The sequence below is a fragment of the Myotis yumanensis genome, unplaced genomic scaffold (genome assembly GCF_028538775.1).
Source record: "Myotis yumanensis isolate MYYU_CA2020_CCGP unplaced genomic scaffold, mMyoYum1.0.hap1 SCAF_4, whole genome shotgun sequence".
NCBI classification, from domain to species: domain Eukaryota; kingdom Metazoa; phylum Chordata; class Mammalia; order Chiroptera; family Vespertilionidae; genus Myotis; species Myotis yumanensis.
Window position 1 is genome coordinate 65,376,273 of NW_027223755.1, and position 1,153,433 is coordinate 66,529,705.

At 41.0% G+C, this 1,153,433-nt stretch overlaps 8 protein-coding genes, 1 long non-coding RNA gene, 1 other non-coding gene and 8 pseudogenes across 30 annotated transcripts in view; 9 read left to right on the plus strand and 9 right to left on the minus strand.

Annotated features, from left to right (window-relative positions):
* Nucleotides 1–65,540, minus strand: part of EPB41L4A (erythrocyte membrane protein band 4.1 like 4A) — a 215,998-nt gene extending 150,458 nt beyond the window's left edge. Inside the window, exons 1-2 of one of the 2 annotated variants that reach the window (XM_070412445.1) lie at nt 65,151–65,540; nt 64,362–64,766 (exon numbers count right to left, since the gene is read on the minus strand). In XM_070412445.1, the coding sequence (XP_070268546.1) occupies nt 64,362–64,460 (99 nt within the window). In that variant the 5' untranslated portion in view covers nt 64,461–64,766; nt 65,151–65,540. Of the gene's footprint in view, nt 1–64,361; nt 64,787–65,150 lie in introns of both variants that reach the window. The other variant, XM_070412444.1, reaches the window with a different exon arrangement.
* LOC139008135 (anaphase-promoting complex subunit 15 pseudogene) lies at nt 19,398–19,922 on the plus strand (annotated as a pseudogene).
* Nucleotides 34,468–35,285, plus strand: LOC139008136 (carbonyl reductase [NADPH] 1 pseudogene; annotated as a pseudogene).
* LOC139008807 (eukaryotic translation initiation factor 1) lies at nt 52,942–53,592 on the plus strand. The gene has a single exon (XM_070412446.1). The coding sequence runs from the start codon at nt 53,076–53,078 to the stop codon at nt 53,415–53,417; it is 342 nt and encodes a 113-aa protein (XP_070268547.1). The 5' UTR covers nt 52,942–53,075; the 3' UTR covers nt 53,418–53,592.
* A 79,390-nt stretch (nt 65,541–144,930) lies between the features above and the next one.
* LOC139008137 (ribose-phosphate pyrophosphokinase 2 pseudogene) lies at nt 144,931–146,043 on the plus strand (annotated as a pseudogene).
* A 5,227-nt stretch (nt 146,044–151,270) lies between these two features.
* Nucleotides 151,271–156,581, minus strand: LOC139008808 (uncharacterized). Its single transcript, XR_011471216.1, has 5 exons — nt 156,506–156,581; nt 154,755–154,900; nt 153,197–153,293; nt 151,782–151,875; nt 151,271–151,556 (listed from the first exon to the last, which is right to left on the minus strand). It is a non-coding gene; the product is annotated as an uncharacterized lncRNA (long non-coding RNA).
* Nucleotides 156,582–219,241: 62,660 nt separating this feature from the next.
* On the plus strand, nt 219,242–221,082 carry LOC139008806 (translationally-controlled tumor protein-like; annotated as a pseudogene).
* Nucleotides 221,083–231,421: 10,339 nt separating this feature from the next.
* Nucleotides 231,422–337,057, plus strand: APC (APC regulator of WNT signaling pathway). 15 transcript variants are annotated; one of them, XM_070412448.1, is made up of 17 exons: nt 231,681–231,769; nt 269,093–269,245; nt 276,607–276,691; nt 277,899–278,100; nt 284,347–284,455; nt 287,076–287,189; nt 300,946–301,029; nt 307,014–307,118; nt 311,562–311,660; nt 314,583–314,961; nt 316,433–316,528; nt 317,805–317,858; nt 321,933–322,072; nt 322,624–322,701; nt 322,983–323,099; nt 327,686–327,900; nt 329,475–337,057. In XM_070412448.1, exons 2-17 carry the CDS (start codon nt 269,111–269,113, stop codon nt 336,055–336,057), a joined length of 8,595 nt encoding a protein of 2,864 aa, XP_070268549.1. In that variant the 5' UTR covers nt 231,681–231,769; nt 269,093–269,110; the 3' UTR covers nt 336,058–337,057. The 15 variants fall into 15 exon arrangements, with proteins under 15 accessions (XP_070268548.1, XP_070268559.1, XP_070268553.1 ...); XM_070412459.1 differs by having other exon boundaries at nt 314,886–314,961; XM_070412450.1 differs by lacking the exon at nt 231,681–231,769 and adding an exon at nt 250,520–250,553.
* Nucleotides 337,058–345,820: 8,763 nt separating this feature from the next.
* Nucleotides 345,821–353,384, plus strand: SRP19 (signal recognition particle 19). Of its 2 annotated transcripts, XM_070412464.1 has the most exons (5): nt 345,821–345,929; nt 346,873–346,948; nt 349,002–349,073; nt 349,165–349,276; nt 352,090–353,384. In XM_070412464.1, exons 1-5 carry the CDS (start codon nt 345,889–345,891, stop codon nt 352,221–352,223), a joined length of 435 nt encoding a protein of 144 aa, XP_070268565.1. In that variant the 5' UTR covers nt 345,821–345,888; the 3' UTR covers nt 352,224–353,384. The 2 variants fall into 2 exon arrangements, with proteins under 2 accessions (XP_070268565.1, XP_070268566.1); XM_070412465.1 differs by lacking the exon at nt 349,002–349,073.
* Nucleotides 353,385–361,247: 7,863 nt separating this feature from the next.
* On the minus strand, nt 361,248–392,279 carry REEP5 (receptor accessory protein 5). Its single transcript, XM_070412472.1, has 5 exons — nt 392,091–392,279; nt 391,194–391,287; nt 375,683–375,821; nt 369,166–369,334; nt 361,248–363,496 (listed from the first exon to the last, which is right to left on the minus strand). The coding sequence occupies exons 1-5, from the start codon at nt 392,206–392,208 to the stop codon at nt 363,447–363,449; spliced, it is 570 nt and encodes a 189-aa protein (XP_070268573.1). The 5' UTR covers nt 392,209–392,279; the 3' UTR covers nt 361,248–363,446.
* A 240-nt stretch (nt 392,280–392,519) lies between these two features.
* On the plus strand, nt 392,520–487,839 carry DCP2 (decapping mRNA 2). 3 transcript variants are annotated; one of them, XM_070412471.1, is made up of 11 exons: nt 392,520–392,959; nt 431,346–431,497; nt 444,163–444,290; nt 444,682–444,780; nt 452,327–452,479; nt 452,576–452,688; nt 452,793–452,900; nt 454,985–455,120; nt 473,728–473,838; nt 474,266–474,317; nt 475,998–487,839. In XM_070412471.1, the coding sequence occupies exons 2-11, from the start codon at nt 431,443–431,445 to the stop codon at nt 476,159–476,161; spliced, it is 1,119 nt and encodes a 372-aa protein (XP_070268572.1). In that variant the 5' UTR covers nt 392,520–392,959; nt 431,346–431,442; the 3' UTR covers nt 476,162–487,839. The 3 variants fall into 3 exon arrangements, with proteins under 3 accessions (XP_070268572.1, XP_070268570.1, XP_070268571.1); XM_070412469.1 differs by lacking the exon at nt 392,520–392,959 and adding an exon at nt 427,262–427,491; XM_070412470.1 differs by lacking the exon at nt 392,520–392,959 and adding an exon at nt 427,262–427,491 and having other exon boundaries at nt 431,370–431,497.
* Nucleotides 481,124–483,698, minus strand: LOC139008812 (coiled-coil domain-containing protein 82 pseudogene; annotated as a pseudogene).
* On the minus strand, nt 482,725–482,825 carry LOC139009728 (U6 spliceosomal RNA; annotated as a pseudogene).
* LOC139008815 (histone H2B type 1-K-like) lies at nt 483,755–486,747 on the minus strand (annotated as a pseudogene).
* Nucleotides 487,840–488,651: 812 nt separating the features above from the next.
* MCC (MCC regulator of WNT signaling pathway) lies at nt 488,652–787,957 on the minus strand. Of its 2 annotated transcripts, XM_070412466.1 has the most exons (18): nt 787,758–787,957; nt 758,166–758,380; nt 587,097–587,210; nt 573,047–573,189; nt 563,295–563,437; nt 550,838–551,001; nt 548,652–548,858; nt 533,339–533,485; nt 531,884–531,973; nt 530,685–530,833; nt 524,566–524,706; nt 522,691–522,794; nt 518,708–518,891; nt 509,413–509,647; nt 505,991–506,197; nt 502,938–503,038; nt 495,090–495,212; nt 488,652–493,629 (listed from the first exon to the last, which is right to left on the minus strand). In XM_070412466.1, the coding sequence occupies exons 1-18, from the start codon at nt 787,945–787,947 to the stop codon at nt 493,449–493,451; spliced, it is 2,838 nt and encodes a 945-aa protein (XP_070268567.1). In that variant the 5' UTR covers nt 787,948–787,957; the 3' UTR covers nt 488,652–493,448. The 2 variants fall into 2 exon arrangements, with proteins under 2 accessions (XP_070268567.1, XP_070268568.1); XM_070412467.1 differs by lacking the exons at nt 758,166–758,380; nt 787,758–787,957 and adding an exon at nt 721,326–721,575 and having other exon boundaries at nt 488,653–493,629.
* Nucleotides 606,878–607,013, minus strand: LOC139009653 (small nucleolar RNA SNORA43). The gene has a single exon (XR_011471374.1). It is a non-coding gene; the product is annotated as a small nucleolar RNA SNORA43 (small nucleolar RNA).
* An 86,949-nt stretch (nt 787,958–874,906) lies between the features above and the next one.
* On the plus strand, nt 874,907–939,150 carry YTHDC2 (YTH N6-methyladenosine RNA binding protein C2). 2 transcript variants are annotated; one of them, XM_070412473.1, is made up of 29 exons: nt 874,907–875,123; nt 876,315–876,405; nt 880,447–880,643; nt 882,900–883,099; nt 886,498–886,664; nt 888,294–888,396; nt 889,249–889,405; nt 892,525–892,632; nt 896,044–896,192; nt 898,689–898,824; nt 903,653–903,779; nt 903,981–904,046; nt 907,158–907,336; nt 907,576–907,672; nt 907,753–907,840; nt 907,927–908,007; nt 910,342–910,424; nt 911,621–911,726; nt 913,213–913,332; nt 913,622–913,894; nt 917,303–917,429; nt 918,627–918,832; nt 919,183–919,378; nt 922,735–922,844; nt 924,201–924,493; nt 932,329–932,500; nt 934,904–935,107; nt 935,861–936,043; nt 937,259–939,150. In XM_070412473.1, the coding sequence occupies exons 1-29, from the start codon at nt 874,907–874,909 to the stop codon at nt 937,337–937,339; spliced, it is 4,317 nt and encodes a 1,438-aa protein (XP_070268574.1). In that variant the 3' UTR covers nt 937,340–939,150. The 2 variants fall into 2 exon arrangements, with proteins under 2 accessions (XP_070268574.1, XP_070268575.1); XM_070412474.1 differs by lacking the exon at nt 934,904–935,107 and having other exon boundaries at nt 875,043–875,123.
* Nucleotides 939,151–1,080,760: 141,610 nt separating this feature from the next.
* Nucleotides 1,080,761–1,081,237, minus strand: LOC139008138 (ragulator complex protein LAMTOR5-like; annotated as a pseudogene).
* Nucleotides 1,081,238–1,153,433: the final 72,196 nt, after the last annotated feature.

Genomic DNA, 1,153,433 nt, shown 5'->3' on the forward strand with positions numbered 1-1,153,433 from the left:
CCAGGTCTGCTGAATCCCATTCCAAATCCATTTCCTTATTTGCAAAATGCATTAATACCACCTGCCTAACCCACATCACAGGCTGGCTTCGAAGATCAAATAAAACATACCTAACAGCTCCCTTTAAATGCACAAGGCACCGCGAACATGGCTAGGGCTCATTCCTAACATAAAATGCTAGTCAGCGCACAATCACAGCATGTTTTGCACTAACCAGGCTCTGCAGCACTGAAAGATAACAAAAGGGCACATTTTGACAATTTGCTAAAATCATTTATTTTTTAGGGGAAAAAATAGGAGTATATGTAGACCTTACATATTTTAAGTTTATAAAAAAAATAGCAAGATGCAGAGTAATAAACTATTTACATTCATTCTGCATTTACTATGCACCAGGCACTGTTCCACATTCTTAACATTATCGGGTTCAATCAGAACCACCTCTGTTACAGATGAGGAAACTGAGGCAGAAAGTAACTAGCCCAAGGCCTTAAACATGAACCCAGCCTCACGGTTGCAACTGTGCTGTCCTGCCTCCAATGCACATAGTCTCTTGGTATAAATTAAAAAGAATATTTTTGGGTCTGTGCATCAATATATATTAACACATACAAATTTTATATAGATTTGGAAGAAATTAAGCAGTGACTAATTTCTTCAGAGAGAGCAGTTAGCAGGATGGGGTGTGGGCTCCCCAGCGTTTCAGTGGGCTGACATGTCCTGCTTCCCACTGGGATAAAAAAACCAAAGAAATACTGGGCATCTGGGGCCAGAGCAGGCGAGGGCCGACTGATGGGACAGGAGCCTCTGGGCCCTGCTGCTGCACCCCACGGAGTCTGATCAGAGCCACGTTGTCAGACTCCACTCTGGCGCTGGGCCAGCAGGTACAGACAGTGGAGTTGGGAGGCAAGGAGTCTCTGCCCCAGGAGCAAACACCCAGCAGGCCCAACTAACATGGGCAGTGGCAGCTGGGAAGCTGCTAACTCAGGCAGGATAGGCTGGGCACCCACTCCTGGCTGCACCATCAAAATACTGACCCCTCACCCCACCTGTGCTGCTCAGGAGATTGCCCAGGGCAGCCAGGCATCAGAATCACAGTAAGTATTTTTTATTAAGGAACAGGACTGCCTCCAAGAGCCCCCTCCCCCCAAAAACCAGGTGAGCCAGGAGTGGTAACTGAAGGAAGCTAAGGAATCTTGGTCAATGGGAGCAGGAAGGAAAGCAGAGGGCATCGTGACCTCCACCTCAGTTGTAGGTACAACATTAAGAAAGTCCTGCTCCCAAAGTTCCAATTCCAAAATCTTAAGAAGGAAGGGGAGAACAGTAAAACAGTCCTTTTTTTAGTCCTCCATTCCAAACTATCTCATCAACTTTTCTTTTCTATTCTTTCCCCACTCTTGCTGAAAGACAGCCTTAGGCGTGATACTTCTGGTTTTTTTTGAATAATTATCTGTCTTAGGGACCACTCAGGACCTTGACTACTCTTTCTCTTTGTCACTGTCCATTTCAGAGTGTGAAAAAGTCTCCCATGAAATAAGTGCTTATTGAGTTTTGTTTTTGTTTGTTTAAACATATTTTATTGATTTTTTTTAAGAGAGGGATAGAGAGTTAGAAACATCGATGAGAGAGAAACATCGATCAGCTGCCTCCTACACATCTCCTACTGGGGATGTGCCCACAACCAAGGTACATGCCCTTGACCGAAATCAAACCTGGGACCTTTCAGTCTGCAGGTCGACGCTCTATCCACTGAGCCAAACCGGTTAGGACATGCTTATTGGGTTTTATTTGTAATAAAATTCTGGCTAAATGAGACACATCGCACTGATGCTCCCGAGTGGTACCCGACCCTCCCCGGAGTCCCTCTTCCACTCCCCAGTGTAGGCACACCTGTCTTTTTCCATCCTGGTTTTTTTTTTTTCTTTTCCCTCTTCCTTTGTGCATTCTTTCCTTCCTAAGTCTTATATATGCTTGCTACCCTCAGGTTATACTTTATGCCCCACTGATGGTAACCTCTGTTATTCTGAGCACAGTAAAAACTTAGGAGTTGAAAAGATACACAGATAGGACGGAACTATGCCTTTTTAAAAAAACTCACCATACTTTCCTAAAAGCACACTGTTATTTTTGTAGTTTTGCTCAGTACTGTAGAGTCCCCATTGCCTGTAAATGCTAAGAACACTGAAATCACTAGTAGCCACTATGCTGACCAAAAGCTTCACAAAGGTAGGGCTGTTTTATTCTCCATCAGGTTAAAATGGAAGCACCCCCTCCATTTAATTGGAATGGAGCATCTCTGTTTGAGAACAAGCCTCTGGCTAAGAAACTGCATCCCTGAGCAGTTTTCATTTCTCAGGCAAGACCCCCTAATTCCTCCTGGCCCTGCTGGCCCTCCCCTCTGGAAAATGTATTGTGAAGGGGGGAGATGCCAAGAAGGGAAAATGGCAGGAATGTGCATGTCAATGCCGCTGACCCTACCAGCCAATTAAGGAGAGGCAAGGCTGGTCTCTGCAGGAAGCCACAACCAGCCTCCGATGGAGGGATAATGGTTGTGACACCAAGCCCCAGGAGATGGGGTGTTGATGAATATTAAACAAACACACACAGAGAGAGACAAAGCAGAGACAATCCGGGATGCCCTGTCTGCAGGTCCTATTCTTGGAAATGGGGAGCTTGGCCACGAAGGGAGAATGTGTCTCCCCCAAATGGCTCAACTTCCTCTGGTCCTCCTTTCTTTCCCCACACTGTCCTCCACATACACATTTGCATACTTGTATGAGTCAGACAGTGCCTGCCCCTCTCTCTCTCTCTCTCTCTCTCTCTCTCTCTCTCTCTTGCTAAATACTGACAGCAGATCTGATGCCACTTTTTCCAGGACACATGTCACCAGCTCTCCTTTTGCATAAATGCCTCTTTGGCAGCCTGGCTGTCTGCCAGGGCCTCTGATTAGCCAGGAGGGATATCACATTGAATTATTCTAGGTTCACACTTGATGTTGTGACTATGAGTTTCACCTGTAAATATAGAGAAACAGCTTGCTCAGCACCCACTTCAAGTCACCTCAGAAACTGCAATGCACAATTGAGTTTAAGAAAACGAAAAGTAAAAGATGAGGGCTATGGGTGTCTCACAGACACCCCACTGGGCAAAGTTAAACATCAGTCTTTGTTAGAGAAAAGGATAGCAAAAAAACATTTGTAACAAACAACTTTAGGAAACATATTAGCAAGAATGGGATCAATCTCACCCTGAAGATCATTTTTAACTCATTAAATTAATGTAGCACAAGAATGAGCACTCTGTCAGAGCACAGAAGCCAGGCGGCCTTGCATTGATTGGGCACAAGGAGCCCAGAGCACAGGAGGCCTCATTAGGACTTGGCCAAAGCTCTGCACAGCGTACATGAGGGCAGGGCAGAAAGCCTCATCAATGAAAGGCAAAAATCCAAAGGCACCCCCACTAGAGTCTGGACTACCTATGCTCCAAACTCAGTGTTAAGGACCCTCCTTTTTGAGCAGTCAGAAATCTTCTCAGCCTTAGATGAGGAAGAATTAATCTATTGTCTTTGAACAGGAAAATAGATTTATAGGCTGAAAATATCACATATTGTTTATATATATATATATATATATATATATGTATATATATATTTATATTTAAATCTTATATTATTTTTTGCTGGGTCAATACAATCAAAACAAGGTTTTAAAAATGAGGAATATGATAAAATCACTCAAATAGGAGTGGGTGCTTCTATGTTCAACTCCACGAGAACCCAGCCAGGCCCACAAATTGGCATTTTCCAGATGGTTTGTTTTACCCAACTGGCCAGACATTGTGACAATTGGGACAAGATTTCTGAACACAAATCTGTCCATGGCTCTCCATCTCCACCACCTCCACCCAGTCCGAGCCATCCTACTGCAACTGCCTCCTAATTGGACATAATAGTCAGGGTGAGTATTTTAAGATGTAAACTTGACCTTGACACCTTGTTGTTTAAAGTTCTTCAATGGAGTCCCCAGATCATACAGACAACAACCAAATTTCCTTCACTTTGATCTCCAAGCCCTCCTTCCATAATCTTGCCCTGATCAGTCACACCAGGTGTTTCTCTCCCCTCACCCTTAGAGTCGAACCACATTGGACTTCTTTCCATGAATCCTTTATCTAGAAACAACACTCTCCCCCACTCCTTTTTAATCTATCAAGAACCGCCCTTCTGTGCCCTCAAATTTGCATTTCCTGATTCCCTATATTCCAGGGATGGAGAGGCTCCCTGAAGGAAATGAATCTTATTGAATGAGGAGGATTTGGATGATGGAAAGAAAAGGGAAGGCCCTTCTGGGTAAGAGGAAAACATGAAGGAAGACACAGTAGGTGACTAGAGAGCAGACAAACACTGGTAGTTCAAAGAGCTATGGAAAACCCAGAGGCCACAAGTTTTAAGTCAATTTTAAGACTAAAAATGGATGGGAGTGGTGTAGTGGAAATCTTTGCATAATACTAGCATAATGAGACTTTTGATTAGAATTTTCTCAACAATAGTAATATAATAAGAAGATAAGTAACCAAACACAAACCAAAGGGCATTTGTCAATTATCTAGGGAACTGAGATCATATCACCTGTCATTTTACAAAATGCAAATCAAAAAGTGGTGTGACTCTCTTTACACTGTACATATTCCTGTGGTAGTCATTAGAGCTGCTCACCAAATATCCCCAGTGTAGGACAGACTCCCTGACCCCTGTGTAATTAAATGGGCGCTATGATTAGGGTTTACCACTAAGTTGGTCCAAAATTCAAGACCAGAACCTCTAGACAGGGTTGGGGAGGCAACAGTACATACTGTAAAGGAGATGACTGAAAGGTCTACAGGTTGTGTCACTGAAGCACCGAGTGTAACCTCTTATTAATGAAGGCCAGAAAGTTAGAAAGAAAAAGATTTCAGATGCAAGAATAAAGAGCAGGTGGTAGCTTTCAGAGTTGACAAATAACCTAGAGGTGGTTGGGGTCAATTACATCGCTTTCAACTTTGACCTGATTAGGTCTACACACAATTTCTGATTTCTCTGGAGTAAAAGCATCTTTTCATTAGAGGCTTCGTTTTTAGGCTGTTCACATACCTTGCTCCTCTCTTTCTGAGCAATGAAAGACAATAAATAGTACCTGTCTGTAGTTATTACATGGAGCCACTGAGAACTGAAACAACGAAGCTAGCTCTCTTAGCCTGGAAGTAATGTGCATTGTTATTATCCCTAAATGTTTGTCTTTCAAATCTGTCATGAACAGATTTTGTGATTCAAGAACATGTGATCATCAATACTGATAATGCATGTATACTGAGATTTTTCACTCATATATAAACGAAACTTTACCAAGTTTTCCTCTTTAATATTTCCTCTAAGATATTTAGGTATAATTTTCTCTTAAAAATCCCATAATCTGATCTTTACAGAGACCAAACCCATCTGTCAGCGTTACCACAATTTGGGCTTCGTCTGTGTTCCTCTATCGTAACCTCCATCTGTACCACATTTTCTCAGTCAACCAATGTTTTTTTGAGGGTTTTTCTATAAACCAGGCATTGTGTTAGGCACTGCTGTAATATTACAGTAATGCTACTCATAACTGCTAACATTTATTGAACGCTTAAAATGTGCAGGCTGTTTTAAGTGCTTCCATGCAGTATCTCAGTTATCACCAGAGCCCTGCCCGTGGGGCTGGTAATACTATCTCCTTTCATGGATGAGGAAACACAAGCTCAGAGAAACAAAGTCATTTACCTAAGGTCACAGCAGTAAGTGGTGGGTCAGCATAACTCCTGAGTTCATACTGCCCACTACACTATATACTAAGATCTCAGTATCAAGAAAGGATCCTTTGCCCTCAAGAATGTTAAAATATCTAAGAACGGATAAAGGCATGTAAACAAATAGCCCTATATGACCCTCAGGGTAGGAGAAGTACCAGGAAGAAGGTGCTGTGAGAATTGGGAGGAAAAAGTGGACTCTTCTAATTGCAGTGATGGGGGCGACCTTCCCACAAAAGGAAGCCTTGGGCCATTCCTGGCAGTGAAGGTCAGGAGCGGGCATTCCTGGAGGGCAGGATGGCAGGAGACAAGGCACAAGTGCAGGAAGGCACAGCACTTAAGAAACAAAAGAGGAGTCCACTTGGCTGAGTGTGTCCTGAATCCATCACCTCATCTCCATCCCCTCGGTCTCAGTACCTCATCCTTCCTCCCACCTACATCCCGCCTAGCACCCTCCACACAATCACCTGTCACCTTTTCTGAAACACAAGCAAACAGTGTTCCTCTCCCTAAAAGCCTGCCCATGAATGAAGTCAACACCCTTTGGCATGACGTTCAAAGCCGACTTTACCACATGGCTCATCTAACCTGTTCTACGGCCAGACCAAACCTCTTACTTTCCCCAATCAGATCGTCCTCTCTCACACCTCCAGACCCCACACAGACTACCTCCTCTCTCTGGAAAGTCCTTCCTCCCTTGTCTGCTGGTGAGCCCTTCCCTTGGCAGTGGTCCCAGAGTCCCTGCCTGCCATCTCCCTGGATCACCCCAGCCAGCCTGGCCTCTCTGAATGAACCCAACACATGGCCATGCCAGAAGCACTGCACCTGTGTTCCTTCCACCTGGAAGGCTCTTCCATCATGAGTCCCAAGGTTGTTTCCCTACTTTCTTCTCATTCACAGGCATCTTCTACAGTCTATGTATGAAAGAACACACACATACTCCAGCCTTTCTCATTCCCTTCACATGGCTTTATTTTCTTCATAGCATGCATCACAACTTGATACACACACACACACACACACTTTTTATTGTGTATGGTAATGGCCTGCCTCACTGTCATAACAGGTCTGGCAAACTACAGTGTATGTGCCAAATCTGCCTGCCACCTGAGCCTTGACTAAAACACCATTGTTTTACACAGTGTCTATGGCAGAATCAGATAGCAGTGACAGAGGCCTTATGACCCACAAAGCCTAAAATATTTCTTATATGACCCTTTACAGAAAAAGATTACCTGCCCCTGCTCTGTAATGTCAAGCAACATCCCCATCTTCCCTGCTGTGCTCACAGTTTGCCTCCAGACCTACCAGTGCATTACCCAAAATGCAGTGGGCCCTCAGACCATTGGCTACTTGAAAGAAAGTCAGAGGCAGGGGGAAGCGTGAATGGAAAAGAGGAAATGGATGCAGGAGATTCTAGAGAGAAAAATCAACAAGCCTTGGTGACTGGGGTTAGGTGCCAGTGAAGAGAGGAGGAATCATACAGAAGCATCACAAATGTGGCTTTGTTCCTTGGTCAAAGCCTGGGAGTCTCATCATCAAACCATAAATACAAGTTCTGCATCAGGGCTAGCTATCTCCCCACTGAGGGGTTTAAAAGAAATGTGTCAGGTGCCTTGACAAGGTCAGTCAATGCATCAATGCCTGACAGCACAGCCCACAGTCATAAACTGGCTCATTATTATGGGACTAAAATATGTTAGATATTCAAAGTTATGGCAAGCACAGAGAGCATGCTTAAATCTGCCATCAACACAGTAGCAAACATATTTAAACAAATTTATAAATTAAAAAATTTAAATGCATAGCATAATTGAGCAGCAAATAGAAAACCTTGTATCTGAAGGAGGAGGTCCTTTGACGAATAGCAAATCTCACTCTCTGGGAGAAAACTAGGGTCCAGAATGGTTAAGCGCTATGCTAAGTGGCCCAGCTGGTTAAGAGGAGGAAGCTGGAACAGAACTCAGAACTCTTGACGAGGGACCCAGGGCTCTCCCCACATATCTGTGCTCACAGCCACATGAGAGTGAGGAGAAAGGTCCTGCAGACTTCAAGCACTTACAGCGAAGTGTTGACAGAGCAGGATTGCACAGGACTGAGGGAGCAAAGCAATAAAACAAGGAACTACCCAATTAGGAACTCCAATCAGGATTTCTGGCCTTTATTTAACTTGACCTTTCTGTAGCATAGTGGTTCTCAAACTTTAGGATGCATCACAACTGGTGACCTTGTTAAGTCAGATGACTCCCCCCACCCCCCACCACCACCCTGAGTTATTGATTGTTGGCCTGGGGTAGGCCTAAGAATCTGCATTTTAACAAGTTCCCAGGTGATGTTGCTGCTGCAGGTCCGAGATCACACTTTGAGAACCACTGCTGTAGCATCTGACCATGACCCATCCTGTGGCTTTCCTGACACCTCTCTCACATGGCCCTTTACTTCCTTCTCTGGACACTAGTTTGAGAAGTTTGTCTATGAAGAGATGGGAAGTAAGGGTAACTGGTGCAAGTTCGAGGCAGGTGCAAGAGATCTGAGCCTGTTCACATTGAAGGAAAGAGCCAGCACCAGTGAGGGAGCAATAAGGGATGGGGACAGGAAAAGATGGCAGACAGAAGGGGACAGGACCTATCTGGACATCAGTGATGAGCTCAGTTCTCTGGGGGTCAAACAGTGGATAATGTTTGAGTGTGCAAGGATGAATATCTCAGAATGAAGGCTACCCACCTCGAAATTCCCATGATGATTATGCTGTTTTGCCAACAGGCCAGACACATGTCCAGATAGTTTAGTGCTTCCCCTAGAACTGCCTTCTGAGAATGTAGCACACTGAGGCTCTAAGTTGGGAAAACATCCAACTGGAACGGATAGAGACTATCACCTTCCTTTTATTAGTCCTCCCATAACACCAACCATAAAGGAGCACTAAATCCAGGTCATCGTGTTTCTGCCTCTGGGACAAGGTCCTGGGAAGGGGAGAAATCGGTATGATTCTCCCAAAGCTAAAAGCTGTGGCTGTGTACTCAGACAGACCCAGTTGGAAACCCAACTCTACCACTTCCGTGATGTGTAACTTTAGACAAGCCACCTCCCAAAGCTCAAAGTTTCCCATTTTATAAACACAACTGAGAATAAAAATTATCTCCCAGGAGTCTGCACTGCTGGGCCGGCACATGCTACTTCAGTGTCAGAATGTCTTCCAAGCTGACTGTCACTGTTCCGACAGCCTGCTAAGGTCAGGATGTGAAGCCTGCATGTGCCTCATGATTCATCACCCTCTTCCCTAGCACACAGACTAAAGCTGGCTCCAGAAACCTGGAAAAATCTAGGAGTGTTGTTACAAATTATTTTACTTACAAATAGGATTTAGAACAAACTAAGTCCTTCGTTCTTCAGCATCTAAGTCCCTGCTAGCTGAGAAGCCTCCAGAGGCTGCCTACAGGCCTCGATGGCAGTGCGCCCGAGCCATGGCCTCTCTTCTAGAGATGTTTCATCTGCCCTATCTTTCTAGCTTAAACGTTTCCTTCTAACTTCACTTTCTATTACTCCTGCTACTACTACTAAAAACCATAGATTTCTGAGCACTTCATATACCAGGCACTTCTAAAGTACTCTACAGGGATCATTTCATTTCATCCCCACAACAACTATTTGAGGTTGGAACTGTTACACCATTTTTCAGAGAAGGAAAAACTGAGATACAGAGAGTTTGAGTAACTTACTCAGGGTCACACAGCCAATAAGACATGAAGCCCAGATTCAAACACAAGCCATGGTATTCAGAGCCCATATTCCTGACTATATACCCCCTCATACAAACGCACAACCAGATTTAATGATCCCAAGTCTGTGCAGATGTCTCCTCAGCAGTGACACTGACCTCCATCCTCGGGCCCTTATTTCACAGTATGAAATAATAACCTTCATGTCCTGTTTGTAAGAATTCTTCCTCAGGTTACCACTTCCCCTCCCTCCAGAAAGCATGAGTTGACTAGGCTCTGCAGAAGCACAATCACATCCTTGTTGTAGTTTCTCGGTGAGAAGCAAACTTATTCAGTTCTTCTTTCTCCTGTGTTATCAAAACAGAGCAGCAGCCTTATCAGGCACTAACAAGCAGAAAATGGAAAGACCATGACAGGGAGACGGCATTCCTGGACACACATTACGCTGGGGTCCTTCAACTGTTACATGTTGTATGGGCTTTCCACGTTGCCAATAAGCACACGACCCATGTTAGACAAAGAAATCGACAACTGAATATGCAGTACTTGTCAAACCTGAGTAGATGCTGAGTGTGCAAAGGTTGTGATCTGGTTGGGATCTGTGAGCATCTGTCTTCGCCCTACACTATGCCTAACTGTCAAATTGCCAAGATGCAGGGTTGTCTTCTCTTTTCCTTTTTGACAGCTTTAGAAGAAAGCAAAGCATTCCTTAATGCCTGGGTTATTTTCTAGAGCTGCCATAAGCTGGGCGGCTTGAACAACAGAAACATACAGTATTGTCTCACAGTTCTGAAGGCCAGAAGTCTGAGACCAAGGGGTCAGCTGGTTGGCTCCCTCTGCAGCTGTGAGGGAGGGAGAATCGATTCCATGCCTTTCTCCATGCCTATGGCAGCCTCAGCCTCTGGCAGCCTCAGCCTCTCCTTGGTGAGTACTAGTGTACAGTGTTCTCCCCCTGTCTTCACATCATCTTCCCTCTGTTCATGTTTCCCTAGGCCTTGGGAGACACCTATAAATTGTTTTAAAACACTGTCCCTCCCCCTCTCTCTCTAAAATCAATAAACATAACCTTGGGCTAGGATTAAAAAATACTAAGAAGAAAACAAGGAACCCTTTTCATTAAACACTACTTCATTAAAGAAACTGAGCAACCAAGAGAAACACTGCTCGCGATGTACAGTAAGACAACCATGCTTACTAGATACAATACATGTTTCCCAACTGGCTTACCAATTTCCTTTCCTTCCCACTCTTTGTTCCTTCCCCCTATTCTTTCTCCTTTCTCTCTTTTTATTGAATTATAGAACTACAAAATACACTTATCTTATCACTGGTCTTTTCTGATAACCTTTAAAAGCATTTACTGCCATGTGTTTATAGCAAATGTGCCCCATGCAGTGGGGTGGGTTTCAGATGCCAGGTAGTCCTGAGTGGGTGGGCTGGCAGTGGATTTTATGGGGTTGCAATAGCACCAGGCACATTTTCCAGATCAGCCAGGCCAATTCCTCATGGAAAATTTAATCCAGTACAAGTGAAAGGAACTAGAGTTGGGCTGCCTACTGTTCCTTGGTGTGTGGAGCTACAGCACAGACAGCTAGTGGGAGCAGCAGGCCCCATGACCACCTGGGCTGAAGGAGTGAGGAGGTCACGTCCGAAGGGGTGGTCCTAAAGAGAGAGCATACAAAGTAGGGAAGTTGCAGTGCAGGCAGACACTCAGGGATTTGTAGTGAGCTGCTACAGTTCACACGTATTCACTCCCAAGAGCACACTTCAGCAGTCCATTTTGTCAACACAAACAAAACTCTCCTAACCCAGAAGAGGAAAATAATCTAGAAACTGCACAAGGCACTTTGGACAAAGCAGTTTCTACACAGGTTTCTTAGAGGATTTCTATAATGTCTAAGTGACTTTAAATAAAACTGTCATATTCAGCATGCGGCCTGTAGGAACAGCTTCTGTTTTAAAGCAACTGACATACGAAGCACAAATGTGAATCTAGGAACAGTAGGCAGTTGACTTTACAAACAAATAAACACTTTCCATAACAGTCTTTTACATTAAGGATTCTCAAGTGCTTTCAAGCACTGATTCCATTCTCCCAAGAGTCCTGGAAAATAACCTGGTAAAATTACATCCATAATTTCAAACATGTCCAGGCTGTTAAGAAGCAGCCAACAAGAATTTCTCATCTCTTGTAAGTATAGAGACCATGTAGCATGGAAAAAATAAAATAAATTTTTTAAAAAAAGAATTCAGACTCTGGATCCAGACTGCCTGCCTGGACTGAATCTTAATTCTAATACTTACTAGCTATTTGACATTGGAGAAGTCGCTTGGCCAGCCTAGAAGACGGGAATTAAGAACAGCACCCACACTTTGTGATGAAACGCTTAGCTATGTTGTCGCTGCCATCGCCACCATCATCATCATTTCAGGAAAGGTTAGGAGCTCAGGTTCTGGAGTCAGACCTGCTGTGAACCCAGAACTGCTTTGAATTGAACCCTCACCAAATCATCTATAAAATACGTAGGACATAATATCTAGCAAGAACAAATAACACAGCATCTTCAACAAATAAATAGCTAATCAGAGAGAGGGAACTTATAGTTTTGAAAACAGACATATTTACAAATAAGAGCTCTTATTTATAGTCTCATCTATTAAAAATACACAATTTTATCACACTTATGAAATAACTGGAAATGTGGATATGAAAGGTATTTGATAATATTAAAGAACAACTATTAAAATTTTGGCACAAAATATGATTATGATTTCTAATAATGAGCATTTATCTTCCAAAGCTGTGCCCTCCAATACCATAGCCACTAGCCACATATGACTATTTAACTTTAAATTGTTTAAAATTAAGTAAAAGTAAAATTTTAGTTCCTCGATCTCACTAGCCACATTCTAAATGGTGAACAGCTACATGTGGCTATGGTTACAGATATCGACTCTTTCTGTCAATGCAGAAAACTCTGTTGGACAGCACCAGGCTGGAGACACACACCTAATGAAACATTTGCAGATGAAACAATATGATGACTGGGATTTGCTTCCAAATAAAATAGGAAGGGGAGAAGTGAATGAAGGTATGAGTGAGGCAAAACTGGTTTATGGTTATTGCAGAAGGAATGGGACATGAGGGTTCAGTAAACTATTCTGTCAGATGGTCAGTTTTATGAGTCAACGAGGCTAGGCTATAGTCTTCAGTTATTCAAGCACTAATCTAGGTGTTGCGGTGTAGGTGTTTTGTGATTTGATTAAAGTCTATAATCAGTTTACTTTAAGGAAGATGACTTATCCTAGGCAATCCAAGGGGGTCTGATTCAATGAGCTGCACGGCCATAAGAGTGGAACTGATGTCTTCTATATGAAGAACTTCTGCCTGTGGACAGCAGTTTAGCTCACATCCAGGAGATCCAGCCAGCCCCTCCTGACAGCCCACCCTGTGGATTTCATATTGGCTTTGCCAGCTCCCACATAACTTAATTCCTTGCAATATATATATTTAATGACACTAATGTGTCTTGAGCATTTCCAAATGTCATTAAATATGCTTTAAATATAATATTATGCAAATGTACTACCATGTTCTCATGAAAAATTTTACCCCCAGAGACTTGTAAACAGAACCATGGCAGGGATCTCCCACACTACAGAAATGTACAATACCATCAACACTTTATCATCTTATGTTATTTTACAGTCATAACCTAAAATACCCCAACATAAATTTTAGTTAAAAAAAAAAAACTTGCAAATCATCATTTCACTGTTCCATCTGTCGGCATTATATTTGAAAGATTTTTTTTTATTGATTTTTAGAGAGAGAGGGGGAGGGAGAGGGAGAGAAACATTGATGTGAGAGTGAAACATCGATCAGCTGTCTCCTGCACGCCCAATACCAGGCATTGAGCCCGAAACCCTGGCACGTACCCTGACTGAGAATCTAACCGGCAACCTTTCAGTGCATGGGATGATGCCCAACTAACTGAGCCACACTAGCCAGGGTTCACCATTAAGTTTTAGCCACAGAAATCCTGAGATGTCTCAGGCCACAACTTTGAGTGAAAAGCTACCTGTATATGAATTTTTAAATCCCCAGTGCTCTTTACAGCTTTCTAAACATCAAGAAGGAGGATCTGAGGGTGAGTGCCCCGTATTTGTCATTTTGACAGTTAAAGTCTGAACAGCCAATTGTATATCTGACACTAACCCCAGACCACAAAGTTGGGCATAAAACCAGTCAACCAACAGTGTCCTGAGCCACAACATGGGTAGAACCACTAAGATCTATGCATAGTTCTGTGGGGAAACACTAAGTAAAAAACAAAGCAACTGACAGCTACAAGTACCTGGTATCATCTGGCCACAAAAGGGGGCTGGCATAACCAGAAGATGGTTGGATACACACACACACACACACACACACACACACACACACACACACACACAACACACACCAGCATTTTCAAAGTATAATCCATTAAGGGGATCCATTAAGTCAAAACTGTGTTTATAATCATACTAAGACATTATTTGCCTGTTTCGCTGTTGACATTTACACTGATGGTGGAAAAGCAATGGTGGACAAAGAGATGAGCAACATGCAAAAGAAATTGGTTGAATTTTTAAAAGCTGAGGGACACCCTGGCAATTCCCCAAATAATGTGCATAATTCACATCGGCTTTTAAGATGCAGAATTTAGGCAAGTAATAACATTTTAATAACAGATTTTTCAGTATCCTACCAATCCCTTTCCAACAGGCTTGACTTTCCAAGCATCTTGGAGCCATTACAAAGGGTTCAGCTAAGAACACATGGTTGCTGTGTTCATATCAAACATGCTCTTGGCCCTTCATGCAGCTTTTAATTATTCATTCTGTAAGTGTTTTCTCTTCTTCCTCCCTTTTGCTGCCTGACCTTTGGGCATCATTTAGAACAGGGGTCCTCAAACTACGGCCCACGGGCCACATGCAAATACAAATATTGTATTTGTTCCCATTTTTGTTTTTTTACTTCAAAATAAGATATGTGCACTGTGCATAGGAATTTGTTCATAGTTTTTTTTTAAACTATAGTCCGGCCCTCCAACGGTTTGAGGGACAGTGAACTGGCCCCCTGTTTAAAAAGTTTGAGGACCCCTGATTTAGAACATAACTGAATACTTGTGGAAAGAGTAGTGACAGAAAGCCTTAAACTAGCAGAAATTTAGAGAAAAGACTAAGTCTAAGAAGCTGAGTACCCAAAGCCCATCATTTCAGTCTCAAATCAGAGTGGAGCACAGTAAAGGAGTAACCTCTTCCTCCCATCACCCCAGCGCTCAGAAGAGAAAACCATCCAGCCACAGGTGCCCTAACTTGAACCCTCCAACTTCCGGCTTGCTGCCAGAGGATCTTCCCCATGCCCGATCTTCACACTTCTAACACAAGCCTGAAAGGCTCCCCACTACTTTCCATATCTGCACCAATTAGGCTAGCATTTGAGGTCCTCTATTTTATGGCTCAACTTATCCTTCCATGTTTATCTCCCAATGTGCCCGTATATCCATCAAACTGAATACTCAACATAAGCCAACACATGTCACTCCCTCCAACTGACTGACCTATCCTCACTCTAGTCTCTGCCCGTTAAAATCCTTATCCCTCCCTTCAAGGTCCTCTTCAAGTTATCTATCAGGTTTCATGAAACCTTTGTCCATTTATCACATTGTGCCTGTATTAGAATTAAATGGTATACATATATTATTTTCCTATTCGCTTATAATTGCTATAAAAGCCATGCCTTTCATATTTTATTTATTTCTGTTTGTATATCTCTAAGAACACAGTGCTCATAATTGCTAAATAAATTAATCATTTCAAGATATCAGTAATAATGTAACCAACTCCTAATTTATGGAAAACCATTCTGTTAGAAAATATGATTTAAAAACAGTAGTTTTGAATGTTTCTTGGCTCCAGACAGAACCTAAAACATCTGGGAAGTCCTGTGAGTCACTGCAGGGGAAGTGGGAAGTCAGCTAGAGGAGGCAGGCCTGGGGAGGGGGGCTGAGTTCAATCTGCAAAGTGAGACAGTTTGTGATGAGTGACGTGACAGTGATACTAATGAGGCACTCAGGTGTTTGTGGAGAGAGACAATGTACCTCAACAGTGAGGCCCAAACATCTATTAGGGATTCCATCTGTCCATTCAGCAGCATATGTGCAAATGGAAAACGTGTTTCAAGGGATCCCCAAACAAATTATTTATTCCCGGTACAGAATCACACTAGCACCTCACCCCATTCTATGATGCTTTGAAGCACAATATTCACATCAAACACCAGGATTGACGGTGAGGATTTTTAAATGCAGGAGTTGCAAGACAAGGTCCAAATAGGTACGCTTGAGTATAATGAGAACTGTGGTGAGACAGGAGGAGCGTGCAGAGGATTCTGTGAAGTAATGAGAGCAAAGAGAAGAACCAGAGAGAGTGGTGTCATGGACCCAACATAGTAGAAAGTTTCAGGAAAGCAGGAGTGGTAACAACTTCAAATGACACTGCAGAGCACCAATCTGGCACTTAGAGGTCACTAATGATGAGAAGAGATAGTTTCATGAGATTGGCAGGTGTGGGAGTAAGACTGAAGAGAGATGAAGAATGTTGAAGTTTGTCAAAACAGGAAAAGGGAATGAGGACATCATCCTATGGGGATGCACAATCAAGAAAACACGGTTTTTATTTACACACACATGCACACACACACACACACACACACACACTGATATTTGTCAATGTACCCCCCAAATAGAATTATCTATTTCTTACAGGTGATGAAGTAATAAATCCAAATGGAGACTATTCTTTCAAGACATTCCGAAAATAAGGGAATGATAAAGGGAAAAGGTAACCTAGAAGAGCAAGAGCATTGAGGGAGGTGGGAAATTTTTATTTGTTTTGAAAAGTCAAGTTTATTGTAGTCAGGTGATTCATGAAGTTTTGGCCTCTTCCATCTCACAGTGGGTCCAATAATCCATGGACCCACCTTATGGCTATTTTACAATTCTGAATGTATTATTAGTAAACATACTCGACCCCTGGTAGAATTACCACAATGGCTCTCTGATGGAGTATAGGCTATTATGATAGGAATGACCAAGTGAAAGATTCTGAACATCCCCTCTCTACAAGGATAGTAAGCCAGAAGAAATACCACATCCATGAAAAAACTGGAGAGATTCACACTTCTATCAAAAACTTGACATTTTCAAGGGTTGCAATTCCTATCACATTAATATTGTATTTACCTCTCTGGACTGTGCAGAAGCAGATAGATCGTGGAGAATGGCTATGGACTATCATAAACCAATTGAGGCAGTAGTTCCAATGTGACTAATTTACCAAATGAATTACCTTTTCTGGAGCAAATCTAGCTCCTGACACCTGATATGAAGCTGCTCATCTGGAAAATGCTTTATCAATACGCAAGAAAGGCAAGAAGCCATTTACTTCAAGTCAAAGCTAAGAGTACACTTTCACATTCCTGCCTATAGGGCTATAACAACACTTGTCTTTACCATAATTAGAGAGATTTGCTTGTCTTCACTTCCTATAGAATATCAAACTAGTCCACACATTGATTACACCATGCTGACTGGACCTGATGAACAGCGAGTAACAAATCCCTTAGATGTCCTAGTAAAAAGCATCCAAGCTTGATGATGAAAAAAGAAAATAACATGAAAATTCAAGGGCTACAATCCCAGTAAAGTTTCTGGGGATCCAGTCTGAAACATGTTGGAATGTCCACTCCAGAGTGAAATGCAAGTTGCTGGACTCTGAACCGCTTATTACTGAAAGAGGCACAGCACTTCATGGGCCTCTTTGATTTTTGTTTGTTTGTTTTTGTTGATCCTCACCCGAAGACATTTTCCCATTGATTTTCAGAGAGAATAGAAGGGAGGGGGAGAGAGAGAGAAACATCAGTGTGAAAGAGATGCACTGATTGGTTGTCTCCCACCCCAGCCTCGAGGTACATGCCCTTGACGGGAATCAAACCTGGGCCCCTTCAGTCCATAGGCTGATGCTCTATCCACTGAGCCAAACCGGCTAGGGTGGGCCTCTTTGCATTTTAAAGATAATACAGACCACATTTCAACATTCTGACGTTTTTTTACTAGGTAACCTATAATACCACCAGTGTTGAGAAAGGTCCTGAGCAAGATATGGTTATGGAGTATGTCTGATCTGCAGCACAAACTCCTATGCTACTTGCATCTTAGGACACAGTGGATCCAATTTGTAGAATCCACTAGAATCTAGAGAATCACAGCACAAACGTCTAGGGTTCTGAAACAAAGTCGTTTCCTCTTTTGCAGATAACTGTGCTTTTAAGAAATGACTCCTGACTTGTAACTAGGCTTTGGCAGAGCCAGATTAAAGGATATCCAGTGACTGTGTGAACTGATCTGCCCATAATGATGTGAATGTTATCTGACCCACCAAGCCATAAGGTTGGGCCTATGTAGAAGCAATCAATCATCAAAAGGTAAAGGTATACAAGAACGGGCTAAAGCAGGTCAACAAGGCACAGAAATTACACAAGCAGAGAGGCTCAAACACCTCGAACACCTGCTCCTACTTACCAGACCTATAGCTGCATGGAGAGTTCCTTGTGACCAGCTGAGTGAGAAGGAACTTGGGCCTGGCTTAGAGATGGTGTTCATGATATCAGGCACACAGCAAACAGCCTTACATCTCCAAAAAAGGGCATTCCTGAAATACTTTCTGAAGAGAAACTGTCCCAGCAGACACAGCTGTGACCAGTACATTTTCTTGTCCACTTTATCTACATTGAGAAATGGCTAAAATTAGGGATCTATACTGAGTCATGGGCAAAGACTAATGGTTAACCTGGATGGTCAAGAACTTGGGAAAAAAAACAATATTGGAAGAGAGAGGAAGGAGGTCTAGGGGAGAGGTATATGGGTGGACCTTTCAGAAGGAGCACAATGAGTGTAAAACACACTTTGTCCCATGTGAATGTACACCAAAGGGCCTCTCAGTAATCAAGTGAACAAATTAGATGTCATCCTCTTTCACCAGCCACCCCAGTGCTTCCTCAATAGACCAAGTAGAAGTGGCTATGGTGGCAGTAGAGAGGCTATGCATGGACTCAACAAGGACTTCTCACAAGGCTAACACAGCTCCTCCCAACGACGAGCACCTAACCTGCCGGCAGCAGAAACCAATCTTCAGTGCCCAAAACAGCCATTCCCCTGAAGGATCGGACGGCCACTTGGTGGGCAGATGAATTACACTGGATCCTTTCCATCAAGGAGAAGGTGTGTGTATGTATATATACCCATACACACATACATACATGTACACCCATGAAATTTATTTTTCTTTACTTCTCCTTTTTCTATCCTTTTCAGTAAGGATTGGTCATAGTGCTTAATTTTATCATTTAATTTCTAGTTTACAAATATTCCTATGGAATTGTGAATAAACTAGAAGAGATAAATCACCCAGAGACAGGTATTATAACTGTCACGCAGCAATGAAATTCTTAATCTTAGATACTGAAGTAAGTACATGGATAATTAGGAGAACTAAAATCTTCTTGTAATCATGTAAGAAAAAAATCACCCATTAGAATAGCAAGAATTTGAAAGACTGATAATACTAAGTGTTGGTAAGTATATGGAGCAACCAGAATTCTCATGTATTGCTAGATGGAATGTAAATTGGTATATCCACTTTGGAAAACCATTTGATAGTATCTTCTAGCTAATATAGATATATGAGAAATGAGTGCATATTTCCACCAAAAAAAATGTGGATTCCTGTTGGTCAGCCTCACGGTCATTATCATATCTAGGAGCCATGTCCACCTTGTTTCCCTCCCTCTTCCCCCGTGTGACTGAAACTCTGTGGTTTAATCTGGATCGGCCTTGTGTGGAAGAGACAGAGCTGCAGCAGCAAGAACAGCAGCCATCAAGCTATGTGAAGCCTGGCTCCACAGCATCGCAGAGAAAGACAACAACCTGGTACCTATTGGCAAGCTGGCCTCAGAGCACCATGATGATGAGGAAGAGGAGGATGAAGATGACAATGAGGATAGTGAAGAGGACTCAGAGGATGATGAGGACATGCAGGACATGGACGAGATGAATGACTACAATGAGTCACCTGATGATGGAGAGGTCAATAAGGTGGACAGGGAAGGCAACAACCAGGATCAGGACCAGTGGATGATCTAAGTAGACAAGGCAGGATGGCCTCAGGGAGATTCCAGGCCAACCCAACCTACCCTGTGACTCCTGCAGAACCAGCTGATCACCCCAGTGCCTGAAAGTTCACCCTCAGGCACCTCCTCAACTGCTGCCAGGACCTGGTCTCCTTGGCCCCTCCCAGTCCATCAACCTGCCCTTGAATCCCCAGGACCTGAGTCCACCCCACCTTTCTGGCCAGTATCTCATCCCTTGAGGTGTAGTCTCTTTCTAACTCTCTTTAATAAAAACACAGGACTGATTCCTCCCTCCCGCCAAAAAAAAAAAAAAAAAAAAAAAGTACATGTATGAGTGTTTAGAATAGCTTTATGTATAACAGCTAAATACTATCCATCAATAGCACAATAGATAAATCGTATTATAATCAGACAATGGAATACCACACAGAAACTGAAAAGAAAAAAGAAAAAAACTTCTGCCACAGGCAATAACATGAAAAATACCAAAGTAATGCTCAGTAAAAGAAGCCAGACACAAAAGAATACACATCTTATTATTCCATTTATACAATGTCATAAATAGGCCAAATTAATGTTCAGTGCTGGAAGAAGAGCGGTTTACCTCTGAGTGAGGGAGTGGAGGGAGGAGGGGGATACTGTTTGAAAAGGGACACAGGGAGCCTCTTTGGTACTGAAAATGTTGTGTGTCTTGATCTGGATGGTGTTTACACAATCGTATCTATATGTGAAAATTCATCCAGCTATGTAAGATCTGTGTACTGTCCTATATATTAGACCTCAAAATTGTTTTTAAAAGATGTATGTGCATGCATATATTACTTAAAGAATCCAGAGAGGGACATAAGACACTGGGGGGTAAGGGAGGCCGGGGGAATGTCAAGGAGGGGGGGGGGGGAGGGGCGGGGGAAGGAGACATATGTAATACTCTTTGTAAAACTTTAAGCAATAAAACAAAATTTTAAAAATAGAAATAAAAAAAATAAATGTATAAAGTAGAAGGAGGAAAAAAAAAAAAGAATCCAGAGAGTTTCCTTCCAGTTTTTCTAATGGGTCCAACAAAGACAGAGTGAACACCAGAGATAAGTAATTCATCATATTTTCCATTGAGTGTGTGCTTAGAGAAATTGCCATCTTTCTACACTGCCAGAGGCAGCCAATTATCTACGACAGCTGATTTCAAAAGCTTTCACTTCCTTATGCTCTCTAATCTTAATATGGTTGGAATAACAATTATTGATTGAATTTTGAATTTGAAACAACTTACTTTCTGCTTCAGTTTCAGGGGTAAGCAGGAAAAAATGTCTCTGAATGCCTTAATGAGTTTATTTTAAATGTACATCGTATATCATACACCACTTGAAAGTTATCCTTACTATGATATAGCTACAATATTTTTGTAGCTTTCAAGTCTTTTATTAATCTTATTACTCAATTATTATCTTTACAGATATGAAAAGTAAACTTTCAGAAGAGATTGGCCTTTTAATGAAAAATAATAACCACCCTAGTGAAGATGATATATCATAGCAAGGATAACACCATGTTTCAAATCTCAAAATATCTATTTGAACTCTATAACTACTTATTACATTTTAAAAACTTTTATCCAGACTATAGGTCCAATAGAAATCCAATACATTCGTAAAGGTAAGTATCAGAGAAAATAAGAAAATGATTCTAAAAATGTTTTAATATGTTGACATTTTTTTTCTTCTTTCTCGTTAAGCCAACCGATCAAGGAAAACTTTTAAATTCTTAGGCTTGTTGACAATACCAAGCCAAATGGGTTAGTCTACCATTAGACTAAGGATCCTGTTTCAGAATTATAAAACAAACTGACCATTAATTTTAAAAGTCAACCAAAACTTGACCTCAGTTTACCACTAATATCAATTCCACAAAGGTTAATGTTGACACATCTAAAAATGAAACCTTTAAGAACTGGTAAGTCTTCAGCACTCAACTAATGTTCTCTAAAGTAATCATTAACAACGGTCTTTGCCCCCCCTCTTCAATACATTACCATCCTTAAGATAACTCATCATTTTTGAAACAATAAATACAGTATAAATGATATCGAGTCTGAGGGCTCACTCCAAATCTCAGCTAATGGCTTATTATATTTTCTAATCGCAGATGGCTTTATCTATATCTTTGATTATTCTTATAGTCTTAAAATTTAAACATTAAGTTTCCTGGCCAAACGTAAACTGTTACAACTGTATGCACATTCAGCAATTTCTAGTAAAAGTGCATGTCAGTATTTTCCCCTATTTCACTCAGATAATTTCTTTACCTCTGACACCATTTATGCTGTATTTGCATGTAAATTTTGGGTAGTATATTTGTCCTTTTTTGTAAGTTGTCTATAATTGTTTTTAGAAAATGAAAAGTGTGATCAGTCAGGTCCCAGCAGAAAACAGAATGACTGAGGAGAATGTAATCAAGGAGATGTCTGCCAAGGCGTGGGCAGAGGAACCAACCCAACATAGTGCAGTTCCTTGGCACTGGCAACCATGAGGAGCTATTCCACACCAGGTTTGAAAGGCATTGCTGGAACCCAGAGGGAAACAGTGAACGGGGAAGGGCCACCTGACAGGAGGATGAAGGAACAGACATTCCTACCTCACTCTCTTCCTGCCCTCTGACCTCCTGCTACAGCCTTCCACGGGCCAAAACCAAAGAGACCAGAAGGCAAAGAAGTTGATGTCACCCACAAGGGTCAATGTCCCAGGGCACAGAGCAGAATGGATCAGGATGGAAAATGGGTTTGTACAGGCAAATGACAGATGAGCCGTTCAGGAAGAAAGGCAAGCCAAGCTCACGTACTTCATGTAGCTACTTGCATTTTGCTATTTGTTCTTGTGTCTTATTTTGTACTGTAAGCTCTTTGAAGGCAGGGATTTACAGAAACAATCTTAGATCCCACACAAACCTCCCAGTAGGCACTTAAGGTATATACCTGAACAAGGGACAAAACAGGCCATCTGTCTACAGGTCACAGCATGACTCTGATGCAGGGAAAGCTCACACAGGCACATCTTTGCACCTGACCCTGAAGAGCCCTCAGAAACAGACACCGATGAGGCTAATCTTTTCACATTAAAGAGAGGGCCAAAAGAGGCCAAGGTCCCAAGACTTCTATCAACAGCCAGACTGATCACTCAGCTCTGCCTGACACCCCCATGTCAACACAGGACAGAGTGCGCCTGCGTTCTAACAAGTAAGATCCTAACCCCTGGATCATCCTGCCCAACACTTCCTAAGCTCCAGTGCTGAACCTTGAATCTACTCTTGATAGATTGAGACCAAAATAAAACTTCATTTACATTTCACTCCATTTCTTAAAAAAAAAAAAAAATTCTGTTACTTAAGAGCCTATAAAACCTCTTGTCTCTGAGACTTTAATGAGGCACTAGTGCTTCTATGTTTATATAAACACCGGACTTATCTTCCCTTATCAACTACCACTTGCATAAATCTCCTTAGGAAAGGCCCTCAGCCCCACCCTGCCCTGCCCTCCCCTCCTGCCTCGGTGCTCCTGGCTTCTCTATGGAGCTACCACTCCACATTCCCCGGCTGGCAGGGTTCCATTAGCAGCTCCTTCCAGGACGTGGAGATGCCTCCCTATTTCCTCTGACCTTCTCCCAGACAAGCACTGTACTGGCAACACAGTAAGCACTGAACAAATCGTCAACTAAATGTACTGTGTGCAGATACCTTTGCATTTAGTAAAAACACCAATTTTTTTCAGAAATACAATTAGAATATAAAAGGTTGAAGGACCACAGGAATAACATTTACATTTCATTATGATTGTGCTGTCAATAAAGTCCCAAGTACCTATTTTAACAAACCATGAACTTCCTACTCCATCAAGTAAAAACCACCAAATACTATCCCCCAGAATCAAATCTTTGCAGCAGTGTGGCAATGAACTATGATGTTTACCTTACCAGGAATACAAAGCAAATGACTTAATACTGTTATTTCTAAAATTAGGAGATGATCAACAATTGTACTTAACTTATCAAAAGAGCTCTGTACAGAGACTACTTTGAGGGGAAAAAGAGCTCATAAAGCTTATGGCCTAGGCTGGCACCGTTTGGGGGCTCAGTCCATCTGGTTTTCCATATGACCTAACAAACTGATAATTCCTTTAAAAAAAAGTGTGGTATATAATAATTTGAAAGCAGCAAAGAAACAATATTTTTTTAGCTTTTAAGTCTTTTATTAATCTTAATACTCAATTGTTATCTTTACAGATATGAGAAGTATTTCAGAATAGATTGGCCTTTTAATGAAGAGTCTTCATATGTATCTCATCTCTGCCTCTCCTTGTAAGATTCTGATTCCTCCTCTTGCTTGAGGCCATTCCTAACAAAGTGTAGTTGATACCACTCCCTCCCACCTCCTCTGGTACCTGCCCCATCTGTTGTCCTCTCTCCTCCTCTATCACCTTCTTGCCCCACTGGCTTACTCTTTCTTTCTAGACAATATATACACATCTTAGTCACTCAACTCCTTAAAAAATAATAACCAACACAAATCTCCCTGGTCCCTACAGAAGTCCCTACAACTACCACTCCACTGCTTTCTTTCTCACTTGAAAGAGCCTGTGGTGAGCTAGCTTCCTGCAACTCTACTTCCTGTTCCCTCCCTTTCTTGAGCCGAGGCCCGATACCCCCATTCTACTGCACCTGCTCTCCCAAAGGACACCCATTTCTTGCACATGCCAAACTCACTCAGCCTATGTCTCACTGGCCTGCTCTACCATGTTTGATACCACTGACCTCTCCTTCCCATGGCTACTATGAGGCTAGATTTTCTTTTCTGGTTGTTCTGGTCTCTCTGACCATTCTGCTTACTCAGCATTTCTCTGCCTATGCCTCAACTGCTGCTGTCCCTAATGGTTCTATTTCATTACTACCTCTGTCTTCCTCTCAGCCTTCTCAGTCCTGTCTCCCAATTCTCTTGCATCCCCCTCTCCCTTTGCCCCCATTCTCACTCTCTCCATGTCCTCCTTGGAGCAGACAGTGGTAGCAGACTACCACAGTCCTAGCTCTCATCTTTCACTGAAGGCTCCTGAGTCTTTTCTCCAGCTGCAGATGTCTATTTTGAAGGCTGCTTGCCATCCAGTGTTTCAGACTCAACATGCCCCAATGGTACCCTGGTCACCATTAGTCTCTCGAGCCAGCAATCTCAAGTCCTCCTAATCTCTTCCTCCTTCATTTCCAACATCCAATCATCACCCAATCTTTCAAGTCTTATCTCCTAAATATTTAAAAAATCCATCCCTTCCTTTCCATACAGATTTCCAAGCACTAGTTCAAGATCTTATTGTCTCTCACCCGGACCATTGCCAAGTCTCCTAACAGAGCTTCCTGCTTCTAGTGCAAACCTCTCTAATTTCCCTTCCCTGCACAGCCCTGTAAAATCTACTGAAAACACGAATGTCTATCACCAGCCTAGTCAAAACCTTTAAAGAGACCTTCCATTAATTAAAAATAGAACAAAAAGGTTCTCCCCTTACAGGCCCCATCGACTTCTCCAGCCTTATGTTCCAACTCTTCTCTACTGCTCATCATTCTCTAATAATACAGAATTGATCACTGTCACCTTCATGCATTTCCCCCATGCCATTTCCTGTCTCTGTGTCTTTGTTCATGTTGTTTGATCTTCTTGGAATTCTCCTTGTACCTTTCTTTCCTTGAAAAAGTCACGTTCACTCTTCTGGTCTCAGTGACATCTCCTCCAGAAAGCTTTCTTGGATTCCTTAAGTAAAATCACCTGTTTGTGTGCTGCCTCCAACATACTGCAAACTGCCAGAGGGCAGGCACCACATCCCAGTCAGCACTGTACTCTCAGTGAACACAGACACAAGAAACATTTGCTGAGTCAAAGACCCTTAATGAAAGGAATTTGACTTATTAAAGCAAAAGTTAGTGTTATTAAAACATTTGAGGGGTATTTTGAATACTATCCAGATTTGGATCAAATGACTGGTAAACAAAGAGAACCTAAAGAAAAATTATTGGAGGTAAAAACTTTGATAAGCCCTGAAAATACTATCTTTTCCTTCATTATGACTACAAACAAAACAACAATACCAAAAGTCAAGTCAATGTACGTCATTGGCTCTGAATAGATTTTCAAAGGAAGGCTGTTTCTCTTGTAGAGATGTTCTTCTGTTCGGGGACTTGAAAACATAGCTACATAATCAGATCTAGACACAGCATTTCTTTCCTTTTCTTTTAAGAGAGGAAGGGAAAGGAGAGAGAGAGAGAGAGAGAGAGAGAGAGAGAGATATCAATCGGTTATCTCCCACACATGCCCAGACCGGAGACTGAACCCAAAACTTAGGTGTGTGCCCTGAGCAGGAATAGAACCCACCATCGTTTGACGTATGGGATGATGCTCCAACCAACCACGCCACATGGGCCAAGGCCAGACATGGTATTTCTTTAATGAATAAATAACATATGTGTGTATTTAGGAGTTTATTTGTAATAGCCATAAATCATGTGACTTTATTTTCACATGCTGTATTTTTATTAAATAATTTATGACAAAATGATCCTAGTTTAATGTTAAGAAATATGGCTCATGAAATGACAGCCACAAAAAGCTAAATTAATTCATTCATATGTGTTTCACTACTTGAGAGGCAATGCCTCATAGTACTCACTTATATCTACATGGCACTGAATACACACCATTAACAAAGTTGGGGCTCAATGAACACTTATTTATATAATGAGCACCGTGTGCTATGCTGAGTATTTTTTCCATTCACTTATTTAATATTTACAAAACCCGTATGAGAGCTGTTTTATCTCCATGTACATCTGAAGAAATATTGAGAAAGTACAAGCCTGCCACTGGAAGTTGCTAGGAGACGGCAAAATGCTGTCAGGGAGGTGGGGCAGCTTATCATCTGGGAGTCCCCACCTTTCTAGTGGAACACGGTGACACCTGGGCACAGACCCCTTGGCCCACTTTAGCCTGAAGCAAAAGCCACTGACTTCTGGGAAAGGCTCTCTGGCCTCCCAGCTCTGCATTAGTCTCTGATGAGCACCCAAGGGCGCCGACCTGCTTCTGCTGCTTCCCAGCTCTGGGCTCCAGGTCTGCAGAACTGTTCTCCCCTGCAGCAGTCCTCTGCTCCCTCTCTTACTCATTTCTACGTCTCTACAGAACTCGCAACTTTTCCCTCTTTCAGGAATCACTGCAGTTTTCATCTGTCATGGCTTTCTATATCTTTCTTGAATATTAAGGATTTTTTTCTTTAAAAAATATCTTTTGTCATTTTCACACCATTTTTCAGTATATGGGTAGCATTGGATGTGCTCAGTTTCCCATATTCATAAAATGTCCTCCTGATAAAACCAGACATTATGATTGATAACCAAATCAACTTAAGATGAAATACAAATATTCATGGATTTTTAGAAAAAGGTTGATTTTTTTCAAGCTACAAATCATCAACTTAAAAATCAGTTTTGCTAAAAAAAAAAATAAAAACTGGTTTTACTCTAAACGTTTGTAAGTTCATTGTTTAGAACACATTATTTTTCTGCCAGAAATAATTGTGTTCATTCATGAAACACCTATCATGAACTAAGTACTATTTTAAGTGATAGACATACTGTAGGACATAAAACAGACAAGGTCCCTATCTATTACATTTCTGTAATTTGGGAAAACTTGTGGTATAAACAATGCATATTGCATGTGTATTTTCATATTAAGACTTATGGACACCCTGGCATTTCAAGCACTGTTATTAGTTTCACACTCCTGCTTAGCACTTTAAATGTCATTATTTTAAAATACAGCAAACGCTTTGTTAATTAACAAAGGTAATTTTCATTTGCGGTATATATGAGTGGTGTTGAAGCTATGTGGCTGGTTAAGATTGCACAGATTCCACCATCTCTGCAAGAACAAGACATGAAAAACCTGGCCAGGCCGAGCACCTGACACCTGCAGGGCGGCACTCAGGCTCTGGAACCAGTCCCGCTTCTCTCAGGCCTTAGACTGTAGCTTGAACCCAGTCACAGCCAGATGGTTTCCTCATGAGAACGTCCTCACTGCACCTGCACTTCCCTGCTAGTGCTACTCAGGGTGCCCAAGGACAGAGACGGGGGACTCGTTCACAGAGAGGAGACTGCAGGTGGCTCTTGATTGTGCCTGCTTGCTAGTAAGTCAGTGTAGCCCTGCCTTAAGACCAGACATTGACCCGGCCGGCATGCCTCAGTGGTTGAGTGCTGACCTATGAACCAAGAGGTCATGGTTCTCTCTCATCATTGATGTTTCTATCTCTCTCTCCCTCTCCCTTCCTCTATGAAATCAATAAAAAAATATTTTTTTAAAATATATTTTATTGATTTTTTACAGAGAGGAAAGGAGAGAGAGAGAGAGTTAGAAACATCGATGAGAGAGAAACATCGATCAGCTGCCTCCTGCACACTCCCCACTGGGGATGTGCCCGCAACCCAGGTACATGCCCTTGACCGGAATCGAACCCGGGACCCTTCAGTCCGCAGGCCGACGCTCTATCCACTGAGCCAAACCGGTTTCGGCAATAAAAAAATATTTTTAAAAAAAGATCAGAAATTGTTTTTAGTGTAATTTACCAGCTGGGAGCAAGAGAGTGAAGGAAGGAATGTATAGCACCTACCTATTTTATTTCTCTATTCTACAGGCTACCAATACTGACCAAAAGAATCCAACAATGCTGGAAGACCAGACTGGTTTAAATCAGTTGGCAACACACCCCTCATGGAGTTTATCTTCTAGTAGAGGGAGGGGACAATAAGCCAGTAAAAAAATACATAACTATTGACCAGGATAGTTACTGAAAGGAAAGAAGCAGATAGTTAAGGAAAGCCCTTTCCGGAGGGGATGTCTGAGTTGAGCGTGCACTAGTCATGAGAGGAGGGAAACCTTCCAGGCGCAGGCAACACTAGGTGCAAAGGCCCTAAAGCAGGAAAGTGTAGGATGCACTGGAGAAAGGAAAGCCCTGTGTGGCTGAAGATGCCTCACGAAGAGGATCAATAACAGATGGTACTGGAAAGAATGGGAAAGAACCAGGTCATATCTCATGCATCTTATAGGGCTTAGTGGGCCATGGTAAAAAGTTTGGACTTATTCAAAGTGTAATGGAAGCTGCTAAAGAATTTCAAGAAGTTGCCTGGCTCCGAATCCACATGTAATACAATTCACTCTGGTTACTATGCAGACAAATGAACTGTGTAATTTATTTTCACATAGATGCAAAGTTTGCAGAAACTGGATGCATTTTATATCCATTAAAACAATACAAATAGCTAATTCATTCATTGTTATATTCCATGTACTGTTTGAGAGCTTTCAGTGTATTAACTCATGACATCTCCATAAAAATCTTATCCCCTTTTTAAAGAAGGGGGAACTGAGATACAGAAAAGTTAAGTCACTTGCCTGGCTAGCAAGGGGCAGAAGCAGGATCAGAACCCAGGCAGTCTGCCCACCGTCCCCACACTTCCTTACGCTCTTAACCTCATGAGCCATGTTGTTTCTGAAGTCCAGCTTCAAAGTCATGTGTTTCAGGGATAAAATGAAACCACTGCAGTCAACCACCACCAAAAGGTTCACGACTCAATTTAAAGATAGTATCCAACTTTTATATTTTAATGGAGGGATGCTGATGGGAAGGGTTTATATGGTTTCTATAGGTGCTGGAATTAGGTGAGTTTGCTTTCATCAAGCTTTGGATCGCTTCCATAAAACCAAACGTGAAGAGAAAACATTCATTTTTCAATGACTATACAGTAAAAGAGAGCCACTGGTGCACACACTTGTCAGTTCTGCAAGAGTGCACCCCTGCAGGGGAGAAAGCACCCATCTCCTGTGAGAACTTCCCACAAAGAGAGTCATTAGTGTGGAAGGAGTGCTCACTTTAGAGAGAAATGGCATTCTTCAAATGTCAGAAGCATCCCCATGGAATAAACAGGTCCCCAACAAGTCTATTAACTGGTGTTACAAACCGTGGCCGTAGAGAACGGAGCTCATCTATGCTGACAGTGATTGGGAGTGAAAACAAAAAGGCTGAGAAAGTTCTCATTATCCAGCAGTTCCCTGGTTTAACCTTCTAAGAATGAACAGAAGTGTTTCCTTCGTTGCAAATTCCAGAGCCATGGGACTCTCATCACCCAGAGCTCCAGACCAAAAATAAAAAGCGAAGAAATATCAGTATTCAGGGGGATGAGTATTTTGACAGTTGAGGATGATAAAAAAACGGTAAAGTCTTTTAGGTAAAACTGTTTCATACTATAAAATATCACATTATCCAGTCACCTAGGTTACATAACAATGAGAGTTATAAACATCACTCAGAGACAGCAATATTTTGCCTCCCAGGCCTTCATGGTGCATCTCAAAACAGTTCCACCAAAGTCACCCCAGTAGGAGAGCTTTGGGTTGTGGCTCACCATGAATAGGAGCTTTCTCTAGAATCCCACTTGTTTATCTTTTCCTTTAAGAATGCATGCAAGTTTTACATTTTATTCTACAAAAGATCTGTTTTGACTTTTAGGCCTTTTTTTCTTTTTTTGGCAAGGCAATTTGAAAAATGATTTTTGTATCAGGCAAATCTGGCACTCCAGGAAGATGGGCCAAGTTTATCCTGTGGCTAGTCACATCTCAACCCCACTGAGAACAGATACACATAAAACTATGAGTCTGAGACCAAGGCTTTTAAAAATGTAGGAATCCATAATGTGATGTCCAACATCCAGGTTCTCTTTGTCTGCAGAGCACTGTCTCTCAACTCTAGCTGCTCATTAACACTTATCTGGGAAGCTTTTAAAAAAATACCTGCCTAAGCTCCACTCCAGGCCAACTGAATCAAAATCCCAGGGTGGAGGAAGAGATTGCTGTGATATAGCTCCAATGGATGACTTGAATGGGCAGAGAGGGTTGGGAACCACTGCGGAGAGGATGCTAAGGAAATGTTAAGGCCTCAAAGGGATGGTGGAACACCGAAGCCACCCCCAGGTGACAACTCTCCCCTTCCCCTGCTGGAGTGGTGTCAAAAACAGAAGGTTTAAATGAGATCCAGATACTCATAACAGAGTACAAAAATGTCTAGGTTTTGATCGAAAACCACTCATCATACCAAGAACCAGGAAGATCTCAAGCTGAATGAAAAAACACAATCAACAGATTCCAACAGCAAGATGACAGATGTTTTAGAATTGACAAAGACTTTAACGCAGCCATGATAAAAATTCTTCAAGTTGCAATTAGAAATAAGCTAGATGAACTGGGGGAAATGCCGGCATGTTCCTCAGGCCCTTCAAGCAGGTTCATTGCTGGGCCAGACAGGAATGTGCAGGTCTGGGCTGGTGCAGGTTGGGAAATTTCTTTGGTAGAAGGATCCCAAGGGACACTAACCAGCTGTATACTGGCCTGTGGTGTCCTCGTGCCTGTTCACTGTAATTTGCCTTTGGTTTGGTGAATTTGATCTGACTTTCTGAAGGACTGTGAGCCACGAGGCAAAGCCTAGAATCCCTAGAAGGGGAGCTACATCGTGGGGGCTGATTGACAATGCCTGCGTCCCCACGGGGTTAGGTTAAGAAGAAGGGGCAAGATGACTGAGTCCAGGGATTGGCTTTGATTGAGATTAATCAACGCAAAAACTGATAGATTTCATCAAAATTAATCATTTCTGTCTGCAAAATGTTCTGTAAAAAGGATAGAAAGAAAACATAGCATACAGACTGAGAGAAAATATTTGCAAACTACATATCCAAACAAAGGACTAATATATAGGATATATAAAGAATTCTCATGGGAAAAATTAAACTGACAAAATCTAAATAGAGGCATGGATACTGGGAATTGGATGAAAGGGTTAGCCAAAGAGCATATACAGTATATATGCATAGCCCATGGACGGACACAGACAACAGTGTGGTGATGGGCAGAGATGGAAGGGGGGTGGGGGCTGGGTGGAGATGGGCAAAGGAGAGGGGAATGGGGACATCTATAGCAGTATCAAAAATAAAGTAAAAAATAAAAAACCTCTCAGAACTTAACAGTAGAAAAACAATCCATTTAGCACATCAGCAGAGACACTTCATCAACAAGGCTACACAGATAGCAAATAAGAACATGAAAATATTCCATATAATTAGCCATTGGGGAAATGCAAATTAAAAGTACAATGAGATATCACTACATGCCTATCCAAAAAGCTTTAAAAAAATAGTGACAAACCAAATACTGAGGAGCTGCAAAGAAAATGAGTCACCCATACATTGCTGGTGGGACTATAGCATGTTACAGCCACTGTGGAAAACAGTTATGCAGCTTCTTTAAAAACTAAACATGAAACTATCATATAACCCAGTAATTGCACTCTTCAGCATTTATCCCAGAGAAATAAAATTTTTCATACATAAAATGTATGTGTGAATATCTGTAGCAGCTTTATTCAGAAAGTCAAAAACTGTAGACAATCCAGACGTCCTTCAGCAGGTAAGCGAGTAACCATGCTGGATGTGGTATATCCATCGCACAGGATACTGCTCAGGAATAAATACTGACATATGCAAAAACCTGGCTGAGTCTCCAGAGAATTATGCTGAGTGAGAAAAGCCAATTCAAAAGATATGATTTCACAGACACAACATTCTTGAAATAAAACTACAGATTAGTGGTTGCCAGTTTAAGCAGAGGTGAAGAGGCAGAGAAGTGGGTGCAGCTGTAAAAGGGAGCTCTGAGGAATCCTTTGGGTGATGGAAATGCTCTGTATCTTGGCCCTCCAGGAAGTGCATCAAGGTCAATATCCTGTTGTGATACTGTATTAACATTTTGCAAGAAGTTACCTTTGAGGAAAAACAGTTACAGGGGCATGGGATCTCTCTCTATTATTGCTTAAAACTACATGTGAACTACCTCAAAATAAAAAGTTGAATTAAAACAAAAAAAGGCTACTGGCTCAATGAACATGAACCCTGACCGAAGCACTAAGGAAACAGCAAGTGTGTGGACATGACCTTTTCATGTGTCCCAGATCTTTATTTACTGGCCATTTTTAGCTCTAGCATTTCATCCATGATTCATGAGTCCCGGCAACCTAACTAATTTTATTCAATGAAGAAGAGGCACCCTGCAGCCTTGCCAAGACCAATTATTTCCCTGGTGACACTCAATATAATATGAGCTATCACGCCTATGACATGCCACAGCCTAGAGTGACCACTTTCTACGCTGTTATTTGCTTTGCTTTGTTCTCTTCCACCTCTTCAGAGAAAGATGCTAAGGTGTTTAAATGTCCCTCTGCCTAGTACCACAACCATTCCAGTGCTGTCTTTCAGACTAATATCCTCGTATGAACGGGGGGGGGGGGGGGGGGGGGGGGGCGGGGGGCGGGGGGGGATCACTACTGCTAACTCATTTTTCATATTACAACAAATCCAATTTTCAGGGTTTCGGGAGGACAAAATAGGACATTACTCTACAGTGTATTTAGGACAAGAAAACATTTGCTGTAACTCAATTCACTCTTGGAAAATTCTGAATGCACAATTACCAAGTCCAAAAACAAAAGGGAAAAAAATTGCAATCTTCACTTTCTATCGACAAGTACAGTCCTTAAAACGTCCCCAGACATAAGAATCCCTGTAACTCATTATGAAATTCATTTCAATATGGAAAGGTGAAAACCTATCCTGAATTGAAAGCTCTCCAGAGAGGGAAACCTCATTCTGATACTTTACAACATTCATTTGTCAAGCCACGTGACCTTCGGCATCACATCTTGGTAAAAATTATGTCAGTTTCCTCTCAGGATTGTAGAAATTAATTTGTACAAAACTGTGGTCACTCCTAAGCATGCCAAGTTGTGTGGGTCAAAGAGCATACAGCATTTAACTTATGCAAACTGAACTAGACGAATGAGAGAGAGAGAAATTCCACAGGACATTCCCATTCCCTCAGTCTCAGGTCCTGGGTGCTTCTCTTAGGTGGGCTTCAATACACTGAACCTGAGCCTCGTATTCAAGTGTGTTCTTTTTGTCCAACATAAAGCCTCTAAACACAAGCCTCCTTTGTTGTCCAATGCTTAATTGAATGTACAGTAACCGTTCCAAATCAAGAGGAAACATGGGCTATGTTTAATGGCTGGTAGAACAGCTTCCATGGTGGAGCCATCCTAAAGATTTGTGGAGTTTTTTTAAAGTCTAATTTTGACCAATACTATATTTTTGCATCAGTGAATCAATTTGGAAATCATTCTACCATGATGTGCTCCCTGCAAATCCGACTCATTCTTCTGTGGATTGGGTGTGTGCAGGAACGTACAGGTGCACAGGCGTGTACAGGTGTGTGTGCAAGAACCCCTGGGCTAGCACCGAATCGGTGCTTCCCCATCATCTCTGCTGACATTGTCTTGGAGGGACAGACAACTGGGGAGCCAAAGCAGCCCACCGGTTTTCAGTGGGCATTAAGTGAGGCAAAGCAACATACAATCTCCCCTCACACACTTGGAATTTTACTCTTAAAATTAATAATGAGAGTGCGCACCATGCGCCCTGAAGTCGCCCTCGCAGACGCTGGGAGCATCGCGGGAGCCCTGGTCGCAGTTCTTGGGCGTCCACAGCCCGCTCCGCTCTACACGCAAGTACTTCACGATCCCCTTACCCGGCCATGTCGTCCAGCAGCCGCGTGGCGCTCGTGACCGGGGCCAACAAGGGCATCGGCTTCGCCATCACGCGGGACCTGTGCCGCCAGTTCTCGGGGGATGTGGTGCTCACGGCGCGGAATGCCGGGCGGCGGTGCAGCAGCTGCAGGCCGAGGGCCTGAGCCCGCGCTTCCAGCAGCTGGACATCGACGACCTGCAGAGCATCCACGCCCTGCGCGACTTCCTGCGCAAGGAGTACGGGGGCCTGGACGTGCTGGTCAACAACGCGGGCATCAAAGGGAATGATTCCACACCGTTTCACATTCAAGCAGAAGTGACGATGAAAACAAACTTTTTTGGTACCCGAGACGTCAGCACGGAGCTGCTGCCTCTCATGAAACCCCAAGGCAGAGTGGTGAATGTGTCGAGCATGATGAGTCTCTGGGATCTGAAAAACTGCAGCCCGGAGCTGCAGCAGAAGTTCAGAAGCGACACCATCAGCGAGGAGGAGCTGGTGGGGCTCACGAACAAGTTCGTGGAAGATGCACGAAACGGGGTGCACCAGAGGGAGGGCTGGCCCAACACTGCGTACGGAGTCTCAAAAATCGGCGTCACGGTCCTGTCCAGGATCCACGCCAGGAACCTGAGTGCGCACAGGAGAGGGGACAAGATCCTCCCGAATGCCTGCTGCCCAGGGTGGGTGAGAACCGACATGGGTGGACCCCAAGCCCCCAAAAGCCTAGAAGAGGGTGCGGAGACCCCTGTGTTCCTGGCCCTTTTGCCCTCAGATGCTGAGGGGCCTCACGGACAGTTTGTTTCAGACAAAAAAGTTGTAAAATGGTGAGCTCCTCTCTATGGGCTCTATTGTGTTATCTGTTCTGAATGCACAAAAAGGACATGCACACTGTCGCATCATTTCTATCCAAATATATGTGTTGTTCACCTAAGAAACATTCAAAAAAAATTAATAATGAGAAGTTTGAGCACTTCCTTGCATGAAATAAAGCTATTAAACAGCAGTGCCAAAATATTTTCTCTACATATTCTGAACACCTACAATTCCTCCATTACAAAAAAAAATCCTTATATCCCACAAATGAAGTTTGAATAAAGAATGAAGGTCTAAAATCATCTTTTGTAAGGACAAGCTTTGATGAAATAAAAGTGAGGAAGACAAAGTCCAGACTGGAGGCTGAAGAAATGCCAGGAAGAGGAGTGAAGCAGGAGCTGGGGCAAGGACAACACACTCAACCATACTGGGAATCTGTCCATCACTGAGAATAAGAGAAACATGAAAATGTTCACATGCCTAATCACTCCTACTTTCTCACCTGTAACGGGAGAACAAGGTCTAAACAGCAGCAAACTGCACGGGAAGACCATCTCCTCTTAGATGAAACCCAGCCATTCTTTAAAAGCTATAGGCAGCATTTCCCATACTAACTTGAGAGAGGCAATGATCTCAGGCTCACCCAAAAGCACAATACATTCATTTAAGATGAGAGTCATCAAGACAACTGCTTAATGGAACCTGTCCAAATCTAGAACCAATCACTTTTGCCAAAGTATGATTAGTCACTGTACTTCTATTAGACCTAAGAAAGGCAATTGGAGCTGCCTTTTGCTCAAAGCACTGACCTAGTTGAATTTAAGAAGAGCCTATTAAGGAAAATAAAAGCCATACAATTTCTCTATTTAAAGAGCTTAGGTAGGAGCACAAAATTTAAAGTCAAAATTGAATCTGCTCTTCTGAGCAGAGTGATCATTGTGACCTAAAGGAGAATTACTATATAATCAAAAGTGTCCTCCCTAGTAGAGAACATAGCCCTAGTCTCAGAGTACAGTGCAGGAGCCATGGACCAGACAGAAGGAGCTAAGAGGGTCCCTACATGAATCTATGCTACCAAATCCTGAGAAGAAAAAAAACACAGTTACACTAAGAAGTGACTGAAAACAACTAAGGACCAGTAAAGAAATTGTACAAAAGTACCTATATTAAATCATATATAATGCCTCCTCTCTCCCTACTTATTCAATAAAATTATAATTCTATTAAAACAATGTTTCTCATTAACAAAATATTGCTTAGTTGTTATAACTTTATTGATGACATTCTATAAAATAATGTTAAAGTAAAGATAGATAGGAATCGACCATAGATGTTTAATTTTTCTCATCCACAAAGCTACCACTTGAAAATTCTTTGACTAAGGGATAAAAATGTGGGAACTTACAGAAAAACTTCCTTAATAATTGGCATGTTCAAGAAAATTACCACCAAATAATCTCAAAAATAGAAAAAACAAACAAAAAGACTCTAATTTTAAAATATATATTTTATTGATTTTTTACAGAGAGGAAGAGAGAGGGATAGTTAGAAACATCGATGAGAGAGAAACATCGATCAGCTGCCTCCTGCACACCCCCCACCGGGGATGTGCCAGCAACCAAGGTACATGCCCTTGACCGGAATCGAACCCGGGACCCTTGAGCCCGCAGGCTGACGCTCTACCCACTGAGCCAAACCAGTTAGGGCAAGACTCTAATTTTAGATAGTTTCACATATATCCTTTCCAACTTTCGAAGTACAGTAAGTCTGTGGTTACATAATCTATTATAAAGCACAGAAAAAGACTGAAGTGTCCCCAGATAAATTTTCTGATGCTGGCACAACCTCGGTATTAAAACTGGTCAGAGACACCTCCCCCCTACACACAGACACAGATTCCGGCACACACAACTCAACCAAAGAGAAAGGAGAGGGAAACACAGACCTCATTCACCCAGAGGACACTGATGTTTTGAAAACTTCCCCCAGATAATTTTGGATTCTCTTTCTTATAGAGAGCCAGTGTATGCCAACAAGCTTTCACAAACTCATGGGGCCAGGTGTGTTTCAAGATTCAAAAAATAAGACAAGGGGAAGATGGCTGCATAGGTAAACACCTCTACTCGCCGCCTCCCATAACCACATCAAATTTCAACTAAAATACAGAACAACCATTATCCAGAACCGTTGGAAAGCTGGCTGAGTGGAAGTTCTACAACTAGAGAGGTAAAGAAGAAAGCACACTGAGACTGGTAGGAGGTGCAAAGGTGGGGAACAGGCTGGTCCGCACCCACCTGTGCCACTTTTTTTTAATCAGGAGAGAGATCATCTCTGCAGAGGCCACTCTGCAGAGCAAGGGATCCCAGACCCACACCAGACCCCCAATCCAGAGTCCCAGAGCTGGGGAAAAAAAATCCCTACAGGCAGTAAGAACTACTGGCTGTAAAAACCAGTGCAGATTGGGGCTCAGTGACACAGAGGCTGCTGGAGACCCAGCTGTTCCTCTTAAAAGGCCTGTGCATGAACTGAACTTATAAGCTCCCACTTCCTCTGAGCTCCAGCACAGGGCAAGGCTCTGGGGATTACAGACACATACGAGAAAGAACTGGATTGTCTAGCATGGGGACAGGAACTCGGGGGCGGTTTTCTCCCAGACAGAGGTGCTCACAAACATCATTGTCCTATGCTAGGACCTCCCAGGCAACAGGGCTGACTAGCAGCCATTTCTGTTTGCTCTATCCTGGTGATTCCCTAAGACCCCGCCTCATCCAATTTACAACCCCACCCATGCATATGAATGGCCTGTCCTTGTTCAGACTAAAATCTCTCAAACAAGCTGCTGGGTCCCAAACCTATCAATAAAAGGCCCAAGATCTGGCACTAGCACCAGCCTGCCTTGTTTCATAGCTGGGCCTCATCCAGGCACTTCCAAACCCGATACAAAGAGGAGGAATTTACAGATCTCTCTGTAGCTCCTGCTGGGTGGCCCCAGGCAGTGGCTCACTTTGCACCTCCCTGGAGACCCAAGAGCCAGTGTACCCAGTGGTTAGTGTCAGACCATACCAGATTACAACTCTCACATCCATAAGCGACATACTCAAGGAGCAGACTCAGTGAGCACCAAAGCTCCACTGAAGCAAGTCCTGCTCCATAGGGGTGTCTACTCCCACTGTAGTCAAAGCTGATCTGCACAGCCAATTGGCCTGGAGGTCAATTCATCCCAGTGACACCAACAGCAATCAAGTCTCAACTACAACAAGACTGTGCTCACAACCCACACAGGGGTGAACCTAGAGCTCCCAGCTCAGGTGACTAGGGAGGCTGAGCCACTGGGCCCTATATGACACTTTCTACACAAGGCCACTCTACCAACTCAAGGAGACATAGCAGCTCTACCCAATACATAAAAAACAAACACAGGGGAGCAGGCAAAATGTGGAGACAAAGAGACATGTCACAAATGAAAGAAATGGAAAAAAGCAAACTATTGGATATAAAGTTCAAAATCACAGTTATAAGGTTACTCAAGAATCTTCTAGAAACCTGCAAACAATGGAAAAGGACCAGTCAGAATTTAAGCATATACTGACTAAAATAAAGACTAATATACAGGGATTCAACAGTAAAGAATTCTGAGAATCAAATCAACTATTTGAAATATGAGGAAGCAAAAAACACCCAACCAGAAGAGCAAAAAGAAAAAAGAATCCAAAAATGTGAAGACAGTGTAAGGAGCCTCTGGGACAACTTCAAGCATACCAACATTCACATTATGGAGGTGCCAGAAGAAGACAGAGAGCAAGATATTGAAAACCCATTTGAAGAAACAATGACAGAAAACTTCCCCCCAGGAAGCACAAAGAGTCCCAAACAAGAGAAACCCAAAGAGGACCACATCAAGACACATCATAATTAAAATGCCAAGGGCTAAAGACAAAGAAAGAATTTTAAAAGCAGCAAGAGAAAAGCAGTTAGTTACCTACAAGGGAATGCCCATACGACTGTTCAGCTGATTTCGCAACAGAAAGTACGCAGGCCAGAAGGGAGTGGCAAGAAATATTCAAAATGATGAATAGCAAGGACTTACAACCAAGATTAGCCAGCAAAGCTATCATTTAGAATTGAAGATCAAATAAAGAGTTTCACTAAAGAAAAAGCTAAAGGAGTTCATCACTACCATATCAGTATTATATGAGATGTTGAAAAGTATTCTTTAAGAAGAGAAAGAAGAAAAAGAACAAAAATATGAACAACAAAATGGCAACAATACATACCTATCAATTGAATCTAAAAATCAAAATAAATAAATAAGAAATCTAATGAACACAATAAACTGGTGAGTAAAATAGAATCAGAGGCATGAAAATGGAACAGACCAACGATTCTCAGAGGGAAAGGGGAGGGGGGTGGGAAGAGATTAAACAAAGATCTTATATGCATATATGCATTACCTATGGACACAGACAATAGGGTGGCAAAGGCCTGGGGCAGGGCAGGAATCGGGTGGAGGGGAGAATGGGGGGAAAAAAGAGGGACATCTGTAATAATCTCAACAGTAAAGATTTTTTTTAAATGAAATAAAAAAAGATTCAAAAAATGTCCACAAAGGCACTACTGGGCATAGCCAGCGGTCACCAACCTTTTAGACCTCATGGACCACCAGTGATCCCAGACCACCAGTTGGCGACCACTGAACTAGACCTACTATGGTGACCATTTCACAATGTGTACATATATTGAGTCATTATGCTGCATGCCTGAAACGAATATACTGTTATGTCAATTATGTTTCAATAAAAACATTTAAAGGCAAAAAGTAAATATATGTTTGCAATTAACATAGCAGGCCAAAGCCAACTTTACTATAAAAAAAATAAACTAAAAAGATGACTTTGTTCTGAAATTTTCATTGAGAGCTTGAGAACCTTCAGCCATGGCCTGATTTCTGCAAATACAGGTGGCAGGTGGGAGTAGAAGGTATGTTCTTTTTCCTGAAACACAGTTTTGCCATCTGCATATTCAAACTAAGGAAGAACGATTAACCTGTGGAAATTCTCATTGAAATGCCTTAATTTTTTTTTAAGGCAAAAGAAAAGTCATACTGGGGGTTTAGAGACATTTCAGCATGGGCAATAAGTAAACTTTTATTTAGCCCTCAATATATGCTGGGGGAAAATAATACAAAGAGCTGCCCCATCCATTTGCTAGGGCAATATTTATGAAATTTCCTCTATGGTCAGTCTTGATCATTGCATGACCCATCGAGGCTTCCCACCTTTAGGAAGGGGCTGAAATAGCACATATGATTCTTGAATATGGTTTCAGCTTTACCTTTTATAAAGAGCTGGTGAAGCCCTTATCAGCAGAGGCCACCTTTCTCTAAACCCTGACAGGTACTCCCTACACACCCTACAGCTTGAGCGTATGACCTGTCCTGACCAATGGGACCTTCAGGAAAGAAAGCCTGACGGGGATTTGGTGCTTCTGAGAAAAACACTCCTCTCTAATAAAAAGAGACATAACCAGCCCTAGCTGGTTTGGCTCACTGGATAGAGTGTCAGCCTGCGGACTGAAAAGTCCCGGGTTCGATTCCAGTCGGGGCACATGCCCAGGTTGCGTGCTCGATCCCCAGTTTTGGGAGGTGCACAAGGCAGCCAATCAATGATTCTCTCTCATCATTGATGTTTCAATCTCTCCCTTCCTCTCCAAAATCAATAAAAATACATATATTTTTTAAAAAAAGAGACATAACCAGTATCAGTCAGGACCTCAGGAAGAAACACATAGTGAACTCAACTTGGCTAATTTGGGAAACGTCTAATAAAGGGTATTATTAATTCTGGGAATACAGAAAACCATGAGAGAGAGAGAGAGAGAGTGCAGAATCCCAGAGTTGGTAACAAGCTTTTATCCACCCCCAGGCAACTATGACAAAAACAAACAAACAAGAAACTCACAGGAAAGCCAATCCAGAACCCTACGCTGCTGACCCCTGAAACAACCGTGATCTGCCAACCTCCAGACTTGTTGTTCTGGGAGAAAAATAAACCACATTACCTAAAGCCAAACACAGTCAATTAAAAATCCCACTGACCAGTCTCTGTCTTTTCATTCACTGAAATTATCTCCTCATTGATATTAAAGGACTTAAATTATAGTCTAAGTGAGAGAGGGGTGGCAGCCCCAAATCCAGAAGATCTTAAGAGAGACCCCAATATACTAAATGACACACAAAAAACAAATCTCAAAAGATGGAAACAGAAATGGGTAATATCCAACCTCACCAATAAAAATTGTAAGTGGTTTGCATTTCTCAAATCTTCAAGTATTATCACTCAGAGATGATGAGGTTCCAATCTCACAAGCTCCTGGTAGATGTTCAAATTGGTAGAATTTGTGAAAATAATATGGGCAAAATGTACTGATTTCTTTGTAACTAGGACCTTATTTCTTTCCCTCTAAGCTTTACTGTCTCTGAATAAGTTGTGAGCTCATTGTTAATTAAATAATTAATTGTTTAATATGGCTTAATTAGCTCTTTCAATTTCACATATTTCTAGGTACCTTAATAAAAAATTCAACCCTAGTGTATCATATTTTTAAAAAGCATAATGGGCCCAGCCAGTGTGTCTCAGTGGTTGAGCAATGACCTATGAACCAGAAGGTCACGGTTCAACTCCAAGTCAGGGCACATGCCCAGGTTGTGGGCTCCATCCCCAGTAGGGGGCATGCAGGGGGTCTCTGTCACCATTGATGTTTCTATCTCTCTCTCCCTCTTCCTTCCTCTCTGACAGCAATAAAAAAAGTTTTTAAGCATAATGAAATGAAGCAATGCCTTGCATTCTCTTAACCTGATGGTCATGTCTTTAATACCCACATCTGTTTGCACTAAGATCTGACAAAGGCACTTTCACCCACTAAGGGGCATCATATGTTAAATCCTAGAAATGTACAGTGAATGAACAGCCTCTGTAGTACTGGTCTCATAAACCCAGCCCATAAAATTGCTCAGATCTCACATAAAATGTCATTACAGCAAATTACTCCTTTCTGATCCTAAATTATTTCCAATGGGATATCAAACCCTCAGTAATAAATGTGATTAGCTTAAAAATTAATAATGTTGATTTTGATAGATTTTGAAAGGCTTCCACATCTACAGTAATTATTTTAAGGAAGACAGAGATTTCTGAGTTCATCTATATGTCCCAATATTGATTTAAAATTATGCTCAGGGAATGGGGTTTTCTGGGTAATTGAATTTTCCAGGTTTTATTAATCCAATAAATGATTGCTACTTTTAACAATCTGTCAGGCTCTGATCTGCAAAAGATGTAAGAGATTGGACTGAGCACTAACTTCAAAACATACTGTAGAAATAAAGTTTTAAAATGAATCTGGTATCAACTTTCTTTTCCATCCTATATTTAAGATCATACATATACACACATCTCAAAATTAAGGTTATAGTTTCCAGTTACTTGATTGGATAGTAAAGAAAGATACTATAGACATGAGAGTGGAAGACAGTAGCTGGAGAGGCTCGATGGGAACAGCAGGTGACTCTCCTGCAAGAAAGCAAAAGCAATTGAAGTTAAGGGAAAACCAAGATCGTAGTCAATCCGTTCCCTTCTGCTACCTCACTTGACACTGACCCCCCCATTGACAGAGCCTTCCAGTGGGTCCCTGCTTTCGCTAAAAATACTATGAAAAGCCCTGGCTGGTGTGGCTCCGGTGGCTGGATGTCATCCCATGCACCAAAGGGTTATGAATTTTATTTCCAGTCAGGACACATGCCCAGGTTTCAGGTTCGGTCCCTAGTGGGTGGCATGAAGGAGGCAGCGAACAATGTTTCACTCTCCAGTCGATGTTTCTCTCTCTCTCCCCCTCTCCCTTTATCACTCTCTAAAAGTCAATTTTAAAATGTTTTTTAAAGAACTATGAAAAGAAGAACATGTGGAAAAAGTGCAAACTGCCATCTGGATATCTTGAGTGTGCGTGTCCATCAGGCTAGCCCCAAAGATAATGGGCCACACATTTGATACAAAAGCCAAAAGCCCGGAGGGGAGAGCTCCCTTCCCACCAGGATAATGACAGCCTAAAAGCACCAAGATTCTGCAAAGATGCAGCCATCCAGACACCGGGAGGACAGAAGTCTTGGGAGGAAGACCTGAGGCTGCCCGCCCTTAGGCTCCGTCAGCATGTGCCCTTAAAGGTCCTGCACTGCTCAGGGTAAAGCTCTGAATCTGAGACCCTCAATGGCCTCGCCACTCAAACTGCCTGATAACTCTGCTCAGTCTCCCTAGGAGACTGTCACGGCTGCTAATTTGGCTGCTCCAGCTTCAATCGGGGATTAAAGCAGCTGCATGAACCCCTGGTGCCTGATGCTGACATATCCAGCACAGGTGCCCTCCCTGAAACCATGCAGATGACCATCCCAACAGGACACCCCAGCTTCCAGCAGGGCTCCAAAGCCTTCTCACCACATTAAATGTCTCCAAGGTAAAGAACCGCCACTATAAAACAAGTGTCAGACTGGCTGGAATAGACTCTTCATAGAGTTGCTTACCGAGTGGCAATATTTTTTTTAAACTATGTTAAATAATTTTCAAATTTTCCTTTGAGTTGCAAAATAATATTTATCACAAAGTCCTCCAAAGTGCAGATTTAGAAAGTTTCCACATTGTCCAATATGCACTATCTGTAAATGACACTGTATATGAAACAGCCAGAGTCAATATTCCACAGGGCATCTTGGTTGGACTCAGGAAAATAGAGCAGGATGGTGAAATCCTGCTGGTGAAGGGCCTGGAGAGCCATGGGGACCCTCTCCTTTTAGCTCCCTGCTACTGTTCTCAGATGTAAACATACACTTAAGAGTAAATTATTGGGTTGTGGGCCTCTGAAGCAGTTGGTTCTTAAATTAATTTAATGAGCTGTGAACGTATGCCAAAGTAACTTCTTATCCCTGGAGAGAACTAAGACACAACTGTCTGAGGCTTAGCAGGAGGATCAGAGCAGAGTGGAGGAAAAATAAAGTAATTTAAAAAGCAAAGCTCTAATAGTTTCTAATATAAGAAGTTGATTTTGGTCAAAATTTTTATTTCCCTGTATTAGGATAGATTTGTATTGGCATTTTTAAAGCACTTTTAAAAACAAATGGACTTTGTAAAATTGAAACTCTAGAATAGGCACTTATATATATTATCTGATTTGATGCTTTCAACAATGCTAGAATTAGTAGTAGGACTGTGTCAGTTGGCCTCACTACTGCATGCAGGGCCCAGGGCCTAACACCTGGAAGGCTCTCAAAATCTATTTGTTTAGTGAATGAATGACTGTCTCAAATGCCCTTCCTACCTGCTTTTCCCTTCAACTCCACAGTTGAAGCCCAGCTCTCCTCACCTGACCACTAATGGCAGATTCCAGGCTCCCCTCGCTCTAATCCAATCTACAGTGCTAACTGCCAGTTACCTTAATAAAATGCCACCGGACTCTCCTCTGCTTAGACTTACCACACACCAGGCCTTAACTCCTCTTCATGGTTGTCAAGTCCTTCCCTTATGGAAAACACCAACTGGATGCAATGTGATTTTCCCCTCGGTCTCCAGGTTCAACCAGTTTCTCACTGTCCCAGGATGTCCACTGGGCAACCTCCTCACTTTCTGGGTATCTCAAGTCCACTTATTCTTTTTTTAAAATATATTTTTATTGATTTGAGAGAGGAATGGAGAGGGAAAGAGAGATAGAAACATCAATGATGAGAGAGAATCATTGACTGGCTGCCTCCTGCACACCCCACACTGAGGATCGAGCCCACAACATGGGCAAGTGCCCTGACTGGGAATCAAACCGTGACCTCCTGGTTCATAGGTCAACACTCAACCACTCAACCACCATGGTCAGGCAAGTCCAATTAATCTTCAAAGTCAAATTCAAAACACTCTTCTCCATGAGACCCTCACTTCTCACACTTCAATATCACACTTCCAGTCCTACTCTAGACTTAACTGTTCTATAATTTCATTTATGTTCATTTTGTATTCCCCATAACAGGCTGACTACAGTGGAGAAGAAAAGGTATTAACATTTACTGAACACCACTGGGTGTCAGACATGACATGAGATATAAACCATCTGGGTGAATAGTAAGCACTGTTAAAACTTCCACTGAATTGACTGGCTTACATTTTCTTATGGCCAACCGTTTAATTACATATGGTCTTACTCCATGAAGTAGCTTTAAAGAAGAAAATAAAAATAAATAAAATAATTGGAGTAATTAAAAAATCAAAATGCTCCTGAATCTAAGAAAGATCAGCTTCCTTCCCTACCAAATCAATTGCTCAAGTAGTTGAAAAGAGAAAATGCAATTGCTTTTTCTGACGCTGTCTACTCTATGAGGGGGGACTGAAAAAGCCACAGTAACCTGTGAAGCCTGAGGAATGAAACGCTGATTGTGGCTCCAGACTAGATAAACCATAAACACAATCTTGAGGTTTGACAACTAGCACCTGTCACCACAGCCACTGTAGATACAACCCATGAGACTTCCAGAGCTAAAAGGCAGCTCAGCTATTCATCCTAATGTTCAAATGCTTGTATCAAACACTTAACATGTTCACTACCCAGATGTGCAGAATCCTTTCCTCGGTTAACAACTCCAAGTTCCTAGGTAGGAGGAAACTATTTCTCAGTCAAGGTTGTCTGGTTAATTTTGAAGAATTTGTTGATGTTACTCCTGCATACACTGACACCACCAGAACCAAGCAATAGCAAATATACATGAGGATTGCATGTGCTTTATTCTCACCCCAAAAGTTGTCATTTATGGGAAAGAATAAAATCTATGAGTATAAGAATTACAGGTGTTTCTACATATTTGGGTTCTTACTGACTCTACTCCTTTCTCAGCCTGCAACAGGAATCTAACAAAATCTAAAACAAGAACCAAGCAGTGTTAATGAATCTTCTTCCTTGGAGAAAAGATTAGCCAAATGAGAGCCAAACTCTTTGACAAATGTACCCAGTGAGACTCAAAATACCCCAGTCAATTTAAGCCATTTTTGCTCATCATTTTTGGTTGAACATGCTTAGAAAACTAACAGCTTGGCATGTCTAATAAGCCATGGATTCCACTCAGAGCAGCAGAATTTATTAAACGTGGGAAGAAATGGTGCATTTTTTTTTTTCACTTCGCCACCCTAACCTCCAGCAGAAAGCACAAGATTATCTAACCATTTGAGAACAAAGGTGAAAACACACTGGTAAAACCAAAACAGAGGCGTGCCTGTCTTCTGCTTTGTGCTGAAAACCACAGCGGTCTTTGTTGGGAATATGGCTTTGGTCAATGCAGCAGTGACAGCAGCAAGTGAAAAAGCACAGGGAAGACCCAGCAAACTCTAAGTGATTTAGCACAAAAAAATCATAACCCTTCCTCCCCTTGAGGGGAAAAAACATCCCGGTATTGTTTTCAACTTTTCAATGACACTAGATGGAAAGCACTGTAAAGCACAAATCAATTCACAATGAAACTTTTCAATAAAATAATGTCTTAAGTAAAGCAAGGTACCAGTACATCTTGTTAATTATACACACCTGTTCTCAGTTGCCCCTATTTTAACACGTAAAGAAAATGTTGTTTCAGGACAAAAATAGTCCTCATCTTTTTAAAACAGCTTTTAAAGGGGAGATAATGGTTTCCTAGAGAGCAGTCAGTCATGTAGTATTTACTCTGAAACACAACTGACCACACAACTGACCCGAATGTTAAAATGACATTTAAATGTTAGGTCACTTGGCGCACGCAGACGCCACACACACACACACACACACACACGTGTAGCATTTTCAGGTAGGAGGAAAACTCAAGGATTTTTAACCTGAAAACATACAAGAAGCCCAAGTTTCTTCACCTTCATTCACAAAGGAAATGTGTGACCTGCGGAACCTGATGTGCTGTCAGCTTGGGGTCTGGTTTCCTTTACAGCCTTACTCTTTGGGAGTCCCCATCATGCCTGTGTCAATACTGATGTTTCCATGACACCGTCACAGCCTGCTCTCCCGGGTGCAGGGAATGGCTTCAAGGCAGTCTAAGGGAAAGTTCTTCAGGGTTTGTGGGACAAAGAGGCTAGGAAATAATGATTTATTAAAGATCTCTTGAGACTCAAAAAAAGGCTCTTCTGATTCTTACAAAGACTACATCATAATAAACTCAGTGTCTTCATCACTAAAATTAACAGAAAAATTGCAAATCTTCATTTTTTTACTCATAATTTACTCTACAAGGAATTTTAATGACGAGTAAATTCTCCCAGTACCCCAAATCTAAGCTTCCTTTTTAAAAAATATATCTTCAAATGACCAAGATTATCTAAATTGAACTTAGCTTTTTATGCTTGAACAGGCAAGCTGACTACCATACCACCAGAAATGAAAAGGGATTTATTTTCAGCTATGACCTCCAAATTTTTGAAGAGCTGTAAATGAAGGTTGACATTAAAAAAAAAATTTTTTTTAAAGCAGATTCCAACAAGGTAATGTGGCATATATAGCATTCATTACACATTATCTCTGGCCAGGACTGGGGTGGTACTTTCTAAAACAAGCACATTAATATTCATGCAGCTCATCAACTGTATATCCACAGTAAGTGGGGATAAATAGAGACTCTAAGTAGCCTTATGCCAGTTTATAACAGCTTTTGTCCCAGTATTAGTTATCTATTGCTACGTGTCAGGTTATATCCAAACTTAGCAACTTAAAAGAACAAACTCACCTCAGATCCTGTGGGCCTGGGATCCAGGAGCGGCTTAACTGGAGGATTCTGGTTCAGGGTCTCTCAGGAGGTTGCACTTAAGCTATGCCCAGGTCATCTGGGGATGGTGAGGCTAGTTAAGAGTCTCTATTTATCCCCACCTATTGTGGATATATAGTTGATGAGCTGTATGAATATTAATGTGCTTGTTTTAGAAAGTACCACCCCAGTCCTGGCCAGAGATACTGTGTAATGAGTGGTATATATACCACATCACCTTGCTGGAATCTGAAAAATTTTGAATCTTAGAACACACCTGGCCCCAGGGGTTTCAGATAAGGCACTGAGAACCTGTATTCAGTTTTCCTAAAACACGTTTCCTGATTAACCCCACCTTGACATATAAGAAATAGGATTTCTTTTCAGAATTTTTGTAGCTCTTAGGATTTCCACAATATAACCCAATACTTAATATAAATTGTCTTGTATTGTACTCTGTTGTTTTATAACTAAACCTTTCCACTTAAAAATTAAACTTCTAAAAAAAAATAAATAAATGTTTGACAAAAAAAAAAAAATTTAAACTTCTTACAAACAAGAATCTTCCTTCTTTTTCATCATCCCCACCAAAAACCTGGAAGCTCCCAGGTACACAATAAGCTCTGAATAAATTATTGTAGAAATGAGTTCACAAATACATACCTATAATTACAGATACATAGCATTGGTCTAGAGCAGTGGTCAGCAAACTCATTAGTCAACAGAGCCAAATATCAACAGTACAACGATTGAAATTTCTTTTGAGAGCCAAATTTTTTAAACTTAAACTATATAGGTAGGTACATTGTTATTAACTTAATTAGGGTACTCGTAAGGCTTAGGAAGAGCCACACTCAAGGGGCCAAAGAGCTGCATGTGGCTGGCGAGCCGCAGTTTGCCGACCACGGGTCTAGAGACCCATTAAACCCTCACACTCAAAACCTATTTATTATCAAATAATTGCCCTAGAACATGATGTGAACACAGTGTGCGTCTGAAAGAAAAAGAAGCTGGCTCTCTGAGGAATTCTGAAAATTTTGCACATCCTCCCATGCCCATGTAAACAGTAGCAGAAGCACGAAATAATCAGTATCAGGGGAAAAGATCTATTGGCCTCCTGATGATTGGCCGGCCCGTCTGAAACCTTTCAAGGAAAGAGCAATTTTACCTTTCTGCTTTCTTTTTTCGCACCCTCCCCAGAGCAATAAGAAGAATCACTAATCAGTTTTTAATTTTCTTTCCTGGAGAGAGATTTAGGATGGAGCTGTAAGAATTCAGATATGGACTTTACAAAATAAAGACCATGGAAAAACTGAGTGATATGAGCTCTGAAGCTAAATAAATTCTAGATCTTTTAGATCAACATGCTTTTTCCAAAAAAAGCCAAAAAATTAAAATGTAATGCAATAAACATTGTTCTGAAAAGAAGTTCCACATAGGCAAACTCTTTTCTAAATTGGAGGGAAAATAAATAAATAAATAAATAAATAGAAAGAGTCCCTGAGACAAAAGGATTTCTCCCTTATATAATCTACCCAGAAAGAATTCTACAAATCCAAATGCCAAGGCTGCAGAATACAATCAGGTCAGGTCATAGGCCTATAAAGACTTGATTTAAGAGGAGCAGTGGGGGGGGGGAACAGGAAGAGGTTGGGAGCCTGGGAGGAGATGGGATTAGCAGTAAACCTAAATGATTTTCAACAAATTCTGACCTCTCCCTCTCTAATCAGCTTTCAGCCTTCCTCCCTGGCATGCTGCAAAGAAACTGAAGGTAGGTAAGCACTGAGAAAATGACCAGGTGGGAAACCAAGAGCCAGGGTTCTGGTCTCACGTGCTGGGCTCTGGCCAATCACTGCCGCTCACTGGGTCCCTGTTCCCTCCTCAGGAGAATGGGAGAATTAGATGATTCCAATGCCAGGCCGAATTTTCTGTTATAAGTGAAATCCAATTGGTTGTAATTTATGTCATCTCTTCCACATTCTCCCCCTGTGCCTGTTGCATTCTCAGGCAGCATCATGGGACTGAAATAACTAAGGGCATGTGACCACACACGGGTCTGGTGAAGAGAATCAGAATACTGAGCTATCAGGCAAAAGAATGAGTGGCCGGCAAGAAAAAGCAATGGCAAGTAGACACTAGTTTGTGGGAAAGATTTTGTCATGCTATGGCACTACTGGGATTTTCTTCACAGAGGGAAAATGTACTGCCGATAGCCTGAACATCTAGTGGGGTTTTCAAGTGTTTGAGTACCACAGGCATTTAGAATGTACAATCCAGACAAAGCTGTAAAACTTATATTATGCCAGCTTCGGTACCACTAAGAATTGCTACAAAAACAACAATGAGGTACCATCTCACACCTGTCAGAATGGCTATCATCAACAAATCAACAAACGACAAGTGCTGGAGAAGATGTGGAGAAAAAGGAACACTCGTGCACTGCTGGTGGGAATGCAGACTGGTACAGCCACTATGGAAGACAGTATGGAGTTTCCTCAAAAAACTAAAAAATGGAACTTCCATTTGACCCTGTGATCCCGATTCTAGGAATATATACCAAGAAACCAGAAACACCAATCAGAAAGGATATATGCAACCCTATGTTCATAGCAGCACAATTCACCATAGCTAAGATCTGGAAACAGCCTAAGTGCCCATCAGTAGATGAATGGATTAGAAAACTGTGGTACATCTACACGATGGAATACTATGCTGCTGTAAAAAAGAAGGAACTCTCACCATTTGCAACAGCATGGATGGAACTGGAGAGCATTATGCTAAGTGAAATAAGCCAGTCAATGAAGGAAAAATACCACATGATCTCACTCATTCATGGATAATAGAGACCATTATAAACTTTTGAACAATAATAGATACAGAGGCAGAGCTGCCTCAAACAGATTGTCATACTGCAGCGGGAAGGCCGGGGAGGGTTGGGAGGCAGGAGGGAGGCGGGTAAGAGATCAACCGAAGGACTTGTATGCATGCATATAAGCATAACCAATGGACATAAGACACTGGGGGTTAGGGGAGGCCAGGGGATTGTCAAGGGCGGGGGGGAAAAAAAAGGACACATATGTAATACCCTTTGTAATACTTTAAGCAATAAAAAAATTTTTAAAAAAAGAATTGCTACAATTTCCCTCAGTCCTAGGAATGTTAGTCCAATTCCATAAAGCCGTCATTGTTACGTTGGCTTTACCCTGCAATCCTTCTAGGAATCCTGGAAGTTCATGGTTGAAAGAAAGTCACGAAGGGTGGGGAGGGTGTACATGTTTAGAACTAAATTATTTTCCTAGGAGGAAAACACTGTACAGGACAAATCTCCAGCAATTTCTCAATGTTTCAAGGTAACAGGTTTCTAACATGCTACCAGGGGTGGGGAATCTTTTTTCTGCCAAAGACCATTTGAATATTTATAACATCCTTCTCAGGCCATACAAAATTATCACCCTAAAAATTAGCCTGCTAAAATATAAATAAATAAATCACACACCAAAAAAATTAGCCTGCTATGTTTGGTCAAACATTTAATTAACTCACCCCTAGTGCTTTGGCCGGGCCAGACCAAATGATTTTACGGGCCTCCTACAGCCCTTGAGCCAGATGTTCCCCACCCCTGTGCTTGATATGAACATCAAACTGTTATTCATAAAACATATACAAATATACTTTTTCTAACCCTCCACCAAGGAATTTACAGAAAGAGTCTGCAAGAACCGAAGGCAAATCCTTTCCACAATGTAATTAGCAACACTCAAAGCTTATGTAGAAAAGTGTTTGGAAATCAAAATATTCAAGGTTTCAAGTTACCAAAGCAATAGCAGCAGCATATCTAAAATTCACTGAGCACCACCATGTGCCTGGCACTGGTTCCTAAGGACTGAACTGTGGGTAAAACAGACAATGTTTGCTGGCAAGGACCACTCAAATATTTATAACATCATTCCCGGGCCATACAAAATTATCAACTTAAAAATTAGCCTGCTATATTTAAGTTTCTCAAAATATTAAATGTTAAATCTGTTTTAACTGGGAGTGCTTTCTCTGCTGAATTACACACCCATCCAGTACTAAGGAACTAGTAAACACAAACAAGATGTATAAAGATAAGCATGGAGTAGAACTGAGCGTCCAGAAATGAATCTTCACACTTACTGTCAACTGGTTTTTAATAAGGGTGTCAAGACAATCCAATGGGGAGAAAATGGTCCTTTCAACAAATGAACTGAGACAACCGGCTATCCACATGGAAACGAATGACAAATGGGTCATGGACCTAAATGTGAGAGCTAATGCCATAAAACACTTAGAAAAAAACACAGGAGTACATGTCACTAGTCTCTCACATCAAACCACCATGCTCCCTCACTTCTAACAGCCACCCTGCCCCTCAGAGAGCCAGCCTCTCTCTGGGCAGGGGTGGGAGATCAGATACCCCAAATTAGAATTTAGGAAGAATTTACTAGCAAATAATAGACCATATGTAATAATGGCTACTTTTTATTGGGCAATTTTTATCCTATGTGCCTAAATTCTTTTCTCAAATTCTTAAAATCATCCTTCAAGGCAGGTATCATGCCCTTCAATTTGTAAATGAAGAAAGGGAGGCTAGTTCCAAGAAGAGTCATTTGACTAATCACAAGACCAGTGATTTCATGGCAGACCAGGATCTAAACGCAGGGCCAGAGTGTGGGACAAGAGAGATTGAAAGTGATCACACAGCATCCCCCCGCAGTTCCCCCTCCCTGCCCTTAGGAGGTTGGTTTAGGTGTGAAGTGTGAGGGCCTGGGCTGAAGTGGGAGCAGTAAGGATGATAGAGAAAGCCAATTTTGACAAGTGACATTTAAGGCAGAGAGGCTCCCGCCCAGTGACTGAGCCGCCGCCGAGGACTCAGCAACCTCCCCCTTGAGCCCCCCTCGCTTCCCGACGCTCCGTCCCCCCTGCCCGCCTTCTCCCGCCGCAGCCTTCCGCAGGCCGTTTCCACCGAGGAAAAGGAATCGTATCGTATGTCCGCTATCCAGAACCTCCACTCTTTCGACCCCTTTGCTGATGCAAGTAAGGGTGATGACCTGCTTCCCGCTGGCACTGAGGATTATATCCATATAAGAATCCAACAGAGAAACGGCAGGAAGACCCTTACTACTGTCCAAGGGATCGCTGATGATTACGATAAAAAGAAACTAGTGAAGGCCTTCAAGAAGAAATTTGCCTGCAATGGTACTGTAATTGAGCATCCAGAATATGGAGAAGTAATTCAGCTGCAGGGTGACCAGCGCAAGAACATATGCCAGTTCCTTGTCGAGATTGGACTGGCTAAGGACGACCAGCTGAAGGTTCATGGGTTTTAAGTGCTTTTGGCTCACAGAAGCTTAAGTGAGGATTTCTTTGCAATGAGTAGAATTTCCCTCCTGTCCCTTGTCACAAGTTTAAAAACCTCACAGCTTGTATAATGTAACCATTTGGGGTCTGCTTTTAACTTGGACTAGTGTAACTCCTTCATGCAATAAACTGAAAAGAGCCATGCTGTCTAGTCTTGAAGTTCCTCATTTAAACAGAGGTCAAGCAGTAGGCGCCTGGCAGTGTCCAGCCTGAAACGGAGCAATACCGTGATGTTTCCGCCAAGCCCATGTCTGGCCAAAGCTCCTCACCAGAGTTCCCTGCCCTCAGAGAATGTCACCGCCTGAGCAGCCTTCCGTGAAGCTGAGAGGAGAGGGGTAAGGCAGCAGCGGCATGTGTACCACTAGAGGGAGCCTTCCGTAATCACAGATCTACACCTGAGCAAGTGATGGAGCTTAGAGCAAGCAGCCTGCCACCTTCCCTCCCGTGAGGTGTAAGGACTTGTGGCTTGCCACCAAGGTCTTTTTGACCAGACAGATCCTAGCTAATTGTTGTCCAAACACCATAATTTGAGGCCAACCTTCTTATCAGAGTTAAACTTTTGACAAGGGAACAAATTTCAAACTGAAGTGTCAGTCATGTAGCTAGCTATAGAACTTGCAACTTCCTAGCAACAGCTGCCCAATGCCATGTGAAGTAAAAAAACAAAAATGATTTTTGGGGTATTCTTTTTTCCCTCCTTCAGTTTTAATGTTATGTTATGTATTTAAACCCTTATTTAAATAAAACTTGTTTTCAGAAAAAAAAAAAAAAAAAAAAAAAAAAAAAAAAAAAGGCAGAGAGGCTCCCATCTGCTTCTCAAACACAGCTCTAAATGAAGGGCAAGGTGAGACCTGAATGATTTTAAACACTCAGATGGTCTCGGTGGGCTAGCTCAGGAACCTACCTGACCCTCTCTCGTGTCACACTATATGGAAAACTGTATTCTACATGAGGCCCTTTCTCACCAACTTCTGGGACACCATCCTCCCAAAGTGAGGAACTCTCGGCATTACAACTGTGCTTTCTCCTGTACATGCTGTTTCTCAACAATCTCCTGTTGCATTTGGTTTCCTCTTCGGTCTCGGTTCGCTGATTCCAGCCCTGCCATCTGACCTCTTGGTGATTGTCCGTGGGGGCTAGCACTCAGCACCTCTCGGTTTTCCTAGCCTGCCACCATCTCTCTTGTTCTACCTCCCCTTAGGCATGTCAATCTCCTTGAAAACAAACTGCTCACACGTTTGCAAGCCCTGCCAGGCCCTTTCATGTCTTCAGTGATTATTAGGAATTTCTTGGCAAGAGTGCTCAGTTACAGAGAAATTGATTATTAACAATAGGCAGCATTAAGGAAGAGTGGCTGTTCCACTTTAAAAACAAAACAAAACAGGAAATACACACATGGCTGAGAGGGCACAGGAATGCAACCCCCATTTTTGAGAATGATATAGACTCGCTGAAGTGTAGTTACAGGCTTTTTGAGTCACAAACTAAACTGGCGTCTCCTGATCTAAAAAACACCTAGTCTATACCTAAACAAGTAATAACAGATACCTGGTTAATCTTAATACAGGAGCATTAGAAGAAATCTGATGAGGCAGAGCAAATAGCAGGTATACTCATTACAACCCAAAGCAGGCTGATCAGGAGTCTTACTTATGGGCTTTGCTTGTAGCTAAAATACTGGAGACAAAGCAATCATTCTCAGAAATGCTAGAGGGGCCATGGCAAATCTTATATCTGACCTGCCACGTTTATAGCAGGCCTGCAGAAAAATACACTGTGCATCGGAATGAAAAACTTACCATTTGTCATAAAAAAACCAATATTTAATTTATTGACACTGTCTTTTCCATTAAGCCTTAGAGCAGTGTCAAATGAGGTTTGTGTAGCTTCAAGAATAAAATGGGTGACACAGCAAAATTAAAAATTACACCAAGGGTCCCTCGTTGTGTAAACCCACACTGCAAAACTAACAGACACTTTGTCAGACAGTTCATAGAGTAGGAGACAAGGGAGAAAAGCAACTAAAGTATGAGAATCTGTTCTCCATTCTTGAAATAGGCCCTTCGTCCAAAAGACTCTCAAGTTGTAAGGGGTAAGTTATATTTTCCAAAAAGAAAGAGAGAAAAAGAAAGACTCAGTAGCTACCTCTACAATACAAAAATGGTGTGGCTCGTGTTTTCTGAAACAGCTGCTCGTCAGCATTTCAATGTGCTACATGCACCATCCACAGCACCATCTCATTTTCTACCCATTATCAATATAAAAACTAGAGTATCTTGGCAACAGATTTTTCACAGTGAGACTCACTTAATTCTGGGATCTTTTCTAGTAAAAATGTAATGATCCTCATTATCCAGAAGATTTTCAATATGGTCTTTTCCAACTGCAACACTCCAATCATTCCTCTATTCAAATGATAGCTAAGAAGCTTCTATTACATGAGGCATGCAGCTCTGGCTGCTGCAGATCCCAGGTAGGGGCTTGCAGGCTGCTGGAGGAGACAGATGTGCCCCAAAATAATGCCTGCAGTGTGATATGTGCAGTAACAGGATGTGTGTGAAGCACTGACAAGTGCTTAACTCTGCCTGGTCAGGTTGTGTTGAAGGCTTTCAAGCAGATGGGACACATGATTGAAGTGTCAAAAGGATGAGTTCAGATGAGTGTGTGCTTAGGGAAAGGCAAAAGGGTACCCCACTCAGTGGGAACCCCATGCATAAAGGTACGTGAGAGTCTGATATGTTTGGGAGACCAGGCAGTGCCACATGTGCACAGAGAGGTCATTGGGGTAGGCAGGGCTACATCAGGTAGGGTGCTAACACAAACCATGAAGTTTGGACTTTATCTGTAGAAGAAATGAGTCACTATAAGAAGAAGAAGGAAGGGATGAAGAAAGCATCATTTTACAGTTGGAGAGACTGAGATTCAGAGAAGATAAATATCTTCCTAAAAGTCCCACAGCTAGTAAGTAATCAGTGGGGTGAAAATTTAAACCTAGCTGGTCTGATTCCAGAGCCCATACTTTTAAATCACTTATTATATTGCTCCTAGTATTAGAATATTAAGCAGGTTAAAGACACTGACATATACTGTTTTCACTGACATATATATATAAGGTACATGACTACCCCCCCAAAAAAGAAAAAAGGAAGACCACCAAAAGTTAGCCTGCATCCAGTGCAAAAGGCTGAGCACCAAACACACACGAATAAAGGAAGCTGTTAGTCTCTATGGCAATGGTTCTCAACCGAAGGTGATTTTGCCCATTGGGGACATTTGGCAACATCTGGGCAAGAAGAATTACTGGCAGCTCGTGGCTAGAGGCTGGGAGTACTATTCAGTATCTCACAATGGACCGAACAGCCTACCACAACAAAGAACTGTCTGGCCTTATTCTGAGATACAATCTGATGCAAACTATCGAAGAAAACATGAGCTTCCCATCTTGTTTATAAGTGTCTTATTAAAAATAGCAAACCACTGTCCACATGGCTAATGGAGAGTCTGGGCTTTTGTACCTGCAATTTAAATTTAACTCTGAATGTTCGTGTCCACCCCCTCCCCCAAATTCATATGTTGGAAACTTAATCTCCATTAGGAGGTGGGGTCTTTGGGATTCGTGCCCCTATGAAAAAGGGCCAGCCCAGCAAAGCTCCCTTGCCCTTCTGCCATGTGAGGCTACAAGAAGCTTTCAACCGGGAAGAGGGCCCTCACCTGGCCATGCTGGCATCCTCATCTCAGATTTCCAGCCTAGAACTATGAGAGATAAATTTATCTTGTTTACAAGTCACTCAGTCTGTGGCATTTTGTTATAGCAGCCCGAATGGGCTAAGACACCACCAATGTTCAAAAGCAACAAACGCTCTGCATTAGTTCAAGTCTAGGTCAAAGTTAGTTCAAGCTAAACATTATAGAATTCAAGAATAATCATATTAATGGGGCTGCAAAAAGTATGGTCCACCTTCAGTTAAGGAAATTATAAATACGTACCTGGAGAAGGGCAGCCATTAGCTAGCTGCTGGAGGTAACAATGCTCTCCCCATTAAATTATTTTTTTAAACACTTTCAAGAAAAAAAAAACCTCTCGTAAAATTGAAGGGGCACTTAAGGTCTGAGGAGCTAATGTACAACATGGTTACTATATTTGATAGTGCTATATTGTATAACTGAAATTTGCTACGAGAATACAACTTAGGTGTTCTCAATAACAACAAAAAAGATAATAGCCCAGCTGGTGTTGCTCAGTGGTTGAGCATTGACCCATGAACCAGAAGGTAACGATTCAATTCCCGGTCAGGGCACATGCCCAGGTTGCAGGCTCAATCCCAATAGGGGGCGTGCAGGAGGCAGCCAATCAATGATTCTCTCTCATCATTAATGTTTCTATCTATTTCCTTCTCCCTTCCTCTCTCTGAAATCATAAAAAAAAACCACACACATTAAAAAATAATAAATATGTGAGGTGATGGATGTGTTAACTTGGTGGGGTCCTTTTACAATGCACATACACTGAGTGGCCAGATTATTATGACCACCTGACGTTTGTAGGCAAATTAGCCATACACTGCATCATATGGGATATGGAAGCCGAAGGCCTGTTCGAACACCTTTGCTGTCTGCAGTTACCAAGATAAAACATCTCCAATTCGCACAGGAACACAAGGATTGGACAGTCAAGCATTGCAAAAAAGTCATGTGGTCCATTGAATCACGTTTCCAGTTGCATCATGCAGATGGCAGAGTGAGAATTTGGCGGAAACAGCATGAAAGCATGCACCCCACATGCATGAGTACAACCCTTCAAGCTGGTGGGGGCAGTGTTATGGTTTGGGGCATGTTTTCCTGACATGATTTGGGCCCTTGAATTCATGTGGAACAACGTCTGAATAGCACAACATACCTAAGTATCGTTGCTGATCAAGTTCATCCTATCATGTTGATGGTGTATCCCAATGGAGATGGCTTCTTCCAACAAGACAATGCGCCATGCCATGGTGCTCGTATTGTGCAGGAGTGGTTTCAAGAACATGAGGGAGACTTTACCTCGCTTAGGTGGCCCCACAATCACCAGATCTCAATCCAATTGAGCATTTGTGGGACGAAGTTAAAAGAGCCATCAGGCAGCTGGTCCCACAACCATCAAATCTCACAGAACTGGACAGTGCTATTCATCAGGCATGGTGTCAGATTCCTCGCATCACCTTTCAACATCTCGTGGAGTCAATGCCAAGAAGAAACACCGCAGTACTGAAGGCAAAAGGTGGCCCAACGTAGTACTGATGGGGTGGTCATAATAATCTGGCTGGTCATAATAATCTGGCCACTCAGTGTATATATCAAATCATCTGCTTGGACACTTTATATTACAATGTCATTTATTAATTAGACCTCAGTAAGATAAAAAATACTTTAAATCATTTTTTAAAAACAAAAAAATATTTGAGGAAGCATTTATATACTAGGTCATCTTAAACAGCCACAGTACGAATATCATACTTGAATTCTAGAAATCTAGATGCAGTGGAGCGGAGGGGTACCTCTATCCCAGTCACATGTAACTTACTAAGCAATCAAGAACCCCAGCCAATCTTACATTAACGAAATGCTGGTGTATGATTACCTGCTTCAACCTATGTTTATAAGGTCTCTGACTCTATACTTATGTGGTTGATATCAAATATATAGGTATTTACATAATGTGATTTGTGAACTGTTGCTTTTCACTTTTTCCCAGTCTTCTTAGATTTTTCTTTACCAGTCCAAATAGAATGAAAATCACACTTCTGAGTAAGGGAGAGGAATATAATTTAAGCTCCCACCTTCTAATTGTTTTTCTAGTTTATTAGAAAGCTTCTGATCAAAGCATCAAAACTCACAATATTCCCTCAGGAAACTCAGGATGATTAGAAAATAACTTCATTTAAAAGTTAACAAATGAACTGTATACACTTTAACTGTGCAAATTGTATGGTATCCTATATAATAAAAGCCTAATATGCAAATCGACCAAATGGCGGAATGACCGGTGGAAGGACCGGTCGCTATGACACGCACTGACCACCAAGGGGCAGACACTCAATGCAGGAGCTACTCCCAGCCCACAGGCCCCAGGCCAACCAAGGCAGATGCCAGGGGGGGGCTCCCTGATCATCCTTCCAGTTGCCCCGCAGAGGGAGGCAACCAGAGGCAGCAGTGGGGGGCGGGGCTGGCGAGCAGGCGGTGCCAGGCCGGTCGAGGCGGGTGCCAGCGGGGGCCCCCCAATTGCCCCACAGATTGACCCTAATCGCCGGCCAGGCCTAAGGACCCTACCCATGCACAAATTTCATGCACCGGCCTCTAGTATCTCAATAAAGCCTTAAAAAAGTTAACGGAATTTCCATCTTGCTATTATATTGGTTTCATTTAGTCAAATACTCTGAGGGAGGAAATGAGCACTTCAGTGGTTATTATAGTACTACTCAGAGGACTAAAATTTTGCTAAAATGAAAATACTAATTGCACCAGCAATTTTCAAAACTAAATTTATAACCAAACCTTGTGATTTTTCCCCCCTGAGAACCTTTGCTATTCAAATGACAACCTATAAAGGTAGTCTGAGCCACATAAAGTTTTGCTTCTAAAGAGAACAGAAAGAAAGATCTCTACCTCCACCAGGACAAAGAACTAGAAGGACATAACAAAAGTTTCCCTGAACAAACATTGCTCAAAAAACCAAGAGACCAACCACAGCAGAAATTCTTAACTTGAATAAAGAAGGCAGCAGAGAACAAACTTGAACAGAGATAGCAGCAGAGAACAAATGGCTAGAAGCTATTGTGGGCTCAACACACAACCAATAGCTTCCAGTTTATATAAACCCGGGTTTTTAAATCTTGGATAGGACTCAAACTACAAATTGCATGAAAAAGACTTACTGTTTTCAAGGTGAGATTACCTCTAAAGCAAGTTAAGAAGGCAAGTTTCTACATAACATTAGTATGAATATAAAGATATGTTTTATTTTTCTGATTTTTAAGTTTTTCAATTACAGGTGACACATCATATTATATTAACCTCATGTGTACAACATAGTGATTAGACATTTATATAACGTATGAAGTAATCACCCCAATAAGTCTTGTACCCATCTGACACCATATACAATTATTACAGTATTATTGACTATATTCCCTATGCTGTACTTTACATCTTCATAACTGTTTTTATAACTAGAAATTTGATTTGTTTTAAAATATATATTTTTATTGGAAGAGAGAAAGGGAGAGAGAGATAGAAACATCAATGATGAGAATCATTAATTGGCTGCCTCCGGCATGCCTCCTATTAGGGATTGAGCCCACAACCTGGGCATGTCCCTGACGGAAATCAAACCATGACTTCCTGGTTATTAGGTCAACACTCAACCACTGAGCCAAGAATGGGCTGATTATTTTTTGTTTTGTTTTGTTTTGTTTTTTGTTAATCTTCACCCGAGGATATTTTTCCATTGATTTTTAGGGAGAGTAGAAGAGAGCAGGAAAGACAGAGAGAAACATCAATTGGTTGCCTCCTGCATGAGCCCCAACCAGGGCCCAGGCCAGGGAGGAGCGTGCAACCAGGATACCTGCCCTTGACAGGAATTGAACCTGGGACCCTTTGGTCCACGGACCGACGCTCTATCCACTGAGCCAAACTGCCTAGGGCAAGGGCTGATTATTTTTTAATTAAAAAAAAAAAGAAAACACTTCCCATTTAAATTCTTAACATATAAGGTGTGTAACTATTGTCTTCAAACTGAATTGCTTTCCATGGGAACAAACATCGATTTTTTCCTAAAGTCGATGAGATCTTTGATCTAAATTGCAGAAAATCACTTCATAACCAACTTTGTAATTTGGCACTTAAATCCAAAGAGTGTTTTTCAAAATGGTACACAAGGAAAAAGAAGTTTTATAAAGCTTCTCTCATACTCCTACTTAAGTTAATCCTTTTTAACTCACAAGGAATTATTATAAGAGTAATACAAGCAAATTCTTAAGTAACTATCAGGAATCAGTAAAACTCCTTTCATTAAGGGATGAAATATGTGAATATAATTTTAATGCAAAATTAGCTGTCTTCATTTCATTTGAGATAGAATGTACAAAAGGGTCATCTCAAAATAATTATTAGGAAACTAGAGGCCAGGTGCACTGGCCTGTGGGGATGGGCTGAAACTGGCTCTCCAACATCCCCCAAGGGGTCCCGCATTGCAAGAGGGCGCAGGCCAGGCCAAGGGACCCTACCAGTGCACGATCGGGGCCAGGGAGGGACCATGGGAGGGCTCCAGGGCATGTCTGGCCGTCTCACCCAGTCCCGATTGGCTGGACCCCAGCAGCAAGCTAACCTACATGTCTGAGTGTCTGCCCCCTGGTGGTCAGTGTGTGTCATAGCGACCGGTTGAACGAACAGTCGGACACTTAGCATATTAGGCTTTATTATATAAGATACTTTTGAAAAATAAAAAGATTTTTCTATTAATTTTAGGGGGAAAATAGGTTAATTGACATATGCTTAACTTTGACTTTAATTAGGGATAATCAAAATTATCAATTGTACTATAGAAGGAGACCACTATAACAGCAACTATTATACTATTAACTTTGAAGTAATTGTTGACTATTTCATTTACGAACTAAAGTAAGAGTTTAAAAATGCCAGGTATGTACAGGATAATAATATACAAACTATACATATATTCATTCAATATTTGAAAACCTTCTACATTCAGGAAGCTGGTCATTTTTGACCCTTTTTCTTGTAAAAGAATGATACCTGGGAATTGAGAATTCTGTACACCAAGAATGGTCATTATTCATATATTAAACACAAACATGCATATGTGTTTAATTTAGTACCTACCACAAGTAGATAGGTGCTTAACACATGCATTTTATGGTAACATGGTAGTTACAGATAACGTGGTTAACTTCAGCAGACATCTGTGTTACACAATGGCCATCAAAATAATTGTGGCATGCTTTTGTGACACTAAAAGAGGCCAAGCCTGTTGCAAAATGATTACTTTCATCAAAAACCTGTTTAAATTATTATTTATTTAAATGGCATCTATCCAACATAACAGCATTATAAAGTTGCTATTACATTTGAATCACTCACCAATCTTCAACCTATTTGTAAAGCAAGGTAAACACCATCAGGTTATAAAAAGTAATTATGGACCAGGATTTTTGATTCATGTTTCTTTGACAAAATTATTCCATTTGATCCCAAGTCTTGACTGCTCTCTTGACAGAATAATGTACATGCTCCACAGCTGACAGGAGTATGCTTTCACGATTAAACAGGAAGCTCACACTCCAGATGACTTTAGACTTTGCACTTCAGAAAGATTTCTTTGTTGTTTCAGCATCAGATCATTAGTTATTTTTTTCTAATTGTTTCTATCCCCAAGCCAAAGAGAATCTATGTATTATCAAACATTTAAGATGTGTTTGTCATTTCTGCCTATTTTATTTGCGCAGTACACCAAAGAATGTCACATAATCTTACAAGGTAAGTTCTTTTACTGATTTCACTTGGGGAGAGGAGGTGTTTTGGAACATAAAGAAAAGCTGAAAATATAAAATGAACACCTTCTCCTCCCCCAAAGTATTTTATTGACCTTCAAGGGATATAGCGAATGAGAATATAACTGACTTTTGCTTATTATAATTACTGGGGACACAATATTCAAAACAATTTTCTAAAGGAAAGGGTTAACTTTATCTTGTGGCTTTAACTGGTCATTTTTGCCCCTCTTTCTTGTAAAAAAATGACACCTGGGAAGTGAGAATTCTGTACCCCAAGAATGGTCATATCAAAGCTGACGCTTCTGGCCAGGAGCAGTGACTGTAAAGCACATAAAGCTATGTAAAAGCCGAATCACATAAGGAAATGCCCAGGGCCAACGCTGTGCGGATTAACTGCTGAGATGACAAGACTAGGAAAAGACACTGGCCAGCCTGAATCTGATTTCTCAGATGCCCAGCTTTACTGAGGGGGAGGAGGGAGCCGCTTCCCTTCACCAGACTGGCTGCTGAGTTTTCTAAAATGCCTGCGACCTAAAAGTGAAGGAGAAAAGAAAACAAAACAAACTGCTCCCCCATTCTGACCACCTCTTGGTAGTCACATCGTTGCTAGGGCAAAACGAGGGCACGCAGACGCCTGGGTCAGGTAGTCATCTCTATGAGATAAGAACCCAGCAAAATTAAGGAAGTGGGTCTCTGCAGTCTCCCAGCCTTTTTGTTTGGGTTCTCTAGGTTAACAGTAGTAACTGCATGTCAACGACCTACACGCAGAAGCAGTTATTACCGAGTCGCTCTGAGAAACGTCTACTTCAATGTGGGGAGCCGGTTCGCTTGCGGAGAGGGAAATTATTTTCTGTCCAAACGTAGCAATACCGAACTACACGGCCAGGCCACACAATCACAACCGCCCAAGAAATGTGTTTCAACGCGTGAACTCTTTTACTTCCCCAAAGATACTATCAAGGAAAGGCCGAGGGAGAGCGTGCCTTCGACACTGTGTGCAGCCCATACATTCAATTCTGCGACTCCTTGGGAGCTGCAGGGGAGGCCCTAGAATCTAGATGCTCTGGGAGGAAACCTGTGTTGCGAAGATTTCTGGCCTCAGTTGCAGGACCATGGATTGCAGCCGAGAGTTGGTGCGTGGGCTATCCTCTGAGACATCAAACTTACTTTCCTTTACGAAGGGACTCAAACTTAACCCACACTGGCACGTCCGCCCTCCACCTGCGCGCAGGGGGCAGCTGAGGCTCCTTCCCACCGCGCGGAGAGGCAGTCGCCGCCACGACCCGGGACAACCCTCACAAAGCCGGGGGCCCCCGAGCCCGCCCGGCTGCCAAACCCCCGAACACGCCCCCTTCCTGTGCCTACCTTGATGCCCTGCTGCTGGGTGGTGAGGGTTAACTTGGATTCATCCAGGAGCAAAACTTCGCAGTAAAATTCTTCCGGAACAGCGCAGAAACAGCCCATGTCGGCGGCGGCGGTCTCCAGCCGGGCGAGAAAGCTGCGACCCGAGCGCTGAGCCGTCCCCTCCCCTCAAGCACGAGGCATTAGTTTATTGTCCGCGCCGTGGCGAGGGCAACAGGAGCAGCTCTCGGCGAGGTCCAGCGCCGCGCGGGCGGGCGGCTAGGAGGGCGGAGAAGCCCGGAGATCAGCGCCCGGGAGTAGCCGGGGAAGCGCCAGCGGAACTGGGTGCGGAGGGCGGCGGCGCGTCCCCGCGCATCCTGCGGCTCCGGCTCCTCCGAGGGCGGGGATGCCGCGGCCCCTCCCGCAGTCCTGGGGACGACAGAAGTCTCCTGGCAATGGGGGTAAGGGGCAAGATAAGGGAGGGACGAGAGCTCGAGGCCCTCCCCGGACTTGGAAGCTCCTACCTAGAAGCTCTAAAGACCCCTCCACCCGCGCACCACCCGAGCGCGGCCGCGACGCACCGACCTCCCCCGAGCCTGCGGGGTCCCCAGAGGGTGCGCACTTCCAGCTCCGATCCCACCCCGCAACTCCCAGTCCGGTCCGCGGACGGGGAGCGCTAGGCTGTTCCTTTGTGTCAGGGGGCACCCACGACGTCCCAGCAACATTGCAGGGGCAGTGGCCAGGATCATCCCTTCCCCAATCCGCCGGCACCGAGAAGCCCAAAGACGGTCGGAAAGGGCGGCGGGTTCCTACCGAGACCGGCGAGTAGAGGTCAGCTCGTCGCGCAGTGTGGCTTCAGTCTGGGGAGCCCCGAGCTCATCTCGGAGGACCGTGTAGGGCCAAGTTCAAGCTCTCCCTTCGAGAATGCCCTGCGCCGCGGCGGAGGGCTGCTTCCCCGGGAGGTTCAGAGAAGCGGGCAGTCGAAGGACTTGCCTCCAGGCCCCCGGGCTGGGAATGCGGTGGGCGGGCGGGCGGGTGCGGGTGCGCCCTAGGGCGCCAGGCCCCGGCGGCTCCGGGGAAAGTTCTCACCGACGCTGGAGGTGTGGCGCCCCGGGCGGGAGCAGCCCAGGTACTGCTGAGTCGGGCCCCGGCGTCGGCAAAAACCTCTGGAGCAAAGCGAGGGCCCAGCAGCCGGCCCCGGGGCGCCCCTTCTGGGCGGGGTCTCGGCTGGGGGCGGAGGGCGGAGCGGAGGTAGTCTAATGGCGAAGTGCCGACAGGTCCGCACGGGGAACCGCGCCGGGCGCCGGAGCCACGAGGCCGCCGGGAGCCCCGGCCCCGCTCGCAGCGTCCGTTTCCCAGGGAGACGGGGAGGCAGGCTCCGCGAGGGCTGGGCGCATTCCTGCTAGGACCCTGGCTTTCCGCGCTCCTGGTCCCACGCCCTCCTCGCGGACGGCCGTGTCCGGAACCGGCGGGCACAATAGCTCTGAGGCTGCAGTGACCCCTGGTGGGTCCTCAGGTGCGTGCACCGACAGCCCGAGCTGAGCCGCGAGAGGCTGGGCCTTCGCAGCAGGTGCAATCTGTGCTCTCCCGCTGGGAACCAGCCTCGAGTTAATTAATGCGCGTCGTCGTGGTTCCTGGAGACACGCGGCGGGACACGGAGCAGAGCTGAGGGTAGGCCTCCCAGAAAACTTCTCTACTCTGTATTTCGTATTAGAAAGTACAAGAGCTTTGGCATCAGACATAGTTTTGAATTGCTTAAAATGCCTTAAAAATAGTACCTTAAGAATAAAATAATAAAAATTTTAAAGCTGGCATCCGCAGCACAGTAGACCGGAAATGAACAATTTGTGACTTGGGAGGGAGTTTCCTTCCATAGTGATTTGCCACAAAGAACCTTCTGTGGGAAGCCTTTTTCCCTGCTATAGCAGCTCCATCTACACATGTAGAGCACAACCCCCAAAGTGCGATTCAAACCTGCCATGTTTGGTATGAACTTGACGTAAAGCTATGACTCAAAACTATTTTATCTTCCCGGCTTTCTGGGAAACAGAAGCAGTTTTTGAGTTTCTAATCAAATTCTATGTTCAACTTTGGGTTGTATTGTCCAAATTTTGCATTACATGAGCGGGCACCTTATTTATTCTGGGTTTAGCATCTTTGCTCCTGAAGGCTTTTCTTTTCTGTAATATAGTACTCCAGGCACAAATTGCCAAAAGGGATTGAAAATTTTCATAGCAGATTTTCATTCATTATCATCATATTCAGGAGAGTCTCCTTAGTTTGCAAAAAAACAAAAGATAGGGCCAAGTGTAATAATTTATTTTTCCAGTTTTGAGTCTTGTTGCCACCTGATTTATGTCCTTTGATTCTGGGGATTTTTGTTTCACCTTTAATGGTGATAAAAAGGCTGGGGCTTGGGGGTAAGGCAGCAATTCTTTTCATTTCAGGCTCCTCACAATGAAAAGTACAAAGCCATGAAGCCCTGTACATATGACAAACTTTTCTGAGTGAGGCATTTTCTTTTCCATTTCTTTATCAGGGATGGAACAAAGAAAAAAAATCCATTTAAACGCAAAATTGGAGTTTCCTAGAGATAATGGGAAGATTCCACCGGTTAAAATAAAAACAGTGTTAATGAGCCATTGATATACAATAAACTGCATATATTTAAAGTAAAATTTGATACATTTTGATCTAAGTATATACTCATTAAACCATCACCAAAATCAAGCTAGTAAACATATCCTTCACCCACAAAATTTTCTTCTGTAACTTTATGATTTCTTCCACCTGATCCTCGCCACATCTCACCTCCCAGATAACCTCCAATCTGCTTTTTGTCACTAGATTTTCCGTATTTTCTAGAGTGTTATACAAATGGAATCATGGTCTCAACTCTTTATTTTTTTGGGGGGGGAGGCCTGGTTTGTTTTGCTCAGCATAATTATTTGGAGATTTATCCATGTTGTGTATATTAATTGTTTATCCATTTGAATTGCTCAGTAGTATTCATTTATATGTACCTACAACAATTGTTTACCCATTTATTTGTGTAATTTCCAATTTTTTACTATTACAAATGATATAAATATTACAAATCCTGCTCTGAGGATTGTACTAGTAAGCTCAGGTTGCCATAACAAAACACCATAGACTAGATGGCTTTAACAACAGACACTTATTTTCTCACAATTTTGGATGCTGCAAGTCCAAGATCAGGTGCCAGCATGGTAGCTTTCTGGTGAAACCTCTCTCCCTGGCTTATAAGTGGCTGCCAGCCCACTGTGTCTGCTTCTTTGTTGGGAAGTGTGGGGGGAAACACAAGTTCTGTGATGTTTCTTCTTATGAGGACACTAAACTTTTGTATCAAGATCCCACCCTTATCACTTCATTTAATCTTAATTATTTCCTTATAGGCCCCATCTCCAAATACAGACACATTGGGGGTTAGAAATTCAAGCTATAAATTTGGCGGGGACACAATTCAGTCTATAACAAGAATCCATGTCTTTGTATGAACATTTTATTTCTTTTGAAATTCAAAAAAAAGTGGAATAATTGGATCAGAAGATATACAAATGGAAAACAAGCACATGAGAAGATGCTCAACATCATTAGTGATTAGGGAAATTCGTATTAAAATCACCATAAGAGACACCTGCAGATCTAGTAGAATGGCCACCATACCAAGCTCCTGTCCACCATACCAACTGTTGGTGAAAATAAGGGAAAGTTTGTGTTTGCTTACACTGCTGGTGGGAATGCAAAATGGTACGACCGCTTTGGATAACTCTTTGACACTTTCTTAAAAAGTTGAACATATAAACATATATCTTCCACAGAGTTTTGGAGAAAGACTTTTTCTGACTATGCAGAGAAACACATTGACAAGATATTACTCAAACACATCCCACTGCCCCTACCCCTAGGAAAAATCATATAGTTTTTCAACATGTGCATAACATAATACAGTCTCTTTAAAGCCTGTGTCAAAACCTTTGATCTCTTTTCAGAGATGTTTTAGAAAAATATTTTCTTTGGTTAAGATGACATTTTGTCATAATAAGCTTATGCAGATGAGTCAAATGACAAACAAACTGAGAGTAGATACAATTTTATGGAAATATGTAGACCATCTGTGAAGGACTGTAGGAATTCTCATCCTGGAAAAAGCGATTTTATTTCACATAAAACAGGCCCCCGTCCCCTGCTAAAACATGCACTTCACAACGCCAGATACAGAATTCTGTTTAAAGCACTATATTCTGTTTAGGAAGATGTCTTTAAACAATCCATGTATTCCGTCATTTTTTATCCTTTTTGTATTTTCCAAACTTCAGAAAGTTAACTAATTTGAAACAGGAAAGAATGCCTTGAAAACATTGACAGTAAAATAAGTAAATAACTTAATTACTTAAACACTGAGGGCAATGCAGAAGAATCACTTGGAAGACTTGTTAAGACACAGATTACTAGCCCCAACCCCAGAGTTTTGGCCTGGAGTGGGCCCTGGGAATTTGCATTCCTAACAAGTCCCCAGATGATGCTTATGCTGCTGATTGGGAACCACACTTTGAGAAGCATTGCTCGAGATTATCTTTCAAAAAAAATAATAAAGGTTGTCCCTAATTACCTATGAATAATTTTTAAAGGGAGAGGTGCATTTTTTACTAGTAGCCTCCCCATTACGCCACCTCATCCATCATGACGTCATTAATGCCTGTCAAGAAAGAGTATTGAAGACCCTGCCAAGTAGATTACATCAGAAAGAGTAGTTTTTAAAGGGAAATATTCCTGGTTTAGTTTCATCATACTCCTGCCTAGTCTCTTCAGACACCTTACTTGGTTTTCTTTCTAATATAGTATGTGCCCGGGCACATCCAGTTTTTAAGACCATCCTGCCTTCTGACTCACTTCATATATATGTCATTAACCAGCTTTCCTCTCTTCTAAGTATTGAGGCCTTAGATCCCATTTATTGAAATACCTCAAGGGTATTGCCCATATTTCAAAGGAATTCATCTCTCAGGCAGCAACTTAAGCTGCTTCTTCATTCTTGTGATTTCCATGCAAATGTTATTTGGAATTTACTGAGAATTCTTATTTTGCATACTTTGTTGGTAAATGAATTGGTATAGATTGTATTTCGTATATATGTCTTAGAACTTTGACTTTGAAATACCCTAGTATTCCCTTCTCTGGTCAAATGTAAGCTAGCAAAAATGAGTTCAGGGGAGCTAGTTGATAAGTCTAGTAGTCCCTTGGGAGATATTTTTAAAATTTTAAAACAAATTAGAATCTTCTGCCTATTGGATTGAGAGAGATTCCAAAGATTGGTAAGAGTGGGTGAAATGAGTATTTTGATACATTGTTGGTGGAACTGTAGATTGATTCAGGCTTTCTGGAGTGCAAACTGTCATGCATATAATAATTTAAGTATTGACCCAGGAATTCGAAATCTAGGAACTTACCCTTATCAAATAATAGCCACAGATGTATGTAAAAAGATACTTATTGCAATATGTTTAGAATATTAAAATTTTTGAAACCATCCAAGTGTCCAGTTAAAGGGAGTTGTTACATTAATTCTAGTCTGTGCATCTAGTGGAAGATTCAGCAGCTGTTAGAAAAGATGAGATGGATGTACTAGTATATGCACAGCATGGAAAGTTATCCAAGGTAAGCAGTGAGGTAAAAAAGAGCAGTTTACATAATCATCCAAATAAAAAGGTCCATTTTTATTTGTTTTTAAAAGGAAGTTTGAACTTTTTACAATGAGCAAGAATGAATTAAAAATGAAAACAGATTTTCATATTAAGCAAAAGAATGCTGTCAAATTTCTGGCTGATGAAATTGACCATTTAAAAATGAATTCCTTTTCTAGGATTTAACCTGGATTCTAACATATTTTACCTGGTTCCCCATCAAAGAATGGGGAAATTAGCCTCAGTTATCCTGCAGTTATTTAGATTTTAAGTCAAACTAGCCATGTGACCTTAAAGAAGTTCCGTCACCTCTCCGGGCCTCAGCACACTAATCTGTTCAATAAGGGACCTGGGACTTGTATTGTGATGTCTCTAGATCTTCATAGCCAGCATGTATGTGCTTTCTCATCCCTTTCTTCTGGAAACAATACATTGCTCTTCCTTTTGAAGTGACATTCCAGGGAAAGAGCAACCAAGTGTAACATTTGGCAAAGAAACATCTGGAGTAGATGACCTCTGAACTCATATCCAGCCTTCTGATTCTGACCTTGAGAAGTTGCCAGCAGAGACATGTCATGGGTGGTTGGTGGACAGGACTAGAATGGAGACATTTTATTGTATTCCTTTTTGTACAATTAGAATTTTATATACCTCCCACCTGCTGCCCTATTTTCATCTCAGTAGGTCCCACCGACTGCTCAGGTGTCCACTTTGCTCTGTCTCTTCCAGAGAGAAATATCAATAGGTGGCCTCCTATACACCCCCTACTGGGGATCAAGCCCACAATCCGGGCATGTGCCCTGACCGGGAATCGAATTGGTGACCTCTCAATGCATGGAACAATGCTCAGTCAACTGAGCCACACCGGCCAGGGCAACAGTGTATTTCTTTTTTCTTTTTCTTTTTTTTTTTTTACACACACACACACACACACACACACAAACACACAAACACATACATTTCAGCAGTGTATTTCTTAATATGCTTAGTCTGGGTTTTAGATAGGAGGAGTATATAGCCAACCATAATCAAATTACTGTATGACATTGAATCTAAGATGCTACCAATTACATTAATAACTTATTGTATTTACCACTAAGAAATAAGACTGCTAATTATTTGAAGACACCATCTATTATAGGAGGTGCCCCAATTTCAGAAATATTTTCTTGAAAATTGAAGAAGTATGGTGTCAATTAGGATCATGTTTATACTACTCTTTTCAGCTAAAATAATTGAGTTAACGTTACTAATGTCTCCATATTTATACCATGTTCATTGGCAAATGTAAGTGAAGTTCACAGGTACAGATGTCTTCATGTAACACGAATATAATAAAGAATCCATGTAGTCCTAGCTGGTTTGGCTCGGAGGATAGAGCGTCGGCCTGCAGACTGAAGAGTCCCAGCTTCGATTCTGATCAAGGGGGACGTACCTTGATTACAGGCTCCCGGGCCCTGGTGGGGTGGGGGTGATGCGAGAGGAGGCAACCAATCAATGTGTCTCTCACACATCAGTGTTTCTCTCTGTCTCTCCCTCTCCCTTCCACTCTCTAAAAATCAATGGGAAAAATATCCTCAGATGAGGATTAAAAAAAAAGAAAGAATCCATGTATATAATTTTTTGTAAATCAAATATCAGGATGCTTTCAAAAACCCAACTGAAACCAACCTTTAAAATAGAGTTGATTGCCTTCTACCAATTTCAAGCAGCATCCAGAACTGATGCTGACTCTCTGTGCCCCTTCACCCCTGCCACTTCCATGTATTGGTCTTGAACTTAGACTGGCTTCTCTTGAAACAATCAGATGCTGGAGTTGTTCCAGGACTCACATCTGCTGTCCAAACCACACAGAGCAAGGGGAGCCAACTGTTCTAACTTTCTTGGTTGGAGGCTCAGGATTCACTGTGAGGGACCAGCTTGAGTCCCAGCAGTTCAGTGGAGCCATTAGGAACACATCCAGAGCCAAGCTGTGTGAGTTCAGAATCCAACCCAGCTCACTGTTTCCCAGCTTTGCACCTCAGAGCAGCATAGATGGGGTACTATCATAGCACCTTTCTCATGCTACTGTTGTGAGGATTAAATGGACGAATGCAGTGCTTACAACAGTGCCTGGGGCTTCATAAATGCTATGAAAACATTGTTGTTAATGAGGATGATGTGATTCACCCCTGAAGTAATCACTGTGGCTAGAGGGAGACTATACTGAGTGGCTTAGGCTAGGTCAAAAGGCACCTCCATAAGGACAGGTAGAACTTGCTTCTCTGGAATCACATGGGATCCCCATATAGGGGCCCTGGGAAGAAATAACTAGGTAATTAAGGCATAGAAAGCAGGTAGGAGTAACCAACAAATGTCCACTACACAAGTCATGGTTTAAATGCACAGGGTTGTTTGACAAATTATGTTCTAAAATGAAGACCATGTGTCCAAGGTAAATAATCATCCTAAGCCTTATATCTTTGTCAGATACATATTTTCATATTATCAAGTTTCCATGTTACATAGATTATACATTTTAAAATATTCCTGAGACTCTTCTTTCCTCACATAATGTCTACTCAGCCAGTGCTTGGTGACTGTCCACTGCTTACAGGCTCAGAGGTGAACAAAGTGGACCTGGTCTCTGTCCCCATGGAGTTGCAGTCTTATGGAATGACTAGAGGCCCAGTGCATGTAATTCGTGCACTCGGAGAGGGGGAGGTCCCTCAGCCCAGACTGCACCCTCTTCCAGTCCGGGAGCCCTCAGGGGATGTCCAACTGATGAAGCCATCAGTCGGACATCCTTAGTGCTGCTGCGGAGGCGAGAGAGGCTCCCACCACCACTGCTGCACTAGCCAGCCATGAGCCTGGCTTCTGGCTGAGCGGTGCTCCCTCTGTGGCAGCACACTGACTACTAGGGGACAGCTCCTGCATTGAGCATCTGCCCCCTGGTGGTCAGTTTGTGTCATAGCAACCAGTTGTTCTGCTGTTCTGTCTATTTGCATATTAGCCTTTTTTTATATAGGATAATGTCTTATTATGGGCAAGGCCTCTAATTCAGTTTTTTTTAGGTGGTTAAAGGGAGGGGCAGAATTTTCACTTGAGCCTGAAGCTAAAATTGCCTTTAGCTCAAAAATCTGCATACCACTGAGACACATCTTGGTGAGGCTCATTCTGAACCTCCACACTGTTCTATTATGTGTATAAGTATTGGGAACCATCTTATTGCTTTAGTGAAAGGAACCTTTTGTTATGTTACAATGACTAACTTTATCTCATGAGTTGTGTTTTGGCTTCAAGCCTGTATCCAGTATTCATGCAGCAACTTCAGCTCTTCTGTTCAATATTTACCTGGCATATCTTTTATTTTTTCTCTAAATCTTTCTAGATTTTTATGTATTAGATAGGAATAGCCCATGGACACAAACAATAGTCTGGCGAATGCCTGGAAGGGGGGGCGGTGCAGGGTGGAGGAGATCAATGAGAAGAAAAAAAAACTAAAACAAAGGGACAGCTGTAATACCTTCAACAATAAAGATGCACTTTAAATAAAGGAAAATATCTTATTTGAAAAGAGTTTTATGTGAAATAATATAAGTAATTGCTCTACACCAGTGATGGCGAACCTATGACACGCATGTCAGAAGTGACACGCGAACTCATTTTTTTGGTTCTTTTTTCTTTGTTAAATGGCATTTAAATATATAAAATAAATATCAAAAATATAAGTCTTTGTTTTACTATGATTGCAAATATCAAAAAATTTCTATATGTGACACGGCACCAGAGTTAAGTTAGGGTTTTTCAAAATGCTGACACGCCGAGCTCAAAAGGTTCGCCATCACTGCTCTACACTGTACTTTATATTCTCAACTCCTCTCAAAGAGATATTAATTGACCCTATGTTCACTTAATATTAATTGACCCTATGTTCACTGACTGCAGGACTGACTTCTGCCACGCCGACCCAGCACTGACTGCTACAGGGGCTACAATCAGACCCTGCTTTTCTCTCCTGGCTTCTGTCCAGGCCTGATCGCAGCCCCCTCGGCAGTCAGTGCTGGGTTGCTGAGGCACCTGCAGCACTGACTGCAGGACTGACTTCTGGTGTTCAGTCAAGCCTTCAGTCATTTTAGATGTTACAGACCCTGGCTCTTTATATATGTAGACTAGAGGTCTGGTGCATGAAATTCGTGCATGAGGGGAGGGGTCCCCCTCAGCTCAGCCTGCACCCTCTTCAATCCGGGACCCCTCGGGGGATGTCTGACTGCCGGTTTAGGCCCGATCCCTGGGATGGGGCCTAAACCGGCAGTCAGACATCCCTCTCACAATCCAGGACCACTGGCTCCTAACCGCTCACCTGCCTGCCTGCCTGATCGCCCCTAACTGGCCCCCCTGCCAGTCTGATCACCCCTAACTGCCTCTGCCTGCCAACCTTATCACCCCAAACTGCCCCCCCCTGCCGGCCTGGTCGCCCCTAACTCCCCCACCCCCTGCCAGCATGGTCGTCTCTTACTGCCCCCCCTGCCGGCCTTGTCACCCCCAACAGCCCCCCTCTGCCGGCTTGGTCACCCCCAACTGCCCCCCTCTGCCAGCCTGGTTGCTGCTAACTGCCCCCCCCATGCCAGTCTGGTCACCCCCAAGAGCCCCTCTCTGCTGGACTAGTCTCCCTCAACTGCCCCCCCCCCCCCCCCGCTGGCCCGGTTGCCCCTCACTGCCCCCCATGCAGGCCTGGTCGCCCCATGCAGCCTGCTGTTCAGTCGTTTGGTCATCTCTCACTAAACCCCCTGCCAGCCTGGTCACCCCATGCAACCTGTTCGGTCGCCCGTTCAATTGTTTCGGATATGATGGCCCCTGACTCTATATACATATAGATAGTTCTTAGCAAGCATTCATCTCCCTTTAGCTAGATCACAGTATATAAAATAAAGGTGTAAATAGGACCCTAGAAGGTCACTGTGTGGTTTGGGGGTTGATTAGATTATTGTTTTGACTGCAGTGTTGTGATTAGGAATGTATTTTATGTGTCTGTCTACCCTGTTAGATTATGAGCTGCTTGAAGGTAGAGGCAGGACCCTGCTCAGTTTTTTCTCTGTAACACCTAAGACAATGCCTGGCACATCACAGCTTTTAACTAATTAATTTAGTCAAAACTCCAGAAAAGTAATGTGCATGGCTGGAATGGGTAAGAATTAGAAAGAGTCAGTTCCTGAGCATTATCCAAACAATGCAACTTATGATAACAAAGTTTATGTTCCCATTATCTATATATCAAAGCAAAATGTGGCATACAATCTACCTCTGAAACTAAACCCCAATTTTAGCTGAGCGTTTTCCCCATATTTCCTGGTCAGTGCGTATGGCTATATGGCCCAGACCTGGCCAATGAGATGTGTTAAGTATTAAATGGTACTTCCTGAGAGTCTTTTAAAAGTCTTCCTAAAAGTCTTTTAAAAGAAGGAAGGAGACATGCAACATCTCCATCCTCCCTCCTTATAACTGGGGTTTGAATGTCATGGCTGGAGCACAGACAGCCATCTAAACACAGTAGCAGGGGAACAAAAAAGGAGCCTAAATCCTGCAAGCTTGGAAGCACCACCCAGATTGGGAGCCTATCTCTGCGCTTCTTCATGTCCACCTGTTCAAACCCCTGTTGTTTGATTTTGGGGGTTGTTTGTTTTTTGTTATAGGAAACTAAATGTAATCCTGATTGAAACCCACATACATCTATATGTGTAAGACAGCAAGCAACCAAATAAACAACCTACTTTTTTTTTTTTTAATCTGATTTTATTGATTTTTTTAGAGAGAGTGTGGAAGGGAGAGGGAGAGAGAGGAACACTGATGTGACAACCTACATTTTTAAAGGACCACTTGCTTATGTTTTATATGCTACTCCTTAGAAATAAGTTTTGTCTATTATTGACTGAAAATATTTAACTTCTCTGATTCTGGGTATCTTTTAAAATGAGTAAATTTCTTTTATTTTAAGATTGAATAGCAGCAATTTTGTATGATTCAATCTATCTTCTAGATTTGTATTTTATTTTATTTGTTTAATATGTTTTTATTGACTTTTAGAGAGGAAGGGAGAAGGATAGAGAGATAGAAACATCGATGAGAGAGAAACATCATCAATTGGCTGCCTTCTGCACACCCCCTACTGGGGATCGAGGCTACAACCCAAGCATATGCCCTGACTGGGACTCGAACTGGTGACCTCTTGGTTCATGGGTGATCGCTCAACCACTGAGCCACACCAGCCCGGCTTGTTTTTTGTTGTTTGTTTGTTTGTCTGTTTTAAATGTGTAACTTACAGTTCTTAATTTGGAAAGAACTAGGAGGAAAGAAGGGATTTCTTGCCCCGCAGAAGTCACCATGGCCACCTCCAATAGCAACCTGTCCTGTCCTTGCCCCTCCTTTGGCCACTCTGGGCTTGGGAAACAGGAACAGGGACAGAAAGCAAAGGTGGCATGAGGGGATACCACAGAGTGACTTGTCTCTCATAAGTTGTCATAATTAAGTTTTTAAAGCCCACAGCCCCTTTCTCCAGGACCTGTTATATAAGTAACCCCACTGAGGCTTGTAAACCCTGTGCCAAAGGCAGGACCAGTGTTATCCTCCTGTGAGGCTGAGAAAACGGGGGCTCAGAGAGGTGACCGGGCTTTCCCAGAAAGTGGTGTTTGGGGGGAAGGGGTCTGTTCCGCTAGGGCATGCTAGGTACTGGCCTATATAGTTGTTCACATACTCATGGGTCTGACCCAGTAGAGTAATTTTTCCTTTCTTAAGTAAAGGTGAAGTAAAACAAAGATATGCTAATCCTCCTCAGTCTGGTTTAACAAGGACTCCTACGGGACCATCTGAGGTCAGATAATCAGTATTCATTCTATTTTTCCTTTCTTCTCTTTCTTTTCCTTTTGGATTTCAGATTTTGCAAGCTGTCTTTGGAGGGAGAATTGGGGGAGGGGGAGGATTAAGGCACAAGCAGGAGAGCCTCATTGATATTTCAGTCTTTCCTGACTGTACTCCTGAAAGACCAAGGCCCCTGCTTGCTGGGCCAGGAGACCCCTGACTGATTGAACCTGCCAGCACACTTCAGCTGGCTCCCTAGCTAACATATGGTGTCAGGGTCAATATTTACCTTCATTTAATGGGTGCAGTGCTTCATCTATTTATTTATTTATTCAGCAGGCAATTAGGCTTCACGGAGCGAAAATCCCTTTGTTCTCCTTATGGATTAGTGAATATCAGAGCTGTGGAAAGCAACTTTCAGACAAAACCATTCAACCCTTAGTTTACATACAGTTGTTGCTCCTATGAGAGGAAAAAAGAATAGGCACACAAATAAATATTGGAAATATAGTATTATGTGTAACACATAATATACATATTTGAGAATACATGATTAATAATATAGATATTATTTGAGAAACATGTAGTATTCTTTCTAATTTAGGCATACATCATGTCAATGTGTTGGTATTTTTGCTACTTTTGATAGGCTTTTATGAACAGAAAGGATTATTCAGGATTTTTTTTTAACTAAGTAATGTCTTGAAGTGAAAAATTAAAATTCTAGGTCTTTCTTGAGCCTTTAGTTCACTTACAAATCTTATTATTCTGTTCAGAAAACTAACAGATTTTAACAATCACTTTTAAGAAATTTTTGATTACTGTTTTAAATTAATACACTAACTTAGTTAATTAGAAAATACCCTTAAACATTTTAAACTGCATTTATACAATTTGTTGCCATCTTAAGTATTTCAATTATCTAAAGAACAAGCAAAACCTTTTGAGACCCTAACTTACTCTTTTTTTTTTTTAATATATTTTATTGAATTTTTACAGAGAGGAAGGGAGAGAGATAGAGAGTTAGAAACATCGATGAGAGAGAAACATCAATCAACTGCCTCCTGCACATCTCCCACTGGGGATGTGCCGGCAACCCAGGTACATGCCTTTGACCGGAATCGAACCTGGGACCCTTGAGTCTGCAGGCCGACGCTCCATCCACTGAGCCAAACCGGCTTCGGCCCCTAACTTACTCTTATAAATAGATGTTAAGCATATTTTGAATGTTTTAAGATTTCTAATCCTGTTTTTGAACTTAGTAAGATATTCTTATATTTTCCAACTTATAGTCACAACTTTAAATTAATATTCCATTATAAATTTATATTGGAAACAAGGCTACTTGGTTATTCAATAGGCTCTATTTTCTTAAGTATTATAAATATATGAAGTACCAAATATGCACAGGTCACTTAACAAAAAATTATTTATTCCACCCTGACCCGTGTGGCTCAGTTGGTTGGGACGTCGTCTGTACACCAAAAGGTCACAGGTTTGATTCCTGGTCAGGGTAGGTACCCAGGGTGTGGATTCAAATCCCAGTTGGGGTGCATTTGGGAGGCAACCAATTGATGTTTCTCTCTCTCTCTCTCATCAATTTTTTAAACAATTGAAAAAATTCTTTATGCCCTGGGTTTGCCTCTATACTTAATTCTAAGTCTTCCTGAGACTAAAAGGTGCTTAAAAAACTAAAGGAGATAATGTCATCCCAAATAATTTTGGGGTTACTGTCTCAACAGGCTAATACTCAATGAGACGTGAGGTTCAGGGTTAGAAATATGCAGCTCCACCTTCCTCCCAGTCCCTGTGGTCAGGCCCAGCCACTTCCTGCAGTCACTCTGTCAACTCCAAGTGACTGGATTGACCACACAGTGTGGTGAGCTCCAAACACTGGATGGGCTCCAACCTTTTCTCCCTCTTCTGCCGTCCCACCCTGGTACTTAGGAAAGTTCCTCTCCCTTCTTTAATTCATAAACTATCCAATTAATTACCAGGTTCTTCCTATTTCATCTACAACCTCTGAAATGTCTCAGGTCTGCCTCACCTCTCTTTCCCCACAGCTGTTCAGGCTTCCTCATTCCTCTTGCCTCAGGTTGGTCAGTAGCCCCCACCAGTCTCACCTATTCCAGGGGCTCTACCAGAAGCCTTCACCTTCAGTCATAACAACTTCACCACCATCCATCACCATTGCCATTTACTAACACCTGCATACCAGGCAGCAAAGCAAGATGCTTCCCTCTGTTACCCCCTTAGCTTTCACCAGATCCCCACATAAGATTTATTAGCCTTGTTTTGAGATGAATAAATTGAGATGCAAAGAGGTTAAATAACTTTTTCAAGGTCACACAGCTAATAGGGAGATAAATCAGGACTTAAACCCAATGCTTAGCAGTTCTCACAATAATGTTATTTCCCTTCTTCACCTATAACATTCCTACTATTTTTTAAAACTCTATTCATGGATTTCTTTCTCTGAGAAGACTGCCCCACTCCTGACCCTGGTCTGATTGAGGTATCTCTGCCTTGGTTTTCCATAGCATTTGCTGCATTCCTTTATCAGAATACTAAGCACACTTTATATAAATGATTCACTTACATTTCTTTACCTTTCCAGCATAGAGGAAAGTGTCTGAGACACTGATAAATAAATGGGTCTGGGATGGGGATGGAAGGAAGCAAGCAAATAGCTCCTCATTGAGACTCAAGCACAGATTCAGAGACGAAGACTCCAACACTTACTATCCCAGTGACCTTCGGCAAGTCATTTAACATCTCTGACTTATCTCAATAATTAAAGGAGAATAATAATTCCTCTTGCTGGGTTGTTGTAAGAATAGAATTAAAATATACAAAGACTATTAGGCATACTGCTTGATACATAAACAATAAGTAATAGCTGCATTATGATATTGTTATGATTATTGACCACAGAAGAAGGTGTTGTTTCTGAGTAGGTGATGTGAATGAAATATATAAAAGTAGAGTGTTTTACAGGGAACAGATTGATGGTTACCAGAGGGGAGGGGGGTTGGAGGTGGAAAAGGTGAAGGGATTAAGAAGTACAGATTGGTAGTTACAGAACAGTCATGGGGATGTAAAGTACAGCATAGGGAATGATATTGTAATAACTATGTATGGTTCCAAGTGGGTTCTAGAATTATTGGGGAGATCACTTTATATATTATATAATTGTCTAATCACTATGCTGTGCACCTGAAACTAATACAAATAATATTGAATATAAACTGAAAAAATTAAAAGGCAATGGTTGTGGGGAAAAAGAAGTAGAGCAGGGTGGGCAACCTTTTTGTGAGTGCATGCCAAAACCAGCAAAATCTCTGACTCAAAATTCTTCTGCGTGCCAACCCTAATTTTTTGAGAACATGTTATGCCTACTTGATATCTCTTAAGGTGTACGTATGTGAAGGACCTTGAAGAAATAATAAAATTCATTCGAGCGACAAAAACACAGTATATGATGAAAAATACATTTATTTTTTAATATGTACATGTACACTGATAGTCCAACAGAAAACTTTATGACTCTGTTTGATATTATCAGTGGGACTTTTGCTGCTGCATCACTGATGACAGAGATTTTACATCAGGTTTATATTTCGTGACCTTCAGAAATATGCACGAGCTACTACTTTCATCCGTCAGGCTACTCCTATTATGAAACTTAACAAAATTCATCACTGAGAACAAAGATTCACAAGTGTATGTGGATGAAAACATGGAGAGTAATGCTGTTGCAAAGTTTTTTAAACAGAAAAAATTTTCTGAAATGGCATTCCAAGTCCTCAATAGTTCGTTTTGAAATTGAAATTGCTCTTCCCCTCTCTCGTCAATCCATGTCTATAGTCTTTAAGATAACTTGTTATGTAAAACTAGAGGCCTGGTGCACGAAAATTTGTGCACTCGGAAGGGTCCCTTAGCCCAGCCTGTGTCCTCTCGCAGTCTCGGATCCCTTGGGGATGTCCACCTGCTGGCTTAGGCCCACTCCATGGGGGATTGGGCCTAAGCTGGCAGTCAGACATCCCTCAGGCAGCCTGGGAGCTCCCGCCACCACCACTGTACTGGCAGTCGTCAGCCTGGCTTGTGGCTGAGCAGAGCTCCCCCTGTGGGAGCGCACTGACCACCAGGGGGCAGCTCCTGCATTGAGCGTCTGCCCCCTGGTGGTCAGTGTGTGTCATAGTGACCAGTCATTCCCAGTCCTTCTGCTGTTAGGGTCAGTTTGCATATTACCCTTTTACTATATAGGATAGAGGCCTGGTGCACGGGTGGGGGCTGGCTGGTTTGCCCTGAAGGGTGTCCCGGATCAGGGTGGGGGTCCTGCTTGGGTGCCTGGCCAGCCTGGGTGAGGGGCTGATGGCTGTTTTCAGGCTGCCTGCACCCCCTTCAGGGTGGGGGTCCCCCTTGGGGTGCCTGGCCAGCCTACATGAGGGGCTGATGGCTGTTTTCAGGCTGCCCGCACTGCCTCAGGGTGGGGGTCCTCACTGGGGTGCCTGACCAGCCTACATGAGGGGCTGATGGCTGTTTTCAGGCTGCCCGCACTGCCTCAGGGTGGGGGTCCTCACTGGGGTGCCTGACCAGCCTACATGAGGGGCTGATGGCTGTTTTCAGGCTGCCCGCATCCCCTTCAGGGTGGGGGTCCCCACTGGGGTGCCTGGCCAGCCTGAATGAGGGTCTGAGGGCCATTTTCAGGCGGGCCAAGCCTGCAACTGAAGCTCCCAGTCTCTCCTATGTTTTTTTTTTCTGAGATTTATTTACCTTCTGTAATTGAAACTTTGTTGCGGCTCCAGCTGAGGCCGGCTGGCTGAAAGCAGGTAGCTGGGGTTTGTTTGGCTTCTATAATTGCAACATTGTTGCTTAGAGTGCAGCTCAGAGCCCAGCCGCAGCAGGCGGGGAACCTTGGCTTCCTCCATCTCCGGGAAAACCAAGCCTCCTGTTCGCTTCAGCTGCCTGGCTGCTGGCCACCATCTTGGTTGGCAGTTAATTTGCATATCACCCTGATTAGCCAATGGGAAGCATAGCGGAGGTATGGTTAATTACCATGATTGTCTATTATTAGATAGGATTATTTATTTATCTAAGATGCACCCACACTGAATTTATCTGAAAAATAAAAAAGTCGATATTAAGAAAAAAATTGTAAATGGAAGATTATAAGAGAGGGTTTCACGTGCCAGCAAAAGTTACTGGCATGCCATGTTTGGCACGCGTGCCAGGGGTTGCTCACCCCTGAAGTAGAGTGTCTTGCAGCCAAGAGCCTGGCCTCTTTTGGGGACCAACAATAAATCAGTGATTTCAAAATTTACTTCCTGTCTCTAGACAGCTTTCTTTCAATACAATCAGAGGATACTATAAGTCTCCTCTTTCCCATGGTTCATTCTGATTGAAATCCGTAGACATTTACTGAGTCCTCACTGTGTGTCAGAAACAGAGCCTTGTAGAAGATACATTATTGAGGACAGGCCTCTGCCCTTTTGCTCTCCCAGGGAAAAAACTGACACACACTCAGTGTGGACAGGAGTAAGGGCCATCGCTGGCCCAGGAGAGCAACCAAACGTGAAATCAGATGGGTAATGTATCAGCCCAGGGCAAGGTTGGGTTGTTGAAAGCCCAAAGCAGCTACAGTATGAAATACTGAGATTGTGGACCAAGCTAGAGAGCTCTTCACACATAAACTTTCCATGTACCTCAGATTGATGTAACTAAATCAAAGCCCTCCAATAAACCCAGATTCTGCTGCTCCGTACAGTGACTTCTGTGTACAGTATGAATCAGACTATGACAGAATTTGAATCTCTGTTCTACTTTACCCTTCATGAGATTCTCATAACTGAACATGGCACTCGGGACTTTCTTCTGCCGAGCCAGATTAATACATTTTATCTAGGTGATTGCCTGTATTGTATGATCTGACAGGCCTGGAAGACACAAATTCTGAAAGCTCTCCATCTCGCAGAAATTTCCCCAGCACTAATACACTCCTTTGGGTTAACAGCTGACTCCAGGAAAATCCATGTGAAGTTGGCAGTCTTGTATATATTGGCGTGATCTAGTTAATTATCTTCTTAATAACTAGATGAGAGTGCAGAATAAGCAAATACTTATTGAACACCAACTGTGTGACAGTCACAGGCTAGAGGCTGGGACACAAGAATGAATAAGATGCAGCCCCTGCCCTCCAGTGGCTCAGAGCTTAGTGCCTGGAGACTGGATGCCTGCAGCACTGCTGGAGGGAGGGGGCTGCCTAGGGCCTGGCATAGAGAATTCTAACCCACCAGGGTAGCATGAGGTCCCAGACCAAAAAGGTAAGAATAAGACAAATGTAATATAAACTAGGGGCCCAGTGCACAAATTCGTGCACCTTGAAAGGAACTGTGGGCCGCGAGGCTGCAGTGGGCTCAGCGGTGGGTCTCAGCCCATCTTCCATGCCCCCACCTGGCCCTTCCCACCACAGCCCCCCTGTCCCCTGTCTGCCAGCAGCCCCACTCCTGCCACCGCCACTCCCACGTACTAAGGGCACCAGCCCCGCTCGCACCCACTGAGTGCAGAGCGATTGGGGCTGGCGCCAGCAGTGGGTGCAAGCAGGGCCAGCACTGTCAGCAGGTGTGAGCCACAGCTGCTGCCCCGATCACCCGCAGGAGCAGAGGGAGGTGGAGAAGCCCTCAGGGGTGATTGGGGCTGGCAGCCACCACTTGCACCCGCTGACAGTGCCGAGCGATGGAACCAGTGTCGGGCACTGGCAGCGGGTGCAAGTGGGGCCTGTGCCAGCAGTGGGTGCGAGTGGCGGCTGCAGTGCCAGCAGCAGGTGTGAGCGCCCGGCGGGACCATGACACACAGCAGCAAAGAATTTTCAGTAACCACCAGAGGTTTGCCTGATGACAGTGACCGGCGCCCCGCCTTGGTCTGGCGCCCCCACTCACCTGCTCCACCATTCTTTTTTTTTTTTTTTTTTTTTTTATGTAATGATGTTTACTTTGAATTTATATTAGTTCACACAAACACTCCATCCATGCTTTTGTTCCGGCCCTCCGGTCCAGTTTAAGAACCCATTGTGGCCCTCGAGTCAAAAAGTTTGCCCACCCCTGTTCTAGTCTCTTCTCAAACGATACCATCCAGGTTTGTGGTCGAGGTTACTCGGAATAAAGCCTCTGTCCCTCAAAGGCCAGCTCGGCTAAGCCGCTCCTCTGACCATGCCCCGCCCAGTGGGGCGTCAGGAGCGTCACGGTAGCGCCTCGGTGTGCACGTCCTCCTGGCTGGAGCGCAGGTGCAACAGCTGGAGGTGGACCTGCTCCACCATTCTGCTGTGGCAAATGCCCGCCATGTTCTGTGCTCTGTCACCTGCTGCTGATGCCCGCCATATTCCGCGTGCGCCCTCTGGTGGTCAGCACACGTCATAGCAACCAGTTGTTCCACCGTTCAGCCTGTTTGCATATTAGAGTTTTATATAGAGAGATTTTAGCTGCTTTATAGTTGATCTAGGACAGCCTTGTTTCCTGGACTTCTCCAGTCCATTCTCACCTCTGCCTCTGCCTCCTACAGCATCTGCAGTTGGCCATCCCAGTCTCAAGTATTCACTTAGGTGGCCTGTCCACTTCACATGCTGAGTGACTTGATGGTACCCACTCCTCTCAGGCCTGCTGCCCCAATGTCAGGCCCTCATCTTCTTCACAGCCAGTTCCCTCACCTCCCTGCCTCCAGCCCATGATTATTCTGCTCTGCAGACAGAGCCTCCTTCTGAAGCACAAAATCTGATCTTCATCACCTTCTAGGGCTGATAATTCTAGTCCCTGAGTAAAACTCTGACAGGGGCTCCCCTGTATATGTAAGCTCCCCAGAACATACACAGCTCCGGCCCTGTGCACTTTCCCAGACAAACCCCCATGCACTCCTGAGTTTAAGCCATAGCAGGGCTTATGTGCCTTTATTTTTAATAGGATCCACCAGATTTCTTTTCCCAAAGTTGTAGCAACTAATTCTGCCCATCCTCACTTGCCCTTTTTTAACTTTGTAACCCTGCTGTGTGAAACATAGCATCACATTGTTTGTTTTGTTTTATTGAGTGGGCAGAGAGAGAAAGAGAAGGAGGGAGAAAGTGTGGAGGGAGAGAGGGGAGAGAGGAAGACAGTGGAGGAGAAAAAGAGAGAGAAGGGAGAGAGAGGAGAGAGAGATAGGGGTTTTGTTGTTTAGATGGGTGTTTTCCCCTGACTTCTAGCAAGGCTGAGCATATTTTTAGATATTTATTGATGATTAGGAGTTCCTCCTCTATAATTTGCCTGTTCATAATCCTTGCTCAATTTTCAATTAGAGTGTTTTTCCTTTTCTTATTAATTTGTAAAAGCTCTTTGTCATACTAACATTTCGATTTTCTAATAGACATAATAGCTAACAATTATTGAGTGCTTTTATCCACCAGACACTGTTTTCCCAGTCAATTGTAGGTCTTCTGATTTTGTTCACGCTCTATTTTCCTAAATATAAATTAGTAAGTGTATAATGAATAATGGATAAATGAATGGGTGAATGAATTGAATGAATGAAATGTGTACATTTTATCTGCTCCCAAAGACTGACTTTTGTACAGGGGCTATTTCATCACAGGAGTCCTCTGTATTCTCTAGTTCTCCTTCATCTCCTTTCCCTGCTCCTTCCACCCACCACTCTCTGCCTCTTGAGGGGCCTGGTATAAATACATCAGAGACACTTAAAGGCATTCAGAAGGAGGAGAGTGCCTTTCTCCTCCTTAAGTGCTGGGCTGTGGAAAAGAACTCAGGAAACACACACTTGAAGTGAGTGCAGGAAATGCTTCTTGTTTCATGAATTGTAAGGAGGGAGCAGTTATTAGTTACCTGGAATGATATGCCGAGTATGTAGGGACATAAAAGACTGTGGCAATAAGGCAACTAAATGTTTAGTGTTATTTCTTTAATATACTGTATCCTTCTGGGAAGAGTTTAAAATCCTCTCTGGCTTATTTATGAAACACCAACCAGGCTGCAGAACTCTAGAGAGAATTTTACTTTGTTCCAGTTGACACAAAAAGGAGCAGAAGCGACGGCGACTGGGCAAAGTAGATTGACAGAACCAGAGAGGTTTCATCCCTAGAGCAGGGATTGGGTGATTTTCTTTTAATTTTAGAAGTGTTTTGCATTTGAATTTATACCCAGTGTAATTCAAGATTAAAATATTCCTTCAAGATCCCCACTTCTGCTGAGACTACAAAACAACCCCAACTGCTCCTTTCTTACATGTTTCCCCACCCTGGTTTTCCTTTAATAGTCCATTCTTTTAAATGACTCATAAATTAAAGTCAGAGGATTTGGGACACTTTGTGTGTTACTTGCAGATAAAATACTTAAGTGTTTCATTTGGAATCAAACATCGTTTCCTGAGGAAATTACTGAAATCACACAATTGTTGAATAAGCTGATCAGGTCACCAGGCAAAAGTCATCTTTTTCTTTTTTCTTTTTTTAAACAGAGAATCCAAAGCAGCTTTATCATACACAAACAGAAAGGCCTCAGTCTAGAAGTCACTTAGGTCGGGCCCAAAATACCATTGCCTGCCAATGTAGGCAATCAGAAAATAATGATTTCAATAAAAATGAGCGGGACCAGGTTCTGCAACCTTAGCAGTAATAACTAACAAAGCCAATTCCCTGGAGATGAACTCATGACATTTGGCTTTCACCTATCTCCTGGCTGGAAGCAGGGGTCCAGGCAAAATGATCAAAACACTGGTCCATAACATATTCTAGCCCGAGGATGATCATTGACATCAGATGTGGGTGAACCCTGAGCAGGATCAATTCACTCATTCATTATTCAATGAATATTTACAGAGCACTTACTCTAGTGTGTTATCCTACCAGCCATACACTAGATCCTGGTGGTGCGGGGACAATCCCTGTTCAAAACCTAGCAGGGGGAGCCAAGTCAGATGCCCTCAGAAGCCAGACAGGTAACATGCAGGCAGCAGGCCAGGTGGGAATTGGGAATTGGGGTGGACGGAAGAGTCGAGGCTCTGTAAGAGGCTGCCTTTCTTCTGCTCCATTGGTTACTTTCCGAAGGGAACGCGAGTGAGCTCTGAATAGCCACATTTTCCAGTTTTCAAAAAAGAATTCTCAAATCCCAATTTTATTGTGAAATGTCTGTCTTTTATATATTGGCAACTAATTACAATTCTTTTGAAAAATCGCTGTGTCCATAAAGCAGGGCATGACTGCAAGGCCAAATTTGACCTGAGCAGCCAGTTTGCAACCTCTGACATACACCATCCGTTAGTATTTAAAAACATGGGCAATGAATTTCACAAAATGTTGCCATTTCCTCTCCCTCTCCCCTCAACTTTTTAAAAATATCAGATATATGGGACAGCTACGTTTAAAATAACTTTGACAGAAAATACGCTTTTTTAAATGGTTGGAATATGACACTGGAAATCTCTCCCCACCACTTGGAGTGTCTAAGATTTCCTATGCAATGACTGAAAATATAGGAAGCTTTCTAATCAGGTGTCCTTGCCACCTACATGTCATTGGCACTCTTGTGGGGTTCCTCCCCCACCCCCAACCCCGCCTCCCTGGTCATCTCAAGATCTACATGCTACCCCTTTGCATATTCTGAGTCTCCTGGCCCTGTGAATCCTCACTCATTTTTACAAAGGAGAAGGTAACCTTTCCATTTGTCTGGGGCTTGCCACCTTCTCTCACTCTACTCCCAGGAAGTCTCCTTGCTGGTTAGACCCCGCCAGAGTCCTGCACCCACCTAGCAGCAGTGCTAGCCCTGCATACTGCAGCTATGCTCACATTAGGAAAAGGAGCCTTGACTCGAGGCACTACACCAACACTTGGAAGATTGTCAGAAGATTGTATGGCTCCTTTATGAATGGGCTCCTTTAGAGTCCTGTCTCACACAATCTACACAAGAAGGGATGGCCCTGTTCCCCTCGCCTTAGGGCCACGTTCTCCTCAATCCATCTTCAGATTCCTTGTCTTTTGGCACTTCATCAATTCATGGCCCTTGGTTTTCAACTTCCTGCTTTTGAAATTAATCAACCAGCTAGTAATAAAGGACCTGAACTAGGTGCTCCCCTACTCACCCCCAGGCCTTGATCTGATAAAGGACTGACAGTCACTTGGGCTATGAGAGAGGGGTGCTTTGAACAATCTGGAACAGAGAGGGGTAAGCTATAGCATGTGGCAGCTTTCCAGGGATTCCAAAAAGAGACTGAAAATTAACTTCCATGACTGCAACTAGCGTAATCTACCCAAAGGTATCTTTTTTCATTTGTTTTGTTTTTGCATACACATTGTTTTCCAACATTTGGGTTTTAATGCTTTTAGGACTTTAACCACTCCTCTTAATTCTTATATACTGTGTGAATTAAGAAGTAGGTTATGCTCTTAAGACAAAGACTTACATGAAATGAATTTGTTTGTTTTTTTCATGTAATATAACTCTAGCATGAACAGTACAGAGCTAGGATGACAGATTCATGGTGTGAAGGACCTAGGCCCCTTCTATGTTGTTGTTCAACAATCCTAAAGCATCATTGTCCTCATCTGAGTGGTCCAAGATGACTGACTACCACCTTATACAGGTTCCTGCTGCTAAGAGGGATGTGAAGGAGGGGGTGTGCTCATTCTCCATAATGGCACAACCCAGAAGTTGCACTTATTATTTCTGCTCATAATTCATTGGCCAGGTCTGAATCACATGGTGTCTTAATCTGCCTAAGCTGCTATAACAAAACCTGGTGGTGCAAATGACAGAAATTTATTTCTCACATTTCCAGAGGTTGGGAAATCCAAGATCAAGATGCTGGTTGGTTTAGTTTTGATGAGAGCTCTCTTCTTGGCATGCAGATGCTGCCTTCTTCCTATGTCCTCATATGGCAAGGAGAGAGAGAGAGAATTCTTCTTAGAAGGCTACAGTCCTATGGGATTAGAGCCAATCCTTATGAACTCATTTAACCTTAATTACCCCCTAAAAACCTTATATCCAGAAGCGGTCACATGGCATGGAGGGGTTAGGCTTCAACATATGAATTTCGGGGCATACAATTCAGTCCATAACGCATGGTCTCACCTAGTTGCAAGGGAGCCTGGGAAGTGTTGTATATATTCTGAGCAGTATTCTATTACTAATATCGACGGTCCATTAGTAACTCAACTTTTACCCGCCCTGTATTTCCTTTGGCAACACTATTTTAGTGTCCTTGTTATTTTATTGGCAATTTTCTGAAGCTCAGTAACAGTCATATCTATATTCAGAAATAAATTCACTATGCCACAAATGAATGTTGATTTAGCATCTCAGAGAGCAGAAGTGACCAGTGAGCTAATGCTAATTATATAAACCATTTTAATTCAATAAAGCTATATAAAGCAAGGGAAGAGTGCCACCTTTTGTTTTTCTGCTAGTGACTGGCTCGGCTCTGCTCTGCAGCACTGTAAGCTGACAGGAGTAAGGCAGTGCTCAGAGACTCCTCACTTGCCTCTGATAGCCGACACATCCTGCAAAATCGGATTTTAAAAATATGCAACTAAGGTCAAACAGCCCCACATCTGAGACTTAATGGCTAATCTGTTCAGACAGCTGCTTCTTGGCCATTAAATTACAAGGTGACTGAGTTCATTAAGATTTTCACACACAACTAACTCCTCAAATTGTATGCCATACTTTTCTAAGACTTTCATGGGCAAAGCTAGTCAGATGAGCTGTGGTTAGAGCAGAAAGAGCCAATCTGTCGCCGTTTGTTTTCCAATAGACAAAGAGACATTATTTTCAGGTTGATTAAAACTGGTCACTGAAGCCAAATTCCAGAATGAGATCATGAAGATCAGTCACTGTGGGGTTTATTGTCAAAGGTAACTGGGGAAAGGGTCCAGTTTTGTGTTTGTTTGTTTCATTTTGTTTTTTGCTGAAAGACATATTGCCAACAATTCAAATTAGACATTAAAGTTGTCACGTTTATTCACGTTATCCTGCCCACAAAAATGATGACGTCAAATGCAGGACATAGTGAGCAGGCAGCATCTGTATGCCAAGAAGAGAGCTCTCACTAAAACCAAATCAACCAGCATCTTAATCTTGGACTTCCCAGCCTCTGGAAATGTGAGAAATAAATTTCTGTTATTTGCACCACCCAGTTTTGTTATAGCAGCTTGAGCAGACTAAGACACCATGAGATTCAGTTGTGGTCTTAAATACAGCCATATATATGGGCATTGTTTAATATATACACATCACTGGGTCAGATCAGGCATTGTTTATTATTATTGCTATTCTCTTTTCTCTTCTCTGACAATTGAAACTTATTTGTATGAAAAAACTACAATTCTAAGCAAGATAATATGGAACATGCTTCATTCTGCTTAGACAACTTATGTTATATTATTTTATTATTAAACTAGAGGCCTGGCTCATGAAATTAATGCACTTGGTGGGGGGAGGTCCCTCAGCCCAGCCTGCACCCTCTCACAGTCCAGAGCCCTTGGGGGATGTCCGCCTGCCAGCTTAGGCCCACAGACAGACATCCCCCTCACTCCTTACCGCCTGCCAGCTTAGGCCCACAGACAGACATCCCCCTCACTCCTTACCGCTGCTCCTTAGTGCTGCTGCAGAGGCGGGAGAGGCTCCTGCCACTACCACTGTGCTTGCCAGCCGTGAGCCCGGCTTCTGGATGAGTGGCGCTCCACCTGTGAGAGCACACTGACCACCAGGAGGCAGCTCCTGCTTTGAGCATCTGCCCCTGATGGTCAGTGCATGTCATAGCCACCAGTTGTTCCACTGTAGGGTCAATTTTCATATTAGGCTTTTATTATATAGGATATGAGAGAATTTAAATGTGTTAACTTTACCAGTTAAGCTTCCTCTTTTATAGTATATGCTACTTTATTTCAACAGAACTGTCTAGTCAATGAGTTAAAATTATTGCAAATTCTTAACACAACTCTGAGTCTTGAACTGTAAGCATGTTAGAATAAAATCTCACAAACTGGCAACAATAAGAAAATGGCTATGCTGATAAGTGAGGATTCCTTATTGCAAAATACTTGTAAAGGCAATTTGTCCTTAATATAGCACATATAATATGAAAATAAGGAACAAATAAGCTAGTATTGTTTGAACAGTAAACATAAGTCATTTAGCACAAAATAATTTATTGTTAAAACCAGAAGTTGAAGACTCATAGAATAAATTGTTAATTTATGAGCTCTTGATGAAAAACATGTCATCAGCTTTAGACTAAATTGCCTTTTCTAACCAGAAAGGCCCTGAAATTCACAGAGCAAACAATTACTTTCAATCATAATTAATAAGAACTAATTATACCTTAAATTATCACAAATTCAAAATAAAATAATTATGAGACTTAAAAGATCTTAACTGGTTCTTGGAATATAACCAAAGGAAGTAAGCTTTAAAAAGTTCCATCTACATGCTTTGTTAACTTAAAATGTTATCATATATTATATTCTCTCCTGTATTGCTTATTACTTGTTCCAAGTAAGATCACATTTGCTCCCTAATACTGTTATATTCCAAGAACCAGTGATTGTAACCTAAATATCTTTTTATAGGGTGTAGTTATAAAGTCATGTAAAATTGCACTCAAAAGAATATGAAATAACATGGAAAATAGTTGATAGTTAAGTATAAAAAGCAATTCCTTAGATTTCCCCCCCCTCCCCCCGCCCAAAGGAATGAATCACTGACATGGTAACTATTTTTTTATAGGGTATAGTTATAAAGTCATTTAAAGCTGCACTCAAAAGAATAAGAAATAACATGGAAAATAGCTGATAGTTAAGTATAAGAAGCAATTTCTTAGATTTTTTTTCCCCCAAAGGAATGAATTACTGAGGTGGTAAAATAATTTTGGTTGTCATTGACTGAAACTATGAGAAAGATCCACACATTTGATGCCTCCAGTCTATTGTTGTCTTTTTTTCCCCCATTGATTCCAGAGATAGGAAGGGGGAGGGAGAGAGAGAGAAACATCTATGTGAGACAGAAACATCTATTGGTTGCCTCCCTTACACACCTTGATAGGGAATCAAACCCTTAACCTGGTTCTATGCCCTGAACAGGAATCAAACCTGTGACCTTTCAGTGCACAGATGACACTGTAACCACTGAGAAACACTGGTCAGTGTTAATGCTGTCATTTTAATAGTGAAATACAACATTGAAAACATCAATTCCAACATTCCCTAGTGAGACACTTGAAGTGCATATGTGTTAATAGTTCTCCTCCAGTTTCTCCCCAGTACCCCAGGTGTCACAGGTTTGTTGAAGGTTCTGTACTCCAGGGAGGGTGCAAGCAGGACGCGTTTTCTCCCACATTGATCTTTCATTATGTCCTGTCAGAGTTCCCTTCTCGCTCTGGATGATAATTTAAGAAGCTCACACAGATTTACAGGTCCTTTCAGAGACTAAAATGTTTTATTTTTAGGCACAGTATTAACAAGCCCTGTATGATAAAAATGAAAATCTTCTTCTCTCCAGCTTTTCCCACCACCATCCACAGACCATTGTGGGGAAGGGACATTGTCTATACTTTCTGTTTACAATTCTCTGACAAGGGAGATCTTCAGAAAGCAGAACCAGTGATCATGGAAATCAATGAGTAAAGGAAATTCCCCCTCACCCTCCCAAGTTCAGAAGCTGGGGCAGCTGACAGGTAGACCAAGGACTCATGGAGTCTTTGCTCTTCCTGCTCTGCAGGAGAGAATATATGCTTTTGTCCAAGGACTACTGTATCCTCCCCTTCCCCAAATGGGAGTTGTTACTGAAGTTATTCTGTTCTCTCTCCACTATTTTATGTAACATTAGTGGCCCAGTGCACGGATTCTTGCACATTGAAAGGAAATTAATTAGAATTCCTGGGGCATTGCCAGGGCTCGAAGGGCATCTGCAGAATGAGCGGGGTCCCTCTGGCAGGTGGGGTCCCTCGGCCTGGCCTGCGGGGATTGGGCTGAAACCAGCTCTCCGACATCCCCCGAGGGGTCCCGGAGTGCAGGAGGGCACTCTGCAAAATTGCTGTCATACAGGGTGTGGAATGCAAATGCAAGTGTGCAGTAAACCAGATTCTGTCCAACAGTGCCCCAGGAACAACATAACCCAGGCCAAAGGTGGAATTGCACGGCCCGGTGACGAATCAGGCTCCCTCTTCTCTGTTCCGGGGAGTGTCACCCGAGAACCGCCACTGCCAAGTCACTGCAGCTCAGCAGCTCCTACGTTGAGTGTCTGCTCCCTGGTGGTCAGTGCACATCATAGGTACCAGGCAGTTAGACAGTCACTTAGCCATATATATAGAGAGAGAGAGAGAGAGATTGTTTGACGTGGTGAAATCTGAAGAGCTGCATTTTGAAGGGGATGGATATCACCCAGCTAACCTGAACTTGGAACTGGTTGAAGACACATGTTGTAACTTCCCTTGCAGAGTTTGCCAGGAACTGGATTGTTGGTGTCCACTGCCACTGTTGGTGAGGTCCACTCAGAAGCCCACTGAGGCTCCGCTGATGTCCTGGCCAAAGGTGCTGCCTCCTGACCCCCCACAGCTGCAAATCAACAGCCATGCTGACCTCTTCTGAGTCCTTGTGTTCTGAAAACCTGCTGTGGTTTGTTCCTAACTGGGGAGAAGGTGCCTCCTCCTCACCTGGGCAAAGAAACAGCACTGTCTACATCCTTACATCCCACAGTGTTACAGAGTCCCTTAACAGCTCCTTCATGGTCCGCCTGCAGTCACTCTCTCCACAGACATGATCCCAGGTCTATACAGCTGGCCAAGGAAACATCACTGAGACTCTACCATGTTTCCCCACGTCTCCTTCCTTCTGGGACCTGGGCACCCTGCCACCCTCCTTTTTCAACCAACAAAGCCAAGCAAAGCCTCTGGCAGGCCTGCCCTACCAGTTCAGCAAACAAGCCTGGTCCTGCCTGAATCCCAGTACAAGTCATTGCAGAAAGGAGACTGACCTGAGCATTTGAATAGTCTATTTAATAAAAGCATCTCAGATCTTGGAATGATTGAACGGAAAGCCAAAAATACTTGAAACTGGCTTTCCATTAGGGTTTTAGGGCAATCCATTAGAATTGAGCAGAGACAGTAGGGGGGAATTACTTATTAAAGAGTGAGGGGAATTGTGCATAACAGTAAAACAGAAAGGATAAAGATAGGGCAACCAGTAGTTCTGTTTCTCTCTGTCCTCCTTCCCTCAACAATAAGCTGAAGGTAGAGAAATGTTGATAAACATCTCACATAGCAATATGTTTACAGATACATCTCCTAGGGCAAAGAAACCCAAAGAGAAATTAAACAAATGGGACTACATCAAAATAAAAAGTTTCTGCACAGCAAAAGAAACCACCATCAAAATGAAAAGGGAACCCATTGTATGGGAGAACATATTTTCCAATGATACATCTAACCAGAAGTTAGTATCCAAAATATATAAAGTACTCATACAACTCAACAAAAGGAAGACAAACAATCCAATTAAAAAATGGGAAGAAAACCTCAATAGACATTTCTCCAAAGAGGACATACAAATGGCCAAGAGACATACGAAAAAAATGCTCAAAGTCACTAATCATCAGAGAAATGCAAATTAAAACCACATTGAGCTATCACCTCACACCTGTCAGAATGGTTATCAAAAAGTCAACAAGCAAGTGCTGGCAAGGATGTGGCGAAAAGGGAACACTAGTCCACTGCTGGTGGGAATGCAGATTGGTGCAGCCACTATAGAAAACAGTATGGAGTGTCCTCAAAATATTAAAAATGGAACTTCCGATTGACCAGCAATCCCACTTATGGGAATATCTCCTAAAAACCCCAAAACACCAACCAGAAAGAATATATGCACTCCTATGTTCATAGCAGCGTCATTTATAATAGCTAAGATTTGGAAATAGCCCAAGTAGGTGAATGAATAAAAAAGCTGTGGGACAAAAAAGCTGTAAAAAAAAAAAAAAAAAAAAGGCAATCTCTTATCCTTTGGGACAGCATGGATAGACCTGGAAAATATTATGCTAAGTGAAATTAAGCCAAACTGAGAAAGACAAATATCACATGATCTCACTTATTTGTGGAATCTAAAGAACAAAATGAATTGACCACCAAAATAAGACCCGAAGCATGGAGGCATGGAACAGACTGACATACCTCAATGTGGGTTCGGGGGGATGAGAAGAGATAAACCAAAGAACTTATATACTTACTAGAGGCCCGGTGCATGAAAGAAATTCGTGCACTAGGCGGGCCTGCGCCCTCTCACAGGCCCGCTCCCCGGGGCGGACATCCTTAGCGCTGCCACAGAGGCGGGAGAGGCTCCTGCCACTGTTGCTGCACTCTCCAGCCATGAGCCTGGCTTCTGGCTGAGCAGCGCTCCCCCTGTGGGAGTGCACTGACCACCAAGGGGCAGCTCCTGCATTGAGTGTCTGCCCTCTGGTGGTCAGTGCACATCATAGCGACTGGTCGTTCCGCCATTTGGTCTATTTGCATATTAGCCTTTTATTATATAGGATATGCATAGCTCATGAACATGGACAGTAGGATAGTGAAGACCTGGAGGGGTGGGTAAAGACTTGGAGGAGGTGGGGGGGTGGGGGGAAAGGGAAGGAGAAATGGGAGATATCTGTAATACTATCAACAATAAAAAATATATTTTTAAAAAAGAATGCAATGAATGAGGTGAATTATATACCATTTAAATTGATGGGTGGTTTCAGAAATGAGTGAGAGATAGGTATACTATGACTTCTACTTTACAACTGGGGAGAGTAAAGTCCAGGGAGGTTAAGTGACTTGGTCATGGTCAAACAACTAATAAGCAGCAGATCTGGGATTTGAACTCAGAGTCTGGCTCCAGAGTCTGGACTCAACTTCACCCACAGTTTCTCATAGAAGTATCTGGAAATACTTGGACTTTAAGCAGGTTCAGCCATAGCACATGTATTGGAAACCTCAGATCTTAAATTTTTAAACAACATAGTGTCCTATAATTTCTCACTATTAAGTAAAGATACCATTTTGAAGCTAGGAAACAAACTTAGGTCTCTTGAAAACTGCAGGATTCTATGACTCTTGGAAACTAGCCACTACATACAGGCTGAGTTAGTTTCTCCCTTCTCTGTGTTTCCATAACACTATGAACACACCTCTGTTAGAGCTTTTATTGCAGTGTTGTAATTGTTTTTATGTGTCTGTCTGCTGGTCTGTGAGCTCTTCAAAGAAAAAAAATGTCTTACTCATCTTCATTAATGCTATGTAATATGGAACATTTAATGAGGGGCCAATTAATATCTAATCTATATATACTCATCTAATATATCTTAATTTAGCCATCTATATAGCTAGCCACATGTAGGTGAACTTCTGTTGCCTTTATTGTCATTAGCCATTACATATTTAGGACCCATTAGTATTTTTACTCTTATCAGTATTGAGACAAATATTGAGATTTAATATAGACATGCACAGAAGTCTAAAAGCTAAGCAACAAGAAATCCTATATAATTAAGAGCTAATATGCCAATTAGACCAGATGGCAGAACAACCTTCCAGAACAACCAGTGGGCTGGGGGTGGGGCTGTAGGGCCGTGAGGCAGCCGGGGCTGCAAGGGCCAAGGCAGCCGGGACTGTGAGGGCCAAGCCCCTTGCACAAATTTTGTGCATCGGGCCCCTAGTAAAAAATAACAATAAACAACAACAAAAAACTGGTTTCCCTAAATAGAGCAGTTGGGGCCAGCACCAGCAGCAGGTGCGAGCAGCAACTGCTGCCCCAATCACCCCTCAGGAGCAAGGGGAGGTGGAGAAGACCTCAGGGGCGATCAGGGCCATCACTTGCACCTGCTGACAGCACCAAGCAATTGGGGCCGGTGCCAAGTGCTGGCAGCAGGTGCAAGCAACGGCTCCGGTGCCGGCTGTGGGTGCGAGCGGGGCCGGCCCCAGCAGTGGGTGTGAGCAGCAGCTCTGGCACCAGCAGCGGGTGCAAGCGGGGCCATCTCCAGCAGCGGGTGCAAGTGGTGGCTGCCAGCCCCGATCACCCCTCAGGAGCAGGGAGAGGTGGAGAAGCCCTGAGGGGCAATTGGGACCGACAGCTGCTGCTCACACCTGCTGACAGTGCTGAGCGGGGCCAGTGCCAGCAGCAGGTCCGAGCACTGGGCGGGACCGCGGAGCGCAGGAGCAAAGAATTTTCAGTAACCACCAGAGGCTCGCCCCAATGACAGTGACCGGTGCCCTGCCTTGGTCTGGTGCCCCCACTCACCTGCTCCACCATCCTGCTGTGGCCAGCACCTGACATGTTCAGTTGTTCAGTTGTTTGGTTGTTCTGCCGTTGGGTCTATGTGCATATTAGGGTTTTATACAGATAGATATATAATTATAGATTTGTGTGTATTTGTTAGAAATACCCTTTAACCAGTTTCCTCCCAATGGTAATATCATACAGAACTATATAAAGGACAGTATCACAACCAGGACATTGATATTGATACAGTCAAGATACAAAACATTTCCATCATTTCTGTAAACACAAGAATTCCTCAAGTTACCTTTTATAGATATACCTGTTTTCCTCCTGATACCACTGCCTCCTAAGTCTCTGGCAACCACTAATCTGTAGTCCACTTCTATCAGTATGTCATTTCAATGGAATCATATAATATGCAACAACTTGAGATTGACTTTTTTCACTGAGCGTAGTTCTCTGGAGATTCATCCAAGTTCTTGTGTGTACCAATGGTTTCTTTTTTTATTGCTGAGTGGTATTCCGTGGTATGGATTATCACAGTTTGTTTAGTCACCTGTTGAAGGGCATTTGGGTTGTATCCAGTTTGGGGTTATTATGTATAAAGTTGCTATAAACATTCATGCACAAGTATTTTTTGGTGAACTTTTTTTCATTTCTTTGGGATAAATATCCAGAAGTTTGATTAGTTGTATGATTGCTGCACATTTAGTTTTTGTAAGAAAGTGTCTAATTGTTTTTCAGAGTAGCTGTACTTACATTCCCATCAATAGTATATGAGTGATATTTTTCCTCATCCTCACCAGCATTTGGTGCTGTCACTATTTTTCATGTTAGCCATTCTAGTAGGTATGTAGTATTAGCTCATTGTAGTTTTAACTTGTATTTCTCTAATAGCTAATGATGTTGTAAATCTTTTCATATGCTTTCTTGCCACTTGTATGTCATTTGATGGAAATTCTTTTCATGTCTTTGCTGATGTTCTAAATGGTCCATTTGCTTTTTCACTTTTGTGTTTGAGAATTCGTTCTGTGTTCTAAATACTAGTGCTTTGTTCCTGACAGTGATTTGGGGTCACTATCTAGAATCCAGACTCCCTTTGGAGGATAGATAGGGTCACATGCAGGACATTTAATGTAACTCTTAGAGCTTGGAGATGAAGAGAGAAGGTCTGGTACCACTTGACTTCCAGTCAGAAAATGGTCACCACAATGGGAGGTCAATTAATGACAGTTCAATTCACCACAGGTTAGATGTTTTCATGACTGGTTTCTGACATCCTTGCTGTAGGTTGGCAGCAGACAGCAGTGTCAGGGTCTCACAGGGGACCATTGGAGACCAGCATCTGTAGTGGCAGCAAGAGGGCCCAGAGCCCAAGTCCACCAAAGGAGACAGCTCCCAGCTGGGGAAACCCTGTGCATTCAGGTGGGGCTTCCAGAGCCTAACACCAAAGCCTGGTGATTAAATAACTAAGAAAGAATAGACATGACCCTTTGAAATAGTGGTCACCTGGTTCAGGGTGTATCTTTGGTTTCCTAAGACTGTCCAATCGATTTCTCCACCTTTTTTTCTTTCTTTGTTTTTTTTACATCCAGTAGGACAGGATATTCTGCTCCAATACAATCCTGCAATGACTTGAGTGATCTGACATATCAGATGATATAAGAGATTCTGCTAACAAAAAACAAACAAACAAACAAACAAAAAAAAGGCAGCTCTAGATTGGAGGCTGTTATCTCAATCTTGTTTCAATCAAGGTGTCCTTGATTTTGCTTTGAATTTCAGTTTCTTTGATTGGAATTTTTGAAAAAGAAAGAGAAAAAATAAAGAATAGGTTTGTGGGAGGTGTGTTCAGGCTGCCGTCTGCCAGAGAAGACTGACAGTTCTCTGCATCCCTGTGACTCCAACAATGTAGGGCCTTGAGGCCTAGAGCAAGGAAGGTAAGGAAGGACAATGAGGCATTTTCTAAGATCACTCATTAATAGCTTGGTTAAAGGAGAGAAATCTTTAAATGTAACAAAGAACTGCCTCAGGAAGTATTGAAAATTCAATTAGGCACACATGCCCCAAAAATAAAAGCAATATTCTATTCAATTCTTCACCCCCCTTTTTCTTGGCAGTGTAAGATGTGCAAATTAGAAGGTAGCAGAGGGAATTATCAAGATCCCTCTTTCAACACCAACCCTGTGTCAATACATTGCTCTTGACTTATGCTTTTCTGGATATCTCAAGATTAAATTGAATTTAAATCCCATTTTTTACTTTGTGTTTGAGGATATCATTCAAGTATTACAACTTTAACTTACTGAAACATGTTAAGAGTGGAAAAATAAGAACAGTGATAATTTTTATTAAAAATTACCAGTACTGATTTTAATGGTTAAGTGGAAAAAATGGAAACAAGAAATCTGTCTGATTCAATAAATTTACTCTCTCTTCAGTAAAAGCAAAATGAAACACATTCAACTAGGAGAACATCTGACAGGAGCTGGCAATACCTGAGTACATTTACCGACCCAGAGGGCAGTTGCCACATTCATCACAGCCAGAATCCTTAATATAATAGAAGGCGATTTATGGTTACCAGTTAGAACTATTGGCCATTCAGGAGAAATTAAAATTGACCAGTAGATTTACAATAGCTACTATGCTTAACTTTCAAAATATACCTATAAGGAGATCACTGAAGTTTGCCATTTAAATGATAGACTAAATTATATTTAATGTGATTTATTTTCCAGTACCTTGCTTGATTTATTGTAGTCCATACAGTCACGGCATTTGTCATACATTTTAGCAAAAGTACTAATTTATTTTTTGTCAAGAAAAAATGTAAGTGCACAATAGCCTGGAGCTGAAGAGGCTAATCAGTTTTACAGATCAAAAGGATACCTTGTAAAGTTAAATAGCATGTGCCTCCACAGCCAAATTGTATCAGATCCCATAGTGCGAGAGAACATTGCTGGCCTGCATGGTTTCATCTGAGCTCTAGGCAAATCACTTCAACTAGGATCTATGGTTTGTAATAATGAAGAGAAGTCAAGCATATACGAAATGGAATGTGTGTCTCAAGAACATGCCTCTGGCATTTAATCCACGAAATTATCCCATAGACTCTTTCTTTGCTCCTTTAAGTAGATGCTTTTGGAACACATCAATATGATTTGTGGGTATTTGAATCCATTCAGGAAATGCCAGAAAGTGCCTTGATTACCTATAGATATTTTCCTTGCCTCTGAAGTAAGGAAGATTACACTCACCAAAATAAGGTTTGTCAGATAAATTAGACCCTTCTCTACTGCTGTGTTCTGTGGCCCCAGAGCCATCTGCTCGGGCCCTAGTTTTGTGCCACATCACTCTAGTTTTGGCATCTACTTACCTGCATTGTTTGCCTCTCTAGATCACTAGTCTGAAAATACCAGTGGGTGCCTGCAGCCTGCTTTCTAGGACCAGTGGTTATGTGGTGTAGGAGTATCCTAGGATGTCTAAAGCTATCAGACCAGGACTCAGAGCATGATTCTGTTTTCTAAGCCCTGGCTTCTGAGCCTGGTTCAAGTCACATTCCATTCCCAATAAGAGAGTGTCCAAACAACTGGGTTGAATAAAGCAGCAAATCTCAGACCTCTGGCCCATCACCTCCAGGGGGACGTCCACTGTTTGTGCAACCACAGATTCCTGTATATGACTTTCAGTTTGAACTTACTTTTGCCAGTTGCATTGATGCATAATTGACATACAATGAACCTCACATATTAGAACTATAAAATTTGATAAATTTAGTCTGACATATCTACCTGTGAAACTGTCACTATAATCAAGATCATAAACATATCACCCTATCACCTAGCCCCACCTTTCTCCATAGGCAACCACTGATCTGCTTTCTGTCACTGTAGATTAGTTTTCATTTTCTAGAATTCTATGCAAATGGAATTCTACAGTCTATACTTTTTAATCTGGCCTCTTCATTCAGCATAATTACTTTGAGGTTCATTCACATTGTAGTATATATCAATAATTCATCTCTTTTTATTCTGAGTATTATTCCATTGTATGGATGTACCACAATTTGTTTATGTAGTCACCTGTTGATTAACATTGGTGTTGTTTCCAGTTTGGAACTATATGGTGTGACTATTCATATACCACCTTTTTTTTATAGATTTTGCTTTCTTTTTTTTTTTTTTTGAGTAAATACCTAGGAGTGGGATGGCTGGATTATGTGATGGTATATATTTTAAGTTTTTAAGAAACTGCCACTATTTTCCAAGGTGATTATATCATTTTACATTCCTACCTTCAGAGTATATGAGCTTCAATTCCTTCACATTTGGTATGATCAATGTATCTGTTCCTATGGCTGCTGAAACAAATTACCATGAACTTGTGACTTAAACCAACAGAAATGTATTATTTCACAGTTCTAGAGGCCAGAAGTCCAAAATCGGTATCACTGGGCTGAACTCAAGGTGTTGGTGAGGCCACCCTCCTTCTGGAGGCACTAAGGAGAACCTGTTCCTTGCCTCTTCCAGCTTCTCGTAGTTGCTGGCATTCCTTGATTTGTGGCCTCATCATTCCAATCTCTGCTTCTGTGGTTACATGGCCTCCTCTTCTGTCTGCAAAATCTCCCTCTGCCTCTCTCATAAAAACACTTGTGATGGTAGCATGTAGGGTCCACCTGGATAATCTTATCTCAAGATCCTTAACTCATCACCTCTTCAAAGATAACTACCACCAGCCTCCCCCACTCCCACACACATTTTTTTTTTTTTGCCATATAAGGTAACAGCCTCAGGTTCTGTGGATTAGGATGTGGATATCTTCGGACAGTGGGCATTTCTAACAGGTTTGTAGTGGTATCACATTATGGTTTTAATTTGCATTTCCCTAATGGTTAATGATGTTGCGCATCTTTTCATGGTTTATTTATAACTATATATCTTCTTTGGTGGAATATATGTTCAAATCTTTGCCCATTTTTAAATTGGTTTGTTTGTGTGGTTGTGTGTGGTTGTTTTTTGGAGTTTGAGAGTTCTGTATATATTCTGCATACAAGTTCTTTATCAGATATATAATTTGTAGCATTTCTTCCAGGTTGTGCCTTGTCTTTCATTCTCTTAGCAGTGGCTTCATTAATAGTATTTCTTGATTTGTATCATGAGCCACCCTTTTTAGAAATCTCCCCCTGCCTCTCTCATAAAAACTTTCTACACTGAGCCAGCTTAAGGGCATGGACTATACGTTATTTCCTCTGTGTCTTCAGAACCCAGTACAATGCCTGATACATAGGAAATCTTCATTTAATATTTATTTTTCTTCTCCTCCCTTCACTACTCTTTCTTTTCATAAGGTCATATTTAAAAAGCAAAATTTATCATATTAACATAATTTCAGTGTAGAATACATAGTATATAACTTATTTTATTTTTTATTGAGATATAATTCACGAGCCATAAAACTTACCCTTTTAAAGTGTACAGTTTAGTGATTGTTAGTATAGTCATAATATTGGATCATTGTCACCACTTTCTAATTCCAGAACATTTCATCACCCCAAAAAGAAACTCCATATCCATTAGAAGTCACACTCTATTCCCTGTGGCTCCCTTTCCCCGTCCCTGACAACCACTGATCTACTTTCTTTCTCTATGTGTAGCCTATTTCAGACATTTAATATAAATGAAGTCCTGTGATCTGCCATCTGCAAGCTGAAGACCCAAGAACACCAGTGGTGTAGTTCAATCTAAGCACAAAGGCCTGAGATCCAGGGGAATCAATGGTGCAGTTCTCAGTCCAAGGGCAGGAGAAGATCGTTGTTTTCGCTCATGCAGTCAGGCAAGAAAGCAAATTGTCCCTTCCCTCACCTTCTTGTTCTTTGCAGGCCCTCCGTGGATTAGATGATGCCCACGCATATTGAGAAGGACACTGCTTTACTCAGTCTACCAATTCAAATGCCATTCTCACCTGGGAACACTTTCACAGATGCATCCAGAAATAAATAGTTAGCCAAAGATCTAGGAAGCCCATGATCCAGTCATGTTGACACATAAAATTAACCTTCATAAAGCTCATCGATGTTGTATCATGAATTGGTACATCATTCCTTGTTATGGTTAAATAATACTTCATTATATGAATATACTACACTTTGTTTATTCATTCCTCAGTTGATGGACATTTAGGATGTTTCAACTTTTTATCCACTATTTATAATAATGCTACAAACATTCCTGTCAGATTTTTTTTGCTTTAACATGATTTTAATTCTCTGGGTATATACCTAGAAATGAAATTTTGAGGTCATGTAGTAATACTATGTTATACATTTGAGGAACTTCTTACTGTTTTTGAAAGTATCTGTACTATTTTACATTAACACCAACAATGCTTAAGGGTTCCAATTTCTCCACATTCTCTCCAACATTTACTATTACCTGTCTTTTTTATTATGGCCATCCTAATGGGTAGGAAATGGTTTTGATTTCCATTTCCCTAGTGACTAATCAGTCAATAGCTGATTTGAAGTCTTTGTCTAGTGATTTCAACATCTGGGCCTCCCCAAGGACAGTTCCAATTAATTGCCCGTCCCCACTATGTTTATGCACCATACTTTCTCGTTTCTTTGCACATCTTGTAATTTTTTGTTGCAAACATTTAAATATCAAAATTTGACAACTATGGAAATCAGATTTTCCCCTTCCCAGGGTTTGTTGATGTTCCTGTTTGTTATTATTTGTTTATTTTAGCAACTTTTTTGAATGATAAATTGTGTGTTCTTTGTCATGTGTGTCTACTGAAGTCTCTGCTCCGTTGCTTAGTGGTCAGGTAACAATTGGGCAAAGATCTCCTTAAATACCTGGAACCTGTAAGTCTTCCAGTCTTTGCCAAGGGGCTCTGTGTGTGTGTTGAGTCATGCCTTCAACACTCCATCAGAAAGTTTAAAACTACCTTAGCCTTCACTTTCTACTTGCACAGATCCTCAAGGTCATCCAGGTATGAGAGCTTAGGGTATTTTCAGGTCTTTGCTTACCATATGTGCAAAAAATCGTGGGCATATATAACCCTATGTATGCATTTGATCACCTAGATTCCTAGGAATATGTCAGAGCTTTTCAAAGCCCTTTGGACATCTTATTCTCCATCTTTTTCTTTTCAGCCTTTGGCTAGCCCTGTGGTTGGCAAACCGCGGCTCGCAAGCCACATGCAGCTCTTTAGCCCCTTGAGTGTGGCTCTTCCACAAAATGCCACGTGCGGGCGCACACGTACAGTGCGATTGAAACTTCGTGGCCCATGCGCAGAAGTTGGTATTTTGTGGAAGAGCCAGTATTTTGTGGAAGAGCCACAAAAGAGCTCAAGGGGCCAAAGAGCTGCATGTGGCTCGCGAGTCGCAGTTTGCTGAGCCGCAGTTTGCTGACCACTGGCTAGCCTATTGTTTATCTCAACTTTCTTAATCAACCCTAGCAGCCGCAAAGTTAAACAATTGACACTAATTGTTTTGACAAACACCCTTGAGAAAAAGGCTTTCCCCACTAGATTACCTCCACTCTGAATCGTACTATATAATAAAAGCCCAATATGCTAAGTGTCTGACCATTCGTTTTACTGTTCTACCAGTTGCTATGACATGCACTGACCACTAGGGGGCAAACGCTCCAACCGGTAGGTTAGCTTGCTGCTGGGGTCTGGCTGATCAGGACTGGGTGAGATGGGCCAGACATGCCCTGAAGCCCTTCCCAACCCCAATCGTGCACTTATGGGGTTCCTCAGCCTGGCCTGCACCCTCTTGCAATCAGGGACCCATCGGGGGATGTTGGAGAGCCAGTTTCAGCCCAATCCCCGCAAGCCAGGCCGAGGGACCACACTGGTGCGTGAATCTGTGCACCGGGCCTCTAGTAGCAAATAAAGATAGCCTTGCAAGTATGGTCTTACAGGGAACCACCAGACAAGTCAAAGTGTGGCAATTCTCTGGGAATGAGGCTTTGAAGGGGGTCAGCTCCATTCTGCAACCGCCAGTGGCTGCCGTACTTCCCATTTTCAACATGATTACAAGCTGTGTCGGTTTTCAAGGTTACCATGGAGCTAGAGAGAGGAGATGAGAATAGGGCAAGTTAAAAATGCCACAAATCTCACTCCTTTTTACTGAGATTTAGCTGTTGTTATTGTGTTGTTGTTTTTTAATTAACACTCCCCAGATTGCTGCAAGCATTTGGCTAATATCGAGAGTTCTGAAATAGTTGACTCTAATGATGTTTGCCAGTTTTACTACTTATATGAGAATTTTTCTACTCTACCATTTTCTCTCACTCCTCTATACTTTATTTAAGGAGACACATTTTGCTTCTTAAATGGTGTGTCCATTACCATATTTTTGCATTGCTAACGTACTCACTCTTGAGACTCAGCTCAGGGTCACTTTCTTGAGCAATGGAACACTTTCTAAAAATTAAATCTGACACAGACCTAATTAAGTGAATCAAATGCTATCTCAGCTGCTCTTGTTCAGTGAATGAGTGAGAACTGGATCCATGCCAGATCAGCAATCACTTTTCCCAGTTCCCCACTACTTCTCACAGAGCCCTTGAAGCACTGCCTCTGAGAGCCTGAGGCTCTACAGATCATAGCATGTAACACTAAGCTAGAAGAATGCTTGGTGAAATTTTTAAAAAACAGATTCAAGTGGTAGGCAGTCAATTGGGGTAGATAGCATCTAGATAGATTCTAACCAGAAATTATATGTTTTCTTGAATGAAAAGGCTGAAAAATTACTCCGATGACTCACTAACAAGGCCATAAAACTTTCTAGAAAGTTATAGAAATGTATAAATTACAGATATATGCCCCCCCAAATAATAGCCACTACGTATTAGAAATGTGAATAAAATAAAAGTTTTCTTAATCTACACTAATAAAAGACAAACATGCAAATTGACCATACCTTCGCTATGCCTTAAGCCATGCCCACCAGCCAATCAGAGCGACTATATGCAAATTAACCCAACCAAGATGGCAGCCAACAGCCACGGAGCTGGAGCGAGCAGAAGGCTTGGTTGCCCCAGTGATGGAGGAAGCCAAGCTTCCCGCCTGCCGCAGCGGGTTCTGAGCTCCACTGAAGGCAACAAAGTTTCAATTATAGAAGGTAAATAAACCCCAGATACCTGCTTTCAGCCGGCCATGGCCACGGAGCTGGAGCGAGCAGGAGGCTTGGGTTTCCCCTGGCGATGGAGGAAGCCAAGCTTCCCTCCCACCCGCCCTGGCCGGCTCTCAGCTCCACTCAAGGCATAAAGGTTCAATTATAGAAAGTAAATAAACCCCAGATACCTGCTTTCAGCCGGCCGTGGCCACAGAGCTGGAGCGAGCAGGAGGCTTGGGTTTCCCTTGGCGATGGAGGAAGCCAAGCTTCCCACCCCGCCCTGGCCGGCTCTGAGCTCCAATCAAGGCTACAAAGTTTCAATTATAGAAGGTAAATAAATCCGAGAATAAAAAAAGAAAAAGAAAAAAAGGAAAGGTTGGGAGCTTCCATCACTGGGGGGCTTTGCCAGCCTGAAAACGACCCTCAGCCCCTCACCCAGACTGGCCAGGCACCTCAGTGGGGACCCCCCCGACCCTAAAGGGGGTGTAGCCAGCCTGAAAACAGCCATCAGCCCCTCACCCAGGCTGGCCAAACCTCCATGGGGTGAGGGTCCCCCCGGGGGGGTGGGGGGGCTTGACCAGCCTGTAAACAGCCATCAGCCCCTCACCCAGGCTGGCCAGGCACCCCAGCGGGACCCCCACCCTGATCCAGGACACCCTTCAGGGCAAACCAGCTGGCCCCCACCTGAGCACCAGGCCTCTATCCTATATAATAAAAGGGTAATATGCAAATTGACCCTAACAGCAGAACGACTGGGAATGACTGGTCACTATGACACACACTGACCTCCAGGGGGCAGATGCTCAATGCAGGAGCTGTCCCCTGGTGGTCAGTGCGCTCCCACAGGGGGAGCTCTGCTCAGTCACAAGCCAGGCTGATGGCTGCCAGCACAGCGGTGGTGGCGGGAGCCTCTCCCCCCTCCTCAGCAGCACTAAGGATGTCCGACTGCAGCTTAGGCCTGCTCCCTGCTGGTAAGTGGACATCCCCTGAGGGCTGCTGGGCTGCCAGAGGGATGTCTGACTGCCAGCTTGGGCCCGATCCCCCAGGGAGTGGGCCTAAGCCAGCAGGTGGACATCCTCCGAGGGGTCCCAGACTGCAAGAGGGCATAGGTCGGGCTGAGGGATCCTCCCGAGTGCACAAATTTTTGTGCTCCAGGCCTCTAGTTTATTATAAAGACTCTTGTGGAGAAATGTTGGCTAAATGAAATCTGAAGACCATTGGCAGAGGTATATTGATACTACCATTGCTTTGGGTCACATCTTAACTTTCCAAATTTGGATCATTAATATGAATGTACCTGAACATCTCCTGGGACATGTGAGCCCTATTTTGGAGACCATAGCACTATTTTTTTAAGTGGACTGTAATGTTATTTCTAAGAGAATTTATAGCATTTTTAAAATACAAATTTTTAAAAATTGGTCATTATTTGATTTTATATAATTTATTATAGAACATAATACATTCATAGACTGATATAATGTGTTGTGGAAAGAAAAAACCTATTGACAAAGTAATACCAATAAATAGTATTGGTTACGGTCCTACTAATATTTCAGTCAGGTCTATCCATATACTATGTAGATGAAAGAACCAAAAAAAAGTCCATTTATGGGATTATTATAAAAGACACTTATTCATATCTAAAGTTCTAAAGAGAGCAAGGAGAATCTGAGATTGACCAATTATCCTGTGAAGTTTGTCATTAGCCTCGGTAACTCAAGAGAGAATAAAAACTCTTCTCCTCATAAGGAATATTTTTGCTTAAATAATTTGAACAATTTCATCACTATTTCAATTAGTAGCATCCATAAAATCATTTAAGTGAGAAATTTTTTAATTAGAGCTTCTAACTGAGGCATTCACGAGAAAGATGAATTTCAAAGCAAAATGAAAATTGGCTTCATGACCATTTTTTAAATGACTTTATATTTTGAAGTAGTTTAAGACTCACAAGAAATTGCAAAAATAGTTCAGAGGTTTCCATGTACCATTCATGCAGCTATATAATGGCTTACGTAGCCATTATGCATGTCAAAACTAGATTTGCATAACTCAGCTACTCATCCATGTTGGGCATATAAAAGCATCAGGTTGCTGGAGAGCAAAATGAAGGATTTGTAAATGGTGACATATTTGAAACTCTGGGTGTGCTGTAGGTTCCCCTAATGTCTTATCTAGAAGTGACTGCACATCTATAACAGATGGGTATTTTCTATTATTTCCAAGAGGCCCAACTGTCTAAAAAAATTAGAGGGGGGAGAAAGCATTTAAGATAACCATACAGGGTTTTGGTTTGGTTTTGGTTGTTTATTTTTGTAAAGATTGTCAATTTTTACCATTCTCCAATTCAAGGAGAGTATTCAACAACAACAAATTTTTATTCCCAGGTAACTGAGATATAAGACAAAATTTCTTTCTCCTTAAATCTCTCACGAGTACATCTGGCCAGGCTCTTGATTGCATCTTTTTCTTTTTTCTTTTTATATTTTATTGATTTTTTACAGAGAGGAAGGGAGAGAGATAGAGAGTTAGAAACATCGATCAGCTGCCTCCTGCACATCTCCTACTGGGGATGTGCCCGCAACCCAGGTACATGCCCTTGACCGGAATCGAACCTGGGACCTTTCAGTCCGCAGGCCGACGCTCTATCCACTGAGCCAAACCGGTTTCGGCCTTGATTGCATCTTTTATGTCTACTTTTAAAGCTCTCTCTTCCCAGTTTCATTTTATCAAAATTGTCATTGAAATTTACTTTAGGAAAGAAAAGAAACTGCAGTCATATTTTTTTGAACATAGACCAAATGCCTGCAGGTCTGTACCAGGAGAAATGATGCTTTTTCAGTGAGCTCTCCTTCATCCTCACCTCACATGGCCAGTCCACCTCCTACCAACTATGCATCATCCACGCCCTCCCCACTCAGCTGAACCTCTTCCTTTGCTTCACCTTTTCAGGTTTGGATTATATCTAGGACTTTTAAGTGTCCTTCAAATCTTAGACTTGATCCACTGACAATGGGGCATGTTCAATTCAAAATTCAATGCCTTCACCTCATTCTTTTAGGAGAAAAATACTCACTTTTTTCTTATATTAATGTTGTTGATTTTGTTTTCAATTCATCTCTGTATTTTCCACTTTACCTCATAGAGCACCTTGAACATAAAAGGAATTCAATGAATGTCTACTGAATGGATGGATTCCTTCCATGAAGAAAGGAGCCAAGAGAATGACTAATGAAGGTAATTAGCCAGGTAATTAAAAAAACATTTTTTTTCTAATATTTGGAAATTGCACCAAGAGTTTTTGTTAATTATACAGATAATTACTTTAATATACCACATTGCTCTCGTTCATGTGTGGGACCCTTTTGTAAGGATGTATTTACATACACTCACAGCCTTACAAAAAGTAAATAGCCCCAGTTGGATTTTTTTTTTTTAAAAAAAAAACCCTATTCATGGAAAATATATAAATGAATATAAAAGATACTATCACCAGTATTATTTCTTGGACCAAGTAAAGGGAATTTTTAGATAAGTGGGGTCAGTGGACTTATACTTTTTACTATACACGTTTCTACCTTGTTTTAATTTTTTTTATGTGTGAGTATTGCTTTTTAATATTAATTTTTAAGATTATATAAACTAAACAGGAAATTAAGCATAGGCACTGTGGTCTTGAGCTTTTGAGCTTGCATCCTTCATTGATTCATAGTAGGGGATATAAAATCAAATGCTCCAGGGCACAGGCAGGTCATGTAAATAAGCAAATTGTACTGCAGATGGATTATGACAAAAAAAAAGTGCATGCCCAGCCGACATGGCTCAGTGGTTGAGCGTCGACCTATGAACCAAAGGTCATAGTTTAATTCCTGGTCAGGACATATGCCCGAGTTGCAGGCTTGATCCTCAGTGTGGGGCGTACAGGAGGCAGCCAACCTAATCAATGATTCTTTTTCATTATTGATGTTTCTATCTCTCTCTCCCTCTCCCTTCTCTGAAATTATATATATATATATATAATATATATATATATATATTATATATATATAATTTTTTAAAGTGCATGTCCTGTCTAAATGGCCAGGTACTATCTCATTCTGGCCAATTGTGCAGGAATATAGGTCCCGTGCTTTCAGATCACCCAATTGCAAAAGCAGTTAAAAGTCTGGAGATTATGTAGTGAAATTTCTAGATTTTAAAAATGAAAGCAATTGATTTAAAAGCCAAACATGTCTATGGCTCAAATCCAACCTGAGCATCACCAGTGTTTAAACTCTGACTTAAGTAGCAGTCTAGAGTACTTTGCTTGCTTGTTGTTTTTTTTAAAACAATTGAAAATGTTCCAAGAAATTGACTCACCCCTTGCCTGTTTTTCTCCTATCCAAAATATCAGTCAATATTTCAGAACCTACAAAGGGCTTCAGGTATACCCATGATGACTAAGCAGTAGGACCCAGAAACTGTCAAGCCTCTACAAACTTGTAAACTGATTCCCAATCAGCACAGCCTTCTGGGGCCAGGCACAGAGAAGAGTTGGGCATGGTAGCAGTGTTTCCTGAGAAGGCTGTGAAGGCCAAGAATTAATGCAGTTAACAGAAAAGAATCAATTGGTGTCAGAGAGCAGTCTTCAAATCCTAGAGTTGTAACCAATCTATATATATAAAAGGCTAAGCAACTGGCCGATTGGCCAGTAGCTATGACACACACTGACCACCAGGGGGCAGATGCTCAACACAGGAGCTGCCAAGCGATAGCAACTTTGCAGAGTGCCCTCTTGTACTCCGGGACCCCTTGGGGGATGTTGGAGAGCCAGTTTCGGCCCAATCTCCACAGGCCAGGCTGAGGGACCCCACCTACCGGAGGGACCCTGCTCACTCTGCAGACGCCCTTCGAGCCCCAGCGCTGCCCCAGGTGCAGCCGGTGGGGAGGGACCAGGGGAGGTTAGCTCCAGGGTATGTCCAGCCTGTCTCGCCCAGTCCCACCCCGCCGGCTACCTTCTAATTAATTTACTTTCAATGTGCACGAATCTGTGCACTGGGCCTCTAATTAGATTATAAAGTCTAAAATAGTCATGAAGGCCAAATTTAGGATATGCCTAATGTGATGTTTGGATATGAGCAGGGGTCAAGACAAGTAAAAAACAATTGTTCATTCCAACATAAGAAATATACATAACATAATATATAAAAATATATATATAATATATAAAACATATATTTTATGTTGAAATACACATATAAATGTATAAATATACATACATACAGATATATAGGTAAGGAGATATATGGAGTCCCTCCCAACTTTAGGCCTAGCATTCAAGATTGAGCCATAAAGGAGTCAGAATAGCCCAATAGAGTCTTACTTTCCAGTTAAATCATATGTAACACCATTCAATAAACACCACAAAGATAGTGCAGTTACCTGGCAAATGAATTCTGTCAAACCACTTGCTTGATTAAGGTATCATGCCAAGTAGTATTTTCCCTTTACATGTGATAATATCTGCCACGCCACTACTCAGCACTCACCATTGAAAACTTAGCTGAAAAATAAGAAATAAATGAACATTAACCAACAAAAGTCCTCAAAGCATCCAAAATCACCCTCACAAAGCCAGGCAGTAGGGATCACAAGGCTGTTTACAGGGCACCTCTCCCTCCACACAGCACACATTGATCTACCTGACACACAACACTAAGATGATGGGCTCTCTGGTTCTTCATTAAAGTGATTTGGAAGCAGCAAATAAAATGGTCCCTCATAGGCCCTTCATTCATTTATCAAGTGATAAATGTGAGTACAACCTGGAAACAAAACACAGCTAAAACTACCAGTCAGCTGCCTGACAAGGACAGAGAAGACATACACCCTGAAGAGTTGACACAGACTTAAAATAACATCTTGGTTTGAAGATGCAAGTGTAGGAATAAAGCTCCGGAGAGCATCACTCTGTATGCACAACAAAGCTCCCACTCATCCTGGTTGACAGGGGCCACTCAGAGCCAGGATGCTGGGTTCCGTTGCTCTCAAGTGGTTGGGTGAACTTAGACAAGTAGCTTAACTTAACTTGGGTTTCCTCATCTAAAAGAATAAATCTATATGCCTCATAGAGTTGTGAGGAGTCGAAGAATTAGCACTTATAAAGTAAATCTTAGTAGGGTTCCAGGCATATAAAAATACTCAGTAAGATTGTCTATGGATAAGGATACTGTTATCATCATGAAAAAGAGTAGATTATGCTCAGGCTAATCTAATAAGGCAGGAAGTGAATAACAAATGTAGGAAAGACCTTCTTCCAAAATTATTAAAACAAAGCATTTTGGTTTTGTGGAGTGCTAATTTGTTAGCTACCTAGAAAATTCATGTGAAATACTTCATTGATGAGCATGTCAGCACAGCTCAACACAGTGTTCTGTGGAGCCAGAAGCAGATTGCCTTCCTTGAGTCTCAGCTCTGTCAGCTACTAGTGTAAGTGTGTGTGGGTCCTCTCATCTGTAAAATTAACATAAAAGTACAGTTGGTATTAGAACTATATTATGATTTTTGTGGGCCCTATACACATTTGCCTTTATGGGCCCCTTCTTCCATAAATAATATTAAAAATTTGCCACACTGGTATAAAGACAAATACAGTCCAGGATGAGTTCCTTATTATATAGTCATTGTTATTATATTAATTTTTTTCTCTTGACTTTAAAGGAATTAAAACTTGTTTCCCACAGTCCTCGGCACCATGCCTCCTGGATAAGTCAACCCTGATTGTTATGAGCACTCAATTAATTAGTGTTCGTAAGGCACCTGGAACAGTGCCTGACACCACAGTAAGCACTATAGGGGCTTTTGTTAAGTAAACAAAAATGTCAGGTGTCAGACAAGCCAGATGTTCCTTCCTTCCAAGCTTGCTCCCTGCTTCCCCTGCCACCTGATAAGTAGCTTCTGTTTCAAAGTATAGTTAAAAATTTTCCTCTCTCTAAGCTGTAGTTAGCAGTAGTAACTCTGAGCCTATAAAGGCTCCAGAGGAATAAATTAAGAGCACCAATTGTGTTTAATTAAATTCCATCTTGTTAAAAAATAAGCAGAGGGCTGAGGATTGTTTGCGCCTCTTTCCAACTCAGCACAACTTCAGAGGCGCCGAGCAAGACGTGCTGGGAGGTTATGGCATCCCAAATGGGGAGAATTTGCTGCCTGGTTCCCGCCTTCCTGAGCAGGAGCAATAGCCCGTATCAGTATCCCCATATAGATATCTGAAGATGCCAAACTTAAGAGAGAAAGTAAAAGTTTTTCTTTCTCCCCTGTAGATTATAATACATTTTTTAAAAAAAGAATGTTATAAGAAATGGCAGTCATTCTTTTCAATAGTTATATTCACATTAAATGCATAACAGATAACTGAATTTTCATTATTGTAATTCTTTTCATCATATAGGAAGGCTAAAAGACAAACTCAGCGTTAGGTAAATGTGTAACTGCCTTTATTTCCCCCTCTCAGGGACTAACATGGGCTTAGAACATAGTCAACACTGCTCAGCCTCATTTTTGGCCATATGAGTCAGATGGACCCTACCCATGTATAAACAAGATTGAAGCACCAGCCACTATTTAAATTTGGATTTAGATTACCCTAGCCATGCATACATCTTGGCTTTACTTCCTTGTCTTCCTCTCCTCTCCCCTGCTTCAAACCTGTGTCTCATTGCCTAGCTCTGGCCTTTATATTTGCTCTTCACCCGTGGATTTGCTGTTCACCCTTACTCCCTGCTGTGTTCAAGCATCAGGCCAGCTCACCCCTTGCACAGTCATTAGCTATCTCTCTCACCAGTGTTGGCTACATGTGTGGGACCCAGCACCAAAGTGCAAATGTGGAAAAAGCAGAAGAAAATACTTTCTTTCTTCTTCTTTCCCCCACCCCCGCCAATTTATCTTTATTGTTGAAAGATTATGGATGTCCCCTTTGTTTGTGTTATGTGTGTCTCCCCCCTCTCCCCCCATTGACCTCTTCCAACATGTACTCACCCCTCCCAGGCCTTCACCACTCTATTGTCTGTGTCCATGGGTTATGCATATCTATATATATAAAAGCCTAAGCAACGGTCCGACCATTCGACTGTCCAACTGGTAGCTATGACGCACACTGGCCACCAGGGGACAAACGCTCAACACTGGAGCTGCCGAGCTGTGGTGATTTGGTAGCTGTGGTTCTCGGGTGACACACCTGGAACCAGAGAGGAGGGAGCCCAATTCCAGGGTGCATCACCTGAGAACTGCCCTCTCGCAATCCGGGATCCCTTGGGGGATGTTGGAGAGCAGGTTTTGGCCCAATCCCTGCAGGCTAGGCTGAGGGACCCCACCGGTGCACGAATTCATGCATCGGGCCTCTAGTATGCATATAAGTTCCCTGGTTAATCACTCCCTTCTCCCTCCCCACCCCTGCTTTTCCTCTGAAATTCATCAGTCTGTTCCATGCTTCTGTGTCTCTGGTTCTATTCTGTTCATCAGTTTATTTTGTTCATTAGATTCCACATATGAATGAGATCATGTGACACTTATCTTTTTCTGACTATCTCTCTTGACTTGTCATGGTGTTTCATATTTGCTGTTTGGTGTTGCTTGAGGATAATTGAGGGACCAGTGAGACTCAGTCTCACAACTCAACAGGAGACACATGTGCAGCATGAGCATACCTGGCTCCAGCCCTTCCTTCCATACCCAGGCCCACCAGGGGCCCAGGGCACCAGTGGTTGCTGGGGAGCACTGGGGAGCTGGGGGCTGAGAAGCAGGAAGCAGGAGCTGGTGAAAAGCGAGACTGCTTCTGAGTTGAGGCCTCAAGTCCCTGGTTTATGCTCCACTGTCCCATCTGACTTCACTTATTAAACACAAATTCAAAAATAAAATTATTAAACATTTCAAAATGTCAGTCACAGAGCATTCAACTCCAAGCATGGGATTTTTCTGAGCTGAGGGCCCTGTGCAACTGCACTGCATATATGCTCATGAAGCATGAGCCCTGCCTGCCACCGTGGAGTTCTTACTCCACGCCCAGGACCTCATCGTCTAATCCCCACAGGGCCTCTCAGCCAGTGCCCTGGTCTTCTGTGAGGGAATCGGTCCAGACACAAACGATGTCAACTCATGACCAGAATTCCAAAATTCAGTCAAGTCACTCCTGTGCCTCTTGCTTTTACTCTATGTATCTGGCTTCCCTGGATCCGCGTACTCAATGTGAATGAGCACCTCAACACAAGAAATGATGAGCTGCACTTTTCTCATGCTGGTCTCTGCTTCCCTTTCCAGAAGCATTTCCAAGCCTGAGCTCCTAAGAGGAGTGTTGGACCAGATCCCAATGCTGCATAAAACTAACAGGACACCCTTCATCCAAGACCCTTTTCTTTTTGTCCCTCCTTACCTTTCCCAAGCTCCATCCCCTTACTCATATTTCAAGTGAGACTGTGTTGAGTACAGGGAGTCACTGTTTATTATTAAAAGAGGCATTCTGACCCAGCCATGACAAGATAGAGAATCAAACAAATCCCACTGTAACGCTCTCAAAGTGATCGGAGAGCGTGTATGGATTTTATAGGCACCAGCCATGTGCTTCTGGCTGCCAGCACCCAGATTAAATTTCTCTGCTACCAGTAAATATCGGAGAGATCTTGTGCCAGTTCTCTGGAGAAATTAAAACAAGATGTACTCAGAGCAGATATACCATATTTATTTCAGATGAATTGATAGTTGCTTTATCTTGAGCATTTTAAAAAATCTATTAGTCTCATAAGAGTTGGAGTTTAAATATGAACAGTATGGTTGTCCATAGCTAATGCAGTCCCTGCCTTATCCTTTTATCAGTCATATCATATGATATTATACTACTTGTCACTTCATACTATAGTTTTAAAGTGAAAAAGACCTTAAAATCATCTTACCTACTCATTTCATTGTACAGATGAGGAAACAGACCCAGAGATGTTAAGCCCAGGGTCACACACAGTGGACTAGGTAGTGTTGAGAGCAGAGTTGGAACTGTCTTCTGACATCATGCCTGCCGTGCCCTGATTCTACAGCACAATGACACAAAGAAATCCGAAGAAATATTGGAAATGTCATTTGGATGTTTATATAAATTTTAAAAAACCCCTACAAACTGGAGAACTCATTTAAACGTGGCAACACAAAAACATCATTGCTCTTACTTTATTAAAAAGCACTTGCACATTTACATATATGCATACTTACAAATTAATAATTCTTAGTATTTGAGCTTATCCAGAATCTTGCTTGTTTGTTCCTTTCCAGGATCCCAGGTAATACTTTTTGGGGGCCAGTGAGTGCCCGGTGTAACTTTTGATAACCATGTACTCAAATTACTTTCAATAAGTATGACTTTGGCAGAAATGACCAAAATAAGGTTGGATTTAATTCACATCAACTATGTTGCATTAAATGTTAAAGAAGGGGTTGGGTAATGGCCATAGCGATGGGCGTTGCTGACTTAGACGTGGCCTGGGGTGCAGGCACAGTAGGCTGCCTCATCCTGACCCAGTTGCTATGCCCAAGAGAAAGAGGTGACTCCTGTTCCAGGCCCACAATACCTGCTCGGGCTGAACCACCAAGGAGAATGATGCCAATTGGGATGCAGCTGTGATGAAATCTGGAGAGGTCTGGAATGCCATCGCCCATGATGTTCAGCAGGAAGAAATTCCTCTGTGGCTTATAAGCCTCCCAGTTTCCAGCAGAGGAAGCTCTTCCTGGTCTGAGGAGCCTTTGACAGCAGAGAGGCCCTGGAGGAGGGTACCCATGAGAGGACTGTTTGCAGGAAAAGAAAAAGAAAAGCAAGAAGCACAAAGAACACCCAGATAGGCTAAAGATTCAGAATACCCTGTGGTGTTTGGCTAAGCTGGCCTCCTTCATTTGCCTCAGGACATAGTGAATGCCCTCCACCCCCACCCCCGTGTGAAGGCCTGCCTGCCTGACCTGTCATTGACATGGATGCCTTTTGGACCAGTTTGTATTGAAGATAGCACACACCTGATGCTGGTCTATCTTACTATGTTTCCCATCACGAAGAAGCAGCTGGCCCAATAGAATAATAGAATGGCCCGTTGAAAACTGGATGACAGTGCCCAAAAAGACAGTATCCTAAAAGCATGGAGTTCTGCCTTACAGCATATGCTGTATCCTGTACATCAGTAACCAATGTTTGGTGCTCTTTCATCCATAGCCAGCATGCAGAGTCCAGGCATCAATGGGTGGATAAGGAAATGGCTCCTCTCACAATTACATCTAATAACCCTCTTGCAAATTGTTGCCTCCCACCCCTGCAATAGTGATCTGTACTGGTTTTGAGGGAAGAATAATTCATTTTGGGTACATACCAATGTTTTTATTGAAACAGTCACCTGGTCATTTGGGGGTCTTCATGTCCCTCAACCAACAGGTAAAGAAGAAGATTGCTCTACAGGTTGGGATGATTTATTCTGATCACCAAGAACCAATTGTATTGCTATTAAAAATGAAGGTAGGATCACAGAACTCGGGGGATTCTCTGGGGCACTTCCATGGCCAATGACAAAAGTTAATGGAAAACTTCAGCAACCAAAAAGTGCAGAACCACTGAGGATTCAGACATTTCTGAATTCATTCTAACATTCATTCAGGAATGAATATTTGGGCTACCTCACCACGTAAAGAACTAGCTCAGGTTCTGACTGAGAGCATAGAAAACTTGGAATAGGACAGTTACAGAATGTGTGTCTGGGTATGTATGTTTAAAGCAGGGTAAAGTTTTCTGAAAAGACCAGATAATAAATATTTTAGGCTTTGAGGGCCATATGATCTCTGTGGCAAGTACTTACCTCTGCCATTGTAGCCTGAAAGCAGCCATAGATATTATGTAAATTAATGGGTGTGGCTGTGTTTTAATAAACTTGTATTTTAAAATTTGGATTTGACCCATGGGTTGGAGTTTGTTGACCCCTAATTTACACTAATTTTGTGTTTCTTCTTCTTGCCCTCACTATTTTACATAAGATAATGTAGTCTTTCAGTAATAGAATGTTGTGATGGGATTTTAAACCTGAGAGCAACTAAGATAACTGGAAGCTGAATCATATGACTGTCTTCCAGAGGTAGATACAGTGACCGCTGAGGGCTGCTGGGACATTGAGATACAGTGAGATGAAGAACATCTTCATTTGTGTAGAGGAAGTTGCACTTTGTCAGGCAGCAGCCTGAAGTTGTTTTCCGTGTGTGGAAGTCCATGGGGAAGCAAGGTGTCTGTGGATGCTGAGTAGCCAAATGAGTGGACAGTTAAGTAGTTGTTTCTCAGCATCAAACACACCGTTTCACACTGCTCTGTGATGGTGAAGCTGGGAAACTGCAAACCTCAGGTCTCCTTTATCAGCTGGATCCCTGTTAGGCTTTGCCAATAGCTGGCACTAGAGGGAGACTTCAAGGCTGGAGGAAGAAGGGAGTGCTCCTCCCATGTACCTTCTGTTCCCTTGTCTTACTGTTCTTGTCAGCACCATCCTCGCAATGGATTTCACCCCAGCAGCAGCAGCAGCAGCAGCAGCAGCAGGTTGTCCTGGTAGCACCATTTGATTCTGGTTTGCATTTTTCCAACACTCACAGAACCAGCACCATTACCTCTCCTGGGGACCCCAGCACCAGCAGTCAGTGCCCCCTCCTCAGAGGTCTGGGTCTCACCCCACAGGAGCCGCCTTCAAGCTCCTGAGACAACAGTCCAGCTGAGCAGCGACCTTTCTCAGAGGTCTGAGTTTCAGTTTGGCAGGACCCCTCCTCAAGCTCTAAACCTTAACAATCCCAAACTCTTCCATCCAATCCCCAGTTCTAGGATGGTAGCTGCTTCCTACAGTTGCTACTGTCTTAGTATTTCCCTTTTGAGAAGACTTTTCATTTCTTCAATAAAGTGGCATGAAATAGGTAAATAACTGAACCAAGGCACACAATGAGTATACGGTAAGACAGGGACAGGGCTTAAACCCAGGTCTTTCCAGTTGCAAAGCCCTTGCTCTTTTAGACACGACACAGTTGTTCAGGGTGAAGGCAGATCTAGTCAACTGCTCTCTGGCCTCCTCCAGCAAAAAGGCTGGTGTTCAAGCCAGGTGAGCTATGTGAGCACAGCTGGCAGCTGTAAGAGAATATGTGACGCTGGACCCAAGTTAGTTCTATTCCAAGCACTCAAGGAGCCTGCAGACATGGTCGGAGATACTGTAATAATCTCCAGAAAACCAGGGAGCGCTGCCAGAATACTGGAGGCTGTTAGAGATGTTTCCCTTATCTAAAGTAGATATACAGTTATTTAGTCTCCAGCAGAAATCTAGGATGTACTTGTAAAACTAACTGATTCCCAAGAGCAAGCATATGCAACAACTGAGCTCATTTACTGACATGAAGTCCACTGTGATATGCTCATGGGTGAAATGATGAACTGAGGCGTGGATTCGGATCACAAGTTTGGTGTGTAAATAAGCTTGTTTGGCGATAAGGGCGAGGTTCGGGGCAGTGTTGGTGCCTGGACTAGACCCAGCAGACAGATTTCAAAAGGAAGAGCTGAATCTTCATCATCACTGTGCCCGCAGCTGCAGGAAGGCAGCTGGGCTCCTCCTGGGCCTCCCAGGGAAAACCTAAGGTAAAATGAGGCCCAAAGGATGAGGCCATCAAAGTCATCCTGAGGATCAGATGAAGAAGGTGAGGCAGACCTGGGGGTTCTAACTGGAGACTGAGATCCATCTAGCAAGCCTCGCAGTCAAGTGCTACTTCCTAAGGGAGGACCTCCAGGTTTCCTTCTGCATCTGTTTCCAAGTGGCCTGTCTGCCCAAGAATGGAGATTGTGATGGCAACTGTTGTGGTCATTTATTGGTTTTGCCTCCAGCATTCATTCCTCCTCCTCTGGCAGCAGTTCCTTGATCTTTCTTTGCAGGAACACCCTTTGCTTCATTGGCTACATTCTATGTGGACATCAAGAAGTTCCACACCACCCAGTATGGGGTGGGCATGGGACCCAAGCTGGGCCATTCTTACAATTTGGATCTTGGTCAGAGGGGCCAAAGACTGAAAACAAAAGCAGCACCTTGAAAAAAAACCTATTCTTTAGTTCCTGCTATTTAGATCCCCAAAGCTGCCTCTTACTCTGCTTTCTCCAGACCTGATTCTTTTCCTCTTCCTTCAATTTTCTGAGCTGCCCAATTTCGCTCAAATAGATCCATTTTTGTCCAGGGATTTTGTTCATTCACTTACTTGCATCCAAGGAATCCTCCCTAATACCACAAGCTATGTTAGTAAAGGAAATCTAAGGGTTCTCAAACTTTACAGGACTCTCATATGGAAAAAAGTCGGTGTTCGTGTTCTACATTGTTTCTGATTGCACATACCCCCAGGAGAGGTAGAGGGAAGCAGACTGAAACTTCTGTGTGTTCAGGCACTGAGTTCATTTTCTTCATCACTACATTCAAAATTCCCAACACAGTGCCTGGCAAAGTAGGCACTAAATAAATATCAACTGCAGGAGTAAATGGAAATAGAGAAAGCTCGTTCTAACCATTAATTAAACTACGAAACTGCTACATCGTGAGGTAGTGAGCTCTTTGTCACTTAAGAGATTTAAATAGAGCCTACCTCATTCAGGATGACAAAAAAAAGATTCATGCATTGAGTAGGTGGTTTCCAAAAAGCATTCCAATTCTTGCTTTGTAATTTCATATTTATTTATATTTGCTCTTAGAAAATATTTTGTAAAGTGAGAGTAGAAGACTATATACATTAAGATAATATATAGAGCACAGACTAAACGGTTAGGACAAAAGGTATATAATAATTTTTTTAAGGTTAGGAGAGCATTTCTGCACATGCCCCCTAAAAAAGCCAGCAAAAGCTGTAGCAGGAGATGGAAACCATTGCTGGACTTGTTTGCAATGACCGACACTTGATCTATTTTTAGTCTCAAGGAACATAAAATAAGAAAAGGGATAGTTTGGTTGCCATGGTTATTTCCATCCACTGGCTCATCTCACCACCCATTTTCCATCATTACTAATAACCCAGTTTCCCGGAGCGATATCTTAGGAGACTATAACCCAGGCTCTTTATGAAGTGGTTTCCCCTGGTGCCACCCTCGTCTGACCACTTTCCACAGCTCCCCTCTGTCCTGCCCATTTTTAGCATATGGCTCGGGGGGTGAGAAATGCCCAGCCAAGGCCACCACGACCTTTCAGTGCAGGTGAGTCTTGTGCATGGTCGCAACCAATTAGGGGTCTGAATGGCTCGTGTGTTCCTGAACCTTGAGAAATACATCTTTGCCTGTGTTGCCAGGGCGAAAAGCAGCTGAGGTGGTAGTACTATTTTCTATAATGTTGATTTCCCTTATTTTATAAGTAGCACACATTGACAGGGGAGGCAGGTGGAATCTTAAAAAACACAGTCTGGAGAATATGCTACCTTGTGAAACTGAGCTAGCCCGCTCTGTCATTGCTGTGGGTTTCTTTAGTAGCTAACAAAGACGGCATCTCGACTTTTGGCAGAAGCCCAGGAGGTGGAAGGAATCCGTCTGGAGCCTCTGCAGAGACACTTCGTTTGTGGGGAATGATGCCTGCTTGGCAAATCCTGGTCTGTATTACAGCAGATTGTGGAAGTTGGACTTTCTATAGACCCACAGTTTTTTAAAAAGGTACTGCTGGTGTCACACTTCTCCACCTCTAAACACTAGGTGGCAACCTTGCCTTTTGTGTCACCAGTCAAAGCCATTTTATAAAATCATCATAATTAAGGAGATAAACCACCCAATCTAACTCTTTCTCTCGCACAGTTTTAATATTGGCATCTGGATATAACAAACAGCCAAAATCCATCCTGAAAGGCCTAAATCAGGGGAGTGTTAAATGTGTGTATAGACTTTTTTTTTTTCCAGTATTCATTTGTATGCCTGCAGGCTCACAATTGTTACACTTCCCACGCCTCCCTGGGTGTGGACATTTGCAGATTAAATGCATGTTCCAGGAACAGAGATATTCTGTGGTGAGGAAGAGACAAGGTCCTTGCTTTTGTGGAGCTTGTATTGAAATGGAAGAGGCAGACACTAGTAAATGAAAATAATTTTAGATTATAATTGCAATGAGAAAATGAGGACATAATGTACTAGAAACGGAGCATGAGGGGAAGGGGGAAGTGGTCAGGAAAAACCTCTGAGGAGCTGGTATGTGACCCGAAGCCCAAATGAGGAGAAGGAGCCAGCAGGGCCAAGAGTTGGGGGGAGGTGGTCCAGGTGGAGGGCAGAGCACTTTGCACAGCTGCCCCGGGTGGGGACAAGCTATGGGTGTTCAAAAATAGAAGCTAGAGAGGAAGCAAGATGGCGGCGATATAGGCAGACGCGTCCCAGGTCTTGTCCCGGAGCAAACGGAGTAAGCAGCTGAAACTAATAACACCCACCCCGAATTGGCAAATTTACTCAGCTGGTGAGACGGCTTGCAGCCTGGAAGGGCAGACCTCCCCTGGAAAGGTTAAAAACCAGGGATCTGGGCAGGAAAGTTTGCCAGACCTGAGCCCAGAGGGTCGGAGGGAGACCGCATGGCAGACAGCCACGTCTCTTGGGACAGACACAGACCCTGACCAGGGTAAGGAGTTCCGCGGGTTTGCTGGCGCCAGGAGATTTGAGATTTGGATTTTGTGATTGCGGAGAACTGAGACTAAAGGGGGCATCCTGAGGAACTGATCAGACCGTGCAGTGCCCATAAGAGAGGAGCGTTTCCCAGACCATGCAGTGCTGGTAAGAGGAGCGTTTCCCAGACCGCAGATCCAAGCAACAGCAGCCCCCTGATCACCGCAGCCTCCTGATCACCACAGCCTCCTGATCACCACACCCTCTGTCTGTGGAACAGCAACTGTACGTGAAGCCTCCCCCCACCAGCCAGAAGAGCCAACACAGCTGTGAACAACACCCACCAGAGGAGCTGCTGCCAACTGGAAAGCAGCTGCTACCGCAACCGTCTGAGCAGCAACCACAACCCAAGGAGCCCCTGCCACCCAGGGAGCAGCCACTGAACACCTCAACATCTACATATGTCAGCGAGATCAAACATGGGTAGGCAAAGAAACCCCCAAAGGAAAGAAAAGGAGGACTCGCCAGAAAAGCAGCTAAGTGAGACAGAGATATGCAACATGACGGAAAAAGAATTCAGAATAAGGTTCCTAGAGTACATGCACCACATGTTCAAGAAGCAAGAAGAAACAGATGAAAAACTCAACTACTTATGCAAGAAGCTAGAAGAAACAGATGAAAAAATCAACAACTTAAGTAAGTCCCAAGAAGAAATGAAGAGTGACATAGCTTCAATAAAAAACTCCATTGAAAGTATCAACAGTAGACTGGGAGAAGCGGAGGACCGAATTAGTGAATTAGAAGACAAGGAAGCAAAACACACTCAAACTGTACGGCAAATGGAGAAAAAAATTAAAAGACAGGAGGAGAGCCTAAGGGAGCTTTGGGACAACATGAAACGAAACAACATACGAATAATAGGGGTGCCAGAACAACAGAAAGATGAACATGGATTAGAAAACCTATTCGAAGAAATAATATCAGAAAACTTCCCTGAGGTGGGGAAGAAAAAAGTCACACAAGCCCAGAGAGTCCCAAACAAGGTGAACCCGAAAAGACCCACACCAAGACACATCATAATTACCATGGCAAATGTTCAGGATAAAGAGAGAATCTTACAGGCTGCAAGAGAGAGACGGAAAGTAACATACAAGGGATCTCCCATTAGATTATCAAATGATTTCTCAACAGAAACACATCAGGCCAGAAAAGAATGGACGGAAATCTACAAAGTGATGCAAAGCAAAGGACTGAATCCAAGAATACTCTATCCAGCAAGGCTATCATTCAAAATTGAAGGGGAAATAAGAAGCTTCACAGACAAAAAAGGGCTAAGGGAGTTTATCACCACCAAGCCAGCCATGCAAGAAATGCTACAGGGACTGGTGTAAAAAGAAGAAATATCAAGCTCAGAAAGAAAACAGCCACACACACACACACAAAAAGAAATGGCTACAAACAAATACCTTTCAATAATAACTTTAAATGTAAATGGACTAAATGCTCCAACCAAAAGACATCGAGTGGCTGAATGGATAAAAAAACATGACCCATACATCTGCTGTCTACAAGAGACCCACCTCATTAGAAGGGACTCACACAGACTGAAAGTGAAGGGATGGAAAAATATCTTTCACGCAAATGGAAAGGAAAAGAAAGCTGGGGTAGCAATACTTATATCTGACAAAGTACATCTCAAAGTGAAGGCCATAACCAGAGATAAGGAAGGCCACTTCATAATACTAAAGGGATCAATACAACAAGAAGATATAACCCTGGTAAACATATATGCACCCAATGCAGGAGCACCCACATACATAAGAAAACTTCTGGAAGATATCAGGGGAGAGATCGACAACAATACAATCATAGTAGGGGACTTTAATACACCACTGACATCACTGGATAAATCCGCTAGACAAAAACTCAGCAAAGAAACAGCAATCCTAAATGACTCACTAGATCAGATGGACTTAATTGACATCTTCAGAACACTTCACCCCACAGCTGCGGAATATACATTCCTCTCAGGTGCTCATGGGACATATTCAAAAATAGACCACATATTGGGTCACAAGCAAAGTCTCCACAAATTCAAGAAGATTGAAATCATAAAAAGCTTCTTCACAGACCACGATGGCATAATGTTAGAAATAAACTACAATAAAAACAACCCAAAATACTCAAACACTTGGAAGCTGAATAGCATGTTATTAAATATTGATTGGGTTACCGATGACATCAAAGAAGAAATTAAAAACATCCTGGACACTAATGACAATGAAAACACAACAATCCAAAACCTCTGGGACACAATGAAAGCAGTCCTGAGAGGGAAGTTTATAGCTCTACAGGCCTATCTCAAAAAACAAGAAAAAATGGTAGTCAATCATCTAACTCTACAACTCAAAGAATTAGAAAGAGAGCAACAAGAAAACCCCAGAGTGAGCAGAAGGAAGGAGATAATAAAGATTAGAGCAGAAATCAATGAAATAGAGACCAAAAAAACAATACAGAAAATCAATGAAACCAAGAGCTGGTTCTTTGAAAGGATAAACAAGATTGACAAACCCCTAGCCAGGCTCACCAAGAAGCAAAGAGAGAGGTCCCAAATAAACCAAATCAGAAATGATAGAGGCGAAATAACAACAGACCCCACAGAAATACAAATGATTGTTAAACAATACTACGAGCAACTCTACTCCAACAAACTGGACAACCTGGAGGAAATGGACAAATTCCTAGAAAAATACAACATTCCAAAACTCAATCAGGAAGAATCTAAAAACCTCAATAGGCCAATAACTATGGAAGAAATTGAAGCAGTCATCAGAAAGCTTCCAGCAAACAAAAGCCCAGGGCCAGACGGCTTCACAGGGGAGTTCTACCAAACATTCAAGGAAGAACTAAAACCTACCCTCCTCAGACTACTACAAAAAATTCAAGAGGAAGGAACGCTTCCAAGCTCATTCTATGAAGCCAGCATCACCCTAATACCAAAACCAGGTAAAGACATCACAATGAAAGAGAATTACAGGCCAATATCCCTCATGAACATAGATGCCAAAATCCTCAACAAAATCTTAGCAAATCGGATCCAGCAGTACATCAGAAGGATCATACACCATGACCAAGTAGGATTCATCCCAGAGATGCAAGGATGGTACAACATCCGTAAATCAATAAATGTGATACATCACATAAACAAATTGAAAGAAAAAAACCACATGGTCATATCAATTGATGCAGAAAAAGCATTCGACAAAATCCAACACCCATTTTTGATAAAAACTCTCAGAAAGGTGGGAATAGAAGGATCATACCTCAACATAATAAAAGCCATATATGACAGGCCCACTGCCAACATCATACTCAATGGACAAAAACTAACACCATTTCCCCTAAGAACAGGAACAAGACAGGGATGCCCACTCTCACCACTCCTGTTCAACATAGTACTGGAAGTATTAGCCATTGCAATTAGGCAAGAAGAAGGAATAAAAGGCATCCAAATTGGAAAAGAGGAAGTAAAACTGTCCTTATTTGCAGATGACATGATATTATACATACAAAACCCTAGAGACTCCATCAAAAAGCTACTAGACTTAATACATGAATTTGGCAATGTAGCAGGATACAAAATTAACCCCAAGAAATCTGAGGCATTTCTATACACCAACAGTGAACTTTCAGAAAGGGAGATCAGAAAAACAATCCCATTTACCATCGCACCAAAAAAATTAAGATACCTAGGAATAAACTTAACTAAAGAGGTTAAAGACCTCTACTCAGAAAACTACAGGACGTTGAAAAAAGAGATAGAGGAAGACATAAACAGATGGAAGAACATACCATGTTCTTGGATTGGTAGAATCAACATCATTAAAATGTCCATACTACCCAAAGCAATCTATACATTCAACGCACTTCCCATTAAAATACCAATGGCCTTCTTCAAAGATCTAGAACGAACTCTCCAAAAATTCATCTGGAATAAAAAAAGACCCCGAATAGCTGCAACGATCCTGAGAAAGAACAAAGTAGGTGGGATCTCAATGCCAGATATCAAGCTGTATTACAAAGCCACTGTTCTCAAAACTGCCTGGTACTGGCACAAGAACAGACATATAGATCAGTGGAATAGAATAGAGAGTCCAGAAATTAGCCCGAACCAATATGCTCAATTAATTTTTGACAAAGGAGGCATGAACATACAATGGAGCCAAGATAGTCTCTTCAATAAATGGTGTTGGGAAAATTGGACAGACATATGCAAGAAAATGAAACTAGACCACCAACTTACACCATACACAAGAATAAACTCAAAATGGATAAAGGACTTAAATGTACGACAGGAAACCATAAAAATTCTAGAAGAATACAAAGGCAACAAAATCTCAGACATATGCCAAAACAATTTCTTCACTGATACAGCTCCTAGGGCAGTTGAAACTAAAGAGAAACTGAACAAATGGGACTACATCAAAATAAAAAGCTTCTGCACAGCAAAAGAAACCATCAACAAAACAACAAGAAAACCCACCTCGTGGGAAAACATATTTGCCAACGTCATATCGGATAAGGGCTTAATCTCCAAAATTTATAGGGAACTCATACAACTTAACAAAAAGAAGATAAACAATCCAATCAAAAAATGGGCAAAGGATCTAAATAGACACCTTTCAAAAGAGGACATTCAGAAAGCCAAGAGACATATGAAAACATGCTCAAAGTCACTAATCATCCGAGAGATGCAAATCAAAACAACAATGAGGTACCATCTCACACCTGTCAGAATGGCCATCATCAACAAATCAACAAACGACAAGTGCTGGAGAGGATGTGGAGAAAAAGGAACACTTGTGCACTGCTGGTGGGAATGCAGACTGGTGCAGCCACTATGGAAGGCAGTATGGAGGTTCCTCAAAAAATTGGAAATGGAACTCCCATTTGACCCTGTGATCCCACTACTAGGAATATATCCCAAGAAACCAGAAACACCTATCAGAAAGGATATATGCACCCAGATGTTCATAGCAGCACAATTCACCATAGCTAAGATCTGGAAACAGCCTAAGTGCCCATCAGTAGATGAATGGATTAGAAAACTGTGGTACATCTACACGATGGAATACTATGCTGCTGTTAAAAAGAAGGAACTCCTACCATTTGCAACATCATGGATGGAACTGGAGAGCATTATGCTAAGTGAAACAAGCCAGTCAATGAAGGAAAAATACCACATGATCTCACTCATTCATGGATAATAAAGACCATTACAAACTTTTGAACAATAATAGATACAGAGGCAGAGCTGCCTCAAACTGACTGTCAAACTGCAGTGGGAAGGCCAGAGAGAGTTGGGGGGCAGGAGGGAGGGGAGTAAGAGATCAACCGAAGGACTTGTATGCATGCATATAAGCATAACTAATGGACATAAGACACTGGGGGGTAAGGGAGGGTAGTGGTTTGTCAAGGGCGGGGGGGGGAAAAAGGATACTTATGTAATACCCTTTGTAATACTTTAAGAGGAAAATAAAAAAAAAAAAAAAAAAAAAAAAAAAAAAAAAAATAGAAGCTAGTGTGGCTGGAGCATGGGAAGGGGAGGGACGAGCAGGACAACATGGGGCTAGAAAATCATCAGGGGTCAGACCACATAAGGACAGTTGGCCCAGGAAAGGGACAGACTGTTCTCCAAGCTCAGTAGAAAGCACCGGAGGAAGGGTAAGAAGGGCAAAGGGACCAAGGAGGATGTATTACGCCCCTGACAGCACTCACAGTGGACTGACTAGAAAAATAGCAGATTTAGTAGACATGGTTCCCACCCTAGGACCTCCCACCCCAGCACAGACCTCAGAGGCACAGCACGCCCCAGTGAAAGCACCCTTTCGAGTATGGATCTCTGCAGCACGCGTCTGTTTTCCTCTGAGAAGCCCACAAACCTTCTTTATGCCAGAAAGAAAAACAGAATTTCCCCATGATGATATGTACACATCAAGGTGAGGTTCTAGGACACCCAGGTTCTACATGGCTCTCTGCCTGGTACCTAACAACGAAGCTTTGTGATAAATCGTGGTGGCAACCAGTTGGTAGGAGATGGTCTATTTAGTGCACTGACAGGCACTAAATGGACCCATGCTCCAGCCACACTAGCTTCTTTCCATTTTTTTAAATTTTAGTCAGAAGGTAAGCATTCTAAAACACATACAGCCTGGCTCAGCGAGGCCCAAGACTTTTCTTTCGATATAACCACATCCAGTCCTGTGTATGAGCCACTTTGCCCGCTGAACTTCAAGACGTGGCACTTGAAGTCTTGGGAGGCTGTGAGCAGGGTGGGGTGGGAGGAGGCTCTGCCCCCAGCCATATAAAACCAAGACAAGGTGCAGGACTGCGTTTTCCTGCCAACTGCACATGTGCAGACACACACAGCATTAAGCTGCCCTTTTATCACGTTTCCCCACCTCTTAGATTCTATTTGCTTTGCCATATATCTATTCAGCTACTTATTTTAATCAAATTTTAACTGTATGGAAATTTAAAGGGGCAGGAAAGAGGAAAGGAAAAGGGAAGACCTGTAGAGGTGACTCTAGTCCAGCAATCTCAACCTTTTTCATCTCATGGCACACAAACTAAAATTCTGTAGCACACCAAAAAATGTTATATTTTTTGCCAATCTGAAAATAAAGTAATTTTGGTTATAGAAAAATAATAACAATAGTAATTACCTACCCTTTTTGCTCCAAAGTGACTTTTTAAAAAATCAGACACCCATACTTGTAGATAAGGATTTCTGGTACCAAGAATTATCAGACACAACCTTGTTATGTGACATGACCAATAAGACACAACTCTATTATATGACAGGGCATTCATATCTGACAGCTATCGTTGTCTTGGCTGTCAGGTATTGTGTGTTTTAAAAATTCTTGCAGCACCAGTTGAAAATCACTGCTCTAGTCTAGTAACTCCTTTCTTAAAACTCAACTTTAGAGGAGGGAAAATGGTAAATTGCTAATTAATGGGTATAAATTTTTAGCTGTGCAAAATAACAAGTCCTAGAGATTTGCTCTACAATGTTCTACCTATAGATAGCAATACTGTATCATACACTTAAAAATATGTTCGGAGGGTAGGTAGGTCTCATGAAAGTGTTCTTACCACAATAAAATGAGTAACAATAATAATACATGTTTTAAAATACTACCCTCTTTCATTTGCACAGTTGTCTATTTGGCCATGATTTTAAAATGGACCTTAGATTACCTTATACACCGTAAACTCACACAACGTTATATGTCAATTATATCTCAATTTTTAAGCCTTAGGCCCAGTTGGTGTGGCTCATGGGTTGAGCATCCATCTGTGAACCAGGAGGTCACGATTCAATTCCCAGTCAGGGCACATGGGGTTGTGGGCTCAATCTCCAGTAGGGGGCATGCAAGAAGCAGCCGATCAATAATTCTCTTTCATCATTGATGTTTCTCTCCTGCTCCCTTTGTCTCTAAAATCAACAAAAATATATTTATTTAAATGAACCTTAGAAGTTAGAGACTTCAAAGTGCTGGTGAGCCAGGTCAGCAATGGGCAGAGTCAACCAGCCTCTCACCTGACACCCCAGGGAGTGAGCCCCTGTTGCTGAGGGTTTTGTGGATGAGAGAACATCGTTCTTCTCCCATCTCCTTGGCCACAGTCAGAACTTCCGACAACTCAGAAGTGAGGCCTGGAAGTCTGGGCAGATCCATGGGCTGTGGATTACCTTTCTCTGCCCTTAATTTTGTTAGAAAGGACCAGATGCAGACCATGGGATCCCTGCCAGCAGGAGAGTGTGCAGTTAGAAATGTTACTTGCTCAGAGTACCCGTGAGCAGGGCCTCTTGGCGCATGGGATGCTCATTTTGTGCAGGAGGTTAGGGCCGAAAGCCTGGGCTGTGAAAACTGATTATTTTAATTAAGTCCCAGGAGACTTGATGCAGAACACTTTTCAGAGGTTGAAAATAGCTTTTCTTGGGGTTCCCACATGTGCACTGGGACCTGGGGAGGGTATTTAAATCCTGACAGCCGCTCTTGCATTGGTTTGTCTGGGGAGATTGATCAGCAGCTTGCTCTTGTCCTCTGTGGCGACTGAGGAGCACCTAGGGACTGAGGGGGGGAGAAAGCTTTTATACCGACTACTGTTCCCCACTGCTTTCCACTGAGCTTAAAGAAAATTACTTTCCCCATGCAGCAGCAGTGTATCATTAAAGGATGGTAATCACCATGGTAACCAAGGATAGTCTGCTACAAGCAAATGGAAAAAGAAAGAAAAGCATAGGGCCAGAGCTTGCTACACCCACATTAGCTCAAAATGCCAGGCTTTTCAGTAATATGGAAAGGAATAGTTTTCTAAACTGACAGCTGGACCGAATTTTAGAATCGTTAACTTGTACAAGTGTAAGAAGGCTTATGGAACAACCAAGGGCTATAACTGAATATATTCAGGGTCAGCTGATCAAGTAAATAATCAGGCCAGTGACACCGGGGAGTTGGGATGGTGGGGGTTCTGCAGAACTAGATCCAGGCTCTGAGAGAAGCAGCAACAACTTCTGCAGCTGCAGCTAATTGTAGCAATGGGAAAGGCCAGCGTGTTATGTTAGATGGTGCAATTTCCAAAGAAAGCTGAGGATGCAGATTTTTATGTGCAGTAACCCAGTTTTGACTACTAATTAAAACTAACCTGAAGCAGATCAGTAAGACATATCTGTGAACTCCCAGTTTACGTTGATGCACCAATGGAGAGAACTAAAGGATTGTACTCCTTTAAGAAATTTGGGGAATTATATTACTAGGTTTCCTAGTGTAGAACTACCTTTGTCTTCCCAGAAGGAAGTCTGTTCTTTTGAAGTTCTGCTGGTTTCTGGTTACCAGCATGTCGTCTAAGAGGCTTGTACTTACACATGTTCTATAATTCCCTTTCATTCTGATATCTTTGACAGGTTTTTGTCATCAAAATTATTCTACATCATAAAATAATTTAGAGGCTTTGCTTCTCTCCTCTACACTTCGGATGGTTTAAATAGCACAGGCATTGTTTACTCTTAAAGACTTGATTGACAAACTTTTAACATTTCTAAATCCCCATGGCCCTTACCAAGTGTGGCCCCCACTCTTTCCACTGACCAGTTCTCTATTCTGAAGAAGAGCCCCTATCCTTCACGTCCTCCACCCCAGTGTATGTTCTCTGCCTCCTTGTCAAGAAACACCTTTTATTTCCCTCCCCCTGCTCCCGCCCCCCCCCCCCGCCCCCACCAATCCAGTTTCTCAATCCTGATGCCTGAAAATCCCATGTCTCCCTCAGAGTGCCTCCCAAGTGGCCCAGGTGCCTTCAAGGGAACTAGAACCCTCTGTGAGAGCCCAGGGTGGCCGAGGTGTGAATGTGGATCAGATTCACTTAAGCTACCCCTTTCATCCTGCTTAGAAGGACTCAAGGTTCTTGTTGCACTTTTTAAAAATTTATTTTCATTAATTTCAGAGAGGAAGGGAGAAGGAGAGAGAGAGAGAGAGAGAGAGAGAGAGAGAGAAACATCAGTGATGTGAGAGACTCACTGACAGGCTACCTCATGCACTTCCCCTACTGGGCATTGAGCCTATAACCCACTTATGTTTTCTGACTGCATATCGGACCATAGCCTCCTGTTTCATAGGTCGATGCTCAACCACTGAACCACACCGGCCAGGCACTTGTTACGTTTAATCAGTAGTCTGTAGCGTTCACTAGAGCCTTGTGTATTAAGTGTGGCTCTACTAGGCCAGCATGGAGATATCTCTTCTTCCTCTCTTTGTCAATTCTTTTCCTCTTCACTTTTCCCTTCCTTTCTCTCTCTCTTTTTTAGTCCTTTCCTCCTGGTAATGGCAGAGGTGTGCATAGATTAGGTTGCAAGAACAGGAGACATCTTGGTCTATCTTTGTTTAGCTCACATCCTGGATCCTAGCTTTTCACCAACATTCTTATTATCATAAAACCAAGACCATTGCACAGTGTGTCCAAGCCAAATGGGCAATGAAACAGATCATTTAATCTTTTCCACATCCTTTACATAGATGAAACCACTATCAAAATGAACTCCAGCTGAGTGGAAGAGATCCTTGTACCAAATACTCCATTTCTTCACCAGGATGCTGTCAACCCAACCTTGGAGCCCAAAAGTTTTCCTGACCCAGTGGATATTTGTAGTGATGTGGTCCAGAGAAGGAAAGTTCTAGGGCTTGGCCACACGCATGTTTAGATGGGCAAATTGACAATCCATGCCTCAAAGGCAAGGACCAGAAGTAGCCCTTCCCTAGAGATCTTGCTGTCAAGAGGAAGAGTGTGCATGGCCTTGTGGAGGCTGATTCTTTCCAAGTCAGACAAAACTGTGCCATACATTTCCTGGGATCTTGGCACCCAACTCAATATACCCTCTTTCTGAAGCCCATCATCCTAGATAAGTTTGGGGCAGTATTATAACCAAGGAATGAAATTGCTGATAATTCTCACAGTAATAAACATGAACAGGTGGTTGAGCAGCAGGTTCTTAAATACTGTGCACAACAAGAGAGGAAAGAGAAAAGATACAACATTTGCACTTGCAAAAATAGCCTGCCTTTAATAACAACTTCACACTGTAAATGCAAATGATATGTTAAGCTCCGTGGGGCAATGGCATGATATTGCCATAGTTATTTGGTAGGACAATAAAACAATGTCAGCATGATCCCTGCTGGGCACTTGTATGCTAGTTAACACTTTCAAAGGCTCTGACAGGCCACAATTCATTTTAAGGCTTTTCAGGAGTTTCCTCTGGCCCCACTGTGCATTAAGCTATACACATATAGCTTAATGCAGCAGCTAGCTTGGTTTATATTCTCAACTGGTAGTTTTCAAAGGTGCTGTAACCATGGAGGAATTCAAATTATGGACTAGTTAGCAGCCAAGAGATGAGTGGTCCTTTGCTTGAGACTCTACCATCTAGTTATAGGAAATAAATATTAATTTCTCTTTCTGGTTTTTACTTTTCTGTGCCAACATACCCTATTAATGAAGCCCTGGAGAACATAACATCTTTAATCAGATTTTAGAGATGTCAGCACCAACTTTGTCAATAATAACAAAAAAAGTATGGGCCTCAAACATTTTTATCTATGCCCCCTTCCCCACAAAATTTACCATCCAGAATACTGGCTAAATATGTGAAAGCAGTCGGTCCCATAAATGACTTATTGTACCTTTTTATTGGCTCAAGGCATGTATTAGTATTTCCTTTGAGAATGATACTCCACACTCCCTTGCATTATTTTTCATGGTTTATTACAGTCTTCTTTCTCTAGCTTGTGACAAATATTCTTTGCTTGACCAAACTTTAGTCAGTCTCCTGAACCTCGCCCTCAGCCCATCCATGCGCTTCGTCGTGAAATCCAGTTTTATAAAGAACCCTGCTAGGTCAGGTTAGCAAGCATCCTTCCTCCTCCATATCTGATCAGGTTCCTCATCCTCCACTTCCTTCCAGGTGGTGTCTGCGGCAACGATCCTGTGAGAATCCCCCTCACTCCTGGTGTTTCCCGTTAGTAATTTGCCACCCTCTCGTCCCACCCTGCTCCTTGGCGATAAATTCCCACTTGTCCATGCTACATTCGGAATTGAGCCCAGTTCTACACAGAGGTATCATCCCCTTTGGCAGTAGTCCTGAATATGATATTTTTACAGCTTTACCTACTGTCCAGCTCTGGTTTTTCTTTGACAGCTAAACAATATAGTCATATATTTATTGCTCACTTCTAGAAAAATTGCTTTAATTAAAAACAAATACCTAGGGCCCTGGCCAGTGTGGCTTGGTTGGTTGGAGTGTTGTCCCATACACCAAAGGTTTTGGTTTGATTCCCAGTTAGGGCACATACCCAGGTTTCTGGTTCGAACCCTGTCAAGGTGTGTGCAGGAGGCAACTGATTGATGTTTCTCTCTCTCTTTCTCTCTCCCTCCCTCCCTCCCTCTCTCTAATCAATTTTTAAAATCTTTAAAAACAAAACAAAAATAAAGACCTATGGACAAGTTAGAAGAAATAAACTTTCAACCCTATGCTGAAAGCAGCATAAAAACATAAATATTTAAATTAATGTAGATCAATCCACACATAGCATTACTGAGGCTGTGCTACATACAAAGCATGTGCGAGGCATAGGACTACCATGATGAATACAACATGATTCCTGCCTTTAAAGACCTCACAGCCTATCTAGGTGAGGGAAATGTAGATGTGGAATAATGTATAACAGTACTTAGAAGAGAGAGGATGACTGGATAGGTGGATAGGGAGGGAAGGAAGGAACCCAGGGATTTGAACAAAGCTCTGTAAGCAGGGGTGAATGCACAAATGCATGCTTGAATGAGGGGATCTAGGGAAGGAGCATAGCCATTGATCTCAAAACTATGACAGTCCTGAGGAGCGGGCCCAGTTAAAGGGCGACATCTGACAGAAGGCAGTGGCTGGACTAGTGAGATGTGAAAGGTGAATGACAGGTCTTAGAACTCCAACCGCATTTCTCACTGGGAGGAAGCTTTTGTCCATGAGAAAATTTTCAGCAGAAAAAGACCAGAACTGGAATGGACATTAGAGAACATGTAATTCAGTCCTGAGAGGTTACAATGATGGACCCCAGCTCTAGATTCTATGTCCAGAGGTGTCCTCCCACCCCACGCCCAGTCAGTGCATCACAGCCAAGGCCTCAGGCCACCATGAATAAGGAAAAGAAGAAACAAACAGAAAAAGGAAGGGGGTGAATAGGAAGAAAAGCAAGCAGGGTGGCTGGCCTGTGAACCCCGGCTTCAGATTTGGCCGGCATTTGGTTTGTTCCTTAGCATCTTGCTGGAAGGGAAACTCTCTTGAGCCCAGTTCCCATCAGAGTAAAGGAGTGGCTTTTCACAGCCTGCTACACAGAAACAAGCCTGTCTTCAGTCCCTCGTGGGGAGGAAGGGCTTTTGTGGGATTTCAGCAGCGTTGTTGGTCCTTTCTTTTCCCACTTCACCAGGGCATTTGGTTGCAAGTTTCCAACCCAGCCCTTCAGACTCTTACGGGAAATTCCAAGAGACTAATTAGTCTAGCTACAGAGTCTTTGGCAGCTCAGTCCTGAAGCTGTCCTTTGAATTCTAAAGGAACCAGCGGGGCACCTGGGCCTCTCCTCCTAGGCTTTTCCCAGCAGTGACCCAGAGACCTGGGTGGGATGGGTTTCCCCACATGCAACAAAACTGACCCTTGATGTCTTTGCCCCAGCATCCTCCTACACCAGGTAGGCTGAATTAAATATTCTTCCTATGGAAGAGGAGGTTTTAACCCATTGGTTCTTAAACTCTAGGGTGTGTCACAACTAGTGTAGGGTTTGCTAAAATGCAGATTGCTGGGCTCACCCCCAGGTTCTGATTGGCAAGTTCAAGAGGAAGTCTGTATTTGCCTATCAAACCGGATCCCTGCTTGTGTGCACTGAAGCAGGAATCAGGTCTTGCTTTTGTTTTGTTTCTCCATGAAAACAAGTTCTTCTCTGCCCACCTATACCTCAAAATTGCTAAGAATTCCTAAATCAGGAACCAGACCTTGTGTTTTTTTGTGTGTTTTTTTCCTGTAAACAAGTTTTTCTCTGCCTTCTTACACCTCACAATTGCCCTTTGCCCTTCTCCTTGGGAACATACTCATTTCATTGATTAATTACCATTCAATCTACTTATCACTACAGCAGTTTTGTTTCTGGCTTCACGAGACATTCTTATTTTATTTCCTGCCCCTCTTATCTAGACCAGGATCTTATTTATAATCTCCAGGCCCACATATGCGTATAATAGAAACAATAGAACAATACAGCCCAGAGAACAAAGGCAGTGTTCTTTCCTAAGAAAAAGGAGCTTTAGTTGAAAGCTTATACAAGCTTCAGATATGAAATGGAGCTGCTTGTACATGGAGTGATGGTAAATTTCCTGCTAGCATTCTAATAGGCTCTGCTAGTGAGGAAATTTTCTCCCTGGAGAGGGTTAGGAATTGGTGCCAGAATTAATTAAGGAATAAAGGTGAGTGAATCGTTTTCTCCATTGAATAGATTCTATGCCAGAAGGCCTTGCTTGCTCTCTAGTAATACCAGACAAGATATAGTGTGAATTTCCCCCTGGTGCCCTGAGCCTTCCTGTATAAAATGCCAGGGCAAGGCCTTTATGCTAGTGGAAGGGTTGGGGAAATCCACAAACTCACACTCATAATGATTTTTCACACATTGGACTACTTCTGAAGAGGCAAAGCAGCTCCATGGGCAATATTTCCAAGCTCATGAGAGGACATAATTAGAAGCCGTTTTTGGAGGTGGCCATCTGGAGCCCCCAGATGGATGGCCTGGGGTGGAGACAGACAGGGATGTAGTCTACTCTGGATGTTACCAGATACCAAAAGGGACAGCTTATTTGCAGGTGGCGTGGAGCAACAGGGCAGATGCTAAAGAGTTGTGAAATGTGGGCTGAACATGGACGAGAATATCTCCAAGAGAGAAATGACAGAGGGTTGTGGAGAATTGTGATGAATAGACATGGATATTTGGAGGGACTATTCAACCACTGGAGCATGAGGGAAATGCTGTCAACTGACAGTGAAAGTAACTTGTGGAGTTGGTGGGACATATTGAATAGACTTGTCAGGTTACTACCTGAGCTCCACCGTTCTGGGTACAACCCATTGTAAGGGTTGGAATATTTCTTTCTTTTTTTTTTTTTTTAAGGGAGAGGGAGAGAGAGAGAGAAACATCAATGATGAGAATCATTGATTGGCTGCCTCCTGCATGCCCCTTACTGAGGATCAAGCCTGCAACTTTTTTATTTATTTATTTATTTATTGTGGGGTTTTTTTTTATTGCTTAAAGTATTACAAAGAGTATTACATATGTCTCCTTTTCTCCCCCCTCCCCCTCTTGACATCCCCCCAGCCTCTCCTACCCCCCAGTGGCTTGTGTCCATTGGTTATGCTTATATGCATGCATACAAGTCCTTCGGTTGATCTCTTACCCCGCCTCCTGCCCCTCAACCCTCCCTGGCCTTCCTGCTGTAGTTTGACAGTCTGTTCAATGCTGCTCTGCCTCAGTATCTATTTTTGTTCATCAGTTTATAATGGTCTTTATTATCCATAAATGAGTGAGATCATGTGGTATTTTTCTTTCATTGACTGGCTTATTTCACTTAGCATAATGCTCTCCAGTTCTATTCATACTGTTGCAAATGGTAAGAGTTCCTTCTTTTTTACAGCAGCATAGTATTCCATTGTGTAGATATACCACAGTTTCCTAATCCATTCATCTGCTGATGGGCACTTAGGCTGTTTCCAGATCTTCGCTATGGTAAATTGTGCTGCTATGAACATAGGGATGCATATATCCTTTCTGATTGGTGTTTCTGGTTTCTTGGGATATATTCCTAGAAGTGGGATCACTGGGTCAAATGGGAGTTCCATTTTTAACTTTTTGAGGAAACTCCATACTGTCTTCCATAGTGGCTGCACCAGTCTGCATTCCCACCAGCAGTGCACGAGTGTTCCCTTTTCTCCGCATCCTCTCCAGCACTTGTCGTTTGTTGATTTGTTGATGATAGCCATTCTGACAGGTGTGAGATGGTACCTCATTGTTGTTTTGATTTGCATCTCTTGGATGATTAGTGACTTTGAGCATGTTTTCATATGTCTCTTGGCTTTCTGAATGTTCTCTTTTGAAAAGTGTCTATTTAGGTCCTTTGCCCATTTTTTGATTGGATTGTTTATCTTCCTTTTGTTAAGTTGTATGAGTTCCCTATAAATGTTGGAGATTAGACCCTTATCGGTGATAACATTGGCAAATATGTTCTCCCATGCAGTCGACTTTCTTGTTGTTTTGTTGATGGTTTCTTTTGCTGTGCAGAAGCTTTTTATTTTGATGTAGTCCCATTTGTTTATTTTCTCTTTAGTTTCCAATGCCCTAGGAGCAGTATCAGTGAAGAAATTGCTTCGGCATATGTCTGAGATTTTGTTGCCTTTGGATTCCTCTAGTATTTTTATGGTTTCCTGTCTTACATTTAAGTCTTTTATCCATTTTGAGTTTATTTTTGTGTATGGTGTAAGTTGGTGGTCTAGTTTCATTTTTTTGCATGTATCTGTCCAATTTTCCCAACACCATTTATTAAAGAGACTGTCTTTACTCCATTGTATGTTCTTGCCTCCTTTGTCAAATATTAATTGAGCATATTGGTTCGGGTCGATTTCTGGATTCTCTATTCTATTCCATTGATCTATATGTCTGTTCTTGTGCCAGTACCAGGCAGTTTTGAGAACAGTGGCTTTGTAATACAGCTTGATATCAGGTGTTGAGATCCCACCTACTTTGTTCTTCTTTCTCAGGATCGCTGCAGCTATTCGGGGCCTATTTTTTATCCCAGATGAATTTTTGGAGAGTTTGTTCTAGATCTGTGAAATATGCCATTGGTATTTTAATTGGAAGTGCGTTGAATTTATAGATTGCTTTGGGTAGTATGGACATTTTAATGATATTGATTCTACCAATCCATGAACATGGTATGTTCTTCCATCTGTTTATGTCTTCCTCTATCTCTTTTTTCAACGTCCTGTAGTTTTTTGAGTAGAGGTCTTTTACCTCTTTAGTTCAGTTTATTCCTAAGTATCTTAATGTTTTTGGTGTGATGGAAAATGGGATTGTTTTGGGGTTGGAATATTTCACCTTAACCTTGAGCGTTCTCCAGGATTCCATGCTGTACTGGACTGGCTCACAGCCATGACATTTTGCGACAAACTGTACTACCCCTCCTTTCCACGGTAAGGTATTTGGTGCTGGACTTATACAAAAATGACCAAAATAAAATCACTGAAGAAAAGACCAAATGATCAAAATAAAATCACTAAGTAAAATCACTAGTGAAAAGTATAACACTTTCCAACTCTGAACTCAGTATTTGTTTAGACAGATTCCATCTTTCATTTGTGCCTTCATTTTCTTTGCCTAGGTGTATCACCTTATACCTAACTCTGTTGTTTCTTTCTTACCATGTTCTTGTAGAAATCTAGACTTTGGCCTAGAAGGCAAGCTCCAGGAGGGTGGGAACTCTGACTGCTTTGTTCACAACCACATACTCAATGCCTAGTGCCTGCCTGGCATAGTATGTGCTCAATAAACATTTGTTGAATGAATAAAGAGAGGGAGGAGGTGCTGACCAGAAAGCTGGAAAAGAGGAGAAGAAAAGTTTCTGAACTGTGTGCATCTGGCCTCCAGGCCCCTTAACTAGTGCCATCACTTTGGATGATGCACCTGAAATTCTATAGTAATTGCTGAAATAAGTCACTGAGAAAGTAGACATACCTTTCCACCTGTAAAACAGAGGTAATTGTGCCTGTCTTGTAGGGGTGTTGTAGGGATTAAAGAAACACATGTAAGGTATTCAGCTCTGCATTTGGTGCAAAGTAGGAGCTCAGTAAATTATAATCATTATTGTTATTATTGGTTTGTTTATCCCCTATATTCAATCATTCTGCTGTTCTTTTAACTTTAGCCAAGGACATCCCTAGAAAACTAGGCCTATGTTAATCCATGTAGTTTGCAATTTCCTGTTTTTAAATTCAGCAATATACTGTATTGTTCATATTTTTCTTTTCCCAATTGGAAAGATGCCCAAAAGCAAATAACCAGTCACATATAGATTAAACAGCAATTTCCAACCACTGTGCAGATACTCTGGTAATGAATTTAGCATGCCAGTCAGTTGAATGTGGGAATTTCCAAGCAGACTCTGGGCCTTCAGTATCAAGAGGATTATATTTGCCATCTACTCTCTCTGGCTGTAATGTAGTGAGGATTATTGAGTTGATATGTATTAAGTACTTTGACCTGCAGGGAGGAAAAGGTGTCATAGAAACACAAAGAGGTAGTAAATGCCAAACAAACTGCTTTAACTGAATGGCATGCTGGAGGCTTTACAAAGAAAATCATAAGGAAATAGTAAATTATAATTTCCATCAATAATTCAGCTCCCTTATGGTTTTTCATGCATGGATGAGCGAGTATACAAAATAGAGCATGGTTCTAAAATTTATGAATTTGCTCCTGTTTAAACTTTAAACATCTCAAAGCTAATTAGTGTTTAGTTTTCATTAAGTTCTAATGAAAGCACTTCATACATATGCTGGGTCCTCGCAGCACAAAGATTCATCAAATATTTTATGTGATTGAGTTTATGATCAAGGCAAAATGCCTTAATTAAATAAGTAATTAGCCTTGAGGAGAGAAATGAACACAGAAGTCCAACTAGTGAATTTAACTCTTCCTCCCAATAACAACCAATAGTCATTCCGTCTGCAGTTAGATAGTATAGTTATATAGATCATAGGAATTACACACGATCCTCTGGAATGCACAATGGCAAAATAAAAACTCAGGGTAAAGTACAAACTTAAATACGATGTAGCAGAATGATGATTAGCCTGGGTGCCAAGAAACCTGGTTTTGATTCAGGCTGCCATGCATAGATAGCTGTGTGACTTAGGAGAAAGCACCTTCACCTTTCTGGGCCTCTGTTTTCTCAATTACAAATGAGGAAAGCTGGACTACATGATTTCTAAAGTCCCTTCCAGCCCTTACATTTTTCAAGCCTTTGTGGAAGAATTCCTCCCTTTCAGTTCTTATTTTGGAAACCACTTGCTTCCTAGCACTGTGCCTGTCAAATAGCATTGCTGCCAGCAACTTACAAGGTAGGTCTGTCGGTGCATGAGAGAGGCATCTGCCTGATCTAGTTTTGTTTACTGTGGCAGCATTTCAGCACATCCTCTGTGCTTTCAGCAGGAAGCAGCCAGGCAGCAAAATTGCTCCAGCAGAAAACAAATCCAGCTGCAGGGCATCTTCGAAATGCTCCCTATGTGTTTTTCGATTTAGCCTATTAAAATTTTAAAACACAATTTAGAGCTACGTGTACCGTCTTCTGTTACAAAAATGAATCCACATTTCTCGTTTCTGGGTTTGGGGTGCAGGGGAGGGTAGGAGGGAAGGAGAATGCTCAGAGAGAGAAGATATTTTAGAATGTGGAGCGTGATTTGCCTTCGATCCCTCCTGTCCAAGCACTCATCACCTGTGCCTCATTCAAGGGCTTGAGTCCCAGTCTCCCCACAACCCAGCCGGTTCACAACTGCAGGTTATAAGAGGGGGTTGGAGCAGGGCCAGCCTAACCTGCAGGCAGAATGGGTGGTTTGGGTGAGAGGTGTGATCTGAGAAGCTGTGGGTTGGGATTGGCAGGAGGGGTGGCAGTGGTGGACAGAGAGGACATCTGAGCAGGAGGGGCGGGGTAACAAGCCACGGAGGAAGGAAGAGCCTGGTATGTTTGGCTCCTGCAAGTAGTTTTCAGTGGCTTTGTGTTTAATGGAAGGAAAGCAAGAGATAAGATGGAGAAATAGATATCAAACTTGATGCACAACGAATATTACTGCAGCCCAGCCAATATAACGGTATGTAAGAAACGTTTTAATAAAAATTTCATAACTTAATTTTTACAATATTCTGTTATACATCATTATTAATAACAAACTACAAAGTTCGCTAATGACTGATTACTATAATCATGTTGCATTCATTTTCCTTACGCGCCTTACACACAGGCACACCGTTTCTCTCCACTAATAGTAGCAGCGAATATTTTAGCAACTGATTGCCACATCATTAGTCCTGGACTGACTTGTCTGGTGTGCGCAACAGGAAATATTTCACTTTTGGAGAACAAGAAAAATAGGTTTATTTGCGTTACGCTTATTAATTTGTGCAGTTATTCAGTGTCTGGTAAGTTAATGTTCAAGAAAAAAATATTAATTTTTATTAAAATGTTCTATCATTTTATGTTAATGATTACTCATTTATTTCAGCCCTTTGTGTTCAGCATGTCTCTATCAAAATAAACCTACGTTTCTATGAAAATTGAAGCTTTTGATTTTTTTGCAGCCCACATAAACTTAAACCTTGTTTATTTGACAGTGTTAGCCTTTGAGTTTGACATGCTTGATGTAGAGTCTGGTCAGACTGTGTCATGCTGTCCAGACCCCTATTCCAGGACTGAAGGACTTACTCTATAGCTACTACTCACCCGAGGTCACTCCCCTCCCCAGGGGTTACCCACACCTATTGACTTGTCCATGGTGGAACATTGGGTAGAGATCAAGGCTCCCAAGAGCATTTCCTGCATGCTAATCTGCAACTCAGATTTTGCTTCTCAGATTTGCAACACTATGCTGGAAAGATGGATGGTACACCATTGGCAATTGTGAGACGCTGAGAGGTTGTCAACAGAGGTTAACCCTAGTTAGATTTGCAATTTTTAAAAAATATATTTTTATTGATTTCAGAGAGGAAGGGAGAGGGAAGGAGAGAGAGAAACATCAATGATGAGGGAGAATCATTGATCGGCTGCCTCTTGCACGCCCCCTACTAGGGATCTAGCCTTCAACCTGAGGGAGTAGTGGAAAACTATATTGGTTTTCTTTATATGATGAGCTTATGGATGTGATATGTACTTTTCATTGCATTTCCTGAATTTTCTTTAATGACTACATAAAACTTTAATAGTGGGCATATTACAAGAACTGAAGCAAATAATTACAAACTTAATGTATCCTAAATATAAAAAGGAATTACTTCAAACTGTACTTTTTAAAATTTCAATTTTTATCTCAATATGATATTTATCAGGTAAATTATTCCCTAATATCTAAATTATAAAAATGTATGATATGCTAATTTTTAGAGATGAGATCATTTCTAATTATATTTAGTATTTAAAATAATATAACTTTAAAAATAATTAGATCTCCAAAGATATATCATTTTCAGCTTACGTGCCTAATTAAGAGATGGGAGGGCAGCCGAAACTGGTTTGGCTCGTGGATAGAGCGTCAGCCTGTGGACTGAAAGGTCCCAGGTTCGATTCCGGTCAAGGGCGTGTACCTTGGTTGCAGGCACATTCCCAGTAGGAGATGTGCAGGAGGCAGCTGATCAATGTTTCTCTCTCATCATTGTTTCTAACTCTCTATCTCTCTCCCTTCCTCTCTGTAAAAAATCAATAAAATATATTTTTTTTAAAAAAGAGAGATGGGAGGGCAAACTTCCTCCTGCCTTTGATGGCTGTGTGAGAATCTGATACATGGAGCAGAAAGAGCACAAGAGGACAAGACTGAGCACAGAAGTCAGCACACTAAGGATACAGATGGAAAGGACCTGGATTCTTGATAACATTGTACAGTTCACTTGACTAACCATGAAATCCTCCAACCTTGGACTTTTTTAAAATGTGAGATACTGTTTAAGTCACTGTTAGTTGGGTATTATATAACCTGGGGCCAAACTAATACAAGATGTATTTAAGATCTGATGCCGGAAGCCAGTCCATCCTTGCTGCTTGACACAGTCGCTGCAGGAAAGAAACATCTGCACAGCATATGTTTCAAGGGACCTGGCATATATGGCATACTGTTCTTAATATGTTTGCTCACCTTCTTGGTGCTATGTGTTTTAACCAAGGTCACCTCTCTGAGAAAGGTTGTTTCCCCAGGTAGGGATTTTTCCCTGAAGTTAGGGAGGGAATAAAACCCCTTAACTAAATGCCAGGCGGGTAGTTAGTCACTTTAACTACAAACAATCACCCTTAAGCTACATAATCTTTACTCCTGGGATGGAGATAAGAAACGCCCTAACCTTTGGAATAGAAATTGACAGGATTAAAATCAACTGGTATAAATACAGATGTAACAAGATAATAAAACACAGAACCTGGCTGGAGATCCTGGCTAGAGAACCTGGCTAGGCTGCTGATCAACTGAACGCTGTCTCTGTCTCATTCCTTCTTTGCCCACTCTGACCACACCTTTGGGAACCCCTGGACCTGCTGGGGTTGGACCCCAACATCTGGCGCTCCTCCGCCAGCCAGCTGCGTGCTTTCCCGCTCCCGCCGAAGGCTCCGGTGCCCCCGCTGCGTCTGTCTCTGCCGCGCCCCCATCGAGCCCCAAGATGACCAACATTGTGCTGTTCAGCGGCAGCTCCCACCAGGACCTGTCCCAGCGGGTGGCCGACCGGCTGGGCCTGGAGCTGGGCAAGGTGGTCACCAAGAAGTTCAGCAACCAGGAGACCAGCGTGGAGATCCTTGAAAGCGTGAGAGGGAAGGATGTGTACATCATCCAGAGCGGCTGCGGGGTGATCAATGACAACCTGATGGAGCTCCTCCTCATGATCCAGGCCTGCAAGATCGCGTCGTCGTCCCGGGTGACCACAGTGATCCCGTGCTACCCCTACGCCCGCCAGGATAAGAAGGACCAGACTTGTGCTCCGATTACTGCGAAACTTGTGGCCAATATGCTCTCGCGTGCTGCTGGCGCAGACCACATCATCACCATGGACCTGCATGCTCCTCAGATCCAGGGCTTCTTTAACATTCCTGTGGATAACTTGTACGCGGAGCCCGCGGTCCTGCAGTGGATTCGGGAGAACATCGCCGATTGGAGGAACTGCATCATCGTGTCCCCGGACGCGGACGGAGCCAAAAGGGTCACGTTGATAGCAGACAGGTTGAATGTGGAATTTGCCTTGATCCACAAGGAGAGGAAGAAGGCGAACGAAGTGGACCAGATGGTGCTGGTGGGCAACGTGAAGAACCGTGTGGCCATCCTCGTGGATGACATGGCCGACACGTGTGGCACCATCTGCCACGCTGCTGACAAGCTGATCTCGGCCGGAGCCACCAAAGTTTATGCCATCCTTACCCATGGGATCTTCTCTGGGCCGGCTATTTCCAGAATAAATAGTGCCCCCTTTGAGGCCGTTGTTGTCACAAACACAATCCCACAAGAGGACAGAATGAGTCACTGCTCCAAGATCCAGGTTATTGACATTTCGATGATCTTGGCCGATGCGATTCGCAGGACCCACAACGGTGAATCCCTGTCCTACCTGTTCAGCCACGTGCCGCTGTGAATCCAGACAGGAGCGCGGAGTGAGCCTGCTGGCTTCTGACTAGTGTGTTTTTACCAGATTCTTAGCTTTAGGACTCAGCAGTTAGAACGCAAGACATCAGATTGTTGTGCCCTCCAACACCCACTGTTTCTTCCTTTGCACCTTGAGACCGATCAACTGAACGCTGCCTCTGTGTCCTTCATTCTTCAAGGACTCAGTCCACACCTTTGGGAACCCCTGGACCTGCTGAGGCTGGACCCCAACAAGAGTTACATCCATCCTATTTGTTTTGTCTTTTATAGCAGAATTGAATAGTCTCAAATACTACAGCAAAAGCACATAACAAATAGAAACCATTTTGGAGGTGTGTTTTTTTTTTTAAGTGGAGGCTATAGGGGATGCGGTTTTGAATTAGGGAGGTGGCTGTGGAGATTCAAGAATGATGCCATGAGGTGAAGTGAGCAGAAATAATGATTGATGTGATGTAGTAGGTGAATATGATGGGCAATGTTGGTCAGCGGATCCAACATCCATTTTAGCCCCCTTCTCCCTCCCAGTGTAGAGGTTAGAAAACTTAAATACTCATTAGCAGCCTCTCTTGTTCCAGGGGGGTGGGAGAGAGGATGGCCAAGGCCACAGTTCTAGCCATGAACCCAATGATTTAAATATGAAAGTATGCTCGGGGAATTTCTATGGCCAGTGTGGCTCAGTTGATTGTGCATTGTCCTGTGCACCAGTTTGATTCCTGGTCAGGGCACATACCCAGGTTGTGGGTTTGAACCCTGGAGGGTATGTGGGAGGCAACCAATTGATGTTTCTCTCTCTCCCCCTCTCCCTTCCTCTCTCTCTAAAATCAATAAAAAAAAAAATTTAAAATAATAATAATAAAAAGAACAGATAAAGCCAGAGCCATCCCTCCATCTTCTTCCTGCCTTAAACAAGAAAGTGATGCTTAGAGCAACCATTGTCACCTACCATCATGTGAGAAGCCACTATACTAAGAATGGCAGAGTGGAAACTTCAGAAGAGCCTCAGACTTGATGATGTATTTGAGCGGCTTCTTCAGTTCTGGATTGCCAACCTACAGACCTATTGTGGGAGAAAAATGAATCCCTATTGTTAAACCACCTTGAGCCGGATTTTCTGCTACTTATAGCCCAATTCATCCTAAATTCTCATTGAAAAGACAAGAGGAAGCTGGATAACATAATCCAACAGCCATCCCTTGAGGCAAAGGTCACTGTGAAATACAGCCTTTATTTTAGGTGACCATGTGCCCAACTGAAAATTGAAAAAGCTCTTTCTAATATAAGAGGACAGCTAGAGGTATTTTCCATAGGAGGATCCAAGCCGCTGGTGCTCAGCAGTACAAAGTCACGTTTCCTGTCCTCCCTCGCCCCCTAGCACCCCACAAGTACAAACTCAGACTGATTAAACTAGAATCTTGGAGATGGCAGATCCCAGGCTCCACATTTTTAAAAGCTTCGTGGTTGATTCGAACGAGCAGCCAGGGTTGAGAACTTTTGCTTTTAATGAATATATCTGTTTTAGGAAAACCTCTATTTTTATCCACTTCCTCCTTCTAAGATTTACATATTTTGAATTCAGTTATCTGGATCTCTGAACAGAGGTGGGAAATACCAGACGTGAGATACTTACAGATACCTGTTTCCCCCCTCTCCTGTAGATTAATTGTAATGCAATGAATCTTGGATGCAAACTACAGACGCATGCTTTCTAGAGCATCAAGAGAGAGCCTGTTGAGTGACATATTGCCATTCTGCTACATTTTTCTGTCAACTGCTTCAAGTGTCACCAAAACTCCCGCCTACATAGCAAGGAGACATAATCCCACTGCTCTCCTGTCCGCAACTTTTTCTGCAGCCTAGAATCCTCTTTTTAACCTGAGCCTTTTTTTTTTTTTCTTCCAGAGTAGAAAATGTTTCTACTCTTGCTTTTTATCAGAAGCCTTTTCTGCTGTCTCAGTTCAGCCTTATGTATGTAGTGGTTATAATATATCTGGCCACAGAACTTGGCTATCTAAAACCCTGTATTTCCCATAACTGACTCCAGTTTCTATCATGAGTCCCCATTCTACTTGATGGCAGAACTGGAAGCAAGTCAATTCCAGGTAAACTCAGTCCATGCAGGGTTTTTCTCCCTCCCCAGAGAGTTTGGAGGGGAACTGTTAGAACATCTGGACATGGAGAGGGCTCCTCTGGTCCTTGGTTGTCATCTGTCCATGCTGGCATCCTCTGCCATGCCTTGTTCCTAGAAGTCACCAATTGTCAGCATCTCTCCCCGCTGGCATCCACAGAGGCAACTGAGTTCCCATCTGGCCTTGGATATAAGGACAGTGCTGACATCTGCTCTTGGGCCCTCTTCCCAATACAAAGCATCTCCTAATCTGCCAGGCCTCCTTGAGATAGTCCTGAGCCTGTCTCACACAAGCGTGGATGCACGGCTGGCTATTCCAGGCTGGGAGACTCAGGACTAACCTGCAATGCTGAGATTTCTTACTCTACCCACTCTGTCCCCCCCCCCCCCCCCCCCCCCCCGCCGCCACACACACACACACATATACACTCCCTATCCCCTCACACACAAGAGCAAAGGGCTAGACTAGACAGTCTCAGACCTTGATCTTTCCTGGGATTCCCTGGGAGGACAAAGCAGACCCTCTCAGCCCTTGAGCCCCGCATTCATCATCAACCCAGAAAGGGGCCAACTCAGGGCCGCCCCTTAGAGAAACACAGCAGTCTTTTCCCTCTTCTCCCTTATTCCTCATTCACAGAATCTTCACCTATCAGAGCAAACAGGAAAAACTGCTGGCTCAATGTGTGGCTACAGAGTAGGGGCAAACAATAACCTTTAAACATTTAATCAATAATTTTAATTAAATTTTAATGCACAAAATATACTTAAAATACATTAACACTTCAAAAATATTCTATTTTTTTGCTTTTCAAATGGGAACTTTTTTATTTCAAGAAAAATGATTTTAAATATAATAATGTTACATGCAGTAAACACCAATTATTCAAGAAAAATGATCTTATATGATAATATTACATGCAATAAACATTAATATTTCAAGAAAAAAGAATTTTAAATATAATAATAGTTCCCAAACTGTACTAACATAGTATGATATCACAAAAGTTGTAGGAAATATTAAAAATATTATTCCACCACATCTCCTTGTCAGAACCTCAGAAGTCTGCCTTCAATTCCCTCATTCTCATCAAGAAAAATTACATTAAAAACTGGACACAATCCTATCTAATAAAAGACAAAAGGGTAATTGACTGTACCTTCGCTACGCTTCCCATTGGCTAATCAGGACAATATGCAAATTAACCGCCAACAAAGATGGCGGTTAATTTGCATACGTAGGCTCCAAGTGGTGGAGCGAAGCCAAACGTACCCAAAGCTGGCCGAGCAGCGAGGCCTCATGACCCTGGGATCAGCAGAGCTGGGAGCCCTCACGGCCCCGGGATCAGCGGAGCCTCGAGGCCTCACAGCCTTGGGATCAGCGGAGCCGGGAGGTCTCTCAGCCCTGGGATCAGCAGAGCCAGGAGGCCTCATGGCCCTGGCACCAAGTGGAGCTGCAAGGCCTCACCGCCCCTGGATCAGCAGAGCCGCGAAGCCTGACGGCTGCGGAGGGGCTCTGGCCGGAGCCCAGCCAGAGCAAAGGCCTGGGTCCCGGGTGCCAGAGGAAAACTGGTGCCAGCAGCCACGGAAGGGAAGGCCTATTGCACGAATCTCTTTATGCAACAGGCATCTAGTTTGTTACTATAATAGCCAATATTTATTGAGGCTTTTTATATGCCAAGCAGAGTTTCAAGTTCCTTACATTTATTACCTTATTTAACCCTCACAACAACCTGGTGAGGTAGACACCATTGATTACCCCATTTTATAAATGAGGAAATTGAGAGTTGTTGCTTGCAGTGACTGAGTCCATAAATGATGGCTCTGATCCAAAATCCCAGGTTCAGAATCTCTATACTATCTTTTATGGACCCTGTGAATTATAGACCTGACCAAGTTTTCTTCTTGGTCATGGCTACTAGAAAGCTTAGCAATAAAAAGTGTATACTTCTTGGAGTGTCCGTATTCCTGGCTGTTATATATGGTGTCCCAAAATTCACGCAAGATTTGAATTTTGCATGAGCATTAACAACAACAACAACAACAAAGCCTAATTTTACTTGGTTTATTGAATCAGATTCTAATATCTGTTGCCCTTTGATTTCAATCCCTTCAATTTGATAAGCATTACCAAGTACCAATTATGGCCCAGGAGCAGGGACAATGAAGACCAATGAAGACCACGGCTTTGCCTATGTGCCAGCAAAGCCGTGGAGGCCATTTACCCGATGTGCTATTCCATACATAACCCTATACTGTATACTTTGTGAATCAATAAAAAATTTACAATTTTTAATTATAAACCTGTGTTTTCTATCAAAATTGGGACACCTTATATATCCCTACATTGTATTCTTTATTCTTTTTTTAATTTCCTAATTAAATTCCCTTCCCATCTTTTATATATCCAGGTAAGTTGCCACATAGCCTTTCAGAAGAAGGCATTACATGCCCCTCCTTAGATTCTCATTACCTCGTCTGTCTCCCAAAGCTGCTTGCTCTGCCTTTATCACCACTCTGCCACGGGCCCTGTGCAGACTTCCCTGAGGCCCACCCCTCATGTCTCTACCTCCTCCCAACATTTCTGAACTCAAATGAAGTGCCAGAGAGACCAAGTGATACAAGCAGGAATAGCAGGGAGTTTACTCTTTGTATGGTGCCTTTAGCCAATGGGCCACAGGAGATGGGAGGAAGACAGCAGATAAATATGCTCTCTGTGCCTATGTTCAATGGATCATTTCAAGGCACAGATTTTCTGAACAGCCCCTCCAGAAATACTCCATGCGCTCAGGCAATCCCCTGTACATCTTCAAATCTTGTGAAGAAGTAGCCAGCTTGGTATTTGCTGAAATACTCATTGTCAGTCAGTGGGTGGTTGTGAGGGTAACTTCCAGGAAAAGGTGGGTCACTTCAGCTGAAGGCAATTCTCCAGAGAAGCAGGCAGCTGTGAGCCATTAGCAGCCAACACTCATAGCATCTGGGGAAATGATGCTCTGACCTTGTAATGGGGTGGACCAATCAAATATCATCCACCACAGGAGATAAAAACAAGTGTATTACTTGGAAATTGATAGAAATTTGAGATATCAAGGGTCAAGTAGGCAGTTGAAAAATATATAACTCAGAGAAGGGGGTCTGAACTGGATATATATATTTGGTAGTGGTCAGTATTTAGATGATATTTTTTTAAAATATTTTTTATTGATTTTTTTACAGAGAGGAAGGGAGAGGGACAGAGAGCCAGAAACATCGATCAGCTGCCTCCTGCACACTCCCTACTGGGTGTGTGCCCCCAACCAAGGTACATGCCCTTGACTGGAATCGAACCTGGGACCCTGCTGGGGTCCAACCCCAGCAGGTCCAGGGGTTCCCAAAGGTGTGGACGGAGTTGGCGAAGAGGGAGTGACACAGAGACAGCGTTCAGTTGATCAGCAGCCTAGCCAGGATCTCTAGCCAGGATCTCCAGCCAAGTTCTGGTCAGGATCTCCAGCGAAGTTCTGGTCAGGATCTCCAGCCAGGTTCTGGTAGATGATATTTTTTAAATCATGTGGCTAGCTCTACTGATATGCTAGAAAAAGCTCTAGCATACTGAAGTAAAAAGGAAGCTGCAGAATAGTGTTTATAATACAGCCTTTTGTATAAAAAAGAGGAAAACTAAGAATACACATACATATACAACAGGAAACATTTGCATTTACAAAAGGAAACCCTGGAAGGATACACAAGGATCTAATAAAAGTGCTTACCTGAAGGGTAACGGGGAAGAGGTAGATATGGAGAGGAATAGGCATAAGACTTCTTAACGTATTTTTATATCATTTCCGTTTTCTAAGTTATTGCCTATTATAAAAATAAATCCTGTTTTAAATTTTGTTTTAAAGAAAGAAATCCATGTAGAGAGTTGAAATCTTCCATGAAGAAAGAAAGGAGGAGAGAGGAGAGCCCAGATCCAAGGCCTAAAGAAGATGGACATTTAGAATTTTGGAGGAAGGACCAACAAAAAGAGCAAGAAGCAGAAGATAAGAGGTAAGAGGAGAAAACCAGGAATGAGTGGTGTTAGGATTCCTTTCATGTAAGCAGTGGTATGTGAGCTGTGGTGAAACCATTGGGAGCCTTATTTAGCCGTGATGGGAGTATTTACACTGTGGGTAAAGGAAACGGATACACGTCAGGGCTTCTCCAGCTAGGAGCCACTTTGCCAGCACACCACTGCATGGAGTCAGGAGAAGGAAAATTCTGAGAATGCCACCGAAAGACCGAATGAAACAAGGACAGAAAAATACCTGTCATTCATAGGGTATCAACACGGAGGTCACTGATGAATCAACTAGAGCAGTTCCAGTGGAGAGGGGGGCATGGGAGCCTGACCGGGAGAAAAGTGAGTGAGAGGTAAGGAGGTGAAGGCAGTAAGTAGAGACCACTCTTCCAATACGTTTTGCTGTGAAGCAGAGACATGAAATCAAGAAGTTGCTGATGTGGGATCAAGGGAGAGGAATGTATGCTTTAAGACCAGTAATGTTAAAGCCCATATGTCCACTGATAAGATTGTCCAAAGGAGAAAGACCAAGAGAAAAATGTTGAAAAGAGAGGGAAATGTCCAGAGCACACAGAGAGGGACTCTCATTTCTTCCATTAGAGGAAGAAGTTTATGAATCTCCAAGCAGCATTTGTGATGGGGCGGTGCCCAGATTCACAAGGCCCTGCCATCTTCCTGCCAATGGAAATTCATTAGTAACACCTTGACATTGATCTTAAGACAAAGTGCACATGTGTACCTTTTCTGGAGATGCATAACCAATTAATAAATAAATTTCTAGATATCTCCATATCTCAAAGGAAGCTGGAGCACATACCTAAAAACCCATGACTCCAGTCTAGGAAAGAAGGGAACCTGCTGAAGTGTGTCAATATTCTAGGCAAATGCCCCAAAAAGGTTAGGGGTATTAGGTATCAGAATTTCACTGTCTGCCACTTCTAGATTATACTTGAGTTAAAGTGCTAATGTTTGATTAATGCGTTCTTGCTTTTAGTAGCTCAGCTAAAAGCACAGCTTCTAGTGAGCAGACAGTACATTAAATCGAAACATAAAAGAGACTAAAAGTGCTCCAGAGACTGCTTTGAATGAGAAGGAGAAGGCTTAGACGATGGAGGTGATGATTACCTTAATTGTTTTGAAAAGGAAAGGACTGATCTTTCACTCAGAGGGAGGTGCTCCAGTCTTGGTAGCAGTTTTCCACCATCTTCTGGTTATTTGGCAGCTATGGAGACCAATGTCTTTTAGGTGAATCACACTTGAATGGGGTCCTTGCTATGCTAACTGGGTGTTCATAGAGTTACGTTAATGAAATGCAGAAGGCCTTTGGACAAAATGCCTACCACCCTACCTGTGATGAATAGTAATTATCCATTTTATTATTCTCTTTAAAAATATTTTTTATTGTTGATAGTATTTTCCCTATTTTCTTATTCTTGTTACTACTATTTAGTCATTCATTTCTGAAAATTCTGCTGTTCCTCTGTTATTACCTGAATGTTGTGATCACAAGTAAATTGTTCCATGAAGGAAAAATTCGTATTTGCAATTCTGCTGGATTTTAAGATTTCTATTCAAATGAAGACCTGTCTATGAACAGTGTATCCAGAACAATGTCTTTTGTAACTGTAACTGACCAATTGGCAGCTTCTTAAAGTTCAGGTGGTGTTTAAGTACATCTTCAGAGTTTCAAACTAGTGTTTGGGACTCAACGACCTTATTCTTATCTAGAGGCCTGGTGCACGAAATTCGTGCATGGGGAGTGTGGGGGTGGAGGTTGTCCCCAGCCGGCCTGCACCTTCTCGCAATCCAGGACCACTGGCTCCTAACCACTCCCCTGCCTGCCTGTCTGATTGCCCCTGACCACTCGCCTGCCTGCCTGATTGCCCCTAACCACTCTGCCTGTCTGCCTGATTGCCCCTAACCACTCGCCTGCCTGCCTGATTGCCCCTAACCACTCGTCTGCCTGCCTGATCGCCTCTAACTGCTCGCCTGCCTGCCTGATCGCCCCTAACCACCTCTGCCTCGACCCCTGCCACCACAGCTTCATGTGGAAGGATGTCTGGAAGGTTGTTCGGTTGTCCGGTCTAATTAGCATGTTACGCTTTTATTATTATAGATAGCAATATATTGTTAAAAAAAAGTTTCACTTCATCCTGTCTGGGTGGGTTTCTGAGGACAAGCTCCTTAGAAGCAAAATCTGAATGGGGATTCTTGTGTAAGCAATTTATTGACAGAATGAGAGAGTACTCTCAGGAAAAACCTATAAGAGAGTGAGGGAAGCAGAATAAGGAAGGGAAATAGGTAGAAAAAGACGTGATTTCCCAAGATGGCCTGCCTCAGCCTGATCTCAGGGCGAGTTCTAGAGCATGAGTTGTACCACAGTTTGTTCTGCCTTGAGACAAGGGGGCTGAACTTTTATACCACCCCTATCAGTCAGCCATTGGCTACAAGCCACTCTCCTGGAGAGGGGGTCATGACCTTCCTGTTTCCTGGGACTCCCATTGGCTCAGGGCAGGTGCCCAAAGAAAGGGGCAGCTGTGAGCTGCTATTAGCAGTCAACACCCGCAGTGAATATGGAGCACTGGAGGGGACTGGGAGCCCCAGCCTAGAAAAAGAGAGTGTGGGTGGGATAGTGATAGCACTGCCTCAGAGGGCAAATGGCCGTGGTGATTCCAATCCTGACCTTCATCCAGGAGCAGATTCAGCAGGGAGTGCGGGCTTCCTTCAGCTGTGCCATTTGGATCACTGCTGGCAGTTCTTGAATGTTCACTGGTTATATTTCTCAGGGATGGAAACAGAACTTCCAAGTGTTACCGACTTATCTGAGAACTAGAATTAGAGATGTTCAGCCCACAGTTTACTGCTTCTGTTCCCCTATTTAATGGTTGTTAAATACTTTTTAGGGCATTCCAAGTAGCAAACAACATATCAAAGGCACAAATCTTATTCTAGAAATACTTACATTTTACAACAATTGATACCATTAGGAATTGCCCATATAAAATGACAAGGATGACATCATTATTATGAGTCTAGCTGTCTCTTTTAGAAGGTCAGTCTCACAGGGCAAAGCTGTGGTTTGGATGAGTAATATGAAAAAAAAGGCACAAGGCAGTTTGCTTGGTACATTATGTTATATTGTCAGGAGAAAAATAAGTACATTGTGTGCTCTGTGTAGTCTGTGACCAAAGGTTAATTCAGAAAACCATTCTCTGAGGTGAGCAGATGAGCTTCAGATGAGCAAAGAAACAAATCAATATCTGCCTCTGCAGCATGTTAATCACAGTGCAACTCCTTGCAGATTTCAATGCTTTTGTTCTGTCTGCTACTGAAAATGCTTTTCCAAAGCATGGATTTCATGTCCGGAAAGTTGAGTATAGGAGTGCTCCGAGATCAAGTTTCTTGGTCAGGATCAATGCTCCCGGCCAGTAGGACTAGCACACTGAATGGAATGGCAGAACCTGAGTTCCGGAGCCGTGGCCACCTACAGGGTTGCTGGGTGGCGGGATTTCCTGGTAGGATGCAGTACACTGACAAAGGAACCTGGGGCAGAGTGCTGAGGTGAACTCAGTGTCCAGAAGAGAGAGATTGCTTTGTTCTATGACTACTAAAAACAATTCTCTTCGCCAGACAGGAATAAGGTGGGCCCCAGAGAGAACAAATGTGAGTGGGTGCCTAAAGAAAGGACAGAAGTCATCCCAGGAAAGCATTCCCAGTAACTCCCACCTCTGCAAAGGAGGGAATGTGGCTGACTAAGCTGGAAGGCATATTGGATTTCCCCATCACCTTCCGAATGCCTAATACTTAGTAAGAGCTTACTAAGTACATGTTTAATTAATGAATGTTCTACAGGCCAATTAGTTTTAACATTCAAATTTAAACAAAAGGTATTAACTAGACACCTGCTTGAAAGGATAGCTTTTTGAGAAATGCTAAGTTTATAAGTCAACTCAAGAAGCCTTTAGGTTTCTCAATTAGCAAACCCTTTAAAAGATTCCATGAGAAAATCATGTTTCCTGGCTTCTTTACAGCCCCAAATTTCTCAGAACAGTTTTTTGTAGGTCAGTGTAGCAGCTGTCTGAGCACCAGTACTGCCCTTTCCACATCACTGAAAATAGCAATGTGGTAAATGCTGTAGCCCAGGAGTAAGCATCACAACCTCCTGAGGATCTTATTAACATTAAAATACAGATTTCTAAAAACACTCTAGATTATTAGTTATGAGGTCTAAGGTGGAGCTTAAAAATCTCATTCATAATAAACACTCCGGTAGTTCTGATGTGGATGTGTATCAGTAGGGTATTGCCACAATAATAATGCATCACAAACCATGCAAATCTCCGTGTCAGACAGCAATAAGCACCTCCTTTCCACTCACTCACACATCAGCAGGTAAACTGAGTACAGCTTATCTAGGCTGGACTAGGCTCCAACCTGTTGGTCCAGATCTGCTCCGCATGCGTCTCATCCTCCGTGAACTAACATCTACCCGAGGCAGGTTCTTCTCATGGAGAAAAGCAGGAGTGTGAGATGGCAAACCCTACCACCCAAGCAGATGCCACGCCTCTGCTCACACCTTGTCTGCTAATATCCCATTGGCCAAAGGGAGAAACATGACCAAGACAAAAGTCAATGGAAGGGAAATATCCTGTGTTCATGGAATCCTGGTGAGGGGAGTAAATATTTGCTGATAATTCAATCCATCACAGGGTAGCACAAAGACTTTGTACTTTGAAAAGCACTAGAGTCTCTTGAACCAATCCAGGGAAGGTGAATGTAAGGTCAACTTTTTATTTAATTAGTTATTCAACAAATATTTATGAGTGACTACCAAATGCCAGACAGACAGGTAATGAGTCATTGTTTATCTGAAAAGAGTCCAGTCCAAAGGCAGATCAGCACATAGATAATCACAAGGCAATGTGCTGGTTACTATGTAACAGAAGCAACAGAGAGTTAGCTTAAAAGTCTAAAATTGACCTGAAAAGCAAAATGTAGTGTTCTCTGTGAGCCAGCAATGATTTTTTTTAAATCCTTAAAATATGGGAGACATACAGAATCAGATTGTAAGATAACATCAAATCCCAGATGGCTCTCTGGAGAAGACTGCTGCAAATGATGGAATGTTTCAGGCTCACAGGTTTAGACATGAGGGCAAGAGGAGACCCGGGAGACCATCAGCATAGCAACTAGCAGAATTCTCAGAGATGACTTTCATTGGCCCAGACAGAGGCATACATCCACCCCTGAACCACTCCTGTGACACTAATTGGCCTAAAATGGGTCATAGCCCTCCTCCTGAACGGAGAAGTTCAGGTGATCAGCCACATAAACAGAGTGGGAGGTGGTTTTTCCCAAGAGAAAATCAATGTACTGGGGGAAAAATAAAAATAAAATAATTTACTTTTATACTGACATAGAATTACCTTCAAGATATATTGTTGGATAAAATAAAGAAATTGAAGAATATTTTATATGTGTATTTATGTGAGTAAATTTTATATTTTTTTATATAGCTTTGTATATCTATAAGCATAGAAATATTATACACAACAAAGTCCTGAAGATAGTCGGGGAGATGACTGGGATCTGACGAGATGTAATAGAAAGGAACTTAGATTTTTTTTTTTTGTTAATATTTGAGGCTGGTTGATTCTGTCCTCTCACTAGAAATCCCAGGAGATCACGGATTTGGGCTGTCTTGCTCACTACTGTTTCTCTAGAGCTTTAAAGAGTGGCTGGCACATTTTTAGGAGGTGCTTAGTAAATATTTATATAAGGAACCAGTGAAAAGCAAACACAGAGGAATGAAGGTGTGAAAGGCTATGGGCCAATTAGGAATTTCAAATCTTTTGGCATGACCAGAGTGCTTGGTACAAAAGAAGGAGTGGCAGGAGCTGAAGCTGTAAAGTAGGCAGGAGTCCATTCATGAGCAATGCCAGGGAACAGCATTACTTACTGGGTAACAGATGTTAGGGCAGGTGAGAGTCAGGATAGGATTTGCCTTTTAGAAAGGTTGCTTATGCCTCCATTTGAAGGATGGAATGGAGCAAAACAGGATGGAGAACTAAATGCCAGACAAAACAATTGGTTGTCAGAGGCCACCTCAGAGAAATGAATCCTGAAATCAGGGCAGTAAGGATAAGGAAATAATAGATTTGAGAGCTATGCAGGCCTTGTTGACTGATAGAATGGGGGGAGAGAGCGGGCGGGGAGGTATCTAAGATGACTCCCAGGTGTCTGGATGGTACCAGACACCTACAAACAGGAACTGTGAAAAGGCAGGCCAGTGTGTCTCAGTGGTTAAGCAGCGACCTATGAACCAGGAATGGTTCAATTCCCAGTCAAGGCACATGCCCAGGTTGCAGACTCGATCCTTAATGGGGGGCATGCAGGAGGTAGCCGATCAATGATTCTCTCTCATCGTTGATATTTCTGTCTCTCTCTCTCCCTCTCCCTTCCTCTCTGAAATCAATAAAGACATTTCTTAAAAAATAAAATAAAATGTTAAAAAAAAAAGAAGTTTGTGCCTGAGGGTTCTGAGCTCCGCTTCAGACATGTTGATTTCCAGGTACTGAGGGGCATCGAGGTGAAGATGTCCAACAGAACACCTGGGGTTTGTACTGAGGCCTCACTTTTCTTCTGCTCAGAGAGTTTTCAGTGTTTCCTTAAACAGTAAAAGGAACCAATCCTCAGACAATGGTGTTTAAGCGCTTGCTCACTAACAAAGGAGGGGCAGCCCAGCAGAAGTGGTTTTGTCCTGAGGCCCAGGATTTTAACTCACCTTGCTCTCTCTCTAAAGCAGCGGTTCTCAACCTGTGGGTCGCGACCCCTTTGGGGGTCGAACAACCCTTTCACAGGGGTCGCCTAAGACCATCGGAAAACACATATATAATTACATATTGTTTTTGTGATTAATCACTATGCTTTAATTATGTTCAATTTGTAACAATGAAATTGGGGGTCACCACAACATGAGGAACTGTATTAAAGGGTCGCGGCATTAGGAAGGTTGAGAACCACTGCTCTAAAGAATGTTATCCTCTTTTTCATTAGCCAGAATAACATTAATTACATCATTTGTTATAAGAAAAGAGATTGAAAAATATGCCTTTGGAGAGTTAAAAACAGAAGGTACACAGAGGTGTTTGTGGACATAGGTTGGTTTCCGTTTACAGGGATTATCTGGCAAGGGTAACTGGGGGAAAGACCAGAGAACTCACAGTCCCCCCTCAACTGAAGTTCCCTTTTGGCCGGAACCTCAGCTCTTGGCTCTGATCTCCAGAGCACCCCTTTCTTTCACTCGCTTTTCCAACATTCTCTTTCATCTGTTTCAAGGCTCTGAGTTTGCAGTAGTGATAAATGGTAAGAATGGGGATGAATGGCCAGACACCTCGAGGGCAATGACATCCTGATTCCCCAGGGAACCCAGCTCTGCACCTGGCATGGCAGTGCAGAGAGCAGAGGAATACAAAAAGAGCCTTTTACCCGGGATTCGTTTTCCCCACTCTGAAAAGGGGAAGCCTGGGATGGGAAGAACTTTCCTCTCCCACAACAAAAGCTGAAAACTTCAACCCACCTTGTGCCTAACCTCCAGCCTCTCTGGAAAGCCTTCCGCTCTTTGTCTCTGTGTGTTTCACAGCTACTGGGACTGGATTGTTCAAAGGAATACCTGACCTTGTTTGTTAGATGAGACGCAGAAATGCTGACCGTGACCTCCTTTATTTGCTCCGGCTGCTAACCTGGCAGAACTGCAGAATATCAGACACTTCAGCAGCTTTAGTCAGGCTGGGGGTGTAGAACAATGAGTGCAGAAAGCTCCCTCTTACAGGCGCTGCACTTCCCTCTGGAGGGAGGGTGGGACGCCATTAGGAAGGACTCACTAAGCACAAACAGAAGCGAGATGTAGGCATGCTGAGGACCAAGGCCAGTTTCAGCTACTGCTGTTTGACCTGCTGGTGCTGTTTCTACTCAGAATGGGTTTTCTGCTTGGTTGCATTGCCTGGGTCCTGCCATTAATTTTGTAAGAGGGAGACAGTGAGCCCATAAGGCCAGAGGCAGTATCGCATTTATCTCCAGGTTGTAGCTAGACTGACAGAGGCAGAGATTATGAGGAGGGTATCTTTTGCAAACGTAGAAGGTCTATAGTTTTTACTTTCAATTTGCGGAAGAGAAACCTAGGTTTGGAGAGGTTAAGAGACTGGTTTAAAACACAAAGCTAGTCAGTAGCAGCGCCTCCCTGCATCATGTGAACGTGCGCCGCTCGTGCGGGGTATGGCAGCCTGGAGCAGAGCCCCGCCATCTCAGCACCAGTGGTGGAGATGGCTGGGAATCCCATGTCTGAGGATGTTCGACAGAGTCACATGTATCTCTCTCACTTGCCCCTCACCTGTGAGTTCAGCATCTGTGAACTGGCTCTCCTGTGGCCTCTCAGGAAACCCTGGAGATACTCTCAGATGACATTGAGAAGAGGAAGGCCAGTGCCAGAAGAAGGCTGGAGAGGCGCGCCCTGGAGAGCTCAGGATTGAGATGGAAGAAACAGGGCAAGCACCCAGAAGTCCACATTCCCCTGAGAATCTACAGCCGTTTCCTGCCTTTAATTCCTATACTTGCTCCTCTGGTTCTGCTTTGGGTCCCACCAGCACTGAGGGCCATGGGGCTATCTCCATTTCTCCTCTTATTTATTTATTTTTTAAGAAAAGCATCTTTTAAAAAATATATATATTTATTGATTTTTTACAGAGAGGAAGGGAGAGGGATAGAGAGTTAGAAACATCGATCAGCTGCCTCCTGCACACCCCCTACTGGGAATATGCCTGCAACCAAGGTACATGCCCTTGACCGGAATTGAACCTGGGACCCTCAGTCCGTAGGCCGACGCTCTATCCACTGAGCTAAACCGGTTAAGGCTCCATTTCTCCTCTTAGCAGAAGTCCTGGTTCCCAAGCAGACTTTCTGCTGACCCCAGGGTCACCCACTGCGAGCCAGGGCAGTCCTTCATTCTGCATTGGGAGCCTGGAGGAAGATTCTTCCTTCCCTTCGTTTGCCCAGATGCTGAGAGTTGGCAAAGCAAAAGCAGATGTGTGGCCCAAAACTGTTCCCAAGAAAGATGAAAACAGCGTAGTCCTTCCTGCCGTTGTGGACAGTGTTGGGGAGAGTGATAACTCGGACCGTGTTCCTGTGCCCAGTTTCCAAAATTCCTTCAGCCAAGCTATGGAAGCAGCCTTCATGAAACTGGACACGCCCGCTGCTTCAGATGCCCTCTCTGAAGAGAAAGGAGGAAAGGGAAGGGAAGGGAAGGGAAGGGAAGGGAAGGGAAGGGAAGGGAAGGGAAGGGAAGGGAAGGGACAGAAGCTCCTGTTCAGCACCTCAGTTGTCCACACCTAGTGACACTACTGGCCCAGGCTACCTTCTCCATCTGGTTTTCTTTTTTTTCGTGCTTTTGTTTTGTTGCTGTAATTTTTAAGTATCTGAGTTTGAACAGATTAGTTCTGGGGGGAGGGGGTTTCCAAGATTTTAAATACAGTGTATTTTCCAGCTTCCTGTCTTTACATCAAAATAAACTATTGACACTCATCAGAGAAAAAAAGAAAAGAAAAGCAATGTCTCAGGGACCTTTGCAGATAAGCAACTGAATACAATTTTGTCATATTTAATTAAAAAGGTCATTTGCTGGAAGGACGTTGGGATATGGAGATGTTGGGAATCTAGAACCCCAAATCAGAAAAGGGACTGGAGTTAGGACAGGCGCAAAGTACAGATTACATATAGGAAACTAGAAGGGGGAAAACTTAAAACATAGTTTCAAACCAAATTTTGTGCATTCTTGAATGGCAGATAAGTTGTCTAGGCCCGTGGTCGGCAAACTGCGGCTCGCAAGCCACATGCGGCTCTTTGGCCCCTTGAGTGTGGCTCTTCCTAAGACTTAGGAGTACCCTAGTTAAGTTAATAACAATGTACCTACCTATATAGTTTAAGTTTAAAAAATTTGGCTCTCAAAAGAAATTTCAATCTTTGTATTGTTGATATTTGGCTTTGTTGACTAATGAGTTTGCCGACCACTGGTCTAGGCTGTTTTGAACAGGATTGGGTGCTTCTTAACCCAAAATTATATCTTAATTGCCTGGGCCTGGCAGATCTCTCTATCCTTTTTTTGTTTTTTTTAATTTTTTTTTTATATAGATATTTTATTGATTTATTACAGAGAGGAAGGGAGAGAGATAGAGAGTCAGAAACATCGATGAGAGAGAAACATCGATCAGCTGTCTTCTGCACATCTCCTACTGGGGATGTGCCCGCAACCCAGGTACATGCCCTTGACCGGAATCAAACCCGGGACCTTTCAGTCTGCAGGCCGACGCTCTATCCACTGAGCCAAACCGGTTTCGGCCTCTCTATCTATTCTGAAGTTTATCTCTAGAAGACCTTTGGAACATATGATTGAATGTCAGCCCCCATAGGTGTCCCCCATCCTGGGAAAACTCTCAGGGTTGGTCCCAAGAGCTTTGCTTTTCAATGCTTCTCACGTCTCTCAGGTTTATGATAGTGGAAAAGTCATTGCTTCTTAAAGTGGATGCTTCTGCTAAAGAGGTTCATTCTTTTTTTTTTTTTTTCACCTCTGAAATCAGGATGTATTTTAAAAGCAACCGTTTGTCCTAGTTTAATTGGTAGCACTTTTTTCTTCATTGGATATATATATGTATATGTATATATATATATAGTACTTACATTCAATGGCACTTTAAGTTCAATGAAATATGATATATTTATTTTCCTCCCATTTTTCATTGGCTAAATTTTATTCACACTCATTTAAAAGAACTGGCTGTTGGCATTGTATGTAGGTATTAATGTTGAACTCTGGCAGAATACTAACAACCATACAGAATCATGATGGAACTGGCCCCTCTCTGTCATCATTATTTTATAATTAGAAATACAGCTCTTATGTTGAACAGAAGAGGTTTTGTAACCATGCAACCATCTCCCCAGTGGTAACATCCAGGGCCTGCCCCCAATGAAATGTTTCGTCTGTGTTTCAAAGCTTTTAAAGAGTATGTGAAAGAAACATTCATTCAGGATGAATTGCCTTGGCATATGCTTTGGGGCTGTTCTTATTTTATACACACTTCCTTGGTCCATCATTAGATAATTTTATTTGCACAAACGAAATGCAGTAAAATTTCCCTCTACATCCTTTCTCCATTTCTCATCCTTATCCTAACAGGACTTCCTTTCCTTGTTATCACCATTCATCAGAAAGATGAATATGAAATGAAATCTACCCTTCAGCAATGTTAGCAGCCTAAGAAACAAAAGCGTTAAGTAAGACTAAAGAACAGGAGATGAATAGTGGTGAAGGTTAAGCAACTGTGAATTTCCAGGAAATATTTATGAGCTGATTTAAATACTAATGAGCTGGTAGTCAGCAGCAAGAAGACTAAAATACAGGAGCACAAAGTCTCAGCTGGCCTGTGGGTTGTCTTCTGTCTACACAAGCTGTAGAGAAGAGCAGCCACATTTTAAGCCTCCTGCTAAACAGACATTTTAAAATGCTAAGTGAGAAACTGACATTTTCCCACTGATTTCAGTGTTTTATTTCTTCCACAGAAATGGATTTTGCCAATCCATTTGAATCCCATGTTGAAAGAGGTATCTAGGGCCCCTTCAACCAAACCTTTCATCTAAATGATTACCCTTTCAGGACTCTTTTAATTTCCTTTTCTGTCCCCTTTAAGAATCCAGCAAATTGCCTCTCCTTGCAAGTTCCTATGCAGCAGCATGAATGGCGTCTCTAGAGAGTAGTACCAGGTCATTTATCTAAAAATGTCTCCTGTCCCAGCCTGACTGCAGAAAATACTTCAGCAGCCCATGGGTTAGAAAAGATAAAAACACTTGGAATTATAATAAAACAAATTTAACTTCCAAAGAGCTTTTTACATATATTGCCTTGAGCCTGACAATCTGCTGACTTGATCCAAAATAAACAACTGGCTTTGGCATTTCTAAATCATATTTCTGAGTTTCACACAAAGAATTCTGTTAGGGCTTATTCAGCAGGGATTTTGGGGGGTAAGGGGGGGAGGAGGTATTGTTCCTAACTTGAAGATGCTAAGTAGACAAGGAGGAAAATAGGAGGAGCAACCCACAGAGTCTCTGGAAAACTGGGGAGCTGGATATCCCAAAAGTTAGACAGCAGAGAGTTGGAGCACATGACTAGAAGCCTTGCACACATTGCCTCTAAGACAAGAATAAGGAGAGTGAGACGCTCACCTCAGGTGCAAGGTATAAACCAGCACCAAAATACTCAATAATCAGGGTAAACACTATTTCATGCAATATTTTTAAAAATCAAAATTAATGCCAAAACCTATAATGAACAAAGTCACACAATTTTAAATAAAAATAGGATCCAACAATGCCTTGCCAAGCCACAGTGGAGCCTGAGGCAAAAGAAAGACGTGCACCCTATATACATATTTTTATGGTTTTTTAATGATTTTCCTCAGAAATAGATTTTTAATATATTGCTGATAAGTTTGTTTCCATTCATCCAGGAAGGTAAAATTATAAAAAATTCTATTTGGGGTATAAGTCAAATGTTTAAATTTAACATTATGTTGTAAATTTTCATACATCTACTTTTTCCTTTTAAAAAAAAATATTTTTTTTTATTGATTTCAGAGAGGAAGGGAGAGTGAGAGAGACAGAAACATCAATGATGACAGAGAATCATTGGTCAGCTGCCTCCTGCACGCCCCATCCTGGGGGTCGAACCTGCAACCTGGGCATGTGCCTGGACCAGGAATTGAACTGTGACCTCCTGGTTCCTAGGTCTACACTCAACCACTGAGCCACACAAGCCAGTCTACTTTTTCCTTTTTTAATATTTTCTCACTACATGATCATTCTGGTCAGAACTCTGCTGCAGTAGTATTGCACAGAGCTACCCCAGAAGACATACGTGTTAAAGACAGAATGAGAGGCTGAGAAACCAACTTGAAGGCAATGTTAAGACCTCTCATCAAGGTTGTTCTGTATTTCTGTGATCTGTATTTTACTTTATGTGCAACACTTATGGACCACTGTAATAGGAGGCTACAATCAACAGACAACCCATCATTCATTACTTAACAATGAAGAAAATTTACTTCATATAACAAGAAGTCTGAAGGAAGACTGGCTGCAAAGTGGTTAATTCAACATTTCAATGATACCAACCAGGATCCAGATTCTTTTCATGGTGCAAACCCAGCAGGTGGCTTCATCTTTGGCTGGCTCCTCTCAGGTAGAAAGTGGCTGCCTCAGTTCTTGGAGTCCCATGCAAACCTGACAATGCCTCACAGGTACATTTTTCCATTTACTTATGTATCTTGTAACTTTATTTATCAGTATTTATGTTTTTTTAATGGTTAGATAATATTTTAGCATATGGACACATTATACTTTATTTGTTATTTCACCCGTTGGACATTTAGATTGTTTCTACTATAGCTGTTGTTGGAACAAGCAATGCTCAATAAATAACTTGGCATACTTTCGTCATATATCAAAAAGAGTAATTGCTAGGCAATTTAAAAATTTGGTTGATAGAGTCAAATTGCCTTCAAAAGGGTTTTATCATGTTCTCCATTCAAAAAGTATGTGAAAATACTCCTTTCTTCAATCTCTCACCAATATGGATTTCAAAACTTTTAAAAGTTGCCTATAGGCAAAAAAAAAAGTATTCTTTTTTATGTTTAATTAGCATTTCCTTAATTATGAGGATGAGCATGTTTTTATATGCATATAGGAATTTGTACTTCTTTTTCTATGAACTATTTTGGTTTTGTGGAGTCAAATGAAGCCATCTTTTCTATTATGACTCCAGCGTTCACAGTTGTGTTTAGAAAGGCTTCTCCACTTGTACGTACACACACACCTTTAGTCTCTCATATATCTTTAAATGTTTAAATCTTTAATCCATCCAGATTTAAAAGATGAGAGAAGGGTGGTATATCCTGAGAGGTAACATTGTAACTTAATTTTTCCAACTGTTCCTGAACATCCTATAACTTTTTTTTAATTTGAATTACAAATATATTATAAATTTCCATAGACAATAGGTTTTGTCCATCCTGTTCTATTCATCTGAATATCTCTTCTCACCTAATACTACAACATTGAAGTTACTATATCTTCATAGAGGATTTTTCATCTGATAAGGCTGATCTACCCCCCACACACACACCCACTCCTCCCACCCCCTGCCTCATAGTCTATTTTTCTTTTTTCTTTTTCCACCAGTTATTTCAGCACATTTAATTTTCCAGATGATCATACAGGTTAATTTGAGGGAAATGACATTTTTATAATATCAAGTCTTTTTGACTAAATCCAGTGTCGCATGAAATCACATGAAGTCACTAGATAATTACTTAGTGAATCTAAGACTAGATCCTTGTGGACACTTCTGGCTGGATTAGTCGTGTGAGTCATCTGAATCTATGGCATAATTGTGCAATTCTTCCCTTTATCATGGACACATGAGAATTACATGGTTATCAGGAAAACCAGGCCCAGCGCAAAAACCAAATAGTCCTTCCATATTCTTTAGGAATGTTTTAATAGAAAAATTAATCATTCACATCCTGTCCACGGTGAGAGGGGAGCTCCAACCACAATCAATACCACTGCTCATGTGTGCTGGAAGCTACGTATGTCTTGGGTGTAGAATTCCTGGCCTGTGGCCATAACCAATACAGGAATAAATGCCATTTAATTCCACCCAGCTGTTCCTGGAGCCTTCCATGGGTGGGTCTGCCGGGGGTTGAAGGGGGAGCGGGAGAGAGGGTGGTTCATTCGATTCATAAGAAAAAAATGTGCCCCTCAGTTGCTTGGCACAGAGCCAGATTTGCTAGGACTTTCCAAACACACCGCTGTGGGGAAGAGCCCTGAGGGCTGTTCCCATCACAGACCAACCAGCCTGAAGTGTTCGGCTAGGGGCGCTGCCCATGTGCTGCACTGCTCTAAACTTGTACTTCATTTCACACCGAAAAACTAGTGCTTTTTGTTAGTGTAAGGTCTTCCTAACACATGAGGTCAAGAACACGTCTTTATTTAAATAAATGGGGTGGTGAAAATGACTGAATAGGAATTATACTTTACATGTATTGATGATGACATTAATCTATGTAAATTAGTGTAATGGAAGAGAATGTAATGTTCTTAATCCAGAAATATAAACCTTCTTTTGCTTGACAATAGGTTACCAAAATGATGTGTGGTAGTTGTGTGTGGAGGTGCCAAAAAAGCAATTTCAGGTCCTGCACAGAGTAGTTATTTCCCACTTCCCATCATATAATTCCAGGGTTACAGTTCAGAATTGTCCTTCTTACCTTGAATAATCAAATACATGCAAGGGCCTTGTGTGGTGTGCTCTTTTGTCGTCCTGTTTTGCTTTGATGCTTCTCAAGATTATCTGAGGGGGTTTAGAAATCATGCACCATATCCAAGGTTATACCAAGAACGTCGCTAGTGTGGCCAAAGCCAATGTGGCATAGTAGGGTTCAGAGATTCATTGAAAATAAAAGATGGCTAAACGAGCTTGGGGCCACTGCAAACCAAAGGCTTCCTGCATTTTTGCCTCAGGTGGGCAAACGCTCTATGGGAAGAGAAGGAAAGAGAAAGAATCCTTATTGAGAACCCACTTGATGCCAGGTGCATGTTTGGTCATAGTTTATTCCCACTACACCCTGCTTTGAGAATTGTCTCACTATTTAAATTAGCTGTATGCATTTTAACTCATTTGTCGAACTCTTAACATGTTCTAATGACTGTTTCTACTGACAAACAAGGTCTCAGGGTGTCGGGGCAGGTGGTGGCTTCCAATCTCTAGTCTCCGGCTTTAAGGGTGTGGAAAGGCAGTTGTGTTCACTGTGGCGGAGCTTCCTGGTCCCTAGATTCCCTACAATAGTGTGCTCTTCAACTCAGTATAGCAAGTGGCTGCAGCTGGTCCTTGCTCCTTTGTCCTTCCAATGGTTTTAGAATTATCTACTGGCCTGTATTAAATTCTGTCTACTTAAAATATCTACAGTTGTTCTCTTTCCTTCACTAAAACCTTGAAAGTTTAGTGAAGGACTTTTTAAAAGTCTCCTAAGGTCCTCTGAATATTTATATTTTATTTAAATGAAAAACTAAGCTAAATTTATAGTGGTATATAAAGTCCTGGCATAGGAAGTATATGCTGATAATGAACTACCCACAAGAGAGAAAGAAATTAATTTAGTATATTTAATTCATTTCCTTATAAGCAGTTTGGTTCTAGAATAATTAGAAGGCATACAAATAATAGCTTCCCTTTATTGTACATTTACCATCGGTACAGCACTTTATCCTTATACTAGTAGAAACTCCATTTTGCAGAGGAGAAATTCAAGTTCTAAAGAAGTTAAGAAACTCTTGTTTAACGGCATTGTAGTAGATAGAATAATGCCTCCCAAAGATGTCTGCATCTTAATCCCCAGAACCTGTGAATATGTTACCTTATATGCAAAAGGGGCTTTGCAGTGTGATTAAATTAAGGATATTGAAATGAGGAGATTACCCTGGGTCACCCAAGTGGGTCTACTGTAATCACAAGTCTTGATAAGAGGGAGGCAGGAGGGCCAGAGGAGGAGATGGAGGTATGAAGACCAAATCAGAGGTCAGAGAGAGACATAGAGGGATTTGAAGATGCCATGCTGCTGGCTTTAAGGATGGAGGATGGAGCCATGAACCAAGGAATGCAGGTGGCCTCTGATGCTGAAAAAACAAGAGAACAGATTCTCCCCCAGAGCCTCCAAAGGGAATACAGCCTTACTGAACCATTTTAGACTTTTGACCTCCAGAGGTATAAAAGAATAAATTGTGTTGTTTTAATCCACTAAAATTTGTGGTAATTTGTTACACAGCAGCAATAGGAAATGAATGCAAAGATTTATTTAGTATTTATTGAGATCCTACCATGCGGTGCTGGGATATACAGTCCTAACAAAACTAAGCACCTTACTGATATTCCAGCTTGCATTCTTGCCTGGAGTTAAGCAGAATCAGGACCCGACCCCAGGCCTGTTTGTCTTGCAAACCAAAGCTCTTTGCACTACACTCTGCTTGCTACCCCCCACCATGCTAAGCTCGAGGCAGATGCTCAGGCCTGTACGCCTTTTTATTCTAATAAAATGATCTAATACATCTTATTCCTAACTGGATGCTGATGAATTAACACAAAGCATCTTTCCTCATCTGTTTGGACCTAGAACATTCTCTTCCTTCTGAGGGCCATTGTGGTGTTTTCTGCAAAGAAGGTCCCCCACCCCAAGAACTTTTCTAGACCTTAGTTTTCTCAGGATTTTTCCTGCAAATGGGGTGCTTATTAAGTCATCCAGCTACCAGAGTTCTAATCCCATGAGTCTGGGTGGGGCCTAACATGGGCACTTTCACACCCCAGCTGATTCTGAGACAGGCTCACTAGAGAGCTCACTTGAGAAATACTTTTTTATATAATACCAGAGGTCCGGTACATGAAATTCATGCACGGGGGTGGGGTGGCCCAGCCCGACCTGCACCCTCTCCAATCCAGACCCCTTGGGGGATGTCTGACTGCCAGTTTAGGCCCGATCCTAAACTGGCAGTCGGACATGTCTCTCACAATCTGGGACCACTGGCTCCTAACCGCTTGCCTGCCTGCCTGCCTGATCGCCCCTAACCCCTCTGTCTGATTGCCTAATTGCCCCTAACTGCTCCCCTGCTGGCCTGATTGCCCCTAACCACCTCTGCCTCGACCCCGCACCCAGGACGCAGGCTTCCCTCCTCTGGCCAGCCACAGGCACCCGGGACCTGGGCCGGCTTTGCCCGGGCTAGCTGCAGTCGCAGGCGCCCAGCACCATGGGCGGGCAGCTTCCCCCAGGCAGCAGCCGCAGGTGCTGGCACCTGGGACTGCGGGAGGGCAGGCGGCTTCGGCTTCTCTTCTCCCAGGCCGCAGGCGCTGGCACCCAGGACCACAGGTGGGTGGCTTTGGCTTCTCCCGGGCCACAGCCACAGGCAAGCAGCTTCGCCCAGCCTGGCTTTGTCAGGAAGGATGTCTGGAAGATGCCTGGTCTAATTAGCATATTACCCTTTTATTAGTATAGATTATAGAAGAACCCTTGCTTTCTGAGTCCTCAGAGACAGTACTTCCAACATTCCAATTGCCTTAGTTCTTCTAGCAGGGTTTAGAGCAGACGTTCTTTTCCTGACTACACATGTTTTGCGATGGCATTAGAAAATAACTGAATGCCACAATGACTAATAATAGGGGTTGCGTTGTTCTCTATCTTTTTTGTGGTACAGTAATGCTACTAGAGTTATTTCTCTTTTTAATATTATTATAATATCAATAACATTTAATGTTACTACTGATCCCATTACTTTTTTCAAGTCATGTTGAAATAGTTAACTCAGTTCAATGTCTTCAGACATACTCCAGCAGGATTGGATTTTTTAAAATGTAATTTAAATTCAGTTACAGATTGTTTAACTGAAATAACATAGCCACTTACTGGTTTGTGGTTAAGAAATTCCTTCTAAGTAACAGCTCAGAGGCCAACTTCACTCCACTGAAAATAACAGATTCTACAGGCTTCCTTTAGATATTTACATTATTTCATTGAACCAGAGAATTGTATCGCTGCAAAGAGCACGCTAGAAATTATCCAACCCAGTCCCATCATTTTGCAAATGGGGAAAATGAGGTTTAAAAGAGGGAAATGGCTTGCAGAAAGTTATACAAGTAGTTAAGGGACTAACAACTGCTTTCCTGATTCCTTGTCTATTCAGAGGCCGAGTCACCATAATTTTATTTATAAATACTCTTATGGCACTTTTATTGCTTCTAGGATGAGTTACTTTTTTGTGGATAATCTAGAGAAGATAAATTTAAAATGCTCTTTTTGTTTTGCTATTTTTCTCTTTGAAGAAGAGACCTTATCCATGTTGACCCCAACTTTTTCCCTTAGTTCTTCATTATTCAAAACAGGACCACTAAGGACTTAGAAAAAATTTGTGGATTTCTACTTTGTGAGCCTCATCCTGATAATTCTCCCATTTAAACAACTTTTGGGGGAATCTGAGTGAAACCTGGGACACTGCTAACTCCACTGTGTTTTAATGCACAGTTGAGCACATCATATCCAGCTCTAACCCCACATCCTCTCTGCTTAGCCACTATAAAATAGTTTCATACAATTGACTCAAGTCAAGTTCTTTGAACAGTTGTTAGGGCAGGAAACTTGACACCCCAGAATAGGGACAACAGAGGTGGTGATAGAACAGCTGGGGACATTGTGCTATGGCCACGAGCAGACACGGTGTGGGTCCAACTCTCAAGTTACCACTGCTCTGATTTGGATCCAGGAGCAAAGGCCTAGAACAGTGAACAACAGATTCAGTGAGAAACCCAGAGACACCCATCCCCCAGTCTAATGGGTATAAACAAATGGCCCCTGAGTTCTTCCTCTTTGCTAAATTCTTGCCTGAATATCTTGCCCCCGTCATTGAAGAACCAGGAGTAGAGCAGTGCTGACAACCTGGACACCGGCTTTTACACATCAATTCAGTAACCAAAAGGGTGGAGGGAGTTCTCTTCCTATCAGAAGCGAAAGGAGAAGGGATGTGAGGAGGGGCACAGGGCACACAGCATGGCTAATACTGATCTGACTTCACCTTTGTCCTGATGAAAACACGTGTCTAAAACAGCCATACAGGACTTCTGGTTTCAGCTCTGACATGTAAAACAAACATACTCAGAGATTATCTTGACATGAAGCAGAGCAGGAAATTGCGGTGGGGGAGGGGGGGTGCTTATTGTGTCTCTTGGCAGCAGGGCTGACAACAGTCAGAGGTGGAGGTAATAATTTTGTGGGAGAGGCTTAAGATAAGTGTTGTGTGTTTTTACATGTCTTTTACAGACTCTCAGTTCAGGCACGTGAAAAATTGTGTTGGCCCTTACATTTATTGTTGCCTTGAATTCCAGCCCATCGGGGACAAAGTAGTCTTGTTTGGAAAATTAGTTCAATGTCTTTTTCTTCCTCCAGAACACAGATTTTCTTTGTAACAAGTCATTCATTCACTTATTTATTCTTTCAACAAATAATTATTTCTATATCCTGGCACTTGCTAGGTGCCCGGGATATGGTGGTGATTATAACTGCTTTCATAAACTTAAGATCCTGTGGGGGAAGCATACTAGCAGCTAAGTCATGACAATAAAGAGTGTTAAGTGCTACAATACGGGAAGTAAAGGGATGAATAGTGAAACACCCGTCTTGTCTGCTTATGTTCCTATAAAATAAGGAGGCTAGCCCTAACCAGTTTGGCTCAGTGGATAGAGCATCGGCCTGCGGACTCAAGGGTCTCGGGTTCGATTCCGGTGAGGGGCATGTACCTTGGTTGCGGGCACATCCAGAGGGGGGAGTGTGCAGGAGGCAGCTGGTAGATGTTTCTCTCTCATCGATGTTTCTGGCTCTCTGTCCCTCTCCCTTCCTCTCTGTAAAAAATCAATAAAATATATTTTAAATAAATAAATAAATAAATAAATAAATAAATAAAATAGGGGGGCTAAAAGATAGTCTACCTCTGAGCCTGGCATGAGGACCAGATAAGATGGTGTTGTTAAATGCTTTAAGTTTAATGCCTCGTTAGTTGTACTTCCTACTCAAATCCCCTACTGGAATAATTAAATGCTGCAAAGAAAGACTTAGGAGAACACCCCTCTTATTTTGAGAGACCAGGCTCTGGTTCCAAAGGATACAAGAGGCTGGCCAGACATCCTCCACCACATGCTAAGCGAAGAATCTGTACTGGCCTCGGTGAATGAGATACTCCCAGAGAAAGTCCTGCTCCACTAGATGTAGATGCTCCAGAACAGCCAGCCAAGGCAAGGCAGCAGAAGGGCAATGTCCTTCAGGTCTCAGCTCACAGGGAACCCCCTGCCCCACCTCCACAATCCTGGCTTCTTGCCTTTCACTCAGCACTTTTCATAGTTCTAATCTTAAATTTGTGTGATCGTTTGGTATCTCCATTCCCTCTGATAGACAGCGTGCTCCAGGAGGACAGAGCCCAGCACTGTCTTGCTCACCACTGTTTGTTGCAGTCCCAGCCCAGGACGGGTGAATGGTGCCGCACAACTGGCATTGCCTGAATGAATGTCGGAATGTGTTACTTACTTGGACTTATGTTCCCTTTGGAAAGTCTCACTTTCTAGCTGAACAATAGTTAACAACTTGAGATTTCTCCAGAATGAAATCCCTACAAGACTATTCCCGGGAGAGAGTGTAAGCAGGCAGGGGCAATCACCAGAAGTGAACGCTCTGGTGAAAAGGGTCAGGACAGTCACCCAGGGACCCTTTCAAGTGCTGAGAGCGGGAAATTCTAGAAAGAGTCTCACAGCCCACCTCTGGCTGGAAAACATTTTCAGAAATGAGGGAGACACATCCTTTTGAAAACAATACATGCGATGCCCTGTAGTCTCTGGAGAGGCAGCTGGGCTCAGCACCTTTAGGTGAGGAGGTCCCTTCTTGAGGGACCTTGCCAGAGTCTCCAGTGTGTCCTTCAGGGAAATAGTAAATACGGACCCTTAGATTCTGGTGTCTGTTTTTATGCCCTGGTGGTAAGCAGCAGTTTAATGGAAAGGGGGGAAATGAAAATTTGTTTTGAGTACGTGTGTTTTTCCCCTGGTGACTGCTGACTCTCACAGTGGCTGTAAATTCCAAAATTCAAACACAAGGAGCCCCTGTCAGGCAGCAGTGACCCAGCACTTTGGACTCCACTCAATGTCCACATGAAGAATATCCTGGGCAGAGAGCAGTTATAGCAGAGCAGTGGTAAAAAGAGCCACCATTCTCTCAATTTTCAACAAAATATAACTCCCAATGGTGAAAGCACAATAAGCTAATTAGACATTTTTGACCTCCAAAAAGAAATCTGAAAATCAGTACTAACTATGCTACACAAACTCAGTACCACCTATGACACAGATATTCTGGGCTGCTGTACCAACATCATTATCTCGGAATTTTGAGAGTTCCAATGTTTCCTATTATGGCATGAAGGGGGAATAGAGAAATAGAATTTACTGTATACTTTTGTCTGTAAGAAACTGTATATTCTGTATATTGTAAAAATATAGTGCCAAAATAGCCTACAGATAATCTAAAGAGAGTCTAATAAATAGTGAAGAACATTGGAGCCTTTGCTTCAGATCAATGTTCCAGAAAGAAAGAGACGGCTGAAGGGAATTTGAGGTGAGCCAACTGGCTCCCAGATGTTTCTGCCAAGCTGGCGGAGTGGCAGCGGGGTCACTGACAAATGAGTTCTTCAGTAGACAGTTGCCCAATGAGAAACTGCTACTGAAGGGGAAGTGACGGTGATTTAGAGGCACCAGTGATTTAGGGAAAGGGGCACTGAACCAGGAGAAATAAAGTTAAAATTAGAACAGGTTGGGGAAAGTTTAAAGGCAAACTTCCTTTTCAAACTTCTAGTGAGAAACTAAGGTGACTATTGTGTCAGCAAGATTCGCTCACTCAAGAATATCAGAATGAGCTTCACCTTAAACCTCTGCCCGGAACACTTTAAGCAGGAGATAGATGAGGCCAGGTCCCTGTTACACCATGTGAAGCCCCGTGGCATTTTCCTTCCCAGCACTAAATAGGAGTCATCATTTGAAATTTACACATGTGGTTGTTCGATGAAGGTCACTCTCCCGCATTAAGCTACTAGTTCCCCAGTGACAAAATGTTGTCTTTTCGTTTTTGCTAGCCATTGGTTCCTAGTGTCTAACACAAGGCCTGACACATTTATTAAGTAAATGAATGAATGTGTCTTAATTATCCTTCCCCTTTTTCTCTCCTTCTTCCTTTCCTACTCAGTCTTTTATTTTTTTTTTAAATTTAAATCTTTATTGTTGAGAGTATTACAGATGTCCCCCTTCTCCCCTTCCATTGTCCCCCTCCTCCCAGTTCCTCCCCTAGACCACCCCCCTCTCCCACCTTCACCACCCTATTGTCTGTGTCCATAGGTAATTCTTATATGCATATGAATTCTTAGATTAATCTCTTCCCCACTTCTCTTTGAGATTTGCCAGTCTGTTCAATGTTTCCATGCCTCTGGTTCTATTTTATTTACCTGCTTATTTTGTTCATTAGATTCCTTGTTCATTTATTTTGATTTTTAGATTCCAATCGGTATTTTCTTGTTTCCTTCTATTTTATTTCATTTTCAGATCAAAACCAAAATTCATCTCAACTCTTCCACACATTGTGTTCTTTGGGTTAACTGCTCTATGTAAAGCTAGGGGATAGCCTCCTTTGCCTCCAAACTACTCATGTGTACATCCCATAAAGGGATCCCTAAACCAGCAATCCCTGGGAACAGTAGTATGTACATTGGTTCAGAGTACAGACTGAAGCCAACCATTTGGATTGAATTGTACTTGGGTAACTTCCTAAATGTGTGGTCCTACGGGAATTGCTTAAACTTTCCAAGTTTTAGTTTCCTCAATTGTAAAATGAGGATAATAATGAAATCAACCACTTCTAAGGGTTATATTATAGTGATTAAATGACTACAAGTAAGACACTTGAGACTAGGTCCAGTACCTAGAGAACACTATGAAATATCAGTTATTGTCTCAATGACCACAAGCCTAAATGTGGACATTATTGCAATTGATCCACAATTTGTACCCCAAAACTAGACAAAGACACCCCTGGCCGCTGCTGCCTGTCACTTCCCCAGCTCTTCAGGCTGCAAGAATGTCTACTCTGGATTAGGGGACTGGCTCATGGTGGTTGGAGGGGGGGGGTGGGGGGGGGGAAGGGGGGTATAATAGAAGGTGGAAAGAACCCAGTGAGAATCAGAGCTCAATAGCCAATTGTTAATCCAGGGCAGAGATTTCTTTGTCTCCATTATTCGCTTTCAGGCCACATGGCCTGAGGCACTGCCCTGAGTCTCCAGGGAGGCAGTCTGTGCCTAGGAAACACAGCATCCTTCCAAGAGCTCGCCTCTCTTCCAGCTGCCTTTCCAAAACACCAGCAGGAGTCATGTGGTTGAATTCCTGTGTCACTGGAAAAAGGAATGCTTTATAACTTTACTCTAAGCATCCAAATCTTTCTCTCCAAATCTGGGGCGGAGTGAGGTTTCTGTGACAGGCAGCTCAGCCGGCAGAAATGGTTGGGGCCTTGGCAGGGAGAAGAGGTGAGAAGCTGCCCAGAGCAGCTGGGAGGCGGAGTCACTCATCAGCCACTGCTTAGAAGGGAGGCTTTTTGAGAGAAACAGTTAAGGGAGAATGCACTGTCAACATTTCTGCATTTTGCTCTTTAGATAACCAAAGAAATCAGGATGACAGACAGAGTCCCCTACTGGGAAAATGCAGCTCTTTGCAAACCAGATTAGAGGGTTGGGAGTGGGGAGAAATATGGAGGAGCCATGGTAGAGACACTTCTATTCCTGGGGATGTGGGAAGAAGTAGGAGAAAGGCAGAGCTCCAGCAGGTCTCCAAATGGACGGCCCCTGAGGCTTGAAACTGGACAGATGGATGGGACCAGCAGTGTACACAAATTCACTTCCCAGCTTTCTGGCCAAGGGTTGTGACTGCAGAGATGGAAACCGATTTGTCAGGGACCCCAGGGGGTGCTCAGCTCAGGAAGCAGGAAGCAGAAATGGGATCGAGTGAACGAGGCAGATCAGTGGCCTGTGGGCAGAATTATACCAGGAATAGAAAGCAGCAATGGCTTTGCATTCTAGGCCAAGTTTGGGGGCTGCTGGACCAGGGGGCTGTGCCAGAAAGCAGGGACAGAAGGGTAGGGGCTTCCCAAAGCTGTGTGTCCAGGCTCACGAACCCCAGAGCAGAGAGTCTTGAGGATTTTTCTTGTATTTGCTGAGTGCAATCAAGCTTATGAACGCAAGTCTGAACTGTTGGGTTCATTGTCTTGAGAAGTCTACGAATGAATTCACGGACGAGGGAGGGGTAAGCAAAGGGAAGTGGAGTTTATTACAGCAAAAGTAACGAAGCTCTCAGCATTCGAGAGGGGTCCTGAAAAGGTTGCCCCAGAAGCACACGAGTCTAGGGGTTTATATTTCCTGTTCTTGCCTTCTATTGGCTCTTTCAAAAAAACACACTAGTCAATCTCCTTTTGCCCTCATCTCCCTGTTTTAGTTCCTGCTCTTGGGTTCAGGGGCAAGGGTTGCTCTACGGGTGACTGGTACATTCCGCCTATCTTGCTCACATCCTGACCATCTGGCTCATCTCTTCTTTATCTACCATCTTCCCTCCTGGCGGCCCTTACCCTAACCTGCCTGATCCCATCTGTCTCCTCATGTCTTACACAATTACAGAACATGCTTTTTCACAGTTGAGCACGAGGCAGGAACTCGGTTTCCTTAAGGTTGACTCAAAATTTCGAGTTTGTGGGAGATGAGAAAAAGGGGTGCTCTTATCATCACTTTCCCACCAGGTTTCTATCGTTTGGGCCTGATTTTAAAAACACTTATATAATTCTCACCTTTGAAATTAGCCTGATTTAAAAGCCCTTGCTGATGTTATTTTTTTAAGTTTCCACTCAGATAAATCTTTTCACCAATGATTGTCTAATGAAAGAGGCAGGGGATCTAATTGGGAACCTTTTCTTAATAATCTTTCCTCTTCAGAGGAAAGAGAAAATACTTGAAACACTGGAAATTTTAACATTGGATTTATGTTTCCAAAGCTGAAAAATAATTAGGACTCCAGTGCAAAAATTCTTGGGGAGAGACTCTTACCCTTTATGTAAATGGAAAAATAAATTGATTTCCAGAAGAGAAGCTTTGATTTTCATGGTACCCCTAGGTGCTACCAATACTACTTTAATACTGCTGTTAATGCTCCAGTGCTACTCACCATCAGTAGTCAATACTACTGTTACTATCACTGTTAAAGTTATTTTTTTAATTGTTGTGCAAATACTCTAAAGCCCTGCTTACTTCAACAACCATGCACATGTAGGGCTTTTTTATTTTCTAGGCCCAAAACTCTCATTTTACTACTGCATTACATTGCCATAGCATATTCCAGTTCACAATGCTTTTATTTACTTTTTCAAATATATTTTTATTGATTTCAGAGAGGAAGGGAAAAGTGAGAAAGAGAGATAGAAACATCAATGATGAGATAGAATCATTGATTGGCTGCCTCCTGCATGCCCCCTACTGGGGATCAAGCCCACAACCCGGGCATGTGCCCTTGATTGGACTCAAACCCAGGACTCTTCAGTCTGCAGGCCAGTGCTTTATCCATTGAGCCAAACCAGCTAGGACCACAATGCTTTTAGATACAGTATCTCACATTCATTCCTCAGAATGATCTTCTGAGACTGGAAAAGCAAGTAATATGATTTTTGCTTTTGTTTTTAACTAATGTATTTCTTGAAAAACACATTCTTTGTCTCAATTCTCATACATCTGGTAACAAATTCAAATAGAAGGGCATAAATTGAAAATCAACCCTCTGTTAACCTATCCCCACCCCAATCTCCTTCCAAGAAATAACGACTATTGAGAGTTTCTCTATGTTCTTTTAGAAGTTGTTATGCCCAAACTAGTACAATTCTATGTGTGCCCTTAAAAAATAAACTCACGCATGGGAGCAGGCTCTTTCCTGTTTTGTGTCTTGCTTTTTTTCAATTAACCATGTATCTTGGAGATCTTTAATAAGAATATATAGAGCTCAACCTCATTCTTTAACAGTCTATATAACTGGTTCTCTAGTGATGGGTATTTAGGTTATGTCCAGATTTTTCTGTTACAATGCTACAATGAGCAATATTAGCAAAAAGTTATAGCATGCATACTTGGTGTTTTTCATGTATATGAAGTCAGTTAATCCTCACAACTATCCAATAACATAGAAAACATCATTACTCCATTATAGAGATGAGAAGATAGGCAGAGAGATGTTAAGTAATTTGTGGAAAGTCACACAGCTGGTAAGTGGTGGAGCACAGACTTGAATACAGACAGTCTGGCTCCAGGACCCAACCTCTTAACCAGACACACCACACTGTGTCTCTGTGTTTTCCATTTGTGATGAGATCTGAAAAGCCAGGACACACTTTATCATGGGGGAAACTGAGACCAGAAAGGTTCATGCCCACTGCTGCATAGCTGCGTAGCGATGGAACAGGACTAGAAACCAGAGCTCCGAATTCCTAGACCCTTGCTCATTCCCTTCCTCTTGGTGTTTTCAGAATGTTGTCTCTTCAAATTCCTGAGAACTTCTGGACACTCTAGATGTTACTGGAGTGTCTGCATTGAGAGTGGTTTAGGAAAAGTGATTCAGAGACATGGGGCCATCACGAATGAGTTCATTTCTCAGGGTCTAACACTCGGATCCTGCACTAGTACCTACTGTAGTTGAAGCAAGCGTTACCACAGAATATCTTTCATGTAAAAATGTACTTTCTGAGTTTCAAGTTTAAAGATATATTATGCCGCATTTTATTCAATGTTACCACTCATTTTGGGCCATTACCGCAAAGAAAAATGTATTAAAGCATGGATGCTTAGACTAAACAAAGTACGCCCAATTTAATCCTCCATGTCTGCTCACCTACCACAGAGAAAGTGGCGTGGAACCACGTTCTAGCCTGGCCGGGGGATTGCATAGCCGCATTCTGTATCTGAAACCATCTTCCCATGTGCTGGGCAGCACTTGAGAGTTGTGAGCAAAACTATTTTCAAGCGCCCCTTGAATTGAAATAGTTCAAGCATCTCCCTTAGAGCCGCATACCTCCCTGGTCCTGGCCCCACTTGATTATGAATGCCTTAGATTAAAGGCTGGAAGGCTCCAGAGAACCATCTAGTCCAGCCTCCATAAACGCCTCTAGTGCTTTATTATCTGCCAATCATCTCGCCACTTAGAAGTTCCCGAGACCCCCATGACCACCCTCTGAAAGCAGGTACTATGTCTTTACACTTTTTTACATCCCCTTCACCAAGACAGGGCTTGACCCATAGTGGAAGCTCTGCAAATATTTGTTGAATCCTTCCCTGTTTGTGTGTTGACCCCAAATTTTCCCCCTCTGTTGTACCAGCTGTTGCCTAGGGAACCTGAGCTCTTCCAAGCTTGACGGAGAACCAGGTCCCTGCCTTTGCTGCCAGAAGAAAGACTTGAGACTGGTTTCTGGGCTACATACTTAGGTTTATAACTTTTTCTTCATTTATTCATCAGTTGTGCACCTACTAGAGAGGCCAAGAGTTAGTTTCATGTGGATGACAGACACAGCATGGAACAGACATATACATATATAATCACAAAGCCAAAGAGAGACTATACTATGCACATATATGCTATGTATATTCTACTTTACTATGAGACTACCCAAGAGATGTAATTGAGACAAGGGAAGATGTCTCTGAAGAAATTACATTTAAGCTGAAAGCTGAAGGACAGACAGGATGCAATTACATGCAGAGTAGCGGGGAAGAGAAGGCCAGCAGAGGTACAAAGTCACCAATTCAAGAAAAAACTTGGAGTGGGAGATACATCTGATGGCCCACATTATATCCCCTCAGCCCTCCTCTGTTTCAGCCATAGCTGCGGTAGATGGTCCCTGTGAGCTGAAACTCACCTCTAGCTGACAGCCACCCACCTCAAGCATCTGAGCATCTTTCTGCTTTCTCTGATAATGCCTCAAGTACAGTGTGCAAGTGCAGGCAACCCTCAACCATGGAGGACAGGAGCTGGTTGATAAATGCCCCAGCCTCCCCTCCCTTAGGGTCACCTCTCTGGGAGGCAGTCTGTTTTCTTCTCAGGAGGTTGCAGCAAAATAGAGTCCTGTTGCCCAGAACAACAATCCCAAAAATGCACTCCTATTCTTTCTCCCCTTCTTTTCTTTCTCACTCTTCTCATGCCTTCACGCCTTCTCAATCACCCACCTCTTGCACCTATGTCATTTTAAGGGAACTCAAATCTAGGATACATACATATTAGAGAAACTGAAAAAAATTCTGAAAGGGAATGAGCAAGGAAAAAAATAAAGCAAAATGAGGTTGGGATTGTAGGTTGGGGACAGACTACACAGAGTTGTGAGCCAGAAAGAGAATGTCATACTACATGCCTGTGGGTAGAGACTGGGTTACAGTAGATGAGCAATGCAGGAGGCTCTAAGAGTAGTCCAGGCAACAAGATGGTGGCTTGCACTGTGATGTTAGCAGCAGTGATGAAAAGAGAGGGACAGGTTGAGATATTTTAAAAGTAGAATGGTCCACACTTGCTAATGAATTGAGTTAGAGGAAGGAAGGGATCAAGGATGATCTGGCTTGAGCAAATGGGTGGATGGTAGTAATATTTAACTGAGAATAGAAGTACAGAGGAAGGAACAAGATTGGGCAGGAAAATCAAGAGTATAATTTTGTTCTCCTAATATCTGAGGAGTCTGTGTGACATCCAAGTGGAAAACATCAAATATACATTTGGATGTGAGTCAGGAGCTTGAGGCAATGGCCAGACTGTAGATTTTTAGGGTCATATGTGATGTTTAAACCAGGGAACTGGGTGAGTTCACATAAAGAGATTGAAGAGTCAGAGAAGAAAAGAGGGCCTGTGGTGGATCCCTGGAGAACTCTAACATTTGGACAGTAGATAGGGAAAGAAGAGGTAGCAAATGAAATTACAAGGAGCCACCAGAAATACAGGAGGCTTGTGGTACCACACAATCCAAGAGGGGAGAGTGATTCGCTCTAGGAGCAGGGGCTGTTTCTTTTTTGCACTGGTATCCCAAGTGCCCAGAATTGCAACTGGTACATAATATAATAAAACATCCCACAAATATTTGTTAAGTGATTAAAAGAATTAATGAATTATTGGTTTCCTGCCTGTTGTCTCTCCTTCTTCTAATTTATGTTACATATCTGGTGCCATAGCAACCTTCCTAGTATAACAGATATCTTACATCTTCCCTACCCAAAGCCACTGATGGCGCATCATAAGCTCACAAAATCCAGCTCTTCAATTTAGAATTCCAGATGCTTGGCAATCTGGTCCCTACTCTGCATACACCCCAGTTCTACTTGCTGTTTTGTGTCTCCTATGCTTTGCCAACCCTGGTTATTGACTCAAACCTGAATAGTCAGCCTGGAGTGATGTCATTTTGTTTCCCTCTCCTGTATTCTCCTATCCACCTCCAACCCCTTCTCTAAGCAGAAGGTCAAATCCCATCTCCTCTATAAAAACATTCCCATATTTCCCCTCTGCCTGAGCATTATTAATCTCTCCCCTCCTCTACTTCTAATTACCTACCAGTATAATAATAAAAGCGTGACATGCTAATTAGACCAGACAGCCAGATGTCCTTCCAGACGTCCTTCCAGACGACCTTCCGGATGAAGCTGAGGGCTGCGAGGGCTGAGGCAAGCCACCGCAGCTGCAAGGGCCAAGCCCCTTGGACGAATTTCATGCATCAGGCGTCTAGTCTAATTATAATATGCACTGCTGTTTGCTTTATATTAAGGGTATGTGAGTGTGTGTGTATGTGTGTGTGTGTGTATTGCCCACTAGGTCATGAGCTCCTAGGTGATAAGGCCCCCACAACACCTAGAACATAGTACATGCTTGGTAAATGTACCAAATTGAGAACCTTTTCATGAGAAGCCCCAAGTTTCAGGTTGGCTTCTATTCCAGGCTTAGCTGCTTATAACCTTGGGCAGGTCGCTTAACCTCTATTGGCCTCCCATGCCTCATCTCTAAAATAAGATTAATCATATCAGGGTTGCTGTGAAAATTAATTATTTATTATTTTGAAAGTGCCTTGAGATCTTAGAGATTGGCATTTCTATTTTTGTGGCATCTTTCTCGCTAGAGATTGCAATTCTTTTTAAAGAAACACGCAGAGGAGAGGCATAGACTGTTCAAAGAACAGTTGTTTTCTTCAGAACCTGAAATAATTACATCCTGTATTTCAAACAAGGTCATTCTTTAACCTTGTAGTAAATGATGGAGTCTTTAAAAAACCTGCCTTTCCTACCAGTGACTTTAAAGTGATTACAGTATTTATGCTGAATTATAAAAAGATGAGTAAGGATTCTATCGTGCAGAGAATAGAGATTTCCCTGAGGGAAGAAATAAATGCATAAAACGTTTAAAACATACTAGATGTAAATGACCTTTATAGAAACAAGTCTCCTGGTCAAGACTACTAGTAGAAACACTTACTTGAGGAGTTTGTTCATTTCAAGACACTCAAAACATAGCCAAGTCAAGGGCAAAGAGAGCAAAGTCACTGATAGAATAACTCATGTTTCGTATACATTAACTCACTCAGTCTTCACTATGTTCCCATGAGATACTCAAGGCAGGTCTTACTCAACCTGTTTTGTGGTTGAAGAAATTGCAAGACAGTGTGATTGTGCAACTTGTCCAAGGCCACTCTGTACTTCGTGGAGCCAGGACTCAACCTCTTTTGACTCAAGTCCAGGGCTCCTCCCACTCACCTCACTAGTGTTCTGAGCACTGTGCAAAGGACACCAAGGCTGCATGAAGATAAGACAGGAGAGCAAGGAGGACGGGGACTTCAGAGAGCTTCCTAGGCTGCTTTGAGTCTCTCTTCTCAACAGGTCCCTTAGCTGCTCTGCACAAGGATCCCTTTTCCCAGACACTAGTGCTCCCTCAGTGTGTAGCTGAGCTTTATTCTGCTGCCCCCTTCCCCTCAGTCAGGGCTTCCCTCCCATCCCAGGCTTCTATCAACTGGCTGCTGCATGGCAGTAACTAGAAAGCACTGAGCAGGAGAGTGTTAATGGTACCAGAACCCAACGTTCCCAGCACACAAGGGGTAGCATCTACAGGGATCTCAAGTTTGCATCCAGAGCTGCTTCCCTGTGGTTCTCTGAAGAGAGGAGTGGTACCCAGGCATGGCAGCTCCTGCAGTCTGAAGGGACACCCTTGAAGAATGTCCATGACGCAAACAAGTCTCCTAACTTTGCATCTCCTCTGTCCAAATCCCTCTTCTGAGAGCAGAAGTGAGTGAACTAAGAAGGAGCTTAGACTCTGAGTCTGGAGAGGTGCTTCCATCTTAAAGATGGAAAGGCAGTCACTTCCTGTAGCTTGTTCTCTCTGCTGCACTCCCTCAGCATTTTTACAGCTCTTGCAACATTCCTCACCTTGGGCCTTGGGTTATAGTTATCTGTAGACCAGTCTTATCTCCCCTATTGAATCATAAGCTTATTGAAAACAGAGAAAATATTTACTATTGTGGTAGCAGTAGTGGGAAGCATTAATTATTGAATATTAAACTGGGTGGTAGCTAGGTCCTAAGCATTTCACATATTTGGTGTAATGAGTCTTTGCAACAGCCCTAGGAAGCAGGTATCATTATTTCATCCAAATTTTATAGCTGAGGAGATAGAGAAATGGATAAATTATTTGCCCTAGATGTCAATCTAGTAATCATTGAAGCCAGGACCAGGAGGGAGGTCTGTTGTTATCCTTCTCTGTAACCCCTGAATGACCTAGTAGGATAATTTGACATTCCTTTAAGTTGCAGTAGGACCTGGAAGCACACTTAATAGGCTGTCATAAATATTTACTTGATTGAAGTAAATTGATGTATAATTAATTTGGGAGGACATAATAATAGTTAACATTTTCATTGCCAGGACCTGTGCTAAATGTACTATGTATCCAATATCTCTCTCAATGTATTCTGCATTTACTCTCAATATCTATCTCTACCTATCCCTCTCCCTCTCTTCTCTCCCTTTTCCCCTTCTTTCTCTTCCCCCAAACAAAACATCTGTCTTTATTTTCCTTTCAATTTATATAATGAGGAAACTGGGTCACTCATAGAGTTTTCTCCACTCTGGATTTTGTAGATTGTATTATATAGTCCTCATAACAATTATATGATTAATCTTATGAGGTAGTTCCTATTATTATCCCCATTTTGTAGGTGAGAAAAACATGGCTTAGAGTGATGAAAAGTTGGTTAAGGTAACATAGAAATTTGTAAATGAGGACACAAACTGGGGTCTCACTGACTCCAAGACCACCAGGTCAGACAGCCTCACTTCTGACCTTGCCCAATGAGCATCTGCCATATGGATGCCAATCTCTCTGCTAGAATTCATCTTGCCACGTAGACTGAGATATTAAAGTACAATAGTGCTTATATGGTTTATGTGTACTTGCAAGTTTTATGGGGATTATAACAACATTTAATGTTTGACTAAAGCATAGTACACACAATTCTCTAAAATGACAAAGTAAGAAATTTGTCTTAAATAAATCAGAGACATCACATTTTTATCATGGGTAGCCAATTTTCAAAGTTTTTCAAAATCAAGTTCTTTAACTCATAAGTTAAAAGGTAAAATATATAAGTAGACTTGAAAAGGATTTAAATGAAGTATTAGATCCATCGTGGTTTACAAAAGGAAGCCAAGGATATCTGTAATAAATATCCCATCTTTAAAAATTGTAAATAAAAGTAATAAATATTTATTATTGAACATTTGGGGAAAAAATTTAAAATACAAAGGTAATAAAAGCCACCTCCCATGGTCTTACTCTCAGCCCCTCGGCTGTTGAGGCTGACACAGGAAGAACAGCAAGTCTCTTGCTCAGGATGTGGCTGCAGAGGTGAAGTCTGGCCTGCATGTAGCAAAGTTCTGATTTCTGGTATGAGATCCCTGGAGAATTTTTCATTAGGGCTAGAGCATATGCTCACAGACCCTAGAGAAAGGGACATATTTGAGATAATAAAGTATCTAATACTAATGGGGTAAGGGTTATAAAACCTGGAGTTAAAATCTGAGAAAGCCCTAACTGGTTTGGCTCAGTGGATAGAGCATCAGCCTGCGGACTCAAGGGTCCCAGGTTTGATTCCGGTCAAGGGCATGTACCTTGGTTGCAGGCACATCCCCAGTAGCGGGTGTGCAAGAGGCAGCTGATCGATGTTTCTCTCTCATCGATGTTTCTGGCTCTCTGTCCCTCTCCCTTCCTCTCTGTAAAAAATCAATAAAATATATATTTTTTTAAATCTGAGAGAGACACAAATAATAAAATGTGGTTATTGAGACTAGTAAGGACAACATGAAAATAAATGAAGAGTGGAAGATAAGAAGGCATGTGGGCTTATATTTTGGGTGAATTCCAGAAATTTTGACACTAAAATCACTTGCATTTTTAAAGACAGAGATTTGACCCATCTAGTGGGAGATCAGGTTGCAGGATGAAATGGGACATAAGAAACTGAGCCAGAGATCATTTCTTAAAAACATAGAAGACCTCACCTTTCCCGAAGATGCCAAGCCAGGGGTGAACAATGCCACGGCCGAAGCTGCAAACCCACCATTCCCTGAATTTGACATTGCAGACCCACCCGGGCCGTCACCTTGCCCAGGTCTTCACTCTCATTTCCCATTCATTGCAACATACCCAGGCTCCTCCGGGTAAGCTTCCACTGTAGCTCATAGCAAATATGAGTTTAGAACATTTGCTACTCAAAGTGTGGCCCCTGGGCCAGTAGCATCAGCATCATCTGGGGACTTCCTAAGAATACAGAATCTCAGCCCCTGCCCCAAATTTGCTGAACCAAAACCTGCATTTTGACAAGATCCTCAGCCGTGTCCTTGGCTCCTTTCAATGATGATTCCTAACTTGTGGCCCTGGTAATCTTTGGAAAACATCATCCAATTTCTTCAATTCAGATTTTGGGGTCCCCTCATACCCATTGTCATTTGACCCAGCCTGGATACACTGACAAACCATATTCTTGCCAACCTTTCGGACCTCATGGACACTTGTGTTGGGGATACAGCCATGAACAAAATAAACAACATTCCCTACACTCATGGAACTTACATTCTGGAGAAGGGAGATAGATTGATTTTTTTTTTTTAAGGTATAAAATGAAGAAACAAAACCTAAACCCTAGCCTGCAAGGTCACCTCTATTCAAGCACCAAGGTCAGGGCTGGGATCTTCTGTGTAAAGATCTACTGACTCTGGCCCTAGCCGGTTTGGCTCACTGGATAGAGTGTCAGCCTGGGGACTGAAGAGTCCAGGGTTTGATTCCGGTCAAGGGCATGTACCTTGGTTACAGGCACATCCCCAGAAGGGGATGTGCAGGAGGCAGCTGATCAATGCTTCTCTCTCATCAATGTTTTGCATCACTTTGTAGATTTCCGTCCATTCTTTTCTGGCCTGATGTGTTTCTGTTGAGAAATCATTTGATAATCTAATGGGAGATCCCTTGTATGTTACTTTCCGTCTCTCTCTTGCAGCCTGTAAAATTCTCTCTTTATCCTGAACATTTGCCATGGTAATTATGATGTGTCTTGGTGTGGGTCTTTTCGGGTTCACCTTGTTTGGGACTCTCTGGGCTTGTGTGACTTTTTTCTTCCCCACCTCAGGGAAGTTTTCTGATATTATTTCTTCGAATAGGTTTTCTAATCCATGTTCATCTTTCTGTTGTTCTGGCACCCCTATTATTCATATGTTGTTTCGTTTCATGTTGTCCCAAAGCTCCCTTAGGCTCTCCTCCTGTCTTTTAATTTTTTTCTCCATTTGCCGTACAGTTTGAGTGTGTTTTGCTTCCTTGTCTTCTAATTCACTAATTCGGTCCTCCGCTTCTCCCAGTCTACTGTTGATACTTTCAATGGAGTTTTTTATTGAAGCTATGTCGCTCTTCATTTCTTCTTGGGACTTACTTAAGTTGTTGATTTTTTCATCTGTTTCTTCTAGCTTCTTGCATAAGTAGTTGAGTTTTTCATCTGTTTCTTCTTGCTTCTTGAACATCTGGTGCATGTACTCTAGGAACCTTATTCTGAATTCTTTTTCCGTCATGTTGCATATCTTTGTCTCACTTAGCTGCTTTTCTGGCGAGTCCTCCTTTTCTTTCCTTTGGGGATTTCTTTGTCTACCCATGTTTGATCTCACTGACATGACTAGTTGTTGAATCGTTCAGTGGCTGGACCCTGGGTGGCAGTGGCTGCTCCCTGGGTGGCAGTGGCTCCTCGGGCTGTGGTTGCTCCTTGGGCGGTTGTGGTAGCAGCGGCTCCTCTGTTGATAGCAGAGCCTCTGGTGGGTGCTGTTCACAGCTGTGGTGGCTCTTCTGGCTGGTGGAGGGAGGCTTCACACACAGCAACTGTTCCCCAGGCAGAGCGTGTGGTGATCAGGAGGCCGCTGTTGCTTGAATCTGCTTTCCGTGGAGGGGTGCAGATCTCCTCTGGGCTCTTACAGTCGCGTTGCTTGCGAGTCGTTGCCTCCGGGTTAGTAGCCGCCGGGTTAGTAGCCGATCTCTGGATGCCGGTAACAGCTACCTAAGATGGCGCAGTCTCACCGCTGCGCTGGCGCCCAGGGGGAGGTTTCAGCCTCAATCTCTAACCATCCGCATTTTTTAGGAGTTCTCTGTCTTTCCTGGCTGCAGACTGTCTCTCAGCTGAACCTCCCCAGCTTGATCGGGCTGATTGTTACCCGTTTCAGCTGCTCGCCCCTATCTGCTCCGGGATAAAGCACCAACACGTCCGTCTAAGCCTCCGCCATTTTTTCCTCCCCTCTCTCATCAATGTTTCTAACTCTCTATCCCTCTCCCTTCCTCTCTGTAAAAAATCAATAAAATATATTTAAAAAAAGAGATCTACTGACTCTGGCCTGACGTCCATCCCCACCCTCTCTCTCCCCTTGCTGGGGGCGGGGGAAGGACTTTGCTGACCCTGGTGCTATAACCTGACATAAATGATCAGTGTTCAGCAGTTTCCAGGGCAGATGGAAACAGTTTGACATTGCCCTGCTACTGGCCCTTCTCCAAATGCAATTCCTTCCGGAGATAGACACATTTTTAAAGGTAACCACATGCACATCTGTAATGTAACCTGTGGTGCTTATTATGGTATTTAATGAATGGGGTGTAACAGATCAGGGTTTTATGGAGAGACCTAATAAGCAGGCCTACTTATGTTTTCATCATAAGACTACTTGCTCCACAGCCTGCTTTGCTGCCCTCTGTTCAGTCATTTCCACACTCAGAGAGCCACACAGGAGGTGGAGGCAGGCTGTGTCCTTTATTAGGAGCCAAAGGTGACAGCAGGCTCAGCTTCTGAGATGTCACCTGGTTGGTCTGATGTTTAAACTGGGACTTACCACCCTTCATTTTTTAGAAGTTTTATTACCGTGATTTTTATTAAGACCAAATAATCCACCATAAACTAATCTGGAGACTTTTCTATCAAGAGAGAAGAAAAGCAGGCTACAGCAAAATGGGCCTGAGCAGGACAGGGAAAGAAACAGAGGGCAAGTTTTTTTCACCAACACAAGCGAAGTCTTAGCCCAGAAGCCTCACTGCAGCCAGAATGAAAGAACGGTCTCTTTCTCCTTCATAACCCCAGCTCCATTTAGTTTTTAAAATTCTGCAGCTTGGTATGTTTACAGAAATTCACCCAGGCATTCCTAGTTATACTTCTTTCTTCTAGAAAGATTTTTATTTTACAGTTTCATGAAGTAGACCTATAATGTCTAGGCCTAAATGAAATAACTGCTTGAATTTCTTTATTCTAATCTTTGTCCACATATACACATACTTTTTACACAAATATTATCATTGGGTATGTATAATTTTGCACTTCACATTTCTAACTCTATTTTCACTGGAGGTGTTTTTACAAGTGATCAAATATGGCGTGGGGCCCTATTCTCTAGTTCTTACATTTCAAAATAATAGATTTTGATTTTAAAGTGATTTAAGGTATAAAAACTGAGTTGTAAGAGTTGCTTCAAATGGAACATCTGCGTTATTTAGTTTCTAGGTTAAGAGACTCTGGCCTCATGAAGTCATAATCTCCCTAGTCACCTTCTGCCCTTTGCTCCATGCAATCATTCTAAAAATCAAATGCCGATATAGACTTTATAGGGGAAAACTATTTCTGAACAGATTTCAAACAGAGAAAATTGAGACCGTGACTCAGTCATACAGAAGAACAATCAATTCCAATCCACTTGAACCATAGGGAGAGATAGAAGCAGTGTTGGTGGCTGGGGGATTTGACAATCAGAATTCAAGAGGATTTTTAGAAGCAGATGGGAAAATGAAGAGGTTCTTGGAGACAGCGTCAAAGCCTTCTCTTGCCTACAACTTGTCAAAGTACCTCTGTCGATTAAGGGCCCAACAGATAAAAATGTGCAGGGGAAGGACATACTGAACAAATTACTTCTTTACTGTTGCTTAGGAAATAAAAATGACAAATGATGCTCTAGGTCTCCTGTGACTCCTGTATAATGGAAAGGAGTAAAAAGCTAAGCTTAATACATGCTCATGACAAAAGAATGAATATGAAAGTTGTTGTTTAATATGGTGAATTTAAATTGCCTATTAAAAAAAAAGAACAAGCCCTAACCGGTTTGGCTCAGTGGATAGAGCATTGGCCTGCAGACTGAAGGGTCCCAGGTTCGATTCAGGTCAAGGGCGTGTACCTTGGTTGCAGGCACATCCCCAGTAGGGGATGTGCAGGAGGCAACTGATCAATGTTTCTCTCTCATCAATGTTTCTAACTCTCTATCCCTTCCCCTTCCTCTCTGTAAAAAATCAATAAAATATATTAAAAAGAAAAGAACAAAAGTAGTTTAAAAGCCAACCCTAAATATACCAAAAAGAACCAAACTAGAAAATGGAAAAACCTAATGCAATTGTATTGGCTACCGATTGCAGCTTAACAAATCACCCCAAACTTAGTAGCTTTAAACAAACATTTATTTTCTCAGTTTTGTGAGTCAAGAATCTAGGAGCAGCTTCGCTGAGTGGCTCTGGCTCAAGACTTTCCATTTCAAGACTTGACAGGGGCAGGAAGACCTTCTTTCAAATTCACTCATGTGGCTGTGGTCCGCAGGCTGTAGTTCCTTGCTAACTGTTTACAGAATCATTGTGTGGATCTCTCCCTTGGCTGGTGAGTGTCCTCACCATAGGGTAGCTCGCTTACCTCAGAGTGAATAGCGAGAGAGAGAGAGAGAGAGAGAGAGAGAGAGAGAGAATGCCTTTCATGACCTAGTGACATATCTTCACTTCTACCATATTCTACTGATTAGAAGACAGTCACCAAGTACAGCCCACACTCAAAGGGAGGGGAATTTGCCTGTGTTTTAGAGGAAGCAAGTCAACCAAATGTGTGGATACACTGAAACACAGTACAATAAGCTTTTAAAACAGTGGGGAGTGGGTTATATGGAGGGACGGGGAGAGGCACCAGGTTCTAGAAAGTGCAGAGAAGCTAGATACACAGCTCAGCTCCTAACCTCACTGCTACCCCCAGAAACTGCAGAAGACAGTCAACAAAATCCTAAGGATTCTCACCTTAGGATTCTCAGATTTGGAGAGAAATATATGGAGTGAGTATGCATATCTCTTTCATCTTCTGACTGAGGAACAGGGGGAATGGGTGGAGAGAAACGGAGCAAGGATGCTGACTCTTTGGGAAGCATGGGAGGCTCCAGAATTCCAGGCTGAATTAGGGAAACAATCCAAAACCCAAATGTACCTACCAGCACTGCTGGGACTCCACCCACACCCCCTAAGCATTCACAGTTACTATGTTTGCCTTACAGGCTTCCAAGAGCAAGCATCTAGAACTCTCTGAGGGTTTTGGGGTGTGTGTGTGTGTGTGTGTGTGTGTGTGTGTGTGTGTGTGTGTTTTACCAACACAGCCACTGGCTTCTTGTGAGGCAGGCAGAATACTGGGGAGTTAATGCCTCCTCCAAGCAAAGCTCAACCAATGACTGACAATAGGTGGGATGAATATCCAATTCCTCCATCTCTGTTATGTGTTCTATACTGTCTCCTGGAGTTCCCTGGTGGGACTGAGTTCTATTGTCCACACAAGTAACCTACTCCACAGCACACCCTTACCTGCTTCTTTCCCTTTCCTTCCCTTCCGTCCTCACTCTTTTACCTATGCTTTCTGAGGTTATTTTCCAAAAAAATTACTTTCCCTCAGTTCCTTGCCTCAGCTTCTGCTTCTGTGGAAACCCAACCAATTAAACACTGGAAAGAATGAAATACACACCCACATGAGGAGTATGAATCCTGGCACAAGACAAGTAACAAAGTCCCAGAAGGGAGAGTAGAGCCCAGGTGGTGTCAAAGATAACATACTCATCATAATAGTATGCTTCCATGTTTATAAAAGAACCCTCTCTTACTCTCTCCATCCAGCCATCCAGCCAATCAGTCATCTACCCATCTCTTGTTCACCTATCTATAAACACATATGGAAAGATGTCTAAAATTATTCTCTCCTACTGTGAAGTTTAATTATCTCTAGATGGTATGACTTGAAGTGTTTTTAACCTTTATGCTTGTCCTTTTCCACAGTGTATTCATTCTTTATAGTAAGCATGTGCCATTTTTACAAAAACAACAGTGATTTTTTTTTCTTTAAAAAGCAAAGATGCCAGAAAGGGTCCATGGGGAACAAAGGGTACATCGACATCTGTAATACTTTCAACAATAATGATAAATTTAAAAAGAAAGAGAGAAAAAAGCAGCGGTGAGAAACAAATATGCCAAGAGGTGAATAAGGGTAGTTCATTCTAGAACATGTGAATATAGATGACTATAATTTTCTTTTATGACTTTTTGTGTTTTTAGTGAAAGTCTATTTTCTCTGCCTCATCCCTATCAAATCAGTAATTAGTTTTTAAACTGAAAATACACTATGTTGATGAAAGACAGCAAAATAATTAGTTTTACATATTACAAAGCAGGTAGGAGGAGACTTTAAAGCAGTGAGTTGGTAAATTGACAAAGCCTTTCAGGAAGGTAAATTAACAATATAAATCAGAGACCTTAAAAATATCTATGCATTGATCCATTAATTCTGCTATATATTTAGCCTATGGCAGTTTCCCAAAGCTTGATCTGAGCATCAGAATCAACTAGGCCTCTCCAAAGATGTCTGAATCAATATCTCATTCAGACTGAGATCTTGGAATTTTGCTTTAACAAATTCTCCTGATAATTCTTATATACATTAAAGCTTAAGTCCTACTGGCCAGGGTAAATGAGAGATTCATTCAATAATGTTTATTGAGTCCCTACTAAGAATCAGGCTGTATTCTTAGCCATAATAACACAGAAAAAGTCCTTGTGCTCATGGAGCTTATTTTTTTACTCAAAAATTTTATATGAATATATTCATTGCAGTATTATTTATGATAAAGAAAAACAGGAAGTAAAGGAAATATCCAATGATATTTTAAAGAAGCTGCTCACCAGGTGTTGTCAAATAAATAGTTACACACTGACAGATCTCAGAGGGGAAAGGGGTGGGGGATGGAAAGAGATTAACCAAAGAACTTTTATGCATATATGCATAACCCATGGACACAGACAAGTGTGATGAAGGCCTGGGGTAGGGTGGGGGCTGGGTGGAGAGTGGCAGAGGGGAAAAAATGGTGAACATCTGTAATACTCTCAGCAATGAATAAATAAATGAATAAATAAATAAATAAATAATTAAATAATTACAATCTGCTTTTTAAAATATACATATACATTGATAAAAAGACTAAAGGGAAACATATACATAAAAATACTAATTTGGTTATCTCTGAAAAACATGATTATAGAATACTTTTTTATTTTTTTATACTTTTTGTTGTTTTTTAAATTCCTGGAATACACATGAATTCCTGTCAAAAGAAAATACAAAGTTTTTAAAAGTATATTTAAACACCAGATAAAATGAGAAATTTCCAATGCTAGGTCTCTCTTTTAAAATATGTTTTAAGTTAACAATATCAGTACACAGTTACTTTTATTTATGAACTAAACCTTAGAACTTTTTTTAAAATTGAATTTATTGGGGTTAATAAAATTATATAGGTTTCAGGTGTACAAGTCTATAATACATCATCTGTATATTGTATTTTGTGTTCACCACCCCAAGTCAAATCTCCTTCCATCTCCATTTATCCCCCCTTTACCCACTTCCACCTCTCCCCACCCCCCTTCCCTCTTGGAATCTCCATAATATTGTCTATGTCTGTGAGTTATTGTTTTTTCTTTGCTTAAGCCCTTCACCTTTAGGAAATAATCCTACCTTTTGAGACAGCATGGATAAACTTCAGAACTTTTGATTCCGTTTTGGGAGCTGTTCATTTTCTATTTCAGTCTTAAGGAGATGAGCTTTCAAGTTCTCTGTGAAAGGAAGGTGTTTGACTGGCAGGTGAACCGTAGTGCTTTCCAACTCCAACAAGTGGAGACCTCAGGATTCTTCATTTTCTCTTAAATTTTTAATCTTTATTACTTTTCCTTAATTTCGAATATAATACATAATTGTCATGTAAAAATATTAGAAAGCTATAGAATTAGAAAACTAGCCATAATACCAGCTCTCCCCCACCGCTAAGAAAACCACCAAAAAAGGATTTGGTTATATTCTTTAGATTGTTTTTTCCATGCATTTTACTATTTTCCCATGACATCTACCAGAGATCCACTTTATCTTTGCAATGGCTGTATATATTACATTGGATGGACATATGTTGATTTATTTAAAGAATTCCTCTCATGTAATCTTTTTACATTATATTTCATAACTAGCTATTGTTGACATGTAAGAAAGATATGGATTTGGCATGTTTATAGTTACACCTGGCTTCCTTACTTATATTTCTCATTAGGCCTTATTGTTTTTCCTTTGATTGTCTTAAATTTTCTATTTCTAGGGAGACAGTCATTTCATTTAGTGATCATTTTTTTCTCTTTCTTCTCAATACTTCTTATCCTGTTTCTTTCTGTTGTCTTATGCTCTGATTAAGACTTCCAGAAGAGTGATCAATATCACCAAGCATGGTCATCTGTGTAATTTAGGTAAAAGTTGATCTTTTGGGTTCTGGTGTTATTGAGAGAGTTAAGTTATCTAATTAACCTGTGCAAAATGTGCCTCTTTTCAAGGACCACATTGCTTTCTCTTAACCTGACGACACAGCTTGTAGAAAGAATGTTCAAGGTGGACATTTTTCACTGCAGACTGCAGAGACAGAATGAGGAGGTGATGGATGCAGTTTTGTAGATGGTCCTAATTTGCAGTTTCCAGCTTCAGACTGGGCCTGTTCAATTCCCAATTTCCTTTTTCTCCCACCTTCTATCACAGGAAATGAGAAAGAATTAGAAGCCCTCAGGTTCTGCTGTTTTCATACCTGTCCTCTCCACAGACAACTCCACTCGCAGCTGGAGAGTGGTAACTTAGGAAAGTAGAGCTGCTGCATAAGGTCTTACTTGGCTACCTCGTGTCTCTCCAGGTCTTGGTTGGAGGGAAACTTAACCTAAAGACTTTGGTAGAATTACTAATATTATTAAGCCGACCTATAAAGCTTTTTAAATTGAGTGAGGGAATGGTTAATTTAAAAAATTACTTCCACTGAATCAAAAAATCATGCTAGAAAACTGGAATTATTATGGCTTTGGGGGAGGGGAAGAGGAAGCAAAGATTGAGGTCAGCACAATTCTGTCAATAACCAAGTTGAAAAGTTGGAAAGTTATGCTGTTTTTACTTAGTCTCATCTTGTTCTCAGTAATTGCTTCCTTTCAACCATAAAGTTGTTTAGTGTAGGAGAGATATTCCAAGGCTTCTCTTTATATTCACTGCTGCAAGATCCCATTTTAGCATAATTACAGTCTTGGAGTTGCAGAGACGGGCTCACTCTATCTAGCTATGCAGCTGGCTTTCTCCAATGACAATAGGATGCTCACCAGCTTAGCAACATCCAAGGCTGTGAGCCAGGGGGAGGCCCTGATGCTGAAATTTTGCCCTTGCTTTGTCTGTATTTCCTTCATGAAAATGAGGAAATGGTTTAGAATTTTTAAAAGCACAGTTTTTTTTCTTCTCTTAGGACTTTTAAATGGACACACTGGGCTTCAAATGCAAATTTCAGAATCCCAAATCAGATGATTAATTTTTATGTCTCAAACTGACACTACTGAGCAAAAACAACAACAAAAAGAAAAATGAATTTTGCAGTTTGTCTCTTCTCTTTGTCCTTCTTATATATCTTTTTCCTAATGTACATCCAAATTTGCCTGCCTCCTTTACCTGCAAAGTGATTCCAGATTCAGCTTGACAACTTGCTACAGGTTTTTTTCATGATTTGAAATAATAACTGTTTTGGCTCAACCCTCAGTTACCTACTCAGAGACTTTTACTTACATCTGCACTACTTCCCCTGCTTCCCAGTAAGACGAAGGCCCCTCCTGTCTTCTATCCAGCTGACCGGATGTATTTCCTCCTACCTCCAAATCCTATATAATCTTCCTTCACACAAATTGTTGCATTAACCCCCCTTTCTATTTATCACAACCTTAGTGCAGATCTTTATATCCCTTTTCTGAGTTATTACAAAAGCTCCCTAAATGGTCCATCTACTTCTAGGATCTCCCTGCCCAAACTCCTTTAAAGGTTTCAGATCAACTTTCTTATAGCACCATTCAAAAAGGGATAGACAGAAAAGACTTCTGAACCATTCATCATGTGTCAGGTGCCAAAACTGACACTTGGAATACAGAAATGAAAGACACTTTCACGAATGGACTTTCTTCTCTGGACAAACTGATGTCTTTCCTGGCTCCAGGACAGGTTCCATATATCAGTGGTTCTCAGATGGGGTGGGAGTTATTTTGCCCTCCAGGGGATTTTTGAAATGTCTGGAGACATTTTTTATTGTCCCCAACTTTGAGTGGAGAAGGGAGTTATTGTCATCTAGTGTGTAGAGGCCAGGGGTGCTGCTAACCATTCTACAATCTACAGGACAGTTCCCCACAACAAAAATAGTACAATACAAAATGTCAATAGTGCCTACGTTGAGAAACACAGCACATACTAATAGTTGACTCAGGAATTGCCCCTTCAGTCCAGTGCTTCCCATTCTTCAAAGCTTGCTTCAACTCCACCTCTCCTAGTTCTCTCTCCAAATTTCTAACGCTCTTTTGGTCTGTCCACGCACAGTGAGTGTATAAGCATCATTTCCTTTGGAGACAGTGCTCTGTGTCCCATGTGCCCTAGCTTGTCAGGGAGTGGGCTCTATCTGGGATGGGGAAAGACAGCTAGTGGCCTGGGCTTTCTCTAACTCTAACTCTAAAATGCATCATTTAACATTTGGAATCCATCTTGAAAGTCAAGATTCCCAAAGCACCAAGAACATTTATTTGCTACACTTACCACAGTGGATGACTGAAATATTTATATCCATCTGTAACTTTCAGTTACTCAGTTTTCAATAGCTATGAAATGAAATAAAATGCAAATAGTTTTTTTATACTAAGAGCCATTTTAGCAATGTTTTATCACCTTTCTTGATATGAAAAACTAAGCTGACAGTGTTGAGTGTTGAATTGGGAGGTATGAACAGGTTTGGGAAGACTTGCCATGCCAAAGTTTATAACCAGACTAGGTTACATGCCTCTACAGTGAGAGCAGTCTGTCTCCTAAAATTATACCTCTCCTCAAGTCGTTAGAAGCAACCTGTACATACTTGACTGCATCAATGAAAGCCCACAGTTTCCCTTTCCTTTTATAAGATTTATGCCATTTCTTGGATGACTTTAAGGACTGATAAAATGTAAACATTGGTCTTTGATTCTTTCTTTCCCTAGCTACCACTACCTTTTTATTTTCTTTCTTAACTTAGGGATCAGGTATTTCTAATCAGACTTACTAAAGATATTATGGGCAAAAAATTCTACCAAGTACTTTTTCCCATCATCATCATCTTCTCCTTTCTCCTTTCTCCTTTTTTTCCCCATCATCATCATCACCATCATAGTTTTTTACTCCTATTTTAAAACTATTTATATAAATGTCTTAAGCACATTTTTCTACTGTCACCATTCTCTTGGGGTTCAGGAATTGAAACATGGGTAAAGCCACACTCACAATGTTCCTTTTAATTAATTTCTAATGTTTGTTTTCCTACCCAGTTTAAAATGGAATCTTTTTTTATACTTTTTTATATTTTGACAGTCTTGGATTAAAACTTTTTTTAAGGTGGGGGTGGATGGGGGGAAGGCAATGAGGGGGAAAGTAGACATATGTAATACTATATGTAATACTCTAAACAATAAAAATGAAAAAAATGAATAAAAATTAAACAAACTTTTTTTTTTTTTAACTCCCAGAGACCAGCCCTGAAAGGTCTGAGACCTTACTTAAGAGGTTAAAATAACAAATACCTCACTGAACTTCAACTGGAGAACTGGTTAGTTGAACTTTTTAGGCTGGTTGCCCATGGTGGGCTGCTTCTATCTGTGGGGCAGACTCACCTTCTGTAGAGTGCAGAATGCACACATTTTAGCCAGTCACTTTCAACAGACACCAGGGAAGTAGATAGCTCCATTAGGCAGTGTCAGAGAAGATAAATGTGTGTAAATTACTTGCCAAAAATGCTTAGTGAGCATCAGAGAGATGGGTTCTGCCTTCCAAATTATTAGGCAGACTATTCAGAAGTACTGAAACATTCATTTTTCATTGCAAATTATTAACCAAAAGCCAAAGACAATTGTCTTCTTGTGACGCCCCATGGTAACGCCCACAGGAACTTTTCCCTTTAGTGTTCAACCCACTAAAAAGATATAAAAGAATGTCCATCACTTAACATCCCTGCCATCTAGGATGTGACTGAGGATTTTATGCAGAGAAAAGTCATCTAAGATCCATCTCCATAGATGCTAAAAAAGGGGGGGGGGGCTCTTAAAATATACTCTTCATAAAAACTCTGAATCTTTAACATGATTGAAATCTGTCTTAACTCAAAAGCCATCATCATATTTAATGGGGAACCACCAGGAACATTTCCACCAAAAGCATAAACAAAGGATGCGTATTACTCTTACTTCTCTTAAGAAGCACTGTAGGAAAATGGTGAAATTTGAGGACTTTGGTATTCATCTACCAAGGTTCAAGTCCCAGCTTTGCCACCTAGAACCTATGTGATTGTAAACAATTTGCATAATATTTTTGTGCTGAGTTTCCCCTTCTGTAAATGAGAATAATGACAATAATTCCTAAGCCTGCTTGTTATAAGGTGTAAATAGCTTTATAGGTGTAAAGTACTTACACACTACAAGGTATATAAATATTCAATAAGTTTTAACTATCTTTGCTATTATTTAACATTAATTTTTAGGTACTAGACAAACCAAACAAGAAGGAAAAGGGAGTTAGAGATGTTAAAGGAGAGATAAAAATTATTAACATTTTCAGTCACTGTAATTGTAAAACTGGAATATGAAAGAAAATCTACTTCAAAACTACAACAACTAAGAAAATCTATAAATAGAGGGGTATAAAATTCACATTCAGAAATGATGAAGACCTGAGTAAAAAGAAAGGCATACCATGTTCCTAGATAGGAAGATTCAACATCATAAAGATGTTAAACCTTTCTAAGTTAATTTATAAGTTTGACACTAGAATTTTTACAAATTGGATAACCTGATTCTAAATTTTATATGCAAAAGTGATAATGCAGGAAGTTCCAGGGAAATTCTGGAAAAGAAGGGAATAAGTGGCAATTCATTCCACCAGATCTTTGACATTGTAAAGCCTCAACAATTTTTAAAATTTTCTCCCGAAGATGATATGTTTATTTTTTTTAATGTTTTCATTTACTTTAGAGAGAGAGGAAGAGAGAAGGAGAGGATAGTAACATTGATGAGAAAGAAACATCAGTAGGCTGCTTCCTGCACGAGCCTCAACTGGCGGTCGAACCTACAACCTAGGCATGTACCCTGACCAGGAATCAAACCTGCAACCTTTTAGTGTATGGGATGATGCTCCAACCAACTGAGCCACCCAGCCAGAGCCTCAATAATTTTTTAAAAGTATATTCTAGCACACACATAGACAGATTAACTGAGTAGAATATAAGCTCAGAAGTGAGCTTAAACACATACAAGAATTTAGTGTAAAACAAAGCTGTCATCTAGAATCAGTGGGGAAAGGAAGAACTATTTTTTTTTTAAACTGGTGATGGGGTAACAGCATAGCCATCTGGAAAAAATAGAAGTAGAACTGTGAGGAGTCTGGGATTTTACCCTCTTGCAAACTAACAAGTTAGCCTGCTAGGATTTCATAAATGCTCTCAGAAGACTTGAAGATTCCTGGACCAGAGACAAAAGATTGTATTACTCATGCACAGCAGGAAACATGAGCCCCATAATTACACTGGTTCCCTTGCTCCCTAAGTACCGCTGGGGTAATACAAAGATTGGTCCAGGTGGATGGTGCACACACAGCGGGCTGTGCACAGTTGAAGTATGATCTTAGGAAACCCTCCATCTTACAAGGAGACTGCTAGAAAACCTGGCACAGAAAGAAACATTATCTTTACTGTAGTGGACAGAAAACAAATCTGCCCTTTGTCCGGCTTGTCTCCCAAGGCTGATGCAAGTATCCTTGAAAAGATAGTTCAGAACAAATGTCATCATAAGATGCATAAAAACATGAGTACTCCATGAAGAATTAACTCCCAACATACCTTTACCTTTATAGCAGGATAAATTCCAAATGAACCAAATAATTAAATCTTTACCAAAGAAAAGTAAGCAATAACAGAACCATAAGGAGAGAGAAAAAAAATCCTCAGAATGGCAAAGACTTTCTTATGTCACAAAAATATCATGACATAATTTTTAAGTGCATGCTAAAATCACCAAAAACAAAGTCAAGAAACAAACTTGGAAAAATAATTTGCAACCCATATCAGTAACAAAGAGCTAATTAACCTCATTTAGCTGTTACAAATAAAATGCTAAGTGAAAAACCAAAGCCCAATTTTTTAAAAAACTGGGGAAAAGAGATAAACAGTTCACCAGAAAAAATATATAAGTAGTTCTTAAGCATATGAAAATATTTTCCTTTCTACTCATGATAGAAGGGGAACAAGTCAATTAAAATTACAGCGACAATATTTCTCACTTATTAGATTGGGAAAACCACAGAAATGTTATAATATACTATGTTGGTGGTATGGAGAAATAGGCACTTTCATATTTTGCTAGGGAGAGAATAAACTGAGACAATACCTATGAAGGGGAATTTGGCAATATTCTCAATATTATAAATGTACATAGTTCTTGTCCTAGCAATTCTGTTTCTAGGAACTTACAGATATAATTTTCTTATTATTTGTAGTAGTTTTCAGAAGACACACAAGAGTACATAAACAATATTCATTGCAGCATTGTTGGAAATAGAAAACTATTAGAAATAACAAATTTCTACCAACAAGGGATTTATTAAATAAACTAGAGTCCCGGTGCACAAAAATTTGTGCACTGGCAGGGGGGGTGTCCCTCAGCCCCACTTGTGCCCTCTCACAGCCTGGGACCCCTCGGGAGATAACGACCTGCTGGCTTAGGCCTGCTCCCGGGTGGCAGAGGGCAGGCCCAATCCCTAGGTGCAGCCCCTGGTCAGGCTCAGAGCAGGGCCAATTGGGGAGTTGGAGCGCCGCCCCCTGTCATGCACAGAGCAGGGCAGATCGGGAGGTTGCGATGCCACCCCCAGTCACGCACAGAGCAGGGCCAATCAGGGGGTTTGGGTGCTGCCCCCTGTCACGCTGCTCCAGGAGCCAGGAGGCCACACGGCTCTGCTTGACACCAGGGCAGTGAGGCCTCGCTGCTCAGCTGATCCCGGTGTTGGGAGGCTCTGCTGATCCCAGGCCGGGAGGCCTCTTGGCTCCGCTGATCCCTGGTTCGGGAGGCCTCGCAGCTCCACTGATCCTGGTGCTAGGAGGCATATTACCCTTTTACTATATAGGATAGAGGCCTGGTGCACGGGTGCGGGCCGGCTGGTTTGCCCTGAAGGGTGTCCCTGATCAGGGTGGGGGTCCCGCTTGGGTGCCTGGCCAGCCTGGATGAGGAGATGATGGCTGTTTGCAGCTGATCACACCCCCTTCAGGGTGGGGGTCCCCACTAGGGTGCCTGGCCAGTCTGGGTGAGGGGCTGAAGGCCGTTTTCAGGCTGGCGGGAGACTGAAGCTCCCAACCTCTCCTTTTTTCTTTTTTTTTTATTCTGGGGTTTATTTACCTTCTATGGCTGTCACTGGAACTGAGAGCCGGCTTTAGCTCTGAGGCTCGGCTCCAGCTCTGAGACCTTGGCTGCTGAAAGCAGGTATCTGGGTTTGTTTGGCTTCTATAATTGAAACACTGTTGCAGCTCCAGCTCTGAGGCCCAGCTGGCTGAAAGTAGGTTTCTGGGGTTTGTTAAGCTTCTATAATTGCAACATTGTTTCTTAGAGTGCAGCTCAGAGGCCAGCAGCGGCAGGCAGGGAACATTGGCTTCCTCTGTCACTGGAGCAAGCAAGCCTCCTGTTCGCTTCAGCTGCCTGGCTGCTGGCCACCATCTTGGTTGGCAATTAATTTGCATATCACCCTGATTAGCCAATGGGAAGCGTGTCAGAGGTACGGTTAATTACCATGTTTGTTTATTATTAGATAGGATTATGCTGCAATAATTAATTAAATAGATTATGATGCAATACTCAACAACCATAAAAAAGGATTAGGATGCTCTATGTGCAGATATGGAAAAAAATTCTAATAGATAAACTATTTTTAAAGTTGATGCAGAAGAGTATGTGTTATCTGTTGCTTTCTGTTTTTAAAAAGGGAGCATAAATTTATGTTTGACTATTTTTATATAAAATGCCTTTGGAAAGATGCATGAGAAACTAATAATAGTGAGTGCCTTTGGAAAGGGGGACTGGGTGTCTGGGAAAGAATGTCTTTCCACTGTACAACCCAATCAGTCCACAAATAATAGAAACTCTCTAGCTAGTTTAAACAGAAGGACCTATAAGACAAAACTCACTGAAAGGGCTGGAAGAGCAGACTCTAGAACAGGCCCCAAAACAACTCCCAGAAAAACACCAAATGTTCAAGGGAACTGCTGCCTCTTTCACTGTCGAGAAATTGGCGTGCAGGGAGTGGAGGAAAAGAAATTTGCTGACTTAACTTCGGGTTCACCCAACATAGTTTCATTTCAGCAATCAGAGGCATGTCAGAGCCACAGATGTTGGCTGGAGGAAAACTTTGCCTTAGCTCCAATCCAGCAATCAGCGGATACCATTCTCATTAGCACCATGGAGGACTTCCACGCCATTTATCTCTCCCCACATAACTTATTTCCAAACTCAAATTTTATGAAAACATATCTGATTGGTATACTTCATTCATATCTGGAACCCTAGTTTCGAGGATATACTTAAATATAGGTTTTGCTTTTCAGCCTCCACCATATAGGAAGTTGGAGCACATGCTAACAATCCCATCTATTGGATTTACTACATTATTACTTTAAATTTTTTTGAACCATGAGAATTATTAACTATTATTTTTTAAAAATTAAGTTAAAAAATTAAAAGCTTGTCAATTTTGGCTTATAAGGGCTTTCTTCATAATCACAAAAATAAAAACAATCCCAAAACATTTGTTTTAAAAAAGAATGAAAACAACCCAGATGTCCCTGTAGTAGTCTGCTCCGGCTGCCATAACAGAAATACCACAGACCAGGTGGCTTAAACAACAGACATTTATATTCTCACAGTTCTGATGGCTGGGAAGTCCAAGATCAAGGTGGCAACCAATTCCGTTTCTGGTGAGAACATTCTTCTTGGCTTGAAGATGGCCATCTTCTCTCTGTGCTCACATGGTCTGTCAATGCGTGTGCTCAGAGGGAGAGCTCTGGTGTCTCTTCCTCTTCTTAACAAGGGGCCAGCCCTCTCAGGTAGAGCCCATCCTTATGATCTCATTTAACTTTACCTCCTAAAGGCCCTATCTCCAAATACAGTGAGGGTTGGGTTAGGGTTTCAATATGTGAAATTTAGAGGGCACACAATGTAGTCCATTGCAGTCCCTTACCTACAGAATGAATAAACAAAATCTGGTACATCCATGCAATGAAATACTACTCAACAATAGAAAGGGACAAATTATTGAAACATAAAAAAGTGGGTGAATCTCAAATGCATTATTCTATGTGACTAAATCCAGATTGAAAAGTCATCATACAGTATGAACTCATTTATAGGATGTTCCAGAAAAGGCAAACCTATAGCTGCAGAAAACAGACCAGTATTGCTAAGGAATAGAGAAGGGTTTAGCACAAAGGGATGGGGAGTAATTTTTTGGTGTGATACAATTATTTCATATCTTCATTGTGGCAGTGCTTACATGACTGTATACATATATCAACACTTGCAACACTGTATACTAAAAGGTAAAATTTATGGTATCTAAATTAATTTAATTTTTTAAATTAAAAAAAAACACCTATTCTATTCTATACTTTATCAGCTAGTTACAAGGTAATAATGTCTATTAATGATACAATAATTCTTCCCTACCAAGGGTTTGTTATATTTACTTTTTTAATATAACAGAGCCTACCAGGAAAAGATAACTAAAGCAATGAATCTCAACAAAAGTTTAGGGGAAGGTTTTTTTTCTTAGGGTAAGGATGTCCTTTGTGTAAACCCACAAGCAGAAAGTCACTTACTGAGCCTTCAAACCACCAACTAATAATATCGCTAGCCAGGGTAAAGTAGGAATCTTTGGAAACAGCCCTGTTCTTTCTTCCTTGGAGCCAGCTTTCTAAAAGAATGGACGAAGCCATCAAAGGGAATTGGAGAACGCAACCCAACCTGCTGTGTCCTGTGGCAACACCTGCCCAGGGGAGGAAAGCTAGGGTTCCATTTCTCAATTGATGTCCTTCAATCATAACCCTCCCCTTCCCTCTCTCTACTTTCCTGCCATCTGTCCAGGGTCCACACAGCAACCAAATATCATTTCTACCATGTTTTACCACCAACAAAAGAAAAATAAACTGATGAGCCAAGCCCTTTGTTATAGCAACATCAGGAATTTTTTTAAGCCCCACCAAGCACGAAGTTAACAGATGAAAGCCACAGTCGCTGATGGAATTTCTCATAGAGAAAACAAGTAGCCTGGCATTGATAGGCTATCCATTTAATATGAAGTGGAATCTGTTTAAAAATGTTTTTAGGGAATCATCAGACTAGAAATCACCAGAGTGGAAAGATCTACCTGTCCGTGATGAAAACAAAAATTATTTTGCTTCAAAATAATATCTCCCACCCTATTCCTCACCACTTAGATTCCTCTCATCAGTCCCCCAATAGCCAGCTTTGCACACTGTGGAAAGGTGGGCGCCAAGTCTGTTATGCACACTTTTCCAACCTAGAGATTTAGTCTGAAGAGTAGACAGCAGTGGGGGTGGGGGTGGGGATGTACAGAATGCAGGAACTGTGGGCCTGCATTCTCCCCTCAGGAACTGAGCCTCCAGCTCTTCCTGTGAGTCTGAGTGTTGTGTAGTTGGGTATGGCTGCCCTGGAAGAAAGCATGACCACTGCAAAGAATATATCTGCAAGACTGCTGGGACTCAACTTAGCTGTACATGCTTGTTGCTTCATTTCTTCAGCCTCTGAGAGCGGCTCCGCGCTGCCTTTGTCAGGCCTGGACTGCCCAATGATACCCTCAGAAAACCGACTCCTTCCTGCCCCTCTCAGCCAGTCACTCATCCTATTTTTAGGATTCCCTAGCAACTGAGAAGTCTGTTATTCCATAACTAATATTTTACATTCCTGAGTTCATTACTACACTTACCATCCTTCACCCTTCCCCAAAATGTATGTCTTATCTTCACTGCAAATTCTCCCCCCAAATGCGTGTCATATTGTTACTGCAAGTTCTCCGGGGACAGGAAAAGCACGTTCATCACAATCTGCCCTGGGCCTCATAACTCCCAGATTCAGGAAATTCCTCCTATGTCCGCCCTAAACTCCTTCTAACGAAGTTGAATCCTATTTCTATCTCCCCATCTTCACCAGAGATGAGGAATAGCAGATCAGCATTCTCTTTATATGCTTTCATTTTACTTTATTAGAAACAAGAAATGCACTATTTTTAAAATTATTTGCTTTTGAAAAAGCCACAGGGCAAGAGAGCTGCACCTGCCCCACTATGGCCCCAGCGTGGGAGGAAGTGGAGGGAGATTTCCAGGCCTAAGAAATTCTGCCATTTTTATTGTAAATCATAGAAACATTTGTGCTCCTGTTGTAAGATGTTACAAGATAATGGAGTGGGGGGAAATCTCTGTCTTTTTCAACTCAGCATAATTTTGAATCATTCAGTCTTGGCAGGTCTAGTTCTCACCCATCCCTCCCTCTTATTAACAGCTTGCTCCTATTCTCGGCGTGGTAGGAATGTTTGACTGTGTGATATATTTTGGGAAAATCAGCTAAAGTCATTGAATGTACAAATGAAGAAGATAATTTTATAGTTATTTAAGATCATGCTAATCTTAAAAAGCTAATCTTCCACCATAAAAAAAATAATTTTAAATGGATCATATTTATTATGAACATTTTTTTTCTGATGAGACATTGATAATGTTTCTTTTATCATGAGAACTTGACAATAGCCAGTTCTACAGTGAGCTTTCGACAAATACCAGTGCACTTTCAAGTTGGACAGTGTGGGTTCTAGATTACTGATACAGAACCTCTACTTCTGCTTTTCTGTGATAACCTGGTTCGCTCCACTGAAGAATTCATTGAGGACATTCTTTGAGCCAGGTCCTTCATTTTCTTGCCAACTAGTTGAAGCTTTGCCCAGTGCAAAGCTCTTATCACTCTAGTACTTAATGGAATGACAAGATGGGAATGTGCATAATTGGCATTAGCATGGGCTCTGTGGGACCATGACTTCTAAACTTTTTAATATAGATTAGATTATACCTTGGTTTGACATTAGCTTCAGCCAAATAAGTCAAGATAGAAAATTAATGGAGGTAGAAGAGGGCATAGAGGGGATAAATGGCGATGGAAAAAATTAAATTAACAGCAACAAAGAAAATTAAAGATATTGTGGGATCTGGGTAAGTCAGGGGCACTGATGGGCTCAAAGAGCCCCCTTTACCCAGAATATTACATGCCACTTAACAATCCAATGGAGTGGTCACTATTATGACAATTACTACCAAGATTAAGGTATGTGCAGATTTAACGCTTCTACAACTTTACCATCAGAATCTGCCTTATAGATATTATCATCTGCTCTTAGTTAATGGTTAAGGTAAGGATGAAATGTCTTCTAACAGCTTCATCCATATTAATATACTTTTTTCCAAAGAATTATTTTAATTCTCATCCACACATACCAAATGATGTAAATAATTTTTATTGTTATCTAAAATAAGCCAAAAAGACCACTTTTGCATCAGCCGGCTGTATGTTTGAACAAAAGTATAATTTTGACAAAATTATTTAGACTGCCTCAATTTTCAGAATCACTCTGCTCCTCTGATGCTCTGGTAGTTTTAGCCAAATGCTGCTCTGGAAGATGCCACCCAGAGTCTCTGGGTCCTGAGAGGCCTTTGGTCCCCTAATTCCTTGGGAAAGCTTTCAGCCGAGCAGCTAGAGGCCAAGCTGGGAGCTGCCCTCCTCTCTGCAAGCTTTTTAGTCCATCGGAGAACTAGCAACTCTCCTTTGTTTCAGAAAGCACAGAGAAACCCCATGCTTTCCAGAGCTGCTTTTCCTAACTTCCTGGCGTCAGGATTTGCTGCTTCTAAGTAATGTAGCCCTCACCCCATTTCCCCTCCCCTGTTCCTTTCTGCCTCCCACCAGCAGGAGCAAATAGTGGGCGTCACATGTCTCCAGACCCAGCCGTGAACAAATTAAATTCTGGTACCCAAAGGGGCCATTTTGTTCCCTTACTAAGGGCAAGTCCAGCATTTTCTTTAACACCTGAAAGGCCAGATTGTAATAGGATTGTAACACAGCTAGAGACAGCACATCCGAGTAGTTCCTTATGGGGAGGTTGTGCCAAAAGGTTCTACTTCATTCTATGTAACGCCTATGAGCTCATTTGTGAAAGAAGATTTTGGCCCTAACCACATTTCTTCAACGTAAGTAGGAAAGTTAGGTAAATATTATGCAAGTTACTTTGAAGCTAGTCCTCTATATTCCCTTCACTATCTGTTTAATAACTGTTTTAAAATATCATGTTTTGAAGGGCGCTTTGTTTTTCTCAGCTCTTTCCCCCTATCTGCTACATTTTGTAACAAAGCCATAATCTGGTGTTTATGAGATTAGTTGCTGTGGAAGTTCATGCAATGCTCTGCTGCGGTGCTTTAGGGGGACAGCCTGGGTCAGTAACGGGTTTGAAGTGGAAGTATTAAACTATAGTAAGCACTTGAAAAAGTAGAACACTGAATAAATAGAATCCATTTTAGAATTAATATGCACTCACCTTTGTACTCACATATTGCCTAGTTGCCGGTGCGTTTTAAAAGCTTAGGCCAAAGCAAATTCTATTTAAAAAGACCTATTGCTGGGGAAATGAAATTGCATGCAAATGAAGAGATGAGGCTATTGTATTTTAAAGTGACTTTCATTGCATGTCCCAGCATAAAGTATTTTTAGAAAGATAATTGACCTCCACAAGATTAGGTGTGTGTGTGTGTGTGTGTGTGTGTGTTGGGGAGTGAGGAATTAGTGTGGGAGGAATGACAGAGCCGTGTAATATAAGACACTTCTACCTTAAATAATAATTTTCTTAAAGCCTTTTATTCCTGCCACTAGAGTGAAAGGAAAGACGGCCTTTCTTTCTCAGCAGCTCCCTGCCTTCCCCTTTACTCAACCACCCCCTCCCAGTTCCCACTTCTGTCCTGGTAGACTACACTGTCACTCAGCAGACCACTTGCACCCTGTTGGACTTTCCCACAGGTAAGATGAGAAGGGACTTGGACCCGAGGAGACTTCTCATTGGCAATAATGTGAGCGTTGACTAATGGTAAAGGAGAAAACTGGGTGGAGGAACTTCTCCGACGGCAAGCTTGCGAGGGTGAATGCTTGCACAGCTTTTCCCCATCATCCCGGTTATCTCCTTCCTGCTTTGGCGTCACCAACTTTACTCACTGCCTCATTCCTGTGCCTGGTTTTGCACGCTGCCTCTTAGCTGAGCTTTGTCACTTTGTCCTCTCAGTCATCAAAGGAAAGGGGAAAGCACTTCATTGTGTGAGAGATTTGGCCTGGATTATTTAGTAAATGCTTATGTTTTCAAGTCCCTCTTCTTATCTCCTTGTTTTCCTCAATGCACTTCCTGAAGTAAGCTCCTGTCTTCCAACATATTATTTACAGGCTGGCACTTAGCATACCATAGGTGCATAATAAGTGTTATTATATTTGGTCACATAAAGATAATTAATGGGGTGGATCATGTGCCCTGGCCTCTGAAGAAGCTGCGTCATCATTGGGCCACTGTCAGCTGGGAGAAGCTGAAAAGTTCTCTGATGCTCTGATGGGTGAAATGTGCCCTCAGGCTCCAAGCGTGGGTGACAGAACCCACAGACACTGCCCGTACTGTTTTCCTGAGCTCACAGCTGAGTCATACTGCTGTCCACCAGGCACATGATTTAAGGGAGAATATGATAGTGTAATGGATTTAAAACTCACCATGTAGCACTCCAGCAGGAAAAGAGACGTTTTAACTCATTTCTCTGTAATGGAATTGAACTTGACTCTAAGCACCCATTTAAAAAATGTTTTTATTATTGATGTAAGAGACAGAGGAAGGGAGAGGGAGAGAAACATCTATGTGAAAAGGTAACACACCCCCTAGTGGGGATCAAGCCCAAAACCTGAGCATATGCTCAAACCAGCGACCTCTCAGTTCATGGGACGATGCTCAACCCACTGAGCCATGCCGGCCGGGCTCAACCCCCATTTTTAATGATGGGGGAAACTCAGTCTTGTCATTTTCAAGGTAGCTGTATCATTGCATTTTCAAAGTTAGTCTCTTGGAGTAAATATTCAGTCAAACTAAAGATTTAAACTCGATTTATTTAAAGCTCAAATTCAATATCAGAGCTGTTCTCCACTCTCAAGGGCTCTCCTCTTCTCTTCCCCTCAGGATGTATGTGGGTGCAGGGGAAGAACAGCAAGGGAGGGTCTTCTTGAGTCCCACATGCCTCTGTCCCTGCTGTAGCTGCAGGTTTTGCAGTTGAATAATTTGTGTCTTAATATAATAAAGGTCCACCACTCCCACCCCCTTCAACCCCTCCTAGCTCAAGTGAAGCTTGGACACACAACCTTATCTTGATCCTTTGGGCGGCACACCTTAGAGCCTGTGCTATAGGGTTACCTTGCCCCAAGGCAAGACAACCCTGTTTTGCCCGCTGCTGAGGCCTATTGGAGAGCTCCCTGTTCAGGCATTGTCTCCAGCCTTCTCTCTGCTTAACTTACCACACTTGCCATTTCTGCTCTGGGCTCCAGAGAAAAGGGTCAAAGGGCACTCTGCTCCAGGGTTTCCAAGCTTATCTAGGGGTCTCTATGTACTACAGAGAAAAGAGAGAGGTGTCTGAAGCTGTCCTCAGGGTAAGGTAGGAGGAAGTGAACCAGGGAGCGGTATAAATATTCTCAGCTAAACTATTATGCTGTCTTCATCTTTCTGAGTTCCTTTCCTTGGCTCTTACCTCTTTTCTATGATTTGTAGATATTTTAGAAGATATATTATCCTACCACAATCCACTCTTTATTTCAAAACCAAGTAACTTTGTAAATACTCCATCAAGTAAAGGCAGCACATAGGTTTTAAGAGCGACCTTGCAAATAAAATGAAAAATGAAATTGTAATCAAGTACCATATTTTAAAATACGATTCTTATTCTTAGTAATAATAGCAGAAACTCAAATTCTAACATTATTCTTAGCGAAATCTAGCATTTTCTTAGTTGAGCTTACAGATTACTTTGCAGCTTCAAGTTCTATCATTTTCCACCAGCATCTGATGACTCATGCAACTTCATTCTTGCTGGTCTCAGCTTCTTTTCTGTGGGCAAGGGGACAGCAATAGATAATTTCAGCACCTCAAACCCATCAGTTCCCTAGCAACTTCTCCAAGAGGTGCTCCTAGAGTAGGAAGATATGTATGATCTGGGAACTAGGCCACGGTGCTTTTGGTATGTAGGGGTGGGGGCTTCCAGGGACACTGAGGCCTGGCAGACACCTTTGCCGCAACAGTGAATAAGCGAGCTACTCTGGAGGAATACAGGCTGTGGTCTGGAAGGCCCTCAAGTGTCCTTGTGAGTTGTGTTTCCTGGGAATGGTGTCCTGGGACAGCCACCTTTACTTGCCTTGGATTTCTCTGGGGACTTCTTTGGCCTCCCCGTAGCTGAAGGCACAGAACACCTAGTGCTTCCTCCACTGCCACCTCCACCCCCCTCAGTACTGGGGATGTTATACAGAGAAACAAGTTCAATGCCACACTTCCTACGAGGCACAAGGTAGATGGAATAGGGTAAGAACCCAGTCAGAAGAGACCGGGGGGACCCATGCCAGCTCAGCTTCACTGAAAAAGAGATGGTTTTCTAAAGGGAAATGAGAAAGACTTTAGAAGGCAGTGAATTTAGGCACAAAAAGATTTTCTTGTCCCTTTTCAGGAACATGGAGAGAGGTACTAAGTTGCCTTCCATGGAGACATAAGAAAAGAGGCGCACACTCACTGCTTTGCATCTCAAAGGGATATCTGAAGGTCTCCAAGTGAGAAAGCAGGAATAAAGCCCAGGACAAATGAGAAATCAAAACGTAGGCCTCTTGACCTGTTCTACTGGAGAGGGATATTGGTGAGACCCTTCATTCTGAATCCAACTCTGCCTCATCAGGCAAGGACTAAAGACCCCAGGGACCCTGGTATCCAGGATTCAGACTGTCCTTAATGCCCTGAAACCAATAATGCTTCCCTCTCCTTCCAGAGCTCACTCTCCTACCCCATGTAAGCATTCCTGGAGGGTGACTGGACCCATTTATCAATCCCTGTTGCTCACTTCCCCTTTTGTATAATCCCCTGGACTTTGAGTCATAGAGTTGTTAGTGCCTTACTGTTCTCCCTTTTCTACCCCCATCCTTCTTGATAGGGTCACCAAAAGAAGTACAATAAAATCCCCACATATATGTTCTTTAAAAAAAAGCCACTCTAAATAATTATGAGGTAGAAATCACAAATGTGTGGGTTCAGAATGAATAAAAATGTCAACTACTCCAATGTTATGCAAATAGATACTTGTGGCTTGTGATAAAATTGCTGAAGACAGCCTCATGCAGAGATTCAAAAAGTACAGTATGTCAAATAACAGAGCTGCTGATGTGCTCTGAAAAAGCTGAGTTAGATGACACAAGAAGTGGTCCTCAAGTTGGCAAAGTTTCTGACAAAGGTACATGTGAAGAACTTATGGTAGATGAAACTATGTCATGATATGTGACAGAAAAAAAGCAACACTCTTAAATGTTTATATCATTTTAAATAATATGGAATTTTTATAATTACTAATTATAGCAAAGTTTTTAAAAAGAGACATTGACTGCCTTGCTATATCCCTAGAAGTGTATATTATATTCAAGTTGGCTTAAAATAATTTAAAATGTTTTTATTATTTCATTTTTTTAATGAGGGGTCTCTTTATATCCAGGATTGCCTTATATTCAGACATATAAGGTATACAGTGAGTAGGGTAGCTAGTCATCAGCCAAACACTTACCACCTTGAGTTCAAGGTAGAGCAAGCCTCAGCCTGAGACTTCCTCTAAGCTTTCTGCTTCAGAAATTTATTAAACACTGGGTGTCTGTGGTCCTCTGAGTTACACCTTTCCTCCCCAGAAAAGAGTAGTTCATAGCCTTGACATAGAAGGCCTTATTTCAAAATCCTAACACAACCCATATATGTACACATGGTGAGTTGATTTTCAAAAAAGGTTAAAAGATAATTCAATAAAGAAAGAATCGTTTCTTCAGTAAATGGTGCTGGAACAATGGGGCATCCATATGCAGGAAGAAGAAGAAGAAGAAGAAGAAGAAAAAGAAGAAGAAGAAGAAGAAGAAGAAGAAGCAGCAGCAGCTGCTCAACCCTTATCTTATACCATATGCAAAAATTAATACAAAAATAGATCATAGACATAAATTTACAACCCATAATTATAAAACTTCTAGAAGAAATCATAGGAGAAAGTTTTTTGATCTTGTGTTAGGCAAGATTTTTTAGATACAGCAAAAAATGATTACTTAAAATTAAAACAACTGATAGTTGGGATTTCATCAAAATATTAAAAATTCTCTTCAAAAGACACTGTTAAAATAAAAATATAAGCTACAGACTGAGAGAAATATTTGTAAAGTATATATTCCTTAAAGATGCGTATCCATATATATAAAAAGCTCTCTAAACTCAATAACAATAAAATAAAAAACACAAGTGCCTCGACACACCTATTAGAAAGGCCAAAATCTGGAACAATGAGAACACCAAATGCTGACAAGATGTGGACTAACAGTAACTCTCATTCATTGCTGGTGGGAATGCAAAATGGTACCGCCACTTTGGAAGACAGTTTGGCACTTTCTTACAAGACTAAACAAACTCTTACCATACAATTCAGCAATCATATTCCTTGGTATTTACTCAAAGGAGTTGAAAACTTATGTCCACACAAAACCCTACACACAGATGTTTATAGCAGCTTTATTCATAATTGCCAAAACTTGGCAGCAAACAAGATGCACTTCAGGAAGTGAAGGATAAGTAAACTGTGATATGTCCAGACAATGAGATATTATTTTAAAAAGAAATGAGCTATCAAGCCATGAAAAGACATGGAAAGAAACTTAAATGCATATTACTAAGTGAAAGAAGTCAATCTAAAAGGGCTACAAACATAATGATTCTAACTATATGATATTCTGGAAAACTACAGGACAAAAGGAACATCAGTGGTTGCTGGTGTGGGGATTTAAATAGGCAGAAAACACAGAGGATTTTTAGGGCAGTGAAAATACTCTGTATGATACCATAATGATGGATACATGTCATTAGGTATTTGTGCAAACCCATGGAATGTGTAATACCAAGAATAAACCCTACAGTAAACTATATGTGATTTTGATGTTGTCAATATAGGGTTATACTTGGTAACAAATGTATATAATACCACTCTGGTGAGTGATATTGATAATGGGGAAGGGAAAAGGTATATGGGAAATCCCTGTACCTTCCTCTCAATTTTTTTGTTTTGTTGTTGTTAATTCTCACCTGAGGATAGTTTTCTGTTGATTTTTAGGGAGAGTGGAAGATAGAGGGAAAGACAGAGAGAAATACATTAATTGGTTGCCTCCTGTTCGAGTCCTGACCAGGGCCCGGGCCCGGGAGGAGCCTGCAACCAAGGTACATGCCCTTGACAAGAATCAAACCTGGGCCCCTTGGGCCGCAGGCTGACACTCTATCCACTGAGCCAAACTGGCTAGGGTCCTTCCTCTCTATTTTGTTGTGACCTAAATCTGAGAGAGAGAGAGAGAGAGAGAGAGAGAGAGAGACTTTAAATAAATAAACCAACCAATGATTTTTTCCCATAATTATTTTGAATTGATAACAATTCAAGTGTTCTTCAAACAATGAGTAGGTAGCAAACGGTGGTACTGTACGCTGCAATAAAAAGAAATGAACTACAGATACATGCAACAACATGGGGGATCTCTAATACACAATGCTAAGGGGAAGAACTTAGACTCACAAGTCTGCATACTGTATAAGTCCTCTGATATGACATTTTCGGGAAAAATCACAGAAGAATAGGACACCAATCAGTGGTTGCAGTGGCTCAAGACAGGGAGAGGGGCTGGTCACAAACAGGCTTGAGTGAATTTTGAGGGATGCTGAAAATGTTCTGAATGGTGGTAGTTATGTGACTATATGCATTTGTCAAATTCAAAGAACTGTACTCTAAAATTTTACCCCATAACTTATACCTCAGTTGTTTAGAATGTTAATGGCAGACACAAAAACTGAAAAAATACCCTGACCCAGAGTCAGCATGGTCATTGTTGATAAGTACTGCTGGCTCCTTAGCTACCTTTCCGTGGGGTCACCAGGGAACCCCAGGCATGTTTGTGATTCCAGAAATCCTGAAGGGTGTGCAGTGGTTTGTCTCCTTTGTTGTAAACAGCTGGTGGGTGATGAGGAAAAAGGCAGGATAAGGCACAGGCGAGACAGGGAGAATTTTCTCTACCTGTCCTTTCTTTCTCTTCTATTCTTCCTTGCTTTTCTGCTTTTTCCTTTGAGCTCTTGTTTTTCTTTTACTTTATTTCCCTATTTACTTATCAGTTTATACCTAGCTGAAAGGAATCTGCTGGAGGTTATGACAAGCAGGGCAAAAGGAAGTGTTTGCTCTGATCAGTGATGGTTTAGTAAATGATTAGCAACCATCTCTCTGCAACACACACACACATGCACACACACATACTGGTTTATTTTAAATTTTACTGACATAGGAGAATCGAAGATGGCGGCATAGGTAAACACCGGAGATTGCCGCCGTAAACAACCACTTCAAAAATACAACTAAAAGACGGAATGGACATCAACCAGAACCACAGGAAGGCTGGCTGAGGAGAGACTCTTCAACTAGAAGGAAAAACAACAGCATTACGAGGCTCAGAAGAGGCGCAGTGTGGAAAATTTAAAGGTATGGTGGTGCGCGAGCACGCAAAGCGGGCTGGTGGCTGAGGGCGCGGTTGTCGTTTTCAATCAGGAGGGAGTCTCAGACTCTGGGCTACAGATCTGGGCGAGTCTCTAGGGACCCAGACTCAAATGGGAGAAGCGGGTACTGTCTGGCTACGGTCCCTCCGAGGTTTGCAGCAGTTGCTGGGACAGAGAGGCGGAGCCCCTGGGGACGGACTGAGAGCAGCCATAGCTGCTCCCTCCACCCGCCCTGTTGAGCCCGCCCCGCCCAAGCCCTGCGCAGAGACATTTGCCGGATCACCTCAGGCAAAGGCTAGATTAGCACCTCCCCAGAGGACTGAAGTTTTCCCTCAGCTGATTCTCACAGCCAGTCGGCCTGGTGGTCAAATCCCTCTAGTATTAACTACAACAATTAAGGCTTAACTAGAACAAGACTGTGCACAAAGACCACAAGGGGGTGCACCAAGAAAGCATAAAAGATGCGGAGACAAAAAAACATGACAGAAATGGAGGATATGGAGCTAAGAATCGCAATTTTGAGGGCTTGCAATAAACTTGAGCAGAGCCTCACGAAAACTAATGAGACCCTCGATGCTACGATAAAGAAATTAGAAAGTAAGCATACACGGACTGAAATAAAGAATATTATACCCAATAGCAGACCAGAGGAGCACAAGAATCAAACCAAAGATTTGAAAGCAAAAAACACCCAACTGGAAGAGCAAAATGAAAAAAGAATCCGAAAGTGTGAAGATAGTGTAAGGAGCCTCTGGGACAGCTTCAAGCGGACTAATATCCGAATAATAGGAGTGCCAGAAGATGAGAGACAGCAAGATATTGAAAACCTATTTGAAGAAATAATGGCAGAAAACTTCCCCCACCTGGTGAAAGAAATGGACTTACAGGTCCAAGAAGCGCAGAGAACCCCAAACAAAAGGAATCCAAAGAGGACCACACCAAGACACATCATCATTAAAATGCCAAGAGCAAAAGACAAAGAGAGAATCTTAAAAGCAGCAAGAGAAAGAGACTCAATTACCTACAAGGGAATACCCATACGACTGTCAGCTGATTTCTCAACAGAAACTTTGCAGGCCAGACGGGAATGGCAAGAAATATTCAAAGTCATGAATGCCAAGAACCTACAACCAAGATTACTTTATCCAGCAAAGCTATCATTCAGAATTGAAGGTCAGATAAAGAGCTTCACAGATAAGGAAAAGCTAAAGGAGTTCATCACCACTAAACCAGTATTATACGAAATGCTGAACGGTATCCTTTAAGAAGAGGAAGAAGAAAAAGGTAAAGATACAAATTGTGAACAACAAACATGCATCTATCAACAAGTGAATCTAAAAATCAAGTGAATAAGTAATCTGATGTACAGAATGAACTGGTGATTATAATGAATCAGGGACATAGAAAGGGAATGGACAGACTATTCTTGGGGGGGAAAGGGGAATGGGAGATGCGGGAAGAGACTGGACAAAAATCGTGCACCTATGGATGAGGACAGTGGGTGGGGAGTGAGGGCGGAGGGTGGGGCGGGAACTGGAAGGAGGGGAGTTATGGGGGGGGGGGAGAGGAACAAATGTAATCTGAACAATAAAGATTTAATTTAAAAAAAATAAATAAAAATTAAAATTCTTTATAAAAATAAAAAAAAATTTTACTGACATAAAGAGTATGTCACATAGTTTATAAATAATGATAAAACATGCAATATTCTTTTAGGTGAATTCCATGTAGCCAGTTGATTCCCACAAAATGTTTCATTGATTTTTGCTGAACTTTTGTATCTGAGGCCAACTATTATTGTAAGTAATAAGCAAGTACAGTTTTGACGAGAATCTTGGCTGATATTTTCAGTGATGTTAATGATCAAGATAAAGTGAAACAAGAAATAAAGGTGGTGGTACTTCACTCATTCATCGATAACATGAGTGACTTGGATAAAAATTATAATAGTTTTTGAATACTGGAGAAATATTTCCTTGATCTTTGTATTATTTACAATGTCACAACTATAGATATGGCATTTTAAAATTTAATCTACAGTATTAACAGTTTCTCCATCACTGAACAATCAACAAAACTATCAATGAAGCCCAGATTTGGAGCATTTGTTCATTCCTGTGGTATAAATACTCCTCCTGTCCAATTTCAAACTACCAAAGTGAAGTCACTGAACACAGTTAGGAAGGGATGTCCCCAGGACACCATTATACGGTATATCCACCATACAGACACAATAGATAGGAACATCAGGAACAAATGTAATAGCAACATGTTGTAAAGTGATTAAAAAGTGATAGGTTTGAGTATTTATTACCTTTGTTTTGAAAATAATTTATTTAATTACTAGTGTATATCATTTAATTTTTAATAATGACCATGTTTAATAACCAGCTCACAAAACTCCTGAAATGTAACAATCTGTTCTCTAGTGCATCTTTGAGCTGGCTTGTAGCCCATTAAGGATCCTGGTACAAATCTGTGAACCCCTCCCCCACTGCAAATTCTGGGGCAGCAGTGGAACCATGGGAGGACAGTGGGTGCAAACATATGTTGTTTCCCTGAGTTCCATTATTCTTGACATGCTGTCAGGGCTGCTTTAGCCTTATGGGACATTTCCCTGAACCATTCAGCCTGGTTTTTAGGGCTGAATTATCAATGTCATCAGGCTAAACTCTACATATTAGGAAATGGATGTGGATTTCAGTGGAATAAATGGTTTGGTTTTCTTCATTAAGTTTCACTCATTAAAATATTCTGTTAGGTTTTTTAAATGAGGATGTATTGTTTTTTTTGTTTTGTTTTGTTTTTTTTTTAATATTTTTTATTGATTTTTCACAGAGAGGAAGGGAGAGAGATAGAGAGTTAGAAACATCAATGAGAGAGAAACATCGATCAGCTGCCTCCTGCACACCTCCCACTGGGGATGTGCCCGCAACCAAGGTACATGCCCTTGACCGGAATCGAACCTGGGACCCTTGAGTCTGCAGGCCGACGCTCTATCCACTGAGCCAAACCGGTCTCGGCAGAGGATGTATTGTTGATGAAAAAAATTGTTATTCTGAAACTCCTTTTTATTTTTTAAAGCCAAAGCTGGAAAGCGATTCATCAAAATGTTAATAATTCTCTTGGACAGTGAAATATTTTTCCCCTTCTTTTTCTTGTGATTTTCTGTAGCTTCCAAATCTTGCAATAAATATATAACTATGGTAATAGGAAAAAATCGAGGCAAACCTTTGGTTACTTGATATTTAAAATTGCACTGGTGCTGTCCTTTAAAGACTAGAGGAATAAATAGCATTTCGGTAAAAGAATGCCCAAGGAAACAGACATTAATTACTGTGTTCGGTTTCATTTAAAAGCCAGATGTCCAGGAATTGGATATGGCCAATTATCAATTTCTACCCAGATGGAGTGTTTCCTTTCTTTCTGTCATTAGATGGAAAAGCACAGCATCTCTGGCTGCTTGCTTTATTACATTCACCACTTTGGTTGGAAAGCTTTCAGGAATAGGTGGAGCTTAGAAGAAGGGCAGTTTATTCTACCATAAATGAAAGGTTGAAGCTGGTACAAGAGAGAGAAAAAGAAGAATTAAGATGTGTGATTGGTAGGAAAGCTTTTCAAGCTTGCTCTTTAACCAATTCCAGCAGTGTTAGACATGGAATTCATACCTTCTTATGTCAGTCTATTGCCATAGAACAGATTACTCTGAGATTTAGCAGCTTCAATCAAGCAATAGCTATTATTTCACAGTTTCTACACATCAAGGAGGTGAGCTCAGTTTAGCTGACTGCCTGTGGCTGCCTGTGGCTCAAGGTCTCACGTGCATACCTGGAATAAATCCTACTTGTTTGTGCGTATTTATAAATATGTTGTTGGATTTGATTTACTAATATTTTGCTGATGATATTTGCATCTAAGCTTATGAAAGGTATTGGTCTCTAGTTTTCTTTATTATATGATATTTGTCCAGTTTTGGTAGCAGAGTAATACTACCTTCTAAAGTGAATAGAGAAGTATTCCCTCTTCTGTTCTCTGGAAGAGATTGTATAAAATTGGTGCTAATTCTTTTCAAAATATTTGATAGAATTCTCCAGTGAAACCATCTGGAGATTTGTTTTTTCAGAGAATTTTAAGGACAAGTTCAATTTCTCTAATGGTTATAGAACTATTCTATTTCATCTTGTTTGAGCTACGGTAATGTAATTGGCCCATTTCTCCTAAGCTGTTGAATTTATGAGTGTAAAGGTACCTCTGGTAATCCCTCATTATTTTTTTAAAGGCTGTGGGAACTGTAATACTATACTGTTTCATTACTGGTATTGGTGATTTGTGTCTTTTCTCTATTTTGCCAGTCTTGCTAGAAGTCTATTAAACAGTTTTTCTTTCATTGTTTTTATTTATTTATCTTTATTGTTGAAAATATTATATATGTCCCCCTTTTTTCCCCCATTCACCCCCTCCACCCCTCACCCATCTTGCCCCAGGCCTTCACCATACTATTGTCTGTGTCCCTGTGTTATGCATATATGCTTATAAGTTCTCTGGTCTTTCATTGTTTTTTTTAAAATTGTTTTCTTTTCCCATTTCATTGATTTCTGCTTTTATTATTTCCTTCTCTTCGCTTGTTTTGGGTTTATTTTGCTCTTCTTTTTTCTAGTTTCTGGTGGTAAGAACTTAGATTACTGCTTTTCAGCCTGCTCCCCACCCCCACCCCCCAGCCCTAGCTCTGCTCCAGTTGCACCTGCATGGAGCTCACTCTGAGCTCTGAGCTCCTGCTAAGGCAGTGCCTCCTTCTCCTCCCAGCAGCCATCATGATCATCTACGGGGACCTCCTCAGCCATGATGAGATGTTCTCTGATATCTTCAAGATGCAGGAGATCGCAGACGGGCTGTGCCTGGAGGTAGAGGGGAAGATGGTCAGTAGGACAAAGGTAACATTGATGACTGGCTTATTGGTGAAAATGCCTCCGCTGAAGGCCTGCAGGGCGAAGGCACCAAAAGCACAGTAATCACTGGTGTTGACATTGTCATGAACCATCATTTGCAGGAAACCAGCTTGACAAAAGAAGCCTATAAAGAAGTGCATCAAAGATTACGTGCAATCAATCAAAGGGAAGCTTGAAGAACAGAGACCAGAGTTCCTTATGGATGAAAACATGAGTACAGATGGCATGGTTGCTCTGCTGGACTACCATGAGAATGGTGTAATTCTCTTTAAAGGTGGTTTAGAAATGGGAAAATGTTAACAAATTTGGCAATTTGGATCTATCACCTGTCATCATAACTGGCTGCTGCTTTTCATCCAAATGGGACTGATGTTATCTGGAGCTCTTCGTTCATTTTGACCTTGATTTATTTGTAGCAGAGTCATTGTTTTTAAGAAAAAACATGTCATGTAGGTTGTCTAAAAATAAAATGCATTTTTTTAAAAAAATTAGATTACTAATTTGAGAACTTTTGTAATGTAATCATTCCCTCTTTTCTTTTCTTTTTTTTATTATTTTTATTTTTATTTATTTTTTTTTTAAATCTTTATTGTTCAGATTATTACATTTGTTCCTCTTTTTTCCCCCCATAACTCCCCTCCTTCCAGCTCCCACCCCACCCTCCACCCTCACTCCCCACCCACTGTGTTCATCCATAGGTGCATGATTTTTGTCCAGTCACTTCCCGCATCTCCCACACCCCTTTTCCCCCCAAGAATAGTTAGTCCATTCCCTTTCTATGTCCCTGATTCTATTATAATCACCAGTTCATTCTGTACATCAGGTTATTTATTCACTTGATTCTTAGATTCATTTGTTGATAGATGCATATTTGTTGTTCATAATTTGTATCTTTAACTTTTTCTTCTTCTTCCTCTTCTTAAAGGATACCTTTCAGCATTTCATATAATACTGGTTTGGCGGTGGTGAACTCCTTTAGCTTTTCCTTATCTGTGAAGCTCTTTATCTGACCTTCAATTCTGAATGATAGCTTTGCTGGATAAAGTAATCTTGGTTGTAGGTTCTTGGTATTCAGCACTTTGAATATTTCTTGCCATTCCCTTCTGGCCTGCAAAGTTTCTGTTGAGAAATCAGCTGACAGTCGTATGGGTATTCCCTTGTAGGTAATTGAGCCTCTTTCTCTTGCTGCTTTTAAGATTTTCTCTTTGTCTTTTGCTCTTGGCATTTTAATGATGATGTGTCTTGGTGTGGTCCTCTTTGGATTCCTTTTGTTTGGGGTTCTCTGCGCTTCTTGAACCTGTAAGTCCATTTCTTTCTCCAGGTGGGGGAAGTTTTCTGCCATTATTTCTTGAAATAGGTTTTCAATATCTTGCTGTCTCTCATCTTCTGGCACTCCAATAATTCTGATATTAGACCGCTTAAAGCTGTCCCAGAGGCTCCTTACACTATCTTCACACTTTCAGATTCTTTTTTCATTTTGCTTTTCCAATTGGGTGTTTTTTGTCGAATCTTTGGTTTGATTCTTGAGCTCCTCTGGTCTGCTATTGGGTATAATATTCTTTATTTCAGTCCGTGTATGCTTACTTTCTAATTTCTTTATCGTAGCATCGAGGGTCTCATTAGTTTTCGTGAGGCTCTGCACAAATTTATGGCAAGCCCTCAAAATTGCGATTCTTAGCTCCATATCCTCCATTTCTGTCATGTTTTTTTGTCTCCGCATCTTTTATGCTTTCTTGGTGCACCCCCTTGTGGTCTCTGTGCGCAGTCTTGTTCTAGCCAAGCCTTAATTGTTGTAGTTAACACTAGAGGGATTTGACCACCAGGCCGACTGGCTGTAGGAATCAGCTGTGTGGAAAACGTCTGTCTTCTGGGGAGGCGCTAATCCAGCCTTTGCCTGAGGCGATCGGCAGATGGCTGTGCGCAGGGCTTGGGCGGGCGGGATCAACAGGGCAGGGGGAGGGAGCCGCTATGGCCGCTCTCAGTCCGTCCCCAGGGGTTCTGCCTCTCTGTCCCAGCAACCGCTGCAAACCTCAGAGGGGCCGTAGCCAGACAGTCCCGCTTCTCCCGTTTGAGTCTGGGTCCCTAGAGACTCGCCCGGATCTGTAGCCCAGAGTCTGAGACTCACTCCTGATTGAAAACGACAACCACGCCCTCAGCCGCCAGCCCGCTTTGCGCGAGCACCACCTCACCACCGCACCACCGTACCTTTAAATTTTCCACACTACGCCTCCTCTGAGCGTCGGAATGCTGTTGTTTTTCCTTCTAGTTGAAGAGTCTCTCCTCAGCCAGCCTTCCTGTGGTTCTGGTTGATGTCCGTTCCGACTTTTAGTTGTATTTTTGAAGTGGTTGTTTACGGCGGCAATCTCCGGTGTTTACCTATGCCGCCATCTTCGATCTCCCCCATTCCCTCTTTTCTAATGTAATTGGTTAATGCATAAATTTACCTCTTGGCACTACTTTAGCTGCAACCCACAAATTTTGATAGGTTTATTTGCATTTTCATTTGCTTCTGTGTATTTTTTTTTTAATTTTACTTGAAGCATCCTCTTGACCAGGTAGTTTTTAAAAGTGTGTTGATTGACAGGTATTTATAGAGATTTTCCTGTTGCCTTTCTCTCATTGATTTATAATGTAATTCTATAATGATCAGAGAACATATTCTGTATGATTTCAATTCTTTTAAATTAGTTAACACTTGTTTTCTGGCCCAGCTTGTGGTTATTTATAGGTGCTTTTGGGGAAAAAAAGTACATTCTGCTGCTATGGATGTAGTGTTCTATTAATGTCAATTAGATCCTCTTGTGTTGTTCAGGTCTTTATCTTTGCTCATCTCCTGGCTATTAGTTCTAGCAGTTACTGAGAAAGGGATGTTGAAGTTCTCAATTATAATTTTAGAGATCCTTATTTTATGAAAGATCAATTTTGGAGTCTCCGTTTAAGAGAAAAAAATATAAAATTTGAATACACAGTTAGTTTAAAAGTGAATATTCAAAATGAAAAAAATCACAACAAATTACACATTTTAAAATGCTGACACAAAATTCACAAACATTACAACATCCAAAACATAATATAATGTATTTATTATTTAAATGCCTGGCATACCTCTATAATAGTTTTCCCCTACTTATTTTGTCCAGATGTTATTTAATTATCTCTTCATATGACAGTAATTTTGTTTTATCATATTTGTATTGACTGAATAGAAAGATAACTTACTCTTTCTTCAGCGTGGTTGACCACAATTTTTTTATTGCTGATAGTTTTCTTTTAACCTTGACAACTTGTCATTAGTAATAACTTGTAATTTTTAAAGATTATGGTAATATTTGGGGAATCTTCTATTGGGTTTAATTTATTTATGAATTGTTAAGTTTGGAAGAATTTTCTACAGACTAGCTTCCAACTCTGTCCATATTTCTGATACAAGTAGCTTAGAATATGTCCATATGGCGATACAGTCTCTGGCCCTGCACCTTTGTATTACAGTGCTAGGATATAGGAGTGGGTATCCCTGAAAGCTATTCTAGATTAGCAATAGATAATGCCCACAGAAGTGTTTGTGTATCACATAAATATCCTCCCAGCAAATTCAAACTAATTGTACCCAGAACTCAACTTCCCTTTATTTGGATTCCCAAAATGACCACAGTTCCTGTAATACTACCTGACACCAGGAGAACTGTGACAGTGTGGAAGTCAGAATAGAAAGAAACAACACCCTTAACCATTTGTGGCTGAAATAGATTACACTTGCAGTTTTTACAAAAACACAAAAACATGTGAACATATTGCTAAGGAACTTTAAGGAGCTTGGAAAGAGCCCATGCAAGTGAGGGCCCTTGGAGCTTAACTTTCATTAGTTTCATGGAAACTCAAGCCCTTTTGCTGACATTTAATGGGATACAAAGAGAAGGGAGGTAAATGCTTGTCCCTAATTCACCATCTTGAAGCAGAAGTTTCTTACATGTCTTAAAAAACAAACATTTATTATGAAAATTTTCAAGCATATACAAAGGTAACAAGAACAGTGTAATGAATATTGATGGTACTCATCATCCAGCTTCTAAAATGATCAAACTTTGTTGATCTTGTTTGTTTGGATACCGCCAGTTCAAGACATTGTGAAGGACAGATACGCAGATGAATGAGATGTGGTCTCTGGCCTCTTGTCTGCACCTGGTGAAGAAGATGAAGCATGAGCCTAACAAACCATGTCATACTACCCACAAGAGAACTCTGGACCATGGAAGGAGAGATCACCTCTAGCTTGGAATGACTATTAAAAGCTTCAAGGAAGAAATGGGCTACTTAGAAAACAAGTACCTATTTTTTTTTTTAATATATTTTATTGATTTTTTACAGAGAGGAAGGGAGAGGGATAGAGAGTTAGAAACATCGATGAGAGAGAAACATCGACCAGCTGCCTCCTGCACATCTCCTACTGGGGATGTGCCCACAACCAATGTACGTGCCCTTGACCGGAATCGAACCCGGGACCTTTCAGTCCGCAGGCCGACGCTCTATCCACTGAGCCAAACCGGTTTCGGCAACAAGTACCTATTTTAACTTGTCCAAGCTGAGGCAGAATTGAGGTATATGAAATCTCTCTCTCTCTCTCTCTCTCTCTCTCTCTCTCTCTCTTTACTTTAAAATGTTCCTCTTGGCTTTTGGGAAATAGTTCAGCCTCCTAGCTGTTTATCTACATCTCTAACTAGATACTCAGATTCATTTAGATTTAATTAACATTTATTGAGTGCTTGCTAGGTGGTACTCATTTTCACATACACTATTTCACTTAATCGTCACAACAAGCCTGAGAGATAGATATCATCATCCCCATTTCTGAAGATGAGAAGAGAGATCCCGAGACACAACTTGCCTAAGCCTGCACAGATAGAAAGCATAACTAAAATCCAGGACTTCTAACTCAATTAAACATTTTTTAAATCCAGCACTTTTAACACATTCCAATATTTTTAAAGTTGTATCTACATCTTTGTGGTATTTCCCCAGTCCAGAAACCTCCAGTGGCTCACAGTCAATACATAACAAAATTAATAATAAAAGTCCTTACTTCACCATTTTTCTTTCTCTAAAATCCAGTCTTGGTCTTCTTTCAACTTTATCTTCCATTTGCAAGATTGCATCTGACCCCTCTTCCTGTGTTTGGGAAATTGCCCTTTTCGTGTCATGTAGCAGAACCTATATCACACCATGGAAATCAAAAGACCATATGCTCATTTTCATGACTTCTTTATCAGTTAGGCCTGTGCTGTCAAATTTGATACCACTGGCTCCATACTAGATGTGGTACATCTAGTGCCACATGTTGAAATTAAAATATTTTGGATATATTGATTTAAATAACATATATTATAAACATTAACTTCACTTTTTTTCTTTAATTTTCTTAATGTGGCTACAAGAAAATGTAGAATCATATATGTGGCTTGCATTATATTTCTATTGGACAGCATTGAGCTAGAGTGTTAACATATGACTGGATAGTGTCAATCATTTGCCCCCAGGCTTGGGACCAAATGTTAGGGTGGTGAAGTCATAGTGAACCTCCTTCTTCCTACTGAGAGTAGTGACAGTGACAGTAACTGTGCCTAGTTTCCAGGGGCATCAGTGGCATCATCCAGTGTCTAGATCAAGCGGTATTGGTGGTCCCAGTTTTGGTATCTGTATCCAGCAGTGGCTGTAGTGGTGGCTTCTTGGGACCAGGTCTGGGCATAATGTTGAGTGTTGCCACTGGAGATCCTGCAGGTATCCAATATCCTTCTAATAGATTCCTTTTTTGCTAAGGTTCTTCATGAAGTCTCCCTCGTGCACCCCAGTCCACAGTGATCCCTCCTGCTTTTGACATCAATAGTGAATCAAATCCAGACCACACATTTGGCACTTGGCCTATGCTTCACAGCCAGACTCTAAAAGTCTCCGTAGCAGGAACCCTATCCTTGGCAAAATTTTTTCTCAGTAGCTGTCAGGCTATCTTGGTCACAGCACCTCTGGAGGGATACTTGTAGTTTTTGCTGCAGATCTGCTGTAGGCAGAGCAGCTATCATTGTCCCTGTTCACACAGATGAGGGAACTTGGTCAGTGGGGTCAAGTGACTGGTCTGAGGTCTTGTAGCTGGTTTGCTGCCAAATTGGGCAGTAGCCTTGACATCATCACTGCCCGCTCCCATCTCTTTCCGTTGTTTCAGGCCCTGCCACATACATAAGATGGTGTGTTCATTTCTAGGACTGCTGTATATAACAAAGTGTCACACACTGGATGACTTAAAACAATGAACATTTATTGTTTCATAATTCTGGAGTCTATAAGTCTGAAATCAAGGTATTGGCAGGGCCATGATCCCTCTGAAAACTATGGGGAAATACTTGCTTGCCTCTTCTTAAATTGTGGTGGTTTGCTGGCAGTCTTTGGTGTTCCTTGGCTTGTAGCTTTGTAACTCCATCTCTGCCTTGTCATCACATAGCTTTCTCCCTGTGTGTTTCTTCCCTCATATGGCCATCTATATATATCAAAGGCTAATATGCTAAGTGTCCGACAGTCCAACTGGTCACTATGATGCACACTAACCACCAGGGGGCAGATGCTCAATGCAGGAGCTGCCGTGAAGTGCACTGGCCATTTACAGAGAAACAGCATCGCAGACCTGGTACCCACAAAGCAATACTCGGCTTCCCCCAAAAGGGACACAGGCCCTGCCAACACCCTGGAGCGACACCCCACCAAATCATAGCTGACACTGCCAAAACCCCATGGCGCAAAATGTGGCCCACAGCCCAGCCCAGCTCAGAAACGGTGGCTGGGGGCACTAGGTAATGACGTCACATAGCAATGCCTGGCTTCCTCTCCCTAGCAACTAGCCTCCTTGGAGTTTCTTCAGTCCAGGAACACAACTTGCTTTATAGCCAGGTGCAAATATTTTACACTTTAACCAAATGTCTGTGAAGTGTTTTCCCGTGCCTCCTCTCATTTGATCCTCACAGAAGTCCTGGAGTAGGTAGATAGGAGACTCGGTGGAATCCTATTTTCTTTTCATTAGCCAGAAAATGGAGATTTAGAAAGTTTAGAAACTTGACCCAACTGAAAAGAAGAAATAGTGGACCTTGAAAATGACTTCAGGTTTTCTCACTGCACAAAATATAGTCAAACACTGCTGCAGTTAAATATTTTACCTTTGTTCTCCCTGCATGATCTACAATTATAATCTGCTTCATGTTGATATTTACTGCTGTGTTGCTGACAATTACCTGAAAGAGAAGTTGGGGTGCTTCACTGAGCTGGAAAAAGTTTAGCTAAATCAGAAAGCAGGTCTAATTAAGCAAGTTTATTCTATATCTATAAAAGGCTAAGTGGACTCGTGCATGCGTGATACACATAAAGCTCTCACTGGTGCCAATCACAAGCGTGTGTTTCTGTCTGTCATTGTAGATGGTGAATTTGGTTGACACTTCTATTATAGAGAAAGGGCAAATAGCGATATTAAAATATTTCTTCTAATTAATTTTCTTTCAATGTACACAAATCCGTGCACCGGGCCACTAGTCTTCTTCCAAGGACACTAGCTACTGGATCAGGGGCCCACCCTACTCCAACCTGACCTCATTTACTACTAGTTATATGCAGGTTTTTGACTGCACAGGAGGTCGATGCCCCTCCCAGCACGTTCGTTGTTCAAGGGTCAATTGTACTTACTAGTACATCTGCAATAACCCTATTTCCAAATAAGTTTATATTCCTTAGTACTGGAGGTTAGGACTTCAACATAGTGGTTTTTTGGTGTGGGGTTTTTTGTTTGTTTGTTTGTTTTTTGGCCAGGGGGTGGAGTATATTCAACCTATAACAGATGGTAACCATAAGAGGAGAGAATACCATAGAAAAGGAAGAAATTGTTGTTTCCAGGATTTATTCCGAGGAAGAATTACACTACAGTGGGCAAGAAGGTGGAAAGTCTTTTCAGGTATGTATTCCCACCTACTACTTGGTTTGAATATACCAACTAGATTTTTTGTTTGTTTGTTAATCCTCACCTGAGGATAATTTTTCCATTGCTTTTCAAAGAGAAAGGGAGGGAGGAAGGGGAGAGATAGAGATAAGCATTGATGTGAAAGAGACATATGGACTGATTGTCTCCTTCACATACCCTGACGGGGGGAGGGGGGGCATGAACTGCAACCCAGGTACATGCCCTTGACCAGGAATTGAACCCATGACCCCTCCGTGTGCAGACGAACATGAGCACACTGGCCAGGGCTATGCTAACTAGATTTTGTTGACAAGTGTATGTTATCATGAGGTATAGTATATCACTTCCCTCACATAAGGACTGGATGGTCCCTGATATGTAAGGTAGAAAGAAGCCCCATCCTTTCTAGTAGTTCTCCCCAGCTATCCTGAGCAGCTATCCTGTTTAGAGGGAAATGATGGTGTATAATTCTGATGAGTAAGTGGGATGAGATTGTTGCGTTAAGCCTGCCATTCTTTGTCAGAGAACTGTCTTTGATGTCTAAAGTATTGCTTGGGACCTAGATGAGAGAGCTAGTAAGACAGTAACAAGCTTAACCTAGAGGATACAGCGAGTATTCAGTATATACATCCATTTTCCTGGTATTTCTTTTCCTTTGACGAAACATACAGAAGTTATAAGTAAAAAGAAATACACAATTTTTTTGACTTACTGATTTGAGAGAGAGAGAGAGAGAATGAGAGAGATTTGTTGTTCCACTTATTTATGCATCCATTGGTTGATTCTTGTATGTGCCCTGACCAGGAATAGAACCTAAAACCTTGGTGTATCCGGATGATGCTCTGACCAACTGAGCTACCCAGCCAGAGCTGAAACACACAATTCTTAAAAACATGAAAAGGAAATGGCTTCAGTCCAAAAGAAAAGCATGAAAGCAGTTTTCTTTTGGTGATATCCTACATAAGAATATCCATTTGACTGGGGTTCTTAAATGGCTGTGGCTGAAATCTCTAAATGAAAGTCAACTAATGACACAGAGCCAAATCACCAAATAAGCCCACCTCCAAATCCAATTTCTCTAGATGGGAAGAGCATGGGCTATAGGGTCAGCACTATCTTTTAATGTGTGACCTTGGGCAAGTGACTTAATCTCTCTGAATTACTTTGTGTATAAAAATGAGGATAACTACTGAGCAAAGGTCCGGTGAGGATTAAGTACCTAGCAGAGTGCACAGCACATATAATAGGTGCTCCATTAACTTGAAGCCTTGCTTCTTCCAGTCCTGCAAACATATGCAATACAATCTCTGCCCACTGCCTCACCATCACCTACTTTTCTCCATCTCATTTCTACACCCTTTTTCAGAGTCCTATTTATAATCTAGTTGAGGAAACGTATTAGTAGGAAATAAGTTGCATTTAATTTTAAAAACCAAGAAGTAAAAAACAAAGTAATGTACCCCTGACTACTTGGGTGCTGACAAACTTCCCCATTCGTTAATTCAAGAAACATTTATTGAGTGACCACCCATGTCAGGCATGATGCTGAACATGGGGTATCCACTGATAAACAAAACACCTTCCCTCCATCATGGAGTTCACAGTTTAGTGGAGAGACAATGAAGAAACAATAAATATATAATTGTAAAATATGCTGAGTGTTATGGAAGAAATGACCAGGTGCAGTGAAGGAGACTAATGGGAGAGCAGAAAGGAGACTTAGGTTAGGACAAATGCTGTCTCTGATGGGACATTTAAACAGAAACCTGAAAGATGATAAGCTAGACACCTAAAGAACAACAGTAAGGATCGTTGAAATAGTGGAATCAGCATGTGCAAAGCAGTGAGGCAGACAGGAGCTAGGGATGTTTACTAGTAAAGTCGTTGGGGCAGTGTCAGCAAGTTAGAGGGGCCACTTGGAATAAAATCCAACTCTTACCATGGCCTTACCTTATACGGCCATTGCCTCCCTCTGACCTCATCTCCTCCTACTTTTACTGTCCATGTCACCTATTCTCTCTGTCCCTCTTCCTACTGCTGGCCTCATTCCCACCTCAGGCCTCTGCTTTTGCGGTTTCCTCTGTCTAGAAGGCTCAGACCCAAATTTTCCCATGACTCCTGGCCCCTGTTCTCTTCCCATCCCTTATCACATTATTGTGTTGATTTATTTTAGCCTTTTATTGTCTAGTCTTTCCCACTAGAATGTTAAGTCTCATGGACTTCTATTTCTTATTGCTATAAATCTGGAGCCTAAATCAGTATCTAGTATGTAACGGATATTCAAACAATATTATTTGTTCCAGTTCTTTACCCTGCTAGAGGTAATGCAAGGTAAAGAACTGGTCCATCTGTCAGACAAACAGGGAGGACTTCCTTAAAAAGGTATGTTTTGAATTAAAACGGGGATAGGGGGAGGGCACAGCTACAAAACTGGAATTTAGGGAATTATTCGTTCATCTCCCTCTTCCTCACTAGAATGGGAGCTACTATAGGGCTGGAGCCAAGTTTTATTAACCCTTCTGCCATCAGCGCCTAGCAGGGGGTCTGGCACATAACAGTAGGCACCGGACAGATGTCTGCAGAAACACTGAGTGTGAGGTGCGCAGAAGGGGGTATTTGGCGGCAGCGCCGGGCAGGAAAGGAGTAGGTCGGGGCAATCGTGCAGAAGACGGGAGGGTGAAGCAGGACGGAAGGGCCGCAGCTTAGATGCTAACGCGGCTGCGCATTACAGTCCTCTCGCCTAAGGGCCGGGGACGCCGGCGAACTCCGAGTGCGCAGGCGCACTGCCCTCTTCCCGCCCTCCACAAGATGGCGGCGGCCCAGTAGCGAGGGGGCGGAGTGCTGCCGCCGGAAACCCGGCCGCTGCTGGGGGGAGCTGCGGGCGAAGGCCCGGGAACAGCGGGCCGAGGTTGGCACGATGCTGTTCCCGGGAAGCGCTGTTGGGTACCGGCGAGGAAGGTGAACAACGAATTGCCTTCCCGGGCCCCCGCTTCCCCCTATGTCCGCCTCCCGGGGCTCGGGTCCGGAGGCCGCTTTGCCCGCTTCGGGACCACTCTCCACTCTCGGGTTCTGGGGCTCCGGCGGCGGCCAAGGCTGTGTCCCGCCGGAGAGGACGCGCCCGGGCGGCGTCCGTGCTTCTGGCCGCGGGGCGCCCGGCTGGCAGGTGAGTGAGGCTGCAGGCGTCGGCGTCTCCTCCCCCGGCGAACCTTCGCTCTGCCCCGCCGCTGCTCCGACCCCCCCGTGGAGCGCGGCCCGCCTCTGCGGCTCCGCGGGCTCCGCGACCCTCCCCCTGCCCGCCCCGCGCCCCTCTCGGGCTTCCCGTTGGCCCCGGCTCGGCGGCTCCTCCATCCTCACCCCGCGGGAGGGGGTCCTGCTGCCCGACGCCGTCGCTCCGCGCCGGGCTCCAGGGGGACCTTCTCCCCGACGAGCGGTCGCGTCCGCGTTGGGTGGGTGGGTCGGCCGCCCTCCTCATTTAGTCGCCTCCCCCCATCTTCCTCATTTCGACCCAGTTTTTCCTTTAAAAGTTTTTAACCGCCTGGGAAGATGACCCGATAGCCTGGCATAGAGAGTTACAAAGAAAGGCCAGATCTAGAGGCCAGTGAATGTTCATCTTGATGAGGAAATGAAGTCCCCCGGAGACTGGAAGGATTTGAGAGAGTTTGACTCCTTGGCCCGTGGAACGCTTGCAAAATAGAGGACTGGTGCCTAGGATGGCAAATGACTATTCGTCTAAATCAGTCTCTTTCTGGCTATAGTAAATCTTTATTTAGCCTCCGAACTTTTGAGGCGGAGCGTAAATTTCCTAGATCTAGTGAAAGAATTGAGAAGTGCTCGTTTTTTAAAAAATAATGCCTTATGAATGTAAGATAACATGAAATGGCATGAGAGAGGCTAAGTGACTTATTCTTTTATTCATTGTTAGCTTAAGTTACTCACTGAAGAATCCGTATTGTACAAGCCCTTTGTTTTATTTAGAAAGGAATAAAATGGGAAAAAAGCTCTTTAAACTTCTCAGATTTCTTGGACTCTCCATTGTGGCTACTACTGAACAACCCTTATAATTCTTTTTTTAAAAAATATATATTTTATTGATTTTTTTTACAGAGAGGAAGGGAGAGAGAGAGAGCGTTAGAAACATCGATGAGAGAGAAACATCGATCAGCTGCCTCCTACTGGGGATGTGCCCACAACCAAGGTACATGCCCTTGACCGGAATCGAACCTGGGACCTTTCAGTCCGCAGGCCGACGCTCTATCCACTGAGCCAAACCCGTTACGGCCCCTTATAATTCTTGATATATTCTATAAAATTTAATCTGTGCCAGTCACAGTTCTCCCTCCTTTTTTCCTGGGGCAAGGGGGAGAAACTGTCCTAAAGACACATGGTGCCGGAGTTTGTAAGCGCAAACTGCAGAATCGTAGTGGTGGTAGTGGAGGTAGTGGAGCAAGTTGTCATGGCTGATTCTCCTGAATCTTTGCCTAGAGTTGGATAATTTGTTGAGCCTCAAAGTTGTAAACGCGGCACTCTGATAAAAATGGTAGCTTGTCCTTTCTGATTGCCAAGGGGACCCTTTTTATGAACATGAAATTGAGCAATGTCAGTTTGTGTCAGCTATGCTGGGTGCTTGCAAGTTACTAAAGTACAAACGGTCCTTGCCCTTTTGGAATTCTACACTAAAAATCTTTTAACATGTGAGTTATAATTGGCTTGACACATTTGTTTACACATCGTTCTGCCTCATGACACATCATATGTTTTCTCCTCTGCTGTAGATTTTATGACCTCTTAATGAATTTCTCAAATTTAGAGTAGAATTAAAAAGAAAGGAGATATTGAAAAATTCTTTTTAAAAAATTCTTTTTAAAAGAAAGGAGATATTTTTATGTTTGATTGTATGGGTTCATTCGTTTGTTGCTAGACTTCGCTTTTCCACAAGCAAGCATTGGATGTTAGAGATGGTTGCCTCTCAATTCTGAAGAGAGAATTGGACTGCTGAACCCCAATCAAGGTCTCCCCGCTGCCTTTGGCAAAATAATTTGAAGCATTGTGTGGAAAGACATTACTGACCCACAAACACTCGAAATCTCTCACTCTTCCACCCTCATGGAACCTATTTTCTTTCACCCTCCTTATGAACCCCGCTTTGTCTCTCTGTTCATCGAACGAACCCATTCGTCTACTGCTGGTTTCATTTGCTTCCATATATAACCAGGATTCCATGGTGATCAGCTTTTACTAAATCCTTACTGATGCCCTGGGGGTTACTTTCTGTAGGTTTACCTTTCCTCTCCCCAATCCTGAATAAGCCTCATCACTAGCTATGTTAGTTTGACCCCTGACATCCTGAAGAACGCAAGAGACAGTTATATAAGGACATTAGTTTTCAATTTGTGCTCTGCTCTCTGATGGATCGTTAGTGTTGATTATGTTCCTTTTTGTCTCATTTCAAAAAGGCTTCTAGAGCAAATAACTTGATCTCTTCCTTTACTGAGAGAATCTCAACCATCTGAGATATACTCCCTTCTACTTGCCTTTCTCCCATTTTAGTCTCATTTCCTTACTTACCCATATCTCTGAGGAAGAAATGCCCTTCCTTTTTTCAAGAGCAACCTCTTCCAGATATGTCCATGATCATCCCTCCCCTCTTTCTTTCTCTAGAACTGTCCATTATCATTCCAATCTCTTCCTCCCTCGCCTACATACATGCTGATATCTTTTCCAGGGCTGCCAAATGCAATGCTGTGCGCCACACAATTCAAGGAAGCTAGTCTGAATCTTGAGCCTCCTGTACCACTGATATTTCATTCTTTAAAGATTCATTCTTTCATCCACTAACCTGATATACTAGAAAGATCATTGACTTTTCAGCCATGTAGATCTGGGTTTTGAAGGCTGTTAAAACCACTTAGTGGCTACATGGCTGGGCAAGTTACTACTCAGACTCTATTCTTTATCTATAAAGTAGAATGTTATACTTACCTCACAGGGTTGTAATTAAAGGAGTTTAATGCATGTTACATGTCCACCCAAGTGTTTGGTACATGATGGAGTTCTTAGTAAATAAATATATCAGCCTTCCCTTTGCACTCTGACTTCCTTCACTATTTCAGCCCTGATACTACTATTGAAAAGTCATTTATGACCTCCTAATCTCCAAATCTAATGTTCTTTGCTCAGTCATCCTTGGTTTCCTAGACCATTTCTGAAATACACCTTATAGGAATAAAATGATCTGATATCTTGGGTTCTTCTGCATTGTAGTTCCTAATTCTCCTACTTTTGAAAGTTTCTTCACCTTTTCTGAACTGTTTTGACTTTGCTCTTCCCCTTAAATATACCTCTTCCCTACCCTACATCAGTTAGGATGTAAACTGGGTTTAAAAACAAAAGAAATGGATTGGCTCATATAATTGGGAAAAGTACAGATAAAATTGGCTTAAAGAAGTTTGTTCATAGGCTTATGTCATCAGGGCTGAGATTCCATTTTTTGCTATTCTCTCAGTTTGGTCCACCTATTTGGACTTCATGCTCAGACAGGCTACCCTCCTAGGAAAAAGATGGCTATCAGCAATGTTCATATTATTATAGCCTTCTTTATTTACTTCCAAAGGGAGAGAGAAGGCTTCTCTTCTACACTTTTCCCAGAAATGTTAAACTCTATTGAATAAACGAAGAGATCATGCTGCCATATCTGTCACAATATCTTTGTCAGGAGGGATGAAATGATTCTAATTGGCCTAGCCAGTGGTTGAATTCCATCTAAATGAGGGTGAGGTGGAATGGACAGTATTCTCAAGGGTCTCTGTGCTTTTCATTAGGTTCTCTTGGTGACCTTACCCTTTTTTTTTCTTTTTTAATTGATTTTTAGAGAAAGGAAGAGGTAGAAAGGAGAGGGGGGAGGGAGAGAGAGAGAGAGATGTGACAGAGAAGCATCGATTGGTCATTTCCCATAAGCACTCCAACGAGGGATCTAACCTGGGCCCTGACCAGGAATGGAATCTGCCTCCTTTTTGTGTAGGTAACAATGATGCTCCAACCATCTGAGTCACACTGGCTAGGGGCTGTATCATTTTTTTAATGCTATAAATTATTATTTTTGTGTGGATGATTTTCAGTTCTGTAACTCTGCTTCCCACTTTCACTGCTTCATGTAGATCTCTATCTTACATGTGCCATTGTAAGCTTAAGCCATAGTAAACTGAATCAACCTGATTTTCACTAACCTACCCTTACCTAGTGTGCTTACATGTGCATGTGTGTATATGTATTCCTCTTCCTCCTAATTTCTCTTTTCTAGCCATCTTTTCTCTCAGCCACCCAGTCTTGAAACTTGGTTCTTCTCCCACTTTCAATCAGTGTCAGATTATTGGGGTCCAACCCCAGCAGGTCCAGGGGTTCCCAAAGGCGTGGACTGAGTGGGCAAAGAAGGAATGACATGGAGACAGCGTTCAGTTGATCAGCAGCCTAGCCAGGTTCTCTAGCCAGGATCTCCAGCCAGGTTCTGTGTTTTATTGTCTTGTTACATCTGTATTTATACCAGTTGACTTTAATCCTGTCAATTTCTATTCCAAAGGTTAGGGCGTTTCTTATCTCCATTCCAGGGAGTAAAGATTATGTAGCTTAAGGGTGATTGTTGGTCGTTAAAGTGATTAACTACCCGCCTGGCATTTAGTTAAGGCGTTTTATTCCCTCCCTAACTTCAGGGAAAAATCCCTACCTGGGGAAACAACCTTTCTCAGAGAGGTGACCTTGGTTAAAACACGTAGCACCAAGAAGGTGAGCAAACATATTAAGAACAGTATGCCATATATGCCAGGTCCCTTGAAACATATGCTGTGCAGATGTTTCTTCCCTGCAGTGACTGTGTCAAGCAGCAAGGATGGACCAGCTTCCGGCATCAGATCTTAAACACATCTTGTATTAGTTTGGCCCCAGGTTATATAATACCCAACTAACAGTGATTTAAACAGTATCTCACATTTTAAAAAAGTCCAAGGTTGGAGGATTTCATGGTTAGTCAAGTGAACTGTACAATGTTATCAAGAATCCAGGTCCTTTCCATCTGTATCCTTAGTGTGCTGACTTCTGTGCTCAGTCTTGTCCTCTTGTGCTCTTTCTGCTCCATGTATCAGATTCTCACACAGCCATCAAAAGCAGGGGGAAGTTTGCCCTCCCATCTCTCTTTTTTTTTAAATTTAATATATTTTATTGATTTTTTACAGAGAGGAAGGGAGAGAGATAGAGAGTTAGAAACATCGGTGAGAGAGAAACATTGATCAGCTGCCTCCTGCACATCTCCTACTGGGAATGTGCCCGCAACCAAGGTACATGCCCTTGACCGGAATCGAACCTGGGACCTTTCAGTCCGCAGGCCTACGCTCTATCCGCTGAGCCAAACCAGTTTCGGCTGCCCTCCCATCTCTTGATTAGGCAGGTAAGCTGAAAATGATATATCTTTGGAGATCTAATTATTTTTAAAGTTATATTATTTTAAATACTAAATATAATTAGAAATGATCTCATCTCTAAAAATTAGCATATCATACATTTTTATAATTTAGATATTAGGGAATAATTTACCTGATAAATATCATATTGAGATAAAAATTGAAATTTTAAAAAGTACAGTTTGAAGTAATTCCTTTTTATATTTAGGATACATTAAGTTTGTAATTATTTGCTTCAGTTCTTGTAATATGCCCACTATTAAAGTTTTATGTAGTCATTAAAGAAAATTCAGGAAATGCAATGAAAAGTACATATCACATCCATAAGCTCATCATATAAAGAAAACCAATATAGTTTTCCACTACTCCCTCCCTTCTGCTCTCATTTTCTCTCTTTTTCTGTGCTTAGGCTTTTTTCTCCTCCCTTTTATGTGTCTACTTTTTTTTAACATTAGGTTATATACATTTCTTAGAATACTTTGTAAATCTTATTTTTTTTTAAAGTATATTTTATTGATTTTTTACAGAGAGGAAAGGAGAGGGATAGAGAGAGTTAGAAACATCGATGAGAGAGAAACATTGATCAGCTGCCTCCTGCACAATCCCCACTGGGTATGTGCCCGCAACCAAGGTACATGCCCTTGACCAGAATCGAACCTGGGACCCTTGAGTCCGCAGGCCGACACTCTATCCATTGAGCCAAACCGGCTAGGGCTGTAAATCTTATTTTTATTGACTGTATAGTATTCCCATTGAAGGAATTATTTTTCTTAACAAGTCCTTGTAGTTGGTTATTTAGTTGTTTCCCGTTTTTTAAATCATGTATGCAATGAACATCTTAGTGCATTTTTAATTTTTTCCCCTCTTTATTTTGACCTTTTCTTTAAGATAGGTTCACTGACAATGGAGTTACTGGATGATAGTATACAAACATTTTTAAAGTTCATAAAGTATGTTGTCAGATTGCACAATGTTTTATAGGCCCAATATATGTTAATTGGTTTGAAATTAATCCTAATGGGGCAAAAATTAGGACCTACACAATGGCCACGCTTGAGTGATATAGTCTAGGCCAGCCTTTTCATCATTTCTAAGTATTGCTTAAACATATATTCCAAATAATACATAGAACACATGAAGTCATTACCTGAATCAAGAAATGGAACACTGACATCCACCATCCCAGAGCTGTTCTCCCTGTCTTTTTTCCTGACCTCAAAGAGAAAGCTTTAACATTTTACTCCAAGTTTGTTTGCTGAGGTTTGTTAAAAATTTGTTTTGTTTTTGTTAAAACCTTTATATTAAAGAAGTTCCCTTCTATACCTAGTTTACTAAGAATTTTGTTTTTTGTTCTGTTTGTTTGAATTTAATGCTTTTCAGGGACAGCTTTCATGATCATATAAATTTTCTCCTTTAGTGTTAATGTATTGAATTATATTTCAGTTTAAATGTTAAACACAACCCGATTCTTGGGATAAACCTAATTTGGTTTTAATCTATTATCCTTTTATATATTGTTAGGTTCAGCTTGTAAATATTTTGTGATTTTTTACATAAGTGTTCATGAGTGAGATGGCCTATATATTGTCCTTATCAGGATTTGAAATCAACATTTTGCTCGCTTTATAAAATGAGCTGACCTTATTTTCTATTCTGGAAGAGTTTATGTATGATTGAAATTATTTCTTCCTTAACTGTTTGTTAGAATCTGGCAGAGAAACCATTTGTTAGAATGAAGTTGTTTATATTAAATACTCTGATATCCTTTTAAGGCCTGCAGGAAAATAAATTCCATTCTCATGTCTGATAGTACATTCTCTTTTCTTTTATCAGTCTCACCAGAAATTAGTAGTCTTTCAAAAGAACCAAATTTTGAATCTTGATGATTCTTTTTATTGTATGCTTGTTTTCTATTGCATTGATTTGTTCTCTTTATTTCTTTTACTTTTTGGGCTTACTGTTTTGTTCTTTTGCTAACTTCTTGTAGTTCACTACTGTTCAACATTTTCAACATTTAAATTATTTTTTTTTAATTGAATGTATTGGGGGACATTAGTTCATATTGCTAAGCATTTCCCTATTAAGCACTGTTTTAGTTAGTTATAATACTCAAAGAAAACCAATATAGTTTTCCACTACTCCCACTATGTGGTGTTTTTATAATTCATGTTATGAAATATTTTCTAATTTTAATTAGTTTCTACTTTGACTTTTGTATTAGTTTGGAAATTTATATTATATCTCTTAATTTCTAAACATGGAGATTTTCTAGTTATTTTTAAATTTGTTAATTGATTTTTAATATTACAGTGTAATCAGAGAACACATTCTATTTTTCAAAGGTCTGTGATTTCAGACCTTCATAATTTGAGATCCTCGCTATGTCCCAGTGTATTGCCTTTTTTTCTCTCTGCAGTTATTGAGTGCAATATTCTATATTCATTAGGTCATGTTTGTTAATCCTGTATTTAAAATATTAAGTATCATTAGTGATCTTTTCTTATATCAATCAATTATAGTAAAGGGTGTGTTAAATCTCCCATCATGATTGTGGATTTGATAATGGATTTTACTATTTCCCTTGTAGTTCTCTCAACTTTTGCTTTAGATATTTGAGAGTAAACTAGTTATTAGAAATGTGTAATAGTTACATCTTCTTATTGACTTACCAGTATGAAGTGTTCCTCTTTTATTCTGATAGTGCTTTTTCTATTAAGGCAGTGGTTCTCAACCTGTGGGTCGCGACCCCTTTGGGAGTCAAACGACCCTTTCACAGGGGTCGCCTAAATACATCCTGCATATCAGATATTTACATTACGATTCATAACAGTAGCAAAATTACAGTTATGAAGTAGCAACGAAAATAGTTTTATGGTTGGGGGTCTCCACAACATGAGGAACTGTATTAAAGGGTCGAGGCATTAGGAAGGTTGAGAACCACTGTAAGGGCTGCTTTGAGTGGGATTGATATGACAGTACCAGCTTTCTTTTTATTGTTTGCAATGTAGATTTTTTTCCATTCTTTTACATCCAACCTTTCTGTATTCTTGTGTTTTAGTTGTGTCTCCTGTGTGACATGGTTGGATTTAAATCTCCCATCTTATGTACTTTATATCTGCCCTAATAATTGTTCCCTTTTCTCTCCTTTCTTGCCAATAGATGAGTTGGCTATTTTATTGTTCAGATTTCTCCCCATTATTATTTGGAAATTATGACCTCCTTTTCTCTTTTACTAGTTACCCTAGAAATTGCAATATGAGTCGTATAAAGTCTAATGTTAATCAATACCTTTATCCTCTTCCCAGATGATTCACTTTAATTTTAATTCTGCTTACTTACAGTCCTACTTATATAATGTTGTTATGCATTTTTATTATTTTTTAAAAATATATTTTTATAGATTTCAGAGAGGAAGGGAATGGGAGAGAGATAGAAACATCAATGATGAAAGAATCATTAATCATCTGCCTCCTGCCACACCCCCAACTGGGGATCAAGCCTGCAAACCAGGCATATGCTCCTTCTTGACTGGAATCAAACCCAGGACCCTTCAGTCCCACTGAGTCAAACTGGCTAGGGCGCATTGTCCATTTAATAATTGTTTTATTTTTCACTCATTGTTGTTACTGTTTTATGCTGTCAATATTTAGTTTAGGTTAATGCATGTATTTATCATGTTCTTACGTTTCCTATGGTTTTCCACTTAGGATCATTTTATTTGATCTTGAAGAATCTGAAACATGCTCTTTAGAACTAAATCACTTTAGTCTGTTTACCTGAAAACATCTTTACCCCACTTTTGAAGGACATTTTTGCTAGGTACAGAATTCTAGGTTAGCAGTTACTTTACTTCAGTACATTTTGTGTTGGTGGTTACTTTATTTCAACACATTCCGTTGCTCTTGAGACCTCAGGTCTTTGTGTCTCTTTTTCCTTTTAAAATTATATATTATTTTTATTTGACTGCTTTTAAGATTTTTATCTTTGTCTTTGATTTTTCTGTTGTTTTACTATGCTGTGGTTAGGCATTGGATTCTTTGGGCTTCATGAATGTGTGGATGGGTGTCTTTTGTGAATCCTGGAAATTTCTTAGCCATTATTTTTTCAAATATTTCTTTTACTCCATATTCTTCTGATCTTTTGGGACTCCAGTTTAGTATGTTAGACTGTCTTATTCAATTTTTTACCCCATTTTTTTGTTCTTTTTCTTCTTTTTTGTCCCTCTAGTTTTCATTCTGGATAGTTTGGTCTAACCTATCTTCAAAGTGTTTTCACTAGGTCTACTAATCTGTTGTTAACCCATCTAGTACATTCTTAGGTTATTTTATCTTTTAGTACTATATTTTTATTTGTGTTTTTCCTTCATATCAACCATGCCACTTTTTATAGTTTTCAGTTCCAAGTACAAATAGTTAAGCTAAGCTGTCTTTTATCCCCTTGAATGTAGTGATAATTCAAATATTGTCAAGTCTCTTGGTATGATTCTGTTTTCTGTTGTAGAAGTAATTTGATATATAAGATGAAGTTACTTTTTTCTCTAGAGAAGATTTTCATTTGCTATTGCCTAGGAATATAAGATCATCTTAATCCAATTTCAAATTTTTTACTTTTTTGGGTCACCTTCTGGTCCTTCTTACTCTTCTTGGGGTGCCTCTCTTTAGAGTCCCAGCCCAATGCCAAGGGTGTTTTTACTATAATCCTTATCATTGGTAGGTCCTAAATTCTGACTTTTGTCTCCCACGCTTGCAAGAAAGGCAACAGATCACAAAAGTTCAGCTTCTTAAGTGCTGCTTCTTTGTTGGAAAACCCACAAAAGGCAAAATCTAAGCTCACCTTTCTGGGTTTCAAGTTTTGGTGGATTTGAGCTGGTAATTTATTCCTCACTATTTGGTAGTTATTTGATGTTTTTAAAAAGATTATTTTAATATTTTGTCTATCTTTTAAAATTGACTTCAGAATGATAGTTGGTCTGGATTGCCTAGTCTGCTATTTCTACAAGTGAAAGTCCAAATTTTTTTTTTGACTAACTTGTTCAAGGAGGACTTTAACATTTCTACATTAGTCATTCCTTTGTGTTAAAGCTCTTTTGTAGTACAAATGAGATTCCTGGAAAATGTAAACATTAATCTATGTTTCCTTTTAATACTTACACATGTGTTATCGTATAAATTCCTATTACTTTGCAAAGTCCCAAGGGGAGGGGACAGAGGATATTTTATTTGACTGGCATAGACATAAATACTTGTAGTATTTAGGTAATGCATTGGTGTAGGAATTGTCCTTCAAGTGAACAAAGAGGATATAATGTGAACATTTTTGAAGTGGAGATATGTGAAGAAGGAGGAGAATGCACTGAGCTAAGGAGGGACTGCAATCAAATTTGTTCTTTAGTATGTTTGAGTGGAAGTGGGTTGATTTCCAATAATTAATGTGACTGCTGTCTATATGCTATGTGAATGTTGTGTTTTTTTAATGTTGTTTGTATATCTCAGGGACAGAATATGATTTTTTAATCTTTTTACCCACATGTATTTAAAATGTGTATAATCCAGAGACAAAATCATCGATCAGACTGTCAAACCTCAGAGGGAAGGTAGGGGAGGGTGGGGGTAAGGGGAAGAGATCAACCAAAGGACTTGTATGCATGCATTTAAGCCTAACCAATGGACACAGACACCAGGAGGGTGAGGGCATGAGTGGGGGGAGGTAGAAGGGGGGACAATGGTGGGATAAGGACATATATGTAATACCTTAATTAATAAAGAAAAAATATGTGTATAATTTGCATTTGATTTCTGAGATTAACTAATCTAGGTACTTGATATTTTAATGTTAAAGTGGTAGTAATTTTTATTTTTAAAAAACTCATTCTGTGTGCTCCTCTTTCTTAAATTCACAGGGTGCCATAAACAGTTGGTGCTTTTTTGGTGACCTTATGTCACTGAAATCTTTAGTGCTAAAAATGTCATTGTTATGAATAGGTTTTATAAGTTTGTACTACAAATTGTACCTTTGGGAACAATCTTATCGCTGTTTTAGGTTTTCAGTAAAGATCAAAGTTTAAAATATTAAACAAGACATTTTTTTTTAAAAAAAAACATAGGCAAGCATAAAATCTTGTTTTGAACATTTAGTTTTAAAAAATTAATCAGAATTTTTTTCCCCCATGGGAAGTATTATTGAAAACACCGGATGCCCCCTAACTGGAACTTTACCAGATTAGGGCATGTTAAGAATTTTTACAAATGTTTCCTTTACTTATATACAAATATTTGAATATTTTATTAAGTGGGTAAAATGGTTGCCAAAGGTGATTTTGGTTTTATATTAACAACATAAAATTAATGAATAACTGTGTTGTCAAAAAAAACAAAATAACACCATATAAAACAAAATTAAATTCCTTATAGAGTATAAAATTTAGTGTTTTTTCCTGCCATCATATTTTCCAGGTGAAAAAGTCTTTGGCCATTAAATGTAACTATAAATTAGTAGTAGTATGTGTATGAATTCAGATTATTTCTCCTCTTAAGTAGGGACTAGAGACTAGTCCTGTTAATTTTTGTGGACCTTTCTCTAATCATGTATCCCTTCTAATTTGAAACAACTTTGTTTTTTGTTGTCTATAAGTGGAAGTCTAACTTTTTTAACTTGATGGATAAGATGGAAATACATCCCTGCCCTGAAAAACTCCTATACATCTTTTAAGGCTCATTCTGTTGCTCCTTTCTCTCTGAAATCTTTCTTGATTACCTAGCTGGTAATTATCTAGTCTCTCATCCTTGGACACAACTGTCCTTGTATTAAAATTTTTGTTGTAAATGTTCTTGGTTCTCTACTAGATTGTAAGTTGATGTCTTATTCATCTTTATAACATTCTGCTTTCATATGTTCAACAAAATGTATTGAATGCTTACTGTGCACTGTTCCAGGTGTAAAGGAAACAGCAGAGCACAAGAATCTAGATTTTTATTCCAATTTGGGAACAATGATGAGGGAGACAGAAAACTAAATAGATACAGAGTAGAGCCTTTCAGATCTTAAATGATTCCAGGACCAAACAAGCACAGTGTGACAGAAAGTTTAAGGATGTAAGGATGGTACCAGTGTTGATAAAGTGATTATGCAAGGTCTCTTTGAAGATGTGAAATGTCTGCCAAGATCTAAATGATACAATGGAGCAGTCATTTGCAGATTTAGGAGCAGAGTTCTTGAAGCTGAAGGAAAGGCAGTGAATAGACATAAGAAAGAGGAAAAGGAGGGAGAGGCAGGGGAGGAGAGTAGCAGTGAGAGCAGGAGCAAGATTACACAGTCTTAGAAACCAAGGTAAGGACATTTATTCTAGTTCATTGGGAAGCTAGTGAATTGTTTGAAGCTTTTAAGGGCTTGTTTGGGTCTACTCATGATAATCTCCCTATTTTAAAGTCAGCTAATTAATAGCCTTAATTACTCCTGCCAAATCCTTCTTACTTTGTAATGTAGCATAGTCACTAGAGCAGTGGTTCTCAACCTTCCTAATGCCGCGACCCTTTAATACAGTTCCTCATGTTGTGGAGACCCCCAACCATAAAATTATTTTCATTGCTACTTTATAACTGTAATGTTGCTACTGTTATGAATCGTAATGTAAATATCTGATATGCAGGATGTATTTAGGTGACCCCTGTGAAAGGGTCGTTCGACCCCCAAAGAGGTTGGGACCCACAGATTGAGAACCGCTGCACTAGAGTAACACCAGGGCATATTTAACTCAATATGTATTTAACATATTTAGCATACAGGGGCAGTAAAGCAGAATTATCTCAGAGTAGCCGTTATTGAGTTATTCATAATTTCTCTGATTTCTTTTGTATCTACTGATGTGCCCACTACCAGCCATTACCTTGTATTTGCCATGGCTCCAGACTCTCTCTTTCATTATTTAATTAAGTTAACATAAAAATGTCTCCTGCATTTAAAGAAATTTTGTTATAGATATGTTTAGAGAACTCTTTAGTTATTTCACTGATAAAAATTTCTGTTAAAGAATATTTATTGTGGACTCCACATAGACATTTTGAAGGCTGTTTTTGATTTCACTTTTTCTAATGATTAATAATGCATTCATTCAATAAATATTTATTGAACATCTACTGCAGAGCCAGGTGCAGCAGTAATCATCAGGATGATAGTAATGGAACAAAGTAACTTTTTTTAACTTTTAATTTTTTTAAATTTATCTTTATTGTTGAAACTATTACATATGTCCCCCCTTTTTTTTTTCCAATGACCTCTTCCATCCCGCATCTGCCCTTCCCAGGTCTTCAGCACACTATTGTTTGTGTCCATGGGCTATGCTTCTATGCATGTAAGTTCCCTGGTTAATCATTCCCCACCCACCCCCACCTTCCTTCTGAGATCCTTCCATGATTCCATGTCGCTATCCCGTTATGCATGTCAGGATGTCAGGTTCAGAAGTTTGTGTGTTTTTTTAAAGGTGGGTCGTATGTTCATATTTATACATTTACTTATGAACATTTACTAAAAATAGTCAAGATAATCATAATGAACCACAGATATTTGAAATCAGGGGCAGGTTTGTCAGTGCCATCTTACAATAGCCTTAAGATACAATTTATTTCTGTATTTATTTTTTATCAGAAAATATTTTTAATCTTACTGTATATGACAACATTTTTAAGTAGGGGTGGCAGGAGCTTTATTCTGAGATATGTAGAAACCTAGTGGCACAAATTAATGCTTGGGTGATCTTTGTTGTGTTCAAATTTGGCCCAGTATATTTTGATTGCATACATTTTTATATTTTTTTAAAAGCTGAACATATTTTAAAAATGAAATTCAAATCAAAGCTTTATGGAATCCCTGAGGAAAATGGTTTGAAAATCTTACTGAATAATTCAGTCGGCAAACATTGTAAAATGTAAAATTTTTATATTGGCTTGCTTTTTTAGATATGAATCATAGTGATTAATGAACATGCAGTGGTCATAGGTTTCTTTAAAATTTTGTCATTTGAATCACTAAGTTCTATATACATATAGTAAAAACCATAACAAATATTTTGGCTACAAACTGGTTTACTAAATAATAGTTTGAATCATAGTCTGAATCAAGAATAATTAAAGATGTTTCTTAGGGTACTAAGACATTATTTTTAGGAGCTTCTACAGTGTATTCTTTGTTTTGAAGGGTCTTTTTCTCTCCAGAAAGGAAAGGGAACATTTTTAGGCTTTATGAATTTGTCACAAAGAGTCAGTGACTATATAAATAAGTCCTGTCCAATGAATCATGCACTTTGAGTAAGAGGATTTTGAAAGCCTTTTGTAAAACTAAGTCATCCTGACAAATGGGATATTTAAGACAGGCAAAATTGATTCACATGTTTTCTTACTATAACAGAGTGGAAAGTTTGTCTAAATATATTTAAACTTTTAATATATAATTTTTCTAATTACTTAAATAATATGTGGTCAGTTCATTTGTTAATGCAACAAATATTTAGAGAGTATTTACTATTTATCAGGCATTATAATACAGAGACAAAGAAAAAATATTCAAAAGCATAAAGAAAAGTCAGAAATCACTCCATAATTTCAATTCTAAGGATAACTACTATGAACATCTTAATATATATCTATGAGCATTTTGCTGTTTGTCTATTACTTTTCTAATATATTTTTTTATTTAATTTCTTTATTGTTTAAAGTATTACATAAGTCTCCTTTTCCCCCCATTGACCTCTCCCCAGCTGCTCCCACCCCCTAGTACATGCCCTCACCCCCCTACTGTCAGTGTCCATTGGTTATGCTCATATGCATGCATACAAGTTCTTTGGTTGTTCTCTTACCCCTCCCCTGCCTTCCCTTTGGTTGGACTGTCTGTTCCATGCTTCTATGACTGTGGCTCTATTTTTGTTAATCAGTTTATGTTGTTCATTATATTACACAAATGAGTGAGATCATATGATATCATCTTTCTCCGACTGGCTGTTTCACTTAGCATAATGCTCTCCAGGTCCAGGTCCATCCATGCTGTTGCAAATGGTAAGAATTCCTTCTTTTTTACAGCAGCTTAGTATTCCATTATGTAGATGTACCACAGATTTTTAATCCACTCATCTGCTGATGGGCACTTAGGCTGTTTCCAAATCTTAGCTATTGTAAATTGTGCTGCTATGGACATAGGTGTGCATATATCCTTTCTGATTGGTGTTTCTGATTTCTTGGGATATATTCCTAGAAGTGGGATTACTGGGTCAAATGGAAGTTCCATTTTTAATTTTTTGAAGAATCTCCATACTGTTTTCCACAGTGGCTGCACCAGTCTGCATTCCCACCAGCAGTGCACAAGTGTTCCTTTTTCTCTGCATCCTCACCAGCATTTGTCGTTTGTTGATTTGTTGATGATAGACATTCTGACAGGTGTGAGATCGTACCTCATTGTTGTTTTGATTTGCATCTCTTGGATGATTAGTGACTTTGAGCATGTTTTCATGTCTTTCGGCCTTCTGTATGTCCTCTCTTGAAAAGTGTCTATTTAGGTCCTTTGCCCATTTTTTGATTGGGTTGTTTATCTTCCTTTTGTTAAGTTGTATGAGTTCCCTGTAAATTTTGGAGATTAAAACCTTACCGGAGATAACATTGACAAATATGTTCTCCCATGCAGTGGGCTTTCTTGTTGTTTTGTTGGTGGTTTCTTTTGCTGTGCAGAAGCTTTTTATTTTGATGTAGTCCCATTTGTTTATTTTCTCCTTAGTTTCCATTGTCCTAGGAGCAGTATCGGTAAAGATATTGCTACGACATATGTCTGATATTTTACTGCCTATGGATTCTAAGATTTTTATGGTTTCCTGTCTTATGTTTAAGTCCTTTATCCATTTTGAGCTTATTTTTGTGAATGGTGTAAGTTGGTGGTCTAGTTTCATTTTTTTGCATGTATCTGTCCAATTTTCCCAACACCATTTATTAAAGAGACTGTCTTGACTCCATTGTATGCTCTTGCCTCCTTTGTCAAATATTAATTGAGCATAATGGCTTTAGGTCGATTTCTGGGTTCTCTGTTCTGTTCCATTGGTCTATATGTCTGTTCTTGTGCCAGTACCAGGCAGTTTTGAGAACAGTGGCTTTGTAATATAGTTTGATAGCTGCTATCAACCTTGTTCTTCTTTCTCAGGATTTCTGCAGCTATTCGAGGTCTTTTTTTATTCCAGATGAATTTTTGAAGAGTTTGTTCTAGGTCTGTGAAATACGCCATTGGTATTTTAATGGGGATTGCATTGAATTTATAGATTGCTTTGGGTAGTATGGACATTTTAATGATATTGATTCTACCAATCCATGAACCTGGTATATTCTTCCATTTGTTTATGTCTTCCTCTATCTCTTGTAGTTTTCTAAGTACAGGTCTTTTACCTCCTTAGTTAAGTTTGTTTCTAGGTATCTTAATTTTTTTGTTGCAATGGTAAATGGTATTGTTTTTTTAGTTTCTCTTCCTGTTAGTTCATTATTGGTATATAAAAGAGCCATAGATTTCTGGGTGTTAATTTTGTATCCTGCTACATTGCCGAATTCATTTATTAAGTCTAGTTGTTTTTTAATGGAGTCTTTAGGGTTTTCTATGTACAATATGTTATCTGAATAATGACAGTTTTACTTCTTTTCCAATTTGGATGCCTTCTTTTCTAATTTAAACAATTTTTAATAAATTGTAATTGTTCCAAATATACTTTGTAGATGTAAGAAACATCCAAATCTGAAGAGAATTTTGTGAATTTATTTGAGCCAAACTGATGACAGTTGCTGGTAAGCAAAATCTCAATGGATTGAGAATGGCAGTTTGGCAGCTTATTTTATACACAAGAATAAAAGGAGATGTAAGGAGGGTTACATGAAATCCATTGGTGGTAGATTAAGGATGCGGGCAAAAGCAAAGTGAGTGCGGGTGGAGGGGGGTGTCTCTGGGATTGGATAAAAAGGCAAAATAGAGAAACACATACTTCTTTTGCATTGGTGGTTACAGGATACTTAATAATTAACATTTATAGCACACAGAGGTGATGTGCAGGGGAGGAAGATAACAATGAGGGGTTCTATGGTCTCATGCTCTGGTGGTTTTGACTTGAGAGGTCTGGAAAATAGTACTTTGACCTTTCAAAGTCTGTTATCTTAGATGCAAAGAAACAAAAAATAGGCTCACTTAAGGGAAAGCTTGACCTTTGTCAAGGAAGCCATAAGCCTAAGATAAGACAACCGACTATCACCTGCTTTTAGTTAGGAATTTTTATGTTCAGACCATCCTGTGTGGTTACTTTTGGTCGCTGAGTTTGTAAGGATTACCATGCAGGCCTCCCCTGAGCTTGTGAGCCCTTTTTCATCCACAGCTGTTTAATAGTTGCTTTTTTTCATGCTATTAGTTTAAAAAATTAAGAAAAGATTATAGTAAATATGTTTCATTTAAAGGCCTGAAGTTAAATATCCTTTTAAATTTGAAATAGATCATGGAAACTGGCTATGTTTCCATGATCTATTTCAAATTTAAATCAGAATTTGAATCACACTTTAAATTTTTTACTATTTGGATTTTTATATTTCTAACTCATAAAAATTAGTAATTGAAGCTTTACTTGGTTAGATTTAAATGAAATATGGAATTTGCATTAAATGTTCATTTAAATCTCAGATTTCTAGTAGCCAACAGTACTTACAGTGTTAGTGACTGCTCTAAATACTGCTTCATATATATTACTTTACCTAGTCCATACTTCTACTTTTATTTTTGGAGAAGAAATTGAAGCACTGAGCCTTTAAATGACTAAAATCACAGAGCTAGTAAGTGGCAGAAGCAAAGATTTAACTCAAACAGTGACTCCTTGATTTGGCCATGTTGTCATCATAGCTTTTCTGGTAACTGTATTTTTAATTCAAACATAGTTTGAGTGATTTACCTAACAAATCAGTGGTTTGTAATGTACAATTATTTATTATAATACATTCTTTTTTTATCTGTGCTGCAAATATGTAAATCTTCGCGAATGAGATGTAATTTATTACTCACCCACTTCCAGCATCTCATGCTAATCTTTCCACCATGTGGACCTCCCCCACCCCATCTATTATGCACGTCCGCTTCCGTAAGCTTCGGTGGGTTGCCTGGGGGCGGGGGGGGGGGGTGGGGGGTGGGAGGGAGGGGGGCGGGAGTGCGGGTAGGGGTGGTGAGCGCATACCCACAAGCTTTAGAGCAGGTTAGGGCTCAGCTGCTTGTGCAGCAGGGCGGGACCCTGTACCCTACTGCCCAATGTGGAGTGCGGGCTGCGGTTTGGGAAGCAGAGCGTGATGCAGCTGTGTATTCCGCTGGATGCGGACCAGGGCGCTCCCCATTCCCGTCGGCGACCTACCGATTGGCTGGGCACGGGCACACGTGACCGACATGTGGCTATATTGGCGCATCCAGCCTTGGTGTCACTGGAGACGGAATGGAGGTGCTGCTGGGCTCGGAAATGGGGTAGGTGCTGGAGCCACGATGCCCCAGCTTGCTGCAGAGGGAGGGGAGACTATTTTTTCTCGTACTATCTGAAACTGGTGGTGTTTTCCTTGGCACAGGGTCCACTGCCACATGCCAAGCGTGGATGCAGGGGCGTCTCCCTCCCTCCCCCCTTCCACTGCAGCACAGGAGATGGATTTCCTGTGCTTCTGATCGAGGGTTTTTGACAGAAGAGGAAGAAGGGGGGAGGGGTCAGAGTGTTAGGGGAGGCTCGTGAGAAAGAGCTATTTTTGAAGATAGAAGGAGCTTTTGTTTTTATAATGCCTGTTGACAGAGTAGAGTAGAATAACCTAAGGAAACGGGTAGAGGACAACAAAGAATGGAGCATATTCATGACGAAGAGCAAAAGCTCTAACCCATTGAAAGGCTTCTTTCCTCCCTGGCTACAGGACACATGCAGTGGTGGCCAAAAGAGGGGATACAAAGCTGCTGCTAATGGCTGAGGTGAACTAGAGGAAAGGCTTCTTTGGGAGTAGGGGAAGAGGAGGAGGCAGGTATCGCAGAGCTTGAGGGTGGTTTTGGTTGCTTGGTGAAATTTTGGTCATCAGAATTGCGTGCTTTTGTAAAACATCTAAGTGAACTCCCTGTGAATAGGGTGGCAGAAAGATAGCAGCGTCTTTGTTAGTTACACAGCGCATGGTAGTGGCTCTTGCAGATGACTGCAGCAGTGCTTTTCTCCCTCTTTTAGCGTGAAAGGACAACTGCAGAGGAATAAGAAACCGTGCAGCAGTGCTGGTGGTAGAAGTCCATTACAAGAAGCCATAGTTTCTAATTGTAACCTGAATAGGAGAAAAAGGTGGTTTTTTAAAGTAGGAAAAATATGAGGCTATGAATATTTTAACAGTGGAATGTATCAGACACTTGGATTCTACATCTCAAAAGAGATGCTCAAATTCTTTGCTCTATCATAAATCTTATATGTATGAAGCAGTGGATCTTTTTCTTTGATAGTATAGCTTTGTCATTCAGTATGTTATTCAAGAATAAATCGCTTTATTATGTCAATTTCTTTGTGAAAATTGTAGTGATACATTTTTCATAGGCTTAATATTTAAATCTGTATTAAGTAATTTTATATTACTCTTTGGTTGCTTTTAGATATCATTGAATAAAGTCTACAGGCAAATATTTTAAATTATAGTACCATGGCTTTTCTAATAGATAGTATTTCTGTTTAGTGAGTACTCATAAGATATGCTCTTGATAAAACATGTTTTCATTGTATTTAAAATTTCTTCCATTTACTTAAATGTCTAAAAACATGTTTTGGACTGATAGGGTTTTAACTGGATTATCTTTATGTAGTTTTATGATAGCCAGCCTGCCACACCTCCCTACTTCCTGAACAGGATGGCAGTGCAGTGGCTTTGTAAAGCCCTCCAGGATCAGTGACAATATCTCTTAAATAGTGCTGACCTAATAGAAAGTCTTAAGAGAACCTATCATTTTCTTTCAGTAATTTTTTTCAAGATAATAAGGACTTGGTCTTGAATAAATAAGACTAAACTTTACAATGATAAATTAAAACAATTTTATTCTTTTAAAAAATATATATTACAGCTTTAAGAATTATTTATTATGGATATCAGGGTTAATAGTCCTTAAGATCTCTTTTTAAAAATATGATGGAAACTATAGCTAGAATTAAAGATGTTACATTAAAATTCCAAATGAAATTTAATAGCTAGTACCAGTCAATTCTTTGAACCCTGATTAATATAGTCTTTGAGAGTTTATGATTCTTATTTTTATATAAATTATCTCATTTTACTATTTAAACAGATCAGTGTAGCATTTTTTTCATTTTAAATATTAGACTACTCCTAATTAGGTATGTTGTGACTTTATCCAAGGTCATTTATTATGTATGATGTAAGAAACTTAAATTAGCTACTTTAACTCTATGTAACTATTTTAAATATTGTCTCTTACTACATAACATACAAAATAGTATGTAACAAATTATTTGAAAAGCAATATAAATCATTGTCAAATCATCAAATGAAGAAGAAATATTAACTTGGTTATGGGTTTTTAACTATGATTTAAGAATGCTTTGTAAAATATCTGGTAGTTAAACAAATGGAGAGGCATTAGTTTCTGTAATGACATTCATAGCATCCTTTTTTTAGAGCATCTTATTAATCATGTGCATGCTTATAAACAAAACACTTATTTGAGATTTTTAAAGAATTAAACAAGAAAGAACTAAAATAAGAAAAGTTGATTTTCCCCCTCCCTTTATAGTATGAAGTTACTACTTTATATTTAAGACTGAACTGTTGGCTTTATAGGTCTGAAATTATTCACTGTTAATTGATATGGCTAGAATTGAGTGATTAAAAAATTCAAAAGTTAAAATAGTCATAAGCATGCCTATAAACTGAATCAAAACTATTTATTGATGCTTTCCATACATAAATTGTTTTGTGGGTTTTTAAAATGTTTTTATTGATTTCAGAGCAAGGAAAAGAGAGGGAGAGATAGAAACATCAATGATGAGAATCATCGATCTGCTGCCTCCTATATGTCCCTCTGCTGGGGATCTAGCCCGAAACCCAAGCATGTACTCTGACTTGGAATCAAACTAAGACCTCCTGGTTCATGGGGTTGGCACTCAATCACTGAACCACACTGGTGGGCTGTTTTGTGGATTTTAAAAATTAATTTACCCCTTAAAATTTCTTTTTCAGATTGGACAATATAATATTATTTGTTGGTTAGAGCATTGGCCAGAGGACCAAAGGGTCTTTTCAATTCCCGGTCAGGGGCACATACCTGGGTTGCAGGTTCAATCCCTAGCCCTGGTCAGGGTGAAGGTGGGAGACAACCAATCGAAGTGTCTTTCTCACATTGATGTTTCTCTCTCTCGCTCTCGCTCTCTCGCCACCTCCTCCCTCTCACTCCCTTCCTTCCACTCTCTCTAAAATAAAATAAAAAAATCAATTGAAAATATCCTCAGGCGAGTATTAACAAAAAAAATATAAAGTTTCTATTGATTTTTTTTTAGAGAGAGAGGGAGGGGGAGGAAGAGAGAGAGACAGAAACATCAATATGAGAGAAACATTAGTCAGCTGTTTCCCACAGGCACCCCGACAGAGGATTGAACCCACAACCTGAATATATGCCCTGACTGGGAATCAAATCGGTGACCTTTTGGTACACAGGACAGCCACACTGGCCAGGGCTGTGAAATTTTTTTTAAATATATTTTTATTGATTTTAGAGATGAAGGGAGAGGGAGAGAGAGACAGGAACATCAATGAAGAGAGAGAATCACTGATTGGCTGCCTCCTGCATGCCCCCCACCGGGATCAAACCCACAACTTGGGTATGTGCCCTTGACCAGAATCGAACCTGGGACCCCTATGTCCACAGGCCAACACTCTATCCACTGTGCCAAACCAGCTAGGGCTGTGAATTTCTATTTTATCATTTTTATCTATTTTTACTGTTACTGATTTCACATAATTTAACCAATCTTTTTGTTAAATGTTTTTAATTTTGACCTTCCTCCCCCCCTTCTTTTTTGTATTACAGTCTGAGTGAAACTTGACATAGTACAAAAGATGGCATGGCATAGGGCAATGATGGCGAACCTATGACACGCGTGTCAGTGGTGACACGTGAACTCATTTTTTTGGTTGATTTTTCTTTGTTAAATGGCATTTAAATATATAAAATAAATATCAAAAATATAAATCTTTGTTTTACTATGGTTGCAAATATAAAAAAATTTCTATATGTGACATGGCACCAGAGTTAAGTTAGGGTTTTTCAAAATGCTGACACGCCGAGCTCAAAAGGTTCGCCATCACTGGCATAGGGCATGATGAACTAGAAAAGATGAATGATTCTTGAGAAAAGACATTCACTACATATTTGAGTACCTACTAAATGCCAGAACCATGGAAGTTTCTGGAGAATCTTAGCTAATCTCTAAGAAACTTAAAATAAAACTACATGAAATGTTATTTACTAGCTAAACACTGATTGCTTTGACTATTCCTAGGTTATTTAAAGGTTTATATCATCTAAAATACCTTCTAATTTAAAGGAATGTGGTGGTTTGCTCTTTGGAAACACTGTGCCTCATAAACTCTTCTAGGAATCACAGATAATTCTGTAAAGTAAATTACTTTTGAAGTATATTAAGTGTCTTGAATGTAAAATGAGAACGTTAGTTGAAGTGATTTTTAGATCTTCTAGTTTTAATAGTCAATAATCTGTGGTCCTTGATTTCTCTAGGGTCAACTACTAGAAAGGTACACCAGCTCTTCTTTTGGTACAGGTGGAATGTCATCCATCTATCTATCTATCTATCTATCTATCTATCTATATAAAAGCCTAATATGCAAAGTGTCCCTTCGGGAGTTCGACCGACTGGGCGTTTGATCGCTTGCTATGATGTGTGCTGACCACTAAGGGGCGGTGTGGACCCAAGGAAGGCTCTGGCTGGCAGCCAGGGAAGGGAGGCCTCAGCCGGCTGGCCGGCAAAAGGCCCTGATCAGCCCCAATCACTGGCCAGGCCTAGGGACCCTACCCATGCATGAATTTTGTGCACCAGGACTCAAGTATTTATAATAATAAAAGGGTAATGTGCTAATTAGATCAGACGTCCTTCCAGACAAAGCCGCAGCAGGCAGGGGCCGCAGTAGCAGGCAGGGGTCGGGGCCAAGGCCCTTGCACGAATTTCATGCATCGAACCTCTGGTATTATATAACATAGTAGAGGCCTGGTGCACAATATTCATCCACAGGTAGGGTCCTTTGGCATGGCCTGTGGGGATTGGGCCCAAACCGGCAGTCTCAACACTGCCTGCTGTTCCTGCCTGTCGCTCTCGCTCATCCCGGCACTGCTGCGCCTGCCACGGGCTCGTGCCCAATCAGTCCTGATCAGGAGAGGCTCACGCCACTGCAGCGGAGCTCACCAGCCATGAGCCCTGCATCTGGCACCTGTCCCAAGAGGGGGGCTGGGATGTGATGGGCCCTCCAGGCGGGCAGTGGAATGCCCTTGCCAGCCCGGGATCCGGATCCATCCCGCTGACGTTCATGCTGGTTGCTGGGAACCACCTGGCAGCTGCTTTTATATCGTTTCTTCCTTGTGGAGCGTCTAGGGAGGGGAAGTGGCTGCAGGGCCCAAAACTGACTTCCGGGAGGCCAGCGGCACTGTCAGGATTGTGCCGGTGGTGCCGGTCCGTCAGTGCCTGGCCCATTCTCCAGAGATTGGACTGGCAGGACTACTGAGGGAGTGAGGTGGGCCGCTGGGATGGGCTCGTCAGCTGAGCAGCACTCCCGCTGTGGGAGCGCACTGACTATCAGGGGGCAGCTCCTGAGTTGAGCATCTGCCCCCTGGTGGTCAGTGCGCATCATAGTGACCAGTTGTTTGTCACTTTGGCTTTAATATATATATAGACTAGAGGCCCGGTGTACGAAATTTGTGCACGGAGGGGGGAGTGTCCCTCAGCCCAGCCTACACCCTCTCCAATCTAGGACCCCTTGAGGGATGTCCCTCTCACAATCCAGGACTGCTGGCTCCCAGCCACTCTCCTGCCTGATTGCCCCTAACCGCTTCTGCCTGCCAGCCTGATCACCCCCTAACCACTCCCCTGCTAGCATGATCGACGCCTAACTACTCCCCTGCCGGCCCAATTGCCCCTAACTGCCCTCCCTGCCAGCCTGGTCCCCCCCAACTGCCCTCCCTTGCTGGCCCAGTCACCCCTAACTGCCCTCCCCTGCTGGCCTTGTCGCCCCCAACTGCCCTCCCCTGCAGGCCTGTTTACTCCCAACTGCCCTCCCCTGCAGGCCTGGGTCCCGCCCCCAACTGTCCTCCACTGCAGGCCTGGTCGCCCCCAACTGCTCTCCTCTGCCGGCCCGATCACCCCTAACTGCTCTTCCCTACAGGCCCGATCGCCCCCAGCTGCCCTCCCTTGCAGGCCTAGTCCCTCCCAACTGCCCTCCCCTGAAGACCTGGTCCCCCCCCAATTGCCTTCCCCTGCAGGCCTAGTTGCTCCCAACTGCCCTCCCCTGCAGGCCTGGTTCCTCCCAACTGCCCTCCCCTGCAGGCCTGGTCCCCCCCAACTGCCCTCCCCTGCAGGCCTGGTCGCTCCCAAATGCCCTCCCTGCAGGCCATCTTGTGCCCACATGGGTGCAGCCATCTTGTGTGTTGGAGTGATGGTCAATTTGCATATTACCTCTTTATTATATGGGAATATGTTCTTTTAAAATTGGGGGGTTTTTTTAGCCCTAACTGATAGTAATTGTTTAGAGTGTTGTCTCAAAACATCAAGGTTTCAGGTTTAATCCCCAGTCAGGGCACATACAAGAATCAACCAATGGGGAGAAATCAAGGTGGCGGCATAGGTAAACACCTGAAATTGCTGCCTCGCACAACCACTTCAAAAGTACAACTAAAAGACAAAACGGACATCATCCAGAACCAAAGGAAGGCTGGCTGAGTGGAAATTCTACAACTAAAAGGAAAGAGAAAAGCACACTGAGACTCAGAGGAGGTCTGGAAGTAAAGTGCAAAGGTACAGAGGCGCATGCGGATAGGGCTGGCAACTGAGGACACGGTTGTCTTTTTCAATCGGGAGGGAGTCTCAAGCTCCCGACTGTTCTGAATTCCAGTTCCAGGTGAGTCTCTGGGGTCCCAGACTCATACGGGGAGAAACTGGACTGTCTGGCATCGGGCGGAACTCTAGGGCGGCTTTCTCTCAGAGGTGCTTGCAGCGATTACCGCGGGACACTGAGACCCGGGGCCTAATAGGGCAGGGCTGAGGATCAGCCATAGCTGTTTGCTCCACCCTGTTGATTCCCTTAGACCCCGCCCCACCCAAGCTGCACACAGAGGCTTTTGCATATGAATGGCCTGGCCCTTTGCAATCTGAAATTACCTAATAAACTGCAGCTGGGTCAGAGAGACCCAGAACATCCAAAAGAAGGCCCAAGGCCCCACAGCAGCTTGCATTGCTTCACAGCTGGGCCTCATCTGGGCATCTCCAAACCTCAAACAAAAAAGAGGAATCTGCAGATCTCTCCATAGCTCCTGCTGGGTAGCCTCAGGCAGAGGCTAAATTAGCACCTCCTTAGAGATCCAAGAGCCAGTGTACCCAGTGGTCAGAGTGGGACCACCCAGATTGGCAGACTCGGTGAGCACCAAAGCCCCACTGAAGCAAGTCTTGCCCCAGAAGGGTGTCTCCAGCACAGAAGTTCTCCCACCCTAGACACAGCTGATTCTCACAGCCAATTGGCCTGGAGGTCATTTCCTGCCAGTGATACCTACAACAATCAAGGCTTAACTACAACAAGACTGTGCACACAGCCCACAAAGGGGTGCACCAAGAGTGTCCACCTCAGGTAATTGGGGAGGCTGAGCCACTGGGCCCTATAGGACACCTAGCACAGAAAGCCACTCTATCAACACAGGGAAGCAGCCAAAATGCGGAGACAAAGAAACAGGTCACAAATGACAGAAATGGAGGAAAGCAAACTACTGGATATAGAGTTCAAAACCACGGTTATAAGGTTTTTCAAGAATTTTCTAGAAACCACCGATAAATTTAGTGAGACCCTCAATAAATCCAGTGAGACCCTCGAGGATATGAAAAAGGACCAACTAGAAATTAAGCATACACTGACTGAAATAAAGAATATTATACAGAGATCCAACAGCAGACTAGAGGATCGCCAGAATCAAGTCAAAGATTTGAAATACGAAGAAGCAAAAAACACCCAACCGGAAAAGAAAAAAGAATCCAAAAATATGAAGATAGTGTAAGGAGCCTCTGGGACAACTTCAAGCGTCCAACATCCGAATTATGGGAGTTCCAGAAGAAGAGAGAGAGCAAGATATTGAAATCCTATTTGAAGAAATAATGACAGAAAACTTACCCTACCTGGTGAAAGAAATAGACTTACAAGTCCAGGAAGCGCAGAGAACCCCAAACAAAAGGAATCCAAAGAGGACCACACCAAGACACATCATAATTAAAATGCCAAGAGCAAAAGACAAAGAGAGAATCTTAAAAGCAGCAAGAGAAAAACAGTCAGTTACCTACAAGGGAGTACCCATACTACTGTCAGCTGATTTCTCAACAGAAACTTTGCAGGCCAGAAGGGAGTGGCAAGAAATATTCAAAGTGATGAATACCAAGAACCTACAACCAAGATTACTTTATCCAGCAAAGCTATCATTCAGAATTGAAGGTCAGATAAAGAGCTTCACAGATAAGGAAAAGCTAAAGGAGTTCATCACCACCAAACCAGCATTATATGAAATGCTGAAAGGTATCCTTTAAGAAGAGGAAGAAGAAGAAAAAGGTAGAGATACAAATTATGAACAACAAATACACATCTATCAACAAGTGAATCTAAAAATCAAGTGAATAAATAATCTGATGAACAGAAAAAAAACTCAACCAATGATTGCATAAATAAGTGGAACAACAAATTGATATCTCTCTCAAATCAATAAATAATCAAAATTTTAATTGTTTTTTGTAAATCAAATAGTGACATAATCAGTCTTTATAAAGTAAGTATTCTCCCCTTTATTTCCATACCCTCTCCTATTTCCCTTACAAGCACTCATTCAAATGTCTTCTTAAATATGCATTCTTGTGAAATATTTGGTATCATTTTGTATGGTTGGTTTTTTTACGGTTAATGAGTTTTCTATTGTAAAATGTACATCATAAAATTTACCATCTTGACCATTAAAATACATATATATACATATATATTATGTCATTAATACATTCATAGTGTTGTGAATGTACCACCATTCATCCCTCGAACTTTTTCATCTTCCCCAACTGAAACTCTGTACCCGTTAAACAATAACTCCCTATATTTCCCTCCCTCTAGACCAGCGGTTCTCAACCTGTGGGTCGCGACCCCTTTGGGGGTCAAACGACCTTTTCACAGGGGTCGCCTAAGACCATCAGAAAACATATATAATTACATATTGTTTTTGTGATTAATCACTATGCTTTAATTATGTTAATTTGTAACAACGAAAACATATCCTGCCTATCAGATATTTACATTACAATTCATAACAGTAGCAAAATTACAGTTATGAAGTAGCAACAAAAATAATTTTATGGTTGGAGGTCACCACAACATGAGGAACTGTATTAAAGGGTCGCGGCATTAGGAAGGTTGAGAACCACTGCTCTAGACCCTGACAAAAACCCTTCTACTTTCTGTCTAGGAATTTGACTTCCCTAAGAACCTCATATAAGAGGAATAATACAATATTTCCCTTTTTATGTCTGGCTAATTTCATTTGGAATAATATCTTCAGTTCATCCATGTTAGAGTATGTATCAGAATTTCCTTCCTTTGTAAGGCTGAATAACATTCCATTGTATATGTATATACTGCATTTGTTTATCTGTTCATGTGTCGATAGACCTTGGGTTATTTCTGCCTTTTGACTATTGTGAATACCTTTGCTGTGAAAATACTGTTTGAGTCCCTGCTTTCACTTCTTAGGGATATGCACCCAAATTTATATCTTTAATTTACATAATTTTTGACCATTTTAAACTCAGTAGTTTTTAAGATCGCTTTTACTTTATGTGGTGCTGACTCTGCTGTATAGTGTTCTGTAGTATCTGTCACTATTCTGGCTCAGAATCTCTCATGAAGTTTCTGTCAGCCAGGGCCACAGTCATTTGAAGGCTCGACTAGACTGGAGGATCCATTTCCAAGATAGCTCACTTACCTAGTCTGTTTCTCCTGGTCATTGGTAAGAGGCTTCAGTTTCTTAACATGAGCCTCTCCACCTGGCTGCTTGAATGTCTTACTGACATGGCAGTTGGCTTCCTCCAATGATCATAGCAAGAAAGAGCAAGAAGGAAGCCACTTATGACATAGTCTCAGAGGTAACACATCATCACTTCTATCATATTCTCTTTATTAGAAGTAACTAAATCCAGCAACACAAGAGGAATAAATTAAGCTCCACCTTTTGAAAGTGTAGAGTCAAAGAAATTGTGAATATATTTTAAGATTACTCCATGGGCCAATGAGAAGATTGCACTGGAATTTATCCCTAGCAGAGAGATCACTGGATCATAGGGCATTTTTTCCTATAGCTGTTGTAAATAATTATCACAAACTTAGTGATTTAAAACAACACAAATCAGAAGTCTGAAATGGCTTTCACCGGACCAAAATCACAATAGCAGCAATGTTGTACTTCCTCCAGAGGATATAGGGGAGAAATCTGTTTTCTCACTGTTTTTCCAACTTCTAGTGGCCACCTGCACTCTGGCTCGTGGCCCCTTCCTCCATCTTCCATGCCAGCAGCATACTAAATCTCTCCCTGACTCTGACCCTCTGCTTCTTTTGTCACATATTCTCTGATTCTGGCCCTCCTGCCTTTGCTTATTACAATCCTTAATGAGCAAAAGCATGCCTACATCATTCTTTTTCACAATACCTTTGGTTGTTAAATGAAGGTGGAGCTTAATTTATCTCCTCTTGTGTTGCTGGATTTAGTTCTAATAAAGAGACTTGTGATTGCATTCGATCCACCCATATAATTAAGGAAAATCTCCCCATATCAGGATCCTTAATTTAATCACATCTGTAAAATTTCTTTAGCCATATAAGGTAACACATTCAGGGATTAGGAAGTGGACATTTTTGCAGGGCCATTATTCGTTCTCTCTACTAAAGGCATGCACATACAGTTTTTAATTTGTTTTAAGCTGAAGTTTTGGGTTTTCTTGTTACTTACACTTTGTGAATGAATGTTACTGTTGAGTAGATACAGACTTTCATATACCAGATTTGTTTAAACAGTAATCTATAATAATAAAAGCGTAATATGCTAATTAGACCAGACAGCCAAACGACCTTCCTGACAAAACCGCAGTGTTGGGGGCCGAGGCAGAGGTGGTTAGGGGCAATCAGGCAGGCAGGTGAGCAGTTAGGGGCGATTAGGCAAGCAGGGAGTGGTTAGAGGCGATCAGGCAGGCAGAGTGGTTAGGGGCAATCAGGCAGGCAGGCGAGCGGTTAGGAACCAGCAGTCCCAGATTGCGAGAGGGATATCCAACCTAAATGGTTAGTTGGACATCCCCGAGGGGTCCTGGATTGTGAGAGGGTACAGGCCGGGCTGAGGGAACACCCTCCCCCCCCCCCCCCCCCCAAGCACAATTTTTGTGCACTGGGCCTCTAGTATAATATATAATGGTCACTTTAGCTGATTCCCCTCTGTTAGTTTTGTAGGGCTGTTGTGACAAAAGTACCACAGACGAGTGGCTTAAAACTATCGAAATCTATTCTTTCATAGTTCTGGAGGCTAAATGTCTGAAATCAAAGTGTTAACAAAGTTGGTTCCTTCTGGGGATGCTAAGGAATCGAGATTCTTTTCCATGCCTCTCTCCCTAACTTCGGGTGGTTGCTGGCAATTTTTGACATTCCTTGGCTTGCAACTGCCTCACTCCAATTTCTGCCTCCATTGATACATGATGTTTTTCTGATGTCTCTGTGTCTTGTTTCTTTACATGGTCTTCTTAAAGAATACCGATCATTGCATTTCGGGCCTAATCCAGTAAGACCTCATCTTAATCTGATGATTATATCTACAAAGACCTTCTTTCCAAAAAAGGTCAAATTCACAGGTACCAGGGTTTACCTACCTGTGATTCAGCATATCTCTTTGGGGTACACAATTCAACCCAAAAAACCTCTTTATATTATTTGCATGGTGTCTTATGAATAATAAGTTTTCAAATATTTGTTGATTTGAATTATATAGACATAGAGAGAAATCCATCATCTTATTTTTTTAATGGGAAAGTCATCTTGGACATACTCTGAATTTGTGCACTCTCTTTCTGCTCTTTGCCCTCTCTGATTGATAAAGCACTCTTCCTGTTTATTCTTGCATGTATTTATCTTTTTGTGGCTGTCACTAAGTAAAACTTTAATGGGAATTACAGATGCTAAATTTTAGATATAAGCCTTGTTTTAAAGCTGGGAAAACAAAACACACCAAAGTAAAATGGAATAATTAGAGGGTGGTTAATTTTAAAAAACACACAATGGAAATAAAGGATATGATTAGTAAAGATAAATGCAGAAGTGAAAAAAGATGGAAAACAAAGTAGTGGAAAAGATATGTACACTATAAGTTTTTTGTTTTTTGTAAAGACCAATAAATAGATGAAACCCTATAAAACCTGATTAAGGAAACAAAAGACAAAACAAAAAATGCATGAATGGGAAAGGAGACAAATTTTAAAATAAGAGAACATATCTAACTCTGTTGTAATAAACTTGAAAAGCTAGAGGGAATGAATAATTTCTTGGTGAACTATTAATGTGCCATGTTGATACAAGAAGATTAAGAAAATACATCTAAACCACATAGAAATTTTAAAACACTTAAAAGCCTTTTTGCTAAAAGTATACCTTCTGATCTCAATTCTAGCTGATTTTCAAAGAATAGATAAGTTATTCAGACTATTCTAAACCATATAAGATTATGATGAGAAACCTACCAATTCATTTTATAAACTTAGTGTAAACTTAATTCAAAACCTTATTTTAAATCTAAATAAATATATATATTGGTTTCTCATAAAAATTCCACATGAAATATTGAAAAATGAACAAAAGTAAAATAAAACATGAACAACGTATGGTTTATTGCAGGAATGGAGACAAAGTCAAATTGAGAAAATCTTATAATTGACAGCATCAACAAATTAAAAGAAAAAACTGTATGATTATATGCTATATCAGAAGGTATCTTGGGGGGAAAAAAGGCATTTAAAAGCCACTCCCAATAAATTTAAAATAAAAGGAAAATACCTAAACATGTTAAAAAATAGTTACTGAAATCTATTACATAGTGAAATACTAAGCTATTCCTATTAAAGTCAGGAATAAGATCACTATTGTTCAAAATTATTTTGAAGTTTTAAGCTAACAATAAGACAAGAAAAATAAATGAAGTATAAATAATTGGGAAAGAAGAGACAAAATTATCTTACAGATTAATGTGAAAAATAGTGCTGATGTACTAGTAATTGTTTATCCATGTGGAAGACAATAAAATTAGCTATACTTGTACCATATACAAAAATTAAAAATCCATGTGAATTAAATATTTTAATGTATAAACAATTTCTGATGCATGCTAATTAGTCACTCACATTTACCACCTCTTTCTCCTAAGACCCCATCAAAGTGATTGTAAAAAAATTTTTTTTAAAGATAATGTATATACAATGTCATAGAGTGAGAAGAAGCCAAATCAAGATTGCAACAGATTTCTGGAAGATGGGGAAATAGTGGAAATTAAAAATTATTGTTGAAAAATAATCAAGGACCTTAAAACTTCCTATCATTTAAAAGTAAAATACTAGCCCTGGCTGAATAGCTTGATTCGTTGGAGTGTTGTCTCTGCCAGTGGTTCTCAACCTTCCTAATGCCGCGACCCTTTAATACAGTTCCTCATGTTGTGGTGACCCCCAGCCATAAAATTATTTTCGTTGCTACTTCATAACTGTAATTTTGCTACTGTTATGAATCGTAATGTAAATATCTGATATGCAGGATGTATTTTCATTGTTCGCGACCCACAGGTTGAGAACCGCAAAGGTTGCAGGCTTGATTCCCAGTCAGGGTACATACCCCCCCCCCCCCCCCCCCCCCCCACACACACACACACATTATTTTCTGTATTTTTATTCTTTGGAAAGTTTGAATAAAGTTGGTATGATTTGTTTATTAAATTTTGGTAGAAGGTGTCTAAAACCATTTTTATATAGTGGAGTTTTGTTTGTATGTTTATTGGTGTTGGGAGGAGGAGAGGAAAAATACTGCTACAATTTTTCAAAAGTTACAGAACTATTAAGGTTTTCTGTTTCTTCTTGAATCAATTTCCCCCCTCCACCTCCCACCTTAGAATTATGTTCACTTTATATGTTTGGGTTCTTCTCTCTAATCATAGGTAGTGTTTTCAAAGAGCCAACTTTTTGGTTGAATCTTCAACCTCTACAAAAGGGTATACAATAAAAAGGAAGGCTTCTTCTCAGCAGACCTCAGACCTGTTTTCTAGAGGCAATGACTATTGGTTTTTTATCCTTTCAATGACACTTTATTTTTCTTTTTAAATATATTTTATTGATTTTTTTACAGAGAGGAAGGGAGAGAGATAGAGAGTTAGAAACATCGATGAGAGAGAAACATCGATCACCTGCCTCCTGCACATCTCCTACTGGGGATATGCCCGCAACCCAGGTACATGCCCTTGACCGGAATCGAACCTGGGACCTTTCAGTCCGCAGGCCGACACTCTATCCACTGAGCCAAACCGGTTTCGGCTCAATGACACTAAATCTATACAATCCTTTTATTTTTACTAGAACAGGACAGACCATATGAAACATAGTGATCAGCATACTTCTTTTTTTATTTTACTTTTTTGTTGTTCTTTTACATTAACATCATTCTTTTGAGTGCCAGTACAGTATTCCACTGCATGGTTGCTTCCTACTTATTTAAAAGTAGTTATGTTTTTACACCAATAAAAACTTTCCCATTTGTTTGAAGTACCCATTCTATTACCCAGTCTAGTAACGGACATCACTTCAGAGAACTCCAGTTGGCCCTCAGTATGCCTTATACTCATTAACAAATCAATTAATGTTTCTTGCTCCATAGCATCCTCCTTGGAAGAGGGTGTAGTTAATTTAATTAATCTTTAATTTAAAGACAAAACTATTTCAATAATTTAGATGTCATATAATGTTTTTAAATCTCTGGGGGGGTTTTGCAATTTATCCTAGTCTGAGGAATAGATGTAGTTTTCTCTTCTTCCTCATGGCTTCCCTGTTTCCCAATGCCACTTATTTAAAGTCTGTCTTTTCACATGTTGTGATGCTACATTTTCATCCTTACCAAATTTACAGATATTTACTTCTGGATTTTTTAAATTGTATTTTAATGGTAGATCTACTCATATGCCAATATCAGAGCTTTTTAAAAACTTTTTCTTTTTAAGTAACTTTGGATTTACAAGAGTTGGAAAACAGTAGAGAGTTCCTAGATGCCCTTCACTCCGATTCCCCTAATGTTAACATCTTACATAATCGTAGTATAAGTATTAAAACTCCAAAGTTAACTTATTAGTAAAATATAGTTAACTATATACTGTTTTACTTATAAAGACTTTGTATGGTATTTTAAAATATGGTAGGTATATTCCTCCTACTCTCCTATTTTTGCTTGTTAGGTTTTTTTTAATATCTAGCTGCAGAAAACAAACAAATTTTATATCTTGTTTTTATTGGGACTGTAAAATTTATAAATTAACTTAGGGAGAAATGGCACCTTATATTAGTGAACCTTCATAAACAAGAACAAGGTATGTCTTTCTTTTTGTTGAAGTCTACCTTAGTATCATTCAGAAGTGTTTTACAGTTTTCCTCATACATTTTGGATACTGTTCAATTTATGCCTAAGTATTTTATTATTTTTTAAATTGTAAATGTGATCTTTCCTCCCATTTCATTGTCTGTCTGATTTCTCTTCGTATATATAAAGGAAACATTTTTTTATATTTTGTACTATAGCACATTACTAAATTATCTTATAGCAATATTTAGTTGGTTCTTTTGGATATTCCAAATATATAATTATATCATCTGCCAATAGTATTCCTTTCTAATTTTATTCTTTGTGTTGACTAGAAATAGTCTTTTGTGATTGATTCTTTTGGTTTCTTCTCTTTCTGTTAGTATTTTTCTCTAAAAATACTATCTAAAAATACTGACAATTACATTTTTTTCATTCCTTAAGACAAAACAGTAAAAGCTTTCTTCTTCCTTACCCTAGCATCTTTACTATAGAAAAAAAAAATTGGGATATTTGTATACTGTCACCAAAGCGAAAGATTCAGATGTTTTCCCATTTTATAAGTTTTGATTTTTTAAAATGTTGTTGAGTTACTTGCATTTAAAATGTATTTGGTATGAAATTCTTGTGATTGTATAAAAGGTATTCCAAAATGAAGTTATGCTTGATTTCTCAAATTTTGCATAAAGCAATTTTGACTTAGGGAGGGATGGCTGCAATATCCTAAAAAAATATAAGTTAGAATATTATTCCATGAAACATCTTGTTTTTCTGATAAAATTATATGAAACATTTTCTTTCTAGAACAGAAGTGACTTTAATGATTGCCATTCTGGAGAGAAAAACAAAGATGATAGATAGAATATTCTAATTGTCCATCTGAAGGGTTGAATGTTTTCCCCTCTATTAAAGAGTACTTTTAAGTTTCTGCTCCTCTGGCTCTTTTTGTGATTGTGTAAGGTAATATCCTCTATATTTTAGCATGCCTATCTGTACCCATCTCTGTGTTACTTACTTTTCTTCTTAATTTGTTTTATTATATTAGTGCAAAATCACCTGTTAAAATTTTACTTGAAATAAAGAATTTTAGGGCTTATATTATTAAATCTGTCAGATTTCCACATTTGTCACATGCTTTTAATGTGCTACATATTTCCAGACCTGCTTATTAATGGTAAAATTTTCTCCTTCATTTTTGTGACATCTCCTCTATCCTTTTCAATTACTTCTTTACCTCTTGTCCATTGCTTGGAGGGACAGGGTCTTATAATAGTAGATCAACATTGAGTCTTAATCAGGAAGTTATGTTACATGTCTGTTTTCGTAATATAACTTGTATTTACATAACACTTTTACTTTTCATTCTGCTTTTGTTACTTAATTCTAACGGTATCCCTGTAAATTATATTAGAGCAGGTAGTAAATGTCCATTTTACAGTTGGTAAAATGAATTAAAATGAAGGGGCAAAGGTTAAACCACAACTAAGCCTGAAATTAAGACCCAAGTCTCCAAATAAAAGTCTGATGCACATTCTTTTCAATCATAAAGACTTTTGTGAGTGATCCCTACCTCCTAGGACTTCCTTTCGTCCTCAGGTGTCAATAGGTTGTACCAAGTTTATCAGAGATTCTAGCCTTTGGAGAACTGATTAGACCTGTGTCCCTTGACTTCCCTTGATAGGAGCCTTCTGGTTGGTGAACTCCAATATTGTCATATATAGCCAGTGTTATAACCTGTCTGCCTTAGTTTGTATAGTGGATTTTATTGCAGAAACATTTTTTTATGTCAAGATCTTTAAGTATTGCTTAAGTACAAATTTTGCAATACTTTTGAACTCTTAAAGAATTATGATTGCCCTAGCCGGGTGCTTCAGTGGTTTGGAGCATCATCCCGTACACCAAAAGGTTATGGGTCCAATCCCTGGTCGGAAATCTCTTGCCTTCCTTTCCCTCCCTTCCCCTCCCCTTCTCTCCCTTGCCCTCCTTTTCTTCTCTCCTTCTCTCCTCTCCTTCTCTCTCTCCCCTCTCTCCTTCCCTCCCTCCCTGACCTCCCCATCCCACGCTTCCTTTCTCTAAAAAAAAAAAATCAAAATAACATAAAATCTTGGGTGAGGATTTTTTAAAAAAAACAACTGTGGTAGGCAGATTTTGTTTATTCCAAAGTGAGCTTGGAATTAAACTGAAAAGAGAACCTGGGTCTTCCTAACTCGGTTAGTCTTCATTTAACTCCTTGCTTTCTAATATTCTTCATGGTAAGAACCTCTTATTACCTGGCTGTCTTCTATATATTTTCTTTTCTCCCCTCTTCTTTTTACAGTCATATGATTAACTTCCAGACTCTGTTTAATTTCTCTTTAACAAGCTATACTCCTAAAATCATTCATTTTCTTTAAGTGTCTTTTGGCCTCAATCTGAGCATAGTAGGTTCCAATACCACATATACCATAGCTTGGCCTATTATATTCATCCTTTTGAGTAATTATAATAACTCAATACTAGTCATTCTTATTTGTCAATCTTTTATAAAAAAGATTTGAAGTCTCAGTCTAACGCTCTCCTTTGTGTTCACTTTGTTAAATGACTGCCTTTTAATGAGGCCTTCTTGAAACTTCAGACCTACTTCTCCATGCATGGTGTTTAAGACTAGCCTTAGTGATGGGATGCACTAGCTAATCTCATTAATCCATTCTGACTCTAAAAATCTGTGACTATCGGACAAAATTCAGAAATAAGTTAGTATTGCTAATATAAGTAAATTTCTTATCAGTAATTACATTTCCTAAGTGTTTTGCCTGTTACGCCAGGTATAATATCTGTAAAACCTTGAAAAAATTCTAACCTAATAAAAATTTCATCTACTCTGAAAAGTCAAATGTATTCAGACACTACACAAGTTCTCTTCTAATTTAATCCTGTTTGTCTTCAACTAAGACTCCATTGTTTCATCCTCTTAGATGCTACTACTTGAACAATATTATTTTGAGACCTAAACTAACATATTAACACAATTCTTCTTATTAAATGTCTCAAGAGTTTTGTTTCTTTATTCCTTTCTTTGTAAACAAGCAGCCACTATATTTTTAGTAGTGAATTTCAAAATCCTTTTTAACCTTATAGGTCCAAGGGTAGCCAAGGATGGCTGCAGCTTCATATGATCAGTTGTTAAAGCAAGTTGAGGCACTGAAGATGGAGAACTCAAATCTTCGGCAAGAGCTAGAAGATAATTCCAATCATCTTACAAAACTGGAAACTGAGGCATCTAATATGAAGGTATTAAGATTGTGACTTTTAATTGTAGTTTATCCATTTTTATTTAGTATTCCCTCTTGTAAACTTGGGTTAGATACTTCACTTACTTAAAAGTATATTTTAAGTTAAGTGGTAATATGTAAACTCTTTTTCTTACAAATGTTAACATTTATACTTGGAAATAAAATGTATTGAATTCATCCAGTGAGTCATAAAGAAATAAGTATAAAATCTCAGTAACTAGTTAGTTTTTAAGTTATTTTTAAGCTTAAGTATCACTCTACTGAGACTGGGTGTTCTATGTAATTCATAGGAACTAGCTTCACAACTTGAGAATATATCTCAATTATTAAATACTAGAGGCCCGGTGCACCAATTCATGCATCAGTGGGATCCCTCAGCCTGGACTGCAGGATCAGGCAGAAACAGGCTCTCTGACATCCCCCAAGGGGTCCTGGATTGCGAGAGGGTGCAAGCCAGGCCGAGGGACCCCACCAGTGCACGATCAGGGCCAGGGAGAGACGCGGGAGGTTGGCTAGCCAGGGAGGGACTGCAGGAGGGCTCCAGGGCGTGTCCAGCGCATCTCGCTCAGTCTCGATCGGCCGGACCCCAGCAGCAAGTTAACCTACCGGTCTGAGCATCTGCCCCTATGGTGGTCAGTGCACATCATAGTGAGCGGTTGAGCGACCTTAGCATATCATTAGCATATTACGCTTTGATTGGTTCAACGGTCGACCAGACACTTAGCATATTAGGCTTTTATTATATAGGACTAGAGACCCGGTACACAAACATTTGTGCACTCGGGGGGGGGGGGGGGGGAAGGGGTCCCTCAGCCCAGCCTGTGCCCTCTTGCAGTCTGGGACCCCTCGGGAGATAACGACCTGCTGGCTTAGGCCCGCTCCTGGGTGGCAGAGGGCAGGCCCAATCTCTAGGTGCAGCCCCTGGTCGGGCTTAGAGCAGGGCCGATTGGGGAGTTGGGACGCCGCCCCCTGTCATGCACAGAGCAGGGCAGATCGGGAGGTTGCGATGCCACCCCTAGTCACGCTCAGGGTAGGGCCCCCTGTCATACTCAAGGCAAGGTCGATAGGGAGTTGCGGCGCCACCCCCTGTCACGCACAGAGCAGGGCCCATCAGGGGGGTTGGGGCACCGCACCCTGTCACACACAGAGCAGGGCCGATCAGGGGGTTGGGGCGCCGCACCCTGTCACACACAGAGCCGCAGGGCGATCAGGGGGTTGGGGAGCTCCCCTCATCAGGCACAGAGCAGGGCTGATCAGGGGGTTGGGGCACCTTCCCTTGTCACGAACAGAGCAGGGCGGGTAGGGAGGTTGTGGCCCCGCCCCCTGTCACACATACAGCCGCAGGGCGATCAGGGGGTTTGGGCGCTGCCCCCTGTCACGCTGATCCCGGTGCTGGGAGGCCTCGTGGCTCCGCTGATCCCGGTGCTGGGAGGCATATTACTCTTTTACTATATAGGATAGAGGCCTGGTGCACGGGTGGGGGCCGGCTGGTTTGCCCTGAAGGGTGTCCTGGATCAGGGTGGGGGTCCCCACTGGGGTGCCTGGCCAGCCTGGATGAGGGGATGATGGCTGTTTGCATCTGGTCACACCCCCTTCAGGGTGGGGGTCCCTACTGGGGTGCCTGGCCAGTCTGGATGAGGGGCTGAGGGCCGTTTTCAGGCTGGCGGGTGACTGAAGCTTCCAACCGCTCCTTTTTTTCTTTTTTTTCTATTCTGGGCCAGCTTTAGCTCTGAGGCTTGGCTCCAGCTATGAGACCTCCGCTGCTGAAAGCAGGTTTCTAGCCTTTGTTTACCTTCTGTATTTGATACAATGTTGCGGTCCGGCTGGCTGAAGCGTGGCTGACTGAAAGGAGGTTTGTGGGGTTTGGTTTAGCTTCTATATTTGTTACAATGTTTCTTAGAGAGCAGCTGAGAGGCCGGCAAGGCAGGTGGGGAACCTGGCTTCCTCCGTCACTGGAGCAAGCAAGCCTCCCTGTTCGCTTCAAGCTGCCTGGCTGCTGGCCGCCATCTTGGCTGGCAGTTAATTTGCATATCTCAGTGATTAGCCAATGGGAAGGGTAGCGGCCGTATGGCTAATTACCATGTTTCTCTTTTATTAGATAGGATAGCTTTCCTCCCCAACTCTCTCAGATCTTGTTGCCACTTAAATGTGGCGTTGATAGATTATCAAGAAAATCATGGTGCCTTAATGGAAGAGTCCTGAATGAAAGTCAGTACCTGGTCCTATTCCTGGTGTTGTCACAAGCTAAATTGCATCACCTTTGGGTCCTCTTCTGGACTTAATTTTAAGTTGCCAAAGGAAAATACAGACATTGCACTAGCCTCCCTAGAGGATTTCCATGATACCTTCAAACCCTAGAATTGGTTGGCCAAATAACATTGATAAGCTTTGTAACTTCTAAGAAGAGATATAAAATACTCAGTCTGCAATGGGGAAAATATGTTCTAATTTCAAACTAATCTATGTTAAGACTTATCGCTGTTTTAATTTTTAATTACTAAGGTAGATTTACTTCTCACTGAATTTAATAACTATAGAATTGGAACTCATCTATAAAACTGTTACCTCCTTCAAAAATTTTTCCTGTTTTATGTTCTTTCTGCCTCTCGGCTATTTTAACATCTGGGTTCTTGACACTATTCTCCTGTGTGTTCACTACTCCTTTTTCTGATTCATTGTCTATTCTTTTCTGAGTCCTTTTTCTGTGCATTTTGAGGTCTTCCTTATTCTTCAAGCTTCTATATATCACTGAACTATTGTTGCTCCTCTTTTATCCTTTATATTCAATATTATAACAGTTCAGTCTTTTTACTCATATGTACTTTTCTACTTATCTGTCTGTGTATAAATCTTTTCTGCTTTAATTGCTTATTTCTGTTCTAAAAACTTTCCCTAGCAACGATACATCTCCAAGATATCTACCTCAAATCCTTTTGGAAATAAGGTAGACTATAAACAAACATATTTTCTTACCACAAACTATGGGTGTCCTTACAAACAGCCAAATTAGTTATCTAATAGGTTAAAAAAGAATAGTTTCTTATTTTAACACTGATCAATACAATGTATCTAAAATTTTTTTTACATGATATGACAAAAGTTTTAAAGATATAAAATTTAAAATTCCCAACAGGACTACTCTTTCATCTACTTTGGAGGTATATTTTGCAGAGAACTCCTGACTGGCCTTATTTGAATGTCTGTTTTCTAGTGGATAGCTCTGAGATGACTTTTAAGTTTTTGTTTAACTACTTGAACAAATTCAGAATTCATTTTTAGGAGACATTTTACACTACCCTTAGATCCATCTCCACGTGAAGTGGAATGTCAGAGTAAATGACAAATCAGACCCTTAAATTTCTACAATGGAATATCAGGTTGACAACTTACCCGGTGATATACATCATGAATATTGGCATTTAAGATATATCTGAATTCAACCATGAATTGATAATTACTCAACATGTGCATCTACAAGACATTCTTGCTAATCTATCCACATATGTCTTTAGGATTGGGCATATGGTATCATAGCAGTTACAACCTTATAAGGAAATTATTTACATTTCTTTTCCTTAAGAAACTTTCAGCTATTTTTTTTTTTAATATATTTTATTGATTTTTTACAGAGAGGAAGGGAGAGAGATAGAGAGTCAGAAACATCGATGAGAGAGAAACATTGATCAGCCGCCTCCTGCACATCTCCTACTGGGGATGTGCCCGCAACCCAGGTACATGCCCTTGACCGGAATCGAACCTGGGACCTTTCAGTCCGCAGGCCGACACTCTATCCACTGAGCCAAACCGGTTTCGGCGAGACTTTCAGCTATTAAAGAGCAGAAACTGTGACTTGTTTATTTATTTTTTTTAGAATATTGATTTGTAAAAAGACACTTGGAAACAGTGGCACTCTATGCTGGATTAAAGTTTATCCAAAACAATGGTTATCCCCCCCCCAAAAAATATCACTTATCAGATCATGTTTATTAATCATTAAGCTACTTATCCCAAAGAAAGGCAAGGTGTGTCCCTCCAATGAGATCATTTAAGGATGCCTGCAATTTGTGCAGTAGTACCATCTAGTGGCAAAAGAGAATACTGTTTGCTATTTATATGGCATTGATACAAACTATAAAAATATTTTTGTATACCACAGCAAAATAGGTATACAACACTGAACACTGTATATTTGAGAATATTTGAAATGTTTGTTTTTTTAGGTATAATGATAGCACTGTGGTTGTGTTTAGAAAGAATCCATGTTTAAATATACGTATTAAAATATTTACAGAAGAATTGATATGATGTCTGAGATTTGTTACAAATCTGGGTGGAGGTGGGGAAATGGAGAAAGTAGGTATGGGTGTAAATGAAACAAACCATGAGTTGATAATTATTGAAACAGGATGTAAAGATATATGGAAGTTTATTATAATATTCTTATGTATATATTTGACATTTTCTGTAATAAAAATATAATAAAGTATAATAGAGATTTCATTGGATTTAGTTGACCTGGAATCAGATAAATGCAGAAATTGTAATTAAACTTTAATGACATATATACTGTATTTTTTTACTCCATGGCTAACACTCAACTTGATTGATTTCAAATGCTGAGTATAACAACATGGTAATTATAGTCATGTAGAGATGTGAAGCATTAAACAAAAAGATGGTATGAGGTAGAAAAAAAATATCTATAAGCAAACTATTAATGAAACATTTGTATTTTTGTTGTATTTTGACAAAATGAAATATTTATAAATTGCTCTATAAGCTCTAAAACCATATGCATGTAAAGTTTCTTCCATTTTCAGAATGTAAGGAAAAAAGGAGAAACAAAAGTTTAAATTGACATATTTCATCATTTATTTTAGAAATTTAATTATCAAGTATATGTGTTTGGTAATGAAAAGAATCTATAACTGTAATGTATTAAGAAAAACAGAAGTGGGTCAAGTTGCAACCCCCATGAAATGACTGTTGCTCATTGATAAATATTTTCTATTCACTAATGTTACCATTAACACATTTTGTCTCTAAAAAAATTCTGTAATGTTTCTAAAATCTTAAAATGTTTTTTAAAATGATTTGATTATATAATATAATTAATTTTTAAAACTAAGCTTCTAGAATTTATAAATACAAATAAATAGTCTCCTTTAAAATTACATACTAGTTTTAAAATCTACCATTTCTCAAGGCACTTATTGAAATATTTTATTTGGAATTGCTTTGCCAGTTGTATTTTCTTTCAAGCACTCTGAAATTGAGGATGACTTCTTTTAGGTATATGCAGTATGCAGCCTCAGGCAATTAATTCTACTGCAGCAACTATAAAACATACACACACAAAAACCATACCATTAGCCCTGGCAGGTTGCTCAGTGGTTAGAGCGTTGGCCAGCGCACAGGAGGGTTCCATTTGATTCCCAGTCAAGAGCACAAACCTGGGTTGCAATTTCAATCCCCAGCCCCCATCAGGGTGTGTGAGGGAGGCAACTAATCGACGTGTCTCTCTCATCAAAGTTTCTCCCTCTCTCTCTTCCCCCCTCCCTTTTACTGTCTCTAAAAATCAATGGAAAAAATATACTTAGGTGAGGATTAACAAAAACAAACATACTTTTAAAAACATTATAGAGAACTGTGGGAGGATCAATGACTATATTAACTAAAATGCAAACAGGAAAGAGCCCTTTCTAGATGAGCTGAGATCTCTGGTGATTTTCTTCCCCAGGGATATCTGTTGATTCTAGGTACAGACTAGTATTTGTTATTGCAACAGGCAGAAGGATTCCAATGGAGGAAGGAAACTATTGGAGGTCTTGACAAACATGTAGGCAGATGTGAAATATTGATATTTAGAGGAGATCCAAATGCATGGGTAGTTTTCCCCATGGGATATTGGCTGAATTTTTTTGTAGTGAAGGATGCTGGGGGTGGACTACAAAGACAGAATGTTAGGCAAAGTCTTGCTATAGAAGAGAGACATAACTTTCACACAACAGATCTCCTCAAGATGTTTGTCAGACTTTGAAGTTTATGTAAGCAGGAGGTTAAACACTTAAGCTCATATCCTCCAAGGGACAAAACTTTAGAGCTAGGGAATCAGGTACCACCTGAGAATAAGGCTGAACTAGAAGACAAAATAAAACAGCCCATAATCTTTCAATGTTTGAGAGAGACAGACCTACAAAAGGGAAGGGGCCTGTATCAAACACGACTGGTTTTTCTTTAAAGATAAGTGTCAGATTTTGGAGTTGTGTAGGGTAGAAAGCCAAGGACTGAGGAGAAACCTATAATATTTACAGTCTAAATTTGAAAAAGAGATACATTCAAGGGTCTTGACAAATCAAATCAAGAGAAAGATTTAGATGGGGAAGAAATAATGGCATCAAAAGTCAGGAGGCAATAAGCATATAGTCATTTAAATATCTGCTAAATGTAAATTGGTATACTAGAAGAATATGCTTAAATGTGATATATAAAAGCTTGATTTTTTAGGGCATCAAATAAAACAGCCTATTATAATGTGTTAATTTGATGTTTTTTATGGTCATGTTGGTGCACGCCCAAGAGATACGGGTTCTTGCCTTGGCTGGTTTGGGTTGGCGGATGGAGCGTCGGCCTGCGGACTGAGGGGTCCCAGGTTTGATTCCGGTCGAGGGCATGTGCCTGGGTTGTGGGCGCATCCCCAGTGGGGGACGTGCAGGAGGCAGCTGATCGATGTTTCTCTCCCATCGATGTTTCTAACTCTCTATCCCTCTCTGTCTCCCTTCCTCTCTGTAAAAAATCAAAGGGATATATTTTTTAAAAAAAGAGAGAGATACAGGTTCTAAATACATAACTATTGAGCCAACCTTATTGAGGCTTGGCCATTTTCTGATTATCTAAAATAATTCTTCTACTTACTCTCTTAACCTTTTACCTAGAACCAGAAGTCAGTAAATTTCTCTGAACATCAGCATTTGTGATAAAGATGCCCTCTACTCCTGCATAAATTTGCTGCTCACTAGCTTGGTCAACTCTTTGAGTCTCAATTAACCGACCCAAAAATGAGAAGAATCCACCTTGTATTGTTTTAAAAGTTAGAGATAATTTATCTTAAGGGTTCCATATAGTATCTTGCAAGAGACTACTCATTATTACTATTATTACAAAATATCACTACCATTGTTGGGATATAATTTGTTGCTCTTAATTCATACTAGGTAATATATATGTGTAGTGCTTTCCAGGTTTATCTAAAATAACTTTTTAGCTACCATACCTAAGTACCAAGATATTTAAAATTATTCTTTAGGAAAATTTTGAGAATTTTGTCATGTTCAGATATTGTGTTGTTGTTTTTTACAGGAAGTACTTAAACAACTACAAGGAAGTATTGAAGATGAAGCTATGACATCTTCTGGACAGATTGATTTATTAGAGCGCCTCAAAGGTACATTTTAAAAAAGTGTTTTAAAATAATTTTTTATGCTTTAGTTGTCAACTTTAGATATGTATAGCCAAGTATAACTTCTTTTGATTTGGGTGTTGGTATCAGTTTCCTTAGTATAGCAGTTTTACCCATTAGGATATAATTATTAAAGTATGAAAATGTAAAAAGTCTATTTTCATGTTATTTCTTCAGTTAAACATTTTACTGGCTTTGAATAAACTATTTTAGATGCCTTCTTGATCATTTTAAGATCTTTTGAAGGCTCATTGCTACTCTGCTGGTCACTAAATAGGCCTTTAGAAAGCCGCATACCACAGACTGGGCCCATTGCCTCATGTGATGTAGTGTCCTTCTCTGTTCCATCTGGGATAGAAATGCTTTGTCCTCTGATATATAAGCTGGTTATAAGCCATTCTTAGCAGAATTTTAAAAGAATGTCTTATTTTGTTGCTTAAAATTCCAGTTTCAAAATAGGAAAAATGCTTAATTATAACTGAAGGTAGGCAAATAAATTACCTTTTGTTCCCTAAATGTATTATTGTCTAACTTGAATCTAAGGAAGGACATTTTGTCTAATTTTCCTTTAACAGACTTCTTTTCCCCTGACTCAAGCTGACTTTGGAGGGAAAGTTTAGCCATTCTGTTTCTAAACAATTGTTTATTTAGTCATGTATATTTGTGGTTTCCTGTTAGAAATTTATAAGCTTCTGAACCAAGAAGTGTGTCCTTTTATTAACTCGATGCTTTAGTACACTGTCCTTTTGCAGACTCTCAGAGAGTCTGCCTCATAGAGGCTTAGCAATTTTCTAATTTTTTGTTTTTCAGGATTTTTCTACGTATTCTCTCTCCTACTTTTACATTTCTCTAGAATCAGGAGTCAGTGAATTTCTCTGAGCATCAGTATTTATGATAAGGATTTCTTTTCCCTGCATGAATTGGCTGCTTAATAGTTACATTAATTTAGTACTCCTAAAGGCTTGATGTAATATATATATATATATATATATATATATATATATATATATAATTTTTCAATTATAAAGTGGTTAAAGTTGAGAGCTAAATATGAACCTGAGATTTCACTTTTAAAATAATAATATTGAACAATAAAGATTTAATTAAAAAAATAAAATAAAATAAAATAATAATATTGCATTAGACTACTTAAAGCAATTATTATATTAAAACTTGTCTCTATTTTATTTAGAGCTTAACTTAGATAGCAGTAATTTCCCTGGAGTAAAACTACGGTCCAAAATGTCCCTCCGTTCTTATGGAAGCCGGGAAGGATCTGTATCCAGTCGTTCAGGAGAGTGCAGTCCTGTTCCTATGGGTTCGTTTCCAAGAAGAGGGTTTGTAAACGGAAGCAGAGAAAATACTGGTTATTTAGAAGAACTTGAGAAAGAGAGGTAACTTTTTTTTTAATAAATAGCAAACATTGATTTGTATGCCTCAATTTTTGCTATTATTTTGTCATTTTGTAATACAAGATATGAATTATGAAGTATGTACACTAACATTTAGAGAGCATTTTGCATTTATTAACTCGAAGATAGTATGTGGCTGATTGTCCCTATATGAAATCTAAAAATTTAAAGGAGGCAATTTCTTGGGATTGTAAGATTTATATTTTGTCACTTAAATACTCTGAGTGCTCTGCACATTGGGTCCTACACAGGATCACAATTTCTATGTTAAAATATATAACTGATTTTTAATTGCATTTCTGTTTATCTTCTGAACTAAAATAACTACTAGATCAGTGTCAAAAACATTGCTTGACATATGGAATGAGTTCTGGTCTCACAGCCAGTGTATTCTTCCTGCAGTTAAAATCATCACATTACAAATATCAGAACATATATCATTATCAAGAATTTTGTCAAAAATATATGTCTCCTAGAAGGTTATAAATTCCTCAATGCATGAATGAAACTTTATTATCTTTATATTCCTAAAAATTCTAATAGACATTCAAGAAATGTTAACATGTATAAAAGTGTTACATATTAGCTCTGGAACCTTGGTCAAGTCATTAAATTTTGGTGTTGTTTTCATCTGTAAAATTGGGATATGGTATTACCTTATAGAGTTGTCAAAATCGAATATTAACATATGAAAAAGGTCCAGTATATCTCACTGAGAAACAAAAGACCATTGATTACTTTCTCTGGTTTTAGGTTTGTCCATCTACAAAAATAGGAATAATCATCTGGACCAGTAGTGTTCACATGAGTCACATCTCTTCAGTTCACATGAGTCTGTTTTGTACCTTGAACCTGGACTATTTCTGTCTGACAGTGTAGGAAATACTATGCTGGAAAAGAAGAAGCTAACTAGGATCCATGGTCTTTCATCTTTGTCCCCTTTGAGCTCTATTAAGAGGCAAAGGACATGTGAGCATACTGACTTTCTTAGGAACTTTGCTTCATGTAGGTAAAGTCCTTATTTTATTAACAGACAGAGAGAGAGGAGAGGGTGTTTGTGTGTGTAGTTCTGATATATCTTGCATCCTCTTAGTTCTCACTATGTTGGAGGGAAGAAAATTGAGACCTTGTTTATGTGACAGTATCTTTATTTTGCTCTCACACTTGATTGATAGTTTGGGTAGGACTAGGTTCAAATTCATTTTCCTCTCATTATCAATGTTCCTGATGAGAGATTTGATACCAGGCTGATTCTTATACCTTTGTAGGCAGCAATTTTTCTTCTTTGAAGCTTTTACAATGCCTTGGTGTGTGTGTGTGTTTTCTTCATTCATCGTGTGGGATACTAGTGTGCCCTTTTGATCTGAAAATTTGTTTTCTACAGCTTTTGAAAATTCTGTACGTTATTTATTTGATGATGTTCTCCCCTATGTTTCTGTTCTTTCTTTCTAGACCTCCCTTAAGTCAGAGATTAATTCTCTCTGCCTCTTTTTTTCTCTTTTTCTGTATTACACAAGATAAGTGCTAGTAAATAGTCAAACCAGGATTCAAAACCAGCTCAATAGCTCTATAAGCCTTTTGAACCTCAGTTTTCCCATTAATAGAAGGAGATTTAAAAATCTATAGATTTTTTTAAAAAGTCCTTAGCACTATATCTTATATATAGAGCACTTAATAAATGTTAGCTATTGTCATGTTAGCCGTTAATTTATTTAACAAATATTTATTGCCGAAACCGGTTTGGCTCAGTGGATAGAGCGTCGGCCTGCGGACTGAAAGGTCCCGGGTTCGATTCCGGTCAAGGGCATGTACCTGGGTTGCGGGCACATCCCCAGTAGGAGATGTGCAGGAGGCAGCTGGTCGATGTTTCTCTCTCATCGATGTTTCTGACTCTCTATCTCTCTCCCTTCCTCTCTGTAAAAAATCAATAAAATATATTAAAAAAAAAAAAAAAAAACACAAATATTTATTAAATACCTAATAACTTGTGTGCCATACTATTCTGGGTGATTCTGAGTTAGGTAGAGGACTAAGAAGACATGAGGCTTACATGAAGAAGCATTTTTAAGGAAGACTGTTGACAATCCTATAAAATAAAAGCCTAATATGCTAAGTGTCCAGTCAACCGGTTGGCCATTCAACCAATCAAAGCATAATATGCTAATGATATGCTAAGGCCACTCAGCCCCTCACTATGACGTGCACTGACCACCAGGGGGCAGACACTTGACTGGGCTACAGTCGCTATAGGTGCACTGACTACCAGGGGCAGATGCTCCAACTGGTAGGTTAGCTTGCTGCTGGGGTCCGGCCAATCTGGACGGAGCGAGATGGGCCAGACATGCCCTGGAGCCCTCCCACAGTCCCTCCCTGGCTGGCCGACCTCTCGCATCCCTCCCCGGCCCCAATCATGCACCGGTGGGGTCCCTCAGCCTGGCCTGCTCCCTCACAATCTGGGACCCCTCGGGGGATGTCGGAGAGCCAGTTTCAGCCCGATCCTGCAGGCCTCTAGTCACTATATAAGCCATTAGTACACTAAACCCTAAAGACCTACCTGCGTCTGGGTCTAGACCTAGTTTAATTTCTGAGTTTTAAGCACTGCTGTGTGAGTTACAAGGTCAACTACCATCATATCATTTTAGTTTAAGACACTATAGCCTTGGCTTTCCCAAAGCATTTTTTTTCACAGTTTGAGCTTAAACTTTATAGTAACAACTTGTCCCTATTCTCTCTAACCTCCCCCTTACTCTACCACCATCAGTAACATTTGGCCTCTCACTTTACATACCCAGCTCTTATTTCATAAGCCTGTTTATTAGAGAGTAATCAGAGTATCACCACCTATCTATCTCTTTTGCCTACTTTAGTCCTGCTGGGTCCTGCAGGTCCTCACCCAGGAAAGCTGAAAAATAGAATCATATTTTATCTTTATGCTAGTTTGGTGCTCAGCTTTTGAAAGGGGTTCAGGCTTTCTACAGTGCTTTTCCCTGCTTCTGTTGTTAGAAAGGGAAGGAAATGTGACTTCTCATTAGTCCACACTCTGCCAAGGTTGCTACATCATAAGCAGGGCTTATTTCCCTACCATGAATTATGGATTCCCTCACTATTGAGGTTCCCACATTAAAAGTGAAGGCTTGTTTCTTATTTTAAAAATGGCTTCTCAAGTAAAGGGAAGGGAATTTTATAAAGCATAGAACCTTCCACATATATGCATACATATTTTTTCAAGAAATTATAATCAAATAGGATTTTAAAGTAACAATATCTGAGTGGGGAGCATCTTTCTCCGTATATGAGCAAGCTCCAGAAGCCATAATAGAAAATGTCCACAAATCTGATTACAAGAATATCATGCCTTGGCCAGTTTGCTCATGATTACAGCATCGGCCCATGGACTAGAGGGTCATGGGTTCAATTCCTGGTCAAGAGCATGTACCTTGGTTGCAGGTTCATCCCCAGCCCTGGTCAGGGTGCATGCGGGAGGCAACTAATTAATGTGTCTCTCTCACGTAGATGTTTCTTTTTCTCTTTCCCCTCTCCTCCTCCCTCCCTTCCACTCTTTCAAAAACTCAATGGAAAAAAATATCCTCAGGTGAGGGTTTAAATCAATCAATCAATCCATCAATCTTACATGACACACATTGTAAACAAAGTTAAAAGATATGTGATAAACTGAGAAATTATATTTGCAACCCATATAACTGACAAAGTGTGGTTATTCTTAACATAGAAGAGGTTCTATAAGTAGGAAAAAGTCACAGACAAGAAAATACAAATGGTTACTGAAAAAATGCCTACCCTCACTCATACTAAAAGAAGTCAAACTAAAACCGTAGCGATAGACCATTTTTGGAGGAAAAGCAACCTACATTTACAACAATAAAAAAGTTTAATGAAACATTTACATTGGTGAAGGTAATCCTATATAATAAAAGGGTAATATGCAAATTGACCCTAACAGCAGAATGACTGCTGGACCAGTCACTGTGAGGCACACTGACCAACTCTTGGTCTCTTTCCCTGGCTGGCAGGCTCTGATCGCCTAATGGCCACCTGCAGCGGGAGTGGGGCCGGCGAGCAGGTGGGAACAGCTGACCTCTCAGTCCCTTCCTCTGGCCGCCAGGCACCGATCACCAGATGGTGAACAGGGAACTGGGGGTGGGTGTCGGTGAGTGGTGGGGATGGCTGTGGGCAACTGGGGAAGATGGCCCTGATCGTAGGCCAGGCCTAGGGACTGTAACCACACATGAATTTCATGCACCAGGCCTCTAGTAGGTACATAAATAACATCTAACAAGGGCAGTATACATGGTTGCACGTGTGAAATGATATTATGTGTAAGGATAATCAGTGCAGCATCCTATGTAATAAAAGTGTAGTATGCAAATTGTCCCCTAAACTGGAAGTTTGTCCAGGAGTTCGACCAGGGGGCAGGGCCAGCCAGGGGAAGGGAGGGAGGACCTGGCTAGCAGCAGGTGCAGGCAGCCGGGGGAAGGGAGGGAAACACTGGTGGCGGCAGGCAGCTAAGGGAAGGGAGGGAGGCCCAGGCCCAGGCCGGCAGCAGTTAGGGACCCTAGCAGTGCACGAATTTCATGCATTGGGCCTCTAGTTCTCTATAATAGCAAAAAGGTTAGAAAGATCCTGAATGTCCTCTAGCATAGAAGTGGTTATGGATTCAAAAATACTATGGAATACTATGTCCCTGCCCACAAATACATTGGACCTGATACAAAATTATCTCCAAGATTTTTTAGTGGAAAATAAGTTATAAGGTAACACATGTGGTACTGTTTATGTTTAAGAATGTACATAGATCCTTACATTGTTATAGAACAGTGGTTCTCAACCTTCCTAATGCCACAACCCTTTAATACAGTTCCTCATATTGTGGTGACCCCCAACCATAAAATTATTTTTGTTGCTACTTCATAACTGTAATTTTGCTAGTTATGAATTGTAATATAAATATCTGATATGCAGGATGTATTTTCATTGTTACAAATTGAACCTAATTAAAGCATAGTGATTAATCACAAAAACAATATGTAATTATATATCTGTTTTCTGATGGTCTTAGGTGACCCCTGTGAAAGGGTCGTTCAACCACCAAAGGGGTCGCGACCCACAGGTTGAGAACCGCTGTTATAGAATATCTCTGAAAATATAAACAAGAAAATGGTAATAGTAGCAGCTTTGGGAAAGAGCCACATGAAAAGAGATCACATACTTTTTTTTTTCTTTATTGATTAAGGTATTACATATGTGTCCTTATTCCCCCATTGGCCCCTCCACCCCACCCCCATTCATGCCCTCACCCCCCTGCTGTCTGTGTCCATTGGTTAGGTTTATATGCATGCATACAAGTCCTTTGGTTGATCTCTCCCTCTTACCCCCACCCTCCCCTACCATCTCTCTGAGGTTTGAGCATCTGATCGATGCTTCTCTGGATCTGTTTTTGTTCATCAGTTTATGTTGTTTATTATATTCCACAAATGAGTGAGATAATGTGATATTTATCTTTCTCTGGCTGGCTAATTTCGCTTAACATAATGCTTTGTACCAACTGAGTTTTATCTCAGTGACACTCTTAGTTTGCATTTATGTTTATAATGATCATTTAGAGTATCTGATATATAGATTGTTATTCAGGACAACATCTCTTGGGTAGTTCAGAAATTACATAAATTCATCTTCAAATTCCAAACTAAGAAAAGTGTTTGTTTCCCTCAGAATAACTTCCTCTTATTGTACAGTGACAATATATTTTTTACTATTTTGACTGCTGAGAAGCAAAAAAACTACATTTGTGTCCAATGCAGTAGCTTCTTATACTCTAAGTTCATTTTCTTCATACCTACTCCTTTTCTTTTCTTCTTTATTGTATCTTTCTTTCTTGTATTAGTTTGGAGGTTTGTTATATGTACTTTTTACTACAAGCCATCATCATATTCTTAGACTGCATGAATGTGAAGACAATGCCTTTGGTGAAATGTAAATATTATAATGTTGATTAGCACCTTGTTTAGCTGAAAAAAATCTTTTTAATATTCAACTTTAATGATTATAACATTGTAAGTCCCATCTTCAAAAATCAATGTTTTTCATTTATTCATTATTAATACTTTAACTTGAAGAGAGAACTTTACAGTAACAGGTAATAAGAACTGCTGTTATGTACTCTATATTAGCATTGTGTAACCTTAACCTTTTTTTAAAAAAACAAAACAGATCATTACTTCTTGCTGATCTTGACAAAGAAGAAAAGGAAAAAGACTGGTATTATGCTCAACTTCAGAATCTCACTAAAAGAATAGATAGTCTTCCTTTAACTGAAAATGTAAGTAGCTTGGCAATATGACTTATTATAGACTTTACTGACTTTATTTTTATTTTTATTTATTTTTTAAATATATTTTTATTGATTTCAGAGAGGGAGAGGAAGAGAGATTTAGAAACATCAATGATGAGAGGGAATTATTGTTGGCTGCCTCCTGCACGCCCCCTACTGGGGACTGAGCCCACAACCCGGGCATGTGCCCTTGACCAGAATTGAACCCAGGACGCTTGAGTCCACAGGCCAACGCTCTGTACACTGAGCCAAACCGGCTAGGGCACTAACTTGATTTTTTTAAAGTACCTAAATTATCTATTAAAAATGTGGGATAACTGTCTATAATTATTTGTAAACTAAAATATGTATTCTCTAACTTTAAACTTGAATATATAATAATGAATTTTTGTTTATAATGATGATAAAACTTCATTGTGCTCAAGCAAATATTTATGTTTAAGCCCTGAGTTCCCAAAATTTATTGTTTGAATTCTAAAGGACTCAGGATTTAACTAGGCAACTGTTGTTTTTTTTATTGTGTATTGAGTTGCCAAACATACACTGTAGAAGTGTTTATCACCATCTGTCTATTTTTTGAACCATGTTATAGGAATCATGCCAGATAGTTTTTGAACAAAAATATCTTTGAAGATAATTTGAGTGCTATTTTCAGTTATTACAAATGACAATAGCTTTTGACATGGATCTTAGAACTTTTTGCATGTACTAAAATTTGTTTTGCAAACAAATATAGCTGTGTAAAAGAATTTAATCTTGTCAGTCTCTCCCTCCCCACCCATCTTAATTCATGGAGGTGGCACATATAAGCACATTTCTGAAATACATTAGTAATTTCAACCAAGACTGTATTTCAACTGTTGCCTACAAATATTTTTCTAACTTTTAAAAATATTTTTAAAAATATATATTTAAAATACATCTTTCTCTCTTAGCTTAGATTTTTTCATTTTTTAATAGTACTTTTGAGGGAACATAATAAAAAGCAAAAATGGAAGAAAAACCTTTTTCCAAAACATGTAGTTTGCCAGGCTGCCTGAGTGGACACTCTTTCAGGGTTTTGAGAGGGAGAGAGAAGATCCTCCTCCCTGACAATGTCCTTAACACCTTTCTGGGAAATAAGGAGACACAAATGGTGAAAGAATAGTTATTGTAGAGTTGTTAGCAAACGAAGGTTTGGTGGTATTTTTACTCTTATAAACAAAAATACCAAAGTATAGTTTTATTCAGCATTCATTTTGGTAATTAGAATATACAAATTTAGAGACCACTGCCTGTGTGTAGTCAGGTTTAGGAAAAGGGTCAGATATATGTGACAATTCAAGAGCAACTGGTTAATATCTGAAACAAAGATCAGTTGTAAAATAATTATTCCTTGATGAACTTATTTAATAATCACATTTATTTAATAGATTATGTAAGACATTACCATGGATTATTTGGCAACGTTAGCCAATTTCAATTGCTTGCATTTCATAAATGTTTTTTAATTTTAGAAATTTTGTTTTTACTATTGGGAAGCCAAGTTAAGAACACTTTCATATGGAAATGTGTATCAAGATATAGACATTGATTTTAAAATATCAGATCTAAAGCATATTATTGGAACATACTGTGTCATGTTCATTTTTTTTTGTGGAGTAGTAGGAAGTGGAGGACGTATCAGTGGAGTTACAACTGGCTAATTGGGAATCCTATATAATAAAAGCCTAATAGGCAAATTGTCCCCTTAACTTGGAGTTTGACCAGGGGTGGGGCCGTCCAGCTGGCCAACCGCCCATGGCCCCTCCCCCAAGCCAGCCCTGCCCTGGCTGGTGGCAGCAGGCAGCCGGGGGAAGGGAGGCCCTGGCCAGCAGCCAGCAGCCACTAGGGACCCTACCCATGCACGAATTTCGTGCACTGGGCCTCTAGTTAGAAATAACATTCAGAGTTTCTTCCATATTGCAGCCCATAATTTGGGTATGCCTTTAGGAATACATTCTGCATAGGAACAGGAAAAGGGTCAGAGCTCCTCTAAGTTAACTGACAATACAATCTGGAATCCTTGGGCTTGTGTTGACTTTTTCCTCACGATTTATGATTATCTATATTACATAAAGCTTTTTCTTATCCCATTTTCTTCATTTTACACATGGAGTTTTCTCTGTTTAGTCTGCATGTATATGGTAATCCTTACCTTAAATTGAGGTACAAACTTAAGGATAATGAACCTGTTTTTTTATTTTTCTATGTTGTCCACATTAATATACTAGCTTTTAATAATTAAAAGTAGTACTTCTTCAATGAAGAAGAATCAGAAGGAAACTAAAGGTAGGCTTACTGGACCAATTATTTATATGTTAAATGTAATAGTACAATTTAATTAAAGACATTTGTGGCTATGGGGCAGTAAAAATATTTCAATTCTGCATTTCACATTAGGGACTCAGACTGAGTCTAGGACCTATAATTTACATTTTAGGACTCCTTGGAGTAAAATACAGCTTTCTCATGCACCATAACTTATACATATTTCCTTATTAATTTTCTGTTGGTATTTAGGTGTTTTTTTTTTTCTTAAACACACAAGCATGAGATATTAACACTTTAATTTTATTTATGGCTTCAGTTTTCCTTACAAACTGATATGACCAGGAGGCAATTGGAATATGAAGCAAGGCAAATCAGAGTTGCAATGGAAGAACAACTAGGAACATGCCAAGATATGGAAAAACGAGCACAGGTAACTGATTTAATAAATTAAACCTAGCACAAGCTAAACATTACTCTATCTTTGACACTATTTCAAAATAAGAATAATATACCATGGCCACTAGACAACATAACCAGTGTTCACATAATTCTGCCTCCACTATATTTCATTTTCCTGATACTTTTCTGCTTTGCCTTAGAATTGTAAGTGGGAAAAGAGTTAGATGCTGGTCATCTGGTAGCTGATAGCCACCTCCAGTTGTCCTTTGAAATTTTTACTTACTATAATCTGAGTGTGTGTAATGACATTCCAAATACTGCTCTTTAAGTTATACACTAAAAAAAGAAAAAGGATATCCTCATTCGAGGAAGTAGGAAGGAAACATATAAAGAGGACATTGGGAAATATGAAATGAGTTGGATAGAGAACACTTCCCTATTTCAACCTTCAACTTATATCAGGAAAGAATATTAACTGACTTTGTTATTTGTTAAGCATTTCCATATATTGAATTTGATATTACTAACGTTTTTAAGTCCTGAAGAGGCTTTGCTGGTTGCCTTATCTGTTTCAAAGCAAGCATGGAAAATTAAAAATGTGCGTGTGAACAAATTGGGAGGAAAGAATTATTTTAAAGATTTTCTTTAGCAAGTAAAAGGGAGAACTACATTCATATGTGTGATATAATTGCATTTTTATATTCTGAAAAGTTTATTTCATATTTTCAAAATCACTAACAGGACATTTTAATTCCCCAAAGCCTTAGCTTCATAAACATAATGTATATGCTATTTGTGCTGGAGTATGGTGGTAGACTAAGGTGATACTTAAACACCAAATCATATATCTTTCATAGTCCAAGCCTGTTAGTTTCACAATGAGACTAGATGCTCAATTAATACATATGTTATAATAGGTATATATAATAAATTCTCTTAAAATTTCCCCAAACCCTATCCCATTCAGATTAATGTCTTAAATGTCAAAAGTAAAACTTTTAAACCTTTCAGTAGGAAATAAAAGGATTTTTAAAATAAAATATAAAACACTAGTTATAAAAGATTGATGTTTTACTGTATTAAAATTAAGAATTTGCCTTCATGAGGAACCTTAAAGAAAGTTATAAATTGAGAGAAGATATTTATCACCATATAAGTGACAAAGAATTAAAATGAAGATATATAAAGAATTTCCAAAAACTATATTCTATTTTAAATTTAGTATTTGTGATATTTGGGATTTTCAAGGAATTACTTTAAAAATGTCAGACAGATTTGTTTACAGAAAAAAAATGAGAAATATTAGTTTGGTTTATATGAATTTATCTTCTTAGAATATGAATATATGAATACTATATATAGAAGTTGATTTTTTTGTATTTGTTAAGTGTTTTTAGAGATCCTTGTTTTTAGAGGAACAAAAAGACATGATAGATGTGAAAATTCTTGTGTAACATAAGTAGATGTATTCAGGCAGTTTAATCTATATCCTAGAAGAGAGATTAACTGGTTATTTTTTTGGCCAGATATGTGCTGATATGGTCATTTTAATTTTATTTTGGAATACAATGTTCTTTATTTTGGTAGCTAATATTCTAAGGAAGTTTCAGTCCACATTTTTAGAAGTACAAACATTCATTTATCCTGGAAATAGCAAAGTTAGGGTTAAAGAAATGTTGTACAGAGTGTAAAGGCAAATAATGGAAATGTTTGTAGAATATATGTGTAAGGAATTAGTATTCCTTATGTACAAGGAGCACCTACAAATCAATTAAAAATAAGCCAACCAAATAGTAAAATAATCAGAAGATATGAGTAGTCCTATCATGAATAAGTACAAGTGGTTAATAAACAGTTGTGATGCTTAAGCATCATTAGTCATCAGGGAAATATGATGTAAAATAGGTTGTTTTTATGTTGGTGGTTGTGGTGGAGATGATGGTGGTGGTTTTGTTTGTTTTATGGCCTATCAGAGTGGCAAAAACCTTACAGTTTGGTGGCATGCAGTACTGGTGAGAGTATGAAAGTAGAAACAATGTCTACCCCGTTTTTTGTAAGAATAAATTGATATATTTATGGAGGACAATGTAGCACTACCTGTAAAAATTTAAATGCATATGCCTTTTGACCTGGTAATTCTGTAGGACTTCTAGGAATATGTCCTACAGAAACATTTACTTAAGGCAATAAGAATATAGGTATAGATTTTATGATTGTCATTGCTGCACTATTTGTGAGACCATTAACAAAGAGAGATTTTAATATTCGTGCTGTATACCTAAAACCAATATACTGTTATATTTCAATTATAACTCAGTTTTTAAAAAATAGAGAAGTCTGGATAAGAAGATATTAATATCCTAAAAGTATTTATATTTTTTAAATTAGTATATAAATATAAAACAATTCTAATTATAATCTAAATGCAATTCTGATTATCTAAATACTTCCTTTGGAACTTGGAAAAATGATTCTAAGGTTTATAATTTAAGAGTTTCCAAAAATATTTAAGAAAGAAATCATAATAAATGGGGATTTCTATTCATTAAACATTACTGTAAAGTTGTCTTAATAATTACATTGTGATAGCACAAGAATATACATATGCAAGTGGATCAGAATGGGAAGTAGAAGGAGAGGCAAGATTACATGGACTCTAATCTAATAAAAAACAAATTGACCGCACCTCCACTACGCCCCAAGCCACGCCCACCAGCCAATCAGAGCGACTATATGCAAATTAACCCAACCAAGATGGCAGCCACGGAGCTGGAGCAAGCAAGAGGCTTGGTTGCCCCGGCGATGGAGGAAGCCAAGCTTCCCGCCTGCCCTGGCCAGCTGTGGCCTCTGCTCAAGGCAACAAAGTTTCAATTATCAATTATAGAAGATAAATAAATCCCAGATACCTGCTTCCAGCCAGCCTCCACTGGGAGCTTGATTGGCTGGGGGCGGTGGTCAGCCTGCAAACAGCCATCAGCTCCTCACCCAGGATGGCCACACCCTCATGGGATGAGGGTCCCCGCTGGGGGTCGTGGCCAGCCTGCAAACAGCCATCAGCTACTCACCCAGGCTGGCCAGGCACCCCAGTGGGGACCCCCACCCTGATCCGGGACACCCTTCAGGGCAAACCAGCCGGCCCCCACCCGTGCACCAGGCCTCTATCCTATAAAATAAAAGGGTAATATGCAAATTGACGCTAACAGCAGAACGACTGGGAATGACTGGTCACTATGACACACTGACCACCAGGGGGCAGATGCTCAATGCAGGAGCTGCCCCCTGGTGGTCAGTGTGCTCCCATAGGGGGAGCTCTGCTCAGCCAGAAGCCAGGCTGACGGCTGCCAGTACAGTGGTGCTGGTGGGAGCCTCTCCCGCCTCCTCAGCAGCGCTAAGGGTGTCTGACTACAGCTTAGGCCTGCTCCCCACTGACAAGTGGACATCCCCCGAGGGCTTCCGGGCTGCCAGAGGGATGGATGTCTGACTGCCAGCTTAGGCCCAACCCCCAGGGAGCGGCCTAAGCCAGCAGGTGGTCATCCCCCAAGGGGTCCCAGACTGCGAGAGGGCACAGGCTGGGCTGAGGGATCCCCCCCCCGAGTGCACAAATTTTTGTGCACCAGGCCTCTAGTCTACACTAATAAAAGAGAAACATGCAAATTGGTGTCACTCTGCTATGCCCACCAGCCAATCAGGATGAGTATGCAAATTAACCCAACAAAGATGGCGGTTAATTTGAATATGTAGGCGAGGAGCAAAGACTGAAGACAACTGAAGACTGAAGAGGCTTGGCTTCTCCCCTGCAGCTGCAGTGGAGAAGCCTAGCCTCGCTACTGCGGCCCAAGCAGAGAAGCCAAGCCTCGCTGCTGCAGCCCAAGCGGAGAAGCCAAGCCTCGCTGCTGCAGCCGGACCAAAAGCCTGGGTCCTGAGTGCTAGACGAAAACTGGTGCCAGTAACCAGGGGAAGGAAGGCCTATTGCTCGAATCTTCATGCAACGGGCCTCTAGTCCTATATAATAAAAGGCCAGAGACCACAATGGTGTCATGACCATAACAACCATTAGACCAGAACCACCAACAGCCCCTCACCACTGGCCCTGCCCCTGCCCCAAAGCAAGCAGTTAGGAGCAATCAGGCAGGTAGGCAGGCAGAATGGTTAGTGGTGACCAGGCAGGCAAACCAGCAGTTAGGGGTGATCAGGTAGGCAGATGGCCCCTCGCCAGGCTGGCCCCGCCCCCAAGCAAATGGCTAGGGGTTATCAGGCAGGCAGACCATGGTTAGGGGTGATCAGGTAGGCAGGCAAGTGGTTAGGAGCGATCAGGTAGGCAGACCAACGGTTAGGGTCGTCGGGTAGACAGACGGCCCCTTGCTGGGCTGGCCCCACCCCCAAGCAAGCGGTTAGGGCAGGGGTGGGCAAACTTTTTGACTCGAGGGCCACAATGGGTTCTTAAATTGGACCGGAGGTCCGGAACAAAAGCATGGATGGAGTGTTTGTGTAAGCTAATATAAATTCAAAGTAAACATCATTACATAAAAGGGTACGGTCTTTTTTTTTTTTTTTTAGTTTTATTCATTTCAAATGGGCCGGATCCGGCCCGCGGGCCGTAGTTTGCCCACGGCTGGGTTAGGGGCAGGCAGACAGAGTGGTTAGGGGTGATCAGGTAGGCAGACCAGCGGTTAGGGGTCATTAGGTAGGCAGGCAAGTGGTTAGGGGCGATCAGGTAGGCAGACGGCCCCTCACTGGGCTGGCCTCACCCCCAAGCAAGCGGTTAGGAGCAATCAGGCAGGCAGGCAGAGTGGTTAGGGGTGATCAGGTAGGCAGACAGAGTGGTTAGGGGTTATTAGGTAGGCCAGCCAGTGGTTAGGGGTGATCTGGCAGGCCTACCTAACTCTGAGGGATCGGGCCTAACCAGCAGTCCGGCATCCCCCAAGGGGTCCCAGATTGGAGAGGGTGCAGGCCAGGCTGAGGGACACCCCCCCCCCCCCACCTGTGCACGATTTCGTGCACCAGGCCTCTAGTTTGTATAATAAAAATTACATTATAAATTTGGGTTGAAATGGTAAGTAATAGTACAATTAGCAACCTATTTGGAAGAAGAAAAATTCAGTTAGATCCTTATTTCATATCCAAGAAAATTACAAGTGGATTCAATATCTAAATGTAAAAAATAAATCTAAAATTAATAGAAGAAAATATAAGGCAAAAGAGGCTTTCTTAAGAATGGAAACTCAAAAAAAAATTAATAAATAAAAAAAAAGAGAATGGAAACTCAAAAGCAATAAAAGAGAGTAATGAATTTATTTTATAAAATTTTAAAATATTTATCCCGCACAAGATACATTAAGGGAATATTTGTAGCACATAACAGAAAATAGTTAATATCCCTATAATTATAAGAATTCCTACAAATGAATTAAAAAACGACAACTCTTTTTTAATGAATAGAGGATATAATCTGTCAGTTTATTGAAAAGAAAATACAAATGACTAGTAAAACACATACAAATGACAGGTAAACATTTTTGGGAAACTCAAAACAAAATTTACTCTTGTTCATGCCTATGTGAGGTTGTTAGTTTCCATATATCTCTCTTAACCGTTTATTTATTTATTTACTACTTTATTTGTTCAATACATATTTAGACACCTATTACTGGGGTCCCTACTTTCTTATAGGCATGTAAGCAAAGGTTGGAAAAATGTACATCAAGTTAATAGTGCTTCTGCAAAATGAGGATTTGTAGGGTGAAGGTTACTTATACTTTTGTATTGTCATAATCTTTTATAATTATACTAGAGGCCCAGTGCACAAAAATTTGTGCACTCGGGGCGGGGGGGGGGTCCCTCAGCCCGGCCTGTGCCCTCTCACAGTCTGGGACCCCTCGGGAGATAATGACCTGCTGGCTTAGGCCTGCTCCCGGGTGGCAGAGGGCAGGTCCAATCCCTAGGTGCAGGCCCTGGTCAGGCTCAGAGCAGGACCGATTGGGGAGTTGGGGCGCTGCCCCAACATGCACAGAGCAGGGCGGATCGGGAGGTTGCAATGCCACCCTCAGTCACGCTCAGGGTAGAGCCGATTGGGGAGTTGGGGCACCGCCCCCTGTTACACTCAAGGCAGGGTCAATGGGGAGGTTGTGGCACCACCCCCTGTCACCCACAGAGCAGGGCTGATCAGGGGGTTGGGGCGCTGCCCCCTGTCACTCACAGAGCAGGGCCAATCAGGGGGTTGGGGCGCTGCTCCCTGTCACTCACAGAGCAGGGCCGATCAGGGGGTTGGGGCGCTGCCCCCTGTCACTAACAGAGCAGGGCCCTTCAGGGGTGTTGGGGCTCCGTACCCTGTCACACACAGAGCAGGGTCGATCAGGGGGGTTGGGGCGCTGCCCCCTGTCACTCACAGAGTAGGGCCGATAGGGGAGCTGGGGCACCGCCCCCTGTCACACTCAGGGCAGTGCCGATGGAGAGGTTATGGTTCTATCCTGTCACACACAGAGCAGGGCCGATCAGGGGGTTGGTGCACTGCACCCTGTCACACACAGAGCCGCAGGGCAATCGGGGGATTGGGGAGCTCCCCCCTATCAGGCACAGCTCAGGGCTGATCAGGGGGTTTGGACGCTGCCCCCTGTCACACTAATCCCGGTGCCGGGAGCCTCGCTGCTCTGCTGATACCGGTGCCGGGAGGCATATTACCCTTTTACTATATAGAATAGAGGCCTGGTGCATGGGTGGGGGCCCCCACTGGGGTGCCTGGCCAGGCTGGCTGAGGGGCTGAGGGCTGTTTTCCCGCTGGCAGTTGACTAAAAGCTCCCAACCGCTCCTTGTTTTCTTTTTTTTTTATTATTCTGGGCCAGCTTTAGCTCTGAGGCCTCGCTGCTGAAAACATGGATACAATGTTGTGGTCCGGGGCTGACTGAAAGCTGGTTTTGTTTAGCTTCTTATTTGCAACATAGTAATAGTTGCTTAGAGTTGCAGTTGAGAGTCCGGCAAGTGAGGCGGGGAACGTTGGAGTCTGCAGTCCCTGGAGGAAGCAAACCTCCCTGCTCACTTCAGTGCATGGCTGCCGGCCGCCATCTTGGCTGACAGTTAATTTGCATAAGGATACGCTGATTAGCCAATGGGAAGGGTAGCGGTCGTACGCCAATTACCATGTTTCTCTTTTATTAGTGTAGATGAATGATATAGTTTGATATATTTCTTGGTTGATGGAAATTTGTTTATAATTTTTCACTATTAAAACAACTAGGATAAACATACTTATTCATATGTTGTAAATATGTGCAAGTTTTTGTGGTCAAGAATCAGCAATCTTTTTCATAATGGGCCAGATAGTAAAGATTTTAGATATTGTGGCCCATATATCTCTATCACAAGTACTCAACTCTGCCTTTGTAGCAGGAAAGCATTCATAGATGATAGTATGGAAGCAAATGGACATGGCTATGTGACAATAAAACTTGATTCAAAAAAATGGATGGCTAGCAGGCCCTAATTTGCTGATTTCTGCTCTAGGGTATATACCTAAAAGTATAATTGCCATTAGGTATGAGTGTTTTGAACTTATGTTTAACAAATTGCACTCAAATGACTTTATCAATTAGTATGTAAGAGTTCATTTTTCTTTTGCATGCCTTCTTTATTACTTGAGTCTGACTTTATAATGAGCAACCATTGGGAAATGAAATTTTATCTTGTCATTTAGTTTATACTTTCTTAAATACTATTGAAGTTGAATATATTTTCATATATTTATTAGAATTTTGGATTTTCTTTTTCTTTGTTCATATCTTTACCATTTTCTATTATATTAAACTAGAGGCCTAGTGCACGAAATTCGTGCACTCAAGGGGGTGGTCCCTCAGCCCAGCCTGCACACTCTTGCAGTCTGGGAGCCCTTGGGGGATGTCCAACTAAGGGCTTAGGCCTGCTCCCTTGGAGATCGGGCCTAAGCCATCAGTGGGATATCCTTAGTGCTGCCGCGGAGGTGGGAGAGGCTCCTGCCACCGCCGTTGCGCTCGCCAGTTGTGAGCCTGGCTTCTGGCTGAGCAGTGCTCCCCCTGTGGGAGCGCATTAACCACCAGGGGCAGCTCCTGCTTTGAGTGTCTGCCCCCTGGAGGTCAGTGCAGGTCATAGCAACTGGTCATTCCACTGTTCGGTCAATTTGTATATTAGCCTTTTATTATATAGGATGTCTTATTCTTAAATATTTGATATAGATAATATACATCATAACCCTTCCCTGCCAAACCCGTTACCTATCTTAGCTTTATGATAAAAATTAAGTTTTACTATAAAGCTAAATTAATTATATTGCCATTTTGTGTTTTCTATGCCTATTTAAACATTTTTTCCTATCCTGAAGTCTTAAAGGTTTCCTCCTATTATTTCTAATAATTTTAATATTTTATTTTTACAATTGGGTCTTTAATTAATGTTGAATTTTGCTATTATGTATGATTTGGAGGTAGGAATCTAATTTTATACATATACATACATTTTCAAATGTATATATATGTAATTATTTAATTTAAAACATTTAATTAAGACAAACCAATATACCATTAATTTACTTTACATTAGTAATATTTACTATTTAATTTTAATATATATTAGACTTATTAATTATTATATACTAATATAACATATACTAATTATATATTCACATATACATGCACACTGATACATATAGATACATGCATATTTATGTTGTTGACTAAATTTCTCATCACTTATTGGGTATTCCACCATTTCCCCATTGATAAATAATGCCATCTCTGGCATATGCTAAGTTGATTTGTTTCTGGATATTTCTGGACTCTATTCCATTAGTCTGTTTTACTTTCTCTATAACTGCATTGATACCACATTTGTTTTACTTTGCTGTAGTTTATAAACCTTGGTACCTGGGAGGATGAGTTTTTCTTATTTTGGTTTGTAAAAATGTGGTTATGCTGTCTTATTAGTCTTCCATTTGAAATTTTGTATCACATCTAATTCAAAGAAAAGCCTTTTGGGCTTTTGATTAGAATTATATTGAATTTATAAATTAATTTGAGGGGAATTTATCTGTACAATATTGAGCCTTCTTCTTGGAAAGGATGGATTCCAGCCAGACCTCCTGTCTTCTAATCTTAGGCCTGTTTACTTACCAGCACTGTGATCTCTGCCTCAGTTTTCTCATTGGTAAAGTACAGATAATGATCAACTGTAAAATGTAAGAATTAAGTGATTTAATACATGTCAAAGCACTTAGGATCTTACACATAATAAACACTCAGTAAATACTAGGTATTGTTCTTAATTTTACATCTCTCTATTCATTTATGTCTTAAATTATGTCCTTCAATAGAGTTTTGTATGCCCTGACCGGTTTGGCTCAGTGGATAGAGCATCGGCCTGCGGACTGAGGGGTTGCGCGTTCAATTCTGGTCAAGGGCATGTCACATGCAACCTTCGTTGCAGTCACATCCCCAGTAGGGAGTGTGCAAGAGGCAGCTGTTCGATGTTTCTCTCTCATCGATGTTTCTAACTCTCTATCCCTCTCCCTTCCTCTCTGTAAAAATATCAATAAAATATATTTTTTTAAAAATAGAGTTTTGTAATGTTCTTCATAAAGTTATGCCGGGAGCCGGTCCATCCTTGCTGTTTCAAGGGACCTGGCGTATATGGCATACTGTTCTTAATATGTTTGCTCCCTTTAGCGCCATGTGTTTTAACCAAGGTCACCTCTCCGAGAAAGGTTGTTTCCCCAGGTGGGGATCTTTCCCTGAGGTTAGGGAGGGCATACAACCCCTTAATTAAGTGCCAGGCGGGTAGTTAAGCTACATAATCTTTACTCCCTGGAATGGAGATAAGAAACGCCCTAACCTTTGTAATAGAAATTGACAGGATTAAAATCGGCTGGTATAAATACGGATGTAACAAGACAATAAACATCAGATCCTAACCAGAACCTAGCCAGAGAACATGGCAAAAGATCCTGGACAGAACCTGGCTACAGAACTTGGCTAAAGAACCTACACAGAACCTGGCTACAGAACCTGGCGGGAGACCCTGACAAGAGAACCCGACTATGATGATCAACTGAACGCAGCCTCCGTGTTATTCCTTCTTCGCCGACTCCGTCCACACCTTTGGGGATCCCTGGACCTGCTGAGGCTGGACCCCAGCAAAGTTATATACATTTGTTAAAGATTTATTCCTAGATATTTTATGGTTTCTATTACTATTGTGAATGAGATTTTTTAAATTACATTACAAATTGCTTTTAAATAATAAGTATCCAGTAATTTTCCTGAACTTTTATTATTATATTATCTTATTAGCTTAAGATTTAAAAAAAAATTTTCTATACAAATTGTCATAGTATTTACAAATAATGACAATTTTGTTTCTCTTTTTTAGTACCTTTTTTTTTCCTTTTTTCTAGTACCTTTTTTTTTTTTTTCCTTTTTGTATGATATAAGAACTCTAATACATCTTTGAATAAGAAGCCGTGATACTGGTCTTCTTTGTCTAGTCTTGCATTAAAGGGGATTCTATAATTTTACTGTTAAATATTTTGTTTACTAGTACACAAGGTTTCTGATAGATACTCTTTTATCAGCTTAATTTAGTTTCCGTTCCTAATTTGTTGAGGTTATCCTGAATCTGTATTGAACTGTATTACTATTGTAATTTTTTAAAATCTATTTTTCAGAGGCATACCAACTTCACGCTCCTGAACAATTAAGCATTTTTTATTAAACAATTTCATAAATATTCAAGATTGTCATATAGAAAAAGAAAAATAATACTGGCTGTTTTTACGTTGAGGAACAGAAACACAAAGGTTATCATGTCAGAAATCATCTACCCCAGTGGACAATATTTGACTTAAGGACTTAGTGACATACTGGCAATACAGAAATGTAGCATTATGAAGAGAAATGTTAGATATAATTTCCATTTTCACCCTCAAAATATTAAATTTTTTAATTTAGGACTTTATTGATAGAGGGGAGCTAATTATATAGAGAAAGGGGAAACCAATAAAATATTACAAAGCCAGTAATTGTGTGTAGTTTGGTTGTTTCTGTAAAACCAGAAAATATTTAGAAGTGATAACTCATCTTTGCAATATTTTTAGAAAGCTACCAAAAGTACAGGCATTTCTCCTTCATCATGTTTTCATTATGTATATTAGACTTGGTAAGATTTGTTTATTAGAGAATATTATTTACCTTAAGTTCACTATTTTTAGAATCATGATAGAACCAGCATAATAGTTGTAGTGTTACAAAGGAAAGGAAAGAAGTAAAATTTTTGTTGTTGTTGAGCACTTTTTTGAGCTTTTCTGTGATTATCATAACATTGGATAATAGCAGCAATGAGCATTTCTACTATGGTAATAAGAAAAGGAGGACATGGCTATTTAAGCAAAACTAGATGTGATCAAGGGTAAGTTTTGTTGATAAGTTTTTTAACTATACTAGAGGCCTAGTGCACAAAATCTGTGCACTGCGGGGGGGGGGGGGCGCTCCCTCAGCCCAGTCTGCTCCCTCTCGCAGTCTGGGAGCCCTTCGGGAATGTTCGACTGACAGCTTAGTACTGCTGCAGAGGTGGGAGAGGCTCCCACCACTGCTGCTGCCACATCAGCCATGAGCCTGGCTTCTGGCTGAGTGGCACTCTCCCTGTGGGAGCGCACTGACCACCAGGGGGCAGCTCCTGCATTGAGCATCTGCCCCTGGTGGTCAGTGCACATCATAGCAAGCAGTTGAGCAGCCTTAGCATATCATTAGCATATTACACTTTGATTGGTTGATCAGACGACCAGACACTTAGCATATTAGGCTTTTATTATATAGGATATGCTTAAAGTTATTAGTTGAAGTACTTTTATTATTTATCTATTGGGTTATACATGCTCAGAAATCTTTTATTGATGGGGCTTATAATAAAAACTTTTTTGAAAATAACTCCATCTAGCCCTGATCGGTTTGGCTCAGTGGATAGAGCGTCGGCCTGTGGACTCAAGGGTCCCAGGTTCGATTCTGGTCAAGGGCATGTACCTTGGTTGCAGGCACATCCCCAGTTGGGGGTGTGCAGGAGGCAGCTGATCGATGTTTCTAACTCTCTTTCCCTCTCCCTTCATCTCTGTAAAAAATCAATGAAATATATTTAAAAAAAAAAAAAAAGAAAATAACCCCATCTAGCTTCTAACATTTTTTCTCCCATCAAAACAGTTACTCTTATTAATACAGTTTTTCATACCTCAATATTAGGATGTCAACTATAGAGTTATTTCAGAAAATGACAACATTGGCAGTACTTGTTTTTAAAACCTATATATTTGGTCTACCATAAAGCTAATTAAAAACATTTTCAGTTTGCAGGGTTTTTTTGTATGTAAATGATTTGGTTTTCCCCACTTCCACTAGTATTTATAAAAATTAAAGCAAAACCTAGCTTTTTCCAAAAGAATTTTTTTTTATTATTTCAATTCTGCATTATTTGATCTGTAGTTACTGCTTTGTGTTCACTTGATGATCTTAGGATAGTGGGTAAGCAAAAGCTTGACCATCATTGTGATCTCAGTGCTGGGAATAAAAATAATGTTTAGCCACAATAGATATTTGGGAAAGCTAAATCTGAAAGTACTACTGACTTGTAATAGGAATAACTATGGGGAAGGTTAATCATACTGTTTAAATACTGATGTTTATTAAAACAAATCAGATGCTCTTTCCCTTTACAGGCATACCATGTTTTATATAAATTTATTACATTATATTGACATCTGGATTAATATCCTATATAATAAAAGGCTAATATGCAAATCAACCAAACAGAATGACTGGTCACTATGACACACACTGACCACCAGGGGGCAGACGCTCAACACAGGAGCTGCCCCCTGGTGGTCAGTGTGCTCCCACAGGGGGAGCGCCGCTCAGCCAAAAGCCGGGTTCATGGCTGGCGAGTGCAGTAGCGGTGGCAAGAGCCTTTCCCACCTCCACGGCAGCGCTAAGGACCCCTCAGGGGCTCGGGCCTAAGCCAGCAGTCGGACATCCCCCAAGGGGTCCTAGACTGTGAGATGGCACAGGCCGGGCTGACAGACTCCCCCCCCCCCGCCCCCCCCCCCCCAAGTGCACGAATGTCATGCACCGGGCCTCTAGTAATAATATAAAAGATTAAATTCAGGTATAATTTCCTTTGTTGAAATATTTTTTTAAAATAGCTTTTAAACACCAAATTTTCACATTATATGCATTATACAGTTTGATGTATATTTGTACCATTTTGCTAAACAGAGCTATAAATCTGTTGTATAAAGTCAGATGTATTGCCCTAGTCAGGTTGGCTCAGTGGATAGAACAGTGGCCTGCAGGCAGAAGGGTCCTGGGTTCAATTCCGGTTAAGGGCATGTACCTAGGTTGCGGGCTCAATCTCTGGCCCTGGTCAGGGTGTGTGTGGGAGGCAGCCAATCAATGTGTATCTCTCTCACATCAATGTTTCTCTGCCTCTCACTCCCCGCCCCCATCTTCCACTCTCTCTTTAAAAAAAAAAATCAATGGAAAAATATCCTCAGGTGAGGATTAACAAAATAATAATAATAATAATAATAATAATAAATAAAGTTAGATGTATTAAAAAATTGAACTGAACCTAAATGTCATTACTGTGTGAAAATAAATATCCAACTTCTAACTTAAGAATTGTCTGGCATAATCCTGGGATATTAAGTGGTAGCCTTAGTATGATTATTTACACTCATGTCTTTAATAAAACTAGATCTAATTTGATCACTTATTTTATTTTAGCGAAGAGTAACCAGAATTCAACAAATAGAGAAGGACATACTTCGTATACGACAGCTTTTACAGTCCCAAGCAACAGAAGCAGAGGTTAGTAAATTGTCTGTATTGTTTGAAGATTTAAATATAGGTAGTTATTATAAGAAAAGAAACATATAATTACTGTGGCATAATTGAAATATAGTTGTTCTAGAGAATTGATATACTTTTTAAGTTTTTTCATTAAATTCAATGATCAAAATCTTGATTAATTTGATTTCCTTATAACTTTTAGACAATTAAAAATTTATAGAGCCCTATGGTTAGGGCAGAGTCATTCACAAGACTGCCCCCCATTTCAGATGTCAAGGCACCCAGCTGGTTATAAATTTGGGACTTCCTACAACCCCCTTAGGCTTGATAATTCATTAAAATGGCTCCGAACTCATTGAAAATATTATGCTTACAATTAGTTTTATTATAAAGGACACAATCAGGAACAGCCAAGTGAAGAACTGCATAGGGCAAGATCTGGAGAAGTGAGTGATGGCGGATGCAGAGCTTTCATGCTCTCTCCTCATACATCAGGACACATAACTCTCCCAGCACATTAGTGTATTCATCAACCAGGAAGCTCCACTGAGCTGTGGTGTCCAGAATTTTAATTAAGGTTTCATTATATAAACATGCTTGATTAAATAAGTGGCCACACGATTGAACTCAGTTTCCAGCCCCTTCCCCTCCCTGGAGGTCAGTCTGGCCCAGAGTTTCAATGCTCTAGTAATGTGGTTGTTCTTTCTGATGACCAGTACCCATCCTGAAGCTTTCTAGGTGCCCTCCTTGAGTCACTCTATTTGCATAAATCAAGAATTTCCAAGTGTTTTTTAAGTTCTGTGCCAGAAACAAAGAGACAAAGACAAAATATATTTTATATTTTACCACACCAGTCTATAAATTTACCTCTAGTCAAACTGCCTATTAAATTTAAAAGTAGAATATATTTTTTAGATAGGCAAAGTTTCAAAATACGTCTTTTTATGTACCATTTTCTGGAAGCTCCTAGAAGATATAGTTAAGTTAAATGAAAATGTAAAGCAAGAAAAATTAAGATTTGGTATCCAAGACATAGGGAATACAATATAAGAGAAAGAAATGAAAGACTCCTGAGAATGAAAATTAAAGGAAACAACTGATAGAGAAAGTAACTAGTCCGTATTAGAACAGTTGAGAAGATTTCAGGAGAGATTAATCTAAGAAGATGCAATCAGTAGACTACTTAATGTTTTTAAATTTATTGAAAGGAAAGGAAATTGACACAGTAGGAAAGAAACTGATGATGCCATAAATACATAACATCAAATACACAAAACAAAACTAACGTGGTGAACAGCAAAAAGTTGTAAAGGAAAACAATCATAGTACACTACTTGTCGACCATGATTAGAATTTAATAGTCAAAATAATGTAAATAGTGAAAAATTGATCTAACTATAAAGCAGTATTGGAAGGATGGAGGAACAGGATAAGTGTGGTGTTGAGGGTGGAATAGTGGGAAATCAATAAGTGGTACATTCAACTGAAAATTGCAGAACTAGCAAAACAAGCAGGTTACTTAGAGGTAAGTATGCCCCCACCCCCCCCAAAAAAAACCCTGAAAGAGATGAAACGTTTGCCTTTAGAAAATAGGAAATAGGACAGGGCAGGCAAATGTGAGAAACCTCTGTTTATTCTCATCTTTAGAAATAATGATTATTTAAACTATTTAAATTTGTAACAATGATAAAAAGAAAACATTTTTAAAAGAGCCAAAGCCATAATTTAAAAGATATTTATACTCATCTTCCTCTACTCCTTACAACTCATTAATAAGGAAACAGCCGATGGACAAAAGATTTGAATAGACATTGCACCAGAAACACACACACACACACACACACACACACGAAAATAAGTTCAGCATCATTAGTCATTAGGAAAATACAAATCAAAACCACAATGAGATGCCACTTCACATCCATTAGGATGCCTGTAATCATAAAAATAGTAATAAGCATTGTCAAGGATGTGAATAAATACTGTTTTGGTGAGACTGTAAAATGGTATAGCGACTTGGAAAACAGTTTAACTGTTCCTCAAAATATTAAACATAGAGGTACCATGTGACCCAGTAATTTCACTTCTAAGAGAGATGAAACATATATCTATACGGAGACTTTAATTTGAATATTTATGGCAGTATTATTCATACTAGCCCAAAAGTAGAAACAATGCAAATGTATATATGCTGCCAGATGAATGAATACAAATGATACACAAATGTGGTATATCCTTATAATGGAATACTGTTCGCAATAAAAAGAGGCAAATTGATGGTACATTCTATATAGCTAAGTATAAGAAGCCAGACACATAAATCCATTTATTCCATTTGTAAGAAATGTCCAGAAAAGGCAAATTTATACAGAAAATAGTTACCTGCAGTTGTGGGCAGTAATGAGGATTAACTGTAGATGAACACAAAGGATCTTAAAATGTGTGAATTTTGTGACATGTAAATACCTCAACAACAAAAATTTTTATAGTCCTAAACTAGAAACTTTTGGTAAGTTTTCCAGCAACAATAGGAATAAGGACATGAGTTAGGATTATTCTTTCATAGGAATCAGAAGTAGCCTCTTTGCCTTCAGAGTTAGCACTAGTTTGGGACAGTGATCAGAGAGTGCAGGCAGGCCTGTCGCCTAAGATCAATGAAAGAACAAAGGAAGTAAATAAGAAAGGAGGAAGAAAAATAAAGGTAGTAAGTGTTAAATATTAGTTTGGCCTCTGGAGTCAGACTGGGCTGTGATCCCAGCTCTGGTTCTATTATTTACTAGGTATGTGACCTAAGGCCAGATATTTATCTTCCCTGTGTATCAGTTTCTTCATTTGTAAAATGAGGGTAATAACTGTACCTACCTTATAAGTTGGTATGGGAATTAAATAAATTAATAGATAACAAGTGATAAATGCATAGTAAACATTAGATTTTTTTTAAAGTTTACCATATTCATCATCATCATCATCCTGCATGCCTGTGTTTCTTTGGATCCCCTACTCTCCCTCTATTGGAAATAACTATTTCAACCCTTATCTCCCTCCCTGTAATAATTCCACCTCCTTCACAGAGAAAACAGCAGCTTTCATAGGCACTATCTCTCTTTCTATCAGGAAGCATTCTGCCTTCCTTCTGTCTTCCTGCACTTTGGATTCTCAGCATCTGCCTTCTCGGGAACTTTTAACTCTTATCTCTTTTCTCACAAATATTTATCTTTTTCCTCTTCTATGGCACTTTTCCAATGGCATTTAAACAGGCTCAAATCTTATGTTTTTTAAAAAAAAATGAAACTTCCTCAATCCCACTGATTCCTGCAACTGTCTTTCTTCATCTGTCCCCTTTACTCCCTCCTGTCCTTTCCCAATCTCCATTCCAAAGGTATTTCTAGACTCCAAGTCTACATTTCCTCCCCACCATTCACTCTTAATGCAAGCCAATCTAATTTCTACTCCCATATTTCACTAACATGGACCGTCAGTGGCTTTTATATTGTGAATTAAATTGGCATTTTCAATCTTCATCTTGACACTTTTCACATTATTGAATACTTCCTGATGTTTGAAATATTCTTCTCTTGGCATCTATGACAATACTTTTTTTGTTTCCATCTCTTTGGCCTTTAAAGCTCATGTTCCTTTATGTGGCATTAATTGTAGGCATTCCTTAAGGCTTATTTCCCTTTTCTGTGTATTGTCTCTCCCTCAGACCATCTCTTTTGTGCTTAGGGCTTCAGTTACCATCTATAAAATATTGGCTCTCAAATTCATTTTTTTAGCCCTGAGCTCCAGACTCCTAAATATATGTGCCAACTTGGCATCTCCACTTAGGTGATGCAAATCTAAAACATAGTAAATTATCTCTTCCTAAGTTCTTCTTACCACCCCACCTCCTTCAGAAAACCCTTATCCTCCTTAAGTTATTACCTATCTCTGTGAGTGACATCATCATTATTCAGTTGTGTGAGCTAAGGAACATAGGAGTAATTCTTGACACCAGAGCTCTTCCTCCACTCACCATATCCAATCTACCACCAAGTCCTTCAGATTTACCTGTCTCCACTTCTTTTATCTCCATCACTGCTTCACTAGTGCAAAGTGCCATCATCTCACATTTACAGTAATATATTAGCCTCCAGACTGATCTCCTCTGTTGCCTATTTACTTAGACCATTTAAAAATTGACTTTAAAAATAAATTTAGCCCTGACCGGTTTGGCTCAGTGGATAGAGCGTTGGCCTGCAGACTGAAGGGTCCCGGGTTCGATTCCAGTCAAGGGCATGTACCTTGGTTGCGGGCACATCCCCAGTAGGAGATGTGCAGGAGGCAGCTGATTGATGTTTCTCTCTCATCGATGTTTCTAACTCTCTATCCCTCTCCCTCTCCCTTCCTCTCTGTAAAAAATCAATAAAATATATTTAAAAATTAAATAAATTTACATGCAACTTTTCTCATTAAAATGCTAATTATTTGGGGCAAGAGTGCTATCTGAGAATCACACTAAAATTTAACAAAATCAGTAAGATTCTTTTATTATCTTTATGTTCTATTCTCTACACCATGATTTCCTGACATACTAGAACAAGCCATGCTTCCTTCCACCTCAGCTTCTTTGCATATGATCTTCTATTTACCTAAAAACTTTATCCTCTACCCTATCATTTTTCTAAAAATTCCTATTTATTCTTCAGATCTCAGTTCAAACATTTCCTAAGAGAGCTCTTCCCCAAACTCCTAGACCATATGACTCTTTCTGTTATATATTCTTATAATACTTTGTACCCTTCTTTCAGAGCACATGTCAAAATCTTAACTTTATTGTTATTTCTCTCATTATTTGGTAGTATCCCTGACTGGACTATAAGTTCCAAGAGTGCATAGAACAATGACTGCTTTTACTAGCACTGTATTCCTTATCACATAATGCAGGTAACTAACATAGCAGATGCTCAGCAATTGCTTATACATCAACATCTGCAATGGTGTTACTGTCAAATCTTTGTGGTTTTTATAGGTTTTTGATTCCTTTTGTTTCTAGATTGACTTTGTATGTCTCTACTTTTGTTGAATTTTTTCAGCTGGTACTATTTTTTCTATTTCTGAATTATTGGGGCTATCTTACTTTTAGCCTACATGTAAATATACTAGTTTATTGATGGAATTAATTTTTGGTCACATTATAAATGGTATAGGAAAGCTTGATGTTTAAAGAACTTCCAGTGAAGCCATTTTGTGAAATAACTATCCACTATCTTGTCACATTTTTTAAAGTATAATTTTTATTTTAGAGTGTCATTTCCCTAGGGCAAACACATTTGTAATTGTTTCTATAAAAGATAATGGGAAAATTATTTTCTTTGATTCTTCAGTGTTATTTTTACAAAGTGACTGTTTTATACTGGATATAAACTATCTCTAAATGATTGCTTTTACTGGATATAATGTCATTTTCATTTCATATAACAGATGGTGGTTACATTAGAAAAGGTTTTTAGTTTTATTTATATCAGAATCTAAGATCTTATCTATTTGTTTAATATGATTTTTATTAGCATATACTGTATATCTATATATTCTATGTAGAGTATACTTACACAGAAGGTATTTATAAACTTAGATAATAGTTTAAGTGTTATATTTGCAGCTCTGTTAAATGCCAGAATTATGTGAACTTGTAGAAAAGATAGTTATTTGTTCTAGTTGGGTTATATTCCTGATAGTGATGTGAGCATAGCTGGTGGAGGATGGTGTTTCTGTGAGTCTCAGAAAATCCTTTGTCTCGTGCAGCTCTAATGCTCAAGGGACACAATTCACTTTCCTCTTACCGAAATAGTCGACTGCCAGCCATGCTGGAGGTTATGAAGTCTGAAGTGTAGTAGTTCCATGCCTTTGTAAACCTGTATAATTTATGCATTCAGAGCTTTAAAATAAGAAAGGGAAAAAGCTGTGAGCTAAAAAAACAGACACCATTTTTTTATGTAATGATGTTAACTCCCTATTAACAGAGGTCATCTCAGAGCAAGCATGAAGCTGGCTCACATGAAGCTGAGCAGCAGAATGAAGGTCAAGGAGTGGCAGAAATCAACATGGCAACTTCTGGTAGTGGTCAGGTAAATAAATTATTTTATTGTTTTTTAAATAAGCTATTTAAATATTTTTTAAATATGGTCCTCAGATTGATCTGTAAATCTTGTTTGTTTCCTGAGTCCTGAATACATATCTTCAGAAGATTTGGTACCAAAATGCTATCACTTTTCTTTATACATCTAACAATAATGTTTTCAAATTTTTAAAACTGTTTCATAATGTAAATTGTGTGTTTCTATTTTAGTCTAAAATGATTGGTGTGACTAGAGTTTTTTGAAAAATAAAATACTAAGCTGCATTTTGGTTATTTGTGTGACTTGACCTAGTTATTATTGCTTTCATTGAATAGATTTGCTCTTTCTCTAAGGCATTCTTTGCAAAGACATTTTTATGTTTTTAAAAATGATCTTAAGGACTTGCTATAGTTCTTGTTTTCTCTTGTACTTCAAGATTACATAAATCTAAAAATCCAAGTCTTATCTTTGAAAAGATTATTTTAATGCTCATAAAAAGTAAAGAGATGTAGCAAAGGTTGTGTTTAACTATTGTTACATCATTTTTAGCAACATTATGGAAGTCAACTTGATTTTTTTATTAATACAGAACTATTTTCTTACTGTGCTGCTGTTAGTTTTCTATTAATTTTATTGGATGCATCCTAATATGACAGAATTTTTCTTTGGGGTGTTCTGTATGCCCCATATTGTTTCAATGAATATTTTTATGCTGTAAATGAATGATTTTAAAAAAATAGAATTTCACCGAGTTGGTTTTAAGGTAATTTTTCTACTGTTGATATAGACTATTTCTTTAGTATCTATGTTACTTTTGATATTATTTACTTAAAAAGAGCATGCTTTTGTTCATTAAAATGTAAAGCTTAAAATCTCTCATACTTAAGTATTTAAATTTATTTTACTAAGTTAAAACAAAAAGATACTTCACTTTAGTATTATTAGTTAGCTTTGCAGTGGGGAAAACTCTAAGTGTGGATGGTAAATTAGTGCAAAAGAAATTATATTTAAATAGCACATTTGAGTTACTTCTTTGTAATTTAGGGAATTATATGGGAAGCTTATGTGTTTCTACACATAAGTAGAAAGGAGGAAAATTACTTCTTGACAGAAAAAAAATTCTCTGCTTAGGATTAAACTTACCATTACTGCTTTGGGTCATATTCCAATTATTATATACTTCAAAGCCTTACCTATCCAATAATCAGGTTATCCATTAAAAAAATAATAATTTAATCCTTATTACACTTCTCTCATTAATTCTTTCATCAGAATTAATCCTAAGTAGATTACATTTAATGTCAAAAATGAAAACTATTGCCCTGCCAGTGTGGCTCCGGTTGAGTGTCAACCCAAGAACCAAAAGGTCACCCACCAGTTCAATTCCCGGTCAGGGCACATGCCTGGTTGGGGGCATGCAGGAGGCAGCTGATCGATGATGTTTCTCTCTTATCAGTGTTTCTATCTCTCTCTCTCCCTCTCCCCGCCTCTCTCTCTAAAAATCAATGGAAAAATATCCTCACGTGAGGATCAAATAAATCTGTTAAAGCATGGGCAAATGACATGAACAGAAATTAAAAGGAACTAGAAATGGCTTGTAAACATGTGGAAAGATTATCAGTTTTATTAGTAATGATGTATAAATATAAGCTACAACCAAAGTAAAATATTTTTGGAGGCCATTGGATTGGCAAAGGTCAATAACACTCAACGTTGCTAATGGTTAACTGTCATCCTCATATACTGTCTCTATTTGTGCAGAATGAATAACCTTTCTGAAGAACAAATTTTTAATATGTATCTAAACTTAATGTGCCAACTCTGTAGTTCATAATTGCAGCTTCTAAGATTTTACACTAATGAGGTAATCAGTCAAGAGTGCTCACACATGTTTGAAGAGATTCATCATAACATTATAACAGCAAAAATAGAAATAATCTGAATGTACATTAATAAATAATTAGTTAAATTATCCATCAACTGTGGATAAGTGGTCAAGTAGCTCTGAAGTAAATCCCACTTTCCCACCAACTAAGAAGCAAAACTTTAGACAAGTAAATTCTGAGTTTTAGTGTTTCTTCTTAAAAAAAAAAAAATCTCTATATATAAAAGCCTAAGCGACCGAACAACCAGTCACTATGATGCACACTGACCACCAGGGGGCAGACGCTCAATGCAGGAGCTGTCCCCTGATGGTCAGTATGCTCCCACAGCGGGAGTGCCACTCAGCTGACTGACCCGTCCCAGTGGCCCACCAGCCCGGCAGCAGCCACTCACTCTCCCAGTAGTCCTGCAGGTACAATCTCCAGAGAATGGGCCAGGCACTGACCCACCACCAGGAAGTCAGCCTCAAGCACCGCGGCCACTTCCCCTCCCTAGATGCTCCACAAGGAAGAAACAATATAAAATAGGCCGCCAAGTGGCTCCCAACAACTGGTGCAAATGTCAGCGAGACGGATCCGGATCTCGGGTTGGCAAGGGCATCCCACCGCCCACCTGGAGGGTCAGTTGTGTCTCAGGTACTCCCCCAACCCCCCTGGGGACCCTCAATTAGTGCACCGGGCCTCTAGTAAGGTGATACAGTTGTGAGAATTAAATGCAGTATGCACTTAACATAGTCCCTGGCATATAGCAGATACTTATTAAAGGTAACATTATTGTTGTCACTAGTAACTAATAATAGTTGTGTATTTTTTTTACTTGATTTGAGAGAGAGAGGAAAGGAGAGGGGGAAAGAGAGAAACATTGATTGGTTGTCTCCCATACGTACCCTGAAAGGGGGCGGGGGGGGGGGGGTTGAACCTGCAACCTGGGTATGTGCCCTGGCCAGGAATTGAACCACAATCCTTCAGTGCACAGATGATGCTCCAACCAACTGAGCCACACCAGCCAGGGCAGTTATTTTTAAAGAAACGTAATTTGTGCTAGATACTGTATTAGACTCTGGAAATAGATAATTGAAAAAGACAGATAGTCCCTAGCCCAGTGATGGCGAACCTATGACACGCGTGTCAGCAGTGACAGGCGAACTCATTTTTTTTGGTTGATTTTCTTTGTTAAATTGCATTTAAATATGTAAAATAAATATCAAAAATATAAGTATTTGTTTTACTATGGTTGCAAAGATCAAAAAATTTCTATATGTGACACGGCACCAGAGTTAAGTTAGGGTTTTTCAAAATGCTGACATGCCAAGCTCAAAAGGTTCACCATCACTGCCCTAGCCTCATGAAACTTACATGGTACATCCATGCAAATGTTAAAAATGACAAATTGCATCTTTTAATATAGAGTTCTAACTTTTAGTCTTCAGCCTTGCCTTTTTTTCTAGCATATTCTTCACATTATAATCAGAGTGATCCTTCTAAAACACAAATCTGATCAAATCACTTACTTGTTTAGACAATTCAGTGGCTACCCACTCCCCATAGAATAGTATGTAGTTCTTTATGTTATCAACTCTTCCAGCAGTATTTCTGTTTGCCCTATTTCTCTCCAGTCTCTCAGCTGAACTTCTCCAGTCCTTAAGTATGTCCAAGCCTTCCAAATAATGTTCCCTGTGGCTGGAACTCTCTTCTACTTTGTTCACTTGTATGTGTTTTACTCATCTTTCCCCTCAGTTTTAAATGGCATTTCTTTCAGGACATTTTCCTTGTTCCCACCTCTGTGAAATATATAAAGTTGTTCTCACAGCATTTAATACAGTTTGTTGGTTTAATTGTCTACTTGTCTTTTTAAAGACCTCCTCTAATAGAAGTTTCAAGCAGTCTTCTTTATACTTTGAGCTCCCAAAGAACTTGGACTATACTGAATTCACAGTCAGGTTGTGGTAATTTGAAGCATTTCATCAGTGGAGCTTTCTGTCAATCAATTTATGTTTAACTGAATGTGTTTGCATGTCTTTGGATCTGTAAAAAAAGTATTACTCTTAGAATTTCTTTAATATTTGGTTTCTTCTGGAGTGTAATTTAACTGTCTTTTGCAACAAATCTTCTTTTCGTCAGTTTTTCTCTAAAATTTACTTAATAAATTTATAGGTAAAAACATTCCTTTTGAGCAATTATAATGTTCATGCCTGCTTTTTCTCTTTTTTTTTTTTTTTTTGGTTAATCCTCACCTGAGGATACTTTTCCATTGATTTTCAGAGAGGAAGAGAGACAGAGAGAAAAACATCGATGTGTGTATCAATTGGTTGCCTCCCATACATATCCTGACCCGGGTTGGGGATCGAGCCTATAACCAAAGTACAGGTACGTGCCCTTGACCGGAATCGAACCCGTGACTCTTCAGTTCGAGAGCCAATGCTCTATCCAAGGAGCCAAATTGCCTAGGGCAATGTTCATGCTTTTAATGCTATAGTTAGCTGTCTACTGTAAAGAGTACTTTAACATGAAGTTAGCTATATTTATATACAATCTAAATTACACTATCTATAATTTGCTTAATTTCTAGAGTTCGGCTACACGAATGGATCATGAAACAGCCAGTGTTTTGAGTTCTAGTAGCACACACTCTGCTCCTCGGAGGCTGACAAGTCATCTGGGAACCAAGGTAACAGAAGATTATAAACCTGGTCACTAATACTATGAATACTTCCCTAATATTCGTTAGATAAGTCACTAAAAACGTTCTTTCTCATCTTTTAAAAAGAGGAGAATTTTGATGCCATCATCACAGTTTCTTAAAGAAATGACATCTTTTTATACAAAGGAGCACAAAGGGAGAATAGGGATTATTAAAAGTGCCAAATTAGCTAGTTTTTTTCATATTTTTTTCCCCAGCCTTATCCACTTCTCTGCCAGTATCCTAAGCTCCAATCTCACTGGCTTACTTGCTTTCCTGAGCTCTCCCTTTATCCTCCACGTCTTGGCTGCAGTGGCACGCATCTCCACTGTCTACCTCGTCTCATAACAGCTCTCAAAGCTTTAGCCAGCCTTCAGAACTCTTCTCAGGCTTGCTTCTTTACAAAACATTTTCTGATTCCCATGGTCCTCTCACCTCCCCATGTAGTCTCTCTGCCTCCTTTGAATCACTACAGTGCATGAAACTGTCTTGGAGAACAGAGACTGTCTTTTATGTATCATGTGTTGCATCCAGCACAGAGCCTGTGAATAATGAGTGTTTAATAAATATTTATTTAAATAGATGGAACAGTTATTGAAATTGAATGTTATCCATTGCTGCTAAGTCAGCTCTCTTAGGGTCTCTCAGATGTTAACAAGTATCTTAGGACTTGGGAATAGCATAGTCTTGGACTATGATCATAGTCCGAGAAAACTGGCCAGTGTAGCTCAAAAGAAAGTAATTATTTTATTACTGTTTTAAAGCCAGAGACTTTAATATTATATTAACAAAGGATGAAATTCTAACATTACTAAACAATTTGTTTTTCATTAAATCTAAATAATTCCATTAATTGTTTTCATAGCATATTCTGTATACTCTTTATTTTAATAATATAATGGCTCTTAGGAAAAGCATTACTGAAATAACTAATATTGATTTAAGAAATGAATTTTGGAGTACTTATATTGTTAATGTAAGACCTAATTCTTTTAATAACTCAAAATAGCTACTACTTGGGACCTTTGGAATACTAGTAACTGTGCTAGGAGTTGTATGTATGTTATCTCTAATTTTCTCAAACCCTATGGGATATTCTTGTTTCTCTTTGTTAAATGAGAAAACAGATACAAAAGTGATTCAGGCAGCCATTGTATAATTAAATTGGACTTCAACCCCAGATCTATCCAACATAAATACATAGTTTTTACTATAAAGAAAATCTCTAATATTCAACACTACTGTTGCATGAACACTGACAGCTATAATATCTTTTTCTTTTGAAGTAATTTATGCATAATACAAGAGCTTCCTACATTTTTGAATGCCAGCTACTAACCTATATATGTATGAATTCATTTAATCTTCAAGAGAAAACCCTTTTAGGTGAATTCCTTCATTTTGCAACTGAAAAAATGGGCTCAGAGAAATCAGATAACTTGTTCGTATCACACAGCTCACTCATAAGTAGTGAAGCCAGAATTTGAAAACCCATTTATCCATAATTCTACAGTGCCTTCCTAAAACCTTCATATCTAAGAGTAGTCTGTGTTTACACGTTTAGAGTAGTTTCTTAACCTAAGCACTATTGACTGGATAATTCTTTGTTGCATTGTAGCCTGTTTAGCAGCATTTCTGGTCTGTACCCACTAGACACCCATAGTACTTCCTCCTGTAGTTGTGACAACCAAAAATGTCTCCAACATAAATACATAGTTTTTACTATAAAGAAAATCTCTAATATTCAACACAACTGTTGCATGAACACTGACAGCTATAATACCTTTTTCTTTTGAAGTAATTTATGCATAATACAAGAGCTTCCTACATTTTTGAATGCCAGCTACTAACCTATATATGTATGAATTCATTTAATCTTCAAGAGAAAACCCTATTAGGTGAATGTTGCCAAAAGTTAAGAACCACTGATTTATAGACATGATACATTCTTTATATAATACTCTCTACTTTTCTCGAGCTTTAAAATGAAGCTGATCATAGTCCAAGATAACTGGCCAGTGTCGCTCAATTGGTTGGAGTATTGCCTTTACACCAAAAGGTGGCAGGTTCAATTCCCAGTCAGTGCACATACCCAAGATGCAAATTCCATTCCCAGTCAGGGGGGAGGGAGGGAGGGGGAGGGTGTACAGTAGGCAACCAATCGATGTTTCTTTCTCTTTCCCTTCTCTCTAAAATCAATGAAAAACATATCCTTAAGTGAGGATTTTTTTAAAAAAGATAACAGTACTGTTTCCTTTTTCTAATTGCTTCTAAGTAAATCCTTAGACTTTATTGTCAGAGAGTCGATGCTTAGCAATTGCTTTTAGAAAAAATTGTATGAGAATCTTTGCTTTGAACTCTTTATGTAATCATAGCATTCTTTTTATGACAAAGTGTTTTTTATATGTGTAAGGGAGAAATCTTATAATTTTAACAATACTATTATAATCTTTTGAGGGTTAGTGATTGCTGAAAACTAGTACTTAGTAAAAATGATTGTTGAAAACTTTTATATTTATTAATTATAGTTGTAGATTAAAAGAAGTAAAACAAAATTTCTAATTCTCCCAAGAATTTAGATAGACCACCTTCCTCACTCTGTGAGTGAAATTAGTTGATTTTCATTCATTATAATCAATGAATTATCACGAGCTGATCCAGATAAACACAATTTAAGTATGTAAGAACCTACTTCCTCTTTCGGCACTGTATATTACCACTACTATTATTTACTCATACAAACAAATTGGTGATGATATAAATTTTGAAATAGCATTCATTACTTCATCATGGAAAGAGTTTTTTGTTTTTTGTAATGAGTTACAATAAATATCCCATTCATCACTTCATTGGTGTTGGCTTTTGGATATTAAAGTCATAATTTTGTTTCTAAACTCATTTGGCCCACAGGTGGAAATGGTGTATTCATTGTTGTCAATGCTTGGTACTCATGATAAGGATGATATGTCACGAACTTTGCTAGCTATGTCTAGCTCCCAAGACAGCTGTATATCCATGCGACAGTCTGGATGTCTTCCTCTCCTCATCCAGCTTTTACATGGCAATGACAAAGACTCTGTGTTGTTGGGAAATTCCCGGGGCAGTAAAGAGGCTCGGGCCAGGGCCAGTGCAGCACTCCACAACATCATTCACTCACAGCCTGATGACAAGAGAGGCAGGCGTGAAATCCGAGTCCTTCATCTTTTGGAACAGATACGAGCTTACTGTGAAACCTGTTGGGAGTGGCAGGAAGCCCACGAACAAGGCATGGACCAGGACAAAAATCCAAGTATGTTCCCTATAGTGTACATCACAGTGCATGTTATAAAACAAATGTAAACGTTTTTAAAAAGAAAACTTTTAGTTCGTATGTTGTCTTTATGAATAGGACAGGAAATGCATATTAGCCATCTACGCTACTAACATAGGTTAAAGCTTAAGTCTGTTTTAAGTCTAAAATTAAGAAAAATGTAGCAAAGGAAAATGTTATATGCACTATGATGCAGCAAAGAAAAAGAACAGGAAATCAAGAGAGACCTACAGAGTCATAGCATAGTACATCTAGAATCTGAGTAATTATGTTGCCCATCTCTTTTATTTTATAGATGAAGTTCAGAAAAGAAACTTTACATAAGTTTTTTCAGCAAGCCATTATCTTTTACATTTGCATATCACTCTACTCAGTAGATACAGAGCTGTTATATCTGTTGTTATACGATCCTCACAACAACCTGTGAAGTAGGAAGGGAAGGTATTATCTCCATTTTACAGATGAAGAAACTGAGACTCAGAAAAGCTAAAGATTTGCCTGTGGCATCACAGTTAGTAAGTGGAGCCAGGAACAAAGGCCAGATTTCCTGATTCTCAACTCAGTGCCCTTCCTACCACACCATCCTGCTCCAGGCAATGGGCCCCTATTGCTGGGGGTGATCAGCCACCCAGCTCTTTGCTCAGGAAAGACCCTTGGCCACCAGCCCCTGTCCCTCAGACACAGGGAACATGGGAGCAGGAACCCTTGGGCACATAACTTCATTCCTGTAGCAAGAACCAAAATTAGTAAGTATATAAGGTAAGATTTTCCTTTCGCCTGATAAAAAAATACACACACACACACACACACACACACACACACGGCACCTCAAAAAAAATTAAGTAGAATGAATTATTATTGCTTCTGAAAAATAGACTTGCGTTTTAAATTTTATTTCAGGTAACAAGTTTTGAAACCTTGTGCATAATACTAAATGTGGAGGTATATTTTCTTGGATACCTTTTCTTTAAGTTTTTACTATCTAGTATCTGTCAATATAGTAAGTAAACTTTCTCTACTAGGTTTATACTAGCTTTCTCTACTACATTTGTACACAGTGATGTGCTTCTAACCCACACTCATGACAATAGTTTAAGTAGAAATTATAAATAAAATTAATTTTATACCAAAATGTTTTTATTCTTTCATATAGTAAACATAGTTTTAAATTATTTTAGTTGTAGCAAAAACCTGCAAGGGTCTTATTCTAACAGACTTGGTCAAGGGCAATTGAATGGTAAACATTTTTATGGAACCAAGAAAAGCCTTTTACTCATATTTTCTTTTCCATGTTGGTAATATTTATTTATCTACTCAGCAAATGTTTATTGAACCATTAAACTGTGCATTAGGGATATGTTAGTGAGCCCTGTGTATTTTTCAAGTATAATAAACATCATTTCTTTTGAGAAAACAAAGCATTATGGTTTATGTCAATTTTATTTTTTAGTGCCAGCTCCTGTTGAACATCAGATCTGTCCTGCTGTGTGTGTTCTAATGAAACTTTCGTTTGATGAAGAACATAGACATGCAATGAATGAACTTGGTAAGACAGAAATGTTTCTTAATGCCATAGAAAAATACTAAAGATTTCATCATTGTTGAAATTGAATATAAGGCCACTAACTTATATTACCAGCTGCTTCCTCCTTGTAGCAAATGATGATAGTCTGATTTCCAGAGAAGAAAAGGTTCTAAATAAAGAAGCTGCTACCCCAAACTAACTTGGATTTTCAAAATCTCAGTTATAGATTGGAAAAATTACTAAATAGGCCACTCCTTGCCCCTATTGCCAAGGTAGACCCTGTGTGACAGCTGACAGGGAGGGTAATTTGAATTATTTTGAAATGTGGAGCTCCTTCATTTTTCCTGAACTGAGTCACTTCTGATGCACACCAGAAGATACGCATCTACCTTTGTGGTTATCAGTCTTTTACTCGATTTTCATGATAAGCAGCATGGTATCTTTGAAACTGGTTATTATGGAAAAGCATTATGTTTTAATTTAAATCAGAAACATTCTATTAATTTTGGAAGGATTACACTTCTTTAGGTATGTGTTATCACACACTCTAATCACACCTACATTTGTGCACCCCATTTTTCATGTAACGGTTTTTCTTTGATTTCTAGGTTCATTTTGCACAGGTGATATTTATAAATTGCATCTTGCTGAGCCATCTCATGTGAACTGGATCTCTCTAGTGGTGCCACAAGCAAGACCGTACACTGGGTTCCCATCTTAGTGTAGCTGTGCCCTGGCTTTTTGTGCTGTTTATGTTACATTGCATTCCAGCCCCCCCTTTGTTTTCCTGTCACCCTCATCATTATCATTCATCATTTATCTTAAAAGTGACAAAGTCATGAGACTTCACAGAGAATCTGGACAGCCAAAATGAGTGTTGTCTCCTTCAGAGTCATTACTTCGGGAGGCTATGTACTTCTGATTTCGGGCCTGTCCTCCAGCCATGCTTTTCTTCCCACAGGCCCTAGCAATTGGCCCACCTGAATCTCTCCTTCCCCCACCACCTCCCTCAGCCTCCTGTGGAACTGAGTATAATCTTAGGAGTTCTCCCCACCTCAGTACAGTCTTGACATTTGTGAAAGTTTTATGTTTGGATGGATTTTTTTTTAAATACTATTGATAATGGGAAGGGGTTAAGAATAATAAACAGAAAAATTAATCCAAGCTTAAGCTAATGCCAAGATTTTTCTATAAATGTTCCTGTGTTCCAATGGACTGTAGACTAGGACTGACACATTAATCATCTGAATTTCAAAGTAAATCGTAGACTCAGTATTTGTTCCTCTTCCTTCTTCAGGTAGGAAGGCTACCCGGGGCATTTCATCACAGGAGCTAGGGCAGGGGCTTTCAGGTGAGGAGCAGGATGGGGCACCTGGGGGTGTGACTGCTGGGACATAGCACAGAGGATTGCCTTCTTCTCATTCCTAGCCTCCGAATTTGCACTGGAACAAAAGAAGGATCAAGGTTTGTGGATTGTGGAGAAATAGAGTAAGAAAGCATCAAGTATCTGACTATGAGGGATAAGGAGGGGGAAAGTCCCTAATAGGTGAAGGGAAATTCCTAAACCCAGTCATCTGGGACTGTCATTTGTCCATACAAGAAGATTCTACAGCTATCAGGGTCATATAAGTTTGCACCTATTAGTACTGCAAGTTTTGGACTCTTAACAGTAGTGATATATTTACTAATTTATTAATTCTTAGCTCTGACCCAGAAACTTTGCTAGGCACTAAATATAAAAAAAAGGTTAGGACTTAGTCCTGACTTTCCAGGAACTCATGGTTTATTTGCATTAATATTTCCGAAACCAGATCATAATGAACACTAGAGTTACTTGTCAAACCATGTAGGTACTCTGGCCCGGTAGCAACCTGGCTTAGTAAAGCAATCTCCAAGGGGGAGCCTAGGAATCATATTTAATAAGTGACTTAGGTAATTCTCCTGGTCAAGATATTTTATGAAACACCAATCTATAAAACATTGATGCTGGGCCCCTGATACTTATTTTAGAATGAGGCTAATGGTGTGACTATCTAAACCAAGTTTACACACACACACTTTAAAAATTATATCATCTTTCTGTTATCTTTTTTTGGATTAAAGATTCTGTTGAATATCACCAGAAGCTGTTGGTCCTTTACTACCTATAATGTTACGGTATACCATATTGGGTACTATTTGGTTCATATGGGCCCTATTTTCTAACATAGGCACTAAGGAAAATATGGAAGGACATGCTCATTATCTTTGCATTTTTCTCAGAGCAACCTATTTTTTTTCTAACAATCATGAATTTTCATATTTTTACTTACCTGAAACATAAAGGGCTCTTTCTTTTATCTGATATCCTAAATTCTATTGAATGTTCTTTTCTCATTAGCCATGTTCTTCATGGTTTTTTTCACATTGGCCATATCCTTCTTTATTTTTATTTTTTTCAGAATCAAATCCTAAGATTTTGTAGTTTTTCCATACAAGAGTACTCAACTCTTTGCTCATTTAGTGCCTTCTTGGAATCTTTATCACAAATACCGCTATGCTGGGCAGGATTTAATGTAGGCACAAAGCACAGTATGTTTTGTTTTGGTTTTGAGAGTCTGCTTTATAATGCTCAACATTTTGGTGATTTCATCAGTACACAGGGCCACTGTCTTCAGGTCAACAGTGACACCCCCACCCCTTACCCCCGCCCAAGGTCAATTTCCTGGGTCAAAACTCTCAGTTCTTTTCCTGGCTCCTCTTCTTTATCCAAGCATCACATGTGTAATTCCTCAGAGCTCTCTCCAAGGTTCTCTTCTCTCCTCTCTCCATAGGCAGTGTCTTCCACTTCAATTACAATATTTTTAAATTTACATCTTAATCCAAGTTCTTTCTCCTGAGTTTTAAATACATTATCAAATTGGTCCTCTGACATCTTTACTTGGAAGGTTTTACAGACATTTCTTACTCAGCTGCCACAACTGAAATTTTTATCTCCTCCATCCCCAGATCTCTCTCTCTTCCAGGGTTTCTTTTCTCAGAAAATAGCATTCCAATCAACCCAGTTGCTCAAGCCAGAATCTTGAAAAATATCCATGACTCTGTCCTTCTCTTCTATAGCTAGTAACTGAGTCTTTAATTCTGCTGCTTAAATATATCTCAAATCACTGCTCTTCTTTTCATCCCCAATTCAAACCTCTATCATCTCTTATATTCTGCAGTACTTTGTCTTACTTGTCTCCCAACTTCCAGTCATAATCTGTTTTGCACCCTTCAACCACCACTCTATGTAGAGCACACATATAATTTTTCCTTCCCCTACCTGAAGTCCTTAGTATGGTACATAAAGTCTTGCATGTTCTGGCCTCTACCCATTTGTAGCCTCCTGTAACCTTGATGCTGTACAGTGGGGCCTTGACTTACGAGTTTAATTCGTTCCGTGATGGAGCTCGTAACTCAAATTACTCGTATGTCAAATCAAAAAGTGAACGAGTGAGACACGTGTTGCTGGGCTGATGTTGTGGTGTTCACTGTGATGTTCACTGCGCCAACTAGCAGTGGGGTATATGAAGCTGGCTCGTAACTCGAATTTTAGCTCGCAACTCAAAGCAAAAATACTCAAAGCAAAAATTCGGCCGAGAGACGGCTGGTATCTCGAAAAACTCGTTAGTCGGGACACTCGTAAGTCAAGGCCCCACTGTATATTTCAGGCCCAGAAGCCCTTGCACATGCTATTTCATCTGTCTAAAATGCTTTATTATTCCTACTCCACCTTTTTAGATACTCCTTCATCATTTAAGTCTCAACTTAAACATTATTTCCTCAGCCTTTTTCTTGATCTCCTCAGTCTAAGTTAAGTCCAGCTGTTATTTTGCCCTGTACTTACACAGTCCAGCACACTTTAATTAGTTGTTCAGTTTCTGTCTTTGCTGTAATCTATAAACTCCATATAGACAGTGACTGTATTTTGTTCACTGTTACATATATTTTCCATCATTATGGGGAGTTGGAGGAAAATCTTCCTAAATACGATTTAGATTTTCCTTAACCAAATTAATTTTCACTTACCTATATTAAACTTATCTGTCATTTCTGCTAATTATAAAAATTTGTGTGAATCTTCCTATACTTAAATCCCCTGGCCTGGAATTCTTGATCCAAGATAGAACTTTGTCTGTTTTGCAAACTTGCAGATTCCTCTATATACTGACCCTTCCAGGTTATTTGCAAAATATTAAATGTACAGGTTCTCTCAGATTAATGAACTGACTCTTTAGACTTACAGTATCCAAGAATTGTCTGTTTGTATTCATCCTTTCTTTTTGTGTAACCCACTTCTCTGTGACAAAACAATATTCTCATTTCCACAATGATTAATATTGTTGATGAATAATATTTGAGTAGCCTCCATACATTTTTATTTTTGTTCACCCCCTCACCATTTTGCGTTGCCTTTTGTTTGTTTTGTTTTTACTACCCCTGCCTTTATGTCTTTCCCTTTCCTTTCTCATCATTTTTCTCCTTGCCTTCCTAGTGTTGACCACTGTGGGCATTGTTGAGCATACCCAGTGGTGGGAATCAAGGGGAAAGAAAATACTAAATCCTAGTATAGTTGGTATTTGACACCTGTGAGTATTAAAGAAAAGTAAACTTTTTTAAAAATATGAATAAGTAGTTTTATAGAACTTAGTATCAAATTGAACAGATAATTATTTTTCATTTTAAAAAATAAGCTTTGCCCTAACCGGTTTGGCTCAGTGGATAGAGCGTCGGACTGCGGATTGAAGGGTCCCAGGTTCGATTCCGGTCAAGGGCATGTACCTTGGTTGCGGGCACATCCCCAGTGGGGAGTGTGCAGGAGGCAGCTGATCGATGTTTCTAACTCTCTATCCCTCTCCCTTCCTCTCTGTAAAAAATCAATAAAATATATTTAAAAAATAAATAAATAAAAATAAAAAATAAGCTTTGCTTCATGCACAGTTTAGTTGGTAACTTTCAGTATTCTTAAGGATAATTATTCAGCAGGTAAAAAATATTAAAGTAATTAGGCAAGTGTGTGCAACAATGAAGAGTGTAAAGTCCTAATAATAAAAACAAGTTACCTGTTTACATTCAGGAAGACCTAGTGTTAAAAAATAGCCTTCTCCATCATTGACAAGATAGAGTATATGTGTAGTAAATAGAGTGTAATGCTCATTTCACTTAGTAAGGCAAGGGCTGGAGGGTGGAGAAACTGGCGAAAAATGGGATAGTTGTCAGTTGTATTTTATAAATGTATTACACAAAAGTCCTATAACATTTTTTGTAGCTTGTAATTCTAAAGACAAATTTAAACCATGTATTCTCATTCTTGAGATTTTTTTTCCTAATATTTAAGTTATAAACTTGGTACCAGTTTGTTTTATTTTAGATTATTGTCTTTTTCCTCTTGCCCTTTTTAAATTAGGGGGACTACAGGCCATTGCAGAATTATTGCAAGTGGACTGTGAAATGTATGGGCTTACTAATGACCACTACAGTATTACATTAAGACGATATGCTGGAATGGCTTTGACAAACTTGACTTTTGGAGATGTAGCCAACAAGGTATGTTTTAGAAGATCCATTTCTTAAGACATCTCAGGTATGATGAGTTAGTTTACTTCATACAAACTACTTTTCACTGGTTTTCTTTTTATCACTCTCCTCATTAAACACTGACTAATAAAAACCTGTATTTCACATCCCACTGTACATCCTTATTCATTTGGTTGTGTTATGATTAAACAAGAGCAAAAGATAGAACTCAGTAGTGGATTTATTTAATTGCAAAACATCTGGAAATCCTCATGACCGGTGTGTTACACACATACTGGTTGTATCCAAATGAGAGAACTTTAAAAATCCTTTGCTTCTCATTTCTTATCATTTATTCACTTTGTTTTTCCAATTTGCCAAGAGAAGAACAGATAGCAAATGATTAGGAGAGTATTTTTCTCTCATTTATGTAATCTGATTCTAAATCTTTTATGGGTAAAATATTAGCTATAATTAAAGTGGGACTAGTACAACTGTATTTTAAGTTTAGTGGTCAAAAATGAAGCACACCTTTAGGTTGCCTTGTGACTGACCCTCTGTTCCATGTCTGATTTTTGCAGGCTACACTATGCTCTATGAAAGGCTGCATGAGAGCACTGGTGGCCCAACTAAAATCTGAAAGTGAGGACTTACAGCAGGTACTACTTAGAATTTGAATTGTTTTTCTCAGATATTAGCTGGTGAATATTCTGATTTAGATTAATTTAAGCTGTGGCTCAGTTTTTAGTATCTCATGTTTAAATTACAGTTATATTAACATCAGAATAAAGGAAAATAATTATAGGAATTCCTTTTGACATCATATTAGCATTTAAGAGGAATTTCTTAATAGATTTCTACTCTGCTAGCATTAAAATTAAAAAATGCAGACAGTATAAATCATTTTAATACAAGTATTCTAAACTCGATTCATTTGCAGGTTATTGCAAGTGTTTTGAGGAATTTGTCTTGGAGAGCAGATGTAAATAGTAAAAAGACATTGCGTGAAGTTGGAAGTGTGAAAGCATTGATGGAATGTGCTTTGGAAGTTAAAAAGGTACCTTTGAAAACATTTAGTATTGTAATATGGTTTCATCCTTAGATACTTTTTTGTCACCCTCTCCCACACAGATTTCCCAATTCTTGACCTGTTTACCTCACCAGTCCTTAGTCTAGACTACTCCAAGCTCCTGAAGTATTAAGATGGAAAAGATTATACTGTAGCCTACTGTAAGTTAAACTTTCTCAGACTCGCCACTGTTGACATCTTGGCCCAGATAATTATTTGGGGGGACTGAACTGTGCTTTGTAGGATGTTTAGCAGTATTCCTAGCCTTTACTCACTAGATGTCAGTACATCCTCCCCTCAGTCCTGACAGGCAAAAATGTCTCCAGATATTACCAAATGTTCCCCAGAAGGGAGGAAGGACAGAATCGCCCCCAGGTGAGAATCACTGGTATAAGTGTTGTCTCTGTTCTCTTAAAATCTCAATCCCCCACCCTAGCTGGTTTGGCTCAGTGGATAGAGTGTCAGCCCGCGGACTGAAGGGTTGAGTTCAGTTCTGGTCAAGGGCACCAATTCCCTGGTTCTGGCCAGGGTACGTGCAAGAGGCAACTAGTCGATGTGTCTCTCTCACCTCAATGTTTCTCTCTGGCTCTTCCTCTCCCTTCCATTCTCTCTCAAAATCAATGGAAAAATATCCTGGGGTAAGGATTAACAAAACAAAATAATAAATCTCAATCCCCCAAAGTTCTCAAATTTTCATGGTCAGCTTAGCAAAGAGGTGATCAGACTCACTCACTCAAGAGTGAGGAATCCCCAAATATTAATTTGTTTGTAAAAGGAAGTATGTCCAGGTGGGATATCTATTTCAGAAACTAAGATTTTTTAAAATTATTATTATTAAACTTGAAATTTGAGAGGGACTAAGCAAGTCTTCTTAGCTAATTCAGGTTTCTTTTCACCCAACCAGTCCTCCTGGAACCACAGCCTACATTTTCTTTAAAATTTTCTTTTCAGAAAAGGCAAAACATTTTGGTTTTTATTGTTTGTTTATTTATGTATTTTTGCTAAGTTATATTATTTTATACCTGGAAAACCCAGTAAAACCAACTGAAAAATGATTAGAAATAAGAAACATTTAACTAAATAACTGGCTATAAAAATAATATTCAAATATATTTAGGGTCTGCATGAAGATACCTTTAAAACACTGCTGAATTGGCAGAACACTGGTACTGATGCTGCAGAAAAGAAGATACTTGAATGGCCATTAAGCACTTGAAAAGATACTCAACAGCATTAGTCATCGGGGAGAATGTAAATTAAAACTACAGTGAAATACCATTACACATGGTATATTGGTTAAAATTTAAAGATTGACCAAGTGTTGTCAAGGATGTTGAACAGCTGAAATTCTCATGCAATGCTGATGGGAATGTAAAATGATATAACCACTCTTCGGAGAACATTTGTCAATGTTTTTAAAGGTTAAACATATACCTACCTTAAAACACATTTTTTACTCTTTAAATATTTACCCAAGAGGAACAAAAATTTACATTCACACAAAAATTTATACACAGATGTTCAGCAATATTATTTGTGGTAGCCAAAAACTAGAACTAAATCTAATGTCCATCAAAAGGGGAATGGGTAAACAAGCTGTGGAATATCCAAAATGGAATACTATTCGCTATAAAAAGAATGAACTGAAACATGCAGTAATCTATAATGACAAATAGACCAGTAGTTGCCTGGGGTTGGGGTGAATTTCAAGGAATTACTAGGAATTAAAGTAAATGTTTATTATCTTGATTGGAGTGATGGAAGCATCAAAGGTGATCAAATTGCACACTTGAAATGTGTGCAGTTTATTCTCCAGTTATACTTCAATAAAGTTCAACAAAAAAATGGTACTATACACATTTTAAGATTCTTAATTAACCAACCCTGCATGTTTTCAGAAAGAGTTTATGATTTATCTGTATTACGAGAACTTGTACTGCTGCTGAATACTTTATGACTTTATCATCTCTCAAGGACCTTAGAGATCTACGTACAAACTGATTGCAGCAAACCAAGCAAGCTAGATTTAAAAATACATCCTTCGGGGGAACATAAAAGAAGACTATCATAATAAGTGGAAAGACAAACTCTGTTCTTATAAAGGAAGAGTAGTACTTTAAAGAACATTTCTCCCTAAATTCATATATAAATTTTAAATGCAAGTCCAATCTTGGAAAAACTGGCCCATCAGAAGTTTACGATACCCAATTTTGATTTGGGCCTGCTTCTGGTTAGCAGCATTAAAATTTATTTGTTGCCTCTTTTTCTACATCCAGTCATTGTGAACATTTCTCTTTCTCGGGTCATCATCTTTTCCTCATTTTCATTTACTACTAATGACCTAGAAAATTAGAACTACCTTTCATATTTCCCTTATATTCCATCATTTTAACTTCCTTCAGCTGGCTTTTACTCTTCTACACAATAGAACCTTTCCTTCACCTGCAGCCTGTGCCCCAAGTGTTACTGTTCACTCAAAGATGTTAAGTCCCTTTCTCTTGTCTTTTATATCTTCTTGACTGGATAGAGAGAAGAAAGCCTTTTATGTTGCATCTATCTATAGAAAGCCCTATTTCTTGAAAATTAAAAAAAAAATATATTCTAATTCCTTCAGTTTCCCTTTTTCCTGTAACAGCCAAGATCCTGAAGTCACTTGCTCCATTTCTTAACTCGTATACCTCCTTCAGTCCTTCCTAATTCTTCTTCTAATTAGTAAAATCTAGATTTATACATTAACTTGGTTTTTTTTCTACCTACACCTATATTTGATACTTTATCACACACCTTATTTTGAAGCCCCCTCCCTTTGTTTTTGCCACCTGTAATTTTAGCCTCTAACCATTTGTTCTTGTTTCCTCTAATTCTAACTGTAAAGCTTCTTTGAAACAAAACCCTCATCCCTCTACAAGTAGTCTTATAGAGAGCAACTTCTATTTTCCTATCTTCAGTTCTCCTCCTGGGTCAGTTGAAGTTTAAAAGCTCACTCTAAACGCTTGCTGTTTTTTCTGTTCTCGGGATACTTTGAATGTCCCCCCTTTATGTCAGTTATAAAATTGAGTTCATATCCTTCTCACATCTTGATTGGTGAAAGCATTTCTTCCTGCCTTCTCATAAATAGTATCTAAAACTGTTCCTTGCCCGGCTGGTGTAGCGCAGTGGTTGAGCATCGACCTATGAACCAGGAGGTCACGGTTCGATTCCCAGTCAGGGCATATGTCCCGGTTGTGGGCTCGATCCCCATTGTCGGGCATGCAAGAGGCAGCTGATCAGTGATTCTCTCTCATCATTGATGTTTCTATCTTTCTCTTCCTCTTCCTTCCTCTCTGAAATAAATAAAAATATATTTAAAAAATAAAAATAAATAAAACTCTTCCTAGATTGTTTCATTCATTGAATGTCCTGATAAAGATAATACAGTGGCTATTTCTTTGAGTGGGCCCAAAATGTTTGCTGTGACATTCAAGACCTTTGACTTCTCTGACCTTAATTCCCACTATTCTCCAGAATGGACTTTTGATCTCCTCTCTGTCTTCTTTCTGTTCTTCAGTTCTTTCTTCCTGATTCCCATTTCTATGCCTTTCCTCATTCTATTTTCCCTGCCAGAAGAAACTGTCCCTGAGTGTACAGGTCTTCTACTAAGTTGCTCTCCTGCATGAAGTCTTTTATTTGATTAAATTTAGGTAGAAACTATCTTTCCTTTAGAGCACTTTGTTTCATGGAAATAGGTTTGCATCTTTTTTTCCCCAAAGTAAGTTGTTAGCACCTTCAGGCAGGTATCAATTTGAAATGTTTGTATCTTCTGAAATACCTCTAACTGTGATAGTGGAGTAGATTTCTAAGGCATATTTATTCCTTGATTTATTCGTAATAAGAGGAAAGACTAGCATCAGGGTCATGGCAGGTTTTGACCAAATATCCTTAATTATATATACAGAGTGTTTCTGTGGCAGTTATAATTTGAGAGTTTTCTATGATATTGAATACCAGGGAGTTCTGGTTTTGTAATTACTTTGTTTCTTTGGGAATTTTAAGGATTGGAGTTTTCCCAGTGTGCTTTCTTTTTAATAAGTTGTATTGTTATTTTTGAATCAACTACATATTAATATATGTGTGTGTATGTGTGTGTTTTATCCAACCAGAATGTTGTACATACTGCACTTCAACTTGCTTTTTTCATTTAATAATACTTCTTAGATATCTTTCTATATCAACATATAGAGGTTTTTTTGTAGTTTCTTTTATCCTGATAATGTTATCTTTTCAGCATGCACATCAATTTTGTTGCTATTATAAGCTCTTTTAAGGTATGTGTGTACTGTCTAAACACTAAGAATAAATTTCAGGAAGGTTATTAGTTTAATGCTGTGTTCTGCTTTTATTATGGGGATATCAGTGACTTCCTTCCATTCGTTATTTTATGAACGTTTTTCTAAATGGGAAATTCCTAATAATTTACTAGTGAAGGCTGAGCAGCAGAGGACGGAAAAAAAATTTACTCAAAAGAAGTAAACATAGAAGTTATGAGGGACAAATTCCAACTCTAATTAGATGACACATAATTTGTTTCTTAATAGGAATCAACCCTCAAAAGTGTATTGAGTGCCTTATGGAATTTGTCAGCACATTGCACTGAGAATAAAGCTGATATATGTGCTGTAGATGGTGCACTTGCATTTTTGGTTGGCACTCTCACTTACCGGAGCCAGACAAATACTTTAGCCATTATTGAAAGTGGAGGTGGGATATTACGGAATGTGTCCAGCTTGATAGCAACAAACGAGGATCACAGGTAAATACAGAGTTTTATATTACTTTTAATTAGTGTACAATTAAGTTGGTGTAGAATTCAGTCCCTCAAAAAGACCCATTTGTTTTGTGTAATTATGCAAGTTCTAAGCCAAATTATATTTATTGTGGTGAAAAAGTAACTATTTTAATTTCTAATTTACTCATTAGTAATAAAAGTTTATAGTATCATAAAGATGTCTAGAAATGAACAAATGATGGCTAAGAGGTATAATGCATATATAGAGGAAAAAGTTAAAATCACAAAAACAAAACCTATAGATATGATCCAGATAATACAGTTGTTTACATTTTTCTAATGGTGTCTTAACATCAATAATCATATTATTTAGCCAACAGCCACTCATCCAGTCTACTAGACCTGTGATACCTAAGAGAGCATCTCAGATGCAGAGCACACATTTTCAGAACTTGGGCTCTGTATAATGCCAACAAAAATATTAATATTTTTCACAGCATATTCATTTTATTCAACATTGTTCTTCTCTCGTATTCAAACAGATCATGTAGTACTTATAGTAAAAGAACCACACAAATATAAACATCTTTTCTTTAATTTTTGATGTGTAAATTACAAGCCTTATAGCCCTTTCTGCTATACAAAGAAGTCATTTTAAATTCAATAAGCACTCAGGTGTCTGCTGGACTGCTGAAAGAAGACCATGTTAAAACTTTGTTGTACATCCTTGCCAATCACTTTTAAAGTCCACTAAAGCTGAATATTTTGTCATTAACTTCAGCTTACACTGCATTAAGTACCCTGTAGCTCTTCAGGTCCCAAAGTTCATGATGTTGATTCTCAATCCTTATTTTTATAGTTACCTCTAAGTGTTTTGAAAACCTTTCTTTTAAATTTAGAAATAATGTTTCCAGAGAGCATTTGTAAGGGGGATGGCAGTGTCACAGAATCTAGCCAGAGACATAGCGATTGCTCTAAAAGTCAGTTTGCTAATCTGGGTGCTTACAGCATGCTCCTTGAATACATAAAGATCTATTGATTGGTTAATTTACCACAAAGTCCCTTTCAGCAGGATACACTTATAGTCCTTATTCAGAAACTCTGTCACCATGTAAATAAAGTAGATGTACCTGTTTAAGAAAAAGTTTAATAAGCTATCGGGTCAGATAGGATATGCAAAATAGATTAAAATGAATATTGGACTGCCCGGCCAGCGTGGCTCAGTTGTTGAGCATCAACCTATGAACCAGGAGGTCACAGGTTCGATTCCCGGTCAGGGCACATGCCTGGGTTTTGGGTTCAATCCCCAGTAAGGGGCGTGCAGGAGGCAACCAATCCATGGTTCTCTCTTATCATGGATGTTTCTATCTCTCTCCCTTTCCCTTCCTCTCTGAAATCAATAAAAATACATGTTTTTAAAAAATGAACTAAGATAGAACAAAAGGAGATGTGGAATGCTTGGAATTTATAGTATAAATTGGTACAATTTTATTTTGCCTGTTTTAATAATTATATTTAGATTTAAATTTGTTTTTTATTCTTTTATTCATTGTTACTACAAACAGGTTCTGACCTTAATTTTGTGGTCTTTATTTCAGGCAAATCCTAAGAGAGAACAACTGCCTGCAAACCTTATTACAACACTTAAAATCTCACAGTTTGACAATAGTCAGTAATGCATGTGGAACCTTGTGGAATCTCTCAGCAAGAAATCCTAAAGACCAGGAGGCATTATGGGACATGGGGGCAGTCAGCATGCTCAAGAACCTCATTCATTCAAAGCATAAAATGATTGCTATGGGAAGTGCTGCAGCTTTAAGGAATCTCATGGCAAATAGACCCGCAAAGTATAAGGATGCCAATATAATGTCTCCTGGTTCAAGCTTGCCATCTCTTCATGTGAGGAAACAAAAAGCTCTGGAAGCAGAATTAGATGCTCAGCACTTATCAGAAACTTTTGACAATATTGACAATTTAAGTCCCAAGACTTCTCATCGTAGTAAGCAAAGACACAAGCAAAGTCTTTATGGTGACTATGTTTTTGACACCAATAGACATGATGATAATAGGTCAGACAATTTTAATACTGGAAACATGACTGTCCTTTCACCATATTTAAATACGACAGTGTTGCCCAGCTCCTCTTCATCAAGGGGAAGTTTAGATAGTTCTCGTTCTGAAAAAGATAGAAGTTTGGAGAGAGAACGAGGAATTACCCTAAGCAACTACCACCCAGCAACAGAAAATCCAGGAACCTCCTCAAAACGAAGTTTGCAGATTTCCACCACTGCAGCCCAAATTGCTAAAGTCATGGAAGAGGTATCAGCCATTCACACTTCTCAGGAAGACAGAAGTACTGGGTCTACCACCGAATTGCACTGTGGGACAGATGAGAGGAATGCACTAAGAAGAAGCTCTACTGCTCACACACATTCAAACACTTACAACTTCACTAAGTCAGAAAATTCAAATAGGACATGTCCTATACCTTATGCCAAATTAGAATATAAGAGATCTTCAAATGATAGTTTAAATAGTGTCAGTAGTAGTGATGGTTATGGTAAAAGAGGTCAGATGAAACCTTCGATTGAATCCTATTCTGAAGATGATGAAAGTAAATGTTGCAGCTACGGTCAATATCCAGCTGACCTAGCCCATAAAATACATAGTGCAAATCATATGGATGATAATGATGGAGAACTAGATACACCAATAAATTATAGTCTTAAGTATTCGGATGAGCAGTTGAACTCTGGAAGGCAAAGTCCTTCACAAAATGAAAGATGGGCAAGACCCAAACATATAATAGAAGATGAAATGAAACACAGTGAACAGAGACAATCAAGGAGTCAAAGCACAACTTATCCCGTATATACTGAGAGCACTGATGATAAACACCTCAAGTTCCAACCACATTTTGGACAGCAAGAATGTGTTTCCCCATATAGGTCAAGAGGAGCTAGTGCTTCAGAAACAAATCGAGTAGGTTCTAATCATGGAATTAATCAAAATGTAAATCAGTCTTTGTGTCAGGAAGATGACTATGAAGATGATAAGCCAACCAACTATAGTGAACGTTACTCTGAGGAAGAGCAACATGAAGAAGAAGAGAGACCAACAAATTATAGCATAAAATATAATGAAGAAAAACATGTGGAGCAGCCTATTGATTATAGTTTAAAATATTCCACAGACATTCCTCCCTCACAGAAACCATCATTTTCATTCTCAAAGAGTTCATCTGGACAAAGCACTAAAACTGAACACATCTCTACAAGCAGTGAGAATACATCCACACCTTCATCTAATGCCAAGAGGCAGAATCAGCTCCATCCAAGTTCAGCACAGAGCAGAAGTGGTCAGACTCAAAAAGCCACCTCTTGTAAAGTTCCCTCTATCAACCAAGAGACAATACAGACTTACTGTGTAGAAGACACCCCAATATGTTTTTCAAGGTGCAGTTCATTGTCATCTTTGTCATCAGCTGAAGATGAAATGGGATGTGATCAGAGGACACAGGAAACGGATTCTGCTAATACACTACAGATAGCAGAAATAAAAGAAAGCAGTGGGACTAGAGCAACTGAAGTTTCTGTGAATGAAGTTCCAACAGTGTCACAGCACATTAGAACCAAAAACAGCAGACTCCCGGCTTCTGGTTTATCTTCAGAATCGGCCAGGCACAAAGCTGTTGAACTTTCTTCAGGAGCCAAATCGCCATCAAAAAGTGGTGCCCAGACACCTAAAAGTCCACCAGAGCACTATGTTCAGGAGACTCCACTCATGTTTAGCAGATGTACATCTGTCAGTTCACTAGATAGTTTTGAGAGTCGTTCAATTGCTAGCTCTGTTCAGAGTGAACCCTGTAGTGGAATGGTAAGTGGCATTATAAGCCCCAGTGACCTTCCAGATAGCCCTGGACAAACCATGCCACCAAGCAGAAGTAAAACCCCTCCTCCTCCTCCTCCTCTTCCTCAAACAGTGCAAGCTAAACAAGAGGTACCTAAAAATAAAGTACCTAATGCTGAAAAGAGAGAGAGTGGACCTAAGCAAGCAGCTGTTAATGCTGCAGTTCAGAGGGTCCAGGTTCTGCCAGATGCTGATACTTTACTACATTTTGCCACAGAAAGTACTCCAGATGGATTTTCTTGTTCATCTAGCCTGAGTGCTCTGAGCCTCGATGAGCCATTTATACAGAAAGATGTGGAATTAAGAATAATGCCTCCAGTTCAGGAAAATGACAATGTGAATGAAACAGAATCTGAGCAGCCTGAAGAATCCAATGAAAACCTGGAAAAAGAAGCTGAAAAACCTACTGATTCTGAAAAAGACATATTAGATGATTCAGATGATGATGATATTGAAATACTAGAAGAATGTATTATTTCTGCCATGCCAACAAAATCTTCACGCAAAGCCAAAAAGCCGGCCCAGAGTGCTTCAAAACTACCTCCACCTGTTGCAAGAAAACCAAGCCAACTGCCCGTGTACAAACTTCTGCCATCACAAAACAGGATACAAGCACAAAAGCATGTTAGTTTTACACCAGGAGATGATATGCCACGGGTATATTGTGTAGAAGGGACGCCTATAAACTTTTCCACAGCTACATCGCTAAGTGATCTAACAATAGAATCCCCTCCAAATGAGTTAACTGCTGTAGAAGGGGTTAGAGCAGGGGCACAAACAGGCGAATTTGAAAAACGAGATACCATTCCTACAGAAGGCAGAAGTACGGATGAGGCTCAAAGAGGAAAAACCTCATCTGTAACTATACCTGAACTGGATGACAGTAAAACAGAAGAAGGTGATATTCTTGCAGAATGCATTAATTCTGCCATGCCCAAAGGAAAAAGTCACAAGCCTTTCCGTGTGAAAAAGATAATGGACCAGGTCCAACAAGCATCTATGTCTTCATCTGGAAATAACAAGAATCAATTAGATGGTCAGAAGAAGAAACCTACTTCACCAGTAAAACCTATGCCACAGAATACTGAATATAGGGCACATGTAAAAAAAAATACAGATTCAAAAAATAATTTAAATGCTGAAAGAACTTTTTCAGACAACAAAGATTCAAAGAAACAGAACCTGAAAAATAATTCCAAGGACTTCCATGATAAGCTACCAAACAATGAAGATCGAGTCAGAGGAAGCTTTACTTTTGATTCACCTCATCATTACACACCTATTGAAGGAACTCCATACTGTTTTTCACGAAATGATTCTTTGAGTTCTCTAGATTTTGATGATGATGATGTTGACCTTTCCAGGGAAAAGGCTGAATTAAGAAAAGGAAAAGACAATAAGGAATCAGAAGCTAAAGTTAACAGTCAGACAGAACTAACCACGAGCCAACAATCAGGTAATAAGACACAAACTGTTACAAAGCATCCAATAAATCGAGGACAATCTAATAAACCCATGCTGCATAAGCAGTCCACTTTCCCCCAGTCATCCAAAGACTTACCAGACAGAGGAGCAGCAGCTGATGAAAAATTACAGAATTTTGCTATTGAAAATACTCCAGTTTGTTTTTCTCGAAATTCCTCTCTAAGTTCTCTTAGTGACATTGATCAAGAAAACAACAACAACAAAGAAAATGAACCTATCAAAGAAACAGTGCCCCCTGCCTCACAGGGAGAACCAAGTAAACCTCAGGCATCGGGTTATGCTCCTAAATCATTTCATGTAGAAGATACCCCTGTTTGTTTCTCAAGAAACAGTTCTCTCAGTTCTCTCAGTATTGACTCTGAAGATGACCTGTTGCAGGAATGTATAAGTTCTGCAATGCCAAAAAAGAAGAAGCCTTCAAGGCTCAAAGGTGATAATGAAAAGCATAGTCCCAGAAATATGGGTGGCATATTAGCAGAAGATTTGACACTTGATTTGAAAGATATACAGAGACCAGATTCAGAACATGGTTTATCCCCTGACTCAGAAAATTTTGATTGGAAAGCCATTCAGGAAGGTGCAAATTCCATAGTAAGTAGTTTACATCAAGCTGCTGCTGCCGCATGTTTATCTAGACAAGCTTCTTCTGATTCAGATTCAATCCTTTCACTGAAATCAGGAATCTCTCTGGGGTCACCATTTCATCTTACACCTGATCAAGAGGAAAAACCCTTTACGTGTAATAAAGGCCCACGAATTCTGAAACCTGGCGAGAAAAGTACATTGGAAGCTAAAAAGGTAGAATCTGAAAATAAAGGCATCAAAGGAGGGAAAAAAGTTTATAAGAGTTTGCTTACTGGAAAAGTTCGATCTAATTCAGAAATTTCAAGCCAGTTGAAACAGCCCCTTCAAGCAAATATGCCTTCAATCTCTCGAGGTCGGACAATGATTCACATTCCAGGAGTTCGAAATAGCTCATCAAGTACAAGTCCAGTTTCTAAAAAAGGCCCACCCTTTAAGACTCCAGCCTCCAAAAGCCCTAGTGAAGGTCAGACAGCCACCACTTCTCCTAGAGGAGCCAAACCATCAGTGAAGTCAGAATTAAGCCCTATTACCAGGCAGACATCCCAACTGGCTGGGTCAAATAAAGGGCCTTCTAGATCAGGATCTAGAGATTCCACTCCTTCAAGACCTGCCCAGCAACCGTTAAGTAGACCTATGCAGTCTCCAGGGCGAAACTCAATTTCTCCTGGTAGAAATGGAATAAGTCCTCCTAACAAATTATCTCAACTGCCAAGGACATCATCCCCTAGTACTGCTTCAACTAAGTCCTCGGGTTCTGGGAAAATGTCGTACACATCTCCAGGCAGACAGACGAGCCAACAGAACCTTACAAAACAAACGGGTTTATCCAAAAATGGCAGTAGTATCCCAAGAAGTGAGTCTGCCTCCAAAGGACTGAATCAGATGAATAATAGCAATGGATCTAATAAAAAGGTAGAACTTTCTAGAATGTCTTCAACTAAATCAAGTGGAAGTGAATCTGATAGGTCAGAGAGACCTGTATTAGTACGCCAGTCAACTTTCATCAAAGAAGCACCAAGCCCAACCCTAAGGAGAAAATTGGAGGAATCTGCTTCATTTGAATCTCTCTCTCCATCTTCTAGACCAGATTCTCCCACAAGGTCCCAGGCACAGACTCCAGTTTTAAGTCCTTCCCTTCCTGATATGTCTCTGTCTACACATTCGTCTGTTCAGTCTGGTGGATGGCGAAAACTTCCTCCTAATCTCAGTCCCACTGTAGAATATAATGATGGAAGACCTGCAAAGCGCCATGATATAGCACGCTCCCATTCTGAAAGTCCTTCCAGACTTCCAATTAATAGGTCAGGAACCTGGAAACGTGAGCACAGCAAACATTCATCATCCCTTCCTCGAGTAAGCACTTGGAGAAGAACTGGAAGTTCATCTTCAATTCTTTCTGCTTCATCGGAATCCAGTGAAAAAGCAAAAAGTGAGGATGAAAAACATGTGAACTGTATTTCAGGAACCAAACAAACTAAAGAAAACCAAGTATCTACAAAAGGAACATGGAGAAAAATAAAAGAAAGTGAAATTTCTCCCACAAATTGTACTTCTCATATTGCTTCCTCAGGTGCTGCAAATGGTGCTGAATCTAAGACACTAATTTATCAAATGGCACCTGCTGTTTCTAAAACAGAGGATGTTTGGGTGAGAATTGAGGACTGTCCCATTAACAACCCTCGATCCGGAAGATCTCCCACAGGAAATACTCCCCCAGTGATTAACAGTGTTTCAGAAAAGGGAAATCCAAATGCTAAAGATTCAAAAGATAATCAGGGAAAACCAAATGTGGGTAATGGCAGTGGTCCCATACGCACCATGGGTTTGGAAAACTGCCTGAATTCCTTTATTCAGGTAAATGCCCCAGACCAAAAAGGAACTGAGGGAAAGCCGGGACAAAGTAATCCTGTCCCTGCAGCAGAGACTAATGAAAGTTCTATAGCTGAGCGTACCCCATTTGGTTCTAGCAGCTCAAGCAAACACAGTTCACCTAGTGGGACTGTAGCTGCTAGAGTGACTCCTTTTAATTACAACCCAAGCCCTAGGAAAAGCAGTGCAGATAGCACTTCAGCCCGGCCATCTCAGATCCCAACGCCAGTGAATAACTCGAAGAAACGAGATTCAAAAACTGACAACACAGAATCCAGTGGAACTCAAAGTCCTAAGCGCCATTCTGGGTCTTACCTTGTGACGTCTGTTTAAAAGAGCTGAATTAATTAAGCTAAGAAAATTATGTGTTAATTACAATTGCTATGTAGAAATTTTGTTTCAAATGAAACTTTAAAAGACTGACAAATTTTGTAAATAGGTTTGATTCTTGTTAGAGGGTTTTTGTTCTGGAAGCCATATTTGATAGTATACTTTGTCTTCACTGGTCATATTTTGAGAGGCACTCTGGATAGTTAAGAAGAAAATGGTAAAGCCAAGTATATTTGTACAGTATGTTTTACATGTATTTAAGTAGCATCCCATCCCATTGTCCTTTAATTATTGCTTGTCTTAAAATAATGAACACTACAGATAGAAGATATGATATATTGCTGTTACCAATCATTTCTAGATTATAAACTGACTAAACTTACATCAGGGAGAAATTGGTATTTATGCAAAAAAACCCAACATTGTTTTAGTCCTTGTGAGTCCATCTAACATCATAATTAATCATGTGGCTGTGAAATTCACAGTAATATGGTTCCTGATTAGCAAGTTTACCCAGCCTGCTTTGCTTTACTGCATGAACGAAACTGATGGTTCAATTAACAGTTCTGTGGTCACATGACGTGCATTAGCTAGCTACAGTGTAACAATTTACACTTTTTGTGCTAAAAAAAAAAAAAATCTGTGTTAATTGTAAAACATTGGATGAAACTATTTTACCTGAACTAGATTTTATCTGAAAGTAGGTAGACTTTTTGCTATGCTGTAACTTGTTGTATATTCTGGTATTTGAGGTGAGATGGCTGCTCTTTTATTAATGAGACATGAATTGTGTCTCAACAGAAACTAAATGAACATTTCAGAATAAATTATTGCTGTATGTAAACTGTTACTGAAATTGGTATTTGTTTGAAGGGTCTTATTTCACATTTGTATTAATAATTGTCAAAAGGGCCTCTTTTTAAAGCTTATATAATTTTTTTCTTCAAATTCTATGCATTAAGAGTAAAATTCCTCCTACTGTAATAAAAACAATTGAAGCTGACTGTTGGCATTTAACCATTCCATGCATTGGCACTTAACCATTCCTGGAATTAATTTTTCTTTAATGTGATTAGCACTTCCTAATGTTTAATATTTATGGAGTTGATTTAAAACAAATTTATTTGATACCAATGTAAATTGCCTAGCACAGACCAGGCATTGAACATAACAGGCCCACATAAAATATTTCTTTTTTCTTAATAGAATTCTATATTTGAAAAATTGTTTATCCTTAGGTATAAGTAGTCTCTTCTAGTTATGTTCTGACTTGGAACATAACTGTCTTGTCCCTTCATCTTCTCCCTCTTGCTGCTGAGTCTGGAATGAACATTTTTTTAAAACATATTTTTATTGATTTCAGAGAGGAAGGGAGAGAGAGATAGAAACATCAATGATGAGAGAGAATCATTTATCGGCTGCCTCCTGCACTCCCCACATTGGGGATCAAGCCAACAACCCTGGGCATGTGCCCTTGACCAGAATTGAACCTAGGACCTTTCAGTCTGCAGGCTGATGCTCTATCCACTGAGCCAAACTGGCTAGGGCTGGAATGAACATCTTTTATCACCCTGTATGTTAAGGCAAAATCCCAGCAACCAAATATAATCAGTATTTTGCCATTCTCAGAAAATGTAACACATGAAACATCAAAGGTAGATGTGATACCATTAGAATATTCAAAAAACTATTTAAAACCACTGCCTGTTGAGGAAAACTTTGTTTTTGACAGGCAGAGTTGTGGGAAAGGTGTCCTAGTGCCTCTTCCTAACATGGCAGGGAGAATCCTCTTCATGAAGGAAGATAAACTGATAGATTTATTAATAAAGATTATTTATCTTCCCAGAGTTTGTCCTAAAAGATCAGAGGGTGAGGAGGATAAATACATTTGTTGAAATTTTATTTCTAAGGAGATTCATGCATTCTGCATTTGGAGAAGGAAAAAGATATTTAGGTACAGTGGGGCACTGGGAAAGAGGTGAGGAGGAATAAGCACATCTACCTTGTGCCCTTGGAATCAGATCATGTAGTTAATTATCTACCCCTTACCTGTGTTTATCGCCTACCAGTAATGAGGCTGGTTTTCTAAAATAAAATGCCAGTAAATACAGAGCTATAATTAAAGCATTTTACTCCAAAATCCATACACTTTTCTCTGCACCACTTTACAGAGATCTCATTTTACTGTTCTTTAGACTATATCTACATTTAATTTTTTGTCAAATGTTAACTAAATGAAATAGTTGTGAATAATAATACTAATTTATTCTATTTATATTTTTCTTAGTCTGCCTTACCCAATAGGGATATGTGCATATAGGTCATATTTCTTTCCTCTTTTAGTCCTGATTTTCTATTTTTTTCTGATTTATTGCATACCAGTTTTTATAAACCACTTTTGAGCATTCTTATGGAAAGAAATGGGATGTAAGCCAATTAAAGTTAAATTTCCCTTTTCAAGTAAGAAAAAAAACTTGTCCTTTTCAAGTAAGGCAAAATATTACCAATGCTGGAAATGAAAAGAAGGGTGCCTTCCACATGCCAGAAAACTCAGGAATTCCTATAGGAAACACCTACTGGGAGAAGGGCCAGTCCGTATTATCCATTGGGGGGGGGGGGGGGGGTTGTTCTATGAGACCCTCTAGTTAGAGAATTAGTAAAGGGGCAAGTCCCAATTCTACTTTTAGAAGTTCACAGGGTGCTGCCATAACACCAGATATTGTTTGTTACTTAAATGGCATACTGAGCTTAGTTTTGAGGATAGTTAATTGTTGTGATGCCTGTTGAGAGAAATATCTAGCCTTAGACTGCAGCAAACCACGACGGCAGTGGTTTTCAAGCCAGTGCATTTGAATCACCAGAAGTGCTTATTAAAACAGCTGGGCCCATACCCCCATCGTTTCTGATTCTGAGTGGGATCCAAGAATTTGCAATTGTCACAGTTCACAGGTGATGGTGCTGGTCTGGAACCACACTTGGAGAGCAACTGCCCTAAGTTACAACAAGGAAGCTCCTTGAGTGATTACCTTCGGTTCTAGTCATTCTTCACAACAACTGGACCTTTAATCTGACAATTATATCAACAAATAAACTTCCCTCACCTTTAGGCATGAAAGACTTGAATACTGAGCTATGCAATCTGATATAGCCCATCTCCACTCCCAATACTGGACAAATTTACCAGATGTGAACAAGAAATTTTATAGAAAATGACAGTCTGAAGGATCAGCTGCTGTTCCCTTTGAAGCAGTTATTGTAAAGGCAATTTCAGCAAGTATCTAATTTGTATTTGCAATAGAAGAGACTATGAAAAGGAACTTTGAAATTATTTCAGGTGAAAGGTAAATGTACCTAACTTGTTAATATACAGTGGGAGTGATTAACAACCCATTAACTATATGGCAAATTAGATTGGTATTTGAGAGTAAACTTTACAAGTTACCTGGGCACTAAAAGGAAAGTTAATGAGGGGAAATAATGAAATAAAATATAAGCCATAAGGATCAAATAGTACCATAAGTATAGTTTTTAAAAAATTGACAAATATTGATCATGTTACCAGAAGATTAAGTAAAGGGATGAATCTGTTGCTGAGGATGGGAGCCAGTTGCACTACATTTGAACTTATGTTATCACTGGGTTTCTTTGTATCTAAGGAAAAGAATATGAGTGCCAGAAATGCAAAACCTATTGCCAAGAGCTGAAGAAAGAACTGAGTAGTCAAATCATTAAAATTACCGAACAGAAATAATTTTTCACAGGTCATGGTGGCTGAAATAGAGTATATAAATTATTTTTTAATTTCTAATAAGCATATTTTCCTTCTATTATGCTGACTTGAAAATACTGCTTTATAGTGTTGAAACCTATGGACTTTGACTTCGGTAAACAGTAGGTCATTTTCTTGCCATCCCCCTAACTGTTCTGTGGTCTATAAAACTATATTCTGGTTTTTGTTAGGTCATCAATACTTCTTTCAACCTGTATGTTCTATGTGTATAATATTGTTCTTGGTGCTAAATATACTTTCTTTCCTCTGATATTCAGGATAATTCTTTCTATTTGTGACTATTCGTTCATTTTCTTGAAGTTATGTGATTGTTACTATTTTTAAATTAAAAATACTCGTCATGTATACTAATGAAGGTGACCATTGAATATAAAGCAACATTGGTGAAAAATAACTATGAGAACAATGTCAAACATTACCTGCTCCACCTACACCACCTTTGGAATCCAAACACTTAGCATCACTACTTGGTCACTGAACCACATACCCAGTCTTCTCCCTGACAGGGGAAACTCATCATCAAATGACCGGTGACCAAATACTTGTATGGCCTGGCTTAAAGAAAAGCCTGGGCCAATCAATTTGAAGTAAGAGTCATAGGAAATTTCTGGTTGGTGACTGAGGGCTGGAACTGAAAGATCTTACAGAGTTAAGGCCAAGGGTGATTATGTACGATTGGCATCATGAAGCTAAAACTAAGGGAAAACCAGCCAGTGAAGAAAGAGAAGGGTCAGATATGGGAGAGGCAGAGAGCAAGCTCCTGGTTTTCTCTCAGTCCCTGCCATTTATGAAACCTGGTTTTCCTTGTGCTTGTGTTGGGGCATTTATGAACTTTTAAACACACTTTGCTCCTGAAGTAAATTTGAACTAACAGAAAACCGTATTTAGACACATCTTAGTTAATTTCAAAGATAAAACTTTCTCCCCTTTCTGTGGGGGGAGAGGAATAGGTTGCCGACAAAAAAGGGGGTTGGCATCAAATTTCTTCTCTGCCATACTAAATACTAGAAATGAAAAACAACAGTAAAACCATATTTGCAGCATTTGGAAGGGAATAGAAATATTACCTAAGAATTCTGAAACCAGCCAAACTAGCATTTAATTTATCATTCAGAATTTTTATTACAGTTATCAACAAGACCTTCCCTAGAAGACCAAATATGTTCGTTCATTTAAAGAATATTAAGTAGTCCAGGATTTGTATATGGGCCAAAAATTCATTCATAGAAACTAGACAGTGGAAACAATACCCAAATCATGCTGTGAGGCTGCTTTGGTCAAGATTCAGGTGTTGCCCCTAACCACCAGAACCTTCTGACACATCCTTGCCATAAGTAAGATTACATGCGCACTTACTTTATCACACTGCTCACTTCTGGAGCTTTGCTTGGGTGGCCGTGATTGGCAGAGGCTATGTCACATGCTGCATTCATAAAACATGAATTCCCCAAATCTATGAGGAGCATTTCCAAAGTACTGGGCAATCAGAAGCCATGACCTGTTTCTGCCTCAGTACCCCTGCTGCCCAAGAATTAAACAGAAAGGCTTTAAATAAACAATCTGAGCAATAAATGCATAAATAATTGTGGTTAATCTGGTAATGAATCTCAATGTGAGTGCCCAAGTAACTCAAAATGAAAAGATGAAATTTGTAATAATTTTAATCTTAAATTCAGTTACTCCAAACCAATCTGGGAAACAATATTTAGAAGGAAGAGAAGATGTAAAAGCATGCTAAATTTCTAATCTTATGTAGGCAGTGTTCAGAGGTACTATTTTTAATTTGGAGAAATAGAAAATCGGTATTTTAATTTAATAGTAACTTCAATGTTAAAAAGAAATAAAACTTCCCATCCAAATCACTAACCCAAAAATAACAACTAGGAATACTTGAACAAGATATCAAAGGACAGGAGAAGTGGCAGAGGGCTGCATTTCACAAAGAAGCATGAAACGACAGTACTACCAAATAATGAGTGGATTAAACATGAAGAGTAAAATAACCACTCTCAGATTGAAGTCAAGTTTTTAGAAAATCCTCCAATTAAATGCCATTAACAAAAACACAGTTAAGATGATCCAGAATGGATGAAACTAAAGTACAACCACACTTACACAGGCAAATGCAAAAAGAAAAAAAAAATGTACAAAAAGTGCCCTAGCCAGTTTGGCTCAGTGAATAGAGCATCAGCCCATGGACTGAAAGGTCCTGGGTTCGATTCCAGTAAAGGGCACGTACCTCAGTTACAGGCTCAATTCCTGGCCCTGGTCAGGGGGCGTGCAGGAGGCAGCCAATCAATGTGTCTCTCTCTCACATCAATGTTTCTCTCTGTCTCTCCCCATCCCTTCCACTCTAAAAAATAAATGAAAAATTGTCCTCAGGTGAGTACAGAAAGCTGCTGTGGCAAATTTATGTCAGACAAAGTATTCTGGATAAAAAACATCAAACAGAATGAAGAGGAAATGAACATCAGTTATGATGCTCTCTTTAAATGTCAAATATAGCTCCAAATGTCTGAAGCAAAATTACAAATACAAAAATTGACAAAAATCATAGAAACAGTGGCTGTATTTGCAGATGGGGCCTCTAAAGAACTAATTAAGGTAAAATGAAATCATAAGAATGAAGGCCTAACACATAGCAGTGTATAGATCATGTATCATAGGTTATGTAATAAGATCATGACACCTGTATGATCTTATTAACCAATGTCACCCCAATAAATTAAAAATGAGGGCCTAATCTGACAGGATTTGTGTCCTTAAAAGACATCAGAGCATATTCTTTTTATTTCTCTCTCCCCCCCCCCCCCCAGCCCCACCCCCACCCCCACCCCAGCAAGAAAGTGCTGCCTGGAAGCCAAAAGAAGGAGCGTCAGAATGAACCCTACCTCACTGGATTCTTGATCTTGGATTTCCCTGCCTCCAGAACTGTGAAAGATAAATTTCTGTCGATTAAGCCCCCATTCCCCCCAAAAAGTTATTTAAAACCCTAATTTCATTCTAAAAAGGGTGGATCTTAAAGAGAAGTTCTCAGAAGGTCCTTTTCTTTAGAAGAACTTGATGGGTTTGGGATCTGAAAAGCTAAGCCTGAAGTTTAGGTGAAAGGAGGGTCAGAGAAAATCTCATGGGTTGGCTTAAGAGAGGCAAGAATTTCAGGTTCTTGGGGTATTCCAGGAATGGGGGCTGAGGAATAGAGATGGGGGTGCTGGGTGACGAAGGGAAAGAGGCAGCAGCAAAATGGTGAGAAGTCAAGGTCCTGTGTCAGGTGACATGGCCAGTAAAAAACCTTAGTGATAGATACAGTTGCTAAAATGATTTTAGAAACTGAGACATACACTTGTTCAGCTGGAAACCTCAGTTCTTTGCAAAATCTATTCCAATATCAATGTATTCACTTGTTTTTAATTTTCTTGACAATTGCAATTAACTTCACCATCATATCAATAATTTTTTTAAATCTAAGTGTAAATTAGGTTTGTACTCTCCACTGTTTCCTTTATATTGCATACATATTTAGTTTTCCATGTTATAATTTGACTTAGCTGGTGTATGTCCCAGAAAAGCTAAGTTGGGGGATATATTTTCTAAATCCTTGTTTCTTTAAAATTGTTTTTGTTTGCCCTCACACAATGGATAATTTGGATCATAACTTTGTTCACAATTCTTTTTTCCTCAAAACTTTTAACTGTAGTGTTTACTATGGCTAAGAAGTTAAAATATTAGCCTGACTTTTTTCCCATTAGAGGTAACTTGTATTTCCTACCTTGGAGTTTGTAGGATTTTGTTTTTATCCTTGAAGTAAAGAAATTCTACTGGCATGAGTCCTGCTGTCTTTTTCCCACAACTCTGTCTTTTAATACTGCATCTTTTCAATCCTGAGTCTTCAGCTTAGTAAATGTTCTCAAGTTATTGCTGCTCCTCCATCACTTCTTTTCCCTTGGCTCACAGGTCATTTTACTTACATCTCCAGCAGCCCTCTCCCACCAATACACGTATATATCACATCTCTTCTTTACCCTGAGTTCTTTAGAGGCCCCAGTTCTTCATTTCCTCCTCCTCCTGCTTTCAATTCTTACTCAACTATCTTAGGAAAATTTCTCTTGCACACCTCGATCTTCTCTTTCCACCTTTATGAACCCCACCCCTATCCAACAGCCTCAACCAAGGCTGACAGGTTGAATTTAGTGGCATGTGGAAAAAGAAGACAGTTTGCTAAAACTTAGATTTGAAAACAAGTGCCATCAATTTCTAAAGCCTTTTCAGCATCATCACAATTTTCCATCTCCAACTTCATCCTTCTTTAATTCAACCTGCTTTTCCACAAGCATAGGCGTTTAAAAACTTGATATTTGGTTACTATTTCTTTAATCATCAGTATGGTAACAATATTGCTGTCTCCCTACTCAGCTACCCCCCTTTTTCTTTGTATTTGTACACTATTTCAACAATAGTGTAGAGTTAAATAGGAGGTATGAATCTAGCATACACTCAAAAATATTAGTTCCAGCCCAACTGGTGTAGCTCAGTGGCTGAGTATCAATCCATGAACCAGGAGGCCATGGTTCAATTCAAGTCAGGGCACATGCCTAGGTTGCCTTGCTTGATCCCCCTTGGGGGCATGCAGAAAGCAGCCAATCGATGATTCTCTATCATCATTGGTTTTTCAATCTCTCTCTCCGTCTCCGTGAAATCAACAAAAACATTTTAAAAATATTATTTCCATCATTAACTCAGTATGTATAAACCAGAAAATGTAACCAATTTTTTTTTTTACTAGCAAGTCAAATCATACATCATGATCAAGCGGGGTCATATTGGTCTTGTAATCTCCAATTACTCACATGGGTCTAAGAAAACATGTATTAAACCTCAGACAACCTTGTTCATTCCCCACTTTTCCTACATGTATATATAAAATGTTGATGTTCTGGAAACTATTCTAATTCTCATGATGCAACTAAAGTATGAAAGCAGAGTCCTAAAACAGGTATACTATGTTTTTTAAAGTTTGGATTCATTTCATCCCTAAATGTTTTGTTTGGTTTGGTCATTGCATGAAGCTCTTTTTATAGGAATCATGTGTACTTGAGAAAGAATAATATTTATTTGTTTACATTCACTCCAAGCTAAACAGGTACTACTAATGCACTACAAGGAAGAATGAGAGACAGAATTTAGGGAATGGAGAAAAGTCAGAGGCTTCCCGTCAGACTAGCTGGGCATCTGTGCTCAGCTATCATTAGCATGAATGGGCAAATCGTCTAACCTTAGTGGGCTGGGGAAATTTAGGAATTTTTGTTTGTTTGTTTAGGTTTTTTCCCTGTCTCTGAAAGAGAATACCTATCTTACCTTGCCCAGGTTTTAATAAGCTACTTTGTGGGTGTGGGATAAACAGCAGCTACTAAAATAGAAATGAAGGTGTGTTAAGGGAAATGCCGAAATAATGCTTTGCAATTAACCTAAGGTATGCAAAAGTATAGTGACTTTTAGGGTAGATGATCTTCAGAATCTAAAAAGGTGTACAAATTTCTAACAATTATGCGGCACAACGAGAAACGTGCCAGTCATTCTGCTTGTCCCACCACTATAAAAACCCACTTTGCCAAGCTGAAAGCAAGCTGCTAGGCCCAGAAGCGAATAAAGATATAACATAAAGGGTATCTTCTTGCCCGCTCCAGCAACCAGCTTCGAACTACACAGGTTACCCGCAGTGCAGAGCCCCCAGCTACAGGTGAGTGTGGCCAGCACTCGGCGCGGAATTCCATTTTAGCGACGGCGCATGCGCCCAAAACGTCTCGCTTTGACCACACAGGGGAAAGAATTAGAGGCGTTGGCGGATGCTATCGCGAGAGGGTAGGGCCAAATGCCACGTCTGGAGCTGGGACTCTGGCGCCGAGCGACAGGTGCCAGAACAAACGGACAGGGAAAGGCCGGGGACGCGAAGGCGTTCCGGGGGGCAGGACTTCCGCCGGAAATGGGGTGGTCTGGGAAATCTCAGAGCGGAGTTCCGGCGGGTCTCACCCCGGTGGGCACGGGCGGAGATGGCTTGCGCCGCGGCGCGGTCCCCGGCCGACCAGGACAGGTGGGTCCTGAGGCAGGGAGGGGCTTGCTGCGAGCCCGCGGGGCTTGCGCCGCTTCCCAGCCCCGGGAAAGGCTCGCGGGGAGGCGCTCAGCTGCTCTGCGGCGCTCGTTTCTCCTGGAGGCCCAGCATCGGCTCTTCGCAGGGTCCCTGAAATGCCGACTTTAGGTAGCTCAGTGATCACCTGGTTTACCCGTTCGCGACGCAAAGCACCGTGGGCGCTCCGTGCACATGACGTTACGTAACAGGCACAAAGGGAGAAGTCTGTTTTTTTTCCTATTGTGGCGTTCAAGGAAGGCCCGTTTGAGTCCTTTAGGTTAATAATACCTCTGACGCCGTACATTCTAGACACGAGAGAGGGGCCCCCCCCACAGGACCTTTTGGCAGGTACCCGTATCTAACTGAACAGTTAAGACAACGTTTTTTTTATTTTGTTTTTTCCCCCACTGGGGGATTGAGCCTGAAACCTAGGCACGTGCCCTGATGACAGGGAATGATAATTTTTAAAAATATATTTATTTATTTATTTTTTACAGAGCCGAAGGGAGAGGGATAGTTAGAAACATCGATCAGCTGCCTCCTGCACACTCCCCACTGGGGATGTGCCCGCAACCAAGGTACATGCCCTTGACTGGAATCGAACCCGGGACCCTTCAGTCCGCAGGCCGGTGCTCAATCCACTGAGCCAAACCGGTTAGGGCAAGACAACATTTTTTAAAAAATATTCTCTAGCAAGTGGGTGGTTGTGTGTGTGTTTTTTTTTCCATTTAAAGCAGTGAGTTAAAGTTTACTTTTTAAGTAAGTTAAGTGAAAGGGAGACAATATAAAGAAAAAAACATGCGACTTACAGTGTAGGGGTACTGGCTGTCACGATAACGAGTGAGTGGATGGGTGAAGTTTTGGAAATACTGCTCTAGTGATACCAGCTGCGTTTTTCCTGTGGCAGGTTTATTTGTATATACCCTGCCTATTTAAATAACAAGAAGACCATCGCGGAGGGCAGGCGAATCCCCATAAGTAAGGTAAGCAGGCCGGCACCTTGGCCGGTGAGGGGTGGCTTTGCTCTTAGGGTCACAGAGGTTTCTTTGACTTGACTGCATTTGGGAAACAGCGGCCAAGGATTGGGTGCATTCCTTCAGAAAGGCATGAGGTCATAGCTGAAGGAGGTTTTTTTTTAATGATTGTTCATGAACCTGTGTTTGAAAGAGGAGGGGGCCCCGGCCGGTGCCGCTCAGTTGATGGCGCGTCATCCCGCGCACCGAGAAGTTGCTGGTGGATCCCCGGTAGGGGGCGCGCAGTAGGCAGCCAGCCAGTCGAGGTTTGCTCTCACATCGGTGTTTCTCCCTCTCAAAGAATCAATTTTTTTTTTTTTTTTTAAGGAGGCGGGGAGAGGTGTAGGATTTGCAGTTTTCATTTAAACCAGGTCCATGACAGTCTTCCCCTTAATAAAGGAAACCAAAATTATGTCACTGCACAATGAAATGCCCAGAATGCAGTTGAGTTTTTAAAGAAGACTTGCAGAAAATTCAGACGCGTTGAGTTTTATAGTTTTATGTCAGTTACCTTTTTTGAGATGGGTAAAGTTACTTTAAAAATAACTTGGCATTAGAAAGTGCCTAATGCCAAGTGAAGGGACTTTGTTGATGCCTTTCATTTTCAAAATGGATGTCATTTTATTTTTTAAGAATCCCATTTTGTAATCTAACAACAGAACAGAGTTAAGGTAACTTGGTCTGAAGCATTGACTTTATTATTTTTGAGTTATTTTGTATCTCTCATTTTCTGCTTAAATGTGTAAAAGAAAGTCTATTTTGCTGCCTCTGGATAAAAAAGAAGACATCAAAGCATTGGTTCAGAATAATGCCTGACTCCCTGTAACAGGCCTCTGGTAGTAAGCTGTCAGAGAATTTGGAGAACGATTAAATTGTTTTTAACTTTATCGATAGCAAGCATACATACAGAAACATACAGAAATCTTAAGTGTCTTAATTTAAAAAAAATGAGTGCACATGAGTAATCAGCACCCTAATTTTAAAAAAGAAAACATTACCAGCACCCAGGAAGTTTCCTTTATGTCCCCTCCCAGTCACTGTCCTCTTCGTATATACTCATATACAAGGATAACCACTGCCGGCTTCCATCACCATAGATTACTTTTGCTTGTTTTTGAATTTTATTTAAAATGCATTATACACTATGTACTTTTACATCTTTTTTTCACCGAACTTTAAGCTTATGAGATTTATCCACATTTTTGAGTGAAGTTTCTCATTGCTCTGTAATAGCATTTTTCAACAGCAGCACCATTGACATTTTGAGCCAGATAATTCTTTGTTGTGAGGCTAACTTGTGTATTTTAAGTTGTTTAGCAGCATCTTTGGCCTCTACCCACTAGATGCCAGTGCCCTATGCCATCATAGTTGTGACAATCAAAAATGTCTCTAAGCCTTGCCAAACGTTGGGTGGAGGGGAGGAGGGGCAAAATCCCCTTAATGAAAACCACTGCTATGTAATATTGGATTGTGTGAATATACCATAGTGTACTGTCAATGGATAACTGGGTTGTTTGTAGTTTGGGGCTATTGTAAATAGAGCTGCTGTGAACATTCTTGAGTTTGTCTTTGGTGAACATAGTTTTGCATTTTTAAAAATATATACTTAGAAGTGCAATTGCATGACCATAATGAATGCATACATTTGGCTTTAATAGATACAACCAAATAATTTTCTAAAGTGGTTGTATCTGTAATAATTGTTTAGTATTCACTGAGCACCTACTATGCTCCAGGTATCATGCCAGATGTTGGGGAATGTACTGACGAACAAAATGGTCCTTCCACTTGTGAAGTGTATGTTCTGTTGGAAGGGAGATGAACAATACAAGGATGAATCAGTATTATTCCAGGGATTTTTTTTTTTAATTTTTAAATTTATAGTGGAAACAGCTGGACCTAGTAGAAAAGGAAACCTTGGGTTTGATACATGTTTTGATCATAGTATTTGAAATGATTTACACAACAATATTGTAGTACCTACTTAAAGCTAAGCTGTTTAGTGTTTTTTTAAACTGTTCAGGCTGTTGAAAATCCTACAGCTACAGAGATTCAAGATGTGTGCTCAGCAGTTGGACTTAATGCATTTCTTGAGGTATGATGTGGTCCTTTCTTCACTATTTTCCATACTCATCTCATTGATACAACAATTTCCTTAAACAAAGCCTGTTTTCCTTTTATATTAGAAAAACAAAATGTACTCCAGAGAATGGAATCGTGATGCTCAGTACAGGGGTAGAGTCCGGGTTCAACTCAAACAGGAAGATGGCAGCCTCTGTCTTGTACAATTCCCATCACGTAAGCTTTTTTAAATGAATGAATAAAATTTGGGCATAGGTTACTCATTCCTCTACTCTGCAAAAAAGTTTCTGATCTTTTGAAAGGTAAAAATAATGTGTGTTCTCCAGATTAATTTAGAGAAAGGACTACCACTGATGGAGGGGTAAAACAGTGCTTCTAACTTTTTTGGGGGGCTGGGGTACATTTTTTTGTTTTGTTTTATTTTTTATCTTTATTGTTGAGAGTATTACAGATGTCTCTCCCCTTTTTACTCTCATTGCCACCCTCCACCCAGTTCCCGCCCTACCTCTGGTCTTCACCATCCTATTGTCTTTGTCCATGGGTTACGCATATAAGTATATAAAATCTCTTACCATCTGCACCCTCTCCTCCCCCCACTCTGAGATTCGTCAGTCTGTTGCATGCTTCCATGCCTCTGGACTTATTTTGTGGGTCAATTTATTTTGTTTATTACATTCCATATATGAGTGAGATCATGTGATACTTGTCTTTCTCTGAATGGCTTATTTCACTTGGCATAATACTCTCCAGGTTTATCCATGCTGTCTCAAAGAGTAAGAGATCATTTTTATTTATATATATAAATTATAAGTTATTGTTTTCAGAGAGGAAGCGGGGGAGAGAGAGAGAAACATCAATGATGAGCGAGAATCATTGATTGACGCCTCCTGGCAACCCAGGCATGTGCCCTGACTGTGATTTTTTGGTTCATAGATCAACGCTCAACCACTGAGCTACGCCAGCCATGCAAGAGATCCTTCTTTTCTACAGCTGCATAGTGTTCCATTGTGTAAATGTACCTACCACAGCTTTTTTATCCACTTATCTACTGGTGGGCACTTGGGCTGTTTACAAACCTTAGCTATTTTAAATAATGCTGCTATGAACATAGGGGTGCATATGTCCCTTCTGATTGGTGTTTTGGGGCTCTTGGGATATATTCCTAGAAGTGGGCCACTGCATCAAATGGCAGTTCACTTTTCATTTTTTAAGGAAACTCCATACTGTTTTCCATAGTGGCTGCACTGGTTCTAAACTTCTTCAAGGTTAAGAACCTATTTGATAATGTGATGAAACTTAATGGGTTTTCCTCCAAAAATACTGGTTAGTGAACATTTTATAAACCTCTGAAAATCCATCATTGCTCCTAGGTTAAGAGTGTAAAATTATTAAATTGTCAGATGTTAATTGCCATTTCAGATCCTAGAATCTTGAGGTCTGCTTATAATTTCTATCATTAATAAATCTAAAAAGCCATATTAGTGAAAAAAAGCAAGAGACAATATTACCACTTAGGTAAATTTAAAAACAAAGTAAGAAAATACTTGGTCTTAAGATAGTAGTTAACCTAATGGCAAAAGCAAGGCAAGGAGTAGGGAGTAGGCACAGGGGGTTGTGGTCAGAGAAGACTGTAGCATTATCCCTAGTGTTTTATTTCTTTTTATTTTTAATTTCTTAACTTATTGGGGTGAACACTGGTTAACAAAATTAACAGGTTTCAGGTGAACAATTCCACAGTATATCATCTGTACACTATATTGTGTGTGTTCACCACCCCAAGACAAGTCTTCTTCCATCAGCGTTTATCCCCTAGTGTTTTATTTCTTAAAAAACAATAACCAAATGCTGAAACCGGTTTGGCTCAGTGGATAGAGCGTCGGACTGCGGACTGAAAGGTCCCGGGTTTGATTCCGGTCAAGGGCATGTACCTGGGTTGCGGGCACATCCCCAGTGGGAGATGTGCAGGAGGCGGCTGATCGATGTTTCTCTCTCATCGATGTTTCTAACTCTCTATCTCCCTTCCTCTCTGTAAAAAAATCAATAAAATATATTTTAAAAAAACACACAAAAAAAACAATAACCAAACAAAACTGGACATCAGTATTCCAAAATATTAACTCTGGGTATTGGGGAGAGGAGTATCTATTTACATGTTACTCTTTTCTGAATTTTTTTATTTCTAAAAAATATATTTTAATTTTCGTAATTGAGTTTTATTTTGACACAATAACCCCAAACTGACAACTTGTTTTAGTTGAATTAAAATAGATCAGGTTTTTAGGTATTTCTAAAAACGTTAAGATTCTGACTGAGGAGTGACAGATTGAGTATATTTCAGTGGTTTTTTTCTTTTCTTGTTTCTTCTATTTGACATCTTTCTATACTATCTCTTAAAAGTCAAAAAGACCAAAAAATAAATAAATAACCACATACAAACTTTTTATTTAAAAATTATAGTTGAATAGATGTTGCTTCCTGTTTCTACTAAGAAAATAGTTATAAAGCAAAAAGAAAAAGCTAAAGTCTTGATGTGTTGGAGTAAGGACAGCAGCTATTGGAGCTGGAGGGGGTGGGTTGGTGCACAAAGCAGGGGTGCATGTATTCATAAATCATCTGAGCATATGAGTAACATGGCTTTGGATTTTTATTGTAAGACAAAGGCACGGTGTTTCCATGGCTTAAAAGTTATAATGATATGCTGCTTCCAATTTCTTATGTTTAGAAAAGTTCTCCTTGGATTTTCAAGTTAATTACCAGGACCAAGACCCAAATTTTTGTTTCACACTTAGTGTTTTAAATTTTGATTGTGTTATTTTGAATATTTCAGCATTGTTCTCAATACTTTCACCACCAAAGGCCCCCACTTGAACTAGTCATTGTCTTCATAGTCATTTATTTTTTTTCTTTTTAAATCCTTCTCATTTTCTTGATGTGGTGTGATGATTTCTTGAACTTTATGGTATTCAAGTTAATGACATTTTAAATCTTATCTCTCAGATTATACACTAACCCTAATTTCTGGTTCCTAGGTAAGTCAGTAATGTTGTATGCAGCGGAAATGATTCCTAAACTAAAAACAAGGACACAAAAAACAGGAGGTAGTGACCAAACTCTTCAGCAAGGAGAGGGAAGTAAAAAAGGGAAAGGAAAGAAGAAGAAGTGACCTGGCAAGACAATCAAGTCTGACATACTACTGTAAGAGACATGGATGGAGGTTTCTGATTTGTATCTGAGAAACTGAAGCTTTTTGTTTGTATCATTTAACTGAACTATGAATATTTGTGCCTCCCAGCTTTAGCATGAGAGTTGACAATGAAATTTACATCAAAAGTTTGAATCTAGCTCTTACGCAGTATTAAAGAAAATTTTTTTTGCCTTTCAATGCAGTTTTTGTGGAAGAAAGAAGCTTATTTTTAAATGGACAATGGCCTCTACCATAAGTTACTTGAAATCCTGTATCTGTGCTCTATGTAAACATATTCAGACAAATGAGTTTAATAAGATTTGAAACACATATTGTTCACCTTTTAAGCTAATGAAATAAAATTCAAAACTGACTGTGTAGCTTTTGCTTATGAACTAATCAATGCCAGTGGAAGAGATAATTTAAAAGGATAAAATGGGAAGCCTGACTGGTGTGGCTCAGTGCTTGAGTGTTGATCTATGAACCAGGAGGCCACAGTTTGATTCCTGGTCAGGACACATACCAGGATTGCAGGCTTGATCCCCAGTGTGGGTCATGCAAGAGGCGTGCAGTCAGTGATTCTTTCTCATCAGTGATATATCTATCTCCCTCTCCCTTCCTCTCTAAAAAGAATAAAATGGGTAGTGGATGTTTAGTATGACGCTGAAAGTAGAAGAAAGTAGTTAAAATCCTCTTGGAGATCTATGAACAGCCAGTCTAGATCATATTCTTTTTTTTCTTTTTTAATTGATTTTCTTTTTAGAGAGGAGGAAGGGAAAGAAATATTGATGTGACAAACATTGATCTGCTGCCTCCTGTATGCACCCCGATTATGGATCTAACCCACAACCTAGGTGTGTGCCCTGACCAGGAATCAATCACACAACCTTTTGGTGTATGGGATGATGCTCCGACCAACTGAGCCACCCAGCCAGGGCTAGATCATATTCTTTTAATTAGTTACTGTAATTGAGTAGTTCAGTTACTAGTTTTTGACATGGAAAGTCCTGGAGTTTAAGCTTTAGATTTGCTTATTTTGTAGGCTTAAGGACATTGTTTCATTGGAGTTCTAAAATTACCTCTGCTTTAGCACCTTGAGATACAACTTTTTCAATAAATTAAATTGGATTGCTGATTCTACCTTTATTGCAAAGCAGTTTCTGAAAGTGGGAATTTTTTGTAAAATTAAAGAGAATCCCTGTCTAGCCATATGTTTTTGTCCACTGAGAGTCTCTTGGGCAACTGCCTTCTCTGACTCCCTATGCTCCTAGAAGGGCTATTGGTCATGCGCTGCATAACAGTTTCAGTCAGTGATGGCCACATATACAGTTGTGATCCCATAAGATTATAATGGAGCTGAAAAATTCCTATCCCCTAGTAACATCGTAGCCGTTGTAAATTCGGAGCACAACATGCGTTACTTGTGTTTATGTTGATGCTGATGTAAACAAACTTGCACTGCCAGTCACATAAAAGTATTGCACATACAATTATTTACAGTACATAATACTTGATAATAATAAATGACTGTTACTGGTTTATGTATTTACTATACTAAACTTTATTACTATTTTAGAATGTACTCTTTCTACTTAGAAAAAAAGTTTGCTATAAAACCATTTGCCATGTTATACCATCAGCAGCCTCACATCTTGTGCTTACTGTTTCTCTTGATTACATCATTTGTCTTGTACTTAATTTTGTTCATCTCATGTTTTATACATTTAGTGTAGCCTAAGGGCATAGTGTTTTTAAAATCTACAGTAGTATATAGTCCTGTCCTAGACCTTCATATTCACTCACACTTATAGCTCACCAGAGCAACTTTCAATCCTACAAGCTCCATTCATGGTAAGTGCCCTATACAGGTGTACCCTTTTTAAGCTTTTATACCATATTTTTACTATGCCTTTTTGCTGGGGTCCTGCCCCAGCAGGTCCAGGGATCCCCAAAGGTGTGGATGGAGTTGGCGAAGAATGAATGACACGGAGGGAGCATTCAGTTGATCAGCAGCCTAGCCAGGATCTCTAGCCAGGAACTCCAGCCAAGTTCTGGTCAGGATCTCCAACCAAGTTCTGGTGCCATGTTCTCTTGCTAGGTTCTCCAGCCAGGTTCAGTCACCAGGTTCTTTAGCCAGGTTCTATCCAGGTTCTTTTGCCATGTTCTGTCTAGGTTCTCCAGTGAAGTTCTGTAGCCAGGTTCTGTCCAGGATCTTTTGCCATGTTCTCTGGCTAGGTTCTGGTTAGGATCTGATGTTTATTGTCTTGTTACATCTGTATTTATACCAGTCGATTTTAATCCTGTCAATTTCTATTACAAAGGTTAGGGCGTTTCTTATCTCCATTCCAGGGAGTAAAGATTATGTAGCTTAACTACCCGCCTGGCACTTAATTAAGGGGTTGTATCCCCTCCCTAACCTCAGGGAAAAATCCCCACCTGGGGAAACAACCTTTCTCGGGGAGAGGTGACCTTGGTTAAAACACATAGCGCCAAGAAGGGGAGCAAACATATTAAGAACAGTATCCCATATATGCCAGGTCCCTTGAAACATATGCTGTGCAGATGTTTCTTCTCTGCAGCAACTGTGTCAAGCAGCAAGGATGGACCGGCTCCCGGCACCTTTTTCTATGTTTAGGTGTGCTTAGATACACAAATATTTCACCATTGTGTTATGCTCACCTACAGTGTTCTGTACAATAATATACTGTACAGGTTTGTAGCCTAGGAACAATAGACTATACTATATAACCTAGGTGTGTATTCTCATGGTTGAGACCTGTGGCACATGTCCATCCAGCTGGAAGGCAGGCTGGGAAAGTGGATATATGGTTTTTTCAGTTCTGATAGAGGTAGCCAAGAAGAAAGTAGTTGAGAATGGATATCGGGGCAGTTAACAAAAGGTTTGCCACAGAAAGATGACTGGAGCCCTAGCCGGTTTTGCTCAGTGGTTAGAGTGTCAGCCTGTGGACTGAAGGGTCCCAGGTTTGATTCCAGTCAAGGGCACATGCCCAGGTTGTGGGCTCCATCCCCAGTAGGGAGTGTGCAGGAGGCAGCCAATCAAAAATTCTCATCATTGATGTTACTATTTCTCCCTCTCTGAAATCAATCAAAATATATTTTTTTTAAAAGATGAGTTTAAAATTGTTTGGCAAGAAGTATTGTCAGAAAGGTCTCAGAACTATTGCTGTAACATTGTACAGTGGGGCCTTGACTTACGAGTTTAATTCGTTCCATCATGGAGCTCGTAACTCAAATTACTCGTATGTCAAATCAAAAAGTGAACGAGTGAGACACGTGATGCTGGGCTGATGTTGTGTTCACTGTGACGTTCACTGTGCCAACTAGTGGTGGGGTATCTGAAGCTGGCTCGTAACCCGAATTTTAGCTCGCAACTCAAAGCAAAAAATCGGCTCAGATCTTGAAAAACTCGTTAGTCGGGACACTCGTAAGTCAAGGCCCCACTGTATTGCTCTTTCTTCATATTGCAATGAATGCATAATTGAACTTTTCTTTGCCAATCAAGAGAAAAATGGAATCTTCTCTAATGAGCAAGATTGTGCATTTATTCATATGTTGAAATACTACTTATATTTATTTCAATGAATTATGTTCACATTCTTTGCCTACTTTTAAAGACTTTGTTATCAATATTATACCTGTACATAATTTAAAGAGCTAGCTAGTTTTAATAGTTTCAATTTTAGATATTAACTTCCATCTTAGGATTTAGATTTTCTTCCTTTACCCCCATCACATGCATGTCTGCTTCCTATCCCACCTTCTATCAATTACCAATCCTATCTAATAATAGATAAACATGGTAATTGACCATACCTTCGCTATGCCTCCCATGGGCTAATCAGCAAGATATGCAAATTAGCCGCCAACAAAGATGGCGGTTAATTTGCATACATAGGCGTGAAGCGGCGGAGCTAAGGCCTGGGTCCCGGGTGCCGGAGGAAAACCGGTGCCAGCAGCCAGGGGAAGGGAAGGCCTATTGCACGAATCTTTTCGTGCGACAGGCCTCTAGTATATTTCATAATTTTAATCACTATTCACAGCTTACATTATTACCATATATTCCATTTGTAGCTGAGCCGTGTATCAGCAACACTGGCCTCCCCTGGGAGCTTGTGAAAATGTGGACTCTGGCTCCAGCCTGAAATTCAAATACATTTTAATAAGATCTCCAAGTAGTTCTTGTACACATTTAAGATTTTGGTTTTTTAAAAAATGACATTTTTAAATTTACTATATAGAAATATGAAAATTTAGATATAGAAAGCTAGTGCCTACCTTTTATCACTATCCCCACACACACATACACTAAGCTACTGTATGTTTATATTTAGATACCTAGCACACATTATGTTTAAGAAACACGGATGCTATGGGTATTTTTGTTTTCTGGGCTTATGTTTTTCTTGGAGCTATTCTTTTTATTGTTTATTTGCTTGATTTTCAGAATTATCACTAACAACCACAAATTATTAGTGTCAAAATGTCCTTTCAAAAAGTTTGTTCAAAACAGCTGGTTCCGTGATCGGCAAATGCAGCTCGCGAGCCACATGCGGCTCTTTGGCCCCTTGAGTGTGGCTCTTCCTAAGCCTTAGGAGTACTCTAATTAAGTTAATAACAATGTACCTATGTATATAGTTTAAGTTTAAAAAATTTGGCTCTCAAAAGAAATTTCAATCGTTGTACTGTTGATATTTGGCTCTGTTGACTAATGAGTTTGCCGACCACTGAGCTAATTTATTCATTTCAGAAAGTTTGTTCAAATCAGGTAGTTTATTATTTTCATTTTTTTTTATCATTTATTTTTTAAATACAGTGGGGCCTTGACTTACGAGTGTCCCGACTAACGAGTTTTTCAAGATACGAGCCGTCTCTCGACCGATTTTTTGCTTTGAGTTGCTAGCTAAAATTCGGGTTACGAGCCAGCTTCAGATACCCCACCACTAGTTGGCACAGTGAACGTCACAGTGAACACCACAACATCAGCCCAGCATCACGTGTCTCACTCGTTCACTTTTTGATTTGACATACGAGTAATTTGAGTTACGAGCTCCATGATGGAACGAATTAAACTCTTAAGTCAAGGCCCCACTGTATATTTTTATTGATTTGAGAGAGAGATTGAAACATCAATGATGAGAGACAATCATTGATTGCCTTCTGCACACCCCCTACTGGGGATTGAGCCCACAACCTGGGCATGTGCCCTTGACCAGAATTGAACCCGGGACCCTTCAGTCCACAGGCCGACACTCTGTCCACTGAGCCAAACTGGCTAGGGCTTGATTTCATCTTCGTAAAGAAATCTCTTCTGGACCCTTTTACCGGGCTCTACTCTGCTGGTCACCTGAGACCTAGTGCACAGCTTCACTCTGGGTTCCCTTCACCATCACCGGAGTGTGACTCCATTGCTTTGCAGTTTGGGATTTCCTGTATTAGTGCATCCTGTGTATTCCTCTTTCTTAGGTTACTTGTATTGTCTAACTCACCTTAGATCTTCCTGGGGAAAATGCATGTCTGAAAGTGTCATTCTACCCTCCCACTGTTGGGCTGGGTATAAAATTAGCCTTGGAAATCATCTTATTTCAGAAGTTCAAGGGCATTATTTCATGGTCTTCTGACTTCTGTTATAGTTGAAGAGAAATCCAAGCCGTTCTAGTTCATGGTCTCTTGTAACCACATTAGCCTGTTGAAACCTGCAACATCTCAGTGTTCGGAAATAGTGTGCTTCCTGTGGGGTGGGTCTTTTTGCCCATCAAGCCGGGTACTAAATGGGCTCTTTCAATCTGAAGACTTGTGTTCTCAAGTTCTGGGAAATTTTCTTGAAAATTTCATTGATGATTTTTCTTCCCTTTCTGATCTTCGTTGGACACCTCTGATTTGAATATTGGACATGATGGACTAGTCCTCATTTTCTTATCTTTTTCTCATTTTCATTTCTTTGCCTATATGTTCTATTTCCTAGAATTCTTCAGCTTTATCTTTCAACCTTTCTATTGAATTTTTTTTCACTTTTCTTGTGTTTTTAACTTGTCTGGGCCAGTGATGGCGAACCTTTTGAGCTCGGCGTGTCAGCATTTTGAAAAACCCTAACTTAACTCTGATGCCGTGTCACATATAGAAATTTTTTGATATTTGCAACCATAGTAAAACAGACTTATATTTTTGATATTTATTTTATATATTTAAATGCCATTTAACAAAGAAAAATCAACCAAAAAAATGAGTTCGCGTGTCACCTCTGACACGTGTCATAGGTTCGCCATCACTGGTCTAGGCTCTTGTCATCTGTTTCCCTTTTTTTTTTAGCATTCTGTTTTTCATGGATATAATCTCTTATTTCTCAGAGTATGATTTACATTCTTTTCTAACTTTTTTCTTCTGCTTTTATTTTGATCCCTGTCGTGTTAAGTGGCTTGCTTTAGACTGGTGGGATTTTTTTCAGAGTGAAAGATCAAGAAGCTGATTGGAAGTTGAGCACACAAGAGCTGGCGTACTGAGTTTCACTAAAGGTGTTTTTCTCTGACTCACGTGTTTTTCTCTTAAGCTGATCCGCTTTCCCAGAGAGGAGTCTACTGAGCTCCTTCCTGGGAGCCGAGTGGGAGGAGGTGGGTGGGGAAATGGTTCTCAGTTTTTAGTCACCGAATCCTGTTTTTTACTCAACTTCTGTCCCTCAGCTCTGCCTGTGTTTCAAAGATCCTCTTACTGTGTGGAGAAGATAAGGGTTAGTTTTTCACTAACCCTCCTTATTTTAGTTCCCTCCCAACATTAAGATTTCTCTTTACATTTATTTTTATATTGGGTGTGACTTCATAATGAAATTTCTGTATCCAGAGAGAGACTAGGTAGGGTAGGCAGCATAAAGCCCCTCCCCCCAAAAGCCTGTGATTATGTTACTTCACATAGCAAAGGAGACTTTGCAGATGTAATTAAGGAGCTGGAGAGAGTATAGGCATATTTCAGAGATACTGTGGGTTCAGTTCTGGACCTTCATAATAAAGCAAGTATCACAATAAAGCGAGTTGTAATCTTTTTGCTGGTGGAGGGTCTTGCCTTCATTTTGTAAAAAACAGACCTGTGAAGCGCAATAAAACAAGGTAAGCCTGTATCCTGGGCTGTCCAGGTGGGCCCAATGTTATCACAAGCACTCAGCCGAGAAACGCAGGCAGTCTTGAAGGTGAAAAAAGCAAGTAAAGGGATTGATTCTCCAGTGCCCAGAAGGAATGCAGTCCTGCCAAGCCATTTTGGATGTCTGACTTCCAGAACAGTAAGCTAATGCATTCGAGTTGTTTTAAGCCAATATATGTGTGGTAATGTCTCAGCAGTGTAGACAAAAGGGGCCACATGCTGGCTCAGGGAAGGCCTGCGTGGTCGCCTTGTAAACTCTAGAGACCTAGTTACCATAAGGATGGTCTGAAATTAAAACTTTTTAACCAAAAGCAGTTTATGGCAGGTAGTCATGTCCTAGGCTAGATTTTTCCCTGGCAAAAGTCAATCTTTACCTCAACTAAGCCTGTTTGTTGTCTATAATAATATAACATTGGAATGTCAGGGTAACTTGTAACTTCCCTTTTTCCAGATGCCTCAGGGCACAACCAATGCACCAGGGCACCTGGACAGAGACCACAAATTCCCTCATTGTTATCCTGTACCTTTCTATATAAAAGAGGCGTGTGTGTGTCTATCATTTTACTTTTTATCCAATCCCAGAGGTCCACTCCCCTCCACCCCTGCTTTGCTTTCTCTGGCTACATATTAGAATCACCTGAAGACTTTTGGAAGCATACTGGCACCTGAGACTGTCGGTTTCTGATAATGGAATCTCATACCAGTATTTTTAGAAAACTCCTTGATTGTAATGTGCAGCCAGGTCTGAAAACCTCTGTAAAGCTAAGTGTAAAAATAACATTTACCTAACAGTGTGGTTTTATCTTAAAATGTGGTTCCTGGACCATCACCACCTGGGAACTTGTTGAAAATTTAAACTGTTCAGCCCTGCCCCAGACCTACTGAGTTAGACACTTTGGGGGTGGGGCCAGCTACCTGTGTTTTAACAACCGGCCCCCCAATTCTGGTGCACACTGAAGTCTGAGAACCACTGTCTAACCAAAGAACCTCCTTATCACTCTTAATTTCTGAAGTGTGTGTTATATAGAGATGTTATAAGAATATTGTGGTAAGCAGCCAGGAAAACTTTTAGTTAAGGTCATTCTCAAATATATTTACTTTACTGCCATACTGTATAGAACTATAATATTTGATGGCTAAGGATCTGAATCGTATGTTATTCTAAACCAGGGGTGGGCAAACTTTTTGACTCGAGGGCCACAATGGGTTCTTCAACTGGACCGGAGGGCCGGAACAAAAGCATGGATGGAGTGTTTGTGTGAACTAATATAAATTCAAAGTAAACATCATTACATAAAAGGGTACGGTCTTTTTTTTTTTTTTTTTTTAGTTTTATTCATTTCAAACGGGCCGGATCCAGCCCGCGGGCCGTAGTTTGCCCACGGCTGTTCTAAACACATACAGATTGTCTGCAGACACACAGACATGTAAAGGCAGATGTAGGAGACAAAGCTAACACACCCTCCAGCAGGAGGTATTTTTTTAAAAATCCTCAAGTTCTAAGTAGCAAAGTACAGAATAATTTGGAGGCACATAGAAGTGTTTACTTCATCAAAGTATGTACAATACACCAACATGTCATGAGATGTGTGTAATGCAATAGGTGAGTAGAAAGCAGTGGTTTAGATTTCTTTTAAATCTAGTACGAATTATTGATAGAAACCTTTTTTGGTTGGTATGTTTTCTTTAGGGAAAGTCTAACTGACGAGTAGTAATCACCAGGGGAAAAGCACAGGCAGATAAGGAATAGGATTAATAAACAGCAGTGTTTAGGGTTCATTTATCAGTATTCAGGTTTTGCATAAATTAGTCTAGATTTTTTTTTAAGGCCCTACAAAATAAAATGAAATGTAACAGTTCAGTGAGACAATGGCATTTTATTTACATCCATATCCATTCAATAGATCACATCTTCAGGACAGGCAGTAACGTAGTGAAAGGCTATGCTCATTTTCTTCAGGCTGTGGGCAGACTCTCCAGAGTAGCAGTAATTGTTGATCTGAAACCTTTCAAGTAGAGAAAGAATTGCTGTAGGGATTCTATAACTTTATAATCCCCCAAAATACCACTCATGTACAAATAAATGCTTGTCTTCTAGCTAGACACAGGCTCAATTAGTTTTTCAAATACTCTAGCATGGCAGTACTTTACTTGGGAAATCAAAGCTGAAACAGAATTGTTCAACTCAAAACTCCTCCTGTCTTTCACTACGAAAAACAGTAACAAATTTCTTCCATAATACACTGTGGGAGAAAGTTATCAAGACAAAAATTTGCATTCAGAATGTTTTCTCTTATTATAGTTTTTAAACTGACATTAGCCTGTAAGTAGCTTTAAGCAATAGTAACTTTTATGCCTCCCATTTTGCCTGAAAATATATATACTAATAATCTGTATGTCTGTAAGCTAGAAGTTGCTAATTTTCATTCTTTTGCACCAAGAAAGACATACTTTTTTTTATAGGGAAAGAGATTTAAATATTAAATCTAAGGCTTGATTTTCTCCAAATAGTAGTTGTTTGCTTTCTAAGTTTTTTAAGGTAAATGTAACAAGATGCCTTATGATTTAATTTTCCCCAGAAAAAAATAAATGCCCTAATCCATAATGTTTGGGTGATACTGTCTCTTATTTTTGATATCTTTAATATTTTTTACATCATGAGAGATCATTATGACCTTATCTAATTGTTATTGAAATGAGAACTATCTTTATTTGCCTGAAAAAAACATTTTACAGGCTGGATATTTCACCCTGGTAGTTTGGTTATACTCTTCAGTCAGTTTAGTCTGACCCAGAAGATCCTTGCAGTATGGCTGGTGCAGAGCTCAGTTTCTCTAGCCCAGACAAGCTGCCATAGTCTCTGTAAGCTACTTGGCTGATCAAACTATGGAGACACTGATTTCAACTTTTTGTTCTATACTTAAACTATGTAGTTATATGCAATGTGTTAAAACAAAGCATAAAGATGAAGGCATTTAAACATATTACAAATGACTCTGACTTGCAGACTAGGGAGGCCTCATGTGTTTGACTTTAAAGGCCCGAGAAAGAAGGTGAAGGCAGTTAGACTTAACCACTGCCAACTAGACTACAGGTTATACCAAACTTCCTTTCTGTTTCCCAGAACTGCTCTTAGAGCCTGTGTCATCATTAGCATGTACTGCTAGCTAACGGTATAAAAAAGAACATATATGTAATCAGAGGCGGGCAAGTCTCTAGGGGCTCTTTCAGATGGTTAAAAAAAAAAGACTCGGAAAGAAGCAAGTCTATACCAACATGTCAGCACTGAAGGTGAAACCAGGGATGATTTCCATTTTAGCATCTCAAAAACAGACAAATCTAAAGCTTAGCAGCAGATTATCAACAGGCCACAAGACAGTATTACTGGTTCTATAGGGAAGTGGGAGCTGCAGATCACTGATGTGTGTACATTTATTTCCCCATTGAGCAGCACAGTGACTGCTTTACAAAGCTGTTCCAGTATTCTGCTGCTGCATTAGGAAAACAACAGGCCAACCTGCATTCAACCTCATTTATCGCTTAAATCCCTTCAGCAGATCACACCAGCACAACAGAACCTCCAGCTTTTGGCAGGTGCTCATGAGCATCACGCACGTTACAGTCAGCACATTTCCCTACATATACATATGCACAACTACATTCAAAACATTTAATACAAAATTGTACATTACATGAAGTAGAACCTTAAAGAGTACAGAGAAAATGCATGCAGAGAGAGCCCATTGAAGTACAAAGCCCGTGGGATATATAATTTTAAGTTTATGTTTCCTGCAGGATGGTAACACATTCCCTATCCAGAGGCAAAATATAGTTTCCAAAGTTTTAGATACTGCCCATTGCATTACATTTAAATTAAAATGCTCCCTATGTATTTAGACAGTAAAAGCAAAAAAATACTTACACACATTCCATTTTTTAACATATCAAAAATGTTTCCAAGGCAACATTAAAATGATTATACCACAGTCCCCAACACAACATCAAGCTCCAAACAGGAAGGTGCGGAGGGCAGGAGGGTTTCATCCTGTGGGTGGTTTAGGTGCTCTTCTTTTCATCACCCAGTAAATTCACGGCAGCTTTCTTGGCTGTCAGGAGGAAAGGACATTGTGTCAAAGCTCTTTGCAATGCAGGCTCTGTGTGTAACATAGCTACTGGGTAACAACTGGGATGACTCATGTTCAGATGAGAACACACTGAGGTTTGTGGCCAGGGCTAAAATAAGTTTCCAGGAAATGGACAAGAAACTACTTCACGGCACAAATTCTGAGCACTTGAGCAAAGTTCTTGAAGAGCATCTAGCCTGGCCCCCTGGTAGTGAAGTGTCACCTAAGCCCATTGTCCTGTAAGCATTACAAGCTGCAGAGATTCCCTGGGCGTATGGTGTTCTCTGTACAATCAAAAAATTCTCGTTTGTGTATGGGTGCTCACCTGTACAATGTCACTATGTCTCAATGAGATGACAAATAGGTCATCCACCTATTCTGTAGTGACAGAAATCAGAGAAAGTCATCATTCCCAGAACCCAGACATGATGGCCTATTTATACACATTTATATTCTCTCACAGTGCCAACATTTCTTCCTATGATGGGAAGAGCGTGCTACAGTCTTTTGAGTTGGAGGCAAGAAAATACATTCATTAAGAAAATAATTGTGCCCTGGCCAGAGTGGCTCAATTGGTTGGAGTATCATCCTGTACACCAAAAGGTCATAGGCTTGATCCCCTGATCAGGGTGCGTACAGGAGACAAGTGATCGATGTTTCTCTCTCACATTGATGATTCTCTCTCTCCTTCTCCCTCTCCCTAAAATCAATAAAAACATATCCTCTGGTGAGGATTAATATCTCCAAAAATAAAAGTATAACATACTAATGAGACCGAACAGCCAAATGACCTTCCAGATGACCTTCCGGACGAAGCCGGGCTGTGAGGGCTGAGCCCCTTGCATGAATTTCGTGCATCGGGCCTCTAGTATATATATAGTTGTCCATCTGTGGGAGACTAAGCCTTCCTAACTACCAGTAACTTGGAATGTGCTGTGAGAATTAGTGTGGTGTGTGAGATGGAGGAGGGGGACATTTCTGGAAGCCTCCAGGGCCTCCTGAGATTCCACAGCTGCAGCTGTTGTTGATGGGGCCCGAGTCCAGTGATCAGAGCCAAGTCCCTCCTTGTTCACCACCTGGCAGCTGCTCTCCCTTCATTCAGTTAAAATTGCTGAACAAAGTTAACAAATTGTAGCCTCTGTCTTAACTAGCCCTTTGCAAAAATTTACTTCTGGATTCTCCAGAAGCTTTGAGAAAAGTCTAATATGTAACAGCATGTAAGTTCCTCCTCATTTTCATTCTCACTCCCCTGTTTAGGAATGTATCATACCACAGTAAAATTGGACTAAAATTGGATTTTAGAGTACTGCTCTCTAAGAGAACCAAGAGGCTAAGAAATGTGGGCTAACTAGACAGAAATGACATCACCAGAGGCTGATGGCTAGACTGAGGATAAGGAGGAACAGGAAAGAAGGTTCCTAAAAAGCAACTGGTGATTCCAAAGTGGGAGCATGTGAAAGTTACACGTTACACTTAAGGTTGTAGGAAAACGAAACAAGTAGACTGGCGCTCTAGTACAGACACAGGGGTTCAGAGGAGAGCTCTCTGAGGGAGGAATGAGGACACAGTGCTGGGGCATCAGTGCCGCTGGAGAGCTGTCTGGGTGGGATCTTCCTCCTCAGTGGTCAGGTGGCCCTCCTCTCCCACTTTCTAATTATAGAGCTCGAACAACAACATTCCCTACTTCCATGTCCACTGCCCACTTTTCTCCAATTTCTTCAAACCCTTACTGTTCCCTCTGGAACTTAAGACCCATCAACAGCAAATCTCTGTTCTCATCCATTTCTCCAAATATTTCCCTGACCTCCTTGCTTTTACAGAAATATGTTGTCCTCTGAGGATGCCACTTTCTCATATGGTGGCTGTTTTTGTTTTTTTCTTCCATGACCCTAGTACCAAAGTGTGATCGTGGGTTCTTCATGGCCACATTCAGAAGCTCATGCCATGGGAGTTTATCTTCCACTAGCATTTCTTTTTCCAGTCACCTCTGACCCTTGGGCTATGCTGCCTTATTTAAGAATTTTGCTTCAGTTATCATTCTCTAATATCATTACTATTTGAATTAGTGATTTCAATATCCTTATAGATATACATGATCCTTCCACTATCCTTACCTCTTAGTTCCTCCCCTCCAATAACCTTTACCTCCTACCTACTTACCTACTCTGCCTACCGCAGGCACTCACTCAATATCTTTGTCACTACCAATAAATTCAGTTCTTCTATAATCTCAATGTCAAGCACACCATGGCACTATCTCCTCCTACCATTGTAGCTTACTCCTTCTACTCTGCTGAGTCAGTTCTTCCTCCACCACCTGGTTTTCTCATTCATTGGTGTTTGCCTCTGTTCCTCACTTAGCTGCTCACCCAACTTAAATTCCATCATCAAATACTAGCCAGTCCTTAGTCCCACTCTCACTTCATAGTTCTTAACAAAATTAACCAGGACACAACTCTCCACCTATTCTGAATGTGACTGGAGAAAAACACAGTCACACCAGTCTCACTTTAAATCCATAGACACAAATCTTAAGTGAACCTTTAAAACTGCCTGGCAATCATGTGATGCACTCCTCCCACTGTCTCAGAGCGGCCTGCAAATTAGAGCCACACTCACGGGTTAACGTGCCATCCCCAGCAGCTTTCACAGTACACAATGGGAGAGGTGAGTACCGGCAACACAAGCCTGATGGCCGGCAAAAATGAAAATATCTGGCCTTTCATAGGAAAAGTTTGCTGGCCCTGGCCCTAGACAACTATTTCATACTTCTCTTTCCATTCCTTCCTTCTCTATCCTCTTTCACTTGACCTTTCCTTCCTATTTTACTGAGAAATTTGAAGCCATCAAAAAATTACTTCCATAAGCTCCCACCTCACCTACCAGCATTTCACCCATAAACCCTGATTTCCCTCCTGTTATTATCAACTGTCCCTGCTCCTACGACCAAGCCCTCTGTTTGTACACTAAATCCTATGCCCTCTGGTCTAGTCAAGGACAGACCACCTCTCACTCTGTCATCCTCTTGCTCTTTACGGGATCATGCCCATTAATTTTCAAACATACTTTGTTTCTTTTACCTTTAAGGAAAAAGGGGGGGGGGGGGGGATTCTTAGGACAGTTCCTTTTTCCAGTTATATCCCAATTCTTCTGTTCCTTTGCAGGCAATTTCTCAAAACAGCTGTGTACATTCTCTCATGCTTTTCCTCCCATTTCTCTCAAATCCATTCCAATCTGGATATTGCTCCCACCACCACATAAATCTGTTTTGTCAAGATCACAGTGCCTTCCTCATTGCTAAGTCCCATGCTCGGTTTTCAGTCCTTATCTGACTTGACCTGTCCGCAGCATGTGACACTATGGATCACTTCCTCCGCTTTGAAACAGTTTCTTCACTTGGCTCCAATGATATGTCTCGTGGTTTTCTTGCTACCTCAACTGGCCACTCCTTATCAGTCTGCTTGGCTGGTTGCTTCTCATCTTCTCAATCTCTAAACATTGGGGGCCTCTTTTTCTAACCACATTCACCCCCTTAGTGATCTCATTCAGTCTCATGCTTACTACGTTGTCTATGTGCTGGTGACACCCAAATTCATATCCTGAGCCCAGACATGTCTCCTGAACTCTTGATGTCTATATCCAACTTGCTATTTGACTACTCCATGTAGGTACTTAACAGATGTCTCAAAGTCATGTCCAGAACTGAATTCCTTATTTCCCCCGTCAACTTATCACACCCAGTCTTCCCCAGCTCAATGGCAATTATATCTTTCCACCATGTGTTCGGGCTAAAAAGCTTGGCCTCATCCTTGACTCCTCTCTCATACTCTGTAAGCAAGTCCTATTGGTTCTACATTCAAAATCTATCAAGAGCCAGAACCGGTTTGGCTCAGTGGATAGAGCGTCGGCCTGCGGACTGAAAGGTCCCAGGTTCGATTCCGGTCAAGGGCATGTACCTGGGTTGTAGGCACATCCCCAGTAGGAGGTGTGCAGGAGGCAGCTGATCGATGTTTCTCTCTCATCGATGTTTCTAACTCTCTATCTCTCTCCCTTCCTCTCTGTAAAAAATCAATAAAACATATTTTAAAAAAAAAATCTATCAAGAATCCAAGGACTTACTTCCTACTGCTACCATTATGAACCAAGCCACCAGCATCATCTCCAGCCAGATTACCACAATGACCTTTTAACTGGTCTCCTGATCTCTTCCGTCTCCCTTCAGTCTAATCTTAACATAGTGGCCAAAATGACCCTGTTCAAGCACAGGATGGATCGTGTTGCTCTTCTGTTCAAAATCCTCCAACCGCACCCCATCTCACCCAGAGGAAAAGCCAAAGCCTGTACAATAGCCTACCAAGCATTACATGATCTGTCCTCTGCCATCCTCACTCTTTAACCTCTCTGAACTGTCTCCTACTCTCCTCCTAGGTAGAGATTACCTGTTCACACCTCCAGGCTTTTGCATGTGTTGTTCCTTCTGTCTAGAGCAGCCGTGGGCAAACTACGGCCCGCGGGCCGGATTCGGCCTGTTTGAAATGAATAAAACTAAAAAAAAAAAAAGACCGTACCCTTTTATGTAATGATGTTTACTTTGAATTTATATTAGTTCACACAAACACTCCATCCATGCTTTTGTTCCGGCCCTCCGGTCCAGTTGAAGAACCCATTGTGGCCCTCGAGTCAAAAAGTTTGCCCACCCCTGGTCTAGAGCATTCTTCTCCATGGTTCTTTCCTTTACCACTTCCATGTCTGATTCACTATAGCCTTATTGGTGAAGATTTCCTAAGTCACTCTCTTTAAAACTGCAACCTTTCCTTCAGCCCCTGGCACCCCCTGTCTTTTTATCTGCTACATTTTTCTTTTTATCACCTATTAACTATACCATATAATTTAGTTTTAAATTTAATTCTCTCTCTCAATAAGGTTATAAATCTTCATGAATTCAAGGAGTATGATATGGTTCACTAGTTCATCCCCAGGGCTATGAACATGCTTGGCACATATTAAACACCTCAATAAGTATCTATTGAACGAATGAATCAGAGAGCTGAGAGAGGGCATTCTCTGGGACCTGTAGCAAAAGCGATTTGAACAGCATATTAAGCAGTTCCACCTAAAATGAATTAAAGAGATGTACTTGAATATAAATACATATGATTCTCTGAAATCTGTGCCCACCACAAAAGTCATTTGTTCTGATATGCTGACTAAATGGTGTATTAAACGTGGCATGGAGGAAGAATCTTGGGAGAAGTAAAGGACAACAGGCAAAGTCTTGGTAGAGAAATCCCTCTAGATCAGTGGTTCTCAACCTTGGCTGCACATTAGAATCACCTGGGAATCTTTTAAAAATCCTGATTTCTGGGCTTCATCCTCCGGAAATTCTGTTTCTTTGTTACTAATGTTGTGGCCCCACTCCATAACAAAGAAACAGAATTTCCGGAGGATGAGGCCCAGAAATCAGGATTTTAAAAAGATTTCCAGAGGTGATTCTAATGTGCAGCCAAGATTGAGAATCACTGCTCTAGGTCATTCTCTTGGTATTTGGCTGGGGAAAGCTAACAGGACAAGAAGGCCATGAAGGTTATTGCTTGAGCCCAGTATACCACCTCCCCTCTCACATTCTGCATCACACTGTCCCCGAGTCTTACCTTCTTTAGCGATGGCATCTGCCGTCTCTTTGGCTTTGTCCTTCAAGTCGCTCACCACATTGTCTACTTGGGACTCGTGCTTTAGGAAGATAGGACGGATGATGCGCTTGTAGAGCAGTTCCGCCCCGTTGGAAGGGCTCGGGGCCATGCACCACAACAGGAAGCCGCACTGCACAGAATGAGAGTCAGCATGGTAACAGGAGGGGAGCGGGCACCTGACAACACACTGCCCTCTGCTACGCCGGGGATGGCACCGCCTCTGCTATTTTCTCCAATAGCATTTCCAGAGTTTTCTGCAAGCTACAAGTGGGCTTTTCTTAGATGGAAAAATGTGACAGATAATGGGCTAGTGAGGAAAAGCTGAGACTGAAAAAGAAAGGTCAAACACATCAAGTCCAACAGCTTCACTTCCTTCCTAACATGGACCATTTTTTAGTTACAAAAGCTTTTATTAATTATAATTCTTCAAAATCAATTTTAAAAACACATGTGGAAAGACCTGTAGGCTTATGTTGGTAAGTTTGTCACATTTATTAATCCTGTTATAGGAAAAATACCCTCGCCATTGTTTAAAACTTCCCAGAGTGGAATCTGTTTTTAGTAGATTTTAGCCTTCAAGCAATCTTTACAGTCAAGTGTTTCTCTTCTTTTATCCTGAATGTAGATATTATTCCTAACTCTTTATGGCTCACTTTGCCATTAAGATAAAAAAAGGAAATTGACAATATTTCTGCCCTAAAAACTTAAAAAACAAGAACTGTCCAACTAAATTTATATCCAAAATAATTTCACTGTGTATTCAAATGATAAATAACAACTCAGTACTTCAAGTTAACCAAGCAGTTTATTCCTTTGTAAGATAATAAGCAAAAACGGAACTATCCAGTGATATGCTCATTCCCTTAGAAAGTTTAATGAACTGCATACATACTGGGCTCTTTTCATTTAAGAGTCTAACCCCCAGCATAGGTGACTATAAAGAACAGAACTCATTTCCTGAGATTGCAGATTTGTATTTTTTACATCTTCTCCTTAATGTACTTACCCCTCAACTTCTCAGGCCACAAACTTAACTCTTTAGCCTTAGTCCTTGTTATTCCAAACCAAAGAATATCCTAATATATAAAAACCCAGGGTCTGTAACGACAGACCAAAGTCTCAACCAAACACCAGAAGTCAGTCCTGCGGTCAGTGCTGGGTTGCCGTGGCGACCCAGCACTGACTGCCAAGGGGGCTGCGGATCAGGACCGGAGAGAGAGGCAGGGTCTGATCTGCAGCCTCCATAGCAGCTGTTGATCAGCTGTTGCCTCTCTCTTTCTCTCCAGCCGTTAACCACGCCTGTTTCTCTGCTGATCAGCCCCACCTCCCTGATCAGGCCCGGAGATAGACCCGGAGATGCTGACTGGCATAGAAATCTACCAAACAGAACCAAATCTGGGTGAAGTGCGAGGAGCCAATGGCTATCTAGGAGGTGGAGCTTTTGACGCTGACTGGCATAGAAACCAACCAATCAGAACCAAATCTGGGTGAAGTGCAAGGAGCCGCCTAGGAGGTGGAGCTTTTGACGTTGACTGGCATAGAAACCAACCAATCAGAACCAAATTGGCAGGGGAGGGCAGTTGGGGGTGAGATCAGGCCAGCAGAGAAGGGCAGTTAGGGGTGATGAGGCCGCAGGGGAGAGCAGTTAGGGATGAGATCGGGCCGATGGGGAGGGCCGTTGGGGGTGAGATCAAGCCAGCAGGGGAGGGCAGTTAGGGGCGATCAAGCCAGCAGGGGGGTTAGTGAGGGACGACCAAACGACTGAACACCAGGCTGCATGGAGCAACCAGGCCAGCAGGGGGGGCAGCGAGGGGGGGGGACCAGGCTGGCAGAGAGGGGAAGTGAGAGGCAACCAGGCTAGCAGGGGGGACGGACAGTTAGGGGCGACCAGGCCGGCAGAGGGGGGTAGTGAGGGGCAACTAAGCCAGCATGGGGGGGCCGTGAGGGGCAACCAAGCCAGCATGGGGGGGAAGTTGGGGGTGACCAGGCCAGCAGGGGGGGGGGCAGTGAGAGGAGACCAGGCCAGCAGAGGGGGGAAGTGAGGGGCAACCAGGCTAAGGAGAGGGGACAGTTAGGGGCGACCAGGCTGGCAGAGGGGGGCAGTGAGGGGTGACCAGGCTGGCAGGGGCAGGTAGGTGGGGGCCACCAGGCCAGCACGGGGGGGTAGTTGGGGGCAATCAGGCCAGCAGGGGGGCAGTTGGGGGTGACCAGGCCAGCAGAGAGGGCAGTAAGGTGTGACCATGCTGGCAGTAAGGTGTGACCATGCTGGCGGGGCGGGGGGGAGGGCAGTTAGGAGCAACCAGGCTGGCGGGGGGGGGGGGGGCAGTTGGGGGTGACTAGGTTGGCAGGAAGGCAGTTGGGGCTGATCAGGTCAGCAGGCAGAGGTGGTTAGGGGAGATCAGGTCGGCAGGCAGAGGTGGTTAGGGGTGATCAGGCTGGACCATCTCTCTATTTAACATTTCTCGGTGGAAGACCCTTTGTTTTAAATATCCATTCGTACAGTGTTGTCCATTGGTTGCTTATATAGGTAATGCATACATATCCAAGACACAATGCAACAATTTAAACAAAATGAAGTGGAGGGTGGAGGGAAAGTTATATTCTCAACAGAACATCAGAATTCCATGTAGGCATTTTGAAGAGTATGCAGATATCCAATGGGATGTACCATGTACTACTGCACAAAAAGGAATAGTTTCTTACCAATTAGATTAACTACAGATGGTCTGTCCCTGATTTACTGATTTGACTTAATGATTTTTCTACTTTATGATGGTGCAAGAACACAACACTCATTCAGTAGAACATAGGCTCAGCTATGATGTTCAGTAGGTTAGGTGTATTAAATGCATTTCAACTTACAGTATTTCCCACTTGAAATGGGTTTATCGGGACGTGACCCCATCAAAAGTAGAGGAGCATCTGTATTTGGAGAGTGTTGTTTTTAGCATCTAACATCCTAGTATGATATTTGTTACTTGTATAGGGGTGCTTTGCTGTGTTTTGTTAATATTTAGAAAATTGGTATGGAGTTTACATTGACATTAATAAATTTTAATTCTTACCATTTAAAATTGTAAGAAATAGTCTCCTGGCTGGTCTTCCTACATAGACTATCTGATTTTCAGGAATGGGTTACTGATGTAGATACAGTGCCCATATTATAACCCTGGGGATCAATGTGAAGTGGAAATACCTCACTGGATTAAGAAGCAGGAGAGTTGATATCTACTTTATGACTTTAGGAAAATCAACCTCTCTGAGTTAATTTTCTCTGCAGGATTTTAGGAAAGTCCCAAATTAATGTACTTGAGGAAAGTATATAGGATAGTAGTAGCATCGCCAAGTCCTATAGTTCATACTGTTGTTGAAAATCTCTGAAATATTATTTACCTATGTAGATATCAACCCTTCAGCAGTCCAGAAAAGCTGCTTTATCCCTTTTCTGGATGAATTAAGGCCAGACTACCAGACAGGGCCGGAGCCAAGTGTCTATATGTCTGCACCTCTCCAACGTGATTACTTTATGGGCTATACTCCGGACTGTTAATTTAGTTCTTTTCAGCACGCTCTAGAGACAGAAAAATAATTACTACTCTCTACCTACATCCTTAGCATTTTCCAGCTCTCAAGTAAAATAACTTCCTTGTATTAAAAATAAAGTTAATTACTGTTCAATTCTCAAGGTGATATTCAGCCACCAGCTTTTGTAACTAACTCCCTTCTCTTAATCTGTGTAACTATGCCACAGCCCACGATATCCTGAGCTACACGGCTTTGCCATCCTTTTAGTCAAGCTGTCCTGAGTGCGGGCTCCTGATACTCCCAAGTGCAAACACCAGCCCACTCTTACCTGTGGTTCAAAGAGTCCGTGCTTTCTTAACAGGACTCTTGGCACTATTAGCACCGACACACAGGATCCCTTCATTACAAATTACAATAGGACAGATCATTCTGTCTGTGATTCTAATGTCACCATCCAATTTTTCCCTAGAAGAGTTTTAATTCCAAGGTAGGGATATGCTTAATATGCACAGTTTGGGACTAGCCTGGTCAAAACTGAGAGCTACTGTCAGAAAAATACATATTTCAACACTGGCCTCCTGATATACTGCAATCATTTCATCAGGTATCTATATCTCAGGAAGCCTTTGCAAGGTGGCCACAGGAATAGTGATGCGCTGGGTTATAACGGACTGCTCAGAGTGCACAAACAAAAGCTCGAAGACAACATGCAGAGGGGAAGATTTCTCCATCCTTTTTGCCTCCTACAAAGTTGACAAGACAAACATTATGCTCTCTGTCAATGGGCGAAACAGTTCAGGTGACAGTCTGGATCAGACTTAAACTTGACAGTTTATTCAACCTTGTTTTAAAAATTAATCTGGAAAATGATTTTAATGACAGTAAAGATGAGATGCAGGCATTCATTGCAGCATTAGTTATAATGGCAAAGCAAATCTAATGTCTTTCCATTGGGGATCAGGTAAATTATTGTCTATAATGGAGAGTCAGCTATGACAAAGAATATTGAATAACATGAGAAAATACTCAGAGTATTGTATTAACTGAAAAAAGTGAGATATAGAACTGTATATCATATATGCCTCAGCAATATATATATGGTTACGACAATAATATGCACAGTTCTCTGTGTATTTATGTCATAGACCAATATATTTGCACATTAAAATAAATAGGAAGACTACCCTAAGATGTTAACAGTGGTAGGGTTTCAAATGCTTTTTTGTGCCTCATCTAAAACATGCTCCCTCTACACACACATACGACTATAAGCAGTGTGACGGCAGATACTTTTGTTTTATTCACCAAAGTTTCCCCCAAACCTAGAACAGATTCTGGCACATAGAGGTTCTAAATAAATACCTGCTGAATAAAGAAATGAACATATGCTCTTTTCATAATCAGGGGAAAAAGGGAATTTTACATTTGTTTTTAAACCCTTCTATACTCTAGATGGCCCTAAATAGTATTTACAAAATCATAATAAAGTGAGGGTGAATGTTTACCTACCCAAAATTATGATTCAGATGCCTGAGGAAGATGGGGACAAGAGAGGCTGCATGTGTGGGGGACAAGGGAGGAAAGGGAGCCAGATCCTTATCTTCCAGTGTGACTCAAGAGCTAATGTGAAAAATAGAAAAGTTAAAAGGGGGCTACACAAGAGTATTATTTAGCCTGACTAGTGTAACTCAGTGGTTGAGCATCGACCCATGAACCAGAAAGTAATGGTTCAATTCCCAGTGAGGCATATGCCCGGGTTGCGGGCTCAATCTCCAGTGGGGGATGTGTAGAAGGCAGCCGACCAATGATTCTCTCTAATTATTGATGTTTCTATCTCTCTCTCCCTCTCCCTTCCTCTCTGAAATCAATAAAAATATACATTTTTTAAAAAGATTATTTAGAGACAGAGTTAAATGGCAAGATAATCTGCCATAAATGAAGGGACATGGTTGCTTTTGAAGAAGCAATACAGGGGGCAGAGGAGGCAGAACTGCTGTTCTTCAACTCTCTGACAGAACTATTTGAATCTTTAAACTGTGTGATGTGCAGCTTTTATTAAAACAAGTGCTTAGGGGTCTGAAGGGAAAGAGGAGAGCCCAGACTTCAAAGGGGCTGGCCCACGCCCTCTCATGTGGGAAGCCTGGCTGAGAACCAGTCTACTTACATCCTACCCAACTGACAGGAAGCAGGGCTTCCGCCATGGAAGACACTTGAGGATCAACTGAAGACAGCCTGTCCCAGTTAGGGAGAAAGAACCACTCTAGCTATTAAAACGCATGAGCTCTTTCTTTCCCATTCACCTCTGGTGCAAATCTGGAGTGGATACAGGTCCCATGGGAAGGAGTTTCAACTTCCACTTCTTTCCCCACATGCTGGGGATCCTCAGCCCAACACAGGCGCTGTCAGGGCTGACCCCAACTAGGGTACCCGCCAACGTTCTTTTTTTTTTCTCTCCAATGTTCTTAAAATGATTTCCGCAGAGAGCCCATTTTCCATCTTCTTTTTCCAAAGCTACATAAGAATAAAGTATTTCTTCTTCCACAAATAACGACTCCTCCCTGGAATATGCTCACCACTGGGACTAATCTATGGCCTATGAAAATTTGCAATGCTTTCACATTAAATGTAGACAACACTGCATGCAGATAGGATCTTGGCGAGCAGCAGTGTTTGTGATAGGTCATAGTATTTCCATGTTTTACTATCGCCTTCATCTTAAACACACAATTGCTATAGCTGTTTCCAAGACAGTATGCAAAAAAATATTAGACGTGTTGAATCTCGTCTTCCTGTTCATAGGATCTGAGGCAGAGCCACAGATGTCTAACATTCAAGCACTTATTTGTTCCTATTCTTGTTTATAGGTCCTGAGATGGAGTTTCTTTAGGGGTAGGGGGCAAATCAAGTCCATATATGGAAGGAGACAGAGCAGTGTTGGGAACTGTCCACATACCTTTAGCATGTAGTAGAAGGGGAACCAGGACAGGAAGAGGTCAGAGAAGAATTCGGCAATGCTGAACACACCGTACACTACCCAGTAGGTCAGCCACTGGGTATCATCTTCTTTGTTGGGACTCTCTATGGCTTTAATTCTGAAAGGCAATATAAAAGCAAGTATATCCTGTAGTAGGATCTCAATGAAACATTTTCAAACATACTTCCACAGCCTGCTCTCCACCACCAACTGAGAAATACAGGCAAATGTATCCACTGTGTCACTAGACACAAGAGCACAACTAAAGACAGGAAGCAATGTGGAGCTCAGGACAAGTCTATTTGTTCCAGTGTTTTGGTCGCCAGAGAAACCAGTACCAGCTGTCACCTGGTCTCCACCCTGCTCAGCCTCCACCCAGGCCCCAGGAGACACTGCCCACGACTGGGAACCCGAGTAATTCCCACTCCCAGGGGGTTCCTGCTGCCAGGGATATATCAAAAATTCTCTCATAGTAACACAGTTCTCGTGTACTTTTAATAACTGAGGCACATCATGGGTGAATATGAGTTTTCTCTTCTGTGCTTTATCTGAGTGTGGTTTATCTATTTATATCTAAGAGGGTTTTTAAAGTTATTAGTGTGATAAAATTTTATTTCTCGTACATTTATCCTGGGCAGAGGGGATGTACAGTTATATTTCACTTAAGGCCTTAATTTTGGGAACTAAAGCAGTCATGAGTAAGTAAACACACATATCCACACATAAACTGCTAAACATTTCATGAAACCAGCCAATAGTTTAAATTCTATTCTATCATTATTTTTAAGAAATTAGTCAAGATCCAGATTCAAAAACAGAAAAGCTACCCTAACAATTCAAGTACAGTGCTTCGAGGAGAAAAAATAAATAAAAAAGGTTAGCTCCTTTACTTACCAACAATATGAATTCAAAACTTTCTACGTTAATACACCTGGAACATTATGTGGTAACAGTGAAAATAGAAACAAACTCAAAATTGAACACACACGTTGATCACAACATTGTAGAAAACCAAGGCAATGAAAGATAGGAAAAGACCAGTCTTATTAAGGTGAAGAGATTTTTAAATAGAACTGCTTATATTACTGAAGCATTTAATTATTGCTTTAACTTAAAACACAATGTTTATTTTTAAAAATGTCTACATGTCATAACATCATAAACTAGTCAGAACAAGAAAGAACACTGAAGACAGTCTCACTCATTCAGTTTATAGTTGAGGAACCTGAGACTCAAAAAGTAGACAAGAGCTTAAAACTGGGGGTTCCTGAATGCTATTTACTTATATACTTTCTTGTCCAGGTGAGGTGACACAGATGATGCTTCAATAATACATCCTACTGCCTTGTACATATATTGAATCATATTTCAACTTTTGTGTCAGGAGGATGTATCAACTTAGACAACATAAAGAATTCAAGAAATTATAGGATGCACTCTATACCCTTAAATCATTTGCAGTCCAGCCAAAATGGGAAAGTTAAAGAAGGGAGGGGTAAGGAGCTTTATAATTATTTAATTTAACTCTCACAATAGCCCTATGAAATAGGTGTTAGAGGAAGAAACAGAGACACGGCCGGATATGCAGAAGATGGTTGACAACAGTATAGGAGCAGCTCTCAGCTCTAAAAATTCAGAGCAGAATTAGAACTCATAGGATGTGGAGTTGGAAGCTATCTTTGAGATAAACTAGTTTACATTCTACATTTTATAGACAACAAATGGATTTCAAAGAGGAAAGAGTGATATTAAAAAAAAATGAATTTCAACTCAAACTATAAGATTACAGAGGCATGTGTTCATTCATTTTTAAGGGCAACATGAACTGTTTAAATACATTTTTGGTATATCCATACACTGAAATGTTTGAAGCCTTTAAAAAGGATATTGACAGGGGAAAATGTCTAAGATATAGTGTTGAGTGTAAAAAGGAGATTACTAATTTTGTGTAAACAAAAAGTTTGTGTATGTTTACAGATTAAGAACGGTGTCCAAAAATTGCTAAAGCTATTTCTGAGTATTGGAATTACAGAATTTTAGTGTTGTTGTTTTTTTTTACTGTCTTTGCAATGAGCATGTACTATTTTTTATAACCAAAGGAAGGAAAAAGATTTCTATTTGAGGGAGGGGGGAAGAGCACCAGACTTACTATACCTACTTCCTCCTATGGGATTAGGTCACTCTTTAGGGCTTTGTTAAAAACAAACACTAAAGTGAACATCAGACACATTCCTTAATTTCTCTCTTGAGGAAACAGCTCATGGTTTTTATTTTACAAATAAACTTCTCTAACAATGATCAGACACAATCTGTTGTGTTTTAGAGCATTCAAAGGCCTTTAATACACACAAAGACACACAGAGAAGAGCCATACAGCCCATCCCATGAAACTAATTCATCCTAATTTTCTAGTTAAAGCAAACTATCCAAAAAAAAAAAATTAACTATACTGAACTATGAAATAGCCAAACTTTTTCCTCCATTTCTTCCCAATGCTCATCTGGCTTTATATCATTTCGCCATCCTTAGCTTGCAGTTTGTATTCTGGTTCTACCACTTAGTAGGTATACAATCTTGGGCAAGTTATTCTGGGCTTCAGTTTCCACATTTTTTAACTAGGAATGAGGAACCTTGTTGTGTTGCTATGAAGACTAAAGTGGTTAATACATGTAAAGCACTTAGAAAAAAATGGCTGGAACAGAGTAAGCATCACTTAATATTACCTTAGTAATAATTACAATTCTATATAATAATCCATAATATGCAAATCAACTGAACGCGGAATGACCAGTGGAACAACCAGTCACTGACACGCACTAACCACCAGGGGGCAGATGCTCAATGCAGGAGCTGTCCCCTGGTGATCAGTGCACTCCCACAGGGGAGGCGCTGCTCAGCCAGAAGCAGGGCTCATGGCTGGCAAGCACAGTGGCGGTGGTGGGAGCCTCTCCCACCTCCGCTGCAGGCAGGCGGTAAGGAGCGAGGGGTCCTGGACTGTGAGAGCCCCGGACTGTGAGAGGGATGTCCGGCCAGGCTGAGGGACCCCCCAACTACCACCAGTGCACAAATTTCGTGTACCGGGCCTCTAGTATGGTAATAATTTATTATCATCAGGAGGCCATAGATTAAAAAGAAATTGAAGTGGTAAGAACACTCCAGTCCAGTGATGGCGAACCTTTTGAGCTCAGCGTGTCAGCACTTTGAAAAACCCTAACTTAACTCTGGTGCCGTGTCACATATAGAAATTTTTTGATATTTGCAACCATAGTAAAACAAAGACTTATATTTTTGATATTTATTTTATATATTTAAATGCCATTTAACAAAGAAAAATCAACCAAAAAAATGAGTTCGAGTGTCACCTCTGACACGAGTGTCATAGGTTCGCCATCACTGCTCCAGTCTTTCCAGCTAAGCAGAGCTGATAAAGGATTAATACCATTGTTAATAGGCTAAAAGGAGATTAGAGAATTACCCGTGGATTTTAATTATGCCTCACTCTCCAAATCCCAAATGCTACAGAAAGTAAAGAGTTAGCTGAAATTTCAAAAATCGTATTGGCAGGTCAATGGGAACAAATTTGACACTGCTGAAGATGTTTTTCAGGCACATGCTGCAAAGGTGGCTGTCCAAAATTCTTTACATTGGTATTGAACTGGAACTGATATGTCCATTACCCACTGGCCAGCCCGCATCCAGAGCACTCAGCCCTGTGACTGGTGCAGCTGCCTCCACCCTCACTGGCCCTTCTATTGTTCACACCTTTGCTGCTGCTTTCTCTCTTTCTTTTTTATTTTTATTTTTATTTTACAGAGAGGAAGGGAGAGGGATAGAGAGTTAGAAACATCAATCAGCTGCCTCCTGCACACTCCCCACTGGGGATGTGCCTGCAACCAAGGTACATGCCCTTGACCAGACTCGAACCTGGGACCCTTGAGTCTGCAGGCTGACGCTCTATCTACTGAGCCAAACTAGTTAGGGCTTGCTGCTGCTTTCTAAAAGCAAGGGCAGGGACCAGGTGTGGCCAAAGGATAGCAGTAAACACAAAGTCTGTGTTTGTTAACATGTAATAGCATTCAGAAGTTTAAGCAATTAACAAATACAAAAAATTATATACTACTCAACTTTTAGCTAATATTTGTATTATAAATATTCTACTGTTATATCATTAAGAAACTAAAACTACAAATAGAAAAGCAGTTATGAGGGGAAAACCACATTTTCTATGTTTTTGAGATATTCCTGTTATAGTTTCAATTATTGATATTTTCTTCTTTCATCCATGACAACTTTAGTTAAGTTGTATCATTGGGATGGATGTTATATTTTCATATTTCAATGAAGTTATAAATTAAGCATTTTTGACACTGTTTTAACTCTTTCAGACCCAAAGGTTATCTCTAGTTATTGGGGTTTCCATACTTTCATTCATGCCATTAAATTGAAAAATGTCAATTTCCTACATTAGAATGGAGTATATACGGCATAACTATTAATATCTATGTATTATACACACATACATATGCAACGAAGGGTAAGTATAAGATGGATGGCAAATCTGAAAAGTTCACTGAGAGGTTTTACCAGTTTCATTCTATGTCCTATATTACAAATGCTATAACCCTATATAATAAAAGCGTAGTACGCAAACTGTCCCCTCAACCAGAAGTTGTCTGGGAGTTTGACCAGGGGTTGGGGCGGCCGGGGGAAGGGAAGGAGGCCCCAGCTGGCAGCTGGCATCCACTAGGGATCCTACCAGTGCATGCATGCACTGGGCCTCTAGTATATAATAAAATAAATAGTGCAGTTAGTAAAAACCTATACCAATAAAAAAAAAAAGCTTTGAGATGTGCTGTTCATAAAGAACAGAAAGGCCGAAACCGGTTTGGCTCAGTGGATAGAGCGTCAGCCTGCGGACTGAAAGGTCCCAGGTTCGATTCCGGCCAAGGGCATGTACCTGGGTTGCGGGCACATCCCCAGTAGGAGATGTGCAGGAGGCGGCTGATCGATGTTTCTAACTCTCTGTCTCTCTCCCTTCCTCTCTGTAGAAAATCAATAAAATATATTTTTAAAAAAAAGAACAGAAAGGAAATTGCTTGCGGTTTAATAACAAATAGTCCAGAATTCAAGGTAGATCCTTTTATTTTTTTTAAATATATTTTATTGATTTTTTTACAGAGAGGAAGGGAGAGGGATCGAGAGTTAGAAACATCGATCAGCTGCCTCCTGCACACCCCCCACTGGGGATGTGCCCACAACCAAGGTACATGCCCCCGACCGGAATCGAACCTGGGACCCTTGAGTTCGCAGGCTGATGTTTATCCACTGAGCCAAACCAGTCAGGATTCAAGGTAGATCCTTTGATGCTTGAATATGAACTATGTTTACAATCCTTTTTGATACAGCGGACATGTAATTTGACCATCCACAGTGCCCACTACATACAGGACTGCTTTGGGCCGTTTTTATCAAAAGAATTTGAAGTAGAAATGCCTCATAGCTCAAAATGGTTTTCCTACCTCCCGTTACCTCTGTTTGGGAATCTGCTATTACAAATCTGATTTGACCATACAGTGCATCAAACTGGAAGGAAAAGCATCACATTTTAAGACATAAACACTATGCCAATCAATTTTTTTTTCTTCATGGAAAACAAGGTCAGAAACCAGGGGAGCTCAGAGTTACCTTGCTTTTCACTGCTGAGTGTGTGTGTTGCAAAGCAAGAGAGAGGATCAATAAGCAAGAGACGAGTGAAAGAAAACAGAATATACAGTACAACCAAGTTGCTTGTGTACTGTTTATATCATGCCTAACCCTCCTCCCAACCCCCCCAAAAAGGTAGGAGATAGCTACTGGCAAATGTGCTTCTGAAATACATAGGAACTGTCTTCTATGTTGGCTATACAGGAACAATGAAAAAACATAGCAGGCTCCCCTACTCTTTAATATAGTGTTCTCCTATATTATAAAATAACCAACTTAATGAAATCCATGATATGCAATAAGCTAAATCCACAGGCAAATACATTCTAAGATGAGTCTATAAAACATCTCTAATGGAGAGTGAACCACTGGTCAAATATTTTGGTTGAATTACTACAACATTATTTATCATCTGTCCACCATTTTGTTTTTAATACAAAATGGAAGATTCACTCACAAATATAAACTGTGGGAATGTCGACAGTGAGCAGCCGGGGGGTCAGGCCTCTCTATTACCAACACTTGGTTTTGCCTCAACAGTCTTGTGACCGGAGTGAAGTAACTTCAGTTTGTGGTCCTGATTTCCAAATCTGTTAAAGTTGGCTACAACACCTGCAGCTCGATCTCTAAGCTAACATTTTATGACTCAAAACTGAATGCACTGAACAATTTCATAGTTGGTTAAAAAGGATTAATGCTTGAAGCAATATAATAGTAGATGCAAATCCTACTGGCACAACTCTTTGTCAATAAAATGGAAGATAATAGCCCTGGCCCATTTGGCTCAGTGGATAGAGCACTGGCCTGAGGACTGAAGGGTCCCAGGTTCAATTCTGGCCAAGGGCACATGCCTAGGTTGCAGACTTGATCCCCAGTGGGGGCGGGGGGAGGGGGGTGTGCGTAGGAGGCAGCCGATCAATGATTCTCTCTCATCATTGATGTTTCTATCTCTCTCTCCCTCTCCCTCACCCTTCCTCTCTGAAATCAATAAAAATATATTTTAAAAAATTGAAGAGAATATACTGCCCAGTTGGTGTGCCTCACTGGTTGAGCATCGACCTATGCACCAAAAGGTCAAAGTTCAATTTTGGGTCAGGCTGCGGGCTCAATCCCCTGAGAGGGGGGCATGCAGGAAGCAGCCAATGGATGATTGTCTCCCATCACTGATGTTTCTCTCCCTCTCCCTTCCTCTCTGAAATCAATAAAAAATATGTATTATAAAAAAAGATATTATCTTTGTCAAGTGTGGTATCATAAAGCTTACCTTCAACTCAAGCACCCTACCTATTCAAAACAACCTAAACTGACCTTCCCCAGACAAAAGAGGGCCATATCAAGATGCAGAGAGCAGTCTAGAGTTACCTCTGACATGTAAGTGATCCTCACTAGATCACCTGGCCTGTCTCAGAAGCTGCAGGATATATATAGTGGCCGTGTGACTGAGAAGGACAGATGATAAGCTCTACTCCCAGGAATCAGAAGAGTGAGCTACTGATAGAATGAAGTCAGGGTAGGTTTATGTAGCCCTACTTATATATCAGGTGCTCCAAAAAAGTAAATTTCACTATCAATTTTATACAAATGCTTATACTAATTCATTGTTCCTCAAAATTAATTGGTAATGTTACTGCTAGACAGTAAATGCCTCAAAATACCCCAGTATATATTGACATTGTTTTAAATACTATATGAGGGCATTAAGTTGAAAACTGAGTCCTCATGCAAAGTCAGTCCTGAAAAAGAGAAGAACTCAAAGACAGGAAGGTGGGGAGGGAGTTGAAGGCAACTCAGAAGGACAAACACACCAAATCTCCAGGGCTTTCATAAGAGAAAGAAAGAGAGTTCATTAAAGTGCAAATGGAACATGCCAGAGCAGGAATGGGGTCTCCCTCCCTACTGCTCAGAGCCCAGAAACTAGATCCTGAATAATTTTTTTTTATCTTTAAATTCTTTATTAGTTAAGGAATTACAAATGTGTCCTCATTCCCCCCCATTAACCCTCATCCTCCTCCCCCCCCGCCCCCCCCCACTCATGCTCTCATCCCCCTGTTGTCCATGTCCATTGGTTTGGCTTATATGCATGCATACAAGTCCTTTGGTTGATCTCTTCCCCTTACCCCCACCCTCCCCTACTTTCCCTCTGGGGATTAATAGTCTGATTGCTGTTTCTCTGTAGATCCTGAATAATTTAAATCATTCATCTATGTGCTCCTCAAAACTTTCTTTTCCCTATGATACAGGCAAAGGGACATTTTTTTTAGCCAAATGCTGGCTAGAATTATCTAAAAAACTGTCACAGGTTGTTTTAAGAATATTTTATTTTTCAATTTTCTCCACACTCTTCCATCTTAAAATAGTCAGCAATATTAGCAAATACTAAGTGAAAACACGACCGGTAAAAAGCTGACAAAAGTAAAATGTTGAAATATTTAAGATTTCAGTATTGATCCAAGTGCACAGTTGGCCAGAATATCTGCGTTTCCTTCAGACGAATCAAGAAAGCAGTGTGGGAAGGCACTGCTCTGCACTGACACAGTGCAGAGAGAAAAGCTGGTGTAATAGGAACACAAGCAGCTTAGTAGAAAATATATCTGCCCCCCCCACCCCCCAAAAAGACAATATATCTGCTCCCAAGTTCTCAAGGGTTAAAAGGGAAAAAACATAAGGTAATTATAAGTTCTCAAAAAACACAAGATAACAAACACACCCCTTGCTAGTGAGTCTATGAGAAGACTGCAAACACACATCCTCCAGCACCATTAGGGAAGCTCAGCTCTGCTTCAGATGACTTGCTTCTGTGAGACAGGTGGTGCAGAACTGTCAGTCATATAGTCACATGGCGACCTGCTCAAACTCTCCTCTGGGCAATGAACCTGTTCTGGAGTCTGCCATTGCAAATCTTAAATAAGTAGATTTCAACCATTTCTAACCGGGATTTCCTCACTTTTCTGCAGTGCATCATTAGCTAAGATGATGCTGTGGCTTTTACTTGTGGTTACTTGTTAGTACAACTCTTGCAGTTATTTTGACAGTGTTTTTTGTGTGTGTGTGTTGTTGTTGTTTTTTTTCCAGTCCCCCCTCCCCACCTTCCCTTTCTGATCTAACCTCACATGGGTCATCCCCAAACATCACCTCTTGAGATCTGCTGGCTCCTGACACAGAACTAAAGGCAAGACTGGACTCCCTCAGGAAATCCAATTCGGTGTACTGTCTTCAGGTGGGCTTGCACTGGTCAAACAGAGCAGGGCCTTGCATATAACTTTGCAAATTGCAACCGTCATAAATCAATGTGCATCAGAGACAAGAGAAAGAACTTGTTAGTAATATATTCTAACACATGTTCACATGACTGTGTGTGCAGATATCTGATCTGGGATGGCAGGAGCTTATTTGAGTAAAAATACACTGCATGAAAGTAATGTATTGGCAGTGTCAAACTGATCAACAGTTCAATTTTCATCTCTACATAAGGCTATGGCACAGCTCTGTAGGACATTCAAGAGCCACTTGTGCCTGGCCAGCTTGGCTCAGTCATTGAGTGTTGACCTCCAAACCAAGAGGTCACAGTTGGATTTCCGGTCAGGGTATATGCCCAGGGTGTGGGCTCCATTCTCAGTGAGGGGGTGTGCAGGAGGCAGCCGATCAATGATTCTCTCTCATCATTGATGTTTCTCTCTCTCTCCTTCTGAAATCAATCAATATACATATACATATACATATACATATACATATATATATATATATATATATATATATTTTTTTTTTTTTTTTTTTAAATAGAGCCACTTGGGAAATGGTATAACATAAAAGTTAAAAACATGGACTTTGGAGCCAGACTTCCTGGATTTAAATACCAGTTTCACCATCCACTAGTTGTTAGACCTTAACCAAATTACTTCTGTTTCCTCACCTGTAAAACGGGAATCATCACAGTACTTACATTGTAGGCCTATCATGAGAATTAAATGAGCCATATTTGTAAAGCACTTAAACAGGGATCCACAAGTGTCTATTTAATTAAGTGCTGCACAGGTGTTCAGGAGTCATGCAAAGAGCTAATTGCTGTTACACTCTCTGTATTAAAATGGGCTGGTGAGGACACACAGAAGAGAAAGTGACACATCACTGAAGTGGGCATGAGACAGTAAAAGCATGAGCAATCATTAGATTATACATACACACCAAAACACTGGATTCTACACATATTTAATCTGTCAGCCTTGGCACTAAAATGACCTCAATGAGCTTTCACATTCCTGTGTAGTCACTGATGGTTCCAGACCAAACTGGCCTCTGAGACCTTGGGAAACATACGCCACCTCTGTCCTGGATCATATGGAAACGGAAGGAGTCAAACTACATGTTTGATCTCTAAGGCCCAACTCTGATAGACCCAGGAAGGTGGCAGCCTGATCCTTAAGAAAAATATAAAATGAAAAGAAGAAAATTAATGGACTTTTATTAGAATTTTAAACAAAAAGGTTGTTGAGTTGGACAAAAAGAGCACTGCCCTCCTTTCCCTTCTCTGCAGAGCAAAAATAAAAATCCTATCCTATATAATAAAACCCTCATATGCAAATTGACCAAACGGCAGAATGAGCAGCGGAACAACCAGTCGCTCTGATGCACACTGACCACCAGGGGGGCAGATGCTCAACACAGCTCCTGTGTTGAGCGTCTGCCTCCAAGAGGGAGGTCACCAGCAGCAGAGATTGGTGAGTGCCCGCCTGCCCCCCACCTCACATCCCGCAAACCGGCAGTCAGACATCCCCTGAGGGTGCAGGTCGGGCTGAGGGACCCCTCCCCCGCACGCATTTCGTGCACCAGGCCTCTAGTAGAAAATAAAGTCATTAGACTTTCCCTCATCATTCCATTTGAACAGAAAAAGCAGGGAGAAGACCAGCACCCACATTCGAGAGCCCCTAAGGAGTTACCTCAGGTCTCAGGTAACAGACTTTGCGTACGAAGGGGGAGCCCAGCACACACTCCTGAGAGGCCCCTCAGGAAGATTCTTGTTTGTGCAATGCCATTAAAAGCAGGGCTGCACCAGAAACAAAAATCCACATGTTATGATTCCCTTTATATGAAACTAGAGGCCCGGTGCATGAAATTCGTGCCCTCTCGCAGTCGGGAAGCCCTCGGGGGATGTCTGACTGACACGGGCCTAAGCCACAGTAGGACATCCTTAGTGCTGCCGCGGAGGCGGGAGAGGCTCCTGTCACTGCCGCTGCGCTCGCCAACTGCGAGCCCAGCTCAGGGCTTGTGGCTGAGCAGCGCTCCCCCTGTGGGAGTGCAATGACCACCCAAGGGGCAGCTTCTGCATTGAGCGTCTGCCCCCTGGTGGTCAGTGCGCAACATAGCGACCAGTCGTTCCACCGTTCGGTCGATTTGCATATTAGCCTTTTATTATATAGGATGTCCGGAATTAGGCAAATCCATAGAGACAGTTAGTAAAATGGTGGTTTCTGGGGACTGGGATGTAGGAGAAAAGGGGAGTGACTGCTAATGGGTGTGGGGTTTCCTTTTGGGGAGATGAAAATGTTTTGGAATCAGATAGTGGTGATGCTTTCAAAATTCTATGAATATACTAACCACTGAATTGTTCACTTTAAAAACTTTTCATGTGAATTACAGCTCAGCAAAAGGAGGGGGTAAATCTACCTTAATAATGGAGGTTCCTATTATTATCCAGTAGTCAACCTTCTCTTATCAGGAATAGAGGAAAGTAAGGAGATTAAGGTAATTCTGTCAACAGTTCTTGATAACGAGGCGGCTGGAATTAGATTTCATGTTGCCTATTCATGAAACATCTGGTGGCCAAAGAGTCTGGAAAAATAAAAGATTACCAACTAAAATTATGTCCACAGAAAGCGAAGGTCACCTGGAGGAAGGGAGCACCTGGTAAGGGACTGGTTGTCCTCCAGGAGCACTGGCCAGCCTTTAGCTGTGTGCCTGCTCCAACATGCCACGCCCTGACCTGGAGCCAGGTGCACCTGAGCCCACCCACTGATTTCCCAGGGCAGTGAGTCATAAGAAAAGCTAGGAAGCCAAATGAGCTTTTCCAAATGTCATTTTCGCACCCTACAGCCACTAGGTCCGGTGCGGACCATTATGCACAACCTGTGGACACCTCTATGACGGTCCAATGAGAGGAAACAGCAGGAGCAAATGCTGAAAGGTGACAAAAGAAGGGCTAGACATAGTTTGGCAGGATCGTCAACTCCTTCTAGAGGTCACAGCAGTCATCTCACGCCCTATTTAAAACCCACTCAAGGCTGCCAAAAAACATGCAAACTCCCTACAACAACTTGGAATAAAACCCACAGTTCTTGTACCAGACGCGGGCCGGGCCGGTAGCACCTGCACCTCTCCAGTCCTCCCTCACTGCTCTTTCCTCTCACAGAGCTTACTGAGCGCCCGCTGCCCAGGGGCCTGGCACAGGCTGCTGCCTCTGCGCTTGGCTGGCCCCTTCTCATTCCTCAGGTCTTAACTCAAATAGGATCTCAGACAAATACTGGAGTCCTTCCTGTTATTCTCTGCCACGGCTCCCTGTTGATTTTCTTTGGGGAAAGAAAATCACTCTCTCACTACATTACTTTTTATCGTGGTTTATCCTGGTAGTCTGTTCGTTCACAGAGGGTGGAGAGCATATCCACCTTAGTGCCTGGCCTATCTAACGTGCTGCCAGTGCCTGGCTCGTGGCTGGCATTTGATTTTTGCTAAATAGATGAACTTGTATTTTTAACTATAAATCTGGCTAGGGAGCACAGGGGAAATGACAAGAGGCAAGGAGAACAGTTAAAGTGAAAGTGATCACAGACCACACATGAAGTTAACACTGATTTAGATGCTATTAATACCACCATGTTCAAGGGCTTTCTTTCTGGCAATGATACAATCACATGGGCTAAGTAATGAACAGACTTGAGTAGACGAACGGAACACAGGTTGCCTGAATGCTTACTGACTGGAGGGCGGCGGGGGGTGGGGGGGACACGGCTATATGTTTTATTCTGTGCACATAGTCCCAGGTCTCCTTGAACCTCCCTCACAAAGCAGAGGCCAGGTGGACTTCTGGGCTATTCCCAGGGTCAGCAGGCCATTCCCTCCACCCCAGCCCCATCTTCAAGAGTAACAAGCACAGGTTACCGCTGTCACTTTTCAACAGGGATTCTCAACACTGCACATTAGAATCCTAAAAATTATAAAGGATTGAGGATTTTTAAAAATCCCCAAGCTGAGGCCACACCACAGACCAATTACATCAGAATCTCTGCGGGTGGAAACCAGGCATCAGTATTTTTTAAGGCTCCTCAGGTAATTCCAATGGGCAGTCAGGGCTGAGAACCACTGTTTTAGGGAAAAGCCCAAGTACCCAGAGGCTAGCCTTTACTCAATTCCCACAGAGTCACAGAATCTTGTATTTATTTTGATGGTAAAAGAGTTGGATCTTCCAAAAGGAAGCATCCTACGAATAAACACTAATCCAGAAATATTCATTATTTCCTGAATTTTTGCTTACACCATTAAATTTCCTTTATTTGATTTTTAATACCTTTCCAACTCTTATTAAGATATACGGCAAATGTCATTTTGCCTCAGAATATTGAAGTAGAAAAGAAAACAAAATGTATATACTTGGTGAATGATTCTAAAATATATAAAACCCACTTACCTGATCTACTCAGAAATATGACTGTCTCTACCATTTCACAGAATTCTTAGCAAAACACAAAAACTACTTTAAAAAATGGCCCTGGTTAGAATTAATCCTGTCCAGGTCAAGGAGAAGCAGCATATTCACATTCTGTCCGTGCCTTCAGTCACACCCCTGTCCACACACCCACAGATCGACTTATCTGTCCCACCTACCGGAGACTTTCATCTTTCTAAAGCCCCAGCAATGATCTCATCAGACCAACAGAGAGGTTATGTTTCGAACAACATTATGTACCAAATGGCACTGATGTGGGGGGAAGGGCTGGATTTTTTCCCATGCTATTCAGTATTGATGAAAATCCAGATGCTTTGCTAACTCAATATAATTCAAACAGTGAGGCAGTACTAAGCGGCCACACCCGATTTGTTCTAAATGTGATGAAATCTAGAGCACAAACCTGAAAAATGCTTTAAAAGCTTTCTTTTTAAAAGAGCTCCTGCAAGCAGACTACACAAACGGAAAAAAAGTAAAGAGTGTTCAACTGGATGATTTTCACTGTTATCGTAGACACAGTGATATGCAAGCCATTCTGAATCAGGGTTGCCTACAAACTTGCTATATACACCATATGCCAGCAGATACTGTTAATGGAAAATTGCTATTCTTGTACCTCTTTCATTGATCTGAAAGCCAAACCAGTTTTTCTGCTTTGCCTTCAGAATATTTTGGTATTCCCATAAAACCCGGGTGGTGCTGTAGTGGGTAATGCTGGAGAGGGTAAAGCTCTTCTCAAGCCGAAGACTGACGATCTCCAAATGCATAAGCAAGCAGTGTCCTATATGTAGCTAGACTTTCTGGAGTGCCACTACATCTGCCAGATTAACATAGTAACTATTACTTACGTAATTTCAATTTAATTGTTCAAATCAAAACTTCTAAGACATGTTTCCTCCCTTCCAATGATAAGACACAAAGGTGTAATAATGTGTTATCTGTGCCTTAGCCTCCTAGCTTCCTTTATTTTTGTCCCTGTGGTTGAGGAAAGTTGTAAAAACCCATTCAATGAAAGTAAAACCCACCAGCTTTCTTGGGAAGAGCTGCAGAGTAAAACAAAATTCATTTTTGTGAGGAATAGTTACTAGTGGAATGCAGGGAAGAATGAAACTGTACAATATTTCAAAATAAACACTGTAAAGTAAAAACAACTTCAACAAATAATAACTTCAGTTCCTCATCTGATAAGATTCATTTGTGATTTAGTTTAATTGCATACATTATTTATATAACCAAGGAGCTATATTCAGGATACATTTCATAAGGTTTGTTTTTATACCAGTATTAGGGTGTTTCCCAGTTGCCCAAAATAAGTGGCAAGCCTTTTTATTTTTTTTAAATTAAATATATTGGGGTAACACTGTTTCATAACATTATACAAGTTTCAGGTGTACAATTCTAGGGTATATTATCTGTATACTACAGTGTGCTCACCACCCAAAGTCTAGTCTCCTTCCCTCACCATATATCTGACCCCCCCCCTTATCTTCTTCATCTTCCGCCTCGCCCCATCCCCTGTGGTAGCCACCATACTGTTGTCCATGTCTGTGAGTGTGTTTGTGCTTTCTATTTCATATCCCACATATGAGTAAAACCATGTGGTTCTTCTGGCAAGCCTTTTTAAAATCAAGAGAAAATTCTCCCAGTATCTGAATTAACATTAATTCAGACTTAAGGAAGTCCTAACTGATGGGGCTTTATTGTCTATGCACATGAATATAAGGTGAAGCACACATTAAAATGATTATCAGGGAGAAGGGATCAGCTCTCTGCACAGGTTGAGAGCTCCCACCAGCAAAGGCAAGAGGACTCTGTTGTAACACTTTCCGTGTGTGCACCCATCACAAGGTACACATCTCTCCAGTATAATCTGATGAAATAAACATTGCGGCTAGTCATCAAGAGATCAAGCATCAAGTTAAGGCTCTGAAATGTGTAACCCTGAGCAGTCAGCGACTACCCTGTGGTGCTATGGCTGCTCTCAGGGAAACTGGGGGCCCAGTAACTAGGGCAGCCCTGGAGGGGGGAAGGGGACCGAAGGGGAGGAAGGATGGTTGCAGGGGGGTCACTTACGAGACGTAGGCTGGGTAGCCGAATCCTATCAGGTTGCACAGAAGAGAGGCTCCATAGCCGAACATCAGGTACAAGGCCAACAGCCCGATGACACCTGGATTCGCGAGGAGAGAAGTGGGTTGAGTGGCAGAGAGGTACTCAAGCCCCACAGCCCCCGCCCCAACCTCTCCCCCCCTGCCGCCCCCCCCCCCCAACCCCCAACACACACACCCAACGAAACGCAAGTCTTGGCCGCGAGTAAGGCGCTAGAGAAAAACAAACCAGGCGGAGACCGATTGGGCCTGTGCCTTCGCGGGGCTTTGCCTCGGGTCTGGGGATAACGGGAGGCCCCCCCGCCCCCCACCTTCGTGCCCTCCCTCCCGCCCTCCCTCCTGCAGCCCCCCCGCCCCGCGGTCGCACACCAGCCCGGGAAGCCAAGCCCCGCAGAGGGTCCCGCGAGGCCCGGATTCCCGCGCCCACCCGCAGCCGCCTCCCCTCCCGACGGGACACGCCTTCGGGGTGCGGAGCTCCTGGGAGGGTCTGGCCGGCACTGATCACCGCCGCCCCGTGCCCGCTGCCCCCCCCCCCTCCCGCCCCCCCGGCCACTCCGCGCCGAAGCTGAGCACCGTCCGGGGACGGACACGTCAGCGCGGCCCTTCCCTTCGCCCGCGCCCCGGGCGCTAGGCCACCTGGCCGCGGGCACAGCCGGCGCCCCCCGAGCCCGGGCCGCCCCGGGAGGAGGGATCTGGGGCCCCTGGCCTGGCGGGCGGCCCCCGAGGATGCGGTTCGCCCCCATCCTCACCGACATCGCCCGCCCGCCCGAACCCCCTCCCCGGTCGCTGCCCCAGCAGCTGGTGCAGCAGCTGCTCCCGGCCCGGCGCCGGCGACGACACCCCGGCGGCGCGGCCCCGCACCCACCGAGCGCGATGAAGCTGCGGTTCACGCCGGTCTTGGCCTCGAGCTTGGCCAGGAGGTCGGTCATGCAGTTCTTCTCGTGCAGGAACCGGTCGAACCTCTGTCTCATGGCCGCGGACATGGCGGGGACCGTCGTGCGGCCGCCGGGCTGCTCCTGTGCTGTTAGCTGCGGCGCGGGCGGCGGGCGGAGCGGAGCGGAGGGCGCGGGGGGCGGGGCGGGCGCGTCGGCGCGGTCCCCGTGCGCTCCTGGCCCCGCCCGGCCGCGCACCCCCCCTCCCCCCCCGGCCCTCCCCCCTCCGCGCGCTCCCGCCTCCGCGCCCTCCCACTGCTGGCTCCGCGGCCTGCGCCACGCCCTGGGCGGCGGCGGCCTCCCGCCCTGCCAAGTGGCGTCCGGGACGCGTCGGTTAGCAGCCCGAGTCCTTGGGGGGTGGAGGGGCCGATGCCCTCGGGAGCTCCTTCCGCGACCCGCACCGGCGGGGACGGCAGGTGGCTCGGAGGCCGGCGCCCGCAGCTCCCGCCTGCGGGGCGGGGGGGCTGAGTGGATGGACCTGCCCTGCCGGGCTAACCCGGCTGAGACACGTTAACCTGAGCAGGGAAGCGTAGGGCCAACCTGCAGAACTCTGATTGCAGACCCGCTTTTTTTCTTCGTTGCCATAGTTTTTCTCACCTACGGATGATAGTGTTTTTGAAAAGACCCTAGAAGAAATGTAACACACCCTCCTCTGGGGACACGTTTCCCGAGAAAGTACTGCACTTCTTAACCTTTTCGTGGCGGACCTGCCTTGGCTTGACGTTTGAAATCGTGGAAAATTTCCCGGACCCCTCAGCGGAGACAATAGACTGCACTTGCCTGCGAGCAAAAGGGCAAGAAGGTAATGGGGCAGGACCTTGTTTTGCTTCCTTAGGAATGTCTTGCTCCAGAGCTCCACCTAAACCTCGGCTCTTGTTATCCGTCACCCATCTTATTTCAGGAGACTCCTTTGGAAAGTGTTCTTTCTGACTCCTAGGATCTGCCCGCTGCTGCGAGGTGTCCTCACTGCTCCCCAGGCATTACAGACTAGAGCGCCGATTCCTTCGCTTACACCCTCCGGCCCTGCACACAAACTGGTCCCAGCCTTCCCTGTTCTGCACAGCCCCGCTGCTCTTTCAAGTGGACTGAGTCACCCTACTGCCTTCCACTTCTGCAAAACATCTTGTCCACGCCTAACTCTTTTGCTAACTCTCCTTCCTCTTTTCTTCCCCAGAGCTGCTTAGCTCAAGTCTCTCAGCACTCCCACCACCTTCCAGCCACATGAGTGAACAAATTAAACCAAATGAAAAAAGTAATGGGATTATTGTGACAGCCTCCCTCCTGAGCTGTCCATTTCTGTCTCTTCACATGGTCAGTTCTCAATGTGGCAGCCAATTGGATCTTTTAAAAATGTGGGTCAAGTTGTGTTATCTTTTTGGTCTCAACCCTCCAGTGGCTTCCCATCTGCCGAAAGGTCATAGGTGATGTGATTCATTCCATCTCCTACTGCCTGCCTCCCTGCTGTGCCTCTGAGCCCCTCCCCCTGCCCCCTCCCCGCCTTTCACTTCATTTCTAGCCCAGTGCTTCTCAACCAAGAGTGATTTTGCACTCTGCCAGACATGTGGCAATGTCTGGAGACATCTTTGTATGTCAGACAGATGGTCACAACTGGGCTAGTAGATGGTACCCACTACTGGCATCTGGGTAGTGGCCAGGGATGCTAAACAATACACAGGACAGCCCCCCCCCCCCCCAAAGAATTATTCATCAAATGTCATAGTACTGAGTTGGGGAAACCTCATATCTGAAAAGCTCCAGATCACCATTTAACTGTCTCCTCCCATTCTTCAGGTCTCTGTTCAAATGACAGGTCTGTGATCCCAAGTTACAAACACTCTGTGACTTTAGGCAAGTGACTTAAGGTCTCTGAGGCTCTGTTCCTCTGCTGTAAAACAGGGATAACAGTACCTATTTCACAGGGTTGTCATGATGATTGAATTACCTATTTTGTTAAAGTTTTTTGAAGAATGCCTGCTAAAAAATGTGTTTGTTAAATAACAAGAAAAAAACACACGCACAGTTAGATGCTAACATTACATAATTCTTGCCTTTAGGAAATTGCAGTCAGGTTAGGGAGTGTGGGACTCTTTCTTCATCCAGCCATCAGTACAAAACTTAGACTCATCATAGCTGAGAAAAGATGTGCAGAAGATAAGAACTCTGACTTAAGTGTCAGACTACTCACTCACTCATATTTATGGAGTATAGCCCATGTGCCAGACACTGCTAGACCTGGGAACCAGAGGGACCAGGTCTCTGTCGCAGAGGCCATGAGGAAGGCTGCCCTGAAGCCGGTTGACTTTGGCAATTCCTGAGGAGGAAGTCAAATCAACTTGGGATGATGCAAATGCTATTACTGTAGTACCTTTCATGGGCCAGAGGAGAAATTTCTGCCAGAGACCTGTGATCAGCTCTCGTTAGTTCTCCACAAGCTGTTTCTTCAGGTTAAGACAATTTCTCAACTACTTGAAGTCATTAACACACGTTTGTTCTAACTCTCACATATGTTAGATAGAAGATCACTTCATTACCTTTCTCTCCCCACCACACCTCCCCCCACATTTGGCGGGAGACCCTGGTTATCATTGGAGCTTGGCACCAATGAGGAAGCCAACCTTCTCAATCAGGAGGCCCTCAGCCCCTGGGGGCACAGCCCAGTTGACACTTGCCCCTCCCTCTGCTAGAGGAGGCTGATAGCAACACATCATCAAAGTGAAAAAGAGAAAACACAGGTGACCAAAGGAAAAAGCAAAGGCTGAATATAATTTCAGAAAGAGTATTAAAAGAAAGAAAATGTGAAAATCACATTGAATCACATTGTGAATCACATTGCGTCATTGAATTACATTTTGTTTTATTTGGCTTATTCTTAACTGAAAATATGGACAAAGCATTTTATTATGTCTCCATTTATCAAACAGGAAGTTGAATTTTAGAAAATTACTGCTCACAATAGAAAATAAAATAACCTGGGGTTATCCTTTTGTTTAGCAAAGTATTTTTATTCTGAAATTCAATATCATATGCCATTGCTAATGCACATAAATCTAGAGATTTCCATCAGGTATGAACATGCCCTTCATTTCAACTTTTCATTTCTTTAACAGCATCTGTACAGGAGACAAATAGAGCATACGTCTCTTACAGGTTGTTTCTATATGTTCAAGACCAGTTAGTCCAGATTCGCCCCATAGCCTGCAGGATGACAAGCATTTTTGCTTATTTTCCATGTAAGAAAAGGACCAGAGTGAGACAATTTTGTGCACTTCCCTTTGTGACTAGACATCAGAGGAATTTAAAAAGCAACTTGAATAAAGGAACTGACTGGTTATATTTTGCTGCTGCAACAAATTACCACAAGCTTGGTGCTTAAAATAAGGCAAACTTTTCTTACAGTTAAGACACTCTCTGTCAGATGTTTGCCACAAGTCTCACTGGGCTAAAATCAAGGTGACTTCAGCAAGACTGAAGGCTCAGGTGAATATATATTTTTTTCTTATTGCTGTTCATTTTGGGTTGTTGGCAGAATTGAGGCCCTTGTGGCTGTGGAACTGAGGTCTCCATTTCCTTCCTCATCTTCAAAGCCAGCAGCAGCTGGTTGAATCTTTGTCCCACTTCACATTTCTCTTCCTTTTTCTTGTGTCTTATCTCTCAGACCCATCTGCCTTCCACTTCCATTTTTAAGGTCTCATGTGATTAGATTGGGCACACCAGGATTACCCAAGAAATGGATTAAACATGTCTGCAAAGTCACTTTTGCTATCTGAGGGAACATATTCATAAGTTCCAGATATTAGGGCACGGACATTTTTGGGGGGTCATTATTCTGCCTACCACACCAGTCTTATGTGGGGGATCCATAACCAGCCTCAAGGTCCCTGAGAGAATGAATATGTTGAGAGCGATCAGCTGGAGTAGTCCTTTCACTCACAATGAGGGCCCACCCAGGACATGGCACAGGCCTACGGCACAGCCTAGGAGCAGATGCTCTGGCTCCATTGCTTACTAGCTGTGTGATCTTAGGAGAGTTCTTAAACTCTAAAAGCCCCACTTTCCTTCGCCTGTCAAATGAAAATAATGTTGGTTGAAAATTCTACAGACTGAATGTGTCTTCTCCAAATTCATATGTTGAAATCTAAACCCTATATGATGTTATTTGAAGTTGGGTCTTTTGGGAGATAATTAGGTCATAAGAGTAGATCCCTCGTGAGTGGGATTAGAGCCCTTATAAAAGATGCCCCAGGGAGCTCTCTTTCTCTTTCCATCATGACAGCAGCCTGTGAGCCAGGGAGCGGCCCTCACCAGACACTGCATCTATCCGTACCTTGATCTTGGACTTCTCAGCCTCCAGAACTGTGAGAAACACATGTTTGTTGTTTAAGCCACCCAGTCTATGATGAGGCAGCCCAAATAGACTAATGCCTCATAGGGTTGTTGGGAAAATGATATACTCCATCTTTGTAGAGTGCCTAGCCTCATGGAGTGCTGATGAAGTTTTAACTCATTTGAAAGACATATGTAAGTGAAGTACACAATCAAAAAAGTTCCTCTTCCTTGTTTGGCTCATTTGATTCTAGAATTTGGTATATATGAAAATAAAAACACTAGAAGAAATAAGAGAACATTTTCATCAGTCATTTGACTATGGGAAAGAAAGGAAAATGAAAATGTATACTGAGCACTTATTTTGTGTTAGGCAATTTGTTTGCATAAAGGATCTGAGAGCATATTTTTTTTAAAATACATTTTATTGATTTTTTACAGAGAGGAAGGGAGAGGGATAGAGAATTAGAAACATCGATGAGAGAGAAACATCAATCAGCTGCCTCCTGCACACCTCCTACTGGGGATGTGCGCGCAACCAAGGTACATGCCCTTGACCGGAATCGAACCTGGGGCCTTTCAGTCCGCAGGCCGACGCTCTATCCACTGAGCCAAACCGGTTAGGGCTGAGAGCATATTTTAATGGGGTGAGGGCACCAGGTGCTTGAGGATTACCAGTACAACTAGCCAGTTTCTTTATTCCAGTTGAGAACACTTGATGTCTTTCCCCAGGCACAAAGTAGTGAAACAAACTTGCGAATTTCCTAATTTTGTCTAGGACCTTTTGCCTAATCTGTGGCCAAATAGATCCTCCAGGCCTGTACAAGTGGGAACCAGGAACTGACCTAGCAATGGGTGTCAGGCCAAGTCCAGCCATTCTCTGACAGTCAGCTGGTTGGTTTACGCAGCTCCTTATCGCTTAGCAGTCTCCGCGTGCTTTCCCTCTTTCCTTGGTCTCTGTCTTTCAGCCTTTTTCGGATGGGTTTTGGCCCAAGGTCATCCAGCCCCTGGACGTCGATCTTGCCATAACCACACTGATGACTCAAGGACAAGCCTCTTCCTTTGAATACATAAATAACTTGCTTTGTTGTGAGTCTGCCAAGCAGTTTGGAGAGTATGACTTGATAACGTAGCCTTTTGCTTATTACCTAAGATGGACTCTAAATCAATTCTGATTAGTATTGGGGGGTTTGGAATAAGGTTTGGGGGGGACAGGCTTGATTTTTTCACACCTTTGTTTCTAACAACTTTATTTCTTGGCCACCATAACAAGACACTGCTAAAAGTGAGAATTTATTAGTCTAAAAAAAAAACATGCTTTTTTTTTCTTCTCCAAAAAGCATAATTGTGTGTGTATATCAACTTAAGAAGCTTTTTAAAAAGTATGTATGTTTTTATTGATTTTTTTTTTTTTTTCAGAGAGAAAAGAAGGGAGAGGGAGAGAGAGAGAGAAACATCATCGACCACTGCCTCCCGCACATACCCCAATCAGGGAGAGCAGGGATCGAGCCCACAGTCTAGGTATGTGCCCCGACACGGAATCAAACTGGTGACTTTTAGGTGCCAGAGGTAACACTCAACCAACTGAGCCACAGCAGCCAGGGCTCAACTTAAGAAGCTTTACAAAATTAAGTGAAAAAAATCGCAAGTGTTGATACTTTTGCTCATTCTTATACAAACAGTATGTACTTAGAAACACCAGTCATTATTAACTGTAACTTCTAATTTTGTACAATAGAAACTGGATTTATGTTTATCACATACACCTAGTTAATACCACATTTATATTTGGTATATTTATAACTACATACAGTGGCACATAAAATGGATTAAAAGAGGAATCTTTATTTCTAGATTCTTTGAGAATGTGATTATTTATAACTTGTGTCTTTAACATGTAAGAGAGCCTTAGATTGCTTGATATCCAGTGCCATGACTTGGATTAGATGCAAATATCCTAAATAAGCCACAAAAGACTTGAGTGCAGAATTAAGTGAAGAATATGCCTATAATCTTGACAAATTAAAACAGAAAAACAGCACAGGTTTAATTTCAGAGTAATATTTTTGAAATAAATTATTTTCAATAGTTACCTCAAATCACTTTACCCATTATATTAATTCAAAGGAGAATAAAGGGGAAAAAATCATCTTGGACTGGTGACAGATTCATTAACCTTCTGAAAATGAGAATAAAAAACCTTTGACAAATTAAATGACTGGAAACTAAGATAAATGAGGTCCAAACTTTGTAGATGTCACAGTAGATAGTCATGGCAACATTTGATGTCTATAATTGAGAGTCCAAAAAAACTTTAGTATCTTGACCCAATATTTATATATTTTTATCACTGGAAAGAAAACTGCTATTAATTTTAAAAAACTACTCAATTTGACTATCAGATGATATCATATGATATAATTTATTGTCTCTTTACCAGACACCCTTTACTCTGCTAGCAGAAAATTCTTTTCAACTCTATTAGCTTTCTTTCACTTTTTCCCAGATCTAACAGGAGTCATCATTTTGCTGCATTATGCAATAAATTCATAAATACTAACAGTGGAAAAAACTAAACAGTGAGGAAAAATCCACTGTTTATCCCTCATCTCCAGTTTCCCAATACTTCCTCAGGGGATCAATTGTGAAATGATTAGACCCATGAGGAGTGAGAGGGAGAGCTAATGACTGACGCGGCCAAGCATCTGAAGATAATACTGTCTTCTTATTCTATAAGGAAAAATTTAAATTTGTATAAATAGACAACTTATTGTTTTACCTTAATGCAAAATATGTTAGCAGTTAGCAATTGTTTGTTATACTAGTCAACTGACATCTGTTAACGATGAGGTTCTGGCATCCCATCCTCCCTGAGTAATTCTGAGGAAAGGGAGCCAGAATAGTAGAGTAGAGGTCACCCCAGAATAGCCCTGAGACTGCAGCTCTGGGCAGAACAATCTACAGGCAAAGCTATGAGGCAAGCAGAGTTTACCTGTTTTACACACACCTATACAAGTGGCTGTGATATGCTAAACATTATGTTTAAAGATGAACAAGATGCACTTCCTGCCCAAAGAAATTTATAAATTTTAGCTTCCTTCTCCTGACTTTTTCCCCCTCTTACCTTTAAACACCCCATATATACAGTATCCTGGTACTCCTGGTTCTCTGCTCTTTTTATTCTCTTCCTGTTATTAAAAATCTTCCTAATTAGCTACCAGTACATGTTATCAAGAAAGTGATCATTAAATCATACTAACATGTAAAAGACTATAATGGCTCAATTTATAGTATTCTACTACCTTTCCTAGAGGTGTTTGCATTTTAAGAAAAAGGAATCCCTTAATCTAAAGCAGTGAAATTAATGGTAGAACTCTAGGCATTTGTGAAGCAATAGTGGAAGCTTTCCCCCGAGTATATGTAATGTCCCAGGGTTTGCTACACATGGATAAGGCTAAGCCTGACTTTGAATTCTGAATGCTTGGTTCAATTTCAGATAATGACCTCTAGCAAATCAAGTCGACTATGTTGGTGTGTGTGTGTGTGTCAATATAATTAAACCAAAATCTTTTAGGTAGTAGGACACATTTCTCCTTTAGTCTGTAATTAAATAAAAGTTTTCTTGGATTTTAAAAGTTTATTCTATTATTCACTTACTAATTAAACAAACTTGTAGAATTAATGCCATACTGTTAAGAAAAACTAAAAATTTCTATTGGCATTAATAACACAAAACATTGCCCTAACCGGTTTGGCTCAGTGGATAGAGCATTGGCCTGCGGACTGAAAGGTCCCAGGTTTGATTCCAGTCAATGGCATGTACCTTGGTTGCAGACACATCACCAGTAGGAGGTGTGTAGGAGGCAGCTGATCAATGTTTCTCTCTCATCGATATTTCTAACTCTCTATCCCTCTCCCTTCCTCTCTGTAAAAAATCAATAAAATATACTAAAAAAAATAACACAAAACATGGATATATTTGCAGAAAATTATATAACTCAACTGAGAAACATAACAGACTTGGCTCATATTTAATATTATAGACATGTTAGTTCTCCCAGATATATCCATAAATTTAACACAATCCTGACATTTGGGATTTGATGATTCTGAATTTCACCAATAAGGATAAATATGCAAAAATAAATAGAAACATTCCAAAAAAGAAAGTATGAGGAGAGCTTGCCTTACTAGGTATCTACACTAATAAAAGAGAAACATGGTAATTAGCGTACAATCACTACCCTTTTCATTGGTTAATCAGTGAGTATATGAAAATTAACTGTCAGCCAAGATGGCGGCTAATTTGCATATGTCGGCTCCAAGCCACAGACTGAGGCTTTAGGCCTGGGTAAGGGAGGAGCCAGCCAGCGATCCTTGAGCCAGCAATGGTTGATGGCGGCGATGGCAGGGGAACTGGGGTGGAGCCAGCCAGCGATCATAGATGGCGGCCGCGGAGGGGAGCTGGGGGTGCCCCGGCCCAGGCCTAATGCCTCGGCCAGAGGCTTTAGGCTTGGGCCGGGGAGGAGCCAGCCAGTGATCCTTGATGGTGGTGGCGGCCCGAACCGGGGCGCAGCCAGCCAGCGATCCTTGATGGCCACGGTGGCTTGGAGCTGAGGGTGCCCTGGCCCAGGGCTAATGACTCGCCAGAGGCGTTAGGCCTGGGCAGGGGCCAAACCAGCAATTGGTGTGAACTACAGAGGAAACACCTTTTCTTACTGCTGATTGGTTAAGTTCCCTGTATGCCACTGGTAATATTCTTAGTAACTTGGGTAATAAGAGTCCAAAAAGTGATCTAGGGTTTTTTTTTACCACACTCCTGGAGAAAAAAATGAAGGTCTGCTGCTGGAGGGTTAAGAAATGTCATATCCTGTCCTAGCCAGTTTGGCTCAGTGGATAATGCCTCGGCCTGCCCAACGCACATTCTGGGTTCAATTCTGACCAAGGGCATGTACCTAGGGTGCAGGTTCCTCCCTGGCTCCGGCCCAGGTCAGGGCTCATGCAGGAGGCAACCAATCAAAGTGTTCCTCTCACTTTGATGTTTCTCTCTGTCTTTCCCTTTCTCTTACACATTCTCTAAAAATCAATGGAAACATATCCCCAGGTGAGGATAAAGAAAGAAAGAAATGTCATATCCTATGAAAGACACTTCTTGAAAATGCCTAAAGAAAGTTGTCATTTTTTCATGGTAAAGGGACTGGAGTTCGTGTTGATGAAAACACCTTGGTGGCTGTGGTGACTGGCAGTGGCTGCAACAGTGCGGTGATGGGGCTGGTGCCTTCCCCTGATCAGCCCGGTCGACTCCCACAAAGGGAGGCCAGACTGTGGCTTTGGCCCACTCCCCAAGGGGAGCAGGGAGCAGGTAGTAGGACATCCCCTAGGGCTCCCAGTATGTGATAGGGGCAAGCTGGGCTGAGGGAACCCCCTCCCCAGTGCACAAATTTTTGTGCACCGGGCCCCTAGTATAATTATAGTAATTAAAACCAGGAATGGACAATTCAGAGAATTAAAACAATATATGGACAGACACCAATATGTATGTGAGTAATGTGAAAAAAATTGAAGAAAAACTGTAAAAACCAAAACAAAAAAGCAAAATAAACAGAAATCTAAAAGGCAAAAGTCAAATCTGAAAAAATATTTCATATCCTAATATATAAAGAGCTAGGGTCTGTCACGACCAAAATGACCAGACAATGACTGGGGCTGTGGCCCTGGGCTGCTGGGGCGTGGCAGCGGGAAGGGTCTGTGGATGACCAGGTCGGCTGGGGGAAGGGGGGCAGTGAGGGGTGACCAGGCCGGCAGGGGAGAGCAGTTGGGGAAATCAGGCCAGCAGGGAAGCAGTTTGGGGTGATTAGGCAGGCAGGCAGAGAAGTTAGGGGCAAATCAGGCAGGCAAGGCAGAATGGTTAGGGGCGATCAGGCAGGCAGGCAGGTGAGCGGTTAGGAGCCAGCGGTCCCAGATTGCGAGAGGGATGTCCGACTGCCAGTTTTAGGCCTGATCCCACCACAGGATCGGACATCCCCCAAGGGGTTCCCGATAGGAGAGGGTGCAGGCTGGGCTGAAGGAACCCTCCCCCCCGCCCATGCACGAATTTTGTGCACCAGGCCTATTATATATATCAGACAGGGTTAATAAGTTTATATAAACAGTTATTTTTATTCTTTCTATTATTTTACTTTTTTCCAATTGAACAGAAATAGAATACTGGAAACTAATTCTAATTCTAAGAAATATTAGTCATGCTCTGTTAACCATGATGGTTCTGTTCTGATTAGAGAAAGCACATTCTAACCTCTCTGGGAGTTGTACGCCTTGGGACATGGGAGCTAACATTGCAATGCAGCCCATCCTCTTTTCCCGAGAACTGCCTGTCATTATGGAAAAATTTACAACTTCGTGGGCAAAACAATCTAATCCAGGAGACACATGCTCTTTACAACCCCAGCCCCCATTTCCTGTAATCTGGTCCTGGGGCACCCAGAAGCACCCGCCTTCTGTGACCCCTCCTCCCAGCCCACATGACTTGTAACCTGTAATGATTATCCCATGCCCACTTTCCCATACCTCTAATTCCTACTTTCCCGCATAATCTTTGTCCTTTTACCCAATATAAGCATCTGGATTATGGTGGGGTTAGAGCAGATTTTTGTGGATGACCTGCTGCTCCCCATACTGCCAGCAGTATTGGAATATATGATTCAACCCTGTCTCTGTTTAATTGGCTAAAATAGTGACAGGCAACCTGGACCCCTTGGTTGTCTGGTACACAATTACAGTTGACATTTAATTTTATATTAGTTTCAGGTGTACAACATGGCGGGAAATTTATATAATTTACAAAGTGATCCCCTGATAAGTCTAATATCCTTTTGGTGCCATGCAGAGTTATTAGAATATTATTGTCTACATTCCCTATGGTATACTTTACATCCCTGTGACTATTCTGTAATTCCCAATTACTACTTCTAAATGCCTTTATCTTTTCTCCAGCCCCCTGACCTCCTTCCCATCTGGCAACCATCAGTTTGTTCTCTGTATCTATGATTCTGTTTCTGTTTTGTTTGTTTGTTTATTTTGTTTTTTTTTTTAGATTCCACATATAACTGAAATCATATGGTAGTTGTCTTTGTCTGAGTTCTTTCACTTAACGTAATATCCTCTAGGTCCATCCATGCTGTTGCAAATGGTAAGGTTTCATTATTATTTTTTTTTTTTTATATTTTATTGATTTTTTACAGAGAGGAAGGGAGAGAGATAGAGAGTTAGAAACATCGATGAGAGAGAAACATCGACCAGCTGCCTCCTGCACATCTCCCACTGGGGATGTGCCCGCAACCAAGGTACATGCCCTTGACCGGAATCGAACCTGGGACCCTTCAGTCCGCAGGCCGACGCTCTATCCACTGAGCCAAACCGGTTTCGGCAAGGTTTCATTATTTTTTATGATCAAGTAATATTCCATTGTATATACTTACCACCACTTCTTTATCCATTCCTCTATCAATGGACACTTAAGTTGCCTCCATATGTTAGCTATTGTAAATATCTTTTTGAATTAATATTTTGGATTTCCTTGGATAAAGACTCAGAAGTGGAATTGCTGAGTCATAAGTTAATTCTATTTTTTAATTTTTTGAGGAACTTCCATACTGTTTTCAATAGTGACCACAACAATTTGCAATCCCACCAGCAGTGTACAGGAGTTCCCTTTTCTCCACATCCTCACCAACACTTATTGTATGTTGATTTATTGGTGATAGCCATTCTGATGGGTGTGAGGTGATATCTGGTGGTTTTAATTTGCATTTCTCTGATGATTAGTGATCTTGAGCATCTTTTCATATTCTATAGCATCTGTTCTCTTTGGAGAAATGTATATTCAGGTCCTCTACACATTTTTTAAATTGGATTGGGGTTTTTTTTGGGGGGGGTGTTAAGTTGTATGAGTTCTTTATAAATTTTGGATATTAACCCCTTATCAGATGTATCATTGGTAAATATGTTCTTCCCATTCAGTAGATTGTCTTTTTGTTTTGTTGATGGTTTCCTTTATGATGCAAAAATTTTTAGTTTACTGTAGTCACATTTGTTTTGTTTTGTTTTTCTTTTGTTTCCCTTGCCTGAGGAGCTATATCAGAAAAAATAAACCTAAGAAAATGTCAGAAAGTTTACTGCCTATGTTTTCTCCTAGGAGTTTTATGGTTTTGGGTGTTCTTTTTGAGTATTTAATTTTGAGCTTATTCTTGTATATGGTGCAAGAAAGTGGTCTAGTTTCATTTTTTGCATGTATCTGTCCAGTTTTCCCAGCACCATTTATTGAATAGACTGTCTTTACACATTGTATAGCTTTTCCCTCTTTGTCATAGATTAATTGATCATATAGGCTTGGGTTTATTCCGGGGCTCTCTTATCTGTTTTATGCCAGTATCATGATAGTTTTGTTTGTTTGTTTGTTAATCCTCACTGGGGATATTGATTTCCAGATAGAATGAGAGTGAGGGAGGAGGCGGGGAGGAGGAGGAGGAAGAGAGAGAGAGATCAATGTGACCTCCATTGGTTGTCTCCTACATGAGCCCCGACAGGCTGGGATGGAATCTGCAACCCAGGTACATTCCCCTGACTGGATCTAACCCTTGACCCTTCAGTCCAAGGGCTAATGCTCTATCCACTGAGCAAAACTGGCTAGGGCACTTTTTTATATTATGTTTATAACCAGGATAAAATCTGGTTATAAAAAGAAAAATTATATCACTAAAAAACATGTGAGACAGCATTTGGCATAGGTCTTACTGTTAAATGGTGGATTATTGCTCCTATGATCTCTGTCCTTTCGCAGTCTGCAAATTAAAGTTAATATACTATATCTTTGTAACTCAAATTATGAGCTATAATATCAATATGATTATTACATAATCTATAACTATATAATCTATAACGATATATTTAAAGTGAATGGTGACTACATTTAGGATTCCTGTTTTCAGATGAGATGAAGCTTAACTTTTTGTGGTTTTATTGACTTAGATAATTATTTCTAATAAATGTAGCAACAGGACAAACTGAAGCCACTGCAAGAGGAAGAGATTAAAAACCACAATCATTTGTTGCCTTTTTTTTTATTACTGTAGGTGGTGAGATTGATTTTCTTTTTGCATGCAGAGAAGCGAGCTATAAATGAACCTTCCAAGGTGAACAGAGGGAGAATGTCTTTCCACGCCACCTTCTGCATTCTCTGGCTTCCACTTTGTTATGCTGCCTGGCTACAAGGAGAAGGTCCTGGTATGTCCAGTCAGTTTTGGCTGAATTGGGGCATTTGCTTGCATACCTTCACAGCCCTTCCATGCTCTTTCTCCTCTGGGAATGTATACTTGTCCACTCTTAGCCTCATTTTCCTTATAAGATCTGCTCTCAGAAATGTTGTCCTAAAGTGTCGCTTTGGCCCAAGGTGCCAACAGGGAACAAACCTTAAGGCAAAGTGAGGACTGGAATGACCAAGTCTGGGAGGTCTGTGGAACTTGACCTAATATCAGCTGAAGGGGAAAGCTCCCCTATCTCTACAGTCGTGAACATGTAGCAGTAGTAAAAAAATTTTACTGTATAAATTGTGACCCTGTGGGTGTGGGTGTTCTTTTATGCCTTTGTGGGTGTCTCCTCTATGTATCAGCCTTTGGCCTTGCTTTATGTGCCTCTATTTCTCTCTCTTCATTTTCTTCCTTTTTTCCTTATTTTTTCTCTTTATTGACCATAATATTTAAAAAAAAGTGTTACTTTATCAAATAATTACATTTTCTATATATTTTATGTTAAGAGTGAAACTCAGTTGTCACTTAACTAGAGGTTTGGGATCACCATACTTTACATTTCTTTATAGCACTTACCGCTAACTGTCATTGTCTTATGCATTTATTGGCTTATCTCTCCCAATAGAGTGCAAACTCCCTGAGAACTGGACACTTGGTCTTGTTCTCTGCTGTACCCCTATTGGGTCCACTCTGTTGCCACACCAGAATTTCTCCATTTACCCTGTCCCAATCCCAATCCTTTCCCTTTCACCTAAAAGTAACCACATCTTGACGTTTATGGTCATTTCCTTGCTTTCTCTAAAGTTATATCACCGAGGTTGCATCTCTAAACCCTATAGTTTAACTTACTTTAAAAAATATAGACATCTTTTAAGTCTCTTCCAATTTTTCAAGCACCCCTCCATTCTCCTCTTGCCCTATCTTTTTCTTTACAACTTAGTTCTGGAAGGAACTGAGTTGTTTGATTTGACTTGTAGAGTTTCTCACATCTAGATTTTTATTTTTATTTTTTGGTTAATCCTCACCCAAGGATATTTTTCCCATTGATTTTTAGAGAGTCAAATGGAGGGGGAGAGACAGACATGATATGAGAGAGACACATCGATTGGTTGCCTCCTGCATGTGCCCCAACTGGAGTCAGGGATTGAGCCTGCAACTGAGGTATGTGCCCTTGGCCGGAATCGAACTACGACCCTTCAGTCTGTGGGTCAACGCTCTATCCACTGAGCCAAACTGGGTAGGGCCCCATTATCTAGATTTTGCTGATGAATTCCCATGTGATTTATCCGGTTCTTATGTATTTTTTATAAATTAGTAATGGGATTATGGACTTGATCAGATTCAGGTGTAATTTTGAGACAGACTCCTTTGCAGGTGGCATGTAGGAGACATGTATAGCTAATTGTTCCTTTGTGTGTGCTGTTGGCAGACATTGATACATTAATTCATTAGGCATTGCAAAATGGTGATATTTGAGTTTAATTATTCTTAATTTATTGTTGGTGAAATACTTCCATAATGAAGCACTTCTCAACTTCTACTTGTTTATTTTGTATAGGAAAGGCAGCATAAATGTTTGATGACAACACAATTTTAGATATAGAATATGAACAATAACTGTATAAAAATAAAAGAACTTTCCTGGCCGGGTAGCTCAGTTAGTTAGAGCATTGTCCCAATAGGCTAAGGTTGTGGGTTTGATCCCCAAACAGGGTACATACAAAAATCAACCAAGAGTGCCTAAATAAGTGGAACAACAAAATAGATATTTCTCTCTCCTCTCTCTCGCTCTCTCAAATCAATTAAAATAAAACAAAAGAACTTACTAACCATAGATCTACAATGAGAGATCTATTAAAAGATGTATTTCAATAAGAACAATAAACCCAGAGAGAAGAAATTAGATGCAAGAATAAAAGTGAGCACAGAAATTGATAAATTAAGTGATAAATATAATTGACTATTACTTTAAAATATAATTTGAGGGTTAAAAAACAACCTGGGAGTACTTAAAAGGTTGTTAAAATATATTTAACTTTGTGTCTTGTTCAGGAGGAAGAAAAAACCTTGAATAACTTAAGACTTTGTAGGAAAAATGTAGAGATAATATGCAGGTTAAAAATTAGAAATACAATGCATAGGTTTGAAACCAACAAAGGAGGAGAAAAGAATATAGAAAACTTCATGAGTCCCAAAGAATTAAAAAGAAAAAAAGGAGTAAAAAGCAAAAAGGAAATAGGAAATAGTAAACAGAAGACCCAAATTAGATGGTAGAAATAAATCCAAAGATACCAGGATCACTATATGAGTTCATTGCATAGACCTCATTTACTAAAAGATAAAAAATATCCCATTCGCCAAAACCAGTTTGGCTCAGTGGATAGAGCGTCGGCCTGCGGACTGAATGGTCCCAGGTTCGATTCCGGTCAAGGGCATGTACCTGGGTTGTGGGCACATCCCCAGTAAGAGATGTGCAGGAGGCAACTGATCGATGTTTCTCTCTCATCGATGTTTCTAACTCTCTATCTCTCTCCCTTCCTCTCTGTAAAAAATCAATAAAATATATTTAAAAAAAAATATCCCATTCGATTATCAAGCAAATAAACAAAAACCATCCAGACATTTGAAAATAAAAGGAAAAATATGACAAGTACAAATGAAAAGAGAGAGTATGCAGAAGAATAATAGTATTTAATGTAATTAATAGCAAGCAAATGGAATTTAAGATTAAAAACATCATTTCGTATAAAAAATAAAACTCTTAGATAAAAAGAATAATTTACCAGAAGACAGAATAATCAAGAACCAAAGGATGATTAACCAAATTACAATCAATTGGGAAGATCTTAATACCATTTAACTAATAGATCAAGCTGACCAAAAGAAATGAAATTAGTGAGCTTAATTGGATGGATATATAACAAAGGGATCAGAACTTCCCACCTGGTGGGGCACCAGATATTGATCCCCTACGCCATACATCAATCAGAGCAGGCAGGGCTTGGGTCACTGAAGTCTGTGCAATATGATAGTCTACATTAACACTAGTCATGAGAGGATGTGAAAGAAATGGGCACCCTCATGTATTGCTGGTGGGTGTTGAAATTATTGTAACCATTTTGAAAAGCTATTTGTCTTTATCAAGGTTGAAAATATGCATATCCAGCAATTCCACTTGTAGGTATATACTGTAGAGAGACTATTATGTATATGTGCAAGAACATTTGAATAAGTATGAAGATTTGAATAAGAACACTTCTTGCAGCATTTTTTTTTTTGAACCTGGGAAAAACTGGAAGTAACTTAAATGTGCATCAACAGGAAAATGGGTTTACTGAAATGAAATTCTAGATAGTTAATAAATGACCTAGAGTTACTATTTAGACATGAGATAAATTAAAAACATGTATTGTAAAGAGAAGAAAAAGGAGGTCACAGAATGATAAGTAGAATATGATAGCATGTAAAACGTAAAACATGCATGCACAGCAATAGCACAGGTCATTTATAGATACATATTATTATGGTAAAAATAGGAAAAATGCGTGGGAATGATATACAACATTTATAGAAAGGGAGAAAGATGCTTCCAATACTTTAGAAATAAAAGTGATGACTTATAGGGTGAGTACCATATTCTATCAATCTACTTTAGAATATGGGTAGGCTTACTTATGTGAAGTTTATACCAGTCTGAGAAAATAGTCTGTAGTTACTAGAATGGCACATGAAGGTGTCTGCTGCCAGTTTTCAGAATAGCTGCAGTTTTATCATCAAGGCAATAATCTATATTCCATGGGAAACCTGGCAAATGGGAACCACATGTTGGTTTTCCCCGAGGTGTCCTTCACTTCATTTGTGGTTTATAAATAGTACACTCATGTTAAGTCAGGTTTGAATGGCTTAGGTCGAATTAATCAGTCAACAGTTGCACCTTTATTGAGTGTTATATCTGCAAGGCTCTGTAGAAAATTTAAAATAAATATGAAATATTTCCCCATACTCAGCCTTAAATCTAATTCTAGAGACAAGACAAACAGAGAATAATACAAAACCAAATGTGGACTAACTTGTATGTGTTATAAATGTAGAAAAGCTGGAGATCAGGATGAGCTCTGATAGCAGTTGATAAAGCTGCTGTGAAGTGAAGTCTGAGCTGGGCTTTACTCTGGTGCAGAGATGGAATTTCTAAGCAAGACTTTTCTTAGTTTGTGCTCCTGTTCCAGATGTGATGAAGCTTCGTTCCCATCAACCATTGGTGCTGGATTGAAAAGCAGCTCAACTCATAAACATTGGTGTAGTGTGGAACGCTGGGGTTCTATGAGTGCTCAGCTCTTTCCCTGCCCCAGCTCTCTACTAGGTTGAAAACTGAAATGAGAGTAAGGATCAGGCCATCCCTCTTTCTGTGCCCCTCAAAGTTTGATGTAACTTATGGCAAGTAGCAAAATGCCATTCAAACATGCAAAAGTAAAAATAAGAGCTTATTGAACACATATGAGGTTTAGTAGATATGAATAGCCAGGATTCAAAGGGCCTGTGCATTAGAAAGTCAAACTTGAAGTCTGTTCTCGAAATCTCTCCCATCCCTTTCTTCCCTTTGTGTCCTGTATTGTGTGGCTTCCTCTCTTCATGCCTCTTGAACTTATCTCAAAACAGCAGCCCTGCGCTATCAAAACTTTACATGCACATTCCTTTTGTTTGTGAAAATCCATTTCTTGGAATTTACACTCCAGATATACTCACATAAGTTTGCAAAAATAAATGTAGAAAGATCTTTGAAAAAAACCCAGAAGCTATCTAAATGTCCACCAATATGGATTACTTAAATAAATTATACTATATTTATGCAATGGTATATGTGGTAGATACTACTGTGTTCACCAATGTTTCTTGATCCCTTCTCCTTCTGAGTGCAGGGAGGAATACCCTTCTCTGCCCCTTTAAGTTGGGCATGCTGATGTGATCCTCTTTGATCCCTGAAATTTGAGAAGCTTTTTCAGAGCCCATGTGAGACCTCCACGCTCTCTTCTGGTGCAGCAATTGTAGAAACACACACTGGAGGGAGAGTCACGAGACAGAAGCAGCCAAGGCACTGAGCCTTCATAGTGAGGACAGCAGACTTCACATACACAATAAACAAACATTTGTTGTGTAGACCCACTGAGATTCTGGTCTCGTTTGTTATCATTAGCATAACCTAGATCATCCTGACTGGTACAGTATATTGTGCAGCCAATAAAGTGAATGACATAGATACATATGTACTTGAATGGAAAATGTCCAAGATGTTAAGTGAAAAAGACAAGGGACATAACTTTATATAGAATTATTTGATTTGTGATTTTATAAAAGTGTTATCTACAGAAAGACTGAGGAACTCTTCTACATTAAAAGAGTATAGGCTTGGAAATATTTTTAAACTGTAAAATATAGTTATCTCTGGGTAGGGGGATGAGTAGATGAAACTGGAATTCTGGGGTAGGAAAAAGACTTTTACTTACCTTTGGGTACCCTTTTATTCCATTTGAATTCTCCAGGGATAGTCAATGTTGTTTTCAGACACAAAGCTTTCAGGTAATGTGTCTGGCAGTAATAGATAAAATTAACAAAGATGAATATTAAAAACCTAGCAACAGCTTTTTACCAAGATGCAATAATTGGCTAATAACTGCTATGGTGGGTGGCAATAGAGGTGAGTGCAGGAGAGGGCATGCTGTACATTACATTTGGAACAGTCCATTGGGAAAACAATCTGGCAGTTAGTTTTAAAAGGAAAAATATGCATATCTTTGCCCCAGCAATCTCACCCCCAGGAGTCCTTAGAAATAAAGACACTAGTACATAAGAACAGGCATAGAAGACTTTTATTGCAGCATTTTCTGTAGTGACAAAAAATTGGAAGCAAAGTGTATGCCCATCAATAGGGAAATAATTGACTAATTGGGGGTATATCCTCATCATAGACTATTAAACAACATGGACTACTACATGTTTTTAAAAATGAGTGAGCTCTCTATCAATTGACTTGGAGAGATTGCCATAATGTATTTTTACAAAAAGAGGAAATGCAGAGAGTTTTATAACGATCCTTTTATTTTGTAAAACAGGGAAGAGTTAATACCCATGTATATATATGTTTACCTAATTAAGAGAGCAGGGAGAAGGTGTGCAAGGACACACAGAAGTTGTTAATTTGCTCTAAGTAAAGGAAAGGGGGTTACTGGGGAGAAGGAAAGAGAGAGGAGGTCAGCAAGATAGAGACAGAAGTAGGGCAATGGAAGTAAGCAATGATAAGCCTAGCACCAGAGCAGAGTGGGCTGATGTTTTGCAAGTAAAACTTTACATTTCTGAAAACTAACATATGTTTTTGTATAGCTTTTATGGAGCTCTGGTGGCATGGGTGTTTTACCTAAATTAGGGATGCATGCTGTATGTGCCAAGTTTAGCAATGCAGAGTCTCTTCTGTAGAAAATTAAATAAACAGATTTTAATGTAGGGACTGAAACAAGGCCAAAACAGCAGTTCTTTTGAAACCTGGCAGTCTGCCTGTTGGTCATTATTTGCCATTCTTTCCCAAATACATATTTCTAAAGAAATGGGACTCAAAAGCCAGAGGTAGATAATTTTTTAAAAAAATTTATTTTAGAGGAAGAGAGAGAAACATGGATGTGAGAGAGAAACATCGATTGGTTGCCTCCTGCACATGTCCCAGGGATTGAACCTGCAAGCTGGGTATGTGCCCTGACCAGGAATTCCTGACCAGGAACTCAGTGCATGGGATGCTCCAATCAACTGAGCCACACCAGGTTGAGGTAGATAAACTTTAAGACTTACATAATTTTGGAAACTGCAAATTTATGGTTCACTTACCTCACTGTTATGAAAATAATGCTACCTATGACCAAATGTAAAGAAATTAATAATCCATTTTTGCATATTAATAATAATATGGCTTGGGCTTTTTAAACATAAAAAATGCATACATTATGTGTTCCCAGAGTAAGTCCTTCATTGATTTGCATGAATTTTTTGTATTGAAAGTTAGGAAAATTCCCTTTTAGAAGTCTTTTAGTAATAAAAACAATGAAATTCATTTAAGTAAAATCGAGGGCATTTAATTTTTGCTTCAAAAAAAGAAATCTCTTAATAAGACTGTCTATATGTGCGATGAAATTTAATGTAGTAATGCTCTTCATGGACATTGCAATCTTTGAGGGGAAAAAGCTTTAGGGCAAAGGAATAATATTCTTAAATGATATTTCCAACATTAATGAAAATCTGGGTTTAGTCTGTAGTGGGAGCAGGCAAAAAACTAGAACCAAGAGAAGTGGGCCCTGTCCTTTACCCAGCACCACTTCTCAGAGCAACAAGTCCAGATGTGGATTAGAACAATTACCAAAATCTCTTCAAATGTAACCTGATCTTTTATTACTGTGTCTGTGACTCAGACAGTATAGCCCCTCACCCAACAACCCCCTTCCAATTCCACACCCCTCCTCCAAGTTCTGGTTCTGCTTAGAACCATCCAGACCTGGGGTTCGGACTTGGCCTCCTGGGTGCTGTTTGACTTGCCACTCACTCTCTCAAATGACTTTGATCTGGAAGACTCCCTTCTCCTTTGCAGGGCCTCACATCAGCCCTAACAATGCTGACGGAAAGCTCCATGGCATGTAAAACTGTAACTTTCAGGTTGCTTGGACAGTTGAATTGAAATGAAGCCTAAGTGAAGTGACTTTTGAAGGTTAAAGGTCCTCCTCGGAGACACTGCCAAGAAGATGGTCAGGCTGGCTGCTCAGTGTGTCTCCAGTCTATGGGAATTGGAGAGGCAGTGCCAAATGCTACATCTCAGTTCTCTTCCAGGCTTTCCTCTATGTCTTGTTGACTCATTGTTTTTCTAGAGACATGACTAATGTTAGCCAACTGTCTGATTCAGCTCTTCCCACTTGGACTTACGAGACAGTTTTCTGCAGATATCACATTTCATTCATGATATATTGATTTTGTTAGTGTAATTGGAGTGCTCTCAAGTTCTTCAGGTGTCAGAGGTCATTCTTGTTTAGGGCCAAAGTGGTGGGGCCTACGCTCCCATCTCCACCCCCAGGTCACTCTCTTGCTTTGGACTGCTGCTCCACTCCTGCCAACCATCTGTTACTCTCTTACAATTTTTTTCATGTCACTCTTCTTTCCCAATAACCATGCACTCAAGATGTAGGTATAGACCACTTCCTTGATTTACCAAAGTACAAGACCAGACTTAGTGTATTAGTCAGCATTCAGGATTGCAAAAGGCAGACAAGATGGTGTCAAAGAGTAACACCACCATCAGTAAAAGAGAAAGTCCTGGCTGAGATTATGAAAAATCCAGGGGCTATGCATGGTTCAATGCTCCATGGGATTCCAGGGCTCAAACAGTATGATCATAACTGTTGGTTTTTATTTTCATCTCTTACCCCGTTTCCTCTCTTTTGGCTCCCTTCTCAGGCAGGCTGTTGGAGTGAGAAGGCACAGGATCTCCCGGCTATGTTCTTAGCACTATCACGCTGAGAAGAAAAAGGCAATTCTGTCCCAATAAGTCCAGCAAATACCCTAGCATTGGCTCTTTTGAGCCTGGCTTGGGTTCCTAGCTTATCCCTTAAATAATCGTTGTGACAACTGCTCTAAGAGTTGGGGGCTAGGGTGAAGGGGTTGGAGGTAAGGAATTAAACCCACCCAAATGCATGAATGAGAGTGAGGAAGGAGTACTCCTGAAGGAAAATAGCTTCATGTTACCAGAGGGTAAATGGATGATGAGAAGAAGGAGAGGAAGGAGAGGAAGGAGAGGAAGAGGGAGAGGGAGCGTACCTTGGTTGCAGGCTCCTCCCCGGCCCTGGCCCTGGCCCTGGCCCTGGCCCTGGTTGGGGCGTGTGCAGGACTCAACCAATCAATGTTTCTCTCACATCAGTGTTTCTCTGTCTTTCCCTCTCTCTTCCACTCTCTCTAAAAAAAATCAATGGGATAATATCCTTGGGTGAGGGTTAACAAAAAAAAAAGAAGGAATGAAGTACTAATGCAACAACATGGAATACTCTATAAAAGCATTATGCTAGCCCTGGCCGGTATGACTCAGTGGTTAGAGCATGGGCCCAAGCACCAAAGGGTCATGGGTTCAATTCCCAGTCATGGGCACTAATCTGGGTTGCAGTTTTGATTCCCAGCCCCAGCTGGGGCACATGTGGGAGGCAACCAATTGATGTGTCTCTCTTGCATTGATGTTTCTTTCTCTCTATGTCTCTGTGTCTCTCTTGCATTGATGTTTCTCTCTCTCTATGTCTCTGTCTCTCTCTTGCATTGATGTTTCTCTCTCTCTCTTTCTCTCCTTCCCTCCCCATCCTTCTCCTTCCCTCCTTCTCTTCCACTCTTTCTCTAAAAAAAAAAAATACAGTGGAAAAATATCCTTGGGTGAGGATTAACAAAAAAACAAACAAGCCCTGACTGGTTTGGCTCAGTGGATAGAGCGTCAGCCTGCGGACTCAAGGGTCCCAGGTTTGATTCCAGTCAAGGGCATCTACCTTGGTTGCGGGCACATCCCCAGTGGGGAGTGTGCAGGAGGCAGCTGATGGATGTTACTCTCTCATCGATGTTTCTAACTCTCTATCCCTTTCCCTTCCTCTCTGTAAGAAATCAATAAAATATATATATAAAAAAAAGTTTACAAGGTCAGTTAAAGAGAGAAAAACAAACCAGTGTCCAGCATGCTTACTCAACAAAATGTATTCAAAGATTCAACATAGTAATTAGTATTTGTTAGTAATTTAGTTTCTGAAATTGTAGTCCAAAAAAAATCTCTTCATCCATGACAGGGAATTAATGAGAGTTTTCTTAAGAACTGTTATACAGATTATATTTCTGATTTTAAAAAATTAAGAAGTTCTTTTCCAAAACAAAAAATCCTGAAACAAGTTTCATTTTCCTGATTTGCCCCTCATAGAAACAAAGGTTGTTTATAATTAGATTAGAGCTTTCTTATTTCAGTCTGAGAGCTTCATTTGCTCCCTTTCAATTGCCTCCTCCCATTCTGGGCAAAACTCATCTGAGCATGGGAGTTAGACAAGACAGAAGAGCAGAAAGGGGAGGGCAAAAGCCCTAGCTTGTTTGGCTCAGTGGATAGAATGTTGGCCTGCAGACCAAAGCGTCCTGGGTTCGATTCCAGTCAAGGGCACATACCTCCATTGCCTGGTTGGGCTCCTGCAGGAGGCAACCAATCAATGTGTTTCCCTCACATCAGCATTTCTCTCTGTCTTTCCCTCTCTCTTCCACACTCTCTAAAAATCAATGGGGGAAAAAAGAAAAGGACAATATTCTAGTGTTCCATCATCCAGAATTATTTTATATATGCAATATATTTATATATAATACTAGAGGCCCAGTGCACAAATTTGTGCACCAGTGGAGTCTCTTGGGCTGGCCTGTGGGATCAGGTCAAAACTGGCTCTCTGACATCCCCCGAAGGGTCCCAGATTGCAAGAGGGTGCAGGCAAGGCCAAGGGACCCACCAGTGCACGATCAGGGCCGGGGAGGGACACAGAAGGTTGGCCAGCCGGGGAGGGACCACAGGAGGCTTCAGGGCATGTCTGGCTCATCTCACTCAGTCCCGATTGGCCAGACCCCAGCAGCAAGCTAACCTACCAGTTGGAGCGTCTGCCCTCTGGTAGTCAGTGCATGTCATAGCAAGCAGTTGAGTGGCCTTAGCATATCATTAGCATATTACGCTTTGATTGGTTGAATGGCTGACTGGATGACCGGACACTTAGCATATTAGGCTTTTATTATATAGGATGTTTATATTTAACATACATAGTTACATATTGTGTATATTTATAGTATTTAATAGAGGCCCAGTGAAAAGATTTGTACACATTGAAAGGAAATTAATTAGAAGGTGGCCAGCGGGGAGGGACTGGGTGAGACGGGCTGGACACACCCTGGAGGCCCCTGGCAGGTGGGGTCCTTCAGCCTGGCCTGCAGGGATCGGGCCAAAACCGGCTCTTCAACATCCCCCAAGGGTCCCAGATTGTGAGAGGGCGATTCTCAGGTGACGTACCCCAGAATCGAGCTCCCTCTTCCCTGGTTCTGGGTGCGTCACCCAAGAACTGCAGCTCCAACTCATCACAGCTTGGCAGTTCCTGTGTTGAGTGTCTGCCCCCTGGTAGTCATTGTGCATCATAGCTACCAGTCAGACGGTCGAATGGTCGGACGGTTGCTTAGGCTTTAATATATATAGATATTTATTATATTACATAATATATTGCATATATTTAGAAAATATATTACACACATTTATATAACATATCTAATACACATACAGAGCAAGTGAGCTCTGGATTAATTAGGATTCTTTGGTGAAAGTCACAAAAACTCATCTGAGCTAGAAGGAGTTCATCTTTTCCAACAGATTTCTAAGCAGAGATTCACTCTTTTAAAAGAGATTCATGCTTACTCATATTAAGACTTTGCATCTCATCACCTCCTCTTCAGTAACCTCAGCACATATTTGATGATAACTTACTCATTTGCCTATTTTTTAGTCAGCAAATGTTTGTAGAGTGCCTACCATATGTCAAAGACACTTTAAGCACTGGGGATTCAATGAATAACATAGAAAAGATTCCTGCTTTCTTGAAACTTATAGTATAGTGGGGGCAAGGGAAAAATGATAGAAAAAATTTCAAATTGAGAAAGCATAGTATGAAGGAAACAAAGGAATTGATAGCTAGTAACAGTAGAGTCTCTTTAGATAGAATGGTCAGGGGAGAATTTCTGATGAGGTGATGTTTAAGCTGCACACAAAGGATAATAAGGAGGGAATTATGGGAGTGGGTGGGCAGTATTCCAGGATGAGGGAATGGTATGCAGAAAGGGCTTGGAGTATTTGATGAATTGGAGGAAGACTAGTGTGGCTAGAGGGAGAGATGAAGATGGGACACAGAATGAAGCTAGAGAGATAGGCAGGTGCCCCATCATATAAAGTCTTAGGCCATGGCAGGCAAATTGGATGTTACTCGAAGGGTCATAAAGATTTTCAAGCAGGAGAGTATTGTGATCAAATTTATGTTTTAAGACAATCACTTTTGATGCCATGTGGAGGATGGATTAAAATGTGGTTAAGAGTGAAAGACAGGAGACCAGTTAGTAGCTTATTGAGTAGTCCAAGGGAAAGATGAGGTGGCTTGGACTAAGGTGGCTTGAGGCAAATTGAAGTAAAGAAAAGATATGTTTTAGATCAAGCGTGTCAAACTCAAAGACTAACAAGGGCCAAAGAAACAAGGTTTAAGTTTATGTGGGCCACAAAAAAACAAAAGCTTCGATTTTTATAGAAATGTAGGTCTATTTTGATAGAGACGTGCTGAATACAAAGGGCTGAAATAAATGAGTAATCTTTAACATAAAATAATAGAACGTTTTAATAAAAATTAATATTTTTTCTAGAACATTAACTTACCAGACACTGAATAACTGCACAAATAAGCGTAATGCAAATAAACCTATTTTTTTCTTGTTCTCTGAAAGTGAAATATTTCCTGTTGTGCACACTAAACAGGTCAGTCCAAGACTAATGACGTGGCAATTGGCTGCTAAAATATTCGCTGCTAGTATTAGTGGAGAGAAATGGTGTGCCTGCACTTAAGGCATGTAAGGGAAATGAATGCAACACGATAATAGTAATCAGTCATTAGCGAACCTTGTAGTACATTATTAATAACTAGAGGCCCAGTGCACAAAAATTTGTGCACTCGGCGGGGGGCGGGGGGAGGGAGGGGAGTCCCTCATCCGGGCCTGTGCCTTCTCACAGTCTGGGACCTCTCGGGAGATAATGACCTGCTGGCTTAGGCCTGCTCCCGGGTGGCAGAAGGCAGGCCAATCCCTAGGTGCAGCCCCTGGTCAGGCTCAGAGCAGGGCCGATTGGGGAGTTGGGGCGTTGCCCCTTGTCATGCACAGAGCAGGGGGGATTGGGAGGTTGTGATGCCACCCTCAGTCACACTCAGGGTGGGGCCGATTGGGGGGTTGGGGCACCGTTCCTGTCACACTCAAGGCAGGGCCGATGGGAAGGTTGCGGCGCCACCCCCTGTCATGCACAGAGCAGGGCCAATCAGGGGGTTGGGGAGCTCCCCCCTGTCACGCACAGAGTAGGGCCGATAGGGGAGTTAGGGCACCGCCCCCTGTCACACAGCAGGGCGGATCAGGGGGTTGGGGCGCCGCCCTCTATCACCCACAGAGCAGGGCCAATCAGGGGGTTGGGGCGCCGCCACTGTCACACTCAGGGCAGGGCCAATGGGGAGGTTATGGCTCTACCCTGTCACACACAGAGCAGGGCCTGTGGGGGGGGGGGGGGCGGGTTGGGGCGCCACACTCTGTCACACACAGAGCAGGGCCGATCAGGGGGTTGGGACGCCGCACCCTGTCACACACAGAGCCGCAGGGCGATCAGGGGGTTTGGGCGCTGCCCCCTGTCATGCTGATCTGGTGCTAGGAGGCCTCGTGGCTCCGCTGATTCCGGTGCTGGGAGGCATATTACCCTTTTACTATATAGAATAGAGGCCTAGGGGCTGGCTGGTTTGCCCTGAAGGATGTCATGGATCAGGGTGGGGGTCCCCACTGGGGTGCCTGGCCAGCCTGGATGAGGGATGATGGCTGTTTGCAGCTGGTCACACACCCTTCAGGGTGGGGGTCCCCACTGGGGTGCCTGGCCAGTCTGGGTGAGGGGCTGAGGGCTGCTTTCAGACTGGTGATTGTTATCTGAAGCTCCCAACTGCTCCTTTTTTTTCTCTTTCTTTTTTTTTATTCTGGGCCAGCTTTAACTCTGGCTCTACCTTTGAGGCTTTCGCTGGTTTGTTTGTGTTCTATAATCGAAACAATGTATAACTCCAGCTCTGAGATCTTCTGGGGTTTTGTTTAGCTTCTATATATTTGTTAGAATGTTTCAAACTGCCAGCTCAGAGGCCGGCAAGTCAGGCGGGGAACGTTGGAGTCTGCAGTCACTGGAGCAAGCAAGCCTCATGTTCGCTTCCAGCTGCCTGGCTGCCGGCCGCCATCTTGGCTGACAGTTAATTTGCATATACTCACTGATTAGCCAATGAAAAGGGTAGCGGTCGTACGCTAATTACCATGTTTCTCTTTTATTAGTGTAGATTATGTATAGCAGGATATTGTAAAAATTAAGTTACAAAATTTTTATTAAAACATTTCTTACATACTGTTACATTGGCTGGGCCGCAAAAATATTCATTGTGGGCCACATGCGGCCCGCAGGTCTCGAGTTTGACATGCTTGTTTTAGATCTTACATATGTTTTAGAGGTAGACTGGACAAGACTCACTGATGGATTGGACATGGTAATGTGCGAGAAAGACAGGAATGTTAGGTTTACTAAGGTTCGCTGGGTGGCTAGTGGACATACCAGTTGGAATGATTTGGGCCTGAGTAACAGAAATCTGTGGTTGAAACACAAAGAAATGAATGGGTTCCTGTAAGTTCAGAGGTAAGACAGGCTCCAGGGTTCACTTAACAGCAGTAGTTCTGGAGAAGTCTGGCTCATGGTTAAACACCTATGTGTGACTGTTCGGGCCTAACTGTAGGCAATTACAAACCGTTTTACCTGGCATGCCTCCTGGGGATTAACTGCTTTTCCTTAGCAGACTTGGTGCACAGCCAGTGCATTGCATTCTCTGAAGGGCTTTGCAGTCAAGGACTTGGGCCTTTCTGACTCATATGCTTTATATATTTGCATTCCTAGCTCCAGGGCCTTTAATCCTAGGTCTCTTTATCAGAGGCCTTTGGCTGAGGTCTTTTTTAGTCTCCTCTGCTGAGCCCTTATTGCAGGGGGAGGAGTACTTTTCTACTCCTAGCTTTCGTCCGTGGGCCCTCCCTCCCTGGATCCATAAAAATGCTGGAGCCTTTTGTTCCGTGAGATGACCTCCAGTGGCCGGTATATCTGTGCTCATTCACCTGAAACCTTGATTGGTGACCTGTTCCACGGGGGAAATGAAGGGAGTTTGCTTTGTCTGGTTTTAACCTTTTGTTCATACCACTTTAGTTAGTGATTAAAAGCTTAAGGCTTTCTCATCTTTGGCTTGCCAGTTTAACCAGCTACTCTGACACCTGACAGCTCTTTCTCTCTTTTTTTATTGAATGTTACTGGGTCAGTTTTAGGGGCAGAAATAGAATGTTGGAGACTAGCTAGTTATAAGAAATATTAATCATGTTCTGTTAACTGTGATTGCTTTGTTCTTATTAAAGAAAGCACATTCTAACCTGGCGGGGAGTTGCACGTGGGACCTGAGGGCTCACCTGGAAATTCAGCCCATCCACCCAATCTGGGAGCTGCCTATTATCATGGCTGCCTATTAACAACCTTATTGCAGAAAATAGAGGCGCCAGCCCTTTGCAAAACCCCAGCCTTTTGCACCTCCCCACTACAGCCCTTTGCAAACCCTCAGCCCACGTTGCCTGTAAACTGTAACCATTATACCCATTTTGCATATCCATTCTTTTGCCGACTTCCCCATGTAATATTGGTCCTTCTACCCAATATAAGCAACTGGCTTATGGGGGTGGGGGGTGTGAAGAGCAGATTTTTGTGGATGACTTCCTGCTCTCCCATACTGCTGGCATTATTGGAATAAATGCTCATATATGATTCAACCCTGTCTGTCTCTGCTGAATTGGCTGGAGTAGTGACAGGCAGCCCGTCACATTGGTTGTATAAGTGATTAAAGGCTTAAGGCTTTCTCATCTTTGGCTTGCCGGTTTAATCAGCTACACTGACACCTGACAGGTCTCTCTCTCTGTTTATTGAATGTCATCGGGTCAGGATATGATGTCTGAACTACTGGGGACAACTCCCCATCCTCCTGAGGATAAAGGTAATAGGTGGAGTAGGACAAAGATGAAAGACCTGTAGAGAAATAGAGCCAGAGCTGTCAGGAGTTCAGCAGGGCTGAGAGAGGCCATTTAGCATGTTAAAAAATTTTTTTAGAATTCCATGACAACTTGGTTTGTTGTGCTAGAAGAAACAAACAAAATTCAACTGAGGAAATGTGATAATCTAATTAGCTTTATTAAGTGATTCATAAATTGAGTAGCATGCCAACTAGCAACTACAATGGTGCTCTGAGGGGTTGTACAAAATGGAAGGATTTTATAGGAAGAAGGGTGGGGCAAGGGAGCTATTAACAACAGGAAGGATTATTCTCAGGGCCTGACATCTTTTCTTTGGGGAAAGAATGAAAGGGTTTTAACCACACAGATTGCCTCTTCTTTCTATAGGGGTTGGAGAGGGCCCATGTGACAGATTTCCTTACTGATGCTTGACCAGAAAATTCCATTGATTAAAATTACATTTCTGGGAAAAGTTGAAGCTGAAATTAGATCCGCTATTAAATCTAGATTTGGTATCATGGGCTTTTAGTGCCAGTGATGCTATTTTAGGCCTATGTTTTCTTCCTTTAATAATTGTGAGAATTCTGACATTTGAAAAGAATTTTATACTATAATATGCTATGTAGATATTAATAATTATTATTGTGTCATTAACCCTAAAGCAGAATATCTGCTGTGAGTTTAGAAGAACTGAATTCTAGTCCTGGCTTTATTACACACAGTGATTTAATCATTTAATCTTTATAAGTTACTTAATCTTTATAAGCCTCATTAATTGATCTGCCTATCCCATATAGTCATAGAAGACTAACCACATGAAACAGCATATTTTAGAACTCTAAAGGTGTTAAACAAAATAGTTTTAATTTCCACGGCTGAAAGTCTTTTTTAAAAGGAAGGATTTACTCTGGATGGGTGACTCAGTTGGTTAGCGTCATCCATGAACCAAAGTGTTGCAGGATTGATTCTGGTCAGGGCACTTGCCTGGGTTGCAGGCTCGATCCCAGGGGGTGTACAGGAGGCTGCTGACCCATGTCTGTCTGTCTGTCTGTCTGTCTCTCTCTCCCCCTCCTCCCCTCCCTCTCCCTCTCCTTCTCCCTCTCCCTCTCCCTTCCCCTCTCTCTAAAAGCAATAAATAAGTATATATATATATTTAAGTATATTTTTATTGATATTTTACAGAGAGGAAGGGAGAGGGACAGAGAGTTAGAAACATCGATGAGAGAAAAACATTGACCAGCTGCCTCCTGCACACCTCCCACTGGGGATGTGCCCGCAACCAAGGTACATGCCCTTGACCGGTATCGAACCTGGGACCCTTCAGTCCGCAGGCCGACGCTCGGTCTACCGAGCCAAACCGGTTCTGGCAATAAGTATATATATATATATTTTTAATATATTTTATTGGTTTTCTACAGAGAGGAAGGGAGAGGGATAGAGAGCCAGAAACATCAATGAGAGAGAAACATCTGTCAGCTGCCTCCTGCACACCCCCCACTGAGGATGTGCTCGCAACCAAGGTACATGCCCTTGACCGGAATTGAACCTGAGACCTTTCAGTCCACAGGCCGATGCTCTATCCACTGAGCCAAACCGGTTAGGGCTGGATAGGAAAGTTTATGTGTAAATGAGAAGCAGAGGTTCCTGGAGTTCTGTGGTGCCTGGCTGTTCTCTCTTTTGGATAATGGGGGAAATAGCCACCTGAAAAAGAACCCAAAATCCCAGCAGATATACAGGAATGTGAGCAGTTTTTGGTCAGAGCTGGTCCACAGCCAACAACAGGTTACCTGTTCTGTTTTTTCCTCACTCTCTGGCTTCTGTCATTTTAATTTAGAACATCTCTAATTTTTTTTTCTTGTCAAAGGTTTTGATCAGCCCAACTATTTAAAACTCGTGTCAGTATTATAATTTAAGAAGCCTAGCATCTCCTTTTCCCTCAACTCCAAACTCCAATTTCTCTGCCTTTCTCTTCTGGGGCCTGTGGACAGTTGGGTTTGAGTGAGGCCTTGGGTTTTATGGAATACTTTCTCAGAGGACTGCTATAAGGGCTGCTCTATGTGCACTGGCCCAGCTCCTAGAAATGTGTGTGTGAGGAAGCAGGGGTGGGGTGGGAAGAGGCAGAAAAGTAGCTTGGACGATGCTTGCCCCTAGACATCTCTGGGACCCTTCGTCGGGGAGATTGGTTTAGCAATATGTGACAGTTTGAGGACTTCGTGGCCCCTAAGAGCTCAAAAAGGAGTTGTATAGCTGTCCCTGAGCTGGGAGACTACAAAGAGATAGTAAACAGGAAGACTCCCTCCAGGGCCTTCAGCAGGAAGCCTGGTAATCTACTTGTTTGTTTACCATTAGCCCCTTGGAGGTAAACACCTCTTTGCTTTGCACTGTTGTTTCACTGCCATCATTTAGAGAACTAAAAACCAGACTCAGAGCTCCAAGTGGACAACTAAGAAAACCTCTAAGGTGCCTCCCAGACAGACGAAAGAACTTCAGTTAGGACAGATAGAATGTGCACCCAGCAAACTAGAACTACGGAAGAGTCTCACCTTCACCCTCACCAATGCATTACACCATGCTGTCTGAATGTCCAACTGCCAGTATCTGCATTTCTCTTCCTGAGGGCTTTTTCTGGACCCAGAGCCTGCCTTGCTGCACATCTGGTAGGCTGGGGTGCAGGCCCCAGGGGCAGCCCTCAGTCAGTCAGAATGGGGAAGTTAGATTGTATCCAAATGCCTGGTCTTGGTGGTGCCAGTGACCTCCCCAGTAGCTAAGCTGTTACATTCTTTGCTTATGCCCCCCTTGCAAATCCAGAGCAATCAGGAAAACAGGTCCCGCCAGACCAGATTATGGAGAAAGGGGCAGTGACTTAATTATAGGCTATCAAGAATGTACATTAAGTTACTGGCACAGGTTCAGATTGCTAGGCCCCCCCCCCCCCCAAAAAAAGTCTTATTTTCCCCATCACTACCACCAATGGATTTTATGCACCTTCTTTACATATTCTCCTTTGATTCTAATGTATACTAGTAAAATAAGCTGCAAAACTGCTTTTCTCAGGAACATTTAAGATTTTCCTCCCCAGCTATGTTCCCAGTTTGGCTCAAATAAAGTCATAGAAATTATCTACAGACTAGAGGCCCAGTGCATGAAATTTGTGCGGGGGGAGGGGGAGGTCCCCTCAGCTCAGCCTGCTCCCTCTCCAATCTGGGACCCCTCCGGGGATGTCCGACTGCTGGTTTAGGCCCGAGCCTGGGGCCCGATCATTTAGGCCCAATTGTTAAGCCCCCCTGCCAGCCTGGTCGCCCCCAACAGCCCCCCTCTGCCAGCCTGGTTGCCCCTAACTGCCCCCCCCGCCAGCCTGGTTGCCCCTTACTGCCCCCCCCTGCCAGCCTGGTCACCCCCAATTGCCCCCCCCCCCGCCACTTGGTCACCCCCAACTGCCCCCCCCCCCCCCCCCCCCCCCGCCAGCCTGGCTGCCCCACGCAGCCTGCTGTTCAGTAGTTTGGTTGTCCCTCACTAACCCCCCTGCCAGCCTGGTCACCCCAATCAGCCTGTTTGGTTGTCTGTTCGGTTGTTTCGGATGTGATAGCTCCTGGCTCTTTATATACACTGAGTGTCCAGATTATTATGACCACCTGATATTTGTAGGCAAATTAGCTATAATTTCATGCTGAAGTTGCTAGAGGGCCAGACCATTATAAATAGGGAAGCAGGTTGTTTACTACGACAGTAGAAGAGATTTTTTTCTGAAGATATGGGTAAACAATGCGATTTAACAGCCGTTGAACGTGGGATATATTTGAATGTGAGTGGCCAGATTATTATGACCACCTGACATGGTCATAATAATCTGGCCACTCAGTGTATATAGACTTGGACATTTCTTACGTTGACACCTGAAAGGACTTTCTGTTTAGGACATTTGACCAGCTGGAAATAATGACCTACAGATACTGATGCCATGTGTTCCCAGCCAACAGCCTAGTCAGATCATCCTATAGTGAAGCTCTCAGGAAACTAGTTCCACCTACATGCTGGGAGCTTCCAATCACCCTTTATAGTACGTACCTCCAGTTTTTAGTTTCCTACTTTTAAGTATGAATGAATACAAGAATACTTCAAAGCTATTGTGGGCTCGGTTCCAGACCACTGCAATAAAGCGAATATTGTAATAAAGTGAGGCATAATCTCTTTGCTGGTGGGGATAGTCTTGTCTTCAATTTGTAAAAAAAAAAAAAGCAACACCTGTGAAGCACAATAAAGCAAAATGCAATAAAAGAAAATAAAGCATAGCTTATTTTATAGTTGAGTACCACCAGAAAGTTTCTAATATGATAGATGGAGATCAAATAATTAGCAAAATTCCAGCTGAGAGGAATATGAGACTATTCAGGAAGAAGAAAACTTTTAAAATATATTATTAATATCCTCATAGGGATAAGAAATCAATGAAGCAAGGCTATGATGCTACAACAGGGATCTGAAAGATAAAAGAGAACTCTAGAAAAGTAAAAACACTATAGGAGGGTAGGAGATAAATTTAAGAAATTCTCCAATAATTAGGAGAAAGACAAATATGGAAAACAGGTGAGTAAAATAAATGGCAATGGGACTCTAGAATAGATGTTAACAGTTTGGGCTTGATCATAGATGGTCACCTTCTTATATTTGAACAAAAAAAACCCCCAAAACTTAGGCAGTTGTACAGGCCAAGAATGGAGGCAGAGGTGCTTGGTTAGGCAGCTCTTGCACTCGTGAGGAGAAATGCGAATCTGATGTACATGTGGGCATTTGGACAGAAATGAACAGAAAGGATGGGAGAGTAAATGGAGGAACTGACTCAACTAGTGACCTAGCAGGTGTATGTGGGCCTGTGGGTCTGATGTAAAAAGAGGGAGTGGGATCTCAAATGAATTTGAGTCAATGGAGCAAGATGAGGAATGAATAATTAAGCAAGATGAAGAATGAATGAGGAGACTAGCAGATTGGAGTGCTGTGTATAGAGGTAGAATGCAGATTCCTGGGCTCAGGTTCACTATGTGTCCCATACTGGGATAAAGCCCTTGTCTTCACCTTCGGAGCTTGGTGCCCGAAGAGGGACGGAGGTGAACCACCACAAAGCTGGTGGGGGCAGCGGTGAGTGTGTATGCAGGATATCTGATAGGAGGAATCGTGAATGCACACTCGCGCGGAGCTGAACGCGCCTGCGGGGGCCCGCCCTGCCCAGGTAGGATAGCCTGCGCAATGCAGAAGGCGTGCACACCACGCCCAAGTCCCGCAGTTAGTCTCTGGCCTGTGGGGAAGCCCTCGACTTCCTGGTAGCGCAAAAGCTGCTTGGCGCGCATGCGCGTATCTACCCCAGGCTCAGTCCCAGGCGGCGGGAAGTAGGTTTTCTGAGTAGCAATTGAGCAGCTTGAAGACCACTGGAGACGACGGACCAATAAGCAAACGTCTCATTGGCTTACGCGCTCAGGCTCCCGACTCTCCAGCTTCCCATTGGGCCGTTCAAGTAGGATCGGGGCGTGGCTCCAGGGGCTCCGCCCCCGCCTCGGCCCAGCCTCAGGGGTCCTGGGCTTAAGGCACCGGACGGAAGTGAGCGGCTTTCGCCCCTTCCCCCCTCTGGTCCCTGTGAGCGCCGCCGCTGCGCTGCCCGCTCTCCGGCGAGCCGGAGTCTCCGAGCCGTACCCTCGTCCCCGGCCGCGCGGAGCCGGGATGCACTGCTCCTGCGGTGGGTCCTCATCATGGAGACGAAACGGGTGGAGATTCCCGGCAGCGTCCTGGACGATCTCTGCAGGTACCGCGGCGCCCGCGCCGTCCCGGCCCGTTTCGTCTTCTCACTGGTTTTCTCGGATTCGAGGCCCGCAGAGGCCTCCGCCCGCCCGCCCGCCGCCGTGCCCCCGCTTTCCGGCCCCAGCGTCGAGCCCTTTCCCAGGGGACCCCCCTCGGACGACACCACCCCTCTCTTTCCTCCACAGCCTCAGCCTCCCTAGTTCTCACCCCTCTTGGCGGAGCCCCGGAAGGTCCTCATTTTCTTAGTTCCCCGGTTACTTTGCTTTCCCTCGAGCGAAGGCGCTCCTCAGAAGCTTGGGTCGTTAGCGGTTTTGGGGTGCCCTCCCCACTGGCTTTTCGGGCTCTGACTCTTACTGCCCGTCCCCCTCCTCCCTCCGCCTCAGCTCCCAGTGCTGTTGGAAGACCCTGAGGTTTTAAACCTTAGAGTCCGGGTCCCGGACCTCCGCAGGGAGCAGTTTTCAGACTTCCCCTTCCCCCTGTAACGTCGTTCTGCAAATTGTGTGCAGAATTACTCCTGTTCATCCCAAAACTTACAGTTGGGAGGGAAAACAATGCCTACAGTTGGTTTCCTTTTCATCCCTTGATTATCCTTAAAGGAAGTTCTCAGCTTCAGGGTTTTAACTCCCGGCATACTTTTACAAGAGAAATTTCTTGCATTCTTCCCCTTTGTCAGCTACGATTTCAGAGAGCCAAACGTGTAACATAAACTTAAAGAAATACGTATTTCCCCCCGAAGTGAAATTTTGGGTGCAGTACTACCCCGAGTTGTCGCCAGGTGTAAGGGGGCTGTGAAATATTTTAAATTACAAGTGAGTTAAAGCTCTGATAAAATACCTTTTCAGTGACAGTTACTTTTCAGTGTATTTATGTCTACAAGTCTGACTTTTAGTAGTTGTCTCGCATTCACGCTTTTTTTTTTTTTTTAAAGTAGGAAACAACTAATATTTACGAGGTTACTACTAGGCGCCAGGTACTGAGTCCTCCCTTTAACATTTTATTTATTCCCCCAAACAACCCTATTTGGTAGATGCAGTTATTTCCATTTCCACCTGACAGACTCAGAGAGGCGGTAATTTACCCAAGCTCACATTCATCTTATTTCAGAAAATCAAGGTTTGAAATAGGCCCTTTACAGAGCTTGTGCTGTTTCTTCTACGCCAGGTGGGTGTAATAGGAAATCAAATACAGCGTTTTAAGCCTCACAAAAGAAAGGCACATGTAAATAAGTAAATAGGATAATTTTGCAACTAATAAAGAAATAATGTCACTGTATTTCTTTGGGGATGGTATGATTATAGTAGATTTGGATGAACCACTTAAAAGGCACTTATTTTCTGTAAAAAAGAAAAAAGATTTGGTGTCTGTCTGGATAAATGACTGGAAGAACATGTTCCATCTTTCTTACCTATTCCTTCAGCTTCTATCTGGATGAACCTAAAATAAAAATTAAAAATGGTAATATTTACATTTCATTTTGTAACCTTAGATGTCTGTTATACTTTTTACTATTGGTTGATTGCAAAAGCTGAACAATAATAGATAGCGTTTGTTATACAGTGTAACTATGTGCATGTTTTTCACAGTAAAGGCAAGTCTACCGTGGCTAGGGTTTTGTTTCTTTTCTGTCTGGAAACCTTGTTTTGTTTCTTTTCTATCAGACATGTGACCTTCATAAAAGGCTCTTAAAAGCATTTTCCTTTCTTATATTTTACGGATTGATCAAAATGATGCTGCCTTTTAGTTTTTTTCTTTTTTCTTTCCTTTAGTTTTTTTTCCCTTAATTCCTTCTAGCTGTTCTTGTAATGCATTTTTTGCATTGTCTGTTTTTTGGTGTTTTGCTTCATAGTTGGACTACGATTCTTTTGTATATATTTTACCCCTCTCACCCAGTACATCCAAGTTTTTATTTATTTTATTTTTCAGTTACAGTTTTACATTCAGTATTATTCTGTATTAGTTTCAAATGTACAGCATAATGGTTAGACAGTTATGTACATATCCAAAGTTTTTTGCTGTCTTTCCACCTTCCCCCATCTGCTCCTTTATTATATCCTCAATCATGCAGAAGTTCTTTTTTCCTCCAGAGTTGACCTCTTGGAGACCTCGACTCTCCTAGTCCAATCTGGACGGGTTCACTTGCCCAACAGCTAGTGTCCTAGAATTCCCTTTCACCGCGCTCCCTGGTTGTCCCTATTCTCTCTGGAACCTCATGTTTTATGCTTTCTTGGTTTTCATTCTTGTTTTGCTGGTGCACATTGTAATTTCCTTTGAGGGAGGTCATTAGGATGTAACCTAATGACCTATGACTAAAATGTGTTTCCCTTCTCACACTTCATGCTCCCACCTGATCCAGGGTCCACACTTCGAGTAACAAGGTTCTAGGAAACCAGTTTTTAAATTTATTTAATTTTTTCTTTGGCACGGCCCAGGTTTTCCTTAGATGTTGAGTGATTGTTGGTTGCCTTTTTATATTTACGGTAAGATGAGATAGTAGAGGGGCTTGTGGGTAGGCTTCTCCTGTTACGTGAGTAGATAGAAAGGTGGCTCGTATACTGGAGGGCTCTTGAGAACCAGGGTGTGTGAGTTTTGCTTTGGGGTGCCAGTACCCAAACCTATCTGCTAAAGTTAGAAAACAGCCTCTGGTGGTGTTCCCTCTTTCCCCAATCGTTTGCAGGAGAAACTTATGACAAAGGAGTAAAAGTGATGTAGACACTACATAAATAGACCTTGCTGTGGGAATTTCTAGTTAAAGATAGTAGATTGAACACAACATCTCACTAAAACAGTAAAGTTTTTAAAAAAATATATTTTTGATTTCAGAGAGGAAGGGAGAGAGAGAGTGAGATAGAAACATCAATGATGAGAGAGAATGATTGATTGGCTGCCTCCTGCACATTCCCTACTGGGGACTGAGCCCACAACCTGGTCATGTGCCCTCATCAAGAATTGAGCCATGACCTCCTGGTTCATAGGTCAACGCTCAACTTCTGAGCCACACAGGCTGGGCTGTTTTGTTTTTGAAATGTGTAAATCCACAAGGAAAGGAAGAATGGATGAAGAGGTGAGCAACAACATTTGGAAACTATAAAGCAAAAGGGAAAGTGGTATATGACTTAGTAGACATGATAGACCAAAATGCGAGACTACTGTAGTAGTGCCAGTCTACTCCAGAATCAGAGAATACTGAAAAGTGGTGAATTTATATATCTTATATACATATTAACAACCCTCTGCCCCTTCCCCCAGCTCAGCTCCCAGAATATGACAGCTTGGCCTTTACCTTCTAGGTAGGCGATTGGAAGGTTCTTCTCCAGGCATCTGACTAGCCCCATAAGGAAAGACTTAAAGATATTGACTGACATTGGAGGTTCCTCAAAGAAAGTTTGAACTAGGTTCTGCAGATGAGGCTCTTTGGGATGTTTGTAGTCTATTAAAGAACAACAGAGTATTGATTTCTGTAATTTTTTTTGTAATACTTTAAATGTGAAGATTAAGCAGCTATCAGTTTTTTCTGTTCGTATGAATGCATTTGCATATATTCTTAGAATATGTTAACAGACATGGGAGAAAATCCTAGTGAAAGTTTTCTTGTTCACCTTTAATTCATTGTTACTGAGCTCTTTAGTTTATTCCTGTATTTGTGAATAGAAGGTAAATGGCCTCTTAAAAAAAAAATCAGCTGTTGTTTTTTCCAGACTCATCTTCTCTACAGTAATTTCCCCAAATTTTGCTTTCTTGATCAGCACTGCACTCTTGGTCCCTTTTCTCTGGTGATGGGTCAGGGATGAAGCATGACCCATATGTTAAAATAAATCGTTATGGTTTGTAAATAATTTGTATATGTTTTGTTTTTGACAGCCGATTTATTTTGCATATTCCCAGCGAGGAAAGAGACAATGCCATCCGAGTATGTTTTCAGATTGAACTTGCCCATTGGTTTTACTTGGATTTCTACATGCAGAACACACCAGGATTACCTCAGTGTGGGATAAGAGACTTTGCTAAAGCTGATATCCTTTTTATTACTATAATGATTGTCTTTCTTTTTAGTAAAATATTTAGCACAAATTTTATTTTGCTCGCCCTTCAGAATGATCTATTTGATAAAACATACTTGGTTTCTAAAAATTGTCAAATGTAAATAGTAGACACATTCAGTCATGTTCTTATTTTTATGTAGAGGACCCCTTGAAATGCACACTGATGATTACAATTAAATTTTATTAATTTTTTTCTAAAATGGTTATCTTAGTTCTAGAAATCTGTGTTAGTTTCTTCTCCTTTTTTTTTGTGTGTGTGTTATTTTCTTCTTGCTGTTCAATTTAACCAGATGATCTTTAATCAGATTACTGCCTGTATGGGATAGAAATTCTTAAATAAGTATTAAATACTATGTTCAAAGCAATGTTTTTGGTTCTGTGGCAACTAACAAAGAAGTTCTTGCCTTCGAAGAAGCATTTTTTTTTTTAAATAAGATAGCAGCTTATCATAATTAGTTATAAGAATTACATGACTAAGATTATAAAAGAAGCTGTGTCACAAGGCAAAAAATTAGTGATTGCTAATGACCCTGATATTAAATGTTTTTAGAATTTTGAAAAAGGGTTAGAAAGATTTTAGACAAATTTATGTTTTTAAGGGAGTTTAGGGTTTTTAAAATAGCTAGGAATGGGGAATATGTCCCAGGTAAAGAAAATGGATTGAGCAAAATTGGAGAGTTGGAATGGAATGAGGTATATCTTGGAAGTAAGTTAATTTTTATTGAGCAGAGGGTTCTTACAGGGATACTAGTGGCCTGGTGTACAGATTCATGCACATTGAAAGGAAATTAATTAGAACAGAGGTCTCCAACCTTTTGGACCTCACGGACCACCAGTGGTCCGCAGGCCACTGGTTGGCAACTGCTGCTCCAAAGGTTTCCTTAAACCAACTGTCGTCAACCTTTCAGACCTCACGGACCACCAGTGGACCACTGGTTGGTGACCCTGAATTAGAAGGTGGCTGGTGGGGTGGGACTGGGAGAGAGGGGCCATTCATGCCCTGGAGTCAACCTCCCACAATCCCTCCCCAGGCACGATGGCTCGAAGGGCGTCTGTGGAGTGAGCAGGGGTCCCTCCAGCACGTGGGGTCCCTCGGCCTGGCCTGTGGGGATCAGGCCAAAACCAGCCCTCTGACATCCCCCAAGGGGTCCCGGAGTGCGAGAGGGCACTCTGCAAAGTTGCTGTTGTACAGGGTATGGGACCAAACGCAAGTGTGCAGTAAACCAACAACATAACCCATGGCCGAAGGTGGAATCGTGTGGCCCTGTGAGGAATTGGGCTCCCTCCTCTCTGGTTTTGGGTTTGTCACCCGAGAATCGCTGCTGCCAAGTCACTGCAGCTCGGCAGCTCCTGCATTGAGAGTCTGCCCCCTGGTGGTTAGTGCGTGTCATACCTATTGGACGGTTGCTTAGTCTTTTATACATATAGATTTGCTATACAAACAGTCCTCGGGTTACGTCAGACTCGACATATGTTGTTTCGTTTTGTACGTCATTTCATTTTGTACTTCGTTTCGTTTTGTACGTTTTATTTTGTCCATCATTTCGTTTTGTACATCCTTTGGTGGTTACATCGCCATCTCCCATTTATAAAAAAAAAAAGTTGCGTCATTTCGACATGTACATATGTGCTTTATGTTTTTTATTATTTACCACAAGTAAAGGTCAGGAATTGTTATCTTTTAAATATTTTTTACTGTTTAACTTTATTACTGCTATGTATGCGCTCCATGTGAGTGAGGTAGGTGCTTATGTAGGTGGGTTCTGACTTGCGGTGAAAATTGCGTTACATTGTGCCGTAGGAACGGATCTCCGATGTAACCTGAGAACCTACTGTATATAGATAATAGAAGATATGAATGGACAGTATATTGGGGGGTTTATGCATTCTTAAATCTTGAGACAAAGTAGTTTGCATTTTATTCTGTAGGTCATTGTTTTTAACCATAAATCATGTGGTCAAATGGAATTGTACTCAACAAGTTCACTGTACCACATTAGAGTTGAAATAGGGATAGGTGACCTAAAATAACCCTCATACACACCTCCTTATAATTTTTCTTGAGCCCCATGAAATAAGGAACCCCAAAGGGCTCTGCAGAAAATGGATGAATACTGTTTGTTTTAGATAACTGTTTAGGATGTTATTGCAGGGCTAAAGAATATTACTCAGATCATTTGAAAATGATAATCAAGAAGACTTATTTGACAGGATAGATTGAACCATAGAGTGGACTGTTCAAATTACTTGAGCTATGGAGCAATAAGGTCCTGTACCATAGCAGAGAGACTACCAAGGAAAGGCTACAGAGACATTTCAGTGGGAGAAATGATTAAGCTATTTTACTGATTAAATATGGGGAAGTAAATGAGGAATCAAATAGAAATAGAAATACTATTGAGCGAAATAGAAATACTATTGAGCGCTGTCTTAGTTAAAGGCGTGGTGATAGGTTTTCTGGAGAAATTACAGAAAACTTTGCTTTTAAGAAGCTATAATCCAATTATAGAAACATCAAAATAGTCAACTCTTAGAGATTTTGGTCTACTCTGCATAGACTTGGGGTTCTACCAAAGTAACTCTATACTTTGGGATTCTGGATAAAATTTTGTGTGTGTATGCACATGAGTTTAAAGCTTTCCATGCTGTTTAAAAAAAATCGAAAACCTGCTTTAGTTATGTTTCTTTAAATTCATTTATATGTGGAGAAAAAACTGTCATTGCTAACATAGTAGATTTGATTAAATAACAGTGCTTACTCTGTGCCAGGCATTATGCCGTGAACAAGGTAGATTCAGTCCCTGTCTTCAAGAAGATGAGAGGGAGACAGGAAAGGAAATGATTACAGTGCAGTATGGTAAGTTATGATAGGGTAGTAAAGGGCTCCGTAGGAACAGAGGAGAGGAATACTCAGCCTAGACTTGGAGGTAAATAAAAGTTTTCTTTGGAGGAAGTGGTTTGTGTGAGAAAGCTCTATGTGAAAAGGTGAAAAGAGTTAATGTGACTGGGTTTTAGAGTACTAGTAAATGGTGTGGGACAAGAGATGATGCTGGAGAGTAAATCAGGGCTAAAGCTTGTAAGGGTCTTTTATTTAAACAAACGATCTTTTATTTTGGAAAAAGACTTCAACTTATAGAGAAATTGAAAGAGTATTACAGTGAACTACCATCATGCCCTTCTTATATACTGACCCATTGCTAGCATTTTGCCACATTGGCTTTTTTTCTCTCTATGGGTGTTTTGAAAGACAACTCTGTAATAGTGAGAATGATTTGGAGGAAGGTGAGATGCAGTTTCACTAATTTACAAATTAGAAATGGAAACCTGTGATAGAAGTGAGTAGAAGAGGTTAAATTTGAGTGATATTTAGGAGGTAAAATTATTGTTAACTTGGATATCTCAGGAGAGGTGGAAGAAAAATAACAAGGATGGTACTGAGGTTTCTGGTTTGAGCATTTGCTATTCCATTTGTAGAAAAATAAAGGAAAGGAAATTTTATGACGGAATGATGGGCTCAGTTATGGACAATTGGTTTGTGGTACCTATGGGATATTGAAGTAGAGAGACTGCATAGAATTAAAGTTTTATTATTTTTAATCCTCACTGGAGCATATTTTTTCCATTGATTTTTTAAAAAATATGTATTTTCATTAATTTCAGAGAGGAAGGGAAAGGGAGAGAAAGAAACATCAATGAGAGAGAATGGCCCTTGACTGGAATCAAACCCGGGACCCTTCATTCCACAGGCCAATGCTCTATCCACTGAGCCAAACTGGCTTTGGCTGCATTGATTTTTAGAGGGAGGGAAAGAAAGAAAGAAAAAGAAAGAAAAACATCAATGTGAAAGAGACATATCGATTGGTTGCCTCCCATAGTTGCTCCGACAGGGCCAGTGATTGAACCTGCAACCGAAGTATGTGCCCTTAACCGGGAATCGAACCTGAGTCTCTGGTCTCTGGGTTGATGCTCTAACCACTGAGCAACTGGCCAGGGCTGGCATGATTTCTGGATGCAGATTCCTTGGGTTAGCATTACTAGCCATGCAGCCTTGGGCAGATTTTGATGCTTTTCTGTGCCTCTGTTTTATGTAAATTGTGGATGGTTTTAGGATTTTTCTTCAGTAAGTACTGAGCAATGTGAGTATAGTATTAGGTATTCTGGATTTGTTCCTGGGTTGAGGTTTTGCCAAGGAGCTATCTTCAGAGAACAGTGGGGCAAAGGAATTTTGGATATTGCTAAGAGATTAAAGTGATGGGCCATGTTGTTTAGGGAAGAAAATAAAAGGTGGAGGGTGCTAATTCAGAGAAAGGAAAATAGCCAAAGGTTAATGTAGAATAACCATATAGTGTGAGTAATTAAAACATTTTATGTGGTAAAAAGTTATGGTAAAGATCTTTTATTTTAATCAAACTGCCAGAATAGTTCTAGTGATGGCAAGGTCCAGATGTTGCTGTGGGAAATGGGCCTGGAAATGGAATGGATCTGAAGGACAAGGAATATAAGAAACTGAGGCTAGACTTTGAGACAAGTTGTCCATTAGGAAATGGATATCATCTAAGATAATGATAAGGTATTATTTATACCTAAAGCAGATTTTTCATGTTTTTGCAAAAAAAAAGTTAAGAGTAGAAAAAGAATGTAAAAAAAAAAATCACTGAATTGTTAAAAAAGAGAAATGTATGTAGTAAAAGTGGACTTGCTTAAAATTCTTACATTCGTTATCTAATCCATGTAACCTTTTTTCCTCTTAGAATTACTGTGTAAAGCCCGTTACTCCAGATTTAAGACCCAAAATAATTTGATTTGGGAGTTAAGAAAATCAGACTGTAGTCAAGTAAGAATTTTAGTAAAAATTAGAAATGATAATTAACAGTTATTCAGTATATGTTATGGGGTTTTCAAATTAAATATCCCATTAAATAGCACTTAAAATTTTTTTTCACTCCATTGTATAAATTGAATTGCTTTTATTACTATTAAGTATGACGGAGCATTGAAGAGTTGTGAGTGGGAAAATGGTTGTTATTTTGGATTGGGTTCTGTTACTTGCTAATTGTATGGACTTGAGGCAAGTACTTAACGGGTTCCTTTTAGTGTTAATTTCAAGTGTCTATCTTGAATTTGGTCATTTCACTTATTTTGTGTGATTCTGGAGTAGGAAAAAATGGATAAATGAAGAGTGTAAATAGTTTACAAAATTAAGTCAGTTGATGCACTTTTTTTTGCTAACCCTTTTTTGTTATTTATTTTTCAAATACATTTTATTGATTTTTTAAAAAAAATATTTTTATTGATTTTAAAGAGGAAGGAAGAGGGAAAGAGAGATAGAAACATCAATGATGAGATCGGATCATTGATTGGCTGCCTCCTGCACGCCCCACACTGGGGATCAAGCCCACAACCCAGGCATGTGCCCTTGACTGGGAATCGAACCTGGGACCTTTCAGTCCGCAGGCTGATGCTCTATCCACTGAGCAAAGCCAGCTAGGGCCATTTTACTGATTTTTTACAGAGAGGAAGGGAGAGGGACAGAGAGTCAGAAACATCGATGAGAGAGAAACATCTATCAGCCACCTCCTGCACACCTCCTACTGGGGATGTGCCCGCAACCAAGGTACATGCCCTTGACTGGAATCGAACCTGGGACCTTTCAGTCCGCAGGCCGACGCTCTTGATAATACTGCTTTGTGGAGGCACTGATGCACCTTGAAATGATTAGGAATGTTGTAGGGAGAAGGAAGAGAAAGAAAAACTGTACAAGTACCTGGTCTCTGAACTATTGGGCATTATCTCTATTCCTGAGGTATTTCTCTATTTTTTTAAAAACATTTTTATTGATTTCAGAGAGAAAGGGAGAGGGAGAGAGAGATAGAAAAATAATGAGAGAGAATCATTGGTTGCCTCCAGCACTCCCCCCCAGCCCGCCCCACTGGGGATCAAGCCCACAACTCAGGCATGTGCCCTGACCAGGAATTTAACTGTGACCTCCTGGTTCATAGGTCGATGTTCAGCCACTGAGCCACGCTGGTTGGGCTATGTTTTTCTCAATGGTTACGTTTTTTTTTTTTTTTACTATTTAAATTCGTTATTGTTTAAAGTATTACATATGTCTCCTTTTCCTCCCATTGACCTCTCCCCAGCAGCTTCCACCCCTGAGTACATGCCCTCACCCTCCTACTGTCTGTGTCCATTGGTTGTGCTGATATGCATGCATACAAGTCCTTTGGTTGATCTCTCTCTTTTTTTTAAAGTAGCTTCTTTTTTTAAAAATTTTTTATTAATTTTTTTTTTTTTTTTTTTTTTTACAGAGAGGAAGGGAGAAGGATAGAGAGTTAGAAACATCGATGAGAGAGAAACATCGATCAGCTGCCTCCTGCACACCCCCTACTGGGGATGTACCCGCAACCAAGGTACATGCCCTTGGCCAGAATCGAACCTGGGACCCTTCAGTCTGCAGGCCGATGCTCTCTCTATCCACTGAGCCAAACCGGCTAGGGCAGTAGCTTCTTTTTAAAAATTCTTAAAGCATGTAATTTCTCACCTGTCGCTTTCTACCTGGTGCTGTGTGTATGTATACATCTGTAGCATTCCTATTCTTTTTTTTTCTCTCTTGAAATTATCGTGTTTTTTTTTTTTTTTCTTGATTTTTTTTTTACAGAGAGGAAGGGAGAGGGATAGAGAGTTAGAAACATCCATGAGAGAGAAACATCGATCAGCTGCCTCCTGCACACCCCCTACTGGGGATGTGCCTGCAACCAAGGTACATGCCCTTGACCGGAATCGAACCTGGGACCCTTGAGTCCCCAGGCTGACGCTCTATCCACTGAGCCAAACCGGCTAGGGTGTGTTTTTTTTTTTTAAATTAAATCTTTATTGTTAAGATTATTACAGTTGTTCCTCTTTTTTTCCCACCATAGCTCTCCTCCACCCAGTTCCCACCCCACCCTCTGCCCTTACCCCTCCCACTGTCCTCATCCATAGGTGTACGATTTTTGTCCAGTCTCTTCCTGCACCCCCATACCCCTTTCCACCCCAAAATTGTCAGTCCACTCCCTTTCCATGCCCCTGGTTCTATTATATTCAGCAGTTTACTCTGTTCATCAGATTTTTTATTCACTTGATTTTTAGATTCACTTGTTGATAGATATGTATTTGCTGTTCATAATTTTTATCTTTACCTTTTTCTTCTTAAAGAATACCTTTCAGCATTTCATGTAATGCTGATTTGGTGGTGATGAACTCCTTTAGCTTTTTCTTATCTGTGAAGCTCTTTATCTGACCTTCAATTCTGAATGATAGCTTTGCTGGGTAGACTAATCTTGGTTGTAGGTTCTTGGTATTCATCACTTTGAATATTTCTTGCCACTCCCTTCTGGCCTGCAAAGTTTCTGTTGAGAAATCAGCTGACAGTCGTATGGGTACTCCCTTGTAGGGAACTGACATTTTTCTCTTGCTGCTTTTAAGATTCTCTCTTTGTCCTTTGCTCTTGGCATTTTAATTATGATGTGTCTTGGTGTGGTCCTCTTTGGATTCCTTTTGTTTGGGGTTCTCTGCGTTTCCTGGACTTGTAAGTCCAGGTAGGGTAAGTTTTCTGTCATTATTTCTTCAAATAGGTTTTCAATATCTTGCCCTCTCTCTTCTTCTGGCACCCCTATAATTCAGATGTTGGTCTGCTTGATGTTGTCCCAGAGGCTCCTTACACTATCTTCATATTTTTGGATTCTTTTTGCTTTTCCGGTTGGGTATTTTTTGTTTCTTCGTATTTTAAATCTTTGACTTGATTCTTGGGATCTTCTTGTCTGCTGTTGGAACTCTGTATATTATTCTTTATTTCAGTCAGCGTATGCTTAATTTCTAGTTGGTCTTTTTTCATATCCTCCAGGGTCTCACTAAATTTATCGGCTTTCCAGAAAATTCTTGAAAAACCTTATAACCGTGGCTTTGAACTCTATATCCAGTCGTTTTCTTTCCTCCATTTCTGTCATTTGTGACCTGTTTCTTTGTCTTCGCATTTTTTATGCTTCCCTGTGTTGGTAGAGTGGCTTTGTGTGCTAGGTGTCCTATAGGGCCCAGTGGCTCAGCCTCCCCATTTACCTGAGGTGGACACTCTTGGTGCACCCCTTTGTGGGCTTTGTGCACAGTCTTGTTGTAGTCAAGCCTTGATTGTTGTAGTTATCACTGGGAGGAATTGACCTCCAGGCCAATTGGCTGTGAGAATCAGCTGTGTCTGCAGTGGGAGAACTTCTGTGCTGAAGACACCCTTCTGGGGCAAGACTTGCTTCAGTGGGGCTTTGGTGCTCACTGAGTCTGCCCCCTGAGTGTGTCCCTTATGGATCTGAGGAGTTGTAATCTGTATGGTCCCACTCTGACCACTGGGTACACTGGCTCTTGGATCTAAGGAGGTGCTAATTTAGCCTCTGCCTGAGGCTACCCAGCAGGAGCTACGAAGAGATCTGCAGATTCCCCTTCCTTTTTGGGGGTTTGGAGGTGCCCAGATGAGGCCCAGCTGTGAAGCAATGCAAGCTGCTGTGGGGCCTTGGGCCTTCTCTTGGAAGTTCTGGGTCTGTCTGGCCCACCTGCAATTTGTTAGGTAATTTTCAGATTGCAAAGGGCCAGGGCATTCATATGCAAAAGCCTCTGCCTCAGCCTGGGTGGGGCGGGGTCTCAGGGAATCAACAGGGCAAAGCAAGCAGCTATGGCTGATCCTCAGCCCTGCCCTAAGGGTTCCCGTGTCTCAGTGTCCCGGTAATTGCTGCAAGCACCTTTGAGAGAAAGCCGCCCTCGAGTTCCGAGTTCTGCCCGATGCCAGACAGTCCAGTTTCTCCCCATATGAGTCCTGGGTCCCCAGAGACTTCCTGGAACTGGAGTTCAGAGCAGTCGGGAGCTTGTGACTCCCTCCTGATTCAAAAAGACAGCTGTGTCCTCAGGTGCCAGCCCCTTCCCGCACTCTCGAGGCTCCGTACCTTTGCACTTTACTTCCGCAGCTCCTCTGAGTCTCAGTGTGCTTTTCTCTTTCCTTCTAGTTGTAGAATTTCCACTCAGCCAGCCTTCCTGTAGTTCTGGATGATGTCCGTTTTGTCTTTTCGTTGTATTTTTGAAGTTGTTGGTTCCTTTCTGGTTGATCTCTTAACCTACCCTTGTACCCACCCTCTCCTGTCTTCCCTCTGAGGTTTGGTGGTCTGTCCATGCTTCTATGTCTTTTCTTTTTTTTTTGTCTTTTCTATTTTCATCAGTTTATGTTATTCATTATATTCCACAAATGAGTGAGATCATGTGATATTTATCTTTCTCCGACTGACTGGTTACATTTTTAATGAAAAAAATCAATTTATTTAAAATTTGTGGTGACTTTAAAGCATAAAGAATTTTACTAAACATAGAAAGCCAGACTTTTATTGGAATATAACTTTCAGAACCTGTGCAGAAGCATAGGGCTTCATGAAATAGGTGATGTGTCCAAACTTTATCCCTTTTTCCCCCTCCGCAAATGAAGATATGGGATAATTATATTGAGATTAACCTACTGCCTGTCTTAATTACAAAGTTGTCAGATATGGTTGACTTCTTTGGGCTTTTTGAGGGCCCCTTTAGTTGTTATTACAAGTGTAAAACCAAAACGAAATTTAAAATATAAAATTGTGGAACTCAAAAAATTTATTTTCATAAAATGAATTTATTGGTATGTTTTTCTTTAAACCAAACAACCAGTCACAATATGAATATAATGCTGGCTTCTTTGAGGGTGTTTTGACATGCCTGTAAGTACCAGTTTTTCTATCACTGTTTGTTATGAAACCTTTCTTTCTACATTATGTTGGGACATCACTTGATCCTTATGCATCATTTGCTTATTAGATTTCTTCTGTTTTTAGTTCCCAAAGCAGTTAAAGTGTTGTTAGTATCCATATGATCTCTGAGATCAAGTGATTGTACTTCATATGTTATTATCCAAAATGATGGCAAATATGCTAATGTTGCATGTTTCTAGATTAACATCAAGATGAAAACTGAAACCTGCCTTAGCTGGTTTGGTTCAGTGGATAGAGCATCAGCCTGTGTACTAAAGGGTCCCAGGTTCGATTCTTGTCAAGGGCACATGCCTGGGTTGTGGGCTTGATCCCCAGAAGGGGGCTTGCAGGATGCAGCCAATCAATGATTCTCTTTCATCATTGATGTTTCTATCTCTCTCTCCCTCTCCTTTTCTGAAATCAATAAAAATATATTAAAAAAAACCCAGAAACCTGGCTGGTATGGCTCAGTGGTTGAGCGCCGATCCATTTCACCAAGAGGTCACTGGTTCGATTCCCAGTCAGGGCACATGCCTGGTGGGGGGACATGCAGGAGGCAGTCGATTGATATTTTTTCTCATTGATGTTTCTCTCCCTCTCCTTCTCTGTAAAAATTAATAAAAATCCTTAAACAGATGCAAACAGATTCTGGAGGTTTTCATAGAGGACTTGAGGACTCTTAAGAATATGTCTTTGGTTTGAGAAATAGTATCATAAGTTATCATTTCCCCAATAACACTTTTCACAATAACAGTGTTATAATGATGAGGCATTTGACAGCATGGAGTAATGAAAGCCTGTGTATATACAGGATGGGGCAAAAGTAGGTTTACAGTTGTTCGTATGGAAAATCTATATGTAAAAGCCTAAGTGTCCGTTCTACTGTTGACAGGTAGTTATGACGTGCACTGACCACCAGGCAGACGCTCAATGTAGGAGCTGCCATGACGCACACTGGCCATTTAAAAAGAAATGGTACCGTGGACCTGGTGCCGACAAATGAACACTCAGCTTCCCCCAAGTAGGACTTAAGTCCTGCCACCACCCCGGAGTGACAGCCCACCAAATCGCAGGCAACGCCTCCAAGACCCCCATTGCTCAAAATGCTACTCACAGTCCAGCCCAGCCCGGAAATGGTCGCTGTGGGCACCGGGTAATGACTTCACGTAGCAATGTCCGGCTTCCTCCTCTTAGCGACTAGCCTCCTTGGAGTTTCTTCAGCCCAGGAACACAACTTGCTTTATAGCCAAGTGCAAACATTTTATATTTTAACAAAATGTCTGTGAAGTGTTTTCACATGCCTCATCTCATTTGATCCTCACCTAAGTCCTGGAGTAGGTAGATAGGAGACTCACTAGAATCCTATTTTCATTAGCCAGAAAATGGAGACTTAGAAAGTTTAGAAACTTAACCCAACTGAAAAGAAGTAAGAACTGGTGGAATTTAAAAATGACTTCAGGTTTTCTCACTGCACAGAATATAGTCAAACACTGCTACAGTTAAATATTTTACTCTTTGTTCTCCCTGCTTGTTCTACAATAATCTGCTTTGTGTTGATATTTACTGCTGTGTTGCTGACAATTATTTGAAAGAGAAATTGGGGTGCATCACTGGGCTGGAGAAAGTTTAGCTAAATCAGAAAGCAGTTCTAATTAAGCAAGTTTATTCTATATATATAAAAGGCTAAGTTGACTCGTGCATGCGAGATACATCTAAAGCTCTCGCTGGTGCCAATTGCATGCATGTGTTTCTATCTGTCATTGTTGATCGTGAATTTGGTTGACACTTCTATTATAGAGAAAGGGCGAATAGTGTTATTAAAATATTTCTTCTAATTTCCTTTTATTTATTTTTATTTTTTAAATATATTTTATTGATTTTTTACAGAGAGGAAGCATCGATGAGAGAGAAACATTGATCAGCTGCCTCCTGAACACCCTCTACTGGGGATGTGCATGCAACCAAGGTACATGCCCTTGACCGGAATCGAACCTGGGACCCTTGAGTCCGCAGGCGGACGCTCTATTCACTGAGCCAAACTGGTCAGGGCTAATTAATTTCCTTTTAATGTGCACGAATCCATGCACGGGAATATAGTAATACAATAATTAATAACTCAAAAATAAACTACGTGTTTTGTGTACTCACAACTGTAAATCTACTTTTGCCCCATCCTGTACTGTGCAGGTTTAAGTTTTATTTACTTTAAAAAAAAAATTATTTTACTCTGCCCTGTTTTTGGGAGGGAGCATGCCCGATTTCTTTTGAAACAGGCTATCTTTTATTTAATACCCAGATTTACCTTTCTTTATAATCCTTAGTAAATCTTTGTCTTAATCTTTTTAATTGTAAAAGCAATACATGCACATGGTAAATAAACACAGTATGTAGAGTAGTATACTTCATCCCTAATTCTACTTCCACAGTTAACCACTTTAACTTGTTCTGACAGTTTCTACCTCTTACTACCAGTATGTGTACTGTATTTGTTTTTTGCTATTCACTTCAGTGTCTGTTGACTCCTGATATGATGAATTTGACTCACTTAATGAGAAGTATTTGAGGTGTTCATATGGTCCTGAATTTATTTATGTTAACTTAGGGATCCAGGACTGAGTATCCAAAGCTTACTTAATTAGTGTCTAGGCTAATGCACACGTTAACAATGACGTGTTCAAGAGAAAACAAATGTAAAATAACAAAAGCAAGAGGTGGTTAAACTTAAGTGAGGTGAAAATTTGAGTAATTTCCTAGAAAATACACAGATGATTTAAGTAGGTCTCTTTCTGTATATATGTGCTCAGGCTTTATTAGGGAAGAAAGTAACTTCCTTAACACTATGTATACTCTTCAGTCATTGTCCGTTTTTGCTGCCTCAAGGCGAAGATGTGGAAAAAGTTTTGGATGAATGGAAGGAGTATAAAATGGGAGTGCCAACATACGGCGCAATTATTCTTGATGAGACACTTGAAAATGTGAGTGTAATAAAACGAAAGATTTTTAGTGAAAAAAACATAATTTTTATAAATGTTTGAAATTGGTTTTTTAAAAAATATATTAGATTTTTAGTGCTAAAAGGTCAAATTTTGCAAATTTTGTCTGCATTCTGTCTTAATATTTTATACTTGTTACAGTATGGCTTATTGCAAAGAAGTGCCCTTTCATTGTTGAAATACTTTAAAATGGGCAGAATGCCTTTCTTCATGCTAGTGGTATATCCAGAATCATGGGAGATAATGAAAAGCAAGTACTGTATCAAATTACTGGTGATAAGTTACCTGAAGGAAGGAGAAAAACACCTTTGCTTTTAGAAAGGAGAGTGGGAAAGCAAGACAAGTTTTATTTCTGTCTCTGCTTGTTTTGTAGGTACTACTGGTTCAGGGATACCTAGCAAAATCGGGCTGGGGATTTCCAAAAGGAAAAGTAAATAAAGAAGAAGCTCCTCATGATTGTGCTGCTAGAGAGGTGAGTTACAACTGTTGCTTCTTTTGTTCACATCTTTCTGTCATTTACTCTTATTTGTTTCTATTTTCTTTCATTGTCTATTATCTCTGTAACTCTTGTGGGGAGGGATATGATTTCTTCTGACTTTCCTTTTAGAATTGGATTTGCAATTAGTAAAACATTTTGGTTCATTTTGTCTTTTTTTTTTTTTTTTTTTTTTATCTTGGCTTTCAGACAAGGCACAACTTGAGCTTTTCTAAGAAACTGACATTTGTTGTTCAAAATCCACTCTACCTTCCCACTACCTGTAGGATAAAGTTTAATTCTTTAAGTATTGCCACTCCCTCCCTTACTCCAACACAAAACTTAGCCTTCCTAAATTTGTTTTTATTACAGTCAAAAGGATTTATTGTTTGTTCCTTGAATTTGACTGGTTTGTCTCAGCCTTAAACTTTTGCTTTTATTTTTTCCCTACCTCTCTTCTTCCCGACTTTTCAAATCCTATCTAGGTACCTTTCTAGACCTGGCTCAATTTATCCTTTTTTTTTTTTTTTTCTGAAGTACTGTCACCAACTAGTTCTATACCCAGGAACTGACCTTTTTTTTAAAAATATATTTTATTGATTTTTTACAGAGAGGAAGGGAGAAGGATAGAGAGTTGGAAACATCTATGAGAGAGAAACATTGATCAGCTGCCTCCTGCACACCTCCTACTGGAGATGTGCCCTCAACTAAGGTACATGCCCTTGACCGGAATTGAACCTGGGACCTTTCAGTCCACAGGCCGACGCTCTGTCCACTGAGCCAAACTGGTTAGGGCCAGGAACTGACCTTTTTATTTGTAAGATGAGGTTTAGCATGGATAGTTTCTAAAGTTTATTCTTACTTAAAATTCTATTTTTAAATCTAACGAGCCAGCTCTATCTCACAGTAGTCTCTGAATTATAATAGCACTTGTCTTTATCTTTTGCTTGGCATTAGTTATGTAGTACCTTGTGACAGATTGTTTACTGTGTTCTTATTTATCAATTCCTTATCGTTTATCATCATTATTATTTTTGATTCAGTATTTTCCTGCATCACTGTTCATGTCCTGGTTTAAGTTTGGGTATAATTATTTGTGAGGGATACCAGTTAACATTTTTATAAACCACCAGTAATTATTTATCATACAAAAATCATTAGTGGTTATTTACTTTGGAGTAGGATGTGAGAAACAATTAAAAATGCTACATTTTAAATTCATCATGAAATAGCTTATTTAAGCAGGTATTTGCAACAGCTTATAGACAAAGCCATTATATACAAGTAAGTGAAAGATTATGCACGCCCCTTAAAAAATTGAAAGCTGTTTAGGAAGCAGATGAGGAATTGTCACATTCCTTCTTGTTTCTGTGTGTGTGTGTGTGTGTGTGTGTGTGTTATGTGCTATTGAGTTGGCTCTAGCTCTTGACGACTCAGAATGATCGATACCTACAATGTTCTGTCCTCAACAGCCTTGCTCAGCTCCGGAAGACTTATTCTGATGGCTTCTTTTATGGAGTCAGTCCATCTTATATTTGGTCTTCCTGTTTTCCTGCTGCCTTCTATTCCCAGCATAATTGGGCTTTTCCAAAGAAACCTGCCTTCTCATGATGGCAGGAGATGCATTGGAGCACTTGTAAAAGTCTTCCCTTTTAGTCTTCCAACTCTGTAGTCCTCTTACTTCTGAAGAAGGACAAAATAGGAACCATAGCATCTTACTTAGAGGAATTGATCTGTAGCCCTGTTCATGGAGTTAGACTTATGGCAGAGACAGTTGTCATGAGGTTCTGAAAAGACACTACATTAACTGGGATAACAAATTTAAGCTAAATGGAGTGAGCTCAGCTCAGCTGTCTCTGCAATTGAGTCTTGGGAGAAATTGGAGGAAATCAGATACCAACACTTGTAAAACTGAAGTACCCTGGACCCAAGAGGTCTATCTGCATCTACCACTAGAACCCTCTCTGTGAGGAGTGTTACGCACTACTAGAGGCTCAGTACACAAAATTCGTGCACTCGGGGCTGGGGGTGGGGTGGGGGCCCCCTCAGCCCGGCCTGTGCCCTCTCACAGTCCAGGAGTCCTTGGGGGACATCCTTAGTGCTGCTGCAGAGGCAAAAGGGGTTCCCGCCACCACCACTGTGCTTGCCAGCCTTCTGGCTGAGTGGCACTCCCCCTGTGGGAGCTCACTGACCACCAGGGGGCAGCTCCTGCATTGAGCGTCTGACCCCTGGTGGTCAGTGAGTGTCATAGCAACCCGTTCTGCCGTTTGGTCGACTTGCATATTAGCCTTTTATTATATAGGATATTGGAAAGAATCAGGATGATGCAGAAATAGGATATTTGCGGTAAGAGAGAGACAGTTAACCTGTGAACTGAGGCACCCAGTTTTCACTTTGCTTTATCTTGTTCTCTGCTCTGGGATACTAACATAAAAGGTGGTCCTGTTGATGTGGTACTAATTTCAGTAATGACTATAGATTACCATAATTTGTAAGAAAGTAAATAAAATTTATTCTTAGGGCATGGGGAATGGGAGAATGGAGTGTGGATGATAAGATCTAAGAGAATCTTGTGGGGAGGGATACAACCATTATGGGAGGTTATTTCCATTTTACAGGTAAAGAACTGAAACTGAGCAGTTTATTAATGTGCCTAAGTTCACACAGTTAGTAAGCAGAAGACTGGGCATGTAAAACCCTGGTAATTGGGTTCTGGAGTCAATGTTCTTGACTACTACAATTTAGGTAGTCAAGGAATATTTGCAAATGGGTGAGTATTTCTAAACACAAACAAATGAAAACAGAAATAATTTATGTCTTTTAAGTATCTATTTTCTAATAAAATTTACTTTTCTGATTTTGATCAATATGAAATTTTTGTTTTAGAGTTTTTGTTTGGCTCAGGAACCATAGTTCCTTAAATTCAGGGAAAAATTATTTCACTTTGATAATAAGAATTGATCTTAACTTCTATCCTTTCTGATCTACATAACATCCTGATAAAGGACCTTGTCAGAAAATGCTTGAGTTTAATTTATATAAAATTGTGGATTAGAATTAAAAAAATTTTTTTTATGAGTTTATTTGAGCCCAAACTGATGACAGTTGCTGGGAAGCAAGATCTCAAATGCTCCCTGGATTAGAATTTTTAAAGGCAAGTCTTTTGACTTGTATTCCTGATTTTTAAATGACCACCTTTGTCATAAAGAAAGAAAGGTTTTGCTATTAAGGTAGAGTATTGCTGTATTAGTCTACATAGGCTGCCACAACAAAATACCACAGACTGGGTGACTTAACAGAAATTTTTGTTCTGAGTTTGGGAAGTCCAAGATCAAGGTTTCAGATGGCAACCTTCTCACTGTATGTTCATGAGACCTTTCCTGGATGCCTGTGTGAGTGCAGAGAGAGAGGAACTAGTGTCTCTTCCTTTTCTTATAAGAGCATTCGCTTTATTAATCCCACCCATATGACTTCTTTTAACCTTTATCACCTCACAGGCCCTATCTCCAAATATAGTCACGTTGGGGGCTTGGACTTCAACACAAGAATTTTGAAGGAACACAGTTCAGTCCATAGCAGTTGCCATTTTTGAGTGATGAAAGTATTCAGCTAGTTCTAGAGTTGCAGTTTGTCATTCTGCTACTGGGTGGTGCTGCAGTATAAGATAAACAGCAGTGTTTGAGAGGAGGAACCACCTGTGTTCAGTCTCAGTTGAAAATTAGATTGCTATTCCATTCTTTATAGGAGTTTATATTAATATCACATTGTTCCTTTCATTTTCACCTTATTAACATGAGAGGTTTTGTCCTAATTTTCAGCTGCCATTCATTAGACTTAGGCTGATGTCTAAAGCACCTTTTCTCTTGCTTTTAAGTTATGCTGTTCTACCATGGATGATTACCCTTATATTAAGTTGCTAATATTTTAATTTGATTATTATAGCATTTTATTTTGGTAAATTATAATTATATTAATATTATTATTTCACTATATATTGCCATCCAGTGGTATTTTGTTAGGCTATTGCAGAATTTGACACATCCCATAAGGGCTGTGTATATGGACTGAGCTTAAAGAAGCAGGGGCAAGCAGGCTTCTCAGGGAGAAGGTTTTTTGTTTGATTTTTAAATTGATTTGAGAGAAAGAAACCAATTTTGTTGTTCCACTTACGCATTCATTGATTGATTGTTGAATCTGCCCTGACCAGGAATCAAACTTACAACCATGTCATATGGGGATGATGCTCTATCTAATCAACTGAGCTTACCCGACCAGGGTCAGGGAGAAGGTTTGAATGATTGTTGATAGAAAGCTGAGGTTCGTCTTACTTAGTAATTTCCAGTTTTCTCTTTGACTTTTTGGTTCACCTTTGTTAATTGTTTTTTTCTGATCATTTTTATTCAGTGAAGTAGATTTAGGACAAAAATGAAAAATGTTTTCTAGATATTGTTGAAAGGATATATTAGGATAACCTCACTATTTTTGTTGTGGTGAAACATCAGCTGATCTTGAGAACAGGCAAGTGATACTTGGCGGTTCACTTGTAGTTATAAGATTTTATATTGTTGCTTATATTTGGCAAAACAGTATGTTTTATTGTAATGAATCTGACTCTGCGATTGTATGATTTTTATCTTTGTAGAATTTATACAGAGGAACTACTGGTTGGCTTATTTTACGTCTTCCTAGTCTTTTAAAGGACATAGGTAGAGGATTTCATCATTTGTCTATGCTGGTGCTCTTTGGGTACCATGTTTTTAAATCTTAGTTAGGGATTTTTATCTGATATTATTTGAGAAGTTAATGTATTCTATGTGCCAGGAAAATTAACTATGCATTACAGATATAGGAATGGATTTGGTTCACAGAAGGTGTGATACTAAATTTTTTTGTTGTGCCCTGGCCAGTGTAGCTCAGTTGGTTGGAGTGTTGTCCCCTGCTTAAAAGGTGGTAGGTTTGATTCCTGGTCAGGGCATATACCCATGTTGTGGGTTCGATCCCCAGTCAGGGAATGTGAGGGAGGCAACTGATGAATCAGTCTCTCTCTCTCTCTCTCTCTTTCTCTCTCTTGCCCCTCTACCTCTCTCTTCTGGGGGCATGTCTGTCTGTCTGTCTGTCTGTCTCTCTCTCCTCTCTTTTTCCCCCTTTCCTTCTCTCCCTTTCTCTCTCCCCCTCTCCTTTTTCCCCTCTTTTTTTCTTCCCTCTCTTTCTCTCAAATCAATATAATTTTTTTTTCATTTGTGTCTGTACATGTGTGTTATTCAAAAATTTTCCTGGTAAATACTGCCCTGACCAGAAATTGAACCTGCAACCTTTTGGTATATGGAACGATGCTTCAACCAGCTGAGCCACCCAGCCAGGACAATCAATATGTATTTTTCCCCACAGTTGAGTATATTTAGGAGTGTATAGAAATTGTGATAGAAATGAATTAAATATCCTGGAGGAACTTAAATTGGCAGTCACAGACTGCACATGCCTGAGAGAAGTATAGATGGTCCCTATTGAGGAAGATAGGAAGATGTACATGAACTGATAAGGAGGGAAGAGACAAAAAGAATGGGTAGAAAGTTCCTCCACACTCTTACCTTATAAGAGATTCAGGCCTGTGCACATGTTTTAATGTCTCTGTCCCACTGGTTGATGAGGAGATGCTAAATATAGAGGGAAGGGGAGAAACTCCAGCATAAAAGATCCACAGTAATTTTTAACCACTGAGAGTCCAGAGTTGTTTTGATTTTGAGGGTGAAGTGGGTAAGAACATTGTCAGAGTAATCTAATTGTTACTTGAAGGAGAACTTTAAGGCTAGAAGAGACTAATGGTTTTTTATTTTAAACAGAAGCCCAGTATTTAATCAGATTAAGCATGGCTTCATTGGTTGATGAAAAGGTGAGGGTTAGGTTGAAAAGGTGAGGGTTAGATGTAACATTAATTCCTGAGATTGATGTTATTTCAGTTCATCCTTCCCTGGCCTTTGAGGCCTTACTGAGGAAAGGCAGTCTTGGAACCATTAACCTGGCTCCCTAGTTTTTAGTTCTTTTGCATTTATATCCCACCCCCACCCAATTGGTTGTAGCTGTACTTTTGAAATCTGTCCATTTAAATGTTAGCATTCACAATTCAATTTTCATGTTTAAAAAACAGTCTTATTTATATAAGACATTTTTAAATCTGTAGTTTGGTATACATATCGATTCATGGATCCTGTGAATAAAATCCATATGTGATCCCCAGTGATGTACTTTTCACAGATTGGGAACCACTGATATATTCTAACATTTTAAGGTTTGTGGACCCAGTTACAATATGTATGTGGTAGTTTCTTCACTTCAGCAAGCCATTTTTGGATACCAGTTGGGTGTCCTATAATTCAACTGAATTCTAACACGATGTGCTCAGAGATAGTAGCATCATATTCCACAGGTTAAGGGCTCAATCCCACAAGACTGCCCTCCGCTTCAGATGGCAGTCACAAGTCAAGGTTGTCACTTGTGATTCTGACCAACTGGCTATAGATTGAAGGTTCCAACAATCCCTTTCTTGGGCTTGATTAATTTGCTAGAGTATCTCACAGAACTCAGAAAAACATTTTACTTACAAAGCATCAATTAATTAGAAAAGAATATAACTCAGGCCAGACCGGTTTGGCTCAGTGGATAGAGCGTCGGCCTGTGGACTCAAGGGTCCCAGGTTCGATTCCGGTCAAGGGCATGTACCTTGGTTGCGGGCACATCCCCAGTAGGGAGTGTGCAGGAGGCAGCTGATCGATGTTTCTCTCTCATGGATGTTTCTAACTCTCTATCCCTCTCCCGTCCTCTCTGTAGAAAATCAATAAAACATATTTTAAAAAAAAAGAATATAACTCAGGAATGGTGAGATGGACTAGATACATTGGGCAAGGGATGGGGAAAGTATGAGGAGCTTCCATGCCTTCTCCTAGAGCAGCACTCTCCAAATCTCGTGATCAGCAACCTTGAAGCTCTTGAACTCTGTTCTCTTGGGTTTTTGTGGAGGTGTTATGACTCTGGTATAGTCTATTAAGTCATTGGCCATAGTTAATGAGCCTAGTCTCAGCCTCTTTTCCCTTTCAGGAGGGTTCCAACCCTCTACTCACTTGGTTGGTTCTCCTGGCAGCCAGCCTCCATCCTTCCCAGTGGGTTTAAAAATCACTTCATTAACATAACAGAAGATACCTTTGATGCTTTTATCACTTAGGAAATTCCAAGAGTTTTAGGAACTGCACCAGAAAGAAGACCAAGTAAAAATATATTTATTATTGTAAATCACAATATCACACATCTCCCTTCATTGAATAGCGGAAGAAACTTAGATTCAGCTACTAAAGAGGTTTTACCGTAGTGGAACAATTCAGTAGAGGCAGAGCTAGAACTAGACCCTGGAATATTCTGACTTCCTGCCTAGTGCTTTCATGCCTTTAATTGCCTGGATATATCTGAATTTTCACCTTTGAAATAAGCAAATGTTAATAAATTGGAGGTCTGACAGCAAAAATTGAAAATCATCCAAATTTTTTATTTCCAGGTCTTTGAAGAAACTGGTTTTGATATCAAAGATTATATTTGTAAGGATGATTACATTGAACTTCGAATAAATGACCAGCTTGCTCGTTTGTACATCATTCCAGGAATTCCAAAAGACACAAAATTTAACCCGAAAACCAGAAGAGAAATTCGGGTATGGAATTGAAAGTACTTTCAGGTTGCTGAATGAAGTAGGAAATTGCTTTCAGAAACTCTAATAATCATTAACTATGTGTTTCTTGTGTTTCAGAACATTGAATGGTTCTCCATAGAGAAATTGCCCTGTCATAGAAATGATATGACCCCAAAATCCAAACTTGGTTTGGCTCCTAACAAATTTTTTATGGCTATTCCCTTTATCAGGTATGTTCATATTTCTTAAAATAAAAAAACTAACCTTCATAATTCTGATACTCAGTTTCTTCATGCAGCCAGGTTTTAAAAGTGAATTCTTAATGTTTCCATAGACCATTAAGGGACTGGCTTTCTCGAAGATTTGGAGATTCCTCAGACAGTGACAATGGATTTTCCTCAACTAGTAGCACACCAGCTAAACCTACTGTGGAAAAATTGAGGTAAAGAAATGTATTCATAGGATTCTGACTTCCTAATACAGTAGCATTTGCTTCTAAAGTTTGCAGAGGTGTTGGATTCCTTTATAGGAACTATTTTGTTCCTGGGTTTTTAAAACATTTTTTATGAGATGAAAGGGAAGGAGCTTCTGGCACATTTTAAAAAGTATACAAAGAGAGTACCAACTCTTGAGATAGATCGAAGAGGAGGAAAAGAGAAATCATCTCTGTGTGTGTTTTTATACTGTTACTTCTCTGTTTTCATATTCTACCTTAGAGATACTCGAGTTTCTGAAGACAGTTCGATTGAGGATATGTTGAGGTCTATTTTTTGTGTAGAGAAGGGGAAGGGTGCTAATGTATTACTTGTTCAGAAAGAACTGTGAAGACTTGGGTGGGCTTCTTTTCTTTCCCTCGTAATATAAAGAGTGACTATTACATGGTTATAAACCACAAGAACATTTTCTTGGTTGGAACTTAATATATAAATCATAATTACAGAGTAGGCTGAGTAATTTTGTTCAATAAGCAGAAATATTTGTAGTCAATTTGTTAGAACTTTGCCTTATGTTACGTTAAGAGAGTTGCTTTTTACATTTTCTTTAATTTAGATGTTCTGTTTTTAATCCCAGAGCTTCAAAAATTAAACAATGGAAGGAAACCACATTTACAGTGAATATTTTTTAAATACATAGAGAATATTCCATTTTAGTTGGATTTTATGAGGACAGGAGCTCGGACTAAATGTAAATGTCATTTTTGCTTATCAGAAACTATGATTATTATAACCAAATTATATACCACTAGATAATAAGTGAAATAGTTAAAAAATGTAAAGTAGACAAGAATGCAGCCAGTTTTGAAAAGATACAAGATACTGTTAAAAACTTATAAAATAGTGAGTGGAAAAAAATATTGACTGTTCATATTTGGAAAATCTGTGTGAAATGACAACCATACTTTTTAGTCTTAGGATTTATGGTGTTGGAGAGTAGAATAAGGAGATAATAAACCAACTACTTTAACCACATTTCAGGTTTCTTAGGAAGGGAAGTATGTGTTTTTAGTGTATAATCTAATGTCTGTGATAATGTATTGAAGTATCTGAATTTTGTCTAAAGAAAGTTGAGAGTCTAAAATTTAATTTAATTTTATTTTTAAAGATCATGGTTTATTTTATTTTTAAAATATATTTTTATTGATTTTTCAGAGAGGAAGAGAGAGAGAGATAGAAACATCAATGATGAGAATCATTGATCAGCTGCCTCTTGCACGCCCACTGCTGGGGATTGAGCCCACAACCTGGGCATGTGCCCTTGACTGGAATTGAACCCAGGACCCTTCAGTCCGCAGGTCGACGCTCTGTCCACTGTGCCATACCGGCTAGGGCAATATTGTAATTTTTAAGTGAGAAAGAGGAAGAATTCCAAAATATTCAGAAACAATCTTATTGTATAATCCGGTTCTTTGGATTAGTGACTGTATTGTATTATACATGGGAGTGTACTATAGAATGGGATTTCTTTATTACAAACTATTGCATGAGTGCAATCTTTTATAATATAATTCTTTTTCATAAAAATTTATGACTGCATCTTTATTTAATTTGCTCAGCCTTTGTCTTGGGCCTCTTTATATTTTGCTTTAGAGTATAGCTTAATTTTTCGTATTCTCTTCCAACATGGATGTGGTCCATAATTGACCTTTGTAGAATCAAACTCTATACTTAAACACGCCAATAAGAATATGAGTAGTCTGTCCTATTAAGAAGGAAAGTCCACTTATATTTGTTTCAAGTAAATTTAGGCAGAATTGTTTTCACATTTTTAAATGTATAACCACTCATAGGGAGGAGATGGTATGGATAGTTCAGAAAAGTTTTGGATTAAAAATAACAGATTATTCATTCAAATACTCTTCTGCATGCTGGTGATAATAGACACAAAGCAGACTTACATTCCAATAGTGGGAGATAGACAAATAAGAAAGTAAAATTTGTAGTCTATAAGATACACTATCAAGGTGGTAGAAGAGTTATAAGATAAAATTTCCTGATGTGATTTTTATTTTTTTAAATCTTGGTATAGTCGAACCAAATTCCGCCACAGTCAGCAGTTTTTTCCTGAAGGTTCCCCAGGTGACCAATGGATAAAGCACAGGCAGCCACTGCAGCAAAAGCCATATAATAATCATTCTGAAATGTCTGACCTTCTAAAAGCAAAGGTGAGTGATAAACATTTAAAGATTTTCATAACTTTAGGTCATTTGACTTTGAAACGTATCTGAATTGATGAATTGCTAATTAATAGTTATAGAGCTCTGAATTGTTGATGAAAGAATCCTGTGTTCCTGACTTGTGATTTGAAGCTGGCCTGAGACTCCTTAACTTTTATAGCATGGCTATAAATTCAGTAAGTGAGAGGGATTAACATCTGACTTTGGTATATATGCTACCAGTGAAAGGTTCATTACTGTGTTGTATTCTAGTCTATGATTATACGACAGTTTATTTATTCTGCTCTTTAAAATTTTTTATTTTTTAATTGCAGTCAACATACAATATAATATTAGTTTCAGGTATGCAACAGTGATTATAAATTTATATAACTTACAAAGTGATCACCCTAAGTCTAGTACCCATATGACACCGTATATGGTTATTATAATATTACTAGAGGCCCGGTGCACAAAAATTTGTGCACTCGGGGGGGAGGGGGGGGTCCCCAGCCTGGCCTGTGCCCTCTCGCAGTCTGGGACCCCTCGGGAGATAACAACCTGCTGGCTTAGGCCTGCTCCCGGGTGGCAGAGGGCACACCCAATCCCTAGGTGCAGCCCCTGGTCAGGCTCAGAGCAGGGCCGATTGGGGAGTTGGGGCGCCGCCCCCTGTCATGCACAGAGCAGGGCAGATCGGGAGGTTGTGATGCCACCCTCAGTCACGCTCAGGGTAGGGCCGATTGGGGGGTTGGGGCACTGCCCCCTGTCACACTCAAGGCAGGGTCGATGGGGAGGTTGTGGTGCCACCCCCTGTCACGCACAGAGCAGGACCAATCAGGGGGTTGGGGCACTGCCCCCTGTCACTCACAGAGCAGGGCCCATCAGGGGGGTTGGGGCTCCGTACCCTGTCACAAACAGAGCAGGATCGATCAGGGGGTTGGGGAGCTCCCCCCTGTCACGCTCAGAGCAGGGCCCATCAGGGGGTTGAGGAGCTCCCCCCTGTCATGCACAGAGTAGGGCCGATCAGGGGATTGAGGAGCTCCCCCCTGTCACTCACAGAGTAGGGCCGATAGGGGGGTTGGGGCACCGCCCCCTGTCACACACAGCAGGGCGGATCAGGGGGTTGGAGCGCTGCACCCTGTCACACTCAGGGCAGGGCCAATGGGGAGGTATGGCTCTACCCCGTTAAACACAGAGCAAGGCCCGTGGAGGGGGGTTGGGGCGCCGCCCTCTATCACCCACAGAGCAGGGTTGATCAGGGGGTTGGACGCCGCCACTGTCACACTCAGGGCAGGGCTGATGGGGAGGTTATGGCTCTACCCCGTCACACACAGAGCAGGGCCCGTGGCTGAAGGGGGTTGGGGCGCCGCACCCTGTCAAACACAGAGCCGCAGGGCGATCAGGGGGTTGGGGAGCTCCCCCCTGTCACACACACAGCCGCAGGGTGATCAGGGGGTTGGGGAGCTCCCCCCTATCATACACAGAGCCGCAGGGCGATCAAGGGATTGGGGAGCTCCCCCCATCAGGCACAGAGCAGGGCTGATCAGGGGGTTGGGGCGCCTTCCCCTGTCACGAACAGAGCAGGGCGGATAGGGAGGTTGTGGCCCTGGCCCCTGTCACTCACAGAGCCGCAGGGCGATCAGGGGGTTTGGGCGCTGTCCCCTGTCACGCTGATCCCGGTGCCGGGAGGCCTCGCGGCTCCGCTGATCCCGGTGCCGGGAGGCATATTACCCGGCTGGTTTGCCCTGAAGGGTGTCCTGGATCAGGGTGGGGGTCCCCACTGGGGTGCCTGGCCAGTCTGGCTGAGGGGCTGAGGGCCGTTTTCCGGCTGGCGGGTGACTAAAGCTCCCATCAGCTCCTTTTTTTTCTTTTTCTTTTTTTATTCTGGGCCAGCTTTAGCTCTGAGGCCTCGGCTGCTGAAAGCCGGTTTCTGGCCTTTGTTTTTCCTTCTGTATTTGATACAATGTTGAGGTCCGGCTGGCTGAAGCCCGGCTGACTGAAAGCCGGTTTCTGGGGTTTTGTTTAGCTTCTTATTTGCAACATAGTACACAGTTGCTTAGAGTTGCAGCTGAGAGGCCGGCCAGTGAGGCGGGGAATGTTGGAGTCCGCAGTCACTGGAGCAAGCAAGCCTCCCTGTTCGCTTCAGTGCATGACTGCCGGCCGCCATCTTGGCTGACAGTTAATTTGCATAAGGATATGCTGATTAGCCAATGGGAAGGGTAGCGGTCGTACGCTAATTACCCTGTTCCTCTTTTATTAGTGTAGACTAGAGGCCCAATGCACGAAATTCGTGCAAGAGTAGGCCTTCCTTCCCCCGGCTGCCAGCACCAGCTTCCCTTTGGCACCCGGGACCCGGGCTTCCCTCACAGCCCCGGCTTCATCCGGAAGGATGTCTGGTCTAATTAGCATATTATGCTTTTTTAATTATAGATTGACTGTATTCCCTATGCTGTACTTTATATCTCTGTGACTGTTTTGTTACTGCCAATTTGTACTTCTTAACCCCTTTACCTTTTTCCAACAACCCCTCCTCCCCCTGCTCATCTGGCAACCATCAGTTTGTTCTCTGTATTTGTGAGTTTGTTTCTTTTAATTTTTTGTGTTTACTTTGGGTTTTTTTTCTTTTACAAGTAAAATCTTATGGTATCTGCCTTTCTCTGACTTATTTCATGTACCATAATACCCTCTAGGTACATCCATGTTGTTGCAAATATTAAGATTTCATTCTTTCTTTAAGGCTGAGTAATATTTCATTATATATACTAGTAAGTAATACCTCTTCTTTATCCATTTGTCTATCAGTAGACACTTAGGTTGCTTCCAAATCTTGGCTATTGTAAATAATGCTGCAGTGAACATAGGGGTGTATTTATCTTTTTGAATTAGTGCCTGGGATTTTTTTTCAGATAAATATTCAGAATGGGATTGCTGGGCCATATGTAGTTCTATTTTTAATTTTGTTGTTGTTGTTGTTAAAAATATTTTTATTGATTTCAGAGAGGAAGGGCGAGAGGGGGAGAGAGAGATAGAAACATCAGTGATGAGAGAGAATCATTGATTGACTGTCTCCTGCATGCCTCACATTGGGAATCAAGCCTGCAACTTGGGTATATGCCCTCATCGGGAATCAAACTGTGACTTCCTGATTCGTAGGTCAACACTCAATCACAGAGCCATACAGGCCGGGCTATTTTGAATTTTTTTAGGAGCCTCTCTACTGTTTTTTTACAGTGGCTGCACCAATTTGTAATCTCACCAACAGTTTTCAAGGGCTCCCTTTTCTCCACATCTTACCCAACACTTGTTTCTTAATTTATTGATAGTAGCCATTCTGACAGGTGTGAGGTGATATCTCATTGTGGTTTTAATTTGCATTTCCCTGATAATTACTGATGTTGAGCATCTTTTCATGTCTGTTGGCCATCTGTATGTTCTCTTTGGAGAAATGTCTATTCTGGTCCTCTGCCCACTTAAATTTTTTTATTTTTATTTATTGATTTGAGAGAGAGAGAGGAAGAGAGAAAGAGAAAAAGAAATATCAGTTTGTCCTTACTTAGGCATTCTTTGGTGGATTCTTGTATGTGCCCTGACCCGGGGTTGAACCTGCAACCTTGGTGTATCAAGAGGACACTTGAACCAACTGAGTTACCCAGCCAGGGCCTTTTCTCATTTTTTAAATCGGATTGTTTATTTTTTTTGTGTGTGTGTTAACTTATATGAGTTCCTTATATATTTTGGATATGAACTGGTTATCAGATTTATCATTGGCAAACATCCTCCCATTCAGTAGGTTACCTTTTTGTTTTGTTGATGGTTTCCTTAGCTGTGCAAAAAACTTTTTAGTTTGATGTAGTCCCTCCCATTTGTTTACTTCTTTGTTGTTTTCCTTCCCTGAGGAGACATATTTAAAAAAATATTAGCAAGAGTGATATGAAAGAGTTTACTGCCTACTTATTTTTCTAAAAGTTTTATGGTTTGGGGGGTCTTATATTGAAATCTTTAATCCATTTTGAGTTTATTCTTATATATGGTGTAAGAAAGTTACCCAGTTTCTGTGGCATGAGTCTGTTTAGTTTTCACAGCACTATTTATTGAAGAGAACTGTCTTTGCACCATTGTATATTTTTATCTTCTTTGTCATAGATTAATTGATTATATAGGTGTGGGTTTATTTCTGTTTCATTGATCTATGTGTCTGTTTTTATGCCAGTATAATGCTGTTTTCATTACTACAGCCTTATAGTATAGTTTGATACTAGGTCGCATGATACCTCCAACCTTGTTCTTATCAAGATAGCTTTGGCTATTCAGGGTTTTTTGTGGTTCCATATAAATTTTTGGATTATTCTAGTTCTGTGAAAAATGACATTGGTATTTTGATATGGATTGCTTTGAATCAATAGATTGTTATGGGTAGTAAGGACATTTTAATGATGTTAATTCTTCCTGTTCATGAGCACTGTATATGCCTCCATTTATTTCTATCTTCAATTTCTTCTATGACTTACTATTTTCTGGGCACAGGTGTTTTTACCATCTTGTTTAAATTTATTTCTGGGTACTTTTTTTTATGAATTGGGATTTTTAAAAAAATTTATTTTCCTGATAGTTTGTTATTGGTGTATACAACTGCAACTGATTTTTGTTTTTTGATTTTTGGATATTAATTTTGTATCCTGCTACTTTATTGAATTAATTTATCAGTTCGAATAGCATTTTAGTGGACTCTTTAGAGTTCTTTATATCATGTCATATGCAAATAATGACAATTTTACTTCTTTTCAATTTGGATGTCTTTTATTATTATTTTTTCTTGTGATTGCTGTGGCTAGGACTTTCAATATTGTATTGAGTGGAAGTGTGCTGAAAGGAGACATCCCTGTCTTGTTCCTGATCTTAAGAGAAATGCTTTTAGCTTCATCATTGAATATGATGTGAACTGTATGTTATAGATGGTCTTTATTATGTTGGGATGTATTTCCTCTATTCACATTTTGCCTAGAGTTTTTATAATAAAAGGATGGTGAATTTTGTGAAATGCTTTTTCTGCATCTCTTTTTTTTTTTTTTTTTTTTTTTTTTTTATGATTATTTTTATTTTTATTTATTTATTTTTTTTTTTTATTTTCCTCTTAAAGTATTACAAAGGGTATTACATAAGTATCCTTTCCCCCCCCCCCGCCCTTGACAAACCACTACCCTCCCTTACCCCCCAGTGTCTTATGTCCATTAGTTATGCTTATATGCATGCATACAAGTCCTTCGGTTGATCTCTTACTCCCCTCCCTCCTGCCCCCCAACTCTCTCTGGCCTTCCCACTGCAGTTTGACAATCAGTTTGAGGCAGCTCTGCCTCTGTATCTATTATTGTTCAAAAGTTTGTAATGGTCTTTATTATCCATGAATGAGTGAGATCATGTGGTATTTTTCCTTCATTGACTGGCTTGTTTCACTTAGCATAATGCTCTCCAGTTCCATCCATGATGTTGCAAATGGTAGGATTTCCTTCTTTTTAACAGCAGCATAGTATTCCATCGTGTAGATGTACCACAGTTTTCTAATCCATTCATCTACTGATGGGCACTTAGGCTGTTTCCAGATCTTAGCTATGGTGAGTTGTGCTGCTATGAACATCTGGGTGCATATATCCTTTCTGATAGGTGTTTCTGGTTTCTTGGGATATATTCCTAGTAGTGGGATCACAGGGTCAAATGGGAGTTCCATTTCCAATTTTTTGAGGAACCTCCATACTGCCTTCCATAGTGGCTGCACCAGTCTGCATTCCCACCAGCAGTGCACAAGTGTTCCTTTTTCTCCACATCCTCTCCAGCACTTGTCGTTTGTTGATTTGTTGATGATGGCCATTCTGACAGGTGTGAGATGGTACCTCATTGTTGTTTTGATTTGCATCTCTCGGATGATTAGTGACTTTGAGCATGTTTTCATATGTCTCTTGGCTTTCTGAATGTCCTCTTTTGAAAGGTGTCTATTTAGATCCTTTGCCCATTTTTTGATTGGATTGTTTATCTTCTTTTTGTTAAGTTGTAAGAGTTCCCTATAAATTTTGGAGATTAAGCCCTTATCCGATATGACGTTGGCAAATATGTTTTCCCACGAGGTGGGTTTTCTTGTTGTTTTGTTGATGGTTTCTTTTGCTGTGCAGAAGCTTTTTATTTTGATGTAGTCCCATTTGTTCAGTTTCTCTTTAGTTTCAACTGCCCTAGGAGCTGTATCAGTGAAGAAATTGTTTTGGCATATGTCTGAGATTTTGTTGCCTTTGTATTCTTCTAGAATTTTTATGGTTTCCTGTCGTACATTTAAGTCCTTTATCCATTTTGAGTTTATTCTTGTGTATGGTGTAAGTTGGTGGTCTAGTTTCATTTTCTTGCATATGTCTGTCCAATTTTCCCAACACCATTTATTGAAGAGACTATCTTGGCTCCATTGTATGTTCATGCCTCCTTTGTCAAAAATTAATTGAGCATATTGGTTCGGGCTAATTTCTGGACTCTCTATTCTATTCCACTGATCTATATGTCTGTTCTTGTGCCAGTACCAGGCAGTTTTGAGAACAGTGGCTTTGTAATACAGCTTGATATCTGGCATTGAGATCCCACCTACTTTGTTCTTTCTCAGGATCGTTGCAGCTATTCGGGGTCTTTTTTTATTCCAGATGAATTTTTGGAGAGTTCGTTCTAGATCTTTGAAGAAGGCCATTGGTATTTTAATGGGAAGTGCGTTGAATGTATAGATTGCTTTGGGTAGTATGGACATTTTAATGATGTTGATTCTACCAATCCAAGAACATGGTATGTTCTTCCATCTGTTTATGTCTTCCTCTATCTCTTTTTTCAACGTCCTGTAGTTTTCTGAGTAGAGGTCTTTAACCTCTTTAGTTAAGTTTATTCCTAGGTATCTTAATTTTTTTGGTGCGATGGTAAATGGGATTGTTTTTCTGATCTCCCTTTCTGAAAGTTCACTGTTGGTGTATAGAAATGCCTCAGATTTCTTGGGGTTAATTTTGTATCCTGCTACATTGCCAAATTCATGTATTAAGTCTAGTAGCTTTTTGATGGAGTCTCTAGGGTTTTGTATGTATAATATCATGTCATCTGCAAATAAGGACAGTTTTACTTCCTCTTTTCCAATTTGGATGCCTTTTATTCCTTCTTCTTGCCTAATTGCAATGGCTAATACTTCCAGTACTATGTTGAACAGGAGTGGTGAGAGTGGGCATCCCTGTCTTGTTCCTGTTCTTAGGGGAAATGGTGTTAGTTTTTGTCCATTGAGTATGATGTTGGCAGTGGGCCTGTCATATATGGCTTTTATTATGTTGAGGTATGATCCTTCTATTCCCACCTTTCTGAGAGTTTTTATCAAAAATGGGTGTTGGATTTTGTCGAATGCTTTTTCTGCATCAATTGATATGACCATGTGGTTTTTTTCTTTCAATTTGTTTATGTGATGTATCACATTTATTGATTTACGGATGTTGTACCATCCTTGCATCTCTGGGATGAATCCTACTTGGTCATGGTGTATGATCCTTCTGATGTACTGCTGGATCCGATTTGCTAAGATTTTGTTGAGGATTTTGGCATCTATGTTCATGAGGGATATTGGCCTGTAATTCTCTTTCATTGTGATGTCTTTACCTGGTTTTGGTATTAGGGTGATGCTGGCTTCATAGAATGAGCTTGGAAGCGTTCCTTCCTCTTGAATTTTTTGTAGTAGTCTGAGGAGGGTAGGTTTTAGTTCTTCCTTGAATGTTTGGTAGAACTCCCCTGTGAAGCCGTCTGGCCCTGGGCTTTTGTTTGCTGGAAGCTTTCTGATGACTGCTTCAATTTCTTCCATAGTTATTGGCCTATTGAGGTTTTTAGATTCTTCCTGATTGAGTTTTGGAATGTTGTATTTTTCTAGGAATTTGTCCATTTCCTCCAGGTTGTCCAGTTTGTTGGAGTAGAGTTGCTCGTAGTATTGTTTAACAATCATTTGTATTTCTGTGGGGTCTGTTGTTATTTCGCCTCTATCATTTCTGATTTGGTTTATTTGGGACCTCTCTCTTTGCTTCTTGGTGAGCCTGGCTAGGGGTTTGTCAATCTTGTTTATCCTTTCAAAGAACCAGCTCTTGGTTTCATTGATTTTCTGTATTGTTTTTTTGGTCTCTATTTCATTGATTTCTGCTCTAATCTTTATTATCTCCTTCCTTCTGCTCACTCTGGGGTGTTCTTGTTGCTCTCTTTCTAATTCTTTGAGTTGTAGAGTTAGATGATTGACTACCATTTTTTCTTGTTTTTTGAGATAGGCCTGTAGAGCTATAAACTTCCCTCTCAGGACTGCTTTCATTGTGTCCCAGAGGTTTTGGATTGTTGTGTTTTCATTGTCATTAGTGTCCAGGATGTTTTTAATTTCTTCTTTGATGTCATCGGTAACCCAATCAATATTTAATAACATGCTATTCAGCTTCCAAGTGTTTGAGTATTTTGGGTTGTTTTTATTGTAGTTTATTTCTAACATTATGCCATCGTGGTCTGTGAAGAAGCTTTTTATGATTTCAATCTTCTTGAATTTGTGGAGACTTTGCTTGTGACCCAATATGTGGTCTATTTTTGAATATGTCCCATGAGCACCTGAGAGGAATGTATATTCCGCAGCTGTGGGGTGAAGTGTTCTGAAGATGTCAATTAAGTCCATCTGATCTAGTGAGTCATTTAGGATTGCTGTTTCTTTGCTGAGTTTTTGTCTAGCGGATTTATCCAGTGATGTCAGTGGTGTATTAAAGTCCCCTACTATGATTGTATTGTTGTCGATCTCTCCCCTGATATCTTCCAGAAGTTTTCTTATGTATGTGGGTGCTCCTGCATTGGGTGCATATATGTTTACCAGGGTTATATCTTCTTGTTGTATTGATCCCTTTAGTATTATGAAGTGGCCTTCCTTATCTCTGGTTATGGCCTTCACTTTGAGATGTACTTTGTCAGATATAAGTATTGCTACCCCAGCTTTCTTTTCCTTTCCATTTGCGTGAAAGATATTTTTCCATCCCTTCACTTTCAGTCTGTGTGAGTCCCTTCTAATGAGGTGGGTCTCTTGTAGACAGCAGATGTATGGGTCATGTTTTTTTATCCATTCAGCCACTCGATGTCTTTTGGTTGGAGCATTTAGTCCATTTACATTTAAAGTTATTATTGAAAGGTATTTGTTTGTAGCCATTTCTTTTTGTGTGTGTGTGTGTGGCTGTTTTCTTTCTGAGCTTGATATTTCTTCTTTTTACACCAGTCCCTTTAGCATTTCTTGCATGGCTGGCTTGGTGGTGATAAACTCCCTTAGCCCTTTTTTGTCTGTGAAGCTTCTTATTTCCCCTTCAATTTTGAATGATAGCCTTGCTGGATAGAGTATTCTTGGATTCAGTCCTTTGCTTTGCATCACTTTGTAGATTTCCGTCCATTCTTTTCTGGCCTGATGTGTTTCTGTTGAGAAATCATTTGATAATCTAATGGGAGATCCCTTGTATGTTACTTTCCGTCTCTCTCTTGCAGCCTGTAAGATTCTCTCTTTATCCTGAACATTTGCCATGGTAATTATGATGTGTCTTGGTGTGGGTCTTTTCGGGTTCACCTTGTTTGGGACTCTCTGGGCTTGTGTGACTTTTTTCTTCCCCACCTCAGGGAAGTTTTCTGATATTATTTCTTCGAATAGGTTTTCTAATCCATGTTCATCTTTCTGTTGTTCTGGCACCCCTATTATTCGTATGTTGTTTCGTTTCATGTTGTCCCAAAGCTCCCTTAGGCTCTCCTCCTGTCTTTTAATTTTTTTCTCCATTTGCCGTACAGTTTGAGTGTGTTTTGCTTCCTTGTCTTCTAATTCACTAATTCGGTCCTCCGCTTCTCCCAGTCTACTGTTGATACTTTCAATGGAGTTTTTTATTGAAGCTATGTCACTCTTCATTTCTTCTTGGGACTTACTTAAGTTGTTGATTTTTTCATCTGTTTCTTCTAGCTTCTTGCATAAGTAGTTGAGTTTTTCATCTGTTTCTTCTTGCTTCTTGAACATGTGGTGCATGTACTCTAGGAACCTTATTCTGAATTCTTTTTCCGTCATGTTGCATATCTCTGTCTCACTTAGCTGCTTTTCTGGCGAGTCCTCCTTTTCTTTCCTTTGGGGGTTTCTTTGCCTACCCATGTTTGATCTCGCTGACATATGTAGATGTTGAGGTGTTCAGTGGCTGCTCCCTGGGTGGCAGGGGCTCCTTGGGTTGTGGTTGCTGCTCAGACGGTTGCGGTAGCAGCTGCTTTCCAGTTGGCAGCAGCTCCTCTGGTGGGTGTTGTTCACAGCTGTGTTGGCTCTTCTGGCTGGTGGGGGGAGGCTTCACGTACAGTTGCTGTTCCACAGACAGAGGGTGTGGTGATCAGGAGGCTGTGGTGATCAGGAGGCTGCGGTGATCAGGGGGCTGCTGTTGCTTGGATCTGCTGCGTTGATTTAAAGGCACAAAATACAACAGAGCAAGGCACAACGTACCAGGCACTGAACACAAGTATATTCACAATATTAATAACTCCAAATAAAGGTGACCACCCGAATTAAGAGAATTAGGGGATAAGGGAGAAAGAAGAGAAGAAGATAAAAGAGAGAACAGAAAAGAAAAATAAGAAAAAAACAAACAAAAAAGGAGTGCAAAAATAGAATTGGGAAAAAAGAGGGGGGAAAAAAAGAGAGCGAAAAAAGAGAATGAAGTAGAAGTGGGGAAGAGACTCCCCGTATGAGGAGCAAACTCCAATAGAACTGCCACTAATCTCAACAAATTCCAGCAACAGATCCCTGGAGATGAATGCAAACTACAAACCACCAATAATATCCAGAGGGGTAAGGGAAAACAGAAGCACAAAAATAGCTGGGGTGGGGTGGGGGAGGGAAGGGAAAAACCAGCAGAAAAAAAAAAAGAAAAAGAAAAAGAAAAAGAAAAACAACCTCACAACCAGTCCTAAAAAAGAAGAAAAAACACAAAACAAAACAAACAAACAAATTAAAAAAAAAAAAAAAAAAAAAAAAGCCGAATATATTCAACAATCAAGAAAACAATAGAAAGATAAGAGAGAAAAAAAAATGGTTGGAAAGTGAAGAAGGATAAAGAATAGGTGTATAAGGATTTAGAGCAGTAGATTGGAAATAGGATATATAAGTAGGGTGGAATTAGACAGGGGGTAAAAAGAGGGAATTGGGAAAGTCTGGAGCAGGAATAGGGTAAGAGAAACAGGACACCAGAAGGGGAAAAGTAAGGAAGAGGGTTTTAGCAAAGAGGTGGAATTGAGATAGGGAAAATTAATGCTAAAGGAACGATGAAAATAGAATGGAGAACACTAATCCCAAAAGAAAATAAAGAGAAAATAAAATGGCACTTTAAAAAATGGTAAAATGGTAGGAGTAATAATACTGGTTAAAAATAAAAATGTGGTAATTGAAAGGGTAAAATCAGGTGATGGAAAAAGAAGAAAAAGAGAAAAAAAAATGGTTTCTTAGTAAAAAGGTGAAAAAATTAAAAAGAAAAAGAAAAAGAAAAAATTTGCAGTAGTGATGGTCTTTCGGTTCTTCTACTCTTCAGCCTGGTTCGCCTTGGTCCTGCCAGGTATTTAGGAGAGTGTTGCCTGCATTACACTGTTCCTCCGTGTTGTAAATCACAGTCCTGATTTTAAAGCAGGCCGTATTTGTGATCCAGTCTGCCTTAATTTGTATTCCCCTAAGAGTCAGTTTGTGGCTCAACCTCTGGGTGGCAGTGTTTTTGGGTTGGCCTCTGAGGCTATACAGCTTCTCTATCCTTTTTTTAATCCTTACCCTGCTCTGTGTTGTTGGTGGGACTGAAAATCCCTCTATAGGCCAGACCCTGGTAACTCCCAGGGACTAATCAGCTTGTTTTAGTCCTTTATCTCATACAGGGTGGAATCTGGGTGTGGCTGTGCTCCTTGCCTGGGGGGCTGGGGGGAGGAATTCCACCCTCTGGAGGAATGGCTGCCCCAGTCCTGGGCCCAGGGGGGTCTCAGCACTCAATTCGCTGCCACCTCCTCCGGCTCCCCCTCTTTCCTCAGCCTCTCCCCAGATTCCCCTCGTCTGCACCTTCACCCTCTCTTCAGCACAGGTGAGTGTCTGTATCCGAACTGTCCTATGAGCAGGGTTCAGTGAAAACAAAGAAACAGACAAACGCCGGCCGGCCGCGGAAACGCTCCTCTTACCAGCACTGCATGGTCTGGGAAACGCTCCTCTCTTATGGGCACTGCACGGTCTGATCAGTTCCTCAGGATGCCCCCTTTAGTCTCAGTTCTCCGCAATCACAAAATCCAAATCTCAAATCTCCTGGCGCCAGCAAACCCGCGGAACTCCTTACCCTGGTCAGGGTCTGTGTCTGTCCCAAGAGACGCGGCTGTCTGCCATGCGGTCTCCCTCCGACCCTCTGGGCTCAGGTCTGGCAAACTTTCCTGCCCAGATCCCTGGTTTTTAACCTTTCCAGGGGAGGTCTGCCCTTCCAGGCTGCAAGCCGTCTCACCAGCTGAGTAAATTTGCCAATTCGGGGTGGGTGTTATTAGTTTCAGCTGCTTACTCCGTTTGCTCCGGGACAAGACCTGGGACGCGTCTGCCTATATCGCCGCCATCTTCCGTCACTATCTTTCTGCATCTCTTGATAATCATTTTTTTATCCTTTTGTTTATGTAGTGTATCATGTTAGTTGATTTGCAGATATTGAACCAACTCTGTATCCCAGAAATAAATTCCACTTGATCATGTTGTATGATCTTTTAAATGTATTGTTGGATTTGGCTTGCTAATATTGTGTTGAGGATTTTAGTATCTATGTTTATCAGGAAGATTGGCTTATCATTTTTTGGGTAATGTCTTTGGTTTGGAATCTGGGTAATGCGGCCTCGTCAATTTTTTGGTCTAGTTTGAAAAGGATAGGTGTTAAATCTTTGAATGTATGGTAAAATTCACCTGTGAAGCTATCTGATCCAGGACTTTAGTTTCTTGGGAGTTTTTTAAATTACTGATTTAATTTCATTAGTAGTTATTGGTCTGTTCAGATTTTCTGTTTCTTTTTGGTTTAGTCTTGGAAGATTGTATCTTTTAGGAATTTATTCTTTTCTTCAAGGATGTCCAGTTTGTTGTCATATAGTTGTTTGTAGTGTGTTCTTATAATAGTTTGTATTTTAGTGGTCACATTGTCACTTCTCTTTTATTTCTGACTAGAGGCCCAGTGCATGAATTTGTGCACCGATGGGGTCCCTCAGCCTGGCCTGCGGGATTGGGCTGAAACCGACTCTTTGACATCCCCTGAGGGGTCCTAGATTGTGAGAGGGCTCAGGCCAGGACGAGAGACCCCACTGGTGCATGATCGGGGCAGGGGAGGGACGTGGGAGGTTGGCCAGCTGCGGAGGGACTGCGGGAGGGCTTCAGGGCATGTCTGGCCCGTCTCGCTCAGTCCTGATTGGCCGGACCCCAGCATCAAGCTAACCTGCAGTTGGAGCGTATGCACCATGGTTGTCAGTGCACATCATAGTGAGCGGTTGAGTGGATTTAGCATATCGTTAGCATATTACGCTTTGATTGGTTGAACGGCTGATCAGTTGACCAGACACTTAGCATATTAGGCTTTTATTATATAGAATTTTATTTATTTTGGTCCTCTTTGTTTTTGTGATGGTTACAGGTTTATTAAGTTTATGTTTTCAGCTCTTATATTCATTGATCTTTTGTATTTTTTTAAACTACTTCATTTATTTTTGTTCTGATATTTATTATTTTCTTCCTTCTCACTTTGGGCTTTGTTTTTGCTTTTTAGGTGTAAGGTTAGATTGTTTCTTCAGGTAGGCCTATATTATTATTAATTTTTCTCTTAAAATTGCTTTGGCTGTGTTCCATAGATTTTGGATCATTGTGTTTTCATTTTCATTTGTCTCATGGTATCTTTTGCTTTGGGGTGAAATGGTCTAAATATCAATCTGGTCTAATATGTCATTTTTAGGCTACTGTTTTCTTGATTTTCTGTTCATATGCTCTATCCATTGATGCCATTGGGGTGTTAAAGTCCCCTGCTATTACTGTTGATTTGTCTCTTTATGTCCATCAATATTTGCTTTATATATTTAGGTGCCATCCTACGTTATGCATACAAATGTTTATAAGGGTTATATCCTCTTGTTGGATTGATTTCTTTATCATTATGAAATGACCTTTTAAAAAACCTTGTTATAAAGTCTATTTTGTCTGATATAAGTATAGCTACCCCAGCTTTTTTTTGTCTTCATTTGCATCCCTCACTCTATATATATCTTTTTATTTGAAGTGGGTTTCTTGTAGGCAGCGTATGTATAGGTCTTGTTTTCTTATCTGTTCAGCTACTCTGTGTGTTTGGTGTTTTTTTTAAATAAGCCATTTAAAAATATGTTTTTGTTGATTTCAGAGAGAGGAAGGGAAAGGGAGAGAAACATCAGTGATAAGAGAGAAACATTGATCAGCTGCCTCCTACACACCCCCTACTAGGGATTGAGCCTGAAGCCTAGGCATCTGCCTTGACTGGGAATTGAACCAGGACCTTAGGTTGATAGGTCAGTGTTCAGCTACAGAGCCATACCTTTTGGGGCACCATATGTCTTTTGGTTGAAGCATTTAATTTGTTTATCTTTAAATAATTAGTGATAGATCCTAGCTGGTTTGGCTCTGTGGTTAGAGCGTTGCCTTGGGGTTGAAGAGCCATAGGTTTGATCCCGGTCAAGGGCAAGTACCTCTGTTCAGGCTCGATCCTGTCCCTGATTGGGGTGAGTATGGGAGGCATCATATCAATGTATCTCTCTCACATTGATGTTTCTCTCTGCCTTTCCACCTCCCTTCCACACTCTGAAAATCAATGGAAAAAATATCGTTGGTGAGGATTAACCAAAAGCAACAACAACTAAAGTAATTAGTGATAAATATGTAGTTGTGTCATTTTATTACTTACATTTTTGATCTTTTTATGTACTTAAAGAAGTCCTTTTAACATTTCTGATAACAATGGTTTGATGGTGATGAATTCCTTTTTTCTTGTCTGGGAATTCCTTTCTACTTTTTTAAATGATAGCTTTGCTGGATAGAGTAATCTTGGTTGTAGGTTCCTTGCTTTTCATCCCTTGTGGCCTGCAAAGTTTCTGTTGACAGATCAGTTGACAGTCTGTGGAAGCTTCATTGTACATAACTAACTGCTTTTCTCTTGTTGCTTTTACAATTCTCTCTTTGTCTTTAACCTTTGTCATTTTAATTAAGTGTCTTGGTGTGGGCCTCTTTGGATTCATCTTATTTGGGACTGTGTGCTTCCTAGACTTCTATATCTATTTCCTTCACCAGTTTGGGAAGTTTACAGTCAGCATTTTTTCAAATAGGTTTTAATCCCTTGCTCTCTCTTTTCTCCTTCTGATACCCCTATGATGCAAATGTTGATATTTTCCCAGAGGTCCCTTAAACTGCCCTCATTTTTAAAAATTCTTTTTAAAAAAATATATTTTATTGAATTTTTACAGAGAGGAAGGGAGAGGGATAGAGAGTTAGAAATTAGAAACGTCAGTGCGAGAGAAAGATCCATCAGCTGCCTCCTGCACACTCCCCACTGGGTATATGCCCGCAGCCAAGTTACATGCCCTTGACTGGAATCAAACCTGGGACCCTTGAGTCCACAGGCTGACGCTCCATCCACTGAGCCAAACTGGTTAGGGCAAAAAATTCTTTTTCTTTATGCTGTTCTGATTGGGTATTTTTGGCTACCTTCTTCCAGATTGTTGATTTGATCCTCTGCTTCGTTTAATCTGCTGTTGCTGACATCGAATATATTCTTATGTCAGTATTGTATTCTTCATTTCTAACTGATTTTTTTATGGCTTTTCTGTCTCTTTGTTAGAATTCTCATTGAATTCATCTATTCTTTCCCTCTGTTCATTGAGCAGTGTTTTGAACTCTGTGTCTGGGAGCTTTCATGCTTCCATCTTGTTTAGTTTTTTTTCTGGAGTTTTGTTCTGTTTCATTTGGGACATATTTCTTCACCGCTTCCTTTTGGCTGCTCCCTGTGCTTGTTTCTATGTATTAGGTGGATCTTCTACATCTCTCAGACTTGGCAGAGGGGCTTTAAGTAGTAGGTGTTCTATGGACCCTAATGTCACAGTCTCCCTGGTCACCTGAGCCAAGTGCTCTAGGGGTGACTCTTATGTGGGTTGTGTATGCCCTCTTGTTTCAGTTGAGCCTTGATTGATGTTGGCACATCAGTGGATTGTGTCTCAGGCTGACAGGCTGGAAGTCCTTTATTCTACTCAGATGTCCATTTGGTTATTTCCAATTAGGGGCTTTTTACAAATAATAGTGTTATGAATATTAATGTGCATGTCTTTTTATGAACATACACCTTTTGGGTGTATGTAATTGACAGAATTGTTGGATCACTGAATATGGCTATGTTTTTGAGTATATACAGCAAACAATATTCTCAAGTAATTTATATCCTCAGCAAAATATGAGAACTCCAGTTGTGCCACATCCTTACTAATGCTTGGTATTATCTGTCTTTATTATTTTAGCCATCCATTTAGGTGTCACCCTTTATTTCATTCTTTTAAAAAATATGCTAGATTCACCAAAATTGAGAGCTTTGGTGCATCAGAGGACATCATCAAAAGAGTGAAAAGATAACCTATAGAATGGGAGACTGTATTTAGAAATCATTTGTCCGATGGATTAATATCCAAAGTATATAAAGAACTCCTAAGCTCAATAGTAAACAAAATCCAACCAAATTTAAAAATGGGCAAACAACTTGAATAGACATTTCTCCAAAGAAAATATACCAATGGCCAATAAGCACATGAAAAGATGCCCAGCATAATTTGTGAGTAGAGAAATGCAAATCAAAACCAAAATGAGATACTACTTCATACCCATTAGGATAGGTGCAATAAAGAAAATGGAAAATAACAAGTGTTGACAAGGATGTGTGGAAATTGGAACCCTCATGCAATGCTACTTGGAATGTAAAATGGTGCAGCTGCCATTTGATGGTTCCTCAAAAAGTTAAACATAGAATTACCATATGACCATCAATTCCACTCCTAGATATATACTCAAAAGAATTGAAAGCAGAGACTAACAAATCCTAAGCTTTGGTTTTAGCTCCTAGCTGAGGAGGGACTCAAAAATATAACTTGTATAGTAGTGTTCACGGTAGCATTATTCGTAATAGCCAAAAGGCGGATAATATAAACAGTTCTGGAAGTGGATACTGGTGGTGGTTGCACAACATGGTAACTATATTTACTGCCACTGAATTGTACACTCAAAAATGTTTAAAGTGGTAAATTTTATGTGTATTGTACCACTTATAATAAAAAATAAATACCAGCAAGAGCAGAATGAAATTGAATTAAAATTGTGTGGTAAAACCCATATTTCCCTACCATTCTTTAATTAAGTTAGCTTATTGTTTTCAAGCTATTTTAGGAATTATTTTTTCCTGTAGATAGATGAAATGTAAATACATAAATAGATGTATTTTTATATATGTATTTTAAATAATAATAAAGTTATTTTTTTCACACTGTTTTAGTTAAACCTCTTAAAGAGCTGTTCTTTCAACACCTCTAAGGGCAAATTAATGTTTAAAAAGTGTTTTAAGGCCCTAGCCGGTTTTGCTCAATGGGTAGAGCATCGGCCTGCGTACTGAAGGGTCCTGGGTTATATTCTGGTCAAGGGCACATGCATGGGTTGTGGGCTTGATCCCCAGTAGGGGGCATGCAGGAGGCAGCCAAGCAATGGTTCTCTCTCATCACTGATGGTTCCATCTCTCTCTCTCCCTCACCCATCCTTTCTGAAATCAATAAAAAAATATTTTAAAAAAACTGCTTTGAGTTAAACTTAGAATTTTTTAAAGCAGTATAATAGGAATTGGAAGCTGTCAGCTATTGTGTGTTTTGGTTTAAACCTAGAGATAATGGCCCAAATTTTTAAAACTCTAGTCTTTATTTTATGAAATGAGAATACTAATTTTAAAATGCTTATTTATTAATTTAAAGCGGTTTATAGGGTAACAGTTGATTACCTCTGCTGCATATTTCCTACTCGAGTACTGTGGTCAGTGTGCCTCAGCATTCACTCCCAGAGAACTTTTTTTTGATAGTCACACAAACTTGTCCCTCTCCCCCCATTATTTGTTGTTGTTGTTTTAAATTGTTTTTAATTATTGATTTGAGAGAGAGGGAGAAATTATCTGTTGCTCCACCAACTTAATGCATTCATTGGTTTATTCCTGCATGCACTCTAATTGGGATCGAACCTGCAAACTTGGTGCATTGGGACAATGCTCCAACCAACTGAATTTGATAAGCTGGTTGAATCAGAGTTTAGCAAAGCAACCCCCCTCCAAAAAAATCTTCCTAAAACATTGGGGAAACTGTACCATATCAGTATTTTCCCCAATGTTTTAGGAAGATTTTTTTGGAGGGGGGGTTGTTTTGCTAAACTCTGATTGAACCAGCTTAATCAAATTCATATGGTATAATATTTGTCCTATTACATAATACTATAGGTTTACATTTTCTTTCTTTCTTATTGCAAAAACAGAATCAAAGTATGAGGGGAAATGGCAGAAAACAGTATCAAGATTCACCTAATCAAAAGAAAAGAACAAATGGGGTCCACAGCCAGCCAGCTAAGCAGCAGAATTCCTTGATGGTAAGAGTTTCAGTTATCTCATACTAATAAGGGAGTTCACTCTTTTAAAGAGTGGGGCAAGGGCATTGTCAAGGCACATTGAATTGATAAAACACTTCATTTTTATGGGGTGAAATTATGTAGTTTGCCCACAAAAAGTGTTTTGGCTGCTTTCATTTATGGGATTGTAACATTGATTCAATTGCACATCTAATGCCTGATAATTGTTATTAAATTAATTTTAATAACTGAAAAAATGTAGTCAACCCTGCTTTTGAGAATAAGTCCTTGCCTATTCTGTCTGTATTTTTCTAAATAGAACCTATATTATTTTAATGAAGTTAAAAGTTTGAAAGAACATTACACTGATTTTAAAAGTAGGTATCATTTATAATAAGTGAAATAACTAGAAATGGTATATTGTGTATGTTTATGTTTTTTTAAATAGAAATTTGAGAAAAGACTTCATCCACGAAAACTTCAGGATAATTTTGAAACAGGCAAGTTATTTTCTTTTTAAAGCTTTTGCCTCATGGGATTTGGTTTTGGCCTAACCTTGATTTTACTGGAGTGTGTGATAAACCATAATGGATAAACAGAGTTGCACATGTCTGTAAAGAGAGTTCATATATGTGGTCAAGTACTCTGTATATGAAACTGGCTAAAGTGAATTTATTTAAATGATTAACATGAAATTATTTGCCCTTTCAGTGTGCTATATATTTTGTGAATGACAGACCTGTGTGCTGTGCATTGATATTATAGATAAATAAATAATAGCTTAAGGTTTAGAGAGGGAGTAGAATCAAGTATGGTAAAGATGAGACCTCATTCTATGTGGTATAGACTGTATGTAAGGGGTGCACAGACTTTAAAGGGGGGACATTTTCCCACTTTTGGAGGTAGAGATCAACTTTTTAAGCTGGTACTAAGGATAACTTACTAAAATGACATTTAGAAATTCTCTATCCTCAATTATGATGAAGAATAGGTGTGTGATTTGATTTGGAAAGTAATGCTGATGAATGTAGAAAGCTCTTTGGTAATACTGATGTAGTTGGGATATACAGCAGACTGTTTTCTTCTTAGGTGCTGTTTTGAATTTAATGAAATTCCCTATGTAGTAGAAGGCAATGATGTTTCTGAGGAGATGGTTCTCCGTGCAAGATCTTTTAATATGAAGGCTTTAATTGGAGGTGAATAAATGCCTATCTGCTACATAGGGAATTTCATTAAATTCTTCATATTAAAAGAAATGAAAAACATTATAATCATATTTTTTGGAGTACTGTCTATGATTTAAGCAAGATAAAAGCTATTTTTAAAGAGATGCTTTAACTCTATTTTGGAAAATTAAGTTTAACTATGAAGAAGCAGAAACTATCATTAGTTTTGTATAGATGAGTGATGGGGTAGGAATCCTCTTCATAGGATTTTTCTGGCCATCTTGGCTGGTAGGGGCATGATAGGTTGTGGTTTAATTAACAAAAGTTCAGTAAATTATTTCACCAAAATTTTAAAAAGTCTATGTTCAGGAACATTAAAGAAGGAGCACTATAACTTTGTAGCTCCAGCTTATTTGGGCATCATGTGGATGTATAAAATTTTGAGTCGTCTTGAGAAGGAAGTATAAAAGAAATCTTGTCCTGGAAAACCTCATTTCAGACTTCTCATATCAGCTTCTTGCTGTCTGTTCCAAACACACTTTCCTAGTCGGCTCCTGCTCTACTTTAGAAAACTCCCCCAAATCCTGTTAAGTCAGTGCTTTGTTGTACTATGGTTTTGAAAAGTTGGATTTTTCTTTAGGTTGTATATTCCCAGAAGATTGGTAAGCTCCAAATAAAGCTTTAGCTTGATTTTTCTATAATTGGAATCTTTACAAATTGTACGTTGTAATTTTAATCTTACAGTGCTTAAGTTTTTATTTCTGTCAAGAAGCTCCCACTATTTTGGCACAGAATATGAATATTGGAGGTTAAAAACAGGCATGCCCATTTTTGAAAATGAGGACAGATTAAGATTGTGAATGTTTGTGTGGAAATAAGCAATAACAGGTAATATTCAGAGTGTGGGAGATATAAAGGAATTCATCATGTACAGTATATTTTTAACAAAAGGTGAAGGGCAGTATTTTATTTTTTATTCATTACTGAGCTTATTTCTTTTGTGTTTTAACACAGATGCTGCATATGACTTACCTTGCTCTGGTGAAGACCAGTTGTTAGAACATGCTGAGGGACAGACTGTGGCATGTAATGGACATTGCAAGTTTCCCTTTTCATCCAGAGCCTTTTTGAGTTTCAAGTTTGACCATAATGCTATAATGAAAATCTTGGACCTTTGATAGCAGCAGATGTGCTGTGGAAGTTCCAAGAGCCAGAGACCTGTTGCATTTGAGTGGGTGTCTCTCTGAGCCTTACCTTTCTCAGGTGTTTTAAAGAAATAAAGAAATGCAGGAAGGCAATGATGTTTCTGAGGAGATGGTTCTCCATGCAAGAGAGAGAAAAGAAAGCATGAATTTGGACTGTAAATGGCAGTTTTATAAACTTTTATACAGGTGTACCTTTTCAGTGTTTGGCTAATGAATTTAAGTTACTTTTTATGAGGGCATTTTTTTCTGTGATTGAGGGTTTTTTCATATTTTGATCAAGAAAATAGTGTTTGAGTTATCATTAAGTTAATGGAAATACTCTATCTACTCACTTAAGTTTCTTTATATTGAAATTTTAAAAGAAACAAGGTACATAATTTGTTAAACACAAGAGCTGAAATATGGAAGTCAAGATTGCAGTTCATCTTTGCATTCATTTTGTGAGTTTCTTTACTTCTAACCACTTAGGTTCTTTAATCCTCTGCTTGAAGTTTAGTTGAAAGATTTTATTTAGAGCCAGCATCTCCTATAGAATATTCATGTTCAAAATGAACTCTCTTAGTTCTTCATTTAAGGACCCAGTTCTTAGCCTGGAGAGGGACTGGGTTGTTGGATGGGGAGTTGCTGCTTTAATTTTGCATTGTGCTGCATACAGTCAGTAAACTTGTGAGGCTGCTGGAGAGAGGGTAGCAGAGAGCATGGAGGCTGGGACACAGCAGCTGCCTTGGTTATGTCTTCATCCTGCCGCCAACTCTTTAGTGTTGTACAGTTATTTTGTTCTTGTGAAGATATATTTTATATAACGGTTGTGTAAATAAGTATGGAATACTGACATTATTAGGTTTTACATTGCATCTCAGTGTTGATCTCTGGAAACAGATGTTATATTTGGTTCCAATTTGCAGTAGTAAGAGACTGACTTGCTTTTATTAGCATGCTGAAGCCCCTGGGTGATGGAGTGAGAATGGAAGGGGTGTGCAGTGTACCCAAGTACAGATAAAGCCTCTCTCTGGGGGGAAGATCAGAACATGAAATTAACATACATAACTCACTCCTAGGAATGTATTTTGCTTCTTCAGGATTCTTACATCCAAATAAGGATGGCAGTGCCCATTTTAAGAATTTCAGCTATAATTAAGGACAATCACCAGGGCTTTAAGGGGGCTTTAGTGTTTGGGCTATTTCTGACCTCAATGAAGGTAATTCTTTGTGGGGGTGGAGGGGTGGGAGCATATGCGTGCATGTGCATCTGTCATGTGGGTTTTAAAAATCGATTTTACATGTGGTATCCACAAAATATATCTGCTTGTAAATTTTATTGTAGAAATCTTTATTCTGTATAGGTAGCCTATTTAGTAGGGGTTCATGTAACCAATGGGACTTTCAAAAGAAATGCTATTGTAAGGAATTTACTTGGCATTACTTTGCTTTAGCTGTTAAATGGCTTGATTTTAAAGGAGAAATTATATTTATTAATGAAAGTCACCCCCTTGGTGCTAAGCAGGAGAATTCACAATTGCAGCATTGTGTTTAACATAAGGTTATTTACAATCCTGCATCTTTTAATGTGACAAATTTGTGAATCCTTCTGTGACTTTTTAAAAATGTTTTATGATTGTGTTTGGAAGTTCTTACTCTTCTTTCCAGAAATACAACTGCTTTGCTTGGGTCTCCTTGAGCCATATTTATAGTTGGTCCCAGCATTCCAGATTTCTGTTCAGTTGTTAATGGAGTGAAACTTAGTTTACCTGATAGTTAAATCATTTTCACTCATTTACTGTCATCTGGAAACCATTTAATTTTTAGTGTTTTTTATGTTGTTTTTTTTTTGAGTACTATACCATGGTCAGTCTGGTGCCTAGATTTGGATTTTTCAGCTCTCAATACTAAAGCAAAAGAGATTAGATATAGTTATCAGAAGTGTGTCTAATAGTGTTGAGCCTTTCAAGAACCAACAAATTATCTCTTTTCAAGTGATGATGGTTTAACCATAACTCAATGTTACTGCTGCTGTGCTGCTTCACTCATGCACTGTGGAACAAAATAGGTAGTGTGGGGATGGTGTTTTGATAATTTGAGGCTTTTAGCTATCTTGAGTTTGAGATAAAAAAATGTTAAAAGATGTGAGTAAAGCTTATGTTTGTGATGTGACTAAACTATGCAGAAAACGTGTAAGTTGGGTGTATCTCTTCATGTACATCTGCTATACTTATTCTCTCGAACCTGTGTATTAGTTTCTCAGTGTTCAGGTTTCCTTGAGAAAGGCCATGGTTAGCACAGAACTGGGTTTCTCCTTTGATAAATGTTAGCATGGTCTAAAGAAATCAAGTTATAAAGAAGTGTGCTGAATATGCAATAACTTAACTTCTGTGTGCTGCATTTTAAGCTAGATGATAAGAGTGGTTTTCTTGGCTTCATATTATGTTTATGTCTTTGAATCCATTTTTTAAATGTTCTTATGTTCCAACCTTATATGTTCCAAGGTTCAGTGCACTGTGAATCTTTTATTTTTAAAACTTTGTAGGTGCTTTTATACATAACTGTAATGATTTATAAGATGTTAAATGAATTGTTTTTGTACTTAACCATTGTAATCCAAAAGATAGGGGTATGGTTTACACGTTTTTATTAAGAAATAGCAAGTTAATGGTTTTATGATTTCAGATAGTGATGCTCTTCTGAGACATTAACATTTAAAGATGTCTGAGAACCTAGTAGAATTCTTTTATGAGTATGAGTGAAATTTGATTGAAGATGTTTGAGAATTAAGTTGGATTTTCATGCTAATATAGAAGGCAAGTCTTTGATGTCAAAGGAACTGTGTTCCCTGCTTGCTGCTTTGAGCTTTGGAGATCCTTATTTTTCTATGAAATGCCAGTTAGTACAGATAATGAAGATATGTAGCAAAATTGGTTTTATGCTATGCTATAAGATTAGGTTGGTAGTTATAGTAATTTGTTTAGTAGTCCTCATTTATCTGCGGCTTTGCTTTCTGTGGTTTTAGTTACCTACAAGCAACTGCGGTCTGAAAATTATAAGTGGAAAATTCCAGAAATAAACAATTCATAAGTTTTAAATTGTGTGTTGTTCTAGTTGTGTGATGAAATCTCATGCTGTCCTGCTCCCTCCAGCCAAGGACTTGCATCATCCCTTTGTTCAGGATCCGCTGTGTATGTTCCTGCTGCCCATTAGTCACTTAGTAGCCACCACGGTCTTCAGGTTGACTGTCATGGTATCGCAGTGCTTGTGTTCAAGTGACCCTTATCCTATCTAATAAAAGCCTAATATGCTAAGTGTCCTGTCATCTGGTCGGCCGTTCAACCAATCAAAGCGTAATATGCTAATGATATGCTAAGGCCTTTCAACTGCTTGCTATGATGTGCACTGACCACTAGGGGGCAGACAGTTAACTGGTCGACCAGTTGCTATGACATGCACTGACCACCAGGGGCAGACACTCTGACCAGTAGGTTAGCTTGCTGCTGGGGTCCGGCCGATCGGGACTGAGATGGGTTGGACATGCCCTGGAGCCCTCTCGCGGTCCCTCCCCGGCCCCTGTCATGCATCAATGGGGGTCCCTCGGCCTGGCCTGCGCCTTCTCACAATCCGGGACCCCTTGGGGGATGTTGGAGAGATGGTTCCTGCCCAATTCTGCAGACCAGGTCGAGGGACCCCACTGGGTGCACGAGTTTGTGCACCGGGCCTCTAGTTTTACTTGATAATGGCCCAAAGCACAGGAGTAGTGATGCTGGCAACTTGGATGTGCCAAAGAGAAGTTGTAAAGTGCTTCCTTTAAGTGAAAAGATATGTATGTATAGGAAACCACATAGTGTATTTAGGGTTTTGTACTATCTGTGGTTTCAGGCATCCTCTGGGGATTTTGGAATGCATCTCTGTGGGTAAGTGGGGACTACTGTAATATCACCTAAAAAGAACTCAAATCTAAGTGAATAGCATCCTTCCAAAGGGATTAAAATCTTCTATAAAACAACATATTGTGGTGGTCTTTAGAAATATTCAGGTCTGAGTGCATGTGTGCATTAAAAACATTTCATTACCTATTCTCTTTTTTTTTTTTTGTCTCTAGTAGGTAATTAACTTGAATAGTAAGGAACAAAGTCAGTTATACAAGTTAGCCAAGTAATTTTTTCTTTTTTGAATTTTTTTTTTCACTCTGAAACCATTTTACTTTTATTAAATTAAGGAAACATTTAGATGTGCAAAGCAATGCAGATGCCAAAGTATACTTTTAAAATATATTTGGCTGAATCTATGTCTCTAAGATCTTCTGATCCTAACAGAAATAGTTATATAAAATTATTGTTAAAAAGCAATAAAATACATCTTAATCATTAACACATAGGCAAAATTACTTAGAAAAATAAAAAATTACTATAGTCTGATTCTGAGGCAAGGGCATTGAACTGAATGAAACACTGAGGTCTATTCCATGGCCAACTGATTTACATGATAGCAGTAAAAAATACATTAGTGAAAATCGGATAACAAACACATCTGGGCAGGGATTCAGCAATACATACATGTTAATGTCCATCAGCAATATATACATGTCGATATTAGTTAGCAATACATACATGTTGATGTTGGTCTAAGTACATTTTAAAAATACAGTATTTTTCTATTAAGTTGACAGGACATGAACATTTATTCACTTGATTGATAATCATCTGTTATAAAGATATTAACTTCAAAATACGTTTAAAAGTGATTAGGCCTATGTTTTCTATGTATAGCAGATAAAAGTTTATTAGACTGTAGAGTGCCACTTCATGGAAATTAAGATGAACATGTTTTAAACAAGATAATTTGTCATGAAGATATACAGAAAATATACAAATACGTCACATGCTACAGAGAAACAATATTCATGATCTTCACATCTATAGTAATTCATAAAATCTTCTCTGAAGAAAAGGTGTTACGTTTCAAGGTCCTCTTTTTGAAAGGAATCCGCATCATTGAGATATCTATGAAGTAGATCACATTTCTTCTTAATCCAGCCATTTCCTTTTGACTGATTGAAAATTCTTTCCACTGTTTCTTTTTAACGTCTTCATCCTCAAGTTTTTCTGTATTTACTATGGAGCAACATTCTTGATACAGCTTGAATTTAAAATGTTTCACATTATGATAAATTCTGGTACGGTTAGCACAAATTCTGCCAATAAAAAATTCGTGCTTGTCCCATGGCATGAAATTATCAGTTTTCATAGTCTCGGGGTTGTACTGCTTCCCTGATAAGCTCACTAAATATGCACAATGGCGATACAACCCTCAAGCCTGGCAGGTACAGTCTTTAGCTTTCTCTGGATAGATGCTCACCTCAGAATAACTTTCTAACTGCTCCTTCTTTTTTCAACGACTACTAGAGAATAAGTTCTCCAGACAAGGCTGAACATAGCAGTTGTCCAAATCATCAAAAGCTTTCAGCATTTCTTGTGCATATGATTCCTGCCTGATGCCATCATATAATGTTCCCAGGAATGATTCATCTAAAGCATTGATCAGGAAAGCCTTCACAACTTCTAGTTCAAAGTAGAAGCAGAAGCTACTAAAAGAATAAATTGAATTAGATTTCAGGTGTGATATAGCTAACTGTTTTCCTCGCTGGCTTTCATTCTCTTCATCACCCTCCTCATCTGGTACTACAAAGTCATCAAAAATGTAATTGTCTCCATCTTCATCAGATTCATCATTCTCCTCCTCACCATCATTTTCATCACTGATTGGGCAGGATTCCCTTTCAGAGTCCTCAAAATCTCGACTATTAGATCTCTGATGAGATCTTTGTTTTGAGAGTTCTTTCAGCTTCTGGAGTATTTCTTGCTTTCTTGCAGTGGAAGTTTTCTCAGGTTGATTCTGCTCCATCTCCGCTGAAGAACATTCATCTTCAACTACTCTACGCGGACGTTTAACACCTACTTTCCTCACTGGGACGTCACTGTCACCACTCTCATCACTGTCACTCATCACCGAGGTTCTTCTTCTCTTCCCTTGCTTTACGTTTTCTTCTTCTGAATCCTCCTCTATTATTTGTTCAGTGTGCTTGCTGAGATCAGCATCCTCTGGACTTGAATGCTTTTCCTGGTCTGGTAAATCAATACTACTCTGCCTTTGTTATTTTCTCCTTCATTTGTTGAACTGTTGCCAGTGTCAATGAGATGCTCACAGTTGTTGCCTTCACTTTCAACTGTAACTAACTTAAGCTCACTTTCATCATCTGGCTTTTTATTACTTTCAAGCCCTTTGTTACTAGCAAGTTCTTCATCACTGTCAATACTTTCATCACTATCACGCTCTTCATCACTCTCAAGGTCTTCATCACTATCCAATAACTGTGAGATACCATTTTTTTTAGTCCGCTTCTAATCAATTCGAGATTTCTGCTCACGCTCTTGAATTTTAGAATTCCTCCTTGTTTCATGTACCATTTTCACTTAAGCTTCACTGCCCACAGTCATTCTTTTATCAGGAAGTGAAAAAGTGTTCCAGTTGCTCAGATAAAAACAAACAAAAAAAATATGGAACGCTTCACGAATTTGCATGTCATCCTTGTGCAGGGGCCATGCTAATCTTCTCTGTATCGTTCCAATTTTAGTGCTGCCGAAGCGAGCACCTCTTGCCTTTTTATATTGTACAGTTGGACTTTCCTCTGCCTGCTCAGAGATTTTGTTTTGATTGACATCTATTGTGTCTCAATTACTCTTTGAGGCAGTATTTCCTTTTAAATCACTAGAGTCCCAGCACGTGAAATCACATGGCCCCGCCCACTGCCCCGCCTTGACACCCTAACCTCTACACCTAGAGCTCGAGCGTGCCTGGCCTTGCCCCTGACCCCTCCAGCCTTCTCTGGCTGCTTCAAGCCCTGCCCTCAGTCCTGTGAGTCGCCTTGGGCTGGTCCTGCCTTCTCCTGGCGCCTCGCTGCTTCTGCCCCATCATGGTGCTGGAGAAGAGCATGGAAGCCTCACGCCTGCTGCAGAGTTTTGAGCACTGCTTCCTGGCGGCATATGCACTGCGCTCCCTCCCCTGGCAGGTGGGCGGCGGGGCGCTCTGAGTGCGAGCGGTGGGTGGCGAAGGACTGGTGAGGGGGGTGCTATGGGCTCTTACCCCCACCCTCTCCGCCACGGGATGGTCCCGCTTCCTCCAGGTGCCTCCCCGCTTCCGCCCTGTCTCTGGAGCAATGTGGCGGCTCCGCCCCACCTCGCACACAGCCTCCTGCTGAATGGTCATTACAGTGTGAGGGTGTCACAACCATTAGCATATTAGCTCTTTATTATATAGGATAGTTATAAGGTCAGATTCATTAACATTTTTCTGGTTGGAGAAAAATAAATGTTTCCTAGTAATTTTGAGTTGGATTATCTTCTAGCCTAGAGAAAGGGGCTCATGTATTGCTGAAACTTTAATGATAAATAAGACAAACTCTTATTTTATCTGATGGTATCAGTATCCTTTACCTTTAAGTACTACCTGTCTCTAGGTAAACAGGTGTTAGTAGAACAAGTTTTGTTAAACTTTATTCCTGATAGCTTAGTAAAGCCTAACTGGAGCTCCTCATTTTGTATTCTGTCCTAAGACTTTAAAGTGCATTTGTATAGTTGCCAAACGTTCTAAAAGTGAGATTATGATGGGCTTTCTCAGTCCTTTTTTTCCTGGAATTGAGTTACTCTTAAAGTCTGTACTCCTCTGTCATAAAGATGGCAGATTGCCAATGGCCAGGAAAGGGTCTGTCCATGCTTTCAAAGTAGAGTTCTGGATTGAAGTTTCAAAAAATATGACAGGTTATTATTTTAGAATCAAAGAGCCCTAAAGGAATAAGTTTAGTTGCTGGGCAGAAAGAAGTGTAAGGAAAAAATTAGAGGAGATAAATCAGTTCTTGAGTGCTTTATGATGTACTATGGTAGAACTATGAGCACTGCTTACCCCAAGCAGAGTCTTAATATTACATGGCCATTACCAGGTGTTTTCTAGCTCTGGATAGTTAATTTTTCTTATGTATAGTTGCCAAGCAATCCAGGAAATCTAAAGTAAATTTTCTTTCTTTAAAGATCAGTGTTTGGGAGTCTGGTCCTTCCAGTGCTGACACTTTGCAATTCCAGCCATACTGAAGTGCCCTGCTTTCTCACAGTAGTGTAACCCAGAGCACACACAGCCGTAGTTAGACGTGTCATAGTCTCTTCGTGCGGAAGGTATACATTTGTCCTGTATGGTGATCCATTCCTTTCCATCTAGTTGCCTTGTGACTAACAGCATTTGCCATTGAAATAGTAGTCTGTATATAGTTAGGGAAAACAGTAAAGCTACCTCTCGTGCATGGGAGTAGACTTGAAGGGCAGGTTTCCATGAGCTTAGTGGCTCAGAGTTTAACATAAAGTACAAAGAAGTATGAATAAAAAAACTATAATAAAGAGTGGAAGTCTTATATCTTGAGAAATGTTCATAATCAAATCTTTGATCTGGATCCCCAGATTAATGAAATTGCCAGTTAAAAGAGATTCCATTTGTCTTTGGTCTTCTGTGGTTAGCAGAGAAGTTGGTCTCACTGTGGTAGCAGCTTGAAAGAAAAATCTAAAGGGCACTAACCTTGACAAGGTGCTTGTATTGACTGTGTAGTGCTGGTCAGGGGTGCTCTGGGGAAAGGGATTCAATAGAGAAACCAATTGCCCTTGTTTATAATTTTGTTCCACATGGACCCTCCTCTTAGTAGACTAGTCTTTCAGTCCAGCGGGGGAAGAATAAGGCCCTGAGCATAGATTTGCTGCTTTTTTGGTGGGAGAATTCTTGCAGGTGTTTGGGTGTTTTAGTTACTGGCTTCTATCTGTTGTACCACTTTAAGACCTGTTTTTTAATCCTTTTTCTTGGTGTGACTAGCCAGGAATAGGCCATAAAATCCCTCTCCCTACTCCCCCCACTCTTCTTATATTGTAGAAGAATTTTTTCTTTTTATTTGTACTGCATACCTATGGTGAATCTGTACTGTGGGCATTTGTAAAGCAGCGATAATGTCTTGCTTTTGAGAGTTGATCTCACTATGGCCCTTGGGCAGTAAGCACATTGGAGGGCTGTTTTAAGTCTCTGTGTATGTGGCTGTCAAATTGGGTTGGGAATAAAGAAAACATCTATGCATTTCTAGGGTGAAATGAACTGTTTTCTGCTGGTCCTCGGTCTTTGAGAGGTCTTAGTTAATATTCCTAGGGTGTGGACTTTTTAAGGTAGAATTTAACAATTTGATCTGTTTTGTTTTTTTTTTAAATTTTTTTTCTTTTTGTGGCTCTGAAAAGAGCCTTTGTGTGTGACAGGGGCTGAGCGCCTCACTGGGAGTTGTCGTACTTGGGCTTCACTGAGAGTTGTACTTGGTGACGGCCTCCATGCCCTCTTGCAAGGTCTTCTCGGCCAGCTTTTGTGGCAGGACCAGGCGCAGGACCAGGCGCACGGCCGACCGGATATCATGGATCGTGATGGTCAAGCACCTGTGCTGACGCCCAAGGCGTTACGCCTCGCCTGCGATGCGCTGAAACATGTCTTTGAGGAAGAGGTTCATGAACCCATGGCCTTGGATGAGATGCCGGTGTTGGGGTGCCTCCCCTTGAGCACCTTATACACGTACACCGAGTAGTTCTCCTGGCGGCTGCGCTTGCGCTTCTTGCTGTCCTTCTGTGAACTGGAGCCCTTCTTCGGGGCGGGAGTGGACTTGGCAGCCTTGTCCATGTCGGAGCTCAGCGGACTGGTTCACCTGGAGAAGAGAATCTCATCTCTTTTTAATTAATTGAACCCAAGGTCCTAAAGCAGTCTTAAAGCTACAAAGCATGGAGTGAAACATTTGCGGCACAAATCTACATTTAGTCATTTCTCAAGCTTTAAGTAGTTAGCTAGTTCTTTGTAAAATGATATCTTTGCTTATGCTTTTGTGATATTTAGGAATAGACTTTGGATGGCAGCAAATGAAAGCAAAGGTTTGCAATGGTGAATGAAATTGAGAGAGGCAATAACTCTTCCTCAGCAGTTTGGTTGGCTAGATGTGCTGATATAGTGAATAGCTGTGGACTCATACTCTTTGTGTACTTTACCTAGGATATGTACGGATGGAAAAGCACAGAGCACATCTTTCCACTGTCCTAGGGCACCATGATCTTTATGTTCATTTTGGGTTTGTGTTTGCATCTTGCACAAGTATCTTTTAGTTTCAAATGCAAGTGTCCAAAGAACTGTGTCTTTAATGTTACTTTTTGCGTATATTTCTCTTCAGAGTTAGGACAGGAGGCAGCTAACCTGACTTCTATTTGATAAATATTACAAACTCTTTCTTCAGTAACAGGGAAGGAAAATAAAATCATGAACTATTTTACATATATATATTTGTGTATATACACATACATATATATTTCCTTATAATGTCTTTAAAGTTTGCTTATTGGCTTAATACCTTATAAAATTGTCTTTGGTAGGTACTGACTCATACAATTCAGGTTGTTGATTTTACTTGTTGGCTTTAAAATTTCAAACAATCTTATTTCAGAATAAAATGATTAATCAAATGGAATTATAATTCATGTAGTAGCTAATTTAAGTGAAATCTATCTTTCATCTAAGCAGAATAAGGGCACACTCTTTAGTTTGGATGGGAAAAGGAGTTAAGAATTCACTTCTTTTTGTACCCTGCCTATTTCCAAAACAAGATATGAACAAGTGTTTTTTATGCTATGAGGACTAGGTAATGTTCATGGAAATATGTAGTCCTAAAATAATTTTCTTGGGAATAGTTTTAGTCTGAAAAAGGTGAAAACATTTATGTTGAGCCATGTTAAACAAATTATTTTATTTGGAACTTAAAAAGCTGGCAAAAAAATTGATGAAATGGTCTCACTAAGTCTATGATATTCAATTGAGAAAACTGTACTTTAGAATAAATGTGATAACTAAATAGATTTGTAAACTTTATTCAATAATCACTTTGGTTTTAAGTGAAATTTAACATTTAATTTTTGCCTGAATAGTAGCATTTCATTACTTTACCTTAGGACATTTTAATGTTTGCAGAAAGACTATGTAAGTAAACTTTACATTAGAGTGATTCTGTCTATGGTAGTAATGAAATTCTTGGTGTTTGTTTTGGTTGTCAAACATTCAGGGAGAGCAGAAAAGGAACCCCCAAATACCTGTTGGGTTCACCATGTAGTTATATCAGTTGATACCTTAGAATGGATTTATTATTACATCTTGGTTGGACAATAGCTTTGTCTTTTTCCTTTGGTGTTAATGACTGATTTTCATTTATGTTGGGTGTAACTATCATAAATAAAGGAAGACTCAAGTTTATGAATTGGGAGTTTAAATGTTTGCAGGATTACTGCACTTCCAAAGTTGACTAAAAATGCCAACTGTACTCTCCACTGAGAGAATGAACAAATTCCTATGTGTTAACAGTTATGATGTTCTTTTTGAAAGCGTTTTGATGTAACATCAATTTAGAAATTACAAAATACAATTTGAATAATGGAAGGTTTTCTTTGTATTTTAAAACTTTTTTTTTTTCCAGTTGATTGTTCAAATACTGGCTTTCTGTAAAAACATCGTGTTAAATTTTGACTAGTGCAATACTAATAAATCTGCTGCTTGGGCAGTTTTACTTACTACCTTTTAATTTGTTTTCTGATATTACTTGTTATAGGTTCCATGTTGCTCATATTATGGTTGCATCTCTTTGGACCAATAAGAAATAAGTATAAGATAAAGGTATGTTTATCTGATAGGAAGAAATATTAAACTGTAGAGTGTCTCTGCAATGAAAATAACTGGTATGTATTTTCTGTCTCAAAACAATTAGTTTGGTTGAGAATGAGTTAAGATACATAAAATCTAGCAATTCTTGAATTGTTCTAGAATCAAGTTTTTAATACTTGACAGTCCTTGGATCTCAGGGTAGAAAGAAATATATTCTTCTCTTCTAGAGATCTCAATAATATTTTTGTTTTATTTAAAATATTGAGAGTGACCAAGGTATTACACTCTTGTCGAGGTACTTTGCTTTGAGATAGTGAGAACGGACATATTGCAAAGCTGGTTGCCATCCTTTCTTGTAGTCATGTATGATTTACTTGTATTTCCAATTCTTGATTATATTCCGTTTCAGTGATGTTTTAAAAGGAAAAGAAAATCTGTTAATAACTTCCCATTCATATTAAACTTGAAAAAGCTGCCAAATAGAAATTTGGTGATAAATGAGATTTCTTCGGCTGTTTTAACCTAACTATAGTATGTCTTTTAGCGCCGCTTTGACTAGGGCTGTGATTTAGTGTGAACCCCCACAGGTCTGATATTTACATGTTAGACCAGCCGTGGGCAAACTATGGCCCGCGGGCCGGATCCGGCCCATTTGAAATGAATAAAACTAAAAAAAAAAAGACCGTACCCTTTTATGTAATGATGTTTACTTTGAATTTATATTAGTTCACACAAACACTCCATCCATGCTTTTGTTCCGGCCCTCTGGTCCAGTTTAAGAACCCATTGTGGCCCTCGAGTCAAAAAGTTTGCCCACCATTGTGTTAGACAAACAGTATTATGGAAGGACAGCCTTTCCCTTTAACAAACACAGTTCCAGTACATCATGGAATTAGAAATATTTATTCAGAATATAAGAATGTTTGTAAAATATTATAAATGTCTCTGTATAAATAAATGGAGATTTTAAAAAACAATTATATATCAAAGAACACAAAGTAGCTATTTTACAGCCGCTAATACAATGAAAGGCATCTAGAAACATTTAAAGCATACAAATGAATAAATCTAAAAAATTACAAGGTATAGTACAGGGCTAAGTAGCAACTGTCAAATGAGACTTTTAGTACAAACAGTAGAACAATACTGACAAACTTAGTCACATGTGCTTTAATAACTGATAGTACATTCAAGCAGGTTTTTCTAATAGTTCAAGTGGTTTAAAAGTAGCACATTTTCAAATAGGAAACAAATCTCATGCAAAGTAAGTAAGTCTTGACAATGTCTAAGAACTTATCAGAAGTAGTAAAGAAAGGAACATGTTTCATTATCAAAGCAGATTATTAGGGTCCCTTTTTTCACTGGGCAGTCCTAACGTGAACACTATAAGTGAGTACCAGGAGTTCTACAAACAGAACATTTTCCACATGGATTTAATTTGCAGGAAGTGCAAAAGTGAATGTAGACCAGGAACAACTGTGCTTGTCATCAGTATGAATATGGGGGAATTTTGTATATAGCTTGTTCTATTCTGCTGAGCTGATATTTCAGAAGATTAGTGGATCAGTGATTTTGTATCCATCTCGACTATGGAAAGATCAAGTACTGTTGGTCAAGGATAGGGTTATCCAATAGTATTTGTTGTTACTGGAACAGAATGATTTCTTGTCAAGGTCACATGCAAAATCTTAACTAAAATGTAATTGTGTATACGTGAAACTAGCTTTCTTTACACAGAATTTAGCAAAACAGCTGCTATTCAAACTTGTACCCTTTTCCACTTGTATATATTTTAACAGCCACTTAGTGATAATTCTAATTCCAGTTATATGCTTTAGGCTAACTTTTTATATCTGTTAGTAACTACAAATGTAGTCAGGCAGAAAGTAACTTTAAGTGTGTGAAGCAGGAGGAACTGCAGAAGGTCGCAGGTTCAGGGCTAACTTCAACTTGGCCTGTAGACACACGAAGTTTAAATGATCTAGAATAGGATTTGGATAAACTTTAGTGAGAACTGGGAGTGCAGCAAAGGCATAATTTTTGTTTTGTAACAAGTTTTGTCTCTTGCAAAATATTGCCCAGCTTCTGAGCACTAGTAAGTTTGGAAGCCTCAGTGAAAGGTGGAGATTGTATTATTTCTTGACAAATAAGAAATAAGACATTCTGTGGATAAATAGAAAAATAATTACATGATTTTTTAGTGTCACCTATTATAGAAAAAACAAAAATTTTATGTCCGTACCACCCCAAATAAAAACTTGCCAATACAATGATTATCCCCTAATTAAATTCAATGCAAAACTTAACCATCAGAGACCTTGCTCCCCTTTTGGCCTCTAGAAACTAACTATAGCTCTGTTTGCTGCATTGAGAAATAGATGCAGCTATAAAGTTAGTGAACATGATGAAATTTTCACTTTAAATAGTTTCATGGATGAGCCAAACTCCTAGTTATGCATTTTGCATGTGACTCTGAGGCTCCTGCAAAGTACTGCTCAAGAGGAAAGCTCAGAAGGGCATGCACCTCAAAGGAGAATTAAGCAATTATGTTTAACTGGTACTTAATTTTTTATTGACATAATATTTCCAGTTTCAAGCACTGGATATTAACTTCAGAAACCTGACATGCCAGCAGATGAGAGTGAGTATGAAACAGTTAATTACCTGCATTGGCAATGCTGAGACACCTCGTAATACCTCTGGGGCTCTAGGGCATGATGAGTGCCAGTTGTCTGATGACATAGATATTTAATCATGAATAATTTTTGGTGAAAGTCTCAAAGAGGAATCTTACCACTTACTGGAGCACTTGGGGCTTGGCAGACATCAGATATAGTTGGTAGGCCCACATAGACGTTGATGGGTACTACAGATGGAATTCTCTTAGCTGATTTTTGCTTCCATTCAGCAGTGGGTGGGAACTATACTCCAAGAAAACTATGAAATGGGTCTTTTCTTCCCATACCCATTGCTCTAAGGGACAAAGACTGAACTCTGAACAGAGAAGGTAACTGCCTCAAAGGGTAAGAAACCACTGAGAGAAAACAGTTTAGATAAAAAATACGAAGATCTAGTTTTTTAAAAAAATCTCATACAAGTTAGAATTAAGAACATTGTTTTACTCCTGATGGAGATGGTAATATAAACCAGCTTCTATTTAGGAAGAATAATTCAGGTTATAAAAAAAGGAAAATTACCCAGGCACCTGCAATCATTTAATTATCAATTCAGTTTTAGTAGGCCCCACAATTAGCATAACCAAGTGCCTGTTGGTTCACCTTCAAAAAGGAGTATTTGAAAAAATACAAGGAAAGGAAATCAACTGTTTAATGATAGCTTTTTTATTCTACACATTTATAAAAGTAAGTTTTACTGGGGAATAGTTTCACCTACTCAGCACATATTTTAAAAGTATTATATTGAAGTATAAACTCAGAATGAGGCCAGGTAGTTTCAGTAATACAGGGGCTCTTAATGGAAGAGCTGAGACCTGGTTTGGAGGGGTTACATGACCTAACACTAAAAGGATGGGTTCTCTGCTTTAACTTGGAGTGAGAATGGTAGATGGGCCAGCAGACAGGACTTGATTCCTGTGTCAGAAAGCCATGAATGCATGCCCAGTTTGTTTAGAGGAGGACATTCCCCTAGGCAAGCTGGAAAAATGGAGAAAACAGATTTTTGGACATACTTTTCAGCCAAAACATTTTCCTTGTGACAACATGAAATTTTACCCAGAGTAAAAATTGATTTTTAAAAATCACAAGAACCAGCAGGCACTTTCTTAGTGACCTAAGCACCCACAAGCTGGTTCTTCCAGACTGATACCAGTTGACTTTTTTTCAAGGTTGGGCAGTCTCACTGCTTACCTGAGAAAGTTGGTTGCTTTTGGGATAAAACTCTGCCCTCCAAGGTTGGGGCTAGTGTCCTTGTCCATTGTGCAGAAGGCTGAGGACCTTGATTCATGCTCTCTGAAAACAGACATTGAGCTTGGGGATGCAAAGCAAAACTGTGGCATTGGGGTGGGCCTTAGGTACTACAGAAAGAAAGTGAAAGGGTGAAGGTTACAGTAGGAAAGGAATGATGAATTTAAGATGGAAGCCTTTCCTGAAAGAATTCAGGTACTTTGGTCCTGCCCTGTCACCATTTTGCTTGAGATTTAACCTGTTTAAGAACCATAGGCTAACTATCACCAAGTCTCGGGGGAAGAAAAGGAGGCTTCAAGGACCATTTCCTCACCCCTGCCCTTCATAGCCACGGGAGCGGAGTCGAACTGGCAGGTCAGTAGCAATCTCTAAAATGGGTGGGATCAGCCTGCGAAACTTACCTGCTCAGGATCCTGGCTCATTCCTTTAGAGCAGCGGTTCTCAACCTGTGGGTCGAGACCCCTTTGGGGGTCGAACGACCCTTTCACAGGGGTCGCCTAAGACCATCAGAAAACACATATAATTACATATTGTTTTTGTGATTAATCACTATGCTTTAATTATGTTCAATTTGTAACAATGAAATTGGGGGTACCACAACATGAACTGTATTAAAGGGTCGCGGCATTAGGAAGGTTGAGAACCACTGCTTTACAGAAATTAGAGGCAGGTCCAGAGCTACATATAATTTGTGGATAAGCTTTGATTCATGCAAATAGCAACTATGTAGTGCCCTGGGGTGGGTGGAAAGTACTAAAAATGCTCCTCTGCTGTGAAAAAAATTAGGTAAAATTTTAGTTCCAATACACGTGTCAACAGGATTCTGTCAGCACTAAGCCTTGGCTATTAATAAGGCTCCACTTGGTAGGGGCAATACCTAAGTCAGAAGAGAGCTCCCTACCTCCACGATGAGAGCTGAAGGCGATTTCAGTCTTCCATACAGAATTGTTCAGGCACAGGCCTGCTCTACCTATAACTTCTTATCTGGGACTGGAACACCTATCTGCCATTTTCCTGTAATCTGCCTCCCAGAGCATCTCTGAGTGATAGCCTGTATCTTAGAGTTGACACGTGGGACTTGAAAATCAAAGCCTTCTTGCAGTAAGCAAATCTTCTAGATATGTAGACCCTTCCCACTCCCCTGTGTGTGTCAGTTTTTCCCTGGAGAATGAAAGAGGAGAAATTGGGGGATGCCAGAGGTAGGGTCACTATCTGCCAAACAGAAGGAAAGAGTGGAAAATCCAGAAAGACAAATATCTGGGACACCACTGATGCAGGAAAGGTGGGAGCATGACAAAGCCAGTGCTGGAGGCAGCAGCAAGGCCTGCTGAGCATGGCACACAGAGCGGGTATTTACATGCGGTCCATGGGCCGGTAGTGGAGGAGCAGGATCCTTGGGATGCTGTCTGTACAGTGTCACGAGGGATGCTCACCTCCAGGGCTGAGTTCACGGCACTCCATTGTTCAAGTGCTGACCTACCTGCCAACTGTCCTTAATTTTCCCAACAGGTACTCTGTCACCTGGAGCTCTTCTCTCTCCGGTGACCTGCTATAGTTTAGCTTCCACTGGTAGGACTTTGGTGCCCGAGTGCCAATTAAAGTGAAGTTTCATTGGTGTGTGGCCTGGAGTTTTCCTCCTCCAGCAGAGCTATTCTTTGCTTGAGCATCCTTACTTGGGTCTCATGTCTCTCCACCATGGCCATCATCTGAGACTCCAGCTTCTTGAGTTTGTTTTGATGCTTCTTCTTTGCTTTCTCATAGGCAGCCACCAGGTTGCTATGTGGGAACAGAAGGGAATGAGATTGAAGACTCACCTGAGATAGCACTGAGACACACACACACTATCCTGTCCCCTGGGTAGCCAGGTCCAGTCAGCACTGCTCCGAAGAGAAGGTCACTCAGCCTCTCAGTAAGAATCTGAAGTCAAGTGGTTAGTATTTCAACACTCACGGCCATCATCTCTTGGCTTAATCATGACTCATTCAGCTCGACTGCTAGAGGCTTGTCAGTAACAAATTAGCAGAGATTTAAACAATCCAAACTAGCCACATCCAAAGTAAGCAGAAAGGGAGCTTGAAGTCCAGAAGTCATTTAAATACAAATACTTCGTCGTTCATGGCTGCCTGCAACAGACGGTCAAGTGTACGCTACAGGAAAGAGTGCCTCACATACTGTAGACCAAGAACCTCACCTGGGATGAGGGCAGAGTGGCTAGACAACTTCCTGTTATTCTGTGGACTGGTGGGATTCAGAGCACTCAGGCCAGAAGCTAATGACAGCCAGGCAGAGTAATACAGGCCTCTGGTCCTCCCTGGGAGCCCATGAAGAGAGGGCAGGTTGAGCCCAGGGCTAGGTAAGTCCTGGTGCCCTCTGTCCAAAGCAGCACCCCATGTGCATTCAGATTCTTTATGTGTGGCCTGAAGACTGATTCCCCAAATTTCCTGAGAGCCTTTTTTGGGAGGGGGGCGGGGGGGAAAGGGGGGTTTGTGAGGTCCTATAGTTTCTACCTACATTCTGTGAAGCTGATTTTCTTGATCTATTTCAAAACAATATGTTGCCAAGAGAAGCAGTTGTGAGGTTCTAGCTGTCTTACATTAAACCAGATACTAGCGATTTGCAAAATTGTAAAAACAGTACCATTCTATTTTTTGTAAAATAAGTTTTTTAAATAAAGGCCATGTGTGTTACAGGTAAATAATGTATTTTTTTAAGTAAATGAATTAATAAAAACTTAAAAAATTTTGTGTTTTAGTTTCTAAAATGAGAAATGTCATTAGATAAATAATTATAAGGACAAAGCTCTTTGAAGTCCTCAGTTTTTTATGAGTATAAAGGGGTCCTGAGCCCCAAAAGTTCGAGACTGCTGTCTCAGAGCAATGCTTCTTAAAGTGTTCCCACTGGGTAGTAAATAAAAGGTCTGGCGCCAATTTTGTTTGGAAAACATTGGCATAAACACAAATAGGTTTTTAAAAAATTGCATGCCTTCTCAGAACTTTCCTGTCTGGAGTAAGAGGGGACAGACCACACACTTTCTGTGCTGCATTTCCCAAACACTCTTGGCTTAAGGCCTTGACTTTACCCAGCATTTCTCAGGTTTCTGTGGGCAGTGGTACACTGTGCCATAGGGAAGACCAGGCTCTAAGAAGGGCAGGCAAGGACTTGCCATTCTCAAGTGTGGCTCCCAGTAATTACGGAAACATCCTCCCTGGTGTGAGTTCACAAGCGAGGGGGTTTACCTGTTGGCTCTCTTCAGGTCATTCACGAACTCCGCTGATTGCTGGTGGCGGATTTCACTGCTCTTGGTGAGTCTTTCCAAGGCACTCACCAACTCTTGAACTCTGGACTTTAATTTCTTTTCTCTGTCAAGGAGAGAGCATGCCAAGAGTAACTTGAGATGATGGAGGTGGCTACTACCCTGGAAGTGTTTAGCCTGCCAAGTCAAGAGGTGGTACAAAAAGGAAGATAGTACTAGAGGGTGGAAGAGTTCCCTTTCCCCTCAGTGCAGCCAGAACACCTCACTGTACTCCTGAAGGCCGGTTTGAGCCTGCTTCCTTTAATGATAAGGCCCTTCCAGGTGGAGAAACTGAGCTAATCTAGAAGTTCCCTGTCTCAGTCTCCACACCCTTCTTTTCCAAGTGTCCTAAGCGTATCCTGAACCTTTCAGATTCAAGAACAGAAACCTCTGCTCTGGGCAGCCTGCCATGGACAAATCCCGACTCATTGAAATCAACATGATCCTACCTTGCAAAACAAAAAGGTGGAGAATTAATATTACTCTCATTTCAAAGGTCCTTGTTTCCCTTGAAAGTATTTAGATTATATTTGCACTTTCATTTGACTCCCCTGTCTCCTAAGTTAACTGACTTAACCTAAGTTAACTGCCTCTATCACTCAGTGTCATTGCATGGTGTCACGAGTCACACCATACCATGACTTGGTTTATGCATTTGAGCTTCACAGGTTCCCCACTGGCATGCAGGCTCTGGGGTTGCAAGGATCTTACTTGTTTTGGTTCCCCATGTGTCCCCAGTGGTGAGCACCATGGGGGTGGGGGGGTGGGGAGAGATAGGGGAAGGTGGGTAGCTTCTCAGTGACAATGGTTAAAACCTCTTCAGAACAACTCACTGAAGGTATTGGTTCCCTGGAGCAAACTAAGAAACCAGAATTTATGGAAGAAAGTCCTAGAAAGATCACTGTGAGTGTGAGGAACGTGAATTAGCATGATCATTTTGGAAGGCAACTTGGCAGTATCTAACAATGAAAAATGAACACATCCCTTGGCTAAGCAACTTGATTTCTAGGAATTTTTCTTAACAGAGGTAATATAGGTGCTGAAAGACACGAGATCATAGTTGCATTCACTTAAGCATCCTATATAATAAAAGCCTAATATGCTAATTGTCCGGTCGGCCATTCAACCAATCAAAGCATGATATGCTAAGGCTGTTCAACCGCACACTATGACGTGCACTGACCAGGGGGCAGATGCTCCAACTGGTAGGTGAGCTTGCTACTGGGGTCCTGCTGATTGGGACTGAGCCCTCCCACAGTCCCTCCCTGGCTGGCCAACCTCCCCCGTCTCTCCCTGGCCCTGATCGTGCACTGGTGGGGTCCCTCGGCCTGACCTGTGCCCTTTTGCAATCTGGGACCCCTCAAGGGATGTTGGTGAGCCGATTTCGGCCCCATCCCGCAGGCCAGGCCAAGGGACCCCACTGGTGCACGAATTCATGCACCGGGCCTCTAGTTGGCTATAATAGCTTTTGGGGGGAGGGTGGACAGGCAGCCAGGTTAGGGTATGTCTGTACCACTCTGCAACCTAAAAAAGTGCAGATCGAAACGCATTAGCATGGTGTCTGATAAATTGTCAAGTAAAAAGGAAGAGTTCTATTGGATGCCATTTTTGCAAAAACACTAAAAATCTGATGTACTAATAATAGATCAGAAGGCTAAACAACACTCAGCAAAGGTTAATGCATAGAAGAGGGATGACAGAAAGCTTTCATTGTCCACTCACTTTTGCATTGCTTGACATTTTTATAAGTCAGGCTTTTGTCAAGTATGTGAGCTCTATGCTTCCTGTAGGAGGGGCAGGGAGGTGACCTGGGCAGGAGGACCCAGGAGATGGTTCAGTGGTGCTCTAATCTTACGTTTCTGCCTCCAGCTACTATCAGTGCCAGTCAAGCTTCCCAAACATTTAATAGAGGAATTGCAACACAAAACCCCTGGCCTGCTTTGTGAGTGAGGTTGAAGGGGAAAGATCTTTCAAAGTGAAGCCAGGCCACCAGCCCCTCATCATTCTCCAGGGAGGCCTCCCTCCCACCAAGGACCCCCACAGAGCCTTGCAGCAAAGTGGGTCCCACCTGCCGGGGAAGGCAGGTTTCTCGGGCCCTGGCAGCTACCAGGATATTGGGTTGCAATTCCTACAGGAGTCTGAGAGTGGCACTGTTTCCTACCAGAAGGGTGACAGGTGTCTAGGGAGGATGTCTCCCTCCCTCCTTCCTTCCCTAACCATTCTCCTTAGCCTTCCCGCAGGGCTGAGGAAGGTTAGAAGAACATGAAAGATTTCCCCCCTTCCCTCTGGCTAAAGTAATTAAAATAATTTAAAAAAACAGGGAAGGGTTATTTCTCCTGCATTTTGTTACTGTTTTGATTCCTTTCCATTCTAAAGTTGATTAATAGTGCAAATGGAACAAAATTATGACAAGAATTAAAAATGTCCCCATGAACTCAATAAATTCACAAGAAAATCTGCTCAGAGCAATACCATTATTCTCTACCCCCCCTCCCTCACCCTCCCTTCCTTGGTGACATCCATATCCCTGCCCTACCCTGCATACAGGGAGAATATGGGACCCCCAGCTCCCCAACAAAACAGGGCTTCCTTCCCTAGTACCCAGGCCGCTGAAACACCAGAACTTAGGGAGGCCCAGAACTCGGGGAGGCCCAAGAGGCCCTCACAGATGCTGCCCAACCCCAGGTAGGGTGGCGGAGGGGAGCCATTGCTGGGAGCTGAGAACTGCCTCTATAAGAACTCCCTAGGCCTCAGGGATGGGAGGGAACTGCTCCTATGAACTATGGGACAGAATTAGGATGCCAGTTAGCTATAATAAAGCGTAATATGCAAATTACCGAACGACCGAACAGCAGAAGGATGGTCCGGACGACCTTCCAGACAACCACGCTATGACATGCACTGGCACCAGGCCAGCCAAGGCGGGTGTGATGCGATTGGTCGGGGGCCCTGCCATCACCCCACGATTGCCCTGCAGAGGGAGGCCCAGGCTAGCCAAATGATCGCACCCCATGCCTGTCGCTCACAGAGGGAGGCGACTGGTGACGGGGAGGGAGGGGGGGAGCACCGCACAGATGGCAAGCAGTCTCAGTGTGGGGGGCGGGGCCAGCTGCAGGCTGTGTGTGTGTGAAGGAAAGCCCCGATAGGCCCTGATCACCAGCTAGGCCTAGGGACCCTATCAGAGGGGTCCCAGATTGTGCGAGGGGCACAGGCCAGGCTGAGGGCCGCCCCCCCCCCCCCCCCCCCGCCGCCATGCATGAATTTTGTGCACGGGGCCTCTAAAGATACAAAGGCAGGCTGACCCTCACATTTAAACCTCAAATGCGGGCTACTTTATCTGTTTTCCTTTGAGTGAGGCAGGAGCCTGCAGTCAAAGTCCTGTCCCCATTGTTGCTCATTTGGACTGAAACAAACACTAAACTACTGAGACAGAACAGCTCTAGACCCACAGTAGGGGTGGGCATTTGAGCACTAGAAATGTGGTGGGTCCAAAATGGATGTGCTGAAAGTACAAAATCCACACCGGGATTTGAAGATTTAATACAGAAAAAGAAAAGACTAAAATATTGCAATAATTTAAAAAATACTGATTACATGTTGAAATGGTAATATTTTGGATATATTGGGCTGTTATTAAAGTTAACGTCACCATTTCCTTGCAGTTCTAAGTGTGGCCATTGGAAAACTTACAATGACACATGTGGCTTGGAGTGTTTTACTAGCTCCAGAGCACTGTTTACAGTCACAGTACTGGGCGCGTCCCTGGATTCCGATGCAGTAGGTTTGGGCTGAGGTCTAGGAATTGCAGTTTAAGAAGTGCCCTTGATGATTCTTATTATCAGGCAAGTTTGGGAAACTGGATGGGTCTGTGGATGAGCTGCATGTGGTCTTGGAACTCCGTCTATGGGCATGATTACGCGCACGGGCACACTTTCTACAGTATGAAGTACAGCCTTCCTCGGATTCTCAAAGGACAACCTGGGTAGGAGCCAGAAGCCTGCTAGTCCTACGTCGCTTTGGAACCTCAACCATTCATGTCCAGTTCTGTCCGGTTTCTAGTTCAAATCTGCTTGGCCTTCAGCTAAGGAAGAATCTGTTGAGTATGTCCAGATAAGGTAAGAAGCCCCCAAAGAGCACTTCCACAGGCTCCACAAAGATGAGAAAGTAAAAATTAAACACACATGCTCCATCTGCTCCCTCGATAGTAACACATTCATAAACCGTTTTCTCGAATGCCCAGAACTGTGTGATCCCATCCTCACCTCCCTGCTTCTTTACTCCCAGTAGTGCAGGCACGCAAGATACACGCCTGTATCACCAAGTACAAAGACAGCCCTGGACCACACTATGACCAGGCACACCCACATCACCAGCACGCACATGATTTCAGGTACAGGTGATCCCGCTCCACCAAAAATGAAGGTTATTTCTGGTCACAAAAGGTCCTATGAATTTTACTCTAACCACACAGACAGGGAGGTGCTTTTCTTTCTTTCTAAGTGAAACACGATTTTAGGCAGTGGCGTATACACAGGGGAGGTGAGGCAGACTCCTGGTGGGAGCCTGCACGTGATGAGAAAAACCAGGTGACTTGCCAGTAAAGTGAGCTGGGCAGGACACCGGGCCACACAGACCTCTGCGGCCGGCCATGCTGGTCATTGTGCCTGGGGAGCCTGGAGCGGAGCTCTCCGAGCAATCGGGGAGGAGGTGGCACTCTCCCTGAAATAAAAGGCCAGCTGCACTCCTTTAATCACAAAGTCCAAATGAGCAGCTGGGGGAGTCACCAGGGCCAGAGCCCGGGCTTGATGAGGTAGTGAGCGGCTCGGCAGCCACCAGGAACCTCTCAGAGTTGCTGTAATCAGACCAGACCGCAGGGAGTCACAGCCATGCAGCCACAGGCCTGGAACTTCTTAGCAATTGTTCATTACACGGAATTAGTCACTGAGAGGATTGTCTGCATGTGCAGTTCCTCTTCCTCACTTCCTTGTACCTGTTAACCCTGCCTGGCTCTGTCTCCACTGAAACTGCTCATGAGGTGACCAACGATCTCGGCGCTGCTACATCCAAAGTTTCCACTGTCCTGAACTCCCCGTCGGGCCGTCTCCTCTCCCCGAGCATGGCTTTCCTCTGGAGTGCCTGGGTTTCCTGTGTCACTGCTGTTCCCCAGGCTCCTGCACTGACTCCTCGCTCTCTGCTCCAACCCTAAATACTCAGCGTATGGAAGACCTGGGCTTGGACCATATTTTGTAGCTTACTGTTTCTTCTCCCCATTCCCACTTATTTTTCTAAAAACTCCTAAATCTTTATCTCTGGCCTCTCCTTGGCCTCTGGACTTGTCTATTTGACATCTCTGCTTCACAGGCATCTTCAATTTAACACATCTAAGGTGGGATTCTGAGATGTTCTCCCAAATCACTCTGACTCCCTTGTTAGCAAATGGCAACACCATTCGCCCACTTGCTACACCTGTTGAGTCAGCCGTTGCTCCTCCCTTGCCCTGGACCTCCTCATCCATTCAATAGCAAACCCCACTTACCAAAACTCCACTTATGCTACAGCCACTCAGGGGCCATCATTTCTCCCCTGAGTGACCACAGAGCCTCCTAATAGTTTCTCGTTGCCTCTTTGCATGCTAGTCTGGTTTTCACTGAGCACCCAGAAGAACTTTTTAATATGACAACTGCCCTTCAGTGCCTTCTGCCTGCAGCTGGAATGAAGTCTGTGGTCTTACTTTCACCTATAAGGCCCTACATGACCTGCCTCCTGCCTACCCAGGTTTTGGCACCCTCTCGCCCTTGCATGCCGGAATGCCATCAATTCTTAACACACTGAGTTCTTTCCCTCTGCGTGGAATGTGTTTCCTCCATTCAGCTACGTTTCTTCCTCATCTCAGCTTAAAGGTCATCTCCGAGAGGCCCACCCACCTAAGCAAATGTCTCAGAGTTGTAACATCATAGCACCTTGTCATTTCCTCCAAATTATCCATTGTAATCTATTATTTAATATTTTGGAAAAAATGTCAAGAGGAAGATACAAATAAGTGGAATCATATAACATGCTCAAACACGGCATGATATGTCTTGAATCTGGATGCCTGGACCCACAGATTCCTTTTTTAAGCGAGAAATGTTTCTGAAAATGTTGGGAAGTTTCCCTCAACTGACTTCAGCCACTAGCTCAGTGGTTTAATTACTTCAAAGAAGGTGTTAGTTTCCACTTGATTTTTAACAATAAAAACATCCCCAAGCCTTAGCCCTCAGGTGTCTGCGTTATATAAACCCATGAAATGATTATTCCCGTTTTTGAGCTCTATTTACCATATAATCACATGACCTCTTTTTCCTGTGGCCCTGTGGGTTCTGTCCTAGCTCCATCTATCTGGGTCTGATGAGAAGAAGTCCATGCTAACCAACGTAAGGCTGGTTATTGGAAACCCACTGTGCCGACTGAGTACATGGGATCTCTGTATGGAGTCAGCAGAACCTGCATCCTCCTGTGCCCACAAACGCCTCTGAGGTTTGGGAAATTTAAAAAATGAAGGGGCTTAGCGGACGGACACCATACGCACAGGCCCCCAGTGGGAAGAGGCAGTGGGTCTGCCCCCATGCTGCTGGCACAGGAAGCTGTCGAATCGCTGAGAGTTCTCCCAGGATGCTTCTCTCCCACCTCAACCCAAGCAGTTACAATCAAACCACAGAGGCACTGGCAGCGTAAAACCAGGGCGAGTGCAAGTTGGAAGGAAAGACGAAAGGCACAGGGAGTCGGGGGTAATGAAGTTCCCACGAGGCAGCCTTCCTGCCGCCCACTGTCGGCCTGGAGGCCATGCTGTAAACTAAACTGCCCGGCTGGGTCAGGACAGCAGGCTGTGCCCTGTAGCCTTCCTTCCCTCTCATCCCAAACCCCAGAAAGGATGGGAAATGTGTTTTTAAAAAGTCCCTGAACATGTCAGAAAGGAGTGTTCTTTCTATACCAGAGATGACAAGCAATCATAGAAAAGGCAAGGAAGATGTTCATTCTTCTGGAAAAAGGAAACCACAGCGCAGACTGCAAGGGAAGGTGGGCCGCGTGGGCTGTAGCCTCAGGTGCTGGCAGCGGGACGGGAGGGGCCAGGGTCAGAGATGCCGCCTAAGGAGCTGCTAGGGGCCCTGAGAACGTGAGCTTGTGAACCAACCCCAAGAGAGAGTCATCAAACTCAACTCTAAGGAGAATGTGATGTGAGGAAACTGTCAATACAGCAGGCAAAGTAGCCTTTTAGATCTGCATAATAACTCTCCTCAAGAGGACAGCTCAGCACTAGAGAGATAACAGAGATCATCCCCAAAATGCCCAGAGCTGAACTAACAGGGCCTCTGGCGGGAAGGAGCGGCGATGCGGAGGCAGCATTCCCACCGAAGCTGCAAACAGGGCCAAGATGCCCGTTTCCATCGTCACCACTGAACACCGTCACGAAGGTTCCAGCCAAGGCAACAACACAACAAAGAAGCAGTGAAAGGGACATTCTCCATTTGCAGGTGACACCTACACCCTCGCCCGTCACTCCCCCTCTGAAAGGTCTGGTGCCCACATGGCTCTCCACGTCTCACCAGCAAGGACCGGACAGAGGGAGGACCCGTCACTAAAGAGACAACAGGCTTCATTACTGAAAGGAAACTCAACTTGTGAGCCAAACCCCACGGTGATATAGCTGAAGCTCTGCCTTCCTGATCCTGGATGCTGGCCTGAGCAGCAAGAGAAGGAGTAAAGCTTCGCTCCCAGAATCAGTGGTTGTTGGGGTCCTGGGAAGGGTGCTTACCGACGGATGGCACTGGTGAACTCTGCAGCCAGCTCACTGTCGCTGTACGTGGTCCTGAGTTCGGCCAGTGAGAGAGCTGGGGAGGCAGCGTCAGCACACTCCTGAGAACAGCAAGCACATGCCTGTTAGACCTGGAGCCAATGGGAAGTGACAATTCCGCTCTAGGTGGCCGTGACCTCCGACCTCCGCAGGCTGGCCGTGGGTGCCGACCACTCCCTGTGGGCTCCGAGCGCTCCCTGGGAGCCGGGCACTGGTCTAAGTGGCCACACACATATCCTCTCACTTAATCATCATGGTGATACTCTGAGGTGGGTGCTATCATGATCCCCATGCTACCCAGGAAGAAATGAAGGCCGAGGCCACACTGCCCCAAGTCTCCAGCCAAGACGGGGAGAAATGAGGATCCCAACCCAGGTCGGGGGCTGCCACCGATCACGGCTCTTCACCACTGAGCCAGCCTCTCGTACTCATGGAGACAAGTGGGGAATAGCAGGTGAGAATCCTCCCCCAGACCCACTTCTCCTGGGGAGGGAACCAGTCTTCTCCACCGTTAGGAGCTTTAGCGAGGTCAGTGTAATCCCTAGGAAACCCAGAAAGAAGGAGGAAAGCAGGAGTGCCCCCTCCCATGTGATAGATCTGATCGGGACACTGGCATCTCCAAACCAAATGAACTCCCACATCCTACAGAGTCACACTATTCCTCCAACAGCATCACACCCGTCCGCAGGCTCTAACAGAGCCGCAGCCACGCTGCACAGGACAATGGCTGAGGAGGGTGCTCATCTGACGGTTTGCTCAACAGACCTTTACTGAGCACCTACAGCACCCCAGGCTGGCGAAGAAAACACCTGTGATCGCTGTAGGTGTTCGTTTACCTGATGTAAACAGTTACATGGTGCTGGGATGAGAGCTGCACAGAAGTGCAAATTTGATGCTGGAAATCCAGACGACGGGAGGGCTCTGTGTCTCCCTCAGCCCTGGATATAGAAACGCCACCACGCCCAGGGGGTCCCCTCCCTCTGTCTAGCCATCCACCTGCATGGCTCTCCCTCCCTCTCGCAGTCCTGCAGACCCAGCCTCCGCCCCTCCCCCCCGGCCATGGACGCTGGGAGATTGCAGCAGCCTCCCTTTTTGTATGTCAACTCCCGTTGATGTGAACATTTCCTAAGACTCCTAAAGACAGGAACAGCTTTGTCTCGCCCATGCCTCTCCCTGAACATGCGCGGTAGTATCTGTTGCAGGGAGACAAGAAGTGCAAAGACCTAATGCCCTAACTTGGGTGAGACTTAGTTCCAGCCTGCTGTCTGGGGGAAGTCTTACAACAGGGAACCTATCTATAGAGCAAGAGTGGATGTCCTGGGCCCAGATCTGTCTTGCCACCTGTTTTTATAAGGCCCAGAGGCTAAGAATTGTTTTCTATTTTTAAAATCATGCAAAAAGATTGAGAAAATATTTTGTGATGTGTAGAATCAGATTGAGGACGTTTTTAGCAAAGGCCAGCGTAGGAGTACCCTAATTAAGTTAATAACAATGTACCTACCTATATAGTTTAAGTTTAAAAAATTTAGCTCTCAAAAGAAATTTCAATCGTTGTACTGTTGATATTTGGCTCTGTTGGCTAATGAGTTTGCCGACCACTGCCCTAAAGGATTGACTCTGACTCCTTACAGTTCTCCAATCCTGGCTCTGGACAGTCTGCTTCATCTACCAACAAATAAGGAAAATGAATAGCCCAGAAGGGAGATTTTATTGAAACTGTAAATGGTTCCAACATTTGAAGGACAAGAGAATCAGCTTATTCTAGTTTCATTACCTGAACAACCCAAGATACTTTTATAATGCTCCTTACTCTAATATTAAAAAAAAAAAAAAAATCATCTGGCCTTTTCCATCAAAGAGACTTCTGTACTTTGAAGCCATTCCACAAAACAGTGCTTCCCTCAGTCAAAATAAATACCAGGAAGGAGGGGAAAAGGCTCTGTGGGCTTCTGGCAGGACCCCCGAGAGCCGTTCCTACCACACCCCGAGAGCTCACACACTGGGGCTCTGTCTCTTGGGCTCTGTCCCCAGGTGACTGCTAATAAGCAGGTTGCACAGAGAGTTTCACGGGGTAGGCATGGAACAGGAAACCAGCTCCCCGAGCCGGGCCTACTCCATAAAACAGCACTGCGCAGGCCCTGCCCACAGGGGCAGAAGCTGCATGGTGCACTCGCAAGCCAGGTGACCTTCCCAAAGCCCACGCTGTGTCACCCCCGGGGCAAACCCTCCAGCGATTCCTCACTGTCCTGGGAGAGCACAGCAGCTGGGTCTGCAGCCAACGTGTCCATCCCTCTTCCCTCCAGGCACTCCATCGCCTGGAGTGGACTTGCTTTCTCACTCAACCCTCTTCATCCCACTCTCCACAGGGTTTCAGCTCAGGAAACTGGTCCCGGCTGCGGCCTCCCAGCACACGTGGGAGCGATCCTCCCACTGGGGCATTTTGTCACTGTGCTAGGATCCTCTATTTGGTCCACAGTGTCCCCCGCTCGAGTATAAACCTGGAATTGCCCCCAGCGCCTGGCCAGGACCAAGTCACAATTTGTCAAATGAACGGATAACTGACTGAGGCAGCTGGGGTCCCGGGAGAGCTGGCCCCGCTGGAGCCACGTTACGGACGCCCTGGCTCCTGAGGAGGGAGAGGAGAGCAGAGTGCAGCTGTGGCGCGTTGGGCAGCAGGCTTCAAAGTCTTAGCTGTTTAGGGGGTGACAGTTCACTGCCACATGGCATCAGCAAGTGGCTTCTGTCCCAGGGGCACGACCGCTCCCCGCCCAACATGCGGGCTGTGAGAAGCCACCGCTCCTTAGACCAGCAGTCCCATATGCCCACGAGTCTTGGGCCTGAAACAAACCGAGGGCAGGAGGAGCCAGCATTTGCTAGGTAACTAGAAGGGCTTGCAGGTCCTATGCCAGTAAGGAAAGTGAGGCCCAGGGCCCTGCCCACATGGCAGTGAGTGGTGGGAAGGGGGCAGGAAGTGAGGCCCGAGCCGTGGGGGTCCTGAGCCCCTCTGGCCCTACCTTGCCAGGCTTGTCTTTGCCGCCGCTGCTGGTGGAGCTGAGGGACCGCATGCGCTGCTCCTTGTGCTCCTCCACCTCGGACTTCAGGTGCTCGATGTGCACCAGGTAGGCCTGCTCCTGGGCCTCCCGGGTGCTCAGCTTCAGCTCCAGGGCCTTCTTCTCCTTCTCCAGCAGGTAGAGCTGGGCCTTCAGCTCAGCCATCTCCTCCTACAGATGGACACAGAGCGGGGGAAGGCAGGCAAGTGAGAGGGTCTGCGGCTATAAGCAAGGACGCGGTAGCTATTCCCTTGCACTGGGGACAAGGGCGGGGAGGAGAATGACAGCTGTCCCAGGGCACGTGAAGGACTGCCCTGTAGACAATCCCGCGCTGTCCCCTATGGACCAGAATTGAGATGAGTGAACAGAAGATCCAGGCAAGCAGATTCTGGTCACCATGAGGAGAAACTTTCTAACAGCTGCCGTCCCTGTCCCCTGCAAAGGGCTCCGCTGCCTGAGTGGGACCCAGTCTTCCAGTGTGCGGAGACTAAGCACCATCGGTCAGAGAGGTTACACACAAGGTAGGGTCTGCTTTGCCATTTTCCAAGGCACCAACCCACATATTTGTTCACCCCTGATGGCAACCTTGGTGCCCTGTACCTGAGTCAGACAGGAAGGAAGCGCCCCCGGCAATGATATCGCCCCCAAATGAAAGCAACAGAAACAGAGTCCTTCGTAGGTGACTTACTGATGAGTAACGTCTCAAAGTATCTTAGAGAACCTAGAATAGAGGTTTCTGTGGAGAATAAGTGTGACTCCAAAATGGGACAGTGCCATGCTGGGACCAAGAGCCTGATAACAATGATAATCACCCGTACTTGGTGAGCACGCAACACCGTTTAGATGTTCACACAAAGTAAGTCATTTAATCCTTCCAAGCTCAGGTGGGAATTATGAGTCTCTCCATTTATGGATGGAACAATGAGGCACGCAGAGGGAAGTCCACCCACTGGGTGAACTGTGGGCCAGCGTGTGAAGCCAGGCCATCTGCTCAGAACCCAGGCTCCTAGCCACCAAGCTCTAGCCCGTGCCCACCATCACATGACCACCAGGCTCCCCAGCTGCCTCCATGACCTTACTTAAGGGGAGTCTTCCCAATGCTGAGTCACTGCCTTGACAGGGATTCGCCACGGTCACTGACTCGAGTCACCCCGGAGTCACCCTCACCTGAGGTGACAAGCCTCACGCCTGGTGAGCTGCCCTGGATGCGCCAGCCCCGGGGGAAAACCTAGCGGGCACCCATCACAGCTTATAACACTCAGGACTGGGGGCCATTAGACACGGAGAAGGCAATGTGCTCAGCGACTACCCAAGAGGAGATGCCAAACCTTTCCTGAAGATGAGACATAAAACCAGAATGGAGGGTTTTCATACACTGAGCCCTTCTGATCTTTTGCCAAAAGCACAGGATTCTGAAGGTCCTGGGAACTCTGCACACTGAGCTAATGTGGACAGTCAGATCCAGCACAAATGTGAAGGCAAGCTTGGAAGAAGGAAAGGTGGGTGCTGGCGATGGGAGAGGAAACGCCTGTGGGAAAAGGCAAGGCGGCCGCTGTGCTGGCAACGGAGGCTCAGCCCAGATGGAGGCCCGGGACCTGGGCTTGTAGCACCCACTCGAGGGCAGGGCAGAGCCAGGACTGAGACCCGATGTGCCAGGACTCAGAGGGTGGCCTAGAATCAGAGACGAGGAAGTTTCCTTTCCAGAGATGCGGCAGGAGAACTGGCCGCTGCTCTGGCTCCGGGTGGGAGAGAAAGAGAAGCCTCTGAGGAATCAGAACCACCACTGGGCCATGCGTGGACGTGGAACAGGAATCCTAAGCCGAAACTGTAACAAAAGGAACCTAAATCTCTTGTGCCCTCAGGTCCCAACACATCTAAGCGCAGAACCACCAGCCAGGACACTTACCCCCCGGGGCCCGAGGACCCACGGCAGACACAGCTTCACCAAAGATGAACGTGAGAACATTCTCCCCCAAACACAGAGAGAAAGTGGAAGTGAGTCGGGTTAAAGCAGAAGCAGCATTTGTGAGAACCAGAAATAACAAGTGAAAAACTAGAAAATAAATATTTAGAACAAAGAGATAAAGGAAGAGGAATTGTAATGAGGATAGGATATTTAAAGAAAGAGGAGTGGATCTGAAAAGGGGCCGAGCGAATCACTGGAATTGAAAAGGTGTTCATGAAAGATCATACACAAGAAGTAAAACCCCCAGGAAACTCGAGCTTCTCAGCAGCGAGTCTGGAACGAAATGGGGAAATGCAACCTTATCTTCTGTCACAGAGCTGGGACGGTGAGCGAGTCCTCGCACATACCCTGGGACACTTGGGGAGGGGCGCCGACTTGATGCTGGGGGCTGGGCCAGACGCTGGCAACAACTGTCCCCATCAGGGTCTGATGGGGCGCTTCTCTCCAAGCTTCCTATAATTTCTGCTCTTCTAGAAAATTTCCATGATGTGTCCACATTTTATTTTTCAAGTAGCAGTGTTCTCATCGGGATGTCATGATCTGGTTGACTAAACCATTGGCCACACAATGGCATACAATCTCCAGCCCTCCTCCCCTCCCTGGAGGTCAAGAGGCTGAAAGTGTCAACCCTCTCATCATGTGCGTGGTCCGTATGGTGACCACCTCCGTCCTGAAGCTATCGGGGTCCTTCCACGTCGCCTCATGACTTGACCAAGACCCTCCTGTCACTCAGGAAATTCCAAGCTCCGTGCCAAGAACTGGGAACACATCCCAGATTTAATCTTTATCGTACCAGAGCTGCCTCCTGAGAAAGCACGTAGCGGGTGAAGGCCTTGTGCTTGGCAATCCTGGCTGGAAACGAGCAAATGTGCACTGCTGAAGGGCGGCCGCTTAACTAACACTTCCCGGTGGGAGGCACCGGCTGTCCCGGAAAGCACCCCCTGCCCCAGAGACGCCGCCGCAGCCAGGATGCACCGCCGGAGATCTACCAGGAAACACTAACTGGGCAGCCCTAGCAAACCGCGCCGGCGGGTGCTGTGATCCAAGCAGGGTCCACGCGGCACCCAAGGGACAAGGGTGTCAGGAAACGGCTCTCGTCCAAATTCTGCCCTCCGCCTTGCCCTGCTCGCTGGCCTCAGAGGCTGCTCCAGCTGCAGAGGTCTGAGGTGGCTTCTCCTGGGGAACGAGGAGGCCAGCTCACCCCTTCAGGAACACCCCCGGCCCAAGGAAGCCCCTGACTGGAACTGTCTGTCCGCATCTACAACGAGGCGCTGGGGTTCCCCTGGGGAGAGGCTTCTGAGCAGAAAAGGGCTGACTTCTCATCATCAGCTGCCCTGTCTCAGGGGCCTTTCTCTCCTCCTCCCGATGACAGTGGAGTAAATGGGAACAGAGTTCTCGAACGCGCCCCCCACCCCCATACCTTCATGGCCATCAGCTCCTGCATCAGCACTGCATTCTCGAGGTCCAGCCGCTGGCTGTCTCCCCGGGGCTTGACATCATAGCTGAGAGGGTCGATGTGGATGCTCTCCAGCTCCAGCATGGTCAGCTTGACCGCCGCCCTGTCGTTCTTGAGCTGCTGGATGTAGTCCTTCAGCCTCTGCTCGTCCTCCTTCGTGAACTCCGTGTCGCAGCTGCTGGCCGTGGAGCTGGTCGTGCTGAGAAGACAGACAAGGAGAAGCCATCACATTTCCAAGTCACCGCTACCAGGTCCTTTCTCCTCGCTCTTCTCCACACCCCGTCTCTCCAACAGTATTTAGATGGCAGGCCAGGGAGAAAAAGGCATTCTTCATGGCATAGTAAATTGATACCACCTTTTAGGAAATGAATGTAAAAAATAACAGAAATATTTATACCCTTTAGCACAATAGTGCGGGCCCTAGGAGTGAATCCTAAGGAAGTAATTCCACAAAAGCAATGAGATACACACAAAGGTGTTTCATGGAATAGAGGATTTAGTGAGTCAGTACACAGCAAAAAAAGGGGAAATTATGTAGACATTAGAGTAGTAATTACGACAATGGTGGAGATGTTTTAAGTGAGGAAATAGGGTGAAAATCACACGTGAGTCATAAATATAGGTGTATATGTAGACAGGACTTAAAAAAGGAATATGTTAAGGCCCGTGGTCAGCAAACTGAGGCTCGCGAGCCACATGCGGCTCTTTGGCCCCTTGAGTGTGGCTCTTCCTAAGCCTTTGGAGTATCCTAATTAAGTTAATAACAATGTACCTACCTATATAGTTTAAGTTTAAAAAATTTGGCTCTCAAAAGAAATTTCAATCGCTGTACTGTTGATATTTGGCTCTGTTGACTAGTGAGTTTGCTGACCAATGTGTTAAGGGAACAAAGCAAGTTGAAAAACAGAATACCTATGGCATGATTCATAGATTGTGTGTGTATGTGTACATACATGTATGTGCACACATGTCCCTGACTGCTGACAGCAGTCCCCTCGGGGTGAGACGTAGGAGGAGCAACAGTGAAGAGCGAAGGTTTGTACCATGGAAACCACAGTGTGTGTAATATTGCCACAACAACAGAGAAAGCGGCGTGCTCCCAGGCCTCCCCAGCATCCCTCCAGAATAATGACTGAGTATAATGTCCACCACAGGGACTCAGACTGGTCCAGAGGGCCCTTGGCCACTACACTGCATGGTGACCGGGCAGGGGCTGCAGACATGAGGCTGAGCGCTTTGGGAAAACCGAGGCTATGGCCCTCAGGAGGGTCTGGCCTTTGCCAGCAGCAGGCAGGCAGCTCCAATGGCTCAGAATGAGGCCCACTCCACCCAGCCAGGCCTTGGGCATCTGAGCTGGTGTGGACCTACCGCCCTTTCCCGGGACCTGCACTGGACCTGCCCATGCTTGCTGTGGCCCTCATGGAACTGGCTTTGGAAAGATGTCAGGAGAGCAAAGAGGCACCCCGAGCTCCCATGAAAACAGGCCAGTTAGGCATTGTCATCTCTGTCATTACAGATTTGGAAATAGGCTCAGAGTCATTAAATGGCTTGTCTGGTCTAAAGGCTGGAAACTGGTGGGACTGGACTCCGGCCACAGCCTTCTCATTCCACACCCCTGTCCTCCCAAGAATCCTGCTGCGAGAAGCTGTGCCCGGAGCAAGGAGTGACATCCACAGGCTGTTGGCTGCCCTGAGCTCAGGCCCATCCTCCTCAACTTACACTAGAACAGGTGTGACGAGGCCCCTAACTCAGCAGATGTAACGTTCCCATAACCTAGGTGTGACCCAGGGCTGGTCCACTCTCACATGAGACACGTTATCAAGCTGGTCGTGCACGAGAGGAAGAGAACATTTTAGGGCTTGGGGTGGTTTTCAAGTCAGAGAACTCTTTCCTCCTCAGACAGGGAGCTCATGAACACCAGAAACAACTGGTCTACCCCGAAGGATAAGTGGGCATCGGCACTGTAGCTTGTGAGGTAATGGGACCCTCCCCAATTCTCTAGGGAGAGGCCACTACCCTCTTGGGCTGCTGTGGTGGGTGCCAGTGATTCCAAGCAGGTCTCTGACACCAGACAGACCTGAGTAAATGCACTTCCTCCGCCACTCCCCAGCTTCATGGCCCAGAGTAAATCACCAAGCTTTCTGGGTTGTGGTGAAGTGGGGATCCTCAGAATACCTCTGTCACCTGCTTGTGGAAAGGGGACATGGGCCCTGAAGCAGGCAGAGCCAGCGAGTGCTGTCACAGAGCAGTTGTTCTGGGGGAGGGACAGCCCCCCCCAACCCCGGCGCCAACACTAGACCCAGGAACTTCCACTAGGGATGTCGGACACCTGCCAGGTTACCCAGAAAACCCATCTGAGGGAGAGCAAGGTGGCAAGTGCTTGACCTGATTTGAGAAACCACCAAGACCCACCTGGGGACAGGAGGGAGGGTGGACAAGGAGCGAGGGTGGACAGGAGCGAGGGTGGACAGGAGTGAGGGTGGCCAGAGGCTGGCAGGCTTTAGGGTGGCCTGGAACCCTCTGGGTCCTGGGGCTTGATCCCCAGCGGGGGGGGGGGGGGGGGGGGCGGGCGGGGAGGGGGGCGCGTGTTGGCGGGGGAGAGGGTAGGGCTTTTGTTTTACCATCTCTGCTAAGGGTTTAGAGTTCAGAGAGGAAGGAAAGGAGAAAAGAACAGAAGAGCTCTTGCACAGATCCTACCCCCGTCAGAAGCTCAGAGCTTTACAATGCTTTTACCAGGGGAAAGTTGAATTTCAAGATAAGTGCCCCGGCCCCGCACCCCTCCAGCTCCCCTCTCTCCCTTCCAGGACACCAGCGGGGAGCAGACCAGGCGAGGTTAATTACAATCCTGCTTTGTGACCTTAATGTTCCACTGCGGAATATGATCATGATGATGGTAGGAGGGAAGCCACTGGCCTTTTCTCTGGCCTCCTGCAGACAAAGGCGCTGCGGTCTCCCGAGGGCTCGCTGCCGGCGCTGGGCAAGGGTTAAGTCATCCATTAACTCTCCGCCTGAAACACTGGATGATCTCAGTAGTCAAGAGTGAATAAATCACTTTGCAGGGTGGGAGGCGGTGCGTGATCTCCGAGAGGGACTGTGGAAAGGGCTGCAGACGAAGACCCAGCCCACTGCAGGATGGGGAGCTGCACAGTGTTGTGTTTTGCTCTGGTTTTGCGAGGACTGGGCCAGATCACATGGGGTGCCTTTTCCATGATGCTCTGCTTGAGCCCTCTCACGCTGGCTTTGCTCTGTGTCGGGCACTGCACCCAGGTGCCTGCAGCCGGGGAAGCCTGCACTGCCCAGGCCCGGGACACCCGCCCTCTGCCTGCCTGGCCAAGCAGGACTTGGGTGCAGGTGGGTTCGAGCCCGTTGATTTTAATGATCCTCTCTGCCCTTCTCCACCATATCTCATCCTTGTGCTCAAGACAACTCCCTTGCCTGCTTTTAAGAAGAAAAATCATTTTTTTTGGAGCTTCCTCAGCTTGTCTTGGGAAAAAGCTAGAAGGGTGTTCCCTTTGCCTTGAAAACCAGGGATGTATTTTTCCTGAAGTTTTTTTGTATTACTGGCCCCCAGTGAGGAGCAGCTTGTTTTCAGAAGGAAAGTGCCATGAGACTGGCCTTCTGTTTTGCTAAACACTTAGACTGTATAAGGAGGGAGGGGCTGGCCCACGTGACGCTTGGCCACTCAGCCACTCCTAAGTGGCTCTGGTCCTCCGAGAAGAAGGCTGCCTCTCTGTCTCTCTATCCCTCTCTCGTGACAATTCTTGGTCACGAAGGACTAAAAGCACTAAACACCATCCAAACTTCTGAGGTCTCTAATGACCTCGAATGGTTATCAGAACTCTCCAGGAAGAGAAGTGGAGGTTAAATGAGGGAAAATTATAGAACAAAATACAGGCGTGGGAAAATCTGCTGCCAGATAACCAAAGTCCTCAAAAACCGCCGGGTGCCAGGAAGGAGAAACAGTGGGAGTTGAAAGGAGAAACTGAGACACTGAGGAGACAGAGTCTGTATTTTTGCAGCCGTTTTTAAAGATGCCATTATAATGGTGTTGGAAACCAGGCATCTGTGAAACAGAAGCCCTATTCCCGGTTCGGTCCCTGGGAACACACCGGGATAGACACCGTGTGTCCTGACAGCTATACTGTTGCTAACAATGTCCCTGGCATTAGGGAAATGAAACATTACAAACGATTTTCAAATCACTAATAATTAATAAAAATTAAAATATCAAGGGTATTGTTTTGCCTACAGATTAGCCCAATTGAAAAGAAATGTATGGGCCCCAGTCTTAGGCAGGATGTGGGGGACAGGCCCTCCCAGGCCCTGGCTGCAGAGTAACTGACCATGCACACAGGGCTATTGGCCATTTGTAATGTCAATCATTTTTGAGCCAGCACATTCTGCTTCTTAGACCTGGTCCCACAGCAACAGCACTAGAGGGGCAGGCCGAAGGACAAGGATGGTGGCGGCAGCAGTGTCCCATCAGTGAAAAACCGGATACGGCTGTGCACCGGGAGGAGGCTGTTTAAATACACGGTGACTGCCACCCAAAGGAAAACTGCAGCGGCTGACAAAGGGCTTGTGGAAAGATGTGTAAAAACATAATGTGAAGGGGAAAAAGCAAGTTTCAAGGGAGTCCACGTGACAGGACCCTCATCAGGCTGAAAATGAGGTGAGTGTCACATTGTTAAAGATGCCATGTTTTGGTCTGCTGAGTGCATACCTTCTCTCTTCTTTCTGGACCTATCCCTTCTCTTCTCCATCCACGTGGCTCCTGTGGGAACCGTGGCCACAGGTGACCGGGGGAGGCCCTTAAGTCCAGCTGGGTAAGCTGTCCCTCCCAGGATTTTCTTACTTTCACACCAGTGAAACCAGTCAGCCTGGTGCACAAAGGCAGGCGGTGTGCTGGTTTCCTGCTATCTGGGGAGCCTGCCCGCAGCAGGGGGCGAGGGGGCCAGGCAGGCTGGGTGTGGGCTGGCCTGGCTGTGCTCAGGGTCTCTCTGCCTTCACCCCGGGATGCGGCTCCTGTGTGGAGATCCGATATCCTTCCAGCAAGATCCCCTTTTGTTCAAGCTATTTCAGTCCTTTCTGTCACTGGCAACCAAGAGTCTTCATTAATAAAAAAACGGACAATCTGTGGGCATATACCCCAAACTGTCTGCAGTATCCTTTCCAGTGAGGGTCCTAGCATGGAGAATTTTATGTAATGCCTGGTTTTATTTTTTACAATGAGCATTTAATTCTTTTGAAATCAGGAAGTTAGGTCTTAAAGAAAAAGAAAAAAGATTTCAGGTTTCTGCCTAGTTTTCATAGGACCTAACAGATAAGTGATTAGGTGTCTGAGCAGGAGGCCCGAGCATCACGCAGGCGTGGTGGGGAATGGCTCTGAGCAGGACTTAGGATTTCCAAACACCTGCAAGTGTGAACTCCACGGCTTCCAATGAACTCTTCTGAGACTTGGATGTTTTTCAGAGACACAGAAGGTGATGGTTACAGCAGCCGGGTCTGATCTGACTCTTACTCCCTGCAGCTTGCTGCTGATGGTGGCACGGGCCTGTCCTAACCGGGTGGCTGTTTCAGTCCCTTCATCCTTTCAGTGGCCATGATTCCTGTCCCCAAAGAGCCTTTATCTTAATCAAGACGAGCTTAGAGGGCGAGGGCTGGGCATCCTGAGCTCCACTGGCCTCCATTCCAGTTTTGGGATTTGCCCAGTGTGGTCAGCCAGGCGGCATCCTGGCTCCCTGGCAGTGCCCAGGGCTCACCACAAGGCTGCAATCCCCATTCTCACACCATGGTCACCACCTGATAGGGGACAAAAGGGACTCAATTCTAGTCTCGGCAAGAGACTTGCTGGGCTTATTCTGTCTTAGGCACACGTCCTTTTGTAGATTGAGATAGATGACTGTGCTTCTACCAAATGAACTGAAATTGTGACGCTTGACAGAAAGGGAGGGTTTAAGAATTCCCATTTCCAACAGCTTAGTCCATTTGCCTCTCTGCTGTGATAATGTTGACAAAGTGCTCCAGGCAACCAACATTACCTAGTTACTGTCCATTAAGATGATTACACCTTCGGATGAGGCCAGGGCTCTTTTCAAGAGTAAAATAGCAGTGTCCCTGGGTTCCTGCCAACAGTCAACTGATGGGCTAGCTGCCGCTTTAAATCAATATGTATTTAAATATAAATATATATATATATATATATATATATATATATATATATGTATATGTATTGATTTCAGGAAGGAAGAGGGAGAGAGAGAGAAGCATCAATGATGAGAATCATTGATCAGTTGCCTCCTGCACACCCCCTACTGGGGATTGAGCCCGCAAACCTGGGCATATGCCCCAACTGGGAATCAAACCATGACCTCCTGGTTTGAATGTCAACGCTCAACCACTGAGCCATGCTGGTCGGGAGTTACCACGTTTTATTCTCCTTGCTGGTCGCTACTCTTCTGCTCCTTTCCAAAACCATGGCCCTCTTGCCATCAGGAGCTGTCCGTGTGCTGCCAGGCAAGGCACCGGGGCCTGGCACTCAGCATTTCTTTCCTGAGACCCTGAGGAGCAGCGGATGGATACTCTGATTGGATTTCTCTACGCCAGTGGTTACGGTGGGGGAATGGGGATGAACGGAGCCACATAAAGCCCCAACCCAGAAAGCCCATTTTCTTTCTTTCTTCCATAAACTGGACATGGGAGGATGTCTGAACTAGAACGGCAAGATTTACAAACAAAACGAATTATTAGATGGAAGGGCTTGGTGGCTTGAGCCCATGTTCAGCATAAAGTAGTCTAGCTGTGTCATGACCTGAGAATGTGGGTGCACATGACAGCCCTGTGTGTGGTTCTTCTGTATCCACTCTGAGCTGCTCTGATTTGGGTGGGTGTGGGAAAGTGAACTTTTAGGAAGAACGGAGTGAAATCTGAGCTGAAGTCCTCTGTCCTTTGATGGGAAGACCCACTGGTGACTGAAACTAGTGTGAGGGCCATTCTTCAGTGAGCTCACCCTGAAAAGGGGCTGTGTGCTGAGTGGGTCCTGACCTGCTGAGATGTGTGATCTGAAAGTAAGTGTCTTTATGAAAATTGGCTCAGAATCAAGGCTCATCTATGCCCCAGTATTTCTAACAAATTTTCAAAGCCAGGATTTCCACTAAATGAATGGTGAGACTTCCCATTCCTGACTCCAAATTTGTCTCTGATTTGGATTAAAACAACGAAATTATTTTTGGGTTTGGGAAGTGTGAGCAAAAATCTGTAGCACTCGCTTTATAAGCTACTGGAATAGCACGCATTTCCTGTCAACCCAATTCTTATGCTCACTAATTCAACAGCAAGATCACTGACAAGATGAGAACGACATTCTATTCTAAATGAACACGGAAATTATGGATTGCACACATCTGGAAAAGCCATTAAGAAGATCATCTGCTTTCCAAGTTCAGACAGAAGAATCTGGTTTTTAGAAAAAAATAAATTATAATCTGTGCTTCACTGAATAAGACAATTGTTGGTGGAGTTGAGAGAAAATGAGTCTCTTGTGTCTGTGGGCACCTGGCCAAGTGCCTCGTCGGGGATGTCCCCTTTCCTGAGGCACCGGGGCCAGGACAGGTAAATGGATGCACCTGGGCAGATGACTGTGTCCTGCCATGGGAAAGAGAGACGGAAACAGTGAATTGCTCTCAGGCACCAAGGAGACATCAGTATTTCTCCTTCAGCTCTTGAGAGTCAATCTATCCTTATGTGGTTCTAGTCACTTAATCTGCAAGTACACACTGGTTTGTTTGTTTTTTTGTGTGTGTGTGTGTGATATATATATCTGATTTTTTACAGAGGAAGGGAGAGAGAGAGTTAGAAACATCAATGAGAGAGAAACATTTATCAGCTGCCTCCTGCACACCTCCTACTAGGGATGTGCCTGCAACCAAGGTACATGCCCTTGATTGGAATCGAACCTGGGACCTTTTAGTCCACAGGCCGATGCTCTATCCACTGAGCCAAATCGGTTAGGGCTGTGTGTGTGTGTTTAAAAATATATTTTTATTGATTTCAGAGAGGAAGGGAAAGGGAGAGAGTCAGAAACACCAATGATGAGGGAGAATCATTGATTTGCTGCCTCCTGCACCCCTCCTCCCCCCGGCCCAGGGATTGAGCCCACAACCTGGGCACGTGTCCTGATCGGGAATCGAACTGTGACCTCCTGGTTCATAGGTCGATGCTCAATCACTGAGCCTCGCCGGCAGGACAACACTATGTTTTAATGTCATGAGGTCCAACCTGGTAGAGTGGGAACAATGATACGCTTGGTGCTGAAGTCCTGGTTTGAGCGCTGATTCCCCTCTGGTCTATCAGCCCTGTGACCTTATATGGGCAAGTCACTTACATGTCTCTAAGCCCAGGTTTTTTCACCTGTGAAAATGGGGGTACGTTACCCCTCTTGTCTTTTAAGATTTAATTATCATGTAGGAATTCCTAACAAAGTACTTCCTAGACTGAGAGCTGGTATGGAAAGGGAAGGCATTCATGTTTTCAGGGCTTCGGTGGCAAGCAAAGAGCAGATCACTAGAAAAGGTTTCATTCAGAAGTTTCATGGACGCCCCTACCCCTCATCCAGAAGAATCCGAAAGCTCTAGCAGGTTATGCATGGCAGGTCTTCACTGCGGTCCTCCTCATCTTTTTCAAGTACTCACTTCAGTTTTCTAGATGCACAGACCTGAACTCAGGCTCATGATCGAGCATCTGTTAAGGGCGTGCTATGAAGATGGCGTCACCCCTGAGACAAGAGGTGAGGCCAGGAGGCCGCTATTTCCCGGGAGGAGCTCACAGAGGACAGAGACTCAGGAGGAAGGGAGAGGACAGGGCCTAGAAACGGTGCAGGGGTCTGGGCCTCAGGTGATTAGGGTTTATTTGCAACAAATAGCTGACCCAAATGCTCCTGGGAAATCAATCACTATAAAGAAACGGAAAACAGAAAAACAAAACAAAACAGGAGAAAGAGCCCTGACAGGAAGGCCGGGGCGGGTGCCATCCCTACCACTTTTTTGAACAAATCACCTTCTCTCTGGGCTGCAGTTCCCACAAATGAGAAGGCCCTTCCTAACCCTCCCACTCTGACTCCCCCTTGGAGGGAGCAGGCTGCAGGCCAGGAGAGAATCTGCCCTCACCCACCCCCCTCCCGCCACGAGTCTGGCCTCTGTGTGCCACGCCCAGTGAGCAGATGACACGTGGACACATGTCCACCTCACAGAAGCCCAGTTACCTGGTGTGGCTGTTGGAGGACAGGCTCTCCCAGGGCTGCACGCTGCAGCCGGCCACGGCGAAGGCACCCCCGCAGCTGCCGTCCAGCTTCATGAGCAGGGCCTTGGCCGCGTTCTCGGCCGTCTTCCTGCAGTCGTGGGCTCGCTTCAGCATCTGAGTGATGTTCTCATCCCCCGACTGGTCTCCTGAGAGAAGCCCATGGATTAGTCAGCACAGGCCTAGGCACGACAAGCCTGGGAACGAGGCTGGGGGATCAGCCCTCTTTACTCAGGGCCGAGAGGCAGGGTGGGGAGCAACCAGCAGTGGCGGCCCTGCCTGGACCTGGCTCTGTCACTCAGGAGCTGGGCTTAGGAAGGCATCCCTCTGCTCCGGGCTCCACTGTCCTCATCAACAAATGAAGGGCTGGCCACTCTGAGGTCTGCTTCCAGCTCTGACAGCTATGATTTTCTAATTACCCAGGCTCCCGGCTTCTCCTCCCACCCAGCCACAAGTCCGCTGCTGGGCCATTTCCCCTGTTTTGGCACTTCCCTGTGAACGAGGGCAGGGAGAACCAGAGGAAAAACTCTGTCATATCTCTGGAGCATACAGTTTTGGTTAGAGCTTCGAGTACGCAATGGTGACAAACCTAATGGTCAAAGTGAGGACTTGAGATCAGCACTTTCTGCACTGGTGTTACCCCTGACCTCCCTCTCAGCTTCGTCACGGTCAGTGGCAGCTCAAATGCCTTCAGAAGCCAGGCAACTGGCTGCAGCAAGAGGTCAGGAGTGGAGGCCACCAGCACGGAGCCAGTGAATTCCCTGCCCAGGATAAAACTGTACTGTTGCCCTAGCCGGTTTGGCTCAGGATAGAGCGTCAGCTCACAGACACAAGGTCCTGGGTTCAATTCCAGTCAAAGGCACGTACCTTGGTTGCACGCTCAATTCAACCCCCTGCCCTGGTCAGGGCGTGTGTGGGAGGTAACCAATCGATGTGTCTTTCTCACATTGATGTTTCCCTATCTGTCTCTCCTCCTCCTTTCCACTCTTTCTAAAAATCAATGGAAAAACATGGCTGGTGTGGCTCAGTGGTTGAGCACTGACCCATGAACCAAGAAGTCACAGTTCAATTCCTGGTCAGGACACATGCCTGGGTTTCAGGCTCAATCCCCAATAGGGATGTGTAGGAAGCAGCTGATCAATGATTCTCTCATCACTGATGTTTCTGTCCCTCTTTTCTTCTCCCTTCCTCTCTCTGAAATCAATAAAAACATTTTAAAACAACAACCACAAAACCTGTCCTGCCCTGGCCGGTATGGGTCAGTGGTTAGAGAATCAGCCAACTCACTGAAGGGTCTTGGGTTTGATTCCCAGACAAGGGTACATACCTGGATTGCAGGTTCGATCCCCAGCCCTGGTTGGGGCACATGCGGGAGGCAATCAATAGATGTGTCTTTGTCATATCGATGTTTCTCTCTCTCTTTCTCTCTTTCTCTATCTATCTATCTATCTATCTATCTCTATCTCTACCCTCCTGCCTTCCACTCTCTAAAAATCAATGGAAAAATATTCTTGGGTGAGGATTAACAACAAAAAAAACAAACAAACAAATGTTCTGGTCAAACAAGTTACCAGTTTGCTATCTCTACAGCCTAAATCCAAGGTCTTCCCAATATTTTCAATCAAAATTTTATGCCAAAGCTCAAGATACAAAAATAGTAAATGTGGATCTGGCTGGAGTGGGCAGGGGTGGGGTCATGCATTCAGCTGCCCCACCCTCTCAGCCCACGGCCGAGGCCCAAGGAAACTCCTCCACCTTTAGACAGTTTGAAACCCACTCGTCTAAATCATGTAGAATGAATGTACTGAGTGCCTGCGCCATCAACAAGAAACAAAGAAAACCCCACAGTAATGGACACTTTGGGGAAATGTCACTCACTAGTCCTGTTTGCTGAGCAGGTACATGGCTCGTTAGGGCAGGATGACAGGCCCACTGCCACTGCCGGCAGGATGGACAGAGACGGAAGGGGGACCGCTAGGAAGGAGCGGACTCAGCCTCATGGAGAGTGGGGAGCAAACGCGGGCACGCGTGTCCGCAGGGTACGGTGCCCGGGCCTCCCTCGGGCCATTTCTGACCGCCTTTGTGCCTTTCTTCTTCCCACAAATAACAGGTTTCCAGCCCCTACCAAGTAACTGTGGAGAGCCGATGCAAGCCTAATAACAGGCACCGTTCAGGGACAAAACGGTTTAAAACATTCCTCCGACACAAACTGGAAATAGGATGATTGATTTTTCCCCTTTACTAGTAATTGATCAGTTTTCTTAATACATATATTAAAAAAAAAAAAAACTTGACAGCAGGCCAAGATCATTTTAGGATCTGTTTAATATGAGGAATAAAGTTTTATGGCTCAGTTAAAAGACCCTGAAAAATGAGGTTTCTAATGGAAATGCTGGCAGAGTTTCTACTTCTGGGCTGAGATGGTAATACTATTAAAAAAACAACAACACCAGAGAGAGGAGTGGAGGATGGTCGCCTGTGCAGACAGAGGCCTGCCACCGTGCTGGGTAACGTGAAGCAGGAAATTAATACCCAGGAAACTTCCTTTCCTTCAGGCGGATTCAGGTTCCTGCCCATGTCAAAACGGAAGGAGGAAAACTATGTGGGTGTTCTGTGCAAAAGCTATGCCCCAGCCACCGGGGACCTGGCAGGACGGGGACACTCATTCCAGAGGTGCCCGAGGGTGACCTTGGCAAGGCGTGTCCTGGAAGGACAAGCCCCGAAGGGCTCACAGCTCCTGGCTCCCCGTCCGGGGACTCTGGGTCTGCCCACACCGCCCATCGCTGGTGACCCGGTCACTTCAGCTTTCTGTTCACTTCCTGTTACTTCTCTGAAGCTGCTGCTGCTATAAAGTGTGGGCCCCAGCCTCGGTGCTGCAGAGGGAACCCCTTTCCCGATCTCTCCTGCTTCCCACGCACCAGTTCTACTGCAGGCGCCTCACCTTATTACAAGGACGAGGCCGCAGTCAGGTGAGGTTTCAGCCGATGCTGCTAATGAGGATGCCACGCTTGTCTTTTTCAATTAATACTCCTTCTAGTGCAGTGGTTCTCAACCTTGGCTGCACATTAGAATCACCTGGGAATCTTTTTAAAATCCTGATTTCTGGGCCTCATCCTCCGGAAATGCTGTTTCTTTGTTACTAATGTTGTGGCCCCACCCCATAACAAAGAAACAGCATTTCCGGAGGATGAGGCCCAGAAATCAGGATTTTAAAAAGATTCCCAGGTGATTCTAATGTGCAGCCAAGGTTTAGAACCACTGTTCTAGTGACTCAAAATGGAGGACAGAAGTGGGCGCAGTGAAGGCCTGGAGGGGCCAATCAGGACGACAGGACCCAGGCCCCCTGGGGCAGGAGGGGAGGTGGGCATCCACCTGTGCTCCACCTCGGGGCAGGGCCGGGAGTCAGCGTTCTGTGGGTGGCGAGAACAGGGTGGGGAACCACATCCGCTGTGCTCACAGACACCTGGAGACAGGTGGAGGGAACGCGTGCTGCAGACTCCCCAGAGGAACAAACCCGGAGAAAGAGCACAGCCAACACAGCTGCGCGATGGGCAAAGGCAGCGTGGGCAGCGAAGGGCCCTCAGCGACCAGCACCACAGAGAAGCTGTGGAGAAGCTGGGCCCTTTCATCGCGAACCTGGGCCTCCCGCTCCATCTGGTCCTACTGTCAGCCCGGAGAATGTGTTTCCTAAGAGGGCTTGTTTGTTTTAACTTGTCTGTAATTCTGTTTCCACTCCAGTTCTTGCTGCATTCAACATAAACAATCGACTCAGTCATGAGGGAAAAAACGAAAAACACACTTGACAAGCGAATTTCACATCGTGTGTGTGTGTGGGGGGGGTTTGTTCCAATGCCAGCAGCCGAGAGGGGGGCGGTGGGGCAGAAGAGGCGGCGGGGGGGGGGGGGGGTGGGGGGGATGAGGGAGAGGGACAGGCTGGGCCACACTCACCAGGGGAGGACCCCACGCCTGCCGCCCGGAACTGGCCCAGGATGAGGCTCTGCTCGCTCTCGGCCAGCGCCAGCAGGAGTTCGTAGGCTTCTATGCACTGCTCGCTGAAACAGAGCACAGGCATCTCAGCTCGGGCTGGGCGGGGACCGCAGCCTCTTCACGCAGCGCTGTTCCCACCGGCTCCAGCCCCGAGTCCTGTCAGCGAGGAAACACCCTGGACGGAGCCCAGGCGTGCCCTGCTATGCTGTGCCTCTGCCTTCTAACTTTCAACCAGGATCCAGAAAAACAGAAGAAACAATACATGTGGGAGAGGCAAGGTGGCTGCCCTTTGGGTGACCCACCAAAAGGGAAAGGTAATCCAACCCTATGCGGGAGTCCATACCCGTTTAGTCCAGTTCTACACGGTACCGGGTGGACGGCTCCCAGGACCTCTTAAAAGACCTGAATCAGAACCACCAAGCTAAATCACTCCCAGATTCTTGACCCTAAAAACTGTGACATAATAATCTATATATATAAAAGCCAAGATCAAAAAGTGACCCCTTCTCATTGCTGCTGGTGACGCCCTGGTGACCCACACGGAGCCACAGGGAGCCATAGCCACGTGCACAGTGCCGAGTGGTCTGGGACAAGATGCCCGTGAAAATCCACCCCTAAGCAAATAACTGACCAGCGTCTACCCGCTGAGTAGGGGAAATATTGCTTAACTCAACAGACCATCTGTTTTTTGATTGCCTTTCATCTTCCTTCACTGAGAGATAAGGAAAAGGGCCCCCGTCAGGAGCCCTGGGTGCTGGCAGCCCCCCCTCTCAGGGTAGAGATGCGGGGATGGAAGGCAGCCTGTGGTGTGAGCAGCCTGGTTCGGCGTTAGCCACACTGGACTACCTGTTTGCTCTGGTGTGCCTGTGAGCAAGTGTGCCTGCTCTCTTGTATATTTTGGTTTGATTTCGTTTCCTGAAGAAACAATGTTTCTTAAAACAATATTGAGCTTTTTAGAGGATGCCAAGAGGAAGATACAATCACTACGCTGGGAACCTGGCAAGCATGCGTAGGTGGTGACACCAATAACATAAACCTATGAAGACAGTCACAGGCATACCTTGGTAGCTATTAAAAAGCAGTCATTTCAAAGTAGATAAATTCCAAAGATGATGAGGCTTACAAGAGGTGGTACATTCATACGCTACTTGCTCATCAGCGAATGCATCATAGTTACTCAGACTGGCTTGTTTTTATGGGAAAAACGGGCGGCTCGCCTGAGGAGCCATGAAAATATTCTTATCCTTTGACCTACAATTCCTGCTTCAGGTATTTTTATCCCCAGGAAAATGTTAAAAAGAATGAAGATATTATCTGCATTAAATTGTTCACCATAGAATTATTTTCAATGTCAAAGTCTGCACAAGTCTTTCAGAAAAATGGGTAAATAAAAAAAACAATATATAAACCTGATGCAGGGGATCCAGCCAAAGTACATGGAGGCTCCTAAGCAACATTACACAACTGTAACACGTTGAAGAAATGGAATGCACTAGATTTACAACAACGTAAAATATGTATGACTATGAATAAATACTGAAAAGAACAACAAATGAATATGTAATGCAAAGACTGATATTTTGACTGACGTTGCTTGAGTGAAATAACACTTAAGTTGAATGTGCTGGCAGACACACACTTCTTTACTAACACCATACCCATTATTCTTGTTTCCTTAATGGCGACAGGGTGCTCATTGATTTTCAATATGTATCACACGAGTATTTGCTGGTCCAACCCCCCAGGACGTCCTCTAAAAGCCTGCTTTCCACTGTACGCAGGAGGTTACTACGGATGCCTTTCTGCGTGACAGTGGCCCGCCCCTCCGCGTCCCACCTGTACTGCAGGGCCAGCCGCAGAGCTGTGGCGTTGGATTCATATTTGCCCACCAGCATGCTCATCCTCTCGGCGTTGCTTTTGCATTCTTCCAGGGTTATGGTCAGGAGGTCGTTTTGGGATTTGAGGTGCTCAATACGGCTACAGAGGAAGAAAAATCTCTTTCACAATTTCACACGAGGATCACAATTAATTTGCTGATATTTCAGTCGTCTAATCTGACTTCAGGCTGGAAATGCAGGTTAGGATGTGAGCTCGTCAGAAGTTTTAGCAAATGTAACTGACATGAAACAAATAAAGGAAGTGACTGTAGGTAAAAGGGTCACTGTGTGAATTAGAAATAAGAATAAATGCCCAGTTACTTCCCACCCAGCCTTCGACCATGTACCAGGGAAAGGAGCTGACTGCGTGGCCTCACTTCAATGATCTACTTCAATAAACCACTTTCCATGAGGACAGACGGAAAACAGCATCATAGTGACAGCGACCACGCGCTGAGCCCTTGCTCAGTAACCCTCTCCATCGCCCTTTGAATTAAGTATTATATCTCCATTTCTCAGAGGAGGACGTGGAGGCACAGAAAAGTTAAGTACCTTGTCCTGGCGTTTGAACCAGGCAGTTTGACCCCAAAGCCTGTGCTCTGAACTGCTAGCTACAGAGCAGAAGCAAAGGTGAGTTAGTGAGAGAGAGAGACCGCCCTGCAGGCCTCAACGGGAAGAGGAACAGGAACTGCAGAGTGTGTCCACAGCTCCTTCCAGGTCGACATCCTGCAGCTGCTAACTCCCAGCAGGACAAGCAGTGGGGACACTGGGCTTTACAGGAATCAGAACTACACATTCAGAGCAGATGAGCTTATGGCAAAATCAGAAAAGCACAAGCCTTCAGCTCCTCCGTTTTCTGTCCTAGGACACCCACCCTCTAGGTCAGGGGTCCTCAAACTTTTTAAACAGGGGGCCAGTTCACTGTCCCTCAGACCGTTGGAGGGCCGGACTATAGTTTAAAAAAAACAACTATGAACAAATTCCTATGCACACTGCACATATCTTATTTTGAAGTAAAAAAACAAAACGGGAACAAATACAATATTTGTATTTGCATGTGGCCCGCGGGCCGTAGTTTGAGGACCCCTGCTCTAGGTACAAGGATTCTTTTCCCCGGGACACACCCTTTTGTAGTGCTCTGACCACCAAGTCTTACAGAGACACTCAAAATGCAAGTGACTCTTGCCATGTTAGAAGGCTTGAGAATCAATCTTACAACCACATATTCGAGCACAGAACACAGAGACACTCACCCACGTGGGCGATGCCTAGTGAACACTAAGACAACCGTGAGGCTTAGGCAGCTCCATGGTCAGTTTGATGTAAGGTGTTACAAGAACATACTTTTCTATCCTTGTTCACAGTCCCTGACACAGTCCCTACTTTCTCATTACCTTTCAGCTTGCTTCTGCATACATTTGGTCCCCACGAATCAGAGGAAACTGTTTTCCAGCTCCCAGACCTCTGTGTGGCCAAAGCCATCTTAGAGGCCTTCTCAGGGAACACCCTGTGAATGGGCCACTCTTTCCTCTTAAAATCTTCTCCTTCGCTTGGGCCATGACAGGTCTCTGCGGGTTTTCCTCCTGCCTTAAAGGCTATTTCTTCTGTCTCCTTTGCTGGCTCCTGTTGTCTATAAAAGCTGTGAGTGTTGGCATTTCCTCAGGACTCAGTTCCTGACCCCCTCCTCTGTCAACACTGTCCCCCTGGGGGTGCTGTTTATCCAGTCCGATGGCTTTAACAGGCATTTATATTCCCATGGCTCCCACATTTCCCCAGCCCAGACCTCTCTTCTGTTTACTGATTTTTCCATTTGGTTGTCACAGGGACACCTCAGATTTAACACTCCCAAGTAGGACTCTTGATTTTCCCCAAACCTCGTCCTCCCTCAGCTCAGTCAATGCCTCCATCATCTACCCAACCACACAGGTGAGCTACCTGAGGATCTTTGAGACCATCCCTTTCTCTCAGATCCAGATCTAAACCAGATACAGTTTCCCTTGATTTTACCAGTCAACATATCCTGCCCCTGCCCCTTCACATCCTCTCCGTTTTGGCCATGCGGGCCCACTGCAGACTCTCTCTGCTTCTGCTCTGGCCCCACCCTTTCCATTCCTCACACCTGAGTGATCCTTCAAAATTTAGATCAGATCAGTTCTCCCCCCTACTTAACACCCTCAAACGGCGTTCACTGACACTTAGAATAAAGAGTAAACTTTGTCCTTGGCCTCAAAATCCATATCCCACCCAGCCCTGCCTATTCTGCCTCCTTCTCTCACGTAATGCCTCCTCTCACTTAGTCTATTTTCGCTCCACTGGCCTCTGGACATTTCCTACTTCATGCCAACCTCGAGGTTGATTAAGTTGGTGCATAAGACACTTCTTACTTTGCTACATGGGCGCTCCTTTTTCCTCTTAAAATCTCAACTTAAACATTTCCTCTTCCGAGATGCCTTCCCTGGCCACTTCTCAAAAATCAATTCTCCCTGTCATTCTACCACAGGGTCCTGGTGACTCGGAGCTTTCTTATGACCCTACTCCTTTGCTTTTTGTCTAGCTCCCTAACAGAATATAAGCTCCATCACAGCAGGGACCGTGTCTGTTTTACTTTCTTTTGCCTGCCAAATAGCTTAGCACATAGTAGGTTAAATGAGGCAGCACTTTTGAGGAGTATGACTCTCCCCCCCAACACACACACACAAAGTTAAAGGCTGTCATTGTTTGGAGCGTAATGGGCCTCCAACGTTGCCATACGTAGCTAAATAACAGACGTGAGGGCATACTATTAGATTATTTTTAAGAACTTCCATGTTATAGCTGCAGCTATGACTGTAGAGAGGGCAATGGAGGTAAGGTCAAAGGGCAGGGCTTGGGTTTCTGATGAGGCTAATTCGTAGCTCTGGACCGGGGCAGGTCACTCATCCTGGAAGCCTGTGTTTTCTCCCACGGTGATGATTTAAGTCAGTGGTTCCCAAACTTATTTGGCCTACCGCCCGCTTTCCAGAAAAAATATTACTCAGCGCCCCCTGGAAATTAATTTTTTAAAAATTTTAATAGCAATTAAACAGAAAGATATATGCCTCCAAATGCACCTGTGGCCATCACTGCCCCCCTGGATCGCTGCAGCGCCCACCAGGGGGCGGTAGCGCCCACTTTGGGAATCACTGATTTAACTGGTTGTCTGTGAGAGCCCTTTGTAAACTGTTACCACCACAACAATGTGAGCTACAGCACCAAATATTCCCTCCTTCTTTGGTGTCTTCTAGGTGCACATCATTGAAGAGAAAGGAGCCTCCCTCAAGTTCAACTACAAAGCAGGCTTGTTAAATCCCAGAATCTGTAGAGGGGAGATCTCACTAAAAGCAGGGCCCCTGAGGCAGCTGACTTCATTAAATTGCAAAGGGCACATCTGCTTCCATTTTTAAGCACCCCGGGGCCTGGGGTACGAAGAGGGCTGCTTCTTCCCTGCTACAAGGTAATCACCAGGACTGCCACTCTTAAGTATTTTGGATTTAATACGGAAACCATTTAATTTCAAGATTTAAAATGACCTAGATTTGCCACATCTCCTTCGTTCCCAAGCACTATATTAAACAGCTTCAAGTCAGGGAGGACTAACACAGTAATTCAATTTATTCAGGTTTGCCACGCACAAGGGGAATGGTATTAAGCAACGGTGGATGGGAAGGGTCTGCACATTTCTTCCTGGTTAGCTCATAAGCCTTTCCAGTTCTTACTGTGCCCTCCCACTGAAGATTGGGAGGTCGAGGCAGCCTTATCACACTTGGGTGAGACTCGACAGACCATTCTGCCACCCGGGACTGACTCTGAGTCAGTGTAGTTACCATGGTCTGGCTCTGGTCCTTCGCTTTTTTTTTTTTTTTTTTTTTTAGCAGCTCTCTCTCTTTGCTGGAAGGACACATGAGCCAGTCTTTGCCCAGAGGCAGGAGAGCAAACTCAAACTACCTCTGTCGTGAGACTTGGGAGGAATCCATAAAACTAGGTACATGGTAAACTGTTCTAAGTAAGATAGAATATACGTACTGAGTCTTGTGCACATTTGCAAAAACCATAAGTAAAATTAGGCAACCCTCAGTTAGAGCAGGGAGGTTAGGCCAGCACACCCTGCAAACCGCAGGAGTGCCTCTATCAGATTGCCATGGCTGGCTCCTGGTGACTCTGGGATGCTGACTCAACATTCCAGAACTTTCTCTGTGGTTCTCGGCAGCACAGGCCTGCATGCTTGGTAGCCATGTTGTCATTCTGACCTACTTGTCATCCTGAATGAAATGCTCCGGGAATTACAACATAATTTCCGATGGACAGTGCCAAATGAAAAGGCCGGCCCCTCGTTCATAAATTAAAAATTTAAAACAGCCCAGCAGGCATGGCTCAGTGATTGAGCGTCGACCTATGACCCAGAAGGTCATGATTTTATTCCTGGTCAAGGCACATGCCCAGGTTGTGAGCTTGATCCCCACTGTGGGGAGTGCAGGGACAGCCAATCAATGATTCTCTCTCATCATTGATGTTTCTCTTTCTCTCTCTCTCTCTCTCTCTCTCTCTCTCTCTCCCCCTTCCTCTCTGAAATAAAAAAATCTGTATATATAAAAAGCCAGTGATTGGAACACCGTAATGACCAGAACAACCAGTCACTATGATGCCCACTGCGGCCAGTGAACCAGCCGATTCGGGGGTGGGACTGGCCGGCCAACCTCCCACAGCTCCTCCCCCAGCTGCTGACACCCAATCAGCCCCCCATTTGGGGGTGGGGCTAGCTGGCCCACCACCCACAGTCCCTCCCCACGTCTGGCTCTGCCCCCATTCAGCCCCCCAACCCCTATCAGGGGTGGGGCCTGCCAGCCAATCGCCTGTGGCCCCTCCCCACAGCTGGCCCAGCCCTGATTGGGGCAGGCTGGTCAGCCATCTTCTCCCAACTGGCCTGGCCCTGATCCGCCAATTGGGGCGGGGCTGGTTGGACCACACCCATGCATGAATTTGTGCACTGAGCCTCTAGTCCAGTGGTTCTCAACCTTCTGGCCCTTTAAATACAGTTCCTCATGTTGTGACCCAACCATAAAATTATTTTCATTGCTACTTCATAACTGTAATGTTGCTACTGTTATGAATCGTAATGTAAATTTCTGATATGCAGGATGGTCTTAGGTGACCCCTGTGAAAGGGTCATTCAACCGCCAAAGGGGTCGCAACCCACAGGTTGAGAACCACTGCTCTAGTCCTATATAATAAAGAGGTAATATGCAAATTGACTGTCACACCCTCACACAAGATGGCTGCCCCATGTGGTCAAAAGATGGCCGCCCTCATGTCATCACAAGATGGCTGCCATAAGATGGCCAGCAGGGGAGAGCAGTTGGGAGTGACCAAGCCTGCAGGGGAGGGAGGGCAGTTGAGGGCGATCGGGCTGGCAGGGGAGGGCAGTTAGGGGCAATCAGGCTGGCAGGGAGCAGTTAGGCATGATCAGGCCAGCAGGGGAGCGGTTAGGGAGTGATCAGGCTGGCAGGCAAAAGTGGTTAGGGACAATCAGGCAGGCAGCAGGTGAGCGGTTGGGAGCCAGCAGCCCCGAATTGTGAGAGGGATGTCCGACTGCCGGTTTAGGCCTGATTGGGCCTTAACCGGCAGTCGGACATCCCCCGAGGGGTCCCAGATTGGAGAGGGTGCAGGCTGGGCTGAGGGACACCCCCCCTCCCCCAGTGCACAAGTTTCACGCACTGGGCCTCTAGTATGTATGTGTGTGTGTGTGTGTGTGTGTGTGTGTATATATATATATATATAATCTATATATATTTATATATAGAATTTAAAACAGTGAGAGCAGAGCAGTAAAGCAAGTGTGGGGTCCTTCTGAGTACGAGGCCCCACACATTTGAGTCTCAGGTCTCCCACCTGTGAAGCCAGCCCCGCCTGCTTTCTGTAAGCGCTCCTTTGAGGAGCAAGGTGGTAGAACTCCCACCCACCAGCCTGACAGCATCACAGCGCCACAATACACAAGGCCACTTCAATTGATCTTTGCAAAGGGGCAGCTCCCACCATCATGCAAGTATACAGGTTTCCCTTTACCTGTTCAACCGTTCCGTTTCCACCTCAAACTCTCTAATTTTGCTTTCGGAGATGGCAGATCCATGTGAGTAGAGAGTTTGGAAGATCTCTTGGATGTTGGAGCAGTCCTGAAGAGAGTGGGCCAGGTGTTCCGCCACGCTGCTGGATACCTGTACAGGTGAGCATGAATCACCGTTGGGACAGTGTCACTTCAGGAACCCTGACCCCCAAAACTATTTAAAGCTTTTATTCCCGAGGATCAGGCCCCAGGAGATGGTTACCCTGATCTTTCTCGGTTTGTATATGATTCTAGTGCAGAAAGCTAACTACGTGCTTAAAAGCAATACAGACACAGGACCAAAACACAGCTGCATCCTTCACATGCTTGCTGTGGGGATAATGCCCCCTGAGAGTCTCTCACGTTTTGGATACTGAGCAGAGTGTGGACTCCCTTCCCCCTTCCTTAACCCCTGCCACTCCAGGCCCTTGTCCCTGGCTGTTATGGCCACGGAGAGTGGCCGACCCCTTTAATTTCACAATTTAAATTTGGCATAGAATCTGGATGCATGTAAATTTTGCTCAGCGTAGAATTCTAAATTAGGGCCTTAAAAGTGCTATTCAGACTCTCTCCACCCCTGAGGATCTAACAGCTGGCTCTCCTAACTTTATCCCCAATCCTAAAAGGTATCCCTCAGGGAACCTGAACTGCTGCCTTTCCACCATCCATCAGCCTAGCCCCGGGGGCTGGCAGGTTCTACAAATGAGCACTCTGGTGCTGGGCTAGAGGGTCCTGGTCTGTCAGAGCACTGGGCTTCACTTCAAAGGCAGCGTTTGTCCCCAGTGGAGAGGGCACTGCCTTCCAAGGGGATGTGCAAAAGGTGAAGTTCTCTTAGGGCTTCCCGGCTCAGTCTCTGGGGAGCAGGCTGATAGAAAGCAAACAGTTCCAGACTTTCACATACATCACCAGCAACTAGACTTAAATCATTTCTTTCTGAACAGTTTCAAGTTGAGAAAAAAAGTCTCCCTTAAAGCTGAAGAAGTAATTCACCATGTGGAAACCACTGTATATTTTAATCCTACTCTGGGAGGAAATCGTAATTTATTATTATAATTAACTGGTTCACTGGAAGTGAACTTTGGAAGTTCCTCCATGATCTCTAAACCATTGTCTGTGCAGCTCTATTGGGAACGTTCTGGCCTTGCTTCTCTTGGACACTCACCCCGATGCTGCTGATTTCTGAGCCCAGGACGGGCCGATCAGACGACGAAGATTCAGACCTGGTCTTGGATAGCTTCACCCTCTCAGCAATCTTAAAAAGCAAAACAACAAACTATCAAAAAAAGGACAAGTCATTCCCTAAACTGTTCACACAGTTTATAACGGCATACTGGTTAACCATGGTAACTAAACTGATTAATATCTTAAAAACTGTAGGGAGTGGCTATAGGGTCAAGCTTCAGACTGACCTGTGGCAGAGCCACATACAAGTCTCAGCTTGGAGGGCAAAGCCTTCCTAGCACAATTAAGCTTGACCTTATAGTCCCCCCTTGTTCCTAGGTAGCTAATGGGCTGTGGAAGGTACGGCAAGTGCTGCCAAAACAAGGCTTGAGTAACGAAATAGATTTGAAACTCACAAGAACATTGTAAACATGTTGACCACTCCCCTTGTTTTGCTTTGTGTGATCTGACTATAAAATAAAGCTTGGGCTTACAGGCTGGGTCACTGTTTCCTCATCCAGGCACAGTGATCCTACCTGGCCCCAACTGCATTCTCTTGTCTGTCTTCTTTAATCCTTCACCACCCTTCCTCAGGTTCACCCCTGACTGTGGTTCAAAAAAACAACTCACTTGTCCAATTTTTCTACCAACCATTTAACCCAGGGGTTTTCAACCCTAGCACCGCTGACATTTTGGGCTGGGTGCTCTTTGTGGTGGGGGCTGTTCTGTGCATTGTAGGATGTTTATCAGCATCCCTGGCTTCTAGTCACAAGATACCAGCAGCACTCCAGTTGTGACCATCAAATTTGTCTCCAGATACTGCCAACTATCCCTTGGGGGACAAAATCACTTCTGGTTGAGAAACACTGTTTTGACCTAAAGTACACAACTTGATGGTTGAAACTGATCTTCTTGTGGAGACTGGCTGGCGACTGGGGAAGAGGAAGGGTACAGTTTGAACAGTCTCTCTAGGATGGACTCAACATATGAGCCTAGAGCTGTGGCAAAGAGTGGGAGGGACTACTTCTCACAGCGACCGTGGCTGCCCATCCTAACCTATTTTCCTGCTGGCAGCGCTGGCAGTCCTATGAGTGGGGAGACCGTGGTTCATCACGTAGGGTCCCCTCCTGGGCTGAACCTTAGTCCTCCTGAGCAGCTCTCCATCCACTCTTTAGTGTTGTAGAACCTGACAAACATCTCCCCCTCCACAGTGAACTGTCAGTGGTGACATGCTCCAGCTGGCTGATTAATGGGAACTGGAGTCCAGGTTGCAGGTCAGAGAGACTTAAAACTACTAGTGGGTTATCTCTCCCTGCAGCTCCAGCGTGGGAGGCCTGTCTGGGACCCTGGGGAAGCCCCTGGGGCATCTGAGCTCATCACAGACCTGCACAGTGGCCACCTCATTAAAGGCTGGTGCCTCCAGATAACAGGAGGTGCGCTGCCCCCAGAAGCTCACCTTGGCGATGGGGATGTCATTGCTGCTGCTGCTCGTGCTCAGCTCCCCGGTGCTGGGGTTAACAGGGCGGTTGGTGGAAGTGAGGCGGCCGGGGCTGGAGGGCCCTGTGGCCTGCACACTCTGCAGTCGGGTCTGAAGCTCTCGTACCTGAAATAACAATAACAATAATAATAATAATAATAATTTAATTAATAATGCCTTTAGACACAGTGGGTGGATTCCCTGGCCAGATAGTGGATGTAGGACACTGATCTACATTATAGAATCAGCTTCACTGACAAGCTAAGTTGGTTGAGTCCATATTCGTGTCACTGTGTTCTTTTTAAAAAAATATATAATTGGCTCTTTTAATGTTATCTCTCTTTTTTAAGGTATCACTGTATTCTTCATTAGACCTGCCATGGCCATCATCTGTGTTCCACAAATACAAGAGGGGCATGTTGTCTAAGGCACTGGAAGCTGCCAGCAGAGGTAGAGCAATCCTCTCTAAGGAAGTCTATTCCTCATGTGCCTGACGCTGTGCCGGGCACTGCAGACGAGGAGCCAGGATGGAATCTCCACTCTCATGGAGCTCAGAGCTCCGAGGAGGGAGACTAATAAATTCAACACAGTGCACACTGTGGGCTATAAACGTCCGTGTCAAGTGGTGTAGGAAACAGAGGAGGGGAAGGGTATGCCTCCATCTGAGATGATCAGGGATGGGTTCAGGAGGGAGTGGTACTCAGCAGTCTGACAGGTGGACAGGGCTGGCTTTGGTGGTGGCGTGGGTGAGTGGGGCAGGGCGAACAGCCTACACACGAGCACAGGCATTATGCTGATGCGCTGCGTTTGAAGAACTGCAGGTAGAAGAGAGATGCGAACTGGCAAGGAGGCAAGGCTAAGGTGGAGACAGAGGTGGCACCTTCAAGATGGGCTTATCGCTGGGGCAGTGGGAAGGAATATCTAAATAGTGCTTTTGTATAAAAATGAACAACAGGGCCCTCTGAAGGATACTTAGAACACACATTTACCTGCACAGAATTTAAATGTTCAAATCCTGCTTCTCTATGGTGACAGTTCAGTGATGAGTAAGTGAAGACTGTAGAAACTGGTCTTTCAGATGACCTGGATCACAGCTTTGTCACTGTGTACAGCGTCTACCTTAAAGGGCAAACTGACTGCAGCACCCACAGGCCCTTGCAAAAGGGTGACAGGCTCTAGCAAATGGGTCACAGGCCCTGCTGGGAAGAATTAGCACCAGGATATCGAAGGCAAGGCTTCCCAAAGTTGTAGGTGCACCAGATGTCCAGGGCTGGTGAAAACACAGCATCCCCCTGGGGGTTCTGACTGAGCAGATGCGGAGAAAGCCCAGGAGCCCGCACATCCAACAAGCTCCCAGGAGGTCAGACGCTCCCGGGAAGGGGCCCACGTCCTCGGCAGCACTGGCCTGAGGCACTTCCAGGGCCACGAGCCCTTTAGTCCCAGAGGCAGGAGGAGCGGAACCTGATCCTGTGGCCCTGGCGCCAAACCCTGCGAGGCAAACCTTTCTCTAAAAGCGGCTGAAAAGCTTTCATATTAAGTACTTTGGATGTCTCCATCCAGCTAAATTGGGAACCAAAAGTAATTGAAACTTCAATAATTTATTAACATGTTAGAAGCCAAATAGGAAAATTCCCTGGGAGCAAAGTGCATTCGATAGTAACGCGCCAGACACAGGGCTGACCTGAAAAGAGTTAAAGACCAGAGAACACACGCCTGTCAAAGCTGAATGGTGTTGCTGGTGAGAGATACAGGGCTCATTATGAAATGTGCCCTACAAACCAAGAATGGGGGTAGTGTGGATGCCTCATTGCACGCTATGGTAAAGGGAGAGGGCCCATTCGCCGCTCAGGCCTGCTACCCGGCACTAGGGAAACCTCCCTAATGAAGACCATGGATTTCAATTTCTATTGCTGTGGAAGTCTATGAGGCCCTGAAACACAACAATGTTAACACCACTCCGCAATCTAAAGAGTGTCTGAGTCACTCGCAACACAATCAGTGATCTGTGCCAAGAACCCCAATTGGCCCACTCATCTTGCTTTTTAAAAAATACAGCCCTATCCGGTTTGGCTCAGCAGATAGTGTCGGCCTGCGGACTCAAGGGTCCCAGGTTCGATTCCGGTCAAGGGCATGTACCTTGGTTGCGGGCACATCCCCAGTGGGGAGTGTGCAGGAGGCAGCTGACCGATGTTTCTAACTCTCTATCCCTCTCCCTTCCTCTCTGTAAAAAAATCAATAAAATATATTTAAAAAAAAAATACAAACTGTCCTGGGCAATTTATAAAAACTTCATTAAAACTTCCCATGTTTTAAAAAATATTTCTCCTTCTTATCACTAAAGCAAAACGTGTTCACTATGGAGACTTTAGATGACAATGAAAACAGAGAAAGCACCATGTTCTTTCTTACTCTACGGAGACATTTACTCTGAGTCTTTTCCCACGGCGTACTAGTGCACAGGCACGAATGCTTAAAGTAATCCCTACATCTAAATATCCATTTTCATTTAAAAGCTTTGGACCCGAAGAATGTCTTTGAGAACCAGAGGATGATAAACATGTTTATTTTGGTCTATGCTTTATTATGTAATGATCATTGTTAGGCAGTGAAAAAAATCCAGCCTAGGTGAGTGGGATGACTCTGTCATGAAAAGAGAGAGAACTGGCTGAGTTAAACAGCCTTTTCTCCCTTCTTGATTTGGGCTCTGGAGGGGTGTGTGTGTTTCTCTCTCTGTCTCTCTCTGTCTCTCTCTCTCTCTCTCTCTGTGTCTTAATTTCAATGCACAGAAATGAAGGCTAGAGTTGGCTGGGTCAGCCTAGGTAAGGCTCAAGAAGGGAGGAAACACAGCTGTTAGACCCTCACTTTTATACTCACATGTCACAGGTTGGAGTGTGTTCCCCTAAAAGCTATGTCCGGGTTCTAACCCCCAGGTACCTGTGAATATGACCTTATTTTGAAATACGGTCCTTGTAGATGTCATTAAGTTAAGAAACTCAAGATGAGCTCATTTTGAATATGGTGCGGGCCCTAAATCTAATGACTGGGGTCCTCACACAGAAAAGGAGGGGGAGATTTGAAACAGACCCAGGGAAGAAGGTCAGGTGAAGATGAAGGTCATGTGAAGGTCAAGGTCATGTGAAGGTCAAGGTAAGAACACCAGGAGTGGCCAGAGGCTGGAGGAGGCAGGAAGGAATCTCTCTTAGAGCCTCTGGGAGGACAGCCCTGCCGACAACCTGATTTTGTGGATTCTGAGCTGTGAGAGAATGCGCATCTGTTGTTTTATGTTTGAAGTAACGAATTAATATACCCACCTTATATTGAGGGTATTTTATTAGAGAAAATAGGGTGGAGTAAAAGTATGTTTACAGTTGTAAGCAAAACACAGAGTTTATTCCTGTATTATTATGTATTAATTATTGTGTTATTTTCCATACAAACAGCTGTAAACCTATGTTTGCCCCACGCTGTATTTTTCTCTCTATAACACATGTGGTTTGGAGTCAGGGGGTAGGGAGGAATCACAGCTACCCCGAAGCTAGGATTCTATTTGTGGGAAAGTCCCCATCACCCTTTACAACCTTGGAGTTCTTCAACAACAGAACACAGAGCGCGATTTGAAAGGCCATTTGTTTATTCCTCCTAAAGTTAGCACATAGCCAGAATCTATCTAGATGCCAGAAGAGAAGTTAATCTGTTACATACGTTGGAAACCTGGTAGAGTATGAAGGTAAGTTTCTTATATTTCAGGGGCTCACAGTCCAGCCAAACATTATGATATGAACCATGCTCTGAAAAGGGGAACCTACAGGGATGTCACAGTATAGAAGGTATGTCGCCTCTGCGTTCCCACAGCAGCAAACACTAGGATTGCTCAATAAGCAAATAAAAAGAGTAGTTGTTCAATAAGCAAATAAAAAGAAAAGGGTAACAAAGGAGGCTCTGAAGAGTTCATGTAAGGAAACGACATTAAAATGCTGGAACTCTGCTCCTCCCATTTATACCTTAACTAGAGGCCCAATGCATGAAATCAGTGCATGGAGGGGGGTAGTTTCCCTCAGTCTGGCCTGCACCCTCTCACAATCTGGGACAGCTGGCTCCTAACTGCTCGCCTGCCTGTCTGCTTGCCCCTAACCACTCTGCCTGCTTGCCCCTAACCACTCTGCCTGCCTGCCTGATTGCCCCCAACTGTTTGCCTGCCTGCCCGATCGCCCCTAACTGCCTCTGCCCAGGCCCCGCCACTACGGCTTCATCCGGAAGGATGTCTGGAAGATCGTTCAGCTGTTTGGTCTAATTAGCATAGTATGCTTTTATTATTATAGATGACTCCCAAAGGGAGAACGGGGTTTTATAAACATCATTTGATCAGAGAGGAGAATGGGCTGGAGTGAGAAGATAAAGGAGGTGAGTCAAGGGCTGTATGGACAGTTCAGGTGAGAAATGATAACTCAAACAGTGACGTGGAAGTGACAATGGCAAGTCCACCTTACATCAGCACTGCCCACCAGAAGTTCCAAAAGCGATGGCGGTGTTCCGACCACACTGTCCACCGTGGTCACATGTGGCTAGTGAGCACCGGCAATGTGCCCCTGTACCTCTGGGAGTAAGTGCAGGAACCTCCCTTGCTACTGTTCCACTTAAACTTCAAGGGAGGGATACCTGCTCTCCCACCTCCACCTTGGCACCAGGGTTCTGGCTTCAGCATTGAGCAGATATGCACTAGTACTAGAGAATCCACCAACATGCTGCCATGGACAGATGTAGATTAAGAGATCAGCAACTGGGTCACCTCTGTGCACTAGATGGATAGCTCAACCTGGGCATTTAGAGGAACTGGAGCTGGAAGCTGGTGGCAAGCTGAAATGTTTAAAAATTGATTTGTATGGGGGGAAAAATAAAACAAAACTGAGTTTGCAATTGTATTCTATTTTCTTCAATTTAAATTCAAATTTAAATTGCAGCCAGTAGCTACTCTATTAGCCACTGCACTTCTAGAACTATTCAAGGAAGTAAAAAAAACCCAAACACACCCAAATTTGTGGTGGGTTGACTCAGTGGACATGGTATTACTCGGTGAAATGTGGACAACATGAGGAGGAGTTAATTTTTCAGAGAGAAGATGCCAGCTTTGGACATGCTGAATTTAAAGAAGCACTGGGTATTCAGTCAACAATTAGAAATGTAATCTGAAGAAAGAAGGTCAGAACTGGATGCAGAGCTTAGGAATCTTGTGTGTGGGGAGGCTGCCCAGGGAAGAGGTTCGGCAGTGGGGGTGGGAGGAGAGAGCCTATGTAGCTTGTTGGATGGAAGGTTCAGTGGAGGACAGTAAGAGGGGGGCATGCTTGCTCCAGGAGCTTGCTCCAGGAGAGAAAGCAAAGAGGTAAGGACAGGGAAGAAGGAAGGTGAGTTTACAGACTGGAGAATGAGGACAGGAGACATAAGGTTTCTGTTTTTCTGAGAGAAAAGATTAAGGCCCCTCTGATAGGAGTGGGGGAGGGAATAGCAGATGTCAGAATGAAGAAGAAAGCTGACCTATGTCCAAAAACGATGGGGAAAAAAAAAGCTTAGACAGCACTGAGAACTCAGCTGAGCTCTTCCATTCAAGACAGTAGACTGAGTAAATGCATTGTTTTCTTCAAACTCTGGAGGCCTCAGGACAATAATAGTAAGGAGTGAAAAAAGATTAAACCATAACAGTGAAAAGAATATGCTAGAGCATTAGCAGAAAGAAGATTTGAGCACATTCCTTAAAGCTAAACTGGAAGGAAGAGTCTGATGAAAGAAACAGAGTGGAAAAAGCCAGACTCTATAAGATATACAAGGGGAGGGGGCCAGTCTACAGGAGAAGGCTGGCAGGGTCCGACTCTCACTTTGGCAGGTACCACAGGGGATGAGGATGAGAAGTGGGTGAAAACAGGGGGAGTAACTCTATGTACAGAACAAATGAAAATGCCCAGCATATGACAGCCCAGCTAAAATAAACAGGCACTCCTCCTATTAAAATTGCATGGAAATGCTGCCATAAAAAGGAACAATAAGAAAGAAATCCACTGCCAAGTTTAAAAGAAAGGCAATAAAATCTCCAGATGCCAGAAGTGAAGTGAAAAATAAAGCTAAAGAGGTTAGGGGGGAGGCGGTGCCGGGGGAACTGAGAGCAGGGTGTGGACTGCTCATGTCAGGAGGGGCGGGACATCAAGAGTTGGCTCCATCAGGCTGTTTGAGCTGATCCTCCACATAAAGCCTGGAGCCTTCCTGCCCCACCATCTGTGAACAGTGGATTGAGTGCTGCCCTTGAAGCCAGAGAGAAAGCCTAGAACTGTGCAGAGGGCCAACCTTATAAATTAAAGTCCCAGACCCATGACACACTTGGATGTGAAGTCGAAATGTGTATTATCTGCATATTGCCAGGCCCCAATCTTTCAAGGTCTGGATTTTGCCAGGCCACACACTGCCTTGAGACCTAAATTGTAAATCATCCAATAGCATTAGGGAACAGGAGACATAAGCCTCCCATGACTGGGAGCTCAAGACCAGGAAGTTGCTAGACATGGAAGTGTGGTTGCAGAGGAAGGAGGATGAAACAAGAGCCAGCAATCTAACTTAGGAGATGAACTCACCTCAGACGAAATGAAAATAATGGAGACAGTGAGCTATATCACAGTAAACACAATTACGATCTTTAATAAGATGAAAGGTATTTCCATAAAGAATAAGAAATTATGACATAAAAATAGGCGGATATCAAACAAGAATAGGTAGATGAGAAAAAAGCCAGCAGAAGATGTAACCAATGCAATGAAATCACTGGTTAAACTCTAGACTGGATAAAATTGAAGAGAGAATTAGTGAACTGGAACATAGTGCAGAGATTAATTCAGAACACAGCATGGGGAGCTAAAAAGATACAAAATATGCAAGCATTGATGAGAGACATAAATGACTGCTGAGGTTCTGAAGTACTTTTATTTTATTTTTTAAAATATTTTTATTGATTTCAGAGAGGAAGGGAGAGGGAGAGAGAGATAGAAAGATCAATGATGAGAGAGACTCATTGATCGGTTGCCTCCTGCACGCCCCTACTGGGGATCAAGCCTGCAACCCAGGCATGTGCCCTGACTGGGAATCGAACCCAGGACCTCTTGGTCCATGGGGCGATGCTCAACCTACTGAGCCACCACAGCCGGGCTCCGAAGTACTTTTAAAGGAGTTCCAGGGGACGAGAACATGGGAGATGACAGAGAAACAGTATCTGAAAAGAAAGTAGGTGAGTTTTCCAGATGTGGAGTCAGGTCTTGAGACTGACTTATTGCATCAGTGCTAAGTAGGGGAGGCGGTTTTTAGACTCGCCAGGCAGGAGTCAGGACAGCCCAGCCACCATCTGACTGCAGCCACATCTGAGCCCAAGTGAGAACTGCCCATTGGAGCCAGTTGTTCTCGGAACCATGAGGATAATAATACATATTTGCTGTTTTAGGTCTCTAAAATGGGGTAGTTTGTTATGCTGCCCAAACTAACTGAAAAAAATAATACCATATCTAGAAATACAGCATGTTGGTTTGTTTCATTTACTACTGTATTGCCAACACCTTAATGGTGTCTGACAGTGTCAGTCTCAATATAATTAGTTGACTATACTTTTTAAAATAATCTGTCAACCTAAAATCCAATACTCAGGTAGACTATTGTGGAGGCCCTTAATGACGTCCATGTCCTAATCCTGAAAACCTGTGATTAAGTTACCTAAATGGCAAAAGGATATTTGTAGGAATGGTTAAGAATTGTGAGATGGGAAGACTGTCCTGGATGACCTTACAAGGGCCTTGGCAGTCACTAGCATCTTGTGAGAGAGAAGCAGGAGGGTCAGAGTTGGAGAGGCTTGGAGATACTATGCTGCTGATGATGGAGGGAAGGGCATGAGTCAAGGAATGTGGCTGTCTCTGGAGCTCGACAAGGCCAGGAAGAGGAACTCCAAAAGATCTCCCAGGAGGAATGCAGTCCTGACCATACTTTTGTCTTTAGCGGGTGAGATGCATTTTGGACTTCTGACCTCCAGAATTATAAGATGATAAGTTTGTGTTTTCTTAAGCCACTAAATTTATGGCAATTTGCTATTTACAAGTATCATCAAGAGTGTTGTAAAAAAAAAAAAAAAAGACATTGTCAGAAAAAGATTAAGAATTTATTACCCAAGGGAGGGGCAGGGAAGGGAAGAGATTAACCAAAGAACTTATATGCTTACTAGCGGCCCGGTGCATGAATTTGTGCACACTGTGAAATTAATTAGAAGAAATTTTTTAATAACACTATGCGCCCTTTATAATAGAAGCGTTAACCAAATTCGAGATTGACAATGACAGATTGAAACACATATGTGCGATTGGTGCCAACGAGAGCTTTATATATATTGTGCATGTTCGAGTCAACCTAACCTCGTCTTTCAGATGCAGGGTTCATCACTGCTACACTTTGGGCCCCAGGAGGAACAGGCCAGGTGTGAGTAGAAGGACACAGAAGAGCTGTGGATCTGTTTCCCTCCATCTGCAGGGAGAGAGGTAAAGATGCCTGGCGAGGCCCTTGGCCCACTGAAGGGCACTCCTTTTTCCTGTTCTGAGCACTTGCTGGGATCGCGATGGGGAGGTGTGCTGGGTCCCCAACCCCACTCAGTGATTCAGTGGCTCATGAAGGGCTTGGGCATATGTCCTTTGAAAGAGCTTCCCAATGATTCTGACGCTCATGTTGAGAACCACCCCAAGACGGGTGAGTGAAGTCGCCTGTTCTCTGGCACTCTTACTCATGTCCAAGTCTCTCTGGTGTCACAGTCAAACAAATAAAAACAAGTCAGCTGTGTTAGGAACATTTACGGCTCAATAAATATCTACCTGTCCCCCACCCCATTTCTCAGTCCCTCTATGGTTAAAGTGGAGCACCTGCCTACTTCTGGCCAACAGGCCGTGGGAGGAAGAATTTAGTGCAGGATGAGTCCATTTAAGTGATGTTTTAGGTGATGGGTTGCCATCAGCCTGTGATCCTGAGTGAATATATGGGGCAGAGCTGTGCCCTCATCCCCAGACCTGCACTGGATATGTAATGCGAGTAAGAAACAAGCTCTTCTGGTGTGCTATTCCACTGAAATTTGGGGGTTCATTTGTTACTGTTGTATAACCTATTCTTATCACCACTAATAAACCAGCCATACAAAGGAAGAGCCACCTGACACCCCACATTCAGGTTGGAAAAAGAGCACTGGAGCCAGACCCCCTCCTCGAAGCCCCTCCTACAGGGCCTGATCAGGTCCGGAAGTGTTGAAACAGGGTTTATTTTGTACAAATCTTTTTATAAATTTAAACTTAGCTAATATTAGTATCCTCTCCCTTGTCATATAAAGAAACTCCTAAGAAGAGACAAATAAAATATGGCAAAGTTCCAACCAGGACAAAAGAGAAGAGTGTGTTTACATATAAACATAAAGTTGTTAAAGCCAGGAGATAGAGACTATCTCTACTTTATTTTTTGTTTCTTTAATTTGAAAATTAAAAAAGAAAGGTATGCCAGCCAGTATTTCCACTGCCTAGATGTAGTCTCTCTTAGTATTTTGGCATTTTAGCGTCCCTTCTATTTCTATGTATAAACTTCTGTATAATAAAAACTATACAACTAAAAGAATAAATTCATTTCAAAAAGAAACTAGTACACTAGAAAAGTTCAAGTAACATTTGACTTATATCCTGTAACTCCTTACGACTATTATTATGAGACCTGGTGTACACTGCTCTGGTCTATTTAAAATAGTTTTACATATACACATATGTAATAAATTTACACAAGTTCATAGTAATATCAAGTATGGCTTCAAAGTCCTGCTTTTTTCGTATGCAGACACTGTGGTCAAGAAAAGTGTCATGGAAGGGAAGGCAGAGTTGGAAGAGTTCAGATGGGACCTAAGACCAAATAAGGTAAAACAAAGATGAGTCTTTATCTGACCTACATGAGGCCACACAATTTCACTTCCAGACATCTCTCGACTGTCACTGATTTTCAGTAAAAAATATCAAAGAGTACTGACTTAGCCTATAACTATATCTATAACTGAAGGAGACAATTCAAAGTGAAAGGCTGCTTCAGAGACAGACCATGCTCTGGACACCTCCGTATGATACCCTAAATCTTATTTCCCAGTAGGGATGGGCAGCCTAATACTAAGTATGTTACGAATGAACTAATTAGTAGAAAGAAGTACATAATAAAATACACGATCAACCATTAAGGTAATTACTCTTTCTAAGCAGGCCCATTGGTTTAATTTGGAGTCATCTTCTCAACTCCTTCAAGCGTGACCATTGATCGACAAGTGCCCTTGGAGATAATGTGGGTAAATACGAAGGTGGATTTGATTTCGTGTTTAGAACCAGTTCAGTATCTGGAAACTGGTACCAATGGATTCATAACTGATGGCTCTGGGGGAGGACCTTGGGGACATGGAAGAGGATGCTCTGTAAATTCTCATGGTCAGCGAGTTCATGGGGCAAGTGCTAGACCAACACCCCACCCCACCCAACAAATCTCTGTGATATCTCCTGTGTGAAATGACTACAGGCAGACATGGTGGAGCTCTGTCATACCTGTCATAATCACACACTTAAAGGTGGCCCAAAGGATAGAGGCCTGATCTCCCTAAAAGAGGAGCTGCATGTTGAGTTCCCCCACATGGCCAATGGTTCAATCAGTCACACTTACAGAATGAAACGCCAATAAAAATGTTAAATACTGAAGCTCGGATGAACCTCCCTGGTTGGCGATGCTCTGCGTGTTGTCACACGTCCCAGCCAATAGGAGGAAAGGCCGTCCCGGACTCCACAGGGAGAGGACAACCGGGAGCTTTGCGCTTATTCCTTTCAGACTTCATGCAAGCATCTCTTTCTTTGCTCGTTCTGATTTGTATCTTTTTGCTGTCATAAAACGGTAATCATAATTTAAAAAAAATGGCCTAAAGAAATATATGAGGATTGTTACTTTGCAAAGCGTAAGGGGGAAATGGGCCCTGAGGGTGACAATGCCTGCAGGAAGTTTCTCTCTCCTGCCCCACATCCTTCCTTTCATGCTTCTGTTCTCACCACCACCCCACAGGAGGCTACATTACCAGAAATGTGGGGCCACCTTCTGTTAAGGAGGCCAGATGAGAAGGAAGGAAATGGTACTGCAGCATTCTGAAAGATGACCTGTCCTTTTTCCGGCCAAGGACCAAATGGCAGCCATTTAAAAACCTGGCTTTTCAATTATACAACTGATTGAATGCTGAATCCTTAAGAAGTGAATTTTCCTTACTTTTTAAAATACCTTTCTATTATTTCTAAGCAAAATAAAGTTTGCTTGAAGGTTTCCCAATTGACAAAAGTCACATAATTTAATGTAAAATATAAAACGTAATGTGTCTATTGTTAATAAATTCCATGTCTCTATGCTCCCCCCCCCCCCCCCCCCCAAAAAAAAAACAACCACCACCACCACCTGGATTTGGGAGTCCTCATTTATATTTTAAAAGACTTTAGCCGAACAGGGTGATCATTTTATTACATGGGTCCTATGAGCACAGAACAATGAAATCCCTTCCTAAATGTAACACTGCATTTAGGGACCAAGAGTGACTGGATTGGAAAAGGGACACTTGTTACCTTCTTAACATTGATGGAAATACTGCCCTACCTCCTCCTGAGGCAAGTTAATTAACACTAAGGGTTTTAAGGACATTTTGAGGGAGAGTGCACAAAATTGAGAGAGGGAAACTCCAGATTAGGGCGACTTTTATTTGATTCAAAACTGTCTGTCTTCTAGTCTCTTGAATTTACTGTGGTGATGACCAGAGAGTCCAAGCAGAAGCCAGACCCCAGGGGTGAAAGGGCGCAGGATGCAAGGAATAAACTCTGCTCCCACCACCTTACGCCACGAACTTGCAGAACTTTATGAAGAATTTGTATAAAATCTCAGAAAGAATTTGTGTGGCCCACTTTTGATTCAAGTCTATAATTCAATGGGTCACATAAGCCTGTGGTCACATCCAGTTTGCTTTACCAAACTATCTGGGGAAAGCACTGATCATTTTGGTACATGGCAGGTGACCTAAACAATTAGGTAAAAAATGCAAATAGTGTGGGGAAGCTGGACCTGCCACCACAGGTCCTTCCAATAAGCTCCAGGGCACCCTCTGTGTTCACCCTCCCGACCACTGGACATACACCATCGTAATGAGCTGTTTACTTGCCTGTCTCCCCAAAATCCTTCAAGCCGGGGACTGTGTCCTATTCGCCCCTGTAACCCCTCTGCTGGCACAGAGGAGACGACCAATCACATTTATGAAATGAATAAACAAATGAATGAAGAGCAAGTGCTTCCTTTCTAGAGTAATTAATTCTACCTCACCTAAATTAAGTCTGTTTCTTTAAGTGTGAGGAAATGAATGGGTATAGTACAGAGCATGCAGATATAAATGATTATCTCATTTAATAATGAGCTGGGACCAATAACAAAAATTGCCTGCTGTCTGCTCTGCCAAGTAGCCCTATCTGTTAACTAACATTAAAGATCTAATTTAATTAAATCTTGAACAAGCTCAGAAAATCTACTGAGAGCACTTTGTTTAATTACAGTCAGGGGGCAAGCACCAATCCTATTGATCTGGTCAGTTCAAATTCTATACAATCAATGTGGGTAGTGAAAAAAAAAGTGACCCCAACTGCTTTTCAGGCAGCTTTGATGAACTGTGGATTGGGAAGTGCCATAAAGGCAGCAAAGGCAAACCAGCCACGTACCATGTGGTATTGCAAGGAGGGCAGTGAAAGCATACCTCAGACACTCCACAGAGCTGAACATGACGAAGAACAGAAGACAACCCACCACCAGAAACAGATTCCTCCTCGGGGAAATGAAACATAATGAGTGGTGGTGAGTGGAAGTCGTCCAGCATTGAAGGCTAGTAAACTGGCATTCAAAGGCATCTAGCAACTTCTATGACACCCACAACTGTCTTGAAATAAAAGGAAATAGATCCAATTCATGGGTATGTATACAAATTCCTGAGGACATTTCCAGTTGAGGAAAAGGTACAAGTTCCTCGACACATTTCTATTTGGAGGTAATTGAAATATAAATTATATACATTTAATATAAAACCATATTAAAAGACAGAAAAATATGAAAAACACCACATAGTAACTGCAAAACTTAATTGACCGTTTAAGTATGATCAGAAGCGAGGTTAAGCGCATTATGAGTATTAACTAATTTCCCTGCGTTGGGTATTAGCATTGTCCCCACTTCACGGCAGAGTAAACCACGGCACAGAGAAGTTAGGTAACTTGTCACAGACTCATGGTGACTTGGTAGGTCAGGCTGTGACCTGAGTGGTCAGGCTCCAGACCTGGCACAGAGCATCCAAACGATGCAGTTCTTAGGACTAACCTCCAGAGTTGGAGAAAATACGTGAAGAAGGGGACTGGCTTTTTATCTTTTGCTGGTCACAATCCAGGGCTCTCTTGTGCTTTAGTAACTCAAGTTAGGGGAGGAAATTTATTCTAAACCACAATATGTAATTACACCCAGGACCAACATTTCCTTCACAAAACATGCACCATCAGAATGCACATGCTAAGAGCAAGCACACCTAATTAGGGCATTAGTCATGATCATCAGGGAGCTCAGCCCAGGAAATTACAGGTGGTGGGGGCCTTAGCACGGAGGAAATGTCATCGGCCGGCCCAGATAAAGTCTTTGCTGACGGGGATGATTTACACCTGCTGATGCAAGGATGAAGAATGGCATCTGATACAGCTGGGTACTGGAAACAAGCTTATTATGCACATGAGTTCAGACAAAATGATGTTCAGATCTGAGCGGCAGGGATGCTGGCCTTTTAATTATAACATTAGCCAAAGTGAGGAAAAGAGCTGATAACGTTCAAAAATAGTAATTTCTCCCACACTCAAACGTACATGTGGATTAAAAACAGAATGAGTTATACATGCTGACCTTTTGGAAGAACAAGGTATTTCCAAGATGTTCTTTAGAAGTCAGGGGAAGAGGGAGAACAATTACTAGATGTCTTTTCCCCCCTCTCTAATTCAACCTAACCTGTGTGCAAAATTTCCAGTTAGAGCAAAACTAGAAAGCAAACTTCTACTATCGCCAAGATTGAGAGAGAAAGGGGTCTTGTAATTCAAAGTGGAGGTCAGAGGGAATTGCTTCTGATTGAAGAATTCCTTGCTTCACTGCCAGTCGATTCACAGATCAAATTCACAGCCAAACAAAGAAGTATTTGTGCGTTCCTGAGGAAAAAACCCCTCCATCTTCGGAAAACTGAGTGCTTTTTACAATTCTGCCAAACATTTCTATCCTCAAACATCAGCGTCTTTAGTAATGGATATATTTCCTACACAGAGTGATTGGCAAACTGCTTCAGGCCATAGAGCCATGGGTACATGGGGGTGAATACCAGGAATTACACACACACATACTTAACATATATACACATACACAAAACACGCATATAGACACAGCTATACATACATACGATTATTTTTAACCTTAATAAGTCTGCACTAAAAGAGTTGACATTTCTCATTATATTCACTGAAAAGTGAGAGCAGCTGCTATAAATTAAAAGAATGTTAGAAAAGACTGCAAAGGGGAAAAGTCTATATCAGTGGTTCTCAACCTTGGCTGCACATTAGAATCACCTGGGAGTCTTTTTAAAATCCTGATTTCTGGGCCTCATCCTTCGGAAATCTGTTTCTTTGTTATGGGGTGGGGCCACAACATTAGTAACAAAGAAACAGAATTTTCGGAGGATGAGGCCCAGAAATCAGGATTTTAAAAAGATTCCCAGGTGATTCTAATGTGCAGCCAAGGTTGAGAACCACTGGTCTATATATTTTTGCAAATTATAAAATAGTATTAGTTAACTTAAAAGAAGAACATTTTAATGTAGCTGGGGGCAGACGTGCACACCTGGGAGAATGGGTTGAGAATCACTGATATAATTTTACCATCCACTTAGATTTGCAATTCTGGAGAATAGTGTTATTTTTTTTAAAATCTGTTCACCACACCTCAGCACTTTTAAATGATTTTCCTTTCAAGAATCTCTTAAAAAAAGAAAAACTGACTTCATAACCAGAAAGGGACGGCGATTCCAAACGCTATAAACGCCCCAGAATTCCCGGGGGCTGCCCTGGGCTCTGCACGCTGGCTTCTCTGGCCCACACCCTTGGGAAGAGGCCCGGGCCTGTGGACTCGGCATGCTCACCCTCCTCCGGAGCCGGTCCCGCTCCTCCCGGATGGCGTTCATGGTGGCCTTGGTCCTGTTCAGCTCCTCCTCTTTGCTGCACAGCATGGCGGTCAGGCTCTCATTCTCTTCCCTCAGCCCAGCCAGCTCCTTCTCCCAGCGAGACCGCTCCTCAGCCAGGTTGGGGTACAGATCCCGGCCGAGTACCCCCTCGATCTCCTCGACTGTCTAGAAAATACAGCCACAAAAACAAGCCAGGTGAGTGACTGGGAGAAAGCGGAGGGGAAGGAAACATGCTGGACGGAGCGAGTGTCCACAGAGGAGGGGGTTCTACAGCTTCCTCACTGTCAAGTGTCATCATGATCAGTGACACCCCCAAATCATCCTCTCCCTATTCTCAAACCAGACTCTGTGGCTTGCTTGGGTCCTAGTCTGTGTTACCCAGCAGTCCCCGGAGTAAGAAAACCACAGTCCCTCCCTGGCACTAACTGTCCACAATGTTTATCTCCTTCGTCCACGTTCCAGAACTGGTGACTACGCACCAGCAGACAGCAAGCCAGTTAGTGATCCCGACAAAGCAAACGTGGAGTTGCCAACTGCACACAAAATCTAGCTTGCAGTTTCCTGAATTACAGGCCGCCCCTGTTCCAACTTGGCAACCAGAGGCCACATTGCTGTTCCCAGCTTTAGTGTCACAGCAGAACTGAGAGGGTGTGAATGAGGTTCAGTCCCAAGATGCCCAAGCCGAAAATAAACCTGTGACACAGAAACGAGGAAGCTCATTGTGGAGGTTTCTAAGACAGCAGGGATTTAATTAATGAATAAGACAGCTGTGAACTAAGAAGAGCAGAATCTTAATAGCACTTGGAGAGTTTTTAAATAATCCACTTAAAACACAGTATTAATGGAGAAAGAATGTGCAGAAAACTGGAAAAAAAAAAGGAAGAGCTCATTCTGGTGGCTTTCAGAAACCATTCATTCACATCTCTTGTCATTTGGAAAAGGAAGCAGAAGCCAAATGACATGAGAGAGGAGGGAGGATTCCTAGGTCGGAGTAGAAGGCAGTGAAGAGAGGTGATGAGAAACAGGTCTCGATAACAAAACAAAAAAAACAACAACAAAAGGGGAGGTCACTCGTAGCTGCTCACACTGGTTTCCCCATCGCGCTGCCACTTCCCCTGTGTTGTGCATCGTCCTTCCTTTCAAATCTGGGGCCTGCTCTGTCCCTTGCTGGTTGGCAGAAGTCCTTGTCTTCTCCTTCCCTCTCAAAGCTGAGGCTGGGGCTAGGACCCAAGTTGACATTAAAATTAAATATAGGGCCTGGGAGACTCCAGACAAAGAAACAACAGTGGTTGCTTCTCCAAACCACATCACTGATACATTAATAATTGAGATGAATAAAGATGGAAAACCAGCTGTGTTATTAATATGAATCACAGTTCACCTTGAGATACCACAGCTCTTTTGTAAGCTCCAGGGTTTCTGTTGATAGACGCTTGGGCCTAGAGCGCTAAGACATTTTTTTTTCCCCCCAAGTAACACATCACATTTCCCTTTCCATAGGCCCCTCTCTGACTTTTCAGAATCAATCACTATGCCTAGGTCACTAAGCTAGGGTGAAGTAATATAAAGACCCCAGAGGCCCAGTATCAACAAGACTTGACGTTCCCATTGTTCATGATGAGTCTGTGCAGATGCAGCAAATTCCTCTCTTTTCATTCTGCTTTGGAGGTAAGATGAATGATGTGGAAGGTGTGGCTGAGACCGAGTGCTCAGGATACATGACTCACTGAGGCCTGGAACTTCCCCCTTATTAGCACCGTGAATTGATTAACTCCTGAAATAATATTCTAGAGGCCATAAAGCATTAATAAAACTTCCAAGTTAATCTTTGGGCTACATGATGAACCGTACTAAAATGAGGTGGTTCAATACTAGCAGTCTAAGAGTTTCCAAGAAAATTGTCATTTTTGCTGCGAAGTCAGTGATCCTGACTGCTGACATAATGACTTTTTCTAGTGCAATTCAGCCCAACAAAAATGTATAGGGCTCTGGCTTCTATCTGGTGGCCCAATCTATGAATATGGCTTTCTCAGAAATACTCATTCCTCACAGGTATTTGAGAAAACCACACTTCAAAAGAGAAGGATCTGATCATTTCCCCCCTACGATCGCCAAGAGCCACACAGAGGGTGGGGAGGGCTTACCTTAATAGCCAAGTCGCAGTGCTCGCTGGCCGTGGTGAGCTGCTCGATGTGCCTGTCCACCTCGGCCACGGACAGGCTGCAGCTGCTCTTCTTCCTGCAGCAGACGACGTTCTCCAGCCCCGTCAGCACCCGCTGCAGCTCCGAGTTCAGGTCACTGCAGTTATCTGAGGGTGAACGTGGGCAGAATGAGGGAAGCAGGCAGGTGGGCAGCGAATGCTCTTCATTTCGTTCACCATGAAAAACCCATTCTAGTAAAATGAAATGGCAATAGAGCTTGAAATTTCAAAGTTTAACTCTGGGCAGCCGAATCCCAGCCTGCTGGCATCCTGAGGCTTGGAGACAATGTAAAACCTTTACTAAGGGGTTGCAGACTTCAGTCCTTTTCTACTTAGCCACGCCAAGCTGATCCTCTCGTCTTTCACCTGAGGGCAGCCCCAACTTGAGGTTCTTTAATAAGAACAAAGAAGTGTCAGAGGGGCTGGTGGGGCCTCATAAGCCATCTGGCCTACCTTCCTGCTCAGCCATTCAGACAAACACTGGCTCCAGAAAGAGTGTCCGCAAAAAATAAAGATATCATAATATTACTGAAGAAACAAAACAAAACCCCTCAGAGTTAGCAGAGACACTAGGCATTTTAAAACATGGAAACTGTGGAAGACCCAGCCCTTGCCCTCAATGAGCTTATAATTAGGACACTTGGCTGCCCTGCTTACTGTTCCCTGTCTGGACCCTCACAGGAGGACAAAGTGGATAAGCTGCAGGAGCGAGTTTTCTGGGTCCCCCGACTGTGGTCACACAGCCCCAATCACTCACCACCAGTCACCCTAGCACCAGCGCTGCTCAACACAGGATGGGATGCTCTTTCAGAGTCTGTGGCGTATTCTTCTAAACACAGACTTAGAACAAATGCTCAGTTCCTTCCCGTGGCCTACAGCCCCCTGCACAGTCTGGCCCCCTACCAGAGGCTGGAATGTCATCACTAAAGGCTGAGGCAGTTGGAGTCTGTACAAAAGGTCAGAGGTGTATGTTACGGAATCAGAAGAGCAATAGAAGCTGAGACAAGGGACTAAGTGGGTTCTAGGACAAACAAAAGGTGTCTCATGTATAAATCAAAATCATAATGAGTTATCACCTCACTCCTCAGGATGGACACTATGTATATACAAACAACAGAAAACAACAAGTGTTGGCAGGGCTGTGGAGAAGTTAGAATCCTGTGCCCTGCTGGTGGGAATATAAAATGGTGCAACTGCTGTGAAAAACAGTATGGCAGTTACTCAAAAATTAAAAATAGAACTCCCATATTATGTAGCAATCCCATTTCTGAGTATATACCCAAAAGAATGGAAAGTAGAAGTGAAAAAGATATGTGTACACCCTTGTTAATAGCAGCAGTATTTACAATAGCCAAAAAGGTGGAAAGAACTCAAATGTTCATCGACGAATGGACAAACAAAATGTGGCATATGCATGCCATGGGGTATGACTCAGCCTTCCGAAGGAAGGTAATTCAGACAGGCTGCAACATGGATGGGCCTTAAAGACACTGGCCTAAGTGAAACAAGCCCGCCACAAAAGGACAAGTACTGTGTGATCCCACTTACATGAGGTTCTTGGGGTAGGCAAGAAAGTAGAATAGAGGTTCCAGGGGCTGGGGGAGTGGGGCAATGTGGCTTAATGGATACGGAGTTTGTTTGGGAGGATGAGACAGTTCTAGAAACAGATAATAGGGATGGGTGCACAATTCTGTGAATGCACGTATCGCCACTGAACTGCACACCTGCCCTGGAACACTAAGCAGACCCCCGGGCTGTGCTGTGCTTTAGGCAAGAAAGGTAACGGCTCGGCTCCACGTCCATGAGACAAAGAGGAGGCCATCTGTATCAAATACACATTCTCCCAACGTAGGTTCTTCATATCTTCCCACAGAAGAATGTGAGGTTGCATAGAGCAAACAAAAGGGGAAACACAGTGATTAGGGCCAGGGAGAGGCTGAGGAAGCCCATAAAAGTGAACAGCTGTTGGGCTGACTACTCTGCTTAACCATCACACAAGTGTCCTGGCAGCCAGAGCAACAATGAATGATCTCCTGTCAGGGAGGAGGAAGCGTTCCAGTTTCACAAGGGAGACTATGTGTTTTCAGCAATAGATGCTACAAGAATTCAGGTACATGGACTTCATGTGTGGCATGAAGCGATGTGATGGCCGGTCTCCTCAGCCAGTTTCACACATATGCAGATTTCAAAGGCTTTCTTCTTATACACGCCTTCAATTAAAATTAAGCTGTCGACCATTAAAGTACAATGCAAAGGGAGTCCTGGGAAGGACTAAGCTGACAGTCTTGGCATTCTGCCTCCCAGTTGTCTAATTGGCTGCAAAGATGAAAGAGAGTGCACAGAAGAATAAATGGAGTGGACATCTCCCTTTGACCAAAGGATGCAAATGAGCCACCTGCAGCAAAGATGTTTCGTGGGGGAGGGCAGGGTTTGATGGCTGGCACAGCCTCTTTGTTTTTTAAACAATTTTTAAATTAATTGCCAACATTTAGAAACCATTAGAAGTTATGACTATTCTTGTAAAATTAGAAGGTCTGGCCACATTGGGCCCCACTCGGCACACAACAATCTGCAGCATGGCCAGCTGCTGGCCCCGTTGGACGCGGCATGGCCACAGCGCCCATGGCTCTGCCCACTCCCCAGGCCTGCCCACTACCCACCTCCCAGGCCTGCCCACTGCCCACCTCCCAGGCCTGCCCCTGGCTGTCCTTCCTAAAGGTAACTTTTCCCAGCTAGACTTCTGCAGCAGCTGCAGAAAAGACAGCTCAGGTTACATTCTTCTGGAGAACTCAGAGCCTTAGGCTTTCCTGTTGCCGTTTGAGGGAAGACCCAAGTTACTTCGGAAATGTACTTGGCTATGAAAATTAAGCCTAACCAGCTTTCTTGCTCACTTAAACACATACGGGTGGGCTGGTTTCCTTCTTTCCCCTGACCAAGTTATCATGGAATCTAAAACATATCATGTGGCATACCACACCTTGTTAAAAGGCTTTCAATTAAGGTGGATCCTCAAGGCGGAGGCCCTTCCCCTGAAGTTAGAGGTACTAGGCACAGTGCACTCAGCCAGTCTGAGAAAGGGGAGTGGCTGGGGGCCTGCTGTGAACGGTCCTCACGCCTGACCTGTGTGGGAAGCAGCAGATCAAGCCGTAACCATGACCACCACTGCCTTCTGAGGACTGACACGCGTCCCCACCTCTGTTCTGACTGGGCACACGTCATGCCTTACAGAGCAAGGCAAGCGGGGGAGAGAGCTGCAGATGCTTTCAGCTCCAACACCGACGCTCTGCTAGGAAGCAGGTCTGATGTCCTAGGGATGGAACAGCTCCGAGCCTGTTGTGGCTCTGAGGCTATAACCAGGAAGACTGGTGCTTTCCTTTCAGCAGTCCTCTCTCCTCTGCGTGCAGCCAGGCCCTCCCTAACTCCAGCGAGAAAAAAGCAAAACAACACAGAAAATGATAGAATAGTTGACTTCCAGGTCTGAACACAAGACGACGGGAAGGTCTACGAGGAAAGGAGGGAGTGTCCACTGAGGTTACCCTGCGTGATGTACAAGCGTCTGTGTCTACCGAAGACAAGAGAGGAAGAACGATGTCGGTATAGTTTAAAAACACCTCAACATCACCAATAGTGAGCAAACTGACGTATGACCCTCCTGCACCTTACTGTGTGTTGTGTCTTTTTTTTAGTTGATGGATGTTAACTAAATTCATTGTGGTAATCATCTTATAATTATGCTGTACACCTTAAACTTCAGTGTTGTATGTCAATTATATCTCAATAAAACTGGAAGAAAAAAGAGAGAAAGACATAAGTGGGTAGGGATTCTAAACAGGAATGGGACAGGTGACGGGGAAGAAGGGTGGTCCTGAGGGAGAGTCGAGTCAGGCCCTCAGCTCTAGGAGAGGTGAGGAATGGGGAGAGAGAGATAAAGGGGGCAGAAAATTTTCTGAGAACTTTATTAAAGGGCTTTTACTTATTACAGAGAATGAATGTTCATTCTAAATAAAATGCTAAGCAGAAAAGTTCACAGAAGCAACTAAAAATGATCCATAATCCTCCAACCTCATTTTAAGCTCTTAGAATGTTATTTTCTATATCTTTTCCCATAAATACATAGATCATGCTCTACATAATGTTATTGTGTTTTTTCACAAATATTTATTAAATTATTAATTTTATGACTACTAAAATTTCATTCTTTGGAAACACCATCATTTTTTTGGCATATCACAGACATAGTTCTCTTAAATTCCTAGACATGAAATAAATGGGTCAAAAGATTATGAATATTGGCACATATTATCCTGTTGCTGGGAAAATATTATACACTTCCATTTGTGAGTTGTGCAACTTACTTTCAAATGGTTTGGAAAAAGAATTTCTGAGTGATGTGCACAATCAAATGTGACAAAATGCTAACAATTGGTGAATCTAGGCAAAGGATTTGGGGGGTTCGTTTGATCTTTTATGTAAGCTTGAAGTTTTTCAAAAATAAAAAGTTGAGGAGAAAACAAATACCTCAACATTCAAGGCAAGAATATGCTCAAGTCTAGTTTAACTCAGGGACCACTATGACGATCAACTCCTCAGTGCAGTTACGAGAACAGGAATGTCTCCTGAAAGCGCCAGGCCACACCCAAATATCCCCGAGCACACAGGCTCGGGCCAGGGTGATGGTGCCAAGAGGAGTGAGCCGCCACCCCGCCAGGCCCCCACCAGGCCCCAACCTCACCGGGAAGAAGAACCTATTCTGTTTCTTTCCCAAAGAAAACGAGGTTGCATTTTCAAGACTTTTATTTCAGCCGGATCGTTTGGGTCTGAGGTTTGCTTTCATTTTTGCTGCTGTCACTGTGCAGTTTTGACAGTTTATCTCTCTACAACACTAAACTTGGTCTTAAATGTGGTGAAGGCGTAAGAAAGATAACCTAGCATCAACTGCCGGAAAACTGTCCTTCAGCCACGAGAACCCCCGTTGCTGGCTATGTCTTCAGGACCCTGGGCTCTAAGCTGCCCCAGCGCCCCACAGAACTCCCAGCCCCACCCGTCCACCCTGGCCTTTGCCGTGTAAAAGTCCTGGCAGTGGCTTCCACAGAGCAAGGCTCCAACGACACATATGTAGAAAAGTTCAAGTTCACACATAATCATTTTACTTATTTGCCTCCTAATCACCCGAACTGGCACAGCTGTAAGGATATGAGGAAACCTTTGTAGGCACGGAAGGGTGCAATTTGGCAACCTCTGGAGAGCCTTAAAGATGATTCTGTACCTGTGCCTCTGAGAAGTTATCCTGAGGAAACACAGGCACATTTAGAGGGGGAACCGCAGCCCCCTCACTGCGCCTCCTGACGTCACCCCTTCCAGGTCTCGGCCTCACCGCTGACCGTTCTCCCGAAGCTCTCTAACCTCCAGGCCGAATGCGCCTCTCAGGGTCTGCATCTCCCATCTCAACTCCCAGCCCCTTTCCAGGCAGCCTCCCTCCAGGCCCCGAGAGCACAGGAGGCTGGCAGCAGGAGGAGAAGGTGTGCTTCTGGCACCAAATGCGCCTGTAACATCTTCCTCACTGACACCACGCTCCCCTCGGTGGTTGCGATGCAGTGACACGAGTGAGGCCCCAGGCTAACTGGGCTTTCAGGGGCTCGTCTCAGAAGCCAACACCCCTTTTTTAGGAAACTTATGTCGAATTTCAAACAACCAGAAAGTAATCCAACCTGAGAGGACAGTCTGTTTAGAAAATAAAGACTGCTTGTTGTATCTTAGAAAAGGAGGTCGTGAGTGCCAATTATGGGAGCCCGTCTTGAACAAATGCCTTTCCATTTCTCTTACACCCCAGGTCTCTTTTGGGGACTGAAAATTATTAAACAGTCGAATTCGAGGGAGATATTCCGCAGAAACACAAGGTGAAGTGGAACGATGACCTTTCCTGCTCTCGAGTTTGGTTACGCTCCACGGGAAGCTCTGGAATGATCTTAGGCGGGCTCCTCAGTCGCTCGGCCCCGTGACCACGTGCAGGCAGCCTTACTGGACCAGGCTCAGACCCCTGGGAGGAAGCACGCAGAGAGCCTCCGGTGAGCTGGTGTTTGAAATTGCTAGGATGCCCCTGGGTTTGGTCTCAGGGGTGACCAAGCCTGCCGATCCCCCAGGAGAAAGTAAGCTGCCTCGTCAAAGTTAGGATTAAAGAAAACAGGACGCAGAGGGCCTGGCCTGTTACATCAATGAGCCGGGGTGTGATTTTCAGTCCCGTCTCACCTTTGCAACCTGGGTGCTGGTTCCTCAAAGTTCCAGAATCAGATTACAAACCATCTGATTCTCATTTAAAAATTCGTTGCTGGGCGCCCTAACCCGTTTGACTCAGTGGATAGAGTGTCGGCCTGCAGACTGAAGGGTCCCAGGTTCGATTCCGGTCAAGGGCATGTGCCTTGGTTGCCGGCACATCCCCAGTGGGGGGTGTGCAGGAGGCGGCTGATCGATGTTTCTCTCTCATCAATGTTTCTGGCTATCCCTCCCTTCCTCTCTGTAAAAAATCAATAAAATATATTTTTTAAAAAATTCGTTGCTGGGGGTTGACCGACCATCTTGCCACCTCGTTGTAAGGAAGATGGAGTTTTCTCCAGACAGGTGGCCTTGCCTTTGTAAACGCTCTCTCCACGTCTGCAGAAAGCGTGTGTTGGAGAAGGCAAGGCCGTCTTTCCCTTCTCCCCACTGGGAGTGGCTGCTTGACACTTTGGAACATTTTTTCCTGAAGCCATTAAGCCTCATCGCCATTAAAGCCAGGAAAAATCTGGCTTTAACGTTAAACATATTTCATAGTCAGAGCCGTGCCAAAGAACCAGGTTTCATGTGTAAATTCTTCCTTGGTTGTCCTCCAAAAACTACTCATAAGGAGGAAATCTCTATCTGAATGATCACACCAGCAAGCAAGCTTCCTTTCATCCCTACGGGTATAAAGAGTTCAGCATTGCTAGATTCCAGAAAAGTCATTTCTCACCTAAACCCAGCAGAGATCTCAAAATATTGGAGCAGAACCCACCACCGGCTGTGCGCAAAGACCCCCGGATCAGGGATTTTGTTAGTTTCACAAACAACTGCTCCTGACAAGCTCTGCTGTCCCATTGACAGAGTTGGGAAAACAGCCTGCTAGCGAGGACACCGCACATGTGCTAACACCCATGATGCAATGAGCCATATGCCCACATCTGTGCTCTGCTCTATTGCGACACGCAGAATCATTTGGTGTAAGAGTGTTGTTTCTAGGATGGAGATCTGCAAAACCTCGATTAACAACAAACAGCCTGCTATTAGCCAGGTGCTGTGATCACACAGCTGCTCCCTAAATTCCCCCTCAGCGCTAGACCTCAAAGGGCTGCAGCCAGCGCAGCACACCAGCCATGGGCACGGCTCGCTGTTTAAGCAGAGGCGTGTCAAAGCAAAGCCATCTGCAAAAACACAGCAGAAACAACTGCTTAGCTGTACGGCCTTGGGTAAGTGGCTTACCCCTCTGCACTCTGTTATCCCAACTTTATAAATCAGGAGCTTTACAAGGCCTCCCATCCTTCAACTTTGAGATTGCATGTAAATGCTTGGCACAACATGAGTGAGCAAAGCATGCTAGCTGTTATATCCAACCTCTCTTTTAATGAGAACTCTTGGTCAAATTAAGAAAATAAAAATCCCCCAGCAATTCCTACCGCTGTTTTTGTCCATTTAATTACCTTTATTTTCCAAATAATTGTGCAACCAGGTTTGAATAGAGGTAATGCAATGTATTCTAAGGTGCACTGTGGCCTTACTGGGACCTTTGTCCTTTACATGACTGCTCAGGGAAGTCAAAACACTTTCTAAATTGCTGGCTTACCCGCACCCTCCTCTGCCCCCCAGGCCCTGGGGGCAGTGCCTAGGAGCCAGCTTACTGAAGGGGCAGCCTTAGCTTTGATGGGTGTGGTTTAAAAACAAAAGAAAAGTGCTTTTTCAGTGAAGGGAATAGGTTTGACTTAGTCTTAAATGGAGATCAGCACAGATATCAAAGCAAACTGCATATAAAATCCAGCTCAAGGAAACCTCTGGGCTGCTAATGCATGTTTGCAGATACAGCAACCATAATGAAATGGCTGCTTTTTAATGATTTCCTATAATGGTGTTTATATATGGAAGCTTTTTTTCCCGATTGAAGCAATTTAATTGGAAAATGGCAGAGGAGTAAGAGGAGGCAAACGTCCAGCTCCGATGAACACGCAGGCATTGCGCTCTGCTGCAGCCTTAATGAGCCTCCTTGCTGTCCCCGGGGCCTTCCCTCCTTGGGGACCTGGCAGGGGTGGGCCCTGTGCCCACAGCCCTCTCCTCTGCCTCCTGCTCTTTGCTTGCATCGCCCCCACTTCATCCTCAGTTTGAATGTACGTTAAGTGCTACTCGTCCTCCAGTGCTCCCATCCCAGGGAGTCACTAGGGGCCCTGTTCACCTTCTGTTGTGGTTCTTACCCCACTGCTGTTCATTCTCTGTTTTCCTGTCTACATCCCCCAAAGAATCATGAGCTCCAAGATGGCATTCACTGTTACTCAAATCTGTGGTTGCTACTATGTGCGGGCACTGTTTCATTGGTAAACAGGACAGCTGCCCACAGTCTAGCAGGAGAGACTGGTAAAGGCTGGTGATACGGAATGAAATCAATGCAGACACATGACATCAGGCAGCAGCAAGCGAGGGAGGCTGGTCAGGTTTGAGGGTCAGTGAGGTCAGAGGCTAAAAGAAAAACAGGGACACTGGGGAGGATGAGGTTTGAAATTGAATAAATGACCCATTCCAACAAAGTTTCTTAATCAAATAAGGTTGGGAAATGGAGAATAAAGCCATTTACATGGGCTGGGCATTGTTACGATGGGACTTCTCAGGGTCCTGACATGAGAGAGCATCTGTCTCTCCTTCACCTCATTAAGGAACATGGGGATGCCCAGGTTCTGGGGGCCCTGTAGGTCATGGTAAGAAGTCGGGATGTCACTCTGGGTGTGAGGAATTGGAGCATGGGAGTACAGCCACCTGATGGCAGAGTCTGTCGTATATCCTCAGCCCCTAGCACAGTTCCCCATGATTTCCTGAATGAATAAATCCCCCTATTGTGGACAGAGAACATATACAGGCACTGGGCAGACAGGGTTCCTTCTCCTAGGAAGGAACCAGCCGTAATGAACATATATTTTTTTAATGAGGGGAAGGAGGGACAGATGCTCTCTCATGTCAGGACCCCGAGAAGTCCCATCGTACAGATGCCCAGCCCATGTAAGTGGCTTCATTCTTCCATTTCCCAACCTTATTTGATTAAGAAACTTTGTTGGAATGGGCCATTTATTTAATTTCATAGAATAAAATTATGGAATGTAGGAACTTCCCTAGTAATTGGGAACTTTTTGGCTGCTTGCACTTATCTGTCTGCCTAAGGCTGGAAGACAGAGTCCAGAGTGGGGGGACACTAGGGTTAGAGATTATGAGCTGGTATAACTTCGCATGGAGGACTTGGGCCCATGGGTGGGGCCAGGGTCTGGGTTTAGGTTTGAGGGAGACAGTTTAAGCCTGAAGCCAAGACCCCAGGTCTGGAGAGGTGTCCCCGCTCCTCAACCCATTTCTGCCTGGCTCAATGGGTATCAGCTCTCAATGACTCTGATGTAGCTCAATCGGCCTCATTTGGCTTTAGCAGCAGCCCAGCCTGCTGACCCCTTCTTCCTTATTGGAGCCTTCTCTGTCCCACCAGCTTCCGGACACCACTCTCCTCGTTTCCTCCGTATAGCTCTGCCTGACTGACGGCTTGATACTTGGTTGACTGCTTCAGTCGTTCACTTAAAGAAGTATCTCTGAACACGTACGAAGTGCCAGGCCCTGTGGTGGGGCCCTGGAGATACACTAGTAGATAAAACAAACACGCTTCTGCCCAGGGAAGGTTAGTGGGAGAGTCAGTCAAGCAAAGGAATACAAATACATTATTTAACATTGCAATGTGACACAGGAATCAGATGGGGCAGCGACAGTCAGCACAGGGACTTGCTCATGAGATGCTTTTGAAGGAGGCGCAATTAAACCCAGACCTAAACGATGAGAGCCCATCCCTGCCAATGAGCTCCTGCTGAACCTCCTTATTAGCCGGTGCCCCCAAGGCTTAGTCTGCAGGCACTCTGCACTCCTCGCTCCTGCATAGCTTTTCATTGCCTCAGTAACTGTCTGTAAACAGCCTGATGTCTCCTAGCTGCTTTCCTTCAGCCCACACCTCTCCTCCTGGCTTCTTATGTGTATCTACTGCCTCCTGCCTTCTCAAACATCTCCACCCAGATTATCTCCAGGCGCCTTAAATTTATGCCCTAACAAAACACATGATCTCTACCCACCCTACCCTGCCCCCAAACAAAACAAAACAAAATTGAAAGCAAACCCACCCGGTCTCTTCTTCTATGCTCCCTTATTGGTGTCTGGCCCCACCGTTCATCCACTGTATAATCCAGACATGTATGTATGGGGCATTGCCACATACATACCTCCTTTACCTTCTGTTCCCAATCCTTTAGCCAGATCGTGCCATTTTATACCTTTTCTATACCCATCTGCTTTTCTACATCTCACATGCCACCACCCTAATTCCGAGCAACAATTCTGTCCACTTACACTTTTTCAATAGCTTCCTAGTTGGCCTCCCCCATTCACGCTTGATCCACTGATTCTTTCTCCTCAGTTCAGAATGACACATTCAAAATGCAAATCTGATCTTCTTTTCCCCTCCCTCCCTCCCATGATTAAAATCTTTCCATTGGTTTTTGTGGATCTTTGAATAAGGATCAAACTCTAACACAGTCTACAAGATCTTGCATGATCTGGCTCCTGCCAGCCTCTCCAGCCTCCGCCTCACACCTCTGTGCCCTTCAAACATGAAAATCCTTTTTTCACCTCCTGGAATGCATCTGTCCCCGCCCCCTGAATCCATCTTCTCTTTTATCTGCTTAATTCCTATTTATCTTCCAGATCTCATTCAAATGTCACTTCCTGGGAGGAAGCTATCCTGAAAATCCTAAACTTAATCAAATTCCTTTGATACATTCTCATGGTACCATGTTCTTTAATGTTGTAGTACTTATATATGTTTGCAATTAAACATAAATATGTAATATTTGATTCAAGTCTCTCTCTTCAATGACATTTTAAGTTCTGTGAACACTGCACTACACTTACTCCTCCTTTTCTTGGTTCTTCTCCCATCTCTCCCCTACATGTGAACATTTCCTAAGATATGGGTCTCCTCCCTCTTTTGACTCTCCACCCTTTTGACCAAAGGGATCTGTTTACTTCATAGCTTCAAAGCCTTTATCCTCAACCTCAATCTCTCCAAAGAGCCAGTTAGGCATCTCCAAGTAGTCCAGTGGTTTTGCAATATTTTGACTGCAACCAACATTTGGAACATTTCATATGGCAACTTACTGCATATACACAGATAACAAATAATTTTCATGAAACAATACTGTCATTCTATTTTCCCTCATTTTATTTCATTTAAAAATACAGTGGGGCCTTGACTTAAAAGTTTAATTCGTTCCGTGATGGAGCTCGTAACTCAAATTACTCATATGTCAAATCAAAAAGTGAACGAGTGAGACCCGTGATGCTGGGCTGATGTTGTGGCGTTCACTGTGACGTTCGCTGCGCCAACTAGCGGTGGGCTATCTGAAGCTGGCTCGTAACCCGAATTTTAGCTCGCAACTCAAAGCAAAAAATCGGCCCACGGCTCGTATCTCGAAAAACTCATTAGTCGGGACACTCGTAAGTCAAGGCCCCACTGTATTTCATTTTTCATATAATTCCAAGACCCACTAATGGGTCATGACCTGCAGTTTAAAAACACACCATCCAGTCACATAGTACCAGATATTTCCACATGAACATTTCTCTACAACCTCAAACATAATATATCTATTTCCCAACTCATTTCTCAATCAAACTTCTGAGGAATATGATCATTCTCTGAGTCACTCAGGATCAACATGTTAGAGTCATTTTGGATCCTCCTTACCCAACAGTTGCTTTTGGTTCTTCCACTGCAATGTGTCACCACCCATTCTCGCCTTTCTATTCCTTCCATCCTAATTGTATTGCAACTTGGAGCACTCCAGCAGCCTTTATAACTGGTTTTCTCCTGCCAGAATTTTCAAATAGAGGTGACGTATGTTTGAATCACAAATAACAGGACAGAAAGTGATTCAACTCTTCAGTTCCATTTTGACCAACAAAGTAGTATGTAAGGGACTGAAATGGATATGCCTTTATCTACTCACCAAACTCCTTAATTAACTTAATTAAATTTTAAGCCATGCTGCCTCACGTTTCTATAAATCCCTATTACAGAAACCAGGCTCTGGCTTTGTAGCAGGCAGACTCACCCATGTCGGCAGTGACCATGGTGGACTGGTTTTCGGGGATGGAGACAGAGGTCTGGTCTTGGTCCATGCTTCGAGAGTCCTCGTTGACCTCTTGTTGACTCTGGCTGAGTTCTGATCGAAGTTCTGAGTACTCATCTTCCTCCCTGAGAAAAAAAGGAGAGTTGGCTACCACTTACAGAGATATGAGACAAATCCCTAGAGAATATGCCATTTAAGGACAAGAAAAAAGACATTCAGAGAGAAGAGAGATAGATATCATCCCCCATAACCCCCTGGGCCAATTGGAACAGGGTTTCTTCAGGCCAAATAGGTGGTCCCATCTATGGTCAGTATATGAAACTGAAAGGTTACTGTGTCCAAATACACACCCATATAACTAGGAGATTCATCTATCAGCCTACTAGAAACTTTTCCCCTTCAAAGATTTCCTGAAGAAATTAGATTTCTTCATCCCCTCAAATTCCAAGGTGAAAAAGGATTAGCGCTGATGCTACAGTGAGCAAAATCATTAAGACTCTGGTGGACAGAAACAGTGTTCCATTGCCTGGAGGGTCCCAATGGCAGGCCTCCTTCTTGGAAGAGGACATGAGGAGGTACTGGGGCCAGAGCTACTGGAAAGCCAGCACCTCATCCATGCAGAACAAAATGAATGCTTTGAGAGGCAAATGGATCAGCATGTCTGAAAAATACCACACTTAATTTCCCCAAAGAAAGTAGGTAGAGTTAGAGCATAGGAAAAGAGGATGGAGTGGGGAGAACAGTGGAAACAATGAGTGAGAAAATTCCAGTCAATGGTCTATTTCCTTCCATTTGCTACCAGGAAGACAATATTTAAATGCAGCTATGTTTCATTAGCACAAGAACATCCACCCCTTCTCAGCCCTTCATGGATCCCTCAACCTTTGGTTTCTGAATTAATTATGAGCAAGCTAAGAAAACTCAGAATTGTAGTATGTATTTCAAGGCACACCCATATTTCCTCTCCACACCACCGTCATCACTGTATACACACTGGACACAGACATGGAGAGAGCAAAGTTAACTCTCTTTGAAGCATTTATTTTGCAAGTGAGCTAGAAGAGAAAATTGTCAGTGGATTTAATTATGAGGTTGGAAAGCCCATGGGTGTCTCAAGGCTGACATTCATTTTAAGTTTGTGATGTGTGAGTGTGTGTGTGTGTGTGTGTGTGTGTGCGCGTGCACGCGCACACACAGAAAGTCTACAGTCTTGAGTTTGGGGCAGACCCAGATGGTCCAGTGGTAATCATTTCTGGAACTTGGAGAAGAGGCAACTGCCATTTTAGGCGGGGAGACAAATCTATAAATTAGAGAAATGTGAAGATCTCTTCAGACTTCTTGGTTCTTTCAACAAATCACATCCTCCCAGGGAAGAGATTCAGCTGAGCCCCTACTTTATAAGGTATTCTTAATAAAAGCCACCCAAATCTAGATTAATGTTAAACAGATGTAAGCCCCCCAAATGTGCAAAATATGAAATAGGATGGGAGTGGTGAAGGCAAAAAGAAATAGGTTAATGTTCTATGACTAAGTTAATTATTAGACGCCTGCAAAACTAATAATAATTAGGAAATACAACAATTAAAAAGTACTCTTAAGTTTGGTGTAGTTGATAATTGTGTCCTGATATATCAGTTTTCCTTTCTTTTCTTTTTTAAACTGTTTTTGTTTGTTTGTTTTGTTTTAGAGAGACAGAAAGAGGAAGAGAGAGGGAGGTGGAGGGAGGTAAGGAGGGAGGAGGAGAGAGGGAGAGGGAGGGAGAAAGAAAGAGAGAGAGAGAGAGAGAGAGAGAGAGAGAGAGAGAGAAAAAGAAACCTCAATGTGAGAATGGAACATTTATCAGCTGCCTCCTGTATATCCCCGCCCTCCTTCCCCCCACCCCCTAACCTGGGCATGTGCCCTGACTGGGAATCAAACCAGTCCTTCGGTGCATAGGACGAAGCCCACCCAATTGCACCACACTGGCCAGGGCTTAGCTCTCCTTTCAATCAGCACTTAAAATTCTGATTCCCATTAACAGGAGATTCATGTCCAGTGTAATCAGCATGGCTGAGACTGTTTTACAGCTAAGAAAGCCAGGTAAATGCTACTGCTGTATCTGTGGTATAAATGGCATATGTAAAGTCTTTAAAAGCCACCTTAAACCATCCTGGCTTGGCAGGTTCCAAAACATGTAGTGCCTGCCAAATCTTCTGCTTTGTAAAGAATTACTTCTAGAGATTATTAGGATGAACTTTATAAAGGAGTGCACAGGGCAGGGATGTGAAGGTGAATATGTGGAGGCTTGGAGAGGAATAAGTGGTTTGGTATAGCTGAAACCAAAATGGGGTGCAGGATGGAAACATGAGGCTGGGAGGGGGGTTCACTCAGGCCACTTGTTGATCAAAAAAAGAATTATTGTAGTGAAGATGTCAAATAATCAGGGTCAGATGGAAGAGATAAAGATAAAATGTGCGAGGCCTAGGGATTCAGGTTCCCAGTAAACATTGCCGAGATCTTGCATGGAAACATAAAATAAGCAGGAGGGGAGCACCGAAGGTCTGTATTCTTGACCGCACAGGGAGGGGCTGAGCACGTAAGGTTCTTCCTTATCTTCTATATATATAAAGGGCTAATATGCAAAGTGTCCCCTAGGGAGTTTGACCAGGAGTTCAATCGCTTGCTATGATGTGCGCTGACCACCAGGGGGCGGTGCGGAATGAAAGAAGGCCCCAGCCAGCAGCTGGAAGGCCCTGATCAGCCCTGATCGCTGGCCAGGCCTAGGGACCCTGTCTGTGCATGAATTTCGTGCACTGGGCCTCTAGTAGTAATTACAATGCATCTCACAGTACAAAAAAGATAGCCCTGTGAGAAGAGAAGGCAGTGTTCTGTGTCACAGAAAATGAGGTATAGGAAGGTTAAACCGAGCCTAAATATCAAATAATGTGCAACGCTGTTGTTTCTCCCACTGACTTAGGTAGAAGAAATCATGAGTTGCATATGCTGATCTAAACATCATCATGGGCATTGTTCCTGAAAGGAGGCTGGAATGTGGGACAGGGAAATGACAGTCAATTTGGGATTGCAGCATATGTAGGAGGCTGAGGCTAGGGGTTTTCTCTCCACTGTGTTATTGAGGAGAGTTCGTCTATCAAGAGCAAAGGAACAGGAAGTCAAATACACGCCAGCAGCCCATGGCAGTTTTACAAAGGCAACAATATGAGGTGTGTTTTCAGGGCTGTTTTGTGCAGCAGTGAGTCACCAAGTTGGTAAAGACGTTTAGCTACTGACACAGCATCAGCATCTCAAAGTGACTTTATTGTTTGCTTACTTCTGTTGTGGATATAGTAACTCTTGGCGAGTGATAACTTACTTCTTTGGGGGAAAATTGCCTCCCCAAAGAACACCAACTGTTAGTGTGGTGATGAAAAGGAAGGAAACACGAAAAGGTCCAGGAAGTAATCGTATTAACCTCAAAGGTCAGAAGCCTGATAAACTGATACATGTTGATAATTATACACTATTGTGGTAGTTTCATAATTATGGAATTGCAAAGTTCTCAGGAACATAAAGGATCATCTCACAGTTTTCTAAATGTACATTATTTCGTTCACTGTTTACAAGCATTTGTGGAGTGCTTCCCAGCTTTTCTATTTAGAGTTGCAATAATTAGTGCTTGCTGCTAGCTTAAACAACAAAAGAAAAAACGCTTCTAAGGAGGCAGGCATTAGGTTGTACACACACCTGGGTAGCTTGCCGTGGCAGAAATGTCACAGGCTGGCCAACTGGAAGGGATCTTAGAGACCATCTAAGCCAGGACCAACACCTTTGTTTTACAAAAAAGACAATCGAGGCTTCAAAAGGCTAAGCAACGTACCCAAGATGATGCAACTAGTTAGTACCACAGCCTAACTCCTAAATTTAGTACCAACAAAACACTACTCGAATATAGAAGCCTAAGTAAAACATTTTTTGTTGCAATTATTTAAAAAATAATTTAAAAAATTGGAGAGAAAGAGAGAGAGAGACAGAGAAACACTGACTTGTTGCTCCGCTCACCCTACACTCATTAGAAGACTCCTGTATATGCTCTGACCGGGATCGACCCTGCAACCTTGACATAAGAGGACGATGCTCTAACCAACTAAGCTATTTGGCCAAAGCTTGTTGCAGTTATTTTTAAAGATTCCTTCTCTTTAATGGCCAGGGGTAAAATGATCTAATCAGAAAAGGGAAAAAAAGTCAATGAAGGTATAATTCTTATTATGCTTTCCAGACCTCAAGCTGAAGTACTGTGGACTCAGCAGCATTTGATAAAAATATTACTTCATTAGCAAAGTCCATATCTATTTAATGTGTGGGTGTGCATTCATGTCTTGTTGCTTGATTGGAGTGATTTGTGAACAAGACTCAGATGGACATCTGCCTATCTTGGCAACTGTCAGTCACCTATGTCCTTCTGAACCACATTCTGTTTTTTGTGTGTTTTTTTGTTTTTACAATTATAAGTGTACTGCCCTGAAGTGACCATCATTCTTTTAAAGAGCAAAGATTTTTAAATATAAGGAGGAAATGTAATCCTTTTCATTCTCTTACAGGATCTATAGCAGGAAAAAGTGAAGTCCTGATTCTTTAATTCTACCTCTTCTAATTTTTTAATACAGCACAGAGAAGGCTCAGACCCATCTTTGGATCCTTTGGTGAATAACTGAACAAATGAGATTTTGAAAGGCTAGCCATCAACAAATACCAGTTTTAACAAGATGTGATATAGGATCGATATTCAAGAACTTCTAAATATGGATGTCAAACACACAGGAAGACAGGGAGAGAGAAATCTATCTTATTTTTCTGGATTTTCATTTCACTATATTTTACTTGTTAGGCCAGAAATTAATCAAAACAATATGTTTTGCTGAGAGATAAAGAGGCTTTGTTTACACTGTTCGAGATGCAGCAATGTGAAGCTAGACATATAGACACAGTGCACAGGTCAATGTGTGGGTTGAAAGATCAGAAGGAAGGCCAGGTTCATGGTACAGGCCTGAGATCTCAGAGATAGAATTATGTTAGAGATGGAGACTTTGGGTAGTATCTCATTCCCCAAATGAGGAAAATTTTGCAGACAAGGAAGCGGAATGGTTAAGTGCCAATACGAGGTGATACAGATAGGATGGGTCAATGCTCTCTGGCCTGCGGTCATTCAGGGTGAAAGGTGTGAGGGACAGAGCCCAGGGTAAGAGCCAAAGTTGAGGATGGATCTCAGGAACAGAAGAGAAGATCTAGGACCTACAGGGTGCTAGAGCTTCCAGAAAGAACACACCAGAAGGAAGGAGGATTTAAGGTCAAATGCTGCAGAAAAGGATCAGTAACAAGCAAAAGCCATGGGATTTTTCAGTTAAGGAATCACTGGTGATTTTTTTTTTAAAGTGTCTTAGCTCAGGTTACTGTAACAAAATACCATGGCTGGCTAGCTTAAACAACAGGAATTTATTTTCTTAGATTTCTAGAGACTAGAAGTCCAAGTCAAAGTGCCAGCATGGCCAGTTTCTGGTCAGGGCTCTCTTCCTGGTTTGCAGATGGCTGTCTTCTCATTGTGTCCACACATTGGCAGGGAGGGGTGGGGTTGAGGACAGGGAGGGACGAAGTGAGGGTGAGATTGTGTTCTCTAGTGTGTCTTCTTCTTATAAAGTTGCTCAATATCCCATCAAATAGGCCCCATCCTCATGACCTCATCTAAACTGAATTATATCCCAAAGGCCCCATCTCTAAATACCATCACATGAAGGGTTAGGACTGTAATATATGAATTTTGGCGGGAACACAATTCAGTCCATAGCTAAAGGAGTTTTGGCAAACCATTTGGATCAGAAGCCAGACAGCAAAGAGCTGGTGAGCATTTGGGAAATGCAGCAGAAACATGGTTGCTCATGAGAGTTGGTAGTGAAAGGTTGATGCTTTTATGAGAGTAGCTTTTGTAAAAAGAAAATAATCTTGGGAAACAAAATATCTCATGTTTAATTTGCTTAGAAACCCCCTTCCCCAGATCCAAAGTGAGCTACTGATGTATTTGCCCATTTCCCTCATCCCATTATATAATCTCCCCAAGTCAGATGAGCATTTATAAAAGCTACTCATGAGATAGAGTTAAGTGAAAAAGCACATATTACAAAACAGAGTGTGCTACATGACCCAATTTGTTTAAAACATTCACAAATAAAAATTTTTTAGAAGGCCATATATACAAAATGTCATTGTTTATTCCTGGAGATGGGATGTAGGAAGCATTAGGCAAGGTTCAGCTAGGAACACAAACGACATTGGATGTTTCAAGTAGAAAGGATTTAATTTAGGCAGCTTTGTGCTAGCAAAACCATTGGAAGGGCAGGGGAAAAGAAGGGTGGATGGAGGCCACCAGGAACTGTCAGGTTTGCCATCATAGCTGTGGTCCTCTCCAGGGTCAGGAAACTGCTGCTGCCTTCATACCTGCCTAGAGCTCCAGGGTCTGACCAGTCAATGCAGGACCTCATGTCACCAAAGCCTGTATATCAGCTGCTACCATCATGGCCTGAGGGACCATGGCTTCCACCTCCCTTTTTGTCTTCCAAACCCATGCAAGTGCACCTCTGTTGGCAGAGCTGAAACTGTATTCAGAACCCAGTAGGTTAAGAGAATCTGGGAAGTAGTCCCTGGAGTCCAATCTCTTTGATTCTGGGGAGTGTAGAGGAAGGAGGTGGGAATTGTACCAGGTGCCAGACAATATTCATGATAGTCAACTCTCTTTGGTTACAAGACAACCATACACTCTCCCTTACACTTAAATTTTCAAATTGCAATATCAATGGACACCAGCTTCTGTAATCATCCCTCATTCAAAATGGGAGACCCCAAGTCCCATCAGGTATTGCATCCATTGTTAAGTGATCACTCCTCTTCCAGTTCAATGTCAAATCCACCTAGATATCATGTAACCTAACTATTAAACTGTAAATTTCACCAACTTATTTGTAACTGGTCATGAGGCTAAGTTGGTATTTATAACTTCCTTCTTCCAGGTTGTTCTACTATACTAGCTTTTACCACTGGGCAATTTCTAGGAGGTAACCTAGGGAATCCCTTGGGTTCCAAACATAGTCCTCCCTGCCGTGATACAGCAACAATCCAATTTCCTTTTGATAGTTAGGATCAATCACCCCATCCAGTACAATAATTCTCTTCATTGCCAAGGGCCTGGTGGCAGTCAATGGAATCATTGTGATAGTCTTTGATGGAGGCATAGTTTCCTTGGGAACTAAGACTCTAAACTAGCCAAGCTCTAAGTTGCAAAGATGAGAAGTAACATCTTTTAAAAGTGGGTTTCTGAGTATATAAATGAGAGTAGCCATTCCATCTTTTGCAGTCCATCCCCCCTCCACCCCCAATCTTCACCAAAAAAAAAAAAAAAAAAAAAAAAAAAGCAGCACCATATGCTGTTGCTCATTGGGAACATTTACTATATCTCTAGGGCATTGAAAAATGTTTATCTCCCAAATGGTGCAGTATGGTAGACTAGGTCTATTATGGTAGGAATTCAGGTCATAATGTACTCATCACCTGACTTTCTGTTATGGACTGAATTGTGCCCTCCCTCACCTCTTGCCATTCATATGTTGCAGCCTAACCTTCGATGCAATGGTATTTGGAGATGGGATTTTTGAAATATAATTAGGTTTGATGAGGTCCTGAGGGAGGAGGTCTCAGAATGGGGTTAGTGACCTTATAGAAGAGATACCAGAGAGCTTGCTTCAGCTCTCTCCCTGCCAGGTGAGGACACAGTGAGAAGGTCACCTTTCCCACATGAGGAAGAGAGCCCTCACTGGGAACTGAATTGGCTGGCACCTTAATCTTGTCCTTCCCAAGCTCCAGAACTGTGAGAAATAAATTCCACAGTTGGTTAGGCCAACAAATCTGTGGTATTTTGTTACAGCAGCCTGAGCTGACTAATAATATACCTTTGTAAATCCCCACTCTGACTGCTTAAGTGTGGATATATCATAGTTTACATAAACTATTCCCTTATTAATAATTTTCAGCTTTTCCAATAAATTCCTAAGTCAGACCCAGATTGAAGTGAAGGCAAGTCTGTAAGGTACCAGCATTGTACGTGACTATAATGACAATCAAATCTCTAGACCCTGGATATGCTAGGGAACTTAGAGTTTGTCCAAGTGTCTGGCTGCTACTGTACTGAACCTATCATAGAATCTCAGGAACTGAGGGCAAACGAATTTCCTGGTGTGCTGGGGGCTGGGGCGATGCCTTAGCCACTGGAGTTCAGAGGACAAGAAGAGCCTTGTCTTACTGGCCCACATGTCCGAATGTCTTCCAGCCCTTCAGGGAGGCCCCGCAAGGAGGGGTCAGCTCATTTACATAATGAAAACTGGCAGAATTTAATGCGACATCTGCACAGATGCAATTTCCCTTTAAATAAGAGGCACTAATAAATGTTTATGGTCTAGAAGCTCACTGCATTTTTACATGGAACACTTTGGCCACTATGTTCAATTTAAACATCTGAAATTGCGTTTTCCAGGTGATGTGTGATGCATTTTTTTCACAACTCACTGAGCCCATTTGCCTTCATCTTCAAGTGTTGAAAGTGCAACATGTTTTAATGAGAATTACACATCTGCCAATTTACTCTGTCAGCCTCCTTTAAATCTGCTATAATCGTTTCTCTGGGCTGAAAATTCCTCTCTGCTCAGGCACTGCTAACCTGCAATCACTCCGAAGGCCAGGATTCAATTTAAAAGTCTGGAGTTCTAAATTAGAATATGAAATTTATTATGTGGCTCCAGTTCAGTGTCAAGTTTTCCACGATTTTGCCCAGGAAACACAGGCCCATCAGTGCCCTCATCAAGCAGCCCTGTCATTACTCCGACTCCCAGAGTTGGAAGAAAATGCATCCCAAGTTTCTTCTAACGCAGGACTTTGAGAGGGAGAGTTTAAAGTAGCTGCCTCTAAAACTCTTGTAAATGTGGCCTGTGCAAACATTCAGCAAACAAAGCTCTCTTTCTCCATAAAGACGCGGGCCAACCATTTGCTTTCTTCAGGGCTGTTTCCTGCACACAGGCAGGAAGATAACAGTTCTCATCCTTGGCTCAGTACATCACCTAAAGCGAACCTCTCCCCTTGAACAGCAGGGCAGACACCACGGGCTGTGTGCAGGAGACTCAGGGGCCAACTGATTGACAAGCAAGGAAGACACAGTCCCTCACTTTTTCACTAGTAAAGGATCAAATCTTGTCCCCTCCTTAGGAGTCTATAAGAGGCTAAGCCAATGTTGGTAAATCAACTGGAGGTAAGCTCAAAATATTAGATTATCCAGAAGCCTATGTTGTAAGCCTCATTCTGAAATCTCTCAAAATCCCCATGGAGGTCCACAGTTTACAGATGAGGAGCAGACTTGGTGTGCTAGGGATACTGGTCTCTCAGGAAGAGGGGCTCCATTTAGAACTTGTTATAAGCATCTCATTCAACTTCTGATTCCACACCCTTATCAAGAAACAGAGGATTCCAACCGCCACCCTTAAGCAGAACAGAATAATAAGGGGAAAGTGCGTGGCTAACAAAGCAAAGAGAAACTACTTTATCAACTGTAAAAGTCTTAATTACAAATAAGACATCGTTGTAATTCACAGGGGTGACTTCAACTCCAAGAAGTTGATTTCTACAGCCCAGAGGGGCAGAGAGAAATCATGACCGGAGGCTGCTACCTGATGGTGGTGCCCTGCAAACGGTCTATCTTCTTGTTGAGCTCCGCAATGATGCTGTGGAGCTCCGTGATGCGCTCCTCGTATCGAAGCGTCGTCCGCTCCTGGACATCCTCATGCTCTCTCATGAGGTGGGACTGCTCACACTGGAATCAAGAGAACAAGAAAGAAATGGCAATGAGTTGACATACCTATAGGCTAGTGATTCTAAGTTTTATAGCCTCAATTCATCACAACTTCAACAATGAGCATGCCCAAGATAAAACATATGCCTGCTCACTGACCAGCAATCCCGAGAGACATATCAAAGTGCAATTTTACAACCAAAGAATCCTGAGTGGTATGACACCATTTCTTATTTGGCTGGTTCTCTGCAGGCCAGACAGGAAACTCCTGGAAGGCAGGCCCTAGATGTTTTTGTGAAATAGCTGTGGCACCTGGCATACGGCCTGGGTCACCGTGGATGATCGGGAAGTGTCATGGAATGAATAAACCACCATGTGTCACACTATCATGAAGGATGCTTTGCAGAAACAATGACAAAAGAGGCTGAGGAGCTTCCCTTGTTCACCATTTTTGGACTAAGAGGCAGAAGATGCTATAAAAAACATTTTTGTTGCCAGAGTTTAAATCCTAAGGAATCTATTCACCTCTTTCATTTCTCTCCCCATTCAGAACCCCACACCAGTCACTGTGCATTTAATCTCATTTACATAATAATAAAACACTCATCAGTGATGGAACAAGGAGTCTAGCTTATGTTCCTGTCTACTATACTCAGCCCTGATTAATTTCCTGTCCAATAGAGGAATTTTTATTTCATTTTTCAGCAAGGTTTTCCTAAAGCCAAGAGCCATGTGTACTTGTCCACTTTGCACTTGCGGGGCTGGTGCAGACAGGCAAGGGTAAGACTTCTCATCCACTACCTCCAATGTCCTCTCTTTGTCCTAAATCTGCTGAGCTCCCCATGGTGTGACGCAGAAGCTACTGGGCAGGGGTAAAAAGCTTTCAAAACAAGTAGGACACTGCACTAAGCCCATCCCAATACTGAAACACAAGTGCTCAGCACAGGAGTCTGAGGTATACATTGGTATAAATCGTGGCAAGGACCACACTTCTGAAGAGGACCCTGAACAACGGCTTGGTCAGTACTAATGTGGAAACATCCTGAGGGCTGCTCAGAGCTCCAGAAACAAGATCAGATGCAACAAGGTTGATGAACACTCTATCACAGGTTTTTGTGAGGCAGTTACTCTCCGAGAAATTGTGATATGACTTTTGTTCTTAGAGACAACCTGAAACATCCAGTACCCTCCATTCAAAGTCAAACACACGGGAACTAAGTGGAAGCACCGAGTGAAGCCATATCAACCTGGAAGCTTTCCTAAGCAGGATGAATCTGCACCAGGCCACACATACTCTTTCTACAAAGTTATGCCTTTTTCATCCACGACCCACCACACTTTAAAAGGAACAAGAAAAGTGCACAAAATGACGTGTGTCAAAGACAGTATCTGTCAATACCTGAAAGAGCATATTTCTCTGGAATATACAAACAGCAGAATACTGTTCCTCTCCATCCAAACAGAGTACATGTGCATATGCAGCTCATCCTCATATGAAGGCCACTGATTCCAGATCCTAAAATAATTACAGGATAAGCCTGGTCTAGCCTGGATCTTGTCTACACCATGACTGCCACCTCACTGGTTCTTCCTCTTTGGTTTCTATATTCAGTTCTCAAGGGCTACAAACTACTGTGAACTGCTTCCTCTTACAAACTCAGCGAGCTCCCACTCTCCCTTAATTCCCCCTTATTCTTCCTTCTTTACAGTCTTTATAGGTCAACAGGCCATTAAGGCAGACAAGAAACTATAAAACCCACTTAAAAATGAAGAGGTGTAAGTGTTTATATAAGAAAAGAGCATATGACCAATTGGTAACCACCAAGACAACTCTGGGCCTCCCTGTTGACTGTTAGGAGCTACCCAAAAGGTAAGATCCCATGGGGCTCCCCAGGTTGCAGAGAGATCAGATGGGTGATGACCAGGCAACAAGAGCATATAGCTGCCATTGTGCCATCATCACCCCGGCTCTAACTGCAAAGACGGCCAGGAGAGTGCGATTATGAACAAGAGACAACAGGAAGCCTGATGATTCAGTCAGATGGAGAAGTGCCCATAGCTAAAAGGATACAAAAGACTTATAATGTATATTTGGAACTAAGGGGTTCATTTGGGAGTAACAACAAGACTATATTGGGGGAAATTTCTTAGATGATGGCAAATATAGCTCCTTTACATTTCTATATTTTACCAAAATTATGCGTTTAAAGTGGTAGAAAGCCTCTGTAATTTTATGCTTCCTCTAAAACTAATAAGTATGTTTTGATTTCCCATGATATCTAAGATACTGTGCTAAGTGCCCTGGTTGCGGGGGTGGGGGGGCGGTGGGAGGAGTCACTATGATACCTGCTTTGAAGGGAACTGTGGTCACAGCTTTCAGGTGGTCACACCTTCTCTACTGGACAATAAAACTATGGACAGAAGTGAGGGTGGGAGTAGAAGAGATGGTGGAATGGTACCTGAGGATTCCTTTCCCCAGAAGAAAATACTGGGAAATCATCAAAACTCCTAGCCTCTATGTGGATGAATGATTGAGAAGACTTTAAGGTCTCACCTGTATAAATCAATATCCCCGAGAGGTACCCCATTAAAAACCTCCCCATTCTGTGCACACTCACTGTACGCAGCCAAAGGTACTTGAAATGCTGATCTCAACTTTAGTGAGAATCCCCCGGGCTTTCCAAGCCAGGGAGCGGGGGAAGTAGAGCCCCTCCCACAGAGCAGCAGTGCAGGAAGAAACAAGTCATCACCCGCAGGAGCCAAAAGAACCCAACAAAACACCCTTGTCAGGCCTCCCCTTAAACTGCACAAGAGCCAACCCCAGGAATGTGGCACTTCAGTGCAGGAGAAGAAGATGAGTGGGCGGTACCTGGGACAGACAAAGCCGCTCTGTGCACGCTGGGTGCCTTCCTGCCCTGGCGACCTCCCACACTAGGCAGGATGGGCCTAGTAAAGTGAGACCTGATTCTGTCATCCACTCTAGTCCTGTTACTAATCAGAGCCTCTCACCACCCTGAGTTTCCAAGACCTGTGAGAGCATTTTAACCTAGGATTGCGGGTATTTGGTTGGACAAGGACAGAGGCTAGGTCAAGCTTGATCCCACACCTCCACATAAGGTCACCTATGACAGGTATCCCAGTAAAGCCTCATTCAAGAAGATAATACAATGATGAAAACTATGGAGGAAAAAGGGGCATTACTTCTATGATTACCACTTAACATTTGCATGTTTTTTAAGTTGAAATTTAAGTATGTTATAGACATTTAAAAAAAATGATAAAAAGACATCCATTTCTTGCATGGAACAGAATAACAGATCTCAGTGGGGGGTGGAGAGACAGGGAGAGATTAACCAAAGAACATATATGCATAATCCATGGACACAGACAACAGCATGGGGGAGGCCTGGGGTTGGGCGGGCCTGGGTAGAGGGGAGCAAAAAGGGAGAAAATGAGAGACATCTGTAATATTGTCAACAATAAATAAAATAAAAATCATCCATCTACACTAATAAAAGACAAAGATGCTAATTGTCCATACCTTTGCTACGCTCATCAGCCAATCAGAAGAGTATGCAAATTAACCCAACAAAGATGGCCGTTAAATTTGCATACTGCAGGTGGGGTGGGGCAGCGCCATCCGCCGCCTGCCCCAACCCCGGGATCGGGCCTGCTGTGTGCGCAACCTGGGGCGGTGGGGCAGGCACCGCGGGATTGGGCCTGCCATCTGCCACCCGGGGAACGGGCCTAAGCCAGGAGGTGGTTATCTCCCGAGGGGTCCCAGACTGTGAGAGGGCACAGGTTGGGCTGAGGGAAACCCCCCCTGCCGCCGCCAGTGCACAAATTCTTGTGCACCAGGCCTCTAGTTCTTTCATAATCTATCAATACAATCCTTTTTCACATGGTGTTCATTTCTATCCAGTATTTTCTTATGTGGGGTGTGGGGTGCACATTGTGTAAGTATCAGCATCCCTGTAGTAGCCAGCAGGGCCTTCACCAAGACTGGTTCACCTCCACCCATGCACATAGTCAGGTTATACTTCCCTTAAAGCTTGATATGGCCATGTGACTTGTTTTAACCAATGAGGTGTTAGTGAATATACATCATTTTTTATTCAAACCCTTTAAGAACTAGTGTGGATTTCCCCATTCCCTTCCCCAGGCCATGGCTGCCTGGTAACGTTCTAGATGGTAGAGGCCCATCACCTTGGGAGGCTGGGCCAGGGCAATACAGCACAGTCTCCCTCCAGACCCAACGAGCTCCCAGCAAGAAGAAACACACCTTTAGTATTTTAAGCCACTAAAAATTTTGGGTTGTTTGTTAGTACTGCAACCAGTTTATAGATGAAAACAGACTGTCAAGTGGCCAATTTATTTATCACTAGTGGCCCAGTGCATGAATTCGTGCACACTGAAAGGAAATTAACTAGGAGAAATATTTTAATACCGCTATTCACCCTTTCTCTATAATAGAGGTGTCAACCAAATTTATGATTGACAATGACAGATGGAAACATATGTGTGTGATTGGCACCAGCGAGAGCTTTGTATGTATTGCCCATGCACGAGTCAACTTAGCCTTTTATATATATAGAACAAACTTGCTTAATTAGAACTGCTTTCTGATTTAGCTAAACTTTTTCCAGCCCAGTGAAGCACCCCAACTTCTCTTTCAGGTAATTGTCAGCAACACAGCAGTAAATATCAACAAAAAGCAGATTATTATTGTAGATCACGCATAGAGAACAAAGCATAAAATATTTAACTGCAGCAGTGTTTGACTATATTTTGTGCAGTGAGAAAACCTGAAGTCATTTTCAAGATCCACCACTTCTTACTTTTCAGTCGGGTCAAGTTTCTAAACTTTCTAAACCTCCGTTTTCTGGCTAATGAAAAGAAAATAGGATTCCACTGAGTCTCCTATCTACCTACTCCAGGACTTCTGTGAGGATTAAATGAGATGAGGCATGGGAAAACACTTTACAGACATTTGGTTAAAGTATAAAGTGTTTCCACCTGGCTAAAGTGTTCTTGGGCTGAAGAAACTGTAAGGATGTTAGTGGTCGCTAGGGAGAGGAAGCCGGGTATTGCTATGTGACGTCATTACCCAGATGGAGGGAAGGACACTCAGCATATTAGTCTTTTATATATATATATAGACTAGAGGCCCGGTGCACAAAATTCATGTATGGGGGTGTGTCCCTCAGCCCAGCCTGCATCCTTTTCAATCTGGGACCCCTTGGGGGATGTCCGACTGCTGGGTTCAGGCCTAAACCAGCAGTCAGACATCCTTTTCACAATCCGGGACTGCTGGCTCCTAACCGCTCACCTGCCTGCCTGATTGCCCTTAACCACCTCTGCCTGCCAGCCTGATCGCCCCCTAACCACTCCCCTGCCAGCCTGATTGGCGCCTAACTGCTCCCCTGATCGCTCCCAACTGCCCTCCCCTGCCAGCCAGATCGCCTTCCAACTGCCCTCCCCTGCCAGCCTGATTGCTCCCTTGCTGCAACCCGCCTCCTCCGCTGGGACCCGCCTCCTCTGCGCAAGGCAGTGGAGACACCAGGACCAGCCTACTTTGCGCTGTGCAGAGCCGCAGGACCCCTAGGCCTCACTGTGCGGAGGGGCCGCCAGGCCCTGCCTCTGCTATGCTCTTAGCTATCTTGTGGCGGCCATCTTGTGATGACATCTTGTGAGGGCGTGACACCACCTAGGCTTTTATTATATAGGATAATCCAGGTAACAAGCAGAAACCCTGTGAAAAACCCCTCTCCTTTCTGTTTATGGCATCAAGCAGTTGCAGCTTCAAGCTTTATGTAGCCACAATCTTTTCCTCCCTACTCCCTCCCAGCTCCCTAACCTGCCTCCTCTTTACAATCTGCCTGAAGATCTCAAGTGACAGCAGGGTGATCCCACCTTGTTTCCTGCTCTGAATCACTGCAGGTGAACCTTGGGAAATAGTGGATATTATGCTTACAATACTAAATGAGAGCTAGGCAACCAGCAGCTCTCTCCTCAACTCCCCGGGAGCACCCAAACAGCAAAGTAGACAGGGGAGGAGGTAATAAAATGGGGAACTCCAAGTCCTTCCAGTTCCCACCAAGCCAGCTTCAGCCTCCCACCTGAGCCAATTATTCAGTGACAACTTTCCTGACAAGGAGTAATGGCGGCTTCTAGCAAATCTCACAAGGGAGGGGTTATTTTCTTCTAACCATACGGAAATATCCCATACAATTTCAGCTGAACAAAGTTAAGAAATGATGTCAAATGACACACTACTGCTTTTTTTTGGTTATTATTGGTAATGGCATCCAGGGTTCTCCCTCCTCCCAGCCCATATTTCATTGTTGACTGATCCTATAGCACAGCAAAGCCAGAGAGCCCATGGCTGCAGCGTCTTGCCTGCCACGAGTTTCTAGAGGTCAGTATCGTTAGGAGTGTGGGTTTCTCCTGCAACTACAGACTTTCAATTTGAAAGGCAAAGAACAAAAAGACTGCGATTGCATATGATGAAATTTTGTTTTTCCTGAATGTCACTGGGAGTCAATACATATGCCCTAAACCCTTTCTCTAGGTTTCAGCTCTCCCATCATGATGATGAAGCACATAAAAATCTATAAAAATACTGTGTTTAGCCACACAAATTGATAAAATTGCCTAAATGCAAAATGTTTCATAAAAACAAGCAACAAACAAGCAATTATACAACCACCAAGAATAAAACCCTTTAGGCTCATCACTTCTCTGGGTGCAACCAGGGAGACAGCCGTGAGTCAGCCTTGAGACGGGCTGGCCTGAGAGCCGAGCCCTCGTTGGAAAAACCCTGTGCATTGTGGTGATGCCAAGGAGCTTTATGGTTTTGTTAATGTTCTTCACTGGGTTTTATCTTATTCCACAGAGGCCACAAATCTTTAATCATCACATTAGTCTCAGCTGTCAAACCTGAGAGCATTATGAGCTCGGTTCTTGAAAAATGCAATGCCATCATTAATTTGTTAACCCTCTCCACCATGCTGTGGAGGGGGTCAGTACCACTTCCTTTTAAAATATGCTAAGAAGGAATGCTACTTTCTCAGGGTCACATTGGATTGATCACAATGAACAGCTCACCCCCATTTTTAGTCCTTGCCCAGGTTCTCCTGAGGGAAGGTGGGAGGAACAAGCCAACTAAACAAAGAGGCCCAGCTCAACTGAAACGCCATCAATGAGCAAAACAGCTGGAGCAGTTAACCAAGGAAGAGCATAAACAAAGAGGAGTGGAATGGGGGGGTTGGCGGGAGGGAGTGTGTGTGTGTGTGGGGCGGATCCTGACAAAGAGAATGCATGTAAATGTCTCATACAAAAGAAAGAAAAAACACTCTCTCCATTACATTTAATAGAAACAGTTTATATAATTTTCTTAAAGGTCAAGAAATAGAAAACTCAGGAGACTTGCTTTCCAAAGACAGAGCTTAGAGAAAGTGTTCCTTATTACTACTGACTAAATTCAAAGGAGCTTGTTTGAAATATCTCCTCTGTAGTAGGTAAAAAATGCAATAAGTTAAAGGAATGGTCAGTACTAAATAAATATCAAATATGCTGAAAGCACCATTGAATCAGTGCTATATACAGAATGATCTTTGCCAGTTTCCCACGAGGCTGCTCCCCATGGGACTGTCGTATGTTGGCCAAAATGCATGTACATGTCTGTGTACCTGTCTTATTTGGAAGGGTAAGGATGTTTAAACCAAATTACCCTGTGCCCCATTCCCCACTCCCCTCTAAATCCCCTCTAGATGCTAAGGGCAACCTGGGCAGCTTAAGAGACAATACAGGATTAATGCAGCTATGGATTCCCATGAAACCCAGATTCAAGTCCTGACTCCTGGTACTTTCTGGATACATAATCTTGGGCAAGATACTAAAATTCCCTAAACCTCAATTTCCTCATTTGCAAAATGGGAATGTTTAATAGTATCCATGCCAGAGGTCATTATGAGAACTCAGATAAAACATGTGGAATGTCTGGCAAATAGAGATAAAGAAATGTTATAATTGTCACTATTGATACAAGCTAATATGATATGATAAATCAAATCCCCCAGTAAACTGTGATGAATAGACTCTAAGATGCTCCTATGAGTCTGTGTCTCTTTGTATTCAACCTTTGGGTGATACCCTCTCATTGAATCTGGGCAGGACCTGTGACTTGCTGCTAACTAATAAAATGGTCAAAGGTGATGGGATGTCACTTCAATAATTACATTACATTATATAAGACTCTGTCTTGTGAGCAGACTTATTCTAGAATATTTCTCTGCATTGCTGAATTTGAGGAAGCAAGCTACCACAAATCACACAATCACAAAGAAACAAATTCAGCCAATGAAATGAATGAGCTTAGAGGCGGACTCCTCCCCAGTCGACCCTCCAGATGAGCATTCAACTCTGCCCAACACATTGAGTGAAACTTGCAGAGGACCCAGCAAAGCCATGCCTGGGCTCCCTAAGCATAGAGACTGTGAGATAATAAATGTGTGTTGTTTTAGATCAGTAAGTGACAATTTATTACACAGCAGTGGAAAACTAATACAGAAGTGCTTTGTCTTCCTCATCATATTGGTTCTGGGCTCCTTTACTCAGCTCTCTTCCTTTTTCATCACTACTCTCAAAACTCTACAGACTGGTTGATCCCATGACTATGGATAATAAACCTTCTTTTCTTCAGCCAGTTCCAGTGTCACCATTAATAATTACTCAACAGATGCTGAAACTCGTTTTGATTATTTCAAAAGAACACATCCCAAGATTTAAATTTTACATTTTCGGTTTAATCGTAGCTCTGTAATATTTAGAGAGCTGGTAAAACTTACTAAAGCCTCAGAGCATAAATTTACATATGAACCTGTACTTCCAAAATCTGGTAAAGCCTCATTCTAACATAAATCATTTAGCAAGGCACATAGCACAGAAAGCATGGCACAGTCATTTCGTTGTTCTTACTTTTTCTTGCACAAATCTCACCTTTATAAAAGGTATGAGACTGGCAAGTTTGGCTTTTTTATTTTTTCATGCTCTCTTTCCTGGGCCCTAGTATCTGAACTGGGAACACATCTCCAGTGAAAGGAACAGAGAGTAATTTTTAAGTATATTTAGGGTGAGAATGCAAACAAGCGAAAGTTAATTGGTGGCACTATGATGTGACTATTGTCATTAGGAGTAAAACCAACCATTAAAAACTATTCCATGAGAATGTCTTGATCATAGGTAAGTGAGAAGGGAGATGAATCAGTCCTTGACACAGCCCAGGAAAAGCTGTCCATTGCCTTTTTACCATCCTCTACACAAGCTGCTCTGTCTTTTTAGGCTTATATTTTCAGAAATAACTTCCTGGTCACCTTTTAAAATCCAAGACAGTGGTACATGACAGTTTCCAATTAAAAGCATTCATAACTTATTTTCCTTTTTAAAAATAAATCTCATTGATAAGAACTATTAACAACAGCTGACTTTGCAAGGTTGTAAAGTAGAAAACACAGTCACTTAACTCCACTGTATATTTTCTTTAATAAAAAACCCTTTCTCAAAAAAACCCTTATGAAATAAAAGTATTAAAGAAGTTTTAACTCACCAGAGCCCACCACTGGAGAGCTATCTCTCCAGTTGATTTTCTATCACATTTTTATTACTTTTATAATCAAAAGGAAAATATTTGAAGTAAAGTTTCTATCCAAGTGAAAACCGAAAAGGACACTGGTGGCCCTGCCTGGCTCTGGTCTAAGCTAGTCATTGACCTTGGGTAAGCAAGTTAATTCTCTGAGTAGCCTGTCAAATGTGAACATAGATGATCTTAAGTACAAAGGGTCTTTCCTCCTGACTCGCACAGTCTATGAATACGAGACACAAGGTTTCAAAACTTTCCACAGGTCATTCTAGACTGATGACTGTGGCAGCCTGGCTTTTCAGTCTCTCCAAATTCCCACATCAAAACTGACAGAGCACCTACACAGCACAATCAACCACTTAGAAACAAGGTACCCCCTTGAGCAACAGAACACAAGCAGGTAGAGACAAACCACCACCATCGACAAGACCTGAGTGGAGTCTGTGTGGGCAGAAGCACAGGGAAGCACTAGTATGGCAGGTCTGAGAACTGGAAAAGCCCAAAATAACCAAATCAGCATACACAGGAAACTGAGAGGGCCAATTGGAGAACAGCGGCTAAACCAGCCGTGGGCAAACTACGGGCCCGGGCCGGATCTGGCCCGTTTTGAAATGAATAAAACTAAAAAAAAAAAAAAAGACCGTACCCTTTTATGTAATGATGTTTACTTTGAATTTATATTAGTTCACACAAACACTCCATCCATGCTTTTGTTCCGGCCCTCCGGTCCAGTTTAAGAACCCATTGTGGCCTTCGAGTCAAAAAGTTTGCGCACCCCTGGCAGGAGGGGCTTTTGCCTGAGCCTAGAGTGAGTGAGCAAGGGACCCACAGTAAGATCTGCAGGGACTAAAGCAGCTGATCTCTGCGAACTTTCAAGACTGATCCCAGGCTTCCTCTCCAGGAGGAAAAACTGCAGGGAGTGGGTCAAAATTGAACAGAGTGGGGGGTAACAGAGACAAATGAAAAAACAGACCCCGGTAGAAGTAGGCGAGGGGAACAGAGCCAGGAAGTATCAGAAAGCAAGCTGCCACATTGTGGACTACATGACAACCGAAGACTTAGCTCTACGAACTTAAAAAAAAAAAGCCATCATAAATCCTACCTTCTGAAAGTTCAAGGAAGCTATTTTTTCACATAAAAATGAAACACAAAAGTACTGAGGTCAAATTCCATACAAAGGTTATAAAGAAGGGGAAAAAAAGAGCAGAATAACGTCCCTATAAACCATGAAAGCATGCCACAAAATAGATGAGAGGGAGAAAAAGCCCAATATAATAGCTTACTATTTCAAAATAAGTTAAAAGACTCACAGGAAATAAAATGACATAAGACACGAAAGAACATAATTCAAAATCAGAAAAACTCAGAAGGTATTAGAACACAGAAAAAACAGAAATAAGAAAAAATGCAGTTCAGAAATAAAGACTAAACTAGGAGGCATACAAGCGGGAATAAACAACATATAATACCCCAAGAGAAACAGAAGGTGGAGAATAGGAAGAACAAACTAAAAAGAGAGAGATATAAAGAATTTGAAATAGTGACAGATACTGAAGACAGGCAAAGAAAACCTCACATACAAATAATAAGCATCTTTGAAGAATAAAAAATAAAAGGGAACTGCACTAATATTAAACATTAAAAATTTTTTAAAAACCTTACCAGATATTAAAAACATTTACTTTAAAATATAATCAAAATCATACACAGCAAACCTGAGAATATCTAACCAGAATGATTAAGATTAAGAACTGCTCTAGTAAAATGACTGGACTTAAATAAAAAGAAACAAAATGCTATGGACATCTAGAATAAGTGAGTGAGGGAAAAGAAAGTTGTATTATTATTAGACTTTGAGAGCAACGCTGTCTGCCAAAAGAGAATTAAAAAAACATATTCAAGTAAAGAAAAGATGAGCCAAGGGCTTTCTATTCAGCAAAAATGCCTTTCAAGTATGAAGGGCACCGACACACTGTTATTAACAAGCAAGGACTTGGGAGAAGATTATTTTAATGAATCCTCTCTGAGGAATCTAAAAGCAGAGGAGTGACATCGACATAAGGACCCTGGTCAACATTAAACATAGAGTTACTTGTTGAGGACTGAAAGGGAGGCAGGACAGGCTGCAATGGCCATAGTCAGGAGTGTGGATGTAGTACAATGGCAAAAAATTGGGGAAATGTGGAGAGCATAATGACAAAATTTTTAAAAATTCTCTTCAGTAATTATATTTTTATGGGAGTGCTAATATTATCCTGAGCCTGTTTGTACATAATATGGAATAAAACAAATAAGTAATTATGAAATATTCTAATTCAGTCATCCTCTGTAACTTTAAGAATCAGGATTCTCAGTATGAAAAGAAAAAAATAAAGATAAAATACAGAAGAAGCTAAATAAAAGTACTCTGTAGTCTTCTCTGAGTAACTCAGCAGGGTCAATGATTGAGGGCTGCTGTGGGACCGCCTGATTCTCAATGTAAGAAGTAAGGGTAAGGCAGAAACAAATTAACTTTTGCTTTTGGAAAATATGGAAGTTGAATAGGGCAATTCAATTTTTCCCAATTTGAATAGGAGCAATTAGCATAACTCCTATGGTATTTTATCTTAAAATTTATACATACATATACAGACAGATAATTAAATAAATAATGTTCTGGCTGTCTGTAAAAGCAATGACCAACCTAGAAGCAATAAGCCCCCTTAGCACTGAGATTGTGGTCTTGAAATACCATTTTTCTTGCGTAAATGAGGGCTACTTGGAGAATGGTTTATTCCAAGTTTGGGGCAAAATGTACTAGGTGAACCTGGAATAACTATTAGGCTCATGTCAAAAAACTCTGAAACCAACTTAAAGAGGTTCTTACTATAATTTGAGTTTCTGCAAGGAAAATAATTATAATGAATTGAAACCCAAATATATTTAAATCCATAAATTCATAACAATATTTGAAAAAAATAATTAGGTACTTTCAGAAAATTATAGGTAATCAATTCATTATCTTGAAAAATGTTAAATTAAAAGAATGAAGCATTAATTCTGCTCTTTCTCTATGAACTATATCATTGTTTTAATAAATCATACATGATGGACATTGTCTCTTGAAAGCAGTTAATAACTAAGAAAGAATTAATAACTAAAAAAGAAATGGTCAGAACTAAAATGCCATGATTTATAAGTCCTCATGAATCAATGAACTTAGGCATTGAGTGTCAATAGCTGCTAACATTACTGAAAGCAAGACAACCATTATATGCTGCCCATCTGACTGAGCCTCTGCATCCAACTGCTAATGCAGGAAATACAAGGGACAGAGGCACATGTGGAACTGCACTATGAGTGTGCAATCATCAGCATCCAGATTGTGGGGAACTATAGGTCAAGTGGTCAGGTTTTAACAGATTAATTATAAGGCAACAAAGAATAGAGGAAAAACCTGTAGATGAAGAGATTCAATGGAAACAGTTTTTAAATGGATGAGACTAAACTCTACTATTTATAGACTTTAGTGGAAAACTATAAAGAAGCAGAAAATCTATAATAATAAAAGGGTAATATGCTAATTAGACTGGACGTCTTCTGGACGCATTCCGGATGTCCTTCCTGATGAAGCCGGGGGCCGAGGGAAGCCAGCCCGGGTCCCAGGTGCCTGCCGGCAGCCAGAGAGGGGAAGCCCGGGTCCTGGGTGTGGGAGGGAAGCTGGTGCTGGCAGCTGGGGGAAGGAAGGCCTACTCTTGCACGGATTTTTGTGCATCAGGCCTCCAATACGATTATAAAAAGTCATGGTAGGAGTCACCTTGGTGGGAGGGAAAGTGGGATTGGATGACTGGCAAGTACTATTTCTTGGCCTGGACAGTGGTCATGAGGATGTTTGCTCATCCTATATTATAAAAGGCTAATATGCAAATCAAGCAAATGGCGGAACAACCGGTTGCTATGACGCACAGTGACCACCAGGGGGGCAAACACTCAATGCAGGAGCTGTCCCCTGGTGGTCAGTGCGCTCCCACAGGGGGAGTGCCGCTCAGCCAGAAGCCGGGCTCATGGCTGGCGAGCGCAGCAGAGGTGGTGGGAGCCTCTCTCGCCTCCACAGTAGCGCTAAGCCAGCAGTCGGACATCCCCCGAGTGCTCCCAGACTACGAGAGGGTGCAGGCCGGGCTGAGGGACACCCCCCAAGTTCACAAATTGTATGCACTAGGCCTCTAGTTAAGCTATAATTTGTTTTGTGGAAATGTCTATATCTACATTTTATCTCATAATAAAGTTGAAAGTCTTTCCAGTCCCTTACCTGTGCCTTGGCCAATTTCTTTTCCAGAAGATCCCGTTCCCGCTCTGTTTGCTGCAGACGTTTATTAAGCTCCACTATGTCTCCCTTGAGTGATGCCAGGGCTGCCAAGTGGAGCTGCGGCGACAGAAAGAAAGGAGCACAAGGTTAGAACCTTCAGCAGAAACTCATTTCCTTCCTTTCATTCCCTGTAATTAGTGTGATCATATAAAAAATGTTTCACCTCAAACGGGATGCTTTGGGTGCTATTAATCTCAGGGGACAACAGACATAAATCAGATGTCTTATAGGAAGCTGGGTTGTATGATCACCCTAAATGTAACAGGAGAAAACTATTGTATGTAGGCAGTGAGACCTAATTTTGAAAGGTCAAATCAGGATGGCGAGCAAAGCTTCTCATTCTAGGAGCTTTCCCTGAGTTCCTCAGCAAGGATGATATTAAGAGCTGGTGTGGGGCTGCCTGATTTTCAACATGAGAAGGATAAGGCAGAACAAAATTAGCTTCTTCCTTTGGAAAAAATATGAATGTTGAATAGGGCAATTCAAATGTTTGTTGCAATTCAATCACCCACATTGCTGTGTGAACAACAGACAGACCAAAGGGCTGAGTTTTTAAATTTTTTAATTAATTTAATTTTTCCATCACCATTTATCCCCTCTATGCCCTCTTCCACCTCCACCCACCCCTTTCTCCCCTGGGGCTGAGTTTTAAGAAAAAAAATGGGAGAGCTCATTTCTTCAGATGGTCTCCTCCTACAGTTGCCTGTTAGTTTTTTGGCGGCTCATTCTTCCTCACTGTCCCCCAGCTGGACTAGACTGACCAGATGCTTTTGCACCAGCAGGTCCTCTCAGAGGAGCAGCAGCCAGACTCTGATAAATTATGCTGTGAACAGACCAACCAAGAATCCATCCAGGTATCTTTCCCTGGCCAATTCTCTCAGGTTAACCGGAGCCAGAGAGAACGCTCTTCACCAGAGGAACAAGTGGTACCATGCACTGCCAGGATCTCAAGAGCTCCACTTTCAAGTTCTGAACACCAAGCTCCAGCTGCACATGCACCTGCCACACACCTGCCTGCTGGGGCTTCCGGGGCCAATGGCCGGGACTAGCCCTAAGATCCATTCAAAACACTAATCCCGGAGCAATACCACCTTTCAACCTTTGCTCTCTGAGTTACCACTTCTCATCTGTCTTCATCATCAATTCCAGGTGGAGCTCAGCACACTCCCTAGCTGAGTTCCACATTACATTTGGGTGACTGACTAGAATTAACAAACCCTCCTCTTTGGGATTTTTTTTTTTTTTGTAGCTTTGGCCAAGAGGGACTTAAAGTAAGGAGTGAACAAATAAATATGATCTTTAAAAATGGACGCATTACAACAGTACATAGTTCAACTCTGAAGATTTGAATTTCAGGTTTAGAAAAATGCCCTTTTTTTGCAACCGGCACCATCTACACTGCATGTTGTTGGCCGGCAGGCTTTGGGGAGGGGGTGGTGTTATGAGGCAGGGAGAAGGAGATACAGGGAGGACACTGGGATTTCAAAACAGTAGTTTATATTAGTCTATAACAGCAATGAAAGTGACTTCACTTAGTTGCATCGGAGCTACAAACCAACAGATCAATAGCCAACGTGAAATAGGGAATGCTTGAAATTAAAAAAGGAAATGTCAGGCAATCTGGTGGTATTTGCCTTCCTATGGAGGGCTGGGGCCCTCCGAAAAGGTCACTTTGGGTTTCACATACAAGGCTCTGTCTGATGAATTCTCAACACAAACACCACAGTGTTCCCATTGTACAATCTTTTTGAGGCTGTTTTGCTTCCCATATGGTAGAGTGGGACACAATCCACTCCCTTAGCAACTGGGGTGACCCTCCTCCTATGAACTGTCAATCTGAGGATTTTCCTTCAGTGTCAGACACTGTGCCCTTTGCACTGTTATGTCAGGTCTTGGGAGAAGGTTCTCCATGTCACTTCTGGCGAGAAGGATAAACTACACGAGGAGCTAAGATGTTCTCTCAGAAATAAAGGAGTGGGAACGAGGACCTTGACTGTGTCAGCCTGTTTCCTCCCTTACAACATCTCCCCTCCGACTTCTGGGGGACAGGGTTGCCTGAAGGGGCGGGGGAAGAATTAGGGGGAAAAGATGCCAGAGGAGGCTGGGTCAGATGGACCTAGAGGAGTTATTTCCATCATAGTGCAGAGCAGAGGGCACCCAGGATGGGTCACTTCCATGGAGGAGAGAGAGCACTGCTCTCCAGATTGGCAGGAAGATCCGTAGGCTGAGCATTTGGAGCAAGCCCCTTCACTTCCCTGACGGAAGGGGCCTGTCCATAAAGTGAGAGTAGACCAGTGGTTCTTAACCTTCCTCAGGTCACAGATTCCTTAAGACTCTCATAAATGTGATTGGCCTTTCTCTTACAAAAGAGTATAAATTGGGGGTTCATGCATGTGTCCCACCTAATTATGGCGATAACACACTCTGGAAATATTCATGGACCCCAAATTAAGAAACATCTGGATTTGATGCCAGCTCTGTGATCCCGCATTAAGTTTTGCAGACTGTCTCATATGCCCTAACACAGATGTCTGGTGAGGAAAAGGCCCTGGTACTTGACATCTCCCACTTCCAACCTGCAGGTGAGTATCTGAAACCCAGAGATAACTAGCTTACTCAAGGTCCCAGGGATAGCTTAACATCAGAACCAAGGCCATCAGTGCCCTTTCCTCACTATATGATGTTGTGACAGTAATTTTCAGGGTTTTTCTATGAGAATAAAATTTTTACTTTAAATATTTCCCTCTAATTATTAAAAAAAATGAAAATGTAATAAAAAAAATAAACCAGAAAGAAAACATTCTAAAGTTTAGTGGTGGCCTCTGGGTAGTTTCAAACTATTTTTGGATACTTAATTCTTTTTAAAAGAGAAAGAGGCTTTTGTATTAAACAAAAGGGTTGTAATTGTGTTTTCCGCACATACCAGCTGTATCGGAAAAATTAAAAAGGATTATTTTCCTTCCTTGCTGCATTTTCCTTCCCACCCACCAGCTTTTCTGATAGAAGGTAAAACTTTAAAAATGAGGTAGAATACACACATGTCCCTAAAGTTACTGACAATTACTCAGCAGAAGCCATAACTACAGGGGATGGGAGGGAGTGGGGAAAAAGTTTGCTCACAAGTCACAAGACCTGTTGCTTGGAATCCAGCTGACAGGCCCCTCCTTTACCACCTGGTGACTGGACACAGATAAGTAAGTTCCCACCACAAGGTGTGCTCTCCACTCCCTGTGAATCTCAGTTCAGCCGCTCTCCTGGTCCCACCTTATCAATAACTCGATAATCAAAAGCTGATTAGCCCTCCCTTCTTTCTGGGTCTCATCTGCTCATCCTGCCAGAGCTGGTGGTATCTCTGCAAATTCATAAGCTAGAGAGTGTGGGCGGTGCTACAGGTAGTATGATGGAACCTGTGTAGTGTCAAGATAGGCATTAAAAATAGGTATAAAATAGGTATAAAGTTCTTTCTGGGTAATTTTTAAAAGGAGTGACAGTGGGTTTAAATCTCAGGAAAGATAAATTTACTAAAATTGACAAGATCTATAGTAGGAAAATTACATATATATCATTTGGGGGGTCTTGTTACTTATATTCTGGTTTCTGAAATGGCCTCTAACGAGTTAGAGCTTCAGACATATGAACTATGAAGTACCATTACATGAAGCTGTTTCACTCACCAAAGAGGAAGAAAATATATTATATTTGGAGTCAGTGCTAGTCTCTCTCAACACATTTCTCTCTTCATGCTCAGGAAGAAGACCTTGATTTTTTAGCTGGTTATACTGCAGTTCAGCTACCATGTCCCAGTTTTCAGCCTCCCTTGCAGTTGGAGCTAGATGTAGACGTGTGACAATGCTCTGGCCAATAAGATGTAAGCGGAACATTATGTGGGAGTTCTGGGAAAATCTTTTTGAAAGAGGGCCTGCCCTTTTTCTCTTCCTTGCTTGGTATATTTATGTTATGGATGGAGCAGCCATCTTGCTTCATAAAGATGAGTTCACCTTCCAGGGAGCCGAGAGGTGCCTGATTCCCTAACAGTTTTGTAGCGCTACCCTATCCTTTGGACTGTCCAGACGTCTTTAACAGGACATGAGAAACAGACCTCTGTTGTATAGACCAACACTCTGGCAAATGAAGTTGACTTAATCCTCATTTATAAAGAATCAGATAAGCCTGGGTTCAAATCTCATTTATGCCACTTACTGGTGGATTGTCTTCGGACAGTTTATTTAATTGCCTTGTTACAGGGCTGCCATAAAGTCAAATGAGACAGCATCCACAGAGTGAGCAGCATGGGTCTGGAACCAGGTGAGTGTTCCTCTTTTCCAGCCATGTTTCAAGTCAACAGCCTTCTCAGACTAAGTCCTACCCAAGGAACATTTAGATCATCCTCAGAGGATTCCCACAAAATACCGACTTCTGTGCATGGGCCACGAAGTTTCAATCACACTGTATATGCGCGCCCGCACGTGGTATTTTGTGGAAGAGCCACACTCAAGGGGCCAAAGAGCCGCATGTGGCTCGCGAGCTGCAGTTTGGCGACCACTGCCCTAGGCTGTTTTCAGCCCTGCTTCACATTTCCAGGTTCCAAACAACCTGGAAACTGGGCTGCAACATAACTGTCAAAATGGCTGTTATTTTTGGATGAAACATTTCTTGTCTAATATTTCATTGTCCAACTGGCTATTAGGATGAGCTCATTTAGCCTCTGACGGATAGTGTCCAGCTGCCTGGGCCCAGGTGAGAAGCTAGCAGTGCCTTTTTGATGGCCTCTCCCGTCGGCTCCTTTTGGGCCAAGAGCACAGATGTCTTTCCTTTTACACATTACCCACGAGACAAAGGGCTTCACACTTCTTAAGCTGCCCTTTTAAGCCAGCAGCTCAAGGACTCTGGTGAGCCCCCAAGAGCACCACTGTGTATTGTCGGTGATAATGTGCTCCTCCATCTTACTCTACTAGCAATAAAAACAGCAAACACGTGCTGGCACCGTCCTGTTTACTTGGTACTCTCCCGTGCATCACCCCATTGGATCTTCACCTTTAACCCCACAGCTCTGTGGTCTGCAGGGAAGCTATGAATCCCAGTTCGCTGAAGCACAAGTCCTTTCCCCCAGGATCACAATTGATGAACAGGACCCAGGACCTGAATCTAGGCTGTCAAACTCCAAGTCCACCAGTTTGCTCATCTTTGATCTGCTCTTTAACAGCACTGCCTTCAGTGGGACCAATGGCTTCCACAGCCACACCTGGGACAGAGGAACGAGTTCACCCCCAGAGTCTCCACAGGCACCAGGTGTGATGGCCGAGCCAGCCTTCCCGCTTTGTTGGCAGGCAAGCTCACCCAGGGCAAGTGGTGCTTGTTCTCTTTCTTTCTCCTTTACCTGACCTGGCTACTTGAATGGCACTCCTGTAAGTCATGCCATTCTCTGTCAGGGAACCTCTGTTTCCTCCCCACCAAGCCATTCCCACTCTGTCCTGAATGAGCCACTTGCCCTCCAGGTACAAGGGATACACAATTTTGCTTATGCTTGACTGGTGACAATGGGTAGTGCCAACTTCTTTCACCACATGAACTGTCCTCTTTGTTAAAGGGGAAGGAACAAATGCAACTAAACTTTACCAAACACATACTCTTGGCAGGTTCTACTCTAAGTGCTTCCTACTCTTTACTGAATTCGATCAGCTGAAGAGCTCAGCAGAAGACAGGCAGTGTCAAAACCCGATGCCAGCCTCTCGGAATATTTTGAGAATTCTAGTCAACTCCATAGTAATAATAAGAATCATAACATTAATAGTGACCACTGGCTTAATGTTTAATGGGTACCAGGCGCTTGGGCTAAGCACATTTCATGCAGTGTCTCATTTAATCCTCACCACAATGCTGTGAGATAGGTATTATTACCTCCTGACAAATGAGGAAACCAAGGCCAGAGGATGGATAGGAAATCAGCGGGAGAGCAGAAAACGAATAAACAGTAGAATAGATATTAATACACACATACTCCGTGCTCTAATCTCTGCTGTGTGCTCACTAGCACTTCCAACTCAACATGCCACAGCTCTCTCTTGTTGTGGGATGTGTGTGTGAGGGCATGTACATGGGAAGGATGGAGGATGTGGGGTGGGAGGTCAGCTGTGGGCACTGGCAGGGGTGGGGAAAAGCAGGGCGCAGGGGGAGGGAGCAGTGATGAAGCTGGGGTTGGCGGTCAGCTCAGCTCGGTGTGTATTTGGGAAGTTCTCTTTAACTTCCTGTGCTTTTTCATCCTTTTGAGAAGGGTTCCTACCAAATGGCCCCACCCTGAGATCTGTGCTTGGGGCTTTGCATACTTTCTTTGCCCACTGGCCCCAGAAAGGATCTGCGGAAGCTCACCACACGAGGAAGCTTCGCTGTGTAGAACTGATCAAAGTTCTTTCCCTTGGAACTGAAAGCACACGACAATCTTACACAATGTCATCAGCGCAGAAGAAATCTGATAATACCTAGTCCACTTCCCTTGCTATAAAGACATGAAACAGATACAGAGAAACAAAGCTCATCAAATTCTGATTTCCTCCTGCCCCGTCCAGAGGCTTCCACTCTCCCATATGGCACCCGGGAGCTCCCGGGGAGTGAAAAACTGTATACATCCAGCCCTGTCCTTGGAAATAGCAACAGACATCTGCACACGAGAAAACAGCCTCATTCAGCTTCCTCTCCAAGGCTCCCTCCAGCCCAGCGCTCTCATTCAGATATGTAAGAACAAAATCCCTGGCAAAAGGGGAGCGGCCCCTGCCAGATGGACACAACCAGGCCTGTCCAGCGGCTTCCAGGACTGGACATTCCTATTTGCTGCCAGAAGTCCTGCTGGGGCACCTGCTGGGTAGTATTTCAAGAAAGGCTGCTCATAACCTTGAAACCTGAAACTCATTAAATATCATCTACAAGATTGTTCACTGCACGCAAACCACTTTTTTGCAGCTCTAGACCAACTCAGAGAGCAGCAGCTTTTGTCACTTCCTTTGCCAGTAATTTCAGTGAGAGATCAGCTCTCTGATTTACTTTGTAAACCTCCATAAGTTCAGTTGTTGAAAACAGCATTCTAGGGTTCCTTCAATATGGATGGGGTCCATTAGAGAAAAATGGGTATCTGCAAGGGGGCTGATATGGGTGATGGTGCCAACTCACAAAGCAGCCACACCACCAGCCCTAGGACTTGCCTGAAGCAACTCTTTCCTTGTCTCAAATAAGTGGCTGTGAGATGACTCCCACGGAGGGAGGTGACTCTCAAGGATGGGAGGTCACCAAGACTGGCCATTGTGGGATTTGCAGATAACCCTGAATCCCACCCCATCTGCACACATATGCTCCTCGAAAAATAAGTCTGGCTCAACGATTGAGAGTCGACCTATGAACTAGGAGGCCATGGTTCAATTCCCAGTCAGGGCACATGCCTGGGTTGCGGGCTCAATCCCCAGTAGGGGGTATGCAGGAGACAGCTGATCAGTGATTCTCTCTCTCTCTCTCTTCCTCTCTGAAATCAATAAAAAAATGTATATATTAAAAAAATAAGATAAAAATAAATCACATAATTTTCCTGGAAATAATAATAGCTAGCACGTGAGTGTTTACTATGTGCTAGCTGCTATATGAAGCATGTAACACTCTCTCAATTATTACTCACATTGCCTTATGAACTGGTTACTATTTAACCCCAATTTAAAGAGGTAGGAATTGAGGCTTAGAAGTTCAGTAAACTGTCCAACTACTAAGTGGCAGAGCTAGAACGAAAGCCCGGGTATGTCTAACCCCTGAGCCGGTTCGTTCACTATGCCTCATGCTTTGCAACAGAATATCATAGCACTTCCCAGATCCTTGCAGATACCCGTGAAACCGTTGAGAAGATTAGGTCTCAGAGGTTCCTTTTATAAGAGGGGAAAGCAGAAATGCAAAATTAGCATGGGGGAAAATGGTATTATTTAAAACTTCCAATATTTTGAGAAATAAAAGACCATTCAGCTGCTATCAGACCCAGGAAGGAATCAAAGAAAAACTAATCTCCAGCTATTTACATAACCTATGAGTGAAAGTTAAAGAGGAAAATATCGCAGTGGAGGTGAAAAAGCTCTTAATTTTGCTAATTAAACTACCTGGGAGGAGAGCTCACTTTAGTTAATAGAGCTTAAAAAAATTTAAAAAATCCAAACAGTAGCATATTATATATATTTTAAATTTTACTATACAAATATTATAATACAAGAGTTGCTAGTAGGAATAAATAACTTGGTATTTTCCACTAACAAATAACTTCATACTTCTGATGGTGTTATTTCCAAAGGAAACCAGAATTACATGTGTATACAAGGTTATTTGTAAAGGAACACAGGCAAAATAAAGACCCTGCAATAAACCAGCAGCCTCCACTTACATTTCAAGGTGGGCTGCATCCTAATGACACATCCTGAAGGAGATGAAGATGTAACAATTAAATCCGGCTAATCAGAGGACATGAATATTTCAGCGTGCTCTAACTACTGATGTGATCCCTGAGGCAGAAACTCCCACCGAGAATTATATGAACAGGAGTAAAGAGTTCCTGACAAGGCCTGCATTGTTCATAAATTTTTATATTGATCCAATTCAGCACGTATTGAATTCCTCATTCCAGAGAAACAAAGTACCTTTAATGGTGAAATAGTCAATAAACTCCGCAGATTAGGAAAGGCCTAGTATTTTACAGCAACAGTTTTGAAAAGACTCCTCCCCCCACCCCACCCCCCTTTATTTTTACTGAATTGAGGACAGTGTTTTTTCATTGGAAAAATGACTGAAGATTTAAATTTGAGTATGTGTGTGTGTATACATGTATATACAGATACATACATATATAAATTTACATGTATTAATATATACATATAAACTTTATATAAAAACTCAAGGCACACACGTTCAGACTTTTCATTAGAGAACAGGATACAGCCAAGTTGTTGCTGATTTGAGACACTCAATACAGTCGTTAAATGCACTGTCAACTTTTAAAAGATACTTTAACATGCACTATTTCATTTAAAGAAAGTCACTTTAAGTGCTTGATGCCATAAACAAGCTCCCATTTCAGTGAGGGCACAGGCAAGCTGGGCTTCTCCGTCCTCACCCAGGGCTGCTGACGGATGGGCCACTTGCCGGTACATGGCGTCCGAAGCACCGGGAAAGGGCGGGAGAGACACATTTCAAGTCTGCTCAGCGTTCTCTCCCATCAGAGCCCTGCTGGCTGCTTCAGAGAACAGTGTGTTTAAATAGAAGGAACGATCTGAACCTTCTCTCCTTCCCAAACCACCTGAACCAGCCAATACTGATCCCAAGCAGGACCATCTTCCCAGAAAAGGGAGAGACTGGGAGAGGGAGTGCAGGGAGAGGAACAATGGGGGGAAATTCCTTAGTTAAGGACATAGGTTTTATCACTCTCACAAAACAGAAACACAAACCCCAGTCCCGAGTATCAGTTTAGCCTCGGTGATGCTGTTAAAAATTTTCCCAGCCTCAGCTTACTTACCTTGTGATACGGGAACAATAACCGTACAGAGCGGTGAAGATTAAATGAACATACTGCAGGTAAATCACTTAACCACCAGGCTGCCTGGCAGAATGTCGGCCACCATGACCACTATCATCCTAATTATTATGAGCACCACGCCATGCTTTGTGCTTGCTAAAAAGTGTCAAGGTAAAATTGGGCCTTGAAAGAGTGATGGGTTACTATGCTCTCTCCTTGTTTACAGAAACCTTGATTAAGCAATCAGGATGACTCATCACACGGAGGCCCGGATCACATTCGTCACAGTAGTCTACACTTTGCCTTTCAACATGTGCAACTGAGTCAGCTGCTCCCTGCCTGCACCCTGGCTGGGCCTGCAGGTAAGCAGGCAAACACATGAATCCTAAACAGCCTAGAAACTGGAGTAGCCTCAGACCCGGTCTGTAACCCCATCCCCAGCTTACATTTCATGAGGTAAGAGAGGATCAAGAACCAAGTGGGACATGTACAGTGATCCCAAAATCAGTTATCATAAAAATGTATCTAAATGGTAAAGCTTACTATGAGCAAGGATCTGCACAAAGATTTGTTCATAATAAAAAAAGTGATTAGTCGGGCAAATTGCACGATATGCATAATACACCATGTTGTCAACAAAATAGAGAACTATATATAACAGCTTAACATAGGAATCGTAATTTCCCATATGAATACTCACTCCTCCCTCAATTCATTCAGGTTGCCTTCTCGTCATCTCCACCAACCACCTGGAACAAGTTTTCCTTACCCGCAACCCCCCTTCTCTATCCTTTTACTCTTTATTTTTTATAACACTTATTACTACTTGACAATATATTATACAGGTTTCTGGTTGATTCATTCCCCCATGAGACTCTGAGTTCCAAGAAGGCAGGCATGTCAAGAAACTGGGAAAATAGCCAACGAACAAGATGAACTGTGCCTGGCACATGGTCGAACTTCAGACACTATTTGTGGAATGGATAAATTTAGAAAATTAGAAAATTCAGATAAAAGAACTTACATTATCCTTACCCCACCATCTAGAGATCACATCACTAGCAAATATGTCAGACATTTTTCTAATGTAAATATACTTAACATAGCATATGTGAAACAATATGTTTAATATAGTACTCTCTTCTATACTGCAAACTCACCAAATAGTTCACTGTATCATTAGCATCTTCTCTAAGTCGTCAAATCTCGACAACAATCCCCTGCCGTACAGTGGCCTGCAAGGATGCCAATGTCCCTTTTGATGAGAGCTACCTAGAACCAGGCACGACCTGCCGTGAATGCTGGCAGCACACTTCCTGTGTGCCAGGGGCCACGCAATCGCCTCCCATGGGTTTTCACTGGATTCTCACAAAGCAAGATAGGCGCTATTATTACCTCATTTCGCAGATAAAGAAACTGAGGCAGAGTAAGTTTTTCTAGGATCTGAAACCCCAAACTCGCAATCTGACCCATCCCACTCGCCGTCTCCGCATCTCCTTTACTGTGGGTATCGGGGGTCACGCATTTGCAGATCACAGAGCTGGCGTGGGCCAAGGGAGGGAATCCGAGAAGCTAAGATTGCAGATTTGGATGCCGCCCAGCACCAGATGGTTTATAGCACACAGCTCACATGGGAGAAGCCACTGGTATCCAAAGGGAGTTTCAGCGAGACCCCCTGTGCGCTGGAGGGCAGAAGCTTCGGCAGGTGAAGGGCAAGGGGAGCTCTGTGGCCAAACAGACCCATAGAGACCCCGGTCCTGCAAGCGAGCCGTCCACTCCCCAAAGCGGGTGTGCCCCGTCCCCCCCGGCCAGCACCAGCCTGGCCAGGGCCGGGTGAGACTTCACAGTCCCCTGCCAAATCACAAACAAGTCAGAACAGCGATGAAAGCTGTAACACAAGCCGGTGGCCACAGGCTAGAACGAAACACTGCGGCTGAGGCCAGCTTGACAGCATTCCGGCTCTTTCCTGCGAGGAGCCGCTTCTCCCTCCGGGTTTCCTGCCACTTTGCCTCTAGAAACCACAACACAATGTAACTCAGATAGGAGCTTAACAACTCAGCATTATTTCAACGAAAAGAGCCTCCTTTCCCCGTTCCCTCTAAGGAACACTTTTATCAAAGATGCCTTGACAATTTTCTCTCGTATGAGGTGATTTATTCCCCTTTCCTGCCCCCTCCATCTCACAGGCTAATTCTGAAATTAATTCTGAAATTAATGAAGTACGGGGTGTGTGTGTGTGTGTGTGTGTGTGTGTGTGTGTGTGATGGCAGAACTAACTAACCTCAGAAGGGGAGCTGCAGACAACACGAGGTCTCCACCTGTGTGCTGCCGTGGGACTCTTCTCTAACACCCTCTTCCCTTGGCGGGAAGCAGCAGGAGGGGTAAAGAGGAGGCCGCACCGGTGGTCTGAGGGGAGAAATGTTCCTCTGGGTGCATGTTTGATCCGTTGCTTCAGACTTTCTCTAAATGGAAGGAGCTCCTATGGGGAGGCATCATCTTTCAGCCCATGCGTGTGGCTCCCAACAAACACACACGTGGTCCCAGACAGGGCTCAGTGCTGCGTGTTGCTCGGGCAGGTGGGGAGCTTTGGGGCAATCACCAACGGCAGAGGATATGGCACTGCTCCCGTCCCACGATATAGGTTCATGTGCAAATTAAATTGCTCCTGGACTTATAAGGGCGGGCAGAGCTGCACATCTTCCCAAGCCCACAGTCAGGCCTCATCCTTAGTTCAAACATAACACAGCAAGAGAGGTGACATCTAATCCTCGAGTCCCTTGCAATGCCCACCTCCGCCCCAACACTCCTTTTCTCTACCTCCTTGCAGACACACCACTGGAACGCAAACAGAAAAATTCCCTAAAGCCGCCTTATTTTGTTTCCTGAAAGCAGAAAGGCAGGGAGCAGAAAATGTCTTAAAGATTTCTGTCAAAGAATAAACCATTTCCAACATAAAGATGTCAAAGGAAAGCCTAAATCCAGCAGCGACTAGAAATACTGCAGTTTCAACAATATCAAAACCCAAATTCCCCCAAACTATTAAAGCTAAGCTTCACTGCTAAAGAAGTTGTTCCTGTCAATCACTAGGCAGAGAAGCAAATGCAGAGGCAGAAAACAACGGCATTCAGACGCAGTTTCCGTAGAGGCCGAGCGAGCTGCCCTGTGAGGTCAAAATCCTGAAATGCTAATGATGAAACAGTGCTGGTGATATTATAGTTCAAATGCAAGTGCCATTCTGAGATGGATTAGCAGGATTATGAGATCCAAAGACTCTGTGAGATAGTCTTCCCATCAATTTCAATCCAGAGCATCGTTTATCAAAAAGATTGAGCTTCTTTCTGGGCTCCCAGAAAAATATCACAGAAGTGGAATGGGATCACCTCGCTCTGAGGTGGGAAGTGAATTAGCGGTAGCCGACAGGTACATGATGTGCTCTCACATGTAGGGCAGTGGTGCACAGCCCCGGTCCATGGGCTGGCATTGCAGAAGGGGGATTCAGGTTTGCTGTACCCGTCGACCCTGACAGTGATGCTTGTTAGGTCTTAGAAGGTGCAGCGCAGGCTGTGGGATTCCCCTCTGGAAGGCCTTTCAAGACAGGGGCGAGTCTCCTCTCTCTGGGATAATGTGGGTGCAGCCCTGCCCGAGTGTTTAGCCTATGGCCTCTCGGAATCATTCCAGCCTGATGATTCTCTCATTTTACACCAACAGATGCACTGGAGCAGAAAAGGTGAGTCAACCCCCAGAGCGGTTATGGGGCGAAGAAAAGCAGAGGTTATGTCAAGGGACGCACGGGCACCTCAAAGTAAGCTTTTGCTTATTTGTTTTCTGTTTTGTTCTGTTTTGTTTTTAAACCCTGGCAATAGCGGTTCCTATAACAGAGTAACACTGACAGGAGCGCAGGATTTGCGCACTTCATTCCCTGCCGCCCTATGGCCTGAGCCATGGCATTCACACGCCTGCTGGGCGAGAGCCACCCAGAAAATGGTTGTAACAGAACTGGACACTTACTTAAAGTGATTGCAACATAAAGGAGTGGTTCCTCTTCCAAATAATAGGCTAGAGCAGCGATTTCCAACCTTTTTCAATTCATAGCACACAAAAGACTAATTACTAAAATTCTGACAAAAAAAAAAAAAAGGAGGCATACTTTTGATTTATTCACACTGGACGGCTATTGTGTTGTCTGTTGTCATTTTTAAATTTTTATTTGACAACCTAAGGGAAAAGAGGTCAGTGCCTGTGAGTAGATATTTTGCCAGGTATTGCATGTTTTAAACATTCGTGAGGCACAGCAGTTGAAAATCGCTGGGCCGGACGTCGAAAGGTAAAGATCTGTTCCATTGGCAGTGGAACAGATCTAAACTCTCTTTGAAATAGTCTTTCCAGGGGCTGAGAAATCTGATCTACAACTATCAACTTCCTCTTTCAATTGCCAGCTTAAAAGAAATCAAAGTTATTCAAAATTTGCCAACTGTCTCAAAATTTTAAAAATTAAAAATGTATCCTACCTCATTCCAGATACTATATTCTGTTGGGCAATGGATTTATGTTCACGAAGAAAAAGTGGAAACATATTGTATCATTTCCTGGGGAAAACACAGAGCCTGGGAGTATCCTTGTAGGTAAAGCCACAAGGTTATGCTGAACTTTTTTTTAGTCGTTTCACATAACTAACGCAATATTAACCACGGCATGTCACGGCAAGACTAGTGGAGCTTATGCACTATTCATCTTGCATCAATATGGCAACCAGAGAGCCGTAAGGAATTGATAAGTGAAATGTGGAGTGTTAAAATTTTGCTGAAAATGTGTTTTTTCCTAATAAGCTCCAGATGTTAAGAGTACCTTCATATCCATTTAGACCAGTGCTTACATGATCTGTTCTTTGAAACCTGAAAAAATATACTTGCATTTCTTTCTCCCACTTCATTTTATGGACGAAAGTACAGTTATTGACATTCTTTTTACAAAACTTTAAAAAAAGATTAGCTCTGCCCCATAAGTCAAATGATTTCCATAGAGGTAGGTTAATAGAGTATACAGAATGATAAATTTATGCTAGGAAAGATGATAATATGAAGCAGAACTCCCTTATGGTGAGTTCAAATTCCAGAATATGCCATATGCACAAAACTTGCAGTTTATGGAATCCTGAATCTCCAAATTTGAATAGCAGGTGCAGGCCAGGCAACCCATGCTTTTGCGCTGTCTTTATGTTTTTATTAAGCCCACCCGGTGGGTGGCGGTGGCAGAAAAGAGGGCAAATAGATTGGTGGGTGAGTGGAGTTGGGGGAGCAGGCAGGGCAAAAGACTCGTGGCAAGGCTAATTCCATGGGCTGCGTTTTGCCCCTTACAGTCTGTAGTGCAAAGAGCCCCTGGATTCGGGCTAGATCAGCAGCAACATCTTAGGCAGGCTTCAGCCCCATTATATCCACGACTGCTCCTGTAGGCATTCAGTAGAAGCAACCAATTGGTGTAAAGACTGTGTTGGCTAAGCAGGCAGAGCTTTAAGACAAGCCCCTCTTGTCTCCCCCTTCCTTCCCAGAGCATCTGCCTGCATAGAAATATTGGAACCGCCACTGTCCCAGATGCCTGCCCTTTGACCTGGGGAGAGGGGAAGAAGAGACAATGACCTGCATTACTCTTACTGTTTTGTGGCTAAGAAGGGAAGAGGAAAAAAAATCAAAGGTAGGAGGAAAGGGGAAATAGAATGGGTAGGCCGTATGCATGGAGGCAGCCATTAATTCTGAAGGAAGCCAAGAAACCCAGAAGAAAAATAAAGAGAAGATAATTAAATTAGCATTATAGGTCAAGAAAAACAACAACAACCATGGACCCTTTGAAAGACTTCTTCTTGCAGCAACATTTCTGCACCTAAATGTGTCAAAGCCTTCACCTTGCATCATCTCCTGTAATGTTAGCCCTACACCCTCCCAACCCAGCACTGTCAGGAGCACTCAAGCTTAGATAATTGGGCGGAGTTGAGCTGTGGCATGAGAAATAGCTGGAGGCTGTTCTGGCAAAAGAATGCCCTTTTCAGACTCGGTCAAACGGCTCAGGTACAGAGCAAAGGGGTTAATGTTCAAGTTCAGAAACTCATTGCTGGTCACCTTCTGGCCACGGGGAGACACAAGGGTGGTTTCTTAAAATGCATCGACTTGCCCTCTTCCCCGTGACAGGGCACCTTTTGAACTGGGGTGGGATGACCTGGGAAGAAAATAGAAAGCTCTGCCGCCAGGCGCTGCTGTGAGAGTGGGGAACAATCAGAGGACTGTCTTGAAAATAAAATGCCTCGTAATAGTAGCTATTCAAGCAGCAAGAGGCAATTCAGAGAAGGGCACTGCTTGGAAGATCAGCATAAATGATATGTTTTTATTCTGCTCCAGCATTGATGCATTGCCCAACTTCACTTCGGTTAAGTAAAAAGCACTTTCTTCTGGGCACGGCAAGTACATGATACCTCTGCCATAACTACTATGTAGAATTAGGTGGATGCCCCACGTTTCAACTCCAATGTAAAATTCTTAGGATTTTTAATAAGATGCACAAGTGGCTTTATTATTATTTTTTAAAGGACAAGATCATCAGTGGGTCTGGTGTTCATGGAGAGGAAGTAACGAATGTGTCTATATTCAAGTTTTTTCTTTCTTCCCAGCAATTACTTCTTTTAAACAAGGGCAAGTAGAGCCGTAGGATGTACCTAGTTCCATTATTTCTTTTATCCTTTTCTTCAATGGACTTCATTTCTACTTTGTGGCAGAAACAAACATCCTTTTCTTGTAGAACTGGGCAATACCCCCTCTTCCCATCTCTCGGGCAAGAAGCCACATTTCTGAAAATTTCTGACAAACCACCACCACAGGAATGATGGGAAGCTCGGCTGCTTGTGTGGGTGGGCCTGTAATGAAAGTACCTCAGGGCCCAATCTCTGCATGCCCCCACCCACCCCTGCTGCTTTATCTGTTCTGTGGAAGTTAATACCTACCCTATTCACTTTCCAGGGATACTGGGGAGATGGGGAAGTGTTTATATAAGTGCCGCATGTTACAAGCACTATAAACATGCTATTTTCAATATATGATAACAGTTCAAGGTGGTACTTACTGACTTTTACAGCTCCCCTTACTTGAGTCCTTTAAAATTGTGTGTTAATCTCTAACACACTTTATAAAGTTTGACAAAAAGTCACATTGCGGACTGTGTTCTCTTTGCTAATGGGGCCAACAATGCAGTATGAGCAAGTACCTCTGAGTGTTCTGCTCCCACACTGAAGCCCTGAGGAGCTGATCTTTAAGGACAAGACTTGAAATTGGGGGGTTAGGACCCACATATTGCCAAGTTACTCTCAATATCTTTGCACTAATGAGATTCTCCGAAAGTAAAGAGTGAATGTTTGGCTCCCAATATCAGGATTTCTGCATCCTGAACGCATCCTGAACTGAGACTCCTCCCAAGTGCTGGGGATGAGTGTCTCAAACTTTGGTTTCAAATATGCTGGATGCTCTTGTGAACCGTTTCTGTTTTTCAGGGGTGTTTGGCCATGACCTCATCAAATCTCAGACCATGAATTCCTGGAAGCTCACTCAGATGGTCTTCAACACAAAACCTCTAACTCACAACTGCGCATGTCAACAAGGAAGTTCCTGAGACAGGTTCTTCAGAGCATAACTGCAGCAGGGCACAAGATAACTTCCCATCACACAGGGGACCGTTTTCATGACTCTAATGACTAAAGAAGAAGCACAGAATACAGAGCTGTCCCGTCACTCTGGAATCCATTAGCCCGAATTTCTGCCCCCAGTGTACTAAGCTTCATTCTGGCAATCAGCTGACAAGGGCAAAAATGCACAGATAAGCAACAGGTGCAAACCCAATTAACTCAGAAAACATATTTGGTGGCTCTGTGTTCCTTATCATTTCACAGTGATTACTGGGCAACCTCCACAGAAAAAAGCAGCTATGGCGAAGGTATTCTCCAGAAAGTGTGGGGTTTCAAGGCACAGAGAGCTTTAGAGATATCTGCTTGTCACACCAGGAAGCCCAGACACTGTTCTAAGAAGCCTCACCGAACAAAGGCTCTCTCCCTTCCCTGCCCCTATGACCTACCTCCCATCAGTTGAACTTCTTAATCTAGAAAAAGTAAAATGGAAAGCTATCCAAATGCTGGTTGACCACTTTCAGGCACTGTGGGAGCCTTGGGAAAGAAAAGAATAATTACTTAGGAAAGGGATTCTGTATGAGGACACATAGGATACTTTTCTCCACGAAAGGAGTGGAAGACAACAGACACACATACCCGTGGACAGTTCATACCACATGAACATAATTCAACTCAAAAAATCCAGGTACCTGGCTTAATACTGATGACCAAGTGCCACTTAAAAATGAGACAGAATTCAGAGCTGGCTGGCCCAGCCTCTGTCCAGGTGACCACAAAACCACCAGAGTCAACATCTCAGGAGTCAAAAATTGCCTCTTTAAAGTTATTTCACAGTCTGGGTAAGGTTTTGGAGGTTATTGCACTACTTAGCTTCTTTGGCAATTCATCTAGATACGACATATGCTTCATTTTCTCTCACACAGTATGTGGTCAGCTACTTCCTACAGCTTTATCACTGAGAAATATTTACTTCCCATGTACATCTCTTCCCCTTCTAGGTAACATTATTTGAATAAAAAGGGGAAGGGGTGCCCTGGCCAATGTGGCTCAGTGGTAGAGTGTCAGCCGGGCACAGAAGGGTTGCAGGTTCAATTACTAGTCAAGGGCACATACCTGGGTTGGGGGTTCGTCCTGAGTTTAGGAGGCAACCAACTGATATGTCTCTCTCACATTGATGTTCTTCCCTCTCCCTCCCTCCCTCCCTCTCACTCTCTAAAAAGTGTGGGGGAGGTAAATATAAGATTTTGCTCTTTCCCCACACCTTTTAAATATTGTCAAAACCAGGCTACAAGACAGAAGACCCCGTCTATGGCCATCTGTCCATCTTTTCTTAAAAAAATATATTTTTATTGATTTTTTACAGAGAGGAAGGGGAAGGGATAGAGAGTTAGAAACATCAATGAGAGAGAAACATCGATCAGCTGCCTCCTGCACACCCCCCACTGGGGATGTGCCCGCAACCAAGGTACATGCCCTTGACCAGAATCGAACCTGGGACCCTTCAGTCCGCAGGCTGACGCTCTATCCACTGAGCCAAACCGGTTAGGGCGCCATCTGTCCATCTTAAGATAATTACCTATATGCTGGATGTACCATAATTTAACCAACAACCAATTACTGGATATGTTACCAGTTTTCTTTGTTGTATGATGCTGCAATGAAGAACAATAGGAAAAATTCCTGAAAATGGAATTATGTGGCTAAAGCTTCTGAGAGATTGTCTCCCCACCCCCATAAACTATTGTAGCATATACTTCTGCCAGCCATATCTGTTTTGCTTTATTCTCAACAACTATAGATATATCATTTAAATATTTTTTGCCCATATGGTTCCAAGATGACTTTTAGTTTTCATTTCCTTGATTATTTAAGGTTAATTTTTTTCATAAATCTATTGGACATGTGACTTTATTTTTAAATTGTCTGTTCATGTTCTTTGCCCATTTTGACAGGATGCTGACTTCTTAGTGTTTGATGTGTATTACAGATATTAACCTTTCCCCATATGTATTGCAAATATTCTTTCCCAGTTGGCTGTTCACTTTTTAATTTATATAGTGTTTCCTGACATCAATGCTTTATATTCTCATGTTGTCTCAATAAATATTTTCCTTTATAGATCTTTCCCTCTGCTTCTTGTTTAAAAAGTCCTTCTCCACTCAGATCAGATAGTTACCTACATTTCCTTCATTGTGATTTTAAAGAATGTAGTCATCTTAATCTTTACTTATCTGGAATTTACAATTCCAGGTATACAGTAAATTACAAATCTAAGTTTGTTGTTTTTATTTAGTATTATCCTATTACTACTGAATAATTAAACCCTTTCTACTGTTCTTATATGTAGTCATTACCATGTTGCTAACGCCTTTTTTATTACTTTAAATTATAGTATTAGAATGTTTAATGTTGCATTAGTATAAAATCTTTTTCAAAAATATTTAATCTATTTGTTCATTGATAAACACAGAATTATGAAGATTAAAAAAAATCTCATAGGGTTTTGGGTAGAATATATATTTTTTCTTTTTTTCCCAGGAATGTCATGCTACAAACCATTCTTAGTGACCACTGTTCTGAGCACTGAGTGCAGAAATAGCCACTTCCTCTGTGCCCTGACGTCACAGGTGAAGCACGGCAGCTGTGTCTGTGGTGCCGGTAGGTCCAGCACCTGCAGGGCAGCGGTTAGAACAATATTAAAAACTTCCACTCTCCCCCATCAGTGTAGTCATGTATAAGACTGGATCTCATAAAATAACATGGACATTCCATGTAATCAATTGTAATGTTCTTGGTAGATCTCCTTAACCTAGACTCAATTTCTTAAGGACAAACACCATGTCTATTTTGCTCCTCCATCTATTAGATTCCTAACAGCCAGCATAGTGCAAGAACATGTATAATTACCGAATGAATTAAATCCAAGTGACCCTAAATATCTAACTTAGTGTCTGTAACTCAAAATAGCTAACATAGCATTGTAACTCTGCACTTGGTGTGCATAAACTGAGCAAAGGTATACAGTGGATTTATAGGCTATCGCACCCAACTATGACCAATGGCATAACCAACTTCAAAGATGGAGACCTTCCTTACTGCAATACCAAAACAAAGGGCAAGAATCACAAAGTGGAGAATCACTCTGGGGTAGATTAATATGAACTAAAATGATCAGATTAGGAATTCATGCTTGAGAACTACAGAAACTTACTAGATTGAGGTCCTTTTATATCATTGCCATGGAGGAGTACAGAGGTCAGCAAACTACTTTCAAAAATCCCCAGACCCACTCGGCCAGGTGGCTCAGTTGGTTGAGTGTTGCCCCAAACACGAAAAAAAAGTTGTGGGTTCAATTCCAAGTCTGGGCACATACTTAGGTTGCAAGTTCAATTCCTTGTCCAGGAGGGAAAAGATCAACGTTTCTCTCTCACATCAATGTTTCTCTCTTTTTCTCTCCTTTCCTCTCTCTCCAAAATCAATAAAAGAAATATCCTTGGGTGAGGATTAAAAAAAAATAAATCCTAGATCCAGTCAGTACTCAGAGAGATTTAGGTTAAAGAGCAATGGCCCAGGACAGGGCTAGGTAGCGAGAGAGCATCGTGAGTCAAAATTATGGCCTGAATCAGTGTTCCTGACTAGTCTTCTTTCCAACACCTTGCTGAAGGGACTCAACTAGTAAAAATCAATCTGCTGGTGGAACCTGGAAGCGAAGAGGTGAATCATGCCCCGATTTCTGGTAAGGACCGCCTCCTTTATTTATGACACCTAGGGAGCACCTCTTTTGATCTAACAATTTACAAGTTTTAAGATATATTTACAAAGATATTTGTTGTAGCATTATAATAATGACAAAAAGTAAACAAAACAATTGAAACACAAATGCCTATCTACAGGGGGAGGGAATGGATAAACTGTGGCATATCCACATTTTGCAGCTGTGAAAAAGAATAAGACCTATTGGACATATTAGCAAGAAAACCATACTATATTAAGTTTAAAAAAAGAGTTAATATTAGGATGTAGGTAGTCTGAATTATTTTTATAAAAATATTTACCACATATCTGAATATTTGTGTATTGTACACGAGCATTGATGGGTATTAAAGAATAAACACCAATTTTCGACATGGGTTAAGTAGGGAGACAAATATATGGGAGAAAGGGCCTGACTTGGCTTTTCCAGGGTATACTTCTATGTCAGCTTGTGACAATGGGCATGCACAGTTTCTGTTCTTGAAAGGAGAGGCTAACAACTTCTTCTTGAAAATAAACAGATGTGTCAACAAATTTTGGGAAAAAAAAAGGGATATTAATAATGCAAATGTAAAATTATCTCAGAATGATCAGAAGTAGAACAAACAAAATAATGAGCCTCATTAGAACATACTTGAGACAGTCAAACTTTGATGACTCAAAGCTGGAAAGAGGTACTACAATTAGTTTTCCTTTGATTTCAGGGACTTATTTATTCTGCTTATCTCAACTCAGAGCGAACAGACCAAATGGTTTTGAAAGGTCCTAAACAGTTCTCAACATTTGGGCATATTCCAGGAAGACTAAGTTAATTCAGCTATTCACAGAGTGGCACATTTGACAGGAAAAATGCAAATCAGATTATTGTAGTTAGTGTTCGATTAGCCACTCAAACTGGAGGGGGAGCAGTGGCAGATAAGGAGAGATGATGCTGCAGCTGCTGGCATTTATTTGGCTTTTGAAAGCTTTGTTCAACTTGCTCAGGAAAATATTTAGGGGGTTTGTATGAGATTTTCAGTGGAGTACACCCGAGGCTAAATTAAAGACCAACCAATGATATTTCTTATACTATACTCTGAAATACAGTCAACTCTAAGGAAGAAATACAATCATTCCCAATCAGCTATCCCTAGAGTACTTTTCATAAATATTTTCAACCTCTAGGTCATAACCTATAAATGAATCTAGAAATAAATTTAGTGTGTTGTGATCACCATGGATATAGATTTTCAAAATGTCTGAACACCACTGCGTTACATACTCCCATTTCTCCTGCCCTTATTCCTCCACTTCCTACTCCCAACCAGCAGGAGCAGATCACTTTCTCTCAAGTCTGCACAGCCACATCCTGTGCTGATTTGCAAGAAGCAGACTTTGCCATTAAAAAAAAGTCAAGTTCAAGTAACCATTCAACAGTTTAAGAGACAATTATTTTCTCCAGCTCTCAACAAAGTGTTTGTTATAATGGATACATTTGTTGTAATGGGCTCTGCCTTTGGATTTCTCCTGAGACACAGTTCCTAAAGTCCCTTTTCTTGTACATTGAGATACTAGGTAGGAAGGAGGGGGATTACTACAGGAAAGCTGTGACACTGGGGTCAGGCTGGGTTCCCAAGGATTTCATGGACAGCCCAGCACCAGCAGCTAAAGAACAAAGAGGACACGCGCCCTGAATGCAACCGCTAGGAAACCCTTCAGTCGGAAGAGTGACGTTTAGCAGCTGTGCTGCTGGCACTTGGAATTCCAAAGACGACTGTTGCCAGCAGAATCCTCAGGGTAAACACATTTACTACTGAAGCTCTCGCATGTGTCTCCCACACAGGAGTATGGCACTGATCTCAAATCCAATAGACGTGGGTGACAGCTCCCTTGTGCTCAAAACATGTTCAGCTGCCCACCAGACCTCTGTACCCAAAGGGACACACTCGCTGCACTCCAAACTCAACCGCCTTCTTCCCTTGCCAGCCAACACCCCTCTAACCCCCACCCCCACCCCCACACATCCACCGTGCTGCTCTATTGTCTCCTTCAACCAAAGGAACAGATAAGTGCCAAGAGCCAGGTTCCACATGCCCACTTGCCTAAGCCTGAGACTCGGGCATCCTTTTCGAATTTTTCCTCCCTAATCCTCATTCTTACCGTTAATTTCTGTTGGTCTGACCTCATCCATCTCTCTGGAAACTGTCCACTCTTCCCCCGGCCTGCCATATACTCTAGCTCGGGATATCACTGCTCACCTGGACTGCAACAACAGTGTTTTAACTGGTTTTCCTCCTCAGCCTTCTCTCCACACTGTTCTCTAAAGCCAGCCCAACACTCTAAAGTGCAATGCTGAGTATATCACTTTTCTTCTAAAAGATAACTAAAATAAACAGCAACCCTTCAACAGCCATTGAATAGACTCCACCCTCAGGTAGAGTCCAAATTTCTTAATGTGGCCTAAGGACTGTTCCCCTGCTCAAAGCTTTCATCTCTGGCCATACTGAACCAATTGCAGTTCTCCGGATAAATCATGATCCCCACCCCCCGCCAAGGCCACTGAACTCCACGTCTCACTCAGGTGACCTCTAGAAAGACTTCTTGGGCCCTGGTGGGCACCACTCCCATGTACCCTTCCTCAATCCTATCACAGCATCTGTCAAAGTACTCATGGCTTTATTTCTTGGGCCTCCACCCCGGGTCTGTAAATGCCTTGAGGAACAGGATTAAGCCTCACTGGTTTATAACACCCAACAATGCGCCTGCCACAATGTAAGTATTGAATACATGTATGTTAAAGATTAACATGAATCAATTCTTCTGTTTGGGGCAATGGGAACTATGGAAAAGTGAAGCCAGAAACTGAAGGTCGTTGTGTGATTTGCACAATTATGCAATGTGGACACTCAGCAGTGGTTAGGAAACCATAAAACCTGGAGGTATGAAAGGATGGAAAACCTGGAGCTAGAGGGTCATGCAAGGACTCTCAGCTGCACAATAGAAAAACAAAAGGAAGCATTCAAATCAATTATAAAAGTCTGCTTATGATGCTAAACAATGTCAACATTAAGTATATTTTGCCTTAAAACCACTTTATATGAAGAAATTAGACAAAAAAAATTGTAAAAGCTATTACATTTCTTCATGGTCCCTTCCAAATTTTATCTGTTTATCTATCTATATATTTTTATTTTATTTTTTTAAAAAAATATATTTTATTGATTTTTTACAGCGAGGAAGGGAAAGGGATAGAGAGCCAGAAACATCGATGAGAGAGGAACATTGATCAGCTGCCTCCTGCACACTCCCCACTGGGGATGTGCCCGCAACCAAGGTACATGTCCTTGACTGGAATTGAACCTGGGACCCCTCGGTCTGCAGGCTGACGCTCTATCCACTGAGCCAAACTGGTCAGGGCTATCTATATATTTTTAAACTAGCTATAATAAGAACATACATATAAATGTCAAGGGGAGGGGGGGAAGGAGACATATGTAATACTCTTTGTAATACTTTAAGCAATAAAACAAAATTTAAAAAAAAAAAAAGAACATACATATATTGCCAAATCAGTGTTATTCTGTGTAGTTTTCCCAAGTGGCTACACAGTCTTCATATACATAATTTTAATGACTGAGTAAATGCCATGAAGCAAATACATTATAATTTTCTTAATCATATTTAGGTAGTTTCTAAGTTGTATTAGTTTAAATAATGTTTGTAACAGACACATAAAACAAATAGACGAGATATCGCTTTTTAAGAAAATTAGAACAGAATTAATTTTTTTCCTTCATTTTAGAGGATTATTTCAGTACCCGAAAGAACCTGGAAAGAATGCATGGCTGGGACACTGTCCACATGAGTGATATTTAAAACCATGGCTAGTGTCGTTACGAAAAAAGGGGCGTACAAATCAAAACACACGCCTGGTATACAAAGAGGAATGAGCATGTGGTGATAGAGGAGAACAGAGAAAGGAAGAGATGCTGCTGAAATAAAGATAAACAGGAATCTACACAGGCCAGGTGCAAACGCAAGACAGACATGAGAAAAGCAATTATAGAGTTACTCTTGGTTCTCAGACGGTTAACTAAGACTCTATACCAGCTGTGGGCAAACTACGGCCTGTGGGCCGGATCCGGCCCGTTTGAAATGAATAAAACTAAAAAAAAAAAAAAAAAAAAAAGATCGTACCCTTTTATGTAATGATGTTTACTTTGAATTTATATTAGTTCACACAAACACTCCATCCATGCTTTTGTTCCGGCCCTCCGATCCAGTTTAAGAACCCATTGTGGCCTTCGAGTCAAAAAGTTTGCCCACCCCTGCTCTATACCCTTCAGCTGTCCCTGTTCAGAAACGGGATATCACAGCGGTGAGTGGACCATCTCTGTATCTGAGGGCACAGCCGCTTTTCCAGGAAGGTGGCTAGGCGCCAGATTTTAACCTGAAAGCCATGACTGCCCGCAGAGGATTTTCACTTTCCCCAATAGCTGGGGGACTAGAAGGAAGAGGAGGAGAAACAAACAAGGGGAGAAGTGGCTATCAGGGCAGAACGTCTATGAGGGACATTTGGGGAGCATGTCTGAAGGAATAGAATCTATGTCCATGACAAGTGGTCACTCAATAATACTCCTTCCTCACCCCTAGCTCTGGCCTTGCAGTGACAGCTGACTTCAGCCAACAGCCTGATTCCTTCTTCGGTAAGTTTCTTATTAATTAAAATTTGATTCAGCCCTCATGTAAATATTATTTCTCACACAACTGTCATCTTCTATCATTCTTCTGCTAACCTCAACAATTTCCCCATTCCACTGCTACTGTCAACGGGTAATAAAATCCTCCTAGATATCTTAATTAATATGCTGTTTTCTTTCTCTCCTGCCCTAGTAGCACGGACCCTGTGCCAGTGGAGGGCAATGGGATCTGGTCTCCCTGCAAACACACAGATGGGTCTCAAGTCAGTGCAGCCCTATTTCTGTTTGTCATTTGTTTTACCAAAACAATTTACAACAATATTTATATATCCTCTAAGAAGCCAGATTACTGTTAAGCCTTGAATTCGGCAGAGCTTAAAAATAAGGAGAAGGAAAAAATGGCCAACAAGTCATATTTCACTGTTAAAAAGACTATCTATCTCATGTGCCCTCCCCACGCCTCTTCCATGCCTCATTCAATACCCTACAGAGACCCTTTAAGAACACAGTCTGTGCTTTCAGCAATAACTGACATCCCTGTAAATCTATGTAATGTTCAAAAAGTAAATCCAGTGCTTTCTGCTGCCCATATAGCAACATTAATCTTATGAGCAGTACTACAGAGCACCTTCCTCCCCCCTGCTCCCTCCCTCCATCTGCTCTAAGTAGGGCAAGTATTTTACTCATGTTAATTGTTCTGACAGATGAGGATCAACACTGCTTTAATCCATTTGCAGCCTAGCACTGGGAACATTTGTCTTCTCAAATGCTGTTAGAGGCAAGTACACTGGCTGCTGGTAACACGAGAGCTACTTCAGGCAAGGCTGGGTGCTCCTACGTGACTGGCTTTACTTTCCTTGTAGGGAAAATCCAAGGGAAATTCTTCCCAAAACTAGTTCAAGGTTGTTTGGTTCCCATTGTGGTTGAGTTTTGATCCTTTTAAAACAGTAGGTAGCAGGATTTCATTAAATTGAGACAAACTGAATTGATGTCTATTGATTTCTTTTAAAATGTTAGTATCTTCCCCTTTACCAATTTATCCTATACAAGTATCTACAAGACAAAAGGACACAAGTGAATTCAGTAGGACTTTGCTATAAAATTCAACAACCCAATTAGCAACCGTGTGCATTTTGCAAGGATATGCCACCTCTTTATGACTCACACTGGAGAGCGGAGGCCTGCCAGTGTTGACAAGAGCATAGGCACACCTGGGTTCAGATCCCAGCTCCACCAGTGAACGCCATGCCCAGCTACCATAGGTACTGCGAGGATCAAATGATTTAGCACATTTAACACCCAGCCCAATACTGTCCCTAGCCAAGGGCTTTGGGTGTGGTTCACTTAAGCTATGCTTAAGCATACATAAATCTTGGTTCTGAATTACCTGAAAAAGTAGCTTCATATGATGTGTGAAACATTCTCTAGCTATTTCTACGCACACCCAAGAAGTGTAGTCAAAGGTGACTTTTACAGAAAATGGAGACAGTGGCCTGACACCCCTTCCCTGTGTTAGGAGAGATGGGGCTCGTCACACTGTCCTCCCGGCACTATTTCTTCACAAGCTTCTGCTCATCCCCGACCTGTTTTTGAATTTGCCATTTCCTCTTTCCTAATGCCTCTGTCTCTGGTCTTCTTTCTATTTCCTCTTCAATTCCATCCTGTCTCCCATACTTTCAATTTAATAAGCTTATACATTTTAAGTGTTCAGTACAGGGCTGCCAGCTCAGAAATTTAATGAAGACAAATAAATATGGTTTGATTCAGATTCATGGAATATGCTGCATAGAGAACCTACTTGCAAAGCACACTCATTGCCCCCTCACAGGCAGGAGTAGCGATTTCCTCCTCCTCACCCTTTTGCTTTCAACCCTGTTCAGGCTACAGGGGGGAGAAGAGAGTAAATAGACAAGAGAATATTCTCCTTTGTGGCTCTGTCTTCTTCAACTTTCAGGGAAGGGTGTGGCCCATAATCAGCTGCTTAACAAAAATTACTATACCTGACATGAGAAATGCTTATTCTGCCAGTCCTTCTTGCCCCAAATGAGTATACATTCCCGTATATGTTAGGATTTCAGCAGTGTAACAAAGATCATTCTTTTATCTATACAAGAGAAAATAGTAAATCATTAATGGTCAAACATATCTGGATGTGAGAGTTTAGGTAATTTTGGGTTTTAGTATTTTTCTGACTTTCTATATTTTACACAATGGGTACGAATTACTTTTCTAATCAGGAAAAAGTGTAATTATGTAAAGTCACTTATGTTCTGTCTATCCCGCATTCAGCAGCCTACTTTGCAAGCCATCACTACCCCTGTTTACAATTTGATCTGAAGTGATCCTGAGTAGCCACCTCTAATTTTGAAAAGCCAAGCGTCCACTTGCCAAATTGATTACATTCGTGTGGCAGTGCCCTGAAAACCAGCATGCATTCTTCTAAGCTCCAAGTTTTACACTGAGACCAATGAATATCTCTATGAACTGATGACACCATTAAAGACAACCTAGTTTAAACCATCCAAGACAGACGATCTAGACCAGCAGTCACCACCTTTCGGACCTCATGGACCACCAGTTGGCAACTGCTGCTCCAAAAGTTTCCTTAAACGAATGGTCGCCAACCTTTGGACCTCACGGACCACCAGTGGTCCACGGACCACCGGTTGGGGACCGCTGATCTAGACAGTGGCCGAATTTAGAAAATTCCTGATGATAGATTTTGATGGGAAACTTTGATTTCCAAGAAGCAGTTTTCCTGAGCTGCTGCTAACGGAATATGCTGGATGCACACAGGCCTCTTTAGGACCATGCGAGGCACATTTCTGACCAGCCCTATTTGTCGGCATACCAAGACCAGCCCTGAAACATCCGCATAAGAATTTACAAATGGATTCTGATAAGTTATACTTTTATTTGGACTAGAAAGAAATTTAGCTTGGCTGTTCTCTTGTTTTTAATTGTTGAAGTCAATATTTAAGAAAATAAAAGACAACACACATGAACTCCAAAGACAAAACTGGTAACATTGAACAAAAGTACTTGCGTCTGTAACTATGACAGGGAATGTGAATGAGAGAAAACGCACAGTGGCCTTCGCCATATCCTGACTGTGCACTGTCATAGGAAGAGTGGGTCAAATCTGACTTTGTTCTGTGGGCCTCAGATACAGAATGGGAATAACACCTTCTCATTCCCCAAGGATTCAAAGAAAGGAAATGTATGAATGAATGAAAGTAGTGACAAAGTTGACAAAAATGTGAGGTGTTAGGGTTACAGCATTAACCTCAAAAGGCAAACCTCAAACCAAAATGAGTATCATCCACCCGGAGAGTTCCCTTCTTCACATGTAAAAGCCAGAGCTGCAAAGCCAAAATCACATAAAAAAAAAAAAAAAAAGACAAACGAGCTCCTGGCCACTGTGCTAAGACTGGTTATGTGACTGCAGCCCCACCACAGACTCCGAGCTCCGCCAGGTCCTGGTGCTTACACCAGTCACCAGGCAGGGAGGGTGTGTTCCCTGTCAGCTGTGGCTCATCTGTTCTTTCCTAACCACTGGCCAGAGGCCCTGCTGCAGGTACGAGGCAGGGACACACTGTATTCCATGTCAGCTCACTGGATCCTGCTGGACGTGCCCTTGTGTGTTTACAAGATAACAGCCTCTTTTGCTCTGGGCTTACTCCTTACCTGTCAATTTAGTTTCTACACTGGGGGAGATCCCCTCAGCTGAAATGCTTTTAAGGAGGTTTTTATAGGAGAGAAGGGAATACGCTCCTTGCCCACATTATGCAGTCTCTTCATTCCGTTAGCATTTACTGGAAGGCTTATGTGACAGGTGCTCTCTCCTGCCTTCCATAGCTTCACAACGTGCTTCCATTAGAGCACTCCAGCCAGACCAGGGATAGAGTGCAGTTAATTGGGCCCACATCATTTCTGCTAACTAGATGGGGAGTGATTCATTCAAGACACACATACTGGGGAACCTGCTGGATGTCAGGCATTCTGTTAGGTGTGGAAGTAAAAGACTGATAAGACACCCTCCAGCTTCAAAAGGTAAGAGCTCAAAAAGCTATGTGGAGACACTCACATGAAAATTTAAAGCACTTGATAAATCCTTTCACCATCTAACACAGATCATAGTGAGTTTTCTATGCACATGCCAGTCTCCATAGTGATGGTGAGCACCTCGATTGACCTATTTCCAGTTCCTAGGACAATGCCTGGCACAGAGTTGGCACCCCTGGTGTGTTTATACAACGAGGAGTTGACAAGGCAGATAACAGAAAGGTGTTCGCCCAGTAACCGTGCTGTTACGGGAAGCTTGAGAAGGCCCACAGTGCCAGCCCCAATCATGTGGCCTGAGAGCACAGGAGAGCTCCAGGCAGGTCCCACCTTCCTGAGTGACTTAAGAAGATTTTATCAGAGAGGGGGCACTTGGGCTAAGCCTAGGGGTAGAATTTCAACAGGCAGGGAGGCTAAGAGATGAGGGGAAGGGGTCCAGGTGGACAGAACAGGTTATGTAACAGCACGCTGTGGCTTACACTAGGTGCACCGCTGCCAGCAGACAGCCCCGATGCTGGACCCTGATGGCTCACCACCCCTCTGCTCCTACTGTCACTGGCTTAAAAGGCTAGTGGCTGCTCTAGTAGCCAAAGCAGGTCCCCTGCAGGTCCCTTACACTCCCGAGGGAAAGGCTCTGTGTTCAACTGAAGAGAGGTGTGAAAAGCTTAAGTAGTGTGTGTTGGGGGGAGGGGCTAGACAGAAAAATGGATTTTTCGTTTTATAGTGTTTCTCTCTAAATTTCACTGTTTTTAATATACGACTCTTTTCAAATCTATCTTTTCTTTTAGGTAATAGGTTGGAGAAAACCTGTAAAGTCACTCTTTAAAATATTCTTTTCTTTCTCCTTAAAAAAGAAGAGTGTAGAGTTATGACCCTTGATTGAAACATTATGATCACAGAGCAACCTCTCCATCCTCAGGTGGGAACTGTCTTCACCCAAGGGTCTCAGTGCCAAATAGGCCTGGAGGGGGCACTGCATTAGCTTCCCCCAGCGACACTCCCCTCAGCTGCATTCATAGGGTCACTGCTCCCAGCACTGAGAAGGGCTGGAGCCAGAGCTGGCCTGGCACCTGGAGAAGTGTGCGGATGGAAAGACCGCAGCCCCAGCGCACCACGGGCCGTCCAGAGGGTGTGAACTATCTGGAAACTGGTGAGGAACGATTTCAGAATTCTCTTATGTCCTGTCTGGAAAAAGACTCCAGCAGACAGGAGGGAGAGGGTAAAGAACTAGCTTCCACTTAGCTCCTTCTGCTCCCCTGCCGCTCTGCTCCCTCCTCTGTCACTCTTCTCTCCCTCCCTCAGACCTTCCTAATTCCCAACGGGATTTTTCAGCTGTGCAAACTGAAGCCCACAGAGGTTAGAGTAAGTCTCCAGTCACAAAGCTGGTGAGTAGGATGAATGCAGATGCTAAAACGAATCTTTACCGCCTCCAAAGCTCATCAGAGGAGGCGGTAGCATTTAATTTTTAGTGATTTTCAAAAAACCTGTCATTTCTCTACGTCAAAGTTTGCTCTTTCAAGATTGCTTTCCCATATGTTTGTTGAGATGAATTTGGATAATATTATGCTTTGGCAGGATATGATGGCATAGTTCAGGTCCTTATCCCAAAGCTCTGTTTCTAGTTAAGATAGTCTGAAAGAGCCACACCATCAGCCTCTGATCTCTGCCTCCTACCCTCCCACCAGGCTTAACTCATTTTCCTTAATGACCAGGCATAGCTGAAGTTTTTTGTTTGGGCTGGTTAGAAAGATGTTGGAAGAAAAATTAAACCGACTTGTAAAGTCTTATTTTGCTAATTTGTGGAACAGCACATGGCTTTCCTGGAACTATGGCAGTTCAGTTTCTATAATCCTATGGGAACAAAGGTCAACCAAGCTTACTTTTATTAAAAATATATAAAAAGAAATGGACATAAGTCAGATGAATAAGTCCGCAACTGCAGAACACACGACTTCAGTGTAAAACCTTTAGATTTCACTGACCGATCAGGCATACTAGACAGGTGACAGCTTCAACTGCACATTATGCTCTGAGACAGACAGGCAGACAACCTCTACATAAAGGACTCACTGACATGCATGGTAGTGAGAGAAAAAGAAAAAAAGAAAAAAGCCACTCTGAGAATCTCTACCCATCCTCAAATCCAAATCTCATTTCCTCAATTTTTTCACTGAAAGGCCAAGAGAGAAGAGCTGCAAAAGCACCCCTGGGAGAAATATGATTACGACGTACAAACTAGTATGCTAACACTGGTCTAAAATGTGGAATAAATGTTAGGCCACAGAAGGCTGTTAACCATTCCATGTGTAAACAGCCTTCCTACAATGATTGAAACTTCACCTTTAAGAGGAGAGAGTGGGTAAAAGGGATTGAGTTCCTCCAAGTTTGGATCCTGATAGTCTAAGGTGTCTCCAAGATGAGGCTCCAACTCTCTGGGCAATCAGGGGGCAGAGAGGGTGAGGGGGCGGGGGTGGCTGTATGAATGGCAACAGAGCCACTCCGTGCAGTCAAATCTTACGAGTCCTAGAAGGAGACATTCCTCTACAGACCTGAAAACTGTGAGCAAATAAATAAATGGCTCTGACCAGCGAAGGAGACACCAACGCCCAACCTGTGCTCATACACCTGACCCACAAGAAGGGTCTACCTGCAAAGACCGTCTCTCTTGTTTGAAATTCTAAAGATCCTGGTTACATGATTCTAAAAGTCCCGGACACACAATTTCCCAACTCGCGAAAGATTAGAAGCAGCAAATTAAAAGGCTAGAGACAGCTCCACAGAGAGCAGCAAGAACTGACAGCTGACAGAGAGGTAAGAAAGACAATAATTATTTTTTAAAACAAACATATTTCAAAACTCAGCAGCAGTCTAGGACCACTGAGAGGGACAGACAAGCTCTGGTTACTCTTGAGTCATTACCACTCGCAAGCACGCTACAATAATTTATTATACGTGCAGGGGAGAAATACGACTTGGTAGCAGGCTGTGTGAAAGAGATTTAGGGATTCTATTCGCGCTGAGTTCATGGTGCACTGAGCATGCCTGTGGCTGCCCCAGGGCTCCGCAGTTGGAGCACAGCAACCGAGGCTGTGTGGGGAAGGAAGGAGCAGCATTCCTCCCCACCCCGCCCTGGTCAGATTGGTTCATTTCCGGGCCCCTTGTTTTGAGAAGGAAGAGCAAGTAAGTGTGCACCCAGGTGAGAGGCACCAGGACCCTGAGATTTGAAAACAGGAACTATGAGAAAGAGGTCATTTTTTTTTTTAAGTGGAGGGTTTATGTGAGGAATGAATAAATGCAATAAGTAGGATTGAATGAAGCGGCTGCTGCTGAAGCAGGGAAGGGGTCCCGGGGATTGCCGGGGGAGCACCCACACTTGCACTGCAATTGATTCGCTCAAGGTTACCAGGGATACGGCCACATCTGCATGGGATCCCCGGCTTGGAGGCCCCGCTTCTCAAACGAGGGGAACCCAGAGTGTAGGTGACAGACTGCATGCCAGGAGGCACGTAAAGCCACAATGTGTGTGACTGGGTGTAGGTGGAATCATACAGATGCATCGTGTTTGGTTTGTACTACGTCCCTCATTGGAGCAGTTTTAAATAGGAATGGATTTAACATGAAAATGTTTTCAGATTTCTTTAAACAACCCAAACCCTGACAGCCTGGGCCTGCAGCAGGCACGAGGACAAGGAACTAGAAGTGAGGGCAGCTTTCCCGCCTATGCCATCACCCTCTATGTTAACATCACGACAAAAACAGAACCAGATCAACCTCCTAGCCCACTGCATTGTTCTGCAGTTTCTCATCTTGCCCTACTTTAGGGCAGTGGTTCTCAACCCAGAGCAACTCTGTTCCCAGGGGAACATCTGGCAGTCTGGAGAGACTTCTGGTTTTCGAAATGGGAGGAGCGGGGAGTGGGTAGAGGCTAGGGATGCTGCTAAACACCTACAATACACAGGACAAAGAACTACCTGTCCGAAAGAGCAGACGCTGAGAATCCCTGCGTTAGGGGGGTGTTTGAAAGTGCCGATGGGGTGTAGGCTGTCTTGAGGCTCCTCAACATCTGGCCCCAACCAACCATTTCAAGGGCATCGAAACTTTTTCACCTCTTGTCGTTTCCCCTCCATTCCTCACCTGTCCCCTCACTACCAGTCTTGCTTCTACTCTCCACACAGTCCATTTGGCCACACCATCCCTGAATGTATTAACGCCACACCCTTCTATCCCTGCTTTCAAGGTCTCTCTCAATATTACCTCCTCCTAGGAGCTGACCCCAAGCTCTCCTTGCCAAAATTAGATTGCTTCCTTCTGTGTTCTCATATTTTAAAAAAAACAAAGAGCAAAACAAAAACTGAAACAAAACCACACCTTGGTAATATCTTGAATATGAAAAGCTTCGGTGTGTGTTGTTCAGTCTGCCTATTCTTACAACGCTGCATTTAAGTCTCACAACAATGCTATTCACAAGACAACAGGGCATGCATTAATGAGGTGGTTAAAAGCATGGGCTCTGGACCCAGGCGCACGGGGCTTGCACTGTCCCTCATTGGCTCTGTGGTCACGAGCAAGTTTACTCACTTTCTTTTTATGACACTGGGTGAGAGTACCCTCGATGGACTGGATTGTTATGAGGATCAGAAGACCCCAAGGTACTTAGGGGCTTAGACAAGGGAGTCTTTGAGATGATGGAGGCATCCCCAGGGCAGGTCTGCTTCTAATACTGCAGCTAGACTGCTGTCTATGTAGCACAGATATCCCATTTGCTCAGGGAGGGAGACAGGACTGGCTTGAGAAGCTCCCTGCGTTCCCCAGAAACAGTGCCACCTGACCCCAGAGGAAGGATCTCTGAGGTCCCAACAAGACACTGAGAGAATGCCTATTCCTAAATATAGATTAAGTAAATACCCACCCACCCAGGCCCATAGCCAATAGCCTAGTCCCACTTGTCTTCTGAATTCATTTTACTGTCCCATTTCAGTGTTGGCATCATTTAGAGTCAGGCCTCACCTCTTGTATGGTAATATGCACTTGGCAACTCCCAGCAACCCATAAGTGCCATTTGGTCTAGTAGAGAATGTTGTCATTAAACACACCAACAAAAGCAAACATGCACAGCCATGACCCAAACAGAAAAACCAAACGGACTCTTTCCCAACGAGGTTATCATAGATGTGCGCTGCATCACAAGCCAGGCTCCCTGCTGTTCCAGTGCACACTCGGAGCAAACCGAGCGAGGGACAAAGACTAACCAAATGTGGTATGTGGGTCTGCTGGAGTGTGATTCCATAATCATTCCAGAGATGGGAAAGTAGGAGCTAGTAAAGCAAACCATAAATGAGCTGCTCTTACTCCTGGGGTGTTGAAAAGGGGATGTAAAGGGGCCGTGCATCATGAGTGAAGGAGGTGGGGGGACCTCAGATGGGAATTGAAATGACAGGTGTAGCTTCTATCAGAGCCATCTTGTCCACATTACATGCAAGACTGTGGTCGTTTCTGGATGCTCCGTTTTCCATGATAAATTCATCATTGTCCCCTCTTACCAGTGTTGTATCAGAGTGGCTATTGCTTCTCATCCTCAAACAAACTGTGCAGTTAAAATTTAATTTTCTAAAAATATATTTTATTGATTTTTTACAGAGAGGAAGGGAGAGGGATAGAGAGTTAGAAACATCGATGAGAGAGAAACAATCGATCAGCTGCCTCCTGCACACTCCCTACTGGGGATGTGCCTGGAACCAAGGTACATGCCCTTGACAGGAATCGAACCTGGGACCTCTGAGTCTGCAGGCTGACACTCTATCCACTGAGCCAAACCCGTTAGGGCTAAAATTTAATTTTTGATAAATGGGTAGGTGTGAAAATCTTCCTTTAACATTTGTTTTCACTAATATTTCAGTGTGATGAGGAATGTGAACTTTTGAGTCAGGATCCTAGCTCTGAACCCTGCCCCTGCCATCTGCTGTTCATGTAACACTGGTAAAGACCCCTGGCTCCACTAAACTTAGGTTCTCTTGTATATAAAATAGTGGAGATAAAAATAGCATCTCTTCAGAGGCGTTATGATGATTAAATAAAATAGTGTACTTAAAGCACCTAATAAAATATGCCTGGCACATAGCAATGCTCAGTAATGTTGATTGTTATCATCGCTGTCATCATCGTCATCATCATCATCATCATCATACAAGTGGCAAACCTGAGTTGTTGACTGGATGGATCACTCAGACTTGCTAAAGCAGAGCCAGGCCTCAAATGCTGCCAAGCCCCACAGTCTATCCATCACTATGCTGGACTGCCTTACATATCCCTTCCTTTATAGTTATGTTGCACAACAGACAGGATAAATCAAAGTGAATGCAAATCAACTGAGCAAACAGGAGGCTCCAATGCTGGGGATGTGATCAGGGTCTGATGGAATCATGGTTTAAGCTTCGAAAAGAGAAGTACTTTGTGATCAAGGACACAAATGAGTACTATCAAATGTAACTAGTAAACACTAGCTACTTACTTTTTATTAGCCACAATCTTAAATAAACAGTCACCCATAAAGAGGCAGCCCTATAACCACCACCACCACCAGTCAAGTTCCGTTCTTTGCTGCGGGTTAGCTTACCAAGATCCTGGTCTAAGGACAGCCTGTCTGCCCAGCCTAGCCTCCTGCAGCCCATCACACCTCCTCCCAGAGCAGCTGTGGGCAAACTACGGCCCGCGGGCCGGATCCGGCCTGTTTGAAATGAATAAAACTAAAAAAAAATAAAAAAGACCGTACCCTTTTATGTAATGATGTTTACTTTGAATTTATATTAGTTCACACAAACACTCCATCCATGCTTTTGTTCCGGCCCTCCGGTCCAGTTTAAGAACCCATTGTGGCCCTCGAGTCAAAAAGTTTGCCCACCCCTGTCCCAGAGTCTCTGTTAGCATCATTCAGGTGTTAAAGTGCCTACGAGGTCTCCATATTTCCTGCCTAGACAGCTGCTGTAACAATCTTAGCCAAAATATTGTTGTAAAGTGATCTAACCCCACCATGTCCGAGTCAGCTGACAAGACTCAAGAGAAGCAGTCACCTTCCACTCGCATTCACTAGGCCGTCTAATCGTGAAGCAGACGAGAAGCCACCTGGTCTCCATTTCCAAATGGAGCTATGAGGCTACCGGAAAGGATGATGAAAACACAAGGGTGACAGGTATTACTTTTCCAAATCCAGGCTCTCTGACCAACTTGGCAAGGGCAAAGTCGGGTGAAAAAGGAAGACTATAAAAATTCTCCAAAATTCTCGAAAACTTTAAGTATATACTCTACAAGGAAAGGGGGAGCTTGGAACACAGAAAAGAAGTGGCTCTGGATCAAAATAAAGAAATGTCCCCAATCCAGGCAGGAAATCTGTTCATGAATCACAGCAAAACTGTGTCAAGCTTGTCAGTGTTAGCTCTCCCTTCAGGTGATAAAACTAAACAAACAGATAAAACCACAAAAGTTGGGGTGGGGCGGAAGGCAGAAGCTGGGACAGTAATACAGCTAGATCCCAGTGGTTCAAAAACTAAGCATCTAGAGATGCAAAAAGGCTGTGCTGAGGAACCCTGGGCGGGGGCAAGAGTAAAAACACCGGTTCCTTTCTCTGGGGGCCTACCTCATTCTGAGAGGCAAAGAAAACAGTAAATTGTCCCTCAAGTTCCAGCATGAAAACACTCTGGAAAACAAGCCCCATCGCATACAAACATCCTTAGGGCCAAACGAAAGTCCCCTAACATGGGAGAAGGAGACAGAGCGGAGGCCAGTGCTCCCCGGCTGCACACAGCAGGTGTGATGCGGACAGCTGGGTCTCTCCGGATTATACTGACAGAGTTTTAAACGAGCAGAAATCCTCAAATGCCAAAATTACAATCACCTCCTTCTGGCATTGCCCATCACACCGCACTGAAGCTCCCAAATGTCACGGAGCAGAAAGTGGAGGCTGCCTCCCTGCCCATGCTCCTGGTGTCCCCCTTCCAGCCATGACAAGCGTCAGAGTTGGGAAGGGTGGCAGCCCTATCAGCCTCCACAGCCACTTTCCACACAGTCTTCTGACTCATTCTTCGGGCATCTCGGGTTTCGAGAATTCTTTCCAAGTGTTTGCCCCATTCTCAATCCACTCATCTCCCCGGTCAGCTCTCTAAACCTCTCATTTCAAGCCCCAGGCTTTTGCTTCTGCCCCTCTCCTCTCCTCCAACCCTGCAGAGGAACAGGGAATCCCCTCTCTTTTCTTAGCATCTCTCTTTCTGGCCCTGGCCCATGTGGGAGCATTGGTGGTCCTGGTCAAGTTTTCCAGACCACACTGTGGGGTACTGAAATCCGCCCTGAGCGTGAAGTCCTGGAATCCAGAGAGCACCCACAGCCAGGTGGCCGCCCTCCTGGAGCCAAGGAAGAGCAGGCAGATGGGAGAAAAAAGGTGCTGAGGAAAGTGAGGATGACAACCAGGGGGCTCCCTGATTGCACGGAGAGGCAGGCAGAGGTTTCCTCCTTATCGCTGGCAGCACTTCTTGAGCCACACCTCTGTGCACATGAAGGTGAGCAGAAAAGGAGCAAGGTCATGGGGCTGAGGAGGAGGCCACTCTTTTGTTTCTTTTTCATGTGACAGTTAAAGGGACACAACTGAATACAGAACAGCAACTAAAAAGAGCAGCCTGCTGGTGGGTCATGAGTCCCCAGCAGTGCATTTCCACATTATGTTGGGCCCCCTGCCATCTCTACCCCACCTTCACCTCGGCATCCTCCCACCCAGTCCTGAACATGTGCCCTCACCTGAGAGTAACCAAAGGAGATGTTCTCATAAGGCCAAACATTAGATCAAGGCGCCCTGTGGAAACCACCTCTGGGAAGAGCAGTCTAGAGGGCTTCTGATTCGGAAAGAACATTCATTCTCTGGGAGACTTTGTTGTCAATGACAATAAACCATGAGAGGCAAGTTCCTAGTCTTTCACCAAGAAATTTTTCTTCTTCTCCTGAACATAAGATCATATTTTCTCTTCAGAACATTTGTATGTTATGACAAAAGGCAGAAGATATCACTTATAACCCCAAACTAACTACAATTTAGCATGTATCCTTTGCATGTACTCACAAGTTCAAGACACACATGCATGGGTTTTGGGGCCAGATGAAATCCTAGCTCTGACACTAATGGTGTAATGTACAATTCAACAAGTTAAGCTTATACTTTGTTTATTGCAAAATTGAGAATCACACCACCTTCCACATAGGTTTGTGAGGAAGAAGAGAGACAATACAGCAAAGAGCCCACATGGTCTGAACATGGAAGCCTGTGCTGAGGCATAGCAGACAACCACTAGCAGTGTGTCTCATTCATTTAGGCTCTGTATTGGTTTCCTATGGCTGCTGGGATAAATTACCATAAACTTCCTGGGTTAAAACAACACTCACTTATCATGTTACTTTTCTGGAGGTCAGAATCTGAAATGGTTTCACTGGGCTAAAATCCAGGTGTCGGCAGGGCCCGGCTTCCTCCAAGGCTCTGGGGGAGAATCCATTTCCTTGCCTTTTCCAGCTCCGGGTGGCTGCCAGCATTCCTTGGCTCGAGGCCCCTTCTTCCATCTTCAGGGCCAGCAAGCGTGCTCTTCAAAGCTGCTCTGAAGACTCTGACCCTCTGCTTCCATTATGACATCTCTTTCTTCTGACTTTCATCTCCCTGCTTCCCTCCTATAAAGAACCTTCTGATAAGGATGGGGCCACCTGGTAATCCAGGGTAACATTTCCATCTCAAGATGCTTAACTGAATGACATATGCAAAGGTAACATATTCACAAAGTCCAGGGATTAGGACCTGGCTATGTTTGGGGGCAGACATTATTCAGCTTACCAGATGCTCTTACTCTATTAAACTATTTGAGGGTGGCAACATGAATTTGTTGGAAATATTTTCTCCAAGTTGTCTAAATTCTTTCCAATAAAAGCAACATATTTGCTGTCAAATCCTATCGCTCAATTCTTTTGTCATTTCTCTCACTAACTTTAAGCCTAGGAATTCTTTCCATATCCAATCAGGTTAGTATTTGTGTACATGTGCATGCATCTGTGTGTATTTTACTCATTGTTACAAATTCGAACAATACAGAAATACATAAAGGAAGAGTAAATTCTACTTTCCATAGGAAACCACCTATAGCTTGTTTGGGATTCACTCTCCCAGAGTTTAAGCTCCTCATTCACACACACACGTGTACATGTCCATCTGTGTATGGGGTCAATTTGTACACCTAGGTTTCTAGTCAAACTGGGATTTACTCTAGTGAATGCTATACACCTAGGAATTCCTCCTCTAATTTGTTTCTTTTCTAAAAATAACCAAAGCACTACTTAGGTCATATTTGTTATTTTTCTATGAAAGCATGTTTTGTGGGCTATTCCTATTAGTTTCAGTTACCCACACCCTGAGGATCATCTATCTACCTGCGGATTCTACCTCATGCTTGCAGGCACCACTGACTGCCCACTTGGTGCAAGTTGCAGAAAATAGCACTTTGGTAAAATTAACCAGTGTTCAGAGGACTCATTTTGTAAACTCAAGGCCATTAAGTGACATAAATGTCACATTTCTGGTATTATGGTTGGGGGAAAAGAAAAATGGTTATATTTGACAAGTGAATAAATCTGTCTTGAATTTGTCAAAGAAAATCCAGAAATCCAGCAGGAGTGCATGATGTTAACTTATCTGTCACTCACTCTGGCATCTCCAGAGCCTTGCAGGATTCTTAGTGCACACAAAACACACTTGAGGAGCTTCTGCTGAATGAATGGGGAAAAGAAGTCCAGCACTAACCCATGGAAGAGAAAACAACTTTGAAAGGCCTCCTAATGCCACTCTCCTCACTAGGAAGACTTCTGCAATCTTGACTCCCTCATCTCCTGTCATTTCTTGAGGATTCATTGTGAACCTGAATATAGCTGCAGTGCAAAAAGCAAACAAAATAAACCATCTCTAGAAGAGCCATAGATCGACAAAGGAGTGAGTGCCCATGTGGCTCCAGGGGCAGGCCTCTCCTCTGTTTTCTGCGGCAACGTCAAGGCCAGGCCAGCGGTTCCATCCCTGGGAGCAGTGATGTTCAACTCTGAGTGAAACCAGGTCATTCCAGCTAAGAAGCACCTATTTCTGATGGTGATTGTGTCACAGACTTTCCAAGGGCCTAGTGTGAATTAGACTGTCAAAGTGCTCATTAAAGGGAACAGCAAAGGAAGCCACGTCCAAGATCAAGTGTAGATCACAGTCGCATGTGAGGACAGTGGCATCAATTATTACCCAGCAGCAGCACTCTCAGCAGAATGTGCCCAAAGTCAGGGTTAGCAGTCCTCTCACCATCACCCACCCAGAACCAAACACCAGGAAGGCAGAGCATCGCTGCCAGTGCTCACAGGTGGGCAGCAAGCATAACAATGAGGATCCAGCGGGTCTCACTTAGAGAATTAGACTTGCCATCTTGATTGGAGCCAGCACAAGCAACCGTCCAAATCAGTCTGACAATTAAGAGCTGCCGCCAACAGGTTTTCCATCTCTTTGTACGACAGGCAGGTTAAGCTTTCTAAGTGTTACCACACCCCCTCTAATGCACTTCCAATTGCAAGTGAAATTTATCACCCGTCTATGGGCTCTGGGCCTGAGGTCATGGTCCGAGAAGGAAAAGGCACTTTTCTGACATCATCGGAGCACGCATAGCAGAAATGGGCTGCAAGAAAAAGCAGGGTGCAGGGTGCATCTAGACCAGTGATGGCGAACCTATGACATGTGTGTCAGAGATGACACGCGAACTCATTTTTTTGGTTGATTTTTCTTTGTTAAATGGCATTTAAATATATAAAGTAAATATCAAAAATATAAATCTTTGTTTTACTATGGATGCAAAGATAAAAAAATTTCTATATGTGACACGGCACCAGAGTTAAGTTAGGGTTTTTCAAAATGCTGACACGCCGAGCTCAAAAGGTTCGCCATCAGTGATCTAGACAAACAGGTCAAGAGCCATTTCTGCCTTTGGGATGTTTGCTGACAGTTGAAAAATATTTTATTTCAAAAATCTCTTTTGATCACAATATTCTTCTCAACAATCTTTGCCAGAGCCCTACTGCCTATGGCCCAAATGCCACTGTGGGCCTTAAGGCCCCTTGCCTGGCTCCTCCTCTCTTTTCAACTCCCTTTGCTCCTCCACGTGTGGGTCAAACTGGTCAAGTCACGGTGCTTTTTGCTGCATATGTCACTCCCTCTGGGGGGAAGGCCATTTTCTCCTCCAGATACTGAAATCCTATCACCCTTAAAGAGCTGGGTCTCATTCATGAGACTCCCTGCAAGCAGCGCAGGCAGAAGCAGATGCCACTCCTTTCAATTCTCGCACCATTAGCCTGGCACATGTCCTCTTCCACCGCAGTCATCCCCACACACGGACCTGCTCTCCTCCTGGTGAGATACCCGTTGGTGATATACGTGAATCAGTCCTGTTCTTCATCTCCCGTGCCCTCCCCCAGCACCTAGCGCCAGGTCTTAGAAGCAGCACTAATTGGATGAATAACCCTCCTTCTTGACAAATCAGGCTCTAATACCACAGGGGATGCAGTCACAAACTCCAGTGTCCAGGAGGCCAGGCAGGTGAGATATGAGGGAAGTGGTCTAGGCCAGTGGTCAGCAAACCTCGGCTCGTGAGCCACATGCGGCTCTTTGGCCCCTTGAGTGTGGCTCTTCCACAAAATACCACGTGCGGGCGCGCATGTACAGTGCGATTGAAACTTCGTGGCCCATGCACAGAAGTCGGTTTTCAGAAAGGAGATATACAAGACGAGTGTGGATGGGAGAGTTGGAAGGGGTCGACCTCAGCGAACGTACCTCAATCAGATTGAGGACGTTTTTAGCAAAGGCCAGCTTAGGAGTACCCTAATTAAGTTAATAACAATGTACCTACCTATATAGTTTAAGTTTAAAAAATTTGGCTCTCAAAAGAAATTTCAATTGTATTGTTGATATTTGGTTCTGTTGACTAATGAGTTTGAGAGACCACTGGTCTAGGCGAGCATTAGGGAGCCGTGGGGTCTATGTTAAACTGGAGAGTTTACCACTGGGCATCTGCTTCTCCACTCCAGCATTCACTGCCAGGTGGTGGGAAATGTGGGCCCCATGTTGCTAAATAATTTTGTAAAAAAAAAAAAGTTTAATATATATAAATACATATATATTTTTTAATTTTTTAAGTTTTATTTTTTTTTTTACCACTATCCATTAAGGGTGCCGTGCTGCTTGTAACATTGAAAATAAAAGACAGCTCTGTCCTCAGGGAACCTGAACCTTAGTTATGGACACATCTCATGGCCAGGGGTCATTGTCAGGAGCTTCTTTCTTATTAAAAGAGGTTCTCATTACAACTCTTCCAGCACCAGGGGTCTGACGCCTGAGACGCACGGAACAGAGCCTGTCTCCTTTATTTTCACCTCTTACTATTTCCTGGGCCATGCAGGCCGAAACCATTAGCGATGGCATCGGATAGTGAGAACTGGCGATGTAATACGCACTACAGTACTTTATTTCTTTAAGAGCTAAATGAAATAAAGCACATTTATTTCATTCCATGCTCATGCCAACCTTATGAGGGAGCACTGCTAGCATCACTTTACAAATGAGGAAGAGGAAGAAGGGCGTTGAGTAATCTGCTCAAGGTCACAGAGCCACTGTGAAGCCAGAACTTGAACCCCAGGCCATAGACATTAAGACCCGGGCTCCTCGCAGTGTGCTGTGCTGTGCTGCCTTCTCTGAGCCTAGGCTGAGGGAGAGGTGAAGGCAAGTTACCTGAGGAGAAAAGTAAAGATGTGCCACCGAGTTCTGAGTGTCTCCGCAGGGCTGAGTTGGGAGCTGGCGGGAGTGTGACTATTTGAAAGGGCAGGAGGACCGGCCGAGAGCCAGCACTCATTCAGACGAAAGGAAAGTGCATGCACTCATAAGTCCCGCACGAAACAGGTCGCTACCGTGTATGGAAATCACATCACCCCTATAACGTGGTTCGGCTTTCAGTATTCACGGCTTTGCTGGTGTAATTACTCCAGGTTGAAAGGTTTTAGCATCTTCCCCACCAGCTTCGTGACAGCAGGGGCTGTCGTTTTATCTGTCACCCGAGCACCTAGCGCCCAAGAAGGGCTCAGGTATTTTAACACAAATGAACCATGGAGAGCTTACGTACGTCTAGAGAGGACTTAGGTACTCCACCATATCCCGGCTAGCCTTTTAGAAATGTATAGACATGACAAAACTATTTCTTAAATGAGCAAGAAAACAATTTACACAAGATTCAAAAAGTGACTACACTGGGTCGGGTAAGTAGGACCACACAGGCTAGATAAATGCTGTCACATTCTAGTTTTTGTGTTGGGGGTGGGCTCGCAGGTGTTGTTTTGCAGAGATAAGATGGATGGGAGAGGGCCCTGCGCGGACGGGCCATGAGTGTGATAGAAACCAAGGACCAGTTAACCCAATGCTCTGCACCGGAGGTCCAAAAATAAATAATGATGGAACCACAAGACCTACAGAACGGGAGTAAGGCCCTTCTCATGCAACCCATGATACAGGCTGTAAACATAAATCGCCAAGTTTCAAAGCAAGGTGGATATGGTGAATGCGAGGGGTCCTTAACCTGGGCTTCATGCACCTTGATTAGGACATGCTCAATCCCTGCAACTGGACACAGAAGTGAGCAGGTGTGTGTTCTCCCTGGGAGGAAGGTTTGCAGCTTTCAGATTGTTGAGAGAATGCATGATCTGCAAGGAGTAAACTTGTGTTAGAGGGGGGAGGCAGCGGCACCAGCAGGCACTGCATGTCACCAGCCACGGAACGAAGTCTCAGCCGGCTCCAGGGGAATGGTGAGTGGTGGGAACCTGCTGGGTCCCAAATGGCTGAGGTAATTACTCCCCCATGTTTGGGGACTTCCTGAAGAAAATGACAAATAGAATAGAAACTGGCAGCTCCACAGCTTGCCAAGGCTGACCTTCTTCCCCCCCTCCCCCCCCATCTGCTAATTTACACAGGAACAAGTCACACCAGGAAAACATCCTAAACTTTCTGAGGACAGTCCTGAGACCCAATGGAGGTATTTTCTTCACTTCCTCTAGGTAAAGGTCATTGATTTTTAAAGATAATGTGGACATGGATTATAACAACATCCATGATGATGCAAAACAGGATTCTTATTTTTTTAGGTACAATGTATACAAGGCATAGAATGATGACTCCTAATGGGGAGAAAAGACACCTCCAGAGCATGGCTGAAAAGCAGTTTTGGAATGGACCGTGGTGAACAAGTTTTAGCATGAAATTTGGAAAGTAGAGAAAGATACTTAGATAAAACAAAACCTATAGTGGAAGTCAATACATATGACAGGTTCCCACAGAGGGGTTTCAAACCCAGCAGGAAAAAATAAAAGGGAACTGGGCTATCATCATAAATGCATAGACTATGGATAGTAAACATCATGAACCTGAACTTATGACAGAAAGATGATCTTGATGGAGAAGTGATATGCAAGAGGAAGGTGTCCAATGAAAGCCAGCCAGCAGCTAGGTGTCAAGATGATGACTTTACAGTGGAACCAGGTGTGGTGCTGTAAGATCACCTCTCTGCTTGCTGCCACAGATCACCACCCCCATGCTGGTAGAATGCAAAGGCTACACAGAGGAGGGTAGCGGCATGTTCCTTCCAACACCAAGACTTAGTGGTTCAACATAAAGAAATGTTCTCGCATATCTAACTTCCCAGTTGCATTTAGTCAGGAGAGAGTCTGGGTCTGTATAGCAGATTGAACAGGACAGGAAGCCCCTTACTCATTTCAAATTTATAGAAATTTTGGATAAAACTTAATTAAAACACACACACACACACACACACACACACACACACACACCAACAAGCCAACCTCATAAGCAAAAGGGTCAACTGAGAGAAGCAGAGGAATTTCAAAGATAGAGCAATGAGGGGACTTAAAGCTAGACAGCACCCCAGAGCTTTCTGGGTGATACCAGGAGTGAGGCCTTAAGACCCCTCAGCTGGTGGGGAACTGGTGCTATGCTCCACAAAACCAGGAGAAGGGACTTTTGTCAAGCTAAATCTTTAAATTTATTTGCTTTTCCCGAACACTAACCAGACCGTGCAGTAGACAAAGGGCTAACATTCTGCACTGGGTAACCTCCAGGTCATTTAGAGTATGGCAGCTTGAGAGCAAACATTTAAATTCTTAAGTTGAATCATTACACACAGGGGAAAAGCTTCCAATCTAGCCTTCTAAAATTAACTTGCCATCATCTATATCTGGATCTGGAATTAGAAATGACCAGCCCAGCCCGGACCAGCATGGCTCAGTGGTTGAGCGTTGACTCATGAACCAGGAGGTCACAGTTTGATTGATTCCCCATCAGGGCACATGCCCAGGTTTCAGGCTCTATCCCCAGTAGGAGGCAACCAATCAATGATTCTCTCTCATCATGGATGCTTCTATCTCTCCCTCTCCCTTCTGCTCTAAAATCAATCTATATATATATAAAAAAATATATATATATTTTTTAAAAAAGAAATGACAGGCCCACTGGGATCTAGCATCCCACCTGTCCGTAACCTAGGGCCCCAAGTTAGATGAAGCCCTACCCATGGCTCCTTGGTGATGACTTATAAAATCCAAGGACCAACTCGCTTTGTTTTTCTTCCAAATAATGAATATTGCTAAACAAACTTCCTGCATTTCAGAGCTGATGTGATGACATATTCATATTCTCTCTCTCTCTCTCTCTCTCAACATTTATTAAAACCTGAAAGAAATTTAAGCCATGTTCTGGAATCATATTTCAACCTTTAATTTTTAGGTGCTCCTTTACTTCAAAGCAAGTAATTTAATTATGCAGGAAGGTTAGTTTAGTAAAGGTTTATTAATGCCCAAGACACACATTCCTTTCTCTTTAAAAGGGGAAAGTCTTATTCTGCTAGCTAGAGGGACTGATTAAACCCAGAAAGTTTTTACACTCAAGCTAATTGAGACCAGGGAGCCAGGAATGAAATGATTTCCTGACGGGCCATCCAAGCAACATGCCATCAGACCGGCTACAGTCCCTCCAGCCAGGAAGGAGGAGGTGGCAGCAACTAGTGACCCCCAACCCTGTTCTCTTCATCTTTCTTCTCTTTCCTCCCAGTCCTTACTGGCTGCCAACACAACCAATTAAACAGCAAAGTTCTCTTACACCAAAACAGGCTTTCCTTCTTCCCTGACCCTGCACAACCTCTATCCTCCGTTACTCATTTCCCCTCTCACTGAAGCCACCAAGCATCTGCTGCCTGCCTTCCTTATCGAGGACCTCGCTGAATAAATTGGGATGAACAGAATTCTGTGTTCAGTTTTGCAAAAGAAAAATAAAGGAGAGATGGGGAAGAAACTCAAAACAAAGCAATCCCCGTGTTCTGCATGAATGCACATGTAGCTTCGAGAGGAAATGACTTTTTACTAGTTTCCTAAAAAATAAATACAAACAAGAGAACTGGCCTAGTCCAAGCAGTCACTTTTTATTATAGATTTGCCAAAATCAATTCTTCAGGATAGATAACCTGGACTGGGGTAGTACTAGCACTCAGAGTTCACTTTGAAAGGTTTTTTTCCAGCCTCCACCAATTTTTGATGCTTTTTTTGGACGACACATATTGGTCTATAGACTCATCCCTTTAGGTCCTTTTTCAGTTATTTATTTAACAGTTCATTTATTAACAGTCATTCAGATTGGTCCTCAGTGCATGTGGTGGGATCTCACACACACACACACACACACACACACACACACACACACAGAGAAACATCAGTCCTCAAAGGCTGGGAACAAAACTTATGGCGAAGACCATGTGCTCCCTTTTCTTACAGAAGTGACACAGTTTAGTAGACTATGACTTCTGCCCCAATTCCCCGCCCACCTCAAGTACCCCCTACTTTCCCTCCAGCCCCAATGCAGACAAAAGTTTGCCAATTTTGTACTTCTTTCTAGTGGTAGAGAAGCTTCAGACTCACTCTGAGGCACCTACGAAAAAACGGCGACTTTAACATTTTTTTCTCACATTAACAAATGCCTGCTCACTGACAAGTTTAAATGTGACTTTAAATTATGCCCAGTCTAGAGAAATAGTATTTGGCTGCTAGATTAAGTAAGCATACACAATTTCCTCTTTTCCCTTTCAGAGCTTTGAGGCATCAAGTCAAGAAACCTTGGAGTAAGCACCCTCCTTCCCAGCTTCCCGCCTTGGATACAGAAGCCAACAGTTAGGACCAGAGGCCAAGTTCCCTTATATCAGCAGGAGGCCTCCCTCTTTCATGCCCCTGGAACCTGCCCAGGGTTCTCAACTGCTTAGGAGGTGTCTGACTGTGAGACCAGCTTTTCAGGTTCCTACCTCTTTAAGTGCCGCTGTCCTCCGTGACCAACATGGAATGGAGTCAGCTAACCCAGAGGTGTGGGTGTGGTGGTGGCAGAGTCCAGGGGTGGGTCTTGCTGGCCACCCACCCCAGCAGCAGCCTTTAAATGAACTCAGTGACTCAGCGGCTCTCCCCTCCCCCACTGGCCTCCCACCTCACTCCTCTCAATTGCACTGATGGCCATGTGACAGCATGTTGTCTCCACCGAGACTAATCCTCTGTCAATAAGAGCTTTCAGCACCACCCAGACTAGATTACTCTGTCTCACAACCACTCTGCTGACCTCCCCCGGGGGCCAGGGAATACTCCCCCAGCGCACGTACTATTTACAGAAGAGTCCACATAAGCCAATCGCTTGGTGTGACTATTTCACTTCTAAAGATTGTGGCTTTAACAAAGCAACTTGGCGACCAACAGTCAACCACTCAATCAGGCGCCGCGCAAGCCACTGGGAGGAGAAAACTGCACTGGATTTGACACAGATGCAGGGATAAAAGCCATTCTTGGGTTCTGTAAAACACAACCACCACAGTGGAGTATTGTTATTGTGGGCACCACCACCACCAAATGAAAAGATGACAAATAAATGCCACATGTTAAATAACAGGTTAAGAGGAACTCGAAAATACCAGATGTGTGAGTTTTGCTACGAGATTTCTTTGCATAGAGGCAAGGCAAGGCACCATGGTGTTTTATTCTCAAATTTATTCAGACTAAGTATGATACATTTTCTAAGAATGTGAAGACAATAACTAAAATGGCTTCTTAACCAACCCAGTCTAAACTAATTCTTAACTGAGGCAAAGTAACTAAACTTGATTGATAGTGCCAGGAAACCAAACAGCACACAAACCAATCTCCTCCACTTTCCCATCTTTCCCAGCAATTTCTATCCCATCCCTAAAGGGCCACCGCTGGTGCAAGAGAACACCGGCCTCTATCCACTGAACAGACAACTGCAATAAGAGGAATGAGCACAGAGCCTACAAACTGTCAAGGAGCTAACTGGGTGTTCCCAGAGAACATACGTGCCTGGTGAGGGGGTCTCGAGGTTTTGAAAGAACAGTTTCATTAGCATTACTCATAAGAACAAGAATGCTAGGCCATATAAAAAGTCGTCACAAAGGATTTTTCCAGCACTGGCTGTTAAGTGGTAAGCCACCTCAACAGAGGAAGCCCGCTGCACACAGCTCTCATCCCCAGGAAAGCTCTACTTTCTGATCTTGAAAATTAAGGTTTTCAATTCTAAAACTGTGACGATAGCTATTCAAAAATTCAACCTCTTTTCCTTAGAAATGCATTAAAATGAGAAAATATGTACCAAATAAAAACTAATTTTTAGTATTAAAATACTTGAAGCTTATTCAAGTCTCTGTTCAAAGCAGGTGGGCAGATCTGAGGGTGTTTCGGAGAACATCAGAGAGAAGTGGGAGGGGGGTTGATGGGACTGGGGGGCAGGCTGAGTGCTGCAGAGACAGCGCTATAGACAGAAAAACGGAGGGGAAAACATGGATGTCAAGAACCCAGAAGAAATTAAGTAAGAAGATTCATTCCAAAGTTGCTTGCTCTCTGCCCCACAATTCTAATTATTACCAGAGGGGAGGATAATTCCAACTACATACCTTTTGCAGTCTGTCAAATATTAGACCTCAGATCCAAGGTGGATTCATGTTGGAGTCTTAATTTTACACGCAACAATAAATGCAAATATACAAATACCTACAATGAAAAGTGGAACTGTCCATAACTTTCCCCTAAACATGTGACAGGGCTGGAGCAGGCAGTCTGGGGCAGGCTTATGGTCTTACAGACAAAGTGGCAGAGATTCCATCATGGGGGCTGCTTCCCACTTGTGGTTAAGGAAGCAGGCAATCCAAATGCTCGTCTGTCTTTTCCATCTCTTGACCTTTCTCCTTCCTCTTGATGATTCTCTTTTCTTCTGACTTTGCCTTTCTAGAATTTCCCTCAGTGAGTTCCTAAACCCTGCGGTGTTTTATGCTGGCGAGATGAAGGCGTTGCCTGAAGATTTTCTAGGAAGTGCTGAAACAAAAGTCAGCAGCTATAATGAAAAGAGCAGGCCCTCCGAGTCAGGAGAGGGGGGGGTCTGAGACAGAATACTCAACAGCCAGAGGTGCGTGGCAAGGAGGTTAATGTCTGAGGCTCCATCTCCTCAGCTGAAACGACAGCCCTAACTTGCCCTGCTTGCTTAAATAGGACTGTCAGGTAGGTGAACGTGGCTTGGTATCGCCCAGAAGGTGGATTGAACAGGACAGAGAAAAAGTTTGAGCTTTAGCTTGGCCTTGTTCCTTGTGCGCTTTCCTTCCCCTTCCAGGGTCATTTGTAAAACATGGATAGTCTGTCCCGCTCTGTGTATCTGCCAGTGTCAGCATGAAGCTTAAACAATGCACCTGAAAATAAGTATTACAAAACCTAAGATGCCATTACAGAGCTCATTCTTATCAGTCTCAAAGGGCTTTCTATCCACAGACTGTAAGTTTTGAAAATATATATAGTTCTAAGGTTGAAAGAAGTCTCAAGAAGCATTTTTACATTGCACTGTTGGAAAATCTTAATGTTTTAAATAACAGAAATCTAACAGTTTCAAATCCATGGAGTAGGGGTGTGATTGTAGAGAAACAATGGGGTTACCAAAGAGGGGTAACAGAACATTCTTCCAAACAAGGCTCTTGAAGCCAGCACTAGAGGTGTCAATGAGGAACCTAAGTTGAACAGTGCACAGACCAGCTTTGGAATCTAGCACATTTCTCTAAGACACCTGAAAACACACTGGGGGGAAGGAGGGAGGTGAAGAGGGGGTCCTCTCCGTTGCTTCAGCCTAAGAGGGTCTGCCAGCCCCTTTACCGGCAAGTAAAAGGTGGAACGCGGGCATCAAACACTGTGTCGCCAGTGAAAGCTACACCACTGGATGACTCAATCCTACAGGATTGCCCCAAACACCTGGTTAGAATGACATGTCACTGGAGCTTAGAGTCACTCAATTCAAATACCTTGTTTCACAGATAGGGAAACTGAGGCCTGGCAGCCAGATGAAGACACTTCCTTAAGAAAGGTAGTGTCCACACTCTGCTGAGCACCCTGGTCCCAAGACTCCGTGCCCAGTGTACTCTCCACCAGCCTGGACTGCTTTTCCCCATCTAACTGGAATTCCTACGGTTTGCTCATTTGCCATGTGGTATCCACACCATAAGACTTATTCCCTATCCCTTCCTTAGGTCAAGTATTTTCCAAATATTTAAATATTTCAGGTACTTCGAGGAAATCTAGCCTTGAACCATTCTGAACTTACAAAACAGTTAAGTTAGGTAATTAATTTATGACTCCTTCTTAACGTTTATATAGTTCCTTATGGTCTCCATAAGCTCTTTCTCCTTTGATCCTCACAAGAGCTGTGTGATACAGGCAGGGCAGGAATTATTTTCCCAAATTATGCAGTGCTCTAGAGAGGTTGAATGACTTATTTGGTACCAGAACTAGGGCTGAAACAGGTCTTCCAATCACAAACTTGGCCCTTCCTTTTCCGTTCATTCACAATAAGAGCCTATTGTACACCAGGCCTGGTGGTTGAAGCTGAGGGGACGATGTATAAAACAGAGTTCAGGTTTTCAGGGAGCTGGCATGTAGTGGACACACACAGAACAGCTGTTCTCAACCTGTGGGTCGCGACCCCTTTGGGGGTCGAACGACCCTTTCACAGGGGTCACCTAAGACCATCAGAAAACACATATATAATTACATATTGTTTTTGTGATTAATCACTATGCTTTAATTATGTTCGATTTGTAACAATGAAATGGGGGGTCACCACAACATGAGGAACTGTATTAAAGGGTCGCGGCATTAGGAAGATTGAGAACCACTGGGTTAGAGCTTTGGAATGAGATAGACTCACATTTGAGACCAGACTCCACTATTTGCCAGTTATACAAGCATGGCAAGCTGTGGGCAAGCCTCTGTGAAGTGCAGTTTCTGCATCTCATTGAATTGCCTCGAGGATTAAATGAGATAACAGATGAAAGATGTTTAGTAAAGTTTTGGTTTATGGTAAGCATCCAATAAGTAGTACGTGTTTTTATAACACTGACACGGGGTACTGGACAGAGACATATGAGGGCCATACTGGAGCAGGGTCTGGCAACATCCACCCTCAGTTTGGGGGACAGAGTTTCCTAGAGAATGGCTCTAATGAAAGGGTTTTTCATACAAAAAGATCCTTCTTGTCATCTGTCCATCCATGTAGTTATCCAGTGCCTACTGTGAGCACAGCACTTTACAAAATGGTTCTCAGCAGGATCCCCTGAATAAAGGCTTTTCCTGAAATACTTAGACTGTGAGCTCATTTATAAAAGTTACACTCACAGGCTTTTCAGTTATACCTCCTGGGTGAAATGAGGCATATCTGTGGTCCATTCTGATCCTAGCCAGTGGTAACAGCTGAAGAGATATACACCTATAAAAAGAACCTCGCCTCAACAAAATGACTTTTTGTTAACAATGAAAACACACACACACCCTCCCCAAAGGCCACATTAGAGAGGCGGCTGAATGAGGAGGACCCTACTCTCAGTAGCAGAGGCAGAGCCTGGGACAGATGAGATTTCAACCGTGCTGGACTTCACCTTTCATTTGAAGGAAAGAATGTACCTGGACAAGTGTGTGCTCATAGGTAATATCTGCTTACCAAAGGTAACATAGATAATAATCCCACATGTTCCACTTCATACCTATAATTCCAACTTCCTCTCCATTCACACCTTTCAACTCACATGCTCCTGTGAGCCCAAGGAGCTAATGTGGATGAAGCAGAGATATGGCCTAAATGGGCTAGCCTAGGCACTTTCTCCTAAAAAAAAAAAAAAAAAAAAAGTAACACGTTCTAATGTACAGGGTGTGGCAAAAATAGGTTTACAGTTGTGAGTATGGGACGTAGACTTTATTCTTGGATTATTATTTAATTATTGTATTATTTTTCCATATGAACAACTGTAAACCAACTTTTGCCCACACTGTATAATAATTCATTAGCTGGATAGTTTGTTCAGATCAGTCCTTTGTTGGTCAGCTCTTTATGAGAAGGAAGTTGGCATCTACCTGGCCTTTACCTGGATGGACAAGACTAACTCCTTTGTACAGAGTTTCCTTAATCTAATGCTGAAGGAAACTACCATCCTTCAAGAACTCCCAGAGCTATTTATAGCTGGTCTCTTGAATGGTTCTCCTCTGTCTTAGGCTGCAACCCTGTATTAAAAAAAAAAAAAAGGAAGAAAGAAGGACTGAGTCCTCTACACAATGATCTTTGCAAGTTTCTTCAACTAGAGTCTTTGAAAAACTGGAAAAAAGCACAGTTTTCAACCATAGGAAACAAATCCAATTGCTACCATATGATGTAACACTAACCTTTCAAATATCCTAGTTCACCTGAAGAAATATAGAGGTTCCCTACTACTTTACTCAAAGGTAACGTCACCAAAAAACATGGCCACAAAAATGCAGACCTGGATTTCTTAATGCTCGTGTATATTACAACTCACTCTAAAATTCAGAGGCCTAGCACTGAAGTCAGATCCTGAAGACACTCTGTGAGGGGTTAAGAGATGTGGTATTTTTATTTCCTATAGCTGTTAATCTCATCCAAAAACAGATCCTAAAAATATTTCAAGAAGCGGATTGATACAGACTGCTTCCTAAATTACCTTCCCTAAATATCGGCTCTTCCAACCAGGGTTTTTATAGAAGCTGCATATCCGATAGAGCAAGATTATATTCTGTGCCAAGGGTCTGGGTTTTCCCGACAGGCTCGTACATTTCAAGATTGACGTTCTAAGTAATTCATTAATTCAAACTCATTCTGATCTTAGGGAACACTTGACATGTTTACCTAAAGTCATAAAGAACAGACTTATTAAAATGCTTTAGAAGTCATGGAAGTAAGGTTTCCACAATTATTTTCATTCCCCAAATGTTATAGCTCCCAATTGTCATATATCAATGGCTCCCCAATCTGTCACGTTCTGCCTAAGCAATGCAGCAAAACACAAGACTATGCTGACGGCAATTCCACTGGGTTCCTCCAACCAGAGCCCATAAAGATTGCCAAGGAAATAGAGAGATGACAGAATGTGTACACTTTGTTGGAGACCTATCCTGATTTCCTTTAGGCTTTGGGTACATGACTGCCGTTATAGCTGTAATAATTTTACTATAAAGACCCAGTACAGAAATTTCTTCTGGGAAGAGTTTTATATTAAATTGTCAAGCATAAAACAAGGCAGGTATGTTTTCTTCTCATTCAAGGGCACCAGTGCACTCAGAACAGGAAAGGAGCTGCTTTCTAACATTAGACGGCAGCTCCTGGTATCCACTGACCCTTTGACACCCTCTTCCATTCTGTTCCTGTAGGGAATCAGCTACTTTCCAGGGTACCATATTTTGGTCAGGTTCCACATGTGTCTTACCTACTCTTTGGAAAAAAACAACAAAAACAAAAACAAAGAAAATAAATACTAAGTTTGGCAAAAGAAAAAAAAAAAGCAGGGGGAGATGGGGTGAGGATTAGATGAGATTTATAAATGGATATATAGAGTATCAATCAGTTTGCTTATAAAATGGTGTCCATGCTTCTGTATCCTGGCTATTGGAAATAATGCTGCAATGAACATAGGGTGCATATGTCTTTTTGAATTAGTGTTTGGAGTTTCTTTGGATAAATACCCAGAAGGGGAATTGCTGGGTCATATGGTAGTTCTATTTTTAATTTTTTCAGGAACCTCCATACTGTGTTTCCACAGTGGCTGCACCTTCCAGGCATCTCTGTCAGCAAGGATAAGATTTGTAAGGCACAGTCTCCACCTGACTTACAGGACATATGGTTGCATGCTGTTGTTTTCTTTTCTTTTTTAAATTATATTGTTATTGATTTCAGAGAGGAAGGGAGAGGGAGAGAGAGAGAGATAGAAACATCAATGATGAGAGACTATCTTTGATTGGCTGCCTCCTGCATACCCCCTACTGGGGATCGAGCCTGCAACCAGGGCATGTGCCCTTGACCAGAATCGAACCAGGGACCCTTCAGTCCACAGGCCAACGTTCTATCCACTGAGCCAAACCGGCTAGGGCTAAGATGTGTTAGATTTAATCTGGTCTCCAGGGAACGTGACCTGCCGTAACCAGGCACCCATACTCCGGCACTCCGGAAATGTTTAGCTAGCATTTGAAAGATGCTCATCAAAAGGCCTCAATCTAGAAGCAGAAACTTCAAGCTCTTCACCTCTCTCTCAACACTAAAGGCCTCATAAATTAGCTTAATGGAGGTTAGAAAAGATTTTCCATAGGTGAAAAATAGGTGTTTAAGATAGGTGAATTGACTAGAAATATGGTATAGGCACCCCACCCGAGGATGAATGAGACATAAGAATTTGAAGAGCCCAACTTTTCACTTGACCTTTACAGCTCAATTCTGGAACAATCCTGCATGCAGCCACTGGTTCAGAGGCACCCTGTCACCTGATCACAACGAGGTGAGCGAATCTTGCCCCCAGAAATGTCATTATTTGCTTCAGGGTAACTTTTCATGAGCACCTACATGAGGTACTATCTGAGCACCTACACCAGAGAACACACTCAATGACTCTTCTGTCTACTTATGCAGTTAAGTGTTTGTGTATATAGCAGGGTTTGTAGGAGTCTGCTCTTATATGTGGAAATATAATTGAGGGACAGACTTACCTCCCTCGTCTACCTCAATTGTTGGAGGCTACCGATATCTACCCTATCCCCACTTCAGCAAAATCAGCCAAAACAGCTTAGAAGCCAGCATATGGCATACCTGGAGACATTTACTTGAATCTAACATTTTTAGAAGCATGGAAAATGGGTGAGCCCTAGCCGGTTTGGCTCACTGGATAGAGCGTCGGCCTGGGGACTGAAGAGTCCCGGGTTTGATGCCGGTCAAGGGCATGTACCTTGGTTGCAGGCACATCCCCAGTAGGGGGTGTGCAGGAGGCAGCTGATCGATGCTTCTCTCTTATCGATGTTTCTAACTCTCTATCCCTCTCCCTTCCTCTCTGTAAAAAATCAATAAAAAAATATATTTTTAAAAAAGAAAATGGGTGACACATGCCTGAAAAATAAAAACCACAAACTACAATAGATTTTCAGTAAAATCAGAACCTAAACATGAAAAAAAAGTCAAGTATCTACAATTGGTAAAATCATACAATACATGGTTTTTCTGAAAGAATGTCCCTAAGATATTATAAGGTTCCAAATGATTATAAAAGAGAACATATTTGCAGCTTAGTAAGTGCATTTTACTAAGGTGTAGAAATGAAACACTGATGAGTGTTTGATAATGAAACCCCATCAGATTTTTTCAATAAGAACACATCTGTGCATAAAATTAAGCTGGTATATAAATTACACATGTAACCAATCTTTATCAGTTCTTACATAGACAACACATGCTATCCAATGCTCAAAGGCAAGAGGCTGCCAATCCCTTCTCTGCCAAGCAGCACTTCCTTCTTGCTAATCTTAACTCCCGACATGTTTTGAACACGGACATTAGTTGCTGACAGCAACCATGAGACAGAGCTCTAGTACCTGACTCCACTCCAGAGAAGGCCACAGAGGAGGCGCCATACCATTCTTGGAAAGTATTCAACAGCCACATGTAGCCTGATCTAAATTTTAAAAAATCCCACATTGCAGACAGCTTCGCTATAACGTTAGCATCCTTAGTTGTCCATACACACACCACTCCAAAAAAATGTGAGCCGCTAAATACAGCCCCCTTTATTTTACAATGCCAATATTCAAACGACACTGATCACTTCCTGCAGTGTCATGCTCTCAACTTCCAGCCCCTTCTGCATGCCAAAGAGCTGAGAAACCGCTCCTCCTACTATTCACACTCACTGCGTGCGGTGCGCTAGGACAGTGTGCCAGGCACAGAAGACAGACCTGGACAAATCTATGTCCTGCCTGCCAGGAGCGCAGAGGGACACATTTTTGTACTTTGCACAATTTCTAAGGTGGCAGTCCCCGTCTAACCATTGCTTGGGGAGGTGGGGGGTGGGGGGGAGACAAAACCCAATCCACCTGCTCCAATGCTCTCACCTACCCTCCTTCCGACTGGTGCTTCCCCCTCCCATCGAAGTCTGATTTTTTTCTTTACTCTTGATTTACTTTAATCGTTTTCATCTTTAATTACTTCCAAACATGTCTTCTTTGTTTGTAGTGTTTCTTCTTCCCTTTGAAGCAAACTTGTTTTTCTTATGTTTTAAAATTCTACCATGCAAGGCTTGCTTTTAGTGAAAATGTTCCTTGACCTGTATTTTAGAATAACCTAGCCAGGCCCATTTTCACAAGCTTATGATAACTGAAATTGCTGCTATCGTGTGCTATGTCACTGCTGTTCCAATTTGCCACTTTTCCCTAGGGTCTCTGTGACTCCCTGACAACCCTACACCCCCCTATCCCTCCGCTGAAGAAGTAGGCTCACGGACTGGGAACAAACACGAAAAGAATCAGGAGCTAAGTTCAGCAGGCTAATAAGCTATACCACAGGGTATTACACAGCACGTGAACACCGCTCTGAGAGTCACACAGTGCCACGGAGGCTCGGGAGGGAGAGATAACAAAATCTGATTTACAGAAGCCATGTGCAATGTAAAGCGTGTGGCCTCACAATCGTCATGGCTTTCAGAAAACGTGTATAATGACCATGGCCTCCAGGCAGTTCATAGCAGTGTCCTAATAAATAAATAAAATTAGCCATAAAAGGGGAACAAAAACATAACCTGAAGAATGTGAGGGCCCTTAAGAACGGACAGGCTAGCTACACTAACAAGCCACCCAGGGTCCTGACGGCCTTCTGTCAAAGCACATCCCATAGGGAAGAGGGGGGCCGAAGGTCCTTTCAATACACTGGGGGGGATAACCATGCCCACACGTTCTGAGCTGCCAGACGAAAAAGTAAGGCCAATTTCTCATTCCTGACACGCGCCCTCTTTCATACACCCTCACAGTGGACCGGCAACTTCCCTTTGTTACCCCATCACTCACAACACTCACAATTCTGTAACTCACTCACCAAAAGCTACTCTGTCAGGAAGAGGACACACCAGCTAATACATAAGTCTTTTCAGTGCTAAAGCATTTTCCAACAGGGTGCATCGTCCCTGCCCCCCCCACCCCCTACCCTGCCCCCTGCCGCCCCCTCTTCCTAAATCCTCCTCATTCCCAGGCACACAAGGGACCCAGGCAGCCAAGTCAGAACTTGCCAGACTGGCATTTTTGTAGTGGTATTGTTTCTGGTGTGTCCATTCTCCCTGTTCCCCTCCGCCCCCACCTCCTGTCTTCAATACAAGGCTACTCCATGGTAGGAATGCACAAAAGCCCAAAGCCACACACCAAGCAGCTCCTACTCCAGCCCTGAAAAGGGCCCGGAGTTGCAGCCAAGGCCCGACATGCCCCCTTGCTCATTCCCCTGGGCCTGCTTCCCAAACCCACAAAAGGACAACAGAGCTGAGGACAGGAGACACCACCGCACCCGCAGTCCTTTCTGCTCAGAGGCCCCTTCTTGTTGCCACATACACAGAACCCTGGACCTTGCCTGTCCATGTTGCCCCCCTACACTGGGTGCTGTGGCTACAACAGCAAATCAGTAGCTTATAGTCAGACTTGAGAACCTAAAAAGGAAACACTTGAAATACAATAGGACATGTGCTGGAACAAAGATGGGCATGGGATTCCACAGCACGCCAGATTTGTTCCTTGATTCCTCCAGCTTCTTTGTCCCTCCAACCACCAGTGTTATCAATTCCAGCACCTAAACTCTGCTGACTCACTCTTCTCCGGCTGTTGCTCACTCATTTCAAGTAATCAGTGTCCCCCCCCCCCGCCCCCTCTCCCAGATCACTTCAGTTGGCTGACTGTTCTCATTGCTTCTAATGTCATCTCCCTCCAAACCATGATCCCACAACGCAGTCGGGAACATCTTTCAAAGTTCTAATCCTGTGCAATACCAGGCCCCTCTTAAAAATATCACCAGCCAGTGCTTCCTCATTACCATCAGGATAAAGTGATGTTATAATGCCATTTGTAATCCCTCTGTCTCCCCATGTCCCACCGGCACCTGGTTCAGCCACACTGAAAACCTGGTAGTCCCCCAAATCTCCATGCTCAACCCTGCCACAGGGACTGCACACAAACCATTCCCCCACTGTCTCTTCACCCCTTCCTTGACTAACTGCTCCTAGTCTTTTATGTTTGGGTTTAGCTATTTCCTCTGGAAGTCTTTGCTTACCATCCTAGGTAGGATTAGATGCCTCTCTTTAAGTTCCTGCTATAAAACTTACTATCCTGTATTATAATTGCTTGGTAGCATACCTCTTTCCTCTACTAGATGTCAGACAACCCTGGGGACTAGAATGGAACCTTCCATAGAGTAGTAAGGTTGAAATCTATTGCAAATAAGGAATCACAGGACAGACACTCTGATTTGATTACCTTTACATCCCTGTCCTTTGCATAATGCCTGACAGAAGCAAGTGATTATTATTTTTAATCCTCACCTGAGGATATGTTTTTATTGATTTTAGAGAGAAAGGAAGGGAGAAGGAAAGATAGATAGAAATATCAACGAGAGAGAAACACCAATCGGTTGCCTCCCGTATACACCCTGGCCAGGGATCAAACCTGCAACCTGGGTATGTGCCCTGACTGGGAATTGAACCTGTAACTTTTCAGTGTATGGGATGATGCTCCAACCAACTGAGTCACCCTGCCAGGGGCAGAAGCTAGTAATTATTAAATGGAAGGTATCACCCTTTTTGGAGGCTTCAATGGAAAACTCCATACAGGAAGGGAGCATCTGAATTTTTGTTTCAATATTCTAACAAATAGATTTTATTTTCACACCAAGAGTCTACATATCTTCAGTTAAGGTTATATTAAAAGTGAATTTACAAAAAGACACAAGGTTCAAAAGTCATGATGAAAGTTAGCCGGGTTTTCTTGAGAAATGAAAGACAGACTTTCTAACAAATTCTGCTTTGCCAAGTTTCAAAAAGAAAGAGCTGAATGTAGTTTCCAGTGCCACCTCCTTGCCTGGGAGAGTCTGGAGCACTTGCTCCTTTCTGACAACCTGCGTTGTCACCCCTGCTCCCCCCCCTCCCTCCATCACAACCGAATCCATCCGCACAGCTGCACACCCACGTTGGAGGACATAACCCCCTGCCTCTTCAACCGAGCTGTGGGTTTCAGAGGTCGCTCTATGTGCTCCCGTCCATTCGCCTGGAGCGAGTACAAAAAAGGAACCGCATTCCTGACTGCAGGTTTGTCAACTTTCTGGAACAAAAATCTTGTACATCAGTGGGTTCCTTTACAACTTGAGTAGTTGCCCAGTAGCAATTTTTCTCTCAGAGGTCTTTATCTGTGGCCAAGTGCATGAGGGATCACCTGAGTTTTGAAGGAAAGAAAATGGTCCATCTTAGGTTTGGGAAGGTCCTGTTATGACCATGGTGTCACTGGTTGTCTCTCTGGAGAAATACTCAAATGAAAACAAATGCAAAGCCCGCCACATCCATCACTGCTGCCAGAGACAGCTCCTGTCTCCCACAATATGGGCAAGTACTTCATTCTGGTACCACAGACATGCCACTGAGCTGAATTATGAGGACTAATTTTTATTTGTACAACTGAGCTGTGGACAACTGCTGTCACTGTAACTCAAACAATAGACCTGGTTTGTTATCCTGTCTCAGACACTCAGAAGTAAGAACAGTGTGAAATGAATGTTACTAAGTGGGATGTTATTAAAATCATCTCATAACAACCTTGACATTTAAGCCTTACCAAAACTACTGATATTCAAGCATTCTGTCTATGCCCTGTGGATAATACATATCCTGACTTTTAATGAGAGATAACACTTTTCTTCAGTATCAACAACTTCAATATTTTTGGACTAAGTACAAACACCTCCCCTTCCCCACAAAACAAAACAAACCAAAACCAATAATATGCCGGCTGAGCCCCAAACAAGTGGCCTGCATTCTGACTCCATTTAAAAGTGAAAATAAGCTTTCAAACATGATGTTTTTGTTTTTCTTTAGAATAAAACATCAAGTAATTTATACACAATCCATTTAAAATTTAAATAAAACTCCTACCACATGTGCCTCTCACTTCTGAGACTGCCTCAGTTACTATCGCCAGGTCACAAAGAAGCCATCATTTAGTCATTTGACAAATACTAAATGCCTAAAATATGCTAGGGAGGGGCTGGAATGACTACACTAATCTCTCAAGTAGCCACTAACTGCTTTGTTGTTTAGTCAAAGCTGTACTTTCCAGTCAACTCTTCAGTCAACTCTTCGGTCATATCTTGTTTGATGACAAACTCCTTTCCTTCCCCTATTCCAAGGGTCAGGACACAGGCCCAGAGCCCAATCTGGCATGCTGCCTGTTTTTGTAAATAAACTTTTATTGGAACCAGCCATGCCCGTTCATTTACATGGTGACTGCGGTCGCTTTTATTGCTATAATGGCAGAGTTAAATACTTATGACAGAGCCCATATGGCTTGCAACATGTATAACATTTTCTATCTGACCCTTTATAGGAAAAGTTTGCTAAGATACTTTTCTCTAAGTTAATGAAAGTATGTGAAACTTTAATCTTTCTTTAAAAGTAAAGGTAGTAGATGGGGACTGGAACAGAGGTACCCAAGTTTTGCACATGTCAAAATATAAAGACAGAGTAGTATCAATAAATTTACCAGAAAAGGAAACACACAGATACCCCAGCAGTGTATTAAAACATTCGGAGGGACTGGGAATTAAGGGCGGAAAGTGGAGTTTAAAACTAATTAGGGAGAAAGCTCTGCCTTCCACCCATATCCCTAAATGGATACTCCCATTGCATCATGGGACTATGATGGATGGCCAGACCAGTGTCATTTATCTTTTGGAGTGAAACCAGAGAATTCAGGCAGAGCCCACTGAGCATTGCCCATGGAAGAGCTATCCTATCTACTCCCGGGAGAGAAGAGAAATATCGAGAGGTCAGAAAGGACACTGCGTGTGTGCCCATCACACCAGAATACTCTCCTCTTCCAACTCAACACATTTTTAGGGGCTGGGAAGTAAGGAGTAGATATGAAAAACAGAAATCCCTCAGTATTTTCTGCAGCTTGATCTGCCCCACATTGACCAGACTGTACAAATAATTTTGCTTAGACAGGAGCCACAACTCCTGACTGAGCACCTGGTTCCTAAGAAGCAGCCAGGAGGGCAGCAAGGAGGTGGGGGAGTCCTCTCCGCGGTGTCTTGAGATCACCAATCTGACACTGGCTTGTGAATGCCTCAGCTATGATAAGTAATTTCTAAACTGCATGCTAGGAAGCTGGATCTATACTCTGGCTTTTATTAATTTTATTCTCTTGCATCTCTAACATTTGAATCTTTTCAGGATTTGCTGGTACTTCTGTCACTGAACTGAAAGATTGGGGGCTGGGCGGGACAGTGCTCAGGCACAGAGTGAAGATCAGGCAAGGGCGAAGGGCGCCCTGGGATCTGCCGAGTGCCTCTGCTTTCTCTTCCTTACTACATGCAGTACCATCCACTCAACCAGGAGGGTAGATGGTAGGTCAGAATAATCAGTTAAGAACATTAGGGCTTTCCCCGCTTCTTTCCTATAAGTCCCACATGAGCAACTAATGAGCACATGCCTAGAGGTAGAAATGAACTTCATAACACCAAAGTGTGGGTACATTTCAATCTACACAAGTCAGAAAGTTAAAAAAATTACCCTCAAATAGTTAGGAAGCTATATTTGCACATCATAAGTGGAATTCTTTTACAATATAAATGTCTGCTCAGGCATTTTAAATAACTAAACCTGGATTTACATATGTGTTTGACTGTATCTTGTGCAAGTCAAGATATACTCAGGCCCAAAGAAACCTCAGTTTTAGATTTTTAGCTACTTTAAAAAAAATTGAAATTAATAACTATCCTTTGAAATAGGAGGGGAAACACTGTAAGAGTGGCTTTGGAAATTAATCTAGAACTAAGATTATCCACAGAAATTCTCCACATCATAGATAACACGTAATTCCTGTGTTGTGTTGTTTGTGGTAAGAAGAAATCCCTGTATAAGACAGAAAGGTAGTCAGACAGCAGTTTTTAATTGTCCTCGGCCTCCTGAGGGTGTTTCCAGGTTTCCCCAAACAATAAGATGTTTGCTGTCAAACCCAGAACAAACTGCCACAGGACATAACCTGGCCATTGCTTTTACCTTTGTGGTTGTCTTCACTGTTGGGGGCTGAAGATTTCATGTGAGTCCTGTTGCTAAGTAGGTTAGGAACTATCTGTGCACAGGAGGGCTTCGGGAACGGCCGTTGGCAACGCACTCACTCCCAGGCTTTCCTTGGGGCCCTCGACTCCTGCCACGACTTTCAATGGTCAGTCACTAGCACTAAGAATCAGCAATTAAAAAACAACCCAATGATCAGTTGTTACATTTACTCACAAATAGTTTTTAATATGATGTTTGCATTTTCAAAAGAGTTTATTTGAAGAAATGTGAGATTAAAACATTCATATCCCACAGAATAGATCATTTCTCACTGTATTAGTCATAGCATATACTGATAATCATTAAAAATTATTATTAAAAAGTTCTGGCTAGGGAACAGTATAATGAATCACCTTATAACTATTTTCTCAACTTTTGTACATGGCTGAAATTGTCCATAACAAAGACTTATTTTAAGTCCCAGCAGGCCAGATAGATACTATGTTAAAGGCTAAACTTCATGTCCCTCAACCACAGTCTAGACTCTAGAAGGTTTCTATTTGCTTTGATGGTGGTATTGCTCCCTCTTCACGCAGTCCAGACTGGCCTTCGGCATAGTTCCCACTGTTTTTGTTTTACACCCTTTTCTGCTCTATACCAAGATGTGCTGGGGCACCTGACTTTCCAGGTACAAATAACTGTGGTTCATCACATCTTCTTGATCAATGATTGAAATAAAGCCTACCACCTAATCAAAAATCCTTCTGCCCATTCCAGTTCACTCTGAAAATAGCGATACAGGATCCAAAGACAAAGTGACTAATGTCTTTTCCAGAAGAGAAATGCGGACGTATGTTATAAAGCTGACTCAGACTCAGAATAAACAATCTGTGCTCAGTGTTTAGTCAGGTTTCCTTAGAATAAGAGTGATTCTCCTCCTTCTCCTGTATTAGGCAGGAAAACAAACTGGAGTGGCAACATGACTTGGAGAAAGCATCTGCACACAGAATTAATTAATCAACAGGAAAGCGGAAAAAAAGTGATACCATTTTTATGTAAAGGTCAACACTGGGACCAGTCTGGATTCTAGAATTCTTCAGGTCCAGCTTACTCACCTATAAAAAGCAAACTTTGCTTTCATATTATTTAAGGCCCCTCTGGGCATAAAGGCTGTATCAGAGCGAACACCAGCTCTATTTTAGTCTTTTAGTCCAGAAACAAATCTATTAATGACAAGAAAATAAATAGTGGAGTAGCTTAAAAGGAAAGATGGTCCCTGCCAGCATTCACTTGAATAAATGAAGCTGAGACTGTAGAATCTCCAGTGGTTCCTCACATACCTTCCCAGACCCCTAACCCCCGCCTCTAACTTTATTTGAAAAAGAAATTCACTTCAGGAAATAATTAAGCACCTATTATAAGCAACGATGTGTTCTGGACAGTAAACAAGATCAAACAAATATATATAGGTCCTGTCTTTTTCTTTTTGGGATTTCGGGTATAACAGTCATATAATAAATTGCACATATTTCCAGTGTATAATTAGAAAAGTTTTGACATATATATACCATAAAATTATGACCACAATCAAGAGAGTGAACATATCCATGACCCTCAAAAAGTTCCCCACCTGTTCCTACAGCTCGGACCCCAAGCAATCACTGATCTGCTTTCCTTCACTATAGATCAGCTTGCATTTCTATAGTCTTCTATTAATAAAATCATACGCTCTGTCATTTTTGTCCAGCTTGTTTTACTCAGCGTCGAGAAGCGTCTGTCCCTCATGGAATGCCCCTAGTTTATTAAGCCCCCACTACCCAGTCTGGGTCCTTGGGAGGCATTTGAGTTTGTGGAACTAGGTGTTAGATACAATCACTCTGGTGGCACTGCCAACCCTATAACATGAAGACTGGTTGCGGAAACAAGTTAGAAGATGCAGCAAGCCTTTACTAGGGCAGTAGACACAGGAATTAAAGAAGGAGGGTTCTTTATTTATTTTTTTAAGTAAGGATTAGATGGTGATTCAACAGAGGGAGGAGTCAAGGTTCCTAGTCTAGATAACAGAATGGTGAAGTCACCAAAAAGGTTAGATTTGTTTCTATTACCTGGCTATAGATTTGATATTTCTCCAAGTATTTCATTTCCAGTAAATCCAGATTGGAAACTGGCACTTCTTCTGAGCCCTCACTTACTGGCGTTCTTTCCAGGTCTCCGGGCCAAGGACTCCTGAGGCCTTCTCCACACGCTCCTTGTAGTGCTGTTATACCAGCCATACTTCCCGAGAGCTTACTATATGCCAGACACTGTTTTAAGTCTTGTACAGACAATAACTCAAGTAATACCCACAGCAGTTTTTAGAGTCAGTGTTGTTAAAATCTCTCACTTATAGATAAGGAAATGGAGAGGTTAAGCAATTGACCCAAACTCACACAGCTAATAAGTGATGGAGATGGACTTTGAACCTAGGGAGTATGACTCTACATAGAACACATGTTCTTACACACTTTTGAATGATTTGTAACGGACAGACTAAAAAAACTCAGAGAGTAAGGCAACTTTAGGCTAATCTGCTAATTATCTCTACATTTACTACCATTCTATCTCTGATACTGTCTAGCCTGGTGGTTTCCAAAGCTGGCTCATCACTTTCTCCTGGAGAACTGTTTACAAGTACAGACCTCAACTTCCCTCCCTAAAGACTAAGTCTGAAAACCTGGGAATCCTTACTTTGTACTTCATCACCAGCTGTGGCTCAACACTCAGACTGGGAACGCTGGGTCTCCCATGGGGGCCCCCTCTCTCTGCCAGCATACTGAATGGCTACAGCGTCTGAGTAACAATATCACAGTTTCTACCTGTAGGTCCTGCAAGTTGGAGCGAGTGTCCCATGAATCCCAAAAGACGTATCTAATGTTCTTCTTAGGGGAACATCCTTTAGAAACCTTGTCATCCATCACTTCCCTCTTCAGGCTTCTCTTCTTTTGCTTTATAAATAGGGTCCTAAACCATTACATGCAAAGTCCATTTTATTTTCTCCAACCATTTTTAAGTTATCATACATGTTTACTCTCTACTTTTGACTGATTGTCAATTAATTTTCACTTCCAACATTTAGGCTTTAAGCTTCACTGCCATCAGCCTAATATTTAAAAAAACTTAATGATCTAAAAAAGACTTGGAAATATTTATAGCAAATCCTTTTATAGATAAATCAGCTCCCTTCTACCTCCATTACCTTTTCAAATTCAAAAACTTTTTTTAATGGGATATTGTTTAAGTTGGGCTCACCAATACAATATTTCCTCTTTGACTCTTAATTTCTTCCTTTCCTCTCCACCCTCTTTTTAAAACTCTCCTTTTATATAATGAATGCACGCAAACTACTTTTCCTTATGTCAGAATTGGAGGAGCCCCAAACTGAAAATGCCTGTTTTCCTTGGAGGAAATAGTCTTATCTGTGAAAATTTTCTAATGGTGGCATAACATTACATTTTTTTAACATCACTGTGGGAAGAACAGAAGCCTTTTAAGGCTCCCAGACTCAGTAAACAGTATGTTTTCTCCTGTGTAAATTCCAAAGTATCACCACTAATCCAAACAGCAGCTCGTCAAACAGGAGTAAATAGAGGAAAAATCTCAGCTGAGATCTGAAAGGTCAGCTAAAGGACCTTCCTGAAGCACAAACAATGGGCATGGTTGCTACTACCTTTAAATCGCTTACAGATGCAATGCAATAAGTCTAAGTTCACACTCCCTCTCACAGGAACAAATTCAACCAGGGAATATCAAGTGGCTCCTTAGGAAAAATTTTTGTCAGAGATCAATGACATAGGATGCACAGGTTACAGGCTGAACAAAAGTTAGCAAAATGCAAGAGATGCAGAAGTGGTGGCCCTGCTCCAAGTCTGTAGAAAATAAAAAGAGGCTGAAAAATGAGGCCTCATTCACAGTACCGAACAACAACTGATCTATCTGCATAGTGCTTTACTGATTTACTAAATAAAGCCTTTCTATGCATTGCCTGATTTGGGGATAACTTCTGAGATAGATATGCCAGATTGGCACACAGAGTCAAAGATGCCAATATCACAAAGCTGGTTATTATCCGAGTTTTGGCCTGAACCCAAGTACAACACTAAACCTTATGTTTTTTCCCTATACCCCACTAAACTAGTGTTATCAATGCATTTTCTTCTAATACTCTTGCCATGGAGGTATTCTGACTACCACCAGTCTAAAGTTCTCAGTTCCAACCCACCCTCGGCTTTCACCATTTAGATTTGCTCTAAGAGCTCAACACCAGGGTTTCCTTCTTCAACCAAACTTCCTGACCACTGTGCCACTTGTCCCACCTTACTGCTATTGAACTTCTAGGGCTACAAGTTACCTCCAGGCATCCACTGAACATTGGGTAAATTTGGGTAAATTCTTCCAGTCCCTTCCTCTGAATACTCACCATTATCCACCCTCAATTCTGATGAGCACTTCTTAACTACAAGCTCCACTGAGTCCTTCACCTCCTTGATCTTTAAATATAATTACAACAGGAAGGTGGGAAATCACAACACAGGGAAGCTATACCAGAAACCTCCTCTGTTCCTGGTTTGCTGATGTGTGCTGGACAGTCACAGACACATGCCCATTGATTGAGTGCCAGCAAGTGAGAATCACAGAATGTCAGAGCTAGAAAGGATATTGAATGACCACATCTAATGCCTTAATGTTGGAGATGAAGGAACTAAGGTTAAAGTGAGAGTGCTAGCAAGCAGCAGAATCTGCTGCTTCCAAAGAAAACAAGAAAAGTTTTATTGCAATACCTAAGAGGGGGCAGGAGAGGATCAAAAGTAATGACTATGAGTCCCTCATAGGGACTAATGTGACTGGAAAGGCAATAGCCATGATGGATAAAAGCGAGATGTGCTTAAATCTTAGTTTGCAGGCAACAGGAATCCATGAACATTTCTCCATAGGGACACAGCATGATGAAAAGTTTTGGAGACGGCTGTTCAGGCACCCATGCATAGAAGAAAATCAGGCTTTCAAATAATAGCTTTCATTTTCAAATGAAGTTACATGTGTCTAAATGCTACAACATTTGCAAGTAACTAATGATTTAATGTGAGGGTCTAGAGCAGTGGTTCTCAACCTTCTGGCCCTTTAAATACAGTTCCTCGTGTTGTGACCCAACCATAAAATTATTTTCGTTGCTACTTCATAACTGTAATGTTGCTACTGTTATGAATCGTAATGTAAATATCTGATATGCAGGATGGTCTTAGGCGACCCCTGTGAAAGGGTCGTTCGACCACCAAAGGGGTCGCGACCCACAGGTTGAGAACCACTGGTCTAGTTATTCAACTGCATTTTAGAGGAAAATAGGCTACAACTTAAATACTTTCCACATGCTTTAAATTAAGCTAATTGAACACTTTCTCAAACCAATAATGAACAATATTCCCTAAAATGTTAAAAGTGTTTATCCCTAGGATGTGAAATTATGAGAATTTAAAATATTAAAATTACCAACTTTATAATGTTTTTCTTTGCTGTAAATACTACTTATCATCAGGGGAAAACTTTAGGAAATAGACTTGGCCTCATACAGGCCCATGTTTAAAGTCTGTCTCTGCTATTATCCAGCTGAGTGACTTCAACTTGGTTACTTTATCTTAATAATGGTTTTTGCATTTATTTTTATTTTTTTTAATATATTTTATTGATTTTTTTACAGAGAGGAAGGGAGAGGGATAGAGAGTTAGAAACATCGATGAGAGAGAAACATCGACCAGCTGCCTCCTGCACACCTCCTACTGGGGATGTGCCCACAACCAATGTACATGCCCTTGACCGGAATCGAACCCCGGACCCTTTAGTCCGCAGGCCGACGCTCTATCCATTGAGCCAAACCGGTTTGGCGGTTTTTGCATTTAAAATGGGGATAATTGTACTTGTGTTATGTATTGTTATGAAAAGTAAGAACGTATATTGTTTTTGTTAGGGATAAAGCAATGTAGTTATGTCAGAGATATTTAACAATAGCAGCAAATACAAAGTCTCTTTTCATTTTACTTTTCAACCAAAGTAATAAGACAACCTATTTCTAAAGGGGACTAATTAATTTCTTTAGCATTAGGGCAATATAAAACTTCGAATGATTAACAACATTGCCCATAATGCTCTAATGCACATTTTAATCTCTAACAATTGTCTATTACCTTACCTCTAGGGTAACCACTATCTACAGTGTTTGAATACCCCAATACCATCATAAAAGAATAAATTTAACCCTATCTCCAATGCACCAGAAAAATGAAGCATGCTGAACTTTTATCAAACAATCTGGTGTTAGATACTATAAAAGATACCAAAACATTAGAAAAAAAGAGAATATGAACCCTCACCAAAAGGAGCTATACATATATTGTGTAGAATATAACCATAGTTTAGAAAACTGACATCCATTTTCCAAATATTTTCATTCCTGAACTGAATCATATTTTATAGCAACTCAAATTATCTGTATGGTGCCTGCCAGCTAGGGAACGTGGGCCCTAAATGTGACTTCAGCTCTTATTCTAGAGCTATGGAGGTTATGTGGTTCACTCATGTAACTAACCTTTGAGCTTTAAGTAAATACAGTTTATAGTCTAACTCCTCCCCACCCCTTTAAAAAAATCTTTAAACAAAGGTCAAATTCTACTGTTTTAGTACACAGAACTTAAGGCAAGTTTAGAGGAGACAATACTGGGATAGCTCATAAATTTTTCATGGGCATATACTACTTCTATACAATGACAATGGCTATAAAGTAGGAACTAGATATTTAACACATTCTGTTCCTATCATAAAAGTCAAGTAAAGGGCAGTCTTTTTGCCCCTTAAAGATTGATTACTTTCCATTACTCCCCACTTTTTAGCACCTGTTATGAAAGTTCTTTAGTAAGAAAATCTGTAAGGAAGACTTCTCATCAGCTAAATACTTGATCCTTCGCTCCTGGGTCAACACATCCTTCTGTTCAAAGGCTGGTCTCGTCTAACCAAACTCATGTAGAGGTATTAAGTATAATAGAGCTGATGTCAGGCCGCTTGCAATTAACCCACCGGCTGTATCATTTAGCCCAGGGAGCCTGGGTTCAATTAAACCCAACAGATTAGAGCAGCAATTTTCAACCTTTTTCATGTAATAGCACATATAAACTAATTACTAAAATTCTGCCCCACAGCAAATAATATATTTTTTGCCAATCTGAAAAAAAGGTATAATTTTGATTCAGTCACACTGGATGGCTAATTTTGTGCTGGCTGTTGTCATTTTAAAAAATCTGACAGCCTAAGGCAGTGGTCGGCAAACTGCGGCTCTCGAGCCACATGCGGCTCTTTGGCCCCTTGAGTGTGGCTCTTCCACAAAATACCGACTTCTGTGCATGGGCCACGAAGTTTCAATCGCACTGTACATGCGCGCCTGCACGTGGTATTTTGAGGAAGGGCCACACTCAAGGGGCCAAAGAGCTGCATGTGGCTCGAGAGCCGCCGTTTGCCGACCACTAGCCTAAGGGAAAAGAGGTCAGTGACCCTGACTAAATAGTCAGGTATTGCATGTTTTAAAAATTCTTGCGGCACATACACCGCTCGAAAATCACTGGACTAGAGTACCTGACCACTCAAGTCCTTGTTAAACAAACAAACAAATGAAAAACTCATTTTCAAACCTAAGATAGCAAGATCACCTGGGGAAAGCTTTTAAACATTCAGAATAGGTATGGAGTCCAATACAATGAGTCAGATTCTGTACGCCTGGAAGTTGTACTAAAGAACAAGACAAAAAACAAAGTAAAAGTAAGCCAAAATCTCTCTCCCAGGGATCAGCTACATTTGGGGACCACAGCTGAAGTGACAGGTCCAAATCTTCCAGGTCCTTGCCAAAATGCCCTACTCAAGGCAGGAATGATTCCAGGACAAAAAGAACCCAGTTCCAGACCTGCCTCGGCCAGGATGGTATTTATCAAGTGGTTGGCAAGGCCAGTTGAACAAGGCAGTTCTCCTGGACGCTCAGGGCATCTTCATTTCCCCCCTGAAGAGCCTATTATACTATCCATTCACTTCAAAGTTTTACAGTAACTAGGAGACTTCTTTATCTCTTCTCATGACTGACTCCATTGAAGAAAAGGTGCCTCAATTATTTCCCCCATCAAAACGGGTACAGAACTCCCTATAGCCAAATTTGGAACAAGTGAGTATCAACATGAATGCCAATAATGAATTTTAACACACCTATTATAAAACAATTCATGAATTTATACTTAAAAAGATTTAAAAACAAGACAGAAGGGAATGCTTTTTACAGAAGAAATTCAACTGATTAGTTTGGAGGAATGATAGGAAAAAGCAAATGGCCATATGTACAACCACGATAGTAATTGCTTCAGGGGAGAATCATTGATAGATACTGACACCATTGGGTGAAAGGCTGTTAGAGAACAGGATGGCCACATGGTCTCAGAGCAGCACTTGAGAGACCATTTGCTGCAGAAGGCAGGCAGACATCTTTAGATCAGGGAGGTTTGGTGGATGCCATCCTAACTTAATGATCCAAACTGGCATCACCAACAATGAAAGAAGATGACACCATTGCCTACGTCACCTGTGTAATACTCCTGCCAAACATATTTTCTCATGATTAGACTTGGGTTACACAATCAGACAAATCCAAATTGAAGGACATCCTGCCAAACATCTGGTCTGGATTCTTAAAAAATGTGAAGTCATGACAGACCATAAAATCTAGGAAACTATGTTTTAGATTAAAGGGACATGGCCCAAAAATGCAGCTAATGAAACTTGATTAGATTCTAGATTTTAAAAAACAGTCATTGTGGACATTGCGGAGACAATTGGGGAAATCTGAATTATTGACTACATTAGTTAGTAGTACTCTACCAGTATTAAATTTTTTGAAAATGATACTTGTACCACAGATACACAGGAAAATGCCCTTGTTTGTAGAAGATATACTTTAAAATCAATTCAAATGGTTTAGAAAAAATCATATAATTCCAGGCATAGCAATTAAACAAAAGAGGCAGAATGTTTGAACCACTATCAGGTATACAGGCACTCATTATACAATGCCTGCAACTTTTCTGAAGGTTTGTAATTTTTCAAAAAACTATTAATATGTACACTTAATACTTTTTAATGGAGAGAAAATTAAAATGAAATTATCCAGGAGGATAAAGAAAATTACTAAAGACCAACAAAACTATCAAGAGCAGTATAAAATAATGTATTCTTGCAACTCTTGCAGGGTGCAAAGTCCATCCATTCCGTTAAATATCTATTGAGAACCTACCACGTACCCAGCACTGTACTTATTGCCAGGAATACAACAGTATGCAAAGTAAGTTACATAGGGTGTCCCAAAAATGTATGCACACTTTGAATAAATACATTTCATTTTCCAAATGTAATAGAAATCAGTTGTTAAAGTATGTATACACTTTTTGGGACAATATATATGAAAATTCAGATGGTGTTGGGAATGCAGTGTTGGAGGGCGGGTAGGAAGAATGTTGCCATATTTATAGGATGGTCCAAAAGGCCTCCTTGATAAGGTGACATTTGTACAAGGACCTGAAAAAAAGTGAGGGAGCAAATCATCTGGCTATTTGGGGAAAGTGTGGCCCTGAGAGAGAAGTTGTTGGCATGCTAGAGGAACAGCAAGGCAACCAGGGTTCCCAGGGCTGGGTAACTGTTGGTGGTGATGATGGTAGAGGATCACACAGAGCCTTCTGGCTCACTTTTAGGACTTTGCAGCTTTTATACTGACTGAGATGGAAAGGGGTTTTAAGTTTTAAGCACATGAACTAATTCACATTTTTAAAGGATCACTCAACTATTGTGATGGGAACGGACTGTAGAAAGGCAAGGGTGGATACAGAGAGAGAAGTTACAAAAGCTTGTAACAAAACAAAACAAAACATGACACAGGTGGGTGGTGACTAGCGATCAGATTCTAGGTAGCGACCATATAACTTGATGACATATTGAGGGTGGGGTCTGAGAAAGAAGATTCAAAGAAAACTCCAATGTTTTTGGCCTGAGCAAATGGAAGGATAGAGTTGACATTTATACACATGGGAAGACTGAGAAGTTCACAGAGGTTAGCTTTAGCATGTTTAGATTGGGATATCTATTGAAGTAAGGATGACAAAGAAGCAGTTGAGTACGAACCTGGAATTAGAAGAGAGGTTTGGCTAATGAGATGGACTGAACAGAAGTACTTTTTTAGCCATGAAAACTGGATAAGACACCCTCACATGAAGAGCCAGGGAAGGATGGAAGAACCAGCACAGGAGACCAAAAGGGGTATCCGGTGAGGTGGGAGAAGAGCCAAAGTCAGCAGCATACCGGCCACACTGTGACAACTGAAGCGAGTGTCTATTTACAATTTCAGAAACCAGAAAAGATACTGCTTCTTCCTTTAAGGAATGTATAGTTAAATATCTTGTAAGGATAGATTTAGCGTGACTCACAGCAACCGCAATTATATATATTAATATATTTCTCCAAGCACCTAATGTTATACAATGTTAGTGATTTCAGCTAACACACAAACAAAGGAATTGGCTTAAAAACAAAACAAAACAAAACAAGATGAAAAGTTCTCAGGTCAAGAAAACTGATCATTTAGAGCAGGGATGGAGGAGGTCTGGCCCATGGGCCGTATAAGGCCTATGAAATGATTTGGTCTGGCCCTGCGAAGACAATCATAGGTGGGACTCAAAATTTGATACATCTAGGAGCTTTTTTCATAGCATCATAAATTTATATTAAGTGAATTATATTAAGAGAATGATGTGATAAATATCCAAATGGCCCTTGGCAGAAAAAAAGTTCCCCGCCCCTGCTTTAGAGGATTGCATGACCAACTTAACCTTTCCTACACCCTCTTATGAAGGTTTGGACACCTTCCTCAGGCAGGTCTAGGTAGTAAACTATAGAAGAGCTACTTGGCAATTACTATTTATGCTCTATTTTTACTCCACTGAAATTTTCTCTCCAGCTAATGCGTAGTCAAAGGAGAAAGCAAATTGAAGTCTTCACACCACCTCAATAATTCTCAGTCCCCAATCGAGATGTTAAATAGTGGATTCTAAAAATGGCAATAGCATCGTTCAACTACCTAATCATTTTCCCTACTAAATTAGGGCAGTGATTGGATTTTTAAAGAACTAGGATTTTAAAACTTGCTTTCATCATTTAAAAATATCTTCATTAAAAATTCAATTTGAAGACTCTCTTAAGAGAACTAACACATCAATGTCCTTGAAATATGACTCTCAGGTAGTGCAATTTTAGGCAACACAGTGGGAGAGCTCACATCTCATACATAAACAACACAGAACACCACTGTATTTTCTGAAACTAATCAATCTGATATCACAAATGTTAATAAGAGAGCCCCAATCAAATTCTCAATGTGACGACAAGGTAATAAAAAATTCCCAATGTGACATTGCCCATCTTACTATTCCCTCTAGCACAGTGAACTGAAAGCTACAGGAACCTGACCTTTCTTCCTTTAAGAGAAATAATAATTCACATTGATTTTTCAATTTAGCCAAGTTATGCCTCTCATCTAACAAGATCTAATCCATCCAAAGCAGAAAAAAGCATGTTACTGCAGCCTAAATTGGAAAAGGGTTACTTTGCTCTTTCTCTTCTTTGGAAGCTACAAATTAGTGTACTAATCTGCAGATACAAATACAAATACTTGGTGCAAGTAGGAGAGAACCCTAGTGTCTGTTTCCACCTCAGGTATATAAACCTGGCCATGTGACTGCACTGGGATCACTCCACACTGTGATTTTCTAAAACAAAAATACAGTTGCGTTGACTTCCTTTTCAAGCAGTTGTGCCATATTACTACAGAGGACTGCAGATGGACCATTACCTCTCACTTCTTATTCACATACTCCTATGTACTCCCTACACTTTACAAGGAGTTTTCTAATTGTGAGGAGCTAAGCCTAACAAACATATTTCCCTAGTTTCAGAAATTCCTGGGATTGCAGAATTTACATATTGCAGTCAGAATTTTAAAAGTCCTCATTCTAAAAAAACAAGTCCTTTCCTTCAAAACTCTTATCTAATTCCAGAAATGTTTCCTTAGGGTGAAAAAAAAATTTGGTGACAGATTAAATCTTTTTTTAAAAAATTGGAGTATTCAGGTACCATGACACTTCCCTATTTCAATGTTTCTCCCTGAGAGTCTCTCCCCCTCCTCATAAGAAAATATTTTCTCAGCTTTAGAAATTCCCTAATGTCACACTTCCAACTCTAACTTAATTTAGGAGCTCGGTTTGTATTGCATTCTCACCCATCACCAGTAAATATGCCCCCACATAAAAACTATTTAGGATGCAAATCCTTAAAAAAGAAGAATCGTAATTTTTTTAAGTGTTTCAAATTAGATATTCTTAACATATTTATTTACTTAAAATGAAGATGACCTGTTAGTTAACCAGATCACAACTCAAAGTATTCACAGATTCACCACCATTGGACATGAGTGATGTTTTGCCCGTTAGTCATGGCTGTCTCCCAGGTTTGCTTTGTTCCTGCAGCCAAAAATGCTAATGAGCTTTTCCCCATTAATCCCTTCCCTTCCCTATATCATCTCTGAACTGGAATTTTCTCCTAGAAAGGGGATGTTCACACAAATTTTCTTGACAGCCATGAAAGTTACCAGTAATGTCTTTAAGGTAATCACGATTATCAGTATGTGTGAGAAAAATATGGAAAATATGTATTGAACTTTGGAAACAATAAAGAATGTCTTGGGTTTGTAGATGCTTGATGAGTTTTGGGGGCTGTTACATTTATTTCAAGGCCCTGTCACTCCGTCAATGTTCCTTTTAAACATCCAAGTCATAGTCTCTTTTAGTACATTTCAACTCTATTTAGCTACATGAGTCACAAATTTTCATTATATCCAACTACTTATTAACTGACACTAAGTTAAATTCTAAGGACCCATGTAATTTTGAACTTAACCCTCTAGTATTCACTGTATAGTGGATTAACAAACTATGGAATACAATCACCTCGATAACTTTATTACCACTTTAAGCACAAAGACTGCACATTAACTAGCTTCCACTTTAAAGGAAACTAACATACAAGCAAAAATAAAGTCTATCAGTTCATTGGATTTTCTAAACTCCAGGGAAAAAAGAACCAAAAAGCATGACAGCCTGGGCATACTGACAACATACTCAGAAACTTTTTCGGATTTGGATTAATAATTTCTGCTTAGTCCATTTATTTATTTATTTTTTTATTTTTTAAAATATATTTTATTGATTTTTCACAGAGAGGAATGGAGAGAGATAGAGAGCCAGAAACATCGATCAGCTGCCTCCCGCACACCCTCCACCGGGGATACGCCCGCAACCAAGGCACATGCCCCCGACCGGAATCGAACCCTGGACCTTTCGGTCCGCAGACCGATGCTCTATCTGTTGGAGTCCAACGCCAGCGGGTCCAGGGGTCCCCAAAGGTGTGGACGGAGTAGGCGAAGAAGGAATGACTCGAAGACAGCCTTCAGTTGATCAGCAGCCTAGTCAGGACCTCTAGCCAGGATCTCCAGCCAAAGTTCTGGTCGGAGTTCTGGTTAGGAACTGATGAGGATCTGATGAGGATCTGATGAGGATCTGATGTTTATTGTCTTATTACATCCGTATTTATACCAGCCGATTTTAATCCTGTCAATTTCTATTACAAAGGTTAGGGCGTGTCTTATCTCCATTCCAGGGAGTAAAGATTATGTAGCTTAACTACCCACCTGGCACTTAATTAAGGGGTTGTATCCCCTCCCTAACCTCAGGGAAAGATCCCCACCTGGGGAAACAACCTTTCTCGGAGAGGTGACCTTGGTTAAAACACATGGCGCTAAGGAGAGCAAACATATTAAGAACAATATGCTATATATGCCAGGTCCCTTGAAACATATGCTGTGCAGATGTTTCTTTCCTGCAGCGACTGTGTCAAGCAGCAAGGATGGACCGGCTTCCGGCATCTATCCACTGAGCCAAACCGGTTTCGGCGAGCTTAGTCCATTTAATATGACTGCATTCCATCTCACAAAGCTGAAATGCTGGGCCTCAGTGGGCGAGTAAAGGGCCCAATTAGTTGACTTTTGGAGTCAATCTCCTAGAATAGAGGCCTAGTCGCTAGCACATAATAGCAACAGGCTGTGCGAGTCAACATGTTCATACCTTGTCCCAAACGCCCCCTTTGCCTCCCTGTTCTGGACTTACATGCCTGAAAAGATCTAACAGCTGCGACTGGAGAATTTGTTGGTTTATTTGGTAGTTTTCTCGCATTCACCTTCAAATTCAGATTAATGCATAATTATATACACATATATTCAATGTGTCAACACTTCAAAAAACCTCTAACTCTAATGAAAGGTACTTTGGAAATTGATTAGAGCAAGAAAGAACCTACTTGAACATTAGGAAAAATACAGAATTGCAAATAAGTATAATTTATATAACATTTATATGAGGCAGAACTTCTATACAGATTTTCAGGAAAACCCAGTCTCTTCCCTGTGTGCAGACTGCTGAAGGGCTTGGAGCCAGACAGCTTGGGCTTCAAGCTGGGCTCACCAAGTGACTTGGGGCAGATTTCTTAACTTATTATCTCCCTAGGAACAGAATAGATTTTGAGGAGTACAGCTTAGAGTGAGTAGTCATTCTCAAAGACATATGATTGTGTGAACCTACACAGGCAGGCCCTTCCAGAACTTTGAAGTGGCCATGCAAATGAAGACTAGCTACACAGGACCCTGGCTGGGTAGCTCAGTTGATTAGAGTGTTGGCCTGATATGCCAAGGTTGCAAGTTCGATCCCCAGCTAGGGCATATGCAAGCAGCAACCAATGAATGCATGAAAAAGTGAAACAACAAAATCGACGTTTCTCTCTCAAATCAATAAATTAAAACAAAAGACTAGCTACATGGTAAATCCATCTCTACACAGTCATCCCTCGAGGATTGGTTCCAGGCCCCACCCCCCAGAGAATACCAAAATTTGTACATGCTCAAGTCCCTTCCTTGGCCCTCTGTATCTGCATCTAACATGCATTTAGCATCCTATGAACTTGACTATCACTAATATTAGTGAAACGAAGTGTAATTATACAAAAGAGCAAATGGTATAAGCCAGCCGTGGGCAAACTACGGCCCGTGGGCCGGATCCGGCCCGTTTTGAAATGAATAAAACTAAAAAAAAAAAAAAAAGACCGTACCCTTTTATGTAATGATGTTTACTTTGAATTTATATTAGTTCACACAAACACTCCATCCATGCTTTTGTTCCGGCCCTCCGGTCCAGTTTAAGAACCCATTGTGGCCCTCGAGTCAAAAAGTTTGCCCACCCCTGGTATAAGCCCATTCGCTTTATCTATTAGAGCAAAGGAAACAGGCTCCTTTGAAACAAATTGTTTTAGGTCCAGATGGAATATTTATTTACAGAGCAAGTTGCCATGAATTGTAAAGGCTGAAAATACCCATATTCAGGGAAGAAAATGTTACCAAAAGGGTTTTGATGTTTTTCTGTAAATATCTTAGATAACTAAACTTAGACCCAAATACCTCTTAATGGTTCAGACTAGAAGTCCCTCAGATTCTCTGAAACCCCAGGTGTTACAAGTCCTGTATTATTGAGAGACAATCTAGTCTCTCATAAATGGGAACAAAACTGCCATTTCTCTGTGATGTATAGTTCTGAGGTGATGTGAACTTGCTGGTGTATACATTCTCTCTCCTCTCCCCGTCCCATGAGTCTCCCCCCAACCCCCACTCCAGCCAGATGTTAACAGCATGTCCGTCACTTTGGAGAGAAAGGCTGAAACATTTACTATTCAATCAAGATTTCTTTGAGAATTAGATCCAAATCTATCCCAAGTCTCCTAAGATATATTTGGCTGCCCCAAATCCCTAGATTACAAGTAATATTCAATCCTAACTATTATGAAATTTGTCAGACTAGCAGATGGGCCTAGGAGGATACTGATTGTCAGAACCAATTCTGCTCATCTGATCATCCCCCACTCCCAAGTAGAAAAGGATTCCCAGGGTGGGGAGACCCCACAAGGAGGGATAGAGAGACAAAGAGTATATGTTAGAGAAAAAGTTCTTCGACGCTCTACCTCTAAGGGTGAGTCACTTGTCCCTAAAATAGAGTTTAAACAGAAAGATCCATTCTGACTAGTACCTAAAGAATAACAGGCACTCAATATTTGTTGACTAACTAAATTCAGTGGTGCTGACTTACTTTCAGGAACATTGCGATGAAAATGAAATGGCCTAATTGTTACTTTGATGAGGATAGACATTTAAACACATAAATAAATCTACTATACAAATACTGCCATAATATTGAAAATTACTTTTAAATAGAGCTGCCTACTTTGATCCATGATCACTTTCAACTTTTAGCATACATAAGATGAATTCTTGACATTGACTTGAGTTACTAGAAGTCTGCAATCTCATATAAAAAAAACACGTATTTGAATAAAATCAAGTGTTATAATCCTGTCAAGAAGAGGAGGCCTCTGAGAGCAACACTTCAATTACAAAATGTAGTTAAGTTTACCAATTTCTCCCCTTATGGAATATGACTGGGAGCAATGAGTGGACATCAGGCCAGGGTAGAGGGACACACGGTAGGACCCTGTCATGCTTTAGGGTGCCGGGGCAGGTTCTCCTAGATGGGCTTTCTACAAAACCCAAATCCCCGAACCAGAGGTCTCTATCTCTACCCATAGTTTTCAATTTCCCTTCAAAAAGACAGAAAAAGAGAAAGCTACACTGAGTACAAATATTATATATAGAAAACAACGACACTTAAAATAGGACTCGCTTTCCTGCCCATTTCCTTAAGGAAACTCACAGCTCCACCCAGCCTTGTACACAACACTCTACTTCTCATGGGTCCCGGATACACAGGCTGCAAACAAAGCATACAGCTACAGGTTCCTTGCAGAATGATGAACTCTGGAGTTCTGGCACTTCAGCCCAAAGATACATGATAGAGACATAAATGCCTTATAAAAGGGGCTAAAACAAGAGCCTGATTCAGAGAATTCTTGAGCCTCTGCCACAGATTAAGGTGGTAACGTCAGTCTTCTAGCTAATTTCCAACCATACTCCTAAAAATGCTCCCTTTAAGTTCTGCTTCTCCTAGGCTGGGCCCAACAGATTTTCAGTAACTTTTCAGGGGTGAGATAACTGTTCTTGGAGCTGCCCAAGATGAAAGGTGCCATATGAACTTTAAATTGTTCCATAATAAAAATGAGTGAGCTTTATTTAAAAAGCAACAATTCAGGAACAACAGAAAATTCTTCTCATTCTTCTTTTCACTTCACATTTTGGGGTCTTCAAAAGTATGATTTCAGCACACATGAGAAATGACTCAAAGAAAGATTTTCCTCTAAACAGAAACACCAGGTTCCTATTAACTTAGATTCCAATAACCAAACACATGCATATCCCATGCTCCTTCCCAAAGGGAACTCCAAAGAAATCTAAATCTCATTCAGCTCTGCAAGGGCATTTTCTTCTTCAACCCACTTAATACGTGAAAAGTAAATGATCCTCAGAGAAAAAGTATATTTAAATGGAATTGAGCACTTGAGAATTAAAAAGATTCAATTGTACCTAAGAGGAGCTAGTTGGGGAGAGCACAATGAAACCGTGAACATGGATTTTACAGTCTTGCCACTTGAGGGCAGAGAGCCTGGGAGACTCTCCTGGATCCCATCTTTTCCTTGATAGAACAGACATGAGGGGATGTAGAGCTTGGAGAAGCACATCTTCACTTTAGGTATAAGGAAATTTCTTTGTCAGGGCATGGTTTCTTCTGCAGAAAAACTATTTTGGTACAGAAACAAAACAAAACAAAACAAAACAAACCAGAACTTGGAGAAAACCAAACCATTTTGAGGGGCCATCAGTTTACTTTAACATCGTATCCAGTCTATAGTGAGAAAGGATATAGAAAGACTAGCAGCCTGAATCTGTTAATCAGTACATTCTTGGTAGCATATGATTAAGTCACTGCCCTTTCTTAACAATCTGGCCTTGTAAGACCTATTTTCCTAATTACTCCTAATTTACAATGGGCCATAAACAAAAGAATGTAACAGCTTAGCTAGAGGCACTATCCAGAACAGGCATTTAGATACAATCTAACTTCCCCATTCTAACTGACTCAGGAGGGGCTGTGAAGCCCACCACAAAAGCCTGGTAGTTAGGAAACAGATAGAAAACAAAGAAACCTAGGAATGAATGAAAATATATATATATGGCAATCTCATTGTATCACTTGTTCAGGCTTTGGATCTTTGTATCCCTTGAGCCAACAGTGCTGCTTGAATAAATGTCTCTCCTGAAATCTCCGAGTGCTTGACTGTTGCCTTTTTGCGACAATTCCATAACAATAGCTCCCATTTTGCAGAAGCAGAAAGAAGTAGAATCTGAACATTCTGCAGACTTGTCCTAAATGTGATAACCACAAGACAGCCTCAGGGTCCGCTGGGCCATATGGGAGCACAGGAGAAGGCGATGTTAGTGATACACCTACTCCCATGCCCTTGGTTTCCTAACGTAAGTGGGCTGACTTCCCCATGCTCATGTCAAACTCTTGAGTACCTCAAAGCAGGAAATCGTATGATAGGGCTTCTCAGGCTTCTCTGATCTACACAACTAAGCCATGCACCCAAGAGGGCATGAGATGGCAGCTCGTAGGTGTGGTACACTTGATTCTGGGTTGGAAATGCACTGCTGCATTTACTGCATTGACCAAGAAGGACACCAATAATCTGGAATGCAAATTGCAACAAATCCTAGAGATTCAGGTGGCAGATGGGCTTGAAGACTCACAGGGAGGCTTCAGTCTCTGCTGTGTCACTAACCAGTTGTGTGACTTTGGGCAGTTTACTTAATTTTTCTGTGTCTCTCTTCCTCATCTGAAAAATAGGGATAACTATGTCTAAGGTTGCTGAGTATTACAAAGTGCTTAGGATAACACCAACACCAGTTGAGTGCGATATGGTGTTTGTCTTCATTGTTAGTGTCACCAACTATAATATGATAATTTCCAAGTGAGGGTCTCTGAGGACCAGCAATAGAACATTGAGTTAAACGCCAAGCTTAAGGCAGAGAGATGAGGAGCTAGATGAACACTCAGAAGAGAACCAAGGTCCTTCCATGAGCTGATCAGTGTTATGTTCAGGGGGACAGTGTGGGTGCTGGGCTGGGAGGCTGGGCTAGAATGTGTTCCTGAAGGGCCAATGCCCAAAAGACTCTTTTTCTCAACTGAATTTATAATGAAGTTGAGCAGTGCGAATGTATATATGAAAAGAAATTATACCATGAAATTAAGTTGTATTCACTCTGACAATTTTTTTTTTTAATTGGGAAGGAAAGTGGTAAAGGGGGGTTCCTAATGCACTGAAAGCCCTCGGGGTATTCATTAAATGCTTGCTAACTGACTGAACTTCCCTGTTCAAAGAAAACTTGGAAACGTATGTGCCTTCAGGGAATAATTCTTAGAGTGTACAATTCACTAAATATCTTTCTTCTTAAAAGTACCCATGCAACACAGTTTATATTTAAGCTAAATAACTATTATAAACATAGTACTGAGCTCACTGAGGCAGAAATGTGAACATTTTATTTCTACTTTTTAATGGGTATAATTTTGGCCATTGTGTTTAAAGTTAACACCACAGAAATTTTTGAGTTTCACAGTTCAAAAATATTTTAATATGACTTAGGAATTTTCACTGACATTATGGGCCACATGGTAGGGAAGTCAGCGGTGTTCCATGAAACCAACTATCAACTACTTCTACTGTTAATTTATCTTAATGTTCTTTAAATATTTTTTATGTAGAAACCTGATAATAAAATGACAAACTAGGAAAACCAGTGCCTCTAGGATTAGGAAGGTTATAAAAGTACTTAATCTTATTCCCCCCCCCCCCCCCCCCCCAAAAAATCCAAGTTGACATCTATTGAAATCATTTACATGAAAATAGTAGCTGTCTACTGAGGAGCCAGGGAGGAAAACACAGAGGTTTCAGGTCTAAACTGAGTAAGAAAATAAAAAACATATTGTATATTAGAGAATGCAAAGCCAACACATGGGCTATAAGAGAATGCTTGAAAAATAAAATTGGGCATCCTCATTGATCAGTCTCAATACTATAATTTCTGACTGGTTCAGAAACTTCCAAGGCTCTCAAAGCTAGACAGATAGGAGTTTTGATGTGTGTTGGCTAGATGCAAGATATTGCTGGTGATTTAATTTCTTCTAAGGCAAGAGCAGTGAAAAACAATCAGTGTGTCTCATGCTTGAAGTCCCAGAATTGAATTCTTTTTCAGCAACAGCAGAAGAATAATTTCCATGAATTGAGTATGATGGAAGGTGTTGATGGTGGTGGTGGTGGTGTGTGTGTGGGGGGGGGGGGGGGGGGGGGCGCGGTGTTAAGGTAAAAACTGAAAAGGAAGAATGTGTGCTTTGTGGTATTTCCTTCCTTCAACAATAATAGAGAGTTCAAATATTTCTGGCTGTTAGACTTATATCAGGAAGATGTCAAGAACGCAGCTATATTTAGCTTCTCACGTGGCTTAAGCAGCAGTCAAAGCAATACACACTCAGTCTCAGAGTTAAATTCAGAAAGTAGGAGATGCAAGAATTACAAAGCTTTGGGGGTGGAGGCACCTGGGTAGTTTAGAATACAATGTAGTAAAATATCAGCTTGCTTTAATGCCTATCATCGCCTATCGACGTAGATATTCTTAAATAAGGTTGATGCATTGTTGGCATCTTTAGAAATGATAGGGACTGAAGGTGTTATTCAGAGTTGAGCCTCCCACACCCCGCAATGTCTGCACCAAGACACAAGCCCAGCCTCACCAAGGTTCACCTCAATCTCAGGTGATGCAGTCTGACAACAGGCAAAGACTCCGGGGTCTCAAACTTATAACAAAAATGTAATTCTAATTTTTGTAAAATGGTTGTTTAGATCTTAAAACACATTTTCCAAGGAAATAGTACAAGAAAAAGGGTTGGGGCATATTTCTAGTCTACTCTGAAAAATCTATTTAAATCCATGTAGTTTAAGCCAAAGGTCTCAAAGAAAAGGTAATTGTGACAATTCACTGGAGTGTGGGAAGAATATTTGTCTATCTGTTTATTTCTCACTTACCCTTTAACATATAGTTTATATTTTATAGAATACATAACATTAATAAAGTAGAAAAATATTTAATTTCTAAATATATAGAAATTGGCAATATAAGCTGTAAAAGCTCAAACTTATTATTTTTTAAACAGTGAAGATTGGAGACTATTAAACAATAACCCACCATTACTCTTGCTTGCTACCCTACCAGATTAATAAAATCTCTTTATAAAAACATGTTCCATGGTTCAACAGGGATAACTCTGTCACTGGAACATTCCATTACACGGCAGGTCTCTTTCAGAAACACATGGAATAATGGAAGTGTGGATCCCAGAACCGGAGCCGAGAGGAAGCAGGGCTACTGCATCGCTCCAGGGCTCTCATGAAGCAGCATTTCTTAATCTCCTTTAGCTTAGCTCCCTCTTAATCTGATCGGTGACCTTCCACTCAGGCATTTCCAGGTTTGATTGATGTATCTGCTAAAGCCCATTCCTGGCTTCCTGGGACTACGGTCCTAGGAAGCAGAATGAAGGCTCAGCCACAGCTAGAAAGGACCTCAGTTGTGACGTCCAGATGGGGACTTAAGGTCCCATACATCAAAGTGCGGTGCATTTGTGGGAAATTCTCCAGTGGGAGATGGCTTGTGTGGATGCTTATCTTAGTCAACCATGGTGTATACACTCATTTGTCATACACACATTTCTCATTTGTCAGATTTCCCACAATGAGCTGCCAATTCCTCTCTGGATGAAATCCAAATATCACAGAAGACACGTTTCTGGTTCTGCGCCAGGTCCTACCAGTTTCTAATCATTACCTGGTCTCCTATTTCAACTCAGTCTATAGGTGATTGATTTTCCACATAGAGCCCAGGTCAAGCTTTAAGACACAAATCTGATTATTCCATTATATCACTTGTGTCCTCCAATGGTTTCATCCTGCCTCCTTTTAAAAGTCCAAATTCGGCTCCTTTCTAGTTTCTTGTTCTGCAAATTAAATCTTCACAAGGGACTGTTCTTTCTGCGTACGAAGCAGCGAGTGATGGGGAGTTGTTGTTACTGCCCACCCTGTTCCCTCCAGGAAAAGCTCCTCTCCTTTCTGTGTGGCTGTTGGAGAGTCATAATACCATCTCCCCAGCAGAGCGACTGATCTGGAATTGGAACTGGACTCAAGTCAGGCTTCTCTGAGGTCAATATGCACAGGCACAATGAACAGATGGGGAGAGAGGAGGGCCTGAGCACAATGCCTGGGCCTCAGTGTCTAGCCACAGTTAAAGTCATTCATTGACTTATAGTTAGATAAGCTAATTTGAAATAGGTTTTTAAACTTTCTACTGAAATAAATCTAGAATGTAGACTATAGTGCACCGCCCTGCCTATTTATAAGGCTACAGGAGTACATACTTTCAACTCAGCGGGATATAAGTATATTGCATGATCCATGATTTTTCATTCTCTAGTTTATGCAGCGTTACTACACCGAGCCCTCCTCTCCTTCCTCTAATGTGGCTTGTTTAATAGATCATTGGGACTATTTACAGTGAGGATAGTTCCAGTGGAGTTTGCTCGGATATCACATTTCCCATTTCCCTTCCTCAGAAAGTCTAATGCTAACTGTCTCAGTTTCCAGCCCTGCAGCCTACACTCCGCAGAGAGCAAACTGGGCTGTTTCATTCACACAGTTCACACACCAGCTGCTGTGGGAGAGCAGATGGGAGTAAGCATTGCAGCCAACGGGAATCTGTGCTCCGGGAACCAAAGCCTCAGGACTAAAAGAGTTGAGAACCAGAGCAGGCACAGTGCTCCACTTTGCCAATAAGGCAATGACATCCCACAGGGATTTCAGTTCCTATGAGCTTGAGTCCCTAGGTCCAGATGAAAGACTCGGGAGTGAGAAATACATGGCTTTTACACAAGCTGTTCCCCGCTTCGGCCACATGAAGAGAATCATAGAATGTTTACCCTGAAAGGAGACCAAACCCTTGTTCACCAAATAAGGAACTGGGTCCTGCAGGGGGATTAATTAGACTCACAGCACCACGGGAGGACGCCGTGTCCCCGTCTCATGGCACTGCTCGTCCAGAACACCGTGCAGCCTCCGGAGCACAAGGGCCAATGGCCTTTGGTTGCTTCATTAAGTTGGCTGAATCAGACACTGAATAACATCAATAGGTCATTCAGAAATCATTTAGAATTATCTTTAATTTCATAGTAATAATGGTGTCTGAGTTATATCATACATTGATAACTATATATATATTATGTTACATAGAAACTCAGCTAACTCTAACTTGCAGTCTTTTTTCTTCGGAGTAATTTTATAGGCCCATGGTTAAATGGAGTGGAATGATTATTCACCTCTTCTTTACCAAAGCCACCAAAATAATGGCAAAGCATTATATAAATTAAAGAGACGAGGGCAGGATGGAGACTCGTGTACTGCCCACTTTGGGTGCTTCAGAACATCATTCTCTCCAGTCTCATGAAAAGGAAGAGAAAACTGTGGAAAATTGAGAAAGCAAAGCTGTGACTTTGTGAAACAGTAACAAGTGTCAGGCAAGACCAAGACAAGTGAGTGAGCACCGGGTTACAGGAGTAGGTGGTAGTGAGAGTTCCCACTCCCCATTCAGACCAGGATCATCAAAGAAATCCAGTTCACAGTGAGATGCCATGTAGGGAAACTCTTCTGTTTCTATTCAATTACCTACTTTAAAAATTTAAGCCAGAACAACCAGTCAAGTGGTCTACCGAATTCTGAAGCTAACAACCATGCCTTCTGCATCCTGTATCTTACAATCAATATATTCTGGAAGCCCAGGACTGGAGTCATCAGCACATATGAATGGAAGGTAAAGAAAGGACTGTTTTATTAGAAGAAACAATTATTAACTCACATGGCAACAAAGCTTAGGCAGATACAGAACATTCATGAGAGCCAAAAGTTGGTTTCTGAGAAATAATTCAATGACCCACTAGGTGTTGTTAACACCTACTGTTTATTCCTTTAATCTTATTTACAAGCTAGTATTGGGCCCCTTTGACTCCTGAACTAAGTTACCAACTCCCAACCTGGCAATCAAGACCTTACCAATGGGCTCAGGGCCCCCAGCCTGGCCCTCCATCCGCCCATGTTGCAGCTAAGCGACACCACAGTATTTCACAACACACGCAGCATTTCCCGATCTCCTCTCCTTGCTTCAGGCTCTACTACCATCTTTCTCTGCTTCTCCCACCCATCCAACACCCAACTTGACCCAGATCTGAATTCTGACAGATCTGGCTGATCTAATCAACAATTTTCTAAATGGCAACACACCTCTATCATCCCAAATTGTGTATGTAATATGAATATAATTGTTGGCCTCAGTTATTGATGTACTTTTAATAATACATGGAACCATCTATAGATGAGAAATAGATATATAAAATAAATATCCACTGTTAAGAAAACTACACGTAGACTTAACTATTAAAGCCTATGGGGACAACCACAATGTCTTTTGTTCTTTCAATCATCCTATTTTGAGTAAACAGAGGAAATACTCCAATTTACATAATACTTGATATAATCTCTGGAACTGGAGGGAGAATGTGTTTAACATCTGCTCTGAAGTGTAACCTATACATTATGAAACGATAGACAACTCAACTTAAAAAAAGAGAAAAGCCTTAAGTAACATCTCTAAATACATTTGGCTACTAGGAATATCTCTTGTGGCTGAGAATTTACTTAGTCTGAAAGATGAAATGTCAGACTCTAAAAGGAAGGAAACAAAATTAGTGTAAATCCATACCCACTCCCTCACTGGAGAAATGATTTCACTAAGTGAGTTTGCTGCGTTCTGCTCTTGGAGGCTGGTAGTAAGGATAGCTACAGAAGAGGAAGAGATGCTTCCCTAAAGTGATTAGGAAAACAATGTTTCACTTTACTACTATCCCCCAAACACCGCATGTATGTATTGTTATAACACGCCTCAAATAATATGAAATCAGTCCACCGTGACAACAAATTTGTCAGATAAGATCTGAGTTTCTCCACTCGTTCTACCAGCAATGCTGCCTACAATATGCAAAAACTAGTATTGATTAGGCAATGTGGGTTAGAAAAATCCACACGAACCTATTAGATTACATCATCCAGGTAGCTCTTGCTTCTGGAAAGCACATAAAAATACTGTTTCCCCATGGAGGTTCCACCCAAAGTCTCTCGAAGAGCAACCCAAAGAAAGCCCTGATGTGCTCTCTTTATGTTCTTCAAGTCACCTGATTTTTTTCACCCAACTGAACGTTTTCTATTGATCAACTTAAATGTGCTGGAGCCATCCGCACTCCAACGGGTCAGAGTGAAGGGTTAGCAGAGTAGAATTCAGGAACGACCAAGGACAGAAGGCCAACAAGAATCGTGCCACACATCATTGGTTTGGAGTCCGTGTAAGAAACAAAACTCCTAGTGATTACTGCTGGGCTGTGCCAGTGCCCTGCAACCTTCCTAGGGGATGTACAGCGTCTCAGTTTCAGTACCACATGTCTGACAAAGCCTCATACTTTAATTTTCATCCCCTCCCCCTAAATGATGGAAAATCCAAGCCACAAAGAACTCCTACTGAGACAATTTAAAACCCATTCAATCACAGCAACTGCCACTTTGAAAGGAAGAAAGTCACCAGGAGTAAGGGCCAACAATGTAATCAGCATCTAACGAGATCAGAAAGTGTCTGGAAGTCGGGCCTTCACCATGACCCCGAGTCCAGGGAGGACAGTGCGACTTCAGAGGTTCTGAAAAAAACCCCAACACAAGTTATAAAGGCTTTGAGATAAGCTCCTAACCAAAAATATATCCCAAAGGGGACATGGGGAACAAAAGGAATGAGGTTTCCGTGGAAAAGAGAGACATTTGGACTCAGTTATAAAGATGGCTTACTAGAAGAGAATTTGATAAACAGTGGCAGGGCAAGAGCACTCAGCCAGAATTTCAAGACTCTCTGTAAATCAGATTCTAGAGGTTTTAGGGTTCCAGAGACAGTTCAAATATGATTCCACTTGCTGGCTCCTAATCAGGGATTTAATACTAATAGGGGTTCAGAACAGGCTCCCCAAAATGGGCCACTTTGACACATGAATTACTTTGAGCCAAAGGCAATCAAGACCCTGCGCAGGCTCGTGAGAAACATTTAATCCCCATTAAATAATTTAAATTAGGGACCTAAATTAACCCCATAATAAGAGTTATCACCAGAAAAAACTGATAATGAGCTTTGTATAAGGCTGGGCAAACTTCTAATTAATAAACATCTGCTCTTCTTAACGTCTTGCAATGATCTCCCTCCCCTCAGAAGCGACAAGACTGGCCTCGCCTCACTCATCCAGCTCGTAATGTCATATGTGCTTCATTTTCCCTTTCTGTCTCTGAGCCTGTTAGACAGACATGAGCAGAGCAAGGATGATGGGCCAGGGCACAGAAACTTACCAGGGCAGAAAGCCCTGGATGCCTAGCCAGGGGGCAAAACTGGGAAAACAAGTACCTTGCCCCCAGGGTAACCTATCCTCCTGTAGTATATCACTGGTCAGGTGGTTTAGGCCCCTGACCTTTTCCTCCCTAAAGATAACATCTAGTCCTTAGTTGTAGTTCAGCTCCAGGCCCAGAAAAGCAGCAAAACCAAGCAAGTGACCCCATGGCTGCCTCTGGACCAGCTACACTGACTAATGTCCCTGGGCCCTGGCACTGACCAACCAGTGGAGACCTGGACCCTGAAAGGGCACACCTGGAGAGCTGATGAATATTCTATTGAGATATTCCCCTGAGACTCCCCCTAAGATTTCCACTAGAGAGAGAGAAATAACTCAGGACAAAGGACACAGTGCGCACTCTCCCTCCAAGGAGCAGGCCCATGCCATTCCCTTCCTGCTCTCCTTCCCCTCACTGGCACATATCCCCCAACCTCTAAGGGAGCCCATGAGACTTGCAACCAGGGGAGCAATGGGCAGTGGCAGCTAACCCCCTGAACCTGTCTCCAAGGCCTCCCTTTTCCTGACTTTCCAGTGAGCCAGAGCAGCCCAGCCTAGGCTCTCCTGTTGCTTCTTCTATGTCCTTCCTTGTTTCACTGTCCTAAGTATTTTTGCTATTGTCATAGACCCAATACCCTTTGGCTCAGTGCTGTGTAGCCCTTTCCTTTGGATATCCCCATCCCCAACTCCTTTTCCTTAAATAAATTCAAATTTTCTTTAATCACTGTCTGAGATGGCTATTTAGTTTGCCCTTGCACCACAGACTTTAACCTTTCAGAATCTCTCAAGTGTATGGTGTCTCTGACTAGCTCATGTATGTGGGGTTCCCATATATCTGTATGTATTAAACTTGGTTATTTTCTCTTGTTAATCTGTCTTGTGTTGATTTTATTGGACCAGCTGAAAGAAACTCGAGGGTAGAAGAAAGTTTCTTTCTCCCCTACAGTACAATGAGATTCCTCCTTACCCACTGAAATACTTTTTTAAATTCATAAATGAGAAGCCAATTCATTCTTCCAAAAGCAATATTTCTTGTGAAAAGTAGTCTCATCTTGACTTAGAGGAAGAGGATAAAGTAGGGCAGTGATAGATTGTGGAACTGAAAGGTCTTCCAGATTGAGGAGTGGGGTGGGGGAGAAGGGGTGGATTTCCTTTTTAGAAGAATAGGAAGGCCAAGTGACTGCTCTGCTAAGTGCCTGCTATTTGCCAATTCAACTAGGAATTTGGAGAAATGGAAAGAAGAGGCAGCTAATCCTATTTAGGACCCAGAGGCTAAGAGCCAAGTACATGAATACGAAGAGGAGATACTGACTTCTGTCTCTAGTTGTGAGCTTTTCATTATTATTTTGTTTTATTTTTTGGAAAGTTGTCTCCTCACTTTCTGTGATTGTGTTTAAGGAAAAACCCTTCCACGTTATTTTGTGAACTCTCTATACTGTCTTTATTAAGTTACATATTACTTCTGTAAAGCATCTTGCTCTCCTGATTAATCATAGCAAGGGTGGGGAGGCTGTCATGCCTATATTGTTTCCAAATCCAATCACTGGAATCATTCAAATAACATTAGGTTTAGGACCCGAAAAATGGTGTCAGCTCCATTGGTATCAGCTCAAATGCTGTGCTACTTAAGTTTGCAAAAAACTGATGACAGTCCTAACCAGTGTGGATCAGTTAGTTGAGAGTCATCCCATGCACCAACATGTTGGTTTGATTCTCAGTCAGGGCACATGCCCAGTTGTGGGTTTGGTCCTAGGTTGGGGTATATATGGGAGGCCACCGATCTATGATCAATGTTTCTCTTTCTCTACCTCTCCTTTCTTCTCTCTCTAAAATCAATACAAACATATTTTTAAAATACGGAGGAAAAGAGATCAGGAGATGTGGTAAGGTTTTCTGTGACCTTAAGGGGTAGAAGTGAGATTTAAACCTAGTTTTCCTCACTCGGTTCACTGTGCACTCCATCATGGAGCCCTTCTTTCTACCTTTGTCCTCAAATGGTTTGGGGTAAAAAGGAAGGTGTTGGTCATTGGAGATGTAGTCTTAAGACATGATCCCTACCCTGGAGCAAGGCCCCACTACTGAGGAAGTCATGAAAACACATATGATATAATATAGTTAGCAATAGGAATCCAGGAGAGGGGGCCTTTGCCTTGGGAAAGGGCAAGAGAGGAAGGGCTTGTGAAGGTGGTAGTAGTTGGTGGAGAAAGAGTAAATCACAGGTGAGGGCCAGAAGAAACCACTTTAAACGGGAAAGGGAGGTGGAGGTACAGTCCCATCCCTGGCACACAAAGAAAGATGTGGAAATGGCTCATGAGATATTAAAGAAGACAGAGAACAATGATGAGAAGGAAGCAGACAAACTATAGAAAGGCTTCAATGCCAAGCTAAGGAAGTTGGACTTTATTTACCAGATGGCCAGTAAAGATTTCAGTTGGTACAAATAGATAGAAGTTTTAGTAGAAATAAAAGTAATGTAGACAAGGCAGGGTTTTAAGGAGAATAGCTCTGGAATGCAGTACAAGGTGGACTGAAGAAAGACCGGAGAGTTGGAGGAACCTGAGAGGAGACCAGTAGTTCAGGTATGAGGTAGTGGGGACAGGTGAACAGAGGAAGGAGGACAGATGTAAGAAAGAATGTTCTGAAAGAAAGGCCAATGGGATTTGGCCATCAACTGGATGTGAGGCAGTAAAGAGAGATGGGGGAATCAAAGAAGGCTCCTAATCTTCAGGTACAAATACAGGAGGGTGAAGTCTCCGTGACCAGAGAGGGGGATGACAGAAACACCCTAACAGGGTTGGCAGGTGAGGGTGTGGTCACTTGTAAAGACAGGTCAAACACTGGAGAATGTGAATCAGAATAAGCACAACACTCAGTGTTACTGTTGCCTCACTGCCAGGGTGTATATAAAATAAATATATATCTCAGTGAAATACATACATGAAGACTGTGTAAGAAATGGTCTTGCTGCTTCCTGAATTGCCTTAGTGTTGAAAGCCCAGTGATCTTCTAAATCAGTGGTTTTCAACCTGTGGGTTGCGACCCCTTTGGCGGTCAAACGACCCTTTCACAGGGGTTGCTGAAGACCATCCTGCATATCAGATATTTACATTACGATTCATAACAGTAGCAACATTACAGTTTTGAAGTAGCAACGAAAATAACTTTATGGTTGGGTCACAACATGAGGAACTGTATTTAAGGGGCCAGAAAGTTGAGAACCACTGTTCTAAATGCTAAAAGAGACACAGGTCAAGTTTTCTTGGTCCAATACCTCTACCAAGAAGGGTTCTGAATAGTAAAACTATTGCCACAGTCCTATGCCATGGTAATAGTGGGGTTCTGATATAAAAAGAGATCTCTGCACATTTAAACTCTTGTGTAAATGCCTTGTTGAACACCACACTATACAAGAAAGGAAACGGTGAGCTGATGCAGAGTGGAGCCAAGTCCTTGTTGTTAACAATAATTATTCTTGTTTATATGACAATCTCAACAATGAAGATCCACATAGAACCAAATAAAACACAGGAAGATCAGGAGGTCTGCAGAGAGATGAGAACACTAAGACTTTCCTACTTTACTGAGGACAAGTCAGAAGAAAAGCAATTTCTCAAAGCCCCATCCCCAGTGTCTAGACTGTACACTCACTCATTCTTTTCCTTCATAGCTTTCTGTGATGACAAAATTTCCTTTCCCATCTCACAAACCCTCACCCTTTAACTACACTCAATCCCATTCTTTCCAGCCTCTTGCTAGCTGCTGTTCCATTAGTTCTTTCCTCTCCTTTGTATCTTCTCTCCCTTCCTCCTGGCTCAGCCCACAGACGTGCTCTAGTAGACCTGGCTGTATTTCTATGTGTCTGAGGCACATACAACACACCTGTTACTGCTGGGTTTCAGGGGCAGAAAGCAGAGCTATGCAGAGCAGCATGCTTCATCTCGCTTTCTGACCTGCTCGAGAAGGACCAAGGCATGACACGTTTATGACAAGGATGAAGATGGCCTTCAGGATCTTACCAATGTTCCTTACTCAGGTGTCACATCTTCCCCCAATCCTTTGGTGTTGCTATCTGCTAAACTAGTCCTCCGTGATTCTAAGACTTGCCATTTACTAGTTCTTCAACATCCATTCTTCAAGAAGGAAAAATAAAAAAGGTTAAAGAAAAAAAAAATACTGCAGAATTTCAGTATGTTTCAATAGAGGAACATCTGAAAGTTCAGAACTTCCCTGACATTCTGAAACCCAGACAGAAAAGACTGTCTCCCCATAAAACCCAGTCTTGCTCTCTTGGTAGTGCCAGATAACAATGCATCCAGCAAGAGTTGAGGATGGGCAGTGATGGCCCACCAGGGATAGAAGTTACACTAGGTATTCTGTCATTACCTCATGGACGCAGTAGCTAAGCAAGATCACAGATGAGATAGTCACGGAGGAGCGTCTACCTGGGACGAGCATAAAGAACTGCTCCAGTGTCAGAGATGGGAACACTGCCTGGAAGATCAGCAGTTCAACCACCTTCCTTTACACAAAAGGAAAAGGAGACGCAGAGAAAATCTGCTCAAAGCTCACAAAGCAAGACAGAGACAGAGCTGGGATTAGAGCCGGTGCTTCCTGAGTCATCACCCCGAGTCATTCTGCTACCACAGCACACGGCCTTCCTACATCTGTTTTTACACACTAAGACGTGCACCTTTATAAACGTTACTTAGGTTACCAGGCTTTTTCTGTGATCGTGTGTTCTTGCTATTCGAATCTTAACATCAATCACAACGTTATGTCGCATACTTCCTGAGAAGTGCATGGAACTGTTTATGTAAGCAGTGTGGGGAATTCAGATCAAATATTCAGCGAGGGACTCAAAATTGAAGACAAAGACAGCCAACACTGGAAATGTGGCTTTTTCTAACAGGCTGGGTTCCAAGCATGTGTAATACCACTCCCTCCACTTCCTATGTTCTGATGACTGGAAACCTTGGGGTTAGTCCAAGGTTGACCTACACACACAAAGGGAACTCCCGAGGATGGTCTTTCAAAACCACAGCCCCCAAAACAGGTAAACTTAGGGTACCTCATTCCAATAAAGTATTTGAACTGACACTCTTTATTTCCAACTTGTTTTGTTGTACATAGGATTTATGCTTCTTCCTTACTGATTTAAGAGGCACAGATTTTATCCAGGATTTCTTAGGGTACTCCTTCAATAATATAATCAAAACTTTTATTCAGCTCCACTTTCCCCCATGTTAACACAGCACTATTTCCAGATGAAAATAAAGTTATCTGATCTCTTAGCTTATGAACCTCAGAAGGAGAATTCCAGTCGTCATCTCACTGCCTTTGTGAACGGTGGAGGGGCTAACCACATCATCAGGAATATTTACATCAGTCTGGCCAAACGAAAAGGATTCTCTTGCATAACTTTTGATCAGTGCTGCCTGCCTTTCTTTTTAAACAAGAAAGTTGGTATTGACTAGGTTAGATTTCAACTTTTAGAATTAACATTTCCATATTATCCCATTTGTCTGTGCTTAGAAGGAAAGTATCACAATGAAGTGTGCTAAGAGAATCCTCAAGATGGAGACAGCTTCTCGGAGGTTTTGGAATCTTTTACAGTGGGATCTCCATAGCCAGGATAACTAATGTAGGACTGCAGGGGACTGGCAGGTGACTATGTGAATTAAGAGCCCGGGGTGACTTCACATGCAGACAGGAACTGAGTGTGGGGGCTGTGGCCAAGTGGAGAAGGTATGACCTGTCCCCAGAGGTGGCAACTATTCAGGCTTAGATAATTACTAAGTGAGAAAGGCCATCTCAGTGTAGCAAGAACTTCCTCTTCCTCAAAAGGAGCCATAAATCCAGGTTTGGGGGGAAGTCTCAATTTTTTAAAATGTTAACTCAAGCTGAAAATAAAACACTACTTTTGCCCAACCAAATATGCCCATGGGCTAGACTTGGTTGCTGAGTTTCCCGTTCACTACCTCTCTCCTCTACAGGAAGAGGGAATAATGCATATTCAATAACTATAGTTAAAATTACTTTAGAATGTCAGTCTCGGAAACCCTCCGGTGTCCTGAGGGAATGTACAAAAGGCAGAGGAACATAGCAGAAACAGAAAACTATTAATGTTTCATGGACTCAGGGGAAAAATCAAAGCATTCAGATTCTCTGTAAAGTCACTGGATTAATGCAAATAAAACCCCACCTTTGTCCACCACAAAATCAACCAGAAGGACTGCTCTCTTTTCACAGCATTCACTCCAGCCACCCTGACATCCTGCCAGCACCTACCCAGTGCCCAGATCCTGTTTATTTCCTTCAGGAATTCTCTCAAACAAGCACCACACCCCATTCCCATCCAGTTACCTTACGCACACCCATTGCCTACCCGAGGTCGGCAAACTGCGGCTCTTGAGCCATATGCGGCTTTTTGGCCCCCTGAGTGTGGCTCTTCCACAAAATACCACGTGCGGGCGCACATACAGTACGACTGAAACTTCATGGCCCATGCGCAGAAGTCGGTTTTCGGCCTAGGCGAATCTATTTTGAAGAAGTACTGTCGATATTTGGCTCTGTTGACTAATGAGTTTGCAGACCACTGGCCTAGACCACTGCAGTCACTATGGCACCTCAGACTCCAGTTTCTCTCTCTTCCTTCCTCACTCCAATCTTGGTTCTACACACAACTACCAAAGTGATTTCTCTTCAACGTGCACATCATAAATTCTACGGAAGTATGTAGGAAACTGCTAACAGTGGTTGTCTCTACGAGGGGGAGCTAGAGAACTGGGAGCCTGGGTATAAGGAAGATTATTTTCCCCTGCATCTCTTTTATTACCTTTGAAATTTCTTTCTTTTACCTTATGTGTATTACTTTCTCAAAAATATAATACTTAAAAAAAATGTAATATCCCAGGGCTCCTAGACATCTACTCATCCCAACCCACTGAGGCACATCAATGGACTGAAGATTTTTGTGTGACATGACAGTATATTGAGAAATAAATACACAGAGCTTGGGACACATACAGGGAAGGCAAGAGCAGAGGTGAAAGTTGGCAAGCACTGAAGAAACTGAAAGGAGTGTCTGTCTGAAGAACTAACTACAGATGGTGGCATTGCTTGATCTCCCCTTTCCTAGCCTAGGAGGACAGTGGCAGATTTGTCCCCTGGTCTGAAGTCAGACATCTACCCTCCAAAGGGAGCAAGTGATTTGTCGGGGGAGATTGGTAATCTTCAGTGGGGACTTCTTCTCAGACACTGAGGGAACCTCAAGTTATACTGCTTGCTTCACCTTGACACACCCTAAAGTGAAACCTGGTCTTTGACAAACTACACCTTTGGTTTCAAAACAAACAGCCAGCCCTCCCAATGAAGGAAAAATTCAACAGGGGTAGTAGATGTTCTTAAGATGAGGGGAATTAAGTCAGCTACTTGTAACAGTCAACGCGTGTTAAGAATGGTGGGGCAGGAGGGTAGGGGGTCCCAAATGACTTCCCTAAGTGCCTCTACCAGCCTTGGATGGACTTCCTCTGGCTTCTTGTTACAAGAGAAAACTAACCTCCTGTTTAGTTACAAAGTTAGTTGCATTATTTGTTGTTGGGGAACACATTCCTAACTGAAACAAGGAACCAATTTCCCATTTTGAATGAAATCCAGTTTGAGTTGGGTTTCTGTCGTCTGCAAGCAATAAAGAGCTAATACATATCCACTTTCTTTACACTTTGCTCCAGAGGAAAAAAGTCACAGTCAAAGTCCATATCTTTTTACCTTCTTCCTTAGAAGGATTACAATGTTGGGTAGGGTTCTGCAGAGCTTTCATTCTAATACTTGGCCTCAACCACAGGCTAATTCCTGTGCTGCATATGAGACACCAGCCTCACAAGACACCACGTTGCCCTAGTGGGCCCCAATAAAATGGAGCAGAGAGTTTACAACCACATAAAACATTGTCAGAGTATGGGATGGTGCTATGTAAGCATAGTGAACGACATCATTTAGATCAATCTGGTAATATTTCAAAACATAGCAAATTCTAAAACTCAAGAGAGCTGGTTTGGTTTTAATCAGTCACAACAACATTTTATTCACTAGCAAACTCTTAATTATTTACTGAACAATGGCACAGATAAGCCAAAATATTTGTCTTGAGTAAATTTGTATTACAAACTGGGTGTGTCTGTTGTTCTGGGAATTCACCACACCCCAGATAAATTGAATCCAAATGGAAGGTTCTCATTTAAAAGAAATCAGCATATTGTTTAGCTATGCTGACCCTATTTTCTTTAGCAGAGTTATTCCTGGTTCTCCCGTTTCCATGCAAGAGGCAGCTAAATACCACTACTCTAACTGAATCAAATCCTATCCTCATCCTAGCACTGCTTATTTCATTCATTTAACATTAAGTGAGCACCTGAAATAATGTCAGATGATGTGCCAAGTGTGGTGGATATTCTAGAAAAGAAGAGAATACCTGCCCTTAAAGGGCTTATGAGGCTAGGGGTAAAGTAAGGGTTCTGACAGGGAACAGTCACTACGTTATTACAACACATTATACTGAGTCCTAAGGAGAAAATGGAACCGTGGCAATTACAGAGCAGGGACTTAAAGGGTAGTCAGGAAAGGAGTACTAGGAAAACTAAGGTATAGTTGGGATGGCTTCTCCAGACAAAGGAAACATCGTATGCAAAGGCCTAGAGGCAAGACACAACATGATATATAGTCAAGGAACTTGAGTTCAAGTTCAAGAAGTTGTCTACCTGCACATTTAGACAGTTGTATCATTATTGAAATTAAGAACTTAGAAGAACACAGATTTAATTTAAGGTATTCAAACAGGATTCTGGCAGGCAGTTACATAGGTTAAGAGCTGTACGATTACTGCAGACACTGCCACTCACTCTTTCAACCTGACAGACACCTAGTGCAGCCGCAGTTCTGAGAAAAGAGTCCCTGTGGTTTTCAAATCTGGGTTAATGCCAGATTTTGCTTCATTTCTATACCATACCAGATTTTTTTTTTTTTTTTTTTTTGCCTATGTTGCAGAAAATGCTAGTAAAGCAAAACTCAAGTCATCTATATTGCAACCTTCCTTGATTTCTCCAGGTGATTAATTTTCAGGAAGTGAGATGTAGCTGGAGGTTATCAGACTTTCCTATCTCGTGGCACCAAGCAGTTGTGACCATTGACCTCTTTTTGCCTTATCCCTTCTATCTTGTTGGTGGCGATTACCAGAAGTTTGTGGTGTCAAGATACATAGGTGGCTGGGGATTTGTAGGGCTGAGCATGTTCAATTTTAAGGTTCATGGGCTTTTGGCATATACTCCAGGCACCACTTCTAGTTATCCTGGCCCAGCCTGGCGTGTGGGACCAGAGTTCACAGAGCGGTATCTAGAGCTTGTGGAGAAGGGAATGCTCTCCCATTTGGGGAGGGAAAGAGGGCGGGTGAATGAATGGTACCAGCGCAGAAGCTTGCATGATGGCAATAAGCTGAGAACTTACAACTCATGGGCTTCCTCTGTAAAGCACGGGGCCAGGGCGTCTGCAGAAACTGAGAGAAGTGACCAGATATGAGAGCAGAAAAGACAGGGGATACCCACTGTGGTGAAGGGCAGAGAGAGTTGTCCAAGGCAGTGTTTTTCAACAAGCCAGTCACAAGGGGTCCTGAAATCAATACTTAAAAAAAAAAGTAATAAAAGATCAGAGCACACGGCATAGAGCAAAGGCAATCATTGTTCATAATCAAATGAATATAACATGTTTATGTGTACAGTGAATCATGATGTAAAATGTTCTTTCTGTGGGTGACGGTCAAAATGTCTGGAGGTCAACAGACCAGGACAAATAGAAGGAATCACTTCGAAGTCCAGGGACTCAGGTGAGATTGGAAACAATCTAATTGTGGCAGCACTAATCTACATTATGATTTGTGCCTCACATCTGGCCTAAGTTACAGAAGGTAATTAAATTGAAAGTCTCCTGTTAAATGCAGTGACTCAGGAAGAGACTGGATATAAAAAGACATAAAGGAATGTATCTTATCACTTATCCTACTTAATTATGCTAATTAAAACTTTTAAAGTAATTTGACAGTAAATTAAGAAACTGTGCTACTCTGCTTGACCACATAATTATGCTTTTTGCTATCCATTAAAATTCTTAAACCAAAAAATCTTTAAGTGATCTATTTAACTTGCAGGATATATTATGCGCTCAGAGGAAAAAGGTGTCTTATTTTAAAGCCACCACATCTTTACAATTTACAATAGCAAAAAGCAAGACAAACCCGCCCCCCCCCCCCCCGCCACAAAACCTCATTCTTGTTAAATACTTTCTAATAATTGAAGCCAAATAAATTAGCTTAGAAAGCTACTGCGCCACCCCCAGAGGAACCATAAAAGTGACTTCCATTATGGAGAAATGCATTTATTTTCCTTTCTCAGTCATTTGTGAGATGCCCCATTCTTACAGATGAATCCTGACTGAAACAGCCAAGAAATAAGCATTGCCCTCTTTCTCATTTAGCCAAATACCAAATACTATTCAGAGATCAAAATATCCTTCAAAATCAGTCAGCCCTGACTTCTAGTTCCGTAAGTCCACTGCATGGTTAGAAGACAGCCTTTGAAAATACAAACAGTTGTCAAATCACGGACTCCACCCCAACCCCGAAGTCATTTAACAGACTCATTATCATTTACTAAAGGAAAACAAAATTTTTTTTTAATATTTTAATAATTTTTATTTCTTAAAGTATTACAAAGAGTATTACATATGTCTCCTTTTTCCCCCCCTTGACATTCCCCCGTCCCCTACCCCCCGCACCGAGTCTTGTGTCCATTGGTTAATCTTATATGCATGCATATAAGTCCTTCAGTTGATCTCTTAATCCCCCCGCCCCCCCCAAACCCTCCCCAGGCTTCCCACTGTAGTTTAACATTCTGTTCAATGTTGCTCTGCTTCTGTATCTACCCCTGTTCATCAGTCCATACTGGTCCCCTTTATTTGTCCCAACCTCACTGGAGTAGTCTCAACCTCACCAGGGCCGTCTGAGCCTCACCAGGGCCGTTTCAACCTCACCGGGGCCATCCCTACCTCACAGGGGCTGTTTCAACCTCACCAGGGTCGTCCCTACCACACTGGGGCCGTTTCAACCTCACCAGGGCCGTCCCGACCTCACCGGGGCCGTTTCAACCTGACCGGGGTTGTCCCTACCACACCGGGGCCGAGGAAAACAAAATTAATTGAAAAGCATGTTGCTCTTAATATGCTTCAAAAGTCATTTGCAAAGATAGCTGTGAAGCCACTTATTTCTCTGTCTCCAGGAATCAGCTAAACTTGGGGGAAAGGATCAAGTACATGGCTATTATTTTTCCTTTCAGGATGATTCCAACTCCTACGACACATTCATCACCACATTAAAATGGAAGCTATCTATCTATATATATAAAAGCCTAAGCAACCGTCTGACTGTCCAACCATCCAGTAGCCATGATGCACAATGACCACCAGAGAGCAGACGCTCAACGCATAGGCATGGAAACATGGAACAGACTGATGAATCTCAGAGGGAAAGGGGTAGGGGGGAAGGCAGGAAGAGATTAACCAAAGATCTTATATGCATACTAGAGGCCCGGTGCACAGATTCGTGCACCGATGGGGTCCCTAGGCCTGGCCTGCAGGGGTCGCGCCGAAATGGGCACTCTGACATCCCCCAAGGGGTCCCGAATTGTGAGAGGGTGCAGGCCAGGCCGAGGGACCCCACTGGTACATGAATCCATGCACCAGGCCTTTAGTTTTATATGTCAGACAATGTTCTAGGTACCACCAAATGTAACATTTCACTCGGGTAAATACTTATTTCTAGGAAAAGTCAACTAATTACAAAATGACTAGAAAAGACAGAAAAATATGAATAATTTAGTTGATTAGTGAACATTATCTTTCAAGGTGGTTTGAATTCATTACAAAATCAAGAATAGAAACAGGAATCAATAATATTCAACTTGGGAAAAAAACATTTAGATACAGAAATTCATCTAACCCAATGGTTTTCCATTTTTTTGATCTCAGGCAACTTTACACTCAAATTATTGAGGGCCTAAAGAGCTTTGTTATGTGGTTACATCTACTACTATTTAGTATATTCAAAATTGAGAAATTTTAAAAATACTTATTTTAAAATATTTTTTAAATTACATATTAACTTAAAACCTTTTATGAGAAGCATATTTTCGAAAAGAAAAAAATGAAGTGAGAAGAATGGCATTGTTTTGCATTTGCAAATCTCTTAAATGTCTGGCTTAATGGAAAACAGCAGAGTCTCATGCCTGCTTCTGTATGCAATCTGTTGTGAAATGTTGTTCAGGTTGAAGTATATGAAGAAAATCTAGCCTCATACAGCTATATAGTTGGAAAATGAAGAAATATTTTAATAGCCTGTACAGAGATAATTGTGAATATTCTTTTTTGGTACTTCCTGAAAATTCAACAAGTGGTAGATTCTTTTTTTTCTAACCACTGACATACAAAAAGCTGGACATATTTAATGTATACATCTTGGTGAGTGTATACAATTTGATGAAGGTATTTTCTTAAAAGTTCATTACAATGTGGAATCTGAAACAAACTCTCTGTATTCTGTTACCTTAAAATCCAATAGTCCATTTTGCACTTTGAAAGGTTCTTTTTATCCATGCATGATTTTAAAAAATCCTGGTTCACTGAGTTATGCAGATATTCCAAATGCAGACACATTTCATTAGAAAATATGAAGAAATCACATTACCATTGGTTTTAGCAAAAACATCTTTAAGTATTGGAAAACTGTCAACACAGGGCTGTAAATACAAATTTTCCAAAATTCTAATTTCAACGTTTCACCTGACAACTCAAATTGTATTACTGGCAACATATACTGTCAGGTGTTTTTCTTGAAGTGATAGGCTTCTCATTTATTTCGGAGTATATATCAAAGGGCTTAAGCACTCAAAAAGAGATGTTAGGATACATCCTTATGAAGAATTATATGGCTATTATACTGTTTACAAATAATTTAATGGTATGGGGAAAAACTCATGATAAATTTAAAATGGAGTATAAGTGGAAAAAAGGAACAAAAGTTGCATATATGTTATGTTATCAGCTATACTTTAAAAGTTGGTATATCTCTTCTTGAGGTTTTTCTGTATTAGATAAAGCCACAAAACCAAAACTAAACTTTTTCTTAAGCAGAACACTTATATTTATTCCTTTAGGAAACTTACAAATAGAGGCTCATTTTTATCAAATATTAATAGTGATGGGAAAGCCTGACAAATATTATTATCTACCTTTAAGTTAGATTAAAAAAAAAAAGAGTCCAACATCACTGAAACAAAAATGAATGAAATACAAATCCTATTCTATTCAACTCAAAGGGGAAGCAACAAGCCTTGTCTTTTGGCACAGGAGGTAAAAAGAAGTATGTATTTTTACACATCCTTTCCCAAAGACTGTGTGGTGTGTTTTTTGGAGACTTTGCAGAACAAACGGGTTTTGTCCAAAATTCAACACATGATTCTAACACTTTTTTTTATTACACAATCCATGCAATGCTGTAAAAATCCCAAAAGCTATTTTCAAAGTATGATGTTTGACAACAACCTCTAATGTTACTGAAGTATACGCAAACCTTCCTGGTTATTAAAAAAAAAGTCAAGGGCCCATGCATCCGTCTACTCATTTGCTAATAATGGACAGGAAAAGAGAATTAGAAAAACTGATTATCCTATCCCTTACCAATTCAAAAGCATTAACTTTTGAGTATGACACAATAGCTTTTTAAAGTGCAAGGTCCATGCAAAACTAAAGGCATGTTCGGGTAATGTTCCCTGAAACCAAGGCCCCTCTAGGATGCCCTGTCCTTTCATTCTCCTGACTATGAAGACAAACTCAACAGATTTCCAGCAAAAGTAATGTCAATTCCATGACTCTAGACACATTACTACTCGTACTTTCTCCAACTATCACGTTTGCTATCAGGTAGAGGCTCAAATCAAGGAAAATGCCCGAGGCTTGGGTTTCATGAGAAAGGCTACTAGTTATTGGTCAGATAATCATTTGTATGTAAGTCATCTCTTCTCACTGCAAATTCTTCAGGGACGTGACCATCTTTTATGCCTTTATTTTCTCATTGTCTATCACCATGTGGCCTTTTAAAAGATGGTGCCACATACCAGCAGTTATCGCTTACTGAGTACTTATGTGCAAATATTTATACACATCATTATAATCCCTACAATGACCTTGAAATATACAGATGGTTAGCATCTTTTTATTGAAATAAAGAAACTGAAGGATGCCCTAACCAGTGATCGGCAAACTGCGGCTCGCGAGCCACTTGCGTCTCTTTGGCTCCTTGAGTGTGGCTCTTCCACAAAATACCGAGTTCTGCACATGGGCCACGAAGTTTCAATCGCACTGTACGTGCGTGCCCGCACGTGGTATTTTGTGGAAGAGCCACATTCAAGGGGCCAAAGAGCTTCATGTGGCTTTCGAGCCGCACTTTGCCAACCACTGCCCTAACCGGTTTGGCTCAGTGGATAGAGCGTCAGCCTGCAGATTGAAGGATCCCAGGATCGGTTCCGGAAAAGGGCATGTGCCTTGGTTGCGGGCACATCCCCAGTGGGGGGTGTGCAGGAGGCGGCTGATAGATGTTTCTCTCTCATTGATGTTTCTAGCTCTCTATCCCTCTCCCTTCCTCTCTGTAAAAAAATCAATTAAATATATATTTTTTAAAAAACTGAAGGAAAAGTGATTGTCCCCACTTAGCTTTTAAGAAACACAACTAGGATCCAAACACAGGCTTGGCACTAAACAAGTGATTCTCATCAGAATCCCCTGGAGGCCTGTTAAAAAAATTCCTGGGCCCACCCCATGATTTTCTGATTCAGTAGTTCTGGAGTAGGGCCAGACAATTTGCATTTCTATCAGGTTCCTCCATGATGCTAATACTGCAAGCCAGGGACCACACTTTGAGACTATTCCTCTAAATTACCATAGCCAACCTCACCTTGAAGAAGATTCAATGCGCATGCAGAAAGCCAGCGAAGGTAACATAGCCACCGAGTTCATATGGAGCAAAAAGTTTAGAATTCTGACACATTTTTCAAAATTCAAGTTGAGAAATCCTCTTTCCTACTTGTGCATTTTTCTACTCTCCATGCCTTCCAAGAACACCTTCAGGCTTCGCTTTGCCTCCGGGCACGATCAGGGAGTCTGCAGAGCAACAGGCACTCTCCCCATCACCCTGGCAGAGAAGAGGCCATAAAGAGACCCTAAGTTCACTTCCTCACCTGGGAAGGGGGGAGTGTTCTCCAGTTAGGAAAGAATAAACGAGACTGGTCCGAACAACTGAAGTGTCAATGTCTCTTCTAAGCCAATCGATAGCATAACAGCATCTGAGGGAGTTAGACAGGCAGACAGCTCTCCAACTGACTGCAGCTAAATCTAAGTGACTGTGATGGAGAGGACCCTGAAAGGGAATGGAAGCTGCAGTCAAATGGCAAGGAAATAGAATGTACGAGAGGAGACATGCTCTCAGTACATTAAGTCCGGATCAGATTTTGGCTACCATACCAAAGCATCATAGCTGGGTTACTATTGATTAATCAATAGTGGCCCTGATTCACTTGCACAGCTGAACAGCTATGGGTTCAGTGTAAACCTCTGCCTAGGAGGCTGCAAAATCGGAACTGTTAAAACATGGCTCTTCCAAGTTGTTTAACATGCTCCCAGTGAGAGGCACACATTTTCAGCAACATTTCATTTCTCGGAGTAACATAACTCAAGGACAGGGCAAAAAGACTGCAATAATTTTACTCCAGGGAAGACACTCTGAACAGTAAAAGCTGTAATACAGCTATTACCTAAGGGGTTATCTCCAGGAGCATCTTAATTTTCCTGAGACATTCATGGGGTAGCAGAAAGCAGCTTGACCCTCACATACCACTTCCACACGGATCAAGACACACAACACATCTCAACATGGCAAAAGCAATATAACCAAAGGAAATGAAAAAGGAAAGGAAGAAAGAAAATCAGTGGGCTTATATTTAAAGGGAAAGAGAAACAAAAGAAAAAGACAACCCTATGAGACTGGGAGCCAAACTTTGCCTCTAAGTCATACATTTTGTTTGGTCCTTTAATTCCTCATTTTACAAGATGTCCTGGGAATAAAAAGAGGTGCCAGGTATTAATGCTCTTGGGAAACAAGAAGTAAGTAATCCTCAGGATGTGACTTTCCATATTTAAGAGAGTTTTTATAAGATAAATGAGCATCAAACGGCTTCCTCCAACCAGCACACTTAATTGACTAAGATGTGGAGGAACTAGAACCCTCCTACTGCTGGTGGGGATATGAAACGGTACAACCTCTTTGGAAAACAGTTTGGGTGTTTCTTAAAAAGTTGAAGAGATGCTTTCCATGGGACCAACTATTCCATTCCTAGGTATTTACCCAAGAGAAATGACACATAAAAAGACCACGTCCATACAAAGACTACACACAAATGTTAACAGCGCACTTGTTTGTCATGTCCAAGAAATGGAAACAATTCAAATGTCCATCAACAGATGAACAGATAAATTGTGGTGCATTTCTATAATGGAATACTACACAGCCACCAGAAGGAAGGAATTATTGATCCATGCAACAGAGATGAATCTTAAAATCGGCTGAATGGAAGAAGCCAGACCAAAAGTAGTATAAGACTCTGTTTACATAAAATTCAACAAAATACAAACTAATCTATGGTGACAGAAAGCAGGTCAGTGATTGTCTAGCAAAGCGGAGAAGAACAGGGAGAAGGGAGAGGCGAGAGGAAACTTTCTGAGGTGATGGATATGTTCAGTATTATCTTGAGTGTGGTAATGGTTTCCGGGTACATATATCAAAACTTCTCAATTTATACACTTTAACTATACTATGTAGTTCACTGTTAATTATACCTCAATAAAGCAGCATAATCAGCTATTAAACACAGGAAGGTGTGGATTTCAGTGGCTGAACTACAGATAAGAAAATTAAACTCTGTTATTCTAATCTGGGCTTCCCATAAAGTATTATACAATATTCCAGGAGCTTTAATTTCTCTATTTACACATGGAAACTGCATCTGCTCCTTCTTGGAGTGATACGGGGAGGGCCTCAGTCATGGGTCAAACACCTAAAAAGACTGCTCTGGTAATTATTAGCCCCCAGTTCTAAAACTAGCTCCCTCATCTTAAAACCCTTCCTCCATCTCAAGGGTTAGTTACAATACCAGCCAGCTATCCTGCAGAGGTCTGGTGGGGTTAGTGAAAATGCTCCCAGAAAGCTGTCTCACTCCCGTCAGCTACTGTGAAAGCACAGGTCCTCTCCTCCACGGCACACTCTAGGGCAGTGGTTTATGCAAAAAAAGTGAACCAACTCCCTTCTCACCTGTTGTAAGTACACAGGGGTCTCCAGGAGCTTGTGGACGCCATCCAGAACGAACATGGGCAGACCTCTTGATTTTGCCCTTCTTTAAAGACCAACCCCCTTTCCAGTTCATAGAGGGCCAGAGTTTACATCTCCCGTTTCAGAAATACTTGGGCTAGGAGTGGAAAATACTCCATTTCCAAATGCCCAGCAGATGGGCCAAGTGTACAGGCCCAATGTAGCAGCATAAGGGAGGACAGGGTGGGGAGATCAAGCCATATATATTTCGGAAAAGATTCAGTAAGTCTCCTTCCAAAGACAAGTCTAATAAGACTCTCACAGTATGGGATGGTCAGGCATTTGATTTTAACTTTTATTAAGACCTAAATCCCATGGAAACTCCAGAAAATTTTGTGGGTTTTTGTTTGTTTGTTTTTTAAATTTTTAAAATGTTTTCCCTTTATTTCACTTCTCCTGGAAACCTAAAATTACCTATACTTTTGGGTGCCAGCTCAGATGACTACCACCGCCACCTTCCATCTACCTTTCTTTTCTCTTGGTTCCCCTTTCCACTCCCCCTTCTAGACACATACACACACACACACACACCACCTACCTACCTACCACCTCAAAAAGAATCATGACCTCCCCCCCCCCCCCCCAAAAAAAAAAAACTATACAGGAAAAAAATTCAGGCCAAAATGTTCACTCTTCTAAAGTAGGGCTTGAGTACTCAGCAACAAGTAATGAGACCATTTGCAAATGTGTTACACAACATAGGAGGGCTACTTATAAATGCAGCAACATCAGTCCCTGGGAAATTCCCGCTATCTTACATCTGGCTTTATTTTTATTTATTAGGGAGAGGGATGGGCAGCAGAAGGGACAGCACCACTTCCTTAAAGGAGCTTTAACTCTGACAGAATCTTTCTGTACACCTTGTTGCATTGGAGGTGACCTTCAACATCCCAGCAAGGGTGTTAACTATCATGTACAGACAAAGAAAACCCAAGGCTCAACGTGATCAGGCGTCAAGCTCAAGCCAGCACATCAGGTAGTGGAATCTTGGCCCAGGATCCCGGTCACAGTTCAAGCTCAGGGCACTTTATTGTTTTGTTCCACTTTGTTTTTTAAATAAGGGCCCAAGGTACTGACCAGGTAGCAAGTGGGCTGGGGCCAATAATAAACTGGGTCAGGGAAGCCTGCACAGACATGACTTTGTCAACAGCTAGCTAATTAAGAGAACTAAGCAATGATTGCATTATTAAGAGAACTTAGCAATGATTGATTAGACCATTTCAGCAGAACAGGTTCAGTGTTCCCATGTATCCCTAGGCGTGCCTCCCCCCCCCTCACACACACACACACACACACACACACACACAGACACACACACACACTCTTACTCTCTCTCTCTCTTACTTATACACACACACACACACACACACACACCATCACTAGAAATTCCTTCCTTCATCCTTCAGGATGGACCACCTTCATCAGCTTCCCTTGACCATCGCGCACCATAATGTTGTTTTTCTAAACATCAGGCATCAAGTGTCTGTATGACTCACTTGATACTTCAATACTGAGAGAAGGCAGTTTTGCATCTGTCTCCCAGTGAGGGTCAAAGGCAGCTCAGGAAGGTGGAGGGCGTTAAATCTCCCAAGTCCTCCTCTCCCTGCACCAGGCCCAGAATACTGTTATCATGCAAAGTGCCCCTAAATTTATTGACTATTATAGAACCATGAGCTCCTAGAAATAACAGTTCACCCATTTACCATCTAATATAACACTCCAGAAGCTGTTGGCAAAAGAAAAACTTTTTAGTTTGGGAAATTGATTTTTTTGAAAAATCATCCATTAATCTTTGGTTATCAGAGCTAGTCTTCACTGGTTTCTAGAATGGTTCCAAATACTGGGTTTCAGGGGAGAAAAACAGCTGAGACAGACCACCTTGGAGAAGCCGATTATACTCAATGGTATCCTGATTGGTTAGTACAGACCACAAGTACAGGAAAATGAGCATTGACTGTTCTTTTCTGTAATGGTCAGACTTTTTTCCCCCAAACATGAGAAGGCAGGGAAGGAGCAAAAGGATACTAAAAGGACATAAGGAGGATGGCAGCAAAAATGAGAAACTGTGAGGGGAGCAGGAAACAGCAGGACAAGAGGGTGGGTGAGCACTTGACAGAGAAGACAAGGATGCAGAAACAAAAGTGAGACCAGCTCTGCAGGCAGGAGGGAGACAAAGCACATCACTCTCTGCTTACAAAACCCCGGGGAACCCCAGCAGGCTAGTTCCTTTCCTGGAGTCAGGGCTCTCTAGGTGGGGATCCAGCCTTTTGACTCCACGAAACTCTGCTTCGAGGAACCAGAAGCCAAAAGAACTCTTTGCTATTAGCTTTTTCAAAGAAAACCTGAAGCGTCAAGAATGCTTACGTGGTGAGACTCCAATGCCTCGCGTGTACCTACTGCAGTTATAACACATCAAAAAAGCACTTCTTCGTATCTTTGGAACAATGTGTGTTTTTTTTCACATCGACATTGAAACTAATTATTAAATTGTGGTAGCTTTCTAAATCTGATTAATGTTATTCAGGGACTCCCACAAACTGTTTGCCATTTATTACACTTGCTAATTAGGAGCTGTAAGGTCTTTATCTTCCTCAACCTACAGTCACATGCCCAGGATGGAGCTTTGCTAAAAGCAGGACTCCTGGCTAATACTGCTAATGAGTTTAGCACTGCCAAAATGTCAATGGTTTTTCATTTGGTCAGCAAGGGCCTAATTTATCTAGTTTGCTGCCCTTGGTAATTTTCATGGAAATGTCAGAGCAGCAATCAGCAGAAGTGAATGGCAATAAAGATGATTACTAGAATGGTAGCAAGAACACCCCACTGATAAGACTGCTTTTATTTTTCTTTCCCCCGCTGAAAGATTTAATTCAGTGATAAGGCAATGGACTACACGGAGCTCAATCCAGCATACCCACCTATTTTGCCTGAAGTACAATTCCACTTTTGAAATTGTGAGACATGAGAAGCTTCACTGTAGAAGGAAGAGAGCATAAGAACACACTTCAAGGAAGAAATAGGAAGATCAGGCCTGTTTAAACAAAACTTGCTTTCATTCATAACCTATTTCAGGAAAGGGTACCTGAAGGAGCCAGATCCACATTGCTTTCATCACTTTTGCACTAGAAAACTATGCTTACAACTTAGTCAACATAAAATAAAAATGGATTCCTTCTTTAGCAATTTCAATTTATCCTTCCTTAAATAAATGTAAGTAGTAACAAACGCAATCATTCTAAGAGTCAGTAATAGATAACAAGCTGTTTACCTTTAGGTCACGGGTGTCCAGATGTCTGAACATGGAAGGCATTCACTTAAGCTAATTGCAACGGAACAGGGGGAGAAAGCTTATGCATGTATGATTTGAGGACTTGGCCTTTCACTGATAAAATTTCCCATTTTACCATGGGAAACATCACATTCATTCAGATTATTATGAAAAAGAATGATATAAAAGGAAGTAAGAGAAAATAAAGTCCTCAGTCTAGTCCCAAATGGGTGACCTCATGAGGAATAAAAATTCTAGGCTCCCAAGACATCATCCTGTCCAATTCTTTGCACTTTCCTCACTCTCTCTGATTCCTTGTATCCACATAATGGGATACGATAGCCATGCTTCATGTTTTCTAATGCAAGGCCCATTGTAACTTTTCGGCTTGAAGGATGAAGCAGAGAATATGGTAACAAAGCCTCTGCTTAGAAAGTTGAGAAAGGGAAATCCCCAAACCAAATCCCATGTGACTTAAGCTCCCTCCCTCAGTTTCATGCTTGTTATCTTCCCAGTAGCCCAATTTGTCTTTGCTCTTTAAATTAAGGGGCCTTGGTTGAGTGTCATAGTCCCATGCATGGAAAGGTTGTCAGTTCAATTCCTAGTCAAGGCACATACCTGGGTTGTGGGTTTAAGCCCTAGTCAGGGAGGCAGCTGATCTCTCTCTCTCCCTTCTTCTAAGCATGTCCTCAGGTAAGAATTAAAAAAAAAAATTAAGGGGCCTAAATTCTATCAATATAAATGTTAAGTAAAACCTTTGACATAACGATAACTATTTCACTTTACTTCATAAATTTCCCTGCAAATATATACAATGTTTGCATATATGAGTTTAATCTAATCTCTCCTTGAGGAAAATGAACAGTTTAAACAAGGATAAAAATAACTGCTTCATTAAATTTTTTATCAGTTAGTCTAGCTTCACTAAGCAATTTGATCAAGTCATTGAGTGTAGCAGTACTACTTAAAATTAGACCCTTACATGGTTAAGTATGTTTAAGATAACGGAAGGAAATACTTTTATCTAAGAGGCCTTTGTTTACGTTTCCAAGCACAGACTCACGAGGTTGTAATGCTGTTGACTGGGCTACTGTGGATTCCTATGGCTGGAAGAAATGCTTTGCTTTTCCTTGACTCAGTTTCCCCATCACTAAAAATGTCAGTTACTATCTTTTCTACTAGCTACCCAGAACATCAGATGCACAAATTATTAGCAAATGCTAATAAACACTGTATACACAGCGATGGTCTCCAGGCTCAAATCTTAAGTCAGACAAAACCCACAGAAAGGAGACTGAACTGATAAAGAAAAGAAAGAAAAATGTTTCTCATGATCAGTCAGCCTTGCTTTAATTCCTACTGTGAAATTAGAAACAGAACTTGCTATCTACATAGAGATAAAGGGGACCAACCATCCCAGTTTGCTCAGGACTATCAGAATTTTTACACTGAAATTTCTGGGTAAACCGAGACAGTTGGTTACCTGAACAGAAATTCAAATGGGTAGAATATCTGCATCATCAAAAATGACTGATCAACTTAACAAATATAGTTACTTTAAACTCAATGCTCTGCATTAAAAAACTGGAGCTTGACTAGCTTTAGCTTGGTTCTATTTTATCTTTTTCTTGATTTTTTTTCCAGTTTCACCAAGGGAAACTGCCACTTATTCTGTGACCTTGGGCAAGCTATTTCACCTCTGTCTCAAGTTCCACATCATGCCAGGCACAACAGTAAGCACTCAGATAGGAGCCAGCACTATCATCTCTTTAATACTGTAAGACTAGTGGTATAACTCTATTTGTTCTGCTAGTGATTTTTAAATATCAGCCATCATCTCTATAAATACCATGGATTTTCTTTCTTTTTAACCTCAGAAGAGCCTACAAGTATCATCAGGTTGATTGGTGCTCCCTTAATTCTTACTTTTCCCTGACAGACCTACATAGAAAATAGAGAAGCAATTTAATTTCTTTCTTCAATTTAAAATCAAGCTCTACCATACTCATTTTAGCATAACCAAGTGTTAGAAAACTCTTTTAATGATAAAATATCATTATGTCTTTCTCAGTAATTTCTAATTACCAGGATATACTTGTCCACATTAGATTATGTTCCCCTTTCCAACAGCTAACCCAGAAATAGGAATAAGCTTATTAGAATTCTAGCAACACCAGGAACAAAATATAATTAGCTTCTTGGAATTTGTGAGCCTACTCTTTCATCAAAATACAGTAATTATTCTTTAAAAATGAATACGGTAATGCATGGATTGCAGAGAACACTTCAGTGAATGGATTAAGGGACATTACTCTCCTATCATATCTGAGTAGGCTCCTTTTACTTTGTTGTCCTGTATTCATTTGAATTTTCAATCTCCAGCTAATAAAACCACTGACTATCAAGTGTGTAGGCAGGCCAGAATCAGAAAAATGTAATAATGCTGATAAGGTGGCTGCTGATTCTCGGGGCTGCCAGCAACAGGGACTGTAGAATGAGGCAAGGAATAGTTTAGAGAAGTTACTGTAACTATTTCACCAATGTGAAAACATCAGTGAAGTAAGAGAGAGGACTATTAGTCCCATGACAATAGAAAGGAAAAGAAAAGAACCTCTTTCTCTTAACCAACATGCTTATGGGGATAGTACCTGAGGGGCTGAGAGTGACACTGAACAAATTTTTGGAGTGGAAAAAGAAAAGCAGCATTTCCTCCAAAGCAAGAAACTGACTCATTGCCAATTACTGAATCAATGCATAGCTCCTGGCGAACACTGTAGTGCCATGGATGTGTGTCCTCTTCCCCTTCTGGCAAAGTTCCATTGTCAGCTTCAGCACGTTATATGGGGATCAGAGGTTTCTGACTTGCTCAGGGTTTTCTAAAAGCCGCCTGCAGGGAAAGCCCTGTAGATAGCAGTGAGATCTTAGGATGTTTATATAAAGCTGAGAGTCAGGGATTCTGTGCTCTATTCTGAGTCATGCCTTCAATACACATAGTCTTTCTCAATTGGATCTCCTTTGATTTTCCCATGCTGTAGTAAGTACTACTGAGGAGTACATGAGGTACTGGACACTCCCAGCCAGGGATGGTGCTTACAAACTTGTAGGGAAGGAAAAACTTAAGCATGAGAAACAGGAGGAGGCCACATTTTAAAGCATTTAACGTGAGCATGCAGAGACTAAATGCAAAAGGATTTTTAAGAAAAGAGGGGTGAGGGTAGGCATATGGTGGAGCCAAGCAGAGTCAGCAGGCCCAAGTAAGGGCATTTTCATTACTAAATTGGATTAAGAAAAGAAATGGCAAATAATACTATGCAAATGGCCATGGTAATAAAGATCATCCATAATAATAAACTGGATGATGAAAGAAACAATGAGTAATATCAAGGGTGCATAGGTTAATAAGCCCTTCCTCCAGAAAATATGCATTAGTTCCCTGTTTCCTTCCCAGTTCTGCCGATCATGTTATGGCAAACTCCACTCCTAACTATAATGGGCTGTTCTCTGTCACCGTGACATGCAGAGGACGAGAGGGCTTCACCTCTGCACAGAGAAATACCAGGTTCTCCAGCACATTACCAATTGCTGAACATTGTACACCCACCAGCGATATGAAGCAGGGTAAGAGACTTCCAGAAGGCCACTGAAGGCCACAGGGACTTACTTTAGTCATGCTATCAAACAATGTACTTCCTATGATAGTCTCGATGCTTGTCACAGTGTGTAGTAGTAATTAGAGCAGAGCATAAATCAGATTCCGGCATTGGAAACTGGTCAATTCCTTCTACTTTGCTGAGAATGGTGTAATTCTTAGCAGACCAACCTCCTCCTGGGAAAGGGGCAAACCAGTAGAGAAGCATCTTACTAAGCTGGGATCATTTAATTTCAATGAAAGTTATTTTGAAAACTGATGACACCGAGGCCAGATTAGCACACTGAAAGCTATTTGTAATCATTCAATCGGTCAAATTTCTACTACAATCTTTTGATGGGCCTAATACTGGGCTATTGGAATCTCCAAGTATAAAGGCTTTCATCAACCAAGTTCCCCAAATCAACATTTTCTGTTTTCATAAATACTCATTTCTGAATGAATGTTACACCTTATGCTTGAGAAAATATATTTGCATTCAACGACATTTCTGGGTAGGAAATCAGGCTCTGACACCTCCTCCTCAACCTGCCTATCTTCCCAGCTTGACTGTCAGTGTGCCAGAAAATGAGGGGAGGGGATGCAGAAGAAAGGCCAGCTTGCAGATGGCTACACTCACATGGCCTGCAGCCTTCCCTTCACTTCCTAAAAGCAGCAAAGACCCAAGACCATCCTAGCAACCAAAGCCTTCAGCTGGTAGGTCATCCAGGATTAATGAGCTCCTTCAAAGAAACAAAACAAAAAACCCTAAATACCCTGAAGCTACAAGTAGCCCTCCTCCATTCTGCTAAAATAGTTACTCTGGTTCCAGGAGCTAAATTGATTACACAGCATAGTTTGCCAAGCCAGTAGGTTAAATTTTGCTCTAGAATAGCATTTTGGTCTTATCCACTTTAAATAAAAACTTTAAATAGGGCCTTTAACTGTAGACTTGTACTTAGCAACATAGTTCAATTTAGGGATTTCCAAGTAATAATTTTGTTGTTATTTATAGGAAGTCACCATTAAAACAGAGAAATACCAGCAATTCATAATGGTGATACTCTTTAGCCAGAAAATAAAATTCAGCAGCCCCTATGATTAAAAAGGACTCACTGGGCCAAAGTTTTAAGCCTCCCACAATTAGATTTGTTCACAGAAGACTGTGTGACAATAGACAAACATTAGATCATGCAGAGACAGGTAAGTATTGATGAATATATAACAAAGGAGTAATACATAATTAGATGTTCAAGTGAAATATCCTTCATAAAACATCATTTAACATTGGTTTCATTTAGTGGTTTACAAAAAAAAGGGCAGCTAACTTACCTTCCCCCGCCCATACCCCTATGGACCAGTGGCCACAGGTATGTTGGCCCCAAAGTGTAACCTGTATAAAATCGTGCAGCAGTCCAATTGGTTGTGGAAACTAATGCCCCGCATTCCTGGTCTCTCTGCCTCCTTCCCTGGTACCATCTGACACCTAGGCATCATGCCTTCACTATTTTAAAGGCATTCTGAAATAAGCCAAGGGCAGAAGACTAAGCGAGCAGGCTGAGATGGAACAACAAATGGTCCCAGTTCATTACAGTCTGTGCATTTGGCTTTTTAAACTGACCTTCTTAGTCTTTGGGTTATTTTACAAAGACGACCCCAGGGCCTCCAGGTACCTACCTTGTTTTTTCTTAACATCAGACACCAACTCTGCACAATATACTGCTTAGTTTCTGTATTTACACACATTCCCTTTCCCTCCCCTCATCTGCCAAGACATAAGATAACACAAGTTATACAGGTGCATTACTTACATGAACAAAGATTGGAAACCTAAATATTTATCCAATAGTTAAATTATATTTTATGGTATATAATATGAACTATCAGAGTTATTAAAATTTAAGTTTTTAAAAATAAAATATATCAAGGAAAACTTGAGAAAAAGTAAGCTATAATACTATAAAATCCAAGTATAAAATCTTTAAAGAAATATTAAAAATTAAAAGAACATATTGAAATATTAGCTGACAGAAGTTGCAAGATTTTTGGAGGTTTACTCATTTATTTTCCAAATTCTGTATGTACGTGCATTACTTTTATGATTACACCCATACGCCTTACTCCTTTCCCTGTCATTTCTTTAAGGAGGAATCAAAGGTAGAAACGGTTGTGTGATAAGATGAATGAGTCAGATTTTTCTTTAAAAATTAAGAGAACCATGACTTAAAAAGCACAACCTGTGTCAGTTAAATGGCAGATTCTGAGCCATAAACTTGTATGTACATAATATACACATTAAATGCTGAAGGCAGAGACTAGGACCTGCACTGAGTACACACAGTGCTGTTTGGTTGCTTCACTCTGCTCTTTAATTATGTGGCACATGAGGTAGAGGCATCTACTGGGGAGAGGCTGGAAGAGAACATGATATCAGCCATCAACTAATCTGCACTGTGAGTGAACAGGTGTGAAGACCAGGCATTTCCAAATCCCGACCTTTTTCTGTGCCTCATTATTCCATTACCAACCACACATTTCCACTGAGTTGACTGAGAGGCATCTCTAAGTCAGCATGCCCAAATCCAGACTTATCATCCCCCAAAACTGGATTTTACATGAAACCTAATCTTGTTTACTAGCACAATCCTCTCAGAAACCTGGACATTAACCTCCATGCCTCTTCTTCCCTACAACCTACCAGTTCACCCACCAACCCCAGTTCCTAACATGCCAGTACCAGAGACCATGACTAGATGATCCCACAAGGCTGTGGGTTTCATGCAAGTAGTAGGGACTTCTGGATTCAGACCCCAGTTTAGATTTGGTCCTGTCAACTACTAAATGTGTGACCTTGGGCAAAACCCTTAACGTGCCTGAGCTTCCTTTCCCTCACTACCCAATGCCTCTAAAGATAGGACTAGCTCGTCCCGTGGAACTACTGCAAGATTTAAATTAAGGTCATTCACTCACAAGGGGATGTTGAGTGGTCAGTGGGGACTAGCAGCCACTCTGGGAGAACATACCAAGTCTGCAGGCCTGTACAATGCACTAAGTGCTATAATGCAGCAATGACGATGCCATTGGAGCACAGGGGAAAGGATGGAATTCAGACCAGAGTGCTGTCAGGAAACGTTTTCAGGGGGAACTGGCACTTCAACTAAGTCCTACGAGATGCACAGGAGTAGAATAACAACAGTTAATGATATGGATAATGTACCAGCAGAGGAACAGCAAGTGTGAAGTTCTGAGGTCAAGAGACAAAAAGGCATCTTGAAGTAGTTGAGCCGGCTGGAGACCAGAATGTGAGGGTGAGAAGCGAGCAGAGGTGTAGCTGGTGAGGTCAACAGGGACTAAAGGTTTGGGTCCCCTGACAGGAAGGGTGTTAAGCAGGGAAATGACATAAAAAAATGCATGCAAAGTGCTTACACTTTTGACTGCTACTCCCTAGTACTGTTAACTGCTTTCGTTGTTACCACTCTATAGTCTGGTTTATGCTGTCCAGAAATTTACAGTCCAATGTCTTTTCTCTTAAGCTGTCCTCTTCTTATTTATTATTAATATGTTAGGGTATTAATATGTTAGAGAAAAATTTAAAAATTTTCTTCAATTTACTTGGTGAATTCAAGGCAAGAATGTAAAGGACAAAGCCCATCAGCCTTCATCCAGGCTCCTTGGTAGTCAGAAGAGCAATGAAAAGGTTAACTCTTATCTAAGTCATAAACCTCAGAACTCTGCACACAACTGATCACACTAATTTCTCAACACCAACAGCTGTGCTAAGTAGTATTTATAGGACAGCGCACATCAGCCTCATCATTTCATGGCATAATGTGTGCCAATCTTCCCATCCTGCCCAGGTAAGCGCCACTTGTTCAGGGCACTTAGCGACACACGAAGCATCACTGCTTTGTGGAAAATTAAATTCTACCACTGAGGAATACTGCAGTCATATTTTGCATGAAATCCACCCACTAACCTCAGGCCTTATATGAATCCCTTATTAGCTCCATACAGTAACCTATGAACACTGATATTTGTAAAAACCTAAATTAGTGAAATGAATTACAATCTTTATCATTCCCACCAAATTAAGCATCATTCACTGAGAAAAGCTATTAACATATTTCTGTCCCTTACAAATAATTATTAACGCTGCACTGCAGGGACTTCCCTACCTTTGTGAGAAAGGCTGTCTTTTCACATGTAGGGCACATTATATATAAAATTATTCTCCACATCCTTATCCTTAACTCCACATAGTCATTAGTTCTAACTTGGAAAGCACCCTTGATAAGGAGAGAGGCATTATCACAAGTTCTAACAATTTTACTGTAGATTAATCAGTGTCAATGGACAAGAGTAATTTCTAAAAGGATGCTTTTGAATATTAGAACTATTATTGGGCATCATTAAACAACCAGTTTTGTTGTACTGAAGGCAACCTGTTTTAAAAAGTATAGACTTAGCCTTTGATATGCATAAAGGGAAAGGATACTTTCAAGACAAAACAGAAGTGATTTTGTATCAGATTGCTTCCCTTGAAATATTTCAACAGAAGATTAGCATTTCCATCCTTTTCATTGATCATTTCTAATACAATAACACACTCTAACTCCAGTTCCTGGAGCTACTCCCACCATTCCCAGAGGGGAGCCTGCTTCCATACAGCCTCCACTCAGATCACTTCTCTTCCCAAGAGAGAATACTCAGAGCCAGGCTTGGCGGCCACCAGGAGATCTGCCTGGAAGTAAAGCTCTCCAACCCCTGGGGCCCTGTTTGCCTTCAGGAGGAGATGGTGGGGAGGTGGAGCCGGAATCCAACTTCAGGGCGAGGGAATCTGGGATTGGCCCACTTGTTGGTACAAAAGCTGTTGTCCTTTGCTGCCCCCCCCCCCCTGCGCCCCCCCCCCCCACCACCACTTGGTCTTATTTTCTTTTCATCATTCTTAACTGACATGTCTCCTGTCAACCACATTTCAAGAATGTGCTCTGAGAGAAAGCATTTTCCTGGCCACTGACCACCCCCACCAGCTAAGCTTCCAGACAGAGAAATACATAAACCGATCACATTATAGAATGCTGAGGGTTAGTCAGAGGAATGAGTAGAATTGCCAGACCACGTGGGTATGTGGCACTCACTAACTGAAGGTGAGAAAGGCCTTCTGGAGAAGGTGACATGTTGTGGGACCCACGGTGAGCTGGTGTCACTGTACAAAGGAACACCAATGCAGGAAGAAGGACTGCAATGAAGAGTGTTTTGGTTTGTTTTCCAAGAGGGCAGGAGGGAGAAGGAGGAGGAATACTAACTACAAGAAAATTTTACACAAGACCTGTGCTTCTCCTTTTATCTGTTGAATATTCAAATTGATCTGAGTTGGAGATAAAGATCCGTGAGGCAACATGTGAGGCAACATCGTAGGGATGGTGGTTTAAGCCACAAAGATGAGCTGGAGCTTGAAGTTCAGGGGGTCGGAAACTTCACAACCAAGAAGTGAGATGTTATAGCCTCCGGTCTATGACTCCTGTTTCCTTCCAGTGGGGTTGCCCTCAGGTATACACTCCTCAGCAAAAGATCAAACTACGAACTTGAAAACACGAGAGGAAATATTCCACCACTTCCTCCTTCCTCCCATTAGAGGAGGGGTAGAGAACCTTTTTTCTGACAAGGACCATTTGGATATAAGTTGATACAAAATTATCAACTTAAAAGTTAGCCTGCTATATCTGGTCAAACATTTAATTAACTCACCCTAATACCTTGGCAGGGCCAGACCAAATGATTTCGTGGGCCCTATACTGCCCGAGGGCTGGACGTTACCCACCCCTACATTAGACAAAGCCTTAATAAAATACCAGAGGCTTTTCAATTTTTAAAAAAATCAACTCAGCCTGGCCTGCATGGCTCAGTAATTGAGCGTCAACCTATGAACCAGAAGGTCATAGTTAAATTCCCGGTCAGGGCACATGCCCAGTTTGCAGGCTCGATTCTCAGTGTAGGGCATGCAGGAGGGAGTCGATCAATGATTCTCTCATCATTAATGTTTCTATCTCTCCCTCTCCCTTCCTCTCTGAATAAAAATATATTTTAAAAAACCCACAAACTCACGCCCTAGCTGGTTTGCTCAGAGGTTAGAGTGTCGGCCCACACACTGAAGGATTTTGGGTTTTATTCCAGTCAAGGGCGCATTCCTTGGTTGCAGGCTCGATCCCTGGCCCCAGTTGTGGCACGTGCAGGAGGCAATCAATCAATGTGTCTCTCTCACATCAATGCTTCCCTCTCTCTCTGTCGCTCCCCCACCCTTCCACTCTAAGAATCAATGGGAAAAATGGTCTCGGTGGTGAGGATGAACAAAAAACAACCACCACTCAAATACAAAGTTAGCAGTAAACAGAGACAAGACGGCCTTCACTGCTGTGGGGCACATCCCAAGTCCTCTGGAACCCATTTACCCAGGTTCCGCTCTGGCCTCCAGCTGGCGTATCTCCATCCATCATTGCTACTCCCAAGCAAAGCTCCCAACGGCATTACTGCAGCCTTCTTCCAGTTAACAGACCACAGCTGGTAAGGGAATTCACAAAGTGGTGCATCACTGATAAAATCTTATCTCTGTGAAAGAAGCAGCTACTCAACAGATGAGCATGGTCTTTCCTCTGCAATGCACCCCTATTCTGGGCATGGGCCGGGCGCCTGCTGTGCCTTCCCTCTCTCACGTTATGGATCAACCAGAATGGTCATCCTAAGGTCAGTTTCTGAGCACAAGAAGACCTGAAGATACCGCAGCCAGGACAAAATTAGAACAAAATTAATAAAAATAATAAAACTAATAAAAACTTAAAAGCAAATTAGAATTGCCAATTGTTAGCTCATTAACGTTCTGGCTCTGCGAATCCAAAAAAAAAAGGAAATACCCAACGTTCTCTTTGAAGACTTATCAATATTTGGAAGACTTTTTTCCCAGGGAATGAGCTTTTGGCATTAAGGTCCAGAGAGAAAAACATCAGCAGACTGTGAGTCTCCCAGGATTCCTGATTCTGTCTCCATGACATATTTGTCTCCACTTAAGAACTTCCTTTAAATTATTTCAGTGCTCACAACGACAGCTACTAATGTTCAGTTTATGAAGTGCTTCTTTTCTATTTAGCACATTCACTGTACAGGTAAGCACTGTAGCAGCAAAATAGCAACTATTATTATTACTATTATTATTGTTGTTATCATAGCAGCAAGAGCTAACCACTGGTATTCACCAGGCACTTTGTAAGCATTATGTAGGTATGTCACTTGTCTTTGCCACGTTCACCTAGGGTGGATATTCTTCTTCTCACCATTTTCTAACAGGGAATGTGCAGCCCAGAAAAGCAACTTTCCGCAAACCATCGAGCTAGGATAGCGAAGCCCACAACTCGACCACACATAGTTTTATAGACAGAATCTGAGGAGATGAATCAAGTGACCTGACCCTGTGGTGAAGTTAGTAAAGAAGGTGGCGAAAAAAGCAGAGACCTTTCCTAGTCATTTAACATATTATCCTGACCCCAGTATGTCATCATTTCTAGTTGGGGACAGTTTAATGCCAAATAAGAAAGATGCCCCATCTTTCACATGTGGCGAAGGAAAGGGTTTGAAGGCAGCTTTATCAGCATCAGACACTTGCTTTGGCAGCAATTACATGTGTGTCCATACAGCATTTTCATAAGCAGCTCAGAAGCCCAAATTGAGACAGTCTTGGAAGTCACTCCATCAATCATACCACAGGCACTTTACACATATCAGGGCATCGTGAAAAAGGGGGATCCCAAGTTTGAGTTTAAATCTACCATTCTAAGTTGGAAATAAAAACTCCTTCTGTCCTGGGGTCCAACTCAACTATTCCCTCACCCCGCATCCCCCTACTAACTATCGCTGCCCTATTAACAATCAGCCCAGGCACAGAAGCCCCTGGACTATCTCATTCCCACAGTAGTCTTATATGGTGCTTACTCTCATCCCAACACTTAATCAGAAGTGCTCCCAATCAAGCATGAAAATAAATTAGATTTTGGTTTAACTGGGATTAGATTCACAGCACCAAGAAATAAAGTAACAGTTATCTAATCTAACAGGCCAGCCTCAGACTTCCTGGCTCCTCTCCACAGGCTCCTCTTGCTAAAGCACTCTCCTAAAATTCCTCTTTACACACTGTGAAATCACAGCATGTCGGTAAAGAAATGTAACTCTTCAAATGCCATGAACGTAACTCTTAACACTGGTGCCTGCCTAACATTGCTAGAGATTGGCTGGTCTGTGGGTAAGGAGAGCTGCTGGGTGTCAGCCTGTGAAATGCGCACCGGGCCCATGATGCGATGCATCGGGAAGTGATTTAAGGAGCCTCCTGGGCTTGAGCAGAGCCCATTTGTTTTCTGTGGAGAAGCAGTTTACTTTCATGCCTCAGTTTACACTCGCTGTCACTCCATCTGGAAATAGCAAGGAGTAAGTGCTGTGCAAAGCCCCAACCATGGAGAAAATCAATCAGACTTAAAAAAGGTAAGGAGGGGTAGGGAACTGATGATATGTAGAAAGTATGAAGGCAGTACTACACTGCAACAGCAAAACAATCCCAAACAACCCAATTAAGAGACGGGCTAAGGATTTGAATGGACATTTCTCCACAGAACATGTGGCCTACAAGCACATAAAAAGATGCTCAACATCAGTAACCATTAGGGAAATGCAAAAAAAAAAACACCTCACACCTGTTTAGATGATTATTTAAAAAACAAAACAAGTATTGGCAAGGATGAGGAGAAATTGGAACCTTTGTGAATTGCCGGTGAGAATGACATAAAATGGTGCAGTTGCTATAGAAAACAGTATAAATTGTTATAGAGAAGTAAATGCCCCAAAAAACTAAACAGAATGATCATATGCTCTAGCAATTCCACTTTTGAGTATAGACCCAAAAGAAGTGAAAGCAGGGACACAAACAGATATTTGTAAACCCAAGTTCATAGCAGCATAATTCACAATATACAAAGGTGGAAGCAACCCAAGTGGCCATCAGCTGATGGCTTAAAAAGACATTCTGACATATCTACAACATTGAAGAACCCTAAAGACATTACACTACAGGAAATAAACAGTAATAAATGGACAAATATTGTAGGATTCTACTTATATGAGGTACCAAGATTAGTCAAAATCCTAGAGACAGAAAGCAGAAATGGTGGTGGCCGGGGTTAGGGGAGGGGGAAGGGGAATGGAAAGTTAATGTTTAATGGGTACAGAATTTCAGTGAGTACGGAGTTTCAATGGGAAGATGAAAAAGAGCTGTAGATGGTGGTAATGAAGGTTACACTACAATGTGAATGTATTTAATACCACAGACCTGTACACTTAAAAATGGTAACATGGTGCATTTTCTATTATTTTAGCATAGATTTTTAATTTAAAAAAAAAGGATGAGAGGGTTTACCTAGTCATGCACCATCAACACATAGCAGCTGGCAAAACCACTAAACAGTAAGCCCATCTCACTTACCCCCAAAAAGAAGGCAACTGCCCTTTTGGATTCTACTACCTGAGAGGCCCATAAAAACCTACTGAGAGCAACTACAATACACCCAAAATCACCGACCTAAAAACAAATTAGTCTAATTGTTTTAATAGTGGGATTGGTGGTAATGCCATATGTAGACAAGATTTCCCGAAGAATTAGGCTTCCTTTTAAAATGAAAACAGAACATTAGATAACACATATTTTAAAGCAAATCCTGTGACATAGAAACAGGAAGGTGAGGAAGAAAAGAAAAAGGTATTCCTGGGAGTTAAAAAGAATGTGAGTTCTACATTCCCCACTCTGCCACTAGCCAGCCTTATTCAGGCCTCAGTTTCCTCATCAGTCATGTAAATCAAAGATAAACTTAATGGCACCCCCAGCAGAAGCGTCCCCTTTGTGCAGTCTCATGCTGCCCATGCAACTTTCTGGCCATAATCTAACTCTCAAGGAGCTTTTCGACAGGAAAAAGGAAGTGTCAGCATTTCAGGATTCTTAAAACAGTATTTGTTATAAATAAATCAACTGAATAAAGTTAATAAAAAATAAACCAAAGCCAGTGATTTAAATAATTGAAGGCAACTGGTCCAAGTGACAGTGGAAAGTAAAACCCATTTTCCTAATTCAGACCCACTTATAGTCTCCATCATCAGCATCCGTCCACCCTGAACCCTCCATCAAGGAAAGGCAGTTTTCAAATCATTCCTGGCTGATGTCCATGCCACTCAGTTCTTTAAGCCATTCCCTTTAAGGGGGAAATAAACTCAAAATATGCTGAATATGTCAAAAAATAATAGTTTATTTTTATGGAATATAACAATTATTTCTGATAGGAGAAATGACACAATTTGAAAGTTTGGGAATATGCATAGACTTTAAGGGAGTGGAGCAAAAGGGGAAGCATTTTATGAGTGATCACACTAGCCTCTTCTGAAAATACTTTCTTTAATAGGCTTTTGGGACAAAGCCTTCCAGGACTTTTTTTTTTTTTTTTTTGCTAATTCCTCCTTTTCTTGACATCTCTCCTATACTGCCCCACAATAAAAAAAAAAAGTATACAGATTTTAAAAATTCAGGTTATGTTCAAAACACTCCAGAGAAATCCTGATTCTTTCCCATAGCTAATGAGGCTGTAGGTGATGTAGGCAGATCTGTGTTCTCAGACCATCTCTTTTTGTTTCCCTTGTTCGCTATACTCCCAGCCACATCACCTTTGCACCTTGTCCCTGTTCTTCCCTCTGCCTAAAATGACCACCCCTATCTTTGTGTGGCTCTATCCCTCATTTCATTCAGATCAAAATCACAAATTCCTGCAGACAGGTCTTCCCTGACCACTGTAATAGCATCCCTCTCTCCTTCTGTCCCTGTGGGATTTTCTCTCTCAAGCATATATCACCACTGGACTCACATCTCATCTGTCTCCTCCTAGAATGTAAGATCCATTAGAACAGGGACTAACTACATCAGTTTTGCTTGTGTCTGTATCCTCAGACCTAAGAACAGCACCTGGCATATAGAAGGCACACAATATTTGTTGAATAAACAAATTGGCAACAGAGAGTAAGTTACAGTAATAATGACTAAACTAAAATCCCTCAACGTGCACTTTAACAAAAATGTAAGGTGGTCAATCATCAGTCAGTTTGTGACATGGAAACTAGGTTTTGGTCCACACAAGTAACTCTGAAGTTTCTTAATGCCCTACTATGCACACATTGACAAGGTGCTGGCAATACAGTGATGGGCTTTGTTCTGTCCCTGCCTTCAAAGACCTCATGGTCTCCCAGGGAGGCTGGCCATCATTACAGTCAGGACTGAACAAGGATAAAAGAAAGAACAACTAACTTGGGAGGAGAAGGGGCCCAGGCAGGAGCAAGAAGTCATACATGTGCCACATATTCTATGGACAAGTCCATACAACCCATAGGAAACAGAGGCAAGCAATTACTCCCACTCTTACCATGAAGCCAACCAGAGGACTCCACTGCTTTCCTAATTGCCAGGCAACCTTCCTCCATGTTGGCATTCTTCCGTTGATAACCGCTTCATTATTTCTCACAATCCAGCTGGAGCCCTTAACTGGCATGCACGCACACAAACAGGCTTCGAGAGACTTTCTGCTCTCAGGCAACCAAACACTAACGCTTAGGCTTAAGATGCATTTCCACCTCTGGCCCCATACGCCCCATCATATATTCCAAGCACTGATCAAACCTCATGACTCAACTTACCTGCTTCAAAACATCCTACCAATCAAAGCATCAAGTAGCTTTGGCCACACACTTTTCCCAGCCCAACAGGCTTTGGTTGCTCAGTTACAAAGTTAACAAACCTAAACCTATAGTGTTTTGGGTTTTTTTTAGTATGGCAGTAGCAGCAACAGCTGCTAATTCTGGATTTCCCCTCTTCCCCCAAATTTCAAGGTTTAATCTCTTTGCTTCCCCTTAGCCCCCACAAAGTTTCTCAATGTTTAATCTTTTTGCTGAGTATAAGAAATATCTTGAAAATTTTGCATATATAAATTGCTTTACAAACCTCTGTCACTCCTTACGATAATGCAAACCTCCCCAAAGATGTCCTCTTTCGCCTATGTATGTACTAATTTTGGCTATTTTGGTTCAGCAAGAAAAAAAAGGACATCTGCTAGAAAAAGAGGATAGCTCTGTGCTCCCAGTAAATATTTACTCTATAAGTTGAACTCTTTATCTGAATCCATGATACCACTGCTAGGAATCTGGGTGTGGTTAGGGGGAGGGAGAGTTCAAGAAAATAATTGCATATAATTTATCTCTGCCATGACATCCCCTTGCTGATATTTAAAAAAAAAAATCCATGTTATAACTATTATCTATCAATCTTCTGAGTCTTTTTTGGCTTGTCTGATTCTATAATCTCACAAACACAAACCTCTTTTCCTGAATCTAGAGATTACTTAAAATGTAATCTTGGTTTTCTGAAATTTGATTCCAGTGATCAAACACTAAACTTGCAATCCTTGCTCATCAACAACTTCTTAATTGTGCCCTAAGTGCAGGTTTTACCTTCCAGTTGCAGTCTGACTTCGGAAGAAGCCATCCACGTGACTTGCATTCAATAAATCAGCTTCAGGCCGCTATTAAACAGCACCCTTGAGGTTACCATCTCATACCCTGCTCTAGACAGGTGCCACCACTTAAAGTTCTGGCACCTCAAATCTGCTAGCTACAGTCCTACCTGCTCATAATATGAAAGTCTTAGAATTCATTTTAAAAGTTCCTGATTGGACAAAGCACTTCCTCAGCATCAAGGTGTTCTCTTTGCTTTGGAGTCTGTGGCCATCTCAGTTCCGGATCAGCTGCTGGTCTCTGCCTAACCTCTTTTCACACCACATTTCTCCTTTCTCTTGTCCCTTTGACCACCTGGTTCCAGCCACTCAATCTACTTCCCCTTGCAGCTGGGTTTGACGCAGGGTCTCACTGTCATGTTCTCCGTGCTTCCTCAGGACCTGGCTTCCAGCTGCTGCCTTGCCTTTTACCCCAGCTGGCTGGCAATTTCATTGGGTTCCCTGGCTTTCTTCACCAATCCCAGCACTCTACAACCTAGAGTGACTGAGCCAACTGCAGTAGCAGCCTAGAGCCCTAACTGCAGGGGTGGGAGAACCCTAATTCTTGTGACAAAGGAAACCCTCTCCTGCACCTTAAGTATTGTAGCATTGATCCCTCAGACGCCCCTGGAAGCGCAGACTGTGGGACAGAGGTCTCGGTGCCCCTATCTCCCTGGCAAATCTGCTTTTAGAGCTCTGCAATGCCTAGAACAGTGGTTCTCAACCTTGGCTGCACATTAGAATCACCTGGGAATCTTTTTAAAATCCTGATTCCTGGGCCTCATCCTCCGGAAATTCTGTTTCTCTGATACTAATGTTGTGGCCCCACCCCATAACAAAGAAACAGAATTTCCAGAGGATGAGGCCCAGGAATCAGGATTTTAAAAAGATTCCCAGGTGATTCTAATGTGCAGCCAAGGTTGAGAACCACTGGCCTAGAATTTCTCAGCCACTTGAAAGTGACCATATCCTTTTAATCATATCCATTTCATTTTTATCAAAAAGATTTCTCTGGGTATTGAATAGAGATTACAATACAAGTCAAGTCAAACAGGCTTATTAAATAGGATACTCTCTCCTAGGAACATGTGATCAAAAGCTCAGAGCAGAAACGAATGAAAGGAAACTGTACAAATGGTTGACCTGGGCTCAACTCCCAACTCCACCATTTATAGTCTGTATAATCTTGGTAAGTTTTTCACTTCTTTATGCCTCAACTTCTGTACCTGTAACATGGGCATAACAGAATGTGCCCCATAGGGTTCTTTGAGAATGAAGCATGTCAATGCCTGGGAAATGTTCAGAAAGTGTTAGCTATTACAGGCCACTGAATTAATAGCTAAAAGAAAAAACAACAACAGTTAGTCTTACTGCCAAACATCGGGACTTAAGAGACCAGTGTTTACTTTTTTTAAATTTTTTAAAAATATATTTTTATTGATTTCAGACAGGAAGGGAGAGGAAGAGAGAGATGGAAACATCAATGATAAGAGAGAATCATTGAACAGCTGCCTCCTGCACACCCCATACTGGGGATCAAGCCTGAAACCTGGGCATGTGCCCTTGACCAGAACCAAACCCGGAACCCTTCAGTCCTCAGGCTGATGCTCTATCCAGTGAGCCAAACCGGCTAGGCAGTGGTCGGCAAACTCATTAGTCAACAGAGCCAAATATCAACAGTACAACGATTGAAATTTCTTTTGAGAGCCAAAATTCTTAAACTTAAACTATATAGGTAGGTACAGTGTTATTAACTTAATTAGGGTACTCCTAAGGCCTAGGAAGAGTCACACTCAAGGGGCCAAAGAGCCGCATGTGGCCCTCGAGCCGCAGTTTGCCGACCACGGGCCTAGGGCAAGAGACCAGTGTTTTAGACACGATTCGGTCAGTTTGTGACCTCTGGAGTTGATTAAAAATGGTTGCAAATTCTTTGTCACCTCCCCCTTGGACAGGTGAGATCTATTTATTCACCCTTTGCCTCTGGGCTAAGCACATAGCTGTTCTGACCAGTAGAGCACATAGAAGTGACCTGGTGCCCATTTGAGTCCTACATTTTAAAAGAACCTTCAGCTTCCACCTCCTACTTCTTGGAACCCAGCCGCCACAGGGAGAAGAAATCCAAGCAGCCACACGGGCAGGCCCACTTCCAAGAGAACTGAGGTGATCTCCAGTCTACAGCCAGCACTGATTTGCCAGCTGTGATTAAGCCCGTTTGGAAGCGGATCTTCCAGTTGCAGTCACAGGTCTTTCCCCTTGAACTCTGCCCAAATTGCAAAATCAGGAGCAAATAAGATTGTCATTTGAAGTCTCTAAATTTGAGGGCAGTTTGTTACACAGCCAAAGAGCCTCTTAAATCAATTTTTCAAATTCTACATTTATAAAAAAGGGAAAGAGAGAGAAGAGGCAAGGTGTTCATTCATCAAACATCCCTAGAACACCTACTATGTGCCAGACTCTGACAGGTCTTGACACTGCCCTTCTGGTGCTTATCATCTGTGGCTAAGACAGACATTAAACACCTCACTACAATGAAGTGGGATTCTATAGAAACAGAGGAGGTGAAGAAGTATAACGGGGAGTGGGCATACTAGGTGATCTCATAGGTCCTTCCGACTCTGATACTGTGTAACTTGACTAAAAAGAGTAAGTACATCTGTGAGATGGCCACTTAGAGAGATATATATACGAGATAATCTATCTAGAGAGCAATTTTCTCCCATATAATCTACTTCTTAATTAGAGTATCAGTGAAGATGTGTGGTTTCAGTAGCTACCCAACAAGTAAATGGTGAAAGCAGGGAGTTGCCTCTATAGCCTATATTCAGGAGTGGAATAATCTTATGAAAGAGGCTTTGAATAATGTGATGAGGAGAGAGGGAAATACAATTTCCAGGGCAACTAAGGTTTCAAAATAAATCGTGATGGGAGAATTTTACCTGTTCATTGTTTAATATTTAAAAGACAAAATATAGGTTAATTGCTTCGAACAAAGTATTCTTTGCGTTAGGAAATAATTTTTTTTCATTCCCAGTGGTTTTCATGATTGCCAGGAAAGAACAAACTCTTTTTCCCCCCCCTCAGGAATTTAAAGAATGTTTTGCTCATTGTGATTTTCAAGATAATTAAGAACAATATAAGTACGCTTACAAAATAAATCCAAAATATCAGAACAATATCAACGATTTGCATTTCAACATTAAATTCATATTTCATGCAGCAATATCATAGGAGCTTTTCTGTTGAGATCTTGCCTTTCAGCCAAATCCGTGAAAACCTTGAAAATCTTTCTTGACTTAGAAGAACAAACTCTTAAAGATAACTCTTTATTTTGCTACATAAATAGATAGCTGCCTATTAGACAAGCAGACTGGGTGGACAGGTATTCTGTAAAGATGAGTAAATTCAAGTCGTACTCTGATAATGCTGCACAAGACTTCTTCCGAAAGTCTGAATTACTCTAAGGACCAAGAGATGTGATTGTGAAACTGGTCCCACAGGTTTTACCAAGTTAAACAGAATTAACTGCCAACTGAAAACCCACGGGGTTGAGGAAGAAGATTTAAGAGCCTTCCTTGACAAGGTTTGGGAGAATTTAATCTAATGCTGCTGGCAGTGTGTCCAGTCAGCTTCTTGATCTTGGAGGAAGACTGAAAGCCAACCACTTAATTTTCTAAGTACTTTCGATTTGGCTGATATTAAAGTCCTTCCTTAACCTCCTATTAGAAAAAGAAAAACATCCTTTGAGTCTTTGATAGGGACAGCTAATAGCTAAGGAAAAAAAAAAGAATCGCCAACTCATGCTTCTCAAATTTTCCTTTTGAATTACCTTTGTTAATGCTAATGACTAGTTTGTTTTGGTTCAAGTGTTCAGACTTGACATAAGCCATTTGTGGTCATGGATAAATAAAAATGCTTTGAATTGACCATAGGTAGAGGGCATTTTACTCTCTCCTATAATCACCTCATAGGATCTTAAACAGCTATTGTTCAAACTAAAGACACAACAGGAACACATTCATGAATTTCCTGTTTTCCAGCATCTTAAAGTTCTCACACATGCAAAACACCTCATGCCCGACACCCAGCCCTCTCAGTCTCCTCCAGTCTCCCTCACACCAATCTCGCCTGCCTCTCTGGTAAGGAAACTTTCCTGGAGCAGGGCAGGCAGAGGTCAACGCCTGAATTGTTGACCAAAGCTTGCTGCTCTCGTGAAGGTCCAGCAGATTACAACTAGAAATGGATTCAAGTCACTTCCCTTGTTCAGGACGTTATGAAGTCAGTGACTCCTATGGCTAGAGGGCCCTTGCAGAAGGCATAAGCTCACCAGTCAATGCCAACGAGAGAGGCCTCTTATTTCTAATACCCAGAATAATGCTGAGCCCTTTGAGTTTTTCCTGCCCCTGAAATGCCTGGTGAACATCAGGCTGAATCTGACCCCATGGTGACCTCCAGGCAGTGTTGAGACTCCCTGGGCAATAAGAGATATGGCATTAAAGGGGCCCCTCAGGGATTTTATTAGCTCTGCTTCCAGATGAGGAGGAACCAACCATCAAAAAAGGATGGGGACTTTGCCCCCCCCCCCCCCCCCCACCAAGATGTTAAAGCAAAACCAGTGTTTAAAAGAAAAATTACGGTGAAAAGAAGAAACTCTCCTTTACACCAAAGAGAAGTGATTGTTAAACAAGGGTAAAGTGAGAAATACAAATGAATTGTATTAGAATCTTCCTGGGTCCATATCCTTACTGATCTATAGATATTACAGAACATGGGACTATTGCCCATGTGATTTAGGGTCCATAAGGTATGAACCTCACACCCTTACCTTTCAAACTCTCTTTACACATACCATAATTTAAAATATGTACAAAAGCTAAAAAAAAAACCCACAAAACACAAAACTATCTTCACAATTTGTTGCAACTACTTAATCTGCAGGGAAACTAGGATTGGGGGATGGAGGAGCACTAGGTCACTGAGCCTAAAAAGAAGGCTCTAAAGAAGGCAAGCAAAGAATTAGCCGACACTGAGAAAAGGGAAAGAAAATTTGGTAAAGGATATGGCTGGGACAGAAACTTGTTTCTTGCCTGAGGGACAAAACTATGTCTTGTAATGCTGAGATATTGCTCCAACTAGTGCAGAGATCACAGAGCGCCCTCACGGCTCGCATTTGGCCACAGGTTTTCTAAGGAGTGGAAAAATGAGGCGCACGAGACACAGGATGGAGGGCGTTACCTCCCACCTGGGTTTTACATCTAATGTCCTCCCTGACCCTGCCAATACTGTTAAAGTCAACCCAGGCCTCCTCGCTCTCCACAATTCATTTTGAAACAGAGGTAATCGAACAGCACCTTTCAGGTGAAAGTGTGAAAGCTGCCAGGTAGAAATAAACAATGTGAAAGGCCTAGCCAAGACTCTCTTCAAGCCTTCAGTTTTTTAGTTTTTAAATGACCTTAGTAGATAAGACAAAGGCTTCTCCTTAAATAGTGTCAGCAATGGAGTCGGACCTGGGTTCTTCTTAGATCTGAAACCTCCCCCTGCATTTAAAATTGGCAAAAGTCACTTAGGTCTTCAGGCTTTCCCTCTGCCTCCCAGTCTTAAATGAAGCCCTACCCTTTGCATCTCCTGTCTTCCTCATCACAAGGGAAAGCACAGGGGTTAGGCAATGCCTCTACTCATTGGACCAACACCTCAAAATGCTATTCCAAACCCCAGCAGGCACAGCACAGCAGTAAGACACTCAGAGCACCAGGCCGGGGTGCGGGATACCAGCCCCAGACCTAATGGAGTTTCCCCTGTACACCCCCTTCCTTCCCCATCACCAGCCCTCTCCCCAAGTGAGCCTTTCATTTTCCCTTCACGGTAAGTAATCTGACATCACTTCTATCTGCCTTCCGGCTGTTTTTACACCGGCCTCCACCCCGCCTCGCCCCCCCTTCCCCTTCCTTTCTTCAGCCATACTGAAGAAGCACAGACTATTTATTCTACTTTTGCTCCCAGAAATGGCTCAGGGATGGTGCTAGGAGGAAATCCTACAGCCATCAAGCCTCCTGGAGGCTTGTAGACACCGTCTCAGACTTTCTTCTGAGCTCCCAGTTCTGGAGGTTTCCCGTCCCTACTTTTCAGGTATTCAAAGCCTTGGGGGGCGGGAGGGAGGGGATGTGCCCCAGGCATCCCTAAAGTCATCAAAAAGGTGGCTTTGGGCACCCTTACCGTCCACATATTTGCATGCCGTTTGATGTAGCCTTTAATTTCAAAGCAAGGTCTCAAACACTCAAGTGGCTATGTTACTGTAAGAGCCAGGAATTGCAAATGCTCTTGCCTCAAAGACTCAGGAGTCCAGTCCCGGGCAGGAAATAAAGTTCTAAGCGGCTTTGATGTGCTTCCTCCCCACGCCCCTCCCCAGCGCGGTCATTCATCTCCGCCGCGGAGAGACCACCTTACCCGAATTTATCCAAACGCATCACACGTGGGAGCCAAGTGGCAGATTTAATAATCCAATGAGTTCCCGGGCCCCACCAAATTAGTTACCGCTGGCTTAAGCTCAGCTGGGATCCCCGGGTATTTTGTGAGTACGAAAAGCAGAGTTGTACATAAACGGGGGGGGGGAAACGGGTGGGAAGGGACAGGGGACCCAGACCGCGGAGAGTAAAAACGCCTTGGCGGGTGGTGAGAGCTTGTTTCTTTTTTAAGCCACTCGTTTCAGACTGAAACATCAAGCCAGTTCAGGTCATTTCCTGAGTAACACTACAAGTTAAAACAAGATCCAGAAAATCTATTAATCTTTAATTGCGCTGCCTCCAGACAGGCAGTGCGAGGCGAGTGCGGTACCGAGCTGGGGGAGATTATGAAAAGGGGGTGGGGGGTCAAAAAGCCACTCACTGCCTAGGAAACCAGAGCTCTCGACCTCAGCTGTTTCTTACCTCGCTCAGCTCGGCGGAGGAGTCGTTTCCGTATTTCAAGGCAACTCCAGAATTCATGTCTGCACTTTTCGAGCCGAGCTCCTCCTCCAGGTCTCGCAGCTGTGAGTTAGGCTTCACAGGCTCGCTATCCACTGCTCGGTCCCTTCTGGCAGATTCTAGTCTAGACAGCCATTTTCACCCAGGACAGCGGTGCAGTCCTAACGAAGGATGCCAACACTCCGAAGAGGAGCAGAGCCGGCTCGCGACTCACGGGCGAGGCATTGCTGCAGGAGCCTGGGTGGCGTGGCGCGCTCGCAGCTGCTGCAGCGGCCGAGCCGGCGCGGGGACCCGCCCGCGCGCGCCCACCGCCGGGTCCCGGGGCAGTGCCACCCTCGGCGCCGCTCACCACTCCTGCGGCGGCTCGCCGACCCCCATGACCAGGCTGGAGGCAGCTCCCAGCAAGATCCCGCACCCTAGAGGGCTTCGTCGAGCTCCAGAACAAACCCGGGCGGCGGGGCGAGGAAGATCCGCTCCTCGGGCTCCTGGGAAGGAAAGAAAGCTAAAGAGAGCCCGAGCGGAGCTGCGCTTCACGCCGAAGTTTCCCGTTTGAATCGTCTGGAGTTGTAAGTGGTTTCTGATTGAACACAGCTGTCTAGCTGCTGGCTACGGGGCGCGCGGAGGAGGCGGGGCCAGAAAGAGAAAAGCGGGGGCGGCGCGGGGGAGCCCGCAGGAGGCCGAGCTGAGGCGTGCAGGGAAGAGCTCTCTAGGACCCAAGTGATTCCAGGACCCAAGTCCAGGAGGGAGAAGAGAAACAGGATAAGACACCTGAATAATTGTGCAAAAAATAAAAACAAAAACCAACACCTTCCCTCCTGGAAGCCACTTGCCACGATTCAATAACGTCAGGACAAATCTGAACACTGTACATCAGGTCACGCTGTGCACTTCTCACGGCACGTTAACATTTTACAAGAGTGTAGGGCTGTTATTTTCCCTGATCAGTCTAAAGTCAACACCGAGGGTGTAAATTCACCGTCAAACTCCCTCTGTCGCTGCGGGCAGATTACACTTTCTGCATGTCCATAATAAAGATCAAGATGCCCCATCCCTTGAAAGATGTAAGACAAGCTCAAATAACCTTTCGTCCCCAAGGCCCAGACCATCCTTAAATATATTACATTCCCATCCTCTTCAACCCCCAGACCTTCCTTTAAAATCTTACTGCGCATCTGAGCAGAGCTAGATTTGTATTTCTGGGGCTTGGAGTATGAATCAGAAAAGATTTAAGGGCTGTTATATCCAGTGAACTCCTGGAGCCAGAGCTTCCCTTCAGCCTGGAGTTAAAAACAAGGCTGGGAGGGGATTTTCTCTCCATAAAGGTTAAAGTCCCACTGAACTTGAGATGCACTGGAACGTGTCTGATCCTTTAAAACAGCAGGTCTTCGGGATTAACTGTCTCTTTCTACACAATGGAAACAAACTGTCTCCAACCCCAATGACAGACCTTGGCATTTCCTGAAGCATTCTATGAAAAAGCCATTGTATTGTACATTTGCAAGGTCTTTTTTTCTTTCTTTCCCTAAATAGAATGTTTACTTTGCTTTGTAAGAAAGAGCAAAGAGTTTTGCATTTGCATATATCTGCTTGCCCATCTGCCTTCCTGTTGAGTTCATTCATTGCCTGACTTCAGACACTAAAGGGATGAAGAAGAGTTTGCTGCTGCTTTGGAGCCCTGAGTCCTACCTTCTGGGGCACTGCCAGACTACAGCACATTGGGAGAAATTATTTTGCATGGGGCCAGGGAGGGGGGAAGGGGGCGTTGGGAAGCCGCATTATTTTACTTATTTATTCATTCAAACTTGTTGAGAACTGACTGTGTGCTTGAAGTTGGAGATGGTGAAAGAGTATCTACATATGTAAAAGGCTAATAGGCAAAGTGTCCCTATGGGAGTTTGACCAGGAGTTCTATTGCTCGCTATGATGTGCACTGACCAACAGGGGGCGGCGTGGAATGAAGGCCCTGGCCAGCAGCTGGAAGGCCCTGATTGGCCCTGATCACTGGCCAGGACTAGGGATCCTACCTGTGCATGAATTTTGTGCACCAGGCCTCTAGTAAAAATATAAAGAAGATCCAAGCACTAACCTTGTCCATAGTGCTTATAGTCTCATAAAACTTACTGTATTTTTCCGTGTATAAGACACCCCCATGTATAAGATGCCCCCCACTTTTCCAACCCCAAATTAATAAATCAATATTTTAAACATTTTGCTGGTTTTTCTCTTAAGTTCTTCTTCTTTTTTGGCATCTTAAGGAGTTGTTCTTCCTGTTTTCTCCACTGTCTGATTATACACTCAATGGGAGGAGATCCAAATTGTCTCTCTGCAGCTCTATCTCCATGCTCTTTTGCATAGCTGATTACATTCAGTTTGAATTTTGCAGAGTAATACAATCACTTACCAGTATTTATCTTTTTATTTTTTGACATCTTTATGGGCTCAGAACGCTCCCGTCCCTGTTGCATCTGCACAGTCTCCACCTCCACCTCCAATTACCGCATCAGCTGACATCAGTAACAGTAGGGCTCGTGATTGGAGGAAGCCTGTTTGACAAGGTATGGGCAGCTATGTACCCATGTGGCTCCCTCCTTAGCTGACTTCCGTGTATAAGACGCCCCTCAATTTTCAGTCTGATAATTTTAGAAAAAGTAGTATCTTATACATGGAAAAATATGGTAAATAAAGGCCTGTCTGTTGTGGTAAATGGTTAGAGTGTCAGCCCTTGCGCTGAAGGGTTGCAGGTTCAATTCTGGCCCCAGTCGGGTGAGTGTGGGAAGCAACTGATCAATGTATCTCTGTTTCTCTCTCTCTCTCTCTCTCCCTTCTTCCCTCTTCCCTCTCTCCCTTCCATTCTCTTTTAAAAAAAATCAATGGAAAAAATATCCTCCAGTTGAGGATTAACACATATACACACACAAAAAGTAAATAAAAATGAAAATTCTAGACAGAAAATGATACTTGCTATAAATGCAGTACAAATGAAGACCTACTCAGTTCAGAAAAGGAAGTAGGATTTGGGCTGAGCTGGGCTAGAGAAGAGTCTGTAAAGGAATCTTAGGAGAGGCAGCATGTGAGATGATCTTTGAAGAATGGCTCAACCCAGCAGAGATGGGGAGTAAGAACAAGGTATATCCGCCAGTGGGACCCCTGTGAGGGAAAGTGTGGATGGAGACTGGAATGTAAACAGCATGTGTGGAGACATTCCTTTCTGGGATGGAACCTGGATGAGATGAGTGAGTTGAAGCCAGCTCACTCACAGTTTTGAGTGTGAGGTTGAAGAAATGGGGCGTCTGATAAGCAATGGAGAGCCACTAAATGTTTTTGAGCACAGAAATAACAGGATCAGAACTGTGCTTTTATACATTCCAGAGACTCTGTATCACACTCGTGAGTAACTAACATGAATTCAAATAGACTAGTGCTGAGTGTTTAAAAAACATATTTTAAAAGAAAGTAGTTAAGGTGTATTAAGAAACATTTTCATTCTAGATGGCCACTAAAACCAAGCAGATGACTTATCTGATAGTCAACAAAAAGAAAAGTGATCTCTTCCAAAAGTGGAGGAAAAACTGGCAATGTTAAATTATTAAGAAGCAATATGTCTATAGATTTTGCTTCATGGGCAATATAAGGCATTTTAAGAGTAATGTTAACAATAAGAAATTCTCTTCTTAAACAATAACTTTAATACTCAACCACCACAAAAGATGCAATTCCACTACCATCTGGCAGCAGTAAATATGGTAAATTGAAAGTGGGAAATGGACATGCCAAGTGGACTATACACCAACATACTAGCAAGAGGCTACAAGGGCCTGATTTAAGTTGGGACAATGAGAATGGACAGGAGGGAGCAGAAGCTATAAAAAGAGAGTGGACAGAAATTGTGTGGAAAAAGAAGAACTTAAAAATGACTTGTAGATCTAGAACTTGTTTGAACAGGATTTTGGGCAATGTCCTAAAAAAGCGTGGGGTGGGGGTGGGGGGAGGAAAGGGGAGAATAGCAGAGAGGAAATGGGTATTCCAGAGAATAAATAGGTTAAGAAGGAAACTATGTTTGGGATATCATAAGTTGAAGGTGGCATCTAGATATTGGGCCAGGTCAGAAACTCACCAGCAAGGGAAAACAAGGACCTCACCCTCAGGGCAACCTATTCTTCCCTAGCATAGTGCTGATCATTCGGTTTGGACGCCTGATCTTTCATGTTGTTGGTCAGGCCGTTTAGACCCCCTGAAATTCCTCTCTAAAGATAACATTTAGGTCTCCGTTATATTTCAGCTCCAAGCCCAGAAAAGCGACAAAATCAGACATGGCTGCCTCAGGACCAGCTACATTGACTACTGACTCCCTGCCCAGGCACTGAGCAATCAGTGGAGACCACAACCCTGAAAAAGCACACCTGGAAAGCTTATGAATATTCTATTAAGGACCTCTCCTGAAAACTCCCCTAAGATTTCCACCTGAGAGAGATAAATAACTCAGGACAAAGGACACAGTGCGCACTCTCCCTCCAAGGAGCATGCCTTTGCCATTCCCTTCCTCTCCTTCTCCCACAGGCACATATCCCCCAACCTCTAAGGGACCCCATGAGACTTGCAATCAGGGGAGCAATGGGCAGTGGCAGCTCCTCCCGGGCTAACTCCCTGAACCTGTCTCCAAGGCCCTGACTTCTCAGTGAGCCAGAGCAGCCCAGCCTAGACTTTTCTGTTGCTTCTTCTATGCCCTTCCTTGTTTCACTGTTCTAAGTACGTTTTCCTGCCATCATGGACCCAATACCCTTTGGCTCAGTGCTGTATATATAGCTCTTTCCTTTGGATATTTCCACCCCCTAACCCCTTTTCCTTAAATAAATTCAAATTTTCTTTAATCACCATCTGAGATGGCTATTTAGCCTGCTTGCCACCACTAATTTTAACCTTTCCGAGATGTTCAGCAGAAAGGTTAAAATGGAGCTATAGAGATACGCCAGGGTTGAGATAGAGATGGAGTGGAGGCTTGGGGTTAACCCTATTAGAATAGTAAATGAGCCCAGCTGGTGTGGCTCAGCAGTTGAGCCTAGACCCAAGAACTACGAGGTCAACCATTGGATTCACAGTAGGGGATGTGCAGGAGGCAGCTGATTGATGATGTTCTTCTCTCACTGATGTTTCTATTTCTCTGTCCCTCTCCCTTCCTCTCTCTCTCTTAAAAAAATCCATAAAAACATATTTTAAACAAAGAATAATAAATGAAATGGAAATGAGGTAAAGATTACCAAGGAGGACAGGATAAAGAAAAGAGAAGTGGTCTGAGGACATTACCTTAAGGAAAGTCTTTTCCATGGAGGCAAAAAAATAAAAGAGGAAATAGTGGGGAAAGCCACTTGCAGAAATGGGAAGATAACCGGGAGAACTCTGAGTCTGGGAGTCTAAAGGAGATGTTGTCAGGACAGAAGGGGCTATATGCTATATATGCTATAGGGTGGGCTTGGCAAGGAGGAGAAGCCTGAAGACTGATAAAAGTCCGTTTCAAAGACATTACTGTCCTTCAAAGGTACATTTCTACAAAGCTGAGGAGACAGAACCCAGATTGCTACAAGGAATAATGAAGAACTGGGGGGATAACTGTGCACTACACTTTTTAAAAAAATATATATTTTATTGATTTTTCACAGAGAGGAAGGGAGAGGGATAGAGAGTTAGAAACATCGATGAGAGAGAAGCATCGAACAGCTGCCTCCTGCACACCCCCTACTGGGGATGTGCCTGCAACCAAGGTATATGCCCTTGACTGGAATCGAACCTGGGACTCTTCAGTCCCCAGGCCTATGCTCTATCCAGTGAGCCAAACCGGCTAGGGCTGCACTACACTTTTCATAAATTTCATGGTGACAGGAAATCAGGAGATGGCATAGTTTCTTAGAGTAGGTAAGCAATGTTGAGTAGAGAGTAGAATAGGCATATTTGTAGTCTGTGGCTAAGGGAAACCCTGGAGACCCAGAGAGAGAAGGAAGATGGAACAAAGTTCCTGAAAAGGGAAGGAAGGAAAGGACCAAGGACAAAACCCATGAGATTAGGTTTGCCATGGGCTTGGAGAAGAGGAGGATTCCAATGCTCCTTCTAGGAGACCAGCAACAGTTGGGACAGCTGGAGAATTTATAGAGTAGTCAAAAGAAGGCCTCATACACAATAACTAATAGCACTTATTTGGAAAGTTATCATATGTCCTCTGTGTGATTGTGGGGGCGGGGGGAATAAAGCCTGATGATAATTTATAATCAAATGTTAACTTAAGGCAAGGAAGACCATAAATTGTCTGTCACTGCAAGAATAGAATACTGGTGATCCCCACCCCTGACACTATTCAAGCATAGGTTAAAGGCTGATAGGACACACCGAAAACCAGTGGCATGTAGAATTTCATGCAACAGGGGGAAGTCCAAATCAGTTGTCTTCTAACCTAAGATTCCATGAAATTAAGAGTCTTTTTGTTTTGTTTGTTTTTGTTTTTGCTATAACTTAAATATCTTGTGATTTTTTTTAACCTTAGTCTGGGAATCTCTACTATCAAGAAATCTAAGATATTACTATAGACAAGAATGCAATGGAGTCAATATCCTACGGAGTTCCTCAGCATGTCATCTGAGCGCACTAAAGGGGAATGAAGACCCAAGTGCAATTCCAGTATAATACGAAAAAGGTCTCAAAATTAGCACTCACCATAGTTTACCAAGTAGGTAACTGTGCATGCCTCAAATCCCTTCACAGTGTGGCTGCCTCAGCATGATCCCTCCAGAAGAGCTTCTCCAAGTTCTCCTTCTGCAAAGTGTAAGCTCCTATTCAGAAGGATGGGCAGGAAGTGGCAGGGGAATTTATCAAGATCAGGGTGCAGGTCCGGGAGAAGAAGGAAAACCTCTTCTCACCTGCAATATCCTGAGGCCTGGTCCCCCTCCTTCCTGGGCCTTGTTTTCTCTACAAGCTAATCTCTTCTTTACTCTTCTGGTCTCTGGGAGAAGAGAAGGCAGGGAGCAGTAGTCCTGGGAAAGCAGTTGCTGTTTGGATGAGTGGATGGGTCTGTGCACCAATCGCATGCTGTAGGTGCCCTGGCATTGCCTTTCTGCTACCAGTGCCAGTCTGGTCCTCTATGTGTGCCTGCTGACCTCAGTGATATCTATATAGCATGGATTCTATACTGGGTTTCTCTGTATCCTCTACTGGCAATAAACATCTTGGGCAAAGATCCTGACCTCCAGAATTAAGGAAATTGACTGAATCTTTGGGACTAGCTGACTGAAGCCCTCTGTCTTTACTCCTAGGGTATCCCAACCACCCTGGTCTGCCACAGGAGTCCACTGTGCTGAGTCAGGCTTGTCCTCCTGCAGCTCACACAAGGACCCAAGCTCCAAAGTTGCCCCCTTCCACCTTGACTCTCTTAAACTGAACAAAACATTGATACCTCAGACTCTAGTAAGAGAGCAGTCTACTTAAGCTAATTCACACAAAGGTGAAAAATACCCATAACCTTCTCAACCAGAGCCGAAGTATTTGCATTGTAAAAAGAGAATGCTTTGAAATAATGTTAAGTTGGTGGAATTTCCTGAAGAAGAAAGTGACTTTTCAGGGGAAAGAAGGATTTCAAAATGCAGAGACAGCAGGAAGTCCTAGGCCTCTAAGTCCTTGAGGGCCATAAAAGTCAGGGAGCTCTCAAAGTATATACTCAGAAGAATTTCCTGCCCTAAATCTCTAAGCCTACCCAACTCTCCCACCCTCTTGAGTCTAGAAATGTTTTCCCTATGCCAACTCCTGTGGCCCTCTGTTCAACCACCAAACCAGCTCTTCTCTCAATGGCCTGCCCATCACAAACATCATTTGCTCCAGGTACCACAACATAAAGAATTTGGGCAGCATTGCACTAGATGATCTTTGTCTTGGTCTCTAACGTTCTCAGAGAACAACATTAAAAACTGGAAGAAATCCTGCGATCACCTAGCTCATCCCTGCATCCCATTTATATAGGTGAGGATATGTAGGGTCAGCAAGTTTGTGGCATTCATTCAAAAAAAGAAAAGCACTCAGTGTGCAGTTATTGTGTTGTACCTTAGGATTCAGTGGTGTGTGGACAAAAAATCCTTGCTTTCCAGAGCTAGCATGCTTGGTGGGAAATGACTAATAAACAAACAAGGAAGATAGTTACAGCTTGTGATGGTGCTATAAAAGAATTAAATAGGAGCTGTGATGAGGGAGAGCAGGCTCCTTAAGTGAAGCTGTCAGAGAAGGCCTTGATGAGGAGATAACATTGCAGCTTGACGGTCAAGAAGAAGCCTACTAGGCACTTCTCTGAGCAAGGACAAAATCTTGGGGCAGAAAAGGGCTTTACTTTTCCAGTAAATTTCAATAAACTTCAAGTTTTATATTTAGTTTAAATTTTAATTAATAGGTAGAGAATGTGATGGAGCATGGTGAAAAAGATGATGGAGGAGCCAGTCTATGCAGTGGGTGTGTAGGTCATAGATTTTATTCTTTGTGCATGGAGGTGCCACCAGAAGTCTTTAAGCAGGATAGAGACACAATCAAGTTTATGTTTTTAAAAGGCAAATCTGCCCTAACTGGTTTGGCTCAGTGGATAGAGCGTCAGCCTGCGGACTCAAGGGTCCCAGGTTCGATTCCGGTCAAGGGCATGTACCTTGGTTGCGGGCACATCCCCGGTGGGGAGTGTGCAGGAGGCAGCTGATCGGTGTTTCTCTCTCATCGATGTTTCTAACTCTCTATCCCTCTCCCTTCCTCTCTGTAAAAAACCAATAAAATATATTTTAAAAAAATAAAAGGCAAATCTATTCCTATACAAACTTTACCACTAGGAAATGTAAAAAGTAGACAAGAGGAAGTCCCTTCTTTATAGAAGTATTCTTGTGAATAAATGAAGATGGATAGAATATCCCTATTATGCAACTGCTAATGAATTAATGGATTTAGATATAAAGCACAATGGATACTAATATTATAAAGAAAGACATACAACCAAACATATGACTTCTGATAGAAGAATACAATACCACCTATGAAGCCATCCTAGCAGTTGTTAACATGAAAGAACACGTAACATTACAGAGATGCAATCAGCAAAACCCAGACTATAACTTTACAGGACAAGCAGTCTGGTTTCTTCAACAAATCAATTGCAAGGAGGGGGAAAAGCAAGTGAACAAGTGAGATATTAATGGAAGAGGAATCCTACAGACATCTCAATCAATATGTGGTCCTTCTTAGCACTACGGTGTCGGGTGAATTTCCCGCCAAAATATAAGATGGCGCGGGCAATTATTTAGGTTTCCCGCGCAAAAGCAGAGTTAGTTTAAAATGCCTATATCTTTTGAAGTATGGGTTCGATTGAAATGAAATTTTCGGTTTCTTGTGTAAAAAATGAAAATTTATTCAATCACAGACATTTTTTTTATCTATTCAGTACATAAATAATTCGATATATATAAACTAAATACGAAAAACCCAAAAAATACTTATTACCTAAAAATATACACATATTTTTAAAGTTTAAAATAAAATTTTCATAATAAATCAAAACAAATAGAAATTAATAGTTTTTTAGCGTATGATATTTTTCAAAACACTTGTACTCGCATTTTCAAGATCGCTATCACAAGAATAATTGGACAACTTGTCTGCACAAAACTTATCATCACTATAGTCTGAATGCTGCGACATTCTAGGTTAAAGCAAATAAAAATAATACTAACTGAAAATAGCGGTACTCCGATAGATATCTGATATAAAAAAATAATTATTATGCGAACACTTTGCGGAACGATTTTATTTTATTTGGTTAAAAAATTCTATATGAATGTCTTTATCACAATATATTTAAATATTTAAACACGTAATAATATTCACAAAACTCAAAACTAAAGACGTCAGGACACAAGAAGTATTTCTCAATAACTATTCTCTTTGCATGGTGAGATATCCAGGGATATCGGTTATAAAATGAGAAAACAATACATTGGTACCCTAACGGTATTGTACTCGACCAGCACCATAAAGTGTTCTCTACTTACAAGGGATTTTTATGATACCTATTACCCCAATGGGTATGAAACGGTTCGCATACGCAGGTAGGTATCTTTGTGAACGGCAAACAAACAAATATTTGGTAATACGCAGTTACAATCGGCCCGAGTTTACACGTTTCCCGCACTCCACCGCAAATCTATATGAACTGAGTTAAGACGGCTCCCGCGGAGTAGGCGCAATTCACGCGAGCCGACTTAACTCGTTTCCCGCAATCCAAGTGTTAGAACCTTGATTCAAACAACCTGACTATAAAAAAATTATGATATTTAAGAGACATTCAGAAATATACTTTTTGGATGTTTGATGATATTGAAAACTTACTAATTTTTAAGATGTGTTAATGGCCTTGTGGTTATACTTTAAAAGAGTCTTTACCTTTTATACATCATATGTTGAAATATTTAGGACTAAAATGATATAATATATGGAATTTGTGTCAAAAACTAGAGGAGGCAAGAAAATAGATGTGGTTCTCAATGAACTGATAACTATTAAAGTTGGGTGACAGGTATATGGGAATTCATGCTACTCTGCCCATTTGTATATATTTGAAGATCTTCATAATAAGAAATAACAAAATAGAATAATTTTGCTTTTATGTAAAGAGTGGGTGGTAATGCCATACAAGTAAAGCAGGGAATCCTGTTAATGGTTATAGCAGTTATCGGGTAAGAGAATGCCTATGGCCTGAAACTCAGTGAAATAAATTAATGATGAGAAATGGATGAACTTGAAACATATTTAGATAAAAGTGACCAGGACTTGGTGAATGATTGGATGCAGGTAATAAGACTAAGAGAGGAATCAGAATGACTACCAGTTTGGGGGTTGAACAACTGGCTGTGGGGAAGGACTGGGTTTGGGAGAATCAAGAGTTCCATTTTAGACACGTTAAATTGGAGGTTCCTATTTGATATCTAAGAGGATGTCAATAGCAGCTGGATAAATGAGTTCTGGATTCAGGGGAGAGTCAGGCTAGACATATAGATTTGGAAGTCCTCAGCATGCAAGTTACAGTTGATGTTGAAAGCCACAAGCACACATGAGGCCACCTAGGGAGAGAGTGAGTTAAAAAAAAAGATGCAGTACCAAGACTTACCACTGAGAGGCTCAGATATTTCCAGGTTGGGGAGAGGAAAAGAATCAGCAAGGGAGGTCAAGGAAAAGCATTCACTGTCCCGTGGTTAGAGTGTTGGCCTGTACACAGAACGGTCATGGGTTCAATTCACCATCAAGGGCACGTACCTGGGTTGCAGGTTTTCTTTCCACCCCCCGGTTGGGGTTCATGTGGGAAGCAACCAGTCCATCTGTCTCTCTCACATTGATGTTTCTCTATCACTCTCCCCCATTCCCCTCTCTCTTCAAAGCAAAGGGAAAAACATCCTCATGTGAGGATTAACAAAGAAGGAAGAGGAGGAGGAGAAGGAGGAGAAGGAGGAAGAAGAGAAGGATGAGCAGCAGTAGCAGCAGTATTCACTGAGGAAGAGAAAAAGTGAAGATATGACATCACAGATGCCAAGAGGTGAGTATTTCAAGGACACTGGCGATCTATGTGGAATGCTGCTGGGAGTTTGAAAAGTTGGCAACAAAGTAGTGTCCTTTAGTTATGGAGATGACCTCGAGAGGAGCAATTTCATTAAATGATGTTGATGGATAGATTAGTGTAGATTAAATAGTAACTAGAGAGTGAAAGAGAGAGAGTACATGGAGATTTCTTTAGAGAAGCATGTTGCCCCAAACCTCACTACTGCTGAACTATCTGATGAGATCTTGAACCAAAGTCCAATGTCTATTTCTGAGCTTTTCTCGTTTTACTGCCCTTTCAGCCAAGTTATCTTGGAGTCCCTTAGCTGGGACTAGAGACTCTAGTTGTTAGCATAGTGGATCCCCCCTAAACTGATAACTGAAGTCCGTTCCATTATTCTGGGACTTTACCTTATTGTTTATGAAACTGGATACATTGCTTTTAGCCCCTATGACTTAGTGCTGTAAAATAGATGGAATACAGAAGATAATTTGGTTAGTCTGTGTTTAAAATTTGCTAAGAAAAAAAATGTTTGAAAACTACTTCCAGATTAAATCTCACACAAAGAAAAAACAAAAATATAGCCTCCTCCAACTGCAAATATGACTCAAGCATTAAGAAAGCACCCCTGTGGTGTTTGTCTGTCTCATTAATCACATTCATGAACTGCCTCACACACAGCCTAGTCATTCTAATAACATAAAATCATTTGGCGTCAATGCCCCTGACATTATCAGTGGGGAATTCCTAGTTGAGATTCACTAACTTATGCAAGCATCACATGATGCTTCAAAAACCTCTTGGTGGTCTGATAAGATATTTTGGAGCCTGAAACTTAGTATCTGTGTTGTCTTGTCTTAAATATTCAGAGTCTCTTTGGAAAAATCTTTACTCATTTGTTCTCCAAATTTCTTTAAACTATATCAAATTATCTTTGGAAATGAAAAGTAATCAGTGGAGATTAAGGATTTGGACATCTAAGGGAGTTTTTAAAAAGTAAGTATTAGATCCTCCCAGGAGTACTTGTGTATAGTCAATCTCCTAGAAAGGAAAAAGAAAAATATACATTAAATAGATGCATGAAAATAGATATAGTAAAATTTGAAAAACATGTTTCAATTAAATGAATTCCAAATGCCTGCCACTGCTATTTCTGGAGCTCCATGGGGGGAGGGGGAGGGGGGCTAAGACAGCACAATTCCACTGCTGTCTTTAGCTAGAAAATGTTGCAGCAGCTGACCAAAAGGAGCAGAGAAATAATTAATATATTATAATGCCTCATAAACCCAATGACAAAGGAGGCGGTTCACCTGACATTGTACCAAGTTGACAGGAGAAGACAGAAGGTCTGAGGCACAGGCTGGGGAAAGCCGTCAACCTAGGCTTTGAGTCCACGAAGTACCAGTGTACAATTCAGTTTTTAGTATCTTCACAGACTTATGCGATCATCAAGGAAGAAGTAAATCTATCTCTATTTGTAGATGATATCACCCCTGGAGAAAAGAGGTCTTATTTCTCCTTCTTCTCCTTTTTTAAAAAATTTGATTTTAGAGAAAGAGGGAGAGAGAGAGGGAGAGGGAGAGGGAGAGGGGGAGAGAGAGAGAGAGGGAGAGATTTGTTATTCTACTTATTTATGCATTCATTGGTTAATTCTTGTATGTTGCCCTGATTGGGGATTGAATTTGCAACCTTGGCCATCGGGACAATACGCTAACCAACTGAACTACCAGGCTAGGCAAAGTCTTATTTCTTAAGTGAAGACAGAATCAAGGAATGAATTTCCTTATTTAAGATACCCAATTACATGGTTCAATTAAGCTATCATCATATTCTCATAGAATTTCTTACAGCTTTTGAAATAGCACCCCTCAACTCCATTACCACTCTCTAAATATGAAGCCCATTTAACGTTCCACATTCTCGACAATGCCAATCCCCCTTCCCTTCCCTTCTCTTCCCTTCCCTTCCTTCCCTTCCCTTCCCTTTCCTTCCTAACTGTATTTCACACTCATTGATTATTTTAGAATTTCATGTTCTAGAACCAATCAGGCTCCAAATTTTGGCTTATTTTCCCAGTTATGAGGAACACGGGTATTTAAAAGCACTATCAGCCTCTTGTTGGTCCTTCAGAGCCTGTTATCTGCAAGTTATCACACATGAAAAAGCTTGCACAGACTGTTATCCAAACTAATAAAAACTACGCTTATTTTTCTCTCATATCCAAAATATTAAGGTTTTGCCCCCTTTGTTCACATTGATCATGTTTAATCCTTTTCATTTGAAATTATTTTTCAAACACCTTCCATTACTGGCACCAATGACACAGAGGGATATGTATCACATGGGAAATAAAGCAAATCTTAAGCTGTACTGAGAGTATTAAGAGATGCTTAGGAGTATTTTTTTAAAATATATTTTATTGATTTTTTTACAGAGAGGAAGGGAGAGAGAGAGAGAGTTAGAAACATCGATGAGAGAGAAACACCGACCAGCTGCCTCCTGCACATCTCCCACTGGGGATGTGCCCGCAACCCAGGTACATGCCCTTGACCGGAATCGAACCTGGGACCTTTCAGTCCGCAGGCCGACGCTCTATCCACTGAGCCAAACCAGTTTTGGCTGCTTAGGAGTATTAAGCATATTCTTCATATGCTGAATTCAGTTATTTATCTGGTGGGTGCTTGACAACTTATAGGTATTAGGATAAGCCTTATGAAGTTGACATTTCATGGAACATAAATAGTAAATAGCATTAATGTTAAATAGTTCAACTTAATACTAAGTTCTGTGTCACAAAGCTGGTTTAGAAAAGTCAAGGTTGAATTGTTATGTAAATAATCTTAATAGCATTCAGAGAGGTCAAATGTTCTTTATATGTTCTTTTAAAAAAACGACAGCAGATTGGGGTGATTAAATTATTTCTCATTGTAAAGAGCCCAGGCAGTACTGGACACAAAGTAGACTCTCAAGAGATGCTTCTTCTAATAAGTAGGAGAATCTACTTATATTAGTCATATTCACAATTGAAAGACTATAAAGATAACTTGAGAATATTACTTAAAATCCTTTACAGTATTGCTAACTGAATTAATAATAACAAATAACAAGAACAAAGGGAAAAATAAATTTATAGGCTTCATTGCTAGCAAAGGCAACTACCTATTCTTGTTGTAAATGAACTCTCCTAAGAGTTGAATATTCTCCTAGAGCTCACTTATATTTCTGTCATGATCCAATAAGTTCCAAGAATGAGAGAAACTATATTTCACATAGCCTACATGAGCCCTGGCACATCTAATTTGCAATCGCCACTTTTAATTTACATCTGAAAAATGAATGAATGAGCAACTACAGGGATATAAAAGGCAGGGTCACATAAACACAGCGCATAATTCTATTGCACCTGATGCTCAACTCTGAAAAAATACACTCCATTATTTGTGCTGGCTTTGTATCAAAAGGGGTAAAATGAGTTGCTTTTCTACCTTATGGTAGACAAGTAGAATCTGTCAAATAACATAGCATTCACCCCAACCTACTTATTTGATCATATATATGTAACCAAGTTTTCACTTTAATGGCATTCCTTTTTAATTTAAGCAAAGCAAAATGGAAATAACACTGCTTTAGATGCAAAAGTATGGTGAAAATGTCTTCTCTAATAAAGCTATTTTAATGAAAGAAACTCTATGAGGTTCCTGATACCTACTCAGTATTTAACCACCCAAATTAGATTCACTTCACTGGCTGTCTTCATCAGATTTCACAAAACTGAGGACTATACTAAAGAAATAAAAAGTGAGGGTTTTCCTTAAAGTAGGATGCTGAGTTTTGAACACATTCAGATTAAGTGAAGAAACTTGATTAAACCAACAATTCAAGATAATGATGAAATGAATGCTGGAACTCAGCTGCCTGACACAATTTATCATATGAATTAAATTTTCTGTTAGCTAACCCACTTAAAAAAACTGTATTCAAACATCTCCCTTCAGGGAATTGGCCATATGTGGAATTAACAGACTCTTGGGTCCACAGGAGGCTTGCCTTGCAATTTCTGGGTTTGTTGGAAAACTGAGTTTATTGCATTATATTAAAATGGACACTGGGAGATTTATTGGAACATCTGACATTCTAATGGGCATGTCTATTTAATCAAATGTGCCACCATACAAATATATACAGGTGCAGAAGCAGTTGTCTTCATGACTGATAATAGCAAACAGGGATATGTATGGCCAGATGCTAAAGAAGGCACTTCAAATAAGGAGGCAAGTGCATGTGGCGCTGATAGGGAAAGAGCTGTCATGATGTGCGACAAGGATCTTTCTAAGCGCGTTCACAACCCTGTAGCAAAACGTTTTCCATAAAACTTTCATTCCACAAATAGAATTAAAAAATGGGGTGGTAGCATATGGCCATGTAAATTGTAAATGCAATCCACATGTCCTCAACAATGCCCGTGTGGATGGGCTGATGAAGATGCAAATGGGGAAAGGTATACAAGTAAGTTGGCTACCTCACAACACCCAGATGGCCCAGAAATTCTGGATCTATTTTGTGAATATCAAAAGGAAAAATATGATCAAAATATAATTTCAGCTCTCATATTCACAGTATTACAGACTTAAGATTTTATCTAGCTTAGGTGTCACAAGATGCCTCAGGAGATTTTAGTGCTTTATACATCATATATGAAGGACAAACGGGAGGCAAACCAATTATAAAGAGGTGGAGGCCAGATAATTTCCAATTATTGATACCACACTGTAGGGAGATGGCTCAAGATGGATTTGCTAAGGAAATTATGTGATGAAGTCTTAAAGAGTTTAGTTAGCTGGAAAGGGGTTTCATTTTGAGCACAGTCACCCCTCAGTAACCAAGTGGGATTGGTTCCAAGATCCTATGGATACCAAAATCAAAGGATGCTCAAGTCCCTTATATAAAGTGGTGCGGTATTTGCATACAACCTATGCAATCCTCCCTTACACTTTAAATCATCTCTAGATTACCTAGAACACCCAATACAATGTAAATGCTATGCAAATAGTTGTTATACTATATTGTTTAGGGAATAATGACAAGAAAAATATTCTGTACATGTTCAGTTCAGACACAACCATGGTAGGCCTAACTACACAGTACACGTCAGCAACAGTGTAATATTTTCCCCCGGAATATTTTCCACCTGTGGTTGATTGAATCTGTGGATGTGAAGGGCTGACTTTACATTTATTGTTTAAAACACTGTACTACATACTTTACATATATGGTATCACTGTTACTGCCATTTTTGAGATGAAGAAAACTCAGAGATGAAATAATTTCCCCAAAGTCACAAAGTCAGTACATGCCCAAACAGGTATGTGAGTTTGAGGTCTAACCCTTCTGATTCCAAAGGCTGTTCTTTTTCTACACTAAGTACCCACCAAGCTGTCTTTCATGTATCACCTTCCTAACTTTTGCTAGACCATGTACCACCTGTATTATATTCCACTTAATATTTTCTCTAATTAATAGATTTATACTTTAAAATATTTATTTTAAATGAACAATTTATAATACTATTATCAATGGAAAATAATTTACTATTAGTAGAAGGCAACTGTAAAAATAAATTCTAGCTAAAGCTTACCCAAAGCTTTGAACCTGGGGACTGCCTTTTCCTTACACGAAAGGCTTGAGAAGATTAAGGAGGTATTCAAGACCTTAATGCACCAAAATGAGGCTCTTTTTTTGATATAAGCAGAAGAACTGAAAGAGAACTGAAATGGGAATTCTACTCCTGTCCTGGACACAGACTTATTTGATGACTGCACGTGGTACAGGTGGGTGTACCACCTGGAATCGCCGTGCCGGCCACCTGGAGCGTGCTGGCCAGGCTTTGGGAAAGTATGTGCCCCGGGCTGAGCACTTTTCTGTGAGCTGGAGGAAGGGAAGATGAAAGAAAATTGATTAGATTTGATCTTTTCTTCAAATAAAAATTCAACTTGAAAGAAATTAGGTCTCTCTTTCCATCTATGATTCAATTACATGTATATGTAACAAATCTGGAACCGAACTGAAACTAAACAGAGGGCTAACTTCTTTAAAAATTCTGATGTTCAGCAGCTTTCAAGTATGCTGGCTTTAGGAACTAGTGCTGAGTAGTTGCCATGCTTCCTGATGAACCACTGTAGGACATCGCAATGCAAGCATCGCCGGGCCCCTCCCTCTTACAAAACTTCTTGGAGGAGACAGGCTAGAAGTTCCTAATGCCTTTCCCACTTCTGTGTAAACCTAACACAAAGTGGTCATGTATCATCATCATTTTGTCCTGAAAGTCTCCTTATTTTCTCTAAAAAGTACAGGATGACAGTATGGCCATTAGAGTACCAAGATCATTACCATAATACTAAAAAAACAACCCACCAACTCCATGTGTCAAGCATAATAGCCGAAAGATATTTGTGCATCTTTATTTTAAAAGTATTTTGTTTCCTAATCTTCAATAACTTGACTTACTAGCATATTTAATAATGTATATAAACTTCTGCAAAAATACAAATAATATTTTGACTTTCGGTATTTTTATATGCATGAAGTATGTCTTCCCAGAAAAACCCACATTTATATGTGTAAATTCAAATCTACTATGTAGTAACACACACACACACACACACACACACACACACACACGCTGTTTGTCTCAAAAAAAAAAACAAACCCCACCAAATTTAGTAGCAGAAATGGCAACAGATCCTAAGTGAGGACTATACTGAAAAAGAAACGCAAATTCAGAATCATGTCAGGAAAAAGATTTTCCAGTGGTAATAAAATTGTACATGACACAAGACTAAGGAAATTCTCTAGAGTCATTGCAAAAAATAAAAATAGAACAATTTAAATGTCACCTTGGGAGGAACAGAGTATTAACTAGTAAAGAAGACTGATAACCTACAAGCCCTCTACTTGTTCCAAATATTTATATTTCTGGACAAATGCATGTTTATTTTAGAATTAGGAAAGCATACTGCTTACATCTTAAAAATTTCAGGAGCCAGCAACTAGTTTAATAATTAACAGAGTTTCCTGACTAAAATATTACTTCATAAAAGGTGGTTCCCTCCCATGTTACCCCTTCCTCTTTTCAATCAAAGGCGGGGCCCAGTGACTGGCACATGGATACTGCTGAATGAAAACCATAGTCAATAAATTAGTGCATAGGTGAAATTTTGCTCTTAAATATAATAAAATTGGGCCAGATTTTAGAAATGTGAAGAGAGACGTGACTTACATGTCAATCATTTCACTTCTCTCTAAGAGGTGTCAACTTAGCACTAATGATACTGTCTCAGATATTTAAATATAATATCTTACCCTGCCCTAGTTGGCACAATGATATAAATGGCTTTAGGAAATTCAACTGCTCTAATTTTCTAAAGCTAAATTTTTGTTAAAAAGAAAAAACACAGGTGTGAAATGATATTCCATCACACACTCATGTTTTAGTAGTCATTTTGCTCTGTTTTTGTGAAATGTCCTCAGAACAACTGAAACTGCTAAATATAAAGAAAACGGTAACAAGAGTGATAAGCAATTCCACCCTGACCAGGTAGCTCAGTTGGATAGAGCATCATCCCTTGGTCAGGGCACATACAGGACCCAACCAATGAATTCAGAAATAAGTGGAACAACAAATCCATGTCTCTGTCTATCTCCCCTCCCTCCCTCCCTCTCTCAAATCAATAAAAAAAGAATGATAAGCAATTCCCATTTCTATTGAAATATGAAAGTATAGAATTTATATTTTTTAAAAATATGTTTCTATTGACTTCAGAAAGAGAGGAAGGGAGAGGGAGAAAGAGAGAGAAACATCAATATGAAGGACAACCTTTAACCAACTGAACCACACAGGCCAAGCTAGAATTTCTCTTTTTAACCTGAAGTCTAGAAACAAGACTAAAATAGCCTTCCCATAGCTGAGTTTTTAAAAAACCAAAGTTTCTTTGTAAAATAAAACACATACTAAAATGTTTTTTTAAAAAAATAGGGGAAAGTATTATCCTCAGGGACACATAATTTTAATAATCTCAATTTTCAAAACTTGGTTTTTGGAACTAGAAGCAACCGGTTCTTCAAACTGTTTACTAATTTGAGATAAAACGTAAATCAGAGCTCGGCCTCCTGGATGTGAGAGGACCTGCACCAGGCAGGGAAGAGGCCACATTAGGGAACTCACGTGGTGCCGTTCTGAGGTTTAGATGCATAAAAATGATGGGGAATTGGAGAAGTTAAAATTTTAGCTTTGGTTGTATCATTAATAGGCTTGGTAATTAATGCATGTAGAAAGCTATTGTTCCAGGGACTGGAGTATATAACTGGACATGCTCTGACTTCAGGAGCCCTGAAAGCAATTCCACATTTCTGTCCCAGGATGACTGCAAGGGACCAAGATGGTATCTGAGCCATTGTCCTCCAGGGAGAGAATGCCTGCTGCCCAGGATGCAGATAAAGCATCACCGGTCAGCTGACAAAGGGATGCTCGAAAAATCACCGGACTGCAGCTTTTATATGATTAACCTTTTCCCCTGAATTCCAAACCCTTTACCTACACTTTTCTTCTCCTTACAAAAAGGGTTGGCTTGAGCCCTAGCTGGTTTGGCTGTGGGCTGAAGAGTCCTGGGTTTGATTCTGGTCAAGGGCACATGCCCAGGTTGCGGGCTCGATCCCAAGTAGGGGCGTGCAGGGGGCAGCTGATCAATGATTCTCTCTCATCATTGATGTTTCTATCTCTCTCTCCCTACCTCTCTGAAATCAATAAAAATATATTTTTAAAAGGGTTGGCTTGAAATGAGATGTAAGACAGTATTTTTAGGGTACATAACCTGCCCATCTTCTCAGATCGCTGGCCATCTGAATAAAGCGCTCATAAAGATTCAATCCTTGCCTCTACTTACTGGTTCTGATAGTGACAGGTAGCACGAATGCCAACTTTTCCGGTTTCAAAAATATCTCCTCAATTAGAAGCACCTCAGTTATAAGATGGGCCCTTTTATTCCTGAACTTGACTCCAGAAGAGCAAATGTTCCAGTTTTCTGAAGTACAAAAGACTTCTTTAAGTGCAAAGCCCGGATTCTACACTAAAGAGCAGTGCTTCTCAAACATTAATGTGCAACTGAATCAAGGACTTGTTAAAATGCAGATTTTGATTCACTAGGTTTGGGGTGATGTCCAGGATTTGCATTTCTAATAAAATCCCAGATAAAGTGGATGGTACTGATTCATGGACCAACTTGAGTGCAAGGATATATAGGGCATACACTTGTAGCTTCCCAGACTTTCCCATCTAGTGGGGGAAAACTTGTAAGTAAACATGTAACCATAGTATTTTTCTTTGTCATTCCTACCTACTGATTATCTAATATGGCGATAGTAAGTATTTATTTTATTATTTCTTAATTATAACTTCTTTTCATGAATATGTTGACATAAAATGATCCCATAGAAAAATATACACAAGATAAATATTATGAACAGTTTCACTTAAAAAAGAAGAAAATCAATTATGAAAAAATTAAATTGTACATTACAAGCTTCCCAACTGAAATAATTAAAAGTGTTTCAGTAAACAAAGAAGAAATAAACTCTTCCTACACCCATCCAATTATTCCATTGAAGTTTTTTGGACGAAGTCAACATTAACCAACAGTGTTCATTTTATCTCTATTTATATCTCCTGTTTTAAACAACCAGCTGAGTTAAAATATAGGGATTTCCTAGTCATTCAATAAATATTTATTGAGTATCAACAATGTGTTAGGCACTGGGCTGGGTGCAGAGGACAGAGAATGAATGAATGGGGAGAGACAAGTAATAAACAAGTAAATAATTCATTGGAAATAGAAACATCCAGCACTACTTTGCCAGGCATGTGAGCCCCTCTGGAAACAGATTCTCCAGCCCCAAGCCTTCAGGTGACTGCAGCCCTGGCTGAGGCCTTGACGGTCATCTACTGAGAGACACAAGCCAGACCACCCAGCCTGGCCATTCTTGAGTTATTGAGCCACAGACACTGTGTGAAACAATAAATGTTGGTTGTTGTAAGCCACTAAGGCTTGGGGTGACTTGTTATGCAACCATGAACAACTACTACAGAAAGAAGTGAGTGAGAGGTAAGAACACACCTATTTAATGAGGGTGGTCGGGAAAGCCTTCTTTAAGAAGAAGACATCTGCCCAGCTGGTGTGGCTCAGTGGTTTAGCATCGACCCATGAACCAAGAGGTCTCTGGTTCCATTCCTGGTCTGGGCACATGCCTGGGTTGTGGGTTTGATCGCCAGCAGGGGGCATGCAGGAGACATCTGATTGATGTTTCTCTCTCAGTGATGTTTCTATCTCTCCCTCCTCCTTCCCCTTTTTTCTAAAAAAATCAATAAAAACATATTTAAAAAGAGAAAAGAAGACATTTAAGTTGAGACAGATAAAATAGAGTCAGCCCTGAGCAGAAGGTGGTTCTTTGGTGGCAAGATGAAGAGCACTCCAGAACAAGGGCACCAAGTGAAGGTCCTGAACAGTAGACGGGGGCAGTGTTGCCAGAGCTTTCCGACAGGAAAGGGGGAAAGATGCCGTCACAGAGGTGGTCTTAGCCATACCAGGCAGGGCCTCTTGTAGAGAATTTAAATTATTCTCAACACACTGGGAATCCTTTCATGAGTCTTTAGCAGAAGACTAACGTGAAGCCCTCTGTTTTAAAAACCTCCGTGGGGCTGCCGTATGGGAAAGGAATACTTATGCCAGGCCTGCTACCTACTCTTCAGTCCTTCAGAGGCTCAGATAAGCATGATCAGGAAAGGCTAAAAAGTATGAGGAATGGCATGAGTGTGTCATTACGATAACTACTACTGTTGCTGTTATTCCAGACTCAGGCCTGGCGTGGCCTCGGGAGTGCTGCAGGGGAAGAAACAAGTGGAGGGGAGAGCAGCAGGATCTCTGGTTTCACAGGACCTCATAGCCTTTCCTGAGGCAGCCTCCGAACCGCACTGCACCCAGTCCCAAGCATAGACGGGGTGTATACTTGCTAATCCTACAATGTTGATGAGGAACAAGAACGAATTTGCAGTACAAATATTTACTTTTGGGTACAGGTATGACTTTTAAAAATATATAAACTTAATTTTCATTATGTAAGTAATGCTCATTGTAGAAAAATTCTCACTTATTTTGCAGGTAATGTGTATTGCAGAAATTTTCAAGAACAAATATGTAAAAGAGAAGAAACTGAAATTACCAGTTACCCCAATTACTCCAAGGTAAGTACTGCTTTCAACTTCCTTTTGGTAAGTATCCTCCTAGTATCCCTAGGCCTATATTTGGAATATATACTGGTTACAACTAAGATTTTTTTAAAAACTTTTTCTCCTCCATTATAAAAACCATAAATGCTTACTTTAGGCTGTTTGAAAAATACAGAAGGAATAAAAACACTAGCACCAATAATATGACATCTATCTCTTTCTTTCTGAGAATCTAAAGGTAGCTGAAACTCACTCAAGTCTGCAGCTGTCGCTCTGAGCTGCCATTTTACAAATATTCACTTCCTTAATTTCAGCCTACCTCCTGAGCTCATTAAGAAAGGAAAACAGAAGTTGAGGACTGTTCATTGCATAGAGGATTTGGAATATCTGTATACCTCACTTTGAGATAAATAAGTTTTTTTGGGGGGTGGGGGATAAGAGACTCAAATTCTGCTAACAACAGCTCTCTGTAATATATTATAGGGGCAGTGCTTGAAGAAATGGATAAACTTCGAGTCATTCACACAATGAGAATGCGCAAACTGAATTTTCAACCTCAAAACAAAACCTGTCTGGTGAAGTATATTAAATTCTGGTTATCTGGTTGCCTACATTTCTCCCAATGTATTTTCAATGACCTAAATCCAAGTTTGAAGTAAAAGTTCATCCCTTCCTGGACATCAGCCATTCTTATTTTCATATGCTTCCCTGGACTTGCCTGCAAAGTCTGTTGTTGCTATCCCAGGCATCACCCAGAACCACAAGTGCTGTGAGCCCAGAGAAATGCAAATCTCACTGATAATTTTGAATATTTTATCCAACAACTAGAAGCCATTTACTTAATGGAAAGTATTACAATGCATGATGCCATTCCAATCAAGGCTTAATTCATTTGCAGGCAGACTTTCAAGAGCTTGAACCTGCATTTTGCTTATAAAAGGAGCCACTCCACAGTTAAATTTCACAGGAATTTAAACCATCCATCCACTGCCAACCTGATCTAGTTTTACTCCTCTGATGCTACGGTTACCTTTTCGGATTCATTGGAAACATTTTTAGCCAACAGGTCCAACAGAGACTGATCTTGATGTACCTGAACTCTGAAAAGCCTCGGTGGAGGCTGGGCCTGGATTGCATTATAGTATGGCAACCCGAGATGACTTTGGGGTATGGGGAACAGGGGGAAGCAATGATCAAATAGGGTTTCATTTACACCTTTGCTTGTAATTTAGATGTCTTGTCTAGATTAAAGCCATTAGTGGGCACAAATGGAGAAAATGTGTTTGAGTGTGATATGGTTTGAATTTCTACTATCTAACTATGAATCAAAACCAGGAACAAGAGTAATATGGGCATACAGAAGCAGCCAGAGAGAACCAAGACTGTTTGGTTAAAGGTTATATCTGGTTTCATAATAAAGGGGAAGCTAGGACATATAATAGGAATCACTATATATTATTTATGTATAGTTAGGGTGCTATATTAAATTTACAATGAATTTTCTATGGTTCTCGCCATAGAGTATGGATTCAGTCATTTTCAAGACTCATTTAGTAATTTTTATAAATTCTCATGCTAATGAACCCCTTCAAGTATTGTTAAATATAAGCTGTCTGAACTGGGGTGGATTACATCAGATTAGAGTCAATAGTCTATAAATGGTCCTTCTTTTCAGAATTCTGTCTCAATGAGGTCTGTTTCTATAATGAAATGGAAATCTTATTCCCCCAGAATTTCCTGTAAGAAGAATTTCTTTTTTATTGAATTTATTGGGGTGACATTGGTTAAAATTATATAGGTTTCAGGTGTACAATTCTATCATATGTCATTGGTATATTGTATTGTGTGTATACACCCCAAATAAAGTCTCTTTACATCACTACTTATTCCCCTGTACCCTTTTCTACTCGCCCTCCCTTTCCCTCTGGTAACCACCATACTGTTGTCTGTGTCTATGAGTTTGTTTTTGGCTTAATCCCTTCGCTTTTTCACCCAGCTCTGAAACCCCCCTCCCCTCTGACAGCTGTCCGTCTGTTACTCTACCTATGAGTCTGTCTTTATTTTGTTTGTTAGTTTATTTTGTTCATTAGATTCCACATATGAGTGAAATCACATGGTAGTTGTCTTTCTCTGACTGTCTTATTTCACTTAGCATAATGCTCTTCAGGTCCACCCATGCTATTGCAAAAGGTAAGAGTTCCTTTTTTATGGCCAAGTAGTATTCCATTGTGTAAATGTACCACAGCTTTTTGATCCACTTACCCACTGATGGACACTTGGACGGCTTCCAAATCTTGGCTATTATACATAATGCTGCAGTGAACATAGGGGTATACATATTTGAAAGGAATACTTTGATAAACCACTTAATGTGGAAGTGTGAGATGCTAAGGACATGTCTAGTAATAAAAGATGGTTTCTACACTACAACATACAATATTAGCAAAGGAATCTGCATCCCTCCTAAGAAGCAGAAGGAAATAGAGAAGAGTGAGCACTGCTGGGAGAACAGTGTGGACCACAGAGAGAAAAGCCTGAGTTCTGGGCCAGGGGAGGGTCTTGAGAGGGTGGAAGTATCTAATATGGACTCTGATGCCCCTCCTTGCTTAAAAAGAGGTGAATGAGAGTGTGTGAGTGTGCACGTGTGTGTGTGTGTGTGTGTGTGTGTGTGTAGGGGGTGATTTACATCTGATAAAAATCTCCTCTGTCCTCATCTTTCACGAAAATCCACATTGCTCACCAGCTTATTTGTGAACATAGATTCTTCTGAGTTCCATTTCTGGGTAACAGTGGGGGGCACAGAGATGGCACAAACAAACACTGACACTGAAGGGAAAGAGGCATTGACATTTGGGTTATTATAGTACTACTACTAATAATTACTATATTTTAGTATGAAACAGTATATTGATGTCTGTAAACAAGAAATACAATCTAGCAACTAACAAATGATTCTTTTTCCCAATCCTATATAATAAAAGGCTAATATGCAAATAGACTGAACAGCAGAACAACTGAACAACTGGTCACTATGATGTGCACTGACCACAGAGGGTGTGAGGGGAACAGTGGGCGTCAGCCACGGAGGGATGGTGGAGGAGAGCGGGGGTGCCGGACCAAGGCGGGGCACTGGTTAATGTCATCGGTTTGAGCCTCTGCTGATTACTGAAAATTCTTTTCTCCCGTGTGCCATGGTCCCACCCGGCACTCACACCCACTGCCAGCATTCAGCGCTGGCCCTGAGTGTCGAGCAATCAGGCCCCTATCGCCACTCCCCCTGCTCCTGAGGGGCAATTGGGGCAGCAGCGGGAGTGGGGTTGCCAGGAGACAGGGGACTGGGGGCCGCAGCGGGAGGGGCGGGGGGGGCGACGCAGAGGATGGGCTGAGACCCGCCCCTGTGCCCACCGCAGCCTCGCAGCCCACAATTCCTTTCAAGGTTCATGAATTTGTGCACTGGGCCCCTAGTAGAAGTATAATTGACACCATAATTCATAGATCTAATAATCCTTTTCTGCCTTAGTCACTGGCAAGTTTACTTCTTCTGGTGTTTCTGTGAATGCTATTCTTACCAATAAGCAGTGCCTGCCTGCCCCCCTCCCCCCAACACACACACACACACACACACACACACAGAAACAACTGGCACAAGTGATAGTTGGGGGAGGGGTGGAGAGGGTCAGGCTTGAAAGAGGAGCTGGCCATCTAAGGATTAGTTGAGATGATACAGATAAGGCCCTTCCATCGCATCCCAACGTACAGTAAACACTTAACAAATGTGACCAACTATTATTAATAGTAATAGGAACACATTAGTCCTTCTGCCTGCTTCTGTCTCTAGGGAAGGTGTTGCCATGGCACAAGGACAATTACCTCAAAGACCCAAGAGAGACAGGAATAGGGTAGAGATTACTCCTCTACGTCCGAAGATTCAACAGAAACGTTAAGGTGGGGTCCACCTCTCTCACTACTAACTCTTTTTTCCCCTCCCTTTAAGTGTGACTGAAGAAAGCCTGCAGCATTCCTGGCAATTAGATTGAGGACTCTCAGTTCCAAATGCATTTTTGATAGATGCATCTAACTGCATCTAAGTGGTAGGAGCATTTCTCTCAGCATTTAATGCTAATCGTCTCTGTCATCTAGGCATAAATAACTACACAATCATGTCAGGAGGCCCAACATAAATCCACTAGGGGTTTTAATCACTCTCCAGTGAGTGTGTCTTATACAAAATCAGAGCATGAAAACCCAACCAGTGAGTATGTGTGTGTGTGTGTGTGTGTGTGTGTCGTGTGTGTGTGTGTGTGTGTGTGTGTATGTGTGAGTGAGTGATAGCCCCAGCCCAGCCAGGGTATCCTTTCTGTACTATGGAGGAATAAGATCAGAATCCACACCCAGTTCAGGGTGTGACAGCCCTGCACCATGTAGGCATGGTCAGGAGAGGGATGATCTTATGTTGGCATTGCTTGCATCACTGTTTCTTCTTCTGAGGGCACATAAATGATGGTTACAAGCTTAAGCTGCAGAGTCCAACAAAGCTGGGTTCAAATCTCAGCCTGCTGCATCCTCACTGTTTGATCCCAGGCAATCTCCCTGATCCTCAAGCTCCTAATCTGTAGGGGATCATAAGCATACATATGGCATAGGTTGTTGTAAGGATTAAGCAAGATCATCTATGCAAAGCACATTATGTAGTATACAGTAGGTGCTCAATAAATACTAGCAACACCAAGAGAAATGCAGAGGGCGTCCCCATCTCTGCTGCAAGGCACAGGCTGTTCGGAGGGTCCAAGTGTCCTTTCCCCACCCAGGACTTATATCTCCCATCTGTGCCAAAGAGTGAGCATAATGAACAAACTGCTATAGATCTCACAAATTCAAAACCAAACCCCTACAAGTTCATTTTATGTATAACTTTTATAAATTGAGGCTCAGATAATCCAGTCTCAGAGGGCTATCCATTTCAAAGAAACAGCCCAGCAACCAAAGTGAATCAAATCCCTTATTTAGGTTTCTCAGATTCTATCAAAGGTTGACTCAAATAAAAAACACTGACATACTTCTTAATGCAGCATTGCTTTCCTTCTAAACTCTATTCCACTATTTAGCGGCACTGGAACTTCTCTCATCAATGCCCCAGAACTCTGCAAACACTAGTGGCTTCACTGTTTCTCAATCCCCTCGCCCGCCCCTCTTCCCCAACTAACTTTGTATTATACAGATCAGCTGTGCCTCTCTCCTAGCCAGCAGGACGGTCTCCTACTTAGAAGTGGGCAGCAGAGGTAAAATGAGTGAGCTGATCTTTAGCGATCATGGGGAAGGGACAGCACTACAGACTCATATAAATGAATGGTTTTTGACTCTGAACATGCAAAATGCAAGAACACTTCACTGAACCTTTCTCCTTCGTCATTCTTAATTCATTACTTTACTTGCAAATACAAAAATGCAAAGATAAAAAGTCTTACCAAATTAGAAATGTATGTCTCCTATCTCTCCTTTGCCTTGTCTTAAAAAAAATGACAAGGTCATTAAGTTGTTAATAATAGCGAACTCTACTCTTAAAGCTGCGCTGAGACAAGTCATTGGAAGGATGGAAAAGAAACGACAAGGAACGATTAGGTGCTGCCAAGTAGCTGATCTGTTTTTATAAAATACTTCAGACATAAATGGCATTTGTGTGATGTGGAGGAGGCTCTGCCCCTCCCCCCTCCCACACACACAAAGAGGGCAGAGACAGGCACAGTACGTGGTGACTGGCAGGTACCTAGATATGGGGCCACTGCCCTCTAGTGTGTACTCTAAAACTTGCAAACCCCTTTAACCTGGTTAATCAGAGATCCCAAAGACAGTAGAAAACAGAATAAAACATGAACCCCCGTGGAACTACCAAACAGAATCATTTTAAAATAATTTAAATCATTAAGAGAGTGCGATCTAATGGCTTCGCACACCTCACTATCTGTTGGGGCCCACACTCCCATCAGGCCATAAAAAGTGATTTGTTGTTTCAGTTGCACAGATTGCCAAAAGGACAGGAGAGATATTAAACATATTTAACAACTTGGTGTGGCACAGCCACTGGCATTCAGAACAGATGCCCACAAGCTGCCAGCTGGCAGCAGTTCTGGGGGCACCTCCAGAGCCAGCATTCACCCCTTAAAGGCGGATTCAGTTGGAGGCTGGGGGTTCCTGGGAGACAGGGTTAGGTACCCAGGAGAAGAGGGGGCCTGGTACAGAAGAACATCAATATTGTAACAAACAGTCATCTGTACTGCGGTGCTGTGGCTGAGCATTAGCTCCTCAGAGGGAATCAGAGGACATGAGACCAGCAACCCAGCACCACCGGGCACCGTGGAAGAGTGACCCAGAGTCGAACAGCAGAGCTCCTACGGAGAGGGTGCGGGCCCTCATTTCCCACCAGCAGCGGTTCCTTCTCTTGCCAACAAGGAGGGACATGCCCCTAGTCCAGGGAAAGGTCGTGGTGGGGTGTCAGGAAACCCACCTTTTAGTCTCAGTTTTCCTGCTTCTCCCTATGTGACATTAGGCGGACATTTTATGATCTGGGCTTCCATGTGCCCATTTTTTTAAAAAAATAGCCGGGTTAGACAAAGGTTTTTTTTAAGGACCCTTTCATCTTTAGGTAGGAATTGCTGTCCTTTTTCATGATCTGGTATTTCCAAATGAATTCTACCTACAAGATTATTCAGCATAATATTTAATGACAACACCTTAGAGACAGCTGCTAGCTCATAAAAAGGTGCTCAGTAAATGTCTTGAAGGGTGCCTGAGCAATCTTCAGAATTTTTATAGTTTGTATTTCCAAATTCTCCCCCAAATGTATCCACTTGTAAGGAACTCTCAAGATCTGTTTCTGATAATTAGATGAGGAAAATAGCACTGGCAACCACTACTGTTTATTGAGCGTCCAATTGCACCAGGCATTGGATTAAGCACTTTCTATGCATTATCTTGTTTAAGTCCCATGACAACCATATGAAGGATGCGTTATTATCCCTGTTTTATGAGAAGAGGCTGAAAAAGGTTACATGACTTGTCCAAAGTCAGACAAAAGAACATAAACATAGTGCATGTCTCTCAAATCCACAACCTTAGTTACTCTGCTAGAGGGCTTCACACATGCCAAGATTCCCACTAGTTAATGGAGAAATGTGAAAGGCAAAAAATAAATGTGAATTCTTTCATGAAGTTATTTTGTTCTCATTTATTTACTTACTGAGAGATTCCTAACTACCTTTAGTGCCATCATTTCATGAAATGATGGGGATATTAGATAATGGGTAGATTGGCTTTTGATTTTTGTCAATATAAAGAACTGGCAAGTTTCAATCTTTTGAAATGTTACCGGTCCATGAAATTGCAATATCTGGAAGCCATTGTTCTCTTGTTGTACAAACATCTGTTGTACAGGTATTACATTCATTGCCAAGATTAAAAGCTTCTGAAGAATGACATGTCTGCCTTTTGTATGTCTGATTGATGATACTTTTATCTCTTCACAATCTGATTAGATTATAGGGGAGAAGGGAGAGGATTCCTCTGACCATCATATAAATTATTCGGTCCTTCCATTTGTGACAGACATGGAGGAAGCAGAAGCTTCACAGGGGAAAAAGCAAGAGTAAGCTCGGATTCTGCTAAACAAGAACAGAGAACCTATCCAGAAAACAAACAAACAAATAGAAAAAACTCAATCCTTTAAAAAAAGAACATGTAGTTTCAGATTTTACATTAATAATAGCAATAATAGTATCAGCAACAATCAATCCTTTGTCTTCATTTTTACAAATAAAGAAAAATTATGGTCAAATTTAAAGTTCTTCCCCAAAAGAGAATTGTGATTTCAGAAGGATGTTAGAACTTAATCTCAAATTTATGACTGAAGAGTATTTTGGAGATTAAAAAGTACTGGTGAAGACTTTGTAATAACTCAGTCTTTCTGAAGTTGGGCAAGTGGTTAAACCCAAAAGAAAGTGCTTATCTATCTTACCACTATCACACACATTTCCTTATTTATTTGCACACATTTTGAAGATTTTTCTGTATTGGCTGAAATGTGTATATTTGAATTGTCCCCTGAAGTAATATAACTATGAATTCTGTATCAAATAAAGTTTAATTAATAATGAATATGTGAATAATTATGATCATATAGATTTGCATGATAATAGACACTATTTTAATTCAAATTCCAACACCCAGATGTTATAGCCTAGAGAAAATAAAGCTGGTTGGGCTATTGGATAAACAGAGTTGCAAAACTTGCTATATCTGTTTTTTTTAATTCACTTACTTTTATTGCCATAACTCCTAACTATCTTTGCTTTCCTTCTTTAAAAATGTAAATCACTTTTTCAAAAACAACAACAACACTGTAAATGCAAAATTAAATCAGAAAATGGCCACGTTGAAGCCAGATTGTCCAAAGGATTCTAGAGGAAGCTGGCCTTGAGCAGCAGGTTGCAGAAGGCAGACACTGCTACCTTCACCTGCAGGTGCCAGCTTCTCCTGCAGGTCACCCACAGCATCGAGGGAGGAATGAGGCAAGGTCATCATTTCAAATGTTCGAAAAAAATTCATGGAACAGTGCACTTCCCCAGAGATAGCTGGCATTTAAGGTGACTAACAACACAAAGCCAAATGCATGCCTCTCTCTAGCTAACCAAATTTGTGTGTTTATTGAAATTCAGCTTTAATCACTTGGAAGTGGCAATTTGGAATACTGAAACTTTTTTATCAACACCATATTCTACAACCCTCTGTAGCCACTCTGAAAAATGCAATATTTTGTTTGTACTGTCCCATCTCTATGAAAATCTAAAGGCTGATAAGCATGCTGTCTGCTTAATAGTTTCTTGTTCTCAATGCTGAACAGTGCCCAGAAGAGAATGCTCCCAGAACAATCAGCCTTGCTCTGGTCTTAAAGTCAGGATACCTCCTCCTGACCAAAGGTTACAATACTATAATCCCAAGTTTGGCAAGTACTAGCAGTGTAATGATGACAACATCTTAAAATTGCAAAAGGAAAAATGGAAAGTTCCCTATATTAAAGCAATTCAGGGATAGATAAAAAATTGTTGAAGACCCTTTAAATGAGGAAAGATGGGGAGATAAATGACTAACTTTTTGTCAACTTTCTAAACTGTTTCAAATATTTTATATCCTGTGCATGACTTCTTTTATGGTATAATTGATTTCATTAACATCAATTAGTTAATACTTTTTTAAAAATATATTTTATTGATTTTTTACAGAGAGGAAGGGAGAGAGAGATAGAGAGTTAGAAATATCGATGAGAGAGAAACATCGATTAGCCGCCTCTTGCACATCTCCCACTGGGGATGTGCCCGCAACCCAGGTACATGCCCTTGACCGGAATTGAACCCGGGACCCTTGAGTCCGCAGGCTGACGCTCTATCCACTGAGCCAAACCGGTTTCGGCAATTAGTTAATACTTTTATTAATAAAAATTTTTTAAGTTGAGAATGAATACTTTAAAAAGACAAGTAGCATGGCTGAAAGGTTCTATCAAGAAACTGATATTTTAGAGCCCTGGCCAGGTATCTCAGTTGGTTAAAGCATCCTGATACAATGAAGTTGTGCGTTTGATTCCTAGTCAGGGCACATACAGGAATTAACCAATGAGTGCATAAATAAGTGGAACAACAAATCTCTCTCTCTTTCAAATCAATAAATAAAAATTTAAAAAGGAAATGGATATTTTGTTCAGAAATTAGTGTTGTAACTATGGTTTATATTTTATAATATTTAAATATGTCACTACTCAGGTTCCATAATGTTATAGTTTATCCCAGCACCTTCCCTGAAATACAAATCTTGGGAGAGAAAATTATCAGAGAACAGGGTATATCTCTCCCATTGCATCTCCTCTTCACTAACCTAGTGTCTCACATTGCTTTGCTGATAGCTTTCTGAATAAGGCTCAGTTTGTACCAGCAATTTTGTTGCTGCTCTGGGGTGGCCTGGTACTAACTCAACTTAGCCTAGCTGGAACTATGTTTCCCAGAGTTCTCTTTCCTGTGTGGTTCTGTATGGCCATGCAAGACCCTATGTGAAATTCAAAAGGCAGAAGAGAAGTTATATTTTTTATGATCTGAAAGTTGCTTCTCTGTCACTTACCTATGTGGTGAACCAGGCTTGCTCCAACTCTCACTTGGTCTCCTCCTTCAGCTGCTCTTTCCACGTTCAACTCCTGTATTCATTAGTGTTTTCTTTACTTCTCAGTAGGTAACCCCTTGCTACCAGTTAATGAAATTTTGTTACACTTTCCCAGTGTGAATTACTATGTGCTCTCTGTCTCTGAACTAGGCACTGATAAAATGCCTTTTGCTGTTAAAAAAAGAACAGAACTTAATTTTATTAGCTTAGCATTTGCTTTGGAAGGAACATAAATTATTTTTAATGTGAGTATATAAGTGAAGGCATTGCCCAAGTGTGCCATTTAGAGAAGTTATTTGCTTTCTTTGGCCACCTATACAGGGCATTTCTCAAGCTGGGCTCCATGGACCTCTGTGAGCAGACCCTGCATCACCTCTTGCTATGAAACCAAACACCCTAAGCACAATGGATAAAACAACGATCATTTTCTATTTCTCACATTTGACAGGAGGACTCCAACATCACATGACAAATATAAAAAATATAGGAAGGGTGAGGAAGTGGGGCTCAAAATGCACTCTCTCACAAGGTCCAAAGAAGTTATCAAGGATTTGAGAATTTAAACAGAATTTGAGATTTTTAAAAATTTTCAATTCAGTGAGGAAATTAATAATGTAATCACCATCACAGGATTTCAGTGCCTGTATTTGCATTTATGGTCTTGTTCTCACCAAGGGAGCATCTTAAGTGAGTGTGTACAGCATTGTTTGTGGAATTGCAGCTTTAAAAAAACTTATTCAATGCATTCTAATAAACAGTCACCCTCATAGGCTATGTGTTTGTCTTAAGCTTTTCTAGATGCATATACAGAAAAGTGTGCAAACTGTAGGGGTGCAGTTCATGAATTTTAGTAAGCTGAACACCCCTGCCTGAGCTGTGTGCTCAACATTTAAGGGAGTGTTTCTTACACTGGCATCTGGAGAGGCCATCTTGGGCAGCTACATCAGTTCCAACGCTTCGCCCACAATACACAGAGAACCTGGGGGTGGAAAGCTCCGGGGATGAGCTGGCCTCTGACCAGGAGAGATGGGAGAACAAAATGAAATCCAAGAGGTTACTGAAGAGGCCAAGAACCAAGCAGCCACACACAGGTAGGAAACAGCCAACTCCTGTCGTTTTCAACAGTAGGTTTGCTGCAGAAAACTGGTGGGCCATGAAACCTGAATCTGTCACGGCAGGTGCCACTACATTTTGATCAATGTGTTTTGACCAATGCCAACTTTGATAAAAATAAATCTGATGAATTGATTCTTGCTATAGAACCCATATTGCTCTGGCGTGTTTGTTTTGAAAAAGGCTGAGCTGATATAGTATAAAGTCCAACTCGCTGCAAATTATGTGTAACAGCACAGCCCAAGTTCAAGCCCATGCCCGAGAAAGATGTCATATTTACTGATGCTTGCCTAGTCTCCCGAGCAAGCAGGAAGGCAAGATTAGGATAGTTAATGGTTCTCCTTAAACTGAGCAAGAATGTCCTTGAAGGGTGACCAAGTGACAAATAGTGCAATAACTACGGAGGCTTTTACAGATTGTATGAGACATAGTCATACCCTAGTAGTGATTGTGTGTATGTGCGTGTTTTAAATACATTTTAAATTTTATCATAGTGTTAGATTTACAGAAAAGTTGCAAAAATAGGACAGAAAAATTCTCATATACCTCACATCCAGTTTCCCCTATTAACATCTTACATTATAATAATAATAATTATTATTATTTTTGTTAATCCTCATCGAGGATATTTTTTCCATTGATTTTTAGAGAGAGTAGAAGGGAGGGGTAGAGAAAAAGACAGAGAAACATCAATGTAAGAGAAACACACCAATTGGTTGCCTCCTGCACGTGCTCTTGACTGGAATCAAACCCATGACCCTTTAGTCCAAGGGCTGACACTCTAACCACTGAGAAAACCTGCTAGAGAAGCATCTTACATTATTATGGTACTAGTGGCCCAGTGCATGAAATTCATGCACTCAGGGGTGGGGGGGCCCAGCCTGGCCTGTGCCCTGTCACAGTGCGGGAGACCCGCGATCCACTGCCCCAAAGAGTTAGGCCTCTGCAAGCCTCATGTCCCTGGGTCCAGTGCCGGGGGCGGGGACATGAGCCTCACATCCCCAGGGCTGCCCTGGGGGCAGGGACGCAAGCCTCACCCAAGTCCCTGACACTGCAAGTCCCCCCCCACCCGCACCTGCTGCACAAGCAGCCTCCTGCTGATCGGTTGTTATGCGTGAGGGCGTCACAACTATTTGCATATTAGCTCTTTATTATATAGACTAGAGGCCTGGTGCACGAATTCATGCACCAGTGGGGGCCCTCGGCTTGCCCTGCAGGATAGGGTTGAAACTGGCTCTCTGATATCCCCTGAGGGGTCTCGGATTGTGAGAGGGTGCAGGCCAGGCCGGGGGACCCCACAGGTGCACGATCAGGGCTGGGGAGGGACATGGGAGTTTGGCCAGTTGGGGAGGGACCACGGGAAGGCTCCAGGGTGTGTCTGGCCTGTCTTGCTCAGTCCCAATCAGCTGGACCCCAGCAGCAAGCTAACCTACTGGTTGGAGCATCTGGCCCCTGGTGGTCAGTGCATGTCATATCAAGCAGTTGAGCGGCCTTAGCATATCATTAGCATATTACACTTTGATTGGTTGAACATACGACCGGACACTTAGCATATTAGGCTTTTATTATCTAGGATAATTGTCACAATTAATGAACCAATATAGATACATTATTAACTAAAGTCCACAATTTATTCAGCTTTCTTTAGTTTGTACCTAATGTCCCCTTCCTAGGCTCCTCTTAGCTGTGACAGTTTCTCTTTCTCAGACTTTTCTTGCTTTGGATGTCCTTGACAGTTTCAAGGAATACTGGTCAGGTATTTTATAGAATGTTCTTTAATTGGGATTTGTCTAATGATTGTATTTTAATTATTGCTGGAATATGTAAAATTGTTAGTTCCTTCAGACATGTCACCAAAAATGTCTGAATTAGAAAATGCTTCTCAAACACAAAACACCTGAAAACCACTGTTCACGTCAAAACAGACTGTAAATATACACAAGATAAGAGAAGTTGTCAAGATCTTCCACCATTCAAACTTCAGTGTCAAGAAGCAAGTTAGGTTGGATAGCAATCTCAATTTGTCAACTGTCCACATGTCTCCCCAAATAGTCCAGGCCATCAGCCATCCACCCTCATTCCTCAGAACTAACTGAAAAGGAAGACAATAGCTTTTCACCCAGAGGTCATCATGATAATGATTCACCCTAAGATAAAAAGGAAGGTTAAACCAATTAAATTCTAAGTTGTATCATAGTTTTTTTTACAGACAATATTTTAAAAGTACAAGCAGAGACAATAATCAAACTTACTGTCCTCTTTGTTTTTCAAATGAGTAAATACCAAGTTAGGGAACAGAAAGGATTATATCCTATTAATTTGTAATTTCTGGTAACACAGACATATTCTAGTTGTAGAAAAGCTGTTATTGATATTCTAGTAATTAAATCTGTACAAGTTACCAACCAAAAACACTTTAGGAGTCCATTCTGCTCTTAGTAATGAGTAAAGTAACTGACGTAAGTGTTTGGAGCACTTAACGTTATGGGCAATGCTGGAGCCTAAACAATGCTCATTAGGTAAATAAGAGAGACAATACCCAATATGTCCCCTGGAGTTCAACATTAAAATATTTGCACTGGAACACACACAGGCCTAAAGGTGTGTCTGTAAACTAGAAAGCACTCACTGTGTTGGCCAGTTCTAGGTAGCTTCCTCCCACAGAGTCGCTGACATGTGGGGCCTGTGCGAGCAGTTTGTGCAGAGCGGCGGCCTGCTGGTGCACAGAGCTGCTGCCGCACTCGAGAAGCTTCTGTAGGGCCGGCTGACTCTGCAGGTCTGGGCTCTGGAGGTCCCTGGCACCCGAGTCGTATTCCCAGCTCTCCCTGGCCGCTGACAAGGCACCTAGGAGAGGCAGGGGAAATAAAAAAATGCTGCCTTCATTAGCCTGTGGGTGGCCAGTAGGCAATGACTTGGAACCTCCTAACACTTCCATGTGCCAGCAAGTCAGAACACATGTGGCGCCCAGCCTACATGCTAAGCACTTTCCCTTTCAAAGGAACACATGGGGAGCCCAGAGACAAAAGCGGTTGTAGGCAAAGCATTCAGAAATAGCTACCCAATGAGTATGTGCCACCACAAACAGAAATGCTTAGCAAAAAAGCACCAGAGGCCAAGAAAAGGGAATCCGGGTCCGAGCCACATCTGTCTGTGATGGACACAGGGTTACTGTATGAGGAGGCTTCTGACGGTGATTCTTTTTTCTAGCTGAGAAAGAAAGAAGCAAGTGAAAAGATAGAGAGTTAAGATATGGCACCTTATCATACTTTTCTGGTGTCTATGTCCTCTGACCTGGAAGAAGCTACAGGGAGCTAGATTGTATCTGCCAGTTAGGGGTAGCCATGCAGCTGAGCTCTGAGCGACAGGATGTGAAGAGAAGTGGTAAGCATCAGTTCAGGGCTGTTACACCCCCTCGTGTGTGGTCTTCCATGCTCTTGCCTTCAGGCCTTGTTCAGATGGGCCTGGCACCCTGGGACGCCATGTACTACAGATGGGGAAGCCACAGGATGGAAGATGTCAGGGCTCCTGAATTATCTGCTTCATTAGCCTGTGCATGGCCAGTAGGCAACCCACAGGCACCCTCTTTTGACTTTACATGATTAGGAAAGGGAAACTTCTTTTGTGTTTGGTTCACCATGTATTTTCGGTTTGTTTGTGAGAGCAGCGAGTATTACCTTAAATATTACATCAGATTGCAACCTAATAAAATATGCTAATAATTGTAATACAATGGGAAAGTACAATACAAAAGTCAACCCACTTATATACATATATGCATAACCCATGGACACAGACGATAATGCAGCGAAGGTCTGGGGAGGGCCAGGAGAGGGATGGAGGGAGGTTAATGGAGGAAAAAAGGGGACATCTGTAATACTTTCAACAATAAAGATAACTTTTTTAAAAAAGTAGACCTAGAGAAGAGGCATCTAACCCAGCCCCCTGGATAGGGGTGGGGAATATTCAGGAAAGCTTACTGAAGGAGAAAGCCTGATGCTTCAGTCCTCACTTCTGCAAAAAAAAAAGAAGGAAAAAAAAATTAGGTTTTGGGTAAGGCCCGCTTCCTTGTGATGCTCACTAGCAGTTCCTGTGGGCACAGCCAGACAGTGGAGCTTGGAGCACTTGCCCCTCAGCCACAAGAGAGGCTGGGAAATTTGTTTTCTGGCTCCTGCTTTAGGTAGCAGGATTTGTAAGGAGACCTTTCCTGAACACAGGGTCTAAAGGCCTGAGCAGCCAGAAGACATGACAAAGGTGTACACACATCACCATGCTCGGTACTGGGGGTGTAGTAGTGAGTACAGTAAACTGTAGTCCCAGCCTGTGGCATTTTCATTTTGGAGGGTTTTTAAAACATGCCATTTAAAATATATATTTTTATTTTTTATTAGAGGACCAGTGCACAAAATTCATGCACGGGGGAGGGGGGACCGCTCAGCCCACCCTGCATCTTCTCGCAATCCGGGAACCCTCGGGGGATGCCCAATCCCTGCGGACATCCCTCTCGCAATCCGGGACCGCTGGCTCCTAACAGCTTGCCTGCCTGCCTGCTTGATCGCCCCTAACCAGTCTGCCTGCCTGCCTGATGGCCCCTAACCCCTCTGCCTGCCTGCCTAATTGCCCCTAACTCCTCTGCCTACCTGCCTGATTGCCCCTAACCACTCATCTGCCTGCCTGATCACCCCTAACCGCCTCTGCCTCGGCCCCCACCACATGGCTTCATCCGGGAGGTTGTCTGGAAGGACATCCAGAGTGATATCCAGAAGGTCATTTGGCTGTCCGGTCTAATAAGCATGTTACGCTTTTACTGGTATTATTATAGATTATTTTATTTTATTTTTATAATCTTTATTGTTGAAAGTATTATATATGTACCCCTTTTCCTTCCGTTAACACCTTCTACTCAAGCCTCCTGCCCCAGGCCTTCACCACACTATTGTCTGTGTCCATGGATTATGCTGGAAAAGATCTTTAAACTTTATTTCTCAATTACAGTTTACATTCAATAATGTTTTGTAATAGTTTCAGGTGTATAACATAGTGATTAAACAATCATATACTTTACAAAGTGTCCCTAATAAATGACTTTCAATGACAAAAATAAGTGACTCATTGAAAGGATTCAATTTGGATTATGGAAAATGAGAACATATACAGATTACCCTACCATTTACCTGAGTATAATTCCATAGAGCAAACTGCAAATTATGTACAGTAGGTTCTGATGTGAATTTCCTACCCCTCCACCCCTTGTTGGGTATTGATGAAGTGAATCAATTTGCTTTGGAAAAGGGTGTTTGTCTGGGACCACTTCCAATGGTTTCCCTATACTGTCCATGTTTGGCTGATCTTCATCAGTCTGACCCAACACGCTCCCTGTACAGCACTGTATAGTGGAGGTGACATGTTTTCATATCAAAGTGGACAGTTTTGTCGCTCTGTGTGCAAATGCTCAAAGTTTATTTTAATATTAAAGTCTGCCAACTGTATAGCAAGGGCAGGCTGGCTTCCCTTCTGCAAAATGCCAGTCCTTGCTCCCCTGCTCTTTTGAGTGATCTCTGCCATCTGCCCAGCAGCCTGACGCTCCCTGTCCTGGTCCCCACAACATGTGGCAAGAAGACGGATCGAGGTCAGAGTTGAGAAATGGGTTGAATCACAGATGGCTTTATATCTCACATGTAAGACAAATAAGCACAGGGTTGGGGCCTTGCCTATTATGTTTCACCACAGTATCCTCAGTACCTTGCACATGGCCTGTGACATATCAGGCTTTTAATATACATTAACTGAATGGATTTCTGAATTATCCATGGTTGTACTGTAGGGTTTCACTTCTTAACTGGGAAAAAGCAACACAGAGATTAATTTTTAAAATCAAAATAAATTGTACACCCGAACTTTTTCCTTATGCAAACAGGGAGCCTCATTTTCAAATAATAAAATGCCACAGTTCTAGAATAGACGAGCCAAGGAGCTTCATTTGAATTTAATACGCTGTAGTAACAGACCTAAACACAGTTTCTGGCAGAATCATGTAATCAGGTTAGCCAAGTTCCATGTTAATCAGCAAGATCAAAAGGCCCTCACACTATTACCCTCACAATTTTGGCTGAAGTGATGCTGAGGAACTCAGATCTTCTACTTTGGAGACAAGTCAACCCTATTAGCATTCATATAAAGCGACCCCAAAGAGGGAAGTGCATTTTTAGAAATACAGGAGACTATTCCCATTATTCTCTTTTAATCTGTCTTCATATCAGATTTTTCTGAATAAAAACCAACATTCCTGAGGCAAAAATTCATCATTTAACTGGGATGATCTCACTGAAAAACATAAAAAATGTAGGTCTGGTAATCATCTTCCTTTTGCTTTTTGAAGCATGATGGGACCTGATGATTCTAGGCTCGTATTCAACCTCTTGTCAATCTCTCTTCGTTCCCTTGCTACCCTCAAAAAAGGAAAAAAGCCCACTGACTCTAGGGAGATGGCTGTGCTTTCTTTTCCACAGAATGGACAGCGTTACAGTTCTATTGTCCCCATGCTCACTAGGCTCTTTGATGTCTCTTCAAATAAAGACACTAATTCCATTGTGAGGGCCCCATCATCGTGACCTCATCTAATCACCTCCCCATAGCTCCAGCTCCAAATACTATCACAGTGGGGGCTAGCACGTCAACATACACATTTAAGGGGAGACACACACATTCCATCCATAACTACTGAGCAGTTATTTTGTAAGCCACTAAGGAAACTGACTGCATGGCATCCTTTAAATACCAAAGGCCAAAGCACTCCCTGGGCCTCGAGGTCTCTGCACACACAGAATCAAAATGGAAGCCATCACTTCTGCCACTATCATCCCACAGGGTGCTCTGAAGTAAGCGGTAAGGTGTATTCTTTTTCTTTTTTTCAATCAAAATATTTAGTGTTTAAAGATGATAGAGCACAGATTCTAAATGTTTTGCTTATCAGAAAAGCATAGGGAACACGTGGCATTTTGACATGTTCATAAAACACATCGCTGGGAAAATCCTGCTTTCAGAGAGATGCTGAAATAGAACATCTGCCAAACACTGCTCTGCTGGGTACTTGGCAGCTACATGCTAGTTTTAATTCCATCTTCAAAGTGCCACCCAGGTTTGGCCTCAAGGCTTATAATTACTGTGCTTATTCACCAAAGGCACTTTGCCACCTTTCCAAGGGGCAAGCCCCCTATGAAAATAAGGCAAGCCAAAGCATATAGAACACCTATACTTCACCTTAAAAATTGTAACAACAATCATGATACCCAACATCTTTCCAAAGGCACCAGGGAGCCAGGCACTGTTCTAAGCATCCCACACATCTTACTTAGTCCTACCTATGGCCTATGAATGACTAAATCATTTTTTCCATTTCTATAAGAGGACATTTTCTCTCTTTCAGCTTCATTTTGTCGACATTGCTCATTTGCCCAGAATGGTGGTTAAGAGCTGGGGTTTTGTAGTCACTCAGATCGCTTGGGGTCAAATCAAGAGTCAGCATGACCGGCTATGTGTCCTCAAGCAAGTTATCTTAATCTGAACTTTAGTTTTCTCATCTTTAAAATGGGGACAATAACATCTACTTCATAGAGGTGTTGTGAGAATTACATAAGATTAAAATACATATAACACATTAGACAATGTCTGGCATATGATAAACTCACCAACACATGTTAGTAGCTATCAGTGGTAGTTATTTGGAGTCCATTTTGGACAACTTAGTAGGGAACAAATATATGAGGGAAATGTACACTCTCTCCCAACTTCTGAAAGTTACCTGGTAAAAGGGCTAATTCTTAAAAAACAAACTTTTGGCACTTAACCAGTCACTCTAATTTCATCAATAGTTTGTAATTAATATTGGTGTTAATGTAAAGGAGATGAAAACAGCCAATTAGGTCAGGACCAAAGTTATGTCTCTCTGAGTATGGAATATTCCACTAGTAAGTCAAAGTCTTTGTTTATTGGGTTTGATAGACTTTGCTTCCCTATTCGACTTGGCCAACTCTTATCTCCAGAGGACAAGTGGCTCTTCCTAAACTTGTGGCCAGCACCGTGCGGACACTGCACAGCCCAGCAGCAGCGGCAGGGGCACCAGAGCAGAGCAGGTACAAAATCTTCATCAGGCCTATGCTCTGGCCACCCTAGCCACCCCTCTGTTTTCTATATATTGTTTTTTCTTTTCCATCCTTCATGTGAATGCTGGGGTGTCTCATCATATCACAGGCAGATGATAATGCAGAGAGCTTAGGGGATCCTGAGACTTGGATTAATAGTATTTTATAATATTGTCTCTATGTAGTGGTCATTAATCTTTCATTTATGTGGATTGTTTAGATAACATTGCCGGATTTATTACCCTCAGTGGCAAGAGAGAAAATACTACTTCCAAAACACCAGAAGCAGCTACTGTTCTGAATTTAGAACTACCACACCAATAAAAAATAGCATGGGAGAATTTGAACAAATTGGCTGCCAGGTGTCAGCTTTCCCTGTCATAGCACATTTACTATTTCTAGATAATACTGACATCAACAGAAGCAGCAGCAATTCATTTAGTTCACAACAGACTCAGCATATGAGTCTTTAGTCATTTATTAATTTCAAGGCTTGGTACAAAATTCAGGAGCCTAACTCCCATGAGGACCTCTAGCTTCTTCCAGCATAAATTACATGGCAACCCTAGGCCAATTGTCTTAAAACCTGTGTCTGTGGTCACAAGGAAAAGTGTGAGCCTATATATCCTTTCCATGCGGGTGGGGGGCGGGGCGGGGGGGGGGGCGGGGGGGAAACCCTAAAGCAAAAGCAATTCAAAGCATGCATCCTACTAAGGGGAGGTAAATAATATTACCTCCCAACTGATACAAGTCATTTTGTTGGCCTTTGGCAGCTATTTCAGAAAGTGAGCCTATTAGTGACCTATTCTGAATATATGTCACGTGTGTCCTATCTAGGGACAATGTACTGAATTTAATGAAACATTGAGAAGAGAGTGGAAGATGTATTTTGAAATGCAACTCCCTTTGCCCCCTCCACCCCAAGACTGTTGCTATGTGACAAGAAAGATGAAAAGAAAATGCATTTTTCTTACTGAAGTGTGCTTATCAACATCATCATCATTAGTGGATGTTGCTTAATAGCACTTCATAACAAGTAAATTCGCCAATCCTTGATGTATTTAAGTACGGGCTTGAGAACGCCCACTGGGAGACGGTTTAGAGACCACCAAAAGGACGGTTGGAATAACTAGCCTTTAAAATTCTTCCCCAGCTCGACATTCTATTGTTCTGTTCACCAAATTTAATATAAAAGGCAAAGTGCCCTTTGGCGGTTAATAATACAGTTATAAAAGCACAGCTGAGGCAAGCATTTTTTACTCAAAAAAGTAATTAAAAACAATATTTGGCAGCTATTCTCTTGGCTTGTCTAGACTAGATATATAAAGGAGATAAGCAAGTGGTTTGACTTGGGGCTAAAGAATTCAAAGGCCAGTTTAGGGAAAGTGTTATAAAGAGGAGGCAGTAGAACAAGGATGGGTTAATTGAGTTTAACCTGAACCTGAGAGTGGTTTGAAGTTATGGGGATAATGTCCATGGTCCATAAGAGTTTAAAATGGAAAGAGAGAGAGAGAGAGAGAGAGAGAGAGAGAGAGAAAGAAAGAAAGATCTGTCTCTCTTGGTTAGAAAGGCAGAGACTGAATTTTGAATCAATTTATCTTTCCCTTACAAGGCATATTAATGGGCCATGTATTCAGCAAATCCTGGGTAGTCCCTAATTTTTGCATTCCATAAAGCCAGATTGAATGGGGATAACACTGGTCTGGGCCTGCGCTCTGTGATGAGAAGCACCACACACATCCTTCGGGTGGCATGCCCATAGGGCTCATCACATTTTTTGGCTGAAAATGAGCCTAATTAAAATGGAAAATGCCAAGTAGGAAAAATACAAACAGGAATACAAAATGGTTCTGATCCCAGCTTTTTAGCAAAAAGTAGAACTATATTATCCTTTATTCCTAGAAAGTTGGTATGTTTCATTTAGTTTTTTAAATGTGGTGGATTATTTTAATTTCTTAATGTTAAATCAAGCTTGCATTCAAAAGACAAACCCAACATGCTCAAACTATGTGAAATTTTATTTATTTACTATTGATTTGGGTTTGCAAAATTGTTTAGGATTTCTGCATCTCTGTTCAAAAGTAAAGTTGGCTTCTAAATTTTCTTTCTTATATTGTCCTTTTCATGTGTTTGTATTAAGATTATGTGTGAGTCTATATAAAACTGGAATTATTTATTCTTTGACTATTAGGTAGACTTGCCAGTGAAGCTGTCTGAGCCTGATTGTTCTTTGTAGAAAGATTTTAAAAATTACTCTTTTAATTTCATTCTTAGTTACAGAACTATTCAGACTTTCTATTCCTAATGAATCAGTTTTATTTTTTTTTATTTTTTTATTTTTAAATATATTTTATTGATTTTTTACAGAGAGGAAGGGAGAGGGAAAGAGAGTTAGAAACATCAATGAGAGAGAAACATCAGCTGCCCCCTGCACACCCCCCACTGGGATGTGCCTGCAACCAAGGTACATGCCCTTGACCAGAATCGAACCTGGGACCCTTCAGTCCGAAGGCCGACGCTCTGTCCACTGAGCCAAACCGGTCAGAGCCAGTTTTATTTTTTAAATTCATTTTTAAATTATTATTATGTTTTAATCCTCATTTTTAAATACCTGAGGGTATTTTCTCATTGATTTTCAGAGAGAGTGGGAGAGGGAAAGACAGGGAGAAACATGAATGTGAGAGAAACACAATGATTGGTTGCCTCCTGCATGAGCCCCGACCAGGGTCTGGGCAAGGGAGGAGCCTGCAACCAAGGTATGTGCCCTCGACCAGAATCGAACCTGGGACCCTTCAGTCCACAGGCCAACGCTCTATCCACTGAGCTTAACTAGTTAGGGCTGAATCAGTTTTAGTAAGTTCTATTTTTCTGAAAACGTCCTTATTTCTTCTAAATTTTAAAATATATTGATAGAAAACTGCTCATAATATTTTCTTTTTATTTATGTCTGCAGCATCTGTAAGGATGTCTCCTTTTCACTCCTGATATTAGTTATAACAAACCTTGACTTGGCCACCTACCCTGCCAACAACTGTGCAGACTGGCTTGACTCATTTGCTACATGTGCAAACCAGAGGCCCCTGGCTGGATGCCTTTCTCCTGATACATGCCATACCTCCTCAGCATATGTGTACCCAATCTATTTATTTTATTTTATTTTTTTAGCTTAGATTTTCTTTCTCAACACAGTAAGCCCAGTGTGTACCCAAGCAACAAACACAGATATTGCCAATAAACAGCGTCTAGGTACTCTGCATTAATACAGGGCTGAGAGAGTTTGTGGTCTTTTCTCCCAAACCTCAACCTGGAGAGCCTTTCTGGACTTGATGCTTGACTGGGTGGCCTGCATGGCAATAGAATTTTCCCACTCAGCAATCAACCCTTGCTTTCTGATAATCTTTATTTATTTTCTTTAACAATTATTTGTGCCTTCTCTGTTTTTACTTTAGCATTCTTGCCAGGAAGTCATCCATTTCATATATCTTTTAATTTTATTTTTATTTATTTTTTTGTCTTTTAAAGTAATAGGTTTTATTACATCTGAAGTCATACATATTCATTACATAATTAGTAGGGATTTCATTCAGGGATTATATCCTCTGCTGAAAACAGTTTTCAAAAAACCCATTAAGAGTGTTCGAACACTTCACTATAGGTTTTATACAATGCCTTTTATATGTCCATTATATCAAGCACAGGAACAGGAAGCAAAAACCAATATATATATTTTATTATATCACAAAAGCATTGTTAAAAAATAGGCCTTTTTAAAAATGGTAAGGATTAAAGTCACCAGAAATAACAATTTTAAATTTGTATATACCAATAAAAAACATCAAAACACATAGAGTAAAATTGACACCTATGAGAAGAAGAGAAATATACCAATCCACAATCATATGAAAGATATTAGCATATTTCTCATTATTAGAACAGGCAGACCAAAAAACAAGATTTGAACAACCCAATTTATAAGCTTGATATAATGGACATATAAAACTATTTCACTAATTCTTCATTTCTAACTCATTTGTTGTTCATTTTAATTGTTTTTATTTCAATTATTAGAGGCCTGGTGCACAGATTAGTGCACCAGTGGGGTCCCTCAGCCTGGCCTGCACCCTCTCGCAATCTGGGACCCCTCGGGGGATGTCGGACTGCGGGGATCGGGCCAAAACCAGCAGTCCGACATCCTCTGAGGGATTAGTAGTGTGCAAAGCGGCAGGAGGCAGGGCAGCTGGAGCCCGGGCCAGGCACCACTCCTGCTCAACCTGGCTCCACTGCACCTGACGCAGCTGTTGCTCAGTAGTGCTGCTGCGGAGGTGGGAGAGGCTCCAGCCTGCAGCTGCACTTGCCAGCCGTGAGCCCAGAACCTGGTGCCCGTTGGTCAGCTGAGCGGCACTCCCGCTGTGGGAGCGCACTGACCACCAGGGGGTAGCTCCTGCATCGAGTGTCTGGCACCTGGTGGTCAGTGGGCATCACAGCGACCGGTGGACCAGTCATTCAGTCACTTAGGCTTTTATATAGAGAGGTAACAGTTCTCATTCCTAGATATTGATTTGGTTGTTTTTCACATATACTTAAAAAAAATTTTTTTTGTTTAGATTTTCTTTCTGAACACAGTAAACATAATTACTTTATATTCTGAGTCTGATAATTCCAATAAATAAAATCTTCATGAGTTTGCTTTTTATGTTAATTCTTGCTTATGGTATTTACTGTCCTTATATACTTAGTAATGACAGATACTGAGTCATCCATAATCCCTGGAAATTATGTGTCGATATTCTTTTTAGAACTACTTTACTCATCTCCAAAACAATTTGCCTTAGAATACTCTGAGGGTAGTATATGGGGTAATATACTTCTGGTTCAACCTTACACAGAGGGTAGAGTCCTCTCACAGTCTAGCTTTTGAATAAAGGGCATATCTTATTAGATTCCCACTTGTGCAGTCCTTGGAATTTGTCTTCTGTTCTCAGAGCCCACACACCACACAGTCATATAATCCAAAGTTCAATTTTACCAGGTTTAGACAATAATCTTAAGGTAAAAGTAGTGTGCTGCTCCAGATTTCCTCATTCATTTAGATTTTACACTCACAAATCTTTACTATTTTGCTGGAAATTCAGTGTCTTAAAATACAACTTAAAAATATAGTTATTTCAATTTTTAAAATTATTTTCAGACAGAAGATATGTCTTGATATCTAATTATGTTACTTGATATGGAAATCAATATTTTTCTTTAAATTTTGACCGTGTGAATTATGATGTAAACTATATATTCACAAGTGGGAAATGACTGCTCTTCTTTTCTAGACCAATTTTTAGTTTTTCCTGGGATTAACAGTGTTTCTCTTTTTGTATATCATTTGTTTAGTTTTCTATATGTCATGAATCCAGCCTTAAATTCTTAGCCAATTATCTAATCTTCTCTCAATAATTTAAGGTGCATAAATATCCCATCAAATTTAGTATGAAAATCTTCTCCTGGGACTTTTTTGACCTGCTTAGTCTAGACTGGTTCCAATGACCATTATGCTACCCTTCTAACTTGTTTCACTCTTTGTTTCATGGCTCCAAGTTTTTCTCTTTCTAGGTTAACTCCTTTTGTTTTTTGAAGATCCAGTAGATTTCGAAGAAATTAGGCATGGAACCTTAACCGGTTTGGCTCAGTGGATAGAGAGTCGGCTCATGGACTGAAGATCCTGGGTTCGATTCCAGTCAAGGGCACGTACCCCGATGTTTCTCTCTCTGTCTCTTCCCCTCCCTTCCACTCTCTCTAAAAATCAATGGAAAAATATCCTCAGGTGAGGATTAACAAACAAACGAACAAACAAAGAAAACCTGAGTTTAAAAAAAAAAGAAAAAGAAAAAGAAATTAGGCACGGAAATAAATTTTCTGAGTCTTTGCATGCATGAAAATACTTATTTCTATCCTTACACTTCATTAATAATTTGGTAAGGAATTCTAGTTGGAAACAATTTTTCTTCAGAATTTTGAAGATATTGTTCATTTAAATATCTGTCATTGTTAGAAATCAAAAGCCACAAATCTTTTATATTTGTCCTGTTTCGTTTTTTCTCTCTGAAAGTTTGAAGAACTTTTTCTTTGTTCCTAGTGTTGTAAAATTTCACAATGATGTGTGTTTTAATGTGAGTCAACTTTTACATTTTAAACCAGGTGATACTTAGTAGGCCCTTTCTATCAAGAAACTCACCGTCCTTCAGTGGGAAGGGAAATATCTTTGACCCTTTGTTGATGATTTCTTCCTCTCCGTTTTCTTTGTTTGCTCTTTCTAGAATGCCTATTATTTAAATGGGAAACTTCCTGTACCGGTCCTCTAATTTTCTTATCTCTTTTCTCCTATCGTATATTTCTTTGTTTCTTTGCTCCTTTCTGGAATAAAGTACTATCTTTATTTTCCACTCTTTCTGCTGAGTTTATCATCTATAATATATTTTTTCAGAGTTAAAAATGTTCCTTCTTATACTGTTCTTTTTTTGTGGTACAATATTTTCTTTGCTATTTCAGAGCATGTTAATAAGACATTTTTGGGGGAGCGTTCTCCCTGAAGAGTTTCTGTTCCCTTTAAGTTACTTTCCTATTTGTTTTCATCTCTATCTTTCATTTTAGAGGAATTCTTCAGATGTCTGGCGCTCCTTGGTTGTTTGTTTTTCTAGGCAATATGACCTATGCCAGCCCTAAGACCTCAATTCACTATTTCCAAAACTATGGTAGCTTATCAAGCCAGTTCAGGAAACACTGACCTATCTCATAGTAGATGAATGAGAACTTTATCAGACCAGGCATAAGCAGAAGTGAAACAGACACCATGTTTTTCATTAAGCCCTTCCTCCTTCTCCTTTCCTTAGGTTTCTTCTACAACTTTAATTCTCCCTCATTCCACCTGTCCTTCAGGATTTCTCCTTGGCTCCTCCTTCATTGGAACTAGTTCAAGTAAAAATTCTGATCATTTTATTAACACACAGTATGAATGACTGAAAAGGCTAACTATATTCCCTCATATTTTGTTTTTTTAAAATGTAAGTGAAATCATATGGTATTTGTCTTTCTTTGTTTGACTTATTTCCATGCTGTTAAAAAAAGGGTAAGATTTCCTTCTTTTTTATGGCTGAATAGTATTCCATTATGTAAATGTACCACAGAATTTTTATCTACTGATGGGCACTTGGGCTGCTTCCAAATCTTGGCTATTATAAATAGCATGGCAATGAACATAGGGGTGCATATATTCTTTTGAATCAGTCTTTTGGGTTTATTTGGATATATTCCCAGATGTGGAATCACTGGGTCATAAGGTAGTTCCATATTTTCCTGATATATCTCCTCAGGTAAGGGAAACTAAAGAAAAAATAATGGACATCACACTAAAAATCTTTTGCAAAGGAAATAATTAACAAAGTGAAAAGACAACTCACTGCATCTATCATCAAGAAGTTAATATCCAAAATTTACAAAGAACTTAAACAATTCAACACCAAAACAAACAAACAATCCAATTTAAAAAATGGGCCAAGGACCTGAACAGAGATTTCTCCAAAGAGGACATACAGACAGCCAATAGACATATGAAAAGATGCTCAATGTCACTAAATATCAAATAAATGCAAATGAATACCCCAATGAGATATCACCTCACACCTGTCAGAATGACTATCATCAATAAGTCAACAACAAGTGTTGGTGAGGCTTGGAGAAAAGAGAACCCCTGTGCACTGTTGGTGGGAACGCAGACTGGTGCAGCCACTGTGGAAAACATATAAAGTTTCCAGCTAAAAATTATGTTTTAAAAATTTAGTCACCAGCACTGAAAATTTGGAGTGATCATCTACACTAATAAAAGAGAAACATGGTAATTAGTGTACGACTGCTACCCTTTTCATTGGCTAATCAGTGAGTATATGCAAATTAACTGTCAGTCAAGATGGCAGCCGGCAGCCAGGCACTGAAGCGAACATGAGGCTTGCTTGCTTCAGTGACTGCAGACTCCAACATCCCCCCCGCCCCCCACACTTGCCGGCCTCTGAGCTACAACTGTAAGCAACTATGTACTATGTTGCAAATAAGAAGCTAAACAAAACCCCAGAAACCGGCTTTCAGTCAGCCGGGCTTTAGCAACATTGTATCAATGTTTTCAGCGGCGAGGCCTCAGAGCTAAAGCTGGCCCAGAATAAAAAAAAAAAAAAAAAGAAAAAGAAAACAAGGAGCAGTTGGAAGCTTCAGTCACTCGCTTCCGGAAAACAGCCCTCAGCCCCTCACCCAGACTGGCCAGGCACCCCAGTGGGGACCCCCACCCTGATCCAGGACACCCTTCAGGGCAAACCAGCCGGCCCCCACCCATGCACCAGGCCTCTATTCTATATAGTAAAAGGGTAATATGCCTCCCGGCACCAGGATCAGCATGACAGGGGGCAGTGCCCAAACCCCCTGATCGCCCTGCGGCTCTGTGTGTTACAGGGGGCGGGGCCACAACCTCCCTATCTGCCCTGCTCTGTGCCTGATAGGGGGGAGCTCCCCAATCCCCTGATTGCCCTTCGGCTCTGTGTTTGACAGGGTGCAGCGCACCAACTGCCTGATCGGCCCTGCTGTGTGTGTGACAGGGTAGAGCCATAACCTCTCCATCGGCCCTGCCCTGAGTGTGACAGTGGTGGCACCCCAACCCCCTTATCTGCCCTGCTCTGTGTGTGACAGGGGGCGGTGCCCCAACCCCCTGATTGGCCCTGCTCTGTGCGTGACAGGGGGTGGCGCTGCAACCCCCCAATCAGCCCCACCCTGAGCGTGACTGAGGGTGACATCGCAACCTCCCGATCCGCCCTGCTCTATGCATGATGGGGCGGTGCCCCAACTCCCCAATCGGCCCTGCTCTTAACCTGACCAGGGGCTGCGCCTAGGGATTGGGCCTGCCCTCTGCCACCAGAATCAGGCCTAAGCCAGCAGGTCGTTATCGCCCGAGGGGTCCCAGACTGCGAGAGGGCACAGGCCGAGCTGGGGGACCCCCGCCCCCGAGTGCACAAATTTTTGTGCACTGGGCCTCTAGTATTTAATAAAACCAAAAACATTTTCTGGCATTGAAAACATACATACATACACACACACACATGCATGAACATGCAAGATATAGAAACATGTGGCCCCTATTCCTACGTGGCAACATTTGGCTGTAGTTGAGCATTAGCTGCCCCTTTGTAAATGAGAACATGCCTTCCAGTTTGATGGAGCCTCCTTCTGGACAACTTCACTTATTTTTGTTGTCTACCTGCCCTCAGCAAGCACTAGCAAACCTTCTGAGCTGCAGTGCTGTATCTGAGCTCCTCCTCTTCCCCAGATGATGGACTGGGAGGAAACATCAGCTATCTCCTTCCCTTTCAGAGGACACCTTGCCCATCTCAGGGGTGTGGCCCTGTAGACCCAAGTACATGTCCCACTGTAGCTCCAATAGTCATACAAGAGGTGTACATTTACCATGGGGTGCTTTTGTTATAAGGAGGGTTTTTTGGGGGTTTTTTGCCCAAGAGCCAATACCATCTAGAAGCAAGTTTGGAGATGACTAACATCAAACTAAGTACTATGTTGACATATACATGACCAGGTGAAAATGTTAATGTTCACATCCCTGAGATTCTGGGTCTAGTTACTGTTATCCAAATGAGATCATTGTGGGGAAAACCCACAGAAGGATGATATAATCTAAGTAAAAAAAGAAAAAGGATAAGGTGTAAAGTGCTAGGAAAATATAAGCATTTTGAGTGCTATGGTTTTGGCATTAAAGCAACTGAAATAAGTGAGATTGAAAACAAACTTATTCTTCAGAAGTCCAGGGTGGCATTTTCACACCTATATCTCTACATAGAAATTCCTAACAACAACAAAAAACATCTTAGAGATTGGAATTCTAAGTTTTTGTTAATATAGAAGGAGAAAAAGAGGAAAAAACATAGCAGTGTGAATTAGTAAAACAAACAATTAGACCAGGACCCAGGAGAGTTCCAGTCTAGTCTCAGTTATGTCACCAACTGCTTCAGTGAACTGAGAATTATTATTTAACTCTCCATTCTCTCATTTGTACTATTTAGAGGGTGAAACCAGATAACATTTAACAGACTCTCTGGACTGTAATCTTGTAATTCAAGGCAAAAATTTTATCAAAGAACTCTAAATATTAAGTCAGATAAATCAATGAAAACACTATAAATACCAAGAGAGAAGTCTGACATGGTAGTTTTAAAAATATTTATCTAAAACTGACAGATATGCATCCATAAAATGAGAACTAAATAAATACACAAGGTAATAGATTAAATTCTGCTTCAATTAGAAGCAAAAATGTTTTTCTTGTAGATAGCAAAGTTAAATGGATCATCTGGAAACCATATGAAATCTTTCCAAACAACCATAAAAGTTTAACTGATTTAAACAGTCATTTACTAATGCCCTTTCATTTATGTTCCCCAATGAACTTGCAGTAGTCTTAGAAGAAATAACAAGAAAGCAAAATAAGCCTTTCTGAGCCTTTTGTGATTGTAATGGTGAGTGACAGATTCTCTAGAATGAACAATGGACAATAAAATAGTCTGGCCAAAGTAAACCTTTATCTCAGCCAAGTAATCATTTTTATTCTATGAAAAAAAATACCTAAAATCATGCCAAGTTGTAGCACTGCCACTGAAATTGGAATGGTTTCAACATCCAATAAAAACAGTGACACTTAATGAATCGCTTCAGTTAAATCATGTGGGAGAGAAAATAGATGAACAATTTTATTGTATTATATGTGGTTCAAAAGATACGATCAACACAGGTAATCACTGGCACCCTTCATGCCAGGATCACCACCTGAGATAAGCACACCTGGATTCACAGGAACTAAAACAAAGTGATTAATGCTACAGGAAAATGGGCTAAAATAATATATTCAAAAGGAGCAGCACCAAGTAGCTGGAAACACCAGTGAGAGACAAAATCAGAAAGTAAGATGAAACCAATTTTTACCATTTGTGACATCATTTTACAAGAATTCAGACCATCACAGACCAGTGTATTGACTTATAAGAGATACTAATCTACATATGAAACCTAAAATATTTAATATCTCAAAAAGTATCTGAGAATACAGTGGTTTTATACATGCTTGCTTAGGAGTTTAAGAAAAAGAAATATACCCTATTTTTTTCTTCTTACATCATACTTTAGTTTTTCCTTCTGTCTGCAGTGAGTGCATGATGGAGAGCTGATAGCCAATGTATCACAAATAGAATTTGACGTCTGAAGGGCAGAATTTAAAGCTCAGACAAAGAAAAACCAAATAAAGAGAACTAAAGTTAAAATATATCCAATGCAGAAACATTTTCATTCTGATCAATAAATAACACACATCTGACTCCTTATGCTCACTGTCTCAGATTATGTCAAAATTATTTGTTATCTTTGGTTTTGTAAGCTGTTCATGCTTACATTTTAGTATGTGGGTTTAATGATCTGAAAACCCACAACACCTCTAATAATCAATGAGTACAAAACTTAGAGGGGCTGGGGGGTGGGGAAGTGATTTACAATATCCTACCCCATTCCCTTGTTCAGAAGATCTCTTTGCCTCTTCATGGCAAATAACATGACTTCTCAGTTTAAATCTAAACATTTTTTTTCTCTGTTGCAGTGTTTCCTATTTCCCTTAGGTTAAGGAAAATTTTGTTTTAATAGATGCTGTTGATCTGTAAATTACTAAATATGTTAGGTATATTAAGGACATTATCGTGTTATATACTTAATTATGCTCATAATTTGGAAGAAGATTTACCACATATAAGCTACCATTGAGTAATCAAGATTTTTCCATGTTAATACACATTCACTGCAGGATCACTTCCCTCTATGAGTCTATATGCTGAGTTGGGACTTCTTCTTTAAATACCAAAGCCATTACAATAAGCCATTCTAGAAGATGTCTTTGCTGGTGATCTTAACAATGTTTGGGCAGCCTTAGAGCCTCTTTACTCCTTGAATTAGTTCTGTAAGTTACTATCTGGGACCAGAACCATTATCAACTCAGATGTCAAGAGTCCTAAATAGCCTAAGACAAACTAGAAAAAAAAAAAAAAGAAGTTCCAAGGTTTACACGAGTAAAGGGATTCAGTGCTTCTTAGTCTTTTCCACCAAAATACCCCAAATACAGAGGAGAGTCAAAGAATCTGGGGGACAGGCTGAACGACCTCCATGCCAGAGCGAGATTTCTTTTAAGTTTCATGTTTTATCTTGAAAATTCATATGAATTTCCTCCACACATATTAGCATATGCTTTAATACAACTTAACATTTTTACTAAGTTATACAACTTTTCCTCCAAATAATCAATTATATTTGTGCTTGAGAAATGCATCATATTTCTTTTGGGGCTTGTAGTAAACCACCCCCCCTGCCCCCCACCCCGCCTGCCGCAATCCTCCAACCACTTCCATGTGCTCCCCCAATGTTCACATAACTCAGCATGAGGCCCGGGACATTTAATTACAGTTAATTTGACCATAGGTAAAATACTTCCTAAAGAACTCTTCTCTAATGCATCCCCACCTAGGCATGTTTCATTGTTTCTTCAACCTGCCAATTCTTCCCAGTTCTCCAAGATCAGCTTGGGCTTTATTTTTTTCTAAGTGTCTTCTCTGGTCTTCCTTTCTCATCTGCCAATATCTTGTTTGCCTCACATATTTTTCCCTTAATAAGATACAACACTGTGCTGGTTTACTTTATATCTTCTTGTCTTTTTTCCAGCTTTGCTGAGATGCTGACATATAACATATGTAAGTATAAGGTGTGCAAAGTGATGATTTAATATATGTACAAATTGCAAAGCGGATACATTTAAGACTGATTCTCTTAAAAACTTTCAAGTCTATAATACAGTAGACCTAATTATAATCACCAAGTCACCATGCTGTATATCAGATCTCCAGAACTTATTCGTCTTATAGCTGAAGTTTACATCCGTTGACCAACATCTCCACATTTTCCCCACCCTCCAGTAACTGGCAACCATCATTCTACTCCATTTCTTTGAGTTCAGTTTTTTTTAGATTCCACATATAAGTAGGAACAGACAGTATCTGTCTTTCTCCAACTGACTTATTTCACTTAGTAAAATGCCCACAAGGTCCATCCATGTTATCACAAATGGCAAGATTTCCCTTTAATCTCATGGCTAAATAAATTCCCATTGTTCAATCTATAAAACATCTCTATCCATTCATCCATTGGTGGAAACTGGTTGTTTCTATGTTTTGACTATTGTGAATAATGCAATGAACATGGGAATGTAGAAACCTCTTTGAGATAGTAATTTCCTTCAAATATATACTCAGAAGTGGAATTCCTGGATCATATGGTAATTCTATTTTTAATTTTTGAGGAACCTCCATATTGTTTTCCACAGTAGTTGAACCAACTTACACTCCCACCAAGAGTGCACAAGGATTTCCTTTTTTCCACATTCTTGCCAATACTTATCTCATCTTTTTTATATATGCATTCTAACAGGTGTGAGGTGATATTTCAGTGTGGTTTTGATTTGAATCTTCCTAATGATTAGTGATGTTGAACATCTTTTCATGTACCTGTTGATCATTTGTATGTGTTCTTTGGAAAAGTGTCTACCCATGTCATCTGTCCATTTTTAATTGAAGTGTTTGTTTTTTTTGTTTGTTTTTTTTGTTTTGCTATTGAGTTTATGAGTTTCTTTTATATATTAACCCCTAATCAGATACATGTTTACAAATATTTTCTGCCATTCCTTTGGCTGTCTTTTCATTTTGCTGACTATATCTCTTGCTGTGCAGAAGAAGATTTTTAGTTTGATGTAGTCCACTTATTTATTTTTGCTTTTGTTGCTTGTGCTTTTGGTTTCATATCCAAAAATGTGTTGCCAAGAGCAATGTCAAGGATCCTTTTCCTATTTTTTTCTAGTAATTTTATATTTCGGGTCTTACATTTAAGTCTTTAATCAGTTTCAATTTAATTTTTGTGAATGGTGTAAGATAAGGATCTAATTTGTTCTCTTTACATGTGAATATCCAGTTTTCCCAGCAGCATTTATCAAAGAGACTATTCTTTCTCCATTGAGTATTCTTTACTCCCTTGTCAAATATTAGTTGACTGTATATGTGTGGGTTTATTCCTGGGCTCTTGATTCTGTTCCATTGGGCTATATGTTTGTTTTTATGCCAATACGATACTCTTTTCATTACTATAGCTTTATAAAATAGGTTGAAATCAGGAAATGTAAGGTTCCAGATTTGTTCTTTCTCAGAATTTCTTTGGCTATTTGGAATCTTTTGTGGTTCCATCTGACTTTTAGGATTGGTTTTTATATTTTTGTGAAAAATGGCATTTGAATTTTTTAATAGGGATTGCATTGAAATCTGTAGATGGTTATGGGTCTTTTGTCTTGATTCATATTCATAGTAATTTCACGACTTCTTAAGGGTAATTCCTCATGTGTAATCACCTATCTACATAACAAGAGATCACAAAACTTAGTAACTTAAAACAGAAATTGTTTCTTGTGATTCTGGGTTCAATACTTTTGGCTGCGCTCTCCTGGGAAATTCTCTGATGTATCTCATTTAGAATCACCAATGTGACCTGCAGTTCCCTGGTAGCACAAGCAGGGTTGGAGGGACTAAGATGTGCACACTCATGTGTCTGAGGCCTCGATGCTGGCTGTTGGCGAGGCCTCTCTATGTGGTCTCTTGTCATTTGTTAGTCTAGCCCAGACTTTCTTTCATTGTTACAAGAATGCTCCAAGAGGTAAAGCAAAAAAACTGTAAGGCATTTTGAAGCCTAGACTCCAAAACTTGTACAATTCCACTTTCACCAGATTCTGTTGGTCAAAATAAATCACAAGGCCTCCCTAGGTTCAAGGGGAAAAAACTCCACCGCTTGATAGGAAGAGCTGGAAAATATTATGGCCATAATTTTAAGTCAAGCACGCTATGCCTACTCCTTTTTTTGTCAGTTTAGCAGCAAGTATCACAGTGAAGGCATCTACTGGATATTAGCTGAAAGAAAATCAATGTTCTGGCACTTTTATTACATCCAGCTTGAGACTATAAACTCAGGATAAGAATAAACTTGAAGGGAAAAATTAATTTTGATCAGATTAATCTATAACTCATTACTTGGACTCATTTTCTTTTAAAAAATTGCCCAGATCCAAATACACATGTCTTATTTCAAAGGAAAAGCTGTACCTCAAAGAAAGAAGCCTATGCTTTGAAGGTTGACAATAAATCAACAAATAGTTACAATAGAGGCTAGGGTACCAAAAAGTTTTGCTCACTAATACATTCATTAATTGATCAAGTATTCTTCCAGTGCTTGCCATGTGTCAGGCTCCGTGCTATTTGTCCAGGATGTATAATCTAGTAGAGTGGATAGACATACTAATGGGTAATTGTAACACAGGATAGTTCATAATTACAATGATAGTTATACTTGTAAAATTCATTTAAAAATTTATAATTTGGTTGTGTGAGAAGACACACAAGTCGCTTAGTTGCTAAATATACTATGTATACATATCAATTTTATGTAGCATTATTAAAGCCTTTTGAGGATTTCAAGGTTATATATACAAAGAAAAGAAAGAAGGCAAGATTTATAGTATAGGACCAGGTGGTAGACATCTGTTCTTTTTGTCTGTCTAGCAACCATTTGCTCTTCGTGTAGGGACAGCCCCTTGATTCTCTGTCTCCTTTCTTCAACTCTCAGCCTATATGATAGGGACAGAGACAACGCTATCCCAGGCTTACAGGTGAAATGTGTTATCCAAGCCTGGCCAATCACACCACTGCATTTTTCTGGCCAAAGGGACTTTTTAGGGATAGTTATATGATCCAAGAAGACATAGTGAGAATGATTTCCAGGACTTTTGTGGAACTACTGTGAAGAGAAAATCACTCTTTTCTTTTGCATTTACTCAACAGAATGGGTAGAAACCTGCAGCTGCTGGAGGCCACAACAAGGAGCCTGAGAATAAAGCCACTTCTGAAGGAAGGGCTGAGACATGGAGGGAAGAAGATTGGCATTCGAGCCTCTGGATCCATCTCTGCTACATCCAACTGCCTAGACTTGAATATATTCACATTCATGTTCTCTCTCTTTCTCCTCCCTTCCTTCAAAGTATTAGTGTTGCCCCCTTTCACCAAAAAACTGTAACAGTAGAGAAGGAACAGAACTCAAGAAATAGGTTTGAGGAGTATGTATCAATAAGACCAGTGTTATTGAAACTAAGGGTCCCTGTGGAGAAATAATGGGGAACAAATAAGGTAGGATGAGGCCACTAGATGGTAAGGTGTCTTGAATCCAACAGAGTTCAGAGGTGATATAGTGGTGTCTATTAAGTAGACAGAAGAGAATAAATTAATTTTACCATGAGTACATATTTACTATATTAGAAATCATAGCATCATCAACTGAAATCAGTCAGAAAAAAGTTAGGAGGAAACTGTAGTAATTTGGAGGATGAGGAGGAGGACCCAAATATGGACAATGGAAGTGCCAATCTGAGAAGCATAAACAGATAAATAACGGGGATAGAGACTGCTCAAGGACAAGAAAGAAAAAGGTTAATAAAAAGAGATACAGGGAGACTAAGTTAATCAAAGAACTGACCAAATCTACACAAACTAAATCTAAAGAACAATCTACAGAAAGTTGCTTGATGGTATTCTCAGTACGCAATTAAAAAACACAAAATAGTACCTATTACTTACAGATTTTAGAAACCTATCCTAAGTCCCAATTAAGGAGTAGACTAAATTAAATAAACATATTGTTCACACTATGACATAGGGCTTAGAGTATGTAAAACAACAACAACAACAACAAAAAACCAAACTTCCTGAAACCTTCAATTGGGGCTAAAAACTGTTGTGACTTTAGTCTGTATTTATGCTAGCTGGGCAGTATTTTTAACAATGACTCACGATGACTTTATTTAAAAGGCTCTGTGTTAATTATTAATTGCTCATTCCGGGCCCATAGGGGATTTAAGACACTTTTGCTTTCTTTATTCACCAGCCAGAACCCTACCTATTAGGGCCAATCCAATAGGATTGGAAAATGCCTTCTTGTCTCACTTAATTTAACCTGTTTTAAGGGTTTAGAAAAAAAAATCCCAACAATATTTAAGAGTCACATTTATATTGGAAAATTGGAATGTGTCAGGACTAGACAGATTTTTGTCTATTAAATAATCGTGGTTATAATTTTTTTAAAGCAAGATATTAAACCAATAGTCAGAGGGCTGCTTATTTGTTTCTTTAAATCTGCCAAGGAATCAGGATATCTCCTTACATTTCCTCCCTCAGGCTTGGAGGGTTTTGATCTAACTCCCTGCTTTAAGTTCCTGTTAAGGAAAACACATGCTATTAGTGTCCCGGAGAAAGCCCAGTACTTTTTATGTTCCTTCTGGACCACAGGGGTATTATCAGAGCAGTAACGAAGGCTGACACGTCAGGTGGGAATATATCTCAAGGAAAGGCCTATAAAGAGGCTTTGAAGATATAGGTTATTGGAAACTGTGCCCACTGTTCTAAACTTAGCATAAATTAAATTTAGTTGTATTAATTAGCAGGTTTTAATGTCTGCTGTCTTAAACGATGTTTTAAAACCATAGGGATTTGATTCAAATAAGTTCTTGGGCTCTCTGAGACCTGACCAAAGGAAGAAAAACAAATGCCCCCAAAGATCTGAAAGGCACAGACTTGTAACAAGCTCATTAGGCGAGCTTGACGGCATACGTCAGTTCTCCTTGGGCAATCTGCGTTTTTCTCAATGATCATCACTCTGAAGCACTAGCTCTTTCATATAATTCATACATTTGACACACATTTGTGGAAATCATGTGTAAAGTTTACAGCTTGGCTGAAGTAAAAACAAACAAAACCTGTTTATTTAAAAGGCATGTTTTAATAAGGCTCTGTTGGAACTGCTAACATATACATAAATACCTAATAGTGTAACTTTTTTAAAACTCTAGAGCAGTGGTTCTCAACCTTGGCTGCACATTAGAATCACCTGGGAATCTTTTTAAAATCCTGATTTCTGGGCCTCATTCTCATTCCGGAGATGGGAATGAGGCCCAGAAATCAGGATTTAAAAAAGATTCCCAGGTGATTCTAGTGTGCAGCCAAGGTTGAGAACCACTGCTCTAGAGTCTTTCCTAATCACAAATTTTTAAAAAAATTTAAATCACAATTTTAAAAATGTAACTTAATTTTTTAAATTAAAAAATGTAAATTATAAATTTTAAAAATAAAAATTACAAATAATTACATTGAATCTAGATTATTTGTTTTCCACTGGGAATTTAGGCAGTATATGAAAAACCTTGTAACTATTTTGGTATAGTGTCGCTTTGCTAACAAAGAAATGGGCTAATTCTAATAGGAATTGTCCTCTGACCCCTCCTCAAGACCCTGGGGACTATGTGTCTGCAATTTCTGTGAGTGGCCTCCGAGTGGCAGTGTTCTTTTTAGTTTGTGTTTTGATAATCAAGACAGTTTTTTCTAAGTAAAAGTTGCAGAGGACTCAAAGAATCATCTAGTTCAATAAGGTATTTCTTAGTGGTTTCAACTCCTTAGTAGCTCTGTGGTTTAGAGCAAGTGACTTAACTTTTCTGAGCCTCATTGTTTTATATATATACACACACACATACACACACACACACACACACACACACACACACATATATATATATATATATATAGAGAGAGAGAGAGAGAGAGAGAGAGGATTCTATTCTAAACTTAGAAGGTAGTGGGAAGGATTAGATAATGTGCATAGGTACTGTGTAGGAACTTTCAAACGCTATCTCCCTAAGTCCTTCCACTGCCCTATAATGCAGGTTACTATTCTATCTTTAAGAGATAAAAAAAACAAACAAACAAAAAACAAAAACTGAAGCTCAGAATAATCAGGAATGTAGTTTAAGTCCCATGGCAACTCAGTGGTGAACCTGGGATTTATGGTTTTAGCATATAAGACAAGTAAAATGCCTAATAAATTGCCTTGTGCATAGTAAATATTAGTAATTTTTAACCATTTTTATTATTGTTATTGATATAACTATTAAGTTTTATATAGCTGGTACCTGAAAGACACTGAAATTTTAAAATATTATTTCTATGATGACTTAACATATGTAATACTTTCAACAATAAAGATTTTTTAAAAAGTAAAATAGGTAGAAAAATCTATTATGACCTAGTTATTCAGGTATCTTAATTTTTCCCCAATGTATATTTGAACAGAGAATTCAATGCCAAAGGAAATATTTTTAAATAAAAGTTATGGTCAATTAAATTTTGGAAATGCTATGTATTTTATTATTCTCCTGGAGACTGACAAGAAACAATAACATATAAAATCATCTGAGATGTCTCACAATAAAGAAAACTATTAATATAGTTTAAACCCAAAGTTTTCAATGTATTTGACAAAGGAATTCTTTGATCATATAATATTTATGATCATCCCATGAAATTGGTATTCTGTAGAAAACATTTGGGAAAAAAGAATCTATTGAAATTCCTCTTCCAAGTTGAGCATATAATATTTTGACGGGTCTTCTTTTTCTCCTGATTTAACTCCCTGCTGTGGATGTGCTGTTAAATGCCAGAGCTGACAATAAACGCGGTTAAACCTAAGTTTTTCTCACAACAATACAACATTTTTAAACACTTCTCTCCACAACTGCCGTCACAGCTAAAATATCAACCCTTTCCTGAAACTCCTGTTCATAGTAATGCTTAGAGCTCCTTATCTTTTGCACCATAATGGTTTCTCAAGTTTCATTGATGCTAATTTAAACTTTTTAATTTATCATGTGCTTATGACTCCACAATTAAATGGTGACTTCCTTAGTATCTAGAACCATGCATTGAACTTCCATGTATCCCTCCCTAACAAAGTGTGAACACGGAGCATTGCTCATTCATTCATTCAACAAATATGCACTGAGCCTCCCCTGCGTGCCAGGCACTAAGTGCTGGGGTATACCAGTACCCAAGCAAGGTCACTAGTACTCTAGTGGAACTTTTATTATACTGGAGCAGAGAGATATATTACTTAAGTCTTTAAGTAATTACATCATGTAATGTCAGATAAGAGTAAGTGGCATGAAGCAACAAGGGCATGTGAAAGAGTGAATGAGAAGAGGTTACCTTGGAAAGGACTCTCTAAAGAGGGCATATGTAAGCTGAATCTGAATAACAGAAAAGAACCAATCATGCCACGAGAAAGTCAGAAAGAAAAGTATTCTAGACCAGAGCAAAGAGCCAGGGCAAAAACTAGAGGTCAGCTGAATTGTCTAAGAGGAAAAGCAGGAAGACTAGGGTGGTTAGAGCATGGGTAATGGGTCAGAGGAATCGCTATGATATCAACTTAGAGTGGTAGGTATGAACCAGATTGCAATAGCAATCTGAACTTGATTTTAGGTGCTATGGAAGCCACCGAGTGTTATAGACATGGAAATGACCTAAGCATGTTTTCATCACGTAGAAAGACCACTCTGTCTGCAGGGTAAAGAATGAACTGTAGTGGGTCAAAGGAGGAATCGGGGCCATTTATAGGCTGTTTTAGTAGTCAAGGCAAGATATGATGGTGATTTAGACAAGGGTGGTGGCAGGAGAGCAAAGGAAGTGGAGAAATTCTGAATATACCTTGGCAAAAGAGACAATGGGATTTGCTGGCTTGAGCAAACTAGTGGATGGTGCTATTTCCTAGATGGGGATACCTGGGAGAGGAGTGACCTGAGGGAGTGGTGAAGGTTGAGAGGTCTATAGCATATCCAGAAACATGTGTCAATTTAACCTAATTCTGAAGCTTGTGTGAAAAGGCAGGGCTAGATACATACATTTGGGAGTCATTGGCACAAAAACAATATTAAAATCATGTGACCACATGAAATCATCTAGGTCAGCGGTTCTCAACCTGTGGGTCGCGACCCCTTTGGGAATCAAATGATCCTTTCACAGGGGTCGCCTAAGACCATTGGAAAACACACATATAATTACATATTGTTTTTGTGATTAATCACTATGCTTTAGTTATGTTCAATTTGTAACAATGAAATTGGGGGTCACCACAACATGAGGAACTGTATTAAAGGGTCGCGGCATTAGGAAGGTTGAGAACTACTGATCTAGGTAGAGAATGTAATCCGAGGCACCTAAAAATTTAGAAGTGGTACAGGAGAAGAGTAGTGACAGAGGGAAGAAGGGAGGGAAAGGTGGAGGGAGGAAGAGAGGAAGGAGACAGAGAGAGAGAGAGAGAGAGAGAGAGATCAAAATGGTAGGCAGAAACCAGAAACTCAGGAGAGTGTAGTGTTGAGAAGTCCAAGAGAATAAAGTACAGCTGAGTCAAATGCCAAAGATCTAGATGAGGACAGAAGAGGAAAACATCGGGTTGGCCAACATGGAGACAATAAGGGCATGTTCAGTGGAGTGGTGATGACCGAAGATGAGAGGCGTAGTTGAAGCAAGAATGAGAGGTAAGGACTGATAAACATTCAATGTATACAAACTCTTCAAAAAATTTTGCTATGAAGAGAACCAGAGAAGTCTGGCAGTAGTTAGAAGGGACATGAACTCAAGAGAGGTCTTCTCCTACTCCCCAACCCCAAATGGGAGGAGATACTAAAGTCTGTATAGAGTCAGAAGAAAAGATTAATAATGCAGAAAAGAGAGGGACTAATTTAACACATAAATCTTCAATTATGAAAATTTTAAATGTATTTGATTCATATTAGACTGAATAGGAGGTTATTTTCCAATATATGAGTTGTAATTGTGACAATTTCCAGGAATCAAAACTGGGTGGTAATAATAATAATAACAATATTAAGTAATATGTAGTGCTTATTTTGTGCTTTACAATGTGTGTGTGTGTGTATACATATATATGCTTTATAAATCCATATAAATAGATGCTTTACATATATGTAAATATATATTTGCTTCTGTACTCTTCCAAATAACAATAATTGTTCTCATATTACACTTAATTAGGAAACTGAGATACAGGGAAGTCAAGTAACTTGTCTAGTGTCAGGTAGGCTGTAAAACCAGTATTCACGCACAACCTGACTCTGAAGCCTAAACTACAGGATAAACTGTTAAAAGATTTCACATCAACTGGCATTTCCTCAGTTCATGACGTATTTTATGATTCACCTCCTCTCAGTTACCTCTTCTTTTTCCAAGGGTATATAGTTATAGAAAAGGATAAAAAGGAATTGTTTTTAACCCTTTCTCTATTTGGGGCAATCTTATGAGATGGTCAAACCAATTAGGTGCAGTCAGCAAGTCTATCAAAACCATTGTTTTTAGAATATTTATAAATATATACTGTATATTAAAATATAATTTTTTACATATAGTAGTTTTTTCACAAAAGTATTCCTACTATATATACATTCGATACACATTTATATATTACTATAATGGCTATATGGTATTCAATTATTGAGATATACTACAATTTACTTAACCCTTCAAATATATATGTGTGTGTGCTTATGTATCTACATAAAAAGTCTATGATCTTGGCAGAAAACTTAGAAAATACATCTTAGCAAAAAGAATTCCACTCATTCTTTCATTTAATAAATGTCCATTTTATGTCATGCAACCATTATAAACCATGCTTTCAAATGCTATTTAAAAGCATGAGGAAAGGACACATATGTAATATCCTTTGTAATACTTTAAGTAATAAAAAAATAATAAATAAAAGCATAAGGAAAATGCAAAGGACTATATAGAAAGTATGTCAAAAAATCAGTAAAAACAAATCACTCATATATGAGAGAGAAAGAGAGAAAGGAGAGAAGAGAGGGAGAAATGTAAGCAGTAATTATTTCTGGGTGATGAGATATTAAGGATGATTTTTATTTTCTTCTGCTTGCCTTTTCCTTATTTTCTATAATGAACATATATTACTTTAATACTCAGGAAAATGTTACTTAAAAATAAAATTTTTCTACATATTATGCTGAGAACACATGCATTACCAGACATCTGATTTGAAGCTAAAATGAAACCCATTAAGATAGTAAGGCTTAGGGGATAAGAGGACATTTTGTTATTTCAATTACTCAAAAATAATCCTCTAAGTTATTCCACTGCCAGGAGCAGTTAACTGACTTCTCAGAAAGGCCCATTTCCTCAGGATGTGTGTGTGTGTGTGTGTGTGTGTGTGAGTGTGTGTGTGTGTGTGTGTGTGTGTGTTTTAGGGAACTACATAGTTATCCATGCTAATTAGTATATATTCACAGATGATGGACAATCAACATAGGGTTTGCTTCTTGCCACTAGATCCTCCCCAGGAATAGAGATTCAGGAGACATTTTCAAGGGAAAAAAGTCCATAAAGTATAGGTAGAAAATTCAGCCACTTTCCTTTGTCTTGTTCAGGCTATCCTTTAAGATGCCTCTTTTTTTTCTTTTAAACTTTCTATTGTGATAAATTGCAAACATACTAGAAAATATCTATTTGATTGCTCAAAAATATGTACAATAAACTACATGTTCCTATGACCTAGGTTCAATAATTATCAAAATTTTTAAGAACTTTCTTTCCCATTGTTTATCTTATATTAGTAGGAAACAACAATACTTAAGAACAGAAAAACTATACTTGTAGGAAAAATTTACAACATTAAATAAAACGAAAAGTTTTTTAAAAACCTCACTGCACCAAGCTTTGAAGAAGTCCCCAGATAGTTTCTGAGGTCTGCTAATGCAGCATCACCTTTCCCACCCAATTTGCCCTTCTTCCCTAAGAGCTATATTTGAGTACATTACTATGCTTGGAAAAGGGAAAAACTAAAATAAGAAAAGCAGTAAACTAGAAGCTGTGAAGATACAGTATAGAACAGAGAGAAGTAGCCAAAACTCATCCAGGGGAGTGCAGCCAAGAACAGCCGAGGGACAAGCCGACAGCAGGCTGGCAGGTCACTCTCATTTACAAGGAAGCAGAGCCAGTGGAGCACCCGGTTGTACCTACCCAAACTGTTGTCACTACTCGTGGGCCAGGAAGCAATTCTATCCCTCAGTTGCTTCTTTTTACAGGAGTTGTCTGACTTCTCAGAAAGGCCCACTTCCTCCTTCCTAATTTCTCGAACAAGCTGCATGCGGCATCTTATAAAATCCTGAAAGGAAATCTTCCCGTTTTCATCTGCGCCCAGTTGGTTCATGATCTCAGCCACAGACTCTTCCATGTTCAATTGGCGACAGACCATCAACAAGTCATTCCTACAAAAGGGGTTGAACCAAAGAAATGTTGTTTAGGAGAGACATCTGAAGTGGTGAATGAAAAAAAAAGTTTCTTGACTCTATTCACCCAGAGTAAACCTATTTCTAACCTCGTTGCTCCTAGAAAAGTGGTAAGGGTGCAAAATGATCTGTTTCACCTGAGTTATTCTAGACAAGAACTCTATTATTTGGAAGAGTGAGGCAACTTTAAATCCTTTGTTCTCTTTTTTCTTCCTGTTTCCACACCCTTCCCTCCTTTTCATTCTTTTGAAATTGACGGAGCACCTGTAGAGTGTAGCACTGTAATCCTACTGTAAGATAAAGTTTCAGAACATAGGAAAGACATTGTTTCTACTCCTGGCAGAGTTTTAAATCTAGTCAAGTTGTAAGAACAAAGATTTTAACAAGTCATTTTCAGCTTTCTGGACCAATCAGCTAATTTTAGCGCTTCTTTAAAATATTATTTAATCATGACTTTCATGACTCAGTGCTCGCCTACCTCTGTTTTTTCCTGATTTTCTTTTAATATTTTTCACACTCCCATAAGCAATTAGCAAGCCCTTAGACTTAGAGCAGGGATCAAATCCCAAGTGTCTTGCAGGACTGGGACGTAATGTAAATGTGTGAAGTAGGTAGATCCTAGACAAGAGGGATTGATGAAGTCTGTGGTTTGATTAAGTGGTATATCCAGCCTAGAGGTTTTCAAATTTAAAAAAATAAATAAGGAACAACAACAAAACACTATCCTGGCCAAGAACATATATCTGGAGGACATCATTGGAACCTGCCATGTAAGTCTTGTGCTTTTTTTTCTCTTTCACTGAACTCTTTGGGGAAACATTTTGTTCATATTTTTTCAACGGTAAGTCTCAATAAAGGTCAAAGGATTATGAATTTAAGAGCTGGAAGAGACATTCGAAACTAGTCCATGGTCACTAACAAAGTTAGTGCTCCTGTCTCAACACACCACCAAAGTCCAATCATTCCTCTGTGGTAGTGCCATACCTCCATATGGCACTCATGGTAGGTGTGTCTCTCCCACCCCTTAACTTTAGAATTGACATCTAACTTGCTTTGACCCTTGGGATTTTAGCAGATATGTGTTTACATAGTTGGGCTTGCCAACCCTCCTGACTCTGCCATCATTATGAGAAGAACAAATCATGGTAGCTACTAACCCATAGCCTGAGCCCCAAAATGAGCCACCTTGACTGACCTGTTGACCTGTAGCCTAAGAAGAGTCACTCTAGCTGACCCCAAGATGTGTAATCAGGAATAAAATCTTATTGCTTATGCCAATAAAATGTTGTGATTATTCCCCAGCAGCAGCTAACTGATACACAATAAAAAAAATACATTTAGCCCTAACTGGTTTGGCTCAGTGGATAGAGCATAGGCCTGCAGACTGAAAGGTCCCAGGTTCAATTCCGGTCAAGGGCATGAACCTTGGTTGCGGGCACATCCCCAGTAGGAGGTGTGCAAGAGGCAGCTGATCCGATGTTTCTCTCTCATCGATGTTTCTAACTCTCTATCCCTCTCCCTTCCTCTCTGTAAAAAAATCAATAAAATATATAAAAAAATATTTAAAAATAGGGTTTCCCCCAATCTAACTCTTAAAAAAAATAAAAAAAAATACATTTATATGCTGTTGTTTTTGCCCTTGCCTGGATACAACTTGTCTGATATTCAGCTGGATTTATCCAAGATTTAGGGAAGATTAGGATTGCTAAAGTATGAACGCACACAGAAAGAAGGGGTTGATGTTCAGATTTTACATTCTAAAATAAGAATTTCTTTGTTATATTTTTAGATAAGTCTAAAAATTAAGCTTGATGAAAGATAAAGAAGTTTTCTGAATTCTAGAAGTTCACATAAAAAGATGTTAACACTAATATTTTCTGAATGATAGGAATATGGTGTTTACATTCTTTATTTTGCCTATCTGTATTTTTGCAACTTTCTCAGCATACTACACTACTTTCATAAATTACTAAGTCATTTTTTTTTTTTAGGTTTTAAGAATGAGGATAATAATAGTACCTCTCTCATGAGGTTGTTCTGAGGATAAATGACCTAACACATGTAAAGCACTGAACATAATTCCTGGCATATATGAAGTACTCGGTAAATAGTAGCTATTATTATGATTATTTAGTTGTGGTCTATAAACACATAGGATCAGAACATAATAAACCATAAAAGAAAGAGAAAATTAATTGATGACATTATCTAAACAAACAAAACACCATATAACAAGCATCCTAAAAAATTAAGTGAAATCAGCTAGGACCCTACCACTATGGTTTTAACACACTAGGTGAGCCAAAGTAATAAATGTCTGAGACTAGCTCAAAGTTGAATCTAGGGGTTCATTCTCATTCTCTCCTCTCTCTCTCTCTCTCTCTCTCTCTCTCACACACACACACACACACACACACACACATCTCTCTTTTTCCCATAAAATATACTACTAGAAATAGAAATAATAAAGCTTTCGGCATAATGCTTGTACCTGAAAACTGCTTTTGAGTAATGTTATCAACTTGTAACATATACAGTAAAAATAGCAAAGACAAAACAAAAGTCAAGATGTAAAGAAGGAACGTTTTAAGTCATCTAATTTATATTACAAGATTCTTTTTGAAATCTCACACCTAATGGAATATTAAGATATTCCATTGTAAAACCAGAATTTCCAGTTGCCAACTTCCTCAATATTGTCTATGTGGGAACCTATTTTAACTCTTGTGAATTAATAATCACATTCTTGAATTTCACTGCCCAATATACATACACAGGTGGCTATTTAAATTCACATTTAAATTAATTAAAATTAAATACAATTGAAAACTCATTCCTCAGTTGCACTAGCTCAATGGCCACAATAAAAAGTTTTTATTTTATTTTTTTATTTTATTAAAATATATTTTATTGATTTTTTTACAGAGAGGAAGGGAGAGGAATAGGGAGTTAGAAACATTGATCAGCTGCCTCCTGCACACTCCCCACTGGGGATGTGCCCGCAACCAAGGTACATGCCCTTGACTGGAATCGAACCCGGGACCCTTGAGTCCTCAGGCCGACCCTCTATCCACTGAGCCAAACCGGTCAGGGCTTATTTTTAAATTACAGTTGATGTACAATCTTGTATTAGTTTCAGGCCAATGGCCATATTTTGAGTGCTCAGTAGCAACATATGGCTGATGGCCACTACACTGCACAGCGCAGAGACAGAACAGTTCTATCATTGTAGAAAGTCCTACTGAATAGCACTGGGAAAATAAAATCGAGTACAGCATCCTCAAAAAGCTTCAGGGGATAGAGTCAGTCAAGCAAGGAAATTGTTACAAATGTCAGTTATTACTTCTAGGCAATAAAGGAATTACAAAACTGGAGGCATTTCCCTCCAAATATAGAAAAGCCATTGTGTCATAAATCTGTTAGTTTTCTTTGAATCTGATTTTCTAATATTGGGTTCATTTCCATCCATAGGACGCACACAAAAAATGCCTACTTTTTAGATTAAGTAAACCTCATCAGATTTAAATTCATATCCAATACACTACCTGCGGATGAAAAAATTCTGGTTGAAAGATTTATCGGATTCAGGGGATAGGGGAAGGATGTGCCTGTTTCCTAGAGGAAGCACTAGCTTTGTCTTCTTAGATTTGAGTTATTGTAATATTAATTCTTTCGGATGTTTAGCCTGAACTTCCTGAGAATTCACTGAAGTAATGAATAGCCAAGATCAGTCACTGACATGATGGCTTCCCCTTCTCCAGGTGAAATGTCATGAGTGACTAAAAGCCAACATTCAAGAAGAAAGCATCTGCAAACAAGTACAATATTACTTTTACATATTCTTTAAAAGCTCTTCCATTTTATAACTGTTTCCTAATATTCTTACTCTTCATTCTTTTGGCAATCTCTCCATTTGGACTTTCTTATTAATATTTCAGTGGAAGAAAATATTTTAATGTATTTGACCCTTGGATTATTTTTTTTTTAATTTTCTATATTAAGCAAGATTCAGCCTATCCTCACAGTGATTTGTAAATACTTCTCAAAAGCAGCCTCTGCCATTCCTGGGGAAAAATAATCAGAGCACCGATGTTTCAGGGGCAGTGCTAAGTGCTTTAGAAATATTATTTCACTTAATCCTCATAATAACTTTAAGAGATATTATCTCCACTAGAGGCCCGGTTCATGCACCGGGTGGGGTCCCTCAGCCTGCCTGCAGGGATCAGGCCGAAACCGGCTCTCTGTCTCCCCGGAGGGGTCCCGGATTGCAAGAGGGCAGTCCTTGGGTGATGCACCCCGGAATCGGGCTCCCTCTTCCCTGGTTCTGAGTGTGTCACCCGACAACCACAGCTGCCAAGTCACCACAGCTCAGCAGCTCCTGCATTGAGCGTCTGAACCCTGGTGGTCAGTGCGCATCATAGCTACCAGTCAGATGGTCGAATGGTCGCTTAGGCTTTTATATATAGAGATTATATAGGCTCTATTAGCTCCTTATAAGAGGGAACCTGTCCCAAGTTCCTGGCACCATGCTTAATCCATAGCAGGTACTTAAATAGGTTGGTGGCTAAATGAATGAACAAAGGTCACCTCTCATAACCCCAGACATAGAACCTTGCAGAGAGCATTCAGTAAATCCTTACTAATTGAATATACTAGCAATAACAGTCAGTATAACTAATGGTTAAGTTGTTATTAATATATAAATGTCCCTCCAAAACCCCACTAAGGCTAAGTAATTGACCCCAGTTCCAAAAAATGTGTCCAAGGCAGTCACATCTGGAAGATGCAGAAAGAGAGGATACTTGGAAAAGGTTACTAGATATGAGTTTGGGGGCAATAAAAATTTTTGGAAAGGATGCCACTTTGTAAAAATTTATTTCTAAGTGTATTTTAACAAACTTAGAGAATTTTAAGTCATACTTTAAGGGAAAATTACACATAACGTCATTATTATAAAAAGATGAGTGCAACCAAATTTTCACATCAAGGCAAAAGGTTTTATACTACACCATGTGTTTAACATATATAAGACTCATAACCTGCAGTGAATGATAAACTTGTAATCCATTTATTTTTTCCATTGTCAAAGAGGAGTAGCTAAAGGTGGAAGTAGGAGATAAAGCAAAATTTTTCATCAAGTGCTCCTCAACTGAATAACTGATGATAATACATTTTTTGCGCTAGGCTCCACCTGTGCACTTGATCTCTTGCTGGGAAATGGAAGTGGCCTACCCACAGAGCCTGCCACTAGGAGCCTCCAGGCTCAGCCACCCTGGAAGCCTCCCGCCTGTCCCCATTCTTTTCAACTCTGTCCCTTGGTTTCATTCTCTCTCTCACTTAACACCCCTCTCAGTTCTTCTTGCTTCACAAATCATTTGGATTTGTATATCTGACCTTAATCTCCATTCATATTTGCTCAAAATAAGAGATATTCTCAATATTTATTCTGGCTCCTTGGGTCTTCCTTTGGCCTGGACAGAAACTCAAACCTCTCTCTGAGGCTGACACTGTGACGCTTGCAAATTTCCCCCAATTTTATTATTATTTTTATACTCTCCACCAGTGTTTAAAAACATTCAGCACACAGAGAATTTTTCCTAAGTGCAAAGCCATTATATAAACTTCTTCTAAATATCTTTCAAAGTACTTTAGTTTTAGAACATGGCACTAAAGGAAAAATAATATGGGAGGAAATTCTATGTAGACTATTCTTTGAAGAATAAAAAAATGCAATGTTCTTTTCACGAATAATTTTCTCTCTATGCCACTCAGTCTCTCAGATTCTAATTAAAATATCATAACATGGAAGGTAGATGAAGCCTTATAGTCTGATCACAGAGATGAGAAGGGAAAGATTTAATCCCAATATATGCAGCAGCCTGAGGCCAGAAATTTTGTCACTGTGTCTCATTTCCTCAAGTGTTACGTGGGGATATCAAACATGTCATACTGTGAAAACAAGTGAAGGCAACAATTTTTAGAACAATGCACCTACCTTAAAATATATTTAAATTAAAACGAAGTTAAAATTAAATCCTTGAAAAAAAATCCCTCAATGAAACACAATATCTATATATATAAAAGCCTAAGCAACCAAATGACCGAACAACCGATTGGTTGACCAGTCGCTATGACGAGCACTGACCACCAGGGGGCAGACACTCAATGCAGGAGCTGCCCCCTGATGCTCAGTGCGCTCCCACAGCCAACCTCCCACAGCCAGCCAACCTCCAACGGTTCCTCCCCCAAGTCAGCTGGCCCTGATTGGCCCCAATCAGGACTGGGCGAGAAGGCCCCGACTGGCCCAGATCACCAGCCAGGCCAAGGGATCCCCCCCGTGCACAAATGCCTGCACTGGGCCTCTAATTGTGTATATAAGTGAGCACTGTGAGCGAGGTACAATGCATAATTGAACAAAAAGGGATCTTAATATTTTAGAAGTTTAGAATATGAACTATAGCCCAGACTGTAAAATGGTAAGCCCAAGGAGGAAGATCTACAGGTGGAAAAATCAAAGGGAGCTCTGGTTTGTGCCTGGACCTGTTGTATTATGATAGTAGTTTAGGGAGAGATGGTAAAGTTCCAAGAGGCGTCATAAAAGGTTGTTTGGATAAGTAGGGAAAGAGGACCTGAAGGTGAGGGACAAGAGGAAGCGGCAGAGCGAGAGGGCTGCAGGCCGCAGAGGGAGAGCTGGCAGGGAGCCAGGCCCCACAGTGACAGTGTGATGTCAGCTTAGCAGAGAGAGTAGCTCAGTGGTGAAGTGATAACTATATGACACCACCAATATTCAGCTTTAAATGTCAAAACTTCAGTTTGTTTATTTAAGGGTGGAAGACTCCCTCCTATGTTGACTTTCAAATCAATGCTTCCACATCGCCAAAATCCAGGGACTGAAACATCAGTGCCTCCTTCAGTGCCCTTGGCTATGAGGAAACACGTATATAAAAAAGCTTATTGAGGCTGTAAGCAAGGCCCTCAAATGGCTGGAAAGGAAAATAGTGGCACGAAGTGTTGGAAACTGAGTCCTGATCACAGACAGAACGTCACCCATGTAACAAAGTGAGCCCAGAAGCTCTGAACTCTGGCCAAGCTCAGAAAAACACACCCTTCAGTGACAAAGGCCAGGTCTAGGATTTAAAAGCGCATGCCACTCTCAAACCATGCTGATGGGAGTATCACCTGTAAACCATCTTCTGCAGTTTGGCAATATTTGTCAAAATAAAAACTGCACAAACCATTTGACCCAGAAGTTCCATTTCTAGAAATATGCTGATGTATGCAAAACAATTAATATATGGGGTTATTCAATGCAGCACTGTTTGTGTTAGCAAAAGATTAGAAGTCATCTAAATATCCACCAGTGAGGTTATGGTTCACCTACACAATGCAATGAATATACAACAGCCTTTAAAAGGAGTGAGGCAGCCCTATAAAATGGTGGCACAATCTCCAAAAATGGGTCAACTTAAAAAGGGCAGGTACAGGTCAGTGCATGTATTATGTGACCAGATGTATAAAAGAAGAGGTAGAATATGTGTCCATATGTACTTGATGTACACAGATAATCTCTGGACGGATGGCTAAAGAACTGTTACCAGGGGCTGCCCCTGGGAGGGGACTGTATCTGGAGGAGAGAAACTTACTCTGCCATCTACCCTTGTTGGCACATTGCGAATTTTGATTCATGTTCACATATAAGGCATTTGAACAAAAGCTATATGCCGGATCTCCAGTGGCAATCAGAATCCTGGTATCTAAAGAGCCGTGTTAGAGAAAAGTTAGGCATGGAGCTTAGCTTTGGCATCCGGAGCCCTGCCAAGCGGAAAGCCAGATGCCTCCTTGCAGTGTATCAGCTCACAGGTTCTTCCAGTTATTATCTTGTCAAGATTTTTTAGTTGCTTGCAATTCACACTTGGCCTTCAATTGTCCAAAACTCGTTAGTTAATCTTATGTAGGTGACTTACATAAATAGGCATCAGTATATAAGACATTCAAAAAGGATTTAATGACTTGATAATTACATAGAATTTGAATTCTTTTCCTTCTCCAAACTTTGTAAGATAAAAAAGTGCTCAAAATCTACCAGGCAAGGTGATTTTGGGGGAAAAGAGTCATAGAAAATACGTTGTGTTTTTTGTGAAACCAAAAGATTGTCAATAATATTAAGTGTCTAGCCCAGTGATGGTGAACCTATGCCACGCGTGTCAGAGGTGACACGTGAACTCATTTTTTGGTTTATTTTTCTTTGTTAAGTGGCATTTAAATATATAAAATAAATATCAAAAATATAAGTCTTTGTTTTACTATGGTTGCAAATATCAAAAAATTTCTATATGTGACACGGCACCAGAGTTAAGTTAGGGTTTTTCAAAATGCTGACACGCCAAGCTCAAAAGGTTTGCCATCACTGGTCTAGCCCATGTCTACATATTTTTTTTAATGTAACAAGACCATGATTAGTGAACACCAAAGCTGGTGGTACAGGAAGGACTGTGGGGGCTCCGGGGAAGGGAAAACCACTGTATAATTTTCAGTAAAGGGAGTAATTTTTCCCTTGATGATTCAGAAAATCAAGATGCTCTCCATGGTCCATCCTCCTCTAAATAAGTATGTCTCAAAGGCTAGACAATTCAAGGGCTAATTACTCCAAATCGATGTATAAATTAAAAATTCATAGGTTCATTTTAGAAATTACAACCAGGAAATAAATTTACACTTGTTAAAAGCCTTACTTCTTGCCTTCCCTATCTAATGTACAATTTGCTCATCCTGAAAAATCATGGTAAAATTAAACACAAACAGTATTTTCTTAATTACAGACACAGCTTCCCTGCAATTTACATCTTAGAATCCAGCTGTATGCTGTTTTATTTCCTTCCAGCTGAAGGAAAGGAGTTGCTACTTTAAGATAATCTTGCATGTGGATATCTGATTTTAATAAAAAAATCAAGGCAGTCACAAATTCATTTATAACAATGGAGAATTTCCAAAATTACCCAGATCAGACCCATTCTATTGTGACATAATAGACTCTTGCCTATGTAAATGCTATGCAGAGTTCCTTCAAGCTGCAACTCTGTTGTGGTCCTCTGCCCTCTCCTCTGAACCAGCAATAAAAAGAATTCTCTACAATCTCATGTGGTGTCGTCTACAACTAGTAGACACTTTGCCATCTTAAATATCAGTGATATTTAATTGGTCTCTCTCCCTTCCCAACATGTAGATCAGAGGCTCACACATAGCAGGCACTTAGTAAATGTCACCTGAATAAATGACTCTTAACATATTTAACATTTTAGATTTGATGCAATATGTATGTCTTCTCTCTTTTTCACACCTATACCAACACTGAGTATTCTCTTACTTAAAAACAACTTCCAAAACAATAGGAAAAAATAGTATCTTGGCTTTTCATCCATTTATAGTAGATAGCCACTCCCATACACACTTAGTATACAAATTTGTATTCATGCCACTAGTGAAAGCATAATTCAACCACATTTTTTGAAGTCAGTCTAAAAATATAGCTGACTATTCATTCAGAATAAGATTTAAAAAATAATTTTTACTTTATCAGGGGATCATTTTGTGAACTTATATACATGTCTAATTACTATGCTGTATACCTGAAAACAATATAAAATAATACCGAATTTCAACTGTAATTTAAAAAGAGAATTGCATGCATAAAATTCCAATATGAATTAAAGTTTAACTGAAATCAATAAAAAATAAAAAATAAATAAATAATAAATTTTAAAAAGACATGACTTATAAGGGGATTCTTTGTGCCACTTTGCCACTTTCTATAAGTCTGAAATTATTTTAAGATGAATGGTTAATAAAATAAAAAATATAGTGTGAAATCTTGGATTAGATCCTGGACCAGAAAATGGACCTTAGTGGGACATGGTGATATTTGAATAAGGTCTATGGTTTAGTTGATGGTATTGTGCAGTGTTGATTTTCTATGTTGGTTATTGTACTTATTATTCTATGGGTTAGATGTAAACATTGGGGAAGGTGGGTTATAAGGGGATTCTTTGTGCCACTTTACCACTTTCTATAAGTCTGAAATTATTTTAAGATGAATGGTTAATAAAATAAATAATACTTAGGGGTTTGAATTTAAAAAAAGAAAAATAATTTTTACTCATAGAAAAGCAAATAAAAAAATAAATTAAGAACTAAAGAGTACTTTTAAGATTGCAGCCATGCATCTTACATGGAGATGTGCGTGTCACTGCTTTTCCACCAGCAGGTTCAAGCAGAGGTCCGCATGCAAAGAATCTCAGTGAGGTTTGCATCGATCCACAAGAAGAGCTTCCAAAGACGGGAGCCAAAGCCAGCATTAGGTCTGCCTTAAAGGTCCCAGACCTTGAGCCTTTCCCATGCATGTCTTGATAATGTATGATGAGCCTGGCAAAGTGTTACAAGTTTAATAGCTGTTGCTTGTCTTATTTAATTCTCAGAACAATGCTGAAAAATAAGTATTATTATTGTTATCAGAAAATTACTAAACCCAAACCAAATAGTGGTAGAATTAGAAATTTTTAACTCAGACATGTCTGACTTTTCAAATCTATGTGCATTCCACTGTGATAAAATAAGCAATAGGACCTAAATATTCAATCATAGCAGAATGGGGGAGTAAATACTATTTATCCACTTAGTGAAGACAGATGGAGAGCCTGGGCAACATAAGAAATGCTTATAATAAACTGTTCAAGAGTGAAAGGCAGAATACAAAAGTGTATCTACAGTGATTATAACCCCACAATAAGTTAATGTAATTATTATTTATTGAGCACATACTTTGTGCTCAGAACTTGACATAATCCTTAAGATAAACATGTAAAGACGATATTATTATCCTCTTTTTGAAGTTAAGGAGACTAAAGATCAGGCAGGTTGAGTAACTTGTTAGCTATAAAGAAGGTGAACTGAGATTTAGTCCAAAACCTACTTGATCTCAAAGGACCTACAGGAAATGTTTAAAAATAAAACATTTTAAGGGGAAGCTGAATGGTAAGTATATTATGACAGAGGGCAAAGTGGAAAGCATTCTTTAGATGCAGAGATACAAATTACATATGTGTAATGTTGCCTGACTGTGTCCCAATTTTTCTGAAATCCTACCTGTGCTATTTTCTACGTGTGTGAGTTTGTTAGTGAACCTCTTTCGATTTCTATAGCCTCCTCTGCAAAAACTGGGGCCATTTTTTATTCAGGATAATGACAGAATGTGGTGAGCCCAGTGCCTCCCCTTCAGTAGGGCCCATATATTCGATCCATTCCACATCTTTCAGTTATTCACTCAGCCAAACATCTCCTGCAGGCTAAAGAATCTGAGCGCGCCATCTCTGCCTTCATCTGGTCAAACCCCCTCAGTTTATAGATTACTAAACTGGTGACTAGTTCGAGGTAGAGCTAGGACTAGAGCTTAGGTCTCCTAACTCCCTGTCCAGTGTTCTTTCCAGCTCAAGAGGCAAGGTTGGGAGAGGGGAGCACAGGAAAACAAATGAATGCATATTAATACAAACTCCTCACATAACCCTAGCAAACAACCTCAAGTTCTCTTAGGGGCAGTGGCTTTCAAACTGCTCATCAGGCCCGAAGAGAGCAAGGGAGCAGGAGACAGAAGATAAAAGGGCACTGGCTTGAGGGCAGGTCATGTACAGCCTCCCCACCCTGCTTGTCTTTTTTTACATATTGGGCTACAGATTCAGATTTTATGAAAGTTTTCACAGCTTAAACAAAAGTTCGAAGCTCACAGTTAGGAAATTTTAAGGAGTTCAGGACCTGGATCCGTTAGGTCCTCTGGTGGCTTCAGATGGGAATAGAAGCCCAGGAAGGCCCCAGAGTAAAACAGGGATTGAGATGCCAATTGCATGACCCTGTAGTTGTCCTTCTCTTCTGCATCTGAGAGTGAAAAACATATGTTTGTACTTGTCGGGAATGTGGTTAACTAGAAAAGACATTTCTAAACCTGTGCTCTGATTGTCATTTCCAAACCTTCTTAAAATAAGTTCTTTGACCAGTTCTTGGAGACAATGAAAATTTATCATGAAATCAAATCACCTAAATCATTAGGATAATTCTTACCAATTGAGATTTGGCAGTTTTAAAGAATCATGTCCTACTTACTCATTCCTACCCCATTCCAATATTCATGACAATTTGTATATCAGATTGTGAGGACGGGGATATTTAATTGGTCTCTCTCCCTTCCCAACATGTAGATCAGAGGCTCACACATAGCAGGCACTTAGTAAATGTCACCTGAATAAATGACTCTTAACATATTTAACATTTTAGATTTGATGCAATATGTATGTCTTCTCTCTTTTTCACACCTATACCAACACTGAGTATTCTCTTACTTAAAAACAACTTCCAAAACAATAGGAAAAAATAGTATCTTGGCTTTTCATCCATTTATAGTAGACAGCCACTCCCATACACAGTTAGTATATGTGTAAATTGCTACAATGTCTATGGGAAAAATTTGGCAATATCTAAAAATTTATAAATACACATACCACTTACCTAGCAATTTCACTCTTTGGAATTCTACTGATATATTCCCACATAGGCCAAATAACCTATGTATAAGGATTTTATTGCAGTGTTATTTCATAAAGGCAAATGATGGTAAACCACTGAAATATTTTTAATAGGGGACTAGTTAATGCACTATGGTATATCTACAGAATGAAATGTTATGCATCTGTTGAAAAGAATAAGGCCCCTACTTTTCTATATGTTTGAAAATTTTTGTTTAAAAAATGTTAGAGGGATAAAGTACAGGCCGCTATATATGTGTTGATATGAAAAATTTTACAAGAATAACTTACAGGGGGAAAAGCAAGTACATAATATTTGCATAATATTACATATGTATGTGTTTTATATATATACACACATATATATATTACATACATGTGTAAGTGTATATGTATATACATTCCCACGTTCATAGACAACCATTAAAGTGGTCCATAAAAAACTGGTAATGGTAGTTGCCTTTGGGAGGAGAATGGAGTGGCTGGAGTAGAGCATAGGAGGAGAGACTTGTACTTTTTATTGCATAATTGTACATAATTTTGTATTCTAGGATGTTGTACTATGTGCATATATTTGTTCCATAATAACTAACCAACTAACTAAATAAATAAATAACATTTACATTTCATTTTAGTTTAAATATTTTGACAACTAGAGGTTGAACAGCTTTTTATTTAAATATTGGCCATTTCTATTTCTTATCTTGTGGATCATCTTTTCATATTCTTGTATAAAATATACATTTCTAAAACTATTGAAATCAAGGAGCATTTTTGGAAAACCTAGAATATTTCAAAAATAGAGCTGCATGTGTGACTGTGCTACCAGTGGCCATGCTTTCATTTAAGAAAATGCTGTTACGGCTTATACCACTGTTGCCTAAGCAATCAGTGATTTCCCTTGGCATCAAATGCAGCAAGGGAAATCTATTGAGGCACAAAACAGTTTCCACATTTGAAAAGCTATGACCATGATGAATCTGGAGAAGAAGAACTTTTTATCTTGGGAATCTAAAAGCCAATAATCATTTTTTAGGTTTATAATGCATATGTGTATGGGACAACATTAAATATCACACTAAAGTGAAATAAGAATCTTCCTAGTGCAACTTATAACAAATATTATACTTAAATATTAAATAGTTTAGAAGGTGATTGCATGCTGCTTTTGTGGTCATTTCCCCCTCATATATTTTTAGGTGTAGAATTTGAAACTATGTGGTGGTGTTGTCTAAGGTCTTCTTCTTTTATCCTTTTTTTTTTTTTTTTTTAAATATAAGCATGATCTTGGTTTTCAAACACCAGGTTTGTCCGGTAGAACCATACTTGAGTAAACAGCTTCCTGCTGTCCTGTCAACCTTCAGCAATGTGGAATGTCTTCGCTGATTAAAACCTTGGTTTGGCCCAGCCAATGTGGCTCAGTGGTTGAACATTAACCCATGAACAAGGAGATCATGGTTCCATTCCTGGCCAGGGCACATACTTGGGTTGCGGGCTTGATCCCTAGTAGGAGGCTTGCAAGAGGCAGCCGATTGATGATTCTCTCTCATCACTGATGTTTCTAACTCTCCCTCTCCCTTTCTCTCTCTGGAATCAATAAAAACATACTTTAATAAATAAATAAATAAACCTTGGTCTGGACAAGTGAAAATGGATTTAAAATATCCACTTCAGAAGTGTGTTGTGAGGATTAAATTATGTAACATGTAAACCTCTTAGCATGGTGCCTTGCACTAGGAATGCACCTAACAAATTGTGATATCATCACCACTACCACCACCACCACCATCATCATCATCAAGAACATGAATACAAGAATGTGGCCATTTAGCAAGCTGAAGGCAAAACAGACATGGAAACCACAAATGAATCTGCCTACCACAATTCTGGGACTATGAGGGTCTTGAAATAAATATTTCCTGACAAGTTGCAGAAAACAGAACAAAACAAAAAGCAGCTATTTTGCATGCTGCTTCAAGTAGCACCTCATTACAGAGATTGAACGTATCGCTTCCTCTTCACAATTCTCACAGAACATCACACAACCAACCAGAGAAGTATGAATATTTGTAGGAGAACTGAACAATGAAGGACATAAGGGTAAGTGACTAACAAAAATGAATTCACTAGAAAACACTTTGGTGGTTTCTCAAAAAGTTAAGCATAGAGTTACCACATGACCGAGCACATCCACTGTAGGTGTACACCCATGAGAACCAAAAACATACCTTCTGATAGGTATGGAGTTTCTTTGTGGGGGTGATGAAAATGCCCTGAAATGAGATAGCAGTGATGGTGGCACAACATAGTGAATATATTAAAAACCACTGAATTTTATACTTTCGAATGGTAAGTTATATGTTATGTAAATTATATATTGATTTTTTAAAAAAAGAGCCCTAACCGGTTTGGCTCAGTGGATAGAGAGTCGGCCTGCGGACTCAAGGGTCCCAGGTTTGATTCTGGTCAAGGGCATGTACCTTGGTTGCGGGCACATCCCCAGTGGGAAGTGTGCAGGAGGCAGCTGATCGATGTTTCTAACTCTCTATTCCTCTCCCTTCCTCTCTGTAAAAAATCAGTAAAATATATTTTTTTTAAAAAAGAAATGAATTCATTGATTGCTCCAAAGATTACCCATATTTAAGATTGGGCGATGTAATTTAGAAGAATGACTTTATGTTGTCTATGGAAGTAAAAAGCAGATGCAACAACAGCACCAAGGACAAGTTAGAGTTAGACACAAACTAGTAACAATTAAAATAAAGAAGAGGAAAAAATAAATTGGATAAGACTACTTATAAAATGTCTGTTATATGAAGATTATACCAAACAACTCAGGAAAAATATTTTTGCCTTATCTCTTTATGAAATCTTTCAATTTACTTCAAGGGATAACAGTTCACGCAAGGATCACCTCTGTGAAGTAAACTTCAATATATAAACCTGGCAGCAATTCTTCCCTCAGAGACATTACACTACAAGGTCCCGAAACCAGAGTTTGGAATGAAAACTAAGAATCAGTATGATAGTGGGCCCAGAGGTGGGGGTGCCTTCCCCTGCACCGATGAGCCTGTGCATATGAAGCGGGAGGGATTATTCTATTTCAAAAATATAAACAGTCTCTTCATGACAGTGATAACCAGGGAGAACAGCAGCATAACTGGTCTCTATTTTTACCTCCTACATTGATTCCTCCTAACCCCCCTAGTTGCCTTTCCAGGATATATCAGTCAATTAGCTCTTTTTTGCTCTCTGGAATCAAGGATTCTAAGCACTCACGTTAAATCTAACACATTTACATCTTCTAAAAATACTTACTGACTTTACAGTAGAAGCCAGTCTCTTGAACTTCAGAAATATCTACACCTGGTAGAAATTTTGTATAAGAATTTTTCCTCCTGGAATTTCCTGGAATACTTCAACAAACTGCCCTAGTGTTACTGCTCAGGGAAAACCCAACTCTTTAATGTCACAACAATATTAACTGGTTAGAGAATAACATCTTTTATTCACACATATCGTTTCCTAGGCAGCATGATTCTAACTATGCATCAATGAATTTTAATCCCTATCTGCCAACTACAGAGGCTTCAGTCTTTCAAGTTGATATGTACAAGATCCTTTAGTTTAGCTGGGCCAGATGCTTTGTATATATTGCAAAAATGGCCCATATTCTTTTTCTGTGACCCTGTCCTACCATTCTTCATTTCATTTTCTTCTTTATTTCTGCTTAATAAACATTCAAGCAGCTAAAGAATATCTTTGTACTATCTTGCTACTGGCTCCTTTGCCATTGCCTTTGTTAGTTAATTTCTGTTTTTATGCAATTCCATGTAATTTTCAGGCTATGGGGTATGCTAGTGAATTAACAATGGGCTGCGGGGGGGGGGGGGGGGGGCACTCTCTGGGGAGAAAAAGCCCAGATTTGGAGAATTTGCTGATTTCCATGGTATAAATACTCCAGTCACTACCGATGTCAAATTCTCACTGCCATGTTACTGACTGTGGGCTTAGAAGAGATGTACAGCACAGCAGCACCCCATGATATACAAGAGATATAAATAACCTTAAGCATAGCTAATTATAAAGCAACTAGAGGCCCAGTGCACGAATTTGTGCACAGGCGGGGTATGGCAGGCCTGCCCCAATAGGGGCTGATGGGGCCAGGCCAGCTGAGGGGAGGGAACACGGGAGGTTGGCCGGCCCTGCCCTGGATTCGGGTGTGGGAGGCCGACTGGGGGGGGGGGGGGGGCGGCCTGGGGGAGGGGCCCTGGGTGGTTGGTGGGCTGGCCCTGTCCCCTGATCGAACTCCTGTCAAACTCCTGGTGGAAGGGACAATTTGCATATTACCCTTTTATTATATAGGATGCATTTTGTGTGTGTGTGTGTGTGTGTTCTATTATTATATTTATTTTTTACAGAGAGGAAGGGAGAGGGACAGAGAGTTAGAAACATTGATGAAAGAGAAACATCAATCAGCTACATGCTGCACACCCCCTACTGGGGATGTGCCCGCAACCAAAGTACATGCCTTTGACCGGAATCGAACCTGGGACCCTTCAGTCCATAGGCCAACGCTCTATCCACTGAGCCAAACTGGTTAGGGCTATAGGATGCATTTTGGGTATTTATTACCTTTGTTGTTAATATAATTTAATTGTAAGCTTATGTGCTTTAAATTTTTAATAACGGTTATGTTTAACATGGCTTCACAAAATTCCTGAAAATTGGCTTTTGTGAGCCAGTATGAGCCAGCTCCAGCACACCGACTGATTACATTACCAGTGTGTGGTGGCATGGCCAGGAATGGCCCTGCTTGTGGCAGAGGCCTGGGCCATCTGAGGAACATTGGGGTCTGGACCTGGATGAGCCCAGTGAGATACATGAGGTGGAAGAGGCAGACTGAGCTGGAAGAATCTGACATGTCAAGAAGCTACCAGAGGCTCATTTACCATACCTATTTCCCTTCAATCCTTCCTGAAATCACCCTAAAAAGAAAAAAGGAATAAACCTATATTCGATCCTCATTCACAGAGGATCTCTACACTCACTTCTAACCCCCAAATCAATACTCATGATGCTTTCATAGTCATTTGTGAACATGCTCAAAGTGGTGAAAAATTTGAGTCTCCTGATGTTCATGCTACCAACTGAGGTTGAGCAGAGTGACGTTGCCTTTTGTTTCAGCTCTCACACTGCAGACAAGTATCCTTCTCAAAGTCTATGTAGTGGCATGTTTTTCTTACGTTTGGGTTGGAAAGACCTGACTGCTGATTAGTTGGTGATTTTGCTGTTTAATTACCTGCATCTGTAATACTGAAGTGGGTCTAGTGTTCCTAAGCACAAGAAGGCTGTGATGCACCTTATGAAGAAAATCCGTGTGTGGATAAGCCTCATTCAGGCATGAGTTACAGTGCTGTTGGCCATGAGTTCAATATTAACGAATCAATAAAGTATAGTAAATAAGGTTTCTTTAAACAGAAACACACATAAGGTTATGGATTGATTAGTCGATGAGGCTCACAGGTACCTACCCCTATAATTCCCTTTGGAGTAATGGTTCAGTATCTACTAATTCAGGGTTTGGAGTGACTTTGTGGAAATAATGAGAATTGATTGTGTAATAGCAAGAAGAACAGAAGAGATCAGAACAATTAAATTTTGGAAGTTGCAAGGCAGATGGATGAGTGGATTTCACTCACCAGAGAAAGGCAGAGTGAAGCAGGACCTTGATTAGGCTCAGAAACAGGGGGACAGAAAATGCAGGCATAGCTCAAAACAAGAGGATACATGAAGCTGTGTGTAAGAAGCTGTTAGATCCGTATTTTGCATCCCCAACCCAGCAGTCAAGTCTTTTCAACCCAGGCAGAAAACTAGAGGTTGATTCTCTACAATAGTTGAACCCAAACTGATTCTGAATTCCAGGCCACCACTCAGAGGATATGGCTACTATTCTGAAATTGGGGAATTAAGCGAAAGTCCACTTATTAAATGACAAGACTATTGGCCCCTTCCCCCCACTCAGCTCTGAGAACCCTTACTAAAGCCGGAAGACTGAGGGATGACCCTCTGGGGATACTGCCTGGGCCAAAAAAAACACACACCTGTATATATTGAGCACAGGAGGGAGGTTTCACCCAATGAAACAGCCCAGGTCTCTCAGATCATCCTACGGTGAAGCCCACTGACCAAAAGTCCCCCCTGCTAAATGCGCGGACACACACACACACACACACACACACACACACACCTTCTAATCACCTTTGTTGTGCCTTACTCTTAAATATGAGGGGACACCCCAAAAAACTAGATATTTGAACAAAACATCTAACATTAGACAGAAAAAAAACAAACAACCCTCACATGTAATTTTAAAAAATTTTCTGGAACTGAAAGATGTCTGTTTCCAAAGGATTGGAAATCATAATAGCACCTGTTTTTCAACAGCAAGTCCGGGTGCTAGGAGACACTGGACCAATCTCTTCAAAATTCGAAGAGAAAATAACTTCCAACTTCAAACTCTACACCCAAATGATCAAATAAAAGGGCAGAATTAAGATTTCTCAAAACATTTAGCTGTCATGCACCCTCTCTCAGGAAGCTAGAGGAGAAAATCCACCAAAAAGAGGGTGTTCACAAGAAAGACAGAAACACAGTGTGTTGGATTTGGCTGCATACAACTAATGACCAAGAAAAAGTGACACAAACATGAAAGTTTGATTTCTTTTATGTAACAAGAAATCTGAATATTGATTTAATCAAAAAATTATGATTAGGAGGATGGGTAAAGGGGGAGTGTGTGTGTATTTGGGGAGGGGCACTAAATTCACATATTCCTTTGTAGAAAAATCAATACGTAATATCTCCATTTTTTTGAAGAAATATTTTATTTTATTTTATTATATCTTTTTATTGATTTCAGAGAGGAAGGGAGAGGGAGAGAGAGACAGAAACATCAATGATGAGAAAGTATCATTGACTGGCTGCCTCCTGCACACCCCCTATTGGAGATTGAGCCAGCAATCCAGGCATGTGCCCTTGACAGGAATCAAATCCAGGACCCTTTAGTCCTCAGGCCGATGCTCTATCCACTGAGCCAAACCAGCCAAGGCTCCATTTGAAATAAAATGGAAGAAACAGTGACACAAGCATGTTATAAATTATGGAGGTGAACGAGAAGCAGCAGCTAAGTGTTATAAGTGTTACGCAGAAAAGAATTGGATGAAGGGACGAGTGGACAGACTGTTTTTCATTATGAATCTTGAATATCTGATTTTTAAGAGCACATACAACAGCTCGTATGTGGTGGTGTTGGTAGTGGACTGGTAGGTGGAGGCCAGGTCAGTGATCAGATGTCATGGGAGCTGGTAATGCTCTGAAGCCAGAGGCATCATTCAGTGAGTCTGTCAGTAAACCCCAGCCATTAAGCAGAAGCTGAAAGATAGAATTTCCCTCCCTAGAGGGGAGCACATGAGAACGAGGCAGGACAGGTCCTACAGGGAGTGAGGGCTGGTAGGTTTCCAAGGCAGGGAGTCAGGCCCAGGAAACAATGCAATGAGCGGACTTGGGTATCAGAACTGGGACACCAGGTTGGAGCCTGTCTGGCAGCCAATGTGAGCAGATGCTGAGGCTCGCAGTGCTTGGAGCTCCCTCTTTTCCTCCCTTTTACCTGATCTAAGCATTAAGATCAGTCTGAGCCTGGAAGATGAGGGCAATGAGGGAAACAAAACTATAAACCTGGTCAGCCTGACAAACACAAGTCAACACCAGCTACCAAATCTGAGAGCTGCAGGTCATTCTCTTCTATGTTTCTTATTCCTCCAATGGGTGCCATAATAGCCCCAGAAAATCTACCCCAGAACTAGTTAAATTGTGCTACATCAATACAGTGAAATAATATGCAGCGAATCAAACAAATGTGGAAAGCTCCTGAGAAAGCCATTCTTCCTTGATATAGGTGCCACTATTTCCTACTTCTTTTTTCCAGCTTATTCATGCTTGGAACACGGTACCAGAAAATGCAGCAACACTGGCATGGGCTCACCATGTTGCAACCCTGAGCAACAAGCATCCTATGAATGGCAGAACATACAGATGGAAAAAAGAAACTTTTATTGTTGATACTATTACAGATGTCCCTATTTTCCCCTCCTTCACCCACCTCCACCCAGCCCCAAGGTCCCCTTCCCTCTGGTCATCACCACATTGTTGTCTGTGTCTATGGCCTATACATATGTTTTTTGTTTAATCCCTTCACCTTCTTTCATCCAGTACCCCCCACATCCTCCCCTCTGACAGCTGTCAGTCTGTTCCATGCATCCATGCCTCTGTTCCTATTTTGTTCATTAGTTTATTTTATTCATTATATTCCACATATAAGTGAGATCATATGGCATTTATCTTTTCTGACTGGCTTATTTCATTGAGCATGATAATCTCCAGAATTCTTGATGCCTGAAATAAAATAACTAAACACATTCCTAACTAATGTGCCTTCCCCACGTGATGGGATGAGTTTTATTGGAAATCACAACTTCTAGGCTTTTAAAAAATATTTCAGAAACTCAAAAGTCATTCCTCTATAATCCACTGGGAATGGAAAACGAGGTCATTATTTCCCCCAGACTCCTGTTTGGAGTAATTACCTCTCCACAAACAAAATCCATAAAACTCATCCTCAGTAAAATTGCCTTTGAGACTCTGGAGAACTCAATGTGTGCTCACTTAATCACATATTGCCTCGTCACATCCTAATTGGCATTGCTTCTACCCCTATTGTACAGATGGGAAAACTGAGGGACACACCTTCCCCAGGTCCAAACAATTCATTAGGACAATGGATTACAAAAATATTCATTGTCCTAAAAAGTTTGCTAAAAATAATTTTGAATATATCACATAAAGAATATTTGCAAACAGATTAAACATTTTTAGCCAATTTAAATGAATTGCTTACTTTGAAAAAGCTATAATAAGAGGTTTGTGCCATTTCACTAAAATGCAATTAAAGCAATTAAAAACATTTCCCACCAAATGCTTATGTGGGCCACTGCTGCTACAAGCTGCTGCTGTTCAGGAGTTGATTGGAGAGTTCCCACTGATTGCTCAACATGGGAGAAACATATTGTTGACATTTTGTAAGAAATCAAGTTATTCAATTTAATGGATCAATACAGAAAACAAAACTCTGTTTGCCAAGCAGAATATTTTGCTGTGTTTGTGTTTCCCCTGATGTAAATTTGCTAGCTTTGAATGCTGCTTTTAAACTAACACAAACAAATGGCATTTGAGATGGCCTGCTTAATTCATTAAAACAAAGTGAATATCATTATGGAGTCACTTTGAAAGGTAGTTTGGGCTTTCTTATTTAATTAATCCATTACATTTAACCTTCTAGTATTTTACTGTCTAAAAGTCCTACAGCCATTATTAACACTCTACAAATATGTTTTGCATTATTAAATTTAAGAATTTAGTACCTAATAAAATTCTCAGCAGGAATATTGTTATTAAATGACTTCATTAAACCTAACCATACTCATAACAGTCAAGTGTTAAGGAACACATACAGCAGTGGGCCATATTCCATATTCATAATTCCTCTGCTAATTCTAGCAGACGAATATAGACAATCTCAGAAAACAAAAGTCCAGGAAGGTTACAGCAACCTCACGTACCTGTGTATAAATCAGCTTCTCCAAAATAAATGTCCAGACTTGTCTCAAGCTTACTTCTCATCACATCATCTATCAGTAATTTTAAATTAAGTGTACAACTGGTTCTAGCTTCTCCTTCCCTTATGCTTGTAATGACATGACTGGAAATATTGTGCATTGTAGTTTTACAATTAATTACTAGTCTTAACTGGCAACACCCAGAATTTTCAGAGGGCTCCTACATACAAAATATTTAGCCTCTAGCACAAGGATGATCTTGTAACCACAAGAAAAAACACACGAATCCAAGTAAAGAAATGTCAACAGATTTTGATGTATAATTAATGTCTCCTTGGCCCCAGCCCATATCCGGTGTAGTGGATGTAGTGATGTGGCACCAGACTCCCTTTTGTGAACCGAAGCTGTGAGAAGTACTGCCTGCTGAAGGCTCATGACTGAGTCCCTTTCTGGGAATTACCCTTTGCATAACTGAGCCACCTTGCCCAAAGTTATGCCCCTTCCAGAGGCAGCCAATATCTAATGACTGGTTAACATGAGGGTACAAAGGCTTGGCCTCCTTCCCTCAACTCTTGGATATGCTGAAGGGCCATCTTACTTCCAAAGCTTCTCATAAGATCAGCTGAGACATCTCTTGGAAATGCATTACAGTTCAACTTCTCCATCTGTCTTCTTTCAACTCCTTCACAGGTGGTGACTCCTACAGTGCTCCTTAACAAAACTTCTGCAAACAAATCTCCATCTGAGTCTGTTTCCTGGGGAATCTGACCCAAGACATTCTCATCTGAACAACTCAAACTCAAGGAAGAATTTAAGGGGGACCCCATCTACATAGTTTGGCTTTCTGTAAAGAAGTAAATTAATTTAAACCAAACACAGTTGAACGTTGTAGCTTAAGGGTTCAATTCTTCATAGGTCAAAAGATATTAAATAAAATTTAATTATCTTTGAAGCCCTTAGGTTTACTTATCTTAAAACAAGAAGATGGTATCAGACTGAATTGCTTGCCAGCCTAGCTAATAACCTAGGCGTATTAGGTAGTTACATTGGGTCAGAACTTATTTTATCTATAATCACAATTATACATAAGTATTTCACTATTCAAAAGCTTTATGTATACTTTTTTCGAGAGGGAGCATGCTATAGACTGAATTGTGCCCCTCACTCAAATTAATATGCTGAAACCTTAACACCCAATGTAAATTGTATCTGGAAATGGAGACCTTTGGAGGTAATTAAGGTTCAATAAAGTCATAAGGGTGGGAACCTCATCCAATAGGACACTGGCCTTCTAAGAAGAGGAAAAGAGAGACTTTTCTTTCTTTGTCATGTGAGGGCATAGCAAGAAGGTGGCCATCTTCAAGCCAGAAAGAGAACTCTCACCAGAAACCAAATCAGCTGGCACCTCGATGGACTTCCCAGCCTCCAGAACAGTGAGAAAATAAATCTCTGTTGTTTAAGCTACTCAGTCTCTAGTATTTTTTTTTATGGTGAAGATCATTATTAGTCAGCCCAAGCTGCCTAATAAAGGAGTGAGGGGATATGCAATGTAAGTATACTAGAGCACAGTACTAGTCCTCACAAATGCATCACTTGCTTTTCTTTTTAGCTCTACTTGTCTACTTTTTCTCAAGTTTTCTTCAGCAACTTTTTCTTCCCATTCAGTGTCAGTGCTGTTAACTCACGAATAATGTACATTTTTGTTTTCTGGCCCTGGCTGGACCAGCTTGATGTTGTCCCATTCAGGATTTCAGAGGCTGCTGAGATGTGTCCTAAAATCTATTCAGAGAAGTTCTGAGAGAGTTCCATATTGTAAGGAGCCCTGAGAATTTGGAGATAAGGCAGCATTTTTATTTGTTTATTCATAAACAAATGAATAAAGAAGCCAACACTGAATGAAGTTATCCACATACAGAAGTACTATAGCCTGTGGTTAGGGAAACACTAAAACCCAATTTAGGCCACATCTTTGCATACCCAGGTACGAAATGCAATCATAACAGATGCTGTGTATTTCATGAATTTTGTTAACATGAGTTTCAGCTGAGCCAGGTCACCTCTGACAGAATGATCTAGTTTCAGACCATAAAGTTTCCACTAACTTAACCAAGTAAAGAAAGCTCTTCCTTTGTGGAGAATTGATCTCCCTTAGTTATTTTAGGGGACAAGATGGAGGTACGCTGGGGCTGTGTTAAAGAGGAGTCTTGAATGCCAAGGTTGAGATGGACCTTTATTGTGTGTGCAGCCAGGGTCCAGTACTACTAAGGTAGTGACATGAACATAATTCTCTGTTGAGAAGATGACTCTGGCAGCATATAAAAAAAGGCTGAAAGCTAGAGAGAGTAGGATAGTAAAGCCACTGCAGTTGTTTGGGAGGGTTTGAAATGGTCTAGTGAAATTAGAAAGTATGCATATAAGATGCCCTGCAAAGAAAGAGTCAACATGCCTTTGTGACTTTGTTTGTAGGAGGGCATGGAAAAAAAGGAAAGTTTGGGGGTCTGGTTGATTGCGGGAAGAAGAGACGAGAGAAGAAGCTGGTACAGAAGTCAGATGACTTGCTCAGTTTTGAGGGCAGTTGGGACAGAAGAGACAGCAGGAGGAATTGACCATCAAGCAGTTGTCAATGAGGACCATGGGCTCTGGAAAGAAGTTGGGTTACAGGAATAAGAGCTTCAAGGTTAATGGCACAGGGTTGATATGTGAAATTATGAAAATGAATATGAACACTGAGAGGAACACATGAAGGGAGAAAAGGAGAAGGACCAGCCAAGCCTGTGGAAAGCTGAAATGTGCATGGTAGGAAGAGCAACGGTCTGAGGGAGAAAGGAGCCAGAGGTAATAGAGGAGGATGAGGGGAACGAAAGTATCATTAGAGGTACTGTGGCCTCTGTAGAGTAGGAGTGCAATTATCTCCTGAGGGAGGAAGGGGAGGAGCTTAAGGCAGTGAAAGCCTTGGGGAAAGCAATCAGGGGATTAAGATGGAGAGTTGAGAAGAGGTGCAGAGAAGACTGACTGAACAGTGTAAGGGCCTAACCAGTTTAAGTTATATGGCTTGTGCTTGCTAGGGCTGCCATAACAAAGTACCACAAACTGAGCTGCTGAAACAACGGAAATGTATTGTCTTACAGTTCTGGAGGCTGGAAGTCTGAGATCAAGGACTCAGGACCATGCTACCTCTGAAGGCATTAGGAAGGATTGTTCCAGGCACTCTCTGAGCTTCTGGTACTTACTTGGCTTGTGGCAGCATAATTCTTATCTTCACATGGCAGTCTCCCTGTGTGCATATCTGTCCAAATTTCCCTGTTTTAAGGACACCTGCCATATTGGCCCGGGAGCTTATTCAACTCCAGTATGATCTCATCTTAAATAATTATATCTGCAATGACCCTGTTTCCAAATAAGATAACATTCTGAGGTACTGAATTAGGACTTCAACCTATAAACTTGGGGGGAGGGGATATAACTCAACATATAAACTTGGGGGAAGGGCTTTCTGAGGCACTAGGAAGCTGGAGGCAGAGGTTCTCTTCAAGGACACCCCAGCACTGATTCTGAATTCTTCCACCTACCTCCACCTGCAACAGGCCATGAGGATATGGCCTTAAAGGTGTACACCTTGAAACAACAACTTAGTAGTTGAGAATGTGGGCTCTGGAGCTAGAGTGCCTGAGCTCTAAGCTCAACTCTGGCACTTACTTAACATGTGATCAGAGGCAGGCAAGTCACTAAGACTGACTTTTCCTCAATATCCTATCTATAAAACGGGAATAACAGTGAGATCTATTCCACTAGGTCAGTGGTCGGCAAACTCATTAGTCAACAGAGCCAAATATCAACAGTACTTCTTCAAAATAAACTCGCCCAGGCTGAAAACCGACTTCTGCGCATGGGCCACGAAGTTTCAATCGCACTGTACGCACGCCAGCACGTGGTATTTTGTGGAAGAGCCACACTCAAGGGGCCAAAGAGCCCTAGGTTATGAGACGTAAACACATTAATAAATAGCAAACTTAACAAGGTTGGTACTATTATTATTCTCATTTTATGGATGAAGAAACTGAGACTCATACAGGTTAACTAACTTGGCCAAAATCCTACGTCCAGTAACAGTAAAAACCTGTCTATAGAAATCAAAAGTTAATGCTTAGTGATTATGTTTTATTGCTTCAAGTATTAACTGATTAATTTGATATTAGCATTTAAGTAAAAAGTATACAAATAGAAAAGAAAAATAAAACATTTTCTGTAATCTATCAAGTTTTATTCTGGGGAGGGTGATAGAGAATAATTAGCTACAATATCAATTACAGAAGAGTTAGAAGTAGAAATAAAATTTCCAAGCACTTATTTTCAAATACTACCAATATAGAATTTGAACAGGAGAGAGAGCGAAATAAGAACATCAAAGCTGAATACACTTGAGGTTACGTCAGCTCCTGTTTCTTCTTGTCTTTCCTCTCATTTTCTCTAGTCTCTATGCTACTTCTGTCAGCTTACCGCTTTAACAATACTTGTCAAGTCTTCTTTAAAAGTTTATCTTTATTGCTGCCTACAATGACAAACATCCAGTGCTGTTTACTCTTGGGAATCAAACAGCTACAACAATTTTATTTTGGTCCCAATGTTGTTATCTTGCAGAGGAAATAGGGAAAGACAAGCGGAGGCAAACACAAGAGAAAGTCAACGAAGACAGCTTCTTGCAACCTGGGCTTTCTCATCTGTGTGTCCCCTGGCTGCCCTCGGCACAGAGCCTCAACAGTCACGCACTGAACTGACTGTCTGTGGCACAGAGAGGGAGGAGGGGGGGAAACCGCTTTATTACTCCCTTATGCTTTCTGTGTTCTGTGTAGTCCAAGGATAAAGTCAGTGAGGTCTGAGGTATTCACTCAGAAAGACAAATAATTACTGTGGGGTTACATAGGAACATCACACCTAAATTCCTAAATTGATGGGGTGATTGAATATTTGCATTTGGCAAAAATCTGGACAACAGATGATACACACACACTCACACATAGACATTTACAAGACAAAACACTTGGAGATAAAGCCGAAATAGTGAAGCACTCAGATGGTATCTGTGTTTGTGCAAAATTCCCTGAGCCATAATTCTAAATTGAACTCTCTGCAGCCGTCCCACTCCCACTTTTTGTCCTCCTTTGATTCTTCAGAAGCTTTCAGGACAAAGAGCTCCTTATCAGCTTTGCAGGTAATAAAGCTATAGAGCCCCAAGGCTTTTTATTATTGATTAGGTTGCTTCTTCACTCCGCATATAAACTCCTTTAGTGATGGTGTTCTAAAAGGAACGTCCAAACTATTAGCATCTCAGTCTTCAGGACAGAGCAAGCTGAACTCTGAGGGGCTGGTAAGGACAATGGTTTTTCTATGTAGCGTGTATGAAAGGAGACCTGACTTCTAGTGCCAGGGCTCTGACAGCTCATTTTGTGACCATAAGCAAATGACTTGTGCCTCTCTTCTCTCACCAAAATAATTTCCTTTATTTGCAGGGGAGAAAACAAGTTTTCACCAGAGATTTTTAAGATATTTTCCACATCGAACACTTTGTGATTCTATATCTTGTGTTCTCAAGGGCTCCATCTGCCATATGGTGAGGCACAAGGGCTGAGGTTGGTTAAGAACACCAGATATGGAGTAGGTAAATCTGGTTTTAAATCTCAGTAGCTCCCTCTTATTAGCAGTTGGCTTTGTGAAAAATAGCTTACTTTCTTTTCTGAATATCATCCGTGAGGTGGGGATGCATTTCACACAGTTATTGTGAAGATTGAATGTGGTAATTTCTGATATATCAACTCATTATCCTGAGACTGCATTATGACATAATGGTCTAAAGCAGAGCTGTTCTACCATATTGAGTTCAAGTTATGTACAAAATGACATTCTACAAGGGACCCTGTAAATAAATAAGTTTCAAGTATCTGTTGAATACTTTTTCTCAACACTGTGGAGAACTAAAAAATTATATGGCCCCATGTTTGAATAATTTTTTATATTTAGTGGGGAAATCATTAAAATATACACGAGTATTAAAATAATAAAATATTAAACATAAGAAGATGAAGAAATGCTAATTTTGTGCTAAATGTTTTAAATCTTATAGGAGAGAAGAAAAAATCAGAGGCTAGGGTTGCTCAGGAAGGTGGCAGAGCTTCCTCATACAGGCACCTCTGGCTGGGAGGTGACCCATGGCAGGGTGTGGGGGGCAGTGTCTTCTAAGACCAGGTACCAAAGAATAGGTACCAGGAACATGACCTTTAAGGGCTCAGGATCACTCTAGGTAGACATTCCACAATGCTGGGCCAAGGTCTGAGCTAAGGAAACAAATAAAAACTACGTTAAAAAAAAACCCACAAGGAATCAGATGGAAAAGTGGGAACCAAGGTTCAATTTGGAAAGGTCATAAGAGCCCAGGTGATCAATCGGTTAGGCAGGCCAAAGTGGGAGAGAGAGCAGAATTCATGGTCAATACCAGGCTCAGAATAAAGTTTCAGTCAAGTCCTAGACCTGCTTTAAGCTAACCAGAGGCAGAAAGAGGGTTTCATAAAGGTGACCAGACATATGGGGCCTTGAAATAAGGGTAGCAGTTATACAGGTAGATGTAGATAGGTTAGGTAGGAAAGGAAAAGAGCACCTGAATAAAACACAGAGCTGAATGGCAAAGAACAAGCCTTTATAATATGATAAATGCTGTGGGTGAGATAGGGATGAATACAACATGGCAGTTGCTCTCAGAAGGTCGCTCAGTGCCCTGGGCTATCACACAACTGATGGGAATAGGAAGCAAAACCCAATGGCCAGCCACAAATTTTCTGCTAAAGACCCATGCCACTGATGACAACTGAAGAAGCAAAATCCTAGGCATGGGCCACAACTCATTCAACCTCATGTTTCTGTACACTTAAACATATAAAAACCATTTTTACCTTGAAAACTATACAAAAATAGGTTATAGGCCGAATTTGGCTGCCAGGGCAGAGTTTGCCAATCCCTGGAAAGGAGGTGGGGGGGTACGGGGGGGGGGGGGGGGGGGGGGAGAGAAAGAACAAAAGAGCCTGAAAGCCTGGAAAGAGTTTTAGTTGAAAGTGAGGGAAGAGAAGGGAGATCTTGGGTAGTTACAAGGTAAAAGATATAGAGACATTGGGATTATTAAAACTATAGTTGTAGGTTAAGTACTCATTGAATCTCCTGTGATGTCTTTCAAGAGTTACTGGATTGAGTTTCTTTGAAGGAATGAAAAAGGAAACAAGACTGGGTCACGTGGACCCCAGATTTGTTTGGGTTACAATTGTAGAGTCCACACGTAGACCATACAAGGTTGAGGACAATCAAGGGAAGGCTGGTGTTTGATCTTCAAGACAATGCCTGGTTTCATCACCGGTACTCAAAGGCCACCTATCTTGTTCTTTTCTTATTGTTACTACGGATTCCTGACTCTTTTAGTTATACTAATAAAAAAAAGCTTCTTTTGTTCATCAATTAATGGCTCACTTGGTATTATAATTCTTTAGATTGAAGGCCTTAAATCAGTTTCAATGACAATAGCAACAAAAATAATAATGTAAAGTGGGATTTATACTGTTTAATGCCATTTATTCACGCAATAGCCCTACAAAGAAAGTATTGCTATAGATAAGGAAACTGAGGTTTAAAGCAATTTATCCCAGGTCAGAGCTAGTGAAGGGCAGAGCTGTATGCTTAACTTACATGGTATAATCAGTTCATCTTAAGTCCTTCAAGCTCTCTGAATGATTACAAATCAGTATCTCAGGTACCGCCCACGTGCTTTAACTCTCTTCACCATGGAGTATGGTCCCTAGTCTCGCTCTCCACCCCCAATTTCCAGGAAGGTTCAGGCAAGCTTCCTTGTCTCTCTGAATCCTGAACTGAGTGGCAGGTATCAGGTCTAGGGAGTTATGGGAATGTGATACACTAATCGTGTGTAGTAACTGGTCCAGTCCTTCCCTTACCTTCCTTTCTTCAACTCTGCACACACCTCTCTCTCTCTCTGAGGGTTTGCTGGTATCTGTGTGTATTACGATACCACTTTGATTTTTCTACAGCTGAATTTACAGCTGGAAGAGGTCTTAGAAATATCTAGTCCAACCACCTTCTTTGACACATGAGGAAGTCCACATGTTCAATATGGATACATTTTGACATTCTCTTATAGTCGGCTTATTCCCCAAGGATTTTTTTTTTTAAGATATGTCTTTAAAAAGAAAAAACTTGAGATACTATTAAATTGGCTAGAATTCAAATGAACACATCCTCCCCACATTCTCTCTCTCCAGATCAGCTCTCTCAGGGATGGAAGAGGCTGCCTCTGAGACTGTCAACACATGGGGCCTCTGTGCTCGTGCCAGGAGTCCAGCCGCGCCGGGAACTGCCACGGGCGGCCCATCGAGGAGAGCATTGAGGGGGAGCATTCTGAGACAGAGGGCCAGCTGCCTCATTCTGGGGTAATCGCTGGAAGAGAGCCAGCAAATAGCTGCGGCTTTGTTGACCTTCTTCAGCAGTCCTATGGGGCTGGAATCTGGCCATTATTTGGGGAGAGTGGAAAAGGGAACAGGAGGAGAAAGGGAAATGAAGACTACCTTGAACACAACAGAATTGAAATGTGGATTTTTACCATCGCTGTAAATAAAATAAGAAACACATATCACATCTTGCAATAGCCGGTTTCTATCATCTGCCTACTTGCAGCTTCCAAACGTTTTAAATTAATCTGAGGCTTAAAGCCCTTTCTTTGAGAGATGGAGTGCCCTTCGCGTGGATGGGTGCTGCACTATTAGTGGTGTCAGTCAGTCTTGCCTCTTCTTTCTTCCCCTTTCTGGTGCATAACCTTTGAAAGAAGAACATATGTGCGAGAGCTGTGAGTCTTGTAAGGACACATAGCTCGTGAAAATATCATGATTCCAGGCACAACTGGCTTCACATCAGAAAAACCCTTCCAGGGTAAACATTTTATTTAAATATTAAACTTAACTAAAGCCAGACACAAGAGTACAGTCTAAATAGCAAAGAAAGGCAGCAATGACCTCAAATGAAAGGGGATTAATAAATGCTTCCCCAGACAGACAGACAGACAGACCCTACTGACACAGAAGGACAGCTGTAGGTACAAGGACCTCTGCAGTCGTTTATTTTGCAGATTTGCTCCACCGCCCTCAGCTGCGATGCATACAGACCCCAGCTTTCTAAAAATGTGGCCTTTGTACTGATGGGAATAAGAACCCTGTTTTTCCATATTAAGGATTTCTTCTTTAATTTTTTCCCCTGGCATTATAAAGTTGTCACTTTAAAAATCGGTACTCTAACGTCCTTCGATTTCAATGCTAACAGTGAAGGAGGAAGTGTCTAAAAACAAGGGGCTTTGGCTCAGTGGATAGAGCATTGGCCTGCAGACTAAAGGGTCCCGGTTCGATTCCGACCAAGGGCATGTGCCTTGGTTGCGGGCACATCCCCAGTGGGAGGTGTGCAGGAGACAGCTGATCGATGTTTCTCACTCATTGATGTTTCTCACTCTCTATCCCTCTCCCTTCCTCTCTGTAAAAAAAAAAAAAAAAAAAAAAAAAAATCAATAAAATATATTTAAAAAATAAAATAAAATAAAAACAAGGGGAGGGGGGAGTCTTTAAAGAAGTCTCCAAAGCAACTACACAAATGAAGGCATGTTTTATTCTGACCTTGTCAATTCTGTATATGATTTATTCCTAAATAAAGAAATTTATTCCTAATAAAGAAGGCTTGCAATATAGATTCACTTTTTTAACTAATCCATTTTGTGACACATATATTGCATGTTACAGGTAATATTAACACTGTTTGTTTGTCTGCTGCGATGATTTACTATTAACATTCAACCACTCATCAGTGCTGGCCCAATCTCTAATGGCCACCAGGAAAATCCTACGGAGGGTCTGCTCGCCTGTTTACTGAGAAAAAAATAGCACAAATGGCTCATGAACTAATCAACTGTGTAATTACTCTCAGGTCAGGGTAGATCCTTACTGGAAGACAATTTGATTTTCCTCAGCACCAGGGATTTAAGTGAGAGGAAATCGGCTAATTGTAAAAGCTTGAGAATAGGACCTATGAGAAAAGCTAAAATAAATTACTTAACCTGGAAAAGACAAGGCTAAAGATTGTTCTAATAAAGACCCCCCTGTTTTAAGTAAAAAGCAGAAACGATGGTTGGAGGAAGGAAGAAAGAACAAGAATAAAATGAGGCAAATATAGTGAAGTCAGGGATTCAACATTATAACTGAGAACCGAGAGAAGGTCATTTCATTCATTCATACATTCATTCAACAGTGTCTCAGCAAAACACTGGCTGGGTGCTGTCTCAGCAGCGGCCAGTCACCCACTTTCTTGTGATGATGATTTCTGTGGGGTCTTATCTAAAGACAAAGGGAGCCCTGACCGGTTTGGCTCAGTGGATAGAGCGTCGGCCTGCGGACTCAAGGGTCCCAGGTTCGATTCCGGTCAAGGGCATGTACCGTGGTTGCGGGCACATCCCCAGTAAGGGGTGTGCAGGAGGCAGCTGATCGATGTTTCTCTCTCATTGATGTTTCTAGCTCTCTATTCCTCTCTCTTCCTCTCTGTTAAAAATCAATAATATATATATATATATATATATATATATATATATATATATATATAAAATAAAGACAAAGGGATAAACTGAGAGTCAGCATACTTAAGATTCCTTTCTTCTTTTTTGAGGGAAGCAAGCAAGGTAGAGTGAAATAGAAAAGAGCAGTGACTGGGATTGGGACAGTCTGAGCTGAGGTGAGACTGCCCATGAGTGCTCAGCCCCAGGACAATCTGTATGTGGGTTTGGAAGATGGAAGAAGGCAGAAACTAGGCATGAATTTATCTCTTTGGTAACAGTTGTCTAAACTGATCCTAGCAGTATCTTTAAATCAAGACAAATAAATAATGACTTTAAAAACATATGTATTGACAGATTAGAAACTTACAAAAATTTAGCCCTCCTGGGATAAAGAAAGGAACACTTTTGTTTAGACAAATACACCTGGGTGGTCGCACATGTAGGTAGAATATATGGCTGCATTTGAAGCATGACTTTTTCTATTTTAAAATGTTTAGCCCGGCCAGCATGGCTCAGTGGTTGAGCTTCAACCTGTGAACCAGGAGGTCACAGTTCGATTCCTGGTCAGGGCACATGCCTGGGTTGCAGGCTCCACCCCCAGTGGGCGGTATGCAGAAGGCAGCAGATCAATGACATTCTCTCATCATTGATGTTTCTATATCTCTCTCCCTCTCCCTTCCTCTCTGAAATCAATAAAAATATATTTTCAAAAGTTTATTCTTTCCTTATAAGTTCATTATGTGCAATTTGAAGAATATACTACTAATATCTTAGTGAATTTTTTAAAGATATGATCTTATGGACTTTAAAAGGGCCTTTCTCTATATAGACCCTTCCCCAAGTCCCTTAGAATAAAATTCCTTCATTAGACTCTTTCCTTGAGCTACTGAAGTTCATAGTTAAAATCAAATATTGGGTGAAAAGAGGTAATATTAAATGTGACCTTGTTGTTACCATGTTACCTTGAATTTGTTTATTAATTTATCCCTAGAGAACTGCCTCTAGGTGCCTGAGGGGCCAGTTAGGGGCTCAGGCTGCTGAGTGTCTGACAAGAGATGAAGATGACTCCGTGGCTGCTGTGGGTTTAGCTGTGGGCCTGGCCCTGCTGGGGACCTGAAGCTTGAGACAGTTCTTTTGGCAGATATAACCGTCTTTGACTGATGTGGTGCCGCTTAAACCTGGCAGAATCATGAACAGAGATGTGTGTGAACCCCGGGAGATAAAGCATTTGGGCCAGAACCATTTGCTTATCATAACCCTTATGGGACCCAGCACGCTTTAGAAGCCATTTAACAGATGTTCTCACAGCATATGCTACATTAAGAAATGCTTGTAAGGTAGTTCCGAGTTCCCACTACCCTCTCTACAGCTGATTTTGTGTTTCTTTTCATAAGCATTTTAGAACCTGTTCCCCTTAAACTGCTTCTCCCCTCCTCCCCAGCCTATGCATACATACGTGCCCAAGAAACTCGTTCTCGAGAGGGACCACTTCTGTGATGCAGCATCAGCATCTTTGAGAACATCTGCACACTCAAATTCCTGAAACGCTTTTTATAAAGACTTACCTTTCTATTCTAAAAGAGGATGATTAGCCTTGGTTCTTTATTATTAAAACGTATTAACAAAAGGGCCTTATAGGTTGAAATTCGTCCTTTCTGAGGATAGCATCTACCCTCTTTTCTTGTCTTTCCCCTCCCCATCCTCTCTCTGACCCAGACCCCTTTTGCCTTTTTTATTCTCATGCATCTTTCCCTTTCCACAATTGTATATTTTTCTTTCCTACCTATGACGTAGGCCAGCACACACCACTGTACAGTTTGCTCCCCTTAAGTGGAACTGAGAGGAGGTAAAGTAAGAGTTTCTGGCCGGTGGCATACTCCTGACCACACCTGATGAGATACTTTACCCCAAGACCCTTCATTGCTTTTTCAGACCCCTGAGATGAAACCAATTGTCGGTGAAAAGCTAGGAGCAGGTGATAGTGGGGAGCGGAGAGATTATAGAAAGGGGATATGTCTTTATTATAATAACAACAGCTAATACTTATTAAGTACTTACTGTGTTCCAAACACTGTTCTACATGCTTTACACGTATGGAATAATAATGTTCAACTCCATACTTAAAAGAAGAGGAGGGAATATATTCCATGTCCAAATTCTTTCATTTTTATGACCTACATAAAATAATTTAGAGGAGAACTTCTCAACCAAACACTGAAATATTTCTGTACTTGGAAGTAATTCAACACATACATACATGTGTACATATCAGACTGTCAAAAAAGGGGCTAAATGCAGAGAAAAATAACACCAAGAAAAATGTTTTAAATGCCCTGATTGAGGGGGCATTTCTTTGCATGCATACCTTCTACAGGAGCCTTCTTTTGCTCTGCACTATAACAAAAACCCTAAGGTAAAACAAGTGATTCTTTGGGAGGATATAAAGAAAGAATAACAAAATAACAATTCAGCAACTAGCATTTTAAGTTCAATGTGCAATGTATCCAGTACATTTACTTATATTTATCTTACTTGTCACCATGACAAACCTGTGAAGCAGGTATCATTTGTATAATTCCCATTTTACAGATTAAGAAAAGTGAGGTTGGGAATAGTAAAATAATTTGCTGAAGCCACACCTAGCATTTCAGTTATCTACTGCTGTGAAACAAACTACCCCAAAATTTAGTGGCTTTAAATTCAATTTATAATTATGCATGATTCTGTGTGTTGGCTGGGCAGTTCACCTATTCCACAAAGTGTCAACTGGGATCTTGGCTGGGCATAAGACAACAATGATGGCTTAACTCTCATGTTTGGCTACAGGTGCTGGTCATTGGCAGGGTACCTTGGTTCCCCACCACATGGCCTCTAATCCTCTAAGGCCTCTCTTCTCATGGTCTCTCTAGTAGGACAGCCTAGACTTCTTCATTTTTATTTTTTAAAATTTATCTTTATTGTAGAAAGTATTATTGATGTCCCCATTTCTCCCTCCTCACCACTCACGCCCCAACCCAAGGCCTTCACCAGACTATTGTCTCAGTCCATGGCTAATGCATATATGCATATAAACTATTTGATTAACTTCTTTCCCCACCCTCCTTCCCTTTGAGATTCATCAGTCTGTGGCATGCTTCCATGTCTCCAGATCTATTTTGTCCATGAGTTTATTTTGTTCATTAGATTCCACATATAAGTGAGATAATGTGATATTTGTCTTTCTCTACTGGCTTATTTTGTTTAGCATAAGAATCCCAAAACACCAACCAGAAAGAATATATGCATCCCTATGTTCATAGCAGCATTATTTACAATAGCTAAGATCTAGAAACAGCCCAAGTGCCCATCAGTAGATGAGTGGATAAAAAAGCTGCAGTACATTTACATGGTGGAATACTATGCTGCTATGAAAAAGAAGGATCTATTACCCTTTGAGACAACATGGAGGGACTTGGAGGAGAGCCTAGACATCGTTACATGGCAATATTTCCACAAGGGCAAAAATGGAAACTTCCAGGTCACTTCCATTGCATTCTACTGGTCAAAGAAAGCCATGGCCAACCAGATTCAAGGGGAAAGAAATAGATTCAACATGTTGATGGAGTAGCCACATGCATGTACAGTAACGGGAAGAACTGTAGGCAGATATATTTGGAGACAATCTACTACACTAAGAAGGGCCTAGTTGGAACTCAGGAAGATCACTGAGAATGCCTCTATTCCACTCATTCTTTAATGTTCAAGTTTAGGGTATGGTTTCAGTACAGACATATACAAAGTGCAGGAAAATAATTCCCCACTGGCCCTCAGGTGATGTTGGCATCATCACAACTTTGTATTTATGTGTTATTTATTTGGAAGGCAGATATTAATCTAGGCCCTTATATAAATGTGTGTTAATTTGACTTAATGTGTCTAATGTCAATGTTCTCAATAAGGACTTTAAGAACAAAGTATAAGGTGACAAAAAATTGGCTGAATAATGGGTACTTGCTGGTGAAGTAAATGGCAAAGATCCACTGTGGAAGCAGAAATCATGGGCAGAAGGTTGTTTATATGACTTTCCAGCTTGAAGACACATTTAGTGGTCATCCAATTAAACCCTCTCCTTAGACAGAGACATTTTAGGCATTAAAGGCCTCCCATACCTTACTCACCTAACACATCTACTTCTTTTGTCCCTAGAATGTGTGCACGTGCATGCGCGCGTGTGCGCACACACTCACCCACACCCACACACACACACACACACACACACACACACACACACACAGAGTCCCGCCATTAAAAAATGTTATAGGACAGCCATTTAACATAAGTAAAAATTAAAGTTGACACCCCACCCCAAGATTTTCACAAATCTTTTGAAGTAACTAGAATCCCCATGGAGTGTCACAGTCTAAGCTGTCATCACTAGTGCATCACAAGCAGTCACCAGGTAGCAGTGGCTGCGACTCTCCCACCTTGCTCAGCCTAGGGTAGGTATGATGATTCCCTTCCTGGTTTTGAAACATCATAAATGTATACCCCCCTCTGTGAAAGCAGGCCTGGTTTATAAGGGACTTTATAGCTGCCTTTCAGTTGCTTTCTGTGTGCCCACAATTAGACTGGATGGGATAACAAGAAGAAGGTCACAGAAGAGATCCCTGGGGCAAGGATGTAGGGATTAATTTAAAAATTATTAAAGTAATAAATATATAATAAAGAGTATTCTATAAAGAACCCCCTAGTGGTGAACATACAATACAATACACAGCTGCTATATTATAGAACTGTATACCTGAAACCTATATAATTTTACGAGAGGCCCGGTGCACAAAATTTGCGCACAGATAGGGTCCCTAGGCCTTGCCGGTGATCAGGGCTGATCAGATTCCCGCCTCCCTGCCTTCTCCTTCCCTCACCGCCTATGCGCTGCCACCATACAGTTCCTTGCCTCCCCGCCTCCTTCCCTACCTGCCCATGTCCGCCGCCACCCACCCCCGGTTCCCCATTCTGGGGCCCGGCCCTAATTGGGCGATCAGAGCCTGCTGAACTAGGGGAGGGACGGGGGGAAGGACCTGGGAGGTTGGCCACCGGCCCAGAGGAGGGAGCTGGCCTTCAATCCCCCTGGGAAAGGGGCTGCGTCTGCTGCCACCCAACCTTGGTACCCCGTCCCAGTCTCGGGGCCCAGTCCTGATCGGGCGATCAGAGCCTGCCAGCCAGAGGGAGAGACCGGGAGGTTGGCCAGCAGGCCCCATCAGCGATTGGGGCCTGTGGGCTGGGGGCAGCTCCTGGGTTGAGCATCTGCCCTCTGGTGGTTAGTCCATGTCATAGTGACTGGTTGTTCTAGTCATTCTGTAGTAACAGTTGCTTAGGCTTTTATATATATAGATTAACCAATGTCATCCAATAAATTCAAAAAAAAAATAAAAAGAACCTCCTAAAACAGCGGTTCTCAACCTGTGGTTCGCGACCCCTTTGGCGGTCGAACGACCCTTTCACAGGGGTCGCCTAAGACCATCCTGCATATCAGATATTTACATTATGATTCATAACAGTAGCAACATTACAGTTATGAAGTAGCAACGAAAATAATTTTATGGTTGGGTCACAACATGAGGAACTGTATTTAAAGGGCCAGAAGGTTGAGAACCACTGTCCTAAAATCATTCTGATTCCTCCTTATTATATGGCTTGCTTTTTTTTCTTCATATAATTCAGTAAATTTTGTAGCAGAATCAAGGGCCCAAGGCAGATGGGTTAGTTCCTCAATAAGGTGTCATTCTTCTAGTTAAATATCGTCATGATAAAACCTAAGTAAGACTAATGGGCTAAAATTTTTAAACAATTTAACCTGGTCAAATGATTTCAAAGAAAGAAGCATCAGCAAGAATTAAAAGAGTATGTAAATTCAAAAGATGTTCTTACATCATCAGCACTCACTGAAAGTGCTTCATATTTTTTCTAAAAGTACAGATTCAAAGAATTCTATTACCTATAAAACTTATCAGTTGAAAAATCAAGTATACTAGTATATGGTGGGGGGACAATGAACATATATTATACATTTTGGTAGTTATTTAAGTATTTCATCTATTTTGTTACACAAAATATACTAGAAAATATTAATCTGGGAGAAGAAATATATACATGTATATATGGAGTTATAGACTGAATAATATTAAACAAATAGTAACTGATATAAATAATTACATCTTGGGGACGGACACACATACATCCTCAAAGATGTCACTCTCATCCTTAGCTATGTGTCCATAGCCTCTAGGGTAAAATTCAACCTCTTTCACTAGATACACCAAGCATTTCAGGTTGCACTCCCTTCCCACCTGTTTGCCTTTTCTTCTGGCCCTGCCATGGATCAGTCCTACATGACTTCTTACAGCCCCCCAAAGCACAGCATTCCCACACTCTTGCATCCTTTATCTGCTACTTGGAAAACGTGTTTGCATGCCTATCACCGGGCTCAGCTGGTACCCAATGCCAGCAGACTCCAGGTTCCTCTTTGGGGAGCCATGCCTACAAGGCTGCCCGCCCTCTCACCCAGCTTTCCTCACCCTGCATGTCCGTCATTCACTAGACCAGGGCTCTCTTGGCTTGCCTTCCCACCACCATCTCTCTCCACTCACTTTGGCACACGGTAGGAATTCAATAAATACTATTTAATGAATGAGGTCTATTTAATGAATGAGGTCATATTTCAGGGGTCTGTAACAACCAACAGTTTATAATCAGCCCTCCATATCTGCAGGTTCTCCATCTGTGGAGTCAACCAACAGGGGATTAAAAATATTCAGAGAAAAATTATGTTGTTGTTGATGCTAATGTGTACTACGTAGTTAGGTCTAAGATGGGTTGCATCTGTACTGAATGCATACAAACTTGTCATTACTTCCTAAACAATTATATAACAACTATTTGCATAAAATTTACATTGTATTAGGTATTCTAAGTAATCTAGAGATGATTTAAAGTATATGGGAGGATCTGGATAGGTTGTATGCAAATACTATGCCATCTATATATATATAAAAGCCTAAGCTGCCGAAGCCGGTTTGGCTCAGTGGATGGAGCGTCAGCCTGCGGACTGAAGGGTCCCAGGTTCGATTCCGGTCAGGGGCATGTGCCTGGGTTGCGGGCACATCCCTAGTGGGAGATGTGCAGGAGGCAGCTGGTCGGTGTTTCTCTCTCATCGATGTTTCTAACTCTCTATCTCTCTCCCTTCCTCTCTGTGAAAAAATCAATAAAATATATTAAAAAAAAAAAAAAAAAAAAAGCCTAAGCAACCATTATACCTGAATGACCTGAATGACCAATCAACCAGTGGCTATGATGTGCACTGACCACCAGGGGGCAGACATTCAATGCAGGAGCTGCCCCCTGGTGGTCAGTGAGCTCCCACAGCCAACCTCCCGTGACTGGCCAACCGCCCGCGGTCCCTCCCTCCAGCCGGCCCCCATCTGCCCCTGGTGCTAAACCATTCATAGACGACCTGCTTCTGCGTTGGGGTTTCGTTTGTAGCAGAGCAGCTCCCTCGCTGATCTATTGAAAGTCAGCCCTCAACACAAGAGTTTGTCTTGCTCCCTCCCATCCTCTCCCTTTCCCGGGAATGCCTGCCTGCTGTGGTGGCGGTGGCAGCGGGGCAGTGAGGGAAGGAGGAGCGGGGGAGACTGGGAACCACACGGTGGTGGGGTGCTGACAGCAGCATCGGCGTCCAACGTCCGTTCCTTCCGTGTCCGGCCTGGCGACCATTGCCTCCTCTCCCGACCCCGCTGGGGCCTTCAGGCCCCGGGCTGGGACAGGGAACTGGGGGTGGGTGCAGTGGATGCGGCCCCTTTCCCGGGGGGGGGGCGCCAAGGGCCAGCTCCCTCCTGGGACTGGTGGCCAACCTCCCATGATCCCTCCTCCTGTCCCTCCTCCCCCCGGTCAGCAGGCCCCAATTGGCCCAGCCCTGATTGGCCCTAATCGCCGGCCAGGCCTAGGGACCCCACCTGTGCACAAATTTGTGCACCGGGCCTCTAGTTTTATAAAAGGGTCTTGAGCATCCTCAGATTTTGGTATCCCCAGGGGTCCTATTCCCCCTTGTATACGTAGGATGATTGTACATGAGAGGCACTTGCAATAGATTACCACCTTCAATCCTCATAGCACCTCTCTGAAGTGGAAAGTACAGGTTCAAAGGCCTTTTTCCAAATCTCCTGGAGTTAGATATGGTTTGAATTTCAGAAATCTTTATATTTTAGAAAGGTGATATGATGTATTAGAGAATATATATAACATTCCAAAAGGAATTTGGGGCAACACTGATAATCATACACATACAATCACCAACAATTACACATAACCAGCAACACATATGAATAATAACACTAAGTGGAATAAAGACTATAAATAGGCTCTGGTCTGTTCAGGTCAAGTTTTGCTTCATATTGAGTTTGCAGCAATCTTATGAAAAAGCTGTGAGTTTTAGAGCTTTTTGGAATTCAGAAATGCAAATAAAAGAGTATAGTCCTGCACAATTATCCTTATGTACTTTAGAAATGAAGGGGCACAGAAAGATTAAGTAACTTGCTCCAAATCATACAGCTAATAAACTAGAATTTAATGTCTGACTCCAGAACTTTACTCTTAAAATGAAAAAGATTAAATGATGTCATATTTGATATACACAAAATAATATATGTGACATACATAAATTAATGAATAATACGTAATTAAAATGATAAATTAAAAATTAACCTGCCACCCAACTGAAAGATGAATCCCAATCTTAACCCCTGGCAGAGTACCCAAGGTTGGCTATGGCTAAGTTATTTGGGGATGTGTTGCACAGGCTGGGTTGTAATGGCTTTGAATGTCAACATCGTGGATGGACTCAGGAGATCACACCAGAGGAAATTAAGTGCCCTATGAATTGGGGTGGGGACTAAGTCATATTGATTTCAAGATATAAAAATGATGTAATTCGAGGTATAAATGAACGAGGGCTCTTTCATAGGCACGTTGGGTAAAAAAACACAATGGTGTGTGAGATCAGAACATACTTGCTGGTGTGTGTTGCTTGTGTAGGCCAGCATAACAAGACCTCAGGCTATTCCTGGACCTGAGTTGCTAAGCCAATTAGGAGGAATTAGAAAAGAAGGCTTGAGGGGTTACACAAAGAGAGAGTGCCCCAGGCCCTGACCAGCAAGTATCTGGTGGGCTTATTCGCAGATAATGGCAAAACCCAAAGCAGCCTGGTTTGTTTAATAAGATCTCATTTTCAGAGGCTTCCAGCACATGAATTGACTAGAGGGATCTTCAACTCACCTAGATCAAAGGTTCAGAAGGATGAAAAGGTTTTCACATCAGCTAAGTGGAACTGACTTTGTGGGAGAGTTATCGATTAATGGACCTTCATCCTGAGAACAAATATCCCAAAATTGCCAGATACCAGCCTCTCCCAGACAGCTTGCTCAAGAAGATTTGGGTGCCCAGCTGGTGTGGCTCACTGGTTTAGCATTGCTTCCCGGTCAGGGCACATGCCTGGGTTGCGGGTTCAATCCCCAGTGTGGGGTGTGCAGGAGGCAGCCAATCGATGATTCTCTCTCATCATTGATGTTTCTATTTTTCTCTCCCTCTCCTTTCCTCTATGAAATCAATAAAAATATATGTAAAAAAAAAAAAAAAAAAAAAAAAGAAAGATTTGGGCAAGCTCAAAGATCCAGCACCAGGGCTGAGGGCTCAGTGAGTGTGAGTGAGTGTGTGTGTGTGTGTGTGTGTGTGTGTGTGTGTGTGAAGGCCCCAGAAAAATAAAACTGTTGGGGGAAAAAAATCAGAATTCTATGTTCAAAGAATCTTATCTGAGCTATAAACATGCTGTTATTGACTGACAGGTTGGGGTGGAGGAGCAGTCCCGCTACCTCAGAAACCTGTGTTGCTGCTAAACTTTCCAACTTTAGCCCAAGGTAATTACTATTTTGAAAGCTGAAGGGAAGACAAATGTTTCAAATAGAACTGGATGGGAAAAAACACACACGCAGAATCGCTATGGAAAACACATGCATGGACCCACGAGTGCACCCACACCTTGGTTGTATTCTGTGGGACAGACACATTCTAGGGTTGGGAACTGAGTTATAAACATTGGCTCCATTCACATGATATTCAGGAAAGTTCAGAAAAAAGAAAAGTAACTGAAGCACTAGAGAATAAATAGGTTGCCTAAGAGTCCCTTGCTTGAAAACAGATACAGTTTTTCATATAAACCATTAAAAAAAAGTTGAAAAAAAAACCTTCCGAGATTTTGTAGATAAGTTATTTCTAGCTTTTCTTTCTTTCTTTTTAGAGAGAGTGGAAGGGAGAGGGAGAGACAGAGAGAAACATTGATGTGAGAGATACACATCAATTGGTTGCTCCTGCACATACTTGACCAGGGCCAGGGAACCTGCAACCAAGGTACGTGCCCTTGACCGGAATCGAACCCGGGACCCTTCAGCCGAGAGCCAAATCAGCTAGGGCTAGCTTTTCTTTATTGCTACAGGTGAACTTTTAGTATATCTTATATGAAAAGAATCCTCTTTCCATTAGAAATCCTGACAACCTGTGTGGGCAGGAAAGAGAGTCAAGCCTGAGGCATCTGACAAATCCTCTGAGGCATCTTGTCAGTCCTGATACTTCAGTGGAAGAGGCACAGAAAGTCTCTATTTGACTGTGACCATTTGTTCTTTTATCCAACTAATATTTGGATTAATATCATTTCCTGTTAATTTTCTCATCAGCATTCCCTCCTCTTTTCCTTCTCTTTCCCCTGAAACACACAACAGACATACGGTGTCACTACCTCACACCCAGTTGAACAGAGAACTAATTACAACTAATTTCCAACAATAAGGATTATGGTTTCTCCCCATTAAAAGCTGTGGAAAAGGATACAAAACCAATATACAGAAATTTGTTGCATTTCTATACACTTATAATAAACAACCAGAAAGAAAAATCAAGAAAAAAATATCATTTACAATTGAACCAAAAAGAATAAAATACTTACAAATAAATTTAACCAACAAGCTGAAAACTATAAGACAATAATGAAAAAAATTGAATAAGATACAAATAAATAGAAAGATATTCCATGCTCATAGATTGGGAAAATTAATATTGTTAAAATGTCCATATCACGCAAATCAATCTATAGATTCAATACAATCTTCATCAAAATTCCAATGGCATTTTTCACAAAAAGAGAACAAACAATTTTAAAATTTGTATGAAACCATGAAAGACACTAAAGACATTATGCTCCCTGATTTCAAACTATATTAGAAAGCTATAGTAATCAAACACTATGGTACTGGTATAAAAACAGAAACATAAATCAATGGAACAGAATAGAGAGCCCAGAAATAAATTCATGCATATATGGTCAAATAATTTAAGATAAAGGAACCAAAAAATATACAGTGGAGGAAAGGACAGTCTCTTCAATAAATGGTGTTGTGGAAAACTGGACAGCCACATGCAAAAGAATGAAACTGGACCACTATCTTACACCATACACAAAAATTAATGCAAACTGGATTTAAGACTTAAATGTAAGACCTGAAACCATAAAACTCCTAGAAGAAAACATAGGCAGTAAGCTCCTTGACATTGGTCTTGGCAATCATTTTTTGGATTTGACATCAGAAGGCAACAAAAGCAAAAATAAACAAGTGGGACTCCATCAAACTAAAAAGCTTCTGCAGAGCAAAGGAAACCATTAAGAAAATGAAAAGGCAACTTACTGAATGGGAGAAAATATTGCAAATCATATATTTGATAAGGGAGTAATATTCAAAATATATAAAGAACTCACACAACTTAAAAGTAACAAAACCCCCAAACCAATTTAAAAATGGGCAGAGGATCTGAATAGACATTTTTCTAAAAACATACAAATGGTCAAAAGCTATATGAAAAGATGCTCAACATCACTAATCATTAGGGAAATGCAAATCAAAACTACAATGAGATATGATACATCATTAGAATGGCTATTATAAAAAAGACAAGAAATAACAAGTGTTGGAAAGGATATGGAGAAAAGGGAACCCTGTGCACAGTTAGAAATGTAAATTGGTGGAGTCACTATGGAAAATAATATGAAGGTTGCTCAAAAAATTATAAATAGAACTACCACATGACGCATAATTCCACTTCTGGATATTTATTCACAGAAAATGAAAGCACTACCTCAGAAAGATATCTGTACCCCCATGTTCATTACAGCATTATTCACAATAGCCAAGATATAGAAACAACCTAAGCATCCATCAATAGATAAATGGATAAAGAAAATGTGATGTATAAATGGCAAGAATGAAATCTTGCCATTTTTGACAACATAGATGGACCTTGAGGGCATTATGCTAAGTGAAATGAGTCAGATAAAGACTTATACCATATGATCTCACTTTTATGTGGAATCTAAAAACAAACAAACAAACAACACAACACACTTAAAACACCCCACTAAGCTCTGAGACACAGAGATTGGTGGTTGCCAGAGGTGGGGATGGGGGGATGGGCAAAATGAGTCAAGGAAGTCATGGAGATTTAATGTACAGCATGGCGACTATAGTTAATAATATTGTACTGCATATTTGAAATTTGCTAAGAGAGTAAATCTTTAACGTTCTCATTACAAGGAAACAAAAATCTGTAACTCTGTGTGGTGACAGATGTTAATTAGACTTATTGTGCTGATCTAACAGTCCTGTGTTGTACATTGTGTGCATTGTGCCACGGAGCTGCAGAAGACCGGATCATTTCAAAGCCCCGGCTTCTTCTAAATGCAGCCTGTCATGCCAGAGCAGAATTTTGGAGATAGATGTAGTTTGCTGCCTGATGTTTGGAGGCTGCTCTCCAAGTGTGGTCTGTGGACTTGCAGTTTCTGCAACACCTGGGAGCTTATAAGAAATACACTCAGGTTTGATACCCAAACAGAGTCAGAACCTGCAATTTAAGAATATCCCTAAATTATTTCAATGCACATTGAACTTTGTGAAGTTTATGGAACTATATAGGGTTACCTTTTAAGAAACACTCATAGTAATTACTACAAACCAAGCACTCTTTTAAAAATCCTTGAAATAGTAACTAATCTTCTCCTCAAAACAACCCCATTTCTAGTAGTATAGTAGATAGATACTTTCATACCCCCATTTCACAGATGAGTAAACCAAGATATTAAAGTATTAAGATCTGGCCTAAGGTCACAGAGCGAGTATGTAATGAAGTTGGAATTAGAACCCCAGAATCCATTCCCTATGTCACAACTCTTGGAGATATATAATAAATAATTAGTATAGATATTAAAAGATGGGCACTTTGCACAATTAAAAAATACCCAAAGGTGTTTACAGCAACAACTATTCTGGAAGCTACAGATTATACTAGAACGCCCAGAGGGATCCTCTGCTGCAAAAGTAGCAGTAGTTCAGGAAGGACCACAAAAAGCCATATGCTATCAGGCAGCAAAGATAAGCAAGAGTGACAATTTACTAAATAGAGGGCATACTACTAAATATACAAAAATTGTTACACAATATTGATGAACTTAAAAACACTGCTAGAAATGAAAGGCAGCCCTAACCAGGTAGCTTAGTTGGTTAGAGCATTGTCATGATATGTCAAGGTTGCGGGTTTGATCCCTGGTCAGGGAGCAACCAGTGAATGCATAAATAAGTGGAACAACAAATCAATATCTGTTTTCCCTTTCCCTTCCCTTCCCTTCCCTTCCGTTCCCTTCCCTTCCCTTCCCTTCCCTTCCCTTCCCTTCCCTTCCCTTCCTTTCTTCCTTCCTCTCTCTCTCTCTCTCTCTCTCTCTCTCTCTCTCTCTCTCTTTCTCCCCCTCCTCCCTCCGTTCCTCCCCCAAATCATTAAATAAATAAATAGAAAGAAATGAAAGGCAGTCTGATGGTAAAGTAAAAAGGTTTAACCAACATGTCCGAGAAGCTTACCTGTTAATGCCCATGCAATACATTAGAAACTGAGGGAAATAAATAAGATTTAAAAATTGGTACTTTTCTTGCTTGACTTGGCAAGTCAGGTCAAAATACTTTAAAGTAGCTGCAGACCACCCACAGAGCTGGGCCTCTGGCCTTTTGGAACTGTCCTTGTGGTGATAAAACTTCAACTGAATCAACCACTTACCAACTTTCTACTTTCTACTTTCTCTCTGGGTCTTGAATCCTTTTAAAACACCTCATAGCTCTGATCTCAAATTTGCCCACAGATGTGGGTTTTCCTGGCTGCCTATTTCACAGTCGCCAAGACAGTGTTCGACAGAATCACTGGGAAATAGCACCTCAGGCTGCAATATTTTCCTGAGGCCTCCAGAAAGTGGACTTCACCCCAGTCAAAACGACACTGTTAACACATCTGGAAATGTCATGCACAATGCTGAATAGCCAAGAACCTGTGCATTACTCAATCCTCAGTCCAGGAGACATGCACAAAGGACAGAGGACAGTTATATCAGATCTTGATAAATTGAGAAGAACCCCACAGCAATTTCTTCTCTAGCAATTCCAGAAAAACCTTGAAATATCTCAGAAAGGGTACTTTTTATGTTTATGGAAATAAATTGCTTATGCAAATGAAAATAAATATACCAGTGTGCCAATTATGCAAAAATGCAACCTTTTGGTTTAATTCTAAGAAGCAAAAAGGACTTCATTGATTCTGTCCACAAATATTTACTAAGTACCTACAATGTGCCAGGTTACTGTGCTAGGCCTGTGGACTTAATGGCGAATAAAACAGTCATTGAATATAAACTGTACATAAAAATTTTTAAAAAAATTTAAAAACCCACATAATCCCTGTTCTCACGGAGCTCATGGTTGAGTGGACAAGAAAGACATTAATAAAGAAATTCCCACAAATGAACATGTCATTACAAACTCAAATAAATGCTCTGAAGGCCAGGAAGGTGGGAGGGCCAAAGAAGGTTGGAAAATTCAGCAGTTTGAGAACAGCTAGAGATACCCAGTTGCATGGGAATTGGATGGGAACTGACAGCAGAACACATTGGATAGTGAAATTGAAAGAAGGCTAGAGGGATTATGGACAGAGATCCAGGAGGAGTGAGAATAAAATGAGTCAGGAGAGGAAGGAGGAGGTGAAACCATGCAGGGCCTTTGTTGGCCAAGTTACGGATTTTGACTCACCTGAAGGGTTTTAAGCAGGGGCCATATGAGCAGATTAGCTTTTCAGAAAGATATCTCTGCCTGGAATGGAAGACTGGGCTTGAGAAGGGCCAGAGGAGACACAAGAGAGTCAGTTAGGAGTATTTGTAGTGGTAGAAAAGAGATTAAAAGAAGTGGGCAGATTTGAGAGAGATTTATTAGGTAAGATATTAGGACTTGGCAATGAAACCAATATGGGAATTGATGGAAAAGGGGTGTCAAGGATGAGGCCAAGATTTCTTATGGCTTGTGTAAGTAGGTGTACAGTGGTCACATTCATTGAGACACCAAGACTATAAGATTACATTTTGTGGTGAGAGAAAATGATTCCAATATTGGACTTGTGTAGTTCAAGATGTTTTAGAAATATCTGATGGAAGAAGGTTTATAGGCAATTGAGTTAATTGGTTATGCAGATCTGAGGCTCAGAAGAGAAGTCTGAGCTGGACACTTACTGTAGGAGTCACTGGCATCTACAAAGATAATTGAAGCAAAAACATAAATGCCTGGAAAGAATGTATGCAGTTAAAGGAGGAATGGGCTACGTTGATGCCTTGAGAAATTCTGAAACCCAATAGCTAGGTAGATGAGATGAACTTGCAAGTGAGATAAAAAAGGAGGAGCCAGCCAGGTGGGAGAAAAGCCAGAAGACTGTGAGATCATAGGAGCCAGGGAAACAAGAGGCTGTGAGAGGTAGACAATGGTCAACACAATGGATTGCTGAGTGGCAATACAGGCGAGGACTGAAAATACCCCTTTTATTAACTGACAAAGAGGTCACTAGTGACAAACACTGTTTGAATGGAGTGATAGTTTGGATTGATCTGAGTGACACATGTCAGAATTGAGTTTCTGAGAAGAAAATGGAGAGAGTAAGTACAGACAGAATCAAGCAGAAACCTCTCACTCAGGCTAAAAGCCAAAGTCCTTGTGATAATCTACAAGATCATAAAATCTGCCCCCTCCTACTTCATCTGCTTCTCTTCCCTTTCTCACTCCAGGCACAGTGATCTCCTTATTCTTTGAATGCACCAGCTTCTGCTCTCATGACTTTTGCTTTTGTTGTTCCTTCAATCAGGAACCTGTTCCTCCATATAAATAAATGGTTGCTCCTGAACTCTTCAGGTGTTTGCACAAAAATTATTTTCTCAGTGAGCTCTCTCATAACTATCCTATTTAATATTAAAATTAACCTGTCACACCTGCACTCACTATTCCACTCCATGCTTTATTTGCTGTCTCACCATCTGACAGATCATATTTTGTTTTTGTGCTTAACAATGCATCTCATACCACCCTCCTCTAAAGAATGTCTTGAGACAAAAAATTTTGTTGATTTTGTTCACTGCTATATTATCAGTGCTTAGAAGAGAGTCTATTATATAATAAGCACTCAATAAATGTCTTAACAATAAAATATTTGAACAAATATAATAATCTAATATATACAATCAATGAATTGTATGACTTATAAAAAAGAGGTTTTTTAAAAAAAGCTCTATTTATGATAGCAAGAAAATTTGGAGAAAAAGTTAAAACAAAACAAAAAATAAAGCATAAACACGAGGAAAACCACTGTATAACAACAACAACAAAAAGACAAGAATAAATGTAGAAATATACAATCCCTCTTGGAAAAAAAACTGCCTTGAAGAGATATCAATTCTTTCTATATTAATTTAGAAATGTATCACAATTCCAATTAAAATTCAATGGAATTCTAAAGTTCTTTTAGGAGAAAAAAAATGTCTGAAAATAGCCAAGATGGGCTTTTGTGGTTAAGAAGAGCCAATGAGGGAAGCAAATTCATATGAAATATTTAACCCTAATATAAAGTAACAACAGTATTAATAATACAAGAAGTGATAGATCGATAAAAAAAATATAGGATCTATAAACAGATGCATTTATATAAACATATTTAAAGTTAGCATACAATAAAGTATGTACTTTCAGATCAGTAGGGAAAGGATAGACTTATTAAATAGGATTAGGACAACTGACGAATCATTTGGGGGAAAATGATGTTTCCTATCATGTAAATCATATACACATAACTTCCAGAAAGATTAGATATGTAATTAGAAAATGAACTTATAAGATAGTTAAAAGGAAATAATGTCAATATTTATTTATTGAGTTCAATAGATAGAGTCTTATTAACATGTGTAACAGTAATAGGAGAAAAGTGACAGATGTGGCTACATACAAACTTAAAACTTATATCACAAACAAATTTAAAATTAAAGCAAAAAATTTGGACAAACATTTGCCACCTGAAAAAAATTGTTATATCCATAAAGCTTATAATCTGATAGAGGAAAGAAGTTAAATAGCAATGACTATAATACAAGTTAGGATTGGGTAAATTCGCTTATTTTATTTTATTATTACTTTAAACTGTTAGTTTACTGTGAATACTCAGGGACCACAGAGGAATAGCCTAAAAATATTATTTTGAAAATCTTCTTTTTCTAAATCTTTACATACCATGAAAGAGTTAGGATAGAACCTTGTGGGCAACTGCCCATCAACTTTTTAGTAACAACTAGAATATAAAGTTAAGAGTAGTTTTTAAGCTCATTTCATCTCATAACTGACAAAAAAAAACTAACCAACAGGTTCGTGCTGTTGAAAATACTACTAACTAAATAGTATTGAAGGCTACTGGAAAATAATACTAACTAGATAGTATTGAATGCTACTGAATAGATATTATGAACTCATCAGGGTTAGTTCATAAACAAATACCAAAGAGTTACCCAGTAGAGACTAATTTAAACATCATGCCTTCCCATAGAATATGCTACCATCAAAATTCTGTCCGTAAAATCAAAATCTTTCAGTCCTGAAAAAGTGGTTAAAATTATTTTTCAAAAGAAGAATCTTACTAGAGAGGTTTGTGTGACTTTTGCCTAAGTTCATATGGCTAGCTAGTAGCAGGGGCACTCAACACCCGTCACATTGGTATTTTAGATTAGGTAAAATGCACATGATACTTATCTTCAAATATAAATTCCTCAGCTTCTTATAAGTTGGACAAAACCTGATACATCTTTTTTTCTAAAACTCCTAAAGTATTTTAAATTACCATTACATAATGAACAAGTTTATTTATTTGATCAATATTTAGTAAGTTTCTATTACCTATAAGTTGGGCACTGAGAGTTATGAAGACAAAAGACAAGAAGAATATAGTCTCTGCCTTGAGTGTGGGGAGAAAGAAATGTAAACAGAGAGTATCAAATGTGAGCATTGCTGGCCTCCCAGTGTGTGTAAGGTACTGAGACATCCGGACACTCTCCAGAGAGAGCTGCATGAGAACTAAGTCTAGAAAAATGAGAAGGCGCTTACCAAGAAGACAAGAGAGGGGGACACTTATACAAGGCAAAGCACTGACTTTTGGTACAGCAGGGCAGGCTGGAGGATGAAGTGTGAGAAATGATGCTGGAGAGGGGAAGTCTGTGCAGATGAGTAAGGACCCTAAATTAAATGCCCCAGAAGGAGTCTGAATTTACATGTAAAACACAGACAACTGTTGAAGGGTTTTAAAAAGAGCTGCTTGCTCAGTTTTGTGTTATAGAAAAATGACTTTGATGTCCATGGAGAGTGGCCTGGATGGGGCAGGCCCACAGATTATTCACTAGGAGAATAATTCTGGTTAGAGATGAAGGAATTTAGAAAATCATGAAGGGGGAGGGAGATGACCAGCCTTGTCTCCACCCTTTGCTTATAATAAATAGAATACTGTCAACACATTTTTAGAAGAGTAAATACTTTCCCAATTATATTCTCTCAGTGATTTTTATCCTATTTATTATAAAATATGTTCAGATTAAGACTCTAGAGTACATAAAATTATTGAAGTAAAACCTTTGCCTTAAAGCACTAACCTCTAATGTAGAATATTCTATTAGGTTTGTTATTTCTCAGAAAGAAATTCTGAATTTTTGTAAGTAGGTAAAAATTTCTGACATTTAAAGGAAATATATCCACATTTCTACAAAAATGCCCTCCTTACTCCCATTTAATTCTTTCATCTCTACCACAAATTTGTACATGCTGAACTTTTAAACAATAGGCAGTAGGTGTCTTAACCAACAGCACTTGCCATAATGTCTAATAAGATGCCCAGTTAACACCAACATCAAGTTTAAGATGTGTTTTCAAGTATCTTATACATCATTGATGTAAATGTTTAAAAACAACAACAACACAAAGCTTATCTATCTAGAATTATCCAAGAAACAGTTTCATAACTAAATATTCCACTGAGGGCTACACTTAAACTCAGCCAACAACTGTCATATAAGACAAAAACATTAATGGTTATTGGTCAATCCAGAAATTTGTTCCATTTACATTTTTACTCTGTTAGGTAACAGGGATCCAAATGTTTGAACAATGGTCCAGACAGTCCTTCTGCTTACCCAACTTTTTTTCTTCCATCATTTAGAGTCATCAATAATCTATGTCATGAATTTAGTAATTATTTATTTACATATTTAAACTGATATTTTGAAATGACAATGAGAAGCTGACAATTAACTGTTCTCAAAGGAAATGCCCTTTCTTGCCATATGGTTTCTATTCTGAGACTAACACTTAAAGAGATTTTCAATTTACTGAACAACAGAGCGTCTCCCCAGCTGAGACTTCATTTAGAATGCAAATGCCTCACCTTCTGTACCAATAATTTAAATCCCAATCCCAATGATGTTAAGAAGCCAGTTATAAAATCAAAATTCATCCCCACTATAGACCTTGGGTAAGTTAAACAGGAAAGAACTTTAAGGCTTTTGAAAAAAAAGTTTTCTGTGTCAGCTTGGAAGCATGTATGGTGGAAAGATCCTCAAGTAAGGGCCCTTAGAGAATATCTTATCTTGACTTCTTGGCTTAAAATAGAGATATTAATTCCTGTTGCAAGCATTACATGAGATAATGTATGGACTAATTGTAAACTCTAAAGCTTTTACAAACATATGCCATTATAACTTTGGACATCCACTAATATGCTGACTCAAAGTAAAAAGACTGCAAAATAAAGATATCGGCTGGGGGAAAAACAAAAATACCCTGAAAAATACAGCCACTAAGAATACATGTGAACAAACTCCCTATAGATTCAACACAATCTCTATCCAAAATCTCATTTGCCTGTTTTGAAGAAATTGACAAGTTTATGTTAGAATGCCGAACCGGTTTGGCTCAGTGGATAGAGCGTCGGCCTGCGGACTGAAGGGTCCCAGGTTCGATTCCGGTCAAGGGCATGTACCTTGGTTGCAGGCACATCCCCAGTGGGGGGCGTGCAGGAGGCAGCTCATCGATGTTTCTCTCTCATCGATGTTTCTATTCTCTGTCCCTCTCCCTTCTTCTCTGTGAAAAATCAATAAAATATTAAAAAAAAAAAAAAAGTTTATGTTAGAAGTTGTATGGGAACTCAAAGGGTCTAAGAATAGCCAAACAATCTTTTAAAAAGAACAAAATCATAAGATTCACATTTCCTAATTTCAAAACTTCCAACAAGGCAATAATAATCAAGACAGTGTGGTACTGGTATAAGAATAGGCATATATATCAATGGAAAAGAATTAAAAGTCCAGAAATAAATTCTCATATTTATGGTCAATTGATTTTTGACAAGAGTGTCAAGAAAATGGAAAAATAATAGTCTTTTCAACAATGTTGCTGGGACAACTGAATATCTACATGCAAAAGAATAAACTTGGACCCATTCTTTACACCATTCACAAAAATTTAACTCAAAATGGGTCATAGACCTAAATTTAAGAACAAAAACTATAAAACTCTTAGAAGAGTACATCTTTGTGACCTTGGGTTAGGCAAAGTCTTCTTGGATATGCCACCAAAAAACTATCTATGGAATCTTAAACTTAATGCAATTCCAAAAGCACATTATTGGAAACAACCTAAATGTCCAATAATAGGAGATAATTGCAAATCACATCTTCCAATCTTTTTCTGTGTGTGTGACAGCTTTATTGAGCTATAACCCATATGCCATAAAATTCACCCAAATTACATTGGATTGTAAGGTGTACAATCCAATGGTTTTTAGTATATTCATAGAGTTGTGCAACTATCACTACAATGAATTTTGAAAGATTATCCTCATCTCAAAAATAAATCCCCTACTCTTTAACTACCATCCTTCATATCCCACCCCCTCATCCCATTACCTCCAGTCCTAAGCAACCACTAATCTACTTTTATTATCTCCATAATTCATATATTCTAGACATTTCATATGAATGAAATCATATAGTATGTGCTATTTTGTGACTGGCTCTTTTCACTTAGCATAATGCTTTCAAAGTTCATCCATGTGGTTTTAGTACTTCATTCATTTTTATGACTGCTTAATATTCATTATGTAGATATACCACATCCTGTTTATTCATTCATCAGTTGATAGACATTTGGGTTGTTTACATCTTTTGACTATTACGAATAATGCTGCTATGAACATTCATGTACAAGTTTGTGTGAGGACATATGTTTCAATTCTTTTGCATATATACCTAGGAGTAGAATTGCTGGGTCATAATGGTAATTCTATGTTTAAGTTGATGAGAAACTGCTAGGCTATTTTCTAAAGTGGCTGCGCCATTTCACATTTCTACTAGGAATATAAGAGGGTTCTGATTTCTCCACATCCTTGTCAACACTTGTTATTAACTAACTTTTTATTATAGCCATCTTAGTGGATGTAAAGTGCTGTCTCATTATAGTTTTGATTTGTATTTCCCTAATATCCAATATGTTAAACTCTTTTCAGATCCTTTGTCCTTTTTAAGTTGGGTTACTTATCAAGTTGCAGCAGCAGAAACCTTTTTTTGGCGGGGGGAGGCGGGGGGCGGGCGGGATGCTTAACCACTGTGAAAATGCTTATCAGAGAAGAGCTGGCATTTGTCAGCCTCTGGTCCCAGAAATGGCAAATCATTCTGCAACAGTTTCTATCAGGCGAGGACTCTGTGTATTCATTTCTTTTTTGCTACTGAGCCCAGAGACTAGAAAACAACAACTAGTCAGAGGAGGCTAGGTGGGTTTTCCCTGCAGCCCAGCACCAAAGACCATGGAGCTACCAAATGAGAATGACAAAGGTGTTTTGTTTTGTTTTTTCCAATTGGGCAAGTTTCGGGCCTACATTAGTAATCGCCTGCTGAGCACATTTTTAAAGAGGAAACAGAAAAGTAAACTAAAGTTGCACTTGAGTTATATAAAAAACTTAATTGGGTTACTTATCTTTTTATTGACTTATACAATCTAGATACAAGTCTCTTATCAAATATATGATTTGCAAATATTTTCTCCCATTCTTTGAGTTATCTTTTACTGTTTAGATAACATATTTTAAAGTACAAGTTTAAAATTTTTTTGATGAGGCCCAGTTTACCTATTTTTTTCTTTTATAAGCCTCTGTTTTGATGTCACATATAAGAATCCACTGCCAAATCCAAAGTGACAAAGATTTTAGCTCTTACATCTACATTTTTGATCAATTTTGTACAGGAATAATGTGAGGAATATACATTTTTGTATGTGAGGAACATGTTCAACTTCATTCTTTTATATGTGTCTATCCAGTTGTCCCAGTACCATTTGCCAAAATGTCTATTCTTTCCTCACTTCACCCTTGATTCTGACACTCTTGTCTTGGCACTCTGTTGAAAATTGATTCACCATAGACACATGGGTTTGTTTCTGTACTCTCAGTTCTATTTCATGGATCTATATACCTATCTTTGCCAGTGCTACACTGTCTTATTTACTGTTGCTTTGTAGTAAAAGTTTTGAAATTGGGAAGTGTGAATCCTCCAACTTTGTTCTTCAAATATTTTCAAGATTGTTTTGACTATTTTGGGTCCCTTCAATTTCCATATGAATTTTAGGATCAGATTGTCAATTGCTGCAAAAAATGGCAGCTGGGGTTTTGAGAAAAGCTGTGTTGAATCTCTAAAACAATTTTTGAGAGTATTGCCATCAAAACAATATTAAGTCTTCCTATACATAAGCACGAGATGTCTTTCCTTTTGTCCAATCATTTCTAATATACTAGAGGAATGATATTGTGCAAGTACGTCACCAGAAAAACAAATGACATTTCTTGATTATGGGATAATGGATAATTTTTATTTTATTTTTGTACATTTCTATATTTTCCAAATTTTCAACATATTCTAGAAGATGTTTAAAAGATTTTCCCATTTCCATGAATATACTACTCTTTATTTTGGTAATTTATTCATTAGAATTTACTAATTTATTGCTAGATGGCAAATACTGTGCTAGATACTGAATGTACTGTTTTAATAAAACAGACATGATTCCTGCCCTCATGAGGCTACATCTAGTGGGAGAATGACAATAAACAGGTAAATAAAGTAGAAAATAGAAATGCAATTACAAGTTGTAAAGAGTGCCTGGGAAGAAAGCCACTGGTAGTATAATGGAGAATAATGGTGGGGTAGAGCGAACCCACTTTGACACAGTGGTTAGGGAAACTCTTTCTAACATTGAGCTGAGGCTTGGGAACTAGATATAAATATAAGTGTTGGTTTTACATATTTGTCAAGATGTTCAAGATAGTTTCTTAAACTGAAGGGTAAAATAAGAACCAGAGCTTTAAAATACCAGAGGGAAGTTAATTTTCGCAAATAGAGTAACCCCACCATCTCCTATAGCATCATAAATAGGGTCCAGCCCTAGCCAGTTTGGCTCAGTGAATAGAGCGTCGGCCTGCGGACTGAAGGGTCACAGGTTCGGTTCAGGCCAAGGGCACATGCCTGGGTTGTAGGCTTAATCCCGTGCAAAAGGCAGGCAATCAATGATTCTCTTTCATCATTGATGTTTCTATCTCTCTCTCTCCCTCTCCCTTCCTCTCTGAAATCAATAAAAATATATTTAATAAATAAATAAATAGGGTCCAAAAATTCAATACCATAAAATGTGAAGTTACGTCCCTGTACAGCTAATGAAATGCACAGAAGAGCCTGCTGCAGTCCCACTGTGCAACCAAATCCTGCCCTGCTCAGGCTGCAGGTGTCTGCTCCAGGTTAAATATCCATAGGATGATTCTAGGTCCCTCTGGCAGGCTGGGAATTCTTTGGCAGAAGCAGCTATTCCCATAATTTCCAGTTAGCAGATGCCTTTTTTGTCAGCCTGATGGGGAAGGGTGGGCCAAGAGAATATTGATGATTCAAATCCCTACCTTTGACTTGTCTCTTCCTGAGATGGTACACCCTTGACATTTTCCCTCTGGGACTCAGTCTTTCACTTATCCTTTCTCCAAACATAGGACCTCTAGCCCACTCCTGCTTGAGAATGAGGACTAGGCAAAGAACCAGAGTCAATATACTTGAATGTGGGTTATTTATTGCAGTATATGTTTTGGTTGATGCTTGCTTATCCAATATCATTCCCTGCTTTTAGTAACAGACCTCTGATTTTGTTTAGGAGGCAATGTGACCAACTGAATTACATGCTTCCTTGAACTCTATTGGAAGAAGGCATGGTAAGGTAATGTTGTTTGACCAATAAGATGTCAATTAAGAGATTTGGGAAAGCTCTGTTTTAATGATATAGGCAACTCTCATTTCAGCTTCCTTTTATACCTTCCTCCCTAGAAGGTGGAGATGAGAGTGGGAATAGAGCAACCATTTGAAGACGATGAGATAACCCTGAGGATGAATGCTTTCTGTGAAGACTGGCGATGCATTAAGATAGAAGGAAGCTGGGCACTGACACCATAGAAAAACGACTGTCCCAGCCTGGATGGATCTCCTCCAGATTTCTAGATGAGAAAGTCAACTCTTTTTTTTTTTTTAATTGTGGTTAGGCTTCTATTATATACTAGAGGCCCGGTGCACAAAAATTTGTGCACTCGGTGGGGGGGCGGGGGTCCCCCAGCCCGGCCTGTGCCCTCTCGCAGTCTGGGACCCCTCGGGAGATAATGACCTGCTGGCTTAGGCCTGCTCCCGGGTGGCAGAAGGCAGACCCAATCCCTAAGTGCAGCCCCTGGTGGGGCTCAGAGCAGGGCCGATTGGGGAGTTGGGGCGCCGCCCCGTCATGCACAGAGCAGGGCGGATTGGGAGGTTGCGATGCCACCCTCAATCACGCTCAGGGTAGGGCCGATTGGGGGGTTGGGGCACCGCCCCCTGTCACACTCAAGGCAGGGTCGATGGGGAGGTTGGGGCGCCACCCCCTGTCACGCACAGAGCAGGGTCCATCAGGGGGTTGGGGCTCCGTACCCTGTCACACACAGAGCAGGGCCGATCAGGGGGTTGAGGAGCTTCCCCCTGTCACTCACAGAGCAGGGCGGATCAGGGGGTTGGGGCGCTGCACCCTGTCACACTCAGGGCAGGGCCAATGGGGAGGTTATGGCTCTACCCTGTCACACACAGAGCAAGGCCCGTGGAGGGGGGTTGGGGCGCCACCCTCTATCACCCACAGAGCAGGGCCGATCAGGGGGTTGGTGCGCAGCACCCTGTCAAACACAGAGCCGCAGGGCAATCAGGGGATTGGGGAGCTCCCCCCTATCAGGCACAGAGCAGGGCTGATCAGGGGGTTGGGGCGCCTTCCCCTGTCATGCACAGAGCAGGGCGGATAGGGAGGTTGTGGCCCCGCCCCCTGTCACACACAGAGCCGCAGGGCGATCAGGGGATTGGGGAGCTCCCCCCTATCAGGCACAGAGCAGGGCTGATCAGGGGGTTGGGGCGCCTTCCCCTGTCATGCACAGAGCAGGGCGGATAGGGAGGTTGTGGCCCCGCCCCCTGTCACACACAGAGCCGCAGGGCGATCAGGGGGTTTGGGCGCTGCCCCCTGTCATGCTGATCCGGTGCCAGGAGGCCTCGCGGCTCCACTGATCCCGGTGCTGGGAGGCATATTACCCTTTTAGTATATAGGATAGAGGCCTGGGGGCCGGCTGGTTTGCCCTGAAGGGTGTCCTGGATCAGGGTGGGGGTCCCCACTGGGGTGCCTGGCCAGTCTGGGTGAGGGGCTGAGGGCTGTTTTCCGGCTGGCGAATGACTGAAGCTTCCAACCGCTCCTTCTTTTCTTTTTTTTCTTTTTTATTCTGGGCCAGCTTTAGCTCTGAGGCCTCACTGCTGAAAACATCGATACAATGTTGCAGTCTGGCTGGCTTTCATTCCGGCTGGTTTCTGGGGTTTTGTTTAGCTTCTTATTTGCAACATAGTACATAGTTGCTTAGAGTTGCAGCTGAGAGGCTGGCAAGTTAGGCGGGGAATGTTGGAGTCCGCAGTCACTGGAGCAAGCAAGCTTCCCTGCTCGCTTCAGTGCATGGCTGCCGGCTGCCATCTTGGCTGACAGTTAATTTGCATAAGGATATGCTGATTAGCCAATGAAAAGGGTAGCGGTCGTACGCTAATTACCATGTTTCTCTTTTATTAGTGTAGATAACCAACTAAAAACCTACCTAACCAATACAGCTGTATACCATGAGTGTAAAGATTGACATCTTTTGAGGAACCTGCAGGTTTTAAGGTTTTAATGTAGAAAGTGCAACTCTCATTTAATAAAAGAGAATATTCATAGCATTTTACACCTTTACACCTACTCTAGAGTGGTCAGTAAAGGTCACTAAACAGGGTTAGCACAAAGATGCAGCTTTGCAGAGGGAGTCATTATCTTCATTTACCCTATTCCCCAAGCCATCTACACTAATAAAAGAGAAACATGGTAATTAGTGTACGACCGCTACCCTTTTCATTGGCTAATCAGTGAGTATATGCAAATTAACTGTCAGCCAAGATGGCGGCCGGCAGCCAGGCAGCTGGAAGCAAACATGAGGCTTGCTTGCTTCAGTGAAGGAGGACTCCAACGTTCCCCGCCTGCCTTGCCGGCCTCTGAGCTGGCAGTTTGAAACTTTGTAACAAATACAGAAGCTAAACAAAACCCCAGAAACCAGCTTTCAGCCGCCGGGATCTCAGAGCTGGAGTTATACATTGTTTCGATTATAGAACACAAACAAACCAGATACCAGCTTTCAGCAGCCAAGGCCTCAGAGCTAGAGCCAGAGCTAAAGCTGGCCCAGAATAAAAAAGAAAAAAGAAAAAAGAAAAAAGGAGCTGTTGGGAGCTTCAGTCAATCGCCAGCCTGAAGACAGCCCTCAGCCCCTCACCCAGACTGGCCAGGCACCCCAGTGGGGACCCCCACCCTGATCCAGGACACCCTTCAGGGCAAACCAGCCGGCCCCCAGGCCTCTATCCTATATACTAAAAGGGTAATATGCCTCCCAGCACCGGGATCAGCGGAGCTGCGAGGCCTCCTGGCACCGGATCAGCGTGACAGGGGGCAGCGCCCAAACCCCCTGATCGCCCTGCGACTGTGTGTGTGACAGGGTGCGGTGTCCCAACCCCCTGATCGGCCCTGCTCTGTGTGTGACAGGGTGCGGCGCCCCAACCCTCCCCCCCACCACAGACCCTGCTCTGTGTGTGACAGGGTAGAGCAATAACCTCCCCATCGGCCCTGCCCTGAGTGTGACAGTGGCGGCGCACCAACCCCCTGATCGGCCCTGCTCTGTGGGTGATAGAGGGCAGAGCCCCCCCCCCCCCCCCCGCCCCCGATGGGCCCTGCTCTGTGTGTGATGGGGTAGAGCCATAACCTCCCCATTGGCCCTGCCCTGAGTGTGACAGTGGCGGCGCCCCAACCCCCTGATCGGCCCTGCTCTGTGGGTGATAGAGGGCGGCGCCCCAACCCCCTGATCCGCCCTGCTCTGTGTGTGACAGGGGGCAGTGCCCTAACTCCCCTATCGGCCCTACTCTGTGAGTGACAGGGGGAAGCTCCTCAACCCCCTGATGGACCCTGCTCTGTGCGTGACAGGGGGGAGCTCCCCAACCCCCTGATGGACCCTGCTCTGTGCATGACAGGGGGCAGCGCCCCAACCCCCTGATCGGCCCTGCTCTGTGCGTGACAGGGGGTGGCGCCCCAACCTCCCCATCGACCCTGCCTTGAGTGTGACAGGGGGCGGTGCCCCAACCCCCCAATCGGCCCTACCCTGAGAGTGACTGAGGGTGGCATCGCAACCTCCCAATCCGCCCTGCTCTGTGCATGACAGGGGGCGGCGCCCCAACTCCCCAATCAGCCCTGCTCTGAGCCCGACCAGGGGCTGCACCTAGGGATTGGGCCTGCCCTCTGCCACCCAGGAGCAGGCCTAAGCCAGCAGGTCGTTATCTCCCGAGGGGTCTCAGACTGCGAGAGGGCACAGATCGGGCTGAGGGACCTCTCCCTTCCCCCCCAAGTGCACAAATTTTTGTGCACCGGGCCTCTAGTCTTACCTAATAATAGACAAACATGTAAATTGACTGTATCTTCGCTATGTTAACCAGCCAATCAGGAGAGTATGCAAATTAACCCAACAAAGATGACGGTTAATTTGCATATGTAGGCTCCAAGCAGCGGAGCAAAGACTGAAGGCAAGCCGGAGCAGCGAAGACGGAAGACTGAAGGCGGCTCCGGCCGGAGCAAAGGCCTGGTCCCGGGTGCCAGAGGAAAACCGGTGCCGGCAGCCAGGAGAAGGGAAGGCCTATTGCACGAATCTCGTCGTGCAACAGGCCTCTAGTCTATATAATAAAAGGCTAATATGCAAATTGACCAAACGGCAGAATGACCGGTCGCTATGACACACACTGACCACCAGGGGGCAGATGCTCAATGCAGGAGCTGCTCCCTGGTGGTCAATGTGCTCCCACAGGGGGAGCACTACTCAGCCAGAGCCAGGCTCATGGCTGGCGAGTGCAGCAGCCTCCGCAGCAGAGCTAAGGACCCCTTGGGGATGTCCAACTGCCAGGGAGCGGGCCTAAGCCAGGAGTCTAACATCCCCCAAGGGGTCCCGGACTGCGAGAGGGCGCAGGCCGGGATGAGGGACTCACGCCCCTCAGTGCATGAATGTCGTGCACCGGGCCTCTAGTACCAAATAAACATACATCCCAGTACTTGCTGTGTAAACATACTTCTAGAGAAGTTCCTTGGTGCTCCCTTTCAATGAAATTACATCCTTGAAATCCTCCTATATGGGAGTCCTGTCACAGCACAACTTCCAGGGCAACTCTGCCACAGTTAAAATTTAGGGTTCATTACCTAAAGTGTAGGGCATACTAGTAAACCTTTCAACTTTGAAGTAGATATATTAAAGTTATGTGCTTCAGGGAATGATACAGTGTTTCCCGCCCCCACACACACTTTTGCTCCAGCAGGTTTCTACTCTAAATCCCCTTTACCACCACCACCTTACACACAATGCCTTACCCTCCAACACAAAGCCCTCAAATTATGCTCACAGAATTAATTATCCTTCAGGGTAGGTGCAACCACCATTCAAAATAATATAAGCATTTGTAAAGAAAGTCTGGATTGGATAAAGCAACATATTAATATGCTAAGATTAGAAGAAGGGGAGGAGAAAATTCTACTATTTTTCTATATGCACTCTTGCTTATGTGAATTACATTCTTTTTGCTTCCTAACATGAAGAATCTAGATTGTTTTTATTATTGAAAAATGAGATAATAATGATCTTTCAAGTAGGAACACCACCATGACAAATCTAAATTATATGACCATTATTATTATTATTATCCCAGAACCAAAACAGGAACAGACTTACAGATAAAAATCTATGTGGGGTCAACCAGTTACATATATTTTTTCATTTCAAAACAGAATTACTCCATAAAGTTTTCTGATATCTTTTTAATGTTTCCCAATGAAGCTTTAGAAGAAATAATAAAGCTTAGCTAAAATGATCATAATCCAGTCAAAAGTTCAAAGTAAATTACTGTTTTTTTAAGTGTAAAATTCTTGCATGTCAAATTACCTGTTTCAGAGATCTTTTAAAAATTTTAATTCCCCACTCTTTTTCTTTACGTAGGCAAGGACAATCAGCAGGAGGCAGCCTGGAATTTTCCGAGCTCTTTAGCATCACCAAGACACAGGTGTAATACACAAAAATGTAATACACACGTACAATACACAACTTAGGCTGCCTACCTCCTGGAAGGCAATTCAAATTTCGGCTAGTAAGGTCTTCAGCACCCGGTTTCAACCTTTCATAGAAGCATACGGTGAAACATTACGGTTGCCTCCTTTACCATCAGTGTCTGACAAGTGATGTAAATCTGAACATAAGTAATTATTTTGCCAAGCCCTGCGGCTTGAAGCGGCAACACCGCCCCTGTAGGGGATCAGGAAGCCAACAGAGCAGGGTTATGCGTGGTGGTGAGGAAGCCCGAGACCCCTCTGGGCGCTCACCTGGGTAGCGCGCGGAGGCGGGTAGGGAGTAGGGTCTAGATCCCAGACTCGCCTCTGAGTTCTCCAGTCTGCGCCTGAGCGCTTCGTTCCCCTCGCGCTAATAGGTTTAATCAGGACAGGTGGCAAGCTCTGGGTTCCGAAGTAGAGACCCCGTGGCACATGAAAGTTCTCCACAGCTTGCTCTCCTGTCCAACTCTGTCCGCGGAGCGCATCCCCATCCAGGTCCGCCCCCGGGGCTGTCCACCGAGCTGCTGGTGCCCCGGCATCGTGACACCCAGGATCCTGCCCGAGGCTGCAGATCCGCCCCTCCTACCCGGGACAGGCGGCCAGAGCCCGTCCCCCACCCCAACCCCTCACACCCCCCCCCCACACACCCCACCCGCCAGGCAGGGGCCCTCCGAGACTCAGGGGAAGACTCGCATCCTACGGAGATGTCTCCCGGTGCCCAGACAAAGACGGGGCTGGGAAAAGTTGGACCAACTGGCTTCTCCAGAAGGCGAGTCAAACGGCCCCTCGGCCTCAGTGCCCGGGCCGGCGACGCGCTCTCCAGGTCGCAGCCAACTTTTCCCGGGAGCTTCGGGGCAACTTGCTGCAAGTTGGGGCGAGAGGGCAGCGGCGGGGTCGAGGGCAGCGCCAGAGGCTGGTCTCGCGCCGCCGCGGGCGCGCACCTCCCCGAGTACCTGCTAATGTATCCGTCCCCGTCGCCGTCGCACGTCTGGAAGAGGCGCCGCATCCGCTCCTCCTCGCCGGTGCTGGACGTGTCGCTGCTGCTGCTGCCGGCGCCGCCGCTGCTGCGGCCGCTGGCGCTCCCCGCCGCCGCCATCATGCGCCCGCTCCTGCTCGCGAGGAGGACGCGCTGCGGCTGGAGGATCCGCGCGGCTCCGAAGCGGGTCGCCGCCGCCGGGAACCTGCCTGACGACGGAGCATGCCCAGTGGCCGCCGGGCGCTCCGGGCGCGGGAGTCCACCTCTCCGGGTTTTGCCGGGGCTGCGAAGATGGGCGTTCTGGATCGTGGGAGCAGGCACCTTAGGGGAGAGGGAGGAGAGGAAGGTGTTCCCGAATCTGGGAGCCCAGGGTGGCGACGGGGACGCGAGGGGAGAGGATACGCAGGAGGCGCCCTGGAAAGGTGTCAGCTCCGTGCCTCCGGCCGCGACGCGGGCCCCGGACACTTGGGGGAGATTTAGGGCAGAAGGCGGGTGTTCTCCCCGCAGAGCGCTTCCGACAGCCTGTAGTCATGAATTCCCTTTGCAGGAACAAAAATAAACACTACCTTTTTTGCAAACTCAAAGCTGTGCTCCTGGTCCCACTCTGCAAACTGCGCGGGGTTCTGCACCCATAGTCTCAAATGAGACTTAGACTGGTTGGCCTTTTCATGCGTTTTTAACACCTGTCAAAAAAAAAAAAAAAAATCTGACCCCGCTTAACCCAGACTGGTCTTCCGTCTCTAGTGGGGAAAATCTGCGCTCCTGTGTGGCATTGTGCACGGTTGGCCGATTTCTAGAATCGGCTTGTGCTCCTGAACTGGCATTAGTAGAGTTTGCCCCAACAGCTTTAGGTAACATAATAGGTAGTCCCATTTGATCCTCACAATAGACCTGAAAGATAGCTCTATCATTATTCACTTTATGTCTTAGGAAGTAGAGTTGCCTTGGTTATAAAATAAGATAGTATATAATGCACTTGGGACAATGTCTGGCACCTACTAAACGCTCAATAAATGTTAACTCTCGGTATCCCAATTTATAGATGAGAAAATAGAGGCACCGAGATTTGCTTATGGCCCCAGACTCAGTAAGTGTCAAGACAGAGGCAAGCCCAGGTAGACAGTACCCTTCCACCTCTGCAGAAAGCTTCCGACAGCCTGTAGTCGTGAACCATTTGTGGTTTTGTGAATGACTCATTATTGTGTCCCAGACTTTCTGCCAGAGGTCTGTGAAATCCTGTGTTGGTTTGAAAACACATCTGCAGATTCTTTGGTGCACCTCTCATCAAGAGGTGGGGCCTGTCGCCTCCCCTGGAAACCAGTAGGCCTTTGTGACTGTGTTGACTTGTGAGGCCAGGTTAGAAAACACAGTGCAGATTCCACCTGGTTCTCTCATGGAGGACACAGACCTCTGAAGTCCGGAACTGCCTTGAAAGAAGTTCACCCACCCTGACGCTGCTATGCTGGAGAACCAGGCGTACAGACAGAAAGAGGCCCAAGGAGCCTCAGCTGTTTGAGCCTTCCCAGCCCAAGAGCTAGGTGAGTGAATGAGTCTTCAGAGGCTGTTAGCTCTGGATGCTGCAACTGCATGAAAGGCCCTGAGCAAAAATTGTCCAGCTGAGCCCAGCCAACTCCCAAAGATATGATAATAATGAAAGGACTATTGTTGTTTTAAGTCACTACATTTTGAGGTGTTTTGACATGCAACAATAGATAACTGGAACATGCCCATATGTCTTGGGACCCTCTGCCAGGTCATAAAGAAGGTTTCTCTGCCCTATTGTCTCTCTCCATCCCATCTACCCATTCCTACTTTAGTTTTTTTCATTCTGTAAGTTCTCAGTATTTCAGGACACATATAGGATGTCATCCGTCCGTGTAGCCTATATTTGCTTAATAGATGCTACTAGAAACACAAATATTCTTGTCTATAATGGAAGGACCAGTGACCAAGTTCCTAATAGTAAATAAATATTTTAAACACTTATTTCTCTAATTTTTCATAGAATAAAACTTATTGTCTGAGAATACAGCCAGATAGGTGTTGTCATCCCTCAAATCCTCCTAGAGCATCAATGGTTGGTGGGGGGAAGGGGAGAGAAAGAAAAAAACATTTTTCTAAATACAACATGAATGGAGGGTCTGGAAACCCAAAGGATTGTCTAGGATTTGAGTAGATCTCTTCATAACCACACTTGGTATATACATAAAGAGGAGTATAAACCAAAGCAAAGAATGCTTTTCTCCTGAGGGAATATGTGCATGATGGCTCCGGAGGTTTAAATTGAAACCATCTTGAATTAAATCTGAACACACAAAAGTGGATCTTGACAAATTTCCTAAATAACACTAGCTAATGCTTGGGTAACTCAGAAATGACTGAACAGATAGGTTCAACCTTCCAGAAGAGAATTTGTTTCTGAGCTGTTACTAAGCATATGAAATTTCACCGGAAAAGGTTACTAGGAGAGGGAGAAATTGGTAAGACATTGAAAATAGAGGTGCCATATGAATATAAAGATGATAAATAGAAAGTAGGAGCTTGAAATGAAAACTATACCCATGGCCATAAATCTAACAGTACTGATTATATCATAATTTCAAAGGTTTTATATATTGATCTGAGACTAGCACATAGCTAAACATTGTTGTCCTTATCCTTCTTTTTCTTCTTCTCAGATTCCTCTTGGTTTTAATAACACATCATATTTTTGCAATACATTTAAAAATCCACTGTATACATTACAAGATATACTGTCCTATTGGTCTAAAGCTATTAGTTAAAACAAAACAATTGCAGGGTTGTGCAAACTTGATTATTTGGTGCTTGCCCCTCCAAATTTTGTTTATCTGAACTAGGACTACATGCTAGAATTGGAGCAAGGACATCTCTGGTGCTCCCTGCCCACTTTTCTCTCTCTTGGTGTTTTTATGAGCTCAGCTAAGTTCCCATATCCCTCAAGGAGTCTTTCTTCACCTTCCCAGGTCGCACTGATCTCCCAGAGCTCTCAGCTTGAAGCACACATTCTGAGAGCAGAATCACATAACAATGTTGATTTGCCACCCCCGCCCAAACAATATCCATTATTTACTATTAAGTGAGATTATTTCTATTACTGAAAGAAAGCAATGAGGAAGAGTTGAGTAACTCAACTAACTTCTATTAAGCCATTATTGCAAGATAATGAATACTGATTTACACGTTTAAATATTTTACCTCACTTAATATTATCGACAGAAACCAAGATGGCGGCATAGGTTAACGTCGGAGTTTCCTGCCTCGAACAACCACTTCAAAAATACAACTAAAAGACGAAACAGACATCATCCAGAACCACAGGAAGGCTAACTGAGTGGAAGTTCTACAACTAGGAGGAACCGAGAATCAGAGGAGGCGCAGTGCTGAAGTAAAATAATAAGGTGCGGAGTGTGCTGCGCGGGCTGGTGGCTGAGGGCGCCGTTGTCTGTTTCAATCTGGAGGGAGCCTTAGACTCTGAGCTCCAGATCCGGGCGAGTCTCTAGGGACCCAGACTCAAACGGGAGAAGCGGGACTGTCTGGCTTCGGTCCCTCCGAGGTTTGCAGCTGTTGCTGGGACAGAGAGGCAGAGCCCCTGGGGACGGACTGAGAGCAGCCATAACTGCTCCCTCCTCCGCCCTGTTGATCCCGTGGGACCTGCCCCGCCCAAGCCCTGCACAGAGGCATTTGCCGGATAGCCTCAGGCAAAGGCTAGATTAGCACCTCCCTAGAGGACAGAAGTTCTCCCACTGCAGATACAGCTGATTCTCACAGCCAGTTGGCCTGGAGGTCAAGTAGTAATTACCTACAATCAAGGCTTAACTACAACAAGACTGCGCACAAAGACCACAAGAGGGTGCACCAAGAGTGTCTATCTCAGGTAATTGGGACACTTAACACGGAAAGCCACTCTATCGACACAGCGAAGCATAAAAAAATGCAGAGACAAAGAAACAGGCCACAAAGGACAGAACTGGAGGAAAGCAGGCTACTGGATATAGAATTCAAAACCACACTTTGGAGGTCTCTCAAGAGGCTTCTAGAGTCTGTCGATAAACTTGATGAAATACACAGGAAATCTAATGAGACCCTCAATGGTGTGATAAAGGACCAACTAGAAAGTAAGCATACACTGACTGAAATAAAGAATATTATACAGACTCCCAACAGCAGACCAGAGGAGTGCAAGAATCAAGTCAAAGATTTGAAATGCGAAGAAGCAAAAAACACCCAACTAGAAAAGCAAAATGAAAAAAGAATCCGAAAATACGAAGATAGTGTAAGGAGCCTCTGGGACAGCTACAAGCGTACCAACATCAGAATTATAGGGGTGCCAGAAGATGAGAGAGAGCAAGATATTGAAAACCTATTTGAAGAAATAATGACAGAAAACTTCCCCTACCTGGTGAACGAAATAGACTTCCAAGTCCAGGGAGTGCATAGAACCCCAAACAAAAGGAATCCAAAGAGGACCACACCAAGACACATCATCATTAAAATGCCAAGAGCAAAAGACAAAGAGAGAATCTTAAAAGCAGCAAGAGAAAGAGACTCAATTACCTACAAGGGAATACCCATACGACTGTCAGCTGATTTCTCAACAGAAACTTTGCAGACCAGAAGGGAGTGGCAAGAAATATTCAAAGTGATGAATACCAAGAACCTACAACCAAGAGTACTTTAACCAGCAAAGCTATCATTCAGAATTGAAGGTCAGATAAAGAGCTTCACAAATAAGGAAAAGCTAAAGGAGTTCATCACCACCAAACCAGTATTATATGAAATGCTGAAAGGTATCCTTTAAGAAGAGGAAGAAGAAGAAAAAGGTAAAGATACAAATTATGAACAACAAACATGCATCTATCAATAAGTGAATCTAAGAATCAAGTGAATAAATAATCTGATGAACAGAATGAACTGGTGATTATAATAGAATCAGGGACATAGAAAGGGAGTGGACTGACTATTCTTGGGGGGGAAAGGGGTGTGGGAGATGCGGGAAGAGACTGGACAAAAATCATGCACCTATGGATGAGGACAGTGGGTGGGGAGAGAGGGCGGAGGGTGGGGTGGGAACTGGGAGGAGGGGAGTTATGAGGGGAAAAAAGAGGAACAAATGTAATAATCTGAACAATAAAGATTTAATTATTAAAAAAATACATTTCATTTTCACAACTGAAAAAAAAAATATTATCTAGCGGAAGAGCTGATGTTCATGAGCCCATTCCTAAACTTCTGTGATGTGGGTTCCCTGATTTGGCACAATCTTATGTGGGATCCCATGTCAATAGAGGAAATACACTGCAAGGAATACTGGCTGATACCCTGCAAGTAAGAAAGACAAACCCATACTCGGAATAAATGTCTAGTGTGAGCATGAATCACTGGCCCTTCCAAAACAGAAGTGGCCCAATGTAGTCAACTTGCCATCAGATGGTCAGTTGGGTTCCTCAGAGAATGGTGCCATATTGGGTGCCCAGCATTAGTCTCTGTTAATAGCAGTTTGGACATTTGATAGCAGTAACAGCTAATTGTTAAGTGGGTGCCCATGATGTTGGGCCCATGCACAGCTCCCATTTCTGGGGTGACTAGTAACAGGGGCTGGCTGGCATAATCTAGTCGAGTCATTTTGTCTACTTGGCTGCTTAATGTTTCTTCGTTGGTGGATGCTCTTTGGTGTAATTTAATACGTGATAGAAAGGTCTTCCCAGTTTTCGTCCACCGTTCTGTGTCTGTTCACATGTCTACCCAGTCTTTCTTGTCCTCCTGTTCTTCCAATCTTCCTCCTTCCAGCTGGCTAGGCCATTTGTTACTACCTGTGAGTATATAGTCTAACTTAAGTCCATTTTTCTCTATACAAAGTGCATGATCACTTGAAGCTCTACCCATTGGGAGATTTTTCCCTTGCATAGTTTTGGTTCTCAGGGAAGAATACACAGAGACACAATTTGGTGTGTTGGATAACTATCAAGGAGTATGCTGGAAAAGACTGTGGAAAATAGAAAAAGAAAGCAAGATTGGGCAGGGGGAAGTATAGCTTGATATAAACCTGCTGGGAATCTTAGTTGGCCTGATAGGAAGCTCTGGAACTAAAATGATCTTTCAGAGTTGTCCTGCCATAGCTGGGCCTTATAGCTCCACTTCAGTCAGTCACTGGGTAAAGTCTACTTTGAGAAGGTTGTGACTCTGGTCTTTGAGGCTGAGTCAATCCCTGCACATTTTGACAGCTGAAGGCTGATGCTGAGGACATTCCAAGCAGCTGGAGCAACAAGTTCTATTTGAAGGGGGATTGGGTGGCACATCTTTGTGTCCACACACAATTAGATAGCCTGAGTTCAAGTCTTGTCTATGTCGATTACTTTCTGGGTAATCTTGGATAAATTACTTAACCTCTCTGAGTTTTGGTTTCCTCATCTATAAAATGGGAGTTATAATATTAATTACTTCATAGAAATTTGTGAAATTCCAGGACATAGTTCATTTAAAGGACATTATTTGGGTCACTAGGAAGAGCCCCGTGAAACTTCGCTATTATGATTTTTTATTATAAAATCAGATCAGGATAAATATCGTGATATGCCCTGGCCCTTTATTGTTGGATATCTGATATCATCAGACCTTTTCTTTTAAAATGTTGTATATTTTTCTTTCTGGGTTCAGATATAGGAAATTGACTATACAGTAGTTAGATTAAAATCTCTAGTGAAAGGATCTGCATTTTCTTTATATACCCAGCACCCCTTCTACAAAAGGCTTGCCTTTCTTCTTGCACCTGATGGGTATGGAAACCTTGGGACATGCTTGTGAGCATGGCTGAGTGTGTACATGCTTATGCATCATCATCATCACTCTCTCATTACCTCAGCTGATGACTGGCTCTCCAGTTACCTCAACTTCAGCTATGGTGCATTTGGGGGCCTGTGATGAGAAGCCTTCCACCTGGCAGGTGATCAGTGTTGGTTGGCTTTAAATAATTTTTAGCTAAATACCATCTTTTGTAAGGAGCCTAGGTATCCTGGGTTTAAGCTGAACAACTATATTCTATGAAGAAGAAAACTGTCTTCCAGTGAAGGAAATGATGAGGCCAAGAGCCCCTGAGCGAAGTGCTCCAACCCAACATTTTAGGCAATGCCCTGAGGGCAGTGGTTTTCAGATTTCAGGTTGCATTACATCAGTGGGTTGCAAAATCATTTTAGTGGATGGTGACTAGCTTTTTTTTTTATGAGCTAGAGAAATATACAATAAAAAATTCTGGATGTATTTAACCTAGTAGTCTTACACATTGTTTCAGAAAACTTTTCCATTTCTGCATGTATGTTTTTGTTCTGGAATACAATATTTTTTTTAAAAAAGTATGTATGCGCCTGAAATACACTGCCTTAGGGGGAAGATACTTATAGCAAGAACAATAATCATGACACTCAGCCCGAATGCCCTACTTACCGCCCCCCCCCCTTTTTTTTTTAAATGAAGAGTGGCTTGAGGCATTTCTCTTAATCCTCTCCTCTTCATTTTGGGTGATCAGGGTAGAATATATTTTATTTCTCTTTCTCCTATGACCCTTCTCAGTTCTCGATGGTGCCTGGGTTGGGCCAAGAAGACTTGTCTGCTCCATTTCTTTCTCTTATCAGGCAAAGCAGTCAAGAGTGAGCTAGGCTGCTGAGTTCTGGGAAGGGGTTGGAGCAGACTTCTTATCTTAGATGAACAGATCCAATAAAGAAATTACTGGAAATACCATTTGGATCCTGAAATCTAAATTGCTAGACAGAAATCTGGAGCCAATGTGCAGAGGCAAACAGTGTCAGAAACAAAGTGGGAGGAAAGGTTGATCTTGTAGGGTAGAAATGGGAGGAGGGAAGGCTAAAGGGAAGAAATTCCAAAAAAAGGAACATTCACAACAATGCTTCATGAATTCTTTACTTACCAATTTACCTATTTTAAGTGTGCTCAAAAAGAGATGATAGGGGTGTGGGTTATACAGGTGTATCCATTTTCAAATTATATAGCTAAAAACCACGCATTTCAATATGTATATTTTACTTAAAAAATGATAGGCCTCTTCTATCATGTGAGAATGCAGCGAGAAGGCACATGCTATGAACCAGGAAGAGTCTCTCACCAGAGAGACCATGCTGGTGCCTTGCTATTGGACTTCCAGTCTTCATAATTCTGAGAAATAAATTCATGTTTTTGTGTTGTTGTTTTTAAAATGTAATTTAAAGTAATAATGGGAAGTGTGTGGAGGTACAGATGAATGAGGAATGGCAGATTGTTGAGGCTGGGTGATGGGTACATGGGGATTCATTATACTGTTCTGTTTACGTTGTATTTGAAAATATCCACAATGTTTTAAAATGCCTTTAACAATCTTCTTTGTTATTAATCCGCCCAAAGGGTGACATTATCTTTTTCTCCATAACCTCAAACCAACATGGAAGCAATGAATGAGCTACATGGTCTCCACATTCTTGGCTGCTCCCAACAACCAGGTCCTGAAGTTGGGATAGAGGACACTTTCCAGGAGAGACAATCTCCCATAGTTACACAGACAATCAGAAGGGATCTAAGAGAGATGGTGGATTTGTGTGTAAAACATTTATTAAATCCCACATTTATCCATTGATTTAATAGGTTTCTCTAGGAAATCTGTCAAAATGTCCCTGGACCCCATGAAGGCAATATAAGGCTTGTGCTTGCTTGTTCAGTTTTGCATTGATAATTAAAGAGGCAATAAGACCTGTACCTACCTGGAAATTGCCTGACGTGAATTATGAATAGAGAAGTTGGGGTAGCAACAGCTGGCATTTCAACATGTGTGGTTTTCTTTAACAGGAAGCCACAAACTAATCTCTGAGGCCCAACACAACATGAAACCTGTAGAATTGCTTGCTCAGGGCAAAGAATTTAAAGGCTTGATGGTGAGGAAACGGTTCCCCTCATCCACCTCCTCATTAACAGGTCCAGAGTGAGGGTGTGTGGCCAGAGGCTGATCTTGATGTCTAATGATAGGAGGCAGAACTGCAGCATTGATGTAAAATACTATGGTGGAAAGGTATTCTAATCTTGAGTCTTTAAGTGACTATACAGTATTGGACAATCCACCCAGCTAAGCTATACTTTCATTTCCTCACCTGTAAAATGATCTGGTTGAATTCTAAAGATTCCTTTCATTTCTAAAATTTCATGATTTATTTGCCGCAAAGTTTCACTCACTCATTACATTGGCTAATTATTAATAAGGCAGAATTTTTGCCCTTGTATTACCTAATCCTCGGCAAGAGTCAGTCTCACAAACAGAGAGAGTAGTTAACTACTTCTATGTGGTGACTTAGAGCATAATGAGATGGAATCTCAAGTTTGCTAACTTCTTACTAGCTATAGCATTTCCTGAAATTAGAGATCTGTGTCTTTGCATTTTGGAGGTTAAGACTCCCTTATTAATATTGAAATATCCCTGGAAGGCTACTCAGTATTTAATACTAATTTAAAACTTTATGGAAATAGTCCATTAGACAGGGCTTGTGGGCAGAGAGGAAAGGGCTGAAGAAGAGTACAAAAGTACCTATCTGAATCCAGTGCACATCTTGGATTCAACTGCCTTGAGTGATGGAGCACATGAGTTTTAACACATAACTCTGAAGTCTCTGTTATGAACTGAATGCTTGTATCCCCTCCCCAGATTCACATGTTGAAGCCCTCGCCTCCAATGTGGTGGTATTTGGAGATGGGACCTATGGGAGGTAATTAGGGTTAGATGAGGCTATGAGGTGGGGCCCTCATGATGGGATTAGTGCCCTCATAAGAGGATACATGGAAGAGACATGAAAGAGCTTGCTCATCTCTTTCTGTACTCACCTTCAAAAAAAGTGGGGAGGGGGGGATGTGAGCAGACAGAAAGAAAGTGGCTATCTGAAACAAGGACCAGATACCAGTTCCTTCTGGATGTTGATTTTGGGCTTTTCCACCTCCAGCACTGTGAGAAAACAAATTTCCAGTTAAGCTACCTGGTCTGTAGTATTGGGTCATGGCAGCTCGAGCTGACTAATACAATATTTTTAAATCCCTCCTGGTGTTAGCCAAGAGACAATTTGTCAAAATGGACATGAAAGAAATGTCCCTAAAACATCTGGCAAGGGATTATTCTCAGAGGTCACCAGGCTGGCCTTTCTTCTGGTGTTGCTCAGGTTCACTACTTTTGGATGAACTTGACTACTTTTGGATGATGCATCCAAACAAGGTGATTGCAGTTTCTAAAAAAACAAAAGCAAAAAAAGCACTACCACTTCTCTCCTAATCTGTCCTGCATGTGAAGTAGGTTTGCTAACTTGATATATGTTAGAACTAAAAGGCTTTTAATGATTGAAAAAACAAAAAACAACCCAGTAAACTTTTTCAAACATGCTCCAAAGTAAAGAGAATGGTACAAAGAAAACTTATATATTCATCATCCAGATTCAGTGATTTCCAGGATTTTGCTTGTGAAGATTTTAAAGAAAATTTCAGCAAGAGACAAAGTATATTTACAAAGTACTAAGCATGCCATGGGGAAAATAAACTCATTGTTTTGTGGGGTGTACATAAACTATCAAGCTATTAAAAAATGTACCTCGTCCTTTTTCAACTACATGTAAAGGTAAATTTGGCCTAAGCTTTAAAAACTGGATTCTTTAATAAAATGAAAACATGAAATATTCAGTGGTAAACCTTTTTTCTTTCAGTAGGTTTTTGATGTTTCCTTCTCTCTGGAGTGGCCCAAGAAGGGGTTCCCAGAAGAGGGCTCCGTGAATAGACAGACTCTCCCTCTTCATATCCAACTTCTTTGTAACAGTCTCCTGAGGGAGAAGCCTAGGGACATTTAATCACCCAACTCTACTGCATCTTCTCGGAGATTCTCATCTGATTCCTTTTACAATCACAGTTACATCCTTAAAGTGTCATCATTTCTACACTTGATTTTTACAGCCTACTTTTGACTGACATTCTAACAGCATCATTTCCTTTCGATTCCACAAGGACATATGCCTGCTGACATATTTATATCACTCCTATCTTTAAAACTATGTAGTGGTTCTACATCCGAGAAAAGTAAATTTCCTCTGCTACTAGACCATAGACTAGACTCACCTTGATCATCTCAGGTCACTGATTTTTTCCTTGTGTCCTTCAACCTGCCTCTCCATGTTCCCAGTGAGTGGTCCTCAGGGTCGGACATGGTACTTCTCTTCTACACCACCTCCTTACTTAGAAAGTTCTCTGTAAGTTCTTTTTTAAATCTCTTCTTCCCCTTTTATTGTATCTCTTTAAAATTACATCTACTTAAAACACACACACACACACACACACACACACACACATACACACACACACACACCAAGACTGGCTGGAAGAGATGATTTTCTTCTCCTCAGCAGGAGAACAAGTGCTCCAGAAGATACGCAATGCATTTGCTGACCTATTGCGTTCACATTTTGGGGGCTGAGATTTAGTGTTTAGGAAATGGTTTAAGGGGTTCCAGGTGTTTTTGAGGCACATCCTATAAAAATATTCCTTTAAATTTTAAATTCTAAGACTTAAGAGACCATGTCTATTCACATTTTTCTCTAGAAGTGCTGAATGTATTTAGGGTTTGATGTTTTGGGTAATGGTTAGAATATGCTATGATGACATGATAGTGGGTAAGAAAAAGAGGAAGAATATGAACTAGTTCATAGCATCTCTAGAGAGAATCTACTTTTATAATTTTTAAGTATAAGCGCTGCCTCACATGAGCCCAATTGCTGCTGTCTCAACCATCAGTATGATTTATGCTGTTATTCAGTAGTTCACAGCTGTATGTTAAAATCAATGACCTTCATGATGTAGGACCTAAAGCAAAAAAGATAGCTTTTTAGTACCACCTTGTGGCTAACCTCTTAATATACATTTTAAGCTGATTACTATGTAGATAGGTAAATAGAGACATATACAGAGCATTAGCAAAATATGCATTTTTGATGTATATATAATTATATAGGTAACAAATGGTAGAGCGGGAAGAAATTTTACAATTACTTATACTTCAGGTAGGGGGGATAAATTTCATTTCACAGATTCAGAAATTAAGGTCTTAATTTCTCTGTAATTAACTTAATCTCATTCAGGGACCCCCTAGCCCACCTCTAGCTTGTTTCTAAATTCAAGGCAGTGTGGGAAGGGGCTTCCAACATCAGTCACCTTTGAGTCCTTCATTGCTTTTTCCCAGCTGCACAACACCTTCAAGTCCGGTGTATATCTCTGCCACTTCTAGACCCTTCTTAGGCACCAGGAATTCTCTGCTTTCTCTGCACTGCACTGAGCTACCTGCCCAGACATAGCACAGCACCATTCTTCCCCGGGCTGCCCTCTGGTGGCTCCACCTGGGAAAGCAGCACATGTCATGCTGTTCTAGGATCTTCCAAATCATCTGGAGGTTTTGTTAGTCCTCTTCTAGGAGCGCAGGGCTCGCGATTCACTTCGTGTTAGTACATGACTTCTTCCTCTGCTAAGTCTCCTTATTTCTCCTGTCCCCCAGCCACTGGCAACCATTTTTCTACTCTCTGCTTCAATAAGTTTGATTTTTTTAAATATATATTTTACATATAACTGATTCCATGCAGTATTTGTTTTCTTGGTCTGGCTTATTTCATTCAGTGTAATGCTCTTTAGGTTCATCTACATTGTTGCAAATGTCAGGATTTCCTTCTTTTTGTAAGGCTGAATAATATTCCATTGCATATATATCACATTTTCTTTATTAATTTAATTGTCAACAGACACTTAGGTCGTTTTCAAACCTTGGCTATAGTGAATAATGCTGCAATAAACATGGAAGTACAGATATTTCTTCAAGATAATGGTTTTGTTTCCTTTGGATATATACACAGAAGTGGGATTGCTGGATCATATGGTAGTTCCATTTTTAATTTCTTGAGAAACCTCCATACTGTTGTTCTTAGTGGCTGCACCAATTTACATTCCATTATTCATGTGCCTGTGGGCCATTTGTATGTCTCTTTTGGAAAAAATGTCTATTTAGGTTCTTTGCCCATTTTAAAAAAATTTTTATTGTTAACTCTATTGCAGATGTCTTCCATCCCTCCTTCCCCACCTTTATCCACCTCCACCCATTCCCTGCCCCCCTCTCTTGGCCCTCCTCACACTATTGTCTGTGTCCATGGGCTATTCGTATATGTTCTTTAGCTAATCCCTTCACCTTCCTTTATCCAGTTCCTTCCACTCCCCTCTCCCCTCTTACATTTGTCTGTCTGTTCCATGTATCCATGTCTCTGGTTCTATTTTGTTCATCAGTTTATTTTGTTCATTAGATTCCACATAATAGTGAGATCATGTGTTATTTGTCTTTCTATGATTTCTTTGCCCATTTTAAAGCTGGGTTATTTGTCTTATTGAGTTGTATGAGTGTCTTATATATTTTGGATATGACCCCTTAGGGGATATGTGACTTGCAAATATTTTCTTCCATTTCACAGGTTGCCTTTTCATTTTGTTTCCTTTGCAGAGCAGAAGTTTTAGTTTGAAGTAGTCCTTCTTATTTTTGTTGTCTTTGTTTTGTGTGTCAAATCCAAAAAAATCATTGCCAAAACCAATGTCAAGGAGCTTATTCCCTAGGCTTTATTCTATGGGTTTTACAGTTTCAGGTCTTATGGTAAAGTCTTTTTTGTGTATGGTATAAGATAAGGTTCGTTTCATTCTTTTGAATGTGGCTGTCCAGTTCTCCTAGCACCATTTATAATTAGAATCCTTCTGTAAAGAAGAGCTGTCTTTTCTTTCATTTATTTATTAATTTATTTATTTATTATATTACTGTGGGCTCATAACTATTTATGTTATTCTTTGGGTTATAAATCAATACTATTTTTATTTTATTATTCAAATTGTGCCAGCATTAGGTCTTAGGAAGGAGTTCCTTAAGGTTGGCTCTTGTGTTCTTTTGATAAGCTTATATCCTGTTTTGAGCAATTCTTTATTTTCTGATACATCAAGATGTTTCATGCTTATCTTGGTTTTGTCCTGTCCCAGCACTGGAGACAACCTTTGTTCTAGAGAGCCCTGGTTTCTTTTATCAGAGAATCGTATTGAGAAAGTAGGATTTGGGGACTAGGTGTACTCAATGGTTGGGATGTCATTTCTTGGCCTTCCCAGTATTTATACTCATGCATACATACTCATACACTTATTTTTATTTCTCTACCCATCTGTGTGTGTGTGTGTGTGTGTATATATATATATATATATATATATATATATATATATTAAAAGCTATGGTGTCATACTGATACTGCTAATTCCAATCCAACACCACAGAGCTCACTCTTGATTTCCCTCTTTCCTTATTTGTAATTCCTTCCCCCAACATATGGCTGAAGACCAGAGAAGACAAAGAATTACAGGAGGGTATTGTAAATCACTACTATTCACATGCTAGACTTAGCCATATGGCTTCACAATTTCAATGCAAAAATAAGGGCAGAAATGTGGGGGAATATGAGTGTTATACTCAGAAAGAAGAGGAGAAACATGAACATTGATGAACACTCGCATTCGTTGTTTTGTGTGTCAAATCCAGAAAAATCATTGCCAAAACCAATGTCAAGGAGCTTATTCAGGGTGCCATGCAAATATTACAATTTTTTTTAGTGTGTCATGAGGTGAAAAAATTTGGGAAGTACTGATCTAGAGATACTAAATGACTTGTAAAAATTAAGGGGCAGTTAGATTTCTTTCAATTAAAGCATAGTATCTAATTAGAGCTAAACACAATTTTACAATTATTATTAGGAAATATTTTCATATGTAAATAATTAAGTTAATGGGAAAACACCAAAATTTAAATGTAATAAGTAGATTTAGGTTTAAGTTTTTAATTCAGAACACACTTTTTTCACTTCAATCTCTAAGACAAATAACTATCTTGAGTATTTATGTATTTATGCCTTTTTGTTGGGTTGGGTTTTTGGTTTCCAAATTATCATTATTTATAACTCTATGACATTCTTTTCAGCACTGCAAGAAAGTGACTAACATGGTAGGGGTGACTGTTACTCTAACAGATATTAACTTGTCAATTCAATGTCTATATGGAGGGGGTTGTATGTTCTTTTCAGCTTCAGTGAAGAAGACAATTGTTCTCTGGAGCTTACTTCCTGAAACCTTATGAAGTTTGTAATGCATCTTCTAGGAATTAGGATAGTTTATTCTCAAATATGAATATTCTTCCCCTTTCAGCATAACTATCACTGATATTTTCTTGTGAAAAATTAAACATATTTACTTTAGATAAATTAATGATCTGAGCTAAACAAACTTGAGAATTAGTACCCGTATAACACAACATTTAATGAATACAGAATATTTGGTCATGCAAACTGTGCTGGGATTACCTTTCAATTTCAAACATCAAAGATCACTGTGTGTCTCTGTCTATCCAGAGGTCCCAGAATAAATATTATAAATGGGGGAAAAGGGTATCTGTGCCTTATTTTATTATGTAGAAAACATACTTTAGACTCAAAGTCTTATAGATTAATTTAAAAACAAATGTATTAAGGTATACTCGACATACAATAGCACATACTGTACAATTTGAAAAGTTTTTATTCTGTACACATCTCTGAAACCATCACCAAAATAAGGTAATGAACATATCCATCACCCCGCCACCCCCAAAAAACTTTCCTCATGCCCCTTTGAAATCCATTTCTCTCCAGTCTATTCCCAGATAACTACTGATTTAATTTCTGGCACTACAGATTAGTTTGCACTTTCTAGAGTTTTACATACATGGAATTATTTGGTATATACTCTTTGTGTCTGATGTCTTTTTTAAAAAATATATTTTATTGATTTTTTTACAGAGAGGAAGGGAGAGAGATAGTTAGAAACATCGATCAGCTGCCTCCTGCACATCTCCTACTGGGGATGTGCCCGCTGCCCTTGACTGGAATCAAACCTGGGACCTTTCGGTCCGCAGGCTGACGCTCTATCCACTGAGCCAAACCGGTTTCAGCTTGTCTGATGTCTTTTATTCAGCACAATTATCTTGAGTTTCATCTATGTTGCTGTTTATTTGAGTAGTATTCCATTGTGCGCATGGATCACCATTGGTTTATCCATTCACCTGCTGATGGACATTTGGATTCTTTCAGTATTTGGCTGTTATGAACATTTGTGTTCTAGTCTTTTTATGGACACATGCTTCCATTTTTATTGGATAAATACCTAGGGATAGAATGGCTAGATTTTACAAAACTGTGTTTTAACTGAAACTGCCAAATTGTTTTCCAAAGTGCTTTCTTTCCTTCAATAGTGTATGCAAATTTCAGTTCCTTTACTTCCTCTCCAATACTTGGTAAAAATCAGTTAATTTTAGACATTCTAATAAGTATGTGTATTTAATTTGAATTTTCTACTGATTAATGATAGCTACTAGCATCTTCTAATGTGCTTATTTGCCATTTGTACATCTTCTTTGAAAAGTGCCTCTTCAAACTTTGGCCAATTTTAAAAATTGGGTTGTTTTCTTATTAGGGTGGTTTTGAGAATTATTTCTATATTTTGACATGTGTTTTATAAGATATATGATTTGCAAATATATTCATCCAGTCTGTGCTTTATCTTTTCATTCTTTTAAAGTCTTTCAAAAAAGAAAAGTTTTTAACTTTGATAAAATCCAATTTATCTATTCTTTTTTATGTTTTTGCTTTTTGTGTTATATCTAAACAGTCTTTATCTAACTCAAGGTCACAAAGCTTTTCTCTTATGTTTTCTTCTAGAATTTTATAGTTTTAGCTCTTATAAACCCTATACTTCATTTTGAGGTAATATTTGTATATGGAGTGAAGTAATGTTTGGGGTTATTTTAAAATTTTTATTTCCATTTGGCCATTCAATTATTCAAGCATTATTTGTTGGAAAGGCTATCCTTTCTCAGCTGAATTTTCTTTTTACCTTTGTTGAAAGTCAGTTTTCCAAATATATGTGTACCTACTGAAGAAATAAATTGAAGAAGATAAAAATAAGTGGAAGCATACACCATGTTCATGGATAGACAGAATTCGCATTATTAAAAAGTCCATACCACCCAAAGCAATCTATAGATTCAGTGCAATTTCTATCAAGGTATCAATGCTGTCTTTCACACAACTAGAACAAATATTCCAAATATTTAAATGGAACCAAAAAGACTCCAAATAGCCACAGCAATCTTGAGAAAGAAGAACAAAGTTCATACTACCTGATATCAAACTATACTATAAGACCATAGTAATCAAAACAGCATGGTATGGCATAAAAGCAGACATATAGATCAATGGAGCAGAATAGAGAGCCCATGAATAAACCCACACCTATCTGGTCAAATAATATTTAATAAAGGAGGCAAAAACATACAATGAGGTAAAGATAGTCTATTCAACAAGTACTGTTGGAAAAATTAGACAGATATGTGCAAAAGAGTGAAACTAGACTACCTTCTTACACTATACACAAGAATAAATTTTGTGCAGCAAAGAAAACAATCAACAAAATGATAAGACAACTTACTGAATGAAAGAACATATTCGTCAATGATACATCTGATAAGGGCTTTATATCCAAGATTTATAAAGAAGTTAGACAGCCCTGGCCGGTTTGGCTCAGTGGATAGAGCGTCAGCCTTCGGACTGAAGGGTCCCAGGTTCAAATCTGCTCAAGGGCACATGCCCGGATTGCGGGCTCGATCCCCAGTAGGAGGCATGTAGGGGGCAGCCAATCAGTGATTCTCTCTCATCATTGATGTTTCTATCTCTCTCTCCCTCTCCCTTCCTCTCTGAAATCAATAAAAAAAAGTTTAATAATAAAAAAAGAACTTAGACAATTAAACATCAGAAAAAAACAAACAATCCAATAAAAATATGGGCAAAGGCTCTGAATAGACACTTCTCCAAAAAGGATATACACAAGGTCAATAGACATATGAAAAGATGATTAACATCACTAATCATCAGAAAAATGCAAATTAAAAACCACAATGAGATATCACCTTATTCCTGTCAGAAAGGCTATCATCAATAAATCAACAAACAACAAACCGTTGTTGGGGATGTGGAGAAAACCTTCATGCACTATTGGTGGAAATGCAGGTTGATGCAGCCACTGTGGAAAAGAGTATAGAGTTTCCTCAAAAAAATTAAAAATGGAACTGTATTATGACCTAGGTACTCCACTTCTAGGAATATATCTGAAGAAACCAGAAACACAAATTCAAAAGAATATATACACCCCTGTGTTCATTGTGGCATTAGTATTTATAATAGCCAAGATTTGGAAGCAGCCCAAGTGCCCATCAGAAAATGAGTGGCTAAAAAAGCTGTGGTACATACACAATGGAATACTTATACAAAGAAAGGAAATCTTACCTTTTGTGCAGCATGGATGGATCTGGAGAGTGTTATGCTAAGTGAAATATGCCAGTCAGATAAAGACAAATATCATATGATTTCACTTATATGTGAACTCTAGTGAACAAAAAACAAACAAACAAACAAACAAACAAAATAGAAACAGAGTTATAGATATAGAAAACATACTGACAGTTGTCAGATGGCAGGGGATTTGGGGGACTGAGTGAAAAAGGTGAAGGGATTAAGCAAAAAATAAAAATTAAATCTCAGATACAGAAAACAGTATGGTGATTACAAGAGGGAAAGGGGCATGGGGGAAGTGGAAAAAAGGTAAATGGGGATAAATGATGATGGAAAGAGACTTGACATTGGATGATGAACACAGGTACAATATACAGATGATGTATTATAGAATTGTATGCCTGAAACCTATATAATTTTATTAACCAATGTCACCCAAGTAAATTAAAGAGACAAATATATGTGTCTATTAATGTGGTATTTATACTGTACCAATGATCTATTGTCTATCTTTATGTGAATGCCACACTGTGTTATTGAAAATAGCATTATAATAAGTTTTTAAGACCAGTAGTGTAGTCCTCAACCTTTTTTTTCTATTTCAAAGTCGTTTTGGCTATTCTAGTGCATTTCCATATGAAGCATCATCTTGTTTGTTTTTAAGAAAAAATTGTACTGGGATATTTTTTATTTGGATTGTGTTGAATTTATAGACCAGTATGAGGAGAATTGATATCTTAACTCTTTTCAGTCTTTTGACCACTGAACACAGTATATCCTTTCATTTATTTAAGTCTTTCATTTTTCTCAGCAAAGTTGTAGTTTTTGGCTTTAAAAATCAATTGTAATAAGATAATTCACTTTCTCTCTTTTATATGTTTTTCTAATTATTTGGAGCTAATTACAGTGAAAAGTGAGGCAAACATAAAGGTGACATATCAGTTTAGCTCATTACTCATTAGCCAGAAGTAAATATATGTTCCCACCCAACTGTAAGGGGGCCAGGAAGGACAATTCTGTTACATACCTGGAAAGAAAGAAAACGAGAAATATTTAGTGAACAGGATTGTTGACTGACATAATATTCTTGGTTTCCTACCCAACAGCATTCAGCATCCCTTATTACTTGCTAAGAGAACACCAATTTTGTCCACTCTTTTCTAGGTGACGATCTACTTTAGGAAAGACCAGACCTTTCTTGATAATTCCATTCCCTTTTGCTGGTTATTGGTTTAGCCATGTTCTGGTTAGGATATATAAGGATATCTATTTTTGAGATTTCTGGGAAAGTTTTTCTCCCTTTTAAATAGCGACATTAGCCGAAACTGGTTTGGCTCAGTGGATGGAGCGTGGGCCTGCGGACTGAAGGGTCCCGGGTTCGATTCCGGTCGGGGGCATGTGCCTGGGTTGCAGGCACATCTCCAGTGGGAGATGTGCGGGAGGCGGCTGATCAATGTTTCTCTCTCATCGATGTTTCTAGCTCTCTATCTCTCTCCCTTCCTCTCTGTGAAAAATCAATAAAATATATTTAAAAAATAAATAAATAAATAAATAAATAAATAAATAAATAGGGACATTAGACAGGACACTTATCTTTCTTGCCTTTATCTGGTGCTGTGTGATGATGTGCTTACATGGAGCTGCAACCAAGAGGAGTAGCAAACACTCAAAAAATGGCAAAGTGGTAAGCTGGAGAGTTTCGGAGTGATTGAGGGTATTGGTGTACAATGTTGAAATAATAAACTCTGGAACCACCCTACTTCTAGACTTCTTGCTACATAAGATGATAAATGGCCTTATTTGGGGCATTTTTTGCTTGGTTTTCTGTCATTTGACGTCAAAAGCATCTAATTAGTACTGAGTGCTAAGGATGAGAGATAATAAAAACATCTAATTAGCACTGAATGCTAAGGATGAGACAGTAAAAGCATCTAATTAGTAGGGAATGCTAAGTGCTTCATCTGCATAAGGGTAATACAATCTAATTTAATCCCCAAAATAAAGCTATGATATAGGTGTTTTATCATCTACATTTTATAGATGCAGAAATTAAAGCATAGGGAGGCTAAATTCTTGCACAAGGTCACAGAACTATAAAATGGTAAAAGTAAAGATTAAAACTTTAGGTCTATCTGACACTAAAGATAACTTGAAGTCATTTAAAAATATTCCATACCTTTCCTATTTTAATTTTTCTCTGAAGCACTTGTAAAAAGTAGAATTGCAGTGTTTCATCCTAAGAACCCAGATATTTCCAGGCATATGCAAAAGTATTAGATAATGTATAATCTGATTAATCTTATTACTTACTTCTATGTAACTTTAGGCAGGTCGTCTCTCTTATTTCAACAAACATGTTCCATATCCTTACTGGGCACTAGGAATACAAATATTTAGAGCATTTATCTAAAAAGAAAGGAAAGAAAAAGGAGAAGCAGAATATTAAATCAATGCTTGATACTTGCATACTATGTCACATTTACAATTCTGTAAAATGAATATTAAATATACTCATTTACAGATAGGAAACCTGAAGCTTAGCAGTCAAATAAGCAGTCAAGCCACAAAACTAATAAGTAGTGAAATCAATAAAAAATGGAACTAAGAAGTTGTGAAGTGAGATTGAAAGCAGTATGTGGCTGACCCCATGTATAATGTTTTCAGTCTTATCACAATATATTTAGTGCATCCAGCTATTATCTACTATCTACATTGTCCTGGTATGAAGCTAGGCTGGGCCTGGTTTTCCTCCATAACTCATTAATTACCAATAAATTTCATGGCCTTCGGCCAGTTTTAATTTCAACCAGCCTGTTTCCTCATTTGTATCATGAGTTAATATAACTACTTCATATAGTTTTGTGAGGATTGGAAAAATAGTGCCTCTGAGCATTTAATATATGGCAGACATTATTATTGCACACCTAAGGAAATTAAGATACACAGAGATCAAGGTAGTAGTAAATGTTTACTCAATTCATTGATAACCCTGAGAGGACCAGAATGTAGGACTTATTTCTGCTTATACAGAACTCTTTTTAGTAGCCAGCCAAAGAGATTTTGGAGGGTAGAGACAATCAAACCTAATTTTAGATTCTAAAATATGGCCAAACAATGAATATTCATTACGCATCTATGCAGTGCTAGCTGCTGATGAAATAGTGACCAACAAGATAAACAACTTTCCTGATTCAAAGGCTCTTATATTCTAGTGGGAAAAGCAAATAATATCTAAACAAAATAATTTCAAACAGTGGTAAATAACAGATTGAAGAGCTTGTCCAGGTAAGGGATAGAATCCCGCTTTAAATGACAAGAAAGAGGCATCCATATGAAGTACTGGGGGGGGGGGGGGGGTGAACTGCCTTGTGCAGGAGGAAACTATGCAATTGGAAAGTTCCTCTGACCATAATGAGCTTGTTAAACATCAAGGTACAGAAAGAAATTAGTTGCAATGGGGGAGCCTTTGTTGTGCCAGAATGGAAGCAGTTAAGGTAGCTGGGATTAGGTTTATGTTAGTGGAATTGTATACTAGCAAGTGGGAATTCTCATCATCTTCCCTGAACTCCTAAATTGAAGGGTTTCACCTTCCTATTCCATCATCTCATATGGCACATAACTATCATTCAGTCATTTACTTGTTTATTGTCTGTCAGTCCCATTTAGGATTGGCAGATAAAATACAGACGCTGTTAAATTTGTATTTCAGGCATATATAAATTTTTTTAACCAAATATTGCACGGGACGTACATATGCTAAAAAATTATTCGGCTTCTGAAATAAAACAACAACTGGGCACCCTGTATTTTTATTTGCTACATCTGACAACTCCACCCCCACAGAATGTAAACTGCCAGATGGCAGGAAACGTGTATGTTTGGTTCCCCAGTGTAGGACGTAGCATAGTGTTTGCAGGGCACACAGTAGGAGCCTACCCGTGTTAATTGAATAAACGAAGGAAGGGAGGATTCAACACAGAAACGAGTGGCTGGATAAAGGTCTGAGTAAGAGCGCCTTGGTTCGAGGGGTGGATGGAGACAGGAGACCAGCTGGGTCGGGGCGTTTGAGTGAGTGACGTGCGGCGGCCAGAGGGCGGGGCGGCGGGCGCGCTGAGGTCACGGGCGCCGCGGCCCTGGTGACGTCATCACGCTCGCTCTCTAGGCCACGCCCGGGTTTCAGTGGCGCCCGCGCCTCCTCGGCTGTTGTGGTGACTGACTGGGCTTCCTGGTGACTTTGGCACCGCGCAGGCCGCCTGTGGAGCGGTCCGGAACGGCAGAGGCCCGCTGTCCTTATCGGTGACCGTCAGCCCGCCAGCCTGGCCGCTTCCCGGCGGGGTGACCTCAGGGCCATGTCCAGGCCGAGCAGCGTCTCCCCACGGCCGCCGGCTCCTGGCGGCGGTGGTGGCGGTGGCGGCGGCGGCGGCGGCGGCGGCGGGGGCGGCCCGGCTCAGTGCGGCCCTGGGGGCGGCGCCCGGGCCAAGGGGCTGAAGGACGTTCGCATAGACGAGGAGGTGAAAATCGCAGTTAATATCGCTCTGGAGCGCTTCCGATATGGGGACCAGAAAGGTGAGGCTCCCGACCGGGACCCCGCCGGCGGCCCCACCCCCCGCCCCCTGGCCCCCTGGCCCCCTGGCCCCCTGGCCCTCTGGCCCCCTGGCCCCCGGTGCGAAGGGGCTGCCTGGGTGCCGGGAGGGCAGACCGGGCCCAGCGGGGAGCCTCCGGGGCTGGGAAGGGCCGCCGGGCATCCTGCTGAGGGCGGCGTGCGGGCGCTACTGTAGCCTCAGGTGAAACGTCCGGGTGCCCTGCGGCCGGGGGCGTTTCTTCCCCCCCCCCAGGGACCGGCTGTTCGCCGCTGCGGGCGGCTGAGCCACGGTGTTGAACTCCTGATAAGCCCCTACATTTTTTATTTTTTTAAGGAAGCTGTGGTACGTTTAAGCCACACAAGAAGAGCAGAAGGAAATCAGAAAGCACACAAATAAAGGCACTGGCAATATGTAGTGCCTTGGTTAAATCCTAGAAGCATCACGCTAAACACTTGAAAGAAAAAAAAAAGAAACCTGTTTTGGCGTGGGAAACGGCTTGCGCACCTGTTCGGGTTGGAGAGCTGCTTGCCTGGCGCCACACGGCGCAGACCCAGCCGCCGGCCTCTGGCGATACGTCCAGGGTATGGAGGCTCCCCCGGGTGTGCTGGCCTCCATAGCGGGCCCCTCGCTCTGGAGGCTTACAGTTCCCAGCGGGGATGACCTGCACAGAGTGGTTCTGACCTTACTGTCAGCAGAGGTGCAGCCTCAGCAATAAAGAGCAGATCTGTTGTGAGCTGGTGAAATAGGAAGTCTGTACAGTTTCGAAGGCAAAAGAAAACATGCCTTCAAGGTGTTTGATGCCGAGCATTCATAATGCTTGAGCATCATTAACCATGGCAGGAAATGAACATTTTGTTAGTTAAGCAAGTGAGGACGAAGTTAAAGTCGTAAAATGTCTTCATGGGTCATCTTACCAATGCAAGCTTCTAGCCATACATAAGTAGAATCTTTGGTGAACCATTAGAATTCTTTACACACTTGGATTTAATTTTCATTACTATAACTGTGGTAGACATTCAGTAGCTATTGAATATCTACTTTTCACATAAAATATAATTTGATTATATGCATATATGATCTTTTCATATTTTATATCTATGTAAGCAATATTGAAGCATCTTGAAAGAAAATTACTTGTCCCCAAATGGTACTTTGTGTGTCTTTTCCCTTGTAGAAATGGAATTTCCTTCTTCTTTGACCAGTACAGAACGAGCCTTTATTCATCGATTGAGTCAGTCTCTTGGTTTGGTCTCTAAAAGTAAAGGGTAAGCTGATAGCTTTTCTTATTTAAAGAAAATTATTTACCAAGAAAAGAACATTTATTCTGACTACATTTAAATAGTACCATTCTAGATTCACATTCTTAATTATATTGTATGTAGATAAACTGATTCATGTCTGTACCAAACATAAGCTCTTTCCTTTTCCTTCAATCCCCCCCTTTTTTTGTTTTCCCTAGGGGCAAAAAAAAGAGTAAACTTTAAGATGTAAGAAAAAATAGTTTAAATTTGAAGTTGATTACTTGAGAGAAATATTTTCTTATTTCATTGAAACTAAATCTTTTTTTTTTTTTTTAAAGAATGGATGGACTAAAGGTAATAAGTATAATTATTTACAGAATTTCTCTTTTAATGTTACAGTACTGTAATGGTAAGCCTTAGAACACATTGACTTTTTTTCTTACTAAATCAAGAATCTGATGATTAGAACTGATTAAGTAAAATGGAACAGGAGGAAACTACATATTTTTTGAGAGTCACTGAACCATAGTGGGGAAAGGTCATTTGAGCTATCCAAATTGAAGAGCTTTGAAATTCTGTGGAACTATTTCATTTTGAGACTAAGAGTGGTGCGATTGCCGTATAGCAGAGCTTCTCAATATTGGAGCAATTGGCATTTTGGACTGGGTAATTCTTGATTTTGGAGGGTTTTTTTTTTTTTTTTTTTTTGCGATGTGGAATGTTTAAGCCTTACACCTATACATACCAGACAACTTCCTCCCCAGTTGTAACAACCAAAAAACGCCTCTAGACATTGCTAAAATGTTTCCTGGAGAGCAAAATTGCCCCTGGGTGGGAACCATGGGAGGTGGGCATAAAATTTCAGCTTACTCACTTTTAGGTTAAACAATACTTTATTAAGTAAATATATTAATAAATAAATAGTAGGAAGATTCTAAGGTGAAATTAGCTGATGTAGGTATGTCTTGCATATGAATGTCCACAACAGTGACAGATTACTGACGGGATTTAGCTTAGGTGAACGTGCATTTTGAACATCACTGAGGCCAATGCTGGAACCATGGCTAGGATCCTAAGCACCCCCATATTAGAGTCCTCTGGATAGGTAAAATACTGCACTTGGAAATAAAAATGGAATGTAGGGGCATAATCCGTTGTCTAAAAACACCTGGATCAGTATGTTTTGAGATTCAGGTTTTTCTGATTTTAGAAAGGTGTTAGGGAATAATTTTAATATGTTATATAATACCCCTAATAAGGTGTAGGCGTCACCTTCAATCACATTAATATTTCTACTGAAAAATGTATGATTATTCATACTAAAATAAATAAAGACTGGAAATAACCTCATGTCAATTTAATCAGGCTTTGCTGCCAGTTGAAGTTGCTGCACTTACAAAAATCTTTCAGAACTGTTTGGGTTTAAGATTTGCAGATAAGAGCTGGTGAGCCTGCATTAGAAAACATGTTATAAATGCACAGTTCTGCAGTTATACCATTTCTGTGGTTAAATGGGAACTGAATTCTGAACAATTAACTTAGAAATGACAATTACAAATTGCTCTTAGAAAATCAGTCCATTTGAATAGATTGCCTCTACTTCTGTTCAGTAGTGTGATCATTTAAGGCAGTGGTTCTCAACCTGTGGGTCGCGACCCTTTAGGGGTTGAACGACCCTTTCACAGGATGCCTAAGACCATCAGAAAACACATATATAATTATATATTGTTTTTGTGATTAATCACTATGTTTTAATTATGTTCAATTTGTAACAATGAAATTGGGGGTCACCACAACATGAAGAACTGTATTAAAGGGTCGCAGCATTAGGAAGGTTGAGAACCACTGATTTAAGGGATGACCTAGAAATGGAGAAAACATCTGGGAAAGGGGAGAGCAAGAAAGAAGTTATCAGGACAAAAAGGGATAAGAAACACTGAAGAGACAGGAAAGGAAAACATGCTAAGGGAATTTCAAAGACAGAGAGGAAAAAAGGAAAACAGATGCTAAGGGAAGCAAGACAACCCTGCCTACTAATCCAGGCCCTAATAGCAATATCCAATGTTCCACAATACCTCTTATGAAATTCCCTAGCACTTTTGCTTCCCTTTTTATCTTTTAACAAATGTAGTACAATGTTTATCTAGTGGTCCTTGTGCTCTTCAAATGTCTTTCCTTTTCACACATATAAAGAACTAAATCACTTTGAATGTACTTAACTCTTTTATTTTCATTTATTTGAGAATTTGTGCCTGACTTACGTTTCATGGGCTTTTCTGTTCAACCTTGAGTAAAGATTTTTTTTTTAACCTCCTAGCATTAACTTTATTAATTTAGGAAGTTCATTTTTCTGCTTTTTAAATGTTGTGCCTGGTATTATTATCCCTGGTATTATTATTACTTGAGAGAGAACCTGGTGTAGAAGAAAGGTCAGGAAACCTTGATTTTACTCCCGGTCTCTCACTGCCTTATTCTCTAGCTTTGGTCATGTCTTTAAACTTTAAAGGTCTATATTTTTTAAGGCTTATTTTTTAAAATGTAAAATATGAAGGTGTAAATTTCTTTGTTTTAGTTAAGATTCTGTGATAGTTTATTTTGAGTTTCTTCTAAGGTTTAAAAAAATAGATTCTAGGTTTACTGTGTGAAAATTTATAATTTTTTTCTGATCACTTTTTTAAAAATCTCTCTTCTTTTAAAAAATTGGAAGATCTTTTCATCTATCTGCCTAACAAAAGTATAAATTAAGGAGATATGAAATTAAGCATTTACTGGGCATTGAATGCTTATGTATTATTTTTTTAGAGACATTAGTTTCTTGGTGGCTGTGAGCTTTTTAAGCAGTCATTTTAGATTTTGGTTCTTTAGCTGATCTTTTAAACTGTTTACAGATTTGGAAAGTGGGGAATAGTGATGCAGATGGTTGTATTTGAATATCTTAAATAGTCAGTAACATGCTATATAAATGTTATATAATTGATGAACTGATTCTTAAAATTGCATAAATTCGATTAGTAATAATATTTTTTTTTTTTTTTTTTAAAGAAAGAAGGCATTGAAATGCCAATACTTCATCATAGCGTGTATTGGTTACTTTTACCTTTTATTTTATTTATTTATTTTTAAGTATATTTTTATTGATTTCAGAGAGGAAGGGAAAGGTAGAGAGAGATAGAAATATCAATGATGAAAGAGAATCACTGATTGGCTGCCTTCTGCAGGCCCCCCACTGGGGATTGGGCCCACAACCCAGGCATGTATCCTGCCCAGGAATTGAACCATTACCTGATAGATTCTCATCCACTGAACCACGTTGTCCAGGCTATTTTTACCCTTTAAAGTTAGGATGTTTTTATCTGTAATTTCCATACATTTATTTTTATACTTAAAAATTGCATATGGGGCTTGCATTTTATTACTTTTAAAAGTTCATTTGAATTTCAGTTATCTAGCATTTTTTCCCACATCTTGTAGCATTGCCTTATATATGAAGGCTAGTATCAGAAGCTTTGAAAATTTTTTTTCCCCCAGTATGCATTTGAAAATTCTTATCAATAATGTTGATTTATGCTTTTTGGGGGGGCCCAACCACTAAACTTGGCTCTCTGAACAGGTCTTCATGAGAGTGAGACATTACCAGCATACTGTGGAGACATTCAGTGGGATATGTTAGTCTGCACAGTGAACCATAACTTTTTTATTATCACTTTTAGATTCTGTTGTTCAGATTGCCCCCCCCCCCCTTCTTCCCAGCATGCATGAATTAATTGTTGTCATACACCATGAAGTCCGCTAGGACAAACTTTAACACTTGTAGGTAAGTAAGCCATTTTTACTGATTTAAAATTGGATTTGCAGCATTTTGAAATTTTAGTTGAAAGTGGTCTTGTGGTCACTTTAGCAGCATAGCCCTCTTTAATTGAGTTTTTGAGATTTTCAGCATCTTTTCCCAAATCAGTTTGATTTTTTTCAGTGTTTTGCTTGACATGTCTTTTCTAAGTAGGCATACATCATATGTGAACAAATTGACTATATATAGTAAATAAATGATTTTTATTTAATATTCAGAAAGGGAGCAAATAGATACCTAACTGTGAAGAAGAAAGATGGATCAGAAACAGCTCATGCAATGATGACCTGTAATTTGACTCATAATACAAAACATGCTGTTAGGAGCCTAATTCAAAGATTTCCCGTCACCAATAAAGAACGTACTGAACTTCTGCCTAAAACAGAAAGAGGAAATGTGTTTGCAGTTGAAGCTGGTATGTATTTTCTGGGGAGCTTCTGTGTTTATCCTATTATTTGATGACTGTTCTTTTTCCATTTTAAATTTATTTTTAAAAACTAAGATGAAGTAAGATTTCCCAGTGTGAATAGCTTATTGAAATTATTAAAACTTATAAAAATTTTGGAATGAAATGCAGTGTTAAGGCATGTCATGAAGTTAAACAAGTTTTCTTTTTAAGTGTCATAGTAATAGCTACCATTTATTGAACATTTACTCTGTGCTAGGCAGTATACTAAACTCTCTATACAGGGCCTCATAGCAACTCTTGCAAGGTAGGAATTTCCCCTGTCTCATAGGTGAATAAATGTGTTCAGAGAAGTTAAATAGTTTGTTCAAGGCCATTCAACCAGCCAATAAACTGCAGAGCTGGGATTTGACTACATGGTCTAGACCAGCCGTGGGCAAACTACGGCCCGCGTGCCAGATTCGGCCCGTTTGAAATGAATAACACTAAAAAAAAAAAAGACCGTACTCTTTTATGTAATGATGTTTACTTTGAATTTATATTAGTTCACACAAACACTCCATCCATGCTTTTGTTCCGGCCCTCCAGTCCAGTTTAAGAACCCATTGTGGCCCTCGAGTCAAAAAGTTTGCCCACCCCTGGTCTAGCCTTTCCTATATTACACTGCTGTGACATGCTAATGAGTGAGATTTGGAATTGAGTTTTAGCTTCTGGTAAGAGACAGGACAGAATGTTCAGAAAATTAATTTGTTGAAAGGTAGATAATATATTTAGGTTATAAAATTAAGTGGCATTTTCACTGTTTAAAAAAATAACTTCCCTAGTGAGAAAATTATTACCTGAAGTGACAGAATGCGCATAATTTTCAATCTATTGGAGTAGGTTTGCAGAATCCAGAAAACACATGGTACTAGATATCAAGGAATTTAAGTTTAAATACACACATGCAAAATATTTTTAATTGTGTGAAGAATATAAATACATCATGGCTCTATTTTATTCCTGTCTGTTTAGGTGTTGAAGTTGGCCAAAATACTCAATTAGGAAATTTGATAAGCTTTAGAGCCTTATATTCTATACTAGAGGCCTGATGCACGAAATTCGTGCAAGAGTAGGCTTCCTTCCCCTGGCTGCTGGCACCGGCTTCCCCTGGGACCCAGGCGTCCCTCCGGCTGCCGCAGGCACCTGGGACCTGGGCTTCCCTTGCAGCCCCGGCTTTGTCTGGAAGGTCGTCTGGAAGGACATCCAGCCTAATTAGCATATTATGCTTTTATTATATAGATAATAAAACTCTAATATGCAAATCAACCGAACAGCAGAACAACCATCGCTATGATGTGCACTGACCACGAGGGGGCAGACGCTCAACGCAGAAGCTGCCCCCTGGTGGTCAGTTCACTCCCACAGGGGGAGCACCGCTCAGCCAGAAGCTGGGGTCACGGCTGGAAAGCACAGTGGCGGGGTGGAAGCCTCTCCCGTTTCCAAGGCAGTGCTAAGGAGCAGCGAGCCCGGCTCATGGCTGGCGAGTGTAGCGGTGGTGGTGGGAGCCTCTCTTGCCTCCGCTGCAGGCAGGCGGTAAGGAGTGAAGGCCCCAGACTGCGAGAGCCCCAGATTGCTAGAGGGATGTCTGACTGCCAGCTTAGGCCCAATCCCCAGGGGTTGGGCCTAAGATGGCAGACAGACATCCCCCGATGGGTCCCGGACTGTGAGGGGGTGCAGGCAGGCTGAGGGGGATGACCCCCCCCCCCCCCTCCAGTGCACAAATCTCGTGCACCGGGCCTCTAGTTTATACATATTATTCTATTTGGTCACATAATCTTACATGTTTAACTTAAACATATAGGGTGTTTTTTTCATGATGTGTTTTCACATTGGACTTGGTAAATATAATTCACATTGTTTCTTACTATAATATTTCCTAATTTTCTATGTTATTGATAGAAACAAGCCTGAAAATAATTTTAAGATATCAAATCATGCTTTATTATTAATGGCTATTGAATGATTGATTTTTGTTTATTTGTAAACATTATGCATCTGAAATACTTTTGAGAAATTTGTTTTCTAAATAATACTGAAATTTGTAACGTATTCTCTAAGAATAGTAAGTATAGGAGTACAACAGTTGAGGCCTTGCTTGCAAACTTTATATGGACTGAGTAGAGAAGAAACACTTGAATGAAATTACATTAGAAATTACTTATTTTGTTTTTAACACATTTTTTAATGTTGATTATAAATTTATTTTTTTATTCATTTTCAAAGAAAACCGGGAAATGAGCAAGACAAGTGGGCGACTCAACAATGGCATACCTCAGATTCCAGTGAAAAGAGGAGAATCCGAATTTGATTCTTTCAGGCAGTCTTTGCCAGTGTTTGAGAAACAAGAAGAAATTGTTAAAATAATTAAAGAAAATAAAGTAGTTTTGATTGTAGGAGAAACTGGGTCTGGAAAGACTACACAGGTTTGTTTCCTTGTTGTTTATAGCAGAAAAAATGTTTTATCCCATATGACAGTTTTATACAGTAAACCCTTGATTTTTCAGACCTTTATTTAACAGACCTCAGGTTTAACAGACAAAATTTCCAGTCTGTATCATATGTGAAAATTAACACCCTGTTAATTTTAAAATGCTTTTAACTAAGATTTGCTTATAATTAAATTAACAGATTATTTTTTGTTGTTGTTGTTATTAGTTACTGTTATTTTTTAAAAAATATATATTTTATTGGTTTTTTACAGAGAGGCAGGGAGAGGAATAGAGAGTTAGAAACATCAATGAGAGAGAAACATCGATCAGCTGCCTCCTGCACACCTCCCACTGGAGATGTGCCCGCAACCAAGGTACATGCCCTTGACTGGAATCGAACCTGGGACCCTTCCGTCCACAGGCTGACGCTCTATCCACTGAGCCAAACCGGTTAGGGCTTACAGTCAAATCTATCAATATTTTTTAAGGTCTTTTGCCATGCTAAGAAAGGCATTTCCTACTCCAAGATTAAGCATAGGGAATACAGTCAAGTAAATTGCAGTAACTGTGTGGTGATAGATGGTTACTGGACTTCTTGTGGTGATCACTTTGTAAGATATATAAATGTCAAATCACTGTGTTGTACACCTGAAACTAATATATTATCTTATGTCATTCCAGAATGAAAAAAACATTTTCCTATAATTATTTTTCTTAATATTTTTTTATTTATAGTTTTAAAATCCATCTGGAATTTATTTTATCATATCAGGTAGAAAACTTGCTTTTTCCCTCATGTTAATATCTAGTTGTTCCAATATAATTTGTAATGATCTTTTTTTCCCTTATTTAAGATAACACTTTTGATCAAATACTAAGTTTCTATAGTCTGTGAACCAATTTCTAGAATTTTTGTTATGTGTATTTAGTTGTATTTTTGCACTAGGATCTCACCTTTTGCTTTTTGTAGCTTTATAGTATGTAAAACAACATTCCTCTTCATTATATTTTCTTTTAAAATATTTCTTAGCTGTGTATATGCATGCTTCTGGGTAAAATAGTCAAGTTTAAAAAAATCCCAGAGGCTAAGATATGTATGAAAAGATGCTCTCACTCATAGTTAAAGAAATGAAATCAGGACAATTTTATTTTTCAATTATCAGATTGGCAGAAATTTAAAAATGATCAATATCCAAAATTTGCATAGGCGTTGGGAAAATAGCATCTTCTGCTTTATCTACACTAATAAAAGAGAAACATGGTAATTAGCGTACGACCGCTACCCTTCCCATTGGCTAATCAGCATATCCTTATGCAAATCAACTGCCAACTAAGATGGCGGTTAACCGCCAAAAAAGATGGCGGCTAATTTGCATACGCCGAATGATGGGAGGCAAAGGGGAAGGACTGAAGAATGGTGATTGGCAACCCAGGCGGCAGGCAAGAACTAGGGGGTGGGCAAAGGCCGCCAATCGCCATTGGAAAGCCGGGCAGCAAACCTGACCCCAGGGGCTGGGGTTGCTGGCTGGCCTGAGCCAATCGATGGTGCGCCCAGGATCGCCATGGCATCGGAGGGCGGGAGGGCCCTGGCGCAGGCCAGGCGGCAACCCCGGACCCCACTGGGTATTACTAAAAGGGTAGCGGAACATGTCCACATGTTCTTGACCCTGCTCGGTTCTTTGGCACCTCTGCCTGAGATATAAACTGTCTAACATGGAAGTACAACTCCAGAGAAGGGGGTGGGGAACCTAAGTTAAATAATATTTTGTTTTTGTTTTTTCACTTGGCAGAATGGGGGCTGAAGTTGAAGTTAGGTTTGGTTACTAAACAATAAAGAAAGCAACATTTCTTGCACACCCGACTGTATGGTCTGAGTTTGCTGCTGCCTATAAACCGAGAAAAAGTTGTAAAATGAAGTACTAATCTCTAGGGTTTAGGTCAGACCAAGGAGTAGTGCCACTTAGCCACTCAGCTCATGGCTGGCCAGTGCAGAGGTGGTGACAGGACCCTCTCCCACCTCCATGGCAGCACTAAGAATGTCTAACTAACAGTTTAGGCCCGATCCCTTGGGAGCCTAAGCCTTTAGTCGGATATCCCCCGAGGGCTCCCTGGCTGCCAGAAGGATGTCTGACTGCAAGCTTAAGCCTGATCCCCCGGGAAGTGGGCCTAAGTCAACAGGTGGACATCCCCCAAGGGGTCCTGGACTGCAAATGGGCGCAGGCCGGGCTGAGGGACGCACCCCCCCCCCCCCCCCCACCGAGTGCACAAATTTTGTGCACCGGGCCTCTAGTTGATAGTATAAATTGTTTTGGAGGGAAATTTATAGTTTTTCTGTTCAAATTTAATTTATATTCTCTGACTATAAAAGCATGTGAAGATAGATATTCAGTGCAGCACTGGTAATAGCAAGGAACAACATCAATAATAACAAGTCCAAAAACCTAGAAATTATTTAAGTGTAGTTATATTTGTTAAATTATAGCACATACATAGGATAGGATATACAGTTATCAAAGTGGATTAGGTAATCTGATATGTTAAGTGAAATCTACAAATTACAAAATTGTGTAAGTAATCACTTTGTATGAATAAAAACCAGCTTATATACACAAATATGCTAAATTGTGTAAACATTTTTTTCCCTGAAAGAGTTCATAAGAAACTTAACAGTAGTTATTTTTTTGGAGAGGACTAGTGGTAGTGGAAGGGGTAGGAAGACTTACTTTTACTTTTGAATATTTCTGACCTGGTTGAATTTAATTATAGAAAAGTATTTACAATCCTGGTATTAGGCTATTTTTTTATGCTTTTCACTATTAAAAACCCCAGTGGAATTTTGATTGTCGTTTCATTGACTTTATAGCATAATTTGAGAGAATTGACATTTTTGTAATTATTCCCATTCAGGAATATGTCATTTATTTATATATTCAGATCTTTTATGCTTTTCATTAGTGTTTTAATAATCTTTGTATAAGCGTTAACTATTTCTTTTTTTATATATTTGATTATTTTTATCATGTAGATTCATGAATATTTATTTTATATATAGTTTATAATTAATTAGTTTAAATTTTTTTACTCAACTCTCCCAGATTTGGCCATTAAGTACTCCTTCCACTTGGTTCCTGTGTCCTTTTGGCATGACTCCACATCACTTTTTTACCACTTCCTTACTTCCTAGCACTGCAAGATGTTTCAAGTTGATCTTGAACAAGATCTTTTTAAATCACATTCTAGCCGATTATTAGCAATTACATGAAAGTTGTTGATTTTGTGATTATTTTATATTTGGACATGTTACAGAATTTTTTTAGTTTTAATAGTGTTTCACTGGATTTTCTGGGTATATAATTATGTCATTTTATAACACTTTAAAACTTGTATTTCAGATTCCTCAGTTCCTATTAGATGATTGCTTTAAAAATGGTATCCCTTGCCGAATATTTTGTACTCAACCAAGACGATTAGCAGCTATTGCTGTGGCTGAAAGAGTTGCTGCAGAGAGAAGAGAAAGGATTGGTCAAACAATTGGGTATCAGATACGATTAGAAAGCAGGTAAAGATAATTCTTCACTAGCCTATCTCTTATCATTCTTAGAAAAGATAAATGTCTATGTTTCACTGAATATGGAGAATGTGTTAGTTGAAAAGTTAGATGATTATTTATTCCAAGTAGTAATGATTCTATGACAGATCATTGAGGTTATGTCTAAACTTAGCGGGATTTTAATAAATAAATAGTTGAGAAAGGGTTTGGGCCATAGATACAAATTGGAATATCATAGTTTTATGATCAAGTACAAGTTATTTCACCTCTTTGAGTCTCAGTTTTCTCATCTGTAAAATAGGGCTAATAAAGGCATTTAGAGTACGTTGATGTGAAATTTATAGTAAGTACTCAGTAAATGTTAGAGACTGAATTTAATATTGTTAGTATTAGTAGTACTTTCTTCATCAATAGTACTATTTCTGTGCTCTAATAGTTTGGATATGGTGGTTTAAAAAGCTGATCCCTTTTATGATATACTTTTGTCCCCAAGCAAAAAGTACAGGGTGTCTCCAAAAAATTTATGCACACTTTGAATGATTAGAAAGTCAATGTTTATACAGTTTATTTTCAAAATTTTAAAGAATTTACAGAAATGAATAAATTTTTTTGTCAATGCCTATTTTCAAACTGATGACCAGGCTTTACTGATAACGTGAAGCAATGGAATTGCAAACATCAAGAATCATATTGTTTGGTGTTTGTGTGCCCTCATTTCGTCAATTGTTGCCGGTTTTGTACCATAAACTTTACCTTTATGAATCTCCATTAAAAAAAGTCTAGTGGCACTTTAGGATAAATTTTCTTTGCTCAAAACTTAGTCTGGCTTATTATCACATATCACCTAAAAAAGAGTGAAAATTAAGTAGCTATCAGCTGTTAAAGTGTGTATACATTTTTTGGGGACATCCTATATTTAAGGTCTTTTAAAAAATCTGCTTATGGCTTTTTTTTTAAAAATATATTTTATTGATTTTTTTTACAGAGAGGAAGGGAGAGGGATAGAGAGTTAGAAACATCGATGAGAGAGAAACATCGATCATCTGCCTCCTGCACCCTCCCTACTGGGGATGTGCCCGCAACCAAGGTACATGCCCTTGACCGGAATTGAACCTGGGACCCTTGAGTCCGCAGGCCGACGCTCTCTCCACTGAGCCAAACCAGTTAGAGCTGCTTATGGCTTTTTAACAAAATAATCATTTAATTAATAAAAGGCTGTTAGTAATAAAAATTTTGTGAGATTGTCAGGCATAAAATAAATATTACACATAACTTTGCTAATAAAGCATATATACAGTATTATATTACTTAAAGAATATTTTTATTGATTTTAGAGAAGAAGTTAGAGGGAGAGAGATATAGAAACATCACTGATGAGAGAGAATCATTGATCAGCTGCCTCCTGCATGCCCCTTCCTGGGGATCAAGCCTGCAACCTGGGCATGTGCTTGACTGGGAATCAAACTGTGACCTCTTGGTTCATAGGTCAACACTCAACCACTGAGCCACACCAGTCGGGCTATTAGTTACTTAAAGTAACATTTGTTGAAGTACATATGAGACTAGCATTTAATGTGATCATGGTTTAATTACATATAATGCTTGTAATTGTGCATGTTATTTTGATTTTTTAAAAAGGGTTTCTCCTAAGACACTTCTGACATTTTGCACTAATGGGGTATTGCTTCGAACTTTGATGGCAGGAGATAGTACATTGTCAGCTGTGACACATGTTATTGTGGTAAGAATATTGCTGAATTTACCATAAATTTCCATAAAATTTAAATACATAATTACATTTTTAGAATAGGCTATAAGTGAGAACCAATTTGTTTTTGTTTGAACAGGCTATTATAATCAAGTTACTTTTTATTTTGTACAATTATTAGAAATATATATTTTATATTTAAGCTATTATCAGATTTTATAAGAAAATAAAATAAGTAGATAGTTTTTTAAAAAGTGCTTTTTTATGTATGAAAACTATACTTGCATGCATTTACATAGAGCTCTCTAGAATGGTGAATGTTTTCTTTTCTCTGAATGCTTAGTCATCTGATTCCTCCTTTAATATATATTTACCAGCCTTAGGGCATACTTTACAGTCATTTAACTTCATGGTGAAGCTGCTAAATTAACTAGCTGCTAATGAAGAAAGTAGATGAATTATCACCCTATTAGAGAGTTATAAGCTTTTATCCTGTTTGTATAAAAAGAAGTAGATTGAATTTTATAAACTTGTAATAAGCAGCTTTTGTAAACTTAATGGTTCTGTGTATTCAAACCAAAGGATGCACCTGAGTTCTGATGCTAACAAATTTTGTATATTATATTAAAAGAACATTAAATTAGACTGTACTAATTCAGAGTTTATTTTAGTTTGTGTGGTTTTATATTCTGTGAAAAACAACAACCTATATTAGGTTATTAAAGTCTATTTCTGAATTGTCCATAATACAAAATTTTCACTAATACTGGTTGGCCTTGTCCACAGTCAATTTGAATTAGTGTAAAACCTAGCAGTTCCATATTGTAAATACTTAGTCATCTATAATTTTTAACTATTCCATGGTTTTATTTTTATTTACTGCAGGATGAAGTACATGAAAGAGATCGATTTAGTGATTTTTTACTTACAAAGTTAAGAGATTTGTTGCAAAAGCATCCAACTTTGAAACTAATTCTTTCTAGTGCTGCCTTGGATGTAAATCTCTTTATAAGATATTTTGGAAGTTGTCCAGTGATATATAGTAAGTTAAATTATAAGATTTCTTTTAGCATTTGTACAAAAGAATGCTTTTTGGCATGATTATATTTATTGTAATCAGAATTGGGAAATGTTCTGAAGTAGAGAGTATCCATTTCTGTTTCCTTTGAGATATGCTTAATTAGTCATTGCTCTATTATTTATCCTTTTCCATCTACAACTCTTTGCTGTTGTGTTGTGAGGCCAATTCTCTAGTATTAAAAGGAAATATTCTTTATTTTGGCCCTGTATTCCCCTTTAAATTCTGTCCTATAGCTTCCCCTTTATTGCCAGACTCCTTGAAAGAATAGACTACATTCCCTTGTTTACTTCTCAGGTACTTCTGAACATGCTGTCACTTAACTTTTGTCCTTGTCCTTTAATCAAAACTGGTTTTGCCACCAGTTAAAAAATTATTAAATTTATCCTCAAAATTAGAAAAAGTTGTATGTGTTTAACTCAATGATAAAGTGCAAACATATATAGGAAGAAGTTCACAGTTGCTCCTGTCCTCTTATTCCATGTTCTACTTTACCGAGATTAATTGATGTTAAAGCTTAGTGTATATCCTTTTTCACCTTGTCTATCTCATATATGCAAATCTACACATATATATCATGTTTACAGAAATTGGTTTTACAAAAATGAGCACATACATTATTTTGCAGTTTGCTTTATTCATATGACAGTACATTGTGAACAGCCTTCAGATCAGCGGTCCTGGATGTAGTTCATTATTTTAAGCAGCTGTTTTAATATTTTATAATATGAATGTACAATGATTTATTTAACTATTTCTTTATTTTTTGATATTCAGATTGGTTTTAGATCCTCCTTCCCCCCACAATAAACAGTGTTGTAATGAGCATTCTTATATGTATATCCTTATGTACTGGTGCTCTTATTTCTAAGGATAGGTTCCTGAAAATGAACTCGTTGAGTAAAAGAATATATTTTTAATTTTAACAGATTTTTCAATTTTACTTTCTCAAAAGCCTGAAATTATTTAAATTTCTGTAGTGTATAGGGCTGTTTATTTGTATATTCTTACCAGTATTGTTTTGACACTAATTTAATTGCCAGGCCTATGGTTCATATTTTACACAAAAATCTTAATTACATTTTCTTTAGTATTTTTCATGGTTGGCCCCCTTTTGTGTGTGTGTGTGTGTGTGTGTGTGTGAAATGCTCCGATCCCATAATTTATTTGACAAAACTGCCTTCTGAAACTCAATTACATTATAGTTTGCACTTTCTTTTGTGGTCTCCTTTGTGGGTTTATTCTTTTACAATAGTACTTAAATGTTGGTATTATGGTTATTCCCTTGATCTGTTTTCTTTTCCTTATACACCTTCACTTCCTTTCTTTTCTTTGTTTTTCCTCTTCTTTTCTGCTCTATGCTACACTCTATGAGGTACTGGAGATGCACAGTTAGTGTCTCTAAAAGTTCTCAATGCCCTTCTACTTTTTTATTTTTACTTATTTATTTTAATGAGTTTTTTAAAAAATTTTTTTATTGACTTTAGAGAGGAAGGGAAAGGGAGAGAGAGAGAAACATTAATGATGAGAGAAAATCATTGATCGGCTGCCTCCTGCACACCCCCCACTGGGGATTGAGCCTGCAATCTGGGCTCGTGCCTTTGGTCGGAATCGAACCTGGGACTCTTCAGTGTGCAGGCCGATGCTCTATCTACCGAGCCAAAAAGGCTAGGGCTACTTTCTTTTTTAGACCGATGACTCTTGAATCTTTATTTCCAATTCAGACTCTTTTCCCCAATTCAGACTGTTCTCTAGAGCTTTGGTCTTAGATATCTTATAAACAGTTTACTTCTAATATGACCCGAACTGAATACTTAATAGTTTTACAAAAATCTTTTCTTATGTTGCCTGTTTTGATTAATCATACCATTGACCTTGTCACCTAAGTCACAAATCTGTATATTTTTCTTTTCATAATATTCTTGGATGATAAGGCACATGAAATATATCCATCTGCTAATTGAAAGCTAATTTTGGCACCTCACAATTGACATGTCTAAAACTAAACCCCAACTTCCACCAGCTAACTAACCCGTTCCTTTTTCAGTTTTCCTTGTTACATCAAGGAACAACCTCATCATCTATCCAGTTTTGTAAGCCAGAAATCTAAGAGCTATGATTGACTTTTCCTTATCATTCCTCCATATCCAATCAAATGATGAGTTCTGTGGGTTTTACTTTCTGTCTCTCAAGTCTCTTTCCATTTTTACTATCACCAACCTCATTCAAGTTGTTCTCTTTTACCTGAACTATTGGAATAACTTCTACCTGCTCTGTTCCATCCACTCTGCTCTTTTTAAAATCCATTCTCCATGGTGCAATCAGAACGGTCTTTTCTGAACTGGAATTCGATGATGTTGAACACTGTCCTGAGCTTAAAACTTTGAATGACCATTACTTCAAGATAAATACCTAAATCCTTAATAAGACTTATCTATTTCTCCTGCCTCATCTTGAACTACAATCCTCTCTCAACTCCCCCTCTCCTACTATGTTCTAGTTAGCTTGAAACTAGTTTGGTCTTTTCATACCCTTTCCCACAATGGGCTCTTTGCATGTGCTATATTTCCCCACATAGCTTAGTTATTTTGTTTACCCATTCTCTTGGTCCTCATTTTCTCAGTGAGGATGCTTTTCTTAACTCAGTAACACCCCCCCCGCCCCCACATTAGATATTTGTCATGACATCTTGTATTTCTCTTTGATAACACTTGTCACAACTCTATTTTAAAATTTACATTCTGGGTTATTGGATTAATGTCTGTCTCCTCTGCTAGCTTGCAAGCTTCAAGAGATCAGGAGGTAGCTCTGTTTCTGCTTACCATTTGTATTCCTGGTGCCTAGCATGATGCCAAACACATGATAAGTAGAGAGTAAACATTGGAAAAAATAAGCATATGAACAGTTTTCTAAAATAAAGATCACAGTTATATTTAAAGGATAATATCGTGAGGATCACTTGACCTATAGAATTGCTTTTGGATTTTACACTCAACGTTTGTTAACTTGGGAATCTATCTCATGGTTTTATGTGAATTATCTCTGAGATGCAATAACTACTTTTTTAAATGTATGTTATTTAGTACAGGGAAGACCATTTGAAGTAAAAGAAATGTTTCTGGAAGATATTTTAAGAACTACTGGATATACAAATAAAGAAATGTTAAAATACAAAAAGGAAAAACAGCGAGGTAAGCATTTTTATTTCTTATTCCCCCCCCCCCCCCCCCATTGATTTTTAGAGAGTAGAAGGGAAGGAGGGGGGAAGGGGAGAGAGAGAGAGAGAGAGAGAGAAACATCAACATGAGAGACACGTCGATTGGTTGCCACCTGCATGTGCCATGACTGGGATGAGGATCAAACCTGCAATCCCGGTACATGCCCTTGACCAGTAATCGAACCTGAGATTCTGGTGCTCAGGCCAGTGCTCTAACCACTGGGAAAATACTGGCAAGGGTGGGAGGTTAGCTTTTTATCAAACACATATAAAAAGAAAATTACTGTTCCTGTTGACTTTTTAGAATACTCCAGTATTATACTATGGAGGTACAAGGACACTTGAAAGTGTTTGTCTTGTATATAATTGTGTAATATATTAGAATACTGTCCAAATATACCTTTTACAATATGGTTTATGTCCAAAAGTTATAATCTATAGTGAGGAATTGAAGGTGGATGCCAGTATGGTGAATACCATGGAGAAAAGGGGGTAGGGAAAGGTAGAAGAGGATAAAAGGAGGATAAATGGTGATGGAAAGAGACTTGATTTGGATGGTGAATACACAATACAGTATACAGATAATGTATTATAGAATTGTACACCTGAAACCTATATAATTTTATTAACCAATGCTACCCCAATAAATTCAATTTTTAAAAAATTAATTAAAAAGAAAGGGAATACCGGAATTAAGGAGGTTGTGTGCGTCTATATCCAAAGATTCAACCACTGCCCTGGCTGGTGTGGCTCAGTTGGTTTGGCATTCCATGCACTGAAAGGTTGCTTGTTGCCAGATTGATTCCCAGCCAGAATGCATGCCAGGGTTGCAAGCTAGATCCCCTGTAGGGACATGCAGGAGGCAGCCAGTTGATGTTTCGCTCTCACATTGATGTTTCCCTGTCCGTCCCTCTCCATTTCTCTCTCTCTAAAAATAAATCAATAAAAATATTTTAAGGAAAAGATTCAGCCACTGTTTGAAGGAGGGAGAAGAGTATGATATGCCACAGCATATCTCAGGACAAGAGTAGGGAGTGGGTGGGAGGGAACTCATCTTTGATACAAATGTCAAGGTTTTCAAATCTTGATAGTGTTATGAATTGCTTCTATTCTTTGATTTTAGCATTATTTGCCTATTAATACATTTCTTATGACATATCTCAGATTTTGAATTAGGATTAGACTCTTTTTATTTACTTTCACCTACATTATTCATGATGGAAGATTTGGCTTAAAGCTTTGATTCTGTTGTTTTGTCTGTATGACCTTGGATAAATAACTTTGGATTTTCCACTTGATAAAGCTGTTAGCAATACTTATTTCACAGTGCGGTGCTAAATCACTACTGTGTAAATTATAAAACTTCTAGATCTTGAAACTTTTGAACATGAAAGTTGTATAGAACTTGTATCTCAAACAACTAGCATGGTGGCAGAAGTTCAATAAATTGTTTTCTACAAAGCGCTATATGAATATCATTGATTTAAACAATATTTATTGTATGGCTAAAATACTGTTCTTCGAATTATGGATATAGAAGTAAATATTTTACTAATAGATGAATAGATAAGGTTTTAAAGTAGTTTCATGTGTCTTTATGATTCAGCATAACACATTTCATTAAATGTTGCTAATTAATATATTTTAAAAAAATGATCCTATCTAATAAAAGACAAAAAGGGTAATTGACTGTACCTTTGCTACGCTTCCCATGGGCTTATCAGGGCAATATGAAAATTAACTGCCAAGAAAGATGGCGGTTAACCGCCAACAAAGATGGCGGTTAATTTGCATACGTAGGCGCCAAGCAATGGAGCGAAGCTGGCTGGCCCCGGGCAGGAGCAGCGAGCGAAGGCCAGCGTGGCGAGCGAAGAGCAAAGAGGGAAGCCCGCCGTTTCGGCCTCCGCTATGCCCCTGGGGCCCGCGCAGTGAGCGAGGAGCTAAGCCCCTCGCCCGCTGCGCCGGCCCCTCCCGGTGAAGAGTGAAGGCCTGGGTTCCGGGCACCAGAGGAAAACTGGTGCCAGCAGCCAGGGGAAGGGGCCCCCAAGGGACCCCAGACTGTGAGAGGGCCCAGGCCGGGCTGAGGGACCCACCCAAGTGCACAAATTTTTGTGTACCGGGCCTCTAGTTATTTATATAAAAGGCCAATATGCTAAGTGTCCGACTGTCCGACCGGTCACTATGATGCACACTGACCACCAGGGGGCAGATGCTCAATGCAGGAGCTGCTGTGACGCGCACAGAGAAACGGCACTGCGGACCTGGCACCCACAAAGCAAAACTTGACTTCCCCGAAGTGGGACTCAGGCTCCACCACCACCCCGGAGTGACAGTCCACCAAATCACAGCCGATGTTGCCAAGACCCCATGGCACAAAATGGGCCCACAGCTCCACCCAGCCCAGAAAGGGTTGCTGTGGGCACTGGGTAATGATGTCACATAGCAACGCCTGGCTTCCTCTCTCTAGAGACGACTAGCCTCCTTACAGTTTCTTCAGCCCAGGAACACGACTTGCTTTATAGCCAAGTGCAAATATTTTACACTTTAATCAAATGACTGTGAAGCGTTTTTCCATGCCTCATCTCATCTGATCCTCACAAAAGTCCTGGAGTAGGTAGATACGAGATTTGGAGGAATCCTATTTTCTCTTCATTAGCTGGAAAACGGAGATTTAGAAAGTTTAGAAACTTTTCCCACTGAAAAGAAGTAAGAAATGGTGGACCTTGAAAATGACTTCAGGTTTTCTCACTGCACAGAATTATAGTCAAACACTGCTGCAGTTAAATATTTTACCTTTTGTTCTCCCTGCATGATCTACAATAATAATCTGTTTTGTGTTGCTATTTACTGCTGTGTTGCTGACAATTACCTGAAAGAGAAGTTGGGGAGCTTCCCTGGGCTGGAAAAAGTTTAGCTACATCAGAAAGCAGGTCTAATTAAGCAAGTTTATTCTATATATATAAAAGGCTAAGTTGACTTGGGAATGTGCGATACATAGAAAGCTCTCGCTGGCACCAATCGCACACATGTGTTTTGATCTGTCATTATCAATTGTGAATTTGTTTGACACTTCTATTATAAAGGCTGAATAGCAATATTAAAATATTTATTCTAATTAATTTCCTTTCAATGTGCATGAATTCATGTACCGGGGCACTAGTATTTAATAAAGGAAGTAGACTCTTTCCGACATATGGCTGCATAAAGATGTTAATGTCTTTGCTTGGGTTTTTCACATTATTTTAACTGAAAATATGAGTGTAATTTATTTTAAATAAGGCCAACTTTTAAGTATTTTCAGATTCATTAGAGTACTAAAACAAAGGAATATATTTCACAAAGCAAATAACTTATTTATAAATTCTTTCTTTGATAATTAATTTAGAAGAGAAACAACAAACCACACTTACAGAATGGTACTCAGCTCAAGAGAATACTGTCAAGCCTGAATCTCAGAGGCAAAGAACAATTCCAAATGTGACTGAAGAGTATGATTTATTGGATGATGGTGGTGATGCTGTTTTCAGTCAGTTGGTAAGACCTAATTGGTTTCATACTGATATTTTAAGTAAAAATTTTATAGTTTAAAGAACATTGTAGGAGATCATAATATTTTTATGCATTTTTTTATTGTTTAAAGTATTTCATATGTCTCCTTTTTCCCCAATTGACCCCCCCCCCCGTCCCCCCACCACACCCGCCCCCCAGGACAAAGCCCCAACTGCCCCAGTGTCTTTGTCCATTGGTCATGCCAATATGCATGCACACAAGTCCTTTGATTGATCTCCCCCCCCCCCCCCCCATCCCCCCTCTGCCTTCTCTCTGAAGCTGGATGGTCTGTTCAGTATTTCTTTGTCTCTGGAACTATTTTTGTTCATCAGTTTACGTTGTTCGTTATATCCCACATATGAGTGAGATCACGTGATATTTATCTTTCTCCGACTGGCTTATTTCACTTAGCATAATGCTTTCTAGGTCCATCCATGCTGTTGTAAATGGTAAAAATTCCTTTCTTTTTATAGCAGCATAGTATTCCATTGTATAGATGTACCACAGTTTTTTAATCCACTCATCTGCTGATGGGCACTTCAATATATCAGACATATGCCGTAGCAATATCTTTACTGATATAGCTCCCAGGACCATGGAAACTAAGGAGAAAATAAACAAATGGGACTACACCAAAATAAAAAGCTTGTGCACACCAAAAAAACCCAAAACCATTAACAAAACAAGAAAGCCCACTGCATGGGAGAACATATTTTCCAATGCTATCTCAGATAAGGGTTTAATCTCCAAAATTTACAGGGAACTCATACAACTTAACAAAAGGAAGATAAACAATCCAATCAAAAAATGGGCAAAAGACTGAAATAGACAATTTTCGAAAGAGAACATACAGAAGGCCGAGAGACATATGAAAACATGCTCAAAGTCACTAATCATCCAAGAGATGCAAATCAAAACAACAATGGGTACCATCTCATACCTGTCAGAATGGCTATCATCAACAAATCAACAAACGACAAGTGCTGGAGAGGATGTGGAGAAAAAAGAACCCTTGTGCACTGCTGGTGAGAATGCAGACTGGTGCAGCCACTGTGGAAAACAGTATGGAGATTCTTCAAAAAATTAAAAATGTAACTCCCATTTGACCCAGTAATTGCACTTCAGGGAATATATCCCAAGAAACTAGAAACACCAATCAGAAAGAACATATGGACCCCTATGTTCATAGCGGCACAATTTATGCATTATTTTTTGCATAATATATGCATAATTTTTTTAGTTTATTTTAGGCTACAACACATTTTTCAGAATGGCTTTCTAACACTTTTTTTGTAAATAATGCAGTATCTTTTACTGTTTAATTTTAACTTTAAATTATTTCAGTATTTTCTCTAAATATCTTGAAGAATATAGTTATAGATATTATGCATATGCATTATTATTGCTTGATATTTTGTCATCTCAAACGTTTAAGAGCCCATGAGCTAAATAATATAAGACATGCTAACTTAGAAAATTGAGAAAAGATTGTTGGTGTTAGAGCAAATAATCAATACTGGTATTGTTTCTATCACTAATCAGCTTTGTGACTGTATAAAATCAATTGCCTACTATAGATAAAGTCAAGTTCTCTTCTTTTATTTTTACAAGTGAATATTTTGTAGAAGCCCTGCCTGGTCATCCATACTCTTCATCCCCATTCCCAAGTGGTGCCTCTCCTACACTGGGTTCCATGAAATCTGAAAACTGGAACTAGCTGATTTCCTAGGACCCTTCTGGTCTTTGACTCTGGTTTGGAATTCTTTAAACGGCATTGATGAAAATGCAGAATATAGCTGGGACTATGCACTGTCTATAAAAAGAATTTAACTTACTTTTTTGAGCATGAGAAGGTATATAATGCAGATATGCTGCAGTTTTTTGCGATTATTTAGAGATAATGTATCCAAATGAACTGCACATGAATTTAAAAATACTTTTAAAGAATGTTTAAAATTGTTTTGTAATATAGGGAACATTCATTTGGTTCAATGAACAGGATTTTGATTATTAGTTCTTAATGGGTTACACATTAGCATCACTTAAGGAACTTTTAAAGCCCTATGGAATCTGGCCTCCATCATCAGAGATACTAATGTACTTGCTCTGGGGTGGAACCTGGATCAGTGTTGGAAAGCTCCAGGTGGTGGTCCCTCTGGCATACAGTTGGGAGAGAGAACCACTGGTATACATTTTGCAACATCCTATCAGAAGCATACCAGTACTTGGTTAATATTTTATCTGGATCATCTACCCTGTTGACAAACATTCTTATTCTCAGATGAAAGATGAATGTAAGAACAACATATAGTAATGTAAGTGATATGTTTATGATGAGATGAGAAACATGTCAAAGTCTATGCTATAATATTATATGGTTAGTAGTTTCTGTGATCATTATGGCCATCTCATGTTCTTTGCAAGCAGAGGTTAAGCTGTTAGGTAATTTATAACCTTTGCTTTTTTTTTTTTTTTGTAAAGACAGAAAAAGATGTGAATTGCCTTGAACCATGGTTAATAAAGGAAATGGATGCTTGTCTTTCTGATATATGGCTGAATAAAGATGTTGAGGCCTTTGCTCAGATTTTTCACCTTATTTTAACGGAAAATGTTAGTGGTAAGTGTAATTTATTTTAATTTATTAGTCAGATTTATGCTGAAAATTTAGTTCAATTCAAAATGTATGTACTATGTTTTTTATTCACAACCAATAACTTATTCTTTTGGAGTACTTATTTGAAATGCACACATCAGGATCTTCTAATTAGCATAGTACACTAAATAAATATTGTGTTAAATCAGGATTCTTAACCTAGTTGTACCAGAATAGTTTAATGGGATCTGTGAGTGTATGCCAATTATGTGCAAAAGTATTTTTATGTTCATGTATTGTACACATACCTTCCCACTCCCAGGGGAATGGCTTGGATTTTCAAAACATTTGTGATTTCAAAAGGAGAAGAAAAAGAGCTAACTTTGCTCTAAATTTTTAAGTAAGTGAATGGAGAATTTTAACATATCTTTAGTTGTGTGAGCTCAAGTCCTAATTCACATGTACATGCTGTATATCATGTGACATGTTTTCACTAGTGAGTTGTCCTGATGTTGTTAGTTGATGATAGTGGATATTGGCAACCAGAGATGAGTTTCAGAACCTTGAAGGATTCCTAGCAAAAGGTAGAATAAAATATCATAGAAAGTCAGTACTGGAAAGGATTTAGATGTTCTTTCACCTAAACTTCTCAGCATCATCCTATATAATAAAAGGCTAATATTGTCCCTTTGGGAGTTGGACCAACTGGGAGTTTAACTGCTTGCTATGATGTGCGCTGACCACCAGGGGGCAGTGCAGAATAAAGGAACCCAGCTGGCAGCTGGCAGCTGGGGGAAGGAAGGCCCCGGCCAGCCCTGATCACCAGCTAGGCCTAGGGACCCTACCCATGCATGTATTTCATGCATCGGGTTGGGGGGAGGGGAGGTCCCTCAGCCCAGTCTGCACACTCTTGCAGTCTGGGAACCCTTGGGGGATGTCCGACTGACGACTTAGGCCCGCTCAGTCGTCAGTCGGACATCCTTAGTGCTGCTGCAGTGGTGGGAGAGGCTCCTGCCACCGCCGCTGCACTTGCCAGCCTTGAGCCCGGCTTCTGGAGCACACTGACCACCAGGGGGCAGCTCCTGCATTGAACGTCTGCCCCCTGGTGGTCAGTGTGCATCATAGTGACTGGTCATTTCACCGTTTGGTTGATTTGCATATTAGCCTTTTATTATATAGGACTAGAGGCCCGGTGCACAAAAATTTGTGCACTCAGTGGTGGTGGGGGGGTTCCTCAGCCTGGCCTGTGCCCTCTCACAGTCTGGGACCCCTCGAGGGATGACCATCTGCTGGCTGAGGCCTGCTCCCCAGGGGATTGGGCCTAAGCTGGCAATCAGACATCACTCTGGCAGCCCGGCAGCCCTCGGGGGATGTCGACTTGCCAGCAGGGAGCAGACCTAAGCTGCAATCAGACATCCTTAGCACCAGCTGGTTTGCCCTGAATGGTGTCCCAGATCAGGGTGGGGGTCCCGCTTGGGTGCCTGGCCAGCCTGGGTGAGGGGCTGATGGCTGTTTTCAGGCTGCCTGCACCCCCTTCAGGGTGGGGGTCCCCACTGGGGTGCCTGGCCAGTCTGGATGAGGGGCTGAGGGCTGTTTTCAGGTGCGCCAAGCCTGCAACTGAAGCTCCCAGTCTCTCCTTTTTTTCTTTTTTTTTAATTCTGGGATTTATTTACCTTCTGTAATTGAAACTTTGTTGTGGCTCCAGTTCCGAGGCCGGCTGGCTGAAAGCAGGTATCTGAGGTTTGTTTAGCTTCTATAATTGCAACATTGTTGCTTAGAGTGCAGCTCAGAGCTGGGTTGCGGCAGGCGGGGAACCTTGGCTTCCTCCATCACTGGAGCAAGCAAGCCTCATGTTCGCTTCAGCTGCCTGGCTGCCGGCCGCCATCTTGGTTGGCAGTTAATTTGCATATCGCCCTGATTAGCCAATGGGAAGTGTAGTGGAGGTATGGTTAATTACCATGTTTGTCTATTATTAGATAGGATTATTGATCACTCCCTTCCTGAAACATTTTTTAAATTAACTTCTGATATTCCATACTTGATTTTCCTTCTTTTCTCCCTGGATGGAACTACTTGGTTCTCTTGGTAGGTTTATTCTTTTTTTTTGACCTATAAATATGAAATGTCCCAGGCCTCAATCCTTTGACCTTCCTTCTACTAATACTTACTCACTATATGGATCTCATCTAATCATAGCTTTATGTATTTATTTAAAACTAGAGGCCCGGTGCACAAAAATTTGTGCACTCGGGGGTAGGGGGTCCCTCAGCCCGGCCTGTGCCCTCTCCCAGTCTGGGACCCCTCGGAGGTGACCACTTTCTGGCTTAGGCCTGCTCCCCGGGGGAGTGGGCCTAGGATGGCAATCAGACATCCCTCTGGCAGCCCGGCAGCCCTCGGGGGATGTCCATTTGCCAGCGGGGAGCAGACCTAAGCTGCAGTCAGACATCCTTAGCACTGCTGAGGAGGCAGGAGAGGCTCCCACCACCACCGCTGTACTGGCAGCCGTCAGCCTGGCTTGTGGCTGAGCAGAGCTCCCCCATGTGAGAGTGTACTGACCACCAGAGGGCAGCTCCTGAATTGAGTGTCTGCCCCATAGTGGTCAGTGTGTGTCATAGTGACCAGTCATTCCCAGTCTTTCTGCTGTTAGGGTCAGTTTGCATATTACCCTTTTACTATATAGGATAGAGGCCTGGTGCACGGGTGGGGGCCAGCTGGTTTGCCCTGGAGGGTGATCCGGATCAGGGTGGGGGTCCCGCTTGGGTGCCTGGCCAGCCTGGATGACGGGCTGATGGCTGTTTGCAGCTGGTCCTACCCCCTTCAGGGTGGGGGTCCCCATTGGGGTGCCTGGCCAGTCTGGGTGAGGGGCTGAGGGCCGTTTTCAGGCTGGTCTGCGACTGAAGCTCCCAGCCTCTTTTTTTTTTTATTCTGGGATTTATTTACCTTCTATAGCTGTCACTGGAGCTGAGAGCCAGCTCCAGCTCTGAGGCCCGGCTCCAGCTCTGAGGCTGTGGCTGGCTGAAAGCAGGTATCTAGGGTTTGTTTAGCTTCTATAATTGAAACATTGTTGCTTCCGGAGCTCAGAGCTGGGCCAAGGCAGGCGGGAAACCTTGGCTTCCTCCATCACTGGAGCAAGCAAACCTCATATTTGCTTCAGCTGCGTGGCTGCCGGCCGCCATCTTTGTTGGCAGTTAATTTGCATATCCTGCTGATTAGCCAATGGGAAGTGTAGCGGAGGTATGGTCAATTACCATGTTTGTCTATTATTAGATAGGATTACTTGTAAATTTATGTCTCCAGTCCTGACCTCCCTCTCTCTTCAATATTTCTGATCAGTTGACATCTCTAGTTGGATGTCAATAGGATAAAACTGGATTTGCCCCAAACAACTTTTGATTTCCTCTCAACATGCTCTTTCCTTAGTGTTTCCTAAGTATGCATAGTCAATTGTAGATCTTTTTAAAAATACAGGTGCCTGGCCATCTGAGACTACCTGAATCTGAACCTAAAGTACTATCATTCACTTAGTTGCTAAGTCAACAAAACATAAAGTCATCCTAGACTTTGTTCTCACACCCCACATATAACCCATTAACAAATTCTGTTAGTTTTACCTTCTAAATAAATCTAAATCTGACTATATTGCACTTCCCCTCTGCTGCCATCCTAGTATAAGCCAACATTTCTCTCCTGGACTACAGTAGTAGCCTATTAACTGCTTCTATTATTTTATTTTAGTCTCTTCTCCAGAGAACAATCAGATTGATCCTTTTATTTTATTTTATTTTTTTAAAAATATATTTTATTGATTTTTTACAGAGAAGAAGGGAGAGGGATAGAGAGTTAGAAACATCGATGAGAGAGAAACATCGATCAGCTGCCTCCTGAACACCACCTACTGGGGATGTTCCCGCAACCAAGGTACATGCCCTTGACTGGAATCGAACCTGAGACCCTTCAGTCCACAGGCCGACGCTCTATCCACTGAGCCAAACCGGTTAAGGCCAGATTGATCCTTTTAAAAAGGGAATTGGATTATGCTGCTTGCTTTCCTCTTACTTTTCCATGGCTTTCAATTACACTTTGAATAAAAATCAAAGACCCTTCCCTGATTTGGTCTTTGGTTACCTTTTTTATCTCATTTTCTACTACTTTTTCCCTTGTTCACTCCGCTTTAGCCACCCTTATTTGGGTCTTTGTTTTGTTGTTTCCTGTGTCTGGAATTCTGTTACCACAGATACTCATATGGCCCAATGTCTATTCCATTTAGCTCTCTATTTAGATAGTGATTTCTCAGAGAGGCCTTTTCTTATCATTTTACTAAAATTGCACCCTTTTCTCACTATTTCTCCTTACCCTGCTTTATTATTCGTATTGTACAGTTGACCCTTGAACAATGTGGGGTTAGGAGTGCAGTCCCCCATGCAGTTGAAAATTCCACATATATTTTGACTCCCCCCAAAATTAACAACAGTTCCACCCTGCCTGGTATGGCTCAGTTGGTTAGAGTGTTGTCTCAAGCACCAAAGGGATTCAGTCCCTGGTTGGGACACATATGGGAGGAAGCCCATTAGTGTATCTTGGTGAGCTTATGATAGTTTAATAACTGTCTTTTTTTCTCTGAAATTCCAAAGATAGTCCCTATTCCATCCTGTTTATATTAAGAGCATATTAATAACAGATCCTTTGCGATGATATGAGTTAAGGGTTATATAATGCTGTTAATGATATAGTTAGGTGAAATAGCCAGTCCCAGCTAATTCTTCTGATGCTCAGTTCTTTCATTTAAATAAAAATTAAAATGATTTTAAATAACTTGGAAATTTAACACATATTTATCTTTTTCTTATTTTAGTCGATTACAGACATAGTGAAACCAGTGCAACAGTTCTGATGGTTGCCGCAGGACGAGGTTTTTCAAGTCAAGTAGAGCAGTTAATTAGTATGGGAGCCAATGTCCATAGCAAAGCATCAAATGGCTGGTAATTTTAAATTGTATCCATTCTTTGTATAGGTGCACATATCTTTTGATTTTTCATATTTATCTTTATATTGAAAGCTATTGTGTAATAATTGCTGGTACATCTCTAATGGGTGAATGAAAAATTTTGAGCAACTACTAGTTTTGTAATTTTGAGAACATTATTTATTTGTCTTAATTTGATATCTTTGAATTTTGGCAGGATGGCTTTAGATTGGGCTAAACACTTTGGGCAGACTGAAGTTGTGGATCTTCTAGAATCTTACAGGTAAAACTTTATACTATGTTTAATTCTAACTGCTTTTTAAAAAACCTCAGCCATGTAAATTATAGAAAGTGACAAATTTACAGTCCCTTATTGAGATATTTTGTGTGTGTGTGTGTGTGTGATTCTAAGGAATTTTTCTGATTTTTTGGTGTAGGTTGCTAATAAGATCCACTGTGTTATAATATTTATCTTATTTTTTTATTTTATTTTGAAAAAGCAGAAGGGGAATTTCCAGTTAAACGTGGTAGCTACAGACATGTATTTATCACTGCATTTTCCCAAAACTTGACTAAAATGATAAGGAAAGGAATATAAAATGTGTAAACTGGCAAAATTATTTGGCAGATCCAAATGTTAATTCTAGTATGGTGGGTTTTGTTGTTATTTCAATAATAGCACTCAGAACCTGAATCCTTTTAGTGCTAACATTTTTAATGTTCCAGACATTCTTTCTTTTTTTAAAATATATTTTTATTGGTTTCAGAGAGGAAGGGAGAGGGAGAGAAAGATAGAAACATCAATGATGAGAGAGAATCCTTGATTGGCTATCTCCTGCACAACCCACACTGGGGACGGAGCCCGCAAATGCCCTGACCAGGAATTGAACCATGACCTCCTGGGTCATAGGTTGATGCTCAACCACTGAACCACCATTGCTGGGCTGTTCAGACATTTTTATGGTGTCAGGTATAGCACACTAGACACTACAAATTACCAAGTAATTATCTAGATAATATTTTAATTATTCTGGTTAATTGGGCTTTCTTTTTATTTCCCAGATTATGACATTATCAATTACAAATTTCAAATATTTAAAATTAAATATATTGTTTGTTGCATAATTCATAATTGATATCTAAAGTTTATAGCTTAAAACAAAGAATGTAATAGCATCTTCATTTACCTGTTAAAAAGTAAGAAAAAAACTTGGAATGTTTTAAAATGGATCTTAAAGTTTAAATACTGCAATTATAAAGTTGTATAAGTTTAATGTTTTCCCCAATGAAAGCAGTCTTATGTTTATCTTTCTGCCAAACTCTTTTAGAGAGATTGTATTATATTAATTTCCTAGAAATCTTATGGATAAATACTAGTGATGATAGTAGTTTATATCTTTACTAGAGGCCCGATGCACGAAAATTCGTGCAAGAGTAGGCTTTCCTTCCCCCGGCTGCTGGCACCGGCTTCCCTGTGGCTCCCAGGACCTGGGCTTCCCTCCTCCAGCCACTGGCAAGCACCTGGGACCCGGGCTGGCTTCCCCCGGGCCTCCTGCAGGCACCCGGGACCCCTGCTGGTTTTCCCCAGGCCGCCTGCAGGCACCCAGGACCCAGGCTGGCTTTCCCCGGGCCGCCCGCAGGCGCCTGGGATCCGGCTGGCTTTTCTTCAGCCCCAGCTTCGTCAGGAAGGGCATCCGGAAGATGTCTGGTCTAATTAGCATATTCCCCATTTATTTTTATAGATGTGTAGGATAAAGAATTAAGGCATTTATTTCAGTAATTTATGCTGAATCTGGCTTTTGGAAAATAGCATAATTAACTTACTTTTAGTATAGAACTACCAAATTAAGGATCTTGTTAAGTTGGTACCTATAGAATTTTCTTTAAATGGAATTTTCTTCAGAGTGTTGTTTATCATAGTGAAGAATAAGAAACAACCTACTAAGAAAATATGATGACCATAAGTTTGGTTTTTAAATGTTTATTGAGATAAAATTCATAAACCATATCAATCACCCAATTAAGTGTGCATTTAAAGTTTTTTAGTATGTTTACAGTGTTATGCAGTCATTACCACAATCAATTTTAAGAACATATTCATTACCCCAAGAGGAAATCTATACTAATTATCAGTCACTCCTCATTTTCCCCAACTCTCACAGCCCAAAGCATCCACTAATGTACTTTCTGTTTCTATAGATTTGTCTATTCTGGGTATCCTATATAATAAAGGGTAATATGCAAATTGACCCTAACAGGTAACCAACCAGGAATGATCGGTCGCTATGACACTCACTGACCACCAGGGGGCAGACGCTTAATGTAGGAGCTGCCTCCTGGTGGTCAGTGCACTTCCACAGGGGGAGCGTCACTCAGCCTGAAGCCGGCTCATGGCTGGCCAGCACAGCAGTGGTGGTGGGAGCCTTGCTTGCCTCTGTGGCAGCGCTAAGGATGTCCGACTAGTTGGACATCCTCTGAAGGCTCCCAGGCTGCCAGAGGGATGTCTGACTGCCAGTTTAGGCCTGATCCCCCCACGGAGTGGGCCTAAGCCGGCAGGTGGACATCCCCCGAGGGGTTCTGGACTGCCAGAGGGCGCAGGCTGGACTGAGGGGACTCCCTCCCGAGTGCACGAATTTTCATGCACCAGGTCTCTAGTTTCATATAATTGGAATCATATAATATGATTGATGGTCTTCTGTGATTGGCTTAGTTCACCTAGCATGATGTTTTCGAGGTTTATTCATGTTGCAGCATCCTTTTCTGATTGAGTAATATTCCATTCTGTGGACAGATCACAGTTTTTTATCCATTCGTTAGTTGATGAACATTTTGATTGTTTCTACTATTATGAATAATATTGGTATGAACATTTGTCTACAAATTTTTATGTGGACATGTATTTTTATTTCTTTTGTATATATACCTAAGAGTCAAATTGCTGGGGCATATGGTAACACTCTGTTTAACATTTTGAGAAACTGACACATTGTTTTCAAAATGGCTGCGGTATTTTACATTCCTACTTAGCAGTGTGTGAGGGGAAAGTTCCAATTTCTCCACACCCTCTCTAACATTGTTTTTTAATGAAGTGTTATCTCATTGTGGTTTTGATATTTGTTTCTCTAATGACAAATAACATTTTTTCATGTGTTTTTTGGTCATTTGCATATTTTCTGTGGAGAAATTTCTTCAGGTTGTGTTTTTTTAAAAAGCACTTATTGCCAAATTTACTTTGAATAATGTACTTTAAACCAAAACATGAATTATAGTTGGGACATTAAATATCACTTATCTTTCTTAATGTCTCTTGAAAATTTGAAGAAGGACATAGTGGGGCTCATTGGTCTTAAAGGGTTATTCTTTTTAATTAAAATTGACTTGGCCTTTTTTTTAGTGCTTCATTGGAATTTGGAAATCTAGATGAAAGTTCTCTGGTTCAAACAAATGGAAGTGACCTCAATGCAGAAGATAGAGAGCTCCTGAAAGCTTATCATCATAGTTTTGATGATGAAAAAGTAGACTTGGATTTGATCATGCATCTCCTGTACAATATCTGCCATAGTTGTGATGCTGGTAAATAAGTGTTGTCTAAAAGATCTGGAACAAAATGTATACTTTGATTTAAAAATTAATAATTTGTGTGTACAAATTTTTGTATAATTCCCTTGACAATAATGCATAACCTCTTAAGTATCTTAAGTATTAGTTTATCAGTACTTGAAAACATGTGATATAGTTCATTATAGCTAATTCTATTGATTGGTTCTGGTTTTACATGAAATTTAATATTAACAAAATCATTTCTCTCCAAGGTGCAATATTAATTTTTCTGCCTGGATATGACGAAATTGTTGGACTGAGGGATCGCATCCTATTTGATGATAAGCGGTTTGCTGACAATACACATAGGTAAAAACTAAAGCTTTATATTTTTTTATTTAAATTAAAGATAGGCACCATAGTATATTTTCTCTTTCAATTGTCAACAGATATCAAGTCTTTATGCTTCATTCAAACATGCAAACATCTGATCAAAAGAAAGTATTAAAAAACCCACCTGCAGGTGTTCGAAAAATAGTAAGCTTCATAAAATTTTATTTTTTCTATTTTAGTAGTCATTGGTTCTGTTTTCATATTAACTATAACATAACATCCCATTGCAGATCCTTTCCACCAATATTGCTGAAACCAGCATCACAGTCAATGATGTTGTCTTTGTTATTGATTCTGGTAAGGTGAAAGAGGTATGTATGGTTAAGTTGTATTTTCAACTCAAATGAGGAAGGTTAAGATGCATTTAAGTACATGCTTTCATAAGAAGAATTCACTTTAATGGGGATATTTCTGGTTCTAGATAAATTTAACAGTAAATGTTAATTTCACTAAAGTGAATATTCTCCCTTAAACAATTCAGTGTATAGGATCTATCTTGTTATTTTTACAAATTATACAAAAAAGTAGCTTTTGCTCACTAAATACTAGGAAGGAAGTAAAGGGTTTGGCTAATTACAGTGAAAATTTTGTCCAGCTGTGGGCATTTGATTACATGTTTTCATTCTACATGTGGGAATGGCCCATATCCTTCTTATTTATTGTTATATCTTCAATGCTCCAAGAATAGTAGGTAATCAAGAGATATTTAATGCAAGGGAGCCATGCTGAAAGAAAGCAAACAAAAAATAAATTTCATTAGATCACTGCCATGTTTAATCTTTGACCTATTGTCTATGGCTGCTTTTACACTGCAGTGTTAGAGTAGTTGCAACAAAGACCCTCTGCAAAGGCTAAAATATTTAGTACCAGCCCCTGCTGTAAATAAAAGTCAGCATTTCCTTTTAGTAATGGAGTGCCTAGCAACTCTCATTTCACTGAAAGAATTGAAAATGATAAAGGTAGTTGATTTGTCAAGGAAAGAAATACTATCCATGTTGTAGAAGGCAAAGTATGTCTGTTCTAGTGGATATAAATAATGGTTTTTAATGTGAAAATTTTGTTAATTACTTTATAATATTTTCAGTGTTCATTTTCAAGATGTTTCTAGGAATATCTTTTAGAAAAAATTTTTATAAAATTTGGACATTTCATTGTAGTTGGATACTGTAAAGAAGGGGTACATTTTATTTTTTATAGGAGAATAATTATGAATATTATCATTAAAAATCTGAATAGTGAGTCAATGAAAATTCAGATTTTATTGCCCTAAAATTATCTAGAGCTGAAGTAGATTTTGAATATCTTAGAAATTAATTTCTTTAGGTGTTATTTATCAAATAAACATGACAAATGCAACATTTTATTAAAAACTAAATAAGTAGCATCTTTTCTAAAAATCCCACAATTAAACTGTTAGGAGAAACACATTTGTATTTGTTTTGTATAGTTATTTTTTGAAAGGGAAATTATTGTCACTGAATGTTTGAAGCATATTTTAGTCAGGAATACAATCTTTAAAAATGTTTCTCTACAGTAAATTTTCTTTGAGGAAATATGCTGTAACATTCTGGATTGGCTAACTACATTACAGTAGTAGCTCAGCAGGAGATACAGTGGAAGGGATTAAAATGTTTTTCACTTTGGGATAGGATTGTTTCAGCTATTACTATTCTTTTTAAAAAATATATATTTCTTTATTGATTTCAGAGAGGAAGGAAGAGGGTGAGATAGAAACATCAATGATAAGAGAGAACCATTGATTGGCTGCCTCCTGCACACCCCCTACTGGGGATCAAGCCCGCAACCCAGGCATGTGCCCTTGGCCGGAATCGAACCCGGGACCCCTCAGTCCGCAGGCTGACGCTCTATCCACTGAGCCACCAGCTAGGGTGGCTATTGTTATTCTTATTTCTCTAGATCAAGCTTCCTAGAAAGTATTTTAGAAAAAAGTTTTTTTCCTCATCATATCTGTTCTTCACAATGATGTAAACCTGATGAACAGTGATGTGAAGAGAATAGATTAGTTCTTTCCCATCTTGATGCCTTATGAGAACTGACTGCTATTATTTAACTGTAGAAGAGAGAAACAAATAGCTCAGCAAGGCACAGAATGAGGAAGTTTTTCAGGTCTTCTTAGTTTTTATTCTTTTTCTTTAGAATGTTTGTAGTCAGAAATCTGGATTAAAAAAAAAATTAGTACCCTGCTGTAATTATCTAATCAAGGGGCGCTCTGAATTAAACTTGACATATTAAAATATAACTAGAGGCCCGGGGCACGAAGTTCGTGCACTTGGGGGGGTGCGTCCCTCAGCCTGGCCTGTGCCCTCTTGCAGTCCGGGATCCCTGGGGGGATGTCCCACTAAGCCTTCAGTCAGACATCCTTAGCATTGTCATGGAGGCGGGAGAGGTTCCCACCACTGCTGCTGGGCTCGCCAGCCATGAGCCCAGCTTCTGGCTGAGCGGTGCTCCCCCTGTGGGAGCACACTGACCACCAGGGGGCAGCTCCTGCATTGAGTGTCTGCCCCCTGGTGGTCATTCCACCATTTGGTCATTTGCATATTAGCCTTTTATTATATAGGATGGTTTTGCTATTTCTTCCTAAATGCCTTTTAAGTTTTAACATGAAGGTGATTTAAATATTACAGAAATCCTTTGATGCACTGAATTTTGTTACAATGTTAAAAATGGTGTGGATTTCCAAAGCTAGTGCCATACAACGAAAGGGCAGGTAATGTATATTTAATGTACATTCAAAAATTGCCTGTAAAATGGAAACATATTCATATGTATTACATATTAATGTATATTGCAGTTTCTGTAAAATGTTAACATTTTCATGTTAGTCTTTATTTTATATTACTTTTGCAAAGCAAACTAATTTAATACTGTTTAAAAAATATCACATTCAGGTTATGTTAAAATTAAAAATTTTTGCCTGGTATAAACCATATTCATAACATGTAAGAAACTTAAAACAAAAAATAAAAGCAAAAATGTCAAACATTTGCAAGATCGGACAAAGGACTAATTTTTGTATTATACAAAAAGCTTTAAAAAAAATTGGTTAATAAAGACCAGCACATTAACTTCACATATGTTGCCTTATGTATATACCAAAATAAATGTAAATTAATGAGGTACTGCTTATCAGATTGACATTGATGAAAATGTTAGTGCGTGCAACAGAGCTGGCAAAAGCATGGGCCTATAGGCTTTCATAGTTTGCTGATGGGAGTGTAAATTGGTGAGATTTCTTCAGAGGGCAGTTTGAAACTCTTTATCCAAATCTACCCTTCCATAGTGGATTCCACTTCTCATAATTTATCCTGAGTATACTTGCACATGATGTATGTTTAAGAATGTTTTTTATAGCATTTTTTGTAATAGTTTGGGAACACTGTAGTGTCCATCAACAGTGAAGTGGTTATATTGCTAAAGCCACACAGTGGTATACCAGTGTAACTGTTAAAAGGAAAATATTTGGATGTATGTCTTTTTATGTGGGATGAGTTTTCAGAATATATTAAGTGAGAAAAGTAAGGTATGGAACATGTGTCTCATACTCTGCTGTACTAAAAAATATATGTTTGTATATATATATCTAGATGTAAATGCATTGTTAAGTCTGAGAGAAACATTGAAAAACAATTATTGGCTCTGTGTTTCACTTACTGACAATTGTAAACCTACTTTGCCCACCCCTATATATCATTTAGGTATCACTCATGAATCTCACTTTATAAATGAGATAATGGAGTCCTAGACAAGTGAAGTGCCGTCATAAAGGATAAGTGTCAGAGTAGCAATTCAAACTCAGATGTCCTGATACTAGTTCAGTGTTCTATATCCTAAATCACATTGATTGTACAGTTTACTTATTATAGTCTTTATTCCTGAGTCTTAATTTTGTATTTTACCTTAAAGGGCAGGGCGATGTAGACCTGGAATTTGTTTTCGTCTGTTCAGTAGACTCCGATTCCAGAATATGTTGGAATTTCAGACTCCAGAACTTTTGAGAATGCCATTACAGGTAGAAGTTTACTTAACTCTAAAAGCCTATCTTTGTGGGTAAGGGAGGAGAAGGGATCATTTCAACTTATGCTGATTGGACTTTTCAATAATCAATTTATGAAACAATTTATAAAACAAAATTATCAAATATATATTATGGTAGGTGGTTGTGTATATAACTAATATTTTTTATATACAGAAAATTTAATTTACAAACCTTCAAAGCTTTAAAGAATTAACTTGAGTATAGTTTATAAGAATAGCATTTGTTTTTGTGCATTATTCTAGGAGTCTGTCATCCATGTAGTTTTCACCTTTTACATTTTCAATGAGGATTACAAAACAAATTATTTGACGTCCAAAACATAATACCAGAATCTCAGTTTAAGATGCTGAGATTACCTTGGTAGATTTGGAACTAAGTTCACTGAAATTTCCTGGCCGTTACTGTTTTCCTTCAGGTTTTCTGACTTCATGGAACAGCCTAGGGAAAACTATCATAGCATTAATTCGATTCTCTGCTGTGCTGAACTAGATGCTGATTCCCAAACTTTTAGTATATGTGCTGCCGAAGCGAGCACTGATTCCCAAACCTTTAAAGAGACACTGCATCATATTTTTGGTAACCACATATCTAGATGACTTCCCACTTCCTCATGCTCATGTGCCATTTTATGTTCTTCTTAGGACAAATTATAAAATTCTTAATAAATGCCTAAATTATTTCTCAAGCTTGTGTCTCCAGTTTTAATTTTTTAGCTCCTGCCTTTTGTCCTCTCTCTACTCATACCAGTAGTTTTCATTTCCCAAGCACATCTTATTTGTATTGATCTTAGGGCCTTCATATATGCTATTCCCTCTCCTGAGACTCCTCCCCCTTACTCTTTTCATAATTAACTCCTACTCAGTCTTTATGTCTTAGTTTAAATGTCATTTCCTTAAGAAATGGTTTTTGACTTCAATGGCTTCCTTTTCCTGCTTCTTCCTGAACTTGATTAATTTACCTCATCAGCTCCCTGTGTCCTTCATAGCATTTATCACAGTTGTAATTAAAGAGTTAATTATGTAATTATTCTGTTCTTCACACACAATGAAAACTTCATGAGGGTGGACACTTGTCTGACAGTCTGTCCTCTTCTTTTTCTCCAACTTGCTGCACAGTACCTAGCACTTAGTAAGCACTTAAGTATTTGTTGAATAGATATAAGATTCCAGAAGGTAATATAAAGGAAAAAAAAGATATTTTGGACAGTAACTCTTAAAACTGTGTGAGGAGACATTGTCACTGGTGGCAATGGTAATTTTGATATGAATTGTTGCAGGGTGTTCATAAAAATTTTGGAACCTAGAGCAAAGTATGAGCCTATGTTTCCTTGAAAGACATTGTTCCCTTTACTGTTGTTCATTTTAGTCAGAGACTGCTAGTCTTTGGGAACTGTAGTTCTCATGATTTCTTTAAAAATAATTGTCAGTATTTCAAAATTATTTGCTATTCTTATTTACAGGAACTTTGTTTACATACCAAACTGTTAGCTCCAGTTAATTGTCCTATTGCGGATTTCCTTATGAAAGCTCCTGAACCTCCACCAGCTTTAATTGTACGGAATGCTGTACAAATGCTTAAGGTTCGTGTCTTAATGGTTTTATTTAACCTATATGAAATTTAAACCAAATGAGAACACATCTTAACTAAAATTATCTTAACCATGTACTTTGAATAAATACTGTTGTGGTAGTTATAATAAAACAGTAGCTCGTTTTAATATATTTAAAGCAAAATATATTTTTTGTGTGTGATGTGATAGCAAAACAAAGTTTACATTCTCATTTCTTTTTTATAGACTTTTAGATATGTCATTTGCTTAAACATAGTTTTTGGTTATGTTAAATTCTGTCTTCTATTCTTTTGTTTAGACAATAGATGCAATGGATGCATGGGAAGATCTCACTGAACTTGGATATCATTTGGCTGACTTGCCAGTAGAACCACATCTTGGTAAAATGGTCCTGTGTGCTGTTGTTTTAAAGTGTCTGGACCCTATTCTTACAATTGCCTGCACACTAGCCTATCGAGATCCTTTTGTCTTGCCAACTCAGGCCTCTCAAAAACGCGCAGCTATGCTTTGTAGGAAACGTTTCACTGCTGGAACTTTCAGTGATCATATGGCACTTCTCAGAGCATTCCAGGTACTATCATTGTTATTTTATTTCTGAAAATGTTGCTGGTTAAACACATTTCTGGAGCAAGTGTAAGAAATTTAAAAACTAGATATGATTCTATTAATTTTGTTTCATTATAACATCACATTTTATTAATTTCCCAGAAAAAAATCTTCCTACTGTTAATGTTAACATTATCACAGTTTTTCTCTAATTTTTTTCTTTCATTTTATCTTTGTAGGAATATGTGTATTGTAGGTGTGTACATACTTATTTTTATTTATACTTGTATTTATTTTTAATACTCAAGTTTCTTATCTTTCAATTATATCTTGGGCAAGGAATGCTCTAAAATTTTAGTTAATAACACTCTATGTTACTCGAAATATATAGAACAAAGCTTAGAAGAAATTTACCTTGAGTTTAATGTCTATTTTTTTAGAGTACACCTTTTTTTTTGTATGTTCAAGACACTATGCTAAGAACTTAATTTTATAAAGCAAAATAAAAAAATCACTTAAAATCCTATCCTATATAATAAAAGGCTAATATGCAAATCGATTGAATGGCAGAATTACCAGTCGCTATGACATGCACTAGCCACTAACGGGCAGACGCTCAATGCAGGAGCTGCCCCCTGGTGGTCAGTGCACTCCCACAGGGAAGCGCTGCTCAGCCAGAAGCTGGGCTCACGGCTGGCTAGCGCAGCGGCGGTGGCCGGAGCCTCTCCCACCTCTGCCGCAGTTGGACATCCCCCTAGGGCTCCCGGACTGCAAGAGGGCACAGGACGGGCTGAAGGACCCCCCCCCCCCCCCGCCGACTCCACCCCCCCCCCCCCCCCAGTGCATGAATTTTGTGCACCAGGCCTCTAGTTAAGATAATAGTAGTGAAAAATGAGGAAAGGGCTAAATGGGAAAGGAAAGATAAGGAAAGTGAGGCTTTGAAGAAGGGAAATTATATATAATTTAGAAATTCAGATGCAGGGGATAATTTCATTATTTCTTCAAAAGGTAGACATGTTATTTATCCTTAAATTCTTTGAATGTAGTCTATGCCTATACATTAAAAAAGCATTTCTTTTGTTTAAGCAGAAAATACTTTTTTTCAAGAATTTCCTTATAATACATACAATTTACAAAAATAATTACAAGCTTCTTTTGTGTGAGCATTATTAAACAACTAGAGGCCTGGTGCATGAAATTGTGCGTGGGTACGGTCCCTAGGCCTGGCCTGTGATCAGGGCCATCTTCCCCGTCTGCCAGCAGCCGGCCCCGCCCTCTACTGCCACCCACCCCCGGTTTCCTGTTTGCCATCGGTGATCGGAGCCTGACAGCCAGGGGAAGAGACTGAGAGGTTGGCCATTCCCACCTGCTTGTTGGCCCCACCCCCACTGTGGGTCACCCTCTGTGTATAGGCTGACCGGTGGGGCGGGGGCCTTGGCCTGGAGCCACACGTGTCCTCTGCCACCCACCCCCGGTTCCCCGTTCACCATTGGGCAATCAGAGCCTTCCGGCCAGGGAAAGGGACCGAGAGGTGGTCAGTGCACCTCATAGTGACTGGTTGAGCAGTCGTTCTGATTGTTCCACCCTTAGGGTCAATTTGCATATTACTCTTTTATTATATATGATAGAGGCCTGGTGCACAGGTGGGGGCCGGCTTACCTGCCCTGATGGGGGCCCCGCATTGGGGTGGGGGTCCCTGCTGGGGCATGGGGCTGGTCAGGGTGAGGGGCCACGGCCATTCTGGTCTCTGATCGGTCTGGTCATTCCGCCATTTTGGTCGCTGGGCTTTTATTATATAGGATGGATAATGCATTGCTCTTAATTGAGTCTGTGATATCTTGTATTATCACAGATCAGTTGAGTGACAATAATTAGAGGAAGATTTGGAGAATTCCTGTCTATTCTTTGCTTTTCCCCCAGCTCCTTGGAAAGAAGAGGGGATAGATAAATTACTGCTTTGATCTATCGGTTATATTTCAAAGCAAAAGATCTCATTTTAAAAGAGGAGCTATTTTATATTGCACATAGATAGTTTCTAGAAATCCCACTTTCCATTCTCAGACTGTTTAGGAGGTTGATACAGAGGCTATTTTTGGAGGAATGGAGGATTCTTAGATATAAATGTACTATGATGGCTTAGTTTTAAAGGCTCTATACCAGTGGTTCTCAACCTGTGGGTCGAGACCCCTTTGGGGGTTGAATGACCCTTTCACAGGGGTCGCCTAAGACCATCGGAAAACACATATATAATTACATATTGTTTTTGTGATTAATCACTATGCTTTAATTATGTTCAATTTGTAACAATGAAATTGGGGGTCACCACAACATGAGGAACTGTATTAAAGGGTCGCAGCATTAGGAAGGTTGAGAATCACTGCTCTATACTTTTGTGAAGGACAATTAGCACCTGTATTTGAAAGGTAAATATTTTTACATAACTGCTCATTTAGGTTTCCTGATACTTAGTTCTCTCATTGAGATTTTTATAAATTGAAAAGACTTTCTTAACATTTGAGTATAAATTAACTAATGATAAATCACAAAGTCTTAGATTTTATTTTTTATATTTAAATTTTAAATTATTATTATTTTTTTAAAATATATTTTTATTGATTTCAGAGAGAGGAAGGGAGAGAGATAGAAACATCAATCAGCTGCCTCCTGCACGCCTCCTACTGGGGATCGAGCCTGTAACTTGGGCATGTTTCCTGACCAGGAATTGAACCAGCCACTTCTTGGTGCATGGGATGATGATCAACCAACCAAGCCACACCAGTCCAGTGTTAAATTATTTATTTTTTAAAAAATTGAGGTATAATTGGCATATAAGTTTCAGGTGTACAGCATAATGATAAGATATTTCTATATATTACAGAATGATCATAGTCAATCTAGTTAACATCCATCTTCAAACAGTTATAATTTTTTCTCTTGTGATGAGAACTTTTAAGATCTACTCTCTAGTCTGTTAATTAGATTTATTCTGAAGATTATTTCACAATATATACAAATATTGAATCACTATATTGTACACCTGAAACTAATATGTTACGTGTCAAGTATATCTCATTTAAAAAAAGTTTATTTTAAAAAAGTTCTACTCTCTTAGCTACTTCCAAATATGCAATATAGTGTTATCAACTATAGTCCCCATGCTGTACATTATATCCCCAGCGTTTAAACTTCGTTTATAACTGACAGTTTGTGTCTTTGACCACCTTTACCCATTTTGCTCACTTGCTGGCAAGTATCAGTCTGTTCTCTGCATCTACATTCTTTTTTTTTTTTTTTTTTTTAATAAAGTCTTAGATTTTATAAAATAATTAGAAGAAGAATTGATCTTGAGTGGTTAATGTAGTGGTTTTCAGTTACTTTGTTGCCTAAGAAGTGTCTGGTACATGTATTATGTTATATAATTATATTTTTATAGGCATGGCAGAAAGCACGAAGTGATGGGTGGGAGCGAGCCTTTTGTGAAAAGAATTTTCTTTCACAAGCTACCATGGAAATAATCATAGGCATGAGAACTCAATTGCTCGGTCAACTTAGAGCATCAGGTAATGTTTTCACACAAAGAACCTATTTAAACCACTGAGAGAACCCTGCCAATACCTCGTAGTATTTCTAGTATTAACTGATGCCATCTTATATTATTGTTATGACATTATCACATTTTTGTGATATTCATTACCTGTTTTGTAGACTTCCATGTGACCTCAGCTTTTGTTTGTTGAAAAAATTGACACTGCAGAATTGTCATTGAGAAATGTGTGAATACCTTTTGATACTGTTGGCAGTGAACACTTTAAAATGTATTTGTTGGTAAAGATCAGTTTAGATATTACAGTTATATTTTATCACTATTAATAAACAGTTATTTAGCTCTATGAAATATAAATTATAAAAAATTAACTAGCTTGATACAAATGCTGGCCTTCATATTTTTGGAACATAAAACAATAAGTAATCACTTGAAGGCATTTTGATTTTTTTTTTATGTAGCTATTTTATTTTAGAATTGCTAATTCCTTTTTGAGTAGCATAATACATTGAAAAAATAGAAGATAACTACCAGAGTCTGGATTTACAGATGAGCTGAAGTGCCAAAGTAATATAAGGAATAAACCACAAGGTTTAGAGTTGTTTCAAATATGGGACAATATGAAGTACTTTTGGAATTATTATTAGAATGGTTTAGGTTTTCAGCTATGTTTTAGTGTGTTTCAGATAGCAGCTTATGAATAACTTGACTGCAAGAATGTGTAATTTAAAAAAATATTTTTATTGACTTCAGAGAGGAAGGAGAGAGAGAGAGAGAGAGAGAGAGAGAGAGAGAGAGAGAGAAAGAAACATCAGTGATGAGAGAGAATCATTGATCAGCTGCCTCCTGCTCACCCCACACTGGGGATTGAGCCCGCCACCCAGGCATGTGCCCTGACTGGGAATCGAACTGCGACCTCTTGGTTCATAGGTCATCGCTCAACCACTGAGCTCTGCTGGCCAGGCAAGAATGTGTAACTTTTAAAAAGTTTCTAAGCCCCCAATGAATCTTCTTCTTTTTTTAGCCTGAGCAAATGTAAACTTTCTTAGAACATTGATTCTATATTTTAAATTAAATTTTATTAATTATTGTGGAATTTGAATATCATTAAACTTACATAGGTTCTACAATTTTTTTTTTATAAAAAACACACAAATTTAAAAGTATGTTGTGAACAATAGGAAAAGTAGGTGTGGTTTTTTCCTCTTTCTAGGTTTTGTTAGAGCACGAGGTGGTGGTGACATTCGAGATGTTAACACAAATTCCGAGAATTGGGCTGTCGTTAAAGCTGCATTGGTGGCAGGCATGTATCCTAATTTAGTCCATGTGGACAGAGAGAATTTAGTATTGACAGGGTCAAAGGAGAAAAAAGTACGGTTTCATCCCACTTCAGTTCTCAGTCAGCCTCAATATAAAAAGGTAAAACATTTTTAATGCTCTTAGGCCTTGAGGTGAAACTCATCTAATTTAGATGGTTGAAAAATCAATGAAAAATGTTCTACATACTGACCTGCTTTAAGAAATTAATTATATATATGTGTGTATAATTCAGTATTGGGACAAAATTTTGATTGACTCTTAGAGCTGAAAGAGTTAATGTGTTAAGTAATGAGAACTTTTGTACAAACTACATGAGCAATGACTTGCTTTAATTTTTGTTTGGGTATGCATCACCCATTTTATTAAGGGACGTTTTACAGTTTAAAATTATTACCAGTAAAGTAGGTGATAAACATAGTTAACAATTTTTAAATTTATTTTCCTAATAGATTCCTCCAGCCAATGGTCAAGCTGCAGCAATTCAGGCACTGCCCACAGATTGGCTTATTTATGATGAAATGACCAGAGCCCATAGAATAGCTAACATTAGATGTTGTTCAGCAGTGACACCCGTCACTGTATTGGTATTCTGTGGACCAGCTAGGTTGGCAAGTAATGCTCTTCAGGAATCTTCATCCTTTCGAGGTAAATGTGTTATGAAGGACATAAAAATCTATTTGAAATGAAATTTTTTTCCTTTTTGCTAAACCAAACAAATTTTGAAATTATAAAAACTTACATAGTGTTAGCTCCCTTTTGATATAAGACTAATTAGAAAATACTAAAGCATACCACTGTTCTTGAAATTAATTAATTTGATTTGTACATTTTTTATTAATCTTGGTGATAGGAAATTTGTTTTTCTCTTCCACTGAATTTAAATGATTAACAAAAATAAAAGGTATTTGTTTAAAGGAAATAATAGTTACCCATAATCTTATTACCCTTATGTAAACGTATTTAATATTACATATTTTTCTGTAGATATATACATATTTTAAATTATTTTACCCATACTATTATTTTATATTCTGCTGTTTTGATTGTATAGAATATAAAAAACATGAAATACTTTATATTAATGGCTGAAAAATATTCTATCATATTAAGGTGGTATATTGTATTTAAAATGTTTCTTTACAATTAGACATCTTGATTGTTTCTAATTTTTTCCTATTTGGTGACTCAGCAAATATTTACTATTTGAATAACTGCTATATGTCAGGTATTGTGGTAGGTATTGAGGATGTAACAGAAAACAAAATAGACAAGTTATTTCTGTCCTTAGGAGTTTACATGGTTGTGGATGGTAGACAAATAGCAAAAAAGTGTTTTATATAGTACTATGAAAGAAATAAAGCAGACTGCCTTAGGGATGACCTACTTTAGAAAGAAACCCTAGACAAGTTTCTCTGAGGAGAAGTGATTTAAGCTGAGACCTAAAGTATGAGAAGAAGCTAGCCATGTGAAGATAATAAATAAGTTGGCAAGGGCCAAGATTCTGCACTAAGAAATGATCTAGGAATTGACCTAAAGGTATGTGATTGGAAACACAAGTGATCAAAGAGAGAGTGGCGTGGGATAAGGTTTGAGAACTGATGTTTTTCTTAATTTGACCTACAGTTTCATGATTTAAAGCTGTTAGCCTTCTTTCTATCATATATAATATCCATTTTTGTTAGTTTTATATATTTTGAGTTCTGTGGTGTTTTTGTATTGTTTTGTTTTTTAAATCCTCACCAGAAGACATGCTTAGAGAGAGAGGAAGGAAGAGGGAGAAAAACTTTGATTGGTTGCTTTCCCTAAGTGTCCTAATCAGGATTGAGCCTGAAACCCAGGTATGTCCCCTGACTTGGAATCTAACCGGCAACTTTTCAGTGCATAGGACCATGCCCAACCAACTGAGCCACTCTGGCCATTCTAGTTCTGTGTTTTGACCGCTATAGATTCAAATTGAATAATCTTTTTCTATACTGCTCACTGCAGAGCTGAAAAAGTTTCATTCTTCCATGGACCTGATAAGTACTCCATTTTTTTTTCTTCTTTTGCTATAATTTGATTTTTAAGATAACTTTTTCAACCATGTTGCATTGACTCTGATTTAAAATGTAGATTTTATGTTTTTCCAAGTGCTTTCCCCTCATCTGCACCAAAATAATCCTTATGTATTGTCTTTTAGAAGGCTTACATTGATTTCATATTACGTTTGGCATGGTAAAACTCTCTGTCTTCTTTTCCTTTAAATTTCTGCCTTTATATTATAACGTTATTCAGTAGTTTTGTATTTTAATAAGCTCTAATATCTGGTGGAGGATCTACCCGTAACTCTTTGCTGCTTTTCTATTAAGTTATTTGATAATCTTGCCTATTTTTTTTATGAATATTGAGTAGTCACCTTCTTATAAGCCTTTTGGCACCAAACAGTTCTTTTGTGATTTTAATTTAGTGTTTGCTTCCAGCAAATTTAATATATTCTTCTATTTAGCTATATCTTCTATTAAATTTAGCAATTTTTTGGTAACTTTGTAAAGGTTGGATATATTTCTTAAGATGATTCTTAAGATGTTTTGTTTCTGTTTTTGAATTATTATGGTGAATAGGTTTTCTTTATCTTTGCCTGTTGTTCTTGCTTAATAAGAACTCTACCTCAAAGAGTATATTTTATGTACTCTATTACTTTACTAAGCTCTTATTAATCCTTTGGATTCACTATTTCTTAAGTTATATTACCTTCAGGTGGTAATATTTTAATTTGTTACCAAAATTTATTTTTTCATCTCTTTTTCATGATACTGGAAAACCATTAAATGGTCTACTTTGTCTTTTTTAATTTTAAAGGTTTAAATTCTAAAGTTGTACCATTGATTATGATGTTAATTCTTGTTTTAATAAATTATTTTATTCATTAAATTAAGGCAGAATTGTTCTGTTTTTAATGTTTTAAAAATGTGTTGAATTTGTTAAATAACTTTTGAGCATTTGTTCATGTAATCAGAATTTGTTTCATTTATTGATGTGGTGTATATTTTTTTTATGGAACTACCATCATATTGTTCCAAGAATTCAACTTTCTTGGACTAAGAGTAATTTATTGCAATGCTAAATATTTTGCTAGCACTTATTAAAATTGTAATATTTATGTTCATTAGTGAGGCTGACCTACATAGAGTTTGTGTAGTGCGTGCATTTGCACATTTAAGTATCTTTAGGTTTTTGGTTTTATCAGTTTTAAGGTTAGGTTTAGATTCTCTCATTAAAGGGACTGGCTATTATTTGATTTCTTGAAAATTTGAGAGACTTGGTGTTCTGGATTTCTTTGTTGTTGTTCTTTAAGGACATCTTGAATTTCATCCTTAAATAGTCTGAGTTTTTCTATTTCTTATTCTTTCAGTTTTAGTAATTACTTATTCTTTCAATTTGTTTTATAGAAATGAATTTTCTTTGAAGGTTTCAAGATTCTATAATTCTTTTAAGCTTAACACATTTTGAGCCATTTTTACAATTTTATGCTCAGTTTTGATTTTGTGGTTAGATTTGTGCTTTTTTCTCCCTTTATTAAATTTATCAGAAGATTGCTTATTAGGTTTTAAGGAACTGGATTATAGTTTTAACTTTTAATAACGTTTTGTCTTCCCTAATATATCATTCTTTTCCTTACTATTTTTAATGTTTTTATTCCCTTATGTTCTTAGTTTTCTTCTTCATCTACTTATTATTTAAATATTTTTTTTGATTTTTAAATTTCTTTTCTTTTTTGTTTTTTTGCCTTGTGATTAGAGATTGTAGTCTTTACAATTCCTTCCCCCCCCCCCCCCCCCCTCCTTTTAAATATTGAGATTTAATTTGTGACCTATGGGGTTTAGAGAACTCCCCACACAAATTGTTAGTATATCAGGAGGATTTGTGTAAATGTGGTATGTCAATCTATATTTGCTTATTCTTTTTGCTATAATATAAAATGGTTAAAGTGAAAATTTTTCTTTCAATATTTGTTTGGACAGCGGATGGTATTCCTAATGATAGTAGTGATAGTGAAATGGAAGATAGAACTACTGCTAATCTGGCAGCTTTGAAACTTGATGAGTGGCTCAATTTCAAACTAGAGCCTGAGGTAAGTTGCTCTTTAGTAGTGTGATCCAGTTAGTATGATCTGATAAACAATATAATGAAAATTATATCTTTAATATTGGGTTCTTAGCATTAGAGAATACAACTTCTTTTTCAGTTTTGGGCCCTCAGGTATTCTCTGCTGCATTGGGGTTTAATCCAACAGTGGATTTGAAAAACGTAGGTGCAGATCAGTATTTCTGCATGGTAATATTTTGAGTATTTCTGTGTATATAAGGAAATATTGAGTATTGGGTACACATGAAATCCCTTTATTTTAACTATTTCTAAGAGAAAGATATGAATTCCTTTCTGTTTTCTCTTTTCACATATCTCTGAATTGGGAAAGAGGAATGTTTCTTTTCAAATTAAAAATATTTCTTGACAAAGCCTACCCTTAATTTCATCTCCACTTTTAAAGGTCATTTTATAGCTTTTTGTTTTGTTTTGTTTTGTTTTGTTTTGGCAGCTAAGCTGTGAATAGTCAACAAGGGCTAAATTTACCTTTTTAGGATTCTTCCATCATTTGAACCTACTGTATGTAGTCTCACTTGAATATCCAATAGCCTGTCACTTCACTGAAATTGTTCTTGCTGAGGACAATATTGTCCTCCATGTTGTCAAAACCAGCCTGCTGTCCTTGAAAATTTGACCTTTTCTCATTTTTGGCAATATTGTCCATAACCTTTTTGTAATTTTATCTTTCCCATTTTTCCTCCTCACCCCTGTCCCAACTTCTTTGTCACCAGATACTGTGACATTAATCTTTCTTGATTATTCTTCTTTCTAGAGAGGCCATTTCTTCTTAGGTTCTTTCATGGACTCTTCTGTATGTTTTTGTGCCTTAAATGTCAGATGTTCTCCAATACTTTGTGCTTTGCTTTTTTCACTGTCTCTGCACAGTTCCTAGAGACTACCTCTAACCATTTATGCATTGATGACTACCACGTCTATATCTAGTTTAGGCCTTTCTCTGGACATATGAATCCAGCTGCCTTCTGGACATCATTATTTGGATGTTCCACAGTCACTAAAATAAAATGAATGGAACTAAATGTATTTTTGTTTGTTTACTCTGCTTTTGTTTTTTTCTCTGCTTTTGTTTGTTTACTCTGCTTTTGAGATATTAATCACACTCTACCACATATTGTCTCTCTCAATAAACTGTTTTATTTTTATTTTGTACCTCAAATATGGTAAAGAAGAAATTTTATTTCATTCTTGCAATAAAAAGAATGAAAGTAGTAGTAAATTATATGAAATGTAAATCTTGTTCTTTGGAAACATTCAAAGACCCTTAATTAATAAACAAATAGGTGCTTGCAAGCATATTTGAACTGAAGAAACTATTTTATTATAGGCCGCCAGTTTATTGCTGCAGCTCAGACAGAAGTGGCACAGCTTATTTTTACGCCGAATGAGAGCTCCATCTAAACCGTGGTCTCAAGTTGATGAAGCAACCATTAGAGCAATTATAGCTGCTTTAAGCACTGAAGAACAGTCTGCAGGTTTACAACAACCATCTGGGATTGGCCAAAGGCCAAGGCCTATGTCTTCAGAAGAACTTCCTTTGGCATCATCTTGGAGGTCAAATAATAGTAGGAAAAGTTCAGCAGATACTGAATTTCCTGATGAGTCTACTACTGCAGAAAGGTAAATTAATGGCTTGAAACGAGACATTTTCTCCAGGAAAAGGAGTTATTTATTATGGAATTATGTGCTTTTATAATATTTAGAAATTACATTGTTATCATGTAAGGAACACAGAAAGGTCACAGTAAAATGGGAAGAGATTTTTCCTTTTAAAACCTCTATGTAAAAGCCTAATATGCAAATTGTCCCCTTGGGAGTTCGACCAGGAGTTCAATCGCTTGCTATGACATGCTCTGACCACCAGGGGATGGTGCGGTACTTGGCAGGTGTTGGCAACACAACGCCAGTAGCAGGCGGCAGTGGAGGCACTGCCAGCCCTGATAGTCCCCAATGAGAGCGAGACCGCAGTGGGATGGTGGAGCAGGTGAGCAGGCAGCGCCAGGCCAAGGTGGGGTGCCAGGCGGGGCTGCGGGGCTGTGAGGCTGGGGGCTAGGGGCGCAAGCTGGGGCTGCAAGGCTGGGGTTGCGAGCTGGGGCTGCCAGGGCGAGACAGGGCCGGACATGCCCTAAAGCCCTCCTGCGGTCCCTTCTAGGCAGGCCAATCTCCTGTGCTCCCTCCCTGGCCGGCCAGCCTCAATTGTAGCTCTGTAGCCAAAAGAAGCTGGTGTCATCACTAGAATATGTCTGAAGACCAACTATTGGCACAATGTACTTCTGTGGCCGAAAGAAAGCGTCATCATCAACAAAATATGTCTGAAAAACTGTCATTGATAAGTACTACCAATACTGGTAGGAACTGCCTTCACAGCAAAAATTAAGTAAATGAGGATGCAATTATCGAACATAGTTGTGGTGAAATGACTGTTACATGTCAGTTTTGCCTATCACTAAATTTCTCCAATGGAAAACCATCTGATGGAAAATTTACTCAATGTTGCAGCAAAGGTAAAGTTTGTCCAAATGATATAAGTTTTCCAGAATACCTGGCATATTTTAAAAAATTAATGATAAACGAAGATTCTGACAGTAAAAATTTTATGGAAAATATTCGTTCCATAAATAGTTCTTTTGCTTTTCTTCAATGGGTGCAAATATCACTTCATCATCAGGATATGGGCCAGACTGTTTTAGAATACACGGTCAAGTTTATCACCGTACTGGAACTTTACATCCTTCAGATGGTGTTTCGCAGAAGTTTGCTCAACTCTACGTTTTAGACACGGCTGAAGCGACAAGTAAAAGATTAGCAATGCCAGAAAACCACAGTTGCTCAGAAAGACTCATGATCAATATCAACAACCTCATGCATGAAATAAACAAATTAACAAAATCATACAAGATGCTACATGAGGTAGAAAAGGAAGCCCAATCTGAAGCAGCAGCAAAAGATATTGCTCCCACGGAAGTAACAATGGCAATTAAATATAATCGTAATAGTGATCTGGGTAGATATAATTCTCCCTGTGTAACTGAGGTTGCCGTCATATTTAGAAACGAAGATGGAGAACCTCCTTTTGAAAGGGACCTGTCCATTCATTGTAAACCAGATCCCAATAATCCGAATGCCACTAAAATGAAACAACTCAGTATCCTGTTTTCTACATTAGATGCAATGACGTATCCTATTCTTTTTCCACGTGGTGAAAAAGGCTGGGGAACAGATATTGCATTAAGACTCAGAGACGACAGTGTAATCAACAGTAATACCAGACAAAATGTAAAGACATGAGGCACACAAATGCAGTATTATGGATTTCATCTCTCTGTGCGGGACACGTTCAATCCTATTTTAAATGCAGGAAAATTAGCTCAACAGTATATTGTCGATTCATATTGAAAAATGGAAGCAAATCGGATAAATTTCATTAAAGCAAACCAATTTAAGTTGAGAGTTGAAAAATATAGTGGTTTGATGGATCATCTCACATCTAGATCTGAAAATCACAATGTGCTGATTGGTAAAATGATAATACTTCCATTGTCTTTTGGGGGTACTCCCAGAAATATGCAGCAGCGATATCAGGATGCTATTGCAATTGTAACAAAGTATGGCAAGCCTGATTTATTCATAACCATGACATGCAACCCCAAATGGGTAGGTATTACAAATAATTTACAGTGCTGGCAAAAAGTTGAAAACAGACCTGACTTGGTAGCCAGTGTTTTTAATATTAAACTGAATGCTCTTTTAAATGATATATGTAAATTTGATTTATTTGGCAATGCTACAGCTAAAATTCATGTCACCGAATTTCAGAAACACGGACTGCCTCACGCTCACATATTATTGATATTAGATAGTGAATCCAAATTATGAATGGAACATGACATTGACCATATAGTTAAGGCACAAATTCCTAATGAAGACCAGTGTCCTCAACTTTTTCAGATTGTAAAATCAAATATGGTACATGGACTATGTGGAATACAAAATCCAATATTAAATATTAAAATATTCTAATTATTTTTTCAATGTGCATGAATCCGTGCACCAGGCCACTAGTAATTCTTATGAGTTTTAAGATAATATGAAGGATTTTAGGCTCTGATACGTGAGTTATTTAATAAGAAATTTTTTTTTCAGGAAAAAATCAAAATGTTTATTTTTAAGAATTCACAAATTTAGGGTCTGTTGAGAAGATAGCAACATTTTTTATTATACATTTTAGTTAATGTATGTCAAGTGGCATCTTTCCTAGGTACCCTACAGCAAGAAGTGATGGCTATAGCCATTTAAAAGAACAACCCACAAGTATTACCTAGATATCAATATTGCTGACTAGTATTCCTACAGAAAAATCATCTATTCATTCAGTGATACATTGAATGCCTGTTGTTCTTGGTATGAGGGATAGAGCAATGTACAAAACAAAATAGACCTCTTCCTTCAGAGAATTTACATTTTATTGAGAGGCATATAATAAGTAAATAAATTTATTGTGACAAAATTTGTTTCAATTTAATCAAATTCTTTTTTTTTTTTAAACATATTTTATTGATTTTTTTACAGAGAGGAAGGGAGAGAGATAGATAGTTAGAAACATCGATGGGAGAGAAACATCGACCAGCTGCCTCCTGCACATCTCCCACGGGGGATGTGCCCGCAACCCAGGTACATGCCCTTGACCGGAATCGAACCTGCAACCTTTCAGTCCGCAGGCCGACACTCTATCCACTGAGCCAAACCGGTTTTGGCAAATCAAATTCTTTTATTCTTTCTGGCATTTAGCAATTGGATGTGACATTTTTATTATATGATTGTCAATAGTAAGAAAGCTCTTCTTGAATTATTTATCCAAAAATATATTATGATATAACTAGAGGCCCAGTGCACGGATTTGTGCACCGCTGGGGTCCCTTGGCCTGGCCTGCGGGGCCTGGGCCGAAACTGGCTCTCTGACATCCCCCGAGGGGTCCTGGATTGCGAGAGTGTGCAGGCCAGGCTGAGGGACCCCACAGGTGTATAATTGGGGCCAGGGAAGGACCACGGGAGGGCAGCAGGGCATGTCCGGCCTGTCTTGTCCAGTCCCGATTGACTGGACCCCAGCAGCAAGCTAACCTACTGGTCGGAGCGTCTTCCCCCTGGTGGTCGGTGCACATCATAGTGACTGGTCGAACAGTCGAATGGTTAGACACTTAGCATATTAGGTTTTTATTATATAGGATATGATAGTGGTTATAATGAATCATTGGGCACGATTCAGAACTGTTTCTTGTAAACACATTTAATAGAATCAAATATGTTTCTTTTTATTGTTAGAAAAAAATTTTCTTACCTTGTTGATAACAAAGACTACATTTTGCCTGTGATGCTAGTTTTGGCAATATTGGTGGAAAGTCTCTGTAGTAAGAATATGATTTCACTGGTAAAAAATTGAAAATAGAAACAATGGAAACAAAAGATATGTGATGTTCAAGGGTCAGATGGGAATTTCATTACCTTCTTTTGATCAAATTTTGCATATTTCACAGAAGCATAAAGGCTTTATTAGTTCAGACTTCAGTGAAAGAGGAATAATATTTATTGGTTTCCAAGTTCTTCAGATATCCAGTTTTAGGAATAATTTAGTCAGTTGCCAAGAAAACCACACATTGTGCGCAGCTGAGCCTTTCTGATGTAGACCCTCCTAAACAAAAGAATAGTAAAAACCATATATTCTACTTAGACATCCCCCACTTTTTTGAAAAGATTATTCTATTATTCTAAAAGCTTACTTGAACAGTGAATATTTAGAATGTGCACATACATCTCCATAGATATTTTAATGTGGTCTTATTATTCCTACACCTTTCTGGCATTTAGCAATTGGATGTGACATCTTTATTTATTATATGATTGTCAATAGTAAGAAAGCTCTTCTTGAATTATAAAAAACGTTAGATTCATAGAGAACTCTGTGTGTGTGTGTGTGTGTATGTATGTATGTATAAACGCATATGTATTATGTGTGTACCTATATTCACATACTAACAGAGTTGCACAGACATTTTTTGGATAAAAACTTCCTTTTTCCTTTTAAAAGTAATACATATTCATTTGATAAAATTTGGAAATACAGAAGAAAATCAGAATTATAAAGTGTAATTAGTTATACTTAGAAACTGATTGTCTTATAAGTTCATCCCCCCCCCACCCCCACCTTGTGATACCAGAATCAAGCAATTCCTTTTCTTACAAGTTGTAGCCTGACATTTTTCATTCTCTTACCTATTGAACAATAGGACTTTTTGTAGAATTAATGGATAATGCCTAGAATTGATGTATCTTGGTGAAGAATAGAATGAGGACTCTTAGGAAGATTTATTTTTGAAGAGAGAAGTTATCATCTTTGTGGGATTACTTCTTAGAGAAAAATTATTTATAGTGGGAGTTTTCACTCTAGGACAGCAAGATGTAGATTAGATAAATGTTTTCAATAAAAACACTTTTTGTCAGTGAATTTCATTTATTTTTAATATAATAAATATCCTTTGATAAATATAAAAATAGTCACATATTCTATTTGCTTACATTTTCTTTCTTTAAAAAAGAAATCCTCAGCTGAGGATTTGCTTATTGATTTCTTTTTAGAGAGAGAGGACAGGTGGGGGGGAGAGAAAGAAAGAAAGAGAGAGAGAGAGAGAAAGAAGGAAAGAAAGAAGAAAGAAAAGAAAGAAAGAAAGGAAGGGAAGGGAAGGGAAGAAGGGAAGGGTAGAAGGGAAGGGAAGAAGGGAAGGGAAGGGAAGGGAAGGGAAGGGAAGGGAGGAATTATCATTGTGAGAGAGAACATTGATTGGTTGCCTTCAGTATGCACCCAACCAGGGATTGAACCTGAAATCTAGGTATGTGCTCCAGGTACATCCACACCTTTCAATGTATGGGACAATGATCCAACCAACTGCATACTGGCCTGGGCTGCTTATATTTTCAATTAACTCTTCAACTCTACATTTGAAGCTTTGTACATTCTGCACCTCAGCCTTATAATATCCTCCATCCTATAAAGTTTTTACCTAAAATCATATTTTGAATTGAAAATATTTAAGAATAGTTTAAGAAACTATTAAGAAATTGCCCATGTCCCATCCCAAAACCAAACTAATGTTTTTTTCTTATTATTTTCAAATAGTAATTTAATGGCAAAAGATTTACGTAAGAAAAAATGAGCTATAAGTGAGTTCTATATCAGAACTCTTTGTTCCTCCTAAATGAAAATTTAGGTGGAATGGTTTACGCTGCAGTGGTTCTCAACCTTCCTAATGCCGCGACCCTTTAATACAGTTCCTCATGTTGTGGTGACCCCCAATTTCATTGTTACAAATTGAACATAATTAAAGCTTAGTGATTAATCACAAAAACAATATGTAATTATATATGTGTTTTCCGATGGTCTTAGGCGACCCCTGTGAAAGGGTCGTTTGACCCCCAAAGGGGTCGCGACCCACAGGTTGAGAACCGCTGGTTTACGGGAATACTTTGTTTCTACTTGAATGAAATGTTTTAGGGAAACCAAATAAACATGAGAAAAAAGCTAAAATAAGGCTCAGAGTAAAAGATCAACTTGAAAACCACAAAAATAGGTATTTAATTCTATTGAAAATATCATTTTTACTTTAATAAGGTTTTGCCTTCATTAAGTCCTCTCAGCTAATTTTCAGGTCAGTTAGGTACCAGGGTAAGAATGATGGAATGTTAGAAGTTGTAACTAAAGAAGTCATTGAACTTCGGTTGTGAGAGGAAAAAAATCTTTGAAAAGTGAATTTTTATACTTCTAATCAAGTTGTTAATGATTCATATATGCATACATCACATTTTTATTAATGTCTTTAAGTTTTAGCTATTTTATTTCATTTGTGAAAGGAACAATCCTTCATCTAAGGTATTTATAGAAATGGAAAAAATTGTGGGCATAAGCTATTTCAACTTGTCTTGTAGGCAGGACTTGTAAGACTCTATGGAAGCTTGTGAATTATTGAAACTACCCTTTTCTGCTTTAAATTTATTCATTATAAATATTGTGAAACACAGCAAAGTGAATGAAATACTATAATGAACTCCACAGCCCTGATTCAATAATAACCAAGATTTCACCTACTTGTTTGTAGCCAAATATTTTTTCCTTTTGCTTTCTTTTTTTGTTTACATATTTCAAAATAAATACCATACATCCTGTCATTTTACCCTTCCACATTTAACTATGCATCTCTTAATACAACAGGCATTTTTTTCTACATAATCAAAATCTAATTATCAATTTCAATAAAATGATAATTTCCCCAGTTCTCTAAGATTTATTTGAATTAGCATCCAGGGAGGACTTATGCATTGTACCAGGGTGTTGTGTTGCTTGAGTCCCTTGTGATCAGAGCAGTTCCTTAGTTGGCCTTTTTGAAGAAACTAGGTCAGTGGTACTGTGAGATGTACAGCAGGTCCTTGAATAACATCATTTCATTCAAAGTGTTTCATTATAATGTTGATGAGATGACATAATAACTTAACTCTTGTTTATGTCGATTAGCTTATGGTAAAATTGGTTCATTATACATCATTTTGCTTAAAGTCACAGAACTTGTTGATGACACTGAGTACTTAGTGTACCACATTCTGGATTTGTCTCTTCATTTCTCGTGGCGTTATTTATTGCTATATCCTAAGTAGTTCATGTAAACTGGTAGTTAGCTCTCAGTGCTTGATTAGACCCAGTGTTTGGGCGAGAATATTCTATAGGTGGATATTGCATGATTTTAGGAAGTACTCAGTTTATTTTTAAATGTCTGGTGGTTCCACAAATATATACTTTTTAAGCTCATAAATTAAGAGACTTGCCCAGGATCATATACCTAGTTAGTTGTAAATTTAGTACTGTCCTAGAAATCTTCTATCCTGACTCTAGTCCAGCATTATTTCCACTTTACCTTACTACAATTTTTAGTATCCTTTTTATATCTATTTTACTTGGCTCTAAGATATGCTGTGGAGGTGGAAGGGAAGTGGAATGGGTGATATTCTTGTAAAGGCCATTGGCTTAGATGTAGTTTAATAATTTTATAATGTTAAAGACATTAAATGTCAATATAAAATATAATTGTTAAGTTCTCTCCTATACCATCATAAAGGAGGATAGGGATTTGGTAAGGGGAATAATACTTGGGTAATTTTTAATATTAAGTTAAAGACTTTTGTAGATTGTCTTAAAAATATATTTTTGCATATTTGTTTTTGTAAACTGTACCATAATAGTTCAACTGTTTCTTAACTTCCAAATGTAATAGAAGAATGAAATTCCCTTTTAAAAAAAGTCCTATCAACTATAATGTCTTTGAAACTTTGATTTTAAATGGCATTTGCTTTGTATTATGAACTTACATATAACTTACATATAATGGGTCGTCTTTGCTTCTTCCTTCTCACTCAAGAGTATTGATGAAATCTCCATCTCCAGCACTACATCCACCTCAGAAGTACAAAGATAGAGGAATTTTACATCCTAAACGAAGCACTGATGACCGACCAGATCAAGCTTCTGCAAAATCTACAGAAGATTACCCAAGTCCTTGTGCTAGCCCTTCTCCTCCATCCTCAGGAAAGGTAGTGCATCTAAAAGTTGATGTAGCAAGGAACACATTTGTAGCACATTTAATATTACGTATTTAAAATCATAAATCAATTATTTTCAGTTACTAATTGTGGGCTCTGTTCTAGATATATATTGAAGCTGGCAAACTTGAGACACCTTGAGTAAATTTTTTGTTTCTTTTGCTTGCCAATTTTTTCTAGTTATTACCATGTTGGTGTGTTTTAAAACTAACAGATTATTCACTGATGGCATGTAGCTTAAGTAGTTCATTATTTCCTTTCTATTTCTTTAGAACTTCTTTTTTTTGTTGTTAAAACAAATAAGAAGATTATCTTAACTTTGGTTTATAATTTCAGAATTGAAAAGAATTTTTTTTGTTAATTGATTTTATCAATCAATGGATATAGTATAAAACTAAACAGGATGGAACTAGGAAGATAGGAAATTTTGATGGGGAACTGAGAACTATGTATCTTTTAAAAAATTTGTAAAATGAATGATTTTTAATGTTAGAATATATTTAGTTCTACCTTCTTGTGTTGTTAGTACCTGAGTAAGTATTTGACGAGGGTTATTTGTTGTACTGTATGTTGTGTTCTGGTGAACCCATAACATTTTTGGTATACAGGGTGACATGACACTCAGCTGAGTCACTCACCTGGGCTCTCTAGCTGTTTTTATTAAGATTTTCTTTTTACCACTTGTTTTTAGCAGTTTGATTTTGATATGATTTGGTCTGGTTTTCCTTCTGTTTCTTCTTCATTCTGTGTATTTATAGTTTTCATCAATTTTGGGAAATGTAAGATCATTACTTTTTCACTTTTTTTGTTGTTAATCCTTACCTGAGAATATTTTTTCCATTGCTTTTTTTGAGAGAATAGGAGAGAGGGAGAGAGAGAGGGAGAGCAAGAAACAATGATGTGAGAAAGACACATCGATTGGTTGCCTCCCACACGTGCCCTAACTCATGTGGGGATTGAACCTGCAACCCAGGTACATGCCCTTGACCAGAAATCGAACCTGTGATCCTTCAGTGCGTGGGCTGATGCTCTAACCGCTGAGCAACACTGGCCAGGGCTCTTCACTTATATTTTATATTTCACCTCTCACTTCTCCTTTCTGGGATCCTGGATATACAAATCTAAGGCTACTTGATATTTTCCCACAGGTCACTGATGCTCTGATAATTATATTTTAGTTATTTTCTCTCTGCTTCATTTGAGAGGTTTCTATTGCTGTATCTTTAAGTTAGGTCACTTGTATTTTTATTTGTAGTGTCTAATCTACTATGCATTCTTTCTAGTGTATTTTTCACTTCAGATACTATAAGTTCATCTCCAGAGCATCCTTTGGGTCTTTAAAAAGTACCTTCATTTCTCCTCTTATCATGTTCATGTTGCCATTACCTTCTTGAAGATAGTAAGCATATTTATCATAACTGCCTTAATATTCTTATCTCCTAATTGCATCATCTGAGTCTGTTCCTGTTGATTAATTTATTTTCCAGTTATGGATCATATTCTTTTGTTCCTTTGCATTCCTTATATTTGGTTGCATGATTTTTGTTGTATTCCTTTAAATAGTGTTAGATATCCTTTTGGTATACAGTTAAGTTAGTGGCAATCAATTTAATCTTTTCAGGATTTGCTAGTAAGCAGTGCTAGGGTGGTTCCAGATCAGTTTTTATCTGGTACTAATTTAGTTCTGATACTAAGGTGTGATGTTTCTGTGGACTAATGACCCATTATTAGTCCAAATTATTTCTATTTTGGTTGGGGATAACAGGAAGTATTCTCAGCCATATGTGTGAGCACTCAGAATTATCGGGTGTACTTCCATCCTTTGGGTCTTTTCCTGGCCTCAAGTCATTTTTTCTTACTTGTGTGCAGGTCAGCACTTAACCAAAAACCGTGGGGATCCTCTGCAGTTCCCCATGAGCTCACTTTCTGTGCAACTTCCTTTGGTCTAGTTCACTGCCATGCAAATACTAGTTGCCTGGTCTGTCTCTGCATTTCAGCAAGACCCCTGGTTTCTGTTTGTTTCCTTGCACTGTTACCTGGAAACTGTATCCTGGCAATAAGCTGGAGCAATATTTGTTTTGTTTTCAGACTTTGAAGTTTATTAAAATATTTTCTGGAAGTACATTTAGAGTATAAATCAAAGTTGGTAATCCAGGATCCTTTCTTGATAAGGAATTTTGAATGCTCTGAAACTGAGTACTTGGTTTGGGCTCTTTAACCTCATTTTGATTGCGCCTTGTGTAGTTTTTCAGGAATGAATGACAGAGCTGTTCGCATTTGTTGAATATTTGGTAAAATATTTTGGTTTATATGTTCATGAAGATGTTATTTAATGGAGCCTATTGATTCCGAAAGGTCAAATTACCTTTCAAGAATTTATGCATTCTTTTATAGGGGTCAAAATCTCCTTCACCAAGACCAAACATGCCTATTCGATACTTCATAATGAAGAGTAGCAATTTGAGAAACCTTGAAATTTCTCAACAGAAGGGTATTTGGTCTACAACCCCTAGTAATGAGCGGAAGCTAAATCGAGCCTTTTGGGAAAGCAGCATGGTTTACTTGTTTTTTTCTGTTCAAGGATCTGGACATTTCCAGGTGAGCCATCCTGAAGCAGTAAGGGTTCTTCTGGCTGCAGGTTAGACCATAGAGATAAAAAACAAACAACAACAACAAAAAACCCTGGCTTTGTATTACATCGGAATGCAATTTTGTCTTAGAATGAGAAATACATTGCACCTCCTCAAGGGCATGATAAATAGGGATCCCTTTGTTTTTGCTTTATCTTACCAGAACCTCTCCAGATAAACAATTTCTGCTTCTGAAGACAACTATAGATTTACTATTTCTGGGGTAGATTAAAAGCAATGAGAATCTTGAATTTTTGGTAAAATGTTTATTTAAATAGGTCAAGGAAGTTAGTTTTGACAATCAAGAAACTGAGTGTGTGTCTTAACTCATATATCTGAATTTATAAAATAATGAATTTGATAATATTATAATTTTTGGAAGTAAAAGCATAGAGGTTAGATTGTATCCATTTATTATGGAATAAATGTGGGTTTAGAACTATTGAAATATTATTTAGAAAATATCTCATATCTGAAATTATGTTAGAAGGCTGGAATTGGTCTTTCCTATAAAATTTGCTTATATATTTTTTAATAAAAACACTTAATAAGTAGCTTATTTTTTAATTTATCTTTATTGTTGAAAGTATTACAGATGTTCCCCCCCTTTTTTGTTAGCTATGTATTATTTTTATATTATATTTTTCCCCTTAAAAAACCCTCATAGCTTTCTCAGATAAATTGAATTCACTTTTATCCTTCCACCTCATTTTATCCACAGGGATTTTCTAGGATGTCATCTGAGATAGGAAAGGAGAAGAGCCAGGATTGGGGCTCAGCTGGACTAGGAGGAGTATTTAAAGTGGAGTGGATACGAAAAGAAAGTCTTCCCTTTCAGTTTGCACACCATTTGCTCAATCCTTGGAATGATAACAAGAAAGTCCAGATAAGCAGAGATGGGCAGGTATACAATGGCATTTAATATTTTTCTTCTACTTTTCTTTTTATTTTGTTTTGCTGTTATTTAGTGATTTGTTTGAGGAACCATTGTAAGAATATATATCCTATTTTCCACATGCACATGGGAAATAGTGGTTCTGATTTGTAAAGGAGCTAGTAAAAACCTCCTTGCAAAATATCTCTTATAGAGCTCATTGCTTTTTTAACATTTTGTAAATTTGACTTCTTTCTGTCATTGCATATATAAAATATTTCTTAAATTCCTTTTTGGAGACTCCTGTTATCCTCCTAAGACCTAAGATATGATCAAAACTGAGTGTAATTCTGAAGTGTAATTTTACTAAAATCTAAGGATAACAACAGTATCTAAACTCCATTAAGACTTTAACTAATTGTGTAATGTAAAAAAATAACCTTTTTATATTTTTGTGGCTTGTTTTATTTCTATTATGTTTTACCTTGTCTTCATGACATACATTTTAAACTAGTTAGGGTGATGGGAATTAACATACATATGGATTACTGTGCTAACTGTAATATGAGGTAATTTAATGCACACAATGAATTATAAGCCCAATTTTATGTAGGGTAAAATAGATTCAGAGAAATTAGTTTTGCCTAAGGTCACACAGCTAATAATTTATTTGAACCAGTGTGACTCACTTCAGATTATCACATGAATAGTGGATTCTTTTTAAAAGCACATCTTGCCACAAGAGGACTGTAAATAACATTCTTTTCAGTTATATAAGAATATTTTTATTTTTATCCTAAATAGTGATTTTGAAATAAGTCTGATACCTAAGATAAGATTATTATATAGTCATCTAAGCTAGTCTCTTGGAAAAAAATACTGGAAGTATCTAATATGCTATGTTTTATAGTTCAAGCTGAATGCTTTTGCTAAATATCCATTAGAAACAAAATTCATTATTTCCAGATACAAAAAAAAAAAAAAAAATTCTAGCAGGACTCCATGGAAGTCTCTCATCAAGTTGTCACAAATAGTTGCGATATTTGCAGGTTAACTACAGTCTTAAATGCTTCATAAATCCTAAAGCAAAGAATTAGAACAATGTATTCCATATAATTTTAGTATGTGCTGGTAGAAAAATAAAATTTACAGTGATTTTCTTACATTTTTATCAGTGTAGGTATTGGTGATTATAAAACTCAATCCAGTTATTTTAATGTTTATTCTGACTTTTGATTTATCTAGGAACTAGAACCTCAGATTGGGGAACAGTTGCTACAGTTATGGGAACGCCTTCCATCAGGAGAAAAAACGACAACTGATTGACACTCGGGTTATACCATTCTTGACTTTGAGTACTGGCAGTATTTGTGGTCATTAAGGATATCTTTCATTACTTATCTCTTTATCTTTCAACCTTTCAAGAGCACTTAGTTACAGAATGCACTGACTTCCAAAAACTTAGATGGGCTTTTCTGGTTTAGAGTATTGCTTTAGAACCACCATCTTCATATAAAAGAGATAATGATAATTTTAATAGTGATAATATAGAATGATTATGTAATGTTTATTAATTGTATGTTTCTAATTGAATAAAACATAGTAGTTTCATTATTTGACACAACAGCAGTTATTTTAAATATACTTAATTTGAAGTTGAGTATTTCATTTGTTTAAAATACTGAATTATAGTTCATATTGATTATGTTTTTAATGCAAAGTAAGTTTGTTTACTTTTTATTGTTAACACTATTACAGATGCCCCCTATTTAAGTTGTTTACTTTTAAGAAAGGCCTGAATATATCAGTACATCTGTGCACCATTTTAGAAGAGTCAACTCTTAAGATTTATGATTAAAAAGCCAACAAGCAAACAACCAGATTAAAAAATGTTTCTTTTAAAAAATAGTGTGTGCTAATTAAGGACTATTTATTCTGTCATTTTTAGCCTAAGATACATTAAGAAAAAAAGGAGGGGTATTCTTTTTCTGCAATTATGTAATGCAGGAAAGTCTGAAGAAAGGCAACATTCCTCAGGTCGAATTCAGTGCTTAGTTTTCTTGCTGGTTCTGCCTCTTTTAACCTGATGGGTGCCTTACCCCATTCTTCCTCCCATATTAAAACTTACATGAGCACAGTAATTATGACCTTTTTGTTTTGTCTAGGGCAACTTGATTTAGACAAGTTAGAAATTTAAACAAATTATACAAGTAGTTTAACAGGTAGTGATAACTTGCTTGCTGTATGTCTTCCAAACTGAAGCCCACAAGCATCACAGTTCTAAATGCCTTCTATTCGTTTTCCAGTACTTTTTATCCTGCTATGTTTTGGATATGACTTATTTCTTTTTTTGCACTTATGGTTTAATAAATTAGGGTGGATGGTGGTGATTTTTTTTATAAAACTGTGTTAGTGCCAACTATCTACTTCTTTGCCAATTCAGAATTATTTGGTTTGAACTCTTTACCACCACTATCTATCTATAAAGTTTCCTAAGAAGCTTTTTGAAGGGAAATAGAGGTACAGGTAAAAAAGAATGAAATGTCTTGGTCACTGAGCTCTAAATAGAACAGGTTTGGTAGCTCTTGTCATGATACATTTGGGTCATTTCTAGATAACAAAACACCGACAGGAAATTAATTTAAAGACAAGAAGAACTCTGAGTCATCTGCTTCTGTATTTGAGAACAAAGAACTGAAAATTTATAGGTCAACATAAAATCTTGAGAACCCTTCTACTTCCTCTAGGAAAGCATTATATATTGATATATTAGTTTAGAATGTCATCTGTGATTTTGGCCTGTATTTGTAGATATTTGGTTTTTAAAATTTATTTTATACTTTGAGACATACCTATAAATTGAATCTATGTGAATTATGTTTCACTGTATGTGTATTACAGTTTTTTTCCTATTAGAGCAACTTGTGTTCCTCTGATAATGTTTACATTTTGTTTAGGTGTATATTTAGCAGTTCCTGGTGTTCTAAATTTGGAAGTTAAGGACTTTTGAAAAATAAAACTTGTTTCATTTTTATCTGTTTTCTAATATCTAGCCCCCTGTGGAAATGATGACTTTGTTGATATCTATATAAAATGAGTACAATTTGAATGTAATTAAAATGCTGTTTTTGGAAGAGATGAACTTTAAATATACTTATTAGATGAAATTCTACTCAATTATTTATATCTTGTTATTTCTGATACTACATATTAGGACTAAGGTAACAGTGATCAGCAATATCCCTTGAGATGTTAATGAATTTCAAGCACCTGGAAGAATATTATAATGACATTGAAGGTGATGGTTTCATATTAGTACAAACTCCTTGAGAAAAAATATCCTTATTATGATAGGGGCATAGAAAAAAAAAATTCAAGACATGCTTTAATATAAAATCTTTTGATTATTAATAAAATATTCAGCCATCCACCTTCTGTTCTTAGCCAGGACACTTCATTATGCTAACTTGCCATTGTACCCACTGAACAACCCAGCGTCACTCCAGCAATTACAGCAAAGATAGGCCATGAGGAAAGAATAAACTTCAAGAAAAGACAGGTTTATTTAAGAATTCTTCCTCATAGACTCATTCTTTACGATTTAAAATATTATATCCAGAAACAGAGAAAGTCTTAAGGAGTAAGTTAAATGAGCTTCACCCCTGAATCAATAGCAGGGCAAAAACATTGCAACTGAACATGTAACTCACAAGTGACCATGCTTCCCGGTCTGAGTGAGCCTCGCATGATACAGATCTTCACTGTGCTCCAGGAGTCTCCACAATTCCGTTGTACCCAAAGGACCACATACTGTCAGTATGCCCATGGCCACTGGATGCATCTTGGTCTTTCAACCAAATGGGAAATTTCCACTTGGCAGTCTAATACAATCTCAAATTCTGCATATTCAAAATTGAACTACTATTGCTTTCCCACAGCCTGTTCTACCAAAGCTGTCTGTCCTCTTAAGTTGATGTCAGTTCCCTTCTTTTGGTGGCTCAGGCCAGAAAACTTGGAGTCATCCTTGATGCCTTTCTTTTTCTCAGTTTTATCAGAAAGTTTTCTTGGGTCTACTTTCAAAATATTTCTAGACTCCAGCTGTTTCTCACCACAAACTGTCATAACCACTCTGAACTGAGCCACCATCATTCTCACCTGGGTTATTGAAATAGCTTCCTAAGATTTCTTTTCTCTCCCTTCTGCCACCAATCTATTCTCAACAGATAAATTTTAAGACATAAAATGAATTAATATTATAGTGCTGCTCAAAACCCTGCAATGGCTCCCCATCTAACTTGAAAGCCGAAGTCTTTATAATGGCATAAACACCTTACATGATCTGCTCCCCCATTGTATTTCTGACCTCTACTCATTCCACTTTAGCCACATTGAGCTCTTCACTATTCTTTTAATATACCAGGCATGTGCCAGCCTCAGAAACTTGTTTTAGCTGTACACTCTGCCTGAAATGCTCTCAGAATATCTGTATGGCCAACTAGTTTTACCATTTAGCATAGGTTTAATGTAAAGGTTTCTTTAAATTTTATTTAACTTTTAGAATTAAATCAACTGTTTAAAAAAGATGTACAGTATAGCTCTATGAATTTTAACACATGTACAAATTTATATCTTTTACCACAATCAGGATTTTCCATCACTCCCCATCATGCTATATCCCTTTGTACTTATAGCCCTCCTCTTGTCCCTAAGCCCTGGCAGCCATTGATCTGTTCTCTGACATTCTAGTTTTTACCTTTTGAGAATATCATATAAATAGAATTATTTTTCAGCATACTGTCTTTGAAATCAATCCAAGTCATTGTGTATATCAAAGCTCATTTCCAGACTTCTGGTCAAAATGGAGAGTAGATAAATACTATACTCACCTCCTCCAACCACTACATCAAAATTACAACTAAATTATAGAACAACCATCATTGAGAACCACCTGAAGACTAACTGAACAGACATCCTATAAGGATATAAAGAAAAAACCATGTTGAGAATGGGTAGAAAGGGTGGAGATGAGAAACAGGCAGGTCCCACACCACGGTGTAATTAAAAATTGCGAGGGATATCTTGGCTGTGGAGCAAGAGACCCCAACTTCACACTGGGCTCTCCAATCCAGTGCTCCAGTGCCAGGAAGAGTCCCTGTAACATCTGGCTTGAAAACCAGCAGGCATTACATCCAATTGAGATGGAGGGCTGCTGGAGACCTAGGTGCTACAGGTCATAAGGGCCCATGTGCAGACTCACTTGCTCATAAAGTTACTTGCTCTGGGCTCCAGTACAGGAACAGCAGCTCAAAGAGTGCCAGGGACAGATGGGGAGGAAGTAAACTGACTAGATTCAGGGAGAAGTCTGGAGGGGCAGGGATCAGGATATGGAAGTGCTGGCAAGTGTTCTTTTATTCAGCCCTCCCCTCACTCTGCAGGCCTGGTGCAGTGGGCACCAAATCTGAGCTCTCAATTAACCCGCCTAACCTGTTTGCAACATCAAACACATGGGTACTACCCAACCTCTTCCAGCAGATTCTCCACACAAGCAGCCTACCTAAGCTCAAGCTGTGACTTTTCTAAATTCTCAGAGGTCCAACCCCATAATGCCCCCTCCCCCCCTAAAAAAAAAAAAAAAAAAAAAAAAGCCTGGCATAAGCTCTGACTGGTTTCAGCTTGCATTATAGCCCCTTCCATTAGCCCCAAGTCTGGGATAAACAGCAGACACTCTTGACTTGGAATGTAGCCTCAAAAGTGGCAACAAACATGACACAAGCGGCAGCTGGCCTCAGCTAACTGTGGTGCCCAACAAAGGCCCTAGTCTGAAACTAGTGGAAACCATCCCCAGTTCACACAGTAGCCTTATCCAAGCACCTCCACGCCCAGCACAAGTGGCAATCAACCACAGATCACTTTGTAACTCCTACCACACAGTGCTAAACTAGGCACAAGCAGTGGCTGACCTTGACCTGCACGTTCCCATGAGACTCCAGATCCAACACACCCTATGGCTGGCTTCAGACCACACCAGAGTACCACCCAATCAGCTCCATAAATGACTCCAAGAGTGGACTTGGCTGGTACTAGAGCTCTGATAAAGTGACTCCCATCCCACAGGGTCAGCCCCAGCACAACAGCTCATCAGCTGTAGTCATGCCCAGGCCTCACAGCCAGCCTGAGGACCAATCCCACCCACTGATGTGTCAACAGCAATCAAGGCTCAAGTACAACAGCAGGGCGCACACAACCCACAAAAGGGACACCCCTAGAACACCCAGCTCTGGTAACCAGGGAGACTGCACCATTGAGCCCCACAGGATACCTACAATAGCCACACTGCTGAGACCATGAGATGCAGCAAATCCTCCTAATACATAGAAACAAACAGGGAGTCAGCCAATATGAGGAGATAAACATGTCAAGTGAGAGAACAGGCCCAAACTCCAGGATAAGAACTAAATGAAATGGAGACAAGCAATGTAGAGGCAGAATCAAAACCACTGATTATGATGATTATAAGGATGCCCAATTAACTTAGTGAAAAAATAGATGGACACAGATTCCTATCTCTTGAGCAAAGTTATAGGAATCATAAAAAAGGAGATAGAAAACAAAAAAACAAAAGACCCAGTCAGAAATGAATACAATAATTGAAATGAAAAATATATTAGAGGGAATCAACAGTATATTAGATGAATAGGGAGTTGAATCAGTGATTTGGAAGACCATGTAGCAGAAAATACCCAATTAGAAACAGTAAAAAGAAAAAAGAATAAAAAAAATGCAGATATGCCTAGCTGGTGTTGCTCAGTGGTTGAGTGTTGACCCAGGAATCAAGAAGTCACCAGTTTGGTTTCAGGTCAGGGAACCAAACTGGTTGGGTTGTGGGCTCAATCCTCAGGACGTGCAGGAGGCAGCCTGATGATGTTTCTCTTTCATTGATGTTTCTATCTCTCTACCCACCTCCCTTATTCTCTTTCTAAAAATCAATAATAACATTTTTTTTAAAAAAAACAAGGATAGTTCAAGGGACCTTTGATATAATATCAAGTGTACCAAGGGTAGCAGAAAGAGAAGCAAGAGAGCACAAGGAATTGAAAATCTATTTTAATAAGTGAGTGAAATCTTTCCTCTCCTGGCAAAGAAAATAGACACATAAATCTAGGAAATACAGAGTCCCAAAGATGAACCCAAAGAAGCCCACACAAGCACACATTATAATTAAAATACCAAAGGTTAAAGACAGAGAAAATCTTAAAAGCAGCAAGAGAAAAGCAGTTATGTACAAAAGAGCTCCCACTGAGACTGTCAGCTGATTTCTCAACAGAAACTTTGCAGGAGAGTAGGGATTGGCATGAAATATTTAACGTGATGAAAAGCAAAGACCTTTAGCCAAGATTGCTCTACCCAGCAAGGCTATCACTTAGCAATAAGGAGAGATACCATTTCCCAGACAAGAAAAAGCTAAAGGACTTTATCACCACTAAACAAGTTTCACAAGAAATGTTAAAGGGACTCCTTTAAAAAAAACAACAACAGATAAGATAAAAAATGTGACTAAGAAAATATAGGAAAGACAAAATTCTTTAGTGTTAAAGACAAACACTTAAAGCAGTGGGTCAACAACTATAAAGCTAGTACAAAGGTTAAAAGACAAAAGTAGAAAGATCATGTGTAATTACAACACTAAATTGAGGGATACACACAAGAAATAAAAAATAATGGCATAAACAAATGTGATGGAGCGAGTAAAAATGTGATTTTATAATGTGTTCAAACTTAAGCAACCATCAACTTATAATAAACTGCTATAAACATAGCTTGGTATATATGAAGCACATAGTAACCACAATCCAAAAGTCTAAAAGAAATATACAAATAATAGAGAAAGGATAAAGACACGTTGGATAAAGACACTATAGAGCAAGAGAATAAGAAAGGAATGGAGAACTAGAAAAACAATCATAAAGTAATAAAATGACAATAACTACATACCTATCAAAAATTATTTTAAATGTAGATGAACTAAATGTTCCAATCAAAGGACATAGGTTGTCTGGATTTAAAAAACCACACCCATGCTTATGTTTCCTACAAGAGACCCACTTCAGATAAAAAAAACGCACACTCTGATGAGAGTAAAGGGATAAAAAAAGGATATTTGTGCAAATGGAAACAACAAAGCTAGGGGAGCAGTACTTATAAAAGACAAACATTTTCCATGATAGACCCCATATTAGGCTATAAAACAAGCCTCAATACATTTAAGAAGACTGAAATCCTATCAAGCATCATCTCCGGTCACAATGGTATGAAACTAGAAATCAATCCCAAGAAGAGACCTGAGAAACACACACACATGGAGGCTAACTAACATGCTACTAAAAATGAATGGGTTAAGAAGGAGCTCAGGGGAGAAAAATTAAGATAAAAACACAATGACCCAGGTCCGTTTTTTGGGGACTCGAAGATGGCGGTGGGACCGGTGTGGGGTGAGTGTGTGTGTGAGAGAGTGAGCATGTGCGTGAATGAGCGTGCGTGAGTGCTGTGTGCAGGTCTGGAGCGTCTTGCACCTGCAGCGTCTTCCGGTGAAGAGACTTCCGGGCTCTGCAACTCCGCGCCCAGCTTCGGCTACCACTGCCGCTGCTGCCACTGCCACTCTCCACGTCCGTCTGGTGGGACAGCGTCGCCCCGCAGCCACAAGTCAGGGTCCGGAGCTGCGGTGTTGGTCACAGAGGGGGCAGTCGCCACCCTCGCCTCGGTGCCACTGGAACCGCAGACTGGACAGGAAGTGAGTAAACTGCGGCCAGGCTGCAAGGCCGGGGTGCTGGGCTGCATGGAGGTGGATGGAGGTGGGTGGAGGTGGATGGAGGTGGGTGGAAGTGAGTAAACTGCGGCCAGGCCGCAGGGCCGGGGTGCTGGGGTGGATGGAGGTGGGTGGAGGTGGGTAGAGGTGGGTGGAGGTGGGTGGAGGTGGGTGGAGGTGGGTGGAGGTGGGTGGAGGTGGGTGGAGGTGGGTGGAAGTGTGTAAACTGCGGCCAGGCCGCAGGGCCGGGGTGCTGGGGTGGATGGAGGTGGGTGGAGGTGGGTGGCCAGGACAGCGCATTGGGAGCATTGGGAGCTCAGGGCAGGAATCCCAAGCTGAGACTCGAGGGCGGGAGCAGGGCGAGTTCCCTGCCAGTCCCACCTGGGATCTCAGTCTGCAGGAGGGAGCCACGCAGCAGAGCTCAGGGCTAGCAGAGGTGTTGGATGGACACTCCCACCAGCGATCCCGAGGGACCCTTTAGAGGAACTTTTGAAGGAGAGCAAAACGGAGACTACAGTGGGGCTGGGGAAGGACGGCCTGCCCACCTCCAGAGCAGGGGAGGTCGCCCCTCCACACTCTGTGGAATGGCTGGTTGTGCCCTGCCCTACACTGGCCTGAGGCAAGGAGGAGAGGCTCTGGGCTGGAAAATTCTGCGCCCCTGTGACTAGGTCAGGCAGCGCCCAGGATGCACACATTTGGCCTGGTCCGCCTGGGAGGAGGCCCCGCTGGGGACAGTGGCACCCAACGAGTGGAGTGCCAAGCCGGGCTGATTTATTTGATTGCATTTCATACACCAAAAACAAACTATCAAAAAGAAAAATTAGGAAAACAATCTCATTTACAATTGCATCAAAAATATAAACTAGCCCTGGCCGGGTGGCTAGGTTGGTGGGAGCATTGTCCTCCATACTAAAAGATTGCAGGTTTGATCCCCCCAGCCAGGGAACATAACGTAGGTGGTTTTTCACCCCTAAATTTTTGATGTGTGCATAAATCAAAAACTTTGGTGTTACTTAATTGTAAGTTACACATTCTGATTTAAGCAGTAAAGGGATTTATTGGAAGGACGTCAGTCAACAGAATCGATGGATTGAACCAGATATGAAAATAGGGAAGTGGGTAGACAGAATTAGAGCCAAGGAAAGGTCAGGCCAGTACCTCACCCCTGGCTTCCCTGCCACTGGACATTGTCAATGACAGATTCTCACTTCTTTCTTCAATGATTTTCCAGTCTCCCCTGTGTCTTTGTCACACCCTCTCAAGAATCAAAGTGTATGGGAGCAAATGACTGGCCACGTAAGTGCCTTCCTGCTAAAGCAGCAGTTCTCAACCTGTGGGTCACAAGCCGTTTGGGGGTCGAACGACCCTTTCACAGGGGTCACCTAAGACCATTGGAAAACACATATATAATTACATATTGTTTTTGTGATTAATCACTATGCTTTAATTATGTTCAATTTGTAACAATGAAAATACATCCTGCATATCAGATATTTACATTATGATTCATAACAGTAGCAAAATTATAGTTATGAAGTAGCAACGAAAATAATTTTATGGTTGGGGGTCACCACAATATGAGGAACTGTATTAAAGGGTCGCGGCATTAGGAAGGTTGAGAACCACTGTGCTAAGGAGTAAGAAGCAGAAGGATCTGCCCTCTTCTGCCATGGAAGGTGGGACCCCGCCTCCCACCAGCCCGAATACAATGAAGTATCACTGCAAATAGGAAGGAGGTTTGGGTTATAGTTAGATATTTTTTAAAAAGACATAAATCTGCTACAACATCTATTGATTCCTTATGACTACAGGATTGTTTTTTATTTTCCCAATGGTTGAAATAATGTATATACAGGGGAGGATGTTAAATTGTGACCCAGGTATAATTTGGGAAGGTTGGAGAAGGCCATATATTCCCTGAGATTGTATGCAGAATTTTGATATATTTGTGTTTTGCATTTCCGGGGGGTGGAATGGTCTATAACTTTTGTTAGATTCTCCGAGATGCTCACATCTATAAAAAGTTAAAAAATACTACCTGGAATGTCCTACATAATTACTTTTCCTCGTGAAATTTCATTTCATTTGTCTGTATTGTCACTATTTACTACCTTTAGTCCACTAGATGGTACTGTTGTATGCATTTTCAAATACCAATCACGTTTTATTGATACAGATGAAAAACCACGGTGGTTTAAATGGCAAGTTCTCAAGATCATTTTAGAATTAAAAATAATTTTACCAATCATGTACTTCAATCTGAAGAACCCGATGCCCCAAAAGTGAAGGGAGAGATTTGACCAGGACCAGGCCTTTGGAAAAGCCCAAAGGGAAGGGAACACCTGGACGTGGGGTCTCCTCCTTCAACCACACCGTGATTTAAAGCTGTGCTCTGGCCGCTGAGGGGCTGGGGCGGTATTGGCTGTGGACTTTAGATTCTTTGCCCCTGAGCTATTTGTATATTTTAGTTATAGTCACGACTTAAAGTATGTTCCTTCTCTCCTGAGGGATCAGGGGTAATACTCAGGAGGGCTTTAGTTCAGGAGGAAGCTTGTTCAGATCCTTGCTGTGACGGTCTCCTACTCCCTTGCCTGGTCAGCTTTAGACATGTCTTACAAGTATGTGCATTATGTTCTTTCCAGAGCCAGATAACCCTATGAATGTATTTATGAGAAGTATCGATGAGGTATGATACTGGTGTTTGAATTCCTCAGACTGGAAGAGAGAGAAAACCCAAGTCAAATGGGGAAGCCACTCCAGGAAAGTGGCTAGACAGTTTCTCTGTGGCATCTTGTGTGCAGACCCGTAAACCAAGGTGCAAAGAGGAGCCATGGTCTGTGCTCAGGACCCACCTCTTTAGGGGATAATCCTTCCAAATTCCTCCCCAAAAAAGAGTCCCGAAGTGCCCAATCTTCAAAAGATGTGCTGTTTCTTTTTTGCCTCCACTTCTCTGTTCTCTGCTCCTTGATCCTTTCTGATTTGGGCAATATCCCCAGGCACACCTCTGTAAGACAGGAATCAAAGTGCTCACCATCCACGCCTCTTTCCATCAAAGCTAGCAATATTGAATCAATAAAGCACCCTTTTACAGAGCAGCCTTTTCACTTGCACTGATAAACATACCCAACTATATCTAAAGCTGACATTTCAGTAAGCCGTTGTGCAGGTCACTGTGATGGCGATTCTCTGTCTCCAGATCCACTCTCCTTTGTGCCCAGGATGCTGACTTCTGTGTCCCCTGACTTCCAGTTGGTTTGGTCAATGGGAAACGCCAGCAAGAGATGGGAAGGGGAGAGGAGACAGAGCTGGAGAATGTATTTCCCTGTTTCTGTCTGCTGGGTCCCTGGGCGGGCTGGCCGTGTTCTTTATTCTCTGCAGAAGGCCATAGCTCCTGCCAGACAGCACTCTCCTGCAGCTAGGACTCTCTGGTTTCCAGTAACTTCTTGTTCCTTCCTTTGCTCCCTCAGGCCGAGGGGTGTTAGTATCTTCCTCTGTGGGGTGCTTCATTCTCCTTTGTAGTTTGTCCTGAACCCTGCCTCCTCCTTTGTGAGCAGACCCTTCATTAAAGTATCTTTATTGTTTTCATCTGTTTTCAACTAAAACCCTGACCCATGCAGCGGGAAACTTCTTGAATTTCTATATTATGAGTTTCCTATAAACATCTGGTTATGATGCTGGATTTAAAATGTGTGTGAATTTTCAAACTGAAACATTAATGGCCAAGTTTTATTAGGTTTAGTTGGAAAACATTTACTGAGCGCCAGGCACGACATGAGCACTTCTGTCTCTCATACTACTTGATTATTATCATAACCCTCTAGGTTCAATCAAAGGTTTGTAAAAACAATAAGTTGATATTGTTCACCACCCCAAGTCAAGTCTCCTCCCATCATCATTTGTCCCCTCTTTACACTCTTCTCCCCACACCCCAAGACATGTTTGTTTGTTTTTTAAATTTATCTTTATTGTTGAAAATATTACAGATATCCCTTTTTTTTTTCTCCATTGGCCTTCTCCACCCCACTACCCTCCCTTCCCCCAGGCCTTCACTGCACTATTGAAAACCAATAAAACAAACAAACAAAAATTCCAGTAAGTTGAAAGTTTTTAGGCATTTAAAAATAGTTGAACATTGACATTTTTTATTGTGAATTTGATTTAAAACATTATTATTAAAATCCATTAATTATTACTAATCATAGTTTCTATGATAAACACCATGATATGTTACCAAGATACATCTTTAGGAAGGAAGAACTTATTGCCCCCATACTGGGTGGGCTGCTGGCATAGAGCACTAAGATGCCAGACCCTTGTGGGTATTATCTGAGAACTGCCTTGCCCAAGTCATGCCCCTTTCCCAGGGTGGTCCATCTCCAGTGTTTATTGGTGTTTGGGGTATAAAGGCTTGAGACAACTTTGAAGAGTTGCTTCTCATTTTTAAAAATTTATCATGAGAATACTCCTTTATGACATTATCTTTTCCAGAGTTGGACCAAACTTGTGACATTTGATGCCAGGAGTGATGCAAGAAAACAGATGCTGGGATAGGATTTTGGATCTGAATTATGTACCACCTGGTTGAATTTGAGGACTCACATGACCGGTGGTAAGTGGAGTGCAGATAGCCTCTAGCACAAGATAGCAATGCAATTGTTAAAACTTGTAAGCCTGATTAAGTTACATGACTAACTACTCACTGTGAACTGGATGAGCGGGGTCAATGCTGGATCTGACCTGGGTCATGTACTTTGCAGGTGGGGAATAGACAGGGCATTATGATAGAGATTCAATAGAACCACATGGAAGAGTGTGGGAGTTTTCTAAAGAAAGGAATGATGTGTTCGGCGCAGTGGGAGATGCAGTCCTTGCCACCAAGGCCCTTGTTATGGTCTGTAATGCTCTACTTGACCTGGTTTGTCTTTCTAAACTTTGTCTCCTTCCATTCCCCACAACCCTGCCTTTCAGGTTTCTAGGCAACACTTAGCCTTCTTGCAGTTCCTTAAATAAGCCAAGCCTTCACTTCCTGCCTCCAGGCCTTTGCACCTGTTCTCTCGCTTGTGGGAGGCTTTCCCCTCATCTTACCATGATCATACCCTTATTACAGTTGGGTGTCTGCTCAAATGTCACTTACTCAGAGTTCTTCCCTGACCCCTTCTAGGGTCACTGTATTTGTCTTACTCGTTACCTAGCTTACATTTTCTTCATAGAACCAAAGTGCACTTGACATTAAATTATTTTTGCTTGTTACTTTGAATATGAGCTCACAGAGCAAGAATTGTGCCCTTTTCAGCACTGTGTCCATAATCCTTAGAATAGTGGTTGGCATATAGTAGGTGCTGAGTAATAATTACTGAATTAATGAAGATATAGGGTAGGTGGTAAAATAGAGATGCCAAACTGGGAAAGGTTAGTTTCGACTGGAGAAAACAATGGCAAAGGCTTCATGGAGGATAAAGAATTTGAACTGGACATTGAAAGATGGGTAAAACAGACAGGCAGAAATGGAAAAGTTCAGGTAGAGACTTCTGTGGCAAAAGGCACGTTTGTGGGGAAAGGACACATATGGGAGTAGTCCATTGTAACAAGAGTTTTGGGGTGGTCTGGTGACCATGTGGTTTTGGGGCTGGTTCATACTTTGGTCCAAGTTCAGTTGATAAGTAGCATCTAACCATGGAGTTTATACTCTGAAAAGTATTGCTGCTGTTCTTTCTTTTTTTCAAAAATCCTTATTGCTGAGATTATTATAGATGTCCCTCTTTTTTCCCCCCATTGCCTCCCTCCACCCAGTTCCCGTCCCACCCCAGGCCTTTGCCACTCTATTGTCTGTGTCCGTAGGTAATGCATATATGCATATAAGATCTTTTTTTAAGCCCTAGCATTTTGGCTCAGTGGCTAGAGCGTCGTCCTGCGGACTGAAGGTTCCCAGATTCGATTCTGGTCAAGGGCATGTACCTCAGCTGCAGACTCCTTTCCAGCCCAGGCCCTGGACGGGGCTCATGCAGGAGGCAACCATTCGAAGTGTTTCTCTCACATCATCCATGTTTCTCCTTGTCTTTCCCTCTCCCTCCCACCCTCTCTAAAAATCAATGGAAAAATATTTTTGGGTGAGGATTAAAATAATAATAATTAAAAATAAAAAGAAAGATCTTTGTTTAATCTCCCCCTCCCCCCCAGAGTCATTAGTCTGTTCCATTTCCATGCCTCTGATTCTATTTTATTCACCAGTTTATTCTGATCATTAGATTTCTTATTAGTTTATTTTGATTTTTAGATTCAGTTGTTGATAGGTATGTATTTGTTGCCATTTTGTTGTTCATATTTTTGGATCATTTTCTTTTTCTTCTTTCTCTTCTTAAAGAATACCCTTCAACATTTCATGTAATACTGATTTAGTGGTGATGAACTCCTTTAGCTTTTTCTTGTATGTGAAACTCTTTATCTGACCTTCAATTCTAAATGGTAAGCTTTGCTGGGTAGAGTAATCTTGGTTGCAGGTCCTTGCTATTCATCACTTTGAATATTTTTGCCACTCCCTTCTAGCCTGCATAGTTTCTGTTAAGAAATCAGCTGACAGTCTTATGGGCATTCCCTTGTAGAGAACTAATTGCTTTTCTCTTGCTGCTTTTAAGATTCTCTCTTTGTCTTTAGCCATTGGCATTTTAATTATGATGTGTCTTGTTTGGGATTCTCTGGGATTCCTGGACTTGTAAGTCTATTTCTTTCACCAGGTAGGGGAAGTTTTCTGTCATTATTTCTTCAAATAGGTTTTCAATATCTTGTTCTCTCTCTTCTTCTGGCACCCTCATAATGTGAATGTTGGTACGCTTGAAAGTTGTCCCAGAGGCTCCTTACACTATCTTCATATTTTTGGATTCTTTTTTCTTTTTTCTCTTCTGGTTGGGTGTTTTTTGCTTCCTCATATTTCAAATTGTTGATTTGATTCTCAGAATTATCTACTCTACTATTGAATCCCTGTATATTATTCTTTATTTTAGTCAGTGTATGCTTAATTTCTGACTGGTCCTTTTCCATTTCTTTGGAGGTTTCTAGAAGATTTTTGAGTAATCTTATCACTGTGGTTTTAAACTCTATATCCAGTAGTTTGCTTTCTTCCATTTCTTTCATTTGTGACATGTTTCTTTGTCTCTGCATTTTGGCTGCTTCCCTGTGTTTGTTTCTATGTATTGGGTAGAGCTGCTATGTCTCCTTGAATTGGTAGAGTGGCCTTGTGTAGTAAGTGTTGTATAGGGCCCAGTGGCTCAGCCTCCCCAATCACCTGAGGTGGGCACTCTTGGTGCACCCCTTTGTGGGTTGTGTATACAGTTTTGTTGTAGTTAAGCCTTGATTGCTGTTGGTGTCACTGGGAGGAATTGACCTCTAGGCCAATTGGCTGTGAGGACCGGATGAGACTACAGTGGAAGAGCTGCTGTGTAGGAGATACACCTATGGAGCAGGACATGCTTCAGTGGGATTTTGGTGCTCACTGAATCTGCCCCTTGAGTGTGTGGCTTACGGATGTGAAGAGTTGTAATCTGGTATGGTCTCACTCTGACCACTGGGTACACTGGCTCCTGGGTCTCCAGAGAGGTGCAGAGTGAGCCACTACCTGGGGCCACCCAGCAGGAGCTACAGAGAGATCTGCAAATTCCTTCTCTTTGTATGGGGTTTGGAAGTGCCCAGATGAGGCCCAGCTGTGAAGCAAGGCAGGCTGGTACTGGTGCTGGGTCTTGGGCCTTTTATGGATAGGTTTTGGGCTCCCTGACCCAGCTGCAGCTTGCTTGAGAGAATTTTAGCCTGAGCAAGGACAAGCCATTCATGTGCAAAAGCTGCTGCACTCAGCTTGGGTGGGGTTGTAAATTGGATGAGGCTGGGTCTTAGGGAATCACCAGGGTGGAGCAAACAGAAATGGCTGCCAGTTAGCCCTGAGACCAGGGAGGTCCCAGCATAGGAACAATGACTGCTGTGAGCACCTCCATCTGGGAGAAAGATGCCCCTGAGTTCCTACCCTGATGCCAGACAGTCCAGTTTCTCCTCGTATGTGTCTGGGTCCCCCAGAGCCTCACCCAGCACTGGAGCTTAGAGGAAGCAGGAGCTTGTAAGTTTAGTTCGTGGTGCCAGCCTTTTAAGAGGAACAGCTGTGTCACTGAGCCCCAATCCTCACTGGTTTTTACACCCTTAGTTCTTACTGCCCCTAGGGATTTCTTTTCCCAGTTCTGGGACCCTGGGCTTGGGGGTCTGGTGTGGGGCTGGGACCCCTTGCTCCTCCCAGCGGTCTTCGCACAGACAATCTCCCTCCCGATTAAAAAAGCAGTACATGTGGGTGCTGGCCCAGCCCATTCCGTGCCTCCGCACCTCCTACCAGTCTCATGTGCTTTCTTCTTTACTTCTCTAATTGTAGAACTTCTGTTCAGCCAGCTTTCCAGCGGTTCTGGATGATGGTTGTTCTGTATTTTAGTTGTAATTTTGATGTGGTTATGGGAGGTGGCGAGTATAGGCGTTTATCTACGCCACCATCTTCAAATCTCGCTCTTTATTTTTTACTAGATGTTGTGCAAACCACTCCTTAGTGGTTTCTGATTTTAGTTCAAACTGATTTACCTACCTATTTGCCACTCCAGTTAGTGAATGCTTAACCCTAGTATGTGCAGTTTAAATGTTTGGCCTTCCTATTATTTCTGTGTTCTTATAGGGTCCTAGCATAATGTAGAGAAGACCAAGACTCCTATTAAGCCAGTGGCTAATAAGGAAATGAGTGATGTGATGTCTCAAGCCTGTCTTACATTTTGAATCAAGCCTCACAATGACTATCAGAAGAGGTTTCAGATGTTTGCATTTTTGGTCTTCTTTTGGATATTTAGTGTATATTGTGCATAGCTCTGCCTATTTAAATACACAATATTTAATCAGGTATTTAAATATTCAAATTAGAGACAGTTCTGGAAAGATGATAAATAAGAGTAGGTTTGCCTTATTTCTCCATCTGAAATCTACAGAAATAAACAAATATAGAAGGAAAAAAGTATCTATAATGAAACGAGGAAACAGCTAAATTCCACATCACAGATTAAATAATATCTTTTAGATTCAACATCATTTGAACCAAATTGAAGAGGGATGCTCAGAGCAGACTCCTATATCCTCTGATATTGGGAAAGAGACAGATTTCAAAGTGTAAATTAGTTGATTAAAAAGAGCCCCACTCATAACCTTTTACTTGATATAATAAGGAATTGATCTGTGGCTAGATCAAGGAGAAATAGTGAGGGCCTGACTGGTGCACATTTCTATTCCAAAAAAATGGCAAGGGAGATCATGTTGAAAGGGGCCATGTGCCTATTCAATCTTTATTGCTTATGACCTGCTCCAAGACTAGGATGACTTAAAGAATGGTCAGGGTCCAAAAGGGAGTACCCTCACAGACCAATAGGTTTACACAACAGTGGAATTTTCAGTTTTGTAGGAAAAAATTTATAGTAAGCCCAGGTTTCTATGGAAAAGCCAAGAATACCCCAACAACAACAACAACAACAACAACAAAAACCCCAAACCCCAAAACTCTAAGAGAGGAAAATAGAGGTTGCGGCATAGATATTTTACAGCAAGTGGTTTTGACAATAAAATGATCAAGAAATGAACTAATTGTGAAACTTTGGTACTATTCAGTGTTATTATGGTTTGAGAAAATGTCTGATTCCTGGTTTGAACGTAGAGAAAGGGGAAAAATGGAAAAAATTCTGGTCATTTTCATTCATGTGTAGTTTACTCCAATTCTACTTGATTATTATTGTTTCCCCATAGTTAATGTTAGATATTTGTGACATTAGTTCTCTGCAACCAAAACACTTTTTCATACTAAATAAGAAAAGGAATTGGCAAAGCACATTTGGAACTTTCCCCAAGATTTCCATAGTTTAGGTAATTTCAGTTGACTGGAGATAAAGATTACATTGAAAATCTTTGTTAGTGGGTGATTTCTTTTTCTATTCCTAGGATTTCTAATCTACACAAGTTGTTCCTTGCCAGTATTTCCTACAGGGTTTTGGTAGTCCAAATTCGAGGTATTAATTTATGGCTCTGCTGTGTACTTATGTGTGTGACTTGGTAGGGAGGGGGTCTGTTTCTTAATGTGCTCAGGTTTTGCCTTTGTAAAATGCAGATACAATATACCTCATAATGTTGTTGTGAGGATTAAACAAGACATCATGGAAAATACCTGGTTCAGAGTCTGGGCCATAGAGGACATCCCAATAATACACTATTGTTTCCTTTTCAACCATAAGAACTCATAAGTAATGAAATATGATAATGCCAAATGGCATGCTTCCTTCACTGAAGAATTTTCCCTCCTAGGTAGTAGCCTACCCATGACGTCTGTTACATTACTCTATATCCTTAAAATTAGCATAGCATAGCATTCTTCTGGATATTTTATGGATGGGAATAATAATAAATTTTATTTTTGGTTCACATAATGGCCTCTGAGCATATGGAATTCTCCTAATTCATTGGCAATGAGTTCATAAACTCTGTTGGATCTGCAGCTGTGAACCTACAGTATACATCCTCTGGGCATTTTTAACAGATTTTTACTTGGTGATAGTTAATAAATTAATAATTGGTGCTAAGAGAATTTAATGTATCATGCCAGGAAAAGCAGAAATAGCAAGTAAGAAATACATGTTTCTATAAGGTACATGCTATTAGAACAAAAGAAAATCTTGAAGGGTGACTTGACCGTGGCCCCCACCCACTTGTGATGGTAAAACGAGTGTCCTTCATTTAAACACCAAATACTGATGCTATGGAAGTTACTATGCTTTATTAGAATAGCGGTATGATGGGAACTTTTGAATTATTAATGATTGGTGCTTAAGTATTAAATTCATACAGAATACAGCTATAACTTTGTAAGGAAAAGTGATGCACATACTGTCTTTGAAAAACTGTTAATGTTGAAAGTCATATTCTACATAATTGCTCTTCTTTAGTAAGAAAGATCTCTTTGTACAGTCTTGTCATTATTCTCAATATTTTCCCCACAGTTCAACACAATCGTAGGCATCCAATAATAAGAATTCGGAATCCATACATTGCTTTTTAAAGAGCTTTCTCAAGTTATTTTGCATCAAATCTGTTATTATTATTAATTATCATTACTTAATGTCCAGGGATTGGCAATTTTTGTTTGCCAGAGATTACAGGTTGTAGTGCCCTTCAGATAAAGAGTTGTGTCCAGAGAATGAGCTGTCCTAGTAAAAATAGTACCTCTGTCTTCATTAATTTCCCTAGAAAATGGAGAAAGGAGTAAGAATAGTGCTGGAAGAGAATATTGATTTTGTGCCTTTTAAAAAATCTATGATAAACTCCTAAGTGTGATCCAAGGCCATGTGAAAGGCTAATGTCCCACTGCCTAGTCAACATCTCTCAAAGGAAAGTTAAATCGCCATGTCCAAAACTGTACCACGCTCACTATTTGGACTCCCTGCCCCACTCCTCCCCCTACCCCCATGTGTTCCTGTTTTTGGGTTTCCTAACTCAGCAAATACCATCACAGTTCACTGAGATGCATATGCCAGGAACTAGGGGTTATTCTTAATCTGGATACATCCCTTTGCTTCAGCTTCCACTACCACAACTGACCATTTTACTTCTTAGTATCTTTCAAATCGATCGGTTTCTCTCCATCTTCCCTGCCACTGCCCTGAACAGCCATCAGCATAATTCACCTAGAGTACTGCAGTAGCCATCAACTGGTCTTTCCGTTTCCACTTTTCCCTGCCAATCCACTCTGCAACTCAACAGACCATTTAAAACCTAACCTGATCACATCACTGACCTATTTAAAATCTCTGCTCTTTAGGAGTTGGCCTGTTTGGCCCAGCCTCTGCTTATCTCTCCAGGCTGGTCTGAACACCTCCTCTTCATTTGCTGCATACTGTCTTCTTAGAATCCTTCAGCTGTGATGCACTTCTTCCCACAAGGGCTCACCTCAGTTAACTCTTTCAAACCACAGATCAAGAGTTACCTGTGGAAAGCCTTCTCAGATACTTTAGGCTTAGTCAAATCCCCATTATGTGCTTGTATTGCACCAAGTACTTTTTCCTTGAGTATTTATCACACATACACATTGTGTGATCATTTGTTCAATATTTTTTTTGGTGCAGGAACCCTGTCTATAGGTTTACTATTATAGCATGCTGCCTGGGACATTGTAGCCTTTCCCCATTATTTTTACATTAATTCCTTAGCGTCATTCCTGGTTCTTTTTTATGTGTCATCTTTAGGGTTGGGTTGGGGGAAGAAGTAAAAGCTGATGATAGCCATCTTGCCAGGATCAGGGAATTCCTTACTTCTATTCCCCATAATTTTCATAATTAAAATGTTAGTGGCTATGGTATATTTTATCTTATTGATGTGCCACAATATGAGACATTCACTAAGGTAAGAAAACTACACTATAGGATTTAGGATCATATATAGGTGATAAAATTATATAAAAAACAATGAAGTGATTACCATAAAAGTCAGGATGGAGCCCTAACCGGTTTGGCTCAGTGGATAGAGCATCAGCCTGCGGAATCAAGGGTCCCAGGTTAGATTCCGGTCAATGGCATGTACCTTGGTTGCGGGCACATCCCCAGTAGGGAGTGTGCGGGAGGCAGCTGATCAATGTTTCTCTCTCATCGATGTTTCTAACTCTCTATCCCTCCCCCTTCCTCTCTGTAAAAAATCAATAAAATATATATTAAAAAAAGTCAGGATAGATAGTATCTTTATGGGGAGGGAAAAGATTGTAATTTGGAAGGGACAGGTTGGGGTCTTCAGATGTATAGCAAATTTTTTGTTTGTGGACATGAGCTACATAATCTATGGAGCCAGTAAAAATGAAAACGTGGAGTCCTTTGTTTTCAAAATTATTAAAAATCTCAAGACAGTGACAGCAGCTCATTAAACCAAGCAGGGAAGCCTTTGAATGGTGGGTCTCTGTGTAACTGCATAGGTTGCCTGCCTGTGAAGCCAGCCTTGGTGGGGATTGTATGAATATTCACTCTATAATAACTTGTTAAGCTAGATATTTATGTTTTATGCTTTTTTCCTCTGTGTTGCTATGTTTCACAATAAAAGTTTAAAATAATTGAATAAAGTTATATTTCACAAATAACAAAGGATTAATTAAAACTCTGTGATTACTTTGAGGAACTCCCATAGATTAGGAAGAGATAAAAGGGCAGAAAATATAAACAAAAAGTCAAAACATATGAATAATAGGAGGAACTGTGTTAATATCTGTATAATAAATAGGAGGCTCCACAGGAGAGAAAAAATTAATAAAGGAATAAATATTTTAAGAAATAATAACTGAACATAAGGGTGCATATATTCTTTCCAATTAGTATTTCAGGTTTCTTTGGATATATTCTCAGAAGTGGATGGACCTGGAGAGTGTTATGCCAAGTGAAATAAGCCAGTCAGAGAAAGACAAGTACCATATGATTTCACTTATGTGGAATCTAATGAACAAAATAAACTAACAAATAAAATAGAAACAGACTCATAGATACAGATAATAGACTGACAGTTATCAGAAGGGAGGAGGGTTGAGGGACTGGGTGAAAAAGGTGAAGGGATTAAGAAAACAAACACACCCCACAAAACCTCATAGAAACAATAGTATGATGATTACCAGAAGGAAAGGGGAAAACAGGGAGAGGGCACAGGAAAAGAGAGATGCTTTAGCCAGATAGGCTGAGTCCTGGTGAGTCCTGGGGTCCTCTTACCCAAACCCCCCATCAAGGCTGAGGATGCTGCTGCCTGGCTGAGAAGCATGACCTTCCCAGAGAGAGAAAGGAGGTTTACAAATGGTGACAATGTGCCTCATAGGTCTGGTCCTTTAAATAGGAAATCAAATTCTCAGTAGTGCATAAGCAAGTGAGAACTTATTATTTTACTAGAGGCCCTTGGTCTGGCCTGCGGGATTGGGCCAAAACCGGCTCTCCGACATCCCCTGAGGGGTCCTGGATTGCAAGAGTGTGCAGGCCAGGCTGAGGGACCCCACCATTGCACTGTCGGGGTCGGGGAGGGACGCGGGAGGTTGGCTAGCCGGGGAGGGACCGTGGGAGGGCTCCAGGGTGTGTCTGGCCCATCTCGCTCAGTCCCAATTGGCCAGACCCCAGCAGCAAGCTAACCTACCGGTTGGACCATCTGCCCCCTGGTGCTTAGTGCACATCATAGCGACTGGTCGACCGGTCAACTGTCTGCCCCCTGGTGGTCAGTGCATATCATAGAAAGCGGTTGAGTGGCCTTAGCACAGTGGTTCTCAACCTTCCTAATGCCACGACCCTTTAATACAGTTCCTCATGTTGTGGTGAGCCCCAACCATAAAATTATTTTTGTTGCTACTTCATAACTGTAATTTTGCTACTGTTATGAATCGTAATGTAAATATCTGATATGCAGGATGTATTTTCATTGTTACAAATTGAACATAATTAAAGCATAGTGATTAATCACAAAAACAATATGTAATTATATATGTGTTTTCCGATGGTCTTAGGCGACCCCTGTGAAAGGGTCGTTCGACCCCCAAAGGGGTCGCTACCCACAGGTTTTGAGAACTGCTGCCTTAGCATATCACTAGCATATTACACTTTGATTGGTTGAACAGACGACCAGACACTTAGCATATTAGGCTTTTATTATATAGGATAGGTAAAGCAAGGATGTGATTGTGTGTGTTTTATGTTGTAATATATATGTATAATAGAATTTTTCATTTTAACAATTTTTAAGTGTGCAGTGCCATGACACTAAGTACATTCACAGTGTTGTGCAACTATTCTCACTATCCCTCTCTAGAACTTTGTCATCATCCCTATTTTAGATACCTCATGTAAGTGGAATCCTGCAGAATTTGTTCTTCTGTGACTGGTGTATTTCACTTAAACTGTCTTCAAGTTTCATCAATGGTGTAGCATGTGTTACAATTTTCTTCTTTAAAAAAAGCTGAATAGTGTTCCATTGTATGTATATTTGTCACTTTTTGTATCCATTAATCTATCCACACACATTTGGGGTTGTTTCCACCTCTTGGCTACCGTGAATAATGCTACTATGAATGTGGGTATACAAATATTTGTTTGGGAGCACAGTGTTTTTAATTTGAAAAATTAGGTGATAGGTATCTATAGTTTGGGGTTGGAGCATTATATATGCTTACTTGGGTTAATTTTTTTTTCATCCTTGATGAGTGTCCCAGCATGAGAGAAAGGAGGACCTTTCCAAACGTTTGGCTAGAAAAACTGGACACAACCTGGTAGTCTGAAGGCAGAGCACTAGTAAATTAATGCTAGTTTTTTTTTTCTTTCTTCTGGCGACCAAGTCTTTCTCAGGTTAGTATGCTGCCAATCAATTTTAGAAAGTGAAGGTTCATTTGATTTTCTAAATCCTAACTGATCTTCTCGACTTTAGGTGCCAGTGATTTGGGTGGCAGCTCAGGTTCAAGTGCCCAGCAGTTTCTGACTTGGGCCTGCCTCCAGCCTTTGTTAGGAAGTGAGAACTTTGTTCATTTTACGCCCCTACACTTTGCTGAGAGAATGAGTTGGTGGTGATGGAAGGAAAACAATCAGAAGAACAAAACTGAAACACAGGAAAGTGCTAATTTGAGTGAAAGCCCAGCAGGGAAGTGAAATAGAAGGCTACATTTATCAATCTACCTCCCTGCAGAGAGTGTGTGTGTGTGTGTGTGTGTGTGTGTGTGTGTGTATCAGTGATGGCGAACCTATGACACGCGTGTCAGAGGTGACACGCGAACTCATTTTTTTGGTTGATTTTTCTTTGTTAAGTGGCATTTAAATATATAAAATAAATATCAAAAATATAAGTCTTTGTTTTACTATGGTTGCAAATATCAAAAAATTTCTATATGTGACACGGCACCAGAGTTAAGTTAGGGTTTTTCAAAATGCTGACACGCCGAGCTCAAAAGGTTCACCATCACTGATATATATATATTTTGGTGGTGGGGGTGGTGGGGGTGTTACAAGGCTAACATGTGAGAGAGACCTCCTATAAACTTAAGGCTTTCTGTTCATTTTCTACCTCTAGAAACAATGCTGCTTCTCTTTGGTGCACTGTATTCATTGCTTCTGGCTTAGTATTGTTGTTGTTGATACTGTGAGACACTGTAGTTTCTCATCCATGAAAATCCACACCAGAACAGACCATCAGAATCACAGTAACCATGGTAAACATGCCTCAGAAATGAAAAGATACCTGAAGCAAAAATGTTGCTAAAAGATGTAAAGAAGATGAAGAGCACTTTCTGGAATTAATCTAATTATTCCATGTAGTTTTATCTCAGCAGTAAGGAGTTACATATACCTGTTATTAATCAGGAGAAAGGTCCATTTAAAAGCTCATAAGTGGCATATGTGATAAAAATATCTCCAACGATGAATAGGAGAACATTTTAAAGAAAAAGTAGAAGCAATATTTACATATAAGAGTCATAGGGAATATGCACACCCCCATAGCTGTCAAATGTGAGTGTAACTGGAGTAGTATTCTTAAAAATATTTGTGTTTTGCATTTTGCCTTTTTTCATGCAGCCTGAGGGATTCATGTGGCTGAAGGCAGGGATGAAACTATAGGACTGTTGCAGTAGGAATGTAAAGAGAAAGAAAGAATTAACATTCATTTCTGCCACTTTAAACAGGATTTTACATTAAAGCAATAGACTTGCCAGAGGGACTTGAGGAAGAGACAATGTTCTCAAAATTTAAGCGTATCAAGACCAAACAGGGAGGAGTTAGATCTGAGTATCAGACTTTCTTCCATAAAGGAACCCTCATCATCTATGATGGCTATTTCATAGACTTGCTGCCCTAAGGATGGGATGAAATCCTCTTTCCTGAGGGATTGTGGGATTAGGTGGGAAGGAGAGAGGCAGAAAAGTTAAGATCATAGGCATTTGCTATCTTCTCTGGGCTAAAATATATTAAATAATCTGGAGGGAACAAGAGGATCAGGAAGCTGAGTCCCTGATTATTTTGGTGTTGAGGGTAGGGGATTATCTGTAAATTACCCCCTAATTAGTGGCAAGGGCCCCATCAAATTAAACTTGCTGCCTCCGTAGTTTTAGGTGTAAAGCAGGGGGTAGGGGACGCTAAGCTTAGCTTTCCTACTCACCTTTGGTTAATGGTGGCCTAGACAATATTTTCTAGGAAGCTTCCAAAATTCTCTAGGAAGGCACAAAACTTTGCTACGGGTCTAGCTGAGCAGTTTGCTCTAGGTTGAGTAGGAGGTCAGGGTGGATGGTGATGGAATTGCCATGTGGCTGAAGATCACACAGGAGACGAGCGAGACTTCCAGGGGCCCAGTAACTCAGTGAGCGCTGCCCAAAACAAGCCACAGACACCAAAGCACAAAGTATACTAGGCACCGATTTGTGGTGTAATTGCCGGCAGAGGGAGAAATGACCAATCCTGCGAGGATGGTGAATGTAGAGGTCAGAGAAGCAAGAGGATACGACCCAGATCATAGGTCCCTTTCTCCTCTGCCACGAATAGGCATCCTATCAGAGGGCAGGTGTGGTGGATGGGAGAATTCTGAAAGCCTGGCCTTGGTCCCTGCCTGACAGTCCCCAGTAAAAGTCTAGTTATATCTCCTGTATGATCAGGCCAGGGGCTCTGCCTCACCATCTTCAAAAGACGTGCTACTTCAAAGTGTGTGCAGACAGACAGGTGACTACATTAGGCTAAATGTCCATGTTTTCTCCCTGCTCCTGGCAGGTGAGTGCTTGTGAGCACTATCAGAAGAATTATAGGCAAGATTAAAAAATGTACATTTTCTCTGCCCATCCGAGTGAAAGGTGACAAACTTACAGCTCCAATCAATCAATAAAACACTCAAAAAACAAACACACTACGTAATATGCCAAATGATAGACACAACAAATTAAGGTCAGAAACCCTTGTGACAGTTTTTGACATTTTAAAATTCTAGTAATGTGTTGAGGAAATGCTATAAACCCTGGCGGTTGGTTGTTTCTGACTGGAATGTACTAGGCAGGGAAGAACAACTACTGTTCTAAGGCCAGCAGGTGTAAAGGTGAGGCTCTGAGCTCAAATCCTGACTCCATCTCCCACACTGGAACGCAGGCAAGTTGCTGGACGCCTCCGTGTCCTCATCTGGAGGGAAGGATCAAACAGCTTCACAGGGTAGTTAGATACATGAATTAATACATGTAAACTGCTTAGTAAGTGTTCATACATCTTCACTCTTATAAAAAAAAATGTGCACCATCAGTGGCCTTGTGTGAAATCATAAACTGGAGGAGACTGCCCAGCAGTAGATAAATCACAAGGGCCCTGTTGGAGGGGCTTTTCTGCCGGGAGCCGTTTGAGTGTCCTGGGTCTGCACACTTGGCAGCAACTTGATTCCAAATTGGCAGTTCTTCAGCTGATGATGAATCATTATTTCATCTTGTTAGAAAAGAGCAGAAAAAGACCATGATATGAATGGGTCATTACCAAGAATCCCATTGCATTTTATCATATTAAATGCCACTGTCAGAGATCAGGATGAGATCATAAGACATAAAAACCAGCTACAGATTCACTTAGTATATGTTTTTTAAATGTCATAGTAGAGCTTATCTCATGGTTCCGGTAAAATTGCCCCCAATATTTAAGTGTCCCCAATAATTTACTTTGCATTTCTTACTCTTGAATTTGTCCAAATGTTTGAGTAAATCCACTGTCATGATTTCTTAAAGGTAGTGGGTTTCCTCAGTTTTTGCCCACACTAAGTAGAAATTCCTTTATTTGTAATAAAACAATGTCTCTCAAACACAAGTTTTTTTTTGTTTTTTGTTTTTGTTTTTTTGGGGGGGGTGGTTATTTTCTCAGGCAAAGAAATGAGAAAAACAATGTTTCAACTGTCATGATGCATTTTCATTTATAAAATGACAAAGGGTAGTTTGAGCCTGACTGGCGTGGCTCAGTGATTGAGCGTCAACCTAAGAACCAGGAGGTCACTGATTCCCAGTCAGGCACATGCCTGAATTTGGGCTTGATCCCCATTGGGGGGCATGCAGAAGGCAACCAATCATTGATTCTCTCTCATCATTGATGTTTCTATTACTCTCTCCCTCTCCCTTCCTCTCTGAAATCAATAAAAATATATTTAAAAATAAATAAATAAATAAAAATGCAAAATAACTTAACAAAAATGACATAGTTTGAAAATGACCTGGCAAATGAAATTGATTATTTACAAAAATACAGAAAGCTCTGTTCTTTCTACTCCAGTAAAAGCAGATGTTTTCTTAAAATTGTTGCATACTGTCTCTCACTGTGAAATCCAAAGCCCTCCCTCAATAGTTAAAGTTTGGGGACTGCTGTCTTGGAAATATTTTCTTGGTAGGTTTTCTCAGCAAGGCTTCTTTGCTTTTCGGAGGCCTGGTTAAGCGCAGCACCTAATGTGGATATTGTGGTCCTTACTGTCCACTGGGAAATTAAGAAAACAAACTCTAGATGACTAGGAGGTTGTAAGCGCATAGTTATATACTAAGTATACTTCCTGGGAAGAATGAGCTGAAAAATAAACTGTTTGTTGGCAGACAGTTCTCCCTGTGTCTCTTGCATTTCTGCCTATTGTGTGAGCATAGGCTCTGAGTGACTTTGTTTTGGGCTATTTTTTCAATGATGTTTGTACAGCAAACAGCCTTGGAAAATACAGACAGTGTCTCCTTCTGGAACAAAGAATAGGCATGCTTACTGTCTTTGAAGAAGGCTGGGTTCCTGCAGCACCCCACTGTGTGTGCAGGTGCCCCTTGAATCTCCTTGCATTGCCCTTTGGAAATGGGCTCAAGGAACTGACATGAGAAAATGCAAATACTCTGGCAACTGCTATTGCTGTGAGCAGCCAAGTGTTTTAACTCTGACCCAGGAGTTTTATGTCTTCTATCAGGATCCATAAATGGTGGCAGATTGAGGGTAAAAGAGGAGTGGATTTTGAAAGGAAAGCTGAGGTACAATTACCTGAAAAGGAAGGACTAGATGCTGGGCAAATAGAATGAGCAGACATCTATTACCGTGACATATACTTTCATATCTGTGGTTCTTTGCTGCTACTGATTTTCTTGCTTAGTAGCTCTCCTGTCCAAGTCCTAGTCTTTACTCAAGGCTAAGCATGTCTCTCCAGCCCAGAAATAGCAATTAAACTCTTATCTCATTTCTAGAAAAATGCATTATATAAAGTAGTCACTCAATAAGTAATTGTTGATGAATTTGATCTGTGTTTTCCTGTGTCCTCTGGCTATAAAATCTTGGAGGACAGAAAGTATGACATCTGGGCTTTATTAAAATCTGTAGCAAATATTAAAGTATAACATAAAAAGTCTTATTAATCTAGTAAGCACATGTTAAAATTAACTATGTTAATAAATAGCTTATTGGTGTGAAGCTTATATTGTGGGGGGAAATCACTCAGTAATATAAAACACATATAAAATAGGTACAAAATCCATCTTTTGGTAAATGTAAATTGTGTTCTAATATGTTCTGAGCTTTCAGATCATGTAATTACTTTTGGCTGTATCCTTTGTTGAAAACTTTAAGATTTAGTGTGAGACGAGATGCACACTGGGAAATACTTTTACTGAAAATGTTTGACTAGAATGATGGCAAATTTGGTTAAAAAATTAATAAGAAGAATGGAAAGATGGGTGATGGTTTTAAAATGCAAGAGCTAGTTCCCTTATATGTGTGGCTCAAGGTGAACTTCTTGCACAAAGAGAAACTAGGCATCTTCCTGAATGCACTAAGTCTCAGACCCAATGTTATGCCCTAAGATTCTTTCTAAGATCATGGACCTCATTTGAAAAAATTCCAAATTAAATATGAAAACTATGAATATCTCTTTTCCATATTCATATCAAGATTCCTTCAGAATGTCATCTCTTCCTTCTCTTGGGTTAATATTTTTAGAACTTAAAGGTTTAAATATTTAATCATTTCTTTTCAAGAAATACTTTGAAAATGATATATAATTTCAGTGTGGTGAGATATAATTTCAATTACAAAGCTTTACTCAAAGGAATGAAATCCAAAATGATTTGCCTTTGCCTATGGCAGAGATGTGTGTGTGTACGGAGGCAAGGAAGGACTGGCAAGTTTGTGGATGTCTAGGGTGAGAGCAGTTCCTAGAAACACGATCAAATGGAAAACATAAGCAAATACCCAATGAGTATTCTTTTGTTTTACTTTTATAAAATGGCTTCATTTTTAATAAGAGGAACCACAAGGAAAAGTTACAGTTTTAATAAACAAGCAGAAAAAAAGTAAACTGGAGAGTTTTGAACTTGAAGATTAGTGAAAATATACAGAAACAAAGAACTGCTATGAAAGCAGTGGTTCCCAAATGTTGTTGCACATCAGAATGACCTGGGGCATCTTTAAAAACTGCTGATACCTGGTTCTCTCAGATATTGCAATATAATTGGCATGGGGTGCCACATGGTAGTGTCAGGTACTTTTTGACACGACCATGTCAGAGAATATTTCTTTAAGAAGATGTTTCATGATCTGTGACAGGTTTTAAAGGACATGAATTACTTGTAGTGACTAAGTGGTAGCCTCCCAAAAGGTATGTCCATGTTCTGTTTTACCTTATTTGGAAACAAGGGTCTTTGCAGATGTAATTAGGTTAAGGATCTTGAGCAAGGAGATCATCTTCAATTATCTGAGTGGCCTCTAAATCCAAAGACAAGTGCCTTTTTTAAAATTATTGTTGTTGTTAATCCTAACCCAAGGATATTTTTTTCATTGATTATTGATTTTTAGAGAGGGTGGAAGGGAGGGAGGAGGGGGGGGCAGAGAGCAAGAGAGAGAGAGAAAGAAACATCGATGTAAGAAAGACACATTGATTGGTTGCCTCCTACACATGCACCGATGAGGGCTGGGGATCGATCTGCAACCTAAGTATGTGCCCTTGACCCGGAATCAAACCCTTGACCCTTAGGTGTGTGGGACAATGCTCTAATCACTGAGAAACACTGGCCAGGATGACAGGTGTCTTTATAAGAGGGACGTGGAAGGAGATTAGACAGAGAAAAGAGGAGAAGGCCATGTGACCATGGAGGCAGAGAGTCCTCCTTTTCCCCTCTGAGTTCTTATGGCTAGACTAATAATAAAATTGACATGAGCCCAGATTAAAAGGAGGAAAACCAATTTTATATGTGCACATGGGAGATAATAAATGATACTCAAAGAAATTATAGATCTAGACAACTTTTTATGTTTTTTAGATAAAAGAAATGATAAATTTGTGAAGAATTGACAGAACAAAGAAACAGGTTTGGTTGCTCCTTAGGAATCTAAACAGAAAGAGGACTTGGATAGTAAATTAGTAAAAAATAACAAGGTTTGTTTATACAGACGTCTCAGCTCTGGATTCCTTAACTATAGAAATGAGGGTGTCTCTCTAAACCCCCTTGGAGCAAGGAGGGTCCCTTTCACAGGGGGATTTATCAAGGAGACAAAGGATCATCAACATGATAGCTAATTGTAATTAGTTAGTTAATAGGAAAGGAGCAAAGGGAGGCCAGACATTATAGGCATGTCATTTGGGCAGATTCACCAGAAAGCTGCAATTTCATACTCCCCAGGGGATCATTGGCCCATTCCCCCCAGATCACTGAGGGAAGGGGTCCAACAAAGAGGACATAGATGCACAGTGAAGTTGGGGTGACTAGGGAAGGCACCAGTCAGTCATACCCAGGAACAGATATTGACCAGAATGGCATGGCCATTGCAAGCCCCTGAGAATTTGGGAATACATAATCCCCTAAACAAAGGAATTCTCTCTCTTGTTGCTTGTGAGGCTTGCTCATACCTTCTTTCTTGCATTTGCCCATGCAAACCACGGCCACATGGGCTCCACATGCAATGGACTGATGGGCTGCAGCAGGAAACCCAAACTAAGCTAGCCTGATGATGTATTGTACTGCTCCAACATGGAATGGAAACTCTGATTCTAGCCCTGTTGGAGCCACAGCTACACACTTCTTCCTCAGTAGGACAAGAAGAAATGGGACCTTGGAAACTCAGGGATGTAATTCCACAGAAATAAAAACCACTTGTTCTCCTGTGTGAGCCTCAGAATATTATTTTTCTCAGGATATTGCAAAAAGTCCACTCCTATGAGCAACAGGTGACGAAGACCTCTCCTCATCCTCTCCCCATCGGTAACAAACACACCCTTTTTGCATCGGCTACTTTTCAAGTAACTTTAATACAAAAGACTCAATATGCCATTGTGGGATATTTTAGGCACCCTGCCCTGGGCCCCAACAAAATGATGTCCCCACAAGCCAGGAATACCAATAGTCACCAGAAACTGGAAGAGGCAAGGAATGGAGCCTCTGGAGGGCGTGTGGCCCTGCTGACATCTTGATTTCAAACTTGTGACCTCCAAAAGTATGAGAGAATACTTTTTGGTTAATTTAAGCCACCAGTTTTTGGAGCTTTGGTATGGTAGCTCTAGGAAGCTAATACATCACCTAATGCTGCTGTAGCAGCAGAGCAGAGGCTAAACTGAGGGGTAAAGTTGATAAATGCTAGATTCTTGACACAAATGCATCATAACCAGAGGGCAGCTTTGAAATTCAGCTTCACATGTTCCCATTGTGGGGAGTTGGGCTGGAGTAACCGCTTGGCAGGCCATTGTTTGCTAAAAGGAAACCTCCTCTGCCTCAAGTATCCTTTATCTTTGTAGCATTTCAGACTTTTTCAGTTGGGACAAAAAAAAAAAGTCCAACTGGCTTCCCCAAACTGGTAATTAGATGATTGACCGAAAGATCCTAGTGGAATACTCAATAGCTTAATTAGGGGATCAATTGTTGAAAATGGGAGAGTTTCTTTTCATCTGTTTGCTTTGTCCCTTCCACTTGGACTCCATTCTCAGACAAGCGATGTCTTTTGGGGTCAAGATAGCAGCAGCTGCAGATCTTACGTCCTCACAATTGCAATGGCCCCTGTCTTAGAAGCATCAGCAAACATCTCCTGGTGCTTCATTGTGGTGATAGAATCAGATGCTAATCACATGGGCCAGACCCATGGCTGTGGTCAGCAGAATACCATGTATTCATGGGCTTAGGCTAGAGTACATGTATCTAGATAGGTGCTGAGTTTCCTGAGTGGTTGGCTCTATCTCACAACTAAATTTTAATGATTAGGGGTTCTGATTATAATTAATTCTTATAGAGAGAATATTTACTTCCAGTGTTTTAGTCTTGCTGGTCTTCACTAGTAGTATTCAGAGACTATTTTGGGGGCATGAGTTCAGCTTTTTTCTTTTTTTAAAGATTACATATATAAGTGAGCTCATACAGCATTTGTCTTCTTCTGTTTGACTTAATCATTAGCGTAATGCCCTCCCGATCCATTCATGTTGTCAAAATTGACAGGATTTCCTTCTTTTTTTATGGCTGAAAAATATGCTCCTTAATGTTTTGAAGGCATCATCCAATTGTCATCAAGCTTTCAGTGTTTCTGTGAAGTTATGATGACATTTTGATTCCTCATCCTTTGTAAATGTCATTTTTCCTCTCTAGAGGCTTATACTTGTGTGAACCTATTCTATATGAAAGTGCATGTCATTTAGCTCTGGGAAATTTTGTTGAATTATTTCTGTAGAAATTTCCCTTTTTTATGTTGTCTGTCCTTTCTTTAAAATGAAGCTACTTTCAGTTAGAGATTATCTTCTAAATCAGTCCTCTAAGTGCCCTTTCTGTCCTAGTTTTCATCTTTTTATGATTTTGCCCTATTTTCTAGGACATTTCCTCAATTTTATTACTTTCTAATTCTCCACTGATCTTATTAATTTTGGCTCTCTTGCTTTTAATTTCCAAGTTCTCTGTTGCTCTAAGCATATTTTCCTTGTTTCTGGATATCCTAATCTATTAAGATATCAATGGTGTTTTTATGGATTTTTTTTCTCCATGGCCTTTCTCTTGTCTTATTTGCTTGTTTTGGTCTTATTTTGCACATTGGAAGCTTTCCCCAAAAAGCTATTCCATTTATAGTGGGTTGTCCATTCACCTTTAAGTGTAGAGTTAACAAAGTGGTGTAGGCTGTGTGCAAGAGTAGGGTCTGTCTATTGGTAGTTTCACTGTAGGATGACCCTGGGGGTATTGCATCATTTATTAGGGCACTCCCAAATATCAGGATTTCCCCCTTAGTTGTTTAGTTTCTCCAGAAAAGGATTCTCCCATCTCCTGCCTGGGTAGGGTGATGTAATTCTATCTCCTAGATTCCTGGGTGCTGAATTAGAGTAAGCTATAGAGAAGTTCTATAGATCAGTACTAGATTCTTAATACTTGCCTTGTTGTTTCATGTATTCTCTTTGCCTTCTGCTGTTTAGAATGTCCCTAAATCCAGGGTCTTCAGAGCAGTGGTTCTGAAATTCTTTGGTCTCAAAACCAAAGAATCTCTAAATGATCTTAAACATTTTTGAGATTGCCAAAGAGCATTTGTTTATGTTGGTTATATCAATTGATATTTACCATATTAGAAATTAAAATGGAAATTTAAGACATATTTATTAATTTATTTAAAATAACAATAAGCCAATTGTATTTTAATATAAACGTCACATATTTATGAAAAATAGCTAGAATTTCCAAAACCAACAAATAATTTAGTGAGAAAAGTAGCTATCTTTTGTATTTTTGCACCTTCATTTAAGTGTTTAGCTTAGTAGAAGATAGCTGGGTTCTCATATCTGCTCTGCATATAGTCTCTGGAACACTCTACTATACACTAATGAGAGTAAAAAAGACAAATAATATTCTGGTATTATTATAAGATAGTTTTGACCTAGTAGACCCCCTGAAAGTGTCTTGGTGACTCCATACTTTGAGAACTGCTGCTCTACAAAACAAACTCCCCTCCTCCTGCTGGGATGAGAATGGGTTGGTGGTCCATCTGTGCAAGTTAGGGAAAAGATCTGAGGTCTAGGCATTTCTCATACAAAGGCTCACCCAGTCCTCCTGTTCCCAGCTTCACTCTCATCCCTGCCCTCTATTCCTTCTCCTTGGTATCTGGTATATTAAATGCCTGAGTCTTGCTAGAGTCTACAGCACCAATAGCTTTGTTTTCATTTGTGCCCCCCTTTACAAACTCCAAATTCTGCTAAGTCAGTGTAATGGTTTAAAAACATGTCTAGAAATATTTTGACATTCCTCCAACTGAAAGATGGTGGTTGTGGTGGTGGGGTCCTATGCATTCTTTTCTTAAATATGGACTGACCTCAATGACTGGTTGGCCAATAGAGTGCAGTAAAACAGTGCTAAGTGGCTTCCAAGGCTATATCAGAAAAGATGGCACACCTTCTACTTGGTTCTCTTAGGATACTCATTTTTGGACCCTTGAGTTGTTATGTAATAAGTCTTAGACTGCCGTGCTCTGAAGAAGCCCAGACCAAATAACAAGGACCTTTATATGCAGCTTTTCCAGCCAACTGAGGCCCCAGCCAACAGCCAGTGTTAACTCTCAGACACGAGTCACAAAGCCTCCAGATAGTTCTAGCCCCCAGTTGTTGAATCACTCCAACTTTTGAATCTTCCCGGCTTAGGTTGCAAACATTATGGTGAAATGGCAAGCTGTCCCTGCCAAGTCCTCTTCAAATTCCTGACTTGCATAATTCAGGAGCATAAAAATAGTTGTTTTAAGTTGCTAAGTTTTGAGGGTAGTTTGTTACACAGTTGTAGGTAACCAGAGCAGTCAATGACTACTCATTTCTTTGTTCTCCATCTTCTAGAATTTTATTGTCATCACTCATTTATTGTTTTCTTATGTTCTCTCTCTTTTTTTGGTCTGTTTTGTTTGGTTAACTCCTTTATTTCTTTAATGTTATTTTAGGGATTTTGGCAGGTAGTAAAGAGGAATACATATTCAGTTTGCAGTGTTTTGATGGATAACTTTTCCAAGTGTCTTTTATCCCATTGAAGTACATTTCAAGATGTTTTCATTTTAAGTGTAGTATGGCTATAAATTAGTATCTCTGTGACTGGGCATGTCTGTGTACTCATGGAATTTAATTTATTTGATCTATTAAAAGAAGAGTGACTAGTACATAAAATAGTATGCTTATTGTCAAACATGCCCATGGTATTCCTCTAAGGTTGAGGTGTTCTAGATAAAACACATGTTTTCTCACATCTTTGGTACTTGAGGATGGTATTTTCTTGAGTTGAACGAACAGTTACAGAAATATTCAAAACCTCCAACAAGAAATAACTACTCAATAACATTTTTTATGCACTGACATTATGTCCCCTTAAAATTCATATATGAAATTCCTAACCCCGGTACCTCAGAATGTGACTGTATTTGGAAATAGGACTTATGAAGAGGTAATTAAGTTAAAATGAGACTTTTAGGGGTGGCCCTGATACAATCTGATTGGTGCTTTTAGTAGAAAAGGACACACAGACACCAGGACACCAGAGAAAAGACCATGTGAGGACATAGTGAGAAGGTGGCTATCTGCAAGCCAAGGAGAGACGTCTCAAAGGAAACCAAACCTGCTGGCACTTTGATCTTGGACTTCTAGCCTCTATAACGGCAAGAAAATAAATTTCTGTTGTTTAAGTCACTTCACCTGTGGTGTTTTGTTATGATAGCAGACAACAAAAATAGCAAAATAATACAAACATTAAGTATTTCTACTTTCTCTATTGGTCCCCACACCTGTCAGAGAACAAAGGATCAAATCAAATCAAATCAGGTAAAATAAAATCCAGTGGTGTATGTTGAGCTCTTTAGGTAGACTGATGTGCCTGGAGGAGATCAGTGTGGAACTATATGCTGGCCATTCAGGTAAGATTGGGCTGATGGTGCTAATGCATTCTATTTGGTTATGTTTCTTTTCCCCAGTTTAGGAAAGAGATAAACATTTAAATGCACTCCCTAAAGAGAAATATTTAACTCGTTCTAGCTCGTATCTAAGATACTTCCTTTTAATTTTCAATTCCATCAAGATTTTGCTTCTTCTGAACCACAGTATACTACTAAGGAATTTAGCACTTCTGAATTAAAAGAGTAACAACAACACAACACAGACCAATCCAAAGTGTTCACAGAGAAAACCCATGTAAGGAGAACGGTGGGATGACTTAAGGAGCCCAGATCCTTTCTCTCACAGGACTCTTCCTTTCACCTTTGAGGTGCCACCACTTCTATGTACAGGGCCCTCTGCCAAAATATCTTCCGTGAGCCAACCATGTCAGCACAGTAAACTTGAATTCTTTCACCCCCTTGTGTCCTTTCACCCCCTGAGTCCTCATACTCAGATCTAATGTACCACATTGTGAAGACTTCTCAGCTCAGCCACACCAGTTCCTCATTAAGCCTTTTCTTGGACCAGTCATCATTGATGGCTCGGGTAAGGCATCTACCTGTCTCACTTATACTGGCTCATTTCTGCGTGTCTTCAGTTGTCAGCTTCTATCCTTGCTAGCATTCATGAAGCATGGCCTTTCCAAATGGATTCAAGTGCAAGTTCTAGAATATTTTCTCTGTTCCCTCAATATGACTGACCTCCAAACTTTTTTAGGTTGGTGGGCTTTCTCTGCTACATCGAGCCTCCATAGGGTTGGTTAGAGGAGACTTTTGATGCTCTTTCAAGCCATGTTGAGTCATGAGAACTCAGTGGAGCTGTCTGCCTTAAGTTTCTTCTGTGTGGTCACTATGTCTGCGCCACCACTGCAGGATGTATGTGTGTGAATTCTAGGACTTCAGTTAGAAAGCAAGGTTCAGATTTTGTCTGCACTTATATCTCCAAACTTATGGTGGCTTTTTCAGCTGACAGAGGGCAGAGGCAGTTATCAGGGACACTCACTGGTCGCTGGTTTTCTTTCTTTCTTTCTTTTTTTTTTTAATCCCCACCCAAGGATATTTTCCCTTTGATTTCTAGAGAGACTGGAAGGGAGGGGGTGAGACACACACACAGAGAAACATCAATCTAAGAGTGACACATCGATTGGTTGCCTTCTGCACCTGCCCCTACCAAGGCCGGGGATCTAGCCTGCAACTAAGGTACGTGTCCTTGACCGGAATCAAACCTGGGCCCCTTCAGTCCACAGGCCAACACTCTACCCACTGGGGCTAAGGCATTTCTGGTTTTCTTGCTTCTCTTCTGACTGCTCATGTGGCTGACACTGCCTTCTTTGGGGTAGAAAATTCTTGCTGCAAGTAGTCTTCTATGTGTTTCATATCTGGACTTAGAAACACGAAAGACCATAATTGCAATACTTTTTTTCTCTGGGTTGCCTGTGACAATCCTTGTGTCCTTTCACCCCCTGAGATAGTGGACACAAATTGTGTGTGTGTGTGTGTGTGTCTTCTTTTTGCTCTTCTGTTTTCTCCGTTGGGCTGACTAAAATTCATATATGACAACTGGAGCAGCTGTAAGGCATCCTTGAGGATATAAGTCAGATTCTAAATATGGTAGGACAGAAAACTAAGAGGAAGCCTGAGGGGTCCTTGATAACTTCACAGAGCAAAATCTCTGAGCCTAGACAAACAGCCCTATGTCTGGATTCTCTTTTGGAGAGAAAATACCTTTTGTACTTAAACAACGATTATTTTTTCTTTATATGCTGCTAAACCTGTTTCCTACCCTAATCATTTCAAACTTGAGTCCATAAGCATTGAATAGACACAAGGTGAATAGGACATTGTTGCTTTTCTCCAGGAGCTCACATGCCAGTAGAGGGGAGGAACCTGCAGAACTCTTTGGCCAAGGTAAAGTAGAAGCACAGAAGAGATGTGCAGAATGCTGTAGGAGTTCTCAGGAGCAGGAGATACAAGTTTAGCATGGAGCAAATGCGGTGAAAGACTCAGGGAAAGGTGGAATTTGAAGAAAAAGGATTTATTTATTTGCCTGGAGACAGGAAGGGAAGGGTTTTCCAGGCAGAATGAATTGCATGAGCAAAGGAGATTTGTGTGGTATCTCTTCAAGAATGCCACACTGTCTAGTTTGGCAACATTCTGGTGTGGAGAAGGGTATTTCAATGTACTTGGCTTTATTCATAGTCAAAGCATACAACTTCCTTGGGACCAGAGACATTAAAATTCTTAAAATTGGAATGCAAATGAGAAGCAAGTGTTAATATTTAGCTTATGAAATTCAAAACAGGATTTAGCACCAAGACAATAAGCTTGAAAGCCAAGTTTTATCTTAAAAGGAGAACAACTTTTTGAATTCCTTTAACAGGCTGAGAATATAGCCCAGCAGCCTCAGATCATAGGATTCTGCTGCAGTATTTAAAAGATTCCCTTGTCTCTTGTGTAGGTAGGCCTGGAGGCTTGATGCCCAAGTAGGAGTCAAGAATAAGATAGAATGAAGCTTCCCAACCTGTGAGTTCCTGTGAGTTAAAAGCATCTTTTGATCCTTGGTTTTTAGAAAAGCTTTGCATGATCAGAGGTGGCTATACCTCTTGGGTAGTAGCTATGGATCCTGACTGGTAGCTTCTTGACATGAACTATATGGTCTGGGACTTGAGCAAAATGGAATCAGGCACCTTCTCTGTGTTTGGCTTAGGAGATACTCTATATTCAGGCACGGACGGCAGCAGCCAGGTGATGGGCAGTGTGTTGCTTCCCATTCTGGACACGTGGCCTCTGATGCTGTTGGGAATTGCACTGTGAGTGTGTGTGTGTGTGTGTGTGTCTGTGTGGTGGTCGTGGTGCATGTGTATGTAATCTTTCAGGATGAGCTTGGGAGCACAGGATGCAATCTGAGGTCCTGTGGAGTCTGCAGGGAGGTCCCGGTAAACTTCATGTTGCTGTTTTCCATTTGTCAAACACGTTTCCCTTTGTGCAGCAGATGTGCCCTTTTATAGCACGCAAGCTAGTGGTGGAGTTACTGCTAACAATGCACGTGCTGTCTGCAAATTAACTTTACCATTGCTTATGAATACTTCATGTGGGGAAAAGGTTTGATTGGACTCGAAGTGCTTTTGCATTATCACCAAAATTTTAACATTACTTTTGTCCATGAAGGAAAAGAAAGAGCTGATAGATTCCTTAAATGTCATATGAGTATTCTAAATTTTGGGTTTTATAAAATTCCAACATTTTGAATGATCGTAAAATATTTGGTTTAAAAATGGCTTTACATGTATCACCCATTTGTGAGAATAAAGTTCCTCATCAATGTGAACTCTCCAGAATTTGAAGAGCTCATCATTAAGAACTTGATTAGGAGTTGCTTGTGCCCATATTTGGGATAAAAGCTGATAAAAAATTTATGCACATAGGATCAATTTATGAACTTCCCACCAGTTCCAAGATGAACACACACTGTTCCTGGAACAAGACCCCATCTCCACTCCCTCCAACAACCCAAATTAAAATCTCTTTTTAATGAAAGTTATAAGTTTTCCTGTTAGGAAATAATCTGGCTCAATGACTATGCTAATTAGAGCTTAAATTTCAGTTCACACTATTTATCTTCCCCCCCCCCTAAATTCTAAATATACTAAAATACATTAAGTGCCAAAATGGTGATGAATCCCCTTACATAAAGTAGCTATAAGTAGAGATTGTTTTTAAAAAGCTGGCATTTGAACATCACCAAAAACCACCCTAGGAGGATTTTGGAAATGGCAATGGATACATTAATTCTGCTTCCCACATACCATGGAATAATTATTTTTTTTAAGCTGAAATTATTGGATGATTGTTTGTAATGTGAAGTGTTTTTCCACCATTTACGTGCATTGTGAAATCTCTATTGTCTGTATCTCTAGTTGGTAATCTCTGGGGTGAAGGCAAGTAAATATGAAAGCAGAGAAGTGAGTATTGGGAGACAGCCAGGCCTCTCATTGCTGACTTTGGTGTCTCGGCCTCTCCCACCACTGACATGACACTTTTGCTCAGGATTTAACTTATTGGCTCTTCTGTCTTCTCTGTTCTCTTTCTCCATGGGATGCAGTATCTCTTGGAACACTCATATCTTATCACATACTGTGTGGGAGTCATTTAGTAGCTATGCTTTGCAATTTAGAAAATGCTTTTTATTGATTTCTTTGGAAAAAAAGGGAAGAGTCGAGTTAAGATGCTCAAACTTGAACTACATACAGAAAAAATGTGAATATTACTCATTGAAAATACAACTTCTCTACCATTTTTTTTTTTGGTTCTAAATGACACCATTTATCAAAATGTTATAAGGAATAGCTGGTTTATGAAAGGTGATTAAGTTAGGAGTGATGGATGCTTAGCTTTTAAATAAAACACATCAGCTCCTTAATGTATCACAGAGTCCTAATGTATGAGTTCCTCCTCTTTTAGCAGCCTGCCCATCTCTCTACCTCCTGGGTTTTCTTTATTTTGAAGGCACAACAGTGCTGTTATTCTAGTGGAGGGTGGAGTCCTCTATATACTGGTGATGAGGAACTAAGGAAAAGTTTCACGTTGATGACACAATGCTTTTCTTTATTCTGACATTCTTTGATTGGGAGAGGAGTTAATATGTTCACTATTTAAGTTAATTATAAACCTTTTTTATCTCTGAAAAAAGGGAAAACATTAAAATCTTCTGTGGTAATTGTTCTTTGACTCTGGACATGAATCTTTGGAGAAATTCTCTTTGATAAATGCAATTCACGCACAGGCAGTAGAAACAGCCATCAAAAGCTTTCATAAAGGGGCTAATAGTATAGAGTAATAACTACTTTGCAAGGGCGTTGGGGGAATTAATCAGAGAGGTTCTGTAAAGTGGTTTGGAGACGAAAAGTGCAATATAAATGCTAAGTAGCCATACATTTTTCTGGGAAGAGGGGCAGTAAATGTAATCAGGGCTCTGCTCAAGCTGAGCAGCCTGATGGCCACCTCCGCACTCATATTTAATGTTCATAGAGTCACTGGCAAAAAGCATTTTCTCCCCTCCTACCACAACGTAAATATTTCCACAAAACTCAGGGCAAATAAAGATTCTGAAAACTTTTGCAGAATTGTGAAGAAAAAAGTCAGGCAAACTGTATTTTCATAGTAGATGCTCAATAAAAATGTTTTAAATTTTTTTTTACTGTTGCTTTTTAGGACTCCTATGCTCATGTGCTTTTGAGTCCTCAAGACAATATTAGCACTAGATGGCACTCTATCACCATGGAAGAGTGACTGGGGTGGTGGTGGTGGTGGTGGTAGTGGTGGTGGTGGTGGTGTGGTGGTAGTGGTGAGTGAATCTCTTTAATTTTGTAATTAGTCAAGAATGTAGATAAACAGAGGTTTAATTTAAGTCATTTCCTCTTCCCTTTACTTGATAAGAAATCATGACCTTTTTATATTGGAGGAGAGGTGACGGGACCTACCATATTATTTTACTTCTGCATAAGGCAAGTTCAATTTGATTTAATTCTCACTTTGAGGGAGAGAATGCCAGGCCGCTGCCAGCTCTGTTTCACAATGTGTGGTGTTGGTAATGGGCTATGACAGCCTCTCTCCTGCCATTAACTCTGTGTCACAGGAGCAGTCCGAAGGTGACTTGAAATTTGGAGAAAGGAAGGTGCATGATTGATTCTCACAGTGAGAACATGCTCTCTAGCCTTCTCTGAAAGCTAATGACTTCTTAATTTTTATTAGAATAAAAGTATTGGTTTTCTCATAGTCCTTGGAGATTCCCATAATGAATTGAAGTGTTCCTTTGCCCTTTAAAAAACAGTTTTTAATGATTCAGACTATTAATATGATTTTAAAAATAATTGAACAGTTAAGCCTTAAGGGGATGTATCAGAGAAATTCTAGCAAAAGAGATTACTGACTTTCAATATAAATAGAATTATGTTTTTGGGGACAGAGAATATTTCCCTTAGTCACCCATTATTTGTAGGTGTGGGGAGATGTGTTTTAATTTGTTAATGGTCTTATGATCTATTTGGTGTTTAAAACATTCGAAAGGGGGTAACTCCTTTAAGAACCCAGAGAATGAAGGAAATGAACCCTCCCCCAGAATAGAGGCCGCTGAATGACTGTATGACTATAATGAGATGCATTGTAATATACATGAACTCATGCCTTATTAAGACAGTCTGAGGTTACTCCCAAAGGAAATAGGGAAGAGAAATCTTGGAGAGGAAGCCAGAGAAGTTATTCAAGAGGCTGGAAGTAGCTTGATGCAAGAGAAGGAAAGAGTTTAGGGATATGGTAACTCCTCAATTCTTAAACTGTGCACTGGGGGACTGTGCAAACATGCAGGGATGCCCAGGGCGTGCTGACCTTTGAGAGACACAGAGCAACATCTGACAGAGACCAAAGCAAACTACTTCAGATTTTCAGTATTAGGTTGCACTCACATTCCTTCAGATGACACCATATATTTGCAAACTTGGCTTTTCAGCAAGTTTAAAAATCAGTATGGAATAGTTCGTGAGGATGGCAGTGTCTGATTTGATTCCAATGTTCGAGGGGCTGTGCAGTGTCCAAGAGACACACACTCCTCATTTGTAAGTAGTTGCTGTTATTCAACAATTAAATAAAATTATTTTTCCCTTTAATTTATGCATATTATTTTTGTGAATGACTACTAAGTTGTTAGCCCATAAACACTTTAGTGTTTGGATCTAATTAATACTAAAAGTAACTGGTAGGCATTTATTTTGGCATAGGGGTTCTGTCTTAATAATAAAAAAATTAAGACACTTAAATTTTTTTTTTTTTTAAACATTTTTAGACGCTTTTAAACATTTCTATATATTACTACAACAATATATTAGGACATTCTCTGGGCTTGTTAGCTACAATCTAGTGAGTAGCATTAATAGCATTCAATCATTTCTCTTTTCCATCATTGAATTGAATAAAAAATGATATATTTGTTCCCATATACCTGAGAAGAGCTCATCTGCCAAATCTCAGGTAGTTTTGCCAAATGCTGAGCTGATAGGTAAAGACCAATCAAATTGAGAACTTCTAGGCCAGTGGTTCTCAACCTGTGGGTCGCGACCCCTTTGGCGGTCGAATGACCCTTTCACAGGGGTTGTCTAAGACCATCCTGCAAATCAGATATTTACATTACAATTCATAACAGTAGCAACATTACAGTTATGAAGTAGCAACGAAAATAATTTTATGGTTGGGTCACAACATGAGGAACTGTAAAGGGCCAGAAGGTTGAGAACCACTGTTCTAGGCCAGTGGTCGGCAAACTCATTAGTCAACAGAGCCAAATATCAACAGTACAACGATTGAAATTTCTTTTGAGAGCCAAATTTTTTAAACTTAAACTATATAGGTAGGTACATTGTTATTAACCTATCTATATAGTTTAAGTACTGTTGATATTTAGCGCTTCCCCCGAGCTATATATCCCGCGGACCGACACCCCCCACTTCTTCTAACGCCACTTCTTCAAAATAGACTCGCCCAGGCCAAAAACAGACTTCTGCGCATGGGCCACGAAGTTTCAGTCGCACTGTACGTGCTCGCCCGCACGTGGTATTTTGTGGAAGAGCCACACTGAAGGGGCCAAAGAGCCACATGTGGCTTGCGACCCGCCGTTTGCCAATCACTCTTCTAGGCTAACACTACAAGTGCCTCCTTGATTTTCCGTGAGGAGAGGCAACCAGGCTCCTGTCTCACGTGGTCATGGAGGCCTACGCTCACCACCACCCCATCCATCCTCCCCAGCATTCAGCTTCCCCTTCCTTAATCTACTTTTCCATCATGCACATCACTTTTTAAGGCACTATGTAATTTAGTTGTTTATTATTTTGATTGTTCATTCCTCTCACAAAACTAAGTGTCGTGTGGGCAAGGTTCTTTACTATTTTATTTACTGACTAGTAAATAAAAAGTGTTTAGAAGAGTGCCTGGCACTTAGAGCTTTTTGTCACTATTTGTTGAATGAATGAAAAATAAGCAGTGGTTTCTCAAGTCTGGTGTATATACAGGACGTACCCCAAAATGTAACCTTTGGATGATTATGAAGTCAGTGTTTATTAACATACAGTTCATTTTCAAAATTTGAAAGAATCCACAGAAATGGATAATATTTTTGTCAATGCCTGTTTTCAAACAGATGACTTTTCTGTTCCAGGCACTGCTGATAACGCGAAGCAATGGAATCACAAACTTTAAGAATCATTTCGTTTGGTATTTGTGTGCCCTCAATTCATCAACTTGCTGGTTTTGTAAGGTAAACTTTATTTTTTATGTATCCCCATGAAAAAAGTCTAGTGGCATTTCAGGCTAAAATTTCTTTGTTCAAAGCTTAGTCTGGCTTCACCCATTATTTTAAATAAGTTAAACTTGAAAAGAAGTGAAAATTAAGTGAGTTATCAGCTGTTACAGTGTGTATATCTTTTTGGGACACCCTATATTTCTTATAAAAAAAGTGTACAAAAATTACACAGATGGAAATACATTAGGACCCCTTTCTTACTTAGAGGTACTTTTGTGGTTCTTATTGGAAGAATAGTTAACTGAGTCACTGTTGTTTTCATTATTATTGCTGCTTAAATAAATCCTTATGTTTTTGCTTTATAGAACGAGGAAGTGAGTGGATCAAAGATTCTATTCTTGCCTTTCCTAGTTCTCCATTCTTTAAGATGAACCTAACATGTGCCTAGAGCTATACTTATGAATTCTTTTAATTGTCTTCCAGTAGAGGTGATTCTTGTTTCTATGAAAGAATTAAAAAGTATTTCCTTAAATGCAGGTGTTTACTTAAACCCTCAGACCTTTCTGAAGTGAAGAAAACCTCCCAGAGATAAGTACTGCGCACTCTATAGTGAGGGTTGAAATCATTATGAATAAATGAGGGAAGGACGTTACTGGGCCTGGTTGATTCAAAGTAAAAAGGATTCCATGTTAACTCAGTATATCCATTTTCTACACTGAATAATGAGTTACCACAAACTTAGTGGCTTAAAATGAGGCACGTTTATTGTCTCACAAATAGTGTGGGTTAGGAGTCTGCACAGGCTAACTGGGCCCTCTGCTTAGGCCCTCACAGGGCTGTGATCAAGGTGTTGGCCAGGCTGCATCCTCAGCTGGAGGTGTAATGGGGAAGAAATGCGTCCAGACTCATTCAGGTTATGAACAGAATTCATTTCCTTGTGGCTGAGTGACTGAAGACCCCTGCTTCTTAGTGGCTATTGCTGGAGGCCCTCTTGGGTTCTAGAGACCACTTGCAGGTATTGTGTTAGGGGTTTTAAGTTTACTTTTGGAAGTTTAGTTGTTACATTTGTGATCTAATGAATTATTGTCTTTGAATCAATAATAACATGTTATGTCTAGCAAAGCATATTTAGATATATCTAGATTATGGGACCTGACATGATACATACATTTTCTTACCACAAATATAAAAAAAATACCTATCAGCAACTCTATGCTTTAACCCTGTTCTTATCTAATTCGAATTGCTAGTCTATTTATTGCTAATATAGGGAGTGGAAGGAAGCTCTCTTAGTATTAATAGAAGTGGTGAATAGCAGGTGGAGTTACCGTGTAGCTACAACCCATCACTTGTGAATAAACACTAACCCTTCCACACTCTCTTTCCTTCCATGCTCTTAGATTTTTCTCAGGAGTATCATCCATGAAACAAACCTCAGTCCTTGGAAATGTTGGGGGGAGTTTTCATTCACTGACTTAAGAAAAGTTCGGACAAAAATGTGGCTCTACTGTACTTATTATTCAAAGAGATATTAAATGCACATTAAGTAACTATACTTTAATTACTTTGACCATAAACTGTCACCAAATATAGTGTTCATTTTATTAAATATTGATAATCAACATCTTTTAAAAAATTAGGATAGAGATTACATTTTGGCACTAGAGAAAAAGGGTCCAAAATAGATTTCTTGCATTAATCTCTACAAAATAGTTCTCCTAATTTCTACAAATTATAAAATTGAATTATTAAAATAAAAGAAAAATACAAAATACTTAAGGAAATTAATCTATCCTTTTAACAGTGATTATACACTGAGTGGCCAGATTATTATGACCACCTGACGTTTGTAGGCAAATTAGCTATAATTTCATGCTGAAGTTGCTAGAGGGCCAGACCATTATAAACAGGGAAGCAGGTTGTTTACCACAACAGTAGAAGTGATTTTTTCCTGAAGATATGAGTAAACAACGTGATTTAACAGCCTTTGAACATGGGGTATATATATATATATATATACTGAGTGGCCAGATTATTATGACCACTCCATCAGTACTTCATTGGGCCACCTTTGGCCTTCAGTACTGTGGCGATTCTTCTTGGAATTGACTCCACGAGATGTTGAAAGGTGATGCGAGGAATCTGACACCATGCCTGAGGAATAGCACTGTCCAGTTCTGTGAGATTTAATGGTTGTGGGACCAGCTGCCTGATGGCTCTTTAACTTCATCCCACACATACTCAATTGGATTGAGATCTGGTGATTGTGGGGGCCACCTAAGCAAGGTAAAGTCTCCCTCATGTTCTTGAAAGCACTCCTGCACAATACGAGCACCGTGGCATGGCGCATTGTCTTGTTGGAAGAAGCCACCTCCATTGGGATACGCCATCAACATGATAGGATGAACTTGATCAGCAACGATACTTAGGTATGTTGTGCTATTCAGACATTGTTCCACACGAATTCAAGGGCCCAAATCATGCCAGGAAAACATGCCCCAAACCATAACACTGCCCCCACCAGCTTGAAGGGTTGTACTCATGCATGTGGGGTGCATGCTTTCATGCTGTTTCCGCCAAATTCTCACTCTGCCATCTGCATGATGCAACTGGAAACGTGATTCATCGGACCACATGACTTTTTTGCAATGCTCGACTTTCCAACCCTTGAGTTCCTGTGCGAATTGGAGACGTTTTATCTTGGTAACTGCAGACAGCAAAGGTGTTCGAACAGGCCTTCGGCTTCCATATCCCATACAATGCAGTTTAGGGCTAATTTGCCTACAAACGTCAGGTGGTCATAATAATCTGGCCACTCACGTTCAAATATATCCCATGTTCAAAGGCTGTTAGATCACCTCATTTACCCATATCTTCAGAAAAAAATTACTTCTACTGTCGTGGTAAACAACCTGTTTCCCTGTCTATAATGGTCTGGCCCTCTAGCAACTTCAGTGTGAAATTATAGCTAATTTGCCTACAAACGTCAGGTGGTCATAATAATCTGGCCACTCAGTGTATATAGTCTCTTTAATAAGAAAAATCAAATGTTATTAATAAAGAAAACCTATCAAAAGACATGTGAGCATTATTTAGAGTGGAATAGGAGAAAAGTCACTTTTGAGGTTTTAGGAAGTAAAATTTTACTGGGGAAAAACATGTACTAGAATATTTTCCTAAGACCCATGAGAATCATAAATCCATAGAAACTGAAGAGTCTCATTCTGCTTTGGTAAAAAAGTACTATTGGAAGCTTTACCTAGGGATATGAATTTGCATTTATAAAAAGCTATAAAAAATTCACTAAATCCCTGTTCTTTATCATCTCACCACTCCATGGGTTTCATTGTACTGTAAGTAAACTCTACCTATGGAAAGCCTATGATAGGTAGTTACCCAACAATATGGTTAGGATTCAACTCTTCTAATAAGGAAACAAGCAATTTAAAAATATTTGTTAAGCATTGCCAATGTCCCGGGTGTCATATAGAAAATACATGATTTTTCTCCATGGCTTCATAATTTAAGGCGTCATGGCATAGGTTACCTTTGGCTGTCAAAATACAACATTGTACTTACGTGTGCAATCCTTTTAGAGGAGTATTCGTTTTAATCTCTTAAGGCTTTGTAGGCTTGATGTGGACTTTATATGTAAGGACAAATTTTTAAGAACATTTAAGGCAGAGATTTTCTGTGCCCAGAGTGGGGAAGCTTCCTGAAAGAGGTGAGTGGCCGCCCTTGACAGGGTTTAATGAGAGACAGGCAGGTGACTGCTCCAGGGGAACCATACTGAGAAGGCACAGCATCCAGAACAGCTGTGAGAACCACAGCAGTGGCTCAAACTTAGGACTCCAGCAGAATCACCTGGAGGGCTTGTTAAAGATGGCAGCTTCCACCCGGTTTCCATCCAGCAGGCCTGGTGGTGGGCTCTGGGCATAGAATTTCTCACAAGTTTCCTGGTGAATCCAACCGGTGACCTCTTGGTTCCTGGGTCAATGCTCAACCACTGAGCCACATCGACTGGTATGCTGATGCAGCAGTTCTGAGGACTATAACCGGAGAAACACTGACCTGAAGGGCCCAACCACCACCTGGCTTGATTAGGAATTAGCCGCTTGCAGAGAGAATAAGAGGTAAGGATAGCTGGAAGGAGCAGGTAATGTGAGAGTGAGTATCCTGAGGCTTGATGGGGGATGCTTTATAGTGAACCCATGGTTGACACTGACTTTCGGAGCAGTCACTCCCTCCCCTTTCATACTGGCAAGAAAACAAGTAATTGTTCACTTGGGGAAACAATTCTCACTGTGATTGGGGTCACTGGCTTTGGAATCAGCTGAGACATGAGTCTAAATTCCTGTTCCACCTCCCAGTGCCAAAGCAAGCCATTCAACCTCTTTACAGCCACAACCACCTCTCAGCGAGGATTGTCACCGAGGAGGTTCTCAGGAACAGTAGTGGGGTGGGCATTCATCCTTTCAATCGGGAGGAAAGCACAATGAATGTAACGCAGCCGTCCTCCCTTTGTCCATTCCTGATACAGGGCAGGGAGTCCCGGTGTGGCCATGGAGGGAGGCAAAGCTTTACCTCTGCCCATCTTCTGCTTTCAGCTGGGACTCTTAAAAAGACAGATTGACAAGAGAGTTCATTAATATGTGCAGTGCACAACCTTTGCAAAAGTAACTCAAAAGGTGCCTTAGAACTCCTGCTTCTACTGCATCTTCAACAAAGATCTATAGATTTGTGGAGAAGTGGCGGACAAAGGAGTGATTTTAGGCTTCCAAGGATGGCAAACTGTCAGGAAACTAGTGGAGTAAGGTTTGTTTGCAGATTCCTCTGGTGCCGTCTGTGGGCTGATTAGAGTCTGTCTCCAGTAGAAGCAGAATTTATGTCCTGCCTTTAGGCAGAAAAGGGGGAGGATAGAGAGAGCGTTTCCTGCATTTGCTGCTTCTTAATTGCCTTCAGTTTAAAATATGTTTTTTATGTCAAAGAGGCCTACTTTGGGATGATGTATTCTGGTTTCCTTCAGCCACATAGATGTTCTGCCTGGAGAGGGGATAAAATCGATGGAGGCAAAAACAAAGGGATGGTTAGAATGTATTAGTGGTTGCAGTCCTGTCAGGGTCCATCTGCAGTGGTGGCAGCAGCCAGGGGTGGCAGCATTGTATCTATTGCCAAAATTGTCCATCCTAACTTCATGGGATGTCTTCCATATCATTCTTTTTTTTTAAAAAAAAATATGTTTTTATTGATTTTTAAATAGGAAAGGAGAGGAATAGAGAGATAGAAACATCAATGAGAGAGAAACATCATCGATCAGCTGCCACCTGCACATTCCCTACTGGGGATCCAGTCCACAACCCGGGCATGTGCCCCGACCCGGAATCGAACTGGTGACCTCTTGGTTCCTGGGTCGATGCTCAATCACTGAGTCACACTGACTGGGCTTCTCTAACCATCTATACCAGTGGTTCTCAACCTTCTGGTCCTTTAAATACAGTTCTTCATGCTGTGACCCAACCATAAAATTATTTTCGTTGCTACTTCATAACTGTGATATTGCTACTGTTATGAATCGTAATGTCAATATCTGATTTGCAGGATGGTCTTAGACAACCCCTGTGAAAGGGTTGTTCGACTGCCAAAGGGGTCGCGACCCATAGGTTGAGAACCGCTGATCTTCTATACTAATAAAAGGCTAATATGCTAATTAGACCAGGAGACCTTCTGGGAGACCTTCTGGACATCCTTCCAGACAAAGCCATGGTGGCAGGGCTGAGGCAGAAGCGGTTAGGGGTGATCAGGCCAGGAGGGGAGGGCAGTAGGAGGTGATCAGGCCGGCGGAGGGGGCAGTTGGGGGAGAGCAAGCTGGCAGGGGGGCCCAGTTGGGGGTGAACAGGCCGGCAGGGGGGGCAGTCGGGGGCCATGAGGCCAGCAGGGGAGGGCAGTTGGGGGCCATGAGGCCGGCGGGAAGGGGCAGTTGGGGGCAAGCAGGCCGGCAGAGGGGGCAGTTGGGGGTGATCAGGTGGCAAGGGGGACAGTTGGGGGCGAGCAGGCCAGCAGGCATGTAGGTGAGCAGTTAGGAGCCAGCAGTCCCATATTGCGAGATGGATGTCCGACTGCCGGTTTAGGCCCAATCCCACAGGGCCGGGCCTAAACCAGCAGTCAGACATCCCACAGATTGGAGAGGGTGCAGGCCAAGCTGAGGGGACCCCCCCACCCCCCCGTGCACTGGGCCACTAGTTCTCATATAAAAGAGTAATCCCTGAGCCCCACAAAAACTCCCTCTCCTCATCCCTGCTTTAGTTTTTCTTTTAGCATCATCGACCAATCTGTATACTTTTCTTATTTGTTTTTGTCTGACTCTCCATTAGAGGTTGAGCTTCATGAGGGAAGAGATTTTGTCTCTTGTTCACTGTTGTATCCCGATGCTCAGAATAATACCTGACATATAGCAGGACTTGACAAGAATTTATAGATCGAATGAACTCTCTAAGTCTGTGACACTCTCCTGTAAATCCACCCTGAGTCTGAGAAACCTAAAATCTATTCGTTGTTTATAGTTATTGACCCTGGCTAACACAGGCAGCTGTTATTATGAAGATATTTTAGTAGTTTTTAGTTCATTTAAAAAGCTTTCACCTGGTTAGGTAGCTCAGATGGTTAGAGCATCATCTTGATATGCCAAGGTTGCAGGGGGTTCAGTCCCCAGTCAGGGCACATACAAGAATCAATCAAAGAATGCATAAATAAATGGAAGAACAGATCACTGTTTCTCTCTTCCTCTCTCTGTGAAATCAATCAATACATGAAAAAAAATCTTTCTATTAATATATTGGGATTGCTACTATACTGTCATTTAGAAAAGTTATCAGCTGAGAATGTTCTTTAACCAGGATTTGGTGAGATGCAACTATGAAACAGCTTTGTTTCTTGTCTACATTTTTTTTCTTTTTGCCATCAAACATGTGCTGTCATATCTTTTCAGTGCCAAGAGTATCTGAGACAGATCCCATTGCTTTGTGGACACTTTTGGGCATAAAAGTCCAGTCCAGTTTAATTTAATCCGGTTGGAATTTCTGCCTCATGTGCAGTAGAGAACTCTTCTCCTCTGCCAGGCTTGGCCCGAGACTCACAGGACCTGTGTTGGTGAGGGGACTGCATTGGTGATGGGCTGGCTTGCTCCTGTTTCCTTCTGTACCTTCTTTCCTTGTCTGTCCCAGGGCTCCTCTTTCCTCCAGTGAGATTGAGAGGAAGAGTGGCGGAAGGGGCAGATGTCTCCATGAGAATGCTGTGTTTCTTCTTGGCTTGCCATGTCCTCTGTATAGCAGGCATCAAATGACAATGCCCTTATTGCCCAGTGGGCAGCCCTCTGGCCACACAGCTTAAACCTGGATAACTTCCATGATGTCCACTTGGCCCAGAGGAGGTACACCCAAAAGGTGGGAGGGAGACCAGTGCATTGCTGCCCCTTTCTTCAGCCAGCCATTTTCCCACAATTCATTCCCTTGTATTCTCTGCTTACGGGGGCACAGAGGCAGATCAATAAGTTCACTCAGTTGGTCTGCCTTGGGAATGAATGTTCATCACCCCTTCTTGCAGCCACTGCTAATTTCTTTAATCCCATCTCACTTGTCTTTGGAGTAAGAGGATAGTCCTGTCCCCGAAGGAGAGTGGAGAACCCATAGGACTTTTCACCTCTGCCAATATTTCTTAATGGGACTGCTATTGGCAATCTGGGTGGGAATTCTTTGCTGTGCAGGGCTCTCCCTTGCAGGGTATTTATCAAGCTTGTATCCATTAAATGCTAGTAGCATTCCCAGAAATGCCTCCTCTAAACTCTACTCAGTTTGAGAACCATTACTTAGGCCAACAACTCAGTAACACATGGGTATTCTAGAATTTCAATCCATTACTTATACAGATGGGTGGGAGTAGTGGATGAGAGCAGTGTGATTGATAAATTCTGTAGAAATATGCCTGGCAGTTCTCTGTAGAACGTGGGTGTTCTTAGTACTTATTGTCCTCAGCTTTGGGCTTTAGTTGAAATTCTGAGACAAGAGGAGAAGAGTCTTTCAACATCCTTTTATAAGCTGAGAGAAATATGTCTCCAAATGACAGAATAAGATGTATTATGTCTGGGGGTTTCTTTTACATAACTCATTCCCTTCTGGATTGTGGGTTCCAGTCAACCTCAATCAGAAAAGCTGCCCCTTTCCTATCTTCTTCCTTCAAGTTTTTTTTTTTTTTTTTTTTTTTTTTTTATAGAGGAACTCCCATTCTTTGGAACAGTATAGCTTTAATTTATTTTCTGTAAATGCAAATCTTATCAGAAACATTGCAAGTAATTTTTATGTCTATAATTTTACAGGATCTTAAAAGTAAAGCAAATGCTTTGCATTTGGTTGAACTATGAAATGGCCATTCCTGAATGTTAAAAATGATTGAATACCAGTAATTTTGTGTAATTTAATCTAATGTTAGTGGACTCCATACCTAATTTGAATAGAACCGTACAACTTTAGCATAAAGCAGTAGTGACTGGGATGGTGATAGAGACATGTTATTTACGAGACAGACAGACTCAGCTTTTATCCCGGCTTCTGTGATCAGTTTTATCTGAAGAACAGAGGGATAGAAAGGGAACTAATCTCTTAGTTTTGCAGTATGTTCTGCAGTTACAGAATGTTTTCACATGCATGATCTCATTTGCTCTTCATACTACCCTAAAACCCACTTCTCGGAAGAATATTTGTGCTCCTTGAGTATAACTAAAAATGGTCAGTTTTCACACCAGGTATAAACATCTAATCTCTTAATGGGATCATCAGTTTTAGAAAAGATATTTTGCTCAAATGTATTCTCTAATCAAGCCTAATATTTAAAATCCCAAACACACAGATCTAGTAAGGAAAGTATCAAAGTATCCTTTTTCCCTTAATGCGTGCTTGAAACAAAAGAAAGGAGAATATTGATTTTGGGAAGAGAGTGTGGTTCAGGGATATCATCATACAGTTTTTGGGCTTTGTGACTTTTGAGGGAGGTCATCATAGTGGGGTTGAGGTTTTAGCATTGGCTTGAAAATGAAAGAGATAGTCTTTTGTGGGTAAAAATAAAATTAGTTAATAATTAAAAAGACCTATTTGTCAGTATCTACAGATAAGGAGGTCTTTTTTTCTAGTGCATGCCAACCCATGGAGTTCCTTTGATGTGGATTTTTCAAGAAAGGAAGCTTTTTCATAAAGTGGATTTAACCTTTGTGTCTGTCCAGGTGGATTTGGAGAATATACCCTAGTGAGTAGTAGCCCTTTTATTTATTTATTTTTATTTTTGCATTTACTTATTTATTTTTAATTTAATTTATTGGGGTGACATTGATTAATACAATTATGTAGGTTTCAGGCATACAGTTCTATACTACATCATCTGTATATTGTATTGTATGTTCACCACCTCAGATCAAGTCTCCTTCCATCTCCATTTATTCCCTTTGTATCCCCTTCGACCACCCCCACCCACCTTTCCCTCTGATAATTACTCTACTGTTGTCTGTGTCTATGAGTCTTTGTTTTTGCTTAATCCCTTCACTTTTGTCACCCAGCCCCCCAACCCCTACCCTCTGTCAGCTGTCAGTCTGTTCTGTTTCTATTTGTTTGTTAGTTTATTTTATTCATTAGATTCCACATATAAATAAAATCATATTGTACTTGTCTTTTTCTGACTGGTGTATTTCACTTAGCATAATACTTGGGTCCATCCATGCTGCTGAAAAGGGTAAGGTTTCCTTCTTTTTTATGGTGGAGTAGTATTTCATTGTGTAAATGTACCACAGCTTTTTTATCCACTCATCTACTGATGGACACTTGGGTTGCTTCCAGATGTTGGCTATTGTAAATAATGCTGCAACTACCTTTTACATCATACACAAGAATAAATTCAAAATGGATTAAAGACTTAAAATGTTTTTCTCAAAACCATAAAAGCCCTAGAAGACATAGGCAGTAAAATCTCAGACATTTCTTATAGCAATGTTTTTTCTGATATATCTCCTTGGGCAAGGGAAACAAAAGAAAAATAAACAAATAGGAATACATCAAACTAAAACGTTTTGCACAGCAAAGGAAACCATCAACAAAATGAAAAGACAATGCACTGAATGGGAGAACAAACATATTTGCCAATGATACATCTGATAATAGGTTAATATCCAAAATTTATAAAGAACTTATACAACTCAACACCAAAAAAACAAAAAATCTAATTAAATAATGGACAAAGGATCTGATTAAACATTTCCCCAAAGAGAACGTACAGATGGCCAATAGACGTATGAAAGGATGCTCAACGTCACTAATCATCAGAGAAATGCTATTTAAAACCACAATGAAATATAACCTCACACCTGTCAGGATGGCTATCATCAATAAATCAAAGAAATGTTGAGGAAGTGGAGAAAAGGGAACCCTTGTGCACTGTTGGTGGGAATGCAAATTGGTGCAGCCACTATGGAAAGGAGTATGGAGCTACCTCAAAAAACCAAAGAAATTGCCTTATGACCCAGTGATTCCACTTCTGGGAATATATCTGAAGAAACCCGAAACACTGATTCAAAAGAATATATACACCCTTATGATGCAGTGTTATTTACAATAGTAGTAGCCTTTTAAATTTGAATGCTATGTAATATATTGTAATTGTTTTAGCTACTCCTTTCTTTTCCCAGAGAAGAACACATGAGAATCCTGATGCTGTGTCCTTTATTCTTCTTGTCAGGGAAGAAGCCTTGGCATCATGTTGATCAGATTTGCCATGAATTCCTTCTGTTTGCCCTCGATAATAATTTTTGCAGACCCACCTTACTGACTCCTCCAGAGGAGCAGTCCAAAATCTCTGCAACTCTGCCTCATGCTCACTTCTGCCCTAGTCTCTCAGCAGATGACCCCCAAAAGTCCTGAAAAATTCTTGGGGAAAAAGTTCAAGGGACATTGGGCTAGCCAGAGATTTATTTTTATAATAACTTAAAAGAAACAAAAGCATCACATTTAATCATACACCCCATGGTGTACATCTGTCTTTTAGATGTGACCTGAGATAATGAATGTGTAAATACCAAGTAGAGTGTTTGGCACAGAGCAAGCAGTTAATAACTGTTTTTATCTCTCTGTCTTTAATAACTTTTGACCAGCAAAGATGGTTTAGAAAAATATTAGATAACTCAGTTTCAGCAATTATGATGATGTAATGAGTTATACTGACCTAGTGTCCTTGCTCCACTTGGTCTCTCAGGTAGTATAGTGTTTGCCACTTCTTAAAATGATTGTCTGTTTCACTGCTGCTGTGGTTGCCACTGTTTACCTGGACTGATTGGTGACTAGCATAGTTCCAAACCTTCTTCTGAAATTCAAGAACTAGCTCATGAGAGCCTTTCCACTTGGCCTAATACAATGTGTGCTCTACTGTGCATGCTGCGGCCATTTTCAGTGAGAAGGTCATAGTGGCACTAACTCAGCAGCAAAGACAGAATTTGTGACAAAAATGAGCTAACATATGTTTAATGCTTAGCAGTTTAGAGATTACTTCTCATATATTGCTTTATTTTATCCTTACATTAATCCCATGAGGTAGATGCAGTGTTTTTATCTCTTTTTGTCCATAGAGTTAAATAATATTGTTTGAGAATATTTTTCCCCCTCTAGATGAAATGTGTATGTCCACCTTTTACGTGAATTGATAAGGTGGCTAGTTCCAAATGAAATGGCTAAACTTCACTCTTTTAAACACCCCTGTAAACACTCCTTAGGCAATACTTTGGGAGGCACAATTGTATGTAATTGGGATGGTCTAATTGCATGAGTGCTTTATGCATTGATGCTTTGTGCTTTGAACCAGTTTCTTCCAACAGGCTATTCTGTTGCCCCCATTGGAATAATAAAACTTCTTCATGAATGTCACATTATACACAAAAGTTTTTTGGCAACATCAACTGTGATATTGTAATGTTAACACAGGCATGGTGATGTCTTCTTTTTTAAAAAATATGTTTTTATTGATTTTTAGAGAGAGAGGAAGGGAGAGGAACAGAGAAATAGAAACATCAGTAGAGAAACATCATTGAATGGCTGCCTCCTGTATGCCTCCCTACTGGGAACTGAGCCCGTAACCCGGGCATGTGCCCTGACTAGGAATTGAACCGGTGACCTCTTGCTTTATGGGTTGACACACAACCACAGAGCCACACCAGCTGGACTGGTATGGTGATTTCTAACCAGCAACTGGTGAAGGGCCTTGTTAAAAATTATCACAGAATCACTTGGTTACTATTGTTTTTTAAAAATTATTTTAAGTCTCCGACAAGAAGAGTAGGTACCTGGTAAATATTTGTTGAATGAATGAGTGAATAAATTGTGAGAGGCATCATTATAGGTTGATTTGAAACTGACAATTCTATATCCTTTGCATTGACCAAACTGGACTACTGACCAATTCCTGGATGCTACCTGCCCCTTCCTGCCCCTTAGGCCTTTGGGTACTCCATTTACTCCATCCTGATTGCCCATTCATTGACCTGGACCAAATGCCATTTTCTCCCTAAAGCCTTCTCAACTTCTTTCATCACCACAGATAGAAATAACTGTATTTAAAATGTTCTCATAGCACATTGCTTGTGTCTCTTTAGGTCCTTAGCTTATTTTTCTTTTATTAGAATAAAGCACATAACATCTTTCTTTTTGAATTTAAGTTCTCTGAGAATAGAGACTGTGTTGTGTTCATCTTTGTACCTCAGACATATCTTTTTTAGCCTAGTGTCACATATGCTGGTTTCTCAAACTTTTTTTCTGTTGTTGAATAAAGTCTACAGGGAACATTTTGTATTATAATACTGACTGTTAGATCTCCCATCCTTCATAAAACTTTTCAACAAAGATGCTGACTGTTAGGGTTGCCGAAGGAGGAACACATAAGTTGGAACACATAAGGGGTAAAGAATTATGACTTCATTAGGTCATCTGGATACCAGATGGGCTGAGCACCAGAATGGTATCCATATCCAGGGACGGGGAGTCAGAGATTTTAAAGGACTCTAGGTGGGCTTTTTTTCTGAGCAGAGCATTCTCTGGGCAGGTCCAGATCCAAGGAAGGTCCAGAGGGGAAGGATAATGGTCTTAGCAAGTGGGATGTGGTCTTAGCAAGTGGGATGTGGTCTTAGCAAGTGGGATGTGGTCTTAGTGAAAGGGAATGTTGGTTGTGAAGTGGCCTAAAGGTCAGTTCCCAGGGGAGGGGTATCGATTCAATTACTTGATTAAACCTAACACTGACAAATAGGAAAAACATTCAGATTTGGTTTCCACAGAAACATTAAAGCCACTGATGAAAATATAAGTAAATGGTAAAATGGACAAGACTCCAATAGAACTAAATTTTTAAAAAAGACACTGAACAGATAAACCTGTTTTAATTAGTTGGGGATGAACAGAATCTCTGTAAGTACCATTGACATTTAGTTTAATCTAAAAACCTAGGGAGATAATGCAGCATTTTTCTTCTGACAAGAGCAAAATGTTAATTAAAAAAATTGTCTAGTTTGTAATACAGCATGTGGCTTTGGAATAGTCTTCGAATTATTTCTTTAACTCACAAAGTCAAAACAGCAACAATAAAAATAGCCTTAGAATATTATTTCTATTTCAGGTAGTGGAGCTAAAAATAACTGGCAGGGGCTTGGCCTGGGATGGAAGTGGGGCTGGAGCCAAGGTGTGGAATGCAGTAGTTATTTTTCTTTTATTCTAGGCAGGTGCCTATTGGGGCTGATTATTTATAGGTGAATCTGCAGTGTGACAGGCAATTCCCCCAGTGAAGCCTTAGGCAGTCAGGCTCAATGAGATGGGCATGACACTGCAGATTTCCGAGAGCCGGGGAAGGAGCCATAAGCAGTACCTTCTCCCAGTCAACCCCTCATGTTACTCTTTTAACACATTTTTTTTCCCCAAGGGACTTGCAAAAACACTGCTTCATTTTAAAAGGTGTTATGGTAAATTCCTCAGCAGAAGCTTTCTTCCCTGCAGAGACAAGTATCAGAGCTGCAGAAATCTGGGTTACTGACTTTGAAACCAAATAATTGGGCTGAATGAATGGGCAAGAGTAAAGAGGCTGCACATAAAGGGAATCCCTTCCAACTGCATCTCTCACGTTGGAGGACATTAGGATGAGAGCAGACGCAGCCCATGGGTTGCCAGGTAACCAGAGTTTCCACAGATTTCCATTTTTACTTTATTTCTGATTCAGGGAAGGCTTTTCTTTTTTTTTAAAAAAACACAGAAAGGATTCAAGAACACTCCCCCTCACCTGTCCTCATGAAGGTCAAACTAATCACATTCACCTGCTGTTGGATAAAATGTTTCAAATGACACAATTGTTTTTAAACATTTAGCTGTTAGAAAATTGTTGGGAAATATCAAGATAAAAATCAGAGGGTGGCAATATCCCTGCTTGGTACTCAGGCAGCCAGTGGAAAACCTCATGTGGCCCCGGGGGGTTTCTGGGTTGGCCGAGAGTTGTAATCCTGCAGCTTTAACTACCCAGGCTCTTCTGCCCCTTGCTGTGAATTTCCCTGTCCCTTGAAAACACCCAGGACTTACTAAGGATGCTCTCCAATTGTTTGATTTTTATGTTCTTTAAAAGTTTATTCTTAACCCACGATTTTCTGAAAGAGAAATCAGCTTTTTTATGGGTAATTTGGCAATAGAGTAAAACCGAAGAGGACAAAGAGAAGGAATTTGAGGATGTAAAGCTTAAAGTTTTACGTTAAGCAGTTTTCTTCCCACTTGGTGGAACAGCAGCTAAATCAAATGGCTTTTGAAATTATATGGAGCAAAAGCTAAATAAGCCTGCAGGCTCATGGGCGGTCAGCAATGAGCTCTTTGGGTTGTATGTGTCTGGATATGTGTGTACAGTGGGGTTTCATTGTGTGTATGTGGCATAATTATCTATAAGGATACCCAACAGGAAGCTTACTATAATACTCTGCCCTTTAGGATGGCAGTCAATATTAAGGGGACATTAATATTTTTCCTATAAGCAGACAACAGTCTAGGAAATGTCACAGAGAGAAGTTTCTACAGTTTGTTGAGTATGAAGGGAACTGGAAAGACAAATCTTCAATCCATATAACAAAATATTTCTTCCTCAACATTTCTATAGAGATGAAATCTGGGTAAAATGAGTACCAAGGGTAATGCAGAGGGGGAAAAAGATGTCACAAAAAAACCCTCCAAAAATGTCCTGAAATGGTACTTGGGTGGGGGTAGCTGCACTACATAGTGCTCTAGATAAAGGAGCTAATAAGTGATAATTGTGGTTATTTATATATGTTTATGTGTACTTGTGGGCACAAATATGAATATGTACGCACATGTACCAACCTCATTTTTAGCACGAATAAACACCACTACATTCTCCTTCACTTCTCTTTTGGAGCGTGGATTTATCAATGTCTGTCTGTGGAACAGTCAGCTTGGAAAGAATATGAGCTTTTCAGAATACAGTGTGTCATCAGTAAAGGTGTAACTTATTGAATTGTGAGGGAGAAAGTGGGATTGGGGAGGAGAGAACCAGGAGAGCCGAAGGATGAGCTCCTTTTCTGATAGGAAGAAGGGGAAATGTTGGCCCACAGGGAGTTGAAATGCCAGAACCAGAATTTGCAAACCTAGAGGCTAAAACATGGCTTCCAAGCAGACGGACTGCACTCGCCCACTTTGATTTCAAGGACCCCAAAGCAAAGACTTCTTGCATTAATGAAGAGCTATATGCAGGGGTGGGCAGAGTGGTTTACAGCTGTGATTATGTGAAACAGAGTTTATGCTCTCATTATGATGTGTTCATTATTGTATTATTTTTTATGAACAACTGTGAACTTACTTTTGCCAACCCATGTATTCTTCTTCTCATATTTCTCCAACATCTCACAGCCATCTTGATGGCTTCACTCCACTTTTCCCTCTTGCCTGCCACCCTTTACCTTCTTAAGAGCAAAAGACAGGGCAAGTAACTCTCATTCCAAGGTGAGTACATTGTCAGTTTAATTTAAAACCCCCTCTCCCTTTTGGACTCAACTCGGCAAAGAAATGGTTTTATTTAGAGTTTATTCATAATGCCTCAGAAGCTGAAAGTACAACTTCACAGCATGTGAGTGTGTGCAGGCTGCTGGATCCAGTTATGCTGAGGCTCCCAAGGATGGTTTCAAGGCGGTGTCTCTCTGTTCTGCCAGGAATAGCATTTACATTGCAGAATGTTTTCTTTTTCGTCTTATATGTAGTACATTGTTTATGCTACTAAATGATATTGCAAAAACAGTGTTTACTGTGTAGTGATTTATAATATCTTGCCCTTTTAAAGGAGCCTCCAGTTTTGATATAATGTATGACTTGTTTAGGAATGAAATCATGTGGCTGGGAGGAAACAGATAGTTGCAGTGTTTTTTATTTGGTTTGCCTTCATGTCTGGTTTCCTCAGCAGGCTCTTGTTCAAAGTATGCCTGGGGAGGAGACAGCAGCTGAAAAAATGATAATGGGATGCAAGTTGTTCTTGTTCCCCAATGACTTGGATGAATGTCAGAGAGCTCTTTCTTAATAGACAAATGATGGCTGAACCAAAAAGCTTTCAGGAGCACTTTTAACCACGCTGCATCCTTTTAAGGAAATTATGTCCCAGGGGTGCCTAAAAATGGGGAGGAAAAGTGGGGCACATGAAGCACTTATCTCCTCTATTCACATGCACACCTTGTGCACTTTGGAAATTGGTTCTACCTGTGCTCTCTCACAGATGGGAGTGGGTCCCATCCCTTGGGACATTCAGGAGGGGGCTGGGAAAGAGTTTGAGAACCTATATCCTAAGGAGCCCAATATTTCTCAAAAATAACAAAATTGTTGCACCAGAAATGACCACCTTGAAACCCCTTTAGAAAGTAGGGAGAAGAGTGGGGGAGCGTCACTGTTTAGAGGTCATATGAAACTGTGGAAACAAACATATGTGGTCCAAATATTATGCTACCCTCCAGCTACTGCCCCATTTTCATCTCTGCTTTGCAGAAAAATACTTGAAGGAGTTGCCTATATTTGCTGTCTCATTCTCTTTTTCCTTCTCATTAGTGCGGCTTTTATTCAAACCACTCTAGTGAAGCAACTCTTATCACACCTATCAAGGTCACTAGTGATTTATACCAGGTCAGAGTCGATCGTCAGTTCTCTCTCTTTGTCCCAGTTGACCTCTCAGCAGCAGTTGACATAGTGGATGGCTCCCCCTTGAAATGCTTTCTTCTTTAGGCTTCAGTGACAAAGTAAGCCTGGTTTCCCTCACCTTCTGGGGCCCTTCTTCTCCATCTTGTTGCTGGCTTATCTCCTCTCCTCTGTCAGATTCTGAAAGTAAGAGCCCTCTGGGACTCAGTATTTGGTCCTTTTTTTTTTTTTTTTTATCTAACTTCTCATCCTACCTAGTTTCATGGCTCCAGATGACATCTATATGTTGGTGAATCCTCAAATTTATTTTCCAGTCCAAGTCTCTTTCCTGGGTTCCTCACTTACATATTGAACTGATTATTGGGCATTACTACAGGGATAAGCATTTGGGAGGTAACTTGCCCAAAACAGAATTATTCACTCCTCTTCTCCAAAGTTGCTTCCCCCCCTCCCCACCCCCTCATCCCCAATCCCAAGTAAATGGCACACCATTCATTTTGAGCTGCAGTATAGGAGTCATCCTGGATTGCATTCTGACCTTTATTTCCTATTAAAGACCCCATAATCTCTCTTTGCATTATTTCTCCCTGGCTTTATTTTTCAAGCCCCCTTTAGTCTTACTGACTGATCTTAAAGCATAAATCAGAACATGTCACCCTTGCTTTAAACCTTCCATTACATTTGGAATAAAATCTAATCTCCTTGACATGACCTAGCAGGCCTCACACGATTTTGTTCTTTCCTACCTCTGGGACCCCATCTTTTGCTTTCTTCCTTGCTCTTTTCACTACAGCCCATTGGATTTCTTTGAACTTGAGTGTGCAGTCATTCCAGTATTAGTACCTTTGTATTAGTTTTTCCTTCTATAGTACTGTTCTTTCCCTAAATCTTTACATGGGTGCTACCTTCTCATCATACAGAGTATTAACATAATTGCCTATATTTATCTAGAATTATTAATTTAAAATGAGCTCTTTTATTGATATGTATTTTATTTTTATAACTGTTATAAAGTTGATATCTAATTTATTTATTTTTTTTACAGAATTTAGCCAATTGTTCCAACACCATTTATTTAACAACTATTTTCTTCATTCATTTGAAGTGCCAGTAATGCTTCATTCATTTGAAGCACCTAGGCTGCTTGAACGGGCATTTCTTATGAAAGAATCAGTGAATATACTTAACCCAGACCGGGATTTCACAGGATAGCCAGCAACTCCTATGAATTGTGGTCAAGGTTTACATTCGATTGAAAATTCCTCTGCCTCCAAGAAATTTTAATTTTATGTTGGCATCTACAATCTAAAAGAATTAGTGAACAACTATGACTGTCTTGTGGCCATTATAAGAAATGTCCAAGTTAAATATTTGTTAACTTACCTTCTCATCTGTCAAATAATTTTCTAGTCTCTTCAGGTCTAAATCTTGTGATTCTAGGCTTAGACTTCTTAAAAGCATTTTTCCTCATTTTTAAATGAACTCTACTCATGTACACTGATATTCAAGATACCCTATCATTTCCATACTACGTTCTTTGCTTTAGGGATTAGAGTATAGAAATTCAACCATTTCTAAGTATTTTTTTTTTTTTTCTGGAAAAGCATTAGTCAACATCAAAGACTTAATGTTTTTTGTTAGCTTTTTGAGGTTCTAAATTTTCCCTCTCATCCATCATTGTTCCCTTATTACCTCTTTTCAAATATATGACCAGACAAAAGGTTGATAATAGTGAGTACTTTGGAAGTATTCTTGAGTTGTACAAGCTTTACTCTTTTTCTATTATTAATGCTGAAAATTTCTGATCCTTGGAAGCAAAATGAAATGCAGAAATATCAATGTTTTTCTTTAAACAATATCAAGGTCTTTCTTTAAAATTTTTTTTTCAAATAGCTGTACTGAATTTGTACCATATTTGGACAATTGCCATATTGATAGGCTCTTAATGCTTTACAATGTGACTTCACTCTTGCCCTCTAAGAAAAAGGGCTAAACATTTTAGATGGAAATAGCAAGCCTATTACATAGGAAGTGTGGTTGGAAAGCAGAATGTCATTTTGATTACTGAAAGCAAGAAAGCTGAACAGAGCATGGCTTCCCTATTTTCGGTGCCAGATAAATTTTTTTTCCAAAGCCTGTATCTTTGGATGCAAACCTAGTTTTTTGGTAAAAAAAGAAAGGCATTTCAACTCTCTTATTGGCCTTTGGATTGTTTCTGTTTTCCACCAATTCTGAAATTGCAGTCAATTAGGAACCAGATTGTGACAGATTGGAACCAGAAGGGAGCTTTATGAATTCAAACAGAGAAATCTGAAAAAAAAAAATGTGTTTAAAGCACTTTGCATATTTTCTCTTTAGAATTATAAAGTACATTAATTTTCTGATGTAATTACTTATGAGATGTTTAAAGCTTAGCCTTATGTAAAGTTAATAAAATACATGCTTTATTATAAATCCATATCTGTTTTAAGCTTATTTATTTTAACAATTTACATTTTCTCAGATATTTGGTAGACTTACTAGAATGGGACTTCTTAATCTTAGACTCCCACATCTTCTCCTTGACTCTCAATTCCTATATTTTTAGACTGTATTCCTTGTTGATGATCTATAATAGCTAAACTTTTTTGAGTATGCCGCATCATCCAGATTTTTCATTCTAAGTCTATGGAGTGAAAGTGATATGTTTCTTTTTGTTGTTGGGAAGTTTTTGGTTTACTGATGGACAAAACTCCCATTTCAAGATCTTCATTCAGAATAGATGTTTCAAATCCTGTAAGCATCAACCTGAGAAAACAGTGGTCATGTTTAAATGGTTAGTGGATGGGGAATTTGGCAGATACCTTTGGTGCCTTGCCCAGATCCCCTTTGCCTATGAATTTAAATATCTAGTTCAGACTCTGCTTCTAGAGAATCCGACCTATGATGATTGGTACCAGCAGAGGGATCATGAGAAGTAGACTCCAAGGGATTCTGAAGTTGGATTATTGTACTTTTCAGGTGGCTGGCAATGATCCCTATCACTAGTGATAGGTGAGGTTCTTTGGTATGTAGCTGTAGGGCAATTGTTAAACCTTTTACTTGTGGTGAACTGGGGTGGGATATAGGTGGAAGGAGATGTACTGGCTCATATATCTATCCCAGTCAAGATGAATGCCTTTTCTAGGGTAGAAGAGATTCAATTTAATCAACTTGCCACCAAGTACCTGATTATTGGCATATATTTACACTTCATGTCTACTCTATATGTTCATCCACATGCCTATACACAAAATTTCCTTGTCACATGCCTTTCAATCTTGCTTATTACAGGTCCCCAACCAATTATCTACTGCCACTGCTCATGAATCCAGGTATATCATTACCTTAGGTCACTTTCCCTTCCAGTGGATGCATTTGAGAGGTTCAGGAGCAATAGTATTATAAGGACAGAAGTGGGTGCCTGTTGTTGAATGCCCTTCATGCTCATGGTGACCAATCACCAACTCAGATGAAAGTGTGAGACTAGATGGCTTCCTTAGTAGCATTTAAATGCATGACTGAGTTAAAGACCAGGCATACAACTTAATTGTAAAACTGACAGAACTTAGGAAAAGGCTGAATTTTCAGCCTTGGTAAGTCATCTATGATAGTCATGTCTTTGTTAGAGAAAGAGTAGGACTATGAGGTTTGGGATGGAGATTATTGGGTAGATGTACTCAAGCACCTGAAATTCCCAGATTCCTTTAACTCTTGGAACTGTAATAGGTTCCCTTGTTGGAAGAGAGTGCTCCTGCTTGTTTTAATACTTTGTGATCATCTCAGACTTATTCCTAGACTTATTAATGATAATGGGATGCAGTCATTGGAGTGGTTTATGCCCTATGTGCTTTGTAGAACTAGATCTTCTGAGTTTCTGAGTGAGTAAGGCTGGTTGAGTTCTGAAGTAGAGATTCTGAAACGTGTCAGTGTGGCCTGTACTAGTAAGCCGTGAATGGCATTTCCAAGAATATTTACAAAAGTGCTGCTACATGTTCATAGAATGTAAATCAACAACTAGGTCTGTGGCATAGAGTCCGGTTTTCACCTTCATAACCCCTATGGTGCCTTAGTATACAGTAAGCAATTAAAAGATAATTGTTGAATGGGGTTGAATTACTTGATAAATGCTAAGTAGTACAATTTACCTTGATCTTTTATTTTGTCTTTGTGTTACTGTGACCTCCTTAAAAGTTAATTTATCATGATATATCTATATAATAAAAGCCTAAGCAACCATTATGGAAGAACGACCAGAACGACCGGTCGCTATGATGCACACTGACCACCAGAAGGAAGACGCTCAATGCAGGAGTTGCCCCCTGGTGGTCAGTGTGCTCCCAGAGGGGGAGTGCTGCTCAGCCAGAAGCCGGGCTCATGCTGGCAAGCGCAGCGGCAGTGGTGGGAGCCTCTCCTGCCTCCGCGGCAGCACTAAAGAGCAGCGAGCTGAGCAGTAAGGAGCAATGAGCAGGCAGGCAATAAGGAGCAACTGTCCTGGACTTCGAAAGGGTGCAGGCTGAGCTGAGGGACCCTCCTAATGCACGAATTTCGTGCACCAGGCCTCTAGTATAATAATAAAATACTATATCTAATTAACATAATCCAATCCAATTATATGACAGTAATAGAAAAGGAAGAAAGTTTTTTTCTATGAAGAGCACAGTAGATACATGGCTCAATATAAAAACACTTATTTTAAAAAGCGTCTGTGTATGAGTTGCTTGCTTGCAGGCAATTATGATACTGCTGCTTTGAAATTACATTTTCTTCAACAAGTTATAATCATTTTCTACACTTGAAATTTTCACAACAGAATGACAAAGGTATTATGTCCCAGGAATTCTTATGCATATTTCATAGCTGGGAAACTACAAAGGCAGAGCAAGTAAGGAGAAATGTTAGTGGAGTTTAGAGCCAAAGGTTGGCCTTCATTCTCCATATCCTGGCTCTACTCACAAGAGAAGTTTGCCTGGCCTCAACCCAGTGTCTTTTATCAGTTCCTAAGCAAGTGATCTTCAACATTACTACTTTCTATAATTGTTTCTCGATTTTCAGTTGCCCATTTGTTTTATGTTTTCGCCAATCTTTTTCCCTATGCATTTTTTTTCTTGGCTTATATCCTTTTTTTACTTTCTAGTCTTTATTCCTGGCACATTGAAACATTTAATTTTCATCCTGTCCCTTTTTAATAATCTAAATGCTATATTTTGTACAGATTAAAAATTTTTTTAAATTGATTTTAGAGAGGAAGGGAGAGAGAGATAGAAACATCAATGATGAGAAAAAATCATTGATCGACTGCCTCTTGCATACCCCACACTGGGGATTGAGCCCGCAACTCGGATCTGTACCCTGACCGGGAATTGAACCGTGACATTATGGTTCATAGGTCAATACTCAATCATTAAGCCATGCTGGTCGGGCGAGATTTTTGATCTACTAAGAATCTCTATTTGGATTAGGTCCAGAGTCACAAAGCTGTAATTGAATTGTCAACATTTACAAAGGTTCTGATGTTATTATTCCAAGAAAGGATAAAGGACAAGAGCTGGGTAGGTGACTCCTCAATGAGAGATGAGCTACTAAATTGTGAAAAAGAAAGTGGCATTTGGGAGGCCTGGTGAGGATATAAAAAGAATGATAAAGCTTCAGCTATAGGTGCTCTTGGGCAAAATATATTTGAAACCTCTCAGGAGATCCATATGAAAAAGCTTCCCCTGGATCCAAGGGGTGAATGTTTAAAACAATTCTTGCATTGAAATGAAGTAAGAGTAAACCATTAAGAAATGATAGATGTGCCCAATTGTAGTTTATATCCAAAAGATCCCTGAATTGTAACAAAGTAGAGTGTGTAATTTAAATAGCTGATGCTGTAGGTGTTACCACTGACTAGAGGATATAGATAAAAGTGGAAGGGGGATAATGCTATGGATTATAGCGAAGCTATCCTCGAATGGGTAATTTCTGTGCTATAGCAGTCAGAAGACACCAACTCTGCAAATTCCTTGAAGAATTAAAGGTTAATCATGTAAAGAAGTAGCAGGAACTTCCTGATACCTCTATTTTATTTCAAGAATCTATTGATTCTACACTATAATTGGCAGCCAATGATTTTGAGTAGAGCCTCAGATATTTTCTTTCTATGGCAGGTCACAATTTTCAAGTTGGTTAGTGGAAACACAAGGTAAGGAGAAGGTTAAGATGCATATGAACAACTTTACACCCACCATGAGCACTGTTCTGTGGAGATCCTTCTGTTTGAGTGTAATGCTGCATCGTGATTTGATATATATTTCTATTATGAAAAAGGTCTAATATCATAATAGCCTGATAAATCTTATTTTCAAGGGATTGATATTCCTGAAGAGAGTAAGAGTGGTTCCAAACACCTGAATAGTATCTATTTCAAAGATTTGTAAATGTGAATATCAAAGAGAAGAATGTAGAATTTAGCTATCTTTTTATAACTGAATCTGTTTATAAGAGTATATTGATTAATTTGTGCTCATGTATGGAAACAAAATATAAGCCATGGCGAAATGTATATGTTCTCTTTCTTTTAAAATGAATTAGCAGGAAAGGTCCTGGGGATAGATCCCAGGACAGGTGTAAGGACAGAGACCAGTAAATGTACAAATACCTGCATAAGCATTGTCAGTGCTCTCCCAAGCCTCGTCAGGGTCAATTCCATTTACCTGTTCATGTCTCCCTTGTGCTTTCCCTCTGGAAGGACTGCCCTCAGGCTGCTGGAGATGGCTTTGCCATAGAGCAAGGACAGCAGGGAGTGCCCAGAACCAGGCCTTAACCAGTGATAGAGACCTGTGAGGCAATAAATACTCATCTTCCTTGCTCCTAATGGGATAGTGGCTTACTCTGTCTCCAGGTGTCTCCTGGGGGATTGAGCTAGAGCTGCATTCTCTAAGACTTGACTTGAAATCTCAATCTTGCGTGGCTTCCTTCCTTCTGCTTTCCCCTCACCCAACTGTTTGTTCCTAAGAATACTTCCTGATAAATGAGTTCACATGAATTGGCTTCTTAAGGTCTGCATGTGGAGAAACGAACCTCAGAAATTTACCAGTTGGAGTTAGAACTGGAGTGACATAGAATGGCAGATTGTGGTACTGTAATTCTTAATATATTTTCATTTTCAGACTACTCTCATCGCCATTCCTGCTTCTGTTTTCTATAAAAATTGCTCAAATAGTCCTCTGTAGGTTTTGATTATAGGTATGCCTTGTTAAAAATTTATAGTGTTTTGTGTATCAGTGGGCTATTTGCTAAGAAGTAAGAGTTATTTTTATGCTTGGGAAGGGAATTCCTCCTTAGCATTCAGATTCATGCATCTGCCTTGTAAACAAATCACTTCCTATAACAATTTATTTCAGTAGGTTGGAAGAGCACTAAAAATGTATCTGGCCTCTGCATAAACCTATAAATGTACGAGGGAGAAGGAAAAATGAGAGGTGGGGGAAGGCTGCTAATATTTATTGAGACGCTACCATGTACAAGACCTGTTATGTAATCTGAAGAATGAGAGGTTAAGGAACTTGGCTCAAGGTCACACAATTAGTGAATAGTGAGCCAGGAATTTAAACCAGAACAGAATAGAAATGAGTAAAGTTAAGCTCCTTTGTGGTATAATTCTTACATGGTGTGATAATTCTGCTTCTGTTATCTTCATGCAAGCACAAGTCTTCTTGGATTAGTTGCCACTGGCTCATTTTTCCCCACTCTTGCAGCCAAGGGCCTACGTCAGGTTTCAGTGGCCTGTTGCCTCCTGTTCTGCTTACTCCCTTTTGTATGGGAGGACCAGCATCATCTCTTTTTAGTGTGCTGTGGTGTGTCTTTGTTCCCAGAACACAGCTGTGGCTCCACAATTACTTTTTCCATACTCAGATATTTTTATTATGGTTTTATGGACTCTTCATAATTTGAAGGAAAGTCCTCCTTTTGCCAATTTCTGTCATTGCTCATTTGCTTTAGCACATACTTTTGGCTTAGGAGGATAAGCCAATTTGCTTGTGAGCCAGGCATGAGCCAGACTTAGGCCTTGGACATCCTCTCAATTCCTCTTTCCCGCCCGACTCGGAGGGAAAAGGGTGGGCAGACCCATGTGTCCTTCTGTGATGTCCACCAGGCCCCAGTACTTGAATTCAGCTGAGTATCTCTGGTGTCTGCAGATGGACCTTCTCTGTATTTTCCTATTGTGAATACTTATATGTTGTTTTCATTTATTCTCCTCAGACCTTCCATCAGTTGGTCGAACATCCAATTTTCTTGTAGCTTTCTGATATTTTGATAATTTGTGTTGCTTTTAAGTGAAATATCAGAGAGTTCAGAGTTTAGAGCTAGAAGCAACTTTATTTATTTATTTTTCAAAGGACTTGTATGCATGCATATAAGCATAACTAATGGACACAGACACCGTGGGGGGTGGTGAGGGCATGAGTGGGGAGGGTGGGGGAGCAATGGGGGTAAGGACACCTTAATCAATAAAGAAAAAAAAATAGAAGCAACTTTAGAAGTCATCTATACCAATTATCTCTATTTAATTTAATTTGTTCAATTCATGATGCAAATCTTTTCATAATTATAGAAGTTTTGTAAGTTTTAGTTCAGGAAACTTTGAAGACAGAAAAGAGAATACAAACAGATCCCATGTAATACAACTGTCTAACGATAATTGCTGCTAATATTTTGATGTACATATTTAAAAGAAAAACTGTTTATGTCTGTCATTTAAAAATATAGTATAAATATTTTATTTACTTCCTATATGTTTTCTTTCAAGATACTTAATTAAGTATATAATAAATAAATGAATATCCATTGTTAAAAATTCTAACAATGTAGATAAATTAAATTTTTTCCTTGACCCTTTATTTCTATTTACCTTCCCAATCTATTTTGTATTTAGACATAGTCACTGTTATCAATTTAATATGAATCATTTCATATCTATTTTTATGTATTTATATATATATGTGTGTGTGTGTGTATATATGTATAAAACATTAATTACATCCTTATCTGTGTGCTGGTCTGAAACTTGCATTGTGTACTTAATAATATACTCTAGACATCTATCCATGTCAGTCAGTATTCTGATAGAAAACAAATGGCTCAACTCAAATGAAGTAATTTGAGGAGAGTTTGGGAAATTGAAATTTGTGGCCAGGGTATAGGGAAAGCACAGGGGACAAGTACAATACCCTGAGGTTAGTAATAATGAGGTTACCACCTTTAGATGAGATGGGGATAAGGTGGGGAGGAGTAGTGTGAGGGGGTAATGGGGAAGGAGGAAAGTGGGAGAGAAAAAGGGAGAGAGAGAGAGAGACAGAGAGAGAGAGAGAGAGAGGGAGATTATGAAGAATGGAGAATAGGCTGCTTGGCAAGACTGAGTTAGTCAGGAGAGAGACAGTCAATTTGTAGAGAGACAGTCAATCTTTACCAAAACCTATGGTTTTGATGGTTTTGGTGGTCGGGATGGGAGGCAAGGGAATAAAAAACTTCACTATTATGGATTAAATATTTGTGTATCCCCCAAATTCATATGTTGAAGCCCTAACCCCCAACACAATGGTATTTGGAGATGAGACCTTGGAAGGGAATTAGGATTAGATGAGGTTGTGAGGGTGGGGCCCCAATGAGGGGATTAGTGCCCTCATAAGAGGAGACATAAGAGCATTTTCTCTGTCTCTCTTCTCACGCATGCACTGAGAACAGACCATGTGAGCACAGAGTGAGGAGGTGGCTGTCTGCAAGCTGGGAAGAATCTTCACCAGAAATTAAACCCTACCAGACTTTGATCTTAGACTTTCCAGAGTCCAGAGCTATCCTATGTAATAAAAGCCTAATATGCTAAGTGTCTGGTCGTTTGGTCATCTGTTCAACCAATCAAAGTGTAATATGCTAATGATATGCTAAGGCTGCTCAATCACTTTCTATGATGTGCACTGACCACCAGGGAGAAGACACTCTGAATGGTAGGTTAGCTTGCTGCTGGGATCCCACCGATTGGAAATGAGTGAATTGGGCCGGACATACCCTGGAGCCCTCCCATGGTCCCTTCCTGGCTGGCCAACCTCCCCCATCCCTCGCCAGCCCTGATCATGCACTGGTGGTGTCCCTTGGCCTGGCCTGCACCCTCTTGCAATCCGGGACCCCTTGGGGGGTGTTGGAGAGCCAGTTTTGGCCCAATCCTGCAGGCCAGGCTGAGGGGCCCCACTGGTGTACAAATTCATGCACCAGGCCTCTAGTTAGAAATAAATATCTATGTATAAGACACCCAGTCTGTGGTATTTTTTAATGCAGCCCCAGCTGACTAATATACTTCTGATCTTGGAGGGAGATCCTCATTGGCTGAACTAACAAGGAGCTATAGAGCTAGACAGTGTATATTGATGCAGTCCATATATGTCTGCTGGAGACCAATTCCAGCATGACAGCAGGGCTGAATCTGGGAATGGCTGATGGCTTTTCCTCAAATCTGAAAAAGGATAATTGTTGGCTGCCAGACAGCTAAAGGGCATCTTAATCTACATGTTATTGCCTCCTACTGGCCAAACACCTGAATAGCCGTAGCTAATTCCCCCATTCTGACAATGCTTTTGTATACCCTTTGAAGGGTATACCCTCAGGACAAATTGTGTTAATAAAAAGCATGGGGGTCCTGGGATGAGGAGACCTTAGACTTTAAGAACTTAGAACTTAGATCTTAACTCCTTTAGCTAAGCTCCTCTGACCCCCAAATGCCTTTCAAAATTATGCTTTGTCTCTGGATTCCTATTTAATCTACACACAGCCTTCTCCAGATTGCTGAACCCTTCTTAATGCTGGAACAAGAACCCCGGCATATGTCACCCTCCCAAGGTACAGTGCTGGTACATTCACATAGATTTAATTCTTTCAATAAATTTCAGTGCCTTCAGATGACAGGCATTGTTATAAGGACAAGAGACTAAGGTTAAAAAAAAAAGTCACTGTCCTTCAAGAGCTCACTTTCATTCTATTGGAGGTAGTGACCCATGGAATGCAGGGAATTTTTTAGCTTGCATGCATCTGAATTTGTTACTGATGGGACTTAGAGCATTTAAAAAAATATTTTTATTGATTTCAGAGAGGAAGGGAGAGGGAGCTAGAAACATCAATGATGAGAGAGAATCATTGGTCAGCTGCCTCCTGCACACCCCACACTGGGGATTGAGCCCGCAACTGGTCACCTGACCGGGAATCAAACCATGACCTCCTGGTTCATAGGTCAAGGATCAGCCATGAGCCATGCCAGCTGGGAGGGACTCAGAACTTTTTAATGTATTTAATATATTTATGTCTGTTTGTATTACCTCTTTTGTGAATTGTTTTGGTTTATATTCTTTGGCTATGTTTTTTAAGATTCATTATTTTTTTTTTCATTTATCTCTAAGAATTCTTTATATAGTTTATGTTATCCTAAAGCTTTATTCTGTTTCCTTTAGTAACACTGTTCACTTGGGTTTTAGGTTGTGCTTCTACTTGAGGCCTTCAGTTATGATGTTGATGTTAGGCATTGTTCATTTGTGCTCATCTCATTAAGATTCCCTCTTCACTCTTTTGTAAATGTGTCATCCTATCTGCAGTGAATGGGTTCTATCCCAATGGGTAGACTATACCAGTAGCTATTTGCCCAGAAATGCAATGCCTTTGGTTTTCCAGAGTGCTGCCAGTTGCCTGGGGCACAGTTCTCATGTGTTCCACCTCATTGTTCTAGTCTGGGGGCGGATGCCTCTGCCCCTGAAAGTAGGCATGGAGAGGTTGGTGAGGGGCAGGCTATCTGGTTGCTTCGGCTGCAGGCTCCTAGCCAGCCACACTGCAGCTACCCAGGGACCCTTCTCCTCTCTGTCCTGCTTCTCTGAGCTAGGCCTTCCCTGGAGTCACTTGTGTCTTCCACAGCGGTTCCTTTTTTTTTATATGTACTGTGGGCCAGGCCTTCCCATTTCCCTCTAAGCCAGTGGTTCTCAACCTTCTGGCCCTTTAAATACAGTTCCTCATGTTGTGACCCAACCATAAAATTATTTTCGTTGCTACTTCATAACGGTAATGTTGCTACTGTTATGAATCGTAATGTAAATATCTGATATGCAGGATGGTCTTAGGCGACCCCTGTGAAAGGGTCGTTTGACCGCCAAAGGGGTCGCGACCCACAGGTTGAGATCTGCTGCTCTGAGCCCATTTGCCTTTTGTTTTTCAGGGAGTCCTCAGAAATTTATGTGCCCAAGAATACCCCTTCTTGTTTTTTAGGGCTTTTAGAGAATTCAAATGTATTTTTTTTATATTCTGACATTATCAGAGAGTTTCAGCCAGAGGGAGAAGGCTGAAGTATGAACTAGCCGAGGGGTTGCCAAACTTTTTCTGTACAGGGACAGTAGGAAGTATCTGAGGCTTTGCATGCCAGGTGGTTTCTGTCATAGATACTCAACTCTGCCTTTGTAGTACAGAAGCAGCCATAGATGATAAGCGATGAACGGATGTGGCTGTGTTCCAATCAACCTGAGTTACAAAACAGGCATTGGACAGGATTTGACTTGCAGCCCTCATTTGCAGAAACCTGGCCTAGATGCCTTCTACCGTTTGTAATAAATGAAGAATCTGAGGCCTAGAGGAAGTAGAGAGATGTGCCCAAAGCTACTCAAGTAGTGAGTGGAAGAACTAGATTGATTACCTCGTGTGCTTGCTCATTTGTGAGCTTTCATCCACTTCGTTCTTTTTGCAGCATTAAAGAGAATCCTAAACATAATCTAAGTTCCCCCAGAGCCTTGGAAACAAGGACGTTACTTTCAACATTTTTATTCTGAGTCTGTGACTTGAAGGCAATTAAAGTGCAGGCCAAGTCCCCTAACTCTGGAGCTTTGGGAAATCAGAGCGCTGAGGGGCTGGTTGGGTTGTTGGCTTTAGGACTGCAGGCCTGTAGTCACATTCCAGCCTTTCCTTTTATGAGCTGTAGAGAAATTTGGCAAGGTAGATGGAGCATAAAGCATATGAGCTCTTCAGAAACAAGGTTCGAACTGAACCATAAATATTATTCCTCAGTTTTAGTCAGTGTGGCCCACTAGGGATAGAATTTTATATCATAGTGCAAGCCGTTCCTCTTTTTTGTCTAGCTTTGGGGCAACAGTAAAGTGATTAAGCTTGGAGTTTGGATTGAGGGATGCGTCTGTATTCTGCCACTTACCAGCTGTGTGACCTTAAAAAAAATTACTTAAATTCCCAATTTGTCATTTGATGCATCCTAAAATGAGAATTATAATACCCATCTCATGGGGCTGTTTTGAAGACTGAGATAATGTATAAGAAAGTAACTTATACATTGAAAAGCACTGTAAAAATCTAAGTTAGTAGGATATGGATTGAGACTTGAAGCCCAGATACAAATAAAAAATTAGTGCCATTGCTGTGGTTTGTGATTTAAAATGCAGGAAATGAGAAGATATAACAGAAACAATACACTAGAAAGATGTTAATCAGCAAGCCTGTCTGACATTTAGTAGAAAATTAAATATTCTGTATATTTTTGTTTAAAATTTATTGTTCCCAGGAGCTTTATTTCAAATTAGTGCATCTACTTTCAATCTCCTTACAATTATCCAGGAGAATAAACTAAACTGTCTCTCCATTGGGGGTGGTTAAATGAAGTGTCTCATTTACACAGCCACCTTTATAAAATACAGTAATGCTTTAGAACTGAGGAATGCAATAGTGAGCTGAATTTCACCTGTTTGTTTAATAAAGTTATTCTTCATGCGCCTTTATTCATTCAAAATAAGATAGTAGGACATTATGGTGAGAGGTGGCCTCTGGACCTAGATTACCTGGCTTGAATTCTGGCTTTGACATTTACCAGCTATGTCACTCTCTCTGCTTCTCACTTTCTTCATGAAATTGAGATAATCATGATCCATACTATTTTTTATTGCTTGTTTTAAGAAGTAATGTGTTCGTGCATATAAAGTATTTAGAGGAGTGTTTGGCATATAGTTCACTAAGTATTAGATATTATTACTTATTGCTATCACTATGCTAAGCATGGTGCTAAGGCTCTAAGAGACCTGATCCATCTGTTAAGGCAGCAAAATGAACTGATCTGGCATTTTAGAATATTGTACTCTGAGTGATATGGGGAGAACTGAAAGTGATATGGGCAAAACAGGGAAATGTTTAAAAATGAAACAGTTGATTAATTTAAAGAAAACCTTCTCAGCAAGCCTTCAAAGCCTGCTTTGCATTTCTTTTTATGGCTAAGGAAACCCAAACTACATAAGTGATGAGTGGTAAAACCTTGTTTTAATCTAAAAAAATCTGTCTTCCTCTGTGGTAGGCTGAGGTCATTACCAGGCTTGTTCCATGGAAATATCTGACAGTCCAAAGAGATAGCAAGAAATATAATATGGCAATAGCTATATATATATATACATATGCCTAAGCGACCATTCAACTGGTAGCTATGATCACACTAACCACCAGGGGGCAGACGCTCAACCCACAGGCATGGAAACATGGCACAGGCTGATGAGTCGCAGAGGGAAGGGGGCAGAGGGAAGGGTGGGAAGAGATTATAATTGAACCATCTTTGGGCTGGCCTGTCTCTTACTTTAGTGCCTCATATAGCACTATTACTGAGCTCAGACCTACCCAAGACTCTCCACAACGTTGTGATTTTCACCACCAGCAGAGTCCAGAAGGACCACCTCACTGTGGGGAAGTGGAACTGACTGTACAGAAAACCTGACACTCTCCACAGTAAACTTTCTTTTTGGAGCTTTCTCTGTGGACCATTCTTAATAATCTGATAATGTCATCCATAAGCTTGGGTCCAGTTATAAAGAGATCAAGTAAACTTTTCTAAAATATTTATAGATTAATGGATGTTCAGCTTCCAGTTATGACAAGATGAAGATGATGGCAATTCCTCTCTGCAAAAGCAAGTGCAAAAGTAGGTAAAATTGTAAAAAATAACCATTTAAGGGCACTAGAAATTTACTAAAGGCAGATAACAAAGTAAGAAGAATTTATCCTTGAAAAGGAAAGAATTTCAGGTAAGAACAGCAAGCTTATATGACCTTCTTGTCCAAGTCTCTTCTCATACCCCTAAGGATACCAGATAAACTGCAAGATGTCTAGTTACCTTTGAATTTGAGATAAATAGCAAATATTCTTTAGGATAAGTATGTCCCAAATATTGCACGGGACATACTTATACTAAAAAGTTACTCATTATTTATTTGAATTTAACTGGAAATCTTATATTATTATATTTTGACAAATCAGGCAGCCTCCCCTCCCTGTCTACTTCTACCCTCTACCCCAGTAGCTGAATCAGCAAAGAATGTGGGGCTGGATGAGAAAAACAGTAGCTTTGTTGTCAGAGGGGATGGATATGATCTGAAGTGGGAAATGGGGGTGAAAACCCATAGCCTTGTCAGCTAAAAGTGATGAACTAGGTTGGGAACAGGAAAAATCATCTGTTTTACTAATCAGAGGTTTCAGTTCTTATTGGGATAAGTTTCAGGCCAGCCATGCTTGAAATGAGATCATCTTTTCAAATGTCCCTGGCTGAGTGGAAAACTCCACAGATTCCTGGATGAGTCTTGAGAGAGCTGAGGGGGAAATAAATGCCAAAGATGATCTAACTGATTGAAAATTTGAATTCATTCCCAGACTACATACTTATCAATCAGCAGAAGGTGTAAGATTTATGGGCTTAAGATGTTTGCATCCAACCTCAATTCAAAATATTGATTGACCATTAAGTTATGAAGACACAGGGGAAACCACGAAGAAGCTGGGTTAAAAAACAAAAACAAAAGTTAAAAAGTCTGTCCAGAGACATCAGTGACTGCATACTATAGGGGAGATAGATTTTAAAGTTTAAGTCCAGGCAAGTTACAAAGAAAAGAAAAAGAATTTTTTCAAAAAAATCAAACAGAATTAGAATTGTTAAAATGTGTTATCTAAAATGTTCAGCTCTCAACCAAAAACTATGAGATATACAAGGAAATTGGGAAATGTGATCAATACTCAGGAATAGAAGCAGTTAATAGAAACTGACACACTCTACATTGGGCCTAAGGACCTTAAAGTAGCTTTTATAAAAATGTCAAAAAAATTAAAGGAAATTCTGTTTAATTATTCTTTTAAAAACTGGCAATGACAGGAAATAAGAAATCTCAATAGAGAAATGAAAATTATTAAAAAATGAAAACAAAAAGCAATCTAGCATTGAAAAATTTAAGTAACCAAATTAAAAACTCAGTAGATAGGCTCAACAGCATTTTTGAGATGGCAGAAAAAAGAATAACTGATCCTGAAGATAGAAGTTATCCAATTCAAAGAACACAGGGAAGAAATGAAATAGAAGAACTGTGGGACAATGGCCTCAGTTCTTCTGAGCCTCAGAGAGCTGTGGGACAATGGCAATATAAGTCTCAACATAACTGTAATGGTAATCATAGAGAGAGAGAAAAGAGAGAAAGGGACAGGATATATTTGAAGAACCAGTGCTCCAAAACTTCTCCGAATTTGATGAAAACTTCTAGTCTACAGATTCAAAAGCTCAGTACACTCCAGGAAGAATAAACACAAAGAGAAATACAACTAGTTACATCACATATAACTGCTGAAACACAAAGAGCAAGTCTTGAAAGCAGCAAGAGAAAAATGACTCATCATTTATAAAGAAATAACAATGTGGATAATGTCTGACTTACCAAAATGCATTGGAGTCCAGAAGGCTGAGGAATTACACATTAAGATGCAGAAAGAAAAATAAATGTCATTTAGTAATTCTATATATAACAAAACTATTCTTCAAAAAATGAGAGTGAAATAAAGACATCCCCATATTAATCAAAGTGGAGAGTATACCTACCATATAAGAAATAGTTATGAAAAAAAAAAAATGCCAAAACCGGTTTGGCTCAGTGGATGGAGCGTCGGCCTGCGGACTGAAGGGTCCCAGGTTCGATTCCGGTCAAGGGCATGTACCTGGGTTGCGGGCACATCCCCAGTGGGAGATGTGCAGGAGGCAGCTGGTCGATGTTTCTCTCTCATCGATGTTTCTAACTCTCTGTCCCTCTCCCTTCCTCTCTGTAAAAAAATCAATAAAATATATTTAAAAAAAAAAAAGAAAGGAATAGTTATGGAAGTCCTTCAGGATGAAAGAAACAGACAATAGGCAGTAACTTGGATCCACCAGAAGAAATGAAGAACACAAGAAATGATAAAGATGTGAATCATATAAAAGACTATATATGTTTCTCTTTCTAATTTCTTTAAAAACATATAAACTGTATTCAGTTTATAACACATGTATATTTAATATATATGATGATAACTGTATAAAAGATGGGGATGAAATGGAGATATATTGCATCAAATTTGCTATATTTTATCAAAGTTAAGTCAGTATTAACATGAAGTAGATTGTAATGAGTTAACTGTGATAGTAATTCCTAGATACACAACTAATTTAAAAAACAAAGAAAAGCTTAAAAATCAATACAGGAATTAAAATAGTATACTAGAAAATGTATATTTAACAGAAAGTAGGGCAATGATGTAAAAGGGAGATGACTAAATAGTGCACATGCTATAATAGAAAACATTGTAAAATGGCAGACAAGTCCAACCACATAAAAAATATATTAATAGGCAGAGGTCATCAGACTAGATAAAACAGCAAGCTCCTACTACGTCCTAGCTATAAGAGAGGTACATTTGTTTAAAGGTATAAAATCGGTTGAAAATAAAGACATGGAAAAGATACAACTTGCCAGCAGTAGCCATAAGAGAGCTAGAGTGACTATATTAATTTCAGACAAAGTAGACTTTATAACAAATAATATTACTATAAACAATAAAGATTATTTTAATAATGAAGGATAACTACATCAGGAAGGTATAACATTTATAAATTATTACACATATAACAACAGAGGCTCAAAATACATGAAGCAACAAGATGGAGTTGAAAGACAAACTTGACAATTCAGAATTATTGTTGGAGATGTCAATAATTCTAAAGTAGTTAATAGAACTACTAAGTAAAAAATCAGTAAGATTATAGAAGACAATCACTGTCAAACTACTTGACCTATCTGAAATTTATAGAATACATCCAGCAATAGCAGGATATACATTTTGTTGTGTGTCTCATAATTTTTTATTGAAAATTGGACATTTTGTATAAAAGAACAGTAGATCTTGAGGTACATAGTATGTATGCCTGGAAATGGGCTTACCTCTTCTCAGTTTTTCATGAGAGGGGATTGAGTCAATCTAGCTTTCATTGATTTTAGGTCTTAGTGCTATAATTTCCATTAATGTATCATATTCTTCCAGTCTTTCTAGTGGTGGACAGCTGCTGCCTTATCCTTAATGTGAACTCTAGGGTACTGGAGGACTCTTCTCAGTGTTCCTCATTCACCCTCAGCTTTAAGCAACCTTGAATGCTTGTGCCACAGAGTCTCTCTCTGTTCTTATCCCTCCTGCACTGTGTACTGCTGCTGTTGGTTATTTGGTGGGAGGCTAAAGACAAGGGTGAGGTGGGCCTCTTAGTTTTCTTGGTCCAGCCTCATGTAACCAGTTTCTAGGTACTTGGACCTCAGAAGTGGGGCTTTTACAAAACATTCCTGTCCCCCATATGGCAGCCAAATACTGCCTTGTATCTGTGGAGAATTTGGGGCAGTAGAGTTCTCAGCTCCTCTTCCAGTGGTAGCTAACTACTGCTTTGTGTCAACACAGAAGCCTGGGCACTGGGGCTCTCCAGGCCCCGGCGACAGCAGCCATTGCTTTACTCCTCCCCCAGCAGGACCTTTGCTTGAGATGAGTGACAGGCAGGCTGCCCTGTTCCTCTGCACCTAAACCCCAGGGGTAGATTGCTAGCCTTTCTGCACCCAGGGCACGGTTGGTGGTGGAAATGAGTGGAGCATGGAGGTGGGGTGGGGGTCGGGGTGTCCTGAGTCTGCTCTCAGAGTTTATCTTTGCCTGGGACCTGGAGAGGGAAGAGGAGGCTTTTTTATACCTCGGCAGATGGTATTGGCTTCTATCCCTGAGTAGAGGCCATGAATCATTGTCCGGGCTCTGGGAGTAGAAGCAGTTCTTTCTCCTCCCCCAGGACCCACAGTACTTGGCTCCCATTTCTAGAAGGGTCTGTCTTTAATAAGGGAAAGTGGTGGGGCTTTGTGTGCCTTGCACTGAAGCAGGGAGTTGCGGTGGGGGGGGGGGGGGGTTAAGGGGGCAAGGGAGCAGTGGTGGGGAGCCTGGGATGGAAAGCATTTGAGGGAGTGCAGACTTTCTTGTGTTGGGAGCAACCAGGGTCTAAATATCGCTCTAATCCACACTTGCCCTTTAATAACTTGTTTTTAAAAAATGTATATTTTTATTGATTTTAGAGAGGAAGGGAGAAGGAGAGAGAGAGAGAGAGAGAGAGAGAGAGAGAGAGAGAGAGAGAGAGAGAGAGAAGCATCAATGATGAGAGACTGGGGATCGAGCCTGCAACCCGGGCATGTGCCCTGACAAGGAATCGAGCCATGACCTCCTGGTTCATAGGTCAACGCTCAACCACTGAGCCACTCCGCTGGCTGCGCTAATAACTCCTTAAACTTTTATCTGTTTCCTACCTCTTCTCTTTTAAGATGGTTGCTGTGCTTTGCAACAGGTGAACGAAGCAGTTCATGCATTTGGCCTCTCCTCAGAGGGGCCTTTTACCTGAAATTTAGTTCACCTTCTTGTCTCACTGCCTCAGCTCTCTGATGGACTCTAGGCAAATCATGATTTTATTAATTATCAGTTCTTTCTTGCTTTTAAAGTGAGGGTCACATTTTTTTGTGACTCATTCTTTTGTGCCTTTCTGCATCTAAGGGGAAGAGAAACAGGATCCTCCTTTAGTTAGTCTCTCCTATTTCTGAATTCCTTCTTGAGTTTCCTGTTACACAAAAATAAAGCAACTCCTCATCCTTTTTGGAAGAAGTTTGCATTAGGTCTCTATGCACCTGACAAGAAACTAAAGAGCTCTCCTTAGAAATTGAGTGAAGAACAAAATCTTCTCACGTTCATATTCTCAAGTTTAAAATTTTAGTGTTTTGATACTATAGTTAAACAATTCCTTTTAAAAATGGTGGTGATGAATGGGGAATAGATTTTGACTGGCTTTTGCTTTGAATAATTTATAATTTTTAATAGTTTTTAATTTCTCACCTGGTATTACATAGAATATATGTTCTTAAAACGCTACAGTTTTCTGTATGACTTAGATATATGCCCTATAAGCATTTGGAGAAGAGTGGGTGAAATAGCATTTGGAATAGACTTGACTTTGGCCAGTGGAGGGAATTTTATTTGATCTTAATATCAAATGACTTTAAAAATGAAATAAAAAGTTTCAGTTACCCACTTTTTAAATTCTCTTGGCAAGATGTTAAAAGAAAAACAAGAAGAGTACATTGAGTGGGATGATGTAATGTGAGATGCCAAGAACACTGATGGCTTAAGAATGAAAAAAATAGGAATCTGTTTTAAGGTAGAGTTATTCAAATGTTGAGAAAAAATTTTCATTTTGATGAGAGAGAAACTTTTTATTTTATTTCTCCTAATAAAGAATCGGTTAGATTTAGAAGCCTGCATTTTATCTGGGAGAAGAGCCCTGCTTAATAGTAAAGCAAGCAATTAATATGAACTCTGACCCATTTGCAAAGCTTTAAAGGTTGAGAGAAATAATGGTAAATCAACAAGCAAACAAAGAAACTCACAAAATTAATCCTCAGAAGGAAATACTTGGTTTACATGCCTAAAAGACGTTGTGAATGTCCGAGGCACCATATCACAGTGAGGCACTTGCCTTCTTTTCTGGAGGTTGCAGGCGTTTTTCTTCTCACTTCTGGTCATTTGGTCCCAGAGGAATATGCCTTAGCCACACAGATCTAGTCTGAGTGTGGCCACAATGGAAAGAAGGCAGCCAACATGATCCCCTTTGTCAGCCCAGCTAGTTGAGAGGGCAGGACAGTGTGGAGGGAGCCATATCCCCTGAAATATGTCCTCACCTGCTCAATATGGCATCTTCCCTAACCTTCCCCTACCTGGCCTAAAATTCCCATCATTGAACTCACATAGGTGTAGAATGGGATCCGTGTCGGTCTCTGTTTCAGTAATCTAGGCTGACATGGTGAGAACTCCTGGTACTGTTCCTGCCTCTTTGGCTTCTCTTTACGTTTCCTATAGTCAGTCAAGCTTCTGTCTTGTCCCTCTTCTCTTCTTTATATTCTCTTCCCAGGCAATGTCACCTGTTTCCATGGCTTCCAATGCTATTTTTATATCGACAACTTCCAAAATATTTCTTGTCTGGGCTTTCTTCTGAGTATTTGTTTGTCTACTTGAGGTCTCTACTGGCAGGTATCACATTCATTTCAAATTTAATATTCCCCCAAATGAGCTCATGATCAGTAGCTTAAGATCAGTAGCTTAAGACTGCTTATCCTCCAGTATTCTCTCTAAGACATGCTAGTCAGCTTTGCTTCTCTTTCTTTCTTAATCTCCATGAACTATGATTATTCTCTCCTAAATTCTCTGGAATCCATCCACTTCTTTCCTTTCTCACTGTCACCATTTTAATCCAAGTCAGCATTATTTGTCACCTGTTTTTTGTTTTTGTTTTTTCAGTAGTTTTCTGTTGAATTCCTTATATCTAATTTTGTCATACTGAAATCACTTGTCCTCATTGTGGTCAGAGTAATCTAAACAGATAAAATGAAAACATGATCATATCTCACTTTCCTGGGATAAGGACTAAACTTGATTGTCTACAGGTCCTGCATATCTGGTCGCATCCCATGTCTCTGGTCTGTCTTATTACTTATTCCTTTTCTTCCTATGTCCCTGCCATATTATATTTTAAAAGATGGATTTAAAAAAAAGTATTTTCTGGTAAGTATTTCAAATACAATACTGCCTATAATTCTTCTACCCATTACCAAATGCCTTTTATTTCTGGTCTTAAAATCCATTTCCTCTGGGATGCTTTTTGCGAGTCACCGGATGAAGTCACATATCCTGGGTATGTGTTCCCATGGCATCCAGCGCTTTTTCAGTGTTCCCATCAGGCTGCAAGCTCTGTGAGCTCAGGGATGGTGTCCTTTCCTCCACTGTCCTAAGTACTTGGCAGAAGGTCTGACGTTTATAACTATCTGTGAATAAATTTAAAAAAATATAGATAACCAGTTTGATTTTGATACAAATAATGTGAATGTTTAAAATTCATAGAATAATTTCTAATTTTACTACCTGTAGATAATCCATTTGAATCACCAGTATTACTGTGGACCCCATCAGGGCTTAAATGCTTCTCATGTATGCACTGTGTAAACCAAGGTTATGCTGGGAAATTCCCATCAAAAGATAAGCTTCCTGCTTTGACACCTGACATGTTCTAAGTAAGAAGAGCGTTCAGAGGGAAGAAAAATATGAGATTTTACAGAGCCATGTGCCCCTCACATTGTTGAGCATATGAGTCCCCAATACTAGCCACCTTTCTAAATGAGGCATTGAGACAACATTCATCCTCCAAAAACAATTCCACTATATAAACTTTCCCTTTAAGGATTTTTGAGATTCATTTGTTCTTTTCAGGTGTTAGAGACATTATCTCAATTTTAATAGCTTGAAATTCCATTTTCATTGAATACAGTGGTATACTCACTGTATTGAAAATTTATTGTGGTAGTAAATATTAATAATAAGCCTACATATTAACATCTAAGATTTATTGAATGACTGCTATGTTCCAGGGACTGTTCTAATCACTTTATACTTATTAACTCATGAAATTATTATCTAACCATATAAGATATGTACCTTCATTAACCCCATTTTCAGATGAAGAAATTGCAGTTAAGAAACTTGCTTAGGGGCATATGGCTATTACATAGAGGAGCCTGGGTTTGACAATTTATTGAGAAATAACTTATTTTCCTCATTGTAGACTTGCACTATAGAGCAATGAGACATTTACCATCCTCTTTCTTCCATGTCACCCCTGGCCTACCTTCTCATCCCAGGCTAGGCTGTCTCTCCTCCTCTGAGGTCCTCATCTCTTCTCACCCCTCTCCTCAATACCTCACATCTTATAGTTAACAATCTGTGTTTTCTAGGGTGAACTTAGAATGTTCTGGCCCAGAGGCAGGCCAGATGGTCTAAGCATGGACTTGTTTTTTAAGGTTTTTAGCCCGTTAGAAGATTAACATGGATTTATTGTTATTGGTGGTAGTGGTGTGTGTGGGGGATTGGGGTTTAGCACTTTGAAGGTTGAAGGGAGAAGCTATCAGGAGAGTTGTGAGGATTCCCCCAAGTGGGAATGAAGAGAGTTTTGGGGGTCTTTGAACACTGAGTGCCACTGAGATGGGAGGAATGAGGACTACATGGCAAGCCCACCAAGGGTGGAGGCCAAGGGCACCAAGGCCAACTTGGCTTGGAGGGAGTGGAGCTGCTGGAGGAGACTGCTCACGTTTAAATGGATCCTGGCTTGGGCAGGTGACCATAAGGCCAAGGAACAAGCCCTTCCCTTGTTCCCAACATCCTAAAAACCTGGGTTGTTAAATGATACAAATGTGTGGAGGGAGACCTGAAAATTGACTGGTGCATTTGTCTTCTAGCCCATCATGGTTGGTCAGGCCTAGAGTATGTACAACTTAGTTGTACCTACACATTTACAATATGGAAATCTGATATTATGTGCATTTTGAGTGTCCTGGAACCTGCCCTGTTTCAGTAGGCCTTGGTAACTCCCCATCTTGCATGCTAGCCCAGATGAAAATCTCGGCCTTGATAAAAAAAAGGTGGCTAGCTGGAAATTGCTGAAAAAACTTACCTAGAATATTATATAGATTATTATAGAGAAGGAGGTCTTGAAAAATCAATCATCCAGGGAAAGCATTCTCTGAAGGATCAGACTTTTGGGATAGCAGTTTTTATCTAGACTCTAGAGTTATTGCTGAAGGTAACACTATTTTTTCAAAGACAGTAGTTTCTAAACTTAGTTTAAAATGTCAGTTATAAATAAAGTGAGAAAATACAACCTTTGAATTTACCTGTAATACAACAGAATGTGATATGAACAGCTGTGAAATCTTATTTCTATTTAGCTTTATCCAGCCCGCGTGTAATTTCCATCAGCCTGAGAATGCTCCCAATGTAATTTCCTGGTGTTGAATGATATTAGATCAATGGTAACTGTACCTTTTAAAATATGTTTAGAGGACAGCCCAATAGTCTTCAGTGTAGCACATTAAAAAAGACAATTTTTCCACAAGGGAAATTTAAATAGTATATTTTAAAGATTACCCAAGGTCTTTGTGTTTTAGCACTTGAACTTCTCCATGTGAATGTGAAATCTAAAACATATTTGTAAAGTATAATTTTTAAGGAGGTAATATCATGATTCCCAGGTAAAAATAAAATGAACATATGTCATTGATTTTATTTAAGTCATTACTTAAAGAAGGTACCCGTTAGATGTTAATACTGGTTGAAAGAACATTTAAGAAGCTAGGACATTTATAGGCAACTTAATAAAGAAATATTAGTTGTTATTTCTAAAACTGTTTAATGTGTAACAGGGCATAAATCTTTGGGGTTAGCTGTTCTACTGCACAGAAATATACAAGTTAACAAGTAAGTTCATTATGTCTAGGACCTTTCATCAATAGTAAATAGTACATTCCCTATATAGGGTAGCCCTCAAAAATGTATACATACACTTTGAATAATTATAAAGGCAGTGTTTATTAAAATAAATATCATTTTCAAAAGTAAATTATCAGCTGTTAAAGTATGTATACATATTTTCGGGAAAACCAAACGGCATGGCCAACCCTAAATATAAGAAATGTCGGAAGGAACTCAGCAAGTTTGTCTTGGAGAAGATAGGATGTAGGATGGTTAACAGGGGATTTGAGTGACAAAATGTCGTGTTTTTGTTTTTTTTTGTTTTTTGTTTTTGTATATTTTGAAACCTTAAGAGATGAGGATATAGTCTACATATATGTATCAGAAGAGGCAGGAAGACAGTTGACCCCATCTTAGTTCTTTGGGGTTTGAAGCAGCCTAAGAGCAAGGCTCTTGTGCAGGTCTCTGGTAGCCCTGTCTAGTCACTGGTCACTAGTAGAAGTTGGGATCTGAGGGATGGTGTGTCTATGAAACCAACCTGCCAAAGAGGCTCAGGGGGATTAGGCATCGTACCCATTGTACAGGTTGGAATTCAGACTTTGGTTTCTAAATTTTCAGGCCAGAGCTCATCACATTCCAGCTACATTCCTTCCATTTATTTTACATGGTGGAATTTGGGTAAGTATGTCTGTACCATGCTATGCAGTGCATTTTCCACTCATCAAATGTTATAAATGTAAATTCTAGCATTGATGCAGTCTATGTAGTTGACATTCTTAATGACTAAATTCCATGAATTATTTTGAGACATCATAATGTACATCAGTCATTACAAGTAAAGAATATTTTTAGTATTGTAAAAGAAAGTGCTTATAAGAATACTAGAGGCCCGATGCATGAAATTTGTGCAAGGAACTCGGCCCTCGCAGCCCTGGCTTCATCCAGAAGGTCATTTGGTTGTCCAGTATAATTAGCATATTACACTTTTATTATTATAGATGAAGTATCACTATAATATTAGAATATCTACTAGAATATTCATATATTTATACATCCATGTACATATATATGTATAGGTGTGTATACATAAATTTAATTGTGGAACCATTAGAATTATAAATCCAGATTTTAAATGAATGAGAAACCTAAAAAGAGTTCTTTAGCTGAAAATGCTATGTAGTATTGGTCTAAACCACTTACACATGCCCAGGGAGATACATCATTCTTTCTTATCACAGTCTTCTGTTTGACTTTAAGGAAAAACAATTAAAAACAGCTCAGTAAACCCTGAAAAGATTCTGTTTTATGGATGATTGCATCACTAAATAAGAAACCATTCCCTGTGAAATAGTCTAATTGAATTCCTGATGGCATGGGTCAGCTTTATTGTTTTTCAAAAGAAAGCTACAAGATGGAGTGGACTTCAAGTGGTTATTAAGCTCTCAAATATTTTTGCATTTTTGTATAGTGGACATAAAACATTTGAAAAACTAATAATAAAATGTTTACAAACTCAGACTAATAACAAAATACATTAAAATCTTTGAAGTGATAGATTAGTTGAGTCTAACTCACTTTTTCTCTGACCAACCAGAAACTGTGTCCTTAACCCTTTTCAATATGTTTAACACTATCTTACTTTTTAAATTGTTACTGGTTCACTTCAATTGCCCCGGTGCTTCAGGTTCTATCCTTTTTTTTACTATGAGACATAAAAAATCATAAATAGCTTTAAGTGTCAATTCTCAAACCTTTTTAAAAAAACTGTTACCACCTTCTAGTTGAAAGTGGACTCATTGATAACAGAGACTTGGTGACAAGTAAAATAATGAAAATGGCACAAAAATTTATGTGCAATGGATCTATCAAAGGGTTTGTTCTTTGGTAGGATTCATGGTTTGTAAAATGAAAGTGTCCAGAATTGCAGATCATTGTCCTGTGGAGACAGAGAAAGGACTTGCATTGTTTGGTCAGTTTTTAGTTCTGAAGGAAGACCCTCATCTCCTAGCAGCAGGTCACAGACTATGTTTTTTGACCATAAACAACAGAACTGATCTGTGTCAGACTTGTTCAGTGCAGGAAAAAAGTGACTGAAGTGAGACTGGAAGGCAGTTTGCTGTGGCAGGACAGTGAAGATTTCGGGGACACAGATGGAAAGGCTACGATAAAGACTGCAAATGAATACAGTGTTATAGGTTTGGCTTTTAAATATTGACAGGCCTGAATGGTTTTCTTTTTATCCTGTGAAGGCCTATCTGTGCCTGTGTATTTGGGGGAAGAGGGAACAGGCAGTGAGAGGAGGGAGATGGAAGAAGAGTTGAGGCGAAGATAAGAAATTTCCAGGGAGACAATCAGATCATTTGTCAGTAATAATCATTTTGTCCTCTCTTTTCAAAATAGGTATTTATGCATTTTACTTCCCCTCTTATCTTAGTTCAGAAGTAAATAACAGTAGAGTGAGCATATTTTTTTCTAATCCTTGATAAGGAAATGCCTCTGAGTTTTCAGCATTAAGTGAAAAACAATTGCTTTTGCTTTAAGGTAAAATTCTCCTTATCAAATGAAGTGATAATTGTTCATGCAATCATTTGAGAATTATTTATCATTTATCGAATGCTTTCAACATTGTAGGCAATCTTCTAGGTGCTTGAAATATTCTTCTGAGGCTAGTTTACTAAAAGGTTTTTAATGTATTTTTTAAAAATATGGACTGAATGCTGAGTGTTTTCAAATATCTTTTCTATAATTGTTTTAAAAACAGTTTTTAAAAAAATTTCCAATATGTCATAAATTACATTAATACATCTCCTCATATTAAATCACTCTTACATTCTTACAATAAAATAGATTTGGCCATTAAAAACAAATGTTCTGTCCTGGCTGGTTTGGTTGAGCATCTTCCTGTACAAAAGGTTGCAGGTTCAATTCCCTATCAGGGCACATGCCCAAGTTGCTGGCTCAATCCCTGATAGGGGGCGAGCAGGAGGCAACCGATCCATGTTTCTCTCTCACATCATTTTCTCTCTCTCCTTTCCTCTCTCTCTCTCAAAAAAAAAAAAAAAAAAAAAAAAATCAGTGACCATGTTCTCAGGTGAGGATAAGAAAGAAAAAAAAAAATGGTTATCCCAATAAACACTCTCATCAGCCAAATATTTTAGTACTTTTTCCTTATCTTCTCTCTAAAATAGATTATCAATCTTTTCAATTTTAGTTAATATTATTGTTGATAAAAATTTGCTTCTTTTCTTGTGATATATTTCTTGTGCTTTTTGCCCCTTTTAAAATTGGGCTATTAATCTTTATTTTTGGTTTGTAGGAATACTTTTTGTGACTATTACTCTCACTTGCTGAATATTTTTCCTCAGCTTGTTCTTTGTCTTTTCCTTTATTGAATTTATTTTTGTATAGATAATTTTAATTTATGTGGTAAAGTTGATATCAGCCCTTAATTACTTCCCTGCCATCCTCAGAAAGACTACTCACCCCTTGAGCTGATTAAAATATTTACTCATTTTCGTATAGTACTTTTCTGTTTTTATTATTTACATTTAAATCTTTGTTTCCCCTGGAGTTTATGCTCTAGTTGTTATATAAACATCAGCTTAATTTTTCCCTCAAGTGGGTACCCCATTTTCCCATAGCATTAATTTAATAGTTTGTCCTTTTCTTTCTGTTCAAAATGTCACCTTTATCATATGCTAAATTCACAACTACCTGTTCTCCTCCATTTATTTACCTGTTTCAAAAACCGTACTATTTCAATTACTAAAATCTTTATAGTAAATTTTGATATTTGATAGGAAATTTTCCCTTTTGCTCTTTTTAAAATTGACAAGGGTATTCTTGCATATTTACTCTTCTATGAATTTTGGGATCCATTTTATTTTGTGTTTCATGAAAAGTCTTGTTGGGTTTTTATTTGGAGTGCGTCAGTTTTATATAATATTTGGAGGAGAATTAAAAGGTCCACAAGATTCCCTTCCCTTCCATTAGCATGGTTTATCTCTCCATTTTTTTCAGGCCTTATTTTCAGGCCTATGGTAAATTTTTTCTCCAGTAGTTTTGTTTAGTTGATTCGCTCTGTCTCAGGCTACCAATTTTCTTCAAGCCACTGGTTATCCTTGGCTGTACATGTATTTTTATGCTGATTAGAATGGGCCACCGATGTTTATGTTCACTCAAACTACAGATCCCTTGCACAGACTTGAGGGTCTAGGCTTTGTGGTAGTGCGTCTGTGTGTCTCACAGGTGGACTTTCCTTTGGTCCATATGGAAGGGTCCCTACGATTGCCAAATGAAGATGCCTTTACACGTGGGGGTGGGGAGATGTGTACCTCGTGTGTTTCACTCCTGAGAAGAGCTGGATCAGGCTCCAACATCCATAATAGATTAGTCAAGCACAACTTTCCCTTCGCTAGACTTAGGAAGTAGTTCTCGGTGTTCTGGCTGAGGGCAGGTGCTGCTGACAGCTCTTCTGTGTGCACCAGGCAGAGGATGGACTGCCTGGCTTAGCTGTCAAAGGCAATTCTTTACTTAACTACCTAAATGCTGCCCCACGGCCCCTCTAGCTTCTGTTCCTGCCAATTCTGAGCCTGGAGCTTTTTTGGCAGGAATGACTCCTACCTCTTCTAAAGCTTCTCCTGTGCTTATTTTGAGTTTGTTTTTCTCTGCTCTGGTTTATTTGTCATTATGCTCTATTCTGCTTTTTCTCTTCTAGAAAGCCATCACATTTCTGATGAAAACATTACTTACTTCAGTATTGCCATGATTAATGTTTATTAGTAAGGATTTACTGTCATTTCAAATGAAAATTTTATGTGTCTGAGCATATGTATGATTGGGGAGGAAACATCTAAATCAGAAATCTGGAATTTAGAAAAATTCTATTTTTTAACATGCTACCTTTCTTATATAAGAAATTAACTGAGGTTTATATATTGTATATGAACTGGTCACCTTTCTTAACTTCCTTTTTATTTCTAATAACTTTATCAGTTCATTTCTTTGTGGTTTAGGAGTTGCTTTCCATTGATTTAATTATTTCAATCTACAGATTCTAGACTTTCTTCTTCTTAGGAACATTTTCTTCTGAAATTGCTTCTCCCTCATCTATTCTGTTGTCCCATTCTAGAAAAAATATGTGTACATATAAATACATACGTATGATTTGTAGCTTCTATTCTCTTATTATTATTTTTCTTGCCTTTCCTGTACTGAGTTCTGGAGTCACAGCAACATTTATTAAAAAATTTATATGCAGCCCAGCCAGGGTGGTTCAGTGGTTGAACATTGACCATACACCAAGAAGTCACTGTTTTGATTCCTGGTCAGGGCACATGCTTGGGTTGCAGGCTAGATCTCTAGCAGGGGTGTGCAGAGGCTTCTCTGTTTCCCTAGCAGGGGGTGTGCTGTTTCTCTCTTATCGATGTTTCTACATCTCTCTTCCTCTTTCTCTAAAAAAATATCGATAAGAGCAAATTTTAAAAAATGGATATGCAGTTTAGTTATGACAGCAGCTTTTCCAAAGCAGTAATTCCTGCGAGGGAGTGCAAAGTGGCTAGCCCTGGGAGTGTGCAAACAGCTGAAAATGGGACCAGCTGCCACTAAAGCCAACTGCTATAAAGAGCCATTGCTGAGGCAAGGTAGAACAGAAAGAAGAAAGCCTTTGTCCCTCCTCCAGCCTCACAGTCTCCCTCTAGTGACCTCTACTGGTGAAACCTTGCAGGAAGCCGCTGGCACAGGAAAAATGTTTGTAGAGTCCCAGCCATAGCATCACAAGGCTGAGTAGGGAAGGGAGGGTTTGGAGGTGAGAGATACCAGTTAATATCCTGCAAAGTGACTGTCACTGAGGGTCAGATGTGAAGTGGACCAATATTAAGGTAAATATTTACATTCATCAGAGGCATACTAGCTAACCCATGTCATGGAAATACTATTTATGGGCAAGATGGACAAATAGCGCAATGGAACAGATAGAGTCCAGAAATAGATGTTCACATATGCAGTTACATGATTTACCATAAAGCTGCTAATGCAGTTCAAAGGATAAAAGATCACTTTATAATAAATGGGGTTGGATGAAGTGGTATCTATTTGAGAAAAAATGAATCTTGAACTTGACCTCACCATACATAAGAATTAATTCAAGGTGGGTCATAGGTCTGAGTGTGAATAGTAAAACAATAAAACTTCTAACAAAGGAAAATGACCATGGAGTAGGCAAGATTTCTTAAGGCACAAAAAGTATTAAGCCATAAAAGAAAAGAGAAAGAGATAAATTGGACTTCATTAAAATTAAAAACCTCTGTTCATCAAAAGACATAATTAAAATAGTGGGCAAGCTGCTGATGTGGGAAGTTATTAACAATACATACATTTATATGTATATATAATACATACATTTGTATTATATTCATAACACGTACATTTATATAAATACATACTAGTACATTTATATTTCAGACAAAAGACTCATATACAGTATATATCAGTGGTTCTCAAGCTGTGGGTCGCGACCCCTTTGGCGGTCGAATGACCTTTTCACAGGGGTCACCTAAGACCATCCTGCATATCAGATATTTACATTACGATTCATAACGGTAGCAACATTACAGTTATGAAGTAGCAACGAAAATAATTTTATGGTTGGGTCACAACATGAGGAACTGTATTTAAAGGGCCAGAAGGTTGAGAACCACTGGTATATATAGATATTAAACACCTATAAGTCAATAAGGATAAGACATATAACTTAAATGAAAACCACAGTGAGGAAATAGTACAAACCCAGTAGATTGGTAAAATGAAAATACTGAAAGTGTTGGTTAGATTGTAGAGCAGCTGGAGCTGCTGATGGGTTCAACCACTTTGCAGAACTATTTGTTGATATCTAATAAAGTTAAACTAGATCCAGCAATTCTACTTCCAGGTATATATCCAAGTGAATTCAGTGTATATATCCATCATAGGGTGTATGAAAGATGGTTGTTTGTAGTTCTAGTCATAATAGCTCCAAACTGGAAACAGTACAAATATCCAACAATATACAATTTGCTTTTGCAAAAAAAATTGGCAAAAGCAAATTATAGTATATTTATAAAATGGAATACTATACAGCAATAACAAGAAAAAACTAATATATAATAGCATGAATAAATCTTAAGAACATTCAGTTGAAACCAGACACAACAGTGTATATACTGTGCATTCACATGCATGAACTTAAGGACAGTTAAATATAACCTGTGAGGAGGAAAGTCAGAATAGTGGTTGTCGTCGTGGGTTCTGCACTGGGAAGAGGCATAGGGAATTTTCTGGAGTGACTGAAATGCTGTATGTCTTGATCTGGTGGCGGTTACCTAGGTTGCATTCATAAGTAAAAATTTATCTAGCTGCACAGTTAAGAATGTGCTCTAGTGTATAAATCATATCTCAATAAAGAAAAAGTACCCTAAAAAAGGAAAGAATATTTCTTTTGGTAGCATGTCTTGGCACTTTAGGAACAATAGATTCCCATAATTGTGCTGAGAAGTATTTGTCTCTTTCCTGTCCCCTGCTGAAGGCTAGCATCAAACAAAACAAAACAAAACAAAACAAAACAAAACAGAAACCATAATGACTATGAGATTGACCATTCTGTGTCCAGTGAGGAGTGGCATCAATTTCAAATTGAATTCTTTTCATTTTATGACTCTTTCTGAGACAGAGCAAGGGGATGGGGGATTTGTTCATTACATCTTAACATACATCCATCAAAAAATGAAGAAGACTCATCCACAAAGATCTCACAGCACATGGAGGATGAAGTGCTTTGGAGGGGACACGGATGAAGCAGTACACAGAGCACAGTGCTAAAGGGCACAGGTGTGCAGTCAGATTACCTGCTCACAGAAAGCACTTGATAGGTATTAGCTACTCTTATTCAAATCTTAGCTTAATAAAGCCAATAGCACCTTTGAGCAACTGGTGAAAAACTGGCCTTATCTGATTCTTTAAGTAAGTGTGTATGTATAGGAGTATATATGTTTGATAGCTGCATGATGTGTGTGTATGTGTGTGTGCATGTGCATGTATGTACCACAAGAAGAGACTTATCTTTATATTAACCTGACGATCCTTTCCTATGAGAGATCACGTCTGCTGGATTTCTAGGGGTGATAAATAACTTGTTTGTGTCCCTACCTCTTGTCAGCAAGGAGCCCAGAGGAGAGTCAAGCGTTTTGCTGGAGAAATCATGGGCATTCTGCCAGAGAAAGTCAGGCACCCTAGGGAAAAGGTGATTCTAACTGAAGGGTAATTAAAGAAGCAACAGGACCATCATTTGGAAGTGAGGGGAAGATCAAGGAGAGTGAATGAAGACTAATGGTATAATGCTAACCCAAAGCTAAGTTTCTAGCATTGCCTGAATAATACATAAACTTGTAATTAAGATTAAAATGATGCCCTGTGGGAAATGTTCCTTTTGACCAGAAGAATTCAATATTTCTTGTGGTCATTAAAGCAAGATGATAAATCATCTTTTCATTCTCTTTTGGAAGTAGGAGAGTGGTAACTTAAGCCACAAAGGAAGTGCTGAGGTCTTTAGATGGAAGAACGGAGGCTGATGGGGGAGGTGCCGGGAGGATAGCAATTTCAGACTCATAGGCATCTTGGCAAGTCCTGTCAGCTGAAATCTGTGTGAAAACCCAGAAGAGTTGTGACTCTTTGGTGTGGGTATGGGATGGAGGGTGGGGAGAGGACTGACTTGAAGATTTGAACTTTCAGGAGTTTTTCTTATGAGAAGTTGGTCTAAACCAGTGGTTCTCAACCTTCCTAATGCCGCGACCCTTTAATACAGTTCCTCATGTTGTGGTGACCCCCAACCATAAAATTATTTTCGTTGCTACTTCATAACTGTAATTTTGCTACCGTTATGAATCGTAATGTAAATATCTGATATGCAGGATGTATTTTCTTTGTTACTAATTGAACATAATTAAAGCATAGTGATTAATCACAAAAACAATATGTAATTATATATGTGTTTTCCGATGGTCTTAGGCGACCCCTGTCAAAGGATCGTTTGACCCCCAAAGGGGTCGTGACCCACAGGTTGAGAACCGCTGGTCTAAACACTTTCTGGCCTACCAATCTACATTTATTGAGCTTAGATTTTAGGCTTGAGGTCTTTCAATGAAGGATAGCTTGAGACTGGTCAAGCTCTCTGGATTGTGTTCTGTGAAATAACTGTGTGGCCCCTGGGTGGCTGCCAACTCACAATAGTTGGGAAGGTACAGAGTAATAGAGATTGGAATCTGAAAAATGAACCAGCTTACTTACCTCTTTTTAAACACAGGAACCAGAGCACATTGTCCAAAGTCACACAGCCATTTACCAGCAGGGTGAGGACTTGAGTGCAGACATCTTGACTTAGCATCTAGGGTCCTGTCCTTTTTGTACAAATGCCACATGAAGGGTGATTTCCATCAGAGACCCTGCTTAGTGCAGAAATCATTTTGTCAGCAAAAGGTCTTTGCTGGTGCCTTTTACCTCTAAGAGATGGTGATACTGAACATGGGTTGAGAGAATTACAGACACATTTTTTTAAAGGCTGCAGGTTTAGGGAATAGAATTTTATTGATTTCAACAAGCTATGAGATATGGTTTTATTATATCATCAATAAGAAAGAACATGGAAAGCTTCCCTCCTTCAGTTTCATCTAGAAAAGTCTTTACATTACCCTCAGTTCTGCTTGCTGGATTTTAGAACTGGGCCTATTGGAGGTGGCCAGGAGTTATGACCGTGTTACTGTGTATGTAATGGCTACTCCTACAGCAGTCATGTGGCGAAGGTAATGGCCGTTCTTTGGAAAGAACAGGACTGATTCACAGACTAAATAAAGGGTTCAGTCAGTGATGTACAGTACAGTGGCTGTGAACTAATTTAAATAAGAAAGTATTTCTTTCTTTATTCCAGGTAAATTATATTAATTTCCTAGACTTTTGCTTTTAAAAACAATTAGGGGCTAGTTACTGGAAACTAAATATTATATTGATTACTAATATTTTATTTTTATAATCAAACTTGGCATGCTTCTCAAGGCCACACTATATATTTGGCATTATTGTGTGGTCCATGCATATCTTCAGAGGGTGCCATTCATATGAATCTGAGAGGGTCACCTTTGCAGCTTGTAAAAACACAGTGGATTTGGTGTTCCTGCCATTGACTCAGAACACTATTTCAGAATTCTTCAAGAAAAGACTTCCAAAATGCTTAGCTCAAGAGTTCCCATTGCATATGTGCAAATGCAAATACTATTTGGATTTCTTTTTTGGGGAAAGATTCTTCTTTTTTATTGTTTATTTATTTATTTTTAAAAATATTTTTATTGATTTCAGAGAGAAAGGGAGAGGGAGAGAGAGATAGAAACATCAATGATGGGAGAGAATCACTGATTGGTGGAAACATCAATGGTGAGAATCATTGATCGGCCTGCACGACTTCTATTGGGGATTGAACCTGCAACCAGGGCACATGCCCTGACCAGGAATCAAATTGAGGCCTCCTTGGTACCTCCTAATTCATAGGTCAATACTCAGCTGCTGAGGCAAACGGGCTGGGACATCCGTGCTCTCTTGAATCCATCACTGTTTTTTATTTTATCACTATTATTCTGGCTTTTTAAATGTAAATGAATGTTAGCATATATTTGTATGTTAATTTTTTGTGGATTTCTTGGTTATCTTAAGTTTGTATTGATGCAAAATTTTCTAATTGGATATTCAAATATGAATGTCATGGGATTCAAATATGAATCACCCATAATCCTATAGCTAATGCAAATTTCTATGTAATTTTCCTAAATTTTATGTTATGGTAATATCTGTTGTTATTACTGACTTCATTTGCTACTTGAATGTAGGAATGAGTAAGGCCAAGGGGCTATGGTTTCTCTTTAACCTACTTATATTGGACTCTGGCAGAAAAGTTGGGGAAGCATACATTGTACAGACAGAACTGTGTTCCCCCAACAGATGTTAAAGTCTTAACCTCCCCCCCCCCCCCCACCTGTGAATGTGACTTTACTTGGAAATAGGACAGTTGAAGATGATCAAGTTGAGATGAAGTCATTAGTGTGCACCCTAAACCAATGTTCTATGAAAAGAACTAATTTGGACTCAGAGTCAGGCAGACACACAGAGAGAATGCCGTGGGAAGATAAAGTCAGAGATTGGGTGATACATCCTACAAGGCGAAGCATGCCAAAGATCACCAGAAACCACCAGAAGCAGAGAGAGCAATGTGGGGCACATTCTCTCACAGCCCGCCCCCCCCCAACAGCTTGATTTCATACTTGCAGCCTCTAGATCTGTGAGAAAACAAGTTTCTGTTGTTCTAAGCCACTTAGTTGGTGGTACTTTGTTACAGCAGCCCTAGCAAACTAATACAAAGAGGAAGATAAATGCACATGAATATAGGAATATAGGAAGATAGGTAGATAGGTAGGAAGGTAGATGCATGGATAGGTAGGTGGGAGAGAGGGGGGAAGAGAGAGGGAGGGATAGAGAGAAATATCTAAGTTGTGTTAAATAAAGAAGAAAACAGGAGAGATGAAATTGAACCTTGTTCTTATAGATAAGAATGAATGCTAAGCCCTAGCTGATTACTCAGTGGTTAGAGCATCGGCCCACAGACTGAAGGGTCACTGGTTTGATTCTGATCAAGGGCATGTACCTTGGTTCCAGGCCCTATCAGGGAGCATGCAAGAGGCAACCAATCGATGTATCTCTCTCAAATTGATGTTTCTCTCTGTGTCTCTTCCCTTCCCTTCCACTCTCTCTCTAAAAAAAAAAAAAAATCAATAGAAAAAGTATCCTTTGGTGAGGATTAACAACAACAACAAAAAGAATGAATGCTAAGACTGTATGGTTTGCTATAAGCTGTGGAGTTGCTGTTTGCAAAATCTGTCACATGCTTTGACTTGCATTAAATAGCAGGAAAACCATAGTGGCCCTAGGTATCAAAGGACATACTATGTGACATTATTCTCCTGGGGAGCACCTGCTTGGGTGTGTCCACCTCAAGTGGAGAACTAACTTGTTTTGGGAAATTAAATAGAGAGAAGCAATCCAGGACCCCAACATAAGTTTTCCACCTCATTTAAGTGGGCTGAAAATGTAGTTGTTCTTGTTCCAATTTAATTTTGGTCCAGATTCTGATTTTTTTTTTCTGTCCCATGTTCATGATGCCATTACTGCCTTTGGTCTTGGGTTGGTGTCTGTTTTTTACTTAGGCCCTTCCAAAGCATTTGCATTTTTGCCTCATTCTGCTTTGGCACTTTGCATAGGACCCTTTACCCTTAGAGCTCCAAGCCCTGGCCTTCTTATAGGAGGCCCAGCTGACCTTACATATATTGTCTTTTATGTAACTATGTAAAACCACAAGATTCCACTAACCACCAAGGTAGGATAAGTGTGAAATCCCAAAGTGTGGTGCCAAATCACCTCAGGGCTGATTTTCAAAGGAAAATGTCAAGATAGGGCTCCACAACTTGGGACTCCCTCACCCACTTCAAGAGTTGAGCGATTAGAAGAGGGAGAGCTTGTACAGAGGTTTCTTTGGAGAGAACTGTGGCTGTGAAAGCTGTCTTCTCTCTCTGTCTCTTTCTCTTGGAGACATCCTTAAATCTCACAGTTTCTAAGGAAATATAACTGAGATTATTCAAATGAACCAGGCATTGATCTGTTGGTAAATTGAGAAAATACTGATAAGTAGAAAATTTCTGTGCTCATGTTAACAGGATGACTTGCATCAAATGTGATTTATCTTGCTTAGTCACATAAATCAAAAGGTTTTATTGATTTTAAAACACACTCTGATCTTTTTCTCTACCTCTCAATAGAAGTCCCAAAAACGTGCTCAGCCACTGCTGAAAATATTCATTTCTTTGAGAAAAATTACTCAGGAGGGTGAATATTTGAAACGAGTGAAATATGTTAAGAGAAATGTGAGATGAGAGGGTGGAAGAGGTATATAATGAGGATAATAAAAACATGTGCCACTTTGGCATTTCCAAATTCCTTGGCATCAGATTGGCTACCTAATTAGAAATTCATCCATTATCCAGAATGGCTGAGGCTGCACGGGTTGCTGCTTTTGTCAAATTGTCAGGAGCAGCCACTGCAAATACCTCAGAAATATTAATAGAATAGGACTTGCTCTGCACCCAGGACAGTGCTAGTGCCAGGGCTGCTGGGAGACAAAGACGATTGAACTAGATCAAACCTGACTCCCGCCCATTTACAACTATTTGGGGAGGCAGGATTTACAATCTGAAGTGCAGCAGGGGGCCAATAATTCAAGACATTGTGCAGTCAATACTAGGTTTGTGGCTCAGAGTAGAAGCTCAGTTTATAACTTCTTTCTTCAGGTGAATTTAAGCAGGTACTAGCATCCTTCAATACATATTGCTGCTACCTTCATTTATTAGAAAGCTCTTCTGTAGTCTCTGTCACTCACTTTATAAATTGTACAAATACAAGCTTAAGGTGATACCTACCATTATTAAAAGAATGTAAAGAGGTTTATAAGGCCAAATAGTATATGAATTTTAGGAATATTAATTAAATGGTCAGATTTTTAGTTATGTTTATTATTAGTTTGTTTATACAGAAAATGAGATTGACTTAGAAATGTTCCCTTTTCTAGGCTCATATTTTTCAAGCACACAACACTTTCACATCTGCCTTAGTTATTGAAGATATCATCTTTCTGAATCCATGTCTGATATTGTCAATAGATACTTTATCTCAGGTCATAAATACTCATTTATATAACATTAAGTTAGTTATTTTTAAAATATACTCTCAGTGTCTAGTTGAGATCTGTACAATATCACCATGAATTATGTTGCTTTTCAGTGGTCTTTTAAAAGTTTGCTTCCTAAAAACATCTAACTGGATTTGTGATAAGTTTATTATTTCCTCTTTTAAAATCAATTTTTTCAACTGAACTCTATTATGTATTCCAAACTAATTTTTTCAACTGAACTCTATTATATATTCCAAACTAATTCCAACACATTAGGCTAATGTGTTGTGGCAGAGACTCTAAGGGTCAGCAAATATTGCACTTCTTTTCCTACACTTCACAGTCCCCTTGCAATTAGGTGAACTCCAGTGAGGAGTTCTGACCAATGCAACACGAGAGGTCATGATTGTGTCCCTTCCTGGTTAAGGTAAGGAAAGTCCATGTGCAAGTTTCTAGTACCATTGTTGATCAGCCACATATTCCACGGGGTGCAGTTACAAGATGGTGGAGCCTCTGTTGTCCTGGGTCCCTGAGTGACATGTGAAACAGGTCTGCCACCCTATGAGGGGCATGTGGTGTGAACAAGAAATAATAAGGCGGTTCTGGCTGGTGTGGCTCAGTTGGTTGGAGTGCTGTCCTTTGCTCAGGAAGGTTGTGGGTTCAATCCGGGTTGGGGCATGTGTGGGAGGAGACTGATCATTGTGTCTCTCTCTCTCGCATTGATGTTTCTCTCTCTCCCCCTCTCTTCTCTCCTCCCTCCCTCCCTTTCTAAAATCAATAAAACAACAACCGAAAAAACAAGCTGTGTTAACACATCTAAAACTTGGTGCTTATTAGTTATTATGGCATGACCTTGCATGCCCTTGCTAATTATATGTCTTGTCTAAATAAGTAAGATAAAACAATAGAGAGACTGCTTATCATATGAACTATTGTCTAGATGAATATAAAGTCATTCTTTTTAGTAAGAAATAGGTTGAGAATATACCTCACCTTATCCTAATATATTAAAACCCAGGGTCTGTGACGACTGAAGGCTCGACCGACTGGAAGTCAGTCCTGTAGTCAGTGCTGGGTTGCCATGGAGACCCAGCACTGACTGCTGCTGCTGCGGGCATGGTGACCCAGCACTGACTGCCAAGGGGGCTGCGGATCAGGCCCAGAGAGAGGCCCGAAGAAAGAGGCAGGGTCTGATCCGCACCCTCTGTGGCAGCTGTTGATCAGCCATTACCTCTTTCTTTCTCTCCTGGCTTTACCAGCAGCCATGCCTCTGTTGCTCTCCAGGCCTCCACGGGGAGCTGCTGATCAGCCCCGCCTCTCTGATCAGGCCTGGAGAAAGGCCCGGAGACGCTGACTGGCATAGAAACTAACCAATCAGAACCTAACCTGGGTGAACTGTGAAGGCAGAACCTAAGGTGGGGGCTAAGGAGGGGTTTTAAGGGAAACAGCTGTTCGGTGTAAGGTGTAAGAAAGTGGTTCAATTTTTTAATGACCAGTTTGGCAGTATAGTGCATATGGCTGGCTATCAGTCCAGATATAGGGATTATGTATTTTTGTCTGCCTAGAGCATCTCCTCCTGCTGAAAAAGGCCCCCCACCCCCAATTTAAGCAATCCTATTCTATATAATCTATCTATACTAATAAAAGGGTAATATGCTAATTAGACTGGGTTGACTGGCCATCTTCCGGGCATCTGACTTCCTTCTGAACAAAGCCATGGTGGTGGGGGCCGAGGCAGAGAGGGCAGTTGGGGATGAGATCAGGCCGCAGGGGAGGGCCTTTGGGGCAAGATCAGGCCAGCAGGGGAGGGCAGTTGGGGGCGAGATCAGGCCAGCAGGGGAGGGCAGTTGGGGGTGATCAGGCAGGCAGAGACAGTTAGGGGTGATCAGGCCAGCAGGGGAGAGCAGTTAGAGGGGTGAGATCAGGCCGGCAGGGGAGGGCAGTTGGGGGCAAGATCAGGCCAGCAGGGGAGGGCAGTTGGGGGCAAGATCAGGCCAGCAGGGGAGGGCAGTTGGGGGCAACCAGGGTGGCAGGGGAGGGCAGATGGGGGCAATTAGGGAGGCAGGTAGAGAAGTTAGGGGCGATCAGGCAGGCAGGCAGAGGGGTTAGGGGCAATCAGGCAGGCAGGCAGAGGCAGTTAGGGGCGATCAGTCAGGCAGGCAGGTGAGCGGTTAGGAGCCAGGTTGCGAGAGGAATGTCTGACTGCCTGTTTTGGCCTGATCCCAGGGATCGGGCCTAAACCGGCAGTCAGACATCCCCCAAGAGGTCCCCGATTAAAGAAGGTGCAGGCTGGGCTGAGGGACCCCCCCCCCCCCCCCCGCCCCATGCATGAATTTCGTGTACCAGGCCGCTATCTATATCTATATCTATATCTATATCTATATCTATATCTATATCTATATCTATCTATATATCTTTCATTGAAACAGGTTGACTATTTCTTTAAGGTCATGTCTTCAAAGAACCACAAGTTACCATCTTTTAAATTTTTAAGTAACTATTTATCATACCCTAATAAATTGTGTTGATGGTGATCATTATTTTCAGCATGTGCAGTATTTTTCATGTGGCAAATAACATTAACAGCTGGTTACCATATTGTCATTTAGAGCAGATTTTGTAAGCACTCTGAAAAATAATCGTCTTTATATTGCTGGCATTGGGACCCACAATTTTTAACAGGAGGTTTCTATAAACATTTACCCAGCTCCACAGAGGCTCAGAATTTGATGGTTAAATGCCAGAATCATGATTAGAATAGACCTAGAGGCAGTTCTATTTGTACTAATGGCATTGTAGTATCAGACAATAGTCCCTGCACATAATAGCAGAATGACATTTCTCCTTAAAGTGTTTACCAATAATTCCCCCAAAGATACCTCAGGCATCCACACAGCAGTTTGTCACCTGTGGGCCTTGCCACATCTGCTCTGTTCTCCTGCTCTAACTCTCTCTGGCCCACAGAGCTCCTGGGAGGAGGGAGAAGGCCAACCCCGCCATGACCCAAGAGGAGAACAGCTCTGTGCTCAGGGATTATCTCCAGAGGCTCCCAAATCCTCATTGCTGGACTTTTTCAGAGGTGAGAAGGCCTTCCCAGCTCGGAGTCATACTGTCATTTTGGCCTTGAAGCAACTCAGCTTATTTTGAAAATCTCACAGAAAAATCCCTAAACAGTATTCTATGCAATATTCTATGTTGCAATCCTCATCTCTTCAATAATAGGGGTCAAACCCAGGAGGCTTGAAGAGAAACAGACAGCATACTATGCTCTTCATTCTCCTCTGAAGCTTTTCTGGCCTCACAGCCCAATGGAAAAGACCTTCCTTCTTTAATTGTAAACCAAAGCCTGCGTGTCTTCCATTGGACGTGAATAATAGTGTGAGTGTGTGTGTGAGTGTGTGGGTTTGTGCATGTGTGTGCTTGTGTATGTGTGAGAATGAATGTTTGTGTGAACGAGTGTGTGTGTGTTTGAAGGTGGAAGTGTCAATATTAGCAGAAGTTGTGCTCTGTTAAAACTGAAACCTGCCCTGCACATGGTTTTACTCCTCTATGACTTGCTTTCATTCTATCTGGTGTTGTGATCATATCAGAGAGACCGAGGAGACTTGAAAAAGGCTGACCTGAGTCTTTCAAACCAAACCAAATATAGAGTTTGTAGAAATCTGAAAAAGATTTACTTAATAAAAAATCTTCAGTCAAAGGGTACTCCAGTGTCCATTAACAGATGAATGGATGAACAAAATTCCATGGATGAATAATATTCCATGGAATATCTATACCATGGAATATTACTTGGCCTTAAGAAATAAATTATGATACATGCTACAAAATGGATACACTTGAAAACATTATGCTGAATGAAAGAAGCAAACACAAAAGGACAAATATTGTATGATTTCATTTGTATAAAGTACTTGAAACAGGCAATTTCATAGAGACAGAAAGTAGAATAGAGTTTCCCAGGGGCTGAGGGATGGGGTATGGGAAGTTTTTGTGTAATGGGTACAGAGTTTCTGAAAAAGTTCTGGAAATAGATACTGGTTATGGTTGCACAGCATTGAAAATGTACCCAATGCCACTGAATTACACAGTGAAATATAATTAAAGTGGTAAGTTGTATGTTACGTATGTTTTATCACAATTTTAAAAAATAAAATATCTCCAAAGATGCTAAGAGGTAGATACATTCTAGTAGAAAGGAGTCAGGGGATTGAAGGATGCTGTTTTGGTTTTGCTAGATTGTAAACTGCTTGAGGACATGAACGTTTCCTTGTCATTGTAAATGCCACAATGTCTATTGGAGTGTTCGGAACATAGCAAGACTCAATGAATCCCAACTGAATGGAATTAGATGGTGGCCTACAGGAGTTTTCAATTTAATTCATTCTTTGAGGAGAGGAATAAGTGGATTTCCTGATCAAATACAAGGAAATGCTCTTTAAGGCTTATTTTCTTAGAATAGTCTGCATAGACTTGCCAGTGTTTGACTGCAGGCTTGCTGTTTGAAAAGCTTGGGAAAGAGCCAGGCGAAGCAATAGGAGAGAAGTGAAAGGTTGAGGGTGAGTGATCAGAATTCAATCTGATGTGTGGCTCTGGCAAAGGAATGTTCAAAGGTTAATAGCACAAAGGTATTGGCTTTGAAAAAGAACATTCTTTGAAAGAATCCAAAAGGACAAGGGAACAAACCTGATTGGAATTGATTGTACTGAGTCTCTGCTGTGTAAAAACAGGAGACAAGTGGAAAACACTGAAGATGGATAATATTCCTCTTTTGCTGCAGGAAAATACAATGACAAAAGCAGCCAAGGTTTAGAGCAGCTGCACTTTCCTAAACATTTATACAAAAAGACTCATTTCTGGAATTATTCCCTTTGACACAAATGATAACTCTACATGCAAAAAAAAAAATAGTTTTTCTGGGAGGTTATGACTCTTAGGGGAGTATAATGTAGCATCTAGACTTTGCAGTGTAGACCGACACTTTACTTTGTAATTGGAATTTAATCAAACAGTAAGTTTTATTTTAGATCATTGATTCCAGATAATACATAAATACATCTCACTCTATTAAAAACTCAAGCAATGGCTGAAGTACATTGAGTTAAAGTGAAAAGCATCTCTCCTTCCAATTACTCCACTTCTTTTAACAGTAGGGTCCACTGCTTTGGAGTGTATTCTTCCAGATGGTTCTCTTATATTTGCATACATATCTGTCAATCCATTGTTTTTATTTTTATTACTAGGGGACCAGTGCACGAATTTGTGTACCTGGAAAGGAACTGTGGGCTGCGAGGTTACAGTGGGCACAGGGGCGGATCTAGGCCCATCCTCTGTGCCCCTGCCCAGCCCCTCCCACTGCAGCCCCCTGTCTGCCCGCAGTCCCGCTCCCGCCTCTGCTGCTCCCACGCCCTGACTGCATTGGCCCTGTTCGTACCCGCTGATGGCGTGGAGCAATTGGGGCTGGCACTGTCAGGAGGTGCAAGTAGCAGCTGCTGCCTTGATTGCTCCTCAGGAGCAGGGGGAGGTGGAGAAGCCCTGAGGAGCGATTGGGGCTGGCAGCTGCTGCTCTCACCCGCTGATGGGGCCGAGCAATCTGGGCTGGCGCAAGGCGCCAGCAGTGGGTGTGAGTGGCGGCTCCAGCACCAGCAGTGGGTGCGAGTGGGGCTGGCATGCACCAGCAGCAGGTGCCAGTGCTGGTGGGACCGTGGCACATGGGAGCAAAGAATTTTCAGTAACCACCAGAGGCTTGCCTGGATGACAGTGACCTGCGCCCTGCCTTGGTCTGGTGCCCCCGCTCACCTGCTCCACCATCCTGCCATGGCTGACGCCTGCCATGTTCCGCGCTCTGCCACCTGCTGCCAACACCTGCCATGTTCCGCACCCGCCCTCTGGTGGTCAGTGCACATCATAGCGACTGGTTGTTTGGTTGTTTGGTTGTTCCAGTTTGTCTGCTGTTTGGTCTATTTACATATTAGCCTTTTATTATATAGGTTTATTTTTACATAAATTGGACTAAACATCTTTTTATGACATCTGCTTTTTGTTGGAGTTTTTAAAAGTAGTGGAGTAACTGAAAGGAAGAATGAGAACAGTGTTTTAAGAAATTTTTTTTCTTTATTAATTAAGGTATTGTAAACTAATGTTTATACAATGAGGAATTGCCTGCATTAAGTATTTAAAGGCACAAAAACTCTGCAAGGTGATTTTCAAGCTATTCATGTGAAAGATGTGGAAGTTTATGTGATCATAAAGCAATAGGAAAAAAATTTCATACACCCCACATAAAAAGTCTCACCTCTGCAAAGCCACATCTTGATACATACAGATAGAACAGGCAACTGACTTGCTTTTCTCTGGTTGGTTGATACCTTAAGAAATTAACACCTTTTGTGAATGTGTTAAATTTTCCTTTACCATCTGTTCATCAAAGTGAGGAATCACAGCTAGTTGAATTAATTATCCAAACTAGAACACACGTAATATTTAAGCCAGATATTTTTGGGTTTTAAAACGTGAAGAAAGTGAAATTAGCTACAAAATACTCATTGACGTTAAAACCCACAAAATACAGATTGGCTGTATGAATGGTGTAATGGGTAAGGAAGAGAGAAGAGGCATGTCCTTCTGAATTATTTTCCAATTACTGTGGTACACATTACCAAAACATTTTGTTAGCTTTATGGATATTTGTTTTTCACTTGCACAAATCAGTTGGTTTAGGTTGTTGCTTGTTGTTTTATCTGCACAAGGTAATCTCTCTCTTTGAGCATTTGAACTGGAGACAGACATACAGAAGTTGCTGGGCTACCCTTTGCAGTGGCATGTCTTCCTCGCTTTAAACCATGGAGACTCTCCAAGCTTCTCTACCTTCCTGCATCTCATCCTTCCCAAGTTCAAAAGGCTTATTGGAGGTGGACTGGAGGCTCAAATGGATTTGGGGCATCTACTCCGATTGGAACCATGTCAGCTGCATTTTAGGTTAAAGAATCTTCTGAGTCTTGCAAACTGTAGGCAGTCAACAGTCAATGAATGTTAATTCTTCCCTTTCTTCTTCCTACTTCCTATGATTCCAAAACAAGTGATTGCCAACTGACAGTACTTCATTTTTTTTTAGAAAAATGTTGGTTGCTAGTAATTAAGTGTGTGGTTATTTTTAATTGCTTTAATTCCTTTAAAGATCTTAACAACCACTATTTACTAAATGCCTCCTCAGAGTAAATCACTCAGCATTTATTTTCAATTTTTTTTGACCAGAGATAAATGCATGCTTTATATCCTTAGCTTTGGACTTGAGTGGAACCAGATAAGCAAAGATATTTGGATGTGGCAGGAGATTGGATGTTTTATGCCTTTTTTTTGGTCTGTTAGGTAAACTACCCATCATCAAGGGAGCTGATTCTTGCTGAGCTAGTATGAAGCAGTCAAGGATTAAGAGGCCAGACAGACTGAGAGGCAGATCGAGCAAACAAATAAGCCTGTTAATGATCTGTACATATGGAATTTTACAGCTTCCAAAATATATCTACTGGCTCTAATTTTTGTGAGCTACAGTTTAAAGGATGATGGTAAAACCAACTTGGATGGCAAGAGATGGAGACAGTATTAAACCAAGTAATTGCTTAAGTGTGAAAATGCAAATTACTACTGCATTTGTTAACGAGCTTGCTATTTTTGAAGACACACACTAATACAGTCAATCTGTTTTATAGCACAAGGTGACTTTTATGTTATTGCTCCTGCTCTGCTTATTTTTTCCTTTTTCTCACCTTCTGCTCAAACATTTCTCCCCCCTCCCCCTTTCTTTTCCTTTTTTTTCCTTCTGGTAGGCTCCAACACAGATACAGCAACTGGGTTAGAAAACACAGATTAGGAAATGTGCTTGGTTTTCCAAAACTGGTCACTTGACAAGAGGTTTCAGAGATCTTCCAATTGGATTCCTGGAGGGCAGTGCTGGCCAACTTCATATTCGGAAATATTCAGGTAAATAGAAGCACTGCCATGGGGTTTAGGAGACTGAGGTGTCAGAGCCACACACATCCACTAACCAGTTGGGGGAACTAAGTAAGTGATTTGATCTTTCTGGGCTGCAGTCTTAATCTCTAAAGTTGGGGCTGGTTGAAAAGTAAACGGGCACAAACCCTATGGAGGTCAATTTGCAATATCTGCCAAATGCATGTGCCTTTAGCTTAATCCCATTTCCGAGAATTCATCCTTCCTATGTGGAATGACATATGTAAAACTATATTCATTGCTGCATTGTTTGTATTATTAGAAGCCTGGGAGCAACCCAATAGGAAGTTGGTTGAATAGATTTCGGTACATCTACCCTATAGAATATTATACAGCTGTATGGAAGAAAGAGGAAACTCTTCAATACTGACACGGAAAGATGCCCAAGCTATATTGTTAAATGAGAAAAGCAAGGTTCAGAAGAATGTGTATAATCTGCAATCATTAGTTTAAAAGAAGGGAAGAGGAACAGGAGTGTATATGAACACTTGATCTTATTTGCACAGAGAAATTTTGGAAGGAGACACAAGCTAATTGAGAACCAAAACCATCTACTTCCTCACTCAGTCTTTATTATTAAACTAGAGGCCTGGTGCACAAAATTCGTGCACTGGAACGAGGGTGTCCCTTAGCCCAGCCTGCACCCTCTCCAATCTGGGACCCCTCGAGGGGTGTCCTATTGCCCGTTTAGGCCCAATCACCAGGATCGGGCAGTCGGACATCCCTCTCACAATCCGGGACTGCTGGCTCCCAACCCACTACCTGCCTGCCTGCCTGATTGCCCCTAACTACTTCTGCCTGCCAGCCTGATCACCCCCTAACCACTCCCCTGCTGGCCTGATTGACACCTAACTGCTCCCCTGCTGGCCTGATCATCCCTAACTGCCCTCCCCTGCTGGCCTAGTCCCCCCCAACTACCCTCCCCTGCCAGCCATCTTGTGGTGGCTATCTTGTGATCACATGGGGGTGGCCATCTTGTGTGGGGGCATGATGGTCAATTTGCATATTACCTCTTTATTATATAGGATCACTAAATTTCCTTTCAATATGTGATGCTATTACAATTTTAGACTGTCCACTAAGAAAGTGATTTCCAAAATTGGTGCAATATTGAAGGTGGCTGCTCAGGTTATATACCTGCTGTAATGGGATAGCTTACAAATGTCAACTTCATTGATCCACTGATGTTCCTAAAGCTGATTTCAATTAACATTTGTCAGAGCTAAAAATACAAGTTTTATCTAGAGCCGAGGACTATTTTGACAGGATGATTTTCAACATTGTGACTTTTTAGCACAGGAGACTGTGGTTTTAATTGGAAAACCAATTACTTTAAAAACTATTCTGCTTCTGCCCTTTAACATGATTTATATTTAAAAGGCTCATATTTTTGGAAGGTTATAATGATTATTATGATTAGTGACTGGTGGAAAATCCAGGTGTCACAGGGTAAAGTGCATCTAACTTCAGAGGTCTCTGAAGGTATCCCAGAGCCCCAAGGATGTAGTTTAAAGATCTGTTGTTAAAGTTGAGGGGTGGAAGTAACATAAAAAAAGGAAAGAATTGGCAATTGATAGGTTAAAAGGAGAGAGTAAGCATAAATAATTGAAAACAAACTCCGAGTCACTTACATTTTATTCCTAAGTATCCACATTCTTTAGGTACCTCCTTTTCACTTTATTAAAGCCAAGTATAGAAAAAAATCACTAATTTTCAAAGTATTGTAACATAGATTTTGCATTTGCATAATAATACATTTGTTGAATAGCATTTACAATATACTACAGACTCTCAAATGCATTCTTATTCCTGATATTATTCCCTATTTTCTATGTGTGACACATTGAACAAAGAATATATTCTTTCTTCTCTCATTAGTGTTTTTCTTCGATTAAATTAATATTATTTGACATTTGCTCATATCTTTCAGACAAAAATAGCTATTATATTTCTTATTATTCAACATTATACCAATTACAAATTCAAGAGTTTTTTGAAACTGGTGTCCATCTGTTAAACATAACATCAATTAAATTTTTTGCTTATGAACCTTCCTCTTCATAATAATTTAATTTTTCTCTATAAATTGACAAAGGCTGACATTTTTATATTGGCATATGGGGTTGAAATTTTTAAAACTCAGGTATTACATATCCTTGGTGGTTAGAGACATTACTGAATTGAAATTCTACTTATTCTGTTATTGATTCTGATGAAAACTTGGAGCATTGGGGTCCCAGCTTTAGATATAAGAATACCCACTGATATTCTGAGCATGCCCAGAGAACAGGTGAGGCCACCAGTCAGGAGGATAGTTGCACGGAGTGAGGTGACTTCTGGGAGAGAACTCATCCTAAAGGCGAATTTGAATACTGCCTACAGTCTATCCATCAGCTCTGTTTCCTCCTCAATCCTGTGGATATATATCTGCATCTTTGATAATAGGTGAAGTTGATAAAAGCAGAGAAATAAATATGTGACACAGGGCACCATGTAGCTCTGCACCTGTATATCTGGTACATTTGTAAAATGCCTGTAGATACCACAGGCTTTGCATAATTAGGTGGCACTGCCTGTGGCCTCCGTGGTAGTGACTAGAAGGTTATGTAGTGTTTTTGGTTCAGTTTATAGTACCTAATCTTGAGCCTCATGAGAAGACTCTTTGCTGTTCCCCAGAAATAAATGTGAGTGGCCTGCATTGGCAGAAGAGAGCTTTAGCCCCAAACACTAATTACGATGTACTTATTGCCATGAAAAGGAAATTCTTTAGATGGCATCCATTTCTTTGTACAAATGTAGGTTGGTCTGATTTACATTGGCCTGAAAACTGGAAAGATTTCTGAATAGGAATCTCTTATTAACTGGATTTGGTGAATGACCTAATTAATGCTAGCTTTTGTGATAGGCCACTGAAAACTGCTTATCAGTCATTTCCAATGAAGAGTTGTAGCTCATTATCAGAGTGATGTCAGTGAAAGCAGGAGTAAAGTCCCAGGAAGTGAGAGAGGAGTAATGTGGTTTCTTGAGGGAACATTTAGAGCTAAGTTGGATTCACCAGACATAGAGCATACGCTATCCACAACGCACAGGTGTTTCTACTGTGCAGAACCACAGTGAGCAGTCATTAAGGTTCTTCAGCAAGAGGTAAAGAATATATACTGCAAATAGCTTCTCAATATTTAGAGATTGAAAGAGCATGGGGTCTCTTTATCATAGGCCTTTCTCGCTTCACAACTAAAGTTTATAGCTATTTAAAAAGGGAACCTACTTTTACATTCATGGGAAAAAGTGTTCAGAGCTCCAAATATTTGACGAATAAATGAATAGCTGTTGATCCCTGAAGGTCTCTTCCAACTTTGTGAGAATCAGAATTGCATTAAGAAGCTTATCTTTCCTGGCTTTCTTGTATAAAGCTGTTCTTCCTTAGACTCAAGGTTCTGTATTGGTTGACTTAAATATTTCTGTGCTTGAAGCCAGGAGGCGGGCTAGATGACAGGGAGATTTAACCTAGTGCTGCAACTCTAGTATTTTCTGAATAAACCAAATTTCTGTGCACTCCTAATCTCCAGAGCCCAGAGGCTCCTACTTCCCTGATGGGGAAGGAATTGGAATTTTGGCAAGTTTTGGGTTCTTTTATTTATGTCCTACAATGGCTAGAAAAAAAACAGGCCAACTCTAACTCTCTTTATGTATTTATTGAAAAGTAGTAGAAATATGGAAGCTGAGAAATTATTGTCAAAATTCAGAATAAAGGGTTGGCCAATCGAAGATATATTTATTTATGTAGTCTTAGTCTTTTTACTCTTGATATAACCCTTTTCTCTCTCATTCATTTATTAATTTGTTTTTTCTTGCAGCATGTGCGCGCGCGCGCACACACACACACACACACACACACACACGGAATTTCAGCCTAGCACCAAGTGAGGAAATTAAGGACTTCTCTACCATTTATTAGCCATATGATCTCAGACAAGGTACCTAATGCGGTTGTGCCTCAGTTTCCCCTAGTATACAACAGAGCTGGCGAATGTATTAAATGAGATAAAATACAAAAAATACTTAGAAATGTGTCTTCCACAGAAAAAGCCCAATAAATGAGGGCAGATATGTGTATCATCCGTTTTCTGACTCTTTGGAACCAAAACAATCTATAGGACAATAACATTATGAATAAACCTGAAGATAAATTAATTTTGAAATATTACTAAAGCAGCCCCATTCTCTGGACAAAATCCATCCATGCACCACAGCATCAGAGTTGAAAAGTACTTCCCTGTCACTGTGCCATGGGGTAGAATGTGGCAGAATTCAGGTGGAGCTTGGGGGACCCTTAGACTCTTGCAAAAACATCTGAGCTATAAAATATTCATCTCACAATTGCCCCTGACTTTTCAAATGAAATAGCCTTTAATTCAAAGAACTGGAAATTTTCTTGGGAGATGAGAGAGAGAATGCATATACTCATTAAAAGTGAAATAGCAAAGCGAGTAAGCATTCAATACCAATATTCTGGTTATTTAATAAGTACTGTTGATTGGGCACTGTGTTAGGTATTAGGACATAGAGATAAAAATATTTTCTGAAGAAGCTTGTAGTCTAGAGGGGAAGACAGGTATAAAGCAGCAGTCAAATTAAAAAGTTCAGTCTTATGTTTGCAGCAATATGTAGGTATCTAGCTGGTGACAATATCAGAGAGGTCACAGGAGAATACAGAATAAGAGCCTAACATGAAAGAGAAATAATTACTATGCAGGGGAGAGAGACATGGTAGTAAGCTGTAATAGGCCGGGAGGGCCTGAGGTCGGCCCTGATGGATAAACCCTTCAGATGGATAGGAGGGACATCCTCCTGCTGGTCCTTTCAGCAGGATGGAAGCAGAGCATGCACTGGCAGGAGGAGGAGAGGTGGTTTTCAGAGGAAGCCTGACAGAGAGCTGTTGAGTTAGGAGACCTGGGTTCCAGTCTCCAACCTGATACTAGCTGCCCTGATGGCTTGTGTTAGCCCCCTCACTTCTTTGGGCCTCTCTCCCTTACCTGTAAAATGAGTGGGTTGGGTTGTGTGATCTGCGAATCTCTTCTTGTGTTCACTTCTATGACTGTCCAATTTTCTCACCTGGAACACATGGATAACTCAAGTGATGAGAATTTGAATGAGGCTCCTCAAAATTTGGATAACACTGTTTCTTCTCATGCCAGAGCAAGCAACGTGGGCAAATGCATACTATCCTCTTAGTGTTATTGTGTCAAGTATTTCTTTGCACTAGGAAATTTCTTTTTAATCTCTTGGAAATGTTTCAGTGATACATTCCTCCTACTCATTATGTATTTCAAAAGGAACATGTCTCCCCCACATAGCGCGTGTTCTTTGTTGTTTTTATTTCCCAGGGAGCACTTTGTCAATTATGCTTCTGCACAGACTTGGAGAAATACCTCCGACTGGCGGGTTTATGGATCTGTGATTTTTGTGGAACTGTGTCAGTCTGGCCTACACTGTGATAGAAACACTCTTCTTTACTTCTCCACTCAAAGGCTTTCTTTTTGAAAAAGTAATATGCCATACACCCAAGTCCACTATGGCTGTGGATTGTCTTGGCTACTCAACAGAAACATAGTGTGCTTGCAGTGGTTGAACTGAAATGATAATTTTTTGTAAAAGAATGAATTCTGTTATTTTCTCAGAGCACTTTCCTTCAGTGGCATAAAGGCTGTGTCTACACAGAATCAAATAAAAGGAAGATCTGTCCATCACACAACTGTTCTGACCTTTGTAGACCATCAAAATGCTGAAACTAGAAGGCCGAACATCTTTCTGTAGTTTTTGCTACCAGAATATCCTATTGGTTGCTTGCATTGATTGGATGCAACAGATAACGCGTAAAACTCTCCTTCTCTTCCTTTGTGTGATAAGTATACAGTGAGCTACGTGACTCATTTCTTTCTGCATTTCAGATGGAAGTGGGAAAAGGTTTCATTTAAGCAATAGTAAAAGGATATCTTTATCCACCTAGCATTTCTTTCTTTCTCTCCTGTAGTTCTTCCTGTTAGAGAAGGGTGGTGCTGCTGCCCTATTCTTGTTTCCCTGTTGAAAGTAACTTAGCTCAGGGCTCTCCCCTCCCTGGATCATTAACAACATTTGCCTCCATGTGAAGAAAGAAGAAAGTGCCATTCAGCACCATGACTGGGGACACAAGCCAGTGACTTCGAAAGGTCAGGGGAGGACCCGCCAGCGTCATCCTGGCTCACAGGCCCAGTGTCCCACAGGTTGCCTGGTGCACTGGCTGGGTCCCTGTCACTTTTGTGGAGAAGAATCAGACGTTGGCCTCAGCTGAGGAGGCAGAGCTGATTGCAATAGCCTGATAGTCTGACCTGTGGAGGCAAACCCAGGGCTTCTTTAATTCCTTTCAGAAAGCTCCCAGCATTCCCCAGAACACAAAGCAGGTCAGGAAAGACACGGATTAACTCTTGAAGAAAAGCAGAAGGAGAGCAGAGCTTTACAAGTGGGTAGAATGGTTAGGTTTCTGCATTCCCAAAACCTAGGAGAAGAGAAGCTATAGGTATTTTGCACAGAAGCATTCCAAAGACAGTCTAGAGGTGAGCATGCCTGCCCCCAGGGGAAAGCTGTCTGTGCCTTGGGTGACCCATCCCAGAGGACAGTTTCCCATTTCTCCCCCTTTTGGAGTCTCACTGTTGAATCTATTGGGTGCACAGGGTTCTCCCTCCCTTCTTAGGCTTACGGGAGGGAGGCCCTTCCTGCCCCAGATCCTGGAGCTCTTGTTTATGAAAAACTGGCCTTCAGCAGGACAGGTGGCCATGGCAGCAGCCTTGCCATCAGCCCTAAAGGCCCTGTTTCTATTCAGATCACAGTTCTCAGAGATGTTTGGAGGGTCCCTGTGTAAGCACGGAGACAGACAGCTTTGGCTGGCTTCCACTTCCCGTTAGCTTGTCTACAAGACACCACCCCTAGTTGTATGTGTCTATATTGAGGCAGTCAGGGCTGTTCTAGGGCTAAAATCATAAACATTTCTGACAGCTTTGAAGGCAGGTCCTCCTGCTAGTTTTAAATCACAGGCACTGTTCTCTGCCTAGCTCCGTGGAGCAATAAAAAGGAAAAATACAAAAAGGCAGGCTGGGTGGAGGAGTGCTCCTGTGCGTGGGTGGGATCGTCTGGGGAGTTTCCAGGGAACTCTGGCAGGAGGCTTCTCCTTCATGAAGGATTTCCTTGGCACTGCGCCAGGCAGGATGACAGATGGGCTTCTTTCTACTGCAGGACGGAAAATACCTTTCATCTTCCCAGTGCCCTTCACTGCAGGCCAGCAAACAGCAGAGCCGCAGGCGCCCCTCCGCTCCTGGATGCAATCTCACTGTCGCCAAGATTCCAATTTTTCTCTGTAAGAACAGAAATTGTATTTTCACAATGTTCTGCTCTGCTCCCCAAAGCTGTCGCCCTAAAGAATGCCCTATTCTTGTTCAGAGGCGCCGCATTCTGAAATGCTCGAGCGAAAACCTAAAGGCTTTCATTTTTAGAGGTTGTCAGACATATCCATGGGCTTCCTGTTTACGACCCCCCTTCCTGAGGTGGCTGACCTCATTCTTTTTACCTTGAGGCTTGTACCACACGTGGAGACCGGAATCCCCCGGGCAGAGGATTACAATTTGACAAGGTTTGCACACTTAGAATGGACGTTAAGAAAACCTCAGTCACTGTTGAAATTTTACAAAGTAGCCCGCACTTTGGCTTGACATTGTATAATCACCTTGAGTTGTTTTATTTGAACCTCGTACACAGTTTACTAGGAAGTGTAAACCTAACCAGAATTCTTCCTTGAATTCTCATAACCACTAGGCAAGGTAGATATGATTAGGTCACTGGTTTTAGAGGGGAGTAACCGAGGCCAAAATTTGCAGCAAAAGCCAAACCAAAGAGCAGTTGGTTAGTGTCCTTCAGAAGATGCACATCTGTTTTGCCCTGTGATGCACACTCAGGTTTGCCCTGTGCCCGTGCTGTGAACCTGGGATGATCCTGCTTCCCCTTCACATGGCAAAGGGTGGAGGGGGAGTACGTTTCTCTCAAGCCTTGATGGCTCTGGATCCTCTGATGCTCTTGAGTAGACACTAATGAAGAATTCAAGCCAAACCTGGTTGCTTTTGTGCAGAATTTGGGCTTAGAAATGCCTTATATACACACCATTGTAACTGCTATCTCTTTTTGAGTTATAATCCTATTAACTTCTCTGCTTTTCTTCCTCTGTTCCCTCTTTTTTATTCCGCTACCTTTTGATTCTTTTCTTCGTGCTCTTTGTTTGAGAACAAGAGACTATCTTCAGTCCGTCCCATGGATTCTAAAACCAACAAATGACCCACTTTTTACTGTTATTTCTGAGGTAGGTGTTTGGAGACTCTGGCCAAACTGCTAGGCTGCATCCTCACACCACCTGAACACCAGTCTTCCAATCTGTGTGGACAGCAGTTTGGTCCTGAAACAAGTGCTAAAAAAAGCCTCCCAGTATAACCATTTGTTAGCAATGACTTTTTGTGCTTGTGCTTTTGCCAATATTGGGTAAACTGGTAAATGATCTGTACTCTTCCCTCCTGAGTGCTTCTTGGTGGCCAGGGTGGTCTCACTCATTTTTATAACCTCCATGGTGCCTAGAAGACATATTGGATTTTAGCTAATTTAATTTATTCTTATAAAAAGTGTGTGTGAGAGCTGAGGGAAATGACTCATGTACAACTGAGAAGGGCAAAACCTTTTCATTTATGGATTTCTAGCTACTAAAATATTGATTGGAAAAATTAATCCTCCCAGATAGTTATAAGCTTGATGTGGAATTGGATCCAGGGGTTGATTCCAAGATTCTGTTACTTGCCAGGCATATTGGAAGAACTTGTGAAAACTCTTGGAAACCTACTAGCTTATGAAAGGAAATCTCCAGAAAAAAATGTTTTAAACATTTAAAGCTTCTTAAGTCTCATAAAACCTGAGTAGAAAATGTATTTACTACAAACATGATTACTGGGGATAGTGATAACAAAGATATAATAAGGTTAGTTTTTTGGGAGAAACAGAAATAAGGTTCAGTTTTGTGAAGAGTTGTCATTTGTATGGAGGTTTTCGAAAGAGTTCTTTCTTTTTTTCTTCTTCAGTGAGCAAGATACCGAGGACTATGAAGAGTGGTGCAATGACTCATTAACTGTCAGGATTTTATCCTTAGAATTTGTGTTTTACTCAGCAGCAGACTCCATTCTAGGAAGAGCTGTGTTAGTTGAGTGAATAGGCTGGTAAAGCACTGGAGCTGGGGTGTAAGCCATCAAAGGGTGTGCTCACGGGCATAGAGCCTTTGGTCAGATTACTTTCAGAGGATGGCAGGTTTAGGGAACTGCAGAGGTTTTGTTTTGCCCACAGAAATTTGCAAGCTTGGTGCAAGAATCGAGTTGCTTACAGCAATAGAGAGGACTTTAGAAGAATAGAGGAGAGAAGGCTGATGAAGTGTTTAGCGAAGAGAGCAGATGTGAAGGGGAAGGAAAGCATTGTCTCAGGAGGAATTTTTTTTATGTGAAATTTTGTTGTGTGTTCTAATTTTTTTCTACCATGCCTCCTCTGTCCCTTTCACTCCTCCAGTCTTCTTAAAGTTTGTGATACTCGTAATGAAGTTGATTTTGTTTGTTTGGGAATGTGACCAAAGGCTGAGTATGGCCTCATGGGGGGCCATGAACCAAGGCTGCTCGTGGAAGATGCGCTATATCTCTATAGTCAAGGAAATCAGTTCTTTTAATCCCCTGACCTATGTCAGAGATCAGAAGACAATCAATAGGAATATCATTAGCTACTTTGGGATTCTAGTAATCATCCATTACTTGAACCTACAAAATAATCTTAATTTATCTAAATTTTTGCAGAGATGATGCAGTATACTGAATAATGTCCTCCAAAGATATCAGGCCCTAAACTTTGGACCTGTAAATGTTACCTTATATGAGAAAAATGTCCTTGCAGATGTGATTACATTGAAGATCTTGAGGTGGGGAGGTAATCCTGGGTCATTCAGGTGGGTCCAAAATGCCATCACATGTGGCAGAGAGAGATGTACAGTCATGTGCCACATAATGATGTTTCAGTCAATGACGGACGGCATATATCACAGTGGTTTCATAAAATTATGATTGCCTAATGACATTGTCACCTCATAGCACAATGCATTACTCATGTGATTGTGGCGATCCTGGTACAAGCAAACCTACTGCTCTGCCAGTTATATACAATTATGTACATGACATAATACTTGATAATTATACTAATTATTGGTTTATGTATTCACTATACTATATCATTATTTTACAGTTTACTCCTTCTACTTATTAAAAAAAGTTTGCTGTAAAACTGTATGCTGTGTTATACCAGCAGCAGCCTCATATATCTCCTATTTACTGCATCTCTTAATTCCATCGTTTTCTCCTGACTTGATTTAATCACGTGTTGCTTTGTACAGTAACATGCTGCACAGGCTTGTCGCCTCTGAGCAACAGACTATATCATGTAAATTTGTGCAAATGCAGTCTATGATGTTTGCACAATGACTGAATCTCCTAACAACACATTTCTCAGAGAATTACTCGTCATCAAGTGGCACATGACTGTACTACACAGGCACAGAGGAGAAGATGTTATGGAGACAAGGCAGAGAGAGATTGAGGATGCTGGCTTTGAAGATTGGAGAGGTGTGGCCACAAGCCAAGGAGTGCCAGCAGCCAACATCAGCCGGAAGAAGCAGGAGTGGATTCTCCCCAGAGCCTCCTGAAGGAGCTGCTGACATCTTCATGTTCGCCTGGTGTCAGACTTCTGACCTCCAAAACTGTGAAGGAAGAAATGTCTGTTATTTTAAGCCACTAAGTTTGTGATTTGTCATGGTAGCCAGGCCATATTTTTATGGTTGGCCTGAGTTTAGTGGTTTTTGACATTTTTTTACATCTAAATAGTACACAAATCAGAATGATGTCAATAATAATTAATTACAAAGATTCAAACATATACTGTCCCATAATTTGGAACCTAAGCTGATTGTAACGGCTTAGTTCAGTTCCAATTTTTGAAAGATTTAATATTAGTTGCAAGTGACTCCCTTGTGGAACCTAAAATGTAAAAAGGAAGTGGCAGGAGAGAAAGAATAAAGGCTAATTGAAGGAAAGAACTCGAGGCTATACTACCTCGATAGCTGTTTGATACTTAAAAAGTATAGTAGCAATCTAATAACTCTATTACATATTAATCAATACTTGTCTCATTTTGGGAAAAGGTTTTTCAGAATTCTTTGTGGGAAGAGACATAATTAGCAAGCACAACCTATCCTAAAAGAAATGCTTAGTCTGCAATCAGATTCAGTTCAGCTCAAAGTCACACTTCTATATGGGCCACCTGTAATATATCAGACATTCTGCCTGGCATGGAGAACAGAGAACACAGGGTTCCATTTTTCAAAAATTAAAAGTGTGTCTTATATTTTGCCAATGTGAAGTTCTAGAGTCAGTGATTAAGGTAAAATAACACAGCAGGTCAAATGCCCTTGAGAATTCCCTAGGAAGGCAGCACATTTGAAGTCAGTAATGTCATCTCTCAGTCCAACATCACACAATTTTCTTCAGCATTGAACCCGGCAACTATTTTTCTAGTTAAAGAACTTGAAGAAATATTTGGCTTACACATTGGAACCACATAATAATATGATACTTTTTAACATTAGGGTTATAGGTGATGAGAGTTACAGAAATGGAGATAGACGGGAAACCGTGTAACATGTTCCATGTTATATTTACTTCTGGTATATGCTCACTGTGTGAACAATGGCTGGGATCTCCCCGCTGTATGTAAATTGTGGTCTGTCTCTTCACTTTCTGTCCAGTGTGTCCAAGGAATCTGAGTTAAGTGCTTTGTGAGGGTATGCCATTTTTGCCATTTTATTGTTTATTCATTTAACGTTAACAAGGTAGATTGTATTGCTGAGGAAGTGAAAATGGGTAAGGTGTGACGTCTGCTCTTAAGGAGATTACTGTTCACTGGGGAAAAACATGTACAAATTTGGATTTGACATATGAGAAGGTGAACATTGTCAGCAGAGTTCAGAAAATTACTTCTGTTTGAGGATGCAGGAAAGACTTCATGGAGTAAGTGGGATTGTAGCTGGGTCAAATCTCAAAGGTAGGAGCTGAAGATGTGAAAAAAGGTGGGGAAATGACTTTCTAGACAGAGATAGAGTGTGAGGAAGGCAGAATGTAGGATTTATTGGGAAATAGAAATTTAGAAAGAATTATCCATGTCCATTTCCTATGGAGGTTGAATAAAGGGATACGGTTTACATTTCCACCTGAAACAACTAATAAATGGGACAAATATATAAAACAATGGTTCTGAAGACATCAGATGTCAGCAGTGATGGAGAGTGATCCTTGAGAGATAGGAAACCATTGAGGTGGGCCCCACAGTTTTCTGGGACCACTGCCTGGAGAGTTTCCAGGTTGTAGTGCAGAGGGAGGTACCCAGGCTGAGCCTGGCAGTCTTCTAAGTTAAGGAGATGGAGCTGTGGGTTCAGAGAGGGTGGAGTTTCCAGGGAAAGTGCTAGAAACAAGAAAGTTTCACAGAAAAAAAATATCGGGAGCTCTCTAGAAATTACCCTTAAATGTACAGTAGAGTACTGATCAGCACACGTGTATAAGGGAGCTAGCATGGCTGGACAAGAACCACTCTAACGGGTCAGAGGGAACAAAGCTTGGAGCTCACATTAGGGCAGGGAATAGTGCCTCCTAAGTCACGGGCTTTGGATCAAGTACGCTACAGGATCTTGTCCCAGTAAGAGGGCAAAATTAAGTTTAGGCTACATGTTGCTGTGATGTTGGCAAACCATGCTTAAATATAAGATCCAAAAGGATCATAATGCTACCAAGAAACTTAACTGAATAAAGCTCAAGAATAAAGCTCAATTATATTTATAGCAGTACATAAACATTCAACCCCAAACAAGGTAAAGTTGGCGTCTTGTCCTCTGTATCATCAGATAGATCCCCTCCTACTCCAGCCTCTGTCCATCTCAGAAGAGTTCTAGCTTCATGATCCTATGGGTGCCTGACTCAAGGAAGCTTCAGATGGAAGTAAATGACTTCCTTTTGCAAATGATGGCACCGACCATTTTGTGGTAGACACATTTCCTGGCTAATTAAAATGGACTAGCATGCTCATCATTTGTTCTTGGCTCTTGCTGCCCTGCAGAATTTTATAAGACGTTGGCCCACGGCGGGGGTGTAATCTGATAATGCTCCAGAAGAGGAACATTTAATGTGGTGATTTATTGGTACCGGGGGATGGAGGAGGATCTGGTGTAGGATTCTCAGTTCCTTTTATTATTCCAACTTTAGAAGCAGCCAGCCCATCTGACTTCACAAGAAAAAAACTTAATGTAAAAGCCTGAATAATTACGAACTAATGAAGATCTTGTAAAACAGCTATCAGTGAAACACAGGAGAGGCAGCACTTGTAAAACTTGGATGAATATGAATCAGCAAAGCCTGCAGATGCATGCTCTTCAATCCTAAGAATCCTCCTTAACTAATTTGCAGACTTGTTGGCAGTCTATTTAAAAAAACATGATGGGAAAGAGAGCAGTATGAGATTATTTTTTAGTAGAATGGTTCTTGCCAGGTAGGTTCTAATAAATCGAACTCTACTGACTATGTAAACACATACACAGATGCTGAAATAAAAAAGACAGGAGGAAGTACAGAACAGTGGTCAGAGCACAGATAACTGGTGAGTCCCTCCTGGCTTCGAGTCCTTGTACTGTCATTTTTACGCTATTTGATCTTGGCCAGTTCATCTTCCTGAGGCTGTTTCTTTATCTGTAAGAAAAAGAAAATAGTATCTAACTCAGAGTATTGCTATAAAGATTCTGTGCGTTACTGGAAATGAAGCACTTCGCTGGAGCCCTTGGATGTATTATCTGATGGTAATTATTAAAGGAGAAATCATCTAAGTCCTTATTAATCAATATTTTTTGGATGGAATTACAATAATAAAAGATAAATGACCTCAAATAGATTCTTATGTAGTTTTACTGACATTGCACAATTCAAATTCTCTTGGGACCTGGCTTTGTTACATGAACCCCTATAAACGCACTAGAAGTGGTAGAACTAGTGGAAGTGCTTTTCTTTTCAAATACATTTTTTATTGATTTCAGAGAGAAAGGGACAGGGAGAGGGAGAGAGATAGAAACCTCAATGATGAGAGAGAATCATCTATTGGCTGCTCTTGCACGGCCTCCGGCATGTGCTTTGACTGGAAATCAAACTATGACCTCCTGCTTCATAGGTCGATGCTCAATCTCTGAGCCACTCTGGCTGGGCTGGAAGTACTTTTCTTAAATCTTTTTTTTCTTTTTTTTTGCTTTGCTTTAAAATGTATATCTTAAAATATGTCCTCTTGTTGAGTAGAGCAGGTGTGTGGCCCGTGCTGGTAGCACAGTAGAGGTCTAGGACCTCAGAGGTGCTTCTTGGGGCTTGTCACTCAAGAGAAACTCTGGCGGGTGAGTAAGACAGTGCTCCTCACAGATGCCAGGTCTAAGGAGACTGAGTCAGCGATAGGATGAGATCCCCACTGAGCAAACAAATCTGGACTGCCGCCTACAAGGATTCAGAATCTACACGTTCATGAGGAATAACTGAGAAAACAAACAGGCCATGGGACTTGACATGAGAGGTGGCAGATAAAACATCACTTTTACATGTCCTGTGGCATGGCCAATCAATGTCTCTTTCTCATCACTGATGTTTCTATCTCTCTCTCCCTCTCCCTTCCTCTCAGAAATCAATAAAAATATTTTTTAAAAAAGCATTACATTCTGATACATGCGACAGAATGGATGAATTTTAAAAATACAAGCGGGGCAAAAGTAGGTTTACAGTTGTTCATATGGAAAAATAATACAATAATTAATAATTAATAACACAAGAATAAGTAAACTGTGTTTCACATACTCACAACTATAAACCTATTTTTGCCCCACCCTGTATTATGCTTCAGGAAAAGAGGCAAGGCACAAAAGAATATGTACTGTATGATTCCGCTTATATAACATTTTAGAAAAGGCAAAATTAATATCTGGTGAGAGAAAACAGATCGGTGGTTGACTGAGGTTGAGGGAGGGGGGAGGTATTGATTGCAAAGGAGCATATGGGAAATTTTAAGGTGATGGAAAAGTGATTTTAGTGGTGGCTACACAGTTATATAAAGTAATCAAATCCCATCAAGCTATACAAATAATGGGTATAAATTTTGCCTCTATAAAGTCAGCAATTTCCCTCCTTGATTTAGCACCCATATATGATTCTTCCCTGAACCTATCTCTAGAGTGATGGTTACAAAATGATGATTTGTCAACTCCAAAATTCACCCATGTCCACCTCTTGGTACTTGTCCTGCTTCTCAAGAGGCAGCCACCTGATATGAGTGAGTATGTATGTGGGTATGTGGGAGTGTGTGCATGCTGTGTGTGACTTAGGAAAGAGAAGTGTGGCACGAATTAGAAAATGGAAGTTGGAGCTAGAGAGTAGGCTTTGGAATTCTATTTCCACATAGAGTTGTGCAAGGGAAGAATCTAGACTCCTTACCTCTTTCTCTGAAGTGACCATGTATAATTTCACAAGCTTCTACATAAAGCTGGCAAGGCAAGAGCATACAGATAAAAAGTGGTCTTCATGTTTTCTTCTTGTTGCTGGAAATATTTGTTAATGAGTCCAACTTATAGTATTACTGTTGCATAATCATAATCTGTGAACGGAGGCTTGGCTAGAAGGTCCTCAGGCAGGTCCTATTAGAAACAATAGTAAGGTACAGATGATCTTTCTTCACATTTTCAGTGCATTTGTCACCTGGTAAATGCAGGTAGATGTTGGCTTCTATAATGGGAAATAGATGAAATCCTGACACTTGAATAATTTAATACTGAACTAAGAGAACTGAGGGGAATGCATCGCAGGCATCATTGATAGGAGATGGGAAGGCCCTTTCCAACTCTAATTTCTGTTATTGAATAAGAGGGAGACAGGGATGCCCATTAAGCGATTGGAATGGCAGCTCAGCTTGTGTTTCCTTTTAAAACAAATTCCAGTGAAATCAAATTTACAGAATGGAAACTCCATTAAAGCATTTTCTTTGACTCATCCAACAGATACACTGAACACATTATAACAGAAACTCATCATGGTAATGCTAACATTTCCTCTTTTTCTTCTCATCCCCCCTCCCTGAAATTCTTATTTTTCATTTTGTAGGCATTGGACTTTATTGGTTTTGTAAAAGGAATATAAATCTTAAGCAAAATTTATGTAATAAGGAAAAGAAAATTGAATCAATAAAAAACTCCTTTAGAAATAATGTTCTTAATATTTGGTGAACCCTATTCTATAGGTATTTTAATCCATATATTCAGATGGGATAGAAGAAATAATTTAGAAAACTAGGATGATATGGTACATGCTAATTTAAATAAAATATATCAAATAAAACTTTCCTTGACTTTCACTTGATTTTGCTAAAGAGATACTAAAATAATACTGAAAGAATTGATGAAATCCAGTAAATATTAAATATTTTTTCACTAGGAATTTCTAAAAGATCCCACTATAGTTAAGAAAAAGGATTTGGAAAAATTAAGATGTACACGAATATGCATGCCTGTTTACATGTGGTGTGCATGAAGTTTTGTTTGCATGTTTACCTGTTTTTCATGTGCATGTATGAATGTATGCCTGTGCATGTGTGCACATGTTTGCCATGTATTTCCTTATGTGCATTTGAATGTGCATGTGTGCTTGTTTGTAAAATGAATCTTCGGGGCTAAAATCCTTAATCAAACTTTTTTCCCTTGGAAATTTGTAGACATCATTACACTTTCTTTCTGATTATTGCTGTGGAGAAATCTAGGAATAATCTGATTTTTTTCACTCTATATAACTTGCTTGAGTGGTGTAAATGTGTATTTATTTTTTATATACTGAAGTTCAGTAACTTTAATTTCAGTCTTGTTACTAGCATATAGTATAGATAGCCTTTTGAGTTGCTGATTCAAATCTTCCTTGATTTCAGGAGAAATACTAACATATATTTGATATATTAATATTGATTTTGTTAGATAGTCCTTGTTGTATCTCAGAAGTTTTCTTCTATTACTATTTGATTTGGGATTTTTACTTGAAATGACTGTTGGATTTTATAAATTCGTTCTCCTTCAATATGATAATGAATGCATTATGTTTATAGATTTCCTAAAGGAACTACCTATGCATTCCTATAATCAAATATTTCCTAGTTATGCTGTATTACTATTTCAATATACTGCTGAGTTTAATTTGTTAATATTTTATTTTGAATTTTTGTATCTATTTTGGTAAGTGGAATTTGCATACTTTAATCAATATTTGTATTTGGGTAATGTTGATTTTATAAATAATTATCTATTTTTGTTGTGGTCTGAAACAGTTTAAATATTATAGGAACTATCTGTTTTACAAGTTTTATTCTAACATGGCTATAAAGCCCATACATAGAAATACCTGGGGCAAGTGTTTTTTAAAAACTGACAGATTTAAATAATTGCTTTTTCAATACCTCCTATGTTTATTAATCCCTTCAGATTTTCTACCTTTTCTTGGACCAATTTTGGCACCTTATATTTTGCTTGTGCCCACTAGATGCCAGTTGCATTCATTTTAGTTGTAACAGCCAAAAATGTCTCTAGACATTGCTAGATGTCCTCTGGCAGGCGAATCCCATCCTGTTGAGAACGACTGTTTTAGACCCGCAGCCCGATTATCCTTAGGCCCACCTTTCTCTCTCCTGGGCCCTAATTTCTTAAGCTCTCACCTGTGATAGTAAATATCCAGAACCTTTTCAACTTTTTCATCAATTCCTTCTGCTATAGCCAGTAAACTTGGAATTGTGCAATATGGCTGCAGAAGCAGCTGAAGTCATTCCAATTTCTCCCTATATAGTTGACCTTAGATGTTCAAAGAGCTCAATTTACTCTGCTTATCAGGTAGGAGAACTTAGGAACAATTGCTTAGAAAGATGTTAAGTGTTATCTGTGGTAAAGATACCATCAAGAGAATGAGGCACAAAAGAATTCTTTTTATCTTACCATATAGCACTAACATTGATCATAAAATTCCTCGGGTGAATAGAACCAAAATTTTATTTTCGTAGACTTTAATTTTATCAAATGAGAGAAAGAGAAAACAACTTGAAAAATGTAGTATTTTAAGGTTCTAAAATAATGTTCATAAAATTTAATTTAGCTTCTTAATTATATAATAACAAACATATATCTATTAATATGTTAGAAATTCATGACATTCAACTAATGATGTTAAATGTGTGATTTAAACATATTCTGGAATGACAAAATGGGCAAGACCTGATCCTGGAAAAATATAATTTGGGCGCTTAGTAGGTGGGTGCCCTTGGACTTCCATTCTTCAATGTAGAGGGAAATGTCATTTATTAGGTCCACATATGCACAGTAACTTGAATGTGGGTAACCATGATTTAAAGGCCTTTAGTGGCAGCCATATGTGTGATATAATTTCATGACTCTTGAATATGTAATAAGATGAAAAGGAATATACTTTCTCCGCATTTCAGGAGGAGGAATTCAAGCATTTAGTGTCTCATTGATTTAACCAAAGTCAAACATTAGCAGTTATCATAGATAAAAGCTTTATTGGACTAACTCAACATCAGATTTCAGTTTTACAAGTACATTTTTAACTTCATTGTCTTAACAGGAATAGATGGATAGATTTAACTGATTAGCAATCTAGGTGAAATATACAAATTTTTCATACTATCTTCCAAAACTGAATCAGGAGGAATCAGAGAATATGGACAGAGAGATTATAACTAGTGAAATTGAAGCAGTAATAAAAAAACTCCCAACAAAAGTCCTGGACTAGATGGCTTCACAGGTGAATTTCGTCAAGCATTCAAAGAATTAACACCTATGCTTCTCAAACTGAGTAAGTGGTGGACTCCTGATGAGTCTGTTTCTGTCTCTCATCTTCGTTTAACCTCCTGCCCAACGGAGTGTGTTTATTTCGCCCACCGGCATTACTTTTCCCTTCTCGAGGCCGTGCGGAAAGATAAATTGGAACCATCCCTAGAAGGAGAGAGCATCTGAAGACAAGGTATTATTATCATAATTCTAAGCACCATTCTGCCAAGTACACCAAGAAAATGAATCATCCCTTGCCTTTGACAGACCATAAGTATTGTTTCTGCAGTTGTGATCTGCAGATAATTAAAAAGCACACACTCCTGCCTGTGGTGCCACCTTCCCTCTGATCATCACCCACCCTTGAGTACCTTGAGTAGCATCGCTCACGGGGACTGTGCCTATGACGGCCGCTAGGACCCAGCCAGGTCTTTTACATCTTTGGTTACATTTATTACTAGGTATTTTATTTTATTTTTGATGCAATTGTAAATAGGATTGTTCTCTTAGTTTCTCTTTCTGCTAGTTCCTTATTGGTGTATAAAAATGCAACTGATTTCTGGATACTTATTTTGTATCCTGCTACTTTATTGAATTTATCAGCTCTATTAACTTTTTGGTGGAATCTTTAGGGTTCTTTTTATACACTATCATGTAATCTGCAAATACAAACAGTTTTACTTCTTCCTTTCCAATTTGGATGCCTTTTATTTCTTCTTGTTGTCTGACTGCTGTGGCTAGGACTTCCAGTACTATGTTGAACAAGAGTGGTGAAAGCAGACATCCCTGTCGTGTTTCCAGTCTTAAGGGAAACACTTGTAGTTTTGAGTATGATGTTGGCTTTGAGTTTGTTATATATAGCCCTGACCCTCCCAAGGTCTCCTAAACCCCCCTGCCCTGTCCCTTCCATGAATGGTCCCTTATCCCTCCTGCCCTGCCCCCTCTCTCACAGGCTTGTGAGGGGCGTGTGCTCTGGTCTCCAGGCTTTATCTCTCCCGGAGGTGCCGCGTGCTCACTCTCCGTACCTGAAACACATTTCTCACCCTCTTCATCTGTTCCTACCTGTGCTCTCAAGACACATCTCAAATATCATTTCAAATGTCAAATCACAGAGTGATCTTTAAAAAATATAAATCACATCATGTCATTCTCCGCCTAAAAGCCTTAATGGTTCTGATAGCATTTTCAGCTCACCCAAGGGCCCTTTATCCACCCGTCCCCTCTCCCCTGCACCCCAGCCAGCCCAGCTCTCTCTGCCCTGGGGGCAGCTGCTGTTCCTTTGTGAGTGGCTTCCCCAGTTCTCCATATACCGAGCTCTGTCTCAACAGCTAAGTCTGAGTGTACATATGACAAGATCTTGGGAAGCCCTTTTCTGAGCCTGCTGGGGAGTCACCCTGCAGAGGCCCCAACCAGTCCTGTGGGTATCATGTGGCAACAGGCACACCGGTAAGGTGGTGACTGTCCCAGCTCAGCCAGGTGGGCCAAGGTAACCAGATGTTCTTGAAAGTGGGATGGGGGCAGGCGGGTGGGTCAGAGATGCCATGGGAAGGACTCAGCCTAAGTTGCTGGCTTTGAGGCTGGAGGAAGGGACCTGGGGATAGGTACGCAGGCGGCCCCTGGAAGCTGGGAGTGGCTTTGCAGGGACACGGAAGGGAACTGTCCTGTAAGGAGTGGATTCTGCCAGCAGCCTGTGGGCAGGGGGAGGGGCCTCCTGGAGCCTCCAGGGGGGTGCGCAGCCCGATGAGCCTGCCTCGGGTTTCTGACCCACACCACCTGTGATCACACACTTGGTGGCGTAGGCCACGCTGTTTGGGGCCACTTGTTAGGGCAGCAATGGAAAACCAGTATAGTCCCTATTGCTCCCTAGTCACATCACCTCAGTCTGTTTTCTTCATGGCCCTTAGATCTTCTGAAATAAAGTTCCTGTTCTCCTATCTGTCTCCCAGCCCCTGAAAGGTAACCTGTGAAGGCCTTGCCTTCGCGACTCAGGTCCAGGGAGTGCCACAGAGGAAGGGGCAGCACACACGTGTTGAATGAGTTTGGGAGCGAAGGGCTCCTTTCTGATTTTATAAAATTTTATTTTTGTAACAAAACTGATTCATTAACATATAAATACAAATGATTTCTTAAACCTCTTTAGGACATCCCAAATAAATAAATAAATTCACGAAGGAAAACAAATGCTTTAAATTTTGGGCGGGTCAAAGCCTGTGTTTCACTTTTTGGTTCAGAAATGCAGTTGCCACTTTGTGAGCTGCCTGGAGGAGGGAGAGGTTCCTGACAACAGACCCAGCTCACACTAGGATTTGCCTCCTGTCCCCCGTCCTCCCACAGGCCGGCCCTTTGGCCTCTGGTGGCCAGTTGGCCCGCGGTGCTCCTGACACTTCATCTCATGGTGTTGCTTCTGATGGGTCTGGGGGACTCCGATCCCGGGGCTGTGCCAGCCCTGTGATCTTAGCTCCTCGAGTTGGCATTCATTTATTTGGGGGCCAGGAATTGCAGCCATTCAAAGTGGGGGCACTAGGGTGCTGTTTGCTCGCGGCTGCAGGCCTTCAAGGAGACGGAAAAGGCAGTGAAGACCCCCCACTCCCTGGCCCCCTGCCTGGCCACACCCTGGAGGGCAGGTCCTCTCCTGGTTCCTTTGAGGTTCCCAGCGGCAGTTTCAGGGACAGGGTGATGTGGGGGTCTGGATGGCCTCCCTGGGAGTAAGAAAGCAGGTGCTTTGGGATTAGGAGAGGGGACATGCTGTCCACAGAGGAACATTGTTTCTTCTTGGGAAGTCCTTCCTGTCAGGAGACTCCAGCAAGTCTAACAGCAGTTCTGCAGAGGGGTGAGTTTTCCTTCCAAAGATGAAATTATGAAAAGTAAAACACAGTGTGGATCTGTTGGGAAAACCCAGATGAATCTGTTCTGCAGTGTGTCTATTTTATGAGTCCTGCCCTGTGTGAGCGTGGACAGGAAGCGGATGGCAGGCACGGTGGCGGATGTCAGGCCCCAAAGTGTCCGCTTTGCTTGCTGGCGGTCCAGCCGCCAATAGGCAGACCCACAAAGAGCAGCAGCTGTCGGGCCCCTTGTGGTGTTTGCTGCGAGTTGCCCCCTGACTCTGGCGGGAAGGCATTTGAACAAGACTCGGTGACCCCAGGGCTGAGGGCTGTTGGCCCAGGAATGACGGAGAGGATGCCCTGGCCTGGGCTGTTTCCTTTGTGTGGCTGTGCCCGCTGCCCTGTGCCACTGAGCAGCTTTCTGGCTGTCACTCGGAGCTCAGACCAGAGCAGCGCCCAGGGCCACTTTCAGACGCTGTCATCATCAATGAGAACAACCTTTATTTCAAATAAATCACTTTCTGGACAGCAGCCCAAGGATTGGACCCACATTTCCTCCCCCAGGGTAATAACAATAAACACAGATTTTCTGTCCAAAGCCAAATACTCCAGCAAAATTAATATTGTAATCTCACTCAAACCCATCTCCAGCATGACTCAAGCTTTTTATGTTTCTGGTCCTCTCCACACCTGGAGCAGCTTTTCATTTCCTCTCTGCCTGTTCCTGTCCCACCACACCCATAAATCAGGTTGTGATCACCACTAGCCCTGTGTACGGTCTGCACACCCTCCCTCTCTGACCTGCACACCCTCCCTCTCTGACCTGCACACCCTCCCATTCATATGCACAGCTTCTTTATCGAGGGTTCTTTTGGGTTTATAGCTTCTGCTCTCATTTGAGATCTTGCTGGGTCCCCATGTCCTTGTATGTTAAACTAAGGTTGGATAATATGATTACCAAGATATTTCCATGCCTTGAGACTCGGTACATTTTATGGATTCTAATATTAATGAAAACCTTAATATGTAATTCTTTGGAATCCATACTTTTGATTTAGATACACTGGGTCACGTAGGTATCTTTAAAAGGAAAAGAGCTTTATTTACACGTGAACATGTATAGTAGACCCTTCATTTACGGTTTCAGTTATCCATGGTCAATAGCAGTCTAAAAATATTGAACGTAAATTTCAGAAATAAAACATAGGTTTTAAATTGTGCACCATTCTGAGTAGCATGATGAAATCTCTTACCATCTTACCCTGCCCTGCCCAGATGTGAATCATCCCTTTGTCCTGCATATCCATGCTGTATACACTTGTTTGTCAGATCGACCACTGTGGTATCACAGTGCTTGTGCTCAAATAATATTTATTTTACTTAACAATGTCCTGAAAACCATTCATATAACATTCGTTAAAGTGTATTGTTAGAATTGTTCTATTCTGTTATTAGTTATTTTTGTTAATTGCTTACTGTGCCTAATTTATAAATCAAACTTTATTGTAGGTATGTACATATAGGAAAAAAACATAGTATTTATAGGGTTCAGTTTCAGGCATCCACTAGGGGTCTTGGAACACAGGAATCATGGATAAGGGGTACCATGTATATAAATATAGATGTATATGGTGTCTTCTTTAGTGTTAAATATTTAGAAACTTAACCAATATTTTAGAAGTTGTGAGGTACAGACCCCCCTTCCCCACAATGTGTCATTAGCAGTAGTTTTCCTTGAAAAGATAGGAAATCTTTTGATTATTTTTTGACAATTGACGTTACAGATACTAGGTTCATTTTCCAAGTGATGGGACAAATACATACTCTCATTAATGATTATTTCTATTAATTGGGTAGATGGGCTATCCTAAGGGCCAACTTAAATGTTCTTACTAAAAAATGTATTTCAACAAATAATTAGTAAATGAATCTCAGTTTTCCTGGAGTTTATGTAAAATATAATCATGCGCTCTTGAGTGTACTTTGGGGGAAGAAGACAGTGTATCCTGCGAACCAGAAACCTTATCTTTCACTTTGAGAAGTAAGTTGGTGAGCAAAGCCAAATGAAGCTGGAATAACTTCTGTAGTCAATGAAAAAGAAAATACAAATCCTGTTTCCCGGGAAAGCACATTTAGTGAGGACGCTGAGGAATGTGGGGGACTGATAAGAGCACTCCTTCGGGTTTTTAATTGAAATGTGACTACAGCGAGGGATTGACAGAAATCACCTCTGATTGCCAGATAAATGTACAAATCCAATGTCATTGAAAGCTTATAAGACAGATTTCTATAAAAGAGATTTAAAAAGTACCTCCTGCCCTGTTTATTCCAAAATGGGACAACCCCTTTATCTGGCAACTGAATATTTAATAGCTACCTGGGTGTCATTGACAGTAAAGTAGGATTATTTCCATTTTCTCAGACTTTTAAAAGCTCCTTTGCTCCCTGTGGCTGTCTAAACGCAAAGTAGTCCGATAACATCACTAGCTACCATAAGGGCTTTCATGTTTGTTATTAGAGCAGAACACTCCCCTCTAAGGTGGTTGGTTTCCCAATGTGCCAAGAAATTTATTTTCCTAAGTGAGGTCTGACATTTGCGATGATCTCACCCTTACGCATACACCTTGGAGTGAATGTTGCACAGCAGAGCATGCACACTGGGAAGGAAGTAGCGTGGGTCTCCCTACCAACTTATTCCCCAGGAATGAAGCTTCTTGTACTCGATGCAAATCCAAACTAAATGTCTGCTTGCCTGCTCTCCCTCACCCTGTGTGTGAATGGAGCCCTTCCTTTAAATGTTCCCTACTCAGCAGACACAAGAGATTTTACACAGACTTTACTAAGTTTCAGGACCACAAAGAGAGGTGGGAGAGGGGGATCACACTCCCCAAAGGTAAACAAACCTGTACATATAGATTTGCTCCCTGGAGTCTATCCATGTTCCAGATGGGCCCCCTACCGACACTCTATACTCTTGGCTCTGGACTCCCCCGAGTGGCTGGAGGTTGTCGATCTTCCTGTATGAGAGACTCCTTCCTCATTTCCACTTTCCTGGGTCTCAGGGCCCCAACACTTTTCCTTATCTGCTTATGAGGAAGCAATAAAGCACCTCCTAGTTTCAGCTTTTAACATTATTTTTACAGAGCAATTTAAGTTTAGCTACTTATTGGCTCAACTATGGGGTTTCAGAATAAAATTTGCTTTTTTTTCCCCCTTCAGAGTAAAGTACATTTGAGTGTTCTGTTTTGCATTTTTCACCAGATAGCTCTGGCTCTTAAAAGACCCTCTACATTTTGAGATGATGAATTATTCTTAAAGGCTATGAAAGTACCAAACCAAATTATTAAGCAGATGTGTCATCAAAGTACTTGAATTTTCGTTTCACTGAGTCAGTTTCTGCCAGTTTCAGCTAGTGGGAAATTTGTTTCCAAGAAAATATGTGTGTGTGTGTGTGAACTTCCAGATGTTAAAAAATTTTTCCTTATACATTAATATTCCTGATGTTGCATAATTTACCTTATAGTGATACTTAGCAGAGGAGAATATTCGTACAAAAGCATACCCATACAAACATTTCTAAAAGAACTTGGGGAGGAGTTACAGGGAGTGAACTTCACTCCCAATCTATCATATCTATCAATCCTCACGTCCTATTCATGTTGCCTCCTTCATGTCTCTCAAATATCTCTCTTCTGTCCACTTGGCAGGTACCTGCTGAAAGGTGGTCTCTGCTATTTTTATATTCCCAGCTCATAAACAAGACTGGCAATAGGAGGTGCTCATTTAAAGATTGCTGCATGACTGGGTGGACAGAGGAATGAATGAGAGGAACTAGTGGTGCTGTAACTGAGGATGGACTCCTAGGCAGGCAGGACTGGAGGGGCTGCTACTTTCCAGCAGAAAGCTGCAAAGAGGAAGGGGCACGAATGCAGGGCTCAAAGAACAAAGTGAAATATAGAATGAAAGCCTGCTGTGGACTTTTAGAAGTCAATTAAGCACGAGTAGAGGCCTGTGGTTCAAGTTCTTGTATAAGGATAGAAGGATTTTATTTATTTACAAGCTACACATGAGCCATACATATAAGACAAGATAATAAATAGTAATGAGCACCACCGATTAGTAGATGCTCACCTGTATCTAGCATCATACTAACCATGTTATGAACATCTCCTTTAGTCCTTACAGCAATTCTATGTATGTAGATATTATCCCGATTTTATAAATGGAGCACTCCAGACTTGGAGAAATTAACTTGCCTTGTGTCACATGACTAGTGAAGGATGGAGCCAGGATTTGAAACCAGAGCTGCCTGAGTCTAGATATGGTGCTCTTAGCCTCTGTTCTATGTTGCTTTTACATTGTATCTCCGTAACCTTAGTGCGGCTTGGTTATCATGTTTGCAAGAAGGAAGCAGCATCAAGGCAGGAGTGTAAGTTTAAAGGAAAAAAAGAAATGCTGGGAGGAAGGGCTCTTGGCAATCTTGACTCATTTCCTAGCTTTGCCTGGAGTTGCCTTAATTATTCTGGGGTCTGGGCTAAGTTTTTAATGATAACTTTATACCAGGTAAAAATCAGTTCTCCAAAAAATTCATGTTATAGATGCAGAATCTAAGGTTCAGAGAGCTAATACCTTGTACAAATACATATAGTAATACCTTACAACTGAGATTCAACCCTGACCTGTTCGTCTCAAGGCCTTGTCCTTGCCATAACTTCAAGCGACCTTTTGTGCGACAGTAAACGGTCATCATGGGTAGATTCATACTATTTTATAGTGAAAGGATAGCACAGGGATTGTTTCCACTGCTTTGTGCTTGAGGAAATGGAGTGTTAAGGAAATTGACTTGACAGTGATCATGGGGCCAGCCATTCAAAAGCAATGCTAGGATCCAGGTTTCTGGGGTTCCAGTGAGTCTTCTTTTGGCCACCAGAGTAAACTGCCTCTTTAAATTTCAGGGACATCCTTTGATCAGTTATGTCCATATCTGTAAACCAACATGGTAGAAGGGCGAGTCTGCTGCTGTCTTGAGGAAGTTCTCTCTGTCAAGGAGATTGATTCACCAAGGGCCCCACCTTGGACTCTGAGTTGTTTTCTTTGATGCCCAGTATGAGAAATTGATATTACTGATTGCTTGCAGGCTTTCTGTTGGATTTTTTAGAACAAACCTGCCAGTCGTTTAAAAATGAAGGCTAATGATCCTCAGACTCCACGGTGACGGTGTATTGGCATTCGAATACTGCAAATATTTGACATGCATTACATACTAAATGTTTAAATTCACCCAAGCAAAGTGTATGACTCTGGGACCCCTTAATATCTGCTGAAGTGTAGACTTTGGGGAGTTCATGAAGCAATGGGAACACTGATGAAATTAAACAAACTTGGGAACAACAGACTGCTTTTCAATATGTATTATTGTCTCTCATTTGCATGGCCAATTATAGGGAAGTTCCTTATTGTGAGATGCAATAATTTTATGTAATTGCAGCAGCTTCAGCAATTTTGAAGGAGGTTTCCCTGGCTGAACACAGTCTCAGGGTAAACAAATTATGTTGATTTACTAGCAATTCTGCAAATGGGTTGTCTGGGGGAATCAAGGGGAGTCTTTTTATGAGGCACAAAGAAATTGCTCACTATTTGACATTTTAAATTGCTTACTTGGAATATGCAAAATTGCAGACATCTAATTGCATGTTGTCATCTCTGAGGAGCCACCATTTTGGGCTTGTATTTGTAGATTTTCAGTGTGATGATTAAGGGAGAGAAATGATACTCATTTACTCAAGTTGTAGAGGGCAGGGCAAGGCTATGAACATCCAGGAAAAAGCAAAGAAGCGAGTCTACAGTAAATTCCTATATAAGACAGAGCTAATAGCTCTGCGGTTTTACTGAAATTAGCTCAGATGAATGTTGTCACCCAAAGAGCAGCATGAGAAAGGAAGGCACATGGCAACCTAAAGATCTCCTTGTCTTGTAAAATCCAGGCGAGATAGGCTTTAGAGATGATCAAGGTATACCGCTGTTCACTCTGCAGGCAGGAACCTGGAGAGTTTGGACACGTCGTCCAGCAGGCGGGAACCCCAAGAGGTTAGATGTGTCGACCAGTTGGCCAGTAGCTGGCTGTAGAGGAGCCAAGGCCGAATCATGCTGGCAGGGGTTTCAGGTCCCATTAGGGTGGACAATCCCAGGCAGTTTGATGCCGTCAGATAGGGTTTTGCAGAATTTTGCAAGCACCTTATGTCAACTTTTTTTTTTCTTTTTTCTGTGAGATCCAATAAACTGATCATGGGTTTTCAGATGGCATTGAATTTAAAACATCAGAGATGAGTAAACATGATTAGGTATGGGAAAAGAGACAATTAGTTGGGCTAATATTACGAAAGAAAAATTCCTAGAGTTGTCTGGAAATATTAGAGAGCAGTTAATACAGAAAGATGATACAATGCAACATAAATTACACAAGAAAGAATGGTAATATTTGAAGGGATAATACTTTTTCATAACTGAAAAGAGATGTAAGTTCTCAGATTGAAGAAGAACCACAATGTATTCAGAAAAGAATTTTAAAAACCTCTTTCTATATAGTTATCTAGTATTATCATTCTTTTTATCACAAACCTCATAATTTACTATACCCATGATATTACAGATAATGTATCCATGAGTAAAATGGCTAAAATAGCCCCTATATTTGGAGAATTTATGCTCATCATAATCATGATATTCACAATCATCCTTAATGTCATCAGCAATAATATTTATTGAGCTTCAGAAACTGAACTAAGCTTTTTAGGCCAATTACTTCATTTACTATCAAAGTCCTATTTTATAGCTTTTCCAGACTAACTGGAAGATGGCAATCTCTCTGTCTTCTTTTGAATAAAGTAAAGAAACTACAATTAATTTTGCAGTAAAATCATGTCTCTTCTCACATTCTGTAAAAGAAAAGCATTTTACATATATTTAATGTAATTCCAATGAATGACCAGCCCAATTAGATTAATTTATTAAATAATTCTGTGGACAATTATTGGTCACTTGCTATGCAGACTAAGGGGTGTAGGCCCTCTAAGATCTGAGGGTTGTGCCAATTATAGTTTATTGTATATTAATATAGCTCAAGACTTAGTGGCTCTAAACAACATCCATTTATTTGCTCATAATTCCATAGGTTGGCAATTCGGGCTGGAACAATGCATTTCTGCTCCCCATGGTGATGGCTTACACATGAATTTGGGCTTTGGCTGGGGTGTCTGGAGTAGCTAGGATGGTTGACACGGCAGAGACCTCACTCTGCATGTTCTCACATTCTCCAAGGAGCTGTCTGGGCTTTCCCACAGGGTGGTGGAAGAGTTCCTAATAGGCAAGCACATTTAGACCTTTATTGCATCATGTTTTCTAATGTTCCATTGGCCAAAGTAAGTCAGTGTGTGTGAGTACCCAGTGGGCATGGATACAGGAAAACATAATCCACTGGGGTCATTTTTATATCAGTTTATTTCAAGGGTAATTAGAAATTTAACTGGAGTTGAAATCTCAATTAACTGGAAGTTGTGTGACAAATAAAATTTGAATTTTGCTATTCCCTTTATGATTATAAACCTTAGTCATTTCTTAGATCATGATCTGACATATTCCCCAAGGGAATTAAGTCCAGATGGGCAGCCAATCTGATTCCTTACGTAAAAGCAGGCTTCCATTAAAACAGCTTCTAAAAACCTGTCCATTTTAGCTGAGTGGATTGGTTGTGATAGCCAATTGAGTGGATAGCTGAGTGATCCTTTGGAGAGCTCGCCTTCGAGGCTGTGAATTATTGCTTCTGTGGAAGGACCTAGTGACCAACCTTCCATTCCTATCTCATTGCCACAGGCACAGATGCTCTTGACCTCTTTAGAAGCTGGTTGCCTCCTAGTACACTGGACAGTTCAGCCTGCAAGAATAAATTAATCATTACTTTCTGGGTCGCTCCTGAAACAGTTCCTTTATCACCATCCATCTTTTTATAAACAAGATCTTTAAATTTGCTTTGTTAAAGAAAAGAATAATGTGGCTGCTTTTTGTGGGCTTGGGAGAAGAGTTTGGGGAGGGCATCATTTTATTTTTATCTTGAGGAAGAGATTTTTAAACATTTATAAGTATATTTTTTAAGTCCTATGGTTTTTGAGGGTACCTGTGTCTTCAGAAAATTACTACTTGTACACACTGTCGTGGACATTTGCTACCAACACTATTGTTCCTTTATTTCTTCCCCCAAACTCAGATTGCCATGTGGAAATGTATGTGTTTCATGGAAAGCTGGTTCTGTCCCTCGCTTTGGAACTGGAACTGGTGATTGTAGCCAGACAATAAATTTTTTTCCACTGGCCTGGGTTCAGATGTGAGCAGGTAACCTAAACTACAATTATTAGATTGAATTTGTGGGAATGTAGGGACAGTTATATTTTATTTTCTGCAAGTTGAGGAGGGAAAAGCCTGTGGAGCTGCTGATAGCAGTCTCTTTCAGGACCACAGATGGGGCCAGCCCTAGGGGAAGAAAGCCATGCTGAAGGCAGTGGCAAGAGAGGAAGAGATCAGGTCCAAGGTGACACCAGTGAACTGCTGAAGCAAGCTTTACCCAAGCAACTTCTTAGTTATGTGCATTAATAAATTACCTTTTATTTAATCTGGTTTGAATTAGGCTATATTGTTTATAACCTAAAGCATCTTAACTAATAGCCTTATAAAGCAGATGAAATTCTCATTTTGTAAAATCCCTTGAAGGCCCCAGGGTGAGGAAGAGGATACTTTTAAAAGATGATAATGAAAGAGAGGATGGTTATAACATAGAAGAGAGGAACTTTGTCTAACACATTGTTTCTAGCAGAGACTTGCGTAAGAAGGACCTTGGCAGGTGACATTCAATGGCACAGGAACTAATGATGAAAAACCTACAGAAATGCTCTCTTATAGAATGACTAGAGGCCTGGTGCACAAATTCGTGCACAGGTGGAGTCCAGCCAGCCCAACCTCTGATTGGGGTGGGGGGGTGGGGCTAAATAGGGGTGGGGCTGACCCGGGGTAGGGGCCACGGGTGGTGGGCCAGCTGGCCCCACCCCCTGGTCGAACTCCCAGTTGAACTCCCAGTTGAGAAGACAATTTGCATATTAGCCTTTTATTATATAGCAGTGGTTCTCAACCTGTGGGTCGCGACCCCTTTGGTGGTCGAACGACCCTTTCACAGGGGTCACCTAAGACCATCCTGCATATCAGATATTTACATTACGATTCATAACAGTAGCAACATTGCAGTTATGAAGTAGCAACGAAAATAATTTTATGGTTGGGTAACAACATGAGGAACTGTATTTAAAGGGCCAGAAGGTTGAGAACCACTGTTATATAGGATAAGGACCATTTTCACCTGGGATCGGTTTGTCTTGGTATTTCTTTTATATGCAGAGTCATTTGCATTAAAATTAACTTATTGGGCACCTATTATGTACCAAATGCTTGGAATACAGAGCTTCTTCATCATCATCTCTATATTCAAAAATTCAAAAAGTGAGAAGAAGGTGGGAGAGATCCAGTAAAATAATTAAAGTTCAATATAGCAAATCTGTACAAAGTTATAGAAGACAATTGATAGAACAATCAATTCCATCTGTAGTCTGGCACAGTGGCTCACAGATGCAAGTCCATGATTGTTTTTTGTTTTCCTCTGGTAAAATGAGAAAATTTCTAGAACAACCAAATAAGTGTATAAAACCAAATTCACGAAATTGAAAACAATCATGTATTCTGAGATAATATTCTTCCTTTTCTTGGTTCCAACTTGTCCTATATATTATGATAGGTGTGTGTGTGTGTGTGTGTGTGTGTGTGCGTGTGTGTGTGTGTGTGTGATCTTACTTGGGAAAGTAAAAAATGAACAATACTATACTAGGACTCCCTTATTTTGTAATAGTAACAATGTCTGCATTATAAAACGTTGGAAATCACTTGTCTAGGACATAGTGGGGGTGGGCTTTTGGGTAAAGGTTATTCTGTAATGGATCTTGAAGAATAAATACAATTTCAGTAGGCAGAGTAAAGAAGCAGTTGGCTCAGCATAGCCCCTGGAGATACTAGTAAGCTGGTCAGGCCTGTTTGAGGAATGGCTTGCATTTTGGCATATTTAAAAAAGATAGTATATGCAGGTAATGGCAACCTCTGAAGCTGAAATAATTGGCTTGATTCAAATATTAAAAGGCCTTGGATATCGTGCTAAAGAACTGAGATTTGACCTAATAGGCAGTTGGAGCCACTGAAGCATTTCAAAGTGGGAGGTAACGTGCTCAGAAACGTGATTTCGAAAGATAATAAAAGTAATAGGGAGTTGTGTTCATTTATTTGAGTTACGTTTTCAGTGGATCCAAAAATAGGAGCTACTTTTAAAATATGGAGAATAAAACTGGTAGAGGGCTCTGATCTTCTTTATCAGCAGAAGGAATTGGTCAGTGACTCATACAAAGATGTGAATCACAAACTGGGCTATTGCAGGTTATTATCAAACTCTCTCTCTCTCTCTCTCTCTCTCACACACACACACACACACACACACACACACACACACCACATACCACATGTACATGTGACTTCAGAGCACACCGTCTATTCCAGTAATCCCCCCCTTCTTTCATTTTATCTTATAGAGTTAGGAACAGTTTCTTGAACAAATATCTGCTGGTCTTCCCAGGAGCCAAGCTGTGTTTGCAAAGGAGCACCTTGGGAACCTTTGGGAGGCATCTGGTTACTATTATGAGGCGTCTGGGAAAGATAAGCTTGTGGAGCCTGGGTCTCTCTAAGGAGACACTCTATTTGGATTAGGAGATAGTTGTTAGTTTGTTTTCCCATTCTAAATGAAAATAAAATCAAAGAGCAACTAAACTGCCATTGCACTCACATCGCAGCACTGGGATTAAAGTGAGGCATCATAGGCTGGAAAGAAAAGGCTTTGTGGTTGAAAATAATTTTGTTGAAGTTCCAGGTCCTGGCTTATTAGTTGTGTGACCCTGGCCAAGCATTTTAACCTTTTTGGTTTTCAGTTTGTTCAGGTGTCTCCTCAATCCCGTAACGTTGCCAAGAGTTTTATGTAAAACTAGAGGCCTGTTGCAGGAAGATTTCTGCCAGAATAGGGCTTCCTACGGCTGGAGTGAAGCAGAGAAGGGAGCGAAACCCGCCAAGGCAAGATTTGCTCCCACCTCCACCACCTCGCTTGCTTCCCTCCTGCCTCCACAGCCTCATTTGCTTCCCTCCTGTCTCTGCCGCCAGCTTGCTTCTCCGCAGCTTCGCTCCCTTCTACAGTGCTTGGCTTCCTTCTACGTTGTCTTCAGTCTTTGCTCCTCGCCTGAGTATGCAAATTAACCGCCATCTTTGTTGGGTTAATTTGCATACTAATCTGATTGGCTAGTGGGTGTAGTGGAGTGACACCAATTTGCATGTTTCTCTTTTATTAGTGTAAATGATGTAAGTAAAGCCCATTTCCTGGCCATCATGGACTTCTAACAGATGAGAATCACAGGCCACTATCATTTTATGTTTACAGGGTCCAGGCAAGAGTGTAAATGGAGGCCTATCACCACATGTCTTAATGCTTAAACGTTATCAAACAAACAAACATACATTTAAATAAATATGGTATATGTCCTAGATTGCCAAATATACCTTCACAGTGAAAAGTTCAAAACTATGTGTAAAGTGACAGTATAACAAATAACTGTGGATAGTGCAACTCCAAATTAATTTCAAGTTCTCCAAAGACTGTGATTCCTTCTGGAAGATTCATTGGCAGCGGCCACTGGGCTGCGACAGGAGGAAAGGAGGGGAAGGGATTTCTCTTTGACTTGCTGGACAGCCCATTCGCACTCCTCTATCCTCCCTGAGTTTCTCTTCCTCTTTCTGTTGGAGAGACCCCTTTATCCCTCCTAAGGATGCACTGCTTGCTCACCTAACACCTCCACCTCTGCCCCACCGTCAGCTAATTTGTGAGGTTCAAAGTGTTGCAGCTTCAAGATTTTTCTGCACCTGCCTAGTCTTATTCAAATTACCTCAATGCAAATTGCCATTGACACCCTTACCCTCACTAGCATTTCCCTTTTAAGTTTCTCAAAGGAACCTGAAGCTGGAAGGCCAGGCTTTTACATCCCCTCTGACCTATGGCCCAATGTAGCCCAAGGTAGTCCGAGATCTAGGTTCTGGAAGGTGTGCTCCTCTTTTCATTAAAATGAGAATAAAACCTCAGAGAGAAGGCAGGAGAGGGTGGGTGGGTGGGATAAGAGATCAACCAAAGGACTTGTATCCATGCATATGAACGTGACCAATGGACACAGACAGTAGGGGGGTGGGAGCATGTGCTGGGGGGCGTGAGTGGGTGGGGAGAGGTCAATGGGGGGGGGAAAGGAGACATGTAAAACTGTCTACAATAAAGAATTAAAAGGGAAAAAAAAGGGCTATTGAATTCTCCACTGGGGGAAAAAAAATAAAAGTTGCTTTGGGGTTCCCTTCTTCCTCTCTTCCTCCCACTTCACTACTTTGCTCATTAAAATGAAACTAGAATGACCAGTTGAACCAAAGTGTGAGCCAACTGATGTAGACCAAGGCTAACTTATGGTTTTCAGCAGTGATATCCAGGGTTGAGTGGGTAAGAGAATCTATTGAGCTGTCAAGATAAAGTTAGAAATGTCTATTTACTTTTTATCTTATCCTTAATTTTTATTTTTTCTGTATTTTTATAAACATAATACATTAAACTATATTAACTATAGGTACAAGCTAAAGGTAGTTGGAGATCACAGCTTTAAGAAGGTATTTGTTTGCTCACACCCTTACGTCCTTTAAATGGTGATACAGCATTGGCATGCCACTGTGGGAAAGTCTTTTACTTTTCCACAACCTTTTTGGGGATGATCTGTACTTTTGGGGAGGTGGGTGAAAGGAGTTACCTGATTGCTCCAAAACATTTGATGGGTTGCTTGGTATTGTTATAATGTAAACTTTTAGTCCTAGAGTTTCCTCTTGATCCTGCAATGTTTCTCAACTGAGAGGTGCTGGTGGAGTTTTGGGAGGGACAGTTCTTCCTGGTGTGGGGCTTCCTGGGTATCACCAGAGGGTTAGCAGCCCTGGCCCCCACCCACTAAAAGGTAGTGGGGCTTCCCCATTCTTTGGCAATAACCCCAACTACCCCAAGATTTTCTCAGAACCCTGAGGGAGGGGTCATTACCCACCCCTCTAAGGACAATTCTCCCCGAAAATTTGCTACCCCTTTCTGGCCTTTTTGCAAACACCCTATCTTCCCACACCTCCACTATGATACCCTCCCTGGCTGTACCAACCCATAAAGATCTCTCCCTCCTAGGAATTTACAATATCATGTATTAGGCAGATGTATATTTACTTTTGTGGTATCTATTATTTTGTCTTATGTCATTATTTAGTATGCATATGTTTTATAAACTTTTATGCTTCTATATATTACTTGCCAAATTCATTTATAAGCTAGCAAACTGAAAGATGAGGAAAGAGAAAGATAAGGCCTCCGCAATGTTTCTTGTTCTGATCAATACCTCCACCTAAACTGCTTTCTAGGTTAGATTCCAGGAAAGCTTGGAATAGTCTCTAAGCAGTTTAGGAAGGACAGTAGAAATTTCATTATGGATTGAAAACTTTACATTTCTGTTGTTCAGTTGAGTTTCGCTTTGGGACATTCTGGTTGAGTGAGCTTCAATAAACATGTTGGATAAATGAATTGAAAGTTTGAGCAACGAACCACTTGTGAGAACTTGATTGAAACAGCTTTCTTCCCTCACTATGATAATTGGAAAATTTCCATTTCTCCATAACAAGAGAGAAAAGAATGTCCTTTCCCCAAATGTCTATGTCCCCCCGCCTTTCCAGTCACATTTATTGAACATAACAAAATTTTACATACAAAGTGACCTGGGTCTGCTGCCTCAAAATGTGATCTTTTCTCACGAATACTTTTATAAGCTAGTTGATAGTGTAAAAAAGCAGCTGACTCTAAAATTAATACAAAAGTGCCCAATGCACATCAAATGAATGGCCTAACTATTAATATTGTTAATAGTCTGTAAGGTAAGTAACATAGGTAGGATCCAGCCCCTCTGACCGGCTCCTGTGAGATGTTAAGAGGCCATTTTGTGCACTGCCACTGTGACACCATTATGCTTCTTGATTGTAATATTTCCATTATCTGATTTTAATTTTTATTGATTGATTGCTTTTAGAGAGAGAGGAAGAGGGAGAGAAAGAAACATCGATTTGTTGTTCCATGTATTTATGCACCCATTGGTTGATTCTTGTATGTGCCCTGACTGGGGATCAAACCAGCAACCTTGGTGTATGAAGACTATGCTCTAATCAACTGAGCTACTGGGCCAGGGTCCCCATTATCTAATTCTAGACACACCATTGGAATATCAGTGGGGTCTGAGGTTAGCTTAGCTGCTTGCTGGGTTAGAAGAGATGTCACCCCAGCATGCTCACCTGCCAGGGTCCTATAGCAGCCCAGGTTAAGTCCTTGTGAATCTGCGCACAGGACACCCAACAATGGATGGATTCTCCACTGCATCTTCCCAGTGCTACTTCAAAGTCGCCTCCATCCACCAGCCATCCACCCCTGGCCAGGACCCCACAGCGCTTGGCTTTCTTCTCCACCATAGGCCTCCAGCACTCCCAAATGTCTATGTCTTAACAGTAAAAATCACCAAGGATTTAGGTAGCACTTTTGCTAACACCAAAAGCTCTTTTTCCTAAATTAATGAAGTGAGGAGAAAGGCAGTGACAATTTAAATAAGTTTATTTGCCCCCCAACCCCTCCCCACCCAGGAACATTTTGGATGACCTTCCTCTACCTTCATGCTTGTTACTTCGAGTCTAACAGCCAATTAAAGTTGCATGGGGAAAGACCTACGAGAGCTTTGGGTGAAAGAACAGAAATGCTAGGGAACATTTAATAAGTTGTCAGTGTGTGAATTGCCATAGGCCCGGCCTTTCGAGCTTGTTAAGCTTAGAGCAGAATCAGCAAGAATTACCAAGTTAAGGGGACCTAGCACCCGTGTCTGAGAGGCAAGAGTATGAAATTGATAAAGGCGAAGTAACAGCAGCAGGGTTCTGGTTCCCGTTCTGCCAGTATAATATGCCATTTGGCATGAGGATTATTTTGACCTGGAGGCAAATGAAAATCAACAGATGCAGAAAGACATCTTCCCACATCTTCTGTTATCTGACTAAAAGCAGAAGCTTCTGAAAATGGGGACTGCCATAAATCTCCTCTTCTGGGAAAGGTTCACAGCCGTGAGGAAGATAGAAAGTGGGCACCAGGATGGACCTGCATAAGCAATCTTTATCCTATGAGTTTCCCTATAAAGTTACCTTCTCACAGTTTGCTGTCCCTGAAAGCTGACAGCTCTTGTCTTGTCGCTTCTCTACAAATGAATTGTTCTTTTCTTAAGACGCTAATAAGCCTAAGTTCTAACCACCCCGGTGGTTACTCAAGTCTTTCTACTTCGGTGTACTGAATATACACACTGTACATGTTAATAAACGTGTTTGTTTTTCTCTTGATCTGTCTTTTGTCAATCTGATTTCACAGGGCCCCGCCAGGGAACCTCAGAGGGTAGAAGAAAAAGTAATATTTTTCTCCCCTACGCAAGCCAGTGGAGTTAGGTTGAAGGGCATGGGGGGTGGAAATGCTAGGTTGCAAGTGCCGAGGTATCATCTGGGTTGGCCCCAAAGAATGGAGATATATCAAAACTCTCCTATTTGGTAATGTTGCCAGTTATAAAAACAGTCACAGGCATGTGAAATACAGCATAGCGACATAGCAATAATATTGTAATAACTATGTGTGGTGTCAGATAGGTACTAGATTTATTAGAATGCTCACTTTGTAAGTTATGTAAATGTCTAATCACTATGTTGTATACTTGAAACTAGTATAATATTATATATCAACTGTAATTGAAAATAAAACATTATTAAAAGATAAAGATAAAATGTTGGGCCTGGACACAGATTAAGTCTCTTTGTAGTGAACTTGACAGTGTATTTGTTCCAGGAAAGGAGACGTATTCCTGCTAGAAATCATGCTGCCAGGCCGGCAGTGCTGAAACGAAATGGCAGCAATATCTCTGCAGGGCAGGTATGAGTAAAAAACAGTTTGAATTCAGAGAAGCAGGTTAGTGTCAGCTCAGCTCCATCCGCAGTTCTCTCCTTCCTGGTTGCCCCAGCCACACTGCCTTCTTCCCTGTTCCTCAGTTCCTGCCACACTCTCACCTCTGGGCCTTTCGGCTTAATTTTTTCTGCCTGGTTGTTAGTCACCTACATAATCACATGGCCCACCTACTCGCTTCCTTCTGGTCTTGACGCAAATGGCACTTTCTCAGTGAGGCCATCCCTGAACACCCCATCTAAAATTGCCATCTTCTCTCTTATTATTTTTTCCCAAGCTCTTATGATTATTTAACAGATTATAAAATGTGCTCATTAATCTTTTTCTTTCACCACTCTGCACTCCAAAACACAATATTAGCTTCATTAAAGGGAGGTTTTTGTCTGCTTTATTAACAGCTCTATCTTCCACACCTAAAAGAGTGTTGGGCTGTAGTAGGTCCTCAATAAGTACTGGTTGAAGAAATTGAGGACTGGCCTCTCTAGTTCCGTGCAGCTCCCCATTGTGCCAGTTTTCATTCTGCAGACGGGGAGCTCAGCCTCCACCCTGCACTCCCATCCACTTTGCTTCCTCTAGCTCCTGGGTTCTTACCTCACTGGGCTGTCCTCTTGGTCATGAGGCACATGCTCCCCAGCTCTCCTCCCTCTCTTACCTCTGTCTCTCTAGTCACAACACAAAGAGTTTTCACAGCTGGTAACTACATAGAAGCAGACAGGGTTAGCTAAAATAGCAATAATAGTGGTGAAACCGCCCAGCTGGCATGGCTCAGTGGTTGAGCCTTGACCAGGAGGTCACGGTTCTATTCCCGGTCAGGGCACATGCTGGTTGCTGGCTTAATCCCCAGTGTGGGGCGTGCAGGAGGCAGCCAATCAATGATTCTCTCTCATCATTGATGTTTCTATCTTTCTCTCCTTCTCCCTTCCCTCTCTGAAATCAATAAAAATAATATTTTTAAAAAAGAAATCACCAGTTATAGCGAATCTCACAAAGTATAAATATTACCCTTGGTTTCCAGCAACATGTAGAGGGCCTAGGCTTGCATCTGTTTTTATGTCTTTCTCTATTTCCTTATTCATGAAGCCTATGAGAGAGCTCTGTCCTTTTCATCTATTTTGAGTTTCCACTTTTTTTTTTTTTTTTAACCTGAAGTCCTCCAAAGTCAGTTTCCCATTCTTGTCTCTTCTAAACCATCCCTGGGAAAGTCCCAGTGATCTTGTTTAGTGAGATTACAAGGTGAAAACCCCTCAGGGGCTATTTCGAATGCTGGTCTCTATGTAGAATTTCTCCCTCTCCACTTGCTCTGACCCAGCAGTTTGACTTCCAGGAATTTGGTCTACAAATGAAACAACTGTGGACCTGGCCAAATGCACAAGGACGTTTATGGCAGTTATGTGTAGTAGGAAAAACCGAGGAATAACCCAAATTTCCATCAGGAGGACAGATTCAACAAATAATGGTATGTTCTAGAATTCTATTGCCTGTTCAAAACATGGAGGCAGATTTTCAAGAGATATTTAACTATCTAGTCTCACAGATTGTATCTGCAGAGAATAGCTCTGGAAAGAGAGGGGGTGGGTTGTATGTGAGAAAGAGAGCTGAGGTGCTGCAGTTCACTGTGTACATCTTTCATTCATGCCTTCTTTTATATTCTTCAAGACACTTTTGTAAATTTCCCAGTAAAGGCTTGCACATGTATTGTTAAGTCCCTAAGACATTTTGACTTTGTTGTGAACAATGTTGTTTTCCTTTTATATTTTCTTATGCTGATATATAAGAATGTATTGTATAAAGGGTTGATCTTGAATCTTTGCTGAACCTGTTCTTTATTCTAATAGATTAGTTCTAAGGGAACACATGGTGTTCTCGTATTCAGTCTCTTGAATTTTCTATGTAGCCAACCATATTCTTTGTAAATGACAATTTAGTGTTTTCTTGTTCAAGCCTTCATTTTCTTTGCTACGTATTTGCTTTCTTTTCTATTTTTTTATTTTGACTGAATTAATCAAGTATTCTGTACCCCCTCCATTTCTTCTTTGCTGGCTTGGAAGTAATTATCTCTAAGTTTTTAGTATATATATACTTCATTATATAATTTCTTTTTTGTAAAAAAGCACCCATATGTATTTATTTAAAATATTCATCACAAGGACTCAGCCAGAGACTTTATTTTCTGTACAGAAACCAAAGAAAGGAAAGACCATCTGAGGAGAAAATAAGGACAACACAGGGAGACAGGCTAGCCAGCCAGCCAGGGCTCTTGGGGGGAGACCTGCTGTGAATAGTTTTCTTGCAGGTTCTCAAAGGTTGTGGGTGTTTCCAGAACTTAGCAGCATGTGTGTTCAAAGGGCTATTGATGTTGGATTCTCAGCAGGCCCTGCATGGAGAGCAGGATGGTTCTGACGTCACACAGGACTGACCACTTGTCCTGCAGGATGTCTGCACAGAAGTGACTGGTGTCCACGTGGTGGTGGTGGGTGGGCTGTGATGGTAGACACTGTGACAGTGGGCAGGCTCTGTGACTGTAGCCGCTGGTGAACTCCCTGGAGAGGCCTCAGGTCTTTACTGACTATTTTGGTTGCTCCGTGTTTGGTCCACCCATTTGAAGAGGCCCAAGTCAGGGAGATAGAGATTCTCTTGTTGCCACATTTCCTACAGATCATCAGACTGGGTCCCCTCCTTTACAAGTGGCTATTGGGTGGTGGTTCTGGGAGGCCATCCAAGCCATGCTGGCAAGAACCCAGACCTTGGAGAACATGACTGCAACTCTTCACTATAATTTCTAATACAATCTAAACTTATTTTGCCCCACATAATAGGGATTCAGAGGCAACAGAAGAAGGAAGGATAAAAAGTATTTGGTTTGGCCCACATTGAAGATTCTTAAACAGTATTTGGGAGCCTCTGCTCTTGCTAAAGATGTTACAAAACATGGACTAAGTCAAGATGTTACTAAGAAGGAAGTAGCAAGTTCAATGGACATATATGAAGAGAGCCAAGAAACCAAATTAAAGCCACTGAGATAAGACTCTGCTCAAATCACCTCTTCATGTTTTCCAGCCACACTGGAATCCCCTTATTTCAATTTCCTGTTTTTCTCAGGGCCCCACAGTTAAATCCTTAACTGATTTCTCATTGTCTTAAACATGGTAGTTCTCAGAGCTCTTCGAGGTTAGGCAGTAGGTCCTGAAGTTGTGTATTGTTCAGGACACAGCATCAGAATCTGTGGCATCAGAAAGTGTGTACCTTTCATTTGAGAGAACTGTGAAACGAAATTGTATATGTCTCCTCTTACTTAGCCCTGAGTAGAAGCCAGCTACAGGCATGGGTACTTAAGTTTTCAAAGGAAGCAATCACCTTGGGCTAAATCACTTCATGTATTCAGGTACTGTGCTTTTTAAATAACCCTTCTGGGTGCTGATAAGAATGGTGAAGGTTGAAGAATCATATAATTGACTAACTAGGCTGAAGAGGTCTTAGATAAAATGAAATTTGTCTCCTCACCAATTAGAGACTTTTTCCTGTGGTGTTTTCCTGACATCCAATGCAAAGAAGAAAGATTCTTAAGGTCAAATTGTTTTATTATTAAAAAAAAAATTGTTTTATTAAAGCCACAAGGCCTGTCTTAAGTGGAGAATGTAGACCCATAACCCCAAGGCTTGTCTTAAATCCAAAAGTTTATAGAACATATTGTATTTATTTGGAATAATATATATTTACTAAAGGCCCGGTGCATAAAATTTATGCACTCGGCGGTGGGGGGGCGGGGTGTCCCTCAACTTGGCCTGCTCCTTCTTGCAGTCTGAGAGCCCTCGGGGGATGTCCAACTGATGGCTTAGGCCCACTCCCAAGCTGGCAGTCAGACATCCTTAGTGCTGTTGCAGAGGCGGGATAGGCTCCCTCCACTGTAGCTGTGTTCGTCAGCCATGAGCCTGGCTTCTGGCACACTGACCACCAGGGGGAAGCTCTTGTGTTAAACATCTGCCCCCTGGTGGTCAGTGCGCATCATAGCAACCAGTTGTTCTGTCGTTTGGCCGATTTGCATATTAGCCTTTTATTATATAGGATTGTAAGGAATAGTATACTTTTATGAAACATAGATGCCATATTACACAGCTGTAAATGACCTACCTCTTTAGTTTTTTTCTCTTTTTCTTCTTTGTTCTAATATATAACCATATTCCATAAAACCCTGGGAGGAGAGAAACCAGTGCTTGCTTTTGCCCCTGCAGCTGCTGATATTAGAATAAAGATGCCCCTGGCAGTTTCTGGCTCAAGTCCAACTCAAAGCTTTGTTTCTTCCAAATCCTCATGCCAGGCACCTGGCAGGTGTTCAAGTTATACCTGTTGATTGACTGAATTGAAAATGACCAACTTTCTTTAATGAGGAACCCAGAGACCTGTAGGTGTTTCCCTCTGGTATTTTCCATGAGAATTTGCCTGCCCTGTGTTTGGTGTAATCTTCTCCACTGGACACAGACTCTGAGGCAGGTGGTGAAGACACAGTTTCTTGCCCCAAATGTATATTGGAGAAGAGTCCATGGTTCTAATTAGACTCCCTGTTCTGTGTTTAAATTAAAGCAAATTAAATGCAGGTGGTAAAAAGCTTTGACGGGTTATACTATATAGGCCATTTTCCTCTTAAATCAGAACATTTAGCCAATCATCTTATGAAAAAGAATGCCATTGAAATAGAGGCTGCCACCATTCTTCACTCTGGGTTCTTGTTTGTTTCCCTGTTTGGTGACATTTGGAGCGGCCCAGAGTTGCTGCCGACAGCAGGCTCCTTCAGGGCAGCAGGGTATTGTCTGACTTGTTTTGTCCAAACGCTCTTCTATTCCCAGGAAGACTGACAGCAAATAGACTCCTGTCTGAATAACAAGTAGAGGCGGGTGACAGGCTGACATTCTTCAAATTTCTACAGTAACCAGTCAATCCGCTGTACCTTCAGGCCTGCTCAACCTATAGTAAAACATTTAGAAGCCCCGACTCCTGTCCAAATGGAGCAGAAAAGCTTAATTTCAGGACTGGCAGGCACTTTAAAAATCTCTCCAAAGAAGCACTTTTGTGAATTAAGTGTGTGTACAATGGCAGCTGATGTCCATTACTGAAATGGAAATGTGAATAAATCAATTTGTTTCTGTTTAGAAAACACTTTCTCTTTAGATTTTTATAATGAAGCCTGAGGAATAAGAAGTCCTCCCTCTCCCCGCCCCCCCCCCTTCACCCCCCTGGAGCTAGATGTGTTAGAATGTTAGGTTGTAAACCTAAGAAAGAGAGAATTCATTGATTTGGATGGATTAAATAGAATTTATTTGAAATTAATAAGATTTAGATTACTTGAGATTTTTTATTTACATGTATGTATAAGATGTCATCATAGGGACACCAGATGAAGAGAGTGCACCACTGGTTTAGGGGAGAAGGAACCACCGGTGATGAATGTCACCTGCTTTATACTGTGAGTTGGGAAGACTAACCATCGGAAGGGAAGTGGCTCACCTGTGCCTCTTTTATTTCCTGATGCTCCTTGTGAATGCTGGGTGGAGAGACTGCAGTAAGAAAGCTTTGAGAGCCAGGCTCTTGGCAGGTTGATGAATAAATGAAGGAGCCCCAGGGAATACCTTGCACAGGAAAGAAAGAGGAAATCACTGTTAAAACCATCCAGCAGAACTTCTTTAAGTAATATATATAAATTAGTTTTTGTAAAAAGGATCCATTTAAACTACAGGAGAAAAGTAAAAATATCTTTAAAAGTCTCATTACCTAGATCAGTGGTTCTCAACCTTCTGGCCCTTTAAATACAGTTCCTCATGTTGTGACCCAACCATAAAATTATTTTTGTTGCTACTTCATAACTGTAATGTTGCTACTGTTATGAATCGTAATGTAAATATCTGATATGCAGGATGGTCTTAGGTGACCCCTGTGAAAGGGTCGTTCGACCACCAAAGGGGTCGAGACCCACAGGTTGAGAACCACTGACCTAGATGAAAGCACTGTTTGCCATTTTTACTTTTAAAAAAACTTCTCACCCAAGGATATGTTTATTGATTTTAGAGAGGGAGAGAGGGAGAGAGGGTAAGAGAGAGAGAGAGAGAGAGAGAGAGATCCACGTGAGAGAGAAACATCTATTGGTTGCCTCTGAAACATGCCCCAACCAGGGATTGAATTGGCAACTTACATATGTGCCCTGACCAGGAATTGAATCCGAAACCTTTTGGTGTAAGGATGATACCCCAACCAACTGAGCCACTCAGTCAGGGCACTGTTTGCCATTTTTAAAGACAGGAGATATTACAGCAGGTCTATATGTTGGGATTGATTCAGAAGAGAGGGAGAAATTGATGATGTAAGAGTGAGAGAGGGGCAATCTGGAGTATTGCCTTTGAGCAGGCGAGGCAAGGGGGTAGAGTATACTACGGGGGAGTTTGCTGTAGGTAGGAGACAGCAGGTGTACTAGTCCAGCGCAGGGCAGGCTTCTCTCCTAGGCAGTGCCCCTCTGGCTGGTGATTCTAAAACTGGAGCTCCATCCATGGTGTGGCTCTGCAGGTGAGACAGAGTGTGAGCCAAAATCTCAAGGGAGATTTTAGGGGCCAGGCGGGGAAGTGGCTTGTATTACTTTCACGACATTCCTCCTAACCATCACACAACTATTCATACTCTAACCCTTTGACAAGGAAGGCTGGAAAATAGAGTCTCCTGTTTAAAAAAGGAAGAAAGGACTAATGAGCTAATCAGTTTTTGCTGTAGGAAGGAAGGCAGGACATATGTATGCAAATGATCTCTTGTTAGATGCTGTTGTGGAAATGTGTGGATGTTCTCTTAATTTCTCAGTGAAATAGGAAGTGAGAAAGTGGGGAGGCAGGAAAGTTAAAGGTTGAAGGAAAGAGGGAATGGTGTGAAATGGTCAGGTAGGAGTGGGTGACTAGTAAATGCTCGGGGAAGTGTAGTAGAATACCTTCCAGGGAGCTATAGTCAAGTTCTGGGGTTGTCTGTGGGTGCTGTTGGTCAGTGGGGTCAGAAGTGGGGAGACCAGTTGGAAGCTGAAGCCCACCAGGCCCCTATACATCTGTCTGTCATTCTCTGTGACAGCCATGGCCTTTGGGAAGTATTGGCCACTGCTTCATTTCTGCCTTATAAACGTCACACAAGTTCCTCTTTTGGTTAACTCTAACCAGAATCCCTAGTGGGAAAGAAATTCTAGAAAATGTAGTTTCCAGCTTTAGTCAAGGTAACAACAAAAATCAATCCAGTGTACTGGCTTTATTTTTCACCAAAGCACCTATCCATCACTATCTGACATATTATATATGGACCGCCTTTGTTTTCTTGTTATCACAAAATTTAACTCCATGAAGATATTGGTTTGCTAGTATCATCAGTACTTACAACAATGTCTGGCATTGAAAGTATTTGTTGAGTGAATGGATAAGTTTTTTGGACATCTTCCCAGATCTTTTTCTATATATGTATAAGACAACAACACAGATATAGAAATAAAATTTTATAAAAATGGGATCATACTCTACACTTATAGCTCTGGGACCTCCCCGCCTCCCCCCCACTTATTTCAAAGTCATAAACTTATTTCAGCAACAATAAATACTGGTCAATATCACATTTTAAAATTGTTATAAAGAATTTCTTCATGTCTATCACAACCTAATTAAGAATTACATTGATGTGATTAATTGGTTCCTGATTGGTAGACATTGTACTGGCCTGGCTCAAAGTTGATAAGGCAGTCTTGATGGAACCCACAGAATGGTCTTGACTGGATTCTTTGAAATAAAACCAATACAATATGACTTTTTCAATATAGCCTGAGTTATAAATGTATGCAAATATAGTTTGGCATGTTCCCCAGCCATAGAGTGCTCTTCAAGGGGTTCCTGTGAGCTAGAGGGCAGGGTGAGTAGGATATGCCACATTTTCACCAGAAGCTTTCTGTCAAATACCAGACTAGGCAGAGACAACTTGTACTTACTGAGCAATTTGGTCTCAGGCCCATGAAACTTAAAACCTGATATGCCCAGACTCACAAGTTCTCAGATGCCTATGTACTGTATTCTTACAAATGTTCTCCATTCCTCCACTAATTAGATATGGGAAGAATAGGACAGTGAAAGATGATGTTTACAGTATAAGTGTTTTGGAACCCAATCATACACAGTCCTCTATGGGGGCTTAAGGCTGAGGTTTAAGTTGGGAAAGTGATAATATAGGGAAGCTCCATGAGGAAATATGCAAAACACTCTGAATTCAGGCCCGGGAAAGTGCAGAATCTCCTTGTTACTGGTGAAAATATCATGGACATGCCTCAAAATCAAGAATTTGCCATCTTTGCAGCGTATCTGAACCAATTAAATTAAGTCTCTGGGAAGGAAGCCAAGACACTGACCTTTGAGAAATCTGAAGAAAGTGAGCATGAAATTTGCCACAAGTGGATGCATTTCTCCAATTTCCATCTGTGCTTTGAATTAGAGAGTCTGAGGCCTGTGACCGTGTGAGGCATGGGAGAGCTGTTTGAGTAAACTGTCAGGTGGTGTCAGTGGCAGCTGCGGCAGCAACCTGGTCAGAGAGTCTGCTTATGGGCCATCAGTGGGGACCTGCTGTCATCCACGGCTGGCAGAGTGTGAGCCTGGTCAGCTGAATTGTGGAGGACAGATCCCCAGAGGGTGGCGTGCTCTTGGGCTCATGACTGTGGCCACCATTCCCCTGGATTTCGCTGGTTCAGTCCCTGCCTGTGTGCTCCTTAGCTCTGTGCTTTCTGCTGTCATAGATGGCTGCTGGGGCTTCAATTTGCAAACATTTCTAGCAAATAATACAGTATGTGTAAAGTGCTCACTCCCCAGGGGAAGCCACGGGGGACCTTGTGAAGATCATCTTGTAATGAATTTACAGAAATATTAGTATTGTTATGTTCCTCATGTGATTGTCCTGTGGTTTCTTTTTGTTTTGTTTTCCCTAAGTGAGAAAAGTATATTATAGTAAATATATATTGTATGATCCCATTTTTAAAAAAGCGAAAATTACCAAGCTTAAAAAAATTACTAAATATTGGTATTTTCATGGAGAAAGGCCTGGAATGAAACACGTGTTATTAATTTTGGTGTCCTGAGGTAGGTGGGGGGGGGGGGGGGGCAAGGATGAAAAGAGAGAGGGATAATTAATTAATTTTTTTGAATTTGTGTTAATAATCACCAAGAGCACATGAACTTTGTAATTTTAGAGAAGGGATTTTGAAAAAAATTAAAATATATCATCAGAAATTTTTCAATCCCTTTGTGCTTAATATAAAACTCAGGCAGAAGGAGGGCTTCTTACAGAAAAAGATGATGGAATCTTGCTATTGATGTCACTACAAAACTAGCAGTGTTCCATTCATTCATTCAACAAATGTTAACTGAGCCATGGCCATGTCCCAGGTACTGTCCTGGCATTGTTCTAGGTGCTGGTGCAACAGCTAATGATGCCTTTACTGCCTTCTCTTGAGGAAGAGGCAGGTTCTAAACAACTGATATATGGGTCTGGTAGTGAGAAGTGGTGATGGAGAAAGCTGAGCAGAGGTAGAAATAGGGATGGGGATGATGGTCAGGGCAGACCTCCCTGAGGAGGCAACACTTCAGTAGAGATTTAAATCAAGCAAAGGAACAAGCCTTGGAAAATGGGGAGAAATGGGGAATAAGGTTCCAGACAAAGAGAACAATATGTTCAAAGAATAGCGAGAAGGCTGAGTGGCTCAGGAAAAGTAAAGGAGGGAGAAGAGGTCAGGGAGCTAGTCATAGCCCAGATGATACAGGTCTTATTGGTTGATGGTAAGGAGTTGTGATTTTCTTCTGAATATGATGGGGATCAGTCATTAGAGGCTTGCGAGTAGGCAACATGATCTGATATACACATAAAAAGGCTCACTCTGGATGCAGGGTGAAAAGACTATTAGGGGACAAATGTGGAAGTCAGTGGCCAAATTGGAGACTGTTTTATTAGTCTGGACAGAAGACTAGGAGAATGTTGACCTCTTTAACTTGCTAGCAGATACTCACTGTTTCTTTGGTGCCTATCCTTTGTTGCTCATGGGTACGAGGAAGACAAATCCAAAGGGAAGCCCCTATGAGGTCATAGGTGGGGATTGATTGAAGGCAGTGCACCCGAAATACATTACCTACGTGTCTGAACCACTTGATCGTGTAATTTATTTTTGCATCTGGGCCTTCTCAAGCCCAGTCTGAAAGGTAGCACTTCTATAATATCATGAAACACTTCTAACCTTATGACTTGATATCTTATCTAATAAAAGAGAAACATGTAACTTGACCGTACCTTCGCTACACTCACAAGCCATGCCCACCAGCCAATCAGAGCAACTATATGCAAATTAACCCAACCAAGATGGCGGCCGGCAGCCACGGAGCTGGAGCAAGCAGAAGGCTTGGTTGCCCCAGTGATGGAGGAAGCCAAGCTTCCCGCCTGCCCTGGCTGGCTGTGGGCTCTGCTAAAGGCAACAAAGTTTCAATTATAGAAAATAAATAAATCCCAGATACCTGCCTCCAACCAGCCTCCACTGGGAGCTTGGGTGGCTGGGGGCTGTGGCCAGCTTGCAAACAGCCATCAGCCCCTCACCCAGGATGGCCACACCCACATGGGGTGAGGGTCCCTGCTGGGGGGCTTGGCCAGCCTGCAAACAGCCATCAGCCCCTTACCCAGGCTGGCCAGGCACCCCAGTGGGACCCTCACCCTGATCCGGGACACACTTCAGGGCAAACCAGCCAGCCCCCACCCATGCACCAGGCCTCTATCCTATATAATAAAAGGGTAATATGCAAATTGACCCTAACAGCAGAACGACTGGGAATGACTGGTCACTATGACACATACTGACCACCAGGGGGCAGACGCTCAATGCAGGAGCTGCCCCCTGGTGGTCAGTGTGCTCCCACAGGGGGAGCTCTGCTCAGCCACAAGCCAGGCTGATGGCTGCCAGTACAGCGGTGGTGGCGGGAGCCTCTCCCGCCTCCTCAGCAGCGCTAAGGATGTCTGACTGCAGCTTAGGCCTGTTCCCCGCTGGCAAGTGGACATCCCCCAAGGGCTCCTGGGCTGCCAGAGGGATGTCTGACTGCCAGCTTAGTCCCAATCCCCCAGGGAGTGGGCCTAAGCCAGCAGGTGGACATCCCCCGAGGGGTCCCAGACTGCAAGAGGGCACAGGCTGGGCTAAGGAACCCCCTCAAGTGCACAAATTTTTGTGCACGGGGCCTCTAGTATCATATAATAAGAAGCTCTTAATGGGCAATTCAAGTTGAATAGTTAGTGGTGTCTGATGCTCAAAAACTCTCTGAGCATGACCATATGAAGTTAAGCCTCTTAAAAAACTTCCCACTTTCCCACACATTATTTACTAGGTTTATTACATATTTTAATATTTTGCTACTATGATGAAGGTAAATGGCATTTTATTTTACCACTTTCATTCATTTTAACTGCTGGATGGAATTTTCAATGAATAGACTTTCTCTGATTATTAGTGATGTTAATCACTGTTTTATACATTCATTGGCCATTTGGATGTTGTCTTATATGATTTCCCAGTTCTTATAAATTATACATTTTATTGTTTGTCTTTTTTTCATAAATATGTATTTGGTATGTATTGTTAATGTCTTCTTGCAGTCTATGACTGCCTTTTTATGTTTTGCTATGTGGATTACCAACATTTTTAGCATGATTTATTGAGTAGTATATTTTTTCACTACTTAATTTGTAATACCTCCTCTATCATCTGTTAGCACCCATATGTATCGGGGCTCCCCGAGCCAATATTGCATTGCTTAAATTATTATAGTCTTAGAGTAAGTCAGTATCTATAAAAGAGCTCTCATTAATTTTTTTCTTTTAAAATAGCTTTGGTCACTCTTGGCTTACTGAATTAGTTATAGATTAACTTGACAAGTTCTTTAAAGCTGTATTGAGACTTTGGTTCAAATTATATTGAATGTTAATATATTAATGTTAACATAGTATTTTCTAATGTTAGATGACCCTTAATTCCTAGGACAATCCTTGTTTCACCATGTTCTATTACTGTTTTTCTATATTGCTATAATGTTTGCTAATATTTTATGTAGGATTTTTACTTCCATATTCACCAGTAAATTGACTTGGATTCTTAACAAGAGGATAAGTGATTAAAACTAATGTTTTGTGAATGATGAGTAGAGATAAGGTGTGAAGTAATGGTTACCAACAGTCTAACTCCAGGAAAACGCATAGTAAATATATGCATTCTTCTAGAATAAATAAATCAGGCAAAAACCTTAGATAGGTCTGAAGATTATGATACTGAAAGGCAAACTCCATGCAAAAGCAAAGATGTAAGGGAACATTCCCTGTTACTGCTGTGGAAACAACTGCAGCAAAGCAAACATGACATAAAACTGTTCAGCAGAAACATTGCCTAAGGCAATTAGGAGCTAATTGTTTATGGAGGAGGAAATAGGCTAATTAAAAAGAGATTGAGGTTGGTATTAAAAGAAAGCGACGGATATTATAAAGAAAATGTTGAGGACCCAAAAGTGGTCCAAGGGATTTTGTTTGTTTGTTTTTGGATACTATACAAATACCAAAAAGGCTTTGGTCAGAGAGAAGCCGTTGAAACAAGCATTTCTTCCCTTTAGCCTGTACCTTGGGGGCCCAGGGATGTGAAAGAGCTACAGAATGGGCGCGTCTGAGTGTCCTTTCCAGATGTCAGGGCTGTAGATGTTGTCAGGGAAGTGCCCGGACTGCCATTTCTCTGACAGACAATGATGGTTCAGAGCGTGTTGCTATGCAGCTGCCTTTCCCTGAATGTGGTCAGACACCATTTGCTCATAGCAGCTTGGTTAAGTGGTTGACAGGTGCCCTGGCAGCTGACACAGGTGCAGGAGAGTGGAAGGGATGTGGAGGGTAAAAGGCAGCCAGCACTTTTAAATGAATCGATATCATTCTCTCTAGTTCTTAGGAAAGCCTCTGAATGAGTCCCAGGGTGATCTGCTCATAATTGTGTGCAGACACTGCCTCACTCACATATGCGTGCTGTGTTATAGCGGAGCACTGGACTGAGAAGAGAGGGCCAGGAATTCCAGGCCTGCTGTCCTGTGTCAGGCTCTGCCAGGGACTCCTGGAAAGACCCAGACAAATCACTTCACCTCCGGGGCTTGCTTCTCTCTGTTTTATCTAGAGATCATGGACTATGCCAAGTGCGATCCCTTAGCCCAGCGATTGTCAACCTTTTCCATCTCATGGCACACATGAACTAATTATACTAAAATTCTTCAGCACACCAAAAAATGTATATTTTGCCACTCTGACAAAAAAAGGTATAATTTTGATTCATTCACACTGGTGGCTAATGTTGTGTTGGCTGTTGTCACTTTTTTATTTGACAATCTAAGGGAAAAAGGCCAGTGCTCCTGACTAAAGAGTCAAGTATTGCATGTTTTAAAAATTCTTGCGACACACCAGTTGAAAATTGCTGCCTTAGCCTTACACAACTGTTGAAAAATAACAGGCTATAGCAATGACACAGAAACTTGAGATTTTTATCTTTTAAAAATGTGTTTAATCTTGTTTTAGCCCCACAAGGCTTTGTTCACATGAGATTTTTTTTTTTCCAGAATTCAAAGGCAAAACACACACAGGAGCTGCCATTTGGGTTGAAGTGGGCTGACTGCATGGAGCCGACTCCTCGCCCCCTCCTCACTCACACCTCAGCACATGCCAAGGGGCCTCTGAGCAGGTGAGATTTAGGGCAATTTGTAAGCCACTCTTTTACAGACGAGAGCCCCTATTATGAGAAGGAGTAATTAATTGGCTTGCAGGCACTAAATGGAAAGCTGTAATGAAAACCTAGGGCTCTTGATTCTTAGTCTAGTGTTTACTGTTAGACACCAGGTGATTCCTTTCTAAAAAAAATATGTGTTTATTGATTTCAAAGAGAGAAAGGAAAAGGGAGAGAGTTAGAAACATCAATGATGAGAGAGAAACATTGATCGGCTGCCTCCTGTACACCCCCTCCTGGGGACTGAGCCCACAACTCAGGCATGTGCCCTGACTGGGAATCAAACAGAGACCTGCTGGCTCATGGTTCGGCACTCAACCACTGAGCAACACTGGCCGGGTCACCAGGTGACTCCTTTAATAAAGATTGGCAGAGTCCAGAAGGCACAATCTGATTCGTTGAAATTAGCCTGGGACTTATGTTCCCATAATATGTTTTCTAACTAATCTGAAAACCCTCCAGCAACAATTAGAAATGGTAGGTAGAATATCACAAATATATTTTTTAGGAGGTGGGGTTATTAAAGGACAAATATTGTTTTAAATGCAAAGTTGAACTCACAAGAAAAAGTGAGTGCATTGTTTGCTGGGGCTGCCATGACAAACTACCACAGACTGGGTGGCTTAAGCAACAGAAAGTTATTTCCTCACAGTTCTGGCAGGCTGGAAGTCCAAGGTCAAGGTATTGGAAAGATTAGTTCCTTCTGAGGCCTCTCTCCTTGGCTCTTAGGTGGCGGCCTTTTCACTGTGTCTTCACAAGGTCTTTTGTCTGTACTATCTGTATCCAAATTTCCTTTTTGTAAGGACACCAACCATACTGAATTAGGGCCCACCCCAATGACCTCATTTTAATGTAATTACCTATTTAAAGACCCTAACTATAATCACATTCTGAGGATAAGAGATTAGGACTTCAATATGAATTTGGGGTGCAGGGATGGGGGTAACAAAATTCAGCCCGTAAGGGTGATTTTCTAGTTTTTAAAACTAAAGAGAGATGATGTGGGAGCCCTGTTTAGAGTGTGCCTGATGTGGAAGGCCACTCTGAGCGCAGGAATCCTAGTCAGGGTGTTCAAGGCTAATTTGCTATACGCAGGTGCAAAAGCAAGGACACAGCAAGCGATACCCTGCGCAAGTGTGCCTTTCTGCATTTGGCTCAAAGCCTTTTTTGTCTGAGCTTGTTTGGAGCTTGTATGTAAGTTGCCACTAACCAACCTGTGGCTGGCTGCTTTGTTTGTAATAAAGCATGTCCCATTTGCCTGCTTATACCCGAATGTTGGTTCAGTTTCCTGCACCCAATAGGGTCAAGTCCCTGGCCGGGGAGCTTGCCCCTAACAGATGGAAACAACAATTGTTAGTGTGTTTGAGCTGATGTGGCCGATGCTATCAGTGGAGTGGAGGGAACTTTGATGCTCATCAGAGACAAGAGATGATGTTTTGAACCTAAGCAAGACACAATGTTGGGACCAAGGTCTTTGAAAGCCTATACCTTCAGGGCAAAGGTAGACTTGGTATAATGTACTGACTTACGCAGGGTAGTCAGACAGTGACCTTGCTCTAAAGGAGCTTGCATCCTGCACAGTAGAGATTGGACAAGCCCACAATAGCCATGTTACAATATAGACAGGAGCCCATGGGAGGCTGAAAAGGAACACAACAGGAATCCAAAGGAAGCGGCTGACTCAACTTTGTATTTCTCAGTAGTATCTAGGGGGGGAAATAATTTTTAAAATTTTTTGCTGAGTAAAACAAAATGGCATAAACTTTGAAAACCAGTTTAAGATTCTTAGTAAGCATTTTTTCCCCCTGGATGAATAAAAATTGCCAAAAGTATTTACAAGGTAGTTTTCTTAAATCTGGAAAAATACGAGGACAGAAGAGAAAAGGAAAAAGAAATAGGAAAAAGTAAGAGAAATGGAGATGGAATGGTGGGGAACGGTAATAGAGATAACAGCTATTGGTTCCAGTTTTAAAAGCAACAAAGATAACAGAAAATAGTACGTGCTTTTTTCCTTTCTGAAGGAAATACTGCTCTCAGAATTGCCAATGTCCTGTGAGCAGTGGGTGGAAGCTTTCATCTCCTGCAGTAACTCTAATGGGGGACTTACTAGGAAGAGATGGGACTACATAGCCTTGGAGAAAAGGCTGTGATATTTGGAAACTGGAAACTGCAGGCGTTAACAATTGATCTACAATAGCCATTGCTACTTTTTTTTTTCCCATTCAACTAACAAATATCAGCTGAAATATATCTAATTTTGTTCTTGATCCTTTATATTTCAAGTAAGAATTTTAAGTATAGTGCTAAAGAGGGAATGAAGTTTTGAGCCTTTATCTCCCCACCAGAGGTTATGTGAGAAATGGGAAGAGAACAAGTTGTCTCAGGAAGAATCATCTATACCCTTGGAATTTGGATTGACATCATTAAACTCACAGGTATGTCTGTTGTGTATATCTAAATTCCCTCTCTGTATCTAACTACCTATCAGTATACAGTTGACCCTTGAACAATGCAGAGGTTAGGGTCACCGATTGCCGCACAGTCAAAAATTGCATATAACTTGCAACCCTCCAAAACCTTAACTACTAATAGCCTACTGTTGACCGGAAGCCTTACCAATAACATCAATGGTTGATTGACACATATATTATGTTATATGGATTATATACTGCATTCTCACAATAAAGTAAGCTACAGAAAATGTTATTAAGAAAATCACAAGGAAAAGAGAATACATTTACAGTATTTATGGAAAAAAATCCACATATAAGTCAGCCCATGTAGTTCAAACCCACGTTGTTTAAGAGCCAACTGTGCTTTCTATATAGATAGATAGATTTGGGGAGTTCCCAAGGCTTATTGATTTTGAATCGCACAATATCCAAGTTGGTGCTATAAATTGCCTTTTCTCATTTTTACATGAAAAGTTTCCATTTCATAGAGCTCGCATTTCACACACTCCTCTGTACAAAAGCTGCTTTGCTAGTGATATTCAGAGCCTTTGGAAGATGCCCAATCTTTATAATAGCTTCAATGATGGCTCATTGAGCTTTGACTATTTATTTTGTTGAATTCTGTCTTGATTCCACATTGAAAAAATATCCTGTTGTGGTTGAGGTCTTTGCTGATCGCAGCAGCATCATTATGGCATGGCCTTATTATTTGTGTTACAAGGTCTATACAGTGTAGTTGGTTTGAAAGAGGTTTGGAGTGGATTTCCATGTACCTACCTGTAAACACCCATTGTAACCTATAAATACAAGTAAGACAACATCAGGGCAGATTACTAATAGCATAGGCTCTGGAGCTTGTGCAGTTTGGGATGCCATTTTTAAGAGAAAGTGTACACAAATATCTTAATTTTGTAATCTGCAAAAGCATATGATCATGTGAACATATTGTTAAGGACCTTCTTCCTCAGAGAGGACTGTGGATGTGAGAGTTTATGCTTCATTAGCATCACAGTGAATTTGCCTCTGGTTAGCACTTGTCTTTTCCTATTTCTTTCCCTCTCACTTAACTCCAAGTCCTTGGGGGCAGAGGCCATGCTTTTTAATCTGTGTATATTTAAGATTTAAAAAAAATGCTTATTAAACTGAACTGACCTGAAAGTGCATTAGGAACAGGCAGCCTTAATATTCTCACACTTTGTCCTGCAAAAACTAGGTCAAAAGATCTTAGGAATGTGAAGGAATCTTCACTCATTAGCCTTATGCTTTTACTTCTCTTGACAAGTTAGGGCATGATCTTTTTATGTGAGGTTTCATGGTTAAAAATTTACCAGTGATTATTGTCACAGCAGTAATTAATAACAATGTAGAAGTTACGTTGTAAGATTGCTTGCAGAGTAATTGTTTTACATATAAGAAATAACTGTCTTTGGACTCATAATTGACCTATACTGATGAAAGTATTAGGAGGAGCAGAAAAGAAAGGAAAGATGGAAGTAATTTGCAAAGAGCTGGGGTTTGCTTGTGTATGGTCATCTCTAGTTAAAGCCTGAAAACCGAGTGGATTTGTGGAGACTAGAGCAACTGACTCAGGTCAAAGCAGGTGTGCAGATACGCTGCAAGTAAAGGGTTTTACATCTCAATAGTTTTGATAAGTTGATCTCATGTTCTACACCTTTTATATTTTGATTCAAGGAAGGATAATGTAGATAAAAAGTCTGCAAGTTAAAATGATGTTTCACATTAGAAAAATATTAACTGACTATATGCTAAGATTAAAAGTGCTCTAAGCTCACCAGATACCTTTGCTCATTGATTGATCAACAAGTTATTGAGGGAAGAAGATATGAGGCAAATCAAGTGTACTAATCAAAATGCTAGGAGGGTTTGTGGTATGCAGATGTGTGTATATAAATAAAATTTTATAGTGATTAATACATCTTTTGAAAAGTGGAAGTTTATGTCCTATGATACTTTGACTTAGTCTTATATTTATATTATTAAATTGGCACATTTTCTCTGGTTTTGTTCTTTCTTCCTCATACCCTGAATTCTTTGATCTGGTTCAATTATCTGAGCACCCATAGCTGAGATGGAGGTGATTTTTCAAAGCCTAGCCTGATTGGGGGATATAAGGGAGGGAAAAAATTTTTCCTCTCCCCTCTCATCATGTTCAGTGATTGAGGCCTGCTAATTGAACTGACAAAAGAAAGATTAACAGAAGAAAAAGCATACACATTTTATTTGATTTTAATATTTTTGATGTTTATTTGCATGTAGGCCTTCATAGATAAGATGTGAAAAGACCCCAAAGAGATGGTTATAGATTAAAAGTCTTTTATATGATTCTAACAAATGGCAATACATTTGTGGAAAAGTGACAAGAAAAAGTAAAAGGAGTCTGAGCTTCTGGGGGAAGGTAAATATATTGGGAAAACTAATGAAAGATAATGGGGATTTTAGTAAGGTAATGACTTCCTGTGATATAAAGGAAGGAGCCCCGCCTGGGAATCAAGAGACTTGTGTGCTGGCCATGGTTCTTCCTACAGCCATGTTGAATGGAAAGTCACTTTACTTGGGGTGTGTGTGTGTGTGTGTGTGTGTGTGTGGGTGCGGGGGTGGGGGGAGGGAGGTCAGAATAGATTATCATATTTGAAAGCACATTCCATGGAACACTATTCCTGGATAGAGCCTTCAAAGAATGGTTCCTGGGACAACTCAGCAAGCAACCTTCCTTTCTTGGAGATTCACAAAGCACATTCGCATTGAGAATTGCCCCAGTAAGGAAATCTTCCAAATGTGGTTTTACCCAGCATTGCCAAATATTATTGACCATTAAAACACTCTGTTTTTATTTTTTTAAATTTTAAAACAGTGATGTTTAAGTACTCCTGACAATATAAAATACATTGGAAAAATCTAAGCTTGATGGTTTCTAAGACACCTTGCTGGTATTACCCTGTATAATTTAAAAATTTAATTTACTTTAGAAAACAATTCATTTGTACATACTAATAGTGTGTTGAGTGCTCTACAGATGGGGTCAAATAAAGTGCATTTGTTTTTTATTAAAGACTTTGTGATATTAACACAGAAAATAAATAATACAACTGTTGGTATACTACAACAAAGATATGGTAATATAGGCAGAAAAATGAAATTCACTAACCGGCAATACATTTGCAATATGTGTGTAATTAGCACACAATGGGCAGTTCAAGGAAAAGAATTGTGAGAGAGTTCTAGTTGGGAGGTGGGTGAGATATTAGTGGAAATATACAGTCAGATGGGAGAAGCTAACGAGTGAGGAAAATGGGCAGGGGGAATTAGGGAGCATCTTAAAGAATCCACATTAGGTTTTGATATTGAAAAGGATGGCAATACAGCCTTTGAAGTGGGAAGTCAAGGCAGTGCAGTGGGCAAGAGGCATATGAATCTGATTGAAGATGTGTAGTGCTGAAAGAGGGCGCTCTGAGATGGTGCAGTATCTCACTCAGGACTGCCCTGTCCTGAGCTAGGATCTTCACTGTGGTTCCAGAGGTGGAGATAGATACAAAGAGAACACTGGGACACATTACATGTGAGCAAACATGGGCCAGGAAGAGGGAGTGAGAGATGAGCAGGAGTGATTCATTGGGATCGGTCCAAAAGCTGAGTTCCTTGATGCCAGCCAAGGGCCAACTTAGCAATCATGCCCATCTGAAGAGAGCAACCTTGCACCTACTAGGTTAGCTCTTTTCTCCAGAGGAAGTATATGAAGCTATTCTCAATAAGGTATCTGAGAGGAGAAAGTTAATAGGGTAAAACTAAAATGGCTCAAAGGGATTAAAATAACACAGAGAAAGCAGTTTTCTATTAGAATTTAATGGAATGGCTTATGCTATTTGGCTGATTTTTGAAATTAGCAGCCCTATGCACTTATGGAAATTTTTCACATACCTTTCTGGTAAAAGTCATGCATAAAAAGAAAATAAAAATAGTAAAGCTTACTGAATATATGAAAATGTTGATTTCTTAGAGGTGTACTGTTTTTTAGAAGTATTTTTTTAAGGGGGTGATTTGTCTAGTACAGAGAAATTTAGAACTGGTGATCTACCAAAATCAACTTAGCGGCTTTTCTATTTTCTCAATTGCTTTTCCCAGGCAGAAGAAATAATTATCAGTTGCTTTCTTCTTTCTAGCCTTTTCACTCTTGTTTGAACACACAGGCCTTGTTATTTTTTCAGGTCTGCTTCCTACTAGATTTAAATCCTCTCAGGGTACCTGCATTTATTAACATAACAACACAAACATTATTCAGTTTTAAATTTCTTATAAGCCAATAGAATATTTAACATCTGACAGAATTTTCTGCACGGGCAGGAATAGTTGCTATTACTAAATCTATTAAAGATGTTTTTCTTAATATTTAATCATGATTTAAATGCTAATACATTGAACCTCACAAACTGTATATGTCATATTTACTTAAACCTTGAATGATGATCACAAAGTTCATCAAAATTTGCCTAAATATTTCAATTACAGTACAAGTCCCGGAGGTCAGTTTCTCTTAAATGTTTTATTCACCTTTAAAATGCATGTAATTATGGCAATAAATTAAAAGCTATAATTAAACCCATCTTAACAACAGTTCTAAAATATAAGCACTATCAGCATGATTACTTTGTTATTTGTACATCTATTTCTATGGCCACATTAGTTACAGGTATCTATATTATACCTGCCCTTAAGAGAGGCAATACAGTCTACAAGAGCTGAAGTTGCACTTCCTGGGTTGATGCTTGTTGGGACACAGGGCCTGGTTATGTCCTCCATGGTGATTTCAATTTGCACTAGAAGTTCTTGGAGTGGGTTCTTGCTGTGGTTAAGTTCACCTGCCATGTATGTGAGCCTTGTAAAGCCATACTGTTCCTTGCAAGCTGGTGCTACCCTCTCTTTCTCCCATGTTCATCGTGCCTTAGCTCCAGGGTGTTCCTCCTTAGTTCACAATGTACTTCTTTTTTTTTTTTTTTTAATATATTTTATTGATTTTTCACAGAGAGGAAGGGAGAGAGACAGAGAGCCAGAAACATCGATGAGAGAGAAACATCGACCAGCTGCCTCCTGCACATCTCCTACTGGGGATGTGCCCGCAACCCAGGTACATGCCCTTGACCGGAATCGAACCTGGGACCTTTCAGTCCGCAGGCCAACGCTCTATCCACTGAGCCAAACCAGTCCCAGCCACAATGTACTTCTTTATGCCTTATTAGTGTTAGACTTTTCATTGTTCTCTGTTTATGGTTGCCGGTGCTAATAATTCCCTGTCTCTGCATATCATCGGCTTCACTCTTAAAGGACTTCTTAGCATGGAGAGATGTCTAAAGTCTCAGGTTATGCCCCAGGTCGGTGGTAAGTCTCATCTCAGAGACAGACCTTACTCATTCTTCTAACTGCAGGACCTCCAAGGACAAAAACTGTGAAAAAGTTTCACAAGCTGTTTTCCTCCTGATGAAATGCAGTGTGTGGATGGCTTTCAGATACTGCCTGCATTGCTTTCAGCCTGACATTTGCAAGTGGGAGCCAAAGCTCATTCAAAGGCTCCTGCATCTGTGTTGGCAGAGGGCTGTCTTGGCTACTTTTCTTAAACTTTCTTGGTGCCGAGAGGCCAAAGTTTATAGCTGAATGATGAATTCTACTCATAGATTCCTTAGGTTTTATACCATTACCTTTCTGGGCAAAGTCTACACCAGGGCAACCCCTTTCACTCTAAATAAAGAAATAAGGCAATAAGGCAAGTTAGCAGTATCCTTGAGCAAAGACTTGGGTGGCATTTGCATATGTCATTTCCTTCCTTAATACAAACAGATATTTATTCAGAAGAGTGTTATTATCTTTGACCTATCTTTTTTAAGAAACAACAGTAAAAACAAATAGTATCCTCTACTAAAATAAAAATGGAATGTGTTACATTACTAGTATCAAAGGAATTCCAGACTCTATTGGGAATGGAGTTTTACTGAGCTTTCCCCCAAACTTTTTATATTCTGTAAAACTGTCTCCTACTTGCATTTAAAAAAGGTTTCCTGTTAGAGGCTTCCAGAACCTTCTCTTAACTTCCTATTTTACTCATTCATTTATCTATAGTCAAATTTTCTAGAGTGGAGTACAGGTGCTAGACATGGTACTAATGAAAGAACAAAATGTGATTGGATTTAAAAGAAACTTTTCTTATAAAGGATTCTTCTGTCCGTGGGGAGAGGGGATAAGAAGTGTGACTTCTACATCACTGAGTTCCGGGACAGGAGTCCCAGTAGAACAGCCTCCAGGGTCAGGAGGAAGAATGGAACCTGGGGTGAAGCAGCGGAGCTGTGTACCATCAGCAACAGAGCAGCACACACAACTCATCCTATGGTTATTTTAATTAGACTTATATTACCAGAAATATTGACTAGGCTTTAGGATAATAAAAAATATGACCAACTAAAGGTAGAATGCTTTTTATAAATTTGTACATTGTCAATGTGGCAAACTTGTTTTCTCATATCCAAGGAGATACATTTCATAAATATAGAAACAAATAGGAAATGCAGGAATAAGCTGCCTTAGAAAGATTGTGACGTTATACTGTCTTCTCTGAGTAATACCTGTTACGTGTACTCTCTTCAATCATAAATGACTCAAGTAAGCCATGGAATGAATTGTCCTGTGTTGCTAACTAATGATGTTAGCAGTAGATTTAGCACATGGGGGATGTGGGAAAATAGAGCAATATACTCTTGGCACTGTCTGTCTATCGGGGTGGGAGCTGTAATCAGTTTAATTATACTCTAATCTGCCTTGGGGGATGCTTTTGCACTTTAGTGGAGAACCATCGTAAGTCCAGTCCTAGTTGCATCATTTGTGGGACCATTTTTCATTTTATACCAGTACAAAATAAAGACATGGGGCTTAAAAAAAAAACAACAGGGGAAAAAGTACACTTACAGGTGCTAAAATGTAATAAATATATGAATAAAATAAAATTCCAAGTAAAGAAAGAATAAAACAAATTATTAACATGAATTTTATCATTCATCTTTATGTCGTAGAATTCTAGCTTTATTTTTTTCAATATGTATTTATTGATTTTTTTTAGAGGTGGGGGAGGGAAAGGTAGAGAGAGAGAACCATCCATCAGCTGCCTCCTGGAGGCTCCCTACTGGGGAGCAAGCACACAACCCGGACATGTACCCTGATCTAGAATTGAACCAGTGACCTTTTGGTGCATGCGACACGCTCAACCAACTGAGCCACACTGGTCAGGGCTAGAATGCCCGTTTTAAATACAAACCTAAGAGCCATTAACTTTTATGCTGAATTGTGGATATCACACAATTTGTAATTTGTAGCTCAAACAAGCAAATGTATAAAAGTAATTACTTCTGACATTTGGATGGGTCTTACAGTTAATGGAGAGCTTTATATTACTCTGTTTACAAATTAAGATATAAGCTACTATCATTGTTTTATGGATGAGCCAACAGGGGCTCAGAGAATATATTACACGCTTACTATCTCTATCAAGATAGAGAATCTTATTTAAGGTAATCTATTCTGTTAATGCTGTGTTTCTATCTCTTAAATTATATTGCTATCATAAAAAGTTTGAAATCTATAAAACTGCAGTTAGTTTTCCTTTATTCAGCACTTCATCAGATCCTCTTTCCTTCTGTGGGCCCTCTCTGATAAGCAGTAGTGTAGTGTGTAGGGTGCTGCACACCCCATTTTCTGGCTCTGCAAAGCCTTGCACAAGTCAATGTGAGTACAATAATAGCACCTAACTGGAAGGATTTTCATGAAGATAAAAATGAGGTACCACGTGTCAAGCACTCAGCACAGTGCCTGGCTGTGATAAGCAATCACTGTAGAAAAGCTAGTGTTATTATTCTTTTGGGTGGCCTTTCTGTTGCTCATTAGTACTTGTATGGCAGAAGGAAGATTAGGGAAAGAAAAACAAATCCAACAGTTGTTAGTTTTTCTACTTCCCGCAAATATGATGAGACATTTCATTTTGGGACTAATTGAAATAAAAGAATATAAGACCTTTTTTTAAAAAAAAAATAGTTAAACACTGCATTTGATTTGAAGCTCCACAGGTTTTATTTGTTCCAATATCCCCAGTTGTGCCCCCAACTCATCTGGTAGTTATCTCTCCAGAGCAGAAGCATTAGCCTCTCTGGACCCTGAGTGGTAGAAAGATAAAAAAGAGCACATCAGTGAAAATCTCTCATCCCTGGGAAAGAGAAGACCTTTGGGTCCCAGCTTTAGAGTGAATGGTTAAGCTCTCCGTGTCCAATTTGGGGGATTTAGAAGGTTACCCAGCTGCCTGCTCAGTCCCCCCACCCCCACATTTTCTTAACCTAGAATCATAAATTTGAAAATCCACCATCAGAGATAGGTTATTGCCTCAAAGCTCCTCTTCTATAAAGCAGACACCCTGGGGAGCTGTGCTGCTTTTAAGCTGCTAATTTACCTTCATAGCTTCTTTTCTTTTCAAGCTGAAGGAACTTTGGAGGTTAGAGTGGTGAATGGGATGGAGCAGTGGGTAAGGGTCAGAATCAGAAGTGGACAGCAGAAGAGGGGCAGCAGAAGACAGGTTTTGCTCTGCAGGTAGAGTTGATGAGCAGGAAAGATCAGCTGGCCTGAGTCAGGGACCTGCGTCTGCTCTTGTATTTGCACCAAGTCATTGAGCAGCCATGGCAGGTCACAGAGCTAACTCTTTGAGGATCATCCCTGTTCTGATATTCTGTGATTCCCTGTCCCCATTGTGTTCAGTCTGATAGCTGGTTCTTAATTGCTAACCTAATTCCATTGTTGCAAGAAAACATACTGTGTATGATTTGAATGCTGATATCTATATTAAAGGTTGTTTCATTGCCCGGAATATGGTCTATCTCTGTAAATGCTTCATATGCTCTTGAAAAGATGTGTATTTTGCTGTTGTGTTCTATAAATGTCAATTAGGTCTAGTTCAGTGATGCCTTTTGAGCTCAGCGTGTCAGCATTTTGAAAAACCCTAACTTAACTCTGATGCCGTGTCACATATAGAAATTTTTTGATATTTGCAACCATAGTAAAACAAAGACTTATATTTTTGATATTTATTTTATATATTTAAATGCAATTTAACAAAGAAAAATCAACCAAAAAAATGAGTTCACGTGTCACCTCTGACACGTGTGTCATAGGTTTGCCATCACTGGTCTAGGTGGTTAATATAGTCTTGTAAATATTTCTTATATTCTTATAAATATTTCTGAAATATTTATATTCTTATAAATATTTCTGAAATATTTATATTCTTATAAATTGTTCTGTGATGCAGTTTAGTTACTTTGAAACAACTTGATCACTTTATGTCTTAACTTAAAACTTTGTTAGGTGGGGGCTATGCAGTTATAAAAAAAGAAGGATCTCTTACCCTTTGAGACAGCATCAAGGAACCTGGAGAGTATTATGATAAGCGAAATAAGCCAGTCAGAGAAAGACAAGTATCACATGTTCTCATTTATATGTGGAATCTAATGAACAAAATAAACAGACAAAATAAATCCAGAGACATGGAAGTATGGAACAGACTGACAAATCTCAGAGGGAATGGGGGGAGGGGAGCAGGAAGAGGTTAACCAAAAAACTTATATGCATAACCCATGGACACAGACAACAGTACATTAGGCGGGGCTCGGGGTGGTGGTGGGGGGGTGGAGGAGGTCAACGGAGGTAAAAAGGGGGACATCTGTAATACTTACAACAATAAAGATAAATTAGAAAAACTTTGTTAGGTGGGATAAGAGCAGCATTTAATTGAGGGAAAATATCAGCCCACCACTGAGACAAAACCCTCCTGGTAATTCTACCAGATGAAACATCTATTATGAGATTTTTCACTCTGGCTGATGGGAACAGAAATTATTTCTATTTCTGTTTAAGCTGCATGCATTCTTCTTTCTCATCTTTTCAGGTGATTCTTTTCCTGAACTTGTGTTGTTGCCTTACACACATGTCCTGGTCAGTGCTTAGCTGGTTTCTCAAAGAGGACGCTGCAGATTTCTAGAGTTTTCTGTCTGTGCAGCTCACTTCTTGCTAATATTCTGTTCTGTAAGATCTAAGCTTGCCTCCTTGAACTCCCAACTCCATCCCAACTTGGGAGACTGCTAGGCCCTCATCTGGGCTCCTCGTCTTTGTCAGCTGGGTCCTCCAGGAAGAATATATTTATACAATTAGTATGGGAAGAGGTTTTAAAGGGAATATTAACTGTGAATAATAAAAATGGGGAAGAAGCAGGATTGTACAGTTAAGGCTTCAAATTGCATGAAGATATGAAAGGAAAGGGGCATTGAAGAAGGATTAGGCAGCAAGAACTATAGAACACAACTTGGAGCTGATATCTCAGCCTATTCAACAGGAAGCTCTACCAAAGACTCCTTGATGGAGGAATCTTACACTTGGAAGAAATAGCCAGACCTGCTTTTTTAAAAAAAATATTTTAAAAATTGATTTCATAGAGGAAGGGAGGGGGAGAGAGAAATAGAAACATCAATGATGAGAGAGAATCATTGATTGGCTGCCTTCTGCACACTCCACACTGGGGATTGAGCCAGCAACCCAGGCAGGGGCCCTGACTGGGAATCGAACCATGAGCTCCTGGTTCATAGGTAGATGTTCAACCACTGAGCCATGCTGGCCAGGCCAGACCTGCTTTTTGATTGAGTGCACGCTGCTTGGAAAGAACATGATCTTGGTTTAAAAGTTGAGGAAAATCCTGAAGATTCTGAGAACTGTAGAACTTGAAGATAAACAGGAAGTTCTTTTCCTAAGGGAGAGCAAAGCAATATAGCCTGTGGCTGCCAGTTATACTCCATGAAAGCTATTATAGCCTTTCTTAGTAAATAAATACCACTGAAACTAAATGTATACTTTGAATTATAACACAACATATATACTTTGTTGATTAAGTCAAGTAACACTTATCCAATACAAATTTGTAGAGTGCCCACTACATGCACAACACTGTTCCAGGCACTGGGAATATGGTGTTGAATAGACATTATACCACCTTTCATGAGCTTATGTTGTAGTGGAGATGCATTCAGTTGAGCTGTGAGGTTGATTTTAGGTATTATGCAACATAGCAAAGTATACACACCAAACTTGAGCTCTCTGAGCACTTGAAGTCATTAAGCCTACCCAAAAGAGGAGGTCTGTAGGCAGGCTTCCAGAGAATGCTGACGACAAATACACATTACATGTTCCTCCCTCATCTGTTGTTCCCAAGCCAGACCTGAGAAGTTGCCTTTGAAAAAAGTAGCCAAACTCACCAGCAACCCAGGGACTCCCTTCCTGGAGAGTGAAGAAAGGCATTCTAACATTTGCCAATGTACGTTGGCCCCCTCTGGAAATCTGTACTTTTGGTCTTGGAACAAAGCCTAGGTTCTAGTCAATAGGCTACCTTACTTCATAGCAAGAGCCAAATGTTGAGAGCTCAACTTGAGCCCGGGCTCCTCACCTTCTCTGATATATACTCATTGTATAGTGTTAAGATGCCAATGCTTCTAATTCCATTCCAAAAAGTGAAAATTTAATCATTTCCTATCTCCCTGGCCCAATTACACACCCAAAAAGTTTGTGGTTTAATAAAATTGTTCTTCTTATTAAAAAAATATAGAAAGATTAACTATAAATTTTGGGTGATAAAACTTATAGAATACACTATGAAAAGGGCTTTGTAATTCAATGCTATTAATTATCCAATTCATTTACTGTAAATAAGGCACATTTGAAAGGACATATGTAGTTCTTTAGGAATGGAAAAGCTATTTTTACAAAATAATCATGTGAAAACATTATGATGAAAATCAGCTTTAGGGGGATAGAATAATTTGGGGCTTAATTTTCACTGCTATTAATTAATCAAAACTAATGTGTATTCCTCCCCCTAAGTCTAAAGACTTCTCTGACTCAGACACTAACTTATCTGGAAAGAGATGTCAGCAAATGATAGATGCTCTAGCAATGTAATGGAGATAGTCTAGGATAGGGGTCCTCAAACTTTTTAAACAGGGGGCCAGTTCACTGTCCCTCAGACCGTTGGAGGGCCAGACTATAGTTTTAAAAAAAACTATGAACAAATTCCTATGCACACTGCACATATCTTATTTTGAAGTAAAAAAACAAAACGGGAACAAATACAATATTTGTATTTGCATGTGGCCCGCGGGCCGTAGTTTGAGGACCCCTGGTCTAGGATCTATGGAGAGGCAGGTATGCTAAGATCCTAATCTAAGCAGAATCAAAAATAGATTCGGGCTGGAATATTCAAGTAGAAAGACCCTTTTAAATATAGATTTGGGACAGTGCTGTTGAGAGTACCCCCTGAATTTCAAACCTACAAGGGAATTTTGTCCCCTTACATACTGCTAAAACAGAAGTATATTCTGTGCTATCCAGACCTCCCTGTAGTTCGGCATGGCTTGTGTTATTTTAGTATATTCATTTATGAGAATAACAGATTTTAGGTTATTTTTATGTCTTTGACAAGAAGACAATCTTTCATTACATTAATTGAATAAAATGTAGCAGTCCCTGGCAGCTTTATGAATTTCACTCACCAGAGCAATTAATATGGAATCTCATCTAGTGTGGATGGAGTGGGTGGGTTTGGAAGTTTTCGCTGAGGAACAGATAACTTCAAATTGGAGTTGGGGGGGGGGGGGGGGAGGGGAGGGGGGGGGCCGGGGCGGGAGGGGCAGGGAGTGAGAGCAGTTCAGATACAGAGAACACTTTTTGGAAGGCCTCAGCTATAGAAAATGTAATATTCTTTACCTTTTTTGAGGAACTAAATAAAAGACAGCATAACTATGAAAGAAGAGGAGAATAGTGCAAGGGAAAGGTATAAGATGAAGTTAGAGAGGCAAACAGGAAGTAGATCCTGTAGGGTGTTATGAACCAGACAAAGTCAAATTTTGGCCTGATTATCTTTTTACCACAAAGTTCATTCTCTTGCTCTCTCTCTCATTTACTTACTTACTTATTAATTTATTAACTTTGGATCTAGTCACTGTTCTTAGCACTTGATATATAACATTTATTTCTCACAACATTCTAATGAGGTAGATGCTATTATTTTTTCCAATTTTACAGATAAGGTTAAATAACTTGTTCAAAATTACGTGTCTACTGAGTGGTAGAGCCGGGTTTCCGATCCAGAACTATGTATTTTCTCCCAAAAACAATGGGTTGTACTAAAGGATTTTAAGTGGAGGACAGATGCCATCAGTTATTATTTTTTAAAATATATTTTATTGATTTTTTCACAGAGAGGAAGGGGGAGGGATAGAGAGTTAGAAACATCAATGAAAGAGACACATCAGCTGCCTCCTGCACACCCCCTACTGGGGATGTGCCTGCAACCAAGGTACATGCCCTTGACCGGAATCGAACTTGGGACCCTGCAGTTGGCAGGCTGACGCTCTATCCACTGAGCCAAACCGGTTAGGGCATCCATCAGTTATTTTTAAGAGCTTGCTCTACCCAAAATGTGGAGAAGGAATCTGGTAAAAGTGGGCAGACCAGCCAGGGGTCTATTGCAATATTCTAAATGAAAAACAATGGTGCCTTGAAATATGGCAGTGACTAAGGCTACAGAGTGATGAGATTAATTAAGAGATGATTTGATTTTTTTAAAGAGATGCTTAGAATTGACACTTGAGAACAAGTGATTGAGGTTGTCAAGCAAGTAGGTAGATGGTGGTGCCACTTAATGAATAGGGTGCAATGAAAGAGAGCACATTTTAAGGGAAAGATGGGAAGTTCTGTTTTTCATGTGTTGAATTTGGAAGTGAACTATGTGAATGGCTTTTTAGTGGATGGGTATAGGGCAGATGGGTAAATTTTGGGTTAGTATATGAACTTGAAATTCATCCTCATATGGATAGCACAGATTTTTAACTAAACTCATGGCAAGAAAGGAAATTGCTTGAAGAGAGTATAAACTGAGAAAAGAAGGCCGAGGACTGAAGACGTAAATGGAAAACAAAAGCAAACTTATTTGAACCTTTGATGAATCCACAGAGTTGTCTTATTGTGATGTAATATATTTTCTAAATTATGAAATAGTGACTGCAGTTAGTGAGAACCAGGTTAATAATTAGAGTATTGTTTTAAATTTTAGATTCATGGCACTGTAAAAAGAAAATAAGTAGCCATAGTATTTACTCTAGTCATGCACTGAATGCCTCCCAGTCTAGTCTTATCCATGATGCTCTTTGTGACCCCAGAATAAGGATTACTTGTCACTCTGCTCTGGAGTAGCCCTGGATGATAATGACAAAGCATCACAGATTAACACCCTGTATCACAAAGGAAACATTTTTGTGTTTCTCTTACTTGTTTGTTTTGCTTTCTTTTATGATAAAAGCTGTCTCTCCTCTGGAAAATGTCTTCCCATTTAAAATGTGAATTTTGTGTGCCAGGAAGTAATGTATTTACTGCATTTCTTTAGATTTATTGTGTTTGAGAGCACACATGTTAGGGATAGGAGGTTTGGAAGAGAAGAGACCAGATGGGTTATGGTCTAGCATATTTACTAATATTATGAGCACTCAGTAGATACACAATATTTACAAATTACACTCACCATCAATTCATTAACCCACACACCACCACTTATTAATTATTTCTTTAGTGAAAAATCTATAATGTTATAGAGACTTGTCTTTTGAGCTTTACCAATGGCCAAATATGATGTATAAGACACCTGAATAGAAATAAAGCTTAAATAATATGTGTAAACATACATGCATCTGTATTGCTAAAATGACAAAGATAAACAATTGACAAAGATATGGTACAAATACTGTTAAAAAACTGTCAGTATCTACTAAAGTGGAATATATTCATTCCCTATGATGTATCTCTTATGTAAGATATCAACAAAAATGTGTATATATTCACCAAAATATGTATCCTAGGAAGGGCATAGCAGTTCTAGTCATCATGCTTACAAACTGGGAACTACCCAAATGTCCATCAATACTTACACAGAAAGTAGAAGACTATATGATAATGAGAATGAACATTGCAGTCACATGCATAGGCATTTTTGTTTTTTTTTTTTTTTTTTGCAAAGGCAGCAAAATATCTTACTTGTAGGAAAGAATAGTCTGCGAGACAGGGGGGAGCTCCCCAACCCCCTGATCGGCCCTGCTCTATGTGTGACAGGGGGGGAGCTCCCCAACCCCCTGATTGACCCTGCTCTGTGCGTGACAGGGTACGGAGCCCCAACCCCCTGATCGGCCCTGCTCTGTGCGTGACAGGGGGTGGTGCTGCAACCTCCCCATCGACCCTGCCTTGAGTGTGACAGAGGGCGGTGCCCCAACCCCCCAATTGGCTCTACCCTGAGCGTGACTAGGGGTGGTATCGCAACCTCCCGATCCACCCTGCTCTGTGCATGACAGGGGGCGGCGCCCCAACTCCCCAATCGGCCCTGCTCTGAGCCTGACCAGGGGCTGCACCTAGGGATTGGACGTGCCCTCTGCCACCTGGGAGCAGGCCTAAGCCAGCAGGTCGTTATCTCCCGAGGGGTCCCAGACTGCGAGAGGGCACAAGCTGGGCTGAGGGACCTCCCTTCTCCCCCCGAGCGCACAAATTTTTGTGCACCGGACCTCTAGTAGAAGATATAATGAAGATTATATCAAGTTATTGATATAATCATAAGAAATAATATCTTAGAGGAAATATATTTTATGTGTTTTTTGAATTTGTTAGTCATTGGTTTTGACCCTTTCTGGAGGAATTCTGGAATGTGCTAAATTAATGCCAGGATTGAGTATACTACATGTGCTTTTAGGCTGTCCATAGCCACATTCATATGTCCATTGGTTTTTGAGGATTTTAAGGAAAAAATTAACTGGTCTCTTTAATTGAAGCCTCCTCTACTCTTTATAAAAATCATCACGTGGAACTAATGCTATTTTTTTCAAGTATGATGCTATTAGATAAAAAAAAACACCCACAAGTGACAGGAAATCCTTATTGAGCCATCAAGATTTGGACAGGAGCACTTCAAAAGGCCCTTTGCACAGCAGTTAAGTGAGAAATGCATTCCTCACCTGTCAGGCAGGTGAAATAGGCTGCCTAGGGAACTCAGTCCATTCTGTGAATGGGTGGGCGTAGTGCTATCAGCAAATACAAAGGAGTAGGAGAAGCCAGGACTTCAATAGGAGAACTGCTGGCTCTGGGAGCAGCAGTGGCAGTTTGATGTTAAAGCAGGTCAAATCCTGTTATACCTATGAACAAGAGATTTAAAAAAGGACATGCAGTGGGCAAGAGGAAAGCTCATTGATTCCTTGGATATATATTGAAACATAATATGAATCAGGTAAGAATATAGGTATTGCAAGCTGGAATGATTAGGAAAGGCATCTATGGAGGAAGTGGATCTTGTGATGTGTCTTAGAGTTGGTAGGAATTGAAAAGACCAAGGAGGGAGATGAGGAATTTAGCAGCAAGGGGTTGTTACTTATGATGTTTAATTTTAGTTACATCATGGTTATTGTTTCTATTATGAACAGGACAGTTTTTTTCTTATTACATTTTCTAATTGGTTTTGCTAATGCTTATTTATTTTAATTCATTGACCTTCTACCCCTCAACTTTGCTAAAAACTCTCTTATGACATAATATAAAATGTGGTTCTTCATTACCTCTTCTATAAGGCCTGGGAATTCCCCTATGGAAACATAGACTCTCCATAATAATCTCTCATAGTTTCTTGTTCTTCCTGACTGCAAATACTTTCTTTGGTGCCTAATCCAATTGGAAATCAGGAGAAACGTATGGCTGTCTTTCACTCAGATGACCCCGTGGCAGCATGACAACTAAGAATTCTGTCAGTTGCCCTTGGCTCCTTCTTGTTTCTTGTATTTATCATCTCTTGAGATAGAACTCTCTTGGTTCCAACTTTTTCAACAGTTTTCTCCTGACCATGTTTTTCTTACTGTGATTAAAATGTTCAAACTGATCTCATCAATTTTCTTCTCTTCCTCCCACCTCTGCCCAATAATGTGTGTGGGCATATATGGAAATATAGAGGAATGAGACTGGACCGGTTGTTTTAAACCAAAGCCTACTTTTCCCCCTAATGTATAGACATGTGTTCAATTACTGTTTACTAAGTCCTTCATCTTTTCCCAGTGTTTTGAAAAGTACTTTCTTTACAAAGTGAAATTTCAAATCTTATTGGAATTTTGATTGAATTTTTTGTGTATGTAGACTAATTTAGGTAGAATCTATATACTTTAATATTGTCTTTCTAGCCACGGACATGATATATTTCACCATTTACTCATGCCTTCTTTTATATCCTTCAGTAAATTCTTACATATTTCTCTATACAGATCTTGAACATTTTTTCTATGGTTTATTCTTAGATGCTTTATTATTTATGTTGTCATGAATGGGATCTTTTAAAAAGTAACATTTTCTAATCAACTATTGCTGTTATATAGAAAGGTCATTGTTTTTGCCATTCTTTTTCTTTTTGTGGTTCAGTTGGATCATTTTATTAATCTATTTTTTCTAGTTCATTGATCCTACTGCTAGATTCAAAATGCTATTAAACTTATCTATTGGAATCTTGATTCCAATATTATATTTTTCAGTTGTACAATATACAGTTGATTCTGCTAACTTCAGTATCCAATACAGAATCATCTGAGTTTGTTTTTGTTGGCTTTCTATCCCTTTGGGATTTGTCCTGTGGATCTTATGCCTTGGCATGCCTAGTAATCTGTTATTGAATGTAGGACCTTGTTTATTAAGAAAAAAAGTTAGAGACACCAGATGATGTTTATTTCCATCAGAGTTGGTTTACTTTTTCTTGTACCAGGAAAATAAGAGTATAGAGATGACTCCCTGTATTCAGCCAGGGACTAAATCAGAGTCAAGCCCAAGCTGTAGATTGGGTAGGGCCAAGTGCTTGGTTTCCCCTGTTTCAAACCCGTGGCTTTCCTTTGAGAGCTTGACAGTTATTTGTCTCAGAATTGAGAGACTGATGGAATTTCTGTTCTGCTTTTAGAAGTATTAAGCTTACCTCTTTTATTTTATTTTCCCTCCTATCCCATGAAGCTACAGACATTGACAATTATTCTAAGGGGAGAACAGCAGTGTCTTTGCAGACTCTCAAATCTCCAGTTTTGTCACTTTAGCCCCATATAACTGCCAAAAGCTCTGTGGGCTTTTCTGTTCTACCAGGGCCCAAATCTGGATTCTGAGCTTCTGCATCAGCCCAGATAGGAGTGTTCTTACCAAAAAGTCAGTTGCAGCTCATTGGTGTGAATTATTCACTCTCTCTAGGAATTTTAACTCTCCATGGCTCCTCTTCCTAGCAAGTATTTTTCTCTTAAGCACTACGAGAATGCAGAAAATTCCACTTTATCTTCCGAGGTTTCCTTCTTAGCACTTAGCCTCCAGCCCAGCCCAGCTTTGGGAAGCCAGTTGTTTCCATTGCTTCTGAAGCTCTGGATTTCATAAGTGTTCTTAGTGTGAATGTTAAAGTCCTTACTATATCTTACTTACCCAGTAGTAGAAATGTCAGGACTTTTATTTTTATAAGTTGACCTTGATTGCAGCACAGTGTTTTCTTCACTGTAGCACTCTGACTCTCCCACATTGCCAGGGTTTCCCAGAATTGCTGAAATCCTAGGTCTGGTAGGGAAATCGGACCTGTGAGATATTACTTGGGTTGTGAAGTTGGCCACGTCTTTGAACATGAGCATTAACATGGCTGAGCCTTGGTCTTTAGAATTCACTTTCAACAACAAAAGTACTGCTGCTCTTTTTATACAGCCACATTCCAACTTGTGAACTCTCAATGCTAATTAAACAATTGATTATTTAATACATGTCTTTAAGTTATAAGGGCATTTGGATGGCATGTTTTCTGAGCCTGTGTGCACTTGAAATTTTTCTGTTGCTTTCATATATATTTAACTACATGTTTTAGGTTATTATTACATGAATAATAAACTCATTGTCCCTACGCCAGGACTCTGCAGACATTTCTTCAATGTTTTCAGGCATTAAGTATGTCATCAGCCACAGTAATGTTTCTTCCTCAGTAGGAAGCTGTCTTTTATTTCCAGTTGCTTGTGTTTGAGTGATTCTCTCCAGATCTTCTTCAGACCATAATGTGGGATAATTTTCCTCAGCACTCATCACACCTAACCTAAGTCCGTTTCTCTTTTCCTCCAAATCATACTATGAGAGTGAGGTGTTGCTTCTATTTTACTTCTCTGATGCAATAAATATAGGAATACAAAGATGGGTAGAGTTTTGTTAAATATTTGGATTTTGCGCTCCTCAAATTTCTGTAAAAGTTCCTATTTCAATGCTTTGCCAACAAAGGTGTATTTCCATTCCTAGGCTTTGACCTATTTCTCCAAGATTGTTTTCCACATCTATGAGTTCAAATTCTGTAATAATACTGCTTTTCCTTCCTTTAAAGAGGATTTTACTTCATCTAGTGAAATTTTCATTTTCTATACTCTTTAGTGATACATTGAGCTCCTTTCTAATATCTCCTGTTGTAGTTTCATTTTGCCGTTTACTTCTTATGGTTTTCTTTATGTAGATGACAGCTTCTTGGATTATTTTAGGAACACATGTTTTCCAAAATAACACTTTATTTCTTATAATAAGTAACTTCACACATCCACTATTACTCTGAATTTCTAGGAGAATGTTTCTTTCTCACTATTATGCATTTATTCTCATAGGTCTAAAGCTTTTTTTTCTTTTTTCGGGCTTTTATTCAGCTAAGGCAGGAACTATCTAGGCCCTGTATTTGTCAAAAAACTGTATGTGTGGAATTCATTTGGCTTTACTCATTATCAACTTAGGTACTGGTCAAATCCCCTTGTCAAATCTACTGTTGATGTGAAAAGCATCAGCCAAATTCCTAACATTGAGCAGGCATTTGTCGCAGTACAGCTTGGCTGTACTGAGGTGGAAGCTTCCCTTATTCCCAATTCTTGGCTGTCTGACACTCTGAACAGATGTAACCTATGAGAAACTATAATTACAGGGACAAACCAGTGCCAGGGCTTTTTCTGCCAGGGAATTTCCATGCCCAACTGGAGCACCTCCCTGTAGGGTCTGCACATCCTAGATTAAACTGTGTCCTCTGCCCTGCCCCAACTCCCATGTTTGGTCTGATGGTTTCTTGCCTCTCAATGAAGATAGAGAAGCAGCAAAGGGGGCAGTGATCTGCCTACTTGAGGAATGTAATTAATAACTGACAGATACAGGGTGGGGCAAAAGTAGGTTTATAGTTGAGAGTATGCCAAATGCAGAGTTTATTCTTGTATTATTATTTATGAACAAGAGGCCCAGTGCATGAATTTGTGCACAGGTGGGGTCTGGCCGGCCCACCCTGATGGGGACTGATTGGGGCCGGGCCGATGGTGGGGAGGAGCCGCGGGAGGTTGGCTGCCAGCCCCACCCCCTATTGGGGTCTGGCCGGCCAGGTGGGAGGGCTGTGGGAGGTCAGCTAGCCCCACCCCCAATTGGGGGGGGAACAGTTAGGGGGGACAATTGGGGGTGGGGCTGGGCAGTTGGCCGGGGAGGAGAGGCCGTGGGTGGTTGGCCGGCCAGCCCCCACATCCAGTTGGGGTGAGGGGAACCGATTGGGGTAGGGGACCGATTGGCTAGGGGGAGGGGCTGCAGGAGGTTAGGGGGGCCAATTGGGTCGGTTGACTGCCGCAGTGCATATCATAGCAACCAGTTGTCCTGGTTATTCCGGTCGTTCCATTTTTCCAGTCGCTTGGGTTTTAGAGATTATTGTGTTATTTTCTACATGAACAATTGTGAACCTACTTTTACTCCATTCTGTATTTAAAAATTGTTTTCAAAGTCAGAGTCTCTGGGCAAGGCATCAGTTGACAGAGGAGGAATAGATTCTTTTTTTTTTCTTTCAGACAGGTGGTAAATCAGAACAGCTTTCGTCAGTCTCACTCTATCACTTTTCTTTTCTTTTTTAATCCTCACTCAAGGATATTTTTTCATTGATTTTTAGAGAGAGGGAAAGAGAGAGAGAAATATCAATGTGAGAGAAACACATCGATTGGTTGCCTCCTGCAGGTGCCCTGATAGGGCCCAGGCCTGGGAAGAGCCTGCAACTGAGGTACATGCCCTTGAATCAAACCTGGGATCTTTCAGTCCACAAGCTCTGACGCTCTATCTACTGAGCCAAACTGCCTAGGGCTCTATCACTTTTTATAGTTAATAGAAATTTCTCACAGCTTCTACAGTGGGTTATGGTGGCAATTCAAGTTTTCATCGTGAGAAGTTTTGAGTGTACACGAGTATGCCCAGAATTATGCTATTTTCAATGGGGAGCCACACTCTACTGGCCCTTGAACATAACATGTGAGAAACTGGGCATAAAGTATTCAATCACCCTTCTTTATTGGTCTGATGAAATCTAAAAAACTCCTGACCCATCTAGACAGACTTTTCCTTGATGGGGTTGGTGCCTTTAACTGAAAGAAGAACTCCATAGGCAGTGTGTAATTTTATTAAATTTACTTCACATGTGAGTCTGGAAGCAGTACTCATGTGCATGAACATTTTGAGTAAATTAACTTTAAATAAGTGATTGCTGGCTGAATGAATCAATAAAGGGATGCAGGAGTAATCACTGAAATTCCTTACTTGACTGTTTTGTAATAATGACATTGAACTACATGTTTAGCTTCTTGTGGTGTGACTGATGGAGCAGATGTTATTAATTGTGGAGCCTCTGTGACCTTTCAGTGACCCCACCGCTAACATAGGTCTAATACACTGAGACCAGAGACACCAGTGTGGCTCCTTGGAGATTAATTCTTTCTCCTGGCTCCTCCCACCAATAAGTATATAGCTAAATTGCACCAATATTTTTTTTTCTCCAGCAGCTAATTTATCTTTTTATTTCTCTGATACTAAAAAAGACAAATTTTCTTTCTCTTCCTCCATATATATCCCTGTGTATGCCTATCTTTTCTTCTTGCCATAAATACATATGGCTAATTCCCTCATTTCCTGAAGTCTTACCTTTTTAATAAGCTCTACTTTGACAGCCTATTAAAAATTTGCAACCCAAACTCTCATCTTGATTCCTTCAATCTCTCTTGTAATCTATTTTTATTCTATGGCACTTAGCATCTTCTATCAAACCATATTTTATATATTTGTATTCTTTGTTAGTTTATGTCCTTCCTCTTCACCATCATGAATATCAGGTTCACAAGGGCAGGCTTCTTTGTATGTTTTCTTTATGGATGTGTTCTAAGTAACTAGAACAGCATATAGTTACTGTTTTTGAAGGTATAAATGAATGAATGAGTGAATGAATAACATGCTCTTTCTCATTTTCATGCTGTTTCCTCAGTCTGTACTTTAGAGCCTTGCCTCCTGTGGAATTTTGCTTATTTTTTTTCTTTCTGTAATATTCAACTATTAAGTTTTCCTGCATTCTATCTACTCTGTAGAGGACATTTCTCTTTTGTTTTGGTAATGGTAGAAGGTGTTTATTGAAACTGTAGCTTATTTGGCCATGGTGTTTTTGTATAATGAAGTTCAGACTAGGGAAGTGGTGAGAGTGGTCAGATTTGTGATGTATTTTGAAGGAAGAGCTAGTAGGTTTTGGATTAGTTGGATATTGAAGTGTGAGGGAAAGAATGGAGTTAAAGGTGATGCTAAGATATTGGACCTGAGTCTAAGTGGAGGGATAGAGGAGAAGATCACAGAAGGAACAAGTAGGGCAGGAAGGTCAGGGGATGGTGTTCGAATCAAAAGTTTGGTATATAGTGTGTGAAATCTGCAGCATCTGTTGGACATCCAAATTAGAGATATTGAGTAAGCAATTGGATATCACAGATTGAAGTTCAGGGAAGAGGTCAGGGTTAAAAATAGAAATTTATGGTTCATGATTGTATTGATTGTATTTAAAACTTTAGGATTAGATGAGCTCCCCTAGGAAGAAAATGTAGAAAGAGAGTGGTTCTGAGGAATTTCTCTCAGGGATTTCAATCTTCGTTGATTCACAAGGTAAGGAGAATCCAGTATAGGGGACAGAGAAGGAACAGCTATTAGGAAAAGGAGACCTAGGAGAGTGTGGCATCCCAGAGGGCAGGAGAATAAGATTTTAAGGGGGAAGCAGTGATCAGATGTGACAATGCTATAGTAGTTCATTTAGGATGGGGACTGTGAATTGGCCACTAAATTTAGCAACTGGTAAGGCATTAGTGACCTTAATAAGAGCAGTTTCAGTGGAGGGTTGGGAGGATAAAGCTTAATTGGAGTAGGTTCAAAAGAGACTGAATGGAAAAACTACAACAATTCTTTTAAGGACTTTTGTTACAAAGAAGATCCAATAGTTGGATAGGATACAGTTGGATAGGATAGCTGGAGGGATACAAGGATTATAGGAATATAGTAAAGGGATGAGGCAGGCAAGAAAGGGGACAACTGGAAGAGCCATGTTCTTGAGCTGGCAAATGGAGATGGGCTCCAGGGCTCCAGAGAAGGAGTTTCTGGAGGAGCCCAGGAAGTTTAAGACTTGGTGGGTAAAGGATATAAAATCATAAAGTCAGGTCTTATGATGAGGGCTTTGAATAACATTTTTTAGTTTGAAGTTTATCACATAGGACATAGGGAACCACTGCATACTTTGAGCAAGAGAAAGGTATAATTACAAGGACATGGTTCTGATTAGGAGCCAACAACTTTAAACATTAGTAATTTTTAAATTAGTAGTTTTTCTTTAAAAATTACTGATAGTCCTTTCTTCTAAGTGACTCTCTTCCAGATTCAGCCTTCTTTTATTTATTCTACTGTAGCTAGAATGTTTATAGTTTGCTTTTTTTTTTTTTGCATTTTGTCCAGAGTTTATAGTTATCTGCAAAGATTAGGTTTAGTATGTACTACTGACTAGATTGGAAGCAGAACGTAAGTCATATTTTTGGAAAGATATTCCAGTTGTATGAACCTAAGGCATACTTTCTAAACCCTTTGGCATGTCGTGTGGCGCCTCCAGATGTCAGCTATTGATGGCTCTCAAACGTTGAAATGCTTTAATTAGAACATATTATCATGGTATTATCACACTTTCCGACTCAATGACATTATCAGAAATATACTCTTACAAGTAAACTGGACATTGAAAGGAAGGACCCAGGTACTGATAGTAAACATTTTTTTTCTAAACCATCTGGTCTAAACCATCTGGTCTAAGGCTCTAATACTTGACCACTTCTTGTGCTAATTCAACTGTCAGTTTGTGTATACATATTAGATGATCAGAGATTCCCCATGAGTATAACACTGTTTCTTGATTTCTCTTCATAATGATTAATAGGAATAAGCCACATATAGAGCTGAATGATCAAAGCATCATTCCTGAGAAAATCAATTTGTATTTACTCAGTTTGCTCCATCAATGTTAAATTAAACCAAGTCATAATATTGAAAACAAAAGCTGGCTGGCTCATACCAAGCCACTGATTCACTAGATGCAAAGCTATTTGAGTACCTCTTTTAAAAGGGCAGTAATTTTGATGTTAGACACTCAAGCAATGGTTTGAAATCATGTTGGTCAGTATAAACTTTTCAAGCTTCCTACATGTTCAACATAGCATAAATACAAAGTATCAAGTCTCTGTGGATTTTGACAAAAATAGACTAGGTTTTCTAGAATGTGGTGAGTGAAGTATTAAATGATTACTAACTGAGAACTCAAGGCAAAGATAAAAATGATAGACTCTGCATTAAATACATAAGTTGACAATGTGGGGAGCTTGAGTGTGTTATCCTATATAATAAAAGCCTAATATGCTAAGTGTCTGGTCGTCTGGTCATCTGTTCAACCAATCAAAGCATAATATGCTAATGATATGCTAAGGACGCTCAACCACTCACTGTGATGTGCACTGAGCACCAGGGGGCAGATAGTCAACTGGTCAACCAGTCGCTATTATGTGCACTGACCACTAGGGGGCAGATGCTCCAACTGGTAGGTTAGTTTGCTGCTGGGGTCTGGCCAATTGGGACGGAGCAAGATGGGCCAGACATATCCTGGAGTCCTCCCGTGGTCTCTCCCTGGCTGGCCAACCTCCCACATCCCTCTCCAGCCCTGATCGTGCACTGGTGGGGTCCCTCAGCCTGGCCTACACCCTCTTGCAACCCGGGACCCCTCAGGGGATGTTGGAGAGCCGGTTTTGGCCCTATGGCAGAACGATTGGTTGCTATGATGCGCACTGACCACCAGGGGGCAGGTGCTCAATGCAGGAGCTGACCCCTGGTGGTCAGTGTGCTCCCACAGGGGGAGTGCTGCTCAGCCAGAAGCTGGGCTTATGGCTGGCGGCTGGCCAGCGCAGTGGTGGTGGCAGGAGCCTCTCCCACCTCCGTGGCAGCGTTAAGGATGTCAGCTTATCAGTCAGACATCCCTCAAGGGCTCCTGGACTGAGAGAAGGCACAGGCCGGGCTGAGGGACCCAGTGCACCAGGCCTCTAGTAGTAATATATTAGGAAGTCAGTAGTGTGGCTGAAATACCAATCAAACCACAGCTCCACAGTTCAGGACAAATAGCACCATTATCAGCACTATCAGTTGAGCACTGCAGTGTGCTTGTCATGCTACATGACAGGGAACAGGATGGGCAGTGTGTCTTCTTATGGATATTAACTCATTAATTTAGTCATTCATTAAAAGTATGAATATGTTGGGCAAAGTAGTTATTTACATTGTAATGAATTAAAATGAAATAAGATTTAAAAACTCAATTTCCTTTTACTTATTACATTTCAAGTACCTCATTACCCCTCTGGCTAGTGATCATGGTGTTGGGTAGTGCAGGTCAATTGCATTGTGGAAAAAGTTCTAGATGTCCTGGCTGGACTTACTTATAGTCCTACAGAAAACACCTGTCAGAGCAGGTCATAGAACCACGGAAGGGAGAACTTTGATAAATTGAATGATATGGAGTTAGAAACTTTTGCATAGCCTATTATATCATCAACAAAACAACAGAGTGAAAACATTTTCCACTTTCAAGACAGATAAAAGGTTAATTTTCATAGGTTTATGAAAAATTCACGTAATTCAATAAGTAAAAGAAAAACAACTTGATTAAAAATAAAGTCAAATGTCAAAAGAATATGGAAAGATTTTTAATCTCAGCCATTATTAAAATATACAAGTTCAAACAATGATTACATGCCATTAATATCTATTAGCTTGACAAAAATGAATAGTTTGGGTACTAGTAAAGATATGGGGCCTGGCCCGGTGTGGCTCAGTGGTTGAGCATCAACCTATGAACCAGGAGGTTACAGATTGATCCCCAGACAGAGCACATGCCTGGGTTGTAGGTTCAATCCCCAGTGGGGGGCCATGCAGGAAGCAGCCAATTGATGATTCTCTCTCATCATTGATGTTCCTATTTCTCTCTCCCTCTCCCTTCCTCCCTGAAATCAATAAAAATATATCTTAAAAAAGATATGGGAAGTTGCCCTATGAATTAAATACATTATTATGTATTTTCATGAATAAATTAGGTTTTCTAAAGGAAAAGATGAAAAGCAAGGATTACAATATACTAACTGTTGTTGTCAGTTTGGACTGCTGTAACAAAAATACCATAGAACTGGGTGGCTTAAACAACAAACATTTATTTCTTACAGTTCTGGAGGCTGGTAGGTCCAAGATGAAGACACCAACAGAACCTGAGACTAGAGAGGGCCTGCTTCTTGGCTGGTAAATGGTTGACCCCCACTCTTATGACCCAATTACCTCCCAAAGTCCCCTCCTTCTAATACTGCTACATTGGTGCTTAGAATTTCAACATATGACTTTTGAGTGGACACAAACATTCAGTTCATAATACCAACGCTGTTTGCTACCTGTTTAAAAAATGTTCCCAATAGGCATCATGTTATATATATGTTTCTATACTTTATTTTTACTTTCATATTAGATTTTTGAAACTTTTCCATATCAGCCAATGAATATGCAGTTTTAAAAATGACTGTATGGTATTTCATTGTAGGCACATGCATTAACTCTTAGTTGTAGACATTAATCTTCTTTTGAAGCCCGTGGGCTACATCATGATTGGTCTGTATAAGTCATGGTGGTTCCATTCTTGCTTATCATCCCCTCCTCCCCTCCCCCCCATCCCCGTACCCCATCAGCAACTCCCCTGGCCCCAACATTGTTTTAGAAGTTGTTATGTGATCCTGCCAATAAGACATGAGAGTTATCAGGAGGGCTCCTGAAAAATGTTTGCTTCTATAATTAAAAGAGATATTGCCCTAGCTGGTTTGGCTCAGTGAATAGAGCATCGGCCTGGGGACTGAAGGGTCCTGGGTTCAATTCTGGTCAAGGGCACATGCCCAGGGTGCGGGCTCAATCCCCATTGGTTGCAGGAGGCAGCCAATCAATGATTCTCTGACATCATTGATGTTTCTATCTCTCTCTCCCTTCTCTCTCCCTCTCTCTACCTCTCTGAAACCAATAAAATATATTAAAAAAGGAGAGATACTAATAGGAAATGGTCCTTCTACCACTGGATGTGGTAACTCTAACCTCGGGAGCCATCTTCTGGCCATGGTGCATGCTGGCCTAAGGGCCAAGCTTATGTGCCATTGAGGACAGTGCAGAAATATGGACAAATCCTGGGCCCTTGAGGATGCTGATGAGCACTTAATTAATCCCAGAGCTCCGCTATCTCCATACTTCCTGTTATATGAGGGAGTAAAATATTTGTATTTTTAAAGTCAATTAACTGAACTGGAATGTTTTGCTACTTGTAGCCAAAAACATCCTAATTTTTACAATTGGTATATATGTAACTTTGCTCACACACTTAATTTTTAAATCATAGACTCACAATAGGTTGTATAAATAGTATAGAAAGTCTAGCAACTCCCAATGGTAACATCTTGAATAACTGTAGTACAATATCAAAGCATGAAACTGACATTGGTACAATACTACAGATGTTATTCAGATTTCACTATTTTTACATACATTTCTCTGTGTATGTGTGTGTAATTCTATACAGTTTTATCCCATATGTAGATTTGTGTAGCTACTACCACAATCAAGTTGTAGAATTATTCCATCAGCCCAAAGGAACACTGTCTTGCTATCCCTAGACCCTACCTACCACGGCAACCACTAATGTGTTCTTAGCCTCTAGTTTTGTCATTTTGGGGAAGTTATCTCAATGAAATCACATAGTGTGCAGTTTATTGGGACTGATTTTTTTTCTTAGCATAATGCCCTAGAGAACCATTTGGGTTGTTAGATGTATACATAGTTGTTTTTTTTTATTGCTGAGGATATTGCATTATCTGTATGTTCTAGAATTTATTTCACTATTCACCCAAGGATGTTTGGGTTGTTTCCAGTTTTTGTTATCATCAGTAAAGCTTTCATGAACATTCAGATACAGATTATTTGTGTGTGTGTGTGTGTGTGTGTGTGTGTGTGTGTGTATGTGTATAAGTTTTCATTTCTATGGTATAAATGCCCAAGAATGTGATTACTGGGTTATAGAGTAAGTACAATTTCATAATAAATTGCCAAAAATTTTTCTAGCATGGCTGTATTATTTTACATTCTGACTAGCAATCTATGAGAATTTCAGCTTCTCTGCAGTCACCAGCATTTGGAATTATACTACATTGTTAAGCTGTTCTAGTAAGTATGTAGTGATACCTCATTGAAACATTTTCAGAGGATATATAGAAACTGTTAACAATGGTTATATTAACAGAAACCACATGCAAAAGCAAGAGGAAGAATAGACATTTTATTTGTGTCCTGTTTGGTTTGGATTTTCTTATGTGGATATATTCATTACATTTAATAGAGGAGCAAGATTATGGGCCATTGTTTTTGGTTTTATCTTTGCATTTCTGTTTTAAAATCCATAATAAATGTTTAATGATTCTGGTATTATTTCAAATTGGAAGTAAATGTCTACATATCTCTCTCTCTATGTTGACACTAGAATTAATGTCAAGAAAAAGCTGCAGGCTTCTAATAACATTGACTGTCCTGGTTTTACGTTTCACTGTCTCAATACTCATTTACCCAAACTGAATATAACTATTCCCTTGTGTCTACAAATTTGCCAGATTATATTCCGTTCTAGACATGAATCCATTTGTTGTCTTCTGAAGTCAAACAAAGCAGAATACATTTCCCTATTAAATGCCACATCTAATAGCATTTTGGAGTTTAATTGCTTGTCTTTTATGCAGCTAAGACAATGCAGAAAACATTGCATCATTCATTGCCTTCCTTGAAGTCCCTGTTTGTTTTCCCCACAATACTATTTTTACTCTCATATTGATCATTTTAAGAGCAATGTTTATACTTCACTGGTGTTTTGAATAGGGTCACATAAGAGTAAATGTGTAAACACTAGTTATCTGCCGTCTGAATAACAAATCTGAGAAAGGCCTGCAAACCCTCTGCATTCATCAGAGACAGAAAAGTTGCCTAATCCAGCAACACAAAAGCAGCAGAAATAGAATGAAGTAGGACCTGACTCTACCTGACAGGACAGGTGCATTGTATCCGGGCAGAATCACGACAGCCACCTCATCACCTTTGAACCAGAATAGATTGATTGCGTGTTAAACCAGGCTGATTGTTCATGCCTCAACGTCCTTTGGCCAAAGACCGGTAGGTTGGGTTCCTTACTCATCACATGAGGAAGAAACCACACCATAGGAGACTATGGGTGTCTTAGTAAGATGGTGGTAGAAAGAGACTATTATAGGGTTTTTACTGGATGATATGGGAAAATGTCTGAGAAAGTTAGATTTGTCTCTAAATTAGCTGCCAGGAACAAAGGGCAATTCTATGATTGGGTATATCAATATTATATGCAGAGAGGGGAGATGAGAATGTGCATAGAATACTAGAGGATAAAGAAGTAGCAATTACTCATCTTAAGAGAAGAGTTGTTGGGCATTTTGTGGATGGTACAGTGACCTTGATTTTTGTCTTTGCTTAGAAAAAATTATGTAGTGGCCTTGCTATTTTCTCATTTAACCCTTGGTCTCAGACTAACCTGGTTTGAGGTTGGCAGCTTTGAGATTGTTAATTCAATAAAAGAGTAATGTGGTCTAGCTGGGGGTGCCAGACCAGCTTCTGAATGTTAGTGGCTGCTCCTATTTTTTCTTTCTCACATGAACAAAAATGTTGATGCCATCATACTATAGTTTGCTGTATGGACCACTGCTTGGCATATGCAATACTCACGTGGCTTTTAAGTCCATTTCATTTATATGTCACGGTTTTTTGACCTGGTTTTCAAATATGTTGCCATTATTCCAAGGTTAAATGCAAACATAAAAGGCACAACTTTCCCATCATCCTAGAAGTCAATCTCCAGAACCTGTCAGATCGAGCCTTCTGCCTCCAGGCTAGGCTGCCCATAATGACTGAAAAATTGATGTCTTTTCTGCTTTTAATGATCTAACTGAAAGGAAGAAAATTCTACTATTGCCTTCAGAATTCCATAACCTTCGCTCTGACCCTATGAAAATGTTTTTGTACTCCACCCTCCATGCAGACGCTTGCTCTCCTGTGCACTTGAACTCATTTCCTAGAACAGGCTTTAGAACTGAGCACTCAAAAACAGTCTTTGTGCTAGATCTGGCCAGCTAACCAGTTTTATTTTGTATGTATTGTATTTTACAAAAAGTAGAGATTTTATATAAGATTCATCTTATCACCTCCCTTAAAGATCAGAATATTTGGCCACACTGGAAAACAGTCTGGTTGGAGCTGTGTAAAAAGTTCCTTTAGGTTATCCAGAGATTGCCTGGCATAGCTACTGCATTATTGCCCTAGGCCACTTATTTGTGTTTCTTACCCAGGCCTCATAACATTTGAGTTTCCAACTGCAGCTTAGACGCCTTTACTCTGCTGTGTGTATATATTTCTCAAAATGGGCATGGATTATAAGGTGGTCAATGGGATATATTCAATGACCCTCAATAAACATAATGGACCTTTCTAGAGTGTTAATTATGCTTTAAGGTTTAGAAAACATTATTTTTATATTAAATTAAATATAGATATGTTATAGAATGCAATGAGAAATGGATTTAAAGGCAAATCTGAAAATTTAAAAAGTAACTCTTGCTTTAGGCATAGCTGCCCCAGCCCAGCCCATGGGGTGTCATTGAGGAAGGATGTACACCTTAATCTTTGCCATGGGAGACACTTTGGTGGAAAAGTTATAGAAAAGCAGTATTGATATAATAATTTTGAGTTTATCTTTTTCTATTTTTCAGATATCTAGAGTGTCACAGATAGTTGAAATAAAAGTAAATTTAGATGTTAACTAACCTTTAATTGACCAATTTTATTTTGAGCATAAAAAAGTTATCAATACATAAAGCCAATCTGGGCAGATGTCCAGATTTCCAGTCCCATCTATTAAATGTATAATTGCTAGAAACAATGGCAAAAAGAGTTGTACATATTATTTTATAGTATTACTATCTCTTTGGTTTGATAATTATATTTGTTAATTACAGAATGGCAGGTATAAGATAACTTATTTCTCAAAGAAATTCAAAAGTCTTCCCTGACATAGTATGATAAATGGCTTCTGTTGATGGTTAAGCTAAATGATGTCAAATCAGACTCAAATGGATATTGCTGGTTATACCAGGAACAACATATTTGATTTTACAAGTTGGCACCTTTTAACCATGAATTTTTTTAGCCATGATAGTTTTAACTATGAATTTGCAATTATTTGAAGTACCATAGTTGTGATAGAGAGAGAGAGCTAATATTTCCCCCCATTTTTGACACTGTAATGGACATAGCATAGTCATAGATCAAACTTCCTGCTTCTGCTATAACAAGGGTCATACATTTATTTTTCTCCTCTATAGTCTCTTGAAACCTTTTCTTGTTATGTGGTTGGTGATTAGATTGAATTTGCATACCTATAGTTGAATAGTAATTGGTAACATTTTGAACAGAACGGTATTACAATAGAAAGAATTTGATCAATTATTTGAGTTTATGGAAGCTGTAGTTGGAGTTGTAGAAGTAGTTAACTGATCTCAGAGGAGTAACCATGAGTCAGACTTGAATTTATTTCTTGGCAAATCTCCAGTGGTGAATTGCTTCCTTTTTAAATTCCTTTAGTTATTTATATCAACTACTATAATAGATCATAACTACTTTAATTTGTTTTGAAAGAAAGTGATTAATAACTACTGCCAAAAATACATGGTGCATGAAGACTATTTCATACCATATGCAAGTTTGAAACTTATATATTCTTTTTTTAAAATCCTCACTCAAGGATATGCTTACTGATTTTTTAGAGAGAGGAAGGGAGGGAGAGAGAGAGAGAAAGAAAGAGAGAAACACTGATGTGAGAGAGAAACATTGATTTGTTGCCTCCCATATGTACCCTCACCAGGGATTCAACCCGCAATCTAGGTATGTGCCCCGACCAGAAATAGAACCCACCACCTTTTTGGTGTATAAGATGGTATTCCAACCAACTGAACCACTTGGCTGGGGCTATGTATTCTTTGTAAATGGCTCTCTTATATGAAGTGTGGATAGTGTAATAAGTTAGCTTGAAGAATATTTAGTGTTTGCTTTTTTATCTAAAGGCAATAATATCACTGTTGGTTGAACAGGAGCTCCAGGTACTTATTAAATCTAAACATATAAATTACCTTTTATAGATCAAAGTGGTTGAATGTTTGTAATTTCATTTGGTTTAACCTCAACTCTCCAATTGCCTGCTTGTTTTACTCATAGGATCTCAAGGAACCTCATACTCAACAGATCCAAGAACAAACACATGATCTTCTCCCACAAACCTGGTGTCCCTGCATTAGATGTTACCACTGTCCATTCAGCTTAGGAAGCTGAAAACTACACTTTATTTTATACCTGATGCTATAAAATATGGGACTTATCTGTCTCTAGCACTGCCTCACCACCATAGCTTATTGTCATTTCCTCAGATCTGATTTTTTTTCTTTCTTATATTCCAAATTGCTGATTTTATTCTCAGCTTTATTTACTCTACTGTTGATTTCCTGTAAATTATTCATTTCAGTTAGTGTATCCTGCATTTCTGACTGGTTTCTTTTTATGCTATTGAAGTTCTCACTAAGTTTGAGCATCCTTATAACCAGTGTTTTGAACTCTGCATCTAGTAAGATTGCTCGTCTCTATTTTGTTTAGTTCCTTTATGGAGTTTTGTTCTGTTCTTTCATTTGGGAAATGTTTTTTTGTCTCCTCATTTTTGCAGCCTTCCTATATTTTCTTCTATGTATTAGGTAGAGCTACTATGTCTCCCAGGTTTGGTAGAGTGGCCTAATGGAGTAAGTGTGCTGAAGGGTCCAATGGCATAGCCCAGTGATGGCGAACGTTTTGAGCTCGGCGTGTCAGCATTTTGAAAAACCCTAACTTAACTCTGGTGCCATGTCATATATAGAAATTTTTTTATATTTGCAACCACAGTAAAACAAAGACTTATATTTTTGATATTTATTTTATATATTTAAATGCCATTTAACAAAGAAAAATCAACCAAAAAAATGAGTTCGCATGTCATCTCTGACACGTGTGTCATAGGTTCACCATCACTGGCATAGCCTCCCCATTCACCCAATATGAGCACTCAAGGTGTGCCCCCTAAGTGGGCTGTGTAAATCTGAATAGTTGAGCCTTGATTGATGTCAACATATCAATGGGAGGGACTTACCCCTGGGGCAGTCAGCTGCAAGGATTGGCTGTTGACCACTGACCACTAACCTCTAACCACCATGGAGCATCAGCTGTGGAGGGGCCCCCTTGACAGAACATGGCTTAGTTCAGTGGGGCTCTGGTGCCCCTGAGTCTGCTCCTTGAGTGTGTCACTTGTAGAGGTGGTTGGGTGGTGATGCTTCCACGTGGTCTGAAGCTATCCTCTAGGTGCACTGTCACAGTGGCCTTCTGGGAGATGCAAGCCAAGGTCAGCCTCCACATGTGTGCTGCCCTAGGCCACCTGGCGTGAGCTCCAAAGTAAAATGCACATGGCTGCTACTTGTGCTAGGGGGAGGTGGCCCAGGTAAGCTTGAGAACCAAGAACAGCTGCTGTTATGCCAGGTCTGGGGCCGTTTATTGAGAGGTATGGGGTGCACTGAGGCGAGATACTGCCTGTAGAGAGATTTTAGGAAAATCTGACACATGAGCCATGACAGGCCATTTATGTAGAAAAGCCCCTGGAAATAGCTTGAGTGGGCCTGAAAGCTGGGTGGGACAGGGCCTCAAGGAATCACTATGGCAGGGCCAACTGTGTGAGCCAGGTTGATTGAGTCTCAGATATGATGCCTTACTTCAGGCTCTGTGGGGGAAGGCTCAGAAAAGGAACAGTGGCCTCTGCCAGCACTTCTGTCCTGGAGAAAGTTGCCCTTTCCCCCCAGCTCTCACATTGATGCCAGACAATCCAGTTTCTCCCTGTCTGTTTCTGGAGACTTTCAAGCTGCTGCCCCAGTGCTAGAGCTCAGAGGGAGTGAGTCCAAGTAAGTCCAAGTAAGAGGACTCCCTCAGCCTCAATCCCTGCTGGTTTTCATAGCCAGAAGTTATGGGGTCTTTTCTTCCTGGTATTTGAACCTTGAGTTTAGGGGCCTGGTGTGGGCTGAGACCCCTTGTTCCTAGGGGGAACCTCTGCAGCTCAAATATCCCTCCTGATTTTTATCCACCACTCCTGCATATGGAACCAGCCTGGTCTGCATCTCTGCCCCTCCTTCTAGTCTAGATGTGGCTTCTTCTTTAATTCCCTAGTTGTAGAACTCCTATTCAGCCACATTTTAGGCAGTTCTGAATGATGGTTGTTCTGTAATTTAGTTGTAATTTTGATCTTTTACTCATTTTTATTGTGTTTTTAATTATTGAGTTTTGAAAGTTTTTTTTTTTTTAATATTCTGGATACAAATCTTTTTTATCAGATATATTCTTGGCAAAGCTTTTCTTCTTGTCTGTGGCTTGTAGAGTGGCTTTTCATTTCCTGAACAGTATCTTTTGAGGAGCCAAAGTTTGCAATTTCGATGACGTCTAATTTATCAATGTTTTCTTTATGTGGTTCATACTTTTTGTGACTTTTCAAGCACTTTTCTCCTATATTTCTTCTAGAAACTTTACAATTTTACCTTTTATAATTAGGTCTTTGGGAGTTTAACAAAAATCTGTACAACAGTTTGAATTTTATATTTGATTTTGGCAATTGAAGTTTTTTTCAGACCAATTTTATATCCATACAAGTGAAAGATATATATTTTGAATTCTCAGAGATTCAGTATTCCTTTTTTTATTTTTTATTAAATCTTTATTGTTCAGATTATTACAGTTGTTCCTCTTTTTCCCCCCATAGGTCTCCTCAATCCGGTTCCCACCCCACCGTCTGCCCTTACCTCCCCCACTGTCCTCATCCATAGGTATACGATTTTTGTCCAGTCTCTTCCCGCACCCCCACACCCCTTTCCCTCCCCCCCCCCCCCCCCGGAGAATAGTCAGTCCACTCCCTTTCTATGCCCCTGATTCTATTATAATCACCTGTTCATTCTGTTCATCAGATTATTCCCTTGATTTTCAGATTCCCTTGTTGATAGATGTGTATTTGTTGTTCATGATTTGTATCTTTACCCTTTTCTTCTTCCTCCTCTTCTTAAAGGATACCTTTCAGCATTTCATATAATACTGGTTTGGTGGTGATGAACTCCTTTAGCTTTTTCTTGTCTATGAAGCTCTTTATCTGACTTTCAATTCTGAATGATAGCTTTGCTGGGTAAAGTAATCTTGGTTGTAGGTTCTTGCTATTTATCACTTTGAATATTTCTTGCCACTTCTTTCTGGCCTGCATAGTTTCTATAGAGAAATCAGCTGACATTCTATGGGTACTCCCTTGTAAGTAACTAACTGTTTTTCTCTTGCTGCTTTTAGGATTCTCTCTTTGTCTTTTGCTCTTGGCATTTTAATTATGATGTGTCTTGGTGTGGTCCTCTTTGGATTCCTTTTGTTTGGGGTTCTCTGCACTTCCTGGACTTGTAAGTTCATTTTTTTTCACCAGGTTAGGGGAAGTTTTCTATCATTATTTCTTCAAATAGGTTTTCAATATTTTGCTCTCTCTCTTCTTCTGGCACCCCCATAATTCAGATGTTGGTATGCTTGAAGTTGTCCCAGAGGCTCCTTACACTATCTTCATATTTTTGGATTCTTTTTTCTTTTTGCTTTTCTGGTTGGGTGTTTTTTACTTCTTCATACTTCAAATCTTTGACTTGATTCTTGCGATCCTCTAGTCTGCTGTTGGATCTCTGTATAGTATTCTTTATTTCAGTCAGTGTATGCTTAATTTCTAGTTGGTCCTTTTTCATGTCCTCAAGGGTCTCGCTAGATTTATAAGGGTCTCACTAAATTTATCAGCGGTCTCTAGAAAATTCTTGAAAAACCTTATAAGTGTGGTTTTGAACTCTATATCCAGTATTTTGCTTTCCTCCATTTCTGTCATTTTTGACCTGTTTCTTTGCCTCCGCATTTTGGCTGCTTCTGTATTGATAGAGTGGCTTTCTGTGCTAGGTGTCCTATAGGGCCCAGTGGCTCAGCCTCCACAATTACCTGAGGTGGACACTCTTGGTGCACCCCTTTGTGGGCTATGTGCACAGTCTTGTTGTAGTTAAGCCTTGATTGTTGTAGGTATCACTGGGAGGAATTGACCTCCAGGCCAATTGGCTGTGAGCATCAGCTGTGCCTGCTGTGGGAGAACTTCTGTGCTGGAGACACCCTTATGAGGCAAGACTTGCTTCAGTGGGACTTTGGTGCTCACTGAGTCTGCCCCCTGAGCGTGTCCCTTATGGATCTGACGAGTTGTAATCTGGATGGTCCCACTCTGACCACTAGGTACACTGGCTCTTGGATCTCTAAGGAGATGCTAATTTAGCCTCTGCCTGAGGCTACCCAGCAGGAGAGATCTGCAGATTCCTCTTCTTTGTTTGGGGTTTGGAGGTGCCCAGATGAGGCCCAGCTGTGAAGCAGTGCAAGCTGCTGTGGGGCCTTGGGCCTTCTTTTGGATGTTCTAGGTCTCTCTGACCCAGTTGCAGTTTGTTAGGTAATTTTAGATTGCAAAGGGCCAGGCCATTCATATGCAAAAGTCTCTGCACACAGCTTGGGTGGGGCGGGGTCTCAGGGAATCAACGGGGCTGAGCAAACAGCTATAGCTGATCCTCAGTTCTGCCCTAAGAGGCCCTGGGCTCAGTGTCCCCTGGTAATCACTGCAAGCACCTCTGAGAGAAAGCCGCCCTTGAGTTCTGACCGATGCCAGACAGTCCAATTTCTCCCCATATGAGTCTGGGTCCCCAGAGACTCGCCTGGAACTGGAGTTCAGAGCAGTCGGGAGCTTGTGACTCCTTCCTGATTTAAAAAGACAACCGTGTCCTCAGTTGCCAGCCCTTTCCACGTGCGCCTCCGTACCTCTGCACTTTACTTCCGCACCTCCTCTGAGTCTCAGTGTGCTTTTCTCTTTCCTTCTAGTTGTAGAATTTCCACTCAGCCAGCCTTCCTATAGTTCTGGATGATGTTCGTTTTGTTTTTTAGTTATATTTTTGAAGTGGTTGTGCGAGGCAGAAATTTCAGATGTTTACCTATGCCACCATCTTGGTTTCTCCTCAGTATTCTTTCTATAATATTCCTTAATTCATGTGTTACCCATGATACTAAAAGTTCTTTCCATGCCAGCATTACAATTCAGTTTCTTTTTGAAATCTACAAATGTTGTGTCAATCACAGTTCCTTGGTTGCAAGCTTTGAGTTACACAGGTAATTTATTGGGAACCAATGAAGAAGTTGAGCAACTAGATTTAAATAAAAGAAAATAATTTTCTCCAAAGGGTCTTGGAAGTATGAAATGCTCTGTTGTCTTACTCAGGCACTTCCACTGCAATAAATAACCTGAAACCATGTTGCTATCTGGGTAGAGTGGGGGTAGGGTTATTCTTTTTTTTTGGCTTCACAATTCAAAATGGTGGGTAGGAGGGGTTTGGAAACAAAAAATACCAATTGGCCTAACTTGGCCATGTACCCACTCCTTGGCTAAGAAGGGTGTCCTAATCAACAGTCCCATCAAGCTATATTCTGTGGGAGGAAAGGTCCTTCCCTAAAATGAGTTTTGGGTGCTGATGCTTAAAAGCAGGGTGAATGCTCAGCTGCCCCAAACAATAGATATTCTTTTTTTTTAAAATATATTTTATTGATTTTTTACAGAGAGGAAGGGAGAGAGATAGAGAGTTAGAAACATCGATGAGAGAGAAACATCGATCAGCTGCCTCCTGCACATCTCCCACTGAGGATGTGTCCGCAACCCGGGTACATGCCCTTGACCGGAATCGAACCCGGGACCCTTGAGTCCGCAGACCGACGCTCTATCCACTGAGCCAAACCTGTTTCGGCAATAGATGTTCTTTATATATAACATGTTGCTGTGAACTCTCCTAGCGCATATGTGTGTATTTGTGTGTGTGTGTGTGTGTGTGTGTGTGTGTGTGTGTATTTCATCTCATATACAAAAACCAAATGATTGTAAATAAGTATGTTTGTCTAAATGAGGTGATCAGTCTGGCCCAAATTTGTCACTAAAAAACCCAATTGGTAGTTCATATTTAAGAGAGAAAATATGGATTAGAAAGAGAAAGAACTAGGAGCCAGGATAGCTATATTCTAGTTCCTTCTCTAGATATTAAGTAGCTTGGGATGTGGACAGGTCTTTTAATCTTTTTGAGTTTTAATTTCCTTAACTATAGAATAAAATTATTAAACTATATTATGTCTGTCTCTTCCTGCTCTAAATTCTGTAATTCTAATGATATAATCTATGTAAATATTATTTGTTCTTGCATTAAGAATAGTATAGCAAGAAAATTAAATACACACAGACATACATACATAGGTACAGTAGGTTGCCAGACAAAATACAGGAAACCCTGATAAATTGAATCTTATATAAACAACAAATAATGTTTACTAATAAGTAAAATTATTTGCTTATATGAAATTCAAATTTAGCTGGGTGTCTTGTATTTTTATTTGCTAAATATGGCTACTCTAAGACAGACAACAGATAGTCAGACAGACACACACACACTCTGAAAGAGTCAATGGGTAGAAAGAACTACAAGCAAGTTCTGAAATAACATTGTCTCCACAATTTTTTCTTTCCTTTTTTCTTTTTTGCTAATCCTTACCCAAGGATATTTTTTACATTTTTTTTTTAGAGAGAATGGAAGGGAGGGAGGGGGAAAGGGAAGTGAGAGAAAGAAAAGGAGAGAAACATTGATGTGAGAGAGACACATAGATTGGTTGACTTCTGCATGTGTCCAGACCAGGGCTGGGGATGGAGCCTGCAACTCAGGTATGTGCCCTTGACTGGGAATTGAACCCAAGACTATTTGGTCTTTGGGCTGATGCTATAACCCTTGAGAACACTGGCTAGGGCTATACAATTTTTTCTTTTCATATAGCAGGTTCAGTGTAATTTTTCAACTGAACTCAAGAGGAGTTTTATAGATGAAATAAAACCCTGCCCCTTCTGTATAAGACTATCTTAATTTGGTCTCTTTTAAGAAATAATATTTAATTCAAGCAAATGTTTCTTATTCGATTTCATGAATGGCTTTGACAATTGTGCTATGATATACAAGCTCGTTTGGTCTTCACCTGGGGCATAGAAGTATTTTTTAAAGCAGCTTAATGGGTTGATGGAGGAATGAGTATTTTGCCTTGTTGAGAGTTGAAGTTGGCTCTATCAATAAAACCCATTGTCTTTCTTAATCTCCTTTGTTTTGTGCTCTTGTACCCATTAATCACAAAGAAGCTGCTTATCCTTCATCATCATGGCTTTGATGGATACTTTATGTAATAAGTCCAGACCTTCAGCGCTGAGTAATCACTTGGGGACTCCTGCTTATGAAGGTTCAATAACTATACAACAGTGATACGGTTGATATATGAGCTCTTTTTCTTTCATGCTTTCCCCACTACATGTACCAAAATGACAGAATATCTTTATTCTGTCTTTGTAATTTGCAATTGCTTATTTTAACTTTGACATATAATGTATGAGAGCTTAACCTGAACAAGGACTTCTCATTTGTAAGTCACATTTTAGGTATTTGAAAGCACGCATGCTTTTAAGGACAAAATTTAATTTATCGATGAGAGTAAATTCTCTTTTGTTGTGATTCTAATATGGTAAGTATGTATAGTAAACTCCTTTAACAACCTATGGCTTTGCTGTCAGAAAACCAGCATAAAACTAAAGTAGTAAAATGAAAAAAAAATGAGTGGATTGGTTGCATAGATAAGTAAATACAAAAGAAAATTGTCTGATTGTATTGAAACTCAACTGGAAATTAAATGAATTGTGGGGTAGTGATGTGAAGATTTTGTGATTCTTATGGAATTTCCTAGTGGTTTGGTAAGCAAGTTGAAAATTAAACAATTCCTTCACTAATTTAATTTCTGAAAATCATGGCCAAGAGAAAATGCTGAGTCACATATTCATATATTTCAGAAACATATTTAGTAAAATAGATATATTGCTTATCTAAACGTTTTCCCAGTCTATGAAGAACTTTTTATTGATTTCAGAGAGAGGAAGGGAGAGTAAGAGATAGAAACTCTGATAAGAGAGAAACATCAACTGGCTGCCTCCCGCATGCCCCCTACTGGGGATCGAACCTGCAACCAGGCATGTGCCCTAACCAGGAATGGAACTGGTGACGTCCTGGTGCATGGAACAACGTTCAACCAACTGAGCCACACCTCTGGGCAATGAAGAACTTTTATTACATATTCTTTAGAGTCTTTTTTCCCCTGCTCATCCAAATTCAAAAGGACAAATAGCCTAGAAGCATGGTCGGCAAACCACGGCTCGCAAGCCACATGTGGCTCTTTGGCCCCTTCAGTGTGGCTCTTCCACAAAATACCACGTGCGGGTGCGCACGTACAGTGCGATTGAAACTTCGTGACCTATGTGCAGAAGTTGGTATTTTGTGGAAGAGCCACACTGAAGGGGCCAAAGAGCCACATGTGGCTTGCGAGCTGCATTTGCCGAGCCGCAGTTTGCCTACCACTGGAGAATAATTCACAAGCAGTGGGCACATTCCTATTTCTAGTGGCTGTGGACTCATTCTGCTTCTCACATATTATGCACATGTCACCCTCAGATCACAGAAAGACCCTTTATTGTTGTCTGGACTAATTTGACTCCCTGGAAATATTTAAGATTATACATGCTAAGTTCTTGGAAATGGTTTTATGGCTAAATTGGGCTTTTGACTTTTCCATTTTGAGTTCAGTAAGAATAATCTGCATGAGCATGTTCCCATTTACACACCCTGGAGTGGGTCTCTGACCATGGTGGCGATATTATCCTGCTTCACTACTTTGGGCTTTTGGATGACACTAGAGGACTGGCAAGAACTCTGCCTGTTGTCTGTTAACTTGTCATTGGAGCATGGATTGGCATTGACAGGAACACTTTTTCATAGGAAGCAGCCATTCGAAAGAGGAGAGAGAGGATTTCTGCACATCAGCCATTTCTGGGATTTTTAGACAATTGAGGAGGATGGAGGAGATGTATTATATAAAGCTCCTAACCATGAGTCTTCAACTGACAAATTAGGGGATTTTCTCAGTCATTAACTGCTTGACTGGTTGAGAGTGCAAACTGCTTTGGATTGATTCTTGGTGACAATCTTGTTAAGCTGTGACACTTTGTGTCTCTAATGTCTTCATTCTTATATAAAATGCTCACATAAAGTCCATTCAAAGGAAATATATTTACATGAGGAAAGAGTAATATTTCAGCAGTCAACTTAAAAACTACCTTCACATATTACACATGAAATAATTTTAAATACTGGAGAAAAGGAAATATATTAATCAAATAAAATTGATCCCACATTTTCCATAAGGGCAAACATAAAACTTGGAATGATAAAATCCTTAAGAGGTCAAAAATCTGGTGATTCATTTATATCCAACATCTAACCATAGAGATAATAAAAGGCAGACAATTGTTGAGTTAGTTGTGTTATTGTTTTTAAATCCCTTGGTGCCTGCGTCTGAGTGATGTTCTCCCACCACCCTCTATTCCATAATGAAAAGGTATGATTTTGACAAGTAGCACAACAGGATGGTTTATAATATGATCTTTTAAAAAACCCTAAAATCTTCACAAAGAAGTAGTGGGATACTTCCCCCATTTTGGAGGATATTATAGAGAAATTGCTCTGTACCTGGTAAAACTGATTCATCTCAGCATCTTGGAATTGTTTTCTTTCTTTCACTAGTACATAACCTTGACTCTCCATTAATTTTTTTATCCTTTTCTCTTCTATTTCTCTAAGCTTTAGCATTTCTTTGTTTCCTATTTTGTTATTTCCTTTCTTTTGCAGTGTTTCATCTAAGGGTATGGATATAAACTCTTTTGGGGCTAGAGCCATTTATTATTCTTTTGTACTCCTCAACGCTGTAAGTAGTTGTTATGTGCTGTTGAGTCAGCTACGGCTTCTGGTGACCCTATGAATGAACCATGTCCTTAATGTCCTATCCTCAATAGCCCTGCTCAGCTCCTGTAGACTCATGCCTATGGTTTCTTTTATGCTATCAATACATTTCATATTTGGTGTTCCTCTTTTCCTGTTGCCTTCTATTTTCCCCAGCATCGTTGTTGTCTTTTCCAAAAAGAACCCTGCTTTTATGTGATGTACCCAAAGTAAGACAGCTTCAGTTTTGTTATTTTTTCTTCCAGTGATGTTTCAGACTTAATTTGCACTAGGACCCACTTGTTCGTCTTTCTGGTGGCTCAAGGTATCCCTGGAGCTCTTGTCCAACACTGTGTTTCAAATGAATCGTTTTTTTTCTTATTAGCCTTCTTCACTATCCAACTTTTGCATCTGTACATAGTAATTGAGAATACAGGGTGTTGATGACCTTAGCCTTGATCTCTAATGATACATCTTTACTCTTAGTGATCTTTCCTAATTCTTCTTTTGCTGCCCTTCTGAGTCTCATCTTTCTCTTGATTTCTTGGCTGCAGTCTCCATTTGAATTGATGACTGAGCCAAGATAAGCAAAATATTTAATAATTTCAATGTTTTTGTTGTTTATGTTAAAGTTGTGAATTTCTTCTGTAGTAATAATTTCTCTCTTCTTGATGTTCAAATACAATCCTGACTTGGTACTTTCTTCTTTCACTTTTATCTTTTCTACATTCTGCCAGTAAGATGGTGTCATCTGCATATCTTAAGTTATTGATATTTCTTCCATCAATTTTCAGTCCTTTTTTCACCTTAACAACAGGGTTTATAGATGTAGCTGTTGTAATGTTAGGCACTTGATATTTATTATCTGTTCATTTTTTCAGTAACACAAATAGTAGGTTTAATTATCTGAATGTAAAGGTTAAAGTGTTGATGGATGTTAAGTATACTTATCATGGTGAATATTTCACAATATATACAATTATTGAATTGTTATGTTGTATACCCAATACCAATATTGTGTTATGTCTATTGTATCTCAATAAAAAGGTAAAAAAGTGAGATTAAAAATGATTACATAACATTCTTAAGAGCAAACTACCATTAAGTAGTAGAGTTTGGATTTGAATGCAGATCTATTTGACTCCAATGAACAATCTTTTGAATTCACAGATTTACATTATATTAGTTTTCTATGAAGTCTAATGACATATTAATATTATACATTATTGTGCATTTCTTGTGCACCAGTCATGATATTAAGTATTTCGTATATATATCACTCTACTGAATTCTCACAGCCATCACCTGCAGTAGGTATAAACACTTCATTAAAGAGGTTAAGTGACATCCCTGTTGTCACACAGGTAGTCAATGGCAATGTTTTAGAGCATTGCTCTGGAGTCATGTGCCACAAGATGCTAAATCTTGAGCCAATTTTCCAGGATACATTTCACGCACAGAATTAGACATATTCATATATGACCCTGACTGCTATCATCAAGAATGAAGGACAGATGACAACTGCAAATTTATACAGTGTGTGTATTTTTATAAATGTGGTATTTCTGTTTTAAAAGGGGACCTAGCTGTATTAAAAATTTTCACTTTATTCACTTCCTCCGACTAGATCTGGCTTGTTATGAGGAGAAAAACAGAACCATGGTAGCCAGGTTATTTGAATACCAAATGTGGGTTCTTCCAATTTAGTTATTTGCTAATTGGCCTTTCCCTACCTGAGTATCTGGCCTGGTGTTTGCACATACATTTAAATAATACTTGCTGACCTGAAACTTTCAGGAGATCCTGCTAGCCTATGATCATAAAGACGTATTTATACATTTTTAAATCATGAATTTCGGATGAGCAGTGTGGCAATAACAACTGTCTTTGGTGAGCTGAATTTCATTGCTTTCTTTTACGTAAAAACACTAGACACAAGCATAAAAAACTATGACATTACATTCTAAATCTTTGAGAAATCAAACATGTGTTGAGCATGTTAACTGTGGATTTCTTTGAAAAGCAATTTACTTTATAAATAGGATGAAAATCCCAGCTGTCACATGTGCTTCTTCATGCAGAAAAAGCTTTGCACTACCCTAGGTTTTTGCCCAAATAGTTATTTTTTAAACCTGGCAACTGAATAGTTTAAAGTCTTTTGGGTCAAATTGGGTTGGTCTTAAATTATGGATGGATTTACCGAAGCATGGTTCATTTATATTGAACTTGCTTTTAGTGGAGAGCTGAACAGTGGGAAACCTATCAAAATGCTTAATCAGTTAGCTATCCCACACACTACAAGATGCTGGACTTTCATAATGCAGTAACATTTCACAAAGAACTGCACAGGGCTCAGCTGCACATGGTTGACACCCGCACAGCTCATTCCAGCTCTCTTCATTGCTACACAGTCCATTTATGGGCAAGCCATTCTCGTGGCTCTTGGGAGATTGGCATGCATCCACTGAATCTCAGAGCTAGAGATTCTTCTGGAATCCATCAAGGTTTTTTTCTGGGTTTGAATCCTGGTTCTACCAGTTACCAGTTCACCTACCATGGGCAAGTCATTTAGCTTCTCTGACCTTGTTTCATCTCCAATTAAAGGGGATAAGAAAAGTTGTAAGATTATATAAAGATTTTGCACAATGCTGGACCAGTAGCAAATACTCAACAATTGGTAGCTTTATTACTGTCCGCAGGCAGAATACCTATTTACTCTAACCCAAGCAATGGTGATACTCTTCCATTATTAAATATCATTTGAGATGGAGATTCTCATTCATTTCTAGGCAGCTCATTTCCATTTTTAACTTTTTTTTTTTTTTTTTTTTTTTTTTTTTATTTTCCTCTTAAAGTATTACAAAGGGTATTACATAAGTATCCTTCCCCCCCCCCCCCCCCCGCCCTTGACAAACCACTACCCTCCCTTACCCCCCAGTGTCTTATGTCCATTAGTTATGCTTATATGCATGCATACAAGTCCTTCGGTTGATCTCTTACTCCCCTCCCTCCTGCCCCCCAACTCTCTCTGGCCTTCCCACTTCAGTTTGACAATCAGTTTGAGGCAGCTCTGCCTCTGTATCTATTATTGTTCAAAAGTTTGTAATGGTCTTTATTATCCATGAATGAGTGAGATCATGTGGTATTTTTCCTTCATTGACTGGCTTGTTTCACTTAGCATAATGCTCTCCAGTTCCATCCATGATGTTGCAAATGGTAGGAGTTCCTTCTTTTTAACAGCAGCATAGTATTCCATCGTGTAGATGTACCACAGTTTTCTAATCCATTCATCTACTGATGGGCACTTAGGCTGTTTCCAGATCTTAGCTATGGTGAATTGTGCTGCTATGAACATCTGGGTGCATATATCCTTTCTGATTGGTGTTTCTGGTTTCTTGGGATATATTCCTAGTAGTGGGATCACAGGGTCAAATGGGAGTTCCATTTCCAATTTTTTGAGGAACCTCCATACTGCCTTCCATAGTGGCTGCACCAGTCTGCATTCCCACCAGCAGTGCACAAGTGTTCCTTTTTCTCCACATCCTCTCCAGCACTTGTCGTTTGTTGATTTGTTGATGATGGCCATTCTGACAGGTGTGAGATGGTACCTCATTGTTGTTTTGATTTGCATCTCTCGGATGATTAGTGACTTTGAGCATGTTTTCATATGTCTCTTGGCTTTCTGAATGTCCTCTTTTGACAGGTGTCTATTTAGATCCTTTGCCCATTTTTTGATTGGATTGTTTATCTTCTTTTTGTTAAGTTGTATGAGTTCCCTATAAATTTTGGAGATTAAGCCCTTATCAGATATGACGTTGGCAAATATGTTTTCCCACGAGGTGGGTTTTCTTGTTGTTTTGTTGATGGTTTCTTTTGCTGTGCAGAAGCTTTTTATTTTGATGTAGTCCCATTTGTTCAGTTTCTCTTTAGTTTCAACTGCCCTAGGAGCTGTATCAGTGAAGAAATTGTTTTGGCATATGTCTGAGATTTTGTTGCCTTTGTATTCTTCTAGAATTTTTATGGTTTCCTGTCGTACATTTAAGTCCTTTATCCATTTTGAGTTTATTCTTGTGTATGGTGTAAGTTGGTGGTCTAGTTTCATTTTCTTGCATATGTCTGTCCAATTTTCCCAACACCATTTATTGAAGAGACTATCTTGGCTCCATTGTATGTTCATGCCTCCTTTGTCAAAAATTAATTGAGCATATTGGTTCGGACTAATTTCTGGACTCTCTATTCTATTCCACTGATCTATATATCTGTTCTTGTGCCAGTACCAGGCAGTTTTGAGAACAGTGGCTTTGTAATACAGCTTGATATCTGGCATTGAGATCCCACCTACTTTGTTCTTTCTCAGGATCGTTGCAGCTATTCGGGGTCTTTTTTTATTCCAGATGAATTTTTGGAGAGTTCGTTCTAGATCTTTGAAGAAGGCCATTGGTATTTTAATGGGAAGTGCGTTGAATGTATAGATTGCTTTGGGTAGTATGGACATTTTAATGATGTTGATTCTACCAATCCAAGAACATGGTATGTTCTTCCATCTGTTTATGTCTTCCTCTATCTCTTTTTTCAACGTCCTGTAGTTTTCTGAGTAGAGGTCTTTAACCTCTTTAGTTAAGTTTATTCCTAGGTATCTTAATTTTTTTGGTGCGATGGTAAATGGGATTGTTTTTCTGATCTCCCTTTCTGAAAGTTCACTGTTGGTGTATAGAAATGCCTCAGATTTCTTGGGGTTAATTTTGTATCCTGCTACATTGCCAAATTCATGTATTAAGTCTAGTAGCTTTTTGATGGAGTCTCTAGGGTTTTGTATGTATAATATCATGTCATCTGCAAATAAGGACAGTTTTACTTCCTCTTTTCCAATTTGGATGCCTTTTATTCCTTCTTCTTGCCTAATTGCAATGGCTAATACTTCCAGTACTATGTTGAACAGGAGTGGTGAGAGTGGGCATCCCTGTCTTGTTCCTGTTCTTAGGGGAAATGGTGTTAGTTTTTGTCCATTGAGTATGATGTTGGCTGTGGGCCTGTCATATATGGCTTTTATTATGTTGAGGTATGATCCTTCTATTCCCACCTTTCTGAGAGTTTTTATCAAAAATGGGTGTTGGATTTTGTCGAATGCTTTTTCTGCATCAATTGATATGACCATGTGGTTTTTTTCTTTCAATTTGTTTATGTGATGTATCACATTTATTGATTTACGGATGTTGTACCATCCTTGCATCTCTGGGATGAATCCTACTTGGTCATGGTGTATGATCCTTCTGATGTACTGCTGGATCCGATTTGCTAAGATTTTGTTGAGGATTTTGGCATCTATGTTCATGAGGGATATTGGCCTGTAATTCTCTTTCATTGTGATGTCTTTACCTGGTTTTGGTATTAGGGTGATGCTGGCTTCATAGAATGAGCTTGGAAGCGTTCCTTCCTCTTGAATTTTTTGTAGTAGTCTGAGGAGGGTAGGTTTTAGTTCTTCCTTGAATGTTTGGTAGAACTCCCCTGTGAAGCCGTCTGGCCCTGGGCTTTTGTTTGCTGGAAGCTTTCTGATGACTGCTTCAATTTCTTCCATAGTTATTGGCCTATTGAGGTTTTTAGATTCTTCCTGATTGAGTTTTGGAATGTTGTATTTTTCTAGGAATTTGTCCATTTCCTCCAGGTTGTCCAGTTTGTTGGAGTAGAGTTGCTCGTAGTATTGTTTAACAATCATTTGTATTTCTGTGGGGTCTGTTGTTATTTCGCCTCTATCATTTCTGATTTGGTTTATTTGGGACCTCTCTCTTTGCTTCTTGGTGAGCCTGGCTAGGGGTTTGTCAATCTTGTTTATCCTTTCAAAGAACCAGCTCTTGGTTTCATTGATTTTCTGTATTGTTTTTTTGGTCTCTATTTCATTGATTTCTGCTCTAATCTTTATTATCTCCTTCCTTCTGCTCACTCTGGGGTTTTCTTGTTGCTCTCTTTCTAATTCTTTGAGTTGTAGAGTTAGATGATTGACTACCATTTTTTCTTGTTTTTTGAGATAGGCCTGTAGAGCTATAAACTTCCCTCTCAGGACTGCTTTCATTGTGTCCCAGAGGTTTTGGATTGTTGTGTTTTCATTGTCATTAGTGTCCAGGATGTTTTTAATTTCTTCTTTGATGTCATCGGTAACCCAATCAATATTTAATAACATGCTATTCAGCTTCCAAGTGTTTGAGTATTTTGGGTTGTTTTTATTGTAGTTTATTTCTAACATTATGCCATCGTGGTCTGTGAAGAAGCTTTTTATGATTTCAATCTTCTTGAATTTGTGGAGACTTTGCTTGTGACCCAATATGTGGTCTATTTTTGAATATGTCCCATGAGCACCTGAGAGGAATGTATATTCCGCAGCTGTGGGGTGAAGTGTTCTGAAGATGTCAATTAAGTCCATCTGATCTAGTGAGTCATTTAGGATTGCTGTTTCTTTGCTGAGTTTTTGTCTAGCGGATTTATCCAGTGATGTCAGTGGTGTATTAAAGTCCCCTACTATGATTGTATTGTTGTCGATCTCTCCCCTGATTTCTTCCAGAAGTTTTCTTATGTATGTGGGTGCTCCTGCATTGGGTGCATATATGTTTACCAGGGTTATATCTTCTTGTTGTATTGATCCCTTTAGTATTATGAAGTGGCCTTCCTTATCTCTGGTTATGGCCTTCACTTTGAGATGTACTTTGTCAGATATAAGTATTGCTACCCCAGCTTTCTTTTCCTTTCCATTTGCGTGAAAGATATTTTTCCATCCCTTCACTTTCAGTCTGTGTGAGTCCCTTCTAATGAGGTGGGTCTCTTGTAGACAGCAGATGTATGGGTCATGTTTTTTTATCCATTCAGCCACTCGATGTCTTTTGGTTGGAGCATTTAGTCCATTTACATTTAAAGTTATTATTGAAAGGTATTTGTTTGTAGCCATTTCTTTTTGTGTGTGTGTGTGTGGCTGTTTTCTTTCTGAGCTTGATATTTCTTCTTTTTACACCAGTCCCTTTAGCATTTCTTGCATGGCTGGCTTGGTGGTGATAAACTCCCTTAGCCCTTTTTTGTCTGTGAAGCTTCTTATTTCCCCTTCAATTTTGAATGATAGCCTTGCTGGATAGAGTATTCTTGGATTCAGTCCTTTGCTTTGCATCACTTTGTAGATTTCCGTCCATTCTTTTCTGGCCTGATGTGTTTCTGTTGAGAAATCATTTGATAATCTAATGGGAGATCCCTTGTATGTTACTTTCCGTCTCTCTCTTGCAGCCTGTAAGATTCTCTCTTTATCCTGAACATTTGCCATGGTAATTATGATGTGTCTTGGTGTGGGTCTTTTCGGGTTCACCTTGTTTGGGACTCTCTGGGCTTGTGTGACTTTTTTCTTCCCCACCTCAGGGAAGTTTTCTGATATTATTTCTTCGAATAGGTTTTCTAATCCATGTTCATCTTTCTGTTGTTCTGGCACCCCTATTATTCGTATGTTGTTTCGTTTCATGTTGTCCCAAAGCTCCCTTAGGCTCTCCTCCTGTCTTTTAATTTTTTTCTCCATTTGCCGTACAGTTTGAGTGTGTTTTGCTTCCTTGTCTTCTAATTCACTAATTCGGTCCTCTGCTTCTCCCAGTCTACTGTTGATACTTTCAATGGAGTTTTTTATTGAAGCTATGTCACTCTTCATTTCTTCTTGGGACTTACTTAAGTTGTTGATTTTTTCATCTGTTTCTTCTAGCTTCTTGCATAAGTAGTTGAGTTTTTCATCTGTTTCTTCTTGCTTCTTGAACATGTGGTGCATGTACTCTAGGAACCTTATTCTGAATTCTTTTTCCGTCATGTTGCATATCTCTGTCTCACTTAGCTGCTTTTCTGGCGAGTCCTCCTTTTCTTTCCTTTGGGGGTTTCTTTGCCTACCCATGTTTGATCTCGCTGACATATGTAGATGTTGAGGTGTTCAGTGGCTGCTCCCTGGGTGGCAGGGGCTCCTTGGGTTGTGGTTGCTGCTCAGACGGTTGCGGTAGCAGCTGCTTTCCAGTTGGCAGCAGCTCCTCTGGTGGGTGTTGTTCACAGCTGTGTTGGCTCTTCTGGCTGGTGGGGGGAGGCTTCACGTACAGTTGCTGTTCCACAGACAGAGGGTGTGGTGATCAGGAGGCTGTGGTGATCAGGAGGCTGCGGTGATCAGGGGGCTGCTGTTGCTTGGATCTGCTGCGTTGATTTAAAGGCACAAAATACAACAGAGCAAGGCACAACGTACCAGGCACTGAACACAAGTATATTCACAATATTAATAACTCCAAATAAAGGTGACCACCCGAATTAAGAGAATTAGGGGATAAGGGAGAAAGAAGAGAAGAAGATAAAAGAGAGAACAGAAAAGAAAAATAAGAAAAAAACAAACAAAAAAGGAGTGCAAAAATAGAATTGGGAAAAAAGAGGGGGGAAAAAAAGAGAGCGAAAAAAGAGAATGAAGTAGAAGTGGGGAAGAGACTCCCCGTATGAGGAGCAAACTCCAATAGAACTGCCTCTAATCTCAACAAATTCCAGCAACAGATCCCTGAGGATGAATGCAAACTACAAACCACCAATAATATCCAGAGGGGTAAGGGAAAACAGAAGCACAAAAATAACTGGGGTGGGGTGGGGGAGGGAAGGGAAAAACCAGCAGAAAAAAAAAGAAAAAGAAAAAGAAAAAGAAAAACAACCTCACAACCAGTCCTAAAAAAGAAGAAAAAACACAAAACAAAACAAACAAACAAATTAAAAAAAAAAAAAAAAAAAAAAAAAAGCCCAATATATTCGACAATCAAGAAAACAATAGAAAGATAAGAGAGAAAAAAAATGGTTGGAAAGTGAAGAAGGATAAAGAATAGGTGTATAAGGATTTAGAGCAGTAGATTGGAAGTAGGATATATAAGTAGGGTGGAATTAGACAGGGGGTAAAAAGAGGGAATTGGGAAAGTCTGGACCAAAGTCTTACCCTTAAATAGGGTAAGAGAAACAGGACACCAAAAGGGGAAAAGTAAGGAAGAGGGTTTTAGCAAAGAGGTGGAATTGAGATAGGGAAAATTAATGCTAAAGGAACGATGAAAATAGAATGGAGAACACTAATCCCAAAAGAAAATAAAGAGAAAATAAAATGGCACTTCAAAAAATGGCAAAATGGTAGGAGCAACAATACTGGTCAAAAACAAAAATGTGGTAATTGAAAGGGTAAAATCAGGTGATGGAAAAAGAAGAAAAAGAGAAAAAAAAAATTGGTTTCTTAGTAAAAAGGTGAAAAAATTAAAAAGAAAAAGAAAAAGAAAAAATTTGCAGTAGTGATGGTCCTTCGGCTCTTCCACTCTTCAGCCTGGTTCGCCTTAGTCCTGCCAGGTATTTAGGAGAGTGTTGAATCTGCCTGCATTACACTGTTCCTCCGTGTTGCAAATCACAGTCCCGATTTTAAAGCAGGCCGTATTTGTGATCCAGTCTGCCTTAATTTGTATTCCCCTAAGAGTCAGTTTGTGGCTCAACCTCTGGGTGGCAGTGTTTTTGGGTTGGCCTCTGAGGCTATACAGCTTCTCTATCCTTTTTTAATCCTTACCCTGCTCTGTGTTGTTGGTGGGACTGAAAATCCCTCTATAGGCCAGACCCTGGTAACTCCCAGGGACTAATCAGCTTGTTTTAGTCCTTTATCTCATACAGGGTGGAATCTGGGTGTGGCTGTGCTCCTTGCCTGGGGGGCTGGAGGGAGGAATTCCACCCTCTGGAGGAATGGCTGCCCCAGTCCTGGGCCCAGGGGGGTCTCAGCACTCAATTCGCTGCCACCTCCTCCGGCTCCCCCTCTTTCCTCAGCCTCTCCCCAGATTCCCCTCGTCTGCACCTTCACCCTCTCTTCAGCACAGGTGAGTGTCTGTATCCGAACTGTCCTATGAGCAGGGTTCAGTGAAAACAAAGAAACAGACAAACGCCGGCCGGCCGCGGAAACGCTCCTCTTACCGGTCTGGGAAACGCTCCTCTTACCAGCACTGCATGGTCTGGGAAACGCTCCTCTCTTATGGGCACTGCATGGTCTGATCAGTTCCTCAGGATGCCCCCTTTAGTCTCAGTTCTCCGCAATCACAAAATCCAAATCTCAAATCTCCTGGCGCCAGCAAACCCGCGGAACTCCTTACCCTGGTCAGGGTCTGTGTCTGTCCCAAGAGACGCGGCTGTCTGCCATGCGGTCTCCCTCCGACCCTCTGGGCTCAGGTCTGGCAAACTTTCCTGCCCAGATCCCTGGTTTTTAACCTTTCCAGGGGAGGTCTGCCCTTCCAGGCTGCAAGCCGTCTCACCAGCTGAGTAAATTTGCCAATTCGGGGTGGGTGTTATTAGTTTCAGCTGCTTACTCCGTTTGCTCCGGGACAAGACCTGGGACGCGTCTGCCTATATCGCCGCCATCTTTCCATCTACCCCATTTTTAACTTATGTGTAAGTTTGTTTTCTCCTGCCACATAAAAGATTTAAGACAAATTATCAAAGGCAAATTCCTTATTTAGGTAAAATGTTAAGTCATGCCATGTTTTGTAAATGCCCACAAAAATTCTGTAAGAGACTTACAGAGGCCTCAGGACCTAGAATGGCACACTTTGCCTGTGACACGTAGAACTGGGTATGTTGAAAATAAACATAGCTGATGGAACACTGACTTTGCGCCAGTCTGTGTACTCAATAACCTGGATACAAAGATAAACAAGGCACAGTTCTTGACCGTTGAGTTCTCTGGGAAACATGTAACCAATCTCATATTATATAGCACAGTTTATTGTTTTAGTGAACACTCACTTCTAGTATCTCACTCCCCTTCTCTAAACCTTTTTGATAGTCCCCTCTATTTCTACGTCCAGTCATCTCCTACTCCCCAACTGCCCACACCTTAGAGAAACTGGACTTTTCCTACTGTCCTCTCCTATCCCTTCCAACATCTCAGAGAGCTAGAAGGCAGGGCTACATCCCTTCCACAAAACTGGCTGACAAATGCCTACGGGGTCTAAAACACTTGATTTAATTTCCAGTGGTAAATTTCTAATTCCTCAGGCAACCAGACAAACAGCCATTTGACAATGATCCCAGGGAGAAGTTCATTCCCCTGTACAAACTCCACGGATCTGGTAACACAAAGATGGCCTATTCCTAAATTCTATGAAGGTTGAGATAAAGATGAATAAAATAGATAAAGTATTTAGAACCTTTTCATGTTGAAAACCAATGGTTAGTCATCTTTCTCTGAAATGATTATGATATAAAAAACTGACCTTATAGTAAAAATGCTTTAAAATTTGATTATTCTGGTTATTTCTAGCCATAGCTGTTTATCTCTTCATAGTAAAAACTAAAGAAGAGAAAGACTTGACACTCCGGCATTGGAATTGGTATTTGAGGGACTAGGAGTAATGTGTTTGGAGCCCAGAATAGTCTTTTTAATAATTATTATTCCTTTCTGTGTATGAATTTGTGATTTTCTATTGTGTTCTGGGTGTACTTGGGTGAAGAAGACCTGCTTGGAGTAATGTGCTTAGAGTCTCTGCCTGGGCAGTTAGAAACTTTCCAGGGGCCTGAGTTCTACTCTTTCTAAATCTATGGCATAGAGATCATGTGTTCTCAAAACAAAAACAAAAACAAAAAACCCACACAACACTTGCACTATTTATAAAGCCTTAAAGTTGGCAGATAGAAAAGAAGGCAAGGTTTAGAAATACTCCAATTCAG

What these genes read in the sequence shown, in the direction of transcription:
- LOC139008807 (XM_070412446.1), top strand. Translation starts at nt 53,076, where the DNA reads ATGTCCGCTATCCAGAACCTCCACTCTTTCGACCCCTTTGCTGATGCA.
- APC (XM_070412447.1), top strand. Translation starts at nt 231,605, where the DNA reads ATGTCCGCCTCCCGGGGCTCGGGTCCGGAGGCCGCTTTGCCCGCTTCG. An exon ending in GCGGGGCGCCCGGCTGGCAG is followed by an intron (nt 231,770 to 276,606) that starts GTGAGTGAGGCT and finishes TGTTTTTTACAG; the next exon opens with GAAGTACTTAAACAACTACA. An exon ending in TTTATTAGAGCGCCTCAAAG is followed by an intron (nt 276,692 to 277,898) that starts GTACATTTTAAA and finishes TATTTTATTTAG; the next exon opens with AGCTTAACTTAGATAGCAGT.
- SRP19 (XM_070412464.1), top strand. Translation starts at nt 345,889, where the DNA reads ATGGCTTGCGCCGCGGCGCGGTCCCCGGCCGACCAGGACAG. An exon ending in TCCCCGGCCGACCAGGACAG is followed by an intron (nt 345,930 to 346,872) that starts GTGGGTCCTGAG and finishes TTCCTGTGGCAG; the next exon opens with GTTTATTTGTATATACCCTG. An exon ending in TCTTGTACAATTCCCATCAC is followed by an intron (nt 349,277 to 352,089) that starts GTAAGCTTTTTT and finishes TCTGGTTCCTAG; the next exon opens with GTAAGTCAGTAATGTTGTAT.
- REEP5 (XM_070412472.1), bottom strand. Translation starts at nt 392,208, where the DNA reads ATGTCCGCGGCCATGAGACAGAGGTTCGACCGGTTCCTGCACGAGAAG. An exon ending in CCGCAGCTTCATCGCGCTCG is followed by an intron (nt 391,288 to 392,090) that starts GTGGGTGCGGGG and finishes TCGCGAATCCAG; the next exon opens with GTGTCATCGGGCTGTTGGCC. An exon ending in GGCTACCCAGCCTACGTCTC is followed by an intron (nt 375,822 to 391,193) that starts GTAAGTGACCCC and finishes ATTGCCTTTCAG; the next exon opens with AATTAAAGCCATAGAGAGTC.
- DCP2 (XM_070412469.1), top strand. Translation starts at nt 427,439, where the DNA reads ATGGAGACGAAACGGGTGGAGATTCCCGGCAGCGTCCTGGACGATCTC. An exon ending in CTGACCTTCTAAAAGCAAAG is followed by an intron (nt 455,121 to 473,727) that starts GTGAGTGATAAA and finishes TTGCAAAAACAG; the next exon opens with AATCAAAGTATGAGGGGAAA. An exon ending in AGCAGCAGAATTCCTTGATG is followed by an intron (nt 473,839 to 474,265) that starts GTAAGAGTTTCA and finishes TTTTTTAAATAG; the next exon opens with AAATTTGAGAAAAGACTTCA.
- MCC (XM_070412466.1), bottom strand. Translation starts at nt 787,947, where the DNA reads ATGAACCAACTGGGCGCAGATGAAAACGGGAAGATTTCCTTTCAGGAT. An exon ending in ACCTAGAACTGGCCAACACA is followed by an intron (nt 587,211 to 758,165) that starts GTGAGTGCTTTC and finishes CTGTCGCCGCAG; the next exon opens with CTCCACTTGGCAGCCCTGGC. An exon ending in ATGACATCCCCATCGCCAAG is followed by an intron (nt 531,974 to 533,338) that starts GTGAGCTTCTGG and finishes TTGCTTTTTAAG; the next exon opens with ATTGCTGAGAGGGTGAAGCT.
- YTHDC2 (XM_070412473.1), top strand. Translation starts at nt 874,907, where the DNA reads ATGTCCAGGCCGAGCAGCGTCTCCCCACGGCCGCCGGCTCCTGGCGGC. An exon ending in GGAATCTTCATCCTTTCGAG is followed by an intron (nt 919,379 to 922,734) that starts GTAAATGTGTTA and finishes TTGTTTGGACAG; the next exon opens with CGGATGGTATTCCTAATGAT. An exon ending in AAGGATCTGGACATTTCCAG is followed by an intron (nt 935,108 to 935,860) that starts GTGAGCCATCCT and finishes TTTTATCCACAG; the next exon opens with GGATTTTCTAGGATGTCATC.